This window comes from Chlamydotis macqueenii, chromosome 4, assembly GCF_036417535.1.
Source record: "Chlamydotis macqueenii isolate bChlMac1 chromosome 4, bChlMac1.mat, whole genome shotgun sequence".
Classification (NCBI taxonomy): Eukaryota; Metazoa; Chordata; class Aves; order Otidiformes; family Otididae; genus Chlamydotis; species Chlamydotis macqueenii.
This window is the reverse complement of record NC_141559.1, coordinates 21,313,174-22,466,606: the sequence shown is the minus strand read 5'-3', so window position 1 is coordinate 22,466,606 and position 1,153,433 is coordinate 21,313,174. Positions and strand designations below refer to the sequence as shown.

General features: G+C 42.5%; 1 protein-coding gene across 1 annotated transcript; it reads right to left on the bottom strand.

Annotated features, from left to right (window-relative positions):
- Nucleotides 1-450,530: 450,530 nt before the first annotated feature.
- On the bottom strand, nt 450,531-1,004,415 carry ADGRL3 (adhesion G protein-coupled receptor L3). Its single transcript, XM_086746193.1, has 23 exons — nt 1,004,287-1,004,415; nt 908,969-909,035; nt 806,587-806,826; nt 748,244-748,457; nt 681,226-681,335; nt 645,095-645,895; nt 608,736-608,816; nt 557,193-557,498; nt 554,923-555,026; nt 546,444-546,629; nt 542,699-542,737; nt 528,377-528,560; nt 527,433-527,555; nt 525,209-525,417; nt 524,352-524,528; nt 512,273-512,482; nt 511,553-511,773; nt 503,524-503,590; nt 502,045-502,136; nt 482,203-482,371; nt 479,140-479,265; nt 476,420-476,516; nt 450,531-453,370 (listed from the first exon to the last, which is right to left on the bottom strand). Exons 3-23 carry the CDS (start codon nt 806,639-806,641, stop codon nt 452,562-452,564), a joined length of 4,380 nt encoding a protein of 1,459 aa, XP_086602319.1. The 5' UTR covers nt 806,642-806,826; nt 908,969-909,035; nt 1,004,287-1,004,415; the 3' UTR covers nt 450,531-452,561.
- Between the last annotated feature and the right edge of the window lie 149,018 nt (nt 1,004,416-1,153,433).

Sequence of the window (1,153,433 nt, the reverse complement as noted above, 5' to 3'; positions counted from 1 at the left end):
GGGGGCTCGTATCAGGGATGTCACAGGGAGACTACCTAGCCTCATATGGCCCACAGACTATTATCCACTGCTGGTGTTTCATGTGGGGGCCAGCGACACAGCTGGCAGCAGCCTGAGAAACATCAAAAGGGATTTCAGGGCTCTGGGTTCAACAGTCAAAGGCTCTGGGGTGCAGGTGGTATTCTCGTCAATCCTCCCAGTCGAAGGGCAGGGACCTGAAAGGGCCAGACGTATCTGGCAGGTTAACTCGTGGCTCAGGAAGTGGTGCTACAGCCAGGGCTTTGGGTATCTCGATCACGGGGCGTGCTTTGAGAAGCCCGGGCTGCTAGGGGCGGATGGCGTGCACCTAACCGAGAGGGGGAAGAGTGTGCTTGGACAAAGACTTGCCAGGCTCGTCTGGAGGGCTTTAAACTAGTGTTGCTGGGGGAGGGGGAGCACAGTTCAGCCCACTGCTGTCAGCATGGTGCCAGTGCCAGCACCGAGGGTCCAGAAGCTGAGGAAGGATCACAGATAAGTGCAAATAAACCTAAACTGCGATGCAATAGCACCCCTGTAGCTCCAGCCAGCAAGTCGGCTTTGTCGGGGGCCCAGCTGAAGTGTCTCTATACCAATGCATGCAGCATGGGGAATAAACAGGAAGAGCTGGAGATGCTTGCACATGAGCAGGGCTACGACCTCATTGGCATCACGGAGACGTGGTGGGATGACACATACGACTAGAGCGTCAACATGGAGGGGTATAGGCTTTTTAGAAAGGACAGGAAGGGGAGACGAGGAGGGGGTGTCGCTCTCTATGTCAGCAACTGGCTGGAGTGCGTGGAGCTCCGCCTGGGGATGGAGGAGGAGCTGACAGAGAGCTTATGGGTCAAGATTAGAGGACAGGGACGGACAGGGGACGTTACAGTGGGGGTCTGTTACAGGCCGCCTGGCCAGGAGGACAGAGCAGATGAAGTGCTCTATAGGCAGATAGGAGCAGCCTCACGGTCACAGGCCCTGGTCCTCATGGGGGACTTGAACCACCCTGACATCTGTTGGAGAGACAACACGGCAGGGCACAGGCAGTCCAGGAGGTTCCTGGAATGCGTGGATGACAACTTCCTCCTGCAGGCGATAGAGAAGCTCAACCTTGTGCTCAACCTTGTGCTCACCAACAGGGAGGGACTGGTCGGGGATGTGAAACTAAAGGACAGCCTTGGCTGCAGTGACCATGACATGGTGGAGTTCAAGATCCACGGGGCAGCAAGGAAACTACATGGCAAGCTCTCTGCCCTAGACTTCAGGAAGGCGGACTTCGGCCTCTTCAGGGACCTGATGGGCCAAGTGCCATGGGAGGCGGCCCTGGAGGGAAGAGGGGCTCAGGAAAGTTGGTCTATATTCAAGGAGCAGCTCCTCCAAGCTGAGCAGAGATGCATCCCGATGAAAAACAAGTTGGGCAAAAAGGCCAGGAGGCCGGCGTGGATGAGCAAGGAGCTCCTGGACCAACTGAAAGTGAAAAAGGAAGCCTATAGAGGGTGGAAGTGGGGACAGGTAGCCTGGGAGGACTACAAAGAGGCTGCGCGAGTGGCCAGGGATCAGGTAAGGAAGGCCAAAGCCCTGGCAGAACTGAATCTGGCCAGGGATATAAAATACAACAAGAAGAGCTTTTATAGGTACGTAGGGGACAAAAGAAAGTCCAGGGTAAATGTAGGCCCCCTCCAGAAGGGAACTGGTGTCCTGGTTACCAAGGACATGGAGAAGGCTGAGGTTCTCAATGACTTTTTTGCCTCAGTCTTCACCAACAAGAGTACTTGTTCCACCACCCAAGCTGTAGAAGGTGCAAGCAGGGACTGCGAGGATGAAGAACCACCCACTGTACTCAAAGAGCAGGTTTGGGATCATCTGAGGAACTTAAAGGTGCACAAGTTCATAGGACCTGATGAGATCCATCCGCGCGTCCTGAGGGAACTGGCGGATGAAGTTGCCAAGCCACTGGCTATCGTATTTGAGAAGTCGTAGCGGTCTGGTGAGGTCCCCGATGACTGGAAGAGAGGGAACATAATCCCCATTTTTAAAAAGGGGAATAAGGAAGACCCGGGTAACTACCGGCCGGTCAGCCTCACCTCTGTGCCTGGCAAGGTCATGGAGCAGATTCTCCTGGAAACCACGCTAAGGCACATGGAGAACAAGGAGGTGGCTGGTGACAGCCAACATGGCTTCACCAAGGGCACATTGTGCTTGACCAACTTGGTGGCCTTCTATGACGGGGTCACAGCATCGGTGGACAAGGGATGGGCAGCGGATATCATCTACCTGGACTTGTGCAAAGCTTTTGACACTGTCCTGCACGACATCCTTCTCTCTAAACTAGAGAGACATGGGTTTGATGGATGGACCACTCGGTGGATAAGGAGTTGGCTGGATGGCCGCACTCAGAGAGTGGTGGTCAACGGCTCAATGTCCATGTGGAGACCGGTCCCGAGTGGCGTCCCTAAGGGGTCCGTGCTGGGCCCGGCCCTGTTCAACATCTTTGTCGGCAACATGCACAGTGGGATAGAGTGCATCCTCAGCAAGTTCGCCGACGACACCAAGTTGTGTGGTGCCGTCGACACGCTGGAAGGGAGGGATGCCATCCAGAGGGACCTTGACAGGCTGGAGAGGTGGGTCAGTGCCAACCTCATGAAGTTCAACCAGGCCAAGTGCAAGGTCCTGCACCTGGGTCGTGGCAATCCCAGGCACAAATACAGGCTGGGCGGAGAATGGATTGAGAGCAGCCCTGAGGAGAAGGACTTGGGAGTGCTGGTGGATGAGAAGCTTAACATGAGCAGGCAATGCGCCCTTGCGGCCCAGAAGGCCAACCGCATCCTGGGCTGCATCAAGAGAAGCGTGGCCAGCAGGTCGAGGGAGGTGATTCTCCCTCTCTACTCTGCCCTGGTGAGACCCCACCTGGAGTACTGTGTCCAGTTCTGGAGCCCCCAGCACAAGAAGGACATGGACCAGTTGGAGAAGGTCCAGAGGAGGGCCACGAAGATGATAAAAGGGCTGGAGCACCTCTCTTATGAGGACAGGCTGAGAGAGTTGGGGCTGTTCAGCCTGGAGAAGAGGAGGCTTCGGGGAGACCTGATAGCGGTCTTCCAGTACCTCAAGGGGGCCTACAAGAAAGATGGGGAAAGGCTGTTTAGTAGGGCCTGTTGCGATAGGACGAGAGGTAATGGTTTTAAAATAGAGGGGGGTAGATTTAGATTAGAAATTAGGAAAAAATTTTTTACAATGCGAGTTATAGAACACTGGAACAGGTTGCCCAGAAAGGTGGTGGAGGCCCCATCTCTGGAAACGTTCAAGGCCAGGCTGGATGAGGCTCTGAGCAACCTGATCTAGTTGGGGATGTCCCTGCTCCTTGCAGGGGGTTTGGACGAGATGACCTTTGAAGGTCCCTTCCAACCCTAACCATTCTATGATTCTATGATTCTATGATATTTTATGCCTCCTTTTACAGCCATGCTTGCTATTTGGGTGCCAAACATATATGTTTTATAAAGAGCTGATAAAGAGTTAATCTGCATGTTAATACATAGCTAATCAGTTGTTATGGAGTCCAGCCATTGTGCAGTCTACTTGTAAGTTTGGCTTGCAGCCATCTACAACACCTTCAACTGATGAGTTAATAACCTCTGTAATACACACCATCCACTAATGGAGCCACCTGTGCTTTCAATGTATCATTACCTTTGTGAAAGTATAGACCCTTAATATAAAGAATGACCATTTTATGTTTGCTTGCCTGAATATATACAAGCACTGAGCCATATCATTAAAATAATTTCAATGCTAAGGCATAGCTAATATTCCAAAGAGATAGATCAGAATTTACATTAGGGGCAAAAGAGAAGGTGAGTGCTTACAAAAAAAAGTCTTGAGATGTGACAGGAAAGATGAAAATGGATTTGTACAAAATAACAAGCCCATAAAAATGTGAACTTTACTGAAAAGTTTCCTGAGCTTTGACAAAACTTCAGTTCACTTTTAGTTTTAATTAGAATCTTGCATTATCCTTGCATTTTTTGTGTTCTGCTGGCCACAGAAGTAAAAAATATTGAAATATTACCGCTGACATACTGGGCATTTTTAAGTCAACGCCAAAGCTTAAACAAGGTCAGGTTTCTACTCCACAAGAAAGGACATATTTGCTACAATCCTAAACTGCCTCAGGTCAAGGAGAACAGGAAATCAAGGCAACTGAGAGCAAAAAGTGAAGAAGGAGGTTATGTTAAAAATCTTAACCAAATATGTACATGTACCTTTTATTTTTCATAAAGGCTCAGGTCCTGAAGTCATGGGATGGGAGAGGGAAAAAACCCTTTGTTTCCTAGAAATATATTTCTCACTTTGTGCTTACAGAGAGGCCCAAATCCATGACTCAAAGGGAAATAAAAAGAATATTAAATTCCCTCAACCCTTTAAAAGTTATGTTTTTCTACAAACATGTTGCAGAAATGCTCGGCTGGGCAAGCTTTGCAGACAGTCACAGAGATACGAGAATAAGGAAGGGTACTACTGCTCAAAGAAGCAAAGGATCCTCTTCCCAGTCTCCCTTCACCTAACTCAATATATGTAGTCCACTGCAGCTAGGATGTTGCTCCTTGTCCATGCCACCCTGACACTAGTGTGTTTTTCATTCAAATTCAGCTTTATGCTAAATGAACACTACATTTGGCCCTGGCATCTACAGACGGATTTTCAGCTTACCTGAATGCTGGCCCATGAAACTTCTTGTGTTGGGTGGCATAGTCGTAGTGGGAATTCACACTATCCTCCGGTGAGGAAAGGGAAGCTATTTTCTTTTGCCTGTAACAGTCTTGGGTGGAAACTCAATTCTGGCTACGTAGCCTCTCCTGTTCTGTGACCTCCCCTTGCAGCTCAAGTGCTGAGCCTGAAAAAAAAGACAAAAGATACTATTTTGAGAAGATGAAAGACACAGGAGCTCTGGCTGGGAAGCCCTTGGTGGGGGCTTGCATGCCAAGTATAAGATTTCACAGGCCTCCACTGTGCCCTTCAGTTTACCACCTGCTCTGCTCTGATGGCAGCATTTGATTCTTTTGCAAAACAAAAAGCTGTAAAACTGCAGAAATTAAATCCATGCAATGCAATCCTCTTGCCTCCTTTTTCACAAAGCTGTCAAAATAATGATGTATTCATGGTATTTTACTTGATGTGTGAAATTTCCAGCACACAAATATGAATCGAAGCATTTTGTGCTATTTATTGTCTCAAAAGATTTTGAGCCTCTTTCTTTTAATAGATGGAAACTATAATTTTAGTAAGTGGTAGTGAAACTTCTCTTTACACTTGAGTGGGCAGCTCAAGGTGATAAGGGAAGTGCTTGGGAAAAACAGCAAAGCAAAAATGTTTTATGCCTAGGTACAGCACAACCATTCCATGCCTTGGCTGATTTAAGGGAGGAGAATCTGAAGTGGAAGAATACATGAGGATATGTGCATACAACCATGTATATCCAGCGGTCGTTTCCTCTGGGACATGCATACTCAATGGTAATTTCACAATTCAGAGGCAGGGAAGTGGCAAATCTGCACCACTGTTATATGGTCTCAGCCGGAGGTGATGCCACAGCTCAGCTGTGCTGCCCAGCTTTACTGCCGGGAAGCAGCTACCTTGTTTAAGGAGGTGGCTTTGGGCTACCTTCAGTTCACAGGCAGATATTAAGCAGGAAATACTTCAGTAGAATTGGTTCAGACTGACATGTTTAGTAAAGAGATAGTCCCATTTCTGTGCCACATACAACTTTAAAACCCAGCTAAAAACAGTTAAGTGCTACACTGGCTTTGTATGGGAATTTATTTACTATTTCTTAATTTATTTATCTATTGAGTGCAGTCAGGTTAGAGTGGGAAAACATCAGGCCATGCATTCAAAATGCATGATGAATTACAAAGTTGGGTCAAAGTTCCCAGCTGAATAAACCAGCACAGACACTTTGACTTCTAGGACTTTAATGGATTTATAGCCAGCTCAAGACTAGAGCATATCATCACAGAGATTACACTCCAAGAGACCGAACAGTTTTTCCATTTGCATTTGCTCTGCTTCTAGCTCATCACCATTGTCAGCCATACACAGGACTGCGTAATGTTGATGTAATGTAAATAGTACGTCTTAACACTGAGATGAAGACGGAGTGAACCAGGTTCTGGGTACCACCTCATTGTGGATTTGTACTTCAGAACTAAATCCCCATTAAACACATAAAAAAGGTACTCAAAACCTATGGAAGTCAATCAAAAAACTTACTTGCTGGGCAGGGGAGTTGAACTTGTTGTTTTTTTAGAATCATAGAATGGTTAGGGTTGGAAGGGACCTTCAAAGGTCATCTAGTCCAATCCCCCTGCCAGGAGCAGGGACATCCCCAACTAGATCAGGTTGCTCAGAGCCTCATCCAGCCTGGCCTTGAACGTTTCCAGGGATGGGGCTTCCACCACCTCTCTGGGCAACCTGTTCCAGTGTTCTATAACTCACATCGTAAAAATTTTTTTCCTAATTTCCAATCTAAATCTACCCCCCTCTATTTTAAAACCATTACCTCTCGTCCTATCACAACAGGCCCTACTATACAGCCTCTCCCCATTTTTCTTGTAGGCCCCTTGAGGTACTGGAAGACCGCTATCAGGTCTCCCTGGAGCCTTCTCTTCTCCAGGCTGAACAGCCCCAACTCTCTCAGCCTGTCCTCATAAGAGAGGTGCTCCAGCCCTTTTATCATCTTCGTGGCCCTCCTCTGGACCTTCTCCAACTGGTCCATGTCCTTCTTGTGCTGGGGGCTCCAGAACTGGACACAGTACTCCAGGTGGGGTCTCACCAGGGCAGAGTAGAGGGGGAGAATCACCTCCCTCGACCTGCTGGCCACGCTTCTCTTGATGCAGCCCAGGATGCGGTTGGCCTTCTGGGCCACAAGGGCGCATTGCCGGCTCATGTTAAGCTTCTCGTCCACCAGCACTCGTAAGTCCTTCTCCTCAGGGCTGCTCTCACATTCAAGACATTTTAAAATGTCTTTTATAGAATTTGGACTTACTGAGCTTTAATAATGACTGAAATGACTACAACTTTAATGACCAGTTGGAAAGGGTCCAGAGGAGGGCCACAAAAATGATCAGAGCATCTCTCTGGAGCATCTCTCCTGTGATGACACAGGAGTGTATCCACCTGGAGTACTGTGTCCAGTTCTGGAGCCCCCAACATAAGAAGGACATGGACCAGTTGGAGAAGGTCCAGAGGAGGGCCACAAAGACGATCAGAGGGCTGGAGCACGTCTCCTATGAGGACAGGCTGAGAGAGTTGGGGCTGTTCAGCCTGGAGAAGAGGCGGCTCTGGGGAGACCTTATAGTGGTCTTCCAGCACCTTTAGGGGGGCTACAGGAAAGATGGGGAGAGACTGTTCAGTAGGACCTTCTCCTGTGACAGGACTAGGGTTAATGGTTTCAAAATAGAAGGAAGTAGATTTAGATTAGATATTAGGAAAAATTTTTTTACACTGAGGGTTGTAGAACACTGGAACAGGTTGCCCAGAGAGGTGGTGGAAGCCCCATCCCTGGAAACGTTCAAGGCCAGGTTGGATGAGGCTCTGAGCAACCTGATCTAGTCAGGGATGTCCCTGCTTCTTGCAGTGGGATTGGACTAGATGACCTTTGAAAGTCGCTGCCAACCCTAACCATTCTATGATTCTATGATTATAAAAATACCTGCCATGTGACTTTTCTATAAACAATCACTCATAAGTGTAAATCTTTTTTTGTGCAGTTCTTACCAGCAATTTATTTGCTGTTCCAGAAAAATCTTTTAACACAGCTGCAGAAGTTGCAATGCCATTTCTCTAGATTTCAAACCTCCTGAGCAACCAATTATGTTGATTGAAAATTGGTTATTTCCTTCAGCAATTTCCCGCCAATCAGGATAACATCACTGCACAGGTTCACAATCAGGATTCATTAGGGTGGATGCAAAAACTATTATGAGGTCTTCTTTAGGATTACTTTGCACTATTCTTTAGGATAAGAGGCTTGACTTATTTGTTTTAAAAAATCAGATCATAAGAGCAAATCGTATATGAGTGATATACTGAAAAACGGAATAGCACTTACGGGAACAGTTACCTGAGAACAGGATCTTCTCCAAAGCATATATCTCTTAGATGTAACCCTTTACAGAACAGCTTTGTAAAACTGAAAACAAAATAACTTCATAGGACTTCTCAGTCACATGACAGTCTTTAACAGAAGTAAATTCCACCTGCAGAATTTTACACAGAACAGAAACATCTCACCACAGAAACACATACAATTGTTTACCATAATTAACTCTCTTGGTTTTCTATTATTTTAAGGAGCACCTTGACGAATGTCATAAAAATCTTATGTATTTCCTTCCTATCTTCAGAGACTTGAGTTTAATACAAAAACCTAGAGTAACATTTAACTTCAGATACAAGGGACACTACTGAGATGGCTGTTCAGTTTCTACCTGAATTTATTGGTACTCTTTCAAATGCCAATGCTGACGGCTATTTCTTCTTCAAAAAAGACAGGGCAAATATCTTGACATGCTGGTGGAACTGTTAAGCAGCTCCCAGGCATGCCTACGGCAGCAGCCCAAGGTAATTCTGTGCCTGTCATCAGACCTTGCAAAATTGGATGTCATATGCTGAAGCAAGTTATGGCACCTGTTTCTTGCAGCAATGTGACATAAGACACACTGAGAATTACCCCCTCTCACATGCTTTTCGATTACTCCTTTCTACAGCTCCTAGCAGAGACACTTTAGTATATTCATAAGCCTAACTGACCTTGCAATCTTTGGAGGTTCAGTTCTCCAAGTATTCCTTCTCTACCAAGATTAAGGTCCAGGCACAGAGCTTAGTAGTCTCCCATTTTCTGTTGTTCTTAACTGCAAAAGACTCAATTGCTTTTCACCCTTTCACCTCTGTCTAAGACTATCTAAAATCAGACAGCAGGATTTGCCAGGACAGGAATTACTGACTCGTCCTTGGAAGGGGCTGTACCTAAATGCACACGAAAAAAGATTCCTTATAATCAAGATTTCCCTAGTAGAAAATGTATTTACTTATTAAGTGTACCGGCTAGCTTAAAAATTTCCATAGATGTGCTTTAACAATGAGCCATTTTGATTACTGCAGTGCATTTTTTGCTAAGATATTCTCAAAGTATTTGATACTAGTTTTGCTCTATACTTTCTGTCTCCTAGTCAGGCTGTTGCACTTTCTTTGTTTCTCATCCTTAATTAACTTGGCAATCCTTCTTTTTGTGAAATGTGTCCCTTTCATATGAAAGCTGATTAACAAAATACAACTCCTGAAGTCAAAGACATAATCTAAGCAGTAGATTACAGGTATGAAAAGTACGCAGACAAGTACACTCACAGTGTCAGTAAATTTAAAAAAATATTAAAGAAGGTATTTACTATCCCTTGGATGACAGGCATTGCAAGTAAAGTACTGACAGCAGTACTAGCCTCTTGATTACCAGTGAGAAGACAGCTCATTCTCCTAATTTTAAAAATCTTTATCAGGCTGTTCTTTAATCAATACTGGAAGGCAAAGTGAAGATATGGAGTATGAATAGACGATACACATCACTGCAAGCATGTCAATGCTAAATCATTTTCAGCATGACAGAAATAATATAGCCACAGAGCCATTTCCTCCTTTGGGTGGCACACCAGATTTTGAAAGGCTGAATTTCAGGGCTAAATAAGAAAAGAGAAACTGTGAGACAGCAGAGGATGAAAACTGAAAAAAAAACCAAATTCTCCTTCTGTGTGGAAACAGCATCATAATCATGCATTTCCTAACCATGTAAACACCGCCTGAGGAGCAAGGAGTACATATGTTTTCTTTTCTTTTTTTCAAATGGAACAGTTTGAGATTCAGATTGAGTACATGACCCTAAAAGTGTCAGTCAGGCTCCTTCCACCCAACACAGTTTCAAAGCTCTGCAGATTCACAGAGGCTACCATTGCAAGATTACACTGTTGATTACTAGGGACAATTCAGGTTGATAATCTTACTTCATCACATTTGTAAGAACTGAGTCATGGGTGTCTCTTCGTCTGCTTTTCATCTCTAGGAACCTGAGAAATTTTACCATGTTCAGTAACTTAATGGATGATTTGCCTTAGAACTACATTCCACAACAGCAGAGCACCCTGGAGATACACTCACTTGTCATAATATATAAAGCTTCTTCCAAATCCATTTTGCGTGGCTTTACACTGTTCACTGCAGACCCTGGAGAAAGAAAAGACTCTTTTCTTGTCTCATTGCTCCCAGGATAATGCTTGAAAGCCAGCAAATGAAATACTGGAAAGGAATTTCAGAGTTCTGTTATATATTTGTTTTGCTCTAAGAAAAAGAGTGGAAAATTACTTCACAAAAAGTTGCTTCAGAGCAGGATTATGACTGTTATTTACAGAATACCCTAGGCATTAATATTTGACTTGTACAGGTATGCTTGCTAGAAAAGAAATACATACATCTCTTGTACAATATTAATCAATACAGCATCCCAATATATGGAGTTGCAGAGTCAGACAACTGTGCAAAATTCTGGCTCCAGCAAAATAAAAAGAAGCTCAGCAGCTAACTTCAATTGCAATCAGAAATGTACCCCTGGCAGCCTGGCTGACCAGCTCTGGTGCCTCTGCGTCAGGCACTCAAGTCAACTTCAAACCTTCTGTAAGCAGGTATGCCGACACAAAACATCCATAGCCTCTTTTTAGGGAAAATAAATTAGTGAAGATTTTTCTCCTTGGCTATTTGAGTTTTCATCAGTCTTGATTTTCTCGCCATACGATTAGAAAATTCAAAAAGAATTTTTTGGAAGTGAAATAAAATTAACAGCTCTTTCTTGTGTGTTTGCACACATATTAAGTACTCACAAAGTCGGAGCTGTTGTCTCTGTCTTTTTGTGGGTTTATTGCTATAAATATATAGAAATTGAAATATGAAAATATCATATCCAGCAGCAGCATAAAGTTTTTTATTGCTGTTACCGGCACAAAAAAAATCTCCTTCCAAAGGGCGTATGAATGAATGATATACAGAGATTCAACCTTTATATAGGGTAGCAGGAAAGCTGAATGGCATTTTCATTTTATACTGCTGCGAATAAGCTCAAGAATAAGACAAGATAGGCTCAAGTTAGTCTATATATTTCCTAAATGTACTTAACTTGGATATCTCAAGGATGCAAAACTCTACACTTCTTTAGGATTTATGAGATCATTTCATGTGAAGCACCAGTATTAAACCTCACTCCCTCCTTTGTGAGTGCAACCGTTAACAGCGTATGACAGTACTGGTTAGAAACAGACAGTGGAATTAATGTTACTTAGGTGATCTTATCTCCTGAACACTGCTTTACTTTCAATGCTCAACTTGCATTTTCATGTTTTCACTTTCATTCATATATGGTGTGTATGTTATATATATAACATTCATTCATATATGGTGCATATATATATAAGTTCTGACATTTTAAAAATATAAACTGAACTCTTCTCGCAACCCTGAACACAGTTACATGGGACCACACTGGCACTGATATGGGTAACAGGAGGGCTGGAACACAGACTGCCATATGAGCCAAGAGAATGACATAGAATAGCCAAACTTACAGGTGATACTCAAGAATTTCAGGTGTCATGTCCCTGCTCGGTGACTGGTAGTACGGCAGTCCTCCTCGTCTTCTGTTGGTTAATTAAAATCCGAAGAGATGGGAGGAAGGACACAAGGAGGAAATCAACAGCACCAGTTTGTCCTGTTGTACACTCAGCTCAGGTCTCACCTGCCAGTGTAATCATGGGGTCTCCAAGAAGCCTCACCATCTTCTGCCTCTGTACGAATTTCTCATGTCTCTGAAATATGTTGTATGTCCTGTGTCTCTCAGTTAAGAGGAGGTTTTTTGAAAGTAGCCTGTATGCTTGGCATGACTGATTCTGAAACAAGAGATGAGCAGCACTCTGCTGTTCCCAGTCATGAAATGGCACAAGAAAGAGACCCTTTCTTTGGTCAGGCCCTCATACAATCTCGCCTTCTTTCACACACCCCAAAATGGTTTGTCAGGCTTCTGCCTTTCTGACTCACTCCAGGTTCTGAGCCAAACCAGGTAACTCCTTGACTCCTAGGAGTGACAGGCAACCTTGCCAACTTGAGGTATTTTGATCCCCTTCCATGTGTTATAAATCAACATCTATCAAACTGTCACATTCACTATGTATTTGTGAAAGCGCTCTTACTTAGGTGTAGAACTTGTAACTTTAAAAAATGTTGTTCTAAAATGATATAACATACCTAAAAATTACTAATTTAGAAAGCAAAGCTATAAATGTAGTAAATTCTGCTCCTAGTATTTAACCATCACATTTTACTTGGTGAGGTGGTTTTGTTTAGTGGGGTGGGGGGCTAAGGTGGCAGCTTCTCTAAGAAGCTGCTAGAAGTTTCCCCTTTATCCGGTGAACTTAGCCAGGCCTAGGGCAGACCTGCTGCTGGCCAGGGCCAAGCCAGTTGGTAGCAGAATGTCCCCCGATAACGCCTCTGTGATAATGTATTTAAGAAGGGGAAAGGCAGGAAAAAAGGCAAGAAGAATTTAAGAAGCAGAAGCAGGGAGCAGAGAGGCGGAGGCACAAGCCTTGTGGGCCTTGAGGCCCTCACGCTCTGGCCTCCCACTGGGCGGCCATCTGGGCCTGACTCGGCTCAGCCTGGACGCAAGAAAGTGAAGAGAGGAGATGTGAGAACCTAAGAGGCATCTGCCTGAGCCAGTTGTGAAGAATTTTTTTGTGAGAGGAATGGCCTCAGAGGCCAAGGTCAGTGAAGAAGGATGGGGAGGAGTAAAGTTGCTCCCTGCAGAGATCCACTTGCAGCCCATGGAGGACCCCACGCTGGGGCAGGCGGATACCTGGAAGAGGCCGTGGCCCATGGAAGGTCCCCCCTAGAGCAGCTGGTTCCTGAGGGACTGCAGCCCATGGAAAAACAACCCACGCTGGAGCAGTTCATGAGGGACTGTAGCCCATGGGAGGGACCCCACAATGGAGCAGGGGAGGAATGTGAGGAGTTCTTCCCCCAAGGAGGAAGGAGCAGTGTAAAGTGACAAGTGATGAACTGACCATAACCCCCATTCCCTATTCCCCAACCTGTGCTGCTCGGGGTGGGGGAAGGATGTAGAGATGACTGAAAATAAGTTAAGTCCAGGAAGAGGGAGGAGTAGGGAGAAGTTGTTTTTCTTCTCTTCCTCATTATCCTGCTTTGGTTTTATTAATAATAATAAATAAATAGTTTTCCCCAAGTCGAGTCTGTTTTGCCTGTAACAGTAACTTCAATGACCTCTCCCTGTCCTTATCTCAAACTTTGAGCTTTTTGTTGTGTTACCTCTCCCCTGTTCCCTCAGAGGGTGGGAAGAGTGAGAGACTGTACCTTGGTCTTGAGCAGGGCTAAACTACAACATCTGGATTCATTCAGAGCTTGTAAGAAAACTGAGAAGCAAAACCTTTAAAAGTTTGATAAATATATTTCAAAAAATCATTTAATTGGGAAAAAAAAAAGTCTGTTCAGAAAACTTCAAGCCAGTGAACAGACCAGTGAGCTGTACAAGGGCATTACTATGTTCCATTTCCAGCATGCTATTACTACCCGTGCCACACAGGTATTCCAGAGTATTCCATGCGTATATTGGTTTCCACATGCAGAAACAGGCACACATACATGAGGTAAACATCAATGTATACAACACACAAACTGTATATACACACATGAACACACTTGACAAATACACAGCTGTTCCCTCTATCATATCTTCTTTCTCTTGTGTTTATGTTTACATATGTGTACAGTATGTATGACATGGTGACATTTGCTTCTAACAGCATTAGACTTCTGTTCTTATTTTGCTTACCTGTCACTTCCTCTTAATCATGCGACTGATGCAGTTATAACCTAATCCAACTGGAAGGCACTACCAAATGCTTAATAATTTGCAGACTTCTCTTCCCTCACTGCAGTCTCAGAGTGCAAGTGGCACAGAAGCATGCTTGAACTCTCCTGACCCAGACAGCTGCTCGAATAACGGCTCAAAAATTAACATCAACTAAAAAAAAGTGTAGATGACAAACTTTTGGCATGTGTCCTTCTTTGTTCCTTTGCATATCTCAAGTATTTTCTTAAGAAAATTAATGTAAATAAACAAACTAAACTGAAACACAAAGATCAGAAATAAAGCACAAAGTTGCGTACAAACAAACTTATTTCATACTATAAATTCAAAGATGAAGAAGACTTATTTGATGTTAAAATAATTTTGAGTGTCAGAGTAATGTTCAAAAAGGAAGAACGCAGAGAGTTGTGGTGAATGGAGTTAAATCCAGTTGGCGGCCGGTCACAAGCGGTGTTCCCCAGGGCTCAGTGCTGGTGCCAGTTCTGTTTAATATCTTTTATCAAAGATCTGGCTGAGGGGATTGAGTGCTCCCTCAGTGAGTTTGCAGATGACAGCAAAGTGGGTGGGAGTGTCAATCTGCTCGAGGGTAGGAAGGCTCTGCAGAGGGATTTGGATAGGCTGGACCAACGGGCTGAGGTGAACTGTATGAGGTTCAACAAGGCCATATGCCGGGTCCTGCACTGGGTCACAACAACCCCGTGCAACGCTACAGGCTTGGGGAAGAGTGGCTGGAAAGCAGCCTGGTGGAAAGGGACCTGGGGATGCTGGCTGACAGCCAGCTGAACATGAGCCAGCAGTGTGCCCAGATGGCCAACAGCATCCTGGCTTGCATCAGGAACAGTGTGGCCAGCAGGAGTAGGGAAGTGATCGTGCCCCTGTACTCAGCACTGGTGAGGCCGCACCTTGAATGCTGTGTACAGTTTCGGGCCCCTCAGTACAAGAAGGACGTTGAGTTGCTGGAGCGTGTCCAGAAAAGGGCAACGAAGCTGGTGAGGGGTCTGGAGAACAAGTCTTATGAGGAGTGGCTGAGGGAACTGGGATTGTTTAGTCTGGAGAAGAGAAGGCTGAGAGGAGACCTCATTGCTCTCTACAGCTACCTGAAAGGAGGTTGTAGGGAGGTGGGTGTTGGTCTCTTCTCCCAAATAACTTGTGATAGGACAAGAGGAAATGGCCTCAAGTTGTGGCAGGGGAGGTTTAGGTTGGATATTAGGAAACACTTCTTTACTGAAAGAGTGATCAGGCACTGGAACAGGCTACTGAAGGAAGTGGTGGAGTCGCCATCCCTGGAGGTGTTCAAAGAATGTGTAGACGTGGCACTTCAGGACATAGTTTAGTAGGCATGGTGATGTTAGGTTGACGGTTGGACTTGATGATCCTGGAGGTCTTTTCCGACCTTAAAGATTCTATAATTCTATTCTATACTTCTATGACAAAGCACAAAGGCTCCAAGCGTTTCCAAGCTTTTTTCTACAGATAATGAGGACACCAGTGCAAGTACAGAACTTGCTTCTCACAACAGGGCAATGTCACAGAAACTCCTTTGAGGGGTATGCTGAGAGCACACTCATACCCCAACCCCTACTTATACAATGAGCTTGGGCACACAACACAGGTTGCTTCACAAAGCATATGGTCCCATGGGTAAATGTAACTAAGGACAGATGGCTAGAAGTGTTAGGACAGCTACAACAGATCCCATTTCAAAGGTATCTGTTCACTTACGGATGTTGCTAGGCACCTCACTGGATTTAAATACAATTTCAGTCTCTAGCTCCTATTCAAAGCTGAATGCCAATTTTTCTTTTATCAGCAAGCCATACCTCTGCAGAGCAAGTAATGAGGCAAATAGGATAGTGCACCCAGTCACCCTGCAGCAATGGAGACTGCCAAGACTCAGGAGGACCCCAAGCACCCCACCCCTCCTTCTTGTGTAAATGTCAGTTGGAGCATCCAATAGAAGACTATCAATGCCCTGTAAAGGCCAAACCTGAAAACCTCCTGAAACACCTTTTCAGGTCTGCTAAATGATGAAGAGCTGGGGAGGACACAGCTAACTCCAAAGAAAGCAAAAGGTTAAAGCTGCCATTGTAACTGTCAGTCATGTTCATATGAAATTGCTGATACCGATCTCCACTGGAAATCAGCTGCAGAGCAGCACAGGCAACATTTCCAGCTGCAGTTCGCACTGTCAGCCTTATCTGCTTCTCACACCCTCCGCCATGCTTGCTGCGACACCTTTAGGAAGGCAGACACCACAGCTGCATAAAGCTAACTGCTTATGTCATTTTATCAGATTTGAAATGTGTTCTAGGTAACTAATTACATTAACAGGAGAAATAAATACACAAAAGATTTATCAGGCATTGAAAAAAAAAAAAAGAGAGCCTTCTCAACAGAGAAACCATCATTAGGCAGTTTGAGTGGGATCAGAGATAGCTGCTGTCCCTCTACCGTGAGCCTTGGCAAAAAATGGGATCAAAATACTATTTAAAACTGTTCCTTCCTTCTAAAGCAAAATCTATATCTTTCCTTTACTTCCCAGTGTTGTTCTCTCCTTCTTTGCTGTACTTTCTTTTACAGCCCTGTAGTTTCCAATTAAAAATATTTCCTGTGCTGAGCAGGACAAGACACAAGTCCTACTAGACAAGACAGGCAGGGGGAGTACTGGAGTGCTTATACGTGAAAGCCATGGACTCTGACTCAAGTTAGACATGCAGTATGGCTCATACTGCCCAGTGTTGAACCTTCATTTGGCCAGTTGTGTTTTGAACATATTTTGCTTCTTATGCTGATAGTGGTTATGGGAATCTGAGTAAAACTCAACAAGCAGCTGTATAGTTTCCCTATTAATAAATCTGATTCTCTCTTTTTTTTTTTCCTTGCTATTCTGATGCCACCTATATGCAGACATGGTTATAAATCACAGGGAAATGTGCCATTAATCAAAGAACAAGGATGTTCTACACGAGAAACGGACATTCACAGGTAGAGCAGCCTCCAGTTTTATTTGGAGCTGCTCTATCGTAAAGAGGGTGAGAGAAAGGAGAAACCCACTGTGGATTCCTCTTCTAATTCCCCGCCCCAGACTTTCCTAGTTTTCTCTTTTTAGCACAGAAATGAAGCAAACGAAGCACTTTTTCCACCACTGATATATGTCATTGACCAGTAGGTGAAATATGACTAAAGGTACAGCCATACAGTGATTCACACTCATGTGGAAGGTCCTTTTACATGGTCCTATTGACGTAAGGGACTATGGCGCGTTCAAAAGCAAAGCTGGAAGTTAAGCAATCTCTGAAAGACAGAATTTTCTTCAATTTTTAAAGTGTTTCTTATTTGTCTGGTTGCATGCATGTGACTTTACACTACACTTAATTGCAAGCATTTCTCTTTTAAAAACACACTAGTGGTAGTTTATATCAGAAACTTGAGGCTCCCAAGGCATTTTAATGGCAAACTCATCCTCTGCAACTTACTTTATATCATTAAGTTGTCTAAAGTACACTTTCCTGTTTTATTGTCAATTACTTCCTTCTGCTGCTTTGAAGATGAGTAAATGGTTTTGGTGATTTACTCCTTAAGGCATTTATAAAACGTGCCCTGGTAATAAAACACTAAACAATTAGTTGATTGTCAGTGATGTCAGCAAATACTGGCACTTACAAAAATCCCATGAACTGATCAAAATATTTTCAGATTTTTTGTTCAGAAGTATTAAAAACTATAATATTACTATTATTTTTATTTCACAGAATTATTTCTACAATACCCAGTGTTTTGTTTAGATGCATGTCAAATAACTGAAAGTTACACAGTTTATTTTTTCTTTCTTGATTGAGCAAGCATTTCATACTCAGTTCAAATATATATACATGGATGTAATGTTATTTTTTATATTAATCCTTGCTGCTTCTGAAATACGCTTTTTGTCTCCTCTCCTGACACAGAAGCCAGGCTATGGCTATGATATAATTTTTCCTGGCATTTGCCTTTAAATTTTTCTGAGCAAATTTGTCATGAAGTAGTTTACTTTGCAAGAAATTTCATATCTAGTTGTATATCTTTCTGAGAGTGGCCAAAAAAAATATGAAGCCTCATCTGGATCTTTTTAAATAAACTCAGTGATAAATAATCTGTAATTCAATGAGTATTTTGGCCTGTAGTCATTTTCTGCACAGATTCTCTCTGCCATGGGAAGATTATATTCAGAAAACTGTTAAAATATGAGCGACATTTCAAAGAATCCTTAAAAATATATTCATCTATATTAACGGCATTGAGGCAAAAAATGAGCTCATGGCAACTGGCAAATTCACCATCCTCTACAACAAACAATTACAGTAGTGTGGAGTATATACAGGAAATCGCATACCCTACAGCTAAGTGGGATATTAGATTTGCCTGGTTATAAGTAAGCCATCAACTAGCTTATGGCTACACTATTTATGAGTTATGCTTTCTTTCAAGATACAACTCACATTTTGCTTAATGCCACATGACACATTCAATTTAAATCAAGATATGGCAGATAAAAATGCTGTCCTAATAAGTGACTCAAGTATTTAGTATTTTTTGGACTTCTTATTCTGAGTACAGAGAATTTAAAGGCAGTTCAGAACATCTTTCATTTTGTACATTTCTTTACTTACAGTACGAGAAAACCATATAACTGTAAAACTCTCAAGATGACCTATCAGCTCTATAAGTAGCCACGGAGATAATTTATTTTTAAAACAGGGATGATTATTGCTGATGTCTGTGTTCCTTCTATGGAAAAATATTTAGGGATGTACTTACTTGTAGCACTCTCATTACATCTCTGTCTATGTTCCCAGTGCACCAGCATCAAGGCTTCAAGCACTGTTCTGACCACCCCATCTCGAGAAGGGTATAGACTAGAAAAGAGGAATATCAAATATAATCAAGACTGCTTTGTTTAAGAAGAGGCTCTACAGATACAAACAGCTGAGCTTGGAGGGAAGATGGCAGAGGGGTATTTTAATAGAGTCTGTAAGTTCATGAGTGAGGGAAGATGAAAATGAAACTATTGTTTGCTGCTTTTCCTATCAATGAGATGGAGGCATCCAGGGAAACGACAATGCAGAAAGTTCAAAAGAAACAAGAACTACTCTTTCCATACTGCACAATGGGATATTACACAAGCTGAAAATTAAGCAGATTTAAAAAGAACTTAGCTGAATTCCTGGAGGCCAGGTCTCAGATACTACTAAATACAGTGGCCTGGTTGCAACCCCTGATGTAAGCAGCCCCTTAGACAATGACTGCCCGAAGCCAGGAAGCTATCCAGGGGATAGGCAATTCAAAACATGCTATGTTTGTGAAACTCCCTTCCTGAGCATCTGTAAGGGGCCCTTGCTGTGGGGACAGTAGTGAAAGAGACAGGCTTTTGGACTGACCTGATGTGGCCACTCTATTCCTATGTTATGCCCTCAGCTGCCTGCAAAATCTCTGCTCCAGAGCTGGTTCCACCACTGTCCTCCTGTTCGGAGTAACCACCATTTGGGGCCTGTCAGAAGTAAAAAAAAAAAAGTCATCTCTGTACTTTGAAGTAAAACTAGGGCATAAAAATCAATCTCCTGGAAGAATTAATGGGACACTTCAGCTGAATTCACATGGAGGATGATATGCTTAGACTTTGGCACGATTATATTTTTGTTGTTGTTGTTGAAGTTTCACTATTTTGTATGGTTCCAGGACACCTCACTGAGTAACAGTGATGAGGAGAGTGTCCCATACTCTCTGCTTGCACCTCCACAGAGGTATTGCCTGGGCCTTACTGTGCACAGGCTCAGAGAAAGTCTTTCCAAAAGCTGCTTGGTAATGTGAGAGGCAACACTACATAAAATATTCCACCACGTGCACCAGAGGAGGAAGATGTTTAGTCATCAAGTGAGATATCAGGTCATTGCATGCCCCTATTCCTACAGCTGCTTCAACTTTTACGCTTTGTTGTGCTCTGAATGTGTTCCAAGTAGTCTGCTGAGTCTGGGGCATAAACAGAGCTATACATATGAACTCCCTACACATGCCTTAAGTGCTTTTTTTCTGGATCTGCTTTAGGGAAGTAATTGGCCCTACTACTTTGCAAACCATTTTCACCCTAGTGCTTTAGTTATTAATGTCAAGAATCCACTGAAATACACTTGCCTATATGTGCACAAGTGTTAAGAAATTGGCCAGGTGGCCTACAGCTAAACTCACAGCTATGCCAGGCAAACCCAAAAGATACTGCAAGACAGAAATCTCTGGATGAAATCCTGTGACATTCAAGTAATCTGACAAGATTACCATAGCACTCCCAACTGGCTTCAGTGCACAGCAAAAAAAAAAAAAAAAAAAAAAAAAAGAAAACCTTTCCAGTTCTTTGTTGTCAGTTGGGGCTTGTCCCAGTTACACTTTGAATTCAAACCAGATGATACCCAGAAATCTTCCACTTTATATCAGAGTTGAATCAAAAGCCATCCAGATTTTCTTCTAATAGCATTACAAATCTCAGTCAAGTTTTTAAGCACTGTGTGCCTATCAGCCATCTGCTAGGATAGGATAAGTAGGAAAATAAATATTTTAGCATGAATTAAATTACTGGCTCTTTCTACCCAGGCAAAATAAAATCTCTTTAAAATACTATGAAATACAGCCAGATGCAGTGGGTAATGAGCAAGCTCTTGCACTTAAGGGACTGTGGCTCAATTCCATTATCTGCCAATGAGGATACTAATCATTGAACAAAGCTCCCAGTACTTGGAAGGAAGGAAATCTAAAAAAGAAACAACAACAATAACAAACTCCACAGCCCACACCCCCCACCCAAAAAAAAAAAAAAGAAAGAAAAAAGCAATTACCTTTTAAATTAAAACTATGCAAAGCTGTCGTAGTTCAGCCCCGATCAGGACCAGACTAAGCAGTCTGTCTCTCGCTCCCCCCACCCTCCGAGAGAATAGGAGGATGTGATATAAGAAAAACAGCTCAAGGTTTGAGATAAGGACAGGGAGAAATCCTTAAAGTTACCGTCACTGGCAAAACAGACTTGACTTGGGGAAAACTATTCATTTATTTCTAAAATTAGCAGGAGAATGAGACAGGGAACAAGATAACCTCCCCCCACCCCTCCCTCTTCCCGAGCTTAACATTATCTCTACTACCTTCCCCTCCCGAGCGGCACGGGGAGCGGGGGGGGGGGAAGGGAATGGGGGTTGCAGTCAGTTCATCACGCGTTGTTTTACGCCGCTGTATCATCATCGTCGGGGGAAGAACTCCTCGCATTCCTCCTCTGCTCCAGCGTGGGGTCCCTCCCACGGGCTACAGTCCTTCGTGAAACTGCTCCGGCGTGGGTCATCTCTTCCACGGGGTGCAGTCCCTCTAGAACAGCTGTCCCAGCGGGCCCTCCATGGGTCACAGCCTCCTTCAGGCCTCCACCTGCTCTGGTGTGGGGTCCTCCACGGGCTGCAGGTGGATCTCTGCCCCTCCGTGGACCTCCATGGGCTGCAGGGGGACAACCCGCTCCACCATGGTCTTCACCACGAGTTGCAGAGGAATCTTGGCCAGGAGCCGTATTACTCCTCCCCCTCCTTCTTCACTGACCTTGGCGTCTGCAGCCATTCCTCACAACAGGCTGGCAGACGCCTCTCAGGATCCTTTTTACATCTTATTCACTTCTCATCTCCTCTCCACTTCTTGCAGCCAGGCCGGGCCGAGTTGGGCCCAGTCGGCTGCCCGGCGGGAGGCCAGAGGGTGAGGCCTGCAAGGCCCATGAGGCTCGCGCCTCCCCCTCTCTGCCCCCCGCTCAGCTGCTTCACATCTCCTTTTTTTTTTCTGTTTTCCCCTTCTTAAATACGTTATCGCAGAGGCATTATCACGGGACATTCTGCTACCAATTGGCTCGGCCTTGGCCAGCAGCGGGTCTGCCCTTGGCCTGGCCGAGTCCACTAAACAAAGGGGAGCGACTTCTAGCAGCTTCCTACAGAAGCTACCACCTTAGGCCCCGCCTCACTAACAAAACCAGAAGAAAAGCAAGAGCACAAAAATGGTAACAGCACTAGAGCTGACAGCTTGCCTTAGAAGTGAAAGGAGGTTCCAAATGCTTCCTTGAAGGACTAATACATGATTACAAACACATCAAAAGCACAATCTGCCAGAAAGGAGAGAACAAAGGTAATAAAAAATAGTCTGAGAAATGCATTTTCTAAAAGCAGACATGAAATAAATTAATTGGCAACCTATTCCAGTGTATCTAGCAGGCAGTTAGTGAAGTACATTAGTGACAGAAACATTCACAAAGGAATTTAAGTAAGAAGAGGTCAAACCTTAAATCAGTACCAGTACACTGACTTTGGAGGAACATCGTTGATATTTATCATGATGGGGTCTGACCCAGAAAAGCTCAGTAATAGTCTCTCCAGAAATCCTGACTCAATAATAATGAAGAAGATCAGGTACTGTCTATAGCAAATGTGTGTTCGAGTACACCGGGCACACAGGGAAAACACCCACCTCATCAGCCACATTGCAGCATGCACAGAAAGCACTGGCTCATGAAGACATACTAAATACAAAATATCCACTCATGCACATGTAACGCATACAGGAGATGCAGCTTACACCTTTGTATTCTGCTTGCATTAGTAAAAGTTGCGTACATGTACAACAGTTTCCAATATTCTTCAATCTGTGCAGCATCAGGCATTTTCTGCAGAAGCTGCCAAGTCCCTGTGCGTTGGGGTCGATGAGTATCAGAAGCCATGGCAATGAGAAACAAGAAGCCATGGGAATGAGAAACAAGGGACTTTCCGAGAGAAGGAAAACAAGATAAAGGACACCTGGTGGTGGTTGAGCCATCGGAGGGTAAATAAGCACATAAGCTGTAACAATAAATGATTTTCGCTTAGCATGCAGCAGAGGTCCGTGACTATGTTCCCACACAAATGGCGCCCGAACAGAGACTTGTTAGAAATAGTGAAGATTAGAAGATTGTGATTCCAGTGGGAACGCCTGGCTGATTGGTAGGAAGCCTGTGCAGCGAATTCGTTACCTCGAGGAAGGGAGGTAAGCGGCCGGGAACGAGGGGAGCATGGCTCCAAAAAGAAACCTAGCTGAACTGGGGAAGTATCCGTTACCTCAACTAAGGGAGGTAACACGGCTAGGAACTATGGGAAGTACAGCTTCCAAGGAACATAAATCAATTTCAACGATTCTAACAAAAGTGTGAGAGGAACAGAACTGTGCTATTAATAAAAATGACTTGAAGAGTTTGTTGGTTTGGGTGTCCGCTCATGTATCAGACGCTAACACCTCTAATATATACAAGGTGGGCACCTGGGACAGTGTAAGTGTTGAACTATGGGACTGTGCAATGTGGGGTGACCGTGCTGCTCAAAGATTATTACCAGCGTGGCGTGTAATGTTTGAACCCTTAAAGAATCATGCGCAGAAAGGGGATCCAACAGCACCTGTTACCCCGTCCGCTCCTCCACCCGTGGAAACAAAGACTAACAGCGAGCCGGAAAATCCCTTTGATCCAGGTCCCATAGATCCAGAAAAGGAGCCCTCAGTCTTTGGAACTTCCTCGTTATAGGGGTGGCGTGTTTGTGTGTGTGTCCTTTGTGTCGATGGTGTTGTGCTTTTTTGTGTGTGTTTGTGTGTCCTTTGTGTCAACAGTGTCATATTTTTGTTACTGTTTGGTGTTGTTGGTGTGGACGTAAGCTTATTCCAGCTGATCTATATTTGTGCTATAGCTTAGTGTTCTGGTGTGTGCGGTGTCGCAGGCCAATCCCTTTAGAACAAGTGATACATCCAGGTTGGTATTGTTGCCTGCAAGGCGCCAGCGTTAACTTTTAAGATCTTTAAGTGGAAACGGACAGGCAGTGCAAACAGACAAATTAACAGATTGTAGTCCGGAGGAAAGTAAATGTCGTAGTTCAGCCCCGATCGGGACCAGACTACGCAGTCTCTCTCTCGCTCCCCCCACCCTCCGAGAGAATAGGGGGAGATGATATAAGAAAAACGGCTCAAGGTTTGAGATAAGGACGGGGAGAAATCCTTAAAGTTACCGTCACGGGCAAAACAGACTCGACTTGGGGAAAACTATTCATTTATTTCTAAAATTAGCAGGAGAATGAGACAGGGAACAAGATAACCTCCCCCCACCCGTCCCTCTTCCCGGGCTTAACATCATCTCTACTACCTTCCCCTCCCGAGCGGCACGGGGGGGGAAAAGGGAATGGGGGTCGCGGTCAGTTCATCACGCGTTGTTTTACGCCGCTGTATCATCGTCGGGGGAAGAACTCCTCGCATTCCTCCTCTGCTCCAGCGTGGGGTCCCTCCCACGGGCCACAGTCCTTCGTGAAACTGCTCCGGCGTGGGTCATCTCTTCCACGGGGTGCAGTCCCTCTAGGACAGCTGTCCCAGCGGGCCCTCCATGGGTCACAGCCTCCTTCAGGCCTCCACCTGCTCTGGTGTGGGGTCCTCCACGGGCTGCAGGTGGATCTCTGCCCCTCCATGGACCTCCATGGGCTGCAGGGGGACAACCCGCTCCACCATGGTCTTCACCACGACTTGCAGAGGAATCTTGGCCAGGAGCCGTATTACTCCTCCCCCTCCTTCTTCACTGACCTTGGCGTCTGCAGCCATTCCTCACAACAGGCTGGCAGACGCCTCTCAGGATCCTTTTTACATCTTATTCACTTCTCATCTCCTCTCCACTTCTTGCAGCCAGGCCGGGCCGAGTTGGGCCCAGTCGGCTGCCCGGCGGGAGGCCAGAGGGTGAGGCCTGCAAGGCCCATGAGGCTCGCGCCTCCCCCTCTCTGCCCCCTGCTCAGCTGCTTCACATCTTCTCCTCCTCTTTTTCCTGTTTTCCCCTACTTAAATACGTTATCGCAGAGGCATTATCACGGGACATTCTGCTACCAATTGGCTCGGCCTTGGCCAGCAGCGGGTCCGCCCTAGGCCCGGCCGAGTCCACTGAACAAAGGGGAGCGACTTCTAGCAGTTTCCTACAGAAGCTACCACCTTAGGCCCCCCCTCACTAACAAAACCAGAACAGTAAAATTTCCTAGACAGGTGTAAACAGCCTGCATGTGTGCGTATAAGCATGAAGTAAATGGTATGGAATAAGGAGTGAATACTGTCTTGGTCTCGGCAGGGATGGAGTTAATTTTCCTCTCAGTAGCTTTGGATTTTGTATGTGAAGAATGTTGACAAAAACGCTCTGATGATAAGAGTTGTTGTTAATGAGACCAAGGACACTGTCTGGCTTTCCAAGTCTCCTTAATGTGCAGGTGCAGGAAGCTGGGCCAAAGACAGACAGAGTATCGGTCATTTGGACATTGGGTGGTGAGAAATTGTACATTGTTCATTTTGTATATATTAATGTCCTTATATTTTGTTATTATTGTAGGTTTCCTCTTAGTAAACTGCAGCATAAAGCGACATGTGATTAACTGACCGTAATCCCCATTCCCTCTTCCCACCCCCCACCCTGTCCTGCTCAGGGGAGGGGAAGGAGGTGGAGATGGTGTTAAGCCTGGGAAGAGGGAGGGGTGGGTGGAAGGTATCTTGTTCTCTTTCTCATTATTCTGCTTTGGTTTTAGTAATAAATGAATAAGTTTCCCCAGGTCGAGCCTGTTTTGCCTGTAACAGTAGCTTTAAGGATCTCTCCCTGTTCTTAGAATCTTAGAATAGTTAAAGTTGGAAGGGACCTTCAAAGGTCATCTAGTCCAACCCCCTGCAAGAAGCAGGGACATCCCCGACTAGATCAGGTTGCTCAGAGCCTCATCCAGCCTGGCCTTGAACGTTTCCAGAGATGGGGCCTCCACCACCTTTCTGGGCAACCTGTTCCAGTGTTCTATAACTCGCATTGTAAAAAATTTTTTTCCTAATTTCCAATCTAAATCTACCCCCCTCTATTTTAAAACCATTACCTCTCGTCCTATTGCAACAGGCCCTACTAAACAGCCTTTCCCCATCTTTCTTGTAGGCCCCCTTGAGGTACTGGAAGACCGCTATCAGGTCTCCCCGGAGCCTTCTTTTCTCCAGGCTCAACAGCCCCAACTCTCTCAGCCTGTCCTCATAAGAGAGGTGCTCCAGCCCTTTTATCATCTTCGTGGCCCTCCTCTGGACCTTCTCCACCTGATCCATGTCCTTCTTGTGTTGGGGGCTGTTGGATACCTGGAGTACCAGGAGCACTTAGTGAACAATCCAGACCGAATGGAATTGTTATGTTTGTGAGCAGCAGGCCTCAAGGACATCACTGAAGCCGCTTGTGAGAAAGTACTGAAGCTGCCTGTGAGAAAGTACTGAAGCCACCTGTGAGAAAATAATGAGGCCGCCTGTGAGAAAGTAAACGAAGCAACCTTGAGAAGAAGGAAAACAGCTGGCATACGTGACTGGGGGCTGAACGTGAAGCAGGGTGCAGGTGGAGAGAGCCGTGCGCGTGAACAAAGAGACTTAACGAATCATATTTTAGCTAGGAGCATGAGCATGATATAGTTAACCAATTAGTAGAGAGCTTGCGTATGATACGGAATTAGAAGAGCTATATTAACCGGGATGTATCAACAATAAATTGGCATTTGCTTGATCATATTGGTCGTCAGTAGTGTCCGTGACTTGCGCGTCAGCAGGTGGCGCCCGAACCGGGACCCTCAGATCCGGTGTTGGACATCCCGACGGAACCGAAGAAGGAAAGAAGAAATGAGGGGGCGGAAGCCGGTCGAAGTCGAGTGCTGCCCTGGCACTCGGGAAGTCGCTATAGCGCAAAAAGGTACAAAAGGTACGGAGGGAATCTCGTCTTGGCCAGGCGAGTGGCTGGGGAGGAGATGGGATCCACGCTGACCAAAGAGGAGTCAGCAGTGGTTAAGCTCCTCCAACATATGCTCTCTATGAGAGGACTGAATTATGACTCGGCCGTCCTAGAAGCTTTGCTGCAGTGGGCAAAGAAAACGGAATTAATCCCCACAGTTGATGATGCTTTTGAACTCCCGACATGGGAAAAGATAGGAAAAGAACTGTGGGATGAAATAAGTAAGGGATCAAAGGAGGCAAGCAAACTCTCCACTGTGTGGAGGCTAATTAATGAAACATTGATAAGCATGAAAGCCGAACGTTCAGTTGTCGCGTCTGCTTTCACGGCTTTAACTCCAGCCGGCGGGTCCACCTCCGCTACTAGCATGCTGTTCTCGGGTTTAACGAGCCCTGCCGCCGCCCCAGCTCGTGCTGAGGGTGGGGGGGTTCGAGCCCCAGCAAGGACTACAGGAAATGCACCCACAGCCCCTATAACTATAGATATGCGGGCACCAGAGGGAAAAACTGCCAAAGACTTTTCACCACTATCAGATGTACCATCACCAGGCACCCCGCCACGCTGTGCCAGTGCAGGCTCAGAGTCACAAGCCTTTTCGCCGGCGCCAACAGCTCCGGTTTATCCCCCGTTACCACCTTCCCTGCCACCACAGCGTGAGGAAGAGGGAGATGAACATTCATCCGGCTTGAAGGACGCACAGCTGCAAGAGACACTAAAAAGGCTAGAAGCCCTAGAGGTTTGCCTAGAAGCGTCACTGGAAAATTCATCAACTCCTTCACCTGTGCCACATCGAGACCTGCCAGCGTCCAACCTATTCGTTCCGAACGGAGCATCGGGTGAGATCAATCTTTTTGCACCTTTGCAAGGGATGCCGGCGGGAGGGGCCGGGGATCCGAATCTGACAGTGCGGTGGAAAGGGGTGATTTGAGATGCCGTGATAGAAGGACAGCCTTTTCCCATGGCATTTCCAGTTGTGACTGATAATACTGGGAAAAGTGTGTGGAGAGCATTAGACTGGAAAATATTGAAGGAAGCTAAAAGTGCAGTTACTCAGTATGGGCTAAAATCATCATATGCTTAATCTGTGTTGCAGCATATTTTTTTTGTCACAGTTGTTAACTCCTTATGATATTAGAATGATTGTGCAGGTCGCAGCAGCTGCAGTTCTTTCAGCACTGGCAGACTGCTTGTGATAGGGCAGCTGCAACGCCTCGACAACAGGGTAATCCATTATTCGGCGTGCAAACTCAAATGTTGATGGGAGTGGGACCCTACACACAATCTGATTGGCAAGCGCAATTTGCTACCGAAGTGTTACAACTGGGCCAAGATTTGGCTTATAGAGCGCTTGCTAGGGTGTATGATGAAAAGTCCGGACCTGTCTTTATGTCAGTAAGGCAAGGTCCCACAGAACCATATGGGAAATTTATTGATTGGTTGCACACTGCAATTATGGCTCACCCTGATCTGGATGATGACATGAAAGCAAAGTTCTTAGATATGCTTGCCTTTAATAATGCTAATAAAAAAAAAAACAAACAAACAAACTAAGAGAGCCCTTAGTGTGCTGCCAAAAGGATCTAGTACAGGGCAACTGCTGGAAGCTGCCAAGCGAATGTTAGAACAAGAAAAGGCTACAGTCATGGCTGCTGCTGTAGGTGCATCAGTTAAACCGTTGATATCAATAAAGTGGCAGGTGATTAACTGTCTGTAACCCCCATTCCCTCTTCCTGCCCCCCCACCCCCCATCCGTGTCCCGCTCAGGGGGCAGGGGAGGGAGGTGGATATGGTGTTAAGAGCGGGAAGAGGGAGGGGTGGGGGCAGGTTGTCTTGTTCCCTTTCTCATTATCCTGCTTTGGTTTTAGTGATGGTCTGTTTTGCCTGTAGCAGTGGCTTTAAGGATCCCTCCCTATTCTTGTCTTAAACCTCGGGTTTTAGTTTTCTTTCCTCTTATATGTCCGGGGCCACGGCTGCCGCCAGGCGCCCCCAGCCCCTGACATGGTTAACAGATACTCCTGTCTGAGTCGAGCTTTGTATAAGTGGAAGGACCATTCCCTCTTATAACATGGGGGAAGGGATACGCTTATGTCTTTACAGGAGCAGTAAACAAGTGCATCCCTGTCTGTATCATCTGTGGGTAAGCCTTTCAGAACATGTTTCGTTGACCTGCCAGATACCGGTAGGACGGCAACTCTGTGTAAAACAGCAGCAGCCACGAGTGCTGAGTGCTAAAACTACAAAAGATGGAACTTTTTGGGATCAGTAAAGATGGACTTCTGTCTATTTTTTTTTTTAACTAGTCAAGAGCTAATGTTACTAGAGGGGTAATGATTGTAAATGCTTTAAGATCTATACATTGCAACGACACAGCATGACGTAATCATGTGAGCACATATCAAAATCCAGACAGCATAAAAGACCTAAACAAAGCATACATAGCATTGAATCTGATTGCCAAGATAATACAGAGTTTTGGAAACTAAGTAAAATTATTGCTGCTTCAGTCTTTACACCTGGTGTGGCAAGTGCCTAGGCGTTAACTACACTAAATAAATTGGACTGTTGGCTTGCTAAGCAAATAAATACAACTGCATCGGCACTATCAACGCTGTTAATTGATGTAGATTCTATATATTATGCTACTTTACAAAACAGAACCGCTGTTAGCCTGCAGAGTACATATTTGACAGGCCTTGTTGCATGCGCTGGCCACGCATGCAGCAACACCTAGTCAGTACTCTTTCACTGAATCTGCTGAGGGTATAAACAGAGGTGGCTCAGAGCGAAGGGGAGAGGACGGACCCAGAGCACACTTTATTTACAACAGGGGACGCCCTGAAGGTGCTGCGCCTGCCTCCCTTCTCTGCTCTGACCCGGCTGATAATCATCCTCTTGCTCAGCGGTGTCTTTGGCGTAGTTGGGTTGGTAACAGAATAGATCAGCAATAGATTTTTTTATTATTACCACAAAATCATGGCGGTCAGGATTTTGATGGGCTTTGCTGCATGAATCTGTCTGATCATTCGGAATCTATTCACAAAAGTATTCAAAACTTGCAAAAAGGAGTACAAAAACAGCAACAAAGTGATGGTTTTGATATATTCACAAATCTTTTGGTGACTTGATATAAGCTTATTACAAATAGCTGTAGGATGCTTATTCATTCCTTTTATATATATATTTTGATCTTTATTCTGTGTCTTAAAATGTGTGCAGACTTTAAAAGATAAAGCGTTGAAACAAGCCTCTTCTCATAAACAAAGAAGGGGGAGATGTGGTATTTCGCTGAGTCAGTATGGTATCAGTGAAAGCACACCGACCTTGGGAGAGGAATGCAATCATGCTCTCAGGAAGAAAGCCATGGAATGAGAAGGGAAGCTTTAAGATACAAAATATTGTTAGCAGAATTTATGGCTTGTTTCAACAGAGGCCTGCAGAAAACTAGTAATTGCTCTTATAGATAAGAAAGTTACTGGAGTTGTTATATCTGTAATAGTAGAAGAATGTTATAGTAGAAAATTACTAGAAGGTAGTGAAACTTAGCTTTGCTTCGTAATCATGAATATGTATAACGTGTAATCAGTAATTTTATTAACTAAGCTTGTGTGTGGCATAACTGGGTGGTTGCTGTCCTTGGTTAAAATCGGAATTGTGATACTAGGCATCATACTAGGCATAATCATTAACATACCATGCTTGCAAAAAATGATTAATAACTCAATACAGACAATCTGGCTAAAAAAAAAAAACAAACAAAAAAAATCCACACCCAAACAACCATGAACCTAGTTGATATTGTAGTAAAATAAGGTCAGGAGTACCAAAAAGGGCTATAGGAGGACCATGTTATTTTGGAAAATTGATAATGTTTGCTCCATCTGTGAGAACATTATGGAATCATACACGAGCAAGAAGATCGCTAAAAGTATTGACTCCCCATTGTGACAGCAATTTAACCCTGTTGGGTACAGCTGAGCGGAAAAACTTTAGCTAACTTAAATAAATTAGCTTGTTGGGCACAAAAGCAAATGAATTTAACCTCTAGCATGCTATCAGGATTATTAGAAGACATGGATAGCATGCGTCATGATATTTTTGCAGAATCTAGCAGCCATTGAATTTTTGTTATTAGCGCATGGACATGAAGATTTTGAAGGTATGTGTTGCATGAATGTTTCTGATCACTCTAAGTCGATACGCTATCAGTTGGCAGAGTTATGATGCAACATGCATGCAATACAAGTGGAAAGCAGGTTAACAGACTGGTTGAAATCCTTGGGGGTCACAGGCTGGCTAAAAGATTTGATAGTTTATGGGGTGGTATTATTGATGGGTTTGCTGTTGACACTGATGATTTTGGGGTATATTTTAAAATGCTTTGTGAAAGCTATGGAACGTATGATGAAAGTGGGTCTGGATTGTTCAAAACAAAAAGGGGGATTTGTTGGATACCTGGAGTACCAGGGGCACTTAGTGAACAATCCAGACCGAATGGAATTGTTATGTTTGTGAGCTGCAGGCCTCAAGGACATCACTGAAGCCGCTTGTGAGAAAGTACTGAAGCTGCCTGTGAGAAAGTACTGAAGCCACCTGTGAGAAAGTACTGAAGCTTCCTGTGAGAAAGTAAATGAAGCAACCTTGAGAAGAAGGAAAACAGCTGGCATACGTGACTGGGGGTTGAACGTGAAGCAGGGTGCAGGTGGAGAGAGCCGTGCGCATGAACAAAGAGACTTAACGAATCATATTTTAGCTAGGAGCGCGAGCATGATATAGTTAACCAATTAGTAGAGAGCTTGCGCATGATACGGAATTAGAAGGGCTATATTAACCGGGATGTATCAACAATAAATTGGCATTTGCTTGATCATATTGGTCATCAGCAGTGTCCGTGACTTCCGCGTCAGCTGGGGGCTCCAGAACTGGACACAGTACTCCAGGTGGGGTCTCACCAGGGCAGAGTAGAGGGGGAGAATAACCTCCCTCGACCTGCTGGCCACACTTCTCTTGATGCAGCCCAGGATGCGGTTGGCCTTCTGGGCCACGAGGGCGCATTGCCTGCTCATGTTAAGCTTCTCATCCACCAGCACTCCCAAGTCCTTCTCCTCAGGGCTGCTCTCAATCCATTCTCCACCCAGCCTGTATTTGTGCCTGGGATTGCCATGACCCAGGTGCAGGACCTTGCACTTGGCCTGGTTGAACTTCATGAGGTTGGCACTGACCCACCTCTCCAGCCTGTCAAGGTCCCTCTGGATGGCATCCCTCCCTTCCAGCGTGTTGACAGCACCACACAACTTGGTGTCGTCGGCGAACTTGCTGAGGGTGCACTCTATCCCACTGTCCATGTCGCCGACAAAGATGTTGAACAGGGCCGGACCCAGCACGGACCCCTGAGGGACGCCACTCGTGACCGGTCTCCACATGGACATTGAGCCGTTGACCACCACTCTCTGAGTGCGGCCATCCAGCCAACTCCTTATCCACCGAGTGGTCCGTCCATCAAACCCATGTCTCTCTAGTTTAGAGAGAAGGATGTCATGCGGGACAGTGTCAAAAGCTTTGCACAAGTCCAGGTAGATGATGTCAGTTGCTTGTCCCTTGTCCACCGATGCCGTCACCCCGTCACAGAAGGCCACCAAATTGGTCAGGCACGATCTGCCCTTGGTGAAGCCATGTTGGCTGTCACCAACCACCTCCTTGCTCTCCATGTGCCTTAGCATGGTTTCCAGGAGAATCTGCTCCATGACCTTGCCAGGCACAGAGGTGAGGCTGACCGGCCTGTAGTTACCTGGGTCTTCCTTATTCCCCTTTTTAAAAATTGGGGTTATGTTCCCTCTCATATTGAGAGGGAACATAACCCCAATTGCCTGCTCATGTTGAGCTTCTCGTCCACCATCACTCCCAAGTCCTTCTCCTCAGGGCTGCTCTCAATCCATTCTCTGCCCAGCCTGTATTTGTGCCTGAGATTACTCCAATTACTTCTTGCACTTGGCCTGGCTGAACTTCATGATGTTTGCATAGGCCCACCTCTCCAGCCTGTCAAGGTCCCTCTGGATGGCATCCCTTCTCTCCAGCATGTGGACTGCACCACACAACTTGGTGTCATCAGCAAACTTGTTGAAAGTGCACTCTATCCCACTGTCCATGTTGGCAACAAAGATGTTAATGTCGCTCCCAATACTGACAGTGTCAGTCCCTGACGACCGACTCGTCCCTGGTCTCCACTTGGACATCAAGTTGGACTTGTTTTTGTTTGCTTTCCACTAGTAAAACACCTTACTTAGAGCAACACTTCTTTTATTTTTAGAGCTGCTCTCCTTGCAAAGAGAAAGAAGATAACGATCACATAGATAACTTATAATTAAAACTTTCATTTACTGATAACATGCAGATAAAGATTCGTTTCCCCATTTTTACCAGTGTAAACATGTTATCTTTTATAAGGACTCTCTGAAGGTTACTTGTCTTTTCACATCTTTCCTGTCTCTCTATCCCCTTTTCCTTTATTTTGATTACCTTTTTGCAAATTTATAGTTATATTAGCATATTTTTCTACATTTTTAATGTTCATTGGTTTGTTCTTTGGCCTTCCTTGAGCAAGTGGCTAGGACTGATTTCTAATTTGTCTTGAAAGGTGAATTTACTATTTTCTTCAGCAAAGGAAGTAACTTGAAAAAAAAGAGGTTCTCTGTCATCTGTTTCTTCTCCTTGAAAAATTAAATGAAGTGAAATTTCCAAGGCTGCTTGTGGCATTACCTTTCACTCTACAGTTTAGCACATTTTGCTTTAGTAGTAGTTCAGAAGTTCACTATCCTACATCTGATGCCTTCTGCTTGCTACAAATGTCTGCAGTACAGCAAGAAGTTAAAAATATTAATTACAGCATACAGGAACCCACAGACCCCATAAAATCAGCACTAGTATGCTTCAGTTGAAACAGCATCACGCAAAATTCCCAAATACTCATTAGCTGTTGTACCATATGATCAGTTTAAGTTTAGACTTTGCTTGGTTTTGCCTACTTTCACCAAATACGTTTCTGTTTTTAAACTTTCCTCTGCAGAGTGTGAGGTCTGAAACGCTAATGTTTGTGAAAAGGAGCAAAGGCAAAATATTTAGCAAGAAACTAGGATCTTCAGAGGTTCTAGCAAAACTCCCAAAGACTGTCAGTGGAGTTATGAGATGCAATACATACTATATCCTTCCATCGCTCTGAGGGCAAGCACTGAACTACAGAAGTTGGCCTCAAGACTGTCAGAAAAAGAGGCTTTTCCAGTATGGCTTACTAGCACTGTTTGCACTATATACATGAAAACATAGGTAGGAAAGCCTAATACTAAGAGCTTGCTCTTCACTCCAAGCATGTAGCTACTGTGTTGTTCAACAGGAGTGGAAAATGAGCTATGATTACAGGAATCTGCTCACTGAAGGTCACACAGAACATCCTAACATGTTGGTCACCCAGCTCATTCTGCAGTGCTTAACCCACCAGGCCACACACCTTGCAAAACAATTTGCATTGCCTGTGTTAAATATTGTATTTGTATGGCATCTTTGTTTCTAGTCTTTTTTTTGGGGTACAGGAGATACTGTCTTTCATGTCATGCATTTGCCTTCACTATGGTATGCTGCAAAGTCAGCAAGCTTTGATAAAGCTATGAAGTAAGGACCTTTGCATGACTGCAGGGTTAGTTTGGGACTCATGACTCTTGTGTACTGGGGAACTGAGCCCTGACAATGATTTATTTGTCACTACACTATACTGGCAGCCAAATCAGCTAGAGAGCAAGTAAGAAATAAAAGGGCAGAGGGAAAATATTTGGGTTTGAAATTGTTCTGAAAATTTCTAATTAAAAAATCAATTACAAAACAACAAAAAAAAGTGTTGTATAGTGTCTAAGGCTATGTACACTGGCCTGCTGCAAGAAACAAAGTCATTTATCTTCAAGGCAGTGATCACAGACAAAAAATAGGAATGCCTTTTTTTTCCCCCCACTTGAAAATCCTAGGCAAATTGAGTTGCTAATTTGACTTCACCGCTTTCAATAAACCACTTAAATTATTGGTCCTATAGGTTTGCAATACCAATTTTCAAACAGCTTCCAGGCTCCCTTCTCAGAAAAGTTTTGTGTCATGAGTTTAAAATGGCAGCAAACAAAACAGCTCAAGAATGACTTTAAAAAACAGCAGAGAGGAGGGATGCTGCTTGTAGAAAATTAAGGCCTCAGCAGACTAAGGTTCAGCTCCTCTATCTGAAATATTTAGTAAAGCACCTTCTCAATTTTCAACCACTCTGAGAACCAACAATCTTTTACTGGGTAGGTACTGACTGCGTGCTCTTTCAGACACAGATCTGACTCTTCCACACCTTCTGCTTATACAGATGGAGCAATAATGGCTGCTAGTACCCTTTGTAAAATTAGCAATAATGAAAAAGCTTGTCTCAGTGGGAGAAGAAACCCAGGCACCGCGACAAGTTGCAGACCTCATCTCTAAGTGTTTTTCCAATGTTTTCAGCCCCACTGCTGAAGCAAGCATCCCAAAGGGATGTTTCTGCTCTGATCAGCATGCTGCATGTCGCTGACAAACCCCTTAACCCCTGCTAGCTCCCTTAAGGTCTGTAGCTGTTTAGAAGAAAACACATCTACAAGCAATGACAGGAAACTTGCCTGCCTTTGCTCCTTAGGAAGTAATCCCTTAAAGTTTCCTTGAAGGAGATAATGCTGTTAGCATCTTACACTGGTTGCTACCTGTTCAATATTTATTATAAGCCCTTCTACCCTGACATTGGGCTCTCTGACTTGCCAAGAAAGACACAAAGCTCACTGAGCCTGACACAAATGCTGAGCAGCACTGGGTCCTTCCAAATCCAGACCTGCTCCACAATGCATCATCCTGCCTGTCCAGAGTCTCTGCTGGAAATCCCTCACTGCTGCCCCAGGAAACCTGTTCTCAATCTTGTTCAGTCTGTCCTCAGCTCTCTCTGCTCTTCCTCCTCCATGCTCCTTCCCATTACTGGGCTTGTCCCATGATGCACTGGCCAGTCCTTCTACACAGTTATGTTTACTGTATGGTTTTCATATGCTCTGTGACACAGGGAAGGGGCAGAGAGCAATACACTGCATGTATCCTTGGGCTCACTGGCCTCTGGGGATCCCACAGTTAGCCTGGATGCAAAAAACATCCTACATCTTTAGAAAGCCTGAATCACACCTCGAATGGATTCTTAACACAGATGGTTGGGATATGCCATGGCCATAAAGAAATGTGTATCGTTACTAGACGTTACATGCAGTTCTGGCATAATGTCTCTGCTCTAGTGAGACCCCACCTGGAGTACTGTGTCCAACACAAGAAGGACATGGACCAGTTGGAGAGGGTCCAGAGGAGGGCCATGAAGAAGATCAGAGGGCTGGAGCACATCTCTTATGAGGACAGGCTGAGAGAGTTGGGGCTGTTCAGCCTGGAGAAGAGGAGGCTTCGGGGATACCTGATAGCGGTCTTCCTCAAGGGGGCCTACAGGAAAGACGGGGAGAAACTCTTCAGTAGAGCCTGTTGTGTCAGGACTAGGGGTAATGGTTTCAAAATAGAGGGAGACAGACTTAAATTAGATATTAGGAAAAATTTTTTTACAATGAGGGCTGTAGAACACTGGAACAGGTTGCCCAGAGAGGTGGTGGATGCCCCATCCCTGGAAACGTTCAAGGCCAGGTTGGACGGGGCTCTGAGCAACCTGATCTAGTCAGGGATGTCCCTGCTCCTTGCAGGGGGATTGGACTAGATGACCTTTAAAGGTCCCTTCCAACCCTAACCGTTCTATGATTCTATGATTTTGAATCAAAAGACATATATAATGTGTGAACTCAATGCAGCATTTACTCTTTTGCTAACCGGAGAGAAAAAGTTATACTTCTCTGTCGTATCTCAGCCCCAATCGGGACCAGGCTACGCAGTCTCTCTCTCGCTCCGCCCCACCCCCCCGACCCTCCAAGAAAATAGGAGGAGATGATATAAGAAAAACCGCTCAAGGTTTGAGATAAGGACAGGGAGAAATCCTTAAAGTTACCATCACGGGCAAAACAGACTTGACTTGGGGAAAAGTATTCATTTATTTCTAAAACTGGCAGGAGAATGAGACAGGGAACAAGATAATCTCTCCCCACCCCTCCTTCTTCCCGGGCTTAACATTATCTATACTACCTCCCCTCCCGAGCGGCACAGGGAGGGGAAAAAGGGAATGGGGGTCGCGGTCAGTTCGTCACGCGTTGTTTTACGCCGCTGTGTCATCGTCGGGGGAAGAACTCCTTGCATTCCTCCTCTGCTCCAGGGTGGGGTCCCTCCCACGGGCCACAGTCCTCCGTGAAACTGCTCCGGCGTGGGTCATCTCTTCCACGGGGTGCAGTCCCTCTAGAACAGCTGTCCCAGCAAGCCCTGCGTGGGCCACAGCCTCCTTCAGGCATCCACCTGCCCCGGCGTGGGGTCCTCCACGGGCTGCAGGTGGATCTCTGCTCTTCACCACAGGCTGCAGGGGAATCTTGGCCAGGAGCCGCGTTACTCCTCACCCTCCTTCTTCACTGACCTCGGCGTTTGCAGCCGTTCCGTTCCTCACAACAGGCTGGCAGACGCCTCTCAGGATCCTTTTTACATCTTATTCACTTCAACTGCTCATCTCCTCTCCACTTCTTGCAGCCAGGCCGGGCCGAGTTGGGCCCAGTCTGCTGTCCGGCGGGAGGCCAGAGGGTGAGGCCTGCAAGGCCCATGAGGCTCGCGCCTCCCCCTCTCTGCCCCCCGCTCAGCGGCTTCACATCTTCTCTTCCCTTCTTTTCCTGTTTTCCCCTACTTAAATATGTTATCGCAGAGGCGTTATCATGGAACATTCTGCTACCAATTGGCTTGGCCTTGGCCAGCAGCAGGTCCGCCCTAGGCCCGGCCGAGTCCACTGAACAAAGGGGAGCAACTTCTAGCAGTTTCCTACAGAAGCTACCACCTTAGGCCCCCCCTTACTAACAAAACAAGAGCATTCTCATTATCAGTTCTTCTAAAAGTACAAATCTAAACACCATCAGATATGACTCAGTGTTTATCCTTCCGAAGCACAGGAGCTGAAGGTAGAATCAACTCACACAAGAACTTAAGGAGGATTTGCTCTAAAGAATGGTCACCTAAAATCAGGATCTTCTTATTCAACAGACTAGTTCACCTTGAGTACTCAGACACACCTGCTCATTTTCTTATGAAAAACTGACTTTTCCTCAGTGTTCTTGACAACTATTGGCACAGCTCCCTGGGAATGAACTATATATTTTTTCTGGAATTACATGAATCCTTTGTATTTCTATCCATCCCCATGCTGCCAACTGTAACTATTCCAAAATTACAAGTTAGCCTTTAAAATTAAGAGACTGGCTTCACAATATAAAAAAAAAAAAAAAAAAAAAAAAAAAAGAGAGACAGATTTTAAAGGTAATAAGAAAAGGAAGGAACTAAAGTCCTTCTTTCTTACTTTTTTTTTTATCTGTGTGTTCAATGTTAGGTGATTTCAAGCATCTATTTGGGGGCTACAGACTTTGTTGACTTGATTTGGAAAGACAAAATCAGAAGGAAAAAAGTATCACAAGAACCATGATAAATTCACTAGAGATGGGTATGCTGTGCTCAAAGCAGTGTAGACCAAAAGAGGCTCTGATCTGCTGATCTTGAAAGCTGTATTTAAGTGTGGCACTGAACAAGTAACTTTCAAAGCACAGACATTCTTTGTAAAGCAGACCTGCTCCTGTGATGTAGCCTATGAAAATCACTCAATGAGCTAAGATAACTTTTCAAGGCAAAGGACTTGGTCCAGTATTTCTGAGCTACAAAATTTCCATCCCTAAATGCTGCTGCAAAGACAATCAGGTTCAAGCTCATCCTTCCACTGAAATGTAATGCCTAAAATCAGCAGTCCAGGCCTCATACACCCAGCAGACCATGGAGAAGAAACAGCATCTGCACAGGGACAACTAGCTTTCAAGGGGACTCTGAATACTTCCCTTCCTGCTGTAAGCAGCTGATCTGGGGATAGAAAGCAAGGTGGGATGGCTCCAAGCCTCCTTGCTTTATACAGACGTGATGGTTTAGCCTGAATTACCACACAGTTTCTCACTCACCCTCCCCCTCCCCCTCCCCAGCAGGATAGGGGAGAGAATTGGGAAGGAAGGAAAACTCGTGGGTTGATATGAAGACAATTTACTAAAATAATAAGGGAAAACCACAGTAATAACAGAATATAAGGATATTAAAATATACAAAATGAACAACGTATGTTTTCTCACCATCTGATGTCCCAATGACCAATATAGCCTGTCCCGAGCAGCAATCACTGAAACAAAACCGAGTGGCAAGCAAAGGAGTGAAAAGGGAGCCAGCAAGGTAGAGGGAACGATGCCAGCAAACAAGGGAGAAAGATGGATGCCAGGAAGGCAGACACCTGCCCTGGCCAACCCCCACTTCTATACTGAGCATAACATTTATGGCATGGAATACTCTCTTTGGGCAGTTTGGGTCAATTATTCTGTCTTTCTCCCAGCTTCCTGCATCTGCACATTAGCAAGACTTGGAAAGCCAGTGTCCTTGATCTCATTCACAACAACTCATATCATCAGGGTGTTTTATCAACATTCTTCACACACGAAATCCAAAACACACCAGCTACTGAGAGGAAAATTAACTCTATCCCTGCCAAAACCAGGACAAAAGGCCATTTATAGTAAAATCTACTGAAATCAGCACAACTGTAAAACAAAGCTTTTTTGATGTGAAAACTGTTTATATAAAAGTTAAAATTATTGTGTTTATATCCAGGTCATGCCAGAAAAATGTATTTGACTAAAATAGTTACAGTAAATTTTTACACCATAAAAAGGGCTGCATATCAGACAGAACCATGAGCCTTCTTCACTTTCATATTTATGAACTTCAGTGTGGAAGCTAAAAACCAAGTGATTTGCACAGATGTGATGTTGATGGGACTCTGCTCTTTCCAGAATTTCATGTTGTGCTATCATAAGCCAGCTGGGAGACTAAAGAAACAGCCTTCATGATATTCCTTCAACATTCTTGTGTTTAGCATGCGGGAAGTACAATTCTCGTGTCACATTTCTTTTTTTTTTTTTCTTAAAATAGGAAACTGTTTGTAATACACACAGAAAAAGCCTCAAGAGATGCAAAGCTTTGAAGAGCAGTATGAAATAGCTTCTGCCCAAAGGATCAATGAGCCATCTGCCATTTCAGTCACCTTCACATAAAAATATGAAAGTGTAATCCCACTGAGTAGAAATATGGAGATATCTCTTATTGGTGAAATAACAGCAACAGTATCTCCCAAGACACCAACAGAGGTTTCATGTGATGCTTCAGCACTTTAGTTAAGATAAGCATAGCTACCTGCACAACTATTTATATTACGTGATACCTAAAGTTCCCAACAGAGAGACAGCTTGTCCAGTGTTGTCAGTGCACAAAGATGTGGCATGAACTCACTACAGTCTGATTAGTACAGTTTCAAAGCAGAGAATGGAAAATTCCCCAAAAGTCATTACTTGTCAGGAGTTTTAGGTGCGCACTACATCAATGTAAACTTTTAACTACTTGGTAAGAGCAGACAGTGTAGACGCAGTCCTCACTTCTAATAATAATGAGCATATCGTGGAGACTTCTGTCTTGCTTGCTTCCAATGAGTTGGGTGGAGAAAAACAGGAACAAACTTCACAAAAACTCAGAATTTTAAAATCTCTGTTAAATTATTCACTCTATCAAATGAGACAATGTCCTAGAAGAAAATCTGTGAAAACTGTACTTTGGTTTGTAAACCCTTATTTTTGTAAGGTCAGGAGGAATTATCCATCTTAACATACAATTAAACTTAATGGGAAATGTTTAATTAAATTAAGAAACTCGAGAAAATTCACTCAGGCTATAAGAACTCTCATTTCAGTGTTGCAGTAAGCCTAACCAAGGCTTAACATACTGTAAGGCACACAGGGCCAAAGCCTCTGGACTATTTTTAACATGTTGCAGAATATTGGTAATAAGAAATAGGAAGTGTTAAGTATACTCATGCCAGGTTGACACAGGGAATCTCATCAAGTAATAACTGACGAGCTTCTGCTACTGTGGTGTGATACACACTCAGTTTTAGGAAAAGACCAACCTACATCATTAGCATCTGGATTCAGACTTTGGGAGCCTGGATTTTCTGGATAGTAAGATCAGGGGAGCAGACTTGTTGTTACTATGAACAAAACAGATCCAAACAGAGAGTCAGGTCGATCTCCTATGACTAAGTGGGGGCTATATTTAGACTTTATGACCTCCTGCAATTTCTGATGAAACCCATGGAGACTGTATGTATGTTACAGTTAAAAATGCCCAATAACTGCATGATGGAAAGGGAATTATGATTTATTTGTAAAGTAGTACAAGATTAAAAATCAAAAGGAGTTATTAAATTGCCCATAAAAAATCCCCTAAGCAAGGAGATTACAAACAGAGTGATATATAACAAAATCAATAGAACACAGAAAATTTAAGGATAAAAATATCTGATCAAAAATTCCTGTAAGGCAACAGGGCACCACTTAGGTCAAGCAGAAAAGCTTCCCCTGATCTAAGCTGACGTAGCTCCACTAACACTACAGTTTTCTGTACGCAAGCCTTGTGGATTTCATACAGACATAATGTCATCTCATCTTCACCATGTAACACACTGAAATCACTAGCAAGCCACTAGTTTCTGGGATGACTGAAACAACCACCACCACCAAGCAAAAAACCCAACTAAACCAAAAATATATCTGAAACCTGGACAAAACATTTACCCAGACAAATATACATTCAGCACAGAGATGATCAGAGATTTGTATCCCACTGAAAGGCTATACAAACTAATGCTCTACAAACTAGAAAAATACTGTGAAGTAAAGCTACTGTTACGAATCCCTCGGTCTTTTAAGGGCAATCATTCATCTCTCCTTCTGCCAGAATTCTACTTTCTCTGTAATTTCACAAGCACTCATAAATCATCACATCAAACAAACCCCCTACTGTACTAAATGCAAGGATAATAAAGGGAAGAGCATTTTAATAAGACATACAATTATGCTGTACTGTAAAATCCCTGAAGGGCTTCTTTTGAATTTTCATTTGCTTATGCTCCTCCTGTAATCTGTCTGGGGTCTGGGCTTGGTTTTTTGGGCAAGTTCCCCTAAACAGTCTGCTAGAAGAGCATCACAACTCTGGGAACTAGCTTTTTCTCTACAGGAACCTATTTAGCCCCACTTCCTCAGAAAAAAAAAAAAAACAAAAAACAGTGCATGAAGGCACCTAACTCAAATGGACAAACCTCCAAAATGTTGAATTCTTGCCAGTTCCTGTTGGATGGATAAATAGGGACTAGGCATATGGAATATCTACATCTGAAGACAGAAGGTTTTTTTAAAAGTATTTTTGATAATCTAATTCTGTCTTCTTCCTCCTTTTATTACCTCCTTTGCTATTTCCCATGTACTTGTTTCTTTTCTTTAGTGTGGTATGTAAATGAAAGAGATGTTAAAACATTAAGGAGACATTCAGGTTTCGAAACTACTTCATTTTAAAAAATAATAGATTGGGTTTGCAGAAGGAAAAGATACCTGTCATCTTTAAACAAGAGTTTGCAACCATCATCCTTGGTTAAATCCTTTCACTGAAGAGCCACTTGAATGTAGAATAAGCCGGTACAATTATTTTGTAACAATAAGGAGAAGGAAAATTAGATTTAAGGCCTCCCTCTAGCAAAAAGATTGCAAAAATGTAGCACAGTTTTCTACAGAATTACAGTTGGAGTACAAGCTATGCTACTTAGAAGAACTAGTTCACTTTTTTAATTTTTTAAATAAAATATAATTATTTGCCTTCTTCACCCAGACAGAGACTGTACCCTTCAAACTTTTGACCTCATCCTACACCATGCTCAAATGGGAGGAAAAGTATGAATGCCTTTTGAACTTGGGACAGTACGGTATCAAGAACATAGAATGTGCTGCGAAAGCCTGCTGGTTTTGTTCCTGTGCTAATACTTGCATGACAAACCCACTTCATCTACAGAATCTCTCTTCCAAGTCCCAGGAGCAAAAAAAATTAACAAGTACATCAAGCGTCTTAAGACCTTTTTGTTTTGTGGGATCCCCAAAAAAATGCATTCCACAAGCTGGTTTTGTCAAATTGTGGCTTACTTAAAGTCAAACCTCATTAAAATATTTCAGTTTTCACCCCCAAAGCTCTGTGGTTACCAGTGCATGTCAAGGGTACTGTGCTTATTTCTAGGGTGCAGTCAACCACCCAGACACAGTGCATGGTATCACGACAGATAACACAGAACCCATGTTATTGATGGGGGTTTCCACAGCACAAACCTGAGTTTGCTGCTGTCACTTTCAGAGGTCTTCCTCTTGACTAATATATTCCACCATCACATTTTGTGACTTGCAACACAGAACTAAGAAGCATAAAGAAACCTGCCCTCCTAGCAAGACATACACAGTCAGGGGTGCAAGAATTATTCATAACAGACTAAGGTCAGCCTACGTGTCCTCCTGCTTTGATACCTACATGCACTAGCTAAAGCTTGGGTTTGAGACATTGTGCCAAAACTCAAGGAACTGCTAAATTATTCTACTGAAACAACATAAGACTGTAATAAGGAACCGCCTTAATGGTTCTTGCCACCTTTAGGGCATTGCGCTAGCTGGAATATCATGACCCAGCCTCAGTTTTTAACTCATTTCATATAATCTCCCCTGTATTAGTGAGTTTGAAACATACTTATTTTTCCAGCTATAACCAAGGAGGAGAACTGGTCCTGCCTCTTATCACATAAACATTGAAGTCACGGTAGAGTCTAGTCCAAACACACCCCTCATTAAAATGCTTTTTTTTTTTTTTTAACCATTAATAGGGATCAGATCTATGCATGTATGGGATCTTGTCTGATAGCAGCATGGGGCTTCTGAAAAGACAGGAGAAGGCAGCAGCATCTTCGTAAGAAAAGAGGTCTGTGCCTTGCCTCATAAAACCTTGGGCTTCTAAAATATTAACTTTACTTGACAGTATATTTCCAGTTTGTACAGCTTTAAGCTTAACTGTCTGTCAGAAAATTATATAAATCTGATTGCCCCTGTTAGAGCCAGATATACTTTAGCTCTCAGACTTCCCAGAGACGATGTTTCTTATCCTTTAGAGATGGAAGTGGTGTACTGTCAGCACAACCAGCATCTCATTATGAAGCCTGAATCAGTTAATGTTGCATTCATTTGGGAACACATTGACAGCAGAAAAGGCAGTAACAGCCACCCTCAACACATAGGGGAGTGGACCCACGAGTGGTCTGTGGAAGATTGCTGAAAGGTCCAGATCGGTCAGGTGACTGTCACTGAGAACTCAGAGGAGCTCCATCTGCTTAAATGGGGAAAATTCCTGGAGAGGGATCAGCTGAACCAAAGCACATTCCCATGGTGGCAATGATGCAAACCATAGTCCCTCCAAAAGCTAGGCCCGGAGAATACCTCCACGCATTGGCTAGCCCCCACTTCTGCTCTGCAGCAGGATCAGTTTGATGGAACATTTGTATTTCCAAGTAAAGTCAAGGTGTACTTGAGCATGTACACCATACTTGGGAGTATGTCTCCTCTCTTTTTACTATGTTCAGCACTGTCTTGGTGGTTCTGAGATACAGGAATAACTCAGTCAGTATCTGGCCCTTCATTTCTTCCCCTGTCCTCTCCCCCAAAAAGAGCAGGGCTCCAGATTCACCTGTTTGTCCCAAAGTTGTCCAGTTAACTCTCCTGCTTCTGCCTCCGAGTTGAATCTTCTCCCAGAAGGTTTGAAGGATTTCTGTGGTCTCCAGCAGGGAATAGCCCCATTTGTGTTAAAAAGACAGAGTTAAGAGAGAAAAAAAAACCAAGACAAGATCTAGAGACTGATTTGTGGGGAATTTTCCATTTGTTTCACCAAAACAAACAACAGTTGTTTCCATTCAGGTTCAAATTATATTTTTTTTCCCAAATGTGATCTCAGCTAGGTCCTGTTGCACATATGCATTTTGACAGCCTTTAATTAAAGAACCATATGTTACATTTCTACAGGGTCTAAAAATATTAGCTTATGCTGGCCACACAAATCAAAAAGTCTTGGTAGAAAGCTGATTAAGGGACCTACATAAGCAGAATGATTAGCTTTAACTGCAAGACTTTTTGAGTGATGGATCTGATTGGGGTGTTTTTGTGGTTTGCCTTGTCAGACCATCACATATGAGAAAAGTCCTTTAAACAAATCTATGTAATGAGAATTGCAATACTAATAACCATTGTATGAAAGTTTCTTCCTAGGAATAAAAATAACATTATTTTTATCACATGCTGTGTTTTTCCAGCATAGTTTTCCATCTCTGAGTAATGACTTTGGTATAAAATAAAACTGCTAATTTGCTATGCTCGAGTTTTCACTCTCGCAACTGCTGTGCTTTAAGCTGTGTTTGCTGAAACCTATGTTTTGCATATGCCTCAGAAGTACTGCAAGGTATTATCGTATTGCTTCTGAGAGCTTTGAACTGCTCCAAAAAGGTTAAAGTCCCCCAGTGATAAGCTATACTATATGAATTCTCCACATGCTGGCAGAGCAGCTGCTAAAACCAATTAGGTCATTACTCAATTTCTTAAGATGAGAGAAAAATAAAAACCTTAAAAGTTTCCCATATGATTCCAATAAAGCTAGTCCTTTTAGCATATAAACCCACTGAAATTATTAATGGAACATGGCCTGTCGACAAGACCTTTGCATTAAAACAAGGGAACCCACAAACCCCCACTATCAAGATGGCATGTACTTGGGAGAATATCCTGGGCATTTTGTTTCAAGACTATTCCACTCATTTTGAAGAGGTTCTTGGACTTGTTTTAGGCTGTGCATTCTAGTGCATTCTAGTGTAATAATGTTGAAACCTTTATTGTCATCTGCATCTCATTTCCCCACTTTAATTTAGGTGTAAAAATAATAGTTTCAGAGCCGTAAGAGCTCAAATATTTCCCCATTAGCAAAAAGCTAATTCCTGAGCTCATTCCAGGGGTAACTAAGTAGGAAAAGCAATTAAGGTTTCAGAAATCCCTGACTGTAGAAAAGGTTCAACCCAATATCCACAAGTACATGAAAACAAAACATCTTTTAGGGTTATTAGGAAAATACAGCCTCAGACTGTGGCCAAGAGCTCACAAGAGCTGGGTTATTAATAGCCTTACTGTGTGAAGCACGTTTCCACAGCAGGTGCCACACAGGTCCCACAAAGCAAACTGTCAGCTCAATGCTCAGTTAGTCCATGCCACAAAGACAGCTGGAAACTTGCTAGAGAGTATCCCACTAAATGGGCTGTGCGCCACCTAGATCTTCCATTTAGCTAAAGCTCTGCTACCTTTCCAAGAGCTCCTATCCTTTTGCAATGCCATCTAACAGAGGTTCCCTGTTTCAAAAGGCCTTGCCAATGGCAAAAAGCTTTTGGTCCTCGGCCACACCATCATCACCAGCTAAGCTTCACCATGTACAAACCATCTGGGGTTATGGCAGTTCCTCCCACTCTTTCTTACTCACATGCTCTTCCTCTCCACATAAGTCCAAGAACAGAAGGACTTGGGAAGAAAAGCATAACACAAATGAGTGGCTTTTATGTCAGAAATGTAAGCCATGTTCTAGCAAGAATCTGTATGGTCTAAGATGTCAGGAGCAGAAATATGAGCTTTAGTGGGAAAGTCTTTGGGCATTTCACACAAAATGAACAATTTTTTTTTTCCTGAATTTTCAGAACCTACACACAAAGTAACTGAGTTTCAATCTTGTGTAAACTTCCTCACAAATTGGCTTAAAGTAAGTCTGGAGGCTGGATTCAGTGTTTGTAGATGCAAACATTAACAAATCAAAATCAGGAGGAGAGCAGTTTTGAATTTCAGCTGCAAGCAGTGGAACTGTTACAAACCACAGGCTGCAGAGGCATGTGATATCAAGAACTCCTCATAATGAACAGTTCATACTTCACAAATGCACAGAGAGGAAATGTATACCAACCCAAATTGCTCAGCAGTTCAGAAAAAAAAAAAAAAACAGTGTGTGTGCGAAGAGAATACATGCAAGAAGTTTTTTGTTTGTTTGTTTGTTTTTTAATCAACAAAAAAAAACACAAACCCCCCAAAACCTGCTATTGGTGTCAGTACTTGCTCTGATCAGAGCCTGGCCTGAGTCTGCCAGTACTTCCCCTGTGTGTCACCCTGTCACAATTTTTCCATTGCTGATGCCATGGACTGCCCTTATTGGTGTCAAGACTGCTAGAAGCCCCTCCAGAACTAGGCACTTACCATGTAAAAATCACCAGCATGCACTGAGCCATGCCATAGCACATTTTAGAGAAGAGAGATGCCAGCTGTGAACCCAAGCCAGTTTATGCCAGCTGAATCTCCAACACAACTGCAACTCCCTATCCCAAAACATGACTCTTGGCACCCTGTACTGCAGGGTTTCCTCTACAGCACTCATTTTAAAAAAGTATTTTTAAAAAAGAAGAAAAAAGCTCATATTCTAGTTGATAGCATATAGCAAATTAGTTGTGCTTTTAATCTTGTTATGTATTTCCTAATTCAGGAATCTTTGCTCCTGGCACAGTTGTGTACAGATTTAAAACATTCAAACACATGTGCATGCCCTCTCCTAGTCTTGCTGTCAGCTAAACTGCAGTTTTCCATACCTATCAGCCTCAGTAACACATTCAGCAAGGAGCACCTCCATGCTCTCCTGGTGTGAATAAAGATGTTTGAACACCTCCTGGATATGTATAGGTGACCAAGAAGCACAGATCATGTTGTCACTTCTTGCTCAAGTCAAGTTCCATAGAAATGACCTGAATGGAGATACTGGTCTGCTTGGTAAGGATAATAAAGTTGATGAATAATGATACATCTTCTGTGATAGCAATTTCATTCACTGAACAGATTTGACAGTACAGTGAGGTTATTATGCATTATTTTTAGTACTAGAAATCAATGGCACTATTGTCCTTTTCCAATTTGATTTAGATGAAGCTCGGCGTGCAGAAAGAATAATGAGGAGCACTGTCTCACATTAAATGGAAACAGAAATCATGTTCTTAGCAGGGTGTGTTTTATGCTAAGGCAATTGTTCTGTGAACAGCTGCTTATTTCAGTATTTTGGATGTTTAAATAAAGTGTGTGCTCAAGACAGACGGAAGTCTTTTAGGAAATATATTTCCCCAGTAGAAAAATGACAAATTCTTTTGTGACGAGAGCTGCTGTTAACATGATTCTCAAGGGCCTGCTGGAGAGTGGATGGACATTGAACTCATGAGGGAGGAAGACCCCACTGAAGAATAATCGAGTGACTTGGGCATCTGCCCAAGCCTGAGTTCGAGTTCCTTGTTCTAACAAGGGCTTGAGCCTGGGGCTTCCATCATTGGAACAGGTTCCCCGTCTATCCTAGTGCCTCTTATTCTTGGCGAAAAACTTTGTAAAGCTCTAATTTATTTTACTGCAGAATGGATGTTTTCATATATCCTTTTAAATATCAAACATTTTTGTAAGGCAGAAACACTGCTTTCTCCTAATCAAGGGAAGCAGCAAGACAAATTTTCCATATGGAGCTCTGTCAGAGGACTTTAGTTTTCATCTGTTAATGCAAGCAACTAAAAAGCTCACAGTTCCACCCTCCACAAAAATAAATGCAAGTTACCCCCTCTTCTCTTCTGAACAAAATAGATGTAGCCACTTTTTACTGTAACTCTGAGAGACAAATTGCTTGATCACACCCTGCTTTTCCCAGGTGCTAGAAGACCTATCTATTTCCTACTCAGGCTTTTCCCCTGCCATCTTTTGAAACTGCACCTGTGCTGCAGGGAAATCTGCTCTGCATGAGAAATAAATGAATTGGGGACCTCCTGGTGATGATTACACTGATATGGCTCCTATTTCATTAAATACATTTACTAAATTAATTAAATTACAATAATAAAACCATTCTGTTGAGCATTCCTTTAGAGCTGCAATTGATTTCTTAGCTTCGCCACCAAAGTATATAAAGATCTAAGGGAGCCTACCTGACACCTGAGGATATGCAGAAGAGTGACAGCACATGCAGCACTTCTGGCAGAAACTAGCTAGGTGTGTACACCATTCTGTGAGATACCACATCACTTAAACAAGGTGTCTCAACAGCATCCATTGACCTGTTTTGTCCAGGCAACCCACTGATCCATTCAAGTAGCATAAGGTGGCTCTAGTCCTTGAGCTCTGCCACAGAGAGCATGTGGGGATTTCCATGCACTTTTTAAGGGCTGGAAAAAGAATAAAAGATGTGGCCAGATGAAGAGTTACAGCTAGGCTGGCACCTTGCATTCAGGTCTCACCTGGAAGCCATTCAACATGAGCTGCAGCACTCATTTCATCTGTTTTAAAGGTGCAGACAATAAAGACACCTTGTGCCAGCAGATGGCACTCTGTTAATGACAGGCACACACTTAAGAGCCATGCACGACTTCTGCAGTAAGTATAGAACCTGCAGCTCTTTCTGTCTGCTCTGTGGAAGAGGCAGCATTTTGTTGACAGAAGATGCCCAGCTCCATCCCTAGACCCTTTGCTCCATACATGAGTATAGCTCAGCTTCTCTCTGTGCTGACCTAAGCTGTGATGGTTGATGTACATCCTGCCCATCTGCAACCCACTCCTAGGTACAGACAGGAGGCTTAATGCCCTGCTTACTAACCACCCACTTGCATACATCTTTCTGCAGCACAGACCAATGCAGGACCATTCTGCCTTGGAGACAAACTGTTCTAGGGAGAAGCTGGCAACTTCCAGAATAATTCTCTCCTAGATATGAAATACATCTGAAGAAACTCTTGCTTCTAAGAGCATGCTGTAAGTTTGGAATCACACATGGTCATCAGCCAACACCAGTACACCCTGAAGACCTCCAGCTCTTCTCAGCAGGAACTCAAGGCCTACACATCAGTGGTGCGAAATCTTGGTAAGGCACTTTCTCACTGTACCAATGCAGAAGCACAAATTACAAGAAGCTTTCAGTCTGTCACACAGATTCAGAGCAAAATAGGTAACTGATACTTTTGAAGACATGACACAAAGACCAAGTTCTTCAGTAAAAGAAAAAAAAATAGCTTTGCAGAACTCATTCTCTTCAAGTCTCTCTTCAGTCAGTTCTACTAAGGCTCTTCTCAGACACTCAGCACCACAGCATTGAAGGGCAACTTCATAGCAATTTTAAGTCACAGAGACACTGTATCTGCAACATTATTATCTTCTTGCTGGCATCATCCTAATTAAGACCATTTCTTCCCTTTCAAGAGGCACCCTTGACTATGGGCACCACCGAATGCCTTCAAACAGAACACATTTCCTCTGAAAGCAGCACTCCTGTGGCACTGAATAGTAGACATCTCACTTGTTTGCTTAGAACACGTTCTCCTTTTGGTTAGAAAGTAGAAAATGATCGTCCTTCACTTTGATGTCACTTTGCTAAACAATCATGCTTTAAAAGACTTTCATGTTGAGTATGTAGGGCAGGAGAAAAAAAAAAAAAAACAAGAAAAAAGAATGAAAGAAGGCTCTTAGGAAACAGGACACAATGAATGCCTCCACTAGAATTAATATAAACTAGACACCCAGAAGCAACAAGAGGTGACAGTTTCCATATACTGGTGCTTTTTTGTTTATTCCAATAAATAGCCTCACTTTGATGTCCTGCCCAAACTGAGGTGCCCAATGGCAGACTGAAAGCTGTATCTCATCAATTACACAGTTAAATTTGTCCTTTAAGGAGTTTAGTCCACAAAACACAACTCGGGACACACAGAACTGAAATTCCAGGTCTGTCATAAAAAGACAAGATGGTTTATTGATCTCTCAGTTTGGAAACAACCAGAAAGCTCATTTTTCTCCATCATAGCCTGAAAATACATACTTCTGGTAGCTATAAAGCTTTCAAATAATGAGGCTTCAGGCTGCATTACAAATCAAAATCTATCAAATTGTCTACTTAATATAGCAGAAAAAAACTATAAGCATTCAAATGAAGTTTAACAAAAATCTAACCCACTTGGAGTTATTCAATTTCTGATAAGGCTTTAATAGGGTTTGAGATTATTCACTCCAAGTTGGTGAAAAGCTACAAAAAATGCTGTTTAGAGCAGGAATGAAAAACTTTAGACAGCAGGTGCCTATTCAAATTTTCTACTCCTGTGAATATATGATTTATGGTCGGAGTGAGGGATTCAAAATCTGGCCTGGAGAGTGACTGCTGTACACAAAATCCACTTTGGGTAAATAACTTCAAATTCTAAGTACTGGCAAAGGCTCTCCCCCTCCTTCAGTCTGTCTCCTGTGCACGTGTAAAATGCCCTCTAATAAGCACAGATTAGATCACAAGCTGACCATGTCAACAGCAAAATGCTGTTGTGAAAAGGCAAGTGTCTAAGACAGAGAAAAAGCTGGATGATCCATATGGTACAAAATCTCATCCTTCTCCCATGCTCCGCACTAGTTTTAGCATTGTGCCTACTTTTAGGTGCCATACTGCAAGAACGCTACTCACTAGTATCAAGGACTCCAAAATATGTTATCAAAAGCAAGAAGAGTGGAAAACTTGCATAGAAAATATGCACAACACACCACCAGTGATAAGATCAAAATCTCCACAAGTAGTTTAGTACAGAGCTTGAAAGTTATTTTAGCACATGCATTTTCCCATAAGCATGAGCATAAAAAGCAATCATCCAAAAATTTTTTAAAAAAATGTTTTTATATATAAATGTGAGCTCATTAAAAAAAATAAATAAAACCTCTGCAGCTGCCCATAAGCATACAAATGCTTGAGCTTGATTTACAGGAAAAGAAAAATATTAATGGAATACCATAAACCCTTGCAGTGGACCATACTGCTGTTGAATATACAAATTGCTAACAAACAGAAAGAAAACTGCTTCTGGTGTTCAAACTAGAACTTCGAATTTCAGTACCCATTTCTGGATAAGCTACTACTTTTTACTGTGTAACTATGTTGCCGTCTTTGAGGTGTACGTTAGGGCAGCGAGTTTGCAAACAAAACAGCAGAAAACATAGGTGTTTTTGCAACTGCTTTTACAGCAGTGCTGACGTGCGGAAAACGGACTCCACAGTCTGTAAGATTGTAAAGTAGGTATGTTTATTCAGCGCCGGGCAGCACGGGGGGTAGTCCCGCCAAAACCGTGCGCGCCTGACACGGCAACTCACTTTGAATTTATACAACCCAGTGTTACATATACATGAAGTTTTAAAACACGCCTGTACATATGTATGAGCTATCCCGGCTTTGTATTAAAATTAGTCTCAATGAGTCATTTGGTCGGTTTTAGCTGGTTCTTGAAGGAGGCTCCCCAGTTCTTATCAGGGACTGTCCTTGTGAGGAATGCAAGACTTCCCCTCCCCTTAGGTAGTTTTCACATTAGCTAATTAGCAAAGCAGAGGATCATTTGTGTTAGCATGCACAGCAATAATTAAACAATGCCATATCTACTAAGGTTTCTTTAACACCTTCTCTCAGTGCAAGCTGAAATATGGTACATACAATCACTACAGATGTGGCTGGTCAAACCTTAAATTCTGGAGCAGTTTCAACTGTATTTTCTCTAAAGGTTGCTTTTCCCTTCTATTGATTTTGAGTGGCCTTAGTGCCCGTTTGTGAAAGAACAATGATGTCTCTCATCCCACAGCCATTTGAAATAGCTCGTATCCCCAGGCTTATACAATTGTACAGCAGATGTATGGCTATGCACTTGTGGGTTGTGCATTCAACTAAGTGGCTTTTCACGGCTTTGTAAGACCCCTCTCAAAAATTCTTTGGGGCTGTTTCTCTGGCTGTAGAAATACCTGTGCTAGATATAACTAAGTTATCTCACTTACCAGAAAGCAGAGTAACTTGTATATACCCCTGGGCAGCATCAGATTAACAGCACACATGGGTGAAGCAGACAGCTGTCTACTAAGAAAATATACCTTGTTGGTCAAGGTGGCTGCACAGAGGTTTTGAGATCCCCTTAGCCACCCCTAAGGCATAGCATATCTTTATCCTCTAAACAGCATAATCTTCTGCCTCCCACTGCCAAGCAGTATCCTTTTTCTCCTCCTTCACCCCATTTTCCAAACAGCACCAAGATGAGAGAGGTTGTCTTGCCACCCACAGCTGACCCATCTACCCTGCTGTGGCAGCGGCAGTGCAGCTTTAGTCAAGCAGCTTCAGACAGAAGAAGGAATCTGGGGATCTGGACAGTATCTCCCATAAATCCTCCTCTGAGAGTCTGCCCATAATGGAGGCAACACACAGGTGGGACATGACCTGTAGCTGCTTGTGGCAGCACAATGAACTAGGTCTTGATTTCTGAAGCCTTTTAAGTTATTCACTGAAATGGTCCTACTCCTTGCCACCACTGGGTCTAGGACATGGCCTTAAATCCATACAAGTGAGCCAACGCAGGCAGGTCTGCAGGTGTTCTGTTTGCTAAATCTCTTTAAGGAATGGCTTATTTTCCTTGTCACACTATACAGTTTCTGGTACAGAGATGCTTTTTTTTTCTTAGTAGGTCAGATCAAGAGACTTGAGTACTAAATTGGTCTCAGAAACCACTGACTTGCAATCTTCTTTACTGAAGGTTACTTGTACCCACTGATTGCAACGTCTATGCTCCAAAATTTGACAGATGAAATCTGTTCTGTTAACTTTTTAAAATTAGTTTTCTTGAACAGGATGAGCAAGCACTTAAATTAGCACATCACTGAACTAATATACTACAATTTTACCAAGGTAATTAAAGATGGAACAATGTGATGATCACATTAAGGTAATGATTAAAATCAAACCAATAAATCAAGAAGTTAAAGTGATGAAATTGTCAATAGATCTGGATGTAAACTCAAACAACACAATTTACAGTAAAAATTAACTGCTTTGTTTAAATCTTCCTTTGGAAGAGGGCATGAAAACAAATTTCTTTCTAGTTTGAGGCCTCAGCCCCACTTTCAGCAGTAAGTACACTGACCTGATTGAGGAAAAGCACAGATGGATGCTTATGTCCTACAACATGATTTGAATGTTTGTTCTGGTCTAATGTCCTTGCCAAGCAGTTTCAAGCAAGCACCACAATATCTTGAGAGTATGTTAGAGAGACATTTCTGCCTCCTTTCAGTCCCTGACCTGATTCCCCCTGGCCTTTGTATGTGAAAACAGGCAGTGGTGGAGTGCTGTATGCTTGTGGATGGACCCTTTTACAGTTCTGGCAAAGCCAAGATAAATGTCTTGTCCAGTTAGAGTTGCACTAACTCAACTAAACAATTGTAAAGGACATCAGTGATGAAAGAATGATCATACTCAACCTTCTTAAACTATGACTAAATCAAAAGAGTTTCTCTTAACATCTGATTTGTTGTCCTGCCCTGACAGCTGGCTTGCCAGACATATATCCTCACATATGACTGCACTATGCTTTGGGTAATATCTAGGAGGAGCTCTCTTAAATACATCCCTCTTGCTGGGAGGACTGTAGCCCTCCTACTCAATCTCTCCCTCTGCTAAGGGATCAAGATAGCTTTAGGGATACAGACTGCATTCATTTTATCCCCTTCTAATTCACAGGATAGTCTGTCCATTATTTCTAATTCTGTCACCTTCTTCTGTAGTTGACTAGCAAAACAGCAACAATTCAACTCATACAAATAAAAATATAATTCCCTTTATTTACATAACTCATTGTCCTAGTTCACTGTTAAACATCTCCTATCCTGGATAGTATTCATATATCCTACATTTTGTTTCAAGGACATTTGTCGATGCACAGACTGATGCAGAATATATATAACTGTATCAGATCTTACCAATACACAATCCCTCTATAATGAACCATGCCAAAGAGACTTATGTCAGCAGAATGCCTTTCTTCTAGGCATTCTGCAACACAAGCTAACTCCTCTAACTGGACAACCTTCTCCAACCTGTAACTCTATTCAGCTTAAGGTGCTGTGCAGTTACTAACATCCTGCTTTATCACTTCTTCCTTTAATTTCACTGTTATTGCAAGTCACTTAGGCTACTTATTTTCTTCTTTCAGACCACAAAAAAGAATCTTAAATCATACACAGAAGGAGTTTTGGGTAGCACTGCTTTTTAACCAAGTAAAATATAGCATTTATTAGGTCACAGGTCACCGTTTGGACAAGTAAGCTCATATAAGGTGCCAGTTCCAGAAACACACACCTTGCTCAGGCACTGCTTTGTCCCATCAGCATCTCAGTAGCAGTGGGGCTTTTAGGGTCCTATAACCTAGAATGTGATAACAAATGATAGACTGTTGCAGCACAGACAGGGGTAGGTTCAGATGACACAGGAAAATGAGCTTACCGGGTGTGAAAAGACTCTAGCTAGCTGTCAGCTATTGAATCACCTAGAAGGCACACGCAGTGATGGTTTGGACTGTAGTGACATTCCTCACTGTGAACTTTCACTCTGGAACAGGTCTTTGTTTTATCATTTTCTTTCAGTTTTACAAACAAATGATATTATGGTTTACAAGTTACCACAGAAGTAAAAGCAAAACTTTGCTGGAGACGAAAGCTTTGATTTATTAGTCTCACTCTTCACTTACCTGTGCAGCATTGACATGATTTTCATAGCATTACTTTCTTTCACAGAAGAGGTAATAAGAAGCCTTGCAACCATGGCTTAGCTCTGCAGTGGATCAAATGGTATCACTGCACCACTGCTGCACATGATGGTACAAATCACTCTTTGGAACAAGTCGAGCTACCAAGTCACAACACCCATGAAGCCTTGTGGAAAATCAAAGGGATGAACTTTTGTAGCTATTTTCTTGCAAAATGAAGAAAAAGGGACCCTAGGAGAGCATACTGATAAATAGGGTGTTGGTCTGCCTTGTCATTTTGGTCTCCTCCTTTTAACCTATGATTAATAAATGAGGTACAAAGCTGTTTGAAAGTAGCTTACAGAAGAAACAAAAGGTTGAGTAAGACCAGTGTGCCCTCAAGCCAGTCATCTCATGTCTGATAATGACCAGCCACAAGATGCTGAGAGGGAAGTGAAGGAATACTACTGCAAACAGATGTGGCTAAACTTATCTTCTGTTTAAAATCCTCCTTCTTATCCCAAATAATTTGTTTAACCTTGAAGTACATGGTCAAGTAAGTCTTCCATGATTAATTCTGTGCTGTTCATAAACACTTCATTTTTATAACTGCAAAAATCTGCTACTTTTCCAGCATTTTTTGCTAGTCTACAACAGCTTAAATTTTGGTGCAGATCAGCATCCAGTCCTTATTCTTAAACTAACTCACGCATCCTTTGTGGTAACCCCCTGCATTCACAATGGAAGCCACTATCTCAGACTACTTATATTCTTAAGTCACTTTGTGAATAGTGTGCTGTTTCATTAATGCATTATCACACACAGAACTGCTAGTTGACATATATTGCCTATTACGCAGGCATTGCTGTCTGCTACAAATATGCTGCAAATTATCAACATTCCTGACTTCTGGATAGAAAATGGGGAATTAATTGGATGAATGTCAAGTTTGGTTCATGTCATGATGCTCTTGGTGTCATGATCCATTATGAAAGCCTAAACAGAGGTACCTTATGATTCAGATTCATTTTAGTCAGTGACCACAATGCACATTATTTCACTGAATAACTTTACTCCACCTGGCCTACAGCAGCTTTCTGCAATTACGTCTACATGTTCTGGTCATGGTTGCATGTCCTGTTTCTGATCAGTTCACAACCACCTACAGCTGTGTAGTTATCAGGCAAAGCAAATGCTATACATCTCCCATTGACTACAGAAACAACTGTGCATTTCAGGAAATCAAACACAAGGCTACAGATATTAACTCTGCAAGTATCCAGCAGAAATATTTTTTAATCTAAGGTGGGACAGGCTCATAAATAATTTACAAGGAGTTATGACTTTATATTATCTGAGTAATATATCTGGGAGGAAGGACTAGAATCAGTGGTGTGGGCTATTCTCCTCTGAGATCTGTAATAAATTTCTTACATTATAATCTGTTGTGAAAAATATTCTGGTTGTCATGCTGCCATACACTGGAGGCATTCTAAGTAGCCTGCCACTGAGTCCCCATTGGACAATAACACTGTCCAAATTTCTTATCATTTCACAGTTTTGCTCCATAGCTGCATGCTCGTTACAGTTTGCTGCTATAAAAATGATTTTTAATGGAAAAGATCTGACAGAAGCTTTATGCTTCCTTGACAAATTTTTTATTGGGTTGAATACTGCAGTATTACTGTCATAGCTTTGGACAGGCAGCTATGAGCTGAGGAATTGCTTTGGGACGAGGGTGGGGAGGAAGCTTTTATTACTATCCTTATATCTGGGAAATGAAATGCCCTCAGAGTAGGGGAAGGATCTTGGATGTTGCTATCAGAGAATGGTATGATCCCTTGAGGCTTATTACCATACTCACACTATCAGGGAGAAGTCACCTATTTTTTCTCCAAAAGTCTAGTGCACACTGAAATCTCATGACCTTTTATCACCATAATATGTAAATGCCTCCTAGTCTCATAGTCAACTTTAGCTGATGTCTGCAAAGTGGGAAGTGGGCACAGACTAAAGACTCCAGAGCACATGGGCCCATTCCCTGCTCTTCCTCTACCAAATGTGGGATTTGGGCCCGCTATATCTCCTTGCCATCAGCAACCTGGAATGCCAATGCAGGGCTATATGCCATGCTGTAACTATACAAACTGAAGCCAAGTGTGAAGCCAAGCAGCACAAACTGTCCTAATCAGTGACAGTCGTGGTCACACCCTCATCTTTGTTCTCGCTCCCCACAGCAGCATGCCCTTGCACACTCCTTTGTGCTGACAGAGTTGTCAGAGCATTAAAGAAGAGAAAAGACAAAAGTAGATTAAAAAAACCCCACAAGGCATTTTTGCAGCAGTAGGATTGTGGCAGCCATTGGTTAATTTGTCTAAATTGCTGTGAAAGTAGGAGTTGCCTTGTGCTCCAAGGAGAGTGCAGAGGCAATTAGTGGGAGCTAATCTGCCTGGCCAGGCCAAGTTAGATGCCTCTGCATGTTTACTGTAACAGTCAGATTTTTCAGGAAGGAGTTACATACAGCAGTCCATGAGCTTGGCAACACAGGACAATCAACAATGGGTTCATCTGTTTCCCATCATCACCACACATAGGGCATAGGCCTGGAGGCTTCCTCTCCTACAAAATCCACTACTCCAAGCCCTTTGGTCAGGGCAGGTGTCTAGGTCCACCCTTGCTGCTCAATGCTGAGGAAAGAACCATGATTTTCCAGCCTCTGAACAATGCTGAATCCTCCCAAGAGAAGAAACCAGAACTGCTCTATTATAACTGTGCCCTATAATTCTTACCATGTTAGTAACCAGTAGCGCCTCAAAGTAGCTAAGTTTTATTCAAGACAAACTTAGTAACAAATCTCACTTAACAAGGCTCAGGGAGCTAAGCACATTAGTAATCAAAGTCAGAAGTTCTGACTAGCTCCTGCTGACTTCTGAGAAGTAGAAGATTTATTTAGTTTCACCAGGAAAATGTTAATGCTGAAGTCTAACATTCAGATGCAGCCTATAGATTTTAGGTCTGGATTTATGGAAGTATTTAAGGGCTTAAAGACGCAGATACAGACAGCAGCAGAACTTTGAAAAACACCTAAATATCTAATATTATGAAAATCCTCTGAAAATCTGACTAGCTAGATATCCGTATCTTGAAGTGCTTAATGCTAAATTGACCAAAGTTCACAGTCCCTCAACACTCTCTTACAAACAGCGCTAAAAATCTGGCCTTAAGGAGCCAAAGGCTTTTAAAAAGACTTAGGGAGTTTGGCTTAGACCCTGAGAAGGATTTATATGCCTATAAGACATGTAGATACTTTCCTGTCTTAAATCTGGCTCTTGGTGTACACATTGCTGTCTCTCTGCTTTTTTATGGTGGTGCTTTTCTGCAGGTAATAATGTTTGGTATGAATATTCCAGTATTACCTTGCTGGCGTCTGCAAGCTGAAAAAAAAAGATAAACACTTAGAAGAGCTCTTTGATAAAGCCAGATCGGCAGTAATTGAAATTACGTGCTTGATCAAAAGTACTGCATAAGGCAGCATACTACATATAGGCTTCTTACTGTTCCCTAAGTATATGTTGACCTAGTAGAAATCAGCATCTATTGAAATAAAGGTTAATTAAAATTTATAAGCAATATTTACAACTGTGAGCTGTCCCTCAAGTTGTATAAAAAGTATCATTTACTAGGAAAAATACTTAAGAAACTTCAGCTAAGAAATACAGAGCATGCAGATCCATCCCTTAATTCAGAATATGACCTTTTGGTCTAAAGACTTCTAATATATCTCCTAAGACTTACAAAGACTCACACTTCTTGCACTCAACATGATTGACTCAGCTTTGCAAGGTAAGAATAATACACGGTCAGTTGATTCAATCTAGTAGTTCAAAATGTTGTTCAAATGCCAAGAGGATAATAATTTATCCAACAAAAATACTTGATGAATCTTCACACAACTTCCCAAAACACCACTTACTAAAAGTGTTATTTCCCTCTTGCCTTGTGGGCAATGTAACAAGCCAGTCTACCTCACTCGCTTGCCATACTGTGGATGACAGCAACGTAACATTGTTGGCAGTTTTTAGAGGCACTTCTCTAACAGTAGTCAAGGTTTCTCATCCAGTACCTACAGTAAACATATATATGTTACTGTATTAAAAGCGATTAAAAAGGAAATTGACAACTGTGCACTGCCCATTGAAAGAGCTAGGTACCAAATATTTAAGGCTGGCTCCTTCTTCTTGTTCTGGTTTTATTTAGTGAGGGGGGGCCCTACAATGGTAGCTTCTGTAAGAAACTGCTAGAAGCTGTTCCCCTTTGTCCAGTGGACTTGGCTGGGCCTAGGGCGGACCTGCTGCTGGCCGAGGCCGAGCTAATTGGTAGCAGAATGTTCCCTGATAATGCCTCTGCGATAATGTATTTAAGAAGGGGAAAAACAGGAAAAAAAAAGAAACAGCAGATGTGAAGGCGCTGAGCGGGGGAAGAGAGGGGGAGGCAGGAGCCTCATGGGCCTTGCAGGCCTCACCCTCTGGCCTCCCACTGGGCGGCTGTCTGGGCCCGACTCAGCCCAGCCTGGCTGCAAGAAGTGGAGAGGAGATGAGATGTGAAGAGAACCTGAGAGGCGCCTGCCTGCCAGCTGTGAAGAATTTCTTGTGAGAGGAACAGCTGCAGACGCCAAGGTCAGTTCAGAGTGAGGGGGAGGAGTAATGTTGCTCCCAGCCAGAATTCCCCTGCAGCCTGTGGTGATGACTATGGTGGAGCAGGCTGTCCCCCTGCAGCCCATGGAGGCCCACAGAGGAGCAGAGATCCACCTGCAGCCCATGGAGGACGCCACGTCAGGGCAGGCGGATGCCTGAAGGAGGCTGTGGCCCATGGAGGGCCAGCTGTTCTGGAGGGACTGCACCCCATGGAAGAAATGACCCAAGCCGGAGCAGTTTCACGAAGGACTATGGCCTGTGGGAGAGACCCCACAACAGAGCAGGGGAGAAATGTGAGGAGTTCTTCCCCCGACAACAAAGTAGCAGCGTGAAACAACGTGTGATGAACTGACCGTAACCCCCGTTCTCTCTTTCCCCCTGTGCTGCTCATGGGGGAAGGTGGTAGAGATAATATTAAGCCTGGGAAGGGGGAGGGGTGGGGGGAAGTTATCTTGTTCTCGTTCTCATTATCCTGCTTTGTTTTTAGCAATAAATGAATAGTTTTCGCCAAGTCGAGTCTGTTTTGCCCATAATGGTAACTTTAAGGATTTCTCCCTATTTTTACTTTGAACCTTGAGCCTTTTTTTTTTCTTATATTGTCTCTCCCTATTCTCTTGGAGGGTGGGGGGAGTGAGAGAGAAACTGCATAGTCTGGCCCTGATTGAGGCTAAACTATGACACTTCTTATAGTAGAGATAATAGCTATGACAACAATACACCATTTGCATTGTCACAGAATAAAGAACTGCTCGCTGGAAAGGCAACAGTAAAACCAGAAGAGATGTAACAGCATCTGTTCATATCTGAAAAGCCTTTGCTCTTTGCTAGTCTTGTTACAGGTCCTCACTGGATGTCAAGCCTCTTTACTGTGAGTTAGTGGTGTGAGGTTTTATGAATACAAGCATACCAGTCAGGCATCAGCCATTTGGACACCTGCCACCAGGAGCCCAAACTGGTGAAAGCCCAAGGTCCAGATTTATTGTCCTAACGTGCTATGTCACAACAGTTGCTTTGTACTGCCAGCATTTCTATGTCAGCGACAGGCCCGTCTGGAAAACAAAAAACTGTATTTCATCACAAACACTGAAGGTTTGACTTTTGGTACTGTTCCACAAACAGAAGGATATTAAGAACTCCCATGGAAAAATTATGAAGCAACACACAAGCTGAACACACTTTTCCAAAACAGCCAAAAGCAATTACCTGGGATATGAGAGACAGAAGAAAAAACGTGCAGGACTACAAATGCAGCTGAATGCCCTGCAGAATGTCCACAAGCCATTGAATCAATAACTTTCTCCCTATCAGTGTTTAAGTATCCACCGTGTTCATGAAGAAGAAACCCAGCAAGAGAGAGTGCAATAAAAAAATAAATAATTCAAGTCCCTGTTCCCAATTACGTTCAGCAGATTTATGTCTGGCAACTGGGCAAGAATGCTAACTAATTAGCTGTGCAGAGGGGCCTGCTTTTCTCTTACTATCTCTAGCTAGAAATATCATATTGACTCTGAAGGAAATCTGGTTTTGAAAAAATTTTGATGCAGAGCCTCATCGACCCCTTGGATTTTGAGAGTGGATTTTCTCCTCTTCTCAATGCCAACTGGAACATTTAAGAAATGTCACTAGATAGACTGAAAGGTTGTCAGGAAGAGAAGCCAAGGCTGGCAAAAATCTCAGCAGCAATATAAAAAGGAAGAGAACAGCAATTCAAAGGAATTTATGTTTTCATTTATTATCATAGTACCTCTCTCTATTCAGAGGGAGACTGCAAATAAATGACATGCTCAAGTGAAACACTAAATGAATCAGATTTTTGTGCTGTGAATATAAAATCATACCTGCTTTAAAGTACTCAGGGAGAACAAAAGCTTTAGATGAAATTTTGTGTTTTCATTTTCACATGAAGATCCCGCTGCAATAGCAACAGGATATACACATTGGAGATCTAAGTAGACAGTTCTAGGAGAATTTACTTTCAATCACTTGTCCCAGTCCTCACTGATAAACCTACAGCCAGTCTACTGACTGAGAAGTTAAGCCCTCTAGAGAGTTCTGTACTGATAGGTTGAAGCTACAAAGCACCAAGATGCAGAAACCATGTCTTAATTCACAGACGGATCAAAATCTGCTTAAAAGCATGAAGTAACTATATAGATTTAGACCAAGCATTCTACTCAGGATGTCATCTGTGACAACAGCCAGTACTGATATTTAGGAATGCAGATGAGCGGACTGACTGTGTTTGAGAAGAAGAGGCTCTGGGGAGACCTTATAGCGGACTTCCAGCACCTCAAGAGGGCCTACAGGAAAGACGGGGAGAAACTCTTCAGCAGGGCCTGTTATAACAGAACAAAGGGTAATGGTTTCAAAGTAGAGGGAGGTAGATTTAGATTAGATATTAGGAAAAAAATTTTTACAATGTGAGTTGTAGAACACTGGAACAGGTTGCCCAGAGAGGTGGTGGAGGCCCCATCCCTGGAAATGTTCAAGGCCAAGTTGGATGAGGCTCTGAGCAACCTGATCAAGTTGAAGATGTCCCTGCTCCTTGCAGGGGGGTTGGACTAGATGACCTTTAAAGTTCCCTTCCAGCCCTAACCATTCTGTTTCTATGATTTCTCCTAATAACAGCCATGCACAGTTTAAAAATCTCCTCAGCTGGAGGTTACATGGGGACTACGATGTTCACTGTTCACAGATTGACAACAAACTTCTCTAATGTCAATTCCATAACATCCTGAAGCACCCAGTTGCTTGTACAGCTTAATTGTACCTGGTGTAGAGAAAGCCTTCCTTTCATTTGCTTTAACTTGATGCCGACTCACTTGGCAAAAAACCACAAACTAAAGATTCCCACGGGAAGTGTGGTCTCCCTGCTCCTCTACTGGTTGGCTGTTCTGAGTTGCGTACAGCTCTGTTTCTGCCTCAGAGTAACAACCGTTGCCCTTTCATGGCTCACAAATGACCTGAAATTCCTCAGTTCAAATCCTACTGTTAACCTAATCAAAGTGAGTTATAAAAGCTGTCCACAACACACTGAATTTGATGACCCTCCAAGCCCTCTGCAAAAGCCATTTGGTGGGCAAGTTGATAGGTTTCCAGAGATAATGGCAATTAATGCAATGACAACTTGTGTATATGTAGCTGAGTCACTGATTAACCAACTTCATTTGCTGCTGCTGAACAACCACTTTCTAGAGTTGCTGAGTGTATTACATTGTTTGAAGGTCTACTACGTGTCATCACTCCACGAACTTCTGGGTTGGGACTACACTGTGATACAAAATGGAGCAGCACAGAAACAACAATCAACACAAGCTTACAAATTCAGTCTGGTAATGCTCACAGAAGAAATTAGGCCATACTGAGCTCTGGGCTGCTGTGATATGACAGCTACTACTGAGACCCCAAAAGACACCATTTGGGGGATCTGTGCCCTTCTATAGCAAACTGCTATGTGTGAGAACAACAGGAAAGATTAACAGTCGCTGAAGCACCGACCATTAGCAAATATGGACTGTAGGCTACTTGGCTTATGTCCAGTAACTGGCAATCATGCTTAAAGCAGTGGACATCCAAAAGATACTGTGCTCCTTAACCCCCTGCTATTTTCTGGGGAAGTCTTGTTCCAGTACATATGAAGTCCCACAAAACTTTTAACTTAAAATTTCCAGGTAACTTTAAAACACTTCTTCTCTCCAACCCTCCTCCACCCTCCAAAAAAAGTTTCTTAAAAGTTTGTTTTCTTAATACACATGCCTGTTCTTTAAACACATCATAGTTTAACACAGCTTCACTGAGGGGTCTAATTAGATGCAGAGAGAGACAGACAGGGAAGTTGGGGAGGTAGGTTTGCAATAGACTGGCAACATTCATGCAGCACCCCTGACTTGGAAATAAAGATCTGGTTATTCTATCCTGACGCATAGACAGCTGCAACCACTGTCAGGATGTACGAATACAGGCTGTGGGCAAAACAAAGAGGAAAACTTACCTATCCTCAGGGCTGGAGAAAAAACTATTATTCAGAACCACTTTGTTAATAAACCCAGAATACCCAGGAAGAGTCAATGGCCTTTTTATTCCTACTCAAAATGTGGGTTGTATTTCACAGGAGGAACAAGCAGAAAACAGAGGATGACAGTGTAGATTAACTCTCACCTACCCTATACTGCAGCAGAAGGTTGCTTTCCTAGATTTCCATTTAAAGCAGCACCTGCAGGGACTAACTGAGCTTACTGCTTCATTGTGACTCTAAGATGCTGTGGATGATTTAACAAAATGAAAAAGAAAGAGAAAATGATATGTCTAACTGTGTGCAGCAGATCAGTCGCAGATCTGAGAGCCCAGAACACTGCCTCCCAGTCCTCTCCTAACAACAAATCACTGGGACTCTCACTGACTTTTCTTCCTTCTTGGAAGAGAACAAGCAGTTAAAGTCCTTGCACTGTTTCCCATCCATCTGTATTTAGGTATCTTTGCAAGTGATGCGTATTTGTTTATCTAATGACAATGCTTTGCACTGAAGAAGGTATGTCTGAAGTTTTTTATATGATGAATCAAAATCTACCTTTTTACTCCTATCAGGTAACACTTATTGGAAAAGCAAAACTAGTATTTTGGTATACTTGATGTGTTTGCACTTATAAAGACTGCACAGACATACCTGTTAAATGCCAAAGAGAAACTATTTTTCCCTTGCTTTTTGACAAGTAAGCAAGACTTCCCTTTTCCTTTGTAAACAAGCTGTGTTACAATCAGCATGGGACATTCATATACTAGTTTTATAGTTTTGGTGATTTACTTCCAAAATCTTTTGTTATTACATTCAAGTATGACTGAAAGATACAATAGTTAGTATTTGTGTTTGATATGGTTGCTTTGTCTAAATTAAGGCACAGCTTGTTGATTACAAGAGAAACTTCACACTACTGCAAATATATTTCCAGCTATTATAGAATCATGAAGGTTGGAAGGGACATTTAAAGGTCATCTAGTCCAACCACCCTGCGAGGAGATCTTCAACTACATCAGGTTGCTCACAGCCTCATCCAACCTGCCGTTGAATGTTTCCAAGGATGGGGCATCCACCACTTCTCTGGGCAACCTGTTCCAGTGTTCTACCACCCTCATTGTCAAAAAAATTTTCCTAATATCTAATCGAAATCTACCTCCCTCTACTTTGAAACCATTACCCTTTGTCCTGTCACAACAGGCCCTACTGAACAGCCTCTCCCCGACTTTCCTGTAGGCCCCCTTTGAGGTACTGGAAGACTGCTATCAGGTCTCTCCGGAACCACCTCTTCTCCAGGCTGAACAGCCCCAACTCTCTCAGCCTGTCCTCATAAGAGAGGTGCTCCAGCCCTTTTATCATCTTTGTGGCCCTCCTCTGGACCTTCTCCAACTGGTCCATGTCCTTCTTGTGCTGGGGGCTCCAGAACTGGACACAGTACTCCAGGTGGGGTCTCACCAGGGCAGAGTAGAGGGGGAGAATCACCTCCCTCGACCTGCTGGCCACGCTCCTTTTGATGCAACCTAGGATGCGGTTGACCTTCTGGGCCGCAAGGGCGCATTGCCTGCTCATGTTGAGCTTCTCGTCCACCAGCACTCCCAAGTCCTTCTGCTTGGATCCATTGATCTTGATCTGCTGCTCTTGATCCATTCTCTGCCCAGTCTGTATTTGTGCCTGGGATTTTCACGACCCATGTGCAGGACCTTGCGCTTGGCCTTGTTGAACTTCATTATTTGAACTACGTATTTAAGAAAATATGTATCATTCACTCACTATACACATAATAACCAGATATTTGGTAACAACAACTCACTATCCAGTGATTAAGTGAGACAACCATCCAAAATAAGACTAGATTTCTAATATAGTTAAATATATAGTATCAGTTTCATTAAAGCTTGCTAAAAACATATGTGTATGTATAATTCTTGAAATTAGAGCCTTTTTAGACATATTCTAAATAAAGCTTCTTTATGGGAATGAGCTAAGTTGCTGTCAAATTCAGTTAGAGATGGTAGCCTGAACTGCCAATCCACTGGTTAGAAACGTAAACACAGCCTTGAGCTTGGGAAGATCCTACCCTGTGCTGTCCAGAAAAAAAAGATCCACTGCATGTCCTTGTCTTTTCACAACACCCTGCACAGTAGATGTGGCAGGGTGTTGTGGCAGGTGGCAGAAGAAATTTGATCCCATCCTCAAACTCTGACCCTACAGTGAACTTTCCTTAGCTGTACCAAGCCCTCCATGGGAAGGGAGGAATGGGAATGAGAATTCAATGAGGTCTGAACCCCTCCGTATAATGACTGTCATTGTCAGTGCTGTGGATTACATTCCTTAAATTCCATGACAAAACCAGATAGTATCGAAGGAAGATGGTCATATCTGTCCATATGTGTATGTGTATTTGATTTGATTTGATCCTACAGCTTTTTAAAACTTCTTATTCTGATGGGGAAGAGAAGAATCTGAGACTCTAAACATCTGTTTGTCCTGTATGAATATTTTTAGGGAAAAAAAAACCCAACAAAAGAGTGATCAAATTCATTCCATATTTCAGTGTCTAGATAATGTACCTTAAAAAGCCTTTTGTTCCATGGATGACATACATTGCTTAGACTGTAATTAGACTGGAATTGTACCTCCTATTCCCCTGACTATTCACTTAAATAAAAACAGTATTTGCTGTGGTGCACTCAAATTCTTTTTCTGCCCCCTCTCTATGGATACTTCTGGCAAGTGAATTTCCTGGCAAGGATGTTGTGGAATCAGCAAGTTTTAATTTAGCACTGGAGAACACAGACAGAAAGTTTATTTTAAAACTCATAAACACAGCTACACATAGCAGAAACTTGCTTTGAAGAATTACTCTCATTATACTCTGAACTCAGTAAAGTGCTGAGGAACATACTTACGTTTAAGCATTTTCTGAAGTCCCTTTGAAATCTCTTTAATATTTTCCTGAACTGGGATCTCATCTGGGGAGAGAAACAATACCTTGTTATAAGTGATGTGTACAGCTTGCATTTTGATTGTCAATTACTTGCAATCAGCTGCTCAGAAAAATGTACTAATCCAGAAAATACTCTTAGAAATATTCATTAAAAATATTTGTGAACAACTTCAAGTGTATACAGGAAAGAATATCTGTCAACAAGTTCAATTGAATATAGGAAAGAAGACATTAAAATGTTGCCACATAAGCCATGAGGTGAAAATTCAGGTACTTCCTTAATTTATTTTCTATCAGTTATTTACTTAGCTCTTATTGTAAGGCTATACAAACTAAAAATTCTGTTTGCTGTTTGAATCACTAACACTGCAATTAATACCACTAGTTAGTTTTGGAATATGTTACAATAAAATGTTTTATTTGAATGCATCTATATTCACTATCAAAAAACTTCATTGTCTCAGTTACAATTACTACTCAGAATCTAAGTTAGACAGAATATATCATAAATACTGATCAAAAAATTAAGCCTATAAAAAGCAGGGCAAGCAATAGGAAAGGGAAGCAAGATAAATATTCAAATCCATTTTCATTTCATGCACACTTCTCAATAACTATGAGTATCGAAAATACCAAAAATGCTAAAACGGTCATTAGAAAATAACTCTGACCCTAAAATTCGGCCCTCAATCAAGCTGAAAGAATATGCTTACTCAGCATCTTTGTTATCACAGGATATTTAAAAGGTTCAAAGAGAGAAACATTCAAGTTCCAGTGAAAGCTGAGAGGCTTTGCAAACCTAATTCTCATTTGGGTCCTAAAATCTTCCCCTGCATCTTGAGAAGCTAGAAAAAAATACTAAATACAAATTAAAAGTTAAACTGACCATGCATTTTTGAAGGAATTGGAAATTTCCTATTTTAATAGATTTGTTTCAAGCTTTTGCTGAAGGATAAGAAACTAGAAAATATTTTCACTTGAGGAAAAGGAACATTTGATGTGCCTTCTAAAGTCCATAAAATAGGGCCTTTTTCATAGAAAATAAATACTGCTCTGGTTGGGGATACTGGATCACCTATTAAAAGCACTGTCTAAGTAAATGCTTACTACAAGTAAGTTTAATTCTGTGGCATCTCCATCTGAAAGTCACCCCATGAACGTGACTTCTGCCTGGGTTCTCCGTCTTCTGCTGGAAAATTGGCTAATTGAGCAATATTTAGGAAATCACTAACATCTAACTGCAAAAATTTTAGCTGACCTTAAGGACGCATCTCCTTTCTCTCAAAGTTACTAACAGAGTCCAACCCACCACATAACACACCATCGACAAACAGTACAGATGGCTATTTTAGTAAATGTAGTATTATAGGACCTATGTCACTGTTTCAGAATGTGTTTATCCAATCGATGCATATGTGGACATATCATTAGACATCTCTTGCTCAGTCACAAAGGAAAGTAAGCATAGAAGCAGATGTGAGCATGAATAGAAAAAGCAACAAAAACATCTTATTGTTGACTCCAAATCTTGCCATTGTCTACTAATGTGGCAGGTCATGGCACATTGTGGTCTCTCATCATGCTGGAAGCATGGTCAAACTCAAGGCATGTTTTACCACAAAAGAAAAAAAAGGCTTGCACTCCTGCTCCTGCTGCCTTTCCTGCTGTTGTCTTACAGTTTGGCACCATTTATCCTTCTATTATTTCCTTCATAAAAGCAAAACAACATTTGTATTAAGGAGGTGACAAAAGCTTTAACTTCTTTGAAGAAGGAGAATGAAATTAGGAAGAAGGGGTATTGGCTAATGGCTGTATTATGCATAGGAATTTATATAGTGCTGCTAGTATGCCATCTAAAATTGCTCTAACTCAAATTAAGCCCATTTAAGTAGCAAAAAGGACTACTGTACTCTGTCTGAATATTAATTCCATGGCCTATTTTACACATCAGAAATTAAAAACATATTCCTAACTCATATAGTCATTTTACAATGAGTAGCAAAAAGTTCCAAGGTGCAAAGGTTCTTCCAAACAGCATTATTCTTAGATCCTATGACCAGATTTCTAAGTACTGGACAGCACCTTAGGACAAAAATATCACTGAGAGACTAAACCTGTACGTAGGGACTTTGATGTCTGTCTGGAGGAGACAGAATTTTTAGCCACATTAAATAGCCTCCCAAGACTAAGAATTATCTGCAAAAATCAAGGCCTGTAAGTATCCCTACTTGGAAAATCCATAAAATCAGGTAACAGCTTTGAAAAACTTGGGCATTTGAAACCCTTTAGAAAATACAGAATAATTAATAAATAAACATTTACTTCAAGTTTTACACAATTTTGTTTTTCTACAAGGATGTTAAATGAATTTAGACTATCTCAGTTCAAGAAAAGAAATACCATTCACATTCGAAACCAATTTTGGAGAAGGAGTAATCTGTGTGTTTTTGAAATACAGTATATGGAGAGAGGAAATTCATTAAATGCTATATTAAACTGATATGTATTTCTGCTTTTTAACCAACTCCAGAACACATAATGTGTGTATCATATTACTCTTGATGCCGCACAAACTAGTGTGCATGCTTAGCCTCAAGCAAGCAACTCCTACACTCATCACCACAATTTAGTGTGTGCATAAGCCTATGCAGGATCGAGTCCAGTATCACCAAGGTCACAGAAGGACTGAAAAAAGAATCGAAGGAGTAAGTAACTCTGCAAGTAACTCTTCATATAGCTAATGACTCAAACTGCTGTAGATCATATTCAACTCGAGTAGGAACTCAATATTCACACACTTAAAGCATTTCCACCTGTTCTTCCAATCCATTAGTTCTTTGGTAAGTCATATGCAAGTAATTATCTTTTACTTTCTTATCCCTGTCACAGTTTAGCCTCGCTGGAGACTAAGCCCTACACAGTCTCTCACTCACTCCCCTCACCCTTCGAGGGAATGGGAGAGAGATAACATAATAAAAAGGCTCGAGGTTTGAGATAAGGAAAGGGAGAAGTCATTGAAGTTACTGTTATGGGCAAAACAGACTCAACTTGGGGAAAACTAGTTATTTATTATTATTAATAAAACAAAAGCAGGATAATGAGGAAGAGAAGAAAAACAACTTTCCCTCAACCCTTCCCTCTTCCTGGCCTTCATTTCAATTACCTCTACCTCCTTCCCCACCCCAAGCAACACAGTGGGGAAAAGGGAATTGGGGTTATGGTCAGTTCATCACACATCGCTTTACACCGCTCCTTCCTCCTCAGGGGAAGAACTCCTCACATTCCTCCCCTGCTCCAGGGTGGGGTCCCTCCATGGGCCCTCATGAACTGCTCCAGCATTGGCCGTTTTTCCATGGGCTGCAGTCCCTCGGGAACCAGCTCCCTCAATGTGGACCTACCACGGGCCACAGCCTCCTCCAGGTATCCACCTGCCCCAGCATGGGGTGCTCCACAGGTTGCAGGTGGATCTCTGTTCCTCTGTGGGCCTCCATGGACTACAGTGGGACAACCTGATTCTCCATCACAGGGGGCAGGGGAATCTTTGCAGGGAGCAGCATTACTCCTTCCCCTCCTTCTTCACTGACTGTGGCATCTGCAGCCATTCCTCTCACAAGAAATTCTTCACAACTGGCTCAGGCAGACGCCTCTCAGGTTCTCTTCACATCTCTTGTCACTTCTTGCGTTCAAGCTGAGCTGAGTCGGGCCAGATGGCTGCCCGGCAGGAGGCCAGAGGGTGAGGGCCGCAAGACCCACAAAGCTCATGCCTCCCTCTCTCCGCTCCCTGCTTCTGTTTCTTCACTTCTTGTTGTCCCGTCCGTCCACCTCTAGATATGAGGCAATCAGGGAGCAAAGAGAGTGAAAATGAATACATGCCATATTTTTCTATATCTTCTAGTACATACAAGGGCTCAAGGTGTCAGGCTAGCTTTGAATCTTACCCATTGCCCTCAGAAATGTGTGCCGTTGCACAAGGCACAGATATGTGCCTGGTTTTCTGTGATTAAGATCCCTTTCTCGTACCTCAAACCTCCCCTGTCATAATTCTTTTAGCTTAACATGGACAGTGGGATAGAGTGCACCTTCAGCAATTTTGCCGACGACACCAAGCTGCGTGGTGCCGTCGACACGCTGGAAGGGAGGGATGCCATCCAGAGGGACCTTGACAGGCTGGAGAGGTGGGCCTGTGCCAACCTCATGAAGTTCAACCAGGCCAAGTGCAAGGTCCTGCACCTGGGTCATGGCAATCCCAGGCACAAATACAGGCTGGGTGGAGAATGGATTGAGAGCAGCCCTGAGGAGAAGGACTTGGGAGTGCTGGTGGATGAAAAGCTCAACATGAGCAGGCAATGCGCCCTTGTGGCCCAGAAGGCCAACCGCATCCTGGGCTGCATCAAGAGGACCGTGGCCAGCAGGTCGAGGGAGGTGATTCTCCCCCTCTACTCTGCCCTGGTGAGACCCCACCTGGAGTACTGTGTCCAGTTCTGGAGCCCCCAACACAAGAAGGACATGGACCAGTTGGAGAAGGTCCAGAGGAGGGCCACAAAGATGATAAAAGGGCTGGAGCACCTCTCTTATGAGGACAGGCTGAGAGAGTTGGGGCTGTTCAGCCTGGAGAAGAGGAGGCTCCGGGGAGACCTGATAGTGGTCTTCCAGTACCCCAAGGGGGCCTACAAGAAAGATGGGGAGAGGCTGTTCAGTAGGGCCTGTTGCGATAGGACAAGGAGTAATGGTTTTAAAATAGAGGGGGGTAGATTTAGATTAGATATTAGGAAAGAATTTTTTACAATGAGGGTGGTAGAACAGTGGAACAGGTTGCCCAGAGAGGTCGTGGAAGCCCCATCCCTGGAAACGTTCAAGGCCAGGTTGGATGACGCTCTGAGCAACCTGATCTAGTTGGGGATGTCCCTGCTCCTTGCAGGGGGGCTGGACTAGATGATCTTTGAAGGTCCCTTCCAACCCTAACCATTCTATGATTCTATGATTCTCTTGTCCTCTTCAATTACTGCTTGCATATGGATGTAATTCTCTCATTACTTACGTAGGCAATTATGAAAAAGGAGCTTTTCAAAATCAGAGCCAGCATTTTCAGGCATGAACTCCCACTGATCCGGTCCTACAGCCTCCAGCTTGTTTTTCTTGGTGCAAGGGCAACCTCCAAAATATTGCAGTTCAGCTGTGCCTGGAGGGGGGGCTGTTCTAGCCCTCCTTTCAGGCAGTCAGGTTGGGAGGCTGAGCTTCTAAAATAGGCAACAGTGTCAGGGAGGTCCCTCCAAAGGAGGAAGTTACAGGAAAAAATCCAGCTCCTGCTCCATCGTGTTCCGCACAGGAGCCTAGCTGGCTCTGCTGCCCACATAGTGCAGCCCAGTAGCTCAGGAAATAGAGTAGCCAGTAATAAGGCCATGGGCTTTGTACCTAGGTTGCCAGGCCTCAGGACTGAGACATCTCTGGCTTGGTGTTTTTCAGAATGTATCTTGACGGTTTTTTTTCTAGAGAGGTTAGACAGAACGGCAATTTTTTATGAACATCTGTTCTGGTTTTGTTAGTGAGGGGGGGCCTAAGGTAGTAGCTTTTGTAGGAAACTGCTAGAAGTTGCTGCCCTTTGTTTAGTGGACTCGGCTGGGCCTAGGGCAGACCCGCTGCTGGCCAAGGCCAAGCCAATTGGTAGCAGAATGTCCCGTGATAACGCCTCTGCGATAACATATTTAAGTAGGGGAAAACAGGAAAAAAAAGAGAGATGTGAAGCAGCTGAGCGGGGGGCAGAGAGAGGGAGGCGCGAGCCTTGTGGGCCTTGCAGGCCTCAAACTCTGGCCTCCCGCCGGGCAGCAGACTGGGCCCAACTCAGCCCGGCCTGGCTGCAAAAAGTGGAAAGGAGATGAGAAGTGAATAAGATGTAAAAAGGATCCTGAGAGGCGTCTGCCAGCCTGTTGTGAGGAACGGCTGCGAACGCCAAGGTCAGAAGAAGGAAGGGGAGGAGTAACACGGCTCCTGGCCAAGATTCTTCTGCAACTCGTGGTGAAGACCATGGTGGAGCAGGTTGTCCCCCTGCAGCCCATGGAGGTCCATGGAGGGGCAGAGATCCACCTGCAGCCCGTGGAGGACCCCACGCCGGAGCAGGTAGAGGCCCGAAGGAGGCTGGGGCCCATGGAGGGCCCGCTGGGACAGCTGTTCTAGAGGGACTGCACTCCATGGAAGAGATGACCCACGCTGGAGCAGTTTCACGAAGGACTGTGGCCCGTGGGAGGGACCCCACGCTGGAGCAGAGGAGGAATGCGAGGAGTTCTTCCCCCGATGATGATACAGCGGCGTAAAACAACGCGTGATGAACTGATCGTGACCCCCATTCCCTTTTCCCCACCCCTGTGCCACTCGGGAGGGGAGGCAGTATAGATAATGTTAAGCCTGGGAAGAGGGAGGGGTGGGGGGAGGTAATCTTGTTCCCTGTCTCATTCTCCTGCTAATTTTAGAAATAAATGAGTGTTTTTCCCCAAGTCATAGAATCATAGAATCATAGAATGGTTAGGGTTGGAAGGGACCTTCAAAGGTCATCTAGTCCAACCCCCCTGCAAGGAGCAGGGACATCCCCAACTAGATCAGGTTGCTCAGAGCCTCATCCAGCCTGGCCTTGAACGCTTCCAGAGATGGGGCCTCCACCACCTTTCTGGGCAACCTGTTCCACTGTTCTATAACTCGCATCGTAAAAAATTTTTTCCTAATTTCCAATCTAAATCTACCCCCCTCTATTTTAAAACCATTACCTCTCGTCCTATCGCAACAGGCCCTACTAAACAGCCTTTCCCCATCTTTCTTGTAGGCCCCCTTGAGGTACTGAAAGACCACTGTAAGGTCTCCCCGGAGCCTCCTCTTCTCCAGGCTGAACAGCCCCAACTCTCTCAGCCTGTCCTCATAAGAGAGGTGCTCCAGCCCTTTTATCATCTTCGTGGCCCTCCTCTGGACCTTCTCCAACTGGTCCATGTCCTTCTTGTGTTGGGGGCTCCAGAACTGGACACAGTACTCCAGGTGGGGTCTCACCAGGGCAGAGTAGAGGGGGAGAATCACCTCCCTCGACCTGCTGGCCACGCTTCTCTTGATGCAGCCCGGGATGTGGTTGGCCTTCTGGGCCGCAAGGGCGCATTGCCTGCTCATGTTAAGCTTCTCATCCGCCAGCACTCCCAAGTCCTTCTCCTCAGGGCTGCTCTCAATCCATTCTCCACCCAGCCTGTATTTGTGCCTGGGATTGCCATGACCCAGGTGCAGGACCTTGCACTTGGCCTGGTTGAACTTCATGAGGTTGGCACGGGCCCACCTCTCCAGCCTGTCGAGGTCCCTCTGGATGGCATCCCTCCCTTCCAGCGTGTCGACAGCACCACACAACTTGGTGTCGTCGGCGAACTTGCTGAGGGTGCACTCTATCCCACTGTCCATGTCGCCAACAAAGATGTTGAACAGGGCCGGGCCCAGCACGGACCCCTCAGGGACGCCACTCGTGACCGGTCTCCACATGGACATTGAGCCGTTGACCACCACTCTCTGAGTGCGGCCATCCAGCCAACTCCTTATCCACCGAGTGGTCCGTCCATCAAACCCATGTCTCTCTAGTTTAGAGAGAAGGATGCCATGCGGGACAGTATCAAAAGCTTTGCACAAGTCCAGGTAGATGATGTCAGTTGCTCGTCCCTTGTCCACTGATGCCGTCACCCCATCATAGAAGGCCACCAAATTGGTCAGGCACGATCTGCCCTTGGTGAAGCCATGTTGGCTGTCACCAACCACCTCCTTGCTCTCCATGTGCCTTAGCATGGTTTCCAGGAGAATCTGCTCCATGACCTTGCCAGGCACAGAGGTGAGGCTGACCGGCCTGTAGTTACCTGGGTCTTCCTTATTCCTCTTTTTAAAAATTGGGGTTATGTTCCCCCTCTTCCAGTCATCGGGGACCTCACCAGACCGCCACGACTTCTCAAATATGATGGCCAGTGGCTTGGCAACTTCATCCGCCAGTTCCCTCAGGACCCATGGATGGATCTCATCAGGACCCATGGACTTGTGCACCTTCAGGTTCCTTAGGTGATCCCGAACCTGCTCTTCGAGTACAATGGGCAGTTCTTCATTCTCGCAGTCCCTGCTTGCACCTTCTACAGCTTGGGCGGTGGGACAGGAACTCTTGTCGGTGAAGACTGAGGCAAAAAAGTCATTGAGAACCTCAGCCTTCTCCATGTCCTGGGTAACCAGGACACCATTTCCCTTCTGGAGGGGGCCTACATTTACCCTGGACTTTCTTTTGTCCCCTACGCACCTATAAAAGCTCTTCTTGTTGCATTTTATATCCCTGGCCAGATTCAGTTCTGCCAGGGCTTTGGCCTTCCTTACCTTATCCCTGGCCACTCACGCAGCCTCTTTGTAGTCCTCCCAGGCTACCTGTCCCCACTTCCACCCTCTATAGGCTTCCTTTTTCACTTTCAGTTGGTCCAGGAGCTCCTTGCTCATCCACACCAGCCTCCTGGCCTTTTTGCCCAACTTGTTCTTCGTGGGGATGCACCTCTGCTGAGCTTGGAGGAGGTGCTCCTTGAATATAGACCAACTTTCCTGGGCCCCTCTTCCCTCAAGGGCCGCCTCCCATGGCACTTGGCCCATCAGGTCCCTGAAGAGGCCGAAGTCCGCCTTCCTGAAGTCTAGGGCAGAGAGCTTGCCATGTATTTTCCTTGCTGCCCCGTGGATCTTGAACTCCACCATGTCATGGTCGCTGCAGCCAAGGCTGTCCTTTAGTTTTACATCCCCGACCAGTCCCTCCCTGTTGGTGAGCACAAGGTTGAGCATGGCACCCCTCCTTGTCGGCTCCTCTATCGCCTGCAGGAGGAAGTTGTCGTCCACTCATTCCAGGAACCTCCTGGACTGCCTGTGCCCTGCCGTGTTGTCTCTCCAACAGATGTCAGGGCGGCTGAAGTCCCCCATGAGGACCAGGGCCTGCGACCGTGAGGCTGCTCCTATCTGCCTATAGAGCACTTTGTCCGTTCCTATCTGCCTATAGAGCACTTCGTCCGCTCTATCCTCCTGGCCAGGCGGCCTGTAACAGACCCCTACCGTGACGTCCCCTGTCCGTCCCCATCCTCTAATCTTGACCCATAAGCTCTCTGTCAGCTCCTCCTCCATCCCCAGGTGGAGCTCCACACACTCCAGCCGGTTGCTGACGTAGAGAGCGACACCCCCTCCTCATCTCCCCTTCCTGTCTTTTCTAAAAAGCCTATGCCCTTCCATGTTGACGCTCTAGTCGTATGTGTCATCCCACCACGTCTCCGTGATGCCAATGAGGTCGCAGCCCTGCTCGTGTGCAAGCATCTCCAGCTCTTCCTGTTTATTCCCCATGCTGCGTGCATTGGTATAGAGACACTTCAGCTGGGCCCCCGACAAAGCCGACTTGCTGGCTGGAGCTACAGGAGTTCTTTTGAACCAGAGTTTATGTTCATTTGCACATACCTGCGATGGTTCCTCAGCTTCTGGACCCTCGGTGCTGGCACTGGCGCCATGCTGACAGCAGTGGGCTGAACTGTGCTCCCCCTCCCCCAGCAACACTAGTTTAAAGCCCTCCAGACGAGCCTGGCAAGTCTTTGTCCAAGCACACTCTTCCCCTCTTGGTTAGGTGCACGCCATCCGCCCCTAGCAGCCCGGGCTTCTCAAAGCACGCCCCGTGATCCAGATACCCAAAGCCCTGGCTGTAGCACGAGTTAACTCCCTGAGCCACGAGTTAACCTGCCAGATACGTCTGGCCCTTTCAGGTCCCTGCCCTTCGACTGGGAGGACTGACGAGAATACCACCTGCGCCCCAGAGCCTTTGACTGTTGAACCCAGAGCCCTGAAATCCCTTTTGATGTTTCTCAGACTGCTGCCAGCTGTGTCACTGGCCCCCACATGAAACACCAGCAGTGGATAATAGTCTGTGGGCCATATGAGGCTAGGTAGTCTCTTGGTGACATCCCTGATACGAGCCCCCAGGAGACAGCATACCTCTCGAGAGAGCGCATCGGGGCGGCAGATGGGTGCCTCCGTACCTGCCAGGAGGGAGTCACCCACTACTACCACTCCTCTCTTTTTCTTGGTAGCGCTAGTTATTACACGAGGCGCGCTACCTCGCACGGCTCCCGTGCCTCCCCCGAGGTGCTGGGTCTCACTTCTTCAGTCTGCAGAGCAGCAAAGCGGTTCTGCAGGGGCACCTCGGGGTTCTGGGGAAGCCGCTGCTTCTTCCTCCTGCGCCTTGCCCTTGCAGCTTTCCATTCAGTGGCATCTTCTGCCTGCTTGCTTACGTCGTGTGTCACTGGGGGGGGGGGTTGATTGGTTCACTGGGTGCTGCAGTTCCGGTGCAGAGTGTGCCTGGAACCAAGCATCCAGCTCCCTCTCAGCCTCCCTGATGTCCCGCAGCCTCCTGACCGCCTCCTGCAGCTCAGCCACCTGCCGCAGGAGCTGCTCCACCCGGGCACACCTTCTGCAGCCAGGGCTGCCGCCTGCCCCTGCCCCGGGAGCAGGGTCCAGGCTCTGCCTGCACCCCGAGGTCTGCACCGCAGCCTCCCCCCTCGGCTGCTCCGTCTGCACGGAGGCATCGACCGCCGCAGGGGGTGCCGGTGCAGGCCTCCCGGCCGGAGGGGCAGCCTTTGTTCTCAGGCGGGTGTTGGCCATGTCGCCCTGAGCGGCGTGAATCACCAAGTGCCCCGGGGCGGCGCCCTTCCTGCGCAAACTGCCGCGCCACGCCCTGTTCGCTCCCTAGGCCCCGCTTTACCCGGGGAGAGGGGCCGGGCCGCCGGTGCCCCCTGGCTCCGCCCACGTCTCGTCAGCCGCTCTCGCGCGAGCTGCGGGCTCCTGGCGCCTCGCTCCGCTCCCCCCTGAGCTTCCCTGCCTCGGGAATCCCCTGGCTGCGCTGCGCTGTGCCGCGCCGCTGCCAAGCGTGCCGGCTCCGAAGCTGTTGCCTCGGCGACTGAGTCTGTTTTGCCCGTAACGGTAACTTTAAGGATTCTCTCCCCATCCTTATCTCAAACCTCGAGCCGTTTTCCTTATATCATCTCCTCCTATTCTCTCGGAGGGTGGGGGGAGCCAGAGAGAGACTGCGTAGTCTGGTCCTGATCGGGGCTGAGCTACGACAGTTATTTTGGTGCCCAATGTGGGGCTCGAGGAATTTGAAATAAGGATTGAATTTAATTGTGAGCGGTAACGGGCAAAACAGGGATTGAACTCGATAAAAGAGCGAAATGGTTATGGGGGATTTATGTTCTGATTGTGGTGAAGGGATAAGTGGTGAATTTTTTGTTAATTGTCTACCCACTGTTGGTGTTGTGAGGATATTATTTTGATTTTGGTGTAGGGAATTCTTTTCTCTTCTGTTGATGTGTGTGTATTTTACTTATAATACTTAAATACGTAATTCGCAGAGGCGAGGGGTGGAATATTCTGGTTTTGTTAGTGAGGGGGGGCCTAAGGTGGCAGCTTCTGTAGGAAACTGCTAGAAGTCGCTCCCCTTTGTTCAGTGGACTCGGCCGGGCCTAGGGTGGACCTGCTGCTGGCCAAGGCCGAGCCAATTGGTAGCAGAATGTCCCGTGATAACGCCTCTGCGATAACGTATTTAAGAAGGGGAAAACAGGAAAAGAAGGGAAGAGAAGATGTGAAGCAACTGAGCGGGGGGCAGAGAGGGGGAGGCACGAGCCTCATGGGCCTTGCAGGCCTCACCCTCTGGCCTCCTGCCAGGCAGCCGACTGGGCCCGACTCAGTCCAGCCCGGCTGCAAGAAGTGGAGAGGAGATGAGAAGTGAATAAGATGTAAAAAGGATCCTGAGAGGCGTCTGCCAGCCTGTTGTGAGGAACGGAACGGCTGCAAACACCGAGGTCAGTGAAGAAGGAGGGGGAGGAGTAACGCGGCTCCTGGCCAAGATTCCCCTGCAGCCTGTGGTGATAACCATGGTGGAGCAGGTTGTCCCCCTGCAGCCCATGGAGGTCCACGGAGGGGCAGAGATTCACCTGCAGCCCGTGGAGGACCCCACGCCGGGGCAGGTGGATGCCTGAAGGAGGCTGTGGCCCATGCAGGGCTCGCTGGGACAGCTGTTCTAGAGGGACTGCACCCCGTGGAAGAGATGACCCACGCCGGAGCAGTTTCACGGAGGACTGTGGCCCGTGGGAGGGACCCCATGCTGGAGCAGAGGAATGTGAGGAGTTCTTCCCCCGACGATGATACAGCGGCATAAAACAATGCGTGATGAACTGACCGCGACCCCCATTCCCTTCCCGCCCCCCCCCATGCCACTCAGGAGGGGAGGTAGTATAGATAATGTTAAGCCCGGGAAAAAGGAGGGGTGGGGGGAGGTTATCTTGTTCCCTGTCTCATTCTCCTGCTAATTTTAGAAATAAATGAGTATTTTTCCCCAAGTCGAGTCTGTTTTGCCTGTAATGGTAACTTTAAGGATTCTCTCCCTGTCCTTATCTCAAACCTTGAGCCGTTTTCCTTATATCATCTCCTCCTCTTTTCTCGGAGGGTGGGGGGAGCGAGAGAGAGACTGCGTAGTCTGGTCCCGATCGGGGCTGAACTACGACAGTTCAGAGGACAGCAGAGCCAGCATAGAAGAGTAAGGGATGACAAGTACAGGTACAGCACTTCAAGAATTTTATTGTCTTAGAACAACAAGGCCACATGTCCAAATCTCCCAAATTTTGAGGGTGAAGCTCTGACAGGGCAGGGAAGGAGGATAATCAAAGTCAATATATGAACACAAGACAGAAAATGGCCTCTATTTATATGAGGAAATACCTGAGAGTTTAATGCCCAGTCCTACAAATTTGCTTCAAGAATCTAAACCCCCCCTCCTTGTCCATCTAGGACATTTAAGCCTCTTCTCCTTCTACTAGGCTCCAGGCTTGCCAGCAGCATGGCAATTACTGTGGCTGTTCCCATCACCTGCTCTGGGCTAATTCATGTACTGTTAGCAATGGTATTGCAGCAGGACAGAGCAGAATACAAGCTGACAAATGTTGTGTCATTGCTGTCAAGTGGTCACTGCTATTGCAGCTGCCAGAGTGAGCAGGTTTAAAACAACAGTGTCATGACCATATGGCCATCAGATGCCTTACTTTATGCACGTAGGCATCAAAAACTGCAGTGGGTGCCTTAAAGAATGAATTAGCAAGATTCTGCCCATATTGTAAAACCTTCAAGCATTCCCAGTCATTACCCAGATATTACTACCCAAAACAAGTGAAAGGTAGGGATGCCTGAAATGTAGAGGGGTAAAAAATTTTCTTAACAATAAATTGTTATATATTAAATACCCATTAAAACTCACATTTTTGAAGTACAGGAGTGAACAGTTAAGGTCACTCAAGCTGTTAAGAATTGCGATTGTCTCACATTTGTGCCAAGAAAACTTTAAACTAAGCAGCACTTCTTTGTACAGTATTAAAGAGAGGCTGAGAACCAAATACATGCATTCATTACAAGATTAATGGATTATAAATAGACTTTTAAAACTGCAAGAAATCATTCATTACACTTTTAAAATGAAAAGCTGAAGTGAAAAAAACAGCCAGCGTAATAATTGCTATGAATAGCCACGGCTGGCAAGCAGCTGGATTTCAAATGGGCCTTCTTTCCCAAATGCCAACGGCACTAATTAATTATTGTGACTCTCCCTATGTGAATTACAACTTTTGCAAACACTGTCGATCAGCATGATATACACAGCCCCTGTGTGTTCTGTGCAGAGCACACTGTATTAATCTGTGGAACGGCAAAACAGAGGGGATGAGTATGACCTACCTCATGAGAGCCATCTCTACAAGCATGGCATTGACAAAACTTTGTATCCAAGATAAGCCCATTTCTGAAATTGTCCTCATGGAAGCGGAAGTTTCTGAAAGAGGGAGTGACCTCTAATAAAATTAAAACCCTACAACCACACTTTGGGAAAAATGCCTTATTTGTGAAGACTGTGATTCTTTGGAAATATATACAGCAGTCATGCACACAAGACCAGATTCCCAGCCAACCTAAGAGAATATGATCAACTCAAACCAGCAAAGCTACAATTACTTACACTGAAGTTTTCTCCCTTTGTGTTAAACATCTTTCTATAGTTACCACTATATATATTTATCAGTGTCTATAAAAGTAAGTGGTGCTCAAAATGTATCACCTTCCTGCCTGAATTGCACAAATAAGCTGTGAGTGTCCACTGGCAAAGGTCAAGGTTGCAACAGCAATTATGATATCTCCAAGAGCTAAGTTCCACTGAGTGTTCTGGAAGCAACAGGTCATACTGCCTTGAGCATCTCCAGACCTACGGGGTCTTCAGGATCATCTGCCATAAATAATATCACAATAATGTTGCTGTAGCTACAGTGGTCTAAGAACAGAGGAATATGATTAAAGTTTGCAATTATAGATCTCAAGATCTATGTCTATACTTTCCAAAAAAGCTCTCCTATTTTTTTTTTCAGCTATGAAGGACAATAGATTTAGCTGTCCCTGCACTGCATCAATGCAAAGACTAAAGAAACTGTTGCAGTTCCTTCCAGTTCTAATTTATGTGAATCTTTGAGATCACAACACAGAATACAGCCTTAACATTCAAGATGAGAAGGGACTAACAAAGAGTATGATTCAGAGGTTCTAAGGAAAAAGGAGCATAGATCAAAGAATTACATCCTCCTACCACACAAAGTCCCTGTAGGCTGATGCAGGAAAGTTACTGTGGCTGCTGATATGATAACTGAAAGGCAGGGCAGACACAGTCTGTGCCTGTATTACATCGACCACAGCTGGGCCTAGGCATCTATGTTTTACTGCAAACACCAGGGAGAACAGCAGCTGTCTTAAAAGCTCTACTTAAAAATAGACCATGTGGACACGTTCGTTATGTGTCAGCATAGTATGTTTAGGAAGGATGCCTGTCGTGGTTTTGTTTAGTGAGGGGGGGCCTAAGGTGGTAGCTTCTGTAGGAAACTGCTAGAAGTTGCTCCCCTTTGTTCAGGGGACTCGGCTGGGCCTAGGGCGGACCCACTGCTGGCCAAGGCCGAGCCGATTGGTAGCAGAATGTTCCGTGATAACGCCTCTGCGATAACGTATTTAAGAATGGGAAAACAGAAAAAAAAAAAAACAGAGAAGAGAAGATGTGAAGAAGCTGAGCGGGGGCAGAGGTGCAGAGGGGGAGGCGCAGGCCTCATGGGCCTTGCAGGCCTCACCCTCTGGCCTCTCGCCAGGCAGCCGACTGGGCCCAACTCAGCCCGGCCCGGCTGCAAGAAGTGGAAAGGAGATGAGAAGTGAATAAGATGTAAAAAAAAAAGATCCTGAGAGACATCTACCAGCCTGTTGTGAGGAATGGCTGCAGACGCCAAGGTCAGTTCAGAAGGAGGGGGAGGAGTAATGCGGCTCCTGGCCAAGATTCCCCTGCAGCCTGTGGTGACGACCATGGTGGAGCAGGTTGTCCCCCTGCAGCCCATGGAGGTCCACGGAGGAGCAGAGATCCACTTGGAGCCCATGAAGGACCCTGTACCGGGGCAGGTGGATGCCTGAAGGAGGCTGTGGCCCGTGGAGGGCCCGCTGGGACAGCTGTTCTAGAGGGACTGCACCCGTGGAAGAGATGACCCACGCCGGAGCAGTTCCACGAAGGACTGTGGCGTAGGGGTGGGACCCCACAACGCAGCAGGGGAGGAATGCGAGGAGTTCTTCCCCCAACCATGAAGCAGCGGCGTGAAACAACATGTGATGAACTGACCACAACCCCCATTCCCTCTTCCCCCCTGTGCCGCTCGGGAGGGGAAGGTAGTAGAGATAATGTTAAGCTCGGGAAGAGGGAGGGGTGGGGGGAGGTTATCTTGTTCTCTGTCTCATTATCCTGCTGTTTGTAGTAATAAATGAATAGTTTTCCCCAAGTTGAGTCTGTTTTGCCCGTGACGGTAACTTTAAGGATTTCTCCCTGTCCTTATCTCAAACCTCGAGCCGTTTTTCCTTATATTTTCTCTCCCTGTTTTCTCGGAAGGTGGGGGGAGTGAGAGAGAGACTGCGTAGTCTGGTCCGATCGGGGCTGAACTACGACAATGCCAAACATAAATCTATCTTTGACAAAAAAGAAGTCTTCAAAACAAAAAAAGAATAAAGTGGGCAGTCAAGCAACAAACTTATAATTGGCATCTTCTGAAATTATAGTCTGAGTTCATACTTGGTCAAGATACTGGAAAAATCTTTTTTTTTTTATTGCTACAAGCTGCCCTAAAAACATTCCTTTTGGGCTTGTCAGTGAAACCTGCTAACTAGTGTAATAGTTCACCTTGCTAAAACAATGTTCATTTATTACAATTAAACTCAACTGGTAAGCGTTGCCCCAAACCTACTGAGTGAAATTTCTGTGAGTTCAATAAAGAATACTATCCCTACAGATATTGAACACACACAGAAGCAGACAGCACACTCTTCATACCAGGAACAGTATGGCCTTGTGCCATTGCCTATTACTGCCTGCGGTACTTACATATCCATTAGCATAGTATTGGGGCACCCTGTAGTCTTTAGTCTGTTTCTTGAATGACTCCTGATGCTCGTATCCCCATGCTACCACTGAAAGAATTAAAGCACAGGCAGACTGACTTGCTCACATTCACATGAGAACACTGTCTGAGTGTGGAATTAAACCTGCATTTCCAAACTGCAGAGAAGCCTGCTAGTGCTAGCTAGCTTCCTTCCCTCAGTAACACAAGTGTTCATGTAAAACTTTGTCACTGGGCTGGTGCAGCAATGGGAATTGCTGCAGTATTTACATAAACCTTAGGCTATCACAGTTTTCCCATCCGGCCATCTAATCCATTCCCCTGGATAAGAAATACTTTAACATCTGTTCTGCAGTAGAGATAAAAGTTCACAGATAATCAGAAGTTAGATGCTTCAGTGAGTACAAGAATTACCCTGGGTTACCCAGAGAGGCAGGAAACACTTTCTCTAGAATGTAAGACCCGAGGACTATGTGTTAAAAGTGAAACAGAAAATGCAGGTCTGTTTTTAATTTGTCCAGCATTACAGAGCTAAGGGAGAGAGGGGATAGGTTCCCAGACAGAATGACCCATTGAAGGCCAGTTGGTCCTACTCAAAAGGAGGCTTGCACTAACATCACATTGTAATAGTCACTTCTGGATGCCTCACTTCCCCTCAAGGTTAACTTGGACACTGCTCACACTCTTCCCTAGTTCCCCAGAGCACAGGATCTGTGACTCAGGTTTCTTGAGTGAGAGGTGCATATATTAGCCCCATAATTTTCTCCAATTATTTCTTTTAAAACTATGTAAACTTTCAGCATTTACACTGAGGCAAAAGTTCCATGGGAACCTGAGTAAGATAGTCCATATGACATATAAGAATTGTGTCACATAGAGGGAGTGTTATTTTTATGTAACTGTATTTGTAGCCTTCTGGTTGCAAATAAAACCTTAAGGTTGTTACTGTAAAGGCTGTTTCACTAACTTTAAAATAACTCATACATGCTCTATAGCAAAATATTACTGATTTTTTAATTATTTGGAATTTTAGACCTGACTCCCTCCAGTTTTTCAGTTCCTGCAGTTTCTAGCACAGTCCAAGATGTATACACCAGGCAAAGACAGACAGCCTTTATTCCTAGTATTGCTTCGTAACTCGGCTCGTCCAGGTTTATACCCTGTGGCATATGGTAGTGAGAACAGACAAACCAATTAAAATCTGAAAATACATCAAAGACTATATACAGCCATAAGATAGACAGAATTCAAGAGAGTCCAATGAATCGTATTTCTCCTGTCAGAATGTTCTTCAACCTTAGCTTGTTATGGAGATCTTACCAAGACCTAAAAATGAAACACAGTCTGCAATTCTATGATACAGTTAGGGGAAAGGATCTCATCTGTGTTTCACAATAACATTTTTTCCTATTAATCACAAAGTACTTTGTAATCTACATATTTATTACACTGCTTTTTTTTGTGTTTGCATTGAAAGCTGACCTTGCAAGGGAAAAGTACTGCTCAGCACTTAAATGACACAAATGTATTTTCTCTTCATGCATTTTCTGATTTGGCATCCCTCTCCTCCCATATTAAATGTCAGTAAACAGAGAAATAGAAGGAAATAGAAGGAAAGCACAAGCATTTTTATCTTCTTTCGTATCATTTTCACAGCTGAATTTCTTAGAAGCTAGGAAATCTAGGCGTCAAACAAATCAATGTTATGACACAGATCTTTGAAGAACAGACAGTTTGAACTCATCCTTCACACTCGGATACCTTTTTGTTCCCCCACTGAAGAAAACTCAAGACTGACTGTTCTGGTGTCAGAAAAGACAGACTGTGATGTAACTTAAGCTGACAGCACACATGCATGCCGCAGGGTGTTGAGGCACAGGTAAACAGCTGAGATAGCTGTCTGGTTGGTTGGGTGGGTTTGGGTTTTGCTTTAAAGACACCATAAGTGAGAATGGCTGTCAGGACAATTTTAGCCTCAGGGCCTTGTCACAGTAGCTGCCCAAATCTAGGGTGTTTATTGCTTATTTGTTTGTTTCTTTAATGAAAACAAACTCATTGGAACAGCTGATAGAAATTAACATTACGGCAACTTCATGGTGGAAAGTGCAGATAAGTAAAGCAAACTCAATCTGAAAGGGAGATCAAAAAGTAGTACAGGGAAAGGTATTTTCTCAATAACGAGAAGAAACACAATGCTACATTCAGAGTATCTATAGTACAGGTACTGTGTCAGTTAATGCAACAGATGATGTGTGGTAAAGCTTTCGCTGGGCTGGAAGTTTTGATTCCTTTCTTTGCTGTTCATTCACTACCCACGAACACTACCATTCACATGGAGCCTGAGCTGGTCAAAACACCGTTGAGACCGCTCGTTCATTTGGGCAAGCCATGTATGAGGGGACTCTGGCTGTCCTTCTACAAACCCTCATCCATTTTGTTCTTTTTAAGAGAACAAAAATATCCTAAATAAACCCCCTGTACATGAAATTCTTCTCAAGCAAAGGAGGAGCCATGAGAGATATTTGATACATTACTGATTTGTGACAGCCAACATAGCTTCACTGAGGGCAAACTGACCAGACCAATTTGGTGGCCTTCTATGACGGTGTTACGGTGTTGGTGGATAAGGAACAAGCAACAGATGTCACCTACCTGGACTTGTGCAAAACATTTGATACTGTCCTCCACAACAACCTTGTCTCTAAACTGGAGACACATGGATTTGATGGATGGACCACTCAGTGGATAAGGAATTGGCTGGATGGCTGCACTCAGAGAGTGGTGGTCAACGGCTCAATGTCCAAGAGGGGACCGGTGATGCGTGGTGTTCCTCAGGTGTCGGTATTGAGACTGACGCTCTTCAGCATCTTTGTCAGAGACACAGACAGTGGGATAGAGTGCAGCCTCAGCAAGTTCGCCAACGACACCAAGCTGTGTGGTTGTCGTAGTTCAGCCCGGATCAGAACCAGACTACGCAGTCTCTCTCTCACTCCCCCCACCCTCCGAGAGAATAGGGGGAGATGATAGAAGAAAAACAGCTCGCGGTTTGAGATAAGGACAGGGAGAAATCCTTAAAATTACCGTCATAGGCAAAACAGACTCGACTTGGGGAAAACTATTCATTTATTTCTAAAACTAGCAGGAGAATGAGACAGGGAACAAGAAAACCTCCCCCCACCCCTCCCTCTTCCCAGGCTTAACATTATCTCTATTACCTTCCCCCTCCCAAGCGGCACAGGGGGGAAGAGGGAATGGGGGTTGCAGTCAGTTCATCACACGTTGTTTTACACTGCTACTTCGTTGTCGGGGGAAGAACTCCTCGCATTCCTCCTCTGCTCCAGGGTGGGGTCCCTCCCACGGGCCACAGTCCTTCGTGAAGCTGCTCCAGCGTGGGTCATCTCTTCCACGGGGTGCAGTCCCCCACGCAGTGGACCCTCCACGGGCCACAGCCTCCTTCAGGCCTCCACCTGCTCCAGCATGGGGTCCTCCACGGGCTGCAGGTGAATCTCTGCCCCTCCATGGACCTCCACGGGCTACAGGGGCACAGCCTGCTCCACCATGGTCTTCACCACAGGTTGCAGGGGAATCTTGGCCAGGAACCACATTACTCCTCTCCCTCCTTCTTCACTGACCTTGGTGTCTGCAGCCGTTCCTCACAACAGGCTGGCAGATGCATCTCAGGATCCTTTTTACATCTTATTCACTTCTCATCTCCTCTCCACTTCTTGCGGCTGGGCTGGGCCGAGTTGGGCCCAGTTGGCTGCCCGGCAGGAGGCCAGAGGGTGATGAGTGCAAGGCCCACAAGGCTCGCGCCTCCCTGTCTCTCCCCCCACTCAGCTGCTTCACATCTTCTCTCTTTTTTTTCTGTTTTCCCCTTCTTAAATACATTATTGCAGAGGCGTTATCAGGGAACATTCTGCTACCAATTGGCTCAACCTTGGCCAGCAGCAGGTCCACCCTAGGCCTGGCCGAGTTCACTGAACAAAGGGGAGCGACTTCTAGCAGTTTCCTACAGAAGCTACCACCTTAGGCCCCCCCCTCACTAAACAAAATCAGAACAGTGGTGCAGTCAACATGCTGGAGGGAAAGGATGCCATCCAGAGGGACCTTGACAGGCTGGAGAGGTGGGCCTGTGCAATCCTCATGAAGTTCAACAAGGCCAAATGCAAGGTCCTGTACATGGATCGAGGCAATCCCAGGCACAAATACAGGCTGAGCAGAGAATGGATCAAGAGCACCCTGACTTGGGAGTGGTGGTTGATGAGGCTTAACATGAGCTGGCAATGTGTGCCTGCAGCCCAGAAAGCCAACTGCATCCTGGGCTGCATCAAACGAAGCATGGCCAGCAGGTCAGGGGAGGTGATTCTCCCCCTCTACTCTGCCCTGGTGAGACCCCACCTGGAGTACTGCATCCAGCTCTGGAGCCCCCAACATAAGAAGGACATGGACCTGTTGGAGCAAGTCCCAAGGAGGGTCATGAAGATGATAAAGAGGGCTGGAGGACCTCTCCTATGAGGACAGGCTGAGAGAGTTGTGATTGTTCAGCCTGGAAAAGAGAATGGAGACCTTATTGTGGCCTTCCAGTATCTAAAGTGGACTCATAAAAAAGATGGGGAGAAAATCTTCAGCAGGCCCTGTTGTGATAGGACAAGGATTAATGGTTTTAAAATAAAAGGTAGATTCAGACTGGACATAAAGAAAACATTTTTTACAATTAGGGTGGTGAAACACTGGAACAGGTTGCCCAGAGAGGTGGTAGATGCCCCATCCCTTTCCACATTCAAGGCCAGGTTGGATGGGGCTCTGAGCAACCTGATCTGGTTGGACATGTCCCTGCTCCTTGCAGGGTGACTGGACTAGATGACTTTTAAAGGTCCCTTCCAATCCAAACTATTCTATGATTCTATAATATAGTATTGGAGGGTGCTAAAGTTTAAGACTTAGGAAGTGACATGTACAGAATACAAGGAGAAACACGTAACTTCAGGACAACAGTTGAGCACCAATTTAAAGGTACTTCAGCACTGTATGGATTGCAGAGACTTTCTTCACCTGGAGCCCCCAGATAACAGATTTGTCTATGCTAGGAGGATGGGGGAGAACAGTATGAACACTGCCAAGCATTCCACAGCTAAAATAGTGAATTTAGAAAGTTAGACTTCCTGAGTTTCCTACACAGTCAGTGAAGAAAGATTTCTGCAGAAAGCAAGACAGATCGTATTTCCCAAAGCTCCCTTTACAGTCAATGGAGCAAAAACTAACCTAATTTGTGCACAAGAAAACTAAACTAGTTGTGTTAGATTGGAAGGTATGGATCTACTTCTGCAGCACAACACCTGAGCAAGCTCTTCAGCACACACATCTGGGAAGACAATAAATGCACTCAAATATTTCCAGAAAGTGGTATGGAGCATGGTCCAAATTAAACATATAAAAACAAAGAGGCACTGAGACTTCCAACAGTTGTCTGCTTTTTCACTGAGTAATAAACCCTCTCTACCATTTTAGACAGGACAGAGAAAGCAGAAGTGTACATTTTTGCTCATCTCCAGCTGAAGCACATAATTCTCTTCTCTGTATCAGCATCCAGCTTTAATGGCTGGTATATAATAAGTAATTGCCGCTTAACATTCATAGGAACGATTCAGGAACAGAGACATTATCTGTGCTTAGTAGCTGGAGTGACATCATCAGGAAAGCAACTGAACTTCCGAAACATGCATCATTTATTTTCTGTCCCCTCTCTATCCCAATTTCCTCATTTGGATCTGTTTGCATCTGCCACAGATGACCAGATCTCTTTGTCTTACACAAAGTTCTGCAGGCTTCCTTGTGCTAGCCTTCCTCCCTTGGGTAGGAATAAAACACAAAACACAAGTAATTTTTTGCACCTGTACTTTACTGTCCTTAGAGGTGTCACTCAAGGATCAAATCCAACCATGTTTGATAAGTTGCACAATAAAAGCATAGTCAGCAACCTATAAGACAGCTGCCCAATATTTTTAGCATATTTAGCCTTCTTCAATACTGCAAATTTGGAAAGGCAAACCATGTTATCACTGTGCTTAATTACATTTACGTCCTGTCAGAATGAAAATTTGATCATCTCCAACACATACTCAGTTGCTCCACTTGGCTGTATCAGTTACATTTAATCAATTCACACTTTCAACTACCTTTAGGCAGAGGCTTTAATCCCAAAACACAGACATAGAGGTACTCAAACGGGACAGTCAGCTCCCCATTTTAAAGAGAATTAACAGATCAAATGAGAACAGCAATGTTTTCCAAACTCAAAAGGCAGCCCATAATTTGTTGGGATGTTGCTCTTATAGGCTTATAAATGAATTAAAAATAAGTCAGTTTTGAAGGAGATAGGTTAAGTATGAACCTATAATCCTCACAGACTCCTGGAAAGAGAAAAACAATAACATTTAGCATGCTAAATTGGACTGGGGTCACTCTGAGGAACACTATGTAAGATGCAGAGTAGATCAGAAGATCAAGATCCTGACCACATCATTCAGCTGTGTCGTAGGATCCGAACAGAGCACGCACAAAATCCCCCATGTCAGTAAGCAAAATGAGTGAAAATAGAGCGCAGGAAGAAAAAATTCAAAAAGCCAACTGGAGCCTTTACTTGATTCCAATTTAAAGCTAGTTTAACAAAATGGGGGTTGAAATTACATAGAAATGTTAGGTAGAACTTTGATTTAATAAACAAACAAATGAAGGGAAAAACTGGCCTAGAAAAGGAGCGTTGCACTGAGGAGGCCTCAGCTATTATCAGAACTTTACCGACTGCAAATGTGTGACATCTTTCCCATCCAATCCCTGCCTGTTTTTTGTCATCTTCAGCTGATTTGTTCTCTGAGGCTGCTTTTTTTTTTCCTAAATAAACAAAGCAGTTGGCACTAGGAAGCCCTATTTCATGGCAGACTGCAGACTCTACCATAATAAACCATATTCATATTAATGAGAAACTGTCTGTTTTATCTTCCTGTAATTGGTGCACTATGGGCCGTGGCCCATTACTGCTGTCACCTACACAAAGCAGATATACTCAGCTTCCAAGGTAAGAACGTTGAAGGTGAGAAAGTAAAAGTATGATTTTGTTAATGTAACCAGGAAACTGCACTGGAAACAAGGGAAACAAATTATGCAAATCAGTAACTATTTATGATGTATTATTAAATGAGACACTGCAGATTGCAGAGGTTTCTGGAATCAGGTGTACTGTTACTCTATTGAATACAAGCAGAGCAAAGGCCCAGCAGCTTATACAGAAAGCAACAGTGTGTTAGAAACAAAATGAGAATTTCAGAATCAAAGGAGAGGAAAACCATTCCTGCAGTTGATTTACCTTTTTTCTTTTTTTCCCCCTGCTTAAAAAAACAACCAACCAACCAAACAAAAACCAAAAAACACCCAGCACAAGTTGATGATGACTGACACAAGAAATTTAGAAAAAAAACCATGATCACTATGAACTGCCTGCATGTTGCTGATGAAATGATTAGGAGCATTTCAACAGATGAGACCCCTGACCAGAGTGGAGGACTGCTGAAGATCAGCATGACACAATTCTACATCATAAATAAAAATTTGACTATTTCCTACAAGGAAATTTGCCATGAAGAATTTTTGCTGTATATGAAAGAAAATCTTGTCTCCTTCTCAGGAGCTAAAAAACTATTTGCAATAGCCAGGTACTCATTTCAGTTTGCCAATTTAAGCAATAAATCAACATTTGCCTTATTTTTGGTAACCGCTTAAACACCCAACATTGCCCTTCTCCAACAGAGGTTAGTGTAGAGACTGACCTGCACCTCTGTTGCAATAAGGACACAGACTCCGTGGGTGGTGTACCGGAGACCTTTATTGACCGTCAGCCTAAGTCTTTTATATCTTTTCTCAGTTGCACGCAGAATGCACGCGCTTAATCATCTAATTCAATTGGTAGCAATATACTGTTCATGCGCCTTAAACTTAATTTGGATTGGTTATAGATTTTTAGTTGTCTTTACTATTTTTGCCTTTGGTATTTACTTATCTTGTTCTAATTGCTGGTTTTTTGTTATTGAGCAAGTGGTGTTCAAGGACATAGCTCAAATTCTTCAGCTGTGCTGCACTCTCTGTTCCCACACACCTCAATTTCTAAGGAAGCCAGGGAAAGTTCAACAGCCCTACTATGTCTGTAATTCAGTACTGTAGTTGCAGAGATTTCTTTCCTCAGATGGATTCTTCACTGCTTTCTTGATGCCTCTGAGGTGTTTGTTCCAACAATCTTTTGACATTCGTGACTCCTCTTCTCAAAAGGTATTCATCCAAACACAGAGTATTTAGTTTTCAGCAATTCTCTCAAAGGGACCCACAAGACGCTCTGAGCAGGTGACCAGCAGCCTGTGGCCTTTGATTCATGTATCAGCATTTTGGGGTGTGGTCCATTCTTTCCTTCATGGTAGCTTACTAGCCCTGCTTTGCCTGGAAGTCACTGAAGCCATTGCAACCTCCTCGTGAGAGCTGGGGTACCCAATATCAAGTCTCAAGGGTTGACTTTACTGCCAGACAGAAATATGTCCTCTTCTCTGTTTCACAAAGCCTGCTACTTTTCCCTTTTCCTTCATTGCACACTCTTCCTTGTACACTCAAGGTTAAACAGCTTGCAAAGTTGGGGGTCGCCACCTGCTCAGAACAGCAAAGATTATTATTTGGCTTGTCTTCTTCTGCAGCTTGTGGCATTTTCTATTGCCTGGATAATGTATGCATTTTTGAACCAGCAAGATCCACAGGGATCCAGCTTTCTAGTAGGGCTCATACCTACACTTATACAGTGGTATATGGCTTTTGGGATGGCCAGAAGGTACATGAACTTTTTCAAATCAAATGTCTAAAGACACCATGTTTGAGGACATAATTTACATGCAGGTGGCTTAAGAGGAGTCCACAAAGTGGGCAGGTTCTGTTATTCTGTGCTTTCTCTTAACATCTGCAAACTTTTCAAATGCATTCAGAAAACAGAAATAGCTACACTGCACACAAAAAGCTATTAGAATCTCCTCCTGCCTTTGAGAGTTGGTAAGCTTAGTGGAATTCAATTAAAGTTTACAGTGCACTTTACCAGGAGGGCAATTTTGGTGTAATCATAGATTAAATTAGATAGAAAGGTTGTCATAATGGCATTAAAGTATGCAGAGATAACACAGCTAAAGGAGGGTCTTTGCTGTGCATTCCAGGTCTAAAATACATTTCAAGTTATCCCTGAATGCCTCTGCTTTGGCCTATTAGCCAGATAAAGTCAACCTCAACAGCAGGAGGAAGAATTTTACCCAGACTCCAGTGTTTTAGATGCTTTGTCATAAACAAATCAAAGGCAGAATTTCACTTTAGTTTTTCCCATGGGGTTCTCTGAATGAGCATCAGGATTCTGAGGTTAAAGTTTTTAATTAAAGGAGTACAAATTAAAACCTAACAATTTGCTACCACCTGTGTTAAATAGCGTTAAATATATGAGGCTGCCCTTTGTCCTCACAACCTCCTAGATTCCTTCAGAGTCACCGGCAGAGGAGGTAAGAAGTACTCCCTGACATTTTTTTCCTCTACATCAAGGTGTAAAATATCTATTCAACCCTTTCCAGGGATTTATGCAGACGCAGGGGTAGCAAGATCACAGCTACATGCAAATTATATACACAATTAAACACAGTAAGACCTTCCAAGAGAGGCTAAAACACCATTGTGATTTACTGATGATTTTCAAAAGCAAAAGGTCAGAGGTGGGTGGGGTTTTTTTTCCAAAAATGCAAGGGCAAAACGTAGATGGACTTCAAAGAATATCAGTTGCTAGTGACGTTGCATTCCCTAGTAACATTGCATCACCACATGAGCAATGCTTAGGATTGAGGGCCCATGGATAAAACACCTATCCACATATAAAGACATATACTTTCACCTTTGTGCACCCTGGGCTTATGTCCCAGTCTCTGTGCTGTTTGCAATGAGAGTTTTTGGCCAGTTTAGCAATGTATTACATCAGCTTAGCGAAGTTCAAACTTTTCTAGAAGCCTTTAAACAATTCAGTTATCCTCTGGGAAGGACAAGAGAGGGATGAAGATGGAAATTATATTTCATAGAATGATAGAATTATTTCGGTTGGAAGGAACCTTTAAATGTAATCTAGTCCAACTGCTCTGCAATGAGCAGGGACATCTTCAGCTAGACCAGGACTCCAAAGCTGGACGCAGTAGTACAGGTGGGATCTCACCAGGGCAGAGTAGAGGGGGAGAATCACCTCCCTCGACCTGCTGGCCACACTTAGCTTCATGCAGCCCAGGATACGGTTGGCCTTCTGGGCTGCAAGTGCACATTGTCGGCTCATGTCCAGTTTTTCATCTACCATTGTGCCCAAGTCCTTCTCCTCGGGGCTGCTCTCAAACCCTTCATCCTCCAGCCTGTATTGATACCAGGGGATGCCCTGACCCAGGTGGAGGACCTTGCACTGGACCTTCTTGAACCTCATGGTGTTCACATGGGCCCACTTCTTGAGCATGTCCAGGTCCCTCTGGATGGTATACCATTCCTCAGGCATGTCAACCACACCACTCAGCTTGGTGTTGCCTGCAAAGTTGCTACAGATGCACTCAATCCCAATGTTTATGTCACTAAAGAAAATATTAAACAGTACTGGTCCCAATATGGACCCCTGAGGGACATCAATCTTCACCGATCTCCATCTGGACATTGAGCCATTGACCACTAATCTCTGGATGCGACCATTCAACCAAGTCCTTATCCACCGAAGGGTCCATCTGTCAAATCCATATCTCTCCAATTCAGAGAGAAGGATGATGAAATTGTATTTCTTGCCTTCAGTTTCTAAGGCAGTAAGAATTTATAAATATCAGAGAGACTATGCAGTCCATCTGTTCAGAACATAAAAGTAACACACTGCGTCAGGCCAAAGGTCCATCTGAGCCAGTATTCTCTCACTGACAGCTTCCAAAACCAGATGCCTAGGTAAAAGGGTCAGAACAGATCAGTCATATTTGGTACTTGCTCCCATCAACGAACCTCCCCAGGATTCTGCATGAACTCATCCAGTCTTTCACTCCTGTTACAAAGAAGTCTAGAGTGTAAGTAAACCTCACTATTTTTTTTCTTTAGAATGTGCCCTATAGGTTCTCGTATTGAAAAAGACTGTACTTAACTGATCCCTGTCACCCCTTCTATACCACTCAGTGTCGTTACCCATCATCATACTCCCTTGACACCTCTGTTGGGCCACTACCATTCTCTGAATCTTTTCCAAGCTGCACCTGAAGGAAGTAGAACTACACAGAGTTTTCAAGATGCAAGCAGTCCACAGCTTCGTACAGCACCATGATCTTGTATTCCTTTCTTTTAATATTCCCTATACTGTTCTGCTTTTTGACCTCTCAGCCGATGTGTTCAGAGAACTCTCTATCATAAACCCAGATATACCTCCTAGAGACTAAAGGCCAGTTCAGAACTCATCACATAATATATGGAAGCTAGGATTGTTTCCTCCCCTATACTTCACTTAACATTTATCTATGTGTAATTTGATCTGCTCATCTATTGCCTGGCCACTGAGTCTCATAAGGTCCTTACATAATTTTTCAGTAAGCCTTCATCTTTACTGTTGTGAATAACATTTGCTGATGGCACTAATTCATGCCATTAGCAGCAATTCGCCCCTCTTCCAGCTCATTTATGAATATATGGATAATTAATGGATGAATATGAATGAGTATCAGCATTGATCCCAGCACAAATTCTTTGGAACTTCACAGGCAATCTTTTACTACTGTGAAAACAGATCAGAGTCCTATCCCTATGCTACCTCTTTAAAAAGTTCTTTTTATGTTGCTAAATTAATGGTCATGTATGCAAGCCTCACATGCCATAACTGCCCTTTTTTCTTAAAAGCTTTGAGGTTTGAGATCTCGTTGAAAGGTCTACAAAAGTCATTTCTCCCAACCTTCAGGTTTATTATGAATATTCTAGCAAGAGGAAGAGGAGTTTCTAATCACTATATGCAAAAGAAATTATGAACTTTACTTTAGTTGTGCAGCAGGCTTGGATTTTTTTTTTAGGTTATTTTCCAAAACAAGTCAATTAGACTTAAGAAAAGATGTTCAAACTAATCAAATAGAAACTTCATTTAAACCTCTACAAGAAGTTTTTTTTAAAAGAAACCAAACTCACAAAGTCATGCACTGACATCTCAGTGCACACCCAAAACTTCTTTGAATAAATCAAAAGAAAGCTGAGACTGTCTGCAAGTTCAGCAAAGACCTGCCTTTTGTCTCATATGCACAAAACTGTTTCTTGCTTACTGCACTGTGCTTTCAAAGTGCAGCATCTCATTGGGCGCTGTGTGATAAAATAAAAACCAGGCTAAGTATAAGCTTTTATCTCAAGGGCAGTTAAAAGATAATTCTCATTTATTAAAACATTTCAGTGAAGCAGAAATGGACACTGACCAAGACACAAAAGACCAGTAATCAGTCTGACCCTCCTCCTGCTTCCCCACATCAGGAGCAATGACAAGAGAGCTAGAGCTGTATAGAGTTCCAGCTGTATTAAATATCCAGGGTTATGGAAATTTTTCTTACAATCCAGGATTTAGAGTCACGATGCTTGACCTCCTCCTGCTGCCTAATAGTTACATTTAGTCCATATAGAAAGCGTGTTATCTTCTGTGCCCACATGACAACATTCATCTCTACATGAAGCCAAACAATTAAACATAGTGAAAAGGCTGACCTCCTCCTATCCCATGTGTCTGGAGCCATCTCAGACTTAAGTGCCTCAGCTTCAGCAACAATAGTACTCAAACTATAACAAGCAGCTCTTTCATACTGAACTTGAGGCAAATCCTACTCCTGAACAATCTCTATGCTGTAAGGAACAGCAGCATCAGAAGGATGGATGGTTGTAATTACAACAAGGTTACTGCCTTGGGTGACAGTAAGAGTAGCCCAGTTCAGTGCTGTTGCAGCCTGCAGTCCATCGCATTACACTAAGAGGGAAGCCAGAGAACGGTGATTAGGGTGATTTTATTGAAGGTGGACTCCAGGAATTTTCCTGCACTCATGAAGAAGATCACAAATTCCCCTGTAACTTCTGTCCTGAGGCCCATGCCAGCTACTAACACAAGATCATCATTTTAGGGTCTGCATCACTACACTGCATTTCTGGTTGTGTCAGCCACACCCCATCTGTGTGAGCATCAAGGCATCATCCTGAGTATCAAGTTTCAGCCAGTAAAGAAGTGCACAAACCTTGTATTTTACCAATTTCAATACAAAACTTCTTGCCTTTTAATTGCTTTTCACCATAAGGTCAAAAAGAAGTACAAATAAGTTTAAAAGTTGTGTTTGAGATGGATATGTGAAACTGCAACTTTATAACCAAAATCTGAAAAAAAATGCTGATTCATAAATTCTTCTGCATTTGCTTACTCTAAGGAAATTAGGTTCAGTTGTCCTTTTGCTGACACTACTCTGAAGTGTCAAGCAACTCTATTAAAGCCAATGGAGCTATACTTAAATATATCCTCTGGGAACAAATTAGATCCGTGATTTTCATAGAATGCAAATTTCCAATCTATTTCTACATGATTAATCATATTTTCAACATCTGTACATAATTTGTTTCTTCTGAAACTACTATCTTTGCATCAGCTATAACTACCCTTTTACAAACAGTTTTCAGGCAGGTTTTTCACCTACATCTCATCAATGTTGGAGGCAAGGTATTACAGGCTCCATGGAATCTAAGTTCTTGAATCTTTAAACTCTGAAAATCTTATACTGAAAAAAAAAAAAAAGTCTTAAATTAATGAAAAGTAGCAGCAGTTCTCTTAAGGTTCTTTTCCAGACCATCACTGTCATTTTTTTTAATATTTGAGAAGGAAAACCAGAAAATTTCAAGTCAAGCCTCAAAACTGTAATTAACAGGAAATACTTAGGATAGTTATTGCTGGCTATTCCCATTTAGCAATCTGTATTAATTTGCTTTTTATTAGATCAATCTCTTCTTTTTGTTAGGAAGGAAAAGAGAAAGTGAATCTTGGCATTAATGCTATCAGATACTGGGGAGTATTATGAACAGTCATAATAATTGCATCTCTGAAGACAGAAATAATATTCAACACAGCCATGCAAATCCATATAGCAAATTAAAATTTGCTGGCTACCTTCAGCACAGTAAGTGTGTATACTTAGTTGTCATTACATGCTTATGTTGTGCAATCTTGGTAAAGCATTGAAGAAAGCTTTGTTTTGATTAGAAAAACACTCTTTAAAGAGTCTGCACAATCTGGCATTATAGATTGCATCACTCCCTTGAAAAACATCTCAGAGCACACCACAAAGAACCATTGAAATACTTTTTTTTCTTTTCACCCCTAAAAGAAATAACTCCACAGTAGTTATTTCCCTCTCCATTTATATTCTTTCTCCCATCAGACAGCTAATATCCACACTAATCCTTCAGGAAAAAAAAAAGCAGAAGAGTCTGTCTCAAAAGTATCTTCACACACCTTTCCCCTTATTTCCCTCCTTCCTCCAAAGGCAGCAGAAGAAAAAGAAATATGCCTAAAATTAATTCTTATCACTAGTCCTGTAGGATTGTCATGTTAGAGGCTTCTGAATCTATTTTTTCTGGCTCTTCCAGCTGCAGATACAGGAGGTAACAACAAGGAAAAAGAAAAAACTAACGCGTTATTCACCAAACAACAATTAAATATGAAGTGGCAATGCCTGCCATCTCACACACCTTTTTTTCCCTAAAGCATCAGGACACGCAGCTGTGCCTTATTTAAAAATTGCTCAGCAACTGCTAAATCCCTGATTACCACTACCTGCCACTAAAGTAAGGGTGGAAATACAGCCACTCCTGGTTCCCTGTCCTCAGATGTCCTTCCTCCAAAAAGTCTCTTTTCTGTATCTGATCTCTAATTTGCCCGCTGACTCATGACCTCTGACCGAAGTCCCTTACACAAAGAGAACACTCTAGGTTGACCCTTAATCCATCACAGAAGCTGCTGGGTCTGGACAAGAGAGAGATGCCATCACTTTTTCACACCTCAGATTGTCCCATAAAGCTGAAGCTCTGAAGCACCCACTGGAGCTGTCTGAATCTCTGATGCTGCCCACAACTACTTCTGGCAGCCCTCTTCCAGCTTTTGAGGGCTTCCCACTGAGCCACGATCCTGTGGCAAGCCGAGTTTGAGGTCACTGAAAGCCAGCTATGAACCTGATGAAGGAAGAATTAATTAATTATTGTTAATTCATTTGCTTCAAATAAAATGCTAAGCTGACAGACTGGACAAGAGTTTATGTGAGTGTTTGACTTCAAGAGCAAAAACATCCAAGAAAAATCACAGTTATAAAGTCAGAACCAAAGGAAGCCAGGTAGGGTTAAACCAGAGGTCCTGTGAGCTGATGCCACAGCATTTCACACAATCCTAGCATGACAACACCTCTTCCAACACCACAAGGCTCCCAGCACTAATGGGCACAGAAAAAAATCTTCCTACGGGCTGCTGCTGTAAGACCACATGGGCTAAATGTCCTGCAACACCAGTGGAGTGAGGAGGAGGGAGAGGTTCCCACTACATTCTTGAAGCAGATGAAAGGGATCTGATGTTTCATTTAGTCATCAACAAACTCCTGAGAGTTAGATACTGCAGGGGATAAGTAAATGGAATGGTTTATTTTGGAGTAAGCAAATCCGAAATGGGGAAGTGAGACTGTCTCTGCTGGACAGTGCTATTAAGAAAGGAAGCCTTGGAGGGGCTTGGGAGGATGACATAGGTCTCATTCAACAGCATGTATCTCTTTATCCACCTGTTTAATAAGCAGGATTGTCTTGCTTTGGGAATATTCAGAAACCCACTTCGGATGCATCCAAAAGGAGGTGCACAGGAAAGAAAGACAGGACTCAAAGCAAGAGCTGGCCATGGGAACAAGATTAAACCACAACTGGGAAGTTCCAATGGAAATTTTCCTGCACCAGCAGATCAAGAAGTTAGCATTCCTCAGGTATAAAAACATGAAGGTAGGTTCAATTACATATATATAACATCATGTCTCCAGAGACAGTTCTCTCAGCATCACGATGAATTTCCAGTTGTTATCATTACTTTGCTGCTACTTCTGAGCAGCACAGCCAGGCTTTAAACCAACTCAGGCTCTAATCAGAGGCAAAAAATGTATGGGGTAATTACATTTCACTTTCTGAGCATAGATTTTGTTCAGTGTTGCCAGCACTGAAAAATCAAGAAGGAAAGTTATCTCAAATAAAGTATGGAGAAAAATTCTCAGTCTATGCCAAAGTATTTTTATGTTTTCCATAACTTCAAAAACATATGCATAGCTCATATGCCACTTTGGAAAGGTTAAATGAATAGGGGAGTTTGAAACATCTCAAATTTCTTTCATTTCCTCTCATCTCCTTTATCATCATTTCTGCAATGACTCCAAAATCCCCCTGACATTCAGAAAGTGCTCAAAAGGGTAAGAAGTGTTTTAGGACATCATTCCTTGAAAATAAATTGAAACCAAGTGAACAAATGCCTTGCTGTAGCTTGGACATCTATTCAGAAATGTTCCTGGTCATGACTCTACTTAGATTTAAAATTCATTGCATTCCCAAGAACAAGGACAAACAGCTGGTGAAATGAGATTAGTCAGGCTCACATCTCTGCTTCTTATTCTCCTGGTATCACTTGGCCATGACCCCTAGGCTGGAGGTGACAGCTCTCATTCAGCCAGACAATCCAGGCCTGCAAGATGATCTGATGGACTAGACCCTCTGAAATTCGTTAGCCAGAAGATGCTAACTCTGTGCCATCTTTTCTCATGCAGTTTCTGGCAACCCTTACACTATCTCAGATAGCTCAGAGAAGCTGAATACCCCACTGTCTCCTTCTTGGGACTGCACTAAAAAAACCCCAACAAACATGGGTGACAAAAGAGATGTGGTCACTTACAGGTAGGCACAAGGGCACAAGCAGCAAAATATCTGCAGCCATTCAGGACTGAGAGAGATGTATTTATGCCTCACATTTTAGATTTAAAAAAAAAATTTAAAATAAAGACAGAATGTATCTGAGAGACTTTAACAAATTGAGGATCTGAGGTAACAGCTAAACAACTAAGAATCACATGCATACATAGTCAATTCATTAAAATAAGCTATTACAGCCAAGCACTTCCTAATCAGATAATTAGCAGCCTCTAATGCAATTAAGTTTATACAGCCAGCTAGCATAATTAAAAGACATCACTGAAATAGAATCGTTATCACAGCATAAGGGTCTTTTGTCTGATTTTTATTTTTCTTTAGAAAGCTCTAGCTAAAACTGTAGGTCCAAGGGAAACATGTGGACTCCATTTAAATGTTAGATGCATTTCCACAGAAGATCAGAGGTTATTCTCAAAGTGCCAGATGAAAAATTCCATCCAAGTAATACAGGAATATTTTAAAACTTCATTATAATTATGCTATTCTACTTTTTTTTTTTTTTTTTTTTTTTTTTTTTGTCAGGGCTGTTGGCTGAATTTACCATCTAACTATCTGCTTTCCCAAGAGCTGGCAGCTACTCTCAAGGTCCCACACCAAATAAAAGCTCACAGTGCTAGGCTGCCACTCAGGAAGACTTAAAAGAGCAGCTCCTTCAGCTATGGGACCTGCCAACACAGGAGATGTGTCTCGAGCTAGATAGCACACAACACGAGCATCAGATTCAGTGCTAAAAATTTACCAGCAAGAATCTCCCTACAGTAACAGCATATAAGAGAAAGTAGGCATCTTTTGCTGCTTGGACTCATTGAATACTGTGTTACTCAGTATCTGAACTGGCAAGTACCTGCTACTGGGATCTACAAGAAACAGTAAACTCCGCAGGCAGCCTTAGGGCTGATGAAAGTTTCAGGTCCTGCAGTTTCTTGTTCCTGGCCCTGTCACACACCCACTACTTCCACTCTATCCTTGCAAATAAAACCACCACATTTCCACTGCCCCTTGTAGCTTTGGTTGCAATCAGATTCAAGAGTACAGTTGACTGTTGTTTTAGTGATTTGATCTGGATTATATTTCTCTTTCTGAACAGGGAGAGAGTCTGTATTTTCAGGCTTCACTACTAGTGTCCCTCTCAGGGGTTTTTCCTGGTGGACTAGGACAACCAGCTTACCTCTGACTGAGGAAATGTGGAGAAAAATCCCCCAAAAAGCAAACATGAAAACGTGAATGTTTTACAGAACATTTTCTTTGAAAGCCAAGTACTGAAAGGTCTCCAGGTAAACTGAATGTCTATATTCAAGTCTACAATGACAGGTCATGAAACAGTCCCAACCTCTTTTATTCAGTAGAATTATGTCTATGCCTGAACCTGAACTCACTTGCCTACCCCTAGGCAACCAGCAAACCAAAGATTTGGGTAGATGGATCCCATCCTAGCTGCCAACGTCGGCAGACTGCAATCTAACCCATCTTCTAAGTCTGCTGCCCAGGATCACTGTAGAGACAGGCCTGCAAGGTGCAATGATCTCTGCTGAACATGGATGCAAAGACACCTAGCTTAGAATAGATGCCACACTTGCAGGGGTGGAGGTTAGGTGGCTTGCGCGCTCTGCTTTGACACAGAAGGACTCAAAGATTGGATTACAGCAAGTGGATGGAAGCACCCATGTTGCAGAAGAACAGCTGTAAACTTGTACAGGTATCTTTGCACTGTGATAAACAAGCAGGCTTTTCTTCTTGTCTGTTTGTGAAAAGTAGTAACATAATTTTTACTCTATTGAAATATTGAGGTTATTTACATTCCCCTAGAATTGAATCAGGTCCAGCTGTCACCTGTGATAGTGCAATTTAAACCTGTGGTACTCTATGCGATGTAAAAGGAAATAACAGGGACCTCAGTAAATATGCAGTGCTCAAAAGAAACCACAAAATCTATGAATCTCATCAGAGAAAGGGAAACCTGGGGAAAAAAAATAAATACTTTCTAGCACTTTCAAGTCACCCAGCAGGGGCAACCAGGCTTAGCAAATCCAAAAGAGGTAGACCTGGGCTGGACTGATGGACAGTGTCACATTTTATGTCTGTTTTGTCACCTGTGTAGCCAAAGCACTAAAAGGAAAATATTTCCACCAAAGAAACATTTGCATGGGAGTCACAGCAAGAGATGGGACCAAAGTTGAAGTGAAGTGACATGAACATTTAAACTTAGACCAAAATAAAACAAATAAATTAAGCTACACAAGATGGTACTCAATAACTTTCATATAGCTTTTGGTGTAGGGTATTTTAAGTTGAAGGATCTGAAGACAGGTTATGCAAACTCTGACACATACAAAGACCTTATTCAAAAGGCTGTCTGGGTGGAGGAGCTCTCAGAAGTCACTGAACTTGTCTGTCTTTCCTTCCTCGTAAAAGTCTAGTTAGACCTGGGAAACCTCAAGGGCACCAGGGCAATTCTATTTTTCACTATGTGGGGAGAAAATATAAGCACTAATTACCTTTTTTGTATAATACAGAGGCCTTATGAATGGTGAGGAATGAGCATGAGGATGTAAAGCAAGCACACAAATCTCCGTCCAGATCATCTTTCCTCTGACTAATACAGAAGTGACTGCAAATCAAGAGCAAAGCTCCTCTGATCGCCTTCCCATCAGCTCTGTTGTCACTTATTATATGTTCTGGTGCTGAATGCAGAGAAAGCGGTGATTCGTCTTGCAAAAGCTCACATTTTTCTTGCTGGAAAGGGCTATTTTAGGCAGCTGGATCTGAACACAGCCTCAGAGGCCTGGTGGCTTTCTGGCCCTCCTGGTACACTTCAGAGAAAAAGAAACATGGAGTTGACATAACTACTGAGTCTCAGCAAACCAGCTGTGTTAGTCAAAAGGGGCAGGGTCCTGGTGAGATTTAATTTAATTTACTTTGTTCTGGCTTCATCAGCAAGTGTACGGAAGGATAGCAAAAGCCAGCAACTTTTCCAGCTCTTTTCCTACCTGTGTGTAAACTGTCATGTTTTCTCCAAGAGCAGGCCTCTATGACTAAGACAACTTTCTGACCTGTGCTCCATTAGGACTGATTTGTTGGACAATACTAGCTGTGGGGAGCCTGATCCAGCCTGTTTTGCAGCCTCCTGGCTCCACTGGAAATTAGCACGACAGGGAGCCAATAAAGCCAGGGAAGCAGATATCATCTTGCTGACATCCCTTCTCCCTGCTTTCTCAGACTAGAGAATCCCCTCACCACCTTCCCTCCAGTCCACATAATTTTAACTCTTCAGACTGTCTATTTAGGATCTATATCTTGATGTGCAGAGGATAACATACCGCTGTTTAGTCGTGACAGGCCTCAGCTCCATCCTTCCTGCAAATAATCAGGTCATGATTTAGGTGAGCCTTGCTCTGCTGGATGAAAATTGGAGTTGTCAGAACTACTGAGTCTCAGGAAACTGGCTGTGCTAGTTAAAAGGAGCACGGGGCCAAAATCTGCAGTATTTCTTTACCTGTGCATTTCATTTCCTAGACTTTTTCACCTAAGAGTGTTAAATTTTGAAAGAACACACACATCTCATCTGCCCAAATGAGTAATATGGATCTTCTATGCCTTTGCCAAGCACTCACTTCTAAAGGAGCTGGTGCACATCTTACAGAAAATATCCAACCTCAATTCAAAGATTAAATGAAGAAATTCCAGGGAAAAGTAAGTAGCTAAGCAAGAGAAGAGGGAAAGCTGTCCCCTGTCCAGGGGGAATATATGCTTTCCTCCTGTCTGCAAAGAGATGTCATACTTTAGCCTCAATTGGGACCAGACTACGCAGTCTCTCTTTCTCTCACTCCCCCTGCCCTCCAAGAGAATAGGGAGAGATAATATAAGAAAGAAGGCTCGAGGTTTGAGATAAGGACAGGGAGGAATCCTTAAAGTTACCAATACGGGCAAAACAGACTTGACTTGGAGAAAAACTATTCATTTTTTACTAGAAACAAAGCAGGATAATGAGACAGAGAACAAGATAACCCCCTCCCACCCCTCCCTCTTCCCAGGTTTAACATTCTCTCTACTACCTTCCCCCACTCCGAGCGGCACACAGGGAGAAGAGGGAATGGGGGTTGCGGTCAGTTCATCACACATTGTTTCACGCTGCTGCCTTGTTGTCAGGGGAAGAACACCTCACATTCCTCCCCTGCTCCAGCGTGGTGTTCCTCCCATGGGCCACAGTCCTTCAGGAACTGCTCCGGTGTGGGTCGTTTCTTCCACGGGGTGCGCTCCCTCCAGAATGGCTGCCCCAGCTGGCCCTCCACGGACCACAGCCTCCTTCAGGCATCCACCTGCCCTGACATGGCATCCTCCATGGGCTGCAGGTGGATCTCTGCCCCTCCGTGGACCTCCATGGGCTGCAGGGGGACAACCTGCTCCACCATGGTCTTCACCACAGGCTGCAGGGGAATTCTGGTCAGGAGCCACATTACTCCTGCCCCTCCTTCTGAACTGACCTTGGCATCTGCAGCCATTCCTCTTACAAGAAATTCTTCACAACAGGCAGGCAGACACCTCTCAGGTGTCACATCTCCTTCACATCTCCTCTCCACTTCTTGCAGCCAGGCTGGGCCGAGTCGGGTCCAGATGGCCGCCCAGCAGTAGGCCAGAGGGTGAGGCCTGCAAGGCCCACAAGGCTCGCGCTTACCCTCTCTGTCCCCACTCAGTGTCTTCACAACTTCTCTTTTTTTTTTCTTCTGTTTTTCCCCTTCTTTAAATACATTATCGCAGAGGTGTTATCGCAGAATATTCTGCTACCAATTAGCTCGGCCTTGGCGAGCAGCAGGTCTGCTCTAGGCCTGGCCGAGTCCACTGGACAAAGGGGGACAACTTCTAGCAGCTTCTTACAGAAGCTACCGCTGTAGCCCCCCCCACTAAATAAAACCAGAACAAGAGAACACACAGGCTCTTTAAGCCGCTTCCCCCTTTTACCGGTCAAAACCACTAGCAGTGAGACAGCGGACCAGCCCTCCCTTCTATTATCTGTTTTCTGAACCATTATTTCCCGTACTGGTTTCCTCATTTTGCAGCCTGCTGCACAGGGTGACGGCATCTGCTTTCCTGTTGTGAAGAATTTCTTGTAAGAGGAATGGCTGCAAACGCCAAGGTCAGTGAGGAAGTAAGTGAAGAAGGAGGGGGAGGAGTAATGCAGCTCCTGACCAGAATTCCCTTGTCGTTTCCAAAGTGCCAGAGCAATGGCATTTACTTCTGCTTTCTAATTACCTCTTCTGCTAAGCAGCATTCTCTAAGTCTTAACTTTCACTGAATAAAGAGCTCTTTAAAGTCCACCTCCTGACTTCTCCCAAGGAGTTTTGCAAAAACACATTATGTTTAGCCAGAACATACAGCAACTAATGCTGCTAGCAGAGTTCTGATACTGATCTTCTCTGTGTAGTTAAATTTGTGAATAAGAGACTGTAAACTTGAGATTTTAATGGATGGAAATCAGTCTTTTGCATATTGTACTTGTTTTCTTATCTTTTCTCTCACCTAGCAAAGCATCTGACAAGGAATTTTTTTAAGCATTTTTTTTCCTTCAGCTCAGCATGTGGCAAACCTCGAAAAAAAAACAGCCAAAGCTTCCATGAGAAAGTGTAAGGAATGTTTCAAACACGTATTATGTCACACCTTTCCCTGTCTCAGTAAACCTGGGCTAATGCACTCAATGCAAATCAACTCTCAAGCTGCTAAAAGAACTTAAAGGCATTGACTGCAGTGCAGGCTTCCTCAGATTTGTAAATACAGATTTTTCATGCTTTGTTTTACTGGGTGCTTCAGAGAGAGCGTGCCCACACAGCTGCCAAATAAATACCACTGCTCCATCTCATACAAACACTGAGAGATTAAAATTAATTTTGTTTCATCCAAAAGGATCGTGTAAGCCTGCATGATTGATTACCCTCTGTACATTCTAATCCTTTTTTGTTCCTTATATATATATTTATGTACTTAAATAAACAAATAAGTAGCTCTAAAACCTTAGGGCAGCAGGATCTTTGACGTAGACGGAGAGGTTGCTGCCTCATCTCTTCCCATCAAGTTGAGAAACATAAGGTTCCCAAGCAAAAGGAGCTCTTTTGTTCTGACAAGAGAGCTTGACAAATCCAATCATATTCATAGGAGTGTGTGTGTCCCACAGAACTCACAGGAAACTATTTCCAGGTCAGAGACAAGGAAAAGCCATAAGAGCAAGCAAGCAAGTTTTGGAGAAGAACTCAGCTTTGCTGTGTATTTTGTTTTGAGCTTAGACTGGCCCCAGCAAAGAGTTAAATCTGGTTTCTAATCCCCATCCAGACTTCTTTTTCAGCAGAGCTGGAGAATGTGCTGCATTATAAACAAACTTTCACTGCAAGCCCAGAGCCCCTGCAGGCTACCCAGTTAATAACAAGTAGGTTGTGAACTATGCAGTCTGGTTTCCTGCAGTGTGCTCCAGTACAGATTCTCCAGTGCTTAATTAAAGTAGCTGCAGCTCCTGCTGCCCTCTTTTCCACTATGGAGGCACCAATTTGGATGCCATTCTCCTCCACAACATCATGAGTTCTCAGGTATGTTTTAGGAACATTTTGTTTTACAATCCTTGCCCTTCAGCTAACTTTGGTTCTAAGTGGTAAGCAAATTCAGATGCTGCTGAGGGAGCAGAGAGGCAAACAGCCTGTCCAGCCACATGAGCCTCATATCCTTGGGAAACTGCTCATAAGTGTGGCTGAGGGACCTGTCACCCTTCAGCAGGGATAGTTGCCTTCCCTCCACCTGCTTATAATACCCTTCGACAAACCTGCCATCTTCTGCTTTTGTAGCTGCCTACAGCCCTACTGCACTTTCAGTATTTCTCCTGGCTTGCTGAGAGGCAGGGAGCAAGCAGGCCGCCATCTGCAAATGGTAACAATTTCTGAATGTGTAATTTTGGCAAGAATGTTCTTATATGGTATAGGCCCTGTAGGAGCAGATGGACGTATATTGCCATGTGTCCTGGTTTTGGCAGGGATAGAGTTAATTTTCCTCTCAGTAGCTGGTGTGTTTTGGATTTTGTATGTGAAGAATGTTGATAAAACACCCTGATGATAAGAGTTGTTGTGAATGAGATCAAGGACACTGTCCTGCTTTCCAAGTCTTGCCAATTTGCAGATGCAGGAAGCTGGGAGAAAGACAGAATAATTGACCCAAACTGCCCAAAGAGAGTATTCCATGCCATAAATGTTATGCTCAGTATAGAAGTGGGGGTTGGCCAGGGCAGGTATCTGCCTTCCTGGCATCCATCTTTCTCCCTTGTTTGCTGGCATCGTTCCCTCTACCTTGCTGGCTCCCTTTTCACTCCTTTGCTTGCCACTCGGTTTTGTTTCAGTGATTGCTGCTCGGGACAGGATGTATCGGTCATTGGGACATCGGGTGGTGAGAAAACGTACATTGTTCATTTTGTATATTTTAATATCCTTATATTCTGTTATTATTGTCGTTTTCCTTTGTTATTTTAGTAACAAAGGAAGGTCTTTATCTCAACCCACGAGTTTTCATTCCTTCCCAATTCTCTCCCCCATCCTGCTGGGGAGGGGGAGGGTGAGCGAGAAACTGTGTGGTAATTTGGGATAAACCATCACACCATGTTATATTGGTCAGCAGTGTTAAAGTATCATGAGTTGCCCTAAGAAACATATTTATTTCTTTTTTTAGTCACCTAGTATTTTTCAGTACCTTTAGTCTGAGCTGAAGACACTGCTCAGTGTTCCCACATCCCCTCCACCCTGGGTGACAGTACAGCTGAGTGTTCACTAAAGGCTGGATCTGATGGTGACAATAAAATGTTACTGGTGCTTTTGGGAACTAGTGTGGCTTATACTTTTCAGAAGGGCATAGGCCTGCACCTTTTGTGTGTCACCTACAGCTTCAAGTATGAAACTGCATCTATGTGCAGAAGTAACTTAGGGCATTTTCAAACAGAAGAGCTCATAGTTTTAGCAACCTCCTTTTCACAGAAATGCTGTTTCTGTACCCACAAGTTAAGGTTTGCACTTCCCAAGAAAGGAGAGCTCTTCCCTATCTGACAAATCCTTCCCTCCCCATTCTCACTATGTATGGAAAGTTTACCTGTGGGTATTTGAATAATCAGAGTAATGAAGCCTACTGCACATACTCAACTTGAAAGCTTACTTCAGACCAGATGGAGAAATACTACTGCAAGCCCCTGAATAGGCTCCTCTGGCTCTTTCTGGGTTAGAGTTATTAATTTATGACTTCAGGTCTCAGCTTAACGACTTGTTGTGTGTTTTAACAACAGGTAAAAGCATATTTTGCAATGGGCATAACCATAACATCCCAAAATGTTCCTCTCCTGCCAATAAACTGCCATATCACTGTACACAGTGACAGGAGGTGATCAAATCGACTTGCTTTGTTCTTTCTCCTGCAGCTGCATGTGATATCTATTCAAAAAGTAAACAAACAAGAGTACAAATTGATTTGATTGAATTACCTGTGATTGGAAGGATGTGCCTTTAACTCTGGCTCAGTGGTGCCCAGCTGCTTTAATAGCAGCCAGTGGAAAAACTCCCTTTCATTTTAATGGGGACTAGCACAACAGTGATGCTGTGCAAATCTCATCCTAGATATTATAATATGGTGATATGTCAAATCATCTAAGAGCTGCAAATCACATATGAGAGAGACTGCACTATGTAAGACAGGCTTTCACGACACATTTCTACAATACCAAATACGAAATATTAGTATTATATCTGCTGTCCAAGAGTTTCTGTTAACCTAAGTTATATGACACAAAATCATCATTTAGAAATCACACAGCAATTTGACAAGGGGCCTAGTGTCCACCTGATGATCTCCAACAGCATGAACAAGACTAGGTGAATAGGAGTCGTTAGCTTATTATTTACACAGCATTTCTCAAAACACCAAGGAACTCTACCAAGTAAATGAAGAGCACAAACTATAACACATGGAAAGGGGAAATAATGAGTTTTAAGAAGAAATTTAAATTATTCACTGAAATCTCAATACTGCTGCCTGCAGAGAACACCAATTACTGCTGGTTTACATGCACACAGCACACGCGTTCCTGTCCTGAAACAAAACACGACTCTCTAAAAGTTTGCCATCTTCCTCACTTAATATATTACTCCATAACACTTCAGTATGTCCTCCAAATTAAGGGTGCATTGTATTGCACTACTGTGTAGGGATTCAGCTTTCAAAAGAGATTTAGCTCATACAATGGTCTCAGTGCTCAGAAAGAAGCAGCAAGTCATGTCAATGATTTTAAAAAAAAAAAACAAACCAAAAAACCACAAACCAAAAATCTCTTTTTGCATAGTGCATTCCCCCAAAATGAAACAGAGACATCTGAAATAAAAAAAAGTGGAACATCTACCTGTTTTGGACTACAGCCTCAGGTTTATAACACTAGGTTGCAAGAAAAATGTTTCCAGTTGTATGCAGGAGTGGTCGAGTCTCTTTGGAAAAAAAAGCCAGAAAGCCAGTCGCTGGGCCAGGCTGACAGAGGACTGTCACAACAGGGAGAAATACAATTGCCCTAACTCCGTTACAAGCAGCATAGGGACGTCCAACCTACTGCACCTGAGCTGCCTGACCAGATCTCTATTACTACCTTCTTAGTGCCCAACCCTTCGGATGCAGAAACGCAGGTTGTACTTGGGTCACTTGCCCTGAGACAGCTGCAGTGACACCTAGCAGCTAGGTAGTCTAGCTGTCTTATCCTTGAATGCTTCATGGCAGGGGAGAAGAATGGATAACCCCTACACTGTATATCAGACGGAACAATGTTAAGAAGAAAGTCTGATAAGCAATTCAGCAGATGCAGAAATAAGGGATGGCCTTCCTGCCAGAAAAGAGGAGGTACCCCGCAGTGCCTCTGTGCTCCCGCAGCAGGTACCTGGCCCTGAGGTGCAAGCCAGAATCTAAGTGAGAAGAAAAAGAAACAAGCAAAGCTATGAAAGATGCCCTCACCTCAACCAGTTTCCTGGGGCCTCCTAGTAAGGTCTCAGCTAGTAATTGATTTTTTCTGGTTCAGTAACAGGACTGGAAAACTCTGAAATTGCTGGTATGCGCAAGTGTGTGCAGAAAGATGCTGATCCTAAAGAAAACTATTAATGTTGCACTAAAAATATGTCTCCTCAATGGTTAGTGCAAAAACTAATAAAATACTACGCTTCATCGAAAACTTGCTTTATTTACTTTTTAAATTTAAAAGTAAATAAATGAAACTTTAAGCTGTAATAAAAATATTTTGAAACATAATGGCATAACCTCTTGTTTTGAAAATATTCAAACTGTGTGGGGTTTTTTTCAGTTTCTGTTTGCATTTCTATTTTTGACAGTCCAGAAACACCATGTTTTACAAAACATAAACTACCTAAAAGGGCTCATTTGTTTGTTCTAGTTCAACTTCACACTTAATGCAGCATCAAGTACAGCAGGTAGGTTCCGGAGACATCCCAAAGAGCCTGAAAGCTGAAAGAAACAGCAAAGGGCTCCACTGGTTCCCTCAAGACAAGATACTTGCCCTGTGCCATACAGCTGCCAGTGCCTAACTCCCAGTCATAGAATCATAGAATCATAGACTCATAGAATGGTTAGGGTTGGAAGGGACCTTCAAAGGTCATCTAGTCCAACCCCCCTGCAAGGAGCAGGGACATCCCCAACTAGATCAGGTTGCTCAGAGCCTCATCCAGCCTGGCCTTGAACGTTTCCAGAGATGGGGCCTCCACCGCCTTTCTGGGCAACCTGTTCCAGTGTTCTATAACTCGCATCATAAAAAAATTTTTCCTAATTTCTAATCTAAGTCTACCCCCCTCTATTTTAAAACCATTACCTCTTGTCCTATCACAACAGGCCCTACTAAACAGCCTTTCCCCATCTTTCTTGTAGGCCCCCTTGAGGTACTGGAAGACCGCTATCAGGTCTCCCCGGAGCCTCCTCTTCTCCAGGCTGAACAGCCCCAACTCTCTCAGCCTGTCCTCATAAGAGAGGTGCTCCAGCCCTTTTATCATCTTCGTGGCCCTCCTCTGGACCTTCTCCAACTGGTCCATGTCCTTCTTGTGCTGGGGGCTCCAGAACTGGACACAGTACTCCAGGTGGGGTCTCACCAGGGCAGAGTAAAGGGGGAGAATCACCTCCCTCGACCTGCTGGCCACACTCCTCTTGATGCAGCCCAGGATGCGGTTGGCCTTCTGGGCCGCAAGGGCGCATTGCCTGCTCATGTTAAGCTTCTCATCCACCAGCACTCCCAAGTCCTTCTCCTCAGGGCTGCTCTCAATCCATTCTCTGCCCAGCCTGTATTTGTGCCTGGGATTGCCATGACCCAGGTGCAGGACCTTGCACTTGGCCTGGTTGAACTTCATGAGGTTGGCACGGGCCCACCTCTCCAGCCTGTCAAGGTCCCTCTGGATGGCATCCCTCCCTTCCAGCGTGTTGACAGCACCACACAACTTGGTGTCGTCGGCGAACTTGCTGAGGGTGCACTCTATCCCACTGTCCATATCGCCGACAAAGATGTTGAACAGGGCCGGGCCCAACACGGACCCCTGAGGGACGCCACTCGTGACCGGTCTCCACATGGACATTGAGCCGTTGACCACCACTCTCTTAGTGCGGCCATCCAGCCAACTCCTTATCCACCGAGTGGTCCGGTCACTTCACTTGTGCTGCTTGCAAAAATGGCATCACTAATGCACCAGTAACAATGGCAAAGGAGATTTCAATCAGCCAGTACAGGAATGAATTTTAATTCCAGGTAAAGTCTAGAGTATCTAAATAAAGCTAAGCGTGTGCTTTGTGTTTGCAGCCTTAACACAACTGCCATTCTGATTTCTCATAAATAAATAGCCTAAGTGCTTTCTTTCTCAGAAATGTATCACAGACAGTAAAACAAGGTGCTAGAACACTTAACTGCCAGCGTCCAAGCAAACAGTATTATTACAGTGTATATAAAAGTCTCCTGGGGGATAGGTTGGGCATAAAAATTCAGCTGGATGATTAGGAGCCAATGATTTAACTGGGAAAGCAATATAAGTCTTCAAGCTGGCAACAGAAAGACATAAACTGAGTTGGAGGAATTTTTTAATGACTAGCAGACCAATAAGGGAGGTATTTCATTGCACTGTCAGATACTCTGCATCATAGGAAAATGGCAATTTATTAAATATGAGTTGTTAACATTTTTCTACCCCTGCAGCTAATTCCTGTCACATCAGTGACACTGGTGCTTTAAAAATCCCAAGACAAACATGCATGAACAACAGTCAGAGGAGGCCAATAGCTTTGAGTATTAAACCTCCTTGCTATTAGGCAGAAGATTTTGGAGCCTGCAATTTTGCACATGTGGGAAGTAACCTCCTTGCACTCTATACAGGTTGAGGATGTATAGGATACCAGTCTCAGATGCCAGGAGGCTACATTCAAGTCCATAGTGTGCTTGGTATGAAAAATTTTGCCTTGACTCATGTGGATCAGAGTCCAATACCTCATTCATCTGCATCCCAGGACATCTGCTCCAACTTCTTGACATGGTTTTTGGCAGCAAAGTTGTACTGCATATGTAACTCAGCAAGCTGGGCCCTGGGTTGGTGCCACGCAGATTGGCAGTCTGCACTGTCACACCTCTTCCTCTGCACTCCAGGAGACAGGAGGTTTCTCCACTCCTCTTCCTCAGCTTCCCCATTCCAACACACAGAGAGAACTGCCTCTGCTGCAGAGCATTGATGGCAGATGTGAAGGACATGCAAGATGTATCTAGTGCATCACACTCAGTGTGCTTAATCAAGAAAAAATAATAAAAGCTATGTTTTTCTTAAACAGCTGCAGAAATTAGATTCTGAGCCAGCTCCCACTGGCTTTCAAGAAGAATGTAAGCCCAAACATCACTACAAGCCTTTGAAAATATCACCCCAGAAGCAAACAGGTATGGATATGATGCACACAAAAAAGCCCAGCTTTTTTTCTACCTATCCATATATCTAAGATTTGCTGGAGATGTTAACATTTTCAGATCCTGTCCTTTTCTCTTTGGCCCAAAGGAGCAAAGCAAAGGACAGACCCAGTGGCAGGAGTTCCTGGGTAGTCTGCAATGAAGCAGACTACAGTTACTTCTGAGCTATGAGATTTTTTTCCCTGTTCTCATCAGGGAGGATACTTGGAAAAGAATAAAATGTTCCTAAAAAAACTTAATGGTAAAAAACCCAAACAATTCTCTCTGCAAAACATGTTTGGTTCATTCTCTTTCATCCATGCAAACATTTAATGAGTTCTATGAAATCTCCATTTCTCTCATCTTGAAGCTAGCAGACGCAGTATTGGTAAATAAATTATGGTTTAGATTCCAGGAAATCTGTGTTGAAATGGGAAACATGAGCACTAGAAAGACCAGTCATGTACATAAGTACACACAGCACCAAATTCATTATCAAAATACTACCAGCAATAAGCATGTGACAAATATAAATCTTGGAAAACTGGATAGGATCATCTCCATTGTTCACAAGAGGTATAGTGGGGACAAGTCTAAGTGGAAAGGCTCATTTCCAATGTTGTCTTTTACATTAAATATGTGTGGTTTGCCATTAGGTGGGTACTTGTTCTTCCTAGAACTAAACTTTCTGATTTGTGAGCTTAAAACATCTCATCATTAATTGTTTATTTTCCATTTTCTGTGGAGGACTGAGATTCTGCTTACTGCCATTCAAAAGCCAGGTGAGCTAAAGTAAGAAAATCTGATGGGCATTTGATTTTTCAATAACAGTGAAGACAAAAAATGTCCTTCTGGGATGGGGTTTCAGGATGTTTCCAGGTTCAAGGGTGGGCATGCAGCTCTCCATTAGTGATTCAGAGGTGCATTCTGCCAGGGAATGTTCCTGTTTGCTGCAGTGAAAATTGTTATTAATCAAAATATATTCATTTAAAATTAAGTATGGAAAATTTTTGCTTTTAATATACTTAAAGGAGGACAGGGAAAAAAGTGGTATAGGAAAAAAAAATTCTGTAAAAAATTTGGATATTTACATATATGTTTGTGTTCATTCCAAAATGAAAAAAAACTGTTTTTACAATAAACAAAAAAAAATGAAGTGCTTCAATGCATTGGTATGATTTTGTTTACTGAGGTTGAACTGTCTTATACTTCACAGGAATGACTTATTAATATTTGGAAAAAATAATTATTTTTTTCCTTAAAAATCTCAAAACAATACAAATTTTTAAAATAAACATTTTTTTTTTCTGTACATACAATGACAATAAAACTCCATCTGCTGCTGGAAAACATATTTAAAAAATGAAATACACTGGTGCTTTACCCAATGTTATTTGATCTATATTTGGAAAATCAAAATGTCTCTGCTGCTTCATATATTACTATTATCACATATTAGGATTAAGTTAGTATCCCAAAACTCCCAGTCAGGAGCAAGTCATACTGTAGTAGATTGTGTTAATACACAGAATTGTGCATAATTCAAATACAGATTTTATAATTATTTACTGCTTTTTTTTTTTCCTGCACAGCAAGGTCCACAGGTTTCTTAGGTTTGTATAACGAAAAGAAAAAAGTAAATTAACTCAGTACCTAACTGGAGTCAACATCTCTCTATTCAGCAGTTGTTTCCTGTGTACTGGTCTATCACATCGTATAGTAGTTTCTTCCTAAAACAACATTAAATTTGACTTGCACTTTATCTCAGAAGGACCTAATAGAAATGTCTTCAAAATAATAGGAAATCTCACAACTAAAGGACACATTCAGTTATTAAGATGACACTTCAGGATCTTGGGCTTCAGTGAAAACAGCTAATGCTTTAGTCCTTCCTTGCCATGGTCTCACTCTGTTCTTATGGTCTGACATTATCATCAACTAGTGAATGAGCTTGAATGAAAGGAAAAGCTTAAAGGAAAAATTTCCCCTTCTCTGCCTGCTGGATGCAGTCAACAGGTACACAGATGTTGCAAGTTTTGAAATATTTTTTTAATTTAACAAAGGCAAACGCTTTAATTTGGTCTGGATGTTCACAAATGTGTACCTACAGATAGACAGAGGTGCCTTGTATAAAACTACTTCAATGACTCCAGAAAGAGCACATTGCTCCTGGGCAGGCTGTGGTACAAGAGTGAGCTCTATCACACCTACCGTACAAAGCACCTGGTGCAATCCCTCTCTAGCTGACCTAAGAAGAGTTAGGAGAGGACAGAAAGGGTTTTGTTGCCTTCCTGCTGCTCTATGCTATATTATTTAGTATATTATACTGGGAAACTTTTGATTGGCTTTCACCAGTCTTCTTTGGTTTTTGATAGAGTCTCCTAACAAATACTCTTCTTTCCTGCCTCTATTTCTCTTTTTTTTTTGGACAGGGGAGGGGAAAGGGAGAGGGCTAGGACAGGGACTGGTATTCTCATTTTCTTTTGCTTTAGAAAAACAGAACAGAAAAATCAAAACATTATTAGTGTAGCAAATTCCTTCAGTGTAGCTATTACAGCTAACAAATATTTGCAGTTCTGACAACAAATTGATTGGTTTTGCTGCAAGGAAAGATCAAGCCTTGCTGGAGTGAGATTGTTGTTGTTTCTGCTGCTGCTGCTGCTACATATTGATGCAGCGTTACTAGTGATTTTTATTAATGATGAGGAAAAACTAGCTTGGAGCTTTCCAAGAGACCAAACTGAAAGAGCACACACAGAAACATTTTTACTATAAAAGTATCTAGAGATCCCAGTACAAATGAGAGTGTCATTATGCCAGAGGTTTCCTAACGCAGTGAGAGAGCACTCCAGATCCAAGAAGCCAACTGGTCAAACAGAGGACAGAGAAAAGTGAATAAAAAGAGGTAGACATGCATATGCTGGTGCCACAGAGCCGCAGTGTGATGGGCCAGAAGTTGGTAAGCACTGCTACTCTAGAAATAAGGACGTCTGTTTTCAAAGCTACTTCAATGAGCTGGGAGTCTATCTCCTGCCTGCAAGATGACATGACCTATTTTCTCACTGAAAAGCAATACCTTTGGCACCACAAAAAATGTAAATAATGAGGCCAAGGGGGAGGAAATTCAAGCAGCTTTGTCCTCCTCTCAAAGCTAGCCTAGATGAAGGAGACGTCTCCAAGGTCTGCAAACAATCCTCAGGGCAAGACAACGGCCAATGCTCTAGGCTTTCCTATGGGCACAGGGATTTCTTAAAGCACCTGCAGCACTCAGACCACTGTTCCTTTGACAGCACAAAAACATGAGGGACAATCCTTGGAGCTGGCTTGCACAGTGGATTCCTGGACCTATTAGAAAACCTTAGCAATCCTTTGGCCTTTTAACACAGCATAAAGCAGTCAGGTCAAGGACAAGAGATCCAAGCAGTTACTGCAAGTGGGAGAGTTGAAGGCATAGCTCTATAGCGCCTATCTTAAAACGACTCGGGGCCAATTCTACCTACGTCAAACCAAAAGCCACGGAACCATCAGTTTGATTCAGTCACAGGATTGCTCACCTATGTTATGTTATAATGCATGCAGCATGTGAACTTGAAAAAACAGCATAGACATCTTTCCTTCCTCAGTTTGCAAAACATATTCTATTATGGACTCATGATTTTCACTGCAATTTTAATCCAGGTCAATCACTTTGCAACTGAGAAAACAAAACAAAACTAATACTCAATATATCCACAAAACAAAACCTTAAGCCCCATGTGTGTTGTGTTTAACCTTTCCATTATGTCTGCCTTCCTCTGGTGATGATAGAGATCTCTGGCCAAATCCAACAGGATACACACTATCCCCAGCTTCCTGTCACCTTCCATTATCAAATCACTTTACTCTCAGTCCAAATACTCCTCTCCATACTTACACAAATCATAATCTATTTGCATGCAATGCTGGCAGAAGGAAGAGAAAAAATAACTTGAGCTGTGTGACAGAAAGCATCACAACCACAACTGATATGTAAAGAGGCCATCTCATGTTCTTTCATTCACATTTACGACGAGTTTTTCATGTCTGTCAATCTTGTGTTGATTAAAACAGTTTTCACGGCAGCCCCTCTTACATTTATGAATGAATCCTTTATCTTACTGAGGCCAGTAGTGGAATTCTCTGTGGAATTATATCCATAAGCTCTGAAATAATGAACAGCCATGGTAACACAGATAAAAATCACAAGACAGCTCTTTTTCAAGCTGTTTTGGGACTAAACAAAGGATCAGACAGATTAATAACCTTTTAGAGAGTTAATGGAAAAACAGAATAGGAAGTGTCCCATCAGAGAAAACTAACTGGGTTACGTCCAGATTATACAGCTGATTGCTGGGGAGAAATGAATTGTGCTAACACATGTGCAGCCCCCTGACTGGAAGACAGGCACAGAGAGCAGAATGAAACCCCCACAAACCAGGAGGAAGCAGTTACCGACCTGCTACACCACCTGGACACGCACAAGTCTATGGGGCCAGATGGGATCCACCCGAGGGTACTGAGGGAGCTGGTGGAGGAGCTTGCTGAGCCATTCTCCATGATCTATCAGCAGTCCTGGTTAACAGGGGAGGTCCCAGCGGACTGGAGGGTTGCCAATGTGATGTCCATGTACAAGAAGGGCCAGAAGGAGGATCTGGGGAAATACAGGCCTGTCAGACTGACCTCAGTGCTGGGGAAGATTGTGGAGGACAACCAGGGGATCAGGCCCAGCCAGCACAGGTTCATGAAGGGCAGGTCTTGCTTGATCAACCTGATCTCTTTCTATGACCAGGTGGCCTGCCTAGTGGATGACGGAAAGGCTGTGGGTGTTATCTATCTGGACTTCAGCAAAGCCTTTGATACCGTCTCCCACAGCATCCTCCTAGAGAAGTTGGCAGCTCATGGCTTGGACAGGGGTACCCTGCGATGGGTTAAAAACTGGGTGGATGGCCAAGCCCAGAGAGTTGTGGTGAACGAGTTAAATCCAGTTGGCAGCCGGTCACAAGCAGTGTACCCCAGAGCTCAGTGCTGGGGCCAGTTCTGTTTAATATCTTTATCAAGGATCCAGATGAGAGAATTGAGTGCTCCCTCCGTGAATTTGCAGATGACACCAAATTGGGAGGAAGTGTCGATCTGCTTGAGGGTAGGAAGGCTCTGCAGAGGGATCTGGACAGACAAGTCATGTGACACAGAAGTTTAAGAAATGATGGTTTGTTCAAATGCATTATTTTTCTCTGTAGAAACTAAAAATGAAATTGAGTATTTGTGTTAAGCAACTAACCAACCATGAAATTATTACTATCCTAACAAAAATGGCAGGTAAATGGCAGAAATTTAGACTGCCTAGAAAGGCATATATTGCACTTCTTGTGATGTTTTAGAGGGAGCAATTAGCTTTCAGATTGGTGGAAAGCTTATTCCGCTGGAGGCTGAGAAAACACATGTAGCATGTTATCCCTCAAAATGCAGCCTTTACAAGTTCATACAGTAGCTTGACTAGAATGAATAAATTATAGGAAATTGCAAACATGAGCTAAGGGAGAAAAGGCTTGTTTGGTACATAGAAATTCTGAGCATCCTCAAACTTGCAACCCAAAGCATGTAGACATACCAATCATACAAGCAGCAACAAAACAATCTGTGGGGATCTTGGAAAGAAATCTGAACACATAAAGGTTTGGGTTTTTTTCAGTTTCCTTAAGCCTTCAGGTTACTGACAAAATTTAACCACTTAATTAAATGAGATTACCTGTTACAACTAATTTGAAGAATGCAATCATATTACTCTGTCATAAACATGGGTTCTTATCGGTGTCCAGAGGACTCACAGTGAAGGAACCTTGCTTTGCTGGAGTCACACAGGGTCCGGAAAGTGCCAACAGAGACCGTGTTTCAGATTTCAGCACACCAGAGCAGAAGACAGACCCAGCACTATCTCCAGTGCCAGTCTCTCATCCTGTCGCTGAATCTGCTAGTGTAACTTCAGCTGGTCCAAAATCATGGCTGCTTTTTCTCTGGAAACTGTTTTTTCCTCAAAATATTGTTTCAATTTCATTAACTCAAAGTTTAAAATTTAAAAAAAAAATTGAGCAAAGTAGAAGCTCCCTAAGATCTTGCAATTGATTAGCAAAGTGGATTTTCCTTTTCCCATTAATTCCAATCACAAAACAAACACCAGGACTTTGCACTGAGTAGCTAAAAGAATATTGGATAGAGAGGAAGGTGTCCACAAATTCTTCCTGGTATTGATTAGTGTCCAGACAAGGATTATTTGCCAAAAGTCCAAGACCCTCGATTAATTGCTTGTGATTCACCAACACTTCAGTGACTGCCAGACACTTCAACACATTGCAATGAAACTTAATTTTACTGAGGAGATTCTGGCTCCCCAGAATCACAGATATTTTTGTGAGAAAATTTTATGAAACAGATCATCAACACTGATCAAAGAAAATTGATCAGTGGATACCTCTTACTGAGACCGCTAACAGAAATACTATCAAAATCCATTCCAACAGCTTCAACCACAGCAGAGAGACTAAGAGCCAAATAACCAACCCACAAGGTTCCCCATCTTTCTTTTGCAAATTGCTGCAAATTGTTGCACAGTACAGCAGCTGCATTGTCCTCACTTGCACAATCCACCTTGCCTGTTGTTTGTACGAAAGCAGGGCTTGAACCTGCAGGATTGTTGTTCCACAGTTTCCTCTGGGAAGAGGAAATTGTTTGACAATGCTGTAAAGTTAACAGTAGTGAGTTTTGTATTAATTTTATGTCTGTCATCTACACTCCACTCCTCTCAGTTAAAAAAATTACTGACCTTGATAATAAAAATAAGTTGTTAAGGGTAATCCAGCTCAAGCAGTGGTCTCAAACAGTCAGCCTCGCAAGATGTGCTTCGTGTGTACATTAGGACTAAAGGGGTAGAAAAATTAATGACATAAAATCCCACGTTGTCCCTTTTAAGCAGCATTCCAAAGTAGCACAGTGACATGCCTCAGAGATGTAGTGATTAGATTATCACTACAGAGAATATGGTGTTAGTTTGGGGAGTTTTGCAGACATTATTATTTCTTTTATGATAGCAGTTAAAAAGCCCAAATCATGCACTGTGAGACTTGAGATGGTGATTATACAGTGAGAAGGAAGAATAAAAATCCCCCTGCAGGGAGTTTACATTCTAAATGATGCTCAGGTACACTAATTATTAGGTTGCCTGACATTAATCAATCATTGAACAATTCAAATGCTTGACAGAAACGAAATACCTGTCTTTGATTTATGTATGAGCAGGTTTCTAGCAGCAAAAACTTAAAACCCTATAAACCAATTATTATTCCCATTACCTCATTCTGAGTGACTCTCTGGGATGATAAAGCCCGTCTTATTTGGACTTATTTCTGAGAAATAGAGTTTTAAGGCATAAAGTTCTCCAGATGGATGCTTTTTGGAATTAGCTGAATAAAAGAGATTTAATCCATCCAAAAGTCAGTATACTTAAATACATGATGAACATAAAAAATTCACTGCTAATCCAAAGTGACAGGTACTAATAGGGTACTTAGTGGATTAATAGCTAGCATGCTATGTTGCTAGGACCATGTGTTTATTTCAATCATGTGCTTGAATGGATGCAGAAAACAAACTCTGTCCCTTAGGCACATTTAATTCAAGTGGACAAAAATGCATGATTGTACATCTAAGAAGGCAATTGAACCTGTAAGTTTATATTTAAGATGATATATTCCTTCAAGCTCTTGAGAAAAAAAGTCATAAACCAATTCTGGAAAAACTTTCAAATGGGTACATGTGGGGGTTTTGCTAGTTTTCACTGCACAACCTTTTGGCAAAGTGAATTTTTCAGCTTTATAGCACTGCCTCCCCAGGTCTTAATTAATACCATGCACAGTTGGCACGCAGGTTAACCACAGTAAATCACATAAAGGGTTATGAGTCTCTGAAGAACTGTTATTAAAGATAGTCACATCATAAAACAATAGGCTAGAACAATGAAACTGTCACACACTACCCATTTCAGTTGAGGCTTTTCATGTCTTCAATCTTTCCTTCTACAGAGGGAATCAAACATATTTAGCCAGAGGCCCAACCCACTGAAAAAAAATAGGACAACAGACAGAAATACATGAAATGTCCCTGTCTCACTAAAACTTTCTGAGGCTCAAGGTGCTGCAAACAGCATACTTGATGAACAGATGATATCTCTCATACTCCTAACATATTTTTGCAATTGCTATTTTGATGAAGGTAGCATCAGGCTCCTAACAGCTAGCCTCTGAAATCCCCCGACTATGTGGCATCAGAAGTTGCAAGGGCCTGGTAAGTAAAAAGTAGAAGGTAAAGATACTCTGTGTGATTAACAAATATCCACCCCTCCTTTTCTCTGACTGTGCATTAGACAGGGCTTCAAATCTAACCTTAATGACTTGTGTTGCATATTTTTCTATGGTCACACACTACAGAAAATATTTAGGATGATAATTTGTTTAAAGCTAACAGTCTGCTCACTGCTAACACTGTAATATGACAAACTCCTCCAAAAAGGCAGACTGAGCCAAATACTGTGAGATCTTCCTTATTTAAAAGACTAAATCAGGTTTCCTGTGTTTTTGGAAGAAGGATTGAAAGGAGGATGCTCAGTGCTAGGAGGATGCTCGGTGCATGTCAGTGTGCTTTTGGGACGCTGCAAGGATCAGGCTTTCCAGGCTGCCCTGACCAGCTCTACAAGACCTTGGGATAAAAGGCACCAAAAGGCACCAAATTACTTTACTTTAATTTTTTCTAAGAACCATTTCAGATTTTTTGTTCTCAAAGGATATTTTTCATTCTGCTAAGAAACTTTGTCCTTGAAATCAAACAGACTTTCCATGCAGTGGAAATTCCTGTTTCAGCACACTCTAAGCAGTACTAATGTAGTAATAACAAAGGATGCAGGGAAGACTGAAACAAAGAAATGCCGATTATTATGATGATGATAATAATAATGACAAACAAACTCTGCCCTCAGAAGCTATCATTGTAAGCAGAAGCAACATTCACAGCAATACACCAAATATTCATCTATCTCAGTTTTTTGTGTCCAGCAGTGGTGAAGATACACAGGAGGGAGCTAGCAAGAATACAAGCATACAGTGGTCCTTTTACCATTTACCTTTCCACATTGTAGCAACAAGCTAATTATGGACTTCCTGAGCCAGAGGCTGCACCTATGTCTAAAAGTGCTCAACAGATTTTTCTGCCATGAATTTGTTTAATCATTCAAAATGTTTTATTTTGCACTGTAGAAACTGCAATGTAAGAAGTAAACACCACACTCACATTTGGATTGCTTCTACTTCTATGATTCTGTACTTATGGTAACAACTTGTGCAACCACCGTGTGCTGCCAGTGCTAACTTTCAAAATTGTAGAATCATTTAGATTGGAAAAGACCTTTAAGATTATCAAGTTCAAATAAATATGCTGAGGTGGAGCTCACAAAGTCTTCTGGAGTGGCACAATTTGATTCAGCTACATGAGATGCTTCCTAAATATAGACAAGGTATATCTGATTTGCCAAGAGTCATGTTGGAGATGTACAGTAGATTAAGGAATTAAACATTTTTTTCAAAGTACTAGTATGCTGCATTAAGTGCCAAACCATGTCTCCTTTTCAACCGTAATTGAAAAGTGAGGTACAGCATGATAGACAAAACCAGCAGAACATAATCACACTGTCATGGAAAGGAGCATGAAGATGTGTTCTGGTTTTATTTAGTGAGTCGGGGCTATGGTGGTAGCTTCTGTAAGAACCTGCTAGAAGTTGTTTCCCCTTTGTCCAGTGAACTCAGCTGGGCCTAAGGTAGACCCGCTGCTGGCCAAGGCCGAGCTATTTGGTAGCAGAATATTCTGTGATAACACCTCTGCGATAACGTATTTAAAAAAATGGGAAAACAGAAAAATAAAAAAGAAAGAGGAGATGTGAAGTGACTGAGTGGGGGCAGAGAGGGAGAGGCGTGAGCCTTATGGGCCTTGCAGGCCTCACCCTCTGACCTCCCGCTGGGCAGCTGACTGGGCCCAACTCGGCCCGGCCTGGCTGCAAGAAGTAGAGAGGAGAGGAGATGTGAAGAGAACCTGAGAGGCGGCTGCCTGAGCCAGTTGTGAAGAATTTCTTGTAAGAGGAACGGCTGCAGACGCCAAGGTCAGTTCAGAAGGAGCGGGAGGAGTAATGCTGCTCCTGGCCAAGATTCCCCTGCAGCCTGTGGGGAAGACCATGGTGGAGCAGACTGTCCCCCTGCAGCCCATGGAGGTCCACGGAGGAGCAGAGATTCCCTGCAGCCCATGGAGGATGCCACGATGGGGCAGGTGGATGCCTGAAGGACGCTGTGGCCCATGGAGGGCCCGCTGGGGCAGCCGTTCTGGAGGGACTGCACCTGGTGGAAGAAACGACCCAAACAGTAGCAGTTTCACGAAGGACTGTGGCCCGTGGGAGGGACCCCACACTGGAGGAGGGGAGGAATATGTGTAGTTCCTCCCCCAGTGACGAAGCAGCGTAAAACAATGTGTGATGAACTGACCGCAGCCCCCATTCCCTCTTCCTCCCTGTGCTGCTCAGGTTGGGTGTCGCAGTTCAGCCTCACTCAGGGCTAGGCTACGCAGTGTCTCTCTTACTCCCCTCACCCTCCGAGAGAATAGTGAGAGATAACATAAGAAAAAAAAAGGCTCCAGGTTTGAGATAATGACAGAGAGAAAATCCTTAAAGTTACCATTACGGGCAAAACAGACTATTCATTGATTGCTAAAAACAAAGCAGGATAATGAGACAGAGAACAAGATAACCTCCCCCAAACCCTTCCTCTTCCTGGGCTTAACATTATCTCTACCACCTTCCCCCTCCTCTGAGCGGCACTGAACTGCGCCGGCGTGGGTCTGCGGAGAGAGACTGCATAGTCTGGTCCCAATTGGAGCTGAACTACAACATACTTACATTGAGAAAACTGAGAAGGTGAGTAAATCACCAGAAAAGGTTTTAAGACAGTGTCATTAGAGTTCAGGTATGAGCAAGAGGAAAGAAAGCTCACTTCTTAAAGGAGAAAAAAAAAGGAATTTCTCACTATACAGAGACATAGTGATGTAAAGGTTGTTATAAAAGACACGCGAGTTTTCTGTCAGCAGATGTTAGCACACCAGAAAACAAAAGTAAAGCTATTCAGGAAAGCTTTTTTATCAGCTTGCCATACAGCTGATAGAAAGTAGCAAAAATTGCTAGTAAATGGAAAAATAAACTGTCAAAAACCTCGAAGATAGAAAAGTTATTTGACTGTGAGGCAAAGTTGTCTATGATTTCATATTTTTAGCAGATACTGTATTTTAACCATAATTCCAGAAAAAAAAAAACAACAAACCAAAATTTCAGCAATTTCTATACTAAGGTTTTGGAGCAGAAACAAACACACACACATACTGCTAAGCAAGTTTTAGCAGAACTGCACCCAGGTATTTATAATCAAAGGACTCAGGACTCTGGAAGCAAACTCTACCACTTCAAGTACTAGATGCAAAATCCCATCTCTGCAATAGCCTTCAATCTCCCTTTGTCTAGAGTGTTTCTCTCTACAGTGAAGACAGGTGTGTTGTTGAAAGGCACCTTTCCTTGACTTCAAAGCTAAATAAGGCTGTTTTTTCAAGAAGTTTTGCATTTTCCTCAGTAAAAAAAAAGCCCCTAAACCAAAACAGAATTGGTTTACAGAATGTATTAACTTGAAGTTTCCAGGTAAAACTATAACAAATTTCAACTATGCACTTGAAAATTTAAATTTTCTGCTGCCCCATGTTCCATTGCAAACCTTAGTACTAATAGAACACAAAAACCTAATCTTGTAATTTCTTGTTAATAAACAAAACCATCATATTCTAGCAAAATTTTCAGAGAAAATCCTCTACAGTGTTCCTTCAGAATCCATTTGTTCTTGTTATCCTGAGACTAGGTGGCAGTTCTTATAATATTCCTGAAGCATATATTGCAGCTATCAGTGAGTAAAAATACATTTTGAAAGTTGCTGACTGATCACATCACAGAAACTCTGCACCCACCCAGGCGCTGGCCCAGGACAGTCCAACAAACAGAAAGGTTTGGATAATACAGGAGAGTGCTGCTTGTTTCTCCGATATAAACGAGGGCAAGTTTCACCAAAACTAAGACAGTCTGTTTTGTGAATCACACCTTCTAGACCCTAAAATGTGAACAGTCCTACTCCACTGCAAGTTCACCTACAGGCATTCATCACAAAAGGTCTGGAAGTAAAAAAAAATCTGCAGTTTGAACAGGCATCTATTTTTGCAAATCTAATCTTACTGCAGCTGTTTTGCAAGACTTTTCTACTTTTGCTCTCTGAATGACTTCATAAGAGAGATTCCTTTTCCTGCCTCACTGATACACCATCTTTTCTTTATATAAACATGTAAGAAACAAACACACTCCCTTTGCTAGAAGATCAAACTTGTACTCTCCATCCCAAAAAGTTATTTGGTGAAGTGATACAGCACCATCACACCATCTCAGAAAGGAAATCAGCAGGTACAGCTGTTCCTCAGTGATAATCTACCCACACAAAGACTACACTCTAATTAGGAAGAGCTGAACGGGTTTCTAAAGAGACTTTGCCCAAACTGCCAATTAAACGCAGCCTAAGTTTATTATGATTTTCATAAAACTAGGGCAAATTGGTTTCATCAGCTTTGTTCACTCTCATAGTCCTTTTTCTGGTTAGAGTTCTGGCCAGGGATGAGAAACAAAAGCAGGAAAAATGCCATGAAAGGGCAAAATGCTCTTCTTGCTGAATTTATAATACACAAGTGTTCATTATCTCAGTCACTACCATTCTGTGAATGAATAGCTTCTACCAGGCCATACTGACCTCCTCTCTAATTTCTCTTAATTTAGGGAAAGCTCTGGGATACAGCACCAAACTATGACTCCAAGGCTCCCTCTAAGAGGTTTTAAATGCAGGGACAAGGAAGAAAATTGTTCTAGTTCTTCCTGATTGCTTTTTAAAGCAAAAGCACTGAATAGTAATTATTACTGATTCTCACAGAGAAGAAGAAAGCACTGGAGCTACTGCCCTACTTTCCCTTCTTTTTGGTAAGGGAGCAGCTGTTGCAAGAGTGATTAGGTATCCCTCACCCTAAGGGGCTTAGACAGTGCCAACAACTCTCCTATGTAGAAGAGTGGAGCTACAATCTGCTTAGAATGCTGGAAGACCCAGTGTATCTTCACATTTCAATACTGTAGGGATCATGGATTCATGAGATCTGCCACCCTGAGTAACATCATTGAATTTCACTCACTGAACCCATAACTTATTAGTGAACCAAGAAATATGTTACTGAAAAAAAACCTGAACTTGATTCGAGATGTTTTTCCAATGGAGAATCCTTCATCATCCTTCCCTAAGTCCTCCTGTTGCTGAACACCCTAATTCCTCAAACTTGCTCCCTTTACCTGACCTGGATTTCTCTAACATGAACTCCTAGTCTCTCCTTGGATACTGGCAGACCTGTGCCTTGACAGAGTTTTCAGATTTCATCTCCACAGTACAATTCCAGTTGGCAATGCTTTCAGGGGCACCAACTAGCCATGATTACAGCACTGCCAGCTGAACATGACACTGTTCTCTTCTGCTCTGTCTAGAACAGCTGGTAATGGACCACAAACTGGATTGACACAAAACATACTGAATTCCAGCATATGGAAGCAGTAAACATTAATTAGATCACAATAGCTTAAATGTTCCTTTTACTAGACTGTAAATTTGTTTATCATTTGATTTATTACAGACAATTTGTTGAGGAAAAATTCAATTGCTGAGTATTCAATGAACCTTGGATGGTCGATTGCATTATCTCCTATTTCCCTTCATTGTTGTCTGTTATACGGTATTTGAATTGTCTTCAAAATTAAATACCTCTAATAAAATACCTGTTTCTTAAAAAAGAAAAAGAAAACAACCCAAATAACATCCAGAAAAATAATCTCAGGTTCTTATGGGGGACTGTAAAAACAGCCTGGAAATCACAGCTGCATTAATCCCATGATGCTATCTAAACTTTAGGAATCATAAGGCATGTGTTCAGGGACCTAGCTCCCCATCAGAACATACACATGACAGGATATAAGAAACTTGTTAATGGTCATCATATTCTTATGCTAAATGCAGCTAAATTAGCTTAAGCTAATTTCAGCTTTACTGAAAACTGGAAGGAGTTGTAGAATCTCTAGATGTTTTCTTTAATGGGATCCACTTGTTTAATTGTTTGCAGTGAAATCCAGGAGTACTTGTTTCCTGGTTTAGAGGTTTTATGTGTGGAAGAAATAAAATAATTCCTTCTCAAAAGGAAAAAAAAATGGTGATACCATAATTCAGTGTATGTGATAAATGATTGGTATCATGAATACATTTCCTAAACATGTTTCCTGTACTTGAGTCCTGAATTTGTCAGGATTTGTTAAGAACTGAAAAACACATATATCTCTGATGAATTCTAGGCTCATCCCCAGAAAATCAGAAGTGTCCCACTGGCTGAAAGCCAGGATTTTTTTGTTTGTTTCATGAAACATTTTGCATTCCTACCACCACCGTTACGCAGACTCTCTGTAAGTTAAAAAGCAACACTGTGAATTTAAATAGTCCTTGAAATAATTATTACTTTTTTTTTTTAATTACCACAGCTGGAAATCTTATCAAGGTCACCTTGGTTAAATTATGCATGTGACTGACAAGAAAAACAGGAATACCTAACTACAATAACTCAAAAAACCTCAGTAACAGCTCATTCTACTTGAGACGCTTCACAGAGCCACAGACTTCAGGATCTCAGAAGGCAGAAAAACAGTATAGTCTGAAGGGAGAGACTCAGCGCAATAGAAACTGGCAGGTGATAACAGCTTCATTACAGAAACTGTTAATTCGGATGCAAAAGTGTCAATGAGAATTATACTAATGAAACTATCCTCCAAAACATGTCAGTAACTTCAGTAAGGTTTGTGTACAATTTTCTAAGCTGGCTTAAAGTTTGCAATTTGATTTATTCTGAAGTTCTACATTGTCTTTCTAATGATTCCCTTCTCTAAGAGTACACCATACAGATACAAAAGCAGAAAAAAAAATACAATGCAGAGACTAACTGATTTTTTTTTTCTGTACTGTGTCTGGAGTCTGTACTGTGTGTACATTCTGTACTGTGCCTTGGAGTTCTGGCAACAAGATGCCTGCAAGCACAAAAGAAATGTGAACATACTACAGAAAACTAACATTTTATAACTGCACAGAAAAAATAGCTGTGTTTTTTCATGTATTTTAAACTATACACAAAACAGCACTGTTTATTAAAAAGCAATTCCTTAAAAGTTGAAGGCTTGAAGGGCACAGAGGGCAAAAATGATGTGCCCTCTTAGCATAGCTGTTGAGTGGCAGATCTGGAACTTAGTAACATGCGTGCAGTAGCTCAGCATTTGTGTTTCAGAGGAGAGACCTACAATTTGGGCTCTGGACAGACATGGATCTCATAATAGGACTGTTTTAAACACTCATGATGCACATGGTTCTCCCCATAAGCACTCCCTGAAGCCAGTGCAAGTCTTTGCTCTTAACTCAAATGGGCAGCGGATAAGGCTGTGGGGCACATCTATTCGTAAACAGTATTAGGACTTCGGTAGTACAAATAGAACTTGAAAGCTCTTTTTTGATGGATAAAAACATTTTAGGCATTTGATAGTACAAACTCTACCCCACGGTTTTATACTGTATCTCACTTTCCACTAGGATTACTGTGGGATTATTATGAGGCAAATAAATCCTCATCATGGAAATGGAATGGTTTACAAGTGACTGTTGTGATGAATCTTCCACTGACAAGAGAATCAGAAAAAAGGTGAATCATTTCTTGGAACTCACATATCAGACAGGAATGTACAAAAAATACATGTATTGTTGCTGTGAAGAATTCTTTGTTCTGTGCCATGGTTTGAACAAGAGCTAGTTTCATCCTGATCTAACTTTGTGCTTCTCCATTCAGGTTCATCACTGACTTGAGCACAAGTCAAGATAGGCTCAGGCCTGGCTTTGAATTAAGAGCAAAGACTTCCCTGTCTGGGAAGTCCTACTGCTCTAGTACATATGTGCCTTGCTCACAAAACGTATATTCAGTTTGCATATCTTATTTGTTCATATCTTATTTTCTGCTGTTTTGACCCTTATTGCTCACTGGGGACACCCACTGTACTAACAAGTTTTCATGAGAGAGGCAGCAGCACCTCTAGACTTCTAGGCCCCTGACAAATAATTTAAACCTACCTGAATCAGATGTCCAGTCAATTTTGTAACAAAGTGAATAAAACTGTTCATATTGATTATTGCTGAAATATGGGTCCCATTTAAGAATGGGATCAGCCTGATCATCAAGGTTGCTTGGAAGAAGCCTCCTTTGCGCCTCTCACTGCAAATCAAGGTTTACTTTTTCTCCCTCCTCCATTATTTTTTTTTTCCCTCCTCCAGCCCTTGCTGGTGCCAGGCTGGAACTGGCCATCCACAAATGTTACCATATAAGTACTATTTCCCTCAGCATATACACCCTGCTTCCTCATGCACTGGATCTTTGTGCAGATTCAGGCAGCAGTCTGGGGGAAGCTATGTCCTGCCACTGTCCTATGATATGGAGTAGCCAGGATCTTAGTGGGGAAATAAAGAACAAAGACAATGGAAAATGGAGAGCCATAGGGGAAGGACTGAGGGGAAGGGAAGCTAATAAAGAGGAAAATAACAGCAAGGAGGAGGCAGTAAATTTGGTTGGCTGTAAAAGAGGCTCAAGCAAACAAAGGGTAACAGAATAGCACTGGTATAAACAGAACACCAACCACCTCTTGCCTCACTGAGATTCAAACTGAGATGTGAAGATGCACTACCTTGGACAAGAATACTTGTGAGAGACTGAGAAGGAACAAGAGACAAGCAAATAAACTGAATGGGAAAAAAGAAAAGACAAGGAAACAAGACATAACATGCCCATAGAAGGAGCCCCCATACCACAGAGGGACTTTAAAGTGCTGAAGGACTCTTCAGAAATGATCAAGGGTCCCAGAGGGGCTGTGCTCCTGCCTTCACCCCCACTGACTTCCTACCTAGGACAGCCATGAGTTTCACCTGTTCTTCTGTGCCCCAAGTCAACTCCGCTGGTTTTAATGGCAGGCTTGCAGACATAAGAGATTCAGAATTTGGATAATTTACATTCCTTTCATGTAGCAGTGGAGCCCTTTACCTCTCAGGTCTCCTGAAGCCTAATCTGCAGCTATTTCTTTAACTCATTCTGACACACACCACCAAACAAGAACTTTTCTGAAAAGCACACCCTCCTTAGGTTTTGACTTAACTCATACAGACTTTGATCTATCACCTTTGTTTTCCAAGATGAGATAGAGACTGAAACTATCTTTCAGGACAGTAGCATCAGAAAATGATGACAATGTAAGACAAACTTACTAGTTCTATACATTCTTTTTAACACATGACTAATGCATACATTACATAGGTGGGCTTACTGTCTCACTTTGCAGAAACTCAGCTGTGCTACTCAGCATACCTATGTGGATGTAAAGCACATGCATGCAGCTGCTTCAGCAAAGCACACTGGTCTGACAGTCCATGAAAAACTGATGTGCACATGCACACAGAAGCCAGGACACGTGGGATGCATTGTTCTTGCTTCACAAACCCAGTTCAGCTATGTATGAGAAAGATGTAGCAAACCAATGTCAACCATCAGAATACAAACTATTCACTGGCACCCAGCAAAGACTTATGGGATAAAAACCCAAAAGGCAGGACAGCTGAGAACCTTCCTGTCAGTCTTACTCTGGAGCACTATTACCTACAGCAGTTTATAGAAAAACAGTCTGCACTTCAACAAGTGCTGTTCAGGCAGAGATGACATAGAATTCCTTTGCCACCTCCGACAGCAGGGATACATGATATTCCTGTAATGACAATACAAAATGTTCAGTATGACACATCTTTGTCAGGTGTGTTAGGTGTCTCTCAGCCTTAGATCTCATTTTAGCACTCATTTCTACCCCCATTACTGACTTTTTTTCTTCTACTCAGGTATTGGACCTTTACATGAAGACACTTTGGTTAATCTTTGCAAGCACTGTATGATATAGCACAAACTTCATAAGCCTTCAGAGAGTGCTTTACTGAAAGCATGTGAACGGGTGCTTATGGTAGGGTAGAGAAAAATGAGCTGATTTTACAGAATTATGTGATTTTGCACATCTTTTGATAAGTATGTAAAGTGAAATAAAATATAATTATAAGGCAAGCACTCATCATCCCCTGCCAGCTAATTAAGTATCTTCAACTAGCTGCACATACCATGTATCACTCAGAAATCAGTCTTATGCAACAGCTGTGTTTTGAAGGTGACAACAAAAGCCTGAAATTAAGGCACTGCTACACGCAGTATGAAGACAACAATGACAACTCCATTTTGTTTTATTATTCAAAGTAAGAATTTCCAAGAAAAATGCCACTGGAAACTAAAACACTATTAGAAGTGTCTAGCATACAAAAAGTTCAATCCAGTGGATGCTAAACAAGGAGCTCTGCAAAAATAACTGTTAGCTGCAGAGCTGGTTTCAGTCTTTCAGGCAAAATATTTGAAATACATTTTCCACAAAAAAAAAACCCAAAACTCTTATTGACAAAGGATTTCTTCTGCAAACTTTACACTCACGTTTTTCCTTTGTCCTGCAAAAGGTAATTTCTCTCTTCAGTGGACAAGGGAAGAGTAGCTTAGAGTTCATGAAATGGCAAACTTCCTCTCTTCTCAATTAACTGTCAGTTTATTTCAGCATCAGTATATATAAGCATTTTTGACCCCCTCCAGTAAACAGCATGAAGGATTTCAGCTAGTGTTTGTGTAATAGATTTCCTTTCCTTTGAGACCCTTCTCCATAAGGTCATCTGCATTTCCTAACGGGAGATGCAGGCAATTGATATGGCTTACAGAGCCACTTGCTCACCATGCTCCCACAGGTGGCTTTGTTTGGTGTCACCTTCCTGTTTTCTAAAGCAGTGCAGAGAGGATCATATCTCCAAGTTTTCCCTGCTTTTGCCAGTTTGGTCTCCAGGAAGGGAAAGCAAGGGCTGTTAGGTCTCCTCCTCCACCCAGCATAGGCAGCAAAGCCGTGCTATCCTGCAAGACCCCTGCCACAGTGCTGTGGGGCAACAAGCGTGAGAGTGAAGTTCTCTAACCCACTGCACTGCTGAGCTACATGCTCTCCTGAACCAAGCTCAGAGCAAACACATCAAGTGAATGGCCTGATCCAGGTAGGCAGTCACCCCTGCTGGCAGGATAAACCCTCCTGCAACAAAGGGATTATTCACATGAGTATAGACTATTCCAGTGACAAAGAGCTTCCAAGAGAAAGGCTGCAAAGGGAAGAACTGTGTGAGATCACCATGCACGCCACATGCAGCCATTCTCAATTACTGTCACACCTGAGGACATATGGCTACCATTACCAAAATCAGTTTTCACTTCAGGTATTTGATGCTACACTCTCTGCCTGCCAAGTGTTTCCTGCAGACTAGGGATGAGAGAGGTACTTCTCTTTCCCTTTTTTTTTTTTAAGTTAATCTGGTTACTGGCAAAGGCAGTAACTGGGCCAAATTTCAGAAACCTTAAAGTAGATGCTGTCTGCATTGAATAGTAAACCTTCAGATGATTCACGGCTGGGGACATCTAGCTGCCACTGCTTGTCATCACATTGCTCAGAGGAGCTTATAAGCTTGCTGAAGGCAATGAATAGCTTCCTAAACCAAGCTAATTCATACTTTGATTTCATGAAACGGTAGAATCTATAGCTAACAGAATCTGAACAGAAAAAAAAAATTGCTGCACTTTAGCAAAAGTATTTTTGCTGCTGGAAGTGAACATGTATACCACAAGGTGATAAAGTTTGGTAGCTGCTCAAAAGGGTTCCCTGTTTGCGAGGGGGTTGGATTTGTTTCTCAAATCCACACTATCTAACGTTCTGTTGCCTAACACTGTTCTTACCAAGCAGTGTCATTTCCTCCTAATATGGCCTGATGTTAAAAATCTTTACTTATGTGGGTAAAGAAAGCATGGCTAGACAGTGAAAATCTTGTGACAGACTCATGTTAGGGGCATCATGAATAGCACAGAACTCCTAGTTCAGCTAAACTACAGGCCGGTCAGCCTCACCTCTGTGCCTGGCAAGGTCATGGAGAAGATTCTCCTGGAAACCATGCTAAGGCACATGGAGAGCAAGGAGGTGGTTGGTGACAGCCAACATGGCTTCACAAAGGGCAGATGGTGCCTGACCAATTTGATGGCCTTCTATGACAGGGTGACAGCATCGGTGGACAAGGGACGAGCAACAGATATCATCTACCTGGATTTGTGCAAAGCTTTTGACACTGTCCTGCACGATATCCTTCTCTCTAAACTAGAGAGACATGGGTTTGATGGACGGACCACTCGGTGGATAAGGAGTTGGCTGGATGGCCGCACTCAGAGAGTAGTGGTCAACGGCTCAATGTCCATGTGGAGACCTGCAGGCTTCTCTTGCCGGCTCACCTACCCCGCACGCACCGAAGCCCCGCTCCGGGGAAAGCAGGGCATCACACGGATACCGTCAAGCCAAGCCTTCAATTTAATGCTGGGCAACACAGGGTTAAATACCCGTACACCCTCTGCGCACGCGAACGCACCCGCCTCCCTGCACCCATGGACCCATCCTTGCCCGCCATGCACCTACCCCTACACTCATGGACTTATCCGTGCCTACCACGTACGTGGACGCACCTAACCCCTGCACTGATGGATTCATCCGCGTCTAGTGCGTGAGTCGCCACGGACCGCCCCTCATGCATCCCTTCTAACATTACCCCACAGAGACCGGTCACGAGTGGTGTCCCTCAGGGGTCCATGTTGGGCCCGGCCCTGTTCAACATCTTTGTCGGCGACATGGACAGTGGGATAGAGTGCACCCTCAGCAAGTTCGCCGATGACACCAAGTTGTGTGGTGCTGTCGACACGCTGGAAGGGAGGGATGCCATCCAGAGGGATCTTGACAGGCTGGAGAGGTGGGCCCGTGCCAACCTCATGAAGTTCAACCAGGCCAAGTGCAAGGTCCTGCACCTGGGTCATGGCAATCCCAGGCACAAATACAGGCTGGGCGGAGAATGGATTGAGAGCAGCCCTGAGGAGAAGGACTTGGGAGTGCTGGTGGACGAGAAGCTCAACATGAGCAGGCAATGTGCCCTTGCGGCCCAGAAGGCCAACCGCATCCTGGGCTGCATCAAGAGGAGCGTGGCCAGCAGGTGGAGGGAGGTGATTCTCCCCCTCTACTCTGCTCTCATGAGACCCCACCTGGAGTACTGTGTCCAGTTCTGGAGTCCCCAACATAAGAAGGACATGGACCAGTTGGAGAAGGTCCAGAGGAGGGCCACCTCTTATGAGGACAGGCTGAGAGAGTTGGGGCTGTTGAGCCTGGAGAAGAGGAGGCTCCGGGGAGACCTGATAGCGGTCTTCCAGTACCTCAAGGGGGCCTACAGGAAAGATGGGGAGAGGCTGTTCTGTAGGGCCTGTTGAGATAGGACGAGAGGTAATGGTTTTAAAATAGAGGGGGGTAGGTTTAGATTAGATATTAGGAAAAAATTTTTTACAATGAGGGTTGTAGAACACTGGAACAGGTTGCCCAGAGAGGTCGTGGAAGCCCCATCCCTGGAAAAGTTCAAGGCCAGGTTGGACGAGGCTCTGAGCAACCTGATCTAGTCGGGGATGTCCCTGCTTCTTGCAGGGGGGTTGGACTAGATGACCTTTGAAGGTCCCTTCCAACTCTAACCATTCTATGATTCTAAACTTTAGGTCCAGACTCCCCAAAGCGCACCTATCACTATCCACAGGGATTACTCATGCAAGCAGTACACAGGAGACCAGGAATCAAAAGTACTACCAGAAATGTGGTCACACTGAGTGACCTCCTTAGTTGATGGCAGACCCTGTAAGAGGTGTCCTTTGAAAAACAAAAAGCCCCTGGCCCTTGCCCCAAACAGCCATCAAGTAAAGTGCTTTGCATGTCTCGGGAATCAGATCCAAAGCAATTGGCGAAACAAGTAAGCCAACTGCCTTTGGAAAATAGTGTTATTTCAACCTTCTTGGGGAAAAAAATTATTTATTCCCCCAGTACTGATCTCAGGAGATAACCACAAGTGCAGCTGTTTCTGTTTATTCCTCCTCACTCCTACAGATACACTGAAGCCTCTCCAAGCATCTGGCTTCTCTCCACTGATGGAAATAGTCATGTTATGAAACACATCTCACAAAACCATGGTTGGACATGAGAGGCAGAAGAAGAGTAGCACCTCAGAAACCTAATTCCTGGAAAGAAGAGCACAGGCTGTATATAGGCTCTGCATAAAGCTGTATCTCAGAGTAACAAATATCTTAGGAATACAAAAACCTTTGTTCAAACCCAATCAGAAGTCAGAGCAGACACAAAGGCCAGGCTTTCCTACCAGCACTGGAAGAACGTCAGTCTGTGCTCAGGACTCTTTCAAGTGCAAAAGATTAGCCAAAACATAAAAACATGGATCTTCTCCCCACCTTCAACCAGCTAACAGATTCAAATTCTTTCACCCTCCATCTTCTCTGTACTAAATTGACAGCCTCCTTTCTCTGTGGATACTGGTGGTATCTTGAGCAGTCTCTGAGCTGATAACAGACATCCCACAACCACAGTCTCTCTCTACATTCTCCTGTCTGCTGCACTGCATTGGCTGGACTGGTAGAGTACAGGTTCCCAACCTTTCCTGCCCTGGGCCACAAAACCAAACGCTTGTCAAGGCTAGTGTCCTGAATTCCCAAACACACCAATGCAGTTCATTTAAGTCTATATCTGCGTTCCATCTACCCTTCTGTTCTGAGGAATCAGCTGCTCCAAACATCCACTTGGGCTTGTAATGGCAAATATCTCACAAAAACATTACATTGGATCTCTGCCACAGCAGTTTCCCATGACAATGGTCACCAAAAAGGTGGGATGCAAAGTTACACCAAGTGACCTCTGAGACACAGTGCCTGTGCATTATTATCAAAAGGATAGTACTGCTGCTTACTGGGTCAGCAAATACACACATCATGCAACAAAGACTCAGCAGAAGAGTCTGCCAAATATACCCACTCTCAGAGCAAAAACACTAGTACTTTGTACAAGGGATTAGATAAGTTGAAAAGAGTGCATTTACTCAATACGCCTCCTATCTAGCCTCTGGGCTTGTATCTACATTGTCTGATTAAGTAACTGTTAAATAACCCAACCTGGCAACATAGCGTAAGTCACTGAGGTGAGCAGCTCCAGTGACAGCATGATCCATAGTGGAGCACCCTAGTACAGTGCACTGAGGGGGTTTCCCTGAACCCAAGGAACCTCAGGAGGAGTCAAGAGAGCTGCCAACAGCCCACAGCTTGCACAACAGCCGCTGACAAGACCTGGGTAAGGCCAGGAGCCACAGCGGCCAAGCTGCTTCACATGTATAAAAGCCCCTGGGGAGCGCTAGCGACCAGGAGCACCGCAAACAGGGTGTGACACATCAGCAAAGGCATGGCACAGCAGTTTGTGCAGAAGGGTGTGCAGGAAGGGCACTGAAACTCTGCCAGCTGGACCAGGGAGCAATGGTATCCACCTAGCAGAAAGCCATGGCCTCTCTAAGCTCTGCACCCACCATGATTGATGCAGCTTCCCAGACAGAGCTCCACTGGGAACACACTGCCAGCCAGGTGGGCAGGAAACAATCTAGGAGGTTCCTGGAGTGTGTGGCAGAGAACTTCCTGACACAGTTGATAAGTGAGCCAACTAGGGAAGGTGCCCCGCTCAACCTGTTGTTTGTGAACAGAGAAGGACTTATGGGTGAAGTGATGGTTGGAAGGCATCTTGGGCATGATCAAAATGATACAGTTTTTGATTCTTGGAGAAGTAACAAGGGGGGATCAGCAGAACTGCCACCTTGAATTTTCAGAGGGCAGACTTTGGCCTGTTCAGGACACTGGTTGACAGAGTCCTTTGGGAGGCAGTCCTGAAGGACAAAGGAGTCTAGGAAGGCTGGACATTCTTCAAGAAGGAAATCTTAAAGGCACAGGAGCAGGCTGCCCTTATGCACCAAAATACAAGCTGGCAGGGAAGAAGACTGGCCTGGCTGAACAGAGAGCCTTGGCTGGAACTCAGGGAAAAAAAAAAAATCAGAGTTTATGACCTCTGAAAGAAGGGGAGGACTCAAGGACTCAAGGACTCAAGAGGACTACAAGGATGCCGTGAGGTTATGCAGAGAGAAAATTAGCAGAGTCAGAGCTCAACTAGAATTTAATCTGGCTACTGCCATAAAAGACAATTTTTAAAAGTTTCTATAAATACATTAGCAACAAAAGGAGGGCCAAGAAGAATCTCCATTCTTTACCGGATGCAGGGGGAAACATATTGACAAAGGATGAGGAAAAGGCTGAGATACTTAATGCCTTCTTTGCCTCCATCTTTAATAGTAAGACCAGTTGTTCTCTGGGTACCCACCCCTTCAGCTGGAAGACAGGGACAAGAATGAAGTTCCCATAATCCAAGGGGAAATGGTTAGTGACTTGTTACACCACTTAAACACACACAAGTCTATGCGGCCAGATGGGATCCACCCAAGGGTACTGAGGGAGCTCGCAGAAGTGCTCACCAAACCACTTTCCATCATTTACCAGCAGTCCTGGCTAACCAAGGCGGTCCCAGTCAGCTAGGGGTTAGCAAATGTGACACCCACCTACAAGAAGGGCCAGAAGGAGGATCTGGGGAACTACAGGCCTGTTAGTCTGAACTTGGTGCCAGGGAAGATTATGGAGCAGATCATCTCAATGCCATTACACGGTACCTACAGGACAACCAGGGGATCAGGCCCAGTCAGCATGGTTTTATGGAAGGCAGATCCTGCTTGACTAACCTGATCTCCTTCTATGACAAGTTGACTGACTTAGTGGGTGAGGGAAAGGCTGTGGATGTTATGTGCCTGGACTTTAGCAAAGCCTTTGATACAGTTTCCCTCAGCATTCTCCCAGAGAAACTGGCTGCTCCCGGTTTGGACTGGTGTAGTCTTCCCTGGGTAAAAAAAACTGGCTGGATGACCAAGCCCAGAGAGTTGTGGTGAACAGAGTTAAATCCAATTGGCAGCCACTTATTTGTGACAATTCTGTTTAATCTCGTTATCAACTATCTGGATGAGGGGACTGAGTGCTCCCTCAATGAGTTTGCAGACGACACCAAATTAGGTGGGAGTGTTGATCTGCTCAAGCATAGGAGGGCTTAACAGAGTGATCTGGACAGGCTGGATCAATGGGCTGAGGCCAACTGTATAAGGTTCAACAAAGCCAAGTGCCGGGTCCTGCACTTCGGTCAAAACAACCCCATGCAACGCTACAGGCTTGGGGAAGAGTGGCTGGAAACCTGCCCGGCAGAAAGGGACCTGGGGACTCTGGCCGACAGCCAGCTGAACACGAGCCAGCAGTGTGCCCAGGCGGCCAAAAGCACCCTGGCTTGTATCAGAAATAGCGTGGCCAGCAGGAGTAGAGAAGTGATTATGCCCCTGTACTCAGCACTGGTGAGGCTGCACCTCAAATACTCTGTTCAATTTTGGACCCCTCAGTACAGGAAAGGCATTGAGGTGCTGGAGCATGTCCAGAGAAGGCCAACAAAGCTGGTGAAGTGCCTAGACCACAAGTCTTATGAGTAGCCTCAGAAGGAACTGGGGCTCTTTAGTCTGGAGAAAAGGAGGCTCAGGGGAGACCTTATCACTGTCTACAGCTATCTGAAAGGAAGTTGTAGCGAGGTGGGTGTTGGTCTCTTCTCCCAAGTAACAAGCTATAGGACAAGAGGAAATGGCCTCAAGTTGAACTGGGGGAGATTTAGATTGAATATTAGGAAAACTTCTTCACTGAAAGGGTTGTCAAGCACTGGAACAGGCTGCCCAGGGAAGTGGTTGAGTCACCATTTCTGGAGATATTTAAAAGACATGTAGATGTGTGTCGTAGTTCAGCCCCGACTGGGACCAGACTACACAGTCTCTCTCTTGCTCCCCCGACCCTCTGAGAGAACAGGGAGAGATAATATAAGAAAAACGGCTTGAGGTTTGAGATAAGGACAGGGAGAAATCCTTAAAGTTACCATTATGGGCAAAACAGACTCGACTTGGGGAAAACTATTCATTTATTACTACAAACAGCAGGATAATGAGACAGAGAACAAGATAACTTCCTTCCACCCCTCCCTCTTCCCAAGCTTAACATTATCTCTACTACCTTTCCTCCCCCTCCCCCGAACGGCATAAGGGGGAAGAGGGAATGGGGGTTGTGGTCAGTTCATCACATGTTGTTTTACACCGCTGCTTCATGGTCAGGGGAAGAACTCCTTGCATTCCTTCCCTGCTTTGTTGTGGGGTCCCACCCATACGCCACAGTCCTTCCTGAAACTGCTCTGACGTGGGTCATCTCTTCTGCAGGGTGCAGTCTCTCCAGAACGGCTGCCCCAGCGGGCCCTCCATGGGCCACAGCTGCCTTCAGGCATCCACCTCCCCCTGTGTGGGGTCCTTCACATGCTCCAAGTGGATCTCTGCTCCTCCGTGGACCTCCATGGGCTGCAGGGGGACAACCTGCTCCACCATGGTCTTCACCACAGGCTGCAGGGGAATCCTGGCCAGGAGCTGTATTACTCCTCCCCCTCCTTCTGAACTGACCTTGGCGTCTGCAGCTGTTTCTCTCAAAAGAAAAGTTCTTCACAACAGGCTGGCAGATGCCTCTCAGAATCTCTTCACATCATCCAGCTCATCTCCTCTCCACTTCTTGCAGCCAGGCCGAGTCGGGCCCAGTCGGCTGCCTCACGAGAGGCCAGAGTGTGAGGCCTGCAAGGCCCATGAGGCCTGCGCCTCCCCCTCTGCGCCTCTGCCCCTGCCCAGCTTCTTCACATATACTCTTCTCTTTTTTTTTTTTTCTGTTTTCCCCTTCTTAAATATGTTATCGCAGAGGTGTTATCAGGGAACATTCTGCTACCAATTGGCTTGGCCTTGGCCAGCAGCGGGTCCACCCTAGGCCCAGCTGAGTCCACTGAACAAAGCGGAGCGACTTCTAGCAGTTTCGTACAGAAGCTACCACCTTAGGCCCCCCCTCACTAAACAAAACCACAACAACGTGGCATTTAAGGGACATGGTTTAGTGGTGGACTTGCAAGTGCTAGGTTAATGGTTGTACTCAATGATCTTAAAGGTCTTTTCCAATCTATTCTATGGTTCTATTCTATTCTATGATGCTACGAAAACTCTTTATCTTAATCTGGAAGCGTTGAAGTAATCTCCAAATACGGATTTCAACAATGAAGGGCATATACCCAATACAAACCTATTATTCAAGGCATAAATGGATCCCTGCACTAAGTCAGGCCTACTTACATCCAATAAATACCAGTGAGAAATGCTTCAGAGGAAGGTGCAGCAAACTCACTCTTGTGTATTGCCTCTCATTAGCATTTCTTAAAGCAGTTAACAAAATGCAGTCCAGTCCACGCTGCCAATGAGGGAAAACAAAGTATAAGAAAACAGAAATTGTTTGTAAGTAGGAAAAGAAATTAGATCTTCTGGACCACTCACAGTCAGTTGTTTTCTCCACCTAGGGAGAGCACATCTCTAAATGTCGTGTCTGCTTCCAACACAAGAAGGGAGACGAAAAATCTCCAAACTCTCTTTAAGAATTATCTTCAGAACACAAGTCAAAATATTCTTATTACCCATATAAATGCAATCCCTTTTGAAAGAGCATGAAATAATAAAACAGTATTAAAATATTAACGGGGCACTAATCTTGCAAACAGTTTCATTAGGTGAAAAGAGCATTCATGGAAAAAAAAAAGAGTCTCCTTATTGCTGGATCATATAAGGAACCTGAAGCACAGCTGAGCAACTGGCTTTGGAAAAATTTGCTCTACATCTAGCTCTAAGTCTCTGCCTGCGAAGACATGGGGATGCATTTGTTCTGTTTGTGAAATTAGAGTAGGGCTTTTATCCAGACCTTTTGGCAATGGTCTCTGGTTGTATAATGATTTCCATATGTTTATCACATCTAAACAAGAGCAAAATAGTATGATACCAACTGGTTCTATCTACATTACAATTTAGCCATGACATTTGTTTTTTTGGAGAGGATGTTGGTCAGGGGCAGTCGAATGCTTTTCAAAGTACCTTTCACTCTTTGACACTGAAATCAAAGACTCTGCCAGTAGGAAAGGGAAAAAATCTGGATTTGTTAAAAAGGAGCAAGGTCAAAAAAGCATGAAAAGAACACTGGATAATATAGATGGAACTGGCAGTAACACCAAAGTTTAAAGTTCTCTGACATGTCTCATTCTAAGACCTTGTTTTCAATTACTTACAGCTTTGCCAAACTCATTGGTTTGCCAGCAATTGCCTTTGCTAGGTGTCTACCTCAGGCTGGGTTTTGTCTTTTTGTTTGTTTGTTTGTTTTGATTTTAGGGGGTGGGGCTTGAGAAAAAAAAAGTTCCATTGTTTCTGAAAATTTGAAACAATTTTTATTACAGAAAACACATTTCTTTCCTCCTTTTAAAAATAAGCAAGCAAATCAAATTTGAACAACTTCATCACTGAGCAGCAATAATGTTGTAGAACTAGACCTCACAATTTTGCAGTGGTAGTTTTGAAGACATGAAGTTTTAATTGACATCACAGGGAAAAAAAATCCTGTTATGTGACATACTTAGTTGAGTCTTCTAGGAAATCAGCAACTGTACAGCAGTATCTTGTGAAACAGAGGAACTGGTAGCAGAATTAACTCATGAGAAGTAAAGGAGGCTGAGGGCAAAGCTGAAACCAGGACTGGCTATAGCAAGGGACTGAGCACCTGAAGGTTTGTGAAGAGTAACGCTAGATGAGAAGCTCCAGGAAAACTGCTGCTGTCAGCTGTAAAGGGAAGACTCAACAGCAGAAAAATGGGTGAACTGAACAAGCTTAGGGTAACTAGCAGAAATCAAGGGACAAGGAGGGAAGATTCCTATGAAAAAATGCACCAGTTTGGAAGAATGACTGGGAGAAAACTGGCTATGAGGGTCCCAACATATATCTGCTGAATCAGGAACTGAGCCTGCTTTTCCAGTCTCCCCATTTCTCAGCTATGACAGCCAAGGGTCTGTGCTGTTCTTCCAGCACGTGATGTCTGTGCGACATTGCACTGTAGAATTTCAGTATTCTATGCTGCTACAAATAATCATAGCAAACAAAGCTGAGGAAATGACACACAAACACACTTCTGAGTTAGGCACTCAAAATCTAAGCAGTGCAGCTTCAAGCTTCTCCATATAACCTTGCTATGGGCCTTCTACGACACTGTCTTTGCTGTACAAGGCACTATAAGAGCTAATTTCTGTAGGACTTCTGGGAGCACCACAGGCAATGTGTGCCACCGTGGCAAGCTAGGCTTTAGGAATCTCTAAGTACTACAGGTCAATGGCACAATAGCTCAGGCCTAAAAAGATACTCTTCAAACTAACCCAAAACACATTTTTTCCTTCTGATGTTTCTCTAAAGAAAATATCAACTAAAAGGAAGCTTTCCCCAGCAAACAGGTTTCTCAGCAAGTGAAGACTTTGATTCTCAGCACTATAAGCATGTAATTACAACTGTCCAGACCTTGAATAGTTGTGTCTAAAAGTAGATCCAGGAGCAGAGAAGTGTTTCTGTGCTATGCAGCTTCGATCTGGCCAGTGACAACAGGGAGTATGCTCAGGAAATACAGCTGTGCCAAAGCTACAATTACTGTCAAGAAAGGAAAAGAAAAATGAAAAAAAGGCATAGGACAATAAGGATTGCCTCAGTTACTGCAGACATGGCATTGCCATTTCACCCAGGAGAGTCTTCAAAATATATTCTTTATATAAATCCACATGACACAGGCTGGACAACATATCCCCCATCACCCTGTAATAAACTTAAGATGCTCAACAAAACAGATCATCATCCATAGAAACTATAGCACACTTTTTGCGAAAAGACAGTGAAACTAAATATATCACCTGTTTCCTAGAGCCAGGCAACAGCAGTAGACTTCTGACATGAAAATGCCCTGTTGGTCCTTGTTCTGGTTTTGTTAGTGAGGGGGGGCCTAAGGTGGCAGCTTCTGTAGGAAACTGCTAGAAGTCGCTCCCCTTTGTTCAGTGGACTCGGCCAGGCCTAGGGCGGACCTGCTGCTGGCCAAGGCCGAGCCAATTGGTAGCAGAATGTCCCGTGATAAAGCCTCTGCGATAACGTATTTAAGTAGGGGAAAACAGGAAAAAAAAGAGAGATGTGAAGCAGCTGAGCGGGGGGCAGAGAGGGGGAGGCGCGAGCCTCAGAAGCCTTGCAGGCCTCACCCTCTGGCCTCTCGTGAGGCAGCCGACTGGGCCCAACTCAGCCCAGCCCGGCCGCAAGAAGTGGAGAGGAGATGAGAAGTGAACAAGATGTAAAAAGGATCCTGAGAGACATCTACCAGCCTGTTGTAAGGAACGGCTGCAGATGCCAAGGTCAGTGAAGAAGGCGGGGGAGGAGTAACGTGGCTCCTGGCCAAGATTCCTCTGCAACTCGTGGTGAAGACCATGGTGGAGCGGGTTGTCCCCCTGCAGCCCATGGAGGTCCATGGAGGAACAGAGATCCACCTGCAGCCCGTGGAGGACCCCACGCTGGAGCAGGTGGATGCCTGAAGGAGGCTGTGGCCCATGGAGGGCCCGCTGGGACAGCTGTTCTAGAGGGACTGCACCCCGTGGAAGAGATGACCCACGCCGGAGCACGAAGGACTGTGGCCCGTGGGAGGGACCCCACGCTGGAGCAGAGGAGGAATGCGAGGAGTTCTTCCCCCGACGATGATACAGCGGCGTAAAACAACACGTGATGAACTGACCACGACCCCCATTCCCTTTTTCCCCTCCCTGTGCCGCTCAGGAGGGGAGGTAGTAGAGATAATGTTAAGCCCCGGAAGAGGGAAGGGTGGGGGGAGGTTATCTTGTTCCCTGTCTCATTCTCCTGCTAGTTTTAGAAATAAATGAATACTTTTCCCCAAGTCAAGTCTGTTTTGCCCGTGACGGTAACTTTAGGGATTTCTCCCTGTCCTTATCTCAAACCTTGAGCCGTTTTTCCTTATATTTTCTCTCCCTGTTCTCTCGGAAGGTGGGGGGAGCAAGAGAGAGACTGCGTAGTCTGGTCCCGATCAGGGCTGAACTACAGTCCTCTAATCATCTCAGGCTGACAAACACTTCAAGGAGCACTTGAAGGGCTGAATCAGGCATAATGTGTGGAGAAGTTCAAAGCACTGCCATGTTTTCTTCAGCTCTCACCCAGCTGGGATGGCCATAGCAGCAAGAGGCACTTTCCCCAGACTAAGCACACCTAAATGTGGAAGTAGCAGAAATCAGACACAGCTGCAAACTCTCTGCCTATGCTCTGTTCTGTTAATATCACTAGCAAAAATTTATGGAAAGGATTAGAAGCATTTGCAAAATGTTTTACACTTATCGGCATGCTTCTCCTGCAGCAGCCCTTGAGCTACAGGAGGAAATAAACATAGAACCAAAATCCTGTTCATCAGTTCCCACAGCCTCTCTGAGAAAGCATTTTTCCAGTTTGAATGGGGAAGATCATGTTGTCATTGGAAACACAATACACATATTTTCTGTTTTAAAGGGCAGCACACACTCCTAAGACTGTTCTCAGCACTGCACATAAAGGAACAGGCTGAATCTAGCATAGCTGGTGGTGGGAACTATGCAAACATTTCGGGTTTTTCACTTCTACCAAGCAAAAATACTTAATTATGGCAGCAGAGGTAATAAAGAAAAGAAAGCTCATTATGAGAAGGCTGAAATTTACTCAACAGGGGTCCACATCTGCACTGGAAAATTTCCAGAGATCTGCAAATTGAGAAGGCTGAGAAATCAAGTCTAGAAAAAAAACCACCTGGGTAGAAAAAAAAAATGGAGACAAGTGTCCCCAAAAGCTATTCACAAAAATGAGAGAGCAGCCATGTTCCAGTAGGTTGCCTATCCAAATGGATCTGGGTGATCACGAAGTGCTTTGTTCAAGGTAAGAGCACCAACCAGTGGCAGAAGTGTGACCATATCTATCCCGGGGCTTTTGGTCCCCAAGTCAGTGACCCTTCCATTAAACCATATGCAGAGAAGAGGTCTATAGTAAAAGTGTATCTGTGCGTATATTCTAATGGAAAAGGTCTCATACAGTATACATGCTTGTAATGTGCATATATACAAGTATGTTATACTGGAGTTTATATGTTTTTTTGGCCTTAGCAAACCAATGCAATTATCAGTAAAGATGTAGCTGATAATCGAGTTTCCCAGCAAATCCTATTCCACTACACTAAAAGGAAATCTCACACCATGTGGGATGGAGCTTGCTCGCTCTGGAAGCCTTGCCGCAGGGTAAACTGCCTCTCTAAAGCTTCCTGTGTCTTCCCATTGGCTTTCTAAGCATCACACCTTCCCTTGATGTATCTGGTGACGGCCATTGTCACAGCCAACAACCCAGTAAGTTTGCAGATGATGCCAAATCATGTGGGAGAGCTGATCTGCTCAAGGCTAGGAAGGCTCTGCAAGAGGGATCTGGACAGGCTGGATTGATGGGCCGAGGTGAATTGCCTGAGGTTCAACAAGGCCAAGTGCTGGATCCTGCACTTCGGTCGCAACAATCCCATGTGACGCTACAGGCTTGGGGAAGAGTGGCTGGAAAGCTGCCGGGTGAAAAGGGACCTGGGGTTCCTGAGTAAAAACTGGTTGAACATGAGCCAGCAGTGTGCCCATGTTGTTCAGACAGGCTGTGGTGTCTCCAGCCTTGGAGATACTCAAAAGTGCTCTGGACACAGTCCTGTAACTGCTTGGGCAGGGAGTGTTGGACGAGATGACCTCCAGAGGTCCTTTCTGACCTCAACCATTATGTGATCCCACTGAAATACTTACTGTCACATCTATTTTCCACAAAGGAGAATTTCTCTTAGTAATTCCACTCACCAGCACATGGAAATACTTCTAAGTTATACCAAAATAACAAGAGAACACACAACTACATTACAAAATCAAACAAAATCACATGTTGACAATTGATGCCCTCAATACAAGTCCTTTCATTTCATTTCAGGACTGAATATTTGCACACTAAAAATAAAATGAGACCCAGTTGCCACATCCCACCTGCTGATAAAAGATGCATCTAAACCCTCTGAGGGAGCATAGGCTAGCAGCAAACCCTGGCTAGTTAAGAGACTTGTACAGGGGAACTGCTGAACTGAATCAATACTGAAGCATGGTCTTCTCTATAAAAGTTAATCAGAAATTATATTTTGGGTTTCATTATATCTGATATTTTTACACTCTGATTTTAGGTTATTTAATTCCCAATAAGATGCAATTATTTCCAGTTCAAATAATAAAAATAAGTGGAAAAAACCAAGCAAGATATAAACAAGCAAAGCCTGGGAACAACTGTGGTAGAACCAAACCAGCTCAATCAAAGCAGCATGAGTAAAGATGGACAGAAGGACTTCAGTGGGAGCCATCTCCTGTTTGGCAGTGCATTCCTGTACATATCAATGCACATGATGAAAATGTCATTTTGGAAGAAATCTGATGCAGAGAGAGAGAAAAAAGCAAGACATAGTGAGACTTAACTGTTCCCCCCATTCAGAACTTTCCTTCCCAACCAAACTCCAGTGGGAAGTACTTGAAGAAACCCTTTGCCAGCTAAGGAGGAAGACTAGCTCTGCTACACAGACCTCTCACACCAAGCCTGCAAACTTTTTCTGCATTTCCCAGAGCCCTCAGGATTGTAGTCTCCACTAGCTTGAAGACTATCTAACAACATTCAGTTGCACTGTTCAAAGTTAGATATTCTGCTGCTTACTTACTTAGCTAGTCTCCCTAAGTCCCTCCTATAGAGAACCCACAAAGACCACAAAGATAAGCTTCTCTTGAAGGCAATTCAGAGCAACTCAGAGTGTATTCCAAAGTGCTTCGGAATTTCCCTGAAAAAATCTCAACTGAGTATGACTTAGGAAGATTAGTTTTTTTCAGGTTAAAAGTAGCATCAGTTTAAGCTAAAGGTAGCCTAACTAGCCTCTGTGGGCTCTACCATCCTCCCTTTCAGATTTAAGTTTATAAATGACTTAGATTTATAGAAGAAAATGCAGCATTTTATACAGATATACAATTAGGCAGCTAGCTAATTTGGTTTAAATTCAATAGAAAAATAAGCAAAAAAGTACTAAAGGCTTTCAACTTTGTAAGAGTTAATTTTAAGAAATGAACAAAAGAGACCAGTGAAGTCAACGGGACTGACAAGCACAAGGAATGAAACGTGAAGGAATTCATCTCCCTTAAGACGCCTCTCACGCAGAAAATTTGTACGACTAGGGTGCAGACATGAGCAGATTTAAGCATATTAAAATTAAGTAGTAAGCCTACAAAAAGAGGAAAAGGGACTGATAATGAAAGTGTGGGGCTTATGTGAATATTACCAAGACTCAAGTCATGCTAGATCTCGAACAGATACTGAAAAATTAGTAAAAGTATTTCAAGCTGTAGAAAGCAAGAAAAGGGGGAAAAAGTGCTTTTGTCCAAAGACGACTAGATCAAGATTAAACATCTCTCCCCAAACTAAACAAAAAGTGGCCCAGTTTTCAGTAAGACCAGAGATACTGAATAAATAAAAGAGGATGGTGAGTACAGAAACTATAAGGAAATTGCTAATCATTAAACCTAGGAAACTTTTAAACAGTAGAAGTAATTGGAACAAGAAGCAACACTGGTTTCTAAATAGAGCCTAAAAGTATCTGGGAGCAAGCTGCTGTGACCTCTTTCCTTATAACAGTAGAAATCTAGACTCCAAGACCCAAAAAAGTACTTGCAGTTCCTCTTTCCTAAATTTATCTACCATTTTCCTTAGTCAGATGTATAAATGCTTATATAATTAATGGAAAATGGCACCTTAAAAAATAAATTTCTTTTACCCTTTTTCTCTCTTTTTAGGCTGCAGAAACATCTTCCTGTAGAACAAACACTGCATATTGTTTGAGACTTCAGAAAATCACTAACAGAGCAGAAAAGATGAGAACTTTACCGCAGATGATAATTATTAGTACAGGAGAGTCAACAATCACGATACAGCTATATAAAGTTGCCTTACTATATTGTAGCATGAAATAAGAGGAATTGTGCTTTGCCCACTGAACTACAGCATTCATCTTTCTTTACAAAGCTGAAGCATCATGAAAAGCAGGTGCATAATCTTTATCCATGGGTTGCAGACAAGGGCTACTGGTCTGATTCAGCAAGCCAAGGCAGGTTTTGAATTTTTCTAAACAGAAGTTTGGTGCCTAGTGATAGAGACTGGCACCTTTCGAGATGGGATCTTATGATAGGATGAACTGGTACATCTTTAACATCTAAGTATGCTTAGTAATCTGGCCCTCCAACTAAATGCAGCAAAGGAACTGCACACCTCTCTGCTTAAAATTAAGCACGTGCTGTACTTAAGGGCAGTAAAGGTGCTGGAAGAGGTTAATACACATCCTTCAGTAGTCTGAATGTTGCAACTCCTTAGCTGCAAATGTAGATGGCTGATACCTACCTCTGTATACAATCAGCACAAAGTATGTTCAGTGTATCTGAAAACCCTGAAATCTCTACAAGGTTACTGCACAGGTCAAGCCCAGCTTTATTAATGAACAGAAAATCTGCAGGTTTTTCATGAGTCTTTTAAACACCAGGCTTTAAAGCCCTTGTTATCACTTTGTTAGAACCATAAAATAACCACAATTAGGCAAAACGACATGGAGAGCTAAATAGTACCATTCCAGGTAAAAAGAAATACAGATTTGATTGAAGTAGTAAAGCCTGGATCACTGTTACACGACAACTACTGCTGCATCATTATAAGGCAGGGAAAAATAAGACCTTTTATTTTACAGGTAGGTGATGGAGACAAGCCTCAAACCCCTGAAGTTTATCTGGAACTGGGAGAAACTGCATTCACTTCTGTGTATCCTGGAAAGGCTGGGGGCTCTGGCAGGGACTTGTGGTGCTGCCGAGGTCCCCTCTGATGTGATGCTTTCTTTGACTGTTCTTTAGACAGTATTTATTTAGACACTGGTTGACAACAGCAATGGAACGATCAGCTGGGCCTCCTTTGTTTTACACAGAGGAACAGTATGGTCTTCCATGGAGATTTTTGAGGGGCTTTCCTGTATTATTCCTTATTCCTAGACTTCCAAATTATCCTGCCTCAAATGTGCCAGGCTCTTAAATTAAGCCCTTTAAGGAGATTATGAAGACAAGAACTACACTCAGACCCTTGCCCTCTTTCAGAAACCTAAAATAAATGGATGAAACTTCCTTTCCTCTCATCTGCAATGGCAATAGCAGGGAATTTTAGACTATTAGTTCAGCATTTCAAAACCTTTTAAAATCTTTTCCTTTTTTTAAAGAGCAGATACTTATTTATTATCACAAAATCACAGACAACTGTAAAATGTCATGTGTTTTTCTACCATGGTGAAGAAATGCAATTTTTCATAAAAATTGCATCAAAAATCATCTAGTTTTTAATATGCAGAAATATTGTCATTAAGGAGAGAAAACAGAAAAAGTCTATTTCTGCCAGAGCATGAAAACAGTGTCAAGGTTTCCCTCCTTATCACTAGTGCACATGAGAATAAAGCCAACAAGCGAAGATTTCCTGACCAATTTGGACTATATTATATGAATGCTATTATATTCTTTTATGAAAACATGTTACTTTTTTTACATTTGTTTTATGAACAATATTAAGCATTTTTAGGGCTTCCAGTAAGAAATAGACCAAGACTTAACATTCAGTAGAGACTCTTCTACTTTGAAACTGTCCATGGTTTTCAGTTCCATATAATTAATGTTCCTTCATTTCAAGCCAGTTACAAATATGAAAGATAAGTTGTGAAATTAGGTAGCCCATTAAACGGACTGGTTTTTATTATCTCTTCCAGGATATCAAGACTAAATTCACAGTCATATGTTCTTTCCTTTGTACTTTGGTAAAAGACTCTATTTAGACTCATAGATATCTCTGGAAAAAGCATGTAGTAGCAGTTCAGTTTGATGGTATTTTTTTGTGTTAATATTCTGCTTTCTTAAACAAACATAAAAATATATATACACATTGAAAAAAAATTTCAGCAGAGCACAGATTAGAAGATCACTTCAGTTTCACACAAAGACAATTACAGAAAAATCAATTCTGTTTTTTCCAGTTCCATAAAAATAAGTAAAATATTCCTTTTGTTACTTGCAGTTCTCATCAGTGTCAACTATCTGAGTGACAGGGAAAATACTGCAGACATCTCAGAGCTCCAGAGAAACAAATTAATAGTCCCATCCCCAGCCAACATAATACTCACATGCCTTAAATAGCACTACTGAATGCTCCAAATTAGGATAGAGCTGCAATTCCTGTAAAATGTTCCTGGGCTTAAAGCACCATTGCTCTGCAGAGCATTTCTAAAGCAGAACACTATCATGTAGAAAGACATGGTATTTCAGCTTTCAGTGTCCAGCCAGGACACATCTTTGCATAATGATTTCTGATTTTCTGCATTATGGCTGAAATCGTGAATAGTATCTTAGCACACTTGAAAATATGTACTTTGCAGTAAAGCATTTGGCCCTCAGTTTCTCATTTTCTTCATGTAAGTTGAGATTTTAGTCTTAGAAGTACCTGTAATTTTTAGGTTTTCAGAACATTTTTCATATGAGCAAACTGAGAGATGATTTAAAAACCCTGATTGTATTCTGAACCCTGGTCAGCCTACGGTCTGCTGTCCCTAAAGGGACTTTTAACTTGTTGGCATCTGACTTCGCCACAGATTACTAGGTTTCTGTACATTGCCTTATAAACTGACCAAAGCAGGCATGAGAAAGAGCACTTACTACCATATAATGACTAATTCTTACACTTGGTTGTTTGCAAGCAGATAGATGGTTGCGTCCATTAAGTGCAATAAGGTGTATTATAAGAATTTCAATAAAATTTAGTAAAGAAGTTCGCACCAAATATTCACCATCTTTGTTGTTTTGAAAGATTGCGTATTGGATGAGCCCTAGCATTAATGATAAAGTTACCTTTACAAAACCTGACCAGACACACAGATGATTTGGGAAAGAAAAGTCCATTTTCAGGAACGACTTCAAATCACATTTCAAGTAAATTTAAACACAACAATGTGACCAAATAAGGTTTTTTTTTTAAAGATGCAAAGAGTCAAAAACTGAATTATTCTGGGGAAACACAAATAATCAGCTAGGAATAAGTGATCTCAGAGAATGCTGAGTCCTGTTTGCTATGCCTTATTTCAATGGCCACCTAATGTAACAAATTATTGATGGTATTTCCTAGTTATAAGTACTGCTTTCTGTCATATGCAACATTTCAGTACTAGTTACTCCATTATTAAGTATAGCCCTGTGACTTTCCTTCTTGCACACTTTATTGTAGTTCCACTGTTCAACAGTGCTATTAATTTTTTTTTCTCCATTATGTTAAGATCTTCCTGGTTAGATTCTGCTATTGATCAGTAATTTTCCTGAACTCCTGTACTGTAAATAAAGTAGTAAAGTGTTCATTAAACATGTCTGACATTGTTATTTTCCATCTTTTCTTTGACAATTGTTCCAGTTTTTGCTAACACAGCGTAGCTAGGATTAGGAAATGAAGGCGTGAGTTGCAATCTATGGTCCCTGCTGTTAGGCTTAACTGAGGAAACCTAACCTGTGCCAGCGAGTTATGACTTGGTAAATTCAAACCAAAGGACCTGCCTGGATAAGATGATGAAAGCATTCAACTGCCAAACAATATGGAACAAGTGCAATGTGGACAACAAAAAGTGGATGCAGAAGCATGTATTTGGGCTTTTCATGATGAAAATACTGCCACGTATCTGTTAAGAGAAGTGGGGCATTAGACTGTGCTGAAGTAATCAAGATAGAGCCTCAAATGGAAATACAGCACCTTCTGAAATAGGCACTGAGAGAAACCAACATTTATTTTGGATAATATAGTTTAAATATCTAGATATTAGTTCTGTCAGCCAAAGCCCTGAGACAGCCAAACCACTAATCGTATAAAATCAGAGTTAAAATTCAATAGCTCATGCCCAGTGACCACAGCTCTTTTCTCATTCCACCCCATATTCCCTCCAGGGGCAACATTCCCACCACGGGTAGCAAACACAAGGCTTGCTTGTCCCGGTTGCCTGAAATGCTTAAGAAAGTGCTCTTAAACCAGTCAGTATCATAAGTTAAGGAAGAATCACTAGATGATATAAAAGGGACAAGGAGCCCTGACGAACACTTGTGAAAGGCTGTGGGCTTATGGAGATCCTGGTAAAGATCAGAATCTCCCATCTGCTGTTCTCTCTCAGAAATATAACATCCTCCTCATTTCTCTGCCTACAAACATACAAAGGATTCCTTGAAGACACTTACACGCTTTCCATATATAATGCTGTACTTCCTTGCTTCTTCATATCACAGGAATAAATGCAAGGCTTGTTCCAGGATTACTGCTTCCTTCTGCATCTATGCTTTGCATCAGCTTACTAGCCAGGGACGAAACATGTACATCTGAGCAGGCAGTGACTCCATTTCCCAGGTCAGACAGCACCTGCTTAGCTAACCTCATCTCCTTCACACTTCATTTTACTAATGAGCACGCAGCCTTTCCCAAGGAGTGCAGCATTTTAAAATACTGGTACACAAATGAATAATACTGGCACACATAAAACATTTTGCAGAACATAGGGTATAAATTCTGGCAAGCTAATAAACATATACTGTAATTTTAGCTAGAGGACATAGGGGCATTTCAGACTGTAGTTTTCAGTGACAGTAGTGCTGTACACAGTAATATGACTGATATAGTATTTCCCAGATACTGAGAAATCCACAAAGACTAAGGAGTAATTCAAGCAATGGTCTGAATCACAATAAGGACAGATACAGGGATTGTTCTTTTATTATATAGAACCACTTCCCTAAACAAAAGGTTTCCAAGCTTAGCCTGCTGAGAGACACACAAAAGCGCATCCAGGCAGGTGCCACTAATATGGTATTTGCCAGATACAGGAAACAGAAAATATCAGAGACTTCAGGCCATCCATACCTTCTCTTGCTGGAGCAATGTAAACTGCAGTGACAGGGTGTGGTAGGGTGGTCAGAGACAACTTAGTCAAGGCACAGGTCCTCATGCTTGACAATACACCTAGCTGCTTCATTCCCTGGTGTGAACACCTCTCCTTGTCCACCAAACTCTTTGCGTTAGAGTAGGATTTGGCAAAAGTACTAGTTAGGATAGTTCAGCTTTCACATCAAAGCATTCTTCAAAAAAGTGTTATTTGTAAGTGTTCAAAACCTCTAAAACATAAGGTTTGTTTATTTAGAAAGTATGACTAATCATTAGGATCCAAACTGGAGCCCTGAGGGATGTTATTCAGAGCCTACCTAAGTTTCTAGAAAGGTTGCTGTGGGCTCGCTCTAGGCTGTTTTCTGTTCAGTATCTTATTTAAATTGTCAGAATCACTCCTTTGAAGCCTAGAAGTGCAGTGAGCTTCCTTCACTAACTGTGCATCTAAAGGCGTCCACTCATGTCCTCTGGTTGGGCTCGCCTTTACAGGGAAGGCTGTTGTTATCCCTGACTCTAACTTAACGCCCTTTAAGATACGCTCCTTTGCTATCAGGTTCCAGTCTGTTGGCTCATGTCCCTCCCCTAGCAGAAGGTTACTTAGCAACCTTTTCTGGTGGGCGGTCGCAGCGGTCAGCTCCCGCACTCCCGCTATGAGACTTTGTAACATCTTCCCTGGGCTTGTGTCCTTATTTGTCGTGGTCTCCTCCCCTCTGCCTCCTTTCTGGGTGTCTGCCTCTTTTGGTGTTGTAGGCGCACCGGCCCGTTCTTTCGGCCACGCCCCCTCACGGCACGCAACAGGAACCTCCCACTCCCGAACTTTCCCGATCCCCCTTCTGCCTTTTTCCTCGGACTCCTCGGAGTCCGAGGGGAAGGACGGTTGGCACCGACGCTATTTTCCGGCGGGAATCGGGGATGGGGGTACTCTCAAGTTCTGCGGTCCGCCCTCTACTCTGCCCTGGTGAGACCCCACCTGGAGTACTGCGTCCAGTTCTGGAGTCCCCAACACAAGAAGGACATGGACCAGTTGGAAAGGGTCCAGAGGAGGGCCACAAAGATGATCAGAGGGCTGGAGCACCTCTGCTGTGAGGACAGGCTGAGAGAGTTGGGGCTGTTCAGCCTGGAGAAGAGAAGGCTCCGGGGAGACCTGATAGCGGTCTTCCAATACCTCAAGGGGGCCTACAGGAAAGATGGGGAGAAGCTGTTCAGTAGGGCCTGTTGTGATAGAACAAGGGGTAATGGGTTTAAATTAGAAGGAGGTAGGTTTAGATTAGATATTAGAAAAAAATTTTTTACAATGAGAGTTGTAGAGCACTGGAACAGGTTGCCCAGAAAGGTGGTGGAGGCCCCATCCCTGGAATCGTTCAATGCCAGGCTGGATGAGGCTCTGAGCAACCTGATCTAGTCAGGGATGTCCCTGCTTCTTGCAGGGGGGTTGGACTAGATGACCGTTGAAGGTCCCTTCCAACTCTAACTATTCTATGATTCTATTACCCTGGGTGGCTAGCCCAGGCATACCTACTGCCATGGGCCCCGTAGGTCCCACCGATCCCGACCACGTCGTCTTCTTCCGATCACGTCAGTCCCTCTGATCACGTCGGGGTCACCACTTGTTGGCTTTGGTCTTCGTGATCTGGATCGGTGGTGCCTGTAGGCAGCGGTGGACCTCCCCCTATTGGCCTATTTGCAGCCTACCGTTCCATCACAACACGAGATCTTCCGACTGCCGTTCCCTACATCTAACCATGCAAAGGTAATCAGACTATGGAAGTATGGCCCCCAGGTTTTAAACCTCGGCATTCTTTCTCACTTGGTGATGAGGGATATAGTGAAGACTCAGGAGCTCTATGTAACATCCAATGTGATACCTAAAAATAAATTTTCATTTATTTGCTCTTAATGTATGTCTTTCAGTGAATGAAAAGCTACAGTAACAATCCAGATACATTATCTTTAGTAGCATCAGATTTCACTCAGTGAGAGATATATTAAAAAACCCTAGTTTTCACTTCTAGCTGTTGTTTTTTCCTTACACAAAAGTATGCCTGGAGAAACAGTCCAAATCACTACATCATCGTATAGAGGTGGTACTTTTTTTCAGAAGTCTGGTACTATTTATTGTTTAAGGGTCATTCCTCTACATACAACAGGTATTAATTGCCTATTTCAACTTAATCATGTTCAGAGAAATCACAGCTAGGTAAGCCCTCAGCTATAACAAGACGTTAATTACTTTACTTTGTGGAGGGGTGAAAGCTTAATTATTATGGATTTGTAAGTCCCTGTTTGGCACTTTGGAACAGAATTTGTAGTATTTCTTTGAATCATCAGGGAATCAGGCTGTGTCATACACAAAAGGGTAGTATAGCACAAAGGCATAATCTTAGTTACATCATATTGTAAGGCATGCAGAGGGAGAAAAACAATGTAGAAATATTCAGAGTGGTCTTCAGGATTCCTTTCCTCCCTCTCACAAAAAAAAAACCCTTATAAAATCTGAACACATATTTTGGATTACACTCTCCATAGATGTAAATCAGCTTGTTTTCACTGACTTTTAAGGGAGTTGTGCCAACTTACATCCACTCCATGTTTGAGCCAAGTAAGAGTATCAAATACAGTCTGTATTTGCCCATTGTGTCATGTTCTCACTTCACCTATCTAAATACCCTCTAAGCAAACTGAACAGAAAACTACCTCCTTCCAAAAATGTAGTGCTTTACTTCTTTTGTAGTAATCTCTTAACAGTTCCACTAGTGGTCAAGCAGAAGTCACCTGTTATTAGCCAGTGGGCCTCAATGAATGATTGTTCTAAGTGATCATTCCATATATAATTCCGACAAATTAAGGTGTAGATGAAACCATGGCAACTTTGTTACTGGATTTACTATAATCTTTATGTTGTCTTCTTCATGTGTTTAGTATAAAACTCACCTTCCAACATGATCAGATTAGAATTATAAGGCCAAAAAAAAGCACAGCAGAGAAGATAATGTTGCTCTTTGAATTCCAACTGAAGAATTTCCATGCAAGGCATGCATCTCAAGAGGAAAAGAAAAAAAAAGTCCTTACTGGCCATATTACTTGTGGTTTGCTGCAGTCTTTTGCTGCACACTCCAAGATCCTCAAGCTGGTTCCCCAACTGACCACAAAACTTAAGGCATGGCCAACATGGCGATCGCTGCTGGTTCAAAGTCCTGTGGAATGTGCATCAAAGAATAGAACTGTGTTATATACAGGCAGCTTGGCAATGCCAGAAAGACAGATTTTCACCTTGTACATCTTCTAACTGTGTTTGCAGAATCTGTAATTTTTGTCATTTTCAATGCTAAACTGCCCAGGTGTAATCTTATTTTAAACTGCTATTCTACTGCTTCTAAGGGCTTCTGTTCCTCCACATGGGAAAGCTGTGTTATACTTTAAAATCACGACCAGAGGCAGAATATGGATACCATTCCATATGGATGGGGTAGCATTATTTCCTGTTATCTGCAGCTGGAGCTGCAATACTTCAGCCCCTAAAGGAGTCTTTGGTATGATGAGAAGGCAGGAGGTTTTTTCTTTACATACTGAATTAACTCCAGTGAATGGGGCCAAATGATACACAGAGTTCCTATCATTCCCTGGAGAGACTAATGAACTTCATTGTTAGGAAATCTTACTTGACATTTTCTTTAATTCTCTTTCAGCCTACTTCTCCGAGTTACTTTGCCTTAGCACAGCCCAAAAAGCAATCCTTGACCTTTCTTTCACATTAAACTTTTGAATTTTGTTTCAGAAAACACTTTGACCTCTAGCAAACATGCACACAACAAAATCAAACCTAAAAACCAAACACAAATCATTTCAGATGAAAGCATAGCATGTGCCTGAATGTAGCTTCGGATTGCCAAAGTCTCCATCCTCTCCAACAGCTCAGATTTCTTGAGGTACAAGACCCTTCCTCATCCAAGGTCCTGGCAGCACAGTGGGATATGTCACTGCACTGGGGGATTTGCTGGGGGGACTTACGGAAGAAAACAGAAGGGTAAGTCACCTGCACAGCAACATGCATTGCAATAGATGTATGAATACCATGTTCAGGCCTGCAATATGATACACGTATAAATCCTTTGAAAACAAGGTACTTAGCCATACAAAATATATTCTGTTTTAGATATTAGTTAGATGGAAAAACTCATAACAGCTATAATGAACGTAACAGCTTGTAGCTCAGAACTACACATCTAGGCTATTTAGCAAAAAGGCACCTGTATGGGATCACAAATGGACAGAGTCTGATCAGAATAGCTGTGCCGTCCCAACTAGCATGGGAAGAACTAACATCTACAACATGAGAGACTCAGCCCCTTTCATTTTATGGGTTCCTTTTCCTCAAGTCTTTTGTCCTTTATTTGCAAGACACAATTTATCAGGTTTGTTTCATGCCAAATAGAGCATTATAAGCTATATCATGAGACAGCAAGTGCAGCACAACAACTACTTCTGAACATGACCTTTCTCATATAGGTACAACTTATAATGTATATACAATTTATAAAGTTTTCTGGAACTCCTGCTTCACAAAACAAAGGTGAAAAATGTTGCCATGGCTAGCAACTCTGTTACTTTTAAAGGATGTATTTCCTATGATAGATATATCCCACCTTAAGTGAACTCTGTACAAGCTCCAGTTTTACCAACAAGTCCACATGTTCATTTAATTCAGAAAAAAAAAAAAAAGTTCCTTGAAAAATATCCTTCTTTCTCTAGTAATCTCCTCTTGAACCATCAATGTTTTATGATGGACAGAGACTGTCTTTTTGTCCTGTATTTAAATATAGTGCCTGCTAAAAAGTATCTTTGTCACATGTCTCCTAAATAATACAAGCAGTGAAAAGTTTCATACTTTACATTTGGTGCTATTCCTTGGTCTCATACCTAGACTTAGCACCTGCTTTGAGACAGTCTCTGAAAATCCCCTTTTAATGAGCTTTATCATTTCTGTTTAAAAGCTAAACACTAGATTGGAGACGACTTTTTTTTTTCAGTTTGTGTGTGGGTTTTTCCCAATGAAAAATGGCTGCTGCATGATGTTGCCTCCAAGTATACATTATGAGCATTACTGCAAAATAAAGCTCCGTCAGTTTATAATTTGAAGTAGATTCTGTGCCTTACATGAGGCTGTATCAAGAGTTTTATTCCTTCAGATTCAGCACAGTAGTTGTTTCAGATAATTATTCACTGAGTCTAAAAATGGTGTCTTACTATCATTCCCTGTGTATCCCATGTAGGTTCCCAGTATTACAGTATTTCTTCCCTCACAGATTTTTTAATCTATGTATCTCACAGCTGCTCTGACTAGCTGATACAATAGCTTTACAAGGATTTGTCTCTGCTCTCAAAGAGAACTTTAATCTATAAAGATACTTATTGACAGCTTGCTTCCTGCACCGTGTGCTTTCCTTACCATGTTACTTCACTTCCAAAGAATTACCTGCTCTATCATTTCTGTAGACTTTATACCTAAAGATAGCAGTGTCCTGTTTTTTAAGCATTTCACAAAGTTTCTAAAATAGCTGTTATGGCAATGTCTTCAATTATAACAGTCCCATTTTTCCTGGCTACTTCCTAGTCTCCTCAGGAAGGCCACATATATTAGGGTTCTAGCTGCTTGTGTCTCCCTGTCCTGATAAATTGAGACTTCACATTTTCAAACTCTTTTTTTTTTTTGTCACTCCCTCTCTGTCTTACCAGTTTGTGTCCCAATTTTGTCTGGAATTATAGTTTCTTAACCTCTCTCTGAAAAGATGTTTCTCCCATCAACATCTCCCTTCAATACATCTTCATTTCTTAGCCTTTCCTTGCCTTTGGTTTTAAAACTCCCTTAGATTATTATTTTTTTATTTCAATTCCAAGCACTGCCTGGCTGGTTCCACACTGGTTCTCTCTCCCCCTATAGCTTCCACCCATTCCAATTTTCCCCTAGTTTTCTAATGGATATGATGTCCTTCCCCTATGCTACTTTCTTTTGAGCCATGACCTGAGATTCCTCAACTCCAGCTGTCCCTGCGCATGACACTGGCAGCATGTCAGAGAATGCTATCACACGGACTCGTCTCAACTCTGCTACCTAAGACTTTACTATTGTGTTGAATAATTGGTCTTTTTCCCTTCCATGCAATGAGTACATACATGCAGAAAGCACAATTAGCAGCTCCACTACAACATGACATAAAGCCTGTGCCTGTCATGCTCACACTTATAAACTTAGTCCTTGCACAACTTACACTGGCAACAAACACCCTGATATCTAAATCCCTTATAGTCAAATTCCCAATTCCTTTCAATAGCTGAGATATATACCCCTGGGTGTGCATCCACATTACATGGGGATATCAGACCATCATCCTGAGCAGAGGGAAGGAGACAGCAGTGGCTACGTGGGCAGCCTTTCTCCCCATTCACATTGCTGTGGAATTTTACTCACTCCCACCATCACAGACCTTGAAGGTTATACCATATGAGGGCTGGACTGCTCCATGATACCCTCAAGTCTCCTCTACAGGTTCTTCCATTTTTCTGGGTTTCTCTTGTTCACTCCAGCTAAATCAGTTGAGATTTAGCTGAAGTAATACTCCAAAGGCCATGAGCACTGACTTAATTTAAATCCCATGTACCAACAAGGCAGAAACCACTCAGGATTGTGGCAGTCACCCAATGTCCGGGATGAAACAAATCCATAACTGCTTCTTCATAAAGTAGCTTCACTGGAACTAGGTAGACAGAAAAACACAACTCACCTACTTTATCTTTCATTAGATGTCTTTGTCAGGTCCTATTACTTCTTCATATGCCATCAGCCCTGTTCCTTCCTCACAAGATTTTGTTCATGCAAGGGTGCTGCCCTTCTTGAGACCTTCACTTTGAAGGGATATCACATGGCCTTGAAAACAGAAAAGAAGTGAAAAATTTCTGAGATACATACATTTGTAGTCTCCACAGCAACAGAGTAATCAAATCTGTGCCCCTTGCTGTATTTCAAAAGGATATAAATATTGCCTGAATAATACAATGCTGGAGAAGCAATCAACACACATCCGTTTAGTTTGAAATCAATAGTCCCTTTACCTTCTTTCTTCAAAATAATTAATCTTACCAATGGTGATACCAAAAACTAGACTTCCTTCAGCTTTGCCTCTTCTTTGGTTTAACAACTGCTCTATTCAGATTCTGAATCATGAATGCAATTCTTCTGTAAATTGTAACATGCTCAAGTAATGCAAACCCCTCTCTCTTAAATCCATTGGGACTCTCTGAGGATGAGAGAGCTTTTGAAGTCTGGCTCATCTCCACTAATATTTTCAAATGTACAAATACAGTGAGAATAGAAATTAAATTAGAAATTACATAATGAATCAGGTAACATTAAAAGATGAACTTTAGAGGGGGTATGGGGTGGGGTTCTTATGACAGACAAACATTTGTTTCATTAGAGAAGTGTTTGATAAAATTTTGACCTAATCTTTCTTATCAGCTAGAAGAGTAGAATTAGCTATTTTGTGGTAAGACTGAGCATAGCAAAAAAAATACATACAATTATGAAATGTGATATACTAACTAAAGTGGTGGATGAAATCAGAACATATGCGACCTAAAAAAGTAACTACTGTGGCCATATTTGAATAGCTTTCAGATGCGTAGATGCAATTGATCTAATACTCCTAAAGGGGGCACTCAGTTTTCAGAACATTTGGGATAAGTGTCTTTAAGGTTTCTCAGGTTGGCCAATCAAAAAAAAAAAAAAAAAAAAAAAAAGGGGACTCAAAATCAATAATCCCTCTAGCAATGCAGATTTTTAAACACCAAAGCTGTGTCAATAGTAGGAGAGCAGGCATAGCATGCAAGTAAGCTGCCTGATTTAAAAGTTAATAGACACAAAAAGTCTTTGCATGCAGGGAAGAACACTTCTAAAACTACCCCTTTCAGACACCAACAGAACAACTGCAAGGCCTTGTTAATCTCTCGCTCCCAAAATCACAGTCACCTACTTGAAATCACTGCAATTAGCACTGACACCAGATGTTCATTTACATCTTCAGAGATCCAGTTTTGTAAACTGAACACTCCTGTGTTATGCTAAATGTGATTTTAACACCCTTAACAGGCTTCTGGTTTCGTTCTCCTCCCTATCTTGAACTCTGTTGATAATTTAAATACAAGAATATTACACCCAGAGCTCTAGAATAAACTTCAGTCTTAGTGTCATTTGGTGAGGTGACCCAGGTTCCTTAAAGTAGACGTTTGCCATCATAACACACCCTATGTACGAAGGACATCTACACAGAGCTGACAAATATAACACAGAGCCTATGGGAGACCTGCACCTTTCTGGATAACAAAGTCTTTTCAAATAACACAAACTAACTCTGTTACATACCTCAAACGCTCCTCTAGAATCTTTCATAACCATAAGGCTGAATCATATTAATTTTTCAAGTAACAAGTAAGAAGCTGAAATCTCAGTACAAAGCCAGGAGCATGTTTTGCAGCAGAACACACAAGTATTAGGATTTCCAAATTTCCTACAGGCTGTGTCCTGGTGTGCCCCAACACTTCTGAACATTTTAGGTTAACCTATTTCTTCCTGTAGGTGTCTGTTCTCTGTTTTTAAGATGTTGGCACTGTAATGCTTGACTAATGTCCATAACTTTTGTCCTTTGCAATGAAGTAATTCCTAGAAAGGTATTGCCAGTATGCCTTGAAGGCCATCACATGAGCCAGTTCTAGAGTCAAAATAATTTCTTGAAAAACCTATGAGCTCTCCTATCAGTGAGAGGTTTCTAGGATGTGTGTTTCAGATTACCTCTACCCAAAACTGAGGATGTTGTCGCACACTACCTGAGGAAGTGTTCTCACAGAGACACATAAACACATTAAGACACTTCTCAGTTGTTTTGTTGCATTTGTATTTTTAAGTTAAGTTTTTACCCTTCACTTTTTAGAAGTCCTTTCCAAAAGGTCATTTTCCCTACCCTTCCAGACACAGAAAGCCCTCAGCTATTCAGATGTCTCACAGGTTAACTCTGCAGATGTTAATACTAGGCAGTACAGAGTGGACACAAGCCCTTTTTAGCTTACTGTGAGGTCTAAGATTATTAGCAAAAGCCAAGTTCTTCAGCAAAGGCCTAGGGGAACAGTTCACCATGACACACATTTCTCAAAACAACATGTAAAATGACAAACATTTTAATGAAAGCTTTAGAACATAAGAGGCAACGTTCCTGACCTTAAAAAATCAGCAACTGCAAGTTTCACGACATACGCCAAGTACCTCATACATCAAAGAGGAGTTTTTAGAACTGTCTGCAAATAGGCATCACAAGACTCCTTCATGCTTTGCATTGAGAGTTGACACCAGGGTGGACATTAAGATGAGCCTGAGGACATCTCATTATGCACAGCATTCACCTCCCTTGTCTTGATTCAAACTACCTCTGTAAGAGTTAGAAGCAACTTCACTCAAGTGTGGAAACAAACCATTCCTCAAAAACGAGTAAGCTGAAGGAATTCTCAAAAGAGTTACCAACCTGGAAAGAGTCTCCCAATAAGAAGATGCTCATAGAACTGAGCAGTTCCAACTCAAAAAGGAAAAGCAAAAATACAAAAGGAGGAAAGGGATGATAAGCCACAGCACACTTCGAAAGGTATGAATGCCAGATAGCTAAAGGAATGGTTTAGTGGAACAAAGGTTTTCACTACAAATAATGGGTGATATTAAAGTAGTGAAAATATAAACTGAATATCACAGTTGAAAACACTATGCAACAATTTCACAAAGGAAAATACTTTCCTGACTGGCACACCTAAAATTAGACCAGATAAAATTTTACAAAGGATCAGCTCTTTGAAAAAGCTCAGCACCCAACAGCTCCCAGCTAATCTCCTGGAAAGCTACAAAAGCCAAGTCTGAAAATTCTGTCACTTTATTTAGAATCATAGAATCATAGAATCATAGAATCATAGAATGGTTAGGGTTGGAAGGGACCTTCAAAGGTCATCTAGTCCAACCCCCCTGCAAGGAGCAGGGACAGCCCTGACTAGGTCAGGTTGCTCAGAGCCTCATCCAGCCTGGCCTTGAACGTTTCCAGAGACGGGGCCTCCACCACCTTTCTGGGCAACCTGTTCCAGTGTTCTATAACCCGCACTGTAAAAAATTTTTTCCTAATTTCTAATCTAAATCTACCCCCCTCTATTTTAAAACCATTACCTCTCGTCCTATCGCAACAGGCCCTACTAAACAGCCTATCCCCATCTTTCTTGTAGGCCCCCTTGAGGTACTGGAAGACCACTGTAAGGTCTCCCCGGAGCCTCCTCTTCTCCAGGCTGAACAGCCCCAACTCTCTCAGCCTGTCCTCATAAGAGAGGTGCTCCAGCCCTTTTATCATCTTTGTGGCCCTCCTCTGGACCCTCTCCAACTGGTCCATGTCCTTCTTGTGTTGGGGGCTCCAGAACTGGACACAGTACTCCAGGTGGGGTCTCACCAGGGCAGAGTAAAGGGGGAGAATCACCTCCCTCGACCTGCTGACCACGCTCCTCTTGAGGCAGCCCGGGATGCGGTTGGCCTTCTGGGCCGCAGGGGCGCATTGCCTGCTCATGTTAAGCTTCTCATCCACCAGCACTCCCAAGTCCTTCTCCTCAGGGCTGCTCTCAATCCATTCTCCGCCCAGCCTGTATTTGTGCCTGGGATTGCCATGACCCAGGTGCAGGACCTTGCACTTGGCCTGGTTGAACTTCATGAGGTTGGCACGGGCCCACCTCTCCAGCCTGTCAAGGTCCCTCTGGATGGCATCCCTCCCTTCCAGCGTGTCAACGGCACCACACAACTTGGTGTCGTCGGCGAACTTGCTGAGGGTGCACTCTATCCCACTGTCCATGTCGCCAACAAAGATGTTGAACAGGGCCGGGCCCAGCACGGACCCCTGAGGGACGCCACTCGTGACCGATCTCCACATGGACATTGAGCCATTGACCACCACTCTCTGAGTGCGGCCATCCAGCCAACTCCTTATCCACCGAGTGGTCCGTCCATCAAACCCATGTCTCTCCAGTTTAGAGAGAAGGATGTCATGCAGGACAGTGTCAAAAGCTTTGCAGAACTCCAGGTAGATGATGTCAGGTGCTCGTCCCTTGTCCACAATGCCGTCACCCCGTCATAGAAGGCCACCAAATTGGTCAGGCATGATCTGCCCTTGGTGAAGCCATGTTGGCTGTCACCAACCACCTCCTTGCTCTCCATCTGCCTTAGCATGGTTCCCAGGAGAATCTGCTCCATGACCTTGCCAGGCACAGAGGTGAGGCTGACCGGCCTGTAGTTACCTGGGTCTTTCTTATTCCCCTTTTTAAAAATTGGGGTTATGTTCCCCCTCTTCCAGTCACTGGGGACCTCACCAGACCGCCACGACTTCTCAAATATGATGGCCAGTGGCTTGGCAACTTCATCCGCCAGTTCCCTCAGGACCCGTGGATGGATCTCATCAGGACCCATGGACTCAGCACTCTCAGCAGGAACGGCAGTGTGGAGAGCGGGCCCAAAACATACATTAACTAGCCCATGTAAGACTCACTTCTCAGTCCAGTGTTTTACCCCTAACACTATTAAAAACAAAAACAAAATAGTCAGTGAATTGTGTGATGGCATTTTTTCTTTTTCCTGTCAAGATGCTGACAGAGAGAATCAAATGAGTATGATGGAGAAAAACAGCTGCTGTTGTTTTAGACTGGCTTTACAAAAACTTGTTCAGTCTGAGCATGATGATGATGAATTAGATAACTAAATTGCACTGGAAGTATTATTATTAATGGAAATATCTTTTCTATTACAGTCATCCCTGTGAGTATGTATACCTGTTCTTTTATGGTTTAAACTGATAGCGATTACGAAAATACACCTTCTCATCCAGTTGTTCAGATGCATCAGACATTGTCCTTGTGGCTCTATATGTAGAGGTAAAGTGACACAGAGTGGAATATTAGGATAGGCAACATGTCTCAAAGGTTTCAGCAAAAATATCAGGAGTGGATTAAACCACAAGCACTGAGTCTCACACCCAATCTCTGACAGCAGCTAATGCCAGGGACCTGTTATGACCCAGGGCTGTAGCGGGTTCGTGATTCCCTCTGTTATAAATGAGTTGGGTCCCAAAACAGGATTCCAATTATAGTTTCCAATTGATTGAATAGAAACAAGCAAATAGCGCTGGCTGCGCCGGGAGTCTTCCCTCCACCAAGACGCACACCCCTTTGTTTACAGTTACAGTATTTATAACCTCTCCCGGTCCCCCCATCGTGCCTGTCTCCTTTTTGGGAGCTCACAATCTACACTCCATTGGTTACTCACACCGTTCTTGACAGGTACTGATTGGGCAAAAGCGTATCACTAGCCACTATACAGGTGTTAATAGGCTAAAAGTACAGAAGCGGCTGGTCCCATCTTTGGGGTTGTTTACGTGCCCGTGCTCATCAGCCCCCAGCCCGCTTTTCCCGCCTTTTGTTCGCTCCATTGTCAAGTGTCCTTCTTATGCAAACAGCGCTGTTAAGCAGGTAAAATCCTTAATTATGTCAAACTACTAAGGCAGGAGTGAATCCTGCCAAACACATTTTTAATAACTTAAATAAACCTCCGAAATACGTTTATAACTTTAAACAAAACTTATAAAACTATGTACATATCTTCTTGTTTCCCCTAAGCCTGTGGCTATATAAGAACAAACAGGATAATTAAAGATTCCATATACAAAGAGGGTCACATTTCACCACGCAACCCTAGTATTGTTTCACATTAACACGAATCAGGTGAACATATCTCACACCTCGGACTAAATTAAGGTGATATGACACCAAACGATTGATTTAACATTTTATTTAACATTCAGCTTGTGGAACGACTTGGAAAGCATAAAGCAGTTGACAGCCGGGGTTCTTATCAGAACATTTATACGAAGAAAAAGGAGAAAAATGGAAAAGAGAAAGAGAGAGAAAGAGCTATTACCACCCTTGGATCCAGCGGCGGCGATGATGGGCAGGCGCGCGTTTTCTCCAGTGGCAGGATTGCAGGCGGGGCGAGGGGACGGTACGGGTGCGGGGCGCGCTAGCGGGCAGGCGTGATGATCTTCCGGTGGGGGGCTCGCACCTCTCTGAGGCCGGGTCTTTTTACAGTCTAATCCCCGCCTCCAGTTACGGCCCTTGAGGAGTGCTATGGTCTGGGTTCAGACAGTTCTGAGTCCTCCGCGCAGGAGTTAGGCAAGTGGTAAATGTGAGGGATGGTCGGAAGTTTCTTCCTTAGGTGCCTGCTGTGTGACCCCTGGCCATAGATGGCAAGTCGTTAAGAGGGGCCTGTGGAGCTGCATCCCCTCTTCGACTCCTGCATCTACCGCCCCTATGCAAACTGCACCCTGCCCCACAACAATGTTTGAGACATCAACACACATTAACTCTCTCAGAGCATAAGAACGTAACTCCTCACAGAACCTCAGAACAAGATGCAAGGAAAACTTTTGGATCGAGGTACAGGGTGGCATCCTCCCAACTTTAAATAGGTGATTCCTGTTGCAGAAGTTATTTTACCTCTTCCAAAGGCCTCCTTTGTTTCGTATTTTCTCTTGCCGGTACACAATGTAGTTATCCCTGTAATGTACCAGTTTGTCTTTAATTCTGTGAAGATTTTCACCTGACAGCTTTTGAAGGCAATGAGCTTTGTAAGTGAATAGAATACAGGGGGGAAAAAAATACTGCCTTTACACAGGTTTTTACCATGTTTGTTACAATGGCTCCCTTTGTCAAAAATTCTGCTAGCCTACCCACAGCCTTAGAACACAAAAGAAAATTCTTTCCTGGAGTGGGTTAAATGCTCTCTGGGGAGATCCTGGAGGCATTTTGTCAGTCAGCTGTTAGGCTGCCACATATAGTCTTCCTGGTGCAGTGAGAAGCCTATGGAAAGAGGAAATCAGGCTGTGATACTCATTTTGGGGAATTTTTGACTTTGGAAGCGGAGACTGAGCAGTTTCTGATTTCATCACACTTTTTCCAAAGATGGGGAAGCAAGGTGTTTTCATGGATAACCAACCCTGTGATGCTGGACCATGAAGAGGTTGTAACAGTTTACTACTTTGGACTTATTTGTTACACATATACTAATTAAAAAAAAAAAAAAAAAGAAAAGAAAAAGCAGAAAGGCCGGGCATTCTTCAGATACATAGTTAGCCATTACAAACATCAAACTGAAGAAACAATTAAAATGCATTGGCAATACAAGCTTAACAGATGATGCACTGACAAACCACTACAATTACAAAATATATTTTCAACTAGTATGGTTAGCATAATGTACTCCACAAGCATTAAGGTATTATCAAGGTGGCTGTAAATCACTTTATCAATTATTGAACTGCAATAAAATATTCGTAATTGAGCCTTTAATATCAAATATAACTGTGATATTTTTAAACCGTGGCAAATGTAAGGGAATGTGCTTATCTTTTCATTAACAGAAATTTGTGGAGTGTTAATAAATGGCTTTGCCTTGACTCCTGCTTTGCACCTTCAGTAGTTTTGGGCTAATGGAATAATACAACTCAAGAGGGCCATAGTCTGTGCAATAAAACAAGCCATTTATGAGGGGACTTGGATATTGCTGTGAATTAGAGCCATCATGGGTAAAGGGTCTACATAGTTTAAGTGGTTCCTTCCACAAAGACTACTGAGACTGAGTACATGGGCTAAAATTGTCATGTGATCCTCTATTAACCCTTTTTGGACTTATTACAGTAAGAACTGGTTTGAAACTATTTCCTTTTTCATTTAATTTCAGGGCAATCAGCAGAACACATAAGAACATTTTCAATTCAATGTGTGCGTCCAGAAATACTGTTTCAGCTAAATCAAAAGTTTACAGAAAAGCAAGAAGTTTGGCAAATACCACCCTGAAAAGCCTGAGGAGGTTCAGGGTGCTTCCCTCAGCCCACCCAATTGCTACCTGTAAAAAAAAAAAACAAACAAAAAAACCCCCCCAAAAAACCCAAAAAACACCAACACAAAAAACCACACACCAAAACAAAGAGTACAAATTACCTGCAGAAAATCTAGACTTTCATTCCAAAACTAGAGAGTTTTGGCCAGAAGTCTGTTTCCCAAAAAACTTTTTCAAAGGTTCTACTTAAATTCCAGTGAAAAAGGAATTAATTGTTGAAGCCTCAAGAGTCAGCGCCACTGTCCAGCTACAGTAAAAAAACAATTATCAAGTGAAAATTATAACAGTAACAGTTAATCAAGTGTCTCCTGAGACCCTGAATTGAAATAGAATCATAGAATCATAGAATGGTTAGGGTTGGAAGGGACCTTCAAAGGTCATCTAGTCCAATCCCCCTGCAAGGAGCAGGGACATCCCCGACTAGATTAGGTTGCTCAGAGCCTCATTCAGTCCAGCCTTGAACGTTTCCAGAGATGGGGCTTCCACCACCTTTCTGGGCAAAATAATTAACTTGCTTTTTAATGTTACAATGTTAAAGTTTTGAGGATATTCTTTCATACCAAACTGGAAGAAAGTAGTCAGGCTACTATTATATCGCTCTTGATGCTGCTGATAACAGGACAAAAATGAACTAAATTACTGAGTAGTATTCTTCCAAGTAAGAAATTACCAACTGCAATTTTTAGTAGGAATCTGCTGTGTTTTCAGCACAGGGGGTATGACAGGGCTTTGCTCATCCTGCTCTCAGGCCAAGAAATCTATTTTGGTTGATAAAGAGGGTGTCCAAGAAAAGAGGACTCAACTGCCAAGCAGGTAACAAGAGCCATTAAACAGATGCAGGTCTGACAAGCACCCGTACTCACTGATAGACTGTACCAAAGCATACAGCCAGATGCACAAACTCTTGCTTCAAGACCTTTCGCTAATGTTCAGATACTCATGAGATCACACTGTCAGAGAAGGAGTTGCTGAGAACTACTGTTGCTGCTGTCAGTACAGTCACAAAATTGCAGCTATCAGTGATTCTGAACTGTAAACCATCTAATGACATTCTGATTGTCCAGTCCAAATAGCATTTAGAAACACTGAAGTGGTGCAGAGACCATCCATCGTTATACTTCATAGAACAAATTGCTAAATATGAGTATACTTTATGGGGTAAAACCACTACACTGGAAAAGTCTGTATTACACTCCTCCTGCCCTCCCAAATGCCAGATGAAAAACATAGTCTTATCTCACAAGGCAGGCTCAGGAGTCTCTCTGAAACATAGAGCATATGCTCATCAAAACCAGAAAGCAGTGATTTTGCTGAGTGCTAGTAGAAATTTTCAATGTTTCCTTCAAAGAAGAAAACCTTAGAAAGCCACAGCTGATACAAAAAGACAGATCTGAGGTTGATCTCAATCTAGTTCTCTATTGCAGAGAAACGCTTCTTTAGATCTACTGACAGCCAGGTTCCCGCAATCATCAGCAGCCACATCTCAGTGCCTGTCAGTTGAGCTTCAGCTAAGGAAAAGACACAACAGGAGACATAGCAGCATGAAGGAAAGCTCCCTCTGGAAGAGAACAGGAGGCTGTCAGCAGCCTCCAAGCCAGCCAACACAAACTGTTAGAGGCCTGCATGTGTCCCACAGCCACAGCAGCCCATTCAGCACAAGTACTACTGGGAGCCACTCTCCAAAAGAGGTCTGCCAACTGCTTCTTTTCTGAAGGCCTTCCCTGGTTCATCTTGCCATGACCTACCTGTGCAAAAGCTTTGGGGTAGGGGAGATGAGACTCCATTGACTGGACTGTCACTCTAAGCTCTTTCCTGCAGGGACAGCAGCAGCATATCACAAAGCCTACAGAAGACAAGCGCTTGGATGAAGGGCAGCCTGTTCATGCCCAACCAGAACAGCATGATCCTGGCAGGATTCCCTGAACCATCTTGCCTGCCAGCTTCTGGAAGACTGTCCCATCAGCTGGGTATATCTTGCATCTGGAAGTGCACAGACCTTATGAGCAGATCAAACCTCTCAGTATTTTATCCTCTGGAAAGGTTTATCCTAATCTTTTCCATCTCAAACTCCAGCCAAAAATATAGAATCACAATTTTAAGGGAGATAAGGGAAGAATAGAAAATACATTTATAGTTGCTTCATTTGGTTTCTTGAATACTTGGGCTGACCCAATAATCCTTCATTGTTTGATGCTGAACAACAGCATGTTTTTCAGAACACCTCCCTCATCCTGATTAAATGATGCATGTGATAAAGAACTAACCATTTGCCCAGGTAAGTCATTCCAATAGTTAGGTACCTTTGCACATAACGTTTCTATGTGTGTTTAGCTTTGGCATTGTCATAATTTAGTCCTGATCTGGATCAGACTACACAGTCTCTCTCTCACTCCCCCCACCCTCCAGTGGGATAGAAGGGAGAAGTGGTAAACAAAAGGCAGCAAAAACACATGGATTGAGATGAAACAAAAAATAAATTTAAGAGCACTAACAGAAGGAAACAAAACAGTGATGGAAAACAAATACAGTACAATGGCTTACAACAAATCTCAACAACCAGTTTCTTCCCACATAGCAGGAGGCTCCCCTCAGCACCCTCCTCACTTATATACTGAGCATGATGTCAGATGGGATGGAACAGCCCTTTGGCCAATTTGGGTAAACTTACCCCAGCTGTTGGCTAATGAGTAAACTGTCCCAGATGGGTGCCCCAGCCATAGGCACCACCAGCTCTGGTTCTCCTCCCAGCTCAGGTGAATATTAACTCTATCTAACACCCAGATCCTACACTTTCAAATTAATCATCAACTTTTTCTTTCTTTCTTTGATCTACTTATATAAATACACACAGATATAACTCCGTTAGTCCATGGCCCATCCCGCCAAGATGTCTGTTGAGTTTATCCAGTCCATAACTTTGGGCTCCATCTGTCATAACAGTCTCTCAGCGTAGACAATGCAATGTTTGCTCAGGTAGTGTATCTGGTTGTTCTGGTTTTGTTAGTGAGGGGGGGCCTAAGGTGGTAGCTTCTGTAGGAAACTGCTAGAAGTTGCTCCCCTTTGTTCAGTGGACTTGGCTGGGCCTAGGGTGGACCTGCTGCTGGCCAAGGCCGAGCTGATTGGTAGCAGAATGTCCCGTGATAATGCCTCTGCGATAACGTATTTAGGACGGGGAAAACAGAAAAAAAAAAAACCGAGAAGATGTGAAGCCGCTGAGCGGGGGGCAGAGAGGGGGAGGCGCGAGCCTCATGGGCCTTGCAGGCCTCACCCTCCGGCCTCCCACTGGGCAGCCGACTGGGCCCAACTCGGCCCGGCCTGGCTGCAAGAAGTGGAGAGGAGATGAGAAGTGAACAAGATGTAAAAAGGATCCTGAGAGGCGTCTGCCAGCCTGTTGTAACGAATGGCTGCAGACGCCAAGGTCAGTTCAGAAAGAGGGGGAGGAGTAACGTGGCTCCTGGCCAAGATTCCTCTGCAACTCGTGGTGAAGACCATGGTGGAGCGGGTTGTCCCCCTGCAGCCCATGGAGGTCCACGGAGGGGCAGAGATCCACCTGCAGCCCGTGGAGGACCCCACGCCGGAGCAGGTGGATGCCTGAAGGAGGCTGTGGCCCATGGAGGGCCTGCTGGGACAGCTGTTCTAGAGGGACTGCACCCCGTGGAAGAGATGACCCATGCTGGAGCAGTTTCACGGAGGACTGTGGCCCGTGGGAGGGACCCCACGCTGGAGCAGAGGAGGAATGCGAGGAGTTCTTAACCCAGTGATAACACAGCGGCATAAAACAACGCGTGATGAACTGACCGCGACCCCCATTCCCTTTCCGCCCCCGTGCCGCTCAGGAGGGGAGGTAGTATCGATAATGTTAAGCCTGGGAAGAGGGAGGGGTGGGGGGAGGTTATCTTGTTCTCTGTCTCATTATCCTGCTAATTTTAGAAATAAATGAATAGTTTTCCCCAAGTCGAGTCTGTTTTGCCCGTAACGATAACTTTAAGGATTTCTCCCCGTCCTTACCTCAAACCTTGAGCCGTTTTTCCTATATCATCTCCTCCTATTCTCTCAGAGGGTGAGGGGAGTGAGAGAGAGACTGCGTAGTCTGGTCCCCATCGGGGCTGAACTACGACACTGTTGCAAGTGATTCAGCATGTTCATGGTCTGCAGACTGAAGATCTGTTGGTAGGTGCTAGTTGCTAGAGCTAGTTCTGGTTCCATCACTGCTGCATTTTTCTGTTTTATCAAAGTTCATTCTTTGTTGATCTAGGTGATTTTTACTATAATACTTTTGATACAACATAAGTCTCTGAGGGTGGGGAGCAGGAGGAAGCAAAGAGGGACATAACAGCTAGATAGGTAATGACATACAGTACTATACAGTAATCAACATCAAGCAGTTCAAATTATTGGCTATTTTCACCTAAAATTAGATCTCCTGAGGTACACATCAGACTTCCCCATCCCCCTGTGTTACTCACCAAGTACACCCAGGTCCTTGAGCAAAAGCAATCCCATGCATGGGTTTGCCTTTGCCCAAGGGAGGAATAACCCCGACTGTCTTCCCCAGTAGATTCTTTACGTGCACCACAGGGACTTTATCCCCTTCTACAGTATGTAAAAGTTCAGATTGGGCAAGGCCAGCTCAACTGGTGGATCCCCAAGTGTTGACTAGCCAAGTGGCTTTTGCTAAATGTTTATCCTAACTTTTGAAGGTTCTACCACCCATTGCTTTCAGTGTAGTTTTCAGCAAGCCGTTGTACCGTTCAATCTTTCCAGAGGCTGGTGCATGACCACTCAATGTCGTGCTCTTTGGCCCAGGTATCTATGAGGTTGTTTCAGAAGTGGGTACAATTGTCTGATTCAATTCTTTCTGGAGTGCCATGTCGCCATAAGACTTGTTTCTCAAGGCCCAGGATGGTGTTCCGGGCAGTGGCATGGGGCAAAGGATATGTTTCCAGCCATCCAGTGGTTGCTTCCACCATTGTAAGCACATGGCGCTTGCCTTGGCGAGTTTGCGGAAGTGTGATGTAATCAATCTGCCAGGCCTCTCCATATTTATACTTCAGCCATCGTCCTCCATACCACAGAGCCTTTAACCGCTTGGCTTGTTTGATTGCAGCACATGTTTCACATTCAAGGATAACCTGTGCAATAGTGTCCATGGTTAAATCCACCCCTTGATCACGAGCCCGTTAGTATGTTGCATCCCTTCTCCGATGGCCTGAAGTATCATGGGCCCACCGAGCTAAAAATAGTTCACCCTTATGCTGCCAGTCCAGATCCACCTGAGCCACTTCAATTTTAGCAGCTTGATCCACTTGCTGGTTGTTTTGATGTTCTTCAGTGGCCCGACTCTTGGGTACGTGGGCATCTACGTGACTTATTTTTACCCGGGCAGCAATATCTTGCCACAATGCAGCAGCCCAGACGGATTTGCCTCTATGCTACCAGTTGCTCTGCTTCCATTGCTTTAACCATCCCCACAGGGCATTTGCCATCATCCATGAGTCGGTGTAGAGATAGAGCTTTGGCCATTTTTCCCATTCAGCAATGTTTAAAGCCAGCTGGATGTCTTTCACCTCTGCAAACTGACTCGATTCACCTTGGCCTTCAGCAGCTTCTGCAACTCGTCGTGTAGGATTTCTCACAGCGGCTTTCCACTTCCGGTGTTTTCCTACAATACGACAGGACCCATCAGTAAATAGGGCATACTGCTTCTCATTTTCTGGGAGGTTGTTATATGGTGAGGCCTCTTCAGCACGTGTTACCTCTTCCTCTGGTGGCTTTCCAAAATCTTTGCCTTCTGGCCAGTCTGTAATTACTTCTAATATGCCTGGGCTATTGGGGTTTCCTATTCGGGCCCGCTGTGTGAGCAGTGCAACCCACTTGCTCCATGTAGCATCCGTTGCATGATGCGCAGAGGGGACCCTTCCTTTGAACATCCAGCCCAGCACTGGCAGTCGGGGTGCCAAAAGGAGCTGTGCTTCAGTACCAATCACTTCTGAAGCAGCTCAAACTCCTTTGTATGCTGACAGGATTTCTTTTTTGGTTGGAGTATAGCAGGCCTCAGATCCTTTATATCCCCGGCTCCAAAACCCAAGGGGTCAACCACAGGTTTCCCCTGGCGCTTTCTGCCAGAGACTCCAGGTAGGGCCATTCTCCCCAGCTGCGGAGTAGAGCACATTTCTTACCTCTTGCGCTATCCAGACTGGCCCAAGAGCCACCGCATGAACAATTTCTTGTTTAATTTGTTCGAAGGCTTGTTGTTGTTCAGGGCCCCGTTAAAAATAATTCTTATTTCGGGTGACTTTATACAGAGGGCTTACAATCATACTATAATTTGGGATATGCATCCTCCAGAAACCTATAACACCCAGGAAAGTTTGCATTTCCTTTTTGTCAGTTGGCGCAGCCATGGCTGTTATTTTGTTGACCACATCTATGGGAATCTGACAATGCCCATCGTGCGATTTTATCCCTAAAAACTGGATCTCTCGTGCAGGTCCTTTGACCTTACTTCGTTTTACGGCAAACCCAGCTTTCAGGAGGATTTTAATTATTTTCTCACCTTTTTCAAAAACTTCTGATGCTGTATTGCCTCACACAATTATATCATCAATATACTGCAAGTGTTCCAGAGCTCCACCCTTTTCCAGTGCAGTCTGGATCAGCCCATGGCTGGGGCTGTGTTTCCACCCCTGGGGCAATCGATTCCAAGTGTACTGGATGCCCGTCCAAGTGAAAGCAAACTGTGGCCTGCATTCTGCTGCCAACGGGATTGGGAAAAATGCATTGGCAATATCAATGGCAGCATACCACTCAGCTGCTTTGGATTCCAGTTCATACTGACGTTCTAACATGTCCAGCATGGCAGCACTCTCTGGTGGTGTAACCTCATTCAGGCCACAATAGTCCACTGTTTACCTCCACTTGATTTTCTCACTGGTGTTGCAATAACGACAGGACCCTTGTGGATGGTGTACCAGAGACCTTTATTGTCCGTCAGCCTAAGTCTTTTATATCTTTTCTTAGTTACACGTGGAATGCATGTGCTTAATCATCTAATTCAATTGGTAGCAATATACTGTTCACGCGCCTTAAACTTCATTTGGATTGGTTATAGATTTTTAGTTGTCTTTACTATTTTTGCCTTTGGTATTTACTTAACTTGTTCTAATTGCTGTTTTTTGTTATTGAGCAAGTGGTGTTCAAGGACATAGCTCAAATTCTTCAATATCAGACAGCTGTTGGAAATGTGGGAACACTCTCTATTCCCACATTTCCCCCTTTTTGTTTTTCTACTATCAATATCTGATGTAGTATTTTCTGTATCATTTTTGTAGGCAGGTGAATCAAACACAAAATGTTAATGATTATGCTTACTAAGATACCAAATATCTCAATTCCAATTTCAGCCAAAGATAGCAACCACCCTGTTATGCCACACACAAGCTTAGTCAAGATAATTACTGACCACATGTTATACATATTAATGATTACTTAAGCAAAACTAAATTTCACTACCTTCTAATAATTTTCTACTATAGCATTCTTCTACCATTATAAATATAACAACTCCAGTAACTTTATCTACGAGGCCAGTGACTAGTTTTTTGCAGGCCTCTGTTGAAACAAGCCATAAATTCTGCTAACAATGTTTTGTATCTTAAAGCTTCCCTTCTCATTCCATGGTTTTCTTCCTGCAAGCATGATTGTGTTCCTCTCCCAACGGCGGTGTGCTTTCACTGACACCGTACTGGCTCAGCGAAATACCCACATCTCCCCCTTCTTAGTTTATGAGAAGAGACTTGTTTCAACGCTTTATCTATTAAAGTTTACACATATTTTAACACACAGAATACACATTTTAATACACAGAATATAGATCAAAATAGGAATGAATAAGCATCCTACAGCTATTTGTAATAAGCTTATATCAATCCACCAAAAAAAAAATTCTGAATATATCAAAATCATCCCTTTGTTGCAGTTTACAGATTCATGCAGCAAAGCCCATCAAAATCCTGACCGCCATGATTTTGTGGTAATAATAAAAAAATCTATTGCTGATCTGTTCTGTTACCAACCCAACTATGCCAAAGACACCGCTGAGTAAGAGGATGATGATCAGCGGGGTCAGAGCAGAGAAGGGAGGCAGGCGCAGCACCTTCAGGGCGTCCCCTGTTGTAAATAAAGTGTGCTCTGGGTCCGTCCTCTCCCCTTTGCTCCGAGCCACCTCAGTTTATACCCTCAGCAGATTCAGTGGAAGAGTACTGACCAGGTGTTGCTGCACGCGTGGCCAGCGCATACAACAAGGCCTGACCAGACGTTGCTGCATGTCTGGCCAGCGCATGCAACAAGGCTTGTCAAATATGTGCTCTGCAGGCTAACAGCAGTTCTGTTTTGTAAAGTAGCATAGTGTATAGAATCTACATCAGTAAACAGCATTGATAGTGCCGATGCAGTTGTATGTGTTTTCATAGCAAGCCAATAGTCCAATTTATTTAGCGTAGCTAATGCCTGTGAATTTGCCACACCAGGTGCTAAGACTGAAGCAGCAATAATTTCGCTTGGTTTCCAAAACTCTATATTATTTTGGTAATCAGATTCAAGGTTATGTGAATTTCATTTAGGTCCTATATGCTGTCTGGATTTTGATGTGTTAGTGCTTGCATGATTATACCGTGCTGTGTCGTTGCAATGTATAGATCTTAAAGCATTTACAATCATTACCCCTCTAGTAACATTAGCTCTTGAATAGTTAAAAAAAAAAAAAAATAGACAGAAGTCCATCTTTACTGATCCCCAAAGTTCCATCTCTTGTAGTTCAGCACTCAGCACTCGCAGCTGCTGTTGTTTTACACAAAGTTGCCGTCCTACCGTTGTCTGGCAGGACATTTGTTCTTTCCGTGACTGATGTCCATAGGGCTGCCATACAGCTTGTTAACAGTCCGACAAACGCAAGGCAGCTTGGAGCGCTGGTCGTAGCCATTGTGCAGGGATCCACTTTTTTTTTTACTTCTCCTGTAGAGACACAAGCATATCCTTTTCCCCACATTATAAGAGGAAATGGTCCTTCCCAATTACCTGTTTCCAGATTCTTAATCATCACAACCATCACTGGAGCTTGCTCTCGGATAGCATCATGTACAGTAGATGATCCAAAATGTTTCTGTATTGGGGAAGAATTGTCACTCCAGCGATTTAGAAAATTGAGGACATACATTGCTTTTGCTAGCTTTTTGTTTGTTCCTACCTTTTTTTTTTGAAACTGTTCATAACTGTAATAAAACTGTGAACTGTTTGTTCATCAAACTTTGTCAGAACAATGGAAAGTTACGTGAAATACGCAAGGTTGGCCACAAGAAAGTTACGTGAAATACGCAAGGTTGGCCACAAGAAAGTTACGTGAAATACGCAAGGTTGGCCACAAGAAAGTTACGTGAAATACGCAAGGTCAGCCACAGGCACCCGGCTATGTAAAAATGGCATGCAGGACTGCGAAAGGTCAGCCACAGGCACCCGGCTATGTAAAAATGGCATGCAGGACTGCGAAAGGTCAGCCACAGGCACCCGGCTATGTAAAAATGGCATGCAGGACTGCGAAAGGAGGCGGGGGGGGCTCATGAAGATGAAGAGTATAAAACCAGTAACTTTCTAACCATATAGTTTGAAGAAGCAATTAGTGGGAGGGGGAAGTCTGTTTTTATGAGGAGTGAGAAACAGTCTCACATTATCTCAAGGGAGTGAGGGAGTGATTAAAAGGAGCAAGGATTCGAAAACAGGATGGCATCCATCACATAAATCTCCTTGCTCAAGAAGGACATGAATTGGCTCAGACTGATAAGGACACTGCCGACTCGTAGGATCAGCACATTCCAGGCAAAGGTGAAAAGTACTCCATGAAGAAGACCTACAGCCTTCCTCTCAAAAGACCCCCGAAGACCCTCGCCCACAATTCCTGGAAGAATTTGCGCAAGCGTGAAGGACTGATAAGCTAATTAACATAAGAAGTGAGAGTAGGTGGGTTTAGGTAATGAATATGTATAAGTGTCAACAAAATATTCATTGTTTTACTGTATAAGAATGGGACGGTTTGTTACCTCGGTGCACGCCTTGGCGGAGCAGGAGACTCCCCGGCCGCCCAGCGCTGTTTTGCTTCCTGGTCGCTTGCTTTAATAAACCAAATTTTTAATTGGCCAATCTCTGTCATTTAATTAGACAAAGAGGACAGATAAACTATAACAATTACAACAAAGGATTATTAATTTCCTTTAACCTTGTCCATTCAGCGCATTGTATTACATTTACCACATAGGCAGATTCAGAGACAATATTGAGGGATTAATCTTTCCACTTATACAAGGCTCATACCACCACTGCAAGTTCTACAATTTGGGTTGAACCTTCTACCAATTGTACGTCATGATGCCACTTATCATTTTTCTTCCACACAATTACAGATTTGTATGTTTTTCCTGATCCATCTGTAAATATTGTCAAAGCAATTTTTTATGGGAGTGCAACTTAAATGAGTTGCATCCATGAGTTAAATGGATACAACAATAATTCTCTTTAAAATTGCAGCATTGGTTGCTTAGGCAAATGAATGGAAATCTACAGCAAAACTGTTTGTAATGCCTTCTGGACCTAGTCTCCTAGGAGAGGTTAAATCTGAGTCTCCCTTACGTATCTGGAATAGTGGAGAAAGCAATTCAGTAGAGAGGCCTGATACTGGGCGTACCCAGTTGATAGCTCCCAGCAATTTCTGCAAATCGTTTAAGGTAAACACTGTTTGAGGGATTTTTAACTTTTGCGGCCTAATTATTTTTTCCATAATTTGTCAGCTGAGATACTCCTAGGGACATACCTTTGGAATTTTTTCTTGAGCAATAACCTATTTAAATCCGGATAATGCACTGGTGATATTATTAAGAACTCTGTCCACCAGAGACTCATCGGGTGCTGCAATCAAGATATCATTCATATAATGATAAATGAGGCTATTCTTATGCAAGTGCCTTACTGGTGCTATGGCCTGTGCGACATAGCATTGGTAGATGGTTGGACTGTTTTTCATACCCTGCGGAAGTACCGTCCAGTGATATCGCTGATTAGGTTCTCCCATATTGATTGAAGACACAGAAAATGCGAATCGTGGAGCATCCTCAGGATGTAAAGGCATAGTGAAAAAAACCAAAACCAGTCTTTTAAATCAATAATGATAATATTCCAATCTCGAGATATCATTGAAGGAGATGGTAACCCCTGTTGCAAAGGTCCCATATCCTCAATTACTGAATTTACTGCCCTTAAATCCTGTAAGAGTCGCCATTTGCCTGATTTTTTTCTGTATTACAAACACAGGTGTATTCTAGGAACTGCCTGTTGGCTCTACGTCCAAGTTGTAATCGCTCGTCAGCTAATTCATTCAAATGGTGCAGCTTTTTTTCTTGCTAAAGGCCACTGGTAAACTGGTATCTGTAACCATGGCAGGGTTTTTGTGTTTTTCGTTGTTGTTTTGGGGTTTTTTTTGTGTTGGTTTTTTTTTTGTTTTGTTTTTTGGGTTTTTTTTGGTTTTTTTTTTTTTGGGTAAGCTGCCCCTGCCCCGCCGGATGGGGGGAGGGGGGCGTGGCGCCTGGCGGCGGCCGCAAAAACAGGGAAATATCCTTAAAGCTACTGCCACAGGCAAAACAGACTCGACCTGGGGAAAACCACTCATATATTACTAAAACCAAAGCAGGACAATGAGAAAGGGAACAAGACAACCTCGTCCCACCCCTCCCTCTGCGCGGTCTCAACACCATCTTCCTACTTCCTGCCCTCGCCCCCTGAGCGGGACGGGAAGGCGCGGGGGGGGGGGGGGGAGGGAGGAGGGGAATAGGCCACGGTCAGGCAATCAAACGTTACCTTATGCTGCAGTTTACTAAGAGGAAATCTACAATAATAACAAAATATAAGAACATTAATATATACAAAATTAACAATGTACTATTTCTCACCACTCGGTGTCCAAATGACCGATACTCTGTCTGGTTTTTTGGCCCAGCTTCCTGCACCTGCTTGTTAACGAGACTTCAAAAGCCAGGCAGTGTCCTTGGTCTCATTAACAACAACCCTTATCATCAGAGCATTTTTATCAACATTCTTCACATACAAAATCCAAAGCTTCTAAGAGCAAAATTAACTTCATCCCTGCTGAAACCAAGACAGTATACACCCCTTATTTCATACCATTTACTTCATGCTTATACGCACACACACACAGACTGCTTATACCAGTCTAGGAAATTTTTTACTTTCCTCTGGCCTATAATCTCTTAATTTCTCTGTTTGCACTGCCTGTCTGTTTCCTATTAAAGATCTTATAACTTAACACTGCGCCTTGTACACAATAGTATCAATCTAGATGTATGACTTGTTCTAACGCGGTCGACCTGCGATACTGCACACACCAGAACACTCTGCTGTATCACAAATATAAATCAGCTGGAAAAAGCTTACGTCCACACCAACAACACTGAACAGTATCAAAAATATGACACCGTTGACACAAAAGACACACAAACAAACAAACAAACAAAAATGACACTTTTGACATAAAGAACACACACACAAACACGCCACCCCTATAACAAGGAAGCTCCAAAGACTGAAGGCTCCTTTTCCGGATCTATGGGACCTGGATCAAAAGGATGTTCCCAGCTCGCTGTTAGTCTTTGTTTCCATGGGCTGGAAACGGACGGGGTAACGGGTGCTGTTGGATCCTCTTTCTGCGTGTGATTCTTTAAGGCTTCAAACATTACATACCATGCCGGTAATAACCTTTGAGCAGCAGGGTCACCCCGCATTGCACAGTCCCACAGTTCAACACTTACACTGTCCCAGGTGCCCACCGTGCAGATATTAGAGATGTTAACATCTGCTACGTGGGTGGACACCCAAATCAACAAAATCTTCAGGTCAGTGTTATTAATAGCACAGTTCTGTTCCTCTAACATTTTTGTTAGAATCGTTAAAACTGATTTATGTTCCTTTGAAGCAGTGCTTCTCGTCTTTCTGGTCTCGTGGACCGCGGCTCTTTACCCGCGGCTCTCTCCTTGGTCTCGTGGACTGCGGCTCTATCACCTGCCGCTCTCTCCTTGGTCTTGTGGACCACGGCTCTTTTCCCACCATTTTTTCCCTGGTCATGGGAACCGCAGCTCTTTAATCGCTGCTTTACCCTTGGTCTCGGGGACCGTGTTTCTTACCTCCGCTGCTTTATCCTTGGTCTCGGGGACCGTGTCTCTTACCTCTGCTGCTTTATCCTTGGTCTCGGGGACCGCGTCTCTTACCTCCGCCACTTACAACTCTTGTCTCCGTTACTTTTTTGTTCAGCCCGGGCTGCCACCAGTTGCTCTCTTTCCGTGAGTCAAGGTCCCTGTTTGGGCGCCATATGTTGCAATAAGGACACGGACTCCGTGGGTGGTGTACCGGAGACCTTTATTGTCCGTCAGCCTAAGTCTTTTATATCTTTTCTCAGTTACATGCGAAATGCACGCGCTTAATCATCTAATTCAATTGGTAGCAATATACTGTTTGCGCACCTTAAACTTCATTTGGATTGGTTATAGATTTGTAGTTGTCTTTACTATTTTTGCCTTTGGTATTTACTTGTTCTAATTGCTGGTTTTTGTTATTGAGCAAGTGGTGTTCAAGGACATAGCTCAAATTCTTCAATATCAGACAGCTGTGCTGCACTCTCTGTTCCCACACACTGGCCATATGGGACCGTTAAAAGGTGAGCGGGACTTGCTGGTCACTCCCTGGCTCTCCAGTCAACAAATCAGCTTATGGATGGGGATCAGGGAGTCTCCGTTGGTGCAATATTGCTGCCCGTGCAATTGGTAGCAATTGGTACCTGTTCTTTAACCCTCAGCAACCCCACAACAAAAGGATCCTCTCACAGACCAGGCAAGGTGAACAACTGTATAACTTCCTCCATTTCTAAGGCACCTACACCAAAAGCCCACTCTTATGGGTCCTTGAAATATCCCCTTCTGAGGTAATCTATACCAAGAATGCATGGAGCATCTGGGCCAGTCACTGTGGGGTGCTTTTGCCACTCATTCCCTGTCAGGCTCACTTCAGCCTCCAATACAGATAGCTGTTGGGATACTCCTGTCACTCCAGAAATACAAATGGGTCCTGCCCCATTATATCTTGATGGCATCAAGGTACATTGTGCACCAGTGTCCACTAGAGCTTTATACTCTTGTGGGTCTGACGTGCCAGGCCATCAGATCCACACAGTCCAATAAACTAGGTTGTCCCTCTCCTCCACCTGGCTGGAGGCAGGGACTCTCTAATCCTGGCCACAGTATTCATTATTCATTTATTTTAAATGTGCACGAGAGGTCCCTTCAAGAGGGTCAGAACTAAAGCTATTCCTTCTACTCTGCCTTTTGGAGAATGGTGCAGCAATTTTCCAGGGAGAACTTCTATTTGCAATGGTTTTTCCATGCAACTCATGTACCTGTGCCTCTAAGGCAGAGGTAGGCTTCCCATCCCACTCCCTCATGTCCTCTCCTTAGTCATGCAAGGTAAACCACAGGGTACCCCGCTGCGTGTACCATCTCTCTTAAGCAGGGAAACATTTACTCCTAATAGCTGAAATATTGGCCTGTACCGGTGGGGAATGGGACATATCTGCTTTGAATTGCTGGAACTCCTGGGACAGTTTCTCCACAGCCCAGACACAGGCCCGTAGGGAGGAAGACAGGCTTTCCTCATACTGCTGGAGTCAGCCAGCCAGTTCATCCACTGTTTCTTCCTCTCCATCTTTCCAGGTCATAACTGCCAATGAGTTGGCATATGACAATGGTGCGCTTTGAACAAACTTTCACCATATTTGTTGTGTGCACCTGACTTCATCTGGATCCTTAGGTAACTGATAATTGTCCAGGTCATCATAAATGACCTCCAGCACAGCTAATTCCCTCAGGTACTGGATGCCCCTCTCCATGGTGGCCCACTTGCCTGGGTGACACATTACATCCTCCTTGAAAGGATACCTCTCCTTCACACCTGACAGGAGTCGCCTCCAGAGTCTGAGGGCTTGTGTCCCTTTTCCAACTGCTTTGTCAATGCCTCCTTCTCTAGAAGTGGATCCCAGCAGCCTAGCTTCTCTGCCCTCTAATTCCAGGCTACTGGCCCCATTATGCTGCACCGCAGCAGCCAGCTGACAACATGCTCCCTGGGATGATGGCTAAAATCTTTCCGCATGTCTTGTGGCTCGCTCAGTGATAGAGACCAGGTGGTTACTGTGTCAGTTACGAGTTCTTCCTCTGAGGAAGAAGGGCCAGCCTGCCAAGTTCTTCCTCAGCATGAAGCAAATAATTCTTCCTCTTCCTCCTGCTCCCTCGTAGAGGAAGCTTCTTCATCCCTCACTAAACGAGCTGACTTCCGCTTCCAAGTCTTCCTGTGTACAGGAGCAACTGATACCAGCACAGGTTCACCCTCTGATTCAGCTGCAATGCTTGTTGCTGGAGTTTGAGTACCTACATTGCAGGTCAGTTTGTTTTCCCTCATACCATGCCACATATTACTATCTTGCCTAAGGGCAAATCTCGGGAGGAGATTCCCAAAAAGTGGGTTTGCAGCCCTAGACAAGACTTGGCACACATTCAGGATACATAACAACAACATCAGAGTGGCTTGAATATCCCCCAGATGTTCAAAGTTCTCAAAAAGTGCTTTAACTACCCTGGAAGTGAAAGAATTGGGGAAGTCATCTGCATACAAATACCAACTTATATTTACAGCCACTGATGTCACAATGTCATAAATTGATATTGCATAGTATAACAGAAGGATAATTCTCATCATTTTCCCTGAGGTGATAAACACCACCACTGGGAACACATAGTACATATAAGAGCGTAGACAATACAACAACATAACCAACCACTGCAACATCATGACCAATAACTAATAACCAATACAGTAAGTGTGTGTAAACAAATTTGTTTCAAGCAACTGAAGTCAGATCTGCTGTTATCTCAACCCTTCTTGCCCCACATTGGGCGCCAAAATAACTGTCGCAGTTTAGCCCTGATAGGGACCAGACTACACAGTCTCTCTCTCACTCCCCCCACCCTCCACTAAGACAGAAGGAAGAAGTAGTAAACAAAAGGCAGCAAAAACACATGGATTGAGATGAAACAAAAAAAAAAAATATAAGAGCACTAACAAAAGGAAACAAAACAGTGATGGAAAACAAATACAGTACAATGGCTTACAACAAATCTCAACAACCGGTTTCTTCCCACATAGCAGGAGGCTCCCCTCAGCACCCTCCTCACTTATATACTGAGCATGATGTCAGATGGGATGGAACAGCCCTTTGGCCAATTTGGGTAAACTTACCCCAGCTGTTGGCTAATGAGTAAACTATCCCAGATGGGTGCCCCAGCCATAGGCACCACCAGCTCAGTTCTCCTCCCAGCTCAGGTGAATATTAACTCTATCCTAGCCAGAACCAGGACAGCCATCTAGCCACTGAATTATCATATTTAGACAGCATTTTTAAAACATCAAAATATGCAGTGATGAATTAACTTTGCTTTCACTGAAATTATTCCTGAGTCAATAAGACTACACAGCTATGCCCCTCATACACCTGGGGGACAGGTACGCATCAGAAGTTACACACACCCCAACACTGTGCTGACTGCTCTGCTGCATGCAGAGTATCAATTTAAATAGACTTTTTAGTTCACCATGAAAAGTATTTCAAGTTTCTCAGCTTCTCTTTACAATACAAAAAATTCACAACCACAGAAAATTTATCAAGAGTGATCGAGTATTAGGTGATAGTGGTGGTTGGAGCAGTTGCTGCCCCTTGTCCCAAAAAATGCTGCTTCCAGAAATTACCAGGCTGCCTATGGAGAAGCTCCACAGTGGTTTGTAGCCCAGCATATTATGGTAAGCTAATATCAGTGCTGATTTGCTTTTATGCACTAAATGGTAATATCCAGCCTTTTCTGGTAGCTTCACAAGAGCTGCACCTTCTCTGTGATGGCAGAGCAACTTCAAGGTGAGAGGCATAACAGCCAGGGACAGCAGGACAAGTGCAAGACAAGTGTACTGCTATACATTGCAAGTCCAGATGTGCCCTGCCACTGTGCATAACAACTTTCACTCAAACAACCTGACAGCTGTGCAGTTCTAAAACCAGTCCAATTCAGACATGTACAATGCCTGCCTTGTGGTAATAAATGGGCAGAAGACATTGAAATATCGATGCCATTCTGCACATGAAAGATCTATAGCTAAAACAGATACTTCCAAGACACATTGTCAGTTACCGCTATCTCCTTTGTTATTGTTTGCCCTAGTCAACACAGGGTGTTTGGGAGAAGGGCTGATACCAGTCAGGGTCAATGGCATGCTGATCACAAGCCCCAGTAAGATCTTGACGCACTCCATAATCTTCTGATAGCTAACTTGCTACTCCAGCGTCTTCAAGCTTGTTCTGAAAAAAACAGGATGGGCAGGGAGTATACTGCCTACCACTGCAAGGCCAGCATCCATGCAGGCTTTATCTTATAACAAGAAGGAGATTTCCTTTAGAAGCTGAAGAGCTGGAAAACTACCACCTTTGCAATTCATCTCCTTTTTATTTATTTTTAATTAAACATCTAGTCTGAGATTCACTTCTTTTTCTAATGGAGTATAATTGTTTCACTAGCATCACAAAAGTACCTATCTGCAATTTCCTAAGTGAACAAAGGATTCTTGTGTTTTCCTTTAGCCACTTCTGCAACCTTTGTTAAAGAACTAATTACAGAAACACTCCTAATGAATGTCAGCACCTAATGATATTCTTCTTATAGCAGCAATATACAAGTGGGACTGTTCTTAATTTTTCTGCAGTGATAGAACACCCCTGCCACAAAGTTATGCTAACTCAGGCTGCTCTCGTCTTCCCTAGTTATTACATTGACACTTAAAATGCAGATCTTAAATAGACCCAGCAATTATCTGGGGTTTACCTAACAATGACTACATGACAGTTATGCTACACAGCAAAGATTTTGCATTGTTTACATTGCAGAACAGTCTCTACCTCACTAGACAATAATTAAGTTGGAAAATGGGCCTTGTGTACTTAATTAAAGTACAGGGGGAAAAAAATTATCAAGCTTGGTATTAAAATGATCCCAGTCTAATGGTTTTTAGTTTGCTGTTTTTACTTTCACATTTTTCCTAGCAGCTAAAATCAGAAAGTTTATTTTTACTGGAATTTTTTTTTTTTAATTAAAGAGTTATTGCCTTGCCTCAAATGCCTGGAATTTAGAGAAAAACGTAAACAAAATGCATAAGTTCAAAAATAAGTCCTTTGGAAACCATTGGTATTTTAAACCAGTTTTAAATCACAGCCTGGGAGGTAGTGCCATGATTACCCTACATTCTCTGTAAGACCTATGCCAAGGTGTTCTGAAATAGAGAACTACTGATGGGGGTGTGGGGGAGGCATGTGGCAGTGCAACCAAGTACAAGTATTCTCCTGTACCCAAACTGATCCTGGCACAGTCATGCTTAAATTCAATGTTTCAGCTGACAAATTAACATGCTCTTGAAGACAAATTGTTCCACTTCCTAAACAATATACATTTCCAAGACACAAAACATACTTCCCATACTTTAAATATCTCAGTGATTTTTTAAGTCCATAAACACAAAACTTTTTAGATTTCCAGTACTGAAGGCACACTCTTCTTACTCAGAGCAATCCCATTTATTGTCTGCCAGTATTGTCATAACTCTAGACTAAATGCCCTAAGTGGGGAGCTCACTGTGCTGTCTTTATAAGGCTTGGGTTGAAAAGATTATATGAGCCTTTAAAAGGGAAATGTCATTATATTTAGAAGTTATTACATAATGTGAAAAACCTTTGATTTCTCAACCTCCTTTTTCAACCTTTCGCAGACTACCATTATCTCCTCATTAACAAGTTTTTATACAGTTCATCTCACCTTCCACCTTTGATACATTCCTCCTGCTTCATTAGGTATCTGTTGCTTTCATGTTTTACAAGATAAGGATGCAAAACAACACTTCACAGAGGGACAGAAAAAGTACTTCTGTGATTAAACAAACAAAAATAGGTATCTATACCATCCCAATGTTCCATACAAATAACAAGAGGCTGTTCACTTTGACTGCTAACCAACCTAAATCTCTCCACCCCAAGTGGCTTTTTTTTTTTTTACTATCACTTACGTACACGTATGATGTGACATTCATTAAAAACATAGCATGACTGATGTTCAGCATCTGATAGCACAGTCACAGGATAGATCAATTGTTCAGATATTCAGAGTCTGAGATGAAATGAAAACAGCTAGCTCATTAAATCTGAGCTAGCAAAGTTGTGCGTCTTCTATTTTCCACCTACTGCTTGCAAAGTTGGGATGATATCTCAACTGTCCTGTTTTGCTGTAGTTTAGATCTGTATTTCTGCTCAATTCTAATGCTCCTATCCAGGAGGAAATGGCATCTTTATGCATTCTGAAGGAAAGGTCTGATCTCTATCCGTGTTACAACAGACCTATGCAACCACCAGAACAGGAATGAACAGACTGAGTTGGAAGCAAGTACCTGCTTCATATCTTCAGTGTCACAGCCAGCACAAGTGGGCTGGTGCTTCAGGGATCCAACCAAAAGGCTCCAGGATATTGCTTTCCCCAGAAGCAAACCCAGTATCAGTAAACTCCACATTGAACTCATAGTCAATAGCTGGTACTATCTTGGGGCAAAGAGCTGGAGCACATGAAGTTGTGAAACATATTAAAAGCAAAACATATAACAACAAGTCATGCTCTTACATTCTCTGTGAAGCTTTCTCTCGACAAAGGCTCTGGATTCATATGCATAATGCTCTGGATTCATATGCATAATGCTCCACGTACCTCAATCTGCAGAAATTAAGCACTAAGCTGAATTCACTAAAGCTGATGCACACATTAAAAAGTACATTCAAAATAGTCACTATCTCCTGTGCGTCACACTCATGGAAGTTATCTATGTCCAAGTTCTTCTACTAAGAAGAAGAACTAAGAAGTTCTTCTACTCAGTCCCTAAGCTGAATGATCCCTAGATTCTTACATCAGGTCTCACTGAATCTCTGAAATGCCAAGCAAGTTCTTTTATAAACCTGGCTTTATGCCTTGAACTATCATCACCAGCATTTCAAAATCAGAGAAGCTATAATATAAGTAAATGTACACAAAAAGTCTTATTATATTCAAATACTTTATTAATAAAGCTTCCTGGTACATTCCAAAAGCTTCAGATCTCACAAAAAGACTGTTCCGAGTTCCTCAAGACAACCCTCATCAATGCTGCCACTCTAATGGTTTAGATGTGTTCCAAATACAGAATGTGCAGGTTGTCAACAATCAAAATAGTTATTAAATTGGCTTATGAAGAAAGGAGTTTTGAAAACATGCAGCTTTGGTTTAGTGTTAAAAACAGGTCTGCATGAATACAGAATTCTTCACAGAAAACAGCATGCTGCTGGAAAGGAAGCAAACAGCTGACACACGATGAGGAATCATACTCCATTTTCCCTGCTTGGATTGTGTCTCACAGCTGGAGAGAAGTCTTGTGCAATAAAGATAATTGCCCACCAGCAAAGAAATAAGGCGTATACAGGCAGCCTCCACTAGCCCTAAACAAATAACTGTTGACTTCCCTTTCTCTCACCATGCAAAACCAGAATATGATTTGGTGATTCATTTGTGCATTTAAAAAAGGTGCCAGAGAAGGAGAGAAGGTGGGACTGAATGGAAAGCCATGGATGTATTAATATATTAACCTTTCAAAACTGAAGATGCTTTTGTTTTTAAAAAGCTGTGAACTCTGAATACAGGTTATTAGAAGTAAAGCAGTGCCAGCTCAAGTGGAGGCAAATTTACCCCATGGTCATTTCACAGTAGTTTTCTCACACTCTAAAATAAACAGTCTGCTTCTACATGCTCACCTGTTACATCACAACCTGTCCCAGCCTAAGGCACAGTCTCACTTGGGAATGTACAGTCCTGGACATATGCAGATTAGCTTGGGACAATGGGGACAGAGGAATCTGTCCATCTTAGGGCTGGGATACTATTAGAGGTTACACAAGGTGAGTTAAAGGAAATCTCTTCTAGAAGAGAACCCAGAAAAACATGAAATGTAAGAGAAAAAAAAAAAAATCCTTTCTCATAAAAGCCATGTAGATGTAAAAGTATTTCAGTAAGTGCTCATTGCAATATAGGTATTGTTACTGTCTGAGTTTGTTCTTAACATTTAGCTTGTTCTGATCAGGCAAAGGACATAAACACAGACAACAAAGAAGGAAGATAAATATCTGGACTCCTTTAAGGACATTTTTACTCAGGACGCATAGACATTTCTTATGCTGCAAAACCTTTGTGATCTGAGCTTTAAAGTGCTATTTAGTTTTTCTAGCTACATGCTCCTCATCACCAGAGAACCTGAGTACTCTACAGTCACTAAAGCACAGTCCCAATACTTTTGAAGTACCTTCTAAAGTAATTGTCATGTCATATCTTTCATTGTGGCAGGAGTCCTCACCTCACTCAAGATCACCTCCAGAGAAGGTAAAGACTGCCTCACTGACAGCATGAATAATATATGTGCTTTGCAAAATACTTCAATGCTGCTATTCCAAAGCTGGTATAAATCTCTAGGTCTCTTTTTTTTTGGAGATGCAGACCTTGTCCCAGACACCAGGACATAATGGCATCAGTTTTGTACTGGCTCCTTCCACTTTCCTTTCCATAGAATCATAGAGCAGTTTGGGTTGGAAGGGACCTTCAAAGGTCATCCAGTCCAATCTCCCTGCAAGGAGCTGGGACATCTTCAACTACATCAGGTTGTTTAGAGCACCGGCCAACCGGGGCTTAAATGTTTCCAGGGATGGGACATCTACCACCTCTTTGGGCAACCTGTTCCAGTGTTCCACCATCCTCATTGTAAAAAATTTCTTCCTTGTGTCTAGATTAAATCTACCTCCTTCTAGTTCAAAACCATTACCCTTTGTTGTGATAGGTCACAACAGGCCCTGCTAAACAGTTTCTCCCCATCTTTCTTATAAGCCCCCTTTAGGTACTGGAAGACTGTAAGGTCTTTCCGGAGCCTTCTCTTCTCCAAGCTGAACAGCCCCAGGTCTTGCAGCCTGTCTTCACAGGAGAGGTCCTCCAGCCCTCTCATAATCTTCATGGCCCTTCTCTGGACTCTCTCCAACAAGTCCATGCCCTTCTGATGTTGGGGGCTCCAGAGCTGGATGCAGTACTCCAGGTAGGATCTCACCAGAGCAGAGTAGATGGGGAGAATCACCTCCCTTGACCTACTGGCCATGCTTCTTTTGATGCAGCCCAGGATGCAGTTGGCTTTCTGGGCTGCAAGCACACATTGCCATCCTTAACGTGAGGATGTTAAGCCTCATCAACCACCACTCCCAAGTCCTTCTCCTCAGGGCTGCTCTCAGTCCATTCTCTGCCCAGCCTGTATTTGTGCTTGGGACTGTCCTGACCCATGTGCAAAACCTTGCACTTGGCCTTGTTGAACTTCAGGAGGTTTGCACAGGCCCACCTCTCCAGCCTGTCAAGGTCCCTCTGGATGGCATCCCTCCCTTCCATGTTGACCGCACCACACAGTTTGGTGTTGTCAGCAAACTTGCTGAGGGTGCACTCTATCCCACTATGTCGCTGACAAAGATGTTGAACAGTCCCAATACTGACCCCTGGGGAACACCACTTGTCACTGGTCTCCACTTGGACATCAAGCTGTTGACTGCAACTCTTTAGTATGACTGTCCAGCCAATTCCTTATCCACCGTGTGGTCCATCTGTCAAATCCAAGTCTCTCCAGTTTAGAGACAAGGGTGTCCTGTGAAGGAGGTCAAATGCTTTGCACAAGCCCAGGTAGATGACATCACATGCTCATCCCTTGTCCACCAATGCTGCAACCTTGTCATAGAAGGCCACCAGATTTGTCAGGCATGATATGCCCTCAATGAACGTATGTTGGCTGTCACCAATCACCTCCTTATATTCTATGTTCCTTAGCATGGTTTTCAGGAGAATCTGCTCCATGACCTTCCAGGTACAGAGGTGAGACTGACTGGCCTGTAGTTCCCCAGGTCTTCCTTGTTTCCCTTTCTAAAAATGAGGGTTATGTTTTTTCTTTTACAGTCAGTGGAAACCTCACTGAACTGCCATGACTTCTCAAATATGATGGACAGTGAGTGGCTTGGCAACTTCATCTGCCAGTTCCCTTAGGACCCTTGGATGCATCTCACCAGGTCCCACAGACTTACGCACCTTCAGTTTCCTTAGATAGTCTCAAACTTGATCTTCTCCTACAGTGTGCAATTCTTCATTCTCCCAGTCCCTGCCTTTGCCTTCTGTGACTTGGGTGATGTGACTTGCTGGTGAAGACCGAGGCAAACAAGTCATTGAATACCTCAGCCTTCTCCGTGTTCCAGGTAACGAGGTCTCTCATTTCCTTCTGGAGAGGGTCCACATTTTCTCTAGTCTTCCTTTTATCCTCAATGTACCTATAGAAGCTTTTCTTGTTGCCCCTGATTTCCTTGGCCAGATTTAATTCTATCAGGGCTTTGGCTTTCCTAAACTGAACCCTAGCTGCTTGTACAATTTATCTGTATTCCTCCAAGGCTACCTGTCCTTGCTTCCACCCTAGGCTTCCTTTTTGTGTTTAAGTTGGCCCAGGAGCCCTTCCAAGAAGGGTCTGAAATGCAAATGAAATGTAATCTGTCCTATGCATTGACCACCCCAGTAGTACTTCAGAATACCTTTAAAATCTGTTTAGTGTAAAAAGTTGATAAAGTAGTATGATTTCTCCTGATGTATGAGGTGGTGCAACACAGAAGAACATACACTTAAGAGACACCCTGAGCTCACATGGAGTGAAGAAAACTGAGGCAGTCATTTGAGCTATACCAAGGCACTCAGTGGCACACACTCTAAGCTACTTGCCGAAAATCATGTAAAACTGCTGCACTGGCCTGAAGTATGGCTCCAGACTTTCCAGGCTGCTGCTCCTGTCCAGAAATGCAAAAGCATGAGATGGAAGCATTCTCTCAAGAAAATTCATTTTGCTTGCAAAGCTCTCTTTAAACTGGCCTGTGATCTCACAGCAAGTTTATTTTGACACACATCCAAAATAGGGAATTTGTGATGATGCAAAGGCATTTATTTCTGAATGGCTTCCAAAGTGTTTTGCAGTGAAAACAAAGAACAAACAAGAAAAAAAATCCTATTCTTCTGCTACAATCTGTGAGCTAGATTCTCATTTAAGATAAACAGACACAAATTTAGCAAGACAGTGGAGCTGAACTCACTTATACTCTGCCTGATACTCAGTTCTTTATATATACCTTAACAGTATACAATTTAAAGTGCATGCTTCAAAGTGGCACTTACAAGGAAACACGTTTCTGTGGTAAAGCCAGATGTGCCAAGGCAGTGATATTCCTGACTAACACTCCTTTGAAAGAGATGCTGAGGACGCCCAGATGATGTTAAGAATGCAAGCTGACATTTATAAATTAGGCCAACTCTTTTCCTGAAGCATAAACATTGCAAGGAATCCAGAAACTCAGGGCATTCAGAAGTTTGGTTTACAGATTTTTTAAGCACCAAGGGTTACAGACGCTACCAAACAAATATTTTTAATTATATGGGGAAAACACAGAAAACAGCAATCAGATCCACCCAATTACCTTGTACAAATTGAACTGGGGAAACTGTACCAGGACAGTAGGCTCTAGCAAGTACAAGATAAAACAATGCAACTTTATCCTCTTGATAGTTAAGGCAAGACAGTGGGCTTCACTTGCTGTAGTCTAAGCACAGAAGTGCCACAGTCCAGCGAGAAGACTCAGTCTTTAACTGTTGTTCCAATTAGCTGCAGCTGGGGGCAATTTTTTTCCTGGATCTTTTTGAAAGAAGTAGACTGTAAGCAACTCCTCTCACTGTTCTGCACTGTCAAACAAAGCATCTTGTAACGTCCTGCTCAGTAATGATAATGTCCATTTTGGAGGCAAAACCAGTGTTTCTTTTACCTGCAGTGCCAATAAATCTGTCTTGCAAAGTAATCTCCTTTGGACTGAGCTAGCTGAGCTCAGCCTTATGGATAATAATGCCTCAGGATAATCAACAAGGAGAGAGCCATACAGATGTGCCATGTTTAATGAAAAGAAAAATCTCTTACACAATCTCCGGAAACTTCTTGTTCATAAGTACCTTATTTTTACTGCTCTCCAATGGCCATTGGGCAGTCAGTTCCCTTAGGTTCCTTGAAAAATTGCAGTACACGTGGCTTTGACCAGAGCAATTGGCATATCTTGCAGTAATACTGTAGCTCTGCTGGAATCCTTATCTCTTCTTTTATTCCTGTGGAGTGTGAGAAGCACCATGATTGCAACTGAGCAAAACAGAAATTGTGGGCCTGTATAAACTGGCAATTCGTAGAATCATAGAATGGTTAGGGTTGGAAGGGACCTTCAAAGGTCATCTAGTCCAATCCCCCTGCAAGGAGCAGGGACATCCCCGACTAGATCAGGTTGCTCAGAGCCTCATCCAACCTGACCTGAACTTTTCCAGGGATGGGGCATCCATCATCTCTCTGGGCAGCCTGTTCCAGTGCTTTACAACCCTCATTGTAAAAAATTTTTTCTTAATATCTAATCTAAGTCTACCTCCCTCTGTTTTAAAACCATTCCCCCTAGTCCTGTCACAACAGGCCCTACTGAACAGTCTCTCCCCATCTTTCTTGGAGTCCCCCTTGAGCTACTGGAAGACTGCTATCAGGTCTCCCCGGAGCCTCCTCTTCTCCAGGCTGAACAGCCCCAACTCTCTCAGCCTGTTCTCATAAGAGAGGTGCTCCAGCCCTTTTATCATCTTCGTGGCCCTCCTCTGGACCTTCTCCAACTAGTCCATGTCCTTTTTATGTTGGGGGCTCCAGAACTGGACACAGTACTCCAGGTGGGGTCTCACCAGGGCAGAGTAGAGGGGGAGAATCACCTCCCTCGACCTGCTGGCCACGCTCCTCTTGATGCAGCCCAGGGTGCGGTTGGCCTTCTGGGCTGAAAGGGCGCATTGCTTGCTCATGTTGAGCTTTTTGTCCACCATCACTCCCAAGTCCCTCTCCTCAGGGCTGGTCTTGATCCATTCTCCGCCCAGCCTGGATTTGTGCCTGGGATTGCCATGACCCAGTTCCTCCCTGCTAGCAGCAAAACTGTCTAAACTGAAAGTTTTTCAACAAACTGCAAAATCCACTGGGAACAGAAGGTGACTTTGTGTGTGGTTAGCCCAGACTGATCCTACCCCATTGTCCCTTCTTTGCTGAATAAACACAACTGGATCCTTCACAGCTACTTTAACTTCACCAGACTAGAGTGACTAAAACCTAGATATTCACTGTATTTTAATGCACAAGGTTTCAAGAACAAAACTATAAACATAGCACAGAGTTCCTTTGTTTTGGGATGCCCTAACAAGCAAAATTTCCTTTTGCAACATCTTTCCATAGGGACAAGAAAGTTACAATACATCAGCAAAACCTATAAAACTGAGAAAGTTTGTTTACTGTAGTAAGAAACAGGATTACTCTGTTCTAATTCCTAGTATCAAAAGGGAAAATTCATAATTCATCAATTCTCACCAAAATTATCATACTGTGATAGCTGTTAGCTTACAGATGACAAACCTTATTGCTCAAAATCCTCCTGAAATGAGACATTAAGTTGATATTTGGATCCAAATCTGTCCTGTTTTGCATGCACTGTTTTAAACATTAAATAACTAGATTTGCTGCCAGTCTTCTCCCAAGGATGGTCTTTGCTCTTCAAAGAATGGTGCACTTTTCTTTTTATATAATTACTATGTAATTTTTATTTACTTCTGTTCTCACAGACATTGTATTCTTAGAGCTGTTATGTGATATATACCTAAGTCTTTCCTGTTAGATCAATCAATACTTTATTTACAAGGAAAATGCCTTATTTACATTGTGGTAAGAAGCAAGATTTTTGCTGAAACATTGGTGCATAAATAAAATCCTGAAGAAGCCATCTGAATAGGAAATTTTTCTCTAAACACTGTCCCATGTAGAGTGCAACTGGTAGTTTAACAAAAAAAATCACTGGGCAAGCATTACATCCCATTATAACATCTGCTTTAGGGGCCTCACAGACAGCAGCACGTATCAGGAGTAGGGAAATCTGGCTTCTCTAACATGCAACAACCAGCATGAAGACCTACATTTTTTCTACAGCTATGCAGAAAACAGTTTCCCTACCTTAGCACCCTCTTGAATTTAGTGATTTTCCATCCTGTATCTGTACAGCATGGATATTTTTGAAAGGGTACCTTTGTTTGGGGAAAAAATGGTTTTGCAATGAGGTGTGGCAAGGCAAGGATGGCAAAGGGAGGGGGAACGTCAAGATAGAAAAGGAGAGAGAGAAGATAAAAGGGAAAAAGAAAGAGGGAAAAGAGCTATTTCGCAGAGCAGCAGGTAGCTCAACTGATGATACACTGCCTTTCATAAGGCAGTAGGAAAACTCCTATGAATTATGTGCTATGACAGCATTTAACTTTGCTTTCCACATCCCACACAATTACCTTACTTCTGGTGGTCCTCTTGAAGTCTCAGTAGTTTTGGCTTGAAACTCTATTCAGAGCTTGAGAAACTTTTCCCATCAAAAGTATTTTCAAAACTAGCATCTTCAGGTTTCAATTCAAAACCATCTCATTGGAAAATTAATTTGTAATTCTACCACCTAATAGTCCTGGGAAGAGATGATGTAGATATTACTGAGATCAATTCTGTGAGATTAAAGAGTCGTCTTAACTGCCTAAATTCTTCTTCCCATAAAGGTCCTTTGACTGCAATCAGGTCACCTTACTTTTTTTGGTAAGCTGAACAGATGGAGTCCTTTTAATGTCTCATCACCAGGCACTTTGTCCAGCCCTCAGTCCATTTTTTTTTGTGATTGTTTCTTGCATCTTCTCCAATTTTTCACCATTTTTCCTATGACATACTTAAGTACCTAAATAGGAACTTAAAAGCCTACCTTCTAGGAATCTTTTATTAGAGAAATTGAACAAGATCCATCTTTGGGTGATTATAATTAATGAAGAATCTTGCATTATGTATGGCTCAAATTAGGCCTTACAACATGTACTGTACTGCCATGCATTTCTCACCCTACAAATACATCTCTCTACATTTTCCAATGTTTGCTCTGTGTTTTATTAGCTTGCACAGGAGCTCTTGACAATGTTTCTTAGACACAGCTCTGAGTAATGTGCATTATTTACATTCTGACAATCCACTTCCTCTAGATTTTAACTTGTCTTTTAAGTCATGTTCTGTTTTTTTCAAATGTAACATCTTAACACTTGTGTTCAGAGTAAATACTGGGAGCTCCAGTTTTAAATTTTTTAAAGGGATGGTGACATAAAGAACAAACTATGCTTTCTTTCTTAAACCAGTGCTCACCTATTCCATAGCCCTAGTTTTCACATCAGCACCAGACTTTCTAGAAGACACACTTCCTTCAGTTGTTGGATTCTTTTTGCAAGTAACTGGATGAAGAGGATTATAATGAAATAGTAGATGAATTATAAAAGTGCTGTTGAATAGTACCATTTTCCCTGATGAACTAGTACAGGCAGCTTTGGAGGTACAGGTTCACTTGCTGACCAGGGGCAGCAGGTCAAGAGAAGGATGGATTTCCTATACTTACCTGAACAGGAAAGTTCCCTGGATCCTCTTGTTGTTTTGTGCAACAGCATAAAAATCCAGGATTGCTTTCCAATGTCTCAGCTTCTCTTAGCAGTGAGTAATTAAACAAGGAATGATGTTACTGTCTACTTCGTAAAACATCTCCTGATATCAAGAGGCAAGACACAACTGGATAATGAACTGTATTACACACAGTATGGCACCTGTGCAATTCTATAGCCTTGTCTCCAAGAATTTATCTGTCTTTTGTTTGAGAAATCAGCAAATAATGAAGAACAAGGAAGGAGCTAAAAAATATTTGCAAAATAAGAGTTTATAAAAATATTTTGAAGATTTTCATTGCTTTAGGTTCCTACTTCTGCTTCTCCACTACAAGCAGTATGTTTCCTTTCTTGGTGCTTTGATAAAAGACTCTTGTCCTGGTGGGAGTTTCAGATTTGCCAATGGAAAGGAATATTCATACAGGCAGTTCTGTTATTCCAGTTGGCTGCCCTATCTTTGCTCTGTTCTGTGAATACTGTGCAAGATCTTGGGAAGTGATCTAACAGCAGCTTGTCTGTGGAAGCAGCAATCTCATTAAAAATTTTTATTATTAGGGTGCCAAATAATTTTTAGACAATTTTGAATGATCCTTGTGCTCACAGGTAAAGTGAGCACTGCTCAGTAGAACATATTGTGTGAGGGATTTCAGTGATGGTCCATGTAGGGCCACTGTGGGAAATTACAAGCTGCACACAGCTGTGAGAATGCGACCTTGGAGAGGGGGGCTATGAGGGTTGTTATTGAGCAGTATGTTGTTGCTATCCGGGAACCACTGTTAGCCAGCAGGGCACGTACTTGGCAGGCCTTGCTGCATGTGCTGACCACACGTGCATCAACACCTAGTCAGTACTCTTCCACTGAATCTGCTGAGGGTATAAACAGAGGCGGCTCAGGGCGGAGTGAGAGAGAAAGGACCCAGAGCACACTCTACAAACAACAGGGGACGCCCTGAAGGTGCTGCGCCTGCCTCCCTTCTCTGCTCTGACCCCGCTGATCATCACCCTCCTGCTCGGCGGTGTCTCCGGCTTAGTTGGGTTGGTAAGACTCTCACAAAGGGAAAACAATACGCGGATAACTGCTTATGCTAGTAACTGCTTATGCAAGGCAATAATAGAGCAATAAAGACCTTTGTGCTTTTAAATATCATATGCTGGGTGAACTTTGTGCATAGGAATCCTACGAACCAGTTACATAAATTGGTGATGAGGATGGAATTCCTGTAAGAACGACCCAGGGAGTGGGAAGTAAGGAGCGAGCGGACAGGGTGTGGTCAGTGGAGTGCACGCTGTTCCAAGACTGCACTGTCCTGAGTGTGGGGAGTACAGAGTCAGTGGACAGGGCTTGGTCAGTGGGGTGCACTGCTGTGCTAAGAGTGCGCTGTCCCACGTGTGGGGAGCAAGGACCCCTCAGTTTTTGGAGCTTCCTCATTATAGAGGTGGTGTGTTTGTGTGTGTGTTCTTTGTGTTGATGGTGTCATACTTTTGTTACTGTTTGGTGTTGCTGGTGTGGACATAAGTTTATTCCAGCTGATTTATATTTGTGCTATAGCTTAGTGTTCTGGTGTGTGCGGTGTCACAGGTTGACCCTGTTAGAACAAGTGATACATCCAGGTTGGTATTGTTGCATGCAAGGCACAGTGTTAAGTTATAACATGTTTAAGTGGAAACGGATAGGCAGTGCAAACAGACAAATTAACAGATTATAGTCTGGAGAAAATTAAAAATTTCCTAGACAGGTATAAGCAATCTGTGTCTATATGTATAAGCATGAAGTAGATGGTATGAAATAAGAGGTGAGTACTGTCTTGGTTTTAGCAGGGATGGAGTTAATTTTCCCTCTCAACAGCTTTGGATTTTGTATGTGAAGAATGTTGATAAAAATGCTCTGATGATAAGGGTTGTTGTTAATGAGACCAAGGACACTGTCTGGCTTTCCAAGTCTCGTTAACATGCAGGTGCAGGAAGCTGGGCCAAAGACAGACAGAGTATCGGTCATTTGGACACTGAGTGGTGAGAAATAGTACATTGTTCATTTTGTATATATTAATGTCCTTATATTTTGTTAATTGTAGGTTTCGTCTTAGTAAACTGCAGCATAAAGCAACGTGTGATTAACTGACCGTAATCCCCATTCCCTCTTCCCGCACCACCACCCTGTCCTGCTCGTGGGAGGGGAAGGAGGTGGAGATGGTGTGAAGCCTCGGAAGAGGAAGGGGTGGGGGGAGGTTATCTTGTTCCCTTTCACATTATCCTGCTTCGGTTTTAGTAATAAATGAATAGTTTTCCCCAGGTCAAGTCTGTTTTGCACGTAACGGTAGCTTTAAGGATCTCTCCCTGTTCTTGCCTCAAACCTCAGGCCTTTTTTTTTCTTATGTGCCTGGTGAGCAGCCACAAAATTGGCTAGTAGATATGTAAATGCTTATACTACTATTCACTGCCTGGATATGATTGAAACATACTATGGAACACCAATTGAAATACAATCAGACAACAGTTCTCATTTTAGAAATCATACAGTAGCAAATTGGGCTGCCGAGAGAGAGATACACTGGGTGTGGCATTTACCTTATCACCCACAGGGTGCAGGATTGGTGGGACACCTTAACGGCCTACTGAAACAGCAACTGCATAGATTAGGAGGTACAAAATGCATGCGATGGGTAGATCATCTGCCCACCGCCATACGTCTGTTGAACAACCAAGCAGTGGCAGGAGATAAAACGCCCCTCCTATTGATGAAAAATTACCAAGCCAGGCCAATAAAAGTACCACTCACTCTGGTGCAATATGAGAGTGGCACTCAATTTGTATTGACCACTGAGTGGGGATTCTTATCTCTTTATTCTGATCCCTGCAGGCCTTTTGGCACCTGTGTCTTTCTGGATGATGCCCCCACTCCACATTGAACCCAACCCTGTATTGCAAATGTTTGCAGGTGCATGTGTTTGGTATCACCCCCCTGGGCAGCCAGGACCAGTTGCAGCTGAAGTGGTGGCTGCTGATGATTCACAGGCCATCACCATTGCCCTTATGGGTGAATCAAACAGGTTGCATGTACCTGTGCAGCAATTACAATGCAGAGGATGAAAAAAAAAAAAAAAAAGACAAAAGAGGGGGGGTGGAGGGGTGTTAACCTTGGTTTTGTCTGGTTTTTGTTTTGACAGGTTTATGCACACACATTTCCCCTGTGAGTAAAACGTATGGGTGACACTGGCAAAGGTGACCGGACAAGATACCCTTTGTCTCAGCACAGCGACTCCCCGGAACCCATTTACAACGAGCTTGGTAGGAGTACCCCTCACCACAAGTGAGTTCATCGACACAGAGTTGCCCGAACTCATAAAAACACCAGGGGTTGCTGCCGTATCTGGGTAAATCACCTGCATTACTCCACAAGAATTTTGAATCCTGGGAACATTGGACACAGACAATTGTACTATTTCAAATATACTAGTAACGCTACTAGTATAGCTTTTCCTGATTTGTTACTTGCTGTAGATAGTATACGCCACACTACGCTTCAAAATCGCGCTGCTATTGACTTTTTACTCCTAGCTCATGGACGTGGATGTGAGGACTTAGACAGTTTGTGTTGCATGAACTTAAGTGACCACTCAAAGTCACAACTGCACAATTGCAAGAGATACGCTGATTCAACCAGCAATTAATGGAAGCAACTGGATGGAACCTGTTCACTGGAAGGACATCGGGGTGGGGTTGGTTAAAATAGTTATTGTTGTGGACTATTGTTGATAAAGCTTTACACCGCTTAAGAGTACAGGTCGTGGAATACCACAGTGTCCCAACTACGGACCATGTGGTGGCACGTGTGTGAAGGATTTCAGTGATGGTCCATGTAGGGCCACTGTGGGAAATTACAAGCTGCACACAGCTGTGAGAACACGACCTTGGAGAGGGGAGCTAGAAGGGTTGTTATTGAGCAGTATGTTGTTGCTATCCGGGAACCACTGTTAGCCAGCAGGGCACATACTTGGCAGGCCTTGCTGCATGTGCTGGCCACGTGTGCATCAACACCTGGTCAGTACTCTTCCACTGAATCTGCTGAGGGTATAAACAGAGGCGGCTCAGGGCGGAGTGAGAGAGAAAGGACCCAGAGCACACTCTACAAACAACAGGGGACGCCCTGAAGGTGCTGCGCCTGCCTCCCTTCTCTGCTCTGACCCCGCTGATCATCACCCTCCTGCTCGGCGGTGTCTCCGGCTTAGTTGGGTTGGTAAGACTCTCACAAAGGGAAAACAATACGCTGATAACTGCTTATGCTAGGAACTGTAACTGCTTATGCTAGTAACTGCTTATGCAAGGCTATAGTAGAGCAATAAATACTGTAGTGCTTTTAAATATCATATGTTGGGTGAACTTTGTGCATAGGAATCCTACAAACCGGTTACGCATATATTTTGTAAGAAAGAAGCGTGACAGAGAGAGTGACTAGGACTTGGGATGGAAGGGCACAGGACTCTACAAGATGGCACACAGAAGACCAGCAGAGTGCAAAGACTGTGTAAGCAGTCTGTGCAGAGGTCATAAGAAAAGGGAGGACACTCAGACCTGGACTTACCCATATAACTTCAGGTGCTTAGTTAAAAACATTTAAATGAGAATCAATGTAGAGGAAGAGAAAAAAAAAGGTGTGCTGAATCACCCTCTGGAGGGGCCAGAGATCTGAGTTGCTTTTCATGTCCTGTTTCGCTCTCTTAATAGAAGGATGAGAGGAGCAATGCAGAAGCACTCCCACTGCTAGCTAAAACACTCCCAGTTAAGTGTGCAGCAACGGATGGGATAAGCCTCAGCTCACTGCCGGATCCTCCATGGGGACCCCAGTAAAGAGAAGCATTGCTACCATCTGGGTATCTCAAAGCCTCTACATCAAATTTACCACACAGGCACAGAGGACTTAAGCAGCAGGGTCTATATAGCTCAAAATCATCAGCCTTAGAGCTCAGGGGAAAAATAAAAGGTCAAGATATTCGTGGAAAGATGGAAAGACTTATTCTTATACTAACCTCAGTATGATGGAGGGTCAATGTAATTTTTTTTTTTTCCCCCACAACTCAGGAGCTGAGACTCAAGGCAGGATTCCATTAAGACAATCCTTTCTCATTTTCTCCACTGCTGCAGTAAATGTCTGTGGAAAATTAAGCATAAATGGTAAGTTCCTCTTCAGGTCTTACTCTGTGGATGGCCATATCTCCTTATGAAAAGCGAGCTTCTCAGACATCTGCAGCCAAAAGCATTAGCATTTTTTTTCTTTCATTCACAAGATAAAGAGCTCTGTAATCTTTAAATGGCTTGCAAATAGACTTCACAGTTTATGCCTTATCTTTATGCCTGCAGGCCACAGTATCATGGTGAAATTACCTTTCAAATAAGCTTCTGCTGTAGTGGAAATAGGCATGATGTCCCAGGACAAAGCTGAGAATCTTCTGGCTCAACCTCTAGAAGTTCACTGTGGCAGAGGGAATAGAAAGGAAAAAAGAACGTAGAAATTTGTGGGGAAGCTGGGACAAACAACTGGTCTGTCAGAATGTTTGAGATGAACTCCCTACCAGAATACAAAAAAAAAATGATTGGGCTTGAGTTGAGAGTATAACTTCCTTCACAGAAGGTGAAGAATCTTCAGATAGAACAGTTTATCCATCAAGGCATTTTCCAGAGTGTCAAACCCAGGGATTTAAATCCCTTCAAGCCAAGGAAGGATTGACTAGGTCTCCCAGTCATCTAGCAAGTGCTATGCACACGAAACCCTAAAGGAAGTGAGAAAGAATCTAAGAGGGCTAAGTGTGAAGCAAGGATAGTTACTTCAACTAGGTCAGTCCTGAACATGAGAAGAGTCACAGCTATACTTCCATGAAGGCCTTAGGGGAAAAAAAAACCCAGTACTTAAAGAGGCAACATCTTTGGTGCTTGCACACAGCTGGTAGCTTTTTCTAATGACATTTTTGGGCTCTGATCCCTGAATTGCTGTGAAGTTTTGCTTTCAGCACTTAAACATGTTGGGAGGCTATTTCTGTTGTTACCGAAATGGGGAATCAAACTCTTTAACACCAATGTAGCATTAAGAAGCAGGCATTCTTTATTGCGGCACCAGATGCACTGGGGATCCTTCCACCTAGCGTGAATGCCGGTCTGGAAATCTGGACAGAATATATTCAGTGATTTCATGCATAATCATTAATAACTTTTGAAACACTAATACGTAATCATTATAATATTCCCCACCCACTTGCGCATGCTTAGTCATTTGAATAGAGGGTCTTCTGGTAGTCTTGGGGGTCGTCAGAGTGCCCCCGCTTTGAATTCGCTGGTGGAACACCTCCTTAAAATCTCCATATATGATTTTGAGAACAGGTCGCATTGCTCCTTGATTTTCTGGCTCCAAAGCAGTGGCTCATGGCCTATCTTCACAGCTGGTGTTTGAGGCCCACCTTTGTTCTACCACTTTTCTTAATTACCCCAGACATGCTAGGCTAACCTGTAACAAAGAGATGTTGTAACAGTTCTAAGACTCCCCGTTCCCTCTAAGGACAAATAGATTTCATATAAAAGACTACAGTTCTATAGTTAGCAAGAATCACCTCATGTTGATATTTAATTTTTAAAAATCATATTATTCTAAAATTAGACTGATTAAGCATTTTATGTCATGTAATACTGTGAAACACAGAAGCTCAAGGCTCCATGAAGGACATCAGGACTTCAGAGTGCTTGGTGCAGAAATCCCATTTAAAAATAGGACACAGGCTTCTAAACAGCCCTGGGCAATCAGAAAGTTTTAGCCACTACACATGTTCTCTAGACTAAGTCCTCAAAGGTGTCAATCAGCAAAAATCAAGGTTCACTGCAGGGTTGAACCAAAGGCCTAGCCGTTTAAACAGCCAGTTTATTGCCATGAAAGATTACATTTATTGAACTTCTATTTCTGTCCAAGCAATCTATGGTGCTTGAGTCTTAATCCATTCCTCAATGGCTGATTGGAACAAGCATAAAATAAAATGTTTGAATAAAACAACTCTCAGTCAACAAATCTGCTGTCAAGCTTTCTGGCAGCCAGTGCAACCACAGTAAAGCAGAGGGTTATATGAAAGTGGAACTTTGCTGCAGCCAAGCCAGTTGTAAGCAATCTTCTCTAATAAGAAGTCAGTAGGGATACATATGCAGGTTTTTTTTCACCTCACAGAGGACAGTTTCAGAGCATTAGTGCAGTAAAGGTAGTCTTTGTTCATTTTCTGACATTTGTTCATAAATCCCCATTTGTAACAGGAAAGCTTATAGACTCTTAGATCATTTTCTGTTGAGAATTGACTGGTACTTTCAGTTTCCTATTGAGATGTGATCAAACCAGCAGAAGCTGCCTATAGCATCTGTTTCTCCAAGTGAACTCCAGGAGTGTTCCAGAAAATATCTAATACACAACAGCCATGGCACCAAAAAACTGACCAGGCTTGGGAATTTAGGGGGTTCTGCTGCAGCATTCAACAGCCTCTCAATGACAGCGCATCTGCATTATCTTTTGTACAGAGGTATTGCACACCCATCACGTATGTTCTGTTCTGTTACAGGCTTCCCAAGGAAGTGGTGGAGTCACCGTCCCTGGAGGTGTTAAAAAAATGTGTAGATATGGCACTTCAAGACATGGTTTAGTGGACATGGTGGTGTTAGGTTGATGGTTGGACTTGATGATCTTGGAGGTCTTTTCCAACCTTAAAGATTCTATGATTCTTTATACTGTACTTGCCACCCAGCTTTAGAGTCAATTCACAAGTTATTCATGCAGCCCCACAAGAAGCACAGACTCATAAAGTTATGAGTGGGAGAGTTTTCTAGAGATGTTTTTCTACCTCTTTCATTAAGATAAAACAAGTTAAGTTTACATCCCTTTCCTTTCCTCTGTACCTATCACACTCCCAAAAACTTCCAGGGGTGGCATATTCTGATTCAAAACCATCAGTGCTGTTAACAGGATAAAAGCACCCAGAAGCCCAGCCCCAGAGAAGCAATATACTCTGCTAGCTTTGAGAGTAATACAGGTCAAAATGCAGTCTCTGTGCCTCTGCTACTTGGGGTAGACACCATCGTGTACTGAATACGATTACCTACAGTAAAGCAGTGGATTCTCTTCTAAAAATGAGTAAGGAGGCATTTAGCTGTGATACTGAAGCCACATTTAAGAGATCTTTGCAAAATCAGCTTTACTGGAGCTTCCAGCTGATGCTTGCAAGCACATGGGGACCTGAGCATTCTCTCATACAGGAATCTTGATGGCCACAATCTTCATCCAAGTGGAACAAATAGTAGGTAATGGCATTAGCATTGTAAGAGGACTGAGGCAAGGACTTTCCCAAACTCTGCAGGGTCTCTGGAAAGTCATGCCCCAACTGCTGTCTCTGTAGCTGCTAGGAATTAGCACCTGTGAGTAAGACTCCATTTGCAGTGGAGGGGGTCAGAAGCAGCCAAAAGATTGGGCTGAACATTGTGTCTTGCTTTCTAATTGTGAGCCAGAAAGAGACTATCCTCAGGATGTTCATTACAGTCTACCGTAATGATGCATAGACTCATGAAAATCAAACTCACATGACCCATACTTGTATCTTGAGACCCAATCCAGACCCTCTGAGGTTAACAGCAAAGCGTGAATGCATCTGATGAAACTAGCAGTGCCAGCTAAACCTATGACAGGCATGAATTCAGGGACAGTTCTTCAGTTAAGATACATGCCATTGCTATGTCCTCCTACCCCAAATCACAGGATACCTATCAAGCATTTCTTGCATGCAAATAATCAAATGTCCCTGCCTGTGGTAATAGTCTTGTATAAAGACAGAGCCTTCTGATATAATAACCCCTGCCACTGAACAGAAAAACTTTATTGTCTCTTTGGGATCACCCAAGCAAATGAATGCTATGAAACTTTGCACTTTGGGAATGATCCATCAAAGCCAAATCTTTCCTTGTACTATTTCAGTACTGAAAGAAGAGTTCCAAAGAGAACAACACCTGCACTATAGACTGTATACTCTGGTACCAAAAGGATGCCATAGATCTGTCCTACTGCTAGTACAACTTGTATTCCTCCAGAACTGGAGAGGAACCAGACACAAGGCAACTGCCAGTCTGGACAAGCCCTGACCAACATACAAAATGGCACATACTCATCTTCCTCAGCTGTGCAGCAAGATAAGAAGATAATGATCCCATTTCAGGGATGCCAAGAGCAGTTATCCATTTGACATCAGTGACATATCAGACTCTTGAATTTCAAAGGCAGTACAAATTATGCCACCCTTTTGTGTATCATTAACAACCTGGAAGCTATTAATCTACTTAATTGCAATAGTAGTTTTGTGTCTGAGCACAGGACTTCAATCATTAATATCTGACAAGCACAAACTTGTCAATTATTATGTCTTAGAGTTAAATGAAAATGTTGAAAATTGATGGATGACTTTTGAACTATCTCTTCATTTGCCTAGGAGAGCTCTTTTTCACTATCCAATCTTAATGTTATCTCCTGTTTCTTATCCTGGAACAGTACTCCTGTACTAATCTAGTGTGACATTAATATCACAGTAATCATTCTCAGAAATATTCTTGCCTGTCAACTGACCTGTCAGCCCCCAAAAAAATAAAACCAGTCAACCAAACAACCCCCTAATAAAAAACCCAAACCATCACCCACAATAAACCAACAGTGGTTCAACTCTGCTATCACAAAATACACATAGGATTAATACAATACAATTTGCAAGCTCCAACTGGTATGAAAACTCAGCATAGCTATGAACTGAGGTTAAAATTCCAGTACAACATAGATTTGTATTAATGAAAAATCAGTTAATAGAAAAATAGTGAAGTGATCAGTTGTGAGCGGGTACTTGAGGATCAATCAGCCTTATATAAAACTAACCGAAGCAGTCACAACAGATCAGCAATGACCATCCTGTAGCCTATGAGGTTCATTAAGAAATCTGAAGCAGCAAAAAAAAAAATCATAAACTAGGAAAACCTATAAATGTACCTTTGAACTCTGAGTAGGCAATTCTAATGGGAAAAACAAGTTAGGATTTGATTTTCTGAGGAACAACCAGTTTTTGTGTGAGACTGAGAAAGTTTTCAGATCAAATAAGAGAAACAAAATGGAGATCTGAAGCTATATCACAAAAGTCAATAGTGGAATCAGGACCCAAATTTAAGATAATATTGAAAAAAAAATTCCTTCCCTTTCCAGTAACAGTCAGAAGAACACAAGAGGTGGTACAACTATTATTTTTATCTTCTTTCTTTTAATGTAATGACCACCTGACTTCCAAGTTGCTTGAAAGAACTGTTACTTTCTGCATTTATTATTCTTTTATTATTTTACTGCACCACATGGCTGCACACATAATTAAGGATTTAAATAATGAATAGATATTAGCATTATGTAAATCATCATAGTTTTCCATTAACAGGAACTGGGGGTAACTGCCTGTGAATCACAAGCATTAAAAGTCACAGTCATACATTTTAAAATTTGAAACTATATGCCTGTTATACATTACAATCAAAGTAGCTCTTTTAACTACTCTTAGATTGTTCACAACTCAATCTGTTGCACATCTGTTAGCAAAACTTTAAGTCCAAGGCCCTTAAGAGAATATGGAATATATTAGTCTCTTGAATTAAGACAGCATAGAGTGCTCAAAGCATGATTATTCCAACCAAAATTAAATCCTCCAAGTTAACTTTATGTATGTCTATTCAAATTACATTTAGCTAAGGTCAGTTATGAAAAACAATTGCCATCTCACAAGTTACTGCTCTCATCCCTCTTTTTAAATAAACTCATTACTGAGCTATAATTGGAGAGGTTCGCTTAAGCAATGCCTTCTAGTCCTGGCCTTTCTTAATTCTTACACTTCTTGCTCTATTTATTTTCACTGTGGCTTGGGTCCTAATCCACCAACATCCCAAGCAAAGAGTTCAACAAACAAGCAAGACAAAGTCAATTCTGAACTGCATAATTTTGTTGTTCTACATAAACATGTTTTAATACCAATTTCAAAGAAAGATAGTGAATCAGTACCAAATGCTAATGGGACACCCTTCTACATCACTCTGGAGTGCTCAACAGTCAGCAATGAGGTTCGCTATGCTAACTTTGCAGCTGTCCATATGCCGACTATATTAATGACAAATGAGGTCCGCAGTCTACACTTATTATAACACAACCTCTTTTCACAGGTGCAAAGATGCAAAGATACTGGAAAATCCAGTGCTAACAAGACTAAATTGCTGATGAAGAGACGATCTGGAGAACAGGGTCTAGAACTGGAATCTGGTTTGTCTGAACCTCGACCCTACCACCTCCGTTTAATAGACTCCATTCTTCCAGTGGAAGAAGCAATGAAGAGCATCTGTATCCACCCTTAAACTAAGATTATGTATCTCTCCCATGTATTCTGCAAATTTTTGTTTTCCAAACACACAGGTTAGTAAGCCATTCCTTATTGAGAATCTCTTACATACCTCTGATTTCTGCTGTCTTTCTCTGTAAATTTCCTAGCTCTCAAAAATAATTTCTGAGACTAGGGGACAAAAACGCATGCATTTCTCAAGGTGTAACATGGTGTTATCTTTGTTGCTCTATTTCTCTCCTCATAGTGCCGAAGCGCTCTTGCCCTTGCACCACTTCCCAGCTCCGAGTTAATGTTCTCATGAAACTGTCTTTCATAGCTGCAAGACTGCTGCTTGGAAGTAACAGTTCACTCAGAAGCCATTATTGTATATATGTAATTAGATTTGCCAAGTGAGTAATTTTGCTTGTCTACACTGAATTTCATCTGCCATTTTAATGCTCATTCACTCAGTTTTATAAGAGCATTCTGTAGACCTTCAGTCAAGTCTTTGCCCTTGCAAACCTGAATAACTTCATACATCAGTCAGCTTTATCACTTTAATGCTCACCGCCTTTTCCAAGTTGTTTATGAACATACTGAGCATCACAGGACCTACCAGAGAGTCCAAAGATTGCTAATCTTTTCCTAAAGGAATTAAGTGTTTACTGATTTACCTGGCCTATACATACACGTGCACAGACTGCATGCTCAGGATTAACCCCAGATTGACAAGGATGCACTTGATTTATGTGACAAAGCCCTAACACCAATATTTTAAATAAGGTGAGAGTTTCAATAACAGCAGCATAAAGTGTAGTTCATATTCACAGATGCTCACCGAAGGAATGGTAGCCTGCTTGGCAAGTAGTATTTGGTGAAACTTCTTCATTGGTCTCCTGCACATTTCTCAGATTGATCTTCAAGCACTCAGGTACCAAGATCCACTTCCATCAGTTTCCTAAGCGTGTGCATTGGGCAGTGGACACAGCCTATCCAAACTATATAATAACTATTTTTCACATAGATATTCCAGATTCTCGTTCAGTAATCTCAAATTGGGCTGGAAAATTGGAGGATCACATTTTTTGCATATGCACTGTAAAGCTAACCTGCATCGGCATAGTGGCCACTTCTATGCAACTTCAAAGAGGTGGTAGTCAATTTAAAGCAACCGCCTGGCCTGGACTGCTCAGCATCCAGAAGCACTAGGCAAATTCCCTAAGATCTTTCTTGTCCAATTTACACACAAACTGCCGGGGGAGAAAGAAAAGATGTTTGCAGAAAACTAGACACATTGTAGCACTACACTGAAATGGCAGCCCTCCAAATTACTACATGTTAGCCCCATGAGGTCTTGTCTTTTCTCAGGTCTGGGACAGAATGCTTTAGCAAAGCAGGGCAACATTTTGTAATGAGACCATGAGTACTGATAGAACAGCACTGAATGTTGTCTGTATTACATGCTTATACAGAAACTCCTTGTCTATCAGTCCAGTAACACAATGCTACTACTAGTAGTATTATAAGTTGGCTTTACACTTTTGGTAGACAGACTTGACTATATGACATCAGAAAAAGAAATAAAGCCCAGAGAAATTATCAGGTTGAGCTAATGAAAGGCAGACATTAGCTCCCAATGCAGACTGCTTCTTTTCCTGGCTGAACTCCCATACATGATACACAACAAAACACCAAAGGGAAGTTATACAATGATGCCCCAAGTGTTATACACTGTTGACTACCAATAATATGCTAAGTCTAATTAGGAATATCAAAACAAAGATTTGCAAAGCATCATTCAGTGAGCCAGTACTCCATAAGCCGCTGCTGCTAGTTGGGAGCCATAGAGTTAAAGTCAAGCCTTTCCTACTCATAGTTTAGTTTGTCGTGGTTAAGTGTAATTGCCACGTTAGTGACTTTCAGCACACAAGAAAAGTAGACAAGTTATGATCAATAACTTTAGATGTTTTAAAAACAATTGCAAGAATCTACTGTCTTTTTCAAAACACAGCTAAACCACTTGAATTATTAAAACAGGAAAGGTATGGTCTTGTCAAGTTTCCCATATTCCACTCTGAGAGGCTTAGAATCATAGAATCACATGGTTGGATGGGACCTATAAGATCATCTAGTCCAACCATCTTCCCACTACCATTGATGCCACAGGTACTAAACCATATCTTGTAGCTCCTCATCAAGCCGCCTCTTGAATACTGCCAGGGACGGCGACTCCACCACCTCCCTGGGCAGGCCATTCCAGTGCCTTACCACTCTTTGGGAGAAAAAGTTTTTCCTCAAGTCCAATCTAAACCTCCTCCGGTACAACTTGTGGCCATTTCCTCAGGTCCTGCTTGTTGCCTGGGAGAAGAGGCCAAACCCCTGCTCATCACAACCTGCCTTCAGGAAGCTATAGAGTGCAATGAGATCTCCCCTAAGCCTCCTCTTCTCCAGACTAAACAATCTCAACTCTCTCAGCCGCTCCTCATAAGACTTGTGCTCCAGACCCCTCACCAGCTTTGTTGCGCTTCTCTGGACAAGTTCCAGGGCTTCAATGTCTTTCTTGTAGTGAGGGGCCCAAAACTGAACACAATACTCGAGGTGCCAGCGCCGAGTGCAAGGTCCTGCACCTGGGTCATGGCAATCCCAGGCACAAATACAGGCTGAGCGGGGAATGGATTGAGAGCAGCCCTGAGGAGGACTTGGGAGTGCTGGTGGATGAGAAGCTTAACATGAGCAGGCAATGCGCCCTTGCGGCCCAGAAGGCCAACCGCATCCTGGGCTGCATCAAGAGAAGCGTGGCCAGCAGGTCGAGGGAGGTGATGCTCCCCCTCTACTCTGCCCTGGTGAGACCCCACCTGGAGTACTGTGTCCAGTTCTGGAGCCCCCAACATAAGAAGGACATGGACCAGTTGGAGAAGGTCCAGAGGAGGGCCACGAAGATGATAAAAGGGCTGGAGCACCTCTCTTATGAGGACAGGCTGAGAGAGTTGGGGCTGTTGAGCCTGGAGAAGAGGAGGCTCCGGGGAGACCTGATAGCGGTCTTCCAGTACCTCAAGGGGGCCTATAAGAAAGATGGGGAGAGGCTGTTTAGTAGGGCCTGTTGCGATAGGACGAGAGGTAATGGTTTTAAAATAGAGGGGGGTAGATTTAGATTAGAAATTAGGAAAAAATTTTTTATGATGCGAGTTATAGAACACTGGAACAGGTTGCCCAGAAAGGTGGTGGAGGCCCCATCTCTGGAGGCCCCAACCTCAAGGCCAGGCTGGATGAGGTTCTGAGCAACCTGATCTAGTCAGGGCTGTCCCTGGTTCTTGCAGGGGGGTTGGACTAGATGACCTTTGAAGGTCCCTTCCAACCCTAACCATTCTATGATTCTAATACCCACAGTCATATCACCTTGCTTAGAGGGTTCCAGTACTTCTGCTTCTGGACCTGGAAGGAAGCCAGGATAGTACAAATAGAAAATGCAATGCTAGAAAAGCTGTCATCAATACAAGAAGATGCATTACTCAGTGCAGGGAGGCCCACACCAGCAGTAATAGCCATCGTCCCCAGCATCGTACAACAAAATTGCAACCTTTCCACACATACAAGCATGGCGTCAAAAACTACCCAACGCTGCAGAAAGAGCAGGTCAAAACCATTCATCAATGTCAAGATCTCTGAAGTAGCATGCGGGTTGTTAAACAAAAATGCTTGAGTGATCTTGACAAGTAAATTCAGATAGTACTAGACAGAGGAAAGAAAGAAAAAAAGTTTGGACTGGCATTCAGCTGAGACATTACCGATATTGAATGGGACTAATAATTTTCTGTATGAATTTTTATTATTCCCTCTGAGTCACAGAAAGAATAAATATGAGGTTTCATTTCACTTTAATGATTTTCAGAATGAGGTTCTGAAGATAAAGTCAGAAAATAAAAAGCCTGTTTAGATATCTTAGTTTGCTTTATCATACTGCCTCTAATCGTCAGTCTTGGATGAGGAGCTCTGTGAGCTAAAACATCAGCTTGGAGACAAAACAGGCCTGTCCCACATGTAATCTGTTGAGTTGGAAATGGACAGGCAACAAAACAGAAGGCAACAAACTTGCCAGCAACATTTGGTGGATTGAGCACACCAAAGCGAATATAGTACAAGGCCCCTCTGGATGATGTCCTTTCCCTCCAGTGTGTCAACAGCACCACACAGTACTTCTTAAGCCCTTTAACCACTGTGAAAAGAACCTCAGCTGCTGGCAACAGACAGCACCAGTCAATGCCAAGTAGAATCTTTCAGATCTAGGCCAGCTTGAACTCATGGCCTTTGAAGCTGAATAAGTGGGTTCAAAATCAAGCATTACTTAAGTTCAAAAAGCGTTCCTCAGGTTGTTGTTCCAAATCCAAAGGCTGAGTAATTCCCTGGAGTCCAAGAATCCCTGAGACTGTTTTTGGGCTCTGATGGATCGCAGATAGTGGAGGATATGGCAGACTAGGGAGGAAGTGAAAATGAGAACATCCCCCTCTTCCTATTTCAGCTCCCTCCCCTGCCATTCCCTCTGATAAGGAGAGGAAAACAGTGAGTGTTCCACATGTAATGCTCAAGCAAAGGTCAGTGCGCTAATGGCTGCCATTTTCACAAGCCAGCCACGCAGAATTTGATCTGAAGACACAATACATCTCTGGAGGGTTTATTTTTTTAACCGAGTTGACAAAAACAAATGAACAGGTTGTGTATTCAATCTCACAGACAACATAGGATTGCTTCATTTACTATAAAGGTCAGAAACAGAGACCTGGTTAAGGGCTAAGTGTCTTTTTAAAGGGGAAACACTGATGAAAGCAAAACATTATTTATTTTTAATTAGCCACCAGAATGGTATTTGATTCTTCTCCAAGCACAGCACAATCACAGTATTCTTCCTGTACCTGCATAAGTCTAGCAAAAAGCTATCACTGGCTTTGAATAGAAATCTTGTGATGGGGAAACTGTTCTGCAGGAAACAGGCTAAGCAACTCTGCAGAGCCACTTGCTGATGAAGGAGCCCATCACCATCTTCCTGAAGGTCTGAATTCCCCAGGGTAAATCATGCACACACACAAAAGAGATTCCAGTTGCTTAACTGAGAGTTTTCCCAGCTCTGATCTGTGGCCATCTCTGTAACAGCTAAATGTGAAACGTGGCCAAATGGCTAAGAGGCCTCTTCCCGTCATGGGGAGGGAGCTGCTAGACTCCCATATCCCAGCTGGATGGATACTCTACCACTAAAAACAAAGCCAGGCCCCATTATCCAGTGATTTGCAGTTGTCCAAGATGGATCAAATCTGACAAGAAATACCAAAAGACTCATAATTAAAACAGACAGCTGCCCAGTGCTCCAGGGTCTCACATAGGATGGGTACATCCCAGGCTCAGTGTCCTGTTATGTCCGATTCAGAGTTTGGGTCTTCCTAATCCTAGAGTAGCCCATCACAGTGTATGATATTCTGCAGCAGGCTGAAGTTTGACAGCCCTAAGTTTTAGAAACCTTTATGCCTCAAAAACATCACCAAAGTAGACAAACTAATGAAACAAAGCATCATTCTGGGCAAATCCATAATTTCTGGTTTACTAAAACATCCCAGACTGCTCAAGCTGTGAGATTATCTTCAACTGCTGCTTACATCTCCTTTGGAGAAAGATCTCTCTTACTGTTCCTCTCATGTAGCACAGGATTGTGACCTAGACCTTGAAACTCTGCAGCAGGGCTGCAAAGCACAGGTATTTAATCTGGATGCATAGACCTAAGCATAGGCACAAGGCTATCTTGAAAGTCACACTCATCCAGGTGATGCTCAAAATGACTTTTTCTAAGTTAGAGAAGAAAAGAGGCAATTCACTGCATTATACTGAATTTTAGACACAGTGCTGACAAAAATCACAATACCTTTTAAAAAGTGGCCATTTTGTGAGCATTCTCACAAAAAAAAAACCAACTTAGATACATATTCTGATCCACATTCCACCTAAAACCAGCTGTAGGTTGCCATTCTTTGTATTAAGAAAATATTTTGCTTAAGCCTGGCATTCTTAAGACAGACTATAGCTTTTTGAGAAGCATGTCGTCTTGAGATCTCACAAAACCTTCCCATTCATGAGCATGAAATAGGGGAGATTAGACATGAATTGTCATACTTTTCCACTCCTACTGTTATGGATGCCTCACCGAGGTTCTGATCCTATAACAAAGCAGAGAAAGATATTCTTCTCTTCTAGATTCTTTCATTCCCCCTTCATTTCTTCCTTTTATCATCACTCTCCTCTTTCCTTTGCACATTAATAGCATGACCTGTTCAAACAAGGCAAAGTCTTTTGCAGCATTTCTATAAACCTATAGCTAAAAGCACAGTGAAAAGCAAAGCTTTAAACATCCCAGAACCAGCTACTCAGATCTTTGCTTGGATGATGGACAATGAGCTCTGCCCATTTCTATAGTACCAAAGTTACTGGTTACAGTCAACCCCAGTTGCAGAAACTCAGTTTGTTTATTTTGCTGCTGTTATCTTAGCCCTTTAAGAGGTATTTATTTCTAATTCAATTCAAGAAACATGATCACACTTCAAGTACAAGAACTTCAGCAGTTTTAGCCTATCTCACCTATTTTATGCTTTTTCAATCTTTAATTCAAACAAAGGCTTTGAAAGTATTCTTCCTCTCAATCACTCCTAAGAAAAAAATAAAGCAAACAAACAATATTGGCTGAGTATGCTATGTTTAACCCTTTACATTTCAAACGTTGCAAAAAATTTTTAGCTTTTCCTTTTGCATTTATAAATGACAAGTAGCAGCTATTTCTAACAGGCATTGTTGTCCATGTACCAAGCAAGTTCAGGTATCTGTACAGCACCTGTACAGATATCTTTGATCCATTTATTTAACTGAAATTAATTCACTAGTGCTGTGTTCACAAATAGCAGTAGGCAGACTCCATCATGAAGAGCTTACACAGGCTAGAGATACACAGACAAGGCTCATGGAGAAAAAGCGTCTGCCCCCAAAACTCACTAGAAAAAATGTCTCGCATCTCATAGCATCAATCCATGGCTGTGCATGTTTGCAACTATGGTCTGAGGTGACTAATCCCACTAGCCTGTGGCATGAGATCCAAGAGAATACCAAAATCTTCAGATCAATTTAAACCACATCAGAGGGACAGTGTCAGGAAAGGGACAGGGCACTACAAACACCATGCACCTGTCTGTGGTCAATGGCAAATCTGTCTGGCATTGCTATGCCCATGGATAGTGATGGAAAGCAAGGGAAAAGGAAGGCTTCATGGACTGTAAGAAAAAGACTTGTCATGAGGTGCTGAGAGTGTGAAGAGCCTGCCAGGATATTTTCCTATTTGGAAAAGCAGGAGGCAAGTCTGCCCAAGTGAGACTGACAGCAATCAGTTTTCCACCAGCAGCTGCAGTGGGCTATGTCACAGAATCTACTGGAATTGCGAAACACAATCGTTAGCTCAAGATACTCCAGCTTTTAGATATTGTTTCTTGCTAGAAATCTTGCTAGAGATGGAGTAGGAAGTGCACAGCTCCTGGGGCCTTCATAGCAAAAGAAGAGTTTTCCCTATACTATGCCGTACATTGAATAGCAATCCCTCTTCATAGCCCAAAGAGATAGGGCTTGCTATCTTTTATGGGTAGCAGAGCATTTGCTGGAGCCCTAGCTTTACTTTCAAAGCACATGAAGATATCCAGTTACCGCAAGTTTTATGCAATAAGTTTAGAATCTATTCTAATATGAGAGATATAGTCTTCATGCTGTACTAGCATGCTGCAGTGATGTAGAGCTGTCCAACTTAAAGCAACTCTTGTTCTACTTCAAAGCTCTCAAAGGAAGCTGAAGTATACCTGTTAAGCAGCTTGTTAAGCATGGGTGATCTTTGCTGAAGTATCTCTCTACCTGCATTTTATTAAGATATATGTGTCCGTCAAGAAGGAAGAAGGAGGATACTAGGCCTTTTCTAAAGCTCACAAGGAGAAGATGCTAAATGACAATAGCTGGGAAAGTTCCATAGCTCTACTAGCCAAGCATATGATCAATTTATTAGTAAAACTGGTCAGTTTTCTCTACAGCAGTAGCCCTCAAATTTTGAGTTAGTTCCTCCCTTCCCATTCCAGCCTAAGAGCTATCATAGGAACTGATCACATTCAGGAGCCATGAGTGAGCCTCACATACCATAAACATCACATAAAATGAAGTTGTTTGTTTACTTTGATGAGAATCACAAGGTTTATAGCAGGGAAAGACTTCATACACATGGCTTTACAAGTGGAAGAGAGCAAGCAAATACATTCCTAATAGTCATGTCTAGAATGTGTGTATAACAGGGCAACTAGGGCAGTAGGTCACCCTTCCAGGGAAAAGGAAACACAGTAACAGAGAAGGGAGGGACAAGTCAAAAATAGGTGGGAAGAAAGGATTGCTAATCTGGAGCAGAAGATGAGAAATTGGACAAACCCCTACTTGAGCCCCTCGAGCATATTCTCCTGCTCTTGCAAAGCATCTTTGCTGAAGAGAGAAGATAGAGCATGCAGGAGGAGCAAGCTTCCTGCTCTGGGTAGTCTGGCATTAGTTCCAGTTTGTCAAGTGGACACAGGGAGAGACAGAGATTTACCATAAGCAGATTTCAAAGGTGATCTTGCAGTAAGTAAAACGAGCATGTTCTGTCTCTTTCTTTTCTTCACTTTTTTTTCACTATAAACATAATTTGCATCAACTTTTTCTATGTTGCATTTCATTAATATACGCACATTTCCTTTAGACTTTAACTTGACCTAAGCTATGAAGGTAATAATCTTCTGTGTGTAGTGACCCTTCAGAGAAGATATTCAAAGAAGAAACGTCTTCTAGTGAGATGTACTAGCCGGGAAAACTCTCTTACAAAGAGTGAGGTATCAGGTAGAAAACCTGAAAACCGACAGTCCTGGCAAGCACGTAACACCTTAAAATCATGAACTTGTTTTCAGCCTAAAGAGCAAAAGCCATACTATCATTATGAATGCAAACAAACAAAGCACCACCCCCCAAAACAAACAAACAAACAAACAAACAAAACCAAAACCAAACCCCAAAACAAACTCAGGTCCTCTAAGATCCAGTTAACTTATATTTAAAAAGAAGTCAAAGCAATTCGCAATTTTCACAAGTATTAGCTATCAAGGTAAACCTCATTTTTTAACTCACTCTGCTAATCCACTAGAAGATTAAAAACTGCTCTGGCATGAGTAAGATTTTAATTGAAGTTCATTAGCTTGAATAAGGAGCATCCTTTCTTCTCCACAGCACTGCCCACCTTCCCCCCACACAGCTGTAGCAATGCAAAGGAGCCATTCTTACTTTGAGAGCAGGTGTAAATGGGCTTCTCATAGTGCTCATCAGCAGCCTGCCAAGGCTCCCAAATCCCAATAACTTCAGTGACAGGAAAGCAAGGCCAAGGCCAGCCACTTCTGAAAATCTTGCCTGGTCCAAGTATTCACAGAATTGTTCACTGTGATAAAGATAAACCAGCACCTTTCATATTGCACTACCTCTTAGGAGTGGCCCCTACCAGCAAGAATTTTTGTACAAACTGGGAACATTTTCTCCTCAAGTTCACATAAACCACTGTCCTGTACGTTTCCAACAGCTTTCATTTCAAATGTCCTCTCATTTTACTTTTAATAGCTTTAAAAATATAAATAATTTAATTTTAGGTTGTCCTAGAACAAAATGTAATTTATCCTGAAAACAATACCCCACCTTCCATTCAATTCAAAACGTCTTTTTGGATGGGTACAGATTGACAATGAAAGAAACTATCTGGGTTTTTTCCCTGGCATCAGTTGGAAGAGAATGTGCCAGTATACCAAGGCCACCTGAGCTTTCTTTAGTTAAAGACCAGCTATGAGAAGCATATTCACAACAGACAATGAAGTACTAATCAGACTTCAAGAGGAAAATGCAGAGCTGAGCCCCAGATCACAAGTGTAGATACCACTGGAAAATATATCCTGAAAGAATTAGCACTCTCTCCTTCAGTGAACTACCGATTTTAGATCACTTCGGACCGTGTAGCCTATAGGTGATTATAACTGTATTGACAGCAAATGAAGCCCTCACAAGTTCTGTTCTATTTCCAATCCTATTTTCTACCTGTAGACTTTCCCCTAGTGATTGCTGGCTCTAAACAGTAGAGTGCTTGAGTTTAATGGCACTCTAGCTTAACAAAACTCTTCACAGTCATTAAGAGAAAATGACTAAATTAATTCAGGAACTCAAGAGCATTCAGTTGAACTGACATTAAACCTCAAAAATATATGAGCCAAAGTCCATTTAGGAAAAAGGAAGGTAAAAATGGATAATAAGAAATAGGCACAATTCAGTTCCAATCGAACTAAAGCATCTCAAGAAGAAAACACTCTAATGAAGCACTTAATGACTACTTAAAATTATTTTAACAACTGGTGACTTCAGAGAGAGTTTAAAATACAATTTCCCATCAAAAAGCCTTTTGTAAAGTCACACCACTACTCATTAAGTCTAAGAGCTTGAATTGAGTAATGCTACATAGCCATGTCATAGAGAAAGTATACACATGTTTTCCAGGCAGAGATTTTATATTTTTATGCACACACAATGCACAAACAGGATTAGTTTCACAGGAGTATAAAATCAGACCTAAGACATCAAGCCCAGTTCTTTACAAGCATCTGCATAATACTTACCATGTTGAACAGAGCCCACAGTAGAAATTAGTCCAAATTTCTCCTCCTTCTCATCCAAATCTCATAAACTAGAAAATTTCTGTCAACATGATATGTAAAAATTTTAAGTCCTTCAGTATGAAACACACCAAGACCTCAAAAATTAGAAGGTGGTACAGAATTAAAAAGGAAAAACTCTTGTAATATCACAGACTTTGACAAATGGAAATACTGAAGTAATTTAGAACTGAACCAAGCTCCATGTTACAGAGAAATCTTGCAGTTGATTTAAATCTGAGCTTTTAGCACCCTGGGGCTTTCTGAGCATGCATAAGAGCACTAGGGTGTCTGCCTCCCACCTTTCCAAATGGTGTTAATATGCAATTCTTCCAGGAAGGTGACGGAGGGACAAAAAACCCTACAGACCTTTAATGATACTTTGTATAGGAGGCTGCAGCATGCTCATTTGTGCCTTTGCACAAATAAACTCTTCCACCCTTTCATTCTGGCCTGAGCCCTGGGTACAAATATCCTATTTACTACCTTCTCCTATACATGTTTTGTTCTCTCTCATTCCTGCAGTAGCTTAAAAAGGTAAAATGAAAAGAGGTCAAAGGTCTACTCACACCTACTTAGCCCACTGGGTTAGCAAACATAATATCTTTTTCCATAACAATGGCACAAACAGGAAAAATCTGACTAGCATTACAGCTCATCTTCAATCCCCTACCCCAAATGCCTTGCTACTGTTTACAGCTAGATCAGCTGCAGGTGGTTTTCAGCAGAAGCAACGGTTAACATCATCTGAGGTCCTCAGCAAGTGGCACTGCCCCACCAGACCCAATGAGACTGCAAGTAAGTCCCACACAACTGTTTCAGATTTCTCCCTGTCAGCCTAAAGGCTTTGTTCTTCAGGTCGAACCCTTGCCATTTTTTTTGCACTGCAACCTATTCTCTTTTACATTCCTCATAAAAGTCAGACAGTCCCACCAATCCTCAAGTACAAAGGCCCTCCTCCTTCTGACTCTTGTGATGTTATTAAGAGCGTAAGCCTTCTTAATAACTTGGCTTGGAGTTTTTCTGCATGTGGTAAGCTCAGCTCTTGTTAGGCAAGTAACCAAGAATCTAGACTCTAGGTATTATAAAGTTGGCTAATGTGGTTGCATTAGAACTATGTTAATTATTTCACAGTATGAGAAATGCAGCTCAGCAATTCAGGTTTTCATCTAAGCTAGTCAGGTACTAAAGTGGCAATTCTTATACCTGATTCTTAGCAAGATAATTCCTTTACAGATGTTTTCACAGCAAACTGATTTCCCTCGTGTTTCACTATAGTTACAGTCAGCACTGTTAATTTATTTTTTCTTCTACAAGGCAATAAAATGTTGCACATTTTCTGTGAAAGGGAGAGATATTACTGATTTATGTTGCATAACAGGGAAGCCTGATACCAACCGTTGATACAGATGAGCAAAGACCACTGCAGAATCAACAATAAACTGCAAAATATCACCGGCTTAGCAGGTGACAATAGCATCCTCTGCCTTAACATCTATCTTAACTATCTTGAGGGCAATTTACTTGCACTGTGTAACAACTTCAGCTATATCTTTAGACAAATCATGATACTTAATGTTTCATGATTGTCAACTGTCTGGAACTCAGATTGAAAATATCCAGGTTGCAGCAGCTATTTATAGCACAGTTCCATGAGAAGAAGAATTTGGCATGGTCACAGCATACAGATGCCAAGAAGGACATGTATAGCACTGGCAAAGAGGAAGTCCTGTCTCAAGCATATATATAGAAAGGCAAGGCTTCCCAGGGTCTTGAAAGATAATAGGAAGATATTACCTTCCAGACGACCTTTCACTTCAGACAAGCCAGACTGCATAGAGGAGAAATATTCTTCACTCACTGAAAGCGTAGAGAAGGCTCTATTTAAAGCTCAGACATCTCTGGTATCTCACAGAATAGTACTATTCCTCATCCCCTCCATTAACACACCTTAGTTTAGGTACTGAACAGATGAGATAACAGGAGCAGCAGACGAGGATTTAAATTGCGCTTGCTGCTAAGACAGGGTCCCTTCTCAACAGTAGTCAGGCCATTTAATTCCTCTGTAGAGTTGCTGCTCTAGAACAGCACACAGAACTAACAATGTACGATCAGTCCATATACTCTGCGGGAGAGAGTCACTTAAAATATTTGTAATGTGATGACACGGGGTTAATTCTCTGCATTCACAGCTTCATCGTAGGCCTGCTAGAAAGCAGCCAAGAAGGAAATACAACAGCTCCAGATAAAATATCTGCAAATAAGTGTGGTAGGCGGCTAGTAAACAGTGCCTGGAGTCATACAGTTGAAGAGACTGCTTTCCCATTTCCCCTCAGAGTCACGCTGCTCTTATGCCAAGCTTAGGAAAGAAAGACCAAAAGGACCTGGCTTATGAATACAGAGACCTCACCTGTATAAGCAGGGAGACTGAAACAGATCAGCAAATTCCTGCTTAGAGCTAAGACAACACTAGTGGTTTTCCTAAGCTTCCAGGAGAAGAGCAAGCCTTAGAACAGATGAAGTTACCCGAGTAAGGTGTTTTTTTGCAGTTCCCTCTCTGTCAGGCTTTGCTGTTCTCGTTGCTATGGGGATTTTGCAACGCTTTGGTTGAGCAACTCAATCTGGTTACAGTCAACAGCAGTTGCAGCTCTCTTGGGAAAATCTGCATGTTGCTCCCTGAAGCAGTTGCTGCTGATCCACACACCATGCTGCTCTAGAAAAGGCTCCGCCACAGGGGCTTTACCCTTGGGTGCAGGATAGTGAAGAGCTTCTGTCCTGTGTGCCTGCACCTAAAGAGCAGGCATGCAACACAGAAGCAGCTTGCTGTGCCTTGCTTTGCAAATAACAAACACACATAAGATGGGGAGGATGTGAGCTAGATTTAATTATTAGACCAGTTACAAATGTTTAAAGTATTTCTTTGAAAATAAGTTGGAAAAATGTTTATTTAAATAAAAATACACAACAAACATGAGATGGTGAAAAAAGATTACTGTTTTGGAATATACTACAACAAAGTCTATTTCTTACAGACTTTCCCCTTTTAATTATTTTCAATAAGAAAAGAAAGTAACAACAGCAAGAAGAGCAAGAGCAGAGAGAACAAATGACTGAATCCAAAACATTAATCTGCCAACACTTACAGCTTCGCCAAACTATTTTGTTAAAAAAGTCTAACAGAAAAGTCCAGTGCCTCACAAATTTAACTTCCTAGAGAAAAGATTTTCCAAATAGAGTGCCTTACCACTAAGCCAAGATATTGTATTCTGCAGAAGATGGTAAAATTGAAATTACCTGTCTGCTTGAACAGAGATTGAATAGTTATAGTGTATAATTCAGTGCCTGAAAACAGTAAGTAAACAAACAGAGGCCTGAATGCTGAATCCATCTGGAAAATTCATGAGAAACTCAACTGAAAGGTGCTTACACCTCCTTAGATCTTCCATTTGAGAAGAAGTCACCAAGGCTCCAGCTGTGCAATTCACCCAAGAGCTCTCACACTCAGTCTGCTTCTTGTCCCATACACATCCCCTGAGGCTTCAGTAGAATTTGAAAAATTATCATAAAAACATGTACCCCTTCGGATTTAAAGTCATTACAGCAGCATGCCATAAAAGAAGTAGGCGCTTATCACTATGGTGACAAATGGCGTTCCCCAGGGGTCTGTGTTGGGCCCAGCCCTGTTCAAGATCTTTGTCGGCGACATGGACAGTGGGATAGAGTGTACCCTCAGCAAGTTCGCCAATGACACCAAGCTGTGTGGTGCAGTCGACATGCTGGAAGGGAGGGATGGCATCCAGAGAGACCTTGACAGGCTGGAGAGGTGGGCCCAATGCAAACCTCATGAAGCTCAACCAGGGCAAGTGCAAGGCAATCCCAGGCACAAATACAGACTGGGCAGAGAATGGATCAAGAGCAGCTCTGAGGAGGCGGATTTGGGAGTGATGGTGGATGAGAAGCTCAACATGAGCAAGCAATGCGCCCTTGCAGCCCAGAAGGCCAACCGCATCCTGGGCTGCATCAAGAAGAGCGTGGACAGCGGGTCGAGGGAGGTGATTCTCCCCCTCTACTCTGCCCTGGTGAGACCCCACCTGGAGTACTGTGTCCAGTTCTGGAGTCCCCTAACATGGACCAGTTGGAGAGGGTCCAGAGGAGGGCCACAAAGATGATAAAAGGGCTGGAGCACCTCTCTTATGAGGACAGGCTGAGAGAGTTGGGGCTGTTCAGCCTGGAGAAGAGGAGGCTCCGGCGAGACCTGATAGCGGTCTTCCAGTACCTCAAGGGGGCCTACAAGAAAGATGGGGAGAGGCTGTTCAGTAAGGCCTGTTGTGATAGGACAAGGAGTAATGGTTTTAAAATAGAGGGAAGTAGATTTAGATTGGATATTAGGAAAAAATTTTTTACAATGCGAGTTGTAGAACAGTGGAACAGGTTGCCCAGAGAGGTCGTGGAAGCCCCATCCCTGGAAACGTTCAAGGCAACCTGATCTAGTTGGGGATGTCCCTGCTCCTTGCAGGGGGGTTGGACTAGATGACCTTTGAAGGTCCCTTCCAACCCTAACCATTCTATGATTCAAATGGGTGCAAAAAAGTGGGTGTCCAAGCACAGTTCACAAATCAGCTCCACATATGTCTTCCAAACTGAAATAAGCCACTTTCGACCAAAATACATGGGCAGACACACTCCTTTGTGCTGACTTAAATGACTACATTAAAGAGATATGTAGACCCCAGGACTCCTGCATCTCAACTCTCTCCCCCTCTCCTTTTGCTCCAGTGAAGTTATTATTTCCTACAGCTTATAACAGAAACAAACGTCCTTGCTGGATAACTAGGGATGTACAGCCACAGCCCCCCTGCATCTCCCTTTCCCACTCCATAATCAGCTCATGCAGAATATGGAAGTGAGTTTCTTGCCTTGTAGCCCAATCCACTGTCCAGCTCTGGATGACTTGCTGCATTTAATGTTGAAGTCTAGCAACACTTCTCAGAATCTCTGATAACAGAGGAAGATCAGAAGGCAGCATAGCCCTCTGCTACTACTGAACACAAAGAAGCTCTTTAAGTGCACGGCAGAATATTCTGCTCTCAGATACATACTGATAGAAGGGTCTGAGCACTGGCTCTGTCCTGACTGTGCACCCACCACATCACAACAGCTTCTTTGGTTGGGTCCAGTTTTAAGGCTGATGCAATGGGTAGGAATGACTGTCTATAGCTCTGCCACTAAAATGACAGTCAATTCCATATTTTCATACTTGTATTTGCTTTGTTGACATCTCAAATATATTAGGTCTCTGGGGCTAAGAGCCTCTCCACCACATACAGACACAATCTAACCTCCAGCATTCCTCATTTCCACCGATATCTTGGGGAAACTTCAGACACAGCTCAAGGCACAGATTGGAAAAGGCACTCCACAGAAACATGAGGAATCCTGTGGTCTTTAGTATTTGCACTGAAGACAGAGCTCCTGGAGTTGAGTTACATGAGAATTTGAGTTTTTTCCCTAAAAGGAAATAGCTAGTCTGCCTAACTGAAGGGAAAAGCTTGAAGACACATTCTGAATCTTGAAATCACATTCTGAAGCTTGAAATGTCAGACGGATGACAAATAAACAAACAGTTTAGTGGTGGATGACTTTGGAGCTGGTTAGTATTTTAGGTTGGTCATGTTCTTTTGATGCTGTAAGAGCAGAGAAAGAAATAAAGTGTTTGATGAGACACTGAGAGGCTCTGACTGGACAGGTGTATCAGAAACACTGAGTGCCTCCAGAAATGCAACTTAAGGCCACATTTATCCTCACATTGCCCCGTACAGGACATAGCACTCCACCAAAGCACAGGATCTTGTCCGGGAGCATTGTCTCATAGGCGTAGTGTGTAACAGATGAGTGCTATGTACTAGGGCTACCAAAATGTGAAGATAATGAGACTGCCTATTACCTAGATAAAGAAATAACAACCTTTTTGAAAAATATGTCTCTCCCCTACTCAGTAATCAATGGGGGGACAGTTGTTTATTTGTGTAATTTGGTTTTGGAGTGTTGGTGTTTGTTTGGTTTTTTTTCTCTCTTTAGATATACGATGAATTATAGTACAAGAAGCATTACAGGTGTGCAAAATGCCACCTGTAACTTTACTACCTACTCTGTTTTTCACCTCTCCTTTAACTGTGGAAAAACCTCTCCACTACTCGGTAAGCTAGAGTTCATGATCTGTTGTCCATATTTGGCACTTGCTGCATCCATCCTCAGTTCAAGTGCTTTAGCTTTCTAGAGACAGTAGGAGCCAGCAGCTGGAATTTCAGAGCCGTTTCAGCCAGGATAGCACAGACATGTTTAGTCTGGCAGTTAACAGAGGTTCATTCTTTTGAGTTCATTCACTAAACTGATTTTTAAAAATCCTGAATTTTCAGAAATACTTAGTTTGCCAATTTCACTGAAGCATGGATTAAGCTGCTGAAAAGATTATTTGATTTCCCAGTGTAAAAGAAGGTGGTTTTCCCCAGTTAGAAATTGAAAAACTATTATACATTCTATTGCCTCAAGATAATGTTTTTTTAAAACATAACAAATGAAGAAAAACAGGATTTTAGTGAAAATTAATTCTGTCTTAATCAACTCTGCTTTTGAAGAAGTCTTAGTTTTCATACAGAACTGACTTTTGACCAAAACCTGCTGAACAGCACATAGGCGCTGTTCATTTTTCTGCATCAAAGAAACTGAGAATTATACTTGGAAAGGGCAATGAAGAGTTAAAAATTTGCACAATTTCCTGAGAAAAAGTGTAGAATTTCTTTAGAGAATAAAGTATAATTGCCTGCCATTGATAAATTATGTAAGAAACACTGTTGATGATTCATAACAGTAGAACTTGCTGCTAAATAAACTCTGACCTTGATACTCAAAAGACCCACTTAGAACATCCTGCAAGACAATGATATATTTCTCTACACTAACCTTTGTGAGTAGTCTGCCTCTTCAGCTCCTTGAAACAAGCTAGTTCCAATTAAAGAGGAGAAGCAGAACTGTTTCATACATTTGTTTTAGTGACAGGATATGCAGGGGTTATGATGTCATAGTGCCAAGAATATCTGGTAGGAATGGGCTTTCTTCAAATTTCAGATACGTATTTTTGCAATGTTGCAGAAAATATTTCCTTTCTTTATGGAAAAAAAAGCTGAACTGTTAGAAGAAGAGAAAACAATGTAGAAGCTAAAGCTAGAGCTGAAAGGAGGCAGTTGGGTCCACATTCCTGACCAGTGCTCACCGTGAAGAAACAGGTGTGTTCTTTAACTTTCCCACAGTTTAGCTTCTCAACCACAATGTGGAAACAATAATACAAACTTTCTCCAACTTCTGCATGGGGCACTCACCCCTTTTGAAGGGGAGTTTGAAGCACATTGGAGGAAAAGACTCCACACTGCCAGTTGGCCATGCTATGCTCTTCTAGTGTTCACCAAAACCTACAACATTGACAGTACTCCTAAAAAAAAAAAACAAAAAAAACCAAAAAAAAACCCCAAACAAACAAACAAAAAAACCCACCAAAAACCAAAAAAACACAGAACAAGAAAGGTGCGCGGTGACACCTGTGTCACTTTTCCTTTGCAATTGGAAAATTAGTCTATTGAGGTATTATTAGATGTACTTAAGGTCTTCTGTGCCTTGTGTGTTTCTGGGAAAATCATGTAAGAGACAAGTCTTGCAAAGGGGAAAAAAGTGAAGACTTTTAGAGGCATTTCTTAATCCCTGGATCTGTATAGCAGGGAGAAAGGTGGAGGTATTGACTTTGCACTCTCAGATGTAAATTCAATTTCTGATTAATGGAAACTCTATCCTTTCAGTAAGAAGCTCCTGAGGAAACAATCTGTGAAACATAGCTTCAGGCAGTCTAGGCTTAGGATGTGAAGAGCAACCAAGATGGACTTGCTCAGTGTTGAGCAGGAAGCCCACACAGCAAGTAGAGGACAGATGCAATGTGCTCATGGAAATGCACAGCTAAGAAAGTGTGCCATGGCACAGTTAGTCATGGAGCTGAAAGCACAGAGGGAGGCAGGAACAAGAGAAGAAGTGACAGTGATGGAAGCAGATGGGATGTAGGGGATGTTTCATAAGGTAGCATGAGAGAGACATTAACATGTTTCAGAGCAAAGGGAAAAGACAGTGACTGATGCAGAGAAGCAGTGAAGGGATATAGGAAACAGCATGGCTGGTGAGGAGAGGGGAAAAGTACAGTCAAGGGATTTGCTTTCATCCTGAGGTATGCTGAAAGGAAGTCTCAAAATATTTAGTTTTTCCTGTGAGGGAACCTCTATTCTCCAATCACATCCAAAAGGAAAAGCAAGCCTGCTAAGAAGTCAGTTCTGAAATTCCCCAGTGTCCAAGGCAATTTGCTTCAGGCTCACTTTGTTTTTAAAGGCTGAGTGGTGTCCAGCTACACCTCTGACTATCAAATAACAGTGATAGAAATCAAACCATAAATGAAAGAAAGAAATCCCTTGCATCATGGCATGTCCTTTATGAGTCATTGTTGCCTGCTAATGAAGACTTCTTGCCATATTCCCAATGTACAGCAAGTCACTAGCATTTCTGGTTCTTGCCTCAGTTGCAGTAAAACTGAAACAGGAAAAAAATCAGCTCTGGGAACTAGCAATGAAGTTAACAGACAACTTTTATCCAGTTACTTGGCTATTTATTTTTAAGATCAATCTTGCTTACTACCAAAAATGAACAACAATGTCAGATATTTGGGATGTATTCCACAGTAACTCTATTTGTTCAAGTGAAGTAAGTGAAACACTCAAGTCTCCGGCAAGCCTTCAACGATGAAAAAGATGTAAAAATATCGATTGCTCATTTTATGTATAGAAATGCTGTATACATAAAAAATAATGAGCAGTAAATAAAAATTTCTCCCTCATTCCCACCTTAATTCCGCAGAAAAAGTAAATTTAGCTAGCTGAATGCTAGACCTCTCTCCTCCATATTACAAGTTTTGTGCTTGTTAAAGACACTGCAGGAAGTTTCATTATTAAATTAAGTTTGTAAATGAAACTTCAGCTACTAGTTTCTGTAGAAGAGCAATAGTCCCACTGACCTCTTTTTACCCAAAGGCTGTTACTGCAGACACTAATTGGTGCAGGCTGTTCTCTCCTGCTTTCCAGGTCTGCTGCTGCCATTCTCAGAAGATTCAAATTAATTCACCTGATTTGTCACTAGCCTTTCTCAGAACAGACTTTTATACGTTGCTGACGGTTTAAAAGCTGTTGCAGCAGGTTTCCACAGTGACCTTTATATCTTTAAAAGAAAACCTGCACTTGAGGAGGAGTACATTGAGAGGAGTACACAGAAACCTACTATTTAAGTATAGGCTGTTGGGTAATCTTCACATACTTAAAGGGGTTGAGCATTTTCCATTTTGCTTTAGCAGAGGCTTCAGATCTTAGCTCATGGATTTTGCTTTCATATGGACTAAAGGGAACAGACTTCCTTATGTTTCAAACCTAGAACCAAGTCAAAGACCTCTAGCTCTTAGCAAGCCATGTCCTGTTGAAATTCCATGTTCAGTTTAAGATGCAATGTTACAAGGTGCCCTTTTTTTCAACAGGGCATACATGTTTCTATTTTCATAATACCTTGCTACTTCCAGTATGTATCATCTTATATCATTTGGTCTATGAAAGTTAATAGGAGTTCTTCCCACTTTGGAAAATCAGAAAATTACTTATTTTTAAACTAAAAATGCAATGGAAATGTTTCGTGTGAAGCCTGAACATTTTAATAGGAAAATTAAGAAGAAAGAAGCAGCTTGCTATTACAAAAGTCAGTGTGACATGGGAAAGGGTATGTACAAAAAAAAAAAAAAAGGCAAAAAACTTTGGGAAAGTGAAAACTGAATTACAGTTGTCACTTTACAGAAAAATCTATGTTACAGACAGATATGATGAGAAAATAGCTCTTTCCAAACAAAATGTTAATTTTTAAATGTTTTAGGAAGAAACCAAAAAATACACAAATGCCAGTTTCCCATAGAACAGGGTTTTCCAACAATCCCATCAGCAGAACCTGAGAATTATTTAGGTCTGAGGCTCCAAGCTGGCTGTCCCACAATATAGTACTGACAGAAACCAGCTACCTGTCTCCATCCTGCAGATGCTCATGTAGCACATTGTCCTGGTTTCGGCAGGGATGGAGTTAATTTTTCTCTCAGTAGCCAGTGTGTTTTGGATTTCATATGTGAAGAACATTGATAAAAACACCTTGATGATACAAGTTGTTGTTAATTAGACCAAGGACACTGTCCAGCTTTTCAAGTCTCATTAAAGTCTCGCTAGTGTGCAGATGAAGGAAGCTGGGCAAAAGACAGACAGAATAATTGACCCAAACTGGCCAAAGAGAGTATTCTATGCCATAAACATTATGCTCAGTATGTAAGTGGGGGTTGCCCATGGGAGAGGGCATCCATCTTCCCATCTCTCTCGCTTGCTGGCATCATTCCCTCCTACCTTGCTGGCTTGCTTTTGCTCCTTTGCTTGCTGCTTGGTTTTCGTTTCCATGATTGCTGCTTGGGGCAGGCTGTATCGGTCATTCAGATATCGGGTGGTGAGAAATCATACATTGTTCATTTTGTATATATTAATATCCTTATATTCTGTTATTATTGTAGTTTTCCTTTGCTATTTTAGTAAACTGTCTTTATCTCAACCCATGAGTTTTCCTTTCTTCCTAGTTTCTCTCCCCCATCCCACTGGGTAGGAGGAGAGTGAGTGAGAAACTGTGGTGACCCAGGCTAAACCACCATACACGTTACATCTGATAAGGTAGCCCTTCACCCAGAGGAGGGAGCATAGAGATGAGATCTGTGTTCCAGTACAGATTCCTATAAACAATGAGATTCTGTAGGTGAGGAATTTCCTATGGGAAAATCACTCCCTGAGAAAACTTCAAGAGTATGGGAGAAAGGTTGAAAATGCATGTCCTTAAGAAGAATTTCAACTATATTGCAGGCAGGCTTTTGAAACCATAGGCCTGACCTATATTAAAGCAAAAACTTCTCACCAATTGCATCACCTTGATATTGTAATGAAAACATACACCACCACACATACACAAATATATTTCAAATTAAATAAGTGCTAATAAAAAGTAGTACAATTTGTTCTGAACTTCAGCCTTAACTCCACCTCCAAAATAAAGAGCTCTGTAGGCCAGAAACTTTGAGACATGGACTATTTTCATATTTTCAGAAAGGTGCCCAGACCAGCATTCACTGCATCCAGATTGTCTGGTTTCAAAGCTTCCCAAGTATGTGCCTTATATTGCTACTGCACTCTGCAGTGCATTTGGCTAAGGTACAAACATCTCAACAGCAAATTTAATATATACACACACAATACACTACTCACCTCGGCTGCCTAATGTAATAACTGTGTATTAAATGGACACATTCATACAATATAAAGTGGGTAAAATATAGTAATTCCAGTGTCAAAAAGTGGAGCTAAAACTATCTTTCAGGTCACATCTGTGTGTTTACACAAAGCAAGCAACTTTACTAACACAAAACCAGCAGACTGCAGAATTAAAAATTATTTCAAGTAATCGGTAAGATACAAAGAAACTACTACTTCAACTAAAACACACTACAGTGTCCTGTCCAAAAGAGTCTGTGGAAAGCAGCAGATCTGAGCACCACTGTGATACCATGGAAATACTTTAAAGGCAAGATTTTTCTCATATCCTTCCACTGACATAACAGGAAGCATTCAAATAAGTAATCTATCATTTCACAATAAAAATGCAACACCTTTCAGGCAGTGCATTTCTTAGTATCTTCTATTTTTGGGAATGTAACTGTGTGTTGGACCTCTTAGAGAGTTAATTTAATACAACGTAAAAACAATTATGCTCACAACAACAAGCATCTATAGAGAAGAAATAATGAGGCACAATGCAGTGAATTACAGACATTATATTAATAGTGTTGACATTATTGGCAGTAATACTTTAACATGCAATTTGCAATATCATGTCCTAGTTTATTTCAACAGAGCAATGAGTCTAATAGGGCAAATCAGCTCTCACTGGACCTGAAAGTATTTTTCATTTCCTAAAGGAGTGCTTCAGTTTTCAAATCTTCTCTTAAGGGTGGATCAAAATTGTTACTAATAAAGCTTGCCAAAATAGTGTTGACAGCTGAAGAAATGTTAGGAGGCTGGGGCTGGGAGGCAGAGATATTTGGTGGGTTTCTGTTTCTTTTTTAAATTTGGTTTCAGCCCAAGCTAAACACACACTTCTCCCTTCTCAGAAAAACAGGATGCCCACATAAGCTCCAGTTCCATGCACACACACAGGCTGGGCGGAGAACATGTGCCCCAGCTGTATCAAATCCACAGAGTTCTGATGCCATCTCTCAAAGCCACCTACCCTTTGCCCAGAGAACGCTGAAGTCCTGGATACAGAACTAAACAGCTCAAAAGAAGCAGGCTTTCTTTTTCTTGTACATCTGCTTTCAGCCTAAGCCATAAAACACAGAGAAGGCAGCAAAAAAAGAATATTTGTCTGCGATCTCAGAGAGTTTTGAAGTGGCTTTGTAGAAAAAGGTTATCCCCTAGTGATACTGGTTTTACATCCCTACTAATGAGGCCATACATATGCATTTGGTAATTTTTGTCCCAGAAGGACAGTAGAATCTCATGGAGACTAGTTTTCACTGCAGCTGGAGCTTTACAGTCTCTGGGAGTGTTCAACTGGACACATATCCTTCTTTTATAAATATCTTTCCTTTTAGAACATAGTCTCAAAGATAGTGACATGAAAGGTATGAAGTTATAGAAACACATGATTTACTGATACTCTCTGTAGCAAGAGACAGAACAAGGAAAGTTAATAACTTGACCATGAGCAAACCTACATTTGGAGAGAAGGCAGAGTACAGTACTCTCAGTTGTGCTGCTCCTCTAGAGTCAATACAGGGGCAATACAACACAGTGCAACACATCTACTCTCCCCACTGGAATGAAGGCTAGAAACGTGAAGCCTCATCCAACCTCCTCAAGAGTAAGGGAAAGGGAATTTTCTGATTAATACACAAGCAAAAAGGCTTGGTCAGGATTCAGGTAACACAAGGGACAGCCACAGAAATCTTATATGCATGTTCCTTAACTACTCTGTGTACTGACGTGGTAACCATCTATCCCTCTTTCCAAAGAGGCTTCCACAGATGATTTGGTGACTCTGAGCTAAGTGGTGAGTTTCTGATTCCCAGACTCAGGAACTTTAATCTTCAGCTTTTAAGGCACAGTTGCTCTCCACCTGACTGGCATACTCCTCCACAAAAAAAAACCTGTTTTCCTGAACACAGTATGTTCTAGGAGTGTATCTCTAGCCATTCACGTAAGGTCACAGATGCCTTTAAGCAAGCAGCAACAGGACCCTCAGCAGATGTTCCTTCAGTAGTACTCCTCACAAGTACAGTTCTACTCTTCTATCACACCAGAATAGTATAAATATTAATCTAACTTAGAAGGAACAAACTTCTGCCCACTATTCTTTGACAACATATTCTTAAGTTCAACTCTTAAGTTGTCCCTCAGAGAACAACAAGAATTACAGTAATCCTCATGGGTGTTTTGTTTAAAAAAAGTAACTTTTTTTTTTTCACAGAAGCTGGGTAGGAAAGAATTGCTGCACTGACTAGTAAACAGATAGGGAAAAAGAAGGAAAAAATTACCTCTGGAAAAAGAAGAGAAAGTTAGAAGCTGATTCAGCATGGTCTTGAGGACTTCCTTTGTCAAGCATGTTCTCCTTTCTTGACTAAAACCTTTTATTTTTTTTAAATTATAGAAAGAACAGAGAAGACTCCATAATTATTCATTAGATCCAAATATAGAATAAATTGATCTTTACATATCATATCACTTCAGACTTTAAATACACAAAAACATGATTAAATCAATATTCTCAAAAGAGGCAACATTCTCTGATAGTTGGCTTTAATAATCATAATTTTGCAAGCCACTGTGCTTTGCACATAGGAATGAATTAGCCATGGCAAAGCCCATTCCTCACAGGAAGAAGGCAGGCATTAATATATCAGAGTCTTTTTTCAGCTGTGGAAACTAAGGCCAAGGAATTACTGGCAGCATTTACAAAAGGAGGAGGCACTTTAATACCACAATCCTCCTGGCTTTCAGTCTACTCCTGCAAGAATTAATGCCTAAACCACTTCTGAAACAGCATTTTAGAAAACAAAATCATTAAATGGTCCAATTTCTCTAAGGATGTTTGAAATCACTCAAGATAATGGTAGTCATCCAGAAGGTAAGGAGCTGTTTCCTTACCTGTCTAGTACTATTAAGAACACTGTTGGCTTCCCTATGTTCACCTTCAAATGCATACCTGACTTTTGAGACTGAGTTTGCCCCTGCATCTGAAAGCATTACTTACCCCCCCCCCCCACCTACATTGCCAGACACCTTGCACAGGCAGCCCTGGTGCCCCAGAGTTTAGGTATCTGCTGGAGATTGCTCTTGCTCCTCTTGGTCAGGCTCTCTATTGTCAATGCAAAGAGGACAGAGACAGCTTAAGAGCTGCATTCCTTTCTCCCCAACAAGTTCTTGTCCCTCCTCTTGACTCTAAAGACATTTTTGGTGAGTAAACAACTAAAAGAAGTGCATCCACTCCACACCTAGCAATAGGAACAAATCTCAGCTGTTTGCAGTACTCAAGGTTTGAAAGAGATGATGACAAGGAAGATGTCTTGCTCAAGTTAAAGAGCAAAACAGCCAAGACTACAACAGGGGGCTGTAATTCTCAGATGATGATCTCTACACCAGCATACCATGCCTCTCAAACATCTGTAGCAGCAGAGCAAGAATACCTGTATGTTTCCCTCCTCTAGCAGTGCCTTGCCCTGTAGTGATCAGGGATCAGCCCTTCTCAGTATCCTAATGGTAACATCTACATGATATATAAGCACTTCTTGCTCCCTAAATATTTTGAGAGGGAAACACATCCTCTGTGAGCAGCAACCAAATCCTCAAGGTCTGTGATGACCAAACAGGAACATGTCAGAGATGTCTATCCTCACTGACTGAGCTCTTTAGTATGATCCTGCTGAGACTCAATACATGCTGAAATTACAACAAAGAGGACATGCCAGCCAGTTCAGAATTCAGGCACAAATTCCAGTGATGTTAATATAAGCTAATAATTTAATTGTATTGCTCAATAATTAACCCCAGATTTCTCAGTTCACAGGTTCTTGGACAGGATGTCTTTCTCCTCAGTATGAGCATTTGGAGAATTAGATGTGTTGCAGGGGTCAGCTGTACCAAAAAGCGGGGAATATCTGCCCTGCGCAATCGAAGCCAAACAATTTAGTTGCATGAGGAGAGGTTGGTGATTCCAAGCAAGCAATAGCAGACAAGAATAAGCAGTAGAATGACATTTTCAAGAAGACTGAATTATCAGCCCTAAAATATAATCTCTAAAATATCTATCTTGTAAGTCCTGTTTGATCCTACATATATTTGATTTCAAGATCCTTAATAGTACACATAAGTTTCCAATACATCCTAGAACTATATATGTATTCCTTGGCTTTACAGCTGAAATTGCTTGAGAAGTTCTGGTGCCTGGTAGTAAATGAAAGCAGCAAATGCTCTGTAATCTCTGCAGCAGTAAAAGATCTCACTGAAGGAACCTGCTGCTATGTCATGGACATTTGCAATAATCACATTTAGGACAGGAATGTGACACCACTTGTTTGATGAGACTGAGCTATTGCAGAGACCAGTGCTAGCTAATTAATCACTGGGATTGCTGAAGGGGAAGAATCCTTTCCAGACAGATTTATAGGCATAGCTAGAATAAGCCTGAGAACTTTCTATGCTTTCCCTGTGCGTATGCAGAAAGGAGTCAGTTTTGAAGCTGGCACTCGAGTTGGTGATCAGCATTGGGCTGATAGTGAAACACTATTCTGCTGGAGCTGGAAAGCCTACCCTAACATTGAATAAATAAAATCCATATAAGAATTTCCTCTGGAAAAGCTGAAATCAAGATGGAAAAATCATAACAAGTATCAGGCTTCGAAGTATAGTGACAGGTAGAATAATCTGTTCAGTATTTAAAATATTTTTAAATTCACTACTATTTTTAAAGATCCTGGTGTTTTTGTTCTCCTTAAGCAATATGAAAACAAATATGTGGATTATCATCTTCTTATCATTAATGTAGATGAGATCATCCTTTCTTATCAATAACAATTAGCTGTGATGAGTACCTTCCAAAAAGCTTCCAAAGCACTTTTCAAGTCTTAAGGCCCTGATCCTCTAAAGCTGAATTCACACACATAATGGTGCTTCTCCATGCATCAAGAACACTGATAATCCAATTTCCATCACACCACTTGAGGGTAAATATCCTCTATTTCTCAAATGACTGGAATTCCAGTAGGTACAGGTTTTGCACTGGAAATGCTGAGTGTACATTCATCAATGCAGTAATAAAGCAGGGAAAGCACTGTATCAAAAAGTAAAAGAGAAAGAACACTTTATAGAAAACATAAATAACCAAGCAACAAGACAAGTCTGACATAAGCTCATATTTTTGCTCAGCAAGCTGTGTAGACACCTACAGCCTTCAAGCAGGCTAGACTAGTTGGAACTTGTTCCAGCATCTTACGTATCAGAAGGAATTCCTCCTATTCAATTCAGCAGACAGTAGATAGACTTAACAGTTAGTTGACTCCTGTTCCATTCTCAGGGAGATGTCTAGCGTAGATGAGTCTCTGGATCAAAACAATCCACCAAAACTAGCAAGTATTGACAGAGATGCAAAAAAGTAGATCAAATGTCAAAGCTTTCCAACCAGAGTTCTGACAAATATTTTTATTGTGATCCTAGACAGACAATTCTAGTTAGTCCAGCTACACACACAGATACTCAGCCTCTCAATCATCCTCCTCCTTGCCTGTTGCTATATTTATGGACTTCCTCTGAACTTCCTTTCTGGCAGCTCTACTTTGAGACCCAAACAATGTCATTTATTTCTTAGATGAAAATTTCCCATGACATCCCAAACTGGAACATTTCTCTTTCCAGATGCCCACTCCTACTTTAAAACAGTCTGTATAGATTTTGATTAAAGAAATAAGATGACTGATTTTCAGGACACAAAAGCATTTTCCCAAAGGTGCTGACCCTGCCTTGAGGCACAGCAATTGTAATTTCTTGATTAAACAGAAGCACAAGTATCTCAGGGTTTATAGTCCGTTGATGGATTTTAAATACACTACCAAATTGGAAATGGGGAGAAGAGAGGTCCCTATCTGTTGCTTCTTCCTTTTTCTTTCCCTTCCCTGACTCCTCACCTTCTAACACACAAGTATTTGGTACATTCTCCAAGCGAGGATCGTGAATACTGGTTTGCTCACAAAGGCTCCAGGTAAAAATTAACATACCAAAAGGCGTATTTACCTGAAGGCTAATTCCAGGAAGCACTCTGCCTCAGGGAAGCAGTCAAGCACGTGCCTGTCCCAGAAGACATTAGTACATATTTCAGTGGCTTTCTTACACTGAGGTTTAAAGGATATATTCTAGAAAAATTCTCCTGCCCATATCTAAGTCACTTTCCTAACCGCCAAAAGATATTTGCTATTTTAGTATGTATTCCTATAGCAAGTCGAGCTGGATTATATTAGAAGAATTCTTTTTTTTTTTTTCTCAAAAAAACTATAGACTTCCTATATCCAGACACACTCACACACTGATACGGCTGCTCAAGTGGAAAGACATTATTCAAGTTATTGATCTAACTCAAATGAAGCAGGATGTCCTAATCCCACATGAATCAACCCTTTCATCAGCTACCAGAAGTTGGGGGGAGGGGGGATGCTCCTTAATTTCAATCACATACTCCTCTCTGGGTACAAGGGGGGGTTTTTTGGCACCAGAGTTAGCTGCAATGGAAGATATCACACAGGGCTGAATCCTCGAAGCATCCATATGCAAGAAGTGAATACATGGGAAGAGTGTGTGTTCTAGCTCCTTAAGCCTACTCCAGCAATGGCAACTATTTTAAGGATGATCCACTTTTGGGGAGGAAGAGGACTATCTGTGTTGCAATGCACAGACAAGGAGATTGATTTAATGGAGCATTCTATTTGGTTTCCATCTAAAATCTGTAATGTAAGAAAGTACATCTCCCCAAGAATAATCTGTGAAATTTATTTAAAATGCATTTGAGAATGGTTACAATCACATTTCTGAGCCTCCTACCGGTGGTAGCTATCAGGATGAAACAGCATCAGTGCCATGAGCAGCGTGACAGCATTATGTAAGAGATTATGAAGCAGTTTCAAACCTGCTTTGATACAGTATTAATAATCAGCAGGAAAAACTTTGTTTAATATTTCAACAACATGTTTAAAAGTTAAACACTTTCATTCCTCTGATGGTGCAAAAGCCTGAGCAGTACAGAGACAAAAACAGGGAGACATTCTGTGTCTTTCACCTACGATGCAGTACAATCACAGAAACTTTGTCAAAAAGCATCCTTGCATTCCAACAAGATGGCCAGCATCAGCAGGAGGCCTGACTCGCAGCCATTCCCAATGAATTTCCTTATGGGCATGTGTTACTTTCCCTTTTATTCGCATTACTTGAAAATTGAGTTTTGGATTTAAGCAAAATGAAACAATTTTATAGGGCCCAAATGAGGACAGAAGACCCATCTCTAGGCTCTGAGGTCTTGGGGCCCAACCATGGACAAAATCTGTTTCCTCCAGAATCTGCAGCTCTCAAATGACAAGGGCTTACTCTTTCACCTCAGGAAAAACCTCAGAACAGTAACAGGATAAGGCCTAATATTAAAACTCACTACTCCCTGGGGAAGATGGAATGAGAAAATGTACCCTTGAAACATGTTGGGGACATGGTCCTTGCTTAGAGACTGCGAAATTATAAATCAGCCTGGATGACTGTAAGAGGAGCATGGTTCCCTTTAAACATGCTCTTTCTCCTCAGACACATTGTCGATACAGGGCAAATATTTAATTCACTTATGATGTTATAAACTCCTCCAAATACCCTCTGCATTTCTTTTAACTCAAGGCATGCTTCCCATTCCCAACCATTTCTTCTGTTTTCCAGGTGCTCTGTATTTTCAAAATGAAAGCACAGAAATACTCTGAAAATACAGACAGACTTCTTGAGAAGTAATCAATCTCAAATGGAAGCTGAGTCATGGCAATGCTCCACATCGTTTCCTACAAACACCAGATACGATGAAAACAGTTCATTCTGGCCTTAGTACCTGTGGCTTCATCCAATGTACGAATGATGGTGAAGAGTATCCCCACAGTATGTTTCAATGAACAGACTTCCTTTCCTATCATGCCTTTGGACTGATCCCCTCATTCTAGAGAGTAAGTACGTATTATCCCAGTATTTTAGCCATATGAAAGACAGTATCTATTTCAAAATGGTGTCAGACATTTCAAAGCATTCTGATAAACTCTATCACATCTTATATCATTAGAGTTGGCTTCCTATCCAACATTTTGTAACAAAATTAGTGTAATATACAGATTAATTATTGGGATTTTTCTACTATTGTATGTGAGCAATAATCAACTAGTGGACCTACTCCTTCTACAAAGGATACTGTACCACTGTCAGGACACATATAATCATCATAACAGATCTTTCAGGTCTGTTAAAAAAATTCAACATATCTGAATAATTGTTTCCCCCCTTGGCATAAATTTGGCAAAGTAAATTAGCACCATTAGTGTGAAGCGTACAGAATTTAATTCATGTTGGCCCTGGAATTGGGAGGATTAGAACAGAGAACTACCTACTATAGAAAAGATCACAGGTCTGAGAGTCTAGATCCTGGTGGAAATTAGGGAACACTACTGCAAACATTTCCTTGTCATTTGCTCATGGAAACTCAGTTCCATCTTTTCGAATATATTTGTCATCTTTTCGAATATATTTATTACGGAACTCTGTTAATCAAAATCATCAGTTACAAAATCATCATCACGTTGTTCTGCAACTAACTAAGTTTAGATAATTTGGGTAATGACTGCTATATTATTTAGTTATTTTTACTGCAAGGAGATATGTGAATAGTCAATTCCCTGCTGAATGTTTAATATACTTCTAATAGGTACTTTATGCAGTTTTTGATGGCACACTAAATCATCCAGTATTTAACTGTACCACTAAGATTGATTCAGCTTTGCAGTGGGAGAAGAACAACTGAATACATACAAGAGTGTCACCAAAAGCTGAAAAATGTGTAAGTTAAGATATAATGCTGCCATGCTAGACCTTAAAAGAATGTGGAATCTTTTCCTATAAAACTGAGATCTAGTAGGGTAAAGCAACTTGCTGGATTAAGGTATTGAGACACGGCCAGGATTCTGAAGTGCTCCTTTTTTTTTTCTTTTTTTTTTTTTTTTTTAGCTTTTTCCCCCATCTGTCCATTTTGAGATATCTTCTATTTTCTGCAATCTGAGCTTCCTTTGACCACATCTCAGGTAAGGCACATGTAACTGTTATAAAAAAAAAAAACAAAACCAAACTAAACAAACAAAAAAACCCAAACCCAAAACCCAATCAATTCTGTGTTACTTGGCATCTCCTACAAGTCATGCCAGTGCCTTTAGCTACCTCTATCTCATTTAGGTTGTTGGAGGCAGTAAAGACTAGGCACCAGGCCTATTCTCAACCACCAGCACAATGAGTATATGGCACCTCACAAAAATGAAGTCCTCTCAGTGCAGAAAGAGTATCACTTGCATACAGTCTCACCCTGCACACTACCCCGACCCAGCCAGCATTCAGGCAGGGACACAGGATATCCCAGCATGACTTTTTTTTTTTTTTACTTTCAGCTGAGCACACAGTAACTGAGATGACATTAGTTGTGTTCAGCTCCAGGTAAATCTGAGCAGAAATCTTTTATGTCTTTCTAATGTCATATCAGCAGACAAATCCTGGGTTACTTTCCAGACTGCTGGATGGGTATTGTCTCAAGTCCAGGGAACAGGCTGATGGCACCAGATGGATTTGAGTGTTTTCCATCTCTCCTGCTGCCTTGCTGCTTAAAGAGATTTTGGTGTCTTACACCATGAGTGTCTGTCTTCCTACAGCCTGGCTTGCTCCCCATGCAATATCCCAAGCAAAAAGAAGGATCAGCCCAGCCACTTAGCTAGAAGCCTCCAACTTACACTTCTGCCTTTCCATCCTGACTGTATTAGGAGCTCAGTGCCCCAGTGGTTTCCAATAACTGCTTTTGTTTGCCCCTAGTTCTCTCCACATCCTATGAAGGAAGTCCAAGCCCTCACACAGAACTAAGGATTTCCTTATGCAGCAATGCCCTATGCATATCACAATGTTTAGATGCTGCAGCTAAAAATAAATATCCACTTCAGCAAGGACCACATCCTGAGAAATATTTAAATACCAAACTGTTGCCTATTTATTTGGTGCCTGAATATCTTAATAAATAAATACCTAGCCCTAACTACTTGGGCACAGATATTAAGCTACGCAGCTAGCACTCCTGCTGATTTCACCAGGAGCTCTGTACAGTAAAGTCTTCCTTCCTCTACTAGCACATTTTGTATTTCTCTCCTAGGGAGCTCTATTGAAAACGTTAGTCATCCCCTACTACAGAAAAAAAACTTTGACACTCTAGGTTTAGAGAATGCACAGAGAGAGTCTAGAATTATGTATTCATTTATGTTTCTTTTCTTTTTAATCCTTTGATTTCTGAGAATCATCAGCTAGATTTTCTGGCACAGTATTTATAAATACTTCATGATAGTGTAATGGATGTAAAAATTCTATTTGAAGTTCTGATGAGAGTCTATGATGAAATGTTGGCACATTGTTTTTGCTCACCTGGGGACTTTGATAACACAATAATTTTCAGAGAATAAAACTGCATTTACACATTACTTCCCACTTTCCTCATTACTTATCATTCACTTTCTCAGCTTGGAATTCCTAGCAGAGAATTCCACCACTGGTTTTAATGTGGTGTATACACTTAAAAACTAGAGGAACAGAGGTAGGTTCAGACCAACAAAGGACATATACGTGGCAAGAATGCACCCATACGAAAGTTTATTGCAGCACTGGCAACATCAAGCAAATGGCAAGCTGAAAGCTACCTGTTCCACTACAAAGCAGAGAAGGCTGTACAACGCAAGAGTGCAATGTAGCCCACTCTGTACACAACTCTGTTGAGAAAAAGATAAACTATTTCCAAGACCAAATTGCTGTTTAGCCCTGAACAAGTCACCACAAAGGTCTATACTTCTGTTTCCTCCATTTTCTCTGCTTGTTTCTAAAGGCTGGGCAACAGTGTTCTTCAATACATGCCACATACCACCCCTCCCCCCGAAAAAAGTACTAATATTAGTTGCAGCCCCTGAAATAGAACTATAAACCTACTAGCAAAGAAAGGCTCATTTCCAGTTCTGAATTTCAAATAGGAGCAGCATGGGCCACACTTGGAACTGGAGTGTATCACCTCCAACCTCCCCGGCACAGCTCTCGCAAAGAGCATGCAGCACTACTGAGAAGAAAACTTATCCCAAAGAGGCACCTTGGACTAGAAAAATACAGTAAAACAGTGCAAAACCAACAGCCAGGCAAATGCAATATGGAGCAAGTTACAGAGCATGAGCGGGATAACCACACACGGAATGTAAACTCCCACCCATTTGTCACTGAAAATGCATACAGCAGTTAACTCTATGCTTTAAACCCTATAATTCAAAGATACAAAAGACTCAGGTTTTAATCATGAGCCTTACTTACACAGCTGAGAAATAAATCACCTAACACAGGGCGAAAGTCATGCCTAGCACATGCAGCACAGGAAGAAAGCAGCAGAGATCAGATGGGCCAGGACAGCATGGAGAGAAACTGAACCTATTCTGGCTCTACTGGTCTGTATGTACAGCTTAAGCTGATCAAGAAAGAGAGGTGACTTCCCTGTAAACCAGGAAATCTATTTACCGACTTGCACACAGTCACCCATCTTTCTTCAAAAGCAGCCTTTTGATAGGATGCTGTTTAAGCCTTGAGATGAACTGAAAAGTTTAAATGCAGCACCTATATGGCTTTTTTTTTTGTTCCCCATACAATACTAACACCCATTCACTAGGCTACTGAGCAGTCTTTGCAGATCATACAAGCTGTTGTAGTTTAGCCCCAACTGGGACCAGACTACACAGTCTCTCTCTCACTCCCCACACCCTCCAGTGGGATAGAAGGGAGAAGTGGTAAACAAAAGGCAGCAAAAACACATGGATTGAGATGAAACAAAAAATAAATTTAAGAGCACTAACAGAAGGAAACAAAACAGTGATGGAAAACAAATACAGTACAATGGCTTACAACAAATCTCAACAACCAGTTTCTTCCCACATAGCAGGAAGCTCCCTTCAACACCCTCCTCACTGATACACTGAGCATGATGTCAGATGGGATGGAATAGCCCTTTGGCCAATTTGGGTAAACTTACCCCAGCTGTTGGCTAATGAGTAAACTATCCCAGATGGGTGCCCCAGCCATAGGGGCCACCAGCTCTGGTTCTTCTCCTAGCTCAGATGAATGTTAACTGGATCCTAGCCAGAACCAGAACACAAGCAAATGGCTTGAGGTAGGTAATCTGGAAGTATCAGTAAAATGGGCTTCTGAAGTAGTAATATCAAAAGCATTGGCAGCAATGAATTGTAGTAAAAGGAAATGTTATCTTAAATAAGCACAATTATGACAGAGATTTCAGGAAAAGAAAGAAACTCAATTTTATTTCAGCTCCTGAAACATCACATCAGCAATTCTGAGGCAGAGACTAAAGTGTAGCTGTAACTAGCTTTATCTTTCTTCCCACAGTTAGAGCTTTTATTACAATTGTCACCTAAACTTACAAGTTCATATTCATGTTTTACCCAGTGTTTTTTATTTGTTTACAATGCAGGCATTTTCCATCCAAGTTCTGTAAAATATGAAGACAGAAAGAGATAGCATTCAACCAACTACAGAAACTTCCAAGCAATTCATGTAGGCTCCACAAAAAGGCGACTGAAGTTGTCAGAGTTCAAAAACTCACAGAAAGAAAGATGACAAGAAATAGCCTTGCTCATCTTGTGAGTTACTATCTCCTTTTGCTTCTTCCATGAACTGATCCACTTCAAATGTGCTTTTTAGGTTTAACTCAAGAAAATATATCTGTCATTTTAAAATTAAAATAATAAAAACAGTTCGTCCTTTGAAGTTTTCATTAGCATGCATTGTATGCATTTCCAGCACAGTAGCAGCACTGACATTTTTAGATTTTCATGATCATGAACATTAAGTTCAGAAAGAAGTAAAAACCATAAGGAGTTTATTCCTTTTGAAAACATTCTTTAAAAATAAAAGACAGAAATTATGATGAGAACGGTGATAAAGCAGCCAAATTTTGATCAGAGTAAGAAGTATTACACAGAATGGAAAAGGGAAAGCCATATAAAAAGATCTTTAAAATCATACAGCCAGTTGCAATCCAGGCTGTGGCTGGTGAATTTCTTACGTGATGATTGCTTTCTAAGTCAGGAAATCTACACATTCAATCCCATATGCATAAAGGATGGAAAAATCAGAGGCACTTTCCCTTATTCATTGGACTTTTATATAATTCACTGAAATTCATTGGACTTTTATATAATTCACTGAACTGAAAATGCAGAGGATATCCAGAGGAGTGTCATTCAAGACATTTTCCATTGCTCCATTTGTAAAAAGGCTCTTAAAGAGGATTATAGGAATTATGTGAATATGCAAACACACTTACATATGGACACAAACCTCTGCCATTTCTGGGGCACATGTACTTTTTCACATTTTATTTCATGAAGAACACAAAAATGCCACTGTCAAGTTTTCAAGTCATTACCACTGCAAATGAGCTTTTTCCATTTTATTCTTAATTAAAAAAATAGAAATGGTAATGGAGTACATGCTACTTTCATCCCCTTTAAAAATACCTTTTTATTTGATGCATTATGTTTTGATATATCCCAGTCAAATGAAGCAGAGGCTGGCAACTACATACAGCAATCTGATTAATGATATAATATGATTTATGTGCTTCATTTTAGTACACTGGGTCATTTTGATTTCTTTAATATATTCCTACAGACTTGAATGAGCACCACACTAAATCCTGCCTCAGACAAAAATCTCCCATTGAGACTGAAATTACTGAACATTTTCATTTAATGGGGATTGCATAAGGGATTTGAGTTAGATTTATTTTTTTTTAAGGCAGCCCAAGTGCCATCTAAGGGAATTTTCAGAAAAGTCGATACAAGAAAATGCTAGACATTTTAGACACTAAATAGCTACTAAAGTGCATATCTAAGCACATGAAACTTAAAGAAGATCCAGACCTTTTAAGATTTGGCAGTCCTCTGGGGCTGCACCAAATTTCACTGACATCAGTTTACCACAGCTGAGTTTTTGATGCAGGCCCCAGTACATTTTCATATTTGCATGAGCAGCAGAGCCAAAGAATATGCATACCAGACAAAGATGTGATTCCAAATCACTCTGTATCAAGATCAACTATCAAAGGCATGAAGGCAGAACCATAGTTTCTTTGTATTTCTTTCTCCTTACAGGAGGTACTAGTAGTACAAGAAGAAATTACATGATCTGGCATCCGTCTCCATCCCTCAACCACTTTCAACAACTGCTTATACTACACGCATGTAGGAATCTGCCTGGATTGAATGAAATGCTTCTTTTTACCATTGGCTGTCTGGAATGTTGAGGATAAATCAATTACATTACAAGCCATAAATTAGGGTAATGTAATTTTTTTGCCATGAGATTCTGTCCAGAATATTTTTAAAATTATTATTAATTTTAACAAGTCCATCAGATTGAATGAGAAGAAAATAGTTTTCCAGTCCTTAAAATAGTTCAAATTGCAATATTTCCTTGGAGCTTCCTTCTGGTCCTAATGCTGCTGCTTCTTGTGTCAAATGATGAACAGAATTAGGCCATTACTGAGAGCTCTGAAAATCCAGATCCCTAATGACTACTTGATTCATCCAGCTTCTTTTCCATTACAACAGTTTTAGAAATAATATGAGAAAGTGAGCTAAAAAGAGAGTATAAACATATCAAAATATTTGTTGGAACTCTGAAAATTTTCAACAAGCCTCTATAACCAGGGAGTAGAATGAGAAAATGGTCGAAAATGCAACTACAGCATTTCATTTACATATTTTTTCAATAAATACGTGTTTTGGTCAATTGCAGATATTTCTACTTTAAAGAAACATGATGTCACAACATTCCTGTATTATCCCTGCAAAAGGTTTTTCTTATATCTCTTTCCTTGTACTTTTAGGCAATGTTTAGGTCTATCTGACACTGAAGACAATTCAATTCATTAAGTTTAATTATAATGTATTGGAGTCAGGGATTAGATTGCTTAAGTGTACCCAGTAATTATTACTGATGTTAAGAAGGATCACTAAGAGGCTCCTATTGCATTATTGCTGGTGGCACTGGCACCAGATTACCAAAATTGTGTCTTCAGGGTTCATAAGCATCACACAGACATATGGGATTTTTTTTCATTCTATTTCTTTCTACATTTTTTACTTTGCTTTGTGGACCAACAGAGAAAAGAGAACAGGGTTGTTTTTCTCATTTCATTGGGGAAAATCAGCAAACATCACGAAGACACAAGCAAGTCTCAAAACACAAGAGTTTGTCTCAGGACTTCGCACTCCAGCAAGTCCAAAGACGCAGCTCATGAGATGCTTAACAGAAAAAGTAAAAACTGACACATTTCTTCATTCTTAACAAGCCAGCACAGAATTTGCAGTTTACAGCCTGAAGTGAAGACTGGCTGGACAGCTTCCCTTTTTCCAAACTACTGAGATTGCTTAGCTGAGAGCAGGCTGCATTTTCTGTGCCTCATGGTCTTCACACCAACTTTGGATGCTTCTCTCTAATTCTACTGCTGTTAATCACTCTGGTGTAGGAAATACTGGCAAGAGAGTCTCTAGACTAGGAGACTCCAGGAAGTCATACAGCCTCATCCCAGTGATCTCCTTTCATTCTCTGAAAGAGGCCACATGACATTGAAGCAATTCTATTTTTGGCTCCTTGTTGCTGAAATGCCACTGCTAACCACCAGCAAAACCATCCTTCTGTTCTTTACCTGCTCAGATTGTATCTGAACTCCTTTTCTAGTTCATTCTCCATCATTAATGGAATTCTTTGTTATTCCTGTTGCCTTTTTCAGTACTTCCCCCTTAAAAAAAAAACCCAGCACACTATGTAGTCAAAGCAATACAATCTTCTCTCCAATTCATGTTATTTTGGACTGACTGGTAAAAGCTGTGATCTAACTCTACCTGGTTTAATTAAAGGATCAAGAGACATACAGTATCAGGAGGGACAACTGAAAATAGTTAAAGCTGCTGAAAGCAACATCTGCAATGTCTCAGCAACACCAAAATTTTAGACTGTTGAGCAAGCAAGAGGCTACTGTGATATTTTGCATGGGAGATCATCTGTTAGGAATCTAAAATTCACTTTAATTTGAAAAAATATTTCCTCTCCTCTGTCATAACAGAAAGTAACAACTTGAAATAAGTCCTTCCATACGCTGGAATTTCCAATGTGTTTATAACAAAATCATTATGATATTGCCTTTTTTTTAAAAAAAAAAAAAAGTGATGTAATACATGTCTATTTCAAAAGGCATACCAGAACAGAACTTGACATGCTGTATTTTATCTTACTTAATTTTAAGTAAAGTTAGTGGACTCTGCCCCACTTTATATGTAATATATACACAAGCCAGTCATGTTTAAGAAAGTAGGATTGTTTTTATAAACACTCTCTCAAAAAAGAAAACTCTGTCAATCCTGAAAACAGTTATATATGTTAATGTTCTAATACAAAACTGAAACTGCATCATAGTTTTACAATTACAAGGGAATAGACATGCAGAATTCTGCATTTTTGCAGAAGGGTAAGGTTATTTGCCGGGTGTGTTCTCATGGCTGGTAACGCTGCAGCTCACTACTGCTGTAACAGAAGTAGCTAAAAAACAAGAATGATACTTTAACTCAACTCTTCATCATAAGCTCATTTGCATGGTAACAAATTATTTATCTGGAAGGTGTTATCCCAAATGATAGTAAGCTGCTTTACAAGCAAAAGTATTATAAAGCTCTTACAGATAGCTTTTCCTATGAATGAGAGGTTGCTTTGTTGCTTCATAAAAAAAAAAAAAAAAAAAAAATTTCCAAATATGGAAAAGGAAAATAACTTGCAAGCTAATAGTTTTCACTATTTACAAAATATTTTTTAAAAAGAGTATTTTTAATTTGGATGTACATAAAGAGTTCAATGCTAAACTAAATCTTAGTTTCCTTAAGATTCTTTAACTGATTCTGAAAGGTTTGTTCTGTCTAGATTATTTTTAAATGACAAAAAAAAAAAAAAAGTCCTGTTTAATGCAAGCAACTAAGATATTTCTGAAGTCTTTCCTTTGTTTTATTTCTATTTGCTTAGCTCTCTAGCTGCCTCAGGATATATCCTTCCCCTTTTGGGAAAGAAGAAATACTACAGACCATTGCATTCAGAAGCAGAAGATCTAAGAGAAAAGGCCTAAACATCAGGAGTCTTGGTCTCATTTCCCTTTCCCTGAGTGGTAAGCACTTATGTATGTTATCTATTTTTCACTGCAGATTGATCATGCAGCTTCTCAGGAGCCCATGAAATGGCCTAAACCATGCCCCTGCCAGTCATAGAACAAGATTGATCTACTCTTACCAGAGAAAGCTGAAACGAAAATCCAGACCAGCTATTCCTGCTCCTAATATCAGGAACATTGCTTGTAGAGACAGTAGCTACTCTGAAGAGCCCTACTGCTATCTTCTCCCCCTCAAAACTAGCTAAGTTTGCTGTGACTCCATCTTGACTTTGACAGGGGCCATTAGCAGTTTTCCCAAAATCCAGAGTAAGCAAGGATGACAATACAAAGGCTGTGGCAGTTCAACCTACTCTATCTCTGGCCAAAGCCAGCACTTCTTCCCTACACTTTCTCTAAACTTGAACCAATATCAAACCTAAGTGCCTGACTATGAAAATGGTATGTATTTGGCAGGCATGTTCTTTTTCTTTAGTCTTCTGTAAATTAAGCAGATCTTCTTTTTATTTAGCCTAATTAAAGACATGTCAAATCAGCTACAAAAATATTACTATAGGGCAAAGAAAACTAATTGCTCATAAAATGACTTCCTGCAAATAAATTTAAAAAGAAATTAAAAACAGGAAAAAGAAAACCCAAGATTTTACACACCAAATTTCTTCTTTCTGTGTTTTATGGGAAACTAAGCAAGCCAGAAAAGCTCAGCAGGAAGCAGAAATCATGCTTCTTACAACTGTAGCAAGAAATTCTCTATTGCAGGGAGTTTCTCAGCCTTCCAAGCTTAGGAACCAACATGCGTACAGTATTCCAGTACTTGTCAGCATGCCTCAGAGACTTCAGAGGTACATTACAAAATTGTGGTTTTCTGTATCTATGTTTTCTACTACAGACAGTATTAGTAGAATAGAACCATTAATAGACAAAAAACTATCTGTGAGAAGATCAACATCAGTCTATTACTAGTCTACAATTCAAGCAAGACCAAGTAATCTGAAGTACCTGGTCTTGATCAAGGTGTGTGGACTATACAACTAGCATCTCATTTTTTAAAATATCTTTTGGGCAAACACACAGACATACTTGGCACAACAGCCCTAGATGGCCCTTTTCTAGTCATCTATGCTCACTCCAAGTCTCCAAGGCTTCAGTATGTGCTAACTTGCATCATACGGCAAACCCCTGACAACACTGTTTTAAGAACTTCCTTCATTGGCTGTGAATTCTACCTGTAACACAATTAAGAAGGAGGACATAAAGATTCATTAAAGCTTCTCAGTGACACATATGGAAAATAAAACTTGCATCCTATTAAATATGCTTTGTTTCACTATGTATTAACAGCAGAGCCACATGACTTTCAAGTGCATATTAGAATCATAGAATCATTTGAGTTGTAAGGGACCTTCAAAGGTCATCTAGTCCAACCCCCTCCCTGCAAGGAGCAGGGACACCTTCAACTAGATCAGGTTGCTCAGAGCTTCATCCAACCTGGCCTTGAATGTTTCCAGGGATGGGGCATCTACCACCTCTCTGGGCAACCTGTTCCAGTGTTTCACCAGCTTTACTGTCAAAAATTTTTTCCTAATATCTAATCTAAATCTACCCCCCTCTATTTTAAAACCATTACTCCTTGTCCTATCGCAACAGGCCCTACTGAACAGCCTCTCCCCATCTTTCTTGTAGGCCCCCTTGAGGTACTGGAAGACCGCTAAAGGTCCCCCCAGAGCCTTCTCTTCTCCAGGCTCAACAGCCCCAACTCTCTCAGCCTGTCCTCATGGGAGACGTGCTCCAGCCCTCTCATCATCTTCATAACCCTTCTCTGCGCTTGTTCCACCAGGTCTACATCCTTCTTGTGTTGGGGGCTCCAGAACTGGACACAGTACTCCAGGTGGGGTCTCACCAGTGCAGAGGAGAGGGGGAGAATCACCTCCCTCAACCTGCTGGCCACACTTCTTTTGATGCAGTCCAGGATATGGTTGGCTTTCTGGGCTGCACATTGCCACCTCATGTTGAGCTTCTCATTCACCAGCACTTCTAAATCCTATATTACCCATAAACACACTAAAATTCAGGAAATGCACTGTCTCTCAAATTAGAAAGCCACAAGGGGTGACCACCATCTCCTCCATCTGATCTTTTTTCATGCCACCAGCCGTGAGTCCCACCTCCTAATTATAATGACAAACTCATCATGTCTGCTAGATCCTTAGCAGGTACTTTATAAAGCTTAGAGAGTTCATCTACATGATAGTGGAGTTGTACTGGTGCTTAATTACCTTCCCTGCCAATACAATGTGTATCTTATTCGCAGATTCTGGCTAGTTTTTTCTTTGCAGAAACAAGTATAAACTTCAGAGTTAGAGTTTTTTATTATTGACAAGCTTTCTGGCCTTCCATACTTGGATGAATGAAAGGGATCCATTTAACTAGTAAAACAGCTTCTATTGGGATAGTAAGATCACCATATCAGCCAATACACTGACTTGTAATTCCAGCGCTGAGCTCGACATCCTGGCTGAGGACAACACTCAAAGAAATGAAGAAGCCAAAGCATAGGGACGGAAAAAAAAATTCACAAAGAGGAAAGGAAATTTCAAGTTATTTGGTAAGTAATTGCAAATGCTAAACTTTTGCACAGGTCCTAATGACTTGGAGATATGCTTGACTAATTATCTTCACTTGCCAATATTTATAAGTACATGCATAAAGTATGCAGATTGTATGTAAATACACATATTTTGCTATAAAAATGCTCTCTCTGTCCCCCGCTTAAGAATAAAGGCAATAGCATCATCCAATCAAAGGAAGAAGCAAGAGCAGTTCAAGGGGAGAATTATTTTTTATTGTAGTCTTCCAGAGGGAATTAACCAATTTTCTGTATTATGATAGAATCAGCATATTGCAGATTGAACCTGTAGACAATGTCAAAGCAGAAGAGGCGCTTTCATTTTTGTATGCCTGCTGAATCTTAAACACAAAAGGCTGCTGTACTTCTGTTTGCTCTGCAGTTTTCTCATCAATGCACATTATTGGACCTTACTGTGGTTAGAATGAGCACTTCAGCCTGGCTCACGAGAGAAGTTAAAATACCCCTTGGATCTTATGTGATTCAGTACTTGGCAATGACTGCCCCTCCCATCAGTGCATGTGTGACAGTGAAAGAGCAGGAAGGAAATGATATCATGACCATATTAAAAAAAAAATTCTGAGCATGGGCATGTGCCATGCTGTTTAAAATAAAACAAGTCTTTTATTATTATTGCTATCCTACAATTTAATCCTGAATATGATTACTTCATACAGAAAAGAAGCTGGCAGGGAACTGACATGAAAATAAGGGCAATACAGAATGGCTAGGAAAAGCAAGAGAGAGCTCATAACCTTGAAATCTTGCTTTCCTACATTCAATTAGCATATATTTTTAACACACTTCCTGCAATGTTCAGGAAAATGACACAGTGCCCTTCTGGATATATTTTATTGAAATAGGTGGATTCAGTGCTAGATAAAATGAATAATGAATATAATGCTAGATATATTTACTCTTCAAATTTGAATGAATTTTCAGAAGAGCAGGTGTGAATACATAGGAAAGAGGACAGTACTGAGCTACTCAAGTAGCTACCTATCACCTAAATTTAATATACAAGTCAATTTGGTAACACTGCAGAAATGGGATGTCTCCTAGTTTCCTACTAGAGTTCCCCATATTTCTTACTGTTCTCCTAGTTTCTTAGGGAGCAGATGCAGCTTCTAATCCTGAGGGCACTAACTAGGACATGTCCAGTTTCCAGTAGAGCTGGAAATAGCATGTTGCATTTTACACCCAGGAGGCTTAAGAAAAAGAGGGAGGAAAAAGAATAATCAAGTAGCCCCAGTCTTGGGCTTAAGTACTGCCTAAATACTCAGATGATACAGATATCTAGAAAAAAATTCACCTTCCAGCTTCAACTCTGGTATGGCAGACACTGGAACACTTTCTTATTTAATCTTCATTGTGGAGTGAATCTGCAATGATGCTTGAAAATTTCAGTCATTAATTAACGTGATCATTCAAAATGAGCTGTGCTTTCAACTTTTAGTCACTGTATGTTGCTGTGCTGCACACCTATTACAGTACATCTCAAGCTTTCAAATATGTATAGCTAGACTATGATGAAATTGATCTACTTTTTCTTTGAAGAAATAGAATACATAAGCAAGTATGCTTATAACCAATAGCTCAACTTTCAGGATCTCAATTATCCTCCTTGCAGTTCTCTTAATTTTCCCCACTACTTCTTAAGCTACAAACATGAAAATTAAAGATCATTCCACTAGTGGTTATAAGAGCACCAAAGCACAATATAAACATTGTACTCCTATTAGACATTCCTCTTTATATATTTCAGATTCATGTAAGTCTCTTGGCTCATAAGCACCATAAAGCATCTGTCATTCAATATCCCATTCATCACCCATCATAGTGCCTAGCTCCTTTCTACAGACACAATGTCATAGGAGAGAGCTCCCACTCACGCATGTACAGTGAGCATTCTTTGCCTTTTCACATGATCATACTGGAACACACATTGTCTGCAGTTTTTTAATAAGCTGCATACAGACTGCAATGATTTTGACCTCTTCTTTATTATTTGCTACTAGTTTAGCCTTAATGTCATCTGTAGATTTTATCAGAAATTATTTTAGCTTTGTTTGATGAAAATCTCATAGAATCATTAAGGTTGGAAAAGACCTCTAGGATCAAGTCCAACTGTCAACCCAACACCACCATGCCTACTAAACCATGTCCCAAAGTACCACATCTACACATTTTTTTTAACACCTGCAGGGTTGTTGACTCCACCACTTCCCTGGGCAGCCTGTTCCAATGCCTAATCTCAGAGTCAAGTAGCAACCCATCCAAGTCCCCACTAGACACACACGTATGTCTCTAGATCTACAATTTTGTTATAGTTTGCTTAATCTGGACCATATTGATACTGCTTATTTCTGCTTCTTAAGTAAAATGTCTCTGTACTACACGTGTTCTGCAAAATGGATATAAAAGTACTTTTCTACTTTACAGAGATATGAGAGTCCGTACTGAAGCGCATTAACAGGCAATAAAGAAATGTAGATATCTGTTTTTAAACCACAACCATTCAACATTCTCATATGAAAGTAAGTACTGAAAAGCACTAACTGCTTTAGCACAAGACTTTATTGATGGGAAAAAAGAGTGAAGAGATCAGTGTTTCTGAAAAGTCTACCCCAAAGGCTTCTGTGAAGAAAGAGTCCTGGAAAGAGAGAGATTAAGAAGAGCTGAAGGTAAACTTCATTGTTAAACACAGGCAAAGACCTTGGCCTGTCAGAATGAGGTGAGTGCAAAGACTGAGGGAGAAATACTAAGTAGGGGAAGGCTGAGGTTTAAAAACAGGTGTAAATGCCGTAGACCTCTATTAAGCAGCAGTGGAAAATTTTCAGGCTGGTAAAAAAATTGTTCTGCCAAGCCTGGAATCTTGGAGTCATATTTTACAGTATGCCCTAGCTTGCCCAACTGAGGAAAAATAAGCATCGGTTCAAATCCCTTTGTGCTACTGCCTGCTGAAACCAAGTCTTTATACTGGAACCTTCAGAGAGAATCCTTAACAAAATGCACAGTCTAAAGCTGTACGGATGAAGTTTCAAATGTGCTCAGCACCTCACAGCTCCTTTTGTTCTCAATGGGGAAGCTCTTCTCCATTGTTCTCAGTGAGAGTGGCTATGAGCGCTTTCAAAAGCCTAGTCCATAATCCCAAAACTCCTTCAATTCGCAGGATCAGAAATAACTTTTGCAATGCATAGCTTTACAGACAAAAGGAGTGTAATTCACACCAATGCTGAGTAAATAATTTATTCATTTATCTATTTTGAGTCTTATTGCCTCTTAAGCTAAGGATCTCTCTACCTATATTAATGTGCAGTTTTAGTATCCACGAATAAATCACAATAGATAAAAGGAAGACAGTACACAGTCTAAAAAAAATTTTTTTAAATATTAAAAAAACATTTTTATGCAATGTTGTATATAAGCTTGCAGAATGGATTTAAGCATGGCAGATGTTCACCAAAAGCAGTGCTTACCATGAAAAGACAGGTGTATTTCTAACACTGCACAGGGAACTGCTTTGTGCTCCCATTGGTGCTTTCTCCACTAACAATAAACAAATCAATAGTGAACAACAATAATTAAATGTTATTTTAATTCTCAGAGGCATTACCTCCTTGAAGGGCCAAAAATGCAAAGACACAGGACTGAAAAGCACCTTAAAAGACTGCTTAGAGCCATCTCCATCCTCTGCAAAAGTGTGTTCAGTCTTTTCCTGGACAATATCTCTGCTGCTTGAGAGTCTACATCATATCCAGGCAGCCCAAGCTCTTACTAGTCTTACTGTTATGAAGTTTCACCTAACACATCTTATCTAAATCATCCTTTCTGAAGTTCAGGCATGTCACTACTTGTTCTATCACTACTTGTTCTATCACTGCAGCAGCCTTTTATAAACCTGCAAACAGTTACAGGTCTCCTGTAACTTACTTTGCAAGAAAATTCTTTCCCTTTACCAATGGCAGGATATTACTTCTTTACAGTGAAACAGAAGAGCCTATCAAATGAAACAGCAGTAGCTACACTAGGTAGGACATTCAAAGTCAGACTACATAGAAACAGGTTGCATGGGGAACAATTTGGCACCTGAAGGCAGGTATTCAAGTTGAGTAAGCCACAAGAACTGTTCCAGTTCTCTTAACATATGGAGAAGGGCTCAACTGAGCAACTTCTCAGAGCACTGCTTTCATTCTCCCTTTTTAAGTGTCTTCTTCACATAGGTCTTGTGTTGAATATGCTTTCTCTATGTACAGAACCGAGTACTCAGGGGCCTGATCGCACCTGGCATTTCTAGTTGTCATTTTAGCAAAAATACAAACTGTATGTTAATGTTTGATCTCAGCTCGTCAACTGCTTCTCCTTGGAGAATCCTGACTGTCCTCAAAGAGCTGGAAATACCGTTTAAGTTATGATACACACAGGCCCCACACTTACAGAGCACTTAAATAATTCAGACAGAGTCAATATTTGCTTAATAAACTGATTTTTTTTTGTACCTGGTTTCCTCTAAAAATTCTAATATATTTAGTTTGAAAGCAATTTTGTATCTAAAACTTTCAAGCTAGAAACATTAGACAACAATAAAATTTGGGAGTAGAGGGAAGACAAGATAATTATTTCAAGCATCCAGTGTATAATATGCAAGGTGCAAGGTCTGTGAATAAGCATGCTAATCCTTTCCTGCATTTATTTTGCAAGAACTTAGCCTCAGCCTATGCAAATGCACTGTTATTATTCTTGTACTCTACAAAGAGCTCAGGTGTCAGTATCTGGTGGAAAATCCACAGAGCAAGTAGCTATGATTTTTTTAACTTGACATGTTCCTGTTTGCTAAGGATTTTTTTTTTAATTGGAAATTTCTCTGGTGTGGGTGAGATGTTTTCATCAGGCACCAATCTTCAACTTAAAGATGTGAAGTAGGAAAAAATGAATTGTGAAACTAAAATACTTCTACATGATAAATTTCCAACTAGGACCATTCAGGGAGAATTTATGATGAAAGATTTATATATTTAACTACCTTTTTAAAAAATTAAGTAGTATCTCTTCTGAACATCTTGCTTTTCACTATCACCTAGCAAAATCTATAGCATATTGTCAGCACATTGTCTCTTATCTTGTTATGTGAATAAGGAGGGCTATGATTTTAAAGAGAGTTTTTAGGTGAGTTTCCAAAAAAAAAGAAAATACTCATTACCCTCATAATTAGGTCTGTAAAAGACAGATACATAGATTGTACAATATTGCATAAAACAATATTGCTTTGGGCAAGAAATTAGTGCTTGACATTCAGAACTCTGCTTCTATATTCACTCTGTTTTTTAAAATAACTTTGCAAATGGGGTCTTCCAGAGTAATTTATGACAAGAGGGTCACAATCAATCCTGCATGCTTTGGAAAATTCCACCAGTACTACCCACATCTTCCTTAATCATAAAATAGCATTCAGAATCTGCTGCTTTTCTTACTTGTTCTGCAATGTCTCTGCCATTGTTAACAAAGTTAGATTTTTCTGTGGCTAGTGAGATATAACTTTACCTTTCCCCACAGTATTTGGGATCAAGAAAACCCCTTCCCCAATATGTGTAAAAACAGACTGCCACACAGAGGAACAGGAATAACAATGTAATTTTGTTTTCCAGCTTAGATACAGTCCAAATATTTGTTTGATAAATTGGAGGGCTAGAATATTAAATATGTTCCAAGAGCATTTTAGATTCTGGGATGAAACAAGCTGATAACCATAAAAAACAAAGGTGCTGCAGAGCTCCTCCAGCAGTTATCCTCATAACAGAGCTGCTGCTCTTAAGCATAAACTGGATTTCATCAATTCAATTTTTGTAGAAACTAATTCGATTTTTTCTCTCATGCAAGATGAGATCATGGGAGTGATCTGAAGCTGAACAATAATTTAAAAAGTCTAGTCATTTGTTGACAGAAGCCCAGCATAGCTGAGGAAAATATAGACGTGCCAGGTACTAGGGCTGTTATCCCCTTTTCATGCTGCTTTAGTGCCATTACACATTTCCTACAGCAGATGACAAAAACTGGAGCTTATCCAAAGAAGAAACCACCCAAGCCAATGGACATGACCTTCACATTCCTGATTAAGCTAAAATAAGGAAGACCAAAGGCTATGCAACCATATTCCTGCACAGATCCTTCAAAATCCTCTTGTCTCTCTCCCCCTACCTTTTATCCCTTAGATCACTTGTTCAGCATCAAGCTCAATAGGAGATCTAAGCATAGCTGACTCATGCAAGCACCACTATGATACAAGGAAATAACATGAGTATAGAAAGCTACAAGGAGTAGCTGATGCATGGCGGAAGGAAATATACATCAGGTGAAGAGCTCCAGCAGTACAGATCACCAGAACAGTGCAAGTCAACGAGAGATTGCACGCAGCTCAGGACTAACATATGAAATATCTGTTGATCTATAGAAGGGAATTTTCAATATAGTACACAGCACAACATTCTCTTTAGATAGCAAATCCATAGATTTAAACAATAAATCTCAAGATAAAGTACCAAAGCATAACTATATTTTTGGAATCCATTTCCATAGTCTGCCTTTGAAGTTCTAAAGCCAGATTTCAAAGACATACAAATACACAAATCCCATCCTCACCTGGGTAATTTTTCAAACCTTACCTTGCGGCAACTGAATGACATCTAGGTTTGGTGACTCTCTGCAGCCCCTTTTTAGAGGCAATATTTCCAAAGCATTTAAGTAATTTAAGAACTTGGGTCACTTAAAGGTACATAAATTTGGCAGAATAAGCAGGTTTACAAAGCTTAGGTTCCTTTTGAAAAACTCACTATCTCCACATTGCAATCTGTTTTTATCACTATCAATAATTTTCTATGGTTAAATTGCCTTGTCAAAAGTAGCAAACTAACTAGCTTTGTGGACAAGGCACTGCACAGATCAAACCTTTCAAATTGCTGTGCTAATGTTTCTGCTCAATCTGTGCAACTCATCTCAGCATAAAAAGTCTCTTTGTTGGTATGGACTAGGTAACCAGTGCCAGGAAATCACAAATGTTTGTGAAGAAAGATATGCAGATACTCAGGGGCTAAAATTAATCCTGATGAGATTTGACACAGACACAGCAGTGAGCTGAGAATATTTTCCCAGCCATTTGTCTATTTGTTCATAAGAAATACAGCAGCAGCTCTGTTTGCAGATGTGCTTAATTTGTTTAGATTTCTTCACCTGTGATAAAGACTTACAGAAAGTTCTTATTTGGAATAATGAGCAGATGAAATAATTCATCATGGAATAAGCTGTAAATAGTGCTCAATTCTCAGCAACATATACATGCAAAAGGAGAGAGTGAACAAGTTCTCACAATACTAAGCAAATGCATTATTCAATTACCTGTTTTTTAATTCACCCACTACTATTCTCCACCTCTTCCCAGCAACTGCTGGGATAAAGGTCGCTTTGATACACATCTACTTCAGACAGCAGATCACCTGACTGCATTTTCTTACTGCAATCCCTCCCACTACATACAGAAGAGGCAAACATTTCAGAAGCTCATAAACTGCTAAGGAACCCCAGCTTCCAACTGAAAATCATTGGAAGTTAGGGACACAAATGCATGGAAAGATCTGGGTTGTTAGGCCCCTCTGTACCATTCACTCAGGTGAACTTTGGCTTACACAATTAAAAGCCTTTGAAAATAGGCTTAAGATTTTAACTCCTACTGACACTTGAAAATTAGGTCCAGGCTCAGAGAGTGCAAGACTGAGCAAGGCAATAATTTCTCAGTATTATCCTTGTTGTTTCTCTTAGGTTGGGTACTCACTTGGGAACTCAAGTAAGAACCCATTCATTAGTTTTCCATAGGTATACAAATTGTGTCTCGCCAATAGGGAGATCTTGTGAAAGAGTCACAGCACAAAAGAAGTATCATCTTGTTATTCTCTGCAATGAGCATATCTGCTAAAATAATCTGAAAAGTGTATGACCATAATGCTACTCACTAGTTTTATTTGGTGCAGAATTTGACAAATTGTTCAATTCCAATTACCCAGTTTAATTCAGATACTACTACTGTATCTCTCAAACATTATGTATACAGTAACTTTTAAAATTCCTGCTTTTGAACAATATCGTATTCCATTTTTATGTAGTCCATGAATACATATAGGTGTAACCTGTGTCAAAGGTAACACATTAGGAGTTCTGGCAGGGTGTGTGAAAGTATAGTGCAGTTCAGGTTTTGCAGAGAGTTTCTACCCGCTGTAGCAGTTTACATTCTATGTAAGTGTGGCAGGAGGTAGAGGCAAACCTATGTTCAGTGGTGGTGTTAAAAGGTTTAAGCAGCCTCCCAAGACTTTTTCCATGCCTTTCTCTTCCTCCTTCCGTTATCTACCTGTTGTGGTTTAGCCCCACTCCGGACAACACTATGCAGTCTCTCTCTCACTCCCCCCCACCCTCCAAGAGAACAGGAAGAGATAAAATAAGAAAAAAGGCTCAAGGTTCAAGGTAAGGACAGGGAGAGACATCCTTAAAGTTACTATTATGGGTCGACTTGGGGAAAACTATTTATTATTAAAACCAAAGCAGGATAATGAGAAAGAGGACAAGATAACTTCGCCTCACTCCTTCCTCCTTCTGGGCCTAACATTATCTCTACCTCGTTCCTCCCCTGTGAGCGGCACAGGGGGGAAGAGGGAATGGGGGTTGCGGTCTGTTCATCACACGTCGATTTACACCGCTCCTTTCTCCTGGAGAGAAGAATTTCTCATATACCTTCCCTGCTCCAGTGTGGGGTCCCTCCCACCTGCTGCAGTCCTTCATGAACTGCTCTGACGTGGGTCATTTTTTTTCCACAGGGTCTAGTCCATCCAGAATGGCTGCCCCAGTGCCGGCCCTCCACAGGCCACAGCCTTCTTCAGGCATCCACCTGACCCAGTGTGGGGTCCTCCACGGTCTGCAGGTGGATCTCTGCTCCTCCGTGGGCCTCCATGAGCTCCCTGCCTGCTTCACCATGGTCTTCACCACGGGCTGCAGGGGAATCTCTGCCAGGAGCAGCATTACTCCTCCCCCTCCTTCTTCACTGACCTTGGCGTGAAATTCTTCACAACTGGCAGGCAGACGCCTCTCAAGTTCTCTTCACATCTCATCTCCTCTCCACTTCTCACAGCCGAGCTGGGCTGAAACAGGCCCAGACGGCCACCTGGGGGGAGGCCAGCAGGTGAGGGCCGCACGGCCCACAGGACTCAAGCCTCCCCCTCTCTGCCTCCGCTTCACATCTTCTTCTTCTTTTTTCCTGTTTTCCCCCTTCTTAAATATGTTATTGCAGGGGCGTTACGAGGGAACATTCTGCTACCAGTTGGCTCAGCCCTGGCCAGGAGCAGATCCACCCTAGGCCCGGCCAAGTCCACTGAACAAAGGGGAAAATCTTCTAGCAGCTTCTTACAGAAGCTGCCAGCATAGCCCCCCCTCACTAAATAAAATCAGAACAGTACCCCATCCTTCTCTTGTCAGCACAAAGGCTACAGGGGCTGTGATTACACTGAATGAGAAAAGCATCAATCATAGAATAGTTCGGGTTGGAAGGGACCTTCAAAGGCCATCTAGTCCAACCCCTCTGCAAGGAGCAGGGACATCTCCAACTAGATCAGGTTGCTCAGAGCCTCATCCAGCCTGGCCTTGAATGTTTCCAAGGATGGGGCATCCACCACCTCTCTGGGCAACCTGTTCTAGTGTTCCACCACCCTCATTGTAAAAAATTTCTTCCTTAAGTCTAATCATAAATCTACTCTCTTCTGGTTTAAAGCAATTACCCTTTGTCCTATCACAACAGGCCTTGGTAAAAAGTTTGTCCCCTTTCTTCTTATAAGCCCCCTTTAGGTACTGGAAGGCTGCTATAAGGTCTCCCCAGATTCTTCTCTTCTCTAGGCTGAACAGCCCCAACTCTCTCAGCCTCTCCTCATAGGAGAGGTGCTCCAGCCCTCTCATCATCTTCGTGGCCCTCCTCTAGACTCTGTCCAGCAGGTCCACATTCTTCTGATGTTGGGGGCTCCAGAGCTGGACACAGAGCTGGTGGGGTCTCATGAGAGCCGAGTAGACTGGTGACGCTTCTTTTGGTGTAGCCCAGGATATGGTTGGCTTTCTGGGCTGTAAGTGCACATTGCCAGCTCATGCTGAGCTTCTCATTCACCACCACCTTCAAGTCCTTCTTCTCAGGACTGCTCTCAATCCATTCTCTTCTCAGCCTGTATTTGTACTTGATCTACTTTACCAGAACACAATATCTGGTTGTATGATCAGAAAGATTCGAGTAGTCCACTAGGATGTCAAGTTTAGGCCCAGATGAGCTTACTCTCAAGGGATAAACATAACTTGGCAGGGATTACCTCACCTAACCAATCAGTTAGAAGTCAGCTACCTAGTCAAGGCCACTTAAACAAGCCTCCCATTAGGCACCAAGAGAGGTGTCGCCAAAAGGCAACTAATTTCATCCACTCTAGATGTGCTTTGCACTAGAGAAGCCTCAGTCAGCCACAGAAAGAGCCCAAGATAATTAGCTGAGATGGTGTGCCTAATACTGGGAGAGAATACTTTGACTCTTGGTGACTGAAAATGCTCTCTGGTTCCCACAGTATCAGTTGGGTCCATCTTGATTATTCTGCTGTCACCACAGCAGAATATTGATGAGCCTTTTCCCAGGGCAAGTAAGTATCTCTTCACCTGTACTACATCTCTTTTCAAGCTGTTCTTCAGCACACCTTGATGTGACTCTGAAGTGTAGACTGGGAGGAAATACCCTCCACAGTGCTCCACTTATTCTGAAAGCTATTAAAACTCCCCACTGCTTTGACTGTGCCTAAAATCAGTGGTACGACTTGTATTAATCATGTTTTTTCATGTGCTTTCACAGTAGAACAGTCATCTCATCAGGAACATCACTTGAGTTCAGTAAGTCTTGTCCCAGTCTCATTGCCAAGTTTCCAGTACATCAAAATATCATCATCAAACTTAATGACTTAATCTTACTTGCAATTGAGACCTAAAACATGCTGCATTTCAGAAAATGCAGGTCTTCCCTAGTAGCTTGCTTCCGTGCCATGAGCCTGGGATGCATCTCTGCAAGGCAGAGGAAGTGCATGCCTCTAACCACTCCATGCACCCTTCTCCTCTCATCCATTAATCAAATCAAGGAAAGAATCTTGGCAGAAGATCTCCCAAAAAGTGAAGAACACACATCAGACAGTATGCTGTGATCAATGAGGCCTTGGAGACCTCCATAGCTCATTAAAACTTCTGTAACTTACAAGGAAGAAATGTAAAAAGGGGAAACACATACATGACACAAAATTATAAAAACCATTCAGGTAAGTTTCCATAGATACGAGTTATTACTACACATAAATGATTTATTATTGTTGCCTGTTTTAAGTTGCAACACACTACTTGCATTGTAATCACTTGCCTATAAAATATGCTGTGGAGAGATCACCACATTCTACCAAGATGAGCTCTGCTGTGTTTCAGAGAGAAGCATGTAATAACAAAAAAAAAAAAAGGCATCACAAACTCTAAACTTGTCAGGTTGATTTTACAATGGGCATAGGCAGCTGTTCACATCAAAGAGGTAGGGCAAAACAGGTGGGGCTGACAGACACAAAAATATTCTCCTTAAATCCTAATCAGAAACTTTCCCAGATCAAATCAGTTCTCTTCACACTTTGGATGCGACAGAAGAATCAAAGCCTGGTTTTAGTCATTCCTTTCATTATTTCAATGCAGATAATCCTAACAGTAGAGTAATAATTACTGTACACAGAGGCATACACTGACAGTCTGGACACAGCTAAGGGGCAGGATAAGCTGGCTTCAAGGGAGAAGACAGGTATTTGCTTCTCAGCTGGGCCAAGATTTTCATCCAATATTGAACAGGTCGCACTTCAGATTTCAAGCCTTGTCATAAACACCTACTCAGGATTGTGTACTTCAGAAACACTCCACTGTACTCAGAATATGTAAACTGAATAAGAAAAAGTAGAGAACGGTTATATAGCCACTGTGTAATACAGTGATATAAAGCAGGTACGCTGCTTGAAAGACAGTTTAGAAAGCTCGTCTTACTGCTAGCTGTTTTAAAGTGAAACAATATAACTTGCTTCATTGTGTGAGGGATTTCAGTGATGGTCCATGTAGGGCCACTGTGGGAGATTACAAGCGGCACACAGCTGTGAGAACGCAACCTTGGAGAGGGGAGCTAGGAGGGTTGTTATCTCAGAGAGGGGAGCTAGGAGGGTTGTTATTGAGCAGTATGTTGTTGCTATCCAGGAACCACTGTTAGACAGCAGGGCATGTACTTGGCAGGCCTTGCTGCATGTGCTGGCCACGTGTGCATCAACACCTAGTCAGTACTCTTCCACTGAATCTGCTGAGGGTATAAACAGAGGCAGCTTGGAGCAGAGGAGAGAGAAAGGACCCAGAGCACACTCTACAAACAACAGGGGACGCCCTGAAGGTGCTGCGCCTGCCTCCCTTCTCTGCTCTGACCCCGCTGATCATCACCCTCCTGCTCGGCGGTGTCTCCGGCTTAGTTGGGTTGGTAAGACTCTCACAAAGGGAAAACAATGCGCTGATAACTGCTTATGCTAGGAACTGTAACTGCTTATGCTAGTAACTGCTTATGCAAGGCTATAATAGAGCAATAAGGACCGTTGTGCTTTTAAATATCATATGCTGGGTGAACTTTGTGCATAGGAATCCTACAAACCAGTTACATAAATTGGTGATGGGGATGGGATTCCTGTAGCACAAACGACCCAGGGAGTGGGAAGTAAGGAGCGAGTGGACAGGGCTTGGTCAGTGGGGTGCATGCTGTCCAAAGAGTGCTCTGTCCTAGGAGTAAGGAGTTAGTGGATGGGGCTTGGTCAGTGGGGTGCATGCTGTCCAAGAGTGCGCTGTCCCATGTGGGTGGGGGGCAAGGAGCCCTCAGTCTTTGGAGCTTTAACTCATCGTGATAGAGGTGGTGTGTTTGTATGTGTGTTCTTTGTGTCGACGGTGTCATACATTTGTTACAGTTCGGTGTTGTTGATATGGACGTAAGCTTATTCCAGCTGATCTATATTTCTGCTGTAGCTTAGTGTTTTTGTGTGTGCGGTGTCGCAGGTCAACCCCATTAGAACAAGTGATACATCCAGGTTGGTATTGTTGCCGTGCAAAGCGCAGCGTTAAGTTATAACATGTTTAAGTGGAAACAGACAGGCAGTGCGAACAGACGAATTAACGGATTATAGTCCAGAGGAAAGTCAAAGTTTCCTAGACAGGTATAAGCAATCTATGTCTATATGTATAAGCATGAAGTAGATGGTATGCAATAAGGGGTGAATACTGTCCTGATTTCGGCAGGGAAGGAGTTAATTTTCCTCTCAGTAGCTTTGGATTTTGTATGTGAAGAATGTTGATAAAAACGCTCTGATGATAAGGGTTGTTGTTAATGAGACCAAGGACACTGTCTGGCTTTCCAGGTCTCGTTAACGTGCAGGTGCAGGAAGCTGGGCCAAAGACAGAGAGAGTATCGGTCATTTGGACACTGAGTGGTGAGAAATTGTACATTGTTCATTTTGTACATATTAATGTCTTTATATTTTGTTATTATTGTAGGTTTCCTCTTAGTAAACTGCAGCATAAAGCGGTGTGTGATTAACTGACCGTAACCCCCATTCCCTCTTCCCGCACTCCCCCGCCCTCCCCGTCCCATCCTGCTCGGGCGGGGAGGAAGGAGGTAGAGATGATATTAAGCCTGGGAAGAGGGAGGGGTGGGAGGAGGTTGTCTTGTTCCCTTTCTCATTATCCTGCTTTGGTTTTAGTAATGAATGAATAGATTTCCCAGGTTGAGGCTGTTTTGCCTGTAACAGTAGCTTTAAGGATCTCTCCCTGTTCTTGCCTCAAACCTCAGGCCTCTTTTTTTTTTCTTATGGGCCCGGTGAGCGGCTGCTACTAGATATGCAAATACTTATACTACTATTTGCTATGGAACACCAATCGAAATACAATCAGACAACAGTTCTCATTTTAGAAATCATACAGTAGCAAATTGGGCTGCCGAGAGAGAGATACACTGGGTGTGGCATTTACCTTATCACCCACAGGGTGCAGGATTGGTGGGACACCTTAACGGCCTACTGAAACAGCAACTGCATAGATTAGGAGGTACAAAATGCATGCGATGGGTAGATCATCTGCCCACTGCCATGCCTGTGTTGAACAAGCACGCAGTGGCAGGAGATAAAACGCCCCTCCTATTGATGAAAAATTACCAAGCCAGGCCAATAAAAGTACCACTCACTCTGGTGCAATATGAGAGTGGCACTCAATTTGTATTGACCACTGAGTGGGGATTCTTATCTCTTTATTCTGATCCCTGCAGGCCTTTTGGCACCTGTGTCTTTCTGGATGATGCCCCCACTCCACATTGAACCCAACCCTGTATTGCAAATGTTTGCAGGTGCATGTGTTTGGTATCACCCCCCTGGGCAGCCAGGACCAGTTGCAGCTGAAATGGTGGCTGCTGATGATTCACAGGCCATCACCATTGCCCTTATGGGTGAATCAAACAGGTTGCATGTACCTGTGCAGCAATTAAAATGCAGAGGATGAAAAAAAAAAAAAGTCAAAAGAGGGGAGGTTGGGGGGTGTTAACCTTGGTTTTGTCTGGTTTTTGTTTTGACAGGTTTATGCACACACATTTCCCCTGTGAGTAAAACGTATGGGTGACACTGGCAAAGGTGACCGGACAAGATACCCTTTGTCTCAGCACAGCGACTCCCCGGAACCCATTTACAACGAGCTTGGTAGGAGTACCCCTCACCACAAGTGAGTTCATTGACACAGTTACACAGTTGCCCAATGTTGTAGTTCAGCCCCGCTCGGACCAGACTACGCAGTCTCTCTCTCACTCCCCCCACCTTCCAAGAAAACAGGGAGAGAAAATATAAGGAAAAACGGCTTGAGGTTTGAGATAAGGACAGGGAGAAATCCTTAAAGTTACCGTCACGGGCAAAACAGACTCGACTTGGGGAAAACTATTCATTTATTACTACAAATAGCAGGATAATGAGACAGGGAACAAGATAACCTCCATCCACCCCTCCCTCTTCCCAAGCTTAACATTATCTCTACTACCTTCCCCCCCCCCGAGCAGCACAGGGGGGAAGAGGGAATGGGGGTTGTGGTCAGTTCATCACATGTTGTTTTACGCTGCTGCTTCATGGTCAGGGGAAGAACTCCTCACATTCCTCCCCTGCTCCATCGTGGGGTCCCTCCCACGGGCCACAGTCCTTTGTGGAACTGCTCCGGCGTGGGTCATCTCTTCCACGGGTGCAGTCTCTCCAGAACAGCTGTCCCAGCGGGCCCTCCATGGGCCACAGCTGCCTTCAGGCATCCACCTCCCCCGGTATGGGGTCCTTCACGGGCTCCAAGTGGATCTCTGCTCCTCCGTGGACCTCCATGGGCTGCAGGGGGACAACCTGCTCCACCATGGTCGTCACCACAGGCTGCAGGGGAATCTTGGCCAGGAGTCGCATTACTCCTCCCCCTCCTTCTGAACTGACCTTGGCATCTGCAGCCGTTCCTCACAACAGGCTGGTAGATGTCTCTCAGGATCTTTTTTACATCTTGTTCACTTCTCCTGTCCTTTCCACTTCTTGCAGCCGGGCTGGACCGAGTCTGGCCCAATCGGCTGCCTGGCGAGAGGCCAGAGGGTGAGGCCTGCAAGGCCCATGAGGCCTGCCCCTTCCCCTCTGCGCCTCTGCCCCCGCTCAGCTTCTTCACATCTTCTCTCCTATCTTTTTTTTTTTCTGTTTTCCCATTCTTAAATACGTTATCGCAGAGGCGTTATCACGAGACATTCTGCTACCAATCGGCTCGGCCTTGGCCAGCTGTGGGTCCACCCTAGGCCTGGCCAAGTCCCCTGAACAAAGGGGAGCAGCTTCTAGCAGTTTCCTACAGAAGCTACCACCTTAGGCCCCCCCTCACTAACAAAACCACGACACCCGAACTCGTACAAACACCAGGGGTTGCCTGAACTTATAAACCAGTGGGATAGCTGGCTGCCATATCTGGGTAAATCACCTGCATTACCCCACAAGAATTTTGAATCCTGGGAACGTTGGACGCAGACAATTGTACTATTTCAAATCTATTAGTAATGCTACAAGTGTTGGTTTTTTCTGATTTGTTACTTGCTGTAGATAGTATACTCCATGCTATGCTTCAAAATTGTGCTGCTATTGTCTTTTTACTCCTAGCTCATGGACGTGGATGTGAGGACTTGGATGGTTTGTTTTGCATGAACTTAAGTGACCACTCAAAGTCCATCCACGCACAATTGCAAGAGATACGCTGATTCAACCAGCAATTAATGGAAGCAACTGGATGCAACCTGTTCGCTGGATGGACATGGGGGTGGAGTTGGTTAAAACAGCTATTGTTGATCTTGTGTGTAGATGGTATTTGTTTGCCATGCCTGGTTTGTTTTATACCATGTCTAGTTAGTATTGTTTGGACTATCGTTGATACAGCTTTACATTGCTGTGGTGGTTTAGCCCGGATCACCACACAGTTTCCCACTCACTCTCCCCCTACCCAGTGGGATGGGGGAGAGAAAGTGGGAAGAAAGGAAAACTCGTGGGTTGAGATAAAAACTGTTTACTAAAAATACTAAAAACTACAAAGCTAACAGGATATAAGGATATTAATATATACAAAATATACAAAATGAATGATGTACAATTTCTCGCCACCTGATGTCTGAATGACTGACACAGCCTGTCCTGAGCAGCAATCACAGGAACGACACCGAGCAGCAAGCAAAGCGGGTAGAGCAAGCTAGCAAGGTAGAGGGAACGATGCCAGCAAACAAGGGACAAGAAAAGGATGCCAAGGGTGCCTGAACAGATACCCAAAAGGAATGGATGCCCAAAAAGAATGCCCCCTCCCATGGGTAACCCCCACTTATATGCTGAGCATGACGTTTATGGCATGGAATACTCCCTTTGGCCAGTTTGGATCAATTATTCTGTCTGTTTTTTGCCCAGCTTCCCGCATCTGCATGTTAACGAGACCTTAACGAGACTTGGAAAGCCAGACAGAGTCCTTGGTCTCATTAACAACAACTCGTATCATCAGAATGTTTTTATCATCATTCTTCACACACGAAATCCAAAACACACCGGCTACTGAGAAGAAAATTAACTCCATCCCTGCTGAAACCAGGACAATTGCTTAAGAGTACAGGTTGTGGAATACCACAGTGTCCCAACTACGGACCATGTGGTGGCATGTGTGAGGGATTTCAGTGATGGTCTGTGTAGGGCCACTGTGGGAAATCACAAGCTGCACACAGCTGTGAGAACGCGACCTTGGAGAGGGGAGCTAGGAGGGTTGTTATTGAGCAGGATGTTGTTGCTATCCAGGAACCACTGTTAGACAGCAGGGCACATCTGTGGCAGGCCTTGCTGCATGTGCTGGCCGCGCGTGCCTCAACACCTGGTCAGTACTCTTCCACTGAATCTGCTGAGGGTATAAACAGAGGCAGCTTGGAGCAGAGGAGAGAGAAAGGACCCAGAGCACACTCTACAAACAACAGGGGACGCCCTGAAGGTGCTGCGCCTGCCTCCCTTCTCTGCTCTGACCCCGCTGATCATCACCCTCCTGCTCAGCGGTGTCTCTGGCTTAGTCAGGTTGGTAAGACTCTCATAAAGGGAAAACAATACGCTGATAACTGCTTATGCTAGGAACTGTAACTGCTTATGCTAGTAACTGCTTATGCAAGGCTATAGTAGAGCAATAAAGACCGTTGTGCTTTTAAATATCATATGCTGGGTGAACTTTGTGCATAGCAATCCTACGAACCAGCTACATTCACCCATAACACAAGCCAACAGAGCTCCAAATTTTGTAATACTTGAACAAAACCATCATGCAGAGAGCTGCAAGAAACATTTCATTGAACCATGAAGACAATGAAAATAATTCCATTTTGACAGCGAAGAAAAATTCAATTTTATAAAAACATCACAGTCAAAGTAGGTCAGTCTCTTGTGTCCCATGTGAATGTCTTAACTTATAAGCCTAGAGCCTCAAATTGTTTCAACCTCTTTCTCTCTAGCTCAGTAACATTTACATAAAGCTTAGGGTTTTGTTTTTTTTTTATATGACAGGCAACCGAAAAAGTCACACAGCGTAATCTTGTACGCTGATTTTCTAGATGAAGGAGAAAGAAGGACAAAATTCTAATTTTCCCTCTGAATCATGTAAACATGAGCTGTAAACCCTGCCTTGCACAGTGCCAAGAACCACCTCAACTACTCAGCTATTTGATGTTCAAGCATCAAAGAGAACAGATTTTCCACCACAATCTGGGGAATGGTGTCAAATTCCCAATGTGAATTAACACTTCCAAAAGCAGTATTTTGGATCGATCAAACATTGTTAATACTTTCATAAACAACTAACCCAAACAAAATTTAAAAGAATTTACTAAGAACAGTTTGCAATTCTCCATTAAGAAGCCTGATATTTTTGCTTCTGAGCAGTTCCACTACTGTGCACGCGCACACACACACACACAAAAGGAATTTTAGACACCTCTGTATCTCTATGTCTTTAAGACAAAATACAGAAAAGACTCATTCTTTTTTATGTACCTGAAGACCTGTGCCTTGGCAGTGGATCCTCACTGTCAGTGGAGCCAAGAGAAAGTGATGATGCTTGTGTATGCCCGTCAAAAAAGCATTATGAAGAGCTTTCCAAAAAAATGGAGGAAGAACCACCAGAAATGCTGAAGGAATTAAACATTAGGTATCTGTTGTTGAAATGAGTAAGAATGAAATTGGCAGTATGGCTTTTGGGCTCAATTGTAGTCAGGAATCCACAACTTCATTAGGAGTAAGCTTGAAAGAAAAATGAAGCTTTTAACTTTCTCCACTGATATAATGAAAGCTTTTCACCTCCCTGTTTCCATTCAGGTATGTACAGTTACGGGTGGGTTTTTTTCCTAGTTATCCTTGTAAAATACCTTTGCAGGATTATTTCTTTGGTATTGTCTGGCATTTGAATAGCACTTTTCAAATCCTCTTCATCTGTTCAGTCTGTATTATTAGATTAGTTAACCATCTTTATGGAGTATTCTCTGAAGCTGCCTCTTCATCTCTAGCTTTTCTCAGCACTTTCAAGTATAATCTATAACAAAGCAAAGGGTAAGAGATTGTAGCACTATAACCAACAATACCATCTCCATAAAGAATAAATGTTAACACAACAAAATGACCCAAGGTCAAAATTGATAGGATTGATTCTGCTGTGCCTAAGCATGCCCATGCAAGGGCTGTTGAGCAAATAGCATTCACCTGAAGATTTACCAGTTACACTGCTTTGGAAATTAACAGAAAAATCTAAGCAACAGCCTTAAAAAAGAGAAAGGGATCAACTCATGACAGAATGGAGAAACCAAAAGATCTGAAGAAGAGGTGCTAGGTATCCACCTCACTTTGGCCATTTGTTCTTGGATCCTGTTGCAGGAAGCTGAATGTGTACTGCCATTATCGACCTGAAAACGTTCCTCCCTAAAATCTGAAGCACTATGGATATCTTGGGAGAACCAGGAAGAAGGAAGTTCTAAAAGGACATGCTCCTTGATTTTACTCCTCAGAGCACATAAGATTATGCAGCCCTTTACCACATCTCCTTTCGCATCAGCTGTAAAAACTGCTGACCACTCAGCACTACAATCCAGGCTACTAGGCACATTGAATTGAGAGAAATCTTCTAGAAAATATTACATTACAGCTTTTTATTTACTGGGCTAAATCCAAACGCATGCAAACCTTTGTAGTAACATCACTAAATCCAGCAGTGGTGCATCAGCCAGCCTCTGCTTTGAATAAGTGCTACTGTATTTTCAACAAATAAATGTGGAGTCCAGGCTTCCACGTATTCACTGGTACTAGACGATGTTAATGCTTGCTCAGTGGGCAGCTAATGGGACAGAAGGCTGTTTCTGTTTCAAGGGCATGCTTACCTCTTCATTCATGAAAATTCACTCTGCAGCTATGTCAGGGTGTGAACCTACCAAGAGATGGCACTGGAAGGACACACTTTGGAAGGCGCCAGGAAAAGGTGGTGAGAATCAGTTTACACACACAAGACCTCAGGAAGTGCCCACAGTTCATCTGTTTCAACACACAACTTAATGCACTGTTTCTATCTAGTTCTGCAAGTTCATCAAACTAAACCTGCTCACACAAAACAACCCATACACATACACAAAGTAATGAAGGGTTCTTTTGGTTTTGAATACGGAAGCAATAAGAAAAGTTAGCTTAGATTACAGTATTTTCACCCCAAAAATTGTCAGAAGGACTACTTTGCTATTTTTTAAACACTGCTGATAATGAACTGAAAAGAAAAAAGCCACAAGCAAAACATTCAAACTTAGTGCAAAGCTGCTGTTAACCTTAGAATTCTCCACAAATCTGTGACAATTTATAAGAACACCAGGAAAAGCAGGCTTGCTTTTAGTGAGCTTAAATCTACTACACAGGGATCCACGTCTCCCATGGAGAAACTTTAGCATTCTACAAATAGATTAAAAAAAGAAAAAAAAAATTTGCCAATAGCAGTTTTAGAAGAGTACCTCTAATATTGCATATGGCAGCGCACTCATACTTGTAGTGTGTAGTCATATGTGTGTATTTATACATGTATCCATGCACAAATCTATCAATACATTACCTAAATTAAATTTTAGACACTTTCCCAGTGAAACATTTGCATAATATCCATAACAATATGGATCAGCAGTCCTGAATTAACTTATTGGAAATTTGTATTCTGTGGGCAGCTTCAGAGTCAAGTATTTAGGTTCCAATGTTGAGAGAATTTATACATACACTTTAGTTCATTGTAAATTAACAAGTTTCTGTAGTTAACGTATCTACTCGTAAGTGAATCTAAGAGTTTTCATTTGGATGACTGGAGTCTAAAACCAGGTTACTCAAGACTCTGTTAATTTTTTAAGATTCCAGAATTTAAGAATTAATTTAAGATTTTTTTTTTAATTCTTAATTCTTTAAAAATTGCATAGTTTTGCAATTAATCATAATCAAGATGTAATTAAATTACTGGATAACTTAATTGTGACTATCATAACTGCAATGGCACAGTTTTGAGTTGTGCATTATATATAAGTGCATCATTATATAAGTTGTGCATTATTATATAAGTTGTGCATTATAATCTGCACCTAAATTGCCAAACTACATTTAAGTCTGGTTTACTGTCATTGGGCAGTTGTGGTGCTGGGTTTATTGTCTTGGGGAAGGAGGTTTGTTTGTTTGTTTGTTTTTCTTCCAATGGACATTACAATGGAAAAAAAAATTAAGACCCATTACAAAAAGATTAAATGCTTCATAAGCATCTGTATGGCAAGCAGATAAAAACTCCCCCTTCTTTCACCTTTATGAAGGAAAAAAAAACCCCAGAGAAACAAGTTGAACTCACCAATTTGTTGGAACAAAATGTTATCAGTCTGTCACATTTCAGTTACCTGTGTAATCAAATCATAAAAGAAAATCACACAGAATTCAAAATACCTGTAATGTTCCAAGTCAAAATATATTCTTTATAGAGTGAAGTAACTCACATTGTTATGCTTCAAACTGATTACCACAAACTGTACCTATAATTAGATATAACTAATGTAATTTAAGGAAGAGAAAACGAATATTTGAAACTAAACACTGTAAGTAATCTTGTTGCCTTCCAGTCAGTTACCAAGCAGAAAATGCACTGTTTTGCTAATTTATTATTATTAGAAACATCAAACTCCTAATCTATTCTAAGGACATAGCCACATTTTTAAGGTAGTATTTCTCGGTTGTATATCAAAGCAATAAACTTGCTGGGTTTTTGCTGAAGTAAAAAATGCAGAACTCTTGCACTGTTACTACAAAAGGATGAATCAGAAGTAGAGTAGAAGCCAGCTGAAGACTGCTGCAGTCTTCAACATTATCTCATTTTTAGGTGCTTAAATGCTTGATTCATTATGGAAACTAAATCAATATGGAATCATGATTTTTTTTTTTTTTAAGTAAAATCATTGTGGAGATTCAAGTGACAGGTGCCGTATAATCAATATTTGGTATCATTTCAGATGAGATGTTTAATCTCTTTCTTAGGATCCCCAACTCTTTGTTGCAGTATACAGATGACAGGACACAGAAATGTGCAGGCAATATTCCATGGCAATTTCTTCCACCAAGCCTTAGGGATTCTTCTCTAGCATTCTGAGACGATTAGTTTTATAATTAGGCCTTTACCCACATACAGCTTTTCCTTTCTACAGCAGGTATTACGGGTTCTACTACCTTCATGTTAACGTCACGTTATGGTCTCATTCACCCAATAAGTTAAAATCAATAGTTTAATAGTACCACACGTTAACTGTTGAGACTCATGCCACAGCCTCCTTTCCTCCATCCATAATAGCTCCAGTGTGAGCACCACATGCCTCCTAGTCTCCTTAGCTGAAGTTTCAGGCACAAATATTTCCCATCAACTACTCAAGCAGGAGGATGGACAGAGCTTCCTCACCATCAGGACTACAGTAACAGCATTGTGGCCCTCTCCAATACTAAGTGTGAAAGTTTCCTCATTCTCTTAGGCACCTCACAAACTATGCAGAATTCTCTCCTTGTGCACTTACCCTCTCTCAGCCACACCAGAAATAAGAGCTGAACAAGGAATCGCTCTGTTCTCCTCTAAGCAGCAGCTGCTGTTGCCTGCTGCCTCCCAAGGGCCCGTGTATCTGGTGACAAAACACAACACATAACCCAAGGCAATGAGGCAAATAGAGCTACTTTAAACTGCAGTTCTCTGAAGCAGTAGTATGTGAAATACAAGCACAACCTCAAGAGTGGTACAATTCACATATCAAGCACTGCTCAAGCATACACCGCAACACACAATTTAGTTTCAATCATATAGAAGAGTTGTACTCATGCTTTGCACACATTAGCAACATGGCTTTTATCTCACTTATTGCTGGAAGATAGCAACATTATGCGCCTTCCCACACACTAGGAATTACAATGATCTCTGTTTAGTTGCCCAGAGCCAGAGAAAAGTGACATCAATATTATGTAACACTTGTTACCATGGCAAAACCAGCCTAATGGCGAGGCAGAAACAGGTAGGTCTGTCCGGTACTTCAGATCTACCCTGAGAAATCCTAAGAAGGACCAGAACTTGGTAAGGCTAGATTCAGAAGACTCAAAAAACACAATACTATGTTATCATAGCACAACAAAAAAAAAACTCTTAACTTGCTGGCACCAAAAGACCTCTGTTCTCCAGAACTAAGCTTCTTTAGCTCAGAAACATTGCAAGCCTCCACTACACTCTTCCAGACAACTTGCTGTGCTGCTGTGCTCGCTGCTAGCCAGTAGGCCTGAGGTACTGTGGTTTCCAAGGTGATTTGTGGGCTGAAGGCCTCACATGTACAAGCAGGCATACCAGTCATTTGAACTTATCTTATTTAGCTCAATTTTCAAGCCCTGAAATACAAGCCCACTATGCAACAACACTTCATATTGAGCATGACTTATCCACCTAAAAGGAAACGGTTCAAGATCACTCACTTCTACAAAGGCCACTGACAGGTTCTGACATTATTTCTAATTCCTTCCTTAATATCAAGTGCCAAAAGGAGCCTGCTTTAAAGAATGGATCTAGATTTGGCATTGGGGCAAACCATTCAGTTACAATTCTTCCTCTTGTACCCATATGCTCTGATCCAGCACTCAAGCACTTTGTGTTTACTTTTTACGTTGCAAGAGCAAATACCTGACTATTCAAAAAGGAAAATAACTGAGGTGAGCAACAGCAATTCTGTAGCTTTTACTGCAAGCTAAGCTTCAGCTGTTTTCCTCAATTGACCCACAATTTCACATAGTGCAGCCTGCAGCTCTGAGTAAATACCACTGTCTGCTGTTAGGCCCAAATCTAAAGCCTGTTAATTCAAGTGTGATCTTCTGTTACGCAGAGCTTTAAGACCAGAGAGGCTGAGAAACAAAAGTGTGTATGTTTGTGTGCGCATGTGTATGTGTGCACACGTTTGAGAACCACAGGTGAGACACACAGATTCACTCTCTGTCCTGTAAACTCAACATTAACATTGAGCACAGTGCAAAGTGCATATGAAAATCACACATCTGAGAATCAATTACAAAGCTGTCCTGGTTTCGGCTGAGATGGAGCTGATTTTCTTCCCAGTAGCTACTCTGTTCTGGATTTAGCATGGGATTTGGTATGTGAAGAAGGTTGATGATACACTGATGTTATTAGATGCTGCTAATAAATCAAGGACTTTTTTTGGCTTCCCAGGTTTTGCTCATATGCAGGTGCAAGAAGCTGTGAATTTCAAAGCAGCACTATGTATTGTACATACCACTGAAGAGATGACTACAGAGATATGCAGAGGAGTTCATACTAAGATATAACAGGCGCTCTTTAGCAACTCAATTCACTCTGAAAAGATACTTGCTCCCACTTAGTATGCACATAGGAATCCAGATTTTTCAAGAATTTTATCTCAGTTTTAACTTCTTCGTTTTGGGGAGGTGGTGCCCACCACCCCCAATTTCTCTTGTTCTATCACCAGAATAATTTGGCATCACACATTGATACATCGAATATAGCCAAAACATCACACTATAAGAAAATATAATTTTCTTATGACATAAATGGAGTGCAGAGGGAGAGCAGTGGAAGTGTCCTCTGGGAGAAAGAAAGTAAACTGGCATCAAAGATGGAAAAACTACTGAGGATTTTTATCGCTCCAATATTTTGTTTGGTGACATAATCATTGAAACTCTCAGGAACTGCAACTTGCCAAACTTTAATACATTTTGCCAGTCATGTGAATGAATTGACCTTAACTTAAACTGAAGGTCATCACTCAGAAAAAAAAAAACAAAACAAAACCAGAGATTGCAATTAAGGATTATATGCAAAGAACAAAAGACAGATATAGAAAAATTAGCATTATACTTTTATAGCTCCCATTTTTATACTCAACAGCTGATGTTGAGTTTTAGTGGACACATCATGGGTTTGTTAATAGCAGCAGTCATAAAAGCCCTAATGAAGCCCCATGTGCACCCTGACCACACAAACTAAAATGTCATATTCTTGTTTCAGCACCTTGGAAAAAATCTCATCTTTCCTGTATGGTCCGGTTTTTAATTATCATTTTGCTGAGGGGTTAGGCTCCTATTTTGTTTGCTTCTTCCTGTCACTACCCTTCACTTCCAGTATTCTGACATCCTGAACTATCAAGAATCAATGTGCAAAAGCTCCCAAACTTGATTGTCAAAATACTGAAACAATTTCCTTGTGTTTATCTTTTTTGCTCTCTGAGTGTTTACAATAAAACTGCTTCCAAATTCAATGTTTGTGTTTAAGATGCTGTAGCAATTAGCTAGAGAGGCTGAGCGCGCCATCGCAGTGATAGTATATACCAAGAAACAAGCACAAAATCCAGAGCTTTCTATAGCCAACTTTTTACTATGTAATTCAGGGACAAACATTTTTTTCCTCTTGCTCCCTCTCTGAGGCAGTTCATTTAAAAAGCATCAGAAATTACTTGCTCTTTTTGTGCTCAGGAGAAGTGACAGATAATGCTGGTAGCTGCTATTCAGTCTCTGGAATGTTAGTCTGCCCAAGAAGCCATCCCAATTCCCAGTTCACCAGTCAGGTTTATAAATTGGGCAGTGGCAAGTAGTGTTAAATGGAAACAATCACAACACTATGCTGTTCGTTGCCACAAAAAAACGATCTCTCATCTATTTGCACTGGTGATTTAATAGGTTCTTCTCCACCCTGTTGCCATAGGGTTTTAAACAGGCCTTTCTACACATCAGCAACCAGCTGGAATGCGTGGAGCTCTGCCTGGGAGCGGAGGAGGAGCTGACAGAGAGCTTACGGGTTAGGATTAGAGGCAGGGCAGGAACAGGGGACCTTATGGTGGGGGTGTGTTACAGGCTGCCTGGCCAGGAAGACAGAACGGACGAAGCACAGATAGGAGCAGCCTCGCAGTCGCAATCCCTGGTCCTCATGGGGGACTTGAACCACCCTGACATCTGTTGGAGAGACAACATGGCAGGGCACAGGCAGTCCAGGAGGTTCCTGGAATGCGTGGATAACAACTCCCTCCTGCAGGCGATAGAGGAGCCGACAAGGAGGGGTGCCATGCTCAACCTTGGGGGATGTGAAACTCAAGGACAGCCTTGGTTGCAGTGACCACGACACGGTGGAGTTCAAGATCCACGGGGCAGCAAGGAAACTACACAGCAAGCTCTCTGCCCTGGACTTCAGGAGGGCAGACTTTGGCCTCTTCAGGGACCTGATGGGCAAAGTGCCATGGGAGGCGGCCCTGGAGGGAAGAGGGGCCCAGGAAAGTTGGTCCATATTCAAGGAGCACCTCCTCCAAGCTCAGCAGAGGTGCATCCCGATGAAGAACAACTTGGGCAAAAAGGCCAGGAGGCCTGCGTGGATGAGCAAGGAGCTCCTGAAACAACTGAAAGAAAAGAAGGAAGCCTAAAGAGGGTGGAAGCGGAGACAGGTAGCCTGGGAGGATTACACAGAGGCTGTGCGAGTGGCCAGGGATCAGGTTAAGCAGGATAAAGCCCTGACAGAACTGAATCTGGCCAGGGATGTCAAAAACAATAAGAAAGACTTCTATAGGTATGTCAGGGACAAAAGAAGGTCCAAGGAGAATGTAGGCTCCCTCCAGAAGGAAACAGGCGTCCTGGTTACCCAGGACATGGAAAAGGCTGACTCAATGACTTTTTTGCCTCAGTCTTCACTGATAAGGACTCTTGTCCCGCCACCCAAGCTGTGGAAGGCACAAGCAGGGACTGGGAGGATGAAGAACCGCCCACTGTACTCAAAGAGAAGGTTCAGGAACATCTGAGGAACTTAAAGGTGCACAAGTCCATAGGACCTGCTGAAATGCATCCCCGGGTCCTGAGGGAACTGGCAGATGAAGTTGCCAAGCCACTGGTCATCGTATTTGAGTAGTCGTGGCGGTCTGGTGAGGTCCCCGAAGACTGGAAGAGAGGGAACATAACCCCAATTTTTAGAAAGGGGAACAAGGAGGACCCGGGCAACTACAGGCCGGTCAGCCTCACCTCTGTGCCTGGCAAGGTCATGGAGCAGATTCTCCTGGAAACCATGCTAAGGCACATGGAGAGGAAGGAGGTGGTTGGTGACAGCCAACACGGCTTTCACCAAGGGCAGGTCGTGCCTGACCAGTTTGGTGGCCTTCTATGATGGGGTGACAGCATCGGTGGACAAGGGATGAGCAACGGATATCATCTACCTGGAGTTGTGCAAAGCTTTTGACACTGTCCTGCACGACATCCTTCTCTCTAAACTAGAGAGACATGGGTTTGATGGACAGACCACTCGGTGGATAAGGAGTTGGCTGGATGGCCGCACTCAGAGAGTGGTGCTCAACGGCTCAATGTCTATGTGGAGACCGGTCACGAGTGGCATCCCTCAAGGGTCCGTGTTGGGCCCAGCCCTGTTCAACATCTTTGTCGGCGACATGGACAGTGGGATAGAGTGCACCCTCAGCAAGTTCGCCGATGATACCAAGCTGTGTGGTGCTGTCGACACGCTGGAAGGGAGGGATGCCATCCAGAGGGACCTTGACAGGCTGGAGAGGTGGGCCCGTGCCAACCTCATGAAGTTCAACCAGGCCAAGTGCAAGGTCCTGCACCTGGGTCATGGCAATCCCAGGCACAAATACAGGCTGGGCGGGGAATGGATTGAGAGCAGCCCTGAGGAGAAGGACTTGGGAGTGCTGGTGGATGAGAAGCTCAACATGAGCTGGCAATGCGCCCCTGCGGCCCAGAAGGCCAACCACATCCTGGGCTGCATCAAGAGGAGCGTGGCCAGCAGGTCGAGGGAGGTGATTCTCCCCCTCTACTCTGCCCTGGTGAGACCCCACCTGGAGTACTGTGTCCAGTTGTGGAGCCCCCAACACAAGAAGGACATGGACCAGTTGGAGAAGGTGCAGAGGAGGGCCACAAAGATGATAAAAGGGCTGGAGCACCTCTCTTATGAGGACAGGCTGAGAGAGTTGGGGCTGTTGAGCCTGGAGAAGAGGAGGCTCCGGGGAGACCTGATAGCGGTCTTCCAGTATCTCAAGGGGGCCTACAAGAAAGATGGGGAGAGGTTGTTCAGTAGGGCCTGTTGCAATAGGAGGAGGGTAATGGTTTTAAAATAGAGGGGTGTAGATTTAGATTAGAAATTAGGAAAAAATTTTTTACAATGCGACTTATAGAACACTGGAACAGGTTGCCCAGAAAGGTGGTGGAAGCCCCATCCTTGGAAACGTTCAAGGCCAGGCTGGATGAGGCTCTGAGCAACCTGATCTAGTTGGGGATGTCCCTGCTCCTTGCAGGGGGGTTGGACTAGATGACCTTTGAATGTCCCTTCCAACCCTAACCATTCTATGATTCTATGATTCTATTCTTACAACAAACACAACATCCACTGAAAATCAGGTAAGTAGAACAGAAAAGGGTGAAAGGAAATGTTTCTGGTTTTACCGAACGAAAACATTTGGGCATTTGTTTAGTTTACTTTTAACAATCAGTTTAGATCAACTAGCTCAGCCCATCCTCTTCAAGCAATAACAGCTGAAGTGAAGTACTTCAATTGCTTGTTAGGCTGAGGACAAAGAAAATGCCCAGCCAAGTGTTGCAGAGAGCTTGCCTGTCTCTCAATCCCTCTTCCATTGTGTGTTTAATCAGTCATATAGAGCAGACATCATCTTGAAGACTGGAAACCCTTCTCTCCAGACCCTGAAAAATCATACATTTTCCTGCTTCTTCCACCTCAGTAAGAGCAGTGCAACTGCTGGGCATGAGGCAGTCTGGCACTTCTACAGGAGCTGACCTCACAAGGAAACCAAGCGTGCTGGACAAACCCAGCCATCTACAACTGGGCAAAAAGTACAGCTTGTTACCTAATTCAGCCACCTGTGACATACACTCCAGTCACTATGGCAAACAATTTGCTTAAGAACTGTCCAAATCACCTGAACAAGCAGAAGCTTTGAGGTACATTATGAATGAGAATTCTGGCGGGTAACATTCACACACTATATGATTTATGTTAATTGCGGCAGAGCTTCAATGGTATCAAGCCCTAAACCACAGCATGAGGTGCAAACATTCCTGCAAAATTCACTTAAGATGTTCATGCCTCCTGAAGAGATCAAAGAATTAAATCAGTTAATGTTTATATGATCGTGTCGTGGTAGAATAGTCTTTGCGTGGACCTTCTCTCCTGGCTCATCAAATTCAGTCTTCTACCACTGTAAACATGGTGGCACACAATCAGTACTATTAAGTGCTTTAGCTCCATTTAAAAGCAGTTAAGCAATCCTCTTGTCCACATCACACACACACATACTCAACTGGGAAGCTGTTCCAGAAGCGCACTCCCCTACTTCTGCTACACCAAAACCTCTAACAGTTCTTGGTCTAAGCTAAATTTGCAGTCAGTCATGGCCTTTTCTCCCACTATTAGGTGCTGTCACAGGACTCAAGCAGTTCCTTTATTTCCCTAACATTTAACTCTATTTGAGGAACTTGGTCTAGTGGAAGGTGTCCCTGCTTCTTGCAGGGGGGTTGGAACAAGATGATTTTTAAGGTCCCTTCCAACCCAAACCATTCCATGATCCTATTTTGAGAGAAGCCTATTTTGTCTACAGCCCACAATACTGTTGGTTAGAAAGTCACCTTTTATAGTTCCCTAAAATGAGACAGGTTTTCCCTCCAGCCTCTTTGTCCCTGTTCTGGAGTCCACCTTCCTTTACCAAGAGACCAGAATTCTGCACAGTCCCCACACCATCCCCTTCTCCCATGGTTCTTCTAGTAATTATATTATTTATTAAAGAAAAAAATGGTACACTGGGAAAAAAGAAATAGTCTTCAATTGTGGAACACACTGTACAATTCCTAGTTATCACTGATGATCTTTCTCTCCACCACTTTTACTAGCACAAAGTACCTAGTGAATACAATATGACCTTGGGCGTATCATTTTGGGACGAACATGATTTTGATAGACTTGGTTAAGGCTTTTGAGTTGGAAAGGAGGAAAGGGCTGGGAGTGACTTTCTGAAAGAGGACTAAACTTTTCTACAGAAGCATTTTGAAAAGTCTCCTCTGAAACCACCTGCATGTGGAAACACCCATTGAATCTTGTTCCAGAGCTGTGTCTCTGCACAAATAAGACAGTGTACACACGGGTTCAGACATGTCCAAGAGGACATAGAACTATTACAACTTCTCTTTGCATGGAAAAATTGAAGTCAAGCGATGGGTAAGCACATATAGGATGGGTTAGCACCAGAAAGATAGATCAGAGCATGGGTACATGTAAGTTACCTAACTACTCAGAGGAGTACTTTATGATGTCTTTATTAGAAAATTGGTGTTATCGGCAATTGACTTCTCAGGAACCTAGGCTCCCATCACAGGATATAAATGTTAGCTACTCCCTTCAATGCATACCTGGCTTTTTTTTTTTCATCTTTCAAAATTAAAAAGGAAGTGTGAAATGCTACTTTTTCTCCCTTGCAGCACTTTAATACTAGAATGTAGGCACCCATGAGGTACTCCTCATTTATCCATTGACACCACAGCAAAAATTTGAGCTGGTGTCTCACAGAGACTAGAAATTGAATCCTATTTACACTGTACAGGCACAGGTTCATGAGACCTGCACTTTGTCTTTAAAGTAAGCACTCCATCTATCCCATACTATGGAGTGTGCAACTTCACATATACATCAGCCAGTCTATAAGCTACATGCTGCAGTGTACTGCTGTTTTTTGAGCTAAGATCATTTTGATGAACACAGTACAAATGTCTAACATGATTGCCTACATGTCCTAAGAAGGTGTATAACACTCCAACTCACATCTCATCCATAATGGAAATCACAGAGCTGGAATGGAACTCATCAAGTCACTGCTCCCACCTCCTACATGGCAAACACCAGAAGTGTTTAATTTTCTTGCTCACATTTTATTGCATAGTTTAATATAATGAACAGTTCTTGCCTTTTTCCAGAACTGTCCTCTATATCTAACTTAACTTTTTAGAAAAGGAGGGAATGTTCCTTCCCTTAGGCTGTCCAAAAAATGCTCTGCAGAGCAACGGTGACAAAAGACCAGAAGATCAAGTGGAGAGAAAGCTTGACTGCGGCATTGTCACAAATCCTGGTTTAGGATCCTGCAGATCCAACCAATTTGTTGCAAATGGGTGATTTAGACACTTAAAGAACCACTGTTAAAGGTATTAGCAAAAGTGGATTTAATATTATGTTGTAAAAGTGTGACCGAACGAAGTTCAATGGCAAAGTTCACTCTATTAATTACTGCATGGAAAAGCATACAAAGTTACACTTGAGTTGGAATGATTCAGAGAGAGAGAGAGAGACTGAAGATGCAGAGTAGGGAGGGCCCTCCTGTTCAGTTAGTTTCAGAAAGGACCCTCTTGCCCTCTAAACTCCTTCTCAGAGAGTAGCATAGATGCAGCTGGATCCAGACCTAGTCTCAGACTTGGTGAAAGATTTATGCCTAAGAATTATATATGCAGAGTTTGTGTAATGTTTTGTAACATCAATTCAGCATGCAGTCAAAGTTCCCAAGTGCCGTAGTTCAGCCCTGATCGGGACCAGACTACGCAGTCTCTCTCTCTCGCTCCCCCCACCCTCCGAGAGAACAGGGCGAAATTTGATAAACAAAAGAAAACCAGAAAAAAAACCAAACACGTGGGTTGAGATTGAACAAAAAGTAAATTTAACAGTAATGACAGAAGAAAACAAACCAGTGATGGAATACAAATACAGTATAATGGCTTACAACAAATCTCCACACCTAGTTTCTTCCAAGTAGCAGGAGGCTCCCTTCAGCACCCTCCTCACTTATGTACTGAGCATGATGTCAGAGGGGATGGAATAGCCCTTTGGCTAATTTGGGTAAATTAACCCCAGCTGTTAGCTAATTAGTTAACTATCTCAGCCATAGGGGCTACCAGCTTCAGTTCTCCACCCAGCTCAGGTGAATATTAACTCTATCCTAGCCAGAACCAGGACATTATCCACCCCTTATTCCATACCATCTACATCATGCCCAGATCCTACACTTTCCGATTAATCATCAACTTTTTCTTCCTTTGATGTACTTGTATGCATACACAGATGTAACTCTCTTAGTCCATGGCCCATCCCTTCAAAAGGTCTGTTGAGTTTATCCAGTCCATAACTTTGGGCTCCGTCTGTCATAACAGTCTCTCAGCATAGGACAGACGACACAGTGTTTCCTCAGGTAGTCTATCTGGTGCGAGTGATTTAGCAAGTTCATAGTCTGCAGACTGAAGATCTGTTGGTAGGTGCTAGTAGCAAGAGCCAGTTCTGGTTGCATCACTGCTGCAATTGTTCCTGTTTTATTAAAGTTCATTCTTTGTTGGTATAGATGATTTTACTATAATACTTTTGACACAACATAAGTCTCTCGGGGCATGGAGCAGGAAGAAGCAAGGAGGGACATATAATAACTACATAATGACATACAGTACTATGTAGTAACCAACATCAAGCACTTCAAATTATTGGCTCTTTTTCACCTAAGATTAGATCTCCTTGAGGTACACATCGGACTTTCCCATCCTCCTGCATTACCCACCAAGTACACCCAGGTCCTTGAGCAAAAGCAATCCAATGGATGGGTTTGCCTTTGCCCAAGGGAGAAATGACCCAGACTGTCTTCCCCAGTATATTCCTTACGTGCACCACAGAGACTTTATCCCCTTCTACAGTATGTGGATTGGGCAGGGCCAGCTCGATTGATGGACCCCTGAGTGTTGACTAACCAAGTGGCTTTTGCTAAATGTTTATCCCAATTTTTGAAGGTTCCACCACCCATTGCTTTCAGAGTTGTTTTCAGCAGCCCATTATACCTTTCAATTTTTCCAGAGGCTGGTGCATGATAGGGGATGTGGTATACCCACTCGATGCCCAGGTGTCTATGAGGTTGTTTAGGAAATGAGTCCCATTGTCTGACTCTATTCTGTCTGGAGTGCCATGTTGCCATAAGACTTGTTTCTCAAGGCCCAGGATGGTGTTTCGGGCAGTGGCATGGGGTACGGGATATGTCTCTAGCCATCCAGTGGTTGCTTCCACCATTGTAAGCACATGGCGAGTTTGTGGAAGTGTGATGTAATCAATCTGCCAGGCCTCTCCATATTTATACTTCAGCCATCGTCCTCCATACCACAGAGGCTTTAACCGCTTGGCTTGTTTGATTGCAGCACATATTTCACATTCAAGGATAACCTGTGCAATAGTGTCCATGGTTAAATCCACCCCTCGATCACGAGCCCATTTGTATGTTGCATTTCTTCCCTGATGGCCTGAGGTATCATGGGCCCACCGAGCTAAAAATAGTTCACCCTTATGCTGCCAGTCCAGATCCACCTGAGCCACTTCAATTTTAGCAGCTTGATCCACTTGCTGGTTGTTTTGATGTTCTTCAGTGGCCCGACTCTTGGGTACGTGGGCATCTACGTGACATATTTTTACAACCAGATGCTCTAACCGGGCAGCAATAGCTTGCCACAAACTGGCAGCCCAGATAGGTTTGCCCCTACGCTGCCAGTTGCTCTGCTTCCATTGCTTTAACCATCCCCACAGAGCGTTTGCCACCATCCATGAGTCGGTGTAGAGATAAAGCACAGGCCATTTTTCCCATTCAGCAATGTTTAAAGCCAGCTGGATGGCCTTCACCTCTGCAAACTGACTCGATTCACCTTGGCCTTCAGTGGCTTCTGCAACTCGTCGTGTAGGACTCCACACAGCAGCTTTCCACTTCCGATGTTTTCCTACAATACGACAGGACCCATCAGTAAATAGGGCATACTGCTTCTCATTTTCTGGGAGGTTGTTATATGGTGAGGCCTCTTCAGCACGTGTTACCTCTTCCTCTGGTGGCTTTCCAAAATCTTTGCCTTCTGACCAGTCTGTAATTACTTCTAATATGCCTGGGCTATTGGGGTTTCCTATTCAGGCCCGCTGTGTGAACAGTGCAACCCACTTGCTCCATGTAGCATCCGTTGCATGATGCGCAGAGGGGACCCTTCCTTTGAACATCCAGCCCAGCACTGGCAGTCAGGGTGCCAGGAGGAGCTGTGCTTCAGTACCAATCACTTCTGAAGCAGCTCAAACTCCTTCGTATGCTGACAGGATTTCTTTTTCAGTTGGAGTATAGCAGGCCTCAGATCCTTTATATCCCCGGCTCCAAAACCCAAGGGGTCGACCACGAGTTTCCCCTGGCGCTTTCTGCCAGAGACTCCAGGTAGGGCCATTCTCCCCAGCTGCGATGTAGAGCACGTTTCTTACCTCTTGCCCTGTCCGGACTGGCCCAAAAGCCACCGCATGAACAATTTCTTGTTTAATTTGTTCAAAAGCCTGCTGTTGTTCAGGGCCTCATTTAAAATCATTCTTCTTTCAGGTGACTCTATACAGAGGGCTTACAATCATACTATAATTTGGAATATGCATCCTCCAGAAACCCACAACGCCCAGGAAAGCTTGCGTTTCCTTTTTGTCAGTCGGTGCAGCCATAGCTGTTATTTTGTGGACTATATCTATTGGAATCTGATGACGCCCATCTTGCCATTTTATCCCTAAAAACTCTATCTCTCTTGCACGTCCTTTCACCTTACATCATTTTATGGCAAACCCAGCTTTCAGGAGGATTTTAATTATTTTCTCCCCTTTTTGAAAAGCTTCTGCTGCTGTGTTGCCCCATACGATGATGTCATCAATGTACTGCAGGTGCTCTGGAGCGCCACCCTTTTCCAGTGCAGACTGGATCAGCCCATGGCAGATGATGGGGCTGTGTTTCCACCCCTGGGGCAGTCGATTCCAAGTGTACTGGACCCCTCTCCAAGTGAAAGCAAACTGTGGCCTGCATTCTGGTGCCAATGGGATTGAAAAAAACGCATTGGCAATATCAATGGTGGCATACCACTTGGCTGCCTTGGATTCCAGTTCATACTGAAGTTCTAACATGTCTGGCACAGCAGCACTCAGTGGTGGTGTTACCTCATTCAGGCCACGATAGTCCACTGTTAACCTCCACTCTCCACTTGATTTTCTCACTGGCCATATGGGACTGTTAAAAGGTGAGTGGGACTTGCTGATCACTTCCTGGCTCTCCAGCTGATGAATCGGCTTATGGATGGGGATCAGGGAGTCTCGATTCGTGCAATACTGCCACCCATGCACAGTTGCGGTAGCAATTGGCACCTGTTGTTCTTCAACCTTCAGCAACCCCACAACAAAAGGATCCTCTCACAGACCAGGCAAGGTGGACAACTGTATAATTTCCTCTATCTCTAAAGCACCTACACCAAAAGCCCACCAATACCCTTTTGGGTCCTTGAAATATCCCCTTCTGAGGTAATCTATACCAAGAATGCATGGAGCATCTGGGCCAGTCACTATGGGGTGCTTTTGCCACTCATTCCCTGTCAGGCTCACTTCAGCCTCCAATACAGACAGCTGTTGGGATCCTCCTGTCACTCCAGAAATACAAATGGGTTCTGCCCCATTATATCTTGATGGCATCAAGGTACATTGTGTATCCACTAGTGCTTTATACTCTTGTGGGTCTGACGTGCCAGGCCATCGGATCCACACAATCCAATAAACTCTGTTGTCCCACTCCTCCACCTGGCTGGCCACAGTATTCATTGTTCATTTCTTTTAAATATGCACGAGAGGTCCCTTCAGGAGGGTCAGAACTAAAGCTATTCCTCTACTCTGCCTATTGGAGACTGGTGCAACAATTTTCCAGGGAGAACTTCTATTTGCAATGGTTTTTCCATGCAACTCATGTACCCGTGCCTCTAGGGCAGAGGTAGGCTTCCCATCCCACTCCCTCCCTCATGTCCTCTCCTTGGTCACGCAAGGTAAACCACAGGGTACCCCACCGTGTATACCATCTCTCTTGAGCAGGGAAACATTTACTCCTAATAGCTGAAATATTGGCCCGTACCGGTGGGGAATGGGACATATCTGCTTTGAATTGCTGGAACACCTGGGATAATTTCTCCACAGCCAAGACACAGGCCTGTAAGGAGGAAGACAGGCTTTCCTCGTACTGCCAGACTCGGCCAGCCAGTTCATCCACTGTTTCTTCCCCTCCATCTTTCCAGGTCATAACTGCCAATGAGTTGGCATATGATGACGGTGCACTTCGAACAAACTTCCGCCACATTTGTCGTGTGCACCTAACTTCATCTGGATCCTTAGGTAACTGATCATTGTCCAGGCCATCATAAATAATCTCCAGCACAGCTAATTCCCTCAGGTACTGGATGCCCCTTCTCCATGGTAGCCCACTTGCCTGGATGACACATTACATCCTCCTTGAAAGGATACCTCTCCTTCACACCTTACAGGAGTCGCCTCCAGAGGGTGCCTGTGTCCCTTTTCCAACTGCTTTGTCAATGCTTGCTTCTCTAGAAATGGATCCCAGTTGCCTAGCTTCTCTGCCTTCTAATCCCAAGCTATTGGCCCCATTATCCCAGCACCGCAGCAGCCGGCTGATAACGTGCTCCCCAGGATGACGGCTAAAATCTTTTCGCATGTCTCACAGCTCGCTCAGGGATAGAAATTGGGTGCTCACTGTCTCCTTTAGGAGTTCTTCCTCTGAGGAAGAGCCTGCCTGCCGAGTTCTTCCTTGGCATGAAGCAAATAAACCTTCCTCTTCTTCCTCCTGCTCCATCCTAGAAGGGGCTTCTTCATCCCTCACTAAACGAGCTGACTTCTGCTTCCAAGTCTTCTTGTATACAGGGGCAACTGATACTAGCATGGGTTCACCCTCTGATTCAGCTGCATGCCACATATTAGTATCTTGCCTTAGGGTAAATCTCGGGAGGAGATTTCCAAAAAGTGGTTTTGCAGCCCTAGACAAGACTTGACACACATTCAAGATACATGACAACAACATCAGAGTGGCTTGAATGTCCCCCAGATCTACAAAGTTCTCAAAAAGTGGTTTAACTACCCTGGAAGTGAAAGAATTTGGGAAGCTGTCCACATAGGAATACCAATTTATCTCTAAGGCCATTGATGTCACCATGTCATAGATGTATATGGCATAGTATAACAGAAGGATAATTCTCATCATTTTCCCTGAGGTGATAAACACCACCACTGGGAACACATAGTACATATAAGAGCGTAGACAATACAACAACATAACCAACCACTGCAACATCATGACCAATAACTGACAACCAATACAATGAGTGTGTATAAACAAATTTGTTTCAAGCAAAAAAAAAAAGTCAGATCTGTTATTATCTCAACCCTTCGTGCCCCACATTGGGCGCCAAAATAACTGTCATAGTTCAGCCCCGATCGGGACCAGACTACACAGTCTCTCTCTCTCTCGCTCCCCCCACCCTCCGAGAGAACAGGGGGAGATTTGGTAAACAAAAGAAAACCAGAAAAAAAACCAAACACGTGGGTTGAGATTGAACAAAAAGTAAATTTAACAGTAATGACAGAAGAAAACAAACCAGTGATGGAATACAAATACAGTATAATGGCTTACAACAAATCTCCACACCTAGTTTCTTCCAAGTAGCAGGAGGCTCCCTTCAGCACCCTCCTCACTTACATACTGAGCATGATGTCAGAGGGGATGGAATAGCCCTTTGGCTATTGGGTAATTAATTTTTTTGGGGGTAATTTGGGTAATTTTAATTGGGTAATTTTAATTTTTTAATTTGGGTAAATTAACCCCAGCTGTTAGCTAATTAGTTAACTATCCCAGCCATAGGGGCTACCAGCTTCATTTCTCCACCCAGCTCAGGTGAATATTAACTCTATCCTAGCCAGAACCAGGACACCAAGGCAAAATCAAAGCTATCCTACTAGACGGTTATGCATGGTATCAGTTGCTTACTGAAGATCTACTGCTGGTGAAAGTTCTCTCCACCCCGAGAGGTATCCGAGTTCAAAGTGTGATCACTGCCATGGAGCCACACTGCCTAGCAGGGAGACCTCAAAGAAGGCCCTCTTAGGCTGCCATATTTATGGCATAAAGTGGTCGGCTTGTAGTTAAATTGCAGGCAATGGGGAAAGATAACCATGAGACTCCTTGTACTCACAACTTTCTCTGTTCCTTATAGAATCATAGGATGGTTAGGGTTTGAAGGGACTTTTAAAGGTCATCTAGACCAACCCCCCTGCAAGAAGCAGGGACATCCCCGACTCGATCAGGTTGCTCAGAGCCTCATCCAACCTGGCCTTGAACCTTTCCAGGGATGGGGCATCCACTACCTCTCTGGGCAACCTGTTCCAGTGTTCTACCAACCTCAGTGTAAAAATATTTTTCCTAATATCTAATCTGAATCTACCTCCTTCTATTTTGAAACCATTACCCCTAGTCCTGTCACAACAGGGCCTGCTGAAGAGTCTCTCCCCGTCTTTCCTGTAGGCCCTCTTGAAGTACTGGAAGATTTCAAGGTCTTCCCGGAGGTCTCCCTGGAGCCTCCCCTTCTCCAGGCTCAACAGCCCCAACTCTCTCAGCTTAAGTCTTGGAAAAGCCACCAGCTATTCATGTGTCAATCGCATAATCGGTGTTCCAAGCTCATATGCATCAATGCTCACTGTGCCACTCTGTTCCTTTGTGGATTTTCAGAGAACAGATCAAAACTTGAGAAGTTTTTAGCCTGGCTAGAGCTCAGGCCTTTGCCTCCTTTGGAGTCTGCACCAAACCACCGCCAGTCTGATCAGGGGGCCAAGTGCACCCACCACAGGCATACAGTACAATTTTGTGTAAGCCCTGGAAATTATGAAAAGGAAAATGATTTTATAAGAGATATAGAGGGGACTGCTTTGATTGCATGCAGCCTAGAGCAAATGAAATCTGCTAAATTGAAGTGGAATATAAAGAAACTCACTGAGCAGTGTGCAACTTTGTTTTTAAGATTCTTATTTAAAGGCTGTTTCACTCAGCAGATCTAAGCATTCCCCCTTTAGAGACTTACCTTGTCTCAGTGCACTCTTCTGTCCTTCTAGCAAAACAAAGCCACAATGACCAGTATATCCTTTCTAAAAAAGAAGCCAACCAAACAAAAAGAGAAGTGCAAGGTCTGACCAACCCAGAGACATGATGAGAGTAGGCTCTGTCCTTATTTGTTTGTAGTGTACTCAACTCTTCTACCAGACTTCCACTGCTATGTAGACAATGTACTTTCAGTGTTTAACGTTAAGAAGATTTTCATAGTATCAAGCTAAGGTAAGGTTTCTATTGCTTCCAATTAGATTAATTACTTCTTGACTTAACCCCAAGGAGAAGCAAAAGACAATTGTTCATTGCCCTTCTCTTATGAGCACTTTATACTCTGGAAAAGATCTCATTTTTAGAGTGAACAAGAAGGTTTTTTTTTTCCTTGAATGTAACATTCAATAATATTTACAGCTTATCATTCTTCATAGAAATAAGAAGCTACTATGGGATTCTAAGGTGAATCTACACCTTCCTGCAGTGGTCACAGGAATGCCTAAACCAGTGATCCAACTGGGTTCTCATTTTTGTCAAATAGAGTAAAATAACTACAACTACCTCTCCTAGCTAATATAATTCACTCCATAATGCATCCCAGAACAACTGCATTTCCTGCAGTGGCATCACTTTATTGCCTTTATTATGTATTCCAACACACCAAAGAGATTTTTTCTTACTCTGTATCCTAAACTATTTTGAAGCTGTCTGAGATTCCAAAGGACCACATATGCCCAAACAGAAACCAAATGGCTGAATGCCTTCAGGGTCAGACCCTCTCTGTGATCACCCTGAGATGATTCTTTTGTACCCCTCATCACATTGCAGAGACAAAAACCAAAACCTGAACACTGCAAAGAAAACTAGAAAAATTCATGGCAAAAACTGATGTCGTGGCTGGAAGCAACTTGCAGCAGAGTCCTGTAACTAATGATTACTGCAATGTCACTCATAGCTGACCACTTCTTACTACTTGTCAACTCCAGTCTGAGTCAGACAGGATCCAGAGCTACCAGACAAGTTCATCTGATCATTTCTTATACCTACCATACGTCCATACAATGCACAGAAGCAGATCTCTGGAAACATGTGTTCACTAATATGGAAATCTGTTCTCTAAACACAGTTCACTTACCTATGTGAGATGAAACCAGGGCGTTACAACCTCCATGTTTGCAATTTAAGTAGCTTCCTGCACCTTCAGTCCCTTCTTCCACATTGCAGTGATTTCTCCGTGGGCTCAATTTAGAAAGCAGTTGGGGAAGCTGTGTGAAATAGCCAGTGGTCACACTAGAGACAAGCAGGTTCCATTTATTCTGCTGAGAGCAAGTAAATTGGCTGGGAAGCTGTCAAGTGTTGAAAAATTGTTCACAACAGTTTCTCCTTATTTTGAAGAATACATTACTAATTTGATCTAGGTTTTTAAAACAAATGAGATTTTTCAAAATATCAACAACATGCACACATTCTTTATCTAGAGACAAAACATACAATTAAAGTATTTGAACAAAACATTATCAGCTTTCAGTGACAAACTAGATTCAGTAATCTGGACGACTCTGCCCCATCACCCTTTAAAGCTAGATGAACTGCTGGAAGACAGCCCTACTCCAAAGTCCAGTCCAAACTTTTCATTACTCCACTCAGAATTTAGCAATTGGAGCCTCCTCAGAGCAGGAACTGCAGTGCTCCCAGTTTCACCCCAGTGCAAAAGGCAGGATCCTCTGGAAGCAGGGGCTGTTACAGACCAAAAGACAGCCTTTTCCCAGTCACAACCTTTCCAAATTCCAGCCTTAACAGAAACACTGCAGAAAGCTGGAGTCCAACTCTACAGTAAGCTTTGGCCTACAATCCTGACAGGCTGAGCGACATCACCTGTCCAAATCCACTCTCATCTTGCTGTACCATGAAGATGTACCCTCCCACTCCCAACCCCACAGGCAATAGTTTTTTGTGCATCCGTCTTTGTGACACTCCTATGAAAAAACTGACTACTCCTAGCCCTTTTTTATACAGAGGTAATGAGATAAAAAAACAAAGGACTTGTCTAGATGGAAAAACTATTAGGATCAAGGAGATGTGGAAACTTAATAGCATGATCAGTACTTTTAAAGGCCTATGTGAAATGGCAGATAACATAAAAAGCAAAAGTTTTCATATGCTTTAGCTTTTCTACAGGAGAATTAACACCAAGTTGTTCACTCCTCGGCTACTCACATATCACTCACTTACAGTTTCCCATAAAAAGCCCAAGCAATGCACCTCTACAGTCATAAGAAATCCATGGCAAAGCAAGGGCAAATGCCAATATCCCAAGGGAAGGCCATCACCACTAGGCCATCGTTCAATGCAGCTCAAGTGCATGTCATTTTACTCCAACAGTATGAAGAAGGTTCACACCCTGGAAATTTGTAAATAAATTTCAAGAGCAAGGCTGCCTCTTAACCAGGATATTCTCTGTGTGCTGCTCCAGTCATGTGAATATGGCTCACGTGATAGCAGTTTTACCTCCTGAAGCTTCTTATTTCCACTGTAAATAAAATTCACAGATAAAAGGCTTGCAGTTATAGTTTGATTTATGAGGCTTGATCTATACCGATGGGAGTAGAAAAATCAGACAGCAGGTGCTGTGTAAACTCCTCAAAAGGGAAAAATAAATCAAGGTTTAAATTTGAGGTGCCAGTTGTAGGAGAGATGTGGACATATTTCCCTTTTTAACTGAAAAGTGTTAATGTCAAAAGTTAAGCAATGTGTCATTAAAATAAAAAGTGCAATCGGGCTCCCAACCACCATAGGCAAGAAACACTATAATGCACTTTGACTCCTCATTATTATAATGCAGAGCATTTAAAGTCTAATTTGTCTCAATGTACCACAAAGGTAAGACCCCATCAATATCACAGCAGGGACAACCAAGATATGAAGCAGCTATCTGATCTTTCCCAAGGAGCAGAATGGGGAACAGAGCCATGGTATCTGAGAGACTATGCTTAAGGAAAGCTTACTGTAGACTTGAGCCTGCTGCTACTACATGAAGTAGATGGAAGAAAGAGTATTTCTCTGTGGTTTAGTCACAAGACATGAGCAAGTTCAGCATACAGGCTCTATAGTCTCTAACTTGCTGATGACTAGCACTGGTAGCAAGGCTTAGAGATCTGGATCTGAAGAACTGAACACAACAGTTCTCATGGCTCTTTTTCTGTTGCTAATCCATTTATGTGCTCATGCTTTATGTCGGACTGTGCCTGAACACATGAGCTAGCCTACTGCAGAAGCTCCTAGTATCAGATGGACTGCAAGCAGATCCATCTCCACATGGAGCAAATCTCTGTGGGATCTAAAATGAGGCAAGTTGGTATGTTTAACACTTGCTCAGGTCAGCAGAAAATGGAAAAAGAGTCCAGTTTATTTAACAGCCTTTACACTACTAAAGCACATCTAGCTAAGAATGATTTTTTAGGTCACCTGAGCCCTGGTTCAGCTTTAGGTAAATTAATACTGAATGGAGGATATTTCATATACAGAAATTCACTGCCCAATATGACTGTCAAGCAGAAGAAAAACTTATTCAGGGGAAGCATAATTATCATTACAACAAATCCTACACAAGATTTCCTAAGGCTTTACCGCAGGGTAATAAGAGTATAATCGCCAGTGGTGATAACTGCAGCTAATGGAGAACTCCACAACAGAAGCATACCTTCGTCTATCCAGCACCATCAGTCTCAACTCATTGTTACTGACAGGACAGGAGGACATGGAAGAATTAAGACATTTCACCACTACTTCCTCATAAGATGCTTGAATTATTTAGTTCAAAGCAGATGCAAAGTATTAATCATTATTTTATCCATAAGTCTTCCAACAGAAGGGTTTATATTATTGCTTGTTAATACATGTGGTTGTCTCCCAGATAGGCGTGTAGCACACAGTAGGTTGAGTCTGTGTCCAATCTATTTCAGCCCTGATTACCACGCTTTCTTCAAGGCCTAAGCTTCCAGAAGTGTGATAACAGAAAAAAAACCCAGCCTTTTCCAGTTCTCATAGAGAAGGGATGATGAGGTATGCATAGGTGAGAAACTCAGTGGGGGCAAGGGCAGAAACACCCTTCGTGTGGGAATGCAGTCTTAAACATCAACAAGTCCTCAAGCAGAGCCATTTATAACCCATCATTCCTGATCACGGATTGCTCCTAAGTTACATGGCACTCAAAAACAAATTATCCCATTCATCTTCCCAGAAGAGGAAAGATGCCAGTAAGTCAGTGTACAGTACATTTACTCTAGAAAACACATTTTGTCCCTTCAAAATGAAGCCTCCCTGATGAAGTTTTGACAGGCTCTGAAAAAATCCTGCCATATATCAGTTTAAAAACAAAAAATAAAAAGCACACACTGCAATAACAAATCATTAAAATTATATGTTGAAAAATTTGCATGGCTATTGAAAATACACAATTAGACTTTAATAACTCTGTGCCTCTGTGACTGAGTAGTATGAATACCCAAAGGGTATGTGCATACTGTGTCAAAAAAACAGATGAAGAGATGAGAATGAAGAAACAAAACAAGCTTGTCATTCCCATTTCTGTGCAGCCTATAGGCTAATTGCTTTCCTGACCCATAAGTAAGCTATTTTCCACTGTACAAGTGTTGTCTTGCCATTCGTTGCATATGTAGTGCCTATACTAGTGGAGTTGCCCTCATATTAAAAGAGGACAATAGTAATCCAGTTGTTCATTTTAAGCCAGCCTCATGAGCAGCTGTTCTCAAATATTCACACTCTTACACAGCAAGTAATGTTTGCTCCCAGTTAGTGAACTTGGTTAACTGTTTCATCTATTTTGCAGACCCAAGTAGCTCAATCTCATGCTGAGCTATGAGGCGTGGTGTACTGCTCTGATTTTGCCATGGAGCTCACCCAGAAGTATCTCTTAGGGTTAAAATAACCAGAACTTTGAGAGCACGAACACAAAACTGAAGTAGAGACATCTATCTGCATCTATGATCAACTGGAAACGGCATTTCTTGGAGCTGTCGATTGTCATTGTTCTGGTTTTATTGGGGCGGGGGGGGGCGGCTACAGTGGTAGCTTCTGTAAGCTGCTAGAAGTTGTTCCCTTTGTTCAGTGGACTCGGCCGGGCCTATGGCGGACCCACTGCTGGCCAAGGCCGAGCCAATTGGTAGCAGAATGTTCCATGACAACACCGCTGCGATAATGCATTTAAGAAGGGGAAAAACAGAAAAAAAAAAAAAGAAGCGAAGATGTGAAGACATTGAGTGGGGGCAGAGACGGGGAGGTGCGAGCCTTGTGGGCCTTGCAGGCCTCACCCTCTGGCCCTACCCCCCAGGTGGTCATCTGGGCCTGACTCGACCCAGCCTGGCTGCAAGAAGTGGAGAGGAGATGTAAAGAGAACCTGAGAGGCATCTGCCAGCCTGTTGTGAAGAATTTCTTGTGAGAGGAATGACTGCAGATACCAAGGTCAGTGAAGAAGGAGAGGGAGGAATAATGCCACTCCTGGCCAAGATTCCCCTGCAGCCTGTGGTGATAACCATGGTGGAGCAGGCTGTCCCGCTGCAGCCCATGGAGGTCCACGGAGGGGCAGAGATCCCCCTGCAGCCCATGGAGGACCCCACACCAGGGCAGATGGATGCCTGAAGGAGGCTGTGGCCCATGGAGGGTCTGCTGGGGCAGCTGTTCTGGAGAGACTGCACCCCATGGAAGAGATGACCCACACCAGAGCAGTTCACAAAGGACTGTAGCCCGTGGGAGGGACCCCACGCTGGAGCAGGGGAGGAACATGAGGAGTTCTCCCCCCAACGACGAAGCAGCGGCATAAACCAACATGTGATGAACTGACCGTAACCCCCATTCCCTTTTCCCCCCTGTGCCGCTCGGTGGTAGAGATAATGTTAAACCTGGGAAGAGGGAGGGGTGGGGAGAGGTTATCTTGCTCTCTGCCTAATTATCCTCGACTTTCCCCAAGTCGAGTCTGTTTTGCCTGTAACGGTAACTTAAAGGATTTCTCCCTGTCCTTATCACAAACCTCGAGCCTTTTTTTTTTTTCTTGTATTATCCCTTCCTATTCTCTCAGAGGGTGGGGGGAGTGAGAGAGAGACTGTGTAGTCTGGTCCCGATTGGGGCTAAACTAAAACAGTTATACATCTAGGCCAACAGCATCATCCAACTTTCCACAATACAAAGGCCCTGCTGTAGACACTAAAAACTTCAGCTTCTGCACAAGAGTTCTCAGCTTTGCTTCAACTCCTACACAGCAGACGTTTCATTTTGCCTGCCTGTCTCCCTCCCTCAGACATGCTTAGAACCTCCAGTACTTTATAGCTTTCCTGGTAGCTGAATTAACTGCAGCCAGTGCAAGGTTCTCTACAGTATACCATGCAGTTGAGTACCAAGTGGAAAAGTTAATCTAAACATATTCAAACTACTAAAGGCTGTCCTCTTTTTAAAAATTGGAACATAAGCCCAATTTTTTAAAAAGGGGAATAAGGAAGACCCGGGTAAATACAGGCCGGTCAGCCTCACCTCTGTGCCTGGCAAGGTCATGGAGCAGATTCTCCTGGAAACCATGCTAAGGCACATGGAGAGGAAGGAGGTGGTTGGTGACAGCCAACATGGCTTCACCAAGGGCAGATTGTGCCTGACCAATTTGGTGGCCTTCTATGATGGGGTGACAGCATCGGTGGACAAGGGACGAGCAACGGATATCATTTACCTGGACTTCTGCAAAGCTTTTGACACGGACCCGCACGACATCCTTCTCTCTACACTAGAGAGACATGGGTTTGATGGACGGACCACTCGGTGGATAAGGAGTTGGCTGGATGGCCGCACTCAGAGAGTGGTGCTCAACGGCTCAATGTCCAGGTGGAACCGGTCACGAGTGGCATCCCTCAGGGGTCTGTGTTGGGCCCGGCCCTGTTCAACATCTTTGTCGGTGACATGGACAGTAGGATAGAGTGCACCCTCAGCAAGTTCACTGATGACACCAAGCTGTGTGGTGCCGTCAACACGCTGGAAGGGAGGGATGCCATCCAGAGGGACCTTGACAGGCTGGAGAGGTGGGCCCGTGCCAACCTCATGAAGTTCAACCAGGCCAAGTGCAAGGTCCTGCACCTGGGTCATGGCAATCCCAGGCACAAATACAGGCTGGGCGGGGAACGGATTGAGAGCAGCCCTGAGGAGAAGGACTTGGGAGTGCTGGTGGATGAGAAGCTTAACATGAGCAGGCAATGTGCCCTTGCGGCCCAGAAGGCCAACCGCATCCTGGGCTGCATCAAGAGGAGCATGGACAGCAGGTCGAGGGAGGTGATTCTGCCCCTCTACTCTGCCCTGGTGAGATCCCACCTGGAGTACTGTGTCCAGTTCTGGAGCCCCCAACACAAGAAGGACATGGACCAGTTGGAGAAGGTGCAGAGGAGGGCCACAAAGATGATAAAAGGGCTGGAGCACCTCTCTTATGAGGACAGGCTGGGAGAGTTGGGGCTGTTCAGCCTGGAGAAGAGGAGGCTCCGGGGAGACCTGATAGCGGTCTTCCAGTACCTCAATGGGGCCTACAAGAAAGATGGGGAAAGGCTGTTCAGTAGGGCCTGTTGTGATAGGACAAGGGGTAATGGTTTTAAAATAGAGGGGGGTAGATTTAGATTAGATATTAGGAAAAAATTTTTTACGATGCGAGTTATAGAACAGTGGAACAGGTTGCCCAGAAAGGTGGTGGAAGCCCCATCCCTGGAAAGGTTCAAGGCCAGGCTGGATGAGGCTCTGAGCAACCTGATTCCAGTGAAGATTCCAAAGTGAATTTCCAATCTGGGAAGCAAGCCACGTAGAAGACAAAATTCAACCTTTCAGTATACCACCATCTGAATACCTCTCCTTTCTTTTCTTAAATAAAAAGAATCAGCTGAAAAGTGGAGAAGTTCATTTCTATGCAAATAGGACTTTCTTCTCCTCACTTTTATATACCAAACATTTCCCAGAGTTCTTATTATTCTGAGAGCAGAGCCAACTCACAATGAACACCATTAGAGAGGAGGACCCAGAAATTTCTTCAACACTCCTCAATTCAGAGACAGTACAAGAGACACTGTGCTGTCTCCTAACACGTTCTTTTTAACCCTCTGAGCATGCACTTATGCAAGACTACAAACATCTGCAGTTCCACTATAGGAAAACAGAAAATAGTTTCTGTGTGCTCCTAGAAACTCTAGATTGGACAGTCCCATTACCGGTGCAATGTGGGAAGAAAGATTATAAGCTATTTTTGTTGAAATTCAGAGAGAAATTAGGGCTCAGTTGCCTAAAGAACAAAACCTTGTGGCACTCCTAATACTGAGTTTATGTGCATTTTGAATATCTTATCCACCAGTTAAAAACAAGCTGCCAAGGACCGCTGTTGATGTTGTACAGGCAAAAAGTTATTGTTCATTGGGAAAAAAGAAAAATATCCAAGAAGTGTAAAAGAAACACAAAGATGAAACTAGTATTAATTAGTTGCCTACTGCTTTATTCAGTGGCTTCATCAAAGCAAACATCACACTTGAACACTGCAGTTTGGTTTCAAGCCAAACAAATGCCCTGAGAAAAGCAATAGTGACCAAATCGAGTAAGCCATATTAAGACAGGAAGTCAGAAATAGATGCATTCATTTTTTCAGAGACTTGAAAGAGCTAAGTAAAGAGGATCTGGCCAGGCTGGCTAGGGCCAAACCCAGCATAACAGCAGAGGTCTTCTTCCAGCATTTTCAGAGCAACTGCAATGAAAGGTCAAAGTAAAAGGGAACTTCCAACCAACCTGCCATCTGACTTAACATGTTTTCTCACAGCACATCAAGATAAGCCACAGAATGGTCCTGCACATGCAGATCAAACCACATTATCATCACCTAACAAAGTCTTTGACAATGAAAACTACTACGATTAGGCATCAGGTGTTCCTGCATGTGACTACTAGGCAGTAGGACCAGTCATAATAATCCTGCTACAACCCTGTCTCAGATATGGGCATGGGAGAGCCAAAGGCCTCCCAGAGACGACTGAAAGACCTCTTTTGGAAGGGCAACAGTTTGCTGGACTGTGTTCTGGATACATTTCCATTATTGCAGGCTGAACTGTCACACTAAGCCATCTAAGGTTAGATGCCTAGAAGCCAGGAGGCACAATAAGTCTGGATCATCACATATCTGCCTCATTTCAATCACTCCTCAACAGTAGACCTTAAAGCCCCTAAAAGCAAAGAGCCATTTGCAAGTGCTGCAAAGCACTGTGTTATGCCCTCTTCCAACAGGAACCAAAGATGCTATTTTTGGCTGCTGCCTGGAGCACTGCATGCTTTTTCCCATTTCCAGAAAAATTTGAAGGATACACATTTCTTGTGTTGAAGCCTTCGGTTGTGGGTATCCTAGCAGCAACAACTGCTGCAAGAACTCAGCATATGAATATGAGAAAGGTGGCAGGTTTAGCCCCAGTCTTCCTGTGGTCACTTCACAGTTAAAAATACAAAACAAATACCAATACACTCAGGAATACCTTAATATCACCTGCGAGCTAGTGTGCCCTTTGACAGACCTGAATCTCCTTGAAAATAAATTTTTAAAAAAATTTTTAAAAGGGTGGGAAAAAAGAGAAAAAAGGAAAAAAGTAAAAAGAAAGACTATACAAGAGATGTACTTCAGTCTGGATTAGATATATCTCAAAGTCTTTTCCTTTCAAATAATTGTTTATTTTGTCTTCATTTGTTAGTTAAATCCCTTGATCTCACTGTCACACTGTTGTCAAGTACTGGGGTTATTTGCTGCCTGTAGGTGCAATCCAGTAGGGCTGACAGAACTGAGGGATAGCTCTTAACCTCTCTGTTGTCAATCCAGTCAGGGCATTTTTAGCTACTGTTTTCATAAAGTCATCTCCGTAATGGCCATCTGCTTCCAAGTCTAACTGTTCAGAAGTTCAGAACTGAGTTATTCTCCATTATCATTTCAACACAGGAATTTTTAAATCTGCCTGTAGGAATCTCCTGTATCAAGCCCATAAATGAACCCATGTTCATCAGAGACACTGTACAGCACTGGGCCAAGTTATTGTCATTACCATTAAAAGCTGCAACTCTGGGAATTAAAAACAATAACATAGGTTATTAGCCATTCTGCATCACAGCATAAACTGATCGGCTTTAAATGGATATGTTTTGTCAAATTTGTAGGAGGCTAAGTTTCTTTTTAACTTAAAGAGCATTGGTCACTATCAAATATTAGTACACGCAGCCACTAGATAAACTGAGGAAGATGACCAGAAAGTTCCCCAGGCACCACACTCAGAGTAGCATAAGATTCCTTGCCATTACTTCAGCACTTGTTCAGAACATCAGTTCTCAAGTAGGCCTGCATATAGAGTTCAGACAGCGCAATACCCAGCTGTACAGATGGACAGCATGTAGCACTAGATACAAAATTATGACTCAAATTAGCTGGACTACTATGATAAATTGTCAATGCAAGCTCAACACAAGGCTTGTCAGAAAACTGATTTTCAGAACAACAATTCATTTTCTCTTAAAGATATGCTGTTGGTTTCCATTTGCATCTAAAATGCAAATGAAATGTGCTTTATATTCACTAATTGTTTCATAAAATAAACATGTCAACTCCCAAGCCAAGCCCATGTGTTCTGTGAGGGATTCTGAGAAGAGAAGGATTTCTTTTCTCCGTTCTGTAAGAGCTACAGTTGATCATGTCACACAGATAACATTAGCCATCCATTGTTGCCTGCTCAACAACCCAACAAGCCAGCTAGGTACCTGCACGTAATCAAGGTGTCTGGTCTTTGAAAACACCCAGTTTAACTTGGATTATACTATTGTTTTCATTGAAGAAGAGTCACAGGAAACAACAGAAGCAAAAGAGGATCCTGTTGTTGTAAAAACACACTAGAATAAAATTTCTTTGCACCTAGGATTTCTCAAAGGAAAAATGAAACTAATTGTAAGTGGAAAAGAATCAACTAAAATGGCAGAACCAGAAAGATGATTAAACAACATCAGCTAGTATCATATCCATACTCGCTCTGCAGCTCCATCTCACACTTTCACATAGCAAGCAACCAGCCACTGCTAGAAAGTTGAGCATTTGGGATTAAAACCATAACATCTTATCCATTTGAAATATCAAAATTTCTATGGGAAAGTAATGATTTGCAGCCCCTGCAAATGCATAATAGCAAACTATTCAGAGATGTATACCAAGACTCCACTCAAGTCTATTGATAAAATCTGACAGAACACTGGATCAAGCAGTTTGTAAAGTCTTATCAATACTCACACGTAATCATAAATTTAGGATTTTGAAAGCCTGCAAAAAAAGAGAAGCCCTGCATTTCTTAAAATCAGCACTACTGATTCAGCATAAGGGGACCACAGTAAAAAAAAAGAGTACTTTGTTCTTTTTGTTTGGTTGGCTGGCTTAGATTTTAAGAGGGCACTAGATAGCAGCTAATAGCTTAAGTTTCTGTTAAGGTTTGTTTGGTTTTGGAAAAAAATCTGCTAAATCAAGACATTACCCCAGACTCTTTTTAAACTGAGCTGCTATACATACTAAACTGTAACCACAAAGCTTTTGACTTTCCTTGAAAAATACAGATGTACCCTCATCTAATTTCCAAATGACTTGCAATTCCTGAATCACTTTCCTCCCATCTATTTCAGGGTTTATTATGTTATAGACATTATGCCAAGGTCATCAGTTTGCACACAGTGTAGATGTTAGGACATTTTACTGGACTTCAGGGACAGAAACCGAATCTTGCCTATTGATTTGCAAACTAAATTTTACTCTTGAAAAAAATCTACATTTTCTTTCACAGCTGAAAAGCTGAGACAATATGGTAGTCACATAAACACTTTATGGTGTCAGGTTGTTCTGGTTTTGTTTAGTGAGGGGGCCTAAGGTGGTAACTTCTGTAGGAAACTGCTAGAATTTGCTCCCTTTTGTTCAGTGGGCTGGCCAAGGCCAAGCCAATTAGTAGCAGAATGTTCCATGACAATGCCTCTGCGATAATTTAAGAAGGGGAAAACAGAAAAGAAAAAAAAAAAAGAGAGGAGATGTGAAGGAGTTGAGCGGGGGCAGAGAGGGCAAGGTGCAAGCCTTGTTGGCCTTGCAGGCCTCACCCTCTGGCCTCCCACCAGGCAGCCGACTGGGCCCGACTTGGCCCGGCCTGGCTGCAAGAAGTGGAGAGGAGAGGAGATGTGAATGCGATGTAAAAAGAACCTGAGAGACATCTGCCAGCCTGTTGTGAAGAATTACTTTTGAGAGGAACGGCTGCAGACGCCAAGTTCAGCGAAGAAGGAGAGGGAGGAGTAATGCGGCTCCTGGCCAAGATTCCCCTGCAGCCTGTGGTGATAACCATGGTGGAGCAGGTTGTCCCCCTGCAGCCCATGGAGGTCCACGGAGGAGCAGAGATCCACCTGCAGCCCGTGGAGGACCCCATACCGGGGGAGGTGGATGCCTGAAGGCAGCTGTGGCCCGTGGAGGGCCCGCTGGGACAGCTGTTCTAGAGGGACTGCACCCGTGGAAGAGATGACCAACACCGGAGCAGTTTCACCAAGAACTGTGGCCTGTGGGAGGGACCCCACGATGGAGCAGAGGAGGAATATGAGGAGTTCTTCCCCCAAGAACGAAGTAGCAGCGTAAAACAACGCGTGATGAACTGACCGCGACCCCCATTTGCTCTTCCCCCTGTGCCGCTCGGGGCGGGGGAGGGGGGAAGGTTGTAGAGATAATGTTAAGCCCAGGAAGAGGGAGGGGTGGGGGGATATCTTGTTCCCTGTCTCATTATCCTGCTAGTTTTAGTAATAAATGAATAGTTTTCCCCAGGTCGAGTCTGTTTTGCCCGTAATGGTAACTTTAAGGATTTCTCCCTGTCCTTATCTCAAACCTCAAGCCATTTTACTTATATTATCTCCCCCTATTCTCTTGGAGGGTGGGGGGAGTGAGAGAGAGACTGTGTAGTTTGATCCCGATCAGGGCTGAACTACTACACAGGTATATACAACTATTACTATGGGAGAACTGTACTTCAGTTTTCAATATGAACTTCATTCAGCACAAATCATCTTGTCTTCATGTCTTTCTTGTGTTGAATGTACCCTGAAGCCGTTTACTTGAGTGCCCATAGAAGTGTAAACAAAGCCATGAAATGCCTCAGTAATTACTGTACCTGACTTCTGGCAAATGATTCTCCTAAATTAAAGCGTATTTGAATGAGGGTACCTTGTAGAAAAACATCCAGTAGGGATTAAAAAATGTTCCAGACCAGACATTCAACGAAAATCTTTGGTAAGTCATGCTGTGTCCCATTACCCTTGTAGTATGGTTCTCATTCTGTTTCTCTACTTGAATGTCGTCACACAATCCTCTAAACAGCTTGTCCTTTTCATTCCAGTCAGCCATGAGTCATGCAGCTTGAGATGTGACTGCGTGCTGACCATGCTGACCGTGCAAAGCACTGAACAGCATGTTGAACTTTAAACGTGCAATTGTTTCCATGGAGTCACTGCTACACAGACCAGTGGAGACTAGAGGTCTTTGCAGGACTCTTCCTATGAGAAACATGAAAGTAATCTTTTAGCTGGGACCATAAAAGACCCCTATCCACAATCAACCAGAGGAGATATGTAATTCATTCTTACCATCAGGTTACATGGGCATTTGAAGAGCTTTGGAAGCATTGGTACTCTGGTCTGCTAGGTAAGGGAATTATGCTTTATCTGAAACATGCTGATTCATCTAACTTAGGAAGAACTTCTTCATTTTAGCATATCAAACAATAGCTTTGAGCACATCCACTTTTGTTTCTCAGAGCTCTCCAATAGAGGAACTGTAACGCATACACATGGAGCATGCCACAGTTGTTTCTCGAGAGCTTAAAAGCTACTAATTATTATAAAAAACGCTCTTGCAGTTGTACAACTGAAAAGAGATTGACGGATACAATCTCTACTCAGCCATACAAGTCCAGAGATCTGTTTCATGTAGGTGAAGCAGTTTTCCTCACAAGGATGTTTGAAATGAGCTTATGATATAAGTGTTAGGGTTACCAGCTCTCCATGTGAACCTCAGAGCAACTGAATGTTCAGCTCTTGTACCTGGCCAAGACCAAAGAATACCAGGACACTCCTAAAAATGTGCATGCTCACCGAGACACGGAGACCCTTAAGTAAAACATATCACTTCCCAAATGCAGCTGGCAGTTCTAGAAGACATAATATGGTTATAGACTGCTGATCCAGGAGAATAGTCTCATTTACCACTTTTTTATTCTGAGGAAACACCTATTTCATCTTTTCCTGCACTCCTTTCCCCTTTTCTTTATTTCCCTTAAGCAATCCTAGTTTTTGTGCAAGCAATTTGTGCTTCATGACTTATTTCCCTGTGTGGAATTTGCTACCAAGTAGCCAAGGCTAGGGACAAGGACAACAAATAAAAGCTCTGGGAAAAAAAAAAATTGAAAGCAGTGTAAGAACAACTTCCATGCTAGTCCAGAAGTTTCCTCCTCTACAGAGCTGAAAGGATAGCCAAATAAAAAAAAAAAAAAAATTTGTTTTTTAAAATCACAGTTTATATCATATTACACTTTTGAATGAATGAAAACACAGGATATTGTAATGCCACCTTTAACATTAATAAGCGGATCAATGTTTAAAAGCAATCCTCACAAAAAGACAAGAAAACACAAGGATCCCCTTGAATACATGATCTTCTATGACATTCACATAAATAAATAGAGTAAATTACCAGATCTAGTTTCAAGGCACATCTTAGCTGAACAACCTTTCCAAACAGGAAGGGATTTAGTTAACACTCAGATTCAGCATTCAAGCTCCTATCTGCATCTACAAACCATCACAGGCAGCAACCTTCAGTCTCAGGCAACATCCTGATATCTTGGTTAAACCAGCGTGGTAAATAACAAACCATTCTCTAGCAACAAAGCAAAAGTATGCTTCAAAACATAGCATGCTAGCCTAAGGTCTTCAAGTCAGCAAACTGCACAGCACCTACACTGAAGCCTCAATACACTGAATATTCTTATTGTTAAGGATGGACAACCACTTCTCTGTGGAAGAGGAATGGATAAGCACATGTATTAAACATTTTTTTAAACTTTAGCCTGACCTGCTGAGATGTATAAACAAACAGCTTCTGCTTTGTGTAATCCATTTAAAACATATCTGACACCTTCAATGCTGTTAACTCTGATCTTCAGTTACATCACTTAGCTGAAGTGGCTGAGCTAACATTCAGTGTCCTACACATATATAACTGTCTCTGGTATGAAAGTGTAAGTACGGGAAAGACCTGCTGACCTAGGGAGTGGAGCTGGGAGGAGGTCTGGAGGGCTAGAAACCAACCTTTGTGCTATTGCTATATGCACACAATTTCACAACCACCCAGATGATTATTACACAAAAACATTCTATAATGGATTTACTTTTTCCTTCTCTTTTCCCAAGTATTCTCATTAAGGAATCTCAATGCCCTTGTAAAACCAGAGCACAACCTGTTTTCTGTCACAGAAGCCAAAGTCAAGAGATGGATTTGTTTTCTGTTGTGTCTATGTTACTTCTTAGACTATGCTTTGTACTCCTTCAGCTATTTTAATTGGGCCTGTAACTAGATTCCACCTCCCTACGTCTATGTACCTTTTCTCAGCTTTCTTTTCAAAGTGCTACATCCTAACAATATTAACATTCTCTTCTGGAACCTCTTGAGATCCTAGCAGTAATTTCATGCACCAATAATGTTTAACTGAAAATAAACAGACCTAAAACATTGGTAACCTGGGAATAATCAAGAAGTGACACATGTCCTGATATACAACCAAACTGCCTAGTGACCTCTGTAATTATGTCACTCATTAACATATTCCTAGCCAGCCCAATTTCCCTCTGGGTGATGGAAAGCATACCTGTCCAGCTAAGGAGACTGGAAAGATGTGACTGACAAAGGCAATGAAACCTAATGGGATAGAAACCAGGTGCCATAAAGGCTCACTGGAGTGGTTTTGTTGTAAGGGCTGATGATCAAATTTCAGGTCTGTAGCAGGAAATTGATATTTATTCTGGCACAGGTCTAATATATGTTTTAAAGGATTCAATGCACCTCTTGCATTCTTACTAATTACAGGCCAAGCTCTGCCAAACCATTCTGGACAGAGGCATGTGGGACTCTACTACTGCCTAAAATAAGGGAACTATTCCCCTCAAAAGTACTGCTGTCTCCATATCCACATCCCTCCTCCACAGGCAGCATAGAAACCTTAGTCACGTACTGAGGAATGGGAGAATGTCAGAATAATGTTTGAAACAAAACCAAAATGAAACAACAGACCACACACCAGATCTTTAATCTTCCAAGTACTGAGATATACTCAGGAGAATGAGACAGTCTCTTCTCTTGTTAAATGCAGCAAATCTCTGTGCTAGCAAAACACTTCCAACAATCCCTTACAGTGTAAGTGCCTGGTGGTTTTTCTCCAAATTATAAAACTTGGCACATCTGTACAGATGTGCCTTGACCACGACACGGTGGAGTTCAAGATCCACGGGGCAGCAAGGAAACTACACAGCAAGCTCTCTGCCCTAGACTTCAGGAAGGCGGACTTCGGCCTCTTCAGGGACCTGATGGGCAAAGTGCCATGGGAGGCGGCCCTGGAGGGAAGAGGGGCCCAGGAAAGTTGGTCCATATTCAAGGAGCACCTCCTCCAAGCTCAGCAGAGATGCATCCTGACAAAGAACAAGTCGGGCAAAAAGGCCAGGAGGCCCGCGTGGATGAGCAAGGAGCTCCTGGACCAACTGAAAGTGAAAAAGGAGGCATATAGATGGTGGAAGCAGAGACAGGTAGCCTGGGAGGTCTACAAAGAGGCTGTACGAGTGGCCAGGGACCAGGTGAGAAAGGCTAAAGCCCTGGCAGAACTGAATCTGGCCCGGAATATAAAATGCAACAAGAAGAGCTTCTACAGGTATGTAGGGGACAAAAGAAAGTCCAAGGAAATTGTAGGCCCCCTCTGGAAGGAAACTGGTGTCCTGGTTACCCAGGACATGGAGAAGGCTGAGGTACTCTATGACTTTTTTGGCTCAGTCTTCACCGACAAGAGCTCTTGTCCCACCACCCAAGCTGTGGAAGGCGCAAGCAGGGACTGCGAGGATGAAGAACTGCCCATTGTACTCGAAGAGCAGATTCGGGATCATCTGAGGAATTTAAAGGTGCACAAGTCCATGGGACCCGATGAGATCCATCTCCGGGTCCTGAGGGAACTGGTGGATGAAGTTGCCAAGCCACTGGTCATCATATTTGAGAAGTCGTGGCAGTCTAGTGAGGTCCCCGATGACTGGAAGAGAGGAAACAACCCCATTTTTTAGAAAGGGGAATAAGGAAGACCCAGGTAAATACAGGCCGGTCAGCCTCACCTCTGTGCCTGGCAAGGTCATGGAGCAGATTCTCCTGGAAACCATGCTAAGGCACATGGAGAGCAAGGAGGTGGTTGGTGACAGCCAACATGGCTTCACCAAGGGCAGATTGTGCCTGACCAATTTGGTGGCCTTCTATGATGGGGTGACATAGCATCACTGGACAAGGGATGAGCAACGGATATCATCTACCTGGACTTCTGCAAAGCTTTTGACACAGTCCCGCACGACATCCTTCTCTCTAAACTAGAGAGACATGGGTTTGATGGACAGACCACTCGGTGGATAAGGAGTTGGCTGGATGGCTGCACTCAGAGAGTGGTGGTTAACGGCTCAATGTCCATGTGGAGACCGGTCACAAGTGGCGTCCCTCAAGGGTCCGTGTTGGGCCCAGCCCTGTTCAACATCTTTGTCAGCGACATAGACAGTGGGATAGAGTGCACCCTCAGCAAGTTCGCCGATGATACCAAGTTGTGTGGTGCCGTCGACACGCTGGAAGGGAGGGATGCCATCCAGAGGGACCTTGACAGGCTGGAGAGGTGGGCCCGTGCCAACCTCATGAAGTTCAACCAGGCCAAGTGCAAGGTCCTGCACCTGGGTCATGGCAATCCCAGGCACAAATGCAGGCTGGGCGGGGAATGGATTGAGAGCAGCCCTGAGGAGAAGGACTTGGGAGTGCTGGTGGATGAGAAGCTCAACATGAGCAGGCAATGCGCCCTTGCGGCCCAGAAGGCCAACCGCATCCTGGGCTGCATCAAGAGAAGCGTGGACAGCAGGTCGAGGGAGGTGATTCTCCCCCTCTACTCTGCCCTGGTGAGATCCCACCTGGAGTACTGTGTCCAGTTCTGGAGCCCCCAACACAAGAAGGACATGGACCAGTTGGAGAGGGTCCAGAGGAGGGCCACAAAGATGATAAAAGGGCTGGAGCACCTCTCTTATGAGGACAGGCTGGGAGAGTTGGGGCTGTTCAGCCTGCAGAAGAGGAGGCTCCGGGGAGACCTGATAGCGGTCTTCCAGTATCTCAAGGGGGCCTACAAGAAAGATGGGGAAAGGCTGTTCAGTAGGGCCTGTTGCGATAGGACGAGGGGTAATGGTTTTAAAATAGAGGGGTGTAGATTTAGATTGGAAATTAGGAAAATATTTTTCACAATGCGAGTTATAGAACACTGGAACAGGTTGCCCAGAAAGGTGGTGGAAGCCCCATCCCTGGAAACGTTCAAGGCCAGGCTGGATGAGGCTCTGAGCAACCTGATCTAGTTGGGGATGTCCCTGTTCCTTGCAGGGGGGTTGGACTAGATGACCTTTGAATGTCCCTTCCAACCCTGAGCATTCTATGATTCTATGAAAAATAAGGGAAAGTTAGCTTTTTAGTCTCACGACCATCTTCCTGATTGCAGCAGGAACTTCAAGATGTCAGAGACTATCGAAATAGGGAAATAATCTACTCTGGGGGATGTGGAATCTCAGTTACTAGTGGGTTTTTAAGAACCCTCCAAACAAATGTGCAAGCAAAACCACAAATGTATCTTTCTCAGATCAGAGGAAAGGAGTTCCTGGCCATTGAGATTCATCCTTGAACAATCTTCCTGTGGTTCCATGTCATTTCTAGAAAAATTCTAAAAATAACTAGGAGATGGACAATATATATTTTCCCCAAAATTATTCTTCACTTTCCTAAAACTCAAACATAATACATTTCAGTCTGAAGGGTTAATCTCCTAATTATTAACTTTCTACTCTAAGATAGTTTAATAGAGAAAGAAAAGCTTCTCCAAAGTTCAGTTCATTCATTCATTCATTGCCTTCTAAAACATGCAGGTTGAATCAGCCTCTGGCACTTACCTCTGTCCAAAGACTACTGACAGAGTCTAGTTTACTGGCTTAGACCAAAATCTAACTGTAAGCACAACGAAACTTTCTCTTAGTCTGGCTAAGTCAGCAGGCAACTGGAAAGAGTTTGTAATGCTAACAGGCAGGGAACAATACTCTACATCTTAAAGCAAATTACCATATTGTTAAAATATTTTAATTCAACTCTATTTCTTTGGTCTTAAACACAACTGAAGTAACTCATCTCCATTTCAGTGAACAGTTATTTTTCTGAATTTGCTGTTAAACTGAAATGAAGAGACTGAGTTTGTGGTTTTCATCAAGGTTTTCTTTTTTCTTTGTTTTAAATGGCATATTGAAATCCACAGAAGAACAATCACTTACTCTCATTATGTTTCATTCTTCGATTACAGCACTACAGAGGAGCAAGCTTATTTCAAAATTACTTTTTTAATGGGAATAAGTCAGTCTCACAATTTATTGAATTCTCAAACTCCAACTGCAATGGCAAACACTGTACATAAGCTAAATCAAGATAACGAATTACAGTAAGTAATATAAAACCGCAGAAATGTAATTATACAGTTTCAACAGTTGTTCTTGTCAGGGCAATGGAAAGTACCCAGACAAAATTGACATTTACACTGAATTTTCTTGAGTTCAGTCTAAGAACCACTTCACATAGAATCATAGAATCATAGAATGGTTAGGGTTGGAAGGGACATTCAAAGGTCATCTAGTCCAACCCCCCTGCAAGGAGCAGGGACATCCCTGACTAGATCAGGTTGCTCAGAGCCTCATCCAGCCTGGCCTTGAACGTTTCCAGAGATGGTGCCTCCACCACCTTTCTGGGCAACCTGTTCCAGTGTTCTATAACTCGCATTGTAAAAAATTTTTTCCTAATTTCTAATCTAAATCTACACCCCTCTATTTTAAAACCATTACCTCTTGTCCTATCACAACAGGCCCTACTGAACAGCCTTTCCCCATCTTTCTTGTAGGCCCCATTGAGGTACTGGAAGACCGCTATCAGGTCTCCCCGGAGCCTCCTCTTCTCCAGGCTGAACAGCCCCAACTCTCTCAGCCTGTCCTCATGGGAGACGTGCTCCAGCCCTTTTATCATCTTCGTGGCCCTCCTCTGGACCTTCTCCAACTAGTCCTTTTGAAGGTCCCTTCCAACCCTAACCGTTCTATGATTCTATGAACTACATCTTAGCATATAGAGTAAGAGACCTTCGTCTTAATTTGAACCTCTAGGTACCACTGTATTTACAAACAACATTAAGCAGGGGAAATGATCAACTAATTAATGTGAAAAAACCACTGATATTCATCTTATAAATTATTCAAGCAGCTGTATTTATTAATAACTTCCTAGATTATTTAAAATAAGCCAACAGCCAACAATAAAAATAATATTTTTAAAAATTATTTCCTTCCATTACCATTACCCTGTAAGGCAGAAAACTACAAAGGCACAAAGTGTTGCCTTTGGACAGAAAGGCTTGCAGGGTAATTTTTCCATTGCAATGATTTGCAAAGTCATAATAATATTTCTATGTCCATATTAAATTTTATAAAGGTTTTTTTTTTATTACCAAATATAAATCTGAGGCCTCTATTGCCTGCCATGTTGTCTTAAAATAATTCCAAGGTTATGCTGTCATCACATAACTCTGGAAATTTGTAACCTTAATTCAAGCACCAGAAATATAACACATAATATACGGCAAAAGAAACAACGTAATGCCAAGCACAATTTTCTACTAAAATAAGCTAGGGAGTGACTGAGCAGAAAATTCTTCTTTCATATTGTACCCATCAGTAGTCCATAAGTGAACATCATACCTCTATCAAATGCTTGAATGTTAACATCCCTTGTGAAGCCATTTCTGAAGTGTCAAAAGACAACAGCAATAGTTCTCTGAAGTCCTGAAGTCAATTGTTTGGCTATCTGGAAATCAATTTAACAGAGAAATCTGTTTCTGCTTACGTTCACTTTGTACTCAATGTACCCAGCCTTGGCTCCAGGTCCTCTACTTTCCGCCTTATTTGCGAGATCAAAGACAAAACATTCCTAGAAGATGCAACTTTTACCCTGACACAGAATAATAGGACAAAGCAGCAGTAAAGCTCCTTAGGTGCCAGATATTAAGAAGAGAAGGAAACTTATTTGTACATTGCATAACCAAGACTGTTAAAAGGCCAGGAACACCATGCAAAAAATTCCACAGACACATTGTCTGACAAGCTGTTTGTTAAATCTTGTCTTGCCACACCGTGACAGACCTTGTACTAAGCATTTCACAGCCCTGCAATTCAGCTTTCCATATAATAGAGGGGAACAGGGACTGAGAATTCTGTTATAGAGCAGCCTGCCACACACTGATGAAAAACACCATACATGAAGCATTATCATCACTGTATGATACAGACATATAACTTCACTTAGTGGGAAGACAGCAAGGCATGCAGAGACAGCAGAGAATCAGCTAGCAAGCACGAGGTTCAACCAGTAATACATATGCAGATTAGCAATGGACTACTACGGTCTAAATAGACTACAAAAAAAAAGCAATAGCTTTGTTTAATGCACCAATCTATGAATACTACACATTTTGCACTATGAAACAGCATGATCTGCAACATCTTAAGAGTCGTCTGTGCACAAATGTGAAGGAGATGGCTCTTTTCTATAGGTTTCGCCAAGACAGAAGAAAATTCAAGAAAATAGACAGGTCCAAGTCTGTGATAACTCGCTATTTTACAGAAATTATCAAGTCAAAATTATTAGTTGCCACACTGGGGATGACTCCACTGTTCTTAGCAGCCCAGGTTTCATAGCCGTGCATAAAACATGCTCGAAATGGATCTCAAGACAGTGTCTCTGCCTCCACACCAAGGCCGGAAAAGTACAATTAGGTTGTTTTTCACTATCATGCAGTAACTCAAACTGCAGGATTAGGAGGGTCAAACTCTGACCACCCATTAAAATATAGGGAAATCTCAATGAACAGAACACAGGAAATGAAGCACAGATCAACAGCTTGTAGAAAAAAGGTCTGTTCAAGGAGACAGCTGAGCAGAATCTAGTCATAGTAGTAAGATAACCTGCAGTCTCACATCAGAAAGGGCACTCTTTCATGAATTACACAGAACAAGGATCTACGCTAATACCACTGTTTCCTGTAGAGTCAAACATCAAACAGAGGGTAGCTAACAACAACAACAACAAAGAAACATGCAGTGAACCCTGGGCAGAGACTTGTCATCAAATCTAACATTAGTTGGGCTAAAGACTAGTAACACCAGGAAACATTTCAAATGTATTCCCCACACTTTGCTTTAGAGTCTATGACTTTGCTGTGCTGATATGTGGGCTATGAACCTCCAACCAAGAAATGGCACACAGGAATACTACCCTTTCCCCCTGAGCCACACTTCAGAACTACGAGAAAAATGAAACACAATAGTACTTACATCATGAGTTTTTTATTTTTTACTAATATTCATGGCCTTTGCAGCATGAAAAAGATAGCATACAGGCAATGCTTCGGGACACTAAATTTTCATCTTTATGTTTGGTAACAATCAAGTTTTGCATTGTCTTTGACGGTGTGTTCCTTGTTTTCTGAACACTCAGCTTGAATGATTTTGTCAAAGAGCAGCAAGTACTTGAAATTGGTGCTGATGCCTAGAGATTGCAGTTTAACATCACAGAAGAAAAGAAGAATTTACACAGCCAAATAATAGAATTGAGACAATAAATGGAGATTTGTACTGATCTTAGCTTGCCCTCCACTCTGACTGCATCTCAGCTACAGGATGAAGCACCACTGGAAATACCTATTGGAAAATAAAGATGCTTTACCTTCAGAGCAAGATACAGTGTACAGTAGAAAATCTCAGTCAAGGACTGGCTCTGAGCATGAAGCACAACCAACAGTAAACAGCTACCAGTTCTGCAAGTGCTGCCACCCTCTGCTCAGGCTGACACAGGGATCCTACAGGAAAGACACAAAACTTGATCATGTAGCTAAAGCCCTATGAGAACAAATACATAGAAAAGGACAAGTGATCAATGTAAACCCATCCTTAATCAGACAGCTTTATAATTATTGAACATTTGATTTGGGAAGTTTATACGTATTTGTTTTCCTTTTTGTTTCCCTCTCCTTAAATGAGTCCTCAGTTTATAAAGCACAGAACTCATTCTCTGTATAGGCAGACAAAAATCACATATATCCAACAAGAAGCAAAAGCTGTCAGGAAGGAAAGTCCATAGTGTAACTATCATTTATCCACAGGGTTGGAAGGTACTTCAAGAAGTTACAGGGCTAACCCTACCTGAAAGCAAGCTCAGTTTTGCCCATTTCATTCCTGATGAATATTTGCCTGACGATGGAGTATAGTGGGTGTTTTCCCTCCTCTTTTTAAAAGGAAGATTGTTTTAAATATGTTGATATTCTGACAATCACCACTATCCTTAAAATGGAGAAATACAGCTAGCAATCATAATACATCTCCTTAGAATCCCAGTATAAGATTGAACAGGCACTGAAATAATAATATTTTTGGGGGGAGAGGGGGAAGGGAAATCAACCCTATTTACAACTACAATATTTTCACTATTGTTAACAAAGAAATTTGCACATCAGAGTTTTGCCTAAGTTCAGTTAAGAAATCTATTTCCATAAGACAAAGATAAATATATACTAGGAATAAAACAGAACCACTTTATGTTATAAACATACTGCAACCAGAAGTGTTTGTTCTGCTTTTAGCAACAAACACCTCAAAAGGACAAAATATCTTCAGATATTGGAAGAGATCTTTCTTTATATCTCAAAAGCCAAGTTTCATCAGAAACAAGCAGAACCAGACAACTTCTTCATTGGAAGGAATAAGAAAAACCTCAAAAAACCTGAAGAGAAGCAGATCATAAACAATCTCCCCGATTGCTTTGCCTTCACTGCATGTCTTCCACACAGGGTTTCAACTACACTTCCAGGGATCTCTGCAAATTCCACATGAGACTTGGGGTCTCTACAATGTGTCCACTTGTCACAGCAGCGGCCAAATTGTGGGGCCAAATTGTGCGTTCCCTCCCTGAGCTCTGCAGAGCCCTATAGTGATCTTACATCCTCCCAGCAGCCTGAAGTCTTCCAGCCTTCTCTCAAAGGAAGACAAGTGTCAGCTCTTTTTAAGGGACTAATGCATACATGCAAGTAAAACTAAATCTATGTATACATTTGTATAAGCAAGGTAAGGGAAATTAAGAGTGGGATTTTCTGGGAGGTTTACTGCAGATCTGAACAGAAACAGAGTTAAGCCAGTGCACTCTACATCACAAAATTCACAAGTGATAATTGTAAAACTTAGCATCACTAAAGCAAAAAAAAAAGCTCAATGAAGATTAAGGAAACATTTAAAAAAAAAAAAAAGTTATCCATGCTGTCAGTTCTGCAAAGGATCTAATAAACATGAAGGCAAACAAGCAGTCCAAATCCCACCCCTCTGAAAAACTTAAGAGCAGCAGATTCTGGGAATCTGTCACATATGTTGTTAAACAGATAGCAGTATTTCTCAGAGTTGACTTATGTCTACACAGAAATGGCAGCAGGCCTTGCTCAGCAGAGGTTTTGCTCATGAATGATCATCAAAATTCTCCTGCTCCAACTCAGTAGTCTGGAGCCAGGAGCATTAGTTCAGATAAGGTCCTCTCTCTAAACAGTGTATGCTTGGCTTATTTAGCACAATCCTGTTCCTCTGGGGGAACGGCAATAATACCCTTGTACAAAAGGAAGAAAGACAGTGAAAGACAAGCTTTTCCATTTTGGAGTAACTCTGCTTGGAAATGCATTTTTATGTGTAGGATGAGCTTTAGCACACATACTTATACCCAGTAAGTAAAAATTCAGTAAGTTTGCTTTTACAAAACCACTAGTGCTGGCCCAGGGCCAAACAGGGCAGTCACTGTGACCCAGCTCTCCACATTTACCCTCCCAATGGTCTAAATTTGCACCCACATTGTATCCACTGCATCTATAGTAAACCTCTTTGGGACAAGAGCACTTATCACTAAACAATACAGGCCCTCAACAGCATTAGTAATGGTATTTCAGCATCTCAAATAATGGAACAGAATTTCAACAGTGGCCAACATGAGAACTGTGAGCTCTTGTGAAAATCTGCACTCAAACTCTGAACAGTGGCTGTATCAGCTGGTGCCCAAATAGCCAGGCCCAGCCAGCCACGAGGAAAGGGAGCATTCACACAAGAAAGTGCTCTACCTGCTAAATAGAAGGGCTTCAGCAATTTACTGGTGCAGAAAATACAGTACTTAAGTCAAGGGTACTTATTTATAGCCTACTTGTCAAAAAAATAGAAAACAGAAACTTCTGTTTCTTTCCTAACATGACTTTTGACCAACCTCCCACCTGCATTTTAAATTGATAGAGCCCTTTTTTCAATATGACACCAAAATGAGGCTGTAGGAATTCAACATTAGCTTACAGTAAGTAGAAATTAAAGCTTAGCTTTCAGTTGAAAATTCTGTGGGACTGTGGTTCACAGTTTATGCTCAGCTTGCAAACATACTCTGGATATATAAGACCTTAAGTAACAGATGATATTGCAAAGCTAGTGGATGCCACATGGTGAGATACAAAGCTGTCAAGGAAAGAAGACATTTCGTAAAAAGTAAGTAAAAATATAGTACCAAAAATTGACTATATTTCTTACCCCCGTAGGATTTGGTTTCATTCCCAAATGTTGCTATACCAATAAATCCTCCTTCCCTAGGAAGTTACAGCAACACAAAGGGTAGAGGAAATGACACATAAACAATCTGTGTGTTGACAAGAAGGCAATTTTGTAATATGTTGTTATTTATGGCCAACACTTAAGCAGATGGAAGATGCATCAAAATGAGAATGTTATTTAGAACATGCAGGCCAGGGAGAAGTCTCTGCAGAAGAGGTGCACCATGGAAAAATACAAGGCACTTAGCAGCTAGAACTCCATTACAATATTTATTTTAACTTAAAAAGAAACACATGATAACATAATGGAGATGAGGCAAAGGGGCAACACAGAGAGAGTCTCTCAAACAGGCAGTGAAATGAGGAGTATGGAGTAAAGCCTTTTCCAGGGGTGCACCTACCCTGAGCAGCTCTCTTGCTTCCTGAAGGAAGTGACAGATCCCGTGACACATCATGCTGGAAGTTTGCCATTTTGCTGTTCTTTCCCCCAGTACCGGTGACATCTCTCCGTTTTACAGGTGCAGGCTCTGAACCACAGTCATGATGGCAAAAACACATGCAGTACTTGACCCTCACTCTGTGCACTGTCTGACTAGATTGACATTCATTAGTCCACTGCATTCATTAGACATCCCAGGAGCTGTGTTCCTCCAGCACTCCTTAGAGCACATGGTCATACACTGGAGGCAAGGAACGAACTGGCCCAACAGGCTGATGAACAACTTCTACCCATAACTGAGCAACACAGCACACAGCTCCCAACAAGTGCACTCATTTTAGCTGCATTACTTTCCATTGTATTAGCTCATGCATGAAAAGGGAAAATAAATTAGCGAGGGAAAAATATTTATGCCTCCTCCTCTCTCCCCCACTATTTCATTTGATTCTAAATCAATTTGGAAGCCCTGTTGGCATGAGGGCCCTGAAGGACTGACAGCCTCAGGGAGCTTTTAATATTTGAGAGTCCAACTGTCTATTATTCTCTCAATTGGCATGGTCTCTTAGTCATACCATGGGACACAAGAGGGAGCAAAGCAGTTTTAGAATAGCAGTATTTCCTAATAACTGATTTAATCTCCCAATGGAAGCTGAACTTTAAGAGTTTCCCACCCATCGACGAGGCATCTACAAGCAACGCTAGGATAATAACCTTCTCACCCCCATCCCACACCCGCTGGCAATCCATCTCCTCGCATCACATGATTGTGTTCACCAAGGGTTAGGTTTGTTCTTTGGTTTCCAAACCAGTTATATGCTCTGTATGAGCCTTTCAGCCTCCCTCTGCTAACTCTGAGCTCGTTAGTCAATTTCAACCTCATTTGGCAGGAAGGAAAAGCCCTCAAAAACATCCATGTTTTTTTGCAGGAACCAGCAGTAGAGTGAGTGAAGGGGCGGTTGAAGACCCTGTCTGGGGGAAAGGCTATACCATGAATGCTCCCCCTGACCAGGCCCCAGAGAACCTACATGAGAGATGTGCCTTAAGACACAAACCCATAGGAAAATAAGGTTCATTAGCTCTGCTTCTCCCTGAGCTATTCAGGTTTTTTTTCGGCTTCCTACAGCTTCATCCAAGCACTGTGATGCTAACCACAAACTCAGCCTGCAATATTTAGCAATATTCTCTCTGCCTGGCAGAGTACATACATGCAATGTGGAAAGCAAAGGACAGGGAGCCAAGAGCACTGTGCTGGTGCCTCTAGCATTTTCCATCTTGCAGAAAACATCAGACAGTAAGCCCATGTAATGAAACAGTGTCACTAAAGCAAAGGTGCCTGAGGTATCCTCCCTTTCCAGCATCTCACTCTTATCCCTGAAGCATGTCGATATGAGCACCTGGTTTCCTGCAAGGATGCACATAACAGGGAATCTGGCAGAAGGATCACAAGGAATGATCTTGAGTTTTTGATAGACATTGAAACACTGACAATTCTGCTTTACAAAAAAATGCAAGAACAAAAATTTCTCCATTCAGATCAATGAGATTTTTTTTTCTTTGAAGCAAAAATAAACCTGCAATTCCATGAAAGTTTCTGTTTCTTTGTCTACAGCTCTTCAACACTTTGTGTAGCTGAATTGCAGGTTAGGCTTGGAAGAGTTATTACTTTTGTTTTGTGAAAATGCACGTAGGACATTTTTAGATCTGAAGCCTAAGAGGGCTTAGCATGACTTAATAGAGTTAGTTCATTTTTAATATTGATGCTGCAGAGATGCAGATACAGCATTAGCTTAAATGCTCAAATTACAATAACCAAGCTAAATGAACAACTTACTTACAATGTTATGTTAACAGATAGAGTGGAAAATACAGCTATCACAGCCTTTTAAACTGGGTTGGTTAGAAGGCTTGCCAGATTTGTTTTGGCAGTGAACACACTGATAAGCATGCGCAATGTGATTTACAGCAACACAGCCACAGTGATACTGCTGATGTCAGAGAAACATTTTACACTATAGCCTCCTAAGAGAAAACTGCCCGATGCTATAGCAGGGCATATCACCAGGTATTGTTTATGAAGTCAGCAGCAAACCAAATGTGCAAAAGACATTAGCGTAGAATATATGAAGCAGCAAGATCAGGCTATTTTGGGGGGAGTCCCTTTTATCTGGGTTGATGATTATTAAAAGCCTTGATTTGCTAATTATAAAGGTTAACCTAATTTTAAAACCATGAAAATGAATATTGATTAGATACTGTAAACTACTTTGTCTCGTTATTCTGCACATCTTGATAGTGATGATTGCTTTGGTTTCTGCAAAAGGGGAAAAAGGAAAAAAAAAAAACAAAACAGCAAGCAAACATCATCATCTCAAAAAAACCCCTCAACTCACTTCTTCTACGGTTTTCCTGCAACAGCTCCAGAGTCATCTGCTGGCCAAAAGCAGGGCAAACCCCACCTGGCAACTGCCCCTCCATCCAAGGAGAGGTCCCCCCCCACTCCATGCAACTCCTCTGCAGGAAACAATGGCAACAGAAGAGGGGTGGCTGGAGTCAAAGAGGGGAGCATGCACGATGAGGACACACAGTGCAGAGTAGCTCTCCTTGCTGCCCAGCCAGCTGCAGGGAGCAGCATTTTGTGGCTCCCTCACCCGGGCTCCAAAAAGGTGGTGGGAGCACTGACCAGCAGCTGCCACAGGGGCAGCAGGAAGCTTCTAGAAGCGATGTGAAGCAGCAAACTGCATTTCCCCCACCCAAAACAGAATCAATAAAATAATTAATAAATCAATTAATGAAATCCTCAACACATTCACCCTAAAAATATTCTTTTAACACAACTTCTCATCCTCTCTGTAGTACTATGTCCATGAGTTTTCATAGTTACACTTGCCTGCCCTGGGAAATATTCCTCTTAAGCATTAAGATGTGAATGGGCAAAATCAACAACAACAAAGGCTCCAAGGCTATTTTCACACAGTTCATAAAGACAAAAGGAAAATACTAAATATTGCCTGCCCTATGCTTGTTTCTAAAGCATAGCTGAACCCAAAAGAACAGGTTAGTAGTCTCACATTAAACCTGTATGCATTGCAACTGCTGCCTTTTCTATAAAGCCGCTCAAGGGCATACTTGGGCCACATCTTGCAACAGGGAAGATGTAAAAAATAAAATTAAAAATAAAATAGCCACTAAATAGCCTGTCCTTCAAATAAATGGCATTAAATACCTAGACATGAAGCTGGAAGAGAAGAAAAACCACCTTATTTTGATGCAAACAGGAATTTTAAAGTTATTTTTACCTCAAGGCTTTCAAAACATGCCCTGCCTCCCAGTGCATTTCCTTCTCATATCGTAAGCATTAGTCAGAATGATATCAAAATGTTTACCAAAGATGCCAAAAAAAGAAACAAGAGGATATTATCTTTTTGCTCTGCCCATCCACCCAGCATCTCTCTTGAATCAGGCAGCAAACCTAGTTGCTTCCTGCCCATCCCCTCTTTGTTGCTCATCAGACGTGCTGTCCCTATTTTTCACATTTAAAATGCACACAGCAATCTTTTGAGGCCAAAACCAACGGCCACAATGTAGCAAAAGCAAGCTGGTGTAAATCCAGCTGTGTCATGGAGCTGCAGTGATTTACATGAGCTGTGCCAATGGCTTGATTTGCCTCCTCCAAAGCACAGCACAACTTGCGTGACCATAAAACAATAAATAACAATAATAAAAGTGCTCTGTGTACATTCTAACTTGAATAATTACTTTCTGTCTCTCTCCATTCCCCTCAAAAATCTCAGCAGGACACAGCCACTCCCATTACTTGCTTTGCTAAACCAAATAAAACCAAGCTCTTAAAGTGATACATCCCCAGAGGCATTATGAATGTATTTACACAGCAAAGCAAAGGCATTGTTGTCCCAAAAGTTTGAGTCTGTCAATCGGTGTGCAAAGAGCCAATCCACACATAGAGTGGAGGTATTTCCTTTATTGCCTACATGCACAGGTATGGATGCCTGTCCAAAGACAGCACACCTCAGAGCTTCAAATTGTCTTTTATTTATACACAAAGCATTAACATATTCAACTTTCTAATACATATGCATTGTTATTTTATTAAATGATTGGTCAGAGTCTCTTTGTCTAGCATGTAAATTAGTATGCATGTTGTCCTGGTTCTGGCTAGGATCTAGTTAACATTCCTCTGAGCTAGCAGGAGAACCAGAGCTGGTGGCCACTATGGCTGGGGGACACAGCTGGGATAGTTTACTAATTAGCCAACAGGTGGGGTAAATTTACCCAAATTAGCCTATTAGGACTATTAGCCCTATTAGGGCTATTTCATCACATGTGACATCATGCTTAGTATATAAGTGAGGAGGATGGGGAAGGGAGTCTCCTGCTCCTACTTGGGAGAAATGAAGTATCAGGATTTTGCTGTGAGCTATTGTACTGTATTTGTTTTTCATCTGTTCTATTTTCTTCTGTTATTTCCCTTAATTTTATTTTTACTTTCATCTCAGCCCACAAGTTTTGCTGCCTTTTCTTTACTAATTCTTTTCCCCATGCCATTGGAGGGTGGGGGGAGTGAGTGAGACTGTGTAGCTTGGTCCTGAGCAGGGCTAAACTATTATACATGTGCAGTCCTGTTACTCCACTTATTACTTTTGAGTTCATCATACAATTTGGGTAGAGGGTGTGTGAGGAATTTCAGTAATGGTCCATGTAGGGCCACTGTAGGAAATTACAAGCTGCACACAGCTGTGAGAACGCAACCTTGGAGAGGGGAGCTAGGAGGGTTGTTATTGAGCAGTATGTTGTTGCTGTCCAGGAACCGCTGTTAGACAGCAGGGCATGTACTTGGCAGGCCTTGCTGCTTGTGCTGACCACGCATGCATCAACACCTGGTCAGTACTCTTCCACTGAATCTGCTGAGGGGATAAACAGAGGCAGCTTGGAGTAGAGGAGAGAAAGGACCCAGAGCACACTCTACAAACAACAGGGGACACCCTGAAGGTGCTGTGCCTGCCTCCCTTCTCTGCTCTGACCCTGCTGATAATCACCCTCCTACTTGGCGGCGTCTCCGGCTTAGTTGGGTTGGTAAGACTCTCACAAAGGGAAAACAATATGCTGATAACTGCTTATGCTAGGAACTGCTTATGCGAGGCTACAATAGAGCAATAAATACTGTAGTGCTTTTAACTATCATATACTGGGTGAACTTTGTGCATAGGAATCCTACAAACCAGCTACATAAATTGGTGACGGGGATGGGATTCCTGTAGCACAAAAGACCCAGGGAGTGGGAAGTAAGGAGCGAGTGGACAGGGCTTGGTCAGTGGGGTGCATGCTGTCCAAGAATGCGCTGTCCCATGTGGGTGGGGGGCAAGGAGCCCTCAGTCTTTGGAGCTTTGACTTATCGTGATAGAGGTGGTGTGTTAGTGCATGTGTCCTTTGTGTTGATGGTGTCATACTTTTTTTTTGATGTGTGTGATTGTGGGTCCTTTTTGTTGACAGTGTCATACTTTTGTTACAGTTCAGTGTTGTTGATATGGACTTAAGCTTATTCCAGCTGATTTATATTTGTGCTATAGCTTAGTGTTCTGGTGTGTGCGGTGTCACAGGTCAACCCCATTAGAACAAGTGATACATTCAGGTTTATATAGTTGTGTGCAAGGCGCAGTGTTAAGTTATAAGATTTTTAAGTGGAAAAGGACAGGCAGTGCAAACAGAGAAATTAACAGATTGTAGTCCAGAGGAAAGTAAAATTTCCTAGACAGGTATAAGCAGTCTGTGTGCGTGTGCACGCGTATAAGCATGAAGTAAATGGTATGAAATAAGGGGTGAATACTGTCTTGGTTTTAGCAGGGATGGAGTTAATTTTCCTTTCAGTAGCTTTGGGTTTTGTATGTGAAGAATGTTGATAAAAACACTCTGATAATAAGAGTTGTTGTTAATGAGACCAAGGACACTGTCTGGCTTTCCAAGTCTCGTTAACGTGCAGGTGCAGGAAGCTGGGCCAAAGACAGAGTATCGGTCATTTGGACACTGAGTGGTGAGAAATAGTACATTGTTCATTTTGTATATATTAATGTCTTTATATTTTATTATTATTGTAGATTTCCTCTTAGTAAACCGCTGCATAAAGCGTTGTGTGATTTACTGGCCGTAACCCCCATTCCCTCTTCCCGTACCCCCCACCCTGTCCTGCTTGGGACGAGGGAGGAGAAAGGAGGTAGAGATGGTATTAAGCCTGGGAAGAGGGAGGGGTGGGAGGAGGTTGTCTTGTTCTCTTTCTTATTATCCTGCTTTGGTTTTAGTAATGAATGAATAGTTTTCCCCAGGTCAAGGCTGTTTAGCCTGTAATGATAGTTTTAAGGATCTCTCCCTGTTCTTGCCTCAAACCTCAGGCCTTTTTCTTCTTCTGTGCCCAGGGAGCAGCCGCAGAATTGGCTAGTATATATGTAAATGCTTTATACTACTATTTGCTGTCTGTATATGATTGAAACATACTATGGAACACCAATTGAAATACAATCAGACAACAGTTCTCATTTTAGAAATCATACAGTAGCAAATTGGGCTGCCGAGAGAGAGATACACTGGGTGTGGCATTTACTTTATCACCCACGGGGTGCAGGATTGGTGGGACACCTTAACGGCCTACTGAAACAGCAACTGCGTAGATTAGGAGGTACAAAATGCATGCGATGGGTAGATCATCTGCCCACTGCCATGCCTGTGTTGAACAAGCATGCAGTGGCAGGAGATAAAACGCCCCTCCTATTGATGAAAAATTACCAAGCCAGGCCAATAAAAGTACCACTCACTCTGGTGCAATATGAGAGTGGCACTCAATTTGTATTGACCACTGAGTGGGGATTCTTATCTCTTTATTCTGATCCCTGCAGGCCTTTTGGCACCTGTGTCTTTCTGGATGATGCCCCCACTCCACATTGAACCCAACCCTGTATTGCAAATGTTTGCAGGTGCATGTGTTTGGTATCACCCCCCCTGGGCAGCCAGGACCAGTTGCAGCTGAAATGGTGGCTGCTGATGATTCACAGGCCATCACCATTGCCCTTATGGGTGAATCAAACAGGTTGCATGTACCTGTGCAGCAATTACAATGCAGAGGATGAAAAAAAAAAAAGATAAAGGGTGGGGTGGTGGAGGGGTGTTAACCTTGGTTTTGTCTGTTTGATTTGTGAGCAATAAATACTGTTGTGCTTTTAAATATCATATGTTGGGTGAACTTTGTGCATAGGAATCCTATGAACCAGTTACAGAGGGTTCATAAGTTGGTGGTTGTGATAACTCCTGCTGGATTTACCTCTTCCCTAGTTTCTTCAGTAGTTTGGCAAACCTAAGCAGTTCTTCACAGGATGTTGGTGAAGCTAGCATTTTAGCACTTTGTGCTTCTTACTTTTAGACAGGTCAGACAAAGGCACATTGTTTAAATTAGGAAACTTTAACTTGTGGCAGTAAAAACACGGACTCTGTGGATGGTGTTCCAGAGACCTTTATTGTTAGTCAGCATTAGTCTTTTATAGTCTATTTAAGTTACACACAAAGTGCACACACTTAATCATCAGTTTGATTGGTAGCAACATACTGTTCATGCGCCTTATGCTTCTTTTGGATTGGTAATAGTTTTTTGGTTGTCTTTACTATTTTTGCCTTTGGTATTTCCTTATCTTGTTCTAGTTGCTGGTTTTTTGTTATTGAGCAAGTGGTGTTCAAGGACATAGCTCAAATTTGTCAATGTCAAACAGCTGTGCTGCACTCTCTGCCTCCACATTAACTAACATTATTCTGGCTTCAAACCATTAAGGATAGGGCTATAGTGAAGGTATCTATAGAAGCAGTTAACTTGGCCATAAATCTAAATTTTACATTTATTTGATTGCAACAGCATCTTGGCAGCAAATGCCAATATCCCTGTGCTGCCTTGAGAGATATGGCAGGGAGACAATAGCAGCAAGGTAGGTTCTGACACATTAGCCAAGGGAAACCAGGAAGGCTTTCAGCACTTGCTTTACATCTCCATATCTTTCTTCCTCACCATGGCATTGCAAGATTAGGTGCTCCCAGAGTAGAATCAGTTTGTTTTTTCATTCACCAGTAAGTGCCTTGCTGGCTGGTCACACTGGGGCAGCCACCTTAGTCACCAAAATACATATTCAGCTCACTAAAAGCATTTGTACCCTGGCTGATAGTGTCCTTGCTGCTGGATCTTCACTGGCTACCTTACCCGTGTCAACTCAGGCCATGACACCTTTTCTAAGTCCTGCTGTAGCCACATTTATTTTTTTACAAAAAGCAAAAAACCAAAATTGCCTAAAGGGTTCAGACAGAGAAGTTGTTGGCAGTCCTGTTATTCATCAAGAGCCTCACTACATAGTGTTGTTGAGTTATAGACAGTGACTGAGGAGTCTGCTGTTGCTCAAGACCATCAAGGATTATGAGGACAGAAGTGACATCTGCAGCTCTAGAGGTCTAAGTTCAGCCTGGGACCCTCACAGTTCCTCAGCTGGCCTCTAATCCTTCCCCTTCTTCTAACCTAGCCTGTACTTCCTGACCTGATCTCCCCAGTAAAAGCATACATGAACATAACATACATGAAAGAAATCAGTAAAGAGCCCTGGAAAGCAGAAGTTAAAAGAACATTGAAGGGCTAGAGATTCATGGAGATAAATATTGCAGAGGAACAGGAGATTGGTAAGAAATGGTGCAAGAGGAAAAAACTGACATGGAGCAAGGAGATGCAAGCTGGATTGTCAAAAGCTCTGCACTGGTCTGGCTCTTCTGTTTATCTCAGTGATAATGCTCTTACCAATATCAACACTTAATTTCATGGTAAACGGCTTAGGAGCACCCCACGGGGATGCGTCAAACAGATTAAAATGAGAGTGCGAAACTGGAAAAAAAGTAGCTAGGGAAGAGCAAAGAGAAGAGGAAGAACAGGATCTTGCTGTGTTAGCAGGCATGTGTCCCTGTGTGATTAGATCTGCTCAGTGATGTGCTGTTAACTTTCCTCTCTGTCTTCCAGAATGGGAAAGTCCATACTCATGCAACCATGACAACAGTGCACAAATACAGATTGTCTGCACAGTAAAATATGCACCTTAAGAGACCAATGAAGGCAAAAAAAAAAAAATCCCCTACAAGGTTTACAGCATTAATTTCCTCAGTTACTGGATCACCAGTGTGAAGCTGACCACCACTATAGGTTTGGAAAAACCTATAGTTTGAAGTTGATTCACATTTGTTGGGAAAATCTAACCATTTCTTGTCTGTCTAAAACAAATAAGTAAACAGGAAAAAAAATGCAGTAATACTAAGCTGTCATTTCTCTCTAAACTTGGAAAACCATTGATGTTTTTAGTATTGCCACTGTAGCTTCAGAATGGTGTAAGGCTTAACATCTGAAATTTCTGTATTTATCTGTTCACCAGAAAAAAAAAAAAATAATCAATGCCATTCAACTTCATTTGAATAGTGTTGGAAAAACAAAAGCCACCTTTCCCAAGGCAGGGAAGCACTGAAACAACTGAGGCAATGCAGTTTTCCCTCAGGCTACAGAAGGACATCTGTGAAGTCTGGGCACAGCTTGGTAGTTGTGGCTTCAAGGAGCTAGAATGATTTACTGATTACTGAAGTCCACCAGAAACTTGTATGAAAGTACAGCTCTGCATTAGGGAGAAGTATGTAGAGCCGGTCAAATACACCTCAGAGAGGAGCTTTCATGGGAACAGCTTTGCTACTCTGTCTGTAATAAGTTATTATTGCTTTAGCATTTAGAAGGTCTGAGCAAGATCAGGGCCCCAGTAAATTTTTGCACAGCACTCAGACAAAATCCCTGCTTCAAACCTCTCTTGCTGAAAGCCTGGCCCATTTCAGTGGAGCCAGGATACAACCCCAACCCAAGCAGACAACAAAAAGCCACACAACACTGTAAGTATCTAGGGAAGCTTGGCATAGAGTGCAGGACTCTAGATTTGCACCATGATGCATCGTCTGGCAGACCACCTTCCTCCACAAGACATAGCTTCAATATGCTGAATCCTGTGATACCAGCTTTGCAGAAGGGCAGCACTGGGCAATATAGGTAATTCTCATGTGCACAGAAACATGCAGTCAGGTAGCTAGTACCATCTGCCACTGACAGCCTTTCACATCACAAATGCTTCCCAGAAGGGCAGCTCCACTATCACCACACAACTTCTCCGTTATCTCAGTTTCTCTAAAAGCTGACAGAGCTAATATCACATTCAAAAGCCCTTCCTAAAGATTGTGGGGGCTTGATGGCAAGGAAAAGAAACTGGTGCAATTCACAGGCTGTCAGCCACAAATCAGCAGCAAGAGACTGACCAAAGCCTACTGCTTCTCCCATCCTAGGATGGGATGGGAGCAATCTACGGCCGCTTTAGAGGCATAACATTATTCCTGTTCAAAGTGGAGCCTGTCTGTACTAGACAACATGTAGAGGCTGACACATCTGTTTGCATAACAGATAAATTATTTTATCCACTGAACCTGTAGCTTTTATAGCCAAAGACTCTAGATTCAAGCCCTGTTGTCAACGAGCCACCACAGGATGCTTTGTGTTATAGTATCTCTGTACAGTAAGAGTTACCATGGCTTCCAGGATCCTATATTGCTGCTTTTAAATATCACCATGTCAACTAAAACTCTACAAGGAGTGACTGTGTTTCTCAAGGGAATGAAAGTTCATGCTTTATGGCATTAATTATGTCTTCTTTCCTGCTACACAGTGAAAGGCAAACAAGAAATGGCACCGTGCACAAAATTATTCTTTTAGTTTTTCAAGTCACTGCGATTATTTCTCATGCCTTGTCATCATTCCAGATAAAAAAAAATGTGACATCCTTCTCTGTAAAGCATAGCTAGCACATAGTGATCATTTTTGACTACACGAAGGGCAGATTGTTGTTACTATGACAATGCAGTGAAAAAAATGAAAGGGTGACTTCAAAGTCTGTGTAAGCCCTCCTCATTCATCCCCACATCACTTCAAATCTGAGACACAAGCTTACTCAAAAGGATCACTTCTTTTAAAGCAAGAAAGGGGACAGAGGGATGTATGGGGCACTACTTGCAAAACCAGAAGATTAAAGCTTGGGAGCTCAAGGAGGGATTTTCAAAACAGCTCATCTTTGGCATAACTCTACTTTTAACACAGCAGTGATAAGACTTCCATTGTCTGCAAAGTGGGAAGTGCTACTATTTCACCTGGTGAAAGAGGATCAGCAACATGCGATTTAAAAATGCTCAGCAGTCTTTAAGTCCTTTGGTACCAGGAAAACATGTTTTACCACTTCTTACACAGCCAACAGGTCAGGAAATGTGGAATTATTTACTCATAAAAGGTCAGAGTGTCAATGAAACACCTGTCTTAAGAAGACAGGACACTGAGCTGACCTTTGGCTACAGAGACAGCATAAAATCCTGACAGTGAGCGACCCTAATGGGAGACTGTGGCAGTCCACAGCAGCTTGTCCTCTTTTTCCTCTTCAGCCTTCCCTAGGCTAACACCTGTTGCTGTGCTCCAGAAAAAAAACCAACCCTCTGTGTAGGAACAGGGTGTGACATCATGTTTCGTCCTTTACCATCTACTTGGGTAGAGACAGACTAAATAAAAAGCTTGGAAACAAATATCCCTATCCCCTGTATCCTTATGGGATAAAGACCTTCCTCTCCTCTAGTTTTCCAGCCAACAAATTCCTGGGCTGGACCAACTCTACCCATTGATATGTCTCTAGGAAAAAAGATGAAGAAAAACTGGGAAAGAGCAGCAAAGCACTGTGAGCAGCAAGTGATTTTACACTGCAGCCAACTGCAGGGATTGGTGAAAGCCTTTTAATGGCAGTGTGGTAAAGAGAATATCAAACAGAAATTAGTAGGAATAACCTTCTATTCCCAGCTTTGTGTCCTACCACACAAAGGTGGAAAAACTTGATCAGCATAAAAAGATGTAATAACTGGAGGAGCTTCTGCTCGTGGAAAACCATGCAGATGGCAAACATGCACAAAGGAGAAACACAGGAAGATAAGAAGGGATCACAAAGGCCCTCCAAGGGGTTCACCAGAAGCACATGCTTCCCTTTTGAGCCCAAAAATGCCAGAGAGACTGCATCTGCTAGTATGCCACCAATGCTGAAGATCAGTTCACAGTTATAATTAGGGATGTTCAGGAGGTGCAAATGACTCCATGGAGCTTTGTTTATGCCTTGCTTCTTCACAATGGATCAATATAGGCACACAGTAACCCCACACCTGCAAGCAGCCCTAACACATACAGCGGACCTTCTTTTGGTAGTAGTGGGTGACTCCCTCCTGAGAGGTACAGAGGCACCCATCTGCCACCCTGATGCACTCTCTTGGAAGGTATGCAGTCTCCCCAGGGCTCATATCAGGGATGTTGCCAAGAGACTACCTAGCCCCATATGGCCCACAGACTATTATCCACTACTAGTGTTTCATGTGGGGGCCAGTGACACAGCTGGCAGCAGCCTGAGAAACATCAAAAGGGATTTCAGGGCTCTGGGTTCAACAAAGATTCTGGGGCGCAGGTGGTATTCTCATCAATCCTCCTGGTCGAAGGGCAGGGACCTGAAAAGGCCAAACGTATCTGGCAGGTCAACTCATGTCTCAAGGAGTGGTGCTACAGCCAGGGCTTTGAGTATCTAGACCATGGGGGGTGCTTTGAGAAGCCCGGGCTGCTAGGGGCGGAGGGCATGCACCTAACTGAGAAGGGGAAGAGTGTGTTTGGACGAAGACTTGCCAGACTTGTCCAGAGGGCTTTAAGTCCAGAGGGCTTTAAACTAGTGTTGCTGGGCGAGGGGGAGCACAGTTCAGCCCACTGCTGTCAGCATGGCACCAGTACCAGCACCGAGGGTCCAGAAACTGAGGAAGGTTTGTGCAAGTGAACTTAAACTGCGGTCCAATAGAACCCCTGTCACTCCAGCCAGCAAGTCGGCTTTGCTCGGGGCCCAGCTGAAGTGTCTCTATACCAATGCACGCAGCATGGGAAATAAACAGGAAGAGCTGGAGATGCGTGCACACGAGCAGGGCTACGACCTCGTTGGCATCACGGAGACGTGGTGGCATGACTCATATGACTGGAGTATCAACATGGAGGGGTATAGTCTTTTTAGAAAGGACAAGAAGGGGAGATGAGGAGCGGGTGTCATCAGCAACCGACTGGAGTGCATGGAGCTCTGCCTGGGAGCGGAGGAGGGGCTGACAGAGAGCTTATGGGTCAAGATTAGAGGATGGGGAGGGACAGGGGACGTTACGGTGGGGGTGTGTTACAGGCCGTCTGGCCAGGAAGACAGAGCAGACGAAGCGCTCTATAGGCAGATAGGAGCAGCCTCACAGTCACAGGCCCTGGCCCTCATGGGGGTCTTCAACCACCCTGACATCTGTTGGAGAGGCAACATGGCAGGGCACAAGGCAGTCCAGGAGGTTCCTGGAATGAGTGGATGACAACTTCCTCCTGCAGGCGATAGAGGAGCCGACAAGGAGGGGTACCATGCTCGACCTTGTGCTCACCAACAGGGAGGGGCTGGTGGGGGATGCGAAACTAAAGGACAGCCTTGGCTGCAGCGACCACGACATGGTGGAGTTCAAGATCCATGGGGCAGTGAGGAAACTACATGGCAAGTTCTCAGCCCTAGACTTCAAGAAGGCGGACTTCGGCCTCTTCAGGGATCTGATGGGCCAAGTGCCATGGGAGGTGGCCTTGGAGGGAAGAGTGGCCCAGGAAAGTTGGTCCACATTCAAGGAGCACCTCCTCCAAGCTCAGCAGAGGTGCATCCCGACGAAGAACAAGTCGAGCAAAAAGGCCATGGATGAGCAAGGAGCTCCTGGAACAACTGAAAGTGAAGAGGAAAGCCTATAGAGGGTGGAAACGGAGACAGGTAGCCTGGGAGGTCTACAAAGAGGCTGTACGAGTGGCCAGGGATAAGGTGAGGAAGGCTAAAGCCCTAACGGAACTGAATCTGGCCAGGGATATAAAAAGCAACAAGAAAGTTTCTATACGTATCTAGGGAACAAAAGAAAGTTGAAGGAAAATGTAGGCCCCCTCCGGAAGGAAACTGGTGTCCTGGTTACCCAGGACATGGAGAAGGCTGAGGTACTCTATGACTTTTTTGCCTCAGTCTTCACCGATAAGGGTTCGTGTCCCGCCACCCAAGCTGTGGAAGGCGCAAGCAGGGACTGCAAGGATGAAGAACCACCCATTGTATTCGAAAAGCAGGTACAGGATCATCTGAGGAACTTAAAGGTGCACAAGTCCATGGGACCTGATGAGATCCATCCAAGGGTCCTGAGGGAACTGGCAGATGAAGTTGCCAAGCCACTGGCCATCATATTTGAGAAGTCGTGGCGGTCTGGTGAGGTCCCCGATGACTGGAAGAGAGGGCACATAACCCCAATTTTTAAAAAGGGGAACAAGGAGGAAAAGGGCAACTACAGGCCGGTCAGCCTCACCTCTGTGCCTGGCAAGGTCATGGAGCAGATTCTCCTGGAAACCATGCTAAGGCACATGGAGAGGAAGGAGGTGGTTGGTGACAGCCAACATGGCTTCACCAAGGGCAGATCATGCCTTCTATGACAGGGTAACAGCATCGGTGGACAAGGGACGAGCAACGGATATCATCTACCTGGAGTTGTGCAAAGCTTTTGACACTGTCCCGCACGACATCCTTCTCTCTACACTAGAGAGATATGGGTTTGATGGACGGACCACTCTAGGTTAAGGAGTTGACTGGATGGCCGCACTCAGAGTGGTGGTCAACGGCTCAATGTCCATGTGGAGACCGGTCACGAGTGGCGTCCCTCAGGGGTCCGTGTTGGGCCCGGCCCTGTTCAACATCTTTGTCGGCGACATGGACAGTGGGATAGAGTGCACCCTCAGCAAGTTTGCCGACGACACCAAGCTGTGTGGTGCCATCGACACACTGGAGGGGAGGGATGCCATCCAGAGGGACCTTGACAGGCTGGAGAGGTGGGTCAGTGCCAACCTCATGAAGTTCAACCAGGCCAAGTGCAAGGTCCTACACCTGGGTCATGGCAATCCCAGGCACAAATACAGGCTGGGCGGGGAATGGATTGAGAGCAGCCCTGAGGAGAAGGACTTGGGAGTGCTGGTGGATGAGAAGCTCAACATGAGCAGACAATGCACCCTTGCGGCCCAGAAGGCCAACCACATCCTGGGCTGCATCAAGAGGAGTGTGGCCAGCAGGTCGAGGGAGGTGATTCTCCCCCTTTACTCTGCCCTGGTGAGATCCCACCTGGAGTACTGTGTCCAGTTCTGGAGCCCCCAGCACAAGAAGGACATGGACCAGTTGGAGAAGGTCCAGAGGAGGGCCACAAAGATGATAAGAGGGCTGGAGCACCTCTCTTATGAGGACAGGCTGAGAGAATTGGGGCTGTTTAGCCTGGAGAAGAGAAGGCTCCGGGGAGACCTGATAGCGGTCTTCCAGTACCTCAAGGGGGCCTACAAGAAAGAAGGGGAAAGGCTGTTTAGTACAGCCTGTTGCAATAGGACAAGGTGTAATGGTTTTAAAACAGAGGGGGATAGATTTAGATTGGAAATTAGGAAAAAATTTTTTACGATGCGGGTTATAGAACACTGGAACAGGTTGCCCAGAAAGGTGGTGGAGGCCCCATCCCTGGAAACGTTCAAGGCCAGGCTGGATGAGGCTCTGAGCAACCTGATCTAGTCAGGGCTGTCCCTGCTCCTTGCAGGGGGGTTGGACTAGACAACCTTTGAAGGTCCCTTCCAACTGTAACCATTCTATGATTCTATGATTCTATGATTCTTTGATTCTATGATTCTTTACAGACACTCAGGTCCACCTACAGTGACAGATTTGAAAGAGCATGGTCTGAGCAGACAGCTCTGGGTAACATGCTCTCCAGCATCAAAGACATAGAGGCCACCACAGATAGTGGTCCATAAGCTTGGGTCAAATAATATCCCTGACCTGTTGTTGCCAAAGAAGTAACTTCTGGGTACCTCAAATTCCTAAATCAAAGGTTTGCTTTTTTCTCCATGCTGTTTTTCCTGTGCCATTTCCAACTGCCTGATCAGCCCTTACGGTTTTTCATTTATTTGCTTAAAATGAAATGAGCCTAAGGCTGTTCTTGGTTTCTTTGTATTTTATTTGATCATGCTGTACTTCAAGTACCACATCCTTTCAATGACATCGGGCCTCGGCAACTCTGCTGGAGCTCGAGCACGCAGAGGACTGATTCACCGCCTCATGTATTTTCAAAGGAATTTTCCCTCTCCTTTCAATGGGAATTATGCAGGAAGCTCATGTAGAACCTTCATATATTCTGCAGAGACCTTTCATTATAAGTTTCTAGGATGTATCCAGCTACTACACAGTATCATTCAAAGACAAGGTAAGAGAACTTGGTGGCTCTTTGCCCTCCCACTTATATAATATCACATTGAGTACTTAAATTAACATTGTATGCCTGCCCTTAAAGGAATGCTCCATTTTTAACCATGAGATGTGCACATTTCTAGTCTTGTCTATTCAAGCCTCTTGTTCACCCTCAACACAGCCCTGCTTAGCTTTCCCCATTAAATTAATTAGACATCCTACACATGTGACATGGGATCCTTTTAGCTTGTCCTTAGTGGGAAGAAAGAGAAGTTTACTGCACCTCATGTTATGTGGAGTAAGAGACCAAATTTGGTTTTGATTCATTCCCATATGAAATCAAGACCATTCCAGAACAAGGTGCCTGTGAACTTACTGTTAAGGTTAAATGCTGATCCTGCAGTGCAGGGCATAGGAGCAAAAATAAAACAACAGATGGAGTGACCTTTGCTTTGGCAGCTCTAAGCAACAGGTCTGACTGACAATACTTGCGAATAAACTCTGACATCAGGCTGAAAATCCATCTGTTTCAGAGCAGGTGACTGTGGAGAAGGGCTTGGAAGCTGTAGAGTGTGGCTTGGAAGCTGTAGAGCACAATGGCAGCAGCAATCTGCATGTGCAGGGGCATCAAGTGGAAAGAGTGTATCACTTGTTGCTACCTAAACAGACTTCTAAACAAGAAAGCATGTGATCTAGCTGGTGATGAACAACTTGTACTTAGATGCTACTGTTATACAATGAAAACTGGCTTTATAAAACACGTCACTTAGAAGTATGACTTTTGCCTACACAGCTAGGCTAGCGTAAGTCCTTACATCCAGCTGCACTGATACAGGCATTTTTATACTATTACATTTCTGTTTTCCTAAGGTGTGTAAATTACAAATATAGTTAAATTAGCTAGGCTGGTTTAGGCAATATCTGAGATATTGCCAAAATTATCCTGTGACAAAACTAAGACCTAAAAACACAAGAGGGAAGAGAGGCCAAGTGACATGTTGCTGACAGAAGCAAGAATATGCTTGGATTCTCAAGTTTCAGAATGTGTACCTCAGAGTGAAGAATTACAGCAAGATAAATCACTTCCCCACAAGGGAGATGGGAGATAGGAGAGTATGGAATGAGCTGATAGAAGAGCTGGAGATGCGTGCACACGAGCAGGGCTACAACCTCGTTGGAATCACAGAGACATGGTGGGATGACACATACGACTGGAGCGTCAACATGGAGAAGTATAGGCTTTTTAGAAAGGACAGGAAGGGTAGACGAGGAGGGGGTGTCCCTCTCTACGTCAGCAACCGGCTGGGGTGTGTGGAGCTCTGCCTGGGGATGGAGGAGGAGCTGACAGAGAGCTTATGGGTCAAGATTAGAGGATGGGGACGGACAGGGGACGTTACAGTGGGGGTCTGTTACAGGCCGCCTGGCCAGGAAGACAGAGCAGACGAAGCGCTCTATAGGCAGATAGGAGCAGCCTCACAGTCACAGGCCCTGGCCCTCATGGGGGTCTTCAACCACCCTGACATCTGTTGGAGAGGCAACATGGCAGGGCACAAGGCAGTCCAGGAGGTTCCTGGAATGCGTGGATGACAACTTCCTCCTGCAGGCGATAGAGGAGCCGACAAGGAGGGGTACCATGCTCGACCTTGTGCTCACCAACAGGGAGGGGCTGGTGGGGGATGTGAAACTGAAGGACAGCCTTGGCTGCAGCAACCACGACGCGGTGGAGTTCAAGATCCATGGGGCAGCGAGGAAACTACATGGCAAGTTCTCAGCCCTAGACTTCAAGAAGGCGGACTTCGGCCTCTTCAGGGACCTGATGGGCCAAGTGCCACAGGAGGTAGCCTTGGAGGGAAGAGTGGCCCAGGAAAGTTGGTCCACATTCAAGGAGCACCTCCTCCAAGCTCAGCAGAGGTGCATCCCGACGAAGAACAAGTCGGGCAAAAAGGCCAGGAGGCAGGCTTGGATGAGCAAGGAGTTCCTGGACCAACTGAAAGTTAAAAAGGAGGCCTATAGAGGGTGGAAACGGAGACAGGTAGCCTGGGAGGTCTACAAAGAGGCTGTGCGAGTGGCCAGGGATAAGGTAAGGAAGGCGAAAGCCCTGGCAGAACTGAATCTGGCCAGGAATATAAAATGCAACAAGAAGAGCTTCTACAGGTATGTAGGGGACAAAAGACAGTCCAGGGAAAATGTAGGCCCCCTCCGGATGGGAACTGGTGTCCTGGTTACCCAGGACATGGAGAAGGCTGAGGTACTCAATGACATTTTGCCTCAGTCTTCACCGACAAGAGTTCCTGTCCCACCACCCAAGGTGGAAGCAGGGACTGCGAGAATGAAGAATCGCCCATTGTACTCGAAGAGCAGGTTCGGGATCATCTGATTCTATGATGATCATCTGATTCTATGATGATCATCTGATTCTATGACCGCAACCCCCATTCCCTCTTCCCCTCTGTGCTGCTCGGGGGAGGAAGGTAGTAGAGATAATGTTAAGCTTGGGAAGAGGGAGGGAGGTTATCTTGTTCTCTGTCTCATTTTCCTGCTGTTTGTAGTAATAAATGAATAGTTTTCCCCAAGTCAAGTCTGTTTTGCCCGTAACGGTGACTTTAAGGATTTCTCCCTGTCCTTATCTCAAACCTCGAGCCGTTTTTCCTTATATTATCTCTCCCTATTCTCTCAGAGGGTGGGGGGAGTGAGAGAGAGACTGCGTAGTCTGGTCGCGATCGGGGCTGAGCTACGACAGTTTACCCATGCACCCGGCGCCAAATAAACATGCCTGCTTTATAACTCTCTCTGAGTTGTAGAGTTTGATCTGCGTGTCACTGCTACTCACAAAACTGTTTATTCCAAGGTACACATCCACAAATAAGAATTTCAGTGGAAGGTCTGATAAGCCTTGTTATCTGTTAACTCTAGGCAAAAAAAAAAGGTCTGCTAGAGGTACCCAGATCCTTAAGGGCTCTGTTCATTTTGCTTTGAGTTGAAATGACCTGAAATTAATTTCCTTTTTACATTATTGAAAAACTTCATTCTGTATTCCAAAAGGAAATGCTGCCGGTCTGGGAATGAGACTCTGAATCTTCCAGGCATAACAAAAGGATAAGCTGTAGCCTCTGGGAACCGAGCACACCTGCAAAAGCAGTGCTCCCAGCCTCTATGTCCATCCCCACCCCCTTTTGCTCACAGCTCCACAGGGAAGCTTCAGACATGCTCACAATCACATAAAATAAGTGTTTTTCTTCCTGTTTTCTACTTGCAATTAATTAATTTCATTTGACTAATTTTGTTTCATGTGGTATATTCATTTCACTCCTGCCACTCCTTGTTGGGTGAATTTCTTCCAAAAATAAAGCATTAGCAGTGTTTCTTCAGGAAAGGGAAATTTTGTCTGCTATTACGGCATTTCCCAGATCCTACTTCTCAAAACTTAGCAGCGGTATTTTTATTAACAAAACCAAAACTCAATTGGAAAGTTAGCTATTCCATTAACAGAAATTAGAACAACATGATTTTGGCATAACTAGAACAGAAACTGTACCTAAAAAGCTTATCTATATAAAGAGCAGGAATGTTATAGAATTACATCATTGCCATTACAGAGTTGAATTTCACACTATGTTGGCTGCTGCATCCAGAGATTAACTATTTTCCCATTTCATGTATTTTACAGAGACTCAAGCTGCACTTCTTAGAGGTTTTACAAGGAAATACAAGAACTGTTTATTTCCAGTTTATTAGAAAAATAATAAATAATAAATCTAGTTGTAACAATAAATGCAACTAGAAATAATAGCAGTTGCTGAGAGCTGAACATGATTAAAATTCCTCTTGATACCTTCACATTGGAGGATGTGAAAACAGCATGTAAAACCATGTGGAAGAAAATAAAGGGAGAATGACCAGGAGACCAGAGGGAGGATAAAACCAGCAACCCAGTAGCAGATGACATTCACCTACAGTATATCACCTACTATTTTCCTTCAAGTTGTCCCAATGATACACACAAAAATGGCTGCAGCAGAAACTCAAGATTAGAAACACATGTCCCTTTGCCTTCCTCACTTTGAACACCATAATGTGCAGAGATCACAATAGAAATGTTTTTCCCTGCCCTTTTGTTATAGAGTCTTGCAGGGAAGTGTTGCCTTCTGTGAACTGGGTAATGGACATGGCATTGCTGCATTGATCAGCATGATACCCTGTAGGTTAATGTGCAGGAACTCCCAGGTTTAGCTCTCCCTGGTTCAGTTCCTGATGTTAGTATACAAAAGAGCCATCTCATCGAATCTAAAGTTTGGTTGCTCCACAAAGGGATAAACAACATAAAACCCTGAGCTGGGTTTGAACTCAGCCTCACACTTCTGAAATTCTTTTGGGCTTCCAAAACTATCTATTGGATTTAGATGTCTAACTTTCCTGAATGGCTTCAATAACAGCCATCCAGAGATACTGAAGTCCAATTCTAATGTAGTCTACTTTACGTAGACTACATTACGTGTCCAGAGAAGGGCAACAAAGCTGGTGAGGGGTCTGGAGCACAAGTCTTATGAGGAGCGGCTGAGAGAGTTGAGACTGTTTAGTCTGGAGAAGAGGAGGCTCAGGGGAGATCTCATTGCACTCTATAGCTTCCTGAAGGCAGGTTGTGATGAGCAGGGGTTTGGCCTCTTCTCCCAGGCAACAAGCAGGACCTGAGGAAATGGCCACAAGTTGTACCAGAGGAGGTTTAGATTGGACATGAGGAAAAACTTTTTCTCCCAAAGAGTGGTCAGGCACTGGAATGGCCTGCCCAGGGAGGTGGTGGAATCGCCATCCCTGGCAGTGTTCAAGAGGCGGCTTGATGAGGAGCTACAAGATATGGTTTAGTAGCTGTGGCAGCAATGGTAGTGGGAAGATGGTTGGACTAGATGATCTTATAGGTCCCATCCAACCATGTGATTCTATGATTCTATGATTCTATGTGACGGCAAACAGGTAAAGCAACCTTTTTTTTTGTTTGGTTGATTGTAGCTTTTAACATTGTAGAGGAATGTCATGCTATAAATGCATTTACAAGGTCTCCTTTAGTGTATGTAGCTCAGAGATGATGTGTTAAAACATAATCTGTGGGGAAATAATTATTACTTATGAATTAAGATGAAATTATTTTGACTTCAGGGAGGAAAATATGACCACAGTAGAAAATCTGGTTCCAAATGCTGTGATATGACTATGATCTCTGAGGTCACGACGTCCTTTTCCAGAATAATTACTTTACACTCACATCTGGAGGGAAAAAGTATTTATTTATGCTAGATGATCAACAGGATTCTACCATATATGCTATTTTATATTGTGGGCACTTAGCAAACCTATATGGCAACTATGTGCTCAGCAGTGAAACTATCTCTGCACATCCATGCAAATAGAACAATTATCTTAGGAGGCAGAGGCAAACTGTCAAGTAAAGCAAGGCAGCTGCTATTAATTTTTATGATAGAAAAACACCTCTCTACCAGTACCTTTGATTTTTCAATTAAGATTGGAAATTCCTCCTTGGAAACCACTGTTGTTAGTAATCCTTTTAATTAAGCAGTATCCAGAATCACATAATTTCTGTGTTCTGCACCTTAAATCAACTGAGCACTTATGTATTACATTTCTTTCACAACATTTTCACTTTCTGGGCTGGTGCTTAAAAAAAAATAATACATGGGGGGAACTATCCTAAGAAAAGGGACAGATAATGCTTTAAGGTCAGGCTTCAAGCCACAGCATGGAATAAATTTGGCATCCACTGTTTCAATGGAGGTGTGCATTTTATCTGTATGTAAGAGATGGATGTATGTTATTTTAATAGTAGAACTCATTACTGATTTTATTAGGATCATTTTCCAGGTTTTCAGAGGAGATGGCTCTTTTTCCAGTACTATGGTTCAGAGCCCTCTGGTAGCTCATAAAGGGAGCTATTATCACAAAATGTCAAATGCCAATAATGCAGAGACAATGTTCATTTTGTCTCTCACTCACGTCCACTAGAAAACAGAGGTAGATTCAAGTTTGATGCCAAATTGGGACAGGAAAGTGCAAGAAATACTGAAGGTAGTTGCAAGGAAGGCAGCAGTGAGATTGGCATGATGAGAGAGAGATTTTTCAGTGAAGCGGAACAGGCTGAAGCAATGCTCAGAAACCATGAGAAGTATCACATCTAATCAGTGTGGCCGTGCAAATGATGTAATGAGACATTTGAGAATGAAACTGGATAGCAGTTGGATAAAAAATTGATAATCAGCAGGCCCGTCTCCTATCAGAGGCCCAAGAGAGGGCTGCACAAGACACTTAGGTTGTCATGTGCATCAGAAATGTCCAGATATGGAAATACACACTGACATAGATGTAGAGAGATGCTGGAGTATCCAGTTGTAGGGAGTAGCTGAGCAGCTGTGAAGTGGAAAGCTGAGAATGGGGCAGGGCCCTATAGCTTCTAGAAATCCAGTAGTCCCTGAGACATCAGTAGATACCAGTGTGACAGAGGCCAATCAATTTACCTATGATGGTAAATTAAAGCCCAAGACAACTTAGCCATTTAGGGGTTCAGGTAGCAAGGAATACATAAAGTCCCTGTATCTGCATTTCACATTGGACCATGCTGCTGGTGGCTTGGAAATCCAGCTGCCAACTTGGCATCAGTTTACAGCATGACTGGTATCCAGCTTTACTTCCACTGGCTTAGGTACTGTCTCTTTCCCATATTACTACTTCAGTCTCAAGTGCTAATGATAAGAAGCTGCCTCATCTCCTCCTTTTCCCCCTCCAATATATCCCTGTTATTGTTTTGAGATGTTACTAAAAATACAGAGGGAAATTTCCACTTTCAGAGTTCTGGTTTCAGGCTGTCTACCATCTTGGGAAGAAATAATTTACTTACATGCTGATTTTTTTAAGGCTTCCAGCACAGATATGAGAGCTGTGCTTACTGTATTTCCTCAAAGTAGAACAGAAACAGCAGTATAATCCTTTGACTCTACAAGCTGGGACTATATACACCAAACTTGGGCCTGGCCCTTGGGATATAGGCATGGCTCAGGATTCAAGTTTTCCCCAACTGTCTTCTAGGAAAAGCACAATTAAAGAAAGGAAGGGATAAAGGATGAGCTTTGCACAGAGGTAGCTCAATGAGGAAAACATGAATTGCTGCTTTGACAGAAATTTCAGAGTGTCAAGGCTGTCATCATTAATTCACCAGCCAAAGAAAATGGCCACAAGCCGACAAACAACATCATCCTATTGCTCTGCCAAGACTGCAAGTCAGAACAGATAGTGAGTTATTTTGTGAGGAGGGAATATCTTTATTAATATTAAAGAAATTGCACTAACACATCTGTTAGAATTCACCTGATGGGCAATGACAAGACCTAGCTATAGCGATTAAAAGACCTCATTCATATCTAATGATCACAAAGTAATAATGTCATTGTAAAAGGCAATCAGACACTTGTTCACTCTTCTTATCTTTCCTCCACGTTTGTAGTTACTAAGAAAGGATCTGCCTTTGATCACCTTTTCTTGTGCTGCCCTTTAAGTTATTCTGTTAAAGGGTCAGAGTTTCCCAGATTAACGGCCATTTGTCATTACCTCAAATCAATTTTGCCTCCAGTCTGTTGAGACCTTACAAACATTTCCTCAAATGTTTTTTGGAATTACAGTAGTTACAATGCTGTGCTCAGATGAACACATTTTATTAAAAAAAAAAAAAAAAAGAAAAAGAAACTGCCAGAATAGCTTTTTATTTTCTTTTTTCTTTTTTTTTTCTTTTTTTTTTTTTTTTGGTAAGGTATAGAAATCTTAATTGAATTTTTCATTTTTAAAAAAAGGAAAAATATTGATTGGCTCTAGTTTCGTCTGCATCTCCAAGAAGTCTTCGTTAGTTCAACTTTTCAACCTGATTATTTATCTTGAATTGCCTCCACAGCCTGGGCTTAGCCCATCTGTAACTATTGAATCTTTTACTATCTCTGTTTAATTTATCTGTCTACCCCATCTGCTTTTCAGGCTCAAGCCTGACCTGTAGACTTTTTGAAAGAGCATAGTATTTCAATAAAATAAGTGCCATGCTAAAACTGCTTTCTTCATGGGGAAGACTGCCATCTCCATTGTCTCAGGGAAGCACAGCCATTCTGGTTGTTCATAAAGGAAAATCACTCCGTCATATCAGCATTCAGATTTACCTCAGAGCTGATATTACTGCCATCCTAATGATGAGGGTGGATTTCAGTATTTTGCTGTTGGTTTTGTTGTTTAGGTTTTCTTTTTTTTTTTTTTTTTTTTCTCCAGATAGAATCAACTTTCCAGTTCTTCAGTGGTACAAGATGGGGGCTAGTGCCATTGGTCCATCTTTATCTTATGCCAAGACTGGTTCCGTTGCAACTCCAGCACATTTGCTAAGAGGTATACCAAAGTAAACACAAATCTTCACACAGAGATCTCATACCCTTTTCAGCCAAGCCATGCATCCTCATCCAGCAGGTGCAATTTACTCCACTTTTACAGTGATGTTATGGAGATTAAGAGACATTAAGTATTCACTAATTGTGTCTTGGCTCTTGGGTACATAACACAAGACATATGTGACCAGATTTTCACAGTGCTTTTTAGGCAGGTAATTCCCTTGCATATGGATTTGTAGAGCTGTTAATGTGTTAGTTGTTAGGGTAACACCAGAGACCTAACTGAAGTTCTCTAAATGTCAATGTCAGAGCTGCTAGACTATGACTGGTATCAGCTAAGAGCTTTAGGAGGCCTTTTTCTTAAACAACAGAAGTCTAAGCAGAAACATTTGCTGGACCATCCACCATCCACCTGAAGCCCCTGCAAGTGAGAGGTATTTCTCATCTCTCTAGATCAACTGCTTCTGGGTCGTTTGGACAGGGTGGGTGAAGATGTAGCATTGGTTTGAAGTTGGAGATTATTGCAGATGATTCCTGTCCTCAATGAGGTAAAAGCACACATGCTGCTGCTAGCAAGCAGTAGTGGGATATTACAATTTGCCCTGCCACCAGCAACCCTCTTTGATCATCCTGTGCCAGAAAGGAAGTCATACACCCATCACATTCAAAGTGAACTGACCCTGTTGAAAAATGAGGCTGCCAGGGTTTGCTCAGGGTGAGTCTCAGCATTGCGCAAGCTACAACACTACATTTTGGTAATCTAATTTGATGCCTCCATCAAATAAACCACAATTTGTAAAAGTGATTGTGTTGCATTGATTTTTACTTTTTTAATTGTAATTCACCTGGACTCCCATCCAATAGATAGGCACATACAGGTCACACTTCATTCAATTCAGGTGGTTCTGTTTGATCAGTATTCAATTCTCTTCAATGAAACCTGAGAAGTAGGCTGGCCAGGACCTGTGAGATGAAATTGTGATAATAAATGCCAGTCTTTTTGAAAGAGGTCTGAAGTGCCTGACTGGCAAGACAGAAAGTAGCAGACAGCTGAGGAATCAAACCTTATAATAGCCCTTCTTAAACCCAGAGTGATGTAGCTACCAAGCATCTTAGTGAAACAATAAATACTAGTTTATATGGATCCAAAAAAACAAGGGATCAAAGGAAATGTTTCTGCTAGCTGAGCGGGCATTTCCCAGGACTTTTTGGTTTTATTTCCTCATCTGTACCCTTAGCTGTCAGCAAAGTAGTGCTGAAAGCTCCCCATTTAAAGCAGGCCATAGCAAACAGAGATTTATCACCTATCCAAAGCTTGTATAAGTTTACTGTGGGCAAAGGCTCAACAAAAGCTTATCAAAGAGGGCTTCCAAATTAAGCCCATTTTCTCTAATTAGCCTCCTTTTTCACAATTTTCCTTTTCCCTCCACTCTTAGAAGAGAAACAAAAGGCAACAGCAATACTATAAAGGCCATAAAATCTGTGTGCTTATACTGAGCAGCGACTTGACAAATTAAAATTTTGCTGGAAGAGAAGTACAAACTTCTAGCTCAACTGCAAAGTGGACAAGGGAATACAAGCATTCTGGTAGACTGGGATGTGGTTTTGAGAATCTTATACATTTGTCTGGCATTAATTTCTGTCTGGTTATATTCCAAAAGAGTCTATCCTCTCATTGGAAGTTAATTCCCAGCACAATTGTTCATTGTTTACAAGCCAGTTTTTGTTACTCCCTCCTGCTGACAGAGCAAAACCTCATTCCATCTTTTCATCTGATAGAAGTCTTACTGAAAGAAACCAGCATTGTTTATGGCAAATGCTGTCCTTGTCATTAGATTATCATTGCAAAGAGCAGGGACAGGCAATTTGTTTGTTAATGTTAAGCAACTGCAAATAAAAGACTTCTTCTAAGACTAGTGTGTAACAGAGGAGCTCTAAGCTAATTATTTTTAAAAGTAGCTTAGGAGGAGTGAATGGCTCTAGTAATTAGAAATGGGCTACAGAGCAAAGACTATGGTGCTCATGTGCCCTTTGCTAGGCTCAGCATGAAACCTTGGCTCTCCAAAAGCCCAGTTCATCTAAACTATTTTTAAGCTCTCTCTACAGCATTGCGAGAGCTGTGTACAGAGAGTGCAAAGTGAAAATCCCTGGTTAACTTTGACAGTCCAGTTGGATGCATCTGGTCCCAGGAGCATCTTGGCTCTCCCAGCTCTCTGTCACATAGGCGAAAGATAATTTACTGCAACTTCCCTTGGGAACATAAAGCATAAGTTGGATAGAAATCCACAGCCTGTGCCAAGCAGCGGAACTATCCTCTCCTTTATTTTCAGCAACTGCACATTTCAAACAGTTCTTCTGGAAAATAGCGATATCCAGAGATTAGAAAGCTAGTGGGTGGTGGGGAGCAATCTTCTCTCCTAAGAGGCGGACATTCAAAGACAAGGTTTCACGCTCCAATTATGGATGAGAGGAAGGTCCCCTTGCATTCTAGCCACCTCAGACGAGTCTGGGAGGCTAGGGGCTGCTAGACCAACCTCTCACACCGGAGCATGGTTTTGCTCGTATTCTCAGGAACAGAATTAAGACTCAAAATGGAGTCAAGCGCCAGGTAACTTTATTAACCTGACAACAAGTTCACAAATGCAAGAGAAAAGAAAGAAAGGAAAGAGGGAAAAAGGGAAAAGCTATTCAGTTGCAATAGCTACCACCACGGAGCTGCAGCATCCCAACAGTCCAGTTCACTCGCTGGGAGAACATTCCATTCGATGTTGGTTCTGTCTGATGTTGATTCCGTTCCATTTTGGTTCCTTCGATGTTGATTCCCTCAATGCTGGTTCCCTTTTGATGCTGGTTGTTTCTGTCCTTTTATTGTTCGTCTCATTGCATATTCATTGTCCTTCCAAGAATCACGTCACATATTCCAAGAGTGGGTTTGCTTGGCCGCACCCCTCACCTGGCGGTGATACGTATGCCCAATACTGTCTCTGGGCCCCTCTGTTTTTCTGGCCTGGGTCTGGTCGCAGACATAGGGGTAGGGCTAACTTTTGCAGAATCAGCTCTGCATTCAGGTTTGCAGGAAAATAGGAGGAAAAACAGGAAGCTTCCAGTCCTGTGGCTTGACTGGCTTGCAAGATAAGGGAATCGTCTTACAGGAAAACAGGAAGACTCCAGTCCCATGGTTTGACTGATGTTCCATTGTTTAGGTGGTGGTTTTGACAATGTTGAGACAAACATTCGACACAGTCTCTTACACAAGGATTTTGCAGTTTCTAAATGGGCAATCCCATTTTCATATCCAGATTAAAGGGCCTAATTATAAGTGCCTCAGATCTAAACGGTAGTCTGAGTGCTGCACTGGGAATTAACTGTGAATTTTATCTACCTGGACAGGAGGCGTACTTCTCTGGAGACAGTAGGCCAGTGCCTTAGACAGATCCTGCTCCTAGGCAAGGATTTGTTAGGGAAAGTTTCCCTTTGTCCTCTTGGCTGGAAAATTTGTATATGCTGAAATGAAAAATTGCCTTGCGTTGGGCATACGCTGTTGTTTGCCTCAAAAGAAGGGTACACTTGGCCCATGGCACCGAGACTTATTTGCACATTTGTTCTCAGCAGCACCTCTGCTATCTGGATAGGTTACGGCCCTTCTCTTGCCCTCTTGCTCCCCATTGAGACAGCCACTGCCACTCCCTGCTGTGGATTACTCACCTTCAGATCTGCCAAGTGAGCCACTCACATGAGATGAGTGCTCTCTGGCCTATCTCAGCCAAAGTCAATACTGTAATAAGCATAGTTTGAATAACCACACTTTGCTAACAATATTTCTCTTGGCTGAAGTAGGGCAGAAGATAAAGTGACATCCAGGTAGGAGAAGGCATTGAACAGGGTAGCCTGTGCATTATGTGCAGCCTGAGGAGGCTACCCAAACACACCCTCATTCAACTTATATGCATTTGTCTCCACAAAACAGTGAAAAAGTACCCTGCTTTCAAGTAGCCCTATACTCTGTCTTAATTGCAAGAGAGGAAAAATAAGCCCAGCTACAAGGACAGGTAGCTGAATCACTCACAGCCTGCAGGGATGAGCCTGGATAACCAGGGAGGCTCTTTCTGCTCCTAATACACATTGATCTATTCACTGCATGCTGGAAACCTTCAGGCTGTTATTCTGTATCAGCAAAGAGTGCAGTCATTTACACTGTAGCAGATATTTACCCCCTCATTGTATCTCCTCAGAGACACAATATTATTACGAATGCAGTGAAAAACATGGTCTCACAATCAATGAAGCTCAAACTGAACTTAATAAAGCAGGCCTGAAAAAAGTTCAGTAACCAGTTCTCCATAAAGGTATCATAGAGAGGCAACAGGCATGTAATACAATATTTTGGATTGTTTGTTTGTTTTAGCAAAGAGAGTTATTATCAAATTACTTCGAAATGTTTACACTGAAGATGAATTTTCTCTCTATTTGTTTGTTGCTTTAAAAATATGGTCATCTTTTCTCTACATGCAGAGGTCTTGATTTGTACCTGCATCCAAAGCTAACAATGCTGACCCAAAGATAAATCATCGAAGCTGCTTAACAGGACAATAGCAATCAATTCCTTCAAAATAGCTAGAGAAATTAAGGACTGATAAGCCACAGAAATGATGGATCAGCTTGGGTTTAAGTGATCACCTAGTGGTTGCTAAGCCTAATTTAAATATGGGAAGAATATCATGTTTCATCAGCTTCCATCTTCAGATTTAAGAGTTTCTCAAGTTCTCATTTATACCTAAAGTGTCACTGGCACATATATTAAAGCTGACAAAATCCATTTACTGCAGCAAAGGTATTCAAGTTCATCTCCTTATTTTCCCCAATCATGTTAATTTCCCTTCAGTGTTCTTTGTTTCTAAAAAAGAAACAAACAAGTACTTTGGGTTCATTAGTCTGAAGTTCTTTCACAATCATTTATGTGCATTTAGGGACTGCACTTGTGAGCATTGCTGGCATTCAGTCCAACTGTACTTTAAAATCCCCAGCATATCTCATCCTTTGGACACTACTCCTCCATATCTCATGAAAAAAAACCAACCAAACAAACAAAAAAAAAACCCTAAAAACAACTTATACTCCATAAACACATTTCCTGAAAGGATGCTCAAAGTCTACTGAAACATGCAACCATCCAAAGTTTAAATAGTAATTACAATAAAAAATAATTAAATACGAGCTTTGTCTGAGGCTCCCAGGCATTACTGTTCAAGGAAGTTCATGCACCTTTTCTTACCCTCTCTCAACCATGGGAAGAAACCCTGAAGGAGCTGACCGATACCTTTTCCAGCATACTCATTTTAGTCCTGATCTTTTCGCTAAGAGAAAAGAATCTTCCTCTGCTCGTGTCTGTGAAGGACAGACAGCAGGGCTTTACCTTACGACTTTGATTCTTTGGTATCTGACAAGGCACATGCTCCAAAGAAAGGTCAGCACTGGTCTACTCCCTCTGCTTGGGTCTCATGAAATCAGTATCCTAAGGCATCTACTACCTTGCTCAAATGTGTCTGAAATTGGCCTTTTTGGACAGATGTTCCTGGCAAGAGATAGGAGGGAGACAGACATAGAAAGCAGTTTAATACCAGCCTCATATCCTCAACACACAGGCTTGAAAAATAAGTCTTTTTCAGAGTCCTTCTCTTTAGGGAAAGATTATTTTCCCTTCATGGAGGCATATCCCCACACAGTCGTTTACTCTTCAGAGAGCCTGTCAGAGAGGTCAAACCAACCCATCCCAGCAGACATCTGAAGAAAAGCAAAGAAACCTTTAAAGTACTGTCAATTCATCACCAAGTCTCAGCCACTCTGACTAGAACAACCACAGCACCTTACAACAGCTGAAATATTGGACTGAGTCTCTCACTGTTGTTAATTAGTTGCCCTCCGCTGATTTATACTTGCTGTTGTCTGCTCCATTCTAGCTGTGTTTTCAGTGCTGCTAAGAACACACTCCTGATAAAAAGCTTCAGAAGTTCCCTGTTGGAACACAATCCTTTTTCATTCAGCTATCATATCTACAGGTACAAAACACAATGTTTCTGCACCAGCATTCATGAGCACCCCACAGCAATCTCTGGCATCCCAGCACCAGCTCAGTTTCTTTGCAGGAAGCTGCTCACTTTCTTCTGTTCCCTTCTCCCCATATTCCTACCTTTGCCCAAACTCACCTGGCTCATGCAAGGAGCTCTGCTCATCTCTTCTTTGTCTTTCTTTGGCTTCCTTCTTCCTTCAGAGGAGGGGCAGTTAGGAAGCCAGTGATCAGATGGACTTGAAAATAGGTCACTGTTGGAATTTTTTCACTTCACCCTAAGGATCTGTAAAGTAGGTTAAACCTTTTTTTTTTTTTTTTCCTCCTGGTGATTGTACTTCTGTGTGGAAGAAAGCCTACAGCGCACCTGAATAGTGGACATCTTTACCAGCATGCATTACTTTGAGTATGGACCTAACTCTGAAGCCTTACACTACATCTGATGTCCTATTAACCATGCCTATCAATCCCTATGACTCAAAACACTGGTGCTTCCTATCTTCTCTATCACCTTTCTGCTGTGTCTCCTCCATCATAGACCATGGTTCTCCAAAACATTCATTCCTGTCTCAGCCTGAGCTTGCCCCTTCCCCTCACTTCACAAGCCTTGCCAGGACCTCTCTCAGTCACACATGTAGTTTGATGCACCATATAGGGGCATACCTGCACTGTTCCATGCTGATGGGCTGCTGCTTCAGCCTTCTGGATGACTCCCAGGCAAGTGGGAGAATGCCAAGGACACAGTTTGCTTGCAAAAATGGCGCTAGTATTGGCCAGTACCTTTCATTCACAAGAGGGAAAAAATAAACAAAGCCCAACCAAAGACCACAAAACAAAAGGATCTTTTTCCCCCTTATTGTTCATTTTTTTACAGCCAATTTCCTGCGTCCTCTTTTTCCTTTTTTTTTTTTTTTTTTTTTTAACCACTGTCTGCCTTTATTCAGGGCTCTTCTCTTCCCTTCTCTCAGGAACCAAAGCCCGTTATGTTCAGTAGATCTATCTACATGTCTGAAGATAAGCACCAACAGAACTGCTCATAAAATCAGCACCTTGAAGAGATGAGATCATTTTACACGTGCTGTTTGTTTCCTGTTATACTGGGGGATTTACAGTGGCTGTTGGCCGCTATAAATACTGAACTGGCAAGAGGTGTTTCTCATATATTTTATCACAACATTCACTGCTGCATTTTTGTCCTAAGAGTAATTTGATTGTTGTAATTGATTTGGACTGGTTTTCATTCCTAATTAACTGTTGTTATGATGGAATGATGCAATCCTTATTCACAAACCAGAGCCGAGAAATGAAATTGAGAGCAGGGTAATAGCAGTAGGATGGAGAAGAGCCTTATCTACAAGAAAGTGCTGGGCTGGTGTTGCAGTTTAGCCATGGCATTGATTGGCACTGCTCACATTAGTGATGTGAGGGGACATGCTGATTCTTCCCATACTTGTGGTCAGCACTCTGCAAAATTCATTTCTTTTTAATTATTAAAAATTATGTACATCAAGAAGAGGTCCTCAGTGATGTTTTGGCAGACTTTGCCTTTTGCTGGTGGTTGCACAAATCTGCCCATCACTAGATCTAGTAGTGGAAGGGCGAGGCCATGGAGCTCTACAAACACACATGCGCTGACATCTCTGCAAAACCCTCCACTTGCAGTCAGAGCCCCCATTTGCACAAGGGCACATGCACGGCAGAAGATAGGGCTTGCGGAGAGACAGAACATCCCAGCTGCCTCCCAGCCAGTCTTGATTTGCTTTTGGATGCTGAAAGCCAGGAGCAAACACTGTAGGCTAGAAGAGAGAGCGTCTCTCACCATTACTGTGTGTCAGGCCACGCTGTTATTTCTCTGCTTGCTTATTTTCACGAGACCATTGAGAGTGCTTAAAATTTCTTAGCTGGAATCCTTTTCAGTGGTTACCTTGATTTTGGGAGGGAACTGAAACCAGGAGTCACGTTAATTCTTCAAGAAAACATGAATCCTGAGTCTTATTTTGGAGACGCCTTTTGAGAAAATTGTTGTGTAAGTCAGAAGATCTCTGTCAGCCCAGGCTTGAGATGAAAAGACTTTATTGACAGCACTCTAAAACTCTCTCCTGCTTTTACAGTACTGTTGCAGCTGCTACAGTACTGATATAAGGCACATTCTGTTAGTCTTGTTCTGGTATTTCTACCAGATAAGAAGTGCAAACGAATCACTTGAATAACTAAAGTAGGTGTTACTGCTCACAAATAGTATCTAGTTTCCCTTGATTTAGTTTTCATGGAGAAATCAGGAAGTGAAAACTAGGTGTTTTAATCAAACCAGAAAATGTGTGTATTTGGCAATGATTTTCATATGGTTTTTGGCACCCCATAGTTTGGATGCTGTGGGCTGTCATTCTCTCCTGCAGAAAAGACTCTAAGCTAGTGTTTGTGATGCACCAAGGTCAAGACTCTCATGATGACACTGCCTCCCTCCCCCCATAGGAGTCATCAAGGGTGGCTAAGAGGATCGAGCAAGGTAATTTGGGTGCCTGATTGTCGTGGTGAACTACGACACTGATTTTTCCTATTTAGCCCAGAATTGCAATTTCCATGAGGCAAAATAGAAGTATTTCTGAATTAAAGTCTTTATGGATTTAGGCAAAAATATTTCTGTTTTGCACTAGAATATTCTAATACTTAGATTTCCATTGTGGGGAAAATAATCTCTGGTGAAAAAATAACCAAACAAACTACTTTTTCAATCAATCCTAGTAACTAGCTCTGGGCACAATCTTCCCTTACCTAGAATGAATGATATTATGGAAGGTCTTTTTTCCTTCAGTTTCAAACAGATAAGCTAAATTGAGCTAAGATAATGGTAAGCTTTCCTTAAATCACAGCTTCCATGTCATTACCCACTTTTTTTCCTTTTATGGAGATGTCCAGGTGGGGAAAAGATGGTTGTCTTTATCTGAAACACAAATGGAGTTACAAGGAAGAATTAGTAAAATCAACAAACTATTCAAGTCATGTGTAGTAAGAGGTATAAATTATGCTTTCCTGTTAGTAAAATATCTCTTCTGATCTTGGGTTTCAAAATGTGATGTGCTCGTGGAAGAGGCACATAGTAAGTGAATGCAGACACACTTGTTCTGTTTTGGATCTGAAAAAAAATGCTGTTTAATTAAATAAGAGGAAACCATTTAATCTCCAGTGAGAGGCTGATCCTCCCTCTCTTGTGCTCTTATTTCCTTTTGCCCCTCCAATTTCTTAATAACAGATGGCCATGCTAGTGTTAACAATATTCCCAGCATGCCCAATGGCAATATTGAGGAGATCTATATGCTGCTATTAACATTAATTTGTAACATTGCCCCAATGCACAAGTTATTATCTTCCTAAGCTTTAGTTGTCTCAGTCTGAATACTTATCTTTATCCAACTAGTACAGTTAAGGTCTCACTCTATTGTTTTCTCCCACAGAGGGTGATTCATTTGATAATACAGTTTCAAACACAATTTCTTCCTAAATTATCCTATCCATTCCATTATTTCTTTTCTATTATCTTGAAACGCCAAAAGAGTAGGTAAAAAAATTAGGTGCCAAATTCACTGTAAGTTTAGAAACTCAGACTGACATCTCTAAATCGCTTTGATGAGATTCTGTGATGTCCTTCTGTCTTTCCAATTAACTTGGAGTGGTGCAGTAGTGATAAAAAGATTTGGTCAGTATTTGTCTTCCAAATGCCATGTAAATATGAGTATCTGTATTTAATCTACATTTACTCTTTGTTGCAGTAGCAATACACATTTTTTTATTTGATAAAGGTCATACTTACTTCCTTTCCCTGCCACAAAGACACATTCTGTATGTGCAGAGAGAGTCATGCTTGAACAAAAATTAACATAGATTGGAAAAGGTTCTAGTCAAAGACACTCTTGGGGAAAGCAGTTACATTTATATTATCAGGACAGTCAAATCTTTAACGCTGTGATACTGTCATAGCAACTCAAAGCTAATTCCTAAAGAAATGGAAATTCATGGTGTACTAGTTTCAGAATGTTACTTCCACCACTTAGAACCTGAATGTACAATCTCTGAATGTCGAAGGACTTTTCCAATATGAAGATGTAGATGTCAAGATTTTCCTTGTAGCTGTGTTTAAGAAGACCAATTTTTGTTGCTCTGGCTTTTTCCTGAAAGATATGTAAACTACTCAGCACCATCTTTTGCTCACAAAAAGAGATCTGGGCCCTGTTCTGTTGTTGCATATCTTAATTAACATCTAGCTCTCAAATGCTAGCAAAAATAAGCAAGAACCATTTCCTTATTGCCCAAGGAACATCTATTTGAGGCCAACACTGTCTGATGACCCAAGCTCATTATCTGACAACAAGGCCAAAAAACATATCAATTTTTTTTCTGGCTAACATAATAGCAATCAGGCTAGAGTGTGCATCACTGGCCCTGTCCATTAGACTTTGCTCAAGACAAGCCATTACAAAGCAGGTATAAAGGCTGGTGCATTGGTAGCTTGAGAACTCCACAAAAATACCTATGGTACCATCTCAGAAACAGAAAAAGGAGCAGTCCTATGAAAATGTCCTTTTAGTCTTCATATGCATAGAGTTACTCAAAAGGGGTCCTCAGACTTGATTGACAAGGATGTGGACACCTGCCTGAAGGTCGGCTCTTAGACGTCACATAGCACACATGTTTTTCAGTAATGCAGCCCCTGGGTATAACTAGTTCGTTCCTTTCCATATGCTCACCCTGAAGGACTGACTCTATTTAGCTAGGTAGTGCTGAGTGAAACTCAGTTTCTTTGTTACTGTCTTAAAAGCTGTGAAATAATGCCTTATTGTTTCACTTCTACAGGGTGAGAGCCCTTCTCAACTTTCAGGCAACATCTTGCAGACAGCAAAAAAGAGATCCGTGTGTTCAACATCTTGTAATAAGTTGAAATCTTTGCTTTGCTTCGAACCTGCAGCTTTCTCAAGAGCACGGTCATTATACTGAAACAGAAGAGAGCAAAGCTCCAAGTTATCAAGCAGAGTACAAGCAGATTAGGAAGAAATGAAACTCATCAATATAGTGCCCTCTTGGTCAAAAGTTCACTAAGAGAGAAGGGAGCTATACGGTGCACCCATCTCCCTTTAATTGGCTTGAAGCTGGTTCCTACCATGCTCAAGCAGATCTGGTGTCAATAGAAGTCATGCAACTTTTAATTATTTTAAAATAGCCTGCTTAATCTTGGGGAGGACTTCACAGGGAGAGAGGTTTGGTTTTTTTTAAAAAAAAGTAGGCTAGTATTTGCTGTAATAAATATCTGAATTTGCTTACAAAACTTTTGTGTCCAATGTTTATTAATGCAAAATGTAAGGTGTTCAGCAGCATATAAGAAATAAATATAACATTTCTGCAACCATGAGTATTTACGGCAGAAGTATAGTGCGATTACATAGGATTTATTTACATCCTTTTCTTAACTCAAAAATTGCATCTGTCTAGAGAGGGAAGGGAAGAAAAGAAGCACCATACAACTTATCACAAACCACAAAACAACTAGCTGTATACAACTAGCTGTATATTGGATATTTGAATCATTAGTTATAAAGCACAAGTTAGACTGAAATACCTTCACATATATATGACAACTATTAGTTCTTGAGCCATCATAATCTCTCCTAGATAACTGATGAACAAACAAGCCACAGCTAAGGCAGTTAAACCTGTTGCTCACCATGAGTAGGTCTGTGATAGATGACTGTTTAGAATTGTTTTCATTACCCCCAGTCTCCCAAAAAGCTGATATTGGGAGGCAAAGAGTGACACACATTTTTACTCAGCCATGATTGCTGTTCTCTGAGCCTTTCCTTCCCATCTGAAAAAGACTGAGCATGGCCAGCAAGGAGTTGCTGCCACAGAGCTAAGAAGTATTGACAGACTGAGTCCTGGGTGGCAGGGAGAACCCAGGAGACACTGAAAGGATAGAAAGAAAAAAAAATATATTTGAAGAAGTATTTTTATAAACCTTGTTTATTGAATTTTCTCTTTTAAAATGTCACAGTTGTAGCTCTGTCTCTAACAAAGCCTAAATGCTGAGAATAAAAGCACCAAGATGTGTTTGGGATTTGCTCCTTTAAAGCCACAGTGCAGGGTAATGCATCTTAGAGATTAATCCATTCTGGGACCAATCATGATATGGTCGCATGGCAAGTATGAAATTTTGCTACAGCTATCACATGTAATGACAAACATCGCTTGGTCTTAGCATAGACTGTAATGTGCCACAAATGCATAATTAAATGTTGTGAAAAGCTGAAAACATCTTTCACTCTACCATCCTGTTAAAAGTTCTTCCTAACGCTGATTTGGCATTCCTTAGAAATATGTTATCAACCCAGCTTTCATAGCAGTGTGAAATTCAGCCACAACTGATACCCTCTGGTAAAACCCTGCTCCAAGTCTTACATTGTCCTAATACCTACAACCAATAGGCTTTAAAAAGTGCTTACTTCTGTTGGTATAACTCAATTCCCACGGGTGTTACAGGGCACTTTACCACTGAGTTCAAAAAGAGATTCATGAGACTAGTGCAGTGAGCTTTGACAAATCCCGTCCTACCTTTGTTTTTGGTCTTATGAAACAAGAGAGAGATCAGAGGAAATATTTGTGGCTAATAAAATATTAATTTATTATAATAAAAATTCTGGCCAATTATGACTATCTGCCTGCTGTGTTTTTGCTGGGCTCTTCTCGGTACCTGTACCCACCACGATTTAGTTTAGCATGCCAAAGTGTCTTTCAGCATCAGTGTCTTTCTTCATAGCGCTAACAGGATCAGTTCAACAGTAACTCTCCTTCAGCACATGTGTGTAGAGCTGCCAAAAATCATCCTAGCAAAACAGTTCTTACCAAAAAAAAAAGACAAATTTGTGCAGGAAGGGTGAATAATATAGAAAAAAAAATAGGAAAAAAAACCACTGGTGGCTAGAACCTAACTAACCTGGCAGAATTAATGAGCACTTGCTAGAAAGTCTCTATAGATTTTTTCTTATGACAAATGTCCTCTTTGCAAAAGTCAGAAGTTACCTGCAATACTATGCTTTTTTAGTTGCATTATGTAGCCCTGTACCCTCACAGCTAAGTAGCATTTCTGCAAACGTTCCCACACAGACACCTTTAGGGAGCACGGGTAGTCGTTCTACAGTCCACAGACCATCTTGTCTATCCAAAAAGTGTAGAAGGTGCTCTCTTCTCCCTGCAGGCTCACCATCCTGGCACTATATGAAGTTATTAGCTGTGCTGAGGCACCTGGATGTGTCTTAGATGGTACATCTAAGGTACATCTAGCAATGCCCAAGTCCAGGCTTATAGCTTGCACGTCTGTTCTGAGCACAAGTGTCCTTTCAAGATGACCTTTATGACACACCTGAAATGGGGCCAAGAACACACCTTGGCTAATGTGTCAAGTGCAGGACACCCTTGTGCTTGTGGAATTAGGGTACTGCTTGCTACAAAACACACTTATAACTATCCTGAAAGCTTAACTACTTCATACTCTAAATAACTGTTTTTCTTTCCCTCCATGACTGTGCATTTCTTTAAGCGTCTCAGTTTAAAATAAACACAGACAAAAACAATTGCATTTGACTGTATATAAAGGAAAGGCATGTGCATGAGCGCAAGCTACTCCTGAAAGTCTGACAGACTCACACAATTCTTTTCTTAGTTTAATAATAAAAATTATAACATTCAAAGCACATGGATTGCATTAACAAGCACAGGATGACATAGAAAAATGCTCAACTTTTTGGCTGCTGAGACTCTGTTACACAAACTATTTGCCAGAACTGACAGCTGGAAAGAAGATGGAGATGCATCTTCTTGGATCATATGGGCCTCATTTTTCTACTCTCGTTTTGACCCATTTTAGTTGATATGGCTTCTGGAGTTTTGCAGTAAGCATCACTGTCAGGCAGACATAGTGAGAAAAGCCCAGTGAGGACTTTCTGACTTGGAAGAGAACCCAATACCTTGACCAAGGTGCTGCTGAAACCAGCAGTCTGAGGAAGAAGGATGGTCCGAAGGTAGTCCAAAGGCTAAGGACATTCAAAAACCATTGAGCAAGGCAAACACACTCAGAAGCAAGTCTAGATGAAAAGAAACAATGGAGAATATAATATAAGTGAGTCCAAAATAACAGACATAAACCAATCATGAAGAAGAATAAGCTTTCCGCAGAAGGTGGCAAGAATAAAGAAGGATCTACAGAAGTGCAGCTACAACCAAATAGTGAGTTGACCAGCCAAGAGAAATTGCTCTTGGCTGTTGACAGGAAAAGTTATGTCACACTTCCAACAGACAAGAAAGACCATATTTTAGGTTCTCAGGTTCTTTTTTTTCTCAAGTCTTATGTTTTGTAGATCAGGGCATAAGCAGGCTTCTGGCCACTTTGGACAGAACATTTGTTATTAATGACAGCAACGGAATTGAGCCATCAGGGCCAGGCTGTGTCACTCTGCCTGAATTTCAATCCACAGAATTATGTTACTGTTCCTCTGAGTTTTGACTGAAGGCAAATACACTATTCTTGTCTCACATCTTCTCATAGTCTTTCCAGTCTGGAAGAGCTTGTCAGCATCCAGTAGCTGCTGCTCCTAACTGACCTTCCTTTCCTCCTCCTGTTTTTCTTCCAGCTCTGGAAATCAATGAGATAATTTTATTTCTCTCCACACACAGAACTTTGCATTTTGTTGGGCAGAAAACCATGCTGGCACTCATGTTGAGTTTGGTTTATTCAGCTGTTTTCTGGCCCCGTATGTGCAAAAGTTCTTTTTATCTTTCACCTTTCATTCCAATGCATATATACACCTCCACTTTTCTGAGCTGTTCTTGCTTTATGACCTGCTACTCAGTCAGGAAGTTGGCAGGTGTTTGCTGCATTCATATGAAGAATATTTCTCTTATCTTCAGCAAAACTGCCCCTAGAGATTTTTGTCTAGATTGTACCTTTTGCATGGTTTTATCAATCATTTGGGTTTAGCCCTGAGCTATATTTTTCCTTCTGCGTAACTTATTTTAAGGCAGAATGTGGAGTCTTCTTCCCAACAAACCTTGGCAGCTTTTAGAGTGTAGTTGCTTTTGACTTAAATGCTGAATCCAGGTGAGAGTCATGGCCAGGCAAATTTCTCAAAGTTGGGTCAGCTCCTGAATGGACAATACAAATTCAGACTATAGTAAGAGTGCACACTGCGTAACAGTGTAATTATAACACTACTGCAGGTGCGTGGGACAGCTATGAATGTATCTCATCCCTGTGAAGGCAAAGGGAGGATTTTCACTGGTGCTGGACTGCTTTTTGGGTCTAGATTCCTCAGCAAGTTTGAGGAGCTAACAGGCAATGAAGGGCACAACAACAGAGCCCACCGGGTGTGGAGGGGAATGCTTTGGAGAGTGAGGGAGGCAGGAATATTTTTGCCTCCAGAAATAAATGCTCAACTGGGAAATGCTCTGTTGCTTTTTAAATGTGAAAGTCACTGTACAGATATATTTCATAATTATGCATACCTTACATTTTTACATTGCCAGGAAGACTGTTTAAATATCTTAGCGCAGAAGGAGTGTTTGCAATAATCCTGTCTTCTGAAGAGACACAGCCCACAGAGCTCAGGATAGTCTTTGCTGCCAGCTCTCCTTTTAGCAAATGAATTCCCATCTGTAAAGGGCAGGGGCTGTGCTGGAGAAATTTCAGAGAGGGGTAATAAGACATTTCTCCCCCAGAATTACAGCTAAATAAAATTTGTTATAAACTCAGTCTGTCTAACTTAACAAACACTAGCTCCTCAGTTTTGTTAACTAGTTTGTCACATTTATCATAGTTATACATACACAGACACATGTGTATATGCACATGGTGCTTTGTATAATTTTTTATTTTTACATTTTAAATTACTGAGAACAGAAATAGTACCTTAAAGTCCAGATTCTGCAATCAGTGCCTGTTACAGTAGTGTTTCCCTCTACTTATTTCATACTTTACTACTCAGTTGTACCTTCCATGTATTTATGAAAGAATGTATGTGCATTACTGTACACTAGATTTAGATAACATTTAAAATATAAAGCTGACCAGACAACAAGCCTGTTTGTATTTCGTGGTAGCTCTGAAAGTTTTGAGCCATAGCGTGGAGCATAATTGAACCTCACCGGATACTTTTTGCAAAAACTGAATCCCATAGTTTTGGATTCCCTCTCCGCCAACTCTGAACAAAATTTAAGCTTTTCCTGCATGCAGCCTATGGCTACAACATTCATCCAAGCTGCACAAAACTTTCTTTCTATTCCTTAGTCTGAGTCAGGGCAAGTCTTCACCTTGGATGACTGCAACTCAGAGGGCAAGGGTCTGAACTTGTTTTGTTGTTGTTTTTTTTTTTTACATCCAAGGCTAGTATGCTAAATCCCATGAGCTTCAGAAAACAGAAAGATGTGGAAACATCACTAAAAGCAATACACAGCTCAAAAAAAGTTATGGTGTGACATGACATCATATTCTGGCTAAGACCAGCTCAATCAGAAGTGTTCTTACTGATCCCTATATGGTTTAGCTGAAGGCACCACCAGTAAGCATCAAGGGTGGTTGTTGAATTATAGACCATGAAATAATTTCTAAGATAGAGTGCAGGTGTCAGCTTCTCAGCTGAGGTAAATCAACATAGTTCCATGCATTTATACCAACTGAGTATCCAACCTGAGGTATCCACTTGTTTCTATTATTCATTAAGCCAGATTATAAATTGAAGATATTTTGAGGATGGAGTATACACCCTGTATTAAGTATTAGTAGCCCACAAATGCTTCTTTGCACCTCTTGTGTATTCACTCGGTGGCAGATTTGTATTGTCCATTCAGGAGCTGACCCAACTTTGAGAAATTTGCCTGGCCATGACTCTCACCTGGATTCAGCATTTAAGTCAAAAGCAACTACACTCTAAAAGCTGCCAAGGTTTGTTGGGAAGAAGACTCCACATTCTGCCTTAAAATAAGTTACGCAGAAGGAAAAATATAGCTCAGGGCTTTCATAATTTGTTCACGTTGTAGGATAGGAGCCCTTAGCATGCTGGAACGGGGCTTGTAGGAATATGGTTTTACAAAGTCAGAGTAAATTAGAAAGAAAATGGATAAAATCCTCTCATAGTTCACTGTTAAGGAATAATCATACAGCATCTTCATGTCTATAGCTGCATTACAATGAAGGACACACCCAGTCTCTCAAACGTACATTGATGGCATGGCTTATCATCTCCTACCTCTCAAGCTCATCCTTCTGCCTCAGTTAAGTAGTTTTCTATTGACATTTTCAGTTCTTTTTCAATGTTGTAGGAGGTTTTGATGACATTGGCTGTTACAGGACTTCTAAAACTCAAATCTTGTTTAATACGAACACAATCTGATTTTCTGGTATGTTTTCTTTTGCACTTATCCTTAAATTGTGCAGGCTTTTTGAAAGGACTCAGACACCCTTATCAGACACGTATTTGTCTGGAGTTCCAGTCTGCTCCTGTAAAGCTCAGAAAGCAGGGTGAGGGGGACAAGAAAGGCATTACTGAATATGTACCATTTCTGAGATCCACACTTTCATTTACTTACATACAGATAAGGACCTGCTGAAATATTGTAAAAATCTCAGTGATTCAAAACTTTGCACTTCAATCTCATTTTAATGGACCCATCTGTGAAGCACCAGTAACCTTTCCTCCTAGTTTAACCCTCATTTTATCTCATGCATTTATTTATTTAATTTATCTAGCTGGTTACTTTTAAATGTCACCTGTTATGAGGAAGGTTGTTAACCCGTTACAGATCAATTGGATCATTATATCCCACTCTATCTGCTTTTAGTAATATTGCAACTCTGGAATTGATAGTAAATCATTACAGACTTTTTTTCCCAGATACTTACTTCTGTCATGATGTTGTTACAATGCTGCCTGGCAGCTTTCAAGCAGTCCTGATTTACATGTTGGGTCACAAAAACAAAAGGCAAAGTTTCCATAGGAATGTCCTGCAGCTCCTAACTGTGACCAAGCCTAGGCTGATAGATGCAGAAGGTAACCCTTTCCCTACCATTTGTGCAAAACTGTTTTGTCAAAAACAGCAGACATGACTCACCTGCTCATGCTTCTCTGCTTGCATGCACCACAGCATGCATGTTTGTGAATGGACACAGGATCTGGCACATGTCTACAAATACAGGTATGTATATATGTTTCTCTCAAAAGTCACTCCATTCCTCTAAGTTCATTATGGCAGTGAAAGAAAAATATACAGGGATTTTGCAAGGCTGCAGCTTCTCAGCCACTGCCTTCTTCATCCCCATGTCTACTGCTCACAAGTGCAGAGTCTTGCACTCTCAGCAAGCAGAGCTGGTCCTAGCTGGTGCTCAGGAAGGGCAAGCATGGCCTGAAGCTTGCATGCTGTGCTTGCTCCTTGGAAGGGCTGCGGCATTAAACCCCACAGGTCATAGCATTTACTGCAATCTGAAATGCTCTCCCCCACCATGCTTCTTTAAGGTCACCATCAGCAGAAAGCAGGAATCACAACTCCCTTAGCCAGTAATGATTCCACCCCTGTGCTCTGGCTACCTTGGTAGTAAGCCTCTGTGTTAGATCTTGATGCACATCTGTGATTTAAGACTGCTGTCTACTTCTTTCCTCATCGTCAGCACTTGGCAATTGTCTTTGTGTTTGTGTAGCATCACCAGGCCCTCTTTGCATGGTATTGCAGAATAGGGTAAAGCATGGTCAGTAAATCTTCAAAGGCCTTTTTCTATTATCTATCACAAAAATATTTAGTGTTGACAAGCAGGAATCAAAAAGCTTTGATTCAGAAATGTGGGGCAATCATTAAGAACATGCTTAAATATAGATATATGTTTAAATGCCCTCCTGAACCTGGTTTAAATATTTGCAGATTGAATCTGAGCTGATTCGTATGAATAACCATGCTACATTTCTGCTGAGCCCATAATAAGCTCCTCCTTAATAGTGTCACAAGGGAGTAACGTACACTCACTCCTTATTCAAACACTTCCAAAACTATTTTGATTTGAGAGCTAATTAACTGGACTGTATCTTAATCATTCCTCCTAGTACCACACAGACATAAGCAAGCTATCATATGATTCCCTACTAGCCTGATATATTTCAATTTAAATGTAACTTAATAATTGCAGTATTAGTTAGTTAAAATGTAAGTAGGAAAAAACATTGGATGGAGACATCTTAATTTAAATATAATCCATTAAGTAAAAACTGCTATTCTAATTAGTGATAATGTAGCACAATTAGGAAAAAAATTGATTGGTACATTGGAATTTAAACTTAATTAGTAACTGCTATTCTAATTAGTAAATGTAATACGTTTCATGCAGTGTTTTCTCAGGGAGAAGTGCATATACAGTAGAGATGATGGTGAGGAAAGAGGCATGAGGAGAGTTGAGGTGAGTAGTGCAGAGCAAAGGAGTTCAGCCAACTTCAAGCCTGAAGTCCTGCATCTGAACTAGCGCTGATCTTACAGCAGGAGAGTTTCAACCTTGCTCGAAAACCTTGACATGAAGGACAAGCCATCACCTTTGGGCAATCTCTTCCTGTGGTTAATTTCTTTCAGCGCACAGATGAAGTGTTTCACTTTAGCATCTACAGTTTTCTGTTTCCAGATCTGAATCAGCAAATTTTGATAAACTCGGGAAAATAATTGTGGAAGTCAACTGGATTAGAGAGCTCAACATTTTGAATTAAGGCGATGCAAAGCTGTCCTAGACACAAAGGCAGTAAAACTACCACAGGTCTGCAACTCTTATGAAGGGGAGGAAATTGTAGGACAGAGCTTGAGACCTAGCTGGATCAATAGCCTCCTCAACAAAGATATTACAGCATTTCTTTTAACAGGAGAAGGGAGGTGAAAAAAAAGCATTGGCTGTTGTTTTCATTGAACTAACCATAATAATTTCAGCATCTCCTTCCTGGAAAAGAGTTCATTTAAACCTCTTGTTATGTACGAGTACTTAGCACCACTCTCCATTGTACTACTTTGCATTTATTGACACTGAATTCTATCTGCTATTTTATTAACCGGTCACTTAGCATCTTCAACACTTCACTAGCAATTTTAGTTTTATGTTTCTAGAACAGCAAACAACTACCAGGGAATTCTGTCTCTTCCCAAGTACCCCTATTACAATCACCTCTGACTATGCAGAACATACCAGGTCCTGGGACCGATTGCTACCGGATGCCATTGTATAGACTGGCGATTTATCCTTCACTTCATTACTTACCTTTTGGCAGAGGAAAAAAAAATTGTATTAGGAATAAATTAATTACAAATAATTAATACATAAGAACAGTATATATAAATTAATTAGCCTTTTCTGTTATCCCATGATAGCTTTAGAAGACTTTGGTCAAAGAGTCTTTGTCAAAAGATTTTCAAAATCCAGTGCTTCGTATTGATTGGATTCTCCTTATTTTTACATATATATATATATATGTTGCTGCAGGGGTCTTCAATAGCTTTGTATGGTAATAATTTCCTTTTATAAAAACTACATAGATTTTTTTTTCTTCTCCCACTGTATCATGTTTATCCAAATGTCTACTCATTCTGTTCTTAATTAGAGTTTACACTAGATGCTCCCAGACTTCACTTCAAAAACATATATTTGCCACTTCCCAGTCTCTTGATACCAAGGGCTGTTTAAGGAGTACAAGAAAATGACACAGCTGATAGGTCAGCACTTGCACACATGAATTCTTTTACAGCTCTTGTGTGAGTATTAGTTTGCTTTTGCAATCGGTTACTGTTCTTCTCATTAGTTTATTTGGAAACTATTTCTATCACTACTTTAATTTGAGATATGTTGTCAGAAAAACATCCCAGAAAGAGATGTTGCAATGTAGGAAAGATCCCTCAGTTCCAAAGTGAGTTTTTTAATGTTTTTTTTATTACATAGTCTGATCTTCTCTGACTGCCCTTAATTGTGCCTCCATAATTTTTTATCCCTACAGAGTAGATGGCAATATCCCTATTTCTGATACGTGCTTGCTCCCCAGCTTGAAAGGTGATTCAAGATCTGATTCCATTTTGGCAATGACTTTGGCAGCATAATTCACCATTGTGAGAAGGAAAGAAAAAAAAAAGCTGCCTTTTTTGTACCAAATCTGCTACTCAATAATTTCATTTGATACTCCTGGCTCCTGAGTTATAAGAATAATCGACTTCTCCCTCTCCATGAAACTCACATTTCTATAGATTTCCCTCCTACATCCCCTCAGACATCTCTTTTTCCACACCGAAGAGCCTTAAACCACTTAATCACACCTTATAGAAAGCCGTTCTGTACTACTGATAATCCTTATTGTTTTGCTTTGGATCTTGCCCAGCTCTGCTAGAACATTTTTGAGCTAGACAAACTGGAATTGCACGCAGTGCTCAAGATGCAAAAACATCACGCATTTAAACCGCAGCCTGGGGTATTTTCTGTTCTCTTTCCCTAATAATTTTTAACATAACTACTAACAAGGACTGAGCAGACGTTGAAGCTCCAAGATCTCTTTCCTTACTGGCAGTAGTCACTTTACAGCTAATAAACACACGTGTAAAGGTTTGAAGGGGTTTTTTTTACCCTATGCAGGGGTCTTGTTGCCAATGTGTTTTTCACATCCTGTGGAATAAAAAGGCTTTGAGTCACTCTGATTGGCAAAGTGTCATCTGCAGCATATACTTCCCTGCCTGATACGGACCAGAAGCCACTCATAGACAGACATAGCCACCTAGTGCTCCAGACATCTTATCAACCTGGATTTGGGATATTTCCCTATTGCAATATTTTCTTAAGTTTCCATTCAAGAAAGTCACATAAGCATCTGGTTAATACCACTCCTCTTAGCTAAATATTTAAGCACAAAGCTACTATACACCTAACAAATCCTTTTATCTTCATCAGTATTTCAGCATTTCCTTGAATTTAAGTACAAACTCTGGTATTTTGCTGAATAGAGATGCCTTCTTGAATAAAGCTTTTGTAGAATGAATTAACTAAACAAACCCAGATTTCCTAAATTTTAGGCTTTCACCTACTGGAAACAGGTGGAGTGTATGCATGGCTTAAGAAACAGACGCTGAATTTGCCTATCAGAATTATTTTATGCCAGCAAGTGCAAATGCTGCCTTATTTGTCCCACACCTTCTCAAGACATGAGTGCCTCACCAAATTCCAACTTCACTAAACAAGAGAAGAGACCAAGGAGAGATCTTGAAGACAAAGGCAGTAGTTGCAGCCCACTGGGTGCAGACATTGCCATTACCCAATTCAAATTGAGATAAAACATTGGCCTCTCTCTTGAAAAAGCTTCTCTGACCTTGGCTTAATGCCACGGGAGCCCCTTGAGGTGTGTGCACATCAGATTAAGCACACTTGTGGTTTTATTATTGAGCTTTAGATTTTCTCTGATAAGTCAGTATTAAAGTCCAAATGCTGTCCTGCAGTTCTGCCTGCCCTTTGGTTGGGAGAAGCAAGAGCAATTTCATCTGACAGTTTGTGTTTTACCAGAGAAGTATTTCTTCCTGGTCTTATTTCACTGCCCAGGAGATGGAAGATTGCACCCTGCTTTGGGACTCGCTGTAGTACAGAGCAGGGAGAGGGTCTTCCCACAGGATTTCCGAGTGCTGGCACTTCAGTACAACAATGGTAGGCATAAAGAGCACAAAAACCTTGCCAAGGAGGAAGGTGTTGCTGTGACTGCTAGATGGCAGCCTGTATTGGGTTACACGTGTGTATTTGAACAACTATTGACCTATCTTACCAATTTTGCACAGTGCCTTCATTTCCAAAAACCTCTCCAAACTCTTTTTGTACTTTTTTTTTGGTGTATTTTTACAGCCTCTAGTACAACAGGATTGGAGTCCCTGACCTCAGCTCTTAGGTAAAAATTGCGATCCAAAGACCTAATGAGTAATCAACAGGTCCCTGCTAAGCTGGTAAAGCTTCTCTGCAAACTGCCTGGGAAAGCAGAGACACAGGTAAGCAGGGGTAAGGGATTTGTTTAGCATCACATTGTGAATTAGCATTTGAGGAAAGAATATAACCTGTCTGTTCTGGGCTATACAAATAGCATTTCTCCTCCATCTGCATGAGCTGAAATTACAGTTTGTCTTATACAATGGACCTGAAATAAGTAGTGTTCGCAGTGAAGGATTGTACCATTAGGCCCTAGTGGTTAAGTAGTATTTATTCCTAGAAAATTATGGTCATGTCTTCTAAATGCCTTTTTCTGTGATATATTTTGATTAAGCATCCTGAAGTGCCCCCTGATGAAGAGTCAGCCTGCCCTCATGCCACACTAAACACTGCAAGAACATCTCAGCTCATTTCAGCTGTCAAAAAATTAACTACCTAGTCACAGCAGTCACCTGGGTACACTGTGCTTAGGGGAAACTCGGGGCTCAGGCAGACTTCATTGCCCCTAGAGCTACCTGCCTCTCTGCAGGAGAGGGTGATTCATCCTATCCTAAAATAGGCACGTAAACCAGGGATTTGCATCATGCTCTGGTAATGCTCTTCTCACCTCCCCAGCTCTTGATGACTCTGAAGGGGCCCAGATACCCAGCACTGACTGACCCTGGGGCCAGGTAGCTAAAATAATTTAAGATAAACCCCACTCAATGAGCTTTTTCCCACCCCAAGCAGCCAAGAGTCTAAAATGGGCAGATTTTCAGAAGAAAGCTTTGCGGCTGTCAGGTCTGCTCCCCTGTGCAAGACAAATGCCATCTTTAATAACAGACAGAGACTTCAAGTAATTGCATTTCAGACAAGATTTTGTATCCTTGTCCTTGCTGAGGGCATGTTCTCATTTTAACATACAACAGAGAGCGTCTTTGGCATGTTCTGTGCGGAGTATATTTGACATTTTAATTGATGCCATTTGTTAATTAAGAAGGATAAATGATGACAGTGAGAGGGGAGGACATCTTATAAAGAATGAATAATAACCTTGTTCAAAAGCAGGTAATGATATACCAAGTTAAAAATTTGTATAAGCTTGCAAAAATGTCTAAATGTTTTTCAGAAATCAGGTGCTGCCTGTCTTTTCCTTATCACAGAAATGTCAGGGAGCAAAATTCACCAGTGACCTACAATGCGTGCTCTTTACTCAAGGATTTTCTAGCAGACAAGGCCACACATCCCTGGGTTAACTGACAGCCAGTCTCCTGCCACAGCATGGATTAGCGTTCACCATTCCCCTTCTCTCCACTTGCCGTTGCCACAGCTACCACCAAAGCAGAGGTCACAGCCATGACATCACTGGGCTCAGTCTGCCCAGATGGGACTTGACTCCAGGTTTGCATGGGGAGATGCCAGGCAGCAGCAACTTCCCTTGATGGTGAGGAAGATGAAAGTGGAGTTGGTGTGATGCTCAATGCTGATGTCCCTTTCAGATGTACCAGCAGCTGTGTTTGGGGCTTTTTTTCCCTAAATATTGTCTGTGTGCTCCTCAAAGCCCCGTAATAGAGAAGAACAGAGCAGCAGCTAACAAGCCAGGAGGGTGGCTCTGCAGAAAATCAAATCCAAAAAAGCCTCAGGTCTAGCTCCTTTCTGTGCAGATACACATTTAAGCAGACACAGGAGGAAAGGCCAAGTACGGACTGGAGAGGAAAGAAAAGCAATTTGCACCAGCTGACTTAGGGAGGGGGGAGAAAGGCTGTCTCATCCCAATTACCAGTGCTAGTCCCTGTGAACCAGAAACTCCCTAAGCTTGGTATTTTGCACTGAGCTGGTCTTTTAACACCTAGCAAGGGGCAGGCTGTCCTTCCTTTCCAGCTTCATCGAGACTTTCCCGTCCAGTTTGAAATGGCACTTCTGCTTCTCCCTCTTTCCTTCATGGGGCCGGGCTTCATCTTGGGATGGTCCCATTACTCTACTGCATTGCCATGCTCATCTCCATCTTTCTGATCTCACCCTCTCTCCTCTCCTGCTCCTCTGCACACCCTAGGAGAAGCACTGATACTTGTGTCCACATCTGTTCAGAGTATAGCATAAGTCTGGTACAGGCTAGAAGAGCTACACAGGTATGGGAGTTATTTGCCATGGTCTATAATGAGTCTATGATGTATGTCTCCTAGAATGAAAGGTGAGATAGTCTATAGAGGGTATCCACATTCAGGAGCTTAGCAGGGAAGCTGTGTTTTTGGGGTAACCAGCAGAGCGCCCAAAAGATCTCAAGTCCCTGTTCTGTCTCTTCCAGGGAGTCTGGATTACACATTCAGCACGTCTCCATCCCTCAGTTTCCCTTGTAGGGGTCAGGGGGAAGGCAACAGTGAGCATCACTGCATCCCTGTCGGGCTCCCAGATGAGCACCAGCATTGGGGCAGTGGCAGAGTTTCCAACACACAGGTATACTGCAAAAGTGCTTTAAAAGTTCATTTTCAATTTCAGTTAAAAAAAAATTGTGAGAAGTTTGGGGAGGTGATTAATCCCAGCTCCAGATTGGTGTATACTGACTGACTGTGTTTTTTTTCTATTTGTTTTAAGTTGTTTACTCTAAGTATTCATTTGTTTACCTTGTTGTTTTTCACTGCCTGCATCTGTTCATTTGTTTAAGTACAAGCCTCCTCAATTTCCACTTCTATTTCCTCTCATTACAGTGAAGCATCTGCTTAGCACTTAAAGAAAAAAAAAAATCTTATACCATGAAGCAGAAAGTTTTCATAAAGTACCAGTGAAGAATGATTACTGTCTGCATAGTCCCTTTTATTATTACTATTTGTTTAGGCTCCAGATTGACAATTCTGGATGTCCTTGATGAACACTTCTGGGAGAAAAAAAGTAGGGGGCACAACCTAAGAGAATACCAAAGAATCTGCTCTCCCTGAAAATCTTTCCCTCTCTTCTGCAAGTCATTTCAAAATCAGTCTTGAGACAAGGATAGCCTGCAAAAGTTTAGGGTTTCCCCTGCTAGCCAGAAATTCCAAGTCAAGATAAGCCTGGCTAGCTGTGACCCAGCTGCAAAACCTCTGTGGAAAGTTCAGATGGACACATTTGTGCAGTGCTAATGGGAAATGCAGCATTGCTATCACCTCCATCAGCTCCCTCTCCTTGCCAAAACTCTCCTTTCTTCCCTTCTTCCTCAACCAGAAGCTGCTGAGGGCTCTCATAATCTATGCCCACCTTCCCTCCTGGCAGGAGGGGAGCCGAGGAGAGCATCCCTGCAACCCTCTGCCTCCCTGCCTGCACAGCAACTGCAACTCTCACCCTTTATTCGCGCTGGAGAGTCTCGTCTGACCAAGTGACATTTAGAGGAAATAATCTTGATTAAAAGAAATATGTAATATCTAGGGGAAAGATATCAAGAGTGCACAAGGGAGCGACACAAGCTGAAGTGTCCTGTTACTGACTAATGGCTACAGGCAAGAGCAATTGATTAACATAATTGAGTTACACGAAAGTTTCATGAAATTTAGGGAGTTTTGCATGAGTGATTAAACTAAGTAGCAGGTAGATGAACATCTGTCAGCTTTTCCAGTAACTGGCTGACTTGCCTTCAAGTCCAAGTTTAGGTCTAAGAGGTGATCCTATTGCCAGCAATTCATCACTACTGACTCAGTATTGCAGACACCACATCCCACCTTGGCCTGACCCTCCAGCTTTTCTATTTTATTCTGCATCCACTGCTTTCAAGGACTTTTAAACAGCAACTCATGAGAGATTTCCCCAAGCACAAGCATACGGAGTGAGTTATAACAGGTATTCTAAAGTAATAAAAACATAATATTTGATTTGGTCTCTAGGATGCTGTCACAGACTCCACTAAGGTCTTATTTGTTAGTGACATAGCTAATGGTACAAGTTTGGAAAAACACATCTGCCCTAAGCTGCACCTTCTGAGGCTTAGGATGGTGGGGCCTTGGCAGGGCATGCAACTCCTAGCCCTTCGGGTCACCACAGGCATAGCTTGGCTTATGCTGGTGCATCCCTAGTCCTAGCAACTTCTGCAAGTTGCAACACACTTGCATTGGCTCCAGTAAGCCCTCAACACAGCTTTTCACGCCAGTGCAAGGCATCATTGAGCAAGAATGAAGAGAGAGCCTTCAGCACTGTACCTCTGTGTGCTTTTTTTTTTGCACCAAGGAGGACAATTTTGGCCCTGCAGTTTGCAGCAGCCTGGAAAAGCACAATGTCCCTTTCACATCGCTCCCCAGTGTTATTGCCATCTGATACATCTTAAAAAAAACCAATAAAAACAAACCCAAAAAACCTGCCCACACAGCAACACCGCTTGGATATTATGGCTTTAGGAGACCCCAGTGCCTCCATATGAGGATTCAGAGGCAGAACATCTGGGTTAAGTTGTAGGATGGACCAATGGCTTGTGAATAAAAATAAACGGCAGTGCCTGTTCCTGCCTGTTTGCTGGGACATTTATTTCTCCACTCACCAGACATGAGACAGAGAAGAGTTTCTACAACACAAGCTAATACTCACTACATAAAAGTACAGTTCCTCTAATTAGCAGAGATATTCATGGCAGTGAATAGTTTTTTTTTCCCCTGCCCTGTTCTGCTGTAAAGATATGATGTCATTTAGAACATCAATTAATAAATACTAGAAACGAGGACACAAAAAAGAATTGAATAATTCTTTTTTTTTTCAACAACTCTTTTTAGTGTTCAAATTGGTCGGAAAAAAATATCTAGGCTTGTGACAGTAATCTGGTACTTAATTGGTTTTTATTTAGTTCAGTATTAAAGCGTGAACTTTGAGGAAAAAATTAATTCTTCCCTCTCCAGTGTGGACAGCTCGCAATGAGTAATTGCGCAGAAAGAAAGAAAACAACCCCACGTCTTTGTAAAGCTCAACATCTGATCTTGGTATCATCTATCATCCTTTACAAAACTCTAGCTGACACAGGAGGTACATCTTTTCTATGTTAGCATTGAAAAGCAAACTGAAGGTATGATTTTCAAAGGCACTTACTTCTTACTGCTCTCTCTTGATTCCCATTGAAACCACTGGTAAAAATCTTTACTCCCTTCACAGAGACCAGAGTACATCAAGCATATCCAAGCACCATAAAAATCAATAAATATTTGTTTGTATCATCTTGATAGTGTCAGGTCAATGACATGGAGAATCAAAGGTCATTTGACCAGCCCAATCCACTGGAGGTACTCCTCCCCTCAAGTTGCCTCTTAGCCCAGTGCACAGCTCTTCTCATGGTGTCGTTTGCTCAGGAAGCAGAGGAGATCCTGCTGGTGCCTTTCTCTCCTTTCAGCTTTGCTCCAAATCAGACAGCTATGGAAGAAGACAACCAGGATTCCTCAAGGCAGGAGAAAGGCACAGTGGGATTGCTTTGACCTGTTGTAGTGCATCAGGCAGCACCAACATCCATGTCAGAAGCTACAGTGGTCAAGTCGGGCAACTGCTGGGAGTCAGCTGCAGGAGTTGGCAGGGCATTTAGGGGCTGGCCCACAAGGCCATCATTGCACTTTTTTAGACAGCAGACATGAGCATAGGACAGATCTGCTGAAAAGTGATAACAAGACTTGTATTAACACCAGGAACAGAGGGCTTAATACACACCTGGAGCATTAGAAGCAGGGGATAAAGGACAAAGTCCATCTCAGGCATCTCAGCAAGCTGCGAACTTGATTTTAGAGAGTGGTTACTGTCCCCATCCTCCTCTTGCAACTGTCTTCCATGGATTTGGCACAGGGACACTGGCTTCCATCCTTGCTCCTGCATCAGTGATATTCTGCAAGCAAGGATGATTGAAGGGAAGTCACATATGTGAGTGTCTTAGCTGGAAAAAACCCTTGACAGCACACACCTCTATGAACATGGTTTTAGGAAAAAGGTGTGGCTTTGGACAAATGCTAAAACCAGGTCAGCGAAGACAAGGCAGGTCATGATTTCTGCACATCAGCAGATCATTGTGTCTATTAAAAACTACAGACCATCTTGTTTTACTCAGCTGGCTATCATACAGTAGCTACTGTGCTCTGGGGACAGCACTTTTCCTAGTGAGGGGAAGGAAGAGGGAGAGCGTGGCACAAAAGGATGCTACAGAATCAGAGGAGAATTAACACACAAGGAGTTCACAGTCTCTTCATTAGCACCAAATAGGAACAGTTTAGAAATACATGGAACACTTTAAGCCTTTTGCTGCACCATCTGTTTTGTCCGGTTAAATTCTCATATTAATCATCTTTACTCCTTGTAAGTAATTCCCTTTGGGAAAATCTACTGAGCATGTTTAAATTTATTAAAACTATCATAGTTTATTACCACTGTTTACTACCCAGTGTCTTCTCCCCAGCATACCTGATGATGGGAAGATAAAAACCAGTAATAATAGCAAAATGGTTTCTCTCATTTCTATATCTCCCAGTGCTATTTGCGGCAGCAGTGGATATTGGTGTTGCCGTGATGTCTCATGCATGTCCGCTGCAGTGCACCAAGCATTATACCAGCACATCATCACCAGAGAGCTCATGTCAAACGATTAAGAAGAGATGCAGATGTGGTTATAGCTGGTTTGAGGAGGACAAGCATATATAAGTGAGAGAAGAACAGTGTCCATGAAAGCTCTCAGCTGCTCTCCCATTAGCTGAAGTACATAAGCCTATTCCTAATTTTTAACTTAGGTAGATTTACCAGGCAGCCTAGGTAGGCATCAGCCACTTGGCCAACTCTGGACCACATCTCCCAAGATGCCAGAAACAGCTTTCTGCCTTCATTACCCTGTGCAGATAAACAGAGGGAAGCAGAGAACAAGGCTGGCACCATGAGGAGTCAGGGAGCATCCACTTCATTACATGGCAGAAGGACTTTATATTCCAGGAGTTTTGAAGATGTTAGTCTCTGACAGCAGCAAAAGGAAATACTGAAACAGTTTTCATCAGGTTTGTGTTTTGTTCTCCAGCTGCACCAAAAGACAGTGGATTTTTAATGACACAAGAATGAATAATTTCCCTGGTCTGAATTATAACTCTCTGCCTCAGCTTCCTCACTTATATAAGGAATATCAAAACATTTTTTTCTTTATCAGTAATGGAGATTAAATAACATGTATAAAGGGCTGACAGGCCATGGCCAAAGACTAAGCAAGACTACAAAATCCAAGCCAGGGCTTGGACTCAGGTTCACTAAGCAAGCAGCTTCTGCACTGAAGTTAACACCATTGCCAGTGCTTTGTTTACACTCTCTTGCTTAACTCTATCAAACCGACGTGAGATGTCAGAAGACAGCTGTGTTGGCCCCACAGTCACACTGGTAACACAAATCCACCTTATGAGGACATCAGCTGCTGCATCAGACTCTGGGTTGGAATAAGGGCAGTCCAGGTGCATGGCCCTTTCTGCCCACTTTGGTCTAAGGCCGGTACTTCTGTGGGCTGCAATGTCCCAAGCTGCCAGGTTTTGTCATCCACGAACCACAGCCTGGAGCTATTTCACCTCACGCACCTGTTATTAGAGCTATCTCAGGCTTGGTTTACATGGGCAGAGGCATAGGATAGTTAAGCACAGACAGGTTTTTCCAGCCAAAACCAAACAGAGACAATTACCCCTGCAAAACTCCTTTTGCAAGCTTAACACACTCCATCCAGGCAACCACTTTAATCTGTACCGGTTAGTGACTCCCCACTGAATAAGGTTACTTCTCCTTGAGGGGGTTGCCAGCCTAACTCATGTGTCTAAGCGGGCAAAACTCACTGATATGTAAACAGGCCATCTAGAGTGTTCAGAAACCCATTCTCAGGTAATTGGTTTCCATAATAAGTCACACACACAAGCACAGAACATGGGAAAGCTTCTCCCTCGGATTTGCTCAAAGCACATACAGCTTTTCACCTGTGATGAATAATATAAATCACTTCCTCTTATTTTTTTCTTCTCATGTGCCCCTTCTCCTCCTGAATTAACCAGGAGGGGAAAAAAAAAGGGGGATCTGGCTGAGTGCCATGGGCTAAAGGATAAAAATCACACGCATAAGCAGAGAGCAGGGACATGCAGAAATGCCATATGGAGGGTAAACAAGCTGTAGTGACCTTTGCAGGCTTTATCAAATTTTCATGGAAGCAGGCTCATGGGGATACAAAACTAATAATTATGAACCCACCAGCATCCTGGCACATTCTAGTTCCCCCTTTTGACACAATTGCCTCCCACCTTGCATGCCAGATCCCTGTCAATCCAGCAGTCCAGACTCAAGAGATGCTGCCTGGTGGGCTTCAGACCTTTGCTAACACCTGGAGCTAAAGCAAAGAAGGAGGGTGCAATGGTGTAGAAGATATCTTTGCATCCAGGTCTTTTTAAATAGAGAAGAGCGGACAATGCCAGACCTTCAGGGAGGCCTGGTAATCTGTGCACTCCACTAAATTAAAAGTCAGAGTCTGGTATCTTGCAACACCGGGGTCAAATTTCTGCTCTTGTATCTCGAACCTTGGTTTTTTTCTCAGCTTCTGAGGAACATGTTCATTAGATACTTTCTGGACATCAAGGATGGCATGTGTTACCAAATTACTGACCTCAGACATGAAAGGAGTCATTAGAAGCCAGCCATTCAACCATAGAAAATTACATTTCTTGAAGGATTTCAGCCTTGAATTTTCATTCCACAACGTATTTCAAAGGAAAAATGGGACCTCTTTACAGATAGCTGGAAGAATGAACTATGCAAGATGCAATGATTTTTTCCAAAGGACAATGATCTATTTAAAAGCAACACAAATACACTGAGTGGAAATGATTCAAATTATGCTGATGTCACTACTTAGGAAAGCTAAACACACACAGGCCTTTGCATCATCAGTGCTTTCAGCTTTAATCTCTTAAAAATAAAGGGAAAAGAATGGCAATGTTATAATTGCTTGAAAGAGAACAGCAGTACCTTGATTTTTATATTCTTTGCTTCTCTTTGAACTGTTTTTCTTTCTCCTACATACTTCAAATATCACAAAAGATATTGTAAAATAATAGATGTAATTGCCCAGAGATGAGATGGAATGGAAAAACACTGAAGGTAAGAATAGCTGGGCAACATGTATAAAAACCACCTGGTTCCCAATAAAAACAGAGTTAGAAGCTTTAAGAAAGGGCTTAAATCTTGGGTCACTTGCTGTAACTACCTGAAGGCGAACATTACAGCCATTTGCAAGAGGTTTGGTGAGCACAGAGAATATTTACAGCTATGTGGGGGCTGAGCTGAAGCTGGCTGAACTGAAGCTGGGGAGCACAGGTTTTCCGGGGTGGAAAAACCAGTCTAGCACAGATCTGCTGCTCTGATTCGCGCCCCCCCATCCCCCCCCCCCCGTCCCCCAACTTCCAAGTGGCTCTTGTATTTTTCACTTTCTCAGGCTATATTGTGTTCCTGCAATAAGTTAAACAGCGGTGCTTTTTAGCACAGAGATCTACCAGGGTGGCTGGGGTAGAGTAAATATGTGTCATGGGATAAGCTACATTTCTCCTATACTTGTAACAACCTCCCTTATGCTTAGCCCGTTATTCCAGTATATATGGAGATACTTCTAAAATTCCAGCCATCTAAACAGATCCAGCTGCTAATAAAAAACCCAAATAAAATAAAGCAACAAGGATAAAAGCAGAAAAAGATTTTTTTTTCTTTGCCCACATGTGAAATTGCTCCAACAAAACCACATTCATTTGTGGTTTATTGGTGAATAAATTGGTATTACAGTGTTGGAAAACGCTGAGTGAGGAAAGCCAAAAAGAAGATAAAACAAAACTATCTGGGAAGGAAAGCTTGAAGAGAGGAGAGATGCAAAGAGAATGTGGTAGGAGTGGATGGGGATCTGTGAGGTACCAGAGATGAATGCAAAGACGAGAGTAAGGAGGCAGCTGTACAACAGGGGCAGTGCAATAACATATTATTGTGGATCATTACACTATTTTAACCCTTGGAGTGTTTTGCTCTCTCTCATTACCCAGAAGAATGTTTCCTCACAGGCAAGCACAGGCATTTAGGTATATGTGTACATCCTAACTCAAGCGCAGTATCCACCACCTTATCAGAAGTGGTCTGTATCTTTGGACTGGCACATCGGTCATGTTATAACAGCATCATGCTATAATTCCTTATTTTGCCTGAGCCAACTCACCTTTCTCCCCAACCCTGCATCGAGTGCTCCCACGCACAGCATTGTATACCACCTTGAAATGTGACATGCTTCAGTTTTAGTTCAATCCAACCTTTCCACTCACTTTGGTGTTCTTTACTCAACATCACAGCAAAAGCAGCTTCCTGATTACCTTGCTACATGTTTGTAATTAATTTCTCGCAGAAGGATTACAGCCACTATTATTACCAAATGCATTTCCAACATATTGAATCAGCATTGGTTCCAAAAAATACATGTGATTTATTTTATCCCTAGGGAGCAGACATTTGTAAGTAGCAGATTACTGACATGCTGCAACCAGAAAGCAAAATATAATAGCAGTTAATACAGCATTGTGAATGAAAGTCTGCTCGCTGCGGAAACCTCTCAATGGCAGCAACTCAACAGCACTTGTGTCACGATATCTGCCACAGGACTCAGAATATAAAACAAGACTAAGACTAAGAGTGTGGGATTTAAACTTGCTGCAGCAGGGTCTATCTTTTTATCCTACCTTTGCACAGCACTTAGCAGACAGAGGTCCTGTCCTACAAGGGGTGCTTCAAGTGCAGGCACCAGGGATGAAGGGTAATGCACACCCATGAGAAAGCTTTGTGGGTGTTTCAGAGGACCTGTGTCCTTTTGATGGGATAACTTCCAGAATAAATTTCAATTTTTCTTTTTTAAACCTTTCAGAGGGAAAAAGAAGAGAGATTTTTTTTTTTCCCTAAAGAATCATGAGGTTCCACTTCTCCTCCTGCTTTCTATATTATTTTCCTTAAAATTCCCTCAAATCTGTGAGATAGCAGCTTCTATTGAGATTGTCCTTAGGCAAAAGAAGCCAGGAAAACTGGCTTCTGGAGAAGATATCTTTGACCAGCTCTGAAGTAATAAAGCAAATGGCCACAACATGATCTAATATACCTTATAAATCACTAATGTCTTAATACAAAGCACAGAAGACTTTCATGGTCCTCTTTCAGTTCAATAGCAATTTGGCCCTATGCTTCCTTGCTGAGCCATTCTGTGAAAAGAGTAAAGGGGTCTTGCTTAATCAAAAGATACTCTCTTGCCAACCCAAGACACAGGTGCTTGCCAGAGGCATCTTTGCAAGCACAGAGAGAACCATAGCATCACAGCAAATCTTTGGGTCACCTTGCCTCACAGTGATGTCTCCTTCAGCATTCCTACAAATAAGTCTATACCCCTTCGACCCTTGCTGTGGCTCTCATCAAAGTTACTTGCACTCTGCAGGTTTGGCTTTCCCCTCTCCCCTTCAGCACAGCTTTAGGTGACATCCCAGGTTCTTTTGTAGGGGTCCTCAAGGAACGAGTTTGTGCACAGCACAGCTTCTCCCCCAGGTTTGCCTCTGTGCACAGGCAACGCACATAGAAGAGGGCATTGGAAGGTGCCTGCTAGCTGATTTCATGGGCTTGAGTCCTGTAATCCTCAAGCCTCTCTCCCTCATTAGCTCCAAAGACTATGCAAGTGAATAGTGGCAGGGCATGGGGATGAACAGGCCACTCTAAAACCCAAGAACTCAGCAGTGCTGGGAAAGACTACGTTAAGGAGGGCTGGTAAGTCTCTGCTCATGCATGATTGGAAGATCAATTTCTACTTGCCAGTGCAGGTGTGACCTGAATTGCTTCTCAGACAAAAACTTCAGATACTGTGCAAGAAAAACTGCTTTCACTGAGAAACTACCAGTGAAGGCTTTCAGCTCTTCCCAGCAGCACATGGTAGGCAGAACTAAAAAGGGGTAAAGTGGATCTGCAAGAGGATGGGCAGAGTCCCTCCATCCATCTTCTCTATCCACCCAGCTGTAAAGCCAGCACTTAAATCTTTATTATGTGAGCAAGCTAATTTGCAAACATTGGTAAAACATTTTGCAAACCATGAAAGGGAGAAAGAAGCAGATTTTAAAAGTGTGATTTTCTTATCCCATTGTAGATTTTACAGTAGTTTCTAAGGATGAGCTTAGGGCTGGTGGTAACTGGGGGCTATGTGTGTGGGAAGCTGAGATCTCCGCATGGATATCATGTACAACAACCCAGCTTTTGTCATACGTCATTGACTACCATCAAATTGCCGCTATTAAACCTGTAGATTTTGCGAAAACTGCTGTCTTTTGGTCGTAACTGTTAATGCACTAGCTGGGAAGACACCACTGTATGCAAGCCTTGTTCTTCATCCTCTTTTCTTGTCTCCTTTGAAGTTGGAATATTGGGCCAGCTGGACCTATAATCTGTCTCAGTAGGACCATTCTTACACTCTTCAAGGCATGCAGGACAAAAATCATTGGACTGCTGATTTGGCTCAAAGCATTTTCCAAAATGCCTCAAGGTGTTATTTTCCCCTTGCTTTAACAAACTGAGAAGGTTTTCCAGTTTGTGATGTCTTGGATTATGGCACATGTATTCACTTTGTACTAAGTGGTAATGGCTGGAGCTTATCAGAAGTGTACAAATGTAAATGTTTCTCATAGTGTAAGCTGCAAAGTAGGGGGAACTTGGGATTCTTAAGAACAATTTAAACAGAAAAAGATTTGTTAATAAACAAGTTGACTGCTTGCTTGAAAGTCTTAGCCAGATGAATTTCTGTGTTGTTAATGAAGGTCAAAAGGGTTTTGCTTGCTTCCCAAAACTGTAGCCCTGAATATCTCCCAGCAGGTACAGTACATTTTAAACTGGAATTTGAGGTTGTGAATGGCTTGTGTTTGAAACAGTGAGCTGGTCCTCATAGAATTAGGAAAACAGGGCAAAACCAATGTTGTTTAAAAAACAATGCATTTTGGGTTCTCTGCATTACTGGCCTTTGATGCTAACAATTTGGAGTCATATATTTGAGTTTCCTTCCTACTGTGTAAAAGCAGCCTTCTGGTAGGAGGACCCCAAAGCTTTGGGTCTTCCTAGCTCCTGACCACACTTGTATTTCTAAATGACTGCAGAAACATTTGAGGATCCCTATGGGGTATGTAGGTTTCCAAAGGTTACCTCTGGTGGGTATTACTGGAGGTGTCTATCTTCAAGTTGTAAAGCTATTTCTGCATTGTGTTCCTTTGACTTAGGTGGTTCGTATTTCCAGATTTGGTTTTTTGTGGTTGTTGTTTTTTTGGTTTGGTTTGGTTTTTTGTTTTTACCCTTCAAGCAAATAGTTATGAGGACAGAAGAATGACTCATGCTTTGTGGGTATCTCGGAGAGATTTTATACACAGGTGCCTAAAACTTTTTCTAATTAGTCTCAGTTTTGATAGGGAAATGAGTAAATCAGCATATTAAAGACAAAAGGAACCTAGATCAGACACAATCTATGTCAAGCATGTAAGTTACCCCATATAGGCCCATCTCATAATCATAACTGTATAATCTGATTGCTTGAGTCCAATTATTTTAAATACTCCTAGCATTCAATAGAGATTTATCCCTATAAACCTGTTTGAACCAATGCCGCACAATTACACACATGACAGTCCTCCATTAACCTTTGACATAGGTAAGAATTAGTGATCAAATCTAACATAGAAGTGACGGAAAGTTGCCAGGCAGCCTCAAAAAAATCCATCTCCAGAAAGAACCCAACACCGTGGCCCTTTTAGGGAACAGAAATTCACCTAACAAGGTGGATATTAAAAGACAAGGCAGGCTTTATTGATCTTTCATTTCTCCCTACTGCATCATTGTTAATTGCAAATGTTAAGAGGAAAACTATTCAAAGTAAGAAGTGAATTAAGCAGCAATACTTCGCATAAAATTGTAGATCACTAATGGGTCAAAAAAAGCAATTCATTCTTGCTCTGGGCAATCAAGACTCTCAGATGATAGACCTCTGCAACTTATTGCAAGCCTGGTAATTGCTACCCATTACTGCGATAATCAGAGTCTGACCCGAGGGACAAGCAATACCTAAATCCTATTGGATTTCAGTGGCACTGGGGCAGCAGCTTCCACCAACAGTCCTATCCTTTGAAAAATCCCAGCCAGCAATTCATCCTATGTACTTGAACAAGGCTCAGTCATTTAAACTTCTTCCAGAAGAGCAAGGGGTTAAATTAATCCCAAAGCTATCCCGTTGAAATAATGATAAATCTGGAGCAGTGTTAATTAACAACCACAAGTGATTCTTCTCCTATTAGCAGTAAAAAAACTCATGACAATTCACAGGCAGCTGTATTTCAGCAATAAAGGTATAACTGACATTGAAGTTTCCAGTTTAGCCTCTGAATCACTCCTTAGGCATTGCAAAGCTCAAAAGAGAGAAAGAGAGTAATTCTCTTCCTACACAGGTAGGCATCAAGAGCAGATGTGTAGGTGTCAATGAAATAAAACTGATGGAGAAAAACATGCAAAGCATAGAATAGCAAAAACAATCTTAGTCCCTACCCCAGTGCAATTTGCTTTTACATCACTGTCATAGTTCAGCCCCGTTCGGACCAGACTACGCAGTCTCTCTCTCACTCACCCCACCCTCCGAGAGAACAGGGAGAGAAAATATAAGGAAAAACGGCTCAAGGTTTGAGATAAGGACAGGGAGAAATCCTTAAAGTTACCGTCACGGGCAAAGCAGACTCGACCTGGGGAAAACTATTCATTTATTACTACAAACAGCAGGATAATGAGACAGAGAACAAGATAACCTCCCCCCACCCCTCCCTCTTCCCGAGCTTAACATTATCTCTACTGCCTTCCCCTCCCAAGCGGCATAGGGGGGAAGAGGGAATGGGGGTTGCAGTCAGTTCATCATACATTGTTTTACGCCGCTGCTTCATGGTTGGGGGAAGATCTCCTCGCATTCCTCCCCTGCTCCGTTGTGGGGTCCCACCCCTACGCCACAGTCCTTCGTGGAACTGCTCCGGCGTGGGTCATCTCTTCCACGGAGTGCAGTCCCTCTAGAACAGCTGTCCCAGCAGGCCCGCCACGGGCCACAGCTGCCTTCAGGCATCCACCTCCCCCTGTGTGGGGTCTTTCACGGGCTCCAAGTGGATCTCTGCTCCTCCGTGGACCTCCATGGGCTGCAGGGGGACAACCTGCTCCACCATGGTCGTCACCACAGGCTGCAGGGGAATCTTGGCCAGGAGCCGCATTACTCCTCCCCCTCCTTCTGAACTGACCTTGGCGTCTGCAGCCGTTCCTCACAACAGGCTGGTAGATGTCTCTCAGGATCTTTTTTACATCTTATTCACTTCTCATCTCCTCTCCACTTCTTGCAGCCGGGCTGGACTGAGTCGGGCCCAGTCGGCTGCCTGGCGAGAGGCCAGAGGGTGAGGCCTGCAAGGCCCATGAGGGCTGCACCTCCCCCTCTGCGCCTCTGCCCCTGCTCAGCTTCTTCACATCTTCTCTTCTCTCTCTTTTTTTTCTGTTTTCCCCTTCTTAAATACGTTATCGCAGAGGCTTTATCACGGGACATTCTGCTACCAATCGGCTCGGCCTTGGCCAGCAGCAGGTCCGCCCTAGGCCCGGCCGAGTCCACTGAACAAAGGGGAGCGACTTCTAGCAGTTTCCTACAGAAGCTACCACCTTAGGCCCCCCCTCACTAACAAAACCACGACAATCACACAGAATTTGTCATACCTGATTCAAAGTTCTAGTGATGCCAATAATCTGCCTTCAATAAAGTCCAACACCCGATGCTTTGAAAGAGGGCAGAAACACCCAGAACCTGTGAAAGTACTCAAAGAAATTTCCTAATTTCTGGGAAGAAGAGAAAGAACAAATCTGCAAAAGTATAGTGCAACATAGGAAAGTTCCTGCATGTCAACATACTTCCTCCTGGGTTCACTGTGCTAAGCACTGAGTCACCGCAGCTCTCTGAGGGGTATTGCAGATCTCAGGACTGAGTGCGATGTGAAAAAAAAGGTGTGCTGCCTGACCTCCTGCAGAAGAGAAGCTCTAGTCAATGGTTAATGAAAACAACAAAAACCGCCAAAGCAGTGCTTATGACAGCCGAGGCTTCTGCTGCTGCCTTTTCTCTGTATGGCCATGAAGGAGGCAAAGGAAACCAGGAAGATTTTTCTGATTAGCTTGATGATGACACCTGGCAAAGGACTTCAGGACAAACATGGGGCACGTTTGGACTTATTTTGTGCTTGGTTGACCATCAGAGATGAAAAGAAGCTGTAATATACATTTTAATGAGTTTTACATTTTGAGGGTACCTGTAAAATGGCATGTTATGGCTCTGAGCTAGTAGGGTCAGTTCTATGAAGATAAATCATATGAGAAACAGTAACTTCTAAATTAAGAAAAAAAAATAACAGCAACTACCTCATATGTGAGCATACACTTTACATTTTGGTTTGAGCTGTGAACAGCAGATGAACATTTCTTGTAACTTGATCCAAATTATTTTCCGCATCTTGTACACAGATTAGATCCTTACATTTCTGCCCAAAAACCAGCTTGTCAGCTCACACACTTGTTGATGTGCAATAAGCTTGCTCTGTCTTTTCCTCAGAGCCTTAACTGAGCCTCACAGGCTTTAATACATTTATCCTCGCATCAATCCTATAAAGTAAAGGAAAGCTATTATTCCATCTTTGCACAGGTGAGAAATTAATGCAAAAAAAAATTATAAAAGGATAGCCTGTCAAGTATTTTTAAATTAATGGGAGTTAGGCATCTAAATAACTGGGTGAATTAGGACATTAAAGAGTCATCTGTTGTCAGGCAGTACTTCCCACTGCTATGCTTCATTTCTAATCTACAGATTTGAAGGCCTACCTCCCTCATTGCTTTACCTTTTTTTTTTTTTTTTGTATCTTGCAATCTTAGAGTTAGTTTGTGCCTTGTGTTCTAAAGAGAACATCTCCCCACTTCCACCTGCTGCTTGCAGCAATGAGCCTACAAAAAGCACACTACTGTATTTTAACTACGATGTTGAACTCCTGGAGCAATTGTCTGTGACCATGGGAAGTCTGGGACATCCTGGAATAGCTTGTACCATTTCTAAGTGGTCCAGGATAAGGAACACAATAAATCTCTGGCAGATTAGGGAAAAACTAGCCTTTTTCTATGTGCAAACTCAAGTGATTCAGAGGTGCTCTATCTCACTTTTTAATTCTGCAGATATTTTGCTTCCTTGAAGTTGTTGTTTAAAACATGCAACACTGTGCTTAAAATATGCACACACATGTTATGCTTGCAGCCCCTTGCAATAAAACAAATGGTGCTCTCAAAGACCACATCTAAAATTTTCTTACTAGCAGTATTTTAAAAAGAAGACAGCAGGGTAACAATACTGGAATTCTGCTGTAACATGAATATATAAGCACCATTTCTAGCCAGTTCCAAGCAACTACATCATATAGTCTGCAAGTCAGTGGCAACCTACATTTAAGGCAGTCATCAGTAGGCTTTGGTCACAGACGTATTCTTACTGACATTTAGAAAAGTTGCTATTCACTACAGTAAACTACGCAGGAAATCAAAGAGTTGTTTTACATCTGCCTATCTCAGTGCTGTTTTGTGTATGTGAGTAACTCTCCTATTAATTTCTTACCTCCAGTGTCCCAGTTTCATTTCCCACTATTAAATTGTCTCCCTGCCAGTCAGGTATGATTTCAGAAAAGTCTTTCAAAATGGTATTTTCTCTTTTGAGATTAACCCTTTTACAATGGAACAAGTGTGGAAAGCAGGCACAGGATGATGGAAAGTCTCAACAGAAGAAGAACTGAAAGAGCATATTAAAAAAAAAAGTTGCTTATGTCATTCATTCATTTCATACCTGGCTGCTTCTCTTTCAATAAGTAATCATGCCACGATGGAGATGGGAAAAGTTCTCATTATATCTCATGGCTCTTCAAAAGATAAAACCTGTGTAGTACAGACGTGATTCATAAAGGACTGTAAGACAACGCAAACACTTTGGCACAACAGGATGCTCAGCAACATGGGTAGAAGCAAGTGTAGAAATCATGATGAAAGCACATACTGAAACCTTCCTAGAATTGTCTCTTCCTACCCCCAAATTTCTGGTAAGTATAATAAACCACTTCTGCAAGATCTGTGTTCCTCTCTCCCCATTTTCAGTCTCTGTAATGGTCTCTCTTGTGCTCTCTCTTCCTCATTGCCTCTCTTGGAAAGGACAGCAATTTATTGTGGGCAGGCAAGAACAAAGGTGCCTTAGGAAACTGTTCTTGCACACACATTTGTGATATTTTATTTCTCACAGTTCTACATGTTTGTTTGCATTTTGCAGCTTCCAACGATTTCAGAGAGCTACATTCACAGTTTATTTTCATCTTGTTTCCATGGCTCATAAAGAAAGGCATAGTACCTCATCCTGTCAGGTAATGGTAAAACGTTTTTTTAGGGCATTTTGCTTCAAAACTGCGTTGTTCTTTCCTTATGCTGTGTCCTTCATCCCACTGCCAAACTGATTTCCAGCTCATATGTAGTCAGATTCAAGTACTGGGCAGCAACATCCTGGCAAGTCTCAAGATTTACACTCCTTATTCCCTGCTTTTTGCAGCCTGTGGTGCTATGCAACTGCAATAGAATGACCCAAGCTGTCTAGAGCATTTCACCTACAATTTGTCTCCCCATCTGTCTCTAATTACTGACTTAGCCGTTATGTGTGTGGCTATACCTGGGCACTGGCTCATGGAGGTCATTCCTGACTTGCATCAGTGTAATGGAAAAGAAGATCAGGCTCAAAACCCCATTGATATTCTGGGGTCTTCACATGATGTACTAAGTGCACAGCAATTTTATTAGCAAGTCAGTCACACAAGCCTAACACCTTCCCATTAAGTGGTTGTTTTAGCATGTTTTGGCCCACCTAAATATGTAATATAATTAGGAAAATTATCCACTAAAGTGCAGGCACAGGTGTCTCTGCTTGTTATTTATCCATGCTGCATGATATTTAGATGGGAAACAGCAAACGTGTGTGAGCCTGTGACAGCTCCAGACTCATCACAGAGGAAAATATTCTTCTCAAAAACAACACACAGAAGTGGGTTGATCACACCCTCTGCAGAGTTTTTGCTTCTATCTTAGGGATCCTGTGCCCTAAGGAAGACACCTCCACTTCCCTCATTGTGTTTCACAATGGAGACAAACCAGAGGAGACTAGTCCTTGCTGTACCTTGAAAAATAGTGTTTTGGGTCCTTGCCAGCATCCACCCCTGAAACTTCAGGGATGACAATGCTGCACTGGGGCAATGGGGCTGTGGCACGCTTATATAGTCCTGCCTATGCTGAAATCCATCCTGCAGTTATGTTGTGACTGCTTCCTGACCCACCTCGCTTGAGAATAACTGGTCACTGTACTCATAAGGCTGGAGAAATGCCACTGTAGCTGCTCACTGCACGCAAAAGAATGAGTCCTCAGGGTTGGGAGTAATTCTTTATGATGACTAGCAGAGTAAAAAAACAAACCAGTTTTAATGTAACTGTATTAATTACAAAAGGGAGCTGTCTGGAGAAGATGACTTCTGGACCACACAGTCCCACTAGTCCCTTCCTGCTTTCTTCTCGAACTCTTACACCATAAAAAGCTTAATTCCTTTGAAAAGAGGACAGAATTTCCCTTAATACTATATTTTAAATGTGATCTTGAGATTACAAAGCAGAACCTATTTGCATTCAGATCCTAGCAGGATAGAATGCCCATGCAGTTTCCTGTGACTTATCCCTGTTTAAGTACCCAAAGAAATTCTATTTAAACTTGTGAAGCAGTACTAAGTAATGGATCATAGCCTTTTATCCAAGGATGTAATCTGAGGTCCCTTCTCGAACCTGCCGCTAATAGGGGAAATGAAGGTGCAAGAAGCAAGGCTCAGCAGAAACTCCAGACTGTCACTGACAGGGCCAGTGCAACTTCTCCCAGAGCAGTGATGCTCCACTCACTTTGGAATGAGACCAGCATTCTCTAGTAGCCCTGCTCGTAGGAGAAGGTGTTTATTTCACTGTTGCTTTTGTCTCCTTCCAGGTACCACCCGTGGTTTTCAGCCTGCAGAAAGGTGCCTGCTTGCACAGAGCAGAGAGGCAGTGCTTGCTCTGCTGGCCACTATTTACAAAAAGGAGGGATGGCTGCAGATTGAATCAAAGACACAAACCAGGAGGTGGCAGATACACCAGCCTCCCTTCCTGGGCTGTGTCCTTCTAACTGTGGCGTCTGTTGTCAGCAGGCAGCATCAGCAGCTGAAATGAGGAGTAACATGGGAGAGACTTCATTTCTGTCCACTGTCATATATTTGAATGGGAAATTTAGTCTGTTTCTCTCATCTCCATTACCAGCATAGTTTCTGTAGAGCTGGCTATGAATTTCAGACAGCTCATTTAATATGTTCCATGCTGGTATCTGGGTGTCCCTTGGCCTCTCCTTTAGCTTAATCTTCTGCTTGGCATTTTGAAAATGAAAAAACCCAGTCATTCAGATGCAGAATCTTGTATATTGGAGCTTGGTTGATGTCAGAAAGAGTGACACAGTGGTCCAACAACAGGGAAGCTGAGTATCAGCTGTGAGATTCATCTTCAGCCATTTTGAATCATACAAACTGCCTCTGACATCCCACAAATGCTCTTCCCAGGGGTATCTTTGTTCTCCAGAGCACCCCCAAGATGCTTCACCAGCTTCCCTAGAGCCTCTTTTGGGGGAGCTGCTCTTTGTCAACGATGTCTCTCTCTTCCCTTGCTCATTCCTATTTAGAATCTGGTTGAGGGGGCAGAAAGACTGAGTTTGCGAACAGGGAACTGGAAGATCTGGCTTCCTGGTCTCAAGTCCTGCAGTGTATGGGCAGCAGGAGCAGGGGGAGAAGGGCAGCTCATCTGTCTGGGAAGATTTGTACTTGCCCTCCTCTGCAATAGCAGCTCTTCTCTGATCCACTTCACTCACCACCAGCCTTGACCTCTCCATGATTTCTTTCCACATCTGTCTCCGTACTAGTGGGGCACTCATCAAGCCACTTTACAACGAACAGTTTAGTAGCTTATACCCACAAAAATCTCTGATCATTTTGTTTTACAGAAAAGCATTAAAGAAAACTTTGATTCAAATTAAAATTTGGTCATTTTATTTGTATAAATGCATAAAACATTCAAAGTAGCACCTGAAAACTCCAGTAACTGTATGGAACACATTTAGTGAGAACTGCATTGGTTCCACAAACGTTGAACTACACTATAGCATTAAATAGTTCAAACCACATCTGTGAAAAAGATCACAATCTCGGAAACAAGCTGTTGAGTGGACTTCAGGGAGAACGCTTTTTCAGGAAATAGACCAAACCTTTAAAAAGCAGGACCTGATGTTTTCTACTGGCATTGCAAATGTGACTGTAATTGGAAGCTGTCAGCTCCAGGTAACAGTGGCAAATTAAGGTGATGAACCAAAGTAAGAAAGTGAGGCGATAAATGGAGACACACTTTGGTGTCTGCAGGCAGACACAGTCAGTCATACGTGAAGGCTGCAACGCAGAGCACTATTTATAACAACACTCGTTTGGAAAAGTGCCTAATACTATGCCAGGTAGCTTTAGGTTTAGGAAAAAAAAAAGAGGGAGTATATTTTCTCATTAAGTTTCCTTCAAGTTGCTCTCCTATCCTCCACCATCACTGAATTTTTCCTGCAGCTCTGCTGTGCTTTGCTCCATAATGCTGGGCAGGTGCCTTCACACCCAATTTCACTTTTTGCCCGCCATCTCTTGTTTGTATGGTGCATAATGCAGGCCCTACATTTTGTCTTTGCAAAATTAACAAGAACTGCAAATGGAATGATGGTTCATTTTCCTCCAAAATCTGTTTTAAATACCTACTCAAACACATATAGAGGATTGTGATTTAAGCTAGTATATATCTTACCAGAATCCTGGTTTTCTGAAGGAGGATCTGAACGTTTTAGTGAGGCACAGAAGGAATACCTCCTCATGCTTCTTTGAGCATTTTCTCTCAGTACCTAGCCCAAAAGGAGACTGTCTATTGTATGATAATTGTACTATGGATGGATCTCCTCCAGTTCCTGATGGAGTTGAAAAACAAATCAGCAAATAAGGGAAGAGAAATGTGAACGGGTCAGTCACACTCCATGTATTACCACCCAAACAAAGCCATCTATTTCCAAGTCCTAATTGCACTCCTGTTGATATACAACATATTGGCTGTAGTCCAATTGCTCTGTAGAGGTGCCTTGCACTTTGCATTAACCATGGAGGTTAATGCCTAGGAGCTAGAGGATTATTAGATGGCTAATATTAGGGGAGATGACTCCTACTGTTTTGGCCAGGTCCAAGGACTCCTGAAGCTAAATGGAGTCTTTTCTCTGGCAGTCTGGGGGTCACACACCAGTAACATAGTGCAGTCCCATCAGTTTAGTACCAGCTTTTGCAATGTAGCAAGAGTTTACATGAGGAATGAAGCAATGGAGTCGGGCTTTAACAGGGGAACAGATTGCCTGGACAGAAATGCTCTTCTTCTTCTAAAGTACGACCCAATGTCATGTTCAGCCTGTTTTTTATGGCTGGAAAAGCTTCTCAAGATGGTAAAGCTATAATATTTACAGAGGAAAGCTAGTAAAAAATTTATTAACAAAATAAGGCACCAATTTCAAAGTGTATTTTACTAGCAACAATAATTACTAATCACTTCAATTTCTATTTCATATTACAAGACCTAAATTTACCAGCCACTATCATCTCCTCCCTAAGGCTGCCATAGGTCAGGGATGCAACTCTCATTTTACATAGTGGTGCTCTGACACACTTCTCCCCACTTACATTGATTATGACTAATTAAAAGTTGATATCATAGAAAGACCAGATAAAATGCACTTATAAGTCATTCCAGAGCTTATGCCAGCAGTAAAATAAAAGCCTTTCTTCCAGGCCATGTTTCAAGTTCAGACTGAAGATTATTTCCTGCAATATATTAATATACCAGATATATTTTTGGGCTTCCTTGTTTTAAAGAGATTTATTAAGCTCAGGAAGATGTACAGCATTTAGTCAGATTTATCCCAGGTTGGTTACATATAGAATCATAGAATCATAGAATGGTTAGGGTTGGAAGGGACCTTCAAAGGTCATCTAGTCCAACCCCCCTGCAAGGAGCAGGGACAGCCCCAACTAGATCAGGTTGCTCAGAGCCTCATCCAGCCTGGCCTTGAACATTTCCAGGGATGGGGCTTCCACCACCTTTCTGGGCAACCTGTTCCAGTGTTCTATAACTCGCATCGTAAAAAAATTTTTCCTAATTTCTAATCTAAATCTACCCCCCTCTATTTTAAAACCATTACCTCTCATCCTATCACAACAGGCCCTACTAAACAGCCTTTCCCCATCTTTCTTGTAGGCCCCCTTGAGGTACTGGAAGACTGCTATCTGGTCTCCCCGGAGCCTCCTCTTCTCTAGGCTGAACAGCCCCAACTCTCTCAGCCTGTCCTCATAAGAGAGGTGCTCCAGCCCTCTTATCATCTTCGTGGCCCTCCTCTGGACCTTCTCCAACTGGTCCATGTCCTTCTTGTGTTGGGGGCTCCAGAACTGGACACAGTACTCCAGGTGGGGTCTCACCAGGGCAGAGTAGAGGGGGAGAATCACCTCCCTCGACCTGCTGGCCACGCTTCTCTTGATGCAGCCCAGGATGCGGTTGGCCTTCTGGGCCGCAAGGGCGCATTGCCTGCTCATCCACCAGCACTCCCAAGTCCTTCTCCTCAGGGCTGCTCTCAATCCATTCCCCGCCCAGCCTGTATTTGTGCCTGGGATTGCCATGACCCAGGTGTAGGACCTTGCACTTGGCCTGGTTGAACTTCATGAGGTTGGCACGGGCCCACCTCTCCAGCCTGTCAAGGTCCCTCTGGATGGCATCCCTTCCTTCCAGCGTGTCGACAGCACCACACACCTTGGTGTCGTCGGCGAACTTGCTGAGGGTGCACTCTATCCCACTGTCCATGTCACCAACAAAGATGTTGAACAGGGCCGGGCCCAACACGGACCCCTGAGGGACGCCACTCGTACCGGTCTCCACATGGACATTGAGCTGTTGACCACCACTCTCTGAGTGCGGCAGTCCAGCCAACTCCTTATCCACCGAGTGGTCCGTCCATCAAACCCATGTCTCTCTAGTTTAGAGAGAAGGATGTCGTGCGGGACAGTGTCAAAAGCTTTGCACAAGTCCAGGTAGATGATGTCAGGTGCTCATCCCTTGTCCACCGATGCCGTCACCCCGTCATAGAAGGCCACCAAATTGGTCAGGCACAATCTGCCCTTGGTGAAGCCATGTTGGCTGTCACCAACCACCTCCTTGTTCTCCATGTGCCTTAGCATGGTTTCCAGGAGAATCTGCTCCATGACCTTGCCAGGCACAGAGGTGAGGCTGACCAGCCTGTAGTTACACAGGTCTTCCTTATTCCCCTTTTTAAAAATTGGGGTTATGTTCCCTCTCTTCCAGTCATCGGGGACCTCACTAGACTGCCACGACTTCTCAAATACGATAGCCAGTGGCTTGGCAACTTCATCCACCAGTTCCCTCAGGACCCTTGGATGGATCTCATCAGGACCCATGGACTTGTGCACCTTTAGGTTCCTCAGATGATCCCGAACCTGCTCTTCGAGTACAATGGGCAGTTCTTCATTCTCGCAGTCCCTGCTTGCACCTTCTACAGCTTGGGTGGTGGGACAGGAACTCTTGTCGGTGAAGACTGAGCCAAAAAAAGTCATTGAGAACCTCAGCCTTCTCCATTTCCTGGGTAAGCAGGACACCAGTTCCCTTCTGGAGCGGGCCTACATTTTCCCTGGACATTCTTTTGTCCCCTACGTACCTATAAAAGCTCTTCTTGTTGCATTTTATATCCCTGGCCGGATTCAGTTCTGCCAGGGCTTTAGCCTTCCTTACCTTATCCCTGGCCACTCGCACAGCCTCTTTGTAGACCTCCCAGGCTACCTGTCTCCGTTTCCACCCTCTATAGGCCTCCTTTTTCACTTTCAGTTGGTCCAGGAGCTCCTTGCTCATCCACACCAGCCTCCTGGCCTTTTTGCCCGACTTGTTTTTCATCGGGATGCATCTCTGCTGAGCTTGGAGGAGGTGCTCCTTGAATACAGACCAACTCTCCTGGGCCCCTCTTCCCTCCAGGGCCGCCTCCCATGGCACTTGGCCCATCAGGTCCCTGAAGAGGCCGAAGTCCGCCTTCCTGAAGTCTAGGGCAGAGAGCTTGCCATGTATTTTCCTTGCTTCCCCGTGGATCTTGAACTCCACCATGTCATGGTCGCTGCAGCCAAGGCTGTCCTTTAGTTTCACATCCCCGACCAGTCCCTCCCTGTTGGTGAGCACAAGGTCGAGCATGGCATCCCCTCCTTGTCGGCTCCTCTATCGCCTGCAGGAGGAAGTTGTCATCCACGCATTCCAGGAACCTCCTGGACTGCCTGTGCCCTGCCGTGTTGTCTCTCCAACAGATGTCAGGGTGGTTGAAGACCCCCATGAGGACCAGGGCCTGTGACCGTGAGGCTGCTCCTATCTGCCTATAGAGCACTTCGTCCGCTCTATCCTCCTGGCCAGGCGGCCTGTAACAGACCCCCACTGTAACGTCCCCTGTCCGTCCCCATCCTCTAATCCTGACCCATAAGCTCTCTGTCAGCTCCTCCTCCATCCCCAGGTGGAGCTCCACACACTCCAGCCGGTTGCTGACGTAGAGAGCGACACCCCTTCCTCGTCTCCCCTTCCTGTCTTTTCTAAAAAGCCTATACCCCTCCATGTTGACGCTCCAGTCGTATGTGTCATCCCACCACGTCTCCGTGATGCCAACGAGGTCGTAGCCCTGCTCGTGTGCAAGCATCTCCAGCTCTTCCTGTTTATTCCCCATGCTGCGTGCATTGGTATAGAGACACTTCAGCTGGGCCCCCGACAAAGCTGGAGCGACAGGGGTGCTATTGCACCGCAGTTTAGGTTTATTTGCACTTATCTGTGATCCTTCCTCAGCTTCTGGACCCTCGGTGCTGGCACTGGCGCCATGCTGACAGCAGTGGGCTGAACTGTGCTCCCCCTCCCCCAGCAACACTAGTTTAAAGCCCTCCGGACGAGCCTGGCAAGTCTTTGTCCAAGCACACTCTTCCCCTCTTGGTTAGGTGCACGCCATCTGCCCCTAGCAGCCCGGGCTTCTCAAAGCACGCCCCGTGGTCTAGATACCCAAAGCCCTGGCTGTAGCACCACTCCCTGAGCCAAGAGTTAACCTGCCAGATACGTCTGGCCCTTTCAGGTCCCTGCCCTTCGACTGGGAGGATTGACGAGAATACCACCTGCACCCCAGAGCCTTTGACTGTTGAACCCAGAGCCCTGAAATCCCTTTTGATGTTTTTCAGACTGCTGCCAGCTGTGTCGCTGGCCCCCACATGAAACACCAGCAGTGGATAATAGTCTGTGGGCCGTATGAGGCTAGGTAGTCTCTCGGTGACATCCCTGATACGAGTCCCCGGGAGACAGCATACCTCCCAAGAGAGCGCATCGGGGCGGCAGATGGGTGCCTCCGTACCTGTCAGGAGGGAGTCACCCACTACTACCACTCCTCTCTTTTTCTTGGTAGCGCTAGTTATTACACGAGCTGGGCGCGCTACCTCGCACGGCTCTCGTGCCTCCCCCGAGGTGCTGGGTCTTACTTCCTCAGTCTGCAGAGCAGCAAAGCGGTTCTGCAGGGGCACCTCGGGGTTCTAATAATGTAGTCAGAGAGGTCTGCAGATTCACATGCCCATGAAGTAGTTATACCCCATCCCCCTGCAAGTGTGACATAGCAGCAGCATGCTTTATGGAGATGAGAGAGCTCTCAGAAAAGGAGAGGAAAGTTTTTGTCTTGTTCTGCAAGTGTACACAGCTTTTGCATGCCAGCTGGCCACAACAGAGTGTTTGACACTAGGATGTCCCTCCAGGACAGCAGATGCTGCCCTAATGCAGAGGAGACCTGGTGTCTGTTTCTCTCCCCTGCATGCTTTATTTCACTCCTCTCCTGCTCTGTGTTAATACCTCGGCCAAAGATATAAATCAGCTGGGGCTGGGAGCGTCCCACTACTGGGAAAGAAATAATGCAGCCATGCCTTCCTAGGGATTTAGCATGCAGGTGCTTTGGGGAGTGTATATGGGCTGGTGTTGAGTGTCGGTCTGTAGAGAGGAGCGAGTTGTGGCTGCTGCTTTGATTTTAACAGAGCGTTTTTGCTGGTGGAGATGATGGGCCCTGAGGCTGTGTCTTTGGCTCTCTGTGCACATTTACATCTCAGCTGCTACCTCAGGGTATCATTCTCTTCAAGCGGGACCTGTGCTCCTTAAATTCTTCAATGACTTCTGAAAACCATAAGACATATGCAACACCAAAGTTTCCCCAATCTGTCTTATGTTGAAAGTCAGGCTGGGCATGGGGTGTGAGGGCCTCTTCCAGCCCTAAAAATGCATTGTAAACTCCCCTTGTACTTATATCGTGCCCACAGAGATCTCGAATCCAGATTGTTCTTCCTTCTCCTAATTTGAGGAAGCAAACTGCCTCCTTCCTAATTTGGTGATTTTTTTGTCCCTTGCCCTCTGGGCTAGTTGTATGGCACGAAGGTTTCAACAAAATGTTTTGATTGTGTGTTTTATGTACATAATCCCGGAAGCTGAAGGCAGCTCATCATAAACACCCTCAGTTACTGTTTTTTATCACTATATGCCAATTTCCTGTTTAATTTATAATATATCTCCCTTAACATGTTTTACTTTAAAGATGACATAAACTTTCCATAATAGAGCACACTGGCAGTAAAATAAATCAATAAATAAATTAAAATAAAGGCAAAACATCTTCTCAAATGCATAAAACTGCAATAACTTCTACCATTACTGTTTTAAACATCAAAAGTTACATTGATTTCTGACAGCTTTCCTTGATTTACTGACAATATTTAAGTAGTGTATATTTTATAGCACTTGCTGCTACTGAACTGAGTTTCAAAGCGTTCAGCCTGCACTGCATCTGCCTACTTGAACATAGTGTGAGAGGAGAGCGTTGCCTACACAAGCTTGATGCATGGGCACATTTTCCACCATACCATGGTCTATGATATAGACAAAGAAAGCACAGATTAAAAAACATGTTGGCCTGTCTCTGACCAGGGCCATTCAGAGTTATCTTACTTGCTCATTGCTGGACTGACATGAAGCAGAAGATGTACTCCCTTTACATTGCAGCACAAGGTGTCCCAGGAAGAAAGCAATGTATAGCGTCTTCCTGCTACCTATCCACGGCAGCAGTAAAATCCCTCAGACTTACCTGAGATGGGACATCCGACCTGTAGGCACCTTGGAGGCTGCTGACCTGATGCACAGATCACTGAAGTCAGTAGGATGCTTCTCATCTTCTTCAGTGAAGCTTCTATCAAGCTACAACACAGAAGAGAGGTGCTGATTAAGGAAAAGTAGCAAAAGCAGCGATTCAAGCGGCATAATCTTTACAGCTCCCACCTCAAGAACATACAGTGTCCATCTGTTGTGCAGATTCTGCAGATGGTTATAATCCATGTTATTTTTTTCCTTTTGAATTTTTGTTTGTTTGTTTTTATTCCCGCTGAGGAGAGTTTCTAAGCATCTGTGTTGGGTTTTGGTGGTGGGGGACCTACAAGGATGACTTCTATGAGAATCTGCTAGAAGTTTCCCCTTTGCCCAGCAGAGCCAGCTGCCATCTCCAGGGCTGAGCCAATCTGTGACAATGTATTTAAGAAGGGGAAAACAAAGCAGCAGGGTGGAGAGAGAGAGAAAGAACATTTGGGCCCACCCCGCTGTCTCTCACCAGGCAGCTGTCTGCATTGGACCTGGCCCAGTGGAGCAGAGAGATGATACTGAGAGAAAAAACTCTGCATTCACCAAGGTTGGTGAAGAAAGACAGGGAGGAGGTGTTCCAGGCACCAGAGCACAGATTCCCCTGCAGTCCATGGTGAGGCAGGCTGTCCCCCTGCAGCCCATGGAGGAGCAGAAATCCACCTGCAGCCTGTGGAGGACCACACCTGGGACAGGTGGATGCCTGAAGAGGCTGTGGCCTGTGGAGGCCCTGTGCTGGGGCAGCCGATTCCTGAGGGACTGCACCATGTGGAAAAGGACCTGCACTGGAGTAGTTGGTGAAGAGCTGCAGCCCATGGGAAGGACTCAGACTGGAGAAGTTAATGAAGAACTGTCCCTGTGGAAGGGACCCCATGCTGGAGCAGGGGAAGAATGTGAGGAGTCCTCCCCCTGAGGAGGAAGGAACAGCAGAAACAATATATGATGAACTGACCACCACCCCATTCCCCATCTCCCTGTGCCACTGTGGGCAGAGAAGGTAGAGAAACTGGGAATGAAGTTGAGCCCAGGGAAGAAGGGAGGAGTGGGGAGAAGGTGTTCTAAAGATCTAGTTTTGTCTCTCATTATCCTACTTTGGTTTTATTGTTAATATATTGAATTCGTTTTCCTCAAGTCAAGTCTGTTTTGCCTGTGGCAGTAACTGCTCAATGATCTCTCTGTGTCGGTATCTCAATCAGTGAGCTTTTCATTATATTTTTCTCTCCTGCCTTAGAGAGAGTGAACAAGTGACTGTGTAGTGCTTAGTCCTGAGTGGGGCTAAGCCATGACAGCATCTTTTTCTTGAAAGCCTGAAAAGTTTTCGGGTTGTATGTATTGGCGTGTGTGTGGATAGACTGGTAATGCTGCCACAATACTAGCTGGGAGATGTATTTCATGATCGTGTTCTTCCAAGTTCCCCAACACGGCCAGTTCACAACATCAGAAAAGACATCACCAGCACCTTCCACCAGAAAAGAGACATTTTTCTGCCTTGCACTACCATTATGATACTGAAAACTGTGGCCCTGAGATAGCATAGTCCTGAATGATATTTAATTAACAGACTCCATAAAATTACTAATTAGAATTACTAATTGTTGTCATATGGAAGATGCTCAGAAACCATGGATGGTAGTATAAAACTCAAAAACCTCAAAACTGGAGTCTCAGATTCCTCCTGTGCTTCAGTAGTCTGATGCAGCGAAGCTCACGCCCATCCATTCCCTGATGCCTTGTAAGGCAATTCATGCTCCTTTAGAAAGGCTCCCTCCTCCTGGGAGGCACCTGCCCTCACTCCTGCCACCGATGCTACAGCGGAGGTGGACAGACTGGTGGGAGCAACAGGAAGCAGGCAGAAAACAGGTGCAAGGATCCATCCCTGTGTCCATTTACAATGAAGAAGAAACATCTATAAACAGCTTTTCAAGTGCCTTAAATGCTGTTTTCTAAGCATAACTACAACACTTGCCAGATGCTGCCCATCTTGACATGGGTGAACATACCTTTGCAAGAGCTGCTAGGAACCTCGCAAGCTCTCTGGCGTTTCTCACAGCAAAAAGCCATTACTCTGGCCCTCCTGGGCCACCTCCTGCAGAGCATCCTGCTGAGAAATACCATTAATGTAGCAGGCCTGCTGAGAGAGAAACCAGTGCCAATTCACCACATAGGAACAGAGCCTCAGTACCAGGCACTTCTATCATTGGCTGCAAACATGCCATTCCAGTCTGATTTTTCTCTGGAAGCAACAGTTATGGGATCTCACTGTGCAAATCTTTTGCCTTTCCACCCAAAGGCTGCTTTTTAACCTCTCTGGCAATTTTTATCTAAACACAACAGATGGATCTCTCACAGGCACTTAGATCCTACGTGTGTGTGACAGAGTTGGGTTGTAGGTAGGGAAAAGTTCCAGTCTCTCTCCTTAGCCCCTGGGGAAACACCTAATGAGCTTTATTAAGCATCAGTATATCTGCACAAGAAAAAGGCAGTTTAAACCAGGCTTCATTACTTCCAATGTGTGCATAAAAAAGCCTGATTTGAAATACCTGTTTGCAATGGTCTGGCTGGGCAGCCTACTCCTGAAGGGACGGCAATGTTGGTGGATTAACTGTGTGTCACAGGTCCTGTGGATTATAAAGATGCTCTGCCTTAGTGGATGGAGAACCTTGCTTTTGCATGTGGCCCTCATGTTGACTTTCTCCATGTAGAACAGAGAGGCTGGGATTTGCAATGTGATGACAACTAATATGTTTCTAAGAAATCTCTGATGTAATGCACAACTTTTATTTATTTGTCCTGATCCAGCAAAGGGCTTTACCTGGATAAATTGCTGATTGTGTCTGATGGACTGCCTACACATATCTAAACAGAACTGGGGGTCCAACATTGTTATTCTGCACACAAGAAATTTCTGTGCATGTTAAACTCCCATATTGCCTACATCAGTAACATGTCTATGACTCTGGAAGATAAGACAGCTGGTCATACACAAGATATCCAAACACTGGAATATGAAGATGACTGGAGTACAAGGCTGGGTTTATCAAAAGTCTATTGCAAGCAGATGCTCTATAGACTTCAGTGAATACTTTGCATTTTGGTTCTTTTCAAATGCAGCTCTGTAAACAGTGAATAGTCCCACTGTTAATGACTGGCTTGCTGTATTTATAGAAAGCCAGATGTTATTTAGCTATAGTGGAATTCAATAAGCAGTCTAAGAATTGAGAATTCCCAGAAACTAAATCATTAAAAGTTTGTTGCACCAACAACCACAAATGAAAGGTCATCTACTCAAGGCTCAGCAGCACCAGCATGACACAGGACAAGGAGGTGATGCTTTTTCTAGGATAAATGATGCAATTTGGAGAAAGAAGATCTGAGTTCAAATAGAAACAAATGCTCTAACCCTGCAGTGATTCCTTGTAAGTCAATTCATCTCCCCCCCCACTCTTTCCTGCTTTGAACACAAACTCTCTGAAGAGACGGAGTGCTCCCACAACAGATACGTAGCAGTGATAGGCACATTGGGTCTCCACTGTTTGCAATGTCATTTTTGGCTTTGCTATGATACTAATAATAATCATAGATCTCTTTCCACCAATCCAACTGGCTGTGGTTGCTTCCTGTGTATTTACTGAGAACAGGATTTTGGTCCCCCTCAGCTCTGAGTGGATGCCTGTTGTCTGTGTCACACACTCTTCTTTCAAGCAGCTACTGCCAAGACTCAAAGCAGAGGTCAGGAACAGACAAGAGGGTAGAGAAGAATAATCAAATGATCCGCAAAAGAGAGGTAAAGAGGTACTCCTGTTTTATTTCCCCTCCACTGCAAGAGAAAAGGATTGTTAAACAAAAACAAAGGTCTACTGGTTCTGGCATAGACTGGTTCTGCATTCTAGATGTTGCTTCGATAAACGCTGATGACAGACTGATGAATATCAGCTATTAAAACTCTAAATCTTGACACTACAGGGCAACAGTCTTCACCTTTGCAAACCTCAGAAGAGACGGCAAGGCTCTACACTGCTGGAGCTGCAGCCACCAGCAGCATTTTCTTTGTGGTGCTGCAGCCTACCTAGCACACCACTGTTGAACCAGCTCTGCTGAGTTCAGGGCTAACTCAGGCAGCTTTCCAAAATGCCACTTCAGCCTACTACACTCTGTTACTCAGGAGGCCATGTTGCTCCCTTTGATAGCAGGAAGCCCATTAGCCCTCTCCATCCTTCTCCCACTTATGGGGAGCAAGAGGCTGGGGTCTTGTCACTTTTGACAGCACTTTTGACTGCTTCTTCTCAGCGTCTGGCTGGGTATGTACAGAAATACATCCCTGCCCCTCAACCTAAAACTGATTTCTTTCCTTCGCCTGAGAAATGTTCCAGCAGATACTAGCACGAGGTTGACAAAGCTCCCTTTCTTTCGGTTTTTACATCGAATAAGGCAGAAATGCATACCTTGATTTTGTGATATATGTAGCTCACACTATCAGTATGTCAGCCTGGATTTAAAGAAAACACATGATCACATCTCCTAGGTGGTCTTGAAGCACGAGCTAGAAGTGGTAGGCCGTCTCTCCCTGAATCAGGGAGAAACCTGACGACAGGAGCTGTGTTTGCCCTGCTGCCTTCAACATCTCCCTTTGCAGCCTGTCGTTTCCTATGCTCTTTTCCTCTGTTCCTTCAGACTGTGGCATTCAGGCTTTTTCACTCCTCCTTTGGTAGGTAGAGCACATTGGTGCCTCTAAACACACTGCCTCTACCCCATGGGAGAAGGCTGTCAAACAGTAGCCAGCCTCTTCGGGTTCAGATGGTGCCATACTCTGTTAAATGACATGCTTGCTCTGCAGGTGAAGGCATTGGAAAATAGTTCAGAAACCAAAAGGAAGCAAAGCAAGGAAAAGTCATAAATATAGAGCTGAAGAGCCTGCTGCCCTGTTCAGCAGAACAGTATTTTCCTTGTCAGGCAGCAATTCATTGTCTGACAGTTTCATAACAGCAGCTATTAGTTGGTTCGTGCTCCTTATTCCTTGATATCTCCCCGTTTATGCTTAGCTGATTTTACTGTGCAGTGCAGAGGAGTCACAGGCAGATTAACCTGTTATTGTTAAGAGCCTGGTTTCCAATTTTGAAACCCTCTGTTCATGCACGTACATCTGCACTTAGACCTAAAATTGGCACTTGACACCTACTGAAAGAGGTAAGTGCTGACAGGTTTCCTGAATAACTAATGAGTGTGCAGGTGTTTAACGGCTGAATTAAGAACCTGATTTTGAAAACTGAGCTCAAAGTGTCTGTGTTTCTGTAACTGACTTTAATACTGCCTTCAGAGTTTCACCATGGGAAAACAGTCTGCCTGGCTATGCAGGACAGCTCCCAAGCTTTTTAAGTGCTCAGTCCCATTGCTGTGCACCAAGCACCAAATTCCCACCCCATTTTCCCCACATGCCCTCCTTTCTGCCTTCTGGATCCAGAGGTGAAAATGTCAAAGGGAATAACCAGGAGCAACTTAAACCTCTGATAACTTCTGCTCCTGAAAGCCTTCCCATGGGTTCCTGTGCTTCCCAGCCTATGTGAAAGTAGAGGAACATGTGCACTGGAGGTTCTGCAGGTGACTAACTTGGGTTCATACCTCTGTTACAATTTCTGGGTCGTTTTTCACCTGCTCTGAGTGGCTTGTTTTTGCTGAAAGACTGGAAATGGCATTTGAACAATCAGCTTTTTTTCCCCCCTTAATTCAAAGACAAAGCAGTAAGAGTAGTCATCATTGAAATCAAAGTTGGAAGAGGTCAACTAAGAGTAAATCACAAGATTTTTATGGCAAGAACCAGTAAGCAGTAAACATGCCAGGAAATATTGTGACTTCTCTCCTTTTAAATTAATATAATCAGAACTACTGATCTTTTTGGAAATTATGTTTTACGTAAAGAAAGGCTGCCAGGTTCACTTACAAGAGTATCAGGATGAAATTTTCTGCCTTATGTTTTGAAAGGGACTCAGTGAATGATACTAGGTCTATTCTGCCTTTCAGATCCATCATTTTAGTAGTCCACTGTAAAGGAAAAATAAATCTGGCACAAAAAAAGGTTAACAAAGAACAAAGCTCATTTCACGATTGAATAGAACAAGGCTTCTGATACCCCTCTGGAACAAAAGCTGATCATGTGCCTACGGAACTTGATTTGTTCAAAGATAAACTCTCTGGAGACATTTGATGTTAACAGGAAGTTTTGAAACATTCATGTGACCTAAGAGCCAATAAAAATTAAGCAGGGGAAAGGAAGGAAGTTTTTTGAGAGGAAGATGGTGATGTAGGTAAGAGTTAAGAGTGCTACAACAAAAATATTAAAACAGCAGTACAGATGAACATAATTTCAGGGTACAGAGATAAAGGGTTTTTTCAATGTCTTTTTCAAGGAAAGGAACCAGAATAATTTTGCTTGTGTGGAATAAGCACATTAAACTTGAAATGCCATAGATATGAGTTCAAAAATCCCTGTGCATCTTCTCTGCACATTCCTACATCAGACTTGTGGTTTGGGTGTTGATGAATATCATAAGTGTGTTTTAGAAGTTCTGGTTTTGTGTTTCATTGTTTTGGTTTTGTTTTTTGTTTTGTTTTGTTTTGTTTTTAATTAAGTAGTGATATAATATCAGCTATTGGTCCATAATGCCAATCAGCTTCTGAAAAACAATATCTTTCTATCTCAGCATTTGCCTTTCCACTCACACACGCGTACTTAAGTTTGACAGCAACTATGTCAGTAAATGCCCAGACTTCAAAGGCTGTACATAATAAACATTCTTAGATTCATTACACACTGAAAACAAATGAGGTAATTTACATACTTTGATTTACACATGCACTTAAACATACCTGAGTGAAGCAAGACCTCAGGCTGCAGAATCCAAGATCTCTGCAGGTGGCTCAGGTCCAGGGCAGTACTAGCCAGCTGCTAGAAATATTTTCTTTGTGCCTAACTCAAATTCCTCTTGTTGCAGTTTAAAATTGTCACTCCTTGTCCCATCCACCACACAGAGGCAGTGGATCTCCTCCCTCTTCACAACAGCCTTCATGTCTGGCCACATGACACAACTCAAATAGAAGGCAGCAGAACGAAACATGGGTCCAAATTCTGATCTCGCTCACCTCCTTAAGCAACATACTATCACCTAACACATGCAATACTTCTTACAGTAGAGGGTCTTTCTCCATCAGACCATTGCTGTGAGAGTGACCACATTTGGCTCTACATTTAATATTATTCCCTTCTGACCTTATCCTTCCTTTTCAAACACGAGTCCTTCTCTTCCCTTTAAGAGATGTCCTTCCAATGCCACTGTATCATGCTTTACTATTTTGCACAATTACTTTTGTAAGGAATGATCAATAAATCTACACTGCTGTTACAGATAATTCTTCCCATCCCATATAGCTCCTACTCAAGGTCCCAAAGGATTTACTCCCCACCACAGCTTGGCTTGTCCTTTCAGCAAACCACAGCTTCCTCCTTTACTCTTCTCTTCTCATATTGAGACCACACTCCATTTGCAAAATTACTCCGTGAGATGTCCTAAATGGAAAAATTATGAACTGGCTCACCAGGAGATGGCAGTTGTATTTGAAGGAGAAACTAAAAAAAGCATCTAGCCTTTTAACTTTGAGTCCCTAAGGGCTAAATTTACATTCCTCTTTTTTCTTTCTATATAAACTGTTCTCTTCTTCCTCTCAAGGCAATGACTGAATTCTCAAGCATCAGCTGCATGTTTTCCATACTACTCGTGGCAGTAGCTTAGCTCCCTGACATAGACTTAAGAAAATGTTTGCCCTTTAATTTTAATAGCAATTACAATAGACTGTAGGTTTTTTTACAGTGCCTTTAGCTTTCCTAAAGTTGTTATTTTAATACAAATAGCAAGTACATTACCTTTAGTAACATAATGCATCCCATTTTGCTGAAATTTATACTGAAATTATTCCAAGATATTCTCCCTCTACTCCCCCTCTACTCTGCCCTGGTGAGACCCCACCTAGAGTACTGTGTCCAGTTCTGGAGCCCCCAAGACAAGAAGGACATGGACCAGTTGGAGAAGGTCCAGAGGAGGGCCACGAAGATGATAAAAGGGCTGGTGCACCTCTCTTATGAGGACAGGCTGAGAGAGTTGGGGCTGTTCAGCCTGCAGAAGAGGAGGCTCCGGGGAGACCTGATAGCGGTCTTCCAGTACCTCAAGGGGGCCTACAGGAAAGATGGGGAAAGGCTGTTTAGTAGGGCCTGTTGTGATAGGATGAGAGGTAATGGTTTTAAAATAGAGGGGGGTAGATTTAGATTAGAAATTAGGAAAAAAATTTTTATGATGCGAGTTATAGAACCCTGGAACAGGTTGCCCAGAAAGGTGGTGGAGGCCCCATCCCTGGAAACGTTCAAGGCCAGGCTGGATGAGGCTCTGAGCAACCTGATCTAGTTGGGGCTGTCCCTGCTCCTTGCAGGGGGGTTGGACTAGATGACCTTTGAAGGTCCCTTCCAACCCTAACTATTCTATGATTCTATGATTCTAGATCTTTGTTGCTTCTTATTTTCTAGCAATTTTCCTATAAAGTATACAACACCTCTTTCTTGTATGTAATTCACTCTGTGCATAGTACTTCTTTATATTTAGCTCAGTCTTCCCTTATACTCATTTAACTTTCCTGAAAGTTTCAGAGTAGAGATATCATCTATTCCCTTTATTCCTTACACAGATACATCTCTCTCAGAGCAGCTCAGTGAAGACTCAGACAGTGGCTAATTCAGCCTTCTGGATCCTCTGGAGCTTTGATGTGCTGTCAGAGCAATGGGAAAGCCATGGCTAATCTGAATTTGGTAAGGGATTTAATATCAAGATCAGATGAAATAAATCAAATGGAAAAAAGATGGCATCAAACACACATGGTGAAGAGATCATGGGGGGTTAATTGGCAACCTTTCCCTTTGATCACAATCCAAGCATCCCTGAACCTAAAAGCCAGATGTTTAGTTTGCTACCTTAGGAAGAGGCAAGTGGTATGCGTAGTCATTAAAAAATATATAAGTCATTATTTTTTAAATGCTACCAATGATGTAAGAACTTTTAAAACTTTCTTTGTGGAAGTCTACTCAAAGGCCTTTGAAATCAAGCAGGCCACAGATGAGGTGAATTTAATAGGTGATTTGGGTTGTATGTGACTTTTCTACATCAAAGTTCTCTTTAGATAATAAAACATTGACTACTTTCATTCCCTTTGGTTCTTTTTTTTTATGTTAAACTTTAACTATTCTTGTCAGTAAGAAAATTTTAAGGCACGCATGTGGTAGCATATATCTAATTATATTCTGAGGACAGGCGTGCAGGAAGAAAATCTGCATTATGACCCACCAGCAGCATTTCTGTGCTGCACTCTGCATACTGTGACATGCTTTCCTTTAAATGGCTCTCACACTGCTCAGTTCTGTTTTTCACTCCTTTTTACACTTGACAGACAGTTCAGTCATTAACACAGTGACTTGCACTCCTCTACAGTAAAAATAGATGTTTATGGTTATAGGACAAGACCTAAAACTGCTGCATGTTATAATCAGATCTAGTCCAATGAAGCAAAATGCAAAGGAGCAGTGCCAGAGAAGTATATTAGACATCTCACTTAGCTTTTTCAAGTATCTCCAATCTGAAGCAACTAAACACATTGTCAGACTAAATATAATTAAATGTACACAATTTTGTTTGCCAGTTTTAGAAATACCTGAGTCCTCCATCATGCAAGTCCTGCAAGCCATATGGACCTGTGGCAGATGGGATTTTACAAGGGCCAGTGGTAGTCTAAGCCCTGCTGCTGGAGGTACCAAAGTGGCAATCAAGGCATCTAGTTCCAGCACTGACCATGGCCACTCCATATTTGATTCTAGAAAGACCTACCAGTGGGATCAAGCCAGGTGAGAGTTGTAATCAAAGCTGGGTTTTTTTTTTTTTTGTAATGGTGTTGAAGTTTGTCATTGTTGGGTATTTTTGTTTGGGTTTTTTTTTTTTTTTGTGGTGGTGGTGGTGATTATTTTGTTGTTCGGGGGTTTGTTTTGTTTTGTTTTGGTTTTTTAAGTGATTGATACTTGATTTCTCTAGACAAATTTAGTTGCAGGTGTTTCTCTGATCCATCTGAAGAAATGCCATTACTATTGAGGCAGGGTTCATAGCAATAATTCTAGAAAATATATAGGCTAATTCTGTCCTCAAAGTATGAGATAGAGGAATCAAGGCGCTGCCTTGGCTGGTCAGTTCTACTTGTGGCATGACTGCCAACCTCCTCCCCTGCATTTTTGCCTGCTCCAGAGATCACTCTAAAAATAATTCAATCATTACCTTAAACAGAACTTGTGACTGATGACCTATTGTAAATAAACCAATGCAGCAAGTCTCTAAAATAGAATAGTTATAAGACTTTTGATAAGATACTTATAAAACAGCTCATATTAGATGGAAGAGAAATGCTCATTCTCCATAAAAATGTCTCCTAGAGCTTTTTAGAGGTTTGAACATGTGAAGCTTCAGGTGGAAGCCCTAGCCTTTTTGTGGTTTGCAGCATCAAAAAAGCTGGTTATAAGGTCCACTCAGACAACTCCTAAAGAAGGATGACAATCTGAGCTTCTGGTGCTCATCTGAACTGAAGCACCCAAACCTTTTGACGTTTTCTCATCATTAATTGTTCCAGCATCCATGTTAATTGCCTACACAATGCAAATTGACAGTACATTGAGGACTCAGCCTGCCTGCTTTGGCAGGCTGGGGATGCAACTGCTTTGCTGTTCTCATTACTATTCTCATCAGGCCAGACATGAAATAAAAGCAGCAACACTTTTTTCCCCCCAAACAGTCTGTTGTGGGTGCAAGTCAGATCAGATATTTACCAACAAGAAAGGAAATGGACTCAACTAGCATCATGACAGAAATCCACAGACAGCACTTTTTCCCTTTTTTATTAGCCTCAAAAGATAAATGCAAGGACATTAAAGCAGACTTGCAAGATGCTGCACAATATCTTTATATAGGCTCTCACTGCAGGGACCAATTTGCAAAAATTAATACAAAGTGGAGACAAAATAATAATATTAAACAGATTTAAAGCAAAACCGTACTGAAACAAAGAAGAAAAGACAATAGGATTCTTCTTTCACTGCAAAGAAGGTGCATCACTAACACCATGAATCACACCAAAGTTAGTCCACGCTCAAACAAGCAATACCAAAGCTATTTCCTTCTGCAGGGATTGCAGGAGGTTGGCAGTCTGATTCTCATAAAAAAAAAAAAAAGTCAATCTTTTGCACAAGGAAGCAAGGTTTCAAATTCTCTGGGATTTAAGGGCCTAAATTCCTACTAGTTTCTGTGTGCAGGGAGGGAGGAGAATGCAAGCCTCAAGTTGTTTATATTTCTCTTAGGCTCCAAGGAGGATGGCAGAGATATTCTGTGGTGCAATCAGCTTCTTGCTGCTAGGAGAAGGGCATGGAGGGGCTGGTGCAAGATGCCCAGAGGTTATCAGAAAGGCTAGTTTCAGCAGCCAGACAAGCCAGCAAACTGTACTTCTGGACTCTGCTACAACTTGTACAGGAATCTCTTGAAGGCTTCATTTTCCTTCAGAAAGGCAATGTTTCTTTTAATCAGCTAGTGAGCTAGCAATGTTGTTCCCTACTTCAGAGCACTTGAAGACAGTTTTTCTGTCTGTACCCACAGCACATACTAGATCTACACAACAAAAAGACAAGGGGTAATGATTTTAAAATAGAGGGAGGTAGATTCAGATTAGACATCAGGAAATTATTTTTTACAATGAGGGTGGTGGAACACTGGAACAGGTTGCCCAGAGAGAGGGTAGTGCCCCATCTCTGGAAACATTCAAGGCCAGGTTGGATGAGGCTCTGAGCAACCTGATCTGGTTGGAGATGTCCCTGCTTCTTGCAGGGGGGGCTGGACTAGATGACCTTTAAAGGTCCCTTCCAACCCATGATTCTAATTAGCTCTATGCCAGCCCTCTCCCAGTTTCAGTTTGGGTTTCTTTTCTTGAGGCTTCATTGCAGTATCTCCCTTTTTCTGTCTCCATGTCTTCCTTAATGCATAGCTAAGAAAAAGCAAGCACATACTCAGCTAGCTTTCTTCCAGCACTGCAGTGCCACTTGGTTCTTCTGCCAACTGACTTGTGTCTTCTCAGCTGCAAAGATGGTGGTAATTTGAAGAGTTTGCATTGAATGTGTCACCATAATGATGTTTGTGTCACCTGAAGCCTAGGCCACAGTGTGGCTCCAGTTTCTCCACTCATGGCAAATACGAACCACGTGTACTTTGGAAGAAAGACCTGTGTGTGTTTTAGCAGAAAACAGTATCTGAGCCCTTTGTTACCCTCCTCATGCTTTCTCAATGATTTCCCCACTACACTCAGTGCTGCTGTTTAAAAAAGCTTCCAAGTGTTTTGAACCTACTCCCTACTTTTGCAATTGAATCCACTTGCTACAGTTTTGTGGCACAGTGTCATTTCTTAAGTGCACTCTGACTAGTAGGTAGTTGGCCGTTTACTTTTTCTTGCAGCAACTTCAAAGCTAATGCATGCCAAGGCAAATGAGAGGACCTGACCCAAGCAACACAACAAATCTTGAGTACAGAAATAGAAACTTTCTTTTCTGAGTGCCATCTGCCCCTCTTTCCATCATACAAACATCCAACGAGGAGTCACTGCACCCCTCCAACTCTCTTGTCCCTCATCCCCAACACATCTAAGCCAGTCATGGACAAACCAGCAGTCTAGCTTACTGTGCAAGAAATGAGAAATTAGAGCTATACTCTAGGCTGCAGTCCCTAGAAGCTTCAGCTCTAGAAATGGAGCTGCAGTCATAGGCAGGACAGGCAATCTGCACATTTGAACCTGGAGAGGCTTGAGGAGTAGGGGACAGAGAAAGCCTGCTTCTGGCAGGCAGGCTGAAAGGACTCTGGAAACTTGCCTCCAGACAGAGGGGATGGAAAAAGGAAGGACTAGGAAGTGCCTGAGGTCTCAGGTAAGGTTAGAGGAAAGTCAAGTATAAAATATACATTTTTTTTAGTCTTAAACAGAGATCCAATCCACCTACTCATTCTGCTCAGGAGCAGGAAACCCATATCAGCATCTACTCTGAGAAATACTTGTGTGTCAGATCTGTGCCTCCACAAGAGGGAAAAACCTATGTTCACTACTGAGTCAAAAATGGCACTAAGCCCAGATTTGTTAACTGCCTACTTGCTGGTCCATGCTTGTGAAACAAAAACAACCTTCCCCACAAAAAAAACCACAAACCCACACAGGGATAGCTCTGACCTATGCAACTATTTGCTGGGTCAGGTGCTGTTTGTCCTCATAAAACCAGCATAAACATGACCTTATATTCCCCAGATGATTTAAGGGAAATGTAATCCTATATATGGCAAAGAGATCCTACAGTACTTAGGTTTGGTACAACTCAGTAGGTCATCACCACACTTATTTGCCAAGGCTTGCTATAGTCAGACAGATGGATGATTTGGACTTCCAAGAATCTACTTCCTTTCTTTGAATAAGTATCCCATATATTACATGCGTAAAATTTGTGTGCTGTGATTATCCCCTTTTGGGATATACAGTCCCTTACACGTAGGTATCACCATCTTAAAAAAAATTTGAGAAGCTAAGGCTAACTGGAGAGGGTGGCACAGAAAGGTAAAATGCCCTCTCCAAGGCATCCAAGAAATTGTTAACTGTGCCAAGTTATTACCTGTATTCTCCACTCCCTCATGCTGCCTTTCAGCATGAATCAGCCATCTGGCTTTCCCTTTACTTATGCTTTGCTATGCCAGCGGAGCTGAGCTCCACGACATGTGCAGAGCTATGTTTAGAGGGAAATCTCTTCAGCCCTATCCAGCCGAACAGGCAAGAAAAGGGTTTCTGGTGGCATCGCTCCTGCATGATGGGATAGAGACAGCAGAGCTGACCCTACTGCTGGGTGTGATCCATCTGTGATCTCCAGCCCCACCAGTGCCTCACCTGCACAGTCATGAGATGGAAAGGAGTGTGGTATCTGAATGCAAAAGCATACTGTAATAAAAAGTAGAAAAAAATTGCAAGAAAGGGCAGCTGCTCCTGTATGCTTTTCCAGAGCACCCAGGGGAAGAGCCAACTGGTCAACCTCTTGCTACAGCCCTCAGTGTCTAGCCCACAGACCATCCTGCTTGCCCTCTACAGCTCAGCACATTCAAAGTCTTTTCTTAATAGTGGCTGCCTGCTGGGATTATGTCTTATGGTGTCATTACACATGTCCCCTGTCTGTCTTATGAAGCTTTTTCCTTTCTCTCAAATGCTCTTGAGTCCCATCACTCTTCATCTCCCTCTTAATCATGCAGTATGAACACACATCACTGCAGCCTCTCTCAGCTTGCTTTCTCTCCTCTGTCCGAGTACACAAGGACAATGGCTCTGTACACCTGCACCCCTTGCACTTCACTCTTAATGGGGGTTGCAGTGTTGCTTTGGAGCAGGAGGGAAAGAGGAATGGAGAAGGATAACAAAGTAGGCTCCTGCCAAGCCAAGCACAAAGAAAACAAAATAAAAGCGTGTAGATGGCAGAGTACATTTGCAAGCCTGAGAGACTTCACAATAAAATGCCTTTTCTTTGTCATCTTCTTGTTACGGGGAAATAGCAACCAGAGAGGATTCTCCTGCAAGTTTTATGCTATCTTTGCTGACAGCTAGATGATGTCTTGATTTTGAAAGCCAAAGACTGCATCAAACAGGATCTGAAAGACTTTTTCTCCCATTATATGCTGCAATCTCTTTGAAAAGGACATGCAATCAGAAAGGCAGTTTTCAGCAGGCACCGGTTCAGGTGCTGAAGTAGGGTCAGTGGCCTATGTCCTTGCAGGTACCTGCCCTTCCTGCTGGTTGAGGGAACACACAGGACACAAGCATGGCACACTCTTGGTACCTTGCCAGGGCCCAGCAACAGTGTCTTACATGTGTCTGTAGGGAGTGAATTGCTAAGTTTATGGGTGCTAGACTTGAAACAAGAGGAATATCATGATCAGGGAAAGAGCAATATGATGTTAAAGGTGAGGTGAGGATCATCCCCTGTTGGGATTCCAGAAACTCTTTCATTTGGATATTGGGCCAGTAGGGACTGCTACTTGGACTCTTTTCCTCACACTCTGCCTCTGCTTCCCTATCCCCCCTGACTTTGAGGTGGTTTTCCCGTGTCTGCTTGAACTGTAAATGCTCTGGGACAGAGTAATCTCTGCATCCTCTTTGCCCAGAAATGCTGATAGAAGGCCACCATCTTAGTGCTAGGAGCACCCAGCCCCTTCCTTGCAGGAAGTAGGAAATGCCACCCTTCAGCACAAGTAACAAGAAAATTCTAGTTCTCCACAACACCATGTATTCTCTCCAAAACACCATGTATTTTTGCTCTTTGAGGACTGGAGGTAGTAGTAACTTGAGTGGAAAGAGGGCTGAAAGATAAAACCAATATACTTTTGTGGGTTAGGGGACATTGCCTGCTAACATAAAAGTGAGTGACATTTCTGGGTCACCTCTGTAGGACCCCAGGGGTTTTGGAGCAGCTCAGCGTAGGCAGGCAGTGCCACCCACTTGCCTCCTGGTGCTGCTGATTGCCTTTTGTCAAGCTTTGGGTGTAGGTACACTGTTGAAAGCAACTGCGTTATGGCAGTACGTCAAGTTACCATCAGCCAGTTCCACCTCTATAACCAACCATGCACACATCTGCACTTGACCCCAAAGGTAAAGGTAAAATGTAGGGCATTGTACCTAGGCAGAGGTAGAAGCAGAAGTACGGAGAGTGACTATTATTATACATCATGCACTGCCATGAGTTTATCACATGAGTTTATAACATGTGTCTGTTAGTGTTCCTCTGAGCTTTTTATGGTCTCAGGTAGCTGAAATAAGCTCTGCTCCTTATCTGCTTTTGCCATGTCCCTGTTCCTGACAAAAACTTTGGCTTGAGGATTTGGATGCTCTCAGTTTACAGACTAATACTTGGGAGTTTGAGAAGACTTACATATTAAAGATTCACTTTAAAAGGTTTTGAGATGTGGTTGTGTGACAATGCCTATCTCCTTTTAAAAGGAAAAAAAACCCCAGAACTTTGAAGAGTATGTCATACTCATTACAAGCTAAAGCCTTCTAAGGACTCAACCACAGGGTTAAAAACTATTACAGTTCACCTGTCCACAGCTGTATTATAGTGATATGCATCACACAAAGGCTAGCAATTTGACATAAGACACACTGAAGTAACAACTCACAAGGCAGAGTCCACTCTCTTCTCAATGAACCAGCTCATCTACATCTCACAGCACTTACACTCCAACAAATTGAAGTTTGAGGCTAGTATTTGGAAGAATATCAAAAGATTTCATTTGTCTCCACATAACACATGGACTTTATATTCAAATTAGCAAATCTAAACCCAGCAAATTCCAAATAACTTTCAAGTCTCACTGCTTAGGCACTAAGAAATTAAAATACTCAAAATCATCAGTTTTTCAATGTGATTAATTTGTTCTGAATGGAGAGAGATGGCTTTGGGGTTTTGGGCCAGGTTCAAATGCATCCAGCTTCTCCATAAACATAAAATAATGCTACTATGGTTTGACTGACAGTATTTCCAAGCCTGCAATTAAAATGGGTACTTTCTCAGCTATGAAGTCTTCCTCTGTCTTTGCTGCTAAGAAGTATCACATCATTATCTTGGACCAATGCTGACAAAGGGAAATTTATTATTAAATTCAAAAGATGACTTCATTATAACCTTGTTGGTCTGTTGATAGTTTATACATGAGTTACCATACACATACATACCATTTGTCAATTTGTATGTCCCATATATCAGTACAGATGGGAGAAAAAAGTTATTATGTCCAGTGTCCCTTGCTTACACAAAAAGTTCATACTTAATTTGATGTTTCAAATCACACACTTGACAATTTTATTGTTGTCAGTGATAAGGGAAAAAGCTCAAATGAAACTAACGTCCTTTGCTGTCAAAGACAAGGGTATCTCATGTCTTGAATGCCATCACAGGCACGAAATTGCCTGCCCTGGTTTCAGAGAAAGATTTCTGGAAGAAGAAGGGAATGACTTCTTGACAAACCGTAGTCTTTTTGAAAATTATCTGTCAATCAAGAAAACCAAATCTGCAATTAGAGGTTAACTCTTTAAAGTTGACCTAATGTTTTCTACACAGCATGTTTAGGCATTTTCTTAAGGACAACATTATCTGTCAGACAGTAGCTTAGTCTGGTTGCCTAAGTTTTTGACCAATGCCACCAACTTGCCAAAAAAACTCCTTGACTGTTTTAGTCACCACTTATTTATCATTCCTCACTTCAAATGTGTTTATTCTCCTCCATGCTCAAATAAGTCTTTGATTTAATTCAAAAGCCTGGAAAGAGGCAACAACAGTGTTCACAGCTGACAGTAGGTGTATGCACATATGGGGTGCAGGAACCAACTGGTGAAGGCAGAACTCAATAGCACAAGCCTGGAAAACAGGAATGCTCAGCAGGGAAGTTGTGCACTAGTATCTGCCGTTAAAAAAAAAAAAAAGAGAGAGATCCCAGAAGCTGTTTTAGCACAGCCCCTCTCTGAAAATCTGTCCCTTCTAGCCCCGCAGCTCCTGTTCCCATAGACACGGGGTTTAGTATTTGTGTTTTTGTGTTTGTACAGTATCTAGAGCAATGATGCTACGACTTTCACAGGGGACATCCCTGGGCATGACTGCAAAATAAATTTAAGCACTGATAGTTGATAGTTTATACATGTTGATATCTTTGAAGCTGTGGAGTTACAGAAAAAAAGAACAGGGAAGTTCACAGAGCAATCAGGACTGACCAAACTGTATCAGGGAAGTTAGAAATGAGATTTTTCCAAAATTGCACAGATAAGATTAGGAAATCCTAAAATCAAAGGCAGTGAAAGAAAGCAGCATGGCAAACAATGCAAAGAAGTAGGATACCAGCTACAGTAAGATGTTAACAAAGTCAAAACAAAATCAGTGAGTCCTGGGATCAGACACCTGTGCAGCCCTCCAGATTTGCCACAGTAAATACTACAGGGTTATATAGTCTCCTGCTTCAGGATTTAAAGTAATCTCTGTGATAAAAGTAATATAAAGATCAGATTATCCAGTTTCTGCCCACTCCTCTTTCTCCAAAGGCAGCTGGGTAAACTGATCAGGAGATTTTCAGAGTGCTGGAAAGAAGCTCACTAAATCTTTTCATGGCATGCTCTGGGTCTGATTGGAAGTGGGATTTCAGCATCATTTAGCTGCTTTTGCAATTTTTATCTCCACTCTGAGACCACATCTGGCAATATCTACAACCATTCACTGCTCATGAAAATGTGATGATTGCCAATAAGATTCTAACAGCTTTATACTAGTCAATAACCTACCTGTCAGGTCAGCATATTTTATTAAAGACCATACTAAAGGCTTTTCTCTAATATTACATTGTTGAATACTACAGGTGGGCCACACTGTGGAAAAAGAGAATGTCACTTCTATCTTTGCAGCTAAATATATATATATGCAAGGGAAACCTACATTAGTTAGCCACACACGTTTGAAACACCAAGGCTCTCCTGAAACACACATTTGCTCTGCTCCATGCACTTTGATTTCTGGGCTGCCTCGCTACCTTTCCCTCTGTGCAGGACCTGGTCTGGGAGTATCTCCCACAGAAGTTCTTTATTTCACTTTCTTCAAGTAGATTTTTTTTTCCCCCTTCTTTTCCTATAGGGTCAGATTACTTTTGACTAACAACAGTTGCTGACTGCATGCTCCTTTGAAGCGTCTTAAGCTGGTGGTAGTCAGAGGGACAAGCATGGGATGGCCAGAGCTGGAATTTGATTCAGCCCAGCAGTCTCCATCCCCACAAACAGCACAAGCAGGGGTATCAAGGGAATGCTCCTTTGTGCTCATAGCAAGAGATCCAGGTCAACGTAAAAACGCTTAGGAAACCCACCTCATTTTGCTGCCTTTTGGGAATGAGTCTGCTTCAGTCCAGACTACTCATTATAGGGATAAAAATTCAAATACCATATTTTAGACAGCCAACCTCCCTCTCCCAACTGCCTTCCTCTTCCTCCCAACCTAATGTCCCATCACAGCACCTAACCTTACACCGCTGCATAACAGGCAATTAACTCCTCTCCTCTCAGACCCTGCATGGTAAAAAACATCTCATCCTCCCTTGAGATTGCATTGCAGACTTTAACAATGCACGGAATGATTGTCCCAAGGGAGCCTGGCAGCCAGTTACCCTGGCTGGAAGGAACAAGCATTGTTTCAGGAGGATGAAAATCAGGTACAGCGACATCAAGAGTAACAAATGCAAGGCAGGGACTGGGCATGGAAGAGGAGGGTGCACATTTTCAGCTTTGTAGAGGAGTGTAATGCAGATGCAAGCAGGGCAATGAGCAACCTCAGCTCCCTTACTGTAGGAATTGTCCAAGATGAGTCTCTCCAAGTGGTTTTGAGGAACATAGATAAACTAGGGGGCCAGGAGAGGGTTGAAAGGAAAAAAATAGCTTCCCCTAGAGGCTTAGATTTCCCCCCCCACCCTCCAGCATACTGGAGCAACAAGCAAACACTTGCAAATGATTCACGCGTCACATAAACACCACAGTACATCCCATCATGCTAATAAACAAAAAAAAACTGCTCTCTACAAACCAAGGACAAAGAAACTGCTACTTAAACCTCTGCTTGTTTTGCAAGCAGCAGACCAAATACTCAGGCACTGGGCTATCAGCATTGACTTGCATGCTTCTCACCCCACCACAAGCATGAGAAAATGCAGCTGCTCTTTAATCCCACTCACAGACATCAGGGCTCACTCAACCTGCATAATACCTGAGGGAGACAAGTAGCCTGTGGACTAGGATACCACCTTTGTTGTCAGGGTGGGTGAGCTCTGCCAGTGTCCCAAGGCACATGTTTTGTTGCAGGCTGGCACCTAGGGCAATGTGTGTGGCTTCTCCTGTCAACATCCGTATTCTTTCCATTTAATAAAATCATTGCTTTTGACTTTTGATGGCCAGAGGGCTCGCCCATTTCCCTCTGCCAGACATGGAGAGTATGTAGAGAGGGGCAACAGCAAATACACTCACAGAAATTAGAGTTAGCTATGTGGTAGAAATGGTAAGGAGACAAAAAAAAATTTCAAATACTTTTTCAATGGCACAAAGCTGTGACTCCTGACACCCCTTTCTTGTTTGGTCCCTGTGGAGGTCTTCCACATGCTTTGCAGAAATACGGGTGTTTTGAGGGCTGGGAGGAAGAAGGGAGAAAGGGATGTCTTTTACTGCAAGCTGCAGCTGGGTTCTGTTCAATAGTGCAGGCCAAATTGTCTCCCTGACTGTGACCTCAACGTGATAGCTTGCCTGGCCCAAATAACCCTGGGCACAAACCAGCATGGGGCTCATTTGGAAATGCGGGTGTTGAAACTAGGCAGGAAAGGAAAAGGTTATGGCTCTCAACCCAACAAATAAAAGAGAAAGTGCCACCTGACACAACCCCTCGGGATACTACCTGAAAAATGGCAGAAGAAAGCCTGCAAGTTTTTTCTGTAGGTACAGGCATACATGCACTTATGTGAGCGTGTATGATCCTCCTTGTATCACCGTGAGCAGGATGAGAAACATTAAGCCTTTGAGCCATTTGTCCAAAAGGACAGAGTTGTTCACCCTGCAAGTGCTCAGGGAGGGTCACAGAGCCCTTTTGCAGCAGTGCTAAGGCATCTTGCTTTGCCACAGATATGTTGTGCAATGAATTGGGATCGTGAGGACCCAAGCTTTTTCTAGAGGACTGATGTTGCCCTGCTAATGTGCCATCACTGCAATGTGCCAGTCAGTAGCCTGTTGCACCAACACCAAGGGACATCTACATTTGGGGAGAGAGGCAGTTTGGGGAGATGCAGAGTTCTGTATGTACTTGTTGCAGTCACCTAAAGACCTCTGAAGAGGACAGATCTCACTGCAAAAGTGTAGGACATGAATTCACGGCTATGGCTGTTGCCTATTGGTGCATAGTGTATGGTGGTTTCTTTGCTGACAGCAAGCTGAGATAGTTGCGTTTCCAACTCTACATGCCTGACTCAATCTCTGTAAAAGTCCATCTCCCAAGGTGCCCTCTCCATTCAACAGTAAAAGAGAGACCCCTCCACAGGGAGGTTTCAAGCAGAAGCTGGGAACAGATGAACCAAATACAGGCTAAAGCTCCTTCTCTACTCCATTCCCTAAATGCAACAGCATAAGGCTTGGCTGAGGGCAAGGCTCTTTCCTCACAATGCAGTCCTGACCCAAAAAACAGCTGTGTCTGGAGGAAAGGCAGATGCTTGCTCCAGCCAGCTGGGGTCATTGATTCAAAATGGCTGCCCATCACCAGCAGAGCCCATGGGAGCGAGCAGAGCAAAACCAGAGTAAACCTCCACAATGAGAAACCAGCAAATGAGTCTAATGTGTAGATTTTCTGAAGTGCCCAGCAAGCTTGGCACTGTGCTGGGTCTGTGCTGCCTTGCTTTTGGTGGAGCAGTGCACTGGTCCTGCTTGAGTCTTTAAGAGGGGGAAGTGGAAGGAGTTGATTTTGGTGGAGCAGTGCACTTGGTCCTGCTTGAGTCTTTAAGAGGGGTAAGTGGAAGGAGTTGATTTTGGTGGAGCAGTGCACTGGGTCCTGCTTGAGTCTTTAAGAGGGGGAAGTGGAAGGAGTTGATTTTCTCATTTGTATTCCCTCTCAGAAGCAAGCAGCAAACCTGTTCTTCCAAATTCACGTCATGTATCCAGCCAAGCCACTCTATGCCCTTTGGATGGATTAATCTATCTGCTTCTAGCTTCAGTTTCCAATTCCCTCTCTGCCTGAGCTGCTGTTGCAGTTTAGCCCCAGCCGGCAGCTAAGTTCCACATGGCCACCCGCTCACCCTCCTCCCTCCCTGGGGGGATGGGGGAGGGAAAATATAGTGAAAACCTTGTGGGTTGAGATGAGAACAGGGAGAGATCATTCAGCAGTAACTATCATAGGCAAAAAAGACTTAACTGAGGGAAAAATTAACTTAATTTTACTAACAATCAAATCAAAGTAGAATAAGGAGAAATAAAACCAAATCTTAAGAACCACCTCCTCTCCCCTCCTCCCCGCCTCCCTTCTTCTAGGGGTCAACTTTACTCCTGAATTCTCTACTTCCTCCCCAACAGCAGCACAGGGGGATGGGGAATGGGCGTTGCAGTCAGTTAATCACAGTTTCTACTGCTCCTTCCTCTTTATGGGGAGGACTCCTCACACTCTTCCCCTGCTGCAGCATGGGGTCCCTCCTATGGGAAACAGTCTTCCACGAACTTCTCCAGTGTGAGTCCTTCCCATGGGCTGCAGTTCTTCACCAGCTGCTCCAGCGTAGGTCACTTCCATGGGGTGCAGTCACTCAGGAACAGACTGCTCCAGCGTGGGTCCCCCATAGGGTCACAAGTCCTGCCAGCAAACCTGCTCCAGAATGGGCTCTTCTCTCCACGGGGCCACTGCTCCTTCCAGGAGCCTGCCCCAGCACAGGCTTCCCATGGGGTCACAGCCTCCTTCAGGCAACTCCACCTGCCCCAGCGTGGCATCTTCCATGGGCTGCAGGTGAATCTCTGTTTCTCCGTGGGCCTCCATGGGCTGCAGGGGGACAGCCTGCTTCACCATGGGCTGCACCACAAGTTGCAGGGTGTCGTGGTTTTGTTAGTGAGGGGGAGCCTAAGGTGGTAGCTTCTGTAGGAAACTGCTAGAAGTCGCTCCCCTTTGTTCAGTGGACTCGGCCGGGCCTAGGGCGGACCTGCTGCTGGCCAAGGCCGAGCCGATTGGTAGCAGAATGTTCCGTGATAACGCCTCTGCGATAATGTATTTAAGAAGGGGAAAACAGAAAAAAAAAGAGAGAAGAGAAGATGTGAAGAAGCTGAGCGGGGGCAGAGGTGCAGAGGGGGAGGCACAGGCCTCATGGGCCTTGCAGGCCTCACCCTCTGGCCTCTCGCCAGGCAGCCGACTGGGCCCGACTCGGCCCGGCCCATCTGCAAGAAGTGGAGAGGAGATGAGAAGTGAATAAGATGTAAAAAAGATCCTGAGAGACATCTACCAGCCTGTTGTGAGGAACGGCTGCAGACGCCAAGGTCAGTTCAGAAGGAGGGGGAGGAGTAATGCGGCTCCTGGCCAAGATTCCCCTGCAGCCTGTGGTGACGACCATGGTGGAGCAGGTTGTCCCCCTACAGCCCATGGAGGTCCACGGAGGAGCAGAGATCCACTTGGAGCCCGTGAAGGACCCCACACAGGGGGAGGTGGATGCCTGAAGGCAGCTGTGGCCCGTGGCGGGCCCGCTGGGGCAGCTCTTCTGGAGGGACTGCACCCTGTGGAAGAGATGACCCACGCCGGAGCAGTTCCACGAAGGACTGTGGCCCGTGGGAGGGACCCCACGATGGAGCAGGGGAGGAATGTGAGGAGTTCTTCCCCGGACCATGAAGCAGCGGCGTAAAACAATGTATGATGAACTGACTGCAACCCCCATTCCCTCTTCCCGCCTTGTGCCGCTCAGGGAGCGGGGGGAAGGTAGTAGAGATAATGTTAAGCTCGGGAAGAGGGAGGGGTGGAGGGAGGTTATCTTGTTCTCTGTCTCATTATCCTGCTGTTTGTAGTAATAAATGAATAGTTTTCCCCAGGTCGAGTCTGTTTTGCCCGTGACGGTAACTTTAAGGATTTCTCCCTGTCCTTATCTCAAACCTCGAGCCATTTTTCCTTATATTTTCTCTCCCTGTTCTCTCGGAAGGTGGGGGGAGTGAGAGAGAGACTGTGTAGTCTGGTCCTGATCAGGCCTGAACTACGACTCAGGGAAATCTCTGCTCTGGCACCTGGAGCATCTCTTCCCCCTCCTTCTTCACTGATACCGGTGTCTACAGTTGTTTCTTTCGTATATTCTTACTCCCCTCTCTGGTGCTGGCTTTTTTCCACTTCTTAAATATGTTATCACAGAGACACTACCACCATCACTGATCTTGGCCAGTGGCAGGTCCATCTTGAAGTTGGCTGGCATTGGCTCTATCAGACACAAGGGAAGATTCTAGCAGCTTCTCACAGAAGCCACGTCTATAGCCCCGCCCCCCCCCCGCCCCCCATGAAAACCTTGCCACATATACCCAATACAGCTGCTGTATGGTATTCCTCATCATGCCATAGGAGACACATTCATTTCTCTTCTCTTGTCCAAATCCTTTGGTAGAACTGCTGGACACAAGACACCGCATACAAGACGCTATGCTGCTGCTGCATGCCTCTTCCTTGATTTAGCCAGCAAGATGTGCTGGCAGCACACTCGCAGGCCACCCACCTCTGAGTCAATCAGCACAGCACACTCCTTTCTTCTCTGCTCTCAGGCTTCAACACGAAATGCCAAATGAGCCATCAAAACTTACAGGAAAATGGTAATTTCAGTTCACCAATAACTTACTTTTTCCTAATTACAACAGTGTATATGGAGAGTAATTATTTCTGGAAAGCCTTTTCATACTCCATGGAGTATTAAATTAGCAACACTGGGTTCCCTTACTTGAAATTGCTTCCTCTGTCAAGGTAAATCCTGTGCTTAGCCTCCCCCTGTCTCATGTTGATTTTGGTGGCTTTAGCAGACTGCTTCTCCCTAATTGACCAATTATGACCACTGTAACTAAATCAATCATCCATCTAGAGATAGATGCCTGCATTTATTTATCTGGGTCAGGAATACTGTAGATAATGGGTCATTAAAAATTACACTTTCTAAGCCCCAGATTTAATGAGCCTGACTGGCAAAGAATAAGCTTTTAGATAAGAAAGAAGGTTTAGGAGGGTCAATTAGGTTATAATTGGCTTGGATCCTCCCCCTCTCATACACTGGCTTTATTAAAACCCTATAGTTGGAGACAATAGCTTATCTTTGCTTCAGCACAATAATTTTTAAATGAGGCTGCACAACTTGGGGATTGCCAACACATGATATCCACTACCAATGAATCTAAGATTATCAAACCCTCAAACCCATCAGATTATAAAGCTAAAAGTCATCTTGGAGAGAATACAGAGAGGACAAAAGCACCCTCCTTCTGTCAAGCTAAGTTCAAGCCTCTGCAGAGAATGATTGACTTCTGAAATAAAACACCGCAAGTCTGAAAGGAGCCAGCCCACCTCAAGTTACATGAACCCTACATCTGAGCCATTGGTACTCACATGGGATTTCCCTAGCCTGGAAATGTATCAGCGGCTCCAGCAGTATCACAAAGCAGTACCCTGTTAGAAGCATTTCCTCTGAGGAAGAAGAGAGAAACCCCTCTTAAGTCTTTCTCAAACTGATTTTCTCAGGTCTCTCTCTAGTCATCTGTTTTCAAGCTGGTTAAAGGGAAAAATGTAGCTATAATGAAACTGGCCAGTGAGCCCAAAGCCAAGGAGCTGCTCATATGGTACTATATTTGCTAACGCAGACCCAGAGCCCTTTCTTTGAAATGACCTCCAAGAGTAGGGTTCCTACTTGTTTTCCTACTGCTTAGCATCCAGTTTTACTGGAGGGTACCTTCCCCCCTCCCCCCACCCCCCAGTACTGAACCAAGCATCCTTGCTCTGCAGGATCTGGCAAGAGCATTGCTGCTGATTTGCTCTACAACATGGTTTGCAAATGTTGAGGTCAATCCCTAGGTATTTCTGATAACAGGGAAGCCAGACTGCTTGAAGAGAAGCATTCAGAATAGCATCAGAATGAGTGCCCAGCACGTGGTGATCATCATCAGCATTTTTTTCATTGTGTTGTTGCTCTCGCACCTCATCTTTGTATGACAGGATTTGTGTGAAAGTAATGGGAACTGGGAGCTCTTGAATCCCAGCCTCATTTCTGCTCCACGCTTGCCATTTGTCTTGAAGCAAGATATTCATAACTTTATACATCCTCTTTTGAAAGTATCATGAGGACTCATCAGACACATGTTTATAAATAATGGCTTCAACACATAGTATTATGTGGTTTACAGTCAGCATAATGCTGACCTTGGAGAGCAACAGCATACATCCAAGAAGTCCTGAGGACCACTGCAGTGATGGCTTCTGAGGCAGCTGATGATTAAGATGCCTTCCAAGTAAATCCTCCCCTTGGAAATAATCTCAAGAATGGATTTGGAAAGTTGGCCATGTTTTTATTCATAAGCTTTCCTCATGTGCTTTGTTTCTTACAGGCTCTTTTAACACTGGAGAAAGGAATATAAAAAAAAAAAGATTGCAAAAATTTACTGGCTTTTTGTCTCTAAAAAGTGCAAAACTTTGTTGAGATCTTGTCCTCATTTAATTCACCCTGAATACACATGCATGCCTTAAAAAACAGAGCAGTGACAAAAAAAAAATCCCTCCTTTACAGGGCAAGCATCACATTTTGATAAAGCATGCATTCATAGAATAAATTTTCCGTAATAAACATCTGCCTTTTTACCATATATTTTATAGTCTGTCAGCTACATCTGACATGCATGTGCAATAGCCACATATTTAAAAAGAGAAAATGCATGCATTTTTTTCCACAGTTAGCCTGAAGTGGCTTCATAATTTATTACTTCAGTTTGCTGCTGCTGTGATTGAGAGCTAGAGAAATTGAAGCCTCCAAGCAGGGATCATGGGAATATAAAGGGAATTTGCACTCACAAGGAGCTGATAAAGTCTTATGCTTGTGGCCTCATTTTGACTCCTATCAATGCCAAGTGTAAAATAATAGCCTGATTCAGAGCTAAATGCCATCTAGATTTCCCACTGAGTCCATTAATTCTCTTCTTTTATTGTGGCAGAAAGTATTAAATACCTTACACTACAATTGGGGTTTCATGCAGGATCTGTATTCCAATTACACTGCATCCTTTCCCAATTCAAGATATTGTATTGATTTGTTTTGGGGTAGGGGGGATTCTTCCCCCCCCCCCCCCAAGTTAAAAAAGAGTAATTTATTCTTCCTTTACCCTGTAGTTCAAATTGCAGATTTTTTTTTTTTTTTGTCAAGCTGCTTCCTGTCAGAGCTGGTGCATTAGCAAGGAGAGTGGTTGCTTGCAGAGGAATATGTGAATAGTGGACCTGTTTTGTCCAGTCAGATTGCCTCTGCAATCTTTGAGCATTATCACCGATTATGAATTCCAAAGTGGTACCTACTAGAGATAGTCTAGCTAATTATTTGCAAGCTTTTCTGTTTCTGCTGAAGTTTTGGCAACTCGCCTGTAAATAATGACTCTGAGCTGTGTTTCCACAACAAAGTGCTTCAAGGAATGACACAAACTGCTTTTTTTAGCCAATACAAAAGACATCTGCCTCCCTACCACCACAAAAACAATATGAAGCAGCTGCTCAGCACTACTTTCTGAAGACACTTCTGTCACCAGTCAGCACAGTTTAATAACGTCCAGATTTAATTCCAGAACTGGAGCTGGGCTCCCAGCAGAGACACTGGGTGTATAGAGAGGATGTTTTGAAATTCAAGTTCTCTCACAGGCAAGGGAGTAGCTGGAGATATTCTGGGTTGGAACATTTAGCCAAGGCCAAAGGAAGAGATTTGAAAGGACAGTAGCAACTTACGCTTTAAAGTTAATTTTTCACTTGGTGCTGGAATCACTCTTGTAAGAAGTCCAGAAAAGACCTCCCCAACAAATATTTTTTTCTTTTATTTTTTTTCATTTGGCGGATGCGGGGTTTTGGACATGCATTTGAGAAATGCAACTAAAAAGGACTAGTATGGCTGGAAGGATAAGTGGGCTAGCTGATATCTAGGAAGTCAAGCAAAAGCATTTTTGGGGTGTCCATCACCAGTTCCTGTCAGAATGGGTGAGCGGACTGTCTGAAACATCAGTAAAATGCCCAGTAGACAGACTCTTCCCATTGCACTGGGTTGTGTAAAACAGCAGCCTCACCATCCCAGGTTTCATGGTCCTGACTGGGAGGTGAAGATCCTCTGAAAGTGGTCAATGCACCCAGTGTTGTCCCAGACTCCTAAGTTTGGTGCTTCTAGTGATGGTGGAAACCCTCCATGTCTCTCCTGTTCCACCTCAACCTTCTCTGCCCACCTACAAAAAAAAGGTCATACTAACACCAAAGTAATTCAAAACAACAACCAACTGTTAATTCTTCATAAAATTGTTTTTTGGCTTGTGATGGAGGGTGTTTGCTTAGGTGGGAAGAAGCATGTGGTTTCGCTAAATTATTCATAGAGATTTGCCTAAAGCCCTATATATATATATTACCAAAGGTGTGTCCTATGGGACAGGTGTTCTCTCTGTTTCTATCTTATTGTTTTGCCCTGTCACTTCAGGGGAAATATTAAATTAAAATTATAAAATCTACACAGAAAAGGAGTGGTAAACAAGTCCCAGATGTCAAACTGGAAAGCTGGGTGTAGGAAAATATTGAGTACTTAGGGTTAAGGACAGGAACCTAAAAAGACAAATAAACTAACCCTATAGTGACCAGGCTGCTGGGTCTTGAAAAATTCAGATGCTGAATAAAAATAGAAGAGAAGGCTAAGAAAATTTACATCCAGTAGAAATCAAACATAAGCAAAGTCAGATGAGAATAAAGCCTGGTTCAGGCACATTTCCAGGAGACAGTACACACAGCTTTAAGGCAGTTCATAGCAGGCTGCAAACACTGCAGCCCTCCTCATTCAATGAGGTGATCGAGTATAAATTGTACTGCCACGTCACATTAAAACCAAAACAAAACAAAACAGAACTAAAAACAGTCAGATAGTGGCAGTGACTGCTGTGAGCTGCAGTAACCTGCAACCCTAGTGGGTCATAGAATCATAGAATGGTTTGGGTTGGAAGGGACCTTAAATATAATCTAGTTCCAGCCCTCCTATCCCAGATAGGGACACCTTCCACTAGACCAGGTCACCCAAAGCCCCATCCAACCTGGCCTTGGAACACTTCCAGTGATGGCATATTCATAACTTTTCTGGGCAACCTGTTCCAGTGCCTCACCTCCATCACAGTAAATAATTTCTTCCTTATCTAATCTTCCTTGTCTAATCTAAGTCTACCTTCTTCCAGTTTAAAGCCATTACCGCTTGTCTTATCACTACATGCCCTTGTCAAAAGTCTTTTGTAGGCCCCCTTTAGTTATTGGAAGGCCACTATAAGGTCTCCCTGGAGCCAGAGTCTTCTCTTTTTCATACATCTTCTGCTAGAAAAGGCTTCACTGAGAAAGTCACCAGGTAATGTGCCAGTCCAAGGAGATCCCATGGTGATGATCCATGGGGTTGTACTAGAAACACCAATGAACAGGCCAACAGCAAGCGGGAATGGACCACACATTTGGCTCTCTGCTGGACCTTCCCAGCGTCACACGTGTGCAGTAAGGCAGGGCTCAGCTCTTGGCATCACGGCTTGGTTGGATTAAGGCAGGCAGCATGCCTTAGCAGTGTTTAACTGTCTCTAATGACAATAACAACTCTTGTCCCCATCCCAAGTTTTCCACTACTTGTCCTAAAGAAACAGCAGTGCCTCTTCTCTTCACAACCCTTACCTCAAAGCAGATGCTTCCTTCTTCTGCATGCAATCACCTCCAGTCCTGCTCACTTGTGCCTCCTGCCTGCCCACAGTACCCTCTGTGAACTGTAAGGGTTTCACTGTTGGTGCTTGGCCATCTCCATTCTTTCTTGTGCTTTTCTTGCTGTGACAGGCAACAAGGATACATCACAGAAGAAAATCATGGGTTTCTGAAAACTTTCAAGATTTTCTTCCCAGAGCCCTTTGCCCCACAGCATCCTCTCTCTCTCTGTACTTCATCTCACAGTTAGGCTATCCGTGCTCTTCTCTCTGCTTTCACAGTTCTGTTGCTCTCTTCTCAGTCTCTATCCGCTTGTAAACAATGCAGCCTTGCCAAATACTAATCGCTCCCCAGCATTTGCCATCAGCTCCCAGCTAACCCTCTTCACCCAAATCACTTACGGTGTCTCCAGCCTTTCAGATGACCCTGGTTTGGGTCACAGTCTTGTTCTTACAGCCATCTTATTGCAAAACACAGCTCATCTCTTCCTGCTGAAACAAGAGGCATCTGCCAGGTTCAGTGAGACTTCACCTCACATGTAGCATACCGTGAAGATAACACTGGAGAAATATCTCTCTTCACTTAAACAAGTATATAAATAAATTCCAGAGTGATGCTATTTCAAGGTTTATTTTAATAGCAAAACAGTTTGCAAAACTGACATTCTCAGCCAAGAAAAGCTTCTTCCCTTCCACTCCTTATCCTATAATAAATGCCATGCTGGAAGCAACCCTGAGCCTCAGCCTTAGGTACAGCATAGCATTTTGTAACCTTCTTCTCCACAGCTGAAGCTTCTTGGCCAGACTGAACTTCCAAAGCAGAGCCAAATATCCCTTTTGGCTTGGAAACAGGCATCCTCCAGGGAGGTGTTACAACCCATAGGCTATTTTTATAGGAAGGAAATGTGCCAATGGATAAAACTGAGACACAAACACCTCCAAGGTAACACCTTGAGGAGGAAGCATCTTAACCTGAAAAAAAAATCTCAGATTTTTTCCAAACAAACATAAATTTGATAGCTTTTCCTTGTTTTCAGGATCTTAAAGCCTGTCTTTGGTACCTCTTCCCTTTCCAGCAGTGGTCTGGTAAAGCCATGTCAGAACCTCTACATCCTCTGCACTTATACCAGGGATGTTGAGAGCCTACCTCAGCTGTCCTTCACATCTTTCACTAATTACTTAATAATTATTCTTAGAAGAGTAAACTAACCTCCCATCACTAAGAAATAAGCAAGGCTGTAGGTTTCATTGGCAGAAGTAATTTATTTTCTTTCCAAAAAAAAAAAAAAGTAATTCTGTATACATTTTTCTTAAAAATTCTGGGCCAGAAGTTCAACTCATAGCAGCTGGTACAACTCCACAGTATTCACTGGAGCTGGGACAATTCCCACCAGCTAAGTAATGAATTATCACGAGTGAATGAAGAGTGATCAGGGTAACACTTGGTTTGAGCAATGTGAGATTACAAATGAGGGATTTCTGTTTTCTTTTTTTTTTCCTTTTGATCTCAGCCATGTATACGTGGGGATATTTTACTCAGAGATTGCTGAGCTTCTGCAACGATTTTTTTTTTCCTATAAGCTTGTGTTCCACCTGCAGATAATGGTTCCTGAAAATTTTCTCCTAAGGAAATAAGAAATTCAGCTTTCAAAGTTATCTCAGCAGTAGGTGGCACTGCTGGGACTGAAACCTGAAAGAGAAAAACCAAGATGCAAATTTTGCTCTCAGAAAGGACTGTCAGGATTATAATTGCTATAAAATATCCCATAGATGCAAGTTACTCTAATAACCACGTATTGATTATAAATTGTTTCCATAATTGCACTTTTAGTGCATGGAATTTCTAAAAGCTTTGCACATGCTCTGTCATGGAAGAAAGAGAGGTTGCACGACCACAAGCAAACGGCAGGCTGCTAGCAATTACATTTTGACTTGTGTATTATTTATCACAACATATACCTTATAGTTAAGCTTTTTTTTGTAGTCTTTATCTGGCTTACAAGGTAATGAAGGAGCTTTCTATTGTGGGGAGCATTTGATTTATAGCCTGCAAAATATCCTTGCTTTTACATAACACGATTACACTGAGTTCTTTTTCAGGCCTGATCTTTATTAGATATTGTTATAAAATGCTGTTACACATTCTTTAAGGCATGAACATGTGTAATACTCAGATGGACTGAAGCTGTTAATTGAATGTGCTGTATTTCTTTGAGAAAAGCTGTGGGAAAGTAGAGTTATCGTGATCAACACCAGCAGAAAGTGAGGTGGCTTCTCATTACAAGGTGGGCTCATCCCCACCGTCACGGGAGCCATGCATCATATCCAAATGATTCATCATCATCTGATCTTTAAAGCAAGCCTTTCTAGCAGCTCAGCTCCAAACTTGCAAGGTCCTTTTTCATCACAGTGGGCATTTTTGGGGTGACCCCAGTGGTATTGATGTGCTTGCTGGTGTGTTAGCAAACCAGGCTCTACATCCCATGAGAGCATTTTCCACTTTCTACTTCAGTACTGCAACTCGAGCTTCAAACGAGAGCACGAAATATAAATCAGGGAGGAGACGGGCTCTCTGCCGGTGTGTCTCTGCTGGAAGGGCAAGAGCTAGATTTGGAGTGTGGTGGTGGAGATATAGACACCCTTGTGGCTCAAGGAGGTTTGGAGTCTTGCGTGGAGCAAGTGCATCTCCTCCACCACAAGCAAACAATAAAACGTGTGTGGTCAGGGTCACATCAACAACCCAAAGCACTGTCACTGCCTCCTGCACCTTCCATTTGCATACAGAAGACTGCAGCTTTCCCAGGTGAGATTTCAAACTACAAATGGCCAAACCTGTGAAGTCCCAGGGTGAATTCATAGATTCTTATAGCAGAGGAAGCTTAGAAACTGCAGCTGCCATTAAGGAAATTGCTCTAGCACATCTCACTTCAATGACAGTCTTCAGTTCTTTTGATTTCTGTGGGATTTTAGGCTTTGGGGCAGTCAACTAAGACCCCTATTTGCACATAAAAACCTCAAGCCCATAGAGAAATATATGCTTGCTTTGTAAAACTATACACCAAAGTAGAAGTACAATTGTATTTCTCTGTGGCTTAATTGCCTATGCAAGTATTGGCTGTGCTAGTTCTTGGTAAGCAAGTATTTGCTTAGAAGAGATGGGGAAAGATTTAAAAACTGGGAGAAAGTATTTCCTCATGTGTAAAAAAAAAATTAAAAATTTAAAAATTGTGCAGAACATTTCTTCCACAGCACAACCCTGCCTGCATCTGCAGCTGTAACATGTGTGAAAACAAAAAGCACTTTTTAGGGCTAACTTTTCAAAAATAAGATAAGGATGTAAAATATGCACTGGAACAAAAAGAAATAAAACCAGTGGTTTTTGCAAATGATATGCATGCCAGCAGCTAGCTCTTTTAGGTGCTGCTTGCAAAACTCACTGGATAAGAAACTGGAAAGTGCTGTTATAGGGATTAATCCTGCGCTGATTAGGGTTTTAACTGGGTATCCCATACCCACTCACAAGCACAACTGGGCTGAGCAGCTCACTCAGTGTTGGAGTTGCTCATCTCGTTCCTGTACCAATATTATGGCATCGCTGCTGCTCAAGGAGGCTGGACACTTTGTACCAGCTAGGACATCCAAAATAGACTTTTTATTCTTTCTTCTTTTTTCCTCTTCTTTTCTTTTCTGTCTGTCACCTCCAGAAATTCTGAAATTTCTTGTGTTACGGACATTACTCTTATTTAACTAAAAACAACAGTAAAACAAATCACCAAATATCATTCTGGGCACACACTGATAACTTCTGTCACCATGCCAGCACATGATTAAAAAAAAAAAAGAGATCCAACAGAAATTACCTTTGAAAATAACTCACCATTTCCTCTTCAATCTTTTCATCTCCTTTCACTTTGTTTTGGCTGAAAGGCAAAAATAGAAAGGCAGAAGTGGGAGGAAAGACATTTTTGTGACAGTATTGTGGAGTATGCAACGGCTTGGGGAAAAATAACTCAGTAGGTTTTTCTTTTTTTATGTACACATATACATGTACAAACACATAAGTGGTACCATGGTAATTTTTTTCCAGTGTTTACAGTGCATTTCTTACCTTGCCTTTGTCATCCTTGTTGTCTTTAAATAATAATCATTATCCTGGCTTTTCATTTGAGAAGGAGATCATGCCAGGAATGTAAAGATGATGGCACCACACTTTCTGTGATCTTAAAATCAAAATCTAAGTGTTCTGCCCTTGAATTGTGTTGTGTTGCAAGAAAACAAAGATAAAGAGTATAGTGTTGTTGACTTGTTTGGGTTTTGGATTTCGCTCACTTCCAAAGGAATAAAGGGACTGAAGCATTAAAGGCAGCTGAGTATTGTGGAAATGTACTATTGTTGTTGTTCTCAAAGAAGAAAGCCTTTATTTTAAAAGATTTTAATGTGATTTACCCACTTCCATCCATCTCCCCCTGTCTTGCACCTCTTGCTGCCTTATAACTTCAGAGTGATATCTTAGGCAGAGAGTGCTTCACTAAATGTCATTCATTTTGTTCAGAGGGGCTAAATTAAACAGAGATCTGGAGCAATGCACAGGGTTTCTGGGTGTGGTGATTCCATCTCTTCTTTTACCCTCATTTATCAGACCAAAATCAAATCAGACCACTTAATTGGCTGCCAAAACATGAACTTGGGAGTCTATGTAATTTTTTTAAAAAATATTGGACACAGTTTTAAGGTTAGCAGCATTTTAAATCTAAAAATGTTCATTTCATGGTGCCCTGGACAGGAGAAAATGGGAGTGAAACGTTTCTTTTTTTTTCATTTACAAAGCTTTATCTTGGAGAACTCTGCTTGATTTTAGTGGGGTAATTCCTGATTTACAGGAGGAGAGGGAGGTGCTGTTTCCATGTCCCTGGTGGGATTTTCCTTACTGTCCACAGCATGTCCTCCCTATGGAGCAATGGGGAGATGGAAGTGAACTACTAAATTATATGAGGAAGAAAATGTAGCTAGTGACTTTGAATTTGATGCCAGATACCTCATATTCATTTCTGATCATTCCCTTTATGCAACTTTATTCACGACTGTTTTTATGCGCTTGCTCCTTCCCATCAATAATTGTGATTCAGGGTTACTTACACACAAATCAAATCCACTTCTGCAGTGTAGTCTGGGGAGTTTGGCAATGATGAACTAGATGTTGCTGCAGGTATGAAACTAATGGCTGTGAAATCTCCAAATCTACCAGTGGATTTACACAGGAACACCAGGAAAAAGGATTGCAATGTTGGCATGAGTCCTGGGAAACACAGACCAAGAGATATTCACATTTCCCACCATTACTCTGTCCCCAAGACTCTTCTTGTTACCACCTCGATGTTAACTGTTCAAGAGGAGCCAAAACAAATGAAGAGGACATAATTCCTTGAAACAAATCTCCAGTAATGTTCTAAGCAGTACTAAAACACTTCTTAAAAATGTTTTTTCAAATTGACACATGAACAGTACCTACCTCTAGTGTCATAACTAAACTAAGGGCCAAGCAGGGCTCAGCCAGGCCATAGATCCAGTAGTGAAAAATCAAACACTGGGACTGGCACATTCAAAAGACACGGCATACAGCACCTGAGCCTGCAGCTTCACATGCATAGGACATCCCTGTATAGCCAACAAGGCCAGCTCTGCACTAGCACAGACGGTCAGAGTGTAGTAATCACACTTATGGGGAGGTAGGTACCAGCTGAACCAATCTACCCCAGATCTGGAAAGCTTTCTGAGGTGCCCAGATCTCCTCTTTGCCTGAAAGGATGCAGCAACATCTTTCATATATTATATCTACATAAATATATGGATAAAAAATTATTAATTTAGGAATAAGCAACAATTCAAGGAGGCCAAAGCATAGTAGGTAGTTGGCTTTTGCTGCCTACAGCTAATGGTCTTGTCCCATAGACTTGGTTATAAAACCAAAGGGGACTTCTTGGCCCAACTGAGCTTTTGCTGACTGTCAGTGGGGATTTTACCACTGATGGCAAACAAGAGTACAGTTACATCAGTGCCACAAATTTTTACACATCTTACTCATGCTAAACTCAAGTGCAAGTCCTCTCCATCTTATTTTCACAAGCATTGAGAGGTACTTAATAGACGCTGAAGGTCAGGGTGGTTTTTTTTGCACTGAACTGCTATCAAAGAACCTAACCATTATACTCACAGAAGAATGCAGATCCAATTTTACATAAGATGAAAAGCAAAATGTTGAAACTTTTGTTTATCAGTTTGCCTTCTTTCCTCATATCCCTGCATCTGTAACAACGTAGGAGATAATACGCCTTTCCTGCATCCATCACCTGCCAGTTCTCCTGGCTCTTGCCCAACCTACCTAACAAACCTGGCACTAGGCCTCCCCTTCGCTACAGTAGCCTCTTTTGTCACTTGTCAGCTAATTAGACCTTGCAGGCACATTACCAGCGTGGGCAGACAACAAGGCCTAAAACAATTATAGTTTTTATTTTTTAAAAAAGGTACCAGATGTTTACTGAGTCTTATCCAAATTGATTTTATGGCAGCCTCGGCATGCTCCCAGCCAAATGGCATCTGTGAGCCACCAAACAGTGAGATTTCATTAATTCCTCAATAAGCTCGCACTTCTCGTGGGGGCCTGGATTTTTCTTGTTTTTCTCCAAACTCTGGAACAATGGTGTCAATAGAGGAGGATTGCTACTCATGCCATGTCGCAGCATTTCTCATCAGCTAGGGCATTTTGCAAAGTTTTGGTGTGTCACCACTCCTCAGCATCAGAATGTAAGTGAAGGATGCTGCTGAATTTTGGGACTGGCAGGATACCAAACTTTCTATGAGGACTGAATTACACTTTCAGGATGGAATACTAATTGGAATTATCCATTAGATAAAAAAAAAGGAAAAGGCTAGAACTAATACGAAAAAGCTCACAATTACTAAAGGACATGGCAGTGAAGGAGGGAGAGGGCACAAGGTATATGGCAAGGTTATGGTGTGTACAAACTTCAGTCTAATTCATTAGCAAGGCAGTTTATCTCCAGTAACAGTGCATTATTACCCCGTTAGTGTGGAGAAAGATTAATCAACAGATGGTAAAAAAAAATAAAATAAGGCACTTGCCTATAAGGTGTTACCATTGCACACCAGCCACATGCCAGAGCAGCGACCCCAGGTCTCCTGAGCCTTCCCAGCCCCCAGGAGTTTAGCAGCCTCCATGCTCTGCACATCTGCAGCTCCAACCAACCAGTGTTGGCTGCCACATCCCAGTCTAGATGATTTAGGAAGTTAAACAGGCTCAGGAAACCCTTGTTTGTCCAGAAGCAATACTCACACCTCTGTTTCAGGCCAGGGGAGACTGAGGTCAGGCTCCTTCCCGCTATACCTACTACAACAGGACCTGGAAAGCCAACACTGCTCATAAATCACTCCACTGGGGGAGAAGCTTTTATCAAGGCAACCCTATTGTCTGTTCTGTATCCCATAGCCATGATTCTGCATAAAGGCAGAAATATTGTTGTGTTCCAGAGTAATTTACTACAGGGAAAAATCAGGTAGTACATTCAATGCAAACTTGACAGCTGTAACTAGCACTCAGCTGTGTGCTGAGGAAGCTTGACCTTCTTACTCAACAGGAAAGGAAGACAGGATTGCTTAGGGTGTTTTCCTCCTATTCCTCATATGTCACCTCCATTCTCATTGCCTCTCAATTTCCCTTTTATTTTACAAATACAGTTTTTGGCACTTCTCTCTTCTCTCTTCTCTGGACTTTCGTTCAAGAGAAGGAAGGAAAAAATGAAACCAGAGGATTTGGTTTCAGGAAGGATTGCCAGACTGTGTTGGCTTTGTTTAATGGGGGGGGGGGGGGGGGTGGCTACAGTGGCAACTTCTGCAAGAAGCTGCTAAAAGTTTCCCCTTTGCCCAGTGGATTCGGCTGGGCCTGGGGTGGACTCGCTGCTGGCCAAGGCTGGCCAAGGGTAGCAGAATGTTCCCTGATAACACCTCTTTGATAATGTATTTAAGAAGCAGAAAAACAGGGGAAAAAAAAAAAAGTGAAGAAGCTGAGCGGGGGCAGAGAGGGGGAGGTGCGAGCCTTGTGGGCCTTGCAGGCCTCACCCTCTGGCCTCCCACCGGCTGGCCGTCTGGGCCTGGCTGGCTGCAAGAAGTGGAGAGGAGATGTGAAGAGAACCTGAGAGGCGTCTGCCTGCTGATTGTGAAGAATTTCTTGTGAGAGGAAGCTGTAGAGCCTGTGGAGGGCCCACTTTGGGGCAGCTGTTCTGGAAGGACTGCACCTTGTGGAAAAAACAGCCTGCAGTTCATGTAGCCCATGGGAGGGACCCCACACTGGAGCAGAGGAGGAATGTGAGGAGTTCTTCCCCCAAGGAGGAAGGAGCAGTGGAAAGCAATGTGTGATGAACTGACCATAACCCCCATTCCCTGTACCCTGCTGTGCCACTCGGTGAGGGGAAGGAGGTGGAAATAATTGAACATAACATTAACCCCGGGAAGAAGGAGGGGTGGGGGAGAAGTTACTTTCTTATCTTTCTCATTGTCCTGCATCGGTTTTAATAATAAACAAATAGTTTTCCCCAAGTCAAGCCTGTTTTGCCCATAACGGTAATTTTAAGGATCTCTGCCTGTCCTTATCTAAAACCTCGAGCCTTTTTTCTTATATGATCTCTCCCCTATTCCCTCAGAGGGTGAAGGGAGTGAGAGAGAGACTCTGTAGCTTGGTCCCAAGCGGGAACTAGCAGGAGACAGAAAAAGGAGTGGTGGCATAGAATCATAAAATAGAATCATAGAACGGTTAGGGTTGGAAGGGACCTTCAAAAGTCTTCTAGTCCAACCCCCCTGCAAGAAGCAGGGACATCCCCAACTAGATCAGGTTGCTCAGAGCCTCATCCAGCCTGGCCTTGAACGTTTCCAGGGATGGGGCTTCCACCACCTCTCTGGGCAACCTGTTCCAGTGTTCTACAACTCGCATTGTAAAAAATATTTTCCTAATATCCAATCTAAATCTACCTCCCTCTATTTTAAAACCATTACCCGTAGTCCTGTCACAACAGACCCTACTGAACAGTCTCTCCCTATCTTTCTTATAGGCCCCCTTGAGGTACTGGAAGACTGCTCTCAGGTCTCCCCGGAGCCTCCTCCTCTCCAGGCTGAACAACCCCAACTCTCTCAGCCTGTCCTCATAAGAGAGGTGCTCCAGCCCTCTTATCATCTTCGTGGCCCTCCTCTGGACCCTCTCCAACTGGTCCATGTCCTTCTTATGTTGGGGGCTCCAGAACTGGACACAGTACTCCAGGTAGGGTCTCACCAGGGCAGAGTAAAGGGGGAGAATCACCTCCCTCGACCTGCTGGCCACACTCCTCTTGATGCAGCCCAGGATGCGGTTGGTCTTCTGGGCCGCAAGGGCGCATTGCTGGCTCATGTTGAGCTTCTCGTCCACCAGCACTCCCAAGTCCTTCTCCTCAGGGCTGCTCTCAATCCATTCTCCGCCCAGCCTGTATTTGTGCCTGGGATTGCCATGACCCAGGTGCAGGACCTTGCACTTGGCCTGGTTGAACTTCATGAGGTTGGCACGGGCCCACCTCTCCAGCCTGTCAAGGTCCCTCTGGATGGCATCCCTCCCTTCCAGCGTGTCGACAGCACCACACAGCTTGGTGTCGTCAGCGAACTTGCTGAGGGTGCACTCTATCCCACTGTCCATGTCACCAACAAAGATGTTGAACAGGGCCGGGCCCAACATGGACCCCTGAGGGACGCCACTCGTGACCGGTCTCCACATGGACATTGAGCCGTTGACCACCACTCTCTGAGTGCGGCCATCCAGCCAACTCCTTATCCACCGAGTGGTCCATCCATCAAGCCTGTGTCTCTCTAGTTTAGAGAGAAAGATATCGTGCGGATCAGTGTCAAAAGCTTTGCACAATTCCAGGTAGATGATATCCGTTGCTCGTCCCTTGTCCACCGATGCTATCACCCCATATCCTCAGTGTGAAGTGTGTACGCAGAACAAGAGTTCAGGAGGCCAAGAGGACACAGTTAAGTTCATACACACCTTCCCAGTGGAGGACTACTGAATAGTTAACCAAGATTTTTAATTAACTTATTACAAGCTCATAGCAATTAAAAAAATATTTAGTGGCTGGAAGAATTAAAGCTTACCTGCCCACATATCTTTTTCCTGATGAAGTCTGATAACTGGTGGGATTCCCACAGTAGGGATAAATACTTTCCTCTCCCTTGACAGTCCACCATAATTTCCTTCTTCTCAACACTTTCTCTCCATCTGCCTCTGCTCCCCTAAAGATATTTCCAGGAGGAGCTTGTGGCGGGGTAGAAAGCCTAGAAACGTAGTATCTGTAGCCAGAATGCATTTCATACCCCACTGGTTAACCACAAAGAATATTTTTCCCATACATCTGTAGATACAGTTGGTGGTATTAAAGAGAGAGAGGTCCTCTACAGTCTGAACATTATGGTGGGAATTACATATTTTGATCCATAAGTACTCCACAGAGATGTATGTCTCCAAGCAGATTTTCTTTGAACAAGACAGGCAGGCAAAAGCTAGTACGTGGGCCACTTCCAGGCAGGCTGTGAGCAGACTAGATGAATCACTATTATTTTACAAGATGCTTCAGTGGTAAACATGGATGGATGCACCTGGAGGAGGGGCAGCACAGAGACTGGGGCTTGGCATGGTGCGTTTGATGCTTTGTACTCAGGACTAGGAGAGAGATGATCCTATGGAGGTGGGAGTGCACTGTACTACTCAATGTAAAATAAGATCTACATGGCGAAAAAGCTGAAACTGTCCCCACCTCATGCCAGAGACCAACCTCGCATGGAGCTGCCTTGGCATATTAGAACTGATGAACCAACTATGCTTGACTTCTAGCACCAGGACCCTAGACAACCTTTGGCTCAGCAAATGGGCATTTCAGGTGATTCAAGCAGTACCAAGTTTTCTCTTGTAAATGCTCAGGTGTTGTTCAGGGGCTAACTTTTGTCATCACATTTCATTTAGAAGCAAAGATATATTGAAACATCTTAGGCTCAAGCCCATTCCTTCTGAACAGGTTGTAATGAGGACAGCAGGAAAGCATCTGCCATTATGTGAATTATCTAGGAAAGGAAATACAAAGTAATGCTTTTTTTCCTCAGTCCGTAGGTTTGACATCTTCCTTTTAATTTCTTTTTCTTCAGTGCCTGACCCCTGGGCTCATTTGCCACACTTGAAAAGAAGGGATCTTCACGAGGCAATCACAACCCCAACAACTGTCTCTCCTCAGCTCCTGTGGTGGTTTAACCCTGGTCACCACACAGTTTCTTGTTCACCCTCCCAGTGGAATGGGAAAGAGGATTGGGAAGAAATTAAAACTCATGGGTTGAGATTAAGACAGTTTACTAGAATAGCAAAGGAAAACTACAACAATAACAGAATATAAGAATACTAAAATATACAAAATGAACAATACAGAATTTCTCACCGCCCAATATCCCAATGACCGATACAGCCCATCCTGAGCAGCGATCATGGAAACGAAACTGAGCAGCAAGCAGAGGACCAAGAGAGAGCCAGCAAGGTAGAGAGAGTGATGCTAGCGAGTGAGATGCTCCTCTCCCAGCCAGCCGTCACTGAACATGAGGTTTATGGCATGAAATACTCTCTTCGGCCAGTTTGAGTCAATTATTCTGCCTGTATCTCTCCCAGCTTCCTGCTCCTGCACATTAGTGAGACCTGGAAAGCCAGACAGTGTCCTTGGTCTCATTAGCAATAACTCATATCACCATTGTGTTTATTAACGTTCTTCACATATGAAATCCAAACCACATTGGCTACTGAGAGGAAAATTAACTCCATCCCTGCCAGAACCAGAACAGCTCCCGGTGTGATTTCTTCTGCTGATAGATGCAGGGCACATATCAAACAGCATTCCAATGGCTGGTAACTCTGCACCTACCCCCTTGGAGATGTTGAGGTGTTTAAGGACCCCCTCTTCATCTCTTCCACTACTAAAAAGAGCTTGTATCATGTTTTGTGACACCTTGCAGGGAGTGCAGAGAGCAAGAGACCAGGAGGTTAGCACCAGCAGCTCATATTCATCAGACAAGCTTTACAATGAGAAGTTAATGTTGGGGAAGCAGAGAACTGAAAATACTCTGACAGCTAAATTCCTCTCAGCTCAACACATCAGATGTCAGTTCTGCTGCTTTTCCTCCTGCTTTTTTCTCATCATTGGTCTAATTGGGAAGTTACCTTGTGTCCTCAGCTAAGTCCAGGATTAGGACCGAGTCCAATTACCTAGGCTCTAGTGCTGGAGAGGACCACCTCAGTGCAATCAGGTTCACACTGTCACATGCAAATAGATATCTCTGAAGTAAGCCTAAGGACTGTCTATCCTCCTCCTCATGCACACCACAGTGCTGGAAGGGTGCAGGCATTTGAGCTGATCTGGTTTCAGACATCTAAGAGCCCAGGTGCCCAAGGATCTACAATCAATGGGGATAAGGGGCACTTTCAAGGGCAGTCGAGCCCAGCTGGTTTTGAACACATTCAGGACAGCATTGGTAACCCTCAGGAGGGGCATGTCTCACCACTGGGTGTCAGAATGGGGGCATGGTAGTCCCCACTTACTTGCTCCCAGTTGCAATAGGAGATGTGGAGTGCTGTGACCTCTGTAGTCTTGCCACTTCATCCATTTGCCAAAGTAAGCAAGATGAAAGCCTGGCTTTTCAGGATAAATCAAGAAAAAAATGAAAGTAAAATTGACAGCAATACTAATTTTGGTGGAATGCTGTATTACTAGCAGTGTTATTGCATCCACTAACTTTATTAGAGTGTATACACAGTGTGCAATAATGTAATTAGATTTCACAACGTGTAATAATGATTTTTATGCAACACAACAACTGTACATTAGAGAAGGGAATTGGTTCCCATTATGGAGCCAGCACAAATCTTGGGCCAGTACTTCATGCCTGACAGTGCATCTGTTGGGCCCCAGGCCTGGGCTTTAATCCGGTAATACCTGGAGAGCCTAGGGCAGGGATTTTATCCCCTGTGGCTCCAGAGATGCCCCTGTGCTGCACTTGCTCCATGCTTTCCTGTACAGGCAGCATCACCAGATCCCAAGGCAACCCAGAGCACAGCTCCTCCCTGCACCTAAATAGTCTGAAATGCAACTAGGAGGGGAAAACCATTTTGTTGAGTAGGGTACATCTCTAGCTCCCTTGGAGAATACTATTTAGGAGCTAGGAAGTGCCCACCATGCATGAACTTACTTGAGTGGGAAGCAAATGAGCAGCACATCATGAGATCAGGGAGGGAAGATGAGCCACCATAGAGCCAGGGGCTAAATAGGGGCCAGCAAAGGGATACTAAGGAGACAAAAGGGAGAGGGATCTTAAAAACCCTCTTTAACCACCCAAATATCCTCTCCCTGGAGGAACTGTGCTCCTGATCCAGATACATTCACTGCACCCGAGTGCAGCCATTAACTTGCGAATCAGAAGACGGAGAGCCTGGTACAATTTACCCCTGGGGACAAAACTTTCCAGCATCATGTCTCCTATTTCAGCCTCTGACGACTGCACTGAAACACTTGTGGCACATGCTTGAAGAGGGCACAGCATTGGCCAGCTTGCCTGTCCAGTGATACAGCAGAGAGCTGCAGCAGAAAAGCAGCCCTCTGTTCCAGCACATGCAAAGCTTGGCTTAACCCTGCTCAGCCAATGGCACTGCACAGTGCTACAACTTGCTCTTGAAAAGCTAATTGTGACAACAAACATTTTATGACTTCAGTATAAATCATTATTCAGCTTTCCCTCCGAGCAGGCTTGTTTTAAATGCCACTTGCTCTGTCTCCACTGTTAATGAGCATGAGTTGATCCATTTATTCTCTGATGCACTTTCCACAGCAAATCATAGTTTTATTGCAAAGGTACAGAATATTAGAGCCACAGTTTCATTGGCAAGATTTTTTTCCTTGTGAAGCCATTAGTATTTTCCCCGAACAGTTTTTCCTCCCTCATCTTGCTAGCACAGAGAATTGCTCTTTTGCAGGTCTATTCTCTCTGCTATTCCCTTATTCCCTTGGTTTTAAGTGAAATATATATGAGATGACTCAGAGTTTCAGCTCTCAGTATATATTTCTAATACAAAATCTCTGCATGTCTGGGAACCTAAGAGGGATATTTAATTTTAGATAAGGAATACTGGTGACATCACGCCTTTGATTTCTTTGCTGGATGTCTGTGCAGACAGCACACGGTGAAGCTGTTCAGCCATAACAGCCTCATCGCATTTAGGAAGCCACTTAATATTCACTGTAGGTGCAGAGCAGGGGGCAGCCACTGGTCCTCTTTGGTGGTGCTTAGCAGGGCTGCACACTGGAGCTTTTAACCCTGGTGAATCCATACAATAACACATATGGAAGGATGAAGGATCTTTCAAGGCAAACTAGGTTTTCTAAGATCTTTTTGTGCAGCGGCTGTATCCCCTAGAAAGCAAAGTGCTAAGCAGAGCGCATTTACCCCACATGCCACCATGCACATGTTGATTTATACCCCCTCAACACACACACTGGAGACGTTTAATTCAGCCTTGCCATCGGTGACTTTAGCTTCCCATAGCAGCAGATGCTGGCAAGTGCATCCAAGCAGAAGGAAGTATGCACGCAACAGCTTCATTTTTAGCGTTACAGCTTAAAAAAATAAGACAGGACTTCATTTTATTTTGAAACATGACTAACTAAAAGCTCATATGCATGGAGGGAAGCTTGAGAAAAAAAAAAATCAGATTCCTGCAGCAACACCTTTTAGTCAAGACCGTTTTGGTGACGTTATGGTGACAAATATTCAGTCTTTCCTACAATTTTATACCTTTCTACACAGCAGGTGTTATCCAAAAAGATCTAAGAGAGATATTAGCATGGATAAAAAGGGCATAAGACAGGAAATAAAATCTAATTGCTGAGACACAAGGCAAACAGCAGTACTTGCACATCAGCGGAAACAGTACACAGAGTGGCTTACCAACGGGTTCAACAGTTTCCTCATTCTTCAAAAGCTGCAGTCAGCCTTGAAACATCTTCCTAAAGGATAGTCTCCAGTTCAGCCAGGAGTTATAAATTTACTGCAAGCACTATCAATCAGCTTTATCACTTTGATATGCATAGGGGAAACCATCCTCAGCATCCCCCTGGGCTTCCTAAGGGGCTTCTAAGCAACATGCAGACATGCTGCCGTTACTACTCCAATTAGGGACCAGAGTAAACATCCATGTGGGCACAGAGCTAATTAAAGCAGCGCCTATGTTGTTACTTTTTTTTTCTTTTTTTTTTAGCCCTTGTCAGGTGCATCTCCTAATTGCCCTAAATGAATGATGAACAAACCTGCAGATTTTGGAAGTCACAGTTAAAGAGACAGAAGCTAGATAAGAAGAAACAGTGGGAACCTGGTTGTGAACATCCCAAAGGCATGGCTATAGCCCTCCTACAAGAGGGTAGAGCCTTTCATCTACAGGGCTGTGGTTTGGTACATCACCATGACCTTAGGTCAAAATCAGCCCACAGCATACTTGAGGATGGCAGGTTTTAACATCTGTCCTAAAGCCTGAAAGCCACAAAACAAGTGCATATATGAGCTGCCTCTTATATTAATAGCTCATAAAATATCACTGACTTTTTAGCTTGAAATTAATTAATTTTGGATTAATTTTGTGTCACTGTGTGTAGAAAACCAAAACCAAACCCCATTTAGGGCCCCTTGTATCAGATCTCAATCACAGGCTGTCCAACAAAAGTGACTAATAATGTAATTCTGTGCCCCAACAAAGGGTGAGTGCTAGCTCTAGGTGAAATGAGATTGCTGAGGCTCAGCTGCCCCCACCACATTTCCACATCACTGACCAAGCAACCATACCTAAGAAGTTTCATGTTTAAAAAAAACCAAAACCAAAACAAAACCCAGTCCATAAATCCCTTTACTTTGAATGCGTGAATTTGCAAGATGGAGGATGCGCTTGGCTTTAAATATTAACCAGCTGGAGCATAAAGTGGATTCAGGGCAGAATGGTGGTGGCCGCCTTGGTTTGCTCATGGGAGAGACACGGGTTTTGCTCTTACAAGCCATGCACTGGCCATGGAAATAAAGCATCAGCAATGTTACCCACATGCTGTGAGCTAACTCTTGACAGCTCTGCAGCAATCAGTTCAATGGTTATGAGGCACACATACCACCCAGCATCCCCCACTTGTGAGCCCATGCTCTTGGGGCTATAGCCCAGGATGCTGACATGCAAGATTTACTCCCTTTTTAGCACTGCCAGCTGGTAAGTGATTTCCCAGGCATACCTAATACTACTGTATTTTTTACCTAAAAAAAAAAAAAAGGTTAAAAAAAAATCACAATGGCATGAAATACAGCTGAAGACTCAGCAGGGGTGTTTCTTCAGTTCCTCAGGGAGCTAGAAATTATTTCAGACGGTGCAACAAGAGCCTGTAGATGCCAGGCTTTTTTTTTTTAATACTTTTTTTTTCTTTCTTTAAACTGTACAAAGGTATAATATACTGAATCTCATTCTACATCATCTTACTGGTGTATTGCGTCAGAGAGTCTGTGGGTTAATCCCGTGCTGAGTAATGAAGCATTACCTTTAACTACATTTAGAACTTCACCTCTGTTTCCTCGCGTAGCGCCACTTGCTGTATTACCTACGGTGAACTGCAGCACTCAATTCACCTTCTCTGGACACTTATTATTATTTTATATGGCTCTAACATGTCACTTCTTATGTGCCTCCACACTAAAAATATTTCTAAATGGCTCCTAAAACTAAAGTCTCCTCTTTCATTTAATAAATCCTTTTAGTCTCTTTATTCCTTGGTTCTCGGGAGAAGCAGTATAGTCCAAAGCAAACCCATGCCATCTATTGGGAGCCTGGAATTAAGTCTCCTCACACTCTTATTCCCTTAAACCCACATTGTAACCCAGCTACTTTCCCAGCTGTGATGCACGGTGAGCAGGTGCTTTCCTCGTCCCCTTTGACCAGGTTTTCATCAAGCTGTTGCAGGGCATACAGCCCATGCAATTGAAATACAGCTTCACTTCACTTTATCTGGAATTGGGATTTTCTCATAACAGAAGGCAGCAGAACTCACCATACTGGCATGTTCATGGGCCAGACTTTGCAGACTGGTGTTACGTGGTCCCTAGGCAACAGACGGTGGCATCCTCTGGCCCCTCAATCCAGCACAAAGCTGCAGCCAGCAGGTGATGACAACCACTGCATCTCAAGCCATGGGGCTCCTGCCTTTGTGCTGACTGGTGGCTCCTTGTTGCTTTGTTAAACTTGCAACAATGTTTCTAAGTGTCAGGATATTTATGTTGGCTTTGACACACTACCACTCAGACCTCCTGTATTAAGGTTGTATTATTTTTTATGTGAAATATTGCTGCAGCTAATTGCAATTACCAGAAATCTTGGATTTTGCTATAGATGAAAGCCTATAAATTTTAAAATAGAAACCATGTTATCATTTACAATTTCCATTTGCTAACAAATTCTGCTAAACAAAATTGGTGCTGATTAAGTAAACATTTATACATAAATAAAACAGTGAAGATCTCTTCAGTTATAGAGATGCAGCCAGTTCAGTCTCTTGTAAATAATACAGTGATGAATTCTGGCGTTACAGTGCATGATAAAGCTACCTAGCCTCAAAGTCTTAGGCAAACTAATCCATACGCATAAATCAATCAGTTCATTTTAGTCATACTGGCGTTATATAAATGTCACTAAAATCAATGCCTGAAAGACATAACAGATTAATAAGTCCTCATGCGGTACATCTAACTGGGATGCAAACCTACAGTACATAATCTCATGCTGAACACATCTATACAAGTAGTTTGAATAAGTGATTTTAACAGAAAACTCAAGGAGAGGCCTGTAATGAGCAGGTGCAAATGAGAAAAATCTGGTGCGTTATTAATTTCAGACAATGCAGAGTTCTTTTTCATAATGTACATTTTATTAATTCTCTCTGTGACAACTTTTCATACCGGTTCATCACCAGGAGTATGGTAATTACAATGTACTAAGATTCATTCCATGCCTGAGGAGTAAGGCAGTCCAGTTAAGATATGGAAAGCAGGTGAAACGTCAATCGCTATTGACTTGGGGCTGGATTAAATAAAAACTTTGCCTCAGGGAACACAGCAGCTGGGTGAGTTTGGTAATGGTACCTCCCAGACCTGCTCTTCAGTGAGTATCTGCCTCCCCCTCATCATCGGTTAACCTCCGTGTGTAACCTGTGTGCCATCGATACAGAGGCAGCGTACGGGATTCATCATTTTTATTAGGTCTTTGGGTTGGTCTGGCTTGTCTTTAGAACCATCACCATTTGTTATCAGGTGTCAGCCTCTTTGGGGTTGCAGAGAAAAGGAGAGAGACATTGAAGGTTGTCATAAATGCCTCCAAGAATAGCTCTTCTAGACATAATGGCAAGGGTTTAAGGTGTTGGATGATGGGATTTTCCGGGGAGAGAAACTAATAGTGAGGACTCTAATGAAAAAAAAACAGCGAACCCAAGAGATTTCTGCTTTCCAGTGCTCTAGTGAAAAAATGGGGAATTTCTGCTTTCCTGCAATCACAGCCCCCATTTCATCCCATGAAGAAACCCAGACCCTCCCAGGGTCAGGCAGCCCCATGCTCAAGATTTAGCACTGTGCTTTGGAACTCCAGAAACCATAAGGATGTTCCCCTTATGACTGTGAAAAATCATGAGCTTTCAAACTTTTTGGAGGCATTTATTTTGCTTAATATACTGTCTGATTTTCAGAATATTTCTGGCATAAAGATGGGGTGGGTTGTTCATATTTTTCATTATTTTTCTCCCTGGAAAAAAAGGCTGACAGCCTTCATTGTGGAGGAAACCTAAGTCTCCCCAGGATGATGGCTACCTTGCCTGGGAACACCATACAAGGCTGGAGAAGCGGGCGAAGGAAGAAGTGTCTACATGTGGTAGACAAAAGCATGGTATATCCTGTGTCCTGGTTTGATAAGTAAGTAAGTGGTTTGATAAATAAACAAATAAGTTGGCACTGACAGTTTTTACGTATTAAGGGTAACAGCAGCCTCACAGAGCTGCATGACAGAGGAAGTATTCAAGTACCGAAGAGGAAAAGACCACCCCTGCAGCTTACCTTGAACAACTGCAAGCAAATTATGACTCTGGATGCCCGAATCCCCCAATGCTTTGAGGCAGCTTCCAATTTCTGTTGGCTGCCCACTGGTCTTTCCTTGTAAGGTATAGGGGCTTTGCCCTCAGTATTATGCTAAACATGTGCAATAGTTGGTTTACACTACCTGGCTTTGTAATGGGGAGGGGGAGGAATACTTCCACCTTGGCCCTGCTTCCTTGCAAAATGCCAGGCTCAAGAGAGACTTTTACATCTAGAGAAAGTTATTCAGGGTCATTTTCAAAAATCTCTCTTTTTTCCTTAAGTATAGGAAAGTATGTTTTTTTTCTAATTCCAAGGTTTTTTTTCTAATTTCCCTCCACTGCATTAATCCACATAGTTGGACTCAGAGTAAATAAGGCATAAGTAGGCTCTGAGTTGTGAACAATGAAGGGGAGATCGCAAAGCTCCTCTCCTGCTTCCGTCAGGTACCAGGCTGCAGCGGCCTGCATCCTGCAAACACCCATGCCGGAGTGTAGCCCTGCTCTGCTGGGAGCGTTTGCAGATGGCTGTTGTTGTGTTGCGGCAGGGGACAGCGGATGACAACTGAAGGTGGAGCAGAGATTTATCAGCTTTCGCTCAGCTAACACCGCTCCCCAAGCCTGCTGTGCCTTATTACCTGGAGAGATGCGGACACTAATCTTGCTCATGCTAATAAAGCTAGGCCCGGCAGTGTTACTTACGACTTCTCAGATGCGTTTAGGCGTACAAAGGTGAGTACAACATACACATCCATATCCTCTCTTTTTCTCTCATGGACACAGCTACACAGACACAGGAACCTGCACTGGCTGGCAGCCACCCATGCAGGACACAGTCTTGCACACGCGTTTGCACACACACGGGGAAGTGCACATACCGGCACTGGCTGACATGAACACAGATGTCTATGTATGCCTCCATTTACCCAGCGAAACAGTTGGCCCAACACCATTAAGAAGCCTTCAGGGTTTCTTTTCTTTCTTTTCTTTTTTTTTTCCTATTTTTTTTTTAATTAATGTAAAAGCCTCGGGGGAGCTACATCGATGGGGTTTGCATCCCTCTGGTGATTTATGACCATCTCACCCCCACCTCCACCTGCACCAAACAGCCCAAGTCCTCTGTGGGCCATAGCTGAGTATTTACACCAGCAGAGTTCATGGGCCCACCAAGTCCACCCTGTTTACAGGAATGAAGAAGAAACGTTTGACGAGTCCTTTGCTGGACACATTCATCATCTTTCAAGTGCCTCCTGTGCCTGCCGTGGTGGCACAGCTTGGCTGCGAGAGCCCATGCTGCCGGGCAGATGCCATGGCTTCCCATATATCTGTTCCCAGCTGAGTTGATTGAGAAACGCTATCTTCAGGATACTAAGGCTCATTTTTTTTTTTCAAAAAAAACCCACCTCTATTTACACAAGACAATGAAATCTGAGTGGCTTTCCCCCCAGAAGCTTTTGCCAAGTGGAGCCACTACTGGACATGTGTACCAGTCCCTGTTTGCAAGTGACAGCTTCACTCAACAGTACTCTGCAGCAAGCTCAGCTTCTTCTGGCATAAGGACTATTTCTTTGTTCCTCTTTTCCTTCCCTCACTACCTCTCCATATATCCAGGTCTGTATGTACAACAGGAATCTGGATCCGACAGCATCGTCTTTATACAGCCCAACTTGAGAGCACGGAGAGGGGCTCAGGATGGGGGGGTTGAGCACACTTAGCCATCTTTAAGAGTTTTCAAGTTGCAAAGCCAATGTTTAGAGCAGACGAAACTCACTTATTACAAAAGACTTTTTTCCTCTGTTCTGCTCATCTTTAAAAAAAAAAAACAGCCGACCAAGTAGTGAGTGCACTTCCCAGGGCACTGCCATGCATGGGGCAGTGGGAATCTCAGCTGGTTTTTTTATTTCCTGGGGACACGAGGGCTTGCTGAGGGTTTTGGTTCAAGCTAGTTTCTCTGGCGCCTCCCATTGTGCGATCCCAAGTAAGAGATGGGTAAACTGAGGCACAGAGGAGCTGAGGCAGCACACCGGCGTGGGCTCACCGGGGCAGACTCATTGGGTGCCTTGGGCGCTAGATGACACTGTCTTCCATGGTGACTCGCCTGAAGACCGGCTCCTGCTTGGGTGTCCTTCCGCTCTCTGTGGAAAACAAGAAGAGAGAAGGTTATGCCCCAAAGCAGGACTCTGCAGCAGCCACCATTTTTAGGACCATTTCCACCCCCAAACAAAGCACGAGATGCCTGGGCTTGCCTCAGAAGGGAAGGCTTGCTTAGAGCAGGTGAATGTATTTATGGGCCAGCATCCCATCAGGAACTTTATCTCACCCTTTTTGCTGAAGCCAGTGGTACAGATTTGCCTAGCTTTGTCCTCACATGAGCCAGTTATTTGTTAAATAGCACGAGGACCAGTAGCGTCGGCTGCTGCTGCCCACCGCTCTCCAGATGAAGGGCGATGCCAAGGTGCCTCTTTGCTCCCCTGGGTTTAGCCTAGCTCAACCAAGGAGAGCCCGGAGTTGAGCTGCAACCACCAGCTTGTACTAGCACAGTAGGGCTTGTTTGACCAAACTGCATTTTTTTGTGATCCCCTTAATAGTAAATAGTCAGTATAAATGACTTCAGAGTAAACAGATTTGTTTTGCTATCAGACATTATCTGAAGGGCACTTCACATCCTGAGTGCTCTGCTTTATAGCTGCCTCTGTAATCATTGCAGCCCCAGGGACGAAAACACCTTCTTTTACATGCGCAGTTTGGGAAAAGGCAGCCATGTGCAATTTGGGGTGAACACATGTAGACTTTTTTATAAATAGTAATTCAGAGAGAGGTTAAGATAGGTGAGACACAGTCAAGAATAATTAAGAGTTGTCCCAGAGCCATATTCTAGGCATAAATCATTTCACCCCATCTCCCACCCACCCAAAGGCCAGCAAATCTGTGTTGCTCTGCACAGCAATGTAGAAAATATCGCAGCCCAAGTGTGGGGGGCAGAGAGTGCAACTTTTCAGGCATCTTCCAGTGTGACTATTTTGTTTGTTCTTTTGGGATTTTTCTGAAAAGGAGAGATTTTAATCCTTTCCTTGTTGCTCATCTGTTTTTTCTTTTTTTTTCCCCCAAGCAGTGGGATGCATTTTCTCCTTTCTTTTCCGCTGCTGCTAGGTTAGTGGGCTGCTTTTCATTGCAGTGAAAACTGCTAGCAATTAAAAATGCCTGGGTGCACAGTGTATCTCGGGAAAAAAAAAAATTAAAAAACCTCACCTATTTAATATGAACCACTAGCTGATATCAATAGCAGCTTAAGCAATGAGGCCTTTTATCTGTACCTAATGCTAGCAACACAAGCAAGGAAAAGGGTGAGGCAGAGGTGACCACAGGGCAGAGCTGAGGTGCTTACACAGAAAGCAGCTCATCTATTTGTCAGGGAGGGACCCTCTCAAAAAAAGTGCTGCTGAGGTCTCTGGTGGCAAACCATAAAACTTTCTTTTTTTTTTTTTTCTTTTAATAAAGTGAGGAAATCAGGGGCCAACCAGAGCAGGCACTTGACAGCCACAGCAAGGCTTCAGCCTGCCTCAAATTTGCCTTCCATTGCACGTGGGCTAATCCCATACGAACCCACGCTTCACTCCAGCTGCCTAAGGAAAGTGCCTGAGAAACTGCTTTTTGCACATTTCAGCCAAAGTATGAAGCTGCCAGCAACTAGGGCCTTTTTCTTTTATTTCCCCACACCCAAGGTCTATTTTCCCACCCCTCTTGCAGCTTCTGTGCAACCAAGTGCTAAGAGATGCCCAGGGTGAGGTGCTACTACTTCCTGAGTGGCATGCCCAGAAATCCTCCACCCAGTTCGTTGACCACTTGGTTTTCAACATTCACACCCCCAAAATATTTATCAGTGGATGTTACTGCAGGCTTATGCCTACTGAAGGGCAAGGTCTTTGATGCTGGTGGGACACAAGGCTGCAAGGGCTCACGCCTGCACTGAGCTTTCCTGCCATGGGGACCCAAATTAAACTCTGCCCAAGATGCCTCAGAGAGAAGTGGGAGAAGACAGGCTGAAAACAGTTTTATTATAGCCATAATTTACCCATCGAGCATCCTGCTGCTGGAAGTAACCTTTCCAAAGTTGTAACATAAGATGCAGTCAATTATAAGTGGCAGTCAGAGATACCGGGTCATCTGTACAAGTATTCCCATGCAGACTAGCTGAGGAGATTGTGCAACAGCTATGTTCATACTTTTTAAGTTGTTGTTTGGGGTTTTAAGCAACACTGCCAAAATATCAAGCATTTGCTTCCAGCATGTAACTACTCTGTATACCTTTTTTTTTTTTTTAATTGAGGTTTTAGCTTGGATTTTTACATGTGTACATTACATTTAAGGAGTAGAAATGTAAGAAAAGAAAATACTTGGAGGATGAAGAAAGAAATAAAAAGATAGATAGCAAATAGTTAGGGTTATTTTTTTTTCTTGTTGGCATTTTGCTGGAGAAGACTATCACCATCTGTTTGGCGTACCAAATGCAATAAACAGTAAATACCTCTAAAAAGCTATTCTGTTGTGAAAATGATTTCCAAGCTATCCTGGCTGGTCTCAATATTTCAGCATTAAACAGACCTTCCCTCTGGAACTGGGACAATATATGATCCAGTATATGGGCCACGCATCCCTAGGCCTTGATAAAGGCCTTGGAAGAGCAGAACAGGCCCTACACCAGCTGCCTGCACTGAATGAAATGCCTATCTGTGCAGAGCAGGGTGTGCTGGTGCCCTCCCCGGGGTACTCCTTCAGGTGCTATCCCCCGGCCATGCAGCTAATGTCCCTGCCAAGGACAGCCACCACTAACACGACCACTGCTGCCTTCCTTGGGAGCATTAACCAGTGATTTTATCTGGTTTCAGCTTTATGCTGTAGGATGTTCTCCACGCCATTACCAGAGAGGCTGTTACAACATGACATTTATATAATGTTCATGAGCATAGACTATTTAAACCCTAAAATATTCATTAAATAAAATTTGCATAGAGTCTAGCTGAATGCAGCAGGTAGCTAAAAATAAAGTGCTTTTCTTTCTAGAGGTAAGGAGGAGATCAGGATGTGACAGATGACCAAGCTGGTGCTCTTATGGTTTCCCGAGATAGCTTTTTAATAAGATGAGCTATCTTTTCATCCCTGTTGTCCGTGCAAGTCTGCAGGGTATTATATTCTTTATAAACTAGCAAGATAAAAAGCATATGGGGGTGTGTGAGAGAGAGGTCAGCTGGCCAGAGAAGAGAGAAGGGGAATGCAGGCAATAGGGACACACACAGGGACACGCAAGAACCCTCTGGAGCTTAGTGTCCCCTACTGCCACTACTGTTTCCCTCGGCCCTCTAATGCATCTCACTGCTCATTATGTGGGAGTTGGGAGGAAGGAAAAAGATTGGTTAACAACCACAGATTTCAGGGAATTAAATGCAATCAACAGGTGGAAAGGAGTAGCATCATGATAAGTAATATTGCCTACAGGGTGCCTTCAAAGCTATGATGAGTATCCCCCATCCCCAGCAACCCTCGAGGCTACATAGTCTTTCTTGGCATGCCTTTTCCCTTATCTCTGCTTCATATGTTTAGAGGAGATCTTTATAGCGTCTTGCAGACAATGGGCAGGCATTGCCCATTGGAGCCTTAAAGTGTCCTTAAGCAGTAGAAAAGATACCGATTGCACACTAAACTGGCTCAGCTTGTTATAGGGCAGTCTGTGATGGGATTACAGAGGAAAAATAACACAGTCCTACGCAAATTAGGAGGAGTGAGGGGAAAAAGGGGATTCACAACTTGCAAAGTATCCCATGATGATTTCCAGGAAAATGCAAGACACAGAGCCTTGCACTTTTCCTTACCTCTCTTCCTGCTTGAAAGCAAGGCTTTCCAAAAGGAGACCTCAAGCAAGGGATCAACATTGACAATCCTCAGTCCAAACATGCCCAGCAACCTATGCCACCCTAAGGTGGTCCTATGTTTCAGAAAGGGAGGGTATATGTATCAGGGGGATGTTTTCATCAGACCAAGCACTGCCTGTTTGCCTCTATTTTGTTTGGTTTTCATTGAAAGTGGTATGCTTATTGCAGTTGAATGATAAAGCTTTAATCTTCTCCCTATAAGGCAAGTCTGTTGTGGGGTGGGTTTTTTTTGTTTGTTAAACAAAGCTCTAAAAATGAAGATCCCTCCAGTACAGAGCTGACTATCCCCTTCAACCCAGCTTGCAAAGTTATGTGCCCCGAGCATAGGTACGGATTTAATACCATAATCACTACTGCCTCTTCATTAAGCTGTTAATTTTCTCACATCTCTGCCTTGGCTCGACATTAAGAAATGCCTTAGAAGTTTGGTAGCTCTCTCTCCTACCCCAGAAGTATTTCAGGCACCAAGGACTTAACTTTGACATGAGTTTTGCATGCTGCAGTCTGCACGTAAGACACTACTACATTGCCAATTGCACAAGAATTGTATCCACTGAGCTACTTATCAACAAGCAGAAACTTTCACCATGCCCATAATAAACTATCTGACACAATAAAAGCTTGTTTTCTATGGGAAAAAAAAATTACAAAAATAATCCCCATCCTGCCCCCACCCCCCAACTAAATTACAGTCTTAAAACCATTTTTGGCTTAATATAAATAAGAATATCTATTTCCCCTCTGTTTTGTGATCCAGCTGTTTCCAAAGCTATAAGAAGGACAAACAGTGAATCCTGTGGTGCCAGAACAGCCTGGGGACAGAAAAAATCAGCTTGAAAATAAATAGCTTTTTTTTTTTTTTCAATCAAAGAAATTTTTTCAATCAAAGAATTTCTTCAGTCAAAGAAATTTTTTTCAATCAATTCATAAATTGGCTGGCAGAGAGAAGCTTGAATGAGAAGGGATGGAGAAGAGGGGAAAAAGCAGCCTGTGCACTGATAAATCCAAAATACGCAAAAAGGCTAAGGAAGAAGGACCATTCAGAGTAAAGAGAGTCAAAGATTTTTCAGTAAGACACAATCACCACACAGCAAATTGTGTTTGTCTTTGCACAGTTTCATGCACACTGGTAAATGCCGTGTTGATCACCTGCCTCCCATTTTATCATGACAATATTTGCTATGGTGTATCTCACCCTCTGCATGGATTTAATCCTGCCATACCCTTGGAAAACTAATTTTTTTTTAGTTTAATACAGTAAAAGAGTTTTTACTTTCTCCAAAATAAGAGGTACTTCAAGTATTTCAAGCCTCAGCAGCCTCCATTGGGCTGCCACATGGATTAGTATAAACACGTGGGTCTGAAATGATTGCTTTGCCTGCATGCATAGGTCTACCATGCACTACCCAGCTCCATCACTTCTGGCATGGAAAACGAAAGGAAACAGGAAGGCAGCATCAAGAGCAAGAGCATGACTCAGTGGGACAGTGGCTGTTTTGCAATGAAGACAGGTGATTCTGAATCTCCCAATGGGAAACGCTTCCTTGCCGAAACCTAAACCCACAAGAGGCAAAGCTGTGCTTAGTGCTTGGTAAGAAATGCAGTTTCTCTCCCAATATGTTTTGACCTGAGTGCCTGGCTATAGGAACAACTCAGGCGACTCAAACCAGACTCTTTTGTAGGCCACACATACCACCAAATACCAATACCCCTTGGTTCTCCCCTCTGACAAGCCCCTGCTGAGCAGCACCAAGTAGCATCACTCCATGCAAGGACAACCTCGGGATGGATCGGAGCTGCTTTACTGCTGCATTTATCTTCCAGCACTGGGAATATCTTGTCTAACACAGCCATCACCCACCTGCTTCAAATCTTTTGTTTTTTACCCAGCTTGACAGGAGTTGGATCAAGGCATCTTGGATGGAGGCACCACCAGACCCCAAAGCCCAAGGCACAGGAGGGCATTGTGAAAAATCACCTAGCAAAAAATCGGTACCAAGCATGTCCAGAGGTGGTTATTTTCACTGTCAACATTTCTAGTCTGTTTTGTGGCTTTCTATATCCTGACAATGACTCCTAATTGCTCCCAAGGGATTTGAACAGGAAGGCTGGGCTGGAAGAGAATGGCATAGTGCCAGCAGCAAATGGGCAGTGGCGGAACAGGAAGTGGGATGTGGCCCAGGACAGCGATAGTACACCTGGAGCAAGAAAATAAAGAGACAGCAAACAACTGAGGAGGCCTAACGGGGACGTGTTTTACTCTTTGACATGCTACCAGCAGTTTGTAATCTCAGAAGAACCAAAATAAAAAAAAAAAATTAAAAAATTAAATCATTACAATGATTAAAAGGTACGACACATGAAATACTGTACTCAAATCATCCGCGTGTTGTCGGCTAGTTTATACACTAGGCACAAAACAGACCTACAATCACCCTCAACAAATGTTGACCAGTGTTGTTCTTGTCCCTAAAAAAGTACTGCTAGCCTGATATTTCTAGTCAGCCATAGCTGTTTAACATTTGTGCTAAAATTGCTTAGCTTAGACATCCTTTCTTTGGCATTGCTCACCCATGCCATAAAGGAGACTCGTACTGAAGACAGTAGTGGAGAGAGGAACAACAACAATAAAAAAAGAGAGATTAATCGTAGAGTACATACATACAGTATCTTCTAAATCGTGATCAGTTGTTTATTGGTTGGCAAACAAGCTTCACTTTTACAACAAATATTAGTAATGAGGTCATTCAACTGTTGAGATCGTACAAAATGGATCATAAATTAAAAAAAAAAAAAAAGAAAATAAGAAAACTCCGTGCTGCTAATTCATCTCCAGAAAGCCTATGTGACTTAAAAATCCTGTCAAATAAATAAATGTCCTGCTAGGAAAAATAATGCACGGAATAATTTTTTTTTAAAATCACTGCAAAGTACTTTAGATCACTATGCATCAATCAATTTTCTTCTTAACCACTGCAGTACAAGTGCCTAAACCACAGGTCAGATGAAGCTGTTAAGGCCCTTTGCTCCTCCAGGGAAGTGGCTGTCTCCTGTTGAAGCCCAGCTATGAATATAAAAAAACCTCTCAGCTCTTAGTTGTGATCCTACTGCCTGGCTGAGGGGCTGCTCACCAAACATGTCTCGCAGGATTAATGTCACGATTGGTTGCGCACTGTCAATGGGAGAGTTTGCCCTGCTCTACTCTGCCAAAAGGTCTGCCAGCAATACGCTGGCTGAAGAAAGGTGTACAGCGAGGAAATAAAAAGATTGCCTTGACTGAAAAGAATTAGTGATGGCATTACTAAAAATAGTCCTTAGAAAGTGATATTGGCTTTTTTTTTTTTTTGCCCAGTGAGACTTTTTTGCTGGGATGAGGAAGGGACGTAGGGGAGGGGCTGTGGAAAAGGCAAAAGAAAATTAAAAAAAAAAAAAAGGGAGGAGTTATGAAAAACCTTGCTCCTACTGGTAGACAAACTTACAAGACCAGCACAACAGAAAAAAGTTCTTTTTTTTTTTTTTTTTTTCCCACTACATTAACAGGGACGCAAGTTCTGGAGGAACAGAAAGCAGACTATATGTGCAATGCTAGTATCTGTACATTACATAGAAATTGTTCATTTATCTTTTTCTGCAATTAGTTTTTATCATCCGTTAATACAGCAAAACATAAAATACGCCTTTAGCACAGAATTCTAGGATTCCCTTCCATCTCATTAAATTTGCTTTTGTTTTCTTTGTTCCCAAATTGTGAGTGACCAAAACCCATGATGTGATTTGGATTGGTAAGAAAGAGTTTTGCTAGCTTGTTTTTGTGCAGCGCTCCCATCTAGATGTGTCATTACTACTAGTTTCAAATGCACTTTTTTTGCCTTTTATTAATTTTTTTTCTTTTTTTCTTTTTTTTTTTCCTTCTTAATTCGGGTCCTCGGTATTAAGAGCAACACAGCATCAAGGATTGTTTAAACAAACACGGCATAACTTGAGAAGGCCACAAAGTGTGCCGTTATCTATCTCTTTCATTAACATAATGAAGTCTGTCTGGAAGGAAGGAGGATGGGGGGAGAAGAGAGGGGGGCAGCAGTTACTGTCCTCTCTGGGCCAGCCTAAAAATTCCAGTAAAAAAAGTCCAAGAGTTTCCTTTCGAACAGCATGAAGATTTAGGAGTACACACAATATTACCACTGTTTGGATTAACTCAGACCAGTAAACCGAGCATTATGGAGGGGCTTTTTGTTGTGTCTCTGCTTAATTTTTGCTGAATCCTCTATAGACTAGTGACCAAGTGAGCAGGTCCTTTTGCATTGCCGTCCGGGGGGGTTCCCTCTTTGTTTGGTGGGACTATAAAACCGTCGCTGCTGCCTCGACCTAGCTGGTAGTATGTGTGTAGCTGATGGACGTGGTTCCTAGAGCCGAGGTTGGGCATGCTTTTGTAGTAAACATCGTCAGCGTCACTGCCGCCGCCGCTTTTGGCCAGTGGGGGATCGGTCTGGGTGCTGGCAGCAACACTTTCTGTCATGGGCATGCCGGCCAGCGTGGGCATACTGGTGTAGAGAGAATCCCTGTTGGGCGACTGGAGGTCGTCCGTGTGCTCGTTGGTCAGCAAAGGGAAAAAGCTCTCGCTGTTGTCTTGTGGGATGCGCCGCCGGCTGTAGAGGTGGGGCTGGTGGTTGTCCGTTGAGTACACCCGGGCGGGCAGCAGTGGTGCATCTGACTCCTCATGGATGAGCTCCAGGCCCAGGCTCTCCTCGTGGGAGAAGGAAGTGGCATCATCCAGCACAATGGCGTCATCCTCACTTCTGCCACCGACGCTGTTGACGAGTTTGTTCATCAGGTTGCGATTCTGCTCACTGGAGCGCTCATGGTTGTTCAGGTAGGAAGGGATGTAGTTGGAGGTGAGTTCCTTCAGGATCTTTTTCTCGAGGGCGTTCTCGGTGTGGTTGTACCCGCGGTCAAGGATTTGCACGCAGTTGCTGAGGTACTCGCTGCTGGCGATGCTGTAGCTGTTGCCGTGATTACCATTCAGTGGTAGAGTATCCGTGACACTTGTATCCCTGGCATTGTTCAGAAGCCCCTCTGAAAAACATTACACAAGAGAGGGTGACTTGTACAAACAGGACACTCACACAGGATGTGCACACTCAGACCCCTGTCCTAGGCTGCCATGGCTGCTGGGGCTTGGCAACAAGGAGAGCATTGCAGCCAAAATAGGAGAGCGCAGCTCCAGCTAATGGGCTTAAGGTCTTCCCACCGAATAAAATGGAAAGTGCCGTCAAGTATGTGACTTGATGTGGCAATAGCTGGCGGGATGGAATAACCTCTCGTGGCTGGTACCTCCCACGGTGCTTTGCTCTACATATTCCTGGGGGAGCTGAGAAATAGGTGACCTATTGCTGGGCTGGTTCCAACTGCCCTGGCTCCAGACACTTTGGAGGAAAGGGGCAATTTCCCCCCGGCTGAGGGAAAAGTATTTGCAGCTCAGGTTAATAATTATCCAAACTTTGTTTAGGAGTGTATCCTTCCTGGATGAAAAATATAAATCCACTCTCTGCTTTTGCTTGGCAGGCTGCCAGGGGAAGGGCATAAGGCCTGAGTGGTAGGATTTGGGAATGAGCAAGGTGGAGGCACAAAGTGCTTCCTGGCCCAGGCTTTTTTGAAACAAGGCTAAATGCCCTACCTCTCCCAGCACAAGGGCATGGCCAAAATTACTTACTCCACACTGGCCAGGTGGGGATTTTCTAATACAATCGATGTTGGAGGCAGCTGTTACGGGGTCTTGCAAAGTCTTTAAAAATAGCTCCCATTTCACTTACAAAGTTAAAGCAAGAGGGTTCAGTGGAAGGTACAGCAAGTACCATTATCACCATCATCGTATGGTGGGTTTGGGGGAGCCTGCAAGAAGTAATGGGGTCTCGGGATGCCACCCAACTAATTGTCTATCACATCTCCTTAGGTGTCTCAATATTGTCAACGTAAGGCTGAAGCTTGGCTCTTTCCCAACACGCTATAGGAGATGGTGGGGAAGTGCTTTGAGAACAATGCAGAAAAAGTGGGCAAGGGAGGAGAAAATCAGGCCAAGCAGTTAAGCCACAACGCTTCCTTTTTTTTGGGATTACTGGCCTCCTTGGAAGGAGTGCAAGTGTGGGGATGCATGAAATAACATATTGACCTTTCAGCTAAGGGCTTTAGGAATTGCCAAAAAACGACAAGCAGCTCCCAAAAAGCTGCAGTGGATTAGAGGAGCCATTAGCTGACAATTTCAGATGAACAGTTGGTCATACCATGTTTGGTACATGGCATGTGTACCTTCTGAAAATACAGGATTCAGTCTATATCTGTGATGGAGTAGTTGCTGCATGTCAAGGGCTGGAAAGTGCTACTGCAGGCTTTCTTATTAATTTTGAGTGAAATGTCCCGAATGCGTTGGTCACCTTTTAGGTTTTTGAAGCTTAAGGGTGCTGCTGTATCCTGGGTTTCCCAACAAATGAGGGAGCTATGCCAAAAAATCAACTAGCCATCACAGACAGAGCAAAGCCGTTGATTTTCACAGTGGAAGCTCTCCAACTGAGTCATGATGCTTGGGGAGAAATGAAAAGTGAGCATTTTGGGGGGAGGACCGTATGTAATGGGTGACGGGTTCAACAGCATCTGTCTGATGGTCACGTTGAGCAACATATGCATTGAGGTGCTGAGCGTTGCGCTTCTGCTGACAATGCATAGAGACGAGGTTTGGTGGGGAAATAAAACGGAGGCATTGCAAGTGAGAACAGAGTGGGGTCTGCAGTGAAACACACCATATAAAAATGCCATGACCTCGCAAATAAAAATGTGAAATTAAAAAAAATCATATGCACAGTTATATTAGAAACTATGCTGAGTAAACAATACCACAAAAATGAGAAATAAACAAAGAAAGCATCATCTAATCTCTTCTATATATATATGTACACATACATATGTATACACACACACACAGGCATACATGTATATATACATATACATAGTCATATTCTTTTGAGTTCAAAACTGTGAGATGAATTTCCTTTATTAATGACATCATCTATATGTGATGCAATAAAAGTGAACTAAAAAAAAATTACATTTGATATGCAATGTTTAGCTTTACTCCCATACTTGTCTCTCTGTAGGGCTCTAAACGACAGCATGAAGAAAAGGAAAGAAAAAACAGCAAGTAAGCTTACAGCGACAGTAGGAGAAACATGAGTAAAAAGCAAACTGATGATATGCAGAAAAGAGAGTTAACGGAAATAATTTCCACTGCTCAGAATACATGAATTTGTTACATGGTTTATTTCAGGTTAAAAATATTGACATTTTAGACAGAAAAATTATTTTATGCACAATATTCAATAGACTACATTTTCATTTAAAAAATATCACATTTAAAATGTTTTCCAATGCCATTATAAAATGTTCAGCATGCAATACAAATCAACAAAGAATGACTGGAAATTTAAGTAAGTCTAAAGCTGGTAACAGTCATGCTTGAAAAGACAGGCACTGTCAATGTCACTTCCAAAGTCTTAAAATGAATGGCTTTACTTACTGTTATAATACTTTACTTACTGTTATAATAACACCTGGCAGTTCAAACTGAAATCCGTTTCCTTGCTAAAAATGTTTTGCTGTCCGTTCTTTGCAACAGTCCTTTCTAAGAGTATGACTTTGCTCATCAAGGGGCTGCTAGCATTTTACAAACTTTGGTAAGTTTGCACATTTTTTGACTGAACGCATGGCAAACTACATGGACTTTGCAAAAAAAATGTAAGAAGAGGAATGGTAGTTTGAATAATGGCATTGTTAAATGAAGCTATTGAGAAGAAAGGGTTAAAACAAGAAGAGTCAGAGATGAAGATGAAGAGCCAGTGATAACTCTCAGCTTCCCACTTTGCAATGGTCTGTGGCATGCTGGGGTTTAACCAGTGCTCATTAACAAGACTGTTGCCTTCTCTTAAAATTAGCTCTTACAAAACCAGTTAGGTCATTTTGAGAAACTCCTGTGCCTGTGAGACTGAGCAAGCGCACGTCCATCAGCTGCTAACGGTGGTGAGCACTCGACACATGCTACGGGGTGCCAGACCCCTCACCTACCATCTCTTCCTTTCTCTACGCTCTGTGTCCCATCAAGGAATCTCTTTTGCGACCAAGAAACAGGACTTTGGCCTTTTAGGGTCTGACTCTCTGCCTCTTTCAAGGTTTTTTTTAGGGCTCCCAGCCCCTTGTGAGTCTCTACCACAGATAGGGTAGCTTTGGCTTGAGCAGAGATGATATTTTAAAACATGTAGAGGGGCAAAGGAAGGGGTGGATTGGATCAGGCCCCAGGTTTCTTATAGCATCCTGTCAATGGCCAGAAGTGGTGGATGAAGGTGCAAAAAAAGTAATAGCCTTAGTGATGTGGAATGAGTTAGTTGGATGATGTTAGCTAGGAATGCCCTTACTGCATGCCGATCCCAGCCAAGGCACACCCACAGATGGTGACAGTGTCTACTTTTACAACATACTATCACCGCTTTACTGTGCCTGCTGGTGCAGCACCCTTAAATCCTAAAAAACCATAGAAGCCATTAGGCCTGGATGGTTTTGCTAACCTTTGCTTCTGCTGCATGATCTCTTAATATTCACCGTTTGTAATCATCCAGGGAGAGTAACCAGTTTGAAAAGCAATAGCTATACCAGTTCTATGGTCATTAATTAACTTTCAGCCTCCTGAAAAGAATGGGTTGGGTTCTGCTCCCTCTAAAGGCGATGGCAAACTCCAGAGGCTTAAATGAGATTAGTACTGTTCCTACTCTCTTCATCTCCCACAGATGAAGCCTGAGTAGGCTTCTCAGTTATCCATCTGGCTGCATTGCAATGAATAGCATTTGCAAACCAATTACACTATTTTTTGTGGAATAAAATGCTGTTAGTTCAGGTAACTGTATCAGAATATAGTCTTAAAGATTAGAAGAACACAAGACTATTAAAATGCACGTAAAACTTTTTGTCACATTTCCACACAAATTGCTTGGGTTCAGTTGATGAGACACCCAGACCTGAACATCAGGACTTCTCTTAAGCCAAACGCTGACCCAGCATTATCTGCTGCCACTTGATTTAAAAGTCCCCCTAACCTCAATGTTATCATGCAAGAAACTATACAGAACATTAAAGCTCATTTTGACATTTGCAGTACACTGAAGTTCTTAAAATTTAGAGTGTTTCATGTCAGTCACCCTTTTTAAAAAAGTCAGTGGAAGCAAATTTATTGCACTAGCATAGCTTAGGAAATTAATAAACAGTAAAAAGGTCAAAAGGTCAAACACATGTGCTTTCCTTGTGCTTTGAATGAAAATACCCTAGTGATACAGTTCATCATCTATTTCTATTGTAAACAGTATGTTGCCGTATAGTACAAAGGGGGTTTTCCTGCTTGCATTATAACCATCATTATTTTCCCTTCCTTAGAGATCCTTTACTGGAAAGGAACACTTTCATTTAGAATGTAGAGCTGACAGAGTGCTGACATACAGGTGCTTGAATGCAGCATTACTCTGTAACAATTCAGCCACCTTGCAAGCAAGCCAAAAAAAAAAAAAAAAACCAACCAAAAAATCCCATGGAAGTGGCAGAGCAAGATGGAGCCACCAACAGACAGGAGCCGGCAGAGCTCCACACTCCCCAGCTCCTCCTCAGGGCCTGCTTAAACGCATCTGACTCTCCCTCATGGAAGCATCGGACATCAGCTTACACACATAGTCCCTTCCCACAGGAAGGGCAGAGCAGAGACAAACACGTAGGTGACAAAAGACTGATTTCTACAGCAGAAATCTTCATTTACTACAACTGACTCTACCTTTTTTTTTTTTTTCAAAATGAGGATATGCAAGAGCTTCTAGTTTCCTTATACCTTTTTCTATTTTTTTTTCCCTTTCTAATAGCACATACAAAATGTATTAGTGTAAATGGCAAAAAATTTCTTACAATATCTAAGATCTGCTCTTTGCAGCTGACCTATGCTCCTCACTTCAGCTGTCATTTTTCTTAGAGATTAAGGACAGTTTTGCTTTATTTTGCATTCTTTTTCTTGCACAAGCCACTGTACCACTGACCACATTTCTCTATGCCATTTCAAATGAGAGCAGCTTTGGGGGCAAAGGCCATTTTAGCTTCACTTACCTTCAAAGGTGTTCCTGTTTCAGAAATGAATGGTTTAACAAGGAAATGTGCAGACAACAAAGAGAGGAATGGATACGTCTGGCAAAATACACACACAAGACAAAACCAATACAAAAGTAAGGAGACTGAAAAAAAAATATATCAAAATCAAAACCACTATGAATGCTTTGAGTAGAACTGACAAGGGACTCTCAAAATGAATTTGATCATTCATGGAAAAAAAGCCTCTGTAAAATGGAAAGATGCATTGAAATGAAAGAAAGGGGAGGGGATCATTGTCTAATGCCCAGTTCCAAAAAAAAAACAAAGTGTGTGTGCATGGGGAGGAAAAAAAAAAGAAAAAGAAGAAAAAAAAAGAGAAAGAAATGGGCTAAAATAAGCCACAGAAAATTGAATTCTCACTAGAAAAATTAGAGAGAAACTCCAGCACACCTTGTGCGTTGTACATGCTGACAGAAGGGTTGTTATAGACCGCCGATTCCCCAAGCAATGTATTATAAGGGTTGTTAGTGCCATGAGGACGAAGCAGAGCATTGGTTATAAGATGATTAGCCATGGCTCCTGGAGCAGCCCAATAGAAAGACAGAGAAAAAAAAAAACAAAACAAAACATAAAAAGGTCAATCAGGCAAACATGGTAATAAAAAAAAGGGAAAAAGAACATTCAGAATGACAACAGTTGAAATAGTCCTGATTACAAGCAGCTAGCTAATTAGACTCAGAAAACTGTATGCCACTAAAGCAGAACAGATGTTACTGACGATGCACAAATCCAAACCAATGCAAAAGAAAATGTATCAGAAAGCAGATAGGCTACATTTATGGTGGTTCCTTAGTCGCCTGGAGTGTAAGCATGGCTATGCCCACATGCTTGCTACAAAGAAAGAAAGGAAGATGGCAACCTACACAATGTGGGGGGGGGGAACTCTCCAGAAAGTGCCAAATGAATTAAAATAAAAAAAAAATATATATAATGACTAACAGAAAACAGCACATTCAACTCCCACTATGGGCTAGGATCTCTTTTACTGGTCCTTTGCAACACATCTAAAATTTAAAAAAAGCAGAATTAAAAAGAAGAAATGGAGAATGCGGCCTCTCCAAAGGCTCTCAGCACTTATCAGAGAGTAGCTGTTTCTCATGTCTAAGAGGGCGAGTTTAACTTCAGCAACAGCTCTGTTACCACTGTCAAGCACATCCACAGTCACTCGAATCCACCCTTGAAGGTGAGAGTATTGTGGCTCCATTAGGAGCAAGAGTGGCCACTGAGATATACGTTTCAAGGCTCTCTGTTTGCCCTACAAACACCTTGTTTCCCTGCTGCCAGACCTCTTTACTGTCATTTCCAAGCACTCAGTCAGCAGTTGTCCTCCTGCTTTGGTCTGTCCCTTGGAGTTGCAGCCTCTGGACTTGTGCTTCTCAGGATCATCATGGTTTGGCAGGTGGCTGCCAAGACTTATCTTGATTCCTACCACAGCCATCAACTCATGAAGCAAAACCTTTTTAGCTGACCTTCAGGACCAAAAAACCCATTAAGCCTGTACACTGAATCTCCTCTGGGATCTAAAGAGATGACCTACTCAAAAACTTGAGCCCAGGGCCATTCCCACTGTCATCGGTAGGAATACTCAAAGACACATCATGGTTTTCACATCCAGTGCTAAATTGTTAAGACAAAACCTTTCCACTAGGAAAGTAAATCTTTGGTGGGGTAACTAGAGCTAGTCAGGACAGGGCTGTCAGAGTGCTCTGATTACGTGGCTGTCACCAACATCTGATAGTCTCAACCCAAACAAGCAACCAAAAAGCCAATCCTCAAACCCAGCAACCCTGGCAGGGATGCCTTCATCAATGGCCGGGTTGTGGAGACCCCATTTGCCTCTTTTAGGGATGGAGATGGCCCCGTGGCATGGCAGAGGCAGTCTTTGCGAGGCATGTGGAGTGCTGGATACAATCTCTTCTCTGCAACTCATTACTTGATTTTTCTTTTCTTTCCTTTTCTTTCTTTTTTTTTTTTTGGATGGAGTTGCTGAGGATATATAAGCCCCAATGGCTTCTGGCTGTACAAATCCCCTTAGTGGTGAACTCTCTGAAAGCTCACACTGACTAATTCTTTTTAGAAAAGCAAAAAATGGCCAAACCTAAGGCTAGGTGGAAGCCTCCAGAGCTGCCTCCTGTGGTGCTTGTGTGCTGGCCTGGCTCCATTTCCCAGGACGGAGTTTCTCCATGTCTGCGCAGGTAAAGGAGAACAGATCGCACTCTTGCCTCTCCCTCACCTTCCCTCAGCTCTTCCCAGCCTCAGGTGTATGGCATTAACGGATCACTTTATTGGTCTTTTGAGCATAGGACAAAGTAGAAGGCGGCACTATATGGGGGCTGCATGCCAGGGAGGCTCCTTGACACATGCAGCTGGAAAAAAAAAAGACTTATTTTCTCTCACCTGATATTTTTGGCTATGCTGATGGAAAGCAAGATGAACTGCTATATTTGGAAATAAGGAAACAAAGCTGTCTCCTGTAAGAAAACATTATATGAATGCTTAACTAAGCAACCTTGAATATAACTAACAGGTAAATGAGTAAATTCTTTCTTTCTGGTAATGTATTTTCCATTAATCTCATGTACATCTGGCATGAGGGACTGTAGGAGCCACTTCTCTTCTTGCACTAGTTCTATACCAGCATGAGTACTAAGTTCCTTAAAATTGCTTCTGCTTTTATCCCACTTTTAATCAAGCCGAGCCATAAAAGATTCACTAAGGGACTCACTTTTATACAGGTAATGGGAATGTCCAGAGTTAATGCCAGCCACAATTCAGAAGTGATATAATCCTCCCATTTGAGATTTAACTCAATCTCCAACTTGGTCCCTATGAGATTTGATACAGAGAAGAATATACTCGCCACGTGGTTTTGAATGCTCTAGCATGAGGCATCTTTAAACGGCAACTGCCAGAAAGAGCATCTCACTCGATACATCCCTGGTTTGATCTTGTCTAGCGATCCCTTACAGGTGGAAACAAGACAGGTGGATCCTGTCACAGCTGGGCAGGTTGAGCTATTTTGCATGGAGGTTGCTCTCGCTGTGTGACAAGAGAGGAGAAAGGACCAATCTGTGTCAGCATGTAATGGTTTGCTTGCCTGTGTTCACCAGGATGGTGGGCTCTGAAGCGAGCTAAATTCATGCAGGCTTGGCTCCTTCAGGCTGTTACAAACTAGATAGTTTCTAGCAACTTTTAATGTAGATAGGTGATTCTGACTATAAACTTGGCAAAAAGTTGAAAATACAGAATAAGTAATTTTTTCTCTCTTGGACATGTAGAAGAGGAGCCTTGGTACAACAAAACAGCCACCCATTCTTGCATGCAGCTACTAAGCAAAAATACTACATCTACTGCCTTCTCCCTTGGTTGTTGAGGGCATTAAGATTTTTTAATTTACTGACCAAAATGCCGCTTTTGATGGCAATGCTGAGTAATTCTCCTGATGCAAATCCAAACAAAACATACTACTAACATGTTCAACTATCTTTCGGTACTTTCAGAAATCCAACTGGGCCCTAAGCACTCTGCAGCAGGTTCCCATCACAGTAGGCTGGCCATGGCAAACTTCACTCTCTCTGCGGGTCACAGTAAATGTAACCTTTGCCACCTTAAAACCAGAATCATATTCTGTAACCTTATATTCATTAGTTTTGACTCTTGTTTCTCTCTAACTGCTTACAGCTGCAACACTCCCAGTCTCAAAGGATGCTGAGAAAGGACTGCATTCAGGCTCCAAAAAGTCTACAGTTAAAGCTTTAGATAAAACAATAATACACCAAACAAATTGCCACTATTGTGTTTCTCTTTCTCAGGACAGAGAAAGGTAACACAAGCCATACATTTAAATAGCATCTGCCTTTTTCATAATACTTTATCATTGCTACAGCAACAAACAAGGCTATTAGGAAGAGCAGATTAGGTCTGCAGATGAAGCATGACCAGAAGGAGCAGGTAGACTACCAAACTATAAGCTCGTTTGCATGAAAATGCCCTTGGTAATAAACAGCCAACAAAAACCCAATAAAGCAAGTATGGGATCAAAGCAGCATGCTCTCTCAAAATACCACGAGAGAAAGCAAAGAGGCTTATTCTGCAGCCCTGCATGCGGGTACGCAGCAAAGGCCGGGTACTGGGGCTGTGACTGCAAAGGTCAATGCATGTCTGGGGACCCAAAAAGCTGAAAGAGCAGAGTCATGAATGCCCATCGAGCGCCCTAAATCTCTGCCCTGGCAGAGCACTCTGGGGATGTGACCCTCGGCAGCTGTCTGGCTTGGTATTGGCAAGGTGCCTAATATCCTAAGCAAGCAGCAGTTGTTCATCGTTTATTTTTATCTATTCACTTATGACTGGATCCTCAGCTCTCAGGTGTGGTATGACATCGATTTCTCCCAGCAAATCCCACAGCCCTGTGTCATCCTTGCTTCCCTACGTTTCAGCAATAACATTCCCTATACAAATCCCTCTTCTGCTGTCTTTTAAAGCACCTGAGCTGAGCACACAGCCACCACTCGTACTTGCTTTAATTAGGGTGACTTTCTTCAACTCAGCTGTGTTGAAATACAGTTCTGCTAGTCAAAGATATCCTACTCAGTGAAAATGCACTCTGTTTCCAAACTCCTATTGTGCAGTGTACATGTGGGAGCATGAATTTGGGGCTGGAAAAAAGATGGGGCTTCAAACCCACAAGTTCACCTGGGCACCTCCTTGTTCATTGTGATGAGATCATCACAACCAGAAAACATATTTAACAGCAGAACTCACACCTCTACAAAAATACTCCCTACAATCAGATCGGTGTAACTACAGTCCCAAGTCTCCTTGTTTCCACTGATACTCAACCAAAGATTAAAGTTCAGTGCAAACACAGCTACCAGGACAGCTCTGATATGCAAAATGACATTCAAATTCAGGTTTCTGGCAATGCCAGTGCTTAGTTCAAGATTTCTTGATGCTGGACTTCCTCAAGTGAAGGATCTACAGACTGTGATCACAAGGAGAAACAAACGATGCTCTTACAGAAGGCAAGTATTATCTGGGTAACACACAGATGCTCCTGTCCCTATCACAGCATTGGGGATCCTCATGATCCAAGTACCAAAGATTCAGCCTTTCTTACCAGGTTTAAAAGCCTATGAGAAGGCATGGCCTGTGCTCAGAGTGCAAGAAATTATCTGGAGGGTTACATTTTTGACTTGCAAACTGAGAAAATCTGATACGGAAACCCACCAGGACAAAGAAAATGAAAATCCCACAATTTTTACGATCACTGTGACTATGCACAGAGGATTCAGATAGCTGCAGCTAGCTGCTTTGTGCACCTATGACAGTAGGTATTATTTTAATGACAGTATGCAATCAAATGGTACCTTTTTCTTCCCTTTCCAAGATAGAAATTGATGTCCTTGATGCAGGACAACGTTGAATGTAGAAATAATTTTTTGGAACAGTTTAGTGTTGTGTCTGTAAGGAAAAACTGCACCTTGTTAAACACAAGTATGATTTATCCACTCACTGAAAGCAAAGGATGAAAATGATAATGACAAGCACACATTGCCAGATGCTAGACTGCATCATTCTGCATCATTCAGGAACAAAAGTCAAATAATTTCTTGTGGGCAGCTGGCTGACAAAGCCATACAAAGGCATTTAGGTTAACTTGAATCATCTGCATGGTCTACCCAACAGGAAAGGAAATGGATCCAACTGCTCCTCCAGACTGTCTGAAAGAAAAATAATGTGTGGCTCTACCAGGCTGAAATGGCTTGAGCAGCACTGCTTTAGCTGGGATCATCTGTCCACATAGGTAACAACACTGTTGTGGGTCTTCTTTGGCTTCAGGCTTTTTCAATCGCATGTCAAAATCTGCTCTGTCCTTGCTATGTGCATTTTAGCAGGGTGGAAATTCACTAGGGATGGGAAGATTTCCCTCACTGCCCAGCAGACATGCCAGAAGCGCAGTTTTGCTGACAAAGAAGACCAAATCAGTTAGCGAATTTCATCGGACGAACTAGTGAATCAGCTGAATGCTTCAAAAATGTCCATAAAAAAATCAGTATTTTTAAATTAATTTTTTTTCACATTTTGTGTCAAAAGAGCAGTTTGTATGAAAGCTGACTTTGACTGTTTTTGTATGATGTAATCTTTTCATTAGAGTAGAAAAAAAAATAAATAGTTTAGAAAAGGCACATCTGAGTCGTAACAAAATGTTTCATTGCTTCTGACCCAGTAGTCCCAAAATGCAGTTTTTCTTGGGCTTTTTCTTGTTTGTTTCTAGAAGAAAGAAACAATAACAAAACCATGTACTGCTGTATTTTTGGTCAACCTTAACCTTCCTGCTTTCTCCCGATTTTGCCAACCATGCAGCTCCCTTCCCGCAGGGCTAGGGCATGGCGCTATACTCCTGCTCACTCTGCCTCCTGAAGCACCCAACTTATCTTACTGTGCACAGCCACCATAAATCAAGTCCTTCAAATTCTCACTCTTCATATACTTGACTTCAGGCCACCTTGCAGAGGCAAGTGACAGCCAGAGAGAGAATGGACCATTCCCTGAAGGTACTGCGGTCACTGAGCTATCAGGGAGCCCAGTTGAACCCAGACACCAACAATACAGTTAGAGATGAATCCTCTCCTAAGTGTCCATTGAAAAAACCCCACCACATATGCTGTCTTACCATAAGCACAGTAAATAACTCATCTCCTTAATGTGAATGTTACTGAAATAGCTTCTCTGCACTGATTTCAGTTTGTAAATTCTGGCTGGTTCTGTACATCACTTAGCATTAACTTAGTTATTCCACTTTACTCCCAGGGAAAGAAAATACATTCAAACTAGGGTTGTAGGAGTCAAAGCTGTAGTCTTCTTTGTGACTTTCCTTACCAGTATTCAGTAGTGTCCTTTTCTGTGTTACAGGCAGACTTTTCAAGTATTTAAAGAATCCTGGTCTTCCATGTATTCACTTATAATTTATTCCAATGATGAATGCAATTATGAAAAGTGAAATCACACATATTTGCTGGAGGACAACAGGTATTTTCAGCATTTTTTCTGGTTCCCTCCAACAAAACATTCAGATTTATTGAGCTGTGTTCTTATAACAGCCAACAGGATTCAGTTAATAAACTTCAATAAACCTCCCTATTAAATTTCTCTCAAATAGGTTTGTTGTCACTTGCAGCATCTAATCCATTCATTGAGAAGCTATTAATACTGACTGCAATGAAATGGAGTTTCAGCAAATGAGGTTGTTAAGCTCTGGGCCATCCTCTGCCAAATGAAACATCCCATGCTTTTATGCAGAGATAGGGGAGGGAAAGTATTTCTTTGCCCTGTTTTTCTTTCCTTTCTTCTGCAATTATTTCAGATGACTGAAATCTCTGCTGTATTATAATCTGCAGGCCATGTTCAAAACACACAGCTAGTCTACATAAATTTATAATTATTTGCCCACTTGCTGATTCCTTCTCAACTGCCTGGAGCAGAAATGTTGTCTTCCAGGATGGGACACTTCTCTTTACCACTACTACCCCTTCCAAGAGTTTATGTCTCATTGTACCTTGACTATACAAACATGCATTATCCCTAATTGTTCCTTCTTATTATTCTTATTATTCTTATTATTTCTCACTAGACCTGAGCTCTTTCCCAAGATATGCAGAGAGCCCTGCCTGTGATAGAAATTGGACCATACTTATAGGAATCTATATAAGCAGCCATGCTTTCTTCCTTCCTCCTTCACAGTCATCATATTGCTCTGCAGCAATACTCTGCTGGATCTAATATTCCCCAAAGCCTGCTCTGATTTCAGAAATTGCCCTGCCCTTACTTTTCCTCTTTAAATCTGATCCACCTAATGACTGAACTTCCAATTATATGGCTGTCAATCCTAAAATCAAAGCCAGTTCATAATATCTCCCAAAGGAGGAATGTCACGTCGCTCATTGAAATCACTGCAACAAATCTCAGCTAACTCAGTTCCAGGCAGCAGAGAGGCAAAATAAACCAGAGATAATCGACAGTGGGATTCATTTTTGCGTGTAGGCAGAAATAGGAGCTAAATTCCCTGAGTTTTGATCCCCGACACAGAAAATCATAATTTTCCTGGCATTGAAAAAAAAAAAAAAGAAGGAAAAAGAAAAAAAAAATAGCAGAGGCAATGTGCTAGTCCAAAAGGATGCTGAGTTTCCCTCACAAACAGAAAATATTCCTCTGCTGTTATCTACCTGGAATTTCTCTCTACTTCATATGTGATTATCAGGATGGGTCATTTTGAGACCAGATACTGACATTTAGCCAAACCAACAATTGCTTAATAAGATTGCAGAGATTTATGGCTTGCAAACAGTAATCCCTCCCAGCTGATTTGGTGCAACTGCATGTGGACCACTCCCTCCAAATACACACTCTATCGGGGTGATGGGCCTCAGGCAGAAGTATTCATGGGGTCAGGGGAGGATGTGTGTAGTCTGTAAGGGTTACAAGAGGGAACAGAAGAAGCAGAAGGGCACGGGGGATGAAATCAAAGAGCTTCATCAGGAAAATGCCAGTGGTGGTGAGATGGGGAGGTAAAGGAACAGCCTCCTACACAGGGTAAAATGGAAATTTCAAAGTCCAGATATAAATCGACCATGGTTTTTCTTTCACAGGCTCTCCTCAGTGTTGTGAGCATTGCTACAAGCATCCATGCTAAGAGCGTTCTACTCTTAACTTCCCCAGTTAAGAGTAGAAGCCGCAGTACTCAAGAAACTGTGGTTGGGTAAGATTCTAGAAATCAGCCCACAGACTCTATCTGGATTAGCAGAGAGATGCCACCAGGGACTAATCCTGCTTCTCACTCCTTGATCACCACCAGACAGCCAGGGGACATTTATGCACCTCCAAAAACCATTACCTCCTTCTCAAGTGGCAGCCTGGACCAAAAAGGAATAGAAACTGAATTTCTAGTTGTACTCCAAAGGTGAGAGGAGAGTGGCATTGCTGTTGCCATTTGTGGCTAAACCAGAGGCCTCCAGGCTCCAGGACTGATGAATCCCTTGAAACAAAGAATACATTTCCTAGGACTGAGGGCTTTGCCTGAGAAGGGAGATGCTCAAGGGCAAGGATCGCTGCATCTCTCAGGTTCATATAGCATCTTGCCCCTGCTGACTCAGCAAAGGACAGTGTTAAGCACCGACACCTCTCAGCACTCTGCAAAAAGGATAGGTTCTGGAAAAAAGTGCTATGTCTTAGATTTAAAGCAATGATGATGAAGAAATGAGCCTTGCATATCAGCAGATAATGGTCTCTGAATGGTCACAGAGGCTCCTACGTGGGCCATCCTGGGCTCAACTTTGAGAAATCCTCTGCATTTACCTCCAGAAGACCCTGAGTATCAGTGAAAATGGAGCACAAAGCATTTAAAGCATCTCCAAGGGGAGCTCAGATTTAAACAGATGCAACTCTTGCTCCACTTCACATCTCCAGTCACGCATTGACGGTACTCACAAGAGAAAAGTGTCTGCAAGAGACACTGTCTAATTATTTTTGAACCGTTTAGTGCTCAGAACAAAAAAAAAAAGCAAAGTACCTTTATACCCAGGAATATTTCAGTGAGTTCTCTCTAGGCATCTGCAGATGCATTTATGAACAAGGAAAGCAACTGCATGCACCTTGGACATCCTGAGATGCTGTTGCACTGAACCTGCCTACCCCAGTACCACAACAGGAACAAGCATAAAAGAAAAAAGTGATCTGGCAAACTTGAAAGCATGTTTAAAAATTGCAATGGTCATTGCTAACTCTGCCTGCCAACTTCCATGTTCGTATAGCCTCAACCTGCTAACTTAAAATGAAAAAAATCCCCATACAATAAAACCATCTCTCTGGAGGACAAGACATGAAAACTGACTGACTTCACAGGAGAAACTGGAGTACTGTTTGCTGGCAACTGTAAAAAGAAAACAAATGGGAAAAAAAAACAGAGAAACTATTTATTCTCTAATATCTTTAAGCCACAAGAGCCACAGGTGCTACTCAGAGCAGGCAAGAAGCATTTAGACAGACTGTGATAGATCAGTTGATGGCGCCCTCTGAATACGCTATGAAGATAAGCAGAGGCGTTTTCAACTCTCCTAGAGCTTGGCTGCTTGCTACTTGTTTTATATGCAACATAAATTCAGTAGAAATCTGACTGTCACGCTGGTCACATCAATCCATGAAGGACCAAACAAGCATCTTGAGAAAGACTGACGCATGACAACAGTAGTGCTTCCATGGTCCAAATTTCCATCCGCTCTCTGCTTTATCTACGCACCAGCAGCAGAGGATCAGAGTTGCAAATGGGCAGCAATCGCTCTTTGAAGTGTACTGATGATGGGGTTTGAGATCCCTGTGGGAATCCTGACTTGATTTTGTTTTTTTTCCATTTTGCTCTTTCCTTTTCTTTCGTTTTCTCTCTTCCTCTGCTTGTCTCTCCTTTCAATCACACCAAACTCTCCCCTGTTTTCACTGCTGTATTGCCAAGTTACATGCAGACCATGACACCCACCACCCCTGCAGACAGATAAACTGAAGCCCCTTTATCTCGCAACACTGAGACACATCCGGCAGCCCCCATGTCTCAGTAGAAAGGGAAGATTTGGGGAGAACAATCCAAACTCGACCCACTGCAGTGCCCCAGCTAATCTGCAGCTCCCATCTTCGGGAGTGACAGCCTCCTACCAAAATAAGAACTTCACCTTCTATTGCATTTTCTAAATAACTGCTTCCTAAAAATGCAGGATAATACAGCCACCTGAAGATAATTTAAAACTTCACCCACCCTCCCTGCAACACATACAGTCATCCCTGCTGAGTTAACAGTGCAGATAGAATTTCAGCCTGGAAATCACAGTTTAATTATATTTTTGGGTGGGTGGGAGGAATTTGATGAGAGATTTCATTTAGGAAACAATCAGGTCTCAGTTGGGTTAGAAATCAGGATATTAATGTTCTTCATTTTAATTTTCCTCTCTGACTCAGATTCCCACTGTTTGAATTTGAGCTCAATTTGTTCTCTTCATTATGAAGAAATCCACATGAATTTGACATTAAACTGATTATCTCTGAAAACAGTAGCAATAATTTCCCTTTTTCCTGTGTACATTTCAGATTAAGTCTTTGTAGTTGATATAAGAACGCAGGGGAGAAATAAGAAAGCAAAGGGAAATAAAGTATTTATTCTGGAGCTCTACTTAGATGCTGAGAAATGCAATGACAGTTATGCATTTGGGAAGAAAAAGCAAGGGGCAGGGACAAACAATACCCTCATTTCTATTTCCTATTTCAGCCCATTTGCATGGAAACAAACAGGGGGTGAATACGGATTTCCTAGCCAGGGATAACATCTGGTGTGCCAGTACTGGGGATCTCAGGGCTTTGTAATGACTGTTTGATGGGGATTGTTGGCAAGGGCGTGCCCCCTCATGAACAGACCCTTAGGGCCACAAGGATGAATTCATATTTAAGACTCACCATCCTGCAGTAAGATCTGCCAGAGGTCCTGGGCTCCAATCCTGCACCAGTTGTCAGGGTCCTGATAACCCTGATAGGCCTTAGTGGCCCCGATGAGATCCACTGGGGACCCACATCCCCTGCTCAGCCCCGGGCACCAAGTCTTTGTGTCTGTCTCCTGACTGGACCTTGGACATGAGTAGTAGCCCAGTTTTCAGCCCTTTCTCTGCCTACATTGCCTGCTGCTCTGCAGTGGACTCTGGATGTGGTTGATCCCCTTACCTTGTCCAGGGTTGTGGATGGACCCTGCTACCAGCACCAAGCTCTGCCTGCTGGCTTAAGCCCCTGTGGGACAATGCTTATTGTCAGTGAGGGCATGGCTTATGCTTGACTCCCCCTCAGCTCCCAGCTCTTCTTCTTCACGAAACAGCTCTGCTCTTACAGCTCCCTGATGCTTACTGTCCTTCAGACAAGTGGAGCAGCAATGTAGACCACCAAGAAGACTTCCACGGATGAGGGTAGTGGGCACAGTGTGGAGTTCTTTAGGGGTCAGGGGGCCTATATATGCCTATAGTCAAAAGACAAGAGGTGCATACACTCCTGTTTGTACAGCAAGATTGTTATTGGAATAGACTATTAAACTTGCTGTCTAGTTTGTAAGACAAGACTTAGAGAAGTACAGCACTTGACCCAACACAACAGACTTCTGGAGTAGTTTCTGCTTTCAAAGAAATCTGGTGGCTTTACCCCTAGCCCATTTATTTCCCCAAAAAGGGAAAAACTATTAAGATACAGTAAGTGTTTGCCACAAATGAAAATATAGTTTCCCTTATGTGCCAGCTTGAATGGATATACTCCATCAGTGCGTTTTCCGATAACAAAGCACTGCCTCATATCAGTGACAAACTCTTCTATGTCTCTGTTGTTCTTGAGCTTCACCAAAACAAGAAATACTCCTTTCTTTTACAAATAACTTCAATTTTTCCTCAAAAAAAAAAAAATTAAAAATCACCCCCTCCTCCAACTTGAAAATCTGAAGGGTAACGAAGTACCATGTAGTTCATGATGATTTTTTTTTTTTCTCTCACAGTTGTCTCGTATTCAGAGAGATAGTATTACTGTACTACCTCTCACCTAAGACATGGACAAAAATAGGCTGGAGTTGCATTGCTGTGCTGTGGCATGACTGCTTATTTGCAAGGCTGTCTGAGCTATCCAAGTGCTTTTTGACAGTAATGCTCCGAAGATGCAAACAGACTTGTCTCTCGTGCTTATGAGGTAGCCACTTGGATATACCCAAAGCTTGGGCCCGTGCTGCACCATCAGAGCCCAGCAGTGTTTTCTGGTTTTGTTTAGTGAGGGGGGGCTGTGGTGGCAGCTTCTGTAGGAAACTGCTAGAAGTCGCTCCCCTTTGTTCAGTGGACTCGGCCAGGCTGAGGGCGGACCCACTGCTGGCCAAGGCCGAGCCGATTGGTAGCAGAATGTTCCGTGATAACGCCTCTGCGATAATGTATTTAAGAAGGGGAAAACAGAAAAAAAAAAAAAGAAGAAGAGATGATGTGAAGAAGTTGGAGTGGGGGCAGAGAGGGGTAGACGTGAGCCTCGTGGGCCTTGCAGGCCTCACCCTCTGGCCCCTCCCACCAAGCGGCCGACTGGGCCCAACTCAGCCCAGCCTGGCCTGGCTGCAAGAAGTGGAGAGGAGATGAGATGTGAAGAGAACCTGAGAGGCGTCTGCCTGAGCCAGTTGTGAAGAATTTCTTGTGAGAGGAACAGCTGCAGACGCCAAGGTCAGTGAAGAAGGAGGGGGAGGAGTAACGCAGCTCCTGGCCAAGTTTCTTCTGCAGCCTGTGGTGATGACCATGGTGGAGCAGGTTGTCCCCCTGCAGCCCATGGAGGTCCACAGAGGAACAGAGATCCACCTGCAGCCCGTGGAGGACCCCATGCCAGGGCAGGAAGATGCCTGAAGGAGGCTGTGGAGGGCCCGCGCTGGGGCAGCCGTTCTGGAGGGACTGCACCCGTGGAAGAGATGACCCACGCCGGAGCAGTTTTACGAAGGACTGCAGCCTGTGGGAGGGACCCCACGCTGGAGCAGGGGAGAAATGTGAGGAGTTCTTCCCCCAACAACAAAGCAGTGGCATAAAACAACGTATGATGAACTGACTGTAACCCTTATTCCCTCTTCCTCCCTGTGTCGCTCGGGGAGGGGGGAGGGGAAGGTGGGGGTGGTAGAGATAATGTTAACCCCGAGAAAAGGGAGGCATGGGGGGAGGTTATCTTGTTCTCTTTCTCATTATCCAGCTTTGTTTTTAGTAATAAATGAATAGTTTTCCCCAAATCAAGTCTGTTTTACCCGTAATAGTAACTTTAAGGGTCTCTCCCTGTCCTTATCTGAAACCTCGAGCTTTTTTTCCCTTCTATTATCTCTGCCCATTCCCTCAGAGGGTGGGGGGAGTGAGAGAGAGACTGTCTAGTCTGGTCCCGATAGGGGCTAAACTACGACAAGTGCTCACGCTGTGATTGCAGTGGTCCCCTGCAATCCACTCCTCTTGCTATCAGCACTGTGCTGAGAAACATCCCAATTTCTCTTGCTGGCTCCATTTGTGAGTACAGCACAGGTCCATGATCAGATTACCAAAGCACAAATACAGCAGAATTGGGATAATAGTAATGCTGTTAATTTTTAGTCTCTGTCCCTTTCTAAAAACTGTCTTTGGCCCAAATACCAAAAAATCCACTGTTCCAACCAAGCAGTCATCTGCTCCACTTTCTCCCCATGAACCTAACACAAAGGCAAATTCTGTTGCTTTCCCTTCATACCTTCTACTCCTCAGCCTTCAAAGTAGTAAGTTTTAGTCCGTCCTACATGCATCCCTTTTTGTCCAGTTTTTCAGCAGTGCATCCAAGTGCCTATACCAAGATCACTTACACCAAACACCCTAATTGGCAAAGGGAGACTTCTTTTTTCTACTCATGAGGTAATCAGCTTGGTTCAGCTTTTACACCTCTGCAAGTTTTCAGCAGTGGGAAAAGAAATGTAGAGCACAGGGTGGGTGTGAAATAGAAGGCAGAAATATCCAGGCAGACCCATAGCGAGAAAAATTGGGCAAGGCTGCGGAGTGGGAGTGCAAGGACCTGGATCCTGAAACAGAGTCCATGACGGAATGGCCTGGCATGCTGTTCATTTGACCATAGAAGAGGAAATCCAGGGCTGTTTTTTGTTTCCTTCCTCCTGATTTCAGTGGTATAACAACCCTAAATCCACACCATTACTAAGCCACAACAAGCAGCAAGGGGAAATGAAGCCTGAAACATTTTGGACTAATTTGTAATTAGATGTTACCTTCAGGAAATATCTGAAATGGTTGTGCATGTCTTAGGAGTCAAGAGTGAGTATAGTTTTCATTACAGAACACATTACGTCAGGCAAGTTTGGGGTTATGTCTGAAATTCCTGGTATGAGAAATGGTAATAAAAAAAATAACATTATGGCCAATTAGTCTGAGGAGGAGAGTAGTAGATAAAAGAGGACCTGGAGCTGAAAAAAGCCATAGGCAGTGTGGTATCTGCTAAATTAGAGAAAGATATAGTTACATGTCTAAAGGAAGGATGCAGTAACACAGACACCATATTCCAGACTGATGCCCAGGAGCTTGATGGAGGAGGAGAGGGGATGGGATGGTATAGAGAGTTGCTGGTCATCATACAGGAATATGGATAGCTAGAGCAGTCTTGCCCAGGATGTTTTCAAGCATCAGGGGACTATGAGTACTATTATTGTGATCAGTGAAAAAAAGGCTTAAATGAGAAAGTATCCCATTTGGAGGATGTCTCACTGCTTTCTGCTACTATGACAGAAACATGAAAACTCAGCGCTGGCCCAGGACATGCAGAAGTGGAGTTGTGCCAGGACCAGGAGGATGGGGCGATTCTGGGGAGACAGGATCGTTTTCTCCCTGTTTTAGAAAGAGGGCTGCTGCTTGAGGGCTCTAGGAAAAACACCAGTGGACAAAGAATGTTTAATTTGCGATAATACAGATATTTTCACACAAAAGATGTCTAGGTTGGGAGGGCTGGAGAGGGACTCCTGAATAGGTATGTGAGCCTGTTGTATCAACCTTAGGCAGAGAAAGCTACTAACTATACAATTCAAGGCTCGCACTTAATACCTCTGAGCTTTTATTGCATGCTTGTAAATAAAACATTAATGAAACAACTCCTTTAAAGCTTGATATATATTAAAATATTAAGAGGAAGACAAGAACTGTGAAAACTGCATTGCCCCACTGGTCTGTTCAGGCTGCAGCTCTCTCTGGAGAGACGGAAGAAACAACTTACGCTCTATGCAAAGCCCTAAGACCACGAACATTTCTTTTCAGCTGGAATAAACTGGATAAAGTGTGAAATATCTGGGCTCTATGCAGCTGGGCTTACTGTTTATGTCAGGTGTATTTTCGTGGCAGAACTGACCACTTGATGCTTTGGAGATGCTAACTCCCAAATAAATGTTTTAGTTTCCATTTTGCAGATACTTCTATCTACCAGAAAAGAAAAAAAACAACAAATATTGTGCCCACCTGTGTGAAAAAGAGGGAGGATGCCCCTGTACAATAGCACAACTTACTCAAGTCACTTACGTGTCCTACCTAAAAGACTTCCCTTCCTAGACAGTTATCAGGCTGTTTCTGTAGTCAGCTGAGAGGTTGAGGTCCTTCAGGTGATTCATCTCATCTGATGTTACACAAGGAAGATAGCTGGATGAAATCCGCTTTGAAGATGCATCCCCTAGCTGTTAATTTCCCAGATGACCATTAAGTAACTGGCACATCTAGTAACAGGCTCTCGCCACACTGGGATGACAACTGCCTTTCTTCTGCCGATGAGCCCAGAAGATCCTGTTTGCTAAAGCATTTCACTTTGTAGCCTTTGCTGCATCAGAAGACAAGTCAACTTCTGCGCTAACTAAAGGAGTGAACATTTCATGCATAACATATTTTGGTTTTCTGCCGAGACGGAGCAATGGATGGCTGAGGGAACAGCCATCTTGCTGTAACCTTTGTATGACAAACGATTCCCCTCTAAATTAGCTCTGGAGAAGCCTGGCTGTAGCTCTCCAGCCTTTGATGCAAAGACAGAGAGAGAAGCAAGGGTAACGCATGTGGATAAATCAGGCATTTGCAGTAACAGCACCTTATAGCTGTCTTTATCAATGAATCTTCAGTGTAAAGTGAATATATCCTGGCATAAAAACCATCAGAGTGGGTTGAGGGAGAAAAGTGTATCTCCATGTTAACTACACTGTCTTTCCCTTTGCACTGATTTGGGCAATATCTATAATGTTCACAGAACTGAATATGCAATTCTAGAACCTCTAGTTCCCCAGCCCTCAGTAGTCAATATGACTAACAGCACAGTCAAAATCCTTCAAGTCTATCCTCAGGCAAAACTCACCCTAAATTCAGTGGGAATTCTGGGTGAATAAAGACTGAGAAAGAACCAAAGTCCCAACTCAGTTCTCAGTTGAGCTTTGCAGTCCAGCCATCAGGACATGAAATGCTCTTGATTTTTACCATCATCAGAGAACTACTGGGCCCAGTAATCCCAATTTTATCCCCTCTTAATTCCAGCGTCAACTGGGCAGATATACAAAAAAGAATTTGGCATCTGGTTGCTCAAGGCTAAGCCATGAAGTAATTGTACTGAAGGAGAAAGAAACCAATCTCTGAGTCTCTTATTCTGGTGTTCCCTAACCATTATTTTCCTGCAACTCCTTGAAAAAAGACTTTTTTTTTGAAAAAGCTGCTCAGATTTCCTCTTGTGCCGGGCACCACATCTTGTCTGGCATATACGTTTCTGATAGTCTTTCCTCCACAGATATCTATAAAGTTCACATCAGTCAGCTCTTCAAACTAGCTATATTAACATCAATACAGACAATTTTGTTCCAAGTACAATTTTTTCTTACATCTATGCTCTGCTGTCCATTTTCACTTCTGCAAAGATGACAGTATTGCTACATACCCAGGACAGCCAGGACTCTTGCAATGCTTAACACAGGCTGTACTGTGCTGTAACAGCCCATTTGCACTGTCAGCAATGAGATCTGGCACCTCAGCAGCTTCTGGTACCAGCAGTTTGCTGAGAGAAAGGGGAGATTTCTTTTCAACTTCATTTAATTTCTCTTTTTTGCTTTTCTTAACTCTCTTCCAGAAATTACAATTCTTGAAAATACATGTGTAAAAACAAAGAAAGAAAAGCAAAAAAAGGCAACAACCACCACAAAACCTCCTCTCAGTTATCATTGTAACATTTCTTATATGGGTCCAGTGCCTTTCAAGGTGAAGAGGAGGTGGGAGTGGGGGAAAGGGGCAACACATGTCAGACTACTCCTTAAAGCCATCACAAGAGTTAGAGATATGAAAAATAGTTTATAATTACCTCTGTTGAGTGAAGCTGAACTGTTTATATCTCCAGTAATAAAGGAAGACTCGGACTGCTTTCGAACTGTGTCATTCCACATCCTACGAATCCGGCTCTGAAGAGGGATTGAACCACAGCAGGTAATGAATTTTTAGCAGCAGCAGATAGGTTTCTTTCTGCCCCACTAAAGATCTCTATTGCCATGTCTAGCTCAGGATGAGACTTGCTTCTAGCCCGCTGTAAGCAAGCAGTTGCTGTTTTGGTATAATCTGCCTTGTGCATGCCAGGCCCTGCCTGCCTAACTTCATAACACAACTGCCTCTCTCAAAAAAGTGCATAATTGGATTGCTTACATCTTAATTTAATCTTAATTTTAAAAAGTAACAGAAATCGCATACGACAGAAACTCAGACCCATGTGAGCTACAGATTTACCAATATAGCACCAAATAACGGAAAAATAACTTACACACAGAAGCACACATGCTTCCCATACTGTCTCAGATAGCTTGTGTCTTATTTTTTGTGAAGTGTAACAGAAGATTTGATCTGTGTCTTGCTGTCCCTGAATGAAGTTTTCTACAGCTACTGTCCATCTTAGGGAACATCAGGGGGAAAAAAATCCCCCACAAATGAATGACTTCTGTTCCCCTACTGAAAAATCTATGATGGTTTCGCCATCTGTGGTATAGCTTCTGCTGCTGAGGAAATAGTATTCTGAATAAACTGGCCTTCTGATTTGTTTCTCAAATATGCTGTGGAGTATCTGCCTTTGTGGCTTTCATGCCACTGTCTCGCTCCTCCCCAACTAGACCTTGCAAAAGATCAAAAAGTCAGCCAATATGCATCTTGCAAGTGGTTCAACCACAATCCCTGTGTGAAGATGACTGAGGAATCCGGGTGCGCACGGGAAACTATATCTCATCTGATCTCTCAGAGTATGACGGATGTGTCCCACGGCTGCATGAAAGTGGTGCTAGGCAGTCTAGGGAATCAGGAAGGCTGGTTCCCACTGTGACAGACTATGTTTTTCCTAATGGCTAAAAATCTAGTCATTCCAATAAGTGGGATCTTAGCCATGTGTGATCTTCCAGGGCTTACTCATGTGGTCACAGCTGAAAAGTGCCTCCACATATGTAGTAACAGAATCTGTGACACGAGGCCTATGCACTTTTAAAGCAATTAATTTTCACCTGGACATTTAATATATTGTATTTCTCTGACATGATCCATTGCGGATTAATTATTCTGTTTCTTAAGTGCTTTTCAGAGAACAGAAGGATCTTAGGAGTTTTCCTCCTCATGGACTTCTCAATTCAAAAGTTAGGTAGGACTCAGATGCTTTCAACAACTCAGACTGATCTCCATCCACTCTCTATCACCCGTGTGAGGTTTCTCCTGCTTACAACAGGTCTCAGGCACTTCCATACTCCTGAGTACAAGCTTCTGCAGGCAAAATAATCTTCCTTGGTACCTCAAACCTTGCCTGCCACGAGGAGACTGCTGCCGAAAGACTCAGTTCACCCTCAAAAGGGCTTGTTTTCTTGTGCTGAGACTGCCAAGAGGGAGGGCCCATTAAAGTCAACTCTTCTTAGAGAGGAGGGCACCTATCCAGTAGTTAAGTTATGTAAAACCAAAGGCTTTCAAACCAGCCACTTAAATGTTGCTGGATATAGTGAGTTTTTATATTATCGATTACTGTGGGATCTGATGGCCTATTGGAGAGAGGCTCCATGTTCTATTGCTCTTATTTGCCCTGCATAACATCCAGATCTACGTAAATGCCAAAATGGAGCTCTTGGATGACATCTTGGAAACAACTGAAAATAAATAATAATTTGCTGCAAGACATAAATCGCAAATTAGGTTTTCCTGGGAGGTTATAAACGGTTACTCACTGCATGTCTTCCATAATTTAATAGTGGAACTGTCATGTATAATTACTTCCATAAGTAATACTGAATAAATTTGTGTTTGGTTTCTGCTGATTAAGAAGTAAGCATCTTCATGTTATATGAACTATTTGTCCCTAAATCTGCACCTGTATGCACAAGTTAGCTTCAAAATTACTAAACACACAAACTACAGAAAACCTGAATTTTCAGGTGACCAATGTGTTAGCAAATCCAGTGACTTAATAAGATAATCTGACCCCAATGGATTCTCCTAAGAGGTCTATAAACTAAGACATATTGAGTGAGGCAAGGAATTGATCAAACCACTGAACACCAGAAAGCAAGCCTTTTCACTGTGAAGGCTATTGCAAGACTCTTGTAGTCTTTTTTTTTTTAGCAAGAAAAATACTTGGTTGTTATAGCATCATTACTGTATATGACAATAGCACAGAAAACAACCTTCAGCTCTTGATTAAGGGATGTACTGGGATGTAGCAGAGCTGACAAAATGCTCCTGTCTCCGGAGTTCCATGGAGAGTGGGCAGCACAGCTCAAGTAATGACCACTCATCTGCCTCTGGAAGGCAAATTTGGACTTTTTATTCTCATTACAATTACTTAGAAGGTTCTCAGAGAGGCACTAATTGCTGTCACATCCCAAGGGAAGCCACTGTGTTGAATTCAGGCCCAGGAAGGAGGGAAATCTCTGCATGTGCACTGGGGAGAGCCCTAAGGCAGCTCATTTGGTGCCGAGAGGAGCTTCCCACATAGAGAGGAGCATAGCGACAAAGGGTATTGGCATGGTGATGCAAAGCATTTCAGAGGGAACAAGAAGTGCGGGTTACCTGTGAGCCTGTGGAATATCTTCCAGGTGTCCGTGACCCCGAGGTTTTTCCTGAGCCAATAGAGCTCTCTGTACTTTTCCCACTACAGCAATGTGTGCGCAGGCATTTTCCATACTCTTTACGTACCTAGCCAGGGAAAGAGCAATGGTGGTTAGTGGGCAGGTTCTCCTCCAACCCACTGCCTTCCAATTTTCAACATGGTCCCTGATTTTTCATCACTGGTTCATTAAAACAATAGCTGTTGCAGTATGCAGGGAAGAAGCCTATCACACCTTCCAGCTGAATGATCTTGATACGAGAGCTCACTGTTTACGACGGCATAAGGGACTGCTTTTATGCAGCAAAACTGCTCGTTGACACCAGTCAGTTGTAGCTTCCTCAAAGGAGCATGGGAGAAACTACAGATAGATACACTATGACTCAAAGTTAATATACTGATAGATTTGATATAAACTAGTGTATTGGCTCATCAAGGTACTAAAAGTTATTGCTTCTGGCAGGAGACTAAGAAGAAAAATTCCAAAATAAACATATAAGGCCTATTGATGATTTTTTATTATTATTATTTCTTGCAGTCAAACTGAAACTTGAGGAAACTGTAGAGCCAGCAGCCCTAGAGATTATATTCCCAGTGCACAGGAGTGGCTGGAGCCTGCTTTCCCACAGCACCATGCAAGTCGGTCATGTTTTAAATGGGCATCCCAGTCAAATTGGGCCAACTCCTTGCCTAGAGCAATGCTGTGCTACCTCTTTTGCTTCAGGGGAACTATGCTGACTTGTGTCAGGGCAGGATCTAAGCTTTGACTGTTTCAGGTGTGACTTTTTATGGGCAGCAATACCCAGAAACCAGATGGAACTAGACTGAAAATGAGCAGACTGTACGGAAAAGCCAAAAGCAGGTCATGTTGCCCATTGACAAAAAAAAAAGCCCAAAAAAACCCCTGCATGTCCAAAACACCAGTTGAGGTTCGTTGGAGCAGACAGTTAGCAGTGAAATTTTGCCAGTGTCAATGAACATTTCAAAACTCTGTGAAAAGGCCAGGCTGGATGAGGCTCTGAGCAACCTGACCTAGTCAGGGATGTCCCTGCTCCTTGCAGGGGGGTTGGACTAGATGACCTTTGAAGGTCCCTTCCAACCCTAACCATTCTATGATTCTATAAAAAACTGTTGAAATAGCAAATTACAGCTTTTTCATTACGCTCTTCCTTAAGTGCTTGAGACAAACACAATACCATGAGTGCCCAACATGCTCAAGTGCCTAATCAATCCTTTGCTGAGAGAAAATAATTCAATTGCTTTAATTAGCCACCCACTGCTTGCCTCTCTGCAGCTTTTTGCTGATTTTCTAGTCCATGATATATAGGAGAGTAAAGGACTTTTTTTTTTTTTTTCCTCCTCTCAAATAATTCTTCCCTCATGTCTTGGGTCAGAGAGATACACCCACCCCACAGCAAGGTACCAGCCACATTCTCTTCCCTCTATGCAGCCATAAATCAGGAGCAATACCACAGCCATCAGTGATGGTTTAAGGGAGTAGACTGGCTTGAGATAGAAAAGAGAATGGTTCTCCCATGCTGAGCGAGCACTCTGATAGCCAAGGAGGCTGTGGTGCCATGCTGGGATGACCCTTTGCATCAGAGGTGAGAGGATGGACCAGTGAGAATAGTGCAGAAATTTAAACTCCTCGTCAAAGAGGCATCTGCAGATTTAATTAGTGACAGTGATACTGCGTACATTCTTATTATCAACTTGCCCGGAAATTTTCTTTCTGCAAGTTCTGGGATCATCAGCAGGCACTTGCATCTAGATAAAGCTTTTAAGTGTTTTAGAATGCACAAATATGTGATGAAATGACAAGGACAAGACTCTGAACCTCAAAAGTCTTCCTTTGGTTTCAAGAATGACATCTTCACACAGCTCTACAGATCATTCCAGAGGCATTGCTTGTGGACCTCACTTGCCGTGATGAATTTTGCTTGTTTTCAAAAGTGAGATCTCTCTTCCCCTTACAGGAGAATGTGGATAACACAGGAGCAAGCGCAGAGCTCGTGAATGGAGAACAGACCTCAACATGACCCTGACTTTACCCAGTAAGCCATTTCACAAAACGCCACTGGTTACAATGAGAAACCGGGATCCAGATGTATCCATGTATAACTCTTCCCTATGTTTATATTGGATTAAGAAACTGCCCTTTGAAACCAAGATAAATATAAAAGATTATCAGCAGAAATGCACATAAGTGGAGAGCTCTGTACTACTGAATTCCAATGGAGAATAAAATGGTTCTTAAAAATATTTATTACTGATTGTCAGAGGCTTCAAGTTCAACCTACATATACACACAGAGATATTTATTTTTATTTTTTTTCCCCCAGAGTTTACCTAAGTTACTCCACTGTTATCTTGCAAATGTTAATTGAGGTATACTTCAAGTTCCATCAAGAAGCACTTAACATGCTTGCTTTGAAGATTTCCAAAAGCCCACATTAGAACCAAGCAATGCAGAGCGTTATGAACTGTTGCAGAGCACAGGTCCTTCAGTTCTTAAAAAAGCAGGGGAAGCAGCCCCCGTTACATACCATCAACCCATATATACTGCTATAGAAAGGGGTGATTTCTTGCAGGTGCTGCAAACGAGGACGTAAAGCTCCATTTTGCTGCGAGCACTCAGCCATGTGAAGACCCTCCAGATGCTCATGGAGTTACTCCTGTCTTATGCTTGCATACAGGAAAGGAGAATCTGGCCGATAGCAGGCAAAGTCCTTTTACAGGTTCACTACCAAAAAACCCTGCAAACTGTTAGCTGCCTTTTTGCTTGCCTCTGAGGATGTGCTAGTCGCCAGCACCCCAGCTGCTGAAATGCCACTGCCACATACCTTCATTATCATCTCATTCCCCTGCATCTTGCCAGTTTCCAGTCTAAATACCCCCCTTATTAGGTGCACAGGGATAAATCTGCATGAGATGAATTCAGAGCACACAGATGATGCTACACTGTTGTTGTCAGGCAACAAAACACCCCGTTACCACCTCTTGCTGCTGGGAACCATCTGTCTTACCTTTTTCTGGAGGACACAATGGAAAATGAATATAAACATTCCCTGTAGAGAATTGAAAATGGTGAAGAGATACGCCATGATGACTGTGCTTTCATTAATATACATGAGTCCGAATGCCCAGGTTAGTCCTAATAGGCAGAGTAGGGCTATTGCACCTATAACCCAGGACCTGTTATGAGAAACAAACAAAAAAAAAACAACAAAGAGATTGCTTTTTCATCTACAAAAGAAGGCACATGAATACAAGCAGGAAGACTTTGCCCATTGCTTTAGTAAAAAGAAAATAGTGTATCAAAATGAGTTGTAGGGACTTTTGTCTTCAAGCTGGATGCAGTGTACAAATCTTCAAGCTTGAGAAAACATACAGAAATGGAAATGTTATGCACATAGAAATTTATCATAATTAATGCATATTTGTAACCACGATGTTTCTTTTCTTTTTTTAAATGTAAAAGCAGCGTGTATGTAAATGACATGTAGATGCTATTTCTGCAAATGGCAGGAAAACAAAATAAATCAACCAAAACATCAACTGTAAATATACCTTTTAAAGTGTCCACTGGTTTCACTGGGCTAGAAGTGGCAGCTGGATTAGCTTCTTTAAGCTTAATACCAAGACACATGTATTGCTGCATTTCAGCTAGTCTCCCATATGCCTGTAACCCAAATAAATAACTACAAGCAGGTGGGCAAGCCCTCACTGCTTGTGAGATCAGCTCCGCACATGGACACTCTCTGCGATGCTGCTTCACACTTCTTCCACCTTGTGATGAGGGGAAATATACGTATAGGCACTCACACACCACATTTGCTAAACTGCCACACTTCTGCTTGGAGAAAAGGAGGGGCAATCTTTCTTCATACGAGCTGCAAATCTAAGATTATTGGTTGCTCCACCCGAGGAGGGAAGCAGGAGGAGGGGTGCAGTCACTGCTTGGCCTCAAAACGTTCAAGAAAACATGAGTAGCCTGCAGTTTCTGCTTGCTTTCCCCCAGCAACTTTCTGCTTGGACGGATAGAGCTGGGGACATGGGATGGCTGCTGCATGTTATTTTTTTTCAGTGCACTTTCAGGAAAGCTGGAACGTCTGCTGGGCTGGCAAGAGAAGTATTCCATGTTACCCTGCTAAATAACATGTAGTCATCTGCTAAGTTAACTTCTCAGAGACTGATCTTCTAACACCAGAACATGAGATGAAGTGTGACAAGCAGGATAGAAACTGGGTCCTGTTCCTAGCCATCTCCCTAGTTTCCACATGCTAAATTACCTACAACTTTAAAGGAATTGCTGCCACACAACGTCTAGCTAGGAAGCACAGTGGGAAGCGTATATGAAGCAGCATCATGAGCATCTCTTTGCGCTTTCCCTCAGGGTTGTGTTTTTTCTTGTCTTCATCTGGTATCATTAGGTGTAACATCATAAAAATGAGTGTAATGATACCCAGTCTTTGCACTCCTTCCTCACTGTTTAACCCTTTGGTTCCCCAAAGCAGACATGCTTGCAGCCAGCCAATATCGTTGCTTCCCTGTCCACCCCAAAGCAGCCTGGGGTGCTACAGAAAGGCTCACAGGGAGCCTATGTTTCTAAGCCACTTCAGCCTTTTAGAAACTTGTCCACGTTTTGGGGATATTTGGGCTTCCATCTGCTAAGCAGAGCATGGAGAAAGGGAGAAAGATGAAACAGCAGCAGCTAAGGGAAAAAATAAGTCCTGCAGAGGTCAGGCAGGCAATCTCTACTATGGAAACTCCATGGCAGCTGCAGTCTTGAATCCTTTTCCTTTTAGCAGGAAACAAACAGAAGCACACTGATGATGTATTCATGTTTTCTGTAGGTTTTTTTTTTCCTTTTAGAATGAAAGTACAGAATTAAGTCTTCTACGGAAGTTTATAAAGTATGTATTATTTAACCACACGACGAGAAGAGCTCCCTAAGGTAACTACTTCTTAAGGCAGTTTTAAAAAATCACTATTATGTATCTAGCAGACCAGAACAGCTCCTCTGAAGCATTTCCAGTCAATCCTGCTAATAAATATTTAGCACAATGCAAATTGAAAATGTACTCTTAAAATCCTTCAGAAAGGTAGCCACTAGATAAAGCTTACAGCTTCAGCTGCTTGGCATATTTTTCTCTCTGAGATTCCACCACCAGTGAGAGCACATTATCATCTTAATTGCATGCCAATTTAAAAAATACAAATGATTTTTTTTTTCCTTAAAAAGGAACAAAAATGAAGTGGAAAACACTTTGTTTTTCCTCCTGCTTCTCTTCTCCTCCACAATTAAAAGCTTTCTGTATTTACAGAGTCTTTTAAAAATGATTGCCAGGATATCAGAAAACTATTCTGCTCCAAACCACAGCCAGTTCTTTAACCTGATTAAAGAGCCGTTGGCTGGAGAGGTGTGCAGGTGTGAAGCAGTTATTTAGTGGAAATATGCTGTCTTCAGTGATGGAAAGGAATCTGTGGGTGAGAAGACCCTCAGTAATGCAAACTACACTCATTACAGTGTTGTACTTCAGAAAACAAGACCTGGAGATAAAGAGCGCATGGAGGTTACTTTGAATAGCTCCACCCCATATTCACAGAAAAAAAAAAAAAAGAACCAAGCAATGAAAGAGAACATAGGAATGATGCTGCAAGAATGAACACAAAGGACTCTTCACCAGAAGAACAAACTGAAAGTCTACTGCAAAGGTGATTTGCTTCTATTTTGTGCTACTGTGCATTACTTTTTGGTTGCAGAAGAAAAAGCACAGATGCCCTAAGACATGTAATTTATAGGCATTTTTGGCTTTCTTCACAGTTTTTTTTTTGTGTGGCTTGTGATTTTTGCTTTGCTTTTTGTACAGATTTGCTGTTGCTTTTTAATGTTTTTTTCTTTTCTGTCATGCAATTTTATAGCAATAAAGAAACAAAACCATCCATGTTTTGGTGGAACTGAAAATCAGAGATTTACAATTAGTGACAATTAGGTACTCCAGTGAGTAAGGAGACAGTCTCCAATGCACCAAACATAGATTTGCTTGCACTGCTCCTATTAACTAGAACAGAAACAATGGGGATTACCACCCATGCACCTTTCTGAAAATTTACTTCTGTACTTATATTACCATAAAGCACTCTCAGTCACAGAGCACAGTGGACCAGAGGGTTGCTATTGGTATAACAAGTCTGTACTATGTAGGATTAACTTGGGCATGTTCACCTTAAATTCAAGTAATGTCCAGTCAAATAATATAAAGCCAATATGGTGATAATTGCTTGGCAATACATATGCAGCACATTTACTCTGCACGTTAGCTGTATGCCTGACCATTTTCCTGCACAGTTTGCTCTTCTGCCTCAAATGTGAATGACAGAAGCTTTAATGATTTTTCAATATTGATCTGACAGCTGGTTCACGAGACCACACTGATAAATGAAATTTATCAGCCATTCAGGTCATTCTTACTTGATGAAGGGTCTGTTATCCTCATAGCTAAAGAATGCATAGACATAAAGACAAGAACACCAAAATTAGAAATATAACAACATAGAGAAGATAGCTTACTACTAGTCCCCCTCCCTTGTCCCACCAGCCATCATCAAAACCAAAGGCAGACCGGTATCAGGTGCACCTGGTACACACCAGCCAGCCTGGGTTGTTGCCCCAGGGAACTGAAACATGACCAAGAATGATGGCTTCATGTACAGAAGTGAGCTATAAGCTGCAGCTACCCCTCCTGGCTCTCATGCAGTTGTCAATTGACTTTGAAATCTCTTTTAAAAATCGTGAGCATTTCTGGAGAAGATGAGTGTTGAAACTTCAGCATAGCCACCACAGGCTTTCAGGTATTCAGGTGGTAAAACTTCACCGTGCCTCCAGCACTCTTTGTCTGCAGTGCTGTAGTGTATTACAGGAACTTCTTTATTGCCATTCACTTTTTCATAAGTGTGACTCACAAATTGTCAACTTACGAGTCAGATTGTAGCATTATCTTATTTCTGACATAATGGCATTAGGATCTTCTAAAGCCCTGAGTGATAGAAAGCATTGACCTATTTATTCGCATTTCACAGGGAAGGACAAAGAAAGAACTCTGCCAAGCAAGACTGCAAAGCAGCCTGCTGCAGTGAAGCCAAGATGGACTACTAAAAATGAGCTTTTGCCACTATGGGGACAAAAGATTAGTCACAGACATTTTCCTAGGAGAGTCTTCCTGACCTTCTGGCACCAGCTCTGTGTCTAACTGCCTGCATGGTGGGTGATGTACCACACGTGGAGAGGGCAGGCCAACTCTCAGGCCTCCTCTCCCTCCTGGCATAGAGCTTTTGAACATGTGGTCCCTTGCAGCGGCCACCACAAGTGCCAGAGATGGAGGCTGACTCAATATGTTCATCTCATTTCCCCTGCCTCATTGCCCCAATCAATCCTGCTGAGATCTCCTTCAGTCAATACTGGCAACCTGTCAAACTGTACCCTCTGCTAAAGAAACCGCTCCACATGGAGGTGACCTGCTTCAGCTCAAGTTAGAAAGAAGCTGTATTAAAGCAGAATGATGTTCAGCAGTAACTTCTGACTGAGAGGGATACTAAGTATGAGCAGGATTTAGTCCTCATAGGAGGAAGGTGATTTCACAGACTATATTGTGCAAACGTTCTGATCTTCTCCCCACCTTGTCTTTGGCACAGAGAGAAGAGGCAGTAATGTTGCCAGTCCCAGTTTTACCCTGGCATGTTCACCAAGGGTCTTTGAGAAAGGGAGGGAACAGTCATCCAATGGGCTGGATCGGGCCATGCTCATAATACTTCCCCTAACCCCACTCTGAGTAGTGAGATACAAGTAGAGGACACACCATGTTGGGGAAAAGGTAGCTGTCCCCACGTCACTGACAGGTAGCTGAGCTGTAGCTCTCCCTGCCTCTGTCCCTATCCCCCACCTAGCCATTAACAGCTCCCTGCAGCCCAGCAAGGTGGGCAGGAGCAGGACATGAATTTCTATTACTGTGTTCACAAGCATTCAGGTTTTATGGTAAAGATTTTATGGTAAAGATTTTACTGTTGAAATGTTGCTGGTGATAGCTTATAAAGAGAAAATTAGGGAATTTTTTTACTCTGTTGCTGCTATCAAGACCCTCACAAAGTTTTTCAGTGATTTGTAATAGCCTTTCTTCAAGGTAGCTGAAGGTTCCATTTCATCTTTGTACAGACAAAAGGCGAAATCTGTAAACTCAGATTGCCTTTTAGCTTGAGGCTAGCACTTCAAAGCAACTCAGGAGAAAACTGTCAAAAAGACCTGAGCATTTTGTACCCCATTTCCAACCCAGATAGGCCTAGGATCCACTGCCCAAAGAAAGAAGGTACCTAAAGAAGTGAGATTTTCAAAGACGCCTAACTCCCAAATACTTCAAATCTCTACACAGGGGGCCTGTAGTACTTAGTCTCTTATACCCCTCATGAAATAGCTCTTGGAAGAGCTAGAGATATGTGCACACATGCAGGGCTACGACCTTGCTGGCATCACGAAGATGTGGTGGGGCAACTCCTACGACTGGAGCATTGGGATGGAGGAGTGTAGGCTCTTTAGGAAGGACAGGCTGGGGAGATAAGGAGGGGGTGTCGCTCTCTATGTCAGCAACTGGCTGGAGTGCGTGGAGCTCCACCTGGGGATGGAGGAGGAGCTGACAGAGAGCTTATGGGTCAGGATTAAAGGAAGGGCAGGGACAGGGGACATTATGGTGGATCTGTCAGCCCTCCTGCCAGGAGGACAGAGTGAATGAGGCCCTCTACAGGCAGATAGGAGCAGCCAAGCAGTCGCAAGCCCTGGTCCTCATGGGGGACTTCAACCACCCTGACATCTGTTGGAGAGACAACACGGCAGGGCACAGGCAGTCCAGGAGGTTCCTGGAATGTCTGGACGACAGCTTCCTCCTACAGGTGATAGAGGAGCCAACGAGGAGGGGCGCTATGCTCGACCTGCTTCTCACCAACAAGGAAGGGCTGGTGGGGGATGTGAAACTAAAGGACAGCCTTGGCTGCAGTGACCATGAGATGGTAGAGTTCTAGATCCTCGGGGCAGCAAGGAAGCTACACAGGAAGCTTTCTGCCCTGGACTTGAGGAGGGCAGACTTTGGCCTCTTCAGGGATCTGATGGGCCAAGTGCCATGGGATGTGGCCCTGGAGGGAAGAGGGGCCCAGGAAAGTTAGTCCATATTCAAGGAGCACCTCCTCCAAGCTCAGCAGAGGTGGATCCCGATGAAGAGCAAGTCTGGCAAAAAGGCCAGGAGGCCTGTGTGGATGAGCACGGAGCTCCTGGACCAAAGTAAAGAACGGTGGAAGAGCAGACAGGTAATCTGGGAGGAATATAGAGAGGCTGTGTGAGAGTCCAGGGATCAGGTGAGACAGGCTAAGGCCCTGACAGAATTGAATCTGGCCAGGGACATCAAAAGAAACAAGAAAGGCTTCTATAGGTATGACGGGGACAAAAGGAGGTCCAGGGAGAATGTAGGCCCCGTCTGGAAGGCAAGGGGTGAACTGGTTACCCAGGACATGGAGAAGGCTGAGGTGCTCAATTACTTGTTTGCCTTTCTTCACCAGTAAGGGGTCTTGTCACGCCACCCAAGCTCTGGAAGGCACAAGCAGGGACTGGGAGAATGAAGAACTGCCCACTGTAGCAGAAAAGCAAGTTCGGGAACATCTGAGGAACTTAAAGGTGCACAAGTCCATGGGACCCAATGAGATGCATCTGTGGGTCCTGAGGAAACTGGCAGATGAAGTTGCCAAGCCGCTGGCCATTGTATTTGAGAAGTCATGGCAGTCTGGTCAGGTCCCCGATGACTGGAAGAGGGGTAACATAACCCCCATTTTTAAAAAGGGAAACAAGGAGGACCCAGGCAACTACAGGCTCGTCAACCTCACCTCTGTGCCTGGCAAGGTCATGGAGCAGATTCTCCTGGAATCCATGCTAAGGCACATGGAGAGGAAGGAGGTGATTGGTGACAGCCAACATGGCTTCACTAAGGGCTTATCGTGGCCTTCTATGATGCAATTACAGCATCGGTGGACAAGGGATGAGTAATGGATATCATCTACCTGGACTTATGCAAGGCATTTGACACTGTCCCGCATGACATCCTTCTCTCTAAACTAGAGAGACATGGGTTTGATGGATGGACCAATCAGTGGATAAGGAATTGGCTGGATGGTCACACTCAGAGAGTGGTAGTCAATGGCTCGATGTCCAAGTTGAGACTGGTGATGAGTGGCGTTCCTCAGGGGTCCGTTTTTGCAGGCTTCTCTTGCCGGCTTACCTACCCCGCACGCACTGAAGCCCCGCTCCGGGGAAAGCAGGGCATCACATGGATACCGTCAAGCCAAGCCTTCAATTTAATGCTGCGCAACACAGGGTTAAATACCCGTACACCTGCTACGCATGCGAACGCACCCGCCCCCCTGCACCCATGGACCCATCCATGCCCGCCACACACCTACGCCTACACTCATGGACTTATCCGTGCCTACCACGTACGTGGACGCACCTGCCCCCTGCAGTCCTGGACTTATCTGTGCCCACCACACACATGGACACACCTAACCCCTGCACTGATGGATTCATCCGCGTCCAGTGCGTGAGTCGCCACGTGAGTCTAACGTTACCCCACAGTTTTGGGCCTGACCCTGTTCAACATCTTTGTTGGCGACATGGACAGTGGGATAGAGTGCACCCTCAGCAAGTTCGCCGATGACACCAAGTTGTGTGGTGCCTTCGACAAGCTGGAGGGGAGGCATGCCATCAGAGGGACCTTGACAGGCTGGAGAGGTGGGCCCATGCCAACCTCATGAAGTTCAACCAGGCCAAGTGCAAGGTCCTGCACCTGCGTCGTGGCAATCCCAGGCACAAATACAGGCTGGGCAGAGAATGAGGGGAGGGACTTGGGAGTGCTGGTGGATGAGAAGCTCAACATGAGCCAACAATGCACGCTTGCGGCCCAGAAGGCCAACCGCATCCTGGGCTGCATCAAGAGGAGTGTGGGCAGCAGGTTGAGGGATGTGATCCTGCCCCTCTACTCTGCCCTGGTGAGACCCCACCTGGAGTACTGTGTCCAGTTCTGGAGCCCCCAACATAAGAAGGACATGGACCAGTTGGAGAAGGTCCAGAGGAGGGCCATGAAGATGATCAGAGGGCTGGAGCACCTCTCCTATGAGGACAGGCTGAGAGAGTTGGGGCTGTTTAGCCTGGAGAAGAGAAGGCTCCGGGGAGACCTTATAGCAGTCTTCCAGTACCTCAAGGGGGCCTACAAGAAAGATGGGGAGAGGCTGTTCAGTAGGGTCTGTTGTGACAGGACTACGGGTAATGGTTTTAAAATAGAGGGAGGTAGAGTTAGATTAGATATTAGGAAAATATTTTTTACAATGAGGGTGGTGGAACATTGGAACAGGTTGCCCAGAGAGGTGGTGGAAGCCCCATCCCTGGAAACGTTCAAGGCCAGGTTGGATGAGGCTCTGAGCAACCTGATCTAGTTGGGGATGTCCCTGCTCCTTGCAGGGGTTTGGACTAGATGACCTTTGAAGGTCCCTTCCAACCGTAATATTCTATGATTCTATGAAATACAGAGTATTCCTTTTCATTTTACAAACTCAGGTGTTGTAAGAGGGTTAACTCTTGTGTTAGCAACAATTTATGTCTGACAAAAATTACTCCAGAGTGGTTTTTTTCCCCCTGGTAAAGTCCGTGAAACCTATCAGTGCTGTAGTAATACTGTGTCATTATCTGCAATACATAAAAAACATCACTTAGACAAGAGAAAAGCCCCATAAGAAGCCTTAGCTTATAGGAAAATGGAGCTGCTAACTGGAAAACCGAGATTATATTCACTAGTAGTACAAGCAAGTAATAGTAAAAGTAGAAATCATTGGAAAACCTAGCCTAGCACCACTTGATACACTAGGTCTAAAGTGCTTTCTCCAGATTTGGATAAATTCTTCCACTTCCTGGCATTAAGGGATGCAGCCCGTTGAATTTAAACTGTGTGACTCTGATTCATAGTTAAGGGTACACTGCTACCCCCAAAGATCAACTTGTCCCCTAGAAGAACAGGTATTTAAGGTAGATGAGGCTTTGCCATTCTCTGAAGAAATACCTTTCTCTACTGACTGCAGAGGAAACCTGAATGATGGTTGAGATGGGTGCTTCATTTTCAAATACTTGAAGTTAAAAGCTGATCTTTAGTGGTTGTGTTACTCCTCTAACCTGCAAAATCTTACCTCACCTCCTTTGTGTTTCTTCACAGCCCAGATGATGGATAGTGGATGATCTACCAATCCATATAAATGCCTAATTCATTTTCTAATCTTAAAAAACTCCTGACTTTACCTTGGGGCAAAGCCTTCTAAAGGTTAATTATATTTAAGTTAGATGTCTTTCAATTTCCTAGAGTACTTTCTCTTTCAATGATAAGAAAGTATTTTTCATATTACCTTCTATATTCCTGTGATAGTTCCAGACCTGTACTTTTAAAAAAAGTTGCTAAAATTAGCTACTTATCTCCTTGTTTAGATGCTTAAGGAATTTCAAAAGAAATGCAGTCTAAGCTTGGAAATCCCTTTTGCGCTGCCTATTCTTTTAAAACTCCAACATATAACTTTTTGACACAAGGCGACCTAATTGCCAAAATATACAGTGACAGCCCAATACAGAGGCACAGACAATCTGCAACTTACATTATATGGTGCAAATCACTTCTATGCATGCAGATCAGCAATATCCTGGATTGCTAAAGCCTTCACTTTTTTTTTTCAGCAGGAAAAGTAAAGCAAAAATTTACATTCACACACAGATTGGTCCTAAAACGCTGCTAAACACAGAAAGCCTGTTATCAAAAACCAGCTATTCAGCTCTTTTCTCAATGTCTAGTCTTCTTACACTTTGAAAAGAGTTTACTTTCTTTTTTTTTTCTTTTTTTTTTTTTTTATATTTAACAAAGTGTAGATTTCAGCCACGCTTGCAGTAAAACTGAGTCTTTTATAAAACCCTACACAACTAATCAACTTCAGATGTTGTCTTTTTATGCAACCCTTTATGGTTTAACTTTACCTAACTCAAATTTACCACTCTTTTGACAACTCAAAGTATTTTCCCATCTCTCTGACAGCAAGAAAAGGCTCATTCCGCACATGGATCATCGCTTGGGCCCCGAAATAACACAGTTTGGCTAGTGAACAAAAATGCCAAAGTAAGCACACAAGACCCTTAGTAGCTGTTACGGGTGATGAAACCCAGATAAAAATAGATGGATGATGTGCCCCCTTTAAAGCATTTGGAAAGAACCATGGAATTCATTTTAATATGGCGCAAATAAAGCAGAGGGACAGATGTCTCCTGCGGGCAAGCACAAGAGAAACACAAAATAAAGCATGCTATTGTGTCTCCCCACTGCCTGCCAATATGAGGCAGTAGGGATGTTTATTTTCTTTCCTCCTTTTTTTTTTTTTAATTTCAAGGATTAGAAAAGATTGATTTATCGAACTGCTGAAAATCTACAGGAAGGAGTTGGAAAGTCCAGCACTCCTCTGATAAAGCAAACAGGTTCACTGCTAATTAGTGAAAGAGCGTCTTCATGGTGAGAAAAATCAATTGCAAGCAATAAAAGAGTGTTTAAAGGATTTTGCCATCACATTTTGTGACAAAATTATCATGCTGATGGCATGAAGCCAAATGTCTTCCTAATCGCCTTCCTTAGGCTGCTGGCATTCATCACACAGCTTTCAAGCCATCATTTCCAAGTCTCATTTTCTGGCTCCTGCATCATCTTTGACAGGAGGTGGCCAGTCCCCTGAAGACCTCTGTAACCATCTTGAGGGTCAGCAGGCCTGTTACAGCTTAATTTGTAGAAGAAATCTCTGGCTTTACATGCCTTGGAGATCTGTAAAGGTTGGGGTCCTACCTCCTGGCATAAAGGAAATTCTATATAGATTGAAAGCCACAACTTACTTCCACCCATAGCTCTGAAAATTTTATCCAGATAAATGAGGCCAAACCTCCTTGGCCCTATGTGATCTGCACACCCAGGATCTGGGGCAACCTATGCCTGATTTTTTCAGCCGAAGGCAAAGCATCATCCTTTCCCCATCAACTAATTTGAGAAAGTTGTGGTCTGCTTTCTGAGATTTGTTCTTAATTATTGCAATTGGAAAGAGTAATTCTGTTAAGCTGGTCTCATTTTCTGTAAGTACTTAATTACTGTCAGAATTGCTTACCCTGTTTGCTTCCTTCCTTGTAACTTTGCAAAGGCATGGCATGATTATTCAAACCACACTTGTGTGTAACCACATATCTGATTGTTTCCACATGATACGGATTCAGCAAAGCCTTTAGACACATTTGTATTATCCAAATAACACCAGTAGGGCTTGTTGATAAAATACTTAAATGTATGGATGGCCTTTTAAAACAATAATCATGATATATGGGTTCACAGAAAGACCTTAGGTATTTAATATCTTCCAAGATACTCTCTCAAATCAATAACCACTGATTGATTTTTTTTTTTTAATTCAGAAAGGATGACACCTGTCAGTGGAAAGATTAGTGCTTTATAATCACCATTCAACATTAATGCAGCCATCACAAAAAACTATACATAAACAAGCAAAGTCCAAAGCCAAAAGAGTCAGATATTAACCAAACCCTCCTGTGAAAAACTGAAACAGCAGCAGATTGTAACAAAAAAAAAAAAACCTGGATGCTGCCATCAACATCACTGGCCGAAAATGGCACCCAGACAGAAGTGCAGTTGCATATGTTTTTTCAGCATTGGCAGGGTTTCTTCCTCCAAGGTGCTCACAAATTCTGCACTCTGGCAAAATATAAATGTGTTGTATCTTTTCTTGGTTGGAAGCTTGTAAATACTTAATTTTGTGCTAACTCCAAGTGATTTTTCTGAATTTGCTTTAGGTTGCCTCTTCAAAGTTTGCTCATGCAAAGATGCAGATGAAGGCTATACAGGATCAGCACTGAGCTACCTAGGGGACTAGGAAGCATGGTGCTTTCTTACACAGGATCCAGGCAGATGCTAAGCTGACCACTGGGCTTGTGAAGGCACGGTACTCTCTCTCAAAGCCATATGAGACACAAAGACCATAGTTTGGGCTATTGTACAAGGAAAGTAAGGCAGGCAGTTTCTAATGCCCAGCTCAGTACCCCACAGCTAACGTCAGAACTTTGCACAGGGGGAGGTTTTCTAAGGGAGAGAAAAAGCTATTCCTCATTTTCAGAAGTACCTAGATCATTTGGTCATCCTTGCAAAATACTCCTGTCAAATTTTCTGGTGACAGAGAACACGCTGCCTGCATGTCCCAAGCACTGTTAAAATACACAATTTCTTATCTGAGTTTATCCAGACCCAAGCATTGGCTTGGGGGTTCTTTTTTGTTCCCTAGGATCAGAGTATCCTTTCTTAGAGCAGAAATCCAGGGACGATTCCTCTTCAAAAGGCATCCCTGGAGCTGCTGCACTCTGAATCTACTGTCAGAGTCGTCTAAAAATGCTGCATATAGCACAGCTGGGTGGGAAGGAGAGATTTTCAATGCCCTATTCTTGAATAGCCCACTGAGTTAGTCTATTTTGTTAACAGAGCTGTATGAAAATCTTAACAGAAAGCTCATTCTTTACAGGCGCTGCTATTTTATTTAACATTATACATTATAGGTAATGGCCAGTCAGAATTTTGGGTCATGTTTAACAGAGGTTCACTGTGGCTCCTGTAAGTGTTTGCATTCACTAGTTTGTGTTTCAAACCCTTTGTACCTTGCCCTTTCCACCACTCACACCAACGCATACACCTCCTCTCCTAGCTTCCTGCTCCAAAGGAGTCTGCATGTTGCCACAGACTTTCAGCCTTTACTTTGCCGGGAACTCAGAACGCTGAAGATACAGGATTGGGCCTTCTGCACCCAGACATTGCACTGGGCACGCTCCAAAGAGCTGGACCCCTTCATTGTACCGTGTCCTTGCTGTGCACTCCCAAGCAACCATAAATCCAGAAGTAACGAATGATTCAAGTGCTGCTGTTCTGCAAGTCAAGTCCCCCAGGCGAACCCAAGGCAATATTCAATTCCAGACCCTTTGGTATTACAAACTATTTCCAAGTTGTAAAGTCTTATGACTAAGTAAAAAAGATCTAGAAACCAATAGCTGAGTTTAAATCTCAATAGAAAAAGATGAAATAATCCTTATTGTCTCCCTACTTTCACTTGTTTCTAAAATGGCTAGAATAAAGCACAAATTAATCTTCCTTTAGTAAAAGAATACCTGCTACAAATTATTGTTCTGCATTAGTAATGTAAGCTTTTCCTACTGAAGGAGACAAAATCCTACATTTTCAAAAGTCTAACTCATTCCTCACCACACCAAACCCAGGATGTTTACTTTTTCTGCATTTCAATCAGCTTAGCAAATAAAACTAGACTGGTATACCTCTGTTCCTGCTAGCACAATACTGCCGTGTTAAATCAAGGATTTAATTTAAACATTTCTGCAGATGAATTTTGGAAGTTCTATTTAACCTTTGCTTTCAATTTTCTACCTAACTCTGAGGATTTTTTTACGACTTAAGAAAACCTGCACGACTAAAACAACAAGCTAATCTAGGGGCTGGGATTAGTCATGTCTCTTTAAATAAAATACATATTTTGAAGCAAGAAAATGAGCAGATAATCACTTACACCCATACAACATATGGGGAGAGTGCGATATGGCAATGTTTTGTAAAGGAGGCATATTTTCAAAAGGAGCTTCTCAGTTTTGTGCCTGAGACTCCTCATTTCTCACTCCTTGCGTCCCGCAGCCTGGGCTGGACTCCCTAAAAGAGCCCAGCCTGTGCTTTTTGAGGTTGTATATAGTAATAATCAACACTGAGTCTTTGCATTTGACTCGTACTTTTGGCTTTTAGTTTGCACATTCTCAAATTTATTTCTGTAAGCCTGTGAGCAAGAGACTCCCATGGAGAAAAAAAAAAAAAGGAGTACAGTGTGAGTTTTGTTTCAAGTCAGAAACTTTGGAGAACATATACTTTTAATTGATCCATTAAATCAAGTCTGTATGCCTTTAGCCTTGGACCATTTGAAGCTCCCACAGCAGCCAGCGAGCCGAGGGGGGCTCATTTTGGTGATTTGGGGATTGATTTCTGAATGCTGCAGTGGAGGACATTTCTGCATCATCCCCATGAATGAGATTTTAGTCTGTGTTCTTGTGAATCCGGCCACAATACCTAAAAACATTCTCTCCTCAGTATTCAAAATAAATACATTTTTCTTCCAGGGAATTTCAGGTTTTTGATATAGTGCTTATTCTATTGTTGCAGAAGATGAGAAGGGAGCAGGTTTCCACAAGAGGGAAGAAAGCTGCAACAAAACTACAGTGATTGATGCCAGGATTAAACTATCTCAAGGCTCCTAATTAATAGCCTCTCTTTAGCAACAAAGGGAGCTCTCAGCTAAGACTCTGGGTCTCCCTGTCTGAAAGAAAGAAAATTAAATTTCCAGGATAACTTTCAGGTGGGTATTGCACTGGATGAGCTTTTCCAACAAATCCAGAACTACAGGCCAACATACTGTCTTTGAAGGGGTCCCCATGAGTTGTGCTTTTTAAAGAGCATCCAGGGGGCCTAGGCACAAGCCAAGTTATATCCTGGCTAAAACAATAATGCAATAAAATGGGACAAAAAGAGAAGCAAGCTGACAAAGCCCTGTGCCTTCTGCCTTCTTTCTAGTGGGTCCGCAACCGCGCTTAGCAGCTACGGCCAACATGTCGCCCTTCCAAAGTAAATAAAATAAAATCTCTGTGGCCATATACTGCAGTGCAGAAGAATGTCAGGAAGTCTGGTCTGGCTGGGGGAAATGCTAACAAACCCAACCGCAGCAAGGCAGTGCTGGAGGGAGAGGGGACGGGCACCCGCAGAACTTCAAAGGAAATGTTACATCTGTAAGGAAGAGAAAGGATGGCTTCTGGTCTCTGCTAGGAGAGAGGTTTCACCCTCTCCCCTCTGGCCATTTGGAGGTGCCCTGTGTAACTTCAGGCCTGGCAGCTGCTTGGCCTCATTGATGAATCCTTTCAATCCTCTTACAGGACTTGCCTTTTGTTAACTAAGTAACAGCTTTCCCCACCCCATTTCCTATCAGCTTGCCATGTCAGTAGCTAACACATCCCACACTGTCCACCATAATAGCATACAGCAAAGACAGGACCTCAGATTTCAGTAGATGTAGTGAAGAGCATATCTGGATTACCATCAGTGTAGCCCCTTTTTTACCCTTTACGACAATCAGGATGACTCAAATAAGTACTGTTCAAATGGCTGCAGAACAAACATTCTACTGTCACACAGTGCAAATGCATTTGTGGAGGGGGTTCACCTGAAACTCTGTTTTGCACAGAGAATGGGGGTTAAGCATCCAGAAACATGTGAATGGTTTGTCATGCTGCAGCATCTGGTACAGATCAGATGAAACTTGGTGTGCGAGGACCACAAGCAGCCACAGTACATGCCTGACCACCTGGAAAGGAGTTGATGGATCGAAAACTGAAGAACTGTGCTGGACTATTCACACATAGATGTATTTTTCTTTGTCATGTAAAGCTTCCTACAGGAATGCGAATATAAGAAAGATTCCATGTACTCTGTCTATGTCAGTCAGAAACATTTTGCACATCTAACATCTACCCAGCACAATGGATAAGTGTGAAAGAGAGATTATGAGCTGCTCGACTCCAGAAATCACTCCACACGGCAACAACCTCCAGTAAAACAGCCTCACAGCTGCTCTAAAGTATTCCAGCTGGTAACACATCCTTGTGAGGAACCATCTGCTAGCAAGAGTGCATCAATACCACACTGATATGCCTATAGTCTCCACCTTGCAAGCTATAGATGCAAGCAGTGCAGCAGGCTTTTGGCATCCAAAAAGCTTGCATAGTCCCTGGCTTGAAAGATCTGTCTTCCCTTCAAGCCTGTAAGGGCTGGGGAAATCAATCCTCCAAAATAATGTCTTCCTAGGTACATTTGTTGACAGTGAATCAGTTTGTGCTCACAAACAATTTTGTGCACCCTTTGCATCCCACTTACACTCTCAGACGGGCCACGAGCAAGATACAAGTGATGTGGGCAAGGCTACCAAATGATGCGCCTCACTGCCCATCTCTGCTCACCTATATTTGCCAACACGCTGTGAAGAGATGAAGGAGCAATGGCTGGGACCTTGGACCTCAGTGGACCTTGAGTGCCCAGAAACAGCCATTGGAAAAGGCTGGGAAAGAAAATCCTCTCCTGCCATGCATTTGGGGAGTCATGGGGAGAAACTACACACACGACTCAAGAGGTAGCTGTTTTGGCATCCTTGTCTGCTTCACTTCATACTAAAGGGATCTTTAAAAGGCAGAAGAGATCCCCACCCTGGGTGAACACTTAAAATTTCTGTTTAAACACACTGAAAGAATAAGACAAACAATTTTTTCAAAAGGTCCTAGGTAAAAGCCTCTTGGTGATGGTACCTGTTGTGAAACGGAAGCCAGTCTGCTCTCCTGGCACCAACAGCAGGCACAGAAACCCTTGCAGCTCTGAACAACATGTCCTATGTACAGAAGCTCACATCTTCTCCCGGCTAAACGCCTCAAAAGCAGGACTAGAGCATGAGCCTTGCTGTCTCAGTAAATGCAACACACTGAATTGGCTCAGTGCCAAGCTGCCATACGGGGAGGATGCTCTCGGCACCAGGGGAAGAACTCACATATGTGGCTACCCTACTTCCTTCTTGAAAGTTCTTGGCTAAGTTGGAAAAGTCAACATTGGTCAAAAATAAACCAGCTCTGTACTCATCAAATGTTTTGCAGGGTAAACACTGGGTAACCAGTGCTCCACCGCAGGAATGTCAGATTCTCCCATGCTGGCACAATACTAAAGGGACTGTTCCTGAAGGTTAGGGAAGTTTATTTTTACAACTTTGCACAGTGCCTACAAATCTTTCAGCCACACAGCGTCTGGTTCAGGCACTGCACTTTGAATGGCTTTTCTGTTGGTGCAGTAATTAAAGGTATCCCAGGTGACACCTCATCCCTTATCAAGTTCATTAATTTAAGTGGAGTTATTTGGCTCTCTACTTTCTATACTTCATAATGTGTTTCTAACCTTTAAAGTGACATAGGCAAGCAGCAGATTGCAAGGGCCCTTATTAACAGTCTATTAAAATATTTTATGGCCTTTATTTTTATGTTGCCATAGGGAATCAAGTATTTTGCTGTTGTTTAACAGACTCAGGATTTATGTTGCGAGAGCTTCACCACAGGCTAACATAGAGAGCAGTGCTAGGAAATTAACTGGGAGAACAAACTCCCATTCAGCAGCCCTTGTGCCGTAAAGCTGTCACACATGGATGGCAGCAAGGGGCCTTTCAATGCAGGCCCTTGATCTGGTTTGTTTTTTTAAAAAAACCTGATAAGACAAGATGCAAGGCTCTGGGGCCACGCTGAGAATCAGCAAAGGCAGCACGCGTCTTGAGAAATAGATCTGGGTGTCTTCACCAACTGTATATAGATACACATACGTAAGCTCAGAAAGGATCTTCCTGGTCACCTGTGAAATAACGTGGTCTGTGGCTTTTTATTCTAGAGCTGCTGTACCACATACAAATTTTGCAACTGAGTTAGAGCCAATAACTTTGGGAGAAGACCATGATCTTACCTAGAAGACTATGATTTTACCTAGAAGACAACTATGATATTACCTGAAAGTTTTCCAGAGACTGCAAGCCCTTCACATTCCTAGGAAAGCTCCCTCAAAGGCAAATTCCCTCCTCTGTTAAAAATCTGCACCTAACTCAAGCATATCCAACATCAAGACAACACATGCCTTGGATTTAGAGATTTAACTTTGTCCTGCTTAGGTATTCTATTCAGAAATGACAATCAAGTCCCTTCTGAAATTCTTGTTTTGATAAACTTCCTAGAGTCAGCTTGGGGTCTTCCCAAATTTATATGCAGTTTCTCTTATTTCTTCAAGCATAAAAAATAATTTGTAATGAAGCACATGTTTGGAAGGGTATCAGCAACATACTTAAAAGTATTTTAATTGCTTGTGTTTTCAAAATGTTTTAATGAAGTCAAATCAGGAATAGACACTCATCTGCCAAAGAACCTATAAAATATTTTACAATGACATTCTAATTGACATAACTGGTTACATAAATTCCTGGCATTTTAAACAAAGAAACTAGAGATTAGCACAAGCAAGATTATTCACTAGGCAATTATTATTTCTGCTTTAACTATTAAGGCTTTGTTTTTGTGCTCCCCCCCCCCTTTTAATTTAAATGTCATACTGCAAGGCTTTCTAGACAGATTTTGTGTGAGTAACCTTAGAAAGACTGTTCTCAATGAGCAACCCCATAGCACTAATGCATGACAAGTAGTCCTATTAATAAGTGTTATTAAATGTAACAGTCCTTTAATGCCTCATCCAAGACTGAATGAAAGACTGTCATGCTGGGATTAGTCCTGGACATCCAGGAGAGACCGCTTCTCCCATTTCATCTTACAGTGGAGTAATAGCAAAAGAAATAGAGGCACACCACAGAGCAGCCTGCCCACAACCTGAGAAGGGACAGACATGGTGAATAGGCACCCTATGGTTCCCTGAGCTCACTGGGGTCTTCTGCATTTTTACAAGTTTCAGTCCCCTTTTCTCCCATCCCTCAAAGAAGCAGCTGCACCTAAGAAACTAAAACTTCACCCAAAAGACTATGCCAGGTTGTGGCACACCAGTGGTACTGCAAGTCTTCCCTGCTGGGGAAGTTTTAAGGGAGGCTGACTTAGTTTAAATTAAAGCTGCATCCGCAAGAGCAGCTCAGCAGTAAGAACAATAACCTCGCTGAGAACTGCCTTACAACTGTGCAATTCAGTCATCTCCTAATAAGCTCCCCTCGCGGCTCTTCTCCCACTCCCACTATGGAAGAGAGGGGAGAACCAATTTCCAGCCGTGTCACACAACACTCTCCTTTCCTGGGTGGGCAGTAAAGAGCTGACTCCCAACAATTTCCTCCTCCTGAAGTTCATTAGATGTTTTTATTAATTAGCAGGCTCCCCATCTTATCATGCACTGCACCTGAAATCCCACTTGCATTTTTCAAGCAAGTAATTAAAGGCAGAGTGCCTGAATAAACAGGCACTGACAGACACTAGTATTCTATCAATATAATGAAGCAGCTTGCTAGACAGTAAGATGCCCTGGCTCAGACGTTAACCGAGTCCAAGGGCAAAACATGACATGGCTAGCAAGCACATCCTCTGATGTGGGCACTCCCAGGGTAAACCCTTGGTAACTTTGCTGAAACTAATCAGGATTCTGGGGAGAATTTAGGTCATTAAGTCTGTCAGGGGCCAAAATAAACAGAAAAGAAGTAAGGCTGCCAACCTCAGAGCACAGAGGAATAGTAATGATCAACAATTTCAACACCTTCCCTGTAGAGACTGCAATAATTAGCCGATAATTATTGACCATGATTTCCTTTTATATACAGGGAGTAGGAGGTTACCTGCTTCAAGGACAGCAAATGCAACTTTGCTTCCTCCATGCAAAACTGAATGGAAAATGTCACCACTGGCAGACAAATCCCAATAAAGATAGTGCTTCATCATCAGTCACTTGTTAGTACTTACTAGAAACCACTCTGCAGTGCCATAACCCAAAGTATTTGTCCCTGGTTACCACTGCTGCCGGCAGAGTTGGTTCCCCTGTACGCTCCTCAGAGAGGAAGGGGGGCATAAACAGCAAGACAGAAACAAGCAGAGAGAAACAAAAAAAACCACAACTACTTACTTGATATTGTCAAGACATCCGGATTCAGGTTTCAGTATGGCAGTATGATGAAACATTTTATAGAGAGCAATCCCAAGGAATATGACATTAAGCTGCAATGGGAAGGAAGGGAAAATAAAAGCGTTACGTGACATGACACAACATGATGGGGCGACAGTCAGCTTTTTCTCTGTAACAGATGAGTTGCTGTAGGAAATTAGCTCTTGCTAATGCACAGTTTTATACTGACTGAATCACAGAAAGTTGTCATGCATTTTACAAGGTGGGCTGGCCTGTATACTGCAGGACTGGTGATGCCACAGTGTTACCAAAACTGTGGTACTGCATATGTTACTGATATGGGGCTGGTTCCAACACCAACTGTAGTGCTTCAAATTACATTATGGAAAATTTAAAATCTTTGCTGTAACAGCTCTTCTGTGTCTGAGAGGTGTACAGCTGTGAAAAGTCATTCCAAGCACCTTGCTTAGGCAGTCTCATTCTAATGAAGCAAAGAAGCTTCTATTAAATATGGTGTAATGGGGGAGATGGGCAGGGAAATCGCAACTGCTGAAGATGCTTAGCCCAATGCAAAGCTGAAAAATAAAAAGGAAGAAGAGTTTGATTTGTTCTGTAAAAGACATGATGGTGTTTCAGTGCCTCAGTGTTAACAAGGCTGCCAATTCCTGGAAAGTTCCCCCAAAAGCCCAGGTCCGGGTTTGAGTCATAATAAAAAAGGGAAGATATATTTTTATATTTTCATATATTATGAATGAATTGCTTAAGGGAAAAAAATTCCAACAGTTGTAGCTGGTGGCACAGCCCCCTCCCTGATATGGAAGGCTGCTGAAATGGCCACCAGTTGCAGGAAAAGTAGGTGAATCAGGGTTAATGTCTCCATTGGAGTTAGAGCACCTGGTTTACTGTGCTAGTCAAACTGTTGTCTAATCAAAACAAAGGATGGTTTATTTAAGCCATACTGCAGCAATTAAAGTATAAGAAACTCCAGCTGCCTCTAAAGTTGGGTTCTCTAACTTGTTGCGGTGTTAGCTGATATGCTGGCAATGTGCTAACCGAATATCAACTTCTGCTGGGGAGGAAAAACCCCCATCAAACCCCTCTTCCAGTTTGGACTTCATTTCATTCCTTCTACTCTAGATTTCCCTTTTTTTTTGTATGAGTGATGCAAAGCTTCACTCTGGAATTCAAAATGTGGGCAGGGGGCAGTGAGTGGCATCAAAATAGAGTATGGCACTTCTAAATGTCCAATGGTAGAAACCAAACTCTGCAAACACCTGCTCTGAAGCTCCCCAGCCTGTTCTGATCAAGTTTTTTGCAATGCCAAGAGCCTCTTGCAATGAGGGTCTAATTGCTTGTGCTAGGTAGGGTCAAAGAAGAACATGGCTTTCTCAAATTAATCTGTGTAAATTAAAGATAAAGAGACAGCAAAAGTTTTATTTCTTGACCTGAGAGATGGAGTAGTTAATTAGGAGTTCTTACCATAATTATCAAGGTCGCCGGTCCTATAAAGCTCCAAATGAAATAGGTGTCAAGTCGGAGCCAACATCTGTAATGAAACACAGGGGAGAGAAGGCATTCAAGGACTGCGCACAGGACATACATCAAGAGTGAGCGAGTGACAGAGAAGAATGTGAGCTGCAAAACATGCCGGTGGGAGACAGGAAATATTACATTGCTTGTTCATTTAAATGCTGAATTATGTGCCCAATTTCTGACAGCGCTATTTATGGAGTAAGATAATTACCTCTGGAGGAAGCAGAGAGAAATGGCACAAGGCCTAGTTGCTAAGGCTTTCTGCATCTGTTGGAAAAAAAACCCTTAAAACTATGGGTTTTTTTAAGGAAGGGATCCAAGGAACATCCATGGAGCTGCTTCTTCACTTTAAGCTCCTCTTCACTGTCCAGCTCTGATGCAACGCAAGCTGTCTGTCAGCTGTGAAGTGAGATGACATTTCTCTGGCAAGCAGATCAGAGCAAATTTGGTGCAAATAGGAAGCACAATTTGGATAACAGAAGGCTGAGGTTTAATCAGGTTCAGCAACTTCCCCGTTAGAGTGCTTTATTTCCCTGAACCTCTGGAGTGTTTTGTTTCCACTAGTGTTTCGAGGGTTGCATATGGTCTGTGCTACCACATGAAGTTGATTCATGGCCTAAAACTAAATTATTAATCACTTAATTTTAACCACATTTAATACTCCCCACATTTTTTAAGGCCCTTGGGAAATTACATTTCCATTCCTAGTTCATTCCAGGAGACAGGAAGATAAAATGAAAGTGACTGGTTACAAGACAGATGAATACAAATTCTAAGAAAGTTTAGCAGGACATTTAAAATAATAATATCTTGTGTTTGGAACGCTGCAAATCACAGCTCTGTTTATACACAGAGGACTAAGAAAGCATAAAACCACTCTTATGCTAAACATCCAAAGGAATTTCGTAATTAGGCAAGCGACAGGAACTGTATCATGGTAGAAGAGATGGCAGTTCTCACAAATGACAGCTCTATTGCACGTGCTGAAAGTTTTCCCTTCCAATGGACTTTGTGACAGGCAGAAGGGTCTGTGCCAGCAGCCCCACAGAAGAGATCTGCCTACCGAGAGAATGAAACATGCCCTGAACCTCTATGACTGTGAGAAACCAAGACATGAATAAATTCGAAGATGTAGATAAAGCTTCTCACTTCCCCCCGACCATAAAATTTCAGGTCTCGTCAGTGGTGAAGATGTATCGATATATATATATGGTTGTACCACTATTTGTCACAAATGAATATACCGTCACTTCTGCGATCGTCACTCCTGAACTGCTGTTCATCAAAAATCTTCATGTGACAGCATCAAAATCTTAATGCAAGAGGCAAACAGAAGCTTTCAGAGCGATTGCAGGGGAATCTTGTTTCCTCTGTGGCTGCTGAACTTCAAGGTGATTTAGATGCAGCTGATAATGGAACAACATGACTGACTAGAAACTATTTGAGTCAGATTTCCTGTAGGAAAGGGTTTATGTGATCATGACATCTGTGTATTACCCATAATAGCATCTGAAATGTCACCCAATTGCAACTAGATTTGACAGAGGAATAGAGATTTTAAGGATAATGAAGTCCCTGTAAAAAGTCCTCCTCCTGATGCCTGAAAAAAGACGTCCGTATAGCAGCAGCTCACACTTTACACAGCATTTCAGACTTTATACCTACCTCACCTCATAGGAAAAAAGTGTAACTAGTGCTTATGCCTTAGCTGCCACATGAATCAGGGAATACGTAGCCCCACAACTTTTTTCTACTGATAATAAGAGTGCTGGTGCGAGGTAGAGCACTCAAGAGGGTTAGATTTTTTTTTTTTAAATAAAACATTTCCAACTTTTTTGCCAGTTTAACATTTAAAACGTCCCCCAGCCCCTGCTGCATAAGAGTTGGAAGTACAGTGCATTTTATTTGCCAAACAACTTGGTTTTCCTTCAGCATAAAGAATGAGCCGGCTCTTGGAAAGCCCAAGGAAGAGAAAAGACATAAACTCTCTCTTTACTCCTTAAAGTATGATGGTCAGCCATATGGTCACATCTGATGCAGCTGTTTTGAATGTATGCAGACTGGGGCATGGGGAAAATCGGTGAAAGTTGAAATACAGCACAAGGGAAAAGTCACGCTGGGCTGAGCAAAGAAGCGTGAAGCAACTGCTTTCCTTTCCAGCTAGCTAAATGGATGAAATTTTCCACCCTGTTCTGCTAAAAAATCTGTCTCTTTGATTGTAGAGCACAATTCAGTGACAAAAGATGTGGATGGGAAACAGTAGAGAAGCCAGGTCCTGCCCTCAGGATAAGTGGGGGTCAGGCATGGAGCAAAAGGGTCCCCTTCTTACAAGAGATGGTTTCATCCAAGCAAAAGTACAGCTTGCAAAAAACCGAGACGGCGGGTTTTTTTTGCCTCTCTGTATGCTTTAAAGAATGTGATGTCATTTTTTATTTATCTGAATAGAAAAATCACCTTTCTATGAAACTATGTACGACACTCAGTTTTGGGCAACTAAATGGAAAGCTGCAGGACTGCCTCTAATCTACAGAGGGACGTTAAAAAGTCGGGATTTTTTATGGTCATCACAGAGATGCAACTTTGAACCTGTTCAAATCTCATTAAAAATGCAAATTAAGACCAAAACATCAAAACACAGGCATCCCGTCAATTGCGTTGAGGAGCTGTAAATTGCTAATCAGACAAGTACGACACTGAGCTTTTCTCCCCTTAAAAGACAAAAACCCACATGCACAATGAGCTGCATAAATGAGCTCTTCAAAACAAGGAAGCAGTCAGGCAACTTCCCAAAGTTGCTAAATTTGGGCTACTGAGTTACTTCTGACCCACCATGCACAGCTGCATTGTGAATACGGACTTGCTGCATTGCAAGTTTGGATTCCGCTCCCATTAAGCAAAAGACCTGCTTCAGGGCTCAGTACAAGGCACAGCTGAGTAGCTGAAAGTCTGTGGATGCAGGGAATGCTGTTCAAAACCCCCTGCTTCTTCCAAGAGTCACACCAGCGTATTCAGCGCTCATAATGAGCTCTGTGGTGCTGCTTTCCTTTACTTTCTCATTTCCTGCTTTTCCACAGTGACAAGTCGCTATATTCACCTAAAGCTTTCCCCAAATAATAAAGACTACAAAGAGTTTACTCTATTTTCTGCATGAAGAGAAATCAAATACTAAACCATCCCTGGTGTGCATTAAATATAACCAATAAACAATCATTAGCTGCCATTGGACCATAAAATTTGAAGAGCCCTAAACATATCACGGTGTTCATGTGAGCTCAGTGGTTTGTTTCATGTAGCTATAAAACTTCCTTGTCTGGGTGTGGTAATTGGATACGTATGCACAAAACATGCCTTTCAAGGGTACAATATAGATTCTGCTTAATGCAGTCCAGCATCCGCATTGTTCATGCTTCCTCCTCAAATATCCAGCATGAATACTGAAAATAAAACAAGTACATTGGAGCCACTCAAGACAGACCGTATTGTTAGAAGCTATTTTCCGAGTAACATTAACATGCATAAAATGTCAGCGGCTGGCTGATGAACTTGGTGGCTGTGTACATACACTGGGCTTTCATGTTGCTTTCTAACAGCTGGATTGCTTACCATGTATATATCCTGCTTTATAGCATACCAAAAAGGGGGAGAGGGAAGGAGAAACAATAGAGAGATTCTTCTCATGATTAATTAGATTACCAGTGGATGAATATACCTACAAGAACATTTTCTTATCTATATTGAACCATTCAAAGCATAGCCCCTTTCCTCTGAGATGTGTAAGAGGCACTGACATGAAACCTAGGACAGTATGGGAATATAGAATACCTTCTCGCTGTCGATTTTGGACGGCCGGCTACTTGAGTGAGTCCTCTCAAAGGGAGGCTGCTAAAGTCTGAATCCAGCTTTTACTGTACTTTGGATACAAGTTATTTTCAAACGCTACCAGCAACTGCAAATGCTATTTCCCTCTGTATTTTGCAGCATTGCCCGCTACAATGCTTGACAGCAGACCTGGCCAGGAGATGGATGGATTTGGTTAACACACAGGACAGGGCAAATGATGCAACTTTTTAAAACAGCAATCCCAGTATCTTCTATTTTTTTTTTCAGCAAAATTCAAGATGTGGCCATTTAAGACTCAGAAGCTGAAGACCTGGCCTGTAGAAATGGTCACTTGAAGTTCACATGAACATCACCAGAATCGCTTCAGCAATGCTGGAGGAATACACTGTCTGCAGTGAGGCTTCCTGCTTTTCACCTTTACTTTAGAAATTACAATCAGAACAAGGCAAGATGCAAATTTCTGATTTATTTAGGGGAAAGGGCCAAACGTGGCTCAGCTGCCTCACATGAATAGTCCCTGCTGGCCTGAATGGGATGATCTTTTAATGGAATCACTACATTGCTGCTTGGTTATAAAATGAGTGATTTGAACTGCTAATATGAGTGATTTGAACTGCTCTTAAACAAAGAACTAGCAATAGGAAAATGATCAATTCCAATTCTTGGAATAATTAAGTGTAAGTGAGTATCTTTACTGGGCAGCTACTCCAAAATGTCAATACGAATACTAGGATGCTTCAGAAAATCACAAGCATCAAGTACTGTGCAAAGAAACAGAGAGAGAAACAACTGCCTGTTCCTGGCTATGTAATCTGGGCTTATGTTACAGGAGGGTTGCATTTAGAAAAGAAAATCAAATCAAGAAAACCTGCATTGAGTGTCCAAGCAGATCATTCTGGGATGTATGAATGGTGGCACCAAATGCAAGGCAAAAAAACAAATAACACTGACAAACAGCTCCGTAAGTCCTGCTTAAACAAATGCAATAAATAATGGAGGGAGGCAAGTAACATATTCCAGAGGATGTTTTACAGAACCTGGCAAAACCAAGCCACTTCTTGCAATCAAATTATGTATGCCTGGCATATAGTTCACTACAAATTCTAATCAGTTCTACCCTTCTAATAACATTATACAGAAAAATACATCATCATCCATCAACCAGATGGAGCATGATAGTTATACAAAACATATTGTATGTTTTTTATTTTCCACTACGAGAATGTGATAAAATTGTGCACTCTGGAATTAGAGATTATAAATAAATACTTTAGGCTCTGTAAATCACTGTAAATATTTATTTGCAAAATATTATATATACATGCTTAATCATTAAAAGTACTACTTTAAGCTGTGGGGAGGAAGAGAGATTTTACTGGTGCAGAAATAGGACTGCTGCCTTCTCAACAAAAATATAAGTTTTGTTGTTCACCTCCAGCGAATTTCAGCCAAACTTTCTGCCTCCCATGCCATGGAAACATTTGGGCACTCAAGGTCTGTTGGGAAAAGGCAGTGTATCCCATGAAATATTGTCCTGGTTTCAGCAGAGATGGAGTTAATTTTCCTCTCAGTAGCTGGTGTGTTTTGGATTTTGTATGTGAAAAATGTTGATAAAACACCCTGATGATATGAGTTGTTGTTAATGGGACCAAGGACACTGTCCAGCTTTCCAAGTCTTGCTAATGTGCAGATGCAGGAAGCTGGGAGAAAGACAGACAGAATAATTGACCCAAACTGCCCAAAAAGAGTATTCCATGCCATAAATGTCATGCTCAGTATAAAAGTGGGGTTTGCCCATGGGGAGGGCATCCATTTTTCCATTTTCTCCATCTCATTTCTCTCTTGCTTGCTGGCATCACTCTCTCTACCACGCTGGCTCCCTCTTCCCCCTTTGCTTGCTGCTCTGTTTTGTTTCCATGATCACTGCTCAGGACGGGCTGTATCGGTCATTCGGACATCGGGTGGTGAGAAATTGTGCATTGTTCATTTTGTATATTTTAATATCCTTACATTCTGTTATTATTGTAGTTTTCCTTTGGTATTTTAGTAAACTGTCTTCATCTCAACCCCCGAGTTTTCCTTTCTTCCCATCTTCTCTCCCCCATTCTGCTGGGGAGGGGGAGTTAGAAACTGTGTGGTGACCAGGGCTCAACCATGACAAATATATTTATTTTGCTGTGCATCATAAAGGTCTATATATTCATTTAACAAGACTGGAAACATTTTAGCAATGCAAAGCTGCCATGGTGCTTTATGGGAGCTGTGGTTAGGTGCCATATGTTCCCACTCTGTACAGCTAGCCTGCTGTGTGCCACTATCTCCCACAACCTATATTGGTGCTCTGGTTGTCCCTGCAGAGCATCAGGAGGGACTTTGTAAAGATGAGGGTGGATGTAAGTCAATTGCTGTCTTATGTCCAAAGCGACACCCTGGGCTTGGGGATGTCCTTTTACTACTACACCCAACAGTTATACAGTACTGTACGAGAACGCAGTTGGTGCTAGGTTTCATCACAAACTACCTGCAATGCTGGATTTTCTTGGTAGGCAGCTCAAAATGTTGAGAGAGAAGTCAAAAGGATCATTCTTGTGCTACAAGCCCTGTGATGGTAACACTGCAGAAGTTACAGGGTGAACAGCATGGAAGGCAGCGACTAAAACACCAGAATAAAAACTGGACTGGTGCGGACACAGCTCCAGTGATTACAGATGTGCGGGAGCATCTCAGCTGGCTTTCCAGAGACTTACAATCCTTCCAGCTGTAACATGTTTGAGGCTCAATGTGCCCCATGTAGGCCACTGTGAAGAGACAGGTCCTCCGTAGAAACATCGCAGTAAGAATTAATTTGTCTAAAGGGACAAGGCAGAATGTTTCAATATTTGATTCAATGGGAACTTATATATTGCTCAAGAGGGAATGTGAACAGAAGAGTTTGTTGGGGCAGAAAACAGGTGGCAGCTGATGGAAATAGTCTTCTCCAGAAACTGTAATCAGCTGTTGTGTTACTTTTTCTTCAACCTCCTAGGCCTGTCAAAGTCAGTCAAATGACTCTGGATACATTAGTAGAGATCCTTGAAAACTTACTCCCTCCTACTTCTATCTCTGTGGATCATTTCCTTTCCATAAAGTATGACATTTATACAAATTCAAATTGCTATTCTTCTACTCATGGGAAAAACATGATGCAAATATCCAGCTGGTATCCAAGCCTACCTGCTGGCACAGTAATGGATCATGAGCAGCTCCACTGCTCTACAAATTTGCTTCCACAAGGAATCAAGTTCATATATAGCAATAAGGTTTCATGCAAAAAATTTGCAGTTGAATTTAATAGAATATCAACTGCTGCCATGGCCTGACCTGATCTATGCTAAAAAAAGAGCTTTAAAAACGCCACTGGCTCATTGCTATGTGTGCCTCCAGATTGAGCCCTTAACTCAGTTAAAATGACAGGGGAAAGGCAACCTGACAAGGGAAAGTAAAAAAAAAAATTCATTAAAAACACATTGTTAGTGCTATTGTAACAAAGCTGGCAAAGAAAATCAAAGGCTGGATTTTCCCTTTGTTTTCCATTAGACAGTGTTGCATGATCATCTAAATTCTGCTTTGATACCAGCTTCAGCAATGTTGAAAATATTTAAGAATATTCATAATGATAAATGATGTGGCTGTTCCAATTTGCAAAGAGTCTAATGCACTCCAAAGTCACCACCTATTTGGCTTGCAGGCTCTGGTAATTTGATAGAACACTTTAAAAAGAGGAAGAAGAAAGTAGTGTTTCATCATCCAAATGAGAAATACTCTGTGCTTAGAGAAGGATGACCTTGCTGATACCGTACAAAACTGAGACTTGAGATAGCCACCTCTGCTGATGTTACCCAACAATCTGATAAAATTTTCCCCAACTGACTTCCCCCAAAAAATACCTTTGCAAATCATTTCATAGTGGGGAATTTGTCCTCTATCATCATGGACTGTGTTGGAGACACAGAGATAAGGCAAAGCATGCCTCCTGGCTGACCTCTGCCTGCACAAGCCTTTTTTGCCTGCCAGGTCTCTTGGTTCTTCACTTCCCTTTGTCGTCCCCACTCCCATCCCTCCTGACCAGATCCAAGCAGTGTCAAGCTCCACTTACACTTTGTCTGTGCCATAGCTCCGGTAGTCCACTGCTGCTGATACGGCAACAATCAGCGCAGGCATGCCGTAGCCAACCAAATAGAAGTACTTCCTCCGGGAGTGTTCGCTCTCAAAAACCTCCACCAGCATGATGTAGAGCTGTACCCCCTCCAGGAACATCCAGGTGAAAGCTGCCAGGAAGAAGAAGTGCAGGAGGGCAGCAAAGACAGCACAGGCAATCTGTGTGCAGATTGAAAAGAGCAAGGGAAGGTGTTTGTACCATGCTGAATTAATACAATAGTCAGGATTACTCTTACTGGGAGGTTTGATAAGGATGAGGGAGTTCTTATTTTCCCTTCACCAAAAGAACTTTTTTTTCACTTGGAAAATGTGTGTGAAGTATTTTAAAATAGACACATCTCTGCATATAGAAATTATTCTCAAAGATACAAAGGTAGGCAAATAAACATATAAAGATGTACATAGTATAAGCACATTTTTACAATCTGCTTATTAAACATACACACACACATTATTTACAAACGGTGCACATACAGCCTCTGAAGTCACAGCAGGCATCAGCATCTGACTCCCAGTTAACAAACAAGGGGCCCAAACCCATGAAGACTCATGCACAGAATTAAGGCAGTGCTGGAACATATCTCACTGCACAGTCAAACATCCCATGTGCACGGAGATAAGAGCCTCTGGCAGGAGCAGAAAGCCTTTTGCCTCTTACCGGCTGGTCAGTCCGGTTAATGCCGATGAGGAAGAGGAGTTCTGCCACAAAGAGGCTGATGCACAAGTTCTTGTGAATCGTATTGCGGTCACTCTGCAGCCCACGGAAGAAGCAGAAAGTGAAGATGCAGATCAGGAGGCAGACCAGTGAGAGCAGGATGCCAACCCATGTGATAAAGTCCAGGAGTAGGTCATGGACTGCATCGCTGTGCTGAAGATAAAACAAAAAAAATTCATCAGTCGCATGCTGCATGACTTCTAATCCATCCCAGACACAGAGTGGGGTTGTCTGAGACTAATCCCCAAATATTTGTATCCAGTTGCCAAACTGTGGCACAAGGGATCAGTAGCAAAAATCCTAAATGGACCTAGACTTGAATCCTGTATCAAGAAAGCTGCAACCTGAAACACACACTTCAAAGTGTCTGGCAAGCTGCAAGTGCCCTCAACAGACTCAGACCCCAAAATATCCTAGAAACAATGATGCTGCTGTTGAAAATATCAAGATGTCAAAGCTAGTCTTGCGTACAGCTCCATCTTTTGCAAAGATGGCAAAGGAGCAGACAGACAGTATAAAGAAACATTGAATGCTGTGCTTTGAGTGTAAAAATGTTTCATGCTAACAACATCATGGAGATTACAACAACAAGTCCATTACAACCATTTACCAACACTGAAAAAAATCTTCCTTGAAACATTCACAGAGATGTGTGAGCTTGGAGGCTTTGGGCAGATAGAGATTGCTTAAATGTCTTGGTTTTTTTTTTTTTTTTTTCTCTTTTCACCAGGGAAGGAGAAAGAAAATTTGATTTTTCTTTTTCAAACCCTGAAGCTATATTTTAAAACTCATGGGAAGTCAGACTGATCCTTGGAATGCTACCCAGAAAAAAAAAAAAGAGATATTTTAACACAAATTTGCTTTTAAATTGCAAGAGAACAGTGATTTTAAGACAGCCTGGAAAGCTAATGATTCCCTGTGATGAACTTTTAACATGATTTTACCTCAAAGCCATGCAAACATGGCCATTGCAGTGGCAAACTCAGCAACAAACTTTTGCAAGGGGCAGCATAGATGTGCCTTGGCTGTGTTGATAAAACACTGCTAAATTGCTCCTGAGCTTATACTGCATGTCCCTCCCAGAAAGAGGATGGGGGTGCTGGGACCCTGACACTGAGGGTATCCCACCACCTTATTCAGGCTGTAAAACTCACCCATAACTCCTCAAGTTTCCACCAGATGAGGTGAAATTAGAGCTATCATTACTTAGTAAAATGTAAATAAGAAATGAGAAATACATGGTGAGGTTAAGTGGTTAGAGGGAAAGATTGGCTGGAAATCTCTGGGGGCTTTTGAAAAAGACCAGAGAGGCTTGAAACTCAGCTTAGTGGTCCACCAGCCTGTGTTATAAGTGGGATGCATGTTCCCCTCCACTTCTGGCATTTTGATGACTTAAGGCATTATGTACACTGGCAAATACAATAGTATCACACTTCAAAAAGCAAGGACAAACTGGAAATATTTTCCTCCCCATGGGATAAAAGCTTATGACAGATGGAGGGAAAAGGTGATTAATGTACCAATTTTCTTTGCCTGCTTGCCCATGATAAAGCCACATCAAATGTCAGGCCTTGCCTGATATACACTTTACTGTGTCAGCACCTGTGAGAAACAACTCAAACCTTTCAGCTTTTTGGCTTTATCAGCATAAGTGATAGGCATCAAATGATAATGAAAGATGAGAAGCGACCTTCCCCTCCTTCTCTTCCATGCTGGAAGTTTTCTCTCCAGGGAGACTTGGAGGTGGAGAGATGAAGGCTCCTTTCCCCCAAACACTCTTGCAGCTTTTCCTGAGTATTTCCAATATCTAAGGAACTAGGGGTCGCAAGACCAACAGGGAGGCAAGAAATCCTTATGTGCTTACTGCAGATCATGACAGAAATGCCTATTCCAGGCAGTTCCTTCAGCAGCACCCAGAAAACTGAGAGATGAAGCACACATTGTTTTCCCGGCAGTTACTCACTGCTTTATCTACTGTCATTCCAGCTCATTCATCCCTCTTAACTCAGTGGGAAAAAAATGTTCATGCAAACCTTGCACCTTGGAAATCATTCTTCCTTTCATCCGAAGCTGCTGGGGAACAGCAAGAGAACATCTTCCTGAGCAACCCTGCCAACCCACCGGATGAGATTGCCCTGCCAGGCTGAAGTGACCAAGAGCTCTTGGGCTGGGCCAGTGGGGCAAGGCAGCTAATGAGGGCAAATGCAAGGAAAAAGAAACCAGGCAGACTTTGGCCAGATGCATCCATTCCATCCATATGCAGCTAATGGCACAGATTAATCTATCCCAAGACAAAGTTAAGCTGGCACAGGGAAAGCTCTATAAGGGCTTCTTCCCCTATATGAGATAAATCTCACAGGTCTCAGCTCCTGTACCTCTATCATGAAACTGTAACTCTACTGACTTTAAGATATAATGCAGGGATTAGGGGTGGTTTTGCTCCTGGAGAGGGATCCTGCCATCTAGGTTCATGGTCTTCCTCAGGGAAAGGCTGCCCACAAAGCTCACCATGCTTAGCAAGAAATGCAGACTTCATTGCTGTACTATTATTATTATTATCATCACTCTTACTACTCTTCTTTTTAATATTAATCACAATGATAATACTGATTTTATGTGCATAACACCCATCCTTGTAGTGCTGGAAAACAACCATAAAAACAACTTATCTGTAATTACAACCTCCCTCCCCAAACTCAACAAACTCAGAAAAGAACAAACAGAAAGGAATAATAACAATAAATTGGTAACAAGAGCAATTAAAAAACACCTTGGGGGATAAAAAAGTATGTATTTGTGGCTTTTCTAGTAAAGTCCAAGAGAAGAAGTGAGCTGGTGTTCTGGTTTTGTTCAGTAAGGGGGGGCCTAAGGTGGCAGCTTCTGTAGGAAACTGCTAGAAGTTGCTCCCCTTTGTACAGTGGACTCGGCCAGGCCTAGGGCGGACCTGCTGCTGGCCAAGGCCGAGCCAATTGGTAGCAGAATGTCCCGTGATAACGCCTCTGCGATAACGTATTTAAGAAGGGGAAAACAGAAAAAGAAAGGAAAGAAGATATGAAGCAGCTGAGTGGGGGCAGAGAGGGGGAGGCGCGAGCCTTGTGGGCCTTGCAGGCTTCACCCTCTGGCCTCCTGCCGGGCAGCTGACTGGGCCCAACTTGGCCCGGCCTGGCTGCAAGAAGTGGAGAGGAGATGAGCAGTTGAAGTGAATAAGATGTAAAAAGGATCCTGAGAGGCGTCTGCCAGCCTGTTGTGAGGAACGGCTGCAGACGCCAAGGTCAGTTCAGAAGGAGGGGGAGGAGTAATGCGGCTCCTGGCCAAGATTCCCCTGCAGCCTGTGGTGACGACCATGGTGGAGCAGGTTGTCCCCCTGCAGCCCATGGAGGTCCACGGAGGAGCAGAGATCCACTTGGAGCCCGTGAAGGACCCCACACAGGGGGAGGTGGATGCCTGAAGGCAGCTGTGGCCCGTGGAGGGCCCGCTGGGACAGCTGTTCTAGAGGGACTGCACCCGTGGAAGAGATGACCAACACCAGAGCAGTTTCACGAAGGACTGTGGCCTGTGGGAGGGACCCCACGATGGAGCAGGGGAGGAATGTGAGGAGTTCTTCCACTGACGATGACACAGTGGCGTAAAACAACATGTGATGAACTGACCGCGACCCCTATACCCTCCCCCCCACCCCGTGCCGCTCGGGAGGGGAGGTAGTAGAGATAATGTTAAGCCTGGGAAGAGGGAGGGGTGGGGGGAGGTTATCTTGTTCCCTGTCTCATTCTCCTGCTGTTTGTAGTAATAAATGAATACTTTTCCGCAAGTCGAGTCTGTTTTGCCCATGACGGTAACTTTAAGGACTTCTCCCTGTCCTTATCTCAAACCTTGAGCTGTTTTTCTTATATCGTCTCCTCCTATTCTCTTGGAGGGTGGGGGGAGCGAGAGAGAGACTGCGTAGTCTGGTCCTGATCAGGGCTGAACTACGACAGCTGGATTTCAAAGGCTGAGTGCGGTACGTCCTATTTGGGATGCCCATTTCAGATGCCATGGCAGAGCTGATGGGTCAGGGAGGAGTTGGTAAGCACTGGCATCCTTCCCATGGAAGTGCCAACTGCACTCAGGACAGGCACATCCAGAGCTTTTACACCAGCAAATCCAACAAAAGGGAATTTACCTTTTGCTGGAGACTGAAATGTGTAAAACACTGCACCGCCACAGCCACAAAGCAGAATAATACAGTAAAAGGAGGAATCATGGTAATCACTCCTCAACGCCATGAGATTATCCTTTCCATCACCAGATCGGTATGTGACAAATAAGGGAGCAATGTACCTGGTTTACACAGTTGGTATATGGCATTCCAGGATTAAGTATGATAAATAGCTCACTCAGATTTTGTACCTGGGTCACAGTTTCTAAGCCTGGTCCCTCAACCACAGAGACATACAAGAAGAGCAAATCTTCTCTTTACCCTGCCCAGCACTGTTCAAACACTCCCTAACTGAAGACAAAATAGCTTTGATGTACATGCTAACGATATCCTTCCAGCACCCCACAAGCCCTAGGGTACCTTAGGCATGCAAAATACATCTGAAACCACCAGTGTAACAATAACAGTCAACTCTTACTTCTTGATAATCTCCCCAAAGACCTGGGCAAGCAGAAGAGTCCATGAGAGATATGAGATGTCAATCCAAGGGACAATTTCCTGACAGTATCAATTAAACATGTCCTTGTCCAAATGCACCATGACTGTCAAGATCAATGCTACATGGCTCAGCATGCAAGTCATTGAGTTTTATTACCACTAAGCTATGCTAGCTTTACAGGTAAATTGATGTGCAGATTATTTTCAGCACAAGAATGACTTACTGAATAATTGAAAGAAATAAAATAATCCACTTCAGTGAAAGGGTTTCTATATTAAGTACATTTTACATTTATGATTTAGGCATGAGCCTGATCCAAAGCCCAGTGAAAGATTTCCCTGGCTTTGGCATAAAGCCCCACTTTGCTCCAGTGGGGCCAAGAGTGGCAGGAGGAGAGCGTTGATGGAAACCTGTGCAGGAGGAGTTACGGGAGCCCTGGTAGCAACCACAGCAGGGTGAGTAGGTAGCCTAGATATTATCCAGGCTGGGAAAATCAATGAGCAGCTCTGGCAGTGCCAGTATACCAGAGCTCAGCTAATAAAAACAAATCCCAGGGAATGTCAGCTTATGACAGAATGGCTCTCCCTAAGATGAACAGCCATTTCCTCCCTTATTAAAAACATCAGTAGAAGAAAACAGCAGCCAAACCGAGCTGCCAGCAGCAAAGGACACATTCTTTTGCCTAATCTGTCCCTTCAGGAATGGAAAGAGTAATATGTTTGAGGGTGGAGGAATAAGAAAGCAGTAAATAAAAACAGTGTCACTGACTAGCTCAGATATGACTGCTCAGTGCCTGGTGGGAGCTGGCAGTGTGCTGGGCCAAGCAGAGACCCAAGTGGGACAGGTTTGAACTCTGTTGTGTTGCTGATGCTAGTCCTCAGATTTCCAGCTATCTGGGGCTGTGCAGGCTCCCTCTGCTCTTTTTCCCCCATCGCTGGTGTTGAGACAGGATTACTGCTACAACCTGGCTCTAATGCTTCGTAGCCAAGTGCAAAGTGCTACTTAAGAAGCAAATGGTTTTGTAGATGTGCCAGAAGCATCGGTTGGTCTACATCGACTAGGAGGAAACTCCAAGGGCTCCCACTGTGTGCCTAGACTGGCTAATGGCATTGCCTGGCATGGCTATGCAGGCATGAGAGGTTTTGAGGGGGCTTTCCCCCTTCTGAGGCCAAGAGGGATACGTGCTGTGGGGATCCCACTGCTTTAGCACCCATCCTCTTTCTTTCCACAAGGATGCCCTGAGGGAAGCAGGCAGCCCTGCTCCACAGCAGACATAGCACCCATGGATCTGGTATATATCACCCCTGTGCTCTGCAAAAGTGATGCTGTCATGGGCACCATCAGGTCCTAACCCAGGAACAGAGAGAGCTTAATTCCCACCTGAAGCCCCTGTGTCTTCTGACTATGGACATTTAAAAAAAAAAGACTCAGATCTCCAATTACTCCTGCAAGGTGATTTAGCTACATCTCTCCTTGCCTTAGTCCTCAAAGCTGCCTTCATATTCTGCATGGGCCACACAGACCATCTTCCTCCTCCTCCTCTGCCTTCCTTGGCAAGACGAAGGCTTCCTAGCAGAACACTTTCCCACAAACTTCTCCCTAAAATGCACCAGCCTTTCAGTGACTGCCAGAACCAGCAGCCAGCACAAGCTGCCGAAATCCCTATGGCCAGAATAAAGCGATATGGAGGCAAGTGTGTACAGAGAAATGGGTACAGATCTCACCTCGCCACACGTTACAAATGCTACTGTAGATATGGTGTGTGGAAGAGACCAGCGTTTCCATCATGCTCACCAACAACACTGCAACTGAGATGCAGTTGAGGTGAGATTCAGTTGTGGAAACGAGGAGAGATTTGAGACAATAATTGCATCCATTGTCCTGCCCTCCCATGCTGGCTGGATTTACTGAAGCGGTGCAGCTCTGCTTTGGCATTCCCAACTCAAGAAATGAACTACAGTGGCTGTGCCTGACCCAGTGTAGACATCTAGCCAGTCAAGCTGCTGGCTTGTTAATTTGAGTTCCTGAAAAAAATCTGGTCACAGCACCATCAGCTTCTGCTGTGGCACTGATGGTCTTAACCAGCCTGGTGCCTGGAGACAGCTGGCACATTGCTCCACCACACCATGGCCACTACCTTCACTTTGGTCCTTGCGTTCACCCTGCTCCCAGCCATAAAGCAAAGGGGTACCAAGAAACAGGGCAAAGCTTAGCATTTGCCAATGGGAGTTACTTGAATTGTGCATTTTAGGACAGAGGATCAGGAAACTCTGCGGGGTAATGCTGTCCCCATGTTCTCTGGCACAGCTCCTTACTGTGCAACTAGCCCTGGCTCGCAGACTGGAGAGTCAAGAAGGGCGAAGCTAAGCAAATACCTACCAATTGGACTAGGAGAAAAGAAAGGTGTGACTAATAAGCTGCTGTGTCGTCACATTTCTGACACCTGTAAGCATTGAGCTAGAAAACTGCAAATTCAAAGGCTCAAAAGTACATCTTTCTGAAGCTAGATGTTTCCAGGTTGGACACTCAAAAGTGGCTACCTGAGAAGATCTGGGTCAATGCTTCGGGGAACGCACAGACAAGGACCAGTGAGATGTCCAACCTGGCAGAACTAGAAACAGTAAGACACATGTAGGGCTTGAACCAAAATAATGTGTGTCAAACTGAGAGTGGAGAACTCAAGGAACATCCTGGAGCAACTTACTGCCCACCTAGACAAAAAGCTCAAGGACTGCAACCAGGTACAACTCTGAATTGACCTCGAAGGCACAGATTACTTCACCTAACAGATATGTTTGACCTAAGGTATAACCAAATGTGCTGTTTACTACTACTTATTCTTAGATTCATCAAAGTCAGAGATTTATTTTCCTAAAACAAGCTCAAATACTGCTGCATTTTGAATTTTAAAATCTCATTGAAGACAAACACATTTAATAACTTTTCTGCTTAATTAAAACAGTTTGTATTTAATAACATATTAGAATAAGTTACTTTTTGCAATGTGTAATACATCTTTTTTGAGAATTAACCCCTTTGATGGTGCAAAACAATTTGTCTTGCAAAATTCATTACATAGTGGTTTCAGTAATTTAATTCTGCAGTTAGGGTGCTTTTGCAATCCTGCACCCACTTCTGCTTTCATTCACTGCTGTTCAATCCCAGAAGCGCTAATACATGGATAAGCCAGCATTGCAATAACTTCAGTTTGCTCTTTATACGCAAAGTGGCTGTATCACTTTAGGCAATGGATCACCACATTCCATTTATTCCATTCTCTCCTTAGCTTGTCTTACACTTTCACTCCCCAAATAATTAGCATAGTGTAAAGTGTTTGTGATATAGAATAATATCTGAAAGCTTCCAATTAATTGCTACAGTTAAAACATCTTTCTTTTTTCACTCTCTCATTTTATATATATTTATATTTTTTTAAAGTAAGCTCTGCCATTCATTACATATTCATAAGCAACATTTATCTACCCTGAGGTACCTTTGCTTATTCTGTTTTGGGTGGTTTTTAAAATTACATTTTCCCACCAGCTCTGAAATTGTTTTCTGGCTGCATATTTTTCCCATGGTACATTTAAGATGCTTCTGCTATAATTAATATGATGCAAAGCACAAGCTTATATGAAAAACAGCTTGTGAATTTTGAATAATTCTGCAGTAATTACATAGGTAGAATGGCTTATTTAATTATGGGCTTTGTCCCATGACACAGGAACTACAATGTTTTTACAGCATTTAAGGGTCAAAACAAATATCCTATCAATTCAAATGACAGATAGATATTAAACATAGATCTCATCTATGCTAAACATGTCTCATAATTTAACAAAATATTTATAAAAATGTAATAATTTTTCCATAACATAGGCCAAATGAACTTCTTAGCTGATTTGTTTCCAAGTCTTAAAATCTCTCTCCAAAGGAAGGTTCTCATTTTTCCTGGTAAATTGTCCGACAGGGCAATGAATGCTGCAGGTCTGTAAAGTCATCCCTTGCTAGAAGGATGCATCAGCAAGGTTCAGCTCACAGGTCATTACAATCCTGCTGTCCTCTCCCCATGCTAGCTGGGGCTCTGATAGCAGCTGAAGGGGTACCTGCGAGTGCAGGTTCTTTGCTCTTCCCAGCAGCAATGCACCCTGCCCATGTGCATAGCAGGCTCTTAGTCTTGGGCACCATTATTTACCCCACTGAAATATATAAGTGAACAAGAAACTCTAGGCCCAACTAATTTTAACAGATGCAGAAAGTATCTTCAAATTAAAATCTCCTCCTCTTAATCAGGTACTGTACTATTAAGACTGGAATTGATCCCAGCAACTTCTACTTTTAAAGCACACCAATAAATCCCTGCAGCCGTGGTGAGCCAGTGTAATTTTCTGCCCTTTTGGACAAAGATGTATTGCTGTTTCATGCTAGAGAGCCAGATGGCCATCAATCACCTCCTCAGCAGTGCTACCTTCCAGCTCCGCCTTGCCACATACGCTTTGCTAATAATTAAATCTCAGCCCGTAACTCACAGAGCAGCCACTGAGGTCTCCTCCGGAGATCACACTCTTTTGCCATGCTACCAGGGAGGGAGATCATTCATGACCACAAGTGAGACTTGTCAAATTGGTGCTGGCTTTTGATTAAGGAGCAGTACTCCGATGTCTGCTTTCCACGATGCCTAGTGTTCAGTCTCATTAGGTAGGGTACTGTGGATACTCATTATACCAAAGGATGATCCCTACACATCCAAAAATCTGACAAACTTAAGTCAGTAAACTACAAATCTCAATTACACGAGAAAATTGTTTCTGTTGCCAAACTCCTAGAATATTATTAATTGTTGTGTGTATGACAGTCCTCTTTAGTCACTGGCCAGAACACTGCTGTAAGAGGTCCTGCACAAGCACGCAACAACCTTTCCCCAAGGATCGTTCCACCTCCAAGAAGACTAAAAGGTTTCTGAGGCAAGGAATGCCTTTTTGTACAAGACATGAGACAACAAAATGGCTCAAAAGCATGCCTAAGAGAGATGAGTGTGAGTCAATGAAGGACAACAACTCCCATTTATTTTTAAACCTCCAATTTTCAAATCAACAGATATTCTGCTGACAGGACTTTAAAATCAACTCATTATAACAGCATAAGGAATGCTATAAAAGCCACCTCCCAGACCTGCCACAAGCCACATGGCCAGCTCCACCAGCTGACTGAAGTAGGATGGTGCTGCCAGGAAGAGCAAAGTGACAAGCAGCTGGAGGGAAGAGTTACAGATGTCTGCAGGGTACACACCTGCCTTTGCCCTCAGACTGGGATGTTCTCTAAAGTGGACATGCCAGGAAGCTGTCTGGTTGCATTAGAGTCAACAAAGTAGAGGCAGTTTGGCTCTTCTCGCAATGATACTTCAGTTGCAGCCAAATGACAAAACATGACCTGAAAGTCTTGAGGGCACTCGTTAACAACCAGAAACAGCCACTGGCTAATAGCGCATTGGCTTGGCACTCAGGAAGCTTCCAGCTGTAGCTCTCTCCAACCTGTTGGCTGAGCATGGGCTAGCCAGGATCTCACATTCTCTTTCTGCAAGATGAGATAACACCAGCGCTACTAGTCTATTGAGATCTGGGTGAAATGCCGTGCAGACAAGGCTGACCTACTTGCAGTTTGGGAAGGCGCCAGCCTGTATCCGCACCACGCAGTAGGGATTGCCCTCATTCACATCAGTGGAGTGGAAAGCTATCTGCATTTCCCAGGTGCAACCTCTGACTTCAGTGACTCAGGTATCTGTTGACTCCAGGCAGGTGATAACAAGCCAAACACACATTTCTTTTGAAAATTCAAGCAGTTGCATGAAATGGGCAAAAACAGATCTGGACTGCAGAATGCCATTAATCTGTAAACATGTGCTCTGAATAGGCCATTTCTTCAGACATTTCCCAGGATAACGCCACAGCCATTTAAAGGCACGTGTCCTGGACTGGTAGTGACTCCTGAAGAATACAATGGATACGTTATACTGCAGTAGCAGCGGGTCAGTGCTGCCCCTCTCAGCTTGACCCAGCTGTTGTGGCAAATGTATTGCCAGGCTCCCATTTGTTTTTTTGCAGAGCTTTGGTCATGCATGACAGTGCTTTAATATGTATTTTTATTGTAGCTTTTCACATTCCTCTTCAGATTATGAAGTGAAACAAAAATATACAAAAGAGTGACACTGGAAGACTATTTGAGCAAAGGTCTTTAAAACAGTAATAGCTTTTGTGGTTATGCAGCCATAGAAGTGGCTCTGAAATGTTGTGCCTGCTAGATACCAGACTTGTATCTAGCTCAAAGCCGTGGATTCTGCTGCAGTGCCAGGCACATGAAAAGGAGATACCGCAACTCAGAAAATCACTAGGCCAAAATATTTTGAGCACCAGGGTCTTCTCTTCTTTCTACAGCAGCTGAGATTGTTCTCAACCAAAGACAGTCAAAACAGCTCAGGAAATGGAGGACCATCTCAATCATTCTCCCATTCTTGAATAAAATCCCAAATGTACACTTCACTCCCCAAGCCACTGCTACCATGAGGAACATCGACTTTCAGAATTAACTTCTTTAGCTCCAGTGGGGATAGTCTTGTCGGAAGCCAGAATTACACCATAGACCTAAATGCAGTCAAGGGAACTAGCTGATCATGTACTGGCCTCGAGTAGATGTACGGTCTATGCAGGATGGTACAAGGTGCTTCCCTTTTATGTGTAGCTTGTTGTCTCATAGTGAGATGCAGAGAATGTAACTTTTTCCCCTAGTTAGAAGCTGGAATATACTTTTGACTCCACAGCTGCACCTCACACAAACATGTGCAGCAGTGTATCTGCAGCTGCTGCAAGCAGGACACACAACTTGCACCTGACAAGGCAGGCTCTGCATTCTTCAATGCCACCACCCAGGGTGCTTGCTACTCCCTGGTGGCATAGTGAGGACCCAGCCAGGAGATCATAGAATCATAGAATCATGGAATGGTTAGGGTTGGAAGGGACCTTCAAAGGTCATCTAGTCCAACCCCCCTGCAAGGAGCAGGGACATCCCTGACTAGGTCAGGTTGCTCAGAGCCTCATCTCAGTGATGCAGATGTTCTGCACCACTAAGTAAAGGATGTGGCAGGAGCTAATTCTGCTCACTTATCATCCTCAGCTCACAGCTGCCCATGCCAGGAGCTCAAAACTGGCTTTGCATTGGTGTAATCCCTGTTTTACCATATAGCAAAAGGAAGATTTACACCAGATGGTTTCTACCATTAGTTACTGCCACACATCAATTTCCCTGCTCAGCTCCATTTCCAGTAACAAAATGGTGTAACATTGGCCACTTTTCCTACCTAGTGCATTTGCAGACTGCGAATCTGCAATGCCTACCTTAACTTCCACGTGTGCCATCAGGACTGCAAAGTTGGTTAGGTGATTGCAGGAGCATGTGGTGTGCGTCTTGTTAGTTGTCAGGAGGCGACATCCCTGGGTGGACCAATACCCTGTCATTGTACGCTTTGTATAGCTCCAGAATGAACAGTTTGGATTGAAATTTTCTTCTGACTGCTGCAGAGAAGAAATGAATAAATGCAATAAAAATGATAGGGTTTCAGAGATTTCTAAATGCACTATTTTATTTTTTTCCAGAGGCATTTTGTAACTCTCACCGTTTAATTTTGGATAAACAATCAGCAGTGATTTATACGTCAAGTACTACTTGTCAATACTAGAAAAAGTTAGATTTTTGCTGCTCTCTTTGCTAATGCAAACATAGTTCTTTGTTGTTGATTAATTTCAGCCATAGACTAAATTCAGCTCTTCAAAACTAGATTGCTTCATTTGCACTGCAGAGCAAAGAAATTAATTGCTTTAAGCAATCAACATTTGCAATGACTGTGCTTGGCTAACTGGAGGACTAGCTGTCCCCTTTCACTGCAATTCCACTTTCCTCTAATATACTCTGCCACCATGATAAAATAATATCATGGTCTATTCTAATATATTGGTAGTTTTTAATTACAGAATGACGTGTGTCAGCAACTGAGCAATGGACATCAGCTCAAAGGAGACTCTTTCTTTACTTTTATTAATGCAATGTAAAAGAGACATTCTCCATAAATAACACAAAGTGCAAAGGAACAAAGTGCAAATCCAATCAAGGACTGCTGGAGGCCTCACACCAGCCAACTTTTGCATCACTTTGTTTCAGAAATTGAAAAAAAGAAGCACTTTTCAAACTTACTCACCTTAATGTGCTTCACAGTAAACACCACGGGATCTGCTAGGTAAACCTTATTGCTGAACTCTTTGTTTATTGCTGCTGTGATGACAGGGGAGTTGACAATGACGGAGTGATTAGTTGACATTGCCTCTGTTCCCAACTTCATACTGGCGTTCTCCGTGGAGAGATAGGTGCCCAGGTTGTTGTACAGCACAAAAGCCACCCTGATTTCACCTAGAAGAGCAGCCAGGTCAGTGCACTGGGGTTTATGTTTTAGATGACAAATTTCTTCTCTGAATCAACTTTAAAACTTCTCTGAGAAAATGTGAAATGACCAAGATGTGGCATACAAAAAGTCATCTCCTGGTGCCAATCCCAATGAGCACTATGAGGTGCAACAAGCAGTCCGTGGATAAGAAAAGCAGAGCTGCCTCTCTCAAAACAAACTTTTATAAGCCAACAGATTGTCGGAAGACAGACAAAAAAGCTGCCCATTAAAAGCTGGCTTATTTTTGGCATTAGTGGGTGTAACTGACTTCAGAGCAAAGAGGCCAGGTGGCCCATTTCCCACCTGACATAATATTTTATTCTCCAGGCTATGCTTGGGAAATGTGTTTCATTCTGGCCTGTTGCACAGATGCAGTACAAAACTATAATTTAGTCCATTAATAAATTAAGTCTACCTCAGAAAAGTGTGGGGACAAATCTGGAAGAAGGAATCCAAAACTTTCCAACACAGTTCCAATCTCATGTGAAGAGTAAAACAAAATTGTAAAAATGGCATTAAAAATATATTTCTTTTCTTAATTTACCAATCAGATATCCCCTCTTCCACAAAAAAAAAAAGCACGATTAGGGAGTTTGCAGAAAACTCAGGCTACCAATCAACTGTATTTAATTGAAATTGTCCAGTTTGCCTTCTGTTTTACACATTATTTCACAGGCTATAAATAAGAAGTGAATGTGATTAGTTTGCCTTTATATGTATTAGCTGCAGGAAGGTTATTTTTTTGTTTCTATAGAAATCACCCTAGCTTCTGAAGAAGGTGAAACACTGATGACTCCAAAGGCCCCTTCCCAACCTAAATCCTTCTATAATAATTTTATTTCTAGCTCTTTGGTGACCTCCAGGCAGGTACCAAGCTGGTGCAAATTGACGAGGCTCTCCTGATTTGACCAGAATTCCAGTGTTACCTTGCTTAGAAATACAAACTTCCCCTTCCTCGCTGCCAACACAGTTTCTCTTGCCCTACAAGTCTCCAAAGCCCACTAGCAGAGTGAAACTCCTGCCCCACTGGAGTTTTGCTACGCATCTTGGGTTTTACACTGTCTCTAAAATAAAGACTTCTCTCCAAATTCTACATGCAAATGTACGAAACCCCATCAAAATTTTCTTCCTGAATCACCAGACCAAACTTTTCTCTCAACAGTTATCAGAAATTTTTGTCAATTTTAACGCCCCTGGTCTAGCTGTAATTCTGCCCTATCACTCCATGTTTTGCGGGCAGTGATCAAAGCCTGTACTACAGTCCTTTCCCCCTGCACATGGGTTAAATTTTAAAAGAAGTCAGAAATAGAAGCATATTAGGCCCACTAGTAGAAAGACTGGGAGTTTGAAGTTTGCCTATAGCGGAGCTGTAGAGATCAACAAATGTGTCTGCTCAAATTCCTGGTCTGGAAATAAATGGCTTGGCAGCATGAAAACCATTCACATATAACATCATCTTATAATATAATATTTAATTTATGCTACATCAGGAGGTTCATAAGCTTCAGAGAGAAAGGCACTGAAGACTTAAACTCATAACAGTTGAACAACCTTTTCTGCCATGGTGGCACATTATTAATATTTGCTGCTATCGTTTCTTCTCTCTCCCTTTTCAGAGATTTGTATAATGCCCCACTATGAAGCAGTTTACTTAAACAAGCCTCATCCCATCTGAAGCCTCCTACTGTAGAAAACAGCACTTAAAAGCACTTCTCTGGACTCAGCGCTGTGCCCCAGCAGCCACATCATTTAAGGATCTTACGCATTTTTACCAGCCTATAACACTTTTGAAGGTTGTGAATCGTTTAGCAATATAATACATTCTCAGTCAGCCAACTTAACTTGCAGTAAAGAGCCCAAGCAACTAATCCTACTGACAATTTAAATATTAACATAGCGATTAATACTATACTTACAACTGGTTAAACAGAAAACAATGCCTAAAGCATGAGGCCGGAGTGGCTGGAGGTGCTGGACCTACCATTTCGACCATTTTGTTTCAAGGTATTTGCTGACAGCTGAATAGCACTCCCGTGGCTCACAGTCTGGGGAAACTTCAGATCTTCCAGATTCCCATCTGTGCTTAGTCTTGCAACTTCCAGTTCTGTTTGCAGGAAAGACCAACAGTAGGAAAAATTGCTACTGAAATAATCTTTAACGTGATACTTCAAAGCTACAAAATGGTGTTCCAGATCATCTGAAAGCAGAGGAATCAACTTACAATGTTTCATGCTAGACGCTGTTTGGGCTCCTATTTCTTTTTAAATCTTTGCCCTGAAGAAGTTTTAAATTTAATTAAAAAAATAAAAATCAAATAAATTCTACTCTCTGTGGAAGACAAAAGACAACCAACTCTTCTAAACAAGAACATCAGGATATTAAGGACAATGGTTAAAATGAAAATCTGAAAATGCTAGTTCTTTGCTACTGGCAATTGGTACTTTCTGTAATTGTTATCAGCGCTCGGGATCCGTATTCATAGAAACAGAAAGAAGAGTTGGTCTCATTTTACACAAGCACAGTGGGATTACTCGTGCTTTCCACCATGCTTGTTTTTTTTAATTAAAACAAACAATCAGTCAAATAAAGACACAAATTTGTATGAAATGAAACACAATTGCATTAGGATGAACAACCTCCCTGTGAAGCGGTGCTCTCCCTGCTCCAGTGCAGATTTTGCCCTCAAGGCCAGATATAATAAAGTTAGGTTAGGTGCTCATTTTCCATTGGATTTCACAGGTAGAGAGCTGCCTTATTCCTTTAGGCTCTTTTGAAAAGTCTTTTAAGTCTTTCAGACAAAAGGCCAAGACATATCTAAGAAATCGCTCTCCAGTTAATCTAGAGGCCAAGACCAAAGTCAGGTTTCCTATTCTTTACTCTCTCTTTGGCTGAGTATTCTTAGTATTTATGAAATCTGTCCCTTACGGATGTTGTCAGTGTTTTCCCGTACGATGTCTGTCTTCAGCAGGTTATCAGCCAGCACAAAGGCACTGTCCTCCACAGTGTCAAGTAACTTGGTGGCTGCACGCTGCTGTTCGCTTGTGTTCAGGTCCTTCCATGCATTCAGAGCCTGTGGCTGCAGGAGGTTGTTCACTGTCTCCACCATAGCCTGCAAGGGAGAGGGATCAAGTGAGAAAGGGCTCTAGCAAACCTAAAGCACCATTGAGAACTCATATGCTCAGTCCCATTCTCCATGTACATCAATTTATAGGGAGAGGAAGTGTCTCACTTCCCCACCCACTGGGGCAGCCTGCAATGGAGCTAGGCATCATTTATCCCATCACACAGGATAGGGAGGAAATGTTGATTTTATTCTAAATGCAGGCTGGGAATAGCACTTTTCTGCCTCCGTGATCAGCAGTTCTGGGCTTGGAGTGAGAAAGAATTAGAGGGTGGGGGTGGGGGGCGGAGGGAAGATGAAGAAATCATTAAGGAAACATGCAGGAAAAGTAGATTTTAAAACCCATCTGTGAAGCAGGCTGCTGCTACCTGCAGCACCAGAATTCAAGAGCACTGCTGGGGCTCCCAAGGAATGTATTTACCATCTGCAAGGGCTATGCTCCTTAGAGCTTTTCCCATAACATAACCTCTGTCAGGCAGTCATGAAGACAAAGAGATAGTTGAGTTACACCACTTCATATCAGAGAAGCAGCAGGTATCCGTAGAGATTTAGTTAAGACACTACATTTCAAATCGCTCCCTTCAGCCCCACGGTAACAACTGCAGTCCCTCCTGTGGTGCACCTTCTGCCCTGGGCTGCCACACACAAAGAGCTCTGTCATGGACAACTTCCCACAGGTTAATCTGGATGCACATCCAGGATCACACAAAACCATGCTGGCCTCATGACTGCAAAATTACAGCAGAAGAACTACCCAATCTGAGGTTCTGCTCTGCCTAAACCCCCCGCTTAGTTACTAACCAGAGCTGACTCAACTAACTTCTAGCTAATGTTTTTTTTTAATGAGACCAGCTGTACTAGTTGGTAGAACTGACAGGGCAGAGGAAAAGGGAAAATAAAGGTACTTTGCTCACGCTTTCTTCTGTTGTTTAGTGTCTAGCCACCAGGCAGGCCTGCCCCACAAAGGAACACCTCCACTGCCAGCTAATGATGACTGCAGAAACCAACCTTCCCTTTGAGATGAATTTGCTGTTCTTAATAATTTTCTGTATGCTGAATGTGTAGGCATCAAACCCATACCTCTGTTCTGCAAGGTAAGAACAGTCCTACGGGATTTCAACATGTTGCAAGCCTAAAGGATGCCCCATGGGCTCACTTTCATGGAAATACTTCAGTATTTACTCCTGACAGTGTTTCTAAATCCACCTATACATGACGTGTTAAAAGGAGACACGGCATGGCCCATCCTCCAGCAGAGCCCTCAGGAGGAGTGTTACAATGGCAACACATGGCACAAAGAGTGTGGGGCACCCTGAATCACCAATCATGGTCACAGACAAATGTGCCATGGGAGAATATAATCACATCAAACCAGGATTTTATTTTATTGCTATATCCAGGTGACCTTCAAAAAAATGTCAACTACAGCAAGCTTCGAGGAGAAGCAAAGACAGCTAGGCCTGCCACTCCTCATGCTTTTAATCCCAGCAAAGACATTTCACTGAGATATTGCCATGTACATTTTCGTCCTAAATGCCCTTGAGGTTGGAAGGTTTCTCATACCACCTTGATTCCTATTGGAAGACTGGGCCAGAATCAGGCTACTCTGATAGTATAAAACTCCTACTCTCCAACCTACATTTATTCATGATCAATTAACTCATTTGCTCTTGTGCCAAATCTCTCTTGTACCTTAAACAGATCTTCCTCCCCTCAGCAGCTACTGCCCTGGTCCCTTGATTAATACACAACATTTCTCATAAGCCTCCCAGCTTTGTGTTCCAAAGTATGGAGTAACCCATGTTTCAATCACTGAAGCAAACCAAAATCTCATCCTCTAGTGCTGCTGCAAAAATCTTTTTTGCTGTCAAGTCTTTACAGTCCAGGACTGGAATCTCCTTCTCATTTGCTGTTAAGTGGAACTTATTAACCATAAATCAATTTCTTAAACTGATTACTAAACTGATTTTCCTAAACAGTCTAAAAATCATCTTAACATATTTAGTGTGTGCATACAAAAAGCTGCTTGACTTTAACAGTCAAGAAGAAATACTAAAAATCTACAGCATTTAAGTGTGGGGTTTTTTTCAGTGGCTTAAAATCTAGAAGTCTGATCTCTGTAGCTCTTAACAAAATTCTGTATTTTACTTTGGTAGCTTATCTCTTTACAAGCAGAAAGGAGGTAGCATTCTTTTCCAGTGACCAAAAAGCGTCACCATTTTGCTGTGCAGGTTCTATACAACGTGGTGTTTTCTTGCAAAGATCTTTTATGCATGGGAAGCAAAAAATTAGGATGTTTCTCCCCTTTCAATGTTATCACACAGACTACAATCTGCCTTACTTCCTTACACAAGCTACTAACGATGTCTTTAAATCTTTGCTAAAACAACATCCTGGATACTTTTATCAATATCTGAACAGTGGAAAGAGTCTTTGCAGAAGATCAAGCTCCTGGCTCTGGATGGAAAGGTAATGCTTATTTGTCAAAATATGAAACAGATGCTGAAATATTTGTGTTACAGTAAAATATTTGCTGCAAAGATTTTTCCCCAGAAAAATTACTCTAATGCTTTTTTTTTTTAAAAATGTGTGTGCATGTGTGCATGCAAAGTTTGAGAGAGACCACCAATTCGGCCTAATGTGCTACTTTCCGCACAATGTGTGCTCCCCACTCAAAGGACATGACGCTGGTGAGCATCCATCCTCTTGAAGTGACTAAGCTGAAAACAGCCACTTCACATCACTTTGGACCTGGAGTCTGATGCAAAAGTTCCAGGAATATTTTCAAGGAGTTTGGGTCAGGTCCTTAGCATGTATCTGAACAAAGCTGGTAGACTGTCTTCACTGGCAATTCATTGGAGATGCATTTAGTCTGTAGCTTTTCCCAGAGGGTCACTCCCCTGTCTCAGTGCATTAATCAAGTGTCCCCCATATTATATTTCTGAGTGCAGCACTTCATTATGGCTGAGTGCTGCAGGCTGAAGCCAAGCAGATGAGGTGCTAAATGAAATGTTTGCATTTTGGACAGGAGCTGAGGTAGCCGTTTAAATTAAATAAAACAGCTGTTAAAGCAACAGTGTCTCTTGAGACACAGATGTCAACTGGGAAAAGTTGGGCAGGGGAGCAGGAACTGTGGGAAGGCAGGCACATGGGACAAGGACCTGCCTGTGTCTTTGCCATTTAAGCTAAGCTGTCGTGGTTTAAGTTTGGCACCTGTTCCAATGACTTTGTGGTCTGATGAAGCTCCAGCATAGACGCAGCAGCAGTGCCAGCCTCCCAGGAAAGCCTCTCAGTGACCAGTGGAAGGAGGGTTAACCCTGATGGAGCCTTTGAAATGAAGAAGGCATGAGATAGGTGTGCCTGGGAGCTGATGGCATGATAACTTTTACCTGAGATCCCTGGTGATCCTGATAAAGGTGAGGACTTTCAGAGGGAGCTAGGAAAGTTCTGACCTAGTTTCAGCGCACTTCAAGAATTTAACATCTAGCCAAGTCACTGACACTCTCTAGTTTCTCTCCCCACTGAAAGCAGAAGGAACTACAACAAGTGTTATTACCATTCAGGTGTCCAAAGTCACATGAGATTAATCCTATCCCTGAAGAACCCAACACTTTATTAAAGGATGCTACATGTCTACCTCACTGAAGACCTTGTCCTTGTTTCCCAAGCTAAAGGACTTCCTCTGTTGTGGTGTTCTTCTCTTTCCCTGCCTGATTCCTCTTCCAAATGTAGCTCAACTACGTGAACAATTCCTAAAGCACCCTTGTGAGCCTCATGCAAAATAAAAATGTGAGACTTGGAGCCCAAACACACCTCAACATCACCCACAGCATGTCACCAAACCAATACCATGGCTGCTGTGGCTTAATGAATGGACAGTACAAGCACACACATGCTCAGGGAGAAGGACACAAGTAACTCAAATGACATCAAGGGAAAGCTTTCACGAGGCACAGCTTGCTTGTTTGTAGCCTAAGATCAAATGAGTGAAGAAGTGCACAGCAGAAGGGAGCCAAGAAGGAAGACTTTCCATCTGCCTTTCTATCCCAAGATATGCAGGTGCAGCTGTGCGGTGCCTGTGATGTCAGGGTACCTATACATGCAAAGTCAAACCTCCTAAACACAAGCCTCTAAAGAGCAACCATCCTAGGTCAGAGAATTTGACAGTCAGTGGACCTTTCATGTCCCCAGCAGTCACTACAAGCAGACATCAAGAGAAGAGCAAGAACATGTGAAACATAGAAGACAAATCACATAACGGTGTCCCTTTTCATTATGCAGTTATATAGCACCACAGAGTGTACATTCAATGTAAACAAATGTTAATAAATTGCTGAGGGAGATTTTTTCCAAATAAGTGCATATGCTTATGGTTTCTTGATTTTCTCCTGAGGTTACAAAACAGAAACGAAATGTAAAGCTTCCTTCTCAGACACTTACAAATTGGTATTAAAAGATGTATTGTCAAAAGGCAACTAATTAGCAGTCTTACAGTAATTATAGCTTAGTAAAAGGCCAGTCATACATATCCCACTGATTTCCTTTGTGACAACTGCTTCATTCTGTAAAACTGTATTTTGCTTGTTCATTTATTTTTATCTTCTCCCTCTCTAAAAATGTCTGTTGAGAATATCTAGCTATGTTACACATAGTTTAAACCTGATACCGCATCCATTATTTCTCTCTCACTGTACCAAAATCCAAGGCACTGCTCTGACAAAAGCAGATTCTGTAATGCAAAATCTGTCTTTAATTGGGAATTAACACTGGAAATCACCAAGAGATGTTAGACATCTTATTGCCGAAGTTGGGACCAGACTGCATTGCGCTATGACGCAAAAAGCAGAGCAACCCTAACCTTAGAAAAAGCAGCAGCTCTCCTAGAGTTAGGACCTCTCTAAATCTTTATTATTCCATTTTGGCCTCTCATTGAGCAGCTGATGAAAGAACAAAAACCCCAACAAGCTTATGCCTGGAGAAAATTCTGCTATGTGGCAAGTGAATACCAGCAGGCTCTATAGGGAATATTAATTGAATCCTTCTGCTGAGCAATTTTCAAATATGTAGTTTGACCTTTCTTACAAAGAAGCACCTCCTTAAGAGGATATTGAACACATTGTATACATTATTTTGCATGGAACCTACATCAAGGTCTTACCTTCTATAGCAGCTTTGGGAAAATGAGGACAGTGGCACAGGGCATTAAACCACCACTTTGGCAATAACATCTCAAATTAAAGTATCTGTATTTTGTAACTTTTAAAGTCCTGTCTTATACTGCTAAGACTGTCTTCCTTGATCTTACAGGAATATTTCATGTAATGCACTTTCAAAAACTAGGACAGAACGAGCTACTGCAACAAGGCTGTGCTTTGCATTGGGAGACTAAAATCACAGCTGGAGCACGGAACAAGCAGTACTTGCTCAGCCACCCCTGTACCAAAGGCACTTTTTAGAATGGCAGATGAACAGCACTCCAATCCCACTACACAGGGGTCGCTAATCAAACTGGAACAGTCATCCACTCTATGGGACTCAGGGTCAAAAATAGATGAATATGTAATTTCTTTGCTGGCACAGCCTCATCAAGAAGGGTTTACTCACCCTTTCCGAGAACAGCAGCGCTAAGACTGTAGAGTGCAATCACACAGACACAGCCTCAGGCCGTGCTTACAGTCTAAGGTTCTCGTCCAGCCTGAGGTCTCCAGCTACTGCTCCAAAACAAGTGCATCATAATCATAGAATCATAGAATGGTTAGGGTTGGAAGGGACCTTCAAAGGTCATCTAGTCCAACCCCCCTGCAAGGAGCAGGGACAGCCCCAACTAGATCAGGTTGCTCAGAGCCTCATCCAGCCTGGCCTTGAACGCTTCCAGAGATGGTGCCTCCACCACCTTTCTGGGCAACCTGTTCCAGGGTTCTATAACTCGCATCATAAAATTTTTTTTCCTAATTTCTAATCTAAATCTACCCCCCTCTATTTTAAAACCATTACCTCTCGTCCTATCGCAACAGGCCCTACTAAACAGCCTTTCCCCATCTTTCTTGTAGGCCCCCTTGAGGTACTGGAAGACCGCTATCAGGTCTCCCCGGAGCCTCCTCTTCTGCAGGCTGAACAGCCCCAACTCTCTCAGCCTGTCCTTATAAGAGAGGTGCTCCAGCCCTTTTATCATCTTCGTGGCCCTCCTCTGGACCTTCTCCAACTGGTCCATGTCCTTCTTGTGCTGGGGGCTCCAGAACTGGACACAGTACTCCAGGTGGGGTCTCACCAGGGCAGCAGTACAACAGAAACTCTCATTAACTCTGAATTACCTGCTGCAGCCAGAATGGGCCCTTAGGAGAAGAGAACCAGCACGAAAGCATGGATCTGGGCATGCAAGGAGCTGCGTCTGGCAACGTTATTACATTGAAAGGGACCAGTTCAGGAAATTATGTGTCTTTTTAGAATGGCAAATGAATAGCACTCCGATCACACTACACAGGGGTCACCAATCAAACTGGAACAGTCATCTGCTCTATGAGACTTAAGGTCAAAAATAGATGCATATGTCATTTCTTCATCTTCCTAAACAAGGAAAATTTCATTTTGGCTAAATGATGGTATTAAATCCTACTTCTCAGCTGAGAAGTGCCTTCAAATCTCTCTGACAAGGCTCTTCACCCTTGTATCATTTTTTGCCTTGTCATTTATTCTTGTAATTCCAAATTAAAATTTGTCTCTGGTCAAAGCATAAGTAAGCACACTGGAGACAGTTTCTTAAAGGGAAGCCCAGCTGCTGTCTAAAGCTTTTTTATTATTTTTTATTTTTACAAAGCAATAAGGTCATCACAAACCAATTATATTCAATTAAATGGACAAACACATATTTAGATTGAAACTAGCTGAACTGCAACAAATGCTTAAAAATAAATAAATCATTAGAATATTGTCGTGGTTTTGTTAGTGAGGGGGAGCCTAAGGTGGTAGCTTCTGTAGGAAACTGCTAGAAGTCGCTCCCCTTTGTTCAGGGGACTCGGCCAGGCCTAGGGCGGACCTGCTGCTGGCCAAGGCCGAGCCGATTGGTAGCAGAATGTTCCGTGATAACGCCTCTGCGATAACGTATTTAAGAAGGGGAAAACAGAAAAAAAAAGAGAGAGGAGAGAAGATGTGAAGAAGCTGAGTGGGGGCAGAGGCGCAGAGGGGGAGGCGCAGGCCTCATGGGCCTTGCAGGCCTCACCCTCTGGCCTCTTGCCAGGCAGCTGACTGGGCCCGACTCGGTCCAGCCCAGCTGCAAGAAGTGGAGAGGAGATGAGAAGTGAATAAGATGTAAAAAAAAGATCCTGAGAGACATCTACCAGCCTGTTGTGAGGAATGGCTGCAGACGCCAAGGTCAGTTCAGAAGGAGGGGGAGGACTAATGCGGCTCCTGGCCAAGATTCCCCTGCAGCCTGTGGTGACGACCATGGTGGAGCAGGTTGTCCCCCTGCAGCCCATGGAGGTCCACGGAGGAGCAGAAATCCACTTGGAGCCCATGAAGGACCCCGTACCGGGGGAGGTGGATGCCTGAAGGAGGCTGTGGCCCGTGGAGGGCCCGCTGGGACAGCTGTTCTAGAGGGACTGCACCCATGGAAGAGATGACCCATGCCAGAGCAGTTCCACGAAGGACTGTGGCGTAGGGGTGGGACCCCACAACGGAGCAGGGGAGGAATGCGAGGAGTTCTTCCCCCAACCATGAAGCAGCGGTGTGAAACAACATGTGATGAACTGACCACAACCCCCATTCCCTCTTCCCCCCTGTGCTGCTCGGGGGGGGAAGGTGGTAGAGATAATGTTAAGCTTGGGAAGAGGGAGGGGTGGAGGGAGGTTATCTTGTTCTCTGTCTCATTATCCTGCTGTTTGTAGTAATAAATGAATAGTTTTCCCCAAGTCGAGTCTGTTTTGCCCATGACGGTAACTTTAAGGATTTCTCCCTGTCCTTGTCTCAAACCTTGAGCCGTTTTTCTTATATTTTCTCTCCCTGTTCTCTCGGAGGGTGGGGGGAGTGAGAGGGAGGCTGCGTGGTCTGGTCCTGATCGGGGCTGAACTACGACAAATATCTACTGCTAATCTCCACTTCTGCCTTCAAAACTAAACCAGAAGCACTAGCCAGCATCTAGTACCAGAGTGGTGATTGGCAACTGATAGTATTAGTTTTGGTGAACTCAGCCAAAACCTGCTACTCACGGCAAAAGCAAGAGATCTTCGCCTGGTCTTGCAGAGGAATTTCTAAAATTACTCCATCGACTGAGAGCAAAGGGTCTCAAGAAAGAGCATGTAACCTTCTCTTTTCAACTCTACAGCAAATGTTTATGTTGTGGATAAAGGAACTGTACTGACTCAGAAATTGCCTGAATTTCAGCAGCACTGAGAACTCACTGCAGTGAGAAGAAATGCGCTGACCTTTATTAAAATTAGGCCATCTACAAAATGTTTAACTATGGAATTAATGGTCTTGCACTGGGCAGGCAAGGTTTGCAATCTTGGCCTTGAAATACCAATAATCTCTTAACAGGCGCACACACACACAAAAAAGGAGATCTGAGAAATAGAACAAAGTTACAAATTACAGGTTATGGTTTTGCTTTGCTTAGTATACGAGGAAGAATATTTTAAGGTCAGAAGGCATCTGTAGGACTGAAATGAAAGGAATAGACTGGGAAGAAGGAAATAACATATGATCTATTTAATGAGATCTTCCCTGCAGAATAAGCAGAGAACTGCGTTTATGAATCATCTGTATTTGCTGCCCTACTGTTCAGGATTTGAGACTACACAAGCAACCACTAGAGTAATTACACTGGGGAAGTGACCAAAGCTGTAGCAAGAAAGGAAAATGGCTTGCAAACAAGAAATGCCTCTTTGACAGAATATCCATAGCCTTCTAGGCACCTCCTCGGGAGTCCGTAAGACTCTTCCTTTCCCCCAGTGGTTCAAATCAAAGGGACATGTCCCATTGACCTTTATGGCAATTTATACTGAGACTTTTTACTAGTGCCACCAGACTCCAGGACTGACTCAGCCTAAAGCAGAGTGTACGTACAGAGCAAGACAGAAAATGCTAGAGTTTTTAATCAGTTTTGCTATCTCACATATGGGCACATAACCATAAGTGTAGCTCAGTTGTAGGTAGAGGAATATGCAGTCACCTTTCTTTTTAATATTTATGCGAAGAATTTTGGAGTCCGGTGAAAAACCCGAGGCTGCCGCTTTGATCTTCCTCTCCCCTAACAACGGGCTCACCGTGGCAGAAACACACAGGGTGGGGATTTCTAGTTTCGCTCTTGCTGACACAAGTAGAGCTTTCTCAAGCTGTGAAGTATATTAAGTTCACAGAGTTTTAACAAAGGGCTACCAAACCACAGAACCCTGCTGTTAGTCATGCTTCTTTCAGATGTCCTTTTAATTATATTAAATGAAAGTTTGGGGCACTTTGATGCTGATGGGTAAACATCTCGATCTCTTGAAAAAGCTGCTAAAAGTACTCCCTGTAGCTATAGTTAATACACGACATTGTATGCACACTGCTAGCCAATTTATTCCAGCCACTTTAACAACGATACCTTGCCTGACAGGCTGTGCAGAATAGCATCAGGAATTGAGCAATGTGCAAATCATTAGAGGACTCTGAAAGTTGTTTGACACGCACTGCAGAGCTCTTTGTCATACAGCCAATTAAGTGACCAAACAAGGAACTCGAAAATCCTCATTAATTTGCCTGTTTCTATATAAATGGAGGTTAGAGTCTTTCTTGTCACAGGCACAAGAACACAAGTAAATGCAGCATAATTCAATTTACGCTCCATCTCAGAGCTACAGGTTTCTTTCATTTAGTCTTCACAGAAGTTGGGACCAGCCATGCAAGCAGAGAGAAGAGTGACAAACAGAGTTAATACACTTTAAATAGTATTGGCTAAATCCCAGATGCACCTTTTATCTGCTGAGAGCTACTATGTTAGCAAAGAAAAAAAAAAATCTTCTACTCAGCTCTAAACTTAATGCCTTGAATAGTCTGAGGAAAGCCTTTCATTTTTTGCTTAGTATAGCAATTCAAACAGCCCTCGTTACATGTGTGGAGCATTCAGAAAAATTCCAGGAGGTCCAGGAGGACAACTCTGACTGCAACCACGCACCACTGCCTGCTACCTGGAACCTGCCAGCAACTCAGCACTGGCTTCATTGATGGCTCCAATGACACCTGCACCCAGCACCCAGAAGCTCTTGTGGTGGTACCTCCATAATCTCTGCCATCTGCTGTACAGACAAGCCCAGAATTACAAAACAGGGCAAGGTGATTTACAGGACAGCCCGGAGGATGGTAAGAACCAGAGCAGCAAATACCAGTAGACCAGGAAAATGCTGCAAAAGAAATGCTCTGTTGCCTCCTTCCACCCTTCCCACAAAGCTGCCACTCAGGCTATCTATTGTATTCACCACCCTCCAGCTTTGAAGCCATCAAGACTGGCTTTAAAAAATAAAAAATCCAAAAAGAATGGGAACCCTGTGAAGTTTTTGTCTTCTGAGATCTGCATCCCAGACACAGCATGCAGTTTCACATGGGAAGAGGCTGCTGGCTGGCAGTACAGGGAAATTTATTGGCCTCATGATACCCTAGAGTCCAGGAGGTCCAGGAGGACAACTCAATAAGTGCTCCGCCAATAAGTGAGGCCATATTAACACAGAAAACTTAAATATCCAAGCAAAACATGGAGGTGAGCTCAGATTTTGCAATCAGCTGCACGTATGTGGTAAAAAGACTCTATACACCTAGACATGGTATGAGCCTTTATTAAAGCTTGTGTTTCAGGCTACTAAATTTTACAGCAAAATTCTGGTTTTTTCCCCATATTTAAGTTTTCTGTGTTAATATGGCCTCACTTATTGCAATATCTGAGTACTCAGCCCTTTCTTTTTCTTTACTATCCCACCTCTGTTCCCAGAAGCCAGGGGAATTGTACCCATGGGATTTTAAGCTGGGGAGCTGAGAAACACTGAGCACATGCCACTTGCTGAAAGGCATGGAAGAAACATGTAACATCAAACCCAGTTTCACAGTCCCCAAAAGACAAATATTTTGTGTTTTCTACAACTCCAGTGCTTCAGTTTAAGGAAAAAATACCTTTGGAAAGTGAACAAATATCAATTCTGAAAAAGATTACAGAAAATTCATACCAGCTTATGCCACATACCAGTCACCAAATGAAGCTATGCTAATCAAATGCAACATCCATTGTGACTCATTCTCGCACATGATTACTTTTTCATCCCCTTCCCAAAATAGAGTGCAAGAACAGTACACTGCGGAAAGGTGGGCATGAGAGATGCAGATCTCTGCTCTCCAAAAAGCTATGCATCAAGTCCAAGCTCTCCTTAGCTAACAAAGCACCTTTCTGAGGCCACTCATTCCGCCCATCTTGGATATTAACCTTGGCCAGCTCAGTCTCAGCGGACTCTCAGTATCACAAATTAAAGACCATGTGGTAGTTTCTTAAATATCACCATGACTGAAAAATCTCCCAAAATTGTCCAGTCATTACGTATATTAATATGTACTTATCGTGTCACCTGTTGAGTTGGTTCTTGTTGGATCTTTGAGACAAAAAAGATCAAGTTGCAACTAAAGTAGCAGCATCTGAAATGTCTGTCTGCAGTAAATAAAATCCCTGAGCTTGTAACTCAACAAATATTGTGACACTGCACAAATTAAATCAATTTTTGTTTTAATTACAAAGTTACCCAGAGACATGAGATGATATTTTGATATGGCATTCCTAGTCTCATATTTTAATAAGTCGCAAAATTTCCAGATCTGTTTTATGTATTTATTTATATTCATTTTTTCTGGGCTCAAGAGGTCTTTACACTCCAATTGCTACAGTGGCTCTGTCATGACTACTTAAATTTGTCAGCCCACAGAAAACAGTAAGACTGATTTTACCAATTATTATCTTCTCAAGTCACTCTCCTCCTCCCCAAAAGCTACCTTTTCTCAATTGCACTTTTGACATTTAAAATTGCTGGACATCTCTCACATAAACTTTGTACCACACTTTCCTTTGCCTAGGGAGCACAGGACTGAACGTACACTTTGAGCCCTGTGAGCTGAATTCAGCCATGGATGCTCTTCACAAAAATGGGATCAGCACAAGGAGATCACGTCAGCAAGGTTGAAAACTCTTTCTCTGCCATCAGTGGCATATTTCCCAGTGAATTCCCATGTCCTATTAACTTCACAAAATCCAGGATTTCACCATTTAAGATTTGTTGAAAAAATCTCTGATAAATTCCCTTAACCAACCCAGATATTTCATTGCCCAGTAAAGGATAAGCAGCCTGTGAAGCTGCCTTTAACTACTATTACAGACAAACTCTCCCTCACAAGATTTTTTGATGACTTTAGCTACATGATTTTCCAAATGGAAACATAGTGTATGAAACTATGTCCAGATATATTACTTTACCTCCATATAATACAGCTCAGTCAATGAGCTTTCATCATTTTTTGTATACTAAAGAGGTAGGCATATGATTAATGTTTAAACACACAAGCAGCTTTTCCAAGAGAAAGGGAAGAAGACCTTGAAATTAAGGGTAAGCTGAAGTTTGCACAGAATATTCAGGCTTTATTCTATCAATGTCAAGCTTTTTGTAGAGTATATTAAACTCACCATTCACTATGGTCTGAAAGAAGACAAAAAGAGCAGGAGCATGTATCGACTCTGTAGAGTACGTCTATGCAGGTAGCGGAAAGGACAACTATGGGTCAGCGAGCACCCAAGGTCCCCAACAGCACTGTGTTGGGGTCAAAATGGTCAAATCAGCCTCACAATATTTCCAGTGGTATCAGTAGACAAGATAGCTAGCCTTGGAGTGAGTGTTGCACTGTAAACTCTCCTAAATTCCTTCAAATGCTAGTTACTTTCCCTGGAATCTCAAGTGAAGTCACTCCAGACAAGAGACGTCTAACTCCATAAGACATCTTTATCCATTAATCTATATGGAAGGAAAAAGGTGATTTCCTGTCATTACAATATCCAAAGGGAAGACAGACAGCATACCAACATAGAGGGGTACTGGTTTATTTTTCATGTCCTAGAAATATAAACCATCTAATCCCACACACTAAATAAAATATGCACTCACAAAATAAAGTCAGTATTGACTGCAGGAAGTTGAATTTTGCAGGAAAATTCAGGTACAGACAGCTTCCTCCAGAAACATGGGGTTCATTTTTACACCTCTGCATGTTACACATAAATAACAATCAATCACCCATAAGTACAACATCAATGTTCATATACACAAGACAGAAATTAGAAGGTAAAATGTTCATATTTCTTAAAGCAGCATTAACTTACCCAGAGTATACAGCAGGTTTATATAAAAGTCACTGCAGCAAATGCTATGAGGCAAGGTGACAGGATAAATAACATAATTTGAGGCTCCCATCTTGAAAAGTCTACATGCAGGTCTCTCCAAAATGCTGGGACTTTGTTCACATAAAACACAATGAAAGCGTACAAAAGTTGGGCCACACATGAGTGAATCTTATGGGACGTTATGTTCCTATTCTATTTAGTTTGCAGCACTCTCGTCCTTCTTCCATCATTCTGAGAGGACACTCTGCATTTCATTATGATCCTACCTCCTCCCTCATGCTGGGTGTTGCCATTTCAAATTGTTTCTAAATTTGCAAGTGTTAAGAGGGGAAGAAAGAAAACAAAAGAAATGCAGGTCACAATTATATGAGTGACGTGCTGTAAGCAAAAATTAGCTAGTTTGGAGTCACCTCTGTGTGCAGGAGTTTTGCATCCTTTACTTGCACACATCCATACTGTCCTACTTATTCTGATGGCCAGATGAGTCTTGTCAGATCTCCCCTGTGGTTTTTCCCACTTTCTGGTTCAGAGATTTTGCCCCAAATTTTTGTCAAGTCTGAGAGCAACTGGGCAAGTGAGGGGAGATAAAGAATGAAACTATTATCCTGTAACCTTAACCTTAGAACTTGCTGCCACAAAGATGGTAATAATCAGATTATTCACAGAGACAAGACCAAATTCACAGTCATTCAGTCAATCAACCAGACACGTGTATGAAAAACACAAGAAATACCTGGACATAGGCCCTGCAAGAGCGCTCCCTTTTCTGAAGCTGAGTCCATAAAGACAGCAGATTAAAGACGGAATAGAAAAAACAAGTTAGTGACAGAACAAGGGAAAAAAAATTTGAAGAAAACGCCTATGAAAAAAATCTCATTTCTGTCTTAAACTGCTCCTGAAAACCAACCAAACCAAAAGGAAGCATGCAAATTACGTAGCAGTGGAACGCTGGAAGAACTGGTTCCAGGAATACAGGTTAGTCCTTTTTGAGTGAAGTAAAGCACAGACTGGTAACTTTGCAAGAGCAGCTGTTAGATGGTAAGAGACATTGAAATCAAGTAGAGATGCTCAAGAGATGATGTTTTCCTTACAGCTTGGAGATCACACATGACATTTCCATGTCAAACAAGGCTGGAAAGGATGGGACTGATGGTTTACATAACAGGAGCGTGGGCTCTGCAGTCAGATAGCATTGATGGCACAGTGAGATAACCAAGCTTTAGATGAGCAGGACCAATTCTGCACCCTGATACAGGAGGGACCTGGATGGACCCATTCTGATACACCTGCCCAGGTCTCTGGTTCAAGGCAAAACCCACAGCACTCCAGCATCACTGCTGTGAGCTTGCTTAAAGCCCACTCAGGCACGTGTCGAGTGTGGTAACACATTGCACTGAAGAAGACGTAACAATGAAACAGGAATCAGTTTCCAGTTGAGGTCATTCTCTCCCCTTTGGATTAAACTGCTTCTCCAGGAATGCACTTTCCAGTCCTCTCATACCGACTTGTGCTTTCCTTTGTAATTCCTGGGCATAAATGCTTTATATGCTGAATAGCTTTTCCACAAAGAATCTCACCTTTTCCATAGAAGCCACGTTTAGGACTGCACTTTGATATGCACTTGCACACCTCCTGCCTGATAACTGCATTTTAGGGTATTACAAAATTCAAACAGACACTTATTTATCTCCCTAGGACTTTGCAGGCAGTCTGCAGCAGTGAGCTAGAACTGGTGAGCTCTGCATTGGTGCAACTAAACCTCATAAAATCAGGCTGCTCATGTACTGATGTGCCTGTTTTGGAAATTGCACATCAACAGCGATTCAGGGTAACTTGTGCTCTCAACTCATAGCAGTGCAATCCCATTAGTACAGTTAAGAGTCGAATTTGTCCCCAAGAGCTTTGAGGCTCTGAAATAAATAAAATCCACCCAGGTATCACACAATGCTTAATTTCAATTTCTAATTCGTCAATTTGTTACAGCAGAGATCTTCCTCTGAGCAAACTTGGCCAGTAGAAGACTTTACAGAAACAAACAGAGATCAAAGAAAGTCTTGCTGAAAATTACAGAGCAATCCACTCAGGGGTCTTGCCAGTATGCAATAGAACAATTACTACCTTAATTAAGCCTGATCCAGTGGAAAACACAAAGCTTTTAGTGGCAGGAAAGTGGCTCCTGAAAAATGATAACTTTTAAAAATTCAGATTATGCCGGTTTATTTCAATTCGCTGTACATCAGCTTGTAAAAAACAAAACAAAACAAAAACAAACAAACAACCAAAACCCAGTACAAAACAGCACAGGTGATTATTTCCAGATCCCCAGCACATTTCCTTTAACGATTAAAAAAATATTTAATGGCTAGTGCTTACTTTACTTATTCTTTCTGACTAAACAGCACTAAACAAAACTCTTTGCAAATGACTTTTTTTTTCCTTTTTTTTTTTAAACACTCTTGATCAGTGAAGGGGAAAATGGAGCAGTAACTCTGTTTCCTTTTGTTTGCCCAATAGTACTTCCAAGTCGAATTCATGCATTCCTAAATGAACACAGAGCAGTTACTCTTCTAAAGAATTAAGTGGGGAATGAGAGCAAATAAATTACCGAGCCTGTCATTTGGATCACTGACTCGCATCGCTGTTTTGCAGGACTCCACGTGGTCCAGAATTTTAATGCAGAGTGTAATTGATTTGTATGAGCTGCTTGTGCGAAGCTGATGGCAGAGGGGGAAAACCTGCAAGGGGGACCCCAGTAGTGACAGCTGAGCTGAGGAGCTGTACTTTGCCCAGTCATCCCTTCCCTTACGTAACTCATACCTGCCCCTGTGATACTACCCCATTTCATATAATTGAAACAAAGATCAGAAGGTGGGTTATATAAAAAGATGAAAAATACGTCTTGCAAAGCCAAAAGGACAAAATGTTGGGTGTGGCTATGGCATATTTAGAACAGCAAGCAGATTACAACCATGAAACCCGTTAGTAGGTGACATTAATTTCTAGTTTTACCTGATATTGTCAGACACCATCATTTCAAGCAAAGAATCATGGTAAGATTATAACAAATAATGTTATGCTGATGTAAGAGTTAATACAATTATTACCTACATTGTTATACAATAGCTGGAAGCAGAACTAATTAAAAGTATCAGGATAAAACAAATTCACAGCACATGCAAAGCTCATGAGATGCAGGACTTCAGTTCCCATGCGACTTTAATCTTAAACAACCCAGAAGCCCTTTGCATTTAAAACAGTGTAAGTCTACAATAATAACTTACAAGAAAAAAAGACAATGTTACTTCTCTGAAAAGTATTTCTCTTCAGAAGACATACAAGAGATTTCAGGCTTAGTTGGGACTATTTATTCCCCATGTAACCTTGGGACCAAGTTCTGTTCTCACTTACGTGGATGCCAGGGCTGTCAGAGTTAGCTACATAGCTGAGAACAAAATTCTGTGCCTTATTTCAACTAGGTGGCCAATATAACCATGTGCTCATAGCTGTGGGGTTCAGCTGCTTCAGTTCTGATAACAAGGCCCAAACAATTCACCGTCTGAATCACACGTAAGTCCTATCCCTTGTATTTACATGAGATTCAGTGATGAAGAGGGCCTTAGACCAAGGAAACCCTCAACTTTAAACGTATTCTCACAGACTCCACAGCCCGTATTTCTTCCTATGACTGGCAACTTCTAGTACCTTTAGTACATAGCAATTCCACTTAGTTCTGAAAATGACAAAAGGGCTAATAACTCTTCACAACCAGGGGACACAGAAACCACACTGTCATCATGCAGTAAGTGCTTCTGTGCTAAGTCACATTAAAAAGTCCCTCTAATACTAAACCATCCTGAAGATCTTAAGTGTAAGTATGATGGTATCTTACGTGCTATTGGTAGATGTATCTCCAGTGTAAATAAATGTTTCTGTCTGCTTTTATTTGTTTATATTAATGCATAAAAGTGTTAATTTGACCTTCATATCAGCATCTTGTTTCAAGATGAAAAAATCAAAACCCAGACTCTCTCTGTCTCTCTGGGCTTTAAACATTCAGATTTTCTGGATCATATTACATAGCATTTCACAGACAGATTCCGCACTGGAAATGCTGGACAAAATTCTGGTCTCATCCACAGTGGCACAAGTCCAAAATAATTGCCGTGGCATCACTCGAGTTATTCTCATACTGAGCTACGAGAGCTGAGACCACAATGAAGTACCTGGAGTTCATATATCTAGACATCTAAGGGTATACATTTCCCAGCACCAGTAGTACTCTTGGCATTTACAACTGTTTCGTTTCTCAGCAGAATAAAATACACTGTAAACGAAAAACTACCAGGCACTCTTGTCTACTGGGAAAGAACCACTGTCCTAAAATGTCAGTCGTTCAGAAAAACATTTATAATAGCTCTCCAGGGAGAGTCAAACACTTCTTCAACCCCCTGTCTGTTCCCAAATTCCTTTGTTTTTACCTTGTTTAAGCTGCGTGCAGCACTGTCCTTCCCACCTGGAGTCAGGTTTCGGAGCTGCACGTCAAGCAAATTCACCAACTGGACCATGGCGGACACAGAGTACGTGATGTCACCAGCGTACAAATGGTTTTTTGTGTGCTCTGCAAGTTCCCGGGCAATGTTGGCAGCCATCTCCCCCGACTTCATCTGCAATTGAGAAAGCAGAGAAAAGGTTGTCCCTGGTTGTTAGCATTATTACTTGTCTTGGTTTTATTTAGTGAGGGGGGGCTACGGTGGCAGCTTCTGTAAGAAGTTCCCAGAAAGTGTCTCCCCTTTGTCCAAGGGACTCGGGCGGGCTTAGGGCGGACCCGCTGCTGGCCAAGGCCAAGACAACTGGTAGCAGAATGTTCCCTGATAATGCCTCTTTGATAACGTATTTAAGAAGGGGAAAAAGAAAAAAAAAAAAAGATGTGGCAGAGAGGGTGAGGCGCGAGCCTTGTGGGCCTTGCAGGCCTCACCCTCTGGCCTCCCACCGGGCAGCTGACTGGGCCTGACTCGACCCAGCCTGGCTGCAAGAAGTGGAGAGGATATGTGAAGAGAACCTGAGAGGCATCTGCCTGAGCCAGTTGTGAAGAATTTCCTGTGAGAGGAACGGCTGCAGGCGCCAAGGTCAGTGAAGAAGGAGGGGAAGGAGTAATGGTGCTCCTGGCAGAGATTCCCCTGCAGCCTGTGGTGGAAATCATGGTGGAGCAGGCTGTCCCCCTGCAGCCCATGGAGGTCCATGGGCAGGAGGATGCCTAAAGGAGGCTGTGGCCCATAGAGGGCCAATGCTGGGGCAGCTGTTCTGGAGGGACTGCACCCCATGGAAGAAATGACCCACGCCGGAGCAGTTCATGAAGGACTGCAGCCCACGGGAGCCCTCCAAGATCATCAAGTCCAGTGGTCAACCTAACACCACCATGTCCACTAAACCATGTCCTGAAGTACCATGTCTACACGTTCTTTGAACACTTCCAGGATCGGTGACTCCACCACTTCCTTGGGCAGCCTGTCCCAGTGCCCCACTGCGTTGCATAGGGTTGTTGTGACTGAAGTGCAGGACTCGGCACTTGGCCTTGTTGAACCTCATACAGTTCACCTCGGCCGATCGGTCCAGCCTGTCCAGATCTCTTTGCAGAGCCTTCCTACCCTCGAGCAGATCGACGCTCCTGCCCAGTTTGCTGTCATCTGCAAACTCACTGAGGGAGCACTCAACCCCCTCAGCCAGATCTTTGATAAAGATATTATAAAGTTGTTTAGCTGAATCTTGTACTAAAATACTTTTATTGTCCAGTTGAGTCAGAAAACTCACAAATCACCTGCAGCGGAATTCACTGTGCAATTATCTGGGAGACTCTTTCTTTCCCCTTGTGGCTTTTCCCCCTTTCTTGCTCTGTTTTGCTCTCCCTACCTGGTGCCTCTTTCCTATTCTATGCCATGGGGACTGGGGACAGGGCAGCTGGTCCCATCATCTTTCTACAAGCAGCCTACTATGAAAATACTATTGCAAGTTGCTGGTCTTTTTTTCATTATACCACCCTGTGATCTGGAATGCACATCTATGGGAAATACACCAGGGATAAGGAGAAATGACACAGGATGACATTTAAATGAAGCCCCCACTTCTCTGTTGGGCTCAATGATCAACTCTGCTGAGTTCTTCATATGAAATTTGTAATTGTCTTATCTTCCAACAGTTAGAAATCAGATATGTCTCTTGTTCCCTCAATTTCTAGTGCTTATTATAAAAGTGAGATACTAGGGAAAGATTGCAGGCTGAGCTTTTGCTTCCCTGTAAATCAATTAGTGCAGTTATAAATGAATAACTTACTTCCATCAATTTGACAGCAACAGCCTATCTGATTTAAAGAATCATAGAATCATAGAATCATAGAATGGTTAGGGTTGGAAGGGACCTTCAAAGGTCATCTAGTCCAACCCCCCTGCAAGGAGCAGGGACAGCCCCAACTAGATCAGGTTGCTCAGAGCCTCATCCAGCCTGGCCTTGAACGTTTCCAGAGATGGTGCCTCCACCACCTTTCTGGGCAACCTGTTCCAGTGTTCTATAACCCGCATTGTAAAAAATTTTTTCCTAATTTCTAATCTAAATCTACCCCCCTCTATTTTAAAACCATTACCTCTCATCCTATCGCAACAGGCCCTACTAAACAGCCTTTCCCCATCTTTCTTGTAGGCCCCCTTGAGGTACTGGAAAACCGCTATCAGGTCTCCCCGGAGCCTCCTCTTCTGCAGGCTGAACAGCCCCAATTCTCTCAGCCTGTCCTCATAAGAGAGATGCTCCAGCCCTTTTATCATCTTCGTGGCCCTCCTCTGGACCTTCTCCAACTGGTCCATGTCCTTCTTGTCTTGGGGGCTCCAGAACTGGACACAGTACTCTAGGTGGGGTCTCACCAGGGCAGAGTAGAGGGGGAGAATCACCTCCCTCGACCTGCTGGCCACACTCCTCGAAATCTAACTGAAGATTTTCATATGCTCATCTTCAGAGAATTAAAGCATAAGATGATCTATATAAGATAAATAAAAGAGATAATGTGGTATTCTTCACATTTGAGCAACAATAACATATATTCAAAAATAAATTATTTCTTCCTTGTTAAACACAAGGCTAATGCCATAGAAACCAGATCATACTCTTACAGCTGCCTGCTCTCCTAAGCAGCTGAAGAAAGCCATGTATCAGCACAGTGGCTGAATTTTGACCTCTTCTGTTTGCAACCAGAACTTTAAAGAATTACTGCATCAGATCTCTTTACATAAAGAAATCAATTTCAACATTTTCCCGCAGTTCATCCCTGAAGCTTGGCATGTATCATGACACATAGTATTTCTGTAAGCCTTGCAGAAAACTGCAGGAATGCAAGTTTTTTACAGATACATTAAAAAAACCCCTCCTACCCAATATTTGATGTGTACATTTTCTCTTGGACCACATACCTATGCAAACTGGCATACTCAGAGCGAATTGCTCATCTGCTACAAAGCCAAACCCAAGAGTTTTCTTTCCCTGTAATAAGCCTCTTGTTGCATACAGCTGCTGGTTGTCATTCATTGTTCCCACCTATCTGCAAAAGTGGTGTGGGCTGGTCACTAATAAACCCTTTTCCTTTTATCTTGTACTGATCCTAAAAACTGCAAATCTGAGAAATTCTAGTGACACCAAATAAACACCCCAAAATAGGCAACAATGGAAGCAATGCCTGAGAAAAGGCACGTTAAAGCTCAAAATCTGTGAACTCCTGGGACGTAGAAGTATTTACCCAAACTGATTTCAGGCACCCAAGTTTCCTGAAAACAGAGATGTGCCATTCCCTTGGGACAACGTGTCTGGTTGATAGGTGATGAAGCTATTTCCCACCACTGACACTCATTTCCAAATCTATTCATTGTCATGCAGAAAATGCAGCTACAAGTCACTACAACAGTGCTGAGACACTCATTCCATCCTGCCTAATGTGCGTATAATGTGAGAGGTATCCAAAATGATGGTAGTATGACACATATTAATGCTAATTTCCCCAACTCTTTTGAGCATTTTTCACTGAAATTGAAATGTCTGCTATGCAGTTGCATCAAACCCAACTTCTGTTATCAGTTCCAATGCTGGCTGAATATTCCAAGCCTAAGATACATATCTGGTCTCTTATAACAACAAGACTGAGCCCCTTTTTTGGTTAATTTGATGTAATGCTCAGCAAAGCTCACCACTGCCCAAGAGGACGCATTACTAACTTACTTCCCTTCTATAATGCGGCTCTCCAGATCTTCCTCTTCATTATCGCTGCATGGAAGATGACCTCTTCTCGAGGTATTGCTTTCAAAATATGTAATACTCTTTAACCCAAACACTGACATAGTCACATAGGAACACAGGAACATAGGAATCCTTGGAGGTTCTTCAAGGGTCAGGCTGTCATTGAGAGGCAAGTAAGAAGTAGGGAAAAAATGTGCATGTAACTGAACTTTCTACCAAGAGGCTCAAAAATAATAAAGGGAATTAAAAATAATACATCTTTCTCTGATTTGAGACTAATATTTTTCAATTTTATATCTTGATTATGAAAAAATTAAATTTAAAAACAAAAAAGAATTCTGAGATAAAAGAAATCATTCTCTAAAAACCAAACTGGGTTTCTAGTTGTTTTGAGTGACTTTTTTTTTCCTGCTTTTTACAAATTGATGAAATCTAGTCTTGGAACGCTAATTTGAAGGAGAGAAAAAATGTTTCCTGCCAAAAATGCCAACCCAAACCCCAGTTTTCTAGCTCTGTCAAAAAATTGCTTCCCTCTTCCATTTGAGCATACTAGTAAGATTGAGGCCAGATTTACAAATGAGCGTTGGCATACCTGAAATCATGCTGTGTAATACTGTAATATGTTCCAAATTTGTACCACTATCGTGCATCTTCTTATGACTGAAAAGACTGTGAAATAATAGTTATTGGAGAGGGCATATATTCCTGCCTGTTTCATATATGTCAAGGAACAGAAGCAGAGAGCTTTGGAGACAAACAATGACCCTCCTGCATCATTGCTCGCTATTTCAGCCCTACCTTTCTCAGAGCTAATGGACTGCAGAAGAGGATAGGAGAATAAAAATGAAAGAAATTGCAGAAAAGAAGTATTTAGGGAAGAAAATTCAGAAGAAATAAGGAAGATGCTGGATAGAGAGCAAATATGCTGAAACATCAGTGGTCACAAAGGCAAAAATATTTTCCTGCAGCCTGAAGCTGACTAACATACAAAGAAAAATATGGTATGAAAGACTGAATCAGGATTTTCAAAAACAATGACATACAGATGGATCGGTCAGCTGGAAAGGCCATGGAGTCAATTCTATTTTCTCCAGGGACAAACATCTGACAGGTTTCATCACGCACCATCAGCTGCTGGCAGTCAGGTAACAAGGCTGAAACAGCAGCTGCGGCTAACTTTTGACACTGCAAAGCCTTCATGGCCATTTTGTTTCCCTTCTAGAGGTTTCATTATACATGTGTGCATTCATAGAAAAGAGTCAGAGCATACCTATCATTCTCATTTTTTTACAGAAGAGGAGCACCTCACTCCACTGAACTTTACTTTTTCATTTATCAGATGACACCTAAGGATATAACTAACTAGTTTCAAACACTGGTTATCCAATAGAGAGTTGGATTGCTGCTCTCGCTACAGTACAGCATTTAACGTCCTTTTAATAATCCACCAACTGTAGTGGACTGCAACCATACTGCTCCCTCCAGGACATGATGGCACTCTAGAAACAGACTGTCAAAAGCAACCTGGACAGAGGATTTCATTGTGGTATCATCAGGACTGCAACTTCACCCTCGGACCTGGACATGATGATGTGGTGATGTCCTCCACAAAACCCCACTCCCTCTGCCAGACACGCCCAAGCAGATCTACAAGAGCTAATGAAGGTACTGTGAACCCTAAGGTTTATCTGCTCTTTGTGACTATATCATCTAGGCTGTTCAGGAGGACAATATGAACATGAGTGGCATGTGCTTTAGATCTACAGTTTGAGGCTTTTCATACATTCATGAAGGACACAACACTTCATGTTCTACTATAAAAAAGGCCTCTCTTTCAGAGGCTTGAAGCTGAACATAATGGTGTCTCTCCTCCCAAGAAGTACCCACAACTGAAAGCTGTGGTGAGGAAAAGATGTTTCAAGGCAAGTCACATACTGTGTCAAGGACGGTACTGATGAAACCAAGAGGCTGAGACTGAATGTATGACCTCATGATCAGGACGATGCAATGTATCCAAAGCTGACCTTTTTGCTTCCTTTTACTGCTTGACTCTAGAAATAACCCAGGTAGCAGTGCATAATTCAATCACACTGGCAAGTTTATTCTCCTGCTATGTTATGAGGGCATGGTAGGCACCAACAATACAGTTAAAGTGAATGTCAGGAGGCCAATGAATTGCTGAAGTGGACATCTGTTCTAATCTTCCAGCAAGAACAATAACTTTAATGGAAGCTAATAGAGGGTTGTAAAACCTAATATCATGATGCAAGCAGGCCAACACCCAATGTATGATCTGAGCACACCAGGAAAAAGAAAATAATCAAGTAATAATCCTTAATTCACTACAGAGACAGGAAAGCAAGCACAGCATTTCCCTACTATTCTCTCTGGCTTGGCTGAAATCCTTACAGGGGACCCATCACCCTTCTTCCTGAGCAGCCTGGACCCAGTAGGTGACAGGAGAGGGGATTTTTGCTAGACAAAGCAGATTAGGAACGAAGATACGCTGAGCAGGTATGAACCCTGGCTTCCAAAGAAGCATCTGTACCCATTTTGTAAGCTGTGCTGCAGATGCTGTGGGATGGGTGGCCAAGCAGGACCTGAGCACTGGGGAGGCAGGAGAGCTGAGCTGCAGGGTGCAACCACTCCCTGTCCTCATGGCATGGCTGGCTTACTGCTTCCTCTAGCTGTCCCCACAGCAGCAGGAAGAGGAGCAGGCTTGGCTTAGAGGAGGAAGACTCCCTTTTCAGCTTTAGAGAGGTGTTGGAGCAAATCTGCAAGCTTGGGTCTGGGAAGTGTCCTGTCTATGGCAGAGATGTGAGAAACCACTGCCTGATTTATGGACAAATCTCTCCCCATCTCTAAGTGCAGTGGTCTTGGGCAGGGAAACTAAGTGGCTATTGGTTATTTATGCTGTAAAGATCCTACTGAATGCAAACATCACACAAATCCCTAGGCAAGCTTGGCAGGACTTTTCCCTCAAAAGTCACTCCTGCAGAGTCTTGATGTTTTGTAGTAGCTGTCCCTAGAGGCTGTGCCACATATCCCAAGATCCCAGTGGATTCTCACTCAGACATCAAAAGTTTAGTTCCAGAGTCATTAGGCAGATCCCCCTAGTCTTTCCACTGATTAGTGGAAGGTTCTCAATGCTGAACATAACTAAATTCTTTCAAAAAATAACAATTAAAAAAAAAATCCAATCCCAGTTGTAACCTGCTGGGCATTTCTGAAAACCTGGCTCTTCTATTTTAGCCTGCTTTGAAAGCATGTAACAAATTAAATGGGGCTTATTTGTTACACAAATGATAACTGGGGTTTCAAATAAAATAAGCCTAACCTTGACAGAGATTTCATCAGTGCAGGCTATTATTTCCCTCTGCTAATGGCTAACGGCCTAGCCATCTTCACTGAGCAGCAAGAGGTCTCCTAGCTGCCTGGGTGAATTATAGCTAGAGCAAGTAATATTAACCCCTCCAGGAGAAGTACGTGGGTCATAAAACAAGAGCTACACAGCTGCTAATGCCAGCAAATGCAGTCTTTATTAATCAGCTAGCTGAGCATATGGCAGGAGAGCTGCCTACCCTCCCGCATGGGACAGAAGGACCATAGGCTTCTAATGGCTGTGCCATGTCACAGCAGCCCCACGTTAATTTATGTCTTTTCTCATCTTTGGGGAGGGATAGGTATAAAAATAGATGAAGTGAGATAGGGACAATCAGAGGTGTACGTGCTAGCGATTTGCAGGTTGTTGAGCCTCAGTTAAGATGGGGGACATGGACGAGAAAGCCAGAGTCTTGCCTGTAGGGTCACATCAGCCCATTCACCAGTGAACACTGGCTCTCCAGGAGTGCAGTGCTGCTACTGCACAGCAGCACAGCTAGCCCACAACACTGGGACTTGCTCACTCTGGCTAAAGGAGCGAATAAATCCCCACAAATTGCTATAAGGATTCAGCCCACGGTCTCCATGGCATAAACACACATCTGGTCTCTGTTTGTAATGAAATCAGCTGAAAACACCACTGTGCATTAATAACAAAAACATTCAACATATTGCTACCAAATAAGCTCTGCTTGTCTTGAACTTCTATTGTCAAGTTAATGCACTTTCAACACTGATAAATGATGAAGTGCTGCAAAACATTCATCAAGGGACTTAAGAGTCAGAAGATACACATTACTGAAGCATTGTTTTCTATTCCATCAGTTCTTTTAAAATTTGCGCAGAAGTTAAAAACAGAAAGTCAGAAGCACAATGCAAACATTTCATATTGAGCCTGCCTTTCTTTGGTAAAGATTTCTCAGTCACAGAGTTTATCCTGTGCTTGCACGGCATGAGAAAATCCTTGGGGATGTGTGAAAGGGAAAGTTTCCTTTTGCAATAAGTTGATATTTTCCATATGTCCACCCACCTCCTCCTCTGTCTTCCTCCTTTTCTTGCCATAAACAAGAACTGTCATTCACTCTAGTTTAATTCTACTCTCTTTGCTTTCCCTCACCCTCTTCACTTTAATTTCCACCAGATTTTTACAGTCTTGCTTTCTCCTTGCAGTTCCTCGCTACTATGCATAGGTCACACTTTATGCATGACTGTTGGTCACTTTGGGTTCCTTGTTGTGAAAACAACTGGGGAGCTCAAGAAGATCAGTGCATAGACTTGGTGTGGTCAACACAACAGGAAGAGTTTTACCTTCTGAGTGATGTGGTTGATCCAGGGAGAAGAGCAGTTGCTGAGATCAGGTCCTTGGGGCTCCCAGATCCCGTCTGGTGCAAGACATCGGAAAGTTGCAACACCTGGAAGAGGAAAGCCACTGTGTTCAGTGTTATTGGTTGCATTTTGTCCCCAGGACCTCATGCCACAATGAAAGACAGTTCATCCAAAGCTTGGAAGCTTATTAGGGCGCAGGACCTCAGTAGGACACTTCCAAGTCATCTCAGTGTCCTAGTCTCTTAGTGTTTAAGAGCCCTAAGACATAAAAGGTCCATAAAGTAGTGCAGGGATATTATCTTCATTTCGCCAAATGGAGACTATGGACAGAAAGCTTTGCCTTAGGTCAGGCAGGAAAGCTGCCAGGGACTAAGAAATCAAAGCTGGATCTCAAATGCTGAGCCAGCACCTTGAGTGCTCTGCCCCACTGCTGGCACCCTGTGATCAGACCATATGCCTTGACTTCCTTGCTGCTTTATCAAGATTTTACTCTTCTGAATCCTCATTAAACCATTTGGGTGGAAACATAAAAAAGTTTAAATGCTACAACTGTCAGGATGTAACACTGGGCTTTACTGTCCACCCTCAGCTGTCCAGGGGTACTTTAGAGGAGAGTTTTGTTTGGCAAAGACCACCCAGGTCCCTGCTGCAAAAGACGCTAAAGTGCCTCAGGCCCTTTCAGACAAAGAGAAATGCACCCAAAATGATGCAGTTAAAGATCTTTAAAAAGTAAGAAAGCCAGTAGGAGTAGATTAAAGACTCTGCATCCTATAAAGTGCTCTGCCCTGCAGAGCTGAACTTTTCAGCAGAACAGTGAATTACAGGCAAGGTTTGATGGTAGTGCCGATTAAAACCAGTGAGAGTTTGCTCATGCCTTCAAAGGGAATTGGAAGAGGCCCACTGCTAACATACCACAGCTTTTAACAAGTCACAGGAATCACTGAAATTAGAGAAGGGAAAGGCTTATTGCCAGCCCCTATCAACAAGTTGTTTTTTTGAGGCTTTTTTCCTTAGCTATTTTCATCCAGTCCTTAGCTCTTGTCCTTAGAAAAGGGCGCTCTCCATCCAGCCTTCATTTTCCTTTTTTATCTTTTCTTTCCTTTTTCACAGCTTCAGTTCAGACTATCCTTTCCCCTCTCTGTGAACTACATGGTACTTTTGCATTAATTTTACCAAGTGTGTCTCGAAAAGACAGCAAAAATGTTCTTTACCTATTCTCGCCACCAATGTCTTTCCATGCCCCTCATACTTTAACATATATTTTACCAGTCTGACCCCACCAAATTCAAGAGAGTCAGTATTCGTATACACAGGTGTGAATGGCTCTCCAGGGCAATGGAGTGGAGAGTTAACAGAGGGTCTCCTCTGCAAGGCAGATCCCTTTCAGGCAATTTCCTCTACCTTCTGATTTCTTCTTGGCAAGCAGGTTTTCAGAGCTGGATACCAAGACTAGCTTGAAAAATAAATACTTTTGGAAAACTCCATTTGTTAAAATACAGTAAGCTGAACCATATGCCAAAACCCATTCTTCATTGAACCATGTTTTAATTTGAACAGAAAATTTCCAAAAGCAACCTTTTGTAAGAAAACAATTGAGGGAGAAAAGTAGTAGAAAAGGAGCAAAATCCAATGAATAATAAACCATTCTGAAAGATCTGGCTTTGTTTTCCCCCTTAGTTTCCCTGCTGATCACACTGGATGCTGGCTGCAGTTTGAAAAATCAACTCACACTGGTTCAGGAACGCTATTGGTGAATACCTGTGCAGCAAAATGCTGGCCACAGCCTTTGAAATGCAAACGGTGCAGCACAGAGCTTCAAAATCTAAGTTTTGTTGATTCCTTCCCCGTCCCAAACAAGCAAAGCATGAGCCATCAACACACCAGTCAATGAGCCCAGAGGCTACAAATACAGGCAAAAACATGGATAACAGTCACATTGTACATAACTTCTGGAGGTAGAGGCTCTTATCATCAAGCTTAAATCTACAAGGTTGTTAGCTCGTACCTTCCTTTGGCCAGAGCCTGGGATGCCAAAGGTTCCAAATAACATGCTCAGCATATTGGGGCTTCGGACCCAGCCAGATGCTTGCTATACCTCACCAAGGCAATGCAGACCTGACAGAAGGCATCAGTGTGCTCCACTGATGAAAGCACATGTGCCACAGGGGCCCATGGGTAACCTGGATGCACACTCACAATGTCCCATGGGCAAATGGAGATGGCTCACCATGTCTTCCCATCCCTTGACTCACCTATTGAGCCCATGGGACATGGCTGCTTTGCCACCTGGCCCTGTCGAGTCCGAGACCACATAATATCACGGGCTTCCATGGGGTCGCAGCTCTCTGCGCCGGCTGGCGGCAGCTGGGAGGAGGCAGGTGGGAGGTGTGTGGTCATTTCATCAGGAATGTCAGCCATGGGTGAAGGTGTGCTGGTGCTCCTGTTCCTCCTGCCTGAGGCCAAGGTGGTGGTGGGGCGGCCGGTGCTGCTGGTGGCCACTCGTGGCGTGATGCTGGTGGTGGAGCTCCCTGGGCCTAGAGCCCCCGATGTCGATACTCCTGAAACAAATGCAGAGCTGATTAAAGAGAGAAAGGATAAAAGGGCCTCAGGTCTAGGTCCCGAGGATGTCCCCTCTGTTGACTGCAGTGGCCTGTAGAGTGTAGTTGAAGCTACAGCTAACACAAGGTTTGCTGCAGAGCCACCTTTCAGAGAGAAGCTGGAGCATGCAGCAAGAGAAGCACAGAGTGGGGTAATGACTGCTGGAGCACAACCGATTTTCCAAAAGCACTAGCATCTGATGAAAATAAAGCACCATTTTTCTTCCTGGCATTTTAATGTAAAAATCTTATTTTCCATCTTTTAGGGAACACCTAGCACAGAAGTGCTTTTAATTTTTTTAGTGTTGCTGAAGACCCAGGTGGTTTGGACAGAAAAACATTTTCCATGGCGTAATAAAAAAAAAAAACCACACCACAAATACATCCCCAAAACAGCAGTGCACAGAGGGATGAATGCAAGGCTATTCTCCGGACCAAGCTGTTCATTTTCTCTCAGGTTCATACCTTAACTGTTTCATCCCAATAGCAGCGCTTGGCCCCTCGAGCTGCAGGCCACGTGGCAGATGCAAAGGTGCATATCAGCCCAGACAAATCCTCGAGAGTTTAATGCTTAACAGGCTATTTCATTTAAAATCTGCGACTAGTGATCGAGCAGCAAGAGGTGGAGAATCTGCTTTAGAAATGCATTAATGCATCCTTCATCCTGCAATAGCTGTGCTAAATACTGCATGTGGTGAATACTAAGGGATGTCCACCTTATAATTACCTTATTTTGCCTCCTATTTTAGACCAAGGTGCTTGCCCAGATTGGAGATTCATGTGACTTTCTTTATGGCTTGACCCAAAATCTGAGGTGGGGAAACCGAGGCAGGCTGCCTCCAACTGCTTCCCCATCGCCCATGCTGTGACCCATACAGCTTGTGAAGAAGCCTGCTTCTCCCACCTCCCTTGCCTCTCCCAAAGATAAGCATCCTCCTGCTTCTCTCAAATACGGCTTTTACTACAGTTAAATGCCAGCTATTCACAACTGCCCCTTCAATCCTTGCCTGGGGAAACACTGGGGCTGTCCGGAAAAGGCAGATAAGGAAGCCATATGAATAGGCTTGTCTGATCCTTGTCTCATACTATTCTCCCTTTAATTCCCACGCCACAACATGCCACTACAATTCCACCTCTTCCTGCATCCCAAAATCTTTCAGAGTCACAGTTGCCCCATGTCCAGCCACACAAATTGGAGTTTCTACATTAAAAACAGCCATGTGTGAACTCCAGTCTAACCAGAAATTAAAATTAAATGCAAGAATCACTCTGTCACACTGACGAGCAGACTCTTAACTATCCAGCTCTGTGAGCAGGCTCAGCCTGCGAGCTCCGGAGAGCAGAGATTGTCTTCTCTTCTAGGTCCAGTGAAGCAGACCACGCTCACTATTCATGCAGTATTACTGATTAATATATGGTACTGCTGTCACTGAGTTTATTCAAGTCAACCTATTTCAAGCATAGAGATGCCTGCCTTTAGTGTAAAATCGGAGTTTTTCCATTCAGAAAGGTTTTTTTTTGCTATTTAAGTAATTTAAGCCCATGGTGCTGTGAGCAATTCGCCTGCCCCAGAGTAAGCAATAACATGGCAGTTGAAGCACATACTTGCTCTAGTTTTAGGTAATTTTACTCCACGCCTGAGACACTCTCTCCTCAAACTTTAAAACTCAGCTGGATAATAAATATAATTTTCTGAGGGATCAGTATTTTTCAACAAAACGTTCAGTTTAAAAATCGTAGCTCTAGTCTTCCTCACAAAATAGGATTATCTTCTCTCCCAGCCTCCAAAAAGATGAGCAATACTGCAACAGGCACTATACCACCTGAGCACCAGGACACTGATCTGAAATCAGTGCTCGTTGATCAGATTTGCCAGCCTTCTTGTGCCACCTTCCCTTCTACTATGAGCCCTGAATTTGAATGAACTCAGAAAAACCACAATGCAAAATCCTGCAGACATTGCAAGATTTCTTCTAGTTTCTGCACAAAGCTCTGTTAGATCATCAAGAAATTACTTCCATCTGACATTACAGCAACGATTAAAATTCATAGAGAACTTCAACAAATATTATCTGTTTTTACTGCAGGAGGTATTGCCATGAGTACATATTTTATTTCTTCATAATAACTGTTAGCCTGGTAGATAATAACCTGCAGAATTTTTCCCATTTACTCATGCAATAACAAGTTATTTTCCATTTGTAAAATGACCTATGTCGTGCATTACAGGCACATAGGTACTGAGTAGATATAGCGGATGCACTTTCAAAGCCAAAACTAGCAAATCTCCCTTAAAATAAATCTTACAGTCATTTGCGAGCATATAGAAACATATACTGAGCACCCAGGAGCTCTCCTTGATGTACACGCAAGGGTGCTGTATTTTTGAGCCTAGTTTTCATTGACAATCATTTAATATCTCACAGCATGTTGTTTTTGGAATAGCTCTGGCAAGTTTACTGTAGCAGCTAGGCACAAGGGATTTAATGGCATTTTCCTTTAGTCATTAAAAAAAAAGTGAGTTGTTTTATCTTTCATAAGCCCCTTGGCACTAGTGTCAAAATCTCTTTAAGGGCTTGTTCTTCCAACTATTTTTTTTTGTTCAACTGGGCTTTCTTGCTGCTTCTGAAAATAAACACTTCTATCATTTACATAGAACAAATTACAAGAAGACATAAAAGAGCTGCCTCAAAGTGGCCTAACGGAGTGAGATGGATGGGATACTACTGAACTCAGTTCAAAGGTTTGATTATTCAATGAGTCAATTTGGTAATGAGCTTTAGCAAACATGATCACCATGCTAACACCACCCAGTTTCACCAGCCCCAAGCAGCATCGCTTGCTGATTTTGCTCATACAACTATGTCCTTTAAAACAAAATTAATTGATACGAAGGGAAAGAACAAGAGATCAGGATCATTTACATATAAATTATTCTTACATCCAAGCAAAACCACAAAGAGACCAACCTGTGCAAAATTACCTAAATCCTACAGCACAGAACAGAGATCAAACCTCCGGATTAACTCAGGCTGCCAATAAACTGTGAATTTTTAACTTGAGGAAAAGCAGCATTGCAGCATTGCAGAATTCTTCAGATAATACTTCATAATAAAATCTTTGCTCATAGACAAGCAGTATCCTTTAAAAATCATCAGCACTATTACAACTAAAAACATATAATCTCGATTATTTTACTTTTACTACTTGTTTTTACCATGCCTTGCCATATCAACAGTTTAAAGGTAGCTTTTGGGTAAGACTCAGTTTTTACATCTAGGTTTCAAATCTAAGACTTTGCAGACTTCGATTCCACAAAGCACAGCACTGGGATAGGTATTTTCACAGTGCTCCCAAGAAAGTAAACTGCAGCTGCGGAAACATTTCTTCCCCAGAAACACTCCAAAGTGATTCTTCAAGTTTTTCTTCTCTGCTTTATCTGGAGAGCTGGCACTAATAGCAGAAGACTAAGTTTTGCTATCATTCAGGCTAGAGCTGCAGCCATTAAAAAACCCCAAAACATTTCCAGCGTCCACAGGGGAGTAACTGCAGCTCCCAGAGGAGCCTCTCTCTACTCCCAGCACATTGACTAGTGAGAAAAATAATTTGTTAGGTTTTTTTTCCTGTCTTTCTTTCATTTCCCAGCCTTTACACAAAGCCCAGGACTCTGGAGTAGGAATTTTGCTTGGTGGAAGGAAAATCATGGGAGGGCTTGCTCATAGGGAAAAATCTTAAATAAATAAGACTGTCTGTCTTGCTCCTCCCTGCCATTTCCTTCTTTTCCTCTTTCCTGGCCTAACACGAGAAGTGCACAACTGGCCTAAGACCAATCCTTCATATGTCACCAGGAAAATCCCGCACACGTGTCATAGAATCATAGAATAGTTTGGGTGGGAAGGGACCTTTAAAGGTCATCTAGTCCAAACCCCTGCAAGGAGCAGGGACATCTTCAGCCAGCTCAGGTTGCTCAGAGCCCTGTCCAACCTGACCTTGAATGTTTCCAGGGATGGGGCATCCACCACCTCTCTGGGCAATCCGTTCCACTGTTTCACCACCCTCATTTTAAAAAATTTCTTCCTTCTATCTAGTCTGAATCTACCTCCCTCTATTTTACAACCATTACCCCTCATTCTATGGCAGCAGGCTCTGCTAAAGAGTTTCTCCCCATCTTTCTTAAAAGCCCCCTTTAGGTACTGGAAGGCCACAATAAGATCTCCCCGGAGCCTTCTCTTTTCCAGGCTGAACAACCTCAGCTTTCTCAGCCTGTCCTCATAGGAGAGGTGCTCATCTTACCTTCCGGTCTACTCTCCTCTTCCTGATGCTCCCAGACATGGGAGCTTTCAGTGACCTGGATGGGGTTTTGAGCGACGTGGTCTAGTGGAAGGTGTCCCTGCTCAGGACAGGGGGATTGGAACTCAATGATCTTTAAGGTCCATTCCAACTCAAACCATTCTATGACTCAGAAGACTGCTTTTCCAGATGACTCTGACTAGTTTTCCTATCACAAAACCAGCTGTGATTGCAAGAAAGGCTATTTGCGATCACTACCAAGCTACCTTTTCTCTATTTTTCTTCTTTTGTCACCTTAGTATCCAGCCTATGACCTGGTGTACTCAATAACTGAAAATACTTTTTAAGAGATGTCATGTGTTTTCTGTCCCATGAATGAAGATAACCGAGTGCCTGTCAAGCAGAAATTGTAGACAAAATTTTCTGGGTGAGGTTCTCTGGCTTTTCCTAGGTAACAGAAGACAGAAGACAGAAGACATCTGTCAAACTCTCCCCTGGGGGTCACAATCCAAAGGTTTAGCCTGATGGCTATGTGCTACAAGCCAGTGTTTGCTCATGTAATTGGAAGGACAGGCCGCACTTCAAGTTTCGTGCGCAAGATCCGAGCAAACCATGATGATTTCACTCTCCAGTGAGTTTTGTGTTCCTGAGTTTGATGCTCAAGTAGACATGCTGGGCGACCAGCAGCCAAGAGCCTGTGTCTGCTCCCTGCACTGCAGCTGGTGCAATGCTCTAGCAACTGAGGTACAGCTAATTTGAGGAGTTCAACATCTTTGAGAGGATACAGCAATCCAAATGTCCTCTTGAGACGTCCGAACTACATTCACAATTCTTTATGCACGTCACTACAGCACTAAGACAAATAGAGCATTGCTGGTTTCTGAAAGGCTCTGAGAAACAAAAAACCTGAAGGTCCCTCCCTCCCTCTCTACTAGTTTTGCCCTTCTCATATTTGGCAACCACATCCTTTTCTTACAGCATTCCCTTTTATAATTTCTTCTTCTACTAAAAGATGGTGCAAGTTATATTTACATGGCAAATAAGAAGGTTTAGGTACATCTTAAAAGAAGAAACAGGAAAAAAAACCCAAATCTAAACCAGTTGGAGGATTATATCACAGTTGTTTTTCTCTTCCCTGTCACATAAATGCATCCCCTGGGTATTAGTTTTCTACAGGCATTTTCAAACAAACACATTTCAGAACATTTTATGAAACTCTTTAGAAAAAAATTACTATTTGAAAATAAATATACACCTATTTTCTTTTACCTTTTTGGGGTGGCTTTTTACTGAACTTCCTGTAAGGTTACAGAAAATGATGAGTGCAGCTCAGGAGCACCTAGGTTGAGCCTTGCACACCCAGTACCATCCCTAGGAGCTGCATAAGCAGGCATCCATCAACTCAGTCGTTAACACATTAGTGGACTGCAATGTTATACTGAGTCCATGCCACAAAAGACATCACCCAGCAAAACCATCTTATGTTGTTTGTCTGCTGGAAGACTAAGAGTCACATGCCAATACCACCCAGGAGCTGTGGGTCAGAGAATCAACAAGGTGAGATTAGTCCCTAAATTATGACCAGCTCCTTCCACATGTTTTAGAGAAACCGTGATTTATTTTTACTGCAGGTGAAGGCCAAGTAGAGGATTAGTTTTTGTGCCTGAAGCTACTCTGCCCACGTGTGACTATTCTGCTGGGCGTGGGCAGATGCTGCAATGGATATGGGCCAGATGTTGAGTTTCCCGTACTGGAGGGAAACCTAGAGCTGTGGTCCAAGACATGGTGCAAACTCAGCTGTTTCAATGCACTCCAAGCTGTAATCAGTTAACACGCTGAGTTTTTTCTTCTGAATCTCAGTTTGAGCATTTAACATTAAACAACAAAGAATGAGAACTGAAGTGTGCAAAATCATGCAACAGGCTCAAGTCCAGTCAATCTGCTCCAACTCTTCCTTTCTCACTGCACCACAACTCTCAGCAAGACAATTAATACATTCAAAGCAACCACCACATGGGACCAATTTCCAACAGGCAAAAAATACGTCTACCAAAGCCCTTTTGAATCAGAACTTTAAATTTCTGACAAAGATCAACTGTTCATTACACGTGTCAGATTGCTATGGAAAGATCATTTTGGTAAAAACATTCTAGATATTATTACAAACTTCCAGGTTTTGCCTGAAAAACTAAGAACCCAAACAGCAGCCTGTCTGTTTTTTGGTGAAATATCAACTTTTATGCTTTTGTGGGACTTTTGTGTGTATGTGTGCGTGTGAGCAATTAATACTTTTACTGCCTCCCAACAGCTCTTAGTGTCAGGGCCTCAATTTAGTTGTCATTTGAATAAAATAAGCTACTTTTTTTTTTTCCCCTTCTTTTCCTCTCTGACTCATTCTTCCCCAAGAAATTACTGGATCCTGCTTAAAATGTGTAACTTTAGAGACATCAGACAATGTTTTAACAGTCATTGGGCACGGGGTTACAGCACATTGGCATATCTAGCAATAGCAGGAAATTAAGTGGTACAGCACATGAGCATCAGCTCTTGTCTTCACCATGGTCCTCTTCTATCAGAAGACAGTTCCTAAAGTCTTAGCTTTGTTTTTCCACACAGGACCTCTGCCAATTCCACCTTCGTGAATCTCTTGTACCCTTCGATGCCCAGTATTAATGTCATATTGCTCTTTCCAGACTTTGCAACTAATTTTGAATGTTCAAGCAGAAATTTAACTGTACTACTGTGCACAAGACACAAAAATAAAGCATTTTTTTTCAGCATCATGCTGTAATGCTTTTAGAAATGCAGATGAGCTACACCCACAGGAGGCCTAGTAAACAGGAAAAGATTACAGAAGAGCTGATCTAATAGATTAGATCAGAATTTATTACAAATAGACTAATCTAATAGGTTTGAGAGTTCAGTTCAGGAGCTATTTTTAGGCAATTTAGCTTCAAATAGCTCTAGTTCTCAAAAATACTATCAGATGTGGTTGCAGTTATTTTGAATTTCTGGATTTGAATGTGTAAAATCTGACTACTACTTTTTTTTCAATCCACATGTTATTTCACACAGGGGGAAAAAAAAGGCATATGATCTCTTTTTAAGGGCACACCAGCTGGATATTATTACAGAATGTATGGAGTGAACTTCTAACCTCCTAAACAATCTCTGTCCCCTGGCGTGATTGATTCACATCCATCAGAGTCAGTGGTGTAGATCTTATGCACTGTCTTCCAACCTGAATCCTTCAAACTCTATTAAAAGAGAAGCCTGGTAGGAATTCCTCAGTATCACATTGTCAGAGAAATCACTTTTGATTTCAATAACAGGTACTGTCAGTTTTTCACTCGGACCATGTTAGAGTGCAGTCACTTGAGCACTACACTTACAGATTCAAGAGACTTACTGGAGGCTGAGATTGCCAGGTTTAGATATTTTTAACTTTTTAATTAAACCACATATATGTTTTATCCATGCACGCTGAAACATACCTCTTGATTTGTATGCAGAACAACGACATGTGTAGATGTAAAGAGGGGAAAAACAATTTTTCCCGTTGGTTTGGCAATGGATGTAGCTTCACCTAATGTATGTTTCCTGTCTTTTGCCTGTCTTTAGTTGAACAACTTACATGCGCCCTGTATCATAGAATCATAGAATCTTTAAGGTTGGAAAAGACCTCCAAGATCATCAAGTTCAACCATCAACCTAACACCACCATGCCTACTAGACCATGTCCTGAAGTGCTATGTCGACACATTCTTCAAACACCTTCAGGGATGGTGAGTCCACCACTTCCTTCAGTAGCCTGTCCCAGTTCCTGATCACTCTTTCAGTAAAGAAATTTTTCCTAATATCCTACCTAAACCTCCCATGCCACAACTTGAGGCCATTTCCTCTTGTCCTATCACAAGTTATTTGGGAGAAGAGACCAACACCAGCCTCCCTACAACCTCCTTTCAGGTAGCTGTGGAGAGCAATGAGGTCTCCTCTCAGCCTCCTCTTCTCCAAACTAAACAATCCCAGTTCCCTCAGCCGCTCCTCATAACACTTGTTCTCCAGACCCATCAGCAGCTTCGTTGCCCTTCTCTGGAAGCACTCCAGCAACTCAAAGTCCTTCTTGTACTGAGGGGTCCAAAACTACACACAATATTCAAGGTACGGCCTCACCAGCGCTGAGTACAGGGCCACAATCACTTCCCTACTCCTGCTGGCCACACAGCTTTTGATGCAAAGCAGGATGCTGTTGGCCTTCTTGGCCGTCTGGGCACACTGCTGGCTCATGTTCAGCTGGCTGTCAACCAGCACCCCTCGGTCCCTTTCCACCTGGCAGCTTTCCAGCCACTCTTCCCCAAGCCTGTAGCATTGCATGGGGTTGTTGTGACCCAAGTGCAGGACTCGGCACTTGGCCTTGTTGAACCTCATACAGTTCACCTCAGCCCATCAGTCCAGCCCCCTCTGCAGAGCCTTCCTACTCTTGAGCAGATCGACACTCCTGCCCAGTTTGCTGTCATCTGCAAACTTACTGAGGGAGCACTCAATCCTCTCAGCCAGATCTTTGATAAAGACAGTGAACAGAACTGGCCCCAGCACTGAGCCCTGGGGAACACCACTTGTGGTTGGCCACCAACTGGATTTAACTCCATTCACCACAAGTCTCTGAGCTTGGCCATCCAGGTAGTTTTTAAGTCATTGCAGGGTACACCTGTCCAAGCCATGAGCCACTAGCTTCTCTAGGAGAATGCTGTGAGAGATAGTATCAAAGGCTTTGCTAAAGACAAGTAGATAACATCCACAGCCTTTTCGTCATCCACTAGGCAGGTCACCTGGTCAGAGAACGAGATCAGGTTGGTCAAGCAGGAGCTGCACTTCACAAACCCATGCTGGCTGGGCCTGATCCCCTGGTTGTCCTGCACATGCCTGGTGAGCACACACAAGATGAACTGCTCCATAATCTTCCCCTGCACTGAGGTCAGGCTGACAGGCCTGCAGTTACACAGATCCTCCTTCTGACCCTTCTTGTAGATGGGTGTCACATTGGCAACCTTCCAGTCAGCTGGAACCTCCCCTGTTAACCAGGACTGCTGATAGATGATGCAGAGTGGCTTGACAAGCTCCTTCGCCAGCTCCCTCAGTACCTTCAGGTGGATCCCATCTGGCCCCATAGACTTGTGCGTGTCCAGGTGCCGCAGCAGGTTGGTAACTGCTTCCTCCTGGACTGTGGGGGTTTCATTCCGCTCTCTGTCCCCATAGAATCATAGAATCATAGAATAGTTAGAGTTGGAAGGGACCTTCAACAGTCATCTAGTCCAACCCCCCTGCAAAAAGCAGGGACATCCCTGACTAGATCAGGTTGCTCAGAGCCCCATCCAGCCTGGCCTTGAACAATTCCAGGCATCTTCCAGCTCTGGTGGCTGAACACTCTGGGGATAACTGATCTGACTGTTAAAGACTGAGGCAAAAAAGGCATTAAGTACCTCAGCCTTTTCTTCATCTTTGGTGACAATGTTCCCCTTCGCATCCAGTAAAGGGTGGAGTTTCTCTTTGTCTCTCTTTTTGTTGTTAATGTACTTGTAAAAACATTTCTTGTTATCCTTAACAACTGCGACCAGATTGACTTCTAGCTGGGCTTTTGCCTTTCTAATTTTCCCTCTACATGACCTTACAAGCTCCCTGTACTCTTCTTGAGTTGCTTGCCCCTTCTTCCAAGAGCAGTAGACTCTCCTTTTTTTCCCTGAGACCTAGCAAAAGCTCCCTGTGCAGCCAGGCCAGACGTCTCCCCTGCCAGTTCCTCTTACAGCACATGGGGACAGCCTGCTCCTGCACCTTTAGGAGGTCCTTCTTGAAGAATGTCCAGCCTTCCTGGACCCCTTTACCCTTCAGGACTGCCTCCCAGGGGACTCTGTCAATCAGTGTCCTGAACAGGCCAAAATCTGCACTCTGTAAGTCCATAGCAGTGGTTTTGCTGACCCTTCTCTTTACCTCTCCAATCACTGAAAACTCTAAAATTTTGTGGTCACTAAGCCCAAGATGGCCTCTGACCACCACATCTCCCACCAGCCCTTCTCTGTTTGCAAACAGCAGATTAAGCGAGGCACCTCCCCTGGCAGGCTCACTCACCAGCTGTGTCAGGAAGTTATCTTCCACACACTCCAGGAACCTCCTAGGCTGTTTCCTTTCTGCTGTGTTGTATTTCCAGCAGACATCTGGTAAGTTGAAGTCCCCCACGAGAACAAGGGCTACCCATTGTGAGACTTCTGCCAGTCACTTGTAGAACACTTCATCTGCCTCTTCATCCTGGTTGAGTTGCCTATAACAGACTCCTGTTGCAAATCTGTTATAGATACCAGCTTGCTGCTAGGAAACCCCCTGCCGTTTCCATCTCTATCTGGGTATCAAGGACTTTAATCAGTAGAATTATAATCAATGATATAACCAATGATTGATAATAGGAAGATACTTAATCAGTATGGTTCTGAAATATAAATATGGGGTGATTCTTGTTAACTATAGAGCTATAGTCACATGGGTTAAATTTTATATGAAATATCCTTATCTTAGAAATAAGCCTAGCGTGTCGGGGGTAGTTAGGGGAGTGGTAGAACGAGGCACCAGCTATGCAGCTTGAGCCTTCAGCCATCACTTTCAAGCCAGAAGATTCAAGGGCAAGACGACCTTGTTCTCAGGACCATATATGGAGATTTCAAGGAGGGGTTTGACCAACGAATTCGAGGAGGGGGCGTCCTGATGACCCCCAAGACCACCAGAAGACCCTCGACTCAAAAGACTGAGCATGCGCAAATGGGAGGAGACATATTATAATGACTTCTCGGAAAACTGATGTTTATGCATAACATTTCTTGTAAATCTACTGAATATGTATATCGAATGTGTATTTAACTGTGCTGTTGGATCAGACAGGTAAGCATGGTAGGTGGAGTGATCCCCCATACGCCCAGTGCTGCAATAAAGAAGTGCCTGCTTCTTAACTTCACATTGCTGTTAAGGAGTTTTATTCCAGATTTCAGTAACACTGCCAGCAGGGTATCTGCCTTTTTGGCCTTCCCCCTCACCTCTACCCATAAGCATTCAACTGTATCACCACCATCGTTAAGCTCTATACAATCAAAACACACCCTGACATACAGAGCCACCTCTCTTTCCTTGCCTATCCCTTCTGAAGAGCTTGTAGCCATCCATTGCAGCACTCCAGTCATGAGAGTCATCCCACTATGTTTTTGTGATGGCGACTAGGTCATAGCTATCCCGCTGCACAATGGCTTCCAGCTCCTCCTGGTTGTTGCCCATGCTGTGTGCATTGGTGTAAATGCACTTGAGCTGGGCTATCGATTTCACTCCCAATCTTGGTATGTCAGCCCAAGGCTCATCTCTAGGGAGGCTGGTTGTAGCCCCTTCCCCCTTTGTGCTTAGTTTAAAGCCCGCTCACTAAGCTCCGCCAGCTCATGGGTGAGAATTCTTCTCCTGCTCAGAGACAGCCAAATTCCATCTGCTGCCAGCAGGCCCAGTGCCGTGTAAACCTCCCCATGATCAAAAAAACCAAAATTCCAGTGATGGCACCAGCCCCTGAGCCATGCATTAATCAGTTGAGTTTTCCTGTTCCTCTCAGTATACTTTCCTGCCACAGATGTGAGGGAGGAAAACACAACCGATCCTTCAACCAATGGCCCCAGTGCCCTGAAGTCCCTTTTGATCGCTCTTGGACTTCTCTCTTCCACCTCATAGCTTCAAACCTGTACAACCAATAGTGGGTAATAATCAGTGGGGTGGACCAGACCAGGAAGTCTCTTAGTAATGACTCTGACCCGGGCCCCCAGGAGGCAGCAGGCTTCCCTGGGCGGGGGGGTCTGGTCAGCATATGGGGCCCTCTGTTGCCTTCAGAAGGGAATCGCCTACGGCAAATTACCCTCCTTTTTTTCTTAACAGCGGCAATATTGCTGGTAGAGGCAGTACTAGATGGAGCCAGTCCTTCGCCAGCAGTTCTCCACCTCTGCATTTGCGATGAATGGAGCAAGTGCAGGAGTCATAAAATGACTATTCACACCCTAGTATTTTCCTCATCTGTCCAACCAACAGGACAAGATCTTCCAAGGACCAAAGGCAGGCAGCTTATACCGCTATCCAAAACATTTCTTCTGTTGCAAGCTACAAATGCTACTTTAATAAGAGAAAACTATCTTCAAAATAGTCTCTGTTCACCTGTGTGTGTAATATCTCCAATCTAGATGTTAGTCAGTAAGATGGCCAATTGCATTCGGCTAAATGCCTTGGACTCTTTTAACCATATCATAATCTGCCTGTGAAATGGCTGGATGGTTGCTTTCCAATTTGTGAAATGGTTCAAATGCTGTAAATTAAAAAGAAATTGGACAGCTTTCAAAGGGACAGATTACACTTTTCAATTCTCAGTGATTCGGTGCTTCTAAGCTACACTCCTGTGATCTTCATATTAATATTTAAAACCTGATTGTGTTATGCTGTTATCTTGAGGAAGAGGGCATAGTATAACTGAGCACAAGGAGACAATCCACTGGAACTACAAGAAATCAGCTCCCTGGCCCCACAGCATGCGCAAGAGGCATGGGGGGAGAGGTGGATAGAAAGCTGTCTTGCCTTGCTTCCTCCTGTCTAGTTTGGCAGATTAAAATCACAAAGGCTGCTTTTTGCATTTATGACCCATCTCCCCCTACACCATATGCACCATCCCTCGATCCCAGCTGCTCTGAGGCTCAGGATTTGAGGTCCCTCCCAGTTTCGTGTACCATTGCTGGGCTTTCAAATCACCCCAATGTCCAGTGATTTAAGTGCAAACACACTCTGTGGGTGGGCTGGTCTGCTGAAATTGAAGAGAGGAAAGGGAATAAAACACACAATATCAAAGGTGGAGTTAAGGTTGCTTATACCCTTCTTTCTCTAACCCATGTTAGGACTGACTTCATTAGTGTGCAGGTCAAACTGCATTCCCAGACATGAATCAGAGGAGACCTGAAAGCAGGGCCTGCTGTCTGTACAGCAGATGTTATATCCACAATGTACTTTTAGCATCCTCTAGAGCAACAGGAATGATAAACCTGCCAGCAAAAACTCACCTTCTGTCTTTCACCAAACTCATCTATTTTATCCTCTTGCTACAACTCACTGGTTATTTCAAACCTGATTTAAAAAACCCCCAAATTATTCTCCAAAGCCACCAAGGCTATTTCTTTCTACCGGGCACTTGCTTCACTCAGTCTCTGACTGCACTGGCTTCCATGTTTTTTATTTATTATATTTATTCTTGCTCCTACGAGAAAACCAGCCTGAACTATGGAGAGAACTGACCACTGAAACCAGTAGAGATAGGGAAATGCTGAAAAAGACTGTCTTTTCTCATCCTTTGAGCATGCTCTGGTGCACCTCAGTGTGAATGTGCTGTCACAAGATCTCTCCTGTAAATCTGAGGACAGATACAGCCTCAGCCTCTAGGCTACATGTCGTTTTTGAGCTCAGATTAGCTCAACCCTCTCCCCAAACTTGCCAGTGGTTTGCTTTCTGCCCCTCAAATGACAGATGGGAAGGAGGCAGGGAGGGAAAGAACAAGCCTGTGCTAAAGAGAAAAAAAATCTTTTATGTAAGCCAGTCCTAAGAAGCTGACAGAACTCCACTGTAAGAATATCAACACTCAGCTGCTTTCAGAAATAAAGCAGTTTCCCTGGCAAACCATAAAATGCTGTTTAGCTCCCTTCCAAAACTCTTTATTACTTATGTAGAATTGTCAATATTTTGTACAGCTCAATTCTAATAGCTGTATTCATGCTGGCTTAGGGATCTGCCTAAACAATGCTTAACTACAGAACTGGTGTCTAAATTTGTTTTATAGATATCTGATGTTCTGTGGAGGGCTTTAACAATGAGAGAGCCATTAATATTATGAAAACCACATTTGCTTCAGTGAAGTGGATTTATAATAAACAAACAAATTGTGTAATATACAGGGTGTTTTAAGGTTAAATTAACTGGGTAATACTTTAAAGGATATCCTAGTTTTGTACTAGATTTTAGTACTTATGGACACAGGCAACATGGTACACTACAACATGGTCCATACGGACGTCCTAACAAGCCTCGTGTGCAAGCATCCCTCACTCATTTCCTGAAGGCTATTTTTCTGTTCAAAGAAGACACTAAGGTGCTGGTAGTGATGTTGAATATGCATTCATACGCCTCAGCATCTCAAGGAGATGGTAAAGATCTCCAGCCTGAAGTCTCCAGGGCTGGAGGCATTGCCATGGCTAATCATCTCAGTCGAAAAGTCACAGCAGAAAGCTGAGAGGTAGGAAGGAACAGCAATCAAAAATGAGAAAAGGAGATTTAACCTAGCTTGTTTGGCTCTGCACCATTAAGCGGTACTACCAGCTCTCATGCAGTTAGCTTTGGCCAAGATGTAGTTTCAAACTCTTACTGAAGGGATTGATGACAATATGACAACACATAAGCCCAAGATGGAAAAACCTTCAACACTGATTACTAGCTTTACATCTGCAAGCTTTCAGATTATTCTTGTTAATGGCTACTTCAGACCAGCACATTGCAACGTAAGCATGTTTTTTTTTCTCATGAAGCAGAGGAATATACCCATTGACCATGTAGGACTTTGAATTGGGCCCACAGAAGAGACACATAAAAAAGTGAATAGTAATGCTGAAAAGTGATGTATTTTAGGTTGAAGTTGTATGTCTGCCTCAGGTTTGGCATATGATTTTGCATGCAGTCAGGTGCTATAGTTTACACGCCCAGGTGAATTATTGGTCCAAAGCAGAGGCACCAAATGCATAGAGGAACATTCAGGTTCTGCTATGCCAGAATATGGATTTTCCATAATATACTCTTGGCCAAACTGTACCTGATCCACTTGGGCTACCAACAAAGGCATTGTGGATCCCTACAAGCATCAGTAGAATCTGAGGAAGTTGGAAATTGGTATAGAAAAGGAGATAGGATGACATAGAAATGAAATAAGTAAATTGTATCCTTTAGAGATTTTTAAGCTGTATAATCTTGCCTTTGTATAATACATATACCCCCATAAAATTAAGTACCTGATGCCACTGCAAAGCATAAATGCAACACTTCAAACAAAAGAATTGTCTGTCATAAGAAAAAAAAAAAGATACATATATTCAACATGTGAAAAAAGAGGAAGGAGAGGAGACATGAGAGAAAGTCTGACCTGGTCCAGTGTACATATTTTTAAAAATATACCTGATATCTAGCTAAATGTGAACGGATCTTCATATGACTGCAAGATTCAAAAGCATAACAGAAAATTAGGAGTAAAAAAAAAGGTAGTCAAGCAAGTTATATCAGATTCTGAAATACAGCAGAGACTTCAGAGACTTTTATATACTTACAGATATTACTTTAAGCATAGAATAAAACTACTGCTACAATACAGGGCTGAAGAGCTGCTGTATGCTTCTAGCACACAGTCTAAACCTCATTTTACAGCTGTCACAGGTAATATAAAATAAATGCACCAGTCTAGAATTATTATTAATTTTCCTCCTCTTCAGTGTCAAATAAGTTGAAATGTTTTTGTTTTGTAAATATTTTACAGCAAACCACTTAGTACGTGTTGAGACCTGTAGTGTTATTAGCACTGCACCTTTCACATTCCACGCATACATCAAGAAACTTCATCAATTTCCAGGGAAGAAGTATATTAGTTTTTCTAGTCATTGTAGTGCTTTACAAGTACTAAAAACCTCAAAATTCCTAATATTTTACATTACCCAGCCAGAACTCTCATTTTATAATAATGCTAACCCAAAACCTAGCTCACTTATGTCATCACAAGCAACTCTTCTTCCATTATCTTAAATGTAAATGAGAAAAAGCATGCAGCTGAAGCAGACAGAATAATTTATAATGAGAGGAAATCAATCAGGCCAGGAATACTAAAAAAAAAAAACCAGAACATAACACTGAACTCATTTGGAATCGAAGGAAGTAATAGACTTTCTAGTATGGTGGTTAGGCTTGAAATGGGAAGGGAGGAATAAAGCAATCTATGATAGACCCTTGTGGTCAGCACTAAGCAAGTAAAGTAAAGTTTAAACCTTCAAATAAATATTAGACATATTTTTTTTAAGAGATTACAGCCTGACTGACCATTTATCAGAGACATATTGGCATGCCAACCTGGAGCTGCTTAGCAAAACAGAAATTACAAGTGTAAGCACTACAGTGGCAAGCAGCTTGCCCACTCTGTTCAGCTGCTGCAGAGATTGTTCCAAGGTAGAGAAAAATGTGACTTTGCTAGAACAAAGAGAAAAAGAAATTAAATTTTATTTAGCGACCTGAGTCAGTCAGTCTACGGACAGGAAAAGGCAGCATCAAAAGCTGTTCAATTTGCTGAAGACTCAAAGTGCTTTTTGCAGGTGCCTCACAACAGGGATGACAGCAGGAGCCTACAGGTTCCTGCAACACCATCATCTTCACTGTATTAACATTTCCATGTCCAAGACTCGGCTGGAAATTGTGCCACCCAACAGCAAGCAACTTCTGACCTTATCTCCCGAAAAACACAGCGTGTCTTATAGCAAATCTCTGAGGCACAGAAGAAACTGCAAGCATCTCAACTATCTGCTCACCTTTCCTTGAGGTGTTAAGTTGGTGCTGGGAAAGGCTTAAGCCTTTCCATGTGTAACTAGAAAATCCAGAACCACAGTATAGATGCTAAGAACAGATCAGTGAGGAGAGGCAGGGGAAAACTCCACCCCAAGCAGACAACCTCATAACTTTATTTCCTTTTCCTCCTGCAGTGGACATTGTTCACCACAGTCCACAAAATATTCCCAGGAGGTGCCAAGACCTGGGAGGTGCCAAGATTACAGTAAAACAAGAGGAGGACTGGGAAGGCTTTGATTCTCCTGTGTTATTGTATGAGGAAATTACTTGCTAAAGCAAAAGAATGAACCCATCTTTCAATCCATGTTATTCCCCAAGGAATCTCCTTCTGCAAAGTCTGAAGCTCAGACAAGGTATCAGTCTGAAGGGACCATTCCCATCTTCTGCGTCAAGCTCAGCATGTCCACAGTACACTTCTGAGTACAACATACAACTCCCTAATCCTCTTGGCAGCAGTCACTCGTACAAGGTCAGTCCCCTTGGCCTACAAGATGTCTTTCCAAATTAAGCTGTTATTTTCCCTTATTAAGCTTCATATTTAAGCTAAAACAGTGACAGATTCAGTTAAACCCCCGCTGTCTGCAGTGTTTCTTCAGAGCAGAGCGTACAGAAATCTCACAGAGACAGAGATGTCTAGTCAAACAGACTCTAACGAGGCAATAGGTTGTAACTAAGAGAGATGCGACTTTATTTCAGCAACATGCATCATTTCATCTCCAGGGGCAGCAAAGTGAATCATGCTTCCCAGCTGAGATTTTGTCTTCAGTAATAGCAATGTGCATCCCATACTGAAGAGACTCAAGAGCATCTCTAAGAGCTGCCTAAAAGACATTGGTACCTATCAGGGCATGCTGACCCAACACCTACTTGCCACATATAGCTTTCAGCCCACTGGCAGCTGCTGTTTTGGTTGGGGATGGGAATGTTTGTCCCCAAGAGGAGCTACTATTCACTGACATTCACCACCACTGAGGGAAAAGGGTGGAGGTAAGAAGAAAAATCAGCTCTTGATCCAGTCAACTTTTAAACATGAGCAAGCACTCACTAGATAATAAATCTCACTAAGCAACTTAGGCTGAGTATGATCTAATAGAAAGGAAATTTTAAATGTGTGCAAAGAAAACCAAATAAAACACATAAGGAAGGAACAGAATCTAAAAGCAGATATTAGATTTCTTTTCTCTTTTGCACTCTGAGCAAATATTGTTCAAGAATGTTTGACAATCTGTTTGCCAGCTGAAGCGTTCAGGGCTCCGATAACATAACAGAAAATTACGTGTCCCTTTCTGTCAAGCTGAGGCAAGTTCATGCTGTGGTGTTTGCCTAAAAGAAAACCAAAATCATTGCAGAAGTGACCCACGCCAACCTGACAGTATGTTGAATGAGACAGGACAGAGTTGGGGAAAAAGGGAAAGAGGGTGTAAAATAAGAATGAAGCCAAGCACAAGGACCAATCTGGCTCAACAATCACCTCCTCCTACAATTAATATTAAGCTGGGCCTTTGGTGGTCGCTTTTTCATTTTTGACAGTATCTAAGTCTTAAAGCACAGCCCAGTAGGATTAAAGCAGTACGAACTAAGACAGCATCACTGAATATTTTTCCTTCTGCAACAATTTCTCTGCAGGGATCCTCCAAGTGAGGAATGCGGCTTTAGATTGCCTTCATCAGCCAATAGAAACATCGCGTGGGTGAGTCCAAGCCCTTGCAGGCGATAGCATCCCTGCTGAAACTTCAGCCCAACATTCAGAAATCCCCCACATCTGCCTCTTACCCAGATTTCTCTCCCTACACTTTCAATAAAATCTCATTCATGTGGAACCTGCATTACAGCTCTCTGGGCACGGTGCTGGCTCACCTCCACTAAAGTGAATCTTAAATCACTATTTTTAGCTTTTCTTGTCATCCCGGGTCAGCTCCAAAACCTACTCCTGCCTGTCTCACCTGTTATTGCCTACAAACCACTTCTACATCTGCCCCTTGAGTAATGAGCTGCTCCTTCCAGTTTTATTTCTCCATTGTTTTCTATTTGCTTTCCTTTCCCAGAAGAGCCTCTACCAGCAAACATATCCCAACTTGGAGCTTTCCTCAGCCCCATGCCCACCGCTCAACATTCTGTTCCCTTAACTCCAAAACCAAGGATATTCCCAACACCAACAGCTTTGGATACCTCCTTGACTTGGCATCTGTCCCTCCCCCTCACTCTAAAGTCCAATGGCCACAACTTACAGCGTAGGGTGGTGTCTTCAGCTCTCATTTCTAATTTATTTTAAGGATTACTTTGGGATGAAGGGTACCTTGGACATGCAGGATGTTACCACTTAGAGTTATCCTATCAGAGAGAGGAAAAATTAGACCTGAGAGGAGTGGGAGATCACTCCCTTCTAACTCTGTGGTGACCATGTCCAGAGGCCATGACAGTGATGGAGTAGACCTGCAGCAACTCTATGGCTTCGCCATGGCAGGAGCTCACCACCACCGTCACTTGCTCACTAACTCATTCCCCAATGCTGCCATGACTGCAGGGCAACCCTGGAAACTAGGGTAGCCCAACAAAGCCCCAGATTATCTTCAGTGTTTGAGCCAAGTCTCGCCCCTTGTCTGCTTGGAGACCCCCCGGGAACACAGAGGCTCAGCTGCTCTATTAGAGCCACGGGGCTCTAAATTGCTTTTCTTAGGCGTGTCTGTGCAGGAGGGGCACCCACAGGTGCCCAGGGCTGCAGATCCCCAGCACATGTCTCAGACTCTCCTGACAAACCTTTTCATATTCCAGGTAGGGGTCTAATGGACCGAAGGAAGCCCACCTGAGCACCAAGTGCAAATTAAGCTTGAAACATCCCAGGCACTTTCTAAAATTTATCAACATCTTTCTTCTTCTTGAGTTCTGCAGAACTTAACACAGCAGGGTATAGGGAATGCAGAAAAAAAAAGCTTTTTTTTCTGGCTGATGTGCTACATCCCAGTGGTAACGTTTGCTGAATTACCACCTTCTCCACCTTTAGAAAGCCCTCACCAGTGAGGTAGTGCTAAAGCCTGATTGCAAAGTGGAAACAACACTCATTTCCCCATCCCTAGAACTGCTAGATAAACTAGCTGTGTTTGTATGTATATATTCTACTCTTTTTCCTCCACAAAATAAATTATAATTACAGTTAACCACATCTGATTAAACATCACATAAAAAAGGATGTGTTGAAGACTTGCACTTGAAACACTTGTCTCAGTATAACTGGTATTCTTTAAAAGTGATTTTTTAAAACAAAATAAGCTTCTTTAAATTAGGTGTGATCTATCAGAACTGTAGGCAAAGACCTGTTTTTGACAATAATAACTGAGTATATGTTCTGGTTTTGTTGGGTGAGGAGGGGCTAAGGTGGTAGCTTCTGTAGGAAACTGCTAGAAGTCGCTCCCCTTTGTTCAGTGAACTTGGCTGGGCCTAGAGCGGACCCGCTGATGGCCAAGGCCGAGCCAATTGGTAGCAGAATGTCCTGTGATAACGCCTCTGCGATAACATACTCAAGAAGGGGAAAACAGGAAAAAAAGAGGGAGAAGATATGAAGCAGCTGAGTGGGGGCAGAGAGGGGGAGGTGCAAGCCTTGTGGGCCTTGCACGCCTCACCCTCTGGCCTCCCACCGGGCGGCCGACTGGGCCCAACTAGGCCCAGTCCGGCTGCAAGAAGTGGAGAGGAGATGAGAAGTGAATAAGATGTAAAAAGGATCCTGAGAGGCGTCTGCCAGCCTGTTGTGAGGAACGGCTGCAGGCATCAAGGTCAGTGAAGAAGGAGGGGGAGGAGTAATGTGGCTCCTGGCCAAGATTCCCCTGCAGCCTGTGGTGATGACCATGGTGGAGCAGGTTGTCCCCCTGCAGCCCATGGACATCCACGGAGGGGCAGAGATTCACCTGCAGCCCGTGGAGGACCCCACACCGGGGCAGGTGAAGGCCTGAAGGAGGCTGTGGCCCATGGAGGGCCCGCTGGGGCAGCTGTTCTGGAGGGATTGCACCCCGTGGAAGAGATGGCCCGCGCCAGAGCAGTTTCATGAAGGCCTGTGGCCCATGGGAGGGACCCTATGAAGGAGCAGGGGAGGAATGCGAGGAGTTCTTCCCCCAACGATGACGCAGCGGCATGAAACAACACGTGATGAACTGACCGCAACCCCCATTCCCTCTTCCCCCCTGTGCCACTCAGAGTGGGGGAAGGTAGTAGAGATAATGTTAAGCCCGGGAAGAAGGAGGGGTGGGGGAAGGTTATCTTGTTCCTTGTCTCATTCTCTTGCTAGTTTTAGTAATAAATGAATAGTTTTCCCCAAGTCGAGTCTGTTTTGCCTGTGACGGTAACTTTAAGGATTTTCTCCCTGTCCTTCTCTCAAACCTCGAGCCGTTTTTCCTTATATCATCTCCCCCTATTCTCTCAGAGGGTGGGGGGAGCGAGAGAGAGACTGCCTAGTCTGGTCCCGATCATGGCTGAACTACGACAGTATACTAGAAAAAAAAAGTAAATTATGAGGCACTCAGTCCTCTAATAACCCAACTTGAAGCCAAGGGCATCCTTCACAGGTTGGAATACACTTAATTGAACAAAACTTTCCAACTGATTGCTGACAATGTAAAAGCTGTGCCAGCAAAACTTCCCACAATGTCTGCCTCTCCATGCCACCCTGACGCGCAGCAAGACAGGAGCACAAGAAAGCCCTGCTTAAACCTTCCGTGTTGCAGGGCATTCTCAGTTTTCTCTGTGGAATATGTATTCAGTCCACACTGTCTTTGGTGGTCAAAGGTAAGCTGTGGCAGACACACAGCTGGCACATGGCAATTGTGCAAATGATGATAGGTAATGATTTTTTGAACATGGCCCATCATTTGGGCAGTCAGCAGGAGACACAGATGATTTGTATTGCCACATTTATGCAGAGAAGCTTTAGGTTGCAGGAAGAGTAGCTGGATATTTATTTCAGTCCTACGATGCTGGAGGGAAGATGATGCCATCGCACACCTGACATATCACAGCATCCTCCAAGAGCTCTCAGGTTAAAAAAGGCTCATTTTATTCCCAGGCTGGTAGACTAAGGACGGAAAGAGCTATAAAGAGCTAGAAAAATATTTCAGCCCTGAATAAGTGGGGCAGCTACCCAAATGCTGTCCTGAGAATGTCAACAAGTTGTGATAGAGATGTGCCGAGAGAGAAAGAGTCAAGTGCATGCTCCTTGGGGAGCTTCTGCTCCATGGGTCAGTGAAGGAGCTTGTGAAGTAGGCATAAGTTTTTTTTGTTGTTTGAAATTAATCCCTTTGAAATGGTGTAGTCCTAACCAAATATAGAAAATTATTTGGGGACTGAATATTTAGAAAACTAATGTCCCACTGAGAGCAAAATGGCAGGGGAGGCTGCAAGAGGAATGGGCTTAATTTTTGCACTTTATTATTTTTCCCATAGGAAAAAAAAAAAAGTAAACACAATGGATAAGACGTTTAGGTCAAGATTTTCATAAACAGGATCTCAATGTTAGTCTCTGAACAAGTGGCCTGATTTTTAAAAGTACTATCAAAGCAGTATTTCCGACTGCCTTAAAAAAAGCAATGGCCTTTTGAGTATCAGGTTATTTAGTGGTCTCAGTCTTACTTTCTCTCTGAGTTTCATACTCCCATAGTACAGGCTCAGTACAGGTTCAGGAGTCCAGTCTAACAAAGATTCACGTGTGAGGCCAGAACTAAGAAAACTCTAAAAGAATAAGACCCCCATTTCACTCTAATTGGGAAATCCTGAGTGCACCTTGCTGAGCACTGACTGTTATATTTACATCACACCTCAAATACCTGTAATTTCCAGTAAACTACATCTTTTTCACGCATCTACATAAGTGTTCAACTGCAGCATGTGCTCTTCCAAATCTTAATCTGGAGGTGCTGCTCTCCCTTGACAGCAAAGGGAACCCAATGGATGGTTTAGCCCATCACACTGTAAATAGCTCAACATGGCTGAAATCCCTCCCATGGTCTGCTACCTCTGTACATGTCTCTTTGCATTTGCCGGACAGAAGTAGAAGCAGGGGCAGCCTTCATTACAGTCAAGTTAGATTAGCGCTCATGGTTACAGCAGCGTCTCAGGGCTAAGGAACATCTGCTTCAGATTTGCTTTGAAAAATCTGAAGAAAGCCTATGCTGCCCTGCTTCTCCCACTCACTGGCAATGAGCCCTGCGCCAACCTACGTGTACCTTCTGCCTCTCATGTCACTGTTCAAGCTCCAAATCAATTGCCTTTGGTGCTTGAAAAAAAAAATCCTTTCTTATCAGCTTTTGAACAAGTTTCATTGCTGAAAACAGAACTTCTATCCATGTATTTCTGAATTGCTTTGCACAATATACTCTATAAATCTTCAGAAAATACTATGTGAAATGGAGCACTGATAGGTTTTGAGTCCGGAACTGAAAGGGATTGAGACTTTTGGAAGTATTTTGGTTTGCCTTTTTTTCCATAGAAACTGTATTAATTATTAGTAACAGTACAAGACATAAGGAAACAGACTACCACATACTAAACGTGTTAATCTGGTAGTGCAAAGCCTGGCAGCATATAGTCCTCAATTCAGTACAGCTTTTAAGCCTAGACTAGAGGTTATCTAAGCTAACACTTAAAAGTCTAGCATGGGCTGAACTCATTTCCCAGCCACAGACCCAAACTTTTAAACCCTCATTCACTAACATCCTCCCCAGGAGCTGAAAAAAAGGTCAGATCAGCACCAAAAAATGAGACAGGATTGACATAGGAATCCAGCATCTCTCCCAAGTAGCGTCTACCTAGCAACAGAGATCTGCCGACCCCAGGTCGCATTACAGAGGACGAGAGTGTATGAAATGCATTTTGCTACATACCAGAGAACAAATGAAATCGTATATAAGGGATCAAAAGGTGCAATAGCACAAGGCAGGTCCTACTGTATCTCTGTGCCCATCAGTTCAGTCTCAACAAGGGGTGAATCAGACTTAATCTTTTGCACAAACTCCACCAAACACTGTTTCATTTGAAAAAGGCTTAAGGTGAGACTTACTTTTTTCAATACAAACTCCTGCCACAATCACTGTCAAGACACTTGCATGCATTAAAAAATGATAGATACTAAATCATGAAGTGTGTTATATTTCTTTTTAAACACAACTAAGCATTTCTCCAAAAAGGACTTGTACCATCCTAAATTATAATTCAGCTCCTGTTTGTCTAAAAGAGGCATCTTCTCCCTCTGCAGTCTCACTGTGCTACAGCTCTTGAGGCTGTATACCATAACACTATACACTGACACATCGATATAAAGCTCAGTGCTTTTTTTAATATACTTACAAAAAAATGGATCAAGCTTTCTCAAACCTTGTTAACTACTTATGTTTGTTTTCTCCTTGCACCAGGAGTAGATCCTGGTGACAAAAAGCTAAGCAGTGCCAACAGTTACAATGCCACAGACAGAGAGGAATAGGAAGGAAATATGTAACAGAAATAAATTAGTCTCTTAGCGAACACGGACTTAGTTTCTGTATAAATGTCCTCAAGAGGAACGGAAATCTGCAATAAAAACCTAAGTTTTATAAAACATAGCTAATTTGCTAAATTGCCTCAGAACAGACTGAGGTGTTTTTTTTTTTCTGAAGATTTCCATGGAGATACCAATGTTCCTCACATAAAGCACTCTAAAAGCCAACAATATAATATCTGCTGCTTTTACACCTCACTGAGACAGCTGACATACAGCAATTCATGACCCACGCTGTTCTTTCAGGTGCTGGAGGTGGAGATCCAACATTTCGGTTGTTTGATGAGAAGAGAGGTGTGTCCAGTTCCCGTTATTTCCAAGTTTGTGATTTTTCTTTCATTTGCCAACAAATTTTCAAACATATGACATGCCGCGGTTTGGATTTCCTCCAGCACGTCACTAACTTCTGCCAAATTCCTGTTAAATCCAACACTGGCTGATAAGCACTTTCTGATGGTGTGAAACTTACTGCAAGTAACTAGTGGAAGCTTGAGAGCAATTAAATTTTAATTAGAGATAAGTTCAGTTTTCAGCATTGTGAGTTATCTCTAGTGTCTTAATTGCTAATAACTATAATAATCCTCTTCTCCTCTTGTAACCACCAGCATCAAGCTGCAGAAAGAGAGAAAAGTAACACCTTAAGAAGTCCCCTTCCCAAGAAAGCCACCCACCATATCAATAATCTGTGCAGCCTTTCTCTCTGACATCCCAAATTACCCGGTTGTGTTTTCCAGGTGGATGCAAGCATCTGCCCCTCTCCCAGCTGCCTCTTCTCCCTGAGATGGCCCCTTGTACCTGGCTCTGCTAGCAGGGCTGCTCATCTTGCTGCTCTCCAGCACATTTTAGGCCAAAGGAGCAAGGCTAATGCTTCCTTTCGAAATCACATACAGCTTCCTTCCACCCTCGCTCTACCGCACACTAGGTCTTTGAGTGCAAACTGGCTTTTGTCTGGGTTCTTGGCTTCTTCCTCCAGCTGTGCCTGGGGCAGTGGGACACCCTCAATTCTCCTCCAAACCCCTTCTCCCCATGGGCTACGAATCTACAGATCTCCTGTTAAAGGGTGCCTAATCCACAGCCTTCCCCATCCGTGCAGGATGAGCACGATGGCTTCTCATAAAATATATCAAGCTTTTCTACCTCTCTGTAAGTGGCAGATGCAAGTCACGGTCCTTTTACTATGCTGCCACAGTGGGCTCAAAGCTTTCCCACTGCTCCTCCAAGTCAAAAAAATCCCCTGACATTAACCTAGAGACTATTTTTGTATGCACTGCAGCAGGATCAACATAGCAAGCGGAGATCAGCACCTCCCAGGCTGTTCTTAATGGAAAACATGCAGTCTAGCACAAGAGTTGGTGGTTGAGGTCTGGGAACCATTTGGAGAAATGGACGGATCCCTGCAGAAGCCACTCTTCGTATAAAACCTTTGTTCGAAAGCAGCCATGCGATCAGAGCCAGGCTTCAGGGAAGCACAAAACACAGTGGTGGGCTCCCTGGCCTCAGAAGGCTACATAGAAAGCAGAAGAGATAATAGAAGCTGTGGATTTTTTTTTTTTTCTTTGCAAGTGAAAATATCCTGAACACCCTCAGCATGTGCAGCTTGGGGAAGTTAGAGAAACTGGAACTGAGCACTAGTTCATCCACTTTGCTTTCTGTTAATGAATACAGACAATGGAAAATCAGTAAATGCAGAAAACTCACAATTCTTATGAATTTACAGATTCATTTTCTGTACCTCATCTAGTTATTTTTATGCCTGTGCAAAGTGACGGCACAATTGGTGTAAAGTACGACCAAACTACCATAGGGATATTTTTACCCTCCTTTTCCACTGGTGAATGGCTACAGGTGTTAAAGGAGAAAAAAAAAAAAAAAAAAAAAAAAAAGTCTTTTCATAGAGAAGAGGAATACTCAGCAAAACTAGAAATTAAGTGACTTTGTTATCCCCACTACTGTCTTCACTTCAGATAACATGAAGGGATATGTACTACTTCATCTCCAGTAAACTGTATTTCCCTCTGCACCTCTGCCCCAGATTTTTGCCATTTGAAGTGGTGTGCGACCACCAGCATCTCTTTAGCGAAAGGCAGGAGGAGCATCAGTCCCAGCTGCAAATCCATGCTGGAAGAGCCTCCTTCCTCATATTTCTCACCCAGTCAGACCTGTACCCCACTATATATTTCTCTTGGTACATTACAGCTTGCAGCTCAAATACAGCTGTATTAGTGATGAACTGCACTGGGCTCAAGGAGAGTTTGAACACAGAGCGAACAAATCATGTTCTGACTTGCATAGCCTCTCCAGGATCCTAGTTATAATTTTTTCCCAAAAAAACCATTGTGTAGGGTACGAGAAATTTCTTCATAAAACGTACATGCAGCTGTGAGACAATCTTCTTTTTTTAGTTAATGGCAAATTTTGAGGGCACAGTCAAGACAGCTATTCCCATATGCAAATATAAAATCCCTTTGAAGCTAACATATCCACATCTCAAAAATGCACCAAATCCCAAGTTCTGCTAAAAGGAAGAAAGAGGAAATTTTATTTCCAACCAAACCAGCAAGGATAATGCAGCCCAGTGCAATGCTATTACATATGCACACTTGAACAAACCATACCTCTTCAAAAATACAAATGGAGACTCTACTTCTTGCACCAGTTTGCAGAGTTTTAAAGCAAGAAGGCATCATCTGCTCTGGCCTCTCTAGGAACTGACCTGTTCCAGCCCCTGTGCCAAAAACTCAGGCTCTGGTGTTTGTATCACTGTCAGATCGGTCTCGCTGTGTTACTGCTGAATCTGCCTGCTGAGAAAGCAGGGACACAGCCAAAAATTGGCTCACTATCCTTTACCTTTGATATGGGCATTCACTGCATTGAGTTACTACAAAGCTATTCCCGCTAATCCCAGAATTATTAAGCAGAGTCCAACAGACTCACTATTGATCTTATTCAGTGTAATTTTTGCATGCACGCCCACAAAACCCATAAACAAGCAGCCCCTCAGAAACTGCAGGTCAAGAACAAAGAGGCAAAATCTTCACTTTAAAAAGAAGAGAAAAATCCTACTACTTTTCCAGGTGAAATTAGCTACGTCTATATTTGATACCTAGAACGCAGTGAATACCACAGTCTCAAAAAACCATGGCAACCAGAAAATGTGAACAACACCTTTTTTTTTTTTCTTAAATAGTTCTTCACACGGCCAAGATTCCTGCTTTGGTATTTCAGATAAAAGTGTGGCGGTTGTGAGGTTCTGACCTGAAGTGCCGGATGAGCCATGCATGATTTCAGGGCTTTGGGAGATCTTGTATGACATTTTTTTTTTTTTTTTTTTCACTCAACTGCATTAAGTCAAAGACTTCAGCCGTCCCTCACCCACAGCCAGTATCTCCATTTGTGTGCATCCACCCTTGGATGGAGTTTTTTCTATCCGATAAACAGCCACATCCAACAATATGAAGTGTTTGGACAGACTCTTTTCCTTTTTTTCCGCAGTGCTATGTAACTTTTTTTCCCCTATAAAGTTTACCTTTGTCCACTTAAGAGAAAAAGTGAACTACCATCAAACAAAAGCAGAGCAACAACCTGCATTAGGGCAAGAGCCAAGAGACAGTAGCAATGTACAGCTCTCTCCCTAAAGCAAGGGTAGAGATTACTGCCATTTAAACCCACTTTCACCTTGCAATTTCCACCATTTGCTGCTACTTTGCAGCCCAGTGTATTAAAAAGCAAGACACCAGAACCAAGGTCTGACTTGAAGAGAAGCCCATCTCATTCTGCTTGGGAATTACATCATATTTCAAGGCAATGTACATCTTACTGTGGATAAAATTAAGTCAAATAAAACCAATTTCCGCTCTGACATTATTCATGGCCACAATTAAATAAAGTAGAAAGCCAAATGAAAAACCCAACCACTAAAGTGATTTCATAGATGAAAGCTGAAAAGCTCCACAGATTGAACCCCTCCTGCTAAACATGGATGCCCTGCAGTATATTATACAGCCTGTGCACTGTAAAATTCTGCGACTTTTTGCTATACTCATCATGGAGACTGGTCACAAGTGGCGTCCCTCAGGGATCCGTGTTGGGCCCCGCCCTGTTCAACATCTTTGTCAGCGACATGGACAGTGGGATAGAGTGCACCCTCAGCAAGTTCGCCGATGACACCAAGCTGTGTGGTGCCGTCAACACACTGGAAGGGAGGGATGCCATCCAGAGGGACCTTGACAGGCTGGAGAGGTGGGCCTGTGCCAACCTCATGAAGTTCAACCAGGCCACCTGGGTCGTGGCAATCCCAGGCACAAATACAGGCTAGGCAGAGAATGGATCGAGAGCAGCCCTGAGGAGAAGGACTTGGGAGTGCTGGTGGACGAGAAGCTCAACATGAGCTGGCAATGCACCCTTGTAGCCCAGAAGGTCAACCACATCCTGGCCTGCATCAAAAGGAGTGTGGCCAGCAGGTCGAGGGAGGTGACTCTCCCCCTCTACTCTGCCCTGGTGAGACCCCACCTGGAGTACTGTGTCCAGTTCTGGAGCCCTCAACATAAGAAGGACATGGACCAGCTGGAGAAGGTCCAGAGGAGGGCCACAAAGATGATAAAAGGGCTGGAGCACCTCTCTTACGAGGACAGGCTGAGAGAGTTGGGGCTGTTCAGCCTGGAGAAGAGGAGGCTCCGGGGAGACCTGATAGCAGTCTTCCAGTACCTCAAGGGGGCCTACAAGAAAGATGGGGAGAGGCTGTTCAGCAGGGCCTGTTGTGATAGGACGAGGGGTAATGGCTTTAAAATAGAGGGAGGTAGATTTAGACTGGATATTAGGAAAAAATTTTTTACAGTGTGAGTTGTAGAACACTGGAACAGGTTGCCCAGAGAGGTGGTGGAAGCCCCATCCCTGGAAACGTTCAAGGCCAGGCTGGATGAGGCTCTGAGCAACCTGATCTAGTCGGACATGTCCCCGCTCCTTGCAGGGGGGTTGGACTAGATGAAGATGACCTTTGAAAGTCCCTTCCAACTCTAACCACATGGATCATACACTACACTCTCTTCTGCAGCAGCTTAAATCCCGCTATGTGATTATCTTTTCCTGTAATACCACACTTTTCAGAATATCAGCACACCAGTGTTGGGAACAAAGCCCAACAAAATAAATGTAAGCATTGAGAGATGCAGCCTCAATAACTACACTGGGGATGACTGTGGTTCACCCTTGCTTGAGGCTGTTGCTGTAACTGTGTGAAGTACCTTTGCCTTTTGGAAAGTGCTGTAAGAAAACTCTCAGCTATCCAGTCAGTAATATTAGCTTCTTTAGAGATTTCTCATAAACTGCATTGGTCTTTAAGTTACCCAGAGAAAAAAAATCTTAGCATCTTCGGACCTAGCGAAAATTCCCTAGATACTTTTTCTGTATTCTTGTCCCCTGTAGCTTTTGGCCAGTTGCCCACATAAGTCGTGCCCTGTCTCCTGAGGTTGCAATAGAGTGGCAGAAGAGATTTTCACTAAATTCTTGCTGATCTGACAGTGACTTGCAGACCCCAACTCTGAAGCTTCTTGTCTAGCATGGTATGACAAAAATGTCCCCTTCACAACTCGCCCTGGCAGCCCTGACACAGTTTCAGGAAACAAAGCACATGAGTAGACATATCTCTCTCATTTAAATACAGGGATACAGGTCAAACAAACCTCTAAGCCGCAAATTAAATGTACAATGTGCCTCCTTCTCCACACCATCCGACAAGGCATGGGGAAGCAATAGCTGCACTACCATCCTGAGGACACAAAGAGCAGAGCCAAGGCTGCACCTCAGCCCTGCCTGCAAATTGCAGGGAGTTATTTCCAATCTTCTTCCTTTTTTTTTTTTTTTTTTCCCTTCTATTCCCGCCTCCTGATTTTTTTTTTTTTTTGAGTGTGTGAACAAATGATAACTCTGCGAAAATCAGAGAACAAAGGAAAGATCAAAGAGTGCAGGTAGCTAGATCATTATGTATCCCAGTTGGGGCAAGAGTTTAAGCCTCCAAGCTTACTTGCCAAGTTATTTTAGAGCTATGCCAAGAGAGCCGTGCCCTCTGAAGCTTCCTGGCATAGGAATGAGGTTTCCCGTGCTGCAGGAGGGATATCAGGCTGCAGGAGCCACCAACTACACAGGCATCTAGTTAATTCAAGTGCAATTATGGTCAATAAAAGCTGCTCATTACTTAGATCTCTTTGGCACTAGACTCTAAGATAAGCTTGTTTATATACTGGGGTCCTCTGGGCAGGGAGGGGGGGCAGTGGGGTGAGGATTTTAGGGCAGAGGCTGGTTTTGCTACGCAGCCAAATAATAACTCGCAGGCTGAGGTGCTCACAGACCACTCTCTCTCCCATGCTGCACCACTGCAGGGGTGGTCAACACCTCTGAGATGATAATGGACGACATGTTGGGGATTGGGCTAGAAGTGTGGATCAGAAAAACAGCCTAGAAGTACCACCACAACCACGATGGGATTTGGCTGGAGAAAAAACCCAGAACTATAACAATAGCTCGGGCCTTTCACTAGGAGCCCCTTCTGCTCTGTCTTTTCTAGCACGCCATAGATGGATGCTTGGTCTTACCTTATGCTGCCATCCTTGAAACAGTGAGGTGTTAGGTGGCAGATACACTTCAAAAAACGCCAGCTAGCCAGAAACAAAAGCTCAGTCCTTTCACAAGACGCAGTGACCAAGTGACCAGAGTTGAAACTCATGGATGGCCCCAGGGTAGCCAGTAGACAGGCATTTGAAAAGTGTTTTTGACCTGGCACTACCTGGTTGAAGGAGACCCCTTTCCAGACATGCTGGGTGCAAGTCTGTTCATAGTCCGCTCGAGGTCCCAAACAGCAGTGCCTGCAGCAATGCAAGTGCTTTGCTATTTGAGCTGAACCTTCTTGCACTTTTTGAGTGCGAGCTACCAGAGAAGAACCCTACCATGTCAACCTGCCAAGGCAAGAGGTACAGGCACTATTATCTCTTAAAGCACTGAGAAAACAATTTGGACAGGAGAGTCACCTCAAAAAAGCAACCTTTATGCTTGGAAATGCTCAAAGATGCAGTTTCAGTGGCTGGGAGAATGTACCTTGCTTGGTGTGCACCTCCGTTCCTCCATCCTTGCTACTCACGTAACACATTCGGTATCTTCCCACCACCTCGTGCACAGCTGAACACAATCTGTACTAATTAGCTGTTCACACAGCTCTTTGTTTTCTCCTATGCTGCATTTCCTCCCACATTCTTCTTTTTTTCCACTTCTATTGAATTTTTGAAAGACTTGTCGCTTTGAACCAGTTACGAATGGGGGTAAAATGCTTTGTGCTAACATACTTTCCATCCTTCCCAGGCCAGCGCTCTCTTAAACCTCCAAAACACACCTCTGTGAGCATGTTTTCTGGATCTAATTTGTAACCATCTGTGCAAACAAAATAGAAGGAATATGCTAATTTCACTAGCTACTGATTGCAAAAATCAATACTCCTTGAGCTGTTCGTGCTACTTCGCATCTTGCCAATTCTTCTGGAAAAAAAAAAGTACAAAATGTTTTACCCATGTGTGCAGATTACCAACAATAGTACCTAGAGAGCACAACAAACAAGAAGTATTTCAAAGTATAATCCCATTTCTTTTCTGCATGGAAAGGACAGACATGTATTTCTGTCATTAGCTGCTGACTTCAGAAATATTTGCATATTAATTATGCTGTGTCAGCAATAACCAAACAGCTCCACAATTGCCTTTTCTCTTTCCCTGCAAACTTAGAGCTTCTACAGAGCCAAAAAGATTATTTCCCATTTCTCAGAATAGTATGTGAAATAAATAGCCACAAGGTTAGAGGGTGCCACAGTTAAAAAAATCACTTTCTACAGAAACTCGATATATGTGTGAATACATTAAATGACTAATCACACAACCAGAACAAGGAAATATAACAATAAAATCTGGTCTCTGGAAGACAAGTAATGGCTTCTAGGTCATGCCCAACTTCTCCCACTGTTTGGAAGGAGTGACCCTGTCAGAGACTGAAAAGGTTAATTAATGTCTCAACATTGCTAAACGATGGAAGGAACCGAGCAAAACATCGACGAACCGCAGATGTCTAGACAGATATCCTGTTTTCCTAGCTGAAACAGCAACACGTGTCTAAAAACTTCAAAAACTGCAAGACGGGGTATCTTGTTTTTATATACCTCCCCTGGAATAGAGCCAGACCCTGTGCATGAGCTCAGGCCCTGGACAATACCAAGCATGCACAGCACTGCCAAGTGACTGCACAATGGAGGCCAGCTCTGGGCGATGCAAAATGACTTTGTGGACAGTGTTGCTGGACATTAGGTAACAACATGCTTCAGATAACCGCACGGCTTACAAAGGACAAGCGGGCCTTGCATTTGCAGAGAGCTAACACCCACCACCATAGAGACAGATCAACAGGATGCAGCAATCACAAGCTAAACCACAGGCAGGAAGCACCTGACCTCCTAAGATGAAAGGACTGGTGAAGGCCCCCAAAACATCAAGAAGGAGGGGCTGATACAAAGGACTACAAAAAGGGTCACTGCATGAACCATGTATGGACCTCTACCCCACTCAGATGGACCTTCGTGACGCCGATTCTCCATGGTGGCATTTTCATCCTTTTGAGGTGCCCACCCCACCCACTCTGTAAAATGCACTTTCAGGATGCTGACTCTCCATGGTGGTATTTCCTCCCCTCTTTTTCTCTTTTCCTCTCTCTCCTCTCTTTCTCTTTCTCTCGCCCCCCCATTACCCTTTGTGTGTGAATGAAATAAAGAAGCAACATATGTTTTGACACCGTTGTGTCTTCTGTAATCGAGAAATTCGTACCTCTCATGACCAGACCTTTATCGGTTCGTGACAGACCCTTTATCAATATCATGCCATGGGATGGTGAAGGACTGCGTGGGCACAATCGTGCCTGGAGATGTGGCTTGCTACATTGCTCCTAACAGCACTATGCTGAGTAAGAGGGGTCTTGCTTTTAACTACTGGGACATTCTGTCATTCCTTTGGGTTTTCCTCTAAAAGCTGTTTTAGCTCTTGCTCTTGTGTTCACTTCTATTTGCCAGGACAAGCATGACATGCAAGAAACAGATTGAGAACCCTGTGCCGAGCAGGCCCCTGCTCTGTCAATGCTGCCCGCTCCTCGGCACTGCAGTTCAGCAGCAAAATTTAGGGCTGCTGCTCCAGTTTCTTGCAATATAAATACTTTCATATGATTAATGTATTCTTTGCATGTTCTACAAATGCTACAGCAAAGCATCAGAGACTTCAGGTACTTCAAGCGCCACTATACCAGCAAATAGGAGAGCCTGTGTTGAGTGATGAGAGCACACTGTGACCATGTGTAAAGAAGCTTGCTGCTCCATGGGGACTCACAAAGATTAAGTCAGATCTCATTAAATATCTAGGATCCTAATTTCTCAGTGATTTCTATGTGCAAGTGAGTATCAACAGAGAAAACAGTGGTCTCTGCATACAGTCAAATGGAGTTTAAAGGTCTGCAAAGCACAAAGAGCTCCAACTAAGTGCATTAAGCAAGCAGACAGGACAGCACAGTCTTGGTGCTATGGCAGAAACTTCAGCTCCTTCCCAGGAACCATTTCACTGAAAGCAGAAAGCAGAGGAGAGTTGACACAGAAGCCCTGCATCCACAAGTGGGGCCTCAAGATTTTGCTGTGAGCAAAAAATCACTTCCCACTAAACAAGGTTCAGCACCTGCCATTCTCTAGTCTCCAGCCTTTGCTTGCTCCAGTAATGTAGATTAGAAAAGGCATTAACCTCCAAACAAAGAAGCTTAATTAAGCATTGCACTGAAAGAAAAAACAGAGGAAGTAGAGGTTAAACAAAAAAAAAAAAAATAAAGGAAGAAAAGACAAGACAGCTGTGCAGACTTAATTCCAGTTTCCCCTCTTGTCATTTTACCCAATGTAATGTAATTTCTGTATTTGGGCAAATTTGTTACTTAGAGACTGCCCATTAAGGGAAGGAAGTTTGTTGCCTTCCATTCATTTGTACCTTTTCTTAATGCTTTGCATTACGAGCCCTGCATAAAAAAAAAAAAAGCAAAATAGATTTAAATTAGACATTGGGAGTATGGCATTTCACAAACTTCTCCCCAAAGAGCTTCAGCTAATTAAACAATTGATTGCAAAATACTTGCAATGTCAACCCTGTCAGCTTATAGGTGAAATATCTACAACCAGCTGCGGTTATTTAACCAAATACAATGTGGAGAAGCAATGTGCTTTAAAGATAAGCACAAACATTTAGGTCATAAGGGAGCATACACTTTCAAACCATGGGAGCATTATGAAGGGGCCAAGGACCATCTCTGCCCATGGCCTTGGGAGGCAGTAGGCACAGCTACTCTGATCTGAAAAGGACAGGAGCTGAAGATCTGAGTGGCCAGCCTGAGAAGGAGACTTCAATAGAGTCAAAAAAATGGATGACCACATTCAGCTGCTCTCAACATTTAAGTTGAGTTCTATGTTACTGCCAAGAGGGAAGGTTAGGAGTGGTTAATGATGCTCAATTATCATCAAACTAATGATGTCTTGATTTTTGCTGTTAAATTGCAGCAACTCAGTGGAAAAGCTGGGAAGCTGGAAAAGCAAGCATATAGGAATGGGTGCCTGGGGTAGGAAACATGGAACACAAATGTTAGGTGATTAGTCTATGTATAGCTGCTGGAGGCAGTGAAAGTCTCAACTGTCTGAAGCTAAAGGATTTTAAATCTCTATACGTTACATAAAAGAATTATTTACAAACCCTGTATTTTCCTTCCCATCTTTTCCATCTCATCTTGCCTTCCTCTACTCTAAGCTGTGTGGCTTCCCCAACAAGCCCTCTGTGCCCATCCTCTCTGCCCAAACTATGCAGCCTGCCTTTACCCCTCTGGTACTTCTCTCCCATTGACCTCATCCCCAGTTCATGTCCTGGTAGCTCATTAATCTTTATTATTCTTCCCATTTTCCTCTTTACAATAAATAATTCCAGTATGAAGTACTCACAGCCTCCCAGGGCTGACTACTCCTTTCCCTCCCACTCCTCCATCTCACTCTTGTCTCACACTGTATTTAATTTGCCCAAGCGAGTGACACTTCCCAAGCCAGGCACCTTAGTTTTTCGATGGATTTTATGACCAAGTGCATGCAATGAGGTATAACATGAATTATTACAGCCTTGACTAGGAAAACGTAATATTAACTTTCCTAAAGCCCTGTTAAGGGTCAAAGAACCCATTGTACAGGGTTTGAGCAAAAAGGACTGTGAGGAAGGAAGGGAGAGAAGAATGCGAAAGAAGTGGCTCTCCTCATCACGGCAAGGTCAGAGACTGAAGCTGATGTTTAACAACCACTAACAGGGTTAGGATGCTGGCAATCCCCCAACAGGTTCCCCAGCCCTGCTTGAGGGCCTCTGCTTGCTGGAGCTCTGGCAAACAGGACTGACCTCAGCTGGGTGGGCTGCTTGTTCTGTGTCTCCCAGTTTAGGAGCTGAGATTAAGAGAGGATAATACGTACTGTACCCGCTGGTGCACTGAACGTTTGAAAATGGGAAAGGCAGTAGCAGAAGGTAAAAATTATTTATTCTTAGGTGCTATGGCCATGACAACCCTGGATATTCCTGAGGCCACCATCCTGGTTGAATCAGCTAGATGCAGGACACATCAGAACTGAGATGAGTCCCTACCCATTCAGTCCTCTCTCTCTGCCTTGGCAGCAGTATTAATGAGAAAACAGTTTCGGAAGGGGAAACTCAGTTCAGAACATTCCTTTAGGAGGAATGCCAGGATCCTTCTTTGTTTATTTTACTTGGTGTGTAAATATTTTTATAATACTGATCAATACAGTCTGTAGAGCATATTTTTAAAAATAACCAGCACAGACATCTGTATCTTGGCTGTGGCTCTGGCCTTTTCTTTGACTCCATACACTGAAGCTACTGAATCATGTTGCCATTTCACTTTATGCATTGTGCTGGCTACTAACTGATTGTATGCTCTTAGTGAATCAACCTAAAAGAATCAGAAGGTACAAAAATCACGTAATAGATGCCAGCACTCGAAATGGGCAGGAAATGGGAATTAAGGATGAATGCTCTGTTTACATGACCAAAACATATTAAAGGCACGAGAAGGCTGAGAAATTCTTCACAGAATTTGTCTGGTAAAAGTACTCAGTTTGCTTCTGCCAGATTCCCTGTTAGCAGCACTGGTTCCAGATCCCTACTGCTGAGCAATTTTAAAGTTCAGTGAACAATTTCTTTCAATTGTTTGGTTTTCTCCCATTTTCAGTGTGAATTCTTCTGAAATTGAAGCTTACTAAATGTTAGCAGGAATCTGCAGAGGCTTTAGTCAAAATGGTACATTAACTTAACTTCCCCACGCCCCCCAAACTTCTTCAATGTACACAATCCAGCTTGCATAGGTATGATCACAAAATATTAACATAATGTACCCTTTCCTTAGCAACAGCTACATTGTCAGGGGAATGCAGCCCATAATAATGCAGCTTGATCTAGAAGCACAATAAAATACAAATAAGCTTGTTACATTTCAGTGGCACGCAGGATTCCACTGTGAAGTGCCTTCATGAATTTAGAAACCTTATCTTCTTTTTACTCTCCAACATAGATTATTTAGAAGACGATTTATGCGCACACACTCCCTTTTATTCTAAAAAATGAAACATAATTGTTTACTCAGTAACAGTATTATTTTGCTGCATGTCTACTACAAAATTTGTGGGCATAATATAGACACACATACAGACACATCTATGCAAAGCAGCACTCATAGTGAAATAAAGATGAAACTAGGACTTATAGAAAATCTAAAGGGGAAGCTACAATGAGAGCATCCATAACTGTGGTCATTTTTAAATGAAGAAAACACGAGCAATTTTCTCCAAAAACTAGCTGCAATGAAACAAGAGATATACTTTCTACAAATTAATATGCTTAACCCAGAGCATTCTATAAAACTCCTCGTGTACCATGTCTGCAAAAAGAATAGCACCCCTTAGCTGAGTAAGGTCAAAGTCATCTTCTTGCTCCATGCCTCAATAGTTCTCTCCATCCCTGAAAGTTCCTTGCCCAACAGCCCCGTGGCTGTTGCACACTCACGCGTGCTGGCCCTCTAACCCTTATAATTACATTTAACCAAGTGTAACATTTCTTTTCAAAGGCAGTCAAGATCTTTTAAATACTGCTTCTTGTGAATTTTCAGGAGAATGAACTACATCGAACCAATCTGAAGGCAATAACAAACCATTCGGAGCTAGAGGACAGTATTCCTTGTCTTCTGAGCAAATACTGCAGTTATCAAGCCAAATTTATTTTGCAGAAAGACTTAAAACATGAGGCCTCTTATGAGGAAGCCAAGTTAAAATATTAGCAACACGGGATCCATAATGTTTATCTGCAAATCAGTAGTTAGTATGCATTAAGGTTGAGATTTCCAAAAGTGCCTTTCAAGAGTGAGGTACTCAATTCATGGGCATAACTTCCCATCTGAATGGATTATATCACATCATCACATCATAAGGAACTCTGCTAGAGTTCCTCTGTAACAAACAACACATAAAGGGAAGAATCAAAATTCAACAATTCACTTTAAGGAAATTCAAGGGCCAAAGCAGGCTCTAAAGCCAAACATTTCAGAAAACATCAGACCACTGACTCTGGTGGAAATCTCTTGTTTACAACAATTTCTGATTCAACCCAAAACGACTTCAAGAGCCAAGTGCTGTAAAAAACCTGCTTACCTACAGAAAATCCCACTGCACAGCTGAAGAGCCATCAAATGAACACAAAACTCTTCAATTCAGTGCTGTCAATAGCCGTATGTCTGAGCCTAACATGATTTGCTTGTATGGGAAATCGGCTGCCTCCCTTTCTAGAGATGCATGGCTTGAGTCTGATGAACTTCATGCTAAACTTGCTCACTGACTAGTAAGATACTTCTACATTTTATTGGAAGGTAGACAGACTACACCACTGAATAGCCCAGGTCTTTATCAGTTGTTTTTCCTAACTTATGTTAAACCAGAACTTAGATTTTTAAAATTTCTTTTGTAAGGGTGATCTGCTTTCTTTAAATACATCATGCCCACAGTAAAAAATATCAGCCACAGAAAATGAAAAGAACGAAAAAAAAAGAATAAAGAAAATATTTTCCAGGAGAAGCTGCTATAGATGTAACATGATATTCCACCACAGCAGATATTTTAGCATACATGCCACTCAGAAATCCAAGTCATAAGTCTAGGAACTTTAATATTTTGTTAGGCAAACATACCATTCATTATCTAGACTTAAAATCATTTTGTATTGGCAATGGGAAACTCTATCAGACACTAAGAAGTCATCTAATAGTATAAATGGTGTTAACTGAATAATTTTTCATCCAGATTTATACGTGAGGAAGAATAAAACAAATAGCTGCAACAGAATAAAACACATTTTCTCATTAAGTAACAATATACCAATAGTGCTATATCAGAGGCAGATCCTACCTATACTACTAACAAACCATCTTCCCAGATTTAGAGTATTGAGTTGCTCTCCACCAGAGTTTTAACCCCAAAACAAGGCCATATATTAAAATAATAATAATAATAATAAAAATTTATCAAGTGCATTTCATAAACGGACTCACACCCACCTGATCTTTTGAATTTGTACCTATTTCATTCACGAATACCCACAGGCCCTGCACAGAAAAACTGAGATCCTATGTCCCACTCTAACATACGTGTTTCCAAAGGATCCTTCTAGAAAAACATCATTGTCCTATCCTCCATCCTTCGGGTGATGATGACACACTTCATCATGTATGTCAGGAACACGTCTATAAACAGGCATCATATGACATAATATGAGAGAATACGCAGCGTACAGTAAAGGATGCAAGCAGCAAGGCTGCAGTGGCAAGTGAAGAATTTCCAGTGGCCAAGCTCTTTGACTGTGGTAGAAGAGTCCCGTAGGAAGTGTCACCTCATATTGTATGCCTTTTTAATTTCTCCAGATGGGTAAAATGAAGGCAACTTATGCCTCTCACAGTGCTGCAGACAAATTCTATTATCTTTTAAACAGGCATACAGCTTAGGAAATCAGTGGACCTGAAATTTGATCTCTCATATGATTTATTTGCCATATTCTCCCATTACACAAATATAAATATAACAGGCATTTTTCTGCAGCCCTGAAATGATTCAGAATTAATACCAGATGACAAAATGGACCATGTGCCAGGAGGGGAAAAGCTCCTTCCCATTAATGGGGCCATTCATTCATATGGCCACTAGTCCACAGGGGAGCTGGACATAAATTATGTATTTGACATCTAGTTATAGATTATTATATCTGACACAATGAAGTTATAATGGAAGGAGTTTGCACATTGTTTGGTTATTAAGTGCCCATTTCTTGTCCCTGCAGCAGGTGCAATGGTGATAGGCCATACAAATCATCCAGAAGAAATGCCAAAATGGGCTCCCTTATTGATAAAGCACCACACATGTTTATTAATTTAACAGCTTGTCTTATGTCTCCCCCATCTGCTCATTTAAAACAGTTATTTGCCCTATAAATATTTTAGAAAGAGAAGTGTAGCCAAAAATTAGTCTGGCAGCAAAGAGGGGAAAAAAAAGTTTGAGAAGAGTCTCATGCTGTATGGAACACTGCGCTCTTTTTTCCATGTTGAATTCGTTCAGCAGCCTTTTTTTTTAACCTAGTAATAGGACATTCACTTTAGATTAGTGATGCTTGAGGGTGCACCACCGTAGCTGACTCCACTATCCAGCTGTTGCCACTGTCAGGTGGGAGAAAACTTCCACCGCTGATGGCAAATGGCACAACTCAGTATAGTGGAAAATGAAACTCACTGTCAAAAGAATCTGTTGGATGGATGCCTATGTCCACTTTGAGCTTATCAGGTCGTATGGCATGTTCAAACAGCCTACAAAGAATAACATTTCAAGGTATCTTTAAATCACAGTTCAATATGATCTCCATAGCAAAACTCCTTTACAAGGCAGCAGCTAGCTGGTAAAAAAACCAAAAAAATTTAAAAGTGCTTTTTTTTTTTTTTTTTTTTTCAGATGACTAGGAATAACAGAAAAGGTGTCAAGTCAGACTGTTCCCCCTCACCCCAAAAACCTTAAATACTTTCAAGTGTAAATACTTTGAACAGTTCCCACCAGCATACAAGATTTAGCACTGCTGCTTGAGATACTTTGTTAGCTCCAGCTAGAGTAAACGCTGTTATCTTATAAATAAACAGCAATGCCCTGAGGTGCTCCTCTGCAATGAAAACACACATTCCAAAGAAATAAGAGAAACAGTTCAACACCATAGTAAAAAAGAAAATGGTGAATGGCATGCAATTAACTTTTTCTGGCTATGGGTAGCTACAGGATGTAAAGCAGGACCTCACTGATGACAACAAGAAAACAGGAGGACTGCAGGCTGGCTGCAAGATTTTTAGGAGCTCTGGCTACTTCTGTTATGATACTATTAACCACCACTCATGATACCTAATGAGGAATTAACAAATATGGAGTATGGCCCATGTTCACACCAGCTGTCTGCTTCAGGAAAATCAATGTAGTCTAGGAAGGTGGACGTTTTGGTATGGATCTAAGCCACAACAATAGATTTTCTGAGAGCTCTGGATAAAGCATTACATCCTTATATCAGACCTCATCCCTCTACCATCTTCACAACACAGATGAGCTCCGTACCTGGCAATGCATTCCTGCATCCACTTCTACCACACTGCCATCACCATGCTGAGCTGTTTGAAGACTCATCTCCAACCTGGAGGCCGAGGGCTTTAAACGAGTCTGCTCAGCACAACAAAATCAGAGTTCAAACAAAAAATAAACAAACAGCAAAGCAAGCCAACAAACAAATCTGTACAGACCTCTTTAAAACAAGGCAGCTGGAATCTCACAATACACATGAAGCTTGTAGTCATTGCAAAACCTCTCCGTTGACCATGCAGGTATCGTGAACAGTCATTTCCCATCCAACTGGTGCAACACCAGTTACCTGCAAGCCTCATACTCTGCTTGCCTGAAAAGCTACATGGAATGAGAAAATGTTGTATGTGTGTAGCTAGCTTACTGCAATGAGCACCCACACCCCATGTCAGAAGGAGTGAGATCTTCTGGCGGGCTAGGACAATCACAAAGGGGAAGCCCTGAGAATAGTCATGATTGGAACAAAGGCTGAGCAAAAGCAAAGAAGAAAATCCTGTACATGACAGAAGAGCAGGACACTCTATAGCATCCCAGTATTGCATAGGGAAAAGGGAATAAGGGTCCCAAGCATGTGAGATCCCAACCAGCATTCAGTATATGGTCCTCTCTTTGCTTAAAGGCATCAAATTAGCCTCTCTTTTGGACTCTCCTGCCTGAAGGACAGCAGGAAAATAATATCACCTCAAGAAACTGGAAACATATAGCTGTAACTAACTCCAAAGGGAAGGAGCAGGATAAGTAAAAGTGAGATCTCAGAGAGAAGTAGAGCAACACTATAAAGGACTCTTGAGCTGAGGGAGTGGCTTTCCCAGAGGGACTCAAACAGAAAATGAAAAAGCCTGGAAACAGAGGTGCCTGGCCACCATCAGCTCAGAGCAGGGACTCCGAAACAGCACCTCTCTCATTACACTGGACCTGGCAAGGGAGAGGCAGGACAGCTGGTGTCTCAGGGCCTGGTGAGCATGGGATGTGTGACCCCCATGTATCAGCTTGAAATAAGGCAACGAATGCCATTGGGCCTTCCTGCCTAGTGCTCCCCTCTCTCTGCAGCTGGGAAGGAGGACCGGGGCTGTGCAATGAGCCTGCCTGTCAGATCCTCCCACATCATCAGTCGCCGAGGCAACAGCTTCGGAGCCGGCACGATTCGCAGCGGCGCGGCACAGCACAGCGCAGCCAGGGGATTCCCGAGGCAGGGAAGCTCAGCGGGGAGCGGAGCGAGGCGCCAGGAGCCCGCAGCTCGCGCGAGAGCGGCTGACGAGACGTGGGCGGAGCCAGGGGGCACCGGCGGCCCGGCCCCTCTCCCCGGGTAAAGCGGGGCCTAGGGAGCGAACAGGGCGTGGCGCGGCAGTTTGCGCAGGAAGGGCGCCGCCCCGGGGCACTTGGTGATTCACGCCGCTCAGGGCGACATGGCCAACACCCGCCTGAGAACAAAGGCTGCCCCTCCGGCCGGGAGGCCTGCACCGGCACCCCCTGCGGCGGTCGATGCCTCCGTGCAGACGGAGCAGCCGAGGGGGGAGGCTGCGGTGCAGACCTCGGGCTGCAGGCAGAGCCTGGACCCTACTCCCGGGGCAGGGGCAGGCGGCAGCCCTGGCTGCAGAAGGTGTGCCCGGGTGGAGGAGCTCCTGCGGCAGGTGGCTGAGCTGCAGGAGGCGGTCAGGAGGCTGCGGGACATCAGGGAGGCTGAGAGGGAGCTGGATACTTGGTTCCAGGCACAGGCTGCACCGGAACCGCAGCACCCAGTGAACCAATCACCCCCCCCCCAGTGACACACGACGTAAGCAAGCAGGCAGAAGATGCCACTGAATGGAAAGCTGCAAGGGCAAGGCGCAGGAGGAAGAAGAAGCGGCTTCCCCAGAACCCCGAGGTGCCCCTGCAGAACCGCTTTGCTGCTCTGCAGACTGAAGAAGTGAGACCCAGCACCTCGGGGGAGGCACGGGAGCAGTGCGAGGTAGCGCGCCCGGCTCGTGTAATAACTAGCGCTACCAAGAAAAAGAGAGGAGTGGCAGTAGTGGGTGACTCCCTCCTGACAGGTACGGAGGCACCCATCTGCCGCCCCGATGCGCTCTCTCGGGAGGTATGCTGTCTCCCGGGGGCTCGTATCAGGGATGTCACCGAGAGACTACCTAGCCTCATACGGCCCACAGACTATTATCCACTGCTGGTGTTTCATGTGGGGGCCAGCGACACAGCTGGCAGCAGTCAAAAAAACATCAAAAGGGATTTCAGGGCTCTGAGTTCAACAGTCAAAGGCTCTGGGGTGCAGGTGGTATTCTCGTCAGTCCTCCCAGTCGAAGGGCAGGGACCTGAAAGGGCCAGACGTATCTGGCAGGTTAACTCGTGGCTCAGGGAGTGGTGCTACAGCCAGGGCTTTGGGTATCTAGACCACGGGGCGTGCTTTGAGAAGCCCGGGCTGCTAGGGGCGGACGGCGTGCACCTAACCAAGAGGGGGAAGAGTGTGTTTGGACAAAGACTTGCCAGGCTCGTCCGGAGGGCTTTAAACTAGTGTTGCTGGGGGAGGGGGAGCACAGTTCAGCCCACTGCTGTCAGCATGGCGCCAGTGCCAGCACCGAGGGTCCAGAAGCTGAGGAAGGATCACAGATAAGTGCAAATGAACCTAAACTGCGGTGCAATAGCACCCCTGTCGCTCCAGCCAGCAAGTCGGCTTTGTCGGGGGCCCAGCTGAAGTGTCTCTATACCAATGCACGCAGCATGGGGAATAAACAGGAAGAGCTGGAGATGCTTGCACACGAGCAGGGCTACGACCTCGTTGGCATCACGGAGACGTGGTGGGATGACACATATGACTGGAGCATCAACATGGAGGGGTATAGGCTTTTTAGAAAAGACAGGGAGGGGAGACAAGGAGGGGGTGTTGCTCTCTACATCAGCAACCGGCTGGAGCTCCGCCTGGGGATGGAGGAGGAGCTGACAGAGAGCTTATGGGTCAAGATTAGAGGATGGGGACGGACAGGGGACGTTACAGTGGGGGTCTGTTATAGGCCGCCTGGCCAAGAAGACAGAGCAGACGAAGTGCTTTATAGCCAGATAGGAGCAGCCTCATGGTCACAAGCCCTGGTCCTCATGGGGGACTTCAATCACCCTGACATCTGTTGGAGAGACAACACGGCAGGGCACAGGCAGTCCAGGAGGTTCCTGGAATGCGTGGACGACAACTTCCTCCTGCAGGCCATAGAGAAGCCGACAAGGAGGGGTGCCATGCTCGACCTTGTGCTCACCAACAGGGAGGGATGTGAAACTAAAGGACAGCCTTGGCTGCAGCGACCACGACATGGCAGAGTTCAAGATCCATGGGGCAGCGAGGAAACTACATGGCAAGCTCTCTGCCCTAGACTTCAAGAGGGCAGACTTTGGTCTCTTCAGGGACCTGATGGGCCAAGTGCCACAGGAGGCGGCCCTGGAGGGAAGAGGGGCCCAGGAAAGTTGGTCTGTATTCAAGGAGCACCTCCTCCAAGCTCAGCAGAGGTGCATCCCAATGAAGAACAAGTCGGGCAAAAAGGCCAGGAGGCTGGTGTGGATGAGCAAGGAGCTCCTGGACCAACTGAAAGTTAAAAAGGAGGCAGGGAAATGGAGACAGGTAGCCTGGGAGGTCTACAAAGAGGCTGTGCGAGTGGCCAGGGATCAGATGAGGAAGGCCAAAGCCCTGGCAGAACTGAATCTGGCCAGGGATATAAAATGCAACAAGAAGAGCTTTTATAGGTACGTAGGGGACAAAAGAAAGTCCAGGGAAAATGTAGGCCCCCTCCGGAAGGGAACTGGTGTCCTGGTTACCCAGGACATGGAGAAGGCTGAGGTTCTCAATGACTTTTTTGCCTCAGTCTTCACCAACAAGAGTTCTTGTCCCACCACCGAAGCTGTAGAAGGTGCAAGCAGGGACTGCGAGGATGAAGAACCGCCCACTGTACTCGAAGAGCAGGTTTGGGATCATCTGAGGAATTTAAAGGTGCACAAGTCCATGGGACCTGATAAGATCCATCCGTGGGTCCTGAGGGAACTGGCAGATGAAGTTGCCAAGCCACAGGCCATCGTATTTGAGAAGTCGTGGCGGTCTGGTGAGGTCCCTGATGACTGAAAGAGAGGGAACATAACCCCAATTTTTAAAAAGGGGAATAAGGAAGACCCGGGTAACTACAGGCCGGTCAGCCTCACCTCTGTGCCTGGCAAGGTCATGGAGCAGATTCTCCTGGGAACCATGCTAAGGCACATGGAGAGCAAGGAGATGGTTGGTGACAGCCAACATGGCTTCACCAAGGGCAGATCGTGCCTGACCAGTTTGGCAGCTTTCTATGACAGGGTTACGGCATTGGTGGACAAGGGACGAGCAACTGACATCATCTACCTGGACTTGTGCAAAGCTTTTGACACTGTTCCGCACGACATCCTTCTCTCTAAACTAGAGACAGGGTTTGATGGACGGACCACTTGGTGAATAAGGAGTTGGCTGGATGGCCGCACTCAGAGAGTAGTGCTTAATGGCTCAATGTCCATGTGGAGACTGGTCACGAGAGGCGTCCCTCAGGGGTCCGTGCTGGGCCCAGCCCTGTTCAACATCTTTGTGGGCGACATGGACAGTGGGATAGAGTGCACCCTCAGCAAGTTTGCCGACAACACCAAGCTGTGTGGTGCCGTCGACACGCTGGAAGGGAGGGATGCCATCCAGAGGGACCTTGACAGGCTGGAGAGGTGGGCCCGTGCCAGCCTCATGAAGTTCAACCAGGCCAAGTGCAAGGTCCTGCACCTGGGTCATGGCAATCCCAGGCACAAATACAGGCTGGGCAGAGAATGGATTGAGAGCAGCCCTGAGGAGAAGGACTTGGGAGTGCTGGTGGACGAGAAGCTTAACATGAGCAGGCAATGCGCCCTTGCGGCCCAGAAGGCCAACCACATCCTGGCCTGCATCAAGAGGAGCGTGGCCAGCAGGTCGAGGGAGGTGATTCTCCCCCTCTACTCTACCCTGGTGAGACCCCACCTGGAGTACTGTGTCCAGTTCTGGAGCCCCCAACACAAGAAGGACATGGACCAGTTGGAGAAGGTCCAGAGGAAGGCCACAAAGATGATAAAAGGGCTGGTGCACCTCTCTTATGAGGACAGGCTGAGAGAGTTGGGGCTGTTCAGCCTGGAGAAGAGAAGGCTCCGGGGAGACCTGATAGCGGTCTTCCAGTACCTCAAGGGGGCCTATAAGAAAGATGGGGAGATGCTGTTTAGTAGGGCCTGTTGCAATAGGACAAGGAGTAATGGTTTTAAAATAGTGGGGAGTAGATTTAGATTGGAAATTAGGAAAAAATGTTTTACAATGCAAGTTAAAGAACACTGGAACAGGTTGCCCAGAGAGGTGGTGGAAGGCCCTGGAAACGTTCAAGGCCAGGCTGGATGAGGCTCTGAGCAACCTGATCTAGTTGGGGCTGTCCCTGCTCCTTGCAGGGGGGTTGGACTAGATGACCTTTGAAGGTCCCTTCCAACCCTAACCATTCTATGATTCTATCTGCAAAGCCATCAACCCTTTCTGGGACCTTTGGGAGATAAAAAAGAGAGACTGAGAATGTGTGCATCCAAAAACTTGCTCTATTTTTGGTAATAAGATTTTGCAGTGCTTCTGATGTTCAGAAATGGTTTTCCCTCAGAATCCGCAAATGCAAAAGGGGAGAAAAATGGCGGAATGGATTCAGCCTTTGAAAGAAGAAAGCACAAAGGGACAGGTCACTGAGTTGGAGAAGAAAAGGGGAAAAACCAGCAAAACCTCTGGCTGTCTCCCTGACATACTGCCCCATAGAGTTCCCTACAGGAAGAGATTCTGTGTCTACAGAGGCTGGACCTCACAACTGAGGCATACAGGAAAAAGGAAAACCCTTAACTAGGGCCAAAACAACCTCCCTGGCTAGAGAAATCTGCACAGAAGGGTGAGAACCTCCCATTCCTCCTTTATTGGCTATTTATTTCTAGAACTGGGGACCAATAGATGGTTTTGCTTATCAATTTATGTCATCAGTCACCAAGATAACTACTCCCTGAGCTTCAACTTTGAAAGAAATGTTTGCAGAACGCTAGCTTAACAGGGCAGGAGAGCTCCTCAGCCTCCCAGCCTAGCCTTAAATGTGAAGCATATATTTCATGTTTAATATGATCCCACATATACATTAAAATCTGCTTCTATAAAGCTTTATAAGTAGTTTTAGCATGTAGATTCAGTGAGTTTAATTCAGTTATTTGCTGTGTTTTAGTACCTGGCAGAATTGGAGTACAAGCATTAAGTTCAATTTATTGCTATATAAGATAATTCCATAAAATCCCTTTCTAAGCCAGAGTATCAGCATCACCCTCATCTGTGAAACTCCTTACTATTGTCAGTAACCAGTGATCCATTTTTAAATACAAGTTTAATCTTCAGTCTACAAGATCACAACCTGAGATCTCAGCTACCCCCGGAATTATTCTGCCTATGGATGGTGTAAACAGTTGCATAAAAATCATGTAATCTCATCTGGATCATTAGATTGAGAGAAGGTGTAAAAATAATGGTTAACATTGCTTCATATATGGACCTAATTTTAAAAGACCTCCAAATCAAAAAGTGGGTGGTGAATAAGAAATGTCTTGATAAAAAATGCTGATTCAGAGCCTCATTTCTATTAAGTGATTTACAGTGTCATTACTGTGTTACTGTAGAGAGCAGTGGCTCAGAGTAATTACCCTGAAATGCACGATGACACTAATGTACTAGTAAACTACTGGAGTTTATACTTTATTCACTACTAGCATCAGGACTCTGAAAGGCAGGTAAAAATGCCCTGCATGCATAAACAATGTGTGTAAATGTCACCAGTGATAAAATTTTTAAAAAGGAGAAGGAGGTGGCAGTTACAAATAAATCTGCCAGCTGAGAATTGCAACTGCATAGACCCACAGGAGCACTAAAGCTGTATCATTTTTTAATAATATGGGAAGGAAAGATGCTTTTATATCCCTACCTCGGCTCTATTTCAATTTATTACAATTAAAATTGTACAATGACTTTTTCTTTCTGCCACTGTTAGGTACAACATTGACCGGCACCTGGTGTTCAGCTCAGTGAGAGGGGGAATGCAGAAGGGAAAGGAAGAGTATCAAAGCAACAGTGAAAAGCATTAGTGGTTTATGACAACTGTCATAATGCTGCTCTTTTGAGAGTTCCAGCTACTGGAAATGTGAAGGATGAACAAGAGCTTCAGGACAGAGGTGTTTTTGCCTCCTATGTTTGAAAAGACTCTTGTGATTATGGGATGAATCTTGGAACATGACCTGAGCACGTCCCAGGGTGTCAGAAAACGCAGCCAAAGAAAAAAACTTCTTAACCATCACACACTTAGGAAGAAAAAAATATTATTACAACACTCTAATGGATTTTGGTCACTGAGGCTGAAAATGAGGCAGCAGACATGTAAGTAGACCTACATGTCCCAGATCCCAGGGTGAGAGGAAAGCCTTGCTCTTCCCCCAGGAGACAGTAGCAATTACTATGCTTTTAACACCCACTAGTCACCAGCTAATAGACTGATGCCTTCAGAGCTGGTTGACTCCTTGGCTCACTTCTATTAGTTACACAAGGCGATTTGAGTCTTTCTACCAGAGTGTAGCAGCAGTAACATCAGTCCTTCCACCCTAAGCAGCCCTTTCTTTAAGATGTCTCAACTGGTGGAGTGGAGGCCACAGTGGAAGTAGTTAATGTAGCAGTTTATCTTGAATAAACTCCATTTTACCTTCTCTGCAAGGGCTGCAACTGTTCTGCCTGACCCACTTTGCCCTGCTCCTAGTGGCAGTGCCATTCATCTTGCAGAGGTAGCTATGCCCTCAAGAACAGCAGATCACAGAAGATTTTTCTAAGTCTTTAGCTCTTTTATCTTGGAGAAAGTAAGGCACAGATTCTTTGGCTGCTGCTGTCCAGCATTCTTGAGTCTTCCATAGGCTGCTCCAGACCCCACAGCAAGGATTTACATTGACTTATTCTAAGTAAGCTCTGAATCATCGCATCCAACATCAAAGACAGACTTCAGCAAGAAGGTCCTGGAAATCACAACTGGCTCTGCCTTACTGGAGTGCTCTACTAAAAAAGAAAGGTAGTAAATTTTACTGCAGAGCTGGAGGTTTTCAAGTGGCTTAGAAGAAGCTGATGATCTCAAATGCATGTGTGAAATATCAGGGTAGTTCACTCAAAGCTGAATGGAGGTTGTAGGTTGTCAGGAGATTGTAAGTGACCAGTCCAACTCACAAGACCAGACTTAGAGAGAGGACTGTGAATCCAGCATCCTCACATCCAAGCTCCACCACCCAGCACATGGTTCCACTTTGCAGAGATGCAAGAGGAACCACCAAGGAATAATAGTGCTGAGGCTGCCTCTGTGCAGCAAGAGTAAATTCCTTAGTTTTTGTTACCGCATCAGCTAAGAAAACATACATTCAGACTTCCAAAGGGAAAAAAAAACAGCAAATGTTTACTCAATCAAGTTACAGATCTAGCCACATGCATGCTGATTCAAAACTAAGGGAGCCTTTCATGGCAAGAGCATTCAGTATGTTTTCATTGAGCCCACAAAGTCGTTGGGCCATTTTGAAGAGCAGGGTTTGCAGCTGCAATTCACCGAGACAAAGGGTCTTCTGTCTCCCAGAGTATTAGACATGGATAACAAAGTGAGACTTAGAAGACAGCTTTCTTCATATTACATAATGACAATGTGCCTGTCTAGATTAATCTTGCATTAACATGTTGCATTTTTCAATTGCAAGCACTTAGAGAAACACGTGCACACAAACACATACTCGCAGCATTACAGTGTTGGGGCAGAATGGCGACAATCACTACAAAGGGCAACCCTGTACCCTTTCTGCCAATATAGCACCCTTTGGAGAGACGGTGAAAGGAAAAAACACAAACCTAAGCTACAGGGCATCTCCATGTTAACACACTTCAGCTGTCCTCTTCCTCCTCTTCTCTTCTTCCACAATATTCCCTGTGTTTGGTGTTCATGCACATTTCTGGAACTGATCAAGAAATCCCTCCATATACTTGTTTGATTTTAGCTTTGCTATTATCCATTCCAAGAAGGACAAGCTGGTCATTTTGATATCCTACCTGAATATGGACAACCTAACTAAAAGGAGCAAAGGGAGCTGTAAGAAGTCTGCATCAGCACATATGCTTGCTCTGGGGCCAAGCCCATTTCCCCAAGCCACAGTGGCAAACACTGAGGATTCATCACAACACAGTTAGGGGACGATCCTCCAAATGGGGCAGAGAAATCAAGGGCTCACATTCCTATCACTTTATTTGCACCATTCAAGAGAGGCACCTATCTTAGCAAGGCTATTCTGAACTCACTACATATGTAGCAGCTAATAGCATTGCTCCCAAGGGCAATCAGCTCACCTAAAATTTGAGTCATCCTCTAGAGTGAACCTGACTCTTGACTGACTCTAGAAAAAAACCTTGAGTAATGGCAACGTGGATTGAATTCAGGCCTGAACCACCACATGACCACTTCTGTACCTTTACTCACCCGAGGGGTAGCTGAAATCTGTCGTTTTGCATCCTGCTGCCAGCCCCGTGTGCCTGTGTGCTGCTATTAGGAATGAAAGGAGGAAGGCAGAAGGTAGGACCTAAGGTATACCTCTCCCTGCAGAAGTAAACTAGTGGGAAGAGCAAAATATCTTGTGGACAAGATGGTATGTTCAACGCTACCTAATGGGCACATGGGACATGGTCATCTCTTATACAACTCTCCCATGGGAATTAATTTGCTCTCGAGAGTGTTCTGGAATGGAGGGTGGTAACTTTACCATGGAGTCTCTATGAACAAATGAATGATATGCACTCACACCTACGGATGGTTTGCAATGCACGTGCATGGAGACTGTGTCACTGACTCACCCCTGGATGGCGGTCTCTCCAGATCCGAATCAAAGTGGATTGGTGGAGCAATGTAGGAAACCTGCCCATGGTGAGCCTGCCCTGTGGATAAATAAGTGTTTTAGTTCTGCTGTTTCCTACAGAGATCTATCAGGGCTATAATAAAACATACATCATTTTTATGGCACTGGATTCAAAACAAGTTTGCAAGTATTTTGTTCTACTGTGTATTTTTCACAATGAACTTCCATTTTGTGGAGACCTCTGATGAAAAGTTGAAAACACTTCCATTTCTTTTTTGCTTTTTCCATGCAGACATGGGTACTATGTTGATCTTGTTATACGTGCTTTACTTCTATCACATACATTTTGCACTATGTTCTCTTAAAAGGCTATATGCCTCAGAAGACAACCGATTTCACACAAGCCCATTCAATCTGCTGATGTCACACTAAGAAGGAAGCAAGTATTTCCATGTCAAAGCAATTTTTAAAGGAAGTGTGGTATGAAGTACAACTGCATCTGTTTTTCCCACCTGCAGAAGATGCAGATATCAGTTTACGGAGTTCAGCACTGCTTTCACTGGGTGGAAACTTTTTGGTTCCCAACACTGCAAAGCAGTTTCCCAGTTGCTAAAAACTCAATTACTCTACAGTAATTTGCAGGTAACTATCGAGAAACTTCTATTTATAATAAAAACATGCTGTTATAATTCATCTATTTACTGTAACAATTTACAGGGTTGTTAATCTCTTTTTCTAAACATGGAAAGTTAATGACACATAGATTATGATAACAGTTAGAGTAACCTTCCTGTTTCAAGTAATATTTGTGCTGCAATAAAAGCAGTTGATTCCTCTTATGAGACACATTCCAAATAATTAATATGGCTCCCTGTTGACACTTGCTGTTGTTGCTCCAAGCAATTTCCAAGCTAGCGTCACAGGCAGCAGAGCAGTGATATAGTCTTCGAGCTTTTTTGTAATGACATCCAGGAATACCACAAGCGCAGTATGCTCGTGCACATAATATGTTCAAAACATCTCTTCAGGGGGATAAAATATTAATGGAAAAAGGGGTGGGGGGGGAAGTGTGTCTGAATGGGCAGGTTATATTTTCCATTTTACACCAAGGCTGACTCAGATAATTTGCATTATTAGCCATTACAACAACTGAATGTTATTCAGGTTTAAAATCTACTGACATATCATAAATTCTATATTTGCTTTTAAGTGCTTTAATATGAAAATCTGCTTCAGGCAAACCCAACTTACCCCGCTTTCCCCTTCTTGTTTACATGTTAAAAATCCATTTGATGTCATTAGTGAGCACAAGTCATCATTTAATAGCTGCTCGGTTCTGTAGCAGAAACAGGCAGACAATTTGCTCTCACTCCAAGCTGTTCAATGTGCAGGATCAGTGCCCTTATAAACATAGGACAGGTTCCCCATTTGCTGCATCAAAGATACCACAGAGACGCAAAACAGCTGAGCTTGGCAAGGAGCTCTGGAAATCACCTAGTCCAGCCCAAGGGCAACAAGAGCCCATGGCAAGTGGCCAGTCTGATTTTTAGTAACTCATAGAACGGAAGCTCTGCAACATCTCTGGGCAATCTATACCAGTGCTTGGCCACACTCATAGGAAAAAAAAAATGCACTTTTTCTTAGGTTTAAGTGTAATTTCCTATATTTCAATTTGTGCCTCTTGTCCTGACACTGCATGCCTCTAAGAAGAGCCTGGCTCCATCTTCTTTATTTCCCCCCCTCAGATACTTAAACACATCAGTAAGATCTCCTGGACAGTCCCAGCTCTCTCAGCCTCTCCTCACATATAGATGCTTCAATCCCTTAATCACCATTATGGCCCTTTTTTAGGACTGGCTCCAGTAAGTCCCTGTCTCTCTTGTACTGGGTAGCCCAGCACTGGACCCAACACCCAGGTACGTCTCATCAGTGCTGAGCAAAGGGGCAGGATCACCTCCCCTGACTTGCTGGCAATGCTCTGCCTAATGCAGCCCAGAAGGCTGGGCTTTATTTCCCTATGGGCACATTGCTAGCATATGGTACTCATTTTTTTTTAATAGTCTTCTTGGGACCGAGTGATCCCAAATACAAAAAAGAATGATTCTGAAGGCTTAAAGGGCTAGGCTGGAGTAAAGAAGATACATGCACAGTATATAAAAGACTACAAAACATCTACAAGTTTCTTTAGACATTCATTACAATTCAGTAATAACTATGGAAGTTTATGAATGTTTTATAAAAGCTTTTACCTAATATGGAGAAAGCAGTAGCATCAAATGCTCTCTCGTGATAAATGAAACAAGTTACAGAAAGCTTTTATCTATTTGCTGCTGATACAAGACACACTACTTCCAAAAAAACCATCAAACTTGACTTCTGTTAGACTGTACCTTTCTTGCACTGCTAATAAATAAAATTTTGGGTTTTAATATTCTCTCTACAAATAAGCAATGCAAACAATTATGCTTCATTTTCTGGGCATGAATGGCAGCTTAGTTGCTCTTCAGGCTCATCACAGTCTTTCTACATGAGGAACAAAGGCTCTCCACAGCTATCTGCGGCCTCAATTATACACTCAGAATCAAGATACCTTACAAATCTTCTTGTTAATCAACAGAATCACATTTTTTCTTTCGTTTTATTATTATTGGCAATGGTGACATCTGAGAGGGTTGAGGGAAGTTGGGCAAGGGCGGGGAGGGGTGGGGGGGCAGTGCCAGAAGCAAGCCCTAACAATGGGGCTGGTACACAAGCACATTGAGGAAACTAACTCAGGAGGCCAAACTACAGGATCAGAGCAACGGTCTTTCTATCTTTAACTATTACAAGTTTTGCCACCAATTCCTTTAAAAAATACAATTTTACACAATGGACCTATGCAAGAATTTGAGGCTGGTATTGCTGGTGCAGCTCAAGTCGGTTGCAATGACCGACAGGATAAATTTTGCCAAGTGATGCCAATTCTCAGTCCCTTTTGTGTGAATTTTGCAGTTTCAGATGCTTACTTCAAGTCTCAGCTCTAGGAATGAATGACTCCAACTTACCCCATTTACAGCTACTTCAGAGAAACACTTAAAAAGGGGAATGTGAAAGTCTCAAAAAAAAGAGATGGTAGAAATACTCAACATCTCCCTCTCTAAATCACTTAGTCCCTTCAGCTATTTTTTCTGCATGTTGAGTCTGAGCTGACAACAGTGCAGCACTGGGCAGCAGGATATGCTCTCCCTTGCCTGCATGACCATCTTTCCAGCTGTCAGGCTTTCATTTGTACCCACACATCCATTAACCCGTAAGCCTATTTGACTGACTGCTCCTCAACCTGAAGAGCTGCCCACAAGCTAACCTATATTGGCCTGGTACCTATGCCTATAGGAGACACAATGGCTGCTGTCAGATCCTCCCTGAATTTTGCAGGACCCTCCAAAAATAACTGTACCTCTTTAAATAGGTGGCTTAGTTTTTAGTTATTTAAAAAAAAAAAAAAAAAAAACAAAATAAAAGTCAGCTTCTGACAAAATACCAAAGGTCAAGATGTCTCCATTGCTGATGGGAAGTTGGGCATGCCTTATACGTAACAGCTTGCACGGCCTTCTCCAAATCCCACCCTGACTATAACCATCTGGTGTTTCTGCAGCTGGCTCCCAGGTAAAAAAAGTAAATAGCAATCAAACATAATCATCAAAGTAACTTGCAATGAAGTTGCCAATTTCATATCTAATAGCTAAGGTTGGGCTCTGTTTCCATTATTCCTCTTACTGGCGAGGTGTGGCCACCGACATGGCCGATGGCCATAGGTCCCCATGAGTCGCAGGAGCAGGGCAGGAGAAGCAACAGGTAACAAAGGCTAACGCTGGCAGACAACTGTGGGTCAGTCCTTATCTGCTTTTTTTTTGTATACCATAAGAAATCAGGTCTAGTCAACACTGCATAGATGTCAAAATCATCCCAGGTGGGGCAAACAGCAAACATGACATGGACAGCCACAAACTTCCTTTCTTCTGCTCACACTGCCTCTCTCAATGAGGACAGACATATGGCATCCATAGTAGCCAGGCCATATGGGCACATGGTAGTAATGGGAAAAGAAACACATTTGGTAGCAGCAATTTTGGGAGTGAAATATAGATACAACCTTGAAAGTCTAACTTGTGACATGGCCTTCCTCAGGTAGAGGAAATGGAGGAGATGTCCGTGGATTAGAAAAAGTGCCTGGCTGGCCACTATTTTCAGGTACAACACATGAGAGATGCAACACGTTTAAAAAAGCCAGTAACTTAGAAGAGCAAAGACAATGTTGTGTGAGGACTGAAGGATATATAATAGCTTGGCCTAAGGGATTTCATTTAAAAAAAAATTTTAAACAGATGTGGATGCTCACAGACAGAAAATAAACATCCATACACCTTCAAAAATCTTCCCCAAAGTGATTTAGTCATCTAGAGATGCCACAATATAAAACTACAGAAAAAAAACCCAACTCTGAATGCATGGCCTAATCAAGGGAAGAAGCAGTCTCATCTGTTTAGCTATTAAAAACACTTTCCTTCAGTCCTTTTCGGAAACATATACACTGTTTGTAACACCTAACAGGGCAGACCTCCCTCCTGACTCTGTGCTGAGTTTCCAGTGCCCGTGATATTTGATTTTTCTAGCGAACAACTCATATCACCACGTATGTATGCAGGAAACCTTTCTGCCTGGCTCTTGCTCATTTTCTTCCTGAGATTTTACTGTGCACCGTTACAGAGAAAACCTGAATAGACTGGAAGATTCAAATCGCCAAAAGCAAAGAGAAAGAACATAAACATTCACCAGACTAAAAATAAGCCTTTTACAAACACCTGATGAGAGACCTCCTAAACATCTGATGAGAGACCTCCTAAACATCTGATGACTTGCCTCCGAAAGCTCTGGCACTGGCAATGCCATGAAGATAACTAAAATCACCAGAATGACTGGTCCTCACTTTTCCCTACTGCTCCTTTGCTAAGTGCCCACAGTACTGTGGTGGGCATGGACAGTCTTGCACCTGAATTGCAGTTCTCCCCTGTGTCTGACCCAACTCCAGCAGCAGAAATGAGAAGCCACCACGAGATACATATTTTAAACAAACATGCTTCAAACTATTTGTCTCAAGGTGCACTACTATGTTGGATTGCATCTCTTCCTCAGTTTTCCACCCATTTTCCAGTCTCTTTTGGTATGTTTTTGTCTTCCGCGGGCTCACCAGTGCTCAAGATCCTTCTTAGACAGCTTAGCTAGTATTTCATTTAATTTAATTTTATGTTGGTATCTCTGATGAGCTGGTGCTCCCATGCTCTGTCTCTCCTATGTCCTTTGTTGTCAGCACCTCCAAACGCAGCCACCTCCATGGACTTAATCTCTCATTCTGTTTGTGCACTCACTTGAATCACTAATGAGTTAAGTTAATAACTGTGAAAGCGCACACCAAGCCTTTGATTTTAGTTCTTCACATCATATTTTTTTTTAATAACAATGGAATGGAGACATAGTAGGTACAATGAATATTCTATAGAAAAGTTTTGTAAAACATACCAACAATTTTAGTAATATCTTTACAGAGAAAGTATACTTTAGACACTGTGGCCTTTTTTTCCATGTAACTGAAAAATTCCATTTTTAAAAGACGTCCAGTTTGTCTGTGATGATCTCATCTGTAAAAAATAACATTAATTTTCATCTACATTTCTGTAACCCTCTAACTGTTAACGGGATTTTAAAAGAAATCTAATTTATTATCTAAGTGAAGACTACATACCACTTTATTGGACTGCAATTTCACTCTCATCCTCTTTCATTTCCAAAATTAGTACATTTTTTTCTGGTCCTTTTTTCTCCACTCCTAAATCTTTTTGAACTCCATAATATGTACGCATATATAAAAATATATGGAAAGCTAAATTAAAAAGCTGGTAGGTTTGCTAACAAACTCTTCTGACACGCCATTAAACAAATTTCATTCAGATCTATTACTCGGCATATATTCAGACTTCTCCTGGCAAGCCTTTTTTTCTGTCTTTCATCAATGACTATCTTTACAAAATATAACCTCCTCACTGCCCACCCTTTTCCATTTTGCATTAAAAGCTTTCTCTTTAAATTCTCTTTAAATAAAGCTTTTATAAAGCCATTCCCTACCTCAGACATGTCAGAGTTGGTACTGATTCTGTCCACCGCTTCATTTATTCATGGATGTTTATGGCGTATTTCTCTTTCATCTGTACATCTCTTTCATCTTTCATTGCCCTTTTAACTCCTTAGGGTATCAGTAACTCATCCGCTCCCTCTACTTCTCTCCCTCCCAGGGTTATTTCCCTGTCCTTCCCTTGAAGCCGTGCATGCCTCTGAATACAAGAAAACCTTCTTTTCCAAAGGGCGCTCTTCGACTACATTATCTCTGCTCTTTTGCCATTCTGCCTCTTGTATTTCGTACCTGGAACCACCGCGAGCTTAAGGAAACTGCAGCAGGAAAAGCAGGGTACCTGCAAGCATGGCTGCATGCAGAGGGACCGCTGGCTCCTGGTCACGGCTTCCTTCTTGAAATGGAGGTTACCGAAAACAGCAGCCTCAACAGGCATGACAGAGAGTCTACAATCCATGTCGAGGAGAGAGCTCCTGTGCAAAGCCAGCGTAAGAAGCAAAGGTTTCTTCTCCCATACTGTTCTTGACAGGAGCAAACTGATAATGTTGCAACTCTTTATGTTGTTTAGCTATACATTGTTTTGAAGTGTCATCAAATGTATACAATAACAGCACTTTAAAATGTCAATATTATGTGCTTATGGATCTTATCTTACAGGTGTAATTTAAAGTCTGAGTGTAGGAGACACAGGACTGGTGCTTTTTTTTTTGCTTTTTTTCTCTTGTACTAGAAACCTGCTTTGAGATGTGCATTTTGCTTCTCTGCCTTCCAAAGACAAGAGTCAACAGCAAAACTCACAAGGAACCAATTTGCAGATAAGAAGCAGGAGATGGGTTCTTATCTCCCTGTCCCATGCTGCGGTCGAGTTCCCTAGTATTGACCAAAGCAACTTGCAGGCTCAGCCATGGGGGCTGCCAAATGTGAAGAAAACCTTGAACTCGAGGAAGAAAGCTCTATCAAGGATGCAGGGAGACAAGCGAGCTGTGGAAACATTTGGCTAAGACCTTGTCACACACACATCTCATGTTTTAGAGTAAATGTAAATCCAAAAGCAGCACCTGGCAGTGTGCTTGTGTAAGCAGACAGCATGATAAAATGGACTAGTCTTTTCCAAAGATGTTCTATTCCTGCATTGAATCTGTCACAACAAACAATAGCCTTAACCATGAGAGGAAAGAAATAAAAATGGCCTTTTTTTTGATGACCAAACTGTCCCTCATGTGACAGCCATTACCCGAGAAGGCCTAGGCTAGGTTTGAACTACAGGCAAAAAAAAAAGGCAAAAAATAATGCCAAAGGAATGGGTTAAAAACTGCCTGAGTGTTACAGCAGTTGAAGAAATTGGAGGCTTTTCACTAGTGGCAGCTGCATATTTTGAAAGGAGCATTTAGGACTCAGAAACTCATGCCCCAGTTGAAGTCTGAGGTGAAGAAGCTTCTTAAAGTCACACTGAGATTCCTCATTTTGCTGTGCAAACATTGTGATTTGTGTTTTGATGAACCTCATCCCTCTGTTAAGAACTAAAACATTTGATTTAGCAGCACGTTGGCTCCAGCGATGCTCTGCATCCTCCAGTGCATGTTCCAGAATTTACCCTGCAGTATGAGAGCCTGGTGCAAGGGCCAGGAGGGAAGAAGAAGAAGAAGAAGAAAAATCCCAGGAAATATTTCACATATGCTGTTATAATTAAAACAATGTTAAAGATCTCCTATCTTCCCCCCATACAGCAGCACACGGAGAAAGGCCGTATCCAGGTCTGGCTTTCCGCAGTGCCCAAGGCAGAGACCTGACCTGCAGGGCTGCACATTTTTTGAGCTTTGCTCCCTGAAAGCTTGCATGGCAGGCTAAAGAAACATGACACACAATATTATTCTTCCCCTCCCAGATGTGCTTGCTGTGCTATGAACTACAATTTACCAGTCACCTGGACTGGAAAACAGAGAAGAGGAGAGGGATTTTGGTGCAGAGGAGATGGATGGATTTGGAGCAATGCAGTTCTCAGGGCCCTGGGGCAGATGATGAATATTGGTAACCATAAGCAACCCAGAGTGAGTTTAGCAATGGTGAATACAGCGAAGCCCAGGGAGGTTTTCTTGTCCACATCTCAAAGATTTAATCTGATACTCTCTGAAGAGTGCTGTGCCAGCTTCTGCCATCCTTACTCTGCTCTTGTCCCAGAAGTCAAACGGGACATTTCCAACTGCCTTACTAGGTCAAGCCAAGCCTGTTCAGCCTTAGATGAGGCTGAAAAGACTTGAGATGGAGAAGTTAGGAAGCGCTTTTGGCAGGGAACCTAGCCAAAGCCATCCAGCCCATCTCCTGCAGAGGCAAAATTGTTCCTTATGTTGTCCTGAAACGTATCTCCTTGGGGCTGCCTCATCTTTGATTTCCCTTTCTTGAGGGGGAGGAATCCTGCTGCCTCCCCCCCGAGATGTTTCTGCCTTATTTTTTCCCCAGTCCTTGCTCTTTTCCTCCTGCCTCTGCTCCTTTAGGTCCTACTTTTTGCTGCTGTGGTCTCACAATAGTTTCTTGCCAACGTTTCTTGTCTCCTCCATCTCTCTTAGCTAGGCACTCCTAACCAAGGGTGCAGCTTCATGTTATAGCTAACCCATTTCACAGTGGTCTTCCCTCCCTTGGGATGTGGCCAGGCATTTCCATTCCCCCCCTTACAGCAGATCTGGCAATTAATGCAAGCACAGAGCAAGCTAGAGCTAATCTGATGAAAAACAATCCACCCAAAAAAATAATTACTAGTTTTCCACTGGCTCAATGAACAGAACCAACTCAGGCTGCTGTGGCGGCAGTGCTAGATCTGGTGCGAAGGAAATGGCAGACATAAAAGATCCAAGGGTGCGCTAGGGATAGCTATCAGTTTAACCGTAACATAAAACTGCATCTGAGAACAGTAGTGCTGTTGTATCTGGACTTCCCCTTCATCCTCACAGCAGGCTCTCTCCTTGCCCCAGGGAGACTCCCACCAGTTGCATCCTTTCTTCAGCACCTTTCAGACAGCTTTTCATCCACCTGCCAGCATAATTTAGAGAGCTACATCTCACAGCTCCAGGTCAAGGGTTTTAACGAAAGCCAAATGCATTACAGCACACTCACTCCTCGCAGGCAGAGCCTGGGACGCAGTCCTGTCTTTCTATTACTTGTGCCGCTCTTACTTATGCAGAAGGAGGAGAAGCAGGGGAAAGGAAGGAATCAGGCAGTAGCTCTTGCCCTGTTGAGCTTAAATTTCAGTGGCAAAGCATCTGGGGGGGTTGTAAGAGAAATCAGCTGAGATGCTGAATTACGTGGTAGGAGACACATCCAAAGCAGACAGGTAGATCTGTGAGTCAACAGCGTGGAGATGGTAATTGAAGTGTCTTGTGGTTTCAAATCTTGTGAGATGTGGTCCAAGACTTTGTCACTCTCACTTTCCTCCATTTGTGACAGCCTATAGCAGATGTCCCCTCCAATTCCGCCTTTATTTTCCAGCCTCTTATCTCTGCTTGAGTAGCATGGTCTCCATCCCCACGTCAGACCTCCCTGGTACTGCCTGTACCTCTGCTGTGATTCTCTCTTTCTCCTCTGCCACCTCTTGAGTAGGTGAGACCTCACCTTCACTCACCTTCTATGTCAGGTAAGTCTCTCTCCAGGAACTCGTGATTGCAAGCCTCCAAGAAACAATTTCAGTGCACAAGCCTGCTTCTCTGGCACTTGACGTGCATCCTCTTGTTCAGCTTAATGAACTCCACCTTCCATAGCCACATGATCACATACCACGCAGACCTTAACTCCTATCTTCCATGAGTTTCTGTGAATATTCCTCACTGTGACAGCAGCCCAGAAAGGACTAACAGACAATAAAGCATTAAAGTAGTCTTCTTCATTACAAGTATTTTTATCAACCGCTTTCAATAAGGAAGTGCAAAGAGATGAGTAATTTGTTTTTTGAGCAGGTCAGTGAACTCTAACTTCATTAATCATTTCTTTTGATGTGCAATGGAAGCCTTGAGACAGTACAGCCTGCCTGGCTCTGCTTCCAGCCTGCTGCCAAGCTAAAGCTATGGTGCAGGGTCCCTGCAAGAGGGCAAAGGCTCCATCGCAAAGCAAGTGATCAAGCAGTAAACAAGATTAACACTACATTATTTGATGAAGAAATGAAACAAGGGTGAATATTTTCTCCATGACCTAAAAGAACAGTAAGCTAAGCCACCTCATCTTCTTTCTTATTTTTTCTTTACTTCTTTCTTTCTTTTTGAGACACTATAAGGTATGCCAAGAGCATGAAGGACACGACTGCCCATAGAGAGATTTTGACAACTCCCCTCTGAGTGCTAAAATGCTGTCAGCCAAAAAACTGAGCTGTTTGGGCAAACTGATCCAACTCTGACAGACTTCCTCTCTGTTTTCATGTTTTCTCTCTCAATCAAAAGCCTGCTAAAGAATCCATGTTTTCAGTTCAATCTCAGAAAAGGGGGAGAAGAGAGGAGATCACCTACTTTTGCTATACTGTTCATCATTAACCTAGCTGGATGGAGAAACCTGTGAGAGTAAGAGGAAGGTCTCAAAAGTCTCTTGTATCTCCCCATTGCATACAGATGGAACTGAATACAACAGTTTCCCTAACTCACATGTAGCAACTGCATATGGACTTTCTGACTGTTGGCAAGGGCAGAGTCAACACGTTTTGGGTGCAGACAGCAACAGCACAGGAGGCAATGCTTATAGGCCTGCGCTTATCTCCAATGTCAAAAACAGGCAAGCTGCTGGATTCTTTTCCAAAGAAAGTCTTAGTGGGATTTCTTTTCAATAATCATTAGGAATCACCTCCTTCTTCCTCGGTCCAAAGCCACCTAAATCTAAGCATTTTTAAACTTTGTCCCTAGCTGTGAATATATCTGTAACCTTTCTGCATTTGCATTTTCAATGCAATTTTTGATGGTCAAATCCTGGGAGCACTCTTACCACTTTATAGCAAAGATTAAGCGTGCTCCTATCACAGTCAGTAAAAGAGCATCTAATTGTCTTGATTGGGAACTCCAGAGATCCCCAGTCCTATCCAGTGAAACAATGCCAAGCAGTCCAAAAGTGTCTTACAAAACAATTTGGGGCTGCATTGGTTTTGCGCTCTTTCCACCTTTGCACGTAACATAACTTTACAACTCAATGACTGCTGTCTTGCTTGTTGGGTCTCTCTCCATGTTTTTTCTAGCTAAGTGTCAAAACACGGTGATGTTTGTTTACTTTTCCTCTTTACCTACCTGCTATAAACTCAGCTGGGGTAACCCATGCTCAATGTGGCCAGTTTTTAAAATCTTATTTTTAAAGACTCATGCAGCAGAATTGCCAATTTATAGATTCAAAGAGATCTTAAGTCTGTAGCTTATCAATTTTAGTCAACTATGGTCTTCATAAACTTCATCATGTCCCTTTTCATTATTTCACGAAGGCAAGAATGACAGGAGTTTTCACCACTTGTTCCCTTCATGCTGCTCTCCTACACTTATTTCTTTCTACATGGCCAGGGACTGAGAAGTTTGCAATCGGTCAGAAACTGCACAAGCCCACTGACTCTAAAATAACTGTGCAGAAAACACATCCATACATTAAATACAATTCTATAGACCAGATACAAGGTCATATATAACTTTTTAGTATCACATACTCAGTATTTGGAACCTAAATTCTTTAAAGTCCTTCAAAAGTGTTTCTGGATTATTCTTATCTCAGTTCCCATGATGTTACTGTAGGCCTTTGGATGACAGTTTTGATTAAAAGTCTGCACACTGCCTGGAACAATACAATCCTGATTGGTACTTCTTGAATAATACATATTAATTCTCATCCGAGCCTCCTTCACACTGTATGAGTCATGCTGGATGCCTGTCCTCTGCAAGGGCAGTAGACAGGACTGCAAGAGCACTGCTCTGTCTTTCCAGTGTTGGGGCAAGGGCCCCAAGGCACTGCCAAATTTCCTGATCTCATTGATATAGCTGCATACATGGAGGGGGAAGAGGCACGTTACACTACACTGTTTCTGATGTGTCTGTCTGGACCCAAAAAGGAATACAGGAGACATACATAAGAAGGATATGGACTAGTTGGAGAAGGTCCAGAGGAGGGCCACAAAGATGATCAGAGGGCTGGAGCACCTCTCCTATGAGGACAGGCTGAGAGAGTTGGGGCTGTTGAGCTTGGAGAAGAGGAGGCTCTGGGGAGACCTTACAGCGGTCTTCCAGTGCCTCAAGGGGGCCTACAGGAAAGATGGGGAGAGGCTGTTGTGATAGGACGAGGGGTAATGGTTTAAAATAGAGGGAGGTAGATTTAGATTGGATATTAGGAAAAAAATTTTTACAATGCAAGTTGTAGAACACTGGAACAGGCTGCCCAGAGAGGTGGTGGATGCCCCATCCCTGGAAGGCTGGATGAGGATGGATGAGGCTCTGAGCAACCTGATCTAGTTGGGGATGTCCCTGCTCCTTGCAGGGAGGTTGGACTAGTTGACCTTTGAAGGTCCCTTCCAACTCTAACCATTCTATGATTCTATATAGCATGACTGAAAATTAGACCATGGGGTCTGAAAAGTACAGACAAAATGTGGCGTGTTTCAGCCCAGTTGAAGACTCTTTCAACCCCTTCTGCCTCAGACTCCTGCTCTTTGCAGTGAAATATGCTGCTATAAAATTAATAGACAGCTTTAGTTCTGAATATTTTCTTTTGCAACAGACAATACTCAAATTTTCCTTAGTCATATATTCCATCCCCTCTGAAACACAACCACCCAATATTTCAGTGCAAGAGAAATATTTTTTCCCTTTTAGAGCTACAGCCCCTTGGTTGCTTTAATGAACATACAGATTAACATATTCATATATGCTAGCCCTGATCACCATCTCAAGCTAAACTTCCTCTAACAGCCTAACATTTAACCTTACATTTGAGTTTCTTAAATGATCTTCTGATCTAAGAAGTGACAAACTCAAGCTTCAATTCTCTGGCCAATCTGGCCTGTCAGTGACATTCTTTACCCTCTTGTGACTCAAGCAAGGAAGAAGATATGCCAGTATTTTTGACTAGGTATCTGAATGACATGAGACTCACAACTTTTAAAGAAGTAGCTTCACATTGAGCAATGGTAATGACTATCTTATTGATGAGTACCCCAGAATGGACACATGCTGGTCTTCCCTGGATTAGGGAAAGGACAGAGCAACTGTTTAATCCCTCTTGTTTAGGGTTATATCTAATAGCATTTAGTGGCTTTGGTGCCACTCAAAGGGAAGTATGATTTCTGGGTTGGTTCCTTGGGACTGAATATGCAGTCTCAATCATACTGGCCATTCCAGCTCTGATTGACATGATAGTTTCAACTGAAATAACATTGGTTGAATGGCTCAGTGATCACTACAGCAAGAATCGTGTGTACACAAGAATCTGATAGAAGATAGTATTTTGCTTTCAGCAACCTGTATTACAAACAAGCTCACTGGCTGCAGAAGGATTCTTGAAGCAGCACAATCTGCTTAAAGATAAGAAAAAGAAGAGATTAAAAAAATATATATATGTATTCTGCTGTGGAAGTAGTTGTGACCCCACCTGGCAGTGACACCTTCAGAGCAGCATAAATGTACCTTTCTAAAACCAGCCATCAGTCCTTAAGCAAACCAGCTGAACCCTAGGCAAGCCTCAACAGAAAGGCCACCTCCTTTTCACAGACCCTGCAGATGGCGGGAACACCACTGAGGTAGGTGGCTGTGCTGCTCTCTGTGCCAGTCTACCATTTCAAAGTGAGTTTAAACTCTTTTGCACAGGTGACTTCTTTGTGTAGGAGTTCAAGCTTTCATTGTCCTTCCCTCCAGGGATGATTGAGAGATGGAGTATCCTTCTCAAGTTACTGGATTTGAGGAATCATGCTGTTGTTATTTCCAGGCAAATCAAATAGAAGCAAAGAGGGACAGTAAATAAGGGGGGAAAAAAGTCCCTTAAAAAAAGAGATAAACCCTGATGCTTCTACAAAAAGGACAAGACTTGCTCACCTTCACAGCAGGTTGGAAACTCTGGTGTCCTATCCTGTATCATTGTGTTCAGGGAGCACGTCCTCTGAAAGCTTCTCCATTGCAAGAAGTCAGCCAAAAATATCCAATTAGTTTCATACAGATGAGAGGCCAGATTGCAAACTGCCTGTTACTTCACAAAAAGGCCGCTTTCTGTTCAGGATAACCAGAGCTTTAAAAACCACTAGAAGATTATTAAGGAGTGAGACAAAAAGAAAGGAGTGATGGCAAGAAAAAGTGGAGGGCAACAAAATATCTGTGCTGTGGATTGAGGGCAGATAGCTACACTTTCTGCTTTACAAGCTGGATGAGTCAGGGAGCAGGTTTTCCCAAGGTACCTCAGTCAAGCTGATTACAAAGGTTACAAACGACTGGAACAAGCTTAGAAGCTCCTGGGACAATCAGAGAAAAAACTAACCTGTGAAAAATCCTCAGTTTACCAGGTGCTTGAAATTACATTGCTTAAAAGCTGATGCTGGGAAGACAAGTCACTGTCAACCTCAAGCACGTACAAGTCAGGAGAGATACCCCCAAATTCTGACATTACATTCTAGGACTTTTAAGCCAAAAGCAAATAAAACCCACAAGAAATAGTGAATATTATGGATTTAGGCTTTTCCTTGCTGTGCCACAAAGTCTTCAGGAATTGTGTTTTGAAGCTTCTCTTTCTACTTAGAAATGCAAGAAGACTTTTGTACTTTTAAACGGAACTGAAAATCCTGAGATCCTAGGGGCTGAGGCACTGGAAAAACCATCACTGTGCTCAACACCATGGTCACTGGAGTTGACAGCCCTCTGAAGTTTAACTTCAGAGACCAAAACATAGAGCCTGTCTTTGTGAAAATTTGTCTTTTTGGGGGAGTATTTAGAAAATTAAGAAAGCAGAATATAGCCCCAGATGCCTGATCTGGTGGTGATCTGGTAACAAAGTCAGGCTGCTGGACTTTGCACTGGAGCAGATGAGCACTCATGTGCTCTGTCCTACCAGCTCCGTTGGGGATAACCGCCCACAAGGAGGTTAATGGTAAACTGGGAACGGTAACATCGTTAAGCAGCCACAGCGCCTGGGCAGCTCAAGTCTGCTTGAATTCATGGCACCATGAATTAGAGGCATACATTTTAGCTAGTCATGGCGTACCCCAGACACATGCACAGAAACGCTGCGACAGCTTGAGTTGTTCAGCGGGAGAAATCATATTTGAAACAGCACGTCAGGTTTTGATTAAATGAGCAATTAAGCAAGCAAGGAGCAACATGCCCTAAGGTTGCAGAGATGATAAGCCAGTTTCAAGACAAATGGCCAAATCTTTAGATGATGCAAATAGTTGCAACTTCACTGCCTTCAGCAGGGCTGCACCTTTCCATGTGAGCCATGGACCAGCGCTCCCCAGCCTGGGGTAAAAAGCCATTGCGCAGGGAGGCAAAAATTGACACTTTACAGTGATTTCTAATGCAACACAGGGATTTGCAACACAGAGATGAGCTGCCAGCAACAATCCTCATCTGTGTCAACCTCCTCTCTCTTTTGTCGGTAGGCTTCTGTACTAGGGGCAGCTGAGTGAAAAGCGAGAGATGGGAAAACGAGCACCAGGTATCTGGTGTTACCCTCTCACCATCAGAAGCTGGTAAGCGTCTTCAATCTTGTTTATAAAATTAATCCCATTCAGATGCTTTTTTGAACTAAAATAATGCAATTCAGTGAACTGACGCATCTTACATTTTCAATGGAGAACTTAGCAATTCTATCATAATCTCCCCAAGTTGATGATCATCTACCAAAATTTCATTGATCTTATCTATAACGACCTCCTATTGAGTAGGAGGTCTCCAAGATGAAGAAATTAGGGTCATTTGAGGTCAGCAATCCTACTGCTGAAATTTTAGCTAAGAAAATTGTCACAGACAAATTAATGCACTGGAGACATTGGAACTGATCAGTATGTATAACCAAAGGATAGACTGCTGTCAGATAGTGATTGTGTAGACACACTTTGATATCAGCAAACCCTTTTTGATCTGGTCCACATCTCCCTGTTTCAGACCAAAGGTCCAGAATTCAATTTAAAATACTATCAATAGCGCACTAAGATGGACAGAAAAGAGCAGGTTATCACCTTAGCTTACTATGGGGTGCAATGAAATGAGAAAATATCATGGCCGTCTGAGGATGCAAATTATGATTTAGCTAGAAAACAGTAAGCAACCAAGCATTCAGGAGAGACTGCGGTTGTAGAAGGAGGGCCCCATGACATCAGCAGAAAAGCAAGCCTATGCTCCCAGGAAAGAGGGAAATTCAGAAAGAAATTCAGCCCAGCTCAGGAAGATGCAGGGCCTGGATCCATCCCTGCCTCTCATTCAGACAGAGAACCTGGAAAGGCACCAAGGCTAATTTTTAACCAAAGTCATCTGTGCTTAGCTCTGCAACAAATGATGGCCTCATAAAAAAGGCCATATTTACATTTAGCTCTGCTGGCCACGTCTCCGTCATGCCTCTACTCCTGGCATTTGACATCTTCAGCCATATCATGCACATGTCAGCTGCTCTTGCTGGTTTTATTGTTAGTGTGATGCACCCAACCACCACAAAATCTGGCACATGAGGCACTCCCTGCTAAATGCCAATCTCTCCATGCAAGCCTGAAGCTGAATCTCAGCCCTTGGATCTAGCAATACAGATGAAATACACAGCTTCATCTTAGTATGTAATTAAACACTGGACAATCTGAGTTAACTTTGGATATCAAATACAGCTAGGGTGAAACACAAAGGTTTGCTCCCCATACACAGTTAAGGTGTTGATTTTTATAAAGACAAATATATCACCACTGGACATAGTTACAACTCCTATCCTAACACAAGATTTATGAAGATAAAAGATTCCATTCCAGAATTGCAAATAAATAAATCACGCAGTAATTCACTTGGTGCACTCGCTCCTTTTCCCCCAAAGCAAAATGCAGGATGCATGACTGATCTTCCTGCCCAATGATCAGCAAACATAAGACTCTCCCTGGTCACCTCAGCAAGGACTGCTGAGATTTTCCAACATTTGCCACCTGCAGAGGAAAGTTATGAACTACGGAAAAGGGTAAAGTATGAAAAAGCCACAAATAGCTATAGCGCCAGCTAGAAAGGGCAGGGAATATTCCTTGTTAGACCCCCTCTAGGTAGCTAAATCACAGTTTCTTCCTTGGTGTAAAAATGCAGTAAGTCCACGGTACAGGGTCCAAATCAACAAAAGCTTTACATTGCTCTGGCAGGGCTGAGGGGCAATGATGTGAGGGACAATTTTCTAACCAGACCAGTGCTGGTTAGAAAAACTTTCCCTCCGAAGGAAATTGTGATGTGCAAGAACCTATTTTTAGTATGACCTAGAACAAAAAGCTGAAATTCCTGAACGAGTGTAACTTTCAAGCAATGCTGACTCAAGGGTCACTAAATCTTTCATTTCCATAGAACTATTTTTTTTCTTGGGTAATAGTAGGATGTTCCATGTTAAATATAACAATAAAACTATAATATAATAACAATTTAACATTACTGGTGAGAACAGCAGCATCCAAAAGGCTTGTTTTGATACTTTCCTGCCAAAAAAAAAGGACAAGATCCCACAAAATATTTGATTTTATATCAACAGGACATTTTCAACCAACAACAACTACAATAATCATTCTATTGACAGTTGTTTGGTGTGCTGTAGTGCAAATGTACAGTTTTCAACATCTAAGTCCCAAGGTGGTATAAAAAACCTTCAGCCTTAATAGAGAGCTGCTGAAAGCAGCAGTGTCCCAGCTGCCTCCATTTGCCACCTGGATGACTCCTTTCCTGCCTGTGAAAATCTGCCTCTAACTTTTCATCAAGCTGATGCTCTCTCCTCTTCAAAGCAGTGATTGCACTTACGAACATAAGAGGTTGGAAACCACTGCCTAATAAATCAAGAGTGTCTAACAATGTCAGAATAAGGATTGAGTATTTGCTTCACTGCAAATCATAGGAAAATTGTCTAATTCAGGAAACCTGTCCATTCTTTCAAAGTCTTGCCGACCCACTTTTGCTTGGTTTAGGCCTTTTTCCTTTCCCATTAAGCTTAGTTTTGGCCATCTGATGTTGTCCAACAGAGCCAGGGACCTTAGCTACTCTGCCAAAGCCCAACTAGTCTTGCCTAGAGGATTGTATGGGAGGGAAAATAGGTAAAGGGATAAAAATGTATCAGTACCCTATATTGTACTTGGAGTGATGGAATCAAATTAATTAGGTCTGCATAATACCTTTACATCTGAGTGAAGTCAGGAAGGCTACCAAATGGTTGTATTTATCACAACATATGCATTGATTGGGACAGCTTCATCCAAGGAGCAAAAAACCCCTCCTCTGTCTGTAAAGCTACCGAGTACATCCCTGTCTTCCATTACAATAAAGGTATATTTAGTTAAATCACTTTGGCAACTGACTCAGCTTGCAAATTCTACTTTTTCAAATATATTTAATCAATGTGCAAGTATCTATCGATAGACACACACATACATACATATATCTCTAAAATGTGCACGACTTACTGTTGATAGTACTTCCTCCAGCAGTAGGTTCAGATGACTCTGTGCTCATTGTGTGATTTCAGCTGCTAAAAGATGATGTCTGAATACCAAATAGGCCTAAATAAACATCTCAGAGATGCAAGTACGGCTTTTACCAAGCCAGCATCCCTCTCATGGGCCCTCCAGATGCCTGACCATCTCTGTATAGAAGTGAGATGAGGTTTTTCTGGAGAAGAGTTGCTTCCCTGGGACAAGACCACTGACTTCAAAGTAGGGTTTTTAATCTGCTGAAATTCAGAAACAGGGCTAACAGACCTTGAAGCACTGCCCATACAAAAAGCATCAGTATTTTTCAATAGATAATGAAACCAGATATGTAAAAATCCAGATACACAAGATTATTTTTTTCTTTAATGCTTTGAAATTGCCTGAAATTTTTTCTTTTCTAATAACTGGATCCAGTTTTCAGGCATTCAGTACAACAATCCTTATGTTGTTAATAAACACATTTTTCTAATGACTATCTCTTGGTAATCTTGCCTGTAATTCAGGAAACTCAAGCACACGCAAGACAAAAATATGCACATATTAAAAGCTCAAACTGAAGAAAAAAAAAATCAATTCAAAGTTAAATTACCCATCTTAAATTTCAGTGTAAAGGCTACTAGAAATACTGAGTTCTTGAACTTCAATTAATCTTTAGCTATAAGCCAGAAGGGAAAAAGATTCTTCAGAGTATCAGATGGGAAGCTGCAGAGAGCTTAGATCAGCTTGCAGACAGACGTCACTATTGCTTAAACTCCCATTCATGGCTCCATTGGGCTGGTTAACTCATGCTTGTCTTAGACTCCTTTGGGTTTCTTTTTTTCCAGGCGTCTGTGTGTGGCTGCCTGCACGTGTGTGGCATACATATTCCAGTTTCACTTCTCAGGGATTATTTGGCAGAAGTGCTTGTCATGGTTAAATAATTTTATTTAATTTGCACTGTGTGAAGATATTTGGGCAAAAGGGAAAATAATTAAAATTTAATTACTTTTTTTTCTCCATTTATAATGAGAAACAGTTGCATTCCTTGGAGACTCAGCTGGAAATAGAACATCACTCAGTTTTATTGTTAATAAAAAAAAATAAAAATCAATGATCAATCTCTTGCAGTAGAAGACTGACGAGCAGGATAGGTAAAACAGATCTCTAGCATCAATGACCACTGCAGTTTATAAAGATACTGAGGGGATAAGATAACATCAATATCCCAAAGGAAACATCCCAAGGACTTTCTTACAGGTTGCTAAACAAACAGACAAATAAATAAATACTTTTATTAAAAGGCTCAAAGATATCTCTTCAATGAGTAATGCCAGCTATGTGAAATGCCAACTTTTATAACAGGCTAGAGTCTCTGCCATGCACATCAAGAGATTTCATAAAACTTGACAATCTCTCCTTTTTTCTAATTTGAGGCAAAAATATTGTTTTGTTTTCTATGGTTTCCATGTGGAAAGAAAGGCTGCCTAAGCCTTCCTCTCCCCTTGATGTCATCTTTGTTTATACATGGCTGTCGTAGTTCAGCCCAATCGGGACCAGACTACGCAGTCTCTCTTTCGCTCCCCCCATCCTCCAAGAGAACAGGGGGAGATAATATAAGAAAAACGGCTCGAGGTTTGAGATAAGGACAGGGAGAAAATCCTTAAAGTTACCATCACGGGCAAAACAGACTTGACTTGGGGAAAACTGTTCCTTTATTTCTAAAACTAGCAGGAGAATGAGACAGGGAACAAGATAACCTCCCCCCACCCCTCCCTCTTCCCAGGCTTAACATTATCTCTACCACCTTCCCCTCCTGAGTGGCACAGGGGGAAGAGGGAATGAGGGCTGCGGTCAGTTCATCACATGTTGTTTTATGCCGCTGCGTCATCGTTGGGGGAAGAACTCATGTTCCTCGCCTGCTCCATCGTGGGGTCCCTCCCATGGGCCACAGTCCTTTGTGAAACTGCTCCGGCGTGGGTCATCTCTTCCACGGGGTGCAGTCTGTCCAGAACGGCTGCCCCAGCAGGCCCTCCACGGGCCACAGCCTCCTTCAGGCCTCCACCTGCCCCGGTGTGGGGTCCTCCATGGGCTGCAGGTGAATCTCTGCCCCTCTGTGGACCTCCATGGGCTGCAGGGGGACAACCTGCTCCACCATGGTCATCACCACAGGCTGCAGGGGAATCTTGGCCAGGAGCCGCATTACTCCTCCCCCTCCTTCTGAACTGACCTTGGCGTTTGTAGCTGTTCCTCACAACAGGCTGGCAGATACCTCTCAGGAACTTTTTTACATCTTATTCACTTCTCATCTCCTCTCCACTTCTTGCAGCCAGGCTAAGCCAAGTTGGGCCCAGTTGGCTGCCCGGTGGGAGGCCAGAGGGTGAGGCCTGCAAGGCCCACAAGGCTCGCGCCTCCCCCTCTGTGCCCCCACTCAGCTGCTTCACATCTTCTCTTCTCTTTTTTTTTCCTGTTTTCCCCTTCTTAAATATATTATCGCAGAGGTGTTATCACGGGACATTCTGCTACCAATCGGCTCGGCCTTGGCCACCAGCGGGTCCACTCTAGGCCTGGGCGAGTCCACTAAACAAAGGGGAGCGACTTCTGGCAGTTTCCTACAGAAGCTACCACCTTAGCCCCCCCCCCCCCCCCCTTACTAAACAAAACCAGAACAATGGCCATCAGAAAAGGGTTTGGCTTCATTAAAAAAATACCTGGAAAGGGGCAGAGGAGATGAATCAAGTATCTGCTAGAGGTATATTATTATTATTGGAAGCTCCATGATACACAGAGCTTCTTCTGGAGTCTCTGGCCCTTTGCTAGGTCCATCTTCAAACTGCTACTGTTTAAAGAACTCGCCTGCAGCCAGCTACAGGCTTTGGTTTTTTCCCAGCTCCCTGGTATCAAAGGCCTCAGACATTTTTTGACACAACCCACAATGGCTAACAGACAACTTATGTGGCAAAATGCACCCATAGAGGTATGTGGGCATTCTTGGCGAGCCCTGGGCTACACGGTAGCAGATAACCTCACAAAGCACTAGCACCTCTGCTCCCTCAGAAGATCTTCACCTCCATGGCAAAGAAGGTGCTACAGGCTCCGCTAAGCTTCTCCAGCAAGGAAACAGGTCACATTGTAACACACTTTGGAGGCATCGGGTTAGTATCACAATGCTAAACAAGTCTCTGCAGTCCACGTGCAGAAGCAAGACTTACGTTTAAACATCATATCAGCAAGTTGTGGATAAACTCCAGGTATGCATAAGCCCATGTCTGCTGCTTCCGTATCCACAAGGCTCCCAGGGAACATATAAAGAAATGCTGTGATGCATGCTGTATTTTTAATGATTATTCCTTTTGCAGATTAAAATCAACTTTCAAATCAGAGTGGGAAGGGGACACCAAGGTCACTTCAACAAAATCTTTATCTGGAGAGGACTAGGTTTTACAGCTCTGGATCTACTCACTAAAGCAAAGACATTTGCCATTGATAAATTTCAACTTACTATAGAAATAAACTTTTCACATCATTTCCTTCCAACTTAGAAGTCATCATAAGGGGAAAATTTAATGAAACACATAAAGGCCATGGTTCAGCAAAGCGATGCTTACTGCCTTCAATGTGCAAATCAGGTTGCAGGGAAATCAGCAGCGCAAAAATCCCACTGGCACTACCTTATACCAGTTAGCCCCAAAGACATTTTGGAGTCATTATGCCTAATTTAAATCTTTTTTCTCTGATTACACTGTCAACTATGTTGAGGTGATGACTTCCAAATGTGCACAAGATCATGGTGACCACAAATTACACCATAAAGGAAAGAGAGGACTTCCCTAGCCTTCCTTGATATATGCCCATTTTAAGGTTTCTTCTCTCCAATGAAAAAGTGAGAAAGAGGGGGTTATATGTCTGCTCTCACAGTGCTTAATCTAATGAAGCCACAGCCTTGATAAAGCCTCTCTAAGGTAGTCAATAACCATACAGAAATGCCTGAAGGTTACATTTATCTAAAATATCACAAAACATGGTGTTAGAAGGAAAAAATACATTCTGATAGCATAGTATTTCAATTGAATTAATACATTTGTAGTGTAGACAGTTTATATTTGCATATTAAGAAAATGACAACCTCTTTCCACCAGAATTTGCCAGTATGTTTTGACATGAAAAATCTGGTAGAAACAACACTCGTAAAACAATTAATGTTTATGTACCGAAGTGCTTCTTGTATCCTTTACAGCTCACTTCCTTGCATCATCACATTTTTTTTTACTCAGTGTAGATACGGGCTCCTTTATAAAAAGAGTGGGAACCAAAAGGCAAAAAAAACCCCAAACCAACAATCAGAAAATCTATTTGGAATTAAATCTGCTGGAAAAACTGCTGGAATGAGTTTTTGCCCTTTCCAAGGGACAGATGTTCTAATCAACGAGAAAATTAGAACTTGATGACAAACTCTGAGGTTTAAATGTCACTCCCTACCACTCTGGTTCAAATAAAATTGGAAGTGCATTAAGAGAATATGCAAGCTCTGCAGACTGGTAATTTGTTCTAATTAAAAAGCAGAGTTTACAGACACATTTAGTGACACTCACCATAAAGTACACATCTGAAAGTAGAAGGCTTTCTTGGTTTTAGTGCTCAGAAAACTGTTTTCTCATTGCTAGTGAATTATTTGCTTTCTCGTCCATTCAGGAATTTCCCACTCCATATGACAAGTTTCTAACATCTTTAAAAAAAAAAATCTCAGACCTACCAGTAACTCCCATAGAAGGCAACCTCCTGAGCACTGTCTGAGCAAGGTGAAAAGACTGCAATTCACGAAACACATTTTTTACTTTCTACGTATAATGCACAAAAAGGACTCCCTGACTGGGCAGTATAACCAAAAACATTTATAATGCAAATATTATTTTACCTCTTTAACACTGGAAGAGAATACCCACCCAAGAAAAGCACTCTGTGAAGTGACATACTGATTGTCTGGGTGCCTTTCTGGAAGGTACACTTTAGTTAAAGTCAAGTCATTAGGCTCAGTACAAGAGGAAGCGGATGAAATCCAATCGAATGCATTACAGAGGTCAGACTAAATGAGCTAATGGTCCCTTCTGGTCTTAAAAAAATCTATTAATCTAATTTAATTCTGTTCTACTCTTCATACCAGAGTCAATTTAAACTCATTTATATGAAAAGAACATACTACAGCAGCCTTAGACAACACACCATGTTCTGACTATGCAGTTTTAGGGTACTCAAAAGCTTAATTTACTTCCCACTGAACTCAGGATGAGGCTTTGTTTATCCCTAAAGAGAACTTATATTTACACACAAGGCACTAGGAAGAGGCACCTCTCCCAGCACAACGCGGAATGAATCGGTACCTTAAACTATACAAATAACAAGAAACTTTCCAGAGTGCTTTCCATCTTGGCTTCATTTTTGAGTGCTGCCATTCCTCACTCATCCTGATACTTGCCGTGGTGAAGAGCACAACGCTTTTATCAATAAAATCTGTTGCTGTTACTCCAAGGATATTTCCTGTGAATAACTTGTAACACACTCAATATTGCACCAAGAAAATACTTGGCAGTCATTGTCCAGTGAGAAAAGCAAGCAATGACAGAGAAGGCAAAAAATATTCATTGCTGTTAGTCCCTCCAGTGTATACATATGCTCCCATATCTTTTATTACCTCTCACTCAAAAACAAAAAAAGAAAAATTTCCCTTCTTTTCCATCTCCATGCAGCCTTCTCTCAATGTTTCCCTCCTCCTGGAGCCTCAAGTGTTCACATTGACATTAACAGTCATTTGCTGAATTCAGCAGTACAAGAGCGCAAAATATCACATGAATTCCGCCTGACTGACCTTAGCGAGCCACAGCATCCTTCACGCATGCCTTGGATAGAGGGATAATTTAACACAGTCAGAGGGGCAACTGAATTTGAGGCCAATGCACAGGGGCTTACCAAAGCTCTTCTTCACACAGTAGCTTGGAAAGATGCTATGAATGGACTAAGGACTACTCTGCTGGCATATCTATACTTGAAGCTGCCTTTACTTTTTCTCTCTGCCTGCAGCACACAGATGGCCCTTTCCCCATCTCCACCCTAAACACTGAGAGATGAAGAAGAATTGCAGAGCTGTCTAATGTCTCATCTCTCCAGTGGCTGTGTTAATTTATTCCAGCTATTTGAGGGAAGCATGAATGGCACCCCAGTAAGCCAACTCAGACTTGTATAAAGGCAGCTGATTTTCCCATCTTCTGTCACGGTCAGTGTATAACTTCTATAGTTTTCAGCTCTGATGTTTCTTTGCTTTTTTTTTTCCCCCTCCCTTTTGAGTCTCAAGCAGCTGGTACTTTGTGAGAACACAGAACCGAGGAGATACATAACATGAAACACCCAGTTTGCTTATTCAGTGCCAGTCTTTTTAAACTGAATCCTGCTTTTCAGTGAAATTTGCCTTAAGTCCTGTTTCCTCTCAGCACATTTTAATCAAGAAAAAATCCTATTTACAGTGAAGAAATCTTGTTACAGGGAACAATCACTACATTGTTTTAATAGATACATCTCTTTCACCTAAGCCTTCATCATCTGCTTTACCCTTCAATCATGAGCACAACCATAAAAAAAGTCTTTTCAACATAAAAATGTAGGACATACATTGCGATTCAAATTCATATGGATATTCACTACTTGTTCCAGCTTACAATTTATATTTATATAACTTCTTCAGATGGTTAGACACAAATCAGGAGGTCAAAAAGCCTCTCACTTGCAAAATGCAATTTATTAGAGGGCAAACAGAAATTCACTGTGGACTTGCTCCTGAAGCCCCTAGTCCAAACTCCTACCAGCTTCAGAGGATTTGTCTGAATAGTGGCTGAGATGAAACTTTCCAGGAATTTTGGAATCTTGTCGCAGAAACTTTTTCATTATACCAACCTTTATTCATGCACACCTGGCAGACTCACTCGAAAGAAATGGACACTGGCTTAATTGTTTTTTTCACAACCCAACTCTATTGATTTAATATAGTTACTAACACCAAAATACACTTAGAGGTGTACTTCAGAGTGCCTGTTCTCTTTTTTTTTCTGAGATCTACCTATCTTCCCCTGCCAAGTTGTTGAAAGCATTGCCAACTAGCATTTCACAGCCCTTTGTGGCTGGTCCCATTTGTCCCAGAACATGGAGATCTTCAAACTAGCTACCAAGATTATTTTTGTACCTTCAGCCTAAATTCCCTTCCTATAAGCAAACCATCAAATCCAACTCTGGATTTGTGAGGATAAGGTTGACCTTTCCACTCCTCACGTATACCTTGGGTACTTTTTATCAGCACAGTTATAACTTAGGTGTCTGGAAAGTTGACTTGCTGCCACATCTGAAGGATGGGAAGATGCTACGGGAATCACCACAACTTCCTGAAGTGAAGGGAAGGCTCTGTAAAGCCTCCTCATAAAGATTCCGTAATTTCATAGCTTACTCTTCTTAAGAGCTTTTTCCTCCTTTTTAACCTGAACATCAAGGCCAGCAGTATGAAGGGCATCCAATGCACCCTCTGCTTGCTTTGACTCTAAAGCAGAATATGTCAGAGCATCCATATCTGCTTTCTTGGCTTTACTGGTTACAAAAAAGAAAGAAAATGTGGCATGCAGAGTGCTAGCAGCATTGAAAAAGTTAATTAGCAACACTGAGCTGGACTTCAGAAGATGAGTCTTAGTAAGTGCTGCTAAAAATACTACAGTAGTAATTTCCAGAGCGAGTGAGGAGAGTCATCCAGACCCATGAGCTGCTATGGTGGAGGTATTTTCACTTGTGAGCAGGAATAAAGGCTGCTCATTTTAAAAACACAGTAGCAAAAAACCAAGCTGGCATATGAAGAAGGCATCTGTGATTCCATGTCCCAGACTAGTGGCTCTGCAGCCAGTGGCTCTGCAGCCAGGCCAGAGCAGCACTGCAGGGAGCAGGTGTTTGGACCACATAGGGCCAGCCTTGAGGAATCAGGTGCACAAATATAATCTAAGTAGAGAGGGTAATGTCTTGAGAAGCCTGGAAGGTTATAACCCTGTTTCGGGGTTGGAGGAGAGGAGCTGGCAGAGGTAACAGCTCAGAAATGGAACATCCTGGACTCTCTTGTTGGACTAAACCCTCAGCGCTGTGCAGAGTGTCATCACTGCACATAAGTCAGCAAAATCTGCTGGCCAAGGGATAAATGATGCACTTGTCACTAAAAACCATGCGTAAAAATCCAATGCTCAAAAGTTGTCTCTAGTACATGATGCGGTCCCTTCCTCTTGCAAAGGCTAGCCTTGGACATTTACTATGTGTCACCTCTCACTCCCTGCCTCTGGCAAACAGCTCAGACCCAAAGGGCTGGCACACTCACAGCTGGGTTTGGTGTAAAGTATTTGCGTCAGACTGATAAGCTGATGTGGATGTCAGCGTTACAACCCAGTTGTCTTGAACTTAATAATACGACAATTAATCATAACTCCAGGCCAATTCCTCAAGTCAAAAAGCTTGTTGCAGGAGAGGAAAAGCCACTATCCTTCATATGCTGTTAATGCTTTTTTTCCTATGCAATCACCCCACTATCTTCACCAGTATGTCCCACGCTTGCTGCCAGGAACAGCTGCCTCAGCTTTTCAGACACAAGAACATGTCAAGGCAAGGTGCTTTCCCCCTCCTGGCATTTGACAGGATTATGGACCACATAGGCCATATGAAGTGCCGAAGTCTCTGGCCTCCTTTTGTTTTGAAGCCTGAAAGTGAAGTTTAGCTTAATCACTTTGTCTCCTGCTGCCCTTCTCCTACTTCAACCATCCGGGCTCCCCAGCAGCCCAGTCGCCAAGCACTCCTGCTTGCAAGCCCATGGAAACAGGACCCAGCCCATGGATATTGCCTGTGATTTCATGGCATGTAGGTCTTACAGCAGATTCCTGTTCAGTTTGCAATGGTAACAACCAGTCTCCAAAGATGATACAGAAGTATCCCAGTTTAGCTCCCAGATGGGTTAGGTCTGCTGTAGTATTTTCTCAGGCTGGCTCATATAGGTGCCTCGTAGTACGGGCCATGACTCAAGGAAAAGGAGAGCTCCTCTCACTTCATTTGGTAAGGCTATCTCCTCTTCCACCATCTCACTGAGAAAAGTACATTTTTATTTAGGAGGAGGGAGCAACCACATATTTATTCGTACTGGAAAGGCACTGAAGACACTCTCACTGTGCTAACCAAACAGCATTAATATTTATGAAATGCTCCACAAAGGGAGCGTTATGAAGCTGAGGAATCTTGTACTTTTCAAGGGTTTTTTTTTTGTGAGAATATAGATTAAAGAGCTCAAACTCCAGCTTTCCATCCCTGGAAACGTTCAAGGCCAGGCTGGATGAGGCTCTGAGCAACATGATCTAGTCAGGGATGTCCCTGCTCCTTGCAGGGGGGTTGGACTAGATGACCTTTGAAGGTCCCTTCCAACTCTAACCATTCTATGATTTTATCATAAGCAGAAATCCTAATTTCAGAAAAGTGTCCAGTGGTATGACACTTTTAAATAATTTTTAACTAAACATTGCTTTATAAAGAGGAAAAATTTAAAACAGGATAAAAATAAAGAGACAAATCAGGCCTCAAAAAGGGGAACAAACGTGATTCTGGATCCCGGCATACCCCTGGTAGGTGAAACATCCTCCTGTCCTTCAGAGCTTAAGGTACTGGCTCACCAGCAAATGTAGGTTGAGATGCTATCTTTGTTATAAAAGATGAAGAGTTTTTGTTCACCTCCAAACTTAAGATATGTCTTTCTATCTTCAACAGAAAAAGAGACTGGAATATTTATAGAATAAATGAGACACGCATATATGGGCAAATATAATAAAATAAAATAAAAGCCAGGGGCCCAGTCATGATACATGTTTAGCAGAGGCTGCTGAAAGCAAGCACTGATATCTCTGAAAACTTCCAGCAACAGCATGCAACCAGCAGCTGTCACTGTAAGCAATGAAGAGGAACAGGAGCGAGAGAACTAGGGATACTCCTAGATGGGAGGAAAGCAACTGGAAAACAAAAACACAGGATAAGCCGCAATTAAACACTCAGCAGCTCCCTAAAAATGGCTCTTGTCTGCCAGAAGTAGCTCATCAAAAAGGCTCAGCTGGCCTTTTAGAATGCAGCCTGAATTCCACTTCAGAGATACTAAGCGTGGCTTATCGCAATGAGATCTCAAAGCGGTGGCAATTCATATCCTGTGCACAGGATATGAAGTGGGATTTAAGGTTCGGCAGCCCTTTTGATGCGTTTCCCAGGGAAGGATGTAGGGCGTTAAAGGTGAGCAGCGCAGGAAGCCGCTTTCAGCTACCTATTAGCACGTGACAGCTTTGAAACATTCAAAATCCTCTGCCCACTATCCACATTACTCAGCTGTCAAAGGAAAGGCCTCAGATTTATGATGTGAAAATTACATTTTAACGAGGTGTCATATGTGTTTAAAGTTTTTATTCATCACCATACTGCCACATCTTTTACCCAAGACACAAATACACTTAATTAGCATATTATAAGGACAGAGGTTTCACCTTATCTGCATTGTAAAACTGCTTTAGGAAAAAAAAAACAAACGCCCAGCCACCCTTACTGAATAAAAATATTGCAATCACATGTCAAGAGAGCATCCTACAATATTTAACAAAATGTGGAGAACAAAAATTTGACATGCACCCTCTGAGGTTTTTAAAATATCACAGATATAGGTGGAAGCTTCATATGATATTTGATTACTGGACTGGCAGTTCACAGTGTTAATACGCAATTTACGGAAGCCTCTTAAGCACAATAAGGCTGTATTAGAAGTCCGATATCATACCACTGTCTTCCTTACGTATTTGGCATATTTATTTATTAACTTCATACACCTATGTGTCGTAGTTCAGCCCTGATCGGGACCAGACTACGCAGTCTCTCTCTCACTCCCCTCACCCTCTGAGAGAATAGGGAGAGATAATATAAGGAAAAACGGCTCGAGGTTTGAGATAAGGACAGGGAGAAAATCCTTAAAGTTACCGTTATGGGCAAAACAGACTCGACTTGGGGAAAACTATCCATTTATTACTACAAACAGCAGGATAATGAGACAGAGAACAAGATAACCTCCCTCTACCCCTCCCTCTTCCCAAGCTTAACATTATCTCTACCACCTTCCCCCCCCGAGCAGCACAGGGGGGAAGAGGGAATGGGGGTTGTGGTCAGTTCATCACGCGTTGTTTTCTGCCGCTGCTTCATGGTCGGGGGAAGAACTCCTCACATTCGTCCCCTGCTGCGTTGTGGGGTCCCACTCATATGCCACAGTCCTTTGTGAAACTGCTCTGGCATGGGTCATCTCTTTCACGGGGTGCAGTCTATCCAGAACGGCTGTCCCAGCGGGCCCTCCATGGGCCACAGCCGCTTTCAGGCATCCACCTCCCCCGATGTGGGGTCCTTCACAGGCTCCAAGTGGATCTCTGCTCCTCTGTGGACCTCCATGGGCTGCAGGGGGACAACCTGCTCCACCATGGTCGTCACCACAGGCTGCAGGGGAATCTTGGCCAGGAGCTGCATTACTCCTGCCCCTCCTTCTTCACTGACCTTGGTGTCTGCAGCCGTTCCTCACAACAGGCTGGCAGATGTCTCTCAGGATCTTTTTACATCTTATTCACTTCTCATCTCCTCTCCACTTCTTGCAGCCGAGCCGGGCCGATTCGGGCCCAGTCAGCTGCCTGGCAAGAGGCCAGAGGGTGAGGCCTGCAAGGCCCGTGAGGCCTGCGCCTCCCCCTCTGCGCTTCTGCCCCCACTCAGCTTCTTCACATCTTCTCTTCTCTCTTTTTTTTTTTTCTGTTTTCCCCTTCTTAAATACTTTATCGCAGAGGCGTTATCACGGAACATTCTGCTACCAATCGGCTTGGCCTTGGCCAGCAGCGGGTCCACCCTAGGCCCGGCCGAGTCCTACTGAACAAAGGGGAGCGACTTCTAGCAGTTTCCTACAGAAGCTACCACCTTAGGCCCCCCTCACTAAACAAAACCACAACACTATGAAAGACCCATATTGTAATGTCTGGATCTCCGGTACATAATTTAAAATTTCTACTTGAAAGCAGGAGGTCTGTATTTCCCATGCCACTGGGAACGGCTGCCTGGACATCCAAGTCCTAGACATTCACAGAGGGATTCTTACCCTGGTTCAAGTCCTTCCCGGGACTTCTTCACTGCTGAGCTAAGGGACAGGCTCTGGTCCCTACCCCTGGTCTAAACACTCAGGCAGCATATCCTGAGCCCCTACTTGAGAGCTGCCAGCATTGGCGTGGGGCACCTCAGGCATTTAAAAGACAGAACTTTCTTCTTTCTGCCCACCCAGGGAGGTGTAGAGATGCAAACCCAGGAGACGTGTGTTTTTATGCAGCATGGCGCCATGAAGCGGGATGGGAGCACTTTACCTTTTTGGAGAGGAGGATTTGTTGATATTTTCTTGAATTTGTTTACACAGACTGTATCACAAGTGGGTGATGATTAAAACAGGTAACTCTAGTGAATATTAAGACTGATTAGGTTGCGGAAAACTTTTCATTCCATTGATACAGCCTTTCGTTTCCCTCTCTGCACATGTCTAGCAGGGCACATAAAAATAGCCTGTCCACTTTTCTGGGTTCACCTTCTTGAAGAACATGACAGAAAACACAGCTAGACTTGCAGAGCTATTCTTACTATCACTTCAAATTAGCGAACTCAGAAGGAGCTACAAAGAAATAACCTAAAAGCTCAGGAGCCTTTATGGAGAAGCATTCTCTAAAAAACTTATTTAAAGGCCAAACAGCTCAAAGAAAATATGCTTCAAAGGCTTTTGGTATCTTCATGTTCCCTTCTTGAAGGTAGATAATGACAGGTTTCCTGGGATTTGCAGGCAACTAAAGAGTGTTTGCTTTCAAAACTTTTGGATAACTGAAAACAACCCCAGACAAAAGGAAAAAAATGCATGGGCAAATCCTTAAAATGCAACTTTTCCCATTTCCAAAGAAAAATGAACAATTGGTTTTAATTCAGTCAGAGCCCTGAATTGCGTTTAGATCAGTCGAATCCCTTTGTGCCTCACTCAAGACTTCAGAATATTTTGTCTTTCTTGCTACCTTCAGCTGCTACAGAAGCTGGGCACAGAATCTCCTGGTTTTGGCACTCATTTACTCAGAGGAATAAAAGCCCATTTGTCTAAACAGTGAGTGAGAGAAGCTCTGTGACATTTCCAAACCTACATGCGTGAACAGACCTTTAATTAAAACTCAGAGAAAATGTTTAATCATTGCGAAGAGCGAGAGGACGTGATCTCTGCCTTTGCTACAAGCTAAGCAACTCCTGCCTCCTCCCATTATTCTTGGATGGTTTTGGAAGAGTCTGAAAATGTTTGATTCTAAGTGAACTGGTGCCCCCAGCACCTGTTTTTCATTTAAGATAACCTTGAAACATATGATACCAGAGATTTCAAATATGTTTCAAATATGTTACTGGCTATTTAGGTAGCTAAACATATCACTTTTCTTGTTATGATCAATTTTTGGTTTTATGAGCTCTTATCCTAAAACTTCACTCTTAATTGTTTTTAACAACCAATTTGTTCAACTCATCAATTTTATATTCTTTCTTTTGTTTTCTAATTAAGCAGATATTGTTTACATATTTTGTTACTCAAACTGTAACCCTGTGGAAAATGGCTGCATTGAACATTGCTTTGCTCTAAACAAAGAAACACTGGTGATTCTGGAAGAGAAGAGGAGAAACACATATCCACAATCCACTCTGTAAAAAAATAACTAACTAAGTATTGCAATAAAAATATCCTGGGTCTTCACTGCTACCAGTTGTCTCGGCCTTGGCCAGCAGGGGGTCTGCCCTAGGCCCGGCTGAGTCCACTGAACAAAAGGGAGCAACTTCTAGCAGTTTCCTACAGAAGCTACCACCTTAGGCTCCCCTCACTAAACAAAACCAGAACAGCCAGCCATATATTTAGTATTATATACAAAGCGATGCAGCATGAAATCTGGTGCTAACCAGAAAATGTGTTGCACTGAACTTGAAAAAGAAAGAGTCATGCAGACCTGGTCTCCTGGCTCCTCTGCAAAAAAAAAGGTGGTGTCAAGCCAGTGTTTGCTCACCTATTCAATTCAAAATCAGTGCTTCTGTTTGACTGACTTGTAAAATAATGTACCCACTAATCAGGCTCTGCAGGTAATGGAGCAGTAAACTCCCTTTGCAAAGGTATTTTTCTTCGGTTTAAAATGCCTTCGCCCATTCGAGCTGTCTCATCAAGAATTTAACTTACGTCAGAGTAGTCCTCTCAAAAGTCCTCTAAACTAGTAAAATAGTGAGGTAATGGGATCCTTACGCATTTCTGCCAAAAAGGAAATCCTGGCAATTTTCAGAGAAGAGAAACACATGTAAAATTCAGCTTTGTGCCCACATCATCACAAAGCAATCAAGAAGTGCACAAATGGAACATCTGAGAAAGCTCATCAGATTCCCTGACATTAGCTTAACCCTCTTGTGTTCACCACTCAGCACCAAAAACTGCTTCACCCTTCTCTCTGAGGCACTGGGAGATTTTAAATTATCATCCAAATACCAGTGAAATTAAAGGGGCTTCAAAGCAGAGTGACACAAGACACATCAAATCCTTGCACCTCACAGACTTTCAACCCTCTGCAAGGTTTTCACCTGCTCTCCCATCTCACCAGCTTAGACTGGTTATATGGTGTCGTAGTTCAGCCCGGATCGGGACCAGACTACGCAGTCTCTCTCTCACTCCCCTCACCCTCTGAGAGAATAGGGAGAGATAACATAAGGAAAAACGGCTCGAGGTTTGAGATAAGGACAGGGAGAAATCCTTAAAGTTTCCGTTATGGGCAAAACAGACTTGACTTGGAGAAAACTATTCATTTATTACTACAAACAGCAGGATAATGAGACAGAGAACAAGATAACCTCCCTCTACCCCTCCCTCTTCCCAAGCTTAACATTATCTCTACCACCTTCCCCCCCCGAGCAGCACAGGGGGGAAGAGGGAATGGGGGTTGTGGTCAGTTCATCACGCGTTGTTTTCTGCCGCTGCTTCATGGTCGGGGGAAGAACTCCTCACATTCGTCCCCTGCTGCGTTGTGGGGTCCCACTCATACGCCACAGTCCTTTGTGAAACTGCTCCGGCATGGGTCATCTCTTCCACGGAGTTCAGTCTATCCAGAATGGGTGTCCCAGCGGGCCCTCCACGGGCCACAGCCGCTTTCAGGCATCCACCTCCCCCGATGTGGGGTCCTTCATGGGCTCCAAGTGGATCTCTGCCCCTCCGTGGACCTCCATGGGCTGCAGGGGGACAACCTGCTCCACCATGGTCGTCACCACAGGCTGCAGGGGAATCTTGGCCAGGAGCTGCATTACTCCTGCCCCTCCTTCTTCACTGACCTTGGCGTCTGCAGCCGTTCCTCACAACAGGCTGGCAGATGTCTCTCAGGATCTTTTTACATCTTATTCACTTCTCATCTCCTCTCCACTTCTTGCAGCCGGGCCGGGCCGATTCGGGCCCAGTCAGCTGCCTGGTGAGAGGCCAGAGGGTGAGGCCTGCAAGGCCCATGAGGCCTGCGCCTCCCCCTCTGCGCTTCTGCCCCCACTCAGCTTCTTCACATCTTCTCTTCTCTCTTTTTTTTTTTTCTGTTTTCCCCTTCTTAAATACGTTATCGCAGAGGCGTTATCACGGAACATTCTGCTACCAATCGGCTCGGCCTTGGCCAGCAGCAGGTCCGCCCTAGGCCCGGCCGAGTCCTACTGAACAAAGGGGAGCGACTTCTAGCAGTTTCCTACAGAAGCTACCACCTTAGGCCCCCCCTCACTAAACAAAACCACGACAGGCTGCACACAGGAAAAGAAAAAGAAAAGCTCAGCAAAAAGCCTTTTAAATAAGAAAGTACACAATCTGGGGTTTTCCCTGATTATGGCTTTTTAAAATTAAATATGCTATTACTGGCAATGGTCACAATGTGTAAAAGCGGCAGCAGAGAGTCTGCTGTAATACCTGGAAATAATTCACTGAAAAGGAGAGAAACTCTGTGAAATAGAAAGGATGCAATTGATTTTCACTCCTCAGGGATAACCAATAACTCACAAATTGCTCTGCTTCACTCCATCTCTCAGGAAGTGCACGCTCATCATTAAGATACAAGAATGAGAAGTATTACTTCATTTTTTGCTCATCTGAGATACTGCAGAGGTCAACATTACTGAAAATGTCCTTGCTCCTCTCTTAACAGTAACTTGGTTTTGTTCATGTGCCTTTTCAAGATTCCCTTCTCCTCTTCCTTACATTTTTGGATAAAAACAAGAAATTCACTGCCATTTTACTACTTGTATTCCACCCCTCACCAGATTTTCGTATACATAGTTTTTTTCAGCATCTCTTGATCCATGTTTTATATGGATAACAGGCGGCAAGCAGGAAAAGAAAAAGAAAAGCTCAGCAACAGGAATCTCTTGACTTCTTTTTTGCAATCTCAAGACCTGAATCCACTTATGCACTTCCGAGTTTCTGATGAGAAAAAGAAGAATATTTTGGGAATAGCCATATTACGAATCAAATAGTTCACTGCTCAAATTCTATTAATTCTTCCTTTCCTCTTACTTTTTCAGCTTTTCTGAAGTTACACAGTCCACACCACAGGAACTACCTGATAACTGTGACTACATAGTATACAGCAGTTACCATTTGAAAATGATCGAACAAACGCTATTGGAAATTCTTGCACCATCATGAGAGTTCGACCACAATCTAGGCTAAGTCATGTTACTAATAAAGTGGCAACTGTGGATGTAATACTTGATAAATGATGAAGAAGTTGGTAAAGTTAAGTAAATACTAAGTAGTTACAAGCCTAATTTCTCACAGGAAAAAAGGTGAAAAAACTGTGAATCCTCTGGGGCCCACATGCTTCTTTCTTAGAGAAAGTAGAGTAAGTCACTGTAAGTCACGAAATGCTAAAAAAAAAAAAAAAGAGCACCTTTAAAGAAAAGAAACCAACATTTTGGATAATTTTGTTGTTCATTCCCCTCCTGACTCTAGACACACACTTGTGGGCGCCTGCTTAGATATGCAATTAGTGGCAAACAGCCCAAACTTCCCCAGCTTAGAGGAACAAAGTAATTTAAACCGGCTGTTGGCAGTGACAACACCTTCTGCCCTATGTTTTGCCAAAATTTCTGCAGAAGGGAAGATTATCTGACATAGGTAGGAAAAGTCAATTAAAGAGAAAAGAGTACTGTTCCTGTGATGCAAAGAAGAGCATGGACATTTGGAGACTGTTTCAGGTTAGTTACAGGTAGCACATTCCTTTCTCAATTTCATTTCAAACTAAGATAAAAAAAGATATTCTGCACGTATTAATGTCTGAATAGCCATCACAGGTCTTGTGGTGGGGCTTAATTTACAGAAACAAAGGTAGATCATTAAGACAGGAGTGTACTTCAATTTTACATCCTATTTGCAAGAAAAATAGAAAGCTCAATTCAGATTTTGGCTTGGTATTAAAACCCTTACCTGCTCTGCTGTCCAGCGGGCCAAAATCCAAGGAATATTTCACAACGTGGTAGTTGTTCCATACATAAAGGAGGTTGTCACGGGGATTATAATCCACAGCAGCAATGTACTGGTAGGAGTTTGGAAAGGGCACATCCACCGTGCTATCTTTGCTTTGGTCAGTGTTATATATGTAGTCTATTTTATTCCCTGTGGCTTCATTGTCATCATCTTCATACACAGACTTCACCACATATAAAATCCCACAGATCATGAAGGCGTTAGAAGCTGACCTCTTGTCATAGGCAGTATCCCACGTCCCTTCAATCCTTAACGTGTAAGGGTTTAACTGGCTAATGACTATTCTGCCATTATTTTGTTCTGTTGCATAGATTACCCATAGCCCGTTCTCATCCACAGCCAGGTCTATATCAGACTTGCCTCCCCAGCGGTAGGGAGAGGTGTCATGGTAATTTGCATTAGCTATAATAGCCTCCCCACTTTTTATCCTTGTCCGCAAGTCAAACTTGACTATATTCCTGGTTCGTTCCTTGTTGAAGAACAATGCCCCGTCGTACACCACAAACCCCGTGCCGTCCACCCGGTGCGGGAGTTTGTATGTCGTGGTTGGCCTCCCGGCAATGAAGTCGTCCTTGGAGGAGTACTCTGTCAGTGTGTCCGTCCGGTATGGCGTCCATGGCATGTAGTAGATCTTGTCGGATGCCTGCAGAGGGTCCTTGCACCAGGCACCAGACTGGTGGTCAGATTCAAATAAGTGTTCGCTCTGGTATACTCCTTTCAGCAGTCCAGGGCAAAGAAAAACTGTCGGAAGTGAAAAGAATTTAGAACAAAAAAAACCCAAAGTTAATGACAGTCTGGAGGTGGTTGGCCCAAACATCTCAACGGATTCTAGTTCTGGAGCAGAGGACACTCAAGATCAGAGGAAACCCAAAAGCAATGCCTTATAGCTGGAGACCGGCCTTCCTGCTGGCCACGTCTCTAGAATAAGATTTGCTCCACTGAACTGATTTTTTTTTTCTTTTCTTTTTCTATCAATTGTGGTTCATTTTCTTATTGCTTTTCAAATCTATTTTTACAGGTGTACTTACGTGGACCACTCTCCTTTGTAAACTCTGAAAAGAATATGTGCCCCCAAAGGATTTCTGGGTTTGTATTTCCAGATTATATTCTGCAGTGAATCTGTACCTACTAGGTGAAGGGGTAAACTTGCAGGGAATTGATCCACATATTTATTTGAATAGCCCACAAAAGAGTGGCCTGGAAATGGAAATAAGAGAAAGAAATTCCCATCCTTACAGCCCAAGTGATATTAAATATTTAAAGGGTACCAATAGCAAAGTGGAGGCGAATCCCTTAGAAACTCAGAAGACCGCTTAAAGCAAAGGGAGCGGGGAGGAACATCCATCTACAGATCTGTAGTATAACTAGAAATGAGGCTTTCAAAGCTGCTACAGGGCACATGAAACATGCAGTCCACACAATTAAAAATTAATGACATATGGATGCTGAAAGGAAAAGACAAGGAAGGAAGGAAGGAAGAAAGGAAAGAAGGAAGGAAAAGAATAAAGTTCATTGGAGAGGTACCCAAGGTCTAGATTTTAATCAGTTAAAAAATGTCCTGTTAAATATAGTAGTAATTCAAACTTAAAAACATATACCTTCTATTGTTACATGAGAGGAGCACAGAGGAACGGTTTGACTAACTGGAGTGCTTTGCTGCTCAGACTTCAACGGGGCTGAGAGGGGCCAGGGCATGCCCAGCACCCAGGAGGAGGGTTGACCTTGGCATCATGGGAATGTCAATGCCAAGAGGCTGGCCGCTTGGATGAGGAGACAAAAGGAGGGATGCTCCAGAACAAAACTGTCTTGCTAGGCCCTCATCATCCCTGGTAGCACCCTCCTGACCTGGAGGTGCTGCACACTCTTTGGAGGGAGAATATTTTTTGGTTATTTGTAGTGCTGATCTCTGTGAGCATCAGTAGTACAATAACCATGATGATGGGATGGGCAGCAGGGAGGTGTGAAGAGGTGTCCCACGACACACTTCTGATAGCGCAAGGCTAGCAGATATGATCCTGCATTCGTGCTCCCTGCTTGGAGCACAACCAATTATTTTTGGAAATGCAGAAATTGGTAATATCCTCTGGAGAGTGAGATAGGAGAAAAATCAGATTTAGTAAATGGTCTAAAAGTATATTGCTCTATTGGAGTCTAAGTAAGCACTCAGAGTAGCTCATAAAGGGCTGCCATTTCCAAGAGGCTTTTATAGCATAATTAGATATACTTATGCACGTATTTTGTATTCACACTTTCCAAATTCTTTGGGGCAGAAGAAGAGTTATCTAAGCCTTTGAATAGAAATTTAATGAAAAAAGTGGCACTGCTAAAAACTTTTCAGCAAAAATGAGTGAAGTTGAGCAGCAGAGATACTAAATAAACTTTAACAAAAAAGTAGTGAGAATTAATGACAAAGTATTTCAACTAAAACGTTAAACTGTTAAATAACTTAGCCTATACATAAGTAATATATATATATATAATTTGAAAGGTATTTAATTACCTTTTTGTTCCACTTCTATTGTAGAGAGAGAGGTAAAGAGAGAAAGGAGAAAAGAGAATAGATTAATGGTACTGTATTGGCCAGGTACTTTTCTTTACCTCTTTTATATGAAAAGGAAGCTTTATTAATTTACTTTAGTTTGTGAACATTTTTATATATATATAAAAATATATGATGTCTTTTCTCTGATATACACTGGTTAATATGCAGACAAGCTGAATAAAATACAGATAAATTTTAACTTTACAAAAATCTTTAAGAAGAAAAAAAAAACTCCAACACTTGGGACATACCACCTCCCTGAACTATTTTTGATACCTTGTCAGCAGCAGCCTTGGATTAGTTTCATAGAGCAAAATGAAATACCCATAAACTGAAATATGACTGATACAGATTTATATATAGAATAAAAAAAAACACAGGGAGAAACTTTAGAGAGAGAATATACCTCTAGAGATAGAATATACATCTTCATATATTTTGCCCAAATCCTGTAAAATAGAGATCCCTACTTTAAGCAGAAGAATATTCCCTTATGACACAAATAGAGAACTGAGGAGAGTTAAATGAAGCACATTGGTGGATGTTCGCAGAGTTCTCTCCTATGTCTGGAGAAACAAGCTTTAGTAGGGCATAGAAAAAATCACTTTAAATATTGTAATAATTATATTACTTGTAAGATTCTGAAGACTTATAGTGTTAACAAGTTAAAAATATCTAAGCACTATTTTAAAGCCCAACCCCAGAACTTGCTAGATATTTTAAAGTTAATTATTCACCATGCATAATAATGCTGCTGAAGAGGATGTGTCCCTTTGGATAAAGCCCCTTGCAGTCAGAATAAATAAATGCAGTGCACTTATTAATTGCTAAATGCTTAGTGCTAGTTTCTATAGCTAATAACCTTCTGCGAGACGCCTTGGGGGCCCTCATCCCAAAGCCTCCTGCATCGTGGCACAGACTCCTTCTTCCAGCATGGTGGGGCCCCAATCAACTTCTGCAGCTCCAGCCCTGGGGTTTGCTGGTTCTGCAAGGCCTCTTCCCCAAAGGTGTAGCAGAAGACAGGCCCCATAAAATATCACTGAAGGAGAAGTGAGAACTTGCCAGCAAAACAGTATGGTTTTGACAGCTGAGAGATCTCTGTTCAGAGAAGCGAGACAGGAATGCAAAGGTATGCACGCATGCTTTGTTTTTGCTTGCCCAGAGTTCACTCCAGAGTTCACTCCAGACTGAGACACTTGCCAAATGACTGTCCTCCGGTGCTGGGACTGCAAACCCCTTTGCATTCAAAAGTCTCATTCATTTGGATAGGAAACTGCAGGCTCAACGGAAGAATTATTTCAGGGTAAGACTGCAAATGCATTGGCCAGACATGTGGATCTGCACTTTGCCGTGCGGGGAGGCGTACATCTGAAGCCAACTGCAGCTCTCAAAACAAATGTTTCCAAACTTAAACAGCCTTTTTTACCTGGGCTTTGATTCAGACTCCTTTCTACTGTATAACAGGTTAAGGTTAAAGGCAAATGTTTTCACCATGTGGCTGTCGGGGCTCTAGGGTGCAGAAACAACTCATTTCAGTGCAAGCACCTGGTTTTGCAAGGGAAACAGCCAGCAAGATTAAAAGGCACCAGACACAGCAACTGGAGAAACCCACACAGAAATTGCTCTCCCCATCCCAGGCTGTGGCTGGCCACAGTTAAGCAGGGTGTTCAGAGAAACATTAAATGTCCCTGGCAAAAGCAAGAAAGCAACATGACAGATCCCAAAATGTATGGCTTCACACTGATTCTTCTAGCTGATGGTATACTGTACCTCTGGCAGCATAGAAGGTAGTAATTTACGTTTCCAAACGAGCAAAAGCTTTTGTAATGCACTCAAACAACAGCGTGATATTGTAAAGCAGCAAGAGAGAAGCTTCTCCAGGAGATAATATATTTGCAACCAGCTGAGTTGAGTGACCCGAAGCATTGATTACTCTTACCCTGAATAGCTCATATGTGTTATTAGCGGTGAGTGCCGTATCTAGCGCTTTTATATTTCCAGACACTGTATGTGTTTTGGTGACCTCCTGCATGGTGCTTTCCATTGTATATATCCCAAATATGTATTTTCCTCCTGCTGATTTAAGACTAAATGCTTTTGAATTTCAATATTTACTTAGCTTATATTGAGACATCATATTATTCAAACAGGTTGCACGGGAAGCTTAGAGGATTTATCTCACTGAGCAATATTAAAAGGAAAGGTCTAAATTAGGGTCTGATTATCCCTTCAATTATGCAACATATCACTGCAAAACTATCTGCATAAAGTATTGGAAGAATTTTTAAAATTTTGCCCAATTACAGACAGTTTTACATCTCTGCAATGCCTGTGCCAGTCCACAGAATTTAAGTACTGCTTACAGCACAGGGGGCACTTTACCTTCCTACAAGGATCTACAGAAAAAGCATGCATATGCATACACAGTTATTTCTCATACAGTGAGATCTTCCACTGCTGCTATTGCTGTATTGAAGCAGAACAAGGGTATTTCACCTCAATATCCTCTGCTAGTTGCAAGCCAGTGCCATTGGCTTCAACAGTGCCAGAGGCCTGAAGGAAATCAAGGACCACCTGCCAGGTCTGAGGGAAGTTAAAAACAAGACTTTCCACGTGGCCTGATTTTCTTCCATTTCTTTGGACAGAAGAAAACCAAGGCCAATGTGCAATCATCAGCTGCTACAGCCTGCCCCTGTTGTGCCTGGAGCCAAGCGATCAGGTATATTCCTGCCACCTATTCAGAAAAATCACACAAACAAATTAATTAAATGCTCTTAGTACTGCTGGGTTGAGGCTCTGAAGACACACTCTTATTTTCTGGCACAATTAACACTTGAACAACATTAACTGCTCATTTTCTTACCACCACTTTGAGTTTCACTCAACTATTTAAGGTGCGAGCACACAGTGGCAGAGTCCTGTAGAGACCTCTCTCCCTGGCACTGCTTCAAACCCACAACAGGAGCACAAAGCTCCTGGAAAAAAAAAATCATCTGACTAAAGGAAATGTTAAAAAACAATTGCAGAAGTAAGTAAGAATTTGTGCCCTGTACTTTGCCAGCTGGGTACTTTCAGGACAGATGTTTAACAGTAGAGCAAGTGACATCCGCTCCCTGTTCGGTTCTTGACAAGTGAAACTGATTTAATATACAAAAGTGAGGATTAAACACATAGTTAATGGCAAAATAGACAGACTAAGAAAACAGATTTGCGTGGCTGACCTATAGCACAAGACGCAGCATCTCAGCCATGCTGAGGGCACTTCATGCTAGATGTGGCTAGCCACTGCATCTTGCCTCCACCAGCCAGCTTCACCAGATGCACAGGGGAGGAAATTGAAAAGTAGTCATGGCACTAGGGAGCCAACTTGGGAGAAACATCCTCAGAAGGCACAGCACTAGCCTTATGCCCTGCCTCAACACATCACCCACGTTGCAAGGTGGTGACTATCACATAGCTGACTCACCACTCGGCTCTCAGCCCTGTTGCACTGGACTTGATCATTGAGCTCCCTCTAATGATAAAACAAAGTCTGGAAGGTGCCTTGTGTCAGGGCTCCTCATACAAGGTTGGTCTGAGATCTACAGCCTTTTCTTTCTTTCTCTAATCCCTAGACCCCAAGCTCCTTGGTGAGCCTTGTGCCAACAGCAAACCACTCACAACTCTCTCAACTTTTTACTTGAGGCTTCCCTACAGCACCCGCAGAGAGCTCTCCCAATTTACGTGTTTCTCCCCAACACACACACACACCATCTGTGGGTTTTAGGTTGAACAGGAATGTGTTTGGGAAGCTGCAAATCTAGCAAGGCACCCCAAAGTGCACCCATGTAGAGCCTGCTCGGAGATGAAGCTGCTCTTCTTTTTTGAAAACATGGCTGGGTGCTGGAGTCTCTACTAAAAGAAGGTTAAAGTAAACAAGAGATGTGATCAAAATTCAAGGCACCAAAGCACATGTCGGTAACAGACTTCCTTTTAGTTGTGTGATAGAAAGCAGTAGTCTAGGCAACTAGGCAATATACAGGCGAGCGCGGCATCAGATTCACAGCACGTCCAGGACCCCGTAGTCAGTGCTAGAGAAAGTCTGTCCTCTAGGCTGTAGGAAAATGTTGGCTAGGATGTATTCCCAGTCATGCTAATAGTAATAAGGCACATGAGGTTCTGAGTAGTTTCTCTTTCCAACATCTAAAATTTAAGAAAGTGGTTGAGTCCCTGAGGAAATGCAGCAGTTGACAGATCAGAAGCGACATGAGAGTGGGGCACAGATACTGCAGGAGGTTCATCAGCTTCTCTCTCGTCTCTCTGGTTCCCCATCCGAGCACCCAGGCAGTGAGGCTAAAGAGGACCACATCTGTATGAATTTCAAACCCAGGGTGCTCTACCGTTGGGAAGCACAGATGGTACGTAGACAGATCCCAACAGGAAAGCACAGTTGAAGGAAAACTGAACTCTGCAGCAGCAGATCTAGAATAAATAAAATCTAAATCCATGGAAAGAAAACAAGAAAATATTCTTATTAATTTGTACTGAAAACACACTCAAAAACCCACATATGGTTTGCCAGAAGAACAGTTAGAGAGCTAGCTCAGCATTTATATGATATGAGCTGTTTTGGCAACTTAAAAGTTCAAAAAGCTGCAGAAGTATCTGTCTCTGCTTAATTTTCTTCTCCTGACACTTAATTAAAATGACAAAAGAGACCACGTAGCGTGCTCACTCCTTGCAGCACAGACACAAACCAAAGCACATGCCACCATTTCTCTAATCTACCCACTCCTTCTAGGAAAGCCTAAGGTCCCACTGTACCACAAGGTGGGTGGTCACTGGACCCCAAATGCCCTAATAATGGGAACACGGTCACATCCACTGCAGTATGCTGTAGCCAGCAGAAGGTTAGATGACATTCTGCCTCTAGGCAAGGGAAAAGCAACAACAATACAGTAGTCTTTGGTTTCAGTCCCTTCATTACAACTGTCCTCACTACAGAAGACACGGTGACCAGCCTCCATCCCCATCCTCTACATCAAGCTGCCTTCAAGTCAGAATTTAGCTCCAGTCCCATTAGTCCCAGTGAGGCACTCAGTCTATGAGCTTTTAAAGTTAAAAGTTTTAACATCCAAAGCCCTCTTGGGTCTTGGCTCAGGAGCAAGTGTAGAGAAAGGAAGAATTAGGTTTTCTAAGACTACTTTCCAAATATGTACTGTTGCTATCTTCCCATTTTTGCCACCTAATCCCACTTTACTGCGATTTTTTTTTTCCCTCTTCAACATGACAGGTTTTCTAGAAATCATGTCACTTCCTTTTCAGAGCAAGAACAATGTCAGCTTCCTTTGGCAAGGTCTAATAAATAAATACATAACAAATTGCACTTTGTGGCCTGCCACTGCTTTACCTGAGGGATCTTCACTCTTGCCAATGGCAAGCACATACATGCATTTAAATGAGGAACAGACCCTGTTAACACTACCTGGCTTGGCAGTCCAAGAGCAACGTAACACTTGAATGTAAAGTACTCAGACTTTCATTCTCCAGCCAGAGGAATGAAGAAATTATTCTTATCAATTATAGTGTTATGAATTAACTTTCTCATGGCTGCCAATTTCTGTTATGAAAGAACCACACAAAACTTTGAGACTCTCCATTGCAGTTCTCCACCAGACCAAAACTACTCTGCAAAATAAGGTTTAAAGTTTGTTTAGGTTTAAATGATTATAATAGTGGGCCCCACTTAGGGTGTAACATTATTTATATTTCCAAGAAAATTTAAGGTTTCAGAAAACAGTATTTCACTCTTCTTGACTGTACGTACCCTATGTGTGCACATAATACTCCCACCAATAAGGCTAGGAAAAAATAGTCTTGATTTATTGCACAGGAGAATGCTTGCCTTTTACTTTATTTAATAAAAGGGAGGAATAATCTCACTTGCTGTGTTTCCAAATTACACTTTTCATATTATACCCAGGCATCAGCAATGAAGGTGCTCTTCAAGTGCAATGCAAGTATCTTGCATTACAATGGCTTCATGTAACACATTCCCAAAATTATCGCCTCCTAATTAATTTCGCTGTGAAGTACAGAGATTGGAAATGTCAATAATCCATAAATGCTTTCATGAACCACAACCTAAATTAGATCCTTAAATATGGTATCTATGGATTTGCAGAAATCAAAGCTGTCGTTTTTCGTAAGTGGATTTTTTTTTCCCTTAGATTTCCATTCATCTGATGAATTTGTGAAACATTTCAAACCATTAATTTGGGCTTCCTTAAAATGTCAGTGCTTTCAGTCTGCTTTTTAATACATAATACTTAAATTTAATAGATGTTCACTAAAAGAATACTAAGAATTATTAATGTTAAAACACTTACAGTCATCAGGACCCAGGAAACCACTGATATACATTAACTCTTGTCCACTAGAGGTTTCTGTGAGATGAAAAAAGTTACAAATTCCTAAAAATTGCCTTGTGTATGATAGATCAAACTTCAGGCTATTTCGGGAGGACGTCATCTTTTTGTTAGACATTCATATAATGAATGACAGGCATCAGAGATCCCAGCCCTAAAACGGACTCTCCCCCAAACCCAAGAAATAACAAATGCTTTTCCATGTCACTGTCCCCTTGAGGCAAATTTTCTTGCAGATTAAATCTTATGAACTCATTTCCTAATTTTAGGTACCAAAGCACACAAAAAGTTATGCCTTTAAATATTTTGTTAAAGAAAAAAAAAAAACAACAGTCCTGCAGAAAGCCAATGAAACTTCGGGATTCTGAGTTTTGGGGTTAAACAGTAAAAGTCCTTCTATGTGCCTGGTCCTGCAAGAGCTGACACTGTTTTGCAGAGCAGATTAGTGAGATGGTTCTCAACAGTTTAGCAAACATTCAGATTTCCTGAAATTCTGTGACTAATTTCTATTCTTTCTTTACCTCTCTCTCTTGTTATTATTTCAAGTGGTAGTCACAGTGACTGGCTTCTCTGAAGAAGCAGACACTTCACCAGCCTCAGCAGATACTGAATGCGATTGGGCTGCACTTCTAAATGTATTATTCCAAGAGGTAAATATTTTTTTTCTCAAGTAAAGATAATTCACTTAAGGTATAATGAGTCCAGCACTGGAAAAAAAAAGAAGCAGCAACTATTGTTATATTCAAAGTTCATCTTCACAAGAAATATCTGATTCTTTAAAGTATATAAATCTCTTTTGTAGATGAAAATTTATGTTTAGAGCACCATTCCAGAGATAAAGAAACCTGAAAAACCAATTCATCCCTGAATTTGGAAAACAAAAGTGTTGTTTATCCTAGTCAAAATATTTATCAAAGCACTAGGCACTGCTCATCACCATTACAAGCAGCAAAATGAGCTGGGCAGACTTCTGCTGTGACCCTATGGCCAGTAGCACAGCCCCACATTGTCTCCAGTTTATACAAATACTAGTGGTAACTTCTTAATTCACTGCAACTCTCTCAACTTGTTGTGCACCAGAATTTTCCTTTTCAATTCATCAATTAAAAAGAAGCAGCAAGATGAGTTAGCATGAGAGGGAAAAAAGGGACCATATAAGTACAGTGTGAAATTCAATTACAGTGATAAGTCATTCAGCCAAACTTTCCTTGGCAGTTGGCCTCTTATTGTTTCCAGTACAACAGCAGATGAGTGAGTTGCCATTAAATTACAGCACAATCAGCCACCTGGACATCATTCTCCCGTAAATGAAAAAAAAAAAAAAAAAGAAAAAAGAGAAATTAAAAAAAGAAAAAAGTGAAAGCGCACATCCAGAAAGGGAAGTAAGTACTGCAGGGTTGACCATCTGCAGTGCTTTTTCTGTAGCTGGCTCCTGCTGCCAATGAAAAGCTTGATGCTGAGCACTCAGCAGCCTTTAGCAACACAGCCCCATGGCTAGGACAAGCGAGATGTGGAGATTCAGTACCTCCATTGGAGGTGTGAATTAAACCTCGTCCAGTCTTTGAGCTCCTTTATAAAAGAGGAGAGGGGCATTACTGTGTATTACTTTCAGCTCCAGGTCCAAAAATTAAAAAAAAAATAGATAGCTGAGCAATAGCTGAGCATTTTTCAAGAATGTTTATTTAATGGTGTCCCTCTGGAAAAGGCCTGGACACAAAATAAATACTGAGATGGTGATCCCCTCCATCAAGAAAGGCTTCTGTGCAAATATAGGTGGACCAAGAGGTGCTGTCAGCAGAGTTTAATCCTCTAGTGCTGTTGAGTGCAGCTTTCCAGGGCAGGAATCTACATTACACCTATTTCCTGGTGCTGCCAGTTCAGCCCAGGAGCACTTAGAGACAGATCGACAGAATGGTTAAAAACTCCACAATGCAACAGCTGTTTGGGAAGTAACCTTATCAGGAAAAAATCTAACCTCAGAGAGCTCTTCTAAGCAAGTATGAGTCTAGGTCTTACTCCCCTTGATCAACCAGCCCATGTATAACTGGGTCGGGTAAATGGACCCAGATAATCACCCCACTTCTTCCTCCTCCTGGGATGTCAAATGCATGGAAAGATCATTCTGCAACTAGCCAAATGTATCAAATTAAGAATAATTATCATTTGCTTAGCTTTTTATATCTTCCTTGCCAGATGAATTGTAAACACTCCTTGCCTGACTTTAAGAGGAACAAAAGCCTTAAGTTCATTAAAGATTTGTCCTCATCCAGGCATGAGATAAATTTGGGATGTCAAGAACCTGACAGAGCCATCAAGGCAAGCATTAGGTGTCTGGCCTTAAGCAATAAGCAGGAAGGGAAAAATGTCTTAGGTGAGGGAACGCTGAATTAAAGCTTTGTGCTTTTAGAATCATAGAGTGCTTAGGGTTGGAAGGGACCTTCAAAGGTCATCTAGTTCAACCCCCCTGCAAGAAGCAGGGACATCCCCAACTAGATCAGGTTGCTCAGAGCCTCATCCAGCCTGGCCTTGAACGTTTCCAGGGATGGGGCTTCCACCACCTCTCTGGGCAACCTGTTCCAGTGTTCTATAACCCTCAGTGTAAAAAATTTGTTCCTAATATCTAATCTAAATCTACCCCCCTCTATTTTAAAACCATTACCCCTAGTCCTGTCACAACAGGCCCTACTGAACAGCCTTTCCCCATCTTTCCTGTAGGCCCCCTTGAGATACTGGAAGACCACTATCAGGTCTCCCCGGAGCCTCCTCTTCTCCAGGCTGAACAGCCCCAACTCTCTCAGCCTGTCCTCATAGGAGAGGTGCTCCAGCCCTCTTATCATCTTCGTGGGCCTCCTCTGGACCTTCTTCAACTGGTCCATGTCCTTCTTCTGTTGGGGGCTCCAGAACTGGACACAGTACTCCAGGTGGAGTCCCACCAGGGCAGAGTAGAGGGGGAGAATCACCTCCCTCGACCTGCTGTCTACGCTCCTCTTGATGCAGCCCAGGATGTGGTTGGCCTTCTGGGCCGCAAGGGTGCATTGCCTGCTCATGTTAAGCTTCTCATCCACCAGCACTCCCAAGTCCTTCTCCTCAGGGCTGCTCTCAATCCATTCCCCGCCCAGCCTGTATTTGTGCCTAGGATTGCCATGACCCAGGTGCAGGACCTTGCACTTGGCCTGGTTGAACTTCATGAGGTTGGCACGGGCCCACCTCTCCAGCCTGTCAAGGTCCCTCTGGATGGCATCCCTTCCTTCCAGCGTGTCGACGGCACCACACAACTTGGTGTCATCGGCGAACTTGCTGAGGGTGCACTCTATCCCACTGTCCATGTCACCAACAAAGATGTTGAACAGGGCCAAGCCCAGCACGGACCCCTGAGGGACGCCACTCGTGACCGGTCTCCACATGGACATTGAGCCGTTAACCACCACTCTCGGAGTGCGGCCATCCAGCCAACTCCTTATCCATGGAGTGGTCCATCCATCAAACCCATGTCTCTCTAGTTTAGAGAGAAGGATGTCGTGCGGGACAGTGTCAAAAGCTTTGCACAAGTCCAGGTAGATGATATCCGTTGCTTGTCCCTTGTCCACCGATGCTGTCACCCCATCATAGAAGGCCACCAAATTGGTCAGGCACAGTCTGCCCTTGGTGAAGCCATGTTGGCTGTCACCAACCACCTCCTTGCTCTCCATGTGCCTTAGCATGGTTCCCAGGAGAATCTGCTCCATGACCTTGCCAGGCACAGAGGTGAGGCAGATTTCTCTCCAAAGAGGAATAAATTGTTTGTCATCCTGTCAGCTATGAGACTAGCTATAAAATAATGGATTCCACAGGCCCAAATGAGGCTAATCATGATTGCCAAGGCATGACTGTGTTGTGAGAAGTGAGTGAAATGTGATGCTCTTCAGAGAAAACATTTTTTTTAAAAGCTCTTTGCTCTGAAATAAGCCTTAGCAATTATCTCATGTCTTGGAGTATCTACCATATTTCTCGTTTGATTGCAAGGCATATTGCTGACACCATCTGCTATAGCCGAGTTTTCTTTAATAACGCTTTCGTAGGTAAAACACCGCTTCTTTTTAGCTACTGAGAAAACAGTAAGGAAGGATTTTGCATCAATTGCCTCTCTCAATAGTACTTATTCTTATGTGCCTCCAACTGGATGCTACAGTAAAATGCCCATCAAAATCAGAAAAGGATTTCCACAAAGCCAAACAACAAACCAACACATTTGTTTTCTCCTCTCTGAACTGGAGGAACACCTACAAAGTAGCTGGAGAGGTGGGATTTTACTGCAACCACTTTAGAGAGCAAATGAAGAGCAGGGAAAGAAGGCATTAGACTTCAGGAACTGTTCCTCTGGAATAGGATTTTACAATCTAGTGAAAATTTTAACAACATCTGCTATTATAAAAAAAAAAGAAAAAAATAATCAAGGCATGACTTACAGCATTTTTAGGTTTAAGTAATTAATGCAAGTGTGCTGTATATGTGTGTGTGTGTTGTGTGCACGCACACATGCACACTCATATGCAGAGGAGTGACTTTCAACATTTTGTGATTTAAATTATAAACCCAAGTGTGTGTCACATGCACATATGCGCATGTGTGTAACACAAAGGTACTGGCATAACTTACACTTTGAGCCACATTCCCAAAACACTCTAAAGAAAAGATTCTGCGGTAGTCTGAAACTCGCATCTGCAACCTGCTGAAGCAAGTATTGCAGAAAACTGCTTAGGAGCCTTCATTTCACCTTCTCTTTCTCTCCAGCTCTCAGTACTCAGAATCAACAAAATCTCAGTTGAGAAGCAGATGTTTCAGAGGAGATCATGCCCTGCCAAATTGTGAAAGGCTCCCATGCCTTTTCCTCAGTACATTCTCCAGATGTGCTGCAGAGATGGGAGAGATTGTGTGCATGTCTAAACAGTGGAAGACAGATAGGCATACCTGCCTCCTCAAGAAGTACGTACCAGAAGGTAACATCAAATGTGCTGGTTCTGCTGAACGTTAAGGTGTCCTCAAACCCCAGCTGAGCAAATCTCTTTCTGCTGTGCACAAGCATCTTCCTCACCACTGTTCGGTCATCTCCCTGACACGCCAAGCACTCATTAATCACTACCTACCAAACCCTCACATATTTGCAGAGCTGACCAAGGAGCAGAAATGAAGCCGGGAGTCTCGGCGGTGTTCTTGGCAAGGCTGCGACAAGCCAGCCTGCCACCAGCTGACGCTGCCACACAAAAGGACCCTTGACAGTTTGGTGCTAGGGTGTACTTACTTAACCAAGCACACAAGTAAACGCATTCAGGTGCCATTCAATACCTTGCAACAAATACGTGCTCTGAGTCCAAGTATGAACAGAAAGCACTTTATGTGTTTCGGGATTTGGTTCTCCACTGTTTGAATCTAGGACTAAGAAGGATGACATTATATTTTATACTTATTTTTTAATGAAGAAGTACTGATATAAAGCAGGGATCTAGCTGGAATAAACTGTCACTTTAAAGGAATACATCTGAGACCTTTAACTTGCACTGGTATATTCTGTGAGGTAAAAATATTATTCTGCTTGGGAGAATCACAAATTACAGCAATAAAATATTTGGTGAATACTTAGAAATTTGGTATTGTTTGCAATGAATGGAATATTAGGCATTGCTAAGACCTATCATTTTTGCCATTAATGAAAAAGAGACTATTTTATTTCTAATTTAAAGTATAAGAAGTTATGAAGGTTCAGAGAGGTATTTTGTGTGGTTTTGCAACAGTTTAACTTCTAATATATTATATATTTAAAAATTAGGATCCTTGAGCTCTTGTGCAATATTTACTGGTGCACATTATTGGAGTGGTCAATCTGTGGTGCCCTCTCTCTATTTCATAGCCAATGCAGCATTTTCTCCATGGCATGAATAGATTTAAAAAAAAAAAAAATTCTTGCTAGAGTTAAAAAAAAATATGACAATGAAACACACTCATTTTGCTATGAAGTAATTCAATAAATCTGTCTACTTTGCTAAGACTTAGTTGTTATGTAATACTACACTTGTTTATCTAGCTAACTTCAAAATGGAAAAAGATTTAAGGGTGAGGTCCAGTTTTCAGTCCAGCTTTTAGTAATATAAAAATAGGAAAGAGGGCTAAGAGGGACCCTGAGAGATCTAGGGGACAGAGCCAGATGCCAAGGCTATGCCTGCTTCACACAAATGCTCTCTCTTTTGAAATTTTTTTTTGACAATTTAGATGAGGCAAAACCACAAGAATCAAAGGGTCACATTGCCAGAGGTTCCCAGAGGAACATTGATAGCGCCATGCTGATACAGTGGTGCAGACAGCTTGGCCCTTTCCTTTCATTGTGTGCCGTTCTCTTCTGCATTCAGGAGGCCACATCTAACAGATCTGATGCGAGTGTGCTGTGGCCTGAGCCCATGAACAGCAGAAGCACAGCTTACAGCATCTCCTCCTGGAGATGGATCTTACAGGATCTCCTCCTGGCTTTTGAAGATCCAGCTCCCCATCAAATTACTAAATAACCTTGGGGGTGGGAAGGAAGGGCTTTTGAGAAGAGTTGGACCAAAAATAAGCATAATTAGGTGACCTAAGGCTGGTGAGAAGAGGCTGCACCAGGCTCGAATTTGGAGTGGAACAGTTTAAGAAGCATGATCATTAAAACTGGTGTGGAAACACAACCTAGTGACCACCCAACAACATACTTCTAAATTAGTAGCCACCACAGCTCATTGCTAGTGCAGCCTGCTTTTTCTACATTCACCTCTCAGGAAGGGGCAGCAGTTTCTGATGACCAACAAACCAACATCATAATAACATGTTCCTGGCAGTGACAGCACATTATAAAATTCAGATCATACTTAGGTACAATCCAACACATTTTAATCAACTGTTTGGCCTCAGTAGGCTTATGCAAGCCTAGGATGTTGTGCATCTCCATCACAAGTCGAAGGCAAGAGTAGTGCCTCAAATGAGGGGCTGGGGGTAGCCCATCCTACTTCCAGAAGGAGCTTGTGTGGCATTATATTTCACAAATGTATACTTCTACAAAAATGTAAATAACTTTCAGTGCATTACTGTGTTCTCATTAAAGTAACACACAAAACAGAAGAAACAAGAAGAAAGTTCCCATGACAGCTCTACATAGGCTGACTGAGGTGGAAGGCCTGATCTTTAGCTCTAAAGACTTTAGTCTAAATTAGCAGAAGAACAATCAATTTTTTTAAAAGGGCTCTGATTTAAGGACAGTAGGTACTCAGCCGTTTCAGAAAGACAATGAGCCGTATCTTGGTTCAACACCAACGTTCAATGTGTGAGACTTGAGACATGGAGAAGGATGGAAGTGCATGTATTACTTCAGCTGAGAGACTGCCCTTCTCTGAAAGCTAAAAGAGTGAGTGCCAGGGGCTCTCGGCAGCTGGTGCTGCCTGTTCTGGTGCCACGCTCAAATGAGGGAAGGAAAAAAAGTAGGTGGATGCGACAGCACCAGCGCTGCATGCTCGCAGGCAGCTGGGAGACACAGCTGACATAGGGGTGGGGGAAGAGGAGGAAGCAGCAGAAGGGCCATCTTACCCTTTAGTGTGCATTGAGATTTTCATGACCCAAGGCCAGGCTCCTAGCAAAGGAGCCCACCGTTGGGCTGCAGCATCCAGGCTGGTCCAGCTCAGAGACTAGGACCTTTATCAGAATTCATTATTTCAATCAGCAGGATATTTGCCCTTGAAACATGCCATTAGAGAGGAATATAAAATGGGCACAGAAATGCCACTTCATATGGCATTTCAGGATGCATCAGAAGAAAGAAAATCCCTGCAAAAATCCCCAAATCCCTCTTGCATGAAGGCATATCCAGAAGACCCCATGCTTCCTTGTCCTTTCCTAACGTAACCACACATCCATCTCTTCCAGTCAGCATTTCTGCCACTCTCACTCCCACAGCTGTGCAGCAAAGACAGCATTCCTCACAACAGCTGTGAAATCTATAGGTATAGACAGATCTGATCAATTTACAAGAACCCCCACTGCTGAGCCAAGCTGCTAAGAAGTTCATAACTTCAGCAGATGCTTCTGTTTTTAAGTCACGGGGAACTTTCTGGGCAAGGCTACGGCATTGCCCTTGTTGTGGCCAATGGGCAAGAAATGCAATCTGGAAGCAGCCCTCTTTGCTGGCCTCCAGATCTTTTAGTGGTCCTGTCTGACAGTTTGCAAAATACACATTCAACTGATGGCTTCCAGACTCTCCGTTCAATGCAGAGTAGGCATTACACAGCTACTCCCTCCAAACTGCATGGGGGCAAGTGATATGTCTGTGTCACAGCTAAGGAAGCCAACACAAATGCCAACAACCTGAGACCCTGGCAGTTGGATCAGTGACCTGGCACAGCTGGACAGGTATTTAATTCACTGTCCATTAGCTTACAGCAATCCTCAGTTCACAAACTCTCTAGGAATATTGTTACTCTGATTTTCAAGATGGCAAAAGAAAAAAAAAAACAGAGATTTTACAGTTTGCTCCAGTCATGCAACGAAGTCAGAGGAAAACTGGACCAGGCGCTCATGGCACAATCTGTAGTGAATTAAGCAAAATGAAACTGTGTTTGACATAGGCACAGCTGTGCATTAACACAAGGACAGGAGAAATATGTTCAATGAAAAACTGAGATGATAAGTCTAGTATGTAAGAGCTCTTCAGAGATCTGGATGTCCCACAATAAACCTCCATTTTCTAACCATATCTCATTCCTTCCTGAAGCGTGAGAGCCACGAGAAAGCATCCACAGTATAACAGCAAGAGCACATTAAAATCTCCTCTTATTCTCTACATGTTTTGGGGGGTGGGCAGTGGGGGCTGTAAGAGAACTATATGTAAAACCTAAAATCAAAGGAAAAAAGCCAGTAACATTCATTTTCTCTTAGGTACCTCCAATTCAACATTTTCTGTAGCATATCATTCTTTGGAGCTTTAATGCCTAGGCTTTTATAGACCAAAACCAATCACTGCTATTTCACGAGAAAGAAAACTTGTGGGCTGTGAAAAGAAGGCTCTAATTGACTTACTTTGTTTTATGAAAAACTGTGTCCTGAAATTCTTTATGCAGTAAATTGGATTTTCAAACTGATGTTTATCATATGTGCAATTGTTTCAGAAATTATTTTTTAAAACAGTGATACTGGACAGACCACTCAGGTAAAGAGCTTGCCTGATGTTTTTAAAACCAATGGTTGCAGTAAAATGGGTTTCTACTGCTAATTTAATAGGTTTCAAATTTGTATTAGGACATTCATTTATGGCCAGTGTTAATCAGGAGTCATACAGCTGTAGGTCAGAACAATTATGTGCATTTAGAAGCAAGTACATAATTTCTGTGTACGATTTTTCTTTGTAGGTTTAGAATAGTTTCATTGTGAATATATACTGTTAGTCTCCAGTAAAAATGCATTTCTCCTTATTTTTAGATCCATTACATATACACAATTCATTCTGGGAACTTCTGTAATTCAGCACGGCAGGCTGTATTTAGAAAGAGAAGTTGTTCTCAGTCTGATGCTTTCTTACTGATCATTAACTACCACACAGCTGGCAACGAAATCAACCTCTCAATTGTCTTTTAAATGCAATAAACACATAACTGGGTCATATTATTGCTGTGAATCATCTTTAGTCACTTTCACATCATGTAATTTAATATCTATTTGTAGAAGAGCTGACACTACCACTCTATTCTTATTCAATATTGGAAAATTTAATTGGCTACCTATTTAACTTCAGGCAAACAGTGATATAAACCAGACAAACTCTTGCCTCTTGACCCTATTGATTAATCAAAGTAAAATACACTGTTGGTACCACAAAAGCCATGTGAGCATTAAGTTAGGATAATTCTGCATTCTTGTGAGTGAACAGATTTTGAGACTCTCTGTTGGCTCAATGAGAAAAACTTAAGGAAAAAAAAAAAAGTCGAGGTTCACCCATTAAAAGCAAATCCAGTGCTCTACAAGCCAATATTCTCCTGGAGCTTTGTCTTCCAGCAGAGCCACTGCTCCCAAAAGGTGACGTTGACTTCAAAGAAAAGCATTTGGATTTAAGTGGCTGAAGCTTGTAAAGCCTGTGTCACAGCTGTGCGGGTATATTTATGATAGAGTAAGCTAGAATGCGAGAAATGAAGTGGAAAGAGAATAGAAGGGGAGAGGAAAGGTGAATTTTCAATAAAACCTCCCTGAATTCAGGCAGAGGGAAAGGAAAGTGATAAATAATGTCTCTGCAGATAGATCACATCTCTACACTGCTTAATGGTATTCATACACCTAATTTCCATGGACCCTGATATCATGAGAAAGACAGCAAATCTTCGGTACCTGGGGCTCCTTCCCATACATCCTGATTTGCAATAAATCTATCAACCTGCTCAGATTTATGCAGCCTGCAAACTGCATGGCAAAGATAACCACCTTCACCTTAAATGCAGTAGCTCAGTGTTGGATGAAAAGCATCATGGAGAGGATGATCACAAGTGGGAGAGAAGAAGGAGGAAGATGCATCTTGTGTATCCTCAAGCAGCATGATTTGGGTAGCAGAAGGTGCATCTCTTGCCAAGGTGGCCACCGGTATCTAAGTATGTCTTTTCGTACCTTGAGGTCTAGGGAAAATAAACCATTTAGACCTTGCATGACTCTCACCACACTCCCACAGGGCATCAAGAAGGACTGAAGGGCATCAAGAGCATTGAATCCCACCACAAAAAATAGGCATTTACATTGGAAACTCTCTACATCGAGATCTGACCAATGGCAAGATACAAGGAGCTTGTCCCACTGTTAGCAAAGAGCACTGCTGAATTCCTCTACGTTAGTGTGATAAAAGTGAAATAAAATTGATTTTTTTCCCATTATTTTTCCCATTAAAATAAATATAAAAAGTAGTGCTTTAGAAACTTCTTGGTTAACTTTAGAGCTTTGTTTTGATTTATTTATTTTCTTTGCCTGAAGAGAGGGCTGTGTAAACAGTGCACTGTTAAGGAAAGAAGTTCAAACTTTACATAAGGGCTTTTTGCCCAGTGTCTCTTGGCATGCTTCCTTGGGTTTCAGATTGCTTTGTATGGTGAAGCATTACAGAATAAGATAACACTGTGTTATCTAGGCACTAAGGAAGGGCTTTGCACTAACAAAATTGAGCCAAAATTTATTTTCAAGGAGACCAGAGAGTGCATTTGAATAAGCACTAAATTCAGCAGGGGAATAACTAATATGATTGGTTTTAAAGACACAGAAATTAATATTTTTCTGTGTTATGAATGTTAAGTGTGAATTTTAAAAGGCCAGACGAAGAACTGGCCTTTCTACTCCCAGTTTCAGCCAAGATGCTGTGGCAATTTTATAAATCAGAAAGTAAGCAAATTGTTGTGATTTTGTTTTGGAACAGCTAGTATCACAAAATACCTTTCGCTCATTTGTTCTGGCAATATGTGCCTTAATGATGTATTTTGCATCATAGCCAGAAAAAGTTTTTGCAGCATATTTTGTAAAAGCAATGAAGATTTTTAATGGCCTGTTCTCCACCAAATTAAGCACCAGTCCTGCAAATACTTACACAGCTTATTTGTTTCCAGATAAAGCATGTGCATAGACTTTTATGTCTGTAGTAAAAATAGGCACAAGCTCAGACAATGTAGTATCCGAGACTGTTGGTCCACTTTCTGTGGACTGCTGAGCTGCAGTCATCTGGATTGCTCTTCAAGAGCCAGGCTTTTATTCCACAACAACCTTTCACCTTCTGTACTTAGAGTAATTGTTTAATTTTTAAAATAAAGCAATGTAACAGATATAGATTGAAAGGAAAACTGGCTTACTGAAGGAATACAGAGTATTTTCTGAAAGCAAGGCACCTAACAAAGCACCCATCAATGTCATCATGACACACTTTGCTGGTGGCTTGCAGTTACATTGTACAAAGTTCTTGAAACTTCATGTAAGAAGTTTTGCAGAACTTCACAGTCCTGAGGCCCCTTAGGAAAGGCTGATCGATACTTGTGCTGCAAACATGGACTTCACCCTTGGCCAGACAGGTGCAGCTCCCACCAAGCTGAGAAAGAGCAGGGGGTCCTCTTACACCGGAATTGATGTTTGCTCACAATTTTCCATCATATAGTATTTCATGCTCTTCATTTTTGGGTTATTAAAATAGGATGTTATCCAACAAGTAGAGGGGAAGAAGGGGTCAGGAAGTTGGTTCTCGTCTCAGAAGTGGCAGTTAAAGCTGCTGAGCAACATGTGTTTTTCATTTGAAACGTACCACTCATTCTTAAAAACAATAATACATACAGCCATTCATAATTGATAAGATTTAGGCTGCATTTGACTGTGAAACCCATTTCAACATGAGTATCGACATGCAGATAAAGAAGTGTTGCAATGCAATTCATCAGAGCTTTCCTTGCCATACATTATAGCCAATGATGGCCAACCATCTCCAGGTACACACACGGCACTCTTGAAGCCCCATTTATTGAGTCACTGCAAAGTGTCAGCACCTTCCCATGGCAAAAACAGTTCAATAATTTGGCACCACTTTCCTCAAACAGTTAATAAACAAATTGATAAATGTTTGTGCGACTGTCCAGAGCAGTTGACTATGTCAATAGAGCTATTAAAATACAAGGATACACAAGGCATATTTTAGAATATAATATTTTCAGCTGGAGGGGACCTAAATTGATCATCCAGTCCAACTGCCTGAACAATTCAGGGCTGACCAAAAGTTAAAGCATGTTATTAAGGGCATTGACCTTGACAGGCTGGAGAGGTGGGCCCATGCCAACCTCATGAAGTTCAACCAGGCCAAGTGCAAGGTCCTGCACCTGGGTCATGGCAATCCCAGGCACAAATACAGGCTGGGCAGGGAATGGATTGAGAGCAGCCCTGAGGAGAAGGACTTGGGAGTGCTGGTGGACGAGAAGCTCAACATGAGCTGGCAATGCGCCCTTGCGGCCCAGAAGGCCAACCGCATCCTGGGTTGCATCAAGAGGAGCATAGCCAGCAGGTTGAGGGAGGTGATTGTGCCCCTTTACTCTGCTCTGGTGAGACCCCACCTGGAGTACTGTGTCCAGTTCTGGAGCCCCCAACAGAAGAAGGACATGGACCAGTTGAAGACGGTCCAGAGGAGGGCCCCAAAGATGATAAAAGGGCTGGAGCACCTCTCCTATGAGGACAGGCTGAGAGAGTTGGGGCTGTTCAGCCTGGAGAAGAGGAGGCTCCGGGGAGACCTGATAGCGGTCTTCCAGTACCTCAAGGGGGCCTACAAGAAAGATGGGGAGAGGCTGTTCAGTAGGGCCTGTTGCGATAGGACAAGGGGTAATGGTTTTAAAATAGAGGGGGGTAGATTTAGATTGGATATTAGGAAAAAAATTTTTTACAATGCAAGTTGTAGAACACTGGAACAGGTTGCCCAGAGAGGTGGTGGAAGCCCCATCCCTGGAAACATTCAAGGCCAGGCTGGATGAGGCTCTGAGCAACCTGATCTAGTCAGGGCTGTCCCTGTTCCTTGCAGGGGGGTTGGACTAGATGACCTTTGAAGGTCCCTTCCAATCCTAACCATTCTATGATTCTATGATTGTCCAGATGCCTCTTAAACCCTGACATGCATGGGACATCAACCATCTCTCTGGAAAGCTTATCCTGGTGCTTGGCCACCCACTCAGTAAAGAAGTGCTTCCTAACGTCCAGTCTAAATCTCCTCTGGCACAGCTTTGAACCAATCTCAGATATCAGACTACTGAATACCAGGGAGAAGAGATCAGCAGCTCCCTCTCTACTTCCCCTCCTCAGGAAGCTGCAGAGAGCAATGAGGCCACCCCTCAGCCTCCTTTTCTCCAAACTAGACAAGCCCAAAGTCCTTAGCTGCTCTTCACAGGACACGCCTTCCAGCCCTTTCACTAGCTTTGTTGCCCTCCTCTGGACACATTCAAGGGTCTTCACATCCTTCTTAAACTGTGGGGCCCAGAACTGCACACAGTATTCAATGTGAGGCTGCACCAACACTGAACACAGTGGCATAATCACCTCTTTTGACCAGCTGGTTATGCTGTGTTTGATGCATCTCAGGATGTGGTTTGGCCTCTTGGCTGCCAGGGCACACTGTTGACTGCCAGGGCTCACACTGAGCCTGCTGTTGACGAGCGCCCTCAGATTCCTTTCTGCAGGGCTGCTCCCCAGCCACTCCTCTTCCAGTTTATACTTGTGCCCAGCATTACTCCATCCTAGCTGCAGAATTTGGCATTTGGACGTGTTAAATTTCATCCCATTAATCATTGCTCAATGCTCCAATCTACACAGATCTCTCTGCAAAGCCTCTTGTCCTTCAAGAGACTCAACAGCACCTTCTAGTTTGGTATTGTCACCAAATTTGCCAATAATAGTGCACTCAACTCCTGCATCCAGATCATTGATAAAAATATTGAACAGGACTGATCCTAGAATTGAGCCCTGAGGAACACTGCTGGTGACTGGTCTTCAGCCAAATATTGCCCCATTCACTACACCCTTTGAGCTCTGCCCCTCAGCCAGTTCTTCACCCAGAGCAGTAAGATGAGCAGTAAACCTGCTCATCTCACAGTTGGACAACTTTTCCAGAAGGATGCTGTGAGGGACAGTATCAAAAGCCTTACTAAAATCCAGAAAAAAAAAACCTATATCCATCACTTTCCCTTCACCCACTAGGCGAGTGACCTTACATAGAAGGATATTAAATTAGTTAAACAGGACTTTCCCTTTGTGAATCCATGTTGTTGTGCCTGTACTTTCAACAGTACCCAGTATGACCTTCTCCATAATTTTTCCAGGAACTGAGGTCAGACTAACAGGTCTGCAGTTCCCTGGGTCTTCCCTCACACCTTTCTTGTAAATTGGAATAACATTGGCTAGCTTCCAGTCAGCAGGAACCTCCCCAGACTGTCAAGACCTTTGATAGATGATCAAGAGGGGTCCTGCCATAACATCCACTAGCTCCTTCAGTACTCTGGGATGAATCCCATCAAGCCCATGGACTTATGAACATACAGCTGATATTGGTTGGTCCCTTACAATTTAAGGGTCCACAAAAGGAAAGTCACTGTTCCCACACTCGTGGTCCTCTCAGGGGCTGGGCAGCCCAAGGTCTTATTAAAGACTGAGGCCAAACAAAAGCATTGAATGCTCTGCTTTTTCTTCATCTCTATTACTCAGGTGATCATCTTTAAAAAGTATTCATCCAATATTTTCTTTAGACCTTCTTTTGCTATTAATGTACTCTAAAAAGCCCTTCTTACCATCTGACACATTACTGGCCAGTTCCAGCTCTAATAGGGCTTTGTCCCTTCGTGTCTTCTCACTGCATATATGAACCACAGCTCTGTAATCTTCCTTGTAACAAGGAAAAATCTGAATGATTTTTTTGTGTAGTCTAGAACTGGTTTGAGACCTTGACATTCATTTAATTTTGTCTCTGAGAGGAGACGGGAGAATGGAACAGTCCTCTTTGAGAACGAAATGCCTTTCCTTCACACTGGACATCTCTCTCCCTGTTATTATCACTGCACCACAAATTTCTCCTCTCTCAAATCCGAAGGTCCAGACTCACTCTGGTTAATAACCAAGGCTGCACTGATTTTAATACTGTCCAATTTCACCCTGTGCATCCAAATTCCCTCCAAGTCAACAAGAAAACTCCTAGGTGTTTCAGTGGGCTCCCATCAAAAGCATGTGCTCAAAGACAACTACTCTACTTTTATTAAGCCTGTTTTTATAAAAAACTAAGAAAAAAACCCTCAAAACTTGAGACATTAATTTAACTTCAACATGACAATTGAATCAGGACATATTTTTAATGGATGCTGTTTGAAACACTGACGTTTTGTTTCCAAAGTACCAGCCATAGAATGTAATTTGTCACTTTATGATAATTACTAATATCCTCCCCCACCAGAGTCATCTGGAACATATTTAATTATTGACTTCATTGGTCATGTACATGGCACATGCTCACTCTTCTGAGTAAGTCTTTAAATGGACAAAGGTCCATTTGTTCCTTCTTCAAAAATCCAGTCTCAGCACACAAAATGACCCCCAAATTAGACTTCTGTTATTTGCGTATAGCATATATAAAATGTAAACATGCAAGCTGACATTCATCAAGCATTTAAACACACGCTAAGTATAAGTGTCTCAGCAGTGCCAATGGGAAAAGCCCTAGTGAAATCAGGAGTACAACTGTGCCTCATATGAATATTCATGTGTTAAACTTCTTATTCCTGCATTACAGCTCATGCCTCTGCATCTCATCTCCCAGTCTGTACCAAAGCTGACTCAGGTGTGCCTGTATGTACTGTAGGCACTCCCCGCACATGCACCTTGTCATGTCAAACCTGTGGCAGTACTCAAATACCTCCATAATTTCCCTGCTACATTTTAATAGCTGATAGCTCTGTATTTTCAGCTCTATCCTGAGTATCGACTAACTGTCTTTCCTTTTTCAGGCACTGTCAACCCGAGTATAAATACTCAAAGAGGCAACAGGATACAAATGCAATTATAATTTCAGCCTATGATAAGAAAATGACCACCAGTAGCTACATAGTGTAATTTTATATCTAAGAGACACACTAGCCATCCCTTTCCGCTCTCTCAAGCAAAGCTAGAATATCATCTGTCTTACAATTTCAATGTTTTATGCCAAGTCTTACCAACAAAAATTATCTCCAACATCACCTATACATTGTTTCCCAATTTTTCTTCTCCTTAGGGCCAAAGTTTCAAACCTGAGTCTACATTTGCAACATGGACTTTACATTCACTTGTCCTTTCAGTTTTGCTGCAGAAACATAGCACTGTTTTTTAAGGTCACATTCAGAATAGCACTTAAATGCATGATTTGTTGCTTTAGATAGTAACATAGGTGGAATAAGTCCAGAGTATTTTGCATGTTAAAGGCAGATTTCCAGGGGAGCTTATCTTTCATTAGGGCACCTAAATATTATGGACTCATTTTCAAAATTCCAGAGAGCACAAAATCTGAACATCTGAAATCACAGAAGCTTTCAGGTGTGTCTGTGTGGTCCCACAAGCCTTTCCAAGAGCTGAAATTGAAAAATGTGCAATTATTAATTTTTTAAAGCAAAAAAGACCTGACAATGCCTCTTGTAGGATAAAAAGAAAGGACAGCGATGTGCTAGCCTCAGCCTCTGCTGAACTAGTGCGGGCTCTCCAGCAAAGGACAAAACAATAGTTTCACTCATAGACACCATTCAACACACACAGAAAAAAAAAAAAGAGAGTTAATGAGGTGCTACTGAATACCTTCCTAGAAGCAGAGAGAGAAACCAGGTAGATGTCATCTGCAAGGTAAATTAAAATTATACATCTCTGAGGATTATCAGTGAAAATTGAGATCTGGAAGGGAATTTGCTTTTGATATTGGAACGGCTAAATACGCTATGTAAATCCTTCTATGTGGGCCTGTAGAGTGGAACAGAGAAATTAAAGATAAATGAGATTAAGGCATTTTTAAAAACTATGTTACATATATTTAAGTTACTCATGGAGGGGAAAAAGACTTTGGAGAAGGTGATTAGTTTAGACCCCCAGTGATACATTCACCTGGGAAATCAATTGGAATAAATATTTTATAATCTGAATCGGTCATTTCCCCTGTCCCCACTAAAGCCAGACACACGCCAAAAAACCCTTAAGAACATTTCTGCATAACTTGGCAATTGGCCCCAGCAAATGACATGCCATGTCATGTTTTTTTGGTGAGGTTTGAGACAGGAAACCTGTAGGCATAAGTTGATTTTTCATTTATTTATTTATTTTTACAAAAGGTTGCCCTGAAGAGGTCTCTTTGCCTTAGCCTCCCATAAATTCTCCTCCCATTTAATTCCTCTTGGAAACAGAGACAGAAGCTAACTAAAATCAAATGCTACACAGTCTGTGTTTCTGTCTCCTTTGCCAGAATTCGAGGTGCATACAACTGCCGCGGTTTCATGCAGGCCTATATTGTTATTAAAAGTCGACCGGAAATGTTGTTAGCAAGGAAAGTGGAGGAAATGAGAAAAAAGTAATACATTCAGATGCATTTGGCTCTCTTCCTGGGAGCCCTTTTAATATAAAGAAACTCAAAGTTGTATTTTTAGATCTGGAAAGATGCGTTTTTGTATTTCACACACTAAAGGGATTTGCCTTAATACACTCAAATTTCCCTCTCCCTCCTCCCTTATGTGCTGAAAAAAATGAGCTTCAATCCTCGACTTAACTACTGGATACACATATTTTGTTCTCCCCATTGGCCAGAATAAAAACCAATAAATGTATTTCATTTCTTTTGCAGATTTATAATAGCACCTGGCAAGGATGGTCTTAATCTCCTCATACTGCTTGCACCAATGAAAGAAACCTTTGCAGTACTTCTTGAGAGAAATGAAATGATAATAGGAATAAAACCTGGAAATATAAATAGTATCTCCATGAAGATCTGTTATAAAATGTATGAAATCCATATCAATGTCTCCAGAGGATGCTTGGTATAATAGCGCCATTTAGACAACAGGTTATTAAAGACAGAAAGAAATGTCCTCTTATTGACAACAGAATTGTTCAGAGACAATTAGGAAGTATGGGGTTGTGTTTAGACAGCAAATTGGTGGCAAAATCTAGTAGCAGACTGTCAGGAAGACATGAAAAATACAGCTTGGTACAAACAACCTTAAGTTAGTAGCTTCTTCCCAGTGGTACTCCAGACAAATATGTCTTCAGGGATCAGGCTGCTATGTTTTGTCAACATCTTTGGTAAACAAACACAAGATGCTCCACTATTTGGATGTGGAACATCAGTTGTCAAGGTGAGAGGATTGTAGCTTATTAATATATTGATGAATTCACCAGAATGTAATTCTTCTTTCTGCCCAGTATTGGTTACAATTTCCATTTTAGCAGAGACAATATCAGTTATTTGCTAGGCTAGAAAAGGGTGAGATAAAGACGAATTTCTGAAAAAAACCTAACGACTTCAGATAGCCTCAGGTTACTGGGAACCTGACCCAAAGACTGCTGACACTGAAAGAAAGTTTCCCTGTGATTTAATGATCTTTGATTCAGATTCAAAGGCCAAAGGCATTCAGGCAAAAGGCTGAAAGATTTTAAGCAACTTTTAGTTTAAATGGCTAAACTCAAACTAACAATATACACTTTCTCACTAAAAATTCAGAACAAGGCTGGAAAGGAATAAACGGTGCACAGAAGAGCACAAGGAATTAAGTTACTCCCTTATGTTCACAATCTTCATAAAATGAGATAAGTTACACTACTCATCACAGTTTTCCATCTTCAGCTTCCATAATAAACCAATTATGGAGGCCCTAGAGAGAACTGATGGGGCTCTACATCAAGAAAAGCATCAAATGTGAGAAACACATAACAGATCTACGGTAAAGTCTTTGACTTATTTAACATCTAGACCTCCAGACTGTGAGGTGATGATGGGGTTAAATATCTGAATTTCGCCTCTCTTGCTCTACCACAGAAACCTTTTTATATTCTCTAAAGAAAGAAAGGAACCTTCTCCCAGTTGTACTTGCTTAAAAAAATACAAATTTATAAAAATCAACATTAAAGTACTGTCACGCTTTCCATGCTCCCCCACATTCCCTTCAGTCTGTGAATTTTACTCTTGCAAACTTGTCACCAGTACCCATTTAACTTGCCACCTACTTAAGTATTAATTGGAAGGGAAAAACCAACCTCCTCCATAATTACATCTATCACCAGAATATCCAAACTTTCACACCAAAAGAATCCTACATTCCTACTGTTTCTCTCACCTACATTCAATATGTCCAACATCTCCAAAAGATGTGTAGTGTTTTCCAAATGAACGGCAAAGAAAGTTCTGAATTTGCCTCAAAAAACCCAAGCAAATAAAAAAAGACACCTTTCTCACCCTAAGATGTGGCATTCAGACCGTGGGTAAGTAGTTTGTACGTTGTGTATCCCAACACACCTTGCAGTTCAGATGCCTATCAGTAGAGCATGCTGCTGCCTGCTCCGTTCATGGTTCATCATGTAATTGGTTAGTTCAGCCTTGAGTTAAAAAGGCCATTTTGTAATGTTGGAAAAAAATATTTTTCTTCAGAATGAAAAATGTAAAATCTAGAGATAATGAAATTCTTATAAAAGGACTGAGAAAAAGGAGTATATAGGGATGTAGGACATCTTTTTGTTTACTTGCGAGTAAATCAAACTCTCACCTGCCACCTCCTAGAACACTTTGATTTTCACTGTGCTTGAGTGCAAGATCTTCAACAACTACGAAGCTTATAGATGTCCAGCTTAAATGTCAGACCTCATTTTAAGGCTTACCTCACTTCCATGATTAATTAGGAGTGCAATTTTAAAATATGATGGGCAGAGAAGTGAGTCTCAAACATTCATATGACTGAAGTTACACTTACTCACTGCAATGACTCTTCCATAACAACCTGTTCAGCTGGTAAGCTACCAAGTTATTTTTCTAAGTGGTATTAATACAAATATGTATATCCATCAAATTATGTCCTTACCGACTTTGACAGCAAGGGTGCAATAAAACATCCCATGATCAGCTGACAAGTTCATAGGTGCCCAGGCTATAACAGACTCCAATTCTTTTCCCCTGTAGCATTTCAGATCTAATACAATTAAGCAGAAGCACTGTGGTGACTTTTCTGATAAAGATAGCATGTGTGCCTCAAAGATACATAGGAGCACAACCTGTTGTTCGTGGAGATACAGTGTAACGGTGTAACAACTGAACGCATCAGTGAATAGAGGTATTTACATATTTTAAGCCTGGGCTAGTGGCTAGCTAGTTCAGGAGGTGATCAGCTAAACACTAGAAGAAAAGAGAACAAGAGGAGAGAACAAGAGATGACTTTTCACACAAGGGCTCATACTGGCCCAAGTGGGAGACATGAATAATAGTCCCAAAACCCAGAGGAAAGGACTGAGATGACAGGAGCCAGCAGGAGCTGGCTTTTCACAGGAGCATGCTGGAAATTACACATGGAGCAGGTAGTGGTGGTCTTCATACTAGGAGACTGTCTAACATTTATCTAACTTCTCCTCACAAGAAAATGCATAGTGCTCCTGCTGACAGCGGACCTTTAAACCAGTATGCACTACAGACACACACAACTGAAATCACCTTGTTCCTTTAATTTAAACCAAACTCATCTCAGAATCAAAAATGAACCACGTTGTCATGTATGTCACCATGTTTCACAAAAATGTCCTTTTACCCTCACCTCAGGCTACTTTCTATTTTTCAAACAAACACCTTTATTTCCCCCAGCTCTCAGCACTTAGTTTTCCTCTCCTTCTTGAAAACTGTGCACATATCTATGCGGATAGCTCAGCCTCCAGGTTCGCAAAGCCCTGTAATACCAGGTTATTTTAATTAAGGGTGCTTTCCAGCTGGCTGTTGTACAGGTGCACTCTCCCCACAAACACATGATGAAAAGAGATTGATATGGGAAATAACACAGCCTTCATTTCTGCCTCCCTCAATAAAGAACCAACAAGCTGGGAATTTCAGTGAATAAAAAAAAAAAATGTTTGGTTTTTTTTTTTTTTGGCTGCAATGCCCAGGAAATTGCATTCCTTGGAAGAAAGGTAATTTGTAAGCAGGATACAAAGTAAAGATTCTTTGCTCAGAAATAATCATAATGGGTAGTTAGGTCTGGGTGGGTTTTTTTTTGTTTTGTTTTTGTTTTTTTTTTAATTTTGTTTGGTTGGAATTTTTAAAATTATTGTTCCTAGCTCATGCACAAAAATAACTTGCTTAACTAAATAAAACAAAGGACATCAGGCTTCGGAGCCGGGAGCGGGGGCGGGTGGGGGGTGGAATTAACTCGTTATTGACCAAAGTGCCAACAGCCTGGTTTAAACCCTTGGGAATACTTGACATTGTCACAGGTGGGCTCCAGGGGACCAAGTTCTCTTCGGAAAAGAAAAAAAAAAACAACCCATAGCAAAAGAAAACTGGAGGAGCCACAACTCCATTTGTTTAACAAAACACAGTGCTGCTCTCAGTGGGCAAACACTGCTTTTCAGCCAACAGGGAAAGCAGCAAGAAAAAGCGCACAGGGAAAGCCTGGAGGCTACATAATGGTCTTAGAGCACTCCAGAAATAATTAAGAACTGTATTCTTGGGAAAAATGGTCTCATTAAATTGTTTTTAGATTGCAATTTTCTCTCAGCTTCTCCCCCTCCTTTCCCTTTCCACCAGCAGTCTTGGAGCAATGAAAATATCATTTTGCTTTGTAGTGCTTGTATTCTTTTAAAAATATCATTTTTCAATTATCTGCCTATTCACTGGCCCTAAGGTCCAGTGGAGCAGATATTGTGAGCCTTCATTTAATGTTTTTAAATGCACTTCACTCCACCTGTGATACAATAAAACTTTATTGAATTCTGCTCCCACATCACACTTACCATCCCTCACTTTTAATGATATGTGAGCCCATCTACTCTTCTGTCAGCAATAAAATGAATATTTCTAGCAAAGAAATGACCTTTCCTTCCATCGATATAGCAACTGGGAAATGTGATTTCAGGTTCCATGTTTAAAAAGAAAAAAGTCTTAAGAAAATAAAAGATGAACCATTCTCAAGTGTTGTTTTGCTTCCCCTTCAAAGAAGCAAGAAAATCTCTGTAAGCAGCGAAGATATTTGGTGCCTTCATAACATTAGCTTGTTTACCCAGAAGAATGGAAAGGAAGGATGATTCATCTTTCCTTGGAAGCCACAAACATTTTTCTCTTGCAGGAAACAGCCCTTTGAATAGATTTCCCCAGTATTAAAAGCTGGTGGAAACCCTATCTCGTAGGTGTGAGGCAAGTTGCCACCACAGTGGGATATGCCATGCCCAAGGCATCTGTATCACTCACTCCTGCTGCTGCTATCATTTCCATCAACACAGCAATGTTCTTGTCCTCTTTGAGCTCCCACCTTTTTTCCACTTTTCCCTGCTTTATATCTTAAATTTTCCAAGTCTCTACTAAAAATCAGACTGTTTCTGAAGGATGACAGTGCACAAGTTACTCTGTGAGCTCCAAAAACTAGAATCTATGGGAACTGAGAGCTCAGGAAAAACTGAGGGTCAATTTGACTCAGCTAGCTAAATTTCCTTTCAAACACCATGCTGGATCCTCAGGAGTCTGAACAGTTGTCTCTATGGGGAAATGAACAGAAAAAGCACTCCAAAATGCCTCCGTGCTTTCCACTCACTCCTTTTCCAAAACCAAAATAAAATCTAAATGCAGACAATCCCTAAGTTTCGGTCAAAGCCAGTGGGAGATAGATAGTTGTTCATATGCTGGAAAATCTCCCCGTTCTGACTTGGGTGTCACCCACAAAGGGCAGTGCCGCTGCTGTGGTCCATGGAGTATGCATGCTCAGGAGAGCAATGGGAAGGAGGCTCGTCAGCCTCAAGTGAGTTGTTCTTTCTCTCCATCTATCTCAGAAATACATACAGGACTACTAAAACACAGACAGTTTGAGCTGTAAAGTGTTACATGCATACGGAGGCTGTATTTGCATAGGGAAAACCAACATGTTGGTTTGGATTTATCAAATTATTAACAGAAAATCTGGCTGCTTACAATGACAATTAGCTCAGAAGCTCTCTCACCACCACTGGTCTAGCAAAATTGGACTCTCTTGCTTGTCAGCAATCTCGTGTACAGCACTGGATAAATTGCTCATCTGCTTTCTGCACTGGCTCGTGAGTAAAATGAAAGTCCCTTAGCACATTACAAAGGTGAAATAAGAAAAATTCCACCCCTAGATATACTGGCAGCATGATAACAGGATTGTACAAGCACCAAAAGAAGATACTCTGGCAATAAGAATGTTGGCCTAGCTTCATAAAACCACCTCCATCACTGCTTTTCCCATTACCCATTTAACACTCCTCCACACATGGAGAAGGAGAGAGGGAAGGGATGCACTAGGGAAAAACCTACAGCACAGTACTGGATCAAAGGGACCCTCATAAAGTGAGATTTCTCTTACTTACACACAGCATAACGCAGCCTAAAATACAGTTTCAAGTATCTCTCAGCTCTGGCATTGGCAAACTGTACATATTAGAAAACCATGGAAAAGCTACCTTGGTCAGTAATGATTAAAAGAAAAACCAGTTTAAGATAACTGGAGTAGTAGCTCCAGTATTTTGGAAGAAAAGGGGCAGTATTTAAAGCAAGTATCAGAGAAATGAACACCACACACCAAGGCCTGGTTTGAGAAAGACAAAATTGATTTGGTGCCCATTTCTGATACCAGAAAAACAGGACAACCGATGTCACTGAAGCGTGTCAAATTAGGCCTGGTATTTTTTTACTTGCTGAAATCACCTGCTTTTCCTTGTCAGAAGGCAACAAAAAAAGTCCAGAGGTCCTTAAAATGACTGTCCATTTTTGTAGTCAGCATCTGCTGTCACATAAAGTGACTACAGGATCAGGAAAAAGAGGAGAGGACTGGGCTATCTGCATAATCATCTGTTGTCTTCCCCACATATTGAGAGTGACTGTAGCCTCATGAAACTCTCCTTGTCAGGGGTATCCTTAGTAAGCACATAGGAATGTGGTGTGAATGGTAATATAAATGACATTTTAAAATATATGAGCTACTGAAGTTAGAAGACGTTTGTTTTTCTCCCTCCTGAGACGAAAGGGGGATGCTTTCCTTTTGAAAATGGTATGAGCTAGTGGTGCAAGAGTTTGGTTTTTTAAAAAAAATAATCACAAGAAGAGTGGGCTATCCAATAGAGTTTTAAATCTTCCCTAATTTTCCTCTGAGGGAGCATATACACTGGCACTATATTGAGCATAAGCACCTAAGGTCAGTCCTAAGAACATCTGTTAAAGATGACTCCTAAATGCTGCTCTCTTGAGACATACACATGCTCCTCTGCTGCTAAGCCAGTGCTTGAGTAAACTGTCTTGCTCTGTCCATAAGGAATAATTTGAAACCATAAGGAGTAACTCATCCAAGGAGACAAAGCAAGCTGGAATTGCATGCAAGTACAAGGGTCTGCTGAAATATTAATTCCTTTGTTTTGCAACTGCTATGTTTCTTTAGGAGACAGGCAGATGCTATGGTTCACCAAGGGCTTGCTGCACGAAACCATCAAGCAAAGGCCAGCAGCCAAGGAAGGGTTTTCCCCAGCAATGCCCCAGCAGTGAGCAGCACTGGTGAGCCCATAGAGTCCACTCTCCTCCTTCAGTGAAGCATCACACAAGGCAGCTGGGTGCCAGCAGCAATGCTACGAAAGCTGGATCTGAAAGGACTTTGGTAACAGCCCAAATTTGGCTAGAGGGGCTGAAGCACATGGGCTCAGTGAGAAGAACCAAGAGGACCAACTGATCCACAGTAAATGGCAGAGGCATCTCCAAGGGCATCAAGGTGGAAACAGATTTCATCCACCTGGTGTAGCTTTGGTCCAACCATACCCATGCTGACCTCTGTGTCCAGAGCTGACACCTTCCCCATTGCTTGGGTGGCTTTCACTCATAAGGCACTCCTGGAGCCCAACTGAGGAATATCTGCAAACTCGAGCTGACCATTTTCAGGGGGAAAAAAATGGAGGCAATAACAAAGCCAGGCAGAGACTGAGGTACAAAAAGAACAGAAAGGAACCTTAGATTTCCCACTCCATGTCTGCAGATGAAGGGACTCAAAACTGGTAATTTGGTATGAGCTCACTAGGGCAGATCCTAAGCCCCTCATTATACCCTTTCCATGGGTATAATAGCTTATCCTATCAAAAATATTCCATCACTGCATTTAGAAGCTTCACATTTTTATTTAGAAAAATCAAATATGGACACGTCAAGCCCCTTGCCAGTAGAGAGACAAAGTCCCTCAGCAGAGACGGTCCTCTTTGCTCAGAGAGGTAGTGTTAGCTGCATCCCCCATCATGCAGTTTCACAAGCAAAACCCCACACAGACTTTCCATGTCACAGTGGCAGGCACGTGGCCACCTTCTGCACGAGGGACAGGGACCACCTGAGGGGCTGTAAGTTCTCGCTTCCCCTCTGGACAGGGTGCCTGTCATTTCTTAGCCATGTTTGCTCTTCTGCAGTCTGTGCTTTAGGCAACAAAGAAGATACTCTTAGTCCTCAGGCCAAATCCTGTGTTTCAGCAAATTGAAGTCTCCTGCTTGTCTCTCAACACAGTTCCATGGTTTGAAAGTGCCAATTCCCATACTTGTTTTATTATTTTGAGAGGTGTGCTATGAGCTTTGGCCTACTCAAACTGAAAATCTAGAAATAGTGCTGCTATCCACCGCTCAACCCTTTGTGCACTTCTAGTTTTACTGTTGTTATTTCTTTTTGAGGTATGCCATGTCTGACACCAGGACCATAACTGCGTTTAACAAATTTGGTTTCTACAGAAAGTAAATTCTGAGGTATGCTTAACTTTTCGTAGCTCTGATATTTCCTGTTTGGCACATACTGCTGTAATCCCAGATGACTGTCTTTCTACCCTCAAAAATTCAGGCTAAATGGCTTGCCTGTAATTTGCCTTCATAACTTTGGAAGCTTATAAATTAGTATTTTCTACCATGAAACATCAAATTTCCCAAAACATTTGCTTTCTACCTCCTCAGTGATACAATACTGTATTTAAGGCATTTATCAAATGTCACCAATTACATGGAAATAGGTCAGTCGAAGCACATTGCTATATGATTACAAGCATAAAACTCTGGAAAGATAAGTTATAAGCTAGCAACAGTGCTTCAATCTTCTGGTCTGCTCTCACTAACAGGGCTTCCCAAATGTCTTCCAAAAGGGGATATGTCACTATAACACTGTACAATAAGGAAAACATAGGGCACTATTAGGACATTTTTAACCTAAACACAAATCTTGCACATAGGACAATTTTTCATATCCTATCAGCTCAGTCTCATATGATACACGTGGTTTGTCCCTGAGCATTTACTTGCCCTCAAGCAAAAAAAAGATAAGTTCAAAGCTGGACTGGTCTCCACAATAAATCAGATCTCTATTGAAGAAATAAATGCAAATATATCAAGATACATACTGTAAGGGACACATTCGTACTGCACTTCCAGGTACTTGTATGTCCCAGGGCAAGGGTCTGGAAACACATCAGGGCCAGCAACAACAGCACATTGAGTCCGATTACTGCATCTGAAAAGTAAAAAAAAGAGAGTCAGAACATAGTCCAGACAGGAGGACACGTCAAGATGCAGAAGCCAGAACTTCAGCATCAGCTAAGGAAGCTTGCCAGAGAGCACACAAAGGTTGATGGCAAACAACAAAGTCTTCATCAGCTTATTCCCAAAAGAGAAGAGGCATGGTAGCACAACCCCTGTCCCTCCAAGCAGTTCTTACAGCACCAGGAGGTATTTCTATCAACCTGACTGGAAGATAAAAAAAATTGTTACAGGTACATGGTTATCTAATTCCTGAAACCCAAACGCCACCACAGTGACCTCAACTAACCCTAAATACCGCCATCCCCACCAAACGAAATGCAAAGACTAAACTAACAACATTTGTGGAAAAAATAATCATTGTATATTTTATAGCAGGCATAACAGATATGTTTTACAAAATATTTATAAAGTGTTCACATAAAAGCAGTCATCTTGAATAATGCTGTTTAATGCAAAGCAAAGACTAGAAACAGCAAAAGCTGAGTGGAAAAAAAAATCACGAAATAAGCTAAAACCCAAAATAGTAGTTTTTCATACATAGCCAACACATTGCATTAGTCATAAATGGCTAAGTTTTATTCAATCATTCTGCTCAGAACAGATGCATCTCCTGAGACAATGTACCTTTTCCAAAAGCGAACGTTGGTCTCACTGCAGATCTTGACACACAACCACACAGAGAAGGAAGTGACCGTGCCCACTGCAGTGAGCATCTTTCAGGTTAAGAGCACACACATACACAGGCTGGGCCCTGTGAGATGCTTTCCCTGTGACACATACAACTCATGTCCATGGGTGACTGATTTACATGTGTTTGGAATCTCACATTTGCCTATGCTTTCATGGTAAAAGCACCTCTATGCGCTTTTGCGTATTTGAGGGATGTAAAAAACACTTAGCAAACCAGTTCTACAGTGAAAAATCCTCTGCTTATTTGTTAAAAAAAGAGAGAGAGAGAGAGAAATATAATTAGTCTTTGATTTTTATGCTTGTGCATGCCAGAAAGAGACCTCCTAAGGGCTAGACCACTGTATTTACTTACTCTAAGATGTTGCCTCCTCTGACGTGACATGGGACCCCTCGACTTTCCTGCTCTTCTGGCAGAAGCCACAACATCCAGTGCAGAACTCACTTAGGTCTGCAATGAAAATGCTTCATGTTTACCTGAGGCTATAGTTTGTCAGCCTTAATGAGGATTTTATTTGAGTCCATAAATTAAAATTGATTCATTAGTGACTGCCTTAAGCTCCATAATTCCTTTAACTTTATGGAAAGATTAATAAGAGCTGATACGCTTGCTCATCATGCTGTTTTGCTGGATAACAGAAAATCCAGAGGGCTAGGACATTCTTGTGCTTTCTAGTTGAAACACAGCAGTTATCACAGCAAGTGACTAGCTAAATCATACACACAGAAAAACAATTTTATTAACAAAAAGGATAACTTTGTTATCCTCACTCTTGCTACTGACAGACAGGTGGCTTGGCTGGGATATCACAGGTAGCTTGGACTATGTGAGTGGGCAGTCTTCCAGGAGAGGCTTTGAACATCATCCAAAACTTCACTTTCAACAAAAATCCTTTACTGGGCTCAATGTGCCTCTCAAAAAGCAATTGCACTGGCCTAATTAATAGTGTCTCTGGCTGTAGGGACACCCCTGGCCACATTACATAGAATAAGAGCAATGGATCAAACAGACGTTTCAAAATCATGACTCAGGATCCAAAATTACGAGGAATTGGAAGTGGGAGGAGGAACACACACATTTAGGGTTCATCTGCACATGTTTTCTTTCTTTCTGTCCATAAGGAAGCATTTGCTTTGAATGGCCATGTGTTTCCTTGTGGCCATTTCTTTTTCATGCAAGAACTTGGATGCAAAAAACAGAAGCGAAACCACATAACCTAGAAAGCTCCAGGTTCATAACTAGTATTTCAAAACTTGGCTTTGAAGCCAAAGGCTATGAACATCAGCTTTAACCTCCTCAAATATGTGCTGCCTTCTGCGATATCACCAAAGACAGTAAAAGCACCACAATACAATGGATGAGTGGGCAATGCAGGGTGGTATGGGCTTTCCTCCTCCACAACTTTATCAAGTCCTGAAGCCCTCTTGCACATCCCTGGATTGGGTGATGGCAAAGCACTGAGGCTACCAATCACAGAAACTTCAAAAGAAGAGAAAGTCAAATTGTCAGTGCCACCTTGCAGGGGAAACAACAGGAAACAAAACGAAAAACTCCCCCCAAAAAAGCTCAAATGCTATGCATTGTCAGTACCTTACACAATTTGCAAAAAAAAAAGGGCTCATACAAAAAAAATCCCATCAAAACCATAAAAACACAACCTCCTCTCTTTTTCTTACTTATTTCACATGGGCAGCAAAACTGTGTCCAGCACTTGGCATTTGGAGTTTCCTTTTATCACCCCAGGGTAAAACATACAGGTTCCTATTCCAGCATGCCCAAGGGATGAAGGCAATTCAGACTTAAAATCTCAGGGAAAAAAGCCTAATACCTCTTCAACTAGCTAATACTGTCAGACATCAGGCTAGAACATTTTAAGGTAAAGAAGAGGTAAAAACCAGCCACCATTAAAGGTCTGGTTGATGTGCTTTTGCTCATAATTTTTTTCCCACTTTCACGACAGCTTCTTGGTCCCTTCAGTTTTGTCATACTTCTTTCCAGATAGACTAAAAGCCCAAGTGACACACAAGAAGTCACATAGAAAAGGAGCTGTGTAAAGGAGATGCATCTGTAGCCTTGAAAACAGAGGAAAAAAAAAAACCCTGTAATCATGCCTTACTACATTCCCAGCAAACCAGCCCACGAGCATTTCTTTGTAAATCACAGGATTATACATTGAATCTTGGGATTTCTTGGCACTTGGGTCTTAGTAACACTTGCTCCAAACTCCTGTGAGTTGTGAGGCTCAGTGCTGGGTACTGATCTTTCCAGTCAATGCAACAAGGATCTCTTGTTCTTATTTTGTGGGGTTTTTTTTCTTTTCTTTTCTTTTTTTTTTTCCCTGCTTTCTTAAAGAAAGACCTTTCCTAATTACTGGAGTTACAATTTGCAGTGAGAATCAACATGCATCAGCTCAAGTATAAATCTGTCTCTTTTACAGGGCAATCACAGAAACACTACCCAGGTCCTTCAGCTTTATGCTAGAAACAGTAGTTCTGCATCTTTCTAGATTCCTCTCCAACACAGCAGGAACCGTTTGCATTATTTGCTCCAGTGTAACTGTACTCCAGAAATCTACAGTCACCTTTTTTACACTCCTCTATACCTCTTATTACCATGTTTTGACAAGCACCTCTTATTCCTAGCACTGATTTATCAGCTCCTTCAAACGAAACTACTTCTCTTTCCCCTGTGTTGCCTTCATGCTACAACTTCCTTAAGCAATCCCTGGCCTTTCAGGATATTTTCTCGTTCTCCATAAGCTCAGACACCAAGCAAACAAGAGAACTGTAGGACAAATCTGTGAATTTGGAGACCAGATAGACAACTTTATGCCTATTAAAAAAGCAGTTTCCATTTTACTAGTTTGTACAACATTTTAAGGCAAATGTTCTGGAGACATGGAGGAATTAAAGGAGCCTCTCAATTGGTTTTAGTTCCCTTTATTGCAATTTATCTTTACATCTGACAAGGAACTTATAGCCATCCTGTTGTTCGGGATTGGTTTTATTTTGCAATTCTTATTTCTACCTGCAATCATTCCTCTCTCCCTGTTGCTCCTCGAAGTGCAAGGTGGGCACATGAAAATAAAGACTGCTTCTGAGAGACCCTGCATGTCTTGGGCCACCTCCATCATTGCTGCCAGGATTTATGGACACTTTGACTGGACCAAGAGTGTCCACACAGCTCACCAGAAATAACTCACCATGCTGCCACACTATTCAGGCTAGTACAACAAAAAGCCTGCTGCATTTTCCATTTTGCAAAATATCGAAAATGTGACTTGCCAGTCCCTGGATTCCTCTGTAAACACATGCACTGGTGCAAAGTGTGCTGAACGAAAAGGACAGTATCTCACATCCACTCTGCCAAGGTACAGATGCTTACCAGGACCAATCAAGAGACCAAGAACCAAAGCATAATCCGAGACCTGCATTTTCACCCTGACTTGAGAGACTGACAGCAACATACATTCCTATATGTTCAGGAAAAGAGAATACCCCACATCCTCCTAAAAATCAGTCTGAAGTACTCAGTAGCCTTTAAGCACCCAGCATCTCATAAACATAAATGCACGTTACTCACAGATATGTTTTGGAGAGAAAAAATTACCTCTTTGGCAAGTGTAAATTGTCCCAGTCACAAGAAAAAAAAGAAAAAACAAACAAAAAAAAAATGGTTCTTTATGCCTTCTTCCAGCTACATTTATTTCCACTTATTAAGGGACCTGATTTATCTTTCAGGTGTTAAAAAATATTTATCCTAGAAGACAGCTGTCGATTCAGTGTAACGCATACATTGTAACAGAAAACATGAATCATTTTTGCAGAACCTCTCTCAGTTCCAGTGGAAAACTACTTTCAACAGTTTTAATGTGAAACAGTAATAATAATTCATGTGGCATTTGTTTTGCATCTATAGCAGTGGGACTGAAGGAAGCATTTGAGTTCAGAACCAGCTGCAGGGCTTAACTCTGCTTTCAACTCTCTGTTCATACTTAAAAAAAAACAAACAACACAACACCAAAACTTAATTTCCCTTCAGTAAACTTCCATTCCTTCTTCCTGGCAACATTTTTATTATTTTTAAGTGACAAGGTCGTCCTGTGATAGTGAGGCAGAAACACTTTAAGACATAAACAGCTGCTTATTTCTGCTCTGACATCTTTGATTCTTTCCAATGCTGACATTGTTGATATATTTACTGAAAGAGAAAGAAAGGAAAAAATAATAGTTTGGCAGGTGATGTTTATTTTAGGCCTTTCCAGAAACTTTAATAGCACAGACATGTCAACAGCATCAGGCTAGACATGTCTGGGGTGATATGTTTGCCAGAACAAAAATGCAAAAGCAGCACAAAATAAAAGATCAATCCCAAACAAAAGCCTTCCAGCATTGATCGTCACAGACACAATACCAGTAAGTCCTCCAGCTCCCCATCCAGGTGGGGACCACTTGCCCCAGACAAGCAAAACAGGTGCCAAAACCATGGGAGCAGGAGTCTGTAGTGCTAGGGATGCCAGGAGTAGAGTAACCAGAAATCCATGCACAAGTCCACAACAAACCTAGAGGCTCAAACATCCATTTCATCCCCAACGCACTCTCTTTCTCTTGGTCCTTATCCTCTAAAGACAAGTCCTTCTGAGGTGGAAGAATGTCTTCTGTGACACTGTGTCTGGGAGCTCCTGTGAACAAGGTGTACTGGAAACCACTACAACTGGGGAAACCACTCGTTGCCTCTGAATGCACAATGAGACCATCAGAGTCCAAGGCTAGCCTCTTAATATGCTGAAGATCAGAAAACTAGTCTATGTGGCCATGAACAGTCACATTTTAGTGTATGTGAACAATTTGTACGGAATGCACTGAGCTGCCATATCCATCCCTTGCTGCTGCTAACAAACCCTGCTCATAGCTGGTGCTACCCTCCACCTACAGCTACTTATAACAAGGGATTCTTAATGTTTATGTGTGCTGACCAAACCAGCTCACCTGCATTCATGAACACCAGTCAACAAAAACAAAAAAAAAGATACTCCTTCCCTCTCCCCTCAACTAAAATACCTACTTTACATAGACTTTATTTTCACATCATGTGCCTAGACACGCTAATATAGCCAAGACATCAATATCTAAGCATCTTTCTCAAGGTCTATTATACTTTTCTAATGGTTTTACAGGAAGAGACAGACTTAATTCATCATCCTTCATGGCAACGCTGCAAGACATATTTTTCCTTCTCTGGAACACAAAAATCTCCTCTTTGGATGACTGCTTTAAGAAAGAGGCTGTCACAGCAAATAAGTCAGCTAGGACTGTGTTCTCCCCTGTCAATATGTGATATTTCCAAATCAACCCTTTACGAAGGGCCAAGAAAAAAACATAAAATAAAATTAATGCCCTGGAGAAAGTAAACAGGAAGCAAAGAGAAATTTCACTTATAAGTAGAGTTAACGTGATGGCTTGCAAATAAGGGGAAAAAGGAAAAAAAAAAAGGCAAGCAGAGATAGCTGAGGGTGGAGAGAGGAGAATAGAACTGCAAGCCCTGAGAAAAGCCTTTGGTTCACCACATTTGCTTTCAATAATGTGCAGCACAAAAGCAAAGCTACATCCTCTGCCTGTTTAGCTTCCAGAAACAAAGAATTCCTCAATAGAATCTTCTTCTGCCTCTGCAAAACCTTAAAAGCAAAGGATCTAATGACAAGGAGATGAAAATACAGTTTCTCTAACATTTTCTTCATTATGAATGGGTCTTTTTATTGATCTTTCAGAGCACAGAGAAGGTGGCTTTCCAACCTCTCCTGTGATATAATTATCTGCGGTGTTTAACACTAGCACAGACAAGTCCCACTACACGCTGCATTTTGTTGTTTTATTGACGGGTTTTAATTACCTATCCAGGTGCTAGAGCTGTCAGATAAGCTGCTTCTTATGTGATCAATCTAATACAAGGAGAGACAGAGCACTCTGCAGCCTCACCAAGCACCTTTGTGGAGATATGCCAACACGATACATTTAACTGGTGATGATTATTGTAAAATATTATGTTTGATGGGAAAAAAGAGTCTTCTTTCTATAGCCTCAACTCATTTCATTCCTCTAGTTATTATTTTATATTGAGCAAAGCAAAACTGAAGAAAAACAAACCACCAAAACCACACCAAAACCCCAGTCAGTCAAACAGCAGAAAAATCCTGCAGAGTCAAACTGAATCCAAGCTGTAAAGGTCACCGAGGGGACTACCTTGATATATTATGGAGAGGCTGGGAGCAAGATGGAAAACAGGTCCTGAAATAATTTAAATAGCAGTTTTATGCAGGAAAAAAAGAAGAAAAAAAAAGTAATTATGCTATTTCAACTCAGTGATAAAGCCCTTAAAAAAATTTAACAAGAAGCATTTAACAGCAAATTTACAAGTTTTAACAGATTTTATGGCAATTTGAGGCATCCTTGCATATGGTACATCTGCTCTACTGCCAGGGAATCGCCAGCTTGGGAAGCTGAAGTCTGGGGCAGGATCCACCAGCAGGGATGCCCTCGCTCTTCATCACCCTGCAAAGGAGGGTCCTCCCAAGCAATGAAAGCTTTTTGCTCTGTCCTTTGTCATGTAATGTCTCTTACATTTTATAGTTTGCTTGGGTTTTTTTCTGTCCCATCTCTTTGTGATTAACATAGTGAGGAGAGGAGAGGAGTGGAAATCTCCAAAGGCAATGAATGTGTACCCCAACAGGAAAACCTGCCAAGTGCCTTGTACTAATGAGCCTAGCTACAGTATCCCTGCAGCAACAGGAAACCTGAATGCAAGCCTGGTGGGAGAAACACTCACCGTTAAGGCAAGAATGACAAAAGAACAAGCAATTAGGTATATTTGGACAAAAGGTTTTGGTCAGCATGGAAAATAGATCTACATCGAGCATGTCTAAAGCAGTCATGGTGTTGCTCCAGCTGCAAGGAGTTGAGGACGCAAGCAAGGCTAACGCTTTTTACTGGATGTCAATCTGTAGAGCTGAAAAACAAATCAGGCAAGCCTTAAGGTTGTAAAGTTCATCTTTTAAAGAACTACATCTCCCCTTTCACAGGTACTCTACTTCTTCCAACTCCATAAACTTCTGTAGCACCATAATAAAAATCCACTTTGCAAAACACTGACAGTATATCTGGAGAGGAGAGTAAACACCTAAAACAAACCAACCAATAAAAGGTCCGTCAGTTTAGCCAGAGTTAACACTAGCTAACACTAGTTAAAATAACTGTGAATAGAAAAAAAATTCCGGCTTTTATTTGGGTTAGGAGGTCAAATTAAAGGCTAGAGGAGTTCTTGGCTGAATTTCAGCTGGTGTTCCACATTACTTGGTCTTCATTGCCATTTTAACACAAGGCAATGCAAGTCAAAGTCTATTTTTACTTCTTTAGTGCAGCTACGCAGATCTGGGAGAGCCAGAGCAAGTGGCAAAGGATTATTTTCTCTACAACATCTCTGAAGGATGTTCAGACCCTCAGTCTGCCATTACCTACCTATCCACTGAGTCCATGGTGCAGGGAGCTGATGCTGTGCCGGACACCAAGGTGCTGCAGCCCTGTAACACCATAAGGTATGAACCTGCTGCTCAGCACTGGCTGAGGAAAAAGCAAACCTGAACGCAAACATTTAGAAACCTTTTAAATACATTAATTTAAAAAATATGTTCTGTCCTGTTGTTAAAGGAAAATCTGGTATTACTTCCACTGCACACCCCTTCATTAATTTTCATGTTTTCTTGAAGTACAAGGAATTATGCAGCCTGTAATAACTGCAATGCTGCCATTTACTGACACCACCCAATGCCCCCGTCCCAGCCACTGACTGATTCCTGCAAAAAAAAAAAAATGAGATTAGAGAATATTGTCTCTAAACGGGCTAAAGTAATCTGTATTCATGGGCTAGTAGGTTTAATGTATTAGCCTTTCACCTCTGCAAATAGGGTTAAAGAAAGGTTTTGGGCCAAAATAATTTGTACTGCACTCCATCTCAAATTCGACATAATAATTGAACGACTGAATGAAACAAAAATGAATACATCCAAACACCACGGCAGGTCAAAGCTGGGCAGTTCCCTGATGAACTCAGGAGTGAACTGAACATGCAGCACTGTTTCTAAAACCCAGACCAACCTCTCTCTTCATCAGTCTTGCCAATGGCATGATACTGAGGTGATTTTTAAGCAAAGGTCCACAGATTTTATTTAAGGAAGCAATAGCCCCTCAGCCTCTTGTGAAGGGAAGCTTCCCAACCAAGTGAGACATAGGATCAACATGTGACAGTTATGCCTTTAGCATCACGGCTAAATCAGCTCAGACTGAGCTAGCTGGGTGAGTAAAACAAATAGCCTGCCAGGGTCATATGCTATTAATACAGCATCTCTTAATGGCACTCAATTATGTACAGTACTCCTTGTGCAAAGGAGTCTTGGCTCCGGTCTGCACCTCAGGCATTAAAGTAGTACAAATAATAATCAGAAACAAACCAAACTTTCTCAAAAATAATCTTGAAATGAACTAAATAGGGTTTTGATATTCAAAAGGGATTTTTTTATTTATTTTATTCGAACGTAGCCAACTCTGCCACTTTGATCTTCAGCCTAAAGCTTGAATAAAGGCAACCCGCACTTTGATTCTGAGCACAAGAGAAAGCACAGTGTCACAAAACCTTCATACACTTCCCAGCCCAGCGTTGACCAGCCAAAGCATATATGAAAGCAAATGGTAAGAGAAAAAAAAAAAGGAAAAAAAAGGCCATATCTTAAATATATTACTTGAAACTGCCATTGTGAAGTTCCTCAGAATGTCTAAACATAGTGCTAAACTTTTTCTGGCTGCACGTAGCAATATGGGAGGGGATGGAGGGATGCATTTTTGAGAATATCTGTCCAGTAGCTCCAGTGAGGCTTTCTCATCATGTGCTCAGCACTAAGTTGAAGGAAGTCAGGGATCACACATTTTTGTCCTCCTACCAACCCATTCCCTCCTCACTTGTCCTTCCTGGGGCAGTTTTCAGCACATCTATCTATCTCAGTTTTCAGCTAAATATTCTCACCAGCACTTCTCCTGCCCTGTCCTATCTGGTCCCGATTCTGAAAAGGGACATTATTTGTTCATTACATATTCTATCTGCCTTTAAAATAAATGGTTAAAATACATACAGATTTGGCTAAAAAGACTACCTTGAGAAAAAAAATTGACAGGAAAACAAAGGGCCTCTGAACATCTGTGGGTCAACAACTGGTAGGAACAGAGCAACAGGGCTTCTGCAAAACCTCAAGTCTTAGAATCATAGAATTATAGAATAGTTGGAGTTGGAAGGGACATCTCCAACTAGATGAGGTTGCTCAGAGCCCCATCCAACCTGGCCTTGAATATTTCCAGGGATGGGGCATCTACTGCCTCTCTGGGCAACTGTTCCAGTGTTCCATCATCCTTATTTAATTTTTTTTTTTTCCTAATATCTAATCTGAATCTACCTCCCTCTATTTTAAAACCATTACCCCTCATCCTATCACAACAGGCCCTACTGAAGAGTTTCTCCCCATCTTTCCTGTTGGGCTCCCTTTAGGTACTGGAAGACCGCTATCAGGTCTCCCTGGAGCCTCCTCTTCTCCAGGCTGAACAGCCCCAACTCTCTCAGCCTGTCCTCATAGGAGAGGTGCTCCAGCCCTCTGAGAGGTGCTCCAGCCCATCTTCTTTGTGAAGACACAAAAAATACTTTATTAGTAGAGGACTGGCTATTTTACACTACAGAGCCTGCGTAATGCTGTAACTAAACTTGCTGTATGTAAGAAAGCTTCCTTTGAGGAAACTAAACTCAACAGCCAAGTTTTCCAGAAATGCTCTGCCTCTCACTGGAGCAGATTTTTTCCAGAGAGCTTGGTTCTTCTTGAAGGAGCTACAAAAAGGCCTTGTTGTTTCAGCATGGCCTGGGACTCTTCGTTTCTCATGGAGAGCAGTGAAGCTGATGGCTATTAAGCATTTTTCAAGCAGCAGGTTGCGTCATGGAGTGCCTAACCACTTCGGTAACCCAACCCAGATAGCTCTGTGGAAAAAAGCTTGCCTGTTTGGGATTGCACAGGAGCGTTAGGTAGGGCAGAAACTGGGAAACCCACATTCCAGAGCATGGAGCATGCCCCCGCCAAGTCAACTTTAAACTATGTGACTGATGCTGCTTAGACATACTATCTGAGGTCCAGGGAGATGGATGAAAGGGTAAAGATGCAGGATAAATTCATCAGATGTCTTCATAAATCATTTTTATAGTTCACATTTGTTCTCTGCCTTTCATTACTTACATTTCTAAAGCCACTGGATGTCTTGGTGCAGTGGATCTAATAAAAAGGAAGATAAATTTTAACATCCCTTTTTGAAACATCTTAAAATAATCTAGCTTTCTTCGGAATGTTAATGGCAAGCATTACAAGAAAAACACTGTCTCAAAACAATTTACCAGGCCTGGAAGTAAAAGCAGAGTCCCACTGTAGTCTGGAAATTCACAGTCGTGGCGCCCCTCACCCCCCAGCTGGTATAAAAGATCTTATTTCTGGCCCTAATGTTTTGGCAGCCTTAACTTTGTCACCCAATCCTTATATCGCTTTGTGCAGACCCTCTGACTCAGGGGCGAAATTCCATACTTGAGAAGAGCAGGAAATATTTTTGGAGACTGGCAGTTTGGAAAAGAATCTGAGCTGCCTGACAGCTGTTCAGAGATGTGGGATGCCAGAGGGGTCCCAGTGGAGCACACAATATTACACACATGCACACACACAGAAAATCATTAAAGTTTCTGTCTCTAAAGTTTCACATTTACTGAAAGAAAGCAAGGGAGATCTCTGGAGAATTCTTGTGTTACATTAACAGCTAATGATATTCCCTTTGCCAAGGGTGCAGCCCTGGGAAGCTCACCACTGACAGTGATGGGGGGCATCACTGTGAAAATGCCAGTGGGGTCAGGACACATGGTGAGGGGGAGTGGGGAGAGCCGTCCGTCCTTCCCTTTCTCCCTGCCACGTCCCCGGGGGAAGTTGGGAATGAGTGGAGAGCCTGCTCTTGCATGGCTGGAGTTCTATGACAGAAGCAAGGACCTTTACAAAAGAGTTTAATCCATCCCAGGTTAAACAAAACAAATGACTGCACAAGTGAGCAATTTAAGAGCATTCCACAGCCAGCACTTGGACAGCCTCACCATTGATTAATTAGGTTCAAAGGGTCAAGGCTAATCTCACAGTCTCCAGAGACAGACCACTTAGCTCCTTTAAAAAATAAAAAATAAATAAAATTCAGCATTCTTATTTAACACTTGAGCATCAGTTAAATAGCTGCTAAAGCAGTGAAACAATTATTTGGGACTGACCTACATTCAGTTGTATGGCTTTATTACATTTAGGAAAAAATTAATTAAGCTTCTGTTAATAAAAGCAAACAAAATCCTCCATTTTATGACAAGGAGCTGCACTGTTACAGCCATGTGAAGCTTTCAGATTTGGCAGCGGGGTTTCCTAAGACAGCATGGTTCCCACTATCACATTCCTCCTCGTTGCATTTGAGAGATAAGAAAATACTGGATACTTTTATGCATTAATGCTCCTTGAGGTGGGCTAGCTCACTCTGCTAGCTACCACCACCACGGAGAGGACCATAGCCTCTAGTATGTGCCCTTTTACCTTATGAGACCTACTATACCTGTGCAATATAGTACCGATGACCAAACCACATCATGCGTTAGGTCATAAGTACTTCAGCCCTGCCAGAAGGAAGACACCAATTATTCACTTCACTGCAAGAAGCAAAAAGCAACTTGTTCCTGGAAAAACAAACAAACAAACATACTGCTCTTCCCCACAAGCTTGATCCGCACCCCAGTGAATGCAGTCATTTACAGGCACCACTGACCATTAACAGGGTCTGAGCTGGGTAGCAGGAGTGTACAATCATAGATACTCCTGTATTAAGAAAATATACAAAGAGTTTCACCAGTTCATGTCACCGAAGATAATCACTCAAAGCCTCCCTTGAATATTAAGATTGTAAAACATTGTTAATAAAAAGGGCAACACCATACATGTGACATACACTCAGCTACACTCATCCATTGTAACTGCGTCCAACTTGTTAGAAGATTGTCAGCCACGTGCTACACTCTCAGAACTCTCCTCCCTAAAATGCTTCTCTTATGTCCTCTTTTCCTGCCTTTACACCAACAGCCCTCCTGCCCTGACTTACCAAAGATACAGTTTTGGGGAGAAAAATCTGTCCCCAGTCTTGTACAGGTAATAAAAGCAAGTGCTTAAACTGCAAACAGCCAGATGAAAACCAGCTGGACTTTAAATGAACTGACCGTGGACACTCAGACAAACCTTGGAAGCTTTTGTAAGGTCATGGGAAAATTTCTTCTCTATGAGGGAGAAAATCCCAAAAGTGTGTTTCTTGTCGAGTAGAGGCTGTGGTCGTGTGGCTCTTCAGCACTGGCACCATGGCCAGAAAATGACTTCTGAACACCCGCTGGCTCCCGCAGTGTTTCCCAGCCAAGGGGTAACTTGCCAACTGGCGTTTGGTCCCACTGAACTCTGTGTTGTATGCTTGAGGCCATGAAGCTGCTACTGGACTTTTTTTCCATGTTAAATTCCACATGTGCCCAGTTGACATTTGCATTTATAAAGCTCCCTGTTCTCTCAAGGAGATGAAGACATGGGTGCAGAGGTGACACCCATGCTCCCCTAGGCCCACTAAGGAGCAATTCCCTCAGCCTCATGACACACGGGCTATTGTATCAACTCAAGAACTCACAGAAATGAACTATTAATAATGCCGTGACACCTCCCAGGCTTAAAAAAATCACAAGAAGCTCTGAAGATCTGCACCCCATCGGGACCATTAGTGTCAAGCATACTGGTCTGATGGTGCCTTCTCTCTTGCACCTACCTTTTTTCTGCTTTCTGCAGTAGCTCAGCATCACAGATCTTGTTCAGGACCTGAAAGAGTGGATTTAATTCCACGGACAGCCTCCCATCGTCTAGTAGAATGCCCTTACAGTAGTGAAGTCTAATTGCTTCTATTTGCAATGAGCTCCACTTTTTCTGACTAATTGAAGGAACATTTTGGTAGGGGCTGAAAGTGGCATCCTAGCTTTCTAGTGTATGTAGAATAAAGTATCAGATAGGCTCTGCTGCTACGGCTTGGTGAATATTTGGCCAATTAACGTACCCGGCAAGAGCAACAATGGAAAAAAATGATACATTCAGTTCCATCTAATGCCATTAAAGTTGTGGTGACTTAAAATACTGAAATACTTTGGTAGTCCATTTTGCAGCCTGGCTGTAATGACAAGCAGTGGTAAGAGATGCTCAGGTGCTGGAGAGTAAGCAGTTAGGGGTGAGGACATCTCATCTCAGCTTCAGGGTTAAAGAAAATCTCTGTATGCTCACAACTGCTAACCCTGAAGGTAGTAAAAATAGTAAGTGTCTGATACCATTTTATTTTCTTTGTTAGTGTAAACAGGACGAGCCTGTTAAGTCACAGATGGCATCCAAATTCTTCCTTCTTTTACTCAGTGCATCTATAGAAAGTCAATTCTTTTTTCAAATGTTGAGAAGATGAGGCTTTTTCTTATGTCATCAGTACCTTTAACAGCATTCACCTCACTCCAGGCTTCTTGAAGCATTGTGTACCAGTGTCCCTCAGTATACTGAATTAGCTGGTACAGGCATACGGACAGTGCTGAGAAACAGTTTAGTGTAAACAGATTGACAAGCAAACCCTAAAATATTGACCAATTAGGAAACTCCCTCTGTCCCCACCAGCCTCATCCTATTTATCACTCCCTGCAACCACACAGCCTGGGAAAGAGACGCTTCAGTTTTTCAGCTAACGTCTACCTACCTACTAGTGCCAGGAGCTCAGCCTTGATCCTGCAGCCTCTGCCTTCACAAATTTACTGACAACTCTCTCAAAAAGCCAGTGAGCCTTATCTCACTTACTCCAACAGGAGTCAGTAAATAAATAATGCTATTTATGCACTGCGCACCATTTGTCAACCCATTTGTCATTTCCAGTCTTTCATTGCTCATGCAGTTAAACTATATAGGATTTTATTAAAACCTCCCTTGCAGGTGTGATGAATGCTTTATTTATACAGCAGCATTTCATCTCACAGAATTGTTACTATGCAAATATAGGCCTTTAAGTCTCTGTGTGGTGTAAGCAGAAGGAGCAAGGAGAAATGAAAACTTAAGAGGTGGCACCGCAATTAAATCCAAAGGGGCAATCACGGATGGCTCAGCTAAAATTGAGGAATACACGCCAGAGAAAACATACCACTTCAGAAGAAGCATTCACTCTCCATCATTAGGCAAGGTGAAAAATGCGGACCTATTCTTAAAGACCTTCTTAAAGGTCAGCGTGACACCGTCAGTCCCCACTCAGCTTATCAGAGCACTCACTACATTGGCACTGCTGTATCTAGTGGGCACATTATTTCCAGGCAAATCATCTCCCATTGGATTCCCCTGACTGGAATTTCAGTCCAGGACTGAAAAACCCAGAAGCAGATGCTCCTGCAAATAACTACAGTTGAGCGTGCCATGAATAAATTTATTCGGTCAGTGTCTTCTGGTGGTCAGAAGATCAGAGGGCGGTGAAGGAGCTTCCACTGTGATTTCTGCTGCGAGGTAGAGGAACCTTGAGGGGCGCATCTCTGATCTTCTGCAAAACGGGAAGCATTATATTGACCTCCCTGCAAAGACTTTGAGAGCCACCCAAGAAAATAAAAAAAAAAAATTAACTCTATTACTATTTACTGACGTGTGAAATCTGCTACCCAGATCTGCCAAGATCCATAAGGTGTCCTCTGGAAGTAAAGCACCATTGGGATGAAGGGCATCAGAAACTGTCTCTGGTTTCTACTTTGCATCACAGTCACCACAGTAAGACTTGAGTTTCATTCCACGCATGCCACGGAGCATACCAAATGTTTCCTTGGCTTACAGGAGCTTCACAACCATTTGACTCAAGCCAGTTTGCGGTAAAAAGAGTTAAGAATCAGCCAAAAACTGAACTCTGTTTCTTGGAGGGAACTTCCTTGGCAGTCTTTCCTACGAGGGCAAAATCTCATCAGCTCCAATATGACCTTCCTGGCAGGAGCTACCACCAATTATTGTATTTTTCATAGAATCACAGAATCATAGAATGGTTAGAGTTGGAAGGGACTTTCAAAGGTCATCTAGTTCAACACCCCTGCAAGGAGCAGGGACATTCTCGACTATATCACGTTGCTCAGAGCCTCATCGAACCTGGCCTTGAACGTTTCCAGGGATGGGGCTTCCACCACCTCTCTGGGAAACCTGTTCCAGTGTTCTACAACTCGCATTGTAAAAAATTTTTTCCTAATATCCAATCTAAATCTACCTCCCTCTATTTTAAAATCATTGCGCCTCGTCCTATCACAATAGGCCATACGGAACAGCCTCTCCCCATCTTTCTTGTAGGCCCCCTTGAGGTACTGAAAGATTACTATAAGGTCTCCCCGGAGCCTCCTCTTCTCCAGGCTCAACAGCCCCAACTCTCTCGGCCTGTCCTCATAAGAGAGGTGCTCCAGCCCTCTGATCATCTTCATGGCCCTCCTCTGGACCTTCTCCAACTGGTCCATGTCCTTCTTATGTTGGGGGCTCCAGAACTGGACACAGTACTCCAGGTGGGGTCTCACCAGGGCAGAGTAGAGGAGCACAATCACCTCTCTCGACCTGCTCGCCACACTCCTCTTGATGCAGCCCAGAATGCAGTTGGCTTTCTGGGCCACAAGAGCACATTGCCGGCTCATGTTGAGCTTCTTGTCCACCAGCACTCCCAAGTCCTTCTCCTCAGGGCTGCTCTCAATCCATTCCCCGCCCAGCCTGTATTTGTGCCTGGGATTGCCATGACCCAGGTGCAGGACCTTGCACTTGGCCTGTTGAACTTCATGAGGTTGGCACGGGCCCACCTCTCCAGCCTGTCAAGGTCCCTCTGGATGGCATCCCTCCTTTCCAGTGTGTCGATGGCACCACACAACTTGGTGTCATCAGCGAACTTGCTGAGGGTGCACTCTATCCCACTGTCCATGTCGCCAACAAAGATGTTGAACAGGGCCGGGCCCAACACGGACCCCTGAGGGATGCCACTTGTGACTGGTTTCCACACGGGCATTGAGTCGTTGACCACCACTCTCTTGAGTGCGGCCATCCAGCCAACTCCTTGTCCATGGAGTGGTCCATCCATCAAAGCCATTTCTCTCTAGTTTAGAGAGAAGGATGTCGTGTGGGACAGTGTCAAAAGCTTTGCACATGTCCAGGTAGATGATATCTGTTGCTCGTCCCTCGTCCACCGGTGCTGTGTGGGGTGTGGGGTAAAGAAAATGTGAGAGAAACAGCTGTGGACCAATTTCAGATACCTTGACATCAAACCTCTCTCCTTCCTCCACTTTCTTTTTAAATTTCAAAGAAGGGGGCCTGTTCTTTGTAAACAGTCACCAGACTCATGTTTATTGCCTAAGCAATAAAAGTTTAGAATTGACAAATGGAGAGGTTTTTGGAGACACAGATGCTACAATCATTTTAATATAATTTGGATTTCCAAATCAGTAATTACTCTATCACATATTTATAATTTTGTAGATGCTGCTACAAATGCTGATGTCTTTTTCTATGCATAGTAATGAGCAACAACAAGGGCTGTTAATATAAAGCCTGTAATGTTTGTATTCATATGTAAATAGGTTATGTAAACGTTTTAGACATTTCTCACTAAAACGCTGAGTTCTAATCTAAGTGGCTCCATTCCTAAACTAGAAAATCGCACTCTGCATAGAAATTGTTTACTAGTCTGTCAGTAAAGCCGCCAAAGCAGTGAGTTGAAATTATAGGGGGATTTACATCTCTCCATTAGATGCAATATCGAAGTAATTGGCAACCTATAAATGCCCAGACAGATATGCAGTTTGATATTTAGAAAGCTGCTTGCTTGCATGTGGTAGCAGACACATTCAGCACATGTGCACCTTCTACGTATGCACAAGCACAGAAACCTTTTTGAGAAAACTGTGTTCTGGTTTTGTTAGTGGGGGGGAGCCTAAGGTGGCAGCTTCTGTAGGAAGCTGCTAGAAGTCGCTCCCCTTTGTTCAGTGGACTCGGCCGGGCCTAGGACGGACCCGCTGCTGGCCAAGGCCGAGCCAATTGGTAGCAGAATGTCCCATGATAACGCCTCTGCGATAACGTATTTAAGAAGGGGAAAACAGGAAAAAGAGGAGGAGAAGATGTGAAGCAGCTGAGCGGGGGGCAGAGAGGGGGAGGCGCGAGCCTCATGGGCCTTGCAGGCCTCACCCTCTGGCCTCCCGCCGGGCAGCCGACTGGGCCCAACTCGGCCCGGCCCGGCTGCAAGAAGTGGAGAGGAGATGAGAAGTGAATAAGATGTAAAAAGGATCCTGAGAGACGTCTGCCAGCCTGTTGTGAGGAACGGCTGCAGACGCCAAGGTCAGTTCAGAAGGAGGGGGAGGAGTAATATGGCTCCTGGCCAAGATTCCTCTGCAACTCGTGGTGAAGACCATGGTGGAGCGGGTTGTCCCCCTGCAGCCCATGGAGGTCCACGGAGGAGCAGAGATCCACTTGGAGCCCGTGGAGGACCCCACGCTGGAGCAGGAGGAGGCCTGAAGGAGGCTGTGGCCCGTGGAGGGCCCGCTGGGGCAGCTGTTCTAGAGGGACTGCACCCCGTGGAAGAGATGACCCACGCCGGAGCAGTTTCACAAAGGACTGTGGCCCGTGGGAGGGACCCCACGCTGGAGCAGGGGAGGAATGTGAGGAGTTCTTCCCCCGACGATGATGCAGCTGCGTAAAACAACGCGTGATGAACTGACCACAACCCCCATTCCCTTTTCCCCCCCTGTGCCGCTCGGGAGGGGAAGGTAGTAGAGATAATGTTAAGCCCGGGAAGAGGGAGGGGTGGAGGGAGGTTATCTTGTTCCCTGTCTCACTCTCCTGCTAATTTTAGAAATAAATGAATAGTTTTCCCCAAGCCGAGTCTGTTTTGCCCATGACGGTAACTTTAAGGATTTCTCCCCGTCCTTATCTCAAACCTTGAGCCGTTTTTCTTATATCATCTCCTCCTATTCTCTCGGAGGGTGGGGGGAGCGAGAGACAGACTGCGTAGTCTGGTCCTGATCAGGGCTGAACTACGACAACTGTTTGAGGAATGCAGTAGTGTTTGATTTAATTACACTAATTTAGTTAAGCTCACACAAACCTCTGGTTAAGAGTGACAGAATCAGTTTAGTTTCTACCTGCTCCTAATTGACTTATGATAAAACTGAATAAGGCACATTAAAACACCAACATGTGTCTTCAAGCAGGAGTAAATTACACAAATTTAAAACCACAAATTCAGCTAACTCCCAACAACGCTACAGATGGCGGGGGGAAAAAAAAAAGTAAGTGGGCTAGAAAACCCTAGGGTCACCCTTTTCACCTCAGGATGTTACCATTTTTCTTCCCTCACCTTCCACTCAAGCATCTATAACTGCAGCCTTCATGTCCCATCTAGTGCATGGAGAACTCAGTGGAGTGGCCCTTGAGGCTTACACAGGCCATTTCTAACTCAGCTGGAGCATGGATGCACCACCTAACAAAGCAAAACCCTGGGTCTCTCTACTCTGTGAGCATCACATGACTAACTTTGATGAGATCTCAACTCTGATGCAGAGAATCACATCTTGAGACTTTTTCCTTGATGTTACCTCTAACAAATCACATCCAGCCTCCTTTCTTTCTCTTCTTCTCAAACATATATATTTGCAGAGACCTCTACTCCACTATAGCACATGACTAACTCCCTTTTGTACAGGAGATAATAGATGTCTTCTCTTCATCAGCAAAAATGAAATTGAAATGACAACAAGGAGGCAAATGTCCTACTGTTGCTCCAGCAACTTTCAGCATCTTCTACCACCTAGGGATAGTATTTTCAAGATCTGTTCAAGCCTCTGCTTTTGATGAGGCTGCCAAAAGCTGCCAGGGGCAGCTACTGGCATTTGACCTTGCTCTCTCCTGCCTTCCCTGCTCCTCCTTCCTCCCCCCTTTTCCTTCACTCCACTTTGAAGCACTTCCATGCTACACCTGGAACAGTAGTAACACCTAAAGAGCCAAGGTACATTAACATCTCATGCAATCATAGCTTTACTTATCCTGCCCTCTTAACCACTGCCTTCAAACAAAGCAAAGTAACATCGGCCATACCACGAAACAACATGGAGAGAAAAGCCGAACACTCATACTCAAGTAGTTCAATTATTGCCATTTCCCCGGTGAGCTGTAGTGATGCCAAATGACCTGTGATAAACAAGGCAGCTTTCACTGGAAAGAGGAGGGGAAAAAAAAAAAGAAAAAAAAAGGCAGACAGCTCTACAGAAAAAGTATAATAAATTTATCCAGGCCACAAGTGTGAACTCTATTAGGCCCCTGCCAAGAACAGTTACTCACTCAAGTAAAATTAAGAGGACTACTGAATAGGTGAATAAATCCATGCCCACTTTGTTTCTAAGGAAAGAAATTCATCCCGGCAAGGCTGTTTGTACACTGGAATAGCAGTATCAATTTCAGCAGTTATTCCAGTCCCTAAGCACAGGAACACTGCAGTGAATCAAATCCACTGTGGTTTTGCCCCTGCGGTTACCTTCAGGCTATGGAGCACCAGGATGCTCAGTGCTAAGAAACTGGGTCGTAAGCTGCTCTAGGTTTTTATTCACTTTTAAAGGGGATGCTCTTGGATGTGACAAATGTTCAGCACTTTCTTGTGATGATGTAAGTGTTAAAAACTAGTTGCATTTAAAAACAACACTGGAGTGGAAGTCATTTTGCCTGTTCACCTGGAACTTGTTACCTCAAGTGAAATAGCAGACAAGCACTCACAGCAAAATGAAAGCTCTTGTTTGGTGAACTTTCACCTATAAATTTTAGGAGGAAAAAGTAAATAATGGGCCATATGGCACATTTACTCAGCAGCACTGGTGGTCTGACATCACTATGTTACTTTATTATAGCTGTACACTTATCAAATCTGACCAGATTTGTCATTACCTAACCATTTCCAACAAGGATGATTATTTTTACTGCATCAGTCCAATGAGAGATCCCCACTGGGGGACCAAAGTCCTCCTTGGTTTTGAAACGCAACCCCTGATCTGATGAATTCACAGTCTAGCCTACAGATTATGCAATAGCCTTGAAGCTTAAAATGATGCTCTGAAATCAGAGAATCATCCAGGACCCTTGTGCCATCCGAGAGAGGGAATCTTGTTTGGAAGAGCCAGCCTCTGCTCAAGGTCTGCACAGGGACCAAAGGCAGCAAACCACTCAAACTGTCTCTGTTAAAAGTATCACAAATGATGATGAACCTGGTTTAGTATTTGAATTTAATATAAATACTTGTTTCTTCACAAAAATCTCCTTTTGACACAGTCATATCTGAACTAAACTAACTCAACAACACTGTGCAGTAAAGTCGGCTGCTAAGAGAGGGCTTTTGCTGGCAGAGCTTTCCTCATCCCCTCTGTAAAATCAGCTACCCTGGCAAAACAAATTATTTGTTCATAAGTCTTAGCTCAAATTATGAGTTCTAGTGGCATGGCACAACTTCTTCTTATAGTGGTGGCAAAATGGTCCAATGTAGACCAGTCTGCAAATCAGTGTCCAGCATTGTTTTCAAAGGCTTCCCCCTCAGCTCAGGAAAATCTCATTCAGCCTTTAATTCCTCTGGTGCCAATATACCCTTAAACATCTGCTCTCAAGACTATACCTCTGCATTACTTCACAGTATAATTACAAGGGTACAAAACTGGAGTCTCCCTCACTATCCACTCCAAATCCTCTCACACTGCCTGCCTTTTCCTGTATTGCCCTCCATTTCAGGCAAATCCTGATAACAGCAATGAAAAGGGAAGCAGACATCTTTGTTCACATGCAGCCTGAACAGCATCAGCAACACAGAGACCAAACGCTTGTATTTGTCAAGGCCTCTGCTTGACTTTTTTTTTTTTGCACGATTGATGTTAAGCAGGGAGCTAAGAAGTCTATAACTATTTCACCAATTTAAAAAATTGCAATGGTCTTCTACAAGAAACTCCTTTCTCTTCCTCTTTCAGTTATAGTTGCTATGCTGTCTTACGTAAGAGATACTGCTCCAAAAAATGTTTAGGTGCCACTTGATTCATCCTAAATTCACTTAGTTTTTGGGTGGGAGAGAAAGCAGGAAGAAAAACTGAAGCAGGAAAAGGTTCATAATTGTGTACCACGCTTCAGAGGGCTATGAGAAACATTTGCCTTGACGAGTCATCTGTTTAATCGAAGAATTTTAATCAAAGTGCATTTCTAAAAACTACAGGCTAACGTGGACAAATAATAGGAATTACACCACTCAAATAATCTGTAGCTCATCTGTCATCGGCTCCTAAGTATGCTGGAGGTTCAAAATAGGATTATCTTGCATATTTAGTGACTCAGATTCTTAGCAGGTCTCAGTCAATAAAGATCCCATGGAGCTACAACTGATCCCCGATGAATGCAGAGCTATTACTTTCAAACGCTGTGCTGCTCAAGTCTTTGTGTTTCTTCAGACATGCGCACAGATCCACAGGAACAACCACCGTGTTGTTTCTTACCAACACAGTTGAACCCAAATAGTTGTCACAGACAAGTAATTTTGAGGCACTGTTTTCCCTTGGAAAATGATGAACTATCGAATCAAAATGTTGTATATGAACATGTTGATTCACTTTGTCATTTAAATTGCCACTGTCATTTTAGCTTTACAGTATAATATGTATTTTATATCTTCTTGTTAAAATTGATTATGTAACTTTGAAAAGCAAAATACTCTGATTCAACAGAAACATTTATTGCAATGAAAAATCAATTTTTTGAACAAGTTTGATCTTGCATTGACTCAGAATTGTTTTACATTGTCACCACAGTGGCAGAAGTTCCTGCAGGACAGAATAATTGACCTCCAGGTAACTCCAAGAGTTGCTTCCTTTTCTTCACATCTTTTAAATATGTAATTGTTTTCTGGCAGTTCAGTGCACTCTCAATAAATGCCAAGTAATGCAGTCCTCTTACACCACCTTACAAGCTACCTCAAATTGACCTGAGATTACTATATGGTCCTTCAGAATACACATGTATCTATTTTTGAGAGTTACTGCAGAGCCACTGATCTTCAGTACCTCACTGGCCAGCCAAAGCCCTTCCTTGGTCCCTAATTCTGGACAATAGCAGTATTTCAGAGGATTGGCTGAGAAGATTTGTAGGCATTAAAATGCAAAAGTGAGCACACATGAGAGGTTGATTGCACTGCAGTCTAGGAGGAACTACTCAGGAAGAGACAACCTGAGCCTTTTGCAGGAAGCAGGCTCATAAGAAGGGAAAAATATTTCAGGTTGGTGCAACTGCATCGTAATGTCTTTTAAGATGAGCAGTTCATATACCACTGTGTGTTTAGCTCTCACAATACCACTCCCATTTTTAAATGAGAAGTTTTATGGGGTGATTTACTCTTCCCCAGGAAGCAGCAGAAGTACCAGGGCTTCCAGTAGCCACTGGGATAATCATTGCCATTCAGACCTTGCTTGTGCCGGTATTGCAATAGCCACTTCTGAGGTTTACCCTGCTCCCACTGCTGCCTGCTGCCATTGCTGACCTTCATTCGGTTGCTTTTTGAGAGAAGTCCCACTATCAGGACACAGCAATTGAATTCTGCAGGGCTGAGGGGAACTGAGAGCAGTGAGAGCAGTGAAAAAAAAATGGGAGCAAAAGAAACTCCTTCCTACACTGCAAAGGACCTGAACCCATACATGCTCACCAGGTTGAGGGAGGGTGGAAAAGTCTAAGCTCCAGGACATTACTTACAGTGTAAGAGAGGCCCTCTGTAATGGAACCTGCAGATAAAGCACAGCTGTTGAGCAGAGAACCCTAGATGATGCTATTACAAAAAAAAAAAAAAAAGTCTAAGTGTTTTTCCACAGAAGATCTTTCCCAATGTTGTCAAAGAAGGTTTGGAAAATGGACAAGTGTCCACAGGAAAGGTAAGAAGATGACCAAGGCCATTTTTCCTACACTGTTAAAAGCAAGAATTATACCAGCAGTAGATTAAGGTTGACATCTCCCAGTAGCTCAGGAGATCAGAGGAAAAAAAAAAAAAACAAACCAAAAACCAATTAAGTGCTCCCTTTGGGATGTGGGAAGGCTGCAGCAGTCACAAGAGGACAAGGAAATACTTTATTATTTTGTCCAAAACTATACTCATAATCAATAGGATAGACATTTTAGCTTATGCCTCCAAACATCAAGAGTATGAATCAGTGAGGAAACCAAAGTACAACCATAGGCAGACTGTTACTTCTTTAAAAGTGAGCGCTACAACTGTTTGGTTACAATGGTAGTTGTTTTTGCATTTTTATCTCAAGTTTGTGAACTGGAAATGTGCTGCCAGGACCAATTTATTATCTAATACATTGCAATGGCTACTGCTGTTTATTATGAGATGCTACAGCAAAGTTTACTCAAACACTCAAGAAGAGCAATTTCACTTCCCACCTTAGATTGTTTGTTCAGGTACATGCTGATATTGATGCTATCCAGCATCAAGTCAAAAATTGCACATTAGAAACATAAGCTTCTACCTGTTTTGCCCCTACATTTTATCACCAAGGATCAGATAAATCTAAGCAATGTTTTTTTTTTCTTTCATCTGCTTTTAAACATATTCTACTGTATGTTGTTTTTCCTTGGGTTGGGAGATGGCTATATAATACATAAGACATTTGCTTCTGCAGACTTGGAAAGGGATTTAATCAGTACATGAATGGGGCTTAAAGAAACAGAAAGCTTCCTAATGCAAATGCAGCTGTGACTGATAAGAAGGACAATGGACAGAAATCCTTGACTTGATTAACTTAGTGACCTAGAAAGAGGGATGTGTCTCATTCCAACAGCGCAGAACAGAGAAACACTCATTAACTGTTCCTTTTGGCTGAAAGGATCTGCGGCACTCACTTCCGCACCCAAAGGAGCCATTCACCAGAAACTTGGACACACCAGGGAAGCCTTTCTTTTAGTTTCTGGCTGCACAAAGTCAAACAGAGGGACAGACTTCACACAAATAAGTGTCTTTCTCTCTCCCCCTCTCCCTCTCTCTCGCTCCCTGCTTTGGCTTTTCATAGGGTTCAGCTGGTCTCAAACTGCCTACAGTAAGAAAGATTATTTCAAAAAGACTTAATTCACTTTGATGTGTTGTTTTGTTTTAATGGGATGCCTTTTCTAAGGACACACAAGAACTCTTAACTGTTTCATATCTACACACGTACTGTGTACATCTGCATGGTAATTGTACAGGAAAGAGAAAAACTCAGCAAGGCTAATCTTAGTAATACCTTTAAAAATATTCCAGATATACCTTACACCTTCAAAGCTCTGTGGACAGTACCTAATTAAATCTCTCAACACTGTTCTGATACAGATGTGTTAAAGAATAGTTATCTCTGTTTTGCAGGTGGAAGGAGAGAAACACCGTGATATGCTGCAGAATTTACAAAGGCTACAGACATTTCTCCAACTCCCGGCTCTAAGAGCACACCCCAAAACTGCACAGAGCAGCTTGGCTGCATGAGCAGAAAGGGTCACAGACTGCCCTGGTAGAGTTTGGGCACAGAGAGAGAGAGAACATGAACCCAGAGCCAAACTCCTGACTCTAAGGATTTATGCCACAGAGCAATGATGCCGAACAGCTCTAAGAAATGGAGCACAGAGGCCTCAAAGAATCAATTTGATACTGCAAGAGAATGCAAAATAAAGGCGGGACACACACACACACACACACACACAGAGAATATCAAATGGAGGGGAGAAAGGCAGGAGCATTTTCTCCCAGGGCTGGCTCATGTCCCCACCCCAGCTATCACAGGGCTGAACAGCACACAGGAAGAAGGGAATCCAGAAGTGTAACAGAGCGGGAAAAGAAGCTATACCTTATCTATCTTGCCACTGTGGTCCCATGCCTCCAAATAACAGAGGTCTGGAAAATTGATTAACATTCTGAAAGGAAAATATGACCATAACAGTAGATTTCTAATTAGCTACAGATAGTGCTGGCAGGCTGCTTAAGAGTCAAGGCTGATTCCACTGGCCGCACAGAAGGTCCTGAAAGCAAATAAACCTGGAGACTGCTTACTACAGTGATTCTTGCAAAAAGAGCACATTAACATTGGCTTATGAGATAAAAGAAAAGGAACTGTGAGGAGAAAGAACCACCAACTACTTTACCCACAAGCAATTAAAAGAGCCAAAATCATACTAGGGTCAGGAGACAGACAAAAATCAGGAGTTTTGACTTGGTAGGAAGATGCTCGGCAAAGAGACAAAGACAACTCAGCTTCTTTGCAAAAAGACTGTGGAAATGGAGGCTGCTAGGAGGAACACAAGGAGTGGTTTAAAAAAAAAAAAACAAAAACCCTGAAAAAAACCCCAAACCCACAAGCAAAACAACCCCACAAGCTGTAAGAGGAAAGGAGGCAATAAAGGAAACTTGATCTAGAAAGGGAGCAGGGAGTGGAGTGCCTGACATGAAGCTGAAAGGATGAGCTAGTCAGTGGCAAAAGAGAAAGGCAGGAGAGATTCTATGAATGTGGAACAAATAACTTAATTACAGATGGAACGAATAAAGCTTTCATCTAGAACCTGCTTCTTAATGCAACTCTCAGATAGCTTGATGTGTGCCTGCTGATAAGGAGTTAGTTCAAAATGAAAGGAAAGCACATATCTTTTGAGTGCTTAAAAAAAAAAATCAGTATGTGGGTCTGTTCTGGTTTTGTTAGTGAGGGGGGGCCTAAGGTGGTAGCTTCTGTAGGAAACTGCTAGAAGTTGCTCCCCTTTGTTCAGTGGACTCGGCCGGGCCTAGGACGGACCCGCTGCTGGCCAAGGCCAAGCCAATTGGTAGCAGAATGTCCCGTGATAACGCCTCTGGGATACCGTATTTAAGTAGGGGAAAACAGAAAAAAAAGGAGGAGATGTGAAGCAGCTGAGCCGGGGGCAGAGAGGGGGAGGCGTGAGCCTTGTGGGCCTTGCAGGCCTCACCCTCTGGCCTCCCGCCGGGCAGCCGACTGGGCCCAACTCGGCCCGGCCTGGCTGCAAGAAGTGGAGAGGAGATGAGAAGTTGAAGTGAATAAGATGTAAAAAGGATCCTGAGAGGCGTCTGCCAGCCTGTTGTGGGGAACGGCTGCAGACACCAAGGTCAGTGAAGAAGGAGGGGGAGGAGTAATGCGGCTCCTGGCCAAGATTCCTCTGCAGCCTGTGGTGAGGACCATGGTGGAGCAGGTTGTCCCCCTGCAGCCCATGGAGGTCCACGGAGGGGCAGAGATCCACCTGCAGCCCATGGAGGACCCCATGCTGGAGCAGGTGGAGGCCTGAAGGAGGCTGTGGCCCGTGGAGGGCCCGCTGGGACAGCTGTTCTAGAGGGACTGCACCCCATGGAAGAGATGACCCACGCTGGAGCAGTTTTACGAAGGACTGTGGCTCGTGGGAGGAACCCCACAACAGAGCAGAGGAGGAATGTGAGGAGTTCTTCCCCTGACAATGACACAGCGGCGTAAAACAACGCGTGATGAACTGACCGCAACCCCCATTCCCTTTTCCCACCCTCCGGTGCCGCTCGGGAGGGGAGGTAGTATAGATACTGTTAAGCCCAGGAAGAGGGAGGGGTGGGGGGAGGTTATCTTGTTCCCTGTCTCATTCTCCTGCTAATTTTAGAAATAAATGAGTGTTTTTCCCCAAGTCGAGTCTGTTTTGCCCATGACGGTAACTTTAAGGATTTCTCCCTGTCCTTATCTCAAACCTTGAGCCGTTTTTTCCTACATCATCTCCTCCTATTCTCTTGGAGAGTCGGGGGAGCGAGAGAGAGACTGTGTAGTCTGGTCCTGATCGGGGCTGAACTACGACAGGGTCTTACACCGCTGGTAAAATTTGTGTGACTACAGCCAGCCAGGTCCACGTTATGGGCATTCAGCAGGAAGGAGAGGCAGACTGGACCCTGGGAGGAGCAAGGCTCTAATTACAGGGAAGCAGCTGACAACAGCACATGGAGCAAACACCCAAACACATGCCAGAAATAAAATCTGCAAAAAGTGGCCTCTACGTAGTTCATATTAGGGGCCTGAAACAAAAAAGTCTACAATGCTAGCCTGAAAAATAAGGGGTGGGGGAAAAAGCACTAGTGCCCTAAAAGAAAGCTCAAATGCTGTTTTATTCAAGGCTAATGACTGAAAAATTGCAGGAATCTCTCTAATCCCGTCACTGACACCTTATTTTTCAGCTACCTTATCTAATCTTTTTTTTTTCAGCAGGAAGAGAGAAAAGACTTTATTAATTGAATTAATAAAATCCCTTGTTGACTCGAGTCCATCCTGGGTGATAACAAATCCTTTCCAGATAGATTGTAATTTCCATTTAATCTTCTATTCCTCTGCCGATCAGCAACCCACAGGGCATGAGAACTCATTTCTGGCCATCACTGGCTTCATGCTAGATGGTCAGATTTAACCGTAACAGCCCTTTAAATTACTTTAATTCATTTTCAGATAACATTAAAAATCAGTTTCCTTTAGTATCCCCACACAGATAAAACAGTTATCAGGCCACAGCATTCAGTTGGATCTGTGAAAATCTCTCTTCCCAAAACTTATCCAAAGATGAACTGGATCTGCTAACCTAAGTCTGATTCAAAGACTGGAGGCTTAGATTTGAAAATGTACTGCATGTTCAGGTTCATCCTCTAGTCCTTTACCATAACAAATCACGCTTGTGGTGTTACTCAATATTGTCACAAGTGTGCGTCTGTGTTGCTGAACTACTGACCGCGGCTGCTTTCACACATACTTTAGGAAGCTGTATTAAGAGTATGATCGAAGCTTGCAGGAAGCAAGTGATAAGTGTCATCTTTCTTATAATTAAAAAAAAAAAAACAAAAAAAACGACTATGGACAAGCAAGAGCAGTAAAATCCTATTTTAGTGCCACAGCTCTGTGTTTGCAGGTCATTAATTAACCCCTTTGTACATCACAGCATTCTGCCTTCAATCATTAACCAGGCTCCAAAAAAGGATGCCAAGCAGCTCTCTCCCCTCTTTTTTTTTTCTTTTCTCTCTCTCTCTCCTTTCTCTTGCCCCTCAAAGGATAGCCACAATGAAGACTCCAATGCCCACAGAGGGAGTTAAAGCTCCTCCTAAGCCCATCATGGATAAGGAAAGGTGGAAAGAGCAATTCAGACACCAGCCATTTTTAAACAATATATCCTTTTATCATCAGTAATGCTTCCCTGCATCAGCTTGAAAGAACAAGAATAAGCTCCTTCCCTATTCAATTATAGTTAAGGGATTAAAATAGAATTCTCTTGCTGTAAGCAACTGTCGCACATAGAACAAATTCCTTAACCTGAAGTGAAACCAAAGAAAACATTTCTTTAAAAATAAAGGGTGGGTGGGAAGGGGAGATGCTGAAAATCCCTGCCAGAAAAGAATCTCAAGGCCACTCAGTTGTTGAAAACAAAGTAATAACAATGTATTTATAGGATGGAATTCGTTCTCAAAATTCAGCCCAAATTTCCAAAAGCTATGAAAGGACTCAGGAGTCGTGATGGCATGGCACAGAGAGATGACTCCACAGCAGTGCAGGGGCTCGGGCAGGCTGCCCGTCCTGGCCTCTCAGTCATCCTTGAAAAGGGACGGTTTAACAAAATGACAGCAAGGGGGTCTCAAAGGTTGACACAAACACCTAGGAGAGAGGCATGAGGTCTGTCTTAACCTTTCACTTTGCACAAGCTGGCAATATAGGAGTGTACTTTTTTTTTGTAGCCGGGTCTCTCCAGCACAGGGAGCTGCAAAATCAAAAGAAACGGTCAGAACCACAAGCCCACGTAAATCTGCACTTCATTAGGTCTAGGTCTAGGTTTCCATCCAAAAAGAGAAAAATTGCTGTTTAAACAAGTCCGAAAAAGAAATAATTTCTTTCCACCTGGCATAACCATTTCAAAACAACTCCAGTTCCATTAATTTACCTATCTTTAACTGTTGTGTTCACATAAAAGCAAGTAACAGCAGCACTGAAAGCCCCAATGAACTAGTACGTTATATGAGTTCTGACTCCTCTCTTTAGTGGTCACTTAACTCTGCAGTGAGCCAATGAAAATAATGTTCATTTTAAGTACTAGTAAAGAATAGCCTTGCTAAAATAAACTTTATTTTCCCTAATTATTTTTCCTGTTTCCTCAAACATCTTCCTATTCTTATTGAAATACCATTCCCAAGTACCTATAGGCAGATAGTTAATGATTTTAATAGGAAGGAGGCTTCAACCACTACGTTCACATGTTAATCACATTTTATATATGTATAAATGTTATATATGTATAAATGTATAAAATTACATTCCTAATAATATATTTTAATTCTGTACATATTCACACAGAGCAATATGTATAGATGTATGCTAATACTAAGTTCCTAGTTTCAGCACAACTTTAGTTATCCTATAGGCATATGTACATAAATGTGCATATCTTTTTCAAAATACACTTACAAGAATACACACGCACATGTACACACACATATAATACACATACACACGCATCTAATGTACAGGTATAATATTCAAGAAGATGCCATCCAACAAATGAAAAAACAGAGGATTCTGAGTATGACTGAAAATAGGATAATAACACATCATAAAACTTGCTCTTTGCACAGGTTTTGTAGAAATTTTGTGTGAATGACTGAGGACTACCTGTACATCTACAACGTTAAATGCAGGGGTGTCTGGACATCTAGCAACCCAGCTCAAGCTACTGTTTGTGCACAAATCTTGGCTGTGCGCACTGTACAGGCACTGGTGAAATCTCACAGCACATGCACAAAGAGTCCAGTAACTAAGGAAAATGTTTCATTTAAGGTGCAGGCAATGAAGCAACTCACAAACATTTAAATGCTCACTTTCACAAAGCATCCAGGTGAATTTCTGAAGAGGAAAGAATCAAGCAGACAGCTCGGGAGCTTCCTGCACTGTATCACTGAAGGGCTGCTTCAAAGATCCCTTGGACAGAAATACAGTATCTCTAAGACTCGAGACAAGGAAATCCTTGGTGCTACATATACTGATACTTGTCTTCATTCTAAATCACAGAATCATCAAATCACAAAATCATAGAATGGTTAGAGTTGGAAGGGACCTTCAAAGGTCATCTAGTCCAACCCCCCTGCAAGGAGCAGGGACATTCCCAATTAGATCAGGTTGCTCAGAGCTTCATCCAGCCTGGCCTTGAATGTTTCCAGGGATGGGGCATCCACCACCTCTCTGGGCAACCTGTTCCAGTGTTCTACAGCTCGCATTGTAAAAATTTTTTTCCTAATATCCAATCTAAATCTACACCCCTCTATTTTAAAACCATTACACCTTGTCCTATTGCAACAGGCCCTACTGAACAGCCTCTCCCCATCTTTCTTGTAGGCCCTCTTGAGGTACTGGAAGGCCACTATAAGGTCTCCCCGGAGCCTCCTCTTCTCCAGGCTGAACAGCCCCAACTCTCTCAGCCTGTCCTCATAAGAGAGGTGCTCCAGCCCTCTGATCATCTTCGTGGGCCTCCTCTGGACCTTCTCCAACTGATCCATGTCCTTCTTGTGTTGGGGGCTCCAGAACTGGACACAGTACTCCAGGTGGGGTCTCACCAGGGCAGAGTAGAGGGGGAGAATCACCTCCCTCGACCTGCTGGACACGCTCCTCTTGATGCAGCCCAGGATGCGGTTGGCCTTCTGGGCCGCAAAGGTGCATTGCCGGCTCATGTTGAGCTTCTCGTCCACCAGCACTCCCAAGTCCTTCTCCTCAGGGCTGCTCTCAATCCATTCCCCGCCCAGCCTGTATTTGTGCCTGGGATTGCCATGACCCAGGTGCAGGACCTTGCACTTGGCCTGGTTGAACTTCATGAGGTTGGCACAGGCCCACCTCTCCAGCCTGTCAAGGTCCCTCTGGATGGCATCCCTCCCTTGCAGCGTGTCGACGGCACCACACAACTTGGTGTCATCGGCAAATTTGCTGAGGGTGCACTCTATCCCACTGTCCATGTCGCCCACAAAGATGTTGAACAGGGCCAGGCCCAACACGGACCCCTGAGGGACGCCACTCGTGACCGGTCTCCACATGGACATTGAGCCGTTGACCACCACTCTCTGAGTGCGGCCATCCAGCCAACTCCTTATCCACCGAGTGGTCCGTCCATCAAACCCATGTCTCTCTATTTTAGAGAGAAGGATGTCGTGCGGGACAGTGTCAAAAGCTTTGCACAAGTCCAGGTAGATGATATCCGTAGCTCGTCCCTTGTCCACCGATGCTGTTACCCCGTCATAGAAGGCCACCAAATTGGTCAGGCATGATCTGCCCTTGGTGAAGCCATGTTGGCTGTCACCAACCACCTCCTTGCTCTCCATGTGCCTTAGCATGGTTTCCAGGAGAATCTGCTCCATGACCTTGCCAGGCACAGAGGTGAGGCTGACTGGCCTGTAGTTACCCGGGTCTTCCTTATTCCCCTTTCTAAAAAATGGGGTTATGTTCCCTCTCTTCCAGTCATCAGGGACGTCACCAGACCACCATGACTTCTCAAATACGATAGCCAGTGGCTTGGCAACTTCATCCGCCAGTTCCCTCAGGACCCTTGGATGGATCTCATCAGGTCCCATGGATTTGTGCACCGTTAAGTTCCTCAGATGATCCCAAACCTGCTCTTCGAGTACAGTGGGCAGTTCTTCATCCTCGCAGTCCCTGCTTGCGCCTTCTACAGCTTGGGTGGTGGGACAAGAGCCCTTATCCTTGAAGACTGAGGCAAAAAAGTCATTGAGTACCTCAGTTTTCTCGATGTCCCGGGTAACCAGGACACCAGTTCCCTTCCGGAGGGGGCCTACATTTTCCTTGGACTTTCTTTTGTCCCCTACATACCTACAGAAGCTCTTCTTGTTGCATTTTATATCCCTGGCCAGATTCAGTTCTGCCAGGGCTTTGGCCGTCCTCATCTGATCCCTGGCCACTCGCACAGCCTCTTTGTAGACCTCCCAGGCTACCTGTCTCCATTTCCACCCTCTATAGCCTTCCTTCTTTACTTTCAGTTGGTCCAGGAGCTCCTTGCTCATCCATGCAGGCCTCCTGGCCTTTTTGCCCGACTTGTTCTTCATCGGGATGCACCTCTGCTGAGCTTGGAGGAGGTGCTCCTTGAATACAGACCAACTTTCCTGGGCCCCTCTTCCCTCCAGGGCCGCCTGCCATGGCACTTTGCCCATCATGTCCCCGAAGAGGCCAAAGTCCACCTTCTTGAAGTCTAGGGCAGAGAGCTTGCCATGTAGTTTCCTCGCTGCCCCATGGATCTTGAACTCCACCATGTCATGGTCGCTGCAGCCAAGGCTGTCCTTTAGTTTCACATCCCCCACCAGTCCCTCCCTGTTGGTGAGCACAAAGTCGAGCATGGCACCCCTCCTTGTCGGCTCCTCTATCGCCTGCAGGAGGAAGTTGTCATCCACACATTCCAGGAACCTCCTGGACTGCCTGTGCCCTGCCGTGTTGTCTCTCCAACAGATGTCAGGGTGGTTGAAGTCCCCCATGAGGACCAGGGCCTGTGACCATGAGGCTGCTCCTATCTGCCTATAGAGCACTTCGTCTGCTCTATCCTCCTGGCCAGGCGGCCTGTAACAGACCCCACCATAACGAGCAGACCCCCAGCATAACAATCAATAAAAAAAAACACCAAAAACCTCTTGGGTTAAAAAGTGAAAATAAGTGAAATAAGTGAAAATATGTGAAAATAAGTGAAAATAAACCAAATACACTATCCATTTAAAAAACCCCATATATAATAATTAAAAAAAAAAATTAAAAAAGGAAAGAACAGATTTACTAAGTTAAATTAGAATCAAACACAATATAGAACATTTATGATGCAAAGCATGTGAAGAGACTGTACCACAACCAAAACCTATCATACATTTCTTAAATGCGGAAAAAGTCAGCTAAGAAAACTTTGACATGCTCCTCACATTGGATGTTCTGTGGAAAGTAGTTCTCATTTCCATCTCCTCCTTTGGCTGTCAAAATGAAGAACTGGGAATCATTTACCCAAAGACTGGCAGAGTTTGTCAGAGATTTAGCAGTGTAATTGATGGGAAATCTAGTGTGTCTAGACAGCACTGACTGAAATCAGCCTCTACAATACAGCATGCCAAGACACTTAGGCCATTACAAAACAGGTCCAACAAAAGTAGTCCAACTTCTGGCGGCTTATAATGGCAGCTTGTTTGGATATGACCAAAAGTGGCTTCATCCAAAAGATACAGAACATAGATTTACTCTGTGAACTACTCAAAATGAGTGTGTGGCCAGTAATACATAAACAACATGGAAAAGGAGACTGTCAAAGATCAGAGGTGTATGGGACAGTGGCATCACTATCACCAAAGGACGTGGAGAATATAATGTTCTTCAGGTGTAAAAAAATCCAAGGAGCTGGAATGAATAATGGTGTAATTATCTATAAAGCCTTCCAACTACAACAGATGCTAGATCATTAATATTCTCTACTGCTGTGGTTTAGCCCTGGTCACTACACAGTTTCTTGCTTACCCTCTCCCTGCCCAGTGGGATGGGGGAGAGAACTGGGAAAAAAGGAAAACTCGTGGGTTGAGATGAAGACAGTTTACTAGAATAGCAAAGGAAAACTACAATAATAACAGAATATAAGGATACTAAAATATACAAAATTAACAACGTACGTTTTCTCACCACCTGATGTCTCAATGACCGATACAGCCTGTCCCGAGCAGCGATCATGGAAATGACACCAAGCAGCAAAACAAGGAGCGAAAAGGAAGCCAGCAAGGTAGAGAGAACGCCAGTGAGCAAGAGATGGATGGATGCCAGGAAGGCACATACCACCCTGGCCAACCCCATCTTATATACTGAGCATGATGTTTATGGCATGGAATAGTCTCTTTGGCCAGTTTGAGTCAATTATTCTGGCTGTCTCTCTCTCAGCTTCCTGCATCTGCACATTAGCAAGACCTGGAAAGCCAGACTGTATCCTTGGTGTCATTAGCAACAACTCATGTTATCAGGGTGTTTTATCAACACTCTTCATATATGAAATCCAAAACACACTGGCTACTGAGAGGAAAATTAACTCCATCCCTGCTGAAATTGGGACATTGAATTAGACATCTCTGACGGTGAGGCGAAGCCTGAAAGCTGCGAGTGGAACAACATGCAGCAGAATGAGGTCAGGCTCAAACTGCAAGGTGAATTTAAATACATGGTTCTCCCCGAATGAGAGTTTAGTCAAGTAACATAAAACACATCAGAAATATTTAACAAAGTATAACTCTCCATAAAGGCATCTGCATGCTGCTGTCTTGCACCGTACTGACAATGTGAGTTACTCAAAGTGGGATTACCGACTCTATTGACAAGTCCACCTCGATGTTCCTCAATGTTCAGCAGCTCTAAGTAAGAAGATGTAGCAGTTTCCTAACAAATATGGAAGATTTCAAAATAAAGACTATTTCACTAACACAAGAGGCTACTGGCGTGGACAATATATCAAATGTGCATGCTAAGCTATGTTATATTTTTGCTGGTTTTTTGCTTTATGTTTTTTTCAAGACATCCCTAGGCAGACAAAAAGTTTACAACTCCAACCTCCCCAGAAGGCAGTTGAGAGTATCAATTGAGAGACAAGCTTTCAAAGATGGAAGAAAAGAAACATCCTTCCCTGAAAAACAAAAATAATAATGGTCAACTGAATCTCTTTTTCTGTCTGGCATACTTAAAAAACACAGTTGTAACCAAATTCCTCTCTCCCTCTGTCAACTTGTCATCTAGAACCAAAGCTGTGTAATGCCAATGCAAGTTTGTAGAAGCAATGTTATCATAAACTGTAATGATGTAAAGGATATAAAGTAAGGCAAAGTCTTTTATTACACTTCTTGACCACCTGTTCAGATGCATTATCTCAAAAAAAACAAAAAAAAAAAAGGGAAAAAAAAGAACAAGGATTTGTGTGCTTCAAACTTTACAAGTTTAAAAAACACAAAGGGAATCTGCAAAGATCTTTGAAGTATTGGTCTCAAACACATAAAAGCATATGCTTACTAAGATTAGTACTATGATGTGATAAAGAAACTCAGATTAATTATCAGTGAAAATTAGTAATACTTTTTTTTTCCCCCGATGTCTGACATATCTTAAAGGAGGGTTTTATAAGAAAACAAACTCTGCATTAAAATCCAAGCTTCATAGTTTTTGTATTTAAAAAGGGAAGACAGCTTTACGTAAATGCATTTCCAGCTGCTCCATTTTCCACAATTTTTGTGGGTAGCAAACCATACAAATCAACCAAAAAAAAAAGGAATTTTTAAGCAGGAAAGATGCGTGCCCTAATTCCAAATTAACAGTAAGGTGGTGATGTTTTCTTCATCATACTATCTTTGCTGTGTCATTTCTTCATCGTAATAATAATTCTTCATTTCTACACCATATTATACCTAAGAAATACAAGGAAAGATAGGAAATGTTCGGGATTAAAAAGAATACAGAGAGTGAATTATTTTTTTTCTTCAGTATTCTGAGGTAAGTATTTTAATGAAATGGTTGAAAAGGAAATAAGATACATCTGAATCATGTTTTCCTTATGAAGAACCTATGCTGATTGCTGAGCAGCACTGCCAAACACAGATACTTAAACATAGAATCATAGAATCATAGAATGGTTAGGGTTGGAAGGGACCTTCAAAGGTCATCTAGTCCAACACCCCTGCAAGGAGCAGGGACATCCCCAACTAGATCAGGTTGCGTAGAGCCTCATCCAGCCTGGCCTTGAATGTTTCCAGGAATGGGGCTTCCACCACCTCTCTGGGCAAACTGTTCCAGTGTTCTATAACTTGCATTGTAAAAAATATTTTCCTAATTTCTAATCTAAATCTACTCCCCACAAGTTTAAAACCATTACTCCTTGTCCTATTGCAACAGGCCCTACTGAACAGCCTCTCCCCATCTTTCTTATAGGCGCCCCTGAGGTACTGGAAGACTGCTATCAGGTCTCCTTGGAGCCTTCTCTTCTCCAGGCTGAACAGCCCCAACTCTCTCAGCCTGTCCTCATAAGAGAGGTGCTCCAGCCCTCTTATCATCTTCGTGGGCCTCCTCTGGACCTTCTCCAACTGGTCCATGTCCTTCTTCTGTTGGGGGCTCCAGAACTGGACACAGCACTCCAGGTGGGGTCTCACCAGGGCAGAGTAGAGGGGGAGAATCACCTCTCTCGACCTGCTGGACACGCTCCTCTTGATGCAGCCCAGGATGCGGTTGGCCTTCTGGGCTGCAAGGGCGCATTGCCGGCTCATGTTGAGCTTCTCATCCACCAGCACTCCCAAGTCCTTCTCCTCAGGGCTGCTCTCAATCCATTCCCTGCCCAGCCTGTATTTGTGCCTGGGATTGCCATGACCCAGGTGCAGGACCTTGCACTTGGCCTGGTTGAACTTCATGAGGTTGGCACGGGCCCACCTCTCCAGCCTTTCAAGGTCCCTCTGGATGGCATCCCTCCTTTCCAGCATGTCGACGGCACCACACAACTTGGTGTCATCGGCAAATTTGCTGAGGGTGCACTCTATCCCACTGTCCATGTCGCCCACAAAGATGTTGAACAGGGCCAGGCCCAACATGGACCCCTGAGGGACGCCACTCGTGACTGGTCTCCACATGGACATTGAGCCGTTAACCACCACTCTCTGAGTGCGGCCATCCAGCCAACTCCTTATCCACCGAGTGGTCCGTCCATCAAACCCATGTCTCTCTAGTTTAGAGAGAAGGATGTCATGCGGGACAGTGTCAAAAGCTTTGCACAAGTCCAGGTAGATGATGTCAGTTGCTTGTCCCTTGTCCACCAATGCCGTCACCCCGTCATAGAAGGCCACCAAATTGTTCTGGCACAATCTGCCCTTGGTGAAGCCATGTTGGCTGTCACCAACCACCTCCTTGCTCTCCATGTGCCTTAGCATGGTTTCCAGGAGAATCTGCTCCATGACCTTGCCAGGCACAGAGGTGAGGCTGACCGGCCTGTAGTTACCCGGATCTTCCTTATTCCTCTTTTTAAAAATTGGGGTTATGTTCCCTCTCTTCCAGTCATCGGGGACCTCACCAGACCGCCACGACTTCTCAAATACGATAGCCAGTGGCTTGGCAACTTCATCCGCCAGTTCTCTCAGGACCCGCGGATGGATCTCATCAGGTCCCATGGACTTGTGTACCTTTAAGTTCCTCAGATGATCCTGAACCTGCTCTTCAAGCACAGTGGGCGGTTCTTCATCCTCGCAGTCCCTGCTTGCACCTTCTACAGCTTGGGTGGTGGGACAAGAACTCTTGTTGGTGAAGACTGAGGCAAAAAAGTCATTGAGTACCTCAGCCTTCTCCATGTCCTGGGTAACCAGGACACCAGTTCCCTTCCGGAGGTGGCCTACATTTTCCCTGGACTTTCTTTTGTCCCCTACATATCTATAAAATCTCTTCTTGTTGCATCATGTGTTAATTAACATCATGTGTTAATCCCCTTAAAAGCAGGACATCAATTTAAGGAAAAAATCTACATGAAAAGAACAGACGTTTTCCTGATATTTTTGAGTACAAATCTCTCTCTCAAATAAAAGTATTTTAAAATAGCTGGTGCAAAAATATTGTTTTAAAAATCAAAATGATCAAATATTACATGCCTTCATCAGCTAGAGATTAAGATGAATAAACAGCCAGTTTGCTAAAGGTGAAAACAAAATAACTAACACTGGTAACTTCAGAAAGCTGCTCTAGGGTTTCTCTCCTCTCTTCAGAACTGGAATATCACTAAAGCTGGTAAAGACCAGTTGCCCTCATAGAAGCAAATGATGGACCTGATCCTGCAAATAGCTCACAAGTGGTTCCAGGACTAGAATGGATGAATTGAACTAATTTCCTTTTTATGGCTTGTAATAGTGGGATCATCTGTATTCTGCACAGAAGACATTCCATCGCAGGCAGGCAAACAAATTAGATATTCTTGAGGTTTGCAAGCTAAGCCTGTTTAACATTAACAACCGCAGTAATTATGCTGGAAATGGCCACCTGCTTAAATTACTCAGGTATTTGTGTTCCAGTCAGACTACGGGGAAGTCCAGGCACGTGGGGTTTTAAGGAAAGAAGTCTTTAGTTCAATAATTGAGTTGGATCTTATTAAAAATAGAGGAATCCTTGGAAAAAAAAACCCAAACATAAATGTGCAGATTGAGGAGCAATCATGCATACAAACTGCTACCACATGTGTGCTTGCAGAGAATCCCTGTATCCTACATACTCCTCTGTGGGCAACAACTTCGTTAAGTGGTTTAACTCCTGATCTTCCTTCTGCCTCCTATCCCTGGCTTGTCTCCTCTGTGCCCAGCACATCTGCCTTAATTCAGGGCTGCTACTTGATGTGCTCTGGCTTCCTTACCTAAATTTAAACGATACCATTTTGTTCCACACTTCCTTGTCACAATGCATTCAGGATTTACCCATCCCACTACTGCTCCCAAAAAGATGCTGTCAGATTTTGCGCAGAAGAAATCTGCACACAAGTTATTCAGACCACGTGTCGTCTCTGTCCAGAGACATGACTTCTGGAAAGGAAATTGAATGTACAGTCCTTGCAGAAGTCTTCTAGGAAGTGATTCAAAAGGTTTTAAATGCACACTTGTTAAATAGCTATTTCAGAAACTTCAACAAAAGCCACTGGATATAGAAATTAACTTACTAACTTATATTACAGGCCACGTTTACCATCTCAGCAACGTACACATTCCTCCGAAGTGTGAAGTAGGGGGATTTCCAGCTCACTGATAGGTGATCATGGAAACTCTTCAGGTTTTTGTTTGGGTTTGGGGGGTGATGGATTTTTTTTGGATCAGTGTAGCTTGTTGATTATACTTTGTATATTATAATCAAAATATTGCAGACATTTCAAAGCCTTACTGTGCTAGTCCATTTGACAATATCAACAGTCTGCAATTCTTTGGTTGTTAAATGAACTACATTACCTTTACTATGCAGCTCAGGGTAAGGAATTAGGAAACCAAACTGACTTACAAAAAGAGAAGCACGGAGAATTTTTGGCACAAATGGCAGCCTGAAAGGCTAGTAATAGGAAATGTAGCCTTAAATAAATAGTTAAGAATTCCAAGTAAGATGTGAAGAGCTTCTTGCCATATTAACAATTTTCCTTTTCTTAAGATAATGCTGTGGTATCCCCAAAGTTCTTGAATATAGAACAGAAATGTTAAGCCTTTGCTGTTGCTATTACTAGCCAGTTTTCTCAGACAAAAGCTTTAGGGCAAACTACTTTCCACTGTTGGAAAATACCCATACTTTACTCAAAGGGTTAGCAATTTTATAGAATGTATTTGTTGCCAATTCTCTGTCAATTTACTTTCCAACTAATTTAACACATCTTGACTCCAAAGTGTTTTTTATTTTCCCCCCCTCACAATGTCAGAGATCAAAGGCTCATTCCCATCTTCCAGCTCCTGCTACATTCAAGAAAATTATCAGGTATGTTTCAGAAAATTTGGGGCACTCACCCAAACACGGTGGGAAGCAACCCAATAAAGCTCTGAACACATCGCGGCGTAGGGGTACTCACAAACTGAGGCTGGAAAGGCAAGCTAATGAACTATGAAAATCTCCCTCCTGTACCAAGCAGGCATTTACACATGTGTAGGCTGGAAAGAAAAACCTAAAAGATACAGGGTGTTTCTTTTTAGCTTGGTTTAATAAAGCTAGTAAAAAGACTTGTAAAGCTTTGGCAGGTCTACATGGTTTTTAACCTGTTCTTTCCCACATGGTAAAGAAGGACTTGCAGAATGCTCAAAAGAAAATAATGAACAAATGTCTAGTCAAGACCAGGTCAAGCATCTCTAGCTCACCTCTCTACCCCCTTCAGCACAAGCTAATCCTCCTTTGGCACTGACATAAGGAAATATACAAACAGAAATCCCTTCTGCGTTGGCTGCCTGCCTGAACTATAGTGTCTGTAAACTTTCATTGAAAACCCTGTTGCAGTGAAAATTAATTCAGTGAAGACAATTCATTGCTACAATAAGTGACTCTTTAATAACAAAACATACCTGACAGTTTGGCTTTATGACCTGCATCAGTGGAAAAACCGTATGTATATACAACACATGGCAAACACACACAGAAAACCGGGAATAGTTGGGTTCTGACTTGAAGTTTGCAAGACTACTTCAAGATAAGAGACCTGTGATAGCAGTCATACTGCACATGACAACGGAAGTGGGGAGAATTTTCCTTAATTTCATTTTAAGTGCTCCTTAGTGCACATCAAAACCATCCCTCTCCCCAGCATTCCAAGTAATTAGCTCTGATATCTTGAAAACAGCAAGTAAAAAATAAATTAGCTGTGCAGAGGGATTAAATCAAGCCAGCATCGTGGGATGGATCAGAGCCTGGGTCCGGGATATTCTGCAGAAAGCTCCACAGCAACTTAACCAACAAATAGCAAGAAATATCTCAAAACTATGACAAGAACAAAGAAACATTAATGGAGAAAGCATATGCTACCTGTTAGGATCATCAGAAAACAAAACAGGTTGAAAACAGTAACTGAAAATCTTCAACATTGGTTCATTTTAATTTAAAGCATTATAGAAAATAAAACGTTGCTAGTTTAAGATTACTGTCATGTTAAGTGCATCTGGAAGACTATTTAGGATCTTCTATGCTCTCTCCCCTCCCCTCATAAGCAATTAGTGTCTCAAAGCAATTTCAGGAATACTTTTACATACGCAAAAGCTGACTAACAAGAAGGAAAGTAAATACTCCAAAATCACCATGGCAAACCCAAATGGACTGCACCAAAAATTCCCAGCTGGCAAACCACCAAATGAAATTTCTGACCATTTCCCAATGGTTTTCATGCCATACACCTTCAAGCTATTCTACTGTACTACCTATAAATGGAATGGCTAGAAGGATGGGAGCTGATTAGTGTCAGAGAAATTCCTGGTTAGGAGCTGAACTACAGAGGGCATTAAAGAGGAAGGAAAAGAGTGCAGGACAAAAATAGAGTGAATCATATAGGGTGATAGATAATTCATTACAAAGGGTTTCTCCTGCTTTTCTGGGAGGGCTGCAGTGACAAGCGCTGCCGACAAGAGAAACAACTCAAGAAACAAATCTTGATTGTTACTGGGGTTACAAAGACAATAACTTCCTCAGGGTGAAAGCTGTCAGGTTACAGCAGCCAAGTTGTAACCAAGGAGCCAAGGGATAAATCAAGGTATTTAAATTAGATAATAAAGTAGTAATTTTTTTCCCTCTTTCTTGCTTACTTTTCTCTCCCTTTCACTAGCATAACTGTGTTGGCATCACTAACCATCTTACCCCTTCTTGTTGTACACTACAGTCGCCACACAGCAGGCAGACCTACCAGTTGTACTGAAATTGAAATGGTGACCAGCAGACAGATGTTTTCAACTAACTTTATGGGATTTTTTTTCAGTCCTCTTTTCAATAAACGGCAATTGTGTGCATCTTGCTTGCGTAAATCTGAAATATTCACCACCAGGATATACATAATGACTATTGTGTTTCCTGGACCAAAATCTCCAAAGTGCTCAGCTCCTGTTTAGAGCTGTTAGGTGAACCAGCCCATCTTTAAAGGGTTCGGCAGGCAGCAAAATAATCAGTCTCACTGCTGTTCTACAACAAAGCTACTTTCCAAAATGACAAGCCTTCCCTCTTTTGGTTGTCAAAACAGAGCTGAAAACCATGCTACCATTCTTTGTCTAGAGTGGAGGTTGTACAAACAGTAAATGCCAAATTCCTCAAAACACTGGAGAGTTACATGTATTGTCACTAGAAGCACATAGTAAAAGAAGTTTTTTTCAGTTGGCTCATTCACCTATTCAGCCTAATTTAAAAAACAATGTCAAACAAGCCTGTCTTCCAGACACTTCTTGAGCACACACTTAATTTTAAAGTGTGGGTCCATTCCACAGCTAACTGCATCCTTAATTACTCCTGTGTTTTCCTAAATCTGCTCTTCCTGATACTGGGCGTTTGGATGTTGTGTTGAGGGATACGATTTAGCTGAGAAGTATTGGTGATGGTTGGACTGGATGATCTTTTAGGTCTTTTCCAATCTTGATAATTCTGTGATTCTGATTCTGATTCTGGGTCCACACAAACAAGGAACTAGTACTAGTTGTATTAAGCAATAGCAAAGAGTTAGAATTAATCTTACAAGCATGAACAAAATATAGTTTGTACTAAAGGTGAGAGCAGCCTGCCTACATAGAGCCAGTCAACTCAGGCTACAGAATCCACCTCAAATTCTGCCCTCTGTAAAGCAGGAGGCTTTTTGAACTTGGGTTGATGCCATCTGACTAGCTTTAATTGCCTTTTTTTATTTTCATCTATCAACTCCCTTGATATTCCTTATTCTTTTAAATCCACACACAATCCTTCTACAGCTTCGAAGTCAGGCATTTCAAAGCCTCCTACCCAAGCAGTTTACCATGTGCCAGAGCTGACTTTGTGCACTTCAGCATTAAACACTGATGCAGTGAAAAAGGTTATTTTACCCACGGCTCCTTAAGGAAGCGAAGGAGCTTTCTTTTACTGTGAACAGTCTGTTGTCACCTTGGCTGCAATCCTCCATTAACATGACTTGGGAGACAGTGCTAAGCTACAGCCCCTGCTGCTTTAGCTTTTCTTCAGAGAATTAGGAGCTCTACATCTTGATAAAATGACACAGAGTATCTTCCTCAAGAACAGAAGCGATTTTCTAGCCTTTGATTGCCAAAAGCATGCTTGATAAATTGAATGGGAAAGCATTAAAAAAAAAAAAAGGGGGGAAGCGGGTGTGACTGAGAACAAGAGATGTTAACAATGAAGCTCTTATATGAGGAAGATTCAGGTCACCAATTTTCCTTCAGTATGAATCAAATACTGTTAATGACATGGAAGTGGCTACATGATAAGACACACAGACACACAGAAATCTAATGCTTCGCCCCTCACCACAGAATTTACAGCATTTAATCGATGAAATGGAAAGCCAGAGGCTTTTATCAACTGGAAAGCAGGAGGCGTGACAGGAAAGCAGGCTGGGATAACGAACGCACAGTGTAGTCACAGGGATGCTTATGAAGCCACTCCAGTGTCTGGATGACACTGAGGTTCTTGGAGATAATTAAATTACATCTCCCCCATGGGCACAATCTAATTTCAGATGTGATGGAAGTAAGGGACGGCCTCTCTTTTCTTCTATGCCCTAGAGGACACTGAGTATCGCTGAATTAGATGCCTGACAATCCACATCAAGGTTTGCATCCATATCAGTGAGCTCTTCTACTTTCACCCAGAAGACTTCTTCCTCTTATTCCTCAGATGCTGTCTCCAATCTCCTTTCCAAAATGCTTTCCTAGAAACCATCTCAACCATCATGCAGACTCTACTAAACAGAGACACTGCCATTCTTCCCCATTATCTTTCTAATGGTGGAAAGGATACAAAGTGAACTTTACAGGTAATCCAATATTTTTTTGGCATCTATTGATGTAACCATGTATTTTAATACACAAGAATGTCATAAATACTGAGTTTTTTAATATTTCTCAGAAATAGAATTTTACTTACTGTTCACAAGTAACCTGTCCTGTACAAATTAATGCTAAAATTAATGTATAGCACCCATTTCCCTATCAAGCAACTGGCAAGTAGAAAACTGAACAGAAACTGAAGGTTATTGCCACTAATAGTTGGAAACTGCTATCCAGGGGCCTTCTCCCTGCTCACAACACTCATCTAAACATTGATTCAGCACACAAAATGTATCTTCAGTAATCTAAATGGGACATGCTAGTACATTTTTTTTTAATTATGTCAGTTGAATCACACCACCTTTTGGCTTCTGGAAAGCTAACATAAAAATATAGTCCTCTAGTACCTACAGTGTCAGTCTCCCCAACACATTCTTCCCAGAATTGTGTTGACAAGCATTTCAGTCTTTCTATTGATTCAAAGCACATATTGAAATGGGTTGCAGAGGAGGAATTGCTCTGTCCTTACTTTATTAAATACTTGCCATTCCATAAGGTCAAAAAGCCTGGCACTTTTAAATTACAGAGAAAGGGACAAATTACAACTTCACATAAGATACGGCAGATCCCTGTCACATGTTGCTCTCAGTAACTCTCCTTCTGCGAAGACATCAAAACTCTCCTGCCGCCTTGATGCAGCCACAGGGCCCAGCCAAGGATCTGGGAGAGGTTCCCCTTGCACTGTGCCACTTGTGAGTGGCTGCTGTTAACACCACTGATGACCACCTTATGATCACCTAGTACAAAGTCATCATCTCCAACATTGCAAGGATCCATGCTTCTCCTGAATGCATGCATTTACTTGTGAAGAAAGGGCACTAGTGGGCAAAATCTCAGACAACAGTCTCTGCATTTCATTACTAGAAATACAATCCTCCCTTGAGTCATGAATTGCCTACAGGGCTGCAATCTCAAGGTGGCATTTCCCTCTTGACAAGCTGAAAGAACAGTTTTCATCGAAGGATAAAATAATCAGGCAAACAATGATTAAAGAATAATTCTCATGCTGCGTTTGCATGTCAATCAATCCTCTATATCTAGGTATAGATCTAGACAGACAAGCACATAATCAACTTTTTCATCACAGAAGACTTTTTGAATGGCACTGCTTCTTGTTTCAGAAAACAGTATCTACTACACCCCTCAACTGAGGGAAAGTCTGTATTCTTCAGGTTGTTTCTGAGAAAGCACACAAGAGACATAATTATATGAATATGAGAAATGCCACAGGCTTTGACCATACAACTTGGCTCCCACTGCCCTGTTGAAATTCTCATTTGTCTGTCACCAGTACTGGCATAAAGGTACACAACAATGAAATACCATTATTGCAACTTAATTCTTGACATTAGTAGGTATATTCTTTCCACTTTAGGACAACAGAGAATGGGAATTATCCTACTGCATGTTTATGGGTGGAATTGGGATAAGGAGTGGAGGGTGTGGGAAGTTGCCTTCTTTCCTCTGCTGAACTTGCCAACTGTGTATCTACACTGGAGAAGGGATCAGAGCTTTCAGTAGGCACACTACTTCTGCCTGTGTGCCTAGCAAACTGCAAAGTAGCTCCATTTTGCTGTGTAAGAGCAACTTCGGAGGCAACTTTGGGACTATATACAAAAAAATAAGACAGAAAGAGGCTCAGTTCTCTATAAATAAGTGCCACAAAATACCTGTGAGCAAACCATATATTTTATGATTTTCAAGACCATAGTGACAAATTCCTGACCATATTACTGTGGATGTCATAGAGGCAATTAAGCAATCACCCAGAGATATAGACTGCTGGATGAGGGAAAGGCTGTTGATGTGGTCTACCTAGACTTCAGCAAAGCCTTTGACACTGTCTCCCATGGTATTCTCCTGCAGAAGCTGGCAGCCCATGGCTTGGATGGGTACACTCTTGGCTGGGTAAGGAGCTGGCTGGAGGGCCGGGCTCAGAGAGTGGTGGTGAATGGAGTTAAATCCAGCTGGCTACCGGTCACAAGTGGTGTTCCCCAGGGGTCGGTGCTGGGGCCTGTCCTCTTCAATATCTTTGTTGATGATCTGGATGAGGGCATTGAGTGCACCCTCAGTAAGTTCGCAGATGACACCAAATTGGCTGGGAGTGTGGATCTGCCTGGGGGTAGCGAGGCCCTACAGAGGGATCTGGACAGGCTGGAGAGCTGGGCTGAAGCCAATGGGATGAGGTTCAACAAGACCAAATGCCGAGTCCTGCACTTCGGCCACAACAACCCCAGGCAGCGCTATAGGCTTGGGGCGGAGTGGCTGGAGGACTGTGTGGAGGAAACGGACCTGGGGGTACTGATTGATGCTCGGCTGAGCATGAGCCGACAGTGTGCCCGGGTGGCCAAGAAGGCCAACGGCATCCTGGCTTGCATCAAAAACAGTGTTACTAGCAGGAACAGGGAGGTAATTGTCCCCCTGTACTCGGCACTGGTGAGGCCACACCTCGAGTACTGTGTTCAGTTTTGGGCCCCTCACTGCAAGAAAGACATTGGGGCCCTGGAACGCGTTCAGAGGAGGGTTACGAAGCTGGTGAGGGGTCTGGAGCACAGGCCTTATGAGGAGCGGCTGAGGGAGCTGGGATTGTTCAGTCTGGAGAAGAGGAGGCTCAGGGGAGACCTTATAGCTCTCTATAACTTCCTGAAGGGAGGTTGTAGTGAGCTAGGGGTCGGCCTTTTGTCTCGTGTAGACAGTGATAGAACTAGAGGCAATGGTTTCAAGCTGCGCCAGGGGAGATTCAGGCTGGACATTAGGAAATATTACTTCTCGGAAAGGGTAGTCAGGCACTGGAATGGACTGCCCAGGAAGGTGGTGGAGTCACCGACCATGGGGGTGTTCAAGAAATGTTTGGATGTTGTGTTGAGGGATATAATTTAGCTGAGAAGTATTGGTGATGGTTGGACTGGATGATCTTTTAGGTCTTTTCCAATCTTGATAATTCTGTGATTCTGTGACTATCAGACAGTCTTGCTGTCAGCAGCATTCAAAGGCATCAAATACTTGTGCAACAAAAAGGATCCGTAGAAGCAGAAGGATTAGTGACTTCAATTCATTCCAAACAACTCACAGGAAAGTAAATGCCACAGACAGGCAGAAAAAGAGACATCTCTCTGCACTGAACTGATATATAACCCTTAAAAACCCCAGAAGGTGTTTATACTGAAAAAGCAAAAGCACAGTGCTAGCAAAGCAGCTGGTTAGAACAGAAATCTCTGCCACTTGCCCCAGGAGTGCCCAAGAGCTCTAACACAATATTAAGATGCCAAAAAAGAGAACAGAGAACAACATGTGTAATATTGTATCTGGTGAGACCTATTAAGTTGGTGGCAGCAAGGATCAGAGAGGAAAGAAGGCAAAAATTTGCTTGAAGGCAAATTTTACCACAATTGTCTGCTTCAGGACTATTGGTGTCCTAAGCACTGTTCCAGTTTAATCTCCATAAAATCAGTATGGGCTGCTGAATACTCCAAATTTTGAAAATAATTTTTAATAAAGATTAAAATGTAGAGTGATAGCATTGTATTTGCGTACAACGTAAGCGGAAAAGTCACAAGCAAATAGTAGACGAGTTCTGATGTGATTCAATCTAACAATCTAATCTATCCCTTGCTGGATAAATCCTTGGTCTGCAGCATTACTGGATACATCGAGAAAGCACTATACGATCTTAACCAGAGGATAAATTCTACCCCAGTCAATCAATTGAAGGGTTTTTTTTTTAAATAGCCCTTTTCTCCCACTCTTGTTTCCACTCACCATTATAATGTAACGTAAGCACTTCTTTGTAGATGTTTCGACTTCATAGCTAATGCTCTTTCGCCTTAGAGTAGAAAGCCTTCCCATACCTACAGCTTTGGCTTACTTAAAGGTATAAGTAATAAAAGACAATCTGCGATACAGTCGTTCAGGATAAATTCTCTTTTGGGAAAGATGAAAAAATCATTCTCTCCCCAGAGCCGAGCTGGAGCAGTCAGGATTATTCACATCTTTCTGCTATTAACTCAATTAGGCATGCAATAAGTTTTGCTGGGTAAAATGCAGTGTGTATTTGCGTGCATGTAAAATGCAGACTGAAGGAGTCTTAAAATGCCCTTATAAATACAGCAAAAATAGACCAAGAAAATATTTTGTAATGACTATTTATGTGTGTATAACAACTCATTATTTCAATTCTCTGCATCAGGGATTTTGTGTTTCTTTCCTCTACCCCTTAAATAAATCTAAATAAATTATAGATTTAAAAACAGTCTATGCATCTATAACAACAGAAACAAATTTCATTTAACATCCAGCTGTCAAAGCCAGCCCTTCTGTCACTCTTTATTCAAGTCTGTTTTACATAATTCATGTCATCTTAATTAATTCCTTCTCTTTCTGGGTAGGATAGCACTTAAGGATGAGCCACTTACAGCACAGTCATTTCCTCTGGTGATGATACAACTGCATGACATGTCAGTCACAAAAAATTGCACTGATTCCAGGTGGGGAATTACGTATATACAGAGCCTATCATGATGGGACATCATTTGATCCACACACTACAGCAATAAAAATAGCAGTATGCATGCACAATACCGTGTTCTAATGTAGACATATTGTGCTATTAATAGTCTCTCTTTTTATGCCTTGAACTCCTTTACAAACAGATGCTGATAGAGTTTATGGGAAGCTGAGGAAGCATCATTAGCTCAAACCAGATTGAGATACTTTTCTCCCCTGCCTCCCTACCCCAAAGTTTCCCAAATTAAAAATTCTTAGGCCTCAGCCCAGGTCCTTCCCAGCCTCCACCACTCCATCCCATTAGGCAATTAGTAGGAATTACAAACAAAGCTTTAATTGCATGTACACTAAAATATGTCTAAAGCAATACAGGCATCACTCTAGAAAGATCCTATCCCATTTGCACAGGATAAATAATTAAATAGTCTAAATAGTCTAATCTATTAATGCCTGGAGAGGTCTTAATTTTGGCCACTAAATTTTAAGAAGCTACATTCACCAATTCAATATAGTTAACAGCCACAAACCAACTTCCTGGCTGTACATGACTAATGAATTTACTACACCATGAAAAAAAGCCAATTCCTCAAATTAAGATTTCACTCTAAAATGTTCCTCATTCTACCCATCACTCAGCATGTTTCTCTTCCTTCTCTGTCCTCTCTGTGGCTTCCTGAAATCCACAGCAAGTGACCTTCAAAAGTGATAGGCTGGATCCTGCAAACGTTTACTCACAAGGACGACCACTGTGATTCAGGAAATGTTCTTGGTTGAACTGAGCCACTAACGCGCAACAGTGCTTTGAATTAGCCCAGACCCTCCAGAATCAGGTTCTTGACGCTTCAACACTGTCAGAAACATCATTGACCATGGCCAACACTTCCCAGGCTATAAACTGATCTGGTTTTGCTCCCTGTGCATACAGTCCTGTACTTTCCACACTGCTCTGTGGCTTGGATTGCTTTGCACACCATCTCAAATTATTCAGAGCCTCAGTGAAGCATGATTGCTTACTCAAAGTTGAGCTGAAATGGCAGGAATAGCCTCCATGCTCAAGGTTTTCATCATCTCCTAGTGCAGTTCAAGGCGTGGAATATGAATGTGAATTTATCTGCTACCGCTGGCAGAGCCAAACACACAGGCCAGCAAAAGTCAGAGGCCTCTGCCTCATTAAGAGCTGAGAGGATCGAAGAGATTGAATACAGCCACTGAACAAAAGCCTTGTAAAATATTAATTTAATTCTGTACTGGCTGACCATCCAACCTCAAAGAAATCCCCCTCTTCTCCAGTTACGCAAGATACAGATTGCCTGTTCAGTGTCAAACCTGAATGCAAAGATAGCATATGCACCTGCTTCCTGTTATAATGCTGGTTGCAGGACGTCATTGAAAACAGGAACTGCCCTCCCTGGTGGTGCCATCCCTGTGGAAGGCATTTGCTGGTGCAGCCACACAAAGGCTATATTGAACATGGCAGATCCTCAGCACTTGCAAAGCAGGGTGCTCCAGCTGCAGTCAGTAAAGTGCAGCTCACCTAGAGCAGTTTAGGACCTAGACTTCCGCATAGCACTTCAACCACACAAAAAAAGATACAGCACAGATTTCACAATTACAGAGAAAACACAGTGATCATCTGGGAGAAAAAGGACACTGAGAAGCTCCTAGGAAAAAAAAAGAAAAAAAGCAGCAGATGTAAAGCCAACAGAAAATATTAAAGGAAGTATTAAAGGAAGAGTTACAGCTTTCTCTACTGCCTAATAATGAGATGATAATAAAGCAAAAAAGCTTGGATAAGATGGAAAAATTTAAGCAGCTGGAAGTCAAAGGCTAAATTCTTGGGCACATTATGGAGTGAGCTCCCTTGGACCCCATTTGCCTACCACGGTCTTACGCACTGTGGGCAAAAATAAGATATACGGTCACAGTGTGAGTTCATTGATTAGGAGTTATAAAAGTTTGGAGGTGCTGAGCTGAAAGTCATGACACTTGTGTGGGATAGCAGGACAGCAGTTATGTGTGGTGGAGCAGCACAGGCTTAACAGACATCCAGCGCAGTGCAATTTTCTTGCTTGCTTTGTGGTTTCAAAGAAAAATAAATGACCAACAATACACGTATCTTAAAACAATCTAGATTTGCTACTATGCTGTAACACCTTTGGTGTCTCCTGGATGTTGATACTGGTTTTAATTCTCTGAAAAGATGGTGAGTTGCTTCTGCTTTCCCTCTTGATTTAAAATCAGTTCTACTCTTTATGTACGTGAAATGCAAGAATTGTGAAGTTTCCTCATTAAAAAAGGCTGTCATTTGTTATTTTTCTGTGCACATGTTGCTGTACTTTCTCATATGTACCTCCCTCTCTACATATATGCAGTCAACCTAGATGTATATACAAGCATGCCAAATGTTGCACATTAAAGAAATGTATATATTTAAAACATCGTATTGTATACAGTCTATTTTGGCAATAGCCATCTGGAAGAAGAAAAAAAGCAGAAAGGAAATACTTAATGTAATCAAACTAGATTTTGTACACTTCTGACAACCTACAGAAAGAAAATTTACTGGCTACTCTTTGCTCTACAAGCAAATTAATGATTACTGCTATAGCTTTATCCACAGACACCCAGGCTACATCAACTTCAGGAGAAGACCATCTTGCTATTCAGTATATCTTTAACTGCCACGGAAGATAGGATAGGCACACTTATCACCATTACAAAGGATGTACCCCTGTAAATCTCGTGTCTCAAAATCTTTTATTTTCCTGTGTGATCAAAACATTTTTGTACCATTTTGTTCTAGTAAAGCCCTCCTCTGGACCAGGTCTGGGTAATCAATGGCTGATGATAGCTCCTGTCACAACACAAGGATTTCAGAATTACCCAACACTTACCCCAGGACCTCATACTCACAATTAAGCACTCCAGCCATTCCTGCTGCCAATGCTAACCATCTATTTAAATTAGGACCGCAGCCACTGCGGCTTTGTTTCTCTTCTAGCTGAGCAACACTGGACCATGACCAAAGCCCTATCTGTCCTATAGATTTCCCCCTTCTTATAATACCTTTAATAAAATTTATGATATTCAAAAAGTGATGGGCTCTTTATTTCACATTCCACTTTCACAGCTGCCTTATTCCTGCTGAAACAGTGGAATGAAATTATGCATAGAAACTCTGCCGAGAATTTTCTTCTTCATGGAAGAGGAAAAAATGCCCGACATGCTCAGAATTCAAATCAGAACCAGAAGGGCCTTGATACCATACACACATTATCAATATGGTACACATTTGAAAATTACATGGTACCCGCCAAACTTGAGGGTATCCCCCGGGGGGAAGCAGATTAAGATGTAACCTTGGGTCAAAAGAGGTTACACAATCAGAATTTCCCATACCAAGACTGAGGAAATTAAATTTATGGTGGAGATGCTCAGCTGCTGAAAAGCAATGAAACACTGGAAGAAAATAACATGATTAAAAAACATGAATTAATTCTTTTACACAGAAGAGTCCCAAAATACAGACTTGGCAGGAATACTCCTCAAACTCGCTTATTTATTCATTGATTTTAGTGGCCATGCTCTACTTTGTGAATTATTCTTCATAATTCAAGCAGACATGTAAGAAAGAATCCAGTTCCTACATACCTTAATACATATTCTAGAGTCTCAAAAATGAATGTTTTTGAACTATGTATCCATTTTTATGTGTGCATGTGTGTGTACATCTCCAAAGAAGACAGCTGAAAAAGAAAATATTTGTTTTTCATTTCTTAATTATGCTTTTTTTTTCCCCCTTAGTACATTAATTTAGCAGCTAAAGATTTCTGCTCTCACTAAAGACTGAGACAACAGAGCCTCTTGGAGCTCCGATTTTTTGGCACCACCTCAGTTCTACTTCATGCTTGAGGCTACCTCCACTCTGACTGATTCTTAATTTGACTAAGCTTTCATCGAAGACTGTATCAGAATTGCAGCAAGTTAATCTTAATAAACCACATGAGTTTAAAAACTCAGAGCTTGATGTCAGGTAGGCTGTTTCCAAATTGGTATACTTAAGATGCAAGTTAGATCATGAGCAAAATATTAAAAGGCACTAGAGCCACTTAAGAGTGAACTTCCATTTCCAGAATAAATTTCTGGACATTGGGAACCCAGGACTCATGCCAGTCCAGTGGGAGTTAGGCTCCTGGCTGCAATGGGTGATTTAAAGTGTTTTAAACCCTTAACATTTAAGCTACAGAGAAAGGTTGTTAAGACAAATTTACTTTACCTATTGCCAATACTAGAACAAATACATAAGTCCTCCTGAAGGATACTTTAGTTTTAAGAGGTTTCTACCTCCTGTCTCCTGACAAAAATAATCTTTGGAGGATGCTGTGTCAATTTGTGCTGAACCTGTAAGCTGATGCAATGAGGTGCCTTTTAAGCACTATAAAAGAAAATCTCCATCCTCCTCTCCCTTCACTCTTTATAGAGTACTTTTGGTTTTTAAATAATTGATAACTGTTTGCAACTTCAACTTCACTTCAGCCACCTTTGGGCATAGAAGACTGTAGTCATTAGAAACGGGGGAAGTGGTGACTAGAAAGCAATCCACCCTTGGCTTGCCAACCTGCTCACGTGTGGTTTGTGGCAAAGTAGGTGGCTGCTTAGTTGCCCTTAGGTTCCCTTGACTTGCAATGACTTGGTGAGATGACCCAATGGGTGCTTTCGCCACCTGGACACAATCCAGGCCACGAAAATGACGTTTGCAAAGATCTCCTGGAAAGCTTATACCTCTGTGCTGGCTTCAGAAAGCTCCTGTCACATGCACAGTGTTACACAAGTACCAGAGTGTTTTCTGGATCACAGCCCTGCATGACAGGCATCAGCCTGCATTGTTTGGTGCCTGGCTTTAACTCTTTACATCTAGCTACAAGTGCAACTAATCAACTGAAATTGATTTTCCAGAGCTCAGTCTAATCTACTACATTGAAGGTGACCTATATTCTTTGTGTGTATGTATAGTTAAGGGTTTGGGGGTTTTTTAAGGTATCTCAGATACTAGATGTCTGTGTTTAGCTGTCGGCAGCATTGCCAGTAAATCAAAAGGGTGCCAAGGAGCACTTCTGACACAGGCAGATTTTAGAGGGATCCTAAAGATTTCTCCCCTGCTCCCCTCAATACCAACAGCGAAGATTACTCATCTGCCTTCGTACATGCAGTTCTCTGTTACTCATGGAAAAAATCACTCGAGGTACCAAGTTGAGCACACCTCCAGTCCACCAGCGTCCCTGAGGAGAGCATAGCACTCTGATATGCATGATTCAGACCCCAGACATCTGCAACAAGAACTATACCTTTTCCAGAACTAACTCTGTTCCCTCCAATCTAATGGTTACTTTCATATTTTACTCCACATACTTGTTAGTATTAGCATCAAGGACCAAACTTTACTTTCCAGCAGTGCTACCTGGGCACAACTGTAATCATTTAAGTGGAACAATCTGTTCCAAGTGACCAAGAGAGCTAATAATTTATGAGGAACAGAAAAGGCATTTTGGGTAAAGACGTGATTATATTTGTCTGGTTTATAATGCTCTTGAGTTAAATGGGACATTTTGTGTAGTTAAAAGCCCCTTGGGGAAAGGAAGAGAGGAAGCAGGCTTTCCAAAGAGAAATGGTCTCAAACTCTCAAATTTATCACAAACAATTTTTTTCTCCCTCCTCTGTCCTTTTGGTTTTGTTTAAATAAAGAAAACTTTCAGCATATGAGTAGACTTCACAGACAGAAAAAAAAAGTGCAAATACTAATTAAAAAAAAACAATCTTGCCTTTAAATAGGTAGATGATGCAGCCTGAACTGGAACACTGTACAGCTCGTCTTATCTCAAACATGGCAATACGGAATTAAAGGGCATTCAGGAATAAACAACGAGAACCTTCACATATTCATAACAAAACCCCAAAACAACTCCCATAAGAAGAAATATTTGAAAGATCATAACTTTCTCCCTTGGAGAGCAGATAAATTAGAAGCAATATGACACCTGCATACAAGCTAATGACCAGAAATGGAAAAAGTAGCTTGGATGCCTCTGTCTTCACAGTCTGAGAAGGGATGGTAATGAAATTAAAATCTGACAAAAAGCCATAGTTTTTCACATAGTAAGCTATTATCCTGCTGGATGTAGAGCTCCAGGAAGTCATCTTGGCCATGGACTTGACAAGATTCAGAAAGGATCTGCCCATTTATATGGACAGCAAGAATATCCAGCAATTGCAATTAATGCTAACAAAGAAAATCTAGAAAGAATATTACAAATCTTAGGCATTGGGGTGAAAGCTCATCTCTAACTATGAGGGATCAGGATAAAAAAAATGCATGGGGGTGGCAGAGACGGTCCCTGCCCGTTAAAGGATGCCGCATCCTGCCCCAAAGCAAGGCAGGACACAGCATGGGGGCAAACCAGTGACTGCATGGGGAAACTGTTTCCATTCTGGCATCTTTTCTTCTGGCCAGCTCCAAATCCTCCCTTCTTCCCCTAGATTAGTTTTATAGGGGTTTTTTTACAGTTCTCTTGCCCATAACTCCATTCCTCACAGTGTCTGTGCAATAAAGTTTTTCCTTCTTTGTCACTGGTTCTAGTCTGGGTAAATGCATTTAATATACTGCCTACTACAAACTGCAACTCTTAGTAACGGACTGAATGCTGAGGCTGTAATTCAGTCCAGAGGCTCTACTACTGCCCATAAACTACTCATTGGCTCACAGTTTACAATGTCAGCAGGACTCTAGCTGAATTAAGGCTTCTGCTGTATACAACTGACACCAATGTATTATCTTATACATAACGCACAGAAGATGGCTCTAATCATAAACTTCATATCCTACCCTTCCTTTACATTGCAGATATGGCTCAGCATCTCTTATGCACTCCACTTACTGATATATAAAATCCTTCTCCTGAATCATAATGGCAGCAAAACCAATAAAAGTCATTTGTTCCCTCTTTTCCCCAAAAAGGTTCAAATAAACTTCAGTTCATCCTACTAACAAAACTCACACTTAAGTTTAAGACCATGTTGAACTGATGATGATCCAGGAACACTGCCTGTATCAGCCCATGTTTTCAACACTTGCAAGCAAATGGGGCTTTTACATGCCTAACATCCATCTTTTGCCTGTTTGCATGTGGTATCAGCTGAGTGATCACACAAAATGCAAAGCTATGTTGTGGATGCCAAACTGCAAGTGTACAAAGGTGACTAAGGTCTGCAGAGAGCATTTCCAGCCGTGCAGAGAAGTACAGAAAACCCAGGCATACATACAAAGAGGGTATGGTATAAACCAGTGCTGGTTTTACACATCTTACAACAGAATACAGCGTTCAAACTTCAGGGATTCCACAAATGATGCAGTCAAAAATGTGCTGAATGAAAGCTTTGAAATATCCTGGAGAACAGAAAATCCCCTGTGTGTAAACTCAATTTTAACCTGAGGCACAGACTAATGGAGCTCTTTTGTACAACAAGAAAGAAAAAAAAAAGCGAAAGAAACCGATATAGATGCATCACTTCAAAGTTATCTTACCTCACAGCCCTTTAACCATTATTTCTAGGCAGAACATTAACCAGAGGAGGAGCATGTTATCTTTCTACTTAAACCAAATTATTTACTTGTTATTTTAAGATAGTCTAAGTCCATTTAGCCTCAATGAACCTTATACACTATATATTGCAATGCTCTGAATCAACTTAAGCCTCATGACAAAAAGACCAAGCCCTGTGATAGCCTTGTAAGCCTGTCACATTCAGGCAGACTGAAGATGTAGGAAGACTAAGCGGAAGCATCTTCAATGTTTATCACTCCAACTATTTAGGCAATTTAGGTCATGGGCAGCATGCAGATGTCTGGTTTTAAACTTTGCTCTTCGGGCATCTTAGATAATGCTTTTCACGGCACAAAATCTGTTTCAGCAAAAGCAGAGAACAATACCCGGGGGCCTGGAGCTGCACCTTCCCTGACTGCTCTCCGTGTGGTAATAGGACAGCTTTCTATGGGATCACACCCACCTTCTGCAATGTGCTAATAAATGCAGTACACATTTCTACCAGTGGACACCACTGTCAGCAATGTCTCCGTCTTTGCTCAACCCTTCCCTCCCGTGTACAAATTAGTAGCTGCTGTTCTCAACAAGCCTCATACGATCAGAAAAAAAAAGCAGATGACAGGAGCATGTTTCACAAAGATCTTCTCCCACTGGCAAAAGCTACACATGGCAGGCTGCCAAGGGCTAGCTAGTCCCTTCCCTCTGGCAGGCTGGAGCTGGCCACTTTCACACTAGTAAAGTAATGGATGGAGTAATAAACCTGGATTTTTCCTCCATGGTTTTCAGCACTTCTGAGCCCACTTCAAGACATGATTTATCCAAGGGATTATCCCATGTCTCCTCTTTGTCAGTTAAGGCCAGTGAGGGCCAAAAAAAATTTAAATGAAACAAAACAAAATAGCAGGCAAACCAAAATGGTTGAAAACAGCAAAGATTAATTCCTCCAGCTTCTTCCAGCCTGTGAACCTCAAGGATGCCTTTCCCTTTGGCCATAGAGCCACGGAGGCTGCCAGCCATGTGTTGCTTTCTCAGCTTAAGCCTGGATTTTCTCAAATGATAGCACACTGGAGTCGTGTGCTAACAGCAACCACAAACCAGCAGCCACGGCACAATGCGTCTATTTATTTATTTATTTTAAGTGGGGTGTTTTATAGCTGGCCATGGCTACCAATTGGTACCCAGGGAAGCGTAAAGCATCATTTTTGATCTACAGAGCCTTCCATAGTTTCGAACCTAATTACCTTCAGAAACTACTGCCTCCTCCTCATCTGTTACCATGGCAGCTGCAATCAGATGAAATGTTTGGGCTGACAAGCCCTAATTTACTAGGGTACCAGGGGAATTCCAGGGCTCTGTCGCTTTCGGAATTTACTCTTCTGCTTGAGTCTGACAGAATTTTCAGGAAAGGAGGAGGTAGACTAAATTAAGACTGTATAGGCTGGGAAGTAGAGACCTTTTTTAGAGTGATTCAAACAGCTCAGTGCACACTGCTCTACTAGCACTTACTGGGGTTTTTTTGTTGTTTTTTTTTTTCCTCTCTCTTAGTGTATGTGCTCTCGTCCAAGGGTCAAGGTGCAGATGAGGTTAGTAGACTTTGCTTAATATTAAAATATCTTTTCACGTGGTGAGAAAAGGGATTGTTTAAAAAAGTGGTGGGGCTTGTTTTCTAGCCTTTAAAATCAGAATTCAGGGAATGTGAGCTTCAGTATTACCTGTTCATTTCTATTGATTACGAAACTATTGTTTAACTGAAACATTAGTATTTTTTCCATATTGATGCTTTTCACGTGGCAATCTCAAAAGCATCAGACTTATGCTTTCCAAAAAGAGAAAAGCCTAGCTTCCCATTGCAACATCTCAGTCCTTCAGAAATGCACTTCCCATGCCATCTGTGTGACAACAATTTTAGAAAAATTAGTAGTATCTTGGCAGTCTTTGCAAAAAACGTACTCAGGATGCAGGGGAGGGCAGAGCGGTTCCTACCAAATGGGGCATGCAGTATCAGAGTCAGAGGTGATGACGTCTAAGCAGCAGGCTGTTTTCCGAGAAATACGCCATTGATTTTGCACAATGTGTGCTGCAATTCAGCTGAAATCTGCTCATTCAGTCCTACTGACGGCCTTGTCATTACAGAGCCTCCAGGTCTGCAACTCTCCTTGTCCTGCACATCTTCCCCATATGCACCAAGACTAGCTTCTTAATACAAAAGACTCTACGAGAACATCTCAAAATTGGTATAATCAAAACCAGTGACCACTTTATGAATGATTAGTGTGAATTATCCTATCTGTAAAATACAGACAACCCTGCCTCTTTATTTCCCAACACAAAAGCAGATCACTGGCATTTGAGAAGTGTCTTGCAAATCACAGGTGCTGATAGCATCAATAACAGCACACCATGAGATGCAATATTATTACAATAATAATGGCACTTGTTTCGGACTCCTACATTTTTCAGGTCATCAACCAAACACATTAACAAAACACAGACCTTTAGGAGATGAAAAATCTTTGCAGTGTACTGCAAGCTGGTTGATACAATTTCTTTCTTCTCACCCACCTTGTGCAAAGCACTTCCCACCACCCTTCCAACTACCAGGAGAATTGTGAGTGCCCCTCCGCACGTAAAGGGACCAGGCCCTCTGATGAAACTAAATGGAAATCTGAGAGTATCAAGCAGCCGACAACAGTCTTACACTCTCAATTGCACCTTTTTTTTTTCTTTTTGTCGTAGTTTAGCCCCAATCTCAACCAGATGACACAGTCTTGCTCTCACTCCCCCTACCCTCTGAGAGAATAGGTAGAGATAATTTAAGAAAAAAAGGCTCAAGGTTTGAGATAAGGGCAGGGAGAGAGCCTTAAAGTTACCGTTACGGGCAAAACAGACTCAACTTGGGGAAAACTATTTACTATTAAAACCGAGTAGGATAATGAGAAAGAGAACAAGATAACTTCCCCCCACCCCTCCCTCTTCCCGGGCTAAACATTATCTCTACCTCCTCCTCCCCTGAGCAGCATAGGGGGGAAGAGGGAATGGGGTTTACGGTCAGTTCATCACACGTCACTTTACGCAGCTTCTTCCTCCCTGGGGAAGAGCTCCTCGCATTCCTCCTCTGCTCCAGCGTGGGGTCCCAGCCACGGGCTGCAGTTCTTTGTGAAACTGCTCTGGCGTGGGTTATCTCTTCCACGGGGTGCAGTCCCTCCAGAACGGCTGCCCCAGCGTGGGCCCTTCATGGGCCACAGCCTCCTTCAGGCATCAACCTGCCCCAGCATGGGGCCCTCCATGGGCTGTAGGTGGATCTCTGCTCCTCCGTGGACCTCCATGGGCTGCAGGGGGACAGCCTGCTCCACCATGGTCATCACCACAGGCTGCAGGGGAATCTCTGCCAGGAGCAACATTCCTCCTTCTTCACTGACCGTGGCATCTGCAGCCATTCCTCTTACAAGAAATTCTTCACAACTGGCTCAGGCAGACGCCTCTCACATCTCCTCTCTTCACTTCTTGCAGCCGGGCTGGTCTGAAACAGGCCCAGATGGCCGCCCAGCGGGAGGCCAGAGGGTGAGGGCCGCAAGGCCCACAAGGCTCGCGCCTCCCCCTCTCTGCCCCCGCTTCAGCTTCTCCACATCTTCTCTTCCTCTTCTTCCTGTTTTTCCCCTTCTTAAATAAGTTATCACAGAGGTGATACCAGGGAACATTCTGCTACCAACTGGCCAGCAGCGGGTCTGCCCTGGCCCAGCCGAGTCCACTGGACAAAGGGGAAACAACTTCTAGCAGCTTCTTACAGAAGTTGCCACCATAGCAACCCCCTCACTAAATAAAACGAGAACATTTTTTAACTCTAGGTCTTGACCCACAGGCTTCATCAATTATGCCAACACTAAAACCACAGGGAGAAACCACACAGATTAGACTCGAACCAAAAGAAAACTAGCACAGCTAAGCAACTGCAGCCCGGCAGGGCATCTAGTACCTCCCAGCTGTGCCTCCTGCAAAGCTACTAGAAATTCTCTATCTGCTCAGCCAGCGGAGGAGACTAGCAGAGCTGCAGCGCCTACCTGCCAGGCTCTGACCCACACTACACAAAAGCACTTTCCTGGGACCAGACATCATTATGTCCCACTACAGCGGAGCAGAGGGTACACATCTGTCGTAGTTCAGCCCCGATCAGGACCAGACTACGCAGTCTGTCTCTCGCTCCCCCCACCCTCCGAGAGAATAGGAGGAGATGATACAAGAAAAACGGCTCAAAGTTTGAGATAAGGACGGGGAGAAATCCTTAAAGTTACCGTCACGGGGAAAACAGACTCGATTTGGGGAAAACTATTCATTTATTTCTAAAATTAGCAGGAGAATGAGACAGGGAACAAGATAACCTCCCCCCACCCTTCCCTCTTCCCAAGCTTAATATTATCTCTACTACCTTCCCCTCCCAAGCGGCACGGGGGGCGGGGAAAGGGAATGGGGATCGCGGTCAGTTCATCACACGTTGTTTTATGCCGCTGTATCATTGTCGGGGGAAGAACTCCTCGCATTCCTCCTCTGCTCCAGCGTGGGGTCCCTCCCACGGGCCACAGTCCTTTGTGAAACTGCTCCGGCGTGGGTCATCTCTTCCACGGGTGCAGTCCCTCTAGAACAGCTGTCCCAGCGGGCCCTCCACAGGCCACAGCCTCCTTCAGGTCTCCTCCTGCTCCAGTGTGGGGTCCTTCACGGGCTGCAGGTGGATCTGTGCTCCTCCGTGGACCTCCATGGGCTGCAGGGGGACAACCCGCTCCACCATGGTCTTCACCACAAGTTGTAGAGGAATCTTGGCCAGGAGCCATGTTACTCCTCCCCCTCCTTCTGAACTGACCTTGGCGTCTGCAGCCGTTCCTCACAACAGGCTGGCAGACGCCTCTCAGGATCCTTTTTACATCTTATTCACTTCAACTTCTCATCTCCTCTCCACTTCTTGCAGCCAGGCCGGGCCGAGTTGGGCCCAGTCGGCTGCCCAGCAGGAGGCCAGAGGGTGAGGCCTGCAAGGCCCATGAGGCTCGCGCCTCCCCCTCTCTGCCCCCCGCTCAGCTGCTTCACATTTTCTCTTTTTTTCCTGTTTTCCCCTACTTAAATACGTTATCGCAGAGGCGTTATCACGGAACATTCTGCTACCAATTGGCTTGGCCTTGGCCAGCAGCAGGTCCGCCCTAGGCCCGGCCGAGTCCGCTGAACAAAGGGGAGCGACTTCTAGCAGTTTCCTACAGAAGCTACCACCTTAGGCCCCCCCTCACTAACAAAACCAGAACAACATCCCACTGCACTGCGCAGGCTACACATCTTCTGCCAGAGGAGCTGCAGTTTCTCTGTCCTGGGAGCAGTGGGAGGCGCTGGGCAAGAGGTGTCTTGCCTGTGTGTGGGTCCAGTGTTCCCTTCAGGGGAGAAGAGAGGAGAGAGCTGAGCAGCTTTCAGCCCTCATCCCCAAGCCAGAAGTGGCAACAGTGGTATAAAACTGCTCTGTAATGCTCTGCTGTGGCAAAAGGCAAAAGCTGCACCCTTTGCAAACTAAGTTGAGTTGCTGAGGGATAAGAGAGTTCCCCAGCAAGAGCTTACCATATGTTCTATCTTCCAAATTTTGAAAAGGCAGAAGGAATTTTGCTTTTTATTTTGGGAACAGATCTGGAGTTTGTGAGACCTTACCTGGAGTACTGTGTCCAGCTCTGGAGCCCTCAACATAAGAAGGATGTGGACCTGTTAGAGACGGTCCAGAAGAGGGCCATGAAGATGATAAGAGGGCTGGAGCACCTCTCTTAGGAGGACAGGCTGAGAGAGTTGGGGCTGTTCAGCCTGGAGAAGAGGAGGCTCCGGGGAGACCTGATAGCGGTCTTCCAGTACCTCAAGGGGGTCTACAGTAAAGATGGGGAGAAACTCTTCAGCAGGGCCTGTTGTGATAGGACGAGGGGTAACAGTTTTAAAATAGAGGGAGGTAGATTTAGATTGGATATTAGGAAAAAATTTTTTTAAATGAGGATGGTAGAACACTGGAACAGGTTGCCCAGAGAGGTGGTTGATGCCCCATCCCTGGAAACATTCAAGGCCAGGCTGGATGAGGCTCTGAGCAACCTGATCTAGTCGGGGATGTCTCTGCTCCTTGCAGGGGGGTTGGACTAGATGACCTTTGAAGGTCCCTTCCAATCATGACTATTCTATGATTCTATTATTCTAACTGGCATGATTCTATTCTATGATTCTATGATCTGTGAACATTTCTCCCCTGGCTCCTCTGTTACACCCGCTGGTTTTGTCTTATTATTCCATCCCTCCTCTCCTTCCTTCAGCTTAAGAATAGCAGACAATGTCTGAGATAGACAAGGACCCCTTTAGTCCTGACATCTGGAAAGCAAAAGGAAAGCCTTGATCTTGCCTTTAGGACAAAAAATGCAATTGTTCTGTGTATGTGTACCTACATGCCAGCTTTGCTGCTTGGACACTCCACCCACCATTGAAACATTCAAGGTTAAAGCCTACAGGAAAGGATAAGGAGTTTAGTAAAACAGACTGTTTCAGATTACAAAGTTAAACACAAAGGTGATATCGACAGTGCGCTGTTCTGTGAACATACATGCAAAACCTGATCCACCCATCTTCTTCCTTCCATTGGCTTCAACCCAGGAAAGCACATGGGCAGGTCTTCAATCCACAAAACGATGAAGCACATGCCTTAAAAAGAAGCATGTGCTGGCGTATTTGTCTGAATCAAGGAGGAGGCAACTAAATGTTTAACTCCCTTGCCCACGTTGCAGCCTTAAATTTGTGAGGCACTTTTACAAGGTAACTAGCTCCACTTTTACTGAAACCAGTAGCATGTAAAAAGTAATATATAGTTTTTTGTTTTTCTGAGCTGGACATTTCCTTGGTGGAAAGCATCCACAAGAAATTCAAGCTGAAAAGCTTTTTTTTTTTTTTCTTTTTCTTTAGAGTGGTTTTTAATAGATTAAATTGCAATGTTAACACTATAAAAACAAAGGCAATTCTTACGGGAATAGGAGACTTCTTTTCCCTGTTGGTCACAGAGTTCACAGACAACCTTGGCTGTTTGAATGGATGATATGTTAATTTTGTGGCACAGTTGCTCAAGGGAGAACGTAGCAAAGTCTCCCATGGTACACTGCACATAGTTTACAGTAAGCATGGTTAGAATTAAATTGTTTGTTACAGCCCTCAAAAAGACATTTCTCCAAAGCAAACATGCTATGAAATACATTTTTCTCTAATCATATCAGAAAAACTTCAGTCCATAAAGCACTCTTTCTGAGCTTTTATGGGCAGCTCCTGCTCAAATGCTTGAAGGAAGAGCTGGCAAGTTAAAAAACAAAACAGGCCACAGAGATTTAATTTCCTACAAAAGAGCTCCCTACAATCTGTTTAAATATTCTTTACTTAGAGCAATACTCGGAAGACTTAAGAGATTTTCAGGGCAATGCTTGCAGTAAGAACTCCTTGTGTTCCCTCTGCTCAGGGGGCTCCACAAATACACTATCAGATTTATGCCTTTCCCTTTCAAAATAACCCCACATACTAGTCTGCAAAATTAATTTAAACAAACATACAGATGAAAGGAACATGCTAGGTCAATTTTTTTTTTGGAGGGAGAAGGGTGGGCTAGGAGTGTAATTGCTAATATCTACCATAAATCTGCTCACTCACAGCCTCAGCTCCCATAGTAACAGTTACATCTCTGTCTCACACACCTTTCCCTCTCCCCCTCCCCACAGCCATGCCATAACGTGTCGAAGTTGGCTGTACAGCAATGCTGATTAAAAACTGCCAGCAGTTAGACAACTTACTATAAAACCTACAAGGGGACTGTGTATTTATGAATGCAATAATTAATCAATGCATACTAAGAATGGACTGTGCATATCGTTTTTCTTTCCATATGCAGACAGCTTCAATTACCACATGGGTTACACTGCCACAAGCATCTTTAGTTCCAGTAGCTGTTTCCCCATCCCACAGTGTTAGCAAAGACAAACTCATTGTATTAAAGGCTGCATTCATCTGCAAAAACACCCAAATACTGCTGAATTGATTAATTTTGCAGGTAGAGGCTTTCAGAAGAAAATGTGATAGTGCCACAACTACTAGGCTGTCATGATTTTCCTTTTAAATGGCTTTTTTCAGAGGCTCAGATATAAGGTGTACTTGGAGCTGTGAGCTAGCAAACTGGTTTGCATTTAAAAATATATTTCACTTTAATGGTTTTATTTTTAAATGGTTTCAACTCTTTGAATTAATGGAGATTAAAAAAAGAAATCAAACTGACATAAAAATGCAAAGTAGAGTATTTTCCTCCTTTTTAACCTAACTTTTAACTAGAACCAAGTTATATCTGTTTTTCAAGAAACTCATGAATACTCAATAATACGATTGCACACTTCTTCGGAAAAAAATTATCATCAAATGGTTCAAATGGAAAGAGTCACTACCCTTTTCCTGAGCCTCCTCACAGGCTCACAGGCATCAGGCAAAGCCCCACTGATATTAATATTCAGTCAGTAGGGATCTGCTTTTCCTTTGCAAGAAATTTCCCCCTCAGTAGTCATCCTCTGCAGCACCACTTTCTGCCCAAATGGGAAAACAGAGATGCTTTGCCCCAGAGATGCACTTCCCTTCTAACTCTCTGCTTAGCTGTTTGAGTCCACTGTGGTGGTATCTAGAGCCAAGTAATCAATGTGAGTTTTCATCCAAACACCGTGGGCATACAACATGATCATCTGCCCTCCCTGACCAAAGAGCTAACGTTTATTGCAGACTTGCCACAGGTGGCGACTGACCAAAAGATTGCAGAGCTCTGCATTTGGCTTAGAAGCTAGTGCCTAGAAGATGCTACTATGTATATATAAAAAATATTAATACTTTGTACTCTGTAACGGCCCACAAAGGGGATGACATGGTGTTATTCTGCCAATATGCAGAGGATTAAGTGTTTCTGCTTGAAGCCACTAACAATCTGAACAGGAGAATTACAGTAATTCCACTAAAAACCATGCCAAATCCAAGGGACTGGCTGATGGCACGTTGTTACCCTTTCCGCTTGTCTTGAAAATGCAACCCACACAATCCTACAAATAAGACTTCAACCAGCTACGCAAGGAGGTTTAATGTAAAGAATGGGCTTATAGGAGCTATATGCAGCAAAAAGGCCATTTGTCACAAGACCTCTCAGAATTTTCAGATCTAAATCCATGACATGGAGCAATTCTAAAGGGAGCTCAAAAATACCTGTTAGCACGTCAAATACAGATGAAACTCATGCTTTCTTTTCTGTTGCTCACACAACTCCATTTTTAGTGCAGTGTCTCACAGTAAACAATAGCAAGATAGTCCATTAAAACCTTGCACTGCTTTAGCCATTAGGTCACCGCGCAAACACTGTTGTCACAGCTTCAATTAGCAATACTTTGCCTATGTCAATACCATTTTAATACCCTAAAATACTAATTTCTATTACTATTTAATTAACAGCCAAATGTACTGAATAATTATTCACACGTAGTTATTGGGAGAAATGTACTGAATGCAATTACATATCAAGAGCTGTAACTTACAAATCTTTCCCACGACACCTCTTGTGCCAGAAAATAACCTGAAAAATTCAGCAAAAGCTAAAGGCTTTCCATAACCAGGATACCTCTAGGTTGGAATAAACTGTTAGGCCCTGGCTCTGCAATACAGGAGTCTGTCTATATGGCATGTATCTCAGTTACCACTTCCAGATGCAGGAGCAGTACTTAACAGCATTAGTTATTATACAGAAATTTACCAAGTCTTCTGCAAAACCAATGTGCATGTGGGTCCTTGACTGGGAATTCAGATTCTTCCTAAAACGAAGCCTGGTAACACAATGAATGAGGGAGACTTTTCTTTGTATTTTGAAAAATGTAAATGCATAATTCTGAAAACAAAATAATAATTGTCTAAAGAAGACTATTGGCTATCTGTTTGAACACAGCACAAACAACAGTGAATGTGCATTTGAGAAAAAAAATCACATGTTCTTTAAGAGCCTTGATATTTAGGTATTTCAGAGGTAAAACTGGGATGAGGTGAGCATCAAGCTGATTAGTAGCACTTACAGCAAATGTTATTTATATTCCATGATGCTAACCCAACTCTGTTAAACCCACAGTTTAGCAGTGATAATTGTAATTCTGTGCACATAGATACAGACTAAGTACTTGCATTTTCTCATGCAAACATACAGACAAACTGGTGTGTACATATCGGATTTAAAAACCAACAATCAGCAAACAAAGAATATTAAATACTATACCTTTGAGTCATAATCTTATAGGCATCTGGCAGATAACAGCGGATATTCTCCATCTGAGCAGGATCAGAGTCACAGATTTTATCATCAGTCCTCCCGTAGTTGGCACTTTCAATCATGATAACATCTGTTCCCGGGCAGCGAAGCTCTATGGGGTAACTCTCGCAGGACAGTTCCCTTCGGACCACAGCCATGGGGACCGGGGCACGGCTGAAAGCTGCAAGGATTAACACAGAAACACAGCAAATATTTACTTTCCACACTGAGGCTAGGATTAAAAGTGGAACGATGTTTAGCAGCAGGTTTTATCCATATGCTGTAGTGAGATAGTTTTGGTACCACTGAGACATGGTCTGCAGAAACGGGGTCCAATATTCTGCTTGCTGGCTGCCCAGAGAAATCAGTTCTCCACTCAGCAACTTGATCTTCTCATCTCAAAAATAGGCTAACAATCTGTCGTGGTTTTGTTTAGTGGGGGGGGGCCTAAGGTGGTAGCTTCTGTAGGAAACTGCTAGAAGTCTTTTATACAAGGCTTTAGATATTTCCTCTTGAAAGAGGTAAATAGCAACTATGGCATTGTTATTACTTCTACTTACCAGGTGAAAAGCTAGTTGGCTTTGACATATAAAATTAAAGTCCCGTGTGGTACCTAATCAACTGGGGGAAATTTTCTCACAAGAAGCAATCCAAGCACTAGGATCCCTCACTGTTCAGTGAGATTGCATCTGTCCTACTGCAGTTGTAATAACATCTGCATTGCTCCTGGTCTTTTTGTTGGTCCTTAGAAAACACGAGCCTAATGGCTTTTGTTGTAGCCTGCAGCAAGCTGGGGGAAGGCCTGGGGTTTCTCACAACTATCCCAAAGGTTGGGCCGTGCAATGATATTTTCCATGGGAAGACCAATATATGGGACATGGAGTAATTAAATTTCAATCTCAGCTTTGCGTCAGATCTGCCTGGATGTTCAATACTGGCACATACTTGTAAAGTTAATAAGTTAATTTAAAGAGCTCTCAGAAGTCTTACCTGTTTTAAAAGAAATCCAGGCTACAGTTTGCAAAAAAAAAAAAAAAAAAAAAAAAGAAACACGCTTTGAGATGCCTTGAAAACAAAGCCCCTAAAGTATTAGTAAATAAACTCAACTCACATGACAACAAGCAATAATATTTCCCATCTTTACAGCCTTTTAGATACAAAGACCTTCACAGCTTGACAAACATAAATGTATTAATCCCCAAATATCCATATGAAGTAGCCTTGCATTGTCATTCTCATCTGGGATGCAGAAGGGTTATGCAGCTACCAGAAGATCTCACGGGAAATCCATGTCGAAGCTGGGAACCAAATATTTGTTTTCCAGCTGAGCACACCATCCACAAGCTGAAACAAAAGCCAATCCCTTCGTCTCCTTATTCCACAGGAATTAAAACTCACTCACACCAAAAAGGTTTCCAGTTGCAGGAACGATATGCACTTCTGGTTCCATTTTGTACTACTTCCAACCACAAAACTCCAACATGTAAACTAAATCTGTATCTTTGTGATGGTCACAGAGCAGTCATGGAAGGTTTAATCCTCTAACAGATCCAGGACCCATCTGACACTGAGCATCTTTCAACAACTCACTTTCCTCCCAAGCTCCATTATAAAAACACTAAAATACCCTACTCCCCTAAAAAAATCCCTTCCAATGCGCTGTTATTTTGTCCCATAAAACTTCCACATGGTACATGCATGTCAAGTTTGCTTATGGAAATAAAAGCGTACTGATGTTTCTCGGTGTACCCCTTAACTGTACCAAAGCTGCTCTACCAGTCTGTCTGGCAGGCAGCAATCCAACACATTACTCTAACTTCTGTGAAGCCTTCTGTTACTGTCAGTTGTCTCATGTAGATTTTTATTACTGGACAGATAAACATTCCCATTTCTGTAAATCTGCAGAGATTACTCTAGTATCAGATCCTTACTGATGTGCCAGAGTTGTGGACTAATTGCCAAACTCCCAAGATAGACATGCATTTATTTTTTAATAATAGCTTCTACAATTAGCATAGCTTTAGTGTTTGGATCATGTAAGATGTCCTCTTTCCCCAGGACTGGAGAAACAGTTTTGTCCTGAGCTCGTATTGCACCACACATCTGTATAATGCGGTAAATTCTTACTGCAACCAAGTTCTGTTACAGAAGGAGAGAAGCCAGGAGGACAAGCGCGAACCTCTGAGACATAGTATCTCACTCTTACCCTTGGCTTTACATCATTAACCAATGACAAGGTGAGTGGCAGAAGGATGGGACATAAAGTTACAGACAACATTTGATTGAAGAGATAAGCCTGTCAGAAAGGCAGAGTCAGCAAAGCCCAGCAATTTTAGCCTGCCCTACAAACAACATCAAGAGGTATTAAGTCCACTTCAAAGGATCTGTCCACAGAAGCCTGCAGCAGCCCCTGCTCTACAAAACACCAGACTCTATGGCAACAGGGGGAGGACTTCATATTTGCCTGTGTTATCTTTTAGTGTTCACAGGCCCAGGGCTGACCAGAAAACTTCTGATGCCAGGCTGCTGATTTTGGAAAAGAGCTGTGGTGAGCGCTTTTCTCAAGCCTCTTCTGTACTAAATCTGAGTAGATTGGTGACATAGGAAGCAGAAGGTTTCTAGCAGCTCTTGGCAGAATGCTGAGGCCAAGTGCCCTCCTTCCTCCTGCCGTGCGCTTAGAGGACTCCTACTACCTGCCAAGAGAACAGCAAAATGAGGTTCACAGTCAATATTAGCTGTTTGGGGCTATGGTTTGGCTCAGTTCTTGGGCAATCTGGATCCTTTTCTCTGTGAGGTTACTGTAGGCTACATAAATGGCACAGACAGTTGCTAATACTACTTTACTTTTTACAGTTCCCGCTATAGAAAACAAAACTCAAACCTCTGACACACATGCTTCAGAAAGTATATTTTTGCTATTAATTCCTACGCATTTTTTTCATTCTATATTGCCAAAGAAAGCGACATTAAACATGTGATGGTTGAGGAAAACCTCACTTAAAATCGCAGAAATTAACTGACTGGGAATTCACTCGTATAAACCTGGTATATTTGTCGAACAGCAGCCCTGTACATATGCAGCTAATCTTAACTCACATGTTTTGTTGGAAATAAGACATTACGAACTGGCACCAGCAATATGGTTTTATTAAACCAGAAGTTTATCTGAAGGCAAAGATACCATCCTAATCTCACAGCAACTCTGTCAGCCATAATGCAGTACTTCAGGCTTCTGGTGGAGGATTGTACAGTTAATATGAAAATACAGAGGTTTTAATAAAAGCTGTTAAACATATTTCTGCACCATTTGTGAGAGCACATTTCTTGTACTTTGGGCGTATCTCCTGTACATGAGACTTTAAAGGCACTGACCTACTAAAATTGCATGAATGTCAGTCCCTGTTACCCCCCAAAAAACCCAAACCAAACCAAAACACCCCTCCCCCAAAATAACAGCTCATGTTCTACTTCCGGTTCAAGAATCTCTGGACAGATGCAAACATTCCTAGATGTGGCATTCCATTTACTAGAATTCACCTTTTGTTTCTCACATAATCACTCGACTGCTTGCTATTAGAAGGGCAGCTTTCACTTACAGATCCCTCACTGTGGTATCATGGAGTCTAAAGTTATTTCCTGGATATAAAGCATAAAAGAAGTGTAATACCCTGGATAAACTGTAGGAATAGTTGAATACTGTAACACAATATGACAGAAAAAAGCAGTGGTGCACATTTTCCACCCTGCCATCCTCCACCAAATCAGTTGCTCTGCATGGCTTTTTTCTACCCTGATATCTGCAATAAATACTCCAAAGGGAGATTAGAAGTTACCTGTTTATCTCCTTGTAAGCATATTTTTTGATGTTGCATCCCTATATGATAATCTAACTCTAAACATTTTTACTGGTTTTCCTGTGAGGAGCAAAGATTTTTTTGCTTTTTGCTATGAAATAAGATACGTCAAAGCCCATCTGTGTAATACACAGCACGATTGTATTAATTCATTAATACACGTCTCTCTCCTTTGAGCAGCTCCCTGTCTTTGCAGTCTCTCACAGAGCGCCTTATTTAATCTCCTAAATAAGTGACCTAATTGTTGGCTTGGAGTCAAGAAGAGCTGATGGCTGCTCACTACTTTGGAAAACAGGTGTCTTTTTCCAGAATCCTATGTGCAGACAGCCATCTAAATACAGACGGCAGAACTTAAAGATTTTGAAAAACACTCTTTTTAACATTTAAACATGTGTCGACTTGAGTTTTCTAAGTGCAGCCATTTGGTGGAAAATCATCCTCCTGAGCTTTGGCCGGGCAAAGTGAGAGCAGAGGGTGAAATGGCAACAGATAATGACAGGATTTTATCTGGGCGATTTAGAACTTCTTTGTCTCTGCTAATTTCAGGAGCTGGAAAATTAAGTAAGTCATCTTGTGCTTTTTCTCCCCCTCAATTTTGACCTCAGAACATAATTGCCTCTTGTCATGACTGCAGGGCATGGGCTTGTAGTTATCGCTGTGTGCTTAATCAAATGCTGAAATAGCCTCTAAATTATGCGTCTTCTTGGCTGCTAGAGACTTGTTGAGCTCTGTTACATTTAGAGGCATGATGGTAGTAGATGTATTTTTAAAATAAAAGTGTAGGATGATGCTTTTAATTAGGTTTTATATGCAATTTTCACAGTAAAATGATGTTCTGGCTCAGAATTTTCAGAGTGAAATTTCAGTGCTTATTTAAAGGTGATGAAACAAAAGCCTGAAATATAGAGATAATTATTTTCACAAGTTCTGCACATGATTTGGTCTGCCCAGCTAAATACCTGACTTACTGTTTCCAAAGGCAAATAAAACATGCTGGAGGAAGAGGTTTACTACTAATTTGGAGGAATGTTTCTGTGTTTGTAATTTCGCAGTACTTTATAATCCCACAGTTCACCTTGACTCTGTGGAAAAAAAAAATCAGAAAGTAATAATAAAAAATCCACCTCCTCCCCTCATCTTATTCTGAAGCCGACTCAGGTATGAGTCCGAGCTGAAATCCATTTCAGCCGTTGAGTCAATAGGCCTTATATGACTGTCACTCCCTAAAGAGAAGCACATGCTTAAGTGCTTTTCTAAATCAGGGCCCTACTTTCTCCTGTTAACATATGAAGTCTCATTAGTACATTCATTTGCATCCTATCTCAACAACAACATTAGTAGCAAACAAAAACTCAGGTTAAAGATAGTGACAACAAACATTTCTGCAGCGTACAATACTCTGATTCCCCAGTATTTTCATTGCTCAGAAATATCAATCTAGTTCTGATAAGCTTAAAAAACCTAACTGGTCCAAAGTTCTCTGAAAACTTGTGAGTAGTATACAAGTATAGAAATACTATTCTCTCTCCCCCACTTTCTCTACATATGTTGACAACAAATTAAACAGCACAGAACTCTGCATCTTTTCTAGGGGGACAGGGTGGAAAAGCCTTTCTTCTACTCTCAGCCTGCAGAGGGGTTAAAGGTGCATCCTACAGACGATGGCTGGTGCCAAGTAAATGCTTGCAACATCCATATCCAGCTCCCGTGGGGAGAAAACAAAGACTGAAGGCAGTCAGTGTGGCCAAACGGCTGGAGCCATCAGCAGTGCAAGGCTGGAGCCGGACAGTGCTGGTCTCCACTCCCAGTTCTCTTCTCTGTGCTTCAGTTGATTGCTGTTTTATCTATAAAAATGGGAAAATTATCTGATTTCCTCCATTAAGCACTCCAAAATCTGCTAGAGAAAGGAAGAAGATAACTAGATACAATCCTCAGAAGGTGAAGAATGTATCTTCAGCCTGGGTTTCCCCATGTGAATCAAATACTCCCATTGCCCCAGGCTATCCTGGGTTTTCTTATTTTATAGAAGATACCAAAAACAATTTATGACTTTCCTTTGGGCACCTTCACCAGAAGCAGTGATCCCCCTTACCCAGCAAACAGCTAGCTGTGAACAGATTTTACAAACCACAAGAGCATCCTCTTATATGGTGTGATGGAGTATACAAAATAAACCAGGAGAAACACAAAGCTGTGCAACACCTCAGCCATGGCAACCAACTAAAAGCTAAAAAAAAATCCTCACACTCTTCTCCGTGCATCTTATGTGGAGGTTGAGGTCAACTATCTTATTGTTCCATAAATTGCTTAATCTACCTCCATTATAACACCCAAGTGACACTTGCTGGAGATTTGCTCCCAGGTTAATGTGAGTGAAAACACAGTAGATGTTCAGTAGCATGTTTATATCTGACACCCTCCCCCACAATGAAGAGAAAACATAGGAGAAGGGTATAGTAAACAAAGGGGGAGTTTCCTATAGGGGTTGCCAAACCCACACACAGACAGGTCATTTTCCAAGGTGACATAGCCAAGGATGCAAACAGAAACACAACAAAAAGCCTAGCCAAGTCCAAAATGGCACATCTCTGAAGCAAGCCTCTGCCTCCAGGCATCAGCTTCCTGAAAAGTACCTTTCATTTTCATAGCAGATGATCTTCTTCAACATTTCTAGACACCCTAGAGGTCAGGTATCAAAAAGGTGATGCAGAAACAACTGGCCCTTTCCACCACCCACTGGATGCCCAGAAAGCCCAGGGACAGCTGTCAGAGGATTAAGCACTAGACAGCTAGCTACATCCTGGGACACTTCTGCTGTTCATTTTTCATACCACTGATATTCCTTATCTCCTTATCAAGCTCAGCTGATGAATACCCTTCTTCTCTCCCCTCACGCCCTAAACCCTAGCTCAAAGCATGAAGAAGCTTTTCTCATTAGTAAAAAGTACTTAGACTCCCTAAGTATTAGATCAGCTCTTCCCATAGGAGTAAAAAGAAAAGAAATTCACAGATAGTGGGCAAAGAGGACTGGTGGAAGATCACCAGAAAGAGGAAAGAATGGTGAAGTGGATGCATTTGCACCTAAGGATGGGCCTTGATGAAGGAAATGAGTCATTGTGAGGCCCTATGAGGAAAGGAGATGAAGTAATAAAAGAGCAAGACCACAGAAACCAGATGGTAACTATGAATGGAGGAGTCTGACAGTAGGAAGCAACTGAGGACATGTAAAGAGAGAGAGTCAAGAAGGCAGACTGGCCCAGGGAGACATGGTATTGAACTGAACCATACCTGTGTGAGAAAATAGTGCACCAGCAGTACTGTGCTTTCTTTCTCTTTCTCCATTCCCATCTTCCAGGACTCATGGGCCACTGCCTCATTAGTGAATGATGAGAAATACTCTGAGAATTGCAATAAATATTTATTTGACAAGCCCTCATCTTCCCAAATCTGCCACTTACAGAGAGGTGAATACCTCTTCAGGTAATATTTACACAGAGCACACTGCAAGGCAAGGCATCACCAAGGGTCACCCTCCCTGCTACTAACAAGGCAGTGGTCCAGGATAAGCCAACCTACCAGGTCACTGCTGTTGAAGGGACAGTGGGTCCTACTTCTGCCTCAGCCAAGCTCTCCTATCTCCAGCCACGGTTCAGCTGCTAGACTTGCACCCAGTTCTGGTGCTTGATGGACCCTTTCATGAGGCAGGCCAACAAGGAACTAAGCCAGTGAGGGGAATGGGGATGGGGGAGAGAAGTTTCTGTTGGGCTGATAGAGTTGAATCAGCTCAGAAAATGTTAGCTAAGGTCATAGAAAGGAAGCAAAAGATTTTTAGAAGGAGGGAAGGAAGGCTGAATTTAATATGCTTTTGAAAAATACATGACAACTTATCTTAAAATCAGAGGTCAGAAGCACAGTCCCAGCCTGTGTCACTTGAGCTAAATGTCACTTAAATGAATTTTAATTTAAGCAGAAGCAACAAGTTGAGAACAACAGGCAAATGAAATGCTGTCTCCAAGGGGAAGGTTGAATGCAAGTACATTAATATTTAGGCCTCATCACGGGGAAAAGCTATTCCCAAGTATCTGTTCCTTTGCAGTGGATCATCTAATTTGTAACAAAAGGCACGCACAAGAAGACACTCAGGTGTGACTGCTCTTTAAATTCACAGGCTTCCTTCACGTGAATTAACTTTTAAGTGTAGGAAAACAGTGCACAGATAGGGAAAGTATCTGCGGTTAAAGCCCTGCATTGCAGTGCGTAAGATGTATAACCAACACTTATGCTAAATTTGCCCTCAGGCCTAACAGTGACATTACTTAAAATATCCGTGTTTCAGATCCTGGTCCATAACACTGAGACATTCGTGTTCTCAATAAAGGAAGTGTTAGGTTCTGTGCCACAGGGACGAGTCCTTTTTACAAATCCACATACCACAAATTGCACAATGGCCTTCAATAAGGAAAAATGTGCCATTTATTACTTACTCAACTCAAAGTTACTGCTGTTACAATAAGACATGTAACTGTCCCCCCCCCCCAAAAAAACAACAAAAAAAAACCCCAAACTAGGAAGCTTTGACTTTGACATTGCTGAACAACCTTGAAGTCTCAAATTTAACACAGTAAAAATTAATGTCGTGAAGCAAGTAGAATTTGAGTAATAACAAAATTCACCACATTTCAAATTACTCCACTGTAGCTTTTTATTGTAGACATTAGTAAGGTTAATTTTTTAATCTCACATACAAACTTATACAACCATATTACACCATAGTAGGTATAATCATAGAAGCAGTTAGATAAACGAGTATCAAGGGTTTAGCTTAGGAACATCAAGGAAAAAGAATCTTTTTATCATTTTCAGATTTTACATTAAATCACAAGTTCATTTAATATTACACTTCATTATTGTTTCCGTTTAAAACACTAGGTTAAGTTCCTACCCTTGCTAAAACAATGCAAATCTGGAATAACTTTCCTGTTACCAGCAGAACTTTTTTTAGGTATATCATCAGAATAGGCTTCAATAGGATTTAGTGGTGTCACCAGATGGATATTGCCCAAGTGTTGAGGACGTGCTTTTCTCCATCTTATGTACCACCGTGAACTGGGAGGTGGCAGCCTTGAGCTACAGGAAGCAGGATGAGGATAAACTAGAGATCAAGACCCAAATGTATCCTCAAAAGTCAGAGATGGTCTGCCATGGAGGATAGCCACATGCAACAGAGCCTAGATTTAACTTCTCTCTCATCATAGGAGAAAAAAATAAAAGGAAAAAAAAAAAAGAGGAAAAAAACACCCAGCAAAAACAAATAAACATGCAAAAAAAAAAAAAACCAAACACCAAAAGTGTAGAAGAGATCCAGTGAACTCAGCAGGTTCAGAAATCCTTTTAAGGCTGACGCAAATTGGACAGGTTGGATGTATGTGGAGCTTTGCTGAAGAGCAGAGTGACTGCAAATAATAGATTCCTACCGAGTAACACCTCCACAAAGTTCAAGTTTAATTTTCATTTACAGTTCCCTGAATAGCCTCTGAAGGGAAACATTAAAGCTCTAGTGGAAATATCTGCATTATTAAAGAAATTATGAACAGCAGAGTGAAGATTACTTTGTGCTGTTTATGGACTTGTTTACCAGAGCAGTAAATCTATTTTTAAGTTTGCACTGCCCAAAAAGGAGAACTGTGTGAAATCTGAAGAACTGTCCAGACAAAAACAGGCAAGCAAAAGAGAATAATTTCTCCCTAAGTATTAGAGTCTGTCATTCAAATACCTATACAGAAATCTGAGGCCTCAAATATTTATCATTTAAACCAATTGCTTTACATCACTGAAGGCCAAGAATGACTCCTTTAGAGTTAATTTTATAAGAAATTACTAAGACCTTGAAGACTAGCCATCTTCAGGAAGTAATATGGCTAAATTGTAGATTGTTAAATAAATACCTGTGATTTTTCTTGGTGTTTTAGACATCACAGTTCCTTTAAGTCTCTGCCATAAATAACAGAAAACTTGTCTTTCCACTAGCTATAACTCTGAAAGTTTTATAAAGAAGTCTGAGACTGCTTTAAGATCTTGCCTTCTCCCAGAAATGCAGTCCATTATATGCATATTTTTTTTAATATATACACACTTCTATAAATGCATTATATGTATGTAACAGGCAAAATCGAACCAAGATGAAATTGTGAGTCTTCTACTCAGCCCATCTAAAAGGTCACTGATTTTTAGAAACCAATGGGTCCTTATCAGCAAGATCTGTGAGTAATCTACAAAAACAACTCAATCCCCAGCTGCTGGATGAGGATTTCCATAGCATGACATCTATGCGCTCCACCTCGGGAACAGAGGCATGAGATCTAAGATCCTTTTTGCTGATATGCTAACAAGAATTACAAGTATGCTGTGGCAAGTCACTCTTTGCAGTCCTCTGAAACATGTCTCTGCCCAAAGTCTGTGATTTAACTCCTCTCTGATTTCAAAAAATGAAGCATTTCACCTCAAATATACTAGTGGCTAAAAAGAGCTTCACAGACGCATACACTTTGATCTGAACAGTGGCCAAATTTATTTACTTCCCCTCAATCTTAAAAATAAAGAACAGTAGGAGAATTAAATTTTGGAAATTAGCTGAAACACACACACCTGCTCCAGCTGGAAATACATTACAAATAAAAGTAGATTTTCAGGGAAATCGCATATTTTTGTCTGCAGATACCCCTTGTCCTCAGTGGAAAATAGCAGAACATTATAACTAACGAATTAACTCCACAAAATGGTTCACTTCCTAGGAAACAACTAAAATCCTGAGTGATTAAGTTTCCTGTTGCACCCACCCGCTCACAGCAAACACTGTGGTTTATTGTTTTCCACCTAATGCAGCCTGTGCAAATATTGCTCCAGAAACTCTGTATACATACATATGCGTGTATATATATAATACACATACACACACACAATACTGTCCATCTTAAGGTGACCCACAAAAAAAATCTGAAATAATGCTCATCCACAGGCTCCCAGAAATGCTCTGAACAGATTAACTACTCCCAGAAGAGTCAGGTGAACAGCTCTGCAACAAAACTGAGAGCTCCTGGGCTTCACACTAAGGAGGTGATGCTTATTCTGCGGCACCACCAGGACTGCCATCACCGACCCAGGTGGCCATGTGGCCAAACTCACCTTACGACATTTTTATCTGCAATAAATGCTCCGAATCCTGCCCTCCACACCCTACAATTTCAGTTTAAAGTAACCAGGGGACACTAGGATATACTTTTCCACCCATTTTCCACTCCAGCCTTCAAAAGTGGCTAACAATAGTCTAAGAAGCATTTTAGAAAGCTGCAATAACAAGTATGAATAGTCACAGAGACATTGTGCTCAGTAAAAAAACCAACCCTGTACTGGTTAAAAGGCAACTCTGTTTTATGAAAGTCCCTACAGTGCTGTATATCATGATTTATTACTTGTCCTGTGGGAAAGCGTAGGGCTCCTTCACAGACACCCGGGTGCAGAACTGAACAAAAAGAGGGTCTATGCCCCAAAGGACACTTTATAGAGAAGAGGAAATACATGCAGATTAGAGACAGGATCTATAGTGGCACAGAAAAGGATAGCCATGCAGAATGGGTAAGAAACAGACACATATATTATAATTGAGGGCACAATGCTCACCAGTTGAATGAAAATATGGCTGAAAAAAAAAATTATCTAATTTGCTTCAGGAAAAAAACACTGCAAACAGCTATGATGGACTGAAGACTTTTTTTTTCCCCCTCCTCTTTTTTTTAAACACAATCACTAATCTTGTTTCAAATTCTCCTCCAAGAGGAAGATGAAAGGTGTAAATCTTTTGCTGATGTCTCTGGCAATAAAAGACAGGATCTAATTGCCCAACAAAACCAGAGAGGGCTAAGGGTAAAGAAAAGTTTTCAACAAAATTACTTGATGAAAGACTGCATCTCTCCTTCCCATATAGATATATGGGACCATAATGAGCAGGACTTTTTCAAACCCCAGACTAGACAACGCTGCTGGGACTCCAGAGGATGCCCAGACAGAAGGGTATAACACAGACGAGGCCTTTGGAGAATCGGGAGGCCAAAGTTCATTCAGGCACACCTGAGCACTGCAGCTCAGCCATGCAACAGCATCCAATGCAGACAGTTTCCCTGATCAGTAAGAAGGGACACAGGATCCAGCAACCCCAAGCGAGCAGTCTTTGTCACCCAGGGGAGATTTAGGAGACCTCAGGCTTACAGACTCCCAGCTTTGACCTCTCAGTAGAGAACACGGTCTATGCAGTTTCACTCAGATTGTTTGTGAAGTGTGGCAGATGGGCGAGGTTGGGTGCTGTCACATCCTGGGGCAGGAGTTCCCAGGACCCCAGTCCAGGTTTAGGGGTATCCTCCAATGAGACTGGGAGGCAGACAGCCTGCATGTACCAGGACCCTCAGCTGGCACTGACCTGTGACATGTGCCAAATCCTTCTGTGCTATTCCTCCCTAAAGGTTTTGGAAGGATTCCTCCGAGTTGAAAAAAGCACCACAGAAAGGTTTCCAGAGAACTGTTTCTGGGAGGTTATTAGTTAAATTTCTAATGTAATTATTTTATAGTACATATAAGTGTACTTTCTAAATAGAAACAGACTATTATCTAGCAAAGGATCCATTTCAAGCACTTTTTCCTATACCTGTAATATCCATTTCGTCCTGTACCTATTTCAAGCATTGTTGTTCTAGTTATTTATACTTCACATTTAGAATTTTCTGCTTTTTCTAAGAGTAAAATTGTTGCATATTTCCAACATCTTGTGTTTGCTGTTCATATTCAAGGAAAGCATTCTGCTGTCACTACCCTCCAATGGCACTTTTGGAGCACAAAGCAAAACCTTCATAAAGAAATCAGACTTTTCTACTTACAGTTCTTCCATGTCCCCTATTATTCTGTAATAAAGCCCTTCAAACTGTGTAGGGTTAAAAAACTGTTTTGCAGGATTTGGGGGGAACTATCTGGGAAAAATATCAAAGCTCACTGAGCAAGTCTGTTGTTGAGCTCATTCTGTCTAAAATATAAAGTAGTTTTTGATGCACTGCAGTATTTGTTCTTACTGCTTTTGGGTGTAGGTACTAACACATGGGATACAGTGCTGGTGGAGGGTTGCCCTAAGGCCTCTAACTCAGATAAGAAATGAGGAAGAGCAACTCTTAAATATTGCTGTGCAATTTTTTCATTGTATTACTATCAGGGAAGTATATACTGGTAATATCGTACCATGACTGGTAAAACAAATAAAGTATTGACGTCTGCTTTTGACCATAAAAAGTTAAGGAAATTTTAGTAAAACTCTTTTGTGCAATTTCATATAGGATTCTGTTCTAACAAATAAGCAAAAAAAAACCAAACCAAACCCCCAAACCCAAACAAACCCCAGATGCCTATAAGCTAATAGCCACGAATCAATGTAACTTGGAAAGTACAGTAAGATCAGTCCTGACTGGTAACATACATACTTGAGAGTTTTACCCAGGACAGGGTCTCATAGATTAAAATATTTCACACAAAATTAACAGAAATAAAGATTGAAGCTTAAAAATGCAGACAGTGAACTGAGAAATCTGTTTCAGATTGCAAAATCCTCAACTCCGCAATCACGAGAAAAAGCTGTTTTTGTTAAACAGTCTATCCTCACTTAAAAAAAAAGAAAACAAAGGCAGCAATGTAGTTAACATGTTAGGAAACACAAACATGCATTAATAAAAGCTCAAATGCAAATTAAATAACTGTGGACCATCAGACTAAGAAAAACTATTCTTGTAAATTTTTTAAATCAGCAGCAGTATTTTTGAAATAGTAAAGTGTATGGGTGAAAGACAACCAGTTATCAAGCATAAAATCAACCCTCTACAAATAGTCAGTAATTGCAATTTGTATTTAGAAAGAAGCAAACAGATGTATTCATAATTCACAGTAATAAAGAGGTACTTTTTGTTCTGTCAGATATTAGGAAAGATAGAATAGCAAACAGTCCAATATTTTTCATTCTTCACAATTAGGTATCTTCTATCTGGGACTTTGGAAAAAACCCACAACCCTCTTAGGAATCCCTTGCTGTTTTTTAACTTTGTCTAGAACACTGGCACATTGCTACTAGCAAGTCTTTAAAAAAAAAAAAAAAATCTAAGCTATAAAACTAGAACATAAGTCCAATTGCAGACAGAAAAAAATGCATTAGCTGTTGCTTCTCAAAAGGTAATGTAAATGTGGAATTGTCAGCCCAGCTAAACCATTTCTGGAAGTTCAGCAAGAACATCATCAGTTCAATATCATTCAACACACTTCTTGATGATCTGAAAGAAAATAAACTCAAAGCTTGCCCAATTTGCAGTTGGTGCAAAAATTGATGAAATGTTAAGTACTGACATGGACCTTGTCGGTTTTGCAGATTGATCTATGCATTGTCTGAGCAGATTGTGCTTTAACACAGACAAATACAAGTCCACGTAGGAATACAAAAAGTGCTCATTATGTGAGACCACAGCCTTGCAAGCAGTTACTCGAAACAAGACTGTTTTCATGATTGATAAGAATTTGAAAGCTACACAGTGGCTCAAAGGGCAAACATGATCTCTGCGAGTATTAGGAGGTGAATAACAAGCAGAAGTGGGAAGATGAATTTGCTCTTCATATGGTATTAATGAGTCCATTATTGTAACATGTATATTGTGGTGTCTATACTTCAAAAAGCTTGCTGGGAGCTTTTAAAGAGTTTGCAAAAGAACTTGAGAACATTTCAAAAATAGAAAAAAAAAATCTAGTACAGTCTGGAAAGCCAGTTTTACAAGTGAGATATCAAAGCTGCTAAGTCTAACTAGTGCAAAAGACCATTCTAGTCTGCACGTATCTACAGACGGAAGATACTTCTCACAACAGAGAGCTCTTCAATCTAGTAGAAAAAGGTAAGCAAGATGCAAGGGCTGGAAGTTGAAGCCAGATAAATTCAGGGTAGAAATAAGGTACATATTTTTAACTCTGCAATTAATTTACCAGGGAATAGTTTATGTAGGCATATGATATATTCCTTATCAGCTGAGATCCCTAAATCATGACCAAGTATTTTTCTGGAAGATATGTTAGAGCTCAAACAGAAGATACAGGAGCCTGATTCACAAATTACTGGGCAAGATCTCTGTTGTGAAAAAAGTCTGGCTTGTTGATCATACGAGTTTCTTTGTATTTTAAAGATCTGTGAAGATTTGGTAGAAAGACAACAGGAAGAGAGGGGGACATTTGGCAGCATGAAACTCGTTGAATTTTTTATCTTAGAGAAAAAAAATAAGGAAAAAAACACACAAAAAAACCCCACTCTCATCAGCTTTTATGCATATACCTAGTGCACTCATCCATGCAAAGAAGGTTTGACTTTATCTAGTGGTCATGAATGGACAAAACATGTTCCAGGTCAGCTTCTTTGAATTTCTAGGAATAAAAAACTGAAAGGAGGAAGGGAATTGCCTAATGCAAACCAACAGATGGGATTTCAGTCAGAGGCTTGCTTTGTTTTCATAATGAATCATAATCTGTGTAATCTAAAACAGTTTTTATTAGCTTCAGTGAGACATAAAGACTGCAGTTACGGCATGTGAACTGTTTTCTCAACCATTCATCGTTAGGGAAGGTACCTCTCCATTGCTGAAGAAGCACTGGACCCTGGAACAGATTAAGTTCAGGAGTATGGATGAAAACATAAGTATAGCACTACACTTTTAGTAGGTTTGTCTGCTTTGGTTTTTTCTGTGTGGTTTATTTTGTTTTGGTTTTTAATTCAGCCTTCCAATATGGTTATCTGATAAATTACTATAATTCTGCAAAGCCTCTTAACTCATCACCCTACAATATCAAATAAACAGCAGAGGCATTTAAGGTCCTGGTATGATGTTACTACGATGGGCTGGGGGCATGATTTTCCAAATCCTACTTCCCAGTCATGGTGCTGCAAGTGTCCGCAACCCTGGCATGGTCTCCTAAGTCTTCTTTAACTGTACAGCCACTCATGTCAGATGCAGGGAGTTGCAGAAAGACAGCACTACTCCATAGAAACAAGGCTTCCATTCTGCCGGCAGCTCTGTACCACAAATCTGTCCCTGCCACTCAGCCAAAGCAGGGCACAGTATTACTATATTATGTCATGTTACATACCACAACATGGAAAGGTGAGCAATTCAATATTAAGGCGCAAAACCAAGAAAAATTTAAGCTACCTGGAAACCTGGAGCTGCAAACAGTGACTGCCACATATATTGCTTATTATTTCACTCAGGTCCAACATTTAGGTTCCAGCAATATCAGACATCTACTTGCGGCTTCTCACAGTACTGCTATTCCCATAATGTTTCCCAATATGTTCCGCAACTGACTTCTATTCATAGGTATTTCCCCATGTTATTTAAGTTCATCTTCATATTAAAAATAAATGGATTTAAAATATAGAAAGCTACATATAGAAGCACTCTGCTTGAAAGACATACTTCATCTTTAAATAGCAGCAATCAATACACATAGTATACAACCTAAACAAATTTCTATTATGAATCCTTAATGGATGCATGCTTTGGTCATTTTTATTCCTAATATATTATTGATTTACAGAATACATTACCACCTTAGACACTGGAAATTGCTGGAGTCCTTACATCCTGTATGTACTTTTAGTCAAAATAGGAGCCGAAAGTCAATAACCCATTTACCACCAGCGTAGCCCCTCTACAGAGTTAGATGTTCTAATGATGGTCTGACTCTCACAGTGGAATCACTTGTCTTCAGTTGCATTTCTAAGTCATCATTATTAATGTAAAATTATCCATGAGGGCTGCCTGCTTATCTTTCACTCTTCTTTATTGCCAAAACGCTTCGGGAGTCACAATTCGGAAGAACACTGGTAGGCTAACCTTTCAGATCCCTCGCAGGGCAGAGTTTCTCTGAAATCAAAGCACCCGCTTGGGCTCTTTTGCTCTGAATCAACGAACAGTTTCTGTCTTTGTTGCCATTCCCATCAGGGAGCAGTGATTGACTCCTGCAGTTGCTCAGAAGAAAGGGAACTAAACAGCTTTCTTTGATATGAATACTAATGCCAGCAGACAGGGAGAAGACAGCATGCCAGTCAGTCCCCCCACTAAACAGGCTGCAGAGAACACATCAACTGCTATGCAGTGAGGCTTCACGAGAAGCCTACAGTAAGATAGGTACATCATAATATTGTTACACAAATCAAATCCAAAATGTTTGTTTACTGCTACAGACAGATGAGGGAAAAAAGAATTAAGGGCTACAGTTACTTTGGTGAAACAGTCCTAAATTGTTAACTTACAGATTTAGGTTATGCAGATGCAACAGCACATGCATGTCTTGACAGGATATTATCACGCCTTGGACAAGTTGGGCTTTATGTCAGAGAAGAGAAATAGTAGAGATGCAGTATCACAAACATTATCAGAACTTCAGCTTCTCAATGACATGACTCTCCTATAATCTTAAGATCAGCTCCTTCCAGAGTAAATTCAAAGTAATATATTTCTTTTTTGCTTTTAAGGGATGCATGAGAACCCTGCCCCTTGAAGAGAACAGTCTGTAAGGAGGGATTCCTGCTTCTCTCTGTTTCCTCTTAGCTTTTTTTTTTTTTTTTAAACTGATGCATATGAGGACAAAAGAATAAAATACATACAGAGTAGGAGCACTTTGCCTCTTTTTTTGCAGAACAAACAGCTGCAACAGAGACAACAGTAATCAAAAACATGCCTGAGAAAATAACAGCCGCAAAAAGCAAAAGTCATATCAATTGCTTAGGCCTCTCTGCACACAGAAGTTAAGTGAGGTGAAGTGAAAAAGTTTAATTCAGTGAACTGACTAGAATTAAACAAATAAGCCATCTAAAAAGTGGGAGATAAGCTCCTAAAACCTAGCTGTAATGTACACTGTCACACCAACTTTAAACTGACCTTTTTCATCTGTTGTCCTATTTCTAACCTAAAGGCAAGGTGGCCATCCTCTCCTCTTCCATTGCTTTCCCATATAGGGATGGCTCCCAGCATGTGCCTTGCAGGGGATGCTCAGCACGCACCTTGCAGGGGATGCCCAACATGAGCCAGATTTAGAAGCCGGCTCAGTCCTGATCCATACTTCAACACCAAAGAGACAGGAGAGCTTCAGGAGGGTGTTGAGAGGTCCCTGAACATAACAAAAGCATGAGAGGAAAACATCATATAAGCCTTCCCTGCCTTGTCACCACTCGATAATTTCTCTCTTTGCAGAGGCAACTTTGAGAACCAGCCACAGTGCTGTGCGAGAGGCCATCCTAGCAGATACAAAACCTTACAGATCCAGAACAGATGCCATGGAGGCTCTTCCAGGCTATGGTAGGGCTCTTGACAGCCCAAAAATGTTGCAAAAAAAAAAGCCTCACCTTTTAAGCAGTATAGGAAAAATCTTCCAAAGGCCTAGCTGACATCCATGATGCATTTTCTAAGCTGCCTTTTCTCCTTCCATCCTCATTCACCAGTGGCAATAAGAAAACAAGACCAAATATAAAATTATTCTGACTGATGCCTGTTAATGGATCTGTCACACATGGAGACAGTCCTGGAAATTATCCTTTTTCCATAGGGGCAACCCCCTTCCAGCACAGCATGCGTCCAGGAGCCTGAAGATAGAGGACAGTTCCCATTTTGTGAATGCTTACTGCATTACTATCCCTGATCAGGCCATGCACACAGAGTATAGTGAACTCTGTAAACACTGAGAACTTATTTCCATGTATCTTGTGCCAGAAAAGGACATGACAAAATATCATGTTTCTGAAAACAAACACTCTTTATTAGCAGAACTAAATAAAGAGGTGCCACATCTTCACCTAACTCCAAAGCCACAGGCAGAAGTTTGTGGCAGTTGTTTCAATCAAATGTCCTATTTGCCCAGATTCACACTGAACAAAGCAATCTGTCAGGCACACCAGAACTGAAAAGTAATATTCAAGCAATATTTCCCTCTCTCATTTTTAAACACACAGCCAATACTGCTCCATTGAAATATCTTCCAAACAAAAAAAATGCCTTGCAAAAATATTTTTATATTTCTTTAAATGCAATTTAAAACAGCTATGTAAAATAAGCAAATAAACAGAACCTACAGGAAACCCTTCCTTTCAGTCCAACTAAAAAGTTTAGTTGAATCCCACACAGGAATTTGGGGGGCTTTTGTTTTTCACTTCCTTCTCCCCCCTCCATCGTTTCAGCAAGGGAACCAGGGCAGAGAGATGGCAAGTAGGAGATGAGGAGGCTGCAGGCTATCAGTGATGGAAAGCTTGGCTCTGTTGGGTGAGCCTGCCTGTACTCTGCATTGTCTCCCTTTAGGAGCACACAGATCTTGGCATTGCACCTCCCAGTTATCATTTTCTGCAGCATCTTTGTGCTCTTGCCATACTAATGCAACAACCATCTCCATACCTGGAAGCCTTTCCCTCACAGGCAAGTGCATTCAGAAACACCATAATAACTTCCTGAGGTCAAGAAGCTGAGGAACTCATCCAGGTCAGCTTGCCATAACTCAGAGCAACAGTCATTTTTGTCACCAGTTAAGTAGAAGTGTATCTTTTCTCCTTGGCAATGGTAACAGCTTCTTTTCTACATCCTCCTTAATGGTCTTGGACTGGACCCACTCTTCAGTTTGCTGAAGGGCTCTCTTGATGCTGTCAGCTGCCCATCAAGGATGGGGTAGTTTCAAGGGATGCAATGATTTCTCCACTACCATTAGCAGCACCTTATGCTTCAAAAAGCACACAGGCATTGCACAGACAGAGGGAGTAGGGGATAAGGCTGAGAGAAGAGGCTTATTTTTACTTTTATCATCACCTTGCCCTGTAGACATTCATCTCCTTCAGTTGCATCTTCATATTATGTTCAAACACTGGAAAGGGCCCAGATATCTGCTTTGTCCCCCTGCCCCAGGGTATTCTCCAGTGTTGTCCTAGGATTACAGCCATGCTCTGCCACAAGTGGTATTGCTGTACGTCAGCTGCACGAACCTCCAGGCAAAAACCGCTCATCTTGCATGGGCTTGTTATCACAACATGCTTGCATTTGCCTGCTAGCCGCAGAATGATCGCACTGTATCTCACCAAGGCTTGGTCATACATCCCTAGGCTTCTACTTTCCACTTATCAGCATGGCTGGGATTACACAGCAGCTGGCTTGGCAACCTAGAGCAAACTGAATGGGCTGTTGACTCACAGCATAGCTGGCAGTCAAATGTTCAGCAACCTCCTCTAGCACTGCTCATACAGAGAGAGTAAGTCCATACCTCCTGTGCTCTGGGTTCCTGCAGCCCACGTGTTCTTCTGCATTAGGTTTTCAGCCCTTCACTAGGTCTTTCAGTTAGCTTTCTCTCCACCCTCCCTCCTGCTAACCTGCATGCATCATGTGGATTCACTGCTAGAGAGTCTTTAATGTCTTCAGAAATTATGTGTTGGAACCAGAGCTGCTAGCTATCTAATGGAGTTAATTTTGCCTTCTCCTGCATCTTGGTTCAGGGCAATAGAAGCAGTATCACTCCACCTGGTAGAAGGACACTTGCAAACCATGGGCAGACTTGGGCAGTGTTCCCAGCAACAGCTTCTCAATCATACCTTGGGGTCACTGTTCCCCCATAAGCTGGGAAGTAAATTTTATGGTTGTTTTCTTATCTTTATTCTCCAGATAGGTCTGCACACAGACTCATATCTTCCTTTCTCTATCACCCTGCTACAAGGGAATTCTGCTCAAAATGAAAGTTTTTTCATATGTTTGAGATCTTGCATACAGCTCATTAATTTAGTTTGATGGATATAGTGGTTTTCTTTTTCTTCTGCTTTTAATCACACTCTCGTGTTGATGTACGGTTGGCAACAATCCTGTTTTGAGTGGGAAGTTGGACTACAGATCTCCAGAGGTCCCTTCAAACCAGCACTGCTGTAATTCTTGCCTCCTGTGCTTCTCATTGACACCACCCTACTTTACGCTTTGTATTACAGACAATACCCAAAACTGAACAGGTACTTGAGGTGCAGAATTAGCAAAGGTAGAGCTACAACTACAGCACACATCGTGGCCATTTTCACAAGCTGCCTCTCTCTTGTTTCTCCTAGCCTGGCTTCTTTCCTCCCTGTACTAGGGAGGTTGCTATGGAGATTTCTTCAGAAACAAAGAGGAAAAGGGATATAAGAAATACAAAGGACCAAGAAGGGCATGGAAGAGAAAACAAATATAATGGTACAATATCTTTTGTGTTAATAAATCCATTTTCCCTAAATCTTCACCTAGAAAGCTCCTGATGAAGAGACTAGACCTTCAAATGCTCCTGCTCTGTGGGCATGTTCCCCATCACGCTGCATGGGCTCTTTGCAGTGCTGGGAGCCCTCACGAATGGCACCCCAGCAACACACAGTGCTAAAGAAGGCAGCATTGGAACATATGTGTGCACATACGTGCAAAAATGGTAGGTGATTTGGCGGCAACTGAAACACACAGATAGCAACTCCATGTGTAGCCTCTCCTCATACAAGTAGGGAGCTCATCACCCAGAAAATCCCACCAGCACTCCTGTTAAGCGAGACCTGCCTTTGCTATGAGCCAGCTGCCCAAAATCAGGGAAAGCCCAGGTCTGGGCCCTGTGTGAGGGTGGTTGGGCAGCACGTCGATGCTAACACGGCACAGCTCCACACTATGTAACAGGGATCGCTATGTTTCGTAGGGCCACATCAGGCTGGGGAAGCTGAAAACAGTCAGTGGCTGGGCAAATGCTAGCGAGAAGCACCATATATGCCTCCCCTGGTGTTACAGATTCTCCTACATGTCAGCAAAGGTGTGATCATGTTGTCTCAGTGCAAGAGCTCCTACATACTTACAGGGGTTGCCATAAAAATATCTCCTCTGATCCTGAACGAAGAGTCTGCAGTATATCGGTCACACGTATGTGCTAGGTGGTTTATGGCTCTCAGTGGATGTTCTTTTTGTTGTGGCTGTTAACATGTGCTGCCTACAGGATTAGGGGCACAGGGAACTCATGAAACAAAGTGGTCACAATAACTAGACAGAAAACATCCTAAGACCTTTTCCCTCCCTCAGAGTTGTTGAGAATGTCTGAAGTATTACCAGTACTGGCTTTCAGCACTTTCTCCAAGATGCCTACATGGCTCAAAAGAAACTGGTAGGCAAGACGGAAGAAAGCAGGCAAAACAGGGAAAGAGGAGAAATAATAAAAAAAACTACTATTCAGAAAATACACTGGCAAATTACAGCAGCTCCATTCACAGTAGTCAGAGTTGTTCAATGCTCCTGCATTCACCTGTCACTGTACACTAGCAGGATGGAGAGAAGCAAGGTCTAAAAGAGATTAGAAAATAGATACTTGTAACTACATAGATTTCTCCAGTTTTCCAGATTATGCCTTATTTTAGCTCCTCAAAACAAATGCCAGCACCTGGTGGTTGTTTGGTGTTTTCAATTTCTCTGGATATTGACCTTGTTATCTCGACTTATTCCCAGAATATATGTTGATAGAGCAACATAAGGACCCTATCTGAAGAAAAATGCAGTTCTGAGACAAGGCTATTTTCCACACTTATGTAGGCTCAGATCCCACAGTATTTAAGTACATTTCACATTTTTCTGCCTGCCATGCAATGAGAGACAGAGCAGTACTCCTGTCCTCACTTTATACACCAAGGTCTGAAGGGATTATGGGCTACGTCCACAAAGACGGGTCAGAAGAATTGTCTTGGTGCAAGGACTGACATGGGACATCAGCTAAAAGCCAGTGCTCACCTCCATGGTGCATCTTCCCTACGAGCCTCAGTTTGAAGCTACCAGAGATGTTGACAGCACTGCCTTTGTTGCCACAGCAGCATGCAAGCACCTTGTTCCCACTCACCAGTCATCTCAGTGGGCTTCTTGACACATGGAAATGAGCCCAAGCATTTCATCAGTCGTCATAAGGAAAGCCTGTGCAAAAGCAGGATCCTCAGCTTAGCTGTTTTTGCTAGCCAGCTGAGAGAGGTGGAAATGTTTGGGGAAGAAAAGTCACTCCTCTGACTCTTCCCTTGTGTCCCTGACAGCCCTCAGGACTGGTCAGAATGCACACAGGCAGTATTTTGCTACAAGTTCACATAGCACAAAGTCATCAGTGGCTGTAACCGGACAGTCCAGATGTTATCTCCAGATTAGAAAGTCTTTACATCAGAAACAGCGAATGTATACCAGGAGAACGATCACAGACATGCCATTTCCATACCACTTTCCCCCTCACCCCATCTGCTGCTAATTACTGCTGGAGACAGTACACTGCCTCAGCAAGTCTTCAGCCTGACCCAGTAATCCTTTCCTTAGGGATGTGCTCACTGCTTGGAAAAGAAGAAAGAGCAGGGTAAGGTGCCTTCTAGCATCCCCCTAACAAAAATGAGTGTGACTGTGAGAAAGAGGGGGAAATAGAGCTACTTACCATAAGTCAGCTTCTACCCTGCTGTTGTAGAGAGAGAACCTGGAGAAGTACAGGTGTTATTCTCTTTTCCCCTGTACCCTATTGCTCTATTAAATAAGATACTATCACATCAGTGTAAAAAGTTATTTCCTAAAGAAAGTGCAAAGCTTCCACTGGCTTAACAGTATTTTCCTTGAACTCTATGTTAAAACTCCCGTTGAGTTCAATGACAGCACTGAAGGGAGGTAGCAATGGCAGCAGAGGAGAAAACATCTCACATGCTAATCCTCCAACTAAAGCTAAAAATCACTAAGGGAAACATTCATCAGGAATGCAACACACATTACTTGCCTCTGTCACTAAAACCTAAAGAGTCAAACAGAACAAACAGCTCCCCAACACCAACAGGTCAAAGTCAAGTGCAATCACAGGAGAATGGGCTGGCTTGTAAGCAGTGGAAATGGAGGCAGGCTGGAGACCTAAGTGTATCCTTATAGTCTGCTCTGGTGTAGCGTTAGTCCTTTTTCATATGGCAACACAACTTGTATAATATTGTTATGTACAGGTCTGTATTTGTGCATCCCACCAAGTCACTGACTTTCGAGTCAAGGAAAAGAGATTTCCCCAATTATTTGGTAAGAATAGTAACAACGCAGAAGAGAGAAACACTATTAGCACAGAAGAAGCTGTGATTTCAGCTCAGCCCATACTAGATACCACAGGAATACAGTATACTCCGTACTTTGCTAAGCTACCATCTTCCAGCTCCTATAGATGGATGCACAGGGCAATGAGCAATGCCTAGTTAATCCAAAGACTGTATTCAAGTCTCAGGATATCCCACCACAACAGAAGAAGAGGCAGTTCACATAACAGTGGGATCTTGCTCTGCTTTTCAGTTAACAAAAAAACTCAGACCACCTCCTGCTTCCAACCCTGCAGGAACCAATAATCTCTAAATTCTTTCTTCCTGTATGCAGGCCAGCATCCTAGGGGTTAATTATAAAATAAATATTGATTAAATCCAGTCTATCCCACACTCATACAGATGGTGCAGCTGTCAAACAGCTCTGTCAGCATGTAAGAAGAATTAATTGTGCTACCAGTCCTACTAAGCTCACAGCAAAGTTACATTTTAGCAGTCAAATTAATTTCAAGACTTCATTTTCTTCTTGCCATTTTAAATCACCATAAAAAAGATACAATATTTCTGGAATATAATAAAACACTTTCCTATGATCTCTAGCACAGTTCTATTAATAGACATCACTCAGCTTTTACAGTTTCTTCCAGCAAGACTCACAGGAGTTCCACACAATGATTCAGGAAAGGTTTGCCCTTGCTCCCTCACATATACTAAAAGCACTTTTCTACCATGTTTTAATAACATCTATAGGTTGCATAAAACTAACAAGGTATTACTTTACACAGCACACTGCCATTCAAGATTCACCTACTAAAAGAGGAATAAAGCTTACAAAGTGGCATACATTTATAATGTCATTTTATAAGCTTTTAAAATATTTATATTAAAAATTATATAATATATTGAAAATAAAGAGCTATAGTGAAATACAGTAACAGCCTGGACAGATGCAATCACAGGACTATTTCAGAAAGTAACTGCCAAGGTCCTCAAATAACATAACCAATGAAGAGCCATCAGAGGAAGAAAGTTACTGAAACAATAAATTATTGGACTAAAAAGCTTTCACTGCAGTAAGGAAATAAAGCCACAGAAACCTCAGAAGAGTCACTTTGCTTAGCAGACATTGCCAAAATCACGTGACATACAATAGCATCCAGCTGAAAATAAAATCTAGGCCTGCATAACTGGTTACTGCGTTACACTTTCTCCCTCTCTCCTTTCCTAAGGAACATGGGAATTGCAGCTTTCAGGCTGTTTTAAGTTTCTGTATGGTTTTATTTTAGGGCATTGAAAAAATATGCCTTCTAAAAAATAACAAAGATGATCTTTGAAAGTTAGTGGGGGGAATGGTAATATATTTTAAAAATCAAAAAGGGAAAAGCAAGAGCAAGAGAAGCATTACCTTCCAGCCTGGTCCAGGACAGCATTTCCCAGTCCAGGCACCACAAATTATTAGACCATTTCTGCTTACACTTCCCTTCAAGCACGAAGGTTATATGAATGACACTCACCTCCTTGTTATCTACAGACAAGTGCTCAGGAGCTGCCTCCACTGTGTGAAGGTGAGGGCAAAGTGACTTAGGAGGTCAAATCCTAGCCTACAAGAAGTCAAACGAAGCTTTAGCAGCTATCCCACAGTTGTTCCAAGCCAGTGAACTGCTGATCCACAGACCAATGAGACTTGGAGGGTGCACAGGACCTTGTGGAACAAAACTGTGCAAATTTTCAGGTCAGGGTTATTGCATGCTGAGACAAAGAGAAGCAACACATTTGAAAAAAGAAAAGTTTCCTCTTTCTATTACTGCCTACTCACTACTTTACAATGTGACTTAAAAGATGTAGGAATGATGATTAAAAACTGTCACATTTCCACTGAAGTGAAAACTGGAGCATCTGTAGCTGTGCTGCTGCCTCCTGTGTCCATTAGTACAGAGGGGTAGCCCCAAGGCTGACGAGCTGCAGGCAGCCATGGGAAACCACCTTGTACAGTAAGACAGCCCAGCATGAGCAGAAAGCACCATCAGCTGCAGGAACAGCACTTTTCAGAAAAGCAACTGCTGCCTGGCTCTGGAGCCTACATCCAGAAGACAACTCAGCAAGCAAGGGCTTGAGGAAATCGGCTTTTCCCTATACTTCTACCTGCAAATAGGAGAACACGGCTAAAGCCAAGTGTTGGTTGCACCAGCCTACCAGAGACCTACGGCTTACCACATCTGGCTGTATTTTTGCCATCCTCCCCTGTAAGACTTGTAGACCCACCTGAAAACACCACTTGTAAGGTGGTGTCTTCTTTGTAAAGCCTTTTTGCATTACTTAAAATGAATGTATTATGCCTGTTTCTGGATGGGAAGAAAAAAAAACAACAACAAAAAACTTTGTGTGATTTGAAGCCAGCTTTTAAAATACTCTTTCTAGGTAAGCATCAGTTCATTTTCACTCTACTGCAAGAGTTTACTCCAAAAACAAGCAAGAAAAGTTCAGGCTACACCACTGGTATTTCTATTTTGAGGACAGCAGCTTTTCTGAAAGAAACGTGAGGGTGCATCACACAAGGCTTGCCGCATGTACAAATGCTCAAGATAATAATTTGTGAGTTACCCAGTATAGCATAAGTGTGTTCCATGACAGACAACACGATATACTAACAGAAACGTTTGCTCCTACTTCACCAGATTTCCTCATTTTTCTCACTACAAAAGTGTACAAAACTACTGATTTTTACATTTTGTTTAAAATCAAAGTTCTGTAAGCCATCAGTGGTTCACCTTCAAGTTACTTTCTTACTTGGTAGTTCTAAAAAGTTAGAAAAAAACACAATCTAAAATTTTGTTCTAACATAACATGCTTTACTTGACATACACGTGGAATAAGAAAGTATGCTTGTGAGGTTGGTGTTGTTCAGTATGTATAGCCCCCAGAAGAGCTGGCTGAGAATGTTCTGACAAAACTTATTCTTTCATCAGAAAATTGTGATCTGTCAAAACCAAATCTGTTCATGGGAAGAGGGGAAATTCTGAAAAATCTTTTTGGGAAAAGAAATACGGGTATAAACTAAAAACTTCCAAATTGTCAAAATGTCCAACTTACTTAAACACCTTCTAAATTAAGAGATTAAACTAATCTTGAATGTCTTTTCCTTTCCAAGCACGTATTAATCTTTTTTTTAATCAAGTTTTAAAAAAGTTGAAATTAAACTGCAGTGCTTCCAAATACTGTAAATCAAATACTTTCACTGATGAGTTCTCATGCCCTTTTCCCCACTCCTAAATTATACACTGATTAAATTCGAAAGACTAACATTCCAGTTAGGATAGGAAAATTTTCCTTTCTTTTCCCCACAAAATCATTTCAGCATGATCAAAAAATTCATTTTTCCTCTGGCTTTTCTCAGCAGATAGGGAGTCTACACTGTCACAGCCATGCACACAGCCACACTCTACTGAGTTCCTTTAGGATTAGAATTTTATGGAACAAACCATCTCTAATGAATGCTAAATATGAGAAATAGAAGATGGTATAAGAAAAACAACCATGTTTATAATAAATTTCAATTTATTATAGAACATCAGAAGAAAAAATCCCATTGCCCACAGCAAAATCTTGCCACAAATCATACATTTTAGGAACTAGCTGTGGCATAGGAAGAGACATCTCTGATTTTTTTTGTGGTGGTGTTTTTTTTTGTTCCTGGTGAAAGTAATCTCTCTGACAATGTCTGCAACACAACATCACACAAATTTAGACTCAGGTGAAGCAGTTATAGCAGCAAAACCATCAAAAACCTTTATCCTCTGAGCTAAAATTACCACTGCCATTTTCACCTCATGCTTTTGACATTCAAAATATCTGGAAAAAAAAAATCTTCCTTTCCAGCTCCTGTCAAGCTCTAACTCAACTGGGAAAATCTGAAATGCAAGTGTCTACCTGGTTGTTCTCCATCAGGACCATATGGAGAAGAGACAGCACTCCCAAGAGGTTCTTGCAGATTTTTATTTCCTTACTTGAAAGGTTTTATCATGTTGAATAGTTTAATAATTTCTTCCTGCACTGGAACCTCACCTAGTTGCAAAGTTGTAAAACAGGGCACACAGTAACACCACCATTCAAAAGCTGACCAATTTGGGGAGCACAATTTATCAGAAGTGTAGTGATCATTACACCTATTAAAGCCTTGCTGAATAGCTGGATTTATGATAGTCACATTAACAATTTATTGCCTTTTTTAACATAAGGAAATGAGACATGGCATAAGCACAGCTGACTGTATGTGAAGACCAGTTTCTGTGGGTGACCTTTGGGATAGACGACGTCAGCAAGCTGTGGCATGGGAGTCACCTCCCAAGATTGACAGTAATGGGCAACTCCAGCAGGTCACAGCTGTTGCACACCTAATTGTGACTTGAAAACCTGAGTCCTGGGTTATTAATGTTACTGCTGATAAACTCTCCGCTATGCTTCTGCCCCCCACAGCCATTACTGCTTTTATTATAGTTTGGAAGATACAGGCAGTGCTATTTATGTGAGGAGCACCACATTAAAGCTTTTTTTTTAATAAATGCATGGCTTGATATTCCTGCCGGTTACCTCCCTTTTGGCTCAGCGACATCCCCTCAGCTCTGAGACTACTGTGAATCTACAATACCAGCTGTGCCAAAGCATTTGGTTGAAGCTAACTCCTCTGTACTAGCAGGACTCCTGCTTTCTGTCAGGAAAAAAAGACAAAGTTTCAGTCTCATCAGGGAAATGAGATTGTCTGTTACTTCAAGCTTTGCCTCATACCTTCACAATGCCCTCTCTGATTTGCACTTTGCCTAGGGCAAAGTCCAGATGCTTTCTGTCAGCTGGGCATAGGGCAGAAAAACTGAAAACTCCTGAGTTTATTAACGGCAATTTGTTAATTAATCAAAACCATAAAATAAAAAGCAAACAGATTTCAAACTTTATTCAAGACCTACTTGGCACATAAAATCATCTGAAGCACAAATGTTAGTTAAAATGAGTATATCCTGGCTGCCACTTGTGGAAAATTAGATAGGCCATAAATGTCCCCTAATGTCATTTATCTCGAAAAACCTGCATGTCTCCAGAACCAGCTGCAATTTCAGTTCTTAACCAATTTCACTCCCTGGCTGCAGCAGAAGCCTGCAAGTGTGATTTAACTCAAACAAGAAGCTTGGTTTAAAAAAAAAAAAAAAAAGACATGGCAGGCCTTTGATTTTATTGTCTCTGTAATTTCCATATTAAATACACACAAAGACTGTAGGTTTTCTGTATTCTTTCAAAAAATGAAAACTTATAACAATAATGCCTCACTGCCAGTCCCCAAAGAAATGAGGCTGGAATGTGCAAATCAGCCCAGGATTTTTTGCACATCATCGTAACAGAAGTTCTTTGGGCAAATTAAAACACAGTTGTTGCTGTGCAATTTGATGGCATTTATTGGAGCTACTCAAGTGTAACTAATTATCCATCTAGAAAAAAAAATCAGTAAATCATGTTTTCTCCAACTCAGTAGAGGAAGAAAACTCACCTTTCTTAGCTCTAATTTGCTAGCAGGAATTTTTAAAATATAAATATAGCAGTATTATTGTCACTAGGAAGATGACATTACAGCACAATAACAGTCAAAGCACTGAAAAGATCATTTCTGTTCAACAGATTCCTGAGCAACCAAATATTGCAGTCTCTTTAAGAGCTGAGCAGTTGATGAAAAGCATGTGTTACCTTCTACATTGACTCTGGAGGCAGAGCCCGCTATCTCTGTCACCTGCTGAGACGACTGAGCTCCAAGAAAACATCCGCATCATGACCTCTGGTACAACACTGACATTACGGGAAAACCCAAACCCATGTATAGTTTAGAGCTGGTATTTTTAAAAAGTTTTTGCTCTGTTGAATGCTGAACATTGGTATCCACAATAATATTAAAGATCTGACATCTTATTTACTTCCTAACTTCCCACAGATTTCAATGTCAGCTGAACAGCTTAATTACTTTTCTGGATCCAGCTGTAGCTCCCTTAAACCTCCTTAAAAATCCTCGCCTGAGTAAGAGTAGTGTGCCTGATCAGTAAACAGCTCATATTGTCTGTGTACAGCATTTCTTGTGCTAAGGGACTGTAGCTGAAAAAAAAAAAAAAGATATATGCAGAGATTCTATCTCCTTTCAGGCTACGTGTGCAGTATCTCTAACTCCCTCTCCAGCAATGCAAGCCTTACAGATAGAGCAATGCTTGTGTTCACATTAACATACCTAGCAGTTAATATCAGAGCCTAGGAACTTTTCAACACACTACACATCCCCCCGCCAGCCCCCACCCTGTTGCCCCAAGCACACCTATAAAAAATGTTAGGCTCTCAAGCTGAGCCCAAATGCCTACTCAATTAATGTAGCTGTCATTTATCTCAATGCTTTTGACATTAATACAGCACTCCAGCATCCTGCCAGTGATATAATGCCAATAGGATCAGATCTTGTTAGGCAGGGATGTAAGGAAAAGCACCTAATGAATTTTTTTAATGACCTTCAGTATTCCCTCCCAATCCAGGCTGCTTCATTGAAACTATAAAAAATCAGCAAAGTTTCAGCAAAGGCAGAGTTTAGCCACTCTGCTGTTCTCTTTTCCCGTTACCATCACTACAATCGCATTGCCATAAAAGTCCATGGCACCTTCCCAAGCAAATAAAGATGACACAGACGACACCCTCTATACCCCAGAGAACTTAATTTCTGACACATCTTGAGACAAAGAGCAACAGTTCAGGCATGAGAGGGCTATGAGAAACCCTGGAGATAAGGGAAGAGACTGACGGCAGAGAGAGAAAAGAAATCATCCAGATTTTTTTTCACAAAAGGCAGATGAAAAGAGAAGCACAGTAGGTAAGATAGAAGAAACAAATTATTCAGTGACATATAAAGAAGGAGGAAATAAGAATCTCTACCAAAACGCAGGAAGAAAAAGAAAGCCAGTGAGGAGATTGATGAGAAGCAGCAAGTGTTGTGAATATGGAGAGTATCCTTGTATGTCTCACTCAAAATGTCAAGATAGTCTCAGAGCATCCACAGTACATTTAAATCCTGGCACAAAGGGTTTATAGTGACCTTGAGCATGGAGATCTGTTTAAAAGACCATGAGCTTCTAACATTTAGAAGACAAAAAAAAGTCTTTCAGCGAAACAATACAACCAAAGTCCATTGCATTTCCCCTTCTGGTTGTTAATTCCAAGCCTGCAGCTCTTTCTTTACCAAATTATTTACTAAGTGCGTTAACATAAATGGAACCAGAAGATTTATTTTTAATTAAAAAAGAGAGAAAGAGACCTAAGCACACTGTTAATATTGCCAATGCCTTTCATGACTTCATTAAAAAATAAATTTTAAGATTCACCTTTAGTAGCTATTGTAATAGAGCTATTTTTCATTGACTCAGTGAAATTCCTTTCACATTCCTTTTACTATGAGAATGAAATGTAAAAACAGATCTTATTTTTTTAAAGCAGAGACTCCCTCCAATAAGGAAGCAAAACAACTAAATTATTTAACTGCAATGTATAGGAACAGTGAAAGGAAAATTAAATCATTAGCCGCCTTCAAAACAGGAAAAGAAAGCAATCTCTCATCAGATACTTGCTTCTTCAGCTATGAATGTTGCACTAATTGTATTCAGAAGCCCACAGCAAGATTATTAAGAGAATAGGAGGCATTCTCTGGCACTTTCAAAATGGAACGTGTCTGTCTCCCAGGTCTTCCTGCACTGCCTGAGTCCTCCCAACAACTAACACCTCCCCGGCTCTTAGAGGACAGCAAATCACAGTAATTCCCAGTCTTAAGGGATGAGGTCAGAGGCAAGCTACTGGTGAGTCGCCTCTGGGGATCTGAGACATGTTTTGAAGTCAAAAGAGCCACACAGCATGTGAAGGAAGCTCAGCCAGAGAGTACCGAAGACATGCATTTTATCTCCCCTTTTGTTATCTCCCTTCACTCCTTCTGGCAGTCAACAGAAGGAGCAGCCATGGATGCACATGACACACCGCCAACACAATATGGGCCACTACCACAAAGCTCAAATAAAGTGCACATTTCAGAAGCTTCTTCTCAGTAAAACAGGCTTCCTGACACTTACCATGCATATAAACTGCTATTTACACCTGTTCAAAGAGTAGCTCCATGTCCCAAAGTGCCAAACAATGAAGCCGAGAGCTTTGAGCTTATCCAACACTTGCTGTATAAAAGAGTGCTAAACTGTAAGTAACTGCAAAAATCTAAGCAGAATTAATACCTATTTTCCCCCTGAAGGAAGAGTAAGTAGCAGAAGAAAAAGGCTATTACACTTTAGATAAATGTACGAGGGATTATGATTTGCTTTTAGATATAAAACAGAGTGAAAACTTTGTTTCAAGAACAATAATTCAAATAAGAAAAATTAGAGATTCTGTTTCATTTGATACTCACATCTACATTTCATTTTAACCTATCAAGCATAGAAGGCTAAAACCTTCTATTTTTCAAGGAAGAGAAGTGTGAAAACATGCAGGTTACATTACAACAACAACAACAACAAAATCAATCATCTCCACTGTCGTAGTTCAGCCCCTATCAGGACCAGACTAAGCAGTCTCTCTCTCACTCACCCCACCCTCCGAGAGAATAGGGAGAGATAATATAAGAAAAAACTGCTCGAGGTTTGAGATAAGGACAGGAAGAAAATCCTTAAAGTTACCGTTACGGGCAAAACAGACTCGACTTGAGGAAAACTATTCATTTATTACTACAAACAGCAGGATAATGAGACAGAGAACAAGATAACCTCCCCCCACCCCTCCCTCTTCCAAGCTTAACATTATCTCTACTACCTTCCCCTCCCGAGCGGCACAGAGGGAAAGAGGGAATGGGGGTTGCGGTCAGTTCATCACGCGTTGTTTTACGCCGCTGCTTCGTCGTTGGGGGAAGAACTCCTCACGCTCCTCCCCTGCTCCATTGTGGGGTCCCACCCATGGGCCACAGTCCTTCGTAAAACTGCTTCAGCATGGGTCATCTCTTCCACGGGGTGCAGTCTCTCCAGAACAGCTGTCCCAGCGGGCCCTCCACAAGCCACAGCTTCCTTCAGGCATCCACCTCCCCCGATGTGGGGTCCTTCACGGGCTCCAAGTGGATCTCTGCTCCTCTGTGGACCTCCATGGGCTGCAGGGGGACAGCCTGCTTCACCGTGGTTGTCACCACAGGCTGCAGGGGAATCTTGGCCAGGAGGCCCATTACTCCTCGCCCTTCTTCTGAACTAACCTTGGCATCTGCAGCCGTTCCTCTGAAAATAAAAGTTCTTCACAACAGGCTGGCAGATGCCTCTCAGAATCTCTTCACATCATCCAGCTCATCTCCTCTCCACTTCTTGCAGCCGGGCCAGGCCGAGTTGGGCCCAGTCGGTTGCCTGGTGAGAGGCCAGAGGGTGAGGCCTGCAAGGCCCATGACGCCTACACCTCCCCCTCTGCGCCTCTGCCCCTGCTCAGCTTCTTCACATCTTCTCTTCTCTCTTTTTTTTTTTTCTGTTTTCCCCTTCTTAAATACGTTATCGCAGAGGCGTTATCACGGAACATTCTGCTACCAATTGGCTCGGCCTTGGCCAGCAGCGGGTCCGCCCTAGGCCCGGTTGAGTGCACTGACCAAAGGGGAGTAACTTCTAGCAGTTTCCTACAGAAGCTACCACTTCAGGCCCCTCCTCACTAACAAAACCACAACATCCACCTTAGCGTTTTCATTCCTTTTACTGTATCACTTTGTCCTCCTCCCCATCTGCACCACAGAACAGCAGCAGCCATTTCAACAATGACCCAAAATTTTCTAAGAGCCTGTTAGCAAATTCATCTGTACATCTCAAGCCAGGTGTGCTGATGTGGAAGACAGCGGGAACTGTGCCACATGGAGAGTTTTGCTGGCAAATCCAAAGGGTGACAGGGCCTTGTCAGAGGGAGTCCCTGGGATGCCAGCTGGGCCCAGAGCTGCAGCGCAGGGCCCTACCTCCATGGCATTTGTAGCTCTGTAGGAGATGAGACCCAGGCGACCAGTTGCTGTCCAGATAATCTTTCCTGGTCTCCTTTGGGAATTTTGATTCAGTGCAACTCAATGTAGTGTCAACTGTCACTCTAAGGCCTCAGAGCAGCTGTCAATCAGCAGCTGCAGGACACAGCTCACCCAGAAAAGCAGAGCTGCTTCCAGATACCACTGGTCACGCAGGTTTTTTTGAAGTGAAAACCAAGCATCTCCAAGTGCTGTGTATGCAGCGGTGAGACCTCCTCCAAACCTACACAGGGCTGTCTATCCAAGAACAGAACAGTTGGTGCAAGCCAAGGCATCAGTCTGGTTGGTCGCTCCAGTTGGTGCAAGCCAAGGCATGCTCCTCTGACATATAAATGCAGGGCAATGTATGCAACAGAGAGCAAGCGCTGTCAAAAGAAAATGTCAGTCCCAACACAGAGATTAGTTATACCAGCAAATTAAACAAGGCCAGGACACTGCCTCAAACCAGCACATGATCATTCACATAGAAACTGTTAGCGCTGTTCCTGGCATTGATTTCAGCTCCAGCAACAACTTTCTCCCAACATGTAGGTAAGGCAAGGAGTGTAGGACGCGCCAAGGACCATATTCTGTAGATAAACTGGAGGCAGCCACCCTGTTTTGGAGGGTTACCTTTGTATGTACAGCCTGGCCACACCATCCATCTCAGAGCTACAGAAAATACTAGTATAGCCACACTGAGGTAAGGCCTCCAGTCCTGACAGTTCATTTGCTGCGAAAAGAGCAGAGGGCATCTGACTCTCATACTGCTCCCTGCAGTATTGCCAAGTGTTTGGATACTACCACAGCAAAGGCAGCGTAAGACCCTGAAGCACACAGAATAGGTTTGTTATCCTCAAAAAAGGGGTGATCTGATCACTCCTGCCAAGGAATGAACAAGTGAGCAATTTCTGGAAGTAAAGGATCTAAGAGATACACTGTGGAGGGTCTGGTTGAACACAGTTCCCAGTCAAGCAGGCAGACAAGCTAAAGTAGCCTCAAGATTATACCAGCCATGCACTTAAAGTATTTACATTCTGTTTATACAAGGCGATTGTTTTCAGCATGTCTCATTATTTAAAATCCTTCAAACACCCCCATGTAATGCAGTGAGAAAAGTTAAGGTTTCATTTCTCTGGTGAATTCTTCATGTAATTTGACAACAATAAAGCACTGTTCATGTTCATGAGGTTAAATACAGACCCTGCCACATCACTGGAGACGCTATGGACACCAGGCTCTCTAAGAGTCCACCACACATGTTGCCTCTCTTTGTGCATGCATGTTTCTTGCAAGAGATGGTTTGCAACAGCTTTTAGAAAATGGTAGTGGAGTTAATGTTTGTCTCTGCTTCCTCAAGCACAAACTATACCCACTTCCCCCATCACAGATAGATGATGTGACCCAGAGCAATGACTTGAAAATTTGGAATAATGGCTGTAATCCTCAGAGTTTGATCTTGTGAGACTCGAACTGCCCAGAGCTCCCATATAAGCCATTCAGCAATGAGATTTCTCTGCTTCTGCCAACGGACATTTTATAGCACCTCACAGGACTGAGCTCTGCCTGGTCTTTTGTATCCATAAGCCATGTGATGTGGCTTGTCTAAATCACTAACAAAAATCAAATCAGACCAAATCATGCACTGTAAGTGTGACAGCCAAACAGAGCCCTTCATCTCAAATAATAAGACAGCCGCTCACAAAAAGCAGGAGCGCTAGTACAGCATTTCAAAATACATTTTGGCACTGTACAACAGCTACAGGTTGGGAGCCCATCACCAAGGGCTCATTCCTGCAGACTTCTGCAGTGTGCCATGGTACCAACAAGGAGGAAAACATGTATGATGGCCTGCCTGCTTCATGCCACCCTATGCTCCTGTCTCCACAGCTGCCATGCACCTGGAGAGCCTGCTGTGCAGCCCCAAGCAGTGCTGGAAGCAATGCTATCAAGAAGAAGGAAGATCAGCACACATAGTCAGTCCCTTTCATCCCAAGATTTCAGCTTCTTCTGCTCAGCCTCTGCTCTTCTGAGTCAGGCTGCCATCAGCCCTTAGAGAATCATAGAATAGTTAGGGTTGGAAGGGACTTTTAAAGGTCATCTAGTCCAATCCCCCTGCAAGGAGCAGGGACATCTCCAACTAGATCAGGTTGCTCAGAGCCTCATCCAGCCTGGCCTTGAATGTTTCCAGGGATGGGGCATCCACCACCTCTCCGGGCAACCTGTTCCAGTGTTCCACCACCCTCAGTGTAAAACAGTTTTTTCCTTATGTCCAGTCTGAATATACTTTCCTCTATTTTAAAACCCATTGTCCTATCACAACAGGCCCTGTTAAAGAGTTTCTCCTCATCTTTCTTATAAGACCCCTTTAGATACTGGAAGGCTGCTAGGTCTCCCTGGAGTCTTCTCTTCTCCAGGCTGAACAGCCCCAATTCTCTCAGCCTGTCCTCATAGGATAGGTGCTCCAGTCCTCTGATCATCTTTGTGGCCCTCCTCTGGACCCCCTCCAAGAGGTCCACATCCTTCTTATGCTGAGGGCTCCACAGCTGGATGCAGTACTCCAGGTGGGGCTCCATAAGAGCACAGTAGAGGGAAAGAATCACCTCCCTCAACCTGCTGGCCACGTTTCTTTTGACGCAGCCCAGGAAGCAGTTGGCTCTCTGGGCTGCAAGCATGCATTGCCAGCTCATGTTGAGCTTCTTATCCACCAAAACCCCTAAGTCCTTCTCCTCAAGGCATCTCTCAATCCATTCCCTGCCCAGCCTGTATTTGTGCTTGGGATTGCCCCAAGCCATGTGCAGGACCTTGCACTTGCCCTGGTTGAACTTCATGAGGTTCTCATGGGCCAACCTCTCCAGCCTGTTAAGGTCCCTCTGGATGCCATCCCCTCCCTCCAGTGCATTGACTGCATCACACAGCCTGGTGTCGTCAACAAACTTTCTGAGGGTGCACTCTATCCCACTGTCCATGTCGCTGACAAAGTGCTGAACAGACCCAGTCCCAGTACCAATCCCTGAGGAACACCACTTGTCACCAGTCTCCACCTGGACATTGAGTGGTTGACCACACTCTCTGAGTGTGGCCATCCAGCCACAGTAACTGTGTATAATCTTCCACAATAATATCCAGTGAGTTGTCCATCTGTCAAATCCATGTCTCTTCAGCTTAGAGACAAGGATGTCGTGTAGGACAGTGTCAAATGCTTTGCACGAGTCCAGGTAGATGACCTCAGTCCCTTATCCACCAATGCTGTAATCCCATCATAGATGGCTACGAAATTAGTCAGGCATGATTTGCCCTTAGTGAAGCTGTGTTGGCTGTCACCAATCACCTCCTTATTTTCCATGTGTCTTAGTATTGCTTCCAGGAGAATCTGAGTATTGCTTCCAGGAGAATCTGCTCCATGACCTTGCCTGGCACAGAGGTGAAACTGATTGGCCTGTGGTTTGCTGGGTCCTGCTTGTTCCCCTTTTTAAAAATGAGGGTTGTATTACCCCTTTTACAGTTGTTGGGAACCTCACCAGATTGCCATGACTTCTCAAATATGATGGACAGTGGCTTGGCAACTTCATCCGCCAGTTCCCTCAGGACCCGCAGATGCATCTCATCGGGTCCCATGGACTTGTGCACCTTCAGGTTCCTTAGATGGTCCTGAACCTGCTCTTCTGCTACAATGGGCAGTTCTTCATTCTCCCAGTTCCTGCTTTTGCCTTGTGCAACTTGGACAATGTGGCTAGAGCCCTAGTCAGTGAAGACTGAGGCAAAAAAATTGTTGAGTACCTGAGCCTTCTCCATGTTCTGGGTAACCAGGTCACCCATTTCTTCCCAAAGAGGGCCCACATTCTCTCTGGTCTTCCTTTAATCCTCAACGTACCTAAAGAAGCTTTTCTTGTTGCCCTTGACATCCCCAACCAGATTTAATTCTGTCAGGGCTTTGGACTTCCATATGAGTGTGTAGAAGAGGAACTGAGCTCTGCTTATGTAGGGTAAACCCCTCTGTAGTTGGAGTGGAAGCAGCAAAAACATAAATGGAGACAGACAATATCAAGACTGTGTTTTGAAACAGGAATAGCAAATTTGAGATTTTTAAAAGCACTTATCGTCATCAAGAACATATCACGGCTTAAATCAGCATATGAGGGCAGCTTTAATCCAGCAGTTAGCCTGAAATAGCACAAGATCTAGTCACCAAAACCACAAGATGACACATTGCATGTCTGCTCTTACAGCTCCTTCATTCCCATCACTACCTGACCCAACAAAGATAAAGCTCAGTTGGGCACTTTTACACACACAGCGAGTGCCTCTCCAAAAGGCACAGCCAGGTCTGATGAGTTCCTGTGGGAGACAGGAGATAGGCGAGACTAGGGCTGCCACCCTGTTATTTGATATTGGAGATGCAAGGCCCAAGGCTCTATGTTTCTGAACAGTCATTTATATGTGATTTCAGTAACTGTGTATAATCTTCCACAATAATATCCACAATCAGTGGGGATGTCAATGTTAATTACTTAACTTTAAATACAAAACATAAGGAGATGCCCTAATTCCATTTTCAGACAGTTTTACCCTGAACATTAAACATTATTCAGCTTATTAAAAACAACAACAAAAATCACTTTAGCACAGTCATCTTAAGGGACTTGCATGTTTTAATCATCATTTTTTAATTAGGCTAAAAAGTAGAGTATAAATCAAGGCCCCCTTCAAAAGGCATAAAAAAGGCTCCATTCTTTCTTTGACTGAAGTGCACATTATGCTGAAGTGTTAATGAGAGCAAATGAGAGTAGCAGAAATCAGTCTCCTGCTAATTTAAATAATTTGTAGTGGAACACTTATAATTAATAATAGACTTCTAGAGACATCTACATTGACAAATACACACATGCTGCACTCCTTTACGTCATCTCTCCTCAGTACTGATGTACACTTAAAGGTGCTTTCATACCTCTTTACCTACAAGCTGGTTACCATCAAGAGCTTGCATTTTTGTAATGCAAGGATATATGCTGAAATATGAGAGGATACTGATATTTCAAGATGGAGGAAGCCAGTAACAGCAACACAGTTCTGCATTCAGATCAAATGTACTTTGCACTCAGTTGTACTGTAGAATTTGTAGGAAAGAACGCATTTTTTAAACGTATATTATTATTCAGGTTTTAATTTCTCTATCTCTGAAGTCTACAGCTTAATTGTGTTGCTTACATGTCAGTGGCTGTCAGTTGACACATAAATCCAAATTAGACAAAGGTATCAAGTACATCATGGAAGAATGCATTTGTTTATCTTTGTGTTTATCTATATGTTTATTTATGTTCCCATAGACACTGGAGATGACTACTTGGAAACTGCAAGTCATTAAAGCTGTTGGGGTCTTCTGCTGCTGCCCATCCATTCTTCTGGCTAAATCACTCTGACCAACTTTGTCTTACAATAGGCTTAGAAGAGCATTAAAAAGGGAAGGGCAAACGACCTCACAAAATGTGAAACCCACCAGACAAGGCACCTGAGTTCTTGCTGTCTCTTTGCCATACAAGTCTGACAAGAGACATGAGCAATTCTTGTGCTTGTAGAACCTTGTCTTCCTGTACACACTAGCCTTAGTAGTCAGGACTGAAAAATAATCTGCATAGTAAACAAAAACACCATTCATTTTTGCTCCTCAGATATATTTGTTTCTAGCTACCGTCTAGTAATAGCTTTGTTGTTTCTAGCATGTAGCATGCTCTGAGGTCATGAAAAAGTTGCATTCCATCCACTACTTGTTATTTATACATTCTGCATGCCTTTGCTCTGGCTCCCCAAAATCTGCTCTATGCTGACATCAACAAATAGTATCAAACACTAGTAGGTGGCAGCATTCATTTACTAAACTACCTCATGATGTCAAATCAACTGAATTTATTTCTCAAGTGTTGCCCACATCAGCACAGGCCTAAATTCGTTGCCTCACCCTCCTAAGACAGGCAATCTCATTTAATTTTAATTTATTTTAAAACCCTGTAATCTCTCTCAAAGCTCATCGCATTTCGTAGCTGTTCCAGCCCCCTGACTCAGCCTACATTTCTGCCACACATACCAGCAGCCCTTCAAAGAGCAGCAAGAGCAACAAGTGGCTAGTGAGAGAGGAAGAAGAGTACTGAAGCACTGAAGAAAAGTAGGAAGGCAACAATGGAGGAAAAGGCAAGAAGCATGAAAAGTAACTGAAAGCATAGGATTTGTGCATACAACAGCCCAGTCCTACCACCTCTGTAAGAGAGATTTTCCTGTTACTTAATTGCATCCACTATCAACCTCGTGTCCTTTACAGACTAAACCATTACTAATGTAACTAGAATTAAAAAAGATGCAGGCAGTGCTGCCAGAGAAATAAGTCTCTCTCCACTGGCCACAACCCCTTAGCACACAACCATAACTTTTGTTAAGTTAAAAAGTAGCATGAATCTTGCAAGGAGGAAACAGGAAAGTAAAATAAAGCCTATCATGAGAGACAACTTGATAGATACACGCACATCACTATTTGTAGTCACCCAAGTCAAATTCTTATTTGTCTTAGGCAGCAACTTTAAGTCATGTCTTCAAAAGGTTCCTTGCACTAGATTGACAGCAACACAGGTTTTTTACTTTTCAACAGAAGTTGAAAGCCTAAGGTAATCACTTATTTCTACATGTTAGGTCTTTTAAGAAAAACACTAAATATCACAAGATCTAAGTCAATGATGATATAAGTTCAGTGATGCAGATGAGCTTTTTCTGCCTAACACATGGTAAAATTTTTTTAATTTAAATAGTCTAGTCACCAAAAAGCAATTCTGAAGTCATCAAGTACCTTCTGGAACTTTATTTTGAAATGATTTAGGATAATGTTAGACTGAAATATTATTTCTAAAAAATCTAAAAGAAAAAAATAAAACATTTTATTTGGACTCATGATGAAATATAGTTTAATCTGAGCTGGTTTTAAACAAGAGTTTTCCTCCTGGAATTTTCCCCTTAGTTAGAAAACTGACACCCCACCCCCAAATGATTTAAAAGATATAACTATTTTTCTTCTTATATTGCTCAAATTTCTGGCCTGGACATCAAATATAAAAATCACATTTTTCATGTGCATCTGTTTTTCTCCATCCACTGAGGGCAAGTTAAATGTAAGAGGTTTCCAGGAGCCCTCATAATGATACAGAGTTTTTTTAACAAGCACATATTGAATACGTCTCCACCAAAACTCAGCCAACAGCTGGCTCTGATGGGAAAAATCATGCTGCAGTAGGAAAAATGTCAAACCTCAAAATAGGAATTTTATTTTTTTTTTAAATCATGAGTCAAGTGAATTATTCCCTCTGTGAAAGTTTTCAGCATTTTTATAGAGTGTCTTTAACATAAGAGTTCCAGAAACTATTTGCATCTTAGAAAGGAGCTATACATGTACACCGTTTCTGATGATAACCCTACTTGCTGTTAAACTAGCTGATCCAAAATTTGGGAAATACTTAATAAGAGCCATTAAGGGCAAAAATTACTTAAACTAAATATTTTTCCTGGATGATTTTCTTGGACTGCTCAAAGATAATTCTCCACAGAGGTGGGAAGGAAGCAGGGGATAGCTTAGACTTTAGCAAACACTAGGATGCAATGAACAACAAAGTTGGGTTTAGTCATTTTTATCTCAGTTTCTTGGGGAAGAGTATCCCTGATACCATATGCCTCTCCCATTTCTAGTGATGCACACAAAGACCAGCTGTTGCTTCTAAAGACTGTATCTAAAGAGATACCACTCTGTAACACCACTCTATTCACCAGGCAGAAAAGTATCACGTAGGGCAAGGAATGACACCAAAAAGAGTGTTATTCTGAGACAGACTGCCTCCTCAATTTATCATCATTCAAGACCAGTCAGAGAAAGTAAGCAGCCCATTTTGAAAATAAATGGATTAATCAATGAATGAATAAACCCTCTGAGCCCAGGTGAAAAGGGGGAGAGATTGCCAGGGCATTAGAGTTTTACAGGTGTTGTTCTTTGCCTTCTCCCCTGGAAATCGCACAAGGAGAAAGCACTCGATGATCAAGAAGCATCCCACACGAAGCACACCATGATGTGTTCAGAAATCGATCCCCATTCAGCATACAATGTAGTGCCTAGTTGTGCTGCTGCTGTGCAGCATCCCCAAAAGCAGATTTACAGCATTACTGTGACAATTCTTTGCTTCCCTCTCACAACTAAGTGACCTTTGGGAGAGATTGTAGCTGAAACCACAGCTGCGAAAAATTACTCTGTGTTAGGAGCGTTAAGACACGCAGATACCTATTCCCTCCTCAGATTCTGCACTCTTAACTTCTGCTTTTCACTTACGAAAATACTGCTCACATCTACAAATGGCAGCTCTGAGGTTTCAGTACATACCATGTAATAATACTACGTTGTTACCAAAAAAGGAGAGCTGCCCACATTTCAGACGCATTCACGCAGATTTCCTATGTAAAGCCGTCAAGTGGAAACCACATCATCCATAAAAATCTAATGGTGAAATGTTTGCAGGGAAGATAAAATAGTTGATTGCACCACCACCACAAAACAGATGGAAATAGCAACAAATGACAGAGAGGAATAGATGTTGGCATAAGGAAGATTAAATGAAATGAAAAATGAAATGTACTTAGACAGTACCTAGTCTGCAAAGATGTTGTGCTAGATACTCTACAATTATCCAGCAAGCAGTCTTTGGCTCTTAAGACTTCAGAGTACAAACGTGATAAAGTTATAGCACTTCAGCAGCGGGGCATAATGCCATGGGCACTCGGATTTTAACATTTCACAATTTTTCTTTATTGCCTTTGCAGACTTAAGCTTGTATTAGCAGCAGAATTAAAGGTGGAATAAAATAAAAATAGCATAGGATACAAATACTAATAGCAGCAAGCATATCCATAAGGTACACAGCACACCAGGTGGCTGCATTGGAAATCAACATTGATATATTCTACACATGTGAAATTTAAGGTATTCAAATTATGACCCAAAAGGAATATAAAAACAGTTGCAAAGGACATTATTCTGTTTCTATTTCACAATTTTTTAAAGTGTTGCAAATTAACCTAAGAAAATTTTCATACCATCTCCTAAACACAAAATGGGATTTGTCTGGGGACGGTGAGAAGCTTTGTACAAATACATTATGGTATTTTAAAAAAATATATAAATTCAAAGCCTGGGAGGAGTTATTTTTGGAAAACACAAGAACTAAAGTATCAGTTTACTGCTAATTCACTGTCCTGCCCAAATGCAAATAAACTCTGTCCTTTAGGTCAGGTAAATGAAAATAGTCTTTACAGCCTTCTACCAATAAAGGGCATCTGTCAAATTTGCAACACAGAGATGAAAAGAATCTGAAATTTAATTCTGAAACCCCAGACTGAAACAACACTGTGCTTTAATTTAAACACATTATACTGCATAGTTATTATTAAGCTCTTCACTCACAGTGTAATTTAAGTGCCATTTTGATATTCTGTTTGAACAAAGAGGTGTCAAATTAAGGAGACTGGTGTCAAGTCCAGAAGCTTTGTAAAAATGAAGCCCTCTCTGTAATAGCAGAGACAGCATCGTTACACAATTTTAGTGATGCCGTAGCATTTGCCTTATAGACCCCTATCTATGAAAAGACTTCCACAGCATCCTCATTCTGCTTGGCCATGAGTGCTGTTGACAGATTATATGCAATCAGCACCTAATACTATAAAACAACTCATGCTGTAATGGTCACGTGAAGCACATGGCTGTATGAGGTCTCTGCAGGACTGAATCTGCATGGTCACACCAAAAGCCCATAACTTTGGCTTCACCAATTTCCCTCAACATTGACTGTTGACATTCAAGGCCAGAGAGGACTATGACCCCTACAATTAGTTCCCCTCAACCTTGCTAATGCAGAGAAGAGGAAGAAATTGGGCCAGCAGATGCCATCCATATGAGGAAGCAGCAGGTTAACGATGAACCAACTGCATATCAGAAGGGCTGATTTTTTTTTTCTTGTTTTGGCTCATTCTCCAAGGGTATTGAAGCCGGTATGAGCTTGCAGACCATGTCTGCTGGATAGTATCCTTGTAACCACTTTTAGCCTGTGGTCCATTTGGAATTCTGTCTGGCAAAAAACAATAGCAAGCATAAATAATTCAATTTCTGCAAGTTGCAGGGAAGTGAGCAGCCTGGCAGTGGAGACAGACCCTACTAGCTTCTCCAGTGAAGGAAAGAATCCAAAATAAGAAATCAGCCTCCATTGTTTCCTTTGCCAATGAAACAACCTATGTTTTCAGAATGATAAAGTTTGTTTAACTATTATCTCCCCACCAAGGACCACTACAGAAATCTCTTTGGACTATTTCTAGAAGTACAGGGACAGACAAGTTTTCTGACTTTTCACATCTTTTTGCACTGGATGCAGGTATGTCAGGAAAAGACTTTCCTGATGTCAATGTCTGATCTACACTGAAGTTGCAGAGAAGTGTTAAGTAAGATGCTTTCTCAAGTTCGTCTCTTCCTGCTAAAGGGATGGTTTGCATGTGCCACGCCAACAATCTCAGCAGTCACATAACCTCCTAGTCATATAACAAATCATTTACTGTAGCTCTCCATTTGAAAGGGACCCAATTAATTAGCTGGCCACCAATTAATATTCAACAAGGAACAACATGAAGAGAGGAATTGTTCAGAACAGCACAGGTCTTGAAACAAAGAGCATGCTTTTCAATCATATACCTCTACATTCAGGCCAGTATCTTGCTTCAGTGAATGTCTATTTTAATACATAAGCTATTACATTCACTAGCAAGGCATACTGTTGACACCTATTCAAACCTGCTCCACTTTGACATGACAGTCTTGTGTGTTCTGCAGGCTTCAAGTGAGTGTTCAGATATATTCAAAGCATTACAATGCAATGTATTCGAGAGCATAAGGCAAAAGCTTTGTTTCCCAGAACCAAGTCTGAAGGGCAACACTCCCCTGAGGACCTTGCAAACAAAGTTACCCTGGAGACAGCCTCTGAGGAACAGTGACAATTCTCCACAGACAAGATGATCTACTGAGTTTGGTATTTAAAGAGAGGGGCAGTGGGAGATGGGTGTTGAGTTCTCTGCTTCTTGTTTGGGAAGTAGGAAGGGAATGAAGGTGAGGGAGGGAAAAAGAAAAGTTGATTATCGTGTTTGTAAGTTATTTAAGGATCTTTACAATGAGAAAAGTCCTTCACTCCCTCTACTATACAATAGCATCATTTTACTGGCATGAAGTACATAGCTTTCACAGTTCATTCACTTTCTTTGCATGATTATCTCCTAAACTTTGCTTTGAACTCTATAATCTAATAAAAGCAGAATGTGATCTGTGTCTCTGCTCAAGAACTGTAGTGTCTGCATACATGGTCTTCATTTTGCACAGTTTAATTTAAATGATCAAGTCTGGCACCTCCTCTCTTAGCCTGCTGATGGAAGGTGGATCACCCCAGGAAATGCATTTCAGTCAAGGAACGCAACCAGGACAGAAGAACATATACATGAAGCCATTGGATTTGCAACTCACCTGAGACATCACAGCAAAGCAAACTCCAAGTCAAAATACACTTATTTTTCAAATGTTCTCAAAGTCACATATTTGGTCACAACATTCCCCCAGACTTCCCCAGAAAAAAAAATACCTTTTCTATAACTCTTCCCACAGCTCTAACTAACATTAGTATTAATTTCCAACTCTAACTAGCTCTTTCCCTACAGCTTTAACTAGCATTTCTATTACTTTGCAGGTAGTATAGCTGGTTGCTATCTTACATGTGTATTTGGCTTCACGCATAATGCTGTAGTGGTTTAAGCATTATTAGTGTATATCAGCGTATTAGTGTATAACCACCAATGAATATATTTATAAAAACTAAGGAACACTTGGGAGCTCTGCAGTTACCACCTCCAGAAGACATCCAGATTGCCATATCCCAGTATAAACCATCAAAAACATCACACACTGTGGTGAAGTGTACTAAAATGGTCTTGGCACCTAAACTGGTTGCAAGTCTAACTCTCACAGAGTTTTTTACCTCACATCTCCCAAAAGTTTACCCTTTTTAATGCACTGCATTTTCATGAGTGCTAGACAGTCTGATCTTGTCTCCTTGTATCAACTTTTCTATACCCTAAGCTTGTCCTTCTTTCAGCTTCTCACTGTAATGGCATTCCAGAGTGATGTTCAATATGCCAGCCCTCCTGAAAAGTTATTCTTGATTGCATTTTGCCAACCAGCCAATGATGGATAATGAAGTTCAACACGTCAGCACTCCCCCAAGAGCTGGAGAATTTCACGTCATACATTTACTGTCCCAAAGGAAAGAGGTTGTATTTGTGCAAGGGTTAAGGCCCCAAGAAACAGGGTTCTCGCCAGTTGTTCCATGGTTCAGAGTCTGCATAGCCTCAAGATGTGAGGCTAATCAGTGCAGAACCTAAAAAGTTAAGTTAGTATGCTTTGTAAAAACTGCTGGTTGGTTGGAGGAGAAAGACCACAATTCAATACCTAGTGGGAGAAAGGTAGGAAGAGCTCAGATATATAGGTGAACAGGAGACAGTCAGCATTACCGGGACAAAGAGTATACAAGACAAAACGTGAATCCACATCAAGCCAGATTTCAAAATAGAGTAGTCTTATGTTCTGGAGCCTGCTAGGAAGCTTTTGGCACCAGTTTTACAAATCATGGCATATAGCAAATAGTCTAAACCATTTGGGTTTCTACTAAACAGGATTCCCATCCCCATTCTTAATTCCGTTCCCCAAGGACACTAAACAGAGCATACAGATTCATCCATTTTGTGCCTTGTCTCCTCCATCTTATTGTCTCCCACCCCTTTAATCTAAGGCTCCTGTGCATTCAGGTCTGAAACAAGGATTGTAGCTGTCAGGATGCAAAGACATGCTTGCAGTGCCTCACAGCGAATGCTCTGTATTAGAAGAGGTAGAAATACTAAGAACATGCCAAAATAGCTTCTCACAAATAAGAGCTCAACAGGTCCCAAAATTTACATCCAGATCTGTTTTGTCAGACACAAGCATAAAGGTAAGTAAGTACTTCTTTTTTTTTATGTCTGTCTGATACTGTTACACATGACTTCCAAGCACTTTTGTCAGGAGGGCTCAGAGACTCTAAGGTGTCTGCTGATGAGACAAATTCATTATGTATTTGGCATCTGATCAAGAGGCCAAATTATTTTTTTTCCGATCAAATTAAGGAAAACAACTAAACATTATTAGATTTCTTAGTGCTCAGAATTCCCCCAGAGTAATATCTAATGGTAAGATTTGTAATTGCATATGCCTATAAGATTACAAATTGTGGTGACATGTCAGATTTCAAGTCACATCAATGAAATGAAGGTGTGTTAAAAGCTCCCTGCATTATTCTAAGTTTAGACAGACCAGCCCTCTATAGCTTTATTTATATATACAGTGTGAAAATTATATATAAAGCGCGCGCGCGCACACACACACATATATATATATACATGCACACACACACACAAATGAACTCGGTGACCTGGACTTTCCTACAACTATTACAAGTAAGCATTCTTCCTTAAAACATGCTACAAACTACATATACATAGAAATGAGCAGTGATGCTGGCAAAATATTAAGTGATAAATAGGACTTGGCCATGAATCTGTCTTGCAAAGTTGAGCCTGGAGGAATAAGGAGAATTCCTGCTCACAGGAATGCCTGTCAGCACCAGTGCTGAATGCTCCCCTCCAGCAGAGGAGCAGACATGTTGGGAAACCAAGATCATGCATTTTGAGACATGCATGGCAAGCAGCAGCTGGCATGGTTACTACCAGCCCCTGGCTTTGTAGAGCACCACCCTGGTTTTCCCTGCCTACAGAGGCACTGCCACGTGGGTTTGTTGAGCCCCACCTTGAACTGCAAAGGAGCTAAGCTTCCAGGCCCACTCCAACTCAATGTGACTAGCACAGCCAGTCTAACCACCTTGCATATAAAACAACATGCACATTTCCCCATCCACCCTGCTAGAAACAGGAGGCTTACACAAGACTGACATACCAAAGCTAGTTTTCTTTTTGTCATCTGCTCTCTTGATATTAAAGCAACTCTTAGTGCAGCCTCCAGCATTTCAGTAATAGAAACAAAACACTGTGGATTACAAATTGGAGACAGATCTTCAGCAACAAGAGCTGTAAAGAAAAATTAAAAAAAAAAATCATAATTTAAATCAGCAGCACTGATGACTGCTAATTGTTCCTAGAGGAGTTTGAAGAGGAAAAGCATCCCAAGAGAATAAGGACTGAGTGCAACGCTGCAGCTCTTGGGGCAAGGGAGCAGTCCACAACCTATGCAACTCACTGCAAGCACTATGCAAAGACAAGCCCAGAGTACGATCTCTTCCATGTTACACTCCAGTTTTCCCCAAAATAACCTCTCTTTGCTGAGCAGAACGAATTCAAAGTGCATTTACATGGAATTACTGACTTGCCATGGGATTTGGATCAGACCCTAAAAACTCAGTGTTAAAATGTCATTTTTCAATGGCTCCACATTCTGGAGATTTAAGAACAACTGATAATTTGACTGAGCTTCTAAAAATACATCAGGTATCTCAGTTTTTACAGATTATGGCATAGGAGGGAGTGACAATTACCTTAGCTCTTCCTCTGCCTACTCTAATGCACAGACTGACTGGGGAGTACCTTTAGCATCCATGAATCTTACATGAAACAAATTCACACCTCAGGATGTGTAGCAAGGCACCCAACACTATCAGATGCCGCAGAAAGTAGCCCAACATGGCTACGCACAAGGGAATAAGTTATAGTAGATGCTGCTCCGATTACAATTCCTTGAGTTTACAGTATGCATTCAATGCATTCAACACCGTAACTAAAAGCCCACCAGCCCAGTGCTATGCTCTCTGCGATGGGCAGATATTGGCTAAAAACCCACTGAGCATCCCACAGCTTGGAGCAAATTCATGAGAGAACAGAGATGATCCTGCCAGGCACTGGGGGGAAAATTTGGTGGGGGCTGCCCAGCACCAAACAATTTCCTGGAATCAGGGAAATTCAGTGTGGGGAAAAGCTTCTGAACTCTACAAAATGTTTTTAATTTCTTCCCTTCCCAGAGTGTCTTTCCCAGATGAGTTACTCATTGAGCAGCAGGAAACTTCTTCCAAATTCAAACAAAACCACATTACCAAACAACATAACCAATTCAAGAAATCATGATTAATAAAGGAACCAACTGAAAAACAGTGAATGTGCCACAGGGTAACAAACATCAGATGGCTCTAGGATTCATTTAACATAACTGTGGAGTTGATAAAATGGATGTTAGCGATTTCTTCTAGGGAATCAGCAGTTTCATTTGCAATAGAGCTTCTGCTTGCTGTTCTTGCTGGACCAAGGGTGTTCTTCCTAACCGAGAAAAACAGCAGATTTGCCCAGATCTTGTGGGAGCAGGTTAGCAGCAACTGAGGAGGTGGTGCGAGAATGAAGGTGGCCATAATTCATTCCCTCGTTCTCACTCTTTTCTCATTTTAGCTTAAAGTACTTCTACATGCCCAGCTTACACTGATGAGAGAACTAGAGCCAGACAACCCACAGAAGTAATACTTTGTTCTTCCTCTTCAACTTCAATGTTTTAAGCTTAGCTGAAGTTTTTAGGGAAAGAAATAGGAGTGACATTGCATCTGTGGGCATATTCTCATTCAGAAAAGAAATGTTAAAGCTGCATGGGAAAGATAGGTCCATTAAGCTTTTGCGCTTTCAAAACCTGGCCATGGCTCTGCAGCTGCATTGCTGGGAAGAGCGACCCTGCTCTAGCACTATGAAGCTAGTTTGGCTGTGAAGCTGTCTTCAGGTCCTGCACTCCTTCAAGTCTTGGAGAAAAGACACACAGCCTCATCCACCAAGCCCCTTTACACAGCCCAGAACAGCAGGCTCTCTGGTAGCTTCCTGTCATCTTCATCACATAAAAGCTTTATCTGGAAGTTTAGTATCAACAAAGTATTAAGTAAGATTAGCAATTAGCCAAAGAGATCTCAGTTTTCCCATTCAGGTAATAACACAGTAGGTGAGAGCAAACAAGGAATGGGTAGGCAATCATCTCCCCTATTCACTGGGATGAGGAAAGGGAAACTGTCCACTTCTGCTCCTCCTTCTACTGCACCAACCTCCTTCAACTTCGGCTTGCCCCACACCAGTCCCTTTGGAATATCCTCTTGCATGTCCAGGAAGACAGGGGACAAGCTGTCTTCTCACACGGAGAGATAGCTGCAGATATGAAAATATTCCTGGTGCTCCATGGTATCTCTAGGTATTGTCTAAGGGACACCTGTATGCATATTAGTCAGCTTTGACCCACTACATTTTTCAGTCTCGGCTTCTTGGGATTATTAACTCCAAAGGGTTGTATAAAAATATATTTCTGATGTGTTTATTAGGAAAAGTCAGGCATGTTTTTTCATTTGCTTGGAGTTTTTTTGTTTGTTTGGTTGGTTGGTTTGTTGGAGGTTTTTTTTTAAGTATTTACATCTAAAGCCAAACCATAGTAATCATATCACAGACACTGGTTACATGGGAAATTATCATGGTTTTTCATTGGGCTGCTATAATATTCCTAAATCCGAGATACTCACGAAAAGTGAAACAGTACTGGTCCCATCAATAACCCAATCAGCTAGAAGTTACTGAGAGTGTGAGTAAAACTTATTCAGAGAGTAAGTCCCTTGGAAAAGCCCACTTTTTACAGCTATTGCTTATTTATTCTGACAAGAACTAGTCAGGGACAGGGCTAGCTAACAGTGCTTGCTAGCCAGGGACTACTGCAGGAGAGACACAAAAGGATCAGTGTGGATGAATAAACTCAACATCCTCCTAAATCCCAAGAGAAAGACACAGCCAGGCACTGCCTCAGGGATCCTGTCATCTCAAAGAACAATGTGCCAAGTACCTGGCTGCTCTTCATTAATTTACTAAAAAAAAAAAAAAATTCTTTGGGAAGAGAGTTTTTTTCTGGTAACCCTTAATCAACCTTAACTGTATAAGCTTTGCCATTTGTCTTCAACAAAAAAGAAGAGTATTAGAGGTTTGTAGAAAGACAGAGAAAAAATTTTGAGAAAGAATTTTTAAGGCATCCATTGCTCTTTTTGTTTTCCTCTCCAGTACCACCCAAGCCACTTTCCAGGGTGGCTTATTTTTGCCAACACACAGCAGAGCAGGCATATCACCCTGGTCCCTCTGGTGCTCTTCCACTGCAAACTGCTGCAAACAACCTATTCTCTATTCACTCAGTGCTCACTAGGACTGAAAACAAATGCACCAGCCATAATAAGAGTGTCTGATGTGCACATTTGCATAGTCTGAACTGCAAAAAGATTAGATGGCTCAAGAGACTGGTTGTGAGCTAAGGTTTTCAGATCAAATCAAGACCAGGTCAGGAACAAATAAACCTAGTCATCCTTCTTAGCAACTGCTTGGCAGATGATATGAAATTAATAGTTAGAATTAGGTCAGTTTTTTAGACAGCAGATGTCTGCACCACAACACCCACCCATTACCTAGAGTTAATAACTGCACAAATATAATTTTTCCAGATTCAACAAAACTCCTCATCTCCCAAAGCTATTTACTCCTCTTTGTGACAAAATCTGTGTTGTACTTTTAAATTCTGTTTTCTAAAAAGTAACTTTTCTTAAAGAAGTTCACTAACAAAAACATTTTTATAATCACAGTAAAACATAATGGGGATTAAATTATGGTACAATAATTCACACTTAGCTGCACAGAGGCCATTTGGCCTTCATCTTTGTGCCTGAATGTGCTGGGCGTGAATTATTGCACTGTAATTCACATGCTGTCACGTCTTATGGCTTAATTAACGCTACAAAAAAAAAATCAGAGCGCACAGAGTTGGTCACTAGAGATCAGAAACCAGTCTTATCAGGAAACTGTTACAAATGAAACAAGCATCGGAGATTATAGGCCTGCAGGGTAACACAATTCCCCTCCTTCCTATTGCTGTGAGAGCAAGTACATTTTCTACTGCTGTTGCTCTGAAAGAAACCCACGTGCCCTGTCACTGTATGTCATATGTGTTAAGAAGCCTATAGGAAAGGATAACTTCCATGCATTAATTTGAACCCGAGTCACCAGCTGTCTTTTATAGTTCAAATCCTAAAGCTCCAGCTTCATTGCAACTAGAGTTGTGCTGACAGCTAAGGGTTGCATGTCCCATGGGAAGTGTGCTTTGGTATGACTGGCAAGTGAAAATAGTGCAAGATCTTGTTTCCCTCCATAACGCAGGAAGATGCTATGAGTAGATGCACTTGCCAAACACTGAAGAACAAAAAAAACATTATCAGAAAATCCTCTTAAAATCTCCTTCCTTATTTAGTGTGAAATTTAGACATGAAAGAAGTTTGTTTGCACACAGACCTCTGCACTGCTTAATGGCTTAAGCAAGAATTAAATTGTGTATAGAGTCTTTGCAAGGTTGAATTTCACACTCTATCAATTTATAGATCAGTCAGTCTCCAGACGAGGAACTTAACACTCCTGATTTTAGTACATTGCTGCTAATGAAAGCACTGTAGTATACACAGGACAGCCACCCCCTTTCATTAGCAAAAGCCTTCCTCGATCACTTTGTTCCACTATGGAAAAGGTGGCACAGCTGCAGGTAATACAAATGGCCAAGAATAGCAAATATTATAAATATTTCAAGGATGATTAATCTTTTAAAACAATGAAGTTAGGCAGAAGCCTTGAAGTCAACTTCACAACTATTAAAACATGGCTATTTCACAACTAATAAAACATGTCTCTTGTATTTCATTTTGACTATATAAAGGGTGTTGTAGTAAAAGGCAATTATCCACAATTCACTAGCTAACATAATACTTGTGCAAGTATGAAAGAAACACAGTATGTATTTTAAGCAGTGACAGTATTTCCACTGTATTAAAATAGTAGCGAGGCAAATGTTCAGCTCACATTAAACAGCACTCTGTCACCGAGGACCAGCTTGCTAGCATCATATATTCCCTCAAGAAAGATAATGCTACTTGCTTTAACAGAATCATTGTCACCAGGCAACTACTAGTGCTGTTCAGTAATAAATATTTCCACTGTTCCCACAGAAACTGGCTTGGCATCTGGACCTGCTAATGCCTAGAGAGATCAGCTTGACCTTCGAGCACCATCTTCCCACAAAGACAGCCCTCCTGCATCATGGTTGTCTCCTAGAAACATCAGGAAGATGGAACAGAAGCACCGAGGGTCAGCACAGGACAGCAGACAAGGTTCTCTTCCTTGCAGCTGCAATGACTTGAAAGGACTTCAAATTTCATTTTCCACTCTGTAAATGACAAATTAGTTCACCCCATCTCGAAATAATTCTCATACGGAGAGACAAGATGGCATCTGTCCCTAAATACAGGAAGGTCACTTTACAGCTATGCTACAGCTCTGCATAAATAAATTATTGGGGGCAACTTGTTTTTGGGAGTTCTGAGTTAGGCCAGCAGCCTAACTGCCAGTTTGGTGCTGTCAACTGTCAGTAGTAAGCCTTAAGCTTCAAAACAACACCAGGCTCCAGGACTTGACAGGCTTTGTCTGAACTAGAACCAATTTTAGCTTAAACTTAGCTCTACCTCCAAAATTATTTAAGAAACTTTTGCTGCACCTGCAGCTTGCTCTATGATCAGATGACTCGCATCTATCCTGTCCTAGCTGTAATAGCAAAACTACTCTAACTTCAGACATCTATTGTTTGTCCTGTAATTTCACCTAGGTTTTGGTTATATTATTAGCTGACTTGTTCTGGCTTCAGTCTTGCTTAGCTTTCGGCAATTGTCTGGTTCCAGCCCCAGAATCACATTGTATATGGAGAAAAAGATTAAGAAACCATATGCTGTGCTACATAATCACAGCAATGACTAATTTGATCCTATGGAACATCACAAAGGGAACAGTCTGCAACTCCTTACAGGGTTAAAACATATAAAGAATAACCCCAAGCAGCTGCAAGACCAAGGAGGAACCAGCTCCCACAACTAATACCACACTTTACTCAAGTAGGAACCAGGATGCTCAAACCTCACTCTCACAAAACAACTGCAGAGTGAGAGCTTAGCATCAGAGGAAACATGCCATGCCTGTTGATTTTATTGCACTTGTAACAATCTCCAACAGAAATTGGACAATTTGGATTATTGCTTTAATCTGAGTAATAATAAGTGGTTGTCTTATTTTGGATTAGACTGTTAAAGCATTAGAGTAACAACAAAAATAAAATAATCATTCTTCAATGTCCATCATGAAATTATGCACACAATACAATCTTAAAAAAATACTTTTCAAATACATAAAAATAAAACAATCTGATGGGATGACAGAGATCTTTACATTCGACAAGCCTTCAGCTCTTTTCCAAGGCCTAAAATAAGTTAATTGTTTGGAGACATGCAAAATTTCACCCCACAGAAATCACTATAGTATTCTTCCTATCCTGCTCTTAAGAGCATATAGTTCTGAATCCTTCTATTTCTATTATTATTTTTGTCCAGCAGTCTGGAAGTTTTAAGTCTCAACTCTCAGCCACACATGAGCATGACAGCAATGTGACAGAGCAGATGTATGTCTTACAAACTGCTGCCTGTCATGTCCGTCTCATTTTGGGTGAACTCTAACAGTGTTAATTTCTGGGTAAAGCAAAATCTGCTTTGTTTGGGGACAAGGGGAGGAAGGCTGAGGAAGATGAGAACAGCTGCTCATTCCAGAAAATGCCTCTGGTAAATCCACCTGTTACAGGCAAGGAGGATCAGTTTGCTCAGGTGTACATGCAGGGATGCAAGCTAAGGAGCACTTTCCTGGAGGTCCAGGATTTTGGATACTTTGGAAAAAGCTTCCAAACAGCGGCAAAAAGGAAGCAGAGGTGCAAAAGCCCTGCCCATAGCAGAGCCCTTGCAAATGGTGACAAAGCCTTTGTTTTTGTTATTCCTGCTGATAGTGGATTTTTTTTTTTATATTCCCTAATAGTGTTGATTTCCATCTTGGATAATTATTTGATTTTGTATAATAGATTTAGTTTTATCCAACAGATGCATTTACAGGCTTTCTCAGAGCTTAGAATATGGGATAGCTTTCTGGAGGCTTCCACACTGGTCCAAGTTTTGTTGCCTATGCAAACTGTAAGCTATTTTCCATTCAAGTGAAGGGTAACAGTAAAGAAAGCATCCATTACTCAATCTGCTATTGTCTCAAGTACTTCATATAGTTTCAGTTTTTTGTGAGCTATGATTCCGAGCAAAACTAGACAGTACAGTGCTTGTCTATTTGGGATACAGCAGATTAACATCAATACTGAGAAACTCCAAGGATTCATGACTTTTCCCATTTCATTATTTCTACAGCTTATCAACAAGATGACATTATACCAGGGCAGTATCCTGGAAGATTACTTTTCATCTTGCAGATCACCAATTCATACACCCTTTGACTCCACACCTGTCATCAGAACCCAAGACACACAATATAGTCCACGAAATGAGACAGCTAAAAAAAAGCCCCCTCAAAAAAAACCTAAACAATCACAAAAAAAAAAAACAAAAACACCAAAAAACGCCCTCAACAAATTGATGAGATCACTGGCCTAAGAAATCTGTCTATAATGTAGCTACCACTACAGATGAAGGGACTGTGTCAAGAAACTCAAAAAGGGAATGAGATGCAGTGAGGCCAGTCTGTAAAAGTAGTTAATATCTACTCCAGCAATCACTATAGGACAGCAGTCATTCCAGACCATGAAAAAAGAACTCAAATGCTTGAGTTAATGTTTATGTTAAACATAAAATACAAAAGCTTTCCACATGCAGTAAAAGGGGATTATTAAAAGGGGAGGGAAAAAAAAAATCAGGGCTTAACCAGACTGTTTTTATATGCAAGGTGAGGCTGTGGCATGTGTTTAAACACACATATAGTATCTTCAGGCTAGCAGGAACCTTTGCATTGATACCAGCTTGCTATTCACTTTAGGCAACCTTCTGCAGGCATTTGCAGGGAGAGGAGCAGCAAGGCAGAGCATCTGAAAGCCATCAGATACTCAGTCTCTGATTTCAAAGCCTTGGAAGCCCCACTAGACTATTTATTCCAGCTTTCGATACAACTCTGTTTTTTTTTATGCGCATGTCCTTCAGTCACCACACGAGATTAGGTGGGTTTAACTGCCCAGTGCTAGCTGACACCAAACATACTCATTGGACATCACATCATACAGTTAAACTGCAGTCTTCGCCCTTTGTTTAGTGTCATGAACATACCATCTTCGAACAACCAGACACATGCTCAGTACCTCCCTCCCCCAAAAAAGGCAACAGGACAAAGTTTTGAGATGGTAGCTGCATCCTGATCAGTCTTAGAGATCAAAACAGGAAGAACCAAATCAAGTCCTTTGGCTCAGACTAAAGATCTTCACTCTCCACCGTTCAAAGGTGCTGAGCTTCTACTGCACTTTCACTAGCGATTTACAGCGATAACACCTGTGTTTTGGTTAGATGTGTGGTGGTGAGATTTACCATCACTGACTGCTACAAAAACCACAGCAGCCACCCTATAAATTTACTTTGTAGAAGAACATCAAGGATAGAAATGTTTCCAGGCACCTAGTTTCTGCATCGCTGGTGTTTGCTCATCTGTAGTGTAATATAACTTCTACGATACTTGTGACATTTTCATTTATTGCAACTATCAGATAGGACTTTCCAGCTACAGTGACACTGCAAATTTAAAACAGAACTGCCAGAGGCATATTTAAATTGTTAATTGCTTTAACTGTTACTATTGTTTAATTATAAAGACTTACAAAACATTTACCATTTAACTTTCCTGGAGAAGAATGGAGAGCACCTTTCCTAATAGCTATTTCATTCTACCCCAATTGGTTGGCTCATTTTAAATATTCTAATTTTCAAGTCGGCCAGGACTTTTGCTTGAAGAATGATAGTACAGATAACATTTATGCCCAAAGGTGTTATAAGTGATATGAGCAGACAGGTTGTGCTCTATAAATTCAGCCAATTACACATATTTAATTTTTTAACCTCCTCCTTCGCTGTAAAATTTTGCTCCAGTGTCTTAGCACATATGCAGTACATGCAAAGCACAAAAAGTCTGATGAATATTTTAAAAGTAGTGTCCCACAGCCTACATAGAGGAAGTCATGTTATTTACAAACATGCTCCACTGACCTGTAATTAAAATGAGATCCTGGGTGGAGTTCACCTTCCATTTAAGCATCAGGAAAATCAGCCAGCCAAATTTTCCAAAGCTCTACTATGAGCATTTAGCAACCATCACTGCAAATACGAGATCATGAACCCTTCAGCATTTACAAAATCTGACAACTTACTTCTGGGGCCTACATTTGGGTTTCTCATACGAAAAAAAAAACCAAACAACCTCAGGCCTCAAAATCTTACTCCAAGGAATTAAATGTGTCAGATTTCACTGAACATTTTCCTGGCTAATAAGACAACCAATTTTTTCTCCTAGAGCTCATACATCCCCATAGCACAGCAGCTGTGCCTCACACTATTAGCTCAGTTCTCAGATGCAGCCTAGCTGTGCAGCATGGTGCTACACCTAATGACTCCACACAGCTGGGTGGGTTACCAAGTGCGCCAGGCTATGGCAACAACACTAGTTTTGGTTCTTCTCAGCTCAGGGTCACTGAGATTATGGGAGCCTCGTTTTTTTGGCAGAGCACAGAAACAACCACTGCAATGCTTGAAATCACAGTCTAACATGATGGTGAGTAAGATCCCACCCTGGAGCTGTGGCTAAAGGGGATATACAGCCCCTTACTGAGCAGTATTCACAGAAGGGAAATTAATTGCCATATAGAGGCCAGGAGACATAATCCCAGTGATACGCAGCCAGCAGAATAGGTTTAGGCATGAGGAAGAAGTCTGCTTTAATGTATCAGCTAAATTTTATCACAGAAATATTTATGTGTGACCAAAGTTCTTTGTTTCAGGACTTAACTAGTCACAATGTAGCTTAGGAATTCAAAGGCCTGGGGTGGAAGTGGGGACAGAAATCAACATCCTGGAAAAAAACACAGCATTAGGTAAAAGACGTAGGCAAAATCCTTGCTAGTTTCTATTCTCTTTTCCCTCCCACAGGCAAATTTACACCATTTCTCACTCACCATGGACTAACGGTGTTAAGAGCATTGTGAAGAACAGCAGCTGTGATGACCACATGACTGTGAAGGAGGGCTTGAAAGTATTCCAGCAAACGAGGGTTCAAATAAAACAAGGTGAGCGTCCTCCTGCACTTGCTTCCAACACTTCAACTGTTGGCCTTCAGTTCACATTCGAAAAGGGGAAAAAAAACCAATTAAAAAAAAAATTAAAAAATCCCACAGCCAGTATCCAGAGCCTGACACCTACAAATGAGAAAGGAAAAATAAAATTAGTTAGTAAAACAGTAAGATAGGTGTTTTCAATCAAGTCTTGCTGTTTCTTTGCTGCCAACAGCTGTAAAGGCAAATGTGTCTTCCCTCCTGGCCCTTCAGATGTGTGCATATTCCTACATACAATAGGAATTAAAACTTATCCATGTGCAGACAGACAGTTTGTGCATCACTGTCTGCATCACAGAATGCTCTGCTTCCTCTCTCAAAACAGGGCTTAAGAGACCACTTTTGAACAATGTTGCTTACAGGTCCAGAGGGTCCACAGACTTTAAAGTTGACTAGAAAAAAACAAATTCATATGTATTGCATCATATCCTATGTACACGGGACTTCTAAAACAGGCTGCAACTCTCCTGAAAACATTTAGGTGTCTATAAATCATAAGCAAACAGAAATTCTAGAGGTGAAATGGGTTTAACTGGTGCCTAGGCTCTGTGCTGAGCTTTTGAACAGACATAAGTTTCCACCCCAGCCACTTCTTTCCCACCCAAAATCCTCAAATACAGGGGGGCCAAAGAGTAAATGCAAGCTCCTGAAAGAGCACAGTTGCCAGCGTGCTGGCAAGTCAACAAACTGCCAACAAGAGAGGTCACTTTGCCACTTGGTCTAGGCCATACCTGTGGACATGCATGGGAAGCACAGGGCTTTAAGAGAAAATGCAACTCAGAATTGTGACAAAGCTGCACTCCCTGGCCTGCCTCGCCTTTCCCTTCAAACAGAAATCTTTTTTCCAATATGTGTAGACACATCCATACCACCTAGACTGGTCCCAGTGTAGGAGATAAGACACCCAGACAGCAATCCTGCTTTCTCTTTAACCTCCTGTGCAGTACGTGATGCAGGTGGCCATGCTGGCCAGAAATTATTTATGCAAACATCTGCCACATGTCCTGAATGACTTAGGCAGAAACTGAGCCCAGTGTTTCCCCAGGTAGCCGAGCACTGCACTCTTCTGCTAAGAATTTTCACTTCCTTTTGCATTTCTCCAATGGCTCCGCTATTGACGCTGATACCAAAATACTAGGCAGCAGGATCACTAACATGGTTTGGGAGTATGTTTGCCAACAATATGCCCAAAAGCCTCTTTATCCCCCAATTTGAGTTGTCCTGTGGGGTTTTTAATAACTGAATCTGCACCAGGCTTTGAACCCAAGCAGAGCCTAAAAGTAACCCTTACCCTATAGCTACCTTCTGTGGTGACTGCCAGTGACTCACTTGCTCACTCCTAGTCGAGCTCCGCAGTTATTGTGGGATTAAAAATAATGGTCTCATCCATCCCACACATTTACAGGAAAGCACAGAGAAATTTGAATCCATGCTTGAATAGAAACATTCACTTATTTAATTTGAGAAAGTATTCCAGCTTCCCATCATTTTAATCTCTCAAGAATGGGCTAGATGGCCACAGTGACTCAAACTTGGCAGCAAAAAACCCAACTATACAGACTTAAACCATGGCATCAGTTTGAGACTTAGCTCCCCACTGGCTTTGAAATGATCATAAAATATGAGGAATTGAAAAGTACTTTGCATATCTGTTTTGAACTCCCTAGACTCTGCAGCCTTCACAGCACTGGTCTAATTAAAAATCTCTCAAAAAATCTCTGATCAACAGAAGTTATTCTTCTCTGAGCAAAGAAGCTGTTTTTGCCAGCTTTTGTTCTTACCCAAAACTTAGTTTGAGCCAAAAAGCTATTTGAAAAACTGTGCTGCATGCCACTGTGATGTGGGTATATTTCTGAAACTCTGGTATGACAAAGTGGCCTTTGTTTTGCCTCCTATCTTTGCTGATCAACTAAATCAAACCTCCCATTGTTCAGAACCAAAGTCTATAAAAGGAAGCTGCATTTTTTTTCTGATAAATGTATCTGCTTGCACTGCCAAGATTTTATTCTCCCACCCTACTCTCCTCCCCAGTCTATGCCTGCAATTTGTTCACTCAAATGTAGCATTTAGTTTCCAAAGGTTTTTCTCAGCTTTGTAACTGGAGTTACTAAAAAGCCCCAGGTCAATATGCAGTCAAGTGTCTCTTTTATAGACATCCTAGAAATTAAAACTTTGCTCGAGCTGGGACTAATCAGAATGGTCACTGATTATATTTAAAGACTGTTTTCCAAAGCGGAAAAGACTCATGAATATTTGAAATCATACATTCTAAATAGCGATCAAGTTTTCCATTTATATTTTAGGAGGCTACCAGTACACATCAAACTACACCACTGGCCATTATTTATGCATGCTTTTTCTACAGCATCCTCTGAAAGTTTTAAAAGTTATATGCTTTTTGTGCTACAAAATTTGAAAAGGCATATAGAGATGGGGGAAAGCTATCCAAGCTCAGGTACACTTCCCTGAAGCAAAAGCTCAGCCAGGCAGTGAAAGCATGGCCATTTTTTTCCTGATTTTTATTTGTTTAAGATTAATCAAGTTCAATAATGTAAATCTGTTAGAAAGAGATAACATTATGGTGCAGTAAAAGGTTTTTGAGTGTAAATTAAAGAAGTCATAAATTAATTATGCTACCTATCCCAGAGAAGGGATAATTGTCAACAAAATATTTACACAGTGGCTTTTAAAATTGCTTTTATGTGTCTATATATTTCTGTATGACAGGAATCAAGGATTTTTTTCTGCGATCTCATGAGCTGGGGCTGAATGAGCAAAAAGGATTCACCTGCCCTCTGCAGAGTCCAAACACTAATTTTGGGAAGTAATGTCTTTGCAACCACCAGAAGCAGAAATAAACATTTTATCCTACTGCAAAGAGAATTATCCAGTCACAAAGCTCCTGTGCAAAACAGAGATGACAGGAGTAGCTCAGTATTATGCACCATTTACTCCGGTTGGAAATCTGGCCCAATATTCCCGGCCCTATTTTCTTTCCTGCCAGAGTAGAACAAGCCAGAGACATAGGCTTTCAGGTTGTGCCTGCACACCCTGGCTGGCACACCCTTGCCCTTAAGCCTGCTCCTACAAAGACTTCAACCCCTTAGACTTAAGGTCATGCACAAATCTTAACAAATCCACAGTGTGTCTGGATAAATGAAGTTGTTTAACAACACAGGACACCACTATATTAAGTAAACACATTGTAATGCAAATTCTGGGTGGTTTTGTATTTTATGTAATAAAATAGTCATGGTGCATTTGTGAACTGGATTATCTGTAGGGGAACAGCCAGTTAGGAAAGAGTGGAGCAACTCTTTTTCTTAACGGTCACACAGCCCCTCTCAAGCAGCATTATGAGATGCAGAAAGAGGCAGAAAATAAAATTAACTTAATCTTTGGATTAACTCCAAGTAAAGTACAGCCAAACAGAGAAGCTAGAGGACATATCTGTGAACTGTTCAGTGCAGAGTGTTACATTTATTGATGCAAGAAGGGGATATACCATCACAGTGAAAAATTTAACAGCTACACTTGACCTAAGGGCTTTGGACTTGAACCATGAAGACGTTGCAGCTTGCATTGATTTAAAAGAAAGTTATTTTGCTCACTGACCTTTCTGCCCATAGGGCTGCCCCTGACACCCTCACAGTCTGATCTGATGCTAAGCATCACCCAAACCTGATTTGCATGCTGGCAGTTCCCAAAATCCAACTCAAAGTGGTACTGACAGAATAGGAGAAAGCCAAAGGAAACTAATGCCTCATGGTGTAGAGATGAGCAGTGAAGTATTCATCAAGGCGTCATTCATAAAAAAGCATCACTGACAAACTCAATATCTACCCAAGTCTGTTCTTCAGCAGTTGAAGCAGCACATGGAGCATTTTCTGAGCTCATCTGTCGACGGTCTACAGGGAGGGTGAAAAAGAAAAGGAAACCAGTTCATCTGGTGAGTGAACAGATAGGCTGAATTCAAAGTAGAATTTAGAGCAGCACAAGCCAAACCTGTCAGAAATCCACTTAGTTACTACCTTCCTTCAAACATGAGCATTTGTACCTGCACAAAACTAGACACTACCCTTCTTACATGGCAAAAGTGAGAGGCAAGAGTGTTTTACAAAGAAGCTCATTAGCAAAGCCTGATAGAAATGCCCTGTTTTTCTTATACAGTTTTACTTGCAGCAATTTTCTTGCCACCCCGACGTAAGGATTACTTTATATTTCTTAATAGAAGAGATTCCTGCCTTTATCTCCTCTTTTTGCAGAAGTTGCTTACTAAGTAGAAAATAAGCATGGTGTTTCAAACAAATATTGATTAAATCCACTATTTACAAGGCAAAAAGTTTGGAAGTAATTAAACTTCTTGAAGTTGATGGGCCAAGCTGGAATCACAGATGTAATTCCCCATTCTCAGCATCTGCTACTTGAGACAATTTATTCTAGACAACATTTTTTCTAAGAAGAGAGAAATGAGAAATAACCCCAGCAAGGAAAAACATAACATGCCCTCTCTGCAAAAGTAAATTAACTGCAATTTAATGTTAAAAAAATCTAAGTAAAAGAATGACCTGTATTGCCACTCCCATTATGAATGGTTAAGAAAAGAGAACTGCTGCAATACATTTCATCATGAGTTGTCTGCAAAAGAGATTTTTTAAAATTTTTTTTGCAATAGTACTAAAAAGAAAGCTTTTGCCCCTCCCACCTCTTTCCACCTGCACCTTATTTAAAATCCCTTTCTCTGTCAGGTACTCAGAATGTGGCTCCACGATCACTTTGTAGTGGCAAAAACACAGCCTGCTATGTAAAAGGTCATGTAGACATCACTGATGGTATAATAAACGGGGAGTAGGGCAGGAGCAGGCTGTGCTCCTGGCATTTCAATGGAACCACATGTACTTTCACTCCTAGCCACTCACTAAAGTTACCACTACAGGGATGTGGCTATTTATGGGCAGATTTTTCCATGAGCATTTTCAAGTCAGGAACATGTTTCTGAGTCACATAAAGTGAATTGTCTGTAAACTTTTATCTGTGTCTGCATTTAGCCCAGGAGAAGGTTCATCCTATACTACAAATGCTCATAAAGTCAGAGTCCTCACAGAGTTCAGGAAAATAGGCTTTTGTTTCTCAAAATATCAAGTGTCAGCCATGGCTTTTGGCTCTTCATTTCAGGTTTTAAGTTTGCTAGATGTAATGCACTGTGAGAGACCCAGTGAGCCTTCTTAGGGTGAGTGGACTCACCAATTTGTAGTTCAACCTGCCCACATCTATGTCCTCTTTCTGTACCACAGACCTTGTTCCAACTCTCTCTCACATCTCACCTGGGGGTGTGAACTCCTCAATCCTCTCACCCCATATGCACAAACCTACAATGTATTTCCAAGTGCCTATATCCAAAAAAAGTTTAAAATGAACACTTGCACCTCTGCCCCTAATTGCACATTGCCGTATATTAACATTCATTTCATCCATATTGTTTGAAAACCAAAGACCATTCTGCCCTTTACTTCTCCTTTATATCAACACCCCGAGAAGTAATTTTAAAAACCTTAAAAGCAAGCAACAATGGCAACAATGTCTAGTAAGTTTGCATTCACCCCAGATTCTCAGGTATCACTGCAGTGCCTCTTACTCCCCTGAGAGTAGCAGCCAAGGCAGCAAGGAACCTCTGTCAACTCAAACCAAGCCTCATCAACTACCTGTTTAGGCCACAGTTCAAAGTAAAAAAGAACTCCTTAGATGTACTATGGGATTTGCTGCAAAATAAATCTCAAGTGTTAACTGAGTTAATTCATTTCAGATTAATCAAGCCTTTGATAAGAGCACACCCAAACACACACCAGCTGAATACAGCAGTTTTTTTTTTTTTTCCTGTGTAGGTAACATGAAGGCTTTTGTGCTTTTCTAGAGGTCAAAAGGAGAACTAAAGCTGTCTGCTGCTTGTTGGTTTTCCCATTCAATCCATGATCAAAGCAATTTCATCAGAAAATTATAACTAAACTAAAAGTGAAGCTACTTACACATCTTGTGACTTTGCATGGGAGGATGAGGGGAAGGAATACAGAGAAAAGAAACTGTCTTGGAAACAAGGTCCAGAAGCTTAGAAAGATGGTACCAAATTGTACACATTAATATCACAGCTACTGAACGCTCCAGCCTTTCTTTAAGCACCTGCTGGTTATCCTTGGCAATATACTTCATTACATATTTAAGAGAGGAAGGCAGATAATTCACAAGGTCCCTGCATGTATGCAAATATATGATAACATGCAAAAATTCAAAAGGTGCGGGATATCGTCTGAGGATGTGGTAAAATATGCAAGTATTTGTATCACATTACCACCCTTAGAGCAGTGGACTTTCTGAAAACTGATTATGAAACATTTGGTACTCTCACTGGGTAAGCGCCACCTACTAAAATACCTCACAGCGGGCCCCTCCACCACTCCAAACCCCATCAGGGAAAAAAAAATCCTACATGTCTTGGGAAAAGCTAGGTAGCTCTTTGCACAAGCTGCACAGCACCATAAACTTCTGACCACCTGAAACAATCCTATTTCATAATTGTATACAACAATTATTACAGCAATGTTCTGCAAACTTTTGGGGAGGTATTAAGATCTTTATTGAAAATTTATTATACCTACGTAATACAACACCTTTCTCAAATGTTTTAGTTTGCAGCACATCTTTATAGAGGGAAAATAATGCACAGGCAAACACTCCTCACAGTATTGCCAACGGTTACGATTTCATTGCAAAATTCTCAGTATGTGGCAGCTCCTTGCAATAATGAAAATGTCAGCTTTCTTTCCAAGTAGATTTCTCCTTACAGAGAAAAACTGAAAAATAGGATCGAAATGCAGCTCAGAGGCTTAGTAAACCAGTGGTAAATAAATATAACTCACCATAGTTATTTGATTTGAAGTTCACATGACTTTTAATCAAATCTCGTAATTTTTTTCTGTGAATGATTCATGGTGTTCAAGGCCTGGGTTTGACAATAGTCTTGTAATACTTACTTGCATTCCACAGAGCCTTTGGCAATTCTTCTGTGACAAATAAAACATGTCTGGTGCATGCATTGAAAATTGAGACAAGCTTATCACCAAGGTGATATCAGCAAAATTTTAACTTCCCTTTCCTACCATTAGCAGAGCTTGTATTTTGAGGCATCACCTCTACCATACATACCAGTCCCATTTATTTAAGTGTCTTACCATAGTGGTAGTTGTGACAGCACAGATTCTGCACTGGGTCTTGCTTGAACATGAGGAAGTGACAGCCTCCAAGAAGAAAACTAGCCAAAGGAAATGACAGAAAATTCCACGAGAGTTCAAATAGCCCATCTTTAGGTGAAGCATGATATTGAGGCCAGAGGAAGAATGCTCCTAAATGCCTCTGGATGCAATCTTTAAAATAATTTTCAATATTCATTTATCCACCCATTTATCTCTCTCTTCCTGCTCTCTCCATCTCCTTCATAACACTTCTAATTTTCTTTCTTTCCTCTTCCTGGCACGAAAGGATCTCTTTAACTTACATTGCCCAAAATTGTCCAGCAGCTACAGAGACAGAAGGAGCGAAGAGTTTAGTCCCATTTGCCATCACAGCAAGCTCAGGTCTTAAGGGTGGATCTTCTCCCTAGGGGAGCATAGGGGAATGCAGGTAGGGGCCATTTCTCCATTGCCTGCAGCTCAAAGCCCATATGGGTGGGCTCCATCTCCCCGTACATCGGCCAGGAACAGAAGGATGGTTCACAGGCTTTCAGAGCTGTCTGCTCCCCAGAAGTGGTCTATGCAACCAGAGAAGAATCTTACTTGCAAAGATGATGGTGAGCTCTTTTTTTTTGTGGGCTCTGCAATTCAGAGAAAGGGGAAAGGGACTGCCTTATGTCCACCTCTCGGCACACTTCTTCAGCCCAGTTGGCCCTACAGCTCTTTGTATATGAAAGTTAAACAGGAAAGTGAAAGACTTCAAGGGCTACAGAGAATTGCGCAGTGCTGAGCTGACACAGAAAGCCTGGCTTCTACAATGTCTTGTTACACAGGGCCCACAGCAGCAGGGAGCTGACGGACAGCAATGCATGAACCAAAATACAAGGGTTACAACTGCATTTGTCATAGGAAGCAGTACTTTTGACAATGCTGTATTTCTCAGCCTTTGACTTACTCCAGCTCCAGTCACCACTCACACGTGTAACTGTATGCAAAAATAAAAAAGGGAAAGAATAACACTTGATGGAGAAGCTGTGATCTACTTCCTATCTGTAAAACGTGTCTCCAGTGCCTTTTTATTCTGCTCTTGCTTACTGTTCCTTTCTCAAATGGATAGTAACAGATATCACTTGTTTTGCACTAAGAGAATGTAATTTCCTTCACTTTTTGTGCTGATTAGGAAATTAACAGGCAGTATAAGCAAGGTTAATTGCTTTTCCTATTTAAAATGTACTGCTCTTGAAAGAATTAAGAGTAACAAGAGATCACCTATACACACAACTCTATGCACATGTGCACATTATCAAATGAAGCAAAAATCGCTGGCAAATGAGATTAATGGCAAAAGCCAGGTGAATAACATATTTTTGCAATAAAGTTATCTAGGAAAAAGTTAAGTTTGATTGTCTTTCAAATCTGTTACGATGTAATAAATGTCTATTGATGTTTAGCAGAAATTGGCTTTTAATGATCATTGCTATTTTTGGCAGGTGGGTGACATGTAGTTTAAATATAAACCAGATTTATGTTTTACACCAGGATGACTTTCTCAGATGACTCTCCTTGACTTAACCTCTTCACACCCCACAAGACATTTAATATAATTTTATTTCTAATAGACTGTGAGCCAATAGGATCATATTTGCTACTACTGATGTTTTCAATGAGAAATAAAATCAATGAGGTTTATGCTGAAGATAAGTGTAAGTGATTAGTTAGCTGTAAGTGGCTTGGAAAATATTAGGAGCGTTACATTATTCATGTAACATGTATACATGATGAAAATTAAGAAAGATTCTGGACAGAAGTAAAATCTATAAAAAACTCCTGGCTTTGCTGTGTTAGAGAAATCGTAGCTAGAAGTTGCTTTTGTGGGCGCTCTCAAAAATTACTACTAGTAGGTGGGAAACTCTGTCCCATTTTTCAACACAAGCAATCTTCAGAATTCATAGCCACAATGAAAAAAACCAAACCAAACCAAACCAAAAGTCTTTTCCCAGACCCAGAGACAATAGAGCAGCCCAGTAGGTTGCTAGGAGAAAAACAAAAACCACTTGATGTAGCACAGAAAGAGCAGGCAAGCAAGGCAAAGTTAGTCCATAGACTAACTGGAAAAGCAAGACAGTAATACAGAAGCAGCATTCTGCAGCATAAAAAATAAGAGAATGTAAGAGAATGGATTGAGAGCAGCCCTGAGGAGAAGGACTTGGGAGTGCTGGTGGACGAGAAGCTCAACATGAGCCGGCAATGCGCCCTTGCGGCCCAGAAGGCCAACCGCATCCTGGGCTGCATCAAGAGAAGCATGGCCAGCAGGTCGAGGGAGGTGATTCTCCCCCTCTACTCTGCCCTGGTGAGACCCCACCTGGAGTACTGTGTCCAGTTCTGGAGCCCCGAAGACAAGAAGGACATGGACCAGTTGGAGAAGGTGCAGAGGAGGGCCACAAAGATGATAAGAGGGCTGGAGCACCTTTCCTAGGAGGACAGGCTGAGAGAGTTGGGGCTGTTCAGCCTGGAGAAGAGGAGGCTCCGAGGAGACCTGATAGCAGCCTTCCAGTACCTCAAGGGGGCCTACAGGAAAGATGGGGAGAGGCTGTTCAGTAGGGCCTGTTGCAATAGGACAAGGGGTAATGGTTTTAAAATAGAGGGAGGTAGATTTAGATTGGATATTAGGAAAAATTTTTTTTTACAGTGAGGGATGAAGAACACTGGAACAGGTTGCCCAGAGAGGTGGTGGATGCCCCATCCCTGGGAACATTTAAGGCCAGGCTGGATGAGGCTCTGAGCAACCTAATCTGGTCGAAGATGTCTCTGCTCCTTGCAGTGCGGTTGGACTAGAAGACTTTTGAAGGTCCCTTCCAACCCAAACCATTTTATGATTCTATGAAGAGATATGTATGCAGAAAAATAAATGTTACATCTAAATTTTTAGGTGTGGTGTTTTCCAATGAACTACATATACAGGAATAATAGAAAAGCAATAGGCCAAATAACAGAACAAAAAGTATTTACAGTTCCCTACAGCAAATGTCCATGTAGTAATATCAAAGAGCCTGTTTTTCCACATTTTACCATGTTAATGACTTCTGTTGCACATTAATCAAGAGTCTAGCCTCTTTGATCTTTGTAGGGGGAAAGAAAATGAGAGATTCAATTATTGCACTCATTTTCTACACAGATACTTTTGTTATTACTTATATTCTGCTAACAGAGGTCACCATCTAACCCAAAGCCTAGTTATGAAAGGTCCTGGGCATTCTCACAGTAAAACACAGCTTTCTTCCTCCTTTCCCTTTCTTCCCTCATATTATCCAATATATAAAGAATGGAAGGAAAACACTCTTTTTCAGTGTCTAGAGGTGTAGACAGATAGCAGCTGGTGATTTCCATTTGTGCCCTTCAACTCTGAAACCAAGCTTCACCCAGTAAGTGGACTTACTTCCAGTTAACTTTGATAACAAAGGGGTAAACACTCAATATTTTCTTAATCACTGCAGAAGCAGCCCTTCCAATGACAGCAACTGAATGCAGTCCAATCTGTAACAAAAATATTTCTTCCCGCCCCTGGTAATTTGCAGTTGCCTTAGCTTTGTCCCTCCCCAAAGGAGTACTTTGGAGATCTTTTAGGTTAGCACTGAACTTCAACACTGAAGCTCAATTAACAAACTGGACAGCAAAGCTCCTGTCAAACCTTATGGAAATAAGGTAATATCCTCAACATCCCTCTTACTGCCTTCACAACATCAGAGGCAAAACTACAGCCAGTCTTGTATAAGATGTTGCTAAACCCCTGTCCAGTGAAAATATGAGGGTTCAGCTGTGTGTGAAGGTTCTCTGATGTAACCCTAAGCCAACAAACCTGCCTTAAACACAAGCTGACAGACTGCAACTTCTTTGGTCTCCTTCCTAATAGGGAGAATCATACAACTATACACAACAGTGATTTGCAATCCAATGGGACCATTGTGCTACTGCTGAAAGTCAACGCTTCTCTTGGTTCTACAAAGGAAACATTTTATACTTGAAACTCTGGATTGATAAAAATATTTATATAATATGGATCACACACACTTCTCTTTTCTCTTTTTAGTGAAACAAAGGCCAGATATTTCCAGTTGAAACTACAAGAGGGATCTTACCTAAACAGAACATTTAAACCCAGCTGGAATTTCACCAGGAGCTCCCAGTTGAAGCCTCCACTCTCGCATCATGACCTGGTGTCACCAAGATCAACATGGCGACCAGTTCTTCTCCAAAGGGACTGGCCCTCTAGTTCTTAAAAAAGATATTTTTAGAGTCAAAATACTTTCTTTTTGCAAAAGAAAACCTACTAACTCCAGTAAGCACTTGTGCTTTATAAAGGATACTATAAAGTTTCTAAACAATAAAACGTTTGGGTGGGTGAAAGGCTACAATTAATTAATTCTTTCAGAGCTTTCTTGCAGAAATTAACTGCAAGGACAATCAGGACAAACGTGCTTTTTAAGACAATTGTCTTGGGCAGCTGAGTAAGGAATACGAGACACTTGCTCTATTTTCATACCTGAGCTGAGAATCAGTACCAATGGGCCAAAAGAGAAAATACACCTGTTTTGAAATTTGTCAGTCTAAAATGTGCCTGCCTCGGTAAGTCTCAAATTAAACACATTCCTTAATGGCCTATTACATAGTAACAGTCACTAAAAGATCCACAGGAAAACTGAAGGCAGTTCTTACCACAGAAGTTTCTCCTGTAAGGAAGAGAGGAGGGGAAAAAAAAGAGAAAAAAAAAAAACCAAATCAAACCCTGAAACTCTCTCAGTGCCTTTTTTATCCAAGTAAACCTACTCATACTTGACTCCTCTTGAAATTAAGGGATCTAAATTAATCTTTTAGATAAATTATTGCAGAACTGGAGCAACTATTTTCAACAATGCTCTCATTGGTAGTTTGCTAAACTGAATGAAAGAACTTCTATAACATTTTACATTTTAAAGTACACATTGAACTGAAAACAATAAAGAAAAAATATAAACATATAACTCAGTCACAGATATCTGGCAAAATCAAATACCATAAAATACAGTCAGATTGAAATGCAATGGCTGTACCACTAAGACTCTGCAATGAACTTAACTACTCAGTTTCCATTATTTCTAAGGAAACAGTAAACAATCTAATTTCACAGAATTATAGAATCTTTAAGGTTGGAAGAGACCTCCAAGATCATCAAGTCCAACCGCCAACCTAACACCACCATGCCTACTAAACCATGTCCTGGAGTGCCACATCTACACATTCTTCAAACACCTCCAGGGATGGTGACTCCACCACTTCCTTGGGCAGCCTGTTCCAGGGCTTGATAACCCTTTAACTGAAGAAATTTTTCCTAATATACAATATAAACCTCCCCTGGCACAACTTGAGGCCGTTACCTCTTGTCATATCACTTGTTAGTTGGCAGAAGAGACCAACACCTGCTTCACTACAACCTCCTGAAGGTAGTTGTGGAGAGCAATGAGGTCTCCCCTCAGCCTCCTCTTCTCAGTTCCCTCAGCTGCCCCTCATAAAACTTGCTCTCCAGACCCCTCACCAGCTTCGTTGCCCTTCTTTGGACGCACTCCAGCAATTCAACATCCTTCTAGTACTGAGGGGCCCAAAACTGCACACGGCATTCAAGGTGAGGCCTCATCACTCATCAGTGCTGAGTACAGGGCCACAATCACTTTCCTGCTCCTGCTGGCCACACTGTTCCTGATGCAAGCCAGAATGCTGTTGGCCTTCTTGGCCACCTGGGCCAAGGGGCTGGTGGCTCATGTTCAGATGACTGTCCACCAGCACCCCCAGGTCCTTTTCTGCTGGGCAGCTTTCCAGCCACTCTTCCCCAAGCCTGTAGTGTTGCCTGGGGTTGTTGTGACCCAAGTGCAGGACCCAGCACTTGGCCTTGTTGAACCTCATACAGTTCACCTCAGCCCACTGGTCCAGCCTGTCCAGATCCCTTCCTACCCTTGAGCAGATCAACACTCCTGCCCAATTTGGTGTCATCTGCAAACTCACTGAGGGAGCACTCAATCTCCTCAGCCAGATCACTCATAAAAAATATTAAACAGAACTGGCCTCAGCACTGAGCCCTGGGGAACATCGCTTGTGATTGGCCGCCAACTGGATTTAACTCGTTCACCACAACTCTCTGGGTTTGGCCATCCAGGCAATTTTTAACTCATCGCAGGGTACACCTGTCCAAGCCATGAGCCATCAGCTTCTCTAGGAGAATGCTGTGGGAGACAGTAATGCTTTAAGTATAACAGCTGTAAAATTTGCAGTAACACCTTTATTTGTGGTGGTACATATAAAGTATGCAAGTCTACTTCTGAGCTTCCACCTAGAAAAAGCAAGATGTCTCAGTAGTTGAGGAGAAACATTTAATTGTAGAACTCACATTCAATTCCAAAGAAGAAATTAAGCACCTCTGGCAACTATAAGGCAAGATAATTAATCTGATGTATGGGCCTGTCTCTTGTGACATTTTGCAAGGGACTCTATAAATACCGAAATGTAGCTATGTTTGATAAGCAAGATGAATTTGGGGGGAGGAGGGAGGAGAATTTTGGTATCTCTTGAAATGTTCCCTCTGACAAGAAGACCACATTTCTCATCCTCTGCAGGAGAGGGTTTCAAAAGCACTGCTCTAATGCTAGCTCATCTGAGGTGACTGGCAAAATCCCACTGATTTCTGTCAGAAGAAGCACAATCAAGAGAGGGCCTTTGAAAACATCACTCTAAGCCCAGCAAGCAGCAAGTAAAACCTTTGTTATTTAAGGTGATAGCTCGAAGTCGAACTGCAATAAGGTGTTTCATTCAATTATCTGAAAAGCTATTCACAGTAAACAACAAACGACAACTTTTTACTACATCTTTACTTTGACTTATTTTACTGTAAGAGGAGTAAGCGCTCTAGTTTATAAAACAAGGGGATAAACAACAAAGAAATAGGCCCTAAACATTTTGCTAAAGCAATCACTCCTTTGTTTATTTTGTTCTCCATATAAGGGAGATTCACAAGGGTAAAGCAGGAACACTGGGCTTCAAAAGTAACTAATATTGGCAAATTGTGCAGAAACATAGATAGTGTCATTGTTTAGCACTTGGCACCAGCGTGGATCTGAGCAAGCAAGAACACAGATCGCCTGTGATGGGAAATCTATCAGATGTAACAGAGCCAACTGATGGCTAAAAATCTAACATTAAGATCCTTTCATCCACTGCTTACCTTACATTTACATAAGTTTCACTTACAAAGCAAAGAGACTCCAAAAAAGTAATGTCTGAATTGAAAGAAAATTATTTCATCTAAAAGGAAGGTCAAGATCTTCTGTTGATTCAAACTGACCATCAACAAAAAAAAAAGCAATACCTAAAATTAGTTTTCTCCAAAGTAATATTTTTCCATTCAGGCTTTGCCTAGACTGTAATAGAAATAGAGGGGAAAGACTTGAGTGTGTCTTCTGAAGGCAAGAAGGGGTAGGTTGCTTCCTGGCATCAGTGTTCCTTCCGACTGTGCAAATTAAGATTGTCTTTACCCAAAGCAAATGCAGCCAGTATAATTCAGCAGTGTATGATACACAAACCTGCAGATTCTAGATGAGGCTGTCTCATTATGGAATAAAATAGAAATAGTATTCATAAATTGGATGTGATCACTAGGAACAGTTTAGCATCAAACGCTTTGGAAATCTACATGTATAAAGCCAAAGCTTTATAGGCAAAATTGATTTCAGGCTGTAGATAGCTTTAGGGCAAGAGAGTACGGAGAGCTCAAGTGAGATAGTTTACTATCAGAACTTTATCAAGCAGTTTATGCATTATTTCTTCCTCCTACATTAGGAATTAAAACCACTGATGTGGGGCTCAGATTGGCAGAGGGAAGGATGGCGGAACCCCAAACAAGCACCTTCTCACAGCTTCAGTCACATCTAGAGAGAGACAGTAATACTTAGCAAACAGAAGTCCACTAACATAAGAGGCTGAGTCATGAGGAGTCTTGTTGAGTGCCACAATTACATACTGACAGCAGACAACAAAAATGTCTTTTCATGGCAATCAGGTTGGGAAACTTCTAGGAATTTCCTTCCCTTTTACAACTGCCCTGCTTTTTAAAAACCCTCCCATTTTGAGACAAACACAATTCACTCAAACACAAGAAAACTAGGTGCTTTTACAAGTCTTAAGTGTTTGAAAGCAGCATCACCTGAAGAGAAAGGAGTTAATAATCTCAGAACTGAACTGAAAAATCATCCCGGGTTACCCAGCAGGCAGAGCTGAATTTCACTCTGAGACACCAGAGGCCTCTGGCTCACAGGACTGGGGTACAGCAGGAACTCCTCAACCAACCTGCATGTATCAGGGATATCCTAGAAAAGTTACCTTCATCTCTTCCTTGAGAATGAGAGTTATGTAAACTCTCCTCCAGAACAACAGAAGATACAGATTTGCTGTTACCCCAGCACTGCTGATCCAAATGACTTTTTTCTGATTTTTTTCTGAATTTTCCTGAAAATAATCAAATTATCAATTTCAGTATTTTTTAAATGAGTTCTTCCTATTATGCATTTACAAATTACTTTTTCTGATAATGTTTCACTTCACAGCATTTCATTTTAAGAAACTAAGGTGCTCTTAATAGGAAAGATTTCACTTGTGTTGAAACATTCTGGCTGATACATGATTTGGAGAAGAAAAAGTCAATTTGCTGAAGAAAATAGTACTCCCTGGATTTTTTTCCTCCTCAAAATTGCCAATAACTTAAAGTAATTTTCTCTCTACTCAATGGAGAAGATGTGTGCAATGTGATGACTCAGATCCCTGTTGCATAAAATGGTCAGACCACTCGGCATCCCATTATGAGCTGAGAGGAGAACCAAGGAGATTCACCATCCTCCTACAAATGAAGGCTGGTGCTGGAAGGCCCTCCACAACCCTGATTCCCCAGTATATTTCTCTTATGCTTCCCTCAGTAAAAGGGCAAGTCCATTCTCCCCCATCCTCCTCTAATGCAAAATCCACATACACTTTCAAGTACACTTTTTCCTGCTACTCACTGCCATGAGTCCAAGCCTTTCATTACTGCAGGTAAAAACAAGACTGAAGGGAGAAGTACGGACCAGTTCATCACTGAAAGCTAATGGCTGGAGAGTAGTTGAAAACACAGGTCTCTCTAGAACCATATTATCCTTATTGAGTAATTAGAAGTTAGAGTAATTAGAAGTTATCCGCAATTAAACCAGAACAGCTAGTCAAACAGTGGGTCTGCTCCTTGGTGGCAAATTCATGAGTACCAGCAGTAAGGATGAATGCAATGTGCTCTTTTGTCCATCCCTACCAACTTCAGCATTACTCAGGCAAAAAGACATGGAGCAGGGAAGAGAAGCGAGCGAGTGAAGCATGTTCCAGCATTGCCGTCCTCAAGAGCCACACAATCAGTTCAAGCGCTTTCCTCTGCAAGACTCTCTTGCCTTTTAGCTCCCTCTGTCTACTTTAGTTTCCCATCTGCCTTGAAACACATTCACTAATGTTTAGCTTTCAAAGAAGCAAGGTGTGGGACTAAAGTGTTATTTCACTGATCTTTCTCTGACCTAATCTGGTATTGCTATTCTCATCTACAAATGACTGGTACTGGAGAGGTAGCATCAGCATCTTCCCTACCATGCACGCCAGAGTTATCCAAGCAAACACTACAGACCTAAAAAGCTCATGTCAGGAATAATTGGAATTAAAGCTCAGGGTTGTCTGTGAAAAGAAAGGAGAGGGGAGGGGAGGGGACGGGAGAGGGGAGAGGAAAGGGGAGAGGGAGAGGAAAGGGGAGAGGGAGAGGGAAAAGGAAAGGGAAAGGGAAGGGGAAGGGGAAAGGGGAGGGAGAGGGGAAAGGGAAGGGGAAAGGGAAAAGGGAGGGGGAGGAAGAGGGGGAGGGGAAAGGAAGGGGAAGGGAAAGGGGAGAGGGAGGGGGTGGGGAAGGGGGAGGAAAAAAAGTGAATCCTGAGTTAGCTGGCATAGCACTTTTGGTCTATAGGACTTCCTTGTGCCTTCCTCTCGACAGCATTACGTTATCTTTCCTTGCAAAACAGCCAGCACCTTTGATTCAGTTTTGAATACTAATCTTCCTGTCAGCAGCAGGATTTTATATAGTTTTAAGTGAAAGTGTCAGACTGGTTCACCCTATCTAATGAAGCCATTGTCACATATGTAGTTTAAGGGAATACCTGCAGTCCACACTTCAAGGCTATACCAGGACTAAGCCTTCCTCATAGCCCTTCAATGTCTCTACATCTTATCACTGTAATTTAAATTGGCAAAGTTCCTGTGAAATGCAGCAAGCCTCAACCCTTAAAACATGCTCCTCTGTCTTCTTAACCAAACAGCATGTAGAAAGGTTTTCTCATGTTAAACAAAAGGACAAAGAGGAATAATCAGGAACACCACAGCATGGTTATCAGGACAGAAACAAATACAAGGATAACCTGCAAAGCAAGAGCTCATCTTCACAAAGCCAATAATTGTGTCCGTGAGGCTAGCAATTCCAAAGGCAGCCTGCAGGAAAATCACTGTAAACTGAAAACATGCAACTTGTATCTATTTCTGTGGTGTAAAGCAAAGCTATGCTGTAGCGACAGCATATCAACACTAAATCAATACTATTCAGGGCCAATATTGGTAAGCCACTAACCAAACAAGCAGCAATGTGAACCTATTGATCCTGTAGAGCTATACTTCCACACTGTTCGCTTCACCTTCTGAAATATTTCTATCAATCACCTTGCAAAATGGAAAACCAGACACTGAAACTCCTAATTAATACTTCCTGAAAACCTGAAGTCACACTTAGATAATAACAAAAACCCTTGGTAGCATGTTATATATTAAGATTTGTCAAAATACCTTAAGTTAAGAACAAAAATTGTTTTCAAAATGATTCTGTTGCAGTTTTATCAGGCTGAACACTTAGTTATGACAACCTCAGGCAATCCGGCAAGGCTACCTGGATGGGTTCGTGACACACTCTGCCTGACTGACAATGGCTCCCGCTGAGTCCATGAGAGTGCAGACAAAGCACATCACTATGCAGGGACAAAACCAGGTAAAATTAATGCATGGGCTTATTTTAACATGCATCCAGAGATAGAAAAGCCTGTCAACCACTGCAGACTAGCATGTCACCATCTTCCTTTCCAGATAGGTGATAGGCTTCTGGGGATGCACTTACCTTCCCCTCCTTCCTCACTGCTCCCCTGGTCTCAAGGTGAAAATTGGGGCAGGATTAGAAAAGAGCTGGGGGATAAACATATCAGTAAAACAATAAATACCAGCTAGACAGCTACGAAGGTCAGGAGATGTTTAGGAAGATTACAAGTTCAAAGACCACAGTGGCAGCAAGTGCTGACAGATAAAATGTACTTTTCCATCGGAAAAAAATATATGCAAGTTGCATATATATATCTTACACACATATACATTGTTTCATACAAGTTTTTAAACATTTTACTCTTGTTTATAATTATTTTTTTAAAAAGGCGTGGAACATGAAGGGCTACCTTACTTGCTAGTGGTTTCCTACAACAGAATGCATCCCCATACAGTGCTGGGGAGGATGCCTTCAACATTGTGTCAGAGGCTTCCAAAGGGATTTCTTTAACACGCGGGAAAGTTGGGGGTTTTGGCAGAAGTGGCAGGGGTAGGTGGGGCTGCACGGGTCCCACACACCTCCAGAGTGGCATCTCAGGGGAAGCCCTGCCTGGTCACTGCAGCTGCCACCCCTGGTCCTGCTCCCTCCCCTTGTCAGGGACAGGGTAGAGGCCCTGGTGGGGGCAGCACCACCTGGGGGCACTCAGACCGCTCTTTTGGGCCCACCACCAAGGTAGTGTGGAGCCTGCCCCATGGCCTCTTCCCCAGACCCCACCACCAGAATCCCTAGGTCCCGTGGCAATACCTGACCCCAAGGCCTGGCTTTGAGGGCCACCAGGCAGGAATTCTAAAGCTCCCCCAAAACCCAGGCCCCACAGTGACCTGCTGGCAGGGCCCCGTGGCCCCATAGCAACCAGATAATTTCTCCAGCAGCCTCAGCCCCATCCCATGCCTACAGCACAAAACAGTCGTCCTTACTGGTGCCCCTCTGTGGAAACCAGCGCCGAGGCTTCCAGCCACACAGGAGAGGAGATGCAGGTCCTTAATGCTGCTTTCAGACCCCAATCCAGGACATACTAGGCATACTAGGAGGCCATCAAACTGCTAACACAGCTTCTAGGCCTGGCCGGCAGGAATACTCAATGACTTTTTTGCCTCAGTCTTCACCGACAAGAGTTCCTGTCCCACCACCCAAGCTGGAAAAGGTGCAAGCAGGGACTGCGAGGATGAAGAACCGCCCACTGTACTCGAAAAGCAGGTTCGGGATCATCTGAGGAACTTAAAGGTGCACAAGTCCATGGGACCTGACGAGATCCATCCATGGGTCCTGAGGGAACTGGCGGATGAAGTTGCCAAGCCACTGGCTATTGTATTTGAGAAGTCATGGCGGTCTGGTGAGGTCCCTGATGACTGGAAGAGAGGGAACATAACCCCAATTTTTAAAAAGGGGAATAAGGAAGACCCGGGTAACTACAGGCTGGTCAGCCTCACCTCTGTGCCTGGCAAGGTCATGGAGCAGATTCTCCTGGAAACCATGCTAAGGCACATGGAGAGCAAGGAGGTGGCTGGTGACAGCCAACATGGCTTCACCAAGGGCAGATCGTGCCTGACCAATTTGGTGGCCTTCTATGACGGGGTGACAGCATCGGTGGACAAGGGATGAGCAACGGATATCATCTACCTGGACTTGTGCAAAGCTTTTGACACTGTCCCACATGACATCCTTCTCTCTAAAATAGAGAGACATGGGTTTGATGGATGGACCACTCCATGGATAAGGAGTTGGCTGGATGGCCGCACTCAGAGGGTGATGGTTAATGGCTCAATGTCCACGTGGAGACCGGTCACGAGTGGCGTCCCTCAGGGGTCCGTGTTGGGCCCAGCCCTGTTCAGCATCTTTGTCGGAGACATGGACAGTGGGATAGAGTGCACCCTCAGCAAGTTCGCTGATGACACCAAGTTGTGTGGTGCCGTCGACACGCTGGAAGGGAGGGATGCCATCCAGAGGGACCTTGACAGGCTGGAGAGGTGGGCCTGTGCCAACCTCATGAATTTCAACCAGGCCAAGTGCAAGGTCCTGCACCTGGGTCATGGCAATCCCAGGCACAAATACAGGCTGGGCGGGGAATGGATTGAGAGCAGCCCTGAGGAGAAGGACTTGGGAGTGCCGGTGGACGAGAAGCTCAACATGAGCTGGCAATGCGCCCTTGCGGCCCAGAAGGCCAACCGCATCCTGGGTTGCATCAAGAGGAGTACGGCCAGCAGGTCGTGGGAGGTGATTCTCCCCCTCTACTCTGCCCTGGTGAGACCCCACCTGGAGTACTGTGTCCAGTTCTGGAGCCCCCAACACAAGAAGGACATGGACCAGTTGGAGAAGGTCCAGAGGAGGGCCACGAAGATGATAAAAGGGCTGGAGCACCTCTCCTATGAGGACAGGCTGAGAGAGTTGGGGCTGTTCAGCCTGGAGAAGAGAAGGCTCCGGGGAGACCTGATAGTGGTCTTCCAGTACCTCAAGGGGGCCTACAAGAAAGAGGGGGAGAGGCTGTTCAGTAGGGCCTGTTGCAATAGGACGAGGGGTAATGGTTTTAAAATAGAGGGGGGTAGATTTAGATTGGATATTAGGAAAAAAATTTTTACAATGCAAGTTATAGAACACTGGAACAGGTTGCCCAGAGAGGTGGTGGAAGCCCCATCCCTGGAAACATTTAAGGCCAGGCTGGATGAGGCTCTGAGCAACCTGATCTAGTCGGGGATGTCCCTGCTCCTTGCAGGGGGGTTGGACTAGATGACCTTTGAAGGTTCCTACCAACTCTAACCATTCTATGATTCTATGATTCTATGAATAATGGTTTGCAGAAGACTTGTTATCTGAGATCGAGTGCCTTGAAGAAATCGGGGAGCATCGAAGTGCCCCAGCCACCCGACAAGCGTGATGAGAACATGGCTGTGGCCCCTCACCAGGTGAAGAGGTCAGGCTTCATTTAAGAAGTCAACCAATACCTACAGAAATACTCTAAAAACAACAGAGCCTTCACAAAAGGTAAGCCAAGATCTACAACACTTCCCCCTCCCCTCCAAAATAATCAGATTTTAAACATACCCTTCAGAGAAACAGTCCAGCCATTAACAGTAACTGTTTCTTATGTACATCAGTAAAAGATGTAGTGCTACAGAGACTAAATTGGACTTACAGAAAAGAAGTCATAAATCTTTGTCAGTCTCTCAGAAATGAACACTTAATACAACTGGCTTGGAGTACTTCACTTCTCACTCAGCCGAGGTACCAATTATGGTACCACTATGATACATTTTAATCATTGTTGTTAATGGCTCCCTCAATTTATTTTATCCCCTCTCTGCACTAATGAGCTGTGCTCAAAGTCTCATGATTCAAATACTTCCCCTTCCCAGCTGAAGAAAGCAATCTTTTGGATTTTGACCTATAGTACTGCTGACCTATTCAAAGACATATGAAAGGACTCCTGACAATTGGACTTACAGAAGGTTTGGGTCAGAAAGTACAGTTACGATGCAGCCAGCAGTCATTTGTTTCCCTTTTCTTGCCCCTATTTCTATTCCTATTCTCCCTTGCTTCTCCTCCACCCCACCCCCCAGTGCTTCAATTTCCTTATCAGCAGGTAAATACTTCTCATCTTGTAAAAGTCAGTGTAAAACCAACACATTGTTTAGGACCACAAATGCAGAGTTGCCTACTAAATCTCCACCACCCCTTTAGTTGCTAGTTGACACTAATTTAACAAGCAGTTTTACAGTCTCAAAAGGGGGAACACATTGCATGCTAGTGAGAAGATGCCCTGCTCCTCCAAAGCTCAGCATAAATCTAGTCTCCTTATCCCAGTAGTGCAAAGAAAACCAATAATTCAGGCTTGCAAGACCAAGTAGAGATACTCTGCATCCATACATCCTGTGTATGATGGAAGCACATCACTTAGAATAGACACCATTTCCAAAGCTACAGTGTATGGCCTCAGTCACAGTGCGCAAAAAGATTCAGGTGGCCTGGGCACCGATGATCCCCTAGATGAGATCAAGGGTCATGCAGCAGTGTTAAAAAAAAAAGTAAATCAAAACATCTTGAAGAAATTACCCCTGTCCCACCTAAGTCAGGGAACTCACTGCCACAAGAGGGTGATGAAGCTAATTCACAAAAGCAGTAGATGTTTATATCCCAGCCTCTAATCCTTGAAAGCTTACAAAATCCTTGTGACCAGATTATGCTGGAACCATTTATCAGATCATCTGGCAGTCTCTTTGTTGCTCAGGATCTAATGAAATGAAAGAGGAAAGTCACATACAGAAGAACTTTTACATCTGTTTCAACAGCAAGTGGGTAAGATGGATGTAAACATATTCTGACTAGTTTTTACCATCACAGAATCATAAAATTGTTTGGGTGGGAAGGGACCTTTAAAGGTCAGCTAGTCCAATCCCCTTGCAAGGAGCAGGGACATCTCCAACCAGATCATGTTGCTCAGAGCCCCGTCCAACCTGGCCTTGAAAGTTTCCAGGGATCAGGCACCTATCACCTCTCTGGACAAACCTGTTCCAGTGTTCCACCAGTCCCATTGTAATTTTTTGTTTCTTTATATTGAATCTGAATCTGCTTTCTTCTATTTTAAAACCATTACCCCTTGTCCTATCACAACAGGCCCTGCTAAAGCATTTATTCAACTTCATGAGTGCCAAAATCTTCTGTACAAAAAAGCTGTCCTCAGCAGTTTTATCTGTCACAGATGTGCTGTGACAGCAGGTACCTTCTGGGCTCTGAATCCCTGCATGGCTTTGGTTATGAAGAAGTGCCACTTAATTCTGGATGTATGGAGGCCAGTTTCAGGGTTGGGTAGGGAATGGTCCCATGAAACACAGCAACACATTTCATGGGGGATTTCCTTTTTACTCTCTGTCTACAAACTCTGTGCCATATGGAGAGCTGGCATAAGGGAGAGGACATATGTCTGGAGACATTATAGTTACTATGTTAACTGCGTGCAAGTTTATTCATCAAAAGGAGATCACCCTTTGTTCTGGTAAGAATTTATTTTAGCTTTCTTTGCAGCTTTGAGAGTTTGACAGCAAATCACTATTACACAGTTCTCAAAAAGTGATTTGCAGTCTGATTAAAAGGCATGGTTCTTGGCCTGAAATACCAAACATTAAGCAAAATCTACAAAGGCAGGCAGAACACAACTAAAAGATGACAGCAGCAGAAAAGGAGATGAATGCGAGCCCTTTCTATAGCCAGGAAGGCTCTGTACAGGTTTGCACGCCCATGTACAATACTGGACTAGGCTGGATGTCACAGGGATGCACAGCTATACAAGCAAAAAAAAATGCTGCTACACCAAAGGGAAGCTTCTTTCTCTGTGTTCAGAGAAAGGGCAAGTTTGGAACACTTGAACAAGCACAACTAAAACACTCCCTCTTTTTAGGAGAGGGACTTGGATGTGCATGCTATAAGAAGAAAACAAAACCCACCGCAGAAGCTATTCACTTTCCTGCAGTGTTTCACAGTGACAGAGCTCCCATGAGATGTCCTTTGATTCAACCTGGAGTTCATTTCCTGTGGACTAGGAAGAGCATTAAATGCCCATGTGGTTCTTGAGAATAAGAAAACAAAATTTGAAGACCAAATCATTTGGAAAATCTCTTTCAAAACCTGCTTTTGGAGTTTGCATCCTGTAAGCAATACTTCCTGTGGAGGAGTAGCCATAGGCCACACTAATCTGCAGTCTCACAAGTTGAAGACGAAAGTTCAAGTGAGAATTCAGCTCGCAGATGGGCACAAAGCCCAAAACTTGTCACACTGTTTTGAGGAGCATCAGAGATATAAAACAAAGTCAGCTTCATCCAACTCCAGTCAATGGGAAGCTGAGAGAAATCTACCCTAGCATCCCTTTTACCTAAACATTAGCTGAATTGCAATTGTGAAATCACAGGCATTCAATCAGAGACAAGGTAGAAGTGAGAAGTTAAACTATCCCTTATCCCTGGGAATGCATGTTCTAGAGGAAACTTGCAACACTACTCACAATAGAGGAATCTCAGAAAACAGGTGATGGAGTAAGTTGGCAAAAGGGGAGGGAGCTGGCAGCATTTTCCTCAGGTTTGCTCCCAATATACCTTCAATCTGAACAGGCTGGATTGACGGGCTGAGGCCAATTGTATGAGGTTTGACAAGGCCAAGTGCTGGGTCCTGCACTTGGGTCACAACAACCCCAGGCAATGCTACAGGCTTGGGGAAGAGTGGCTGGAAAGCTGCCCAGCAGAAAAGGACCTGGGGGTGCTGGTGGACAGTCATCTGAACATGAGCCACCAGCCCCTTGGCCCAGGTGGCCAAGAAGGCCAACAGCATTCTGGCTTGCATCAGGAACAGTGTGGCCAGCAGGAGCAGGAAAGTGATTGTGGCCCTGTACTCAGCACTGATGAGTGATGAGGCCTCACCTTGAATGCCGTGTGCAGTTTTGGGCCCCTCAGTACTAGAAGGATGTTGAATTGCTGGAGTGCGTCCAAAGAAGGGCAACGAAGCTGGTGAGGGGTCTGGAGAGCAAGTTTTATGAGGGGCAGCTGAGGGAACTGAGAAGAGGAGGCTGAGGGGAGACCTCATTGCTCTCCACAACTACCTTCAGGAGGTTGTAGTGAAGCAGGTGTTGGTCTCTTCTGCCAACTAACAAGTGATATGACAAGAGGCAACGGCCTCAAGTTGTGCCAGGGGAGGTTTATATTGTATATTAGGAAAAATTTCTTCAGTTAAAGGGTTATCAAGCCCTGGAACAGGCTGCCCAAGGAAGTGGTGGAGTCACCATCCCTGGAGGTATTTAAAAGACTTTTAGACTTGGCGCTTAGGGACACAGATTAGGGTTGGACTTGGTAGTGTTGGGTTTACAGTTAGACTTGATCTTAAAGGTGTTTTCCAACCTAAATTACTCTATGCAAAGAGGTTGCTCTTCAGCTTAGCAACCTATTCAGCATCCTCACCCAACTGCTGTTAAAGGATTATGAACTTTCACCCAGTCCGAGTATGGCTGTAGAAGACAGTCCAATAAAAACGCTGCCTCTGTAGAAACAGCCTTCGTTCAGTCAGAGGGGTTGGAAGATCGAAAAAAGGAAAAAAAAAAGGAGGAAAAAAGGGTGAAGCATCCATTTTTTATATAAGTACCAATGTATCTTGGCACTTTCTACAATGTAGAAATTATTTCCCCCCTCCTTGGACAAGCTTATCATGTACAGTGGAGCGGGAAAACAACTGGAAGCCACACAAACAGTTGTGAGGTTCTCAAGATAAACCATCATTTGTCAGTCTATCATCTATTTCTTCTGGCACTTGATGAAACCGCCTGCCTGTTTTTTCCACCAAAATTCAGGTCAGTCACTGTCCCTCATTCACAGTGTCACAGCCACTCTGAAAATTCACATCAAAGCATTAGTTGAAAAAGTGAACTGCCAGGCACTACTGCAATGCAGGTCAAGCACACAAACATTGTTCTTTTTTTTGGCCTGTGCAAAAGGCCATGCTTATTCCTCACAGAACACAAATCCCACCCACCTGTGAGGAGGCAGATACGGCAGGTCTTCCCAAGGCCCTTGGCACAAAAGAGTTGTTAAATAGGTGCTTCTCTGAATGAAAGAAGAACTTAAGAGCAAAACAGACACTCTGATAATGAACTGTTCACCAGGGCTTTATCTCCACCGGGGAGGGATTTGTTGGTTTTAAACTCTCAGCCAGCAGATGATGAAACTCCTCTCCCTAGGGTTTACTGACCAACAGTAAACAGCATGCATGTCGGGATTTTTTTTAAGCTCCAGTTACTTTAACACAGGTTTAAAGGAACCCAACATATATCACACCTAATGCAGGAACCACTGAGTAACAAAAGCAAGACCAAATCTCATTATTTATCTTTTTTTACCTGCTGCAATGCAATGCCTCCACTCACCTGCTTATAATATATACCAGCAGCAGGAATACAGGATAGAAACAAAAAGAATTTGCAATGTTAAAGGGCCAGGTCTCAGGAGCTGGCACCTTCATGCCTGATGCTGGGCCAAAAAACAAACAAACAAAAAAGGTGGGGCAAATGCAGCCTATCTTACCTTCACACTCTTTCTCCACAGTGCTATTCCCTAACATACCCAAGTTGCTTCTGTTTTTCAGACGACTGCTCTCTAATAGTACTGTTGTTTGCCTCAAAAAATGGGATTTTTTTTTTAAAGGAGAAAAAAAAATATACACACACACCTGAAAGACTGGCTGGATTGTGCTTTACCTGTTTCCTCTTACCAGAGAGGGTTTTTTTTGTTTACTCCACAGCTCAGAAACCATATCTGAAACTGTGGTTCTTGTGCAGTAGTGGGACTGAAGGAGTTGTGATTTCGAGAAAGAAACCAGAGATTTTCACAATAAAACTACTGGAAGAGGTAATTCTGAACAGTAATTTTCAGTGGTTTGCACCACCAGCAGACATAACGTCCATGTGTAAAAGCACAACTCTTCCCCAGCCTTCATCCTCTCTTGTGAGCATACGACAAAGGGAGACTCGGAGCTTCTGCAACAAAGCCAAAACAAAGCTGCTTCTTAAGAAGCAGCTCATGAAATTGCACTCAAGGCCAAAATAGCCAATATACCCAAGTACCACAAAACTGCCTTAGAAAGGCAAGGATTTAACCCAAGTAGATGTTCCTTCATCATTTTCAAGTACTGTGTTATGGCCTCATCCAAACTGCACTCTTGCCACAGTAGAGAAGTACTGATGGATACGAATAAATGTGGAACTGATGCCTAGTTACAAACACAAAACATTAACTTTATCTTGACTATCACAGGTTTTCAATTAGAATAACAAATTTAACAATAAAAAGGCCTATTTCCTGAGACCCAGTTGCTTCTGCCATAATTACAGGAAGACTGTGGGAATCAGGCCAAAATAACACTAGAAATGGCTGCAACCAGAAGGACAATTCTGCCCATGATGGCAACATGCCTATAAACCCAGCATTAGCACTGCACTGTCCCATGTACTGTGTTCTGAAACAAGTTATCTTGTCGCGTGTTTCCCAGTAAATCTGTGCATACACTTAATTCCATGGTAAGCAGGACATAGCTCTCACAGAAGCTGTCATAGAATCATAGAATAGTTTGGGTTGGAAGAGACCTTTAAAGATCATCTAGTCCAACCCCACTGCAAGGAGCAGGGACATCTCCAACCAGATCAGGTTGCTCAGAGCCCTGTCCAGCCTGCCCTTGAATAGGAATGAGGCATCTACCACCTCTCCAGGCAACCTGTTTCAGTGTTCCACCACCCTCATTTAAAAAAATTTCATCCTTATATCTAATCTAAATTTACGTACTTCTAGTTTGAAACCATTACCCCTTGTCTTATTAACCTATCTCAAATTATTTCATATTCCCAGCAGGATAAGAGCAAATTTGTGCCTGTAGACCACAAAGTACTGGCACAGGGTATCTCACAGTAATTTGCCCATGAATCAGGTAACTAGCTGCAGGTACAGTCTCCATGAGAAGGCACATCTTAAATTTTGAATCAAGAACTGCACTCAGAAAGAGTGGTGCAAAAACCTAAATCAGTCCCCTTCCCTGCTCTGCAACTTTGCTTCCTCCCCTAGCTTACTTTGGTTATTTGAATGAGAAGCAAACAGCTCATACATATCCAGACATTAGTCATCTGAAGCCTATGTATATTACTACTAATAAAAGTGCTTTATAAAAATATTATATATTCACAGTATATTAAAAAAGTTCTAAATAAAAGCCATGCATCTTATTCCTTTAAAAAAACAAAACAAAACAAAACAAATCAATATAATATCACATTTAAAAATTCACTTGGGAGAGAAGCTAAGTACTCAGAGCAGGCACACACTGCTGCCCTATGTCGCATGCATCCAAAAAGTTTGCATTTTGCTGCAAGTAACTATAGGACCAAAAGCAACCCTGAGCAATTAGTGGACAAAGCACCTCAATTAAACCACTGAAGGTTAAACACCAAAGATGAGGGAAGAAGAAAACAAACAAACAAAAACACAGGCATGAAGATTATTTGTAAGAAGTATAGGGATGATACCTAGAATAGCTAGAGAAGCAAGACCCCTGCACTGCCCACCCTCAGACTTGCTGCTTGCACAGACTGTTGGAGGCCGCGCTTAGGGCAGAAAGAGGACAGCATGCCTTAACATGGCTTTGTTCAGAGATATTTAAGAATTATAACAACATATTCTTGAGTACAAGCAAGTGTAGGGATAACAGCAATACTGACAACTACCTAAAACTCAGGCTACAGGGATCATAGAATCATAGAATCATAGAATGGTTAGGGTTGGAAGGGACCTTCAAAGGTCATCTAGTCCAACCACCCTGCAAGGAGCAGGGACATCCCCGACTAGATCAGGTAAGAAGCACCTTTAAAAATAAAAAAAAAAAATTGTGACATGCTGGAGGTTAAAATGGATGATCTAACAGTCTCCCCTAGTTGTAAAAACTGTAATAACCAAATCCAAAATGCCAGGCAAATAACTCTCCATCAATTACATATTATAAAACAAGTCAGCAAGGCACACAATGGTTTTGAAGATGGAAAGACAGGAAAAGTTAAGGGACTTGTGGCAGGCAACAGAGGAAATCACCAGCTCTCAAGTAACACAGGAGATTACAGCTCCCCTTACGCCACAGACACCTTGTTTCCTCGTTCATACCTTCCAGTATTTCTGCTCCATTTGTAAGCCCCTTACAACATACACGCTGCCAAGATCTTATCGATTTCAATGAAACAGTCTGTGGAGCAAGAGGGCAAGGTCGGTGGCGTCAGACATTTGGCTTTGGGAACCTTTCAGCAGGAAGTGCAACTATACCAAATTTCTTCCTACTTGTGCCAGTCAGGTTATTAAAAGCACTGCCTGTGTTTGTGCCATGTTATAAGGCCCCTCTGAGAGAGGGAAAGACAGGTCAATGGGATCATTTAATTTGGACTCAACAGCTACAGAAGAGAGTGACCCTGCTGGAACCGGTTCATTCTTGGGGGCTGAGTTACAGTCACCATTATTTCAGCCCCCAAGAGAGCTCAGCATGCCAGAATACAAATTAAAAGATTATAAATAACACTGAGCAAGGGATTTTGTTACCATCTCTGAGGAAGCACTGTGCTGACCTGCATTCAGGTTTCACCACAAATCTGAAATTCAGCTTGAGTTCCACCACAAATGGAATTGTGAAATTCAGCTTGAATTTCACCACAAATCTGAAATTCAGCTTCTTTCCCAAGAAAGTTCAGGGAAGTGTCAGCACCATCCCAATGAGAGCTATGAATTGGGATACATTTCTCTCATGGTGCCAGAGAAGTATTTACGACTTCGACGTGAAGCCAGATGTAAATGGATGATTTTGTACAGTCTTAACCCAAGACCATGATGTTCATGCAAAGCACTCAGAGCAACAATTCAGTGTTCTCTGAGGAAAGAGAGAGGGCACACAAACCCAAACCAGTGAGTACATCCAAGCTTCAAACTCTCTTTCTCCAAGTTAAACTTCACACCAAATCGAGCTGTTTATCATATCGTGATGGAAATAAAGCTTTCTTCTTACCTTGCTTTGTTATGAGAAGTTGCACGGACTGTGGCGCAAGGCAAGGAGCTGGGATTTGGGAACCTGTGTTCTGCTTATGCCTCTGCAACTTATCCGTAACATGGCCTTGTCCAGTTGCTCTGACATTCTCACGCTTCTCACCACTTACACTGCTTAAACTTGTATATTTGATTTAAGGTCACTCTTCCAATGGAGAGCATATTCTAGTTTACTTATAAGCCTCAAATTGACTCCCTTATCAATCAGAAAAGGACTTGAGACCATCAAAAGAGAACTGGTTTACTATGATTGAAAGATTTTTTTATTATTATTTTTTATACCTTCCAGTTTTAAACCCAAATGTTTTCTCTGGAACAATTTCAGCAAAATGAAGACCGCTGCCCTAGGTAGTATAACTTCAAGCAGCCAGAATGACACTTTCTACCTGAAAGAGCTCACAATTTCCATATAAAACAAGTGACAGCTGACAGAAGGATGCCAAATAAACTATAGTGACCAGCCCTGCCATCACATGAGGAGGGGTCACCAGAATAATGGATCATTTTGCTGGACTGAGCTCTTCACTGTCCTGACTGATTTCAAGTATGACAAGCATCAGTGTATCAGCTTTGAATTCCTGGTCAGTTCCTAGCAAAAAGGAAAGAAAACAGCAAGACGGCCAAAACCTTATCAATTTTGAGGTAAGAAAAATGCTAAAAACATACCTCTCAATGCAGTGTTTCCCAGACTGGGGGGAGGGGGGATGGGAAGGGGTGGGGGTATGTTGTTTTTTGCTCTTGATCCCCCCCTCCTCCAGAGTTTTTTCAGAAGAGCTGTGAAAAGTGACTGGTCTGAACAAAGGAATCCTTCACAATTATCTGGAAGCCTTTAGAAAGGGCTGATGTTAAATGTTACATTTTATGCTGCTATCTCACAGGCCTCAAGGAACAATGGAGCTTATGTCACAGTCGGTATTTGTTTTTCCTTCTGCAGAGATGCACACTTCAGTGCTAAGGCTTCTCTTGGAAAAATACATTTCTTGAGCGAGATAGCAATATGAAAAGGATAATGCTTTGAAGATCCCTCCCCCCTTTTTAATTACAGAGTTTTAATATAACATTTGGGGTAACAAGACCAGATTATTCCACCAATATTCAAGCTGAGCAGGGTTTAGCACACAATAGCTCTCACCAAAACTCACGGGATTCAGAAAACCAAGCTACTGAGCACAAGGAGAGACTGCAGGATCTGGCTCAAAGTGAACTGGTAGAAATAACAGCCTCTCATCTCTACAGAGATCATTTAATAATAACACCACCACTGCACTGCTCAAAGACAGCCAATCTCTGCTTAATAACACTGATGCTCTGGGAGGCATCTCTGCTGAGCAAGGATTCAAAACCTCCCAATTCTGTCACTTGCCACCTCTCCTTCCCCACCACCTCCAAAGAGTTGGTCTTACCACACACACCCACTCTGTACCTGCCCTGCTCCTGTCACTGTCTTTCCACCTAGGCTGCCAATTTCTAACCTTGCAGACAGGACTAATGACTAATGTACTGGTTTGCAAACACAACCAGACTTGCAGCTCTTCCCACAGGCATTTACCGACATATTTTAGGAAATGGTTTGCACAGATGGCAGCAGGTTGCTGGAAAACTATTTAATCCTCCTCCATGTGCTTTGGAGACAGCATTATTCTTAGAGCAGGCAACACTGCCTTGATCTGTTGTACCAAACTACAGATTTATCAGCCTTGGTATTATTAGACACTGGCAGTTTGCTCAAAAAAAAAAAAAACAAACCACCAAACAAACAAAAAAAAAAAAACCCCAAAAAACAAACGCAAACCAGTGCCAAGGCACTTTTCCTGAGCATTTTTCAGTACAAGCGTGCACCCCTCAGCAGGAACATCAGAAAAGCCCTAGAACACGCAGAGCTGGGATTGCACCGAAGTGGCAAGGGTTGGCCTGCAGTGATCATTACCAGAGATGCTCCCACAGGCAGCAACAAATACAACAGCTGCTTGAGCAAGGATGCTTATGTGGCTGCAGCCTGTGGCTGGCCCTGCAGCAAACTGCCACTGCTCATCTAGGGATAAGCTCCATGGGATAATTCCCATTCTGCAATCACCCTAGCTGGCCTGGGGACAAGGTAGGCCTCCTGTGCTCCCCAAACCACCCAAAATTAACTTGCAGGCCATCAGCTGGACCTCAGTAAGGGACTGGACTCCATCCTGCAGCAGCAGCATGTGCAGTCTTCCAAAGCTCAATATTTTCCCCACTCTGACAACATACAACATGGTTTGCAATTTTCTTGCTACCCAGAGAAGTGTCTCAATACTTGAAACTAGTGGGAGTTAACAGAAAATTATTGATGCTCTTTCAAGCTATACTACATCTCTTTTTGTCCTGGGGACTCAACCTCCACCACACAAATCTACAAAATGCCCCATAACCAAACAGAAAAAAAAAAATCAAATCTCCTTCCAAGGAGGACGTTCACCTGCAAAGCCTCCTTTAACATCCTGAATTCAGAGACATAGAGTAAGTGCTGGAGATGTGTCAGGAAAGAGGCAGGAACACGTTATTTTAAAAAGTGGGTTAAGTGAAGTTAAGATAAGTACAGTCTATCCAACACTGCAAAACCAACATTTCTTTCAAACGGATCCTCAAGTTAGCTGCCTGAGATGCTACACCTGGCAGAGACACCTGCAGCAGTCTGCCATGAAAAGATGATAGGATTGGAAAGCAACAGCATGAGGCAGCAGTTACAAGAGAACAAAGCATCATGGCAGAAACTCTGGCAATCTCTTAACTGCCATCTGGAAACAGCAAATTTTAATTTAATTTTTTTTATTTAACAGAACAGCCTTCCTGCCCTAAAAGTCAGAGGGGCCAGCACAGACAAAGACATGCACTAGGCACTCTGATGACTTGGACCATTTACCTAGAGGGATATATGTGTATGAGAGCACGTCAGGCTGAGCTTCCTTCCTACGGATTGCATCCAAAAAACATTTGCAGATTTCAAGACAACTACGGAACAAAAGATTCTAACAAAGGAGAAAAGGGGAAAACAGAGCAAAGGCTAAATTGAAAGCACTGCTTTAGAAGACAGCCATTTCGACTCCAGAGTCAGGCTCTGTCCCGTCACTGCCTGTACTTTGTGGAGCATCCACTGATGGCAGAGGATCTAGGATAGGGCCCATATATTGGACTGATTTTGCCAGCTTGTAAAGTGGAAACAAGATATACACAATTCGTTTCAATTTCTAGGCTTTAAATAAGATAAACCACATACTTCCAAAAATGCAGGAGCCTCAAGGCACTTTCATATTTCTGTCAAAGGCACAACCAACACATGTTGACATACCTGCAGTATGTTTAATCAACCTGACTCAAGTGCCAGAAAGAGTGACAAGGCAGCCTTGTCTCGCCACAGCTTCACTGCTATTGCTGCCATGATAGACTTGATCAGAAGTAGGTCTCACGCTGCAATTATAATTACGATGTACATTACGAGCACGTTTGTGCTTCACAGACTTTCAATATGATTTAAGCTGCTACAGGAACAATTTTCCTAACTAACCCCAACTTTAAAGGTGTTCAAGCAATGGAGAAGCCTAACTTTTGATTATTTTTAGCGAAGCTACCAGTCCTGACAGGCATGCAGCCAGAAACTGAAAGTCTGACAGACTTTGCCAACTCCAAAGGCAAAGATATTAGATCTTCTCCTGAATTATCTGCAGCCACTGCAGTTTTTTGTTCAGGGCTTGCCTCTATATGCTGGTCCAAGAGCTGCAGTGCCCCTGGGACTGGCTTGCAGGCTTAGCTGGCACCCCCGCCTCACTGGAAGCAGTGCCATCAAATGGATAGGATGAAAGGAGATCTCCTTTATAGACCAGAAATTCCCTACATAAAAAAAAAAAAAGGGGGGGGGGTGGGGAAACAACCCAGCAAGCTGGCTCCTAGATTACCTAGCAGCATCCAGAAAGCTTGCTCAGGTACCCTAGTGATATATCATTGGTAGCTAATTATCTTCTGCAATATCCTGCCTTCTTAGATAGTGAGTCAAAAAAGCATTTCACTTTGGGCTAACAACATGACATTGACATCTGCAGTAAGATCTTCTTGCTCCGTAGCTAGTGGTGACGAATTTTAACAGTCCTGCCTTTGCTTACATGCATTACCTCAGGCTCATCTCTCCTGCTGCAACACCTTTATTGGAAGCTTCTTGCATTTTTCGGTTTGCAGTCTTTGAGATACAGCCAGGCCACAAAGATTAATCTGATCATTTGATTTTCATGATTAATTATCTCCTGATAAGCAGGATTCCCCCCCACCTTTTGCAAGAGTAGTTATTGCCCAGCCCTGCCCTTAATTCATTACATCAAATTTGATTTCTCATATCATGCTCTGACAAGTTGAGGATAAAGTCACGAATGAGCACTGCCTTGCTGCATGTCAGCTAAGCTTGGGGACAGCAGTCAAGATGAAGAACTGACAGTATGGCTTGAAATCAGCTCCAGAGTTAGCTGATTGCCACAGGAAGGCATCTCATGCTACAAGGAGAGACGCTCACACGAGCTGGTTGTCCCTTTGTCCCTTTGTCACGGCACTGGTGAAAGGACGATGAGAAGAAAAAAACACAACCTCCTGCTCTCTAAAGAGAGAAAGTCCTCTTCTTTCTCTTTCCACTGCCCTGCTTCAGAGCCTTGCTTCCAATACCACCTCTCAGGGTGCCACTGAACCCTCACTCTGGTGACAAAAGAAATTGCCAGTGGGGATTATAATGCAGACAGCACTGGCCACAAACAACCTAATTTTCCGCAGAGGCAGGCAGTGTATGCTTTTTGTTGTTCAGAGCCATCTGCAAGGAACTGGATATTTGCAAATAAAAGAAGATTAGGACAAGGCATTAATCCAGCATCTGCTGCTCATTCATGTTGTCCTCTGAAAGAGAGCCCAGATACAACATTTAAGTTGTAACGCTCAGTTCTGAGTTGCTGGTGAATTAAAAAAAAAAGATGATAATTAAGGGACACACAAAGTTGGGATATTACTTTTTATACCAACTAAGTCCCAGGAGGGCCTTAAGATGTGGAGCTGTTAGGGAAATAAAGTGAGATTCCCTTTGGGGAAGGGCAGCACCCCCTCAGCTGTACCCACTTGTACACCAAGCCCCAGCAAAGACGACATGATATGGTCAGAAACAGAGTGGCAGTAGAAATGGCAATAGTTTGTCCACAGACCCTTAGGAATGCCTCACTTCTTGAAGCCTACCAAAATAGCACAATGGGGCTACTGTTCCTGGAGTTGGATTGCAAAGACTTCTGTTAGCCTTGGGAATAATTTCTGCTGTTGGATGGAAGGGCGCAGCAGAAAATGGCATCCACAGTTTTTACAAAAAGCTCTGCTCTGTGCACTGCAACATGAGAGAGCAAGGGCATCAACCCAGCAAGCTCACTTCTACTTTTTATTTGGGTTTTCTTCATCCACAATAACTATGCAGTTGTCAGTGCTGTTTTTTGTGGGGGGAAAAAAAAAAGAAAAAAAAATTAAGCTTGAGGAAAAACATCCCGTTCAGAAACACAGATGAAAAGCATTTCATCTCCGCGTATTGTCTGTTTTTCTACCAGCAGTCACTTTCACAGAGGATTTTGCCTGACAGAGCTGATAGACGTTCACCACTGCTCAGATTTTGGGTTTGATACCTTTCAGATGTAGCTGGCACGTTCAGCGTTCAAAGGCATCACACACGTGGCACCACCTGCATCTTCTGCCTTGGGAATCGAGAGCACATTTCACATTACAAAAACAGACTGTTGACCACTGCCATCTCATGCTTTCTATTCAGCATTTTTTCAGATTAATTTCGTTTACTTTAAGATGGAAAAAAGATGGTTCATTAGAAGCACTTCCCACAGCCTGCTTAAAGCATTGATGAGCCAATATACATTTTCATCAGTCTGGGTCTCATCACTTTACCTTGAGTTGCAGGTCTTTAGCAGATAGCAACAAGCCAGGTCAGTAAGTGTTGCCTTACACAGTGCCTCATGGATTCCTATTCACAGCACCTCTGCAACCTGGAGTAACTGCACCTTACTAATGCAGAAACATCCCATGCTCACCAAACCAAACCTTCCTGCTACTAGCATTAATTTCACTAACATCTTGGAAAAAAATAAATTCAGTTTTCAGGTGAAAATTCGGGACAAATTTCAAGCAAAAGACCTGGACAGTTGAGAAAGACATTGAGGTAGCACCTCAGAGGAAACACTTTTCAGTAATTTCTAGAGGAGACTTGGAGGGGTTTTACAAATATGAGTTTCAAATACATGGAACAGCCAATATCTGGTGTCAATCAGCCCCACCACTCCATATCAACCACAGGAAGGGGACAGAGACCTAGCCTAGTGGGGTGACTCCAGCTGGTGAAACATGGTGGGGAGACATGCAATGACAGCTATGGGAGAAGCTTGGGAGCAGGAACGGCGGTGACTGGGTGACCTCTTTTCGGCAAGGGATGTCTCACAGACCCATAATGCTAAGCTAGGCCCAAGGTTTAGTCAGGCTGTGAGGGGGTATGCCACTACCCACACTCACCCAGGAGGTATTTTGACCCACCATTACTGTGCCCCAGTCCTCCTCTATGACTTTCAATTACAGCCCCCAGCAGCCCCAGCCCTCTGGGCCTCCACATCCCAGCCCCAGCCATGATTTCACTTCTAGAATGGCAGCACTTCTTACTTTTCCCTGGATCCACCTCCTCAATTGAAAAACCCTTTACTTCCCATTTGGAACCAGCAAGTCCAGACAGCCTAACCGAATTACAGGACAAAACAGGGTCCTGGACATTAACGTTCAAAGGAAAATAAGTATCTACAGCAGAGCACATCTCTCATAGATGCAAAGAATACAACGAGGTAGACTTACTCGAGCTCAGTATCGCCACCTCCTCTGAGATGACTACTAGGCAAGTTGGCTGCAATTCCTGCAGAAGCTGCCCTCAGGACATACAATCATTTCCCACCTTCCTCTTCAAGTGTTTGTGAAATCAGCCCAAGCATCATTTAGTCCAGGCAGTTTTTTGGCATCCAAGTGGCATTAAACCCACCCTTGTGTTGTCATGCCATTACTTTAAATCAGTTTTACAGCCAGTTCCTCAATCAATAAAACGCAGAAACATGACTGGAGAAAGGAATCAGCATCTGTAATCCCATGATTACATAAATCCCTTCAGTCAATCAGTTATTAATGGCTGTTATATTTATTGGGGTTTATAGCAGACCTACAAACCTGAGACATCAGAAGTAGACACCAAAGATGACACTGTAAAAAAGCTACTTGATTACCAACTCCTCACAGCAAGTGCTGACAGAATACAAATTTGGCTCGCTCTCCCTCCTGTTAGTGAGCCTGCTAATGAGCTTGCCAATTAAGATCCAATCTGAAGACCTTGGAGGGGAAGCTGTCAAGAACATGAACTCCCATGCCTCTGAGGAGCAGCTGAGGGACTCAGGATGAGGGACACCTCCGACGCTTCTTGCTGACGCCACCCACCGACCCCTTTATCTCCCACAACTCATTCCTCTCACCCAGGAAATACAAACACATGTCACACATGCATATTTTGGCTTCTAAGGCACAGACACTGAAAATAAACACACGCTGAAGAGTAATAAAACCTCCCTTGCTCCTCATTATTGCAGAGACCTTACTAGTTCAAATGCTGGAACCACTGAGAAAGTGTACAAGATTTAAAATAATAATATAAGAAAAAAGTCACTAATTACACATAATCATGTCTATCTAATAATTTTAGGATATACTTTGTATTTTTTGATGTGTGTGTTTCTATTTAAGGAATCAAGGACAGTCTGGGCAAGAGAATTTGGGTTCCTAACTCCTTTTGAATATTTCTGTGCATGTTACCCCCCCCATCAGCAATTAATTTAATGCAGTTTATGAAAAGAAAGGCAAAAGAATGCATACTACACCGGGCCAAAATCTCTGATAACAAAGTTTTTTAACTTTCAGTGCAGCTGGCCCCTGGGACACATGCAAACCACTGCTAGTCACAACACGCACCACTGTGACAACTGGACAGAGCGCAAGCACACGATAGCTGCAAGCATCTCACATGGCAGTCAAATCTTTAAGCAGCTATTTCCAATACAGCCATTTGACTACCTTGGCTTGTCATTTAAGCAGACAATTTTATTTGAGAACCACTCTACACCGCATTTCTTTGCACTTTTCTTCCTGTCTAGTAATTCAGCAGGTAACTAATAGTGGCATTTCCAACACAGAACTGCAACTAACATACTTCATCCCTGACGTACCCCCTGGTGACTGCATGTAGTGGTTAAATTTTATTGCAACACTCACGTCCAAGGGACTGTCAAGAAGAGAACAGCAGCTAGACTCCTGGTCTAGGTATTCTTCCAGATTTATCAGTCCCCCATTTATTTCATCACACCACACAATGAGTAACCCTCTGGAAATAACCTTTAGCAGAAAGCTCTGTTACCGAAATAAAGAAATGCCATAGTTTCTCTGAAACCATATTCTTCTGCTGAAACTAATTATGGGAAAGCTGTTGCTTAATGAAAGTTTGCTTTAATATGACTTATGCTATTCATAAGTTTGCTTTGGACAGCATCCAGGTTTTTTAAATTAAATATTAGCAGTCTGTTAGTCTATCAAACAAACCTAAGCGTAGCAAGTCAGTATTTTAATAGTGTTTTTGCTTCCCCCCCTCTCCTCCCAGCCTAGGTTTGGCTTCCTAATTGACTTGCTGCTTTAAAGTCAGTAAACTCAAAAGTCTGAGGAGAAGATGTCACACTTTAATGGTTCAGGATTGAACACTTTGTCTGGGTGACTGATGGATCAAATGTGTGCTTAGGAATGCCGCAATGTTTCTTTCATCATTTCTGCTTCTCATGGGGCTGAGAACTGGACTATCTCTAAACCTCTTTGCTGCTAGCAACAATAATCAAATTATCTCATTCATTATAAATGTAAAATCCATCTTACTGTCCTGAAGGGATGTTATTGAACTGACATTACTGCGTGAGCACCGACAAAGGTATATGGGCAAATTTATCACCTAGGATGCTGTTGAATATACACACCAGGCATGCTGGGCTCTCTCTGGCTCATTACACTCCTTTCTACTTATTGCCAGCCCCAGCTTGTTTGGCATATGAGATACGGAAGAGGTGGACAGACATGGCAGTGACAGGTTCTTCAAAAATGCAGGCGATAAGTGGGATAACATTCACAGATGAATGGTAAAGGAAGGCTGATGCATTAATCGAGGGTTGCACATCTGACAAAAGGCACAAATGTAGATGGAGAGCACTTATTAAAGCAATATTTAATATTTTCAGAATGCTTTTCAACTATAATTATTTACTTTCAGTGCTGCCTAATCAAGTAAAGGACTGCAATGTTTCTGATTTCAAGATAAGAGCTGAAAGGTAGAAAAAGTTTTAAAATAATATGTATGCTTTCCAAAGTGACTAACATAGGCTATGCATATATTCAGGTGCCTATATAAAATTTGCTAGTATTTGCTAGAACAGTATTTCTGACTGCAGGCCCTGCCAGTGGAATGTGAAAGTCAGGTAAGTTCTCTAAAGCACTGACATCGTATTTATTAAAGGTTTTACTTATAGTTTAGTTAACAAATGCACTGACAACACACGAGCTGGAATAAAAGCCTGCTCCTTCTCCAGAGCAGGGAGGCTCTCCCATCTTAAAGGTGAGCTGAAAAGGCATTGAAACTCACTGAGGTCCAGTAAGGGGGCTGGCATGAATATATACACCATTAGGGCAAATCTGGTGGGTCCCAGAAAGAAAGGACTGCAAGAAATCCCTCGGGATGCAGCGTCCAATGCACTGGAGCACAAGCAATCAAGAGGAAGAATGGGGCAAGAGGGATCAAGAGCACTGCCAATACCCTCGGGCCCTGAAATAGTAGAGGATTTGTTAAATCCGAGGGAGTGGCTGTGGCTGTATTCAGTGAAGGAGGATATAGCAAAGCCCCAGCCAGTGGTGCTGGCAAGACTGGAGGGAGCGGTATTCCTCTTTCTGTCCCCAGATTTGAGGAGCACAAGTCGAGGTGACAAGCAGGACTGAACAGTCGGGTACCTGTCATAGTTTAGCCCCACTTGGGACCAAGCTACGCAGTCTCTCGCTCACTTCCCTCCCACCCTCCCAGGGAATATGGGGAGATAATATAAAAACAACAAAAAAAAAAGGCTCAAGGTTTTAGGTAAGGATAGGGAGAGATCCTTAAAGTTACTGTTATGGGCAAAACAGACTCGGCTTGGGGAAAACTATTTATTACTAAAATCAAAGCAGGATAATGAGACAAAGAACAAAGTAACTTCCCCCCACCCCTCCCTCTTCCCAGGCTTAATTTAATTTCAATTATCCCTACCTCCTTCCCCACCCCGAGTGGCACAGTGAGGAATAGGGAATGGGGGTTATGGTCAGTTCATCACTTCTCACTTTACACCGCTCCTTCTCCTCAGGGGAAGAACTCCTCACATTCCTCCTCTGCTCCAGCATGGGGTTCCTCCCATGGGCTACAGTTCTTCATGAACTGCTCCAGCGTGGGGTCGTTTTCCACAGGGTGCAGTCCCTCCGGAACGACTGCCCCAGTGCAGGCCCTGCACAGGCCACAGCCGCCTTCAGGCATCCACTTGCCCTGACATGGGGTCCTCCACGGGCTGCAGGTGGATCTCTGCTCCTCTGTGGACCTCCATGGGCTGCAGGGGGACAGCCTGCTCCACCATGGTCATCACCACAGGATGCAGGGGAATCTCTGCCAGGAGCGGCATTGCTTCTCCCTCTCCTTCTTCACTACCTTGGTGTCTGCAGCCGCTCCTCTCACAAGAAATTCTTCACAACAGGCTGGCAGACGTCTCTCAGGTTCTCTTCACATCTCATCTCCTCTCCACTTCTTGCCTGGTGGGAGGCCAGAGGGTGAGGCTTGCAAGGCCCACAAGGCTCCTACTTTCCCCTCTCTGCCCCTGCTCCAGCTTCTTCACATATTCCTTTTTTTTTAATTTTTCCCCTTCTTAAATATGTTATCTCACGGGCGTTATCAGGGAATATTCCATCACTAATTGGCGTGGCCCTGGCCAGCGGCAGGTCCACCCTAGACCCAGCCGAGTCTACTGGAGAAAGGGGAAACTTCTAGCAGCTTCTTGAAGAAGCTGCCACTGTAGCCTCCCCTCACTAAACAAAACGAACACAGTACCCCAAACACATTTGTGATCTCACAAGGAGATACTGGCACCTGCCCACCACTGAAGCACAGGGGATTTCAGCAGGACTCGACTTGCACTTTGGTCACTGCACAAAGTGTCTGCTACTGATTGATAGTCAGTCTTCGCTCCTCATCCCCACAGCTACTTTGAAGTCCCCTGTGAGCCTAAAAGTGAATGCTGGGTGCTTTATCCCATAAAAACCTTTCTATCCTGCCTCAAATGAGCATGGTTTCATTGCAGTGGCTATGTCTTTTGTTCATTATTTGGCATATCATCCATGGCAATACAAGAAGGAAAAGGTGCTGTGTTATATGCAGTCTTGCGCTGCATCTGACTGCATTATATACCAGCAGCAAGGTGGACTTGCAGGTGCCAGCTGTGGTTTTTCTTCTGCTCTCCTCACTTCTAACTTGTCATACCTCTGAGATGGCTCTTTTATCTAGAAATCATCCTCACCATAATGACAAATCAGGAACTGACTGCCCCGACTTGCTCTATAAAGAGGCAGAGAAAATGAAGCAGCGGTAACACAAGTATTGTCTGAATAGGTAGGTACGTTCGGTACCTACCGAAAAGCTTCAACTTTTGCCTTAGTAAAGAAACAAGATTAGGGCCACCTGAAAGCACAGTATCCTTTCTCATTTTTGGGGAGGGGAGATCAATCCCACCCGTGTCCATACTGCAGCGCTGATGACATTTCACAGGACAACCTGCGAATACAGCAGGGATTCAGTCACATTCAGTGAGAGCTTTGCTGGCTTGACCTGGGCAGGGCCATTTGCAGAATAGTCGTGCTTTCCTTTGTTCCTCATCTCTTTTCTTCAAACCTTCCTGGTGTTGCCTCCCTTCTCCCTCCCATGCTCTGGCAGGGATGCTGAATGCTGATGAGACAATACTTGATCCATCTTTAAGCACTTATTTTCGGGCAATTAACTTGGCATCATAGAAGCACTTAAGAAACCTGGCTTTCCGGAGTGGGAGACAACTGACTAAAAAGCTAAGCAAGGTAGTAAATTATTGTCAAATGAATAAAAAAGAATGGGGGGGGGGGCGGGAAGTGGAAAACTAACACTTTGACAGAAGACATTTGCTGCTGTTGGACCAAATCTGAGATCTGACAAAAAAAAGTGAATCCAATAGTTTGAGCAACCATTAGCATCAGTCCAATACTGGCCACTATCAATTGTGTCTATAACAATTATGCTTTGCCATTCAAGGGTAGATGCTTTCTTTTCTGACATCTCCTGATTGCATGTCACCAATTCATCCTTGGAATAACTAGCCAAGGCAAATCATCTATCTACTTAGATAGCGCACATTACTCTAATGTTCAAAGGCTTACCGATCACCAGTGGTCTTCCATCACTAACCATCCCTGCTATAATACTTCTTTTCTACATCCAGAGGCTATAATTTACACATTATCAATGTTGTACTTCTTAACTGGGTCTTGAATTCAATTCAGGGCAGCAGAATAAGAAGCAAATAATTCCATTTTCCATAAACCAGAAATTCCCAAGTCTTCCTTGTGATATTATTCTCCTATCCCCAAAATGACACTTCAAAGATGCATTTGCCTTTCATCCCCCAGATGCCAACATCAGGGCTGTCAGTGGTACCCAGGAACGGGGCATGAGAAAAGCCAGTCTGGTGCTGTCTGAGCAGTCCCTCTCTGCTGGGCACCTGCATCTTCCCTCCCATTCTCTACTTAGCTTTGTCAGCAGTAGGGATTTTTCGGAGATTAGGAGCATGTTGATTTTGTAGGCACAGCTTCAGATCTAAAGTGAATAAATAAATATCAGTCTTCCCATGAATAGCTTACCTTCCACATTTTTCAGTGGACCTCACTGTAGACCCATACAGCCACAAGAAACCTACAGACACCTGCATAAAAAATTGTCCTTTAACAAAAAAAAAAGAAAGTTAAAGTTCTTCAACTTGCAATTAATCCTACTGGCCACTCCAGCTATGTCTTCACCTCGTATGCATATTGCTGCTGTCAGTGAGTAGTGTCCCAGAGCGGGAGCTCCAGTGCAGTGCTCTGCAGGCACAGGGGCTGCTTTCACACACAAAGAGGAAGAAACTAGGGAGGGACAGAGAGGGAAAGAAACTTCCCCATTCCCCATGTTTTCAAAACCTGCAAATTAAAAATGTTTCCTTTTGCCTCCCTGAATTGACATAATGATATAAAACCAACGTATGAAAGTCCACAAGGTGCATAGGGAAAAAAACAGACCTGCCATCATCCTATCCACAGACACACAGAAAGAAGCAGGGATCTCAAACGCCCAGTAAGCTTAATGTTGTAATGTATGACTTATTCCCATGAACTATTCAGTGTTATAAATCAAGCCCTCCACATTCTAATACTTTATATAAATACATCACAACTCTTGCACAATAGTATCCTACTTGCAAACGTTTACATTATTCCCTCAAAGTAAATGTATTGTGAAAAAAATATTCCATAAACACTATCTGTGCAATCCTCTTAGAAGAGGAGTTTAAAGGAAACAAAACTAAAATAAAGGCAGGCAGCATCCTTAAGAGGAAATACCTTTAAGGCAGATGATAGTCTAAGTGGGGCATACAGCAGTTCCAGGGCACCAGGGCAAACTTGAAGCCACAACCCTCTATGTACAACGAACCAAGAGTCAGGGCATGCAAGAGATGAAGCTGGAGCCAAACAGCCCTGCTTTCCCAGCTGAGTTGTTTTCTTTCTACAGGTAAACACCCTACTACCAGCTAGGACGAGCTGGTATTGCTTCCGAGATACAACAAGGACAAATTCTGAAAAAGGATCTGGCTTGCTGTTTTCACGAAGAAATCAATTTTTAGAGGTGAACATGGACACTTGCATCAAAGCTAAATTACCAGTTGCACACTAAGCAGTGAAACAGTTTTCAGGAGGAATTATTATGCCTTTCACTGCCCTTTTCCACCTCCAGCCCCATGATACACATCCACATGTACTGGGCTTCAAGGACACCAAGTCATGACATGGATCATTGCAAGCTGTTCCAGTTCTCCTTCCCAGAACACACCAGTTCTGCTGCAGTTCAGATTTCTGATTACAGAAGGATGGTAAGGGTTTATCTGTCAGTCCTCAATGCTGGAAAATAAAAACTACTTGCTCTCCTGGACTTCTCTCACACTCTTGGGCATGTTCCCATCCTTTCATTTGACTGAGAACACCACACGCTTCAGCCACAATAGCATCAAGGGAAACAAAAAGCTACTTTCAAACATCTAGTATGTCTCCATTCAAACAGCCATCCTAGGCTAGACCAGAGGTCTAGACACACTATTATCTTCAAACATCACCTACAGTGGATGCATTGCCCAAAGCATTAGGACCGAAAAACCATTTAGCTGTAGTCCTCTGCAGGCTCTCCCAAACTTGAGCAATCCAGGGACCTGAAATTAAGCAACATACAGTTCTGCACACAGGTTCTTCCAAAACTAATGGTTTTCATTAGCACTAATCCAGCTGCAAAAATATCTGTCAATGCTTCATTAATGCCAAATGAGCCCTGCAAGCATGCAGGTTTTGTTAAGAGATCCTGAGATACTTGAAAGGTAGGGTGGGCTTTTTCCTCTCCTGTTTTGATTTTCTTGGCCCTTCCATCCTCCCCTTAAGTTCAAAAGCTGGTAGTAATTTACAACAATTTAGAAGGTATGTGCGTACATATGTGCATGTGCACGCACACAAGCCAGAGAGTCAGTGAGTCTCTTTTACGGAAAGAATCTCACTACAAGAGTCTGGACATGGTCCTCAATGGTCAAAATGGGGCGTTTGCTGGCTAATCCTAATGAAAGCCTCAGGCAAAAGATTTAATCCAGGCAGATGTTTCTCCAGAAAGAACACAGCAACCATTACATACCAAAACAGAATTAAGTTTGGAAATGCTTAAATTTCCCTGCCCTGGAGTCTCAGGTAGCACTCATGTATAGACTAGAGCCTCTCCATCCACCACCTCTAGATTGCTATTGACCCAAATGCAGAAAGCAAGGGATTTCAGGCCTGTTCTTTAGCACTTAGCGACTTAAATACAAGCACCATTCAGGAAAGCATCTCGAGATAGTTTACCTTGTGATATTTATTTATGCCATTCAGGCATGTAATCACCCCCTAAACTCCCCTACCTACATGTGCCAAAAAGGACAGACCTCTCAACTCCTTATCATGTTTGCCACAGGGCTGAGCAAGCAAATATTTCTTTACTGCCCTTCTTCAAGTCCAGTGGACCACACTAAGTCATGCTTTTCTCTCTCCTCCACTCACACCTATGCCATGAGCGTTTTGTCAAGGACCTGGTTTAAGTTACCCAATCCACAGGAGAAAAGACTAATGAGAATTAATAAATTTTTACCGGGGAAACTAAATGAAATAGAGCAGAGAAGATGGCAGTCACACATGGACACAAATGCACGGAGCGTCAGAGCAGGATTAAAAACACCACTTGCCTTCACCACAGGCTTTGTAGTCCTCATGAATCTAAGAAGGATGGATTTCAGCATGTTAAGATCCTAACAGAATACCAAAAGAAATGGCATGGCATATGTGGTTATACGATCTTCTGGTTTACCAGAGGATTTTGCAAACTCCCTCAACACTTCCATGGCAGATCCATGAAGATTATAATGGACATCCACACTCTGTTGGGGATTTTCAAGTCTCTCAACCTGCAAAGACAGACTCACAGGGTTTACAAGTACTGCTGACTGGCTTACCTAGCTTTTAAATTTCATGAGCCCTGAAATGAACAACTAACTCATGGAGATTATAAAACACATCATTTTGCTAGTGCAGTTTTGTTGGCTCAATAAAACCTGAAACAAAGGGCTCGCACAGTATTTTAATTTCCACTGGAAGTGTCGCCTGCATAGTTTACAAGGTGCATCGACAAACAAGGACCCAGATATATTTTGTAGTCTGAGATTTGCACAGGTTAGGAGGTGCCCATGATAACGAGCACAGAGTTTACAGTCTGCAAAACTTACAACATCAGCAGGAAAAAAGAACGAAAAACTATTAAGTTCATATATTCCTTCTGTAATGCCAGGGGACCTCACAAACTCAAAGTACATACTGAGATGATACACAGCCAAAGGATACGGCCTTTGCCTTTTCCTTAGATGCTGATGCAAAGAGGGAAAAAAGTGCAACCCAGCACTTTGCAAACTCTGGCACCCAATCCCTAAAAGCAGTTGTTTCCATCTACTCTAGCTCAATGAGATACAGTATGACAGTAGACTGATGAACTCTTGAAGAGACTCAGGGCCTTTGTGAATACTAAAAAAACCTTTTATGTAATGAAGAATCTTGTCTGAAAATGCTTCAAACCCTCCATTGGAGCAGCACACTCCTTTTCCCAAATTACTTCCTTGGTTAAGAGAGAAACAGGTCACACCTCCAAAGGAAAAAAAGATACTTCTACTCCCCATCTCTTTCCTCTAGGAATTGTTCTGGAGAGGAAAAAAAAAAATAAAAAGAAGGAAAAAAAAGGAAATAATAATGTAAATCCAAATTGTTTTGTGGCTTTCCTGCAAAAGTTTTAATAGCTTCCTCCAGGTTGTCCACTCAGTGTACAATATTCAGAGCTATACAGATTAAGTTCCCAAGTGTTCAGCAGGATTTCTAATTGCATTGCTTAAAACAGTTCCCTGTTGAGGGCCAAAAGCAGGTTAGAGGCTTTAGGATGAAGGATATTTCAATGGGTAGACAGAGATTTAGAGATAAAAAGGCAAAGCAAGGAAGCACACAGCATTTTTATATACTGTGCCTAGTTAGTGCCTAAATAAAAATCTGGGTACAATATCAGGCTTCATTTTTAATATCGTCACTGTCATGCTTCTCAGAAGTTTTTGAAATATCACTTACTATATATCTTTCCAGAACAAGCACACTGAGGTTATTCACATCTTGGTAAACACGTACATTTTAACAGACCATGAGTCAGAGGTGTCAAATGAAGAAAGACATAAGACTGTCTCCTAACGAAGTTCAAATAAAGAAAGCATTTCATCATGTAAACTTCTCCTATACTTTGGACACTGCTTTTAAAGGAGAGCAACTGTCACAGCTCAAAGGTATTTAATCTAATGAAAAACTACAATTGTTCAGGCTGTTTCCGATATATTCAAATAAAATAAGTTGGGTTGAGAATTCTCCCTTCAAGAAGAACACTCAGGAAATTACATCCCATCCAACCCTTCCCCCTGATCTTCTTGTCAGCAAATCCTATAAACCCATAAAATGCCAGGAATTAAATGCTAAGGTTGGCAATCTGTCATTGACATATGTTCCTGCCATTTTTTTTTCACCAAGTCCTGAGATAATGCTGCAGTTATAGCCTTAGTGTGGAATTTTTTAGCACTTGTTAGTATTTGGTGGCTTTCATTCTCCTTCTTCCTTCCCCCACCCCACCCCTCCTCTAATCAATGTGATTTACTTAACTATCCCACAAGCCAGTTTTTCAGGAGTCCTTGGGGAAAAAATAACATGCAAGAACTTGGAGGCACTCTGCACACGTAACAGCATGCTCTGAAGCAACCACCATCGGCTTCCAGCTCAACACCCGAGAGCCCCGTCATATGCTACCATGACAAAATAATTTCTTCCCTTTGGGAAAGCCTCAGCACAAGCTGTCCAAACATTATTTATGGTTTTGAGTGTTGCTTTATTTATGGCTGAAATTCTCCCTGTTCAGAAGAGAGAGTGACTGAGTAACTTATTAGGAATGTTCCTGGGGAATGGGGGAAAGGGGGAAATGAGATCATTCATAACTCCAGAAACATTTACAGCTTTTATGCAAAATTTAAAATTGGAGCATTATCAAAAAAAAATCCAAACTCAACCCAAACAACCTTAAGCTGGTAGTCTGCCAAGCTACAGGTGGGCTTTGTAAGGAGGGAAAGGATTCCAGCTTTCTTGTTTGGAAGAGAGAGGAAAGCGTGACTGCTGGGAAGATGAAATACTTGATGTAGATATATTTACACAATATGTGGGAAGTGTGAACAGACGCTACTTAGGAGGCCTCTCTCATAACAGCATCTCCAGAACACAAGAGGATTTTTCATTTGGATTTTGTTTGTGTGAAGGGGTGGGGTTTTTTCCAAGAAACAAAAATAATTTTTTAAGAAGTATTTGCAATAAGAAATATTGGCTTCTAAGGCCTTCCGGATTCATCTATTAATAGATTGTTTGGTAATTAATAGAAATAATTGTTGTAGTCTTTTTAACTGTAGATTGCCAATACAGTCTGACTTGGTTTGAATGTTGAACTTAAAATTGTCGGGTGCTGTTTGCAGCAGTGGTAAATACAACTGCTCTCACCGACATCTCTCCTAGTAACAGATACTCCCCACAGCTGCAATCAGTCCAGACCCCTACCTTCCCAAAACACTGGCCTGCCATTTTGCCTGTAGCAGAGGTTTTCAAGTCAATGGTAGGGAGATTGTTTCTTGCAAAGATACTCTAGGACAGGAAAGGCATGATAAGCCTCGCCCAAGGCCAGATGGGCAAAGAAATCAAGGGGAGACTTAGGAAGACCAAACAGGATGCACGCCACCAGAACTTCTTGTGTTTAGTTCATTATAAAGCAGAACGATATAATTATTTGTTTGGTTACAGCTACAGGCATCATCATTTTGTGAAGAGTTGGCAGCTCCCAAATAGTTGACTTCCAGAAAGTTCAGTTAAATATAACCCTCTCTGGCTGAGCCAGGAATAAATTCTATTCCATTTACTGTGATTTCAGCTAAATTTGAAGAGTTAGCAGCCAAAGAGCTACATATTGATTATGCCACTTCCATTCTGATGAAAAGGACTACGAAATAGCACCCAGGATCCAATATTTTCCTTGATTCCATTAAGTTCTGCTACCAAAGGTTTTCTGTTTATTAAAGAACAGCATACTCACAGGTATCTCTTCCAGGTCCTAGGTAATCCCAAACATTTTTCGGCCTATACAACAAATACACATGTACAACCACATTCCCATGCATATGCACACAAACATTCATTCCTCCACATACACTACCCTTTCATATCCTTATGGTAGAAAAAAATAAAGGAGACTGAATTTGTTTCAGTGGCTCAAACCGGCAAGGAAATTTGGCATGCTAGATTGTTTTCAGGCTGTTGGCTAGACAAGAGTTACTCAAGGCTGCTGATGGGAGCACAGTCATTCATGCTGCTTCGTAAGAAAATATAGAAATTTTTAAAATATATATGCACATACATGAACAACATATACACCACAGAAAACACCTGGTTAGATAATCTCTTCTACTTCCAATGTTTCACAGTGATTTAGCTTTCTGCCCTGAGGGCTTGTAGGTAGATAGACAAGCAGTTTTAATACTCTCCCCTAGCTCATTAAAAATATCAATCAGGGGAGCTCTCTTCTGAAGCTGAGTGAGCACCACTTTAAAGTAATCAAAAGTACATCCCACCGAGGTCCACGTGGCATCTGTCCTTGTGTATGGTCAGTGCAAATGCTCATTCATCATAATTAACTCTTAAAATTGGAAAGATATTCTCTTCCATCTTCTGTCACTGCAGAAAAACTAAGCAGGGAAAAAAAAAAATCCTGCTGCTCTTCTGGATACCCATAAGCTGACTATTGGTGTCATAGTCATATGGGTATAAGGCTGAGCTGTGGAGAGGAAAAAGGAGGAAAAGGAAAATTGAAAAAAAAGCATACACAAATGAGGTCCATGGTTTAACTTCTTATCAATAGTAGCAGTTTTTGATAGGTGAAGTTTTCTTGTGCTTGATATGGCTCCTTAGAGTAACAAGCAGATAAGGTAAAAGAAAAATCAAAGAAACCTTTTATTAGGTTCATGAAAATAGCTAAGGGACAAGGGCTTATAAATATACTACTGCCCACTTCTTTCAATAGACTGTCAACCATCACATGTCCTGAATGTATGCTCACTGTTTGCCCTGTCAGTGGTTGTCAGCTCCACCAAATTCAGACCAAGAACTATGCTCATAACAAAGTAATGTAACTATGAAAAAACAATCTAGCAATTCCCATTAGGATTGTGACAGTACCTAGACAGCTGCAGATGAAGAAGCCAGTGATCGCACCTACCTACAAAGATGAACAACCCTCTCCTCAAAAAGGGCTTGAGCTGAAGAGACAGATAAAACTTCCTTTAAGTTTTGAAGCTGTCTGTTGCAGTGCTTAATTGTCTTCCAAACATAAAAGGAGAAAGTACACCTTTTAAATCCAGTTTCAGTATCAAAAGAAATCCAAGTGCACCATAACTTCAACAATCACCTTTGCAAAGCACACTAAGAGAGCACTATTTCACCTCCTCAATGAGACGCAGAATTTCTAATGCAAATGCCAGTAGCATGTTCAGCTGTTCAGCCTGGAGAAGAGAAGGCTCCAGGGAGACCTGATAGCGGTCTTCCAGTACCTCAAGGGGGCCTACAAGAAAGATGGGGAGAGGCTGTTCAGTAGGGCCTGTTGCAATAGGACGAGGGGTAATGGTTTTAAAATAGAGGGGGGTAGATTTAGATTAGAAATTAGGAAAAAAATTTTTACAATGCGAGTTATAGAACACTGGAACAGGTTGCCCAGAAAGGTGGTGGAAGCCCCATCCCTGGAAACGTTCAAGGCCAGGCTGGATGAGGCTCTGAGCAACCTGACCTAGTCGGGGATGTCCCTGCTCCTTGCAGGGGGGTTGGACTAGATGACCTTTGAAGGTCCATTCCAACCCTAACCATTCTATGATTCTATGATTCTATGATTCTATGTCTTATTTTTTTTCAGATTTCCACCTGTTGAAAGATATTTGCTCTAGTAACATTATGAAGCTGATCTGCATTTTCTGCTTGCCTGGCTATGCTTTCCAGTCCTCCTGCCCACATTTAGAGAAGAAAGCAGGATATCTGGAGAGGAGACCTTCGATGTCATAATTTTTTGACTGGTTTATCAGCCTGATTCCAAGGTGCACAAGTAGAACTGTCTAAATTGGTGTTATCTAGTTAACAAAAGAAGTCAGGAATTAGTGACCAATTAATCTGGAAACTGCTTAGCATGACTAATGCTGGGCTCAGGCGTAATTCTTCTGTCTTCACGAGCCCCACAAGCAGCCTTAACCTTTCTATACCAAAAATTGTCAGTGAGACACCATCAACACAAACTGAGTGTGTAAATCCTGCAGAGTCACACTGTAGAGAAAAATGAGCTGCAAGAAAAACAATGTGTAAGGACATCATATGTTAACCATTCAAAGTAGGTATAAAACCCCAGTAATTATGTGTTTGCTGAAAAGGCTGATTTCAAAATGGACCTAATCACCAGCAAGAGCTTCACTGGGGCCAGATGTTCCAGAATTAAGCCTGCCCCCACCATCCTCTCTCTTTCTTTGCAAAGAAAGTAAGTTAGGGAGTTATGTCTTGGGAGTATCAAAATAAAAGCATGGCCTTCTTCCACATCCAGCTTTCTTCTCCTCTGCTCTACATCAAAAGCTTCCCTGTCCGTGCTCTACAACATCTCAGGTCAGAAATCGAAGAATTTCAATACAAAATTTCCTTTGTTTCTGTTGTGGTTTTGTTTAGTGAGGGGGGGCCTAAGGTGGTAGCTTCTGTAGGAAACTGCTAGAAGTTGCTCCACTTTGGTCAGTGGACTCAGACGGGCCTAGGGCGGACCCACTGCTGGCCAAGGCCGAGAAAATTGGTAGCAGAATGTTCCCTGATAACGCCTCTGAGATAATGTATTTAAGAAGGGGAAAACAGAAAAAAAAAAGGAGAAGAGAAGATGTGAAGAAGCTGAGCAGGGGCAGAGGCACAGAGAGGGAGGCGCAGGCGACTGACTGGGCCTGACTCGGCCCAGCCTGGCTGCAAGAAGTGGAAAGGAGATGAGCTGGATGATGTGAAGAGGTTCTGAGAGGCATCTGCCAGCCTGTTGTGAAGAATTTTTCTTGTGAGAGGAACAGCTGCAGACACCAAGGTCAGTGAAGAAGGAGGGGGAGGAGTAATGCGGCTCCTGGCCAAGATTCCCCTGCAGCCTGTGGTGACGACCATGGTGGAGCAGGTTGTCCCCCTGCAGCCCATGGAGGTCCACGGAGGAGCAGAGATCCACTTGGAGGCCGTGAAGGACCCCACAATGGGGGAGGTGGATGCCTGAGGGAGGCTGTGGCCCATGGAGGGCCCGCTGGGGGCAGCCATTCTGGAGAGACTGCACTCCGTGGAAGAGATGACCCACACCGGAGCAGTTTTACGAAGGACTGTGGCGTATGGGTGGGACCCCATAACGGAGCAGGGGAGGAGTGTGAGAAGTTCTTCCCCCAACCATGAAGCAGTGGCGTAAAACAACATGTGATGAACTGACCGCAACCCCCATTCCCTCTTCCCCCCTGTGCCGCTCGGGGGGGGGAAGGTAGTAGAGATAATGTTGAGTTCGGGAAGAGGGAGGGCTGGAGGAGGTCATCTTGTTCTCTGTCTCATTATCCTGCTGTTTGTAGTAATAAATGAATAGTTTTCCCCAAGTCAAGTCTGTTTTGCCTGTAACGGTAACTTTAAGGATTTTTCTCCCTGTCCTTATCTCAAACCTCAAGCGGTTTTTCCTTATATTATCTCTCCCTATTCTCTCAGAGGGTGTGGGGAGTGAGAGAGAGACTGCGTAGTCTGGTCCCGATCAGGGCTGAACTACGACAGTTTCTTAATTTTTCTCATACCAAGCTATGGACATGGAACAGCACTTGTGTACAGCTTCCAACTAGAAATGCTTAATGCAGCATCCAAAGCTATCCTAGCCAGAGTCCCAAGCAAAACTTCGGAAAAGCCAGAGCAGAAACTGTTATGAGAAAATCCCTCCTCCCTCTTTTTTACCCTGAGCCAACAAAGCACAGCAGCACTACTTGTTCCAGAAATACTCCTCAATCCTGCCCTTCAAGACATCAATATTTTTGTCAAATTTTCAGCTCCCTATAATGTGAGACCTCAGGGATAGGACACAAGTCAAAGCTGAAAGTACAAATAGCAGAGCAAGAGCAACAAGTTAGCAATCATAAAATCCAGCTTACTCTTTTACACTGTTTTTTTTTAAAAAGTGTTTTGAAACCCACATGGCTTTTGACTTGGGTTTGGCACAAGGATAGCAGCCGAGTCTCTGGTCGCTTGAGCAATATGTTCCCAAGATTCGGGCTTGCTCCCAATATCACATTGTCTCCATTTCTCAGTTCACAAAATTTCAACTCAACGCACAGCTCCAGCCCTCAGCCAACAGATGCCAGAGGCTGGGGATTGATCTCAGCTTGCATCCAGCCGCCAGGTCCTCTTTGGGGAACCACCACAAGGAAAGCTGAGAGGGTGTTAGGGAACGGCACACCTGAGTTACTGCGACCAACATCTGGCTCAGAACTGCACCATGCTTTTGCTCCTTACTGCTTTGATTTAAAACGCTCCTATTTTGGGATCCTTATGGAATTAAAAGCAAGGAGGGGAATGAAATGCCACTCGGAGGGTTTTAGGAACTAGCGTGTTTCCTGCATAATCGTTTTCAGCCCCTCTCAACTTCAATGGGACCAGATTTTAAAGATAAACACAAGTTACTTATAATTCACTGGGAAAGCCCCCAAGACAAATTATCTTAAAGATACTCATTAACTCAGAAATAAAACATTAACCTGCTCTGCGTGGGCAGACCAGAAGACATGAACTGCAGGAGAAGGTCCAGAGAGGTGGCACAACAGCTACTGTTCAGAAATGAGGTAAGGAACATTGTAAGCTACAGAGAACTGTGCACAGTGTCAGTAAAGGGACAACGATGTCTGTCATGTGCTACATTAAGGCTCACCTGACCTTTTAAGAGTAATTCTTCATTGCTTAAAACAACTGATCGTTCACTTTATGTATTAAAATCACCACTCATTAGAGCTCCTGCCTACGGCTATAAACCAGATTTTGTCCAAAACTGAGCAGACCTGGGTTTGGATACTGCTTGAATGAAAGAATAAACTGGGACCGCGAGCACCAAAGGCAAAGACTGTTGGTCAACTGATGTTTGCTCAACCATGGAGAGGGTGGGCAGATTCTAACAGTGAGCTTTTAGCAGCAGCCAAAGACTGGATGTGAAATGGTACTGCAAATATCATTAGTCTCTATGTCTTTATTACAGCAGTATCACTTATTAAGTGACTGATGTCATTAGAGTTAGACCAGCAGCAAACCACCACAAAAAGAGACAGGCTTGTAATCTTTGAGTTTCATCTGAGCATCTCAGAGTTTCAGACTTTGCCTCACCATGAAGCTGCTGTTTGAGTGAGATAATGAACACCATAGTGCATGAATGCTGAGCACCAGCTCAACCTCAGGCATGACTTCAGAGTCTCTAAGCCAGTCTCTCTTTAAATAAATCACAGGCAGACTCATGCTGAGTTGTGTCCCTGTTTCAGAGTCTAAAACAAGATGCGAATTTGCTTAATGTGTAAAAATTAAGCTGCTCCAAAATTAATTATAAACATTTGCCTCACTTAGCTGAAATCTATTTGGCACAACACTCAAGAGTCAGATTAAAACTCCAGCCTGTCCAGCTCATTTCTCTGACCTAAGAAGTTAATACCTTGTCATATTACAGGTGACATGCTCACTTTGCATAACATTAACTGATTATTTTCCCCAGTGCTTTGGTGGGGAGCAAACTGACCTACACATATGCTTGCTAATGTACAGTGCCATGCAGAAACAAACCCAAGATTCCTCATATGGAAAAGTGGGCAAAGATGGGTTAAGATTTTTCTTATTTTAATATATGTATGCATGTATGAAAATACACACACATGCAGACATAGAGAGTAGTTTGTAGAAAAAGTGTTTTATTTTATTTTTGGCTAATACTTGGTCTGGCCTCTTATATACCAGAATATAAGCTAAAAATGCTCTTGGAGCTTTCCCTTAGAGAAATAGAATGAAATTTCACTCCTGTATTCCTCTGTGTTTCTCCAAATGGGATTACTTTGTAGACTTAGAAGTCTACAAAACCAGGGATCTTTGATTGTCCTTTCTGCCTCAGCAGAGTCTCTGTCAAATAAGGATACTCTTCTTTTCCTCAACCCGTTGTCCGTCTTGCCTACCTAGAGATGTATGTTTTTCAGGATGGAAACAGTGCTTACAACCAAAACCAAAGTGGCTCTCACCTTCACCATCACAAATAAATAAACACTAGCTACTCTGCTTGCATTTTGAACTATGGATATAACTTTCATAAAAATCTAGAAAGAATTAAAATATTCCACTAAAGACAGTATATTGCATGACAGCTTTGGAGAAAGGAAAGAGAGATCTCATGCAGGGTGTGTATATACTAGAAAATAACACTGTGTTAGAACATGATGCTTGAAGAGTGTTATTAACAGCCAGAATCCACTTTTCACATAGTATCATGTGGCACTACTCCTGTAATTTCTTTCCATGATACTTGTGCAGATTTGCACCAGACACAGATCTCTGCATTCTATAATGGAGCACCTGGCTGAAATCACAAGTGTCCTCTGATGGTACAATACTTTGGGACAGTTCAAACAAAACTGACTGACACATATTCCCTCAGCAAAAACACAAAATAATTTCAAAATGCTTCTCCAGACCTAAGGCTTACCCAAACTAAACCAACAGCAATGTAAGAAGAATTTGTACTATGCCTGCAAGAGTGCTGGGTCTTCAAAAAAGAAGTGCTACAGAAAAACAATCAAGCCAACATGGGGTTTACAGACAGTGGCTTATATATAGGGTACGGAGGGTGGCACGTCCTGAAGAGTGTTCTGTCCTGCCAAGCATTGACTTTAGGTATAGTATTGCCAGCTGTTTGCAAACCATAACCATGTGTATGCCATCCTACCTCCTTACAAACACATCTTGAGTTTAAGATATAGCAGAGAGAAAAAAAGGCATAGTCATTACTTTTGAAACTGTTAAATTAGACAAAATGTTGTTCTGATGCCCTTCTGCAAAGAGCAAGTTGCTGAAGACAAAAGAAAATAGCACAATATTTCTTGGGTTCTTTTTCCCCTCAAATAAATTAGATAAGAAGCTTCTATGCAATAAGTTTTCCTGAAAAATAATGTTGTCAGTGTTCTTACTTCAAAAACATGTTTATCCACTCCTTGCAAATGGTGCAGAGAGGTCATGACATAAGACTTCAGCCTGAGGGCCAAAAAAAAAGGTCAGGGAAGGTCTGACACATGCTGTTCACAAGCAGAAAGCTACAGGATTTCCCTCCTCCATCAAAACCCTTTCCTACATTTCCCCATGCCTTGTGAGTCAAAACCACTTTCTCCAGGCAATGGAAAAAAAATTCACCCAAAGCAAGGAAAGCCCTGCTACGTGCAGAAGAACAACCACCACTATGGATGTTCGGGTTACTTAAGACTGGCACGTTTTCCCTGTGGCAAAATTGTTTAAATGCATATGGAACAGTAGATTGATAGTCATAGAAAAAAAAATATTAGTCCTTTTTCTTTCCTTGTGCTAACTTACAAGTAATAAAAAATAATAAATTCAGATTTATGTCCTGATAAACAAAACCGCAGTGGAGCACAGCATAGTTTCTCCTCTTCTGCTGTTGTCTACCTCAGCTTTCTTAATTCATGCCATTTGACCACATTTGTTTCTAATAAGAGAAGGAAAGTAATGAGATGTCAAGGAACAGTTTCCTTAGGCCAGAGACTTCAAAGGTGAGTCTGGCAGCTTGTCCCACATTTATTGTTTATATCAAGCTTAAGATTTTCTAAAGAGCAACTGCCCGTTTAAAATAATTATAAGCAACTTAAACCCAAACGGCACATGGATGTATGATAAAACACTTACACCATCGTTCAAATTTTGGCGTCAGCCCTGTATCAGAGAACACATAGCTCCAGATGCTGGATTAAAACAATAAGTACAAGCTGAAAATGAGCATATAATTCTTTCAGCTAATGCAAAAGGGTCCTGCTGCTTAATGCAAAAGCAACGTTAAATGAAAATATGGACTACATTATCTCAACATAAAAGCTGCAACAACAGCTACTTCTGGTGTGCCTATCGGCTATATCTATCCTGGAGCAAGAGACAGAGTCCCTAATAAAAAAATAATTCCACTGAGGGATTATTTTTTCCCCTGACTATTCTTTTAGTCAGGTTTCTGAATTACAGCAGAGTTGGGAAAAACAAGGAATATATGAGGAAAAAGGAAAAAGACCCCCTCCTTATTGCTTATCCTGCAGAACTGTACTGATCATTCAGGATCGAGTCTTGGTTCTCCTGAAGCTAGTGCAAAGGCTTGCCCAGGAAGGGGAAGTCCTTAAAACAAGGACCATAGCAGCAGACAATAACCATTAGGATCCAGGTTCAATACTAAAAGTAAAAATGAAAAGGCACTACCTCCACATCAGTAATCGCAACACAAAAGAACTGCAAAGTCTATGACATGCAAATGTTGAGGCAGGCAAAATTATTAAACAGGCAGCCAATTTGTGTATCGCAAGCACCATTGCTAAACACAGAGTGTACCTTCTAATTGATACCATTTTTTACCTGTGTGTGTCTGCATGCATGTATTTATAAACACATACACACGTTATTGTTTATCATCTTTCAGTACACATTCTGAGTTAGCAGATAGAGGGCAATATGTTCAAGCGATGATTAAAATGACACCCTTTACAAATGAAACCATCTAAATCCAGTGTTAGAGAATTAATGAGCTTCTCATGTAAATCATGTATAATTTACAGGAGAATTTGTCCTTGTGCCAACAACCACTTGCACTGCATAATAACGAAGGCAGGGCTTTGGAGATGCAAAGCTATCCAGAGCCTATTTGTGTCCTACCTCTACATTTCCCTGAGTAACCAAAACATTATGAACTCTTTCAAAGAGCAATAATACAAGGCAGTAAATAACAGTCTTCATCTCCCATTTCTCCTTTCCACCTTGTCCTGGTTTCGGCAGGGATGGGGTTAATGTTCCTCTCAGTAGCTGATGTGTTTTCCATTTCAGATTTGAAGAATGTTGATAAACACCCTGATGATATGAGTTGTTGTTAATAAGACGAAGGACACTGTCCAGCTTCCTAAGTCTTGCCAATGTGCAGATGCTGGAAGCTGGGAGAAAGACAGACAGAATAATTGACCCAAACTGGCCAAAGAGAGCTTTCCATGTCATAAACATCATGCTTAGTATGTAAGCGGGGGTTGCCTGGGGGAGCATCCATCTCATCTCTTTCTCTCACTCACTGGCATCGTTCCCTCTACCTTGCTGGCTCACTTGCGCTCCTTTGCTTGCTGCTCGGTTTTGTTTTCCATGATTGCTGCTCAGGACGGCCTGTATTGGTCATTGGGACATTGAGTGGTGAGAAATCGTACATTGTTCATTTTGTATATTTTAGTATCCTTATATTCTGTTATTATTGTAATTTTCTAGTAAACTGTCTGCATCTCAACCCACACGTTTTCCTTTCTTCCCAGTTCTCTCCCCAATTCTACCAGGGAAGGGGAGAGTGAGTGAGAAACTGTGTGGTGACTAAGGCTAAACCACAACACACCTCTGGCTAAGGAACATTACAACCATCATGCAGGGACACTCATTTTAAGAGCTATTAACTCTCATTTAAGAGCATTTTAAATTTGGGCACAGCCTAGTTTTGGGTTGCATATCTGAGATGAACATTAAGCCTTTGTAACACTGTTGAAGGCATTATCTGTGGTTTAGGCAAAAGGAGGGACAGTTTCAGCAACAAGGAGTGAAGGAGAACAGAGAGGACCTCTCATCACCAGCCAGGCATGCATGAGAAATGCAGCCAATGGGCATGGACCCCGAGCCATATTGCAAACACATCAGTTCTGTTTGCCCCAAATCTCATTTCTGTTGGGGGAGAAAGCCTGAAAGACCTCACAAACACACCCCTGAAAAAGTACATTTCTCTTTTTACTGATTAGTATTAGCAATCACTAAGCCACTGCCCATCAGTCCCCTCTCATCATCACCAGCCAGGAGCACATCAACAAGGTGTTGCAAAGCAGGACCCTCTCCAGCATCCAGCCTGGCAGCCTCCTGGCAGGAAAAGAACTAAATTCCTCCTCCCAGTGCACAGCTGGGGCCACAGCTGGAAGCCATAATGCCTCCTTCCAGGGGAACAAGTCAGAGCTGGGGGCCCAAATTCAGCAGCCCAGCCAGTCAAACCTCCTTACTCTCTCCCTGGATATGTGGCACCAATGCAAAACAACTTCTGGGTCCCTTGCTTTCCCTTCCTTCTTAGGGGACTGTGGCCTGCATGTGCTGTGTAGGTTCAAGGGGTTCATGGAGATCCAGCAAGGCTCCCAGGATGCAGGAATGAGAGCAGCAGCAGTGTGGGGTGTGCATGGAAACACTTAATTGTCTGTCCCTCCCAAAGCCACAGATATAAACCTGCTTCTGTATCATTTTCACAGCCTCTTCTAAATGTACTTACAAGGGCTCCCCTGTCTGTTCCTCTCTATTATTACAAAGAATTTGTATTTAATGCCTGGGCAATAGAAGAAGGCATACCCCTATCCTTTCCTACCACTCTACTTAGCAGCCATGCAGAAGAGCTCATTAATAAACCCGCCCTCAAACCCAGACAAAAGAAGCCCCTATTATCAAACGTGGAGGGATCATACTGTTAAATTATGCTGAGGCTGTGCAGGAGGAAGCAATAAAAACAGGGGTTTGATTTTTTAAAGCAACAGACACATTCTGTCCAGGCGTGCTCATGGCTCTCAGTAGCTGTGACCATAACTGCTGATGGAGATGCAGGAGTGGCAGCAGAAGGAATATCCCCATTAGCACAAGGTGGGTATCTGGCGTGTCAGCTGTCCAGTCCCAGCAGCTATAAGAGTGTTCTCAAGTGCTGCAGGTTTCCCCCAACTTGTGCTTTTGCTGCTTAAGGTCCCATCCCCAACTGCTGGTTGGGGCATTTATTATTACTGAACCAGGCAATGGGGTTCAGTGGCATCATATCTGGATTTCTCCACCTTTCTCTCTTAATTGCTAATGGCATTGTCTGCCCAGTCCAACCCAGTTGTCTTTACTCCTTTGAGATTTCCCTGCCTCCTTTTGTCCTTTCAAGCCTTCTTCTCTGCCATCCTGACTGGTCAATAGTACCAGTTATTAAACATCCATCTCTGAGACAAGACCAGGTGCCCAGTGAAGCCCAAAAGACTCAGTGTACAAAGTGCAATGTATGTCCTAAGGACATTAAATGATAATGTACCCACAGCTTCAAGTGGAGCCAGGATATCACCTAAAGTCCCTGCTTCTCAAATTTAATTATTAAAATAAATGAGAACTTCCCATTTCACTATTGGTTTGACAATTTGATGTTGAAATTGATGTTCAACAGACATGAGAGTACACCTCTTCTTCCACCTTCTGTACTTCTTTGTTTTTCTCACTGAGTTGGTCCAGCAAAACCTATGCAGCTTTCTGGTGGTGAACTCTACTCTGTGCGAGTGAAGATGGGATGTCTCTCTAAACTAGAGAGACATGGGTTTGATGGACGGACCACTCGGTGGATAAGGAGTTGGCTGGATGGCCGCACTCAGAGAGTGGTGGTTAACGGCTCAATGTCCCTGTGGAGACCGGTCACGAGTGGCGTCCCTCAGGGGTCCGTGTTGGGCCTGGCCCTGTTCAACATCTTTGTGGGCGACATGGACAGTGGGATAGAGTGCACCCTCAGCAAGTTCGCTGACGACACCAAGTTGTGTGGTGCCGTCGACACGCTGGAAGGAAGGGATGCCATCCAGAGGGACCCTGACAGGCTGGAGAGGTGGGTCCATGCCAACCTCATGAATTTCAACCAGGCCAAGTGCAAGGTCCTGCACCTGGGTCATGACAATCCCAGGCACAAATACAGGCTGGGCGGAGAATGGATTGAAAGCAGCCCTGAGGAGGACTTGGGAGTGCTGGTGGATGAGAAGCTTAACATGAGCCGGCAATGCACCCTTGCGGCCCAGAAGGCCAACCGCATCCTGGGCTGCATCAAGAGGAGCATGGACAGCAGGTCGAGGGAGGTGATTCTCCCCCTCTACTCTGCCCTGGTGAGACCCCACCTGGAGTACTGTGTCCAGTTCTGGAGCCCCCAACACAAGAAGGACATGGACCAGTTGGAGAAGGTCCAGAGAAGGGCCACAAAGATGATAAAAGGGCTGGAACACCTCTCCTATGAGGAGAGGCTGAGAGAGTTGGGGCTGTTCAGCCTGGAGAAGAGGAGGCTCCGGGGAGACCTGATAGCGGTCTTCCAGTACCTCAAGGGGGCCTACAAGAAAGATGGGGAAAGGCTGTTTAGTAGGGCCTGTTGCAATAGGACGAGAGGTAATGGTTTTAAAATAGAGGGGGGTAGATTTAGATTGGAAATTGGGAAAAAATTTTTTACCATGTGAGTTATAGAACACTGGAACAGGTTGCCCAGAAAGGTGGTGGAGGCCCCATCCCTGGAAATGTTCAAGGCCAGGCTGGATGAGGCTCTGAACAACCTGATCTAGTCAGGGATGTCCCTGCTCCTTGCAGGAGGGTTGGACTAGATGACCTTTGAAGGTCCTTTCCAACCCTAACCATTCTATGATTCTATGATTCTATGATTCTATGATCTGTGTCTCATTTTGCACAGCAAACTTGGCATAAACAGACGCATACCTGAAATTTCACTGCCATTTGGCTGAAGAGCATCAACATCAAAGCTGGTGCCAAGCCCTCTCAGAAGTTCTACCAGCCTGTCCCAGCTGAGCAGCCTTCTTGCAGTCACCACTGAGATCTGGGATTTTCTTCCAGTTATAAGATTTTATAAAGGTATCTCGCAGGCTGAAGCAAAATGTTCAGACACCCCCCCAACCCGCGCCCCAGGCGTGAATCAAGTCCTGTGCTCATCTGAAATACTCCTTAAATAAAACTATAGAAGCAATGGCCTCTTTGTCTGTGGGTGGTCAGGAAATAATGAGTTAAAGGTCTAAGTAGCCCTGACCTCCTATCTGGTGATTATTGGTGGAGACAAAGGCTCCTAGTGCTTCCCTATAATGTAGCATTGGCTGCGCACCTCCACATTGTCTTACTCTTAGGAGGGATTCATGGCAGATAATAAAAGTGTAATCTTGTGCCACGTAATCACAGAAATGACCTTGAAAAATAAAACAAAAAAGGAAGTGGATCCTTGTGAAACGGCATCTTACAAACAGAGCTGGTAAAGGGGGAGCAAGCATCTTCCTCCTTCACTTTGCAATCTTTCCTCAGAACTCATCCACTCTTCGTTGCACAGAAGTTAAATTAATTCCTGCTCTTGTATTCCTCCTAATGAAGCTTCTCAGAGCAGCCCAGAATTACAAACATTTACATAATGACTTAATTTTTAGAATCAATTAGGATTTTTTAACAAGTCTTTCCACTTGCCAAAGCTCTGCACCAAGCCAGGTGCTTCGCAAGCCTCCCTTGCAACTGCGAGCAAGTTTCCTTCAAGTTGCAGAAGGCAGGCGACACTCCTTTGGCTTTAAAACCCATCAGTCTAAAAATATCACAACTGCATAAGAAAATTAATTACCTTGAAGGTTCATCAGAAGTTCCACCACATTTAAATAAAATGGGGAAAAAAAAAAACAAGCAAAAAAAACCAAAAACAGCTCACTCCACAGCAACAGTTAAGTTTGTTTAAAACAAAAAACAATTATTCTCCAGCTCCTCCAGATTTTGCAGTGTAACCTTATTTTTACATTTCCTAAGAAAGCAAGAGCAATTCAACTGCCCTTTTTTTTCTGTCTTTCTTATTTGTCTTCCCCCCTTGCCCTGTACCTCTGAACCCACTGGTTGCTTTCAATCATGTTTGAAAGGACAGAAAGATATTATTTTTTTTTTCATTATTTGTGAACACTGGCAGCTAGACAGAGGAAGAGATGCCAATCAGCATGCTGCCTAGGGAAAGGCAGGTAAAATTCAGCTGTTAAATGCAACTTTAAAGTGGACGGGTGACTAATTAGCAGATGCAAGCAAAAAAAAAAAAAAAACAGCTAATATTTCACTCAAAAATGAAAACAACAGAGTCAAACAAAACAGAAACTACAACACGCTGCACACAAGATCTCATGTTAAAATAAGCTTGAGTGCCATAACGCAACTCAGAAAACCAGACTCCCTGTGGCTCAAAATGATGCTGTTCCTGTGCTGGAGAGCCCGGCTATGCAGCCCTCCCTCCTTTTCATAACATTTTATTACAAAAACATTAACCAGTATGCAAGAAGCAGCCTAGGAGGCATTTTGTCCCTGACCCACTTCCCCTCTCAATTTTTTCTTTCCCCTTCCATGCTCCAGGGACCCTGCTGGCCTCCTCTCTGTGGCCCTGCTATGCTCTGCTGTGGTCCTGCATTACACGTGGTTCCAGCAGGTTATTCAAACTCACCAAAATCCAAGGTGCACCTGGAATACTAAAGTCGTGCTGTATGTGGACAGATTTTCCTTGCTATGCCCAAGAAGGTGCTTGTACTTTTTTTTTATGAAGCTCACAGCTCTGTAAAAAGTTTGAGCCAAGGACTCACGTTTTGGTTACTGCAACATCCTCTCCTGTGGCCTTGCAGAAAATCACCTTGATGCATTTGTTTTCTTTCAAAACACTGCCATGAAGATCCTTTCCACACTTTGTTGCTTTGACCACATCCCACTTCCATGTTTTTCTTTCGTGGTTACCTCTAATTCACACACACAGAATAAAAGCTGTGCTTTTAGCTGAAAGGTTTTTTTTCATGGCTTATCTCCAACTTGAACATCACCTCTCCAGCTACAGAGATGTATTTCTACTCTGCCACTAACAGCAAGTTTTTTTCCCCTGAATTTCTATATTTGAAAACCAAACAAACATGCTTTCTTTTACACTGACATGTAGAGAAGAGCCACACATTTCTGAAAACCCCTCTCTGGTCCTTCCCTAAACCCCTCCCTTGCTGCAATGCAGACAGAAGATAGACCCCACATATGCTTTTGAAATCCCACAGATGCAGATATGTGCTCAGTAGTGTATAAAAAAAATCCCTGGTCTTGTAACTGCCACTAAAATCAACACAAGCAGCTCTACTTGCAGCTATAGGACATTTATATAGTGGATTTTTAATTCATCTTCCTTTCTGGCATGTTGAGGCTGACAACTGATGTGGATCACTGTTCCACTGCCTCCCTAAATCCTGTCTGTAACAATACCTTACGATGGGGGGGGGGCTCCGGGGCAGGTGCCCCTCTCTGCTCTACAATTGTACGGCACCTAACACATCTGGTCCCAGTCCACATCTGGGGCTCCCAGATGTTACACGAACCAGATAATATTTGGATAACAATAACATGCTCTGCTGTTTGTATTACAGCACCTTTGCAGTCATCAGCATGCCTTACGTGTTACTTCAACTTGCCCCTTGCTATCTCTACATAGCAATTTCAGAAGAGTCCTAGAAAGCCTGATTTCCCTTAAAATCACTGAGGATTCAGGAGAAGGGCTTGGGGTGGGAGCCAGTTGGCATTCCCAGCAGGTCTCAGCCCTCTCCCTCCCCTCTAACACATTTTTATGTTCTTGCCCTCCTCCAGCTGGGTCACCTCCTGCCAGTCAGAGCCCTGTTTATTTTCAGCAGAAGGCAGGATGAGCCAAAATTAATAGAAAACAGGTAGGCTTCTGTTTTTCATCAAAATTCGCAATGTTCCAGTGTGAATAGGAGAAACTGCTTGACAAGGGGTTTGGAGGACAGCAAAGCAAAACCCCAGGATTATTTGCTGGAGTGAGCCCATGAGACCTTCAGCCAGGGCAGCATCCCTGCATCCTCAGGGAGCAAGCATCCAGGTGAGTCTCCCCAAGCTGAGCCTGCTGGTGATCAGTGTGTTCAGTTTTGGAACTTAAAAACTTGTATTTCAGCAATGAGCATGCACATATAAGCCAGTGTCCAGACGTGTGCTGAATGAATAGAAATGTGTTGGGGTGTTTGTTTTTCTTCAAGAAGTTTAACCTCATTAAGGCCTTTTTAATCACGTCGTCTTAGAAGGCTGCTGTAATTTCTCTATATGTTTAACAGCAGGGATGAGGCATGTTGGATGGCTCTATAAAATTTGGTGTCAAATTTACAGGAATGATACGAAAGCAGAAAGAAACATTAGGTTCCATGTACTTCTGAGTTCCTTAGGCTCCTTTGAAAGTGATGTAAGGAAGATTTTAAAAAAAAAACAACCACCCCAGACAGTTAGACATTAACATTATTTCCTCCTTGCAGACTGTATATCTTGACAAGCTATTTGGCATTCCAAACCTTGGGTCTGCAAAGAGAATAAAGGAAGACAAAATGTTCTGCAAATGCAAATATACAACTCTACATTAAACTGAGTATCTCCTGATATCTCTATATAAAATGAAAGCAGTGCTTAAATTCTAGTTCTGGAGTACCTGAACTCCACAGAGGAAAAGCGGTTGTTAAAAAGACCTATTACTGAGCAGTCTGCAGGATGACACATCTGATTGTTAATATATAGGAGACTGGGAAGGCTATGGCTGTGAGTGATGGATTCTGAAGTATTGCCTATGTACATCAAATCACCTCGCTTTTTGTCAAAGGAAAAACAGAGGTCTCAGAAACCGAGAGCCAGAGAGAGAAGCTTTGACAACAAAAATATAACAGTAATAATTATTAGCTCCCATTGTTTCTGAAGACAAAAGGGCAATCACTTTAATTCTCCTACATCTTGCCAAGTCTCTTATTTCTTAACTCTAAGTATTAGCACACCAAATGAATATGAACCAGGATGCAACTACTGAAGAGCTGGAGAGGGGAGGGGGAGACAAGGGCAGAACAACTGCACACTCAAATTATTCCACTTTAAGGAACATTTCAGTGAAAACAGTTCAAGCACACTATTAACTGAAGAAAAATGAGACAAAAAACACTATGGAATAACAGATGTGAAACTAGACCCCCCTCCCCCATTCCCTTTCCTATATGGGCTGTGTGTGGGAGAGAACTATTCCTACATCCCTGCTGAGGATTTAATGTTTGCCACTACTGCACGCATGTCTCCTTGCTGCAATGTTGATGGGAACTGATAAAAAAAAAGTTTCTTCTTCTTTCTTCACAGATGACATCTGGGATGTAAGACATACATGTCACCAGCATCCTCAAATCTTAACAATTGGTTTCGACAGCTTTTCTTTTTTACATCAGAAGTCAGGTACATGCAAATTCTACATTACCTTGCAGCTGCATAAGCCTCCATCCCCAAGATGAATACTGTTTTCACAGAAATAAAGACATTTTGTTACCAGGTTAATATTTATATCCTTTTACAAACGTTTCACAGGGAAAAAAAAATCTAAAATAATTTTTCAGAAATTAAGATGAAATACGTATGCATAGTGGTTTTATTTTGTTTCCAATTACCTTTTCCCAGTATTAACATTTCCCACACAAACTCTTACAAATGGACCCCCTTAGCATCTGAAGGTGAGGGACAGTGGCATGACATTCACATCATCACAAGGCAATCAGAGCCAGAGGACAACCTGGAAGAAAGCTCCAGAGGACTGCAGGGTGAATAAATTTGGGACTCTATACACACGTAGGTCACCTTTTTCAGCCTGTAGAAAATAAAAAATATTCCAGTCGAGCCTCATGTACTCTGCTGTTACTGCAAAGGTTGTTGGTGGCCCTTATGGTCATAAAGATCATCCAGGACATCCACAAAGTGATGGGGGTATATAATTTTGCAGTTAGGTCAACTTTGCTTCCAGAGGAGGCAGAAATTTCTCAAGAGCTGCTGTGGGTATACGAATCTCCAGTTTGGGTTTAAGGGTAATTTTGCACTTACTTCCCTTTTCTAGTACAGCATGTACATATACGTTACCTGCATATGCATGTGCATGATTACATAAACCTTCCTAACCAAAATACTTAGCTCCACATCCTTCTTTCCCTGGGGAGCAGATAAAAGAGCACATACAGATGTGCACCACTGGAAGCTATTTGGAAACTGCAGCAATAAGAGCGATTTCAAGAAACAACTGAGGAGAGAAAAACAAAACCACATGAAAGCCAGGTGAAGTGGTGTGTCCACCCGACCTGTCCAGATTGATCAAACAGATTTGCTTTCAGTTAAAAATGACCTTAGATGGAGTGTTATCAGTCCATATATGTGTATATATAATACACATTTTTTAATAGTGCAAACATGCAAGGAAGGAACAAGAGAGTTCTTCCAGAAACCCTGACTGCAAACTTCCTGGCATGGCTGCAGCTAAACCCCTGCCTTAATCATGCATGTGTTTTGCATTATTTTTAATTGACTTTTCAAACTCATAAAAGGAGAAATTAAAAGAAAATCTCAATGCCTAGTCACAAAACCAATCTTTCTGGGCTCATAATCCCGCAGACTTTTACAACACAATCCTATTTTAAACACCTAGGTAATCCTATTGAAGTCAGGGAGATTTCTCAGACTTTAAGTCAAAGATGTGAATCACTGGGTGTCCCTACTTATGGACAAGGCACAACTTCCATAGAGACCCTCTTAAAATGCAGTGCCATAATGGTGGAATTTTTTTTCCACATTTTTTCAAGGGGAAAGCTAAAATAAGAAGCAATACTAGCATGAGATGCATTGTCCACTCATCTCAAGTCTGCGGAAAATCAGAAATATCTCAAAGGTGACCGAGGAGCCTGGGATGAGATGAAATATTAATACAACTCTTGCCTGACCCACAGTCACAATGTAACTGCTAAAGCCATAGTGGATTCTAGAAAAAAAACTTAATATGCCCTGTGGCATCTTTATGGAGACTTGGCAAAATACAGGAAGGTCACCAACTAAGTAAGCATCAAAAGAAAGATTATCTTCATTTATAAGGAAGCCAGTCCAGGAGGAAACCAGACTAGGCAATTTCCATCTCCAGTGGGATCATGTCTACTGGTTTGAGCTTACGGGAATCGACTCCATCAACAATAATTCCACTCAAGGTCAGTAAATACCAGTCTGCTGCCCTGGAAGAAACACATGTTCCACAGATATCTTTTTTTTTTTTTTTCCTTTTGCTGATCTCCAGTTCAAGCATGGACCACTGACAGGCCTGATTCTTGTTTAAAGTCTCACAAACCCAGGTATAATATTTCAAGCATCCAGGTCTGGGTTCTTTAATTGCAACTTTCTGCGACTTCATGATTTATTCATCTCAGGATGCACTCAAAAGTCTAGTGTATTGCTGTGATCCCCACACAGCATACTGTTAGCTTTAAAATTTCATAAACCACCACGTACTTGATATGTTGAAAAGTTAACAAGGGTTATAAGGCAGGGAAAAAAAATGCATGCTGAGCTCTGATCAGCTCAGCCCCATAACTCCAGGCTTTTCAGAAGTGCAGCACACAGCTTGCTATTAAAAAAGGAGACTCTATTACAATATTGGCTTTGTGGCCCATGTTTCCCCATTCCTCAGCTGAGATAAAATACATTTCTCATCTTTAATGAAAGCCATATTTACTTCATACATACTGGCTGTAAACTATCAAACAGGATCTCTGTCTAAGGAATAAATGAAGTCTCGCTCACTGCTTTTTCTAAAGACCTTTGAAAACAAAATGGTTTGTGAGGCTACGCACACATGTGAGCAGTTAAGAGACACCAAAAACTACCCTTCACCCCCACACAAATCAATGACCATCTCCGCACTGAATCTGAGGTGCTCTGGGGGAAGAGAGAAGAAACCTTGTATATTCGGAAATGAAGGATCCCTTAGCTGAAAGGACTATTCAAGATGTTTTATTTAAAAGAAGAAGCCTCTTCATAGGAAAAAAGTGCCAGAAAATTCAGCCTGGGAAGGTTTTTACAAGGTTAAATTGAAGATCTCAGCCTACAATCAGTTGAAAAACATTACAGGCAGACAACATTAGGTAGAATAAAAATAAATACATAAATACCTTAGCAACATTATGGGCTTTAAGTTGTACATAGATGGACTCAGAGACTTTTTTTATTACACCTACTGATATCTCGCTAGTTTTTGTACATTCACCCTGATGCCAGGGACTGTTGCTATTCACAAAGCAGCTCTTTTTCAATGAGCAGGCAGTGAAATGAGAAATACATGGTAAACCTCTTTTCAGGCCGTCAGTGATGATGTAGCTCTCGCACACATGCTTAGGCTCAGTGTCGACTACAGCAGGACTCCCCTGGGGAGAGATGAAGGGGCCATACAGATGAACTACCATATGAAGGATGAAGAGGACGACAAAATTGCCTTTCAACTGTTTTTCAAGTCAATAAACAGCACTTTCATAGCAGCTTACCATTTCAGTTGTCCTGTGAGTGGACTTCTTCAATGGGCAAGCAACAACAGTAATTCACTTTCTTCCCAAATGAAACAAAAGGACCACAGCTAAACCAGAAACTGTGTGTGTATGGTACCAGAATATTTGATTACCACTTCTGAAAATATACCTGCGTGGCATGAAAAATCTCCCAGCGGACCATGCTGCACCATGTTTTTATTTTCCAAATGCAAATTGAATTTAAGCGGCTTTGCAAAGCCTGTTTTGTTAACAAAATCAGTGAACAATGTGATGCAGTCCTGGCTCTCTTTTGCCTACATTAGCAAGGACAGGCTCAAATTTGCAAGATGGTGCAGGGGGGAACACACAAACGGGTGGTGATTTGGTTTCTGCACCAAACTCTGAAATTAGGGAGACTAGTGAGAAATTTCAAGCTCACTTGGTGAACACTGAGCTTATGAGAAAACACAGATTATTACAAGCTGGGCTGCAGCAGGCTCTCCTTGCAGAAGTGCTGCTGCAAATTCAAACAGAAGCATAATTTAATAAAATGCAGTGGGATTCAGGCTAATCATGAAACTTGCCATGATGAGAAGACTGAACGAAATTGCTTCTTCTCGTCCATTATGCCTTTATTTTTTATTAGGGAAACAAAAGCTGGGAATCAAAATGTCAGGCTTTTTCATCCCTGACAGGTTCCTATGGATACTGAAAAGGAAGAAAGTGCCTTGATTCTTGTAAAGATAATTAGCATACCTTCAGAGTGAAAAATAGGTAAAGCCATTAGCAGCAGTCAGACAGCTCACGCCTGGATGCAGAGTTCTGGAAAGACCCTTTAATAAAAAGCCAAATCTTATCACTACATTGATTTCTAAAATGAGTACCTAAAAATACATTTATTTCATGTACTTGCCATGACATTTCATTACTTTCCAGAAAATGATATGCACTGGCTCTTGTTTCTTACATGTTAAAATGTATACCACACTGCATGCTGGCTCTTGTTTCTAACACACTGCATTTTGAAATACGGAGTGAAAACCTCCTCAGGCAGAGAGGGTAAAGGAAATGTATGACTCAATGCAAAGCTTAATAAAGCTAACTGGCATTACATGTAAAATTTTCCTTGTGCTACACTCCTCAAACTCTTACACTCTTTCTGTTGAGGCCATTAAAGTTGCTAAGTTGGGTTTTTTGCAATTTTTTTCCCCACCTTCTCAACCAAGAAAGAAAAGGCTGATTAAAAATCTCTGATCCTTCCTGAAATGATACTCGCATCTGCTCAAGCATTTCAGCAGTAAGCCTGCTGTCATGAATACTCTCACCATCAATCTGTCATCACTGGTTGACTCCCTCCAAATGCCAGTTGCATGCAGAAATAAAGCCATGTCACAGGATTACTCTTTTAATTGCTCTGATTTATGAACGTCAGTGACATCCAGAAAGCCAAAACCCCATCTTTGCTGGGTATTTCTTTAGTCATCCACGTATGAAGTTCACCAGAGTAAGACAGTCTGAATTCTCCTCTTCCAAGTCAAAACGTGGTTGTGTTGGCAGTGGTGGTGTTTAAGGACAAAACATAGTTAGATCACTCTCTAAATTGTCAATATAACTGTCTTTCACTAGGACTACCACAGCCTATAGGGATACAATGGTTAATCACTTCAACACTACTAGCCATTAATTCTAATTAAAAACTAACCCATAAATACCTATTTTATTGCTAGGTCTGTGTGGTAAATAAATTCAAGCGGTCAGTAAAACTTTCACGAAGGAAATTACCTTTAAAAAATGACTTTTCATTTCCAAGTGTATCTTCCTAATTAAAATGGTTGTTTCCCATACATATCCCAGCAGCACAGTCTGCAATAATTTAAGAGTCTTTGAAAGCACAATTCTCAAAAAAACCATTAAAATAACTTCTTGCCATCATCTGTTCAATGGAAACTATAGCATTTTAACATTATACCACGCTTCTCAATGTTGACAACTTTACTGCTTCTCTATCTCCCAGCCAGGCAGTGAAGAATTAAAGCACAAGCGAAAAGAAACACACACAAAATGTGCAACTTCCTAAACAGTCAACTTTATACATGTAGATTAAATCCTCCCCCCAGTGCTGATGACAGACGTGAATCTCTATGGGTAATTATATCAGCGTTGCTTTCCAGGCACATCTCAAACGAAGAGTTTCTTGGGGCACCATGGGGCTTCCCTGGTAGGAAAAAAGCCCCTATTTTACAGTGCAAAGAAGCTGCTCCAAAGCAACCCTCCCCACATGGGACTGACAGGCCAAGACACTGTGTGTGGTCAGCATGAAAATGCAGATGTTAACACCCTTCTAATCATCACTTCATATCTAGCTAGCATAGTCATAACTTACGTTCTGTATACAAGGAGCCCCAAAAGGGGAAGTTTCTGCTTCCATGGAAAGCAGAGCAAACTCTTCCATTCCTGATGGAGATTGTGGCAAAGAAATGCAGCCCCGCTCCTTGGTATGGCTTCAGTGACCAGGGCAGAAAATGGGACACCAGACTCTGCAATGTACTTTTCACAGCTCAAGTTTCCAGAGGATGAAGCAGAAGGCCAAGTGCTGGGCACAGGCAATCTTATCAGTGCAAAGGAAGGAAGGAAGAATGGCTCAACTGAGACATGAAAAAAGGCAAATGCTGCAAGCAAAGCACCAGCTGAATTACTATCTACAAATATTTGAATTATTCTATGCAACATTTCAGAATATTACAAACAGGCAGCACTGGGATTTACATTAAAATTATTCCTCTGTGTTGGTTCCTGTATTTGTATATGAATCATACATATTCTTCTTCAGACGCACTGCATATAAAATTATAGATATATTAAAAACTAAGGATCAGAGTTTCAAAAGCGCTCAACACCCAATTGGATACTAACAGAGCGCAGAGAGACTGCTGGAAAAATCAGCTGGGTTTTTTTGAGGACAGCAAGGATGGCAGAAACCACCATCATGCTCTTGAATTTTGCTGATACACAGCCTGGATGTTAAGACTTTTCTGAAACCAGGGCACCTTACTTAGACTCTTAAGTGTGTGCTAAATGCACTTGAGAAAACCTGAACCTAAAAGGCCAATTTTACCTACGTTGACTCTGTTCAAAACCACAACAAAGCCGTAGCTTAATATCTAGGCCAACTACAGTGCGCCTGAAACATTTATAATGTGCCATATGTACTACTAGTTATTTATTCTTTAGTATAAACACTTAAAAAATTAATTACACACTCTGTCAGAGCTGTCTAATATATAGGCAATCTCAACTATAAAACACTGCTGTGCTCTTTTCTTTAACCTCACCCACCCTTTGAAATTACCTTCAGATGTTTGTTAAGGGACATTAACGCCTCTGAAATCCAGCAACAGCAAGAGGTAAAGTGTTGCACTCAGTTCAGTGCCATGTATTTAATTCCTGCACCATTAACTAGTGGCCACTAATTTTTTCCTTAAATGACAATACAATTTTATGGGACTTTTCCAGAGACCAATTCTTGTAACTCTTACCACTTTGGGAGGACAGAAAAAAGAAAAGAAAAGAAAAAAAAAAAAAAACACAAAAAACCAGCGACTCCATCTGAACAAGTCTATCCTGAATTGCAATTCTCCAGTTCACATGGTTTTATAAGGCTGTAAGTGTGCTGCTATGGGAATTTACAGTGTGATTCTCTGTCTACCTGGATGGTCACACAGCAAGAACAGCTCTGGCAAACTTGTCTCCAGCATCACCTCCGCTGAGCTGCAAAGATCTCCTTGGAGGTGACCAGCAGTCAAACACTGCAGTATATGCACAAAGCCACACTGAATAACAAGGCATGGGAAAACTGGCTTGGATATATATATTTTTTAACTGAGAAAGGAAAATAGGTATGTGAATATGAATAAAACTTAGCAGATGATCTTCCCAGCAGGGAATTTGTCTAAAATGATCGCTACACATTGGAAATTATGCAGGAGGAAATGAAGACAATGCATTTAGCACGAGGTGTTTTCCCTATTTCATTAACTGCACAGTGATTACCAATCAGTTGTTAAAGTTATTAAAGCAATTTGTAACTTTAGGCATTTAATGGCATTTATGCAGGAGGAAACTGGAAATCACCACCACCTAATGTAGCTTGAGGTGTTTCTGTTTTTTAATATATCATAAGCAAATTACAGATGTGCTTCTAACAATATGCCACATCTGAATCTGGCTCTTAGTTTGCACTACTAATTTGCACATTTTAAACTGACTAGAACTAACAACCAAGGATGGCATAAGACCATTTCTCACTCTCCTTGCTCCTTTTTTTTTGACATTTAGCCAAGAAATTCCTCAATATCCTGTTTTGCTCTAGAATAAATAAAATTACTCTTGAACATGCAGAACTCCTTTTCATTAAGTAGAGAGCTATTTACTAAAATATCTTACTCCTGCTCAGGTAAGTGGGACTCCTTAATTCCCTCTTGGAACAAGATGTAATATAAGCAAGATCTGAGTTGAAGCCAGATAAAGGGCTGCTGTAACAAACATGCATGATTTATTCCACAACCAAGTCAATGAGACCATATAAACCAGATATTCCTCTAGCTACTTTTTACTCCCTCCAGATAGACTTTTCCTCCTCATTAACCTGAGGAGTTACCGAAGATTATTGAAAATATGGGCACAAACAGCCAAACACATTTACCTTCCATGCCAACCATTTCTACCAAACCATTTCATGGTTTTAGCAGATAATTTTAATGACTCCAAATACCTTATGGGATCTTCTTCAATGTCCTTGGCAAAAAGTTTGCAGTGACTATAAACTTAACTATGCAGGGAAATGAAATGCAAAGTCACAGGCAAACATCACCAGAACCAGAAAGTGCACTTCAACATATACCATCTTACAGGATCACAACTAACCAATGTAGCAAACACAAAATGCTTATAGAAATCAATTACTCATTAAGGGCCTTTTTTTAAAGTGTGAAATAATTCCAAATAAAAAAATAAAATAACCACCACATAACCCTGCCCGTTTAGTCCATAATTGCCAATTACAGACTATTCCCACCTACAAGACTATAGGCCAGTAAGTTCTCAGTTGGAGCCCTTTTACTAAGAAATATCTGAAATCTCAATCATCTGACATTTAAATATAACATTGACTTTTGAATTCCTATTTTAATGGTGTGGTTAAGCTGCATGAATACAAGTGTGTTATGCAGAAATAAATTTATATATTTCCAGCACTGGAAATAAAAAAAAAATCTCACCCCATGGCACTATTTTGACTGCAGTAAGCCCATTATTGCCTTCCCTGCTTTCTAATAATGTTGGTTTGGTTTCTTTTTCTTTCCTTCCTTCATTTTTACAGACGCCAGCCCATGGGCATTTGCTATGGTATGTGTCTTAGTTTCTGACACCAAGTACTACTGCATTTCTGAAGGTTTCGGGAAAGAGTTGATCGGTTCTGCATGCCTCTGCATCATCACAGACACGACCTAGGTATTCAAATAAAAATGAAACCCTTGTAAAAAAATGACCCTTTTTTTTTCAGTGACTCGGCACTAGGCAGCTTTTGCTACAAACAAGGAGATCTGTTGGCTTTTGATATCTTTTTAAAATGGTATTAAGTTTTGAGAGGGGCTTCTATGATTTAAATCCTGAGACTCTCAACTCTCCTCTCTTTATATCCAGCAGATTTAGGTGCCCAATCTAAAATTAAGGTGCAATTAGTGACTGCAAGATGCTGGTTAGAGTCAGGGTCCACAGGAGCACTTCTCCATGCAGGAGACTTAAAAATTCTCCTTGTCTCCCACATTTTCTAGGTTTCATTGTCTATCCATGCCCTAGAAGGATAAGTAAAATTTTTCACTTCCAGGGTTTTCATTCTAGATTGACGAAAAAAAAAATACAGTTTTACTGCAAAAGGCAGAGAGAGAGGTATGATGGGGCAGATAGTAAGTTGATTTCAAAATTACTGAGAAAGGCTTTTTCTCCCTACTTATAACTCAAGACTTACTGAAATTTGAAATGCTCAGGCTGGCTAATCCCCTCTGGGGCTTTGCATTACGAGTAAAAGTTAAGACAGCAAAAAGACCTGGATTAGAAGTGGTTACAAACTCCAGTTTATCTGGGAAATAAAAAGGATGGGACAGCACACAGGGGAAACAAATTTCAGAAAAACTCCAGTTTTAATGCCATGACACAGGTAATACTGAAAATCTACTCTGCTGTTTTGGCTTCTTTTTTTCATTTAATTTTAATTAAATTTTAATGGACACCTGAAATACAGCATGAGTATATACACATAGGTAAAAGATACCCACAGGGTTAACTCAGTCCATTGGGCACAGAGAGGAGTTGTATAGATATTTTAAAGAAAATCTGTGGCCATTCCTGTGCAGGCATAGGGACCTCTGCACTGCAGGAGAGACAATAAAGGAGGCATTCTCCCAGCTGTAACTCCAATGAATCAGGATATGACTAAAGGAAAAAAATATATATACATATTCAGGGTTTTTCAGCTGTTGTGACATGCAGCAAGCTTCATCTGTAACCCACCAATGCATACGTCCTCTCTCCTCCTCACAATAGCTTCCCATCGTGAACCGAGCTCACGGCCTAACATGTACAGTTCCAGTTATCTAGAAAGCCTGTCCTCTGGGAGGGAAAAAGGAAAAAAAAATCCCAAACCAGGAGAGGCAGGCAAAAAAATATTGCAAAAAGCAATAAATAATTAGTCCATTTTCAAAGAGCTATGCATACAGCATTTATGTATGTATTCCTGGGGAGGAAAAAAAAAATTATGCACAAGCTGTAAGACTTTCATTCAAGGCATTTTCTAAAGTGCCTCTTACTGTCTTATGCAGTAGTGTTTTTATTTCCACATGGTGCTGATTTATAGCCTTCCCTTCTAAAAAAAGAAAAAAACTCTGCCTATTCTCTGCGAGAAGGGTTAAGTGTTTTAAACTTGTCACTTTTTCAGAAAAATTACAAATTGGCCTATGAAGCCAGCAAGAAATAAAAGGAGAAAAAAAAAAAAAAAGTCTTAAATGGATAAGCCGTTCCAGCAAGCTCTCGCTGCCACATTCAAAGTACTATCTCTTTTTTACATTACATGAGAAATCTAATTAAATGGTTCAAGGGGGAAAGGCAAAGTAGTTCTCAGGTTAACTATATTTGACCTTTCTTCCTTCAAGGTGACAAACAAACAAACAAGATGCTAATTATTGTCTCAGCTTGAATTTGCACTTGGAAAAAAAAAAATCTAGTTTTGCTTAGCTAAGACTCTGGGGAAAGCTGTAAACTTGCAGGAACTATATAGTTCAGCTTGAGTTTATTTTGGCATTTGATGTCCAAAACAGCATTCACCCCGGACACCTTCATCCAGCCCATAGTCTGAGCAGAGCTGTGAGCACGAGCATCCAGCTCATATCAGCTCCATTCTGACCCGCCCAACTGGAAATCACTTGGTACAAAATTCAGTATGATTAGGACCAGGTATACATCGAAGAATAGTCCTGTCAAAGATTGCTTTGATCAGATGGGATAAAACTGGACTTGTGTCATCACCAAAGGAAACACAGGGGAACAGAATAATTCAGTTCAAATTTTGGAAAAGCCCATCAGAAGACATGCCTTTGGTTTGGTAATGTTCCTGTTACAAAGCCCTTGATGAAAACCAGAGATTATGGTCATCTACATGACTACTCACACCACACTCTCTGGTTAGAAACCTCCTCTGAGGTTGCCATAACCATGCCTCCTGCACCTTTCCATATGGCCATATGGGACTGGGGCAGCGAGAATGGCTGACCCTCGAGAGCCAGTACCCTCTTTCAGGGGGCCACGTGGGTGTTGATAGGAGAGCTGACATCACATAATGCAGGAGCTCTTGGCCTGAGAGTTTAAGGCTGCTTTTGTGTAAAGTCAAGGCATTTTCTTTCTTGCTCTGACCTTGAACTCTATCAGGGCACACATCCCCTTTAATCCTATTCAGGGAAATCCTCAGCCTTTTGAAGATGATTGCAAACTTCCCATTATCAGCTTGAGAACGGGCCAAGATTATACCCTTAAAGCATCTGGCAAAATTAAAACTACCACAGGAAACTCTGAAAAACGGCAGGAATTATAGAATCATAGAATCGTTAGGGTTGGAAGGGACCTTTAAAGGTCATCTAGTCCAATCCCCCTGCAAGGAGCAGGGACATTTTCAATTAGAATTAGAAGCACAAGTCCCAGGCTCTTCCCTTGTGTAGGTGTGCTTTAACATGTCATGTAGTCAATCTAATAGATAAATTAATCAATGAAATGGTATAAGCCATAGGAGCTGCTAAGATGTTCTACTCATCTAGGAAAATAAAACATCTTCCTTATTCAAACGCCTATCTCCAGACTTTTGGTTTTATAAAACCTAAGCTTTGAAGATAGCATGTGGCTTAAGCAAAGCTCCTGGGATGCCGCTACCCTGCTTCCTACGCCAAGCTGGCTCCCTGTCGCGCAGACACGTTTTTCTGGGGCAAAGTAGCATGAAGATTTGCTGAGGCAGGAAATATGAAGCAAAGAAAGGGAAGTGTTCCTTTAATAGCTATTGATGTCTATACAGTAAAAGTCATTGGTCACTGTGGTGAAATTTTTCTAATATGAGTTGCAGCATCAGAAGGAGATTTATTTAATACAAATGCCGTGGATGTATCCACCTGTTCACCCTTCGGCTGCAACCGATATGCAGCTCTTAGGAACCATTTTATGAGTTTTGAAGAGGATGTTTGGAAAGAGTGAGGCTGTCCTACTCAGAAAAACACCTGCACGACACAGCCCAAGCCCAAGCTATTTGGGTATCGACTGAAAAATGTATCAAAAGCAGGTCAAGGCACAGGAAGAAAAAATATGGGAGGAAACACAAACAAAAAAAATATTAAAAGAAATCAATGCCACAAACACAGGTGAAATTACCAATACTTCTCGCAGTGTCACCAGTTGTTTACTCGCCTTATAAAAACTCACAAGCCATATTTTGCCCAGTAAGGCAGGGTTCAGCAATGAGTTTAGAAAAGTCAAGTCCAGGGTCAGGAAACAGCTCCTCAAAATATAATGTGTTAAATGAAGCCTAGAAAAGTGCTTTTAGAGTAATAAAAAAGACTTATGTTGCAGGTTCTTCATGACATGTTGGGAAGGAGCTCTTGTTCAGTGAGACTGTATCAAGTATTTCTTCTCCTCCTTGATCTATGCACTAGTACTTAAGCTACAATGAAAAACAATCCCATGCACCTTTAAATATTTTATTGTTTGAATCAAAATGGCTCTTCTATGCCTAAAATGGACAGAGGTTTATTTTTATCAGGAGATACTGCAACAAATCTTTTGGAAATCTTTTATCAGTGTTACACTTTGCAACATCCTCACCATAAATTTTACTGTGAGGAATTCATTACATAATTGGATGTGGCTCTACCCAATTTATTTTCGCTTCCTGAGAATCCAAATGTAATTCATGATTCATGTATAAATTATACACAGGAGCAACCGATCTGAGTGCAAACTGCATATTGCATTAGAGAAGATTGCGCTGCTCAACTTTGGCATGTAACATTTTCATTTTAAAATGGAGAATAACTATGGGAAATACTTCCGAGCTTTCCATGATATGTGAGAGACTGAACACGGCAAGCCCAGAGGGTGAAGTCTCTGACAATCCAAAACAATGCATAAGAAAAATGTACATTAGTAAACATGTAATTTGTATGTAAACTTCAGTTATACTGATCCAGAAAATAAGTTATTCAAGACAATCATCCAGCAGCAGCTGGCACTGCAGAGACGTATGTATTGGGGTGAGGGGGCAGATATTTTCTAATTTGTTTTTTTCCCCCTCTCTCTCTCTCTAACCAGGTTAGTGTATTATCCAAGAAAGTAAGTTCAGGCTTCTAAAATAGGTAGAATAATTCAGGGATAAGGCTTTAAAAGCTCTCAGCTTCTCCAGTTAAGGTCAATGTTTCAAAACGTGCATCATACAGCAAGAATAATGAGAGCTTCTGATGGTAAACTGTATTGAAAAACTTTAACACTCTCAATCTTCTAGCGAGAAATGACACCTCCAGCCTACAAAAAAGGCAAGATAGGCCCTCTGACTTTGTTTTTATCTCTACCTTGGTCTTTCCAGAAGGACAAAAACTGAGCTAGCTGGAAAAGCTCCAGAAATTTTGACATTTCATCAAAACTCAAAGAAGAAAAAGTATTAAGAAAAACCAAAATCCCCACCAATCAAACCTAAAGGGATTATTTCAAAGAGATTGAAAACAAGTCAAAATTACCTTGGAAAAATTTTCTATCAGTTTGTCCACTACAGTGCTTCTGACAGCACTGAAATGCTCCATTTTCTCCTCCAGACCATGCTCCCTTGATAAAACATCTCTTTGCTTACCCACCAGAGGGTAGTGCAGAAGTCACACAGTTGTAAAGCATCTTGGGGAAGGTAGTCAGTCAGGGAGCTCAAGTTGGCAGGGGAGAGGCATGCAGTACTTGGGAAGGACCACCTAGCTCAGGATAATTTGAGCCAGCCTCGAAGGGACAATGTTAAACTCTCCTACACGGCCTTTACTATAAGTCATCTTTCTTTTTTTATTTTTTTCTCATCGCTCCCCAAAAAAGTTGATGTTTTCTGCAACAGCCAAATCCCCTTCCCTTTCCACCTTTCCGCTACTGGAAAATAGTTTTAGGTTACAAGGCTTAGAGCAGCCCCTAATGGGATACGACCGGAGCTGAAGCAGAAAGGGGAATCTTGCAGGAGAGATCTCATCGCCAGTGAGCATCTTCCTTTACTCAGACCAGAAAGACAGAGAAAGAGAAAGTCAGAAGAAGAATATAATGACCATGTCTTTGCTGAAGCACTGAAAAACACCTAAGAGGGCTTTAAAGCAGGCAAGTAATAACCAGGAATGGTTTTGCTCAAACAAAACCTCATACAAAAACTTAATTTTTGAACAGAGCTGCCTATCAGTCACACCTGCGACTCAAGAAGGAGGCAGATTTAAAGAGAAGGAAGTTACGGAAGGGAAAGGAGAAGAGAGGAGATAGTGACCCATATATCCACACTGATGGAAAAGACGAGACTGGGAAGACGGGAAAGTCTCACTACAGGGAAGCCCATGGAGGATGCAAAGAATGAACGCTCCATCCATCTGGAGCAAGTGAAAAATATGTTTTAATATTTTAGGAATTTGTTCCTAAGCATCCTTTCAGGGCCTGATTCAACACTCGCTGTACTCAATTCAGCCATGTAAGTGCAGAACCACACAGCAGAAAATAACACAGTTAGTTATGGCTTCATAAGACTCAAAGCAAGCATCAGGCTTCCTACCTATACAAACTTTGATTTAGTCTTCCCGAAGAAACACACAAACAAAAACATTAACCAGTCTTTCCAGAAAAAGAAAAGATGTTTTATCCACTTACAATCCCGACCTATTTCGTTTCCAGTATCCAGCACTAAAATCCACCAAGGTTTTGACAGTCAGAAAACAACCCAAGTACCTCTCCCATAGCAAATTATTTCAAATGTGGATCTGATGAGATTTTCATCATGTTGTTCTGTAGACTAAGTTGGAGCAGAACTGACCTTGCAGAGCAATTAAAATGCCAATGATCTGCCATTAAAATGCCAAAAGTGCCACCACAACTAAAACAGGCATAACTTTTTTTTTTTTTTTTTTTTAAGTGAAACACCAGTACTTAAGTATTTTGAGAACACAGCTAGGGGCTACTGACATAGCAAAGTCCAGTCAAGGGAAAACAACATCCACAGCATTATGACCATGGGCTGACTGCAAGGTCCTCTGCTTGCTGCAAATGAGATCAGAAATGTGATGCAATAAAGGAGAAAACACGGGGTGTCAGCATCAGTGGACAAGGGACGAGCAACTGACATCATCTACCTGGACTTGTGCAAAGCTTTTGACACTGTCCTGCACGACATCCTTCTCTCTAAACTAGAGAGACATGGGTTTGATGGACGGACCACTCGGTGCATAAGGAGTTGGCTGGATGGCCGCACTCAGAGAGTGGTGGTCAACGGCTCAATGTCCATGTGGAGACAGGTCATGAGTGGCGTCCCTCAGGGGTCCGTGCTGGGCCCAGCCCTGTTCAACATCTTTGTGGGCGACATGGACAGTGGGATAGAGTGCACCCTCAGCAAGTTCGCTGACGACACCACGTTGTGTGGTGCCGTCGACACGCTGGAAGGGAGGGATGCCATCCAGAGGGACCTTGACAGGTTGGAGAGGTGGGCCCGTGCCAACCTCGTGAATTTCAACCAGGCCAAGTGCAAGGTCCTGCACCTGGGTCATGGCAATCCCAGGCACAAATACAGGCTGGGCGGGGAATGGATTGAGAGCAGCCCTGAGGAGAAGGACTTGGGAGTGCTGGTGGATGAGAAGCTTAACATGAGCAGGCAATGCGCCCTTGTGGCCCAGAAGGCCAACCGCATCCTGGGCTGCATCAAGAGGAGCGTGGCCAGCAGGTCGAGGGAGGTGATTCTCCCCCTCTACTCTGCCCTGGTGAGACCCTACCTGGAGTACTGTGTCCAGTTCTGGAGCCCCCAAGACAAGAAGGACATGGACCAGTTGGAGAAGGTCCAGAGGAGGGCCACGAAGATGATCAGAGGGCTGGAGCACCTCTCTTATGAGGACAGGCTGAGAGAGTTGGGGCTGTTCAGCCTGGAGAAGAGGAGGCTCCGGGGAGACCTGATAGCGGTCTTCCAGTACCTCAAGGGGGCCTACAAGAAAGATGGGGAAAGGCTGTTTAGTAGGGCCTGTTGCGATAGGACGAGAGGTAATGGTTTTAAAATAGAGGGGGGTAGATTTAGATTGGAAATTAGGAAAAAATTTTTTACAGTGCGGGTTATAGAACACTGGAACAGGTTGCCCAGAGAGGTGGTGGAGGCCCCATCTCTGGAAACGTTCAAGGCCAGGCTGGATGAGGCTCTGAGCAACCTGGTCTAGTCGGGAATGTCCCTGCTCCTTGCAGGGGGGTTGGACTAGATGACCTTTGAAGGTCCCTTCCAACCCTAACCATTCTATGATTCTATGATTCTATTTCTTCTCATCTTTTAGAGTATCTTTTGGACAGCAATGACCATTGATAAGAGGTACCCCTTCCTATTTCATGAGTGGAAAATTATCTGGTTAAATATACACACATACACACATCTCCCATGAGAAATATTCCAATTTCTTATGTACAAGCACTGCGCATAATTTCTATTATAAATTGGGCCTTTATAAATAAATGTAGAATTACAGAGGCCTGCTAGGAACATCAGCAAACAGCTTGACTTACAGCATTTCAAATGAACCAAATCATGGCATTCAGATTGTATTTAAAAAATTTTTCTACGGAAAATTGGTTTTGCAGTTCTCAAGCTCTGCTGTAATAAAACACCCTATAGTATATTTGTATCTCAGCTGATTCCAGGGACTGATTTGTGCTGTATGTTTACAATTCTTAGGTAAGGATATACCAATGACATAACTCTATGACTACACAGGCTAAGCTTACTTCTTAAAGAACAACACTTGAAGTGGTTTTCCTTTTGTATTAATTCTCCATGCACTGTAAGTAATTTACGGTTACTTAAAGTTTTACAATTCTAAAAATTCTTTGTAGACTCAACTAGATGGTAATCTTCATTTAAAAATATGTTCTTGAACCCAAAAGAGAGATAGCATCATTGATTAATAACTGAATTTTCCATCATATCATCTTTGAAGGATAGTTAAGGAAAACTCCCATGTGAAACGTACTTTTGAAATATTACTGATGTCTGAATTTCTTTGATTTTCCTCACTCTCCTTTCACTGCTTCCACTCCATGAAAGCCTCTTTGCATCAACTCCTAAGTAAGTCTGGCCCTTTGACTAAAATTACAATTAACAAGCTATGGGACTGAAATCCATCCCTAAGGCAGATGCATGATCCCAACAAAGTAAACTGGAATAGCTACTGTTGACCTCAACAGGGGCAGAATTTGGCCCACCGCAAACTTTACATGAATTATTTAAGAAGTAAGACACCCATTCAGATTATCAAGCACGCTATTCAAGGTTTAATCTTGCTATATCTTTGTTGTAGTTTAAGTCCGCTTGGGACCAAGCTACACAGTCTCTCACTCACTTCCTCCCCCCTCCAAGGCAACAGTAGAGAGAGTATAACAAAAAAGGCTCAAGGTTTGAGATAAGGACAGGGAGAGATCATTCAGGTTACCATTACAGGCAAATTACAGACATGCGGAACACTATTTATTTATTAATAAAACCAGAGCAGGATAATGAGAAAGAAAACAAAAACAACTTCCCCCCAACCCTCCTTTTTCCCAGGCTTAACTTCATTTCAATTATCCCTACCTCCTTCCCCACTCCGAGTGGCACAGGGCGGGAATAGGGAATGGGGGTTGCAGTTAGTTCATCACATGTTGCTTTTCACCACTCCTTCCTCCCCAGGGGAAGAACTCCTCACATTCCTCCCCTGCTCCAGCGTGGGGTTCCTCCCAGGGGGCTGCAGTCTGTCATGAACTGCTCCAGCATGGGTAATTTCTTCCACAGGGTGCAGTCCCTCCAGAACGGCTGCCCCAGCATTGGCCCTCCACGGGCCACAGCCTCCTTCAGGCATCCACCTGCCCCGACATGGGGTCCTCCATGGGCTGCAGGTGGATCTCTGCTCCTCTGTGGGCCTCCATGAGCTGCAGGGGGACAGCCTGCTCCACCACGGTCATCACCACAGGCTGCAGGGGAATCTTGGCCAGGGGCAGCATTACTCCTCCCCCTCCTTCTTCACTGACCTTGGCATCTGCAGCCATTCCTCTCACAATAAATTCTTCACAATCGGCAGGCAGACGCCTCTCTGGTTCTCTTCACATCTCCTCTCCTCTCCACTTCTTGCAGCCAGGCTGGGCCGAGTCAGGCCCAGTCGGCCGCCCAGTGGTAGGCCAGAGGACGATTGCCACAAAGCCCACAAGGCTCATGCCCCGCCCCCACTCCCTGCTTCTGCTCCTTCACATCTTCTTTTTTGTTTTATATATATTTTCCCCTTCTTAAATACGTTATCACAGAGGCGTTATCAGGGAACATTCCATCACAATTGGCTTGGCCCTGGCCAACATTGGGTCCGCCCTAGACCCAGCCAAGTCCACCAGACAAAGGGGAAGCTTCTAGCAGCTTCTTGCAGAAGATGCCACCATAGTCCCCCTTGCTACACAAAACAAACACAAACTTGTAGATAATATGAGAACCAAATTAGCTACCATTAGATTGGTAATTTTTATGGCCTCAATAGTACCACCTTATGCAAAGCAAAACATACGATGGCCAACTATTAACAAAAGAGCATTTAATATTTAGACAGCTTTGCTGGCTTGCCAAAATAAGCCAAAATTCGTGACTCGCAGTATTGCATTCTACTAGCATGTTATTTTAAAGGTTGCTAGAAGTAGCAGCAACCCCTACAGCTGGTATGCAGTCAAGCCTAGCGTTCAGTTTGGTGGAAGTACGAGGAGTTTTGGCCACAGACATGAATTTACATTCTGGAACCTGACACTCTCTCTTGAATTACTCAAGTGTTTACCCTCCTCTTTTGTCATCTTCCCTAAATCCTGGTAGACACAAAGCATCTGCCAGAAGGTTATGCTGAAATCAGCAGGAAGGTCCCACAGAGGAGCTAGCTCTGATCTATGATGGCTCCAGCTACACAATGCAACCGGCGCATTCTCCAGCTTGATTGGTGCTTGTCAGCCACATGAGAAAACGCAATCTGATTAGAGGCTGCTTTTTAAGTGAGTGCCAAAATAAAACTTTCACCTTCCAGAGGGACACAGATTATTTATTTGCAATTATTTCTCTGAAAAACTTTTCCAGGAAATCATCTTTTCTCTCTTCACGTCAGAAAGTTTACACACAGCTTTCCAGGACGTCACTAAAGTGCGAGCAAACTATTTACATTCCTGCCATATGTCTATCGATATCTTGCATCTGTCTATCTAATTTACAATTAGATACCAAACTTCGGCTTGCATAACTATTTGCATGTTTCCCTAATTGCACGTTTTTAACACAGTTAAGTAGATACAGTTTAATTTTTTTTTTTTTAATTGGGCCTTTTTTTTTTGTTTTCACCTTCAAAGCTTATTCAAGTTTACACATTTCTCTTATTTTAAGCATTCAATATCCTGGGAGAGGTCATCAGAGAAACAGTGCTATCTCCACCCTTGGAGGTTTTTAAGATAAAGCTACAAAAAGCCACCACTGAGTTGGTGTCATGCAGACAATAGTCCTGGCCTGACTGGGAGGCTGGACCAGTAACCCCACAGATCCCATCCCACTAGCTCTCCTGTAAACTCCCAGATCCTACCATCCTGGACAGCAAACATCATACACGACTGCTTTCTGAAACAAAGCCACAAGATCCAAGCCACACAGCAAGAAAGACATCGCTTATCCATAAGAGGTTAAGGACAGTTGTATTTTTAGAGGTCTATAGACACTATAGGCAAAAAAACTTCAATTCTGTGTGCATCCATATGCCCACTTCTTACGTTCAAACATATACTATGACTTGCTTCATGAGTCTAATCCAACTAAATGCAACAGCACCACTCTTTAATTAGAGTAATGCATGAAGTAACCTACTGCACCGCAACAGGACCTGCACTTCTACTGCCTCCATGGTATTTCTTGAGTGTAGATTCAATACTTAGTTTCCAAATTCCCCGAACAAAAACCTTTTATGCAACTAAGCCAACGTGTAAACTCCATACGTGCATCCGTGTGCAGGCTGAAAGCCACCTGCAGCACAGGAGAACATCTTGGGAAACTGTGGGTGAGCACTGGCCTTTTTTTTGTGTGTGTGTGTGTATGTTTTGTGTTGTGAGCAGCTGCTATAAAGGACGGGTAAGTTTTCAACTCACATGGTATCCCCCAGCACTGCCTTGTAATTGTCATGCAAAGGAGGATGCAGCCTCTACAAGGCCTGGGAAAAACCTCTACATATTTGTCTCAGAGATGAATGGCTGACAGGTGTTTTTCCAGGGCTCCAGGGGGAAGTAGGGGAAAAATTAATTTCCTAATCTGAAGAAAAGACTTGGAGATTTTAGGAATTTTTTCTCTGACCTGAACTAATATTAAAATTCTATATAGATACCAGAAAAAAAGCTAATCAAGTTTTTCTTTTTGGCGAAACAACATTTCAGAAAGAAAGTCATTTTAGGTTAATTAAAATAAGTTACACTTGATGAAAAGAAAAAGCCTCACTTTCCTCTTTTCCTTTTAAAACAGAGTAAGAGTTACAACTCTAAATGAAAGTAATTTTACACTAGAAAAAAAATTATCCATTCTGCAGATATCAAGAAGACATTCTGACGTTCTCCAAATTATTTTTGTCTTACTTCTGCTCAAAAGAAAATGCTGTTAAATTGATGAACTTTAACAAGCAATTTTGTTTTGAAGGAACAGCCTTTTCTAAGAGAAAATTGTTTCAATTGAATTTTTTTTTTCTGTTTTCATAGAATCATAGAATCATAGAATCACATGGTTGGATGGGACCTATAAGATCATCTAGTCCAACCGTCTTCCCACTACCATTGCTGCCACAGCTACTAAACCATATCTTGTAGCTCCTCATCAAGTCGCCTCTTGAACACTGCCAGGGACAGCGACTCCACCACCTCCCTGGGCAGGCCGTTCCAGTGCCTGACCACCTTTGGGAGAAAAAGTTTTTCCTCAGGTCCAACCTAAACCTCCTCTGGTACAACTTGTGGCCATTTCCTCGGGTCCTGCTTGTTGCCTGGGAGAAAAGGCCAACCCCTGCTCATCACAACCTGCCTTCAGGAAGCTATAGAGTGCAATGAGATCTCCCCTGAGCCTCCTCTTCTCCAGACTAAACAATCCCAACTCTCTCAGCCGCTCCTCATAAGACTTGTGCTCCAGACCCCTCACCAGCTTTGTTGCCCTTCTCTGGACAGGTTCCAGGGCTTCAATGTCTTTCTTGTAGTGAGGGGCCCAAAACTGAACACAATACTTGAGGTGCGGCCTCACCAGCGCCAAGTACAAGGGGATGATTACCTCCCTGCTCCTGCTGGCCACACTATTTCTAATGCAGGCCAGGATGCCGTTGGCCCTCTTGGCCACCTGGGCACACTGTCGGCTCATGTTCAGCTGAGCATCAACCAACACCCCCAGGTCCCTTTCCTCTTCACAGTCTTCCAGCCACTCAGCTCCGAGCCTATAGTGCTGCATTGGGTTATTGTGGCCAAAGTGCAGGACCCGACACTTGGCCTTGTTGAACCTCATGCCATTCAGCTCAGCCCAGCGATCCAGCCTATCCAGATCCCTCTGAAGGGCCTCCCTACCCTCAGGCAGATCAACACCGCCACCCAACTTGGTGTCATCTGCAAACTTACTGAGGGTACACTCAATCCCCTCGTCTAGGTCATCAATAAAGATATTGAACAAGATGGGCCCAAGTACCGACCCCTGGGGGACACCACTTGTAACAGGCTGCCAGCTGGACTTGACTCCATTAACTACTACCCGCTGGGCATGGCTCCCTAGCCAGTTCTTTATCCAAAGAAGGGTATACCTACCCAGTCCACGGGCAGCCGGTTTCCCTAGGAGAATACTGTGAGAGACCGTGTCAAAGGCTTTGCTGAAGTCCAGGAAGACCACATCAACAGCCCTTCCCTCATCCACCAGTCTGGTCACCCAGTCGTAAAAGGACATGAGGTTGGTCAAGCATGACCTGCCTTCCGTGAACCCGTGCTGGCTGGGCCTGATCCCCTGGATGCCACTCATATGCTGAGTGATCTCACCCAAGATGATTTGCTCCATAACTTTCCCGGGTACTGAGGTCAGGCTGACAGGCCTGTAGTTCCCCGGATCCTCCTTACGGCCCTTCTTGTAGATGGGAGTCACATCGGCAAGCCTCCAGTCCTCCGGGACCTCCCCAGATAACCAGGAGCGCTGGTAGATGGCCGAGAGCAGCTCGGCAATCACCCCCACCAACTCCCTTAGCACCCTAGGATGGAGCCCGTCTGGTCCCAGGGACTTGTGGCAGTCCAGATGGAGAAGGAGCCCTCTAACTGTCTCCACCTGTACCACAGGGGGTGTACTCGGCCTGGCATCCCAGACTTCCAGATTAGGGCATAAAGTGCCCTGAGGATAACTGATCTGCCTATTAAAGGCAGAAGTAAAGAAGGCGTTGAGGACCTCAGCCTTCTCCTTATCCTCAGTGGTCACATTCCCCGCTGCATCAAGTAAAGGGTGTAAATTCTCCTTATTTCTTCTCTTACCACTGATATATTTGTAAAAGGATTTCTTGTTCTCTTTTACTGCAGTGGCCAATCTGAGTTCATGCTGAGCTTTTGCCTTCCTAACTTCCTCCCTGCATACCTTAGAAACTTCTTTGTAATCTCCCCAAGTAGCCTGTCCCTTCTTCCAGAGGACATAGACTCTCTTTTTCTTCCGGAGCCTCAACAATAGTTCCCAGTTCATCCACACCGGTCTTTTTCCCCGACGGCTAGTCTTACTGCATTCAGGAACAGCCTGTTCTTGTGCCTTTAAGATCTCCATCTTGAGGAGCATCCAGGCTTCCTGGACCCCTTTACCCTTAAGGAGCAACTCCCAAGGGACCCTCGCAACAAGCGTCCTGAACAAGTCAAAGTCCGCCCTCTTGAAGTTCAGGATAGCCGTTCTGCTAGTGATCCTTCTGACATCTCCAAGAATAGAGAATTCTACAATTTCATGGTCGCTCTGCCCAAGACAGTGCCCAACCTTCACGTCTCTCACCAGTCCTTCTCTGTTGGTAAAAAGTAGGTCAATCAGGGCACCACCCCTGGTAGGCTCTCGTACCAGCTGCATAAGGAAACTATCTTCCACACGCTCTAGGAACCTTTTGGACTGTTTCCTCTGCGCTGTATGATATTCCCAGCATATATCAGGGAAGATGAAGTCTCCCACAAGAATGAGTGCTGGCGATTGCGCGACTCGCTCAAGCTGCTCATAGAACGCCTCGTCCTTCTCTTCATCCTGATTAGGCGGTCAATAACAGACCCCCACCACAATGTCACCCCTACAGGCCTTTCCTCTGATCCTTATCCATAGACACTCAACTGTATCATTCCAAACCCCACTAACTAATTATTATCACTAACTAATTATTCAAAGACACTGGAGTTTTCTGATCCTGGACATATGACATGGATTATAGTGAAACCAGCTGGAGATTAAATTTCTAACTCACATATGGAGCTCATGACCCTCTTTATGAATCATCATACCGTTTGTTTAATATTTAATGCAACTCTTAGTTACTCTGAAGAAAACACTGAACAACAGGGGCCCATAAAATTAAAATCACACAGCAAAATCACAGCTACTTGCAAATCCTCTCTCTTCTTTGGGACTTCATCACAAATCTGTCTGATCTAGGTTCATTAAGTTTATTTTTTAACTCCTGAGATGGCAAGATATGATGGAACACTAAAATTTCATATAAACATCCCTGATGACAGCTTGCGAGCCTCAAGATATCCAGCCTTGCCTTTCATGCAAACCTACGCATGGTAATATCTTGATATTAACAAGAAATATTCCTGAGCACACTAATCTACTGAAGTCTTAGGAAGAGCAGGAAATTAAAACTGCGCAGCTCTAGATATAATTTTACTATCTTAAATGCATAGATCATGCATGCGGGAAAAGTAACTACCTCAGTCATGATCTCTCTTGTCTCAGCTCCTTAGCTCACCAACTTGAAAAATTAATTCAGAAAACTATCGGTAGGTACCTATGGATGTCAATGAAAGCAAATTGGCAATCAGGAGCATTTTATTTACCCATTTTGCCAAAGCTAAAAGAAATATACTTTATCTAAATGCATTTGCCCAACTTCTAAAAATTGCCTTTGAGTTAAGTGCTATTAAATGAGTTGTGCGAGAAGTTTAAAGCTTCCCCCCACCTCCTCATCTGAGCAAAGTCAGCAAAGCTAAGCCAAAACCCAGGTCCTATCCTTTCAACCTGAATCTGTCTCTTGTTCAAAGACCTGTTTCCACTCAATATGAAGACATGTCTCACTTCCAGCTTTCAGACCAAAGCACAGATTCATATCCAATTCCCAACAGACATCCAACGAAAAAAATATCTTTGGAGCTGTGTTATTTTCTGGCATCAAGCATTCCTCTGCCTTCCCTTTTGGTCCCGTCAGTGCTCCCACTCCAACTTTCCCTCATAATACCAACAAGTTACATACCTCCTTACCCCTAGATGCTTATTTTGACCCGGGATTGATTGATACAGCATTAGTCAAGTCATATAAGGCTCATGTGGTTCACTCCTAATCATTCAGCATCAGTACGTATGATCATTTAAAAGCTCCTTTTAACAATATAATGACTGGTTGAGTGGATTCAGTGTTAAAATATGGTGGAGTTGCATCTCTGCTCAAAAGCGGTGCTCCAGATAAATCTCAAAGCACAGGCAGTGTTGATCGTCTCGTGCCAGATGAAATTAGGTGTGCACCTGGAAGACATCAGCCATCATGCCAGGTTGAAATGCTGCTGCTGCTGCTTCTTAGCCTCCACTGTCCTGCCTGTGCAAAGCCAGTGGCAGTGGATGTACGAGCGCTCCTCATCCTCTCCAGCACACGCTACCACAGCCTACGTCAAAGGCTGCTGACACTGTCCTTAAGGGGAGCTGAAAGGCTTTCTCACGGTCCTTTTTGCAGCTCTGCTGTGCTTTTTCACTCCTGTCAAAGCAAACATCCACGTGTGCAAAATGGTTTTGCATTTGCAAAGAGCTGCAAGCACAGAGCGGAGCACTGTGCATCTCCAAATCTGCGTGTGCCACAAGTAGTTTATAGATTTTCCAAATGAAAAGCATGCAACTGCAGCCCTGACTTCTGCATGGCCTCTCTCTGCCTCAGCACCCAGCATCTGCAGAGCATTTGCATGGCTGTTGAGGTTACTGTCTCTGCAAGGTTCAGTACAGCTGAAGGGGTGGCTGTGAGAACAAAAATCCCAGGTCACCCATCTCCCTAAGCAGAGCAGCAGCAGCAGGGAGATACTCTCTTCTGTTGGAAACACCAAGCACCTACTCAGCGGAAAAAAACAGGCACCTAAAGGAGATTTTTCTCCCATGAAACCACTTGTTGTGGGGCCTGTGCTGAATTATGTACGTAAGTATAGACCTCCCAAGCCCAGCAACACTGTCCTTGCCATCTCTCCCAGCTTTGCAGTCTGCACAACTATTCCAGCAGTACTTTCTTGTGCGCTCCCCAGTAGAATTAATGTTTGCACAGTACTTTGAAGATGAAAGTACTAAGCAACTGCTAAATATCAGGCCAGATTCTAAGCTGGTTTAAAAACTGGCATTTGCAGCACAGCATCTAGGCCCACGATTACCTTGTCTCATTAGAGAGAGACTGTACAGAATGTGAAGAAAAAGAATTTTAAAAAGAAAGAAAAAATACATAAGATAAAGAATAAAGAAAAAATATATAAGCATATGTAGAAAAGTAGCACTGAAGTAATAACCTTCATGCTTTTTCCAGAGTCCCTCTTTCTGCAGGTGAAGAGTACAAATCCGCAGAGCCATGACACCCTTCTCCTTCAAACCTCCTTAAAACTCACCTCTGCTGGGACACCTACAAATCAGTCAGCACTGATTAGCCAGTTGATGTACTGTGACTTCTGCACATTGCACTTACCATAACCATCCTGCTCATAATATTGGGCCGTCCCATCTGTTTACTCAATGTGCTGCTTCATTCCTATCCTCTACCTCGAGTATTTTTGCAGGGTCTTTTTCTGATATATAGGTGCAAGGCCCAGCCCAGGGATACAAAGACATGAACAAAATGTCTTTCCAGTCCTTTGCAGACTTCCTATAATATGGACATGCAAAAGTCAGTCTCAAAGGATAAGCCTCAATAAGTTTAGATCCACTTACTTAGATGTGTGTGTTCCTGTATAAAACCATTGATCACAGAAAGTAACCCAGGAGGTTTAACTCATGCACATGTTACATGTGAAGCAGCTGTGTGTTTTTTCAAAAGGCACGGTGCTGCTGCAGTTTAACGGCTAAATTTACTGCGTATGCTAGATTTTTTTTTTAATAGCAAGAATTGCTCTTAAAATTGCAAACACGTGGTCCGAGACAAAGTTTCATTGGCAAATCAGTCTGTCACTTGAATAAACTGCAATAGATATAAGAGAAGACAAAGTGACTCTTTAAATATTGTAAAAGCTGGCAAGAATGCCTTCCTCTGGGGGCTTGCAATAACACAGCTGGTGCTGAGAGGAGAGAAGGCACCAGCAGACTGCACGCATCTCATGACAGGACACCATGGCTGACGGGAGAAGCACCTCCATCAGCTGGATGTGTGCAGAATGAAGTACTAGCGATGAGCAAGATCATCTTAGGGTGAGGTATTAGAACAAGTCGCCTCATTGAATTGCAGAGACTGATGCTGTGTGGCTTGGATCCAGCCAAATCTCTTAATACATCCACATGATTTAGGAGCCAAACTCAGACTCACTTCAGAAAAACACAGCTCCAGTTATTTCAGTAGGAATCCATACATGCAAAGGGTGTCGATACTCTTTCCATGGCCTTGCTAGACCTTAACTAAATCAGTCACATGTACTATTCATAGAGACACAAAAGGAAAGCCCTCAAAACTCTTCCCATGTGCAACAACAAGACTACTCACTCAAATGCCTAAAATAGTACTGCACTTTTAGATATTAAAATGAAAATATTACACCAAAACTGAGTTCTCATACTGTGAGATTCCAGTGAGTGTTACAAACCAAGAACATTCCCTTTGCAACAACCCTAGTTTTTAAAGAAGGTAAAACCAAACAAAAAACTGAGGCCAGCAGCCTCACTCTACTCCCTTACTGCAGCTCAAAACATAAGAGAAGAGGATGCCTCTATCCACTCAAAAACAGGGAGTCTGCCCATAAACACACACTGCTAGTAGCAGAGAATCACAGGTGCAACCAAGTGGGTTAACTTCCAAGCCTTGTGTCTTGGGCAAAGCTGGATATTTCGCCATCTGCCTGCAGATCTTTCTTACCCCTCCAGTCTCTTTCATGTTCCTGCTCTCCAACTGAAGCCTCTCCCCAGTAAGAAACATCCCTTCTGCCTCTTCAGCATAACTTAGGCTGATGCTCTGCACTTGTAGCCTTAATCTCTAGAAAGCTGGGATGAGATTTTTCAAAAGCACTTAGTGCTGACCTCCCTCTGCTCCAAATCAGTCTGTCTGATCATATTAGCTTAACTACATTTAAGTTTGCCCATGTATATTTTGTCATAATAAACTTACCCCAAAGGAATGCTGCTGCTTTAAAACAAGATTACTAGACCTGTGACTATATTTATGCATCTCAATGAGGAATCTGATTTTCCAGTTTCAGATTGGTGGACTTTTTTTGGAGTATGTTTGTTCTGGTTTAGTACTGGTGGAACAGAGGGCAATGCAATTATATCCTACATCTTAAAAGGAAACAGTCCCCTATAAATTCAGTGCTAAAGAAGTGCTGCACTGGAGACCTTAAGGCTCAAAACTCCAAAAACTAAGGCTTAAAATTAACAGCAATCTCAACCCAGCCAGAATGCGCTCTTTTTTTTTTCAGCATCTGTTAACAACTTTGCACAACCAACACCCAAATACAAATACAGGACTTTACCTTTCATCTCCTCCCTTAAAAAAAAAAAAAAAAAAAAAAGCCAGGCAGTGAGTGTTTCTAAATGATACAAGAAATGACTGTCAGCTGTCACCAGCTCTTTTCCAACACACAAACAGTGGAGAATTAGTTTTCAACTTAGTCCATATGGCACCTCCAGAAAGACCAGAGTAATAGTTGGAGAGCTTTGGCCATAAAACTTATATAGCATAGGACTAAATGTACCCTTACAGAATTGTTAAAAAAAATAAAATTAGTATGTTGAACCTTCTTCTGCTGTATTTTCTCTTTTGATATATATATTTTTTAACTGAATCCATAATTGGTCTATCTAAATGACTGGCAGCAAAGGTGAAGGAACAGCCTGTTAGTCTTGACTGCTGGGCTAATGAATACAGAAGCTGACATGTTAAATTTCTTCACTTCCAATTGGAATTATAAATTATAGACTTCTTTTACATTATCAAAATACCAAGTTCATCTTAAAAATAGAATGATTCCTTGGGGGTGTATTTATAGTGAAAAAAATACATATCTAATGCTGTACTTAGAATATCTTCATATCTTAATACAATTGGATTGATTGTTCCAATTTTGTTCTTATTTTTGGAAATTAAGAAGCAGAATCAGATCATCTTACATTTTTCAAAAGGTCCATCGTTTTGCTTCAGCAGGACACTTCTGAAATTTTCAAAAGCTGTCTGTAATTTAATGTATCCTCCTGCTCTCCTTACAGCTACTTGGCAGGATGAATCTTCCTAGCTTGGACAAGGGCCACTTTATCTGAGTCCCTACAAACTTTGCAGGGAGCTGAACCAAGATCTAAAGAAGTCTGCAGGAACTAAAGTTTCCACCCCATAAAAACCTCTTAATTTGGCCTTCATCCCCAAATAAAGAAGTTCTGCTAAACAAATCATTGAGTTCAAATTAATCAGTTTGTGTGAGAGTAAACACAGCCCATCAATAAAAGTAAAGAAGTAAACCACAGGGAAATGCCTCCAAGCCAGACACAGTGCATTTAAACTCTCCAATTTATTCTGCATGGGAGGAAGGGGAGAGAGCTCTTAAAACTTTTGACTAAATTAGACTTCATTCAAATCATGCCGGTATGAAACCTCAAGGCCCAGCTCCTAATAGTGGTGTAACTGTTTGCGGAAGTGCAGAGGAAAGGAAGATGATCTGCATCGTGGGATGCCAAGAGGAGGGGGGTGCTGAGAAAGGGCTACATGCAGTTACCTTGGCCTCAGGTCCTCTTCTCTATCCGAAAATATACCTGGACAATAAATCACTTGATCTGCCCCAAAGTTTTGACAGCACCTGGAGTGGCTGCTAAAGTCACAGAGAGCAGGGTCAAAGGGAGATACCTCACCACGGTGCTTTCCATTCCCCTGCATTGTCTATACCATTAATGTATATGGCCCTGTTGGCAATGCTGCTTCCTATTGACTATCCCGCAGGAAAAAAAAACAGACTCAAGCCATCTGCACAGTGAATTCCCATATAGCTCAGTTAAGTGCTGCCTGCCTTCAGCTACATTGCCTTGATCTTAGGAAACATTTTCAATTTCCAGAACAGTTTCAACATGAGGAAAGAGGAAGGGACAGGGAAGAACCATACACTTCCAATAAAATTTGTCACCGTTCAGGATTTCTTTCACACAAAATAAATGTATCTTACTAAGTTAGCAGGATCTTCTCCTAATAGTGCAGTTAGCTCTGATAGGAGATAGGCCCATGTACTGTCTTGAGAATAGACTCTCAGGCATACATAAGCATGTAATATCAGGCACACTTCTCTCAAATAAAGGAAAGCATTTGTCATTTCCAGTGTTGACACTGAAAAAGTGGTGTTTTAAATGCTATATTAGCATCAAATCCCAAGGAATCCCCTGAGCAGCCCCTCTGAAGTAGCAAGCCCCACATCAACTCCTGCAATGCCCCTTTCACTGCCTGAAGGAGAAGCAGCACTGCCAGGGAGCATTACTTGCACGGGAGGAGGCAGCAAGACCCATAACACTGCAATGAGCTTGTCAACACGTCACAGCTAAGATGTCTGAAAGACTTTAAGACTTTACTTCTTGCAACCAAGTAAGGAGCCTCTGCAGTGGTGCCATCTCATCTCAACCTTCCACAGAGGTCCAGAGCTTGCCATCTCACTTTGCAGCCCTACTCTGTACAATACGTGTGGACATACCTGCACACTGCCTACCACTCTGGAGATTAGCCAAAAGTACCTTTGTTTTATTTCAATTACTTCAGAGTTGGTAAATTGTATCTCTTATCCATCAATAGGATGGTCTTCATTAATCTGTTCCTCATCATTTAACATGACTAGAAGCCATCACAAAACAGATTATACTGACTATTCCATTAATATCCTGTATTCAGCAAATGGGAAGGAAATTGTATTATTCTGGTAACTGTTTAATGTTTGCCACAAGACACACGAGGCAAATGTGTACAGGAAATGCTTACTTGCCCAGTGTCACCTGATGGATAAGTCCAGACACTCTATTCATTTGCAAGGAAGCCACAAGAAATAACTGCAAAGAAAACCACACACAGTAAGAAGAAAATGAGCTAATAAATACTGCCGCACCATACGCTAGCATGCAAAGCAATGTTTTATTACACATTTTAAAATTAATACATGCTCTTTTTTTGGTATCAACACGCATCTGATTCTTCACACTCCACAAACCCCACACAGTGACAAAATCGAACCCCACTATTGGCACTTCATCACCTGCTTGAAGGCACAGAATGAACCACCCAAGCCCCTACCCTTTCTGTATAGCCAGTATTAAAAGCAACATGAGCCATTTTCTTCTTGTCAAGATCCGTTTTCTTATCTGGCTCCCAAAAGTCACATTTACATTTCCTTATACCAGTTTTTTCCTTGTCTCCTGCTTCACTGAAATATAACCTCTCAACCATGTTATTAGCTTTAGTTTAACAAAAAAAAAAAAAACAACAAACAAACCACACATGCCCCAAAAAAAACCCAAATGAAAAAGAAACCCCAACCATAATATCTGGATTGCAACAGTTACATTTCTGCTTGGCTTCTCTGTAACCTGAGAAGTAGCATTTCCAGAGCACATTTCACACCACAGATGGGCAAAATCACCTTCTGAGGGTGTCCATGTTTCTCAGCCAACCAGGAGAACAAGGCTTTTCATGCAGGTACCCTGGGAGAGATGCGTCCTCATCCAGCTGGAACCCATTTCTGATTTCCCTAGAATTAGGCTCCAGGTGGGGGACAGGACTATAGCAATAACAACACTCAGTGCTGCACAATTTCCAGCCTCTCCTCAACCCACACCATTTAATATCTGGAATATCTAATAATTATTATTAATTGCACCTAACTATAAACTGTGAAACAGATGGAGCAAATGCACAAATAAACTCTGGCACATCTACAGCTCAGCCCCTGCTCTTCAGCTGCATTCAGCTTTACTATGCAAAGTTTGATCTATCCATTATATATGTGCTACAACCAAGCTTTGCAAAATCCGTCAATCTGCAAGCCTTAGCAACAAAACTAACCTAAGAGATGTAAGTGGCAATCTGAGAAGATACTTCCTAGGAATTAGATTTTGTAAACAAACATTTCAGCTAATTGCATTCTTGTTCTCAGTGCAGTGAAAGCTCCATTTAGCCAAAGCACTTGTCTACAGAGTTTAGTTTCTTGCATCTAATGAACACCGATCCTTGTCTTAGCCTCGGCTGGTATATCATCAGGATCAACACGAAATGCTAATGGAGAAAGATGCTCAATATCATTCCAAGTGTTTAAGTTACAACTGCAGCTATTAAAGCAAATCCACTTTACCTGTTCCTCCTCAGGCTCCTCATCCAGACAGACTTAAAAGTTTCCATGGGGGGTAGTGATTCATAAATGGTTACACAGATCAGAGAAGAAAGCCTTTCACCGTTAATTACAGCCAGTGTTTTCTGAACCAAAGCTGGTCATTTTGCCAGCACAACGCATAATTAGCGAGGCTCATTTTATTTCATCGCCTTCACAAACTAGTTCACTTTCTAAAAAGCAACATGGCTGCCTCCAGCAACCATGCTGGCTAGCCAGGAAAATAAGGCTTTGTGCTCCACTTGTCCATAGCAGAAAAATCCAAAGGTTCCCCAATTTTCAGTCCCCTTGCTGGTTCAACGCAGAAATCAGTTGCTGACTGTGGCATCCCTAATATGAGACTTGCAGTGCCCCCATGTACAACTACCACCGCGGTCCCGTGAATCTAGTGCTTCACAATGAAAAAAGCTTCCTCATTTTCAAACTTTCCCACTGCTAAGCCAAAGCGCAGGATATGAGAGAGCAACAGCAGCAAGGAGGACGAGGATGCTTCCTGCCCCTCATGCCTGTAGAGCAACTGCAGCAGGTCCAGCCCCAGTGGCATCTGTGGCATCTTTGCACCATGCGCTTCAGTGACATCACAGAAATTGCAGGAGGGGATGATGCATGATAAGAGAGGCTGGTCTTCACTCACCCAGAGAGAACACTCTCAGACACCATCTGCATTTAAGTAGGACTGTTTCTTTCTTCACACGGCTTGGACTGCCCCTCAACTTCTTTGAGGAGCAACTTCTCCGCAGCAGAGGCTTCCACCGGATGTGCCTCACAAGATCTCAGTTTTGAACTAAGCACCCAAAATACTGGTTGGAACCCCCAGTGCTCACAAGATGGAGCATACTGCTGGCAGCTATTGTTGGAAATGCTTAAGTTATCCTCGTGCAGATTTTAAAAGGCCACTGTTTATGCATGTAAATTCTGAAGGGCATTAGCGGCATTGCTGACACATACTGACAGCCAGCCCAGCTCCGGGAAGGAATAAGCAGCAGCAACTGCCTGAATAATTGATGTGCTTTTACTCTGCCCCATGGCCCAGTTATTACATTGCTCACTCTCTTCAACTGCCTGTGGTTTCTAAATTAATTAGAAATCTTAATGTCACGGCCAGTCAGTTTAAAAAAAAAAAAAAGGCACCAAGAACAAAAGAAGAGAGTGCTTCTCGTGCCCTTGAGCCTTACAATCTCTTACTTTGGCCTACCCATGCAAGGAATAAAAGCACAGTCTCAATTTCTGAATCTTCGGACCCTGCTCACCAATACTAACAGCAGCACAGCATGAAATTCACTCTACTTCCCAAAAACCCCAATTTAATGAGAGTGAACACCCCCATCAAGGTCACCTCTCCCATAAAATGGGGCAAAGCCTTTCCTAGGGGACAGCGCACACGCAGAGCAGCTAGCATCTCTTCAATACAATGAAATACGTCTGATATGTCTCTAGCCCGGCTATTGCAACCTAGCGCCACATGGTACCAAATGAAAGGACGCTGCTGAAGTCTGGAGGATTACGGAGCTTGCAGTCATCCTGCTCTTACAGTCAACAGAGCTAAATGACTCTGTGGGAACCCCTTTTAGGGGCTGAAAAAAAATTGCATGCAACCACCTGACCTCAGAGAACAGAGGAAGCTGATAAAAATGTTGATCAAACATTGATCAAATATAACAATGTGAGTGGCCATTTCTTTGCTACATACACACTCTTATCTACTTACAGTATTGTTTATGATTAAACTTAAAAACAATGTCTACAGCTCTTAAGAAACTCAATGGGAATAACTCCACTGTTTGAGCCACATTGCATTAAACCATGGGCAGTTTCCTTGGAAAGTTTAGCCGTGATGAATCTGGGGGTATTTTTAGTTTCTTACTTGCAGAAAGAAATACTAATTATTTAAAAAATCTCTTTTCAACTGTACCAAAAGCATAAATAAACACAATTGGATTTGTTGAGATAATTTTAAATTGCACAGATAACTGACTAATATTTCACCTTCTTATAAAAGAGCAGTGAAATACTAGTGAAATTCAACAGTGCAGCACAGTCTTTCTCTTTGCCACCACATCGCATCTTACTGTAATCTGCAGGACACTGAGGGAGAGAAAGGTATAAACCATCTTTCCATTACTGCCCTTGGAAAATTCATAATTTTAAAGACATTTATTTTTCAATCTTTCTTTTTGATACACATAAACCGACTTACACTCAAAGAAATGAGTTCTTTGAGTCCTCAGTAAAGTTATCCTACTTCTCCCATACATGTTAAGTGCCCGAACATGACAATCCCAGGGTAGAAAAATGAACTGGCAATGGTGATACAAGGCTTTATGGAGTTTTAAATGACACCATAAATCCTAATGCAAGTATCCAACAAAATGAATCCCATTCATTAGCACATGGAAGGTAACTCAAAACACTGTGAGCCAAAACTACAGGAGAGTGTGGTTCTCTAAAAACTTAATGCATTTTGATCAAGTGTTTATCTGGTCCTAGAGCTTCTCCCTCTATCTGCTATTTTTCCTCTCCTGACATAATTTTGCATCAAATTGTTGCTTGTAGAGTCCGCCATGAAAAAAACACAGAAAGATCAAAGCAAGTTGCAAATTTAAGCCCTTTCAGTGCGTTTCAAAATCCTTCTAGAAGAACTGAGATGGCACTTCCATTTGTAGGGTAGGAAGACTTGTGTCCAGCAAATTGTAATTCTGACACATGAAGAAGGTGGCATTGGTCCACTCTATGGTTTGTTTGCATTTGTCATCTTGGCTTATATACTGCCTCTGAAATGCACCTGCCAATTATCAACAGTATGGCACTGCAGATGTAGTGAACACAAGATGTCACTCACATGCATTTTTCAAATCCAAGCAATGAAATGAAGCGTCTCATAAGAACACATTACGTGTTCATACAGAAGCTTTCCTGACCTCTGCAACATCTCCTATCTGTATCTTTTCCCATCTGTGTTTCTAAATCTCACTGTGCTTGCTTTGCTATATTCAAATGTACAGATCTTCATATTACATATTTCCTTTTGCTCTCCATACTGTACCATCTACATACATGTCTTCTCACTTTGAAGTTATATGTTATTACAAAAATTAACTGAAGGGCTCAGCTCATGTAGATTCCTCTAGGTTACCTGCAGTAATAAGGAAGCAATGCACAGGCTTTAAGGCAGACGTGGGGTCCTGATCTGTCCTCTGGATCACCGTACAACTGGAAGGATGTACCAGCTGAAGTAGGACCCCCACTCTTCAACATGGCCATGCCCTTCTTGCCCAAATTCTAGATCACTTGTCTCCGGAAAGGAGCAAAGTGCTAAAACACACAAGGTCCTGCAGGGGTGCTCGCCTCAGCCTTTCAGAGAAGGTGGAAGAATATACAGGAGACAGTAGTGTACATAGTACAGCTTTCCGCGCTGCTTTTCAGAACCTAGTCTTTCAAGATGCAGCCCCTGGCAAAGTGACTCATGAAAGTTTGATGAACAGCATTTTGTTTAACACCAGCAACTGAGCCACAGCCCTGTTGAGCTGCATTGCCCAAGCAAAATGTCACAACCCAAGAGGATCAAGAGACTCGATTGCAAGAGGCAGGCTCGCAGGCAGAAGAGGAGCTCATGACCTCTGCAGCAGGGTGCACCACCCCACAAGTTACTCGGTCACCGAAACATGAGGAGGCTGCTGTAACACTGATGAACACTAAGCCTCCTTCAGTACTTGCCCACTAGGCTGCAAGGCTGTGCTAGGCAGTCTTGCAAATATCAGGAAGCCCACAGCCTTTTCCATTGACGCATATAAACCTTGATTTTTTTCCCCTTTTACTTTTTTCACTTCTACATGCACCAAAAAAATTCAGTGTCCTACTCCCTACCATTTTGCTTCAGCGTGTTCATGCTCTGCTGCTTTTGTTCCCCTGCTCCTGTTCCATAAACGAATATTCTCAAGAAACAACTGTGTCTGCATTACTGAAAATACACAAAACCCATATGCAGAGACAGTGCTATAGGCTCATGCAACGCGAGCAGGTCGAGCAGTTTAACATTTTAGCATAGCTATCAAATGCAGCTAGACTATATGGTCCGGTAATTACCTTTTCTTGTTCTTCAGGTGCTAAAAATCCACATGCTATTTTTTGCAGTGTACCATCTTCAGCATTTCTGGAAAAAAAAATTAAAAAACATTTATACTTTACTCAGAGGACTTACTAGGCACTCATGAACTTTCTGCTACATGTACACCAGAGAATACAGCAATGAACTAGTTTTGCTCAACAAATTTGATTTTTAGAAGCCAGTAAGAATTTCTAGTCTCTATGAAGCACATCTCTATATGGGAAGACAGTACTAGCATATAACCAACAACAGTTGGATGAAAAATCAGTGGAAGCTATCACTGCCAAAAACCCCTTAGAAATACAAGTAGTTATCAAAAACACGTGCAAATACATGAGTATCTCTTCACCATAACAGACTCCAGTGTGATCTGGATAAACTATTGTTAGACTAGAGGATTTACCAGAGACTTTATTCTGATTGTTGCACCAGAATAATAAATAAATATCTAGTTTGAAAAAAAAGGTAAAATAAATTATGATTGTAAGGAAGTTAATTCCTGTTCCTCAGCAGTTACATCTTAAATTTCCTCCATCCCCTTATATCTTCACTATTTACTTCTAACTATAGTGTTAGATGCTAAATGTAATACTAATCGACAAAAGCATGAAATGCATAGATCCAGGTCAGCCTCCTGGAAGTGTTGGTTTTATTAGGTTTAATTACACATGAAAAATTGCTCCTCACAGTTGAGATTGCTACAGACGAAACTTCACTGGGAATCACTTTTGTCAGAGTCGTCTTGGATGGCACAGGACCCTGGCATCCAATCCCACCCCAATTAAACATTTGAAAAATAAAATAAAAAACCCATGCAAAGGAAACAGCAATGAGTCCTCCCATCTGAATTTTGCTTTCAACATTATCTACAAGCCTAGTTCATTTTCTGCAACTTGTAGAGGAGAATACAGGACACTTCATTAGGAAGAAGTGTATTAAAATGAAAAACTATAAAGCCTGATTAAAAGAGGATCCAGTCTTAACCTAAGGCCCATTGCTCCAGTTGCAGCGGCAGGTCCCTAAGCCTTTCCAACAGGGAGAGTAGCATCGCTTTCCCTCTGCTGCTGTGGTCCCACACCCTGGACCATCCTATACTCAAAAACTTTGCAGACTGAAAAACTGATCCTAGGGCTCCAGTTTCACAACTCAGCTGATTCAGAATGGTCCTACTTTAATCTTTGATGCCAAAAAAAGGAAAGTTTCAGCCCCAGCTCTATGCACTCTTCGTCAGATAACTCTCCTGAGAGTATGAAAAGAAGGAGGCTGAGGCATTAGTCCCCAACGCATAATTCATTTTATTTATGTACTAAAGGCACAATCACTTGCATTCAGTAACCCTGGAAGTCAGACAAGTAAATTTAAACTTAAAACAAGGCTTGAGAGTCCAGCATGCATGCCATTGTTTGAGTGATTTCTCTATAATAGCCAAGTATGGATGTTCTGGAATAAAAAGAGACCTATTCCAGGTTGCCTGACAGGGAAAAAAATGCCTCTGTAAGCAATAAACAGGGGTTTGGACCATCTAAGAAATTTACAGGCAAACTCAGGGTAAGACCAGCTATTATTTCTCACTGTACAAACGAAAAAGTCTCCAGATGTTAGCTCTTTTTAATCTTGGATTTTGATCAAATATATACAGTTTCAGTAGGAAAAAACCACTTTTTACAAGCGTAGAGGCGACCAGGCAACACCTCATGAGGGCATCCATGTGCTTTATTTCTAGGAAAAATGCCATTTATTTAGACTACTCTGCTTGTGTTTTATAGCAAAACCTCCACCTGGTTTCAAAAAGCTTTTGGAGAATAACTCTGATCTGATGGCAGCAGTATAGAGCAAAGAAATGGTGGTTTGACTAGTCTAAAGAAGTTAATGTTTGCTACCCCATTACCTTGCAATGACTTTTAAAATGAAATTAAAACAAGATCTTTGTTTAATTTATGATACCCAGATTTCACTTCTGCTTGGAGCATAAAGGGCTAGAGATAGCAGAATATACAATGGTTTATGACTCTTCTGTGTCATTTTAGGATTCAGACCATGCTCTCCTCCCAGCTCACCTTTATTTTATCATAATGTGTGTGTACTGACTGGTAAATCTTTCTTGCCTTCCCTCCCCAAGTGCCAAACATATAACCTTGAGTTGGCCTCTGCCACATGCTATTTCTATGCAGATTTCAAATATAGTTTGGGGAATTCTTGTTCTTATTAAAATAAGAAGGCAACAATACAGGGATTCCTGCACAGCAAAGATCTTGCAAAATTCTTTTTAGAGAGTCAGTACTCATTGCAGGAACAAAGGGGATTTGGCGTTAGCCCTAAAAGATAGAATAAACACACTAAAGAGAGAGACATTGCTTTACCTCCGACTCCTGTTAATACTCGCAGCAGTACAGCTCCTGCCTCATATGCAAGGGAACCTCATTTTTATTTTCCTTTACTGCTTTCCACACCACTCAACTAACCTGCTCCCCTCTAAAACCTACAGTACTTCTTCTCAGAAGGCATTCGTCATTTCTTACCCAGTGTCGTGGTTTTGTTTAGTGAGGGGGGGCCTAAGGTGGTAGCTTCTGTAGGAAACTGCTAGAAGTCGCTCCCCTTTGTTCAGGGGACTTGGCTGGGCCTAGGGCGGACCCGCTGCTGGCCAAGGCCAAGCCAATTGGTAGCAGAATGTCCCATGATAACGCCTCTGCGATAATGTATTTAAGAAGGGGAAAACAGAAAAAAAAAAGAGAAGATGTGAAGAAGCTGAGCGGGGGCAGAGGCGCAGAGGGGGAGGTGCAGGCCTCATGGGCCTTGCAGGCCTCACCCTCTGGCCTCTCGCCAGGTGGCTGACTGGGCCCGACTCGGTCCAGCCCGGCTGCAAGAAGTGGAAAGGAGATGAGAAGTGAACAAGATGTAAAAAGATCCTGAGAGACATCTACCAGCCTGTTGTGAGGAATGGCTGCAGACACCAAGGTCAGTGAAGAAGGAGGGGGAGGAGTAATGCGGCTCCTGGCCAAGATTCCCCTGCAGCCTGTGGTGAAGACCATGGTGGAGCAGGTTGTCCCCCTGCAGCCCATGGAGGTCCACAGAGGAGCAGAGATCCACTTGGAGCCTGTGAAGGACCCCACATCGGGGGAGGTGGATGCCTGAAGGAGGATGTGGCCTGTGGAGGGCCTGCTGGGGCAGCCGTTCTGAAGGGACTGCACCCCATGGAAGAGATGACCCACGCCGGAGCAGTTCCACGAAGGACTGCGGCGGAGGGGTGGGACCCCATAATGGAGCAGGGGAGGAATGTGAGGAGTTCTTCCCCCAACCATGAAGCAGCGGCGTGAAACAACATATGATGAACTGACCGCAACCCCCATTCCCTCTACCCCCCTGTGCCGCTCGGGAGGGGAAGGTAGTAGAGATAATGTTAAGCTTGGGAAGAGGGAGGGGTGGAGGGAGGTTATCTTGTTCTCTGTCTCATTCTCCTGCTGTTTGTAGTAATAAATGAATAGTTTTCCCCAAGTCGAGTCTGTTTTGCCCGTGACGGTAACTTTAAGGATTTCTCCCTGTCCTTGTCTCAAACCTCGAGCCGTTTTTCTTATATTTTCTCTACCTGTTCTCTCAGAGGGTGGGGGGAGTGAGAGAGAGACTGCGTAGTCTGGTCCCGATCGGGGCTGAACTACGACACCCAGTTATACTCTGCCTGAACAATCTGGCAAGTGGTTTCACTGAAGATGCTAATGGAGAGGGGAAATCACCTTCTCCTTGCTCCACGCTATGTTACCCTGGAACTCTACCTGCAGAGGTTACTGGTAAATGGGTAACATAGATACTTCAACACAGCCTGCTCTTACTAACGTGACTGCTGGCATTTATACAGCTAAATATTTTGAAATCCTCTGCTATGGTGAGTAATGCATCCCCTCAAACAGGACAAGGGCATACTGTTCTGCATCACTAGATGCCAGAAGAAGTGCAATTAATCTGCAAACCAGTGTGCTGCTGCACCTCCATGCCAAAACAGAAGCTGCTATTAGGGAGAGCAACAATAAACACTTTCTGTTCAGCAACAGCAAAGGCTGGGAGGAGAATCCACCAAGATGGGATGGCTCACCCTCAAGCAGCTGTTTTCACTGCAAAAAGGCAAATGGTCTGACTTCAGTCATTAATGATCACAACAGAGGGACTCACAAAAAGAAATACATAAAGGTTAAGGCAACCAGCAGGAGGCTTATGAAAAACGCTTGTTTCCTAAAACATACCAAGCACCTCGGTTTTGGCTCTGTTCAAGTACAAGAGTGAGCACCCGGCGTCATGCTTTTGGAGAGGAAAATCCATATGGAGGAGCATAGCATCACTCCTGGGCATTAGCGTCTCTGCATCAGCCCTATGAAACCAAATCAGCAACTTTCATCTATAGTGACTTAATTAACATGCACCCTACAGATCTCTCCAAATCCATTGCCATCCTCCATTACCAAGCTCTTTTGATGAAAGTGATTAAAACTAACAATTATAATTTGTGTTAGAGATGCCTCTAGAGGCTTCAGCTAGGCCCAGACTTCATTGTTCACAGAGCACAATGCAAAGAAATCTCTCTCCCAGAGAGCTCATTCTCCAAGAAGACAAGGCAATCAAGGAATAGTAGGAAAAAAGGTATGGAGACAAAAAATAGTTGCTCAAGGTCAAACAGAAGGACACCGATGGAGCTAGAACAAAACACACCTCCTCTGTGGAGCACTCATGAGTCCATGCCGACTCTCCAATACTAAGCTGATCAACTAATACACTTTATTTATCAAGTGTCAAGAGCAGATTAAGTAGTTCATAGTGTTACTCGCTGTTCTGTGTTTGATTATGTAATTTTGTGGTGGCTCCCCAAGCACAGCTAACCATGACAGCAAAAGAGTTACCTTCCCTTCACCTTCCAAAGAAATGCTTCCCATACATTTTTGTGCTCATTACTTACAAATCGATCCTCCTCAATTTTTTTATTCTTCCATCAATGCTTTCAACAAAGAATGATTGCTCAAGCGCCCTTCTCCACCTTGCACTTCCACGTTTTTTAAGGAATGGTAAATCTCAATATGCATAATTATACTTGCAAATGGATCATTTTATCTTGTACTCTTCTATTTTAATGGGATTGTGTAGTCAAATCTCTACAGTAACATTTAAAGTCAAAAGTTCCTACGTCATTCATATGTGTCTTAGATATTTAAAAATATTAATACGCAACTAGTGATATTACAAAAGGTTAGACTTCTAACTACCTGGCCCAGTTATGACACCATAAATCTGATACAGTTTTCCCTTAATACTAGAAAAGTCTTTCCAAGGAGGTATAACTGGAATTTAATAAAACTTCCTGCCATATAATCCATCGGCAAGAGAATGCTTCTGTTGTGCTTTGTACAGGGAAAGAACAAAGCACGAGTGTGCAAAGTGAGTGAAGCTTTTAGTCTTTGCAAACAACTTTCGTGCATAAAATATTAAAAGCAATGCTAAACTAAGCTCTGGCAAGAATAGCAGGCAATTCACTGCAACTCGTATTATGAATGTCTTTGGTTTATCATTTAAAAAACATTATAGTCTACCATTATGGTTGTGTATCACAGTGCTGTACATTAACCTCTGTAATTTTCCAACATGGTATATTGCAGTAACACAAATTAGGCTATCTGGCAAAAATGCTTAAAAAGACACAATATTTAAAGCAAGCAGACAGGAAAGATCCTTGCTCCTTCCTGCCAAAGATAGCAGGAGAAAGTTCAGTCCTCTTTTCCTCAAAGCAAATGGTAAAATCCCATTAATTTCCCCTGAAACCGACAGATCTGCAGCATCTGGGAAAGGATTCAGTCTAAATACATCACAGACATTAACAGATGAATGATTTAGGGGAGAAGGGTCACCTGCTCTCATTTTAACACTTCTGTGTAACAGGAATGGAGTAGGTAATTTCTGTAAGCTTGAAAATGCTTTGTGGGCTTTCAGCAGGATTTTCCCTTCAGCAGTTTTTGCCTTCTGTCTCCATTTTCTTCTTGTTCATACACCTAATGGTGCATGAAATCTGTTATTTGAGTGTACAAGAAGTTTAAGGCCTACCCTTGATATTTACTGTTGTAGGGCGCCCATGGATGGAATTTTGTTCTCCTATAATTAACAGGGAGACATTTACATTTCATATATTCTGGAACAATCATATCCTTTCCACTAAGGAAACAAACCACAAGCTAAATTTTCACCTACAAGTTAGGAAGTTTTCATAGTAAGACATCTATTTTAGGTACAGAAAAACAATCATAATAAAATGCTCATCATGTTTGCAAATGACTCTAATTTCCAAGATGAAATTTGTCTGCTCATAAATACATCTAGCAACTAAACGAGAAAGATTAATTTGGTTTTGTAACATTTTTCAAAGATATTTTTTCTCAATGGGATAAGAAAGAGACTTTTAAAAAATGCAAAAAAAGAAATAAAAAAAGAAGAGGACGTAGACCAACGCTAGTACAGCAACACTCGCCTAACGTGTGTTGGAGTCACGCTTCTGCTCCGCATCATGCAGAACATGCACTTAAACCTCGTCGCTTCCCTTATGAGGCTGCTGGGATGCTGCTCTCCTTCCTATATAACCACCTGGCTCCCTTCCCTCATTTTCCACTTCTAACATATGAAACAGAACCTCCGAAACCCCATCCAAACCCATACACTTCTGTGAAATATATTGAGTTTGAGGAGAAAAAGGTCAGCTTCATTTTTTCTCAACCAGCTCTAGCTCCCAGCTGTCAGGACCAACGGCTGCTAGGGTTAAGTGAGACTTTTTGTGCCTGTCTTTGGAGCAGAAAGCAGCCACTATTTCAGGCTGGTATCCCAGGGATTTTTTTCCAAGCAATATACTGGTCCCAAGTGGTATTAGAAGCAAGGAATCAGGCAGTTACGTGACGCCCAGGCCCCAGTATGGGCAGACCCAGAGGGTTCCCTGCAACAGCAAGGCATTTAATGTGCCACGAGAATAGAGCCTGGAGTCCTGCCAAATCTAATCCTGGCTATGCGCACCACAGCTGGATTTCTTCAAGTAGGGGCTATTACACTGGCACACCGCTGACCAAACTCTTCTGTTTCATGTAAATTCCCTGCAAAGACCTTAGGAGAGAAAACTGATTAATCCTAATTAAAATGAAAGTCAAGGAAATGACACAGTCTGTTGAATCTATTTGATGAATCAAAAGCCTCCCTCATTTCTATGTTAATTGTCTTTTTACAAATGTGCAGTACCCTCATATGCACAGAATAATGTTTTCGTATTTTTCTTCACTTGGAACATCGTGGGCCAGATGTTAGAAAGCACTTGGAGAGGCCTTCTGCATTATCGGGCCCCTGCAGAAGTGCCTAAACGGATGCCAAGTCCTTTCTCAGACTTCTCATGGCTTTAACAAAAAATCACAGCCTGCAGCAATGTGACAGCTCAGACACTGACTAGGGAAGGACTGGCACTGGGCAGGATGCAGCACCACCCAAGCATGCTGAAAGGTGTGCAAGATGGCCCAATAGCATTGGGCAGGGAATATGCGATGGGTTAAATTAAACCAACATAAACCCACCAAATCCCTGCTCTCAATTTGCGTGAGTCTGATAACACTTCAGTGAAATATCATTGCTCGAGTTTTTATCAAAAGGCTACTTGCACATAACACTGTATCACAGTAAGGACATTTGGGAAAGCAATCAACCTGCAAAAACATTCTTGAATTGCAGAAATGCAGAACAGACCCTTTCAAGGACAGTTCAACTTATGCTGTGAGGGATTTAAAGAGGAATGAACCAGTACACCAGCTGATGAAGAGGCGGAATGCATTTGGCATAGGAGAGTCTCCTTCTCTATACATACATACGTAATACATTAAAAAGATCCATATTCAATTTGTATCCAATCAAATTTGTATGTTGCCTATAGTTGGGAGGGCAAAGCTAACCTAAGATAAGTGGTAAAGACACACTGGACGAAATCCAGAATCTGCTGTGTTACTTGCTTAGACACCATTTATTATGGTTACATTTTATTATAAAGTAGTAAAAAATTACAAGGCAACATCCTGTGTTATTTCCCACTGGGATAAATGATACAGATGTACTATTAAATCGCAAAACCAGCACCAGTCTGCCAGGCTACATTCCATTTGTGTCTTTATAATGTGTCAATAGGCTGACCTTTATGCCTTCTGATGGTAAAGCTATTTATGTTATAGATATTTAAATGTGCCATAAAATGCATAGTACTACACAACCCTAGAACTCTTCCAATCTTTACCAAAACAACACATACAAAGCAAAAATCCCACTAGACACCAGAATCAAAAATCAGGACATATTGGCTCCATTTTTTCCATGCTAGATCAATGTTATGAGGTTTTATTTTTAAATCTCATTATAAAAGAGGGTTAATGCAACCTTTCTCCTGTGCATACATTCAACCCATAGTTTTAATCTTGGTTTATAGATTTTTGTCCTTTCTCCAAACGGCTTTCTTTAAAATCTAAATGCCTGGCTTCATGACGTGTTGGGTGATGGGATATGTCCTACCCTCAAGCTGAACCCCAGGCCACTAGGCAGTCCTATCCTGACACTTGTCACCAGAAACAGGAGCTGCAAGACACCTGCCCTAGCTCTGTATCTCTATTGACAACAGCTGGGGAGGTACTCATGAAGGTCCACCACAGCTTGCAGCCCAAGGGCATCCTGAACCATGGAAACACACTGGATGGTCCTACAGGGATCTCACTGAACCTGGAGGACAGCAGTCAGGGACGGTCACTGTGGATCACAGACTACATGTGAACTAAGACATGATCTCAGCATAGTCGCTGGCGCTGAGTGTTTGAGGGCACCTTTCCTATGAATGTGCTTTCTCTGCTTAGCCTCCACCAGTTCCTTTGAAAAGGCCAGCCTTGCAAGAAATCAAGATAAACACTCACAGGTTTGCTATTAAATAGGCAGCTTGTGGGAAATGTCAAGATAAAAACATGGATACTAGCATACAATAATTATCTTAGCCACATCAATGGTCTCTTAATGTCACCCCCAAGTTTTGTTAATGTGAAACAAAGCGAATGGACCTTAGAAACACAGGTGGGAGAATGGGAGAACCAGATGAGGGAGACACAGAAATTAATATCTGGTGCTAGATGGTCACAATTAAAAAGCCCATCCATGGCCTGACTATGGACACTCGGGCCAGAAGTAGGTTGCAGTCACTGGAAGTGGTGGATGAGGATGCATGAACAGCAAAGTATAATGGTTTCGGTCTAAAACCAAAGAAGCCTCAAGACTGTTGTCAAGGCACTTCTTGCACGTATCAAGTTCTTTATTAATATAAAAGATAAGCAGGCAAAAGGAAAGGATGAAAATGCAGCCTGGGAGGGCACACTGGAAGGAGGGCTACATGCTCCAGTTGCTGTCCCCCAAGCAACTGGCATGTGAGGATAAGGAAAAGTTGCAAACATGCCAACTAAATAGTTTTCTGCAGGAATCACGTCTTGAAACAATTATGGTTGAAATAAGGGCCACTGATACTTCAGGAACTTGTTTAAAAAGAAGTCCTTAAAAGAAAATTACCATAGAAAACAAGCTTGGGGTATTTCTCGTCCGAGAACGACTTCAGAGCTTAATGCATTAGAAATGCAATTGTATCAGAACATGGAACTAGGATTGCCCATGCTCAAGCTGCAGGTAGGAAAATGCCAGGCTAAGCCACTTCATTACAGTGCTTACAATCAAAGAGAGAGAGAAAGTGGCTGCCTCTCCACTCTGACAAGTTTTTAGTTGCATCTAGAAATTACCTTCTACTTTAAATTTCATTCCAAGATTGTGTCTAATAGAGGCTGCTCAAGATGAGTTTGTCACACTTCTAAATAATTATTATTAACGCGACACTAACATCCTTCACTGGAGTTTACACCACCTAAAGCATCTTTCAAAAAATGTCCTTATCATTAAACCTAGCATCCAATGTGACTGAAATGCAAAAATATCTTGACCTTTTAATTTCAAGTGGCTCACAAGTCACGGTTCCTCCTTCATAAGGAGGCCCATCACCTTTTCTATTTTGGTGACAGTAGTAAACAGCTTCTGAAGTGCAGAGGAATACCTTCCCGTACAGAGGATGATTAACTCACACATACGTGCAACCTTAGATGATACCAATGTCCAACACAAGACTAAAGGTTATTAACAGGCTGCATTGTCTCAAGGCAATGTGGTCCAATCTACAAGTCCCAGGATGACCAAATTTTCATGAGCATCCTCCGTGACCTTTAAATGAGCTTCTACCAGCTCATTTTATGAGCTTTGCAATCTGTCAAGGAAAATACCACATGGGATCCTGACGCACTGAAGAATCACCAACATTGCAGCACTGGCAAAGCATGGGCTTTGGAAATCCTGTGCTGCCAGGATCTGAAGCCACCAGGGAAGCAAGGGGTCTCTAAGCAGACACCCTCATGAATTTAACTATGCAACGTTCAGGGAGAAACCCTCTAGCTAATGATGACGATTTTAAAAAGGGAGGGAAAAAAAAAAAATCCTCCTGCTCCCCTTAAAGCTGAAAATAAAACTTCCCCAAAAGGAGAGGCTCCAAGGAAACTGCACAGTTCATGCCCTGACAAAATTTTCTTTCAGTTTTCTAATGGGCAAATCATCCCACAAGTTTTAAAGATCTGTAAATACTGCTAATACAGACACTAAAGGATTTCTGTAAAAGTAAAAAAACAAATTAAATGTAGCATGAAGAAATCCATGAGAGGAAAAATCTTACCAGTATCTCCCCATATAGTTAGTATGCAATACCTCATTCAATATCTTACTCCTGAGACATGAAATATCTATATGACAGGCATATAAAGACATCTCTGGCTTCAGTTATTTTGGAACTGACTTCAACTGTCTTTGCCTTATTACCCAAGATAGCATGATGTCATCAGAAGCCTTTTAATGTCTTTTAAGACCTTTTCCAGTTATTCTTAAATTATTAGGTGTGAATATGTGCATGTGTGTGGTATTTCTTTATTTCTGTAACCATGTGATAAACTGCAGTGCCACAAGATAAATTGCATTCAGTTTACACATTTGACCTTCTCACTTGAACTCTGCCTGTTAATCCATTTCAGCTGGGACTATTTCTAATATGCCATACTTAAGAACAGCTTTCAAACAGCTGTAGAGGCTTCTTTTCTGTGTGTTTTAAAATAGATTTTGCATTAAAAATATTTTCTTCTTTGCACCAGAAAGTGCAACAGATTACAAACAGACAGATACTGACTCCTAGCAGCTCCAAGATAAAGTGTTGGACAAGTCCTGAGCCAAAAGGGAGCAAGAGCTGCTTTAGGTGTGCAGCAAACTTCTCTGATGTGGGCCACTTACACCTTTAATGGTGTCTTTGACAACATCTGTCACACACCCTGCAAGCCCGTTAAATCCTCAGGAGCTATCATCCTCCATGAGTTTTAATGAAGGTTTAGATACTCAAGACTGGCCTTCACGTACATCACCCCATCTCATCCCATTTCATGGTGAAACATTAACCCACCATAGAGGTCTTCTCATGGGCACCCAATTAAAACAGATGCTCCACCACTACCTGCTCAACTCCACCCAAGTAATTTGTATAATCCTCCCTTTTCAGGAAAATTTCTGGAATTAAGAACAAATGCCTCAACTTGTGTGTTGTGATATAAAAAGGGTAACCAAGAATCAAATCACTTCTAGTTTTCCCTTTGGAAAAGATAAGTAATTGTCATTGATGTTACCTTCCCAAAGGCAGCACATAACCAGAGGTCACTAACACTTTGTGTGTTTGAAAAGGTCACTGCTTTTCAACAGCTCAAATATTTTATTTTTTAAATTTCCTCGCTTGGTTTCATTCTAAATTTTTTTAAAGGTAAACGATAAAGTTTTGTTTGCAGTCAACCAGCATAAACAAATCATCTCTCAACTGCTCACCACAAAGGACAAGAATAAGTGTTTTAATAACTTGCTTATATATCCGTGACAGAAGAGTCCTTCTGTTGCAGAGCTGCCGCTTGCATTTGACACACCTGACCAAATAGCAAAAACACAGCTTTCTCAGCTTCTTCTTGAATCTCAGGCAAGATGAATGCTCCTGGTAGCACTTCTCTCTCATTCAGCTGATGGGTACATTTACTAGGCATTGCAAAGCATCCAACTGCCCAGTTTAAGCATGTGCTTAACTCTACATATGCTCTAAAATACCAAGATTCGTTGGCACATGCTGCCACACCATTCTTAATACAGAGCTTAAACCTTAGCATTACTGCTGCAGAAGGAAGACAAGCCAGCCCCCTTCTCATCTTCAAATAACTGAGAAGACTCAGCAGCACCTGTAAAACTAATGTGGATGAAAACTAAGGATGTGGTGAAGGGCCTTGGCAGACTAGGATGTTGCTGTATTTTTCCAAAAGAACTCTGATGGCATCAAATAGACAAACATGACTGGCTGTTGTAGTTTGTCCCCACTCAGAACCAAGCTATGCAATCTCTCACTCACTCTCCCCACCCTCCAAGAGAATGGGGGAGAGAGAATATAACAAAAAGGCTCAAGGTTTGAGATAAGGACAGGGAGAGATCATTAAAGTTACCATTACAGGCAGAACAGACTCGACGTGGGGAAAACTATTTCAATTTATTACTAATAAAACCAAAGTAGGATAATGAGAGAGAACAAAAACAACTCCCCCCCCTTCCTCTTCCCAGGCTTAACTTCATTTCGGATTACCTCCACCTCCTTCCCCACCCCAAGCAGCACAGGAAGAGAACAGGGAATGGGGGTTATGGTCAGTTCATCACATGTTATTATCTACTGCTCTTTCTTCCTCAGGGAAAGAACTCCTCGCATTCCTCCCGTGCTCCAGCGTGGGGTCCCTCCCATGGGCCACAGTCCTTCATGAACTGCTCTGGCGTGGGTCATCTCTTCCACGGGGTGCAGTCCCTCCAGAATGGCTGCCCCAGTGCAGGCCCTCCACAGGCCACAGCCTCCTTCAGGTATCCACCTGCCCCGATGTGGGGTCCTCCATGGGCTGCAGGTGGATCTCTGCTCCTCCGTGGACCTCCATGGGCTGCAGGGGGACAACCTGCCTCACCATGATCTCCACCATGGGCTGCAGGGGAATCTTGGCCAGGAGCAGCACCACTCCTCCCCCTTCTTCTTCACCGACCCTGCCATCTGCAGCCGTTCCTCTCACAAGAAATTCTTCACAACCGGCTCAGGCAGACACCTCTCAGGTTCTCTTCACATCTCCTCTCTTCACTTCTTGCAGCCGGGCTGGGCTGAATCAGGCCCAGACGGCCGCCCGGCAGAAGGCCAGAGGGTTAGGGCCGCAAGGCCCACGGTTCAAGCAGCTTTTCGCAGAAACTACCACTGTAGTCCCCACCACTAAATGAAACAATCACACTGGCTTAAGCAATCAGACCTGCATTTGTTATAAATTCTGCAATCAAATATTCATTTCATTTTGCAATGTCATCAGTAGTCCGACACAAGCAAAAGCAAATTAAAAAATGCAGGAAAGTATTCCAGGTAAGCATTTACTTTTAAAAGGCACTGAATTACTTATTTAAATTGCAAAGACATACTGAGTGGGATGGCTGTGAGAAAAACCTATTGCAGGAACTCGCACAGACACTGGTTTCGGGTAAATTGGAGGTTTTGTTCGGGATCCTTGATAACAAATGCATCAAGCCACAGACTGACATTTCTGTACCCACTCTAAGCCCATATTACAGATTGATCCTTTTGACTTCTAGAAAACTGCACTTATTTGGAGCCAATAGTTAGAACATGACAATCTTCTAGGCATGTTGGTTTTGACTGGTATGTTTTTCTCAAGTCACAGAAATTATTAATCCCTCCTAATTAAGAAAAGTGCACTTTTCTCAGGTGCTCCTTTAAGGAAGCTTTGCACAAGGAGGTCTCAATGGATACCACAGTTTTATTCATAGTTGGCTTGGTTTTAGATATAAGAGAGGAATCATTGACTCTTAAAATGATGACCACTGCTCAGGCTTTCCTTAACATGGAAAAGGAGATTTTTCTAATGGCTTGACCTGAAAAAAAGAAGGCAGCCCTCTAGTATTTAGAAAAAAAAAAAACGCTTTAAATTTCCCTTCTTTTTGCACAAACTGTTACAGAGGTCATTTGGTCAAAAAGCATCAGCTGCTGAATATCACTGAGAAATCTCTGTCTATCCTTGTTTCTGCTGGTGCTTCTTCACTGATATGGAGAACTATAAACAGATAAACAGTGTTCAACACATTTTACCAGAGCAAGAATATTGGTTGAAAAAACATCAAATGAGTGACAAAGGGAGATTATAATGGTTTAAACAATATGAGGAAAAAAAAACAGTGCTAGCCATTTAGCAGAATATTGAAAGGCAGTATGTTTTCATCCAGTATTAGATTTATCAGTCAAAATCCCAGGCAGAAAGGTAGACTTAGGATTGGAGTATACCACTGTCTTGATTGACTGGAACTGGTGGTGAGACACTAATGACCTAAATGAAAGAAGGATGGACAAACCCATCGCAACTCCCAGATGCCAACTACCCTCCACGCCAGACGGCTGAGGGGGGACCATGACAGCTGAAGTGAGAACCATCCTGAAAGGCAGTCTGTAGACATACCTGACCAGCATCATGAGTCATGTTCAACATCCTCAAATTGTAATTTATTTGGCGTTTGCCTGCTGAGATCTCCTAGAACACTTACCAAAGATATTCAAACCTATTCCCACTCCTGGAACAAGTGATTCAAGTAAGCATCATGTTAGGGCAATAAAAATGATAATAACTGGCCTGAACTGGGAAACCAGTAATCTCTGGTGACTGATGTTTATCACGTTCATTTTGAACTGCTATATGAGGTCCCGCTGCCCTTGGCTCTAAGTAAATCCTAGGCAGTGGGTGCTCCCATATGAGAAACATGAGAAGCTGCTTGCAAAAGCCCATCTCAACCCCTTACTCACTGCCAGCAACACAAGGGCTTCTTTGTAACTGCTATAGTCACAACCTCTAGATTATATTTCTGTAATTTGCATGGCACCAGCAGAGAGAGTATGACAAGAAATTTGGGCTTGCAGTGCTAAACAAAATGTAATATATAAACAGAGTTGCCAGGAAGGTATGTTTTTGCTGAGCAGCATCAGAGAAATAAATTATAAAGAAATGTAACTGCTGGCTATTAAGAGACAGATTTACATGATAGCTAAAGCTTTCATAGTTTATGAAACAATGTCTAATAAAATGGTACAGCTGTGATTTAGTAAGGTGTTTAAATTCATCGTTACATATATTTTGTATTTCAGACTGGTCTTTGCTACCAAGTCACATATTGGCTTTGCCTTTTTTGCATATATAATGAGCTTATCAGCTTCCAGTAGAAAAGGCAATTTTAGAGCTATCTTCTTCTAAGGTCTGCACTTAAATGCACCAGATGACTCATTCACTGTACTAATATACACAGTGAATTCAACAAGGTGAAAAATGTTAAAGGCTGAGATTCTGCACAGCACAGTAGGAGGATGAAGAACACAAAGCATTTAAACTGAGAGGGACTGTCTTACCCAGCAAGGCTTACTGTGAGTGGGAAAAAACCAACAAGCCTCCTTACATATTTTTATCATTTGCTATGACCACACAGTTCCTTGCATGTGAGATCTTGACCAGGCAGGCAACATCCTCACTGCTGCAAACACAGGTCTGAGCTGCTAGAAGACAAACCCCTCAGAAACACAGGCTGAGGTTCCCAAAATCAGTTCTAAAGCCGACTGCCTTCAGTCATCTGGATAAAGTGGCTTCATCCTCTGGTGTGCAGAGGCTCCCAAATCAGCTTTTGACATCCGCAGAAGCCGCTGGAGGCTTAGCATGTCTGAGATTCGGGAAGCTGTGTTTTAAAGCCTGACTTTAGACAGCATTCCCCTGAATCCTGGCCCAGATCCTCCCATTTCCAGGCTGGAAGGAACTGATGGTTCAGCTGCTCTGGGTTTCTGTGTAACACCAGCCAGAGGATTTCAGCTCGCTACTCTGACTACACTGAGTGCAGCCATTGCTAGTGCGTCTGTGCCCTGCTCCAGAAAGTGAGAAACTAGAGGTAACTCCTATCACAAACAAAATTTTAAAGGTTCAGGGAGAACTACATCTAACTCGGATTATCCCTCTTGGTCTTATCATACACACGTTTTACTGTAGCCACAAAAGTAAAGGAATCTGCAGGATTTGGTGCTGCAGTCACACCACAGAACTGGATATTAAAACAGTTAGTTGAATAATGCAAGATTTCTTTCTTAGTGGAATCTTTTCCCCATATTTTTCATAAATATTTTAATGAACAAAACCAGAAGAACACCACAAAAACTGTTTGTCCTGTTGCAACATTTTGAAAATAAAGTCCAAACCAAATTTCTACTGGATTTAATTCATGCTGAAGTTCAAGTGAATATTTAAACAGCATTTATCATCTTCAGAGCACTGTGCAAATGCAAGTTAATGCATGATTTGTGGTCCTGCACCCTGGTGAGCCGAGAGCCACCCACCACCTGGGCACTGGCAAGCCACACGCATTTCAGATCAATGGCAGCTCTGGACACTACATAGTAAGATCTTGCTTTGGCTCATCTCTTTTTCATAGCAGTTTCCAAGTCAGATTCAATTCACAGCCAAGATTTAGTTAACACTGCTCATAAAATACTATTGCATCCAGCTAAATAGAAAAAAAAAAAAAGAAAAAAAACCCAAGAAAATAAAAAGGCAAATAAATAGAAGTGGTTTACAGATAAGATCTCTCTGACTATTTTTGCAGCTCCTCTTTTTTTTTCCCAAATAACAGAGGACTTACTATGCTTATCCTCAAAGATGATTACAAGCCAGCTCTCTCTTTTAGTCACAGCACTTTGGAGAGTAAATAATCTTAATTGCCTTGCACGTAGCTGACCACATCAACAGGAATACAGCAAAGGATATGGCACAGAAAAGAACTGGTACATCTCTCATCATCAGAGGTGAATGAAACTGAGTGTCTATATTATAAGGAAAGAGGATCTCGTATCACTGCGATACAGGAAACAGTTTCCAACATCTGGGCAAATATTTGCCCTTCCTATCTATGTAGCATAAAAACCTGTCCAACTGGGTACCCAATCCAGTTACTTAAGATGGCAGACTGGATCTCAAAATCAACCACTACTGACCCTAGGAAAGTCATATGTATTTGCATGAACTTTGTCAGGCCAAAGGACACACATACCTTTCTGAAAGCAGTAATGCTACTGGTGTTTCCTGTAGGACTTGAATTAGGGACAGGAAGGGAGGGCAAGTGAGGCACAGGCCCACGTTTCTGGAAAAAGAGCAAAAGAAAAAATAATCCAACAGGGAGAGAAAACATTTGATAGCCCTGTACTGCAATCAGTGTCATATAGCTCTAAAGTTGTCTTTGGGATATTTGTTAAGCAGAATACTGCAACGGTGGGAAAGTCTGAAAGTGCTGCAAGGCCTCCGGATCTTTGAGGGCAATCAAGAGGTTTGGCATTTTTGACAGCAGGCAGGAAACCTTCTGAGCAACACCCTGTGCTCATTAAAGTAATTGCATCAGGATTTCACATGCCTTCTGCAAACATCAACCCTCAGTGAAGAGTATGAGCACAGACAGCTTTCCAGGAACTCCAAATGTCAAACAGGCAATTGTGAGGCGTGAGGGACAATGCTGCTGGGTGAACACGGCACTCCTCCTGCAGCTATGTTCCTTCTGGCTAACGCAGTGGTTTCCCCTTCTTATTTTCTTGGGAACAGAAGGTGATGGCAGGCTAGTTGGCTGGACACTCAAAAGGGAAAACAAAATTCTCAAAATTGATTTGCAGATATTATACAGCAACACTCCTTTTTCTTCCATTTCCTCTCCTGACCTGCACCATACCTTGTGTATTCTCACCTCCCAGGGCTGCTCAGGGCCCTCTGAAGTCAAGAGCTCACTCATTTCCATGGGAGCAAAGTCTAAGATGGGGGTTTGTATCTATCAGTCAGCACTTTTCCTGCTACCAAAACTCAAGAAAACTCAGAAACTGTGTACACACAAGCACTGTGAAGAAAAATGTCATTCTCACCTTTACAAGAAATGAAGAACACTTTGCTTCACAAGGACATAATGGTAGGATGCCTGCAAGGTGAGGCACAAGCATAAGCAACGAACAATTCAACACCATAGGAGACCTCCAAAACAGCCAAAGTCTTCTTCTACTAAAGCTTTAAAACACAATGCCTACCTGCAAACTAAACTGATAAACCACTCTTTACGAGAGGAGAATAATGTTCTTTTGTACTGGTAGCCTCCCCCCTACCAGAGGGGAGGCTGGCAGAGAAGGGACACTTGGTAGTGGGCACAAGGGCCACAACAGGTCACCTTCCAGCAGGGACCATCAGCCCTCCATAGATATCAAGACCATTTAGTCACCTAGACTGGAGATGAGAGGACATTTCACTTTTAAAGAGTTTGCTCTTGGTTAGTATTTCTCAGGCTGAGGCACCTGCTTGCACGTTGGTCCTGGCTTGGTTTAGCTCCTCACTTCTCATTACCAGACTGTAGAGGCAGGACTAAGACTGCATTGACCATTTCCCCAACACTGTAGCCTCCTAGGACATTGTACTGCCTTGAAAAGAAGCAGCTGGCACATGGCACAGATTGATGGAAAACGAGGTGTCCATAGCAGGTGTGTATCTGCAGCTGCGGGGATTGCTGGCCCCACTCTGGCACTTTCAATACAAGGACAGCTAGCTTCAGCTTATCATCTGTTTCCCCTGCTTAAGGGCAAAAGTATGCTACACTGCATGACAAGGCCAAGGCGGAGGCTTTGATAGCTACATTATGCCTAAGCTTGGAAATGAGGCAACACAGGCAACACATATTTAAGGGGAAGGACTGAGCGTTTTAGAAGCGTTCTTCCCCTTTCCACCTCCTCCACAATGACAAAATCTGTCTCCATAAATACCAGGATGGCAGAAAAGAGAGAAAGCAATGGGCACCTGAAACAAAGGCTTGTTTTCAAAGTCCACACAAACTTCTAATTCTTTTTAGCCATTTTGTTTCCTAGGAAGGAAGAACTTACTGGCATGGGGAGGTGGCAGCATTGCGCTCCTCTACTGGGGAACTGGACCCATGTAACTCCTCCACTTTACTGGGAGGCAGCAACACATCCCTGGCAAGCTGCATGGAGCTAGTTTGCATCTGGAACAAAACATGCCTTCCCCCCTCAGAAAGTCACCAAAGAAGGCACTGCTCAGCCAGGCTTCCCTTCCTCTGCTGTGGCTGGAAGTCAGCCAGAGGCAACTTTGGAGAAACCAAGAACCCCAAGTGCCAGTAAATTTTTTTACACAGGTAAATAAGAGCCTACAGGTGATGCTTGTCCACTGAAGTTGGCAGAGCCAAGGTGCAGGCCGCTCCATTCATCCCAGCCAGGGAGTCCCTGCAGAAGGTTGGATGCTATTTTTGAATCCTGCAGGCAGCATCTAATGAAAGCTGGTGGATGAATTCCTGAGGCAGGGAGCCTCTTGAGGGACTTCGCTGCAGGAAAATGAACTCAGCTGCACAAGGAAAAAGCATATTCAGCAGAATGTGGCAGGGCTGGGAGGCATGTAGAGCCCAGCAGGCAGCTGACAGCACCTAGCAAGATGACAGCAGGCAAGCGCTGGGTGGCACTGGGCACTCAGCAACACTTCAGCAGAGACCTACCAGTTTCTCTGCTCCATCCTCTGGGAAAAGGAATTAGTTAATGTCTCTGGCTTTCATAAACTGAACACTCCAGTAAGAGGGATGTTGTCTATTTCTCAGACTGCCAGATGCCTTTTCTCCTTCCCTTCCAATCCCTCTGCATTGCTCCCCTCTGCTCAATACACATGTTTCCAAGGGTTTTCTGTGAAGATCTGAGCTGTCTTGAGGCAGAAAGCATTGACAGCATTCATGCCTTCCCAGTCACCAACAGCATTCTCTTCTGGTTTGGGACCTCCATTGAACAGAAGTGAATCGGAGAAGCTGAAGTGGGAGTTGAACTTCCAGAAAGATAAAAATTGTCGGAAAGCTGAAGTGAGAATCCAGGATCTCCATTGCCAAAGTTTAGTGCATGTAAAACCACAACTGAAATCAAAGGAGCCCATTCTTTGAATAAACAGAGCACAACACAAGCTCAGTATGTGGGCAAGTCTGAACCCAAACCTGCAGCCGGCAGATAAGAGTTCACCAACCTTGACTTCCTCATCTGCACAGCCACCCAAGTAAATAGACAGACAGAGAGACAGATATTTTGTGATGGTAAGGGGAAATTAAATTCATCACTTCTTCTGGAGCACAACAATACATCTGTGACAAATAGCACAAAGGAGTCAAAATTATGTTAATAACTCTATCTTCAGCATTTCAATACTTTGCAGGGAATAAAACATGAGGCCAACAGCTGAGGGAATACAAAATGCTGTGAAGCTGCTCACTAAACATCTGTTGTCCCTCCTTAGACCGGTGGGTCACGGTTCAAGAGGTGAAGCTACATAGCAATGCAGAACTACTAAGGGACAGGGTTGAGATGCCCAAAGCCCACTCATTTCAGCCTTTCTTAAACTTCTTGAGCACTTGGCCTTCAGGAAGCATTTACCCTCAGCTATCAAGCAGGTTAACCTTGCTGAGAGGGAATGATTTCAGGGGAGGGGACCCCTGGTACCTCCTTTCTGCAGGCCGATGTTTGGTACAGATGGGAATCCCCTTTAGTCCTCTCCTTTCATGGTACAGCAAGACACAAGGTTGCATTTAACCCCTTATGCTATTTGAAAATATTGTAAACAAAAGTTGGAGTGCGGTACTGATGTACGACCCAAAACCCTGATGTCTTCAAAGCAATACCTTCTATGGAGGAGAAGGGAGGCTATGGGTGGCCCCATCCCATGAAAAGCGGATAGCCAACATGAAACCCCCTTCCTTTTCCCTAGGTCAAAAATCCCCCAAAATCAGGCTGAGGGTGCCCACTCATGCACCATCACGAGGACTAGCAGGAGTGCACTGTGTGCCCCACAGTGAGCTTGCAAAATGCAGCCACTAGCAAAGCCAGCAGATCACTTTATGAAGCTCAAACACTGCCACAGAGATGTTGGCTCATTTCTTGCTCTCTTGTAGATGTGCCAGTGAGGGTGCAGTGAATGTTAGCTACATGAATCTTTGCAAGCTAACAACCTTGTTGTAAATAGTTTACTTAAATTTCCTAGTGGATATATATAAAAACACATACACACATACACACATATATATCTGCATATACATACGTATGTATGTATGTATGTATATACAGAACATCTGGTATCCAGTGTGCTTAGGACTAGTACACCTAATGCTTGCTTAAAAAGAGGCATCGTTGACTTGATAGGCACCATCCTACAAAAGTAAATCAGAAGAAGTTTTATACATGCTAATGCCAAGTCTGCAACTTGACCCTGAGATTGTCATGCCTTAACAAAATGGCTTGGTTTGGGGGTTTTTGTTTGCTTTTGGGGAAAAAAAAAGGGAGAGGCAAAAAACAAAGCCACAAACTGCAGATCTTCAAAGTACAGAAGGGAAATGCAAAGTAAGCAATGTAAAAACAGATACACTTTTAACTTTTCCAGTCCATATGAAGCTGCCATTTATAACAACAGCTGGTTAGGGGGAAAAAATAATTAGGCAATCAGGTCATTTTTAAGACAAAGAGTGGCCCTTTGACTACAGAGAAATCCTCTTTCCACCAGTCATTTCACCTGTCTTTGAAGCCTGCAGAGAGCTCACTAAAGAGAAACACAGCATTTCACTATTCATTCCAAATTATGCTTGTTTGCTGGATTATTTTCAAGGGCTGCAAAGGCATAGACTGCCTAAAGGTTTACACTGCATTTCTTTGTCATCTTGCTGCATTTAAGGCCAGAACAAAATTAAGGGGTTTTCTTCCTTCTTTTTTTTTTTGTTTGGTAGAACTCCGACAATCTGACAGCATGTTGTATTTCCTCAGGCAAGGATACACTCTAGTAGGTTTGGAGAAATAAACTGCACAGTAACATCTTACAGCCACCTAAGGTCAGTTTCCTTATTCAGATCTTAATAAAAAGAAGATACAGTAAGAACTGAGATCAGCACAATGATGCTGATCCCCTACAGCAGAAGATCCCTGACAACTTTCCACCAAGGGCCCTCTATCTTTTTTCCTACAGGATTTCCAACAGACCTGGAAGAGATCTGGCTCTCTCACCTCCTTGCCCAAGGAGAAGGGAAGCACCACGAAACAAGCAGTGCCTTGATAAAGGAGCCTTCTTGATGCAGCCAGTGGGATGCATTGCCATAAGGCAGCGCTTTGGATGGCACTTGGGTATTTGAATGAGTGGCAGAATCGCTGAGGATCGTAAGCAGCATGATACACAACACTTGACCGCACATAGGTTCCTTATGCTCCAGGAACAAAAAGCCAGCCAAGGTGAAGAGTATCAGCAAGGAGGCCCCACGAATGCTGGCTTTTTGGTGTGGAGCTACATCCAGTGCCTTTGCCTGTCTCAGCACACAATTTGCTCACTGAACATGCACACAGCATCCCAGTTGTTTTCCCTGTACTTACAAAACCATTTCTGCTCCTGTTCTTTGAAGGCTAGAGTTGCTTCCTGCAGCCAAAAAATGAAGTGACTGACATTAGGATCAGAAAAGTTTAGCCTCCAAAACTCTGACATATGGATATCAGAGTAAAACATAAAAATCATTGCTGAAGGATAATTTGACCTGAATAGCCATACATTTTCTCATACATTCATAATCCTTCCAACAAGACCTGGGAAGGGAAAAAAGAAAAAAGAAAGCATGAAGTCGAACCATTTTAAAAATTCATGTGATTTTTCATTACTGGATTTATCTTGATCCCTAATGAAAAAGACATTGTTAATTCCAGGAGAAGGTGGAATAGGAATATCTCCTTTTAAAGAAAAATAATGAAGCTATGTGCTAAAGCACCACTCTGAATGAGCCATAAAGACTTTGAATTAAGTAAGGTCACAGGATCTTATGGTTATGCTTATTCTTTAAAGGAGATTTCCGAGCGGTTAAAGAAAAATCAGTTGTGATTGAAAACAGCGAGTGGGGGAAGACACCAGATTTGCTTGATGTTTGGAGAACATCATGTGTTTACAACCCTGCTCTCCACCCCCAACAAGTACACAATTTAGCGACAAACAGTTGGAGAAGAAGAAGAAGTTACCAGTGAAAGTCAAACACAGACATGCAGAAGGTATCTTTTTTTTCCCCCATGTTAATTTGTGAAAGAAAAGTTTATTCTTTTAGACCCTGGAATTAAATAGACGAATACAAGCTCCTTGTTATCAGAAAAACAGCTATCCAAGGAAACCACAAAAGATCAAATTTTTGGCTGTCTCTCGAAAGGGGGCTGTCATCATTCCTCCTGTTCTAAGTGAGAGGTCCCTGACGCCCTAGGTAATACCTAGCCAATGCTGTGCTCCCGCCTCACCATCTAAGTCAGGAAGGGAAGAGCTGAAAAAGCTGCCAAAGAGTCAATGGGGTCGCACATTGCCTCCACAAAATCCAGCAGCGCCTTTGGCCACCGAGAACATATACATTCTTTTTATTGCAAACTTACAATAAAGCAAATGTGTATTTTAGCTATTCCATCAGATGATGAAGCTCTGTTTAATTAATCTCTAATCACTTTTAAAATGATACATTCCTAAGAGTCACCAGAGCCCCATTGGTTGTGGCAACTGGCACTTTTACAGAAAGCAATTCTGAGAACCACATGAATTTGCTCTTTATTTAAGAGTCACTCAGTCTAATATATTCTATAACCATTCCCCAGCAAGTCTAATAATAGATTTTCAAGCAAGCATTTTAAGGTTTTGTTCCAGTATATCTGTTCAAGCCAGGATGTAACTAAGTTTGCAGAAGCTTCAACAATGATTCCTGATAGCGGAATAACACCTTAAACTTCTCAAGGGCATGCTGGGCTACTCTTCTTTCAGTTTTTTTGCTAGTCTATTGAATTTTTGATAGAGCTTGAGCAAATAATGAGTTTACAGACTGGGATTATTCCCAAATCAAGGTACCTGCCACTGGTAATGAAATAAAAATGCAAAATGCCCATCAGCTGCATAAGTAACGTATCACCTGTCAATCATTGTGCAGACTAATGGTCAGGGGAGACCATTTCAAAGCCAATATGGTAGCTTTATAGGCAGAAAAAGGGTCAGGATGGCAATGGTGATAGAGTGGAAGAAAAGCAGTGTGCAAGATGTCATTCACTATTTTACTACTACCATAGTACCCAAAAATCCTAGTGGAGTCCTAAGCTCCTGCCTGCTAAGCACTACACATGCATATAGCAAAACCCCTTCTGCCCTAAAAAATATATATTCAATATGTCTGAGGACAAAGACCATGAAAAAGGCAGTAGTGCTGTCCCTGCGGTGCAGATGGCCAACCGGGGCAGGAGGAGGTTATGCGTCTTGTGCAAGGTCAGATGAAAAATCAATGACAAGTGAGCACAGGTCACCTGAATTGCAGTCTGGAGCCCACCGCAAGCCCTCCCTTCTCTGATGTCTGGGCCAGCACTGCTAAACGCTGTGGTTAGCTATTTCGTGTATCCTCCTGGAATACCACTGTCTGCTATCACAAGTTGGTAATTCAGCAAGAAAAAGGAAAGCATCCCTCCAAATGACCTGCAAAGAAAAGCATTTCGGAGCTGTACTCTGAGCCTCTCTCAGGATTTTAGGACTCAACTGAAATACGAGGTAATCAAACAGATAGCAAGCATGGACAATATATCCCCTTAAGGGATGCAAAACCTTCTGATAGCCTCCCTCATCAATACCTCTCCAGTTACAAAACTCCATGCAGCACTCAGGACTCACTCACTTTTAGCAAAACTACATAAAAGCAGGAAGGGCCCTGTTTCCAAAGAAAACTGTGTCACAAGCCATTAAAAGCAGTGATCCATGACAGAAGGAGAAAGAAACTATGTCATGATCCTCCTTGGAGAAGCTCATGCTGGTTCAGCAGGATGCCTCACTAGGGGAGGAGCAGAATTAAGCCCAGCAGCGTTACCCCTCGACCCTAAATGCAAGACCGTGCTACGTTCTCTATTCCCATCAACTTCGTAACTATTACTACCCTGTTCTCCTCTGGAACTGTAGAAGATGGTGAGTCCTCGTATTTCATGGATTTGAAAATCGACACAAAACCAGTTAAGATAAAGCCTTACCTGCTGCAAACACGCTTTGCTGTAAATTTGAGCAGCATCTCTGTAGCAGTTTTCTGCTTTAACTGTAGATTGATTGGGTGTTTTATTTACTTTGGTGAAAGGCTTTTTTTTTTTCAGAACTAGACATCCCTCATTTCTTAGGATCATCATAGCAAAGAAAATACATCCCATCGTTTTGTTTTTCTGTCAATCAAAGCTATTTCTCACAGAGGCTAAGGGTTGACGCATTAATGGGATAAGGATTCCTAATCTATCAAGAATATATGCCAACATCTAATCATTAGATCCTCTGTAGGCCTATACATTATTTACTTTTGACATAATACATCATACAGCTCTTTCTTTTACTCAGAATCATTTCTAGACACTCATTGCTCTTGAACGGATGAAGACAGCTGCAGAGGGAAAAGTGTGTAACACCAGAAGAAGCAGAGGGCCTATATCAGCTCCTCAGATGAGATAAATCAACACAACCACTGACCTGGTTTCAGCGGCACTAAGTTAATTTGCATCAGCTGAACACCAGGCCTATCATCAATAGATTTGAAAATGAGCAAGCAGATGCAAAAAACTCATTTAGCCTTGAAAGAATGACAGTAAGAGGCTACTATGGTTTCTTACTGAGGGTTTGATTTTTATGGCTCCATGAATGAGTACCTGGCTTCCACAGAGTCTGTGGATCAAGTTCTTGTGGATACTGTGGCATAGGGCCCTTCCAAAGTGGAGTTACCAGTATGGAAAGGATTTGTCACATAGATTATTTTCATGTGCATCCCAAGGGATAAAGCTGAGTAGAAGGGAGAAGGACAGAAAGGGGTTAAAGCAATTATGTACTCCTCTCCCTTCACTCAAGTTACCCATTCTCCACCCCAAAAGCCATTCTGCAGAGTTGCAGCCCAGAAAGGAGCTTGGTCATCCAGACTTGTTTGTTTTCATAGTTCTGGAAAAGAGAAGATAATCCAGTCTCAAGTAAGAAGATAACTTCCATATTTAAACAGCTACACATGTTTTCAGCCTATTTCAGGAGCACAGGGAAGATTTCCACTTTCCAGGCTTACCATACTAAGAGGATAAAAACAGAACTCTTGTTAATGCTTGTGCCCAGATAGTAGAGCATTACAGCTTGGATTCACAAAGGGATTTAGGACTCTAAGTCCCACTGAAATCAGGAAATGAATGGGACGTAGGCTCCTAAGGGCCTTTGTGAGTTCCAGTCTAAGTGCCACCTCTTTTTGAAGCCAATGGGAACAATGCCATGGCATTAAGCAAGGGCAGAGCCTGCCCACGAAGCTTTAACTCCATTAAAAGACTAGAGGTTATCTGGTGACAAACAGGCACAACACCCTTGGTGAAGAGACTTTGGCCTGAATGCCTTTAAGGCTTCCACTGAGCTCCGTCAAACAGAGCTGAAGCATAGTCCATACCCATCAATGAGAGCTTTGCAGTGAATTAAGATTTAAGTCCAGGTCCTTGAGTCAGAGGCAAAAGAGTTGCTGTTGCAGAGAGAAACTGTTCCATTAGAAAGCCTGAACCATGCACTGTTATTGCATAAATCTCTTTGGGTAGGCAGGCAACAGTGCACAGCGGTGTAGTTTCACCAACGAGCTTTACTTCGGTTTTCTGTGATTAAAGCTTACATCCCCTGATTCGCACTAACTTTAAAAATGTTCTGTGAAGTAAATATAGTTAATGATACTTCTACTTCCTTTGTTATCACTATTTTAAATACACTTTAATAAAGATCAGTGGCATGTACTCCTGTAGGAGGAAACAGGGTTTCCCAATACAGGTGCTATCAGCGTAACTGAAATTTCCACACTGATAAGGTGAGAAGAAAAATCTGCCCTACTCTCTGTACTCCCGTACAAAGGTTAAGAGAAAAAAAAAAAAAAGAATTATCTAATCAAGTGTCAAGTGTTTAAATATCATTAACTGTTAAAAAGCCCTTCATTGTGCTGGTGTAATATGTGCCTTTTGCTTACAGAGCTCCAGAAAGCTTCATAATGTAAGACAAAGGTATCCCACCTGATGACCTGATGACATTTGTACAATGTGGTTTCTAACCAGGCACTCAAGGGCTTCAGTTCCTCTTTCCTGTACCTGCAGATCAAGAACTTGTGTATTGAGGCTGACATACAAATTGGTAAGTGCTCAGACCCATCTGCAGCACTTTTCTGTTTTACCTTGACCGCAGGCACGTAGCTGAGAGGATGATGAGGCTGTTTTACATGCTGTAGCATTTTTGACAAATGGTCTTTCCTTAAAAAGCAGCCCTGAAATCTTCCAGTGCGCACTGCAGACAATTTGACATGGGGGTCAGAAAAGATTCATCTTTGCTGCAGCAATGCTATCTCAGCTCCAAGAGCATGTAGCTAAAGCTGCCTCTGCTCTACCTACTCAGGAAGCGTGGAGGAAAAAAAGAAGTTAAAAAAAAAAAAAAAAGGAATCAATAAACACCAGCACTTCATCTCTGCTCAATTTAGCCCTTTCTGGGAGCATAGATAATTCCTGATGGCAATTGTCCAAAGTATCCAAATTCAGACAGTCTGATAGCCCTTTCAGTCAGGTCAGTCCTAGCGGAGACAATAATCAGGCCTCCCATGACGAATTTCATTCAACGAGCAGCGTTGATTATGGGAGTGGTTCGAATCATCGCACAGTATTGACCGGAGATCAATTTTCAGCTTGAGGTATTGTGGAGAACGTACAGTACACAGCTAAGCTAAAGGCAGGGAGTAGGAATTCAATAGCCTACCCAACCATGTCAAATAAAAGTCTGCACAGATAGATGCTACTTTCTCTACCCCCTGAAGCCTGTGTTTTTAAAGGTACATGCTATGATGAAACGAAGCCCCTGAGGAACTATATTTCATCATTATGTTTTGCTGCATCACTGAAATTACCATTTGATTCCTCTACCCCAAATTTATTTCAATCGATGTGCTTTGCATTAAAAAAAAAAAAAAAAGACAACTTGCCCAAACAGCTCTTCCTGTGACCTCATCTTTCCCTAATTAAAATTCCATGAGCCAGGTAACAACTGCCCTTCCTGCTGCAGGTGCCTCATCTCCCAGTGCTCCCCTGCTTTTCTTCACCACCACCCATACCAGGCCCCACAGCTTTCAGCTCTAATCCCGCACCAGCATTACCTTTGTAAGAGGAGAACAGCTGGAGATGCTGTGCTCCTTGTGAACCCCCATGCTGCCATGCATTGCTGCTTGCTTCTAGCTCTTCACGCTTTTAAGAAAGAAAACTAGCTTTGAGGTGAGGAAATACAACATGTCCCAAAAACAGTCAAAGGAAAAAAAAAAGGCTCTTCAGGAGGGATTCCTTTCCCAGTTACACTTACTATCATGATATTACAGGATCACCAGTTCTTCAGAGCATTAAAAGAGGAACTGGGGCTTGATTCATATCAAGCTGCAACAGCTCTGTGGCAAAGAAAAGGTGAAGGTCCATTTTTGAACACACAGTTGCACGGGCCTCCCAGCTCCCAGGAAAATAACAGCTCTTCTTTGGGGAAATACGCACCAAAAGTAGTTTTCTCCTTGGCTTCTCTGGCCTGCAACACCTACTTGTGCTCCTCAATACATGAGAGGGGATGCTGAGATCCAGCATCACGGTCACTGCGGAGGAAGCAGGGTGGGAAGAGACACAGGGAATCCTGCATGGGCGCTCCCAAATCTCCACAGGCACCTTCTGGATAGGACAATTTAGTGCAGACAGAGCTGCTGTGCAAATGCACAACTTGACATGGCAGTTTGGGAACATGGGACAAAACATCTGTTTTACTTGCAGGGAGAGAAACTGAGAACCAGGCACATGTGTGAGACTTTGTCTGTTTGCACTGAAAAGTTACGGTGACTGCTTAGGGTGATCATTTTTCAGGTGTGCAACGGTAGAGAGCTTAATCTTGCAGAGATCAAGAGTTCTTTTTTTTAACGAAGATTTTTTTTACTCATTATTTACAGATGCTATTTTACAATTTCTGCAGGGCTCAAAGAACAGTAATACAGTGCATCTTCTAAAAAGGAAGATAAACTTAAAAATGGTTAATCTAAAAATCACATCTAATGACAGGAAATGTAAATTCAGTGACAATGAAACTGCTCACAAACTGTTACTACACTGTAACAAGCTGCAGTGTAGCAAGGAGGCACAGATTTCCAAACATCTGCCTCCCCACCAAAAGATCGATCCTATACACAAGCCAATACAGAAAATAATAAACCAAGAGAAACTCCCAGCTATTAACAGGTGAAATTATGATCCTTCACAAATCAACAGCTGTTCTTCCCACATCCACAAGCAAAAAGCAGGACCTTATGCACATGGGAACATTTCAATGTCCTGTGTAAGATCCTGCTGTTTCTCTTCATTCTCTCATTTTTTGTTTTCTTCTTGTTTTCTTCAAGCTATTTAAGTCCTCTTACTTATAAACAGGTTTTTTTTTCAAACTGTAACTGTTCTTGAGTCCTCTTTGTGTTCTTTCCAACCTTCTTCCTTTGCCTTAGTAAGTTAAACATCAACTCAAACCTAATTTGGTCATCAATGGGTAAAGAAATAAAATTTTGTGGTCTAGGAAAAGCTATATTAAATGACCCCACAGAAACCTAGCTATAAGATAAGAAGTACCAACATTATTTAAAAATAGGGTAATGTCAGGAGATGCTTTGTTGTTTTTTTTTATTTTTGCTTTCGCCTATTTTTCAATCTGCCAAAAAGCAAATATAAGACAAGAACCAAAATAAAGTAACCACAGCAAAAATAGTGCAGAATGTTTGTAACAAGACAGTTAAATCAGTCTTCAGAAACTCAGCTTATGGATCCCTCATCTACATAAGTCCTCAAACAATGATGCAGGGTAAAGTGTTAAAATGCATCTGAGTTGCAAACAGAGGATCGGTATCCTGCAGTGATAGAAAATTACTGCTGGATTACAGGGCTTGCAAAGCTAAATTGTATTGCTTTAAAGCAGAAGAAGATATGAGTATTGCTAGGAAATGGAGGCTGCTATACAGTATAGTATAATGTGTGCACACTGGGATCAGAGGTCTCTCTTATTATTCCGCTATTGTATTGGCCAAGGCATGCCAAATGAATTAAGGAACTTCATAGCGGCTTAGAAGTAGAAACAATTTCAATTTAATTAAAAAATATATATATATATAAAGACATAGCCTGAAGCTTTACAAATCACAGAATTCCTATTAAGTATTAAAAAAATTAAATGAGAATTTTACCTGCTAGTTTTACAAGTCACCTTCTGCCCTCAAGAAGAGGTGTTCCTCCTTTTCTAACCTCAGCTGACTACACTACGCTTTTCCAAAAATATTTCTGTGCCTTTGTTTCCAACTCCTCCATTCTGCAGTGCTTTATGTTGTGGTGTAGCACTTTTCCCAGGGCTTCCTCCTAGTATTGTAATGCACCACATCTTACGATTTTTACACTCCTCTCTGATATAACAAGTATCTTTAATCATCTAGTTGATTGTTTCAGAAACAACTACTCCTTTCAGAGTGCAAAGTAATATGCCATCAGATTTTTTTTGTGTGTTTTTAAATGCTGTATACTTACCCTGTAAAAATGGAACCTCTTTAAAAAAGCCCCAAGTTGGACTTCTAATAAGTATGACCCACAAAATCTCCAGTCTGCTGGAAAATCACAGCCATTACTCCTAACTTTAATCTATTGCTTCTTGTCTTCTGAAAAGTTCATTCCCAGTTGGCTAGTTCAGCTATCCAGAAATAAAATTTTTAAAATATTAATTTTAATTTCTGTAACATGACAGTGTCTGTTAATTGAACAAATCCAATCAGTAAGTCTGCAGACTGGCCAAAGCTCATATTAAAATGAGGAGGGGTGAGATAAGGGGAACAATTCAACAAGATCCCTGTTTTTACATGGAAAATTTGGTGTCAGTCAAAACGTTAGCACTTGGGGGCATGTAGAGACTGTGAAAAAGCTGTGATAGCTCCACATGCACAATTTAAACAGATTCTCCTTCTTGCTTTTACCTCTGTGCCTTCCTCATGATGTGATTTATGGCTAGCCTGATGAAGCTCAGCCAGCTATGGTTAAGATACCAAAATAATTTGGTCCATCACTAAGAAGTGCTGAGCACCTCTGAAACCTGTTCTGCATTACCTTCTGAGCCTACTGATGGATTTCAGTGCCCCAGGGCTTCAAGTGATCAAGGGTCTGTCAATACTTCCCATCCTGTAAACAGCCTCCCATCCTGTAGCACAAGGGTTCATTTGAAAGACCGTGTGTTGATTGCTAGCATGTGTCCTCACTTACAATATTTTATTTCATAGTGAAATTCAGATGCAGTTATGATTTCAAGTTTTAAAACACTGTAGCACTGGATTTGAGTGGATAAACAGACTAAGCATAGTTAAGAGTCCCACTGGGAAGTCTTAAAAAGACTAATTTATGAATACGCAAACACTTTCATGTCACCAGTCCTGATAAACTCCAGTTGCATGAGTCTGCAAGATGAAGGCAATCTGATACTAAACAAAGCCACAAACTGCATTAAGAGTAACTTGCAAAGAGCAGTTATACTGAGGAATTTTATCCTGTGCAGAAGACGATTTCGGGGTTTCAGGATTTTTTTTTCCTGACATACACAAAGACATACTGTTACAACTGCTGCTTCCTTTGTTTGCATGTAGAAAGTTTATCACAACTAAAAATACACCTTGTCTAGTAACACTAAAGATGTGTTGGTGATGACATACGGGGTTTGCAAAATTATGTCATTCTAGCTTAATGCTGAAATCATCAGTAAAAAAACTATTCTTAGATGCAGGGGGGTGGGTGTGATTCCAGCCGCAGCCTTCGTTAGGAATGCAGGCCAACAGGAAGCATTCGGAGCAACCACCCCTCTTACGCAAATATCTTACTAAAAGTCAGTGCGCAAAACAATTTTGGTTATTGATAGTCAGGATGTGTGTCCTACATACTGCTGTGTGCAGTCGGGGCCACATCCTGACACAGCTGCCCACTTAGTTTCAGTGGCTCTTGAAGCTCTCTTATCCATGTCCTTGCTGTCATATTATTCTAAGTTCTGTGGATGATAAACCAGGGGCTGATGAAGCTCTGACTGAGCCTGCCACTTGTATTAAACTAATTTCACTAGGGTCACAGGAGAAAATCATGTCTACGTTATCAGATGACATGGCAGGAGGCAGGGGATGGCACAGACATTGGGAAAACATGTCAGCTTCTCCTCTGGGTGGGAGATGCCAGAAAGTCCTGCAGCCCACACAGCCACTGGGAGATGGAATGTGCCACCTGTGTCTCATCAGGGCAAGAGACAGGGCTAATTGCAAAACTAAAGATCACAGAGTCTCTGCCAGCACACTCGTCCCTGGATGCAGGCAGATTAAATAAATGTGGCCATACATGTCTGTGGGTTAAATGGAAGGTTGTTAAGTGCCCCAGACTGCGAGCGCAGAGTGGGTTTGCTCCTTTGAAATCTATACATTTAATTTCTACTTCCTGTCTTGTTAGCCTGGTTTGAAACCACCACCCATTTAGTCAAATGCGCATAAACCATTTTCAGAAATGTTTTTTGTCCCACAGAACAGACATACAATATAATTCTATGGTACCCTGTAGCTCATGGAGATCACACAGTTTTGAGAACAACTCAAACCAATGGGTTAAGAAGAAAGCAAGTAGTCTAAGGAGTCAGGGCTCAGCAAAGGGTGGCGCAGCATTGACTCTGAGGACATCCTGAGATCACTGGTGATGGACAACAAAGCAGCAAGAGGAATGTGGTCAAACCAAGAGTACTGCCAAAATTAAAACCTCCATTACTGTGTTCTGTTGAAGCAAACTGAGACAGGGAGTTAAATCAAAATGCCTTCTGGGTGATTTACGGCCAAAGCTGCTTCATTCTGGTCTGAGAAAAATGTAACCTGAACAAGATTTTAGTTCAGTTTTGTCCTTTACTTAAAACAAACAAAAAAAAGTGCTTGAACTTAAACAGCTGGCAGTGAAGAAGGGGCCTGATCCTTCAGTATCGCTTTTCCCTGGCAAAGGCAGCAGCTGTTGCTGCTGTGCACAGATGTGGCAAAGTCCTCCAAGTAGGGGAGAGCTGCCACTCTGTCCGAGGAGCAGATGCTCTTAAATTGTTATTTTCCTCTGCACATTTTCCTAAATGTGCGCAGGAGTCCAACAGCCCTAGGTGCAAGTGCTACGGGATGCAAAAAGGCTTGCTTTTTTCCAGTGTTTATAATATATTAACCCAAATAATGACTCATTTTCTCCTCAATTACTGAAAGGTTATTATTCACACTTAAGCACTTTGTGAAGCTGCAATAATAAAAGATTATTATGATATTTTAGAGAATGTGAAACAATTATTTTTCCCCCAAACCTCTCATTTAAAAATTAAGGACTTTTTCTTAGAAAAATAACTTTCTCTGTCTGAAAAAAAAGAATATTCTGCCACCCATAAACATAATCTTATGATCAGGAGAAAGATGCATGAAGGATACTGGAGTGAGGACCAGAATCTGTAAAAAGAGTGATAAGGATGAGCTCAGGAACTCGAATGTGAACATATCAAAGGTGCAGAACCTGGAAAACTATAGTTTCTCCATCTAAAAGCACAACCCCTGCCAGGCAGGTTGTAGTTCACAATACAGGAGCTGCTACGTAAAAAAAAAGTGTTCTCTGTCAAAACAGAATTATAGCCAAGATGATTAACAAAGACATTAATGGAGGCATGCCTTTCATCCTTCCCAAGTTAGCAAAGACCACCAGTTGTGCTAAGAAAAGGTGTTTCCTAATAGTCAAGAAGCAGAAACATACAAAAAAATAAATCCACACCGACACCATGGTAAAGTTTCTTAGCCACAGCAGAGCCACGGGAGACATGTATAAATCCAATGTAAAAGCAGATACAGGAAACCAAAGAGAGGATCAAATTGCATAATTCAAGAAGTCAAACCAGCCTCTTTTAACTGAGCTGGTGTCTAGATTCAAGGCAGGTAACAGGGCAATATATTCTCTTTGGTAAGTAAAGTGTAAAATACTAGATTTTTTTTCCCCACTAACATGAAAACTCATGCCCTGAAATAATCAAAATGCATCAGATGCAAGAGATTTGGAGACACAGCTCAGAGCTTGTGCGTGGAGGGGCTGGGCAGGAGAAGAGAAGGGGATACCTGGTCTCACGGGTCACCCAGCACACTAAAGACAAATTAAACTGGATACAAACACTGCAGAGAGGCTCCCGAAAATAAAAGCAAGGCCTTCAGCTCTCATCTCTTCAAAGCATAATAAAAGAGAAATGCCTCCCCAACAAGCAAGAAGTACACTGCAAAGCCTGGAAGAGGCAAGACACCAAATGAGGAGGCATTGGTGAGATTCAGATCTGGAGGAAATGTGCAGAGGAAAATAACAATTTAAGAGCATCTGCTCTTCAGAGTGGCAGCTGTCCCCTCCTTGGAGGACTTTGCCACATCTGTGCACAGCAGCAACAGCTGCTGCCTTTGCCAGGGAAAAGGGATACTGGAGTTCAGGAAAACCGGGAAACATGCTATCAACTGCTCCTTGCCCCTCCCCACCACACACTCAACCATTTCTCTGTCAGCTCTTAGCTTGCTGAAATTCAAAGGACAGCTCAATGGATTTTAATGGTCATCTTTATATATCTTTAAAGAGTGTATTTCCTGCATGCTTGTGCCATGTCCATTCTAGTAACTGGACTGGCAGATACATTATTTGCTCCTGTACCCATAATAAGTTTAATTCACGTGAAAGTTGCTGCAACCTGATACTTCACCACTCTCATATTTTATGCGATACATCATTGTAACCCCAGGCCCTCTCAAGAAGCAATAGCTGCCCCGAACGCCAGGATGGGGACCCTAGAGGGTATGTGAATGAAGAAACCTTCCTATGTGACCCGACTGACCAACGGAAACCCAAGGGAAACCAAATTTTGGGGTACACTGTTAAGGTTTCAGGGTGAGCTTCCAATTGGGCAGGTTAAATGCTGAAGAAGGGAGCTTGGCTCTACACAGCCCTCCAAGGAGGGATGGGAGGGGCTGCAATCCCCTTGCCTACCTGCCTCTCCACCTCCTCGGGTGGCACGGCTGCAGGCTGATGGAGCAGTCCCCTCTGTTTGTGGCGTTCAGACCATTGTTTCCCAGCAGTTCCCGGGCTAATGAGTCTTAGATGAGAGATTAAGCTGCCCAAGGCCTGGTGTTTAATTTTGCAAAGAGGACCCTAGCAGTTAAATTGAGTAACACAGACGAAGGACATGAGGCCTTACTCTTCATGCCTAGGCGGCATTCCCAGTTTTGAAAATGTGAATGGAACACAGGTCAGTGTATGAGCATCCCTCTGCCCCTGCAGACAGTGTACGCACAAGGTTCTGCCAATCTGATACAGCACTGAAACTACACCAGGGTGCTGGGCAAGGTCTGGTAAGCTGTGGCACAGACAAGCATCACTTCAGCTTTTTAGGAAGTTCATATCCAAAACCTAGAAAAAAAAATGAGTGGGAAATCTTGCAATGGAACTTTTCCCCATCAGAATCTACTGCTTTTTTTTTTTTTTTCTTTTGTATTGAGCATATCTAGCTCTAGCGCAAGACACATTTAGATCTGGCCATGAGGACTGCAGCTCATCTCACTTTGCAACATGCCTTGGGTGTCCTGGAGAAGATAAGAGGGTATTTATATGTAGATTCACAAAGACTACCCGAAAGATGAACTGCTGGAAGCGCCTTTTCCCTGTCTCCACTGGTGAAGCCCAGCATTGACTTCACTCAAGAGGAACCATCACTCACATCACCTCTCATCCAGGCAAGTGCCAGTGGAAAAAGGGGCTTTTCCCACCCCAACTGCAAACACCACAGTAAAGGCACAAACACAAAGAGAGCAAAAAACACTCATAAAGGTAAAGACTGGACAGACAAATGAGTAAGAAGTGAAGAAGCCAGGGAGTGACTAAGAGCTACTTTATCGATAACCAGGTTGGAGCTGCCAGACACGGACGCTGGGGCCTAGGCCACCTGAAAGCCATCAAAATCGTACCCCTTTGAGATGCTTCAGCTATGTGAAGGCATAGGCTGAGAGCCTCCTCTGCAGAGGTTTCAGTAGGGAGGTGTGGAAATAAAAGGCATAAGGCTGGGAGCCAAATTGGGGAGTACAGAGGGTGTGGAAGGAGGGAGGAGAAGGCTCTTTGCTACGTGACAATTTAGGAATGTGGCTTATGAGGCTGGGACAAGCCTGTTGCCTGGGTTTAGGGTTGCACAAGAGCTTACCAACCTCAGATCTCCACCACCCCCCAAAAAAAAGGCCAACAAAACATGCAGGTAAATAAGTAGTAGTTGTGTCGCCATAGGATGCCCTGCTAAGAGGATGTTCCCTTGGGCTAGCAGCTCCTCTAGGAGAAAGGAAAGTCTCTCTCCTCCAAAGGTGCAACAGCTCAGGACATTTCCCTTGATTCAAAAAAAAAAAAAAAAAAAAAAAAGACAAAGAAGCAGGCTAAGAAAGGGCTTGACCATAAAAATGAAGTGGCCTAGCATGCCTGCAGTAAGAAATGGTGGAGACTGCGCAGATCAAAGCTCAGCTTCAGGAAAAGCAATGCAGTCTGTAATGCACAGAGGAGACAGTAGGTTACAAGGGGCTCCTGTTGCTAGCCTAATACTTAAAAATAAATCATGTCACTTGAAAATACAAGCTCTTTGCACTTCACCAAAAAGAACAACAGCCACAAACACAATTTAAATGCTTTTCTTCTCCCTTTCTTTTTTTGCAGTGTACTTAGGATAAGGAGTGAGACCAGCTGGGTGGGATGACGAGAAACCTTTGTCCAGACCTTGTATTCATGCTCAGAGAGAAAATCCTTACTGAACTTTTTCAGATGAAGTCTTACAATTGGCTAATGTCAGCCTTTGGGGAACATTTGTTCGCTTCCATATAGTCCTCATGCTCACTTCAAAAAAAAAAAAAAAGAACTAGTAAATTTTCTTCCACAGATCTGCCATAAACATCTAATTTACTTCCTCTAACAGAACAAGCTTCTTCCACACAATCAATAGCGGTTTTCAGTTGCATGTGGTGCTCTTTGTGCAGGCGGGAAGAGTTCAGCAAAAGGTAGCAACGTCGCACACAGCCTCGCTGATGCATCGAGAGCTATACGTGCCTGAAAAGCCATACGTGGCTTTCTTTGCTCAGCTGAATCAGGATGTAAATTCGACTTAGATGAAAGAGGTAATGGCACAGGCAGGGTATATCACTTCATATTTTGGGACAGCACCACATCTGGATAAAGCTGGCTTGGATTAGTCAGCTGCCAGGGAGATTGTAGCACTGATACCTTGCATTCTGATCAGACGTTTATATTTGCATACATATGCACAGGAAGCTAGCACAAACTGTTTGCACAGGAGATGGAAGGAATAATCCCGCTTTACTTTGTAAATTTCATTCCTTATCGTCATTAAAGAGGAAGAACGAAGCATCACATTAACATTATTATTAACTTCTTGGATGCACTCAGTTGGAAAAATAAAACGGTTGCACCAAAAAAACATAAACTCACAGTGCTGGTCACTCACTTGCAATCCCGCTTCCACATCATGAATAATCACTTCACTTGCTGGGTTGTGTTATCTCCACATCTCTGTGCATATATGCCTGCAAACGCATGGCAGGTGAGCACCACAAATCCTCCTGTCAAATAACTGGAATGTGAAAAAGATGTCTGAGAAGTAAGACAGCGCGTCTAAAATGCATCTAGAAATTGGGCTGAACTTATGTGTTTGGCCATATTGAAACATCCTTCAGAAAAACATAATTTCTCGAATGCCCAGGTTCATTGCAACATAGATGGTGAGCAAAACTGATCACCAACTTCCAGAAAGGAATGTGTCAAAAAGCAGAAGATAGCCTCACTGTTCTGCACATGCAAGGACCTCTATTTATTATTTTATTATTATTTTAATGCAGAAGCAGTTGTCCCAGTGCTTATTATTTGGCTGAATGAGCTGAAGTGAGGCTCCCCAGGCAGCTGCTGACATAATGAATGATTGTGTGGTGAAGCCTAGAATGTGAATGATGAAGAATTTTGAAAGGCTCTGGAATTTGTGAATAACAAAAGTAGCTACAGTCCCCAAAATCTCACCATTTGTTCTCAGCAACAAAGGAGGACTCAAAGGCCTTTGTTTAACAAAATGATTCAAAAACAGGATACGAAAGGAATTAAGGGTTATCTCTACTGGCATAATACAGCAAGCAAATTGTGTCCCCAAGTAGAAAGAGTTATGAATGTATTCTGTTGAACATATTGTTAAATGAATTACTCAGTCCTGTTTCTTTTATCCCTTTTCCAGTACTGTTACCATGTTTCCTGTGTCAGTAATTCTCAAGGTCTTAAGGCCTTTCAGCCCGGACACTGCAAGAGGGAGAGCTGATTATTCCATGGTCCTCCAACGTGCAAAGGGGAAGCATCCGACCATGCAACTCTCCTTTCTTCCATGGTTTCTACCAGCCATGCTCCCTTGGCTTACCTCAATTCTTCAGCAGCATTAAAAATAACCACAGTTACATTTCCCTTAAGTAAATATTCAATTTGCATTTAAAAAAAAAATCACAACCCTATTATTGGTGTCTCCAGTATGGGACAGGAGCTTGATGGTGCAAGGCACTGGACAGGCATGGGAAAAAAAGACAGTCATGCCTCAAAGTGGCTGCCTTTCCCTTTAAGGGGAAACAAGCCTTCCAGTTTCAGAGCACTTACTGTGGGGCTTAGGTACGAACTCAGCTAAAGACAAGCGAACCTGATGAAGATTCACATCGCACTGACAAGTGCTATCCAAACAAATATAAATTCAATTAAAAGACTCTGTTGTGTGAGCAATAAAACAAGAAGTGTGCTGGATCAAGGAGTGGAATGCCAACTCACCCGTGAAGGTTATCAAGCATGAGAAATTAGACATCAGACACAAGCAATGCTGATGGTGAACCCCAAGGCGGGTGTCATAAATCAGGACGGCAGTCCTGGGCAAGGGGAGGAGGGATTGACACCCACTGAGGGATAGATCCAGCTCTGCTCCCTCCTCCTCCTGTTTGGGATTCTCACCTAAAGTGATGACAAGGGTTTAGCATTCTGCGGGCTCCACTGCCCACAGGATGAGCTATGTCAAAAACCTGGCCACGACACATACTTGTAGGGATAAGCGTAAAGGACTCCCGTGCAACAACTATGTTGGTTATCTTTTCTTGCATTTAGGCACTCATTATATTAAACCACACATTTCCTACTCCAGCAGCCAAAGTCAATACTGCCCTGTGGTGTCTCCTTTGCCAATCGCTATAACGCTGTAGCTGCAAGCAGTGCAATAAAAACTGCTTGTACTACCCTGACTGCCTCAAGTCAATGTGAATTTGGCAATCCTTTCAAAGGAACCAGGGTTTCACCTTGGGATGCAACTCAGACCTGGAAGAAAAAGTCACTCTGCCATTAATTTCTACAGGTGCTTCATCAACTCATCCCATCTCTCTGAAGAACCACTGATGAGACTACAATAAAAATGCAGCAGAAACCTGTGGCTTAAAAGAATCTTCAGTTCCTGGCCTCCTTCAGTCCCCTGGGTAGTAGCAGCACTCAGAGAACAAGAAAGATTCATCAGTATATCTTTACAAAGACTTTAGTGCACCTTTGCTGACACTGGGTGCTAGGTTTTCTTGCTGAAAGTTATTTTTTAATGAATGCTAAAATTAGCACTAAATATTCCAATCCCAGGAGCTGCACCAGAATTAAAAAAAAAAATAAAAACATGTGATTCATGACAAAAAAAACCTATGAGATATGACAGCAGCATTGAGAAGTTGCCTAGAGAATATAAGATGAAGAAATTTGCTATCAAATTGTCATGCCCAACTTGAAATAGAGCCCCTACAAAACAATGCAGGCTTGAGGAGGCTGGACAAGTATGCTTTCCAAGTAGTGGTGTGTCTTGAAATACGGTTTAACACCTGTTATTAATTCTGCTGCCTGGCACACTTGCACCGTTACTTCTTCTGTCTTGGCTACAAAAGATCATCCTCAAGCTTGACATTAAACTACGGAAACACTACAGTCAAAGTTCACCCATCCTGCATGTTCAAAGGAAAGCATTCTGCTATCTACCTCTGCGTTACATTTAAGAAACTCCTAATTCCAGTCCCAGACCTATTATCCCTCTCTGTCAACCCCATTTTAACCTTTTGCCTTCAGCAATGGTAATTTATGAATAAAGATATATGACACAGAAGTGACTGTACTCTAGCTCCTGATTTCCATTGCTCTTATGTATTGAGCCTCCAAAAAGGCACATCAGTTACCTGGTGGAAAAGCAAATTTTTCACTATTTGCTTTCTAATATCACGAGAACAGTAAATAATAAAACTAGAAATACTGAAAATGCAGGAACCTGACAGGAAGTAAAACAGTAAAACACGGGAGCAGATGCCCCCAAACAGGGCTGCTCCTTCCAGCTCAGAGTAAATCACTGCACCCCTCAAAATTCTGCATCTATTAGGGATTTCTGCATTGGCACAGTTTGACAACTGGGCATCACCTGGACCACACCACCATTTTAAGCTCTCATGGTATAATCACCCCAGAATTTGGAGAGAGACTACATGCTAGAGACACTACAATATGCTGAAGCAAAAAACACTTGGTTCTGTAGCGTCAAAAATGAAGACCCTAATAGCTCATCCAACAAGGGTGCCACAACCTTTAAACTATGACTGCTTTTAAATCCCTTTGACCTTCTCCAAACAAATGTAGGAAGAAAGCATTGCAGCTATATGCTTTTGGAAAGTGGGTCTGCTCTTATCATCTCAACATCTTCAGGATCCCATCTGCACAGCGATATCAACAGGAAGATGGAGTCCCTGCCCCAAAGAGCACCCCACTGATGAGACACAGAGGAAGGTAAGAGAGCCAGTAGCAGTTTGGGGAAAAATCAAGCCAAGTTGGGCACAGGTGGCCGCTGTGCATCATTAGGCGGGAACGCTTATATGCCTTTCCCAGCATCAACCTGCCCTCATCCTGCCAACATAAGAGAACTGGGTTTGGCCCCCAAATTTTTCAGTTGCCTCTGATCTCAGTGGTCATTAATGTGCGGACAATAGGCTTAGCCCCTACATCCCCACTGCTGTGCCCTGTAAATGACCTTTAACTGGTGAGGGACACAATGGGAGACAAGGGCCAATTCAGAGCTGCTCCTGCCAACCATGTCACTTCTTATTTACACTTGCCAAAGCACAATCACTGCTTCTTCTGGGTGGGAAAAAAAAAAAAAAATTATGAATTTACTTTGTCAGGGCTCCATAGGAGGATGTGGATGGGTTTTTTTGGGCAAAATGAAGCTCCAGTTAATCTGCATACTGCAGTGCACAAACACAGTGCCCACGAGGCAGGGGGGAAATAGATGCTCAGCATGAAGGAATACCCTGACAGTATGATTTTATGTCTCCAAGATGTTCAAGGATGGTATTTTACCCTATGCACTACAAATCTAATAAATTTTGTGTTGCAAGTTAGAACTCTCTCAGTAGTCTTCAGGAGCACTAAAAGAAGGAAAATTTCACTGGTTTTCCCCTCTCACTTCTCAAATTTTACAGCTAAATAAAAAACGGCAACAAAATGAGCTCTGCTCCCTGCTGAAAACAGTGGACTCTGCTGCACTTACCTGTATCGAGAGTCCTATTCCCCAACCTCCCTGGCCCTTTCTAGGTCTATTTCCCTAGCATCTCTAGACACTTTCCCTCCCTTCCATTGATATTTCAGGTTGAAGATATTCTACTCAATTAAAAAATTCAGCTCCTAAGTGGTAGCCATGCATGATTTAACCTCAGTACCCTGTGAATACATCTCCTTTAAAACAGCCATAGCCTAAATGAATAAGAAGCAGCGATGCTTCCTCTGGGAGAAACAGCATCTTTTTCATGGCCCAATCACCATTTTATTACTCTGGCTGCAGAACACATTTTGAGGTTTGGTGCACACTCCGAAAAACTGCCACATTTGTTCACACATAAAATTTTCCCAGAAGTAACACAATGCTAAATTAGCTATCATTTCTTCAAGTGGGCTGTTTTTCTTTTCTCCTCATGATTTTCATGCTCGTGGTGCACATTAAAGGTAGACTCATCAGACAGGTATAGTGTATTAAAATGGAAATGTCAATATGGAGAAACAGGATGTGTCACATTAAACAACATCATTATGAGTATTTATAATCCAGAAAGGAATGACCACAAGATGCAATGCAACAGCAATTTTACCTCCACATTATTAAAAACTTCTACTTCAACAAGTCAGGTGTGATAGTAATGTGCTGCCTAAAACCTATTATTGGCAACAGGAATGGTCATTTATAAAAATGTTACAATTGGATTTATATGTTATATTTACACAGCAGGTCAAGAAAACAAATTCTGGAAATAGTTTTTGCCTTAAAACATAAATGTTTAAAGTTGTCCACCTTGTACAAACACATACTTTGTGCTTCTTAAACTTTCAAGATTCTTATCATAATGGTGCCTCAGCTATGTACATGTGGGACTTTAAAACTTTAAAATGATCAAGTGAATATTCCTTTCCTCATGTCATCTCAAGCACCCACCAGAAAGGCCACCCTGGAGTCCACAGTCCATGGTCCACACACAGCTCCAAGGTATGAAGCGTTCAAGTTTTTGTTCAGTACAGCACAATCAGTATTTCACTGGTATCTGACCTAAATACATGCATTTCTAGACAAGTTTCTCTCTGTATACAAATTAAAAAACAGACTTCTATAACTCAGCTTTAGTCATCTGAGCTTAGAATTTGGGAAATTATGATTTTGTTCAACACACAAAACCACTTTCAAACTGGGCTTGAGCAAATGAGTTGAAATAAGAAATGCCACAGCCTTTCAGATCTGCGAAGCAAGGCTTCATTTAACCCTCCACTAGTACCCATCAGCTCTGCCACCACCAAGAGGGGAAAAAAATGCAGCATATTTCCCAAGTGGCCCTGAAAACAGCAGCCCTTGCTCAGCCCCAAGGTTTTTGCTTGGAGCTGTTAAAGCGGCACTGACCTTAAAATCTTGCTTCTTTGATCTTCCCTCACTAAGATTGCTCGACCACACAGCATCATCAGCCAGCAATTAAGCTAACTGGCCATGGGAACAAGTTCTGTCTGTCCCTCACCTCCTCCCTGTCCTCCTGGCTCATGGTACAGTTTGGTGCATGTGCTAAATATCTGCCAAAGCTGTTTTCCCAGCACAGGAAGGTTAGCAACAAGCTTCACTGGGAGGTTCTACTCAACAGTTCAGTATGTCTCAGATCACAGTGTTTCCCTCCTATGCCTCCATAACTTTCTCCTTTCTTTAGGGACTGTGAGGGCCGCTGAAATCCCAATGACCTATTCATTTTTCCACATGTAGGAACAAAAATATCTAAAGGAAAATATAAACCAACTCTATTTCAAGGGTCTGTAAAGAGATCCAAATGGTACTTCTATTGCATATGGAGACTCGAGTCCAGCTTAAGTGGCTTTTCACTTACTCTCATGAGCAACACAAAACAAAACAAAAAAAAGAATACATGCTACTAAGAAACCTCTGTCTTGCAACAATATTTCTTTTTGATATTATTAAATGAATAGAATTTTTAAAGGAGAAAATATCAGATCCAGCAGGTGTAATATTTAACTAGGAAATGAAATTCTCAGAAAACTTCTTCACATGCCTACCGCTACAATTAGACGTCTTAAAGAGGGGAGGTTCCGGGATGTGAGTACCACTCGCTAACCTGCACACCAGCAAAAAGTTTCCTAGAAAGCCAAAGGGGCTTAAAACCAGTGAGAAGCAGGTGGCAGCACTTTTAAGTGTTTTATTAGCCTTGGGGAAGCACAGACCAAGAGACTCTTTTTCCTTATTTTTTCTTCTTGTACCCCAAGCCTTGTGATAGGGGTGAGCCCTCAATCTCCACTCACTCAGCTCAAGAAATTATGCTATAAACTGTGCAGGTCTCTTGCATTGCTTTGCAATCACACTTTCCACCACCAGAACCACATTACATTAATGTTATAACTGCAGACATAATTTCCGTGGCTCAGGGGGTGCACAGACAAGTGGGAAGGGAGCCAGATGCCCTGATGTACTCAGGGCACCCACATGACTTGGCATATCACCTTGCCCCAGCTCCCCTCCTGTAAAGGAACATAACAGGAGGATGTCCATGTCAAAATTTGTAAGGTGCTCAGCTGTGACAGCAAAGAGGGATAAAATAAGCAAGCAGACAAGAAATGGCTGCGCCTATATAGCTATGTATGCTCAAACTTCTATTTCAGAGTAATACTATTTCCTCTTTGGTTATAAGTTAAATTTTCTGTTGACACTTCATGAATGATGTCAGGCCATTCAGAAACATAAATAAAACACTGAAATAAAGTTAGGAAATAATAGTAATTATTATTATAATAAATGATAAATAATAAGACATTTTGACAGCAATCATACAATTGTTAATAAATCAGAACGAATCCATGTCTCCAAAAATTAGCCAAGACATGAACAAGCAATGAGCAGCTGTACGCGTTTCCGTTTTGAGGAAAGAGCAAGTCTTAACAGGATTTGCCTGACAGAACTGTCACCATCTGCTATCTGAAACTGAAGCAGTTTCATACTCGAGACATGCCAAAACTCAGGTGTCCACGTCTTTTCACAGTAAATCAGAGGACAGTAATAAAAACAGGGCCAACTGATACTCAAATTACTCATAAAAGAGAACTATACTTAAACCAAAGGGCTGTATTACTTCTTAGTAGGGAAAATTGCAAAATTATTTATCCATCAAGATGGTTAGTGTCAATGCAAAATATATGAAAATATTGCACTTGATTTGACGGTGGAGACAAATAATCAATATTTACCTGCACAGCAAATATCCTTTTACAGATTGCTCTAGCATCATCCTGATGATGCATTGCATACAAGTTTAGAAAACTACACACCTAAGCAAAGACTTACTGTATCAGCACTAGGGGAGCAAAGCACCACACAAACAAAACAAAAATGAAAAGCCACCTTGGTGAAAGCATCTCTGCCTCCAAATGAAAAAGAAAAGAAAGCAAGGCTGGTGATCTGCCAAGGCCACCAACTCCTCAATTCACTCAGACGGGCTAATGACAACCAGAAGAATCACTGGAAAGGTCAAAAGCAACCTCACTCAATAAAGCTCATGTCACTACAGGCAAGGTACCAGTACATCAAAATTAACAGATTGATTCAAAATTCTCCCTGCTACAGAAAAGCTGGAGGAACAGCCACTGATACATTTTGAGACAAGTGTCTGATTCAGCTAAAACCATACCCATCCCAACTCAGGAAAGATCTCAGGTCTGTGTTCAGCTCCAGAGCTTTACAGCAGGGAAGGAAGAGTTGAAGCCAGCCCCTGAGGGATACATTGTCTTTGGCTCCCAGGGCAAGACAGATGAGATGTGAACTCATCACTCACCTTAGCAATAAATGCAATAGCCACCCCCAGGAATTTACACCAACCTGGGATCAATTTGTGCCAGAACAGGCATCCACCCTGTCTCCTAAAGCCAGCATGTAATTTAGCCTTTGCCAATACAGCTTCATATTCATATTAAATTCAATTGTGCTCCTTTAAAATACACATACTCTCAGTTGAGCTTCCATAGCAGCAGACAGTCTGGAAAATAAACCAGAGGTGCTATAAAAATCACTCATTGAACATTTACTAAAAACAGTTGAGAAAAATCGAGACCCTCAACGCGGCAGCAAACAGCCTCTCCGCAGAGATGTCATCAGCATCCTACGGCAAAACACCAATCCTTCCTAAATTAATCACGGTTGCTTCCACCTTCAGAGCCCCTTCTTTGGGGCTGCCAGGACTCCTTCCCCAAACTTAAAAGCTGCAAGACCTCAGAGAGGCTCTGTTGGGTTTACACTGGCCAGCAGACCTAATATATTGGGTTGACACTGGCCAGCAGCCCACGGATTCTCACACCTGGCTAACAGACTCCTGCAAAAGCTGGGCTTTGCTCCAGAAGCTGCTATCTTTACAACAGTTTCAAAGAAAGTATTTATTTAAGTCTCTGAAAGTTTTCGCCTTTGAAGAAACCTCATGGAGGGGCTGGTGAGGTCTGGAGTATCTCTGTAAATAGTACTGGTGAGAGAGGGGATAAGTGCATATGTGTGTTTAGAAGGGTTATGTTATCTCTTCTACATTGCCCTATATTTTGAGGCAGGAAAAACTGCTCAGAAATGCTTTGAGAGAGAAGCAAAGCAAAAGTCTTGAGGAGTGGAAAAGAGCTAAATTTAGCAGGTGAATCCCTAAGCTTTCCTACAGCATTCATGAGCATGCTAGCTGGAAGCGGTATTCAGAAAACAAACCCTTAATTCCTAAATTTAAGGTGTAACGATTGTTTAAATTCTCCTAGGAGCCAAAGCAGGCTCTCTAGATTGAATTTCTTTCATTTTTTTCAGCATGTTCCAGCATTTATTATAATAAAGTTCTTTTAATTGCAAACCACTAGGAAATTCTGCCCCCCCTCTGGATATACCCCATGAAACCAACGGCAATATATCATCAGTACCTCCATTCTGGGAAAGCAATGCTTTAGAAATATTCTTACAGGCACTCAGAGCTTTCTAGTAAGTTTAAAATCATTGCCACACTAAGGCTGTGATTCCGGGAGACAGTGCAATCCAGGATTGCCACAGGCCTAGCTTTAATCATGGCTTGAGGTATCCCGATGAATCCCGATGGAAAATTAATGAAGGTGGAAAATGACAGTATGCTCTGTACCACCACTTAGAGATGGTAAAGTTTCTCAGTCATTTTTTTTTTAAATCATAAATGATTTCTCTGCCTGGACCCCATCAGCAGCCAGGGAAGCAGGTTGTATGCAGAAAGCAGACAGGAGAGGATAAATGAGGACTGTTTTTGAAGGAATAATTTTCACCCAGGATAACTCTTAAGCAGAAAATGTTCCCCATATAAGGCACCATTCCTTCTTCTGAAAGTACATCCAGCATTACTCCAAGGAGACCCTTCTCAAACACACTGCTATGAGATCTACCATTGTTCCTGCCCCAAATATGCAGGTTCATGCAAATAAAATAACAATAATTTTAAAAGGGGATGGAGAAAATGCATGTCAAGCTTGCAGCTCCACCTGAGATTGAAATCAGAGATTTTTCTGCATGCAATGCTTTGCAGACACATACCTTGACCTGGGCATTCAGCAGTAGCCTCCGTACATTTAAGCAGCTGACCCAGTGGCAAGATCAGCCTTTCACAGTGAGCAGGCTGCAACCAGCCCCGCAGAAGGCTCTTGGATCAATCAGAGTGCAAATTTATTTTGAAAGTGAGATAAGAATTGATCTGCCCACTTGCCTAAGGAGACATAATACATGCTGCATTAACAGTAAAATGTTTTTCTTCTCCTCAGTCTTTGTAATTAAGATTTCTATATCACTTTAGGGAAAAGCAGCTTCTTATGTCCTGCCTTACTCTCAGAAACACAAACAGCCTCTATGGTTTCTACCATGAAATAGAAAAGGCAGTGAGAAATAATCCTCACGCAAAGGAATGGGACTTTAATTTGTTTTAAATAGGAAATTCACAATCATTTCAGGCTATCAGCAGCACCTAAGCAACTTAGTAAAACACATCCCCATAGCTTCCAATGGTCAGTCTGCCTTCAAAGCTGTTAAATATGATTTTCAAAAGTGCTTCATTAAGCACACAAATCCCACTGACTTGTAAAGTGACCTAAATGCTAACAGAAAGATCTTTCAAAGGTGTTTAGGCTCTTATTCCCCATTGAAATAGACAAGGATTAGCCAGACCTTCAAAAACATTCCCCAAATGCAATGCAAAATTAAACATTTGTGTTATTTAAAGGAGACTTTTTCAAAGTTCATAAATGTCCTGGTTTTATTTGGTAAGGGGGGGCTGCTAGAAGTTGTTCCCCTTTGTCCCATGGACTCAGCCAGGCCTAGGGCGGACCTGCTGCTGGCCAAGGCCGTGCTAACTGGTAGCAGAATGTTCCCTGATAATGCCTCCGCGATAACGTATTTAAGAAGGAGGAAAAACAGAAAAAAAAAAAAGAAGAAGATGTGAAGAAGTAGAAGCAGGGGCAGAGAGGGGCAGTCATGACCCCTGTGGGCCTTGCGGCCCTCGGCCTCTGGCTTCCCCCGGGGCGGCTGTCAGGACCCAACTCAGCCCAGCCCGGCTGCAAGAAATGGAGAGGAGATGTGAAGAGAACCTGAGAGGCACCTGCCTGAGCCGGTTGTGAAGAATTTCTTGTGAGAGGAATAGCTACAGACACCAAGGTCAGTGAAGAAGGAGGGGGAGGAGTAATGCGGCTCCTGGCCAAGATTCCCCTGCAGCCTGTGGTGATGATCATGGTGGAGCAGGTTGTCCCCCTTCAGCCCATGGAGGTCCACGTAAGAGCAAAGATTCACCTGCAGCCCATGGAGGACCCCACGTCGGGGCAGGTGGAGGCCTGAAGGAGGCTGTGGCCCATAGAGGGCCCACGCTGGGTCAGCCATTCTGGAGGGACTGCACCCCGTAGAAGAAATGACACACACCAGAGCAGTTCACAAAGGACTGCAGCCCGTGGGAGGAACCCCACGCTGGAGCAGGGGAGGAATGTGAGGAGTTCTTCCCCTGAGGAGGAAGGAGCAGCATAAATCAACGTGTGATGAACTGACTGTAACCCCCATTCCCTCTTCCCCCCTGGGCTGCTCAGGGAGGAAGGAGATAGAGATAATGTTAGGCTTGGGAAGAGGGAGGGGTGGGGGGAAGTTATCTTGTTCTCTTTCTCATTATCCTACTTGGTTTTAATAGTAAATGAATATTTTTTTCCCAAGTCGAGTCTGTTTTGCCCATAACAGTAACTTTAAGAATCTCTCCCTGTCCTTATCTCCAACTCTGATATTATCTCCCCCTGTTCCCTCTCAGGCTGGGGGGAGCGAGAGACAGACTGCGTAGTCTGGTCCTGAGTGTGGCTAAACTACGACAACAAATTACTGATCCTTTCAGCTCCTATCATTTAATGGATAAGGAAAAAAAGAAGAGATGGAAATGATAATACAAAACAAAGAAAAAAGACCACATTTTCTCTTTTTCTAGCAATGCTTTTCTTTGCATTACTGATTTTCAGAATGGCACTGAAAATAACACGGAAGCAGAAAGTAAAGATAAATCAGTAGAAAGATTGTAAAAGCTCACTAAGACACTTAGTAAAATATCTAAATTTAGAGTTTCTGATATCATTTTCACTCATATATTCACAGGCTTCCTCACTCGATCTCATTAACACAGAAACTCACAATGCAAGACTCTCATTGAAACATCCTCTTTCGTAGCCACTAAAGAAGGAATGGAAATACTCATTTTGAAAGAGGCTGAGCATTGTTGTTTTTTTTTTTCTTTGACATAAAACAAAGATACCTTTGCAAAATTTCAGCATATTTTAACATGTAGTGTTTAAATTAAAGTGTTAATAGAAGTGTTAACGGTGCAGAGGATTTAAATACGTGTCTGGGCGGCACTACCTATATGGTGAAGTTTGTGATTTACACAGAGGACTGAAAATCAGCGTATGGCATCTACTGAGTTCTTCCCTACCCTCAGCACACTGCCTGCAAATCCTGCTTAACAACTGATTGCAGCAAAAAATTAATACCTCAATAACTAGTAAGATACAGTCTTTCAGCTTGTGGAAAACTGAGTGGATGATTGTGTGATACTGACGCAAATCAACCCGGTGCTCTCCAAATTACAGCTCTAAAGAGAGATGAGAGGGCTTTGTCTCTCTCTAAAACGGGATGCATTCCTTGCTAAATGCTTTCCCTGTGGATATGCAGGGAGACGAATAAGGTCAAAAGTCCAGCAAAGCTCAGCCGGCTCGGACAAGCACCAGTACCATCCTTGAGTCAATTTGGGAATGCCATGGCTGAGCTTGAACCTAGCCTCCTTAGGCTTAGAGCAATGAAGTACCAGCACGGAGAAAATGAAAATCTACCTCCTGTGGGAAATGACTATGTTTGCTGGATTTCTAAGAAAACCTAGTCTAACATTTTAAAATGCAGTAGTATCTGTAGTGAAGGCACAAAATAGTTGACTGACCCGGTTATAAAACCTCTTTCCACAGAAAACACAAAATAGGAAGATTTTCCATAAATACTCTGGGGAAAAAAAAAAACAAAACACAAAGCTGTTTCGGAAAATACGAAATCTATGCTATACTGCCTACACTTCTGATTAAACAATTTACTCAAAAAGACTACTTTATGATACAACAAAACTTAAAAACCCCTCAACATTATTGCAAAACATATGTGTCTGCAAAGTTATTAGATGCTAGGTAGTACACGTGTAGTCCATTTTATTCCTTTTAAGTTTAAACAACATTTTTCTTTTAAGATTAAACTGAGACTTGAAGTCCAAAATCACTGCTTTTAAAATGCAAGAGTACAGTAGCTTCAAAGTCCCTGTACCAATTTGTTCAGAATATTCTTTTTGACTGTAAACACACTGTGTTTTCAAACCTACCAACATGAAGTAATTTTCTGTATTTGTGTTCTGTACTGGGCAAGACCACGGCTCATACAGGAGGACCAACGTGGGGACAGAGAAAGGCAGCATGTAGTGAAAGTGAAAAGGAGGAAGAGAATTTGCCTTGGTCAGGATTTGTTGCGTGAGCCGTGCTCTCAGTTAGCAAGGGATATTGCTTTATTTCTTCTTCATCTCATATTCCACTTTTCTTACTTCTTGTACACACACACATAGAATCATAGAATCATTAGGGCTGGAAGGGACCTTTAAAGGTCATCCAGTCCAACCCCCCTGCAAGGAACATATCCAACTAGATCAGGTTGCTCAGGCCCATCCAACCTGGCCTTGAATATTTCCAGCCACCACCTCTCTGGGAAACCTGTTCTAGTGTTCTACCACCCTCATTGTAAAAAATTTTTTCCTAATATTTAATCTGAATCCACCTCCTTCTATTTTAAAACCATTACCCTTTGGTACAGGCCCTACTGAGGAGTTTTTCCCCATCTTTCCTGTAGGCCTCCTTTCAGTGTTTGAAGGCCGCTATAAGGTCTCCCCAGAGCCTCCCCTTCTACCGGCTGAACAGCCCCAGCTCTCTCAGCCTGTCACACACTGAGTTTTATTTTTAATAAATAATAAAATATACATATTTTTAACAATAATAAAACCCACACACTGGGTCTTATTTTTTCTTTATTAAGAGGAGTGTCTTTCTCCCTGTTTCCTCTTAGCTTTAAGCCTTTTTTTTTAAGGAAATAGTAAACTTCAAACAGCTGGACCACCACCAAAGAGAGCCCAAATGCTAGTCAATGCAAGACCATTTTGGATTCATTACAGCACAGCAACTGAGCCATTCATTCTATTTGCCAACAGTTATAAGCAAAAAACTAACAAAACACCTAACTATGAGCTACACAAAATTTCTAGGGTAAGAGAGCTCCACATCAGCTTCTCTGCTGGTCCCTGCAAAATGCAATGTCTTTCCATTTGCTGGTGTGCAAAATGCAATGTCTTTCCACCATATGACACATGAGCCTCTGGGACAGTAAAGGTGGCTAGCCTAACGACTTAATGGTTGATGTGCTACATTCACCCATGCGGTATTTAAATACAGGGAAAGCAATGTGCTGTGCTTGTCAGCTGAAACTGGAAGGATGAATAAAAGGCTTTTTGGCAGACCAAGGAGGAATCGTCCCCAAATACACTACTCAAGGAGGGCTTTGAGGCATTGCACCTACTGCTGGCCAGGGAACGCACATTTAGAGAGCCAATGTCTTACTAAACCCATCTGCAATGCCAGCCCCGCTGGAGGACACCAAGGCAGGTACTCCTCTCCATGAAGGACCTCTACTTCTATGCAACCTCACAGCAAGCTCTCTGGAGAGCTGACCCCAGCTCATAGCCACACCAGCAAGGAGAAAGTAGGCAACTCAGCAGCATTCATCTCTCACAAACAAAGAAATCTGATCATCCCCAGTAATTTCTTTAGGATAGATTGCAGCAGAAGCCTAGAGCAAAATTAACTGGATGTTCCGTCAAAGCCATTAGGCCGGGACTGAACTCAAAGAAAATTATGTTCACTGATGTCTTCATATTTACTTTAAAATGCAGTCATTTTGACAGGCTCATGAGGTAGAAGATCTCATTTTATGAAGATCTTAAGGGACAAGAGGAGCAAAAATATAACATGTTGCTGTCTCAGACAGCAAAATGATCACAAAATTACTTTACAACCGACTTTCAAAACTACAAATCCAGTTATTTTGAGTAATTTCAGCCTTTTAAAAAGATACATGGTGCTTCAGGTTGACCAAAAAAGCAACAAACTTGATAAGTATGATTGGGACAATTTTCCTTACTCGTAAAATAATGTTTCAGCACAGAACCACCTTAATCTCCTTCAATTCAAGAGCGACTTGAGGAGCACAGCCTGTCGACCAGACAACAGAGCTCACACTTCATTTGCAGTCAAGCCACCCACATTGCCTATCTCAGGGTCTTCAGATGGAAGAAAAACTCAGGAGACTGAGAAGCAAGAAAGAGAAATTACCTCCTCTTCATGCTGCAAGCGAGTGCCATGTCCTCAGCCTCCTCCATACAGCACCCAGCAGAGTGCTCCTGGGACATTACTTGGGAGGCTACTTACCATCAACACAATGTGTCATATAACACTATCATAAATCACAAACCAATTAACCGGCAAGAAGGAACTGGCATAACTTTTCTCTAACTTGAGAAAAAGCAATTCGGGATTCTCAGGAGTGAAGGACAGCCAAAGTATCAGCTGCATCACCTTGTAATGCGGGATATCTAAAAGCCACTCTGAATTACTACAGAAAATGAGCTACGTCTGCCCAAAAGGCTGCAAAGGGTCTTGCCGAACTCAAGATTCACCCCAAAATCTTGTTAAGATTTGCTGGGTACCAGCCTAGATCTCCTTCACCTCTCAGTTCATGCTTCCTATCTGGAAGACATCTAAATTTCTAAAACTTTGAATCCTCTGCTTGTAATTAATTGCCTGCTTGGCATCAACAGCATGCAGCAGCCCCTTTTTGGGATGACATGGCGAAAAGACAAAATGAGGAGAGGCCAACATTGACATCAGTGAAACGCGAAAGTGATTTTCAGACCTGCTCCATGAAAGCACCTTGCTAGTGATGCCAAGACAGAACTTCGCAAAGGCTCATCTTCCCTGTGGAGCCAATGCTCCTGCAAAAGGCGAGTTTCTCATATAGAAGATGGGACATAGACAGTTTACTGCCAAACACACACACCGAGGCTTACAGAAAGCTTCTAGGAGTAACTGGCTTGGAAACAATCTCTACTCTGCAAGTTCAGTACAGTACAATTAGAAAATAACTTTGTGTAATACCAATTCCCTGGTTCTAATTACTGTGTTCCAAAACCCCAAAATTACTGTAGAGCTCAAACTCTTGTTTGTATGCAGGTGCTGTTCTAGCAGCTAACAAAAACTAGGCTACCCTGTGCTAAGACTTTCTGCACAGACTTTACTCCTGCAGAAAAACCTACCATGAGCACAATTGGGTACACCCAGCCTCGCTGGTAAGAAGAAGAGGCTTTAATTTTCTTTTTAATAATTTTTGCCTGTTCCCACTTTCAATATTGAAAATCTGATGCCCTTAAAAGTAAAAAAGTCCACTTTTTCCCCTTCATTTACATTGATTCATTTCTTAGCTTCTGCCTCCATCACATTTTATTTTCTACTCTTTGCTTATTTCTGTCGGCATTTAAATAAATTTTTAAATAAATCCTTTGCTATACATAGTCTGAAATACAAAAAAAAAACAAAAACAAAAACAAAAAAAAAAAAACCCACCACAACAAAACCCCATGAATTTAAGGACTTCCACTGGGCGTGCTAGCATCAAACAAAAGCAACCCAACTAATGCAATAAGAACAATACTGTCCAACTGTTGATTGCAGTTAACATGTTGAATCCCCAAGAAGGGCCACTTTTTCAGTCTGTCCACAACATTTTCCCTTCCTCAAGCCCTTCCAAGGGAAATCCTCCAGTATGACAAGCTGAAGATTTTTCCCAGGTGAGCAGGATGGGGCTGAAGAGGGGCACTGCCTGGGGTCACGTATGGCTGGCAGGGAGAGCCAGAGCCACCCTCCCACCAAGGCAAGGAAGACCAAAGGGAGAGTAGGAGATGAGCGCTCCCAGACCAGCCTGGGCATGGATGGCTGAGATGCTGCTGGTTTATATCTGAGGCAAGAAGGAGCTATTTCTGCAAGTCCCAACAAGCCCAGGAATTTAAGTCCCTTCCCGGGAATCCACGGCACATGCACCCTGGTGCTGCTCTGACATCAAGGACAGCCTGAATTAATTAGGGATGAAATAATTAGGCAAAACACATCTTGTAAGATTATCAAAGGACATCCAATATCTGAAGCGCACACAACATTACAATAACTGCAATATCTGCAAAACCTGTCAGAAGCAATAGAAATAAATGAATGTTTCTGTTATTAATGCTGAAGTTGTCTTTAAAACCATTAAATTCACCGTAGCCTCAGATCCAGAGAGGAAAAAGGTGATGTATGACATCTGTGCTGATTACAAGGAAGAGGAATCTGGTCAAGCTGGTAGATACAGCATTTCAAGCAGGCAGAAAGCTCTGAAAAAGATCTTATTTCTGGATGAAAAGGAGCAAGAGGATTGGACTGCACCAAGAATGTAAAAACAAATTGAGAAAAAAAAAGAAAAAAAAAGAATCTGGATTTCCATTTTGAGCAAAACTAAAGCCTCTTCCCCCAAAAAAAATGTAATATATATTTAGTACAAATCATATATTTTAAATAATAAATAAGTATGCACATGGTTCACTATGAAGACATAAACTGGCAAAAAATAAATAATAAAAAGGAAACCCAATGCGAAGGTTGTGGTCAGAAGAGACAATATTTGGCTTTGTTGTAATTAAGATTGACTTTAATGGATAAAAGTTGATTTTAGCATCCTCTCTCTCACTCTGAAACAGCCACTTAAAATTTGTTTCACATTAGCATTTCAAATTGCCCAGAAAGTGAGACAGTCTTAAGTTATCACCCTGGGACCTGCAAAGCAAATAGGCAAATTTGGGGTTATTACAGGGAAGATAACATCTCAGGAAGGGAGAATGTTGTGCCGGTTTTGGTCACACACAGATTTTGCAGACACGTATATACCCAATGCACAGACCCAGGTATGTTAACAGTAATTTGATCACTGCAAGCTGGTGAAGTGGAGTGGATGTATACATTCTCCACATTGAGTACGGGTACTAAGATGTCAAGTAAAGGTCCATCCTCAAACCCTGACAGGCAATCCAGCCTGAGCACCCTCCGAGTGCTGAGCCAGGGCAGGATGCTGCAGCTCTCCCAGGTTGAAGCAAGTGATGCAGGAGGGTCTCATGGAGCACGACAAATCCGTTCTCCAAGCACCACGTTTTGATGAATGCTGAACAACGGGAGAAAAACGCAGCCAGCCAGGAGCATAGAGCAAGCGCTGGGATGATTTGAATGGCCCCTCTCTCCTGCCTTGAATCCAAACACGGCTTGCAATACCCCATGCTGGGATCTGAGCTGACTCTCTGTGCTAGCGGGGCAGCAAAGCATTAAGTTGCCAGACCATGAAATTTTCCCTCCATCAGAGGAGTCGAACTCGGGTAACTCCTCTCACAGATAAAAACCCCCCAAAATATTTTAGGAACATTGCAGCCCCATGAGACTGCCAGAGCTGTACCTGTCTGTAAAGACACAGAGCTCTATAAAGGATACAGCTAAAGCTGAGCTCCTGCGTGGGTGTTTTTAAAACTGCAAAGGAAAAAAAAAGGACCCGTAAAATAGGTCTGCACCAAGAGGTGTGCTTTCATTACTGTGAATTTTCTCTCCTCCATAGAGGGGGTCTTGTTTTATACAGAATAAAATGGGGAGAGGAGGGGGGGCAGGGGGCAAAAGCAGCTTTGCGATGCCAAAGGTAACCCAAGTAACCCAGCTTTGACACGAAAAAGTGTGATTTTTTTCAGTTCAACTCTTTGCAGCAATTCACAGCGCTGCTTCCTTCACAGCCAGCAGCAGGCAGCTTTGCTCACCAGCCCTCGCAAGGAAATTGATTTGCTCCTTGGGGCAAAAGCAACTGCAAGTTCTCTTTTGAAGAAATCCCCAGGACTCAGCTTTTAAGGATGATTTTCTGTACAGGAACTGTTTATTATCTAAATAAACTTCAGGTGGCTATACATCCATCCTCTCTCCAATGACCTAACTATATTTCCATCTGCAGCCAGGATGGTTTAGGGTGCACATGTAGCAATTGAGCTTGTCAAAAATCGCCCAATGTTTTATAGTTAGCACTCCTGATTGTAGCTTGCGCCACTGCCAAGCTCTTCCTTTTAATAATGTATTTACCATTGGATGCTGTGAAGATCCTCTAACATGTAATTAAGTCCACAGAAGTCTTGCAGGCAGCAGTAGGATGAAACTGATACACTGCTACGTAAAATCTAGCAGGTAGGTTATACAGTTGATGGGTATTTATAAATATATATATGCATATAACATCTTAATTCCTTTGCAAACCCATGCCTTCTGAACATATTACTAATAGCAGTGGAGCTTGGAGCGCTGCATATGTAGGAGCACTGTTGATGTAACATTTTGTATGTTTATTCTCAATGGATATTTGCAACTAACTCTACGGGGCATTTCTTTTGTATCTCCATTGAGAAAATATTATTAAATGGAAATAACCCCCTTTCTTGCAGGTGGCCTGTACGTTTTGTGTTCTGTTAAAAGATTAGTTACAAATTAACTTGAAAAATAGGGTAGGAATGACAAGTTTTAGTAATTTAATTATAGCACACTCCTGCTTTTGAAGTTTTCTTCTTTCCTAAGAAGCTTGCTGACATGGGAGGTCAGGAATGGCAAGAGACTGCAAAATCACTCATAAAAATCCCACAGATTTTTGTGAGGTCAGTAATTCACATATAGCCTGGGCAGCAAAATATTTGATTCCTATCAATTGACACAAACAAATGCTTCTGCATATAATTTTTTCTCAAGAATTGTCCAAAAATGAGTTTATGGTGTCAAAAGTTAATGGTCAAAATGTCACTTATAGGCATTGAGATTAATTATGTGGCAAGGAATAGTATCACAATCCTTATTACCACTTGATGAGCCCAGTGAAGTTGACTCACCACTATTTATTTAAAGTTGAGCACTGGCTTCTGATTAAAAATAATATGATATAAAGTGAGATGAAATATCAGCCGTCATCCCACACCTCATCTACAGCATCGTGGATTAGAATTTTAAAATGGGATGTAAAGACGTATCTGCCTGCGCACAGAATGGATGTGGAATGCACTTGAATAACAAATCAATGTTCCCAGTCTTTTTTCAAAAATTTTGCAGCTTTTTATTTAGCAAAAAAATAAACAGGTGAAAGAGCCGCACTGTGCTCCAACAATGAAGAAGTGACCCATGGCCATTCAGATAAATGCATCTAATCACATGTCTTTTCCTCCCTCCTGAAAACAGTTATACTCTTATTCACTGACTCAAGAAGAATAAATTCAAACTCCTACCTCTTACTGAAGGCAAACCATCACAGGGCCAGCAATGCCAGTTTTCGGCTGTGTGCCGTGATCCAGACTGCCCAAACCTGTCCACTTGGGCAGCTCCACCTAGCACGGCAGCCCTCCTTTTCCTCCAGAAAGTTTAGCCAAGACAAGACACAGTCGTTTTCCTTCCAAGGTAACTATGTGAGCTCAGCTTCGAATGCAGGGATATAAACACAACTTAACCACTACTGTGCAGGGAAACTCTCAGCTGCACATGGACATGGACTGCCCACATCCTCAGCCAACCCAGGCAGCTGCCAGGTTTCAGGGTTCATGCTGTTTGCCTCTGGTCTTTGCTTCACAGCTTATTCTCAATAGCAAAGGTTGGATCCACCCCACTGTGGGCCCCGTCCTTCCCTAAATCAGTATGCGATCTTGCACTGTTAAGCCTGTGGTGACTCCCACCACCAACTTCATCAGCCACATGATCAAAATGGCTAGCAGCATTGTGGGTCAGCCCACAGGTAATTGTCACGTTGGCATGCAAATCCAAAATCTGTCATCAAAAACTCCCTGGGAATCACACCTGCAGGGATGTAGGAGCACATTTGAGACCCAGTAACTCACTCATACAACTAGGTTACCCTGAAACCATTGCTCCTGAGGACCTCCTGTTAGAAGAAACTAAGCCACACTCAAGAGCGACACCTCAGTTGTGCTGTGGACACACACAAAGCAGATGCATTAGCCTGGCAGTAAAAATCAACACTGTTCAGTTTAGGGCTTGCTTAGCTCCACAGACACCTCTTGCCCTGCAGGTACACGTACCAATGTATCTCCCCATCCGGTCCAGTGGGCAGATGTGCCTCTGCTTCTCTTACCACATGACCTCAAATCTTCTGTGTACTGGACCAGCCAATCCACTGGGAAATAAGGATGTCCAAAAGTAATGTATACATAAAGCAAACCAGTCTGAAATGTTCTTAAAAACCACTTGTAGTGAAGGTTAAACGTCTTCAGCGGAAACCTGTTTCTCATGCATTTTTATTTATTATCAGTATTCATAATTTACTGGAAGTTCAATTGTCTCAGCATTGGGCTGCATTTGCTTCTCTTCCAAATCCAAGGCAGCACTTCTAATGATTTACTAACATTTGAGCTAAGCAAGGCTCACAAACCATAGCTCTAAATTTACTCCCTATTTCACTGAAGAGGGAAAACAAAGCTTGAAAGAAACCATTCAGAATAAGGCAGATTTTTAAGTAGCTATCCCTTCTCTGCAATTCACTGAACCTGGTCACCAAAAGAGGACTAAAATGACAACAAAGGGTATAAATAACTAAATAAGTTAAGCTCTGTGAGCTTTCTGTGCATTTTAATTGATATAAAGCCAGTCCTGACTTCCCACAACCCTGATGGTGTCGCAGGTGTTCAGTGCTTGAAGGTCACAAATCAGCCCCTATAAGATCAGACGAGCGATTCACAGAGTAACAGACAATTAAAGACAACAACTTTGGGAGTCTTTCCACTTGTAACTGGGTGCCACCACTTTTAAGATCCATAATTGGAAGTTTTCCAGGCAGTTAGGAGGTGAAGCAGGCAACATGCTGAAATTCTCCACGGACCATATGAATTTAAGGGATGGGGCCTGATGAAGAAGAGCACGTACTGGAAAACACATGATAAAAATGTTGATAAATTGGCAACAAGGGGATTTTCACCGGCATAACAGCATAGTATGAAATCTTTATTTCATTATTTGCATTTTCCTTCATTCAAACTCTATCCCAGAACAGTACGTATCCAAAGTATAAAGCAAGGTGGTAAAATAGGCTTCCTCAGTATTTCAGAGACGTTCTTTCTTACGGTGGGTCTGTAAAGAACCAGTATTAATGAGGTCCTGGTTCAGGTTCAGATTCTGGGAATTAGCACAATACAAATAAACAATAAAAACTAGTGTGAGAGAAAGAGGAATTTATGGTCTATCACTGCATGGAAGGAAGTAATATAGTAATAATAATAAAAATATAATGAATATTGCTTGCAGTACTATCTTTAATGGTAAAAGCATTGCTGCTGATAGAGCTGAGATCTGCTGGCTGTCAGACAAAGATGGGAAGGTTTGTTCTTTGATTTGTATCATTGCTGCTCACATCAAGATACATAAGAGTGCTGGGTAGGGTTTTGGTAAGCACTGTAATAAATCCTAAATAAACACAGAGTGCGATAAATCTCCATCCACAGCACACTGACATTATCAGAGCTGGGGCCTGATGGCCAGATCTCAGCTACTTTGCACCATGAATAGGCAAATGCTAGCTGCTCAGAAAGGCAATGTCCAATACTCACTACTGTCTTAAATCAGCTCATCTCCTAGTGAAGCAAACATGAGTCAGAGCCCAGTGTTGCCAAATTGGGACACCTCCTGTGAAACTGCTGCTTTCGGTATATTATTTTTAGCTTTCTAATTATACAGTTAACAAACATACCAGTAAGGTTGAGTGGGCCCCTCCTTAAAAGAAAAAAAAAAAAGGAGTGGTAGCGCATGAACAAATTCAGATGGATTTAAAAAAAGCCAAAAAAAAAAAGTGACTGCTAGCCTAGGTGACCATAACACACCAAAATCCACCAGTCTGATGGAGCAATGAGGTCTGCAAGAGCAGCGTTCAGGTAGGCTAAAGAAAACACTGAGAAACCCAATCCAGACACAAGATTCCTGGGGCCAACTTCCCACTACTCTCCACCCACAGAGAGCATGGAACACCTGAAAATTCAACCATAACCTCTCCATATATCCTGGGGCAGCAGCTGACATTTCCAAGCACCTGGTGAGCTGTCAGCAGCCAGAAGGAATTGTTATAATAGACTGTCTATCAGCAGCTAAGTTGCATCATAAGCTAGTAATAATACCCTATGATGGAGCCTTTTAATTTATTTTTAGTGCTGTAACGCCCAACAGCAGAGGAAGAACATATTTTCAAATGGGTCTGCTGGCTCACAACCTCATCGTATTTCTTCTCTAAAAGGGTTATAGGCTGCTGGCTTCAGGGTAAGGAGAAGGACTGAATATTTACAGCATGGCAATTGCTGGGGATAACCTGAATCTCTAATCACCCTCTGTTATCACAACATGAAGTTTGATCGCTCTTTTCTTGCAAAGTTTAGCCACAAATTTTAAAAAGATGGATACAGCGCAGTTCAGATGCCTTGTGTGAAGCCAGATCTAAAAGGAGGTTGCTGTCTGCTTTTCAGATTTTCCCTCCGATGAGTTATTTCAACTTCTAGATGACAAGGCAGGCCTCCTCAAAGCCTAACAAACAAACTGCTGGGATTAATCGCTGCAGTTTGCAACATATTCCCTTCCCTAGCTGCTGCATGAGTTCAGAGACTATGGCAGCCTAGAGTTCACACTACCTGGTTATCTTTATATCAACCAAAATCACAGAAAAACATTTAAGTGCTAAGCTGTCCAGGTTTTTTTTCTTACAGTTCTACCACAGGAGTGAATTAAAAAGTCCCACACAATGCTGCTATCATCTCTGCCTTAGGAGGCTCCTTCTGAAACTATGCAATTTTATTGAAAACAAAATCAAGTGAACAAAAGGCAGAAAACCACAGGCTGCCTCTGGTCTGAGCTCCATCCTCTCCCCACCAAAGCCCCATAGCCTTTACCTCCCACAAGCTCTGTGTGAGAAGGAGGATGGGCTATTAATCACCATTATTAATAGTATTAATCACCATTCCCAGCACTTAAAGGACATTTCCCCCACCAGGGCGCACTGATGCGCTGCCCACAGGTGAAAGCCTTGCTTATTCACAGCCCTCTGAGAAAAGGAGGAAGGACACCATGCAAGTTCACCACATTTCTTTTTAAATGCCAAAGGTGTGTTTCAAGTCTTCTTCTGCTCCAAACATCCAGGTCCCAGTCCTGCAAAACTCTGAGTATTTCTTTTCTGGCCCTGCCTACAGAAACCATTCCTCTCCACCTGCTTCACAGATGTGCTTTTGTAAGCAGCTGCAAGCACCTTAGTAGCACTAACACAAGGCCTTATTTTTCACCTAGCTGTGATGTCCAAGCAACCTCTTTCTATTAGGTTGAGGAGAGTGAGAATCACACATACATATTTCCTCCCCACAGACTTTGTCAACAGGAAACAAAAAAAGCCACATTGCAGAAGGGCTTATCTTTGGAGTGCAGAGGTGGAAGGCACAGAGCATCACAGCATCCAGACAACACAGCAGTTCTTCCACTTGCACTCTCATCTTGCTCACCTGAAGCTCTGACTTCTTTTCTTTCTTACTTTTCCCCCTCCACTTGTAGGGTACTATTTCTGCAGGCCATTCATCTCTGGTCAGAGAAAAGGACTTTACGACTCCAAAAGAGAAAACCAGAGCTGGAAAAAGGTCACACTATTACACGTCGGGAAGCTTGTTTGCTCCAGTTACATCTTCTCTGACTGCACAAGGTGATTTAAGCTTTCCAGACAGCAGTTCACCTTAAAACAAAATAAAATGCAGCAGGTGTCACCCAAAATTGCAAAATGTCAGAGACTCCATCCACACAGCCTCTGTAAGTAAACGCTTATTGCACCACATGGGAGCCTGAATGTCTTAAAGTAACCACATCACTGGCAACACCCTTAAAATGCTAGCTTGCATCCCACTGTGGTACTGAAGTTATGGGCCACCTATCTGCAAGAAAAAGTGTTTCTGAAACTTATTATTTTTATTATATTTATTTATGTAATTTATATCCAAGTCAATGAAATAAGAACAATCTCTAACATAAACATGCATTCTGCTTCCAAATCTAAGCAGATTTAGTACTAGCTGGCTTGAAATGGGATGAAAAAAACATGGCTGCCATTCCTAAAAACCATAAACAGTTGAAAAGAGGTCGCTGGGAACCTGGTGATATTTTATCCTTCTACCCACTTCACTGGACTGGTTTTGTAGGCACTGGATAGACACTAGCAACAAAATGTTTGGTGACAGCTCTGCTCTAAAACCTTGCACGATCATCACAGGTAATTCAGGTATTAGATCTGCCATAGGAATTAAAGAACTGCCAAACTGAATCTCCATCCACGTCCTCCACAGGTCCACATCTTCTCTCAAGGAATCAATGTGCAAATGAAGATACCGCTGGTTAGTGTTTGGCTGCCATCACCACTACCTGGGTAAGGGAGGTCAAAATACTAGTAATGGGTTAGCAGACACGAGCAGGATAAAAAAAGCTGCTCTGAATGGCAGGTGCTCTAAGGGAAAATACAGAAATACTAAATGCACTTTAACAGCAATACGAAGTATCTCAAGAGAACTGGCATAGGGAACCTGCCAAGCCCCTCTGTTGAGAGATTTCATCTTATTTCTTGAGGGGTCTATTTTAAGACAATTTCAGTTACCTTACTTAACAGAGATTATGCTGTGTTTCAATTAATTTTTACAGCATTATAATTAATATTTTGGTGTCTGCCGGAAAGCATGCTGAGCTGTGTAAAAATCCACACGCGTGGCAAGATGACAAGTGCTATTATTGAGGCGGAAGGAAGAAGATAAGAGCCCTCCAGCCTTGCCTGGCAGGGCAGAGCAGCACCTCTTCAGATGACTGCGCCTTTGAGGGGCCAGCACGCTAAAACGTGGGAAAGGTCAGCGTTCCTCCTGAAATAACTGATCTGACCTCATTACGATGGGGATATTTTCTCAGACTAATGAATTTGCACATGCACCCACACCACAAGCAGAGCTTCTTCCCACCAGCTGCTCAAATAACTGAGCCCTGGAAGGTGAAAATGGCCAAACCATCGCAGCTTATACACAAGCAAATTATACCAGTGTAGCTTTTTTTTTTTGCCTGAGACAGCTGAACCTTAGCTCATTTTGTCTGAGACAGTAATTTCTCTGCACATGGATCACCTCTCAAAAAAATCAGTCTCACAGCCCTATACAGGCTTCTTTTAGCAGGTCTCATTTCCACTTCTGTTTCATCCCTGGGCTTTCAGGAGGCCTGAAGATATTGCATGATACCACTCCTCCAGCATCATAGTACCTGCAGGCTCTTTGCTCACAACACACTGCATCTCCAAGCCAAGAGAGATCCAGCAGCTTCACCATCCTCATTCACTGAAGCAGAAGATGGTGTCTATACACCCACATTAATAAACAAGACTAAATTGATGGGGCAGTGAAATAACCCATTTAAGTCCTTGTGTGTGCTGTTAGTTCTGCAACAATGTTTCCCCTCACTGCAACCTCAAATGCTCTATTTTGATTTCTATTGCTATCATTTTAATGAGCCTCAGCTTTTGACTGGTTTTACACAGCAAGATCATGGTATGACCATGCAAAAAGGCTCACAAGGATGCTGCTAGACAGGCATTTGTGTCTGAAACTGTGTGGTGTCAAGGCTCAGTAGATGTGAGCATATCAGCCACACTTTTTAAAATTTCAAATTCATAACAAACCAAAACATCTTCATAAAAACTTTGAACAGCTCAATGTCCAAGTGAAGAACAGTGATTAGTGGCATTCCTCAGGGGTCAGTATTGAGACTGGCCCTGTTCAACATCTTTGTCGGAGACATGGACAGTGGGATAGAGTGCACCCTCAGCAAGTTCGCCGACAACACGAAGCTGTGTGGTGCAGTCAACATGCTGGAGGGAAGGGATGCCATCCAGAGGGACCTTGACAGGCTGGAGAGGTGGGCCCATGCAAACTTCATGAAGTTCAACCAGGCCAAGTGCAAGGTCCTACATGTGGGTCATGGCAATCCCAGGCACCAATACAGGCTGGGCAGAGAATGGATCAAGAGCAGCCTTGAGGAGAAGGAATTGGGAGTGCTGGTGAACGAGAAGCTCAACATGAGCCGGCAATGTGCACTTGCAGCCCAGAAAGCCAACCACATCCTGGGCTGCATCAAAAGAAGCATGGCCAGCAGGTCGAGGGAGGTGATTCTCCCCCTCTACTCTGCCCTGGTGAGACCCCACCTGGAGTACTGTGTCCAGTTCTGGAGCCCCCAACAGAAGAAGGAATCGACATGTTGGAGCAAATCCAGAGGACGGCCACAAAGGTGATGAGAGGGCTGGAGCACTTCTGCTATGAGGACAGGCTGAGAGAATTGGGGCTGTTCAGCCTAGAGAAAAGAAGGCTCCAAGGAGACCTTATTTCAGGCTTTCAATAACTTAAAGGAGTCTTATAAGAAATATGGGGAGAAACTTTTTACCAGGGTTTGTTGTGAAGGAAAAGGAGTAATGGTTTTAAAGTAGAAGGAGGTGGATGTAGATTAAACTTAAGGAAGAAATTTTTTACAATAAGGATGGTGAAATGCTGGAACAGGTTTCCCAGAGAGGTGGTTGATGCCCCATTACTGAAAACACTCAAGGCCAAGGTTGGATGAGGCTCTGAGCAACCTGATCTAGTCGAAGATGTCTCTGCTCCTTGCAGGGGGGCTGGACTAGATGAACTTTGAAGGTCCCTTCCAACCCTCACCATTCTATGATTCTATGACATGACAGCAAGTGAATTGTGTTCCAGGAAATTCAGCAACTTTGCAACATTTCAGCACAGCCATGAATGCATGTTATAATAATCTAAATTTTTGCAAGAGATTATGGTAGGATGCTGCACAGGTCATTACCACCAACAGTATCATCAGAGGCTGTCCAAAATGTTCTTCCTGAGTTTGTAACAAATTCTAAATCAGGAGTAAGTGAGGGGAGGTCACACAGTGAAGAAGGGCAAAGAAAAGCCCTTTTGTAAAAAAAAAAAATTCTCCTGTTTGAAAAAGACTAACTTCCACGATAACGGAGGCAGGAAGCAGCAGCTCATGAACGGGCTGTTCACTGCAACATTTTAAACTCTATTCTTGATATAACAAAGCAAGTATACTGATGGTATAGCATGGAATGTGGTCTCCCTGTGAAATGAATGGTCCTTCAGCTCAATACTGTGCAAAGGTTGCTTTTGAACAGGAAATTCTAATTGTAACTACTCAGCAGTAGCAATTTGCGACTGAGGAATGATCTGGCACAGAGGGCAAGAAGGCCTAACAACAAGAAGAAATTAAACTGGCTGGAAGGAGGAATATCAGGGTGTTGTCGTTTAGCCCCGCTCAGGACCAGACTGCGCAGTCACTCTCCCCAGCCTCAGAGGGAACAGGAAGAGATAATATAAGAAAAAAGGCTTGACGTTTGAGATAGGGACAGGGAGAGACATCCTTAAAGTTACCATTATGGGCAAAACAGACTCGAGTTGAGGAAAACTATTTGTTTATTATTAAAACTAAAGCAGGATAATGAGAAAGAGAACAAGATAACTTCCCCCCACCCCTCCCTCTTCCCAAGCCTAACATTATCTCTATCTCCTTCCTCCCTGAGCAGCCCAGGGGGGAAGAGGGAATGGGGGTTACAGTCAGTTCATCACACGTTGATTTATGCTGCTCCTTCCTCCTCAGGGGAAGAACTCCTCACACTCCTCCCCTGCTCCAGCGTGGGGTTCCTCCCACGGGCTGCAGTCCTTTGTGAACTGCTCTGGTGTGTGTCATTTCTTCTACGGGGTGCAGTCCCTCCAGAATGGCTGACCCAGCGTGGGCCCTCTATGGGCCACAGCCTCCTTCAGGCCTCCACCTGCCCCGACGTGGGGTCCTCCATGGGCTGCAGGTGAATCTCTGCCCCTCCGTGGACCTCCATGGGCTGCAGGGGGACAACCTGCTCCACCATGGTCTTCTCCACAGGCTGCAGGGGAATCTTGGCCAGGAGCCGCATTACTCCTCCCCCTCCTTCTTCACTGACCTTGGTGTCTGCAGCCGTTCCTCTCACAAGAAATTCTTCACAACCGGCTCAGGCAGACGCCTCTCAGGTTCTCTTCACATCTCCTCTTCACTTCTTGCAGCCGGGCTGGGCTGAGTTGGGCCCCGACAGCCGCCCCGGGAGAGGCCAGAGGCCAAGGCCCGCAAGGCCCACACGGCTCACCGCTCCTCCTCTCTGCCCCTGCTTCAGCTTCTTCACATCTTCTTTTTCTTCTTTTTTTTTTTTTCTGTTTTTCCTCCTTCTTAAATACGTTATCGCAGAGGTGTTACCAGGGAACATTCTGCTACCAATTGGCTCAGCCCTGGGCAGCAGCAGGTCCTCCCTTGGCCCAGCTGAATCTACCGGACAAAGGGATAAAACTTCTAGCAGATTCTTACAGAAGCTGCCAGCATAGCCCCCCCTCACTAAATAAAACCAGAACACAGGGACATGCAACTACTGTTGGGATTAGTGCTGGTACCAGTGGACATAAGGAACTTTCTTGTGATGCTTGCTCCATGTAGAACTGCATATTGCAGTAGGACTCTGCCCAATGCATTATTCATTAAATTTTTCTTTTATATTTAAGCACAAATGTGTGTTTAATTCGCCTCGAGGGGTACCATAAAAATTCCCCAGTACTTTTTTGCACAGTTTCCTACTGTAAAAAAGAAAATAAAAACCTCTGATAGTGTGTATGAAATTGGAAATTCTCTTCCAAATTAGCCTTATCAAAGACACCATTAACAACAAACTCAAATTTACACTCCTAACTCCAAGTTATTTACATTTGTGGCCAGCTAAATTAACAGTGTGGACTGGGCTTAACCCCCTCCAGTCACTAACCAAGAGCCATTTCCAGGACAATCCTTATCTCATTGTTTGAGTTCTCCTACCCCAAGCCATTTACAGCATTACTTAACCTATGCAGAGCAAACGAGGCTGGGTAGCAGCTATATTTGGTACAGGTAGGGTACCATCAACCCAAGCAGCATGGTATTTATGCAATGATGATAAAAGAAAATGAGGTGTAGCCTGATGAACAAGGTCTTGCCATGAGCCGCTGCAGAAACTGTTCATTTCTTGGTTTTTCAGGGTACAACCCTCCTTATAACTGGAACAGTACAATAAAATGAAGTATTCAGAAGATTTCGAGGAAGAATAATGTTCACCGTGAGCTCCAGTTTTATTTTCTTTCTCACTCTGAAATCAATTAGACACGCTGCTGAAAGAAAAAAACTGGTTTGCATCGCTATGAATAAGCCAAACAGGAAAAAAATAAAGTTTAGTCAAATGCAAGGATTCCAACTTAAATGTAAAAGTTTTTGTCACATGCTTACGGCTATCAATTGCTTCCTCGCCATCACTTCTAGAAGCAATATGAAATATGTCTTACATCTCACGTTCAGAGTGACAAAGCAAGCTCAGATGGAGCAAAGATCTCAGGCTGGCTCAGCAGGTTGCATACAGCTGGCTCGCTCCTACTTCAAGAGGTTTTGTGAAAGACTTGCCACAAAACAGAAGGATGCACGTAAGCACAGAAGAGGTATGGAAGTGTGAGCAAGTATGCACAAAAGGAGAGCATACCAGGGGGGGAATAATTTTTTTGGTAAAAGCTATAGATAAAATGCACAACCCTTGAAAGAAAGGGGAGTGGAAAGGGGAAAAAAAAAGCACACTGGATCCTCTTTTCTTTGATGTGTGAACTTTTTCCAAGACTCTTTCTCCCTATAGGAAAAGCAGTGCTGGTATACAATCAGTTCATAGCTATTCTGACAGCTGAGCCTAAGAGAGAACTAACAAACTAGTAAACTTACTGCAAGATCTAAATCCTCAAAGTATTAATGGCCATGCTGCTCTCTTAAAAGTGGATTTAAAACAGGAAGGAAAGAAGAAACAAGAAGAAGATGGGAAAGAAAAAGAAGGGCAATCTTGGCCTTAGGATTGCAGTACTGAACCTGCCATGAGGAAGAAACAAGTCCCAGTTCTACGTATTTTCACCTCCCCTCATGTGAAATGATCTATGCTGCCACATCCTCATGTTTCAGTGACCTCTTAGAATCATCAAATCATAGAATCATTTAGGTTGGAAAAGACCCTTAAGATCATCGAGTCCAATCATAAACCTAACACTGCCAAGTCCACCACTACACCATGTCCCTAAGTGTCACATCTACACATCTTTTAAATATCTCCAAGGATGGTGATACAAACACTTCCCTGGACAGCCTGTTCCAATCCTTGACAACTCTTTCGGTGAAGAAATTTTTCCTAATATCCAATCTAAACCTTCCCTAGTGCAACTTGAGGCCATTTCCTCTCATCCTATCACTTGTTACGCACGGAAAGAGACAGCCACCCACCTCATTACAACCTCCTTTCAGGTAGCTGTGGAGAGCAATAAGGCCTCCCTCAGGCTCCTTTTCTCCAGACTGACCAACCCCAGTTCCCTCAGTCACTCCTCACAAGATTTGTTCTCCAGACCCTTCACCAGCTTCATTGCTCTTCTTTGGATACGGCAGAATGAGCCAGGAAAAAATAGCCTTGAGAGACAGCGTATTCAAAAGTCTTTCCTGCAATACCACTTTAAAGAAAGGGTGACATGACTCTACAATTCACTAAACAACATATTTACTCACACATTGACTACATATGTTGTACTTAGATGTCACAGCAGATTACTTGCTAATTACACTAGGAAAAACCCAAGTAATTACTGCAGACACTTTCCTCTGGTTCAGAAGAGGTCGGAGCCAGACATTTACATTACAAATAATCACTTCTACAACTAGCGGTGGGTGCTTCGAGCAAAAAAAGAACCCCTCCCCTTTGGACATGTGCCATTAAGTAAAGCACTATTTTTTTTTAAATACATTAAAAACTGGAGATGCACTAGAAACATGTACACTGAAAAATATAAAGTGGTTTGTCTGCTCAGGCCAATGGAGCAAAAATCAAATTATTTCCTAACATTTTATCTGATCTTTGAGGCTGATAAAAACTTATTTTCTGCTACTGAATGAAGGAAATCATATTACCAGAGCTGATATTCATCAGAAATATTTTTAACTGAATATGTGAACTGCTTTTAACTGAGTTTAAATCGATAACTCCACTACTGTGGTTAGTTTTATTGAATTGTACATTGGAATCATATCATTTCAATTATGTTATGATGACAGTATTACCCTCCGCTATGAGCTGTATTTATTCAGTTGGAAGGTGAGATGTACTACTTCTTCATTTGACAAATCAGACACACCATCGCTTTTAATGCTATTTTACTGAATGATCACTTGAAGGTTTACACTGCTACACATGTACCACATTCTTCCCTCAAAAGGTCAACATTTTAAAAGCCTTCGTCTTTGCTAGCATTTCTTTTTCCTTTCAGAAATAAAGCACTGAAGGGAAGTTCAAACACAGTCATATAAATCCACCCAAAACAGTGTACATTAAGTACCTAGGATCACTTACGGCTGTTTCCACAGATTCAAGCAGGGATTTGAATGCAAGAGAGGGTTGGTTTGGAGGGGTGGTTATACATACAAGTATTATTTGTATATGCGAGATGATAGCTAAATCCTTATTGCTTCTCCCTGGTGGAAACGCAAGAGAGGAGCAGCCTGTCATCTGCTACAAGAATTTGAAATTTTTGTTACCTGAAAGCATTCAGCTTTAAAGTGGGAGACAAAAAAAAAATTGATTTGATGCTCAATTCTGTTTTCTCCCAAAGACTTTAATTTTTAAAGCATCATTTAATAGCTTCACATACATAACATTTTTTTTTTCTTTGTCCTCTTTATCTCCAATAGAGTTTAAAACCACAAAGAAGAAGTGGCAACCAGAAACAACTCATCACCCTATTACAGTACTTGTCAGCTGCAAATTTCAGAGCACTTGACAAAGGTGGTCAGAATCATTAACCCCATTTCAATGGGGTTTAGTTGCAATGAAGAAACCAAAAAGAGAAAGAATGACCTGTGCACACAAGCAGGAAACAATATCCTGCTCTCCTATCCAGACCTGGGAACACTGCAAACTCATTCTACATTATAACATTATGACCATTATCATAGATGTGCTGTACAGAAAGCTCCTTTTTTCCCTCTAAGCACCAAAATTGTTAACTCTAAGTCTCCATTCCTGGACTGTCTATAATCAAGTAGCTTTTTTTCTTTCCTTTGGTGTATTAAAAAGCAGAGTTACTGAGTTTTGGCTAATTGTTTGACTAATGGTCACAGAAATCACCATTGTCTGCAATTACCTTGGCAGCATTATAAAGGACTATTTTTTCCTTTAGCTGGATAAAATGCCACTGAATAGACTTCCCCATAATAGCTGATAATCATCTTTTTAGTGCCACCTTAGTCAATGTGTTCTCTTTCCATTGACTTGGGACGATGCCGATTTTTCATCAGCAGGAGAGGAAAAGTCTCCTTTCTTGGAGACATTCAGATTTAATTACTTTCTGTGCCTAGGTCCCTTTGTATATCCCTGACCTGTGATAAATGCACTGCCTCTTGCTTTCTCCTATGTTCACATACGGCCCCATTCACATAAACCCTTACTTTCGCAAACAGGAGCACAAAGTCAACGTACATTTGTTCTTTAAATTAATCTGAAGTGAGACTCTTAAGAGCCCTGAATGTCACCTGCTTCAGTCAGGTCTCCTCTGCTCACAAAATACCATTCCCAGAGACATCCGTGTCCACATACACTGCTGCTGTGTTCTAGCCAAGAAACTATTACCACTTTGCAGCCTTCAATTTAAGAGGATCAGTGTGTGACAATTAGATATATTAAATTCTGTTAGGCCAACAAAACTTATGATTTAACTAGCAGAACACATACCAATAATTTATATGTAATTTTTCTACCAGCAATTAATCCGCTAGACTTCATCCCTTGATCACAATACTTGCGGGTTTCACTTTTCCAAAAAAAAAAGCCATTACAGATACGCAGGAAAGAGCCAAGTTACACCACTACCTATAATTTCATTCTCCTTGCTGCCAAGCTGAGCCCGGGTCTTTTGCTATGCATACAAACGCTAATTACAATTCAACACTAATGCTAATCCTGACATCTGCTAATTAAAAGATCACATCTTCTGCAGAGTCAGCAGTGCTATTCAAATGAAAACATTAATCAGTTTAATTTTTTTTAAAAAAATCAATCAACAAAGCAGGAATTTTAGTCCTCGGTTCAATTAATATCAAAGTGCAAACTGGGAGTACTTAAGAGCAACTGTCCGTAGGTTCTCGGAGAATATCTGATACTCTGTAAAGAGGGAATTTTTCAGCACTATGTGATTTCTCTGTTCTCAGTAGTTGTCCACTTTCTTATTCCTTCTTTAATCCCTGCTTCTCTATAATCACAGCACCTCTGAAACTCAAGACCAGCCCTGACCAGCATCTCAGGGTATAACCAAGGCAAGTATATTAAATGACGAGTGTACATTTAAAGAGCTAAGATGTCACACTTAAGCTTAATGGGATCGTTCTTTTCTACAGCTAACACATGCACCTACAGGATCAGGGCCCTCACGGGCTATTAAAACCCTTTGACATCCTTACCATCAACCACCTCTTGGGGATCACAGTCCAGATCTGCTTCCCATTTCAGCACACACAGTAGTAGGCAGGGAAGAAGGATCAAAAGCAGGATGCAAACCTGGATGCAAAAAGCATCCACCTCCCGAATCAAATATTGAGATCATAAACCCCCACCAAACAGTCTGGACATGCCTGGATCTAACACACAGGGCTCCCCAATTCACCCACTCCTACCCCAATCCCTGTTGCTTTACATTTTATTTAGTTCTTGCTTTTCCTTCCCACTGCCCAGCACCTTCCATTCATTCATCCTGAAAGAGCCCTCCTGCACGGCAGCTTCCTTCTCTCCATGACAGGAGCTGCCACCTCCCAGACTCTACTTGCCAGTTGCTTCTTCAATTAGCTTCTTCAGCACTTGGAAACCAAGGCATAGTTGCTCAGATGAATTAGCTCTGAATAGACAAGGACCCTCTTGAATTTCGGAGTCTTCTCCATCTCATTCTGGAAAGGTGGGTGCTGCACAAGTGGGTGTTCTGTTCATTCTGTAGCTTTGTCTTCCTTATTTTTGGCCACCAGACAGTAGCACCTTCGGTTAGGTTTTCAATGGTTTTTGTTAAATTTTGGATGGGGATTCTGTGAGCTGCTCCATTCTGGAGAAATGCATTTGCATTTCTGGGTGAAGGAGGAGACTGAGGTGTTGAAGTAGGTCTGACTTCACTCAAGTCTTCGCTCCAGAGACATTGTGAAGGTGGGTTAGGAGCTCCTGGAAGTCCACCCAAGTTCCACAAGCAGCAAACCTAGCCACTGTCATGAGAAAGTAAACTCTGAACAAGTCTCACCACAACACATCCAGAGAGTCAGTACATGCCCCATGCAGTTTCCTAATGTTGCCTAATCTTTACCAGAGACAGGATTATTAGGTTATCAGAGAATCAGACAGACTACTCTAGCTCCCAAGGAAATTAGAAGAAATTGGTAGTAACTGGAGATTTTGAGTAGATGAAAATGCAAACCAATGGCATCCCAACAGCAACAGCCTCCTGTGGAGCCACCTTCTAAAAATCATGTTTACTATATGCGAGAAGGATGCCTATTGGTAAACATGAGGCATGGGAAGTCGCCTCAAAAAAAAAAAAAAAAAAAAAAAAAGCAAGCAAGCTTGTCTTAGTGGGGCAATACTCGGACAACTTTACTCATTTAGGATACTACTGTATAAAATTTGTTTAAAATTTTAAAAAGGAAATCACAAATCGATTTTATTGCCTTTTTAACAATGCTAATATGAAAATGCTCTTTTGATGTAAGGTGCCAAGGTTTCTTTCCCTCATCTTCTCAGCTACATCCCTTGCAATTGTCATCTTACTTACACTTTAAAATTTCCACTCTGGGGAACTCCTACACTGTAATACATCACCAGCTAATAATACACTACGGCCAGTTATAAATTAGTCATGTTGATAAAAGGTCTAACAAAGTTACTAGTATCGTTCTGTAACTCACAAGCAATATTACCAAGTCTGATTTAAATAGAATAGGCAATTCAATCAAGCAAAAAATGTGACAGAGCCTTCCAACTGCAAAAGAATCTTAAATCATTAATGAAACTAAGAATTTAATGTATGCAAATTAAATTATATATGCATATTTCAATGAGCTAAAAGTTTATGTGCATACTTTACTTGGGAATCTGTCTTGTGATATGATTAGAAAGAAATGGTGACAATTCAGATTTTTTATTACTTTGGACTGTAAAGCTTTAATATAATTTATGTTCACTTTAAAAGGTACAAAAATCCATCAATTAAAGTCAGACTTCAGAAGGTATAAGTAGACCACAGCCCTGCTGAAGGTGCTATAAGCACTGTCTCAATACATCATTTGAGGATCAGGTCTCACTAGTCTCTGCTTGCGGGGCAAAAGAAAAAAATCACTGAGGTTATGAAAACCTGGGCACCAGCTTTCACGGAATTTGAAGAAAATAATTTGAGACCTATCCTCCTCTGGTAATAAAATTTGGCAACAGGTTCAAAAGTTACCAGGGCATGACAGAGGGCACACTGGCCTGTACAACTATTAAATAAGCTTTCTTTCCTGGCAAAACACTTTTTAAAGGTGAGAAGGAAATACATGATAAAATATTAATCTTATTGGTTGTGCTCTAAAAAAAAAAAAGTTACAATCTTATCACAGAGGATATGAGATTTCGTGGTTACTAAACATCTCTTTAAAATTAGTATGTTGAAGCTGTTCTCCTTTTGAGTAAAACAGGCCAAAGAAACATCCCCCCAAACAAATGTCAAGGTTTTTTTGACTTCTGAAATCTAAACCAGTATTTTCCTGCTATAAGCCATTCACTGGAAAGACATGAAAATCAAGGCAGTCAATGGTCCCTTTAGGAAACTTTTTTTTTTCCCCAGCACAGAGAATTGCTCTATTATATTGATAAAAATGCACACTTACTTTGCCACAGTGAAAGCAACCAATTGAAGCTCAGGGCAGTAAATGAGAAACAACATGCACTTTCCAGTCTGAGGTAGAATATACTAATTTACTACCTACTCCTTTTTATTCTTTTTTTCCCTCTCTTTTTACATTTTTTTTGTTCTTCCTCCCCCATCCTCACACAGATTAACAACACTCCCAATGAAAAAAATCACAGCAAAGCAGTACCAAGGCTGATGTTCCCAACATGCAGCATCACTTCCAGCTAATGCAAACATGGTGCTCACAGAGCCAAAACTCACCAACTTCACCAGCTGTGCGGCACCAGAGACTTCTGCCAAGATGCTAAGACCTCCTCATTTGTTTTAGGCTCAAATCCAGCAAAGCCTATGCTCAACTGCAAGTGAGGATTTAAGCCCTATCAGTGTATCTGCATAAATGCTTTGTTGAATTAAGACTCTGCCCGTTTACACGTCTTCCTGTTATCATTTCTCTCTGGGCAATCACTAAATCACATAGGATCTAATGACCTAATTAAAACATTTCTTAATGCTCACAGCATTTGTGATGCCAGCTTTCAACACAACTAGTGATAAATGAAGGTTAATAATGGGTAATTATCATAGTCCTTTTAAGATTTTGTTTTTCAAAAAAAAGAGTGAAAATATGAAAAATAAATCACTGCAAGAAAAGAGCAAGCACATATGCCATTTCTGAACAATGTTAAACACCATTCATAAGAATACATAAGCTATAAAGGTCAAATACTAAATACACTCAAGGTATTCCAGCAGTATGAATCTTAGAGGCTGCACATACTCAGAATTTCAGCTTTAAAAAAAAGAGCCACGTGCAGAAAAAGATACCAAAATACTATCTTACTCATCTATAGAAATCATACTGATCTCTTGCTAAGATACAATTATTGAAGTGACAGGCTGAGAAAGTTGGGGCTCTTCAGCGTGGAGAAGAGAAGGCTCCAGGGAGACCTTACAGAGGCCTTCCAATACCTAAAGGAGGCCTACAGGAAAGATGGGGCAAAACTCTTCAGTAGGGCCTGCTGTGATAGGACGAGGGGTAATGGTTTTAAAATAGAGGGAGGTAGATTTAGATTAGATACTAAGAAAAAAAAATTTTACAATGAGAGTGGTAAAACGCTGGAACAGGTTGCCCAGAGGGGTTCCCATCCCTGGAAACGTTCAAGGCCAGGTTGGATGAGGCTCTGAGCAACCTGATCTAGTGGAAGATGTCCCTGCTCCTTGCAGGGGGGTTGGACTAGATGACCTTTAAAGGTCCCTTCCAATCCCAACCATTCTATGATTCTAAGTGCATCCTCTAACTTTTAATTGCTCTGTGAACAAGCTTGTTTTTTATCATAGAATCATAGAATGATTAGGATTGGAAGGGACCTTCAAAGGTCATCTAGTCCAACTGGAACACTGCTATAAGGTCTCCCCGGAGCCTCCTCTTCTCCAGGCTCAACAGCCCCAACTCTCTCAGCCTGTCCTCATAGGAGAGATGCTCCAGCCCTTTTATCATCTTCGTGGCCCTCCTCTGGACCCTCTCCAACTGGTCCATGCTGCGACTGTCCTTTCACATATGTATGCCAATCAGTCGCCATGTCCCATTTTTACTACTGGAGCTTCAAATTTACATATTTAAAAAAAAAAAAACAACAAACCCTTTAAAAAAATAATAGTAATAAAAAAATAAACACTACAGAAGTCAGAGCAGCTTCATGAACAGTTTGTATTAACAGCTGCTGTAAAGCCAGAGGGAACACAAACCTACATTAAAATAATATTTAAGATTCTCACAACAAGAGACTAGCAGATTTGCAGAAATACAGAATGATATTCAGAAAGAAGCCAGTGCTTGGACTTATCTATTCAAGTGCGTACTTCAGTAGGAAAGGCTGGTCGTAATGCAACGTCTCAATGCTATCAGGCTCAATCAGCTCTTTCTTACAGAGGCAGATGCTGAAGTTTATTGATCACAGCCCCCAGCATACCACAAGCTCTAACCAGAACCTAATTTTCTCCAATAAAAGGATAATTTGTTCAGATTTAAAAACTGCAAATATTAGGAAGATTACTGAAAAGAAATTTCAACTAAGATATCATTAAAATATCATGTTTAGATCCCTTGGACCCTGTCTGCAAGTGCTGCCCTGGAGAGGAATAGAGACAGATTTTGAACGCACACTAAAGATCTTTACAAAGTTCTAGCCCTCACATTGCTCAAACGTTTTTTAAATGGAAATTAATTTTATTCAAGATGAATGAACATGTCTTTGTGACCTAAAGAAAACAGGAACAGAACAGGAACAGATCTGTGCAAAAGCACTTTGCTTGGCCACCGTAGTTGGGGGATAATGCTGACCGTAAAGTAAGTAAAGATATTTGATGCACTGATAAACCCCCAGCAACCGGAGCAAATCAACAGAACTATGCTGCAAACAGACACAAAAAAAAAAATCCTAAAAAATGCTTTAAATCTGAGAGAGATTGTTGTAATGAAACATGCACATAGTTTCATAAGACTATGGAAGGCATGAATATGCTTCATAATCAAGAACTTGAAGCAAAATTACCAAGTCCAAGGGCTAACAAGAAACCCTGAAGGGAACATTCTCAATCCCCTGAATCAGAATAGGTCATCTCCGGTAAAGGTGGCTAAAATTTTCAAGTAATGTTACCTCTTTTTTTTTTTTTTCTTTTTTGAGGCAATGAGTCCTTTACAAAGTCCTTTATTAGATCTAACCTCACGTGACTTCCCTTCGATTTTTTAATTTGAACTGACAATTATGATTGTAAAGCATATATTAAATTTTTAAGCCACACTGAAGCAAACAGCAACATCTGCTTTGTTTTCAGTGTTCATTTAAAACTTATTCAGAATAATAGAAGTTTTAAATGCTCCTTCATCATTAGCTGACATTCTGTATTTAAGTACTTCTACCAGCTCTCCTTTTACTTAGGGAAAGTAACATATGCCATTTTACAACAAGACTAAAGAACAAAGAAATTGTCCCTTAGTCCTCTAAAGAGGGCAAAATCATCCAAACAATGGTATCACAGAAATTATACCAGCTGTTAAAAAATGAACAAAACACAACCCAGCCACCAGTGTGCTACTACTACAGTACAGTCCTAAAAATCCCGATCTCCATCCAATTCAAAACTAAGGGTTGTTCAAGGATTCAGTCACCTGCTTAAAAAAATTAAAACCAACAGTGCAGAGAAGAAACCAGCACCAAATCATTAGGAACACAGTGAGTGAATTTACTGCTATGTATCTGCAATATTGATGGATTCGGGCATGTGCCATGCATATATAGCTCTGCTTTTAAGATGCAAGATTCACTTTGCTCTCATGTCTTCCTCCAAAGTTCTGTGCAGGTTGTAAAACAAGTTTGCACAATGCTAAGGTTCAATTCTGTCTGGTTTTACTGGAGTATATTAGAAACAGTGTGAAGAAAGAGAACAGAACACACTTTGTTTAGCAAGTTAGCATACGTATACATACACACACATACATACATATATCTGTATATATATACACAAGTACATATATGTACATGTTCCTACACACACATATACATGTGTCATATATATATATATATATGTGATGTTCAGTGTTCCCTAGAGCAAGAGATTTAGCCAACACATTGGGGACCGACCTTCAGAGCACCTACAGTTGAAACAGGAAGGCTGGGAGAGCCACCAACACTCCAGAGAAAACCTCATACACATTTTGAGCAACCCTGCACTCCCCACACTGTCCCACAGCTTGTTTTACTACCATGCAGCTACACAGAAGTCAGCAGTAAACCAGCCAGGAAACCAATCCCAGGCAAAAACAGGCCAGCAAGAGCTACAAATCCAGCACAGATTTTAAAATTAGAGCTTTATTTCCCAGTCTAGTTCCCCATACAGCTACAGAAACAGATGGCAAAATGAAGGAGTTTGATTTGGGGGTGGAGGGGAAGCAGCCAAAACTTGCACTGGAACATCTGTCCAAAGTGCAGCTCTCAGGGACTGAAGAAAAGAGGGTTGAAAAAAAATTTTTTTTTTTTGAGTCTTAAAAGACTAGTAGGATCTATGCATGCCATATTCATAGGATGTAGCTTTGTTAGATAAACCCTTAATTTGCCAGAGCCCAGCAGCTTAGGACTGCAATCTGGGAAGCCCCTTTCCCACCAACAGGCTGAGCATCACAGGGCACATAGCCGAGGGATGCCATCCCACACAAGTCGAGGCAGACACATCTCCCAGCATCTGCCTTTTCAGCATCCTCACAGACTTTTATGTTTCAGTCCTTAAAAGAAAAAAAGGAGAGTAGAGGTGTAATTGCTCAGGTTTGCAGGTTACTACATGTTCTTGGGGAAAAAAAGCCATGGAGGTACAAAGGCACACGATGGGAGACCCACTCTCAACGTACAGGACTGCATAAAAACTAACAGGAGGGATCTCTCATATTCCACCATGCTTGCATTTATTTTTGTGATATTTAAGGTACATGTCTTACACCAATTTAACTCTTGCCAGTCCTCCTTTGAGTAAGTGAGAGCTCCTCTTGGGCACAACCTCTGTGAAGACCAGGGACCATTTCAATCCCTCCCCATGCACTCCCCACTGGATCAGCTTTGCTGCACCAGATACTGGCTTATCACGAAGACTCACATTTAAATTGGAAATGCACTGCAACCCAAGGAGAGTAATTTCCTGCGGTGGAATTCACCTCCTCCATCTTAAGGTATCTGCAATGTAAATGTCTCTATCTGAGTTTGTCACCTTAGGCTTCCTTTACAGTCAATGGAGAGAAATAAGCTTTTTTGGGTGCAATTCATCTGACCTATTTTAAGTGTCTACATGAGAAGGAAAGTAATCATGCTTCAGAAGGGCCTGCCTGTTTCCACTAGCTAGAGAGACAGTTTAAATAATTAGCTTGCATACAGACATCTCTGTTCAGCCAGATAAACTAAATCTGCTTCATCTTTCTCCTTTTAAAAAACAAAAATAAAAAAAAATCAAGAAAACAAAAAAAAACCACCTCAAAACAAAACACTAAAGCCAGACAAACTAATCCCACAGCAAAAGTAGGATGCAGAATAAAATAATAAAACTATTAAAATATCCATTAGAATCACAGAATCATAGAATCATAGAATGGTTAGGGTTGGAAGGGACCTTCAAAGGTCATCTAGTCCAACCCCCCTGCAAGGAGCAGGGACATTCCCGACTAGACCAGGTTGCTCAGAGCCTCATCCAACCTGGCCTTGAACGTTTCCAGGGATGAGGCATCCACCAGCTCTCTGGGCAACCTGTTCCAGTGTTCCACCACCTTCATTGTAAAAAATGTTTTCCTAATATCCAATCTAAATCTACCCCCCTCTATTTTAAAACCACTACCCCTCATCCTATCACAACAGGCCCTACTGAACAGCCTCTCCCCATCTTTTCTGTAGGCCCCCTTGAGGTACTGGAAGGCTGCTATAAGGACTCCCCGGAGCCTCCTCTTCTCCAGGCTCAACAGCCCCAACTCTCTCAGCCTGTCCTGATAGGAGAGGTGCTCCAGCCCTCTTACCATCTTTGTGGCCCTCCTCTGGACTCTCTCCAACTCATCCATGTCCTCCTTATGTTGGGGCCCTGCTTCCTGTGCACCGCACTTCAGCACTGTAATAAAAGCTTGCTAATGAGCCTCTTAACCATCTCAAGTTTATCTACTAGCAGTCTCCAGCAGTGACCAGCCACTGCCCATGAGACCGGCCGCTGACCACGAGACGTGCCCCAATGGGATGCTCTCCAGCTGCAGCAGCATGTTGCTTGCATGTCTCAGCCCAACTCAGTGACCTGGCAGGTTCCAGGAGAGCAGGTAGGCTGCTCACTGGGATGCTTTTCTAGGTACTTGATCTACTCAAACAATTTTGTTCAGTTATTTCAGGGAGAAGAGAAAAAGGTAAACTCACAAGAATGCCATATTAACCAAAAAGCAGCCAGCAGAAGCTGAAGCAATTTGGAGCCAAGGTTAGTCATAAGGAAAAGCTAAGCATTTGTCAGTATAAAAATATACACAAGTAGGATCCAAGCATAAATTAATAAATAAAAAAGTTTTGTATCTTTGTTCCTTTCATACTCAATGTATAATAGATGTTATTTCTGGAACAGCAACAACGTCCAAGGTATCTCCAAAATTCACAGGCACATAATGATTTTGGTGAAGTCACTATACACATGCAACTTCCCACTGGAGTGTTCAAACATTGTTTTCAATCAGTGGCATATTCAGAGCTGGCTAAAGAGAAAAGACATGAAATGATAAAGGTCAGCACAGGGACTGAAGGAAGTTCAGCAGATGAATCACGTGGCACGAGGGGATTACACTGTACCACACTCGTACAACTGAATTCAATACTTCTGCTGCTGGTACCTGCAGATCATGGCCCTGTTAATCATATGTAAGGAATAACCTGTAAATTATTACTTATGGGTGAAATAAAGTGACAAGACATTGCACTTTTAAAATAAACTTATATTTCCCACATACTTTAGCAATATTTTGCATGACCACTAAATTACTTTTAAAATGCATCTCCAATTTGAACAAAGCAGATCTTTGCAAGCCTCTTCAAGCAGACTCACTCTTTACTTTTCCAGGAAAACTCTTATCTGAGCTAACGTGCAGGAAAATTCAAGTCCACAGCATTCAGCTCTCAATTAGTAGCTATCTTTAATTAGCTACAAACACTATATCCAAAGACTGCATCAGCAGCAACTGGCCTGAATCAACACACAGTTTGTAGGGAAAACAAACAAAGCCAGCCCACACAAGAAAACCTCTGCTGGCCTTCATCCAAGCACACAAACTAAGGGACATTTCCATATCACTTTGAAGATTTCAGAGCACTGGAGAAAGCAAAAATTAGTAAGGGAAAGACAACTTCTTCTCAGTTTAAAGGCGAAAACTGACTCTTTGCTATACACTTACCTGACAAGAGAAGTAGAGAGACAAGGACAAGAAAATCATACCAATATGAAAGACCAAGAAATACATTTTTCATTAGCCTGATATCCTAAAATGTAAATAACATGAGAACTGATATGCAAGGTGGTGAGAAAAGGCAAAAGGGAAGGAAAAAAAAAATCCCCTTCCTTCATAAGTTCACTGCAGCCAGAAAACGGAGGCAACTGCAAGGCTATCTGCTCATCCTCCTTCGTCGGTGCATGCCAGTATCTTTTTTTGCCATGAGGTAATATCAGCACCTAGAGCTGAACACTGCAGTGCAAACATTGCAAGGCAACATCAAGATACTGCGACGTGACTAATTTATGGCTCCCAGCAGGTCTTCCCAGATGATGAAGTGCCTTGCCAGCCGCTGAAATCTCAGTACCGAGACCACAGATCTGCATTAACCAAAATAGCGCTCCTGCTATTATTTTATCTCGCCCTTTTGATGAAAGATGTCCTCTTGCTTAATTTAAATAATTGCTCCAAGTTACAATAGCACCTGTAGATACATATAGATCATCATTACATACCCTGGATGTATTACCAAACGTAATTAGTTTGGAAATGGAAGTGGCTGGCAAAAGGCTGGGGTAGGGTTCCAGGCCTGAGCCCCTGCTTTGCTGGAAGCAAAGACACTCACCACGGCACAAAGGGATCCTCATTTCTCCCCTCAATCAGCAGAAAATTAGCAAGGAGGCTGGAAACCCAACATTATTACACAGCCCCCTTTCAACTATATTACTGCACATACACACAAGTTTAACTGCATGGTTGTGATTAGTCCCCTACTTCCTAACACACCACAACTTAGGCATGTTAGGCAAAATTAGGCAAAAATTCAACAGGAGTAGAAAGTAAGCAACATTGTCAAGTGGAATAATTAGCATGCACTGCAGCAAGACACCTTGTGCTGCCTCCAGGTCCCTTTCTCATAGGTTTTGTGTAATGCCTGGCTGAGTGGGTTCCCTCAAATCCTAGGGTGATGTTCTAAGGAGGAACTTTCCCTTCCTTGTGGCATTTGCACAGCATTAGTTTTTGCCACAGAGAGTGCTGTCACATGTGGGACCTTCAGCAGGAACTGCAGCCCCAAGGCCCACAGAACCGCAAAAAGTCCACAAGTTCTTCATGGATGACTTCCAGATGGGGAAACAGGACCATAAAATACCTCTTGGTACAGGAGCAGCACTGCTCCCATGCACTTTTGCCAAGGGCCACCACGTTGCTCAGGAAAGGAAGCATCAGTGGTGCCTTCACAGCATGCACTAACCAAATTAGCACATCCAGCATGTTTGGCAAGTACTTTTTAATTAAAAACATTGGCTTAACTTTAGGAGCAATAGAATGCTAATAAAAATGCTACCTCCTTTTTTAAACAGCCACACTAGAAATTTATTTGTGATGGATTTTTCTTCTCATTTTAGAGTCCCATTAAGAGTTCGAAATTAGTTGAATGCTATAGTTCTGCAGTATTTACATAAAAAAAATGTAAGAAAAAAAAATTATACCAAGTTTCCATTCATAGTTCAGAAACAAATTACCAGACTCAGCTCAGAAACCACTACTTAGAGTTACTTAGACCAAGTTACTTCTGTAGAAGAGTAGATGTCAGGTAGACTTAATTCCGGTGAATTTTCCATCTTCATTTTCCTGACCTAGTTTTAGTTTAAGCAGATCATAATGGGACCATTACTTTTTCTAGCAGGCTGTGCTTTCATGTGCAAGTTTCATCTCTAGAAAGGAGCATTTTAAAATGTTTGGGGCTTTTTTTAAAGGCTGGATTATAACCTAGCTTCAATGCAGGTACCCAGATGAGATATGGCCTGTCTGAGGACCTCACTGAGCTCCTGCCAGAGCCAAGAACGCTGGTCATCCTTGCACAACCAACAAAGTAGTTATAAATGTGGCTCTCCTTGCCCCTACTCTTTCCCACTGGCCATCACCTTCTCAGAGGATGATTTCATGGCAGTCAGCTTCATCACCCTCAGCACCAAACCAGCCCTGAGGACACTCCTAGGAGGCTCAAGAGGATCATGTTTGCTGGTCTCTGACCCATGGCTCAGGGCTTGCTGTCTCTGCTACAAAGACAACTCATATCCAGCTGCAGATCTATGGAAGAGCCCCTTAAAATATGTCTGTAAGCTATGTGTTTACAGGCTGTATTCCTCCGTATACCACATACGCAAATCATCTCACAAGCAGAAATTATCCCTCAAGCTCAGACAAGTATCGTGGCAAAATACGCAGGGCTCCCAGGCACATTGATTCCTGAACTTTACACTCAGCCTCGTGAATCTACATTTGGCATCTGGTGGGATTAGCTTTGCACCAGGAAAGAAAAACGTCTCTGTAATTACAAGTGATCAAAAAGTCCCAAGAGCTGTACAGCTTTTACAAAAAACAACCACATTAACCAAAGAGCAGGGAAGATGAGCAGTTGGAGCATCAAATGCTGGAGGACTCCTAAATTGGCACCTCGGCATATCATTAAGGCATGGAGCTCACATCTTGTCCCGACTTCTGTAAGGGAACGTTTTGGTTTTACATCTAGAAGGAAAAATCACTTAATCACCATCTAACCTGATGTAAAGACAGTTGCTGTACAATGCAGGATAGCAGCAGGGCAGATGGGGATTGATCAAAATACAGTTTTACAGCAGAGGCACTCTGGGACTCCTTTAATTCAAAAGCAAATCTTCTACATAAAAAAAAAAGGCCCTTTTGCAGGGGAAGACTAAGCCGCTCAGAAAATTCACATCTTTCGCCCTCAGAGTATATTCTTATAAGTCCACTATTGAAAAAAAAAAACATTTAAAAAAATACATTTTCAGGTATTCATGTTCCTTCTCAGCTTCATCTTGGGAAAAGCGAGGCATGTAATCGTGTGTCAACAGCTGAAAACCCTGTGCAGTTCACACGTTCAATGAAATCTTATCCTTGTGAGTTGTATGGAAAACTACAATGAAGTTGACTGTGTTGTTGAGAAAAAACATAGATACCATTGTATCTCTAATAACGCTTTTTGTGGTTTAGCCCCAGTTGCCACACAGTTTCTCGCTCACCCTCCCCCTCCGCAACAAGATATGGGGAGAGAACTGGGAAGAAAGGAAAACTCGTGGGCTGAGATGAAGGCAGTTTACTAGAATAGCAAAGGAAAATTACAATAATAACGAAAATACAAGGATACTAAAATATACAAAATGAACAATGCACAATTTCTCACCACCCGACGTCTCAATGACTGATACAGCCCATCCCGAGCAGCAATCACGGAAACAAAACCGAGCAGCAAGCAAAGGAGCAAGAGGGAGCCATGTCTCGCCTCGACCAACCCTCTCTTATATATTGAGCATGATGTTCATGGCATGGAATAATTTCTTTGGCCAGTTTGGGTCAATTACTCTGTCTGTATCTTTCACAGCTTCCTGCACCTGCACACTAGCAAGACCTGGAAAGCTGGACAGTGTCCTTGTTGGTTTACCAACATTCTTCACATACAAAATCTACTGAGAGGAAAATTAACTCCATTCCTGACAAAACGCTTCAAAACTGGAAGCCCCATTTAGGGTATTTTTTCCCTAGTGAAGGGTCCCACGATAGCTGTGCCTAATACTGTGCTTCCAATGAAAAAAATAAGGAAGATATTTACCTACATTTCACATTTTCGCATTGCTGGACACGATACAAGAGGTGAACACCCTCTGGTGAAGCCTGCCTTCCTTATGCATGGACTACCCTCCTTCTCTTAGTCTCACTCATTTGGTGGGACTATTACAAACCAAATAACTGCCTAAGGACATCAGCACTGACCTCAAGAGTCAACTACCATGCTTTTCTGGTTTGTTGTCAGTGCACTTCTGTTTGTCTTTTTTTTTATTTCCACAAAGTTTAAGCATCTTAAAAGCTCTAGGTAAAGGATAAGACTATTGATACACAGCTAGATATGTATGTGCATTACTTGATATGGCAAAAAATATGCCAACAGGGACGTCCCAAAGTGTGCAAAGCTTGGCCCAGAAATAACTCTTGGCAGAACTGGGGCATGATTCTTCAACATATGGTAATTTCCCCGCATATAAATCCTATTCTCGCTCATCTGCACCTGTGGACCTGTGTTACCTTTTCCTCCGCAATCACACTACAACTCCCTACACAAAAAAAAGGCTAAACCCCAAAACACATTGCACAGCTATCTCACTGTCACATTTATTATTCAAGAAAGGTCTCATTGAATAAATGTCTGTTCAGAGGCTCTAAACAAATTTCACTTCTGAACACCACTGTCTGCTGCCCAGCGGGCCATTTCACCAAGATAAGATCACACATTTAATCAAACACTTCAAAAAAGAAATACACACTGAGTTTGCTTAATAACGTCAAATAATAAAAGTGCAGTGCTGGCAGCATACTAATTTTTAGTGCTCTTTCTTCTTTGAGGGTTGTCTCAATAGTCAAGGTCAACCGTACATGGGATTCCTTCTAATTAGGGTTTCTGGCAAAGGCTAGACCCGCTTACTCTCACCACTTAGCTATGGTTTTCCCTAAAATGAAGACATCTCTCCTTCATTTTAAATGAAACTATTGCAGTATCCCACCCAAGTGTGACAGACAAAACTGCCTAACTCTGCTAATTCAATAGAGAACGGAAATGAAAGACAACAAAAAACACATCTTTGTGGTCCACGAAGAACCACCCACACAAATGTCTATGGTATAAAAGGAAAAGTGATTTACAGAGGGAAAAAAAGTTATTATCTGCTTGGTGTTTGACTACAGCTCCTACTGCAGCCCAGCAGAGACCTATTTGACTTAGAAATTAGGAGTGGACTTGGCACCCTTAGGTCAACATACGCTTTGCCACTTATTTTATTGTAGTAATAAGAGGAGGAACCAGTTCAAAAAAACAGCATCATGTTATTACTACTGCAAAATACATCTGTATTACTACAGACAGGACTTCCATGATATTCTTCACCGACTTGCCTGTTACTTTGACTATTAATTTTTACTTATTTATCTATTAAAGTCATCAGCTTTACCACAATGACTACTACTGGAATAGGCTTTGCCCCCAAATTACATTAACTTGGGAGGAGCTCTGGACCCTTGCTGTGCTCAAACCTGCAGCTTGAAAAGGGTCAAACAAAAGTTGGCATCCTCACCCTTACAGCCTGGCCCATGGGTTATGCTGGCCTGCCCTTCGCTCACACGGGATGAGGGAGTAATTAAGCATGAAGGCATTGGAGAAGACAACCCCCCATCTGCTGCTCCCAAAGCTGGATCAGACAAACAGCAAGGCAGCTCTTAGATATATTCCCGACCATATCCCATTCTCCCTGCTGCAAACATCCCCACAAACACTGTGGAGGTCCAGATTCTCCCCCCGAATGTGAAAATTACAACTTCTTAGTTTAGGCTAGCATAAACAAATACTTGAGTCTACGGGCCAACATTTTTCTACAGATGCTTGAGTTTTACCCAACATTTCAGCCCTACTGCAAACAGAGCTGCTCAGGTAGGAATGCTCTCACACACTCAGTGATGTGCACCTGTACTTCTCGTCAAAACAAGGATACTTGCACCGGTATAATTCTCTTGTTGCATTTTAGTGTTTCTTTGGAAAATCAGCAATGTTATGTGGAGAACTGCTCCCCACTCCCGCAACTGATGTGCATCACAGACTTTAGAAAGACTCACAGCAAACTGCTGACCTACTTAGGGAGATCTATAAAGTGCATTACAATTGTAATTGTGGATTGCTTGTCAAAAGGTCACAAGTTATCACTCTATGCAGCATAATCACTATACTTCAAATACCTATCAGGATGAGTTTTACACAAAGAGACACACATCATTTTGGAGTCATACCAAATAAAGCAGAAGTTGTAATATTACTGTCCTTTTAAGAAAGAAAAAAATAAAGGAAAAGAGACAGGGGAAAAAAAAGGCACACAGCCACTCCACACACCTGCATCCATTAAAGATAATCCAGAATTACATTTTCTTGAAGAAGCCTGTGCTATGCAAGTTGCAAGTCCAGTAGCCACAGCATAATTTCCCTTGGAAGGAAGTGGGATATATTAAAGGCCTTGATTGCAATACCCTAAATCCATTTAGGATCACATTTTAGATCCATCTAAATCCATTTTAGATCACACTCACAGTTCCAGCGAGGTCAAGCTGAGGCACAATGTCCAATATAGCAATCTATGGTGTGCTGGAAACAGGAACGGCTGTTCTCTGGATACCTTGAATAAGCCATCTACTGCAGGATGTTTTGTGTACCTCTAGATAGCCTTAACATAAAAAGTTATTCAGGATAACAAAAGCCTTTTGTTACAGAGGAAAAAAAACAAGGGTGGGGGGGGAAACAACAAATCAAAAGATGCAAAAGACAAAAGTGGCAAATAAGGAATCGCATTACATGGCAGATATTTTTGGATAGAAAACCTGCATCATACATCTTGCTGGGGGAAAACAAACAAACAAACAAACAAAACAGAACCCTTTGAAATGACTGATGAGAATTTGCACCATTTTGAAATGACAATGTATCAGTCAGTAACATACACATGTGAAGGCAGCATGAAAGAGAAGGAGTTAACGTGATCCCTGAAATTCTCCTCTACTCTTTCCAACAGTGAAGCCTACTCAAAGAGATGGTTACGATGGGTGCTTTTTTTTTTTCCTTTCCCCCAGCAGTCTTTGGAATAGAAGAGAGAAAAAAAAAAAAGAAAGAAAGAAAGGAAGAAAAAAAGAGATAAAAAAGAAAAAAAACCCAGAGAGCTATTGAAAACCTTCTTACAGGGTCAGCTGTCACTGGAATGCATTTGAGTATTCAGGGTACCCACCCATGCAGAACATCAAAAACTGGGCTCAGGTCCCTCCCCTATTCTCACGGGCTTAAGCCAAGGCTCGGTTTGCAACACAACGCTGAAAAGCAAGGCAGCGCAGTGCCTCTGCAGGGCTTGTAAACAGCAAGACCCACCAATCAAACAGAACTGGAGTGTCCTTCCACTTAAAGCTTCCCTTTTCTTCAGGTGTCCTTCAACACAACACACTGGGGACATTTAAAAAAAAGCAGTTAACAGCTTGGCAGCTCCTGGTGCTGGGTTCTTTTGAGCTAAATTCCCCATCTAACCTAGATCATCCCAAAGCTAGCTAGCATACTTATCTCTAACATACCCCTACTCCTCGCTTGAAGGAAAATGTTGACATCCCCAAGAAAGCTGCAAACAGCACTTCTGCAACACAGTGATGCTCCTCCTCTGCACTCTCAGGGCAGTGAAAAAAATTCTCATTAAGGCAGGCTTGGGGACAGTATTTTGTTGTTATTGTCCATCACTGCACCTGCATCTCAAGAACTCAAAAAAGAATCAGAAAATCAATAGGGAGAGGATCTTTTCTAGCAACTGAATTGCATCAGCACCATCATTTCATAAAGAAAACCCATGTATGCACACACACAGACATACAGATGCAGGTACATATGTTTTGGGTATAGGTGCTATTCTTAGATACCTCTTTTTCAGTTCCCCAGGTTTAACAGAAAAAACCCCAGAACCGTGTCTGTTCCCCAAATCACGATATTTATAAGTCTACATACATATCTGCATATAAGACTGTGTTAGTCACAATGTTTCTATCCCTCTAACTTTAAACAGTGTCCATTCATTCAGTGTTTTCACCTCTGTAAGTAGACTCTTCGTTCCCGCCGAGTGGGAAAGGGACATATGGTAAAAGCTCATATGCGTTGTATGAGATGACTACTACAGGTGAACTACTTGTCGTTGGTAAAAAACTACTTATTCAAAGGTGCCACGTTTAGATCGGACTTCTTTTAGCACAGTGCTGTTCAGCACTGGCACCTTTGTGCAGGACTTTATAGTAGGGCAATTCAAGATTACATTTTAAGCACCACTTCTACAAAAGCAGAGAGCCCTATTTCACTTCATTTTAACTTTGCATTGCTGTAGGAAAACATTCACGTTGATCCTTCGTGTTTATGACATTTCACTGTAAGTTTTAGAAACTCTCTTGCGGAGTTCAAAATCAATGACCTTACCTGATATAAATCAATGCAACTGCAATCAAGTCAGTAAAGCTATTACAATTAATAGTAGCAAAGCTAAGATCCAACCTACTCAAAACATTGTACAAAATATTTCAAAGCTATTCCCTGTCAGGCATCCACTGCAATGAACTGGAGTTGTGCTCAAGCATTACTTTTGTAACCACTGAAATAACTCCTATGTAACTACTCATATGTTGACTAAGATGATTTAAAAAAAAAAAAAATTAAAAAAAAAGTCCTGGTAGTGTGAGGTCATACATCAATGGATGGTCTGTAAAAGTTTATTATTATTAGGCACTTAAATGAAATATATAACTTCATGTTGCCTAATTAGGACAGCTTCCAAAAACTTCTTTGCTTCCTTCAGAATGGTATCCTTGAAATCGAAAGCTGTCAAGTCTCAAATGGAAGTGTCTTGATTTTAATTTTCTACTGTTATCATAAGCAGATTTTAGAAGTGTGCATAGCTTTCAAGTCTTCACCTGCATACGCAGCTTTGTTCAGCCTGAAATGCCACCTCTGGCAAAGACACTACAACACAATTAGTAGAAACATGATGCTGAAGTGGTGGAATGTTTTTGAAAAGATACCACATCTGAGATTCTGGAGCACCTTTTGAGAAGATACCACACCTGAGATTCTTGAGTATCTTCCCCTCACAGGGAAGTCAACAGAAACACTCCATCAACTACAGTGGGAATCCCATAGCAGATGCAGCGATACCTCCCTTGGATGGGAGTGGGCCTGAAGAAGTAGAGATGAAAAGTTTAAAAAGAGAGTGAAAAAAGAAAAAGAAAAAAAAAAAGACAGAAATAAAAAGGTCATTTAAAAATGGTGTAGTCCTCATTTCTCTGCCAGAGGAAAAGAGAGGTTTCACACAGACTAGGCAAACATTCCATGTTTAGCACTGCTTAGTAAATAAAAGAGTAGTCCAGAATGCAATTAAAGTTAAGTTTTTATTGCCTGAAAAGACTAGCTACCTTGCTGTACCTATAGATGCTTGGTACAATGACTGATAAACACATAGGACTTACAGGCAAAACCAGAAGGGTCTCTAAAAAGACTGCTGAAGTTATAGTGTCAAGGTGTTCTTAAAGAAGTCATATTAAAAATGAACGCTTAGGTTGCACATAGGAGACATATGCGTTTCAGACTGCGTGCTGCAGGGATTATCTAGTGAGGAACGTAAAGCAAGCATTACACTGCAAACTTGGAGGCTAAAAACAGGCAATGGGATAATGTCTTAGAATCACATCACAGATTTGAGTAGGAGGTGGTTTCCTTGCCATTAAAGTAGCCAAGAATTAAAAGTAGATGCTTAAAAGCAAGCTCCTCCTACTTCAGCAGCCTATTCTGGGAGCTTCCACTGCCTACAGGCACCAGGATGAGATCAGGGAGTGCTGAAGCATCTCAGCAACTACAAAAACGATTACATACTCACACACATCCCAAGCAGGGATTAAAGAGTCTGGTATTAAGTACTGGTGAGGATCGTGACAAAGATCTGCCAAGGCAGATACAGTCCCAGGAGATTACACAGTCAGAGGCCAGCATGCTAGACTGCCTTGCCTGGGACAGTTACATTCCTGCAAATACCCCGGGGCAGAGTGAACTGTTACAAATGACACATTTTCTAGCTCTCCATCCTATAGACACCCGAAAGCACTGCCTGTAGACATAGCACAGACCAAAGAGTGTACATACACTCAAAACTGGGCATTGCGGCGCATTTCTATTCACATCCCAGCAGAAGAGCATCTATTGAACGAGAAAGGGACCAGCACGGTGCGTGTCCCACATCAATAAGCAGCCCATCATCAAAAGTGGCAGGAAAAGATTTCTTTATTTTGCAGGGCTTTCCTGGTGTCTCAGTATTGTCCCAAGCCATACAACAATATTGTGATGCCTAGCTCACAGATCATCACTGCTCCAAAATAATAATTCTTTAGTTCCAAACCTCTCTTATGATGTGCAAGAATACTCTAAAGAGTAAGAAGTTTTATCAAAATCACTCCAATCACAGCATTGGGCTGTTTCCACAACCACCAAGTAACAAAAAAAAAAAAAAAAAAAAAAAAGAAAAAGAAAGAAAGAAAGAAAACTTACTTAAAGCATAAAAAGCTTTGTGCCTATCCTCCATGTTTTTAGCTTTTCCCTGATCCATTCCTGCTCTCTGAATTCCATTTGTTTCATCAATCTTCAGCCCATCTTTTATACTGTGTCACGCATTAAATAGTTTCCTAGTCAATCTACACCAGTCCCAACACTATTAGTATTAAAATCTGTAATAATAAATCACCCGTTCCCAGGACTACTCCATTTACAGACTTCACTCTCCTGTGTGCATCTCATTTATTTGTGTTGATGATGCCTACGTTCATGCTCTGCCTGTGAAAACCCTGACAGCAGCATCAGGTCCTCCAACTGAAGTTTGACCAAAGCTAAAGGTCATGCATATTCCTCTCCAGTTCTGGGCAATAATTTGGTCTATCTGCCTCTGAATCTATTTTTTTTCTTTTTTTTTTCATAACAGCTCTGTGCCACTCATGTGACAGCATGCAGACACTCAGCTCATCAGCCAGCCAGCTGGATGCGCGTGCCTGCATCTACACCTACAAACCTGCTCGCATTTCCCTCCTGGACAGCAAAAGGCACTGGCTTCATTTTCACATCGACAGGCAGGGCAATTTGTTTTCTGCTATGGAAGGAAAAAATCTTTTCTACCATTAATGTCAGGATAGGCAAGCTGAGCATCACTGCCACATCACTCTCGGCGGGGAGGGACACAGTCCCCATGGCATCCCAACCTGTGGGATAAGAGGCCGAGCACCGGCTGCGGCAAACAAAGGAGAAGGATTGACCCAGCAGGCACTCCTAGGCTGAGAAACAAGCTGCTCCACCATCTCCAGAGTGCACGAAGAAACCGAAAACCCAGCTCCTATTTTTGTCAAACAAAACATCTAAGTGAAGACTTGCTAGCCTTAAACTTAATAAATACCATTAAAATCTCACTGCCCTCCAAAGCAGGACTCGGTTTTTTTCACTATCATCAATCTGCTTGCTCTGGAATTAAATGCAAAATTAAATATATCCTCTTCTAACAGCCCCCAGAAGAAAAGGGAAAATTCATATTTTATTGAATAATAAAAACCATACAGAACTCACAGGCCAACATTAGCTTTATAAAATCTTCAGTTCTTTCGGAAATAGACACACCAGAGATCTGTATCCATTTTATTTTCTGATAGCAGGTAACAAGACAATAGTCACTTTACAGTAAACTAAGCCTATGTAAGGAAAAAGTAATCTTAAGGAACTGAAACAGGAGCAGCCTCAACCACAACAAGGGAGACTGACTCCTGCCATCTGAGAGCAGTTGTTTTACCTTTAGAAAAAAAAATATGTCTTTATAGTGGAGTCCTAACCTGAACTTTGTCACCCAACATCAGCATGGGTGCACAGGTTTTTCTCCCTTCCCGGTCTGGTATGCTTAAGTGACAACGGCAGAATTTTTGACAGCAGCCTATTTCAACCTGCAACACAGAGTTTACCCCCATTAAAAACTCCATGGAAGGATTTTTTTTCCTAATGAATACACAGTAGAAGCCTGTTCATATTGCAGACCCCTGGAAATGATGATAAATTAGCTCTACAAAGCATGCGCTACTACTCAATACCAAGCAGGCAGCATTGGCTGTGCTCATTAAGAGATGGCATTCCACAACGACACAACGAAAATGGAATTTATTTATTTTTAACTCCAGGGAAGACTTTTCTTTTTTTGTTTTGGGCGGCTTTGAAAATCTTGATCCAATGTTCTGGCATAATCAGTGATATAATACAGAAAGAAACTGCAACTAGCACTAGCAGACTACCTATCTGCCTTATATCAAGACACAGATGGTATTTTCACCCTTTTACCCTTTTTTTTTTTATTTATTTTTTTTTTTAATCTCAGCCTCCTCCTAAGCAGCTAGCTGCCTGGGCCTAGAACTAGGACTGGAAGAGTGGAAATGCTAATAGCTCCTAATAAGTGATCTAAATAGGAAAGTAAATACAACAGACATGGGTTGTTTTGGCTAAAGCAATGAATGCTACAGTGACAAGCAGACAACAATCCATTGCTTTTGGCTGTATAGAAGTTGTTTAAACTACAGCAGAGAAGAATCACATGCCTATCAGGAAAAGGAGAGAAAGAGAGGCTCCTTTCCTACCTTGCCATCCTTCCTGCAAAACTGCCTATCCATAGGGGAAAAAGAGGGGAAAAAAAACAACTAAATGCATCCGGTGAGCTAGATTGTTTCTATGGGCAACTCTGGACACAAGGCTGCTGACCAAACTCAGCCCTTGAAGGCGATCTCACAGGTACCCAGGGCACATTTCTGGGGCACCGTACCTACATCCTCATGAGCCATGAAAGGCACCAGCTCGAGGTAGACCGGGAAGCAGGCAAAGGGCTGCTCTCTAGCTCATGGCAGGGAGCGATCATCAGCCTTACAACCGTGTTTCCAAGTTAAGCAGTCAAAAGATGACTGCAAGGGGAGTGTAAATAAATAATCAAGCAAGCAAATAAACCAAGAGTGAGTTCAAAAAAAAAAAAAAAAAAGGCATACAGAAAAAGCAATTTTCTTCCTCCGGCCTCACATACCGGCCCTCTTGCTCAAAAATCCCTCTGGCAAACGCCAGCCCTGTACTGTCAGAGCCGGCAAATACAATCTCACAGGCGAGAGGAGGGAAGCTCCGAGTATCTCTAGCAATGCATCCACCTGGACCGCACGTTTCCCTCTCTGGCTGCAAGAGAACGAGGAGCTCACGCCCCGCCGTAACCCGGGGCCGCGGGCTGGGTGCAGACCTCTACCCTACCACCCCACGACCACGCACACGCGACTCCCCCCCGCAATTCGGCAACATCCTCACCCCCCTGCCCACCCTCTGCCTGTCGCTATCCAGGAAAGCGACCGCTTCTCGAAGCACCCTTCGGCGATTACACAGAAACGTAGATCCACGCAGAGGTGGGCATGAGGGCGGGCGGGGGCCACACATATGAAACTCATGAATTTCTCAGTGTAACACCAGCAAACCCACCGGTCCAACGTGGTGCCTTTTATTGAAAAACAGAAGGGAGAGCAAGAAAAAAACCTAGCAGGTCTCCTCCATCTACCCACCGCCTTCGCCACCCTCGTTGTCCACGGCCAGACCCGGCTGAAGCCTAAAGACATTTCCCAACCCTTCTCCCCACTGTCTCGCCCCATCTCCCCGCCCCCCAGCATGCAGACCCAGAGAGACGCTCCCCCGTTACCTGAAGGATCCAGCCCCCCTTAAAGGCAAACTATCCTTATTACGAAATAATTCAATCCAAGCGTGCGCCCAGGGCGGCGGGCATCCTTCAGACCAACGCAACCAGGCAAGGGTGCGACCGACGGCCAGGCAAGGGCCGGTGAGCATCCATACGTGGGGGGCTTAGTTACCTGTAGTCACCTCCGGCTCCTCAGACGCAAGTCCCCATCAGCTCCTCAACAATCTGCAGCACGGAGCCACTGCCACAATCCAGCCATTAAAACCACGGGTGGGGGTAGGAAGCAGACCTGGACACAGTACCAAAGCCCCAGCCAGAAGGAAAAAAAGGGGGTGGGGGGGGTGAGATGCAGGGAATGTCTCTAAAGAAAATTAAAAAAAAAAATAAAAATCAAAAAATAAAAAGAAGAAAAAGTCTCTCCTTTTCTGCCGTGTTCTTCTGCTACACAGGCTTCCTCCCGGAGAACTGAGGGTGTGCGGGGATGGGGGAGGCGATCGCTCCCTTCTCTCCCCCGCCGTCGCCGACCCCTCTGGACCAAAGCCCCGCTCCTATTTACCTCCTCCAGGTGGGCAACTTCAGAGCACGGAGACGTCTCCAGAGCCGGCACCACCGGCCAGGCGATTCGTATGCGGCAGAGTCATTGCCCGTGCTGCTGCTGCTGCTGCCGCCGCTGCTGCTAGGGAAGAACAGCCGCTGCCGAAGAGATCACCGAAAAAAAAAAAAAAAAAAAAAACAGCCAAGGGAGAGAAATCTTCCACCATCCCCCTTTTTCTCTTCTCCCTCCAGCACCCGCCGCTCTTTGCATCCGCTCCCCTGCCCGCGGCCCCTCGCTCCGCCGGGGCTGGGGGACACAAAGGCGCCCGCGCAGAGGGAGGCGGGTGGTCCTCAGCCCCCCGGCCTCGGCCGGCACCCCGGATCCTTCCTCCTCCTCCTCCTCCTCCTCCCGCTGCGGAGACCGCCGGGCGGGCGCGGGGCGGGGGGGGGGTCGGCAGACGCGCCCCGCGCGGTGCTTAGCGGGCGCCGGGGGGGGCCATGGCCGCGGGCGCGCGGGCGGGCGGCCCCGCCGGCACGGCTAGGCTGGGCTCAGGCACAGCGCGCGCACATACACACGCGCGCACACGCACGCACACAGGGAGGGGACAGAGGCGCTGCGGGGCGGCGGGACCCGCAGCACCCGCATTCCCGGCAGGGCCGAGCGAGGAGCGGAGCCCGGGCAGGATGAGGCGGCGGGCAGCGCGGCGCTGCTGCCCTGCCTGGTGGCGGCCACACGGAGCCTGGCGGGCGGCGAGCCGAGGGGCGGGGGAGCGGCGAGGGCCCGGATCTGGGTTGCGCGGACGCGGGCTCCACCTAGCAGCCGGCCGGCACCGCACCTCCACGCACCGCCCGGCCGGACCTGCCAGGGGCTCCCCCCGCCCCCAGGGCCCGCACTGCCCCGCAGCAGGCCCCTCCCCCCGGGCCCTGTACAGCCCCAGCACTCACCCCCGCCACCACCTGCCCCGCAGCCCCCCGGGCGACAGGATCCCCCACCGCCCGATTGGCTGGTCTGCCAACTGCTCTCCTTCCAGGCAGCCAATCGTAGTCTGCCTACCGGCCATGGAACCATTCCATACTGGATTCCCTCCTCCCGATTGGCCGCTTGGGCTTTTGTTCGCAGCCAAGCAGCCAATCGCAGCCTGCCTTTCTGGCACAGAACCACCACCTGGCTGTTTCCCCACCTCCTGATGGGCTGCTCTGCCTTGTGCTCCCCTCCCAGAAAGCCCCTAGGAGGTGGGAAAAGTGAATCCCATGATCACCGGAGAGCCAAGGACATCTGAGACGGGACAAGAAGTCTACCTTTGTTCTAGCATTAGTCATCTTAAATGCCTGCAGGGGACCTCTGGAAATAATGGTGCTTGGCTGGAACATGATAAACACTTCTCTCCTGGACTGAATTGTCCATTTGCTTTTAGTTTTGGAGAGAAGGACCCAAACAAATGAAACTATTTTAACAAACAAAAAGAAAAAGAAGAAAAAAATGCAAACGGCTTCCCAGTTGCTTGAGTGGTGACACAGGCAACATGCCACACTTTATCTCAGTGACCAGACCTATCAGAGGAGATGCACTCCCGGCTTTGAACGTAGCAAAACTGTAGCCAAGAGAACCAGAAGGGCCCAAATGAGGCCACCTGGTCCACCCCAGTGGAAGACCCACTCCATTTATTGTCTTTCCCAGCTGTTTCTTTAATAAGCTCTTAAGGATCTCCGACGAAGGAGACCTTGCAAGACCGTCCTTTTCAGTGGGATAAAGGAATTAATTAATCTTGTTTGTTAGCTCAGACCATGAATCAGGAAGATGCTCACATGTGTTCCTAGCTGCATTGCTAGTTAGACAGGCACAGAAATGTGTATTTTAGGTTAAGAACTGCTGTTGTGGATGCATTGATGTGCTGTAGAAAATTAAGACAGATAATCAGGACCTATCCCACTGACACTGCAAAACTAAAGGAAGTATGTCCACTATGATGAAATTTGGGGAAGGGAGTGGAATCTAAAAGTTATAACAGATCTGTCTCAACCATTTCTGTTTCCAGCAGATCACTGCAAAGTCATGTTAGAGAATTCCTGGCCTTTCCCACAAGACTGCAAAATACCCCCAAAAGTCCAAGTGAATGATGCACAGTCTTCTATGAATGTTTATTTTAAAGTAGATTTTGAAGCAATTAAAAAGCCATTGTGTTTCAGGCCTTGCATTTGACTCTCCAAAATTATTCTCCCCAGTGGGAAAAGCCCTCAGAGAATCTACCACTACATCCTTGGGAAAGTCCAAATTTCTGCAACAGCCCTTCTTCCAGAGGCAATGTGGAGGGAAAACAAAAACAAAAACAAAACAAAAAGAAAACCACAACCAAAAAACACCAAACCCACCAAATCTTTAATACTGCCTGTGTTGGGATGCTCAGAGATATGAGATTCTCCAAGATACAATTACCTCTCTGATGATATTCACCACATATGCTCTGGGAACAAAACAAAGCCCTACAAGTTGAAATTAGATTCACTATATATATTTAAGCTCTGTTTTAATGCAGAGGTGGGAATTAAATAAATGTTTAGCCAGTGAGTGGAAGAAAGACAAAATATCACTAGGTCTAAAGTGTGGTGGTTGGTTTGTTGTTATTTGTTTTGATTAGTTTTTTTCTCTCACAGCATTATATATAATAGAGATGGAAAAAAAAAAAAACAAAAAAAATTGTGAAGGGAGACAAGGAAGAGCATAGGAAGGCCACCAGCCTGTCACAGTATCATTGCTCATTAAAATCATGTCTTAGGCTTAATGCTGCAAGCCAGCCCAGAAGAACTTAGAGACAGAAAAGTTGTGTTAGGTCATGCAGTCATGGTCTCCAGAGGCAACAGCAAGATTATTCCCCAAAGGATATTTTCCCAGTACTTTGTCCAGCGAAACTTGAAATGTATCCAGGGATGAGGTTTCCACCAATTCCCTTGAGTGATTACTCCCCAGTCTCATATATCTCCCTGTTTGGAAGATTTTCCTGCTGTTCAGCCTACATTTTTCCGTTTCTTAATTTCATACCATTACTTGTGGTTATGGCCCCAATTAATCAAAGTACTTCAATGCATACTTAAATATTAGTATGTGCTTAAGCTCCACTGAAATAACGTGCATTGGAGTTTTGCAGGGCTGATGGATATGCGCATGTGTTTAAGCACTGTGCTAAATTAGGATCATGCATCATCCTTCTCTTACATATTTTTAAACCATTATCCTTCCTTTCCTTAATTATTGATTAGATAAGCTATATATTTAAGCTACTTAATCTTTCCTTGTATATCAGTCTTTCCAAGAGTCTGATAATTTTTCTTCTTCAGATCTGAATTGCCTCAAATTCTTTCATGTTTTGTAAGGACAGGTAATGAGGTATTGCAATTTAATGCCATATCCCAGACGTGATTACATAAAGAGCAGTTATTCTTTGCAGTTGAAGGATATAACTTACCTGTGCCAGCAACCCCAAAGTGCATTGATTTGTTGTGCTGCTCTATCATTTTGTAAGACTCTCTATAATCTACTCCTATTCTTTTCCATATCCATCACTCCAGTATTCAGGTATTTTTGCTTGCAGAGGCGGCTGGCCCTTGGACCTTCAAATTCAGTGTAGTGTTTTACACTGGAAAACCCGTAACAGAACCAAATTGCAGCCTTAGAGGTTTCCAGAACACTTCCTGTCATGGAAAAAAAAAAAATCACAGTTATAAGTTGTATTATTTGAATATGTTCACACAGTGTTTTGGGTTCCCAAACAATTTTCTTCTTCAGGAGGATTTGTCATACATACCATCCTGGCACCGCAGCGCCTGCATCATTTGCTGCTCATTATTCCATTAGCCTCCAGGTACATGCGGAGCTTTAATGATCATTTCATTATTTTACGATGGATTAAAATTAGGTTTAGTGAATTGTAATTGCCTGTGATTCTGATTCTTTTTTCCTTTTTTCCTTCTTCTTTTTCTGTGTCCTATTTGCTTTCTGGCTTTCTCTCAGATTTCCATGAACTTCCATAAACAACTGTCACTGAATCATTACATTCTGTAATGAATTACCTTATTCTCAAAGATGCATGTCATCTGGACCAGTTCATTGGAACACATCTATCCTTTTCAGGCTTGCCTTTTTTTTTTTTTTTTTAAACTATTTTTCCTACATTAAATATATTTCACAGTGTTTTCTTTACTTAATGATCAAGTATTATGTGGCTTGTCTTGCTTTCACCTTTTTTTTTCCAATGTGAAGTATTGTCATGTCATGACAAAAATACATCAAAAAACAAATGCTATGGAGTGATACAAATAAACCTCACAGGTTTCCCGCTTTAGATGTAGCAAAACTCAACCCATCTCTCATAAACCCACATTTCCATCATAAAATCCCCACATCAGAGCTCACCGATTTCTTTAACAACTAACAACAGATAGTAATGCTGAATTAGACCTTGACAGACTCCACATTCTGTGTTTTCTTCTTCCTCCTCGTCATCTCCTCTGCAGCCATGGTTTAAGAAAGCAGTCTGAGATCCCTCCCTGCCAGGGGAGCACCTGATGTTTTTGCATGCTGCCTATTTCAACACTCATTTTTAGGCACAAGCCCCAGCAAGATTGTTTGCACTGGGCTTAAGCAAAATTACAAAATAAGGAGTAGTTCACAAGCAGAAATCAGCATCAAGGCGCGTGCTTATCCTGACTTGGATATCTATCTGTACATGAGTCTGAAAGCTAGCAATCTCCCTGGGTAAAATGCCGAAGTGAATAAGTTCTCCATCAACAGAGCAGGATTGCACGGGGACACATATATTTCTGTCCCACCTCTTGTTCTGGATACAAACCTGCTAGAGATTTTAGTCACTCAGGGATTTTACCATGGGAAACCTCAGCACTGCTGGTTTTGGGCAGAAGATTCCCACCTCATCGTGCTTCTCCCTGCAATGTCCCTCATGGCCCAGCACTCAGCTTCGATTCCAGGAGTCTGATGTCTGAGGCTAGCTTGGGTAGTCAGGCCAGCCATTATTTTGCCATCTTATATGAAACTGTGAAGACCCTTTGGCAAGTGGAAGAAAAAAAAAATAGTGCACAATGTTTTTTAATGTTCAAAAGAGTCGTGGTGATGATGCCTTAACATGGAGAGATGTCTTGCCATACCTACATAATTTGATTAAAGTATTTTAGTCTTTGCAGATGCAGTTGAGTTAAACTGTTTTTAAAAGACATCTTGCATTTTTCTCATGAATTTTTGCTTTTGTAAGGATCAAATACAGGTCAGAGGTAAGATTCTTTCAGTACTTTAATGGTGCATCTCTTATGCTAATATTTTCTTTCTATAACAAGTGAAATTCTGGAGATTTATAATGATTGGTTTGTGGACAATTAGTACATAATTTGCTTTTTTTTGTAGTTTCTTCTCTCTGATATGTACCTTCACCTTCATTTGAATACCATTTTTCTAGGCGTGAGAATAACCTCAAAAAACTAACAAAAGATCCCTTCCCATACTACATAGGAAATGCAATAAATAACTGCTTTTTATTATTCTGAAAATATGGACTGTCAAAAAATACTTTTCCACTTAACATATGTTAAGCCATGGCACATTGGCCAGTTAAAGTAGCTTTGCAGTAGCTTGGCATCATCAGAGCAGCATGAAGGACAGAAAGTGCCGTGGGGCATCTGGTCCCTAACTTGCAGTTGACATATTCCCTTGCAGCCTGTATAATTTAGCCCAATGCCTTGCACAGCACAATATAGGTTCCCAGTCTCTCAACAGCAGAAATGCTCCTGCTGCGCTCCTCTTTTAGTAGGCAGTGGTACTATTTCGACAGTTCCTGAAGCATAGGAAGTAGGGACATGGGAAGGCTTCCTGGCACAGATGCTCAAGATAGGATGTTGCCCCGAAAAGTGTGGTACTTGATCCAAGCAAACTGCCATTCTTGACATGCATGCTCAGATCCACTCCGCTCACAATGCCATTGCAACTGGGAAGGTCATGGAAACCCGCTGCAGAAGACTGGTCATGACTAGTGGCTTAGACATGGATTGCAAAATGGACCTCCACAAGAATTATCTGAACTGCTGACCTGAATCTGTCTGTAGTCGAGGTAATAAGGCAATTAGACACAAAAATCAGTAATAATTTAGCTTAATTGAAACCTAACAATACAGCTTTCCTAATTTTAAGTTAGTTCAACTGTCTGGAAAGCATGACCTGTCTCTGTTCTAGTACATAAATAATGTGGGAGAAAATAAAAATTTTCATTGGAATGCAACTTTAAAGAACGTAGATTTTTTTTTTTTCATTAATTTGAACTCATGAATTCTCAGAGCTGGCTCTGGCTGTATTTTCAAGTAGAAGCTGAAGCCTCTCTTTGTGTGTGGATAAGTTAGGCTGGAAGATGTAAATGGCTGTTGTAAAAGCAGGTCTTTGATCTAGAAGCCATGTTAAAGCAGATGGATGTGCTGAGTATGCTTCAGCCAGGCTAAATGGAAAGAGCAATTAAATGCCCCTCCACATAGCTATTGCTGAAACAACAGGAAGCAGAAATAGCAGAGTACAATAAGCTGTGCCGTCAGAGAGGTTGCCCTGGGACTGGCAGCAAATTTGAAGGCAAGGGAGTCTATTGGTTGCAGCTGCTGCTAAAAGTCAGAAAAGTTCAGGGAAACCAGGAGAAATCCCATAAATAGCAAAAGCAGTGGCTGGGGTTGAGAAGAAGAGGAGGCAGAATGACTTTTTGGACCAAAGAGGTGGACAGTAAATAAGATGTTCTTCATAAACTAACACCACAACACCACACAGATACTTGGTGCTCATACTCCACAGGAAACCAATGTATTTGCCTTAATCTATAGGGCACTTGAAGCCATATGCTGCATGCTGCAACTTAGCATGACTCCGTCAGCCAAGACCACAGAGCCTTTATGCGCTACAGGAAACGAAAATCTCCCATGAAGAGCAGGAGGAAATCCACCTCTGGCATCCATCGCAGCGTTAGCATGCAGGATGAATTACACTGACGTCCAGAAAAGAAGGTTCCAGCTCACGTTGCTTGCTGAGCTTGAGAGAAATTTGAGCTACTGGCAGAAATATTGTATTGCCCCTTGGGGACGGCTGGGCACAGTGCTTTTGCAGTACTCTTAGCCATCTATCCTATAATGCTCATATCATCTGTAACCACTTATCTCACCTATCTCCTGGCAGGCAGAATCAAGAGAAGAAACCAAGGGAAAATACCACTCTTCTTGCAACAGTGTGAGAGGATTAAAGCCATTTGTGAAACAGAAGTAGGATCATGGCTAAGAACTCAGTGTTTTAAAGGTGCTCTCCAAGGACTTTGACTGCAGCGGTATGAATCTAGTGTTCATGGTATTAATGATGAAATTCTAAACTGAACAGGAAATTAACTTTCTCACTTGAGGTTACACTGCAGTGGTAAAGTGATCCTAATTATTTTGAAAACTAATGCTATACTTAGGGGTAAATCAGATTCCAAAAAGAAAGAAATCAATAATACAAAGACAAATTTTGAAGATTTCAAATAATAAAACCAGGTAGAGTGGTTTGTACTGAATACGACAGAAGCTCTCTTTGGTGAAACATGCGTAAGGTTAAGTCTTGAGTGGATACCTCATGCATACAATTTAATGACAAAAAAATCATAAATCAAATAAGACTGGGTCAAAATATAGACAAAAGGATTATATAAAAAATCAAGGTTTTAAGAAATAAGTTGTTTTGCAGAGACATATAATTGATCTTTTTGGTCTCCTCCATGATCTTTCTGCCTCCTGGGCTCCCTTTCAGAAATCAGTAGAATGATGTTTTATTAAGTTCAAATTTCTTTTAACTCATATCAGCAATCTCTGAAATAATGTTTTTAGCCCCTTCTGTACAGTTGATTGGCACATCCTTGCTTCACACATTCGTTTTATAAATCTTTTAATGCTTCCTCTGATAGGGTCACAGGAAAATGATCCGAGACAAATGGGAGATCTAATCTTCAGATAGTTAGTGCAATGTCTGTCAGCAAAAGAGAAAGCAAACAAAACACTGAGATGTACCATCAGAGGCACAGAACAAATCATAAGAGATGATTGAAATGCAGAAAGGGCCAGTGGACACACACCTGAGGGCTGTGTGAAATGCTGAGTGCCCCGTTACCAAGGTACTGATACAGTAACAATGCAAAAAAGGCAATTCAAGTACTGGCTAGTCTTGGATGTTCCTAAATGTGGTTATAGATGAACCCAATTAGTTTTGTGCTCATTAGGGCTGGAGAAGAAAGAGGCTATGAAAGACTTGCTGAAAAAAATCCTGAAGGGGAAAGAAGAGCAAGCAAGATGTACTTAACATCTTGTATGAAAGTAACAGGCTGGACTATAAAATCTTATCAACCAGCACACAAGAAAAGGGGGTCAGGGACCTTTCAGAACACCTATTCAGCCAAATGGAAATCTGACATCAATCAATATCTGGAGTAGATCTCAAAAGAGGCTTTCAGGCCAATGGGAATTGTGCTCCTAAATCCCTTACACACTAATCCTAACTTCTGCATGGGTATTAAGAAAAATAACAAACATGCAGCAAGGACTGCAGGTAGCCTGATATTGGCACATATAAAATGTGTAGTGGTAGCATCTCATTGAGCTTGAACTCATCACTCAGTAGCTTTGGCTGAGCAGGAGTTATTATTCATAACTCTAAAATCCACCCCATCTCGTTTCATCTTCTGAGCTGTACAATCAATAATTCAACTATGCATTTTAAGAAGATTTCCAAATTAAGCCAGACACCCTAATGTACAGGACACACCACACAGATTACTGCAGACAACAGCTTCTCAGTGAGCCAAGATGAGAACAGCATAGCGATCTGGAGAATATGAATATCGTTATACTGAAGAGATGCTTAGAGTAGAAGACAGGGAATAAGGTCCAAGCACTGGAATTGTTTTCCGATGTGACACAATATATTTTGAAGATTTGTATCCAACACGAGGCCCTATAAAATGACTGGCAAATTGATATGACCTGTATCACCAGGCTCTTTGACCAGTCACAGTCAAACCCGCAAATACCATTAACAATGATAGATGTTAAGTCTGATTTTCCAAACAAACTGCTATGGGAATTTTGCCTTTCATTCATCTTTTGTGCTCTTCAGTACTACACATTACAGAGAATAGCAGTCTAAGACACTAAGATGGAAGAATAAACAGAAGCAGCAAATTCCTGTTTCAGCACTCAACCACTGAGCTACAAATTTGTTGGAGATGGTGGCAGTTCTGTTCTCAAAGAAAAATCTAGGCAGTTGCCAGCTGGTTCTTAACTCTGGCACAATCGATTTCAGAAGAACAGTTGCTTCTGAAAACTGAGGACAACCACAATGATGAGCATTCTTTCCAAAATAACATGCCATTGAGCTCAATCCTCAACTAACTTCAGCTAGTGTATCTGCAGTAGTTTGAGCTCAGACCACCAGTGTGCAGAGAGCATTCAGCTACTTGTGTTATCCAGTACACCCTTTTCCTCTGGTACGTCTTACTCTGTTTCAACTGGCTCAGGTGATCTGTGCAGCAAGGGAACTGCAGTACAGCTGTTTTTTCCAGTGTCACTTACCTGGTGCCACATGCTTGTTTGTGACAGTTTCTGGGAACTGGATAACCTGGATGTGGCAGTGAAGAACACCATCAAATGTGATGAAAACAGCAAAATATCTACTTTGTGATGATCTATCCAGGATGTCTATCATAAATTTAAATCTAAGTTATGAGTTACTTGCCTTCTGGTTTTTAAAACTCAGCCACAGAAGAGTAATTTTAAATAGAGCCCATATAACTCCTTTTAGTCTATACCTACTTGCATGTTGAAGAAGGTAAGCATTTGTGTGCAAAGAAGGGAGGAATCGGTCTGCTCATGAAATTTATGGTGAGTCTAAGAGCAGTGTAACACCACCTGTCCTGCAATGCTCTGTTCCAAGTCAAAACATGACTGCATTTTGATATATGGTTTTGGGGAGTTGGTTTTGTTTTGTTTTTTGGCTTTGAGGTTTTGTTTTATTATTATTTGGGGGAGGGGTGGGGGTTGTTTGGTTGGTTTTTAATTACTTCCACTGCTTGCCTTGGTATCTCTGTTAAATACTAGCTATTCACACTCATGCTCTTCTGTATTAAAGAACTAAGGATTTCTGCTAGGACTGCTGACCTTATTGATGGGCCCGTTGAAATGTTAGTTTTCCCTTTTAATCAGGAAAGTGGCTGTTCTCTAGCTCAGAGGGTTCAAAACTCTAGTGTTGCCTGCTCCTTGGTGTCCTTGCAAGGACTGACATACGTGTGGATATGTTGTAGGCTGGCTCTGTGACCAAACACCTGCAGATACTGGCTTTCCTTTTGCTGACCTTGAGCATCCCCCTCTTACAAATCCTTGGGTCTCATTTAGACCTTTGAAAAAAAGCATATTTACTTTTACACCTGGATTGAAAGGGAAGGTTCTTCCCTAGAGAGATAAAGCCATTGTTTAAGTCTGGGATAGGGGGGAGGCAGTTAGATATTACCCTCCCAGTGGGGACCCTCATTTGTCTCTTCAGCAGCCTGGGTCTGCCGTATCCCAGCCTCTGGGTTAAACAGAGGTTGAAGCTGAATTGTCTGCTCCGGCTGCAGAGCTGATCCTGCACATGGAAGCTGGAGGGAACGGAGTGGTCAAGGCAGAAATATGCATTTCGGCTCTCAGGCCATACCCGTACATAGCTGCTCTTCATGCATAGCTTTCCTGTACAAAGAATATTGGGCAAGGAGAGGCCACCTGCTTCATCAAGTTGTATCCCTTCCTGTTGCAGACAGCTACATCTCAATGTTCATCAAAACCAGCCAGGTTTTTATCCATGTTATGTAAATGCTAAACGTGAGTATACATTTCTATAGATGTGTTAGTAATAACCACAGGACACTGTTACTGCTGTTGTTGTCATTGTTCTTCTGCTCCACTATCCGAGTTTTCAGGGAGTCCAGTTCAAATCCAACTATCAATGAGTTTTGAATGCTATTACCATGTTTTATACTTGTTTTTGGGAAGGTGCATGGTTTATGTTTCTAATGTACACAGTACTGTGTTGGTTTTTCCAAGTAATTTTTAAGTAATTGCAAGTATGTTTTCTGTGTCATTGCTGATCACATATGTTTGTCTTCTCCTGCACTCTCATGAAGTGGAAAAGCAGTGTCCACGATGACAAAGTCTCCTTCCCTTCTTTCTAAGGCCACTGTGCTAAATCTGCTAGCATATACCTTATGACCATTAATAGCAAAAAAAAAAAAAAAACCAACCTCAAAGGGATTTTTATACATTAGTGTTTCACGCTTGTACTAAGATTGCAGCATATCCCCTAGTACTATCATATTATATTGAAGCTACCTGTATTCTGTGGCTCTTGCAGAATGCATGGTGCAAAATTTGGCAGCCTTTTAGGCTGTACCTTTTAAAGTTCTCTAGCTTTATAGGGATGATCATAAACAGAACCATTAATAGTCTCCAAAACCTGACTGCAATTCCTACGCTCTGTACTTCCTTCCCCCTATATTCATTTTATCATCGCTTGTACAAAGAGCCCATTCCTTTGTGGCCATAATTAAGCTCTCAGTTTCTCTTTCCAGTCCTTCTCTGACAGTGATTATCATGTCTATTTTTTTAGTTGCTGAAGCTGTCAATCCACAGTGCTTCCCAAGAGCCATGTTCAGGTTCGCACAAGCAGGAAGTGAGCACAGAAGGAAGTCCCAGAAGTCAGTCATCATTTTAAAGAGAAGGTCTGGTCAGGGAGACAAGGCTGCTCAGTTTTAGAAGATTAAAAAGCAGCATATGGTTCATTATCTGGATGCAAATGGCTTACACATACACTCACCATCACCTCACACGTGCTCCAGCTGTGCCTTTAAGCATACATCTAGGGAGGAGCAAGAACAGCATGAGCGCTTGTACTTTCTCCCGAGTAATCTCGCACCCATTTTAATTTCAGAGACTTTCTCAATTACACACGGAGGTTTTTTCCCCACATTTAGTAATGCTCTCTGGATTTCTGCTGCATGGTCTGATTCTGTTTCTGCCTTGAGGCCATGCAGATATTCAGCACCCATAAAAGCAGCTCTGGCAAAGCCTTGATGAGGCTACAGCCCAGCAGCCCCACAGCTGTCTTCTGCGTCTGGTTCCTCCTAGCATTGTGGCCCCCAGAGACTAACCTGTCTCCTCTCAGTCAAACCTGACCCATAAAAAGTCATAGCCTGCTTGCTCATTCATCATGGAGAAACTGCCCCACACCTTTCATCATCTTTGTTACTCTCCTCTGAATCTTTCATCATATTTTGTTTTCATGTGAAGGGGCCAGAGCAGCACACAGTGTTCAAAATGGTAATGAACTATGGTTTTGTACGGGGGTTTAACAGTATTTTCTGTTTATTCTCTATCTGTTCCCTAAAATCTCCTATGATTTTATTCAGCATTTTCCAGCACTAAGCTGATGTTTTCATGGTCTCAGTCCTGACAGTTACAGCCAGCTCAGAGCTCATTTTGTTCATGAGCCTTGGATCACTTTACATTTACTGGGTTTCACCTCCCGTTTTATTACCCAGCCTCACCAGCTTCAAAAATAATTTGGTAAATCTTTGGTCAGCCCTTGTTTTCACTAGCCTGACCAACTTTTTTTTTTTTTGTAATTATCAGACCTTTTCATTTTAACAATTGGTCCTTTTTCAGGCTGTTTATAAACATGTTCAGTAGGGCCTGTTGCAATAGGAAAAGGGATAATGGTTTTAAAATAGAGGGAGGTAGATTTACATTGGATATTAGGAAAAAATTTTTTACAATGAGGGTTGTAGAACACTGGAACAGGTTGCCCAGAGAGGTGGTGGAAGCCCCATCTCTGGAAACGTTCAAGGCCAGGCTGGATGAGGCTCTGAGCAACCTGATCTAGTTGGGGATGTCTCTGCTCCTTGCAGGGGGGTTGGACTAGATGACCTTTGAAGGTCCCTTCCAACCCTAACCATTCTATGATTCTATGATTCCAGGTTGAACAGCACAGCTTCTAGCGCACAACCTTTAGGAACTCCATCAGTGAGCTCCATCTGCATGAAGAACAGCTATTAACTCCTACTACCTGCTTTCTATCTTTGACTAATAATATATCCAGGCACCTCGTCTTAGTAGAGCAAGTTTTTCCAGCTAAATTGATCCATCATTCCCATTTATACCAAATCAACTTTTAAAGAATCAAAGCAAGTGTCTCCCCCTCAACGCTTCTCCCACTAGGACAACCTGTAGGGCACCAAACAGCAAAAATACCAAAACCAACCATGAGATGAATTTTGTACTAAAAATAAACACACCACCATTGCATTGTCACATAAATGATTATTCTGCTACCAAGAAATATTTCCCTATTCTCTAAGAACAATTAACAACACAAAGTTTACAATACTAGAAGGCAGTCACTTACTGACAATGCAGAACAATTTACAGATGAGGTTGATTACACTGGCAGGGTTTAACTGAAAAATAAAACAGAGATACACATTGATTGAAGCTATCTAAATAAAACATGAATGCTTTCTAATGAAAACAGCAGGCAAAACAGCACTTTGAGGCCTCAGCAACAACGTTTTTCTCAGTATGTGGTGCGGGACAGCCAGGGCAAGTAGTGTTCTGCAGGTAATTTACTAATTTATCACCTTTAGATGCACCATTTCAAATCTACAGATTTATGAAAATACCTTGGTGTTATTTAGCTCTCTCACCTCTAAACATTTCAAATGTTAATGTTACAAATTTTTAAAAGTACTGATTGATATAATCAATGGGGTGGCTTACAGAGGATGACATCTTGCTGTAGGTTATGTCAAAAGAGCTACTGCCCTTCTGCAAAACAAATGATGCATCTTACCATGTAGCACCAAAGACCTATTTTAGCTCTCTCTGGCACCCTCCTTAATGAGAGTGTGCTCATCAGATGGTGAAAATAGGTCTGTGCTTCCTTCAGTCTTCACTGATGGTTCCACTGACTTCTATGGAGCTACTGGGATTATTACCTGGCTATCGGTGCCTGGCGATTGATGGAAAATTAATCTGTGATATGCTTGTGGTTCTCCTTTTAAGTATGCATGGACTATTTTTCTTCATTTGATTTCTAGCATGCAGTGTTACTTTATTTGACATCTATACATCTCAATTTTTTTTTTTTATTATTCCCCATTGTTTGATGCTGGCATGCACAGTTCCTTCCAGCTATCCATGTATTTCATTATGTTTCTGTTTACTCTTGCTTTAGGATCATTAATGAGGATGTTGACTAAGTCAAGACCTGCCACTAATCTCTGTGTTATGCTACCTGATAGTGCCTCTCCGTTTTATGTGCCGTTATTTAGCATTACCCTTTACCATGGACTTTTTGCCAGCCCTCAATATACTCAACAGCAGAGCTGGTGAATAATTTGTTAATTAATTTCTGTCTTATTTTCCTTTATGAAGTACATACAAATAGTCTGATTGTTACTGATCTGTTCCTTACTTGAAAGTTTTCAAGAAACATTTAATGCAAACATGTTTTAGTATGTGGGTTGCTGGCAAATTTCATTAATATATTCTAGAGGAATACTTCAGTGATGTGATAAGTAACTTAAATGGTACAGTACTGTTTCACCTCGTTTACATGATAAGTGAATATTTTAAGAATGCCAATTAAAAAAAAACCCATAAAATGCAAAAGCATAGCATTTATAAGACTGTTACTAAGCTTAATCAGAAAAAGTATCTTGCAGAAAAATTTCAGGAAAACAAAATAAAAGAGTTTGTCAATGCTTGAGAGCTGATTTCCTTCTAATGAGTGATCACAAACATCTGGTTTCTGTATTATGCATAACTCTAATTTAAAATAGGGGTCCATTAAAAAAATCTTATGATACCACATTTACTAAATAACTTTTACTCTCTGGTTTCTTAATTCTGTTTATATATATATATCTTTCTACCTACATGGATATTTATTCTTTATGAGATATGTCAGAGATGCTACATTTCTTTTACCTTTATGTCTTCAGCAATAACTCCTTTGATATTGCCTCTTTCATTTTTTTTTTGTAAGGATTTATTTTGCTATGAAGCACTTCCACTGCTTACTTTTGTTTTCCTTCTGAAAATCAATACCATATTCACCTTTCACTAATATATTGATGGATCCCTGGTTGGTTTTGAGTTTTCAGCAGTAATTGCTGTGCTATAGTAGAAAATCAGGCTGATCTTATTTCTTGAAATACTTCTCATTGAGAAATTGATTTTTATTACTGTTTTTTTTTTAATCTATTCTGTCATTAATGGTTTTGTCCTTGTGATTTTAAAGGTGATTTTAGTTGGTCATACAAAATGTATTTTTCAAGATTTCTTGTGAAAACATTACAACATTAGCTGGTTTTTATCCTCTTATATTACTTGGGTGGGGACGTGGGAGGGAAATTAGTTTAATATCTTGAGATCTTCCAGTAATTTGTATATGCCCATATTTCTGTAATATTAATATATGAATTTCTTAATTCCCAGGACTCTTCCTGGAAACTCTTCCACACACACCATCATAAGGGTTGAATGTGGCTGTAGAGCAGCCACGCTTTCAGCAACAGAAGCCACCATTTCCAAAGGGAATCCTTGTTTCTACAACAATACAGATACAAAAATTAAAAGTGAAACTGAAATACGGGTCCTCAGAGAACCAAAAAATCTGAAGCCACTGTGATATAAACTGGAACAATTCACATAGGAAAAAAAAAATGGTTTGAACTGTATTGCACTTAGCCCATCTGGAGTTACTCTGCACTTTCAGCTTGATATAATATTTTTAGTTTATTGCCCTAATCTCATATGCTGCTAAACAGTGGCCCTGCCATGCCCCAGAAAGAGCTGCTTCTCACAGGTAGGTGGAAAGATTCCTGTATGCCAGCCAGTAGCTGAAATCCAGCCTTCTGCTAGGAAAAGGATGTGCCTAAGAAGCAGCAGTATTGCTGCGAAAGTTTGCTATACAGTGGCAGTTGCTTCACCACCAGATCATTGAAAGAGGATGAAAATATTGCAAAAAAAAAAAAAAAGGCACAAAAATCCCAACAACAGCAAAAAACCCAATCCCAGACTTGAAGCACAATGTTACACTACTTCAGTGTATGTTCTATTTTCAGAAGATGCTAAAGGAGCTGAAACACAATAGGCAATGATTTTTACATTGTTCACAGCAAAAAGTATTTGTACAGTAATGCAAATACACAGTGGTGGCCTGCAGGGCTGTTGTTGAAGGGAATTGTTTACAGGGATGCTGAGTGTGATTCACTGAGGCTCTGCAGCAGACCATGCTGGGATGCAACTGGGGAACTGGACCACAGGCAAGGTACAAATAACCGTTCTCCCACCCTCCTGACTGGCTGGTGATGGGGTGCTTAACTGGAAGCGTGGAGGACCACAGCCACTTTTCCTTTCCCTTGCAGCTGCATGAGGACTTTCCTTTATATTGTCATTTTTCCTTGTGGAAGGCAAGTGTGGCTACCTGCAGGGTAAAATACTACCCAGTGTCAGGGCGATGAGATGCTGCCCCTAGTACCTCTGCATTTGAGTCTCCAGAGCCCACTCAGGCCCTTCTTGGACACTGTGAATGCCAAATTCTGGGCATTTGATCATGCTCTTGAAGAAACCAGAAGGCTACTGTGCTTTGAGAAACATGGGACATAGGAACAGAAAACCCAGGAGAACCTACTTTTTCATGACTAGGGAAAAATTTCCAAGACATTTCTCTTTTCCGTTGATAACTTATTTGCTTAAAACTGGAATCCTTAACAGAAGAGTCATTGTGATAAATATAGCAAGATGATTGCATTAAGAATAGTGGATGAGCTAACCAGACCTTGAATCAGACTGCAGGTAGCCTTTAAAAAACACTCCTTCAATTTTTTTTAATCGTTAGGAGTTCCTAACACTTAGAAAAAAAAAAAAACAGCTAAAGCATTTTACTGCTGGAGAAAAGGCAAAAAATAAACACCTACTGCTGTAGCAAGTTTTAGTCCATTGGGAAATACCAATCACCCAGCGCAGGAGTCTTAGAACCCTAGTGGAAGGGGGCACATGCCTATGGTGCACAAGCTTGTTTTTAACCTCACTGCCAAATCCAATTGACAAAAACTTGTAGGAGCACTGATCTTGCCATCGCTCCAATATGTTAAACTATATATTATGTTTTAAACTATATGTTTAAACTACCTATATTTTACTCTCTCTCTCTCTCTCTCTCTAGTTTAAACTACAATAAAGTTTTTAAAAAACAAACGAGGTGATTTTGTTTCTTTGGTAGTCTTTTAACTGCCATACTCTTCCTGTCCACTCCACCGCAGTGTGGGATAGTTAGTCTTGACCCATCTCCCACTCTTACCAACAGAGGTGATTTTTTTCCTTTGAGCTTTTTACAAGCTAAACCAAAGCTGCTTTCCTTGGCATGGGGCAGAGGTCTAGGAACAGTGATGGTCCCTCACCAAAGGCTCTTGCAGAGCTTACAAATATTCCATGACTGCTCTTAGAAAAATATGAATTTAGAAACCACCTTCTTTGGGGCTAGATCCTTGGCTTGTGCAAAATGTCAGAGCTGAGTTGAAATCAATGGTGCAGTATGGCATTTTGCTTCAGCTCCCTGCTAGAAGCCATTAAATCCCAGACTGCAAATGGTCATGTCAAAATCCTTGAACCGCCGCCTCAGGTAGAAAAGCAGCAAAGTCTAAGGATTTAGCCATTTAGATGCACACAGAAGATAATGCTGAGAAATTAAAGTTCAGCAGGTGACACTTGGGTGAATTTCTGTATTTTCATTCTAGGAGGAATTTATATTAAAAAGAGGGCATATAAATGATTTAGGTGCACAAGTGTGCAAGACCCATTGCCTTTCAGTTCAGCTGGACTCACCGCAAATCATGGTAGTAATGAAAATCCTTCCCAGCCGCTGTGAAGCCCTCTGTATGTGCAGTCCTTATAGTGTAGCTGTGTGTAAAAAAAAAACATCATAGCAAAGGCCATCTTTTTATTTTTCTGATTTAGCTTAGGACCATAAAATCACCAGAAGGCATGGATACCAGGAACAGGGATCAATGTCTCTATCTCTTCCAATTTGAGAACTAGACTGGGGGTCTCATGGAGGACACATTCAAAGAAACAAAATGCTTTAAGAGTTATTAAATGTGAGGTCACACACCCACCCACCCACACACCCACCCCACCCCATGCCCAGCCCAAGGTCTAGCAATGCACCTTGTAGCATCTGTGAGAGCCCTGTGGGGAAGCACCACATTGTGCTCACCCTTCACATATTTATTTGGAGAGGATACTGGAGGGATGAGCAGATCCACCTCAGCATTTTCTCGTACCACACTCTGGTTCTTCTATACTCTATTTCTTCTATATTATAGTTCTTCTATGATATGAATCTTACAATTGGTAAATTGTTTGTATGGTGGATGTACCAAAACAATGGATTCTCTGACAACTGGACTATGAAAAGTATCTTCACCATCTTCTAATTCTCTAGCTTGTGCTTAAGTTTTTCCTCTTTGCATTCAGTTGGCTCTGTTCACTGAATTTACACAGACTCATGAGTAGCCTTGGGTTGATGGAAGTTGCAATTTTCTGTGAGTAAATTATTTATGGAGGGAAGAAACCTCCTTCAGACTATTCTAATTTGAGGACTTTCTAAAAATAAGTAGAAAGAAAAATATGTCAAGGCAGCCTAACAGCAAAAGATTAATTCATCAAAATAAAGGCACCTGAAGGAATGAGACATTATAAATGCATCCATAAGCATATCTATATTAACAAACTTGAGACAATATATGTCTGTGGGAGGCTAATGTAAAGAAGTATGTTTCCCTTGTGAAAAAACTGTGATAATACCTGCTTGTTTTACCATTTTGCAATCAATTACTTTTTAGAACGTATCATTCCATTTCTATAAGGTTTATTCAAACTGGGCTCTATACGTAGTCCTTATTCAGGCTCCGTTCTCATGGCAGTTCAAAACACTGGAGCATTGTCTGACTATGCCCTAAGTCAGGAATTCAGGTTTCAACTTGTTCTGCTTTTAGAAAGATTCCCTTTTTGTTTTTCCTTCATTTTCCCCTTTGGAAACGCTTGCTCATTGCCACAGGCTTGCAATAAAAGTGATTAATTCTGGATGGGAGAAATCTGCTCTGTTGTGATGGCAAGGGGAAAAGCAGGCTTGCATTCATATAGGAATTCTATCTTTCTGGAATTATATTTTTATAATATTTTTATTTATATATACTTCTATTTTGCTGTATTCTGTTCTGTTCTATATGAATTTGTATAATCTAGCAGGAATTAGATGTTCCTAATCTTACTGGTGGTTACCAGAATTCAAGACTCTCCCCAAAGATTGCAGGGCTGAACCTCACCTGATGTGTGAAGCTGTTGCTTAGGTGGTAACAGAGACTTTGACAACTTCCAGTTCAGCCTTAATGGTTTGAAGGCTGTCTGTCTTGTTTTATGTAACACAACTTTTGCTTATAGGCATTACATCTTTTTTTCCCTAGTGCAAATAACTCTTTATCCTCAACTAATCCTTCAAACTTTCCCACTCCCCTGCACTTGCTCAAAAGTGGTACAGCACCTAGAAGGAGCCACAATTTCTCAGGCAGGGAAATTAATTCTCCATGTAACCTATTCCTAGGCTTTCTGAGGAGAAATTAGATGATTAGCACTATGAAAAAATAACACACGGCATATAATAATTTTTGGTCCTGATTGTACAAAGCTATTTATTTTCATTTTGATGAAATGAGGCATGAGAGTTGTAAAACAGGTATGCCACAAAAAAAAAAACCTGTGATCAAGCTGGGGTCAAGTGGTACTTAGTTTGTTCCCTTCAAAACAAAGCAAAGATTCGCCTGGTAAGGGTGATCAGACCAACAAGTAGTAGACTGTAAAAATGGTACAAGTAAATGGGAGATGATTGCTATGACATCAGATTTGTAAGAATTTTAAGGAGGAGACCACCAGCTTTTGGCTTAACTATTTCCTTTTCTGAAAGTAGGCTGGGCTGCCTTGAATGGGAATTGAGAAAATCCAAGACAAAGTATTTTGCAAAAAAAATCTGAGGAGAATACACACAAACAGAATTTCACAGCACCAGCTCTATAGCTAAAATTATGCATTTCATCATGCCAAGCCCAACTCTTCAGGCAACCTTGGGAAGGTGGATGTACCTAGTAGATTAAAATATCAAGGACCAGTGATTTATATTTTGCAACATATCCAGAGCCCAGGCTCTTCCTTGCTCTTTGAGTTGCTCATTGCTATGAGCATCAAAGGTTTTTGGAGGTCTTTTCACTGAGATTCAGAGCCCCATTTGTCCCACGCCCTGTCTTAGCCCTTTCTTTCAAAGGCTAGGATAATCTCTGAACACTGCGGTTTACCATCTACTATGAAAAGAATATGTTTTTTTTACCTCATTTCCTGGTTTGTATAATACCCCTCTTCTCAACTCGGCCAGCAAGACGCTTGTATCTTATTTAGCGTAAAAGTTTGCCTGTTCCTGTTCTTGCCTTTAACAAATACTTAAACTAACACCATCAGTTAGCAGTGACCATGGTGAGCCTGCATTATGGTCCATGTATTTTTCAAGAGGCTGACAAGGAACATCTGTCCAGGCAGGAAAAAAGCTGTGGAAAAAGTGATGGGGATTAAGTTTTCTTCATTTTACATTACAATGACATTTCCAATCACTTGAGAACTGCATGATTGCCTTTCATAGCTCCTGGGAATCTTGACTCAGTGAGTGAGAAATGTACTCTGAAATAATGGCACTCGTTCTAGATTTTCTCCTTAGAAATGCACTGGACCCTGATGAATCAGCTTCTTTGCACAATCACAATCATTGTGTAAGACTGCCGTCTGACACTGCCTGCATGCAAATACTTCATGCACTATTCTTAGCAAACCAAAGCCTTTGGTTGAAAATACTGCAGGTAGTTGCCATTTTCAGTAGCTTTCCTGGCCTGTGAGATCACTGCCATTTCAATTGCCTTTTATTTGGTTTATTTTTTCCCTTGATCCTTTTTTTTTTTTTGTCTGTCTGATACCATGTCCTTCTTACCCAACCAACAGCAACTATATTCCTCCCAATCTTGTGAAAATCAGCTTCTGAAACTGGAGAGAGGAGAGGAAACATGACAATGGTCACTCAAAGTCTTCTGTCTTATACTTTAAAAATATTAATTTACATGAACACATGTGATTCCACAGGCAGCTCTGAGCCTTCTGAGTCTTATAAAGCTTATGGCTGACCGTGTCTCTTACTGGAGTTTGGACTATGTAGCTGAAGCACGAAGATGACTCTGGCTTTGTAAGAGTATCTGGAACAAAAGGGCTCCTCCTTTCTCTCCTTGCTGTCAGAGGAACTGCCAGGGATAAGCCACTTTGATAATTTGATTGTCTAGAGGCTGAAATAGGGAGATCAGGTTTCTGGAAAACCTGACCCCAGTTATTGTGCCATACTGGTACAAGAATGGAGCTAAAATTTAGCTTTAAATCAGTTTCTAAATCAGCTATATAATCACAGAAATGCAAGGTATATTGAAGTTTAATGATGAGAAACATCCAATTCCTACTTTTATTTTCTGATTTTTAGAAAGAAGGCTTAAATTTTATATGAGGTTGTTACAGAAGGATCATTAGGGTTGGAACGGACCTTCAAAGGTCATCTAGTCCAACCCCCCTGCAAGGAGCAGGGACATCCCCAACTAGATCAGGTTGCTCAGAGCCTCATCCAACCTGGCCTTGAACGTTTCCAGGGATGGGGCATCTACTGCCCCTCTGGGCAACCTGTTCCAGTGTTCTACAACTCGCATTGTAAAAAAAAATTTCCTAATATCTAACCTAACCCTACCTCCATCTATTTTAAAACCATTACCCCTCGTCCTATCACAACAGCCCTATGGAACAGTCTCTCCCCATCTTTCTTGTAGGCCCCCTTGAGGTACTGGAAGACCACTATCAGGTCTCCCCGGAGCCCTCTTCTCCAGGCTGAACAGCCCCAACTCTCTCAGCCTGTCCTCATAGGAGAGGTGCTCCAGCCCTCTTATCATGTTCGTGGCCCTCCTCTGAGCTCACTCCAACTGGTCCATGTCCTTCTTATGTTGGGGGCTCCAGAACTGGACACAGTACTCCAGATGGGGTCTCACCAGAGCAGAGTAGAGGGCCCGAATCACCTCCCTTGACCTGCTGGCCATGCTCCTTTTGATGCAGCCAGGATGTGGTTGGCTTTCTGGGCTGCAAGCACACATTGTCAGCTCATGTTGAGCTTCTTGTCTTATCCCATTGTACGTTACTGTTACTGCACATCTCCCACCTCCCCAAGCAGTGCTGGTACCTCCGCATTGCTAAACCCACCAGACTACTGAGAACATGTGCCTGGAACTCAGAATAATCTACTTTAATCATTTTTACAAACAGTTTTACTTAAGAAGCACATGTATTTATTATGAATTGTTATGTTTTCCTTTATCCATACATAATGAATTTATTACAGTTGGGCAATTTAGTACACCCTTGTTTTCAATTTTAATTGGATTCTTTTTAATGCCTGTACTTAACCCCTAAGCTGAAAGGTTTGATATTGCTTTGAGTTGTATTTTTCTTCTTCTATATTACATCTCTATATCTCTGTCTTTGTTGTGAAAAACTTAGATGTTCCAGGTGGTTATGAGGTTAAAAAGCAACTAATCTTTGCATGTAATAAGATAACTTATTATAAAAACTTGTCAAAAACATAGAACTAGAGTCAACGTGTTTTTGAAATTTAAAAGGTACTTTCCTGTGAAAAAGATTTTTTCTAAATTTAGCTAAATGTGAAGTCATTTTAAAAAACTAAGTCAGTTTTAAATATATGAACTTCTACTGATATTTTTTTTCTAAAAAGAATAAATTGTTGATATCGACTTCGTAAAGACAATACTAGAGCAGTTTGAGATAAAGCTAGAAATACTTAGATTTAGATCAAAATTTTAAGGGGAACTAGAATTGCTATTAACGTGCTGAACCAAATATTTTTTAAAAACAATTACAACTAGTTAGAAAATTGTGCTTACATATTATTAAATTGCTATTTTAAAATTACAACTAAATATTTTTACATCTCTTGGAATTTATGAAATTCATAAATGATAGATTCAATACACATTGAATGGAACAATAAATGATTCCATCATTTCAGTGCCTCCATATAGGTCTGACTTTATGCCCATACTGATGATGACGGGAACTTATTCCCACATCCCACAGTTGGATATTCCTGCTGAAGTCATTGGGAGCTGGTTACCAAAGTACCTTGAAGAATGTGATCCTTAGTCATGAATGTGATGTTCATGTCAAGGAGCGCTAGGAAAATAACTGTTGTGCCTTGCTGAAGAGTAGGCTTCCTTGATTTCTCCTGCAGGTACTTGAGAGACCTATTTCCAAAGAGAAGCCTCGAGCATGCTGTTGAATCTAACTTCTAGATAATGGTGATTTCTACATCGCTCCCTGGAGGTTGCCTTCTTCCCACCCCAGGATACCAGTTTCTATAGCGTTGGCTGAGCACTCAGCTGTGCTTACTCGGGAGAGTAAACACCTTGGTGTCACAAGCCTTGAATGACATGGCATGGTCCTCTTGCTCTCCTTGAATGTGGCAAAACCTCCAGCAACAAAACCTCATGCTTTGCAGCAGCTCTGATGAAAGCAATGGGCCTGCCGATGGAGTAAGGCACACCATCAGGAAGAGCATCAGGGTCTGCCCGTCGAAGTTACGGGTAAATTCAACTGCACCCCATTGTCAGAGGAAGTCTGTTTTGAATGTTTCTGATATCTTCATTCATTTCTGTCTACATCATTGGGTTATTTACTGAAAAAAACCAAACAAACCACTCCACATTTGAAGAATCTGGGATAAATATGTTCCTATCACCTCTTTGGTGATTCTGTCATGCATCCTTCTGTAGTTATGTTTAGATATGAATATTAAATAACTGTGCATTTCATGAGATGCATTAAATAATTTTATTTATTTTTTTATTAGACTCTAAATACAAGAAGCATAATAGATGAAGAAAATGGTCATAAAACTATGCCACAAGATTCATAAGATCTCATTGATGCTATGTTTCTTCTCTTTTCATGATCAAGCCTACAGTATACAACAACTAGCTGTTTGTATTTTCAGCAAGAGGTTTTCAAAGAGTCAAAACTTTTAAGAGTTTAGGAGGTGGCAGGCCTATTCAGCCTAGCTGTGTCATTAAACATAAATGGCTACATTAGTATAGCATTAAGGTTCACAATTTGTATGCACATAATTCATGAAAACTGAAAGCTAAGGTTTCCACACTGATGTTAAATCAATTCTACTGCTCAGATTATGCACATTAGAGTGTATATTTAATTGCACAAGCCAAGCCATTGAAATAACATGTGCACACAGTGCCCAACTTAGCTTCAGTAGGGAGCATTAGCACCTGGATGAACCATACCTTTCTCTTTGACAAGTGAGCCTGAACTGAGGGGAGGAGACATGGGGAAGAAGGATGCACCGATGCATGGGGCTAGGGGTCATATCTGAGTTTCGGTTTGCACCTTCCCTGAAAACATGAAGAAATGTTCCTGGTACATTTCTCCATACCTTTGCTGAAAGGTTATGTCATCCTTCCTGTTTAGACACAAAGTAGTTCAGACAAACAAACAAACAAACAAGTTTGTTGTAACAAAATGCCTGAGAGACACATTTTGAGACAGGAGTTTTATTTCCTTGGTCTTGAGCCAGCAACCTAAGTCTGTCTAAGCATTTCAACACATGACCTCTACAAGGGCCTGAGGGCACTAGCCATGCTGCTTGAATCTAAACGACATACTGACATCTGCTGCTAATTTAAATCACATCAGAAAGCAGCTAAAGAGTTAAGACTCTGATATCATTGGAGAATGATGTTATTTCGAGCACCCCTGCTTTCTTTGTCCTCCAGTCCTGGAGCTTCCTCCAAAATAAAACATGATGAGTTCTGAACGTAAACAAGAAGAAATACAATGTTTTACTTCCTTACCAGAAATTTGCACTTTTGGTGGGAGGATTAACAACACTTCAACCAACTTCCACTGCTAATCAGACAACTCTGTCTTCTGCTTAAATGCTGTGCAAAAAGTGTAATGGCTTTTTGCTTGTATCAAATATCTATTAGCGGGCCTACTTATACTCTTCTTTATACCTACATAATCCTACTATTGTTAGGAAGGCAAGATTTGTCTTGTGAAACCACTATTTCTAGTGATGAAGCACAAGCAGGAAGAAACTTAGCCTGACTTTGCAAGCATCCCATGAAATGCACATGTCACTGAGTGACAGTGAAAATTCCACTTTTCGCAAGGTAGACTTGGCCTTCCTGTCTTCATCTCTTCCAGGCAGCTCGATGGGGTAACAAACATACACACCTACTTACAGCCTCCAACCCTGCAAAGACTTGACTGCCACATCAACAAGAGTATTCACAAGACATTTAGTACTTACAGAACTTGAGCTGTATAGGATGAGGAGAAAAAAACCCAAACCAGACAAACCTGTATTGTAATATTACCCAAAAGATGGTGATGTCAGCCTGTTTAGGTTCTTGCACAATTTTGTAAGTGGATATTTTTGTCCTTTTAAAACTGGGTGAATTGTTTTCTGTAGTGCATACTCCCCACTGTTCTACATTAAGTCAGCATTTCATTTTTGGGGCTAATTTCTGACTACTCAGGCTTTGCTTTAAGCTGCAAGTCCAAGGACTGGCAGTCCAAGGACTGTTGAAAATTATTTTACATTATGAAACATTAAACAAATGTAAAATTAAGAACTGATACACACAGGCCACATGTTACCAAAACAAAAATCTCAAATTATTGTATACTAAAGTAGCTCTAAACTTTATTTTGCAAAGTATTTCTTATTTTTAGGTGTGTTCCCTCCCCTCAGTGTCAAAATGTCATAAATTCCTGTAGAAAGGAGATGAATTATGTTTACAGTTTTCAATTGACTGACTTACAATAGATAAAAACAGTGAATCATCTGTGAATAAGGCTGCTAGTTGATAATTTAAAGTTAAATTTAATATATTTAACTTGCAATTTTCTACTTATGTTTAGAAATGTTCTATTTGGTTACCCAAGCACATTTAACTATATTACACTACTGCTGTAAAAGCTATGGCCAATGTTCATATTTCCAGTGTCAAATGAGGCTCAGTGTAGGCTGCAGTTTTCTCCTCCTGAATGTTCTCTTCAATTCAAAAGTAAATTTGTTTTGCTCTTGGCCTATTAAGAGTTTGCTTTTCACTACTCTGATACCCTCTGGAAAAGCATAAACATTTGCACGAGTGTAAATATAATTTTGCATTTCCATGTGCATTTTCCAAAACTAATATTTGCAGTTTTGCCCTGTGACTGGGACGATATACTCTGTGATTTGTCTGCTGAGCTATGACGACTGCTGTGAAGAGCCCTTCCAGTCCTGGATGTTCAAGGTGGAACTGGAAGACCTGTGACACCCTCAGGGCAGTACCCTGAAACACAGCCACAACCCCACCACGAAGTACTGAAGTATTCACTAACATCATACAACCTCATCACAAGAAGGAGAAAAGAGCTATTATAATGCCCTATGCAACTTGGATTGAATTGTGCAGGATGCCTTGTTACTGTCCTACTTTCACCCCTCTGCTTCAAGCCATAGAGGAGGATGCACTGGGAAGTCAAAGTGATTAATTTTATAGAGGGGTCTACTCCTTCCTACCTCCAGCTCCAGTTCCAAAGAGATTCAAAGAGACAGAAAAAGAGGTAAATCAAAACTCTTAAAAGAAACTACACATTTGTTGAGTCATCAGCCTACACAACTTGTTGACACGTGATACTGCTACAAGAAGATGGTTACACAGGATGTCAAACCAAAAAAAAGTAACTTAAAACAAACTCAAAACACATAAAACCTTTCTGCTTGAGGGCACGAATCTGTGCCTAATGAATGAGGAAAATTTTCCTAGGTACAAATTATCCTCTAACACTTCCACTGTGCATTTTCTTCTATTGTCCTCATATGCATCCGATTCTGACCACTGTTGGAGACAGGAATATGGAACAGATAAACATTAGTCTGATCCAGTCCAGCACTTCACAACATTATTTCAGCTAAAGTCCCCTCCTTTATTAGTTTTCTAAAAAATCTGTATGTTCAACTGTGCCTTGGTATATCCAAGGTTATTTTCATGCACCTGTTTCTTGCCTCATGGAGGCCATACAGCAACAATGTTCTTGGGGTTATATAAAAATAGCAGTCTTGTACAAAGAGGTGGGATATACATTTTGACAGGTCACTGTTTTGGAGACGGAATATGGATATTGAATGGGGAATAAACAAATACCTGAGCAAAGCAGCACACTGAGGGCTTCACAACAAGCTGGACAGTAAAACTCCTTAAGCTCCTCCAGAAGGTATTTATAGACGATTTAGGCAAGAATGCTTTTCTGGTTTGCATTCAAGTTCAACAGCAGCATTCCATAAACAGGCTATACACACAAAATAAAAGCATAACTGAAGTATAAAGATAGAAAGCTGTTCTTTCAGAGTTGCAGATTTATCATTAGCTCAGTTACAGGAAAGCTTATTTGGGTGACTTACAGTGGCAGAGAGGTGACAAAGGCAAACAAAGGCATGTTCAGTGCCTGCAGGGCACTCATGTAGATAACTCACTTTAATTCTCTACTTTATGTCAAGTTGATTGGAGTTTAAAAAATATATGCTGTTAAAGATGAATTGACACTAGGTTTTTTCCTAGGAAATTTCATTAAAAAAAAAGAGCTCCGCATTAAGTCAAAGGCAGCAATCATACAAGCTCAACAGGCCATATCTTCCTTTCAATTCTAGTTGTATTAATGTGGCATACAAAAGTTAATTCAATTAACTTTGTCTGTGCTCAGAGAAGAACAAATGTTGGCAAAGATACCCATAGCACCTCTGTAGAGTAATGTGGATAGTCTCACCAAAGCAAGTTACACTGATAGTGACATGGCAGTGGGTTGGCCTTGGCTGGCCCCCAGGTGCCTATGAAAGTACTCTATCACACCCCCTCTCCTCAACTGGATAGGAAGGAGAAAGTACAACAAAAAGCTCGTGTGACAAGTTAAGGACAGGGACTCAGCAAGCACCGCCACGGGCAAAACAGACTTGACTTGGGGAAATTAATTTTGGGGCTCATCTTTGGCCAGTGTCAGATCTGTCTTGGAGGTGGCTGGAACTGGCTTTGTCCAACATGGAGACAGCTCCTGATGTCTTCTCACAGGAGCCATCCCTACAGCTCCCCTGCTACCAAAATGGTGCATGTAAACCCAATACATAATGAAAATCCATCTGGTCCCAGTTGAAAAAATATCCAACTTTCATCACAAATCACTGGTAGCTGATTTTTAAAATGGCTAACAACCTGTTTGGTGGGGAGTGTAGGGAGACCCCAGGCATGAATTTGGACATTTTCCAGGAGATGTCCTGGAAAGAGGCAGCTTAAGGGTCAGGCAGGGCCTTGACTGCAGCAAACTAAAGTGTCTGGTGGGTCTGATGCCGGAGGTAGTTTGCTCGTGTGTGAAAAACTTAGGTTTAAGTCCTTAGTCTTCCACAAGCAGTCCCATGTGACTTTAGGCAAGTGTCTGTATCTTAGCTGTCCATCTGGCATATGGGACACATAACACTTCTCTGCTTGTCACTGGTGCACTGAGAATCAATGCATTAAAGTTTAGGCAAGCTGACACTAAGGTAAACTGCAGAACAAATGTCAACAAATGGTAAATAAAGCATAGGATAAGCAAATGCATGTTTTATTAAAAGGGATTGCTAAAAACCCAGCTGTAAACTAGCCTTTGTTAACGAGATATTGGGAAAAGTTCTATAAAATATCCCCCACCTGGGATTCCTGAGCATACACACTGGAACCAGTGATATATAAACTAGTGCTGAAAAACAAGCGTGTATTTTTCGTTATTTCCTGGTAATCATTAAAATCTGAGATGTGTGAAAAAGTGTCTAAACTTTACTTCCTGGCAGTACTTATAGCAACTAGCTTAATTTCTCTCCATCATACTCTATAGGGCCGTAAAACAGCCACAGTGGATCTCTCTTGCAAGAAAGGCTGCGACTCCAAATTAAATAGCCATGGACTTTGTGGGGAAAGGAACTTTATTCATACCAGAACAGATGTTCTTAAAACAGAGCCTTCCTAATTTAAGGCTTCCTTCTTTTTTTTTTTTCATGGGAAGCTGGAGGTGACAGCTTGCCTTTCTCTGAGGTCAATATGAGTTTTGCTATGAATTTTGGTGAGGCTAGGATTATGGTTGCGATATAACTGCAATATTATTCTTTACTATTCATTCAGATAATGCTGAGTGCAAAGAGATGGAAAGCAAAGAAAAAAAAAGTCTAGCGCTGTAACCCCATCACACATATCAGCCACTGCTCCTTGGAAAGGACACAGTACCTGCAGGGAAAACCACATGCAAGTGTAAGTAGCTGCCCCCAAGCCACCCATATGTAGATGGGCTGAAAGAAGGCTGAGCAGCAAACATCCTAACTCTAATCCACAACTGCCTTCGATCCCACTGCTCCCCCTTTTGCTGCAGTCTTTATCTAATTAAACTGTCACCACACTGTTAAAGTAATGCTTCCTGGGCTTTTTATGGAGCTTGGATAAAGTGGAAAGGGTGAAAATGAAGGACTCATTGAGTCCATGACACAAGACATCACACACGTGTGTTGGTATCTCCCTCATAAAGATGAAATAGATTTAGAATGAGATGAGGAAGGGGAAAAAAAAAAAAGAATGCTTTTCATTATGAGTTAGTTACCTGACCTGTTTTCACAGGGAGTCACTGTCAAGCTTGGAATAATGGCTTTGAACCTTTTTGTGCTTAATAAGGAAGACGTGTGTCAGGTCAGAAAGGAGCCGTAAGTTTTGCTCCCAGCAGTGCTGCAGGGGCTGTCTCCCTGATAGGCACCAGGATCGAGGGATTGATGGATAAGGAATTGGCTGGATGGCCAAACTCAGAGAGTGGTGGTCAATAGCTCAATGTCCAAGTGGAGACTGGTGATGAGCGGCGTCCCTCAGGGGTCTGTGTTGGGCCTGATCCTGTTCAACATCTTTGTCGGTGACATGGACAGTGGGATAGAGTGCACCCTCAGCAAGTCTGCCGACAATACCAAGCTGTGTGGTGCCATCGACAAGCTGGAGGGGAGGGATGCCATCCAGAGGGACCTTGACAGGCTAGAGAGGTGGGCCCATGCCAACCTCATGAAGTTCAACCAGGTCAAGTGCAAGGTTCTGCACCTGGGTCGTGGCAATCCCAGGCACAAATACAGGCTGGGCAGGGAATGGATTGAGAGCAGCCCTGAGGAGAAGGACTTGGGAGTGCTGGTGGACGAGAAGCTCAACATGAGCAGGCAATGTGCCCTTGCGGCCCAGAAGGCCAACCACATCCTGGGCTGCATCAAGAGGAGTACGGCCAGCAGGTCGAGGGAGGTGATTGTGCTCCTCTACTCTGCCCTGGTGAGACCCCACCTGGAGTACTGTGTCCAGTTCTGGAGCCCCCAACATAAGAAGGACATGGAACAGTTGGAGTGAGCTCAGAGGAGGGCCACGAACATGATCAGAAGGCTGGAGCACCTCTCCTATGAGGACAGGCTGAGAGAGTTGGGGCTGTTCAGCCTGGAGAAGAGAAGGCTCCAGGGAGACCTTATAGAGATCTTCCAGTACCTCAAGGGGGCCTACAAGAAAGATGGGGAGAGACTGTTCCATAGGGCTGTTGTGATAGGATGAGGGGTAACAGTTTTAAAATAGAGGGAGGTAGATTTAGATTAGATATTAGGAAAACATTTTTTACAATGAGGGTTGTAGAACACTGGAACAGGTTTCCCAGAGAGGTGGTTGATGCCCCATCCCTGGAAACATTCAAGGCCAGGTTGGATGAGGCTCTGAGCAACCTGATCTAGTCGGGGATGTCCCTGCTCCTTGCAGGAGGGTTGGACTAGACGACCTTTGAAGGTCCCTTCCAATCCTAACTGTTCTGTGATTCTATGATTCTATTATTATGGAGAGGAAGAAGCCATGGTAGTGCTGGCTTCCCAGGCTCTCCTCTACCTCTACTACTAGAAAGGGTATGCATGCACGCACACATGTATGAAACAGCTTGCTTCTCCCATTCTAAAAGGAATACATAAAGAAACTGAGTTTTACATCTTTGCCCCTTGGTTGCGTTGCTTTCTCTGCTATCTAAAATTTCCTTATTTTTTTTTTCTGGCCTGATGCAAAGAATTTGTGTGCAAACCTCTCAGTGCCAGCCAAAGCCTAAACTATGTGATTTGCTGTTTTCCTACCCCAGTGGCTTTTTCTGTGTTTTTTGTTTGTTTGTTTGTTTTAGGCTTTGAGGATTCAAACTGTTTCCAGTGCATAGTGTGTAGGCTCCAGGAGCCAGTTCTCACCACTAAATAACTCCACGTCTTTCATTTCCATTTCTGTCCTTCATTTACTTCAGCATACGTGTTTGTACTATGTGTTAGTACAGTAGGAAGCACCCAGCATGGCAGAGAATAAGGCATGCAACTGTATTTTCATAAAGCTCTTTTAATGATCCCAAGGATTTTCTAATTGTACAAATAGCAGATATCTGCCATTACGCTCCCAGGAACAGTGCTTACTTCTGCGAAAGGCCCTACATCTCCTGAAGTGAGCGGGGAGCCCAGCAATGCTTAATTAGCTTTCTAGTTTGTGTTTTGCATGTAGCAAAACTCCCTGTTGCAGAAGTCCCCAGCTTTCATTTGCTGCATCTGTGGCACCAGACACAGCTCAAACCCTGGGGCAGCAAACCCCACGCAGCACGAAAAAAATAGTCAGCTCCTGCGATTGTAAAGGACAGGGCTCCACCAAGCACATAACGTCACATACCCTGAAAAATCCCTTGTGTGTATGCCATGTAGAAAGGAAAGCTTCTGAAGGATCATCACACATCTTCAGACTCTGGGTTGACATAAGGGCCGGTGCTGATTGCTACTGTGGTTTTTTTTTTTTTTTTTTTAATTACATCTCAGACTGTTATTAATAACTGTCCATTTTCTAGGCAATAGCTCTGTAGAGCTTTTAAACATGTGAAACACCACAGCTGAAGAACTTAAGAGTGCTCACACAAGTGTCTCACCCAAGATCACACTTGTGACGGTTTAGACTTGAAATGGCTGCAAATAAAAGCATCAGGAGAGAAGAAAAACTTAAAAGGAAACCCACTGTCATTCACAGGAACAAAGGTATTTTCCATCAGATACTTTTGAAAAAGCTGAAGCTATCCTTTATGGATTGAATAGAATACATCTTTAAGGAACTGTAAATGTACACATATATTCTCTTTCAGTCTCGGTGTAATGGTGGCAGTTGAGCCACCACAGCAAGCTACTCATTGTTAACTGCCACTCCTGTCAATAATCAGAGCCACCTGATGTGCCTGTATGTAGCCTTTTAATTCATACTGCTGTGGTGTCTTGTTACTTAAAAGAATGCCACTGAAGGGAGTATGGCTTCCTGAAGAATAACACATGCTTACTTCTATTTGAATTACCATGGTGTGCAAAAAAAATCATTGTATTAAAAAAGGCAAGAAGAAAAAAACTAATGACATGAATCACAAACTAGAAGACTTCCAACAAAACCTTCCTTTGTCAGAAAATAAGGCTTAGCTAAAATCAAAATACACTTTGGAAACGTGTCAATCCTGATAACTTTTTTTTTTTCAGAGATTGGTTAGCTCTCCAGTAATTTTGAAAATTGAAATAGTGTGGATTTTTTTCCATACTCTGTTCCTATTGAATTCAAAAGTTGATTCAGCCTGTGTAGCTCACTTATAAGCATGCCTCTGGTATGAAATGCTCCTGAATTATTGTAGTTGAACACAAATAGAAACACAGCCTAGCTTCCTTATATGTCCTTCCATTAACGATTCTGGTCCAGTGGTTTGCACCTTGCATACATATTTAGGCTGAAATAAAACAAATTAGTAACAAAAGCCCACATTTAGTTCACTGATTAATTAGCTTGTTTACTAAAGTTTGCAGAGGACCACGGAGCTCCTGTTCAAATCACTCTGGAATTAGAGAGGAGCAAGTGGGAGCAGAGTCTGTCCCCTGAGGGCTAATCCAAAGATACTTGAACCTAATGGGAGGCTTTAAACTTTTGTTCTGTATTTGCTGTGGATGGTATTTTTGTTTGTACCTTTTCTTTTTTTTTTTTTCTGTCAATCAGAGGAAAAGACTTGAAGTCTTTGAAAGACTTAAAAAATTTATTCCTTCCTTGCTGCTTCAGTCTGAAATTTTGAGGTGAATTTTCATTTCAGTGAAAGTTACGTCTTTAAATTTAAGCCATAAAAATGATGCAAGGGAGCGTATTTGGCTCATTCAATGCCTTTGCATAAAATACGCAATAGTTTTCCAGTTCCCGGTGGCATACGCTTTTTAGGGAGTATAGTCTTTGTTTAGCTGATTGTCTTAAGTTACAAAAAAGGCAAAGAAAATCATGTTGAAGTCAGAGATTTACCTAAATACAATAATGATTGTATCATTATTGTATTTAGGTAATTTATATTATTATATAATTTACATATATATATATTAACCTAAAAACACTAATGATTTTGCCGTTACTGTAACAGGAGGGGATTTGTGCTGGTGGAGCCAGCCTGCTTTACAGGAAAACCTGGTGTTATCTTTAGTTTTCCTATTTAGCAAATGCATGAAGTAATATTCTAAATGTGTATCTAATGGCTTTTGTAACCTTTCACAAACTAATTAGAGAGCAACCCCTAGATGGGCTTACACAGTCGTAACTAAGCTGGTGAAAGGCAGGTGTGCACTAACCGTAATCAGAAAATGTGTTGTCTTCTGACACTGGCATTTTTGCTTTTTCTGTTCCACTTTGTGCTTACGTTGCCTACTGTAGCATGAGCCGTGGAGGCTAGCGGGGCCAATCCCACCTCGAGTGAGCCAGCCCAACCTCCAAGCAGAAAAATCTTTGCGTTGCCAGCCCCACTGCGGCCTTGGTACTGCAAACCCCTTGGCCAATACGCAGAACGAAGTTCAACAGGATGGAAATTGTCCTTAGGATTGGAATTCAGCATGCCCTAAATGCTTATTAAGCTGTGAACACTGTTTGCTCTTAGGGAAAACAGGACAACGTCAAGGTGATTCAAACCCAAATTTGTCAAAGAGTAATTATTACTGTCATATCTATTTCAAATTAACTGCTATATTAATTACGATGTATTAGTAATTACAATATATTTATAACTATATAATTAATTTAAATAATACATTAAAATAATTATATATTGACATTATTACTGTATATTGTTTGAATAACTTATTAGCTATTATTTAAATAAGTAGGTATAATATATCATTTAAGTAAGCAGGTGTTAAGACAGGATTCCTAAACGCTGGACCCCAACAGCGGGTGCTCTCTCGCTCTCTCTGCATCGGCGACACTCGCGCAGGCCCGGGTAGCCCGCAGCCCCTTTCTTTCCTGGGCGCCGCGTCTGCCCGGCTCGCTGGCGCGCCCACGGGCGGGATGACGGAGACGCCCGGGGTCGGGAGAGCCTCGCCCAGTGCTTCCGCCGCTGCCCGGCGCGGGCCGCGCTCCCCCGGCTCCCTCTGCTGGGCGAGCCGTTTGGGCGTCTGAAAATAATCCCCGGGTGCAGCCTTGGCCTCGTTGCGAAGGAGTCGTTAAAAGCACGCACTAAACCCGCTTTCCTTTAAATTCAATGGGAAGCTTGCCGAAACGTTCCTGGTGATGAGAGAGAAACTTGCCCGATGCCTGCAGACGCCCGGGTGTAGGAAACTGCTCCCGAATTTCCAACACGCGGCAAAAGGAGAGTGCTAAGCCACCACCTTCAAGAACAGCTGCTGCTCAGATCCTGTTTCCACAGCTTTGGGGGTAACTAAGTTTTTCTGCTATGCTCATTAGCAGAGAGACGCAAAACGCAGCCCACTCTGTATGTGCAGGGGACGTCATAGAGTTTAGGCAGCAAAACTGCCTGGGAAGCTGGGAAAAAGAGGCTGGACATGGGAAGCAGAGAAGGATTCCTCTCTTCCCTGCCAAATTCCTTCCCTCTGCTGTGGCCAACAACACGACTCAGAAAGGTTTTTTTTTTGCAACGAGGGTGGTAGAACACAGGCACAGGTTGCCCAGAGAGGTGGTGGATGCCCCATCCCTGGAAACATTCAAGGCCAGGTTGGATGGGGCTCTGAGCAACCTGATCTAGTCAGGGATGTCCCTACTCATTGCAGGGGGGTTGGACTAGATGACCTTTGAAGGTCCCTTCCAAAGTTGCTTTTGAAAACCACAGCTGCAATCTGCCTGGTAACATTAGGAACAAGGGGGAGATGGTAGAAGTTGACCTACCTTAAAAGTGAGTGCCAGCATAAGATGGTAGGGAGCCACTTAAATTCTTGTAAGGGGTGTTATGGTTTGAACAGTGCTACTTAGAATAAAAATAATGCTTTAAATTGTCTTGTAATCTGGCAAGTGTATAATTAATCTTTGCATCGTCCCTGATAGGCAGGATGCTGTTACCAGTCCGGGGCTACAGAAAAGAAAACTGAGGCAGGGATTTAAAGAAGTGGGTGCTATGATTTCAGTCATCCTCATCTGCTGCAAACTTTCCAAAAACCAGGTGGTGGCTCATTGTATCTTTACTTATGAGGCATAGTGTTTTCCTAAGTGCTAAGATTAAGATCACATAGCAGTGGGTGCCCTTTGTCCAGCAGTTTAGGATGTGGTGTTGTTACAAAGACTCCCTGTCCTTTAAAACCAGACAGCTAAGGGGTAGTGTTAAAGCAATGCCAACAGCATTAAGTCAAAGTCAAAACCTTGCAGCCTCCCTGTAACCCATCTCCCTGCTCAAGCATTGCAGCACATCTGTTCCATCTATCACACATTAATGGGAGATGTATCGGTGCCCAGGAAAAACGGGACACATTGAGGGCAAGGTGACATCTCCAATTCAGAATTTCCTCTCTGAGCTTCAAGATGTGTCTTCAGTGCTCTGCTAACCTTGAAGTTAGACAGGGACTCTCACAAATTCCTCTCCTCACTTTCCTCTCCAAGCAAACCACAAATATTTTAGTGATCCATTTTGGGTCTGTAAGATACGATATGTCCAAAGATTAAACTGAGTGAGTCGCAAGCTCAAAACTCATTAACAGTTTCTGTGGGGCAGCAGACAAGGAGATACACAGTAGTCTGTTTATTCAAACCTTAGTTTCAGGGGAAGGGACACCGCAGGACCATGGATTCACTGGAGGCCACTGGGAGTTCCATAAGACTCAGGTCTGGCCTTGGCGCTGTGCCCCTTTTCTACCACCCTGCTCTCTTAATAGAGTCAAAGTCAGCCCCAGATCCTATTCTAATAATTATAGGTAGAAGATACACAAACAGTGTTATTGTCTCTATGACAATAACAATGAAGTCCTGTTAAAACCAAATGATGCAATCAAAACCACGGCCTAAAACCAAATGGACACGCTGAAGAGGAGAATCAGTGCAGGGGCAGGAGGGTGGGTAGAAATGGGAACAGCAAAGAAAATGTGAATCTCAGCAGCAAAGTTACAGCATCACTTAAGTGGGAGGAGCTGAGGTACCAGATGGGTGGAAGGGAATGGAGAGAGGTGTCTTATCCTCCCGCCAGAGCATGATTCCCCATTCCAAGGTGGGGCACAGTCACTGCCCCTCCAGTGCCACCATCAAACTGGTTCCTCATCACCTCACAGCTGTGTCATATCTGTCCAGTGGGTTTTGCAGTCTTGCTGCAGGCTTTTTTTTTTCAGGATGAGATCTGCTTCAAAATCAGGACTCAGTGATAGGCTCTCCCAGAAATAGGATGGAAGATGGGTGCCCCCTCTCCCTTATGCCCTGGAAATGCTGCTCCTTGAGATGTCAGGGGCACAGGCAGGGTTCCTCTAAAGACCTCCGTCTCAGTGTGATCATGATATATAACTGCACTCCTTCATTGCCCTTCTCCCATTTAACTGAACTCCTCTAATCTCACCACATAAGGAAAAAAAAAAGCAATCCCTTTAATCATTCTGATGGTTGTGGCACAGTGTGATTATAAGGCAGGATATGGATGTTACAGATAGTGTAGGAGACCTGCATATATCTTGCGAACAAGATGACACTAATAAAATTTATAAGCATGAAAATGCTGTCTTTGAAAGCCTCACTCTCCCCTTCCAATAATTCAGTGAAACTCCAGGCCGTATGTGCGGCACTGATTACGGAGAAAAGGCTTTGTACCACAGGAGTGGATGAAGACAGAAGCTGTACAGACAGTTAAAGTGCCTGGACAATCTCATCAAGAGATCTGGTTTGCGATTTACCTGACTTACAAGAAACTGGAGACAGCCCACTGTAATGCTTTACAAGATTTTTAGAAGATTGATAAAACTACAGTATTCTAAGCTATTGAACATAGCAGCAGTTTTTGTCCCAGACAGAGGATTACAAGGAGGTCTTAATGAGCTGTTTAAGCATCTCAGTATTTTTTTTCCTAAATCCACATAATAGAATAAGAAAAAAAAAAAGACAAATATGACAATCTTAAAAAGAAAAAAAACAGTATGAAAGGGAAAATAAAGAGAACAAAATTATATAGCAAAAATAATGACTAGAACAAAGGGATTCCCATACGACAGATAAACTATCTGGTGTATTTAATCTCTTTGTACTTAAAGACTATCTGTGAGTAGATCATGACTCCTTCAGAGTTAATAACATTTAGAATTTCTTTAATGAATTACTGATCACTTTCTAAGCTTCATAACTTGGCCTCTTTTTTTTTTCTCTGTGCATGGAAGGTATTTGCTCTTTCAACTGTAGCCAAAGAGAACCTAAAAATCCAGTGCAACATATTTTCCTGTGGATTGCATGCTGTAAGCATTTGCTGTACTGTCTGTGGGCTCTGCAGTTGCCCACATCTGGTCTAATGCTTCTGCTTCTGAGAGCAGACTGACTTTGGCACCCAAGAAAATACAAGCTGCAACTGGAGCTTTTCATATAGACAGATTATTTCTAATGGCTCCCTCCTGTGCCACAGCCCTGATGACTGATGAAGTGTCAGCTCATCCCCAAATCACCTTCATTTAGCCATTTCCAGCAAGTCTGGTTTTCCCTCCTTCCACAGACTGCAGAAAATTAAAAGCTTGGCAAACTGTGCCCTGTGTCAGATTTGCTTTAGAGAGGTCAAAAAGGTCCAGAAATTTTGGGGAGTAAGGGATCACAGATGAATGGCACTATTGCCTAGCCTTTCTTTCCACAGGAAAATATAATAATAATAATAAAAAAATAATAATTATATAATAATAATAATTATCATTAGCCACTTGCAAAGGAATACTTAAAAGGAAGCAGCTGAAACACTTACAGACATTATATGAAAATGTTCTCCTATGTGTAGCACAATAATCATATAAAACTTCCCATAACTTCAATGGAAGCTAGTTGGCAATGCAGGTGAAATGCGTCCCTTGGTACAGCACAAGATGCAATTATAGCGCACAGTAAAACTGGTAGAGATGAAAACCAAATATTTTTTTCACCTCAATATCAACTTGAATACAAAAAGCTGTGGTGTATTTCTATTCTCTAGATATAATCATTTGAGAAACCACTGTGAAACATTGTCAAAAAGATATTTTTTTCCACCAGATCCACTAAAATGTGTTATAACTGATATTTGGTGCCTTCCTACAGAACTGCGTGGATTCTTTTTCTGTGATTCATCCCTGCTACCTAAGAAGATAGTGCTTTAGTTCCCAGTATCATAAGAGTTTTGAGCTGTCTTTTTGCCTAATTGGCCACTGATCTTATAATCATTCTTGCTGTCAAACTTGCTCTGCTCCATTGATTTCAACACAGCTTTGCTAGGGTACAAAAATATGGGTTAATAGCCTTAGCTGTAGGATTAAAGTTTATAGGACTCTCATATGTTGGCAGCTGAAAAACACCAATTATTTTTCATAGGAATTTTTTTTTTAATCTTAAAAATGCCAGTGAAAACAGCTGCCTTTGTTACCAATGAAAAATGACACTGAAAAGACTGATCAAGGCAATAAAAAGTGCATTTCCCCCTATTCTATTTTTCTTACAAAAAAAAAAAGGGGGGGGGGGGGACAAGAATAATGCCTTTCCCATTAAAACCCATTTTGCACAGAAAGTCTTGTTTTGAGTGAAAATACATCAGTTATCTCTTCCAAATAAGGCCATGGGACTATTGTAGGGTACAAATGATCTGGACCATGGTTACATGCAGCACTGAAATAGGTAATCCCTTTAGCTCTTCAGTTACTAAACCACACTGCAGTGCTATGACTATGGAAAGCCCTTGAGGGAAGCAGTAGTTTGTAAAATATCTCTCTCATGTCATGCAAATCTGGTTTTGGAGTCCTCTCATGAATATCTGCCTGGGCCCTTTCTTTCTTGGGTTGCAGGTTTGGGAGAGATCATAGTCAATGCTTGCTGCAATTTGATCGGAAAACTATCATCAGGCTCAAAGTAATTCTTTTAGTGACACTCTCAAACCTTTGAGATCAGAGGTGCTGACTGAAGTTGGTTTTCACATCGAGATTACACATTATTTGATTTCATAGTAGTGTAGTCCCCAGAGAGGACATGAGTTGATTATGCAGTAATTCCAGGAGTGCCTCAAATCTCCCAGGGAGAGACAAATTCCATGAAACCAATTTTAAAGAAAGGACAATTGACCCTAGTAGCATTTTGTTGTTAGCGTTTTGTTTTTTTTTTTCAGGAAAACTGCAAGTCCTATTAAGATGCTTTGTAAATAATTGAGTCTGACATCCCATGGCTTCAACAAGCTCTCTGCTGGGGTGGGGGAAGGTCCAGAAGCTGTCTGAGGGCTAGATCGTGGATTACAGCCCTTGCACTTGCACTTGAAAGGTACACTACCAAAAACATAGGCAACAAGCAGCTTACGAGACTCCAGGGAGCACCATACAGCTTTTTGCTGCAAGTCTACAGACAAGTTCATGCCACCGCGTGTGGTGTGGGATATAGGTGCAAGTTTATGAATGGAGAATACTAAAAGTGGGACTCCGAGTTGTTTGAGAGCTAGGTCACAACCTAGAAAGCCATGTCCATTCCCAGTGGTAGGTCAAGTTAAAGACCAGAAAAGGATAGAGGCTAGCAGTGAAGACTTCTATGCCAAAAACTGCCATACTGTATGGCAAAAATTACTGATACATGCTTTGCATTGCAAGATTTTCCTCCCTAGAGGAATGGAAGTAACATTTCCCCAGCCTGTGGTTGTGCAAAGATGTGGGCATGACTTTCTCCACAGAAGAAGGTGAGTGAAACAGAAAGAGCATCAAGCTCACAACCAGACCTTATTTCTGGGTCTACAGATCTCCTCTTGGGCAGGCAGTCATGGAGCAGAGACATTGCTGTTTATAACTATGTATATTATATCTTATTTCTAAATAGTATTTTAAAATAATTGTTAAAACCCAAGTATTTAATCTATGTCTGCATTATTTCTGAAGTTGCTTTTATCATGTATTGTTTTTAGAACATGAAAACAGATAGACACCTGACTTAGGGGAGGAAAATGGTACAAAACTTTTTGAAGTAAAAAAAACACAGTAAAATATCTAAGAAGAAAAGTGTGACAAATGCATTGGTTGTTGTCATTCAAGGGTCAAGTGTTGTGTAACTATTTACAGTTACCAATGTTAAAAAAAAAAAAAAAAGAAAAAATGCTAAATCTTTCTGAGATGCTGGGTCTAAAATTAAGCCATAAGCAGAGACTGTGCATGGCAGAATTCCAGGTCAATTGGGCTGTAACTGTGTGCAAAGAAATTACCAACTTTACTGTTCCAGCTCATGAACTGGAATGAGATCTGTTTTCTCAAAGGCTGGTCTGAGGCCACTGAAATATCTCTTTCCCCAAGCAATGTATGATATGAGAGACCTAACATCTGAATGTTAGAAGAGAAGCTAATTGAATGCTCCTCAGCACAATCACGGATCCAGCATCCCGGGCTTTTGTAGAAATAATTGGAAAATGCAAATGTTTGTGAATCACATGAATTGCACGTTATACAATTTTTAATTTCCTTTTGAGAAACAAACATTATACTTTGAAAGTAAGCAAGTGCTGCCTCTGAAGGAGGAGAAGTATAAAAAATATCAGGTGCTTTTGCACTTTATCTTGCTGCTTCCGAAATGAAAACCTATCATCAACGCTATTTTCCAAAAAACCAAGATCACTTTGAGATCGCAGTCACAAATTCTTTTCTTGATCACTTTTTTTTTGCAGATCTGCTGGAATCTATTGGGATGAATATCCATTTCTGAAAAAAAGATAAAATTTGACCTTGCCTATCTTACTAAATTGTGCCTTGGTATCTCAGTCTTTTCCTTTGGCCCCCTTCCTAACCTTGTTTCTCCCTGGCTGCCCACCCTCCTGTGGTTTTTCCTCAGAGATGGTATTGTGGAACCAAAGTACTGGATAATTCATTTTTCCTCAGAAATTTCTGCAGCCAAATTTTGAGAAGGGTTTGTTTGATGACATGTACAGTGGAATAAAAATCACATATTGCTGATGGGGAATTTTTTTTTACCTGGTGACACCAAGAGATGTTTGCAGAGACTGACAGTGTCTGAATACTTATCTTTTACTGCAGGTATTACCTTGAAAAGTCTTGATTTTGTGTCAACTTTGATTAAGCATGGCCTGTCCCTCTTACATAAGACTTTGTGGCAGGTTTTCTATCTTTCCACCATGCTTGTTGTAGGTGTTCTCAAAACCTAGTGGCTTTGATCATCTCTTCCTTTATTCTCACTGGAAAACATGTATCTTCTGTTTTATAAGGCACTAAGGAAAACACTCATATTCTGCTTAATGATTACTGATGGAAATATCTTATAATATTCTACAGTGAAGAAATTTCAGTCCCTTGCTTCCAATAACATTTTCTTGCTGCATTCCTAAACAACTCCCTTCTCCTGTCTAGGAAAGAGCAATGCTCAGGACAAGATCTCCCATCACCTTACCTTTAAAAGTGCCCCCTATGTTAACTTGTCAAAGCAATTCCCCAGAAAAGTGCTAACAAAATAGAACAAAAAAATTACCTATGTGTGGGATTTTGATAGCAGTAGTCACAATCAAATAATATACTGTACATTAACTTTTTTTAATTTGCTCCTCCCTTCAATAAAAGCTTTAGGAAAAAGAGTGAGTAGAAGAAGCAATAAAAGTTTAGCTGGGCTAGCATCAAGGAAGCCATATAACTCTGATGAGCCTCTGGGACCATCTCAGCGAGAAGCTGGAACCCTAAGGGGCATTTTGCCTGCAAGCTTGGAGGAAAGCAACAGTTACGTTGTTTCTTCAGTAATACCTTCCTGACCAGCAGCATTTCCCACCTCCACGACACCAGAGCACAGTGATGACCTTCTGGGTTGAACAAACATGCCCCTCTTGGCATACTGGACCCCATGCCTTTGCTTTAGCTTGCCCCGGCTTCCTGATGAATGCTTGCATGGGTGACCTCCTGGCTGCCTACAAGGTTGTCACGTGGCCAGAGAGTGCATGGGCTACAGGAGATACCCTGTGCTCAAATACTTGCTGGGGCCACGCACTTAGCAAGCAAGAGGGTTGCTCCAGCAGTTGGTCATCTTCAGATGGCACTCATGTTTCTCCTCATTTTTGGCAGACATTCTCTGCTTTGCAGACAGTACTGGGAAGACAGTAAGCAGCCCATCCTCCAAGTGTGCAAATAGCTGGCAGAACTGGCCCTCAATGTTGTCCTAAACATGCTGGGTGAGCAAGGGTACAAGGCTGAGAAGTCTTACCCACCCCTCTTGCAGCAAATGGTGGGAGTGCTAAATAGCATGTTTCAACTTCAGGCTTTGCACAGCTTAAAAGGTAGGGGCCAGGCCCCCGCCTGACAGCAATCTGCATTGCTTTACTGACTGCATTGGAGCTCAGGTACAGACCCTGGATCTAGCCTGGAGTTTTCCATTACTGTGTCAATCGATTCAGATTCTTGACTTTAGCAGCTGAAGAATTGATTGCTACATGCCTGTCTGGCCACTGCAGATCAAAAAGCAAACCCTCTTTGCACCCTGCGAAAGACCAAACTTCTCCTGCTGAAGACAATGCACAGAAAAGTCAGCATGAAATACATTAAGGAAGGAGTTAGGCTGGCATATTACATTTTATACAGATGAAAGGTTGATCTGGCAGTCTGTTTTTTATTTTGACTCAAAACATGTATTTAAACTGAAAAATGACTTTTTCCTTTGAGCTTGCAACTTAATATTTATTGCCTTTAAAAACCTGAATATAATTAATAAACACTGCAATATGAGAAATTCAGATTTTTATGCTTTTCCCTGCAAGAAACATAGGCAGATGACAAAGCACAAATATAGGCACAAGTTAAGCCTGGGAGAAGTGAGTCCAACTCGCTCCCTGATCCTAATAACTGAGATGTAGGAAGGAACTGCTTCCTTACACAAATTGCATTTTTCAGGAGCTTCCAGCCTGAACACTAATTGCTTTCTGGGCATGGACTACTATTATTTTGCACCACTCCTTAGTGGCTGTGGACTGATGGCTTTCAGGACATGATGCAAAATGTAGTTGCTCTTTCCTCAGGCTACTAGAGACCAGGAAAGACAGAGTGATGACTGTTGTTGGATGTGATTAGACATCTCCTGTTTATCTTTCTGGCTACTTTATTCTGGTTAGGAAGATAGCAGCAAAATTGTTAGTTTAAATGTCTGACCAGAGCAGCTAGAAACAAGAGCTTTCCCCAGTGGTGTGTCAATACAAATAAAGAAATAATAAATATCCAGTTTTGGCTCAGAACTATGATTCACAACACAGGAATAAAAACCACGTGATGTGCTGCAGGTCCAATCATTCAATACAGATTTTCAGTTTTACCTATGGATGCCTTTGCTTGTCTATTTAAGTCACTGTTCCAGAAATGAAATGGGTGAGAGTGCTGGTAATTGAATTTTCCTCTCTGCCTCTGTGAGCTGCCTAGTGTGGCCTGGTGGCCAAATCGCTTGTAAGCTCGTGTGGTTGTGAGAGCTGTCCTGGTGGGTTGCAAGACTTTAATTTAATCTCAACCATGACCAGATAACTAGTAGAAAGTGATCATCCAGTTAAGGATGCTTAAGCAGATGGGATACCATGAAGTTATTTACAGCTGTGCGGCACTGAGCTTCCTGCCCTGGCATTTAACTCTCCAAACAAGCTCATTGTCCAAATCACCTGACCGTGGCAGATGGGTAAAATTGCCTCAGTGGGGCTGTGCCCATCAATGACTGAGAAAAGCAAACTAGTCAAAAGAGCTGTCTGCCTTTGATAATTTTGGCTAGGGCTAGGTTACTTTAGTCCACTTGCTACATTGCCCAGTTTCGGCATTATGAGAGGCAGACCATACATGTAGTAGCACTTAGTCCATAACACAAAATATTCTGCTGTAACTCCAAAACCAGCTGCTGGGGTGCAAGCAATAGTGTATAGGTGGCAAGAAACACACATACATATATATTATATGGAACTGCTCTGCAAGCGATCTGTGGTAGCCTGCCTCTCCCCATTGCCCCCTGCTTTTGTAAATATTTGGCTGCTGACCATTGCCTTGAGAATATAAGTTCATCTGACAAAAGTCCAAGTGAGCAAAGAGCCATGCAATCCTTGAATCCTCTGTATGTCCTGAATTCAAGAGGCTACACTGAGATTTCTGGGTAGCTTTTCAGCTGTCTTTGCTTCTGAAACAGAAGCACCTTGCCTCAAATATTGCTGTTCTTGTCATCATCCAATATGAAATCAAGCCAATATATCAGTTTCTTAAAATATTACCCCCTTGCTCCCTCCTCAAAAGGTGGATAGAAGATTTCTGTTGCTTGGAGAGGCAATACTAATTTGTGTTTGCTGCTTGTATTACACAGCACCAGCCCTGCAACAAACCTCCTGCACTGCCGCTGCACGATGACAGACACCATTTTAACTCATCTTTCTGTTTTCTTACATACATTAGCCAGGTGTTCAGCAGCACAGAGATTTGCACTAGACTCAGAGGTGTTTGCCTTCCCCAATATAATTGTGGCAGATCAGATGTGGTGACTTGGAAGCCTCTTCTGCTTTCTCCTTCAAATGAACTCTTCAGAAACCACACTAATGACTCACTGCAAACGCTCAAACCACATCCTGAGACTGTTTGACCTCATAGGTAATTAGAAAGCACTTCTATGAGGAATGACTGAAATACTTGTTTCCAAGAACAAGGGATGAACCTCCATGCTGGTTAGTGAACAAAAAGGAAGTTGGCAGATGAGATGCTATTAGAAAAAGGTGAAGGTAAGTTCTTTCTTTGGAGAGTTGAGCTAGAAGCAAGCTTGAGATTTGGAAAAAAAAAAGTTATGTAGGAAAAAAGAAAGTAATCTGAAGAGAGGTTTTATTTTAGTTTTAGTATTTTAAATTCCTTCTATACGTGAAGAAAGGTGGGGACTTCTGAAGAAGGGGGAAAAGACGAAACCCAGGAACAATCAATGAGGGACACAGACAAATACCTAAGAAATTACCAGTATAAATGCATAAAAGGCTAGGTTAAAAGAAAATAGAAAACAAAATTACTTGTCCAGATGAGATCCTTATGCAGGTTTGAAGAAAACATTTAATTGCCACTCAAGGAGTTTTATCTCCATCTTCAAATGCCCTCCTGCCCCATCCCCAAATCTCACAAAGTACATGCCTGTATCTTTAGATAAACACTTTTGAAATGTGCAGCACAGTCTCTTCTGAGTCTCACAGACAACTTCCAAAAGTGTTGTACTGCAGCTGAATGCAGTATCTGTTTTTCCATTAAACTCTGCACTGTAGGTTCCCCATCCCCCATGGGGAGTTTTCTTTAATCTATGGTTTCAATTTCAAAACAGCGTAACTTTAGGGACCTATTCTGCCTTTATTTATGCAACTCAGGAGATGATACATCTATCTACTGATAGTAGCTTTAATAAAAAAAAAGAATATTTTCAATATAAAACTAAGTAATTAATTGGACACTTTTGAGAACAGGTACATTACACCCTCGTCATAGGTCTTGGGAGCTGATTGATAGACTTTAAAACTGATAAATAGGGTGTCCTTGTATTCTTTAACCATCCCCCGGGGAAAGTGGTTTGTAAAATAGTAAAATTGCTGAGGCACAGATATTTATCACAGATCCAATAAGATTTTATGTGCCTTGTAACTACAATATTACATGTTTTATGCTCCTTCAATCTTTGGTTTAGAGTACATCCAGTTTCTTCAGTATAGATAATTTCACAACCAGTGGAGATCTGTAAACAATATTTTGTTACACCCCCGTGAATACTAGGTGCCATTATTTCCCCTGTACTTTCAATGAAGCTTTATTCTTCCTGAACACATATTGTTCATGTTCTAAAAATGCCTGGTACAGAAGGTATAATTATCTTTATTTTATTGGATTTGTCAGGTTTACACAGTTTTCAGACCATTAGAGGTTAGCCACCATTAGGCAAGCACACACACTTAATTTTAAGTACCTGGCTAGTTTGTCTCATTCAGTAGGTGCTGCTTTGTAGAACAGAACAGCTTGTCCTTCTTTAAAAATATAGCACAGCATCACAAAACCAAGGCATGCATAAAGGTGTGCTCCATCCTGCCGCTTTGATATAAAGGCAGTTAATGGAGGTATTAAATATTGCAGCTTTAGGCATACAGCTACCCAGGAGCCAGGTTGCTCCATATGAGCCAGTGCAAAGTCACTCATTGTTGGCTAGGAAGCATAGCTTGAGTACTAGCATAGCTGTTGGAGTTAGGATTCACAGATCCTGGCCCTGGACTTGGCTAGGGAACAGAGGCTGTAAAACCACCATGCCAAAGCTGTATCCCTGCTGAGAGCAACCTCAGCTCCGTAAAGCTACTGTGAGTTCATATGGCATTTCAGCCTCTAATGCAGGCTGTGAGTATCTAAAGAGAGCAGAGTGGCACACTAAGCAGCCGCTGCTGGACCACTTGTTTCTCTCTGCTGTGTCAGCACGAACAGGGAGCTGGAGATGGGAACTAATTTGATTGATAAATACAACCAGTGCAGGCAGGGCAGCAGCGTAGGGAAATGAAGCAACTACTGAAGCAGCTCTACTGCTGGCTGTCCAGCATTGGCTAACAGGGGCATATTCACCACCCCAACGAGGCAGCTGCTGCATCCCTTCTAGCACAATGGGTGAGGAAGGCCTTGTCTGTGTTGCTGCATGAGAACAGGCTGATACCTGACATTGCCAAATTGACATCTTCTTCTGTTTTTTTTTTTTTTTTCCATAGAATGTTACACTTTTGTCAAGGCTATGTTTCTCCTTTTGAATCCTTGGGCCTGCTGCCTATCCCTTTCTCTCATCTTGCATGTCCATGGCTCATGGACTTTCTCACATCTTAATGGCAATTAGTGAAATCAGGCAAGGTCACACAGCTGCACTGCACCACGAGGAGCCTTGGATCAGCCAGCTGAAACCTGGGCTGAGTTCTGGAGAGCTATGCTGCTTGATTTATCCATGCAAACTCAGTCATCATCATCATCTGTGCTTTGACGATAGCTGAGGTACCTTCCAGCTTCTGCTCCCTCCCCACTCCCATGGCCCGTATGCTGCTTCAACAGGCAGTTATACAGAAGTCTCCTCGACTTTGGCTAGGAACAGAGGTATTTTCAGTCCAAATGACCTTTGTTTTATAACAAGGGAATAACAAGTAGTGTTTCCTTGGGTGAAGGTATATTAACTGCCTCTGACAGACTGTGCCAAGCAGATCATAAATAGGCCTGCCACAGCCTGTAGGCAAAGGCACCATCTATATCTGACAAAGAGGCAGGACACAAACCAAGGCAAGGCTGAGGCAGGCAACGTATTGCTCTGCTGTTAATGGAAGCAGGGCCTTGACCGATGTGCGCCACTTGCTGCAGAGCATCCCTGCTCTGGTAGTGCATGCAGCAGCCTCAGGCTTCTGCTCCCAGCCACATGGCAAGAGATATTTTTCTTTAATGTATGTCTGACTTTCTGAGAAGCAAGTATGGCTTTTGGACAGCAGTCAGCATGCCTGGATAGCAGGGTGCTCTGACACAGCAATCTGCAAATTATTTAAACATCCTACAGAGATGTTCTGCATTATTATTTAAAAAGATGGGATATTCAGGGTATTTCTAAAATAATTTAGTCATTAATTCCCTTGTATAGCATCCATTAACTGCAGGCTATTATAACAAATAAGTGGCATAATTATTGAGCTAATTGTCCAAAAAGCTAAAACAGTCATTTTAACAAATGTTTCTGCTACTGTCTTAGCCATCATTCTCTGTCTGGAAGCCCAGCAGCACCACAGCTCCTTGGCAGAGAAGACTCCACAGTCCCATTTACTTTAGTCTCTTTCCCCAGGCCTTCCATCTCAGCACACCATTCTTCTCTCCACCTTTCACCATGTCTTCTGTACATCAAAGTCCATGCTTCAACAGTGCTTGTCCAGCATGAGTAACTCAGTAGCAACACTGGCTGCAGCAAGTATATTTATTCCTGTAGCCCTCTGTCTCCCACATGTCCCAGTATGATCTCCATGGCTTTATCTTCCTCAGCAGAGGGAAGAGGCATCTGTTTTAAGCCAAGGAAAACTCATGGTGTGGCTGTCCTGTTGTCTGAAATGCATAGAAAGAAACAGCAAACTTGCTTACTCTATTTTTATGACCATAGTCACTAGGTAGTGCAGTTGCTACCTTGGTATATGTTACTGGAAGAAGAGATACTGAATAACTCAGGAGATTATGATTTTTTATTGTAGAGCACTCCAGCATTAAGGCAAAAAGGTACTGCTTCCTATCTTCCATGGTGCTTGATTATCCTCTTCTTCCCAGTGTGCCCCACAGTCTTGTGCCCATTTTTTTTTTTTAAATGCTCTGCATAAAGCCAAAGGGACATACTAACTTGTAGAGGAGACAGACAGGAGGAATTAAGTCTTTCAAACCAACAAAAAGTTGAACAACTCAGTGGGGGGAGAGAGGGAGAGAACAAAATGTAGAAGTGGCCAGATGAAAGCCTTGGCAGGCTACCATAGCTACAGGTAAGCAGAGGAGATGAGGAAGAGGAACAGGCTTTAAACTGGCATGATCATGTAGCTGCAGATGTCCTGAATTTTTCATCAGATGCTGTCATTTGATAAAGAATATTGATGCTCCTAAGGTTCTTGCGCAAATATTGTTTAAGAGAGACTGAGCAGGAGATTAGGCTGGATAACCTTGAGAGGTTCCTTCCACTCAGTATTTTTAGTGGTTTAAAGAGCTGGATCACAGAGGACCAAAGACCTTCAGTCATATGCAGCTGTGTGAGTGAAGGATGGGGACAGAAGTGGTACTAGATGGAGAATAGGCAAGAAATTGGTGGGTAGTTTTTCCAAGCAAAGAAGCAAAACCAGAGCAGCCAAGGAAACTTTTTGTGAGTTTCCTCCTGTTTTCAGAGGCAAGCCTAGAAGCGACCTTTTATGTGATCTATTTAAAGATAGCAAAATACTCTTGAATAGTCAACAGATGAGCAATTGTGGAGGGACTCAACTCCCTGTCTGATGTCAGCTGGCAAGGATTGCTCACCTTCCCCCTCTGTACTAAAATTAGTCGTGAAGCTTCCAGTGACTTCAGTGAAAGTAGTCTCAGCCTTCAAACACTTGGAAGCCTCCATCGTTCAATATGCTGATAAACGTTAAAAGGTATAAGGAGGCCAAAAAATGATAGAAAGGAAAATGTCAAGTTTTAAAAGTGTGAGATTTTTTTAAAAAGAAAATATAACCAAAATGAAGATTCTTTCTCTCTTGTGGGGGAAAGAAAAAAAAATCTTAAAACCCTCTGTCCATCCACCACTTTTTCTTCTTGTCTTAAAAGCATGTCCCCTGCCATCGACGCACATGTAGAATGAACACTTTATGTGAATATTGCCACTGGATCCATAAGATAAATTAATGTGAAAATAGCAGTCCTCTCTTGGACAGGTTCTGTGGGAAATTATGGTATTTCCCAAACTCTCTATTCAGATAGGAACAAAACACCAAAGCACTGCCCCAGCAGCCTCCATCTCTGCCATCTACAGAGGTGACCCCACTGTCAACAGGTCATGCACAAGTTAGCTTAAAGATGCTTCTAGAGGGGCCCAATGTTACTATTTGCAAAAGCAGATGGGATTTTAAAAGCAGATGAGATTACTGATTGTTCTGGTTTTGTTAGTGAGGGGGGGCCTAAGGTGGTAGCTTCTGTAGGAAACTGCTAGAAGTCGCTCCCCTTTGTTCAGTGGACTCGGCCGGGCCTAGGGCGGACCCGCTGCTGGCCAAGGCCGAGCCAATTGGTAGCAGAATGTCCCGTGATAACGCCTCTGCGATAACGTATTTAAGTAGGGGAAAACAGGAAAAAGAGGGAAGAGACCATGTGAAGCAGCTGAGCGGGGGGCAGAGAGGGGGAGGCGCAAGCCTCATGGGCCTTGCAGGCCTCACCCTCTGGCCTCCCGCCGGGCAGCCGACTGGGCCCAACTCGGCCCGGCCTGGCTGCAAGAAGTGGAGAGGAGATGAGAAGTGAATAAGATGTAAAAAGGATCCTGAGAGACGTCTGCCAGCCTGTTGTGAGGAACGGCTGCAGACGCCAAGGTCAGTGAAGAAGGAGGGGGAGGAGTAATATGGCTCCTGGCCAAGATTCCTCTGCAACTCGTGGTGAAGACCATGGTGGAGCGGGTTGTCCCCCTGCAGCCCATGGAGGTCCACGGAGGGGCAGAGATCCACCTGCAGCCCGTGGAGGACCCCACGCCAGAGCAGGTGGAGGTCTGAAGGAGGCTGTGGCCCGTGGAGGGCCTGCTGGGACAGCTGTTCTGGAGTGACTGCACCCCGTGGAAGAGATGACCCACGCCGGAGCAGTTTCATGAAGGACTGTGGCCCGTGGGAGGGACCCCACGCTGGAGCAGAGGAGGAATGTGAGGAGTTCTTCCCCTGACGATGATACAGCGGCGTAAAACAACGCGTGATGAACTGACCGCGACCCCCATTCCCTTTTCCCCCCCCGTGCCGCTCGGGAGGGGAAGGTAGTAGAGATAATGTTAAGCCCGGGAAGAGGGAGGGGTGGGGGGGGAGGTTATCTTGTTCCCTGTCTCATTCTCCTGCTAATTTTAGAAATAAATGAATAGTTTTCCCCAAGTCGAGTCTGTTTTGCCCGTGACGGTAACTTTAAGGATTTCTCCCCGTCCTTATCTCAAACCTTGAGCCGTTTTTCTTATATCATCTCCCCCTATTCTCTCGGAGGGTGGGGGGAGCGAGAGAGAGACTGCGTAGTCTGGTCCTGATCGGGGCTGAACTACGACACTGATCCATCAAATTCAATTCACTGCAAATCCGAGGAGCTGAACCTTGACAGCTTCTGTATACGAGACCTTCTTCTGACTTGCCAGTTGAAGCAGACTAGACATAGCCTGTACATATTACAGCAGTGTTTTTGAAGGGAAGGAAAGCCTCTAAATGTAGTGCTTATTTCCATTTCTCTTCATCTCTGATGTTTCAAGAACATACACATTCATATAGCCAAGTCCTCTAGTGTATCATTGGGCAGAAAACAAAGACTGAGAGGTTTTGCAAAGTCTGTTTTCACCATTATGTTTCTTCCGCAATACAGAAATGAAGATGGCCAAATTGAAACTGAAGGCTTCAGAGGAACTCCCAAGTCAAAAGAGTAAAATCTACATATTAAAAGGGAACTCCACCATGAGTGTTAACAACAAATTCATTATTCAAGTAAACATAAAAAAATAAAAAATCTAGGTAACTTACAGTCAATTAAAATTTGCTTCTCATTTGACCCAGAAATGAAAATAGTCAGGTTGTATTCTATTGTTTCAAGTAATTTTCTCTTTTCAGAGTTTTGGTAACAGAAGTTACCACCGTTTCAGAGTATTGGTAACACCAGTTGTATTTAAAAAAAAAAACCCTTGCAACAAGGCCCCCTCAAAGAAAAATAAAAATCTCAAGAATTTATAAACCCAAAACTTTAATCTCATGCTTAAAATAATTTATTTCCATTATTCAGGGAGAGTGATCATATCTGTACATTTTCTACTGCAAAACCAACATGCTAATATACAGTATAAGGCTTTAGGTAACACGTTGACAGTTGTCACTGTTGGTGCCTATATCTAGGTATAGAAAGCTCCACTCTAAATACCTGTGCTATCTCAACTAAGGTTTCTTGACATTTCCGAGTGTAATACCTGGGTGTCTTTTAGAGCTTGCCCTTGTTTAGAAGACTGAGCGTTGGTTTTTTTTTTGTGTGTGTTTTTTTTTTAAATATGTATTCGATGAGACAAAAGGTTTCAGTAGTGTCTCATCATCAGCAGGGGCACTGAACTAACGGGCAAGATCACTGCTTGCCCTGCTCGTATTTTTAGCAGGTTAGATTCAGTTTGACAGCACATAATGTTGTTGTTCCCAGCTCCTTGGCTGATTGCTTGACCCAATTTCTAACCCAAGTAACCTTCCTGTGTCTCTCTCAAGCTGAGCAATGAGGACAGTATGCTCTGTGCCATCTACTCACACCCTGTGATCCATTTTATCAGGCATGTTCATTGCAGTCAGATGTCTAAATAAATATTTAGTGCAGAGATTGAACCAGAAACTGCTCATATTTGTTTCCATATCGACCAGTCTCAAGACTACTTACTTGGAGACGTTATGAATACCACATTCATAATTTTTGTGCCATTTGGGAAAAACTATCACCAGTCACTTTTGCTATAGGTTTGTGGTACTGATGCATTGCACTGATGATTCATCAAGTGATAGTTGGCTGCATTTGCCAAGAGTTTTGCATTGAAATTTCCATCATCTCTGTTGTTCAGAGACAGACATTTAGATCAAAACACTTCCTGGGCTGGATGTGTGAGCATCATGGAATGAGCACAGCCTGTACATGAGCTCCTAACAGCCTCATTTCTCTGCATGAGGGGAGCATTGCACAGGGAACTCCAATAGTTTCCCCACACTTTCAGGTTGTTTTAGGCTGGTGTTTTGTTTTCTTTTTTTTTTTTTTCTTCCCCTCTTCTTTTTCCTTCCCTACATTTTACCGGAAGCCAGGTTACTGTGAGGAAGGCTGAGGATTGAGGCTGAAGATAGGAAAAGCCAAGAGGACACATAGCAGTAAGCTGGGGTAGATGAAAGGACTAACTGTCAGGACAGGCAGTTGTTGTAGGTTTCATAGATAAGGCTAATGGAACAGCATCAAAACTCTTAAGCTGCACAGTATTCATTTTTATATACTGCAAGTGCTTACACTGAGCCCTTCTCATAACCCTCTATATTTTTAATACCTTCTGGCAATGTGATAACTCCTGATCACTCTCTCAACCTTTGCAGACCAAAAAACCAATATTCAGAATATGAAACCACTACACAGTTTTCAACAGGCATCAATAAAAATGAGGTACTTACAAAACAAAGACATTAAGATGTTCCTCACATTTTCTCCAAGGAAAGCAGAATTCTTTTAACAGGAGAGGAACTTCCATTTCACAAACTCCCTGAGCCTGCAACAACTTAACTGTAACATCAGATATTGTAAGCTCAGATCTCTCAGCCCAAGCGAATAAATGGCAATATTGAATAGCTATGTTAAAGAATTGCAGCTCTTGGGAAAATCCAGTGTCTCAGACAATAAATCACATGAAAAAAAAAAGATTAAAAATAAATAAGGACAATATCGCACCTTTACTTTTCCACTTCCTTGCTGTCCCGAGAAAACCAGGAAGAAGTTATTCCTCATGCAGTTCTGAAAACTAATTCAAGGCAGCAATGGTACCTATAGTTTAATTAGCAAGGTACTTCATGGAGCATTGCAAAGGCAGATGGTACAGACCCCAAGTTTTTGCTGAGATAATTCACTGTTGCATTACTATGTTTTTATCTTGTGTATCCTCATTGATTTCAGCATAAACCTGGAATACTACAAGGATGACTCAGACCCACTGCTTTTGTTTCAGAGGAGATGGCATGGACACATCTAGGAGCAACAGACCATGCACTTATTTAAACTCTTCCTGTCCTTGGAGCAAAACACTGATTAAAAAATAAGACTCCTTCGGAAGAGCTCTGATCAGAGAGCATAGCTTACTGGATTAAAAAACATACCTTTTGTAAGTAGATTAAATGCGGTCTTTAGAAGGAAATGTGCCATCTCCTCTCAGACATGACGGCATGGCACAATCACAGCAAGATGATGGCAGGAACCTGACATTTTAAGTGTCAAAATAGGGATGATTTTGAAGCTGAAGTTGACATTAAGAGGCTCCAGAGCATCATCATTTTAGCATCTCCAAGAAGTTACTAAGAAGGGATTTGAGGACATGTGTGTCTCTGCTCTGTTGCCCTTCAATACATTGCATAAGTGGAAGTTAAATGACTCCCACTAGCCATTCTGAGAAGTATCAAGACAGAAATATTTTATGTTTTGTGCTTAGAAATTAATTCTTTCCTAAGAACACATTAAAAAAAAGACCATTTCTTACCCCTACCCCTCTCTAGTGCTGAGTGTTGACTACTTCACAGGGTAGCAGAGCAACTTCTCTTAATTCCTGCCATCTCATGGACCTAAGGAACTAGTGACCTCTCTACTCTCATCCTCTGAGTTGGTCTTTTGAACTGAACTAAGCCAGAGTAACTAAAGGTCTTATGTTTCTTGGAGGGTTTTACCAGACTACCTGGACCAGCATAAATGAATAAACTACACAAGCACAGGTATCAAACTGCATGAAAGCACAGACAGTAAGAAACTGCTTTGAAGCTCCAGCAGCTTGACAATAGACGAAGATTTTTTTTGAAGTGGCATCTCTATTCCTTGCTATGGCCTGCAGTGGAGAGGCATTGAAGAATTCTTGGCAATGGCACCAGCTGGGTCTTACTGAGCTGTTAAGGAATTTCACCCTGATTTGGGAAAGGAAGAACTAGAAGAAAGTTGCACTCAGCAAGAGTAAGTGCCTTCTTTGCTGTGTTTAACAAAATATATCACCTTGTCAACAGAAGAGAAAAAGAGGAAGAGGAAGGAGCTACAGTGGGTGCCTTCCTGCGGTCCCATGAGAAAGAAGAAAAAGGACAGAGTCTGAGCACCTCTTACCACATAAGCCATGCCCCAGTACGACAGCCTCCTTTAGCATCCCGAATGCAGTCAGGATGATGGGAGTACAATGGTGGGAATGAATGAAAGATGGATTAATGAAAGGTAGATTAAGCCACGATCCATCATATTTGAGAAGTTGTAGCAGTCCAGTGAAGTTCCCACTGACTGGAAAAGGGGAAACAAAACCCCCATTATAAAAAATGGAAACAGGGGAGACCTGGGGAACTATAGACAAGTCAGTCTCACTTCTTTGCCTAGCAAGATCACAGAGCAAGTCCTGCTGGAAGCCATGCTAAGGCACATGGAAAATAAGGAGATGAAGTGAAGCCAACATGGCTTCACTAAGGGCAGATCATGCCTGACTAATTTGGTGGCCTTCTATGACGGAGTCACAGTGTTGGTGGATAAGGGACAAGCAACTGATGTCATCTACCTGGACTTGTACAAAGCATTTGACACTGTCCCACATGACATCCTTGTCTCTGTACTGGAGAGACGTAGATTTGACTGATGGACCACTTAGTGGATAAGGAATTTGCGAGATGGTCGCACTCAAAGAGTTGTGGTCAATGGCTCAGTGTCCACATGGAGATCACTGACAAATGACGTTCCTCAAGGGCCGGTATTGGGGCCAGCCCTGTTTAACATCGTTGTTGGTGACATAGACAGTGGGATAGAGTGCACCCTCAGCAAGTCCGCCGACAACACCAAGCTGTGTGGTGCTGTTGGCATGCTGGAGGGAAGGGATGCCGTCCAGAGGGACCTTGACAGGCTAGAGAGGTGGGCCTGTGTAAACCTCATGAAGTTCAACTAGGGCAAGTGCAAGGTCCTGCATGAGGGTCAGGGCAATCTCAAGCACAAATACAGGTCAGGCGGAAAATGGATTGAGAGCAGCCCTGATGAGAAGGACTTGGGAGTGTTTGTTGATGAGAAGCTCAACATGAGCAGGCAGTGCACACCTGCAGCCCAGAAAGCCAGTCACATCCTGGGCTGCATCCAGAGGAGCGTGGCCAGCAGGTTGAGGGAGGTGATTCTGCCTCTCTACTCTGCTCTGGTGAGACCCCATCTGGAGTACTGCATCCAGCTCTGGAGCCCACAACATGAGAAGGACATGGACCTGTTGGAGCGAATCCAGAGGAGGCCACGAAGATGATCAGAGGGCTGGAGCACCTCTCCTATGAGGACAGGCTGAGAGAGTTGGGGCTGTTCAGCCTGGAGAAGAGGAGGCTCCGGGGAGACCTTATTGCAGCCTGCAGTACCTACAGGGGGCTTAAAAGAAAGATGAGCACAAACTTTTTACCAAGGCTGTAGCAAGAGGACAAGGGGTAATGATTTTAAATTCGAAGATGGTAAATATAGATTAAATATAAGGAAGACATTTTTTACAATAAGGGTGGTGAAACACCGGAAACACTCTCTGGTTGCCCTGAGAGGTGGCAGATGCCCCATCCCTGGAAACATTCAAGGCGAGGTTGAATGAGGCTCTGAGCAACCTGATCTAGTTGAAGGTGTCCCTGCTTCTTGCAGGGGATTGACTAGATGACCTTTAAAGGTCCCTTCCAACCCAGCCTATTCTGTTTTTCTACGATTCTGATGAAGAGCCCACAGGCTTCATGCCTCCTATTATCTTCCTTTGTCACCCCTCTCCCCCTCCTCATTCCATCTGGGTTTAAAAAAAGCCCATAAAACTAAACTGGAATGGCTGTACTTCCCTCCTGCTCTCTCCTTCCCCCACCTTCCTTTTTTTTTTTTTGCTTGTTCTGTTCCACTCCACTGTAAGAAAGTGAAAAATAAACCAGCAATACAGTAACCAACATGGATATGGTTTAACACCTGAATCGCTCTGCAAGCTCACATTAAACGTCTGTCCACCATTTTCTATAAAATAAAATGCACATTTTATTTAGCTGGAGCAGGAGGTTGCAGAGTAATGCATTAGGTTGAAAAATCTTGTATGTCACAGAACAACCTTCCTTGTGAAGGCTATTGCAAAATGTGCTGAAGACAAAGTTTGGGAGGATCCAATCCAGAGTTCAATTTGCTACCCTTTAACAGGACACCATGTACGGACAGAGCTGCAGAGAAAACCACATGTGCACATTTTTAGCCAATGGACAATGCAATAAAATGATTTCATTTCTCCTTCAAGGAATGAAAATTAAGTTACTTTGCATTACCTGCTTTTGGCAGGGTTTATGTGTGTTGCATAGGCAGCTACCACACCGCAGCTGACTCACAGGATCTTGATAAGCTCCATTATTTGGGTTGTGTGGCTGAGTCCTGAGATAGGAAATGCACAATGAGCTCTGCTGGGAAACCACATACCTCTCCAAGAGCATGATGACATTAAACAGGATGGTTATTCCCACGTAGCCACTTGAGACTTCTTGCAAAACCAGCTTGTTCTCCAGTGACTGTTCCCCAGCCAGTTTCTCCCTGAGGAAAACACTTGGAGGAACCCAATTTCTGCATCAGAGCCATTACAAAATTGCAAGGGATGCAGAACACCCTCCATATAAATTGTGGATAATTTGTCAAGAGTCTGAACTAAGGAGTCACTCTCTATGTCCTGTAGAAGAACAAAGCAGCCTTTTGCTCCCACAGTTATCAAAGTAACACAATCAAAACTGTACAGCAGAAATGAACTATTAATTTGTCAGTGACCTAAGTGATCAGATATTGCAAACAGCTGAAATCCCACTGATAATTGATTCTCTAACAGCAAGCAACAAGTGATGGGAAACTGGTAATAAATGCACACATTGTCACTTCTGCTTGAGAAATAGCTCAGTAGAGAAAGACTAACACCAACTGCCTATATGCAACCTGTGCTCTGACCATGGCAGAAACCTATGGGAGTGGGGTCAGCTGGAAAGGGAATGAGTGGTGCAGCAGTTTCTCTCCACCACTGTGTCTTATCAGAGCTCCTGAAACTCAAGCGTTTATCTGACTTGCTGTAGAGGCTTCATGGCTTCTCTGAGCTGATAGTGTAATCTATGCATAGGCCATGCTGAAGTAAATCTATTACAGGGCTACTGATTATTGGCAGGAATGAATATGAACTAACGTCCTATCTACTTGAGCTGCTGGTTCATTACTAGCTCATAAGCCAACTGTTTTAGGCCCAGGGAAAGAGTTGATAGAAACAACTCGTTAGAGCTGAGTGGGATTTTGCTGTATGCGGTGCCCTCCATGCTGGACATGGTCATTTGTTGAGAACAACACATCCCATAATTAGAGTTTAAAAGACAATGCGTGCTCAACTTTAGGATGGCCTAATCAGTTACAGCAAACACGGGACACTGCACACCTGTTCTTTAAAGTAGCTGATGCCTATATACTCTAACTCAGTATGTGTGGCTCTGTCCTCTGGTGATTGCCTAGCTTCAGCTTTTCCCTCCAGAGCAGCCTGAGAGCTTGTTAAAGATCTTATAGTCCCAGCTGTGGTCTGAAACAAGGCTAAGTACATTTCAGCCAGCTCTCAACATAACCAACAGAAAACAGAGGTTGCTTTAGGGCACCAAAAATCAAATGGTAGTCCAGCACCATTCCTTGCCTTCTTTTCCTATAACTCTGAAACAAATGCTATCTAACTTCATTAGTACTGGGATGATTAACATTTACTCCATTTACAACTACCTCCTCTGCAAATAAAGGGAGACAGAGGTTTAAAAACATTCTTGCTAGATGAGTTGTGGGGTCTGTTGTCCCAGTTGCAGCTCATAAATTTTAAAAGGGGCAGTTCTCATCTCTGAAAGCCCCATAGTTAAAAAGAAAAAGAAAAAAAACCGCACCACTCTGAAGATGCAATTAAGAATGCAGCAACACAATTGCATGTAGTTCATAGATCCAAAGTGCATACTGCTTGGATTTTGACCTTTTAAAACTCCATTAATCTGTGTAAATACAGTACAAAAGAATGTCTACTGTTCACAAACAATTTGCTAGCATCAGTCAGAAGAGGACCTGCACTCCTCCCTCATGCAATACTGCCAGTGATCAGACACTGACTAAGGTTCTTTATTGATCTGCACAGAACAGACCCACCATAGAAACTGTGTTATGGCCCCCTTCCCTTATATTATAATACCTCTTTGACTTGATCCTGATTTTGAGGCAGCCACCTAACAGTGCAAAACCTCTTCCCAAATAGCTAACTTAGAAACCGAATTAACACATTTGCTATTAAGGCTTGACTTGTTCCCACAAAGAAGAGAAGGACAAAGGAACAAACGAATGCTTTTGTACATCTCCCATGACATTGTAGCTTTTCCATGTTTAAATTATCTGCCTTCTGCTCTACTGTAGCAGCTCTTTATTTTGTTTCTTCAAATAAGCATTACTCTGTTGCATTAGAAAGAAAGGATAGTTTGGCAATAAAAAAGCCAGATGGAGAAGTGGTTTTATGAGGTAGCTGAGTTATTTCCTGCAGATAAATAACCTGAAATATGACCTTTTCCACCCCCATTCACCCATATAACTTCTATTGAAAGTGTTCACTGTTCCCAAATATTTGCCAGATAATTGATGGTGAGGAAGTAAGCCAACATTGCTCCCTGATGTAATACAACAGTCTCAAAGTGATCAATTTATGCACGTGGATTTTTAAAAAAACAAACAAAAAAATCCTTTTCAAGCTTAGCTGTACAGAAACACTATCAGGAAGCCAAGGGTCCCAGTGTACATGGGTTTGTCCGCTAACTTTCCCTGTTCCCTCATTATATCTACAACCAATTTCTTCCTAGGTCTTTTTGGTAGTATCTTAAGTTTTCAGCATCCTTCCTGGGACAATAAATAAGTGAATAACCTAAGCACCAAATACAAAAACATAGATTTCCAGTCCAATAGTTCTGTAACAAGATTAGACCCACAATATTAAAGAACAAACAAACAAACCTCCAAACCATCACTGGAAGTCTCCTCACAAGTATTGTGACCTCATCACATTTATTTCACAAAAATATTTGAGCATCTTTTTTTTTTTTTTACTTTTGGGAACATGCTTTGAAGAAGCCTGATGGGATATGAATCTTATTTAGGTGGACCTCTGTGGAAATACACTTAGTGTGCAATGGATGCAAAACTGGACAAACAAAAGTCCTGAGAGGAATCTGCTTGCACAGCCAAGAGTGAACTGAGCCTTTCTTCAAATCATGCCTGAAGAGCCAGGACTAAGAAGTGTGAGAGCTGAACTACTTTCCCAGGCCTTACATTCAGCTCAGAGCTGGCAGCACAGGTGAAGCATAAATGATGATGCTTAGATGCTAGACCCTAACCGGATAGGAGGGAATTAGTACAAAAATAAGACACATTCATCCAGACATATGTATTAAGTGTGATTTTTGGCTGATCTCTTAAGGATAGTAAACAATGTATGCAGCCTTTATATTTGTAGCAGACCCAAGTGTCCACCAGCATAGCACAAACATACCCTTTCTTCCTCTGATGGTTAGGAAAACATTGGCAGTATCATCCTAGAGGGAACCGGGATTGGAGCAGTATGCATAGTTATGTGAGTGGGAGAAGTAAAAGCCAAATACACATAGAAATCAGTGGTCAAAACAAGGTGGCATCAAAAACTTGTGCATCTCAGGAACAGCACAACCGATCTGCAGCTAGCACAGCTGGGAGGACATGCTAGTGGAAGGAGAGGAAAGCAGTTCCACTTTGGATATGCTCCTCGGATTCTGAGTCATGATACATGCAGCCAGAAATGCTCAAAGCACAGCACTTGGAAAGGCTAAAGAAAGGGGAGGTGAATCAGGTTAGACATTTTCTCACATTATTTAGGCTCACATCTGAATTTGATTCAAGTTTTTGTGCCTGAAAGGTAGAAGACATGCTACAAAAAAGTTACTGCTGTAGCCATAAAGAGCACAGAGCCCATCCAAGGTCCATTCAAACCCAGCTCAGTGGTATGAGGGCATTTAGAGAAAACTTTGCTTTCCAACACTATCAAAATATGATCCAAGAGAGAGAGAGCTGAGGGATTATCTGCACAACCCTGTCTTACGCCTACACCACTAAACTCTACTAAAGCATTTCCACTAGCATTACATCCCCCTGCTATGGGTTTTACGGAGCTCTTTGCTGACTATGAAGGCCAATGTAGTCTTAGGCAAATCTGTAACACATTTCATAGCTGCCTGAAACCAACTGAAGCCCTTCATCCACTCCATACAGCCCATAGCAGAGAGATATCAGCTCTTCCTCACCTCTCCCACTCAGACTGAGAAGCAGCACACTCCTTTGCTACTGCAGAGCAGACAGCACCTAACTTTGCTTGGCATCCTTCTTCCAGGGACTGTATTTCCCCATCCTGCTAAAACTACTGCTTTACTTATGGTAGTTCCCTGCTGCACCTCCCTAGTAAGGTTTCTGGGCTAGCTTCTTTGCACATTGATTTCAACATGGCTCTGCTGGTTTTGTCAACTGAAGACATATTTCCTCTGTTTTTCCTCCACATTGTTCTGTGGCTTCCCTTTTTTATACTGACAAGTTACAAAATGTTGTTTGCAATTATGCATTTCTGTCACAACGTGCAGGTAGGAAATTAGTCTTCCAAAGCTCTCCCTTAGTCCCCCTGTTCCCTGCTCAGTCCTTGAAAAGGCCATTTGAGCATGCAATATTAATCATCTGCTGTGCAATAATCTTGGAAAAATGTAATATATTCTGGCAAACCACAAGGCCTCCAGACGAACCGCCTGCCTCTGAATGAAGAGCTCTCATCCATTATCAGGCGGTGACTAACGCAGCTCCCCACTTACTTGCCCCATCAGCATGCAAACAGCTACTGAATTCGATTGTGAGAAATGGGAGGAAATTATCTGTATTAATAAATGGCAAGAGCGTGAGATTGCCTGATTTAAAAAATAAGATCAAAACCACTGAACTCCCTTCATTGTCTCATTTGATACTTTCCCTTTGCTGTAAATGCAGCACTGGGAGTAATTAAGCTTCTGAAAGAAGTTTCAGACTGAAGTCACATCACCCAAAACAATTAAGACAAACATTTTGTGCACATTGTCATCTGCCTTAATTAGTGTTTAAAGGTCAAAGAAACATTTCGTTAGAAAAGAAAGAAAGGTAAAAAACAGGTAAACTGCAGCACGGTCCCTGGGTATGTCTGAGAAAAATGCATGCAAAGAGTAAGTGTTCAAGCAAAGGAATATGCAGAATACCATCCATCTAGATGGAGAATACCATCCATCTAGATGGAGAATACTATGCAGATTACTTATTATACTCTAATAGTGTCTGGCGACCTCAGTAGGAGGGTAAAGCCTCCATATACTACATGCTATAGGACAATGAAGAGGCATGTTGTCCTGGTCTCAAGCTGCTCACGATCTGATCACACGAGTGGACACAAAAAAGACATCAAAGAAGACTTCAAGGGTAGTAATTAGATGAGGATTAGCAAGCAATGAACCCAGCTAGCCCCTACTGAGAGTGTTGTACAAGGGTAAACCACTGTTGCTACAATGAAAAAGCTCTTTTGCTTTAAAAAACAAACAAACAAACAAAGAAAACCCCAAACCACTGAAAGGAAAACTTCAGTTGTACAAAAATACATGTAAAATTGTGCCTACTTCTCCTCTGCTCCTCTGTCTCATCCCATTTCCTGCTGGGAAGAACAGTAAAAACACTATCATGTGAAATCTGCTTTCACCACATTTTGTTTGTTTGGTCACTGGTTTTAGAGTGGATAAAAGAGCCAGTGGTGGAATCAAATTTTAAAAGAGTTCTTCACGTGCTCTTATCAGAACACTTTAAAGAATGTAATTAGACTTCAGCAATAATGCTCTCTTAATTATAGCTACAAGCCCCATCTGAGGAATAAGAAAGCACCTTTGTCTTTCCCGGTCCTGAAGTGCACTAAGTGATGTGAAATAAACTAATTCATGGAGCTCATAAAAAGAGCTGTCAAATGCACTCCTACTTATTTTTATTCAGTCAACTTTGTTTCTTTGGGTGAATCTGGGAGAAATTTGTCCTTAGGGAAAGCAAAGAGCCTTTTTTTCTCATACGTTCAGCCTGGATGTTCGAGCAGGTATAATTATCACCTGATGTTATTGGGCCAAGGGCAGGGGGAAACCAGGCCGGTAGGACATGACTGGGGAAGACCACTTTCAAGGGAGAAGACGACTGAACAAGTATCACATAAAAACATGCATGTTTTCATCATGTTTTCTTAGGGTGCAAAGTCCTTTCAAGTCAGGAAACGGAAATCAACAGACCAAGGGCTTTGAATGAGGCCCTCCAGCCTTTCCATAACTTGAAAGCAATGTATTTTGGAGTGGATGTTAAAATATTCTGCTCACTAGTGTCAGGTAGTTTCAGAGCAGTTAAAACGCTTTCACAGGCAGTCATTTTAATTTACCATTGCATTATGCTCAGACCCTTTTTTTTTACTGTTTGCAAAGGACCTGCTGGGTGCACAGCCTGCCTTGTCCAGATGTACCATTTTAAGAATCACCTCTCACAAGGACATTGCTAGCACCTTAGCCTCCATTTCCAAACTGGAGCAGAGACTTGGAACAAGCCATATCCATATGGATAGATCTCCATTTTAGAAAATATTGTAATCAATGCTACATTGCGTGTATCTGGCAATGAGAGCAGGCAGACATTTTTTTGCAGAACACTTTTTTTTCTGGTAGAGAAGGAAGTGTTTTTAGAATCAAAACATTTCATGGGAGGATGTAAATTTCAGCTTTTTTTTTTTTTGACAGGAAAATGTTTAAATGAACCATTTATATTTTCTTGTTTTGTTTTGATAAGGCATGAATGTTTCATTTCAATAACGTGAATGTGTCTTGTTTCTACTTTTCCAGTTCTGTTCATTTCAGCTTGCACGGCATAATAAAATATGCATGATTATAATGAATTTACACACCTCCTTTATTAAATGTGTCCAGCATATAATTTTGATAATAAATGAGGTAGTTCAGCTATTATCAAAATGAAACATTTTTATCTTACTAAATGATATGTTTTCATACTACTTGAGGGAATGGAGTAGAACCCATCTAGCTGAACAGTTTCTGAAGGTTAAGAATTCTTTTTCACCAGCATTTTCTGCTCTGTGACCTTTCCTTCACTAGCAATCTGTGAAAACCACTGGTTCTGCCAATGGAAGGTGGACCATTTTTTCAGGCCAGTTTGAACCATCTCTTTGTCCTTGTTTGAACCCAATAGCATGTACCACTGCCTGTGTTTTTCCAATAATTTTTCCCATAATGGGTTAATTCCTGGCACTCTTTTATCAGAGGATATGCCTTCTCCTCCTCAGTGGGTAAATATGATCTATGGAATGCCAGCTGAAATTCTGGGTACGTGAGCATAGATATAGAAAGGTGTTGCACAGGGATCCATCCTATGTGATGCTATTCCCATTGCGTCCCTGCGAACCAGAGCTGCCTTCACTGAGGCACCTATTAGGTGGAATTGTAACCTGGGAAATCTTCTAGATTTGGGGCATTAATAATTTGAAATTAATAAAATTAAACCAAATACATTTTCAGCACAGGACTGTTCTGTATAAGATATAATGAAATAATAGAATTTAGCACCTCTCTACTAAAATGAAATCAGACAAATATTTAAGGTAGTAGGATGAAAGTCCACAGCAATATCAACAGAAACATACACAGAAAGGGGAAAAGGCATACGGCTCTTGGTGGTTTGAATAAATTATCTTAATTTTGCTAAGTTAAAATTAAAGAAAAGTAGTAGCCTATGCTTGGGAAAATATGCTTAATTTTACTTTTCTTAGTCTTCTTCAATAACTGCTGTGAAAATAAAAGACCACTTCTCAGTAATATCCTGACCTTTTTTATTTATGACTGCATTGTGATTATCCATAATATTGTCCTACAAAATTACATTTCCTAATCAATAAGAACTATAAAATAATTTCAAAGTGTCATTTTAATCCAGCCCTAATTTGATTTCACCTAGCATCTGCTTAAGCATGCCACTTAGCATGTGATTTGGTTCCAAAAATTGGCTCTGTCAAAATATCGTTCTGGAGTGCTATGTTTATTGTATCTTACTAATCCTGCATCAAAAGAGCTCCTTTGACAAGTAAAAGGGTTCCTTTTCCTTAGCTGCTTGCCTTGCTAGCAGTCTGTTCTCAGTGAATCATTTGTTTGTTCCTTTTCACACATCATCGTGAGTAATGAATTTCCAGGAGATCTGACAAACTGCTTCTATTTGGCTTGTGAATTCAATCAGTGGCATATCCTAGGATGCCGATTCCCTCCACCTAAGGTCAGAGATACCCCCTGCTTTCCTCAACAATCACACTTTTAAACTTCCTTGCCCTGACTTTCAGAGCTAGGAAGGGAGGTTATTGCCATCCACATCTCTCTAGGGATGTTTGCTGCTGGTCCTGTGGTTAAGGTATGGCTTTAGTGTCCTGAGACAAATTAATGCCATTGTCCACAAATTTTCACTGAGGTATCAGCCAGGAGTTTAGCAATTCTACTGGTGGTATGTGACAGCTGGTGGCTCAGTTGATGCAAAGGGTGGGAACAAGGCCCTCCACAGTAAAAAGCAGTAGGCTATCTATTTTGCAGTGTGCTCAATAGATAACACATACACAAAAAGCTAGCACATCCATTCCAGCCTCCCACTGCTTCGTTGATGCTCTGGAGTTAATGAGAGCAGTAAAACTTATTTCAGGGTCTGAAATAAGACTCATTTTAACTGATTATGGACCAAGGACAGATACACCAAGCAAGAAAAAGCTGGCTCAGATTTTCAGGGGAGACTAATGATTCTGAGCACCTCAATTTTTGGACATCAGATTTGATGCCATCCTTGAAGGGTGTGGAAATCAGATAAGGCAGAGCACACATCTCCAAGTATTAGACCTCTTCCAGGAATTTTGTGTTGAGTCTACACAACCACTTCTCACTTTTAAAAGCTTCAGCTACATTTTTGACAAAGTCATTTTTCAGAGTAGCACTGCATTAAAAGAGCAGAAGAAAAATATGAACATCCAAAATGTTCAGAAATCTTTTATCATGTCTAATAATAAACCAAGCGTTAGTTTTCTTGTCATTCAGCTAAATATTTTGAATTGCAAAAGGTTCTAGCCGAGTTTCTTTTCATGTAGCTTTAAAAGCACAACCCAGACACTTCTTTAGGATGCACAGGTGAGGAACTGACATTTTCTAACCTGATTGCAATTATTTTGGGACACATTTTATACTGCAGTTAATTATAGAATGGGTCAAAAACAGAGAAACTCTAGAGAATCCTTCACTCCTCTAAATTGTTCAATGTGCAAATGTCATTTTTTGCATTTCTTTTTTTTTTTTTTTTTTTTTTTTTTTGTTACTCTGTTATTCTATCAAGCAACTTGGAAGAGTGGCTGAATGCATAAAAGCTTTCAAAGGAGATATACTCTTCCCAAATCTACAGAAAACCCTGTGCAGGTAAGGTGCACAGTTTGGTATATAATGGTGATCTCATTCAAGAGGATTATGACTTAAAACCCCATCATTTACTCTCCTCTCTAGTACAGTAAGTACCACTGCGAGCACTCCTCATCTGTTTATGTGCAAAGTGAAACAGGTTAGCTTTTTTTAGCTTTGCGGCTGTGAATGTCTCTTCCTGTGGTGTCCTGTTCACACAGCAAATCCTTAGATGACCTGACATTCAGTGTTGTGATTCTTGACCCTGCTTACCAGTACCTGCTGCTTCAGCTTTCTCTGGAGGTTCAACAGCACTCATATCCATCAGTTACCTCCGCATCTTTGTGGACGGGTTATTGCTGCCAGTCTTTGACATAGGGAGAAGAAAAAAAACCACAAACCCACACCCTCTGGAGGCTATATTCCCTAACTTATCATGGCCTAACCTTGGAAATAGCACAGTACGCAGCCCAGCCATCAGCCATACCATTTCAATTGGAAGTCCTCACTGTGCTCGATCATCTCACCACTTGCGAGAAATCACTGTGTGCTATCCTTGCTACAAGACCTGCCTCCTTCTGCATAAGACCACCTCTAGAAGTTCTTTTCTCTTCTTAAAAAGCCTCAGAAGTTGGATACAATTTTGCCCCTTTTTGGGTCACTCTTTTTTTTTGATCCATTTGGTCCCCTGGACTGCTTCCTAAGCACTTGGTTCATAATCTTTACATGTCATGCTGAGAATATGTTGAATTCTTTATCCCTTGATGCTTTTCTGTCCTGACCAGATATGTTTTTTAAAAGTCTGCCTTTGCACAACTGGAAGATGTGAGCTTTGAGCAGGATTGTCTAGCCTCCGCTATGTGGGATAAAGGTGGGCCTATAAGAATCTGAGTTGCACCTTTTTTTATGGGAAAATTTGTTCTTATAAGAATCAAAGTACTCTGCAAATATGCTCACATGTTCTCTGACAGTCTGACAGGGAAAACCCCTCCCATAATTCTGAATTTTATCATGTTAATATTTTCAAAGCCAAATGTCAGATTTTAATTCTCAAAAACATTTTGTGCTACCTTTTATGATGCCATCTTTTTTAAAAAAATAAAATTAGTGAATAAAATAAAATTTCCACTATTTTATTTCTTTTAAAATCCATTTTCATGAGTTCAGACAAATGTTTTCAGCATTTTCTTGCATGGATAATTTTCAAATAGTCAGCTTTACGTCTTAACTGGAAAAAAGCAGAATGTCAAAACTCTCAAAATCCTGTCTTCCTCACAACTCTAATGCAGGACATCACATTAGATGATTATTTGGTCTCTCTTGGCTTTAAAAGGTATTAATCTATTAATTATAGATCAGCGTCAGCATTTCTCCCTTCGACTTTAGCTTCAGCTTAATTTACCTTCCTTTTTTTTCTTTTTATTTAGGTCATCCCTCTAAAATGGATTAAAGCTCCATCTACTTACTTTCCTTTTCCTTCTATTGCAAATATCTTTCCTCTTAATTATTTGTGTGATAGCACTCCATCCACTCTGAGTGCTAGCTGCTTGTCAGGAGAAATCAGTGTCTACCCCATGTTTTTCTTGTCAGACTTTTATTTCAGATTGATTTCAGTCTAGCCATTCTTTGCATTGCTACCTGCACCTTGTAACGTTATCAACATTGTCTGGACTGATAGTTGTTTGTTGCCTTTACTGCATATCTAGATGGTTGGGGAAGGTAGAATGGAGAAGTCCCACAAGGCAGACATTGTAGGTATCTCTCCTGTAGGAGCCCTTCAAATTTTGCCCGAGTAACACAGAAGTCATTCTGTGTTCAGTGAAACACAAAGCTCTCATTTCTGCAGTGCCTACTCATAAGGCTGAGTTCATGTTGTGACCCTCAGCAGAGGGTACTTAGGGGACTGCTCTTCTGTCTGCGTGAAAAAAAAAAGACATTTTCATATTGCTCTTGCCCTTCTGCCATGCTTGCTTGAAAACAGCCCGCATATTCAAATGTTACTGCTGCAAGGCTGGAGATGGCAGAACTAAAAAGGACAGCAGGATAAAGGTGAGCAGGATGCTGATCAAAATTACGCATGTCATCATGAAAAGGCTTCTCTTGTTTTAAAGGCTCTGAAGCTTCAGTCCTCTGGGCTTCACTCCCATTGGGCAAATTATTTAGGAGATCATAGAATCATAGAATCACAGAATGGGTAGGGTTGGAAGGGACCTTCAAAGGTCATCTAGGAGCAGGGACATCCCCAACTAGATCAGGTTGCTCAGAGGCTCATCCAGCCTGGCCTTGAATGTTTCCAGGGATGGGGCTTCCACCAGCTCTCTGGGCAACCTGTTCCAGTGTTCTACAACCCTCATTGTAAAAAATTTTTTCCTAATATCCAATCCAAATCTACCTCCCTCTATTTTAAAACCATTACCCCTCGTCCTATCGCAACAGGCCCTACTGAACAGCCTCTCCCCATCTTTCTTGTAGGCCCTCTTGAGGTACTGGAAGGCCGCTACCAGGTCTCTCCAGAGCCTCCTCTTCTCCAGGCTGAACAGCCCCAACTCTCTCACCCTGTCCTCATAGGAAAGGTCCTCCAGCCCTCTTATCATCTTCGTGGCCCTCCTCTGGACCTTCTCCAACTGGTCCATGTCCTTCTTATGTTGGAGGCTCCAGAACTGGACACAGTACTCCAGATGGGGTCTCACCAGGGCAGAGTAGAGGGGTAGAATCACCTCCCTCAGCCTGCTGGCCACGCTTCTCTTGATGCAGCCCAGGAGGTGGTTGGCCTTCTGGGCCGCAAGGGCGCATTGCCAGCTCATGTTGAGCTTCTTGTCCACCAGCACTCCCAAGTCCTTCTCCTCAGGACTGCTCTCAATCCATTCCCCGCCCAGCCTGTATTTGTGCCTGGGATTGCCACGACCCAGGTGCAGGACCTTGCACTTGACCTGGTTGAACTTCATGAGGTTGGCACGAGCCCTTGAGGTGTATGCATTGACTCATGTAGCAACATAAACAGGCCCGTGAACTGGCCAGTGTCACTTTGGTAGCACTGCCCAATGGGTCCCAGTTTAGGTGCCGTACCAACACAGCCATCCCGCTTCTGGCACCCGCGCTAATTACTTTTGGTCAATGTGAAACTTTGATGTGTAGGTGTGTGCACGTATTTGCCATTAGTGTGACTATCCCTAACATGATTCTGGTAGGGACTTTCTTAGTCTTTCTATCCTCTTCCGCATCTATCAAAAGAGTATTCATATTTTCTCTGTCTCCTTTGCCGAGTGTTTTATAAACACTTTAAGTCACGAACAGCCTCCATTTACATTCACAAGAACCAGTGCTGTAGCAAAGTCACCTGCAAGAGAGCTATGTCACAACCATGAGTATATTGTTACTGTTGATAGCTCTGTACTATTTTATAGTGGTGTCAATAAGCTGTAGGCAAAAATAATGTCCATTCAAAACCTGAGAACATATCATTGCATTGGTTGGTTGCATGCAGGTCTGTGACTCTCATCTGTCAGATTCTGCAAGCTTACTATACCATAGCAAAATATGGTCACTTTAAAACAATTGTGCAAACCAACTGGCTTACATATGGAAAGGTATAATATTATTTAGCAACACTGTGATTTTATAGTGCCTGGGAGGACAGCAGTGGATATTTCTGGTTGCACTGGTAGAATTTCAGATCTCTTAACTATCAATATAATCTTTAAGTAATCTGTTAGAACAAAATTATGCCTTATCTTCCTGTTCAGATTATTTTACTTCCTCTAGTAGTATTTCATTCCCCATTCATTTAGATTCTCTGGAGTCTGCAGCCTAGAGTTCTAATTAGGTGTGCCTACAGCTCTGGAAAATAGGTCTTCCATCTTATTTTTGTGTTTGGATTCAATTTACTATATTGAAGCAATTGCTTTGCTCTGAGATCTATCAATGTTTTCTGTTCCAGGGTAAGAATTGAACTTGGATCAGTCACAAAAACTAAATGACTGCGAGCATCTTGCATAAAACCTATAGTTTGCTTGGTGATTCTCACGTTTGTCAAATGGACGTGAACTCACATAGAGCAATGCCATCACATATCTTGTATGGACCTATTTTTGGATACAATTTTGTTCAGGATGTAAAGCATTTTACACGAGAATTTAAAAGCTCCCACCAGCACACACTTTGTAATTTCAAGGCCACCAGGGATTTCTTTTTTGTCTTTCTTTTTGGCACAATACACACATAAGTTGAGATATCATTCTTCCTGCGCTTATATGCATATCTAGTCATATTAAGAGTTTTACTGCCAGCTTCTAGAAAAACAATACAATGCTGCTTGCAGACACTGTAGGTAACTTTCCTTTTGTTTTTCCTTGCTCTGTCCTGATTATAGCTGGATAGGTGAAAGCAGAGGTGAGCCTGAGGCAACTCAACATTTAGAGCTCAAAAGAGCATTACCGGCATCCCCAATGGTGAGGAGCATGGCAGGCTGATGCTATGCATTTTCTTCCCTGCAACCCAAAATAGCTTTCAATGTGTCAGCTGCGTTCATTTTGTGCTGTACTGTCTGTGGTCAGTCTCAGGGAGAGCTGTTTGTTATGAATGTGTCCAAATGAAGGATGACTCCTGCCAGGCCTTTGACAGAGGGAAAAAAGCCTCATTTCCTGGCTAACCAGAAAAGACAGAAGGCTTTTCTGAATATATTTGCTGTTAAAACATGTCGTTACTTGGGTGATGAGCTCATTTGTGCATGAACTGTCATTTAGTTTTGTAACTATGCAGTGACTAGGGAACTGACCCAGGAATGGCTCTCTCATGATGATGATACAATATGAAAACAAATAATAATAATATTAGCTGCTAATGCTTTGGATTGCCCACTTAGTCTGCGAGTGCCCCAGAGCCACATTCTTGGTCAAATGGAGACAATGTTTACCCATTTATGGAAAGTTCTTGGAAATATATGAAAGTAAAGTACAGTAAGCATGCTATCTTTTAGTATTTAATTTCCCTTGCAGCATATTTGGTCAAGATGTGTAGGGAAGCCTGGAGTGAGTTAGTGAAATGACTTCCAAATGTACTGATTCTCCATCCTTTTCTGAGTCCTAGCACTGCCAAGTGTTGTTAAATGTTGGAAAGCAGATGGGATCAATTCTTATGTCTTTCTAGCCTTCCCTGTTATAAGAAAAGGATGCAGGACTCAAAAATGTAAATATACCTTATCAGGGTTGTGGATGCCCAAGGCGTCACTAGAAACAACAAAATCCCAGAAAACTTAAGTGGTCACATGCAGGGGAGTCCAGCATCTACAAGACCTCCTTCCCAGAGCACCTCCCCACAGGAAGCATCCCTCCCCTCCTATTCCCCTACACAGATGTCATCTCTAGCCTGGCCATTGAAAACCAGTCAGCTGCAAAGCAACCAGCTTGGGCACTTCAAACTGGGCACAAAAGTGGTAAGTATCACTTTTTTTGTCACCTTCAGCTGATACAAAATCAGTCTGTGCACTGGGAATTTGCTGAACTCTGTAATGTGAGAAGCTGTACTGAGTGCCTGCTTTTCCTTAAGTAGTACATCTTGACAAATTACATCATCAAGACCATAGCGATCCAGAATTAATCTCACAAAGATCAATTCATATTCTAGTACATCCAGCACAGAACTGGAAAAAAATGTCTTTTCAGCACAAAGGCCATGACAAGCTATTAAAGCCCTCTACACTTGGCAATCTCAGTAATCCACAAGGAGAATTCAGATAGTGACTGCATTCATGCTTGAATCCTGTAATCCGTGATCTCAAGGCCAGATTTTGGGTATTCCTAGTATTTTCTGCTTTTAAAGACGAGGAGGATTTTCACCTTCTGCTGCCTTAGTATGGGGTGACTGCAGGTTTACATTTAGCAGATCTGAGAAAAAACAGCAGGGTCTTCTGAGATTTCTGGGTCTGTAGCAACCTCTAAATCACGACAGTGCTCCCCTCATGCTTGTTTAACCTCATTTTTCAATCCCTGTAAGACTTCAAGTGGAGCAATATAGCTCTTTATGTGCTTTTTATTAAGCAGTGAATAGGGGAAGAATATGGCTCATTCAGCATGTACCTCAGAAGACGTGAACATTCAGCCTGCCTGTCAGTTAGCTGCTCATGTGTGCAGAGAACAGCTTATATTCACTCTGAATGCTTTTGTTATATATATATATATATATATATATATATATATATATATATATATATATAAAGCCACATGTATGCAAAATGCTGTTCTCAAAGACTGATCACTTGGCCAAATCTGAGCTCGTTTTCATCAGGTCACTCACAGGGGTTTCTCAGGGAGGTCTGCCTCCCTTGCAAAGTGGGGTCTGCCAGTACACAACTCTTGTAAACTGTCTACAAAACCTCTTAAAAAATTTAAGATTATTTTAAGGACTGGGAGAAGTGCATTCTTTCTCCGTCAAACCCAGTATGCATTCGTGTTTGCAATATGACTTGTATTTGCTCTAGCTTTCCAGAAAACTTAAATTCAGGAGGAAATAATAAAAGTGCTAATGCAGGAAATATATAATTCCAATGCTCTAGTGATCTTCACTTTGAGTGTCGGTAACATTTTAGCTCTGATAAATATAGTTTTATCTTTCCCTGTTGTACAAAATCATTATGACAAAGAACCCAGCTGATTTGCAGTGACAAATACGTCCTTCAAGCATGCTGCCCTGTTCTGAATCACAAGGGAAGTGCATAAGGGCATACTCCTAGCACCAGCATCCCTCTTGTAATGGGTCTAGGACACGAGGATAGTGATATCCACCCACCTTGGCACACCTGGGCCATATGCTGGGGCTTGCCCTTGGCTGGGAACTGCAGTTCTCCTGCTCTGGGTAGCCAGCCACATCCCATAATTCACCTCACCAGCTTCGTGTTAAAGATGACATGTAGTCAGGTAGGCAGTCATGTGCTTCCTTTGTCCAGGTTTTAGATGAGTTGTTTCCATGGAAATAGGCTGTTTCTCTTTATTCATACCTGTATTCTATGGAAAATCCTTATTTTACCATCATTTCTTTTAGATAATGGCTGAAGTAGGTATCTTGAGGCTTCCCAGTCCCTTATCTTTTATATTTTTCCCATGATTTTATATACAAAAAATTTAGAAAGATCTATCATTGATCCACAGAAATGATTTGTAATGCATGTACAGATGTAATGAAAAATAGCAAGCAGCATTACAAACACATAGTGCTGATTTTAATAGTAGCATATATGTGGTCAGTAAAGCAGGCTAAACACTTTATGTGATTTTTTTATTTATTTATTTTAAAAACCCTCTTAAGAGAAAATCTTTTTTAAGAAAAAATTTGCAAGTTCATAGGAAAAAAAGCACTTTGGCAGAAGTATTTCAGGAGTGTTTTAATATATTTATCCAAAAGGTAACAATTTCTCTTTCAAAAAAACCAAAACAAACAAACAAAAAAACCCAACAAAAAACCAAAAAACAAAAATGCGGGGATGTCATCTTTCTCCTTTTCCTTTTTCTTTCCTATTTCCCCCAACAGGAACAAAAGCAATCTTTGGAAAGTTGCTATAAGAGAGGGGAAAAAATTTCCTTGGAAAATATGACAAGAAACAAGGTATTTCCAACCACTTCTCTTCACTAGTAATACAACATGCCGCAGGACAGTAGTCATAGACATACTACTATGTGTCTAGCAGAGACAGGACTAGTTACAGAACATATATCACAGAAAAATAGATGCCAGAGAAAAGTATTGCCTCTCCCTTACTTCTTCAGTATCTGTCTTATGACTGCATGTAATTTCTTGATAGTGGTGAAATAATAACAATACATTTCTACATTTCTACTTTAATCTGAGGAGTCTCTTAGAAGAAACTAGTGAGCTGGGTCTAATGATGCCTTTGGGAAGAAGACAGGTATTGACTTCATTTCACACATGATTAAAATGACAGATTAAGCATTTAAATGATGAAAGGGAAAAATCAACTTCCCCTTTCAATGAGGAGGTTGGGCATCAGGCATCTCAACCAAGGTAGTTCTGTTATACGTGAGGGGCCTGCATTTAGGAAAGAAATATTACGCCTCCTTGCAGGACATCCCCTATAGGTCTCCCTGGATCAGTTAAGATAAATTAACAAAGGGAGTAAATTCCTGGTTTTGGGGGTACAGATATGAAACAGAGCCAAAAACACACTGTACTACAGCCACAGCTCTCCACAACTGCAGCTCCTTGACATGATGACAGGAAATGACATACAGGTTTTGGCATGAAACAAAGGGATTTGGGAATCTGTATGTTTCAATTCAAATAAATATATTTGTTCCAGATGAACAGAGGTGGTGTAATGATACATCGTGATAAAAAAAGTACATTGCAATTACTTTGTGATGCTCCCACCACAGTCATTATGTACTCGGATTTTCTTAACTGTCTCTCTCAATTGCATCAATTAGAGCTGTGCATTCAATTTTGGGGGGTAATTTTCTCGATTTGGCATGATGAAATGGTGCTTTTACCTTCCTTATGCTACACATGTTTTTGCATCTTTCTTGGACTATTTTGAAGCTGCTCTGAGCAATATAATAGTAATTTGCTTACTTGTGTTTGTATTGCCTCCTTTTATTAGTTACAGTCATTATCATTACTACTGTCCAGACTTACTGTCCATGTTGCAGCCACATTCATTTGCATCCTTCCACTGCACAATGAGCAAGCCCTTAGTATTTCATGCAGCTGAAAGATCATGCATGATTCAGCTATGATTTCGCTTTAATGTGTACTTCACGACCCCATCTCCTCTTCCGCTTTGTGGAGATTTCTTCAGCCACATCTGAGCAACCCCAGAATAAAAGTGGAAATGTTTTGCTGAAAGCAGTGTTTGAATACATGCTGTGAATTTATCAATTCTTCTGTGCTAAACTGCTTGAGGTAAAACTGATCCCACATGTGCAGGATAAACATTCCCCGTTGAGAGGGTAAGTTAGCAAGCCTGCTGAGTTATCCTGGGTTACAGACTATATAGTCATTATCTTCCCTAGCACTGGAGGTGGAGATCTGGGGTAGATGTTTGGCACCATATCATTAGCCTTCATAAATTCACCATCGGTGTGTGAATTATTCCGTTTTTAGAACACAAAAAGCAAATGGAAAAATACCTCCCAAAATCTACCTGGACACTGCTCTGTTTGGGGAACAAAGACTGTGAAGCTTTGCATTCTTCTGTAGCACGCAAAGAAGTTTCCACATTCATAAATCAAAACAGCAGTATTTGTAGCATCTGGTTGACTGTTTTAGCCATCATTATAACAAATGACCATCCAATCAATACTAAAGAGCAAGAATTGTCAGCTCAGCTGCAGAACCTCTTTCGATCACACAGATTAAAATGATTTGCTTTTCAGTGACTCCTTTGTACTAAGAGTTTGAGGTTTGCTAGGGAGGCTGTTTTGGGGAGTGGTGATGCTGTAGAGTGGATACTGGGATACTGAACCCCAGCTCTGCTTTTGATTACATGAGAATGGACTTCAGAAGTGACACAGCTCCTTCTATCTTGGGTTGCTGTGACTTGGCAGCACCCAGTGGCTACATGGCTTTGCCCACTGCTGAAATGAAGCCACCTATCTGAAGAAATGTGGCATCTCTAAGCGAGCTTGAGTCCGGTGCGGATATGAAAATGCAGTGTAGACGCACCTGGTGCTTAACTCAGTCAGTCACTGGATCCAAAAGGAAATGGGACACATGGTCCTGCGACATGCAGCTTTTTAATGGGGCTGTTTGCACAGCTTTGTCTGCCTTTGCTACATTTTATATTTGTGCCGTGATGAACTTCTACCTATTCAAGCATGCTGAAGACGGAAAAATAACATAGTGAACTGACTTTGTTATATATAGCACCTATTTCCCTGTGGGAAGCTGTCTGCAGATCATTACTTTAAGTTCATGTTATGTACGTGAACTGTAACTTGTACTTCCAAATCTTAATGAAAAAGCACTGCCTTCTCTCTAAAATATGTTTCTATTTTATTCATTCATTAACATTCACAACAACTTTTAAAGTTGAAATATGAAAGGAAAAAACAAAAGATTCTTCATCTCAGTACTTCTTTGTTTTTTTTTTTCATTGTGATATTCAGATTTAGTTAACAAAAAGAGTAATGGTGTGAACGTGTGAAAAAAACAACCTTGTGAAGCTGCCTGACAGAATTTGGAAAGAAGGAGTCCTTTTTTGCCTTTCTCTGCTCTATAACTTAGCCTCTGCACTGATGTGACAAAGTTGCCCACGTCACTTCAGTTTTTGGAGGGCAGACCAAGAAAAGGGCTCATGTATTTTATTCTCCCCTGGGGTAAAACCAAAGGTCTGCTGCTTAACTGCAGACCATTTCTCCATTGGCTTCAGTGAAGTCACGACATCAGCGTTAGATACTCCTGCTCCTAGATGTCAGTAAAGAGAAGAGGGATATTCCCTTCATCATGGGTCTGTCCAACTCATGGAGCAGGTGAGCCAGCATATCCTGAGCTGGGATATCTGCTTAGCCTTTGCAGATGCTGAGTCAAGTTCTTGCCAGCCACCCATTAGCCAGCATCCTTTTTTTTTTTTTTCTTTCCTACATGGTAGCCCAGGACAAAGCAGAATTCAAGTCTGATGTTTGAGATGCCTTGTAGCCTTACTGTGTGCTTATGAGCAATCCAAGTAAATTGAAAATGGACCATTTAAAATGTTGCTCTTAGCAGATATTATTTACAGTCTGTCTGACAACATGAATCCAAAATATAAATCAAACTTTGGAGCACAAATCTTGTTAGTTGCCATGTTAGTAAATCAACTCACCTAAATAATCTTGAGCTTTTGACAATGATGCAGCCTTCTGGATTGAAAATTCAACACCTGCTTGTGCAGTGAACTTGATCTGCTGACATTTCAAAGGATTGAGATCCTATTTCTGATGGTTCAGTTTATACTTAACTATAAACTATTTTGAGCAGCACTGAGCTGAATACAAACAGCTGATGTTCAGGTCTGTCTCCTCTGACTAAGGAGGTAGGGTAGAGGAAGTGTGTAATTTGCACACACTTTCCAACAGAAAACAACAAGCAAACACAGGAATGTGGGGAAACAAATAATACAGCACATATGAAGAATGTTCCCAGGAACTGCTTTTTGTTTGTTTTTTTTCAATTTGTAAGGAAAATCTAATGTTTTCAATCCATACCTCCAAACTTATTCCCAGAATAAAAAGCCTATGTTAGAGGGATGTGATTTCTGCTTTTCACTTAAGGTCTGGTATTGTTTGGCAATAAATTGTATCCTATACACAGCTTCAATTACTCTCCCGCTCAGATCTGACAGCTCTTAATTATTCAAGACACGGTCTACTAAAATCTACATCTGGAAACGATGTGACTTTTTGCTTTTGGCGTTGGAAAATCTGACTTAATGTTAAACACATACTCTTAAATGCAAAGCTTTGAGAGAAATTAGTACAGCTGAACACTTCTTCTGCAGATTAAATTTTAAAATAAATTGCAGATGCCTTTTATTTAATAGTTACAATGTTTCACTACATTTTAGTGTGCCATATTCTCTCCATGTATCTACTGGTTGATTTTACTTCTTCCACAGATCTGATGCTTGCTCTTATGTGATCCTTTCAGCACAGCTGTAATGGAGTGGTACTCTCCAGGACTCCGAGTCTGGCTGTTTTGTCACTGCTGAATGGGCAAACTGGAGTTTCTGATAGATGTGTGTGATTGGTTTTGCATCTCTTCCAAAGCTTGTCAAGATGCTTACTCTTCAAGTAGTCTTGTGGAAAGGAAAACAAGGGTTTTCTGTTACTGTTCTTTTTGCATATAGCCAGAGATGTTGCAAAACTAATATCCTTCTGGTTTAGTGAATAAAGATTTGACTTTGGCAAATCTAAGCTACTAGCTGAGCCAATAATGAATAGATTTGAAGGCTAATAGTGAATTTTCTAAAAAGAAAAAAAAATACATGTTTTTAAAATAAGCTCTGAGGAAAGCCAGATACCAGCCTCAGCTCAGTAGTGTTCATAGCACATGGGATAAAGTTTTCCAGTTTGTTTGCATTCTAAGCATTTTTTTTTAATTAAAATGATAGACAGCCGGAATATGTTCCTGGCGTATTCACCAGTGGCATGGTTGGCAGAACTGGTAACTTCAGAAGATACCTTCAGACTGAGTTTGTGTTTTTCTCCATACTTAAACTGGTAAACAAGTGTAGTAAGTTTAGAAAATATCTTTCTGTTTCAGCTTAATTAGACTGGCATTTTGCAACAGATTGTTAGAGTAAATCATCCATTGCTTTGATTAGAATCCATATACATGAAATAAGGTGGAGTCTGTTCAAAAACTGCATTGTTATAGACACACTAGGGTGTGCTTGGAGATCACACGACTACCTGCCATCCTGATTAGACTGTCTACTAGTATGGAGAGGTTCAAATCTAACTGGTCAATAGTATCTGGCTGTGCAGCAGTATCAAGGCAAGGAAGTGGAGGACAGCTATCATAAATGAAAACAATCAAAGCCTGGCGTTGGGTGATTTTTCCAGTTTGTTGAAAACCAATGAGCTTTACTGATGAAGTCTTTGCAACCTTGTTTGGAAAAGTACTGCAGAAGAGAGAAAGGACAAGGCTCTGTGTGTGATGTAGTTACAACAGATAGCTTTTGTCTTACCAAATTCTTACTGAACCTCCTAAATGCTTTAAATATTTAAATAGCAGCAGTAGTATTTAGAACTCAGAAGCTGTTTTTCTCAGAGGGCTATTTATGGTAGCACAGTGTTTCTGAAGGTCAACCTGTGTGGTCTCTTCCATCATTATAAAGGGGGTGAAGAATTTATTTGAAGTGATAGGAACTTGTTCTTGATGTTCACTTGCTCATGAAAAAGTGAACATTCACAGCATCTTTCTAGCTTGACAACAAATCTATTATGAAATGATGACCCTTTTCAATTCAACACTCCTTAAAGTTTTGCAGGGAGAGCTTCTCCACCTGCCCTAAGTCCTGGATAGCAATGACGTGATGGGATGTGGCTCTATACTATCCTGTTTCTGATCACTGTGGGGTCCATCAGAACAGACATTGCAGAAGGAATTTGATATCTCCTTGCAGTGCTGCAGAGATCTTGGATAGTGCTAATTCTTATTGAGAAACCAGAGGAAGACACTATAATTCGGAAAGGGCCCTACGGCTGTAGAAATTGCGCTGGCTTGTCTCTGTTCTCCGGCAGCCCCAAAAAGTTGGGAAGTGCAAACATAGCTTAAAAATGGCATGTCTTCCATCCACAGATGAGCTCTGTGCTGTATTTTTTTCAAGTTGTTCTGCACCAGGCAGAAAAGCTTATGTAGATGCTTTTTAACCTACTGAAGGCCCACGTAAAGCACTGCTTATTGCTCAGTGGTCAGCCAAGTTGCTCTTCCTTTTGGTTTATACATCTGTTTTTACATATCACATAACCCCACCAAGGTTGGAGCAGTCACACAGCAGAACAGAACCAAGCAACAAAGTTATGTGCAACAATTAGAGCAACTATATTAGAAAATGTTAACTTCTATCCTTGGTGACTGAAAGTAAGCAGAGCAGGTATGTTATTTGTAATAGTCAAGTTCTATTTTGCAAAAATACATACAGGTAGTTCTGCTAACAACAAACAGAAAAAAGTCAGAAACCAGTCCTAGAGAAAATGAGATTGAATTAAAGACAAAAAAAAATAAAAAGAAGAAGAAAAAAAATTAAAGTTTGGTTCTCTCCTTATTTTCCTTCAGGGCGTACTTGGTTCATATTTTCATATTTGTCCTCATAGATGTATTTTAAGAAAAAACTATGACCTTAATATAAAACTATGTGTTGCTAGGAATTGAATTTTCAAGTAAAATCTCACATATTGTAACAGAAGTGCAAAAAACTGGCATCAATGTGTCAGAGGTAATATCTGATCTTAGATTTGATGTGCAAAACATATTCTTCCGGTAGCACTCAAGCACGAGTTCAATGGTATTAATGTTCCCCAGCAAGGACTCAAACCAGGGCTTTGTCACGTTTCATAGGCAGTTACTACATTTTAGTGAGGCATCGAGTTCAAAAATATGTAAGTGTCTCCAATTAACAGTGACGGTGTTACCTTTCAACTGTTATTACATATATGTGTTTACAAAGGGCAAGCTTTCAAGTAAGATTTGACACTTCTGCAGCATTTCTTGCCTTCTTCTGAATCTTGGTGAAATGCTGACATTGAATCTGTGACATGGCTATTGTTTCTATAGCAACAATTTGATGTCATCATCATGGATTTGTGACTTCACTGCAGTCTCCAGCTGAAAGCAGAGTTGAGCCATGAGGACATTTATTAAAGGCCAGGTTTCTGAAATAACAGCAGACAGGCAGTTGAGGGGAAAAAAAAATGAACTTCATTTGGACCTAAAACTTCTACTCTTTTGAGGCTGTTGTGATAGGATTTATTTATTAAGAACAAAAATAAAGAGTTAAATGTACATTTCATTAATCAACACTCTGCCAGTTTCCCGCCCAGCAGATAGCAAAACCAGCTAATTATTTCACTGGAAAACATCTGTTAACCTTTTTGTAAAAGGCTGTATTTTTATGGTTCCTCCCTTGTTACCATCCTAAACAGAGGGTGTCAGATTAGTTTCTCTCTACTCCCTAGCTAGTATCAGTGAAAATATTGCAAATGTCTGCAAGTGTTTTGTTTCTAATTCCTTCTGAGATCCTTTTCTGTCAAGTCCTGGAGCTATCTGAAGGTTTTTTGATGGACCTAATTCCTTTCTGATTCTTCCAGTACCTTCCCTGTCTGCGTGCAGCAAAATTATTCCTGCTTCCTCCAATCTCCCTTGTGAGTACAGAAGCAAGGAAGTCATTGACATTCCTGGTTCTGTATGCTTGCCCTTTCTTTCAAAGCCTACAATATTCCCTCAGCAAGATTGCTACCTTATATGACTGCAAAAGCTTTTATTTCTCTTCACAGCTTGTGCAGCTCTGTTTCATTTTCACTAGCGGTTTTCTAAGCCTGTGCCTTGTGTTCCCTGATTGACACAAGGTTTGTGTTTCATCTACAAAGTTAGACACACTTCTTTTATTTTCTTTAACAATCTCTGTATTTCCCTGATCATCTGTTTGTTGTTTACTGCTCCTAGTAAAAGTTTATTCCTTAATGTGTTTCTGTTGCACTGGGTTCTTGGAAAGCCGCTTCTCAGGGCTCAGCTTTCCTTTCCTCTGCCTTACTCCTGTTTTCTCTAGTAGCTGGTTTTTAGCAGTACAAACTTTTCTACTTTTCTGCCAGATTTTAGTGACTGATTTGGGCACTGGCTTTTCATTTTGGGGATTCTCCCGCTCTTTGTTTCTGGCAAGCACAGGCTAACACATGAAATCCTCATGAAATTAAGTGGTTAGTGCCACTGCTGCCTGGTCTGTAAAATATAAGCCTGATTCTCTCTGGCCTGTAGCTGTGTATCCATATTTAATTAAGTGGTTTCTGCAGATGAAAATGAACAAAATATGGTTGTGGTTAAATAGAGACAGCAGAGTGCTGTTTCCCATCCTCCTGCCAGGTCTTCCCTCCCAGCCAACACCACTTCATGCTCAGAAGTGCCAGAGGCATTGCAAAGTTCAGAGACCATTCTGGGGTTAATCACTACTGTGGGTGGACAGGACTCCCTCTGTGTGGGTTGATATGGTTCAGCTTGAACCGTCTGAGATGGCCTATAGGGTACCCTGGCTGTTGCACACATGCACTGAGGAAGAGCTGTGGCTTGGCTAGGACCACACAGACACCAGGGTCTGTTGTAGGTGAGTGGTTGGGTATCACGGGCTGGATCCTCAGCTGGTGCAGGCAGGTATCATCTGATGTCTTCATGTTCCTCAGAAGGTGCTTGTTCATACTCACTCACTGGTGCAGCAAGGACAACTGAAGGCTTTGCACAGGCTAGCGTAGCATGAAGATATGTGAAAACCTCTCTGGGAGTCTAAAGAGGGGTGATCCTGGAGAAGGACAGAACGAAAAAAATAGTTTCAATTTTGTGTTGCTCATTTGTATAACACCTTAGAGTTTAATAGCCAGGCCCCAGGAGCAGACACCCACAATGTTGGGGTGGGAAACAGAGATGAAGCCTCTGAATGTCTCAATACAGGATTTTCAATGGAGAATATAGGCAAGGAGTGCTTATACCATCAAATACCAAATCCTGGAGAGAGGGGACTAGCAGGAAAACACTCTTTTAATTAGGTGTATCTGAAAAGGTAGAAAGAAGAGTTGGAAAGCTATCTTGTGCTTAGGATAAGATACTGGGCGCAGTCTTTTCCTTCAAATGTTGAACATAGTTCATCATTTTTGTAATTCTGTAGAAGTTAGAGCTGTTGATAAAGGTATGTAGCAGAGGGTGGAGGAGGAGGGCTGGCCCTGTGTTAAATTGCCTTATCACTTGAAAAGAGGCTATTTGAGATAGAGTAACTGAGCTGCTCTTCCAGCAGAAGGGAATTTAAGTCTCAGAGACTGGCAATAGCAGGAGAGGGAATAGACAGGGTGGCATAGCAGGCAGAGCACTCAGGTGGCAAAGGTATGAGTCCTGTCTGTCCCCATGGAGTTATTTCTAATTTTAGATGAGAGAGTTTCTGAAACAAACCCAGGGCACTGTTTCCCAATAGCTAATTCTTAACAGCAAAGTTGTACAGGTTTGGTTTTTTTTTTTCTGCTACCAATTTTATGCTTTTCTTCCTGCATTGCTTAGGCAGCATAGGTAGCCTGGGATCCCAAATTCTTCCGGGGATGGAGGGGGAAAGCCTCTAGAAAACAAGAACTCCACTTGTGCATCTACTGGATTTCATGGTTCGTGTCCATACTTAAAGAAAGCTATTGCACAAGAATGATGAAAGGTGATTGAATGCTTGTGAACGGTTTAGAGGTTAAGGAACTCTTTGTTGTGGACCGCAGTTTTTTTTTTTTTTGGCTGTTAAAGTAAGGCAATATTCCTAATGTCTTCTTTTTGGCTGGAAAAACAACAGCAAAAAAAATCAGCCATAATAAATTGTGACCCAATAGACCCTCTGATCTTAAATCCTCTCATTAGTGGTTTGTTACTTGTAAGCTCACATTAGTGGCTCACTGCTAAGTCTAAGCCCCTTGGCTTTGGAATGATAGGGAAACTTGCTGCTGTGTGGGTCAGAATAGGCTTCAGAAGGCCATTTTATTTCAACCTTTGGACCTGATCTCACTCAAGCCAACTGATCTCTTGCTTTTCTCTGCTGCTGCAGGGTACACATCTTGTTCTCTCCCCAGCTCAGGAACAAAACATCCCCTTACAAAGAAATCTCTGAAGGAGCAAGCTGTAGCGGGCTCACAGAGACTATGGTTGGATGTACAGCAAATGGCAGCATCAAACTCATTCCTTGTGTGATGGCTCATTTCTGCAGCCATGCCAAGCACTCACTTTCACTGGAAAGAATGTTTTAAAATGGTGACTCCAATCTATGGCTGTAGGCATAAGCAAGCCATACACTTACTCTGTGGGAATAATCTGACCTAGCAACTGGAATGTTTTTTCAATTAGATGGACTCAAAGTTTAGCTTCTGGGCAGTTCATTTTTGATTTATTCTGAATCCACAGACGAATTTATCTGTGAATAGCTGTTGCTTTCACAGAGGGATTTGATTTGAGGAATTATGGGCTAGATTCATCATACTGATGACAGATAGATTTTCGTACTTTGGATTTTATTAATGGCATGTTCTTTGTTTGTTAACCTTCAAAAGAGATCAATCACAAGGTGTTCTGCTGCTATTGAGTTTATCTGGAAAAAGGACACCATATGTGGAGACAGGAGTACAGGTCAGTGTGTACTGGCTGTAGAGAAATACAATACCTTTACTAGCAGGGAAAAATTAGAAATGGATCCAAATTTCAGCTATTACATGAACATTACTGATCTCTTGCAGAACTCTATGTGAACTGAAATGCATTGTTCTCAGTCCATTTTTGTTCACAATGCCTTGATTATCTCTCACCACCAATTAAAGGAAGAAATGTAAAATTTATGCAAAGCTGTACAGGGAATATACATTTATCAAGTGCTCCTGGTGACCAATCTTATGCTCAGGTTACTAACCTGTAATAGACTTACTCAGGTGAACTCCCCAGTCTTGAAAGCCTAGTATTCTACATATTCTCTGGAAAAATCAGCTGCCACATCTTCAGGCATGCATCATTTAATTCCTTGAATATGTGCCACAGTGATCAATACTATATAAAGGAATCACATTACCTTTAAGTAACCCTTTTATACAGCCTATGCTGTGCATTTTCTTTTCTACATTTTTGGCATTTGATACTGTGGTTTAAAAAGTTTCATTCTCTATTAAATTTGCTGATTGAATGAACTGAATGGAGCTCTGTCTAGCTACAGACGAGTGATGAACACAAGTTCTACAGGACTGTTTTGTGTAAGATCGCTGAAGTAACTATGTGGTATTTTTCAATTCTATTCACTTTGAGTGAAACTCCCTATTGTGAGAAGCCAAAGCTTTACTTCACTGACCCAGCCAGTCCTGTTCTTGGGAGCTTGCAAAGAGATGAAATGGTTAGTTTGCTGTTTGCAACCACTTCAAAGCATGGAACCAGTTTATTAGCTTCAACTTCCAGCCAATTCACAAGAGCACAGAAGGCAGAGGACTCTGGGAGGATTCCTTAGCAAATTAAGAGCCCAATGAATGCATTGTCCTGGCTTTAGTGTTAGCAAGTTTCTTAGCAACAGAAATGCTTCAGATGATCACATCCCTCATTTGGGAAGGCTGAAATAGTTAGCTTTAGGACACTTAAAATAGACTACAATTTTTTTTTTTTTGGTGGGACATGGTGAAAAATAAGATATATCAAACACTGGGCTAGTTCCTCTGTGCAGTGTTCTCTTAACTGTGCCATTGGTTTCCCTTTTGGCCTTTTTGAGAAACAAAGGCAGCATTTTTTTTCCCATCAGACCATTTGCCCATTGATTCCCACTGAGCCAACAGTCTTCTCTTTCGTTATTTGGGAATTCCATGCGTAATTTTGAGGGCAAAGCTGAAACTAGAGAATAGCCTGGCCTGCACAGAAAGTGAAAATTCATAATAGGTATTTTGTGCTTGATCAGAAGTAAAGGAACAGCTTTTATTCCTTAAGAGTTTTTTTTGTGTCTAAAAATTTATACTGGAATAAATGTTATTATTTATTATATACTTTACATGGAGACTAAAGCTACCTGAGCAAGTGATGTGAAAAAAAGTGATAGAATCTTTTTTTTTCCAAAGACATTAGGCTATCAGTTTGAAAACATTACTTACAGAAAATATGCATTGATAATAACTTCCTTCTCCAAGTGATAGAGGAGCCAACAAGGAGAAGTGCTATGCTGGACCTTATTCTCACCAACAAGGAGGAGCTGGTGGAGAAAGCGGAGCTCAAGGGCAGCCTTGACTGCAGTGACCATGAAATGGTGGAGTTCAAGATCCTTAGGGCAGTGAGTGGGGCCCACAGCAAGCTCTCTACCCTGGACTTCAGGAGGGCAGACTTTGGCCTCTTCAGGGATATACTGGGCAAAGTATCATAGGATAAAGCCCTGGAGAGAAGAGGGGCCCAAGAAAGCTGGTTAATATTCAAGGATCACCTCCTCCAAGTTCAGGAGTGATGCATCCCAACAAAGAGGAAGTAAGGCAAAGATGCCAGGAGGCCTGCATGGATGAACAAGGAGCTCCTGAACCAACTAAGAAACAAAAACGAAGCCTACAGAGGGTGGAAACCAGGACAGGTAGCCTAGGAGGAATGTAAAGAAATTGTTCAAGCAGACAGAGATTAAGTTAGGAAAGCTAAAGCCCTGATAGAGTTAAATCTAGACAGGGATGTCAAGGGCAACAAGAAAAGCTTCTATAGGTATCTCAGGGATAAAAGGAAGACTAAGGAAAATGTGGGCCGCTGCTGGAAGGAAACAGGAAACCTGGTTAACTGGGACATGGAGAAGGCTGAGGTAATCAACAAGTTTTTTACCTCAGTCTTCACCGGCAAGTATGCTAGCCACGTTGCAGAAGGCAAAGGTGAGGACTGGGACAATGAACTGCCCACCGTAGCAGAACAGCAGGAGTGGGACCATCTAAGGAACCTAAAGTTGCACAAGTCCATGGGACTTGATGAGATGCATCTGCGAGTCCTGAGGGAAACGGTGGATCAAGTTACTAAGCTACTATCTATCATATGTGAGAAGTCATGGTAGTCCAGTGAAGTTCCAACTGATTGAAAAAGGAGGAAAATTACTCCCTGCTTTAAAAATGGAAAAAAAAAGGAAGTCCTGAGGAGCTACAGTTCAGTCAGTCTCACTTCTCTGCCTGGCGCAATTGTGGAGCACGTCCTGCTGGAAACCATGCTAAGGAACATGGAAAATAAGGAGGTGATTGGTGGCAGCCAACATGGCTTCACTAAGGGCAAATTATGCCTGACCAATTTGGTGGCTTTCTAGGATGGGGTTACAGTATTGGTGGATAAGGGAAGAGCAACTGACATCATCTACCTGGACTTGCGCAAAGCATTTGACATTGTCCTGCATGACATTCTTCTCTCTAAACTGGAGAGATGTAGATTTGACAGATGGACCACTCAGTGGAAAAGGAATTGGCTGGATGGTTGCACTCAAAGAGTTGCAGTCAATGGCCCAATGTTGAGGTGGAGATCAGTGACAAGTGGTGTTCCTCAGGGGTTGTTATTGGGACCGGCCCTGTTTAACATCTTTGGCAGTGATATGGGCAGTGGGATTGAGTGAGCCCTCAACAAATTGGCTGACAACACCAAGCTCTGTCATGCGGTTGACACACTGGAGGGAAGAGATGCCATCCAGAGGGACCTTGACAGGCTGGAGAGGTGGGCCCGTGCGAACCTCATGAAGTTCAACCAGGCCAAGTGCAAGGTTTCTGCACATGGGTCAGGGCAATATCAAGCACAAACACAGGCTGGGCAAAGAATGGATTGAGAACAGCCCTGAGGAGAAAGACTTGGATGTACTGATGGATGAGAAACTCAACATGAGCTGAATGTTCAACATGAGCTGAATGTTCAAGGCCAGGTTGGATGGAGCTTTGAGCAACCTGGTCTAGTGGAAGGTGTCACCCAATACAAACCATTCTATGGTTCTATGAAAATAAAAGTTCATTGGGCTCCATCTGAGACTCTTCTTTGCTGTAAGCAGGAAAATGACTTAAGCTTCTTTGGCAAGGACCCTGAAAAGCTGGCTTGATGGGATTTAGCTGTGAAGAGACACCTGCAAATGAGTATTTAACTCTGTGAGCCTGACCAGTGATCAGTTGACTACCCAGGCAACTAGAAATTGGAAATATTAAGTTTAAACACACTACACTTCAGTAGGTTTCTTTCCCGTGTTGGAAAACACAAGCCAGACTTTTCCAATGGGAAATTCCTGATCATTTTACAAAGGCTGTGAAACAACATGTAGAACATAAAATACAGGTAATTATTTTGTAAGGGGACAATTGAAAACAGCAGGGTAGTGTTTTCTAAACCTTCCAATGCAAATGCAACTCTACTCCTTTCAAAAAATCAGATAAGGCTTATATTTGTGTTGGCAGGATCAGACATAGACTCATGCTGGCTGTTTTCAAAATCTCAGCCTGGAAGTCTCTATTTTCTTTTCTCTATAGGAAGGAAAACACAAAGATGCAACAAGAAGCTAGTCACACTTACCACAGAAAACACAAGTTTTGCATAGATATGTAGCAGCTCTAAAGAATGCATCTTCCAAGGGTCAGGTTTTAAACTTAGAATGATGTTAAAATTTCAGCCTCAGTGAACTTCCCCAAACTACCATTTATCAGGTGGCATCCATAATTTTTCAGATTACTTTTTCCTACCTTTTTTTTTTGTGCCAAACAATATGTTTCCTATTCATATTTCTCTTTAGAGATGTACATATTTGTAATTGTATGCAACTAGTTTAACATCTGGCTTCAACAGAAAGTTATATGTATGCTATTCTAGTCTACCTCTATAGACAAAAAAAAATTTCCGTGGCAAAGACTGCCTTTGACTACAGCTGTGTGTCTAGAGCCTCAGGAGTGCATAAGGTGGCAGTGAACAAGCAGGTCATAACAATTTAAGCCCTTCTCCCAAGCTCATGTCAGCCCTACAATACATAGTTTTGTGGGTGTATTGCAGGAAGTGGGATTTGCTGAACATGACGTATACCTCACTTCATAAGTTCACCTCTGGCTTTTGGCCAAATTATACTTTAATTCAACTGTAAGTGGAAAACACTCAATTAGATTAATATACATCTTAATTAACTGCCTGCTGCACATCACCACTCAGAAAAATTGTATGCTAAATACTTGTTAAAAAATACTGCTTTACATGTGAGAACTTAGATGGTCTATTTCCCCCATAGTGAGGAAGGGCTGGGTTATTACAGGCACTTCCTTGTTTGAGGATTAGCTATAATTGCAAAGAACACATGTAAACAAGCTGAGGATGGGATGACCCCCCTGCAGTTTCCCAGGTTAACCCTTGCCCTCTCTGTTTCTGCAGATCAGGAAAAGGGCACACAAGGCTGTGGCAGACATATCCTTTGCCCTCAGCCCCAAGACACAGATGAGAGGAAAAGTCTCATGTTGCTCCCAACCCTTTCAACATTCCTGAGACTGCTAAAATCTGGAGGGGTGGATTGCATCACTCACCTTTCTGTAAATGGCAATGTCTCTGTCAGTCCAGTGCAGTCTATGAACACAGTTGGGTAAACAAATGCTTTATTCTTTTATCAAGTATCTTCTGAGTTTAAATTATACCAGCATGTGATTAATTCAAAAGCAGAGACAGGAGAGAAAGCCAGTAATAGAAATCCATTCCTTCTCCTCCGCTAAGGCATAGTGACCTTTATGAACCTAATGTTTTACTACCATTATTACGTGAGAGAAAGCAATCATTGGAATCTTCTTTCATATCTTATTTTGAAAGACAATATTATTCTTAATGGAATGAAGATTAAATGTAAGCAGCAACCTCTAGACATTACAGATCACAGGACAGGTCTCTTCTCCCTCCTCAAGTCACAAGACTGACTGAAAATGTTCATAAGGATTGTTCTTTTCTTTTCTTGAATAAATGCTGCATTCTTATTTGTCCCCTCCATTTCAAGGGACACACTCTTTCCATGCTGTCTGGAAGCATCTACTCAAAGCTTCTCAGTACAGTTCAGGAGCTGCCTTGCCTGTTCCTGATCTCAATGATCTGTACCTAGAGGGAAGGGCTGTATCTCTCACAAGCAAGAGGAAGAAGACTGAGGAAGAGGAAGGACACTGAAATTTTCCAAGTGACAGTGCCAACAGCTTTTTCAGTGTTGTTGGCATTGCCCACCTTTAGCAGTAGTTGATTGCAGCAGAGGCAGGTATGAGTCTCCAAAGTCCATCCACCGAGGCACTTTCAGATCAGAAGGAAGCAAGTTTGCTGCTGGTTGGCTGGTGCCAAAACCAGAGCAAATTTTTTTCACTCCATACACATGGCAATGAATATTAGTGAGGAGGCAGAGTGCAGCCAGCCACTGATGGAATGACAGGACCTGCCTGAAGGCAAGAGAGAGGAAGCTGCCTGCATCTCACCTGGGATGCCTGCACACTACTTCAGGAAGCAAATGGAAATGGTCGCTTTCTGACCCTGACAGCCACAAAATGCTGTACAAGTGTAAGACTTAGCCCAGAATGACTGGGGAAAACCAATAACCTCTAATATTGGAGCTCAGAAAGGAGTGCACTGATGAAACCATATCAATAAATAGTAGAAGGCAGAAAGCTCTCAATACAACACCAAGTAAGCTACAATGCAATGTTGCCAGTCTTTTCCACAACATAAGGTGTAGGAAGAAAATGGTTATTTTGAAGTCAGGTTGCACTAATAGGTGGCAGGCTCAGTTTTGCAAATCTATTTGTACATAGACACCAAATTCAGAGTATTGTTCTCTTCCATTTTTGTTCTGCCATCCACAAGTTTTACATGCTTCCAGCTACTGTGCAGCATATTGCTGGTTTGTCATCTCTAAAAATCGTTGTTTCCTTGATCTTTAAGTGCTATTCTCCCACCTATGTTTTCTCAGGAAAACAAGATATTTTGTGGGCATTTGGGTTGTTTCTTCCTTCCGCAGACTAAGAGTGAGTGATTCATGTGTTTATTGGGTTAACTGGTTTAGGTGATCAGTTCTCCTCCCTAAAAGGAGGTGTTAGAGACAAGACCTTTAAACAAGAGACTTCAGTGATAGCCTCCCTGAGCTCCTTTAAATGCTTTCTATGGATGGTTTCATAGGCATCTGAGTGAATTTTAATTCCAGAATCTACCACTAGACTGATTTATTCCCCCTTCAAATCTGAAGGAATCTTGGATTTGTCTATAAAGGCTACAACTAAGATACAGGGTCCTTTTATTTTCAATGCTGAAAGTGACAAGTCAGGATTTAACTAATTGTTCAACTTCGTGTAGCCTCAGGTTCTCATCTCTTGGTTGTGTGCCTTGATCTGACTGCCCAGACCCACAGTCTTCATGCTAACTTGTCTCACCTGGGGACACAGGAAGCCACAGCAGCAAGAGATTAACAGTGCCCTTATCTTGTACAGTTACAATCAGTAGCAAAGACTCCCTGTAGCTTTGCCAAACTTCTGTAGACTCAGGCAGAAAATACAGGCACACATGGGAATATGTAGGTATAATATTAAGTGTCTGAATTGTAGATTGTTCAAATAATTAACTGTTCTGGTTTTGTTTAGTTGGGGCGGGGCTAAGGTGGTAGCTTCTGTAGGAAACTGCTGGAAGTCGCTCCCCTTTGTTCACTGGACTCGGACAAGCCTAGGGCAGACCCGCTGCTGGCCAAGGCCAAGCCAATTGGTAGCAGAATGTCCCATGATAACGCCTCTGGGATAATGTATTTAAGAAGGGGAAAACAGGAAAAAAAAAAAGGAAGAGAAGATGTGAAGCAGCTTAGCGGGGGCAGAGAGAGGGAGGCGCAAGCCCTGTGGGCCTTGCAGGCCTCACCCTCTGGCCTCCCACTGGGCAGCTGACTGGGCCCAACTTGGCCCGGCCTGGCTGCAAGAAGTGGAGAGGAGATGAGAAGTGAATAAGATGTAAAAAGGATCCTGAGCCTTCCTGTTGTGAGGAACAGCTGCAGGCGCCAAGGTCAGTTCGGAAGGAGGGGGAGGAGTAATGCGGCTCCTGGCCAGAATTCCCCTGCAGCCTGTGGTGATGACCATGGTGGAGCAGGCTGTCCCCCTGCAGCCCATGGAGGTCCACGGAGGGGCAGAGATCCACCTGCAGCCTGTGGAGGACCGCACGCTGGAGCAGGTGGAGGTCTGAAGGAGGCTGTGGCCTGTGGAGGGCCCACTGGGGCAGCTGTTCTGGAGTGACTGCACCCCGTGGAAGAGATGACCCACGCCGGAGCAGTTTCATGAAGGACTGTGGCCCGTGGGAGGGACTCCGTGAAGGAGCAGGGGAGGAATGTGAGGAGTTCTTCCCCTGACGATGAAGCAGCAGTGTAAAACTACGCGTGATGAACTGACCACGACCCCCATTCCCTCTTTCACCCCCGTGCTGCTCAGGGCGGGGGGTGGGGAGGTAGTAGAGATAATGTTAAGCCCGGGAAAAGGGAGGGGTGGGGGGAGGTTGTCTTGTTCCCTGTCTCATTTTCCTGCTGGTTTTAGAAATAGATGAATAGTTTTCTTCAAGTCGAGTCTGTTTTGCCCGTAACGGTAACTTTAAGGATTTCTCCCTGTCCTTATCTCAAACCTTGAGCCGTTTTTCTTATATTATCTCCCCCTATTCTCTTGGAGGGTGGGGGGAGTGAGAGAGAGACTGCTTAGTCTGACCCTGATCGAGGCTGAACTATGATATTAACTCAAGCAGCTACTTGGTGATCTACCTTGAATGATTAGATCTCTGGAAATGCATGCAGCATCAGATTAAAAATGACAGATATGCCTAATTACAATATCTGCAAGCAGAGCATTTTATCACATTTTGAGGACTATTAACTGACTGGTTTAAGTGATAAAGTAGTTAATCAGGAGAAGAAGGCCTTGGTGAAGTTGTGTAAATGATACTAGACTGGAAGGGGCTTCTGGCTTTGCCACTGGGGCTTTCTGAGGGTATTTGTGAGATTTACTCTATAAAATAGTGTCAAAGGAAATTTAAAGCAAAAAGGCAGATAGGTTTTCCCTATGCACTCATGTGCCTAAACTCACATTGGCTGCAGTGATATTCCCAGTTTCTTATACGTGATTTCTTTGAACACCTGCACAAGCAACTTTTTGCTTGTAAAGCTCTTTTCCAAAACAAGATCCATGAAAGCATAAACCTGCCGTGACCATGCAGCTGTTGAGACTCAAGAGACTTATGTGGCCAAGTAGAGAAGCTGTAGCCAATTTGGAGGTTAGCGGTTTTCAGAATCTCTTACTATTGTGGTAGGATCTCTGAGGATCTTCTGCAGAGTCCCTTTCTGTGATCTGAGTGTCCAGGTCCAGCAGATACTCCTGGAAATCTCAATCATGTTTGACAATGAAAGAGTAGAAAATACCGCCATATGCCAGTAGATAAGTAGCACAACATAAATATAAATTCATTACAGAAAAGAAAAGTCTACTAAAAATCTGATAAAGAGATGCATTTGCGTTAGGCACATAAGCACTTTCCATGGCATACAGGATCTTGATGATGCTCAACTCATCTCTTTAAATCACAGATTAGAACAGTTGGCTGAAAGACCAGGGAAGAGATACTAATATTTTCAGAAGAACTGAGCACAAGATCTTTATATCATCTAGCATGTATCCTATTTATTCATATGCAATTTATTTAGTAAGATTTAATAAGCTTAGTATATTGAAGTTCTCAAATTAAAACAATAGATATAAATATAACCTGGAATGTAACAGAGACTGTAAGAGATTTCATGCTTTTAACCTTGTGATTCTTGTTATTTGTAATGTGGATAATAAATTGACTAATTATGTTACAATATGGATTGTCGACATCTGCAAAATTAATTAATTTGAAAATAGAATATTCCTCTCCATTGCTTTTTAATTATTTCTTTTTCACAGAGACATAAGATGTCTTTATTTAAAGATTATTTTAATGTATTTCGTTAAGCTTTCAAAACCCATCTGACTTTTTCCTTTTTGGAAGGAAGAAGAAAGGGTATTTTTTTTTGCATTAGAGCTACAATGATGGGTCAAACTGCATTCTTCTACATAGCAAAATAAATAGCACACAGAACTAGTCTGAAATGAGATAAATAATCTAGAGCTTGAAGGTCAACAGCATGCCCATGGGAGAGAAAAATGTATGCAAGAAGTACCATTCAAGGCATTTCCATGTGTGTATGTTCTGGAAGATCTGGTTATGGATATTATTCCCAAGTGAATTCCCAGAACAGACTACAGTGATGAGTTGTGCCTCCCCAGATGATTCTAATTAATAACTCAATTGTGACTACAGAAGCAACTCCAATAGATGGGCACAGTGTGATAAATGTGGACTTATGAGAACAGAGCCACTGCAGCCAGCCATGAACTGTGATATGAGCTGGAAGGAAGCCGGGGGAGGAAAGGGACAGAGAGGAAATCAGTGCGATGAATGTCTTCAGCCTGCATGTGTGGGAGAATATTGCTGACTAAAAACCACTTCCCCTACAAAAAAGCTGGTGGTGAATAAGCTTAGCTGCGGGGACTGATCATCCTTTTTTCCTTCATCAAAGGAATTGCTGCATCTTAGTCCTGCCTGCAAACATCTTAAAATTATTAACTTTAGCATTAGCATATTTGACTTTCATTTGTGAATTGATAGATTTTGAAACTCTATTATATCCTACTTGCAACATGAGGACAGTGGAAATGAGTGAAATGAAAAGAACAGAGAGTGAAAAAAGGTGGTGGTGAACTGAAAAATAAAGTATTGGTTTGAGTATATAGAAAACAAACTTATTAAATCAAAATTCCAGCAGGAAGCAGTGGAGTATATTTACAAGATGTTGGCAAGCCTCAAAGTAAATAACTTGTCTTAGGGCTTCAAATTGTTGATTTTTTTTTCTCATTTTGAATTATGAACAGCACTCCCAAATAAAAAGTGGAAAACTCTACTTTAGAAAACATTGAAATGCTTTGATGTTACAGCCTACAATTTTTCCTCAAAACAATTTGTTAAATTCAGCCCAGAAATTCACAAAATCACATTTCTGAGCTTACTATCTTCTGAAAAGAATTTACCTAGCTGTGTTTTCAGATGTCAATGATAAAGAATACATTCTTCAAGTCTCAATCCATGTTTGCTGAATTAAGGTCTTAAACATTATTACAGCATTGCACTGTGTTGTAATCCAGAAAACACTTCTGGTTGTAACAGTTTCTAAAGGTAGCAATTCTGGAAGAGGACCATGCTGAATTAGACATATAGTTTTCATCCATCTCTGAGTTGCAGTACCTCTAGATTTTCCAAGGGAGATGTGGGTTGCTGTTAAATGAATTTAGTTTACTGGAAACCAGCTTACTTTTAATGGTCTTTTGCAAGGCTTACAAATAGTCCATAGATTCCACAATGGCTGCAGTACAGAGGACCACTGAGCTAGGCAGAACAAGAAGTCTATGCTCCACTTTGACCAGTTGGGCTAAGTCACAACTACATTTAAGCATATCATGTAGGAACTGTTGGAATGGAGCTCTAATCTGTCTCTTATAATATATATTATACTGCTTCTAGCATAAAGAGAGAAGATCAATATTTGCTTCTGCAGCTTTATTATGCACCGCAAGTGTGATCATGTTATTGCAAGTTATATTGACTCTCAAGGTAGCAGCAAACACACAGCCAGTAAACCTTGATGGACCAGACTGCTGAAGCCTGATTCCTCTCCCAAAATTGGCTGGAGTAGTTTTAGACAGATCAAGACAAAGCACAACAGAGAATCCCACCTATTGTCTTTCATCGTTGAAATAAGAGCAGAGTATCTCCCTTCTGAACAACTTCAGTCCTAGGACTGTGAAAAATGTAGCGGGTGCCGACACATCGTACTTCTGAATTGTTGTGCTGTTGTTTTTTTAAAAAAAAAGAAACAAAAAGCTTTTTGCTTTGGCTCTGCTTGTGTGCTCTAAGATAACATCAGAACCTGTTAATTGCTTCAGAACCTGTTCTCATTCTTTCATTACCCTAGAAAAATGTCTTTATTTGTAAATTGTTAGAATGGATGAAATTATATACACTTGATTTCTGCTAATATTCTATACATGTATTGTATCTGCTAATTACAGCAAATAGAAAATCTAGACAAGCATGAATACAATAAGATAATGTCTTTTAACAGTAACTAATTAAACCATAAAACAAGACATGCTATTTAAGGGATAATGTTCATGGCACTTGAACACATCCGTCAATAAGCTGTGTTTGTAGTTGATTGTCGTAGTTCAGCCCTGATTGGGACCAGACTCGCAGTCTCTCTCTCACTCCCCCCACCCTCCAAGAGAACAGGGGGAGATGATATAAGAAAAACTGGGCAAAACAGACTCAACTTGGGGAAAAATACTGATTTATTTCTAAAAATAGCAGGAGAATAAGACAGGGAACAAAATAACCTCTCCCCACCCCTCCCTTTTCCCGGGCTTAACATTATCTTCCACCTTCCCCCCCGCCGATCAGCTCAGGTGGGAAAGAGGGAATGGGGGTCGCGGTCAGTTCATCACATGTTGTTTCATGCTGCTGCTTCGTCGCTGGGGGAAGAACTCCTCACATTCCTCCCCTGCTCCTTCACAGGGTCCCTCCCACGGGCCACAGTCCTTCCTGAAACTGCTCCGGCATGGGTCATCTCTTCCACGGGGTGCAGTCACTCCAGAACAGCTGCCCCAGTGGGCCCTCCACAAGACACAGCCTCCTTCAGACCTCCACCTGCTCCGGCGTGGGGTCCTCCACAGGCTGCAGGTGGATCTCTGCCCCTCCGTGGACCTCCATGGGCTGCAGGGGGACAGCCTGCTCCACCATGGTCATCACCACAGGCTGCAGGGGAATTCTGGCCAGGAGCTGCATTACTCCTCCCCCTCCTTCTGAACTGACCTTGGCGCCTGCAGCTGTTCCTCACAACAGGAAGGCTCAGGATCCTTTTTACATCTTATTCACTTCTCATCTCCTCTCCACTTCTTGCAGCCAGGCCGGGCCAAGTTGGGCCCAGTCAGCTGCTCGTCGGGAGGCCAGAGGGTGAGGCCTGCAAGGCCCACAGGGCTTGCGCCTCCCTCTCTCTGCCCCCGCTAAGCTGCTTCACATCTTCTCTTCCTTTTTTTTTCCTGTTTTCCCCTTCTTAAATACGTTATCCCAGAGGCATTATCATGGGACATTCTGCTACCAATTGGCTTGGCCTTGGCCAGCAGCGGGTCTGCCCTAGGCCTGTCCGAGTCCAGTGAACAAAGGGGAGCGACTTCTAGCAGCTTCCTACAGAAGCTACCACCTTAGCCCCCCCCCCCAACTAAACAAAACCAGAACACTGATTAAATGTCAGAGTGAATCTGAAGCATCTGATAATTGCAGAAATAATTTCCTGCAGGTATACTAATAATAAGAAAAGGTGGAGCTTCACAATGTGTGATGTATAGATGGAAACACCCTGGACTTACAAGGAGAAGAAAAAGCTTTATCCATAGGCAGTAGTCTGTCAGTGAGCTATGTGGGTCAGTAGAAGCACCAGCTCAGCAAGCAGTATTGTGTACACCCATGACAATGTTCTTCTGTTCCTATACTGTGCAAGTACTTTCACATGACAAGAGTCACGCTGATTTCAACATGGATGGCTTTGATTTTGAGAAATGTGAGCATATGTTAAACACCTGTATGAAGACAGGCTGAGAAAGTTGGGGTTGTTCAGCCTGGAGAAGAGAAGGATCTGGGGAGACCTTATAGCAGCCTTGTAGTACCTAAAGGGAGCCTACAAGAAAACTGGGGAGGGACTTTGACAAGGTCATGTAGTGATAGGACAAGGTGTAATAGCTTTAAACTGAAAGAGAGTAGATTTAGATTGGACATAAGGAAGAAGTTATTTCCTGTGAGAGTGGTGACACACTGGAACAGGTTGCCCAGAGAAGTTGTGAATGCTCCCTTCCTGGAAGTGTTCAAGGCCAGGTTGGATGGGGCTTTGAGCAACCTGATCTAGTGGAAAGTGTCCCTGCTTATGGCAGGGGGGTTGGAGCTAGGTGATCTTTAAGATCCCTTCCAACCAAAACAATACTATGATTCTAGGATTTTCTGAGGTAAGGACACATTGTGATGGAGTATTGACAGGTCAATCTAACAGCTCCCTAAGTCTTGAAGTTCTTCTCGTGGTTACAATCTGATAAGTTATGCTTTGAGTCTTTCCCTGTCTCAGTCTCTAGTGCTGCTGAGAAAGTTCAGCACAGAAAGCTCAATTTTAATCACAATGTAAAAAAGAACAGTCCTTATTATGTCTACCATTACTTTACAAAGGCTTGTAGGATATGCATTCTTAAATATAATTATCTATTGCCAAAGATCATGCGTGGAAAGAAGCATGGAAAGAAGATATTTCATTTACTTTTCTTTTGCAGGACTAAGAAGAGCACTTCTGTCCTTCCTTGAGTCACAGATCTCAAGTTTTAGTGTAGAAATATTAATGGCAGCATTCTGTTTGGTGAAATATGTAACCTGTTCGATGACATAGGCCCATATTTTCTGGACCCAACTTTATTGGTTCACACTTGAAATTCTGCACCCTGCTGTGTTGCCGATACATGTTAGACTCATTTTAGAGGGTGTTATGCACTCTCTGGCTCACAATTGGCTGTAATCCCTTGCCTATCATCACACAACTCTATAAAGTGTCTTGAAATGGGAGAAATCTGGCTAACAACATCTCTATGCCATATAATTTTCAGATAGTAGCTATCCACCCTGATTACCAGTCAAATTAAAGACGGAGTTTAAAGATGGATTTGTGTATGTATGTGGGTGGAGCTGCTGGCCCATCTGTGTCCTGACTCTTCAGCAGTAGGAAGAGTAGGTACTGTATTTCCTCTAGTAAGAATGCTGAGAATTCCTGTCTAGAGCACAGAAAAATAAATTGGGCCTCAGTCTATACTGTTTTAAGAGGGAGGGGAAAAAATATTTTTCCTAACATGGCTTTGGTTCTTGTTTAACATCAAAGGCAGCTATTGCTGCTGGAGGCTCTGTTCTGAAAGTTATTGCATTCATGCAAGTTGCTCTGTCTCCCTTCTGCTGCCTTTTGGCCAAGTGATAGTTCATTTCTGGGCTTGTAGCAGATCAATATACATTACTGGAGAGAAAGTCAGGTCACAGAACCCAGGCTGGTGCTTTTTGCTCACATAGTGGGCAGATGCTCTGACTACAGACTGGAGGAGAGAAATGGGAGCTACAGAGTTAGGTAGAAAAAACAAGAGCCGACTCACCATTTAGCCCTTTAAGGCTCTCCAGGTACTCATTAGAGAAGGAAACATAAAAGACCCTTGACTATCTTTGTAGCTGAACTCCTCACAAGTATGAGTGACTATATATTTAAGTTATCCTTCTGATATAGTTCACAGATTTTTAACTGAGACTTCTACTGATGTTTTACCAGGCTACTGCATTTATCAAGGTAAATCAGAATATTACTCACTATGGCATTTGTCTTACACCTGCGATTTTTAACTAGATGAACCTGTATTCAAGATGGATTATGCCAATCACGGCATTTGCAATAAGAGAATCTGTGGACAGATGCAGAAGTTAGAGCCACCACTGTGCATCAGTCCATTTACAAGGGGATTATTTCACTGCTTCTGTTATTCCAAGCTTTTCTAAGAGGCAAACCAGCTTCACTCCAAAACACACCTGCAGCAGACTTATCTATTTCCAGACTTCAGAGAGAAGAGAATAAAAGTTTGTGGCATTCTTAAAAAGGAGCAGTTAGAGGACAGTAATCCCTACATATAAATACTGCACCTTGCTCTGAGCACTTTTCAGCTTTCTCAAGTAGGCAGGGGTATTTTTGGATGTTGCCCTGTTAAAATCCATCTTTTAAAATAAATTATATGGTAATGGACAGGTAGAACAGAAGCTAAAGGACTAAGGAAAAATCATGGTAAATGCCAAACAGTCTTGGTCATTGCCAGGCAGAGGGGAAAAAAAGCACCAAAAAAAATTTTGTCGTGGATAAAGATGCCTGTCTGTATTATTACAATATAAAAGGTCATTTTAGTTGTAAAGATGAGACTAGGGACTCAATAGGCCCAATTTGTCTCAATGTAGTTGGAACAGGGATACAGTACATGCTACTGTTCTGGTGATTTCTGTATGCATACTAAGAAATCCCCCTGGTACAGTGCAATGAAATATCATGTTGACAAAACTGAAACAGGACCGTTTTATTATCATTACATGTGGGTGTCTGCATGTTAAGATGCTTAAAGTTATTAAATCTCATTCCAAGGTATATGATGGTCCTGACACAGGTCAGGTTTCTCAGCTGACTTTAGAAAAAATTCCCATCTCTGCTAATTATGGACAGTTATACCATTTCTTCTTACACAAGCAGTCAAAGCAGAGTATTGCATCAAGTTATCAATTCAGGATTTAAATATATTTTTTAGAACTTCTCCTGGCATAACTTGGTTTATAGCCCTATCAGTTTGGGTTACTAAAGTGTTACACAAAAGAGCAGTAGTTTTCAGAAAGATTTCTGAGGTGCAGAGCTATAAATTTTCACAACATTTTATTTGATGAAAGTATACAGTGTCCTTTTCTACTTTATGAACTCCATTTGAAGTATACTCTGATCTTAAAAAATTTATTGCATTTGGAGAACGGAGAAGATGGGCTATTCAAATACTCCATGACCAATAATTTATCAAATCTGTCTCCCATTTTTTCTTCACATACAAAAGACTGTTCTGCTAATGTTCTCCAGTACCTAAAGCTAATGGGCTATATTTGGGGTTTTCTATTATCTAAGATATATGACAAATATTAAGCATTAAAGATGTCCACTGAAAGGGCAACATGATTTATTATTAATCAAAAGAATTAATCAGGTTTTCCACTCCTATGGCAATCCTTGTCTGTTTAAAAGGTTTGCTAATATTCCAGTTCTCATATCTCATTGCTAGTGGAGCTCCAGATATTTCTGCTCCTGAGGGGTTTAGAAAGTTTTCACTAATTCTACATCTAGCTCCCTAGAAAAGGGACAGACACTTTCTCTGATTCAGGGCTGAAAGCTTCATGATAATAACATAATATTAAGCTTCAATGTCAATACTGTATTTTTTGAGAACATATTCCTGTTCAAAAAAAAAGCCTTTTGGCCAGCCAAGCCATACCCTTTTGTGTAGTAACGAGCCAGCTAAGAGTGCTAATTTTCTCTTTTTAACGTGATGATAGCATGTAGATCCCTATATACCCATCATAAGGAGAGGCAGCCCTAATTCCATGAATTCAAATTCCCCTGATGGGCAGAACATGAGACTAGTTAGTTACAAGGTGGGTCTTCCTTACAGTGTAGTGAAAGAAGGTCGAATCATACCAAAAAATCTTTCAGGAGTACGAATGATGTGGTCCATAGAATGTGACTGCTGGGAAAAACTATCGGAGGCAACAAAAGACTTCCAGCCAGAAAGATCTAGCGACTCTTCTTGCTGCAAAGCAAGCTGAAAATATGACTGTTGTTCAACACTCTGTGCTCCTCCCTAGTATCCAGTTAGAGGATACAAGACCTGATGAACTTTTTATAGAGGTCAATATGACAACACTTACGTGAAAAAACACTGCCTTGAGTTTATGGTATTTTAATAAATAAACCAATAGTGTCAGATGGGGAGGAGGGCTATGGAAATCAAACTCCTGTTCTGTTACTTTTTTTGTGAAATATAACTGTACTTGGTGCTCCAAGTTGGCTTTTCTGCCTCAAGGGAGGCAGAATCAAATTTTTCAAATAAAAATGCAATTTATGCTGGGGGGGGGCAGAGGGGGGGTTGGGAGTAAAGAATAAGACAAGAAAAAAAAATTACTTTTGACAAACTTATTTTCTGATTCTCAGTGTGTTTCCTCTGATTCCTAGTGTCCAACTTCTCACTAGGAATTGTAATTTGATTAATGACACCATGACTGCTCTATGCCAGCAAAAAGTAGATAGGAGAATAAGCATGAAGTGTTGCTGAACATCCCAGCTCAGTCTGCAGCACAGCTACCATGCCAAAAGGGCTAATGGTATTTCTGCCCAAGCACAAGAAGCCACTTCCTTGCAAGCCACCAACCCCCACTCTCCCCGTGGAACAAGGGCAAGACAAATCAGTGAAAGCTCTTTAAGGAAAAGAGGACTTTCTCCATCGTATCTTTCCTCCGTCTCGCACTACACCCCACCCTCCTGCCTTTGGGGTCAGGCTAAAATTCTCAAAGAAGAGGAAAACAGATTTCTCTCCTATCTTCCCTGCAAGCAATCTTTAACTCTGGTCAGTCCACAGATCAGTGTTCAAAGGGATATTGCCACATCATCCACCTACATCACACAACTCAATTGTCCTGAATTACAGGAGATGCCTACTTCTTTGACCAACTGAAATTCTTGCATAACTAGCTTCAGATACTCTGATCTAGCTGAAGCCACTGATGCTGTATGGGGATTTTAATCCTTATTCCTGCCCATGGCTTGAAATGTATTTCTGTCTATATTGTTATGTTAAAATGGCATGAGGAAGGGTAGAAAATGAGAGAAAGAAAACATTAAGGGGATCTTCTTAAATATAGCCTCAAGTCTGATGCAAAGACCTCACTGCGGAGATAAAACACTTTTGTTGTTTTACTGTATATTTTAGGAGAGAATAATGTCTTAATACTGGGCCTGTAATCATTTGCCTTTGAGATGTTTAGAAGCCTTGCTCCTTGCCAATTACAGCACAGAGTAATTATTTTACAGTCAATTAAGTACACTAAATGTGCATATTTAAGAAATCTGATTTAAACTTCATCTCTACCATGCTACATAGAATACTGCAATTCTTACATCTGAACCAGAGACCAACTACATCGCTAATGAAGCTTAGTGGTTCAGCCAGCTCCTGAAGTAGTGCTTGAAACTTTGTTTTGTCGTGGAAATTATGCATGCCAGCCACCATAACTGGGTTTGACTCCAGGTTTCCACTGATTCTGTAAGCCAAAAAAAAAATTCTTCTATGAAGTTCTCTTTTATTAGTGATACAGCTCTAGCTGTGTGCCTCCAAAGAGGGACCTTGAACAAAGAAATCCCTGGGAAATGATGGCCTTACAATCTAAGTTTCCCATCCTTCATGTGGCTGTTTGGACCAATAGTAATATTAGGGTCTGAGGTTTTCCTGTTCTTCATTGGGTCCTTTCATTGTCTCTAGGTGGGCCATTTCTTTTCTTATCTGTAAGGCTGCAGCTTCTGTTGATGGTTGTAGCTTCCTTATCTTCCAGTGTGAACTGGCTCTGGGACCTTCTTTTACTTAACTAAGTAAAAGTTCAATGTATCTAGGTGAAAGTTCATAACTTGCAGTTCAAGTCTTCAACAAATTTAGCCACAAAGCAAGTTATGCTAAACAAGTTCTACAGAAGTAGTATACCAGATCACACAACAGTTTCCAAGTACCCATCTCAGAGCTTGTTCTGCTAAGTGTATTGCCAAAATCAAAGCTACGGAGAAGCATTATAAAATTTACTGCTTCTGTTCACAGAATAAGTTTTCTTACAGAAAAAAAAAGTACATTTTTCAATCACATATCAGTCAATAAAGACTAACATTTCTGTAGCAGACCAAATTCATAGCATGCACAAGTACTTTTTATTATTGACTGAGAAATGGTTTATGAAAGCTCTTACTAAGAAAAATAACATAGCCATTTAGAAGTGATCCAGTGTTATAAGAGTGTCTCCAATCATTATTATAATATTAGAAGGATGATCAATATTATGGCACACATAAAATGCTTTCACCGTTTCTGGGACACAAGTACTTTTCAGTCTATAGAATAAGTGATATGCATGCGAGGAGGAGGAAGATATCAATACAAGAAGGAAAGTGTTTTTTATCTGCTTTCCCTCCAACCATTTTGCTGCACCAGTTACATAGAGGATATCTGGTTTGGTATTAGTCTAAGAAATGGATGGAACTGACTTCAAACTAAGTCAGAACAAGAACAAGCCAAACAGTGAACTATTACTACTACTGCTACTACTAGAACTAAAAAATTAGACTAAATCCTTTCAGCTAAATTTGAGAAATTATCTGTATCAAGTCCTAAACCATCTAGTCACATGGAGAATCTGATTCTTCGCACTTCCTCCAAGCATGTTTAAAGAAAAAAACCAAAACAATAAAATCTTTTAATGAAATGCCTTTTTTTTTTTTTTTTTTAACTGGAATTTCACCTTAATTGCTCAATATGTACTGATTTTTACCCTTATCACTTACACACAGTAGGCAAACACAGAAGTGAAGAACACAACAAAAAAGGCCATCAACCATTTAGGACTTTTGTATTTAGAAAGGCAGATGCTCTGTTAGTAACACCTGGTTCTGCTTAATGTTGACAATACAGCTATATTATGGGGGAGAAGGAGGAAAAATTGTAATACTGCAAGGTTCCTACCCTGTTTTGTGATCAGTTCCGGTAAATCTCTCCCTGAAAATCTCTGTCACATTAGATGTTTGTAAAAATATGGGTGTCACTCTGTCAGGGATATCAACGATAAGTGGCAAGAGTGATCTCTCTCGATTACACTAGGATGCTCCCAGCTCATATTACCAAAGCCCAGTAATTTCTTTTAGGATGCCTGGAATGTTCCCTCACTTCTTAGCTCCTCAAACAAAAAAAAGAATGGATTTAAGACATATTCCTGAAGCAATCTGGACTGTCCCTGTTTTTTTTTATCAGGAACTAGCAGCCCAGTAGAATGAGTATCCAGTGTGATGAATGAGGTGAGAAGTGAATGAAAAAGATGAATTAGCACAGACATTGTCAAGGCTTTTCTGGTAGAAAGTGTTAATGATGTGCTTGGAGTTTCCTGATAGCTCTGTCAGGTGGCCCATTACTGGGAAAAAGCTTCCCATTCGCATGTGGTTTTGAAGTCAGAATGGGAAGTAGTGACACTTACAAAATACAAAGTGAGGGTAGTTTTGTTCTCTGGGGTTCAGATAAAGCACTAAACAAGTTTCTCTGCTTTAACTGTCAGAAATATGGTCACTGTACTAAGCACAGACAAGATGGATAGGGCCTATGTAGCAATTCAGCCCAATTTGCAGGAATACAAATTCAGCAGAGCTTTCTTAAACTACTGTATTTAGGCAAAAGATTAGCAAAATCTGTCACAGTTTGCTGAGGGCTCTCCATTAACTCCAGAGGCCAAAGCATTTTTGTTTTGAGTGGATGTGCTATTTCTGCTCTGTAACATTAATTCTCTACTCAAATGCAATAAAATTCCTTTAGCTAACCTTGAAATAAAACCAGATTGATTAATTCTGACATGCGATACTGAAATCAACACCCTGCTGTGGGAGAGGTGTTGAAGAAGGGCCTCTGTTTTAAATGAAATATTGTCTCCTTTGTGTAGAGAAGATATTAAAATCCTTGAAATTCAAACTCTCACAAATTAATCATCCAGACAAAGAGATAGCAGGGACTTGACCTTTCGGCCAAGCACAACATCTTTCCTAACACTTGTATTTGTTGAATGCTGCCAATTACTGAAGACTAGCCATCGCTTTCATCTAGCTGCCTTCTATCATTCTGTAGCAGTAGTGTAAATACTGGCCAGAAAGGGAGGAGATGAATTGAAGATGGATAATTGCTATAACCCCTGGTGCACACTAGAGGAGTCTTGTCCTTGGTGTGGAGGAAGTCTTACACCTTTGCAGAAGTGCAGGATAGCTCCAGGTCTCAGGTGGATCCAGTTCTCAGGCAGGAGTCCAGCAGCACTGATGTTACAGTATGAAAACAGACCATGTCCATTCAGGTAAAGGAATGCAGCACTCCCACTCCAGCTGAACAGAAAGCAATAGCAGAACAAAAATCCAGACACTTGTCTGTGTGAGCACAGGAGCAGCTCTGGAGGACTTAGCAACTCCAGAGTATGCTATAATTCTCTTTCTCAAAGTTGGTCTGGGAGCATACGAGCATCTTTGCAACTGTGATTCTACAATATTCCATATAAAAGACTTAATCCTGGGAAAGGAGTCAGAACAGTCTACATGTGAGCTGTTCAAAGGTAATTTTTAAAGCATAAGCCACTGTACATTTTGTAGAGTCACTGCATTTTTTCCAGCTGCTGGAGCCTGATCCAAACTGCATCAAAATTACCCCCCCCCTTTTTTTTTTTTTGGCATGGGACTGTAAAATAAACTCTATCAAAGAATGACTTTGTATGTAAACATCCCTATTCCAAATCTGAATAGTTGATATTCACCTAGAAACAAACTGGATAAAAGTTTGAAATGCAAGTACACTGCAGAAAATAGAAACTGAAATAAAACTAGGGGAGTCTTTGGCAATTACAGTTACGCATACACAGAAAAAAACCAACCCAAAAACATGTAGAAGATTGAGAAGTTTTCAGAATCAAGAACTGCAAGCTGAGAAATTCTAGAAATACAAGTATTTGTGGAATTTAATCTGTTCCCCAGTAAGTATGATTTTTAACAAAACAATTACACATTGTGGTGGCTTTTTTTTTTTCCCACAGAACACCTGCCTCCTCCAGAGCACAGGAGGGATGGTGTCTGTGGATGAATCAGGCTTATGGAGTGAAGGAGACTGTTGTTTGTGGGTTTGCCTCCTTTGATTTGATTAAAACCTTGCCAAGCAAATTCTGGCATATCTGTACTTTTAAAAAATTGCTCTACCAGATGGTTATTATTCAGCTTATGGGGGAGGCACTGTGGGAGTTGTTTAGGAATCTAGAACTTTTGTGTGTGCATGTCATCAAATTAATAAGGACTGTTTCTCTCAAAGGAGAGCTTGATTTGATCTGGTACAACATAGAGGCCTCAAGAAAGGGCTGGAAATAACAGTGCAATGCCAGTATCTGCTGCTTTCCTCTTGCTGTAGTTACCTTGCATTGGCTGTATTCCATCAGTAATGTGGAATGTGCCACAGAGGCACCTGCTAAGAGGTAAGGATATAGGATATAAAAACTGCATTAAGGGGTCACATCAGTGATCCAGCTAGCCCAGGATCCCCGAGGGTCTCGACTGTGGACTCTTTACTGGGAGAGAAATATATTCACAGTGATTACTAGTAGACAGTGTCTGTCAGCTCCCTCTATGGTCAGTGGAGAGAGATGGAGACTCCTGGCAAGGGCAATTCAGACCAAGTTCACACCTGAGCGGCCCTGAACTGTCCTTTCCTTTCTGCTTTCCCTCCATTGCCAGCAGAAGGGTGAGAGGAAAGGGAGACCTGTACCAACCCAGCACTCCTTGCCAATGCTTTCTTTCCCTGCCACCACTCATCCTGCTGCTGAATGAACGTGAAAGTGGCGAGATTTCTAAATTTCCTTTGACAAAAGGAGAGCTGAAGCACATTTCTGGAGCTGGCCTAGAGGTCAAACTGTTCCACATGAGCCCAATGAGGAGTATGTAAGTGCAAGTGTGTTATCCTTCAGACGAGTTAAAGAGCCAGGAACTGGTTTCTCTGTATTTAGATTTGCATTGCAAACTCTCTGCTGAGAAATTCCCCAGTGCCAGATTTTGTTGTGGATTTTTTTTTCTTTTTTAGTGCATGCTCCGACTTTTATTAGTATCTTCTTTACTCAGAAATTGTTTTTTAAAAATTGAAGGAGGAGAGGGAGAAGAGGTGAGAGATTAGAAAGAGTTTTCTTATCAAGGTTTGAAAAGGCTGAACATCTCTGTAGGGGAGAATTTGCAATTGTTTTCTTGCTCTGGGATTGTTGTTCAGATGGGCTTTCAACAGCTACATATTTCATTTAGAAGCTCAGATGTGACATGGTCTGTATGTAGCCTCTGATTAAGAAAATTTGTTTGTCTAAGACTGAAATAAAAATATTAATTAAGAAATAAAAACTTTATTAAAAAAGTTGTCAATGATGTCTTGGTAATATCCAGCACATTATTTTTAATGGCTTGTGATGGGTGCCGAGTCCTATCCTCATATCCCTGTAACAAAGACATGCACTGTTTCTGGACCTCTGCACACAAAACACGGACCAAGGATTCATATAAGTATACTGCCATGTGCTTACATCTTTATTCACTTACTCAGGTAGTCACATCAGAGCCCTGTTTCAGCTTGGCTCAGTGAACAGAAGTCAGCAGGTGTTCAGTGTCTCTACAAGTTTGACAGATTTTGTTTTCACACGGGCTTTGTCTGTCTTGTTTATTTAGAAGATAAGCTTTTTGAGTCAGAGAGTGTCTCTTTCTGTGGGTCCAATTCTGAGCCACTGAAGCTGGGAGATTTATCTTATCTCTAACAGGGGCTCAGGCAGAGCCTGTTGTGTAAGATTTGATGTCAGAAAGAACGTCTAGGTACTCCAGTAGTACTAACAATTATTCTTAATGATAATTGATTTCTGTAGACAAGGACTGTATTCTGTAAAGAAGCTGCTCCCAGTTGTGGGTGCTGAGTACTTCTGATGTGTGCACCTTCAGTTTAACCTTACACAAGAAATTTTAATAAATGTGTGTGTACGTGGGGTCTTTCAAAGCGCTCATCATTGTCCTGACTCTGCTGGCACTGATGTCAATGCAAGACTCCCCCTGGAGTTCAGATAGCTTATAGAGGACAAGGCTAAGCGCTTCTGAAAATCCCAGCCTTATAATCCATTTATTTGAATTAATCCATTTCCTTTGAAAATGGGAAACTAAAAAGGAATTTTAAAGGCATAATGCTATTGTTATCACCAATGTTGCACACTTACCGAACGTCTTCCAGCCCAAAGAGTATAAATATTCTCAGGCTATATATGGAGTACCTCAATATCCTGATGAACAAGTGAATGCATCAATGAGTTCTGCTTGGCAGAAAATGGGTAGGCAACTCTGGCACACATCAGTTGCTGAGTTGCTGAACAGTTGCTGCAACTGAGCTTTTGAGCAAGAACATCAAGACGAATCCTCATTCTGAGCCATTCTTAGCTATTATTTCATAAGAAGGTTAATATCCATGCAAAGAGGCTAGGATGTCACATTTTGAATTCTTATCTGGCAGATCCCTAATCACTGTTTACCTACTTTTGCAGAATAAAAGCATAAATTGACCTTGCCACGATAGGTAGCCATGTATTTTAGGAACTGGTAAGCGTTTGTCCCTAGACCTGGTAGGGCACAAATTTTCCTCTCTGAACAGTGGAAGAAAACTGAGATTTTATATGCATGGAAGGATAGAGAATTGTTATAATTGTGCCCTCATAACCTCTTATTCTGTAGCAGAAGAGTACAGCAACTAATATCATAGAATCATAGAATCATAGAATCACATGGTTGGATGGGACCTATAAGATCATCTAAGTCCAACCATCTTCCCACTACCGTTGCTGCCACAGCTACTAAACCATATCTTGTAGCTTTTCATCAAGCCGCCTCTTGAACACTGCCAGGGACGGCGACTCCACCACCTCCCTGTGCAGGCCATTCCAGTGCCTGACCACTCTTTGGGAGAAAAAGTTTTTCCTCATGTCCAACCTAAACCTCCTCTGGTACAACTTGTGGCCATTTCCTCGGGTCCTGCTTGTTGCCTGGGAGAAGAGGCCAAACCCCTGCTCATCACAACCTGCCTTCAGGAAGCTATAGAGTGCAATGAGATCTCCCCTGAGCCTCCTCTTCTCCAGACTAAACAATCCCAACTCTCTCAGCCGCTCCTCATAAGACTTGTGCTCCAGACCCCTCACCAGCTTTGTTGCCCTTCTCTGGACAGGTTCCAGGGCTTCAATGTCTTTCTTGTAGTGAGGGGCCCAAAACTGAACACAATACTCAAGGTGCGGCCTCACCAGCGCCAAGTACAGGGGGATGATTACCTCCCTGCTCCTGCTGGCCACACTATTTCTAATGCAGGCCAGGATGCCGTTGGCCCTCTTGGCCACCTGGGCACACTGTCGGCTCATGTTCAGCTGAGCATCAACCAACACCCCCAGGTCCCTTTCCACATTCACATATGATACAGATAAAGTAGTTATGAATGAAACTAGACATTAGGGGAGCAACAACAAAGTAGTACTGACTGTGTCAAAACATGTGATACCTCCATATTATATGCCATAGGCATTGCCCTACATCTGTTTTACAGTGTGATGCATAGGCTCCTGAACTCAAGCAATACTTGGGGAAAAAAAGCTGCCAAAATAAGAGTTATGTGCCAGAGGAAAGGGAGAGAAGTTTACTGGTGGATAGCTGCAGGTATTTGTCTAAAACTGGAGGAGCTGCAGAAGGCAAAGGTTGGGAAAGGAGAGAAATTCACATGCTACGACCTACCACAGTAGAGGGGCAAGCAAAAATTGACCTAAAATGTGGAAAAGAGAAATACATTTGGTGAGTGGAAAATAGCTGCCAGCTGGAGACTTTCAGAGTGAGTTTTAAATATTGCTGAGGCTGCTTTGCTCAAAAGTTAACTGAATTTCTGGGCATAAAATTTCATTTAGCACATTGCATTAAAGTGCTGAAACTGTCTGCAAGGGTGATAAAGTTTCTTACATAGGCTTATGTGTTACACCCATCATTGTGATATCTGGCAAATTTGTGCATAAGGTATGCATCTCTCAGGTTATCCCTCCTCCCAGTGGGGCAATTGCATGTGCATTATTAAAGGCTAAATTTTATATTTTCTTGGCTTTTATTTCTTGTGTACTTTCTTTATTAGTTCAGGACCAAATTTAGAAATAGCTAGGAAGTAATGTTTTTCTTCTACAAAAGTCTTAACCAAAACCATTTTTTTTTTCACAGCCAATTGCAACTAAAACATGTGAGGCTTTTGCCATAAACCTGACATATTTTGGTTAAAAATACAATTAGTGCAATTTTCCATTTAACTGAAAAACTATTTTTATAGGGAAAAAAAGATATTCCTCACACAATTCCTTAACCAAATAAAATAAAAAATAGTTTCTTAATATAATACAGGTCTACCACAGCACTTGTCACTCTGAGGGACCTCAGATATCTTAGAAATCAGGCATTAGTGGGAAGTAGCTTGGGAAATCTTTATCAGCATACAAAAGTCAGCGGATGGGTTCAGGTTGGAAATATAATCTTTCCAGTGATATAAAAATGATATCAAGTGATATTTAAATAAACAAATATAACTTAAGTTGGAACCACAGCCTTTGCACAGAAAAAAAACAAACCTTGACTGAAGGTGAATTCTAATTGTTTAACATGCCAAAATCCTTTTTCTATATCTGAATAGTCAGCAAGAAGATGTGAAGCTGAGCATTAATAGGGCTATTCCCTTGTCATTTAGAAATGTCCCACGTATTGGTAATCTGTGCCTTTAAAAGTGTATCAGAAGGGTCAAATATCAATGAAATGGCTTTGAGAAAGTCAGAATGATTGAAGAAACAAAACCTGTTTGGATGTCTATTGTAAATGCATGATAGAGCACTGATGGATGCTTTATTAGGGTTTTATGGATTTTTTTAAACTTTTTTTTTTTTGTAACTGTCGTAGTTCAGCCCCAACGGGGACCAGACTACGCAGTCTCTCTCTCACTCCCCCCACTCTCCGAGAGAATATGAGGAGATTTGACAAGCAAAAAAAAAACCAAACACGCGGGTTGAGATTAAACAAAAAGTAAATTTAACAGTAATGACAAGAAAACAATAGAGTGATGGAACACAAATACAGTATAATAGCTCACAACAGATCTCTACATCCAGTCTCTTCCAACTAGGAGAGCCTCCCTTCAGTACCCTCCTCACTTATATACTGAGCATGATGTCAGATGGGATGGAATAGCCCTTTGGCTAATTTGGGTAAATTAACCCCAGCTGTTAGCTAATTAGTTAACTATCCCAGCCATAGGGGCTACCAGCTTCAGTTCTCCACCCAGCTCAGGTAAATATTAACTCTATCCTGGCCAGAACCAGGACATTATCCACCCCTTATTCCATACCATCTACATCATGCCCAGATTCTACACTTTCCAATTAATCATCAAATTTTTCTTCCTTTTATCTACTTGTATGCAGACACACAGATGTAACTCTCTTAGTCCATGGTCCATCCTTTCAAAAGGTCTGTTGAGTTTATCCAGTCCATAACTTTGGGCTCCATCTGTCATAACAGGCTCTCAGCATAGGACAGATGACACAGTGTTTCCTCAGGTAGTCTGTCTGGTGCAAGTGACTTAGCAAGTTCATAGTCCGGAGACTGAAGATCTGTTGGCAGGTGCTAGTAGCAAGAGCCAGTTCTGGTTGCATCACTGCTGCAATTTTTCCTATTTTATTAAAGTTCATTCTTTGTTGGTATAAACGATTTTACTATAATACTTTTGACACAACATAAGTATCTCAGGGCGTGGAGCAGGAAGAAGCAAGGAGGGACACATAATAGCTAGATAATGACATACAGTACTGTATAGTAACCGACATCAAGCACTTCAAATTATTGGCTCTTTTCACCTAAAATTAGATCTCCTTGAGGTACACATCGGACTTTCCCATCCTCCTGCATTACCCACCAAGTACACCCAGGTCCTTGAGCAAAAGCAATCCCATGCATGGGTTTGCCTTTGCCCAAGGGAGAAATGTCCCAGACTGTCTTCCCCAGTATATTCCTTACATGCACCACAGGGACTTTATCCCCTTCTACAGTATGTAGAAGTTCAGATTGGGCAGGGCCAGCTCGATTGGTGGACCCCCGAGTGTTGACTAGCCAAGTGGCTTTTGCTAAATGTTTATCCCAATTTTTGAAGGTTCCACCACCCATTGCTTTCAGAGTTGTTTTCAGCAGCCCATTATACCTTTCAATTTTTCCAGAGGCTGGTGCGTGATAGGGGATGTGGTATACCCACTCGATGCCATGCTCTCTGGCCCAGGTATCTATGAGATTGTTTCGGAAGTGGGTACCATTGTCTGATTCAATTCTTTTTGGAGTGCCATGTCGCCATAAGACTTGTTTCTCAAGGCCCAGGATGGTGTTTCGGGCAGTGGCATGGGGTACAGGATATGTTTCCAGCCATCCAGTGGTTGCTTCCACCATTGTAAGTACATAGCGCTTGCCTTGGCGAGTTTGTGGGAGTGTAATGTAATCAATTTGCCAGGCCTCTCCATATTTATACTTCAGCCATCGTCCTCCATACCACAGAGGCTTTAACCGCTTGGCTTGTTTGATTGCAGCACATATTTCACATTCAAGGATAACCTGTGCAATAGTGTCCATGGTTAAATCCACCCCTCGATCACGAGCCCATTTGTATGTTGCATCTCTCCCCTGATGGCCTGAGGTATCATGGGCCCACCGAGCTAAAAATAGTTCACCCTTATGCTGCCAGTCCAGATCCACCTGAGCCACTTCAATTTTAGCAGCTTGATCCACTTGCTGGTTGTTTTGATGTTCTTCAGTGGCCCGACTCTTGGGTACGTGGGCATCTACGTGACGTACTTTTACAACCAGATGCTCTAACCGGGCAGCAATATCTTGCCACAGAGTGGCAGCCCAGATAGGTTTGCCCCGACGCTGCCAGTTGCTCTGCTTCCATTGCTTTAACCATCCCCACAGAGCGTTTGCCACCATCCATGAGTCAGTGTAGAGATAGAGCACAGGCCATTTTTCCCGTTCAGCAATGTTTAAAGCCAGCTGGATGGCCTTCACCTCCGCAAACTGACTCGATTCACCTTGGCCTTCAGCAGCTTCTGCAACTCGTCGTGTAGGACTCCACACAGCAGCTTTCCACTTCCGATGTTTTCCTACAATACGACAGGACCCATCAGTAAATAGGGCATACCGCTTCTCATTTTCTGGGAGGTTGTTATATGGTGGGGCCTCTTCAGCACGCGTTACCTCTTCCTCTGGTGGCTTTCCAAAATCTTTGCCTTCTGGCCAGTCTGTAATTACTTCTAATATGCCTGGGTGATTGGGGTTTCCTATTCGGGCCCGCTGTGTAAGTAGTGCAACCCACTTGCTCCATGTAGCATCCGTTGCATGATGCGCAGAGGGGACCCTTCCTTTGAACATCCAGCCCAGCACTGGCAGTCGGGGTGCCAGGATGAGCTGTGCTTCAGTACCAATCACTTCTGAAGCAGCTCGAACTCCTTCGTATGCCGACAGGATTTCTTTTTCGGTTGGAGTATAGCAGGCCTCAGATCCTTTATATCCCCGGCTCCAAAACCCAAGGGGTCGACCACGAGTTTCCCCTGGTGCTTTCTGCCAGAGACTCCAGGTAGGGCCATTCTCCCCAGCTGCGGAGTAGAGCACATTTCTTACCTCTTGCCCTGTCCGGACTGGCCCGAGAGCCACCGCGTGAACAATTTCTTGTTTAATTTGTTCAAAAGCCTGCTGTTGTTCAGGGCCCCATTTAAAATCATTCTTCTTTCGGGTGACTTTATACAGAGGGCTTACAATCATACTATAATTTGGAATATGCATCCTCCAGAAACCCACAACGCCCAGGAAAGCTTGCGTTTCCTTTTTGTCAGTCGGTGCAGCCATAGCTGTTATTTTGTTGACTATATCTATTGGAATCTGACGACGCCCATCTTGCCATTTTATCCCCAAAAACTGTATCTCTCTTGCACGTCCTTTCACCTTACATCGTTTTATGGCAAGCCCAGCTTTCAGGAGGATTTTAATTATTTTCTCCCCTTTTTGAAAAGCTTCTGCTGCTGTGTTTCCCCATACGATGATGTCATCAATGTACTGCAGGTGCTCTGGAGCGCCACCCTTTTCCAGTGCAGTCTGGATCAGCCCATGGCAGATGGTGGGGCTGTGTTTCCACCCCTGGGGCAGTCGATTCCAAGTGTACTGGACGCCCCTCCAAGTGAAAGCAAACTGCGGCCTGCATTCTGGTGCCAATGGGATTGAAAAGAACGCGTTGGCAATATCAATGGTGGCATACCACTTGGCTGCCTTGGATTCCAGTTCATACTGAAGTTCTAACATGTCTGGCACAGCAGCACTGAGTGGTGGTGTTACCTCATTCAGGCCACGATAGTCCACTGTTAACCTCCACTCTCCACTTGATTTTCTCACTGGCCATATGGGACTGTTAAAAGGTGAGTGGGACTTGCTGATCACTCCCTGGCTCTCCAGCTGATGAATCAGCTTATGGATGGGGATCAGGGAGTCTCGGTTGGTGCGATACTGCCGCCGGTGCACAGTTGTGGTAGCAATTGGCACCTGTTGTTCTTCAACCTTCAGCAACCCCACAACAGAAGGATCCTCTGACAGACCAGGCAAGGTGGACAACTGTATAATTTCCTCCATCTCTAAAGCACCTACACCAAAAGCCCACCGATACCCTTTTGGGTCCTTGAAATATCCCCTTCTGAGGTAATCTATACCAAGAATGCATGGAGCATCTGGGCCAGTCACTATGGGGTGCTTTTGCCACTCATTCCCTGTCAGGCTCACTTCAGCCTCCAATACAGACAGCTGTTGGGATCCTCCTGTCACTCCAGAAATACAAATGGGTTCTGCCCCATTATATCTTGATGGCATCAAGGTACATTGTGCACCAGTATCCACTAGAGCTTTGTACTCTTGTGGGTCTGACGTGCCAGGCCATCGGATCCACACAGTCCAATAAACTCTGTTATCCCTCTCCTCCACCTGGCTGGAGGCAGGGCCTCTCTAATCCTGGCCACAGTATTCATTATTCATTTCTTTTAAATATGCATGAGAGGTCCCTTCAAGAGGGTCAGAACTAAAGCTATTCCTTCTACGCTCCCTATTGGAGACTGGTGCAACAATTTTCCGGGGAGAACTTCTATTTGCAATGGTTTTTCCACGCAACTCACGTACCCGTGCCTCTAGGGCAGAGGTAGGCTTCCCATCCCACTCCCTCATGTCCTCTCCTTGGTCACGCAAGGTAAACCACAGGGTACCTCGCCGCGTAAACCATCTCTCTTGAGCAGGGAAACGTTTACTCCTAATAGCTGAAATATTGGCCCGTACCGGTGGGGAATGGGACATATCTGCTTTGAATTGCTGGAACTCCTGGGATAGTTTCTCCACAGCCGAGACACAGGCCCTTAGGGAGGAAGACAGGCTTTCCTCGTACTGCCGGAGTCGGCCAGCCAGTTCATCCACTGTTTCTTCCTCTCCATCTTTCCAGGTCATAACTGCCAATGAGTTGGCATATGATGATGGTGCACTTCGAACAAACTTCCGCCACATTTGTCGTGTGCACCTGACTTCATCTGGATCCTTAGGTAACTGATCATTGTCCAGGTCATCATAAATAATCTCCAGCACAGCTAATTCCCTCAGGTACTGGATACCCTTCTCCATGGTAGCCCACTTGCCTGGATGACACATTATATCCTCCTTGAAAGGATACCTCTCCTTCACACCTGACAGGAGTCGCCTCCAGAGGCTGAGGGCTTGTGTCCCTTTTCCAACTGCTTTGTCAATGCTTGCTTCTCTAGAAATGGATCCCAGTTGCCTAGTTTCTCTGCCTTCTAATCCCAAGCTATTGGCCCCATTATCCCAGCACCGCAGCAGCCAGCTGATAATGTGCTCCCCAGGATGACGGCTAAAATCTTTTCGCATGTCTCGCAGCTCGCTCAGGGATAGAAATCTGGTGCTCACTGTCTCCTTTAGGAGTTCTTCCCCTGAGGAAGAGCCTGCCTGCCGAGTTCTTCCTAGGCATGTAGCAAATAAACCTTCCTCTTCTTCCTCCTGCTCCGTCCTAAAAGGGGCTTCTTCTTCCCTCACTAAACGAGCTGACTTCCGCTTCCAAGTCTTCTTGGATACAGGGGCAACTGAAACTAGCACAGGTTCACTCTCTGATTCAGCTGCAATGCCTGTTGCTGGGGTTTGAGTACCTACATTGCAGGTCAGTTTGTTCTCCCTCACACCATGCCACGTATTAGTATCTTGCCTTAGGGTAAATCTCGGGAGGAGATTCCCAAAAAGTGGGTTTGCAGCTCTAGACAAGACTTGGCACACATTCAAAATACATAACAACAACATCATAGTGGCTTGAATATCCCCCAGATCTTTAAAGTTCTCAAAAAGTGGCTTAACTACCCTGGAAGTGAAAGAATTCGGGAAGCTGTCCACATAGGAATACCAATTTATCTCTAAGGCCATTGATGTCACCATGTCATAGATGTATATGGCATAGTATAACAGAAGGATAATTCTCATCATTTTCCCTGAGGTGATAAACACCACCACTGGGAACACATAGTACATATAGGAGCGTAGACAATACAACAACATAACCAACCACTGCAACATCATGACCAATAACTGACAACCAATACAACAAGCACGTATAAACAAATTTGTTTCAAGCAATAAAGAAAGTCAGATCTGTTATTATCTCAACCCTTCGTGCCCCACGTTGGGCGCCAAAATAACTGTCATAGTTCAGCCCCAACGGGGACCAGACTACGCAGTCTCTCTCTCACTCCCCCCACTCTCCGAGAGAATATGAGGAGATTTGACAAGCAAAAAAAAAACCAAACACGCGGGTTGAGATTAAACAAAAAGTAAATTTAACAGTAATGACAAGAAAACAATAGAGTGATGGAACACAAATACAGTATAATAGCTCACAACAGATCTCTACATCCAGTCTCTTCCAACTAGGAGAGCCTCCCTTCAGTACCCTCCTCACTTATATACTGAGCATGATGTCAGATGGGATGGAATAGCCCTTTGGCTAATTTGGGTAAATTAACCCCAGCTGTTAGCTAATTAGTTAACTATCCCAGCCATAGGGGCTACCAGCTTCAGTTCTCCACCCAGCTCAGGTAAATATTAACTCTATCCTGGCCAGAACCAGGACAGTAACTGAGAAAATCCATCAAGAATTTTAGTTGGGAAGTTTTCAGGGGCCTGTTAATTCAATGCTTTGTTTATCCATGGCTTCTGCATGCAGCTGCAGAGAGTTATTTTGTCAAATGTTTTAAAATGAGGCACTGATTTAGTTAGAGGGACTCTGCAGGAACTGGTGAAAGCATCTCTTGAAAAAGGAAATATGCTCAGAGCTCTTAAAATTGGCATTTTGACAGAGCAGCAAGCTGTTTAGAAACCCAAATGAAAACCCACAAAGTCCATACCAGGTATTTATCCCTCTGTAATGCCATAACTCAGTACTCTCTTCTCGTTTTAAATAGATTAGCATGTGTTTAACCTTAGATCTAAGTTTAGGTTGATTTCACTGGGAGTTAAATCCACATCTAAGTTAATAGCAAATAAATACAAGAAATACAAAAGCCATTGTGAGATGCAGCAGATATAGAAGAGCAAGGGGCAATAAGTATGCCTCTTTGGCTTGAAAATATTATCCTTATGCTGTAGGAAACCTGAACCTTCACAGATATGTAGGTGCCTTAGTCCTAGTGATACCACTGGGAATTAGACATTTAAATACCTCTCAAGAACCAGAACAACACAGTGCAAATGTATTTAGGCAGCCCATGGTGTATACATTAGCCTAGTAGGATTTCTAAAGTTGGTAATGTACCTAGTTTTAGCTGATTTAAAAAAAAAATACATTGCATTTCAATAAGTCACATTCCTTATAGCTGTGATAAAGTTGTTGCATTATGAATGCTTTCTTGTTGAAAGGGTCCCATTCAAATAAGTATCATATGACTTCTATAATAACGTGCTGTGCATCTGTTCACTGTAGCTTCAGTTGGATTAATGGAATGTGAGACAGTGTGCAATACTTTGATTTTCCTTTTCTCATAACTGTTGACTTGCAAAAGCTAAACAATATAACCCTGAAAAAAAATGCATTAAAATAGGCTAAGTATCGAGTATTGTATAAATAATGTGACAAGATGAAACAATGCTTTGCCATTTCAACAATTTGCAAACAATTTCAATAGAAGAGTAGCATGTTGCCACCCACACCATCTATTTTGTCTTTTTTTTTTTTATATCAGGTACAAGCTTATGATTATGGAGATACTGTTGTGTTTCCACAAAGCAAAGCCACACAGACAACTGAGCTTGTATTGATTCACAGAGTTTATCACCTCAGAAATCTGTAACTGGTTAGCACCTTGCAAATGTGTTTTAAAATCTATGCAAACATATTACATTTAACTTTTGGAAACCTAATACACTAGGAGGAATATAAAATTAAACAGATCTTATAAAAATAAACCCAGTAACAAAAGGCAAGAAGCGGCTTGCTAGGCAAGTAATCTATGCAGGTCTTCTAACTTGCAGTTAAAGTCTTGTGGACCCAGCTGAAAGATGCTGAAACAGGCTGATTTACTATGACACTGTCTCATATACATCCTAAGTGACATGGAGTGGCATAGGAAAGATCCACATCCAGATGTTTCTTGCTTGCTGAGTTAAGTTTCCTCTTACAGCACTATCTCCCTTGAAATGTCCCACAGACGTTTTCTGTACCAGTGGACAGTGAGTTCCTGCTGTGAGAGGGCACTTAGCACATAAGCTCTATCATGGTCTTTGCTGGCATTGCAGGTAGTTGACATAAGGCTCAATTTTCAACCTGAAAGGCCAGAGGACTACTTCACTGAGTCCCTTTCCTTCAGCCTGACTGTCATGTGAGCAGTTAGGTCTTGCCAAGACAACAGTCTGGAGTGGGACTGCCACTGACTTTCCCTGAAGTGAAGATATCCTGTGAAGACTGGGAAGTTGTCACACAACAAAGAGTTCTTTGGATACCAGATAATAAAACAGCAAGGGACTAAGCACCAAGTCTGACTAACTTTATTATAATAATGTAAGTTGACAATCAATCAGTATAATTAAGCCTAAACAAAACACAAGCAATCTAAGCATAAGCAAGAGGGAAAAGGGGAAAGTTCAATTGCCATATAGGCAAGGTACCACACTGTTAATGATTACTGTTACCCACTGAGGAGCAACAATCAGGGAAATTGTTGACCTCCTATATTCTCTGTCATGGCATAAGGACATCTCCTTTGCCAGGCAGCATCCCTGGAACAGCCAACGTTAGCGTTAGGTGCCTTATTTATGGAATTGCACCTTCTCTGTTCAATTGTATGACTGACAGGTTGACATAGACATGTTATTTACACACATGGATGTATTTAAAAAGCATTGGTGATCCACAAATAGTTAAATGTGGTTGATCACAGGTTTCTTTGTTGGTCCATGCAGCTATGCAAGCAGTGCAAATACATTATTTGAGTGATTTCCATTGTTCCATGCCATACCTGAGGTCAGGAGCGTCTCACCACAGAAGGCCATAGGAAAAGTGTCATCTCATATTTACATTCCAGCTGTCATAATATTGTTGCCTCCATTTTAAGAGCGGACAAAGCAACAGTCTTGACATTTTGACAAAACAAAATCTAAGTTCTCCCAAGCTTTTCACAAAATTTTGAAAGTACAGTTCAAAACACCCAGCAGTCATGTGGTGAGAGAGATCCATCATTTAATGTGAGTCTCACGAAGAACACACCTTAGCCACCAAGCTACATAAGCAGTCTTGCCAATTGGTCCTTTTCCACTTGATATAAAGATTGACTGAGCCACCAGAGAAGCAAACATATCCCTGTGGACTCTAATATGTCCACCTGCCTGAGAAAAGGAAGACACCTCAGAAGAGCAGTGTTTTGAACTTCCTGTAGGCCACTCAGATAGGCTACCCAACAGGATATAGACCAATCCTTTTCACTGACAGGGCCGTGTGTGGAGAGTGAGTTGCTTTTTCTTGTCATTTTTCTCAAAGGCAATAATTTTCTATCAAAAGTTTAAAATTTTAATTAAGTCCTTAGGAAATCCTTTTCCCTATGATATCCTCCTTCTAGCTGCTGCAAGGGAGAGGGCAGCTCTACAGCTCTTCTTTTTACCATGTAGTTTTGGTAACTTTTATAACTGGCTTGTTCTTTTAGTTGCATTAAAAGGGCTGTAACAGGGATGAATATCTCTTCTACTCATGAAAAGTTCAGTTACACTTTTAGATTTTTGTTTAGTGACCTACACTTTCTGTTGTTTGTTTCCTCTCTCTTCTTAAACTCTAGCTCAGGTTTGCTGTCTTCTCTTCTTCTTGTATCAAACAACACAATGATGTTCATTTAATTTATACCAGCATTTATAGCTTCTTTTTTGTTTTGTTTTTTTTTTTTTAAAAACCATTTTATGGTATAAATTTATGGATAAACTATGACAGCAGAACAGTTAGCATTAGTGAAGGTCACAATGGATTAAAAACCCAAATTAGACATTCTCAGTCATTTGGGCTCAGAAGCTGTACCAGTTTCTTTATCATCTGTCTGAATGCTGCTGTGAGTGGGCTGAGCTCTCTTTCTACTCCACAGCAAGACATTGTGGCCTGATTAGACATTAAATCAGGCAAAATTATTTGTTGAGTGCAAGTGTCTATCCAACTCTTGCAGATAATTTGAAAAAAAAAAAAATTCAGGTGTTTAGTCTTCCGAGTCTTTTCTGTGTAGCAGAGGAACCGGCAGGAAAGGACAGCATTGCCAGTTAGCAGGTGTCTAGCTTTTACAGGCAAGTGCCTGGCATCCAATGAGTTTTAGTGCATATGTATTAAATATCTGAAGTTTTGGTGTATTTAGAAAGAACTAACATGGATCTTACATGTTATCCTGTTTACAATCAAAATCTGAGCAAATTCCTGGAATGTCCTCTTCTTTTCTGCTTCCCTCCTCAGCAGCTCCTGAGAGCTATAAATGTGAAGGTTGCCCTAACAGGCAGTCTAGTATCTGCTGTCCGTGAAGTTCAAAGGAAGGCAGAATTCCCCTTGGCTTCATGCATCCAGATGCCTCTCTGCATGCCCCTACTCACAGCTTCCTTCCCCATGAAGGATTAAAGTTCTTTATGTTTTTGACCTAACTTCCTGTAGGCACAAAAGCTTTATGTGACAGTATAAATAACTCAAGCCTCTTAAAATGGTGTTAAACTCTTTTCCTCAGTGATTTCCCATGGCGTTGAAGTCCATGGGCTGATAATGCGCTACTTTAAGACACTTTCCATTCTGTTTGTTTCACATTTTCTGTCTGACAATTTCATCAATTTTTCTCCTGTATTTTTGTTATGGTTCTGGGACTGGCTGTGGAGGAGTACCAGATCTCTTTCTCCTAAACCATTTCTTATTTTAGATGGTCCTTTATATACTTCTGCTTTCTAAACAGAATAGCCTTGGTCATTTCAATTTTTCTCAGTATTTCATTTCTCTTCAACTGTTTTATCCCCTGTCCATGTAAACCTTTACTGTCTGTGGCACACTGGATCTTGGAGTGAAGACAGACTACCCTGTGTACAGTATTAAGGGAAAAAAAAATGTGTCACCAAATTATAAAATCCTAGTCCTGCTCCACTATTTAATTCCTTGCCAATATTATTATTTACCCAATCATTTTGTTGTTCTAAGTTCTCAGCAGCACATCAGCCTGGTAACAATGAATGCTAGATCCTATTCCTGAAATACTCTAGGTAATTTAGATTTCTAGGTAATTTAGAACCCAGAAGCATGTGAAAAATATTTAAGCTCTTTCTCTCACTTGATATCACTTCATGTTTATCTAATTTAAATTGCAGTTGCCTCCTAACTGCAATGCTGATAAGTTTGTCCAGTCCTGTTTGAGCTCAGATACCAGCTAGCCTAGTTGCTCTCATTTTGTTTACACTGAATTAACAGTGCTTTGCTTTACTCCCTGGAGGTAGTGAAGCTAAAGGGATAATGGGGTTAGTTTCAGAGCCTGGAAGAGATAGGGTGCTAGAGGATAATTTGACCTGTAATTCGCCTCAAAAAAAACATCCAAGATATATGTAACCCTTATCTTGCCACACAAGATATTTGTTACTATCATATTATACAGGCAGGAAGTTTTGTTGTTTTTTTTTTTTAACTTTTAAAATTTATTTATTTATTTGATTTTTTTCTATTAGACCAGTGACAGGACAGTTCTTAGGTCTCCAAGAACTACTTGGTTTAATCTTGGAATTGTATCTTCTTTCACGCTTAGTTATCGAAACTTTTCATGAGGACTTGTTGAAGCTGCAAAAAAGTTGTGTTTCAGGTTACAGGACAAGGAGATGATAGCTAATGAGATCCAATGCATGGACTATCAGCTTATGCTGCAATGCTGTGTTAACTAACTAAAGCACGGAGTTTTAACTAAGCTTTTTTTTTCAGATTTTTAATTCACTGGAACTTGAATCTAAAACATCAGTTGGCAGGTGCATATAAATAAAAAGTGAATGTAATGGTAAAATGAAGAAAAGTGATGTAAAACTATCTGTCTCCATGTTTTTCACAGTATCTGTTACCATAGTATCTAAACAATTACAGCATACCACCTGCAGCTGGTGCTGGCTTTGAGAATACTTCTAAATTCTGTAACAAAAAACAGCTGGATTTTTAGATTAACAGGCTTTCAAGCCATTCTTAGTAACAATCACCTACCTTTTTTTTCTTCTATTCAGCAGATTTTTACACAAACTTGATAAGATTTTGTAACCAACAAAATGAGAAGCACCAAAAGTGCAGCCAGTTTCCATTCCGGGGGTCATTGCCACTACTGCGTGGACTACATGAAATATAGGCTCACCAGGTTGTTTCAAGTGCTGACAGCAAGTAACTTAATATAATATAGCACTTGTTTTAATTGCCTGAGGAACTTATTAGCGTCATATTCACTGCTAATGAACTAAAGTGCCATGTTATATTAGCAGCTTGATCACTGATAGTGAGATAAACTGGCAAAATTTGTTTGTAATTGGCAGTTTGATTACCTTTCATTTTCCACCATCATGCAGATCTCTGTCCAATTGACAAGAATACCGGAATAGTCAATATTTAATCAGGTACTTCCATATTCTTTTCTATTAACTGCTGATGTACATAAGTAATACACTATTTTTCTAGAAAATGTTACATATGGACCAGTACAGTATAGTTTTTCTGCTTTGGAAATTATTGCTATTTAGTAAACTCTTGATGTAGATTAGGTTGATTGAGGTTACTTTGACATTGTTACTTTCAAAGCATCTCAGGTTTTTAAAGGAATAGTGATTGTTAATTATAAAATTATGAAAATAAATAATGATCTGCAGAGATGGATTAAGGTAGACTATAGGGCCTTCTGAAGGCTTCCAGTTCCTAAGGTTACGAGACTTTCTTAATCTCAGTTTCCATTGAAAGTAAACAGTCAGGTTTTTTCACCTTTTTTGGAAGGAAAGTCTAAAAAATGTAGTTTAGGCTTATCAGATACTGTCTGAATCTGCAGAGGGCCTGAAATGATCACCAAAAAAGGCTGCCAGACAATGTTTCAGTCAGTCAAACTGTACAGATGAGGTAACGGGGCAGAGCTAGACAGTGTATGTTGCAGTATTTTGTAGGAATCAAACTGCTGTAATCTGTCATGGATAAGAGCATGGTGATTGAGCTGCTTGTTCTTAGACGTCCATTCCTTTTCTCCCTCATTCCAGATGAATTTCACTCAGCCCCTAGAAACCACCAGAAGAGGAAGCTCTTGGCTGGGAAGATGCTGAAAAAGGAATAGGTGAGCTAAAGCTGCAAGACCAGGGATTGATAGGCTAGATGTAAGAATGAGCAGGAACTCTAGCTGCTGTAAATTGAGAGAAATTCAACAGTCATGCTCTAGTTACTGAAGCAAGACCATCTGGATAGAGACTGACTACCAAACACCAGTGCCAGCTCACACCTCTTTAGTAAATATTTGTGGATGGATTGCCCAACTCATCAAAGAGTTCTACTGGAAACATTCTTTCTCCTGGATCCAGAGGTACTGCTGAGCCTAAGGAATTTACTCCTGGATTTTGTGAGTGCCTTTTTCTTCCTCTTTCTGATGGATGATTGCTAAGGGCCTTTTTTTGTCAGAAATTATGGAGGAGTTGCCTTTCCTTGTGAAATACCATACACTGAGCTTGAAGGAATATGACCATTAAACATTTTCATGCTGATGGGTTGGAAAAGGAAACCTGTAAAACTCAGCCTATGAAGGAGCAACAGTTCAGTCTTTCATGAAGAAGCTTACTGGAAAGAGAATGTCTAAGAAGAAAACTGAGTCTTTTCAATTAACTATAGGCACATGAGGAAGTATCATGAATATTTCCAAATGATATTTCCCATCTGCTTTACACAAAATGGCATGGTTCTGCTTCTAGAGGTAAATATCTCTTTCCCTAGACTATAAAAGGAGCCTGGTTCACAGGCCTAGCTGAAATCCCCCCTTGGGCTGCTGTAGTAACTGCTTTAGGATAAGAATAAGCATATTTCAGGGTGGCTCGTTAGAACTCTGCCATATTGCAAGATCTTCAATGTAGTACTCCAGGAGGGATATAAAAAGTAAAAAAAATAGTATCACAGCCTCTTTCTGAAAACAATCATGATCAGTGCTTAAAACACTGTCCTTACATAGTAATTAAGATGAACAAATATCTATAACATCTTGATCCACAAACACTACATTGATCAGGTTGGTGGAACTTGAAGAAAATGCTACATCTCATGTCATCTTATGTAGCATCTCCTCCTGCACCTAAGACTTCCTATACTGTCCCCAGTACAGCATCAAGGAAAACCTTGCGTTCCCACTCATCGTACTCTTACTGCCCTCTTCCAGTCTGTGCTTACCAAAGGGACAGGGGCATGCTTGCTGCAGGACAGAGCAGACTTCCTTCATAAACCACATAACATAATCCCGACTTCACCAGGACCAAACTAATTGTGACTGATGTTACCTGTTCATGTACTGACACACCACATCATGGAAACCTCTAAGACTACCCTGACTATGTACAATGTGGAGACTAACCCTCAGAAATTCACAACAGCCAACTTTTCATTCTCACATATAACTTCACCTTTCATATCTGACAGTGAGGACACAGCTGCATCACACAGAAGATCTTGCAATATGGTAGACTTTTAATGAGCCACCTTGAAGAAGATATTTTAAATGTCTATTCCACCATGCTTATGCTTATAGTTACGCTGTACCTGAGACTATAGAAATGACAGCTTTATCATCTGAAGTTTTTAACTGAAATCCACTACAAATGCAATATATCTCTCCCTGCCTAGAGGTATCTCCTTCAACAGCCCTCTAACGCAATGTGTGGATCTTTTCTGAACTTATCTCTATAGCAGCACTTTTATGGACCAACAAATACTAAAAAGACCTAAAATAACAGCTGAACATCAAATGCAAGAATGACCAACACAATTTCTCGACTGTTACAATACCTTGTCCTCTCCTGGACCATTACAAGATCTGGAGCTTACACATCCCGTATGTAATAAACTTGAGCAAGCACATCAAATGTCCACAAAGAAATGACATGTGTGAAACCAAACAACCTCTAAACCTCAGAGTGAGTGAATAATTGATAAAAACAGACCTACTCAAAGATCTGATCTGAGAAATGATATTTCTCACAAAACATTAATTTCATTTTTGCGTTTTCAGTTCTTGTACTCAATGGAAACCTGCAAAATACTTTCAAAATAAGTATCTGGGAACTAAAATTAATAATGCTATTGGATACCAGAAGTCATTAATTGGATAGTGATATAGTAGTTTTATAGCGCATTCTTTTCCTTACACCCATTAGTTTCCGCAAGTTGAATTGATGATAAATTGCCTATCTCTTTTTCCCACAGGAGATAGCTATCTTATAATCTCTTCTGTTGCAGTTTTCATTTCTCTGTTCTCTTTTCTCTCAAATGATCTAACTGATTAACAAATTTAAAGTGATTGTTCTCAGCTTGTATTTAACTCCAAAGATTTCTGCTTCTATTCAACATTAAGGAAGAGCTTGTACACTTGAAAGCTTGTCTGTTTTGCCTATATCAGTAATTAAAAACAAAACAAAACAAAACAAAACTCAAAAAAACCCAACCTCCCTTTTCTCAAAATCTTGGCTAGCTTAGGAAACATACCTACTTTTTTAGATAGATTCAACTATATAAGGTAAATACTGTATAGTAAAAGACTTTTTATTCTGCTGGGATACACAATTAAAAAGAAAAATAAACCCCTATATTCTATCCTTTGAAGCAGGGACATCCAAAATCATATCTTGCCTCACTGGTTGAAACAGGGTGCAAAGATAGTTATGAAGCTGATGTTTATACTGCTCTCCAAAAGACTGAAGGAGACAAAATTCTCTGATAATTGCTTCCTGTTGTCTTACATGGTTTTATAAACCATGCAGGGCCATATTTGAATGATGCAATCTAATGTATGCAAATCTTTTAAATGCTCAAATGTATGCCGAAAGTATTGTGTAAACATTATACAATGTTAATCAGTCGGACCATTCAAACAGTTTTTATTCATCAGAAAATAGATTTCTTCCCTTTGCAAATATTTCTGAACATGAAAACAATTTGTTAAATTGGATGAAGCACTTGTGGCCTATGCTTTTAAATAGAGTGAAAATACACATTGTTTTCCAATAGTTGCACTTATTTTTTTGTTGTTCTGATCCAACTTACTCTTTCTTCTCGGTGATTTGTTTAGTGACTGGTCAACACTCCAATATGGTCAACTTGATCTTGTAGTAATGGGTTGGGTAAACTGTATTTTGACTCTCATTGAATTTGGTGGCTGGCAGATGTGTGCACAGCATTTGTCTGAAGCAGCTGTGGATGGGGTTATCTGCTAGTTGCTGTTTACACGGGGGATATTGATATAGGCCTTGGTGGCAGCATTAGTTCTGGGCTTCAAGATTTGAGGCTTGGCAGAGAAGTGTTTTCTTGCCTCTCGGGAACAGGGAAAGCATGAATATCGAGGCTCCATACTGGGAACACCCTGTCTTGTGCCTTAAACTGCTTTTCCTGCCTGCGTTTCCATCTGCAGAGCTATTTATTTGCTGCATTACATTTACAGGTCTCACAGACTTGGGCATAAGAAAATTGGAATTGAAATACTTTTACAAAAGCAACCTAAAGATAAGTGCTTGCCCATTTTCTCCTTCCCATCTCCTGCATTAACTGCTTTTCTAAGAGACAAAAAATAGCATTAATTCAGACAGTAATGAGTGTTGTTATTTGGCGCATCCCAGTCCAGACCATCAAAAAGATGAGCAACACATAAATCCTCCTGCCCTTAAATATGGTAAAACTTAAAACATCCCTGAACTGTACACTGCACCAGCTGGTGGCTGGGATGAATCAGAGCAACCATATGGCAGCAAAAGAGCTGAATGATGAAGCAGGAGGCTTAATTTTCTAAGCTTAAGAACGGATGTCAAATAGCCACTAAAATAAATAAATAAGTGGATAAATAAATAATGGAAACTGCCTGAGTTTAAATGAGGAAGAGTGTTTTGAGTTGGTTACATACACAGGCATATAATACAAACGCATTCAGTGTTTTTCCAATGCTGTGCTCATCTGCTCTTTTGAGCAGCTGGCAGAACACATTGGATATGTAAATATTCTGCTCTGTGAAGCATTCTGTATCTTCTGCTTATTATTACAGCAACAAAGAGTGGTAAGGCACTGGAACGGCCTGCCCAGGGAGGTGGTGGAGTCTCCGTCCCTGGCAGTGTTCAAGAGGCGGCTTGATGAGAAGCTACAGGATATGGTTTAGTAGCTGTGGCAGCAACGGTAGTGGGAAGACGGTTGGACTAGATGATCTTATAGGTCCCATCCAACCATGTGATTCTATGATTCTATGATTCTATGACAATAATATATGCTGGTTTATTGTGGTAGAGTCCTCTCCAGTGCAGTGGTAAATCAAGTGGATTTTGTGGTCCGTTTGGGATTTTTGTGCATAGGGAGGAATCCCTGATCTTATTTCATTGAGACACTGGAGCAGAATATTGCTATGACTCTTAATTTAGACACAGCCTATGTTGTCTTAAGATGACAGTATCCCTTTTCAGAGTACTTCACTGGTGCAGCGGTATCTGGGCTGCTCTCCGGTCAGCTAGCTAGTAAAAATGCTAGGGGATGCCTTTGACTTTTTTTTCTTGGCAGAGAAGAGACAGACATTTCCAACTTGTAAGAGTAAGCAGGAAGAAGATACTAGTCTAACTCTTTTGATGGTCTGAAGCAGCCTGAATTGAACTTTAAAGAGCTCTGTCCATTCAACATCCATTTAAAGGAACAGCACTGGAGTTATCTATAATCTCACGAGGAGCTATAGTCCTTCCTATTAACTATGTCACTTTATGGAAAAAACTAGATGTACCTCTTCTTTGCAATTTCACCAAGTCCTTTTGATATACCTTATACAACACTGAATCACATTGATATTTCTGAAAGAGAGTGAGATGGCACAAATCCTACCTATTTCTACAACCAGAGAACGTACTTCCTGAGCCTGCAGAGCATCTCTAAAAGCACTTCTCTCCCTCCTAGTCACACACAAGTCATGACAAGGAACAGTACTCTTCTCATTTTCTCCCTGACACGAAGAAGATTATCTTATGCAACCACTCAAAAATATTTCCAGACATCCATAACTTCGTCATCGCATTTCATGACTTCTTTTCTCAAAACAAATGCAAATTCCTAGTTTGTTTTTTTTTTTTTTGCAAGGCTAATGTGTGGGCGGAGACTTCTATATTAGGATAAAAATACTCAAAAGACACTCAAGATTTCTGATATGCTTTAATTGCCAAAATGTTCCCTGTCATGTGTACTATGTGTACTATGGATTTCCTGAGCTGCAGGAAGCAATATGTTGGATTTGATGTGGGGTCCTGACATTTCATTCCTGCACAGCATGGGCATGGCATTTGCTACCATAAAGAGGTCAAATTAAGTCAGTAGCTATGTGGAGCAGACTAGCTGACAGCAGCAGTTGCCAATCCATCTTCCCCCGTTCTTGGTCCCTTCCCCTTACTGAACAAACCCATACAAAGAAGGGGCAGAATGGTTTGTGTTTCTCTCAGAGAGCCATTGAACATGAACTTCTAATGCCATGCAAAAGTCATAGCCAGCACAACTGTTATCAGGGGATAATGGTCTTTTTGTAGTCAGCAAGGGGCCCAGTGCTGTATTTGCTGACTGTGAGCCAACAGAACAAGGCATGGTAAGCTTATAGCACTATCCATGGCCTGCAAACAGAAGAATGAACCTATGACCCTCGCTGTCTTCATTGCTATGGAAAAGCCACCTTTTTCATGCAAATGTAAGTCTTTTGTTTCCTAGTGTTACAAACAATGATGTCATATATTCAACCATCTCATCTTTGCTAAAGTGTGTAAAGCACTCGTGAATGAAAGACCTGCAGTGGTTTGAAAAGAAAGTCACAACAGTCAGTTAGAATTAGAGTCCAGCATTATTAAATATCATGTGCCTTGCTCACAGTAATCTCTTGGCAGAAAAGGCGAATGGTTTGGTTTTTTTTTTTCTTTTTCTTTTTGAAAAATATTCTCATTTACTTCTCATTTTTGTCTGATTTAATATCAACTAAATTTTCTCACACAAGATATAATGTACTGCTTATCAATATCAGGTAAAATCATGTGGCTACCCAGAAGAGCTGCACTGTAAGTGTTTTCTTTTGGCACCCAGCTGTACTTTTTGATTTATTGTAGCAGGATTGTTTGCCAGTTACCACAGTAAGAAAGACCATATCCAAAAAAATGACAAGATCCTGGAAAGCAAAACCTGTGGTGTTTAACTAAATAACCCTCCCTTTTTTTAAAGGAAAAATTCACCCAGGAAATTAAAAAAAAAAATCTTTTGGGAAGCAATTTAGTTTTAAATTGTAGCTGAATGGATAATTAGTCATTGATTAAAAATCTACTGTGGAAGGTTGACTTTGTTGTGTTGCACTTTGAGAGGGAATAAGAATCTGAAAGTCAAGTGAGAAGAAAAATCCACTAACATTTCTATAATACAACAGGTGGTTTTACAAAGCATTGTTTTGTTCTATATGCCAGGATCTACCCGGAATTAGCATGTTCTAAAAATAATAAGAAAATCTCTTAATTATTTATATCTGCTTACTTGATTATTCATTAGAATATGTTTGTTGTCACTGTAAAGGCAAAACTGAAAAATTTACTGCTACTGCAAACCTATTCCAATATTTCAGTTTGCTATAGTAAAAATGGACCAAAGTATGCACAAGCTGTAGGGGAACATCTTTTTCTGCATGCAGAGGACACTATGGAAAAAAAAAAAGGGCAGCCAAAGATGTAAGAAACAGAATTTATGAACCAATACATGTACGTCAGTTGTATTTGTTAAGGCCCTGAGCCTTTGAGGATTTATGCCAAAGGACTACTTGGAGTATATAAAGTCTTTTAGTATCACCGCCTATGCTATTGTTGGATGTTGAATTTAAACGTTTAGGTTTCACTTACAGAAATGAAAGAAAATATCAGTGTACAGCTAGGCAGCAATCAATTTTATTATTTTTTTTCTGAAAAGAGTGTCTTCTGTCAACTTACACTTCTTACAGGTGGGTCAGGTCCTTGGCTGGCATAAAACAGTACAGCTTACTCTGAGGTAAATGAATCTTTCAAAATATACAGGGTGAACTTTTAGCCCTCAAGGCAGATTCAGGGCTGTAGAGAATACAACAATTGACATTCTTATACCAGGAAATACCAGTCACCATGGAAAGAAAGGAAGAAATTCGGGAATCCAGAGAGCTGATTTAGGACTGAATCAAAAGATTATCATAGTACATGGAAAATGAAGATGGATTTGTTTGAATAGGACACCTTTCTTCTCATAACTAAACCTGATCCAGGAATCAGTTACTCCGCCGTGCATGTTCCACAGGAATTCATATCGGGAGGTCTACCAGGAAAGCCTTTACCACAGAAGAGGATCAGATGCCTGTGAAGTGTGTATGTCCCCACAGAGTGCAGAAGATGCAGATGAATATTAAACTAATATTCTGTCTCTTGGAGTTCAGCACTATGTCTTTTATTGCCCAACAGAGCTGGGCTGTCTGCTTCTCAGAAAGGGGGTGGTCTGTGTGAAAGTGCATTTTCTACTCCTTTTTTTTTTTGCTTTATGGAGCAAAGACTATAAGACTCCTTTGACCAGAAAAAGAGAGTGAAAACAGATGTGACCTTCTCTCCTAACGGTTTGGGCAGTCACCCTGGATAGTTAATGCTAAGTGATGTACAGCAGCTGGGGAATGGACATAGGCTTTCTGGGTAAGGATGTTCTCTTTTTTACATTAAATAACCACTGGATAAAACTGTGACATTTAAAGTTTAAGAGCTTATGAAGTACACTACCATGCATGACTTCATCTAATGACTCATTTAGGCAGTGGAACAGTTTATAAAATATAATGTTTAATCTATTGGTTACTAGAAAGTATTCAGTTATATTAAGGACAATATTAATGAATTAATGCTCTTAAAAGATCTTACTTAATATTTACTCTTCAGGCTGTGGCACTTTGCACTGAGTGGATGTTTTACGCAGGGCTGAACTCCAGACTTAGTTTGGATTGTGTCATTCAATTAATTGCATTTATTCATTCATTCCAGTGGGCCCACTTGGAGAATAGGGTCTTACTGCAGGGTAAGCAACAATTTGAGCTCTGGACTTTATTGAAGTTCACCTAGTAGATTAAAAAAAAATTTTTTTTTTTTTTTTTTAAAAATCCACCTTATGTAACATGAATTTAATCTTAGTTTTCCTTCCAATATGACTATCCATTTTCCACTATTTCTGATGATCAGCCTCCAAAAAATTCATGGTGGAAAACAATCAGAAGATATCCTTGCAAATGCTAAATATTCACCTGAAAAATTCTGTCACATTTACCAAGACTTGACCATTAATAACAAAAAAACCCATGTTGTCATCTTAGAACTTAAATTTATGATAAAGATACTACATTCTGGGGCTGACAATGCATTATGCTAAGGTATATACCACAGGACAGAATGAATTCAAATACTCCATGTGTTTTCTGACCAACTGGATTATGTCTGTGATTTATTATGATTGTGATTGTTTTTTTTTTTTGATGTCAGAAATGCCTTATTGGCATATTCAATGTAAAATGAAAGGCTGAGTGACAAGAGCATACCAGAAACCAGCAGCTGAAAAATCAGAGGTGCAGGAGGACAGATTGTCAGCAGAACCTCTAAAACCCTAAACTTTAAGGGATGAATTCTGCAAAGACTCCTGTCGATATGGTCAGACGTGCATTTTCACTTTATATTTTTAGGAAAAGTATTGTAGTAAAAGGTAAAAGTTGATCTAAACAGTTGCTCATAGTTTCTCATTCTGCCTCCCTCCTACACTCAGAAAGAGACATATACACAGCATATACACAGCATGCGCATAGGTACAAGAATACAGCCATGGCTGTTCACTGCATGATTAGGGCTGCTGTCTGGAGCAAAGTAGGATCTCAGTAGGGTCCAGTACCAAAATAAGCTAGCAGCATTTGCCCTTTGTCATATAGTTCACTAGAGTCTATTTCCCCTCATTTTTATTTTGTATTTTTTCTAGTATTGTATTTAATTATTTCAAAACTATGTAGATTTTACATATAATCTATTATCTAAAGCTGTAAAGGAAACAAAGTAATGGAGCATTAAAACCAGAAATGACACCTAATGGCTCCAGAGAAAACAGGCAGTGTTTTTACAAGAAGGAAAGAGGAGACAGAGTCATAAAACAGAAAACAAAGGAAAGATTTTTATGACGGGTTTTAAAAGAAGAATCATAAAAGTGATGATGGGAGCAAACAAGCTGAAGAAGTTGAACCTGAAAGAGAAAACAATATTTAGAAATGGCAACAGAGAAGAAAATATGCTAAGATCATATGAAAAAGATGAACTGAGAAAGACAAGGAGACAGGCAGATTTTATTTGAGCACAGCAATTTCTATCACATTGGGGGCAGATATGCAAAGAGAAAGGGAGAATAAAACAAATAAATACAGTAACTAGAAAAGCACAGATGCACATTCTGAAACATACACGTGCACAGTTGTTTTATCTCCACTGAAACTACAAAGCTAAGAGAGAGTTTTTGAAGAACAGCTTTTTCTTTTTAAAAAAACCTGTCTGGCAATTCATCTGACTTGCAGAAAGTTAAGAAAGGACGGTAGTAAACTGTGAATGTGTTTCTGACCAACCTCAATCTCTGGCAAGAATGGATGGCTACTGCTTTTGTTTGAAAATGTCATCTGGTTAAATCCTTATACATAACGATATTCTGTACATGAGCACAGAAGACTGAAAATCCTGACATACAAATGGAAGCTTGCTGTTGTTTACCAGTTGGTCCAGCAAACCAGAATAAGCAAATATTTCACAGAATCATAGAATCATAGAATGGTTGGGGTTGGAAGGGACCTTTAAAGGTCATCTAGTCCAAACCCCCTGCAAGGAGCAGGGACATCTTCGACTAGATGAGGTTGCTCAGAGCCTCATCCAACCTGGCCTTGAATGTTTCCAGCAATGGGTACCACCTCTCTGGGAAACCTGTTCCAGTGTTCCACCACTCTCAGTGTAAAAAATTTTTTTCCTGATGTCTAATCTAAATCTACCTCCCTCTATTTTGAAACCGTTACCCCTAGTTGTATCACAAAAGGCCCTACTGATATTTGTCAGAGACTGAAAAAAATTAATTAATGTCTCAACATCACTAGACGATGGAAAGAACTGAACAAAACATGGACGAACCACAAATGTCTCATTTTACCAGAAAAGTATCTATTTTTTGCGAAAAGCTTCAATAGCTGTGAGATGGGTATCCTGTTTTTGTACACCTCCCCCGAAATAGAGCCAGACCCCGTGCATGAGCTCAGACCCTGGATGATACAAAGCAGGCACACCACTGCCAAGTGACTGCACAATGGAGGCCAATTCTGGGGGATGCAAAATGACTTTGTGGACACTGTCTTGCTGGACATTAGGTAACAGCATGCCTCAGGTAACTGCACGGCTTACAGGGAACAAGAGAGCTTTGCATTTGCAGAGAGATAACAACCACCACCATGGGGACAAATAAGCAGGATGCAGCAACCACAAACTCTTCTCCCTATGTCTGAGTCTTCAGAGGCGTGAAACCACAGGTGGAAAGCACCTGTCCTCCTAGCATGGAGGGACCCGCGAAGGCCCCCAAAGTGTCAAGAAGGAGGGGCTGCTGCAAAGGACTACAAAAAGGGTCGCTGCACGAATCCATGTGTGAGCGTCCACCCCACCCACTAAAGTGGACTTTTGGGACGCCGATTCTCCATGGTGGCATTTTCACCCTTTTGAGACGTCCACCCCACCCACTCTGTAAGACGGACTTTTGGGATGCTGACTCTCTGTGGTGGTATTTCCTCTCCTTCTTTTTCTAAGTCCACCCTACCCTCTCTCCCTCTTTCCCTCCTCTACCCTCTCTCTCTTTCCCTCCTCTCCTCTCTTTCTCTTTCCCTTTCCCTCATTACCCTTTGTGTGTGAATTAAATAAAGAACCAACAGATGCGTTTGACACCGTTGTATCTTAATTCTCTAACCGAGAACTCGCACTTCTCATGACTGGACCTTTATTAGTTCGTGACAATATTTCATATAGCTATATATTTAATATAGTGCTGTATGTTATACTCAGTACAAGAAAGGTTGCTACGTAAATCTGTATGTACTTCCAGAGTACAGGAAGTAGATTCCAAAACTGCATGGATACACTGCCATAGATTTGGAGCTTATGATCACATTATGTCATTTCCAGACTATTCCTTACATTATGCACAAAGAATAAGCTTTTCCCTTTTATTTGAGAGTATGGTTTATGCCAAACCCCCAAGTAATTTTAGACAATTACCTTTTAATTTTCTCTAGTGTAGTGCCTAGCATGATGTTGATTTTACATCTGGTGGAATAACAACACAAAGAACTCATAATAGGTTTTCTAAGTGAAATGATAGCTTCAGCCATCTGGAAATAGTTGTAATTTTTATATTTGCACTTCTAATTTTCCTAAAGTATTTCTATCAAGCATTCAGTGCAAAACTTGAGAGTACAAGAATAATCTGTGTATGCTTGCTTCTCTGTAAGTGTGACGTGCAGGAATATCTACATGCCTTTTTTTTTTTCCAGAGGTGTTCTGGTTTTATTTAGTGAGGTGGGCTATGGTGGCAGCTTCTGTAGGAAGCTGCTAGAAGTTGTTTCCCCTTTGTTTAGTGGACTCGGCTGGGCCTAGGGCAGACCCGCTGCTGGCCAAGGCTGAGCCAATTGGTAGCAGAATGTTCTGTGATAACACCTCTGCGTTAACGTATTTAAGAAGGGGAAAACAGACAAAAAAAAAGGAGAGAGAAGATTTGAAGCAGGGGCAGAGAGGGGGAGGCGCGAGCCTTGTGGGCCTTGCAGGCCTCACCCTCTGGCCTCCTGCCGGGCGGCCTACTGGGCCTGACTGGGCCCAGCCCGGCTGCAAGAAGTAGAGAGGAGATGAGATGAGAATGAGATGTAAAAAGGATCCTGAGAGGCGTCTGCCTGCCTGTTGTGAAAAATTTTTGTGGTGAGAGGAATGGCTGCAGACGCCAAGGTCAGTGAAGAAGGAGAGGGAGGAATAATGCCACTCCTGGCCAGAATTCCCCTGCAGCCTGTGGTGAAGACCATGGTGGAGCAGGCTGTCCCTCTGCAGCCCATGGAGGTCCATGGAGGGGCAGAGATCCACCTGCAGCCCAGGACTCCATACCGGGGGTAGGTGGATGCCTGAAGGAGGCTGTGTCTTGTGGAGGGCCCGCTGGGGCAGCCGTTCTGGAGGGACTGCACCCCATGGAAGAAATCACCCATGTCGGAGCAGTTTCACGAAGGACTGTGGCCCGTGGGAGGGACCCCACGATGGAGCAGGGGAGGAATGTGAGGAGTTCTTCCCCTGACGACGGAGCAGCAGCATGAAACAACGTGTGATGGACTGACTGTAACCCCCACTCCCTCTTCCCCCCTGTGCTGCTCAGGGAGGGGGGGGAAGGTAGTAGAGATAATGTTAAGCCCGGGAAAAGGGAGGGGTCGGGGGAGGTTATCTTGTTCTCTGTCTCATTATCCTGCTGTTTTTTAGCAATAAATGAATAGTTTTCCCCAAGTCGAGTCTGTTTTGCCCGTAACGGTAACTTTAAGGATTTTCTCCCTGTCCTTATCTCAAACCTTGAGCCTTTTTTTCTTATATTATCTCTCCCTATTCCCTTGGAGGGTGGGGGGAGTGAGAGAGCAGCTGTGTAGTCTGGCCCCGACTGAGGCTAAACTACGACAAAAGGGAAAAATTGTTGAGTGCTTTAGCAGTCGGCGACATCGTAAGTAGTCTATCTGTGCTACTGCACAGGCCATCTCTGTGGCACTTCGTATTAGAAGTTTCATAAAAATCTCTGAGTGCTAACTCATACCCTGCAGGATCACTCAGTAGCCACTGCTTCTACCTGTACAATTCCCCAAGATTGTTTCTGCAAAGACTTTATCCTCAGATACTCAGTTACCATTTAAACAATGGATAATGGTTACTTCTGTTTTGGCAAGATCATTTAACTTTGGACTAAAACCTGGCCATCTGTATGGGCCCTAAATTATTATTTACCTTCTGTCTGAAGGTTTATCCTAATATTGAACAAAGCAATCTATGGTTGAGAAACTTTCAAAAAAAGAAAAAATAATTTCACATTTACAGCATCTGGGCTCATTGCTGCTTAATTTAGTTGCAAAGTTTATGCTGATGTTTTTCATGCTGGTCAGTTGTTCCTTGACAATGCTTCTGGAGTGCTGGATTTGTGACTGTATCTGCTCCAGTCTTCTGTTGAACTTCTGATTAATTCACCCATACCTATTTTAATGCAGGATTAGGTTGTAAGGAATGGGTAGGCAATGACAATCTAGGCTCTCAGACATGCAATCCATATACTCCTGTCCTCAGCACAGTCGTTTGTTCCCCTCTGAACACACTTCCCTGGAAATTAGAAGTGGATTGCATTTGCTAGGTTACACTGTACAGTGTTGAATCTGAATTTCCTGTATCCATTTGCATTTGAATCAGCAATCCTAACGATGAGGTTACCCAGAACACTCAAGGGGACAGGCCAGGATGAGATACAAAGCCTCACTGAGAAGGAGTTATCTATTAGCAGCTGCATATTTACTATTCAAGCTGAATTAGAAAGTAATTAAATTTAAGTGATCCTTCATTCAAAGCTATGGGGACAAGTAAATAAACTTAATAGAAGCTATTAAATGAAGACATGTGACATAGACAGTCAATGGCAGTAAAAGACTTCTAGAAAATAAACTCTTTCGGATTAGGCTTGGGGAGGGGGCATAGCAGTGGACTTTGGCTGCAGAAACCTTGCTCTAGACTTTGGAGGCACTTGTTCATGGCATTGTAAAGTTGAGTTTTGTTCTTAACAAAGGGCTGGGGTTATAAAACTACAGTGTAACCTCTGCAAGCTGACAGCACTTATTCTCTGGGCACACGATGAATTTTTCAAAGCACCACAAGTAAACCATTAGTTTACGTGTTCCAATGAATTAAACTGATCTCCTTAAAACACAGGTGAAGTTTCATGATGTGAATATGCATGATTAGAGCAGCCATGCAGGATAATTTCTCTTTGCTGATGCCAGTAAAAGTCAGGGAAATAAATCACGATGTCTTTAACAGAACAGTTTTGTTTCATCTGGGTCAAAGGTATTCAAGTGCTTTTGTTGAAATCACATTAGTGTTGCACAATATTCCAAAGGGACAAGTTAAAATTTCATTAGTGCCAAGAGCATGCACTTCCAAGTCTTAATGTGTTTGATCCTTTTCATGTTTAACACTGTATTTGCTGGGTTTTAAGATGTTTGTTCATTGTTCATGATAACTAGGCAGCATTATGTTTTGCTTCACTTATTTTAAAGCCTATAAAATGAGTTTGAGCTCTAACAGCTGCTGGCTCAAAAAAGGATCTTTCATGCCCTTATAATGGGGCATTTATTTTACATGTACCCTTTACAGTGAAATCTAGTGCAGGCAATACAGTTCATGCATTAAGAACTCTTCAATACATCTCTATAGGTCTCTTTCATCACGTAGATACCTGAGGCACCTTGTGGGGTTTAGTCCTGTACTGCTCTGGTCAGCAACCTCTGCCAATGCTCTTTGATAGTTTGGCTCCCTTCATGATATTTGAACCTTCAAGACTCTTCATGGGATCCACTCCAGCTACTTTTACCCATCTTCATATTAGACATACAATCTGAGCTGTCCTTTAGGTTCCCTTTATTGTCAAGGAAGTTTGGTAGGTGCCTCTCTTCAGACATTAATTTACACATTTCCCTAGGACTGACTGTAGAGGAATCCTTTCTGTTTCAAGCTAGACAACCCGTTTTTGAGCTGAACAAAAACTGGGCCAGAGGAAATACACCCTTGCTGTCCATCTCCGTTTGGGTACTGTGGTGGAAGAAGCTGAAGGTGTTTCTCATTCTTCCTGAAGTCTCTCCCTTCTTCAGAATTCAGCTCCTACAAAGAAGGCAAATCTCCAAGAAAGGTGCCTGTATTCACATTTACATTTCATTCCAGCTGCCAGTACAATGACAGACTCACATTTCATCAAAACACATTTTCATCTTAGTTTTCCTTCTTCGTGCTTACAAAGCCTTACAATAGTTTTTATCGTCACATAAGTGATCATATTACCTAGTAGCTGAGTTCTCAACTGTCTATCAACAATTCAGGAAGGGACAGGGTGCATTTCAAAGGTGCTGCCTAGTAATTTGTTAGAAATAAGTAGAGTAATAACTAGACTGGAACTTTGTTTTACAGCTTTTTAGGAAAAACATCCTCTAACAATTCAGACATAATTTTCCTAACAGATTATTAGACTGTAGCTGTCTTGCACTTGATATAGTGTATTTAAAATAATAATCCTTGTAAAATTGTTAGATTCAGAACTGTCAGATCATAACCCTTTAGCTGACATTATCATAATCAGTATGCATTATCTAGAAAATATCCATTTCATGCATCAGAACCGTGACACCGTTGTTTCTAGATAGGGATAACACTGCAGGATCCTTATGCAACATATACAAATCTCTGACAATGTTGGGTCATGGATCTTATTGAGTATAGATATGTCTACAAAATCATACTGTGTTCTTTATTCTACCTTTTCTCCTGTTATCAAAATTTAATTATACTGAAAATATTTATTTTAGGACATTTCCCTGGGGATTTTGCATATATACTGGAAAATTGTATTTTCTTTATTCTTTACAGATTTATATTTAGTCCAGCTTTCCTCTATCTAAATTTTTAATGTGGACTCCTGTCCCTCTACAGTACATTTTAGCTCTGTGAAATCTGGTTTCAGGCATATTTTCAACCTCCATCCATTTTCTACATGAACAACAAGCTTTGTCTTTTTTTTTTGCAAGATTTGTTTTCAGCTCTATCTCAAATTTGGATGCTACTTGTGTTTGTGCTCAAAATGGGAAGCAAGCAATCACACATGCTCCTCATTCTAGTCCAGTGTTGGCTGAATTTTTAAGGCTCCTTATGCTCTCTCAGTTTTGCTTTGACTATGTGATTTGTGATTTGGTAATCTAGTCCACTCAGCACTGAGCTTTCTCTCCAACATGTTGAGATTGATCTTTCTTTTTCTGCAGACTGATACCATTTTACATTTTTTTCCCCAAGTCGAGTCTGTTTTGCCCATGATGGTTGCTTTAAGGATTTTCTCCCTGTCCTTATCTCAAACCTCGAGCCGTTTTTGTTATATCATCTCCCCCTATTCTCTTGGAGGGTGGGGGGAGTGAGAGAGAGACTGCGTAGTCTGGTCCTGATTGGGGCTGAACTATGACAACTGTCTTGGGACAGGTATTCATACCTGCATATGTATGTAATAAAAGGAAATACCTCCACTCTGTGTGTGGATTGCCTCTTTGCACATAAGGTGATGGCTCCAGATCTGGGACAACAATATGATAAAAAGAATTGCTCTTTCTTACCTAAGCTAGGCTGCTAAACCAATCTAGTCGCACTCTCTTGATAATGCTAAATTTAACAATTCCTCTTTTTTTTTTTTTTTTTTTTTATCTTTTTCTCTCATACGTCAATTAATTTTCATACTTAAACAGCCACTGGATTTCTGCTACTGTGCTGGAGCCTCTTTCACTGCCTTCTCCTCAGTGGTTCTCTTTCTTATGATTAGACAGTGGTCTTTTGTGGTGAACTTTATGTTTCAGCACATAGTAAAAATAAGTCTTCATCAGAGTAACAGATTAAATAATAGAAAAATCATTAAAAAAATTGTAAAGGGCTAAGAATGTTGCTCTGTCTCCTAGCCTAATTAATGTCAGTACTGTTGTTAGTGCATTCTGGGAATAAATTTCCTGGAAATAAGAAAGAGGAATATTTTGTGGGAGGTTTCTGGCCTATACTTGTAACTTAATAAGTACATCAGATGGACTTTACCCTTCATCTCCCTATGTGAATTTGGGTTAAAACTTCTAAGTGGTTCACTGTAGCTTTCCAGAGCCCCTCTGCAGACCAGCCCTCAACACTCAGTGTGTCCAGCAGCCCCATAGCATCACAAATGATGAAATAAGGGAAGCCATGAAGCTAAAGCAACATGAAAATAAAAGAAAATCCTACTTCACTGTCACTTGGCAGAAAGTCAATCACCAGATGATACTGGTATCTTTTGGCTCAACCATTCTGCCACCATCAATGTCCACAGGAAAAAAAAAAGAGTGAAAAATCCCCAAGGCACACAATGTTAAGTTTGACCTTTCAAAACCAGACTCTTAAAAAGCTGATGGCAATTACAACCTTAACATTACAGCCATAGCTGTGCACATGCTTTCACATTGAAAAGAAATCAGAGGCACCATTAAAGCTTAGGTATAAATATCAAATTCCCTATGGATTTTTATAACTTTTTTTTAGGATTCAAACAATTGTTTCTTTTTATCTGAAATCCTCCAGGTCTGTGATGTCTTAAAATGCTTAATATATTTGACATGATGCATTGTTCTGCGTCACTCTCTGTTACTCAGGCTGCTTCTTCAACTTGTATGACAGAGTGTCACAGAGGGAGAGACATCAAGAGGAAATATGGGAAAGGAAATATGTATTTGAATTTCACCATGGTAGCCAGGATGTGAAGCAAGAACAGATGCATTGTATGTGTGATACTCTAGGTCCTTGCACTGGACACGAAAAGGGACAATTTGGGGATGGTTATTCCACAGACTGTGACATCTGGTTTTTAGCTATTCAGGATTAGAATATCTGAAATGATTATTCTCTACAGTTTCCTTTGGGGTGCTTAACACAGACCAGTGGAAGTTGTTAGGAGAAAATCTTCCATGAAAATACAGACACTTTAGATGTTTAAACATGTGCTGAGAAATTTAGCTTCTTTTTTTCTTTCCTTTTTTTTTTTTTTTGTTTTTTGCTTTTAATAAAAAACATACATGCATGTAAGGGCAACTCACGTAGAGTAGGCAACAGGGGTGCCTTGTAATGAAGTATAAATCAGGTGTCCAGTGCATCTGGATGGGTGGTGATATCTCTTTCATGAAATCACTGGCAACAAGGTGGCGAATTAGGAGTATGAAACAGGAAATCATCAGCAGGTTTTGTTCTTTGCTTTGCTCCAGCGATAATGAGACAATATTGTCTGCATTCCCACAGTGCACAAATAATACAGCAGTTTGGGAAGCCTGACATTCGTTCACAAAAATTTGATGATACTTGCTGAAATCCCAGTGCTATGATAATGTAGCTCCAGCCAGCTGCTCAATTTACTTCTTGTAAATCCCTTTCAAAGTATAACGGGAAAAAAAATCCACAGTGGGCAGTATCCAGACTTGACCATTTCCCACATATAATACATTTCATCACTTGACTTAAAGCCTTTAGGAATGATAGTGACCTATAAAAAGAGTTACTGAACAGCACAAACCAAACAATTTTGGTTATGAAACATTTAGATTTCTCTCAATGATATCTTTTTTTTTTTTCCATCTGAATTTTTTGTCCAGTTGGAAGAAAGAATGTAGGCATATATCTGAGATTGCTGGCATCCTATCAACCTGTTAGATCAGCAGAGCTTAGGCTTGACTCTGGACGTGCAGAAGTGCCAGTTAGATGTTAACCACAGTATACTCAATAAATCTGACCTCTCGGGATTTCCTGCAAAGGAAGTGCTTTCACACAGCAAATCAGACACTTCACAAAGCATTGGACTTCGAAGTATAAACCACAACTACACATTTCTAGCCAGGCAACACTGGAAGAATATGTGTGGCTACTCTACCACTGCACCACGCTTCAGGACCACCAACAGTCTTCAGTGTAAATGTAGCAATTCTGTTATCTTTGGCAATGCACAGGAACGTCCCAGTTAAGTTACTGAAAGAGAGGAGTTGTGAACTGATTGTGCTTTATCAGGCATGAGTGCAGGATGTGTTTGCAGATGGCAGGAACATTGTTCACAGAGGGCTGTTACCAACCATACATCTAAAAAGACCCCTACATCCCTTGACAGGGATCCCTTAAATTATTCACTCCTTTTCCCCTAAAGTTTGTATTTTCTATGTGTGAATAACACATACAAGAAGAAACACGGCCAGCAGGTCATTCTCATGAGATCTCACTTGTGGTACTACGTCCAGCTCTGGAGCCTCCACCATAAGAAGAACGTGGACCTGTTGGACGGAGTCCAGAGAAGGGCCACGAAGGTGATCAGAGGGCTGGAGCACCTCTTCTTCGAGGACAGGCTGAGAGATCTGGGGTTGTTCAGCCTGGCAAAGAGAAGGCTCCAGGGAGACTTTCTAGCAGGAGACTTTATTCTGGTACCTAAAGGGGGCTGTCACAGATGAAATATTTCACATGGTTATGATTTAGCAACGATTTAAGATTTGTTAATGATTTGAGGTAAATAAAAGGTTAAATTTAGCAGCACTAAATCATTAATTGATTTAAAGATTAAGAAAGTAATTCAATGAAGTATCTTATGATTAAAACAGTGACTTAATTACAGAATTGAGAATGACAAGATTCACACTAACTTACTACAGGGTATCCTAAATCAATATGTACATATACAAGTATAAACACAAAACATACAAAAACAAACAGAGATATTTGCATTCAACAAAATATCTATGTAGAGGGGACTAGCTTATACTTCCTCTTTTTCTCTGTATGGCCAGAGAGGTGAATAGAGGAGACTAGCCTGTAGTTCAAAGTTCCCTCTTTCTTCTCAAGTTAGGGTAAATACTCACAATACATTGGCATTCCTCAGTGGGTGATAATTGAGCCTCGAGGTGCCAAACCTTGCCGTGGCTTTCTGTTGGCTTTGCAGGTAGATGATCCTTAAACCTTTTCGATCTAAGGAGGTGTCGTAGTTCAGGCCTGATCAGGACCAGACTACGCAGTCTCTCTCTCACTCCCCCCATTTTCCGAGAGAACAGGGAGAGAAAATATAAGGAAAAATGGCTCCAGGTTTGAGATAAGGACAGGGAGAAATCCTTAAAGTTACCGTCACGGGCAAAACAGACTCGACTTGGGAAAAACTATTCATTTATTACTACAAACAGCAGGATAATGAGACAGAGAACAAGATAACCTCCCTCCACCCCTCCCTCTTCCCAAGCTTAACATTATCTCTACTACCTTCCCCCCGCCCCCGAGCGGCACAGGGGGGAAGAGGGAATGGGGGTTGCGGTCAGTTCATCATACGTTGTTTCACGCCGCTGCTTCATGGTCAGGGGAAGAACTCCTCACATTCCTCCCTGTTCCATTGTGGGGTCCCTCCCACGGGCCACAGTCCTTCGTGGAACTGCTCCGGCGTGGGTCATCTCTTCCACGGGTGCAGTCCCTCTAGAACAGCTGTCCCAGCAGGCCCTCCATGGGCCACAGCTGCCTTCAGGCATCCACCTCCCCCAGTACGGGGTCCTTCATGGGCTCCAAGTGGATCTCTGCTCCTCTGTGGACCTCCATGGGCTGCAGGGGGACAACCTGCTCCACCATGGTCATCACCACAGGCTGCAGGGGAATCTTGGCCAGGAGCCGCATTACTCCTCCCCTTCCTTCTGAACTGACCTTGGCGTCTGCAGCTGTTCCTCACAACAGGCTGGTAGATGTCTCTCAGGATCCTTTTTACATCTTATTCACTTCTCATCTCCTCTCCACTTCTTGCAGCCAGGTTGGAGCAAGTCGGGCCCAGTCAGCTTCCTGGCGAGAGGCCAGAGGGTGAGGCCTGCAAGGCCCATGAGGCCTGTGCCTCCCCCTCTGCACCTCTGCCCCCGCTCAGCTGCTTCACATCTTCTCTTCTCTCTTTTTTTTTTCTGTTTTCCCCTTCTTAAATACATTATCGCAGAGGCGTTATCACGGGACATTCTGCTACCAATCGGCTCGGCCTTGGCCCAGCCGAATCCACTGAACAAAGGGGAGCAACTTCTAGCAGTTTCCTACAGAAGCTACCACCTTAGGCCCCCCCTCACTAACAAAATCACGACAGGAAGCTATGCCTGAGAGGCATCTCAGCTCAGGGGAGATGCTGGTCACAGCCCGCTGTGATCTAGGAGAGCTTAATGGGTCTTACTTAGGGTGGCTATTTATAGGGTCCAAGATAATTTACTTTTGTTAGGTATTTTTCTATTTCGGTAAGACTCGGATGATTAAATATGCTGATGCTTTCCACTAATTGTTTCTGGCATCACACACTTGAATTTTGACTTGGGCTAAGATGTACTAGGTTACCAGCAGAAAAATGACTGTTATTGTTTCCATTGTTTAAAACAGGAGCCAGGTGCGTCCAGGGGATGCCGTAATGCTCTGATTTACTGTATTCACAGTCTGTTCCTGACTTGCCCTATGTTGGTATGAGTGCCAGGAGAGGAGGAATTACACCAAGTATTGAGTGACTCGGGAGAGGGAGTTGCACCACCACAGGAGCCTACAAGAAAACTGGGGAGAGACTTTTGACAAGGGCATAGAATCATTGAATCATAGAATGGTTAGGGTTGGAAGGGACGTTTAAAGGTCATCTAGTCCAACTCCCCTGCAAGAAGCAGGGACATCCCCAACTAGATCAGGTTGCTCAGAGCCTCATCCAACCTGGCCTTGAATGTTTCCAGGGATGGGGCATCAACCACCTCTCTGGGCAACCTGTTCCAGTGTTCTACCACCCTCATTTAAAAAAAAATTTCCTAATGTCTAATCTGAATCTACCTCCCTCTATTTTAAAACCATTATCCCTTGTCCTATCACAATAGGCCCTGCTGAACAGTCTCTCCCCATCTTTCTTATAAGCCGCCTTTAGATACTGCAAGGCTGCTATAAAGTCTCCCTGGAGCCTTTTCTTCTCCAGGCTGAACAGCCCCAACTCTCTCACCCTGTCCTCATAGGAGAGGCGCTCCAGCCCTCTTATCATCTTCACGGCCCTCCTCTGGACTTAATTCAGGCCTGGACCAGTCCAGGTCCACATCATTCTTATGTTGGGGGCTCCACAACTGGACACAGTACTCCAGGTGGGGTCTCATGAGAGTGGAGTAGAGAGGCAGAATCACCTCCTTCAGCCTGCTGGCCACGCTTCTCTTGACACAGCCCAGGATGTGGTTGCCTTTCTGGGCTGCAAGCGTGCACTGCCGGCTGATGTTGAGCTTATCGTCCATCAGTACCCACAAGACATTCTCCTCCGGGCTACTGTCAATCTATTCTCCACCCAGCTTGCATTTGTGCTGGGGATTGCCCCAACACACGTGCAGGACCTTGCACTTGGCCTGATTGAACTTCATGAGGTTGGCATGGGCCCACTTCTCCAGCCTGTCAAGGTCCCTCTGGATGCCATCCCTTCCGTCCAGCGTATCGACTGCACCACACAGCTTGGTGTCGTTGGTGAACTTGCTGAGGGTGCACTCTATCCTACTGTCCATGTCAACGACAAAGATGTTAAACAGGGCTGGTCCCAGTACCGACCCCTCAGGAACATCACTTGTCACTGGTCTCCACCTGGACACTTTGCTGTTGACCACTACTTTCTGAGTGCAGCCATCTAACCAATTCCTTATCCATTGAGTGGTTGATCCATCAAATCCATGTCTCTCCAGTTTAGAGGGAAGGATATGGGGGCTGGACTAGATGACCTGGGGTTGGACAAGATGACCTTTATAGGTTCATTCCAACCCTAACGACTCTATGACTATGTTGTGTGGGATAGTGTCAAATGCCTTGCACAAGTCCAGGTAGATGACATCAGTTGCTTGTCCCTTGTCCACCGATGCCGTAACCCTGTCATAGAAGGCGACAAAATTGGTCAGGCACGATCTGCCCTTAGTGAAGCCGTGTTGGCTGTCACCAACCACCTCCTTGCATTCCATGTGCCTTAGCATGGTTTCCAGGAGAATCTGCTCCATGATCTTGCCAGGCACAGAGGTGAGACTGACTGGCCTGTAGTTGCCTGGGTCTTCTTTGTTCCCCTTTTTAAAAATGGGTGTTATACTTCCCCTTTTCCAGTCATCGGGGACCTCACCAGACTGCCACGACTTCTCAAATACGATGGCCAGCGGCTTGGCAACTTCATCCACCAGTTCCCTCAGGACCCACAGATGCATCTCATCAGATCCCATGGACTTGTGCACCTTCAGGTTCTTCAGTTGTTCCCGAACCTCCTCTTCTGCTACAGTGGGCAGTTCTTCATTCTCCCAGTCCCTGCTTTTGCCTTCCACAACTTCAACAATGTAACTAGAGCCCTGGCCAGTGAAGACTGATGCAAAAAAGTAATTAAGCACCTCAGCCTTCTCCATGTCACCTGTAACCAGGCCACCTGTTTCCTTTTGGAGAGAGCCTACATTCTCTCTGGACTTCCTTTTGTCACTGACATACTTGTAGAAGCTTTTTCTTGTTACCCTTGAAGTCCCTGGCCAGATTCAATTCTGTCAGGGCTTTAGCCTGCCTTACCTCATCCCTGTCTGCTCAGACAACCTTTCTGTAATCCTCCCAGTCTACCTGTCCTTCCTTCCACCCTCTGCAGGGTTGCTTATTGATTTTCAACTGGTCCATGAGCTCCTTGTTCATCCACATATGCCTCCTGGTGTTTTTGCCTGACTTAGTCTTCAATGGGATACATCACTCCTGAGCTTTGGAGAAGGTGCTTTCCTGGGCCCCTCTTCCCTCTAGGGCTGTATACCATGGCACTTTATCCGTTAGATCCCTGAAGAGGCCAAAGTCTGCCCTCCTGAAGTCCAGGGCAGAGAGCTTGCTGCGCACCGTTCTCACTCCCCTGAGGATCTTGAACTCCACCATCTTGTGGTCACTGCAGCCAAAACTGCCCTTGAGTTCCACATTCCACTCTAGCCCCTCCCTGTTGGTCAGAACAAGGTCAAGCATAGCACCTCTCCTTGTTGGCTCCTCTATCGCCTGCAGGAGGAAGTTGTCATCCACACATTCCAGGAACCTCCTGGATTGCCTGTGCCCTGCTGTGCTGTCCCTCCAACAGGTATCAGGGTGGTTGAAGTCCCCAGTGATGACTAGGGCTTGTGACTGTGACACTGCTCCTATCTGCCTCTAGAGGGCCTCGTCTGCTCGGTCTCCATGATTGGGTGGCCTGTAGTAAACCCCCACTGTAATGTCCCCTGTCCCTGCCCTCCCTTTAATCCTGACCCATAAGCTCTCTGTCAGCTCCTTCTCCATCTGCAGGCAGAGCTCCATGCACTCCAGCTGGTTGCTGACATATAGGGCGACACCCCCTCCTCCTCTTCCCTGCCTGTCCTTCCTAAAGAGCTTATATCCCTCCAACCCAATGCTCCAGACATAGGAGTCATCCTACCACGTCTCTGTGATGCCAACAAGATCATAGCCCTGCAGGTGTGCGCACATCTCTAACTCTTCCTGTTTGTTCCCCATCCTACGTGTGTTGGCATAGAGGCACTTAAGCTGGGCCC

What these genes read in the sequence shown, in the direction of transcription:
- ADGRL3 (XM_086746193.1), bottom strand. Translation starts at nt 806,641, where the DNA reads ATGTGGTCATCACAGCTGCTGTTCTTCACAATGCTCTTAACACCGTTA. An exon ending in TCAACCACATCACTCAGAAG is followed by an intron (nt 546,630 to 554,922) that starts GTAAAACTCTTC and finishes TCTCAATTGCAG; the next exon opens with ATGAAGTCGGGGGAGATGGC. An exon ending in CTGCACGCAGCTTAAACAAG is followed by an intron (nt 542,738 to 546,443) that starts GTAAAAACAAAG and finishes TTATGGACTCAG; the next exon opens with CTTCAGAAAAGGGAGCGCTC.